The sequence below is a fragment of the Colius striatus genome, chromosome 4 (genome assembly GCF_028858725.1).
Source record: "Colius striatus isolate bColStr4 chromosome 4, bColStr4.1.hap1, whole genome shotgun sequence".
In the NCBI taxonomy this organism is placed as follows: domain Eukaryota; kingdom Metazoa; phylum Chordata; class Aves; order Coliiformes; family Coliidae; genus Colius; species Colius striatus.
In genome coordinates, this window is record NC_084762.1 from 4,807,089 (window position 1) to 5,960,521 (window position 1,153,433).

The 1,153,433-nt window shown below is 43.2% G+C and overlaps 14 protein-coding genes and 2 long non-coding RNA genes across 59 annotated transcripts; 5 read left to right on the forward strand and 11 right to left on the reverse strand.

The window, feature by feature from the left end:
• The first annotated feature begins 19,233 nt into the window (after positions 1–19,233).
• On the forward strand, positions 19,234–297,579 carry PHACTR1 (phosphatase and actin regulator 1). Its single transcript, XM_061994544.1, has 14 exons — positions 19,234–19,294; positions 30,555–30,701; positions 32,244–32,390; positions 184,842–185,006; positions 229,633–229,713; positions 234,929–235,114; positions 244,009–244,339; positions 252,149–252,357; positions 253,814–253,970; positions 276,807–276,862; positions 281,342–281,403; positions 289,924–290,064; positions 292,219–292,295; positions 294,205–297,579. The coding sequence occupies exons 1-14, from the start codon at positions 19,234–19,236 to the stop codon at positions 294,218–294,220; spliced, it is 1,836 nt and encodes a 611-aa protein (XP_061850528.1). The 3' UTR covers positions 294,221–297,579.
• Positions 268,798–282,019, reverse strand: LOC133625274 (uncharacterized). 3 transcript variants are annotated; one of them, XR_009818583.1, is made up of 3 exons: positions 281,860–282,019; positions 271,967–272,071; positions 268,798–271,551 (listed from the first exon to the last, which is right to left on the reverse strand). It is a non-coding gene; the product is annotated as an uncharacterized LOC133625274 (long non-coding RNA). The 3 variants fall into 3 exon arrangements; XR_009818582.1 differs by lacking the exon at positions 281,860–282,019 and adding an exon at positions 273,435–273,602; XR_009818584.1 differs by lacking the exon at positions 281,860–282,019 and adding an exon at positions 273,435–273,602 and having other exon boundaries at positions 271,781–272,071.
• Positions 296,926–323,419, reverse strand: TBC1D7 (TBC1 domain family member 7). 9 transcript variants are annotated; one of them, XM_061994555.1, is made up of 13 exons: positions 323,223–323,419; positions 319,787–319,907; positions 319,006–319,086; positions 315,265–315,452; positions 313,671–313,808; positions 311,931–312,076; positions 306,011–306,140; positions 304,825–305,194; positions 304,154–304,680; positions 303,790–304,059; positions 303,053–303,697; positions 302,510–302,732; positions 296,926–297,435 (listed from the first exon to the last, which is right to left on the reverse strand). In XM_061994555.1, exons 2-8 carry the CDS (start codon positions 319,896–319,898, stop codon positions 305,108–305,110), a joined length of 882 nt encoding a protein of 293 aa, XP_061850539.1. In that variant the 5' UTR covers positions 319,899–319,907; positions 323,223–323,419; the 3' UTR covers positions 296,926–297,435; positions 302,510–302,732; positions 303,053–303,697; positions 303,790–304,059; positions 304,154–304,680; positions 304,825–305,107. The 9 variants fall into 9 exon arrangements, with proteins under 9 accessions (XP_061850539.1, XP_061850542.1, XP_061850540.1 ...); XM_061994558.1 differs by having other exon boundaries at positions 304,808–305,194; XM_061994556.1 differs by having other exon boundaries at positions 304,154–304,223; positions 304,482–305,194.
• An 8,802-nt stretch (positions 323,420–332,221) lies between these two features.
• Positions 332,222–403,379, reverse strand: GFOD1 (Gfo/Idh/MocA-like oxidoreductase domain containing 1). Of its 3 annotated transcripts, none has more exons than XM_061995460.1 (2): positions 402,741–403,379; positions 332,222–339,748 (listed from the first exon to the last, which is right to left on the reverse strand). In XM_061995460.1, exons 1-2 carry the CDS (start codon positions 402,991–402,993, stop codon positions 338,829–338,831), a joined length of 1,173 nt encoding a protein of 390 aa, XP_061851444.1. In that variant the 5' UTR covers positions 402,994–403,379; the 3' UTR covers positions 332,222–338,828. The 3 variants fall into 3 exon arrangements, with proteins under 3 accessions (XP_061851444.1, XP_061851447.1, XP_061851446.1); XM_061995463.1 differs by lacking the exon at positions 402,741–403,379 and adding an exon at positions 400,094–400,112; XM_061995462.1 differs by lacking the exon at positions 402,741–403,379 and adding an exon at positions 376,630–376,685.
• A 22,651-nt stretch (positions 403,380–426,030) lies between these two features.
• On the reverse strand, positions 426,031–433,010 carry LOC104558810 (transmembrane protein 14C). 3 transcript variants are annotated; one of them, XM_061994569.1, is made up of 6 exons: positions 432,908–433,010; positions 431,334–431,672; positions 431,029–431,112; positions 428,516–428,617; positions 426,798–426,885; positions 426,031–426,608 (listed from the first exon to the last, which is right to left on the reverse strand). In XM_061994569.1, exons 1-6 carry the CDS (start codon positions 433,008–433,010, stop codon positions 426,551–426,553), a joined length of 774 nt encoding a protein of 257 aa, XP_061850553.1. In that variant the 3' UTR covers positions 426,031–426,550. The 3 variants fall into 3 exon arrangements, with proteins under 3 accessions (XP_061850553.1, XP_010201838.2, XP_061850554.1); XM_010203536.2 differs by having other exon boundaries at positions 431,334–431,640; positions 432,908–432,974; XM_061994570.1 differs by lacking the exon at positions 426,798–426,885.
• On the reverse strand, positions 432,914–440,043 carry PAK1IP1 (PAK1 interacting protein 1). Of its 5 annotated transcripts, XM_061994547.1 has the most exons (11): positions 439,527–439,674; positions 439,050–439,212; positions 438,123–438,243; positions 437,953–438,027; positions 437,277–437,329; positions 436,598–436,743; positions 436,413–436,510; positions 435,497–435,596; positions 433,951–434,077; positions 433,193–433,382; positions 432,914–432,975 (listed from the first exon to the last, which is right to left on the reverse strand). In XM_061994547.1, exons 1-10 carry the CDS (start codon positions 439,590–439,592, stop codon positions 433,222–433,224), a joined length of 1,110 nt encoding a protein of 369 aa, XP_061850531.1. In that variant the 5' UTR covers positions 439,593–439,674; the 3' UTR covers positions 432,914–432,975; positions 433,193–433,221. The 5 variants fall into 5 exon arrangements, with proteins under 5 accessions (XP_061850531.1, XP_061850532.1, XP_061850535.1 ...); XM_061994548.1 differs by lacking the exon at positions 439,527–439,674 and adding an exon at positions 439,907–440,043 and having other exon boundaries at positions 432,914–433,382; XM_061994551.1 differs by having other exon boundaries at positions 432,914–433,382; positions 439,516–439,775.
• Positions 439,612–453,245, forward strand: LOC104556149 (tRNA selenocysteine 1-associated protein 1-like). 6 transcript variants are annotated; one of them, XM_061994565.1, is made up of 10 exons: positions 439,612–439,828; positions 441,073–441,252; positions 442,869–442,949; positions 444,101–444,234; positions 444,788–444,919; positions 445,722–445,841; positions 447,919–448,117; positions 448,713–448,758; positions 449,527–449,695; positions 452,923–453,245. In XM_061994565.1, exons 3-9 carry the CDS (start codon positions 442,938–442,940, stop codon positions 449,661–449,663), a joined length of 780 nt encoding a protein of 259 aa, XP_061850549.1. In that variant the 5' UTR covers positions 439,612–439,828; positions 441,073–441,252; positions 442,869–442,937; the 3' UTR covers positions 449,664–449,695; positions 452,923–453,245. The 6 variants fall into 6 exon arrangements, with proteins under 6 accessions (XP_061850549.1, XP_061850552.1, XP_061850550.1 ...); XM_061994568.1 differs by lacking the exon at positions 439,612–439,828 and adding an exon at positions 440,183–440,259; XM_061994566.1 differs by lacking the exon at positions 439,612–439,828 and adding an exon at positions 440,620–440,917.
• Positions 453,246–455,437: 2,192 nt separating this feature from the next.
• Positions 455,438–497,704, forward strand: NUP153 (nucleoporin 153). 2 transcript variants are annotated; one of them, XM_061994522.1, is made up of 22 exons: positions 455,438–455,551; positions 470,171–470,384; positions 472,620–472,868; positions 474,128–474,267; positions 474,350–474,478; positions 475,658–475,774; positions 475,905–475,949; positions 476,046–476,099; positions 477,827–477,973; positions 478,738–478,790; positions 481,257–481,389; positions 482,781–482,909; positions 483,650–483,742; positions 483,982–484,072; positions 484,361–484,477; positions 486,265–486,879; positions 488,745–488,939; positions 490,064–490,906; positions 492,191–492,565; positions 493,957–494,229; positions 495,659–495,818; positions 496,555–497,704. In XM_061994522.1, the coding sequence occupies exons 1-22, from the start codon at positions 455,441–455,443 to the stop codon at positions 496,637–496,639; spliced, it is 4,368 nt and encodes a 1,455-aa protein (XP_061850506.1). In that variant the 5' UTR covers positions 455,438–455,440; the 3' UTR covers positions 496,640–497,704. The 2 variants fall into 2 exon arrangements, with proteins under 2 accessions (XP_061850506.1, XP_061850507.1); XM_061994523.1 differs by having other exon boundaries at positions 483,985–484,072.
• A 1,259-nt stretch (positions 497,705–498,963) lies between these two features.
• On the reverse strand, positions 498,964–506,633 carry FAM8A1 (family with sequence similarity 8 member A1). The gene is made up of 5 exons (XM_061994552.1): positions 506,037–506,633; positions 502,818–502,938; positions 500,726–500,849; positions 500,388–500,527; positions 498,964–500,064 (listed from the first exon to the last, which is right to left on the reverse strand). The coding sequence occupies exons 1-5, from the start codon at positions 506,590–506,592 to the stop codon at positions 499,920–499,922; spliced, it is 1,086 nt and encodes a 361-aa protein (XP_061850536.1). The 5' UTR covers positions 506,593–506,633; the 3' UTR covers positions 498,964–499,919.
• LOC133625275 (uncharacterized) lies at positions 506,373–607,385 on the forward strand. The gene is made up of 4 exons (XR_009818585.1): positions 506,373–507,093; positions 521,127–521,176; positions 578,373–578,510; positions 607,343–607,385. It is a non-coding gene; the product is annotated as an uncharacterized LOC133625275 (long non-coding RNA).
• Positions 511,913–573,196, reverse strand: CAP2 (cyclase associated actin cytoskeleton regulatory protein 2). The gene is made up of 13 exons (XM_061994545.1): positions 573,109–573,196; positions 563,626–563,750; positions 559,793–559,893; positions 546,119–546,196; positions 534,814–534,957; positions 534,515–534,600; positions 532,904–533,009; positions 520,318–520,504; positions 519,280–519,455; positions 517,947–518,070; positions 517,638–517,720; positions 515,117–515,257; positions 511,913–513,561 (listed from the first exon to the last, which is right to left on the reverse strand). Exons 2-13 carry the CDS (start codon positions 563,747–563,749, stop codon positions 513,478–513,480), a joined length of 1,434 nt encoding a protein of 477 aa, XP_061850529.1. The 5' UTR covers position 563,750; positions 573,109–573,196; the 3' UTR covers positions 511,913–513,477.
• Positions 599,158–609,664, reverse strand: RBM24 (RNA binding motif protein 24). Its single transcript, XM_061994571.1, has 4 exons — positions 609,332–609,664; positions 608,692–608,815; positions 607,603–607,657; positions 599,158–601,329 (listed from the first exon to the last, which is right to left on the reverse strand). The coding sequence occupies exons 1-4, from the start codon at positions 609,497–609,499 to the stop codon at positions 600,981–600,983; spliced, it is 696 nt and encodes a 231-aa protein (XP_061850555.1). The 5' UTR covers positions 609,500–609,664; the 3' UTR covers positions 599,158–600,980.
• On the forward strand, positions 607,389–959,154 carry ATXN1 (ataxin 1). Of its 18 annotated transcripts, none has more exons than XM_061994524.1 (15): positions 607,389–607,429; positions 637,764–637,855; positions 707,466–707,571; positions 730,417–730,621; positions 739,510–739,633; positions 747,712–747,776; positions 754,214–754,373; positions 755,006–755,133; positions 755,383–755,659; positions 761,715–761,838; positions 783,006–783,104; positions 813,091–813,211; positions 877,350–877,473; positions 950,950–952,984; positions 958,251–959,154. In XM_061994524.1, the coding sequence occupies exons 14-15, from the start codon at positions 951,110–951,112 to the stop codon at positions 958,779–958,781; spliced, it is 2,406 nt and encodes an 801-aa protein (XP_061850508.1). In that variant the 5' UTR covers positions 607,389–607,429; positions 637,764–637,855; positions 707,466–707,571; positions 730,417–730,621; positions 739,510–739,633; positions 747,712–747,776; positions 754,214–754,373; positions 755,006–755,133; positions 755,383–755,659; positions 761,715–761,838; positions 783,006–783,104; positions 813,091–813,211; positions 877,350–877,473; positions 950,950–951,109; the 3' UTR covers positions 958,782–959,154. The 18 variants fall into 18 exon arrangements, with proteins under 18 accessions (XP_061850508.1, XP_061850509.1, XP_061850518.1 ...); XM_061994525.1 differs by having other exon boundaries at positions 761,718–761,838; XM_061994534.1 differs by having other exon boundaries at positions 755,535–755,659.
• On the reverse strand, positions 638,834–645,350 carry STMND1 (stathmin domain containing 1). Its single transcript, XM_010201215.1, is given in 6 exon segments — positions 638,834–639,061; positions 639,483–639,527; positions 639,530–639,610; positions 642,074–642,228; positions 644,321–644,486; positions 645,267–645,350. Coding segments are annotated over 6 exon segments (759 nt in total).
• A 7,817-nt stretch (positions 959,155–966,971) lies between the features above and the next one.
• Positions 966,972–1,014,725, reverse strand: GMPR (guanosine monophosphate reductase). Of its 3 annotated transcripts, XR_009818586.1 has the most exons (10): positions 1,003,602–1,004,062; positions 998,913–999,032; positions 998,300–998,383; positions 996,493–996,666; positions 990,038–990,119; positions 988,256–988,362; positions 982,023–982,065; positions 976,007–976,166; positions 969,224–970,851; positions 966,972–967,176 (listed from the first exon to the last, which is right to left on the reverse strand). XR_009818586.1 is itself a non-coding variant. In XM_061994574.1 (9 exons), exons 2-9 carry the CDS (start codon positions 998,955–998,957, stop codon positions 970,671–970,673), a joined length of 876 nt encoding a protein of 291 aa, XP_061850558.1. In that variant the 5' UTR covers positions 998,958–999,032; positions 1,014,352–1,014,725; the 3' UTR covers positions 966,972–970,670. The 3 variants fall into 3 exon arrangements, 2 of the variants coding, with proteins under 2 accessions (XP_061850558.1, XP_061850557.1); XM_061994574.1 differs by lacking the exon at positions 1,003,602–1,004,062 and adding an exon at positions 1,014,352–1,014,725 and having other exon boundaries at positions 966,972–970,851; XM_061994573.1 differs by having other exon boundaries at positions 966,972–970,851.
• Positions 1,014,726–1,036,729: 22,004 nt separating this feature from the next.
• On the reverse strand, positions 1,036,730–1,052,009 carry MYLIP (myosin regulatory light chain interacting protein). The gene is made up of 7 exons (XM_061995240.1): positions 1,051,767–1,052,009; positions 1,050,500–1,050,690; positions 1,042,061–1,042,246; positions 1,041,006–1,041,203; positions 1,040,515–1,040,679; positions 1,038,398–1,038,818; positions 1,036,730–1,038,074 (listed from the first exon to the last, which is right to left on the reverse strand). The coding sequence occupies exons 1-7, from the start codon at positions 1,051,851–1,051,853 to the stop codon at positions 1,037,985–1,037,987; spliced, it is 1,338 nt and encodes a 445-aa protein (XP_061851224.1). The 5' UTR covers positions 1,051,854–1,052,009; the 3' UTR covers positions 1,036,730–1,037,984.
• Between the last annotated feature and the right edge of the window lie 101,424 nt (positions 1,052,010–1,153,433).

Here is a 1,153,433-nt window from a genome sequence, read left to right on the forward strand (position 1 = left end):
ATATCTCCCTTGTATGTTGGTGTTATCCAGATGAATCCCCTGAAACAGGGACACTTAGTAGAGAGCTGTGACAGACCAGCACAATATTGTGGAAAAGAAAACAAGGTTTGAATCTAGGCTGGGCATCCTTTATGCAGCAAACCCACTTGTTAGTTAAAAAGGAATAGAAAGGAAGCTTTTACAAAGGGTAATACATCTCCAAACACTGATATATTTTATCTGACCAAGATGAAATTAAGCAGTATGTAGCCCAAACTCTGAGCTAAGGAAGAAAATGCATGTACTTGTATCTGCTTTGGTTCCTCCTCTGTTATTCTGAAGCAAATCAACAGTGCTATTCCAGTAATAAACCTGTTTCTATAACTAAATACACTTACACCATGGGAATTTCCGCCCCCCCCCAGGTTTCTGGTGTGATTAACATGGACTCTACCTGCTTTTAACTTCTCATTGCCATTTCTTGCAGATTCTACACAACCACCATCCTCTGAACTTTCTGTTTCATCACAGCATGAGATGCTGGAAATCTTGTTTCCCCATTTGAAGTACTCTTCATCATGCTTTTGGTTTGTCCCCAATAAACCAAATTTTCCATTGCTAGAACAGTCTAGTAACATTTTCTTCTACTTTTTACCACGGCAAAGCATCTGAACCAGACCCTTATCCATCTGGAGCTTTCCTTTTATCTGAAAGGGCGTGTGAATTCCCTTGCAGTTCTATTGGCTTGGGAGATCTCTTGTGTTTTCTACTTAGAGACACAAGAATGGGGCTAAAAGACTTCTCTCTGGTCCTTTCTGATGAGCGTTTTTTAGGATACATTTCTTATGATTTGTTTTTACTGGAAGCCACACCTCACATAAAGTTAATCAGTCTAACTGTTTTACAGTGAGCCTTTCCATTTCTCAAAACTTCATCAGCAGCAACTTCCATCACTTTTGATGCAAGAGTTTCTCAGGTTGAAATTTTTATGGTAGTGGCTTTGACCTCTTAGATGCAAATTTCCCTTGACACTGCAGCTGAAGCCGAACTATTAGCATCAGATTCCAGCCCTTGTTCTTTTTCTTAGTAAATTTGGTGATTCCATCTCCCTCCTGTATCTGAAAATAGTAAAATTTAAATTACTCACAGAGACTTTACAGAATCTTTCTTTCAACATGATAGCTCACATTAGTCAGACTGTCTTGAGTACCTTGATTTTCCTTAGTTCTCTCCATGAATTGCCCTCTCAGTAAGATGTTGACAGGCTTTGATACTATTTGCAGTTGGGACAGTCACAAAAAAAATCAAAGTTGAGCTTTTGTAACTATATGGATAATTATATACCTCATTATCATAGAATGGTAGGGGTTGGAAGGGACCTTTGGAGATCATCTAGTCCAACCCCCTTGCAGAAGCAGGGTCACCTAGATCAGGTTGCAATTATTCCCTAGGAGTGTTATACTGTGAATTGTCTTGCTTGTGACAGGGGTGATTGTGGTATAGGCTTAGCGCAGGATCCCCAGAATTAAATGAGTGACTGTCTCTACTGCTGCCATTACATTACTCACCCACAGTGATTCTGTTCTACAATGCAATGTTTGTTCTACCAGGCTTTGTAGGACTGACTGTCATAGGCATCGCCAAGAGCAGCCATGGGCAGGTATGCCAGCTCAGTTAATAAAGTCACAGAGCAGTGCTCAGCAAAACATATTTGGACTGAGGAGGAAAGATTTTATACCTAGAAGTTTACAGAATTGCAATATCTTCCTTTGTTAGTGCTCTGAGAAACATCCTGTATTTTAGCATACTCAAAATGCAGCAGCCTGCATCCTTACAGGCTTCATTTCATTTACACATCCCAAGAGCCAGTTGGGTTTCTTTAATCCCTTTTCCAGTCCTTTCAATAGAGATTTGGGCAGTAGAATTGAATCCAGAGATAAAGGGCTATTTCTCTGACCCATCCACACGTTAGATGAAGTGAGTTTCATTAAGAGACCTCGGTGGGATGAAGCTGGAACACAAAAAGTTCCACTTAAACGTAAGAAAAAACTATTTCACTGTTGAGGTGAGGGAGCCCTGGCACAGGCTGCCCAGAGGGGTTGTGGAGGCTCCTTCCTTGGAGGTCTTCAAGACCCACCTGGACATGTTCCCATGTGACCCGATCTAGGTGACCCTGCTTCTGCAGGGGGGTTGCACTAGATGATCTCTAAAGGTCCCTTCCAACCCCCACCATTCTATGAAGTAGCAAGAAAGAAAACAAGACCAGGCTGCAGAGGAAAACCTGACTGAAGGAGAGCTCTGGCCTTCTGCTGTAAACATAGTCCTAACTTTATCAAGGATTTCTGGGAAGCACAAGGACAGTAACTTACCAGTAAATTTTTCATCTCTGTTTTTTTCTGGTTACCCTCTTTAGCAATTATGTTCTGCTAAGTAGAGGACCACATGGGAAAGAACAGAGCATGAGTCAAGACTTGAAGATGCTAAAATATGAAATAGATAGTTTGGAGTACAGTGAGTCTGAGCTGGCTGATGTCAAGAAGTGATATTCAGTAGCTTCTACTAAGCATAAGTGTGTGAGTAGCTATTCAGTATATTCAACTGATAACAATGCATGTTTTTCAGAAGTCTAGTCTGGAACTATTTCAGTGCTGAACCTTTTCCATACAATAAAAATAAAGCCTCTTTTTGGCAGGGTTCTATATAACCAATTCACAAGTCTATTTAACTCTGCTTCCCAAGTTTTTCGTGTCCTATTTTCATCAGCTAATGAGCAGGGCAAAGTATCAGCTGCTGAAGCATGTGGTTTGAGCAGGACTGGACTCGCTGGCCACTGATTACTAAACCAGAAGTTAATTGGCAAAGCTCTGAGAAATAGCTGAAATTTGTTTCTAAGCTTTGTTTGGATCATTCCCATAAGTTAGCCTACAAATTCAATGAGGTGTTATCTCTTCAGGTGGGTTTAAAACAGATATCCTTGGACTTTTACTGTGTGCTTAATGACAGTGAGAAATTAACAAGCTGATTAAAGCTTTAACTTTTTATAGTCTATCTGTTATTGTTTTATCAGAGCATCTAAAAGCTCCAGATATGGTTATAGGGCCATATACACACATGAAAAAAAAAACCTGCCACAAAGAGTTGGCGATTAAAGAGGCAAAAGGTGAACATGAGAAAGTTGGAAGCACTGCCAGCATCACAGGTTTTTGGTTTAAGACTACTGCTAACATAGGTTTGTTAGGGTTTTTTTTTGCTTCCTGAAGGAAAAAAGCTTTGTAAGGATGGATGAAAACCAGGACAATGAGGTAACTCAAGATTTTTTGAGGGGCAGACTGGTGAAAGCAGAAAACTTCTCACCTGATAATGTTAGGAAGTAATAATGGAGGAGCAGTATGTTTGACAGAAATAAACTAGTCAAGCATCTGTCACGCCAAGTGCCCAAGTACAGTCTTAAATTCATTCTTGTTCTGCAGAGCAGTGGAAGTGGGTATGTCTGAAGCATTGCCTTACACTTAAGCAAGTGCTGCACTGAATAAAAGTAAAAAGTAATAACAGTAAATAAACTAATAAGGAAATAAAAGTAAAGTCTTTGAATTGCCACTCCATCCTCTGCAGTCCTGCTCATGCCTGGGACTATGAAAGGATTTCCTTTAACTACAGGGAACAGCATTTTGCCCATTACAATGCAAGTAGTGCTTTAGGCTAGGTAAATACTTCCTAGTTCTTAACGTGATATTTAAGACTTCAATTCCCATTTTGCACTCTATAATTTAGGTATTAATCCTTGACTCATCCTTGACATTCTGCTTTACACCTACAAGTACTTTGGTGCACAGTGTGTTTTGGAATTTAACAAATTTAGATATACTGCACTTTGCCAGAGAATGACTAGAGCAAAAAGTGCTTGTATCCTAAGGCAGCTGAGTAAAAAGCACACTGCTGCAACCCTAGCAAGTCTGTGTGTGTCAGGGCATCTGCTTCAGCACTTCACAGAGGGTCCACATCCACTGGAGATGAACAAACTGCAGAAAGAAGAAACAGTTTTAACCTGTCACCTACCTTTGGTTTACATGTGTTTTGTATGTGAGTGCATTTCTGTACTCCCAACAGAAGCTTTATGCTACAAACATTTCAGATGGGAACAGTTCTGCTTTCTCCATCTATATCATGGATGCTCTCTCCATCTTTTCCAGTTCCCAGGGACCACACCTCTCCAATTTACTTGAATATATATTACAGAATCTCTCCCAGTATTTCCAAGCTTTCTTTAGGGACTTCTAAGACACAGATCAGACAGAGAATGGTCAGACTTGTTAGGTGAAACCCGTGAGACTTAAATGCTGTGTTGGACACCAATGGCATCTGGTTTGGGAGCCAGAAGCTGCTGACAGCTGCCTCTCAGTGATGTCTCTCAGTGCCATTGTTGCCTTTGCAGCTGCTGCTGAGATTCCCTGTCTGGAACCTGTGCCCAACTCCTTCTCAAAAGCAGAGGCTGATGTGTGGCAAAGATCAAGATTGGAAAGGTATTTTCCTGGCTGTAGTGAGGGTACCAGTTGGTGTGATGAAGCCAGAACAGTTATGGCCTTGAGAAAATAGTGCAAACTGTTGTTCATGCTGCTTGCCTTCAGCTTGCTGTATTTTTTTGCCCTTTCATATCCCAAGTTAGTGTCCTGAATCTCATGTGGTTGGGTCTTTGTGTGTTGAGGAGCAGAAGAGATGGAAAATTTGCAGAAAGGATGAAATGTAAAAAAAAACCAAAACAGAAAAGCCCAGAGCACTGGCAATGGAAGAAGCCTTGGAAAGGGAGGAAAATGGCACAGGGCCACCTGAGGAAGAGATATGCTGTGATTATATGGTACTGACACATAGGGAGCACTTGTCTATTGTGCCTGTGAGTTAAAACAATGGCAAAACACAGTGGATCCCACTAATGGTGACCATCTGTCCTTTCCTAAAGCTCTCTTTGCTGCTCCCCTGTTTTCCTTCATTGAGCAAGTAGGCCCTTCTCTCAGCAGCTTCTGCCACTGATGCCAATGAGAAAATATTCAGATGGCAAATTCTTTCAGGCACAGATTATTTCTTCATTGCCTGCCACAGTGGGACTTTTGAGCTACGACTACAGGCATTAGGGATTCAGAAAGGCAAATTATAATGAAGAAGAATAACAGTTGTGGAATAGCACAAATTGTAAATGATTTATTTCCTGAAGATTGTTTAAAGCAGACTTATGCAGTGCTTAGCTAAACCTCTCAGCAAAATCTAGATCTGCAATGAATTGAGGAACAAAACGCAGCTGGGATTGTGTTGTCCCTTCTAATCACAGCTGAAGGAATCCATTCAGTTAATTATGCCTTGAATATATGATCTTCTCTACCCACAGCTGGCTCTAGGTTCAGGCAAGGCAGTGAAGCAGATTGTTGGGCAATGGCTACGGAGATCTTTGCCATGGCTCTGTTTTAGTGGTTTGCTTTGCCTAACAGCTATTGCTGGGGACTTTCAGTCCCTCCCTGAAGCAGCACTTGCTGCCCCAGCACCTCCAGCTTCACCCATGGCAGCAGAGAGACAAGCTCAGCTTCCATTGCAGAAGAGCCCCAGCGCTCACAGGGCTTGTGGCTGCTGCTCTTGGGGGCACCAGCACTTGCTGGTGCTTTGCAAGGGGGTAACTCAAGTCAGTCTGGTTTTCACTTGCCAAGCTTTAGCTCTTTATCCTGCTCAGAGTGTTTATTAGCTGACCCAATCTGAATAGACATTGCTATGAATAAATTCTCTTTTTGGGGGGCAGAAGGTCTTTCCACTGTGACTGTCTGTCATCTCCAAGCTTTTTTATCTTCTCCCTTTAGAATCAGCTGCTCAATCTCAGACTCACCATTGCCTTAGTCCAAGTTCAGTTGGTGAATGTGACTTGAACAAATCAAAGTGGTGGTGATAGAAGTCCTCAGTGAGAGAAGATGGTGATAAGTCTGGGGTAAGATGACAGGAATTTACTTATTACAGAAATATGTATGAATTGTAAGAGTAAAGAAGTTGGGGATGTGAAAATGAAAGGATTCTCCTGTTGGAATGGTGAAGAAAAATAGACTTTTTTTAGCAAATAATGACAGTGTCTGGCTCTGGCACAATTCTCCAGACAGTTGGGAAGTCATCATCCATTCCTGAGGTGACAAAACTTAGTAGAAAACCTTGCACAAGACAGAGAGGGCTTGAAAAGCAGCGTGATTGAGTATCCTAACTGGATTCAAATGCAAGAAGAAAGTGGTCAACTCTGTTCTTCAAAGGTTCTCACATTTCAGAATATAATGGTGGCTTTCTAGTCACCTACAGAGGACTGTAATTCTCCCATCAGCAAAGTAACTGAGCACAATATTTCTGTGTGAGACATTCTAGTTACACCATCTTGCTCAATCATTCACAATATGCACCAGAGGAACAGCACAGGGGGGGTTGGTTTTGCAGCAGAGAAACTGGGAGATTTTAAGAAAAGAAATTATAACCCTAAGGGTATTGTAACACCAGAAATGCCTAGCAGGAGCTGGGGTTTAAAGTGTGGGTTAGAGAAATATCAGTGAAGAATGAGCTTGGTGAGGTTAATTCTGCCTCGGTGCACAGGGACTAGATAATTTCTCGAGGTCTCCTTCTGTCTTGTATTTCCATGAATCTGTGCTTCTGGTGGTGGTGTTTGCTGTCCTTTTATTGATCTACCCCTCTATGCCATTTGTCATTTAGGTGGAAACTCTGCATTAAGTACTGCCTTCAAAGACTTTTTCCTTCTCCAGCAATCCTTTTCCTGGAGAGCATGTTACATCTCTCTCCTATTAAACACATACTCTTTGTGTGTTCCAGTCCTCACCTCCTCAGGCTTTTACAATCGTTCCCAGCAAATGCACTTTCCCATAGGCTCCAGGCACTGAGAGGAAAATTACAGCCTAATAGTGATGTTTCACATAACTAAAACATGTTAATGTCTCCCAGTGTTCACATGGGGTCAAACAGCAGGCTTGCAAGAGACAGGTGTAAAACACAGACTGCTCTCAGTAGCCACATTTAGCCAGGATTTAGCTGAAAGAGCCTGTTGTGTAAAATAGAGAGCAGCTCTACATACTGTCCAACTAGTCCCTTTGGTAAGGGACACTTTCATTTCATCCTACACCTCCCATTTTCAAGCTAAACCAAGTACAGCACATTCTGCCTTATTTCTACAGCCAGACATTCTCGTTTGTGAAGAGAACCACTTGTGAGTCGTGGATGTGGAGCCATCACAGACACAAACCCCTTTGGGCTTGAAGGAGGAAAAGGATCCTCACAGGTTCTCTTCATAAAAGCAATGAGGAAATCAAGGCAAGATTAACCTGAAGTAACCTCTAATGTAATAGTTTTTTGTTGGCTGCTGATTTCACACAGAGTCCTGGGAGAAGTGCCTCCCAGCTTGAAGTACCTTCTCAGGTGTGAGAACCCAGAGAAGTATTAGTGGCTCGTTTTGGGCTCCAGCTGTGCCTCTGGTCCAGTCCTGATAAGAAATTTGAGGTTGGATGATTCTGTGGGAAGTTCTTCACAGAACTCTGTGACAAAGTTTGTTTCTTACATGGCTTGCTGGCAGAAGCCTTTTTTGTCCTAATAACAAAGCATTTTGAATACTCTGCCTTTGCCAGTCAGTGAATCTCAGTTTAGGACCTGGTTTAAATAGAGACTGTTTTATCTGCACGCAATACACAGCCTGGATTGAGCTGCTTTTACTCCTGTACCTACACAAGCCAAAAATACAAGCCAAATAAGAAATATGTGAAATACCCCATATCACAGGGTTACAGTCTGCTGTTTTAGAGCGTGCTGCAATATTCTTTCTAGTAATCACCTCCTCCTTCCTCTCAAATTTGTCCCACCCCTTTTTGGCACATTGCTGTTTCCATCTACCCACCACTTGTAGTTCCTGGTAGACAATATCTCAGGGATGGACATTGCAAAGGCGTGGTCAGTTCCTCTTCACTTTCCTGTGTGGTTCCTTTGCTGAAAGGTACCTGGTTAGACCTTCATCTCACTGAATCATGGTTGGAGGCTCTAAGCATTTGCCAATGGTCTATGCCTGCTAGAGGATTAGCACAAGGAAAGCGCATGAAGGGTGATTTGGAGGAAGCAGCTGGCACTATCTGGCTTCAATCACTATTGGAATGGTGCTGTGCCCACTCATCTCTGCTGTAGAAACTGAGCTTCCTTTGTGCACCCCAAAAAGAAATACTGTAAGAAACCCTTCTAAGTTAGTTGGTACCGTTCTCTTTCTTGCCTGTGATGGGCATCTCTAAGAGGCACAAAATTCTGCCCAACTTTTCATGTTTTCTCTAAGCCTGCTATAAAGTTGCTCTAACTCATTTGAAGGTGATGCCTGCCCTTGCTGAGATCTCTTGTTTGCAGAGCACCTAACAAAGAAGATAAGAACTTGGGCAATGACAGAGCTGATCGTCTCTTGAGTTTAATGAAGGGGACCCTTTCACACTTGAAATCCCTGAGATACCAAGGAGGCATTCTTGATAGGCTGGGAGTTTGTGTTATTGTTAAAACATTGACAAAGGTGGTGTATTATCACACAATAGCTCTCTTCTTGCTTATCTCACTTGTTTATGTAAATATATGTATAGATTTAGATGTTTACATACTAATACTATAAAAGTATCTTTATATATTTCTTTAAATCCATTTGAAATTGAGATCCTTTCTGTGCATGTTTGGCCACCTCAAAGGGAGTAACAGAGAGCAGTAGTCGCTTTCTAGTATGCCTGTATTTAATAATGCTTTTTACCATGTGGTGCTCATGTCTGTTTAAAACAGGTACAGATAAAAGGTATAAGGAACAGAGAACAGCAAGGGGGATGATGTGGACAGCCAAATAACAGCTGTGTGTTCTCTGTTACAGAAGCCTCACAACACAGAGCTGTAAGCAATGAATACTCTACACCTCTCCCTTTTGAAAAGGAGATTCAAAAACCCCAAGTTACTTCTATCTTATTTTTATGTTCATATTTTAAGCCTTAAATTCAAGCTGACTTAAAGTAACTTGTAATGCTACAAGGGGCTAGGCAGAGGAAGGATTTCCAGAGATGGCATTGTGGCTTTTAAAGTCCTTTCTCTGACGGGGACTGTTGATTGCTGCCTGCAAAGATGTTAAATGCTGTCATATCTGCTGGTTTGATGATCACTGCCTGGTTTCTCCTCTCCACCTTTCTTTTCTGAAGCCATTGTTAGTTTTGATACTGGGCATTCCAAGACTACAAACATGACCGTTCAGACAAGATATTTTTGGCCTTTGCTAATTTCCTCAACTGAGCTTTTTTTTTTCTCCAAATCAATATTGTTTTAATTGGTCACTTGAGCTTTTTTCAGTGACGTTGAACCTCTGATGCATGTCACTTCAGAAGCATTTTCCAAACATTGTAGGCGTCATGGAGCAATTTTAGCATAAAAAGAAGAGTATAACTAGAGATGGCGGGGGAGCAAATTACATTTTGTATATATAGTATTAAATGCTTCCATTAGTTGCCATAGGGATGGGCAGAAGTTGGTCTGAAATGACAGCTTTTCTGATGCTTGATGTGTTTAAAAAGAAAACATTGTGGGGGAGGGTTTTTATTGTTATTATTACCCTGGGAGTCTTTTATAGGGGAGGGGGATATATTGAAGTCATATTTCTCCCCAAAAAAATGCAGTGGGGCTACATTAACAGAGCAGGCATCACCTTCACCTCTCTGCAGAGACACTGGCCTCTACAAAACACACATCTTTGTAGCTTCAGGGCTGTAACTCCACAGCTGCTCTGAGCTTCACATTTCCCTCTGTTGTGCAAGATTGGAGCTATCACCTCAGCCTCTCCTTCTGAGCAGGACCTGAAAGTGTGCTGTGGTAGTAACCCAAGGAAAACCGTGGCCTGCAGTTACTGCTGTGCCCACCTCAGTTACAGCAGAACTGGTGGGACGTGGGTGTCAGACCACTTTTTCCTGTTTTCTCACTGAAATGTTCACAGAGCTTGACTACTGGAAATCAGCAGAGCATCCTGGATGTGTAGTTACTCTACGAGCTCCCTCACGATCACGTCACAAAGCTAAGAGGTGTGAGCTGTGTATCTCAGCATGTGACCTAAGCCTGCTGCCATCTGATGCTAAAGCTGTCCCTCATGCCAAGCATGACCAGGAGGAGGATGCCAGCTGTGTGGTTTGCTGGCCTTCAGCTCCCTGGAAATGTCATGTGGATGACTTGTGTGGCACACAAGGGGCACTTGTTAGTTTTGCTAACTGAAAAATGGAAATGGTTGAGAAGTGACTACTAGACAGTATGCAATGGAGATTTATTCAGAGGGTTTCATCTTCTGACTGTGTTCTGAAGGTGTTTCTGAAGGTAGTCCATAAGAGAAGGATCTGCCCTGTAAAGAATGAAACTGAGGGACTGCACTTGCTGAGTCTAATCTAAATTCAATGCCATTTCCATTGATTTTCAGTAATTTTTACACAAGTACCTGTAAAATGTTTTCTTTCTCTTTTGTAATAGAACATCTAGGCTATGGCACAGGTGCTTTTTTTCTTCATTCTCCCAAAGACAAGGTTTTATTAAAGCTGCTTATCAGCCTAGGGGGACATTGAGCAAACAGTGTATGTTATTTTGAGAAGACCACCCATAGACTGTGAAATGTCATTTGTCAGGGCAATTATCTGCAGCCTGCCTGCACACGCTGTTCTGTCAGTTCATGGGGATACACCTCACTAATGTGACTGCAGTGTCTCTACTAATTAGTGAAACTTGGGCAAAGGGATAAATGCATTCTTTTTCATCTCAATTAAGCTGACTGAAAATAAGTGCAACCCACATAAAACACTGGGCTTGTCCTCAGCTGATGTTTGTGTTTGGAGACTGTCTCCAGTCTGGTGCTCTGTTACAAGACCTGATGTCCTGTCAGGCTGAGGAACCTGGAGGAGAGAATCTGCATTAGCTGCTCCAAATTTGGTGTTAGTCCTACAAATTTCTCCTGAAGGTGGAAAGAGGTTTTGCTCAAAGACACGCAGAAATTCCTTAAAATCACGAACAATGTGAAGAGTTTGAAGCATTCTCCTGAGCCTGCAGTGTATGGTGTAAAAGCAGGAGGATGTGGGCAGACAGCAGGCATGTCTGAGGAGACAGGAGAACTCGTGTAGCTCCCTTCATGCTAATGGGACACGTAGCTGCAATACATATTCCTCTTTTAGGCCATACTTTTTGCTAGCAGGCAGGAGTAAGTTGACAGCTGTACAGTCTCACTATCATTAAGAAAGAATTAGGTTCTTCTGCCTTGTTATCTTGCTTGTCATTTTTGACATTGCATAGACCTGAATTATGCAGGATCAAATCCTTCAATAAAGTAGAGAAAGCACAGCAATATGTAGCTGCATGTACTTACATCAATATCCAACCTGTGCAAACAAAAAATCTGTGGACCTTTGGAGTAACTCCAGTAGAGAGCTGCAGTAATATGTGTCCAGGAATACTCAAGGTATCTGGATGATTTTGTTAATTACACCATAAATACAGGAAATATAATTACAAATATTCCTGTGGCTCCTCTGCAGCTCCAGAGCAACACAGGGTAGGGAACATAAAGACAGGTGGATGTTTTTTCTGAAGCTCTCGTTGTTATCTGTCTTCCTAGGGAAGATAGTCATAAAAATCATAGGCCCAACACTTCTCAGAACCATATCAGAAGCTGATGCATTTTTTGGAGGATAGCACAGAGTAGAAACAAGAAAACAGATTCATTTTTTACTGTAAATTATTCAGAGGCTGGCATTCATATGCATTATTCATCTATGCATACATGGTGCCCTATGAATGTTAAATCTCATCATGTTATTTGAGGACTACACCTTGTAACTTCATTAATACTCCATAGTTTTGCCTAAAATCAGTTGGCAAGAAATGATTTCACTTTGTTCTGATTGCAATTCCTAGACTTTTGTCAAATGTAATGACATCACTGTAATGACATCCAGCTGCTCAGTTACTTCAGAATTGTTTATCCCATTTAAACCAGCAACCAACTCAAACCAGATCTAAGAATGATCCACTACCATTGCAATTTCTCACAGGCCAGCAGGAGACTGCAAGGATGCATTTGTTTCCAGTTTCCCTGTGATGGTTTTCCCATTCTTTCAATGAAGGTGAAGACTGTGGTCATTGGTACTCTGTTAATGCAAATTACAGGCATCCCCTACTACATCTTTGGCCAGTCACGCTGTCCTTTGTGGGTGGGATAGCTCAAGCTCTGGTGACTGGGCAGTCCCAGGAAGTCATAGAGGATGGATGATTTTGTTGTTTGTCTGTCCTTGTTTCCAGCTGCCCCTTTGAATCCTTTTCAAGTTCCCTTGACACAGAACTCTTCTTTGAAAAGTGAGTGAGAAGCCGAAAGGGACGCCTCCAGCCCCACAAGTGCTGCATGCTGCTGGGGAAATGGAGGAAGCCTTATCCAAAAGATCTGTTTTACTAGTTTGATCCACTTCCCCTGCCACAGAGAGCTCCGTGTTTTCTCTAATTCCACCAAGTCCCCGTGGCAATGAACTCGGGAGATTTCCTCTTCTTCCATTCCTACGTAGTTTGTTATAGAAAAAACCCCAATCTGGTCATGTAATTGAGCAGAATGACGATGGTCTATTCATGCAGAACAGCTTCTGCCTGTATAAGGACTGAAGGATTAAACTTTAACATACGTGGTCTCCCAAAATCTCTCTTCTCTAATATGTTTCTCGTATAATTATGACTCCAACCTCTCCTCCCTCAACCGAAGGCGTATCAAACTGCCATATATCATCTCAGAATAGACTTTTTCTATAGAGAATAGCTAACCTTTGTTCTCCATGACAGCACTCGTAACATTCTCTCAACTAGCAACTTCTTGAACTTCTTGTTCATGACGCAAGATGCTGGAGCTGCATCTTTTCCAAGCTTGTATCTTCTGCGTTGGAATCCACGCAGTTCTTGCTTTAGAGTTAAATATCATCAACGTGACCCTGATGCTATGAAAGCCCAATCCAAACTTTCCACTGATTTCAAGAGCCAGTGCTACCGTGGTGGTCTCTTCAATGCTTCTGGATATTGATAATTTTTATGGCAGAAGCATTAAAAAGAAATACCTCTGCACTGGGAGTGCCTCCTCTTCTGGATAACTGTCCTAAAATTCCTAAGTGTTTTCAGCCTGAGGACCCCACAATGGAGTTGTACAACATGTATAGAAGCATTTGAAAGCATCAGTATTAGTCTCTATCACTGTAAACTATCTGTAACCCTTATTTGAATATTTATGTGTTTTATTGTACGTTGTATGCATCATAATATTTGTCTTGCGTTACAAATAAGAAATAGAGAACACATTTGTGTCCTAATTTTGCCAGCAATCCTCTCTTTTTTTAATATATCTAAGCACAAGACTGATAATTATAATTTCAAAAAACCTCATTCTTCATAGCTTAGGGGCTTAAACTTTTATATTCTGCCTTTATTCTGAATGTATCCCTCAGGAAACAACTCTCGGTAATAATCACCTTGCCTACACTTCTTCAGTCACACATTACATTCTCTCTCCCACTTTCTTTCAGGTTAATATTAGTGTTTGTCAGCAGCAGACTTAGTTGAGGTTTTTTTTTTTCCAGGGTTCTGAGTCATTACAGTAACAGTTATGTTCTCAATAGAGAGTTCAGGGTAGGAACAAAAACCCCTCAGCCCTATGCCTACATGTATCTGACTTAGAAACCAGGCGGCTACTCACTCCTTTCAAATGCCAAGTGTTCAATTACTTTCCTCTTGAGGTTGGTTTGGTGGGGTTTTTTTTATTTCCTAGTTGCTTTTTCTTTTTGATTTGGGAAAAAGTCAAATGTGATGCAGTAGGTTGCTTAAGCTCATGGTGAGGAATGCTGGCTTGAGATATTTCCAGAGCGTGACAGAGTTTTCTCCCAAGTGTTTCTTTAGCAGAGGTTGGTTGGTTGTAGCATCCAGCTCACAAAGAGCTCAGTCTAATCCTCCGTGGCTATCTGTGTACTTACAAAACCACTGCACCTGCTATCCTGAGCAGGGATCTGTGCTGATAAGAGGTAACAGTCAATAGCAGAGCTTTTGCAAGTTTGGCTTCAGGGCTTGAATAGAGCACAAGGAAGTGTTCAGAGAGATGGAGAGCACAGTTTCTGGTTCTGGCTACTGCTGTCCTTCCCTGTCCCTCCCCCTAAAGTACTCTGCAGTCCTTTGGAAAGCAGATCTCAGTACACATCTCAGAGCACAGTGCATTAGCTCAAAATCTCTCCAAAATTTCAGAGTGAGCCTCAAGAATCTGTGAAGCCTGATCTGGAGGTCACACCTAACTGAAAACACATCCATTTCACCTGAACAGGTAGGCTTTCAACCAAACTGGAGGTAATGGATTTCCCTTTCCAAGGGTAGAACTCTCACTGGACTCTGGGCCAAATCTGAGCCCATGCTACCATTCTAAAGGTTTTGTAACTAGGCAGGCAAGGATTTCCCTCATGGTGATGAATGCTACAGAAGCATATAAATATAAAGGCACTCTTATCTTTCTTGTTGCTAAGTACCCCCCAGCCAGCCAGAGCTCTTAGCAGCTGTCAGAACTGCTGCACCGTAATTTAAAGCAAACTGTAACTCCCTGAGACGGGTGAAGGTATCAAGACAGATGATCTTGCAATGGTCAGTAGAGAGGCTGCTGGTGATTTCAATAACTGTGCTTGTCAGTCACGGTGGAAGATGACAACGCAGATTGAAATGGAGATGGCAAACAGGATCACGAGGACACACCAAAGGCTACAGAGCAGGTGCTATAAAACATTCTGTGGCATGCAAGCTTGTGGTTTTTTCAGCCTCCTTCAGACTTGGAGATCCAGTGTCCCTAGGGGAAAAAATACCCAAAGCATCCCTGATCTAGGTGGGACCTGCTTCTGCAGGGGGATTGGACTGGATGATCTCTAAAGGTCTCTTCCAACCCATGCCATTCTGTGATTCCATATTGCTTAGTTCTGGGCTCCTCAGCTCAAGAGGGACAGGGAAGTGCTGGAGAGAGGCCAGTGCAGGGCCCTCAACATGATCAGGGGACTGGAACATCTTTCATACGAGGAAAGGCTGCGGGAACTGGGGCTGTTTAGTCTGGAGAAGAGGAGAATGAGGGGAAATCTTATTAACATTTATAAATATCTAAAGGGTGGGTGTCAGAAGATTGGGACATCCCTCTTTTCTATAGTAGATAGTAACAGGACAAGGGGTGATGGGATGAAGCTGGAACACAAAAAGTTCCACTTAAATATAAGGAAAAACTATTTCAGTATGAGGTGAGGGAGCCCTGGCACAGGCTGCCCAGAGGGGTTGTGGAGGCTCCTTCCTCGGAGGTCTTCAAGACCCACCTGGACATGTTCCTGTGTGACCTGATCTAGGTGACCCTGCTTCTGCAGGGGGGTTGGACTAGATGATCTCTAAAGGTCCCTTCCAACCCCCACCATTCTATGATTCTATGAATCCTTGGAGCAAGTGAGCTGAAGTGTTCTCCTGCCTTCCATTTTTCCTTCTGAATCTCTGTGTTGCCAGCCTTTCTTTTTTTCTTCTGGTTTTCCATTGAAGAAAGTTAGCTGTGCTAGACAAGCAACTGGATCCTGGTCCATAAGATAACAGATCAAGTAATTATCAGAGGACAGCTTGGAGAGGCCTATTTTTCAATAGTTATCATGGCAAATACAAACTCTCCAAACTGCAAATAAGGTGGCTTGCAATGTTCCTGCTGATTGTTTTTGCTTTAATGTGTGTTTAGGAATTAAAATGTCTGTCACACCGCTGAAAACAAGAACACAATTTGCATAAAGCAGATCCACCACTAAGGTGGCACTGTGAGAGTTCATTTAGCTCATCCTCATCTTTGGTATTGTCTGGGTGCTTTGAAGAAGTATGTAAGAAATCTAAGGAGTGGCACCCTCCCCAAGATCCTGTGCTGCTCAATATAGAGGCTTCTGATACTGAAATGAAGGTCTAACCTTTCAGAGCTCACACTTTTGAGCACGAGTAATTTGGTGGCAATGGATTTCAGAGAGTGGTAATGCCTGATCTTTTGAGCATTATATCTGAGTATATAGGAAGACTAAGACTGATTGCTTCTTGATACTTCTCTTGACTAGAACTTCTGAGTCTAAATTTATCAAAGGCTCACTTAATCACTGCCTTCTTTCATCTCTGATACACTTCTAAAATCAGACTTCAGGGAACTACACTAAGAGCTGTTGGGAAAAACAGGGTCCCAGATCTCTTGTGAGGGATGCCCGTGCAACCGAAGAGCATGGTCCTTGTTAGTCCCTAGTGCCTGGCTTCATCAGGATTCCAAACAATGTGCAGCTCCAATAATGCTAAACTGGATGAAGCCACCAAGAGATAACTGTGCTATGTTGCACTTGATTATCCAAGCCCACTTGCAAACTGGGGAAAGGCAAATTAAAACTGAAAAGATCTCAACAGAAACACATTCTGCTTTCACGGTCTATGGCTACACATGTTGAAGCTATCATGCCATGACACCCTGCTCTTTGATTTATGTTTTTACTGATGCTTTGACTGAGTAGTTTGTTGCAATGCACTGCTAAATGGGGGGAAGAAAAAAAAATCAGAAACTGCATCAGACAACCGCTCTGTATTTCATTCTAGAAAATAGCTGGCAATTATAATTACTCACCGTTTCTGGCTCAGAATAAAAGTGGCATTGCACAAAAACCACAGCGAACATTCATAGTGATTAGAAAATGCTCCACACCTTAGAGTGCAGTGGAGACATAAGAATAATTTCAAATGCAAATTAAATTGTGGGGGTAGCAAAGAGAACAGATAAAAGACAGTAAAACAAAGCCTTTCACTTTCCTCAAATTAGCAAGCTAATGTAGTATATGGGGAAAAAAAAAAAGCAGTTCTACTCAGATCTGTGCTAAGAGCTTTCATTTCATCATAATATAAACCAGCAGATCCGTCACCTTTCTCTGTTCAGTACTCTTGATTTCGAGGTTGAAGTGAAAATTAGAAGCTGTTCATTCTGGCTCACAGGCTGGGTTGCATTTGCTTAGTGTTATTCCATGACAGTAGGATGGAAAGAGGTCAGTAACACTGGTAAGTACTTCTCTCCTGCATCTGATTGTATTTATTCTTAAAATCTTTGCCAGTGCTTTGGCTTTTTAGCAATGTGTGTTTCCTGAAAGAAGCTACAGCGTGTATTTTGTAAAAGGCTGTATTTTAAGCAGAAACGCAATGATTCCTCGAGAATGCTTGTATCAGATGTTAGAGCTCCTTCAAGAATGAATGAATTACTTAAAGTAGGAATTCTGTAATCAGAAAGGTTTCTGGATAATCTATTTCATAGCGTCACTGGAACATTTTTGTGTGTTGCTTTTTCTGTCTGCCTTGTCCACCAAGCAGCATCAGATAAGAAACGAATCTCTTCAAGATGTGATTTGCAATATATTCATAGCAAAACATTTACCAAACCCCACTACCCTTGTGGTAAATGATGGAGAAAGTAGATATTTTATTTCCTGAAAGCAAATTATCAGACAAAACACAACGTTGTGGTTAATCATTGCGGAACATTTAAAAATATCTCAGAATACGAGATGCAACAAGGAAGATCAGAGTGAAAAACCAAATTCCTAAGGAAACTTGATGCACCTTTTTTTTTCTTTTTCCCCTCCTTGGGAAAGTTTTTATCAAATCAAAACCAGGGACTTAATTTTTCAGTATGAAGGGTGAGGGGGAGTGGGGGAGATGATCGTAGTGTCACCTCCTGTTGCTAAGTAACAACATCTCCTGGCCATTTTTATCTGATAAAGGAAGTCCAGTTGACGTTATGCATTATTCATCAGAGTTCCAATCAAACAATCAAAATTGTTTGCTTACACTGGGGACATTTAGTAAGATCAAAGAAACCCTCCTTGAAGCTACTGGAGCTTACACCACTGGCGGGCAGCTCTTGATACTCTGCAGTAAGTACTGTTTCTGGTTTGGGAGTGCTACAGTGAAGTGATCTGCTGAGGAATGTGGAAAGTTTTCTCATCGGGCTGGGCTTCTGAATGATAGAAAGGACTGCATGTTGATCCATGAAAAATCAAATCAAAGGAAAAAGGGACAGCTTTGGAACCCTGCTTTCCTCATTTCTGCCAATGTAATTAATGGAATTGCCTGAAGCAAGGGTCAGACCCCCCCAGACCTTTCTGTTAGGTTTGCATGGAAAAGGACTAGAGGTATTTTTGTCTGTCTGTCTTAACATAAACGTTGTGCAGAGCTGTTTGTATGCTTCTGATTTATATGCTGTAGCTAAATGAAGTGTGGAGGAGAGGACTGGATTGTGTGTTCTCCACCAGTCTGGTGGGTTTTCTACGTGAGTTGTTCAGAGGGGGAGAAAAAGCAGAAGGTAGCAAGAAGGCTGGAGAAGGGGCACAATAACGTGCATAATCCCGGGAACTCTGCCTGGCAGAGGCACATCAGATTCAGAGAACATCTTGGACAGTTGTAACCTAGGATCTAGAGAGACCCAAGGTTAGGAAAAAGTGCCAAAAATGTAAACCTTAGCTAAGAAGCAATGCCAGGAGTAGCCTACCATTTATTAATGATTGCTCTTACGGTATCTTTCAAAACTGACAGTGGGATGTTCTGCTGCTGCTTCTAAGGGGAGAGGGAAGGCAAGGTTGGCTTCTGGTCATTTAGGAGGCATGAAGCATCCAGAATATTGTGTCTTCCTTTCTTGTGCAGCACAAATGCTGCCTTTACTGTTGTCTGTTACAGTAGTGCCTACTTGGAGGTGCTGGTCGTGGATCTAGGGGTCCCTGCCCCAGGCTTTTCTGATCTTCTTTTTAAGACCAAATTTAACAGGCAAGTGAATCTAAGAATGTACTGTAAGAAATGGAGACTGTAGCTAGAATAAAGGTGATTGTACTAGGAATCTTGCTGATTGCACTAATCAAACTTGCAGTAAGACTTTGCTTCTATGCCTTGAGACAAGGATTTAAACCAAGCACCCTAAATATAGAACTTCATAGGTATCCTTTTCTATGAATAGTGATTTGAAAATTCTTTGACCCTAATATGCCAAATGAAGTACAGTAGTGGCTGCCTACACAAGTCTTGCCACAAAGAAATGCACCAGCTTTTCTCTGTCTGACATCTCTGTCATCTTTCCCAGGAATCTGACCGATCATCCACAGCGGAGTATTGTCCACAACATACAGTTCCTTCAAAATGGACTACTTTTTGGACGTTGAGTCTGCTCACAGACTGTTTTACAGTCAAGGAGCTCAAGGTAAGAAACTGGTACTAACTCAGAAAATGACGATTTCAACTGTACTATTAAGATGTATCGGGCCAGACAAGGGCCATACTTTGTGACTGACCTGCTGAAGTGTACAGAGGCCACGAGAAACGGCCTTCCAAATGCACAGGGTGTAAAAGGGATTACAAGAAGAGTAATGACAGGGTTGAAGTACCCTCTCAGAGGATAAGGAAAAGCTATGAGAGCTGCTGGGTGCGCAGCACCAGCTAAAGGAACTGCCAAGATCCGGGCTGTGGTGCTGCAGAACCCAGATGGACAAGTCAGAGGGGCCAGCAATGGCTGTGGTGTCCTTCCCCTTCCTCCTTGCTTATTGATGCTGTCAGGATCATAATATGCTCTTATTCAGTGCTGCAGGAATAAGTGGTTTGGGAAAGCCCTGAGGCAGTCCAGCACACTGTAGGCAAGCAGCAGGCTCTCGCTGGTCTGCATCCTTCCCTGTGAAATGCTGGCCCTCGCTGAGCAGCAAGAAAGGGAAAGAGTAATCACACAGCTTTGCTTTAATGTACTTGAGACTTGTTCATGATGTAGATGATATTTTAGGTACAGTCAGCTCACATTTTTCTCACCAGCTCTATTTTTGGCAAAAATTTGCAATTTCAAAGAGAAGAGGCTTTTTTGTTCCTTAAACTTTAAACTCCATATTAAATAGAAGAAAAATGTAAGAACCCAGTGGCTCTATCAGCCTTCATTTTTTGCTTTTACATACTGATTGTTCTCTCAAAATGTAATCTAGCTTTTTTCCACCATTAATTTCATCAGTTGCTAAGCAAATTCAAAGTCTGACCAACAGAGTTCTGCCTTCTCTTGGGAGGCCATTCTCCCAGAGCAAAACCAAATCCATCTGGGGGGCTGCCACCGTCCCAGGACACACAGGATTCATCACCACCTTTGGCTTTTGGCTCAGATGAGGTGCTGTTCCCCAACACATGCTGCCTGGCCCAGCTGCTCCCCCAGTTGTTTTGATACTTTTTCATCTGTGCAAGTCACGGAAAGCCTTTCTTCTCACAACACAGCCTTCTGCACTGAACAACAGAAGCAAATGCTGAGTACTCCTATATCAGGAGAAGGAAAAAAATGAGCTGAGGGCAATGACTTGTTTTGCTGGCTTTGTCTCTGTCTCTAAAATGCAATGGCCACCTGAGCTTCAGAAGTAATATTAAAACAAGTTCTTTGTTATCTCTATAAGAACAAACCCCTTTCTATTCCATAGAAACTAAAATTCAGGTATCTACAGCTTACTGCTTCACAAGTTACAGCAACTTCTCAACAACATCCCTATGTGCTGCAAGGTACAGAGGGGACTATGGAAGAAGGAATTAGATATTCATGCAGTGGAAGTCTATTACAGTAATGTGCATCAGGTGACTAATAAGTGCTGCACAGGCAGCATTAACTGTAAGTATTTTCAAGAAGGCAAGGGGAAAAAACATTCTTACCTATCCTTGGAGAAATTGTATTGCCAGCTCATACAGAAATGCTTGCACTGATCAGTTAGGTGCATGAATGAAATGTTAACCTTAGCACTCAGTTGATTCTTTAACACTTCTTTTAAAATGCAAAGTGAGGAAAAAAAATCCATCATGCAGAACTGTATTCCTTCATAGCACAGCCGTCAGCAGGAGGTTGACCTTTACATCTGTCATTCAGGCTTCCATCCCTTGGCCAAAACAAGCAGGAACCAGCACTGACTTTGGGATTTATTTGTCCCCCTGCTTGTGAGCATTTTAAGAAAGACCAACTTCACGTTTCCACTATGCACCAGACCCTAATTGCCTCCACAACTGGAAAAAGCACACTGATATAAAAGCCATGCTGCACTTAAGCTCTATTCCCTTCAACTTTTGCCCTTTCTCTTTCCTCCTTTTACTGCATTTTCTCCAGCTCCTGTCCTGAACATCTCTTACATCACATGCTTGTGAGACCTCTTCCCCAAACACTGGTATTCTCGTCTCTCTTCATCTCTCTGTGCTTGAGGTTAGGTGCTTTCTAACGAGCCGGGCGCACAGAAATGATAGAGCACAGAAGTGAAAACCTTTCTGCTCTGCCTTCTCAAATGCTGCAATAGAGCTGGCACCTCTGGCAATAGGAAAGGTGCTTGAGGGAAGGATGGAAGGACATGCCCACTAGCAATAGTTGTGAGAGACAAAATGTGGCCTGTGCAGAGAGAAGTTTTGGGAGGCTTTCCTTGTCTGAGGTAGCGCTGAGAACCTCTGAAGTGACAGAGACAGCATCAGTAGACCAAATCATAAACCTCTGGAAGAGTTTCATTGTCAAAGTTTCCAGCAAATGCCTTTATTACCATCCTTAGCTGCAAATCTTGTGATGGCAGCAACCCCTTTCCTCTAAGCTACCTTCCCCCTTGTACACAACAAGGAACTCAACCTATCGAATGTGCATTGATGCTGCCTGTAGAGCTCCAATACTGTCATCCTTGTGCCAAATTTTAAGGCTCTCTCCCACAGAATGAGCATCTCTGTATGAGATAATGACGTGATTTCTCCAATCATGGGCAAAAAAATAACATCTTTCTTTCCTTACCTGCCTTCTGAGAAACAGTTGAACTGTGTTAGCTATAACATTCTGAAAAAGCAAAGTAAAAAGGCACTGAGTGTGAGGCACCCATCTGCCATAAATGGCAGAGCTCAAGGAGCTCGTTTGGAATTCAATCAAAGGCCTGAGAGAAAGCATTGTCACCAGATGCACCTAATGGCATCACAAGGAACTATTTGATGTTAATATAATAACATGCTGCTATTAGCAAATCATGCTATCAAACAGCACGAGGATATGCATTAAAACTGCATTATGACACAATTGAGTAAAAGAAGACTACAGTATTCTGCCTTTCAATTAGAAACATCAGAATGCATTCCATATATTGTTATTAGTTATATTACTAGTCAATGCATTACAAAATGCTCTGTGTACCAAGTAGAATGGGGGTTTATGACCCACTTACTCCTTCTGTGAGATTCAAAGATTTCTGCTTTTAATCCTTTGATCCTCCAGATCAAGAAAGAGACTCCTCTCCAGTGTTTTCACATTAATGATATGACAGTGTTACAAACGGCAGCTGTAAAGCACTCATTCTCCTCTGTACTCACTCCTTGTGGGTGGAAGAGAAGGGAAGGAACTCAAAGGGCTATCATAGCATTGCTAGCAGATGATACCAAGCCCCAGCTGACCTCAGGTCTTGTGTAGTTGAATGCAGGATGCTCTGACCTCAGCAAACAGACTGAAACAGTGTTTTGGCCCCCAGCAACTAACTGCTTCTCCATCCCTTGCTGCCTGCACTAACGCCCACATCTCATCCCTACTCCTGCAGAAAGCTGCAGAACTGCCTTTGCTGCTCTAGGGAAAGAGGAGAGAGGTGTTACCTGATCAGCTGCCTTCTCTCCCATCCCCTCCTGCAGAAGCAGCCATCACCTCACTCCCGTGGGTTGAGTGCAGAACAGAGGATGTTTGGCCATTTAGGCTGCATCTGCTGTTCCAACAGCTGTTCCCTGTTTCCTCCAAGGAAAGTGAAGCAGGAGGGATGGAAAAGTCACAAAAGCTGGATCTGGCAGTAGGATTATCTAGATTTAGAAAACTTGGTAAACGAAGCCAGCTGGCTGTAGCCTTCAGATATAAGCCAGAAATATCCTCAGCCCTGCAGCCCTCCCTGTCTGACTCTGCTGTGGCCGTATGTTGGGAGTTGGGACCTCAGAGGGGCCTTGCCAAGTGCATAATGCCTGGGGATGCATCTGCAAATCAGGCACAAGAAAGAAAGGGCTGTGATCCACTGGATCCAGCCCCTCACCCCAGCAAAGTCTGAATCTGAAACCTAAGCATGGAGTTAGACCCTAATTTTCAAAAGAAAAGAGTTTTACCCTTTGAAGTGTGTGGAAGACACTAGTTATTCTTGGATGTGTATGTATCCTAAATACAAATCTATCGTGGCTCTCAGTGATGGTGAGCCATGGCTTTCAGCCACGAGGGCTGAAAATATATAGTGGGGCTTGGAATGGGGTTCAGTGAAGACATTACCACCAAAGAACTCTGACTAGTCTGGCAAGTGGAGAGAAACAGTCATTTTAGGAGCAGGGTTCACCTAATCTTAAAACCTTTTCCTTCAGATAGTAGAAGTCTTGCCTTATTCTCTCTACTGATTATGAAAGCCTAGACAGCTAACTTGAATAAAAGATGCTTGTGCTAATGGCATTTGTTTGCATAGAGGAACTGTGTGTTGACAGGCAAGATAGGACCTAATTCAGCAAAGGGACTAACTTCCCCAAACAGGTCAAATTCTAATCCAAAGATGCAAATATCAGATCCTGTTTTGGCTGTGGCCTATTTTGGAGAGACATCAGCTTTGATCTTGAAGTTCTAATTGAAAGTTTGTGCTTTAGGGCACATAAAGAAAGACCTATTTGACAGAGCTGAGAGACTGGCAGGGAGGAGCAGCAGAAGGAGGCTGCTTCATAAGGGAAGGTGAGCCAAGAGTCAACAAGATGGGCAGAGGCAGCAGTCTTGCCTACAGAGGTAAAACACTACAGCACACGAGCAGAACAGCTCTGGTGATGGTCACCAGGTTCAGCCAAGACAAGGCCGTGGTGATGAGGCAGGTGTGAGGCCAAAACAGGGCATCAAGTCGTCAGTCAGAATATGGATCAGTGGGGAAGGCAGGCAGCCACAGCCTTGCTTAGCGTGTGAACGACAGCCTCAGTGTAAAAGTGGCTCCCAAAAGAAGGGAGGAAGCAGCTGTGAGGCTTCTTGCTGCTTGCTCAAACAGCTCCAAAGCTGGTTAGAGCTTCTCAAGCCACTGTCTCCAACAGCTGTGCCATGTCAGAGAACCTGCCTTGAGCGTAGCGAATGGAACTGTGTACAGGGCCCTGGCCCTTGGTACCGAGCTCTCACCTAAGCTTGTTCAGGATTAAAAAACAAGGAAGCCTTACCTTTAAGAAACAATGAGGATGATAAGAAAAACGAATAAGAAAGAAGCTTTTATAAATGAAAGCTTTAAGAACCATCACAAAAGGAGAACTGGCCATGGCAAACTGCACTTTTCTGCAGCTGTGAGTCCAGTGGAAAGGCTCCTAAGATGCAACCCCACACCACAGCCTGACAGGACAGGCTGGACATCCTGCAGTCAGGGCTGCACAAGCTCACTTTTGCACTATGGTCAGACCCAGCAGTCCCTGAGAGGGAGCCTGGGATCTGCTCTCAGGCCATTTCTGACACGAGGATAAAATCATTCCCGATTTCCTGGCGGGCTGTGTATCCACATGTCCAGTCTGATCTCCTTCTGCACCAGCAAGGGGCACAAAGCTTAAACTTCATTTCACTGAGTATCTCCCAAGATGCTCCTACATACCTTGGAGCTGCTTGCCAGTCCATTTGGCAGGATACACTGTGCATATTTAAATAACCGAACACAACTCTCCCGAAGCTTTATCTTAAACTATCTTTTGTATCTATAAATAATTTACAGATCCACTTACATGGGGTATGCTTTTACTGGCTGCAACATTCCTGCAGTCTACTTGATGAATGTAAGGGGTGAATAAGAAATGTAAAGCAGAAAAAAAATGTGGAAATAAAAACATGGTACATATGGCCAAGCACCAACAGATGCACAGGGTTGTACAGACACTTAGGGGATGATTGCTCAAAAGATTCCAGCAAATCCTTCTTCATCAGTAGTCCAGGTTTAATAAAATACTCCCAGGTAGAACTTTAATTCCACATTTTCTGCTCACACTCTGTCTCCACAGTATATTTACTTCACTGTGCTTCACTTTTGCTCGTTTAATTCCCACGGTGCTGACTCATGCTAGATGTTTGACTTCAATCACTGCTGGCTACTTAGTGCTACTTCCCTTCTGCTTTAGCACAAGAAATTATGTCCAGTATTGTACAAAAGTGTATTGCTGCAGCATCTCCCACATCCTAGTCCAGAATGGTTCCACTGTAGATGTAAAGTAACATTAGGATACTCCATGCACCAAAAATGTTACGATAAGTCCATCCTCTAGATTAACACTTTTCAAAGGTGTGTTATTTTGCAGGTCTTTCTCTTGTTTTTTATTCATGTGATCTCACTATAGACAAACTACATTAATAACAGAAGAATTGGTAACAGCAAATGTGCATTCCTGACTTAATTTTCCTCTCTTTAAATCCCAGGAAGTAACTAATCAACATCAACCTTTTGTTCATCCTTTTTAAGCTCTTTTTTTCCCCCTTTTCCACTTTCTGTTCTGGCATATCCCCATTATTGAGAATTTGGGAGCAGGCAATTGAGTGCCACGATCAGAGTCTCTGTCTTGCACTGTCAGGTAGCATAGCTTCACCACTTGTATACAAAACAGCTCACAATGAGCAGCAGTAACTGTACTTCACCTACTTTGTGTTATTTATTTCAATAGCCAAATTAGAGTCCAGAAAAAATAAGGATCTTCTAATTCTCAGCAGCATATCTGAATAAAACTAGGATGTTTGAGATCTAGCTCTTTGTAGCCCTAAATATAGCAAACTTTAGATTGCATATGCATGGATCACACTTGGAAAAAAATTGATTCTGAAAACCAAATCTTTATTTTCCCATTAAAAATAATTAAGGAATCAAGCCCCCACTTGCCCCTAGTTCATAATGATTTACCTGGTGTATCTATTTCTTTATTTTTAATAGTGTGTTTTCTGAAGCCTGTGCCTTTGGACTCTAAAGTGTCCAAACCCCACCAGATAGGCATATTTTGCATACTTTTACCTAAGCATCACAAACCAGCTTGTTTAGAGCCCGTGTTTGAAGGTGCTTGCAGTCTCCAGACCAGTGTTTGAGTCCTCTCTATCTCAGTACTTTCAGAGTACCGATGTCCATCAAACCGGTGTCAAAGACCTCAACAGCTTTGCTTTAGAGACCTAGATTAATCCATATGCATGTCTTTTGGTGTTTCTCTGGGAGACACGAGCCTATAAATCATTCCTCATAAATGACAAATTACATCTTCTCCAGTGCTTGCACACGTGTTCTACTCTCTTCCTCTTCTGTTGGTCATACCCCATTTCCCGTCTCTAATCATTCAAATGTTTGCTATCAGTTGCATTAAAAACATTAAAGTTTCAATTAATAACTGTAGATAATAAATTAATACAACTATTATAAATCAATACAATATTACAATATCTTATGCATTAATATATATAAGAAATTCATGTTCTAGATACACCAAAATGTACCTGAACTGACGTTTTTAAAGCTTACATTTAGTTAAAAACACATTTCTTTGTGCATTACCTAGACATTATGCCATGGTGAGCCCTTCCCACAGAAGCAGGAAGGAGGAGAATTGAATAAGCAGAATCGTACTCAATCACCAGCAGCAAAACTGTAATTAGAATAGTTTTGCAGGTGTTCTACAAAGTTGTTCAAACTTTGCCTTGAGAAACGAGGTCTTCCTCAAAAAAGTCTGTGGCTTTACCACAATGCCTGAAGCTGCTTGTGATTGTACACATCAGAAACACACTCTTTCCCCTGCATCTCCATCAGAAACATTTTAGCACTTGCACTGAAGTTAAAATCATCAGGTTTCAAAAATATTTGTCATTTTGAGTTAAGGATCTGCTATGCAAATTAAGCTTCCCAGATTAAGGCTTTATTGAGCCAAAAATGACCTGTATATTCGTGGCACCAATGAGGTGTTCTAAAAATATCTTAATAAAAGTTGATTGATAAAAGCAGATGGTAAAAATCCTGATGAATAATTCACGTTTTCTCTGACTAATTTTTAGAGGGATGACTTTTCCCTTCTGAGTGATTAAAACTGGCTCACTCTTTTTTCTAAAAACCACAAGTACATAGGAAAAAAAAAAATCAATCTTAAAACTCTTACAAAGGTAGCTCTTGGCAAACAAAAATGAGTATGAATGCTTTTATTAAAAGATGTGGAATAGTATTTTAATGGGAAAAAAAAATGGAAGCCGTCAAAAATGCTTTGTAAATCATCCCCCATGTTTTCAGTCATTTCAAACAGCATTCAAAAATGGGACCACCTGTAGAGGTAACTAAATCTATTTAAATTATATGTTCAGAATGCCTCTGAACATGCAATGTAATAATGTATGTGTTTCACCTTCCCTTCTCCCTAAAGCATAATACTCGTGTCGTACTTCGGTGAGATACAGTGTCATGAGACAAGAAACGTTGAGATTATAAATAATCAGTCCTGAGGTATCATTACCTTTGTTATGGCATGTCTGTTTTTAAGGTATTTTTTCCTCCCTAAGCAACCTTTTCTAACAAATACAACATGTTGTTGCAATGTGCTAACCTTGAAACAGCCCTGTGAGGAACAATACAAAGAATTTAACCCAAAGGACTGATTTGCCTCTGTGTACTGTTAGAGTGGCTGCTTAACATGAGTTTTTGGACAGTGGTCTCAAATCTGTTTGCAGCATAAGTGGGCCCCTTAATGTGTATTGTAATGTCGTTCCTGTACTCTTAAGACTATCAAGAGGATACTTCCTAATTTTCCTAAAAAGCCATCTCCTCTAATTGTGTCCCAGAGATAGAGCTGGTTTGTGGAGAGCAGCTGAAGCCTAGAAATGCTGGTGGGTTATCTGTGATGAAGCCAGCGGTCACGTTGGGTGAACACTGACATCTTTACCCCAAAATATGTGGCAAGTCATTCTCGTAATAAGGAGCACTATGGGTGAAAAAAGTGTGTACAAGTGTATTCATGACATGCATAAATATCCAGTGTTGCTGTGTGGATATCAGAATGTGATCAGCTTTAGACTTTGTACTTTCCAGTTCCATGGTTGCGTTAAGAATTGATGTTTGGTTTTTATTGCAAACTTACTAGCTTCCTCTGAATTCTTTCCAGTGTTTACTTAAAATCTCTAGTCATACTTGAAAAAGTCCTTTTGGTAACACACACAAAGGGGAAATAATCATGGTTGTCAAACTAATATATAATGATCACTCCAGGAAACATTTTCCAGCATCCACCTACCTCTACTCAAAACGAATACAAGCAAGGTACCAATATTTTGACCCAAAAGGTAAAAAAGACTTATAAACAATTACATAGAAAACCTCACTCTTATTCTCAGTTTACCATAAATGTATATGCAATTTTTTTCCTCAAATAGATTCCTGTGCTGTGATCCCCCCAGCCCTGAAGTGCCTAGATGCCCTTTCACTGATTTCAACTACAGCCAGATCGTGCCAGCTTTAAGACAAATCTCTTATACGGTTGCTTTATGAGATGATTTTTACAATGCTGACTTCATCTACAGATAAATCTTCCTTAAGTGCAAATTTGATGATGCAGCACACAAAATTCTCTGTAGCAAAAATCTTCCATTCTCTTTTATCTTCATTACTGTACATTCCTATTACAAGGGAGTAATAGTTCACAGTCTAGTCGCAGTGTTTACTTTAGCTTAATCTAAATAGTTGACCCCATTAAATCAATTGCTGCTCTTGCCCTATGCTTTTACTTCAAATTTAAATGCTAGGTTAGAAAAGAGCAAAAACTTGAAAGGAATCTATTTAAAACCAGTCAGTAACCAGTAAGATAGTCCAGAAATAACCACTACCTCCAGCAGTGGAGTTTTGCTTGTTTAGTAAACCATATAATGCTGCAAATTGAAAAATAGAGCGTGACAGCTTCCCTTAACTCATACTAATTATATGCTATCATATCTAACACCTAAGTCAGGTTTTAGGCATCTGAAGGCTTCTGATTGACAGATATTATTTGGAACTCTGAAAAACTCTGAAACACTTTAAAAAGAAAGAATTACAGTTAGCAGGCTGCAGAATATGTTCTTAGTCATTATCCGTCATGCTCTCTGGTCCCAGGAGGAAAATATAGTTCACTATTGGTTTTTTGAAGTGGGGTGGCTTACAAAGCCCCTGAGATAAAGACTGCTTGCAACAAACATCCAGGGTTTAGGCTCCTCAGCTCTTATAGGGGCTCACATGAAAGTTGATAGTCCCACACTAAGGTTAAGGGCACGCTTTCAAGCCAAAATTATCTTTCCAGCTCTGTGTGAGTTGGAGGGGAAGAAACACACTGAGAAGGCAGTTGTGGATTGTGCTCAGGCTTCCAGTGATCAGCCAGATCCCATCTAGCATTTGTGATAATCCTTATCTACTCAGAGAGAGAACTGAGGTGGATGTATTTATAGAGGCTTGTCTGTTTGTGATTTGTAATTTATAGGCTCAGCATCCAAAGCATTCAACAGCCACTCATGATTACATTTCACATTAAGCCCACCTGCATTAAAGAGACATTATCAGAGCTCTAAGGTCAAGAGCTAAATACTTAGGCAATGCCAAAATGAAAGTTGCCTCTGTAGCATTAATTCAGCCTCCTTATACATATGTATTATAGGAGGGTTTCTAATTGCATGATGACACAGTAATTTTTTACTATCCTACCATTTGCCTCATCAGTGCATGGGGTGGGCAGTGCTCACTGACTGAGCCAGCATTAAATATTTTGCTTTCTCCTCTTTCCATGCATGGCCACAAACCATTCAAACCCTAGTCAGAAGATAAACATCTTAACTTCCTCATGGGCTTTTCATTGGTGCTTCACTAAGGTATATGAATACAAATACTAATGAACTTATATCTCTGCAAAACCCCTCCTGAAAGAAAATGATGATTCCCTCTGTTTCACAACTAAGAAACTAAGACACAAAGCAATCAAGAACAAAAAGTAGCTGTTAATTTTGAGTGCCCAAACCCAGACAAGAAGAAACTGCATTTTGGAATAGTTGCTGTAGGCATCACATCATGTGTCCCAAGCACAGCTTCTACAGCTTCACAAACTAAGCAAAGACTTAAATGCTTCCATTACTTGGGCATCACAGCCTCAAAAACAGTATTCAGAACAAGTCAGACTGCAGCTATTGAGAAGTTATGAAAAGAGTGGTTTAATTGGCAAAACTAGGAATTTTGAACAAGCAATTTGTGGCAGGAACAGAGCCATGACCTGTGTCTTTGAGGCACACAACACGGCTGTCATTTCTCTTCTTGGTATCCTTTAGTACAGCTCTTGAACTCCACAGCACATGAGGCAGGGGCTTTACAGAGAACAATCTCTTCTACTACCTTCTACAGATCCTCCTTTCCATTGAGTAATTCTCTTTTCTTATTTTTTTCCTCCCTCTTCTTCCCTCTTTCCATTTCTACTTTCTCCTGCTATTCCCCTTTTCATTTGTTCTTCCCTACCAGCTCGTCGGGCAACTCTTCTCACCGTGCCCACCCTGATGACAGCAACCTCTGAGGATGACATTGACCGGAGACCCATCAGAAGGCTTCGGTCTAAGAGTGACACCCCTTACTTGGAAGAAGCTAGGATCTGCTTCAACCTTGATAATGGTAAGACCACTCCTTTCCCAAACAGCGTATGATGTTAATTAAAGACATTTTTTTTGCGATGCAGATGGACCAGATGGTACCTCCTCCTTCACAGGCAGTATGATGGTGCAGCAGACTTCCAAAGATCTCATGGCTGTCTTAACTACAAGCACCTGCATATATATGAAAAGAGATCCTTTTCAAAAGTCTCCTGCAAGTACTAACTAAAGATTTCCCCTTGTTTTAGTTTAGGGTGAGCCAGTGAGATCAGAGCAAAAGAGAATGGCTTTGCAAACACATATATTTATATCTTATCCACTCCAGGCATCAGAATAGAACTAACTGCAGACTGCAGCTAAACCCAACATTACAACTGTGGAACAACTCTTGATTCTGCAGGAACAAGAATGAGAGCTGTCCTTCAAAATTCAGATGGGCTACCTTCAGAGTTACTGAGGCTTGGTATTCTGTGGTCCTTTTTGAGGTTGACTAAACGATTTTGGAAGTACTGGCAACTTAGTGACTTTAAGCAGACGGAGTTTTCTTTAAAACACCTGAATTTAATGGGATGAACTAGTACACTTGGTGGCACACATTTTAACTGTTTAACTCTCACTTTATGCACTACTTTTGTGCTACTTAGATATTTTTAAATAGTATTTCTGTTTGTACTACACCAAGATCTAGAGGTCCCAACCAAAACTGAAGCCCTAACATGGAGGGCAGCCTACAACCACAGGGTGAGAGATAACAGCTATGTAAAATGCTGATTACTAAACAGAGAAGACAGAATAGGGGAGAGGCATTAAAACATTGTCCCCACTTTGCAGCTGGAGGACAGAGTCACAGATTTTTGCCTGTGGTCCCATTTTTTTTCAAAGCCTTGTCAAAGTGACTTATGAATACAAGACCCAAGCTTTAAGTAGCAGTTTTAAACACTGAGCGTGGGCTCCTCGGTCCCCTTTTACAGAGCCTGGCATGGTGCAACGTTCTGCTTTACTTCGAGTTTGCCCAATTGGAGCAGATGACGGTGGCTTTGGCTGGAATGAGCTCTTAGACATCCCACCAAATTTTGATTCAGCAGTGCTTTGAGTTTTGGGACCCTTTGGCTAAGAGGGGAGCAGTGCCAGGCGTGCTGTGGATGGCACGGGGAATCCGCCTCAGGCGGGACCCTGCCCTAAGGGCGTTAAACCGCCTCAGCCGCCAGACCCTGCTGCGGGGGCGGCATCGCAGCCAGGATCCCAGCCCGGGGCTCCCGTGAGCAGGGCCGGGGGAAGGATCACCGCTCCGTGCCCCCCTAAGGCGAGGGCAGTAGCCCCGGGGCGAACAGCAGCGGGCAGGGCGGGCGGGACTCCGCATGCGGAGGCGCGGGCAGCGAGAAGGGCCCGCTGCTCCCGTCCGCAGATCCTTGACGGGTTTTCCCTGTCTCTCTCCCTCTCTCCGCTCCTTTCTCCCTTTCCCTCTCTCCTTCCCCGTCCTCCCCTCCCCCTCCCCGCGCCTCTCTCCCTCCTCGCCCGCCCCCTCCTCGCCCGGCTGCCCCGCACCGCCGCTCGCCCTCGCCAGCTCGCCGGGCCACGCTGCTCACCGTGCCCACATTAATGGCGGCATCTTCCGAAGAGGACATCGACCGCAGACCCATCCGCCGCGTCCGCTCCAAGAGCGACACCCCCTACCTCGCCGAGGCCCGCATCTCCTTCAACCTCGACGCAGGTGAGACACGGCCCGGCCCGGCGCGGCGCGGCGCGGGGGGAGCGGGCCGCCTCCCTCACGGCCGCCCGTGGGCTGCCCCCGCGGCAACAGGGGAGGCAGCGAGGGAAGCCGCCGCCCCCGTCGCCGCGGCCTCTTCCCCAGTCCGCGCCGGTGGATTCCCCGTGCGCCGCCACCCAGCCCTGCCCTGCTGCGCCCTGCGCCCTCTTCTTCGCACCTCCCCGGCATCCTCCGGCCCAGGCCCGCTGAGCGGCTCCCCTTACTTCTGCGCCTCTCACTAACCCTTCCAGGTGCTGCCTTCCCTTCTCTGTTTGGCCCCTCAAAGCTTCTCCTCACCCAATGCGCCTTCCCCTTGCCCCACAGAGCGTGGTACCACTTCCTCACAAGAGCCTCGGGCTCAGTCCCTCCTCGTCAGTTTCTTCTGGCGTCTCTTCTGGAGATGCTGTCCTTGGTGTTTTGCAAGTCTGCCCATCTCACTTTTTGCAGTCTTTCCCTGATGGATTTGTGCCCCAAAACCACGAGGAAACTTGCACCTGTGTTGTCCACTTTTAGTGAGTGTTAAGAGATTCTATCATTGTCTCAGCATCGCTTTTTGTAACTTTCAATGGTTGTACAGCCCAATGCTTTCTACCAACACACTTCCAACTCCCCACATTCACCTCCTGCCTGTTATTGAGACAAGCCTACCTGACCTTCCTGTTCTCCTTCTCTACTGCTGCTTCTTCTGCTCTTCCCTGTCTTCCTCATGGCTCCCTTGAGACTTCAGCTGTCCCCCTCAGTTCATCCTGCACATCATGGCTATCCAATTTCTTTCCTACGAGGCCTAGAGTTTTCCCTCCTTCCCTGACCTTTTCTTTCCTTATGGGTTCTGTCAACAGCAAACTATACCAAAGGTTACTTGCTCTCAAAAACAAAGGAAAAGAAAGTTCTTTCTGTTGGTTCTCTGCACTAAACCAGACTTCCTCTGTCCGGGGGAAGCGGGGGGTGGGGGGAGCGCCGGCCGGCAGGAGGGAGAATCTGTTGCCAGGAAGCTCTGCAGCCTCCCTCATGTCCCAGCAGCAGCGCACAAAATGACCCAATGTTAAGAGTCTTTGATGCTGAGCCCATCAGCTCACTGCCAGCTGTAAAGGGAAAAGAGCTGCCTGGGAGTTGCTGCTTGCCATGCTGCAGTCTCCCCCATCCCTCCTCCTCCTCCTGTTCAGCTGGCAGAAAGTTGGAGATGGCAGCGATGCGTCTTCTCCTCCGTTTAGGGATAGAACAGATTCCCCTCCCCCTCCCATTATCCCTGCTGTAATTACGCCCTTGGTAATGGCTAATACGTGGTTTGATTTTACCATTGATAGAATGGTTGGTTATGTTGCGTGGTGGGTCGTTATTACTTTCCGATCTTGACTTCTTTAAAATTGACCAAGCTGTAGGTAAGTTGGGTGGCATTTCGGGGCACAAGCTGGATAACAGTACCAGATGGCAGGTTTCAGCTCTAAAGATCTGGGAGCGAGGATGGAAAGAGCATCGCAGTGCGTAAGGTGTAAATAAAAGGAGGCTGAGTATGGTTACTCGACTGCTGAAATAACCCTGCGCTGACTTGTGCTGTCACAGGTAATGTTGTGTCATGTGGTTATAAATAGATAAACCAGTTAAGAGCAAGGCACCTTCAGATCACCTGGTGCCTCACGTCTCTATGCTGAGCTAGACACGCTGTCTTTGCCACAAGTCCCAGAGGATGTGTGGCTCCCTGGGTACCTTTTTCCCCACAATCCACTGAAAAAACTGATAATTACACTTAGCTTCTTTCAGTCCCTCCCCTCTCCCTGGCTCTTTCATTTGTGTCTTTACTTTCGAACCTCGGAATGGAATTCCTTGAAAAGAAATAATTAAAAGAATCAGTACTAGTGTATCAAGAAATATAAATGAAAAATGTTGTGAGTAGTGCAAGTGTATGTTTTCATTAATCCATCTGGCAGTGAGTAGTTTTGAGCTTTTTCTCTTTTTTTTTTTGCAATAAAATTGCTTAGCAACCAGTATTGAGTGAGCGAGCCAAAAAGCGAGTGAAACGTGCCACTGGTACCCACTTCATTTCTGTGCCGTTGGTTTTACTCCTCTGTTTGCTCAGAAAGCACCAACCAAGCAGCCTGGCTTTGAGAACTCTCTTTTCCAAGGAGTCAGCTGATAGGAAATTTGTTTAGCCGCTTAGGCTCATCCGTGACAATGCTGCGGGGCACAGCGTTTGCTTTGGAAACTTCTGATTTAGCAGATGCAGCCTTCTTGAAACCAGCTTTTTGGGGTGATGTGTGGAGAGAACCGACTCTTGTTTCTAACCTTACCTGGTTTTCATGTGCGGTGTCGTCGCTGGTGGTTAGGGGATGTCCCATGGAGGGCTGGCGGCAGGTTCTCGGTAGCCCGGGGCACGCTGCCGGATCCTGCGGGCCCCGAGCCATGGAGCGGCGGGCCGGGCCGGGCCGCCCGTGAGCGCTGTCCGCCGCCCTCGGTACTGAAGCGGTGGCCGGGGCTGGTGGGGATAGCCGGCCGCTTTGCCTCCTGTCCCTCCTCCTCGTCTTCTCAGCGGCTGCCAGTGGGTTCACAGTGCACGCGTGTGCATAGGGGTGTGTGTATCTATTTGCCTGTGGAGGGGGAGGTAGTTGAAAATTAACACAGTTTCTTCAACCCTTTGATACAGTCGAACTGAAGTGATGCTTGAGGTGCAGGAAATAACCTCTCTATGTGTTTAGCACTTGCTTTCCATTTAGTGTGTTGCATATCTACAGCTGCTGCTGCTCAACCACTGCTTGCAGAGCTATTTTTCCCACAGCTGCTGCAAGTCAAGCTGTGTTTCCCAGTCATTGTCTTCTGTCAGGACATGGTCAAGGCTTGGATGCAGTGTGCAGCTGCCTTACAGTATTGGAATTTAAACTCCACATTTATTAATGAAACATAAGCAGATGCATAGAATGCTGCTCTTCTCCACTCTTAATTACAACCACTAGTTAAGAACTAGCAGGTTTTTATCTACTTCAGCTGTAAGTTATAATTATACCATTACTGCTTTTATCTGTATTGTTGAACAACTGAGAGATTACATACACAGAGTCAATTACACAATTTGGGTAGAGCACAGATTTGGTCTGGGTTGTAAAAACCCCACAATTTATAAGTGATTAGCAGTGCAACTTCTACCTACCCTCTTTTGGCTATAAATCAACAGTTCTGATGTGTTTGAGTCCCCAAAATGTGTTTGTTTGTTATGTTTTATTCCTAAATGTTGATCAATTAGCTCACCCTTATTACCTAAGCATGAGTTAACAAATACTGTTCAATTAGTTGTCCCTGTTATGGGGGGTTTTTTGCAGTGTTCCCAGACTGATTAAAACACAAAGCTGTTTTCCAGACTCAGGGTTATTCTCACTACTGTTATACGTGTGCAAATCCTATTAATCTGAGTTATGTGCACATATCAAGAGGATAATGTTTCCCACAGGATTTAAACTACCCCTTCTGCCAAAATTAGTGTAGCTACATAACATCATAAAACTATAGATAGATATGAATTCCTTTTGCATATTTGATACTGAATCAGTCAGCATACAGCAATTGGTTTTTTAATTTTCTGAAACACTTCCTTCAGTGTGACACTAGAGGAATGTGGAATGTGCTCTCACTGTCAGGTGGTGATCTTTTGTTTTCTTTTTTACCATTAGCAGTCTGGTCTGACTCTGTCTCTTAAACATTCATCTTTGGCTTTTTGTACACATCTTCTTAAAAGCAGTTTTCAGATTGTATTTCTAATTTTCTCATTCAGACAGCTAAAAGCTAATCTCAAATTACTTCTGAAAACTTCGTCTGTGACAGTTGTCCAACAGCATAATCCCTTTCCTGGTCCTGTGCCAGCTGACAAGTTCAAGCTGACCTGTTACAGGTTTTGACCAATTGTTATTCTTCCTGGTGCAAGATACTATACTTTTAAAATAGCAATGCATGGTAGGTAGCTTTCAAGTTTGATAAATTAGCAGAGGTGATGACTGATAAGGAAATAGACAACTTAAAGCTCTCACTAAATGATTCAAGACATGTGAGCTTTTCTTCTACCTCCCCCTTCATGCGGCTGCTTGGGAAATCTGTCAGAATCTTATCCATGTTTGTTAGGGGAGGGGAGAACTACCACACTGAGTTGATCTGATCAGATTCTCTTTTAGCTCTTCAAGTGTCAGTCAATGTTGAAGGTAATTCTACACGTAGACAGATAACTCTTAGTTTCTCCTAGCTGAAAAAGAGTAAGCTTTGTCCTGCAGCCCTTTGCAAAGTTGATTCCAGCAGATTGGCTTCTTATTAAGCAGTACAAGAAGATGTCTTTATCTCAGCTGTCATGGGACCTTCCTGAGATCATTCAGTGAGGTCACCAAATGTCAGTCTTTGCTTGAACAAGGCTGATCATCTACTTTGAATTTTACCTGGGAATGTAGACTCAGGGGGAAAGCAAGCCAATGTCTTGAAGAATGTTTAAGACCAGGATGACTGCAGAGGCTGTACTAGAGGTCATCAGAGGGGTTCTTCCTTTAAAAGGCTTATATTTAGTGCCTGTGCTGTGGAAGGAGGGAGGAGAGCTTTTGAATGTGAATATTTTCTGCCTACCTTGACTTAAAAGCATGCACCAGTGGTGCAATTGAACAGAAGCCTGTGGCCAGTGGAGTGCAGAAGCTGGGCTCTGACGATGGGGAAAAAGATGTAGTGACAGAGCAGACTCGATGTGGATGATGCAGCCTGTACTGGCTATGGAGCTCAGCTGGCTCACTCAGCCCTGAATCTCACTAAAGTGGCTGGATCATCAAGTGATGCAAGTCATTTGTTGACTTCAGACAGGGATCTGAGCCAGACTGTAGAAATATACATCTCTGCTTCCCTTCAACAATGAGAGATCTGTTTTATCTCTTTGTGGTATGGAGCCACATGTTCTCTTGGAACATGTTCCGGGAAAGCAAAGCTGAGAGGGAAAGGACTGAGTTGCTCCACACAATTTTGCCATGTGTACAGGAGGAAGGTTCTTGCGTCTAGAAAGGCAAGTGAACTTGGTACCGTTTACTGTTCTTAAGCAGTGATGAATAACTCACACTGGGGAGAGGAAAAAAACCCACGGCAGCCTGTGTTAGTGCTGCTGCAAGCAGAATTAATTCACAGCATGTAAAGAGAGAGGAGGATCCTGGCAGAAACTGCTGAATGGCTGAGACAAATGTTAGCGAGCTGGGAAATATTCATAGTCATCTGTTTCCATGATGCAGAGCTGATGGGGGAAAGCCAGGACACAAAGGGTGACTGTTGGTCAGGAACTTTCCTCATCTGAACTGAGCACAAAGTTGAAGTCAAAAGCTTCTTCCATTTTCTCTATCCTGACACCTTCTACACTCTTTTTGGGCCCTAGTGCTTCTCATAGCTTTCATAGTAGTCTGCCTTACTGTTATTTGTATTGCTGTATTCATTCTAACATATAGCTTTAGAGCTGTACTGAATGCTTTTCAGGGAGTAAAATTATGTATGATTTTCCTTTCTGATGGAAAGATAATGTCACGTGTATTAGCCTTGTATTGGTCTGAGTAGAAGGAAACAATACATTTTTCTACCGTGGCCGAGGAGGAAGTTGTGCACTTTAGTTTGTAACTGTGTAAAATGAGAAATAACATTTGTGCAGCTCACAATTTCTAATAAAGAGAGATGGTTTGGTAGGATTTTCTGCAGGAAATCTCCATCCCATCCATTTTCAATTTTGTCTAAAACCCACCATTGAATGTAAAAGTCTATTTTGAAGTTTCTGAGTTTGCCCCTGGTCATCTTTACATATGATTTAGCACCCTAACTAACTAAACTAATCATCTCTACAGCCATTTGAAATGTTACCACATTTAGAATTGTGGGGGTTTTTTTCCTGTTTATCCAGTGTATGTTTCTGTATATCCACAGTAAAATATTCTGCATATAAGAATTTAAACTGCTTTGAATTTATGGAGCTCACAGATTAGAAATAATGCTGAAGGGGTAATCTGAAGGGCATATTTGTGTTTTTTAAAAGACTTTCAAATTTTCGTGGCTTTCCGATTTCAGGTAGGAAAGATTTGGCTCGGGAGAACAGAGGAGAGAGAAATGTGCAGTAGTAGGCTTTCTAATATGTGTGGGAGGTTTTATTTCTTTCTGGAGAAAGATTAGTATAAATGCATGCTTGGAAAAATTCCACTTTCTCTGCTCTAATCACTCCCTCAGATTATTGTCATGGAGATCCTCTCATACTTAGGAATCCAAATCATTGGTTTTGGCAAAGCATTTCTTAATACCTTTGTAAAAAAGTCCTGAAGAACTGCTCTCTTTTGCCATCAGGCTTTGTGTTACCAGAAATTGCACGTGCACTTTAATGGAATGATGACTGTTTGTGTTAACACTGCTTCATTTGGAGGATATCTGGAGGTTGGGTGTATGCTTGCCGTACGTTTTGTGGCTGTTTCCCAGCCCTGTGAGCATGAATGCAGACACCAGGAAAAAGAAGCCTCCAAACAGAACGTCACCCACTGTGTGGCAAGAATATACAGCCCTTGCCAGGGCAAAGTGGGGTTGCTGAAAGCACCTCTGTATAAACATCATACGCAACAAGTAAACAGTATGTTATGAGGGAAGAGGTCTGAATAGCAACTGAGGTTTTAACTCTTGTACTTGACTTTGGAGACCTTTGATTTAAGACTATAACCTTCAGTGAATACCTGATGAGATTAAGGTTCTCCAACTCCTTTAAAGGGGACAGATGCCTCTGCTTCACCAGCTGCCATCCAACAGGAATTGTTGATGCAGGGTTTAGTTAGCATCTATAATTGGGGATAATTTGAAGGGAAATGCACAGTTAGTCAAAATGATGGAACTGGCAAGAGGAAAAGGATACAAGATCCATTGCTCTGAATTCTGAACATGTTGGTGAGACTGGAGAACTGGAACATCTCTCTGACAAAGACAGGCTGTGAGACCTGGGGCTATTTAGCCTGGAGAAGACTGAGAAGAGACTTTATCGATGCTAATAAATACCTGCAGGTTGGGTGTTGAGAGCGACCTTATTGATGATAATAAATACTTACGGGGTGAGTGTTGAGAGGATAGGGACAGTCTTTTTTTTCTGTGGTGGCCAGTGACACAACAAGGGATAATGGGCACAAACTGGAACCCAGGAACAGGAGGAGAAACTGCTGTGCTGTTCACGTGAGGGAGCCCTGTCACAGGCTGCCCAGGGAAGACATGGAGACGTCTTCTCTGGAGGTTTCAAAACCTGCTTAGATGCATTCTTGTGACCCTGATTGAGGGAAGCATGCTTTAGCAGGGAGTTATACTAGATGATTTCTAGAGGTCTTTTCCAACCCTCACCACTCTGTAATTGTCAAAAAAACCCAAAAACCTTTTGATATTTTAATAATGCCTGTGGCACTTGACATATGCATCACCTTTCAGTGTTTGGGCCAGCTGATACCCATGCAGTCAATGGCACTGATATTGCTACGGAACAGCCCTGACAGGAGATAGAATGAAGGAAGGTATACATTTGCTTTGGGATCACAATACACAGACCCGATTCCTCTTTGCTGCTGCCTGCAGTACCTGTGATTTTTAAGGCTGCTGTAGCGCTCTGTTGCCAACCTGGTTCTTCAAGAAAATTGATGTGGTGGAATTTGCCAGAGTAAGAAGTTATCTCTATATTTGTCTTTTGCTCAATGAACTTGTTGGGTTAACACAACCAAGTTTATTCATGCAGGCTGGAAAATCCTTTTTCTTGTTTCATTAGGAACCACAGTTTTCTTGGAGCTACGCCTTTAAGGAAGATACATTTTTCTGAGACTTCAGATAAAATTGTCAGAACTGGCAACCCTGATCAGAATTATTAGCTGTGAAACTTAGTAAAAAGAAAGGGCCAATTCTCAGTACAGGTATAATTAGCTTTAATGATTAATTACTCTGAGTCAACTAATTGGTTTCATTGGGACTGCTCGCAGTAATACTCACAGCCAGGCATGTGTCTTCAGAATCAGTCTTCAAGTTTGTAAGTTTTTCCAGTATGACAAAAGTCATTAGTTCAGAAAGAAAGTCCTGGGCTGTCTGTTTTCAGATAAATACAAAATGTCAATGCTAATGAAACATTGTGTTATCAGCTGCTGTTCCTTCTGCTTAGACATTAGACCATGCAGTCTGTGTGGAATATGATACTTCTGTAGCAAAATAAACTTGGCTGCACTCGCACTTTCTTGGTGACGAATATTCATGGTAATGGATCTTTTGTGGATAAAGTGCAAGAAGTGTCACTTTTAACATTTTAATTGTATTAATTTAATGTATTTTACTCAGTAATGCAATTTGTTGATATAGTCAAACAGATGTTTTCTTCATTCAGCATACTTTTAGGGTAAACTTATTTATAGTCATGCAATAACCATTTATAATCATGCAGTTCTGTTGTCTTCATTTAGAATGCATGAGTGGTCTTGTTTTGTATTGATATGCTGAGGCTACAGCTTGAGCCTTGGTACATGGCTGCCTTCCCTAGGTTTTGTTGTGGAGCCAATATACTGAATATTTTAAGGAAGATAATTATTGCCTTTACTGCAGACTTCGGAATAATTTTTGTATCTTGACTTTACAATTCAATTTGTAAGAAACAAGATTATGTCCAAAGATGCATTGAAATGAGTAGCAAATTCAGCAAGAAAATAGGGAGGCAGAGTTGAAAAATTAAATGCCTGTGTTTCTTCTGAGTTGCAGACTCACTGTGGCTTCATTCTGATTCCAAAGTACGTAAGGCAGGGGAAGTACGTGACAAGTGTTTGCATGCTGATGTACTGTATGGACATATGCCGTTTAAACTACGATGGATAACAACTGCAGCACATATTTCAGTTAATCAGAAAATCCTTGCTCTGCATAATTTATTGTGCAATATAATTTTTTCGGTTAGCACTTACCATATTTGGACAGACAGACATCTGGTTAATAGTTTATAAGCAAATTAAATACTTGATGCATTATTAAAATGAAAGAGAAATTTCATCAAGGCTAAATCGAATTCTTTGCTAGAGTGTTGGAAATAGCTAAAGCTCAATTGACACAAGCTTCATGCTCCAGACTGGGAAGGACCTATTTTGAGTGTGGCATTTGTATACCTATGTGTCCTTTCTTCTGTCCTTTGGATAAAAGGTAAGGAGTCTACTGATATATATATGAGAACTGACCGAGTGTACATCCTTGGGAAAATTGTCTCTATGTTTTCTCAGTCAGTCAAAAATGCTAAATCTGTCAAGTGTTATGCCAGTGTTGAGCAATTAGAAGCAGCCTTAAAAGTTGTCTCAAGCTAATCTCATTTTGCTACAGCATATTACTAAGCCATAGGAATCTTTCTGAGAACAGAAAACATGCCCCCAGGTAGGATGAAAGGAGGAGTTAATAGTTATATTGCAGTGTTCCTTGTGAAAGAGGTTACTCCAATCTGACATCTGTAATGGTCCTTTGTTTTCCTTGCTGAGATCGTGACAGTTTTCTTCTGCTTAAATATCTGTTTTCTTGTACTATAGAAGTGGTAGAAACAAATGCAGAGACCTTGATGTGGCTGTTCTCGATGCATGAGGCATCCGTAACATTGGGAGAAGAATGGCTCTTCCCCATGCTCAGCTTCAGTTGCTGGAGCACGTGGGCATAAAGGTCCTGTTGTGCAGACTACTGGTGAAGAGGTTTGTAGTTGAATCTCTCATGCAATGCTCTCAGCTTCTGTCTTCTGCTGACCTCTGTTGTTGGCATCTCTCTTTTCCTACCACCTTTTCCATTTTCCTTTGTTTATCAGGGCCATGTATGCTGGCAGCAGCAATATGTTGGCCTGCAGTTCGTTGAAATCTGTCCCTGCTGGGTTGGGAAAATTGCCAGACCAGCATTAAAAGGTATAAGTTATGAACTATGGCTTTAAACGATCATTCTGTATCCTTAGGACCTCTGATAAGGAGCTGTGCAATCTATACGGTGCTTCCCTGAGTCCAGTTAAGGCAATCAATCCCCAGAACAATGCTTTCTGCTTAGTGGGTGCTCTTTGGGTCATTGTGGGCAAAGGTGGCTTATTGACAATACTGAGGTGGAGAGGAATTTAGCAATAAATCTAAAGTGATTGTATTTATTAAAAATAAATAAAATCTCATAAATTAGCTTTAGGAATAAACTGCATTAAGCTGCTAATGAGTAGCTATTGTTTATGTTTAAAGCAATTTGGCATGTTTGTCCACTCATGAGCAACTGAATTCTGTCTTATCGCCTTCTTTCTTCATCATTTCTTATGATCTGCACTATACATGAAGGCTCTGATGTGCTGTGTTTCTCCAAAAAACTTCAAAAGTTTGTTTCAAACTTATCACAATTACTTATTAGGTTGAAAGAGCCAAAAATAAACTGAAAGCAACTGATCATTTTAACTTTCTCTGTGTGGAAGCATGGAAAAATCTTCAAAGCTAATAGTAAAAAGTTAAGTGGGGTTAACTAATAACCTGTGCAATAATAACCTATAATTATAAGGCCAAAAAAAGTCAGTAAGGCTTGATGTGGAATGTAGTGTTATCTCAAGGCTTAGAACAACAAACCATTCTGTGAGATAAACGTGATAAGCTTGCTTGAAATAATAATTTTTGAAACAATTAAGTTTATGTGTATTTGTTAAAGAAAACAAGAGAGGCATCACTGAATAACCTTGGGCTCTGACCTTATGAGCTTCCCCCTCTGCAAGCAGTACAGGTAACAGCTCTGTCAGTACTGAAAGAGACCCAAGGGAAGAGTGGCAAAAATGTTTGGTCAGTATCATTACGTAGATGGAATATAGCTTTTTGTTAGCTGCCTTCATGGCACAGTAATAGGAAACCTGGGGAAAAGAGTCACCAAGATTAAAGCACTGTAGGGCATATGATGGCATTAAAAATGGCAGGACTTACTAAAGGTAGCTGCTGACAGTTAATGTGCCCTAGGCAGCAGAAACATCATCTTAGCAGGTACCCACCTAAGTGGCTGTATATATATACCTAGAGATGGTGTCAGCAGCCTTAGGAGCGTGCAGGGACCATCTGTTAACCAGCATGAGTTTAAAAGGCTTAAAGTGGGCGGCAAAGGGATCGCGCCAAAAGATGTGCTCACGTGCTTTCAGTTACCCAAGTCAATGGTAGGTAGGCAGTAATAGGTATGCCTTCCTTCATTGTAGCTGTTCCAGGCTCCCATTCACTCTGTGGCTTAGATATTTGTGGCCAATTGCAATTTAAAGGAGTGCCTAATGTTGAGAGAGAGCAAAATGTAGGACCTGCTGGCTTATCTTTTCAAAGATACATCCTGCTTTTAAACTTCTTCCTTCCCTTTGCTGGGATAAAACGTTATATCAGCTATATATCAGCGTGGTGAATAAGGAGGCACTTAGCTTTCTGGAAAGCTCATAACAAAGAAAAAGATTCTTGTCAGCAAGAGATAGAGGGATACACCGAGGAAGTGGACAAGGTGACAGTATTAACCCTAGTAAAGACCTCTTTTAGCAAAACATCATTCACAGCATCTAACCTCACATATAACTTTTTGTCACTGCATTGGAACTCATTTACTCTGGTTTGTTCACTTCTGTGAAACCCTAGGAATAGGTTTGTGTATGCAACAGAGCTTGAGTGTACTATAGCCACTGGTGTATATGTAGCTTCCCTTGTTGAATGATATCTTGTGGGTGGTTTGCCTTTCAGAAAAGTGGTTTACTTCTCTTAGAATTTCACACTGAATGTAAGGCAGTTTTGAAATGGATCATGGAAGGAAATGTAGTCTGAGTCTTGAAGAAGATATTCTCTGTAACTTAGATCGACTCTCATATTGTGGTTTAGCTTCGAAAAAGATCCAGGACTGTATATATATATAGATATATGTGTCCCTCATCTGTTTAGTTTACTGAGCAAGAGGACTATCTCTGCTGCAGTTCACAGTGTGGCTCCTTAACAAACATGTCATTCGATGAACACAAGAACAAATCTGTTGTCCTTCCCCAGTCTTCAAGCATGCCCTGAAGACTCCAGGATACGTCATCTCCAAACTCCATGTATGTCTTTTCCATGAGGAGGAAAAAAGAAAGGTTACAGTGGTGGAAAGAGTGCCTGTATTGTGTCTTTCTCTAATCACAATGGCTTTAATAAGTAAGTGTAATAATTGTGTTTGATAATTCCTCCTAAACTTTGGAGAGCAAAAATTGTTAAGACATTTTCTGTGAAGAACTGGTATGTGTGGAGTGAAGGGGAGAATGGCCAAAGTGGATTCCATCATTAAGATGTATTTCTTTCCTGAAAAGATTTCCCTGGAGAATGTTGAACTTAAGAAGTATGTTCCTCTCTGCTAGAATTCAGAGAATCCTTTTCTTTACCTGTTTATTGGGTTTTAAGGGACTGGACTTTTTTAGTTTACTATTTCACTTCCCATAGAACATAACCAAAACAATTCCTGTAAATGTCTATGCATAGTGTTTTACGTGAGCCAAAGGTATTTTTTCTTGCTAGGTCTGTTGTACCTCGTGGCACAACTGCACAGGTATTTATGAGTATTCCTAAAAGTTTTTCTTCTCATTTGTGAATTAAAACCTCGAGTGCTAATCTCTTTATTCTGACAAAGTCCTCTGATGTCTTTCCCTGAGGAATCCCCTTCCTTCATTTTGTGCCATTCTATGTGGTAAAGGGGATGCTCCCTCTGAAGGACTTGTTCTCCCTTCTGAAGTCTGCATCATAGTCAACTTCTGTGATTGGAGAACTAGCAGTTCTTAGTAACAGAGCTTCTCAGTATTGTTCTTCATGTTGGCTAAAAAGTGTCTATAAAAGCCAATAATGATTCTTTTTCAATGCTTTACCTACTGACTCAGCAGTACCCTGCAACCACATTGGCCTCAGAGCAAAGGATGAAGCACACATCATGCAGAGAAGCTTCTTGTGTTGTTGCAGAATCCTGTCACTGCATTTACCTGAGTTGTCCTCTAAGGATTATGACAATGTGTTTGTTATAACACATATCTGACTGTATAAATCTTTTTTGGTAGATTCATAATTAAGTCAAAGCAATGCTTTTGTAATTTTTTTTCAGCCACCTTTACTCCTTCCTCTCTGCTCAGGAAAAGGTTACAAAATATGAGCAAGTCAGTTTCCTTCTAATGCAGTTTTGAAGTAGTTCGGTGACCTCAGAAAAAAACATGTGGCTCATTTCCTGTTCATTTAAATTACATGTCTGTCCAAAGGCCCTATTATATAATAAGATTTTTAGTCCCCAGTGGGTAGGAAATAGTTATCTGAAACTCTGCCTGCTTTTTACACTCTATTAGAATGAATCTCCCAAACCAACCTTTAAAGGGTTGCAGTGTAATTAAGGTTCATTGGTACAATGGTAACTAGATGGCTATATTTAATTACTCTCTGTGTAAAGTAGAATTCCTGCATCATATTTGCGATGCCCTTTGAGGAAGAGAATGAAATATGTCTTAGAGGGGCTTTAGTGTGATTATCAGTGTCATTAGTATTTAAATTTGCTGCAAAGTGAGCTTCTATTACACAGATAGTACAGCTTCTGATACATTACCCTTACAGCATCCTTCTTCAAATAAATAAGTAAATATTCTATTACAGTTTTGTCATTAGCCATGGGAAAGAAATAATGCTCTCTGACGACGATACTGACTTCCTTAGCCACCTCCTGCTGTGACTTACTGTGACTGTGGAAGGACCCAGTTCAGGAAAGCATCTAAGTTCATCTTCAGTAAATATCAGAAGTGTGTTCCTGAATTGGTCTCTAAGTTGCAAATGAAAATCTGCTTAGTGGAGATCATCTTAGTACCTACTGGTTTTTTGTGTTTGTTACAGAAAAGGATAGTAAACTAGCACCAATCACAAGTAGAAGTGTTTTGGTGGGAAATGGGGCAGATGAGATTCTTTGCATACATTCTCATTAGGATGCTTGCATTGTCTTGAGAGGTACAGCCCAGGCTTTGAGGGGCTGGCACACCTCTTCAGAACTGTTTGTGATTCTTCAAGGTGTCATGCTCAGAACCAGGCTGTGTCACACACAGTAGACCCCAGGGAGTTGACCTTGGAGAGAAAGGGGAAGACTTCACCGCATCAGCTCAAATAGTGGTTCCTGCTACTGTCACTAATCATCATTCTTTGGAGCCTTTGTGCTTTCCCTGTTTGCACATTCAGTTTCAATTGGGACAGATTAGGTTTGCTAGACCGACCTCTTGGAAATCAGGGCCACAAATGCGTATGTCTGATGTGCATCCTAACACAAAGCTGGCATGTACCTAGGGTACACACTCAGTTTTAGGAACACAGGAGTGTTCCCTAGGTCCCTAATAATAGTATACCATTAATCTTCACATAGCCTCTTCCACCTTGCTTGGGCTGCTGGCCAGGTTTATGATTACCAGATGTGCAGGGCTGCTTGTTGTTTCTGCCCAAACACAGTTTCTCTGTAAGGAAAAATCCAAATCTGCTAAACATTTGCCAAGGATTTCCAGATCTGAAAAGCCACCCAGTCAGAGCAGCAGTATAAGCCTGTCTCTGGATCCTTGTAAGTCTGTGAACTTTTCTTTGCGTTCAAAGAGTGTCTACACAGAGTATGCCTGGCCAGTCTGACACATCCTTGAAGTGTATTTATACTGGGAAAAACTGTTTCCCAGGGGAAGCTACCCACCCCAGCCTTGCTACTGTCCTCAGGGTGCCCTCTGCAAAGTAATTTGCAGCTGATCTCATGATGCTGGCACTAGAAGAAAACTTCTGGGCTTATGAGGACACTGATGTGCTATATACTTTGTTGTATTAGCACACAAGTGCACCAGCAAGGTGAAAGAAACCAACCCAACTTTCCTGTGTTCCTCATCCTAGGAGTGCTAGCAGGTAAATATTAATTTACTATAATTGACTATATTGACCTTGCCAAGTTAGATATATCCTGTGTTAACATAGAGGAGCTGATGCTCAGAATCACTCTTGTTCTCTGTAGTGTCTAAAGGGTGGACAGTTCAGATGTTTTTGACTTGCATTTCTTTGATTGTTGCAGAAAATATTGGTCATACTCATTGGAAGGTCAGAGAAATAATATGGTTAGATGAACACCATCTCTGTTCATGGAAGTCATGGTCATTGGAGTACAGGGAGATTGTTTCCTTGTTGCTTCCCATCTTTAAAACACTGGGTTTTGTGCATTTGTGGAGGGAAGCAAGAGAAAGGGATGTAACAGCTAGCAAGTGGGTTCCTTTCATTGGACTTGTCAAAAGCATCAAAGTTTAAACCTGTACAGGAATGTGCACAGGGTTTGGATTCTCCTAGACCAGGTTTACCAGGCAGCGACAGTAGCAATGAATTCAGTTTTCCTTGGTTCTGTATCTTGCAGAATAATGTGACCCATACAATGTAAAAAAATGAGTAAGCTCCCAGCAAGAAGCATATTGGAAGTAAATACACAGCTAGTGAGTTGTATTTCTCCCAATAGGTGATTGATTGCTTTGAGTTGCATTTGCTACCCAGTACTTAGAAATTCACTTCTAACTTCAGTATGGGAGAGAGCTCACTTCAGTGTATGGCCTTTGAAAACCCTATGAAAGAGAGAATTCTACCTCCTAATTCATCATGGTTCTTCACTGAGTGACCTGCATATAGTTTTCTTAATTGCATGCCTTTTATGGCAGCCTGCTAATGTCTTGAAGTTTTCAGCATGGCCACTGTTGGTTTGTTTGGCAGAATTTGAAAGCAAAACAGCAGAAAGTGTGACAGTCGTGGGTTTTTCACATCCCCTTCTTGTCTATTTGCTGCTATAGATCTTAATTGGGGTGGCTACTTGGACATGGACTTTGTGGGTAGAAGGACTTGGGAGAAATGTGGAAGGAATCTAGCCTCAATGGTTGTGTCCCTGAAGGATTTGATGAAAAAGCCAGGCTATGAAATATCTTCTCAAAAAAGTGAAATATGTTTTCAAAGCTTTTAGACTCCAAATATTAATGCACTTCTAAAGCTGTATTTATTACAAAAGAAGAAAATGAAACAGTGGAGGTCAGGATTCCAGCAGGTTTTCTTTAAAATAGTAATGACTGTCAGATGATGGATTATCTTGGCAGTTAATGGGGTAGCAGGGGACCCAGTACTAGAATCTTAAATGCCAACAAATGAAAAAACCAAGTGTTGTCACGTCTGCACTCTTGAAAAAGATGAAGGTGAAACTGAAGGGCCAAGCTTTGCCTTCCTACTCAGGAACTTCTCCACAGAGGGACTAGAGTTACTGGTGGGATGTGAGGTTAAGGTGATATTCCATCTAAAGAAGTAATTCTCAATAATCAATAAACTGCAAGCTTGTTTTTATTCTTTCTTTTTTCGTCTGCCTTTTAGATTTTGAGTGTGCTCCTCTTAGGGTGTTCATAAAACAACTTAGCTTTGAAGGACCCAGTACAGTAATGAAGAAAAAAAGAGGGATCACCTGTTTCCATCAAGTTTCTAGTTTGCATTTACCTTGATGCTATGCAATGTGAGCATTAAAAACCAAAAAGCTTGTGGGGAAGAAGGGAAGGAAGAAAGGTCTCACTTAGAGCCAAGAACATTCACTGAGGACTTTTTGCTTGCTTTGCCACTATATTCTTAAAAAAAAAGAAGAAGAGGACTTTTATATGGATACTGCACAGACAGGTTTGTGATGTGAATCATCACAAAGCTGGTAATCCTCAAAGTTTGAAGCTTTATGCCAAGCCTAAAGGTGACAGGTAGCAGCTACTTGCTTGATCAGCCCAGTTTATTTCAGCAGGGCTTCACAGGTGACAAGAGGCTGCAGAACTGAACTCTACCTTGAAACCCAACTGCTGTTAGGGTTCTGGAACGTAGGTGGGAAGGACACTTAGCAACATGCCTCCCAGAGCAGAAGGCTACTGTTTTATCTTTCTGCTTCACAGGATGGGGAAATGCGTTCTCCACATGTAGTCAGTCTGGACCCCACTGAGCAGTTGTCCTCTTGCTGGAATGTATCTCCAGCCAGGGTAGATGTGTAGCCCAAGGAGCATTAAAGTCATTTATGTGTCTCAGTTCCAGCTGTACTCTACTCCTGCCAGGGAGGAAATCTGCCCTTCAGGGCCTCCATGCTGTAATGCCATTCTGTGCTGCTGCTAATGTGGAGTTATCCCTTGAAGACACAAGAATATTTGTCCCTTGATATTTTCCTGAATGGCACCAATAATTCCTTTCTTGTTTAGATCTATGTCAATGAAAAGGAATGCCTGTGAGCTAAGCTCTTGTAAACTGAGTGAGAAGGAGATGTAAATAATGTAAGCCCTTGTGTTAGACTTATTTGGGTTTTTTTCACTTTCTGCCTTGCTGGTCTGTAGGTAAGATTTGTTAATGGGTGAGATCGTCTAGATCTGGTTGGACTTTTACTGAGTAACCCAGAATGGGGGGTAGCAATGTGTCTCTTGTACTCAAAGCCAAAACAGGATGAAGGTCACACGTTTTGCACCATGGTATAAATACTGTCCAGTGCACATCAGTGGCCCTTCTGAGCCCCACAGGCTTTGATATCATCAGGATCCTGCTTTGGCTTTCTTCTAAGTGCTGTTCTTGACTAGTCTCCTGGAAATTGTTTTTCCTCTTGCCAAGCACAGTGACTAAAAAAACAGTCCGTGATCTTTATGAACATTTAAATTCTCTGTATTTCACTTGAGTTCTAATCCCTGCTTGGCCATGTGCTGTTCTTTTTACTTGCTGGTTCTCAGCTAGTGCTTGCAGTTTCATATTGGTAGGCCACCTTTGAACTCCTTTGCCTGGAGGCTGAAGCATGAAAGCTGAAGACATTGAATAGCCTAGTCACACTCATTCAAGTGCTGCTCCCCTGGAAAAGGTCAGGGTAACAATAGGCTCAGAACAACATGTTGATTCTTCTTACCTCAGAAATCTGTGACCTAGGAGAGCCTCAGTGTGCATATGCAGATTCAGATTTTGATGGTTTGGTCAAGGATAACTGAAGAGTGAAAACTTGGAGGTTCAAACCAGTCACAGTTCACTATCTCTCAGAGTTGCTAATTAAGAGTGCTGCCTTTATTTCAGCAGCCTTGTGAGTGAAATGAGAGCATTTACCTTAAGGAGTAGCTTAAAAAATAAAATCAAAGAGTTAGATGTATGCTGCTTTTGTCTTTTAGGTAAGATAATAATGACTTTTGGAGTTTCTTTTGGGTTTTGTGGTATATGGTTCAGCTAAACAGAAAACATGGTGCTGTTTCCTATGTGTCTATACTACTTGGTAAAGTATCACCTAACCATCCCTGTATTTATTTCATAGTTTTCTTTTGATCCTGCTTCATAAGCTATTTAATGTTGTAGTCCACTCCATTGCCATGGTGAAGTAGCATTCAACTAGTCAAATAAAACACAGAAAGAATATCTTAAAACTGAGATTTAATCTGCTGTTTTGCTGGAGAAGTGTATCCCAAATATGTGAAAAAATCGTGCCCTCCTTCACATTTGCCCACCCTCCATTCTCCCCTAGGCTATGACCTTAATCTTCAAATGCCCTTTCTATCCTTAATTTCAGTTTTTGAGAGAGTTGTTGAGACATTGCTCCAGCTACTCAGGGTTTCTACTGATAAGGTTTGCTTCAGCTCACTGCATTTCAAGCTTGCATCATGGTGCAAGCTTGAGTTACCTGTGTGGGGTGAGAATGGGTTCCCTCCCTTTTGTTATTGTGGGGTTTAGTTTGCTTTACTTAGAGTGCCATAAGGACAAGGACTTTCAGGAAATTGTTTTTCTTTCTTAGGGATAGATTCTGAAAATTAGTACTAAACCCAGGTACCCTCTGTTCCATCATTTTGATTGTGTAGAATGAATCAGACATGGACGTGTCTGTGATGAAAGAGAGGGGAGAGTTTTATGATGAAAGACAGTGGAGATTTTTGGAGAACTATTCTGGAGATGAGAAGGGGAGATCTACTTCTCATTACAAAACTTCTTTTTAGAAAAGAAATGCTTTCCTAAGTTATAAAATGCAAACAAGTTAGATACCAGCATCTGTTGTAGGTGTAGCAAATCCAGTATTAAGGAATGTCTGTGTGGCTGTTCAGTCACATAAGAAATTAGTCATCTGTGTAGTGTAATTGAACGTTTGGGGTAATGTGTATTGCTGATAATTCATATTGATGGTAAGCTCTGAAAATATCAACCTGAATATTTTCTGACAAAACTTTCTATGTGGCAAAACATAAATATTCCTGTATTCATTTGAAAATTGATGTGATGTTCTTGTGTGGCTTCCTCAAACATGTGAGCCAGTCATCTAAAGAAGAGATAGATGCATCTCTTGTGAAATGAGTGTTGAGTGTCTTAGGGTTACTTTTGTAGTGCTTGGTGGACCTTCAAGGATTTCTAAATTCTTCCCTTCATTTTTTTCTTAATCTAAAAGAATACAGAATACAACTGGTTTCTTGGCATCCCTCACTTTTCTCCAGGTGGTTTTTAGATTTCAGTTTTCAAGGTAATTCAGTAATACTGAAGTAAACTAAAGATTCGACAGAGGAAAGGAGATGATCAAGTAAATGTTCCTTATGTGTCCTGTGTTCCCACTTCCAAAACAGAACTATGCCAAATGAGCAGTGGTGCTAGCTCTAGCTCACCTATGGTGAATGTCAGCTGTGATGCTTCTTCCTGACCATAGGTTAGTGTGAGTTTATTGTGCTGTTTTCAAGATAAACTTCAGAGTTGTTTCATGTGGGCCATCATTGTCATCTTTGCAGTCATTGACTCAGTGCTCATTGAAGCTGGGTAGTTCTGGGGAGTTCTGGTTACTAGGTAGTGGTGAATGTAGTTGTTTGATTTATACCTTTTCAATAAAACAAGTTGTCACATTTCCTAGAGATTTCCTTGTTTGGTAACTGAAAATCTCAAAACCAACCAACTTGCAAAAAGACCCAAAAGCTCACCACCACCAAAAAAATCCCCAAGAAAAGCTCACCACCCTTTCAATTCAAAGTCTTTCCATGGGGAAGCTCAAATAAAAGGCTCTCAAATGCTGACTACAGCTTACATTTTGCCTGTTATTTTAATTGCTGCAATCAATTGCTCCTTATTCACGCTTGACTCTCTTCCTGTCAGATGGATTCCCTTTTGCTTAAGAGAATACACTTAAATTGATCCTTTTCTCCCTAACCCAATAAATTTTAGAAGAATTTCAGATCCTGCACTTAATGTTTTAATTTAAGCATTTTTGGGGTGTTTTTAAAAAATGAGGATTTTCTTTTCTGAACAAACCAAAGTGGTTGGTTTGCATTTGCAAGCAAATGCAGCACACAGCTCTAATTTCAGCACATTCCCAAGCCTAAGCCAGAGAAACAGCCTTTGAACAAGACTTAATAGACATGCTATTGGCAGAAGATTTGAACTGATTCATAAACTGCTCATGTTGTTGGGGGTTTTTTTCTTCCACTTAGTTATCTGCAGAAATTTAGAACTAGCACTATGTGCATTTGTGTTATCTGTCAGGATGAAGGTTCTAAAGGGGGACAAAAGTCTGCAGGTTCTGATTTACCCTAATGTTTTCTTTAAGATGCTTCTATCAGTATATGCATTTCTCCTACAGTTGCCAGCACTGTAAACACAAACACACAACTTAGTTGTTTTAAATGGATAAATTTGAATGAAGTAGTTTCTTATGTCTCAGGAAAAGATCCAGCAATGGAAGCAGAAAAATGAGGCTGCCTCCATGTTCAGCAGAGAGAGGTCACCGTTTCCCAGTTGGTTTGTTGGATATCTTCCGGCAGAATCCCAGCCTTTGTGCAGAACAACTCCTTAATCTTCTGTTGAAGTGGCAGGGATTTTGTGCTTTGGAAATGTACTTGATCAAAGAAGTTTGCTTAGACAGTTAAAGCTGTTAAATCTCTTCAGTCAACTTGTATTTTGCAGGCCTTGGGCAGCTCTGGATTCATCAAAACAACATGCTCTGCACTCCAGTGTTATCAGTTGCTGTATTTGATCTCATCTCTCTGCTGACTGACTTCCAGATATTTTGAAAGCTTCTACGTGATGGAAATGGATGCTCTGGTAGTGTCTTTTTTCCTATGATGTTGAAGAAGTGCTTTGCTGCTCTCCATCACTAGGCATGTTTTTAGCTGACATGGGAAGCTTGAAGTTGGCTGGCTTGAAAAGTGATACTATACTTTCAGAAAATTAACTTCTGTGAAGTTGTCTTCCCTGTACAGCTTCTAAATCTGGGAAAATAGTACTTCACTCTTTCACAGCTTAACATTTGTGAAAATTTTAGAATCCTAAGACCTTCCATTACTACATGGGGTAAAAAGCAGAATAGCCAAATTAGGGTGAGGCTGTAATGAAAAGCCTTTGACTTAAAGTGCCACTTAATTGAAAATGAAGGCTATTGGGTTTAAGATGTACTCTGACCAAAAGCTCATATCTGATAAAGGCTGTTGTTTGAGAGAGAGCAATGGCAGTGGACCAGAGCCTCACAGATTGTGAGAGGAAGGCTTCAGAAACATGATTGTCTTCTAAAGTAGAATACCATTTAATTGTTTTACCCTTGAAACCTGAGAGTTATGCTTATGTACAAGCAAATAATTTCATGGCTGTTCAGGCTGATCTGTGTGCAAAGTTCCATTATCTGTCCCATCCTTGGCCATATCTGCCTCTTTGCTCACTTCATCTAGTTTTACTACTTGTCCTGAAGACCGTGTAGTAAAAGAACAGACCCCCACAAAAAAAAGAGATTTTGGCCAATTTAGCTGTCTGGACCAGCTCTACACATAGGTACTGTGGCCAGCTCAAGGGATGGCACAGATGTTAATGGCTAGGAGGGAAAAATCCTGTGTCAGCTTGGATTTAAATGGGATTGCCTAACTGTGGAACCACATCGAAAATCGCAACAAGGACAGTAGGGAGAAGCAGAGCTGCCCTCTTTTCAAAGCATTACTCATTTGTTGTTAATGTACATTCCTATAGAAAAAGAAAGAGACAGGACTAGATTTTTTGTTAAGGTAATGGTGTAGAATGATTAAAACTAAATTAGTTGAACATAATATGCTTTTACATTGGTACAACTAAAGGCAGAAGCAGGTCTAAGATACATAAGAAGGGCAGAAAATTAACTGCTTCCTCCATAAGCTCTTGTTGGCACCAGAAGTACTTAGAAATACTTATTGCTCTAATTTATCTAGGGAACCTTCCTTTCTTTGTCTGGTAGAATTGGATGTAGGAGCTGTGTTAGACATGTGACAATTTGAAGTGGTACAGCAAGACTGATTTTGTTTGTTTGTTTATCTTTTTCTGGCTGTGTTTTACCTGTTTACCTGATGAGGCCTGGACAATAGTAGTCAAACGTGTCCTTTATGCAACAGTATTGTTTTTGGAGAGAATGAAGCCAAAGAGTGCAATTTAAATGTATTCAACTGAGTCATGCAGGTCTAAAGTAGAACTAGATGCATTATAAAGACAGACGAGTCAAAGACCTTCTATTTAGTTAAGCCTGTGCTTAAGGTTAAACATCGTGGTCAAGGACACAGTGAGCAGTTCACATAGTGTGGAAGCAGAAGAGGGATTGTTAAGTCTCTCATTGCTTCTTCACATGGTTCACTGAGGAATGATGCAACATCTCTTGCTTTCCTAGAATAGGGTATTGCCTTCTCTCCCTATTCTCTGTGATTTCTTAGTTATGATGACTTATTGTTAAGCAGGCAACAAATGTCTTTCCTACCATTCAAGAAGAAGGATGAACCACATGAGGATGGCTGCTCTGACACCTTGTTTCAAAGAGTTGTCAGTGTCAGCAGAGTTCATGCTTGTGTGCATCAACGATCATTAAACAGGAGCTGGAAGAGCTTTGAAGAAGTCACATCCAACTCTCTTCTGATGTGACTTGTCTGAGGGTTGGCCTGTGCATTCTCTGCCTGTTGAAGAGCTTTGAATTCTTTGATACTTGGGAAGTGCTACTAGCAGCATTACATTGGATAAAGGTATCTATGTTTTTCTTTGTTTGTATACATTTGTTTTGCAAAACATATGTAAAACCATGAATCATATGGTAAGACACTGTTATTGCTACAAAAATATTGGTTCCTAAAACTGAAACAAGTGGTACTTGCAGCTTTTAGTACAGCCATATCCTCACTTAGAGTTTTCCTGCCTTTAACTACCGATTCTGTCCTAGTTAAAGCAACGTAAGTCTTAAACGTGAGCTTAAAAGCTTGCCTGTACTTAAGTATTCCAGTGAACTGACACCCAAGGAGTGTTCTTGCAACAGTCATCAGTTAATTGTGAGTGTTCTAGCCTGTAAAAGCAATGTACTTAAGGATTTCAGCATCAGGGTTTCAACTATCATAACAGTAACCATGCAATGGAAATCTTGAAGGCAATCATGATTTCATTTGCTTGCTGCACTGTCACTTCCACAGGTTTTTCAATGTCCATCCAACCATAATTTTAACTTCTGAGTATTCTTTATTGTAGCAATATGCTGTTGAATGTATAAGATTATATTACTTAAGGGATGGCTTTTCAGAATCTTAGTTTTCAATGGTAGGCATGAGCCTGTCATACAAAACTTCTGTTGACTTTAGTATCAGCTAGGTCAGTGATTAGTGCTTTAGAAAATCCTCAAAAGAAGTTGTGAAAGGAACTATTCCTTGGTATGTCAGAGTTCTAAGGATGGAGATTTTTAATAAAAAGTTCAAACTGATGTTTTATATAAGAAGTCTTTGTGCTCCCAGGCTTTTAAAAACTGTCTTTGTGAGCATTGCTCCAGCAGGACAAGGTGCCTTCTGAAAGCTGATCAGTTGCCTTTCAGTGACTTCAAGTGAACTTTAAAATTGTTATGGTCTCTGAATACATTATCTGGCCGGTAAAGTGATTTAAGTAAAAAACATGTAGAAAATAGCATAGTGTAAACTTTTCCAACACAATTTTAATAATTATTAGTAAGATGGGTGTTAGGCAGCTTTTTTTGTTCCCTCCAAGCTTCAGGAAGCTGAGGAAAAAGGCTGTTTGCTGTTCTGTCTTCCCAGTTGACTCAGCATAGAGAATTTAACATGGATAACTTAATTTCTGTACTTAAAATATGTTATGGGTCTCTTGAGGCTATTATGTTGTGGAGACTAAGCAGAAGACCACAGCTTGTCCATGTGTGTTTGCAGAGGGGCCACCTACAATGCTTCCTTCCCTTTATTGAGGGCAAGAAAGGAGAGGATTAGAAAGATCTGTTCCCTTCACAGTTGGCAGAGGTCCCTAAACTCAGTTTGCCCAGATATTGCCAGTGATGGAAGTAATGGCCTCTTCATGCACCAGGCAGGATTCTGCAGTTTTAGAACTATTGAGGTAGTCTGTGAAGTAATCAGTGCTCTGCTAATGGTACAGCATCTGTCAGTTTGCAAACTGTGTCTATGAACTGTCCCTTTCTTCTCTTTCCTTACCTCTTGCTTTTTCTGGGCGTATCTCTTTCTTCTTCCATGTGCACACAGATATGTTCTGACCCAGGCTTGCCAACATTGGAAAGCTATAATCTCCCTCCAAGTCTGCTTTTAGGTCATAAAGCTGTGCAAATGTCTGACAGCATGTTTTTCATTGCTCATGCATGCAGTCTTCAGCTTTGCACCATTGCCCATGTTGTACTTTGTCTTTTAACACCATAGTGAAAGCAACCGTGAGAGGATTTTGGAAGTTTTTACTGAGTAATAGGGTTTTTAACTTAAAAATAGGAAGCATTAGCTCCCCAGTCTCCAGGCATCACCATCACTATTTATATTTGAGCAGCAAGAGAAGGGAAAGGCGTAGGGTTACTGTGTTCTTATGACAGTCTTAAGCTAAGGGAAAAATACTTGAAAAGGACAAGCCATCTATTGACATCAGTGGTTGCTCATCTTTGCCTAAAAGAAAGACCACAGGACTAAAGGCAGACACATCCTTCGTCTACTGAGAGTCTCATCTTGCCAACCTGTGTTGAAATATATCACCAAATGTGCCTAATAGCATACAAATACAGTCTGCAGTGCCAGCTAACAACCAAACACAAGCATTTCATTGAAATACTTGTGTGTTTGTATTTGGAATTCAAGAAATCCTGAGTCAAGCCGTGAGATTGTAAAAGCTGACAATTATGATTTAGCAGGGGCTGCCCAACTGGGGAGTGACATTGGATATTTGTCAGGAGCTGGAAAGCTCCTGCTGGGGAGCCACAGTAGTTTCTGATATCTTTGACAGATAAGTACCACTTTTGAAAACTGTGTAATGCGTGTACATGGTGTGTGCTGCAGGTGTTGTTACACAGGGGACAACAATCTACTTCTGTGCTTCAAAGAAGTTATTCACCCAGAATAGTTGCAGTGGGAAGGATCCTTTGGAGAACATCTAGCCTTCTTTCAAAGGAGGGTCATCTACAGCAGATTGCTCAGGGCTATGTCCACTTAGGTTTTGAATAGCTGTGTGGATGGGGACTCCACAGCCTCTCTGGACAACTTGTCCCAGTGTTAGAATGATCCCACTGTAAAAGATTCCTTTTTCTTATGTTTAAGTGCAGTTGATTTGTTTCCATTTTTTCCCATTCCCTCTTGTCTGTGCACTGAATACTACTGAGAGGAGCCTGGGTCCCCCTTCTCTATACCCTGCCATCAGATATTAATATCAACTAGTGAGATTCCCCCGAGCCTTCCCCATGCTGAGTGGTCGAAGCTGTCTCAACTTTTCTATGTGCTGAAGCTCAAGGTCTGTGATTTTATGCGATGTCAATGCATAAGGAGCAGGTCACTGCCATGTCAGTGGTGGTTCAAGCATGCAACATTGCTTCATAATTATCTTTTCCTATTGCAAGCACGAGAGATCCCAGTCCACCATGTTTCTCTTCCCCTTAAATGTAAGTTCTGCCATTATCTAGAACCCCATAAGCAGACAGTCCTCATCTGCTCATGTCCAGTTTCCTCTGTTACCTCTTGGTAGGGTGACACAGCAAGTTGTCCATTCCCAGGAGCATTGTACCAGGAGCCAAAGTTATCCTCAGAGAGAAATCAACGCTATGCCATGAATCTCTGTGCTAGAATAACAGCGAGGAATGAAATGGAGTTATGATTGAGCATACAGGGTTTATCAAATGCATATGACTACAAAAATGCGTAGAAGCAAGTATGAGGATGCTAGAAGTACATGCATCTCCTGAGTGTGCATAGTTGCCCCTCCACATAGTTCACTTGCTGAAGTTCATTGATGTGTCTTTCAGCCTTTGCAGATCAGAGAACCTCTCTGGCATCCGAGGAAGGAGTACTTAATTTGCTTATCTTGGGCTCAGATAGGAGAAAAGACATAGTATTACCAAAGACAAACCTTTGCTACATGCTGAAAGTTGGGAAGGGGCTACCCTCTCCCTGACATGGAAGCAAAGGAGCTTAGATGTCGGTTCCACATATTTACTTCTTTTCCTGTTTCTCCCTGAGGATATCAAACAAAGAGGCAGTGGGACTTGTAAGTGGAGAGCTTGCAACGCTCCTCTGCAGTATTTGAAAGTGCCCCTGCAGGGCTTAGGTTCTTGTCGGTCTCTGAAATCTGGCTGCAGGCATCAGCTGTAGAGCCCTTGTGATGACAATGGGAACTTTTCATAAGCATTTATGCAAGACTTTAATACCATCAGGTAAAAAGGCCTTTTTTTCTTGTGTGTACATGGAAAAGGTCTGTGTTTTTTTGGTAATGTTAATAGAAATTACTTTTTTTAATTGCATTTTTCTCTTGGTGAAGACATGTGAGTGCTAAGCAGTGCTAAGAAGAGAGATGTAATGCTGCAGAAGCCAGAAAATGATAGGGCTGCTGCTGGCTGTCACTTAGATGATTTTATGTGACTTAAAATTAAAGAGATGTATATCAAGTGGCAGGAGTGAGTCACCAGAATGGGGATGACTCAAGTTGTTGCTATGAATTCTGTGAGGAGTGTTAAGTGATGGGCTCCCACAGCGGCAGTGCTGCAAGTCTCTAGGTGACATGAAAAGAGCTCAAATATTAGCAGTAAGATGAAATTTAAGATTATATTGGGATACACTGGGGAACAGTAGGACTTTTGCCAGTTGTCCAGTTCCATAGCCTTGGAACATCATATGGGAATATGTTACTAAACCTTCTCATGTAGTGCTGTCGGTAAGGATGAGAGTAAGGAGAGTGATGTTTAATGCAGTACTTTTGATTGCACTCAGTTGATTATATAAATGATTTAACTCTTTAAACATAGAACCAGATATAAGCTTTGCTATGGTGAAGGCTTTAGTGAATACACTGGAGAGCTAGCCTGGAAGCCAGGGTAGAGAGGGCATGAAATGAGAGCTGCTCAGTGGAACATTGTGATTCCTGCACCCAGAGGTCATTTTATGTTTTGGGAGCAGAAGGTCTAAATGTTTTCAGGGCTGCCATCGTGCTTCCAAGTAACCATGATTCAGAGCAGAAGTACAGCTGGAAAGTCTACAAGCCTGTTGAGTTCTTGCAATATTTTGTTTATGGTGGACCAGGGAATCAGTTGATTAAATAAAGGCAAGGTGAGGGCATAAAAGGGAAAGAAGACAGCCCTTCTGGCTGAGCACTTTCAAGAGTGTACCAGAATGCAATTTGAACTGGTGCAGGAAAGCAAGGCTGCAGAAAGCTGTGGCCTTGTGACCCAAACTGAATGGGAAAAAAAAGGTGAAATCCCCCCCTACTCCAGTTCTTATGGATGCTGCCAATCTACAATAATAATCCCCACAAAATGACCTTTCTTGTGTTGACATCTCTGAACAGACTCAGCCGTGTGGCATGTAGAGACTGGGTCCCTCAACGTGATTCTTCATTCCTGGATTGTGTGAAAGAGGGTAATGTAGAAAATGCACTCACTTGCCTGCAGGGAGCAGGGGTGTTGTTATGTGACAGCAACGAAGCTTCAAAAAGGTCTTCAAACAGTAGCCATAATATTATAACATTTTTAGCTTCGAGCACAAATTTTAGCTGCAGAAAAGGATGTAAGAGGAGGATGTCTGTTCCAGATGGGAAATTGATGGTGTTTAGAGCAAGGGTACTAGTCTTAAAATAAAACAATTTTAGGGCTTTTCTAAAGTAATTGACTGTCAAATGATTACTCTGACTGATGAAAGCTATTCAAGACCACGGTGTTAACACAGCAATGTAAAAGGCTTGTTTTTGCAGACCTTGCATATACAAATGCCTGTTCCTTATAAAGAGCAGATGATTCCTTGGTATTCTTCCTTAGGCAATTGCTGTGGTCCTTAAGTCCGTTGTTGTTTCTTTTCCCCCAAAACCTTCTGTCACTGTGGAATCCCAGCTCCCTTCAATACATCCAAAACCAGGTCATACATGGGTCAGGGAAAAAGGTGTTTTCTCAGAAGAGAGTGAGACACTAGACTTGAGGTAGTGTCAGAATCCTGGTGCCCATGGAGTTAGCTTGTCTTTAAAAAGGCCAAGAGTTTGTAGCTCTGATGTATTCTTTCTGGCCTTCAGAAGTTCTTAGAGCCGGTTCTTGCTCGCTCCACAGTTCCATGAGAAAGTTTATTGGTGTCTCTCAAGTCAGGGATATGACTGACTGTGCTATTTCAGTTTCTGAAATAATATGTACCTTCTCTCGCAGAGCAGAGGTTCAGGTTGGATTGTGCTAGACTCGGTTTGGACTCATCTGACCAAGCATTTGTTTTTTCACACAGCAGATGCTGAGGTTTTGGGGGTTCATTTGTTTTTTAATCTTTCTATTATGCATCTCTGTAATGCTGCATTGCTATGGATGGGGAGAGAGACACTTCCCAGGCCACTTCCCTGTCTTTTGGCCTTGTCTCTAACGTATTTCAGCTGTTCCACTGAACGATTTCCAAACCAAAACCAGCCGTTTCCGAACTATATTTCAAGGCACTGTAGCTTCACTACATCTTAAACCTTCTCACATAACAGGTAGCCTGAATAAGAACTTTCATGAAGAAACTGGCAATCAAAGCACTTCAGAAACTTTTCAGCCTTGACTACTCCTACTCATTTGCTATTCTTAGCGCACTCTCTATTGCCGTCAAGAATCTAGCTCAAAGCTCTGAGATTCTTCTCACTTCATCAGTATTGTAAGGCTTCTTTTTTACGTCTTTATTTTTAGGCATACAGTTTCTGGCAATTAATACACAACCTCCTTTCCTAGGGAGAAGTAGGGTTGTTAAGTACTGTAAAAACAGACTGTCTTTCACGGATGTTCCAGGGTAGAGAATGAACTTTTTCCTATTGCTCTGTATCAGCGGCAGATGTTGCTAGTGCAGCAGATGCTGCTTTGATTCTCTCAGCAGGACTATCCACATTGCTAAACTGCTGTCTTGCACTTGCTTAAATGTTTTACTGACCTAGAGCTTAGTCTGAAACGATGACGAGGAGGCTTGCTCCGAAGTTATGAAATACGCGTCAGTGAACAAGTGAATAAACACAGCAGATTGCTGAATAAGAAACACACTGTTGAAGGAAATGACCTTTGCTCATTTAATAAATGTTGTTTGGTTATGATTATACTCATGTAGGACACCAGCACAGAGTGATCCTGTGTAGGACAGAAAAAGGGCTGCTTGTAAGCAGATGATGGAAGCAGCAGAGAGTTGGACCAGGGAACCCCAGGCAACTTGATCCTGTCTGAATGAAAGCAGTGCTGCTGGCTGCCAAGTTCCCTTTCCTCAGCATCCGGAACAGATCTGATGAGGGTACAATGACATTTTATTATTAGTTAGTGTACGGTTGTTACTAAACAAGATATAAAGAGCTTGTGGTTGGAATAGGAGCCACAGAATACCACAAACCCCCAGGAAGGAAACACTTGATATGCTGGTATTTTACTTTTTGCAGCAGCAGAATATTGTTGAAATCTTGAGAAGAACTAATGGTTACTCAGGAAAAATCACAGAGGAGTTTTTGTATGGAGACAGAAGTGGTGGTAGTTCAATGCATCATGGATGGCAAGGAACTGACTGTTTTAAGACTTACAGCCCCCTCCCCTTCTTTTTTTCCCTCCTCCCTACTGCTGACAAATAGTGGTATAACTATCATATATTAAAGGATCAATTTATAAATATATGTTGACTTCTATGAGTTTAAAAGTCCTTTTTTGATGTTTAAAGGTCCTTTCCAACCCAAACTATTCCATGATTCTGTCACTGGGATAATATAGAGAAGCAGCTAACCTTTAATTGCCATTGCTCAGTTAAAACTTTTACCTACAGAAAACACAGTTTTGCTGTGCCAAGTCTCAGTTACTCAAGGTATTTATGCTGATTCCCTCCCTGCAGGAGCAAAGCAGAACTTGCTAAAATGGCTTCCAGATGGAGAGTGCATCCCTGATCATATATGACTAGGTAGAGATCAAGTCAGGGCAGCCCTGAGGCTGCTTTCACTTGACCTAAGTGAGGAACCGTCATCGTGGAACTTGAAGTAGAGAGAAAAAGTTAAGTGAGAGTCACCTGCTTTGATTGAAAAGTATTAAGCAAGAACAGCAGCAGATTGCAGTGATAACTGAGAAGCTCTAAAACAAATTGTGGCCACGAATTTTGACTTTTTGCAAAACATGACACAGAACATGCCAGGTACAAGCATAACATCTGCTGTTCTTCTGACAGTCTGTTTCCTCCTGGGTTACTGTTTTACCTTGACGTGGCAGTAAATATGATTCAAAATAGGAATAAGGAAATGTAGGTGTCATCTGTCTGATGCTACAGAGTAAACACAGTCTGTGAAAATGAGATGACTGGTAGGACAATACCCCAGTTGAGGATAAAAAGCTTCACTTGTGTACAGAGCAGAGGCCTTTCAGTGGATAACCATAGTCTGAGACTCGATAGGAAATGAGGGAAATGGAGTGATGGGAAGAGAGTAGATTCCTCCTTTGAATTCTAAGCATGCTGCTCTAGTTTGGAGGAATTATTGAAAGTTTGTGATAAGGCTCTGTGATTCTAAAAGTGGTCAAAAGCTTAACCAAGGAGCACTGTCTGGAGCCATAGCATGCATTCTGCATGTAGGTCAACCTGTTCAAAAAGCATCTCTGTATCTGTCTTTCAGTGATTTTCTGGGAAGCCATGCAGAAAAGCATAGAGTGATTAAAAAAATACTAGAATGAAACTGAGTAGAGAAAAGCCAGACCTAACCTGCTGGAGTCCTTTGAAGATCTTACTACAAAGATACAGGGGTTGTTACTGTGCTGAGCAATTTGTCTCCAGCTGCTAAAATCAAAGCACTCAGTGCTTTGGTGTAGAAATGAAATGATAACATCTGTACTGCACAAATATTTAGCATGTCACTCACCAGACCCTCAAGAGCTCTAGCCTTTATTCCTACAGCCAGTCATTAAAAACCTATAGGTCAGCTTGTGTCCTTTTTGTTGTTATGATAATAATAGCAATACTCTAGTCCCTCTCACAAGGGATTTGATAAACATATCTGACAGCCTTCCCCCTCCATATGTGACTCAACTGACGCTGTTAGAATAAGGGATGCTTTTGTTGTCTGCTCCTAGAGTCAGCTATGCTAGAAAATGTGCGTATAATTGTTATTTTAAATGCATCTTCCATTCATGTTCTCCCAGAAGTTTTTAATGTACTTAAAAATGACTGCATCTGATCTCACTGGGCTGCTTTTATGTCTGGAAAAAAATCAGGAAGTAGCATACAGCATGTGCTTTATTTAAAACAAAACAAACTCACTCAAAACCAGCCTGGTTGTTCAAATATAGACTTGGAAAAGGAAGAGCAGGGAATTGGTGATGTAATTCCTTCCTGAGATGCCTCAGTTCTGCTCTGAAGAAATTGCCTGTAGGGTTGTTTCATTCCTTCACTCGTTCAGTTTGTGGCGTCTCTTACAATGGGTATGGATTTAATGATGCAGCCATCTCTCAGGATGCAGGTAGACGGTTGCCACCACCCTTTTCCCACAGGCTACCGATGAGCTGTTGCAAAGTAGTACTTTTCTGTCACCTCCACCAAAGTTGCCTGTGTCTGATTTAGACACCCAGAGCTCAAAGGCTCCATACAGTGTTTCCAGGCCACTGCACAAGCAGTTTGTCTCTTCACACAACCTTGCTGTGCAGAACCCAACAAAACAGTCCAGCTGGGTTGTCAGTTGTAAAACCATGAACAGTCCCTGGCTTTAGACTCTTCTCTGGTCATGCTTTGAAAAACCATTGAGTTTTCTCACTGGAGAAAGCAGGAGGAGTTAAATACGTTGGACACATGTCTCTTGGGTTGCATTTTCCCTGTGTACACACACACAGACATCATTTATTTGTGTGTAAAATGTCAGCTTTCTTAGAAATGACATCTATCTTAGATGTTGTGTGTAGGCACCTTAATGCTCTAACAGAGACACGATGAATAGAACTATTTGCCCTGCTTTGCTTGATGACAAATAAACTAAAAGAGTGTAGAGTAATTGATCTCCCACCAGCAGTTGCTTTGCTGCCCCAGCAGCATTATTTTTGGGTTGACGGTAGCTGTGTCATCACTAGCTTTCCAAATGCTACAGCAGCTACTGACCTACCTGTGCTCTAACCTTGCCTAAGCTGCAAGAGCTATTTCATGCAAAATTACTCTCTAATTAAGTTGCACAGTGGTGGAGCTAGCACAAGCTGTACTGAGAAGGGGATGCCACTTTCCAGTAGGTACCAGAAGCTCAGCATGACGTTAAGCAAATGGAATAAATGTCTCTTCACAGCCCAGTGCTTGCTGTATTTGACCTTGCACTGCCAGCTATTGTATGTTGGCTAACAGTACCTTGGCTATGCTATGAGCAGGACCTGATAGTGACCTCAGTTACAGTAGAGGCGTACCCCAGCCATGTTACAAAGTGAGTTTTGATCCAAAAGGTAGGCTGGGGTGTACAATTATGTTTCATAATCTGGTGCTGCTCTGTCAGGGTATTATTACCTGAGGCACCCTGAGGAGCTTGAAAGGAAGCCAGGAAATAAAAAGTCCATAGATAACTATACTCTGTTGCTTCCTTCTGTTACTAGTAGGTATTACTTTGGGTAATTTCCATGAGGAAAATGCACTCTTTTACTGCTGTTCCTGACATTCTGAAATGCAGGCTATTTTATGTAAATTGAAAGAACATTTAATAAGAAATTGTAGATGGAGAATGTATTAAATCTTCTGCTAAATGAGGGAAAAAAATAAGCTAGGGAGACAGATCATCCAACTGCAGAAACTATTCGCCTCAAATGTGAAAAGATGGGAAAGTGAAAGCCATTAATCTGGCAGCATTAGAAGACTACATGAATTACCTGGCTGGTTACAATCCCAAATGGAATTAGCTATGGTTGGTTGTGTGAGGTTACTTTAGACATCAAAGATGAGGAGGACAGAGTGGTTACTGAAATAGGGGTAGGGAATAGCTTTAGCAAAGCCAGTCCTACGTGACTGTTGCCTTGGTATTCTATGCCCTGTGCTGCTCTGCAATGTATGTACCCATTCACAGCTCTTTCCTGTGCACCCAGGAGCCTTTGTCTGTAATGCAAACTGAAAACTTTTGGGGTCTTTCACTTAGAATAAAGAAATAGACACAGAAGATGTAGAAGTAGATCCAAAGGGTCTCATGCAAGTACAGAATGTATACTTGAGGAAAAGTAATGCATAGCTTAGCATTTTGCTGTGAGAGGTTTGGTGTTCATGAAGTTGCTGTACAGCCATCCCTAAGAGAATATCCTCTTTGCTTATACAGGTCAAAGCGACCCAAGAATGAGCATCATCCCACACCTCCCAGGAAGGCTCTTGTTCGTTTTTTAGAGCTGTGTTTTGAGTTTGTTTCTTAGTGGAACATTTACTTGTTTGCTCCTATTGATACACCACTGCTACTACATAGGTAACTCTGGAAGAATAGCCCTTCTGCTGTGGCCTTAGGTACTCCTCTTGTGCATTTGCTTTTTTCTTTGTAAGCCCCTTACTGAAGCAAAGCAAGTCATTATGACCTGCTGTAATAATTTTTGTTCCTTGTTTTAACAGTTTAGGGAACTCCTCAGTCTCCCTTAAGTAATGAAGTAGAAAATGTGACCAGTATAGATTGGTCTCAGAAAATTAAATGAGACTGCAACTCCTCACAGTGCTCCAGCCAAAGACAGCATCCTACTGTGCCACATCAGGAGCAGAATAAACTTCTCTGATCACTGTTTCACATCCTCTGCCATTTGAATTAAATGATTTTTATCACATTTCCTGGACTGGCACACAGAGTGTTACTTTAGTCAGCCAATATGAGATTGGGACACTGCACTCCTACATATTCCTTCTTGGCTGTTTACCCATCCCTGGGGAGATACAAAGGAGGGCAATAGATGTTCACAGTTTTCCCCTTCCTCTCTCATCCTTTTGCCAGAGTCAGAATGTGAGAAGGAATGGGGATGCCAGCTCCTTCACAGTATTGCTTTATGCTTTATAGAGTCTCAACTTTACTATGAAAACTGACCTCTTTTTGTTTAAAGGCCACTAGTCACAACCTACTATCCATCATAGCTTTCTTGTAGAGAAGCAGAGGGATTGCTGAACTCGGTGGTTTTGCCTAGCAAACACCTCAGGGCTTGCTTAGTGTCAAGGTTTCTCTTTTTTTTCCCCCCTTCAAACTTGGAAGAGGGAGAAAGGGAGAGAGAATATACCTGCAGCAGGTGCTCAGGGGTCAGATGAAGATACTGTTGATCATCATTGTGTTTATACTGCCAAATAAAATAATGATTGAAAATGAAGATTAAAAATGGAAATCTTCTTTCATATCTAATGAAAATCAGTAATCTTGGCATAACATATGGCACTGCATTCAGCTCTTGGTGCCGTAGGAGTAGTTTGCAGCTGACAGCACATATGTCTGTACAGTATGCTTCAGAATCCCCAAATTTAGATACTTGATTGAATCAGTAATTTTTAAGCTTGAAACGTAAGCATATTCCTCATCCCCTTTCTGCTCCACCCCCCACCCCCCTAAAAAGCACCTCCAAAAGTTAAGCATTTCCTAATGCTTTGGAATTATCTCCTGTGCTCATTTGGAGTGATCCTTCCTCTCATGCTTCCAGTATTCCTTTGGAAAAAACAAGACACCAACCAAACAAAATGTACTTGCATTTCTGTTCAGGGGAACAAAGGACCCTGAAGAACCTCAGGTGGCATCTCAGAACTCATATAATACCTGCCAGGAAAGCCTACTGAGTTGCTAATTTCCAATTCTAGAAAAAAATCACTGCAACTGCCAATGTGGGTTTGAGCAAAAAGGATGTGAATTGTATGTTCAGTGTTATCCTCTTCTTCTTCCCTGACTGACATGGTAAAACCTTCAGGATGTCTGAGCTTTCCCTTTGCAGAGGGTTTGTTAATCCATTTCCCAAACTCATCTCCATACCTTCACCATGCATAAACTCTCACTAATTCATCAAAGTACTGGGAAGAAAGAATACAGAGTTATCTCACTGAGGTCTCACTTTGCTTGGATCCCTTCAGGGTAAAATGTCACACATTTTTTTCCTTATGGCATTAGATTTTGTTTGTGTTTCATTACTGGGAGCGCTTGCATCAAAATTTTGATACAATTTGTATTCTAGCATTTGGATTCCAAGGCAGAAGACCATGTATACATTAATTAAAATGTATTTTTTAAAGTGGTTTAATGAACACAGAAGTAACACCTCCTTAGTCTGAATCAGAAGTTGGGGATAGCACGCCTTTGCAAATTCATGTATATAAGCCCACTCTCCTGAAGGCAAAAATCCAGTGAGTAATGGAGAAAAGATAACTCTCCAGCATGAAGTCAAGCTTAGGGATGAGCTTTCAGGGCTGCTAGATATGGGGAAACATTTGAAGGAAAAACATTGGACTGCAAAGATGTGCATATTAAGAGAGCCCGTATTAAGATACCTGAGTTCAAAGTTGAACATATTGCAAAGGCACAGTACTAGGTGCACTTTCCAACTTATTCCTTTTGATACTTTAAAATTGAGTTTTTCTCTTTGAATGTGCAATAAGACTACAGGAGAATGGGATTCATTTGATGGATTCATTTGCCTGCTGTGAATTTGCAGAGCTGTGACACAGGCTGTGCGCAGTTATGTGCTGCCAAGTGAGATGTCCCCCTTTCAACTAGTTTGATCCTCCTTGAGGGCTCTTTTGCTCCCATCACCCTGCCCTCTGTACTGAACTCCTCTTTGCCTTCAGTCTCTCAGTGAGCTGCAAGCTTTTTTCACTGTCCCCCAAGTGTATCTAACTTAAAATGCTCTGCACTGGGCTGGCACTTTTACCATACTTCATTAAATGGATCCCATCTCACAGTTGTTCTTCCTCAGAGTAGGATCCTTGGCCATGAAACCTAAAGCTCTGCTTGCAACACTGGTTACAGGGACAATTGTTAATTCTTGACGTGCCTCCACTCATATCTAAGCCTTCCCCACATATTTCACTGTTCAGGTGAGAGAGCAGTGGAACAGGCTGCCCAGAGGGGTTGTGGAGGCTCCTTCCTTGGAGGTCCTCAAGACCCGCCTGGACACGTTCCTATGTGACCTGATCTAGGTGACCCTGCTTCTGCAGGGGGGTTGGACTGGATGATCTCTAAAGGTCCCTTCCAACCTCTGCCATTCTATGATTCAGGATCAAGGAGGTTGGTTCTCATGTTCTCTACCTCTGCTCTCCAAGCTTTGTAGACATTCTTGAAGTGGTATCTGTCCATCTTGTTGTAATTACTCACACTAGTAACCTACTAAAAAGAGAAAGAAAAAAATCTATTATTCTGTGATTGTATTTCTGTGTTATTTTATGACTTGCACAATGTCTGTTCCATGACTCTTCTAAAAAGACCAAACAGGCTATACTAATTGTTCAATTATTTCAAATAAGTAACTTGAATAATGTTATTGCATAAAATGGGAATGAGAATCCAGATTGAATAACCCAGACTTTCTGGAAATGTAAGATTTGCTTCCCAGCACACTTGTTTCCATCTATATTTTCTATATATTTTTTTTTTGAGGAAAAAAACCCATATGTAGAACTTTATGGACCAGTATCAATCAGAAATTGAGATTTTGGGAAACAAGGTTGAATCTGGAATGGAACACGTACGAAATCATCTTGAAAACAGAAGCCAGAACACTTTGATCATATTCATGAACCCTTTTGTTCATTTTTCATGAGCAGTGACAGAAGTGATGTTTCATCTGCAAGAATGTCTGCAGAACTCCACCTCACTGGCAGTCCTTCAATAGGCTTTTCAATGTAATAATCACTTATAAATAAATCTTTAGGTTTTCCAGATGATTTGATTAAAAGTTTAGCAAGAGAAGCACTAGAGAAACCCACATCACGTAGCTAAGCAGCTCTCAGACAATTTATGTGCTGAAAGTCCTTTGCCCAGGATATCTGAGAAACTTCAGCAAATTAGGAAAAACCAGTGTTTTGTGAAGCAAAAAAAAAAGAGAGAAAAGCTATATACTTTTTTTGGCACTATCTCTTTGGTTTATTTCATGCTGGGTTTATTTTTGGAAGTTAATATTTTCATCTTCTGTTCTTCCAGCCCTGAGAGAGAATGTTTTTGCTACCTGTGACAAAAATTTCTTGCTCTTCGTAATGTCATGTTCTGAGAGTTGGCTGCTAAAAACTGTCTTCCCTCCAGTGCTCATCTGCTCATCTTGGATTTCCATACTGATCCACTATCTCAGGGTCTTAGTGCAGTCCAGGAACATATGGCATATCTTGAAGAAACACTTTATGTTTCTGGTGCAAGCTCAACAAAGGTGATTAAAACCTAACTAAAGCTCAGATGGTTTTTAATAACAAAGTTTTACCCTTTCCGTGGCATTTTCTTGCCAGCTTTTAGGAGTGTGTGTATGTGCTGCCCTCTAGCAGGATATCCTATAGCATAGCTCTTGCCTGATTGCTGAGATGCACAGGGACAATGCTTTTTGGTGCACAGAAATTGCCCTCAAAAGATAGACTTATACTTTACAGTTCAGTTGCAAAAAGGAGTTTCTCTGCTGTCCCCAGTATCACTTTAGCAACAGCAGTGGTCTCCACCTATTCATGAGTGTGGTTTTCTTAGATAGGTGTTGCATACAGGTGGATAGGGATTTCTATGCACCCCTTGTCCATCACTTGGGCAGTTTTTGCTGGATACCATAACAAATATTTGTGCTGCCTTTTCTGAAGAGCTCAAGAGCAACCCCAAAGGCCATCCTGGTAGTGGGAAGTTGAGGTCTTTTAAAAAAACCAAACCAACCACATTTGGACACCAATATATCTCTGCTGGGATGAGTCTTTTTCTACCTTGAGGTCTGCTACAAGTGTGGAAAGAATCATATGAGAATTACTGAAAGGTAAATTATCACTTGGGCCAAAACACTGGAGCAGAAACACCAGCCCAGTGCTCCTCAGAAACTGAAGAAGTCTCTGTATGTCTTCCACAGTATGGGAGAAGTAAAAACATCATGTGAATGACATTAAAAGTGTCAGGGAAAAAGGTGATTGTCTCTCCCTAGATTTCAAGGTGATGTGATACAGCTTTCATTAGGGAAAAGCTGGAGGCTCAAACACTGTCATGGGTTTTTTTTCCCCACATAAAGCTGTAATTTCATGCCAAATGGTAATTTATTTCTCTCTGGCATATGAAAAAAAACACTGTTTAATTACATATGAATTTGATAGGGTACATCTTTGAAAATGAGTCTTGACTTATGAAAACTTGTAATTTATGCCATTTATAATTACACAGATTGAAAACTTTGTTTCAAGTTTCACAGAGAGGAACCAATCACTGACTCTTCTTTTCTTTTTCTGAATTTCTCTGATTTTTAAGAGTGCTTTCAAATGGAAGTAAAAAGAAATCACCCTCAAACCGTTAGCATGTGTCCTCCTCCCCCCAAATTAACATTCTTCATCATAAAGATATGATAACTTTTGAAGAGTAAAGAGTTCTCCCCTATACTTTTCTTGTAAAATGAGACCATCTCTTATCTTTGTTTTGTGTAACACCACACAGATGGTACAAATGTTGAGAGCAAAGAGGTACAGAGGCTAGGGTCATTCAGTCAAAAGAGAGAGAACAAGTGGCAGGTCACTCAGGTCTGTGGGCAGGTATAGGAGGATAGAAAAGAATCACTTTTAACTGCATCTGCTCAGGACACAATGATCATCAGGTGCAAGGTATCTAGTTAGTGCTACCAGCCATCAGGTGAGCTGGGTATTCCTCTTACTACGCATGTTCAGCTTGTAGCAGCTGGGCCTGTTACTGGGCTTCTCCTCCTGTGGTATTTAGAGAGGAGGAAGAGTAAGGTTTCTTGCTTGCTGCTCCGACACTTCTCAGCCTCTTCAGAGACATAACAACACACCTAAGCCTTCAGAGGTACTGTAAAACTTCTGTACAGACTAACTGCAGCCTTTTGACAGATTCTTTCTATTGCTGGTAGTTGTTCCTCTTACTGTGTCAGTTATTGGGGGGTTTTTTTATCTTGTCTTCAAGTGATTTTTCTTTAACTTGACTTTCTATGTGAAAAAAGAGGATAAGGTGATTGTCTACTAGGCAATGCTTTTAGAATGTGATACAGGGGGTCTGACCCAAGAAGGGTAACATATTTCTGGTATCATTATCTTGTATGCATTTAGCAAGACTGTGGGGACCAAATAACATATGTAGTAACTCCTCATAAAACAAGCAAAACAAAATGGGAATGGTGAATGTTGTGAAGGTAAGTGGCTTGAATATTTCTTGTTTGTTGAGAGAGAGGCTTAAAGGTGTATTTGGATAAATTGCTGTGTGGTAATGTTCTGGTAGTATTTCTCCAAGTGTTGTTCAATATACTCACCAAACATTCTTTAAGAATTGCATTGCTAATAAGAGTTTGTCCTATGTTGGCAAAAGTCAACAGATTCATCTTTGAACCTCCTTTCTCTTCTTTAAGTATCATGCTATTGCCTTGGAGCCTAGGACAGGAGAGATAGCTGCCACAGCTCCTGAAGCATGTCACAATGCTTCATGCCATGATAATGCTGTATAGAGATATAATTCAAAGCATCTAGTTCAGACCTGCCAAGAGTTACAATGTACCCCCAGATAATTTTGGGGCCTTTAGACAAAAGGCAGAAATCTTCAGAAGGTTCAACAGTGTATTGGTAAGAGTTCCAGACTTCAGCAGTCTGTATCAGTTGGAGGTTTCGTGGGCATCCATACTTGAACTCTAGTTTAAATGTTACATAGCTCTTCCACTCATATTAGAAAAACTGTAAGTATCCTTATCATAAAATCCCTTCTTGAACAATTGGAGAAAGTGTTACTTGATAGCTGTGGCATTATCTTTGCTGCTAATCAAGATGTGTAATTACCAGCTGCATAGAAGGGGTTTTGTGTTCTGCTGCTGTTGTAGTGCACAGACCTGACTGCACTGAAGCTGAGAGTTGTGGTCTCAGTTGAAAGAACTGATTCTATGTATCTGGCACAAAATGTTTTCCTGAAATTAAGGCTTCTATTATATCTATGTACCTTTTCCAAGATTGTTGTGTCCTTGCCATATTCCCTATGACCAGGTCAATGGGAGGTGATTTTACATTAGAGTGTTGTTTTTCAGTGCTAATATCTGAGGTAATGCACAGCAAGGAGCAAAGTATCTTGTGCTCAAGGTCATGTGTCAGAAGCATCCTTAGGTGTGCTGCAATGCAAGAGGAGATGCAATTTCTCTGTCTCTAAAAATGGACCTTCTGGTAGAGTGATGCACTACCATGGTGGTGCATTTGTTTCTTTTGTTGGAAGACTCCCTGTGCCACATGCAGTCAAAATGGGAGAAAATGGAAGATGTGTTGTTTATGTGTGTGATGCAGCCAAACAAAGGCAATGTGGAGGAACAGTCACAGTTAGAGCTTAGGTTATATTTTGTGCTTGTAACAGTATGTGTGTCCTGTTCTGTCTGATATGTTAAAGAAAGTAAAGTGCTTGTCCCCACATTCCTGCCCCAAGTAGCTGGTAAACTGTGCTGGCCTCTTCATTTTCCAGTCAAAATAAGAAAGCTGGGACATCATTTAGCTTTGAAACTCTGCATTGCAGCAGTCAAATTAATTACTACTTGGCTAAAAAGGAATCATTTGTATATTGGTAGATTTTTACCCTTCCTAAGGATCTTCTACTTAGTCTATCAGTGTCACTTGTGGATGGTCATCAGGTAGGCAGGTTCAGAAGGTACATTTAGTATCTTTAGCTTTTTTCCTTAATTTTTCTCATTGCCAATGGTGTAGGGTTTTTTCCCTTATGTTTTAGAGGGGAAAAAGGAAATAACAAGTCTTATTTCAAGGAAGATTTTATGGTTTTCACACGTTTGGGCTCATCTGCAATTTTTGTGAGCAGCTATTACATGTGTTTCATTCTCAGCCTGCCCAAATGAAGACTATGTTTCAATAAAAAAAGCCTGCCCTGTTATGTACCTCTTCTCTGAGAACATGTACTTTATGTTAAGATTGTTTGCTTGCTTGCTTGGGTTTTTGCCTACAATAGATAACCAGAAAAGCGATAAACTTGATTTGCAGTGGTGACACGCTGTAAGTCATCCACGTAACTGAGGAGGACTGGAGGGATTAGGTGCAGGACATGGCTTGGAAGAGGTTCAGAGTTGTGTTACATGTATCAAAACTTGAGTCCTCTGCACTTTCATTGAGCAAAACCAGGCTGTTAGAAGTGAAAGTAGCTGGGATTTTTTGTTTGTTTTTTATGAGTGATTAACATTTTTTTAGTGCTTTAAGTCTACACCCACACAACTCTCCAACTCATGAGTAACCAGAGATGTGCAAAATCTGAGTGTACAGATTTACAAGCCTGTTTGCCAGTGTTCAGTTCCAGATGCTTTAGCTTGAATACTCCATCATTGCAGAAAAACACTTTATAGTGCTCTCGCAGTGATCACGGTGTAGGGAGAGAGGCTTAGGAGGCAAGAACAAAGCATTTGACCTGTAGTTTAAAAAGATTGGCTTTATCTGTAAAACAGCTGTTAACCATTTGGAGCAAATAAACTTAAAATACCATACCAGCTTCTCCCATACATTTTCACTGCTACTTGCAACTTCCTAGATGGAACTGAAGCATAGAGTTACATGCCAAGGAGCTTCCCACTGGTAGATGTATCGATATTTTCTGTGCACCAAGACCTCAATGTGTTGGGTCACATTGATGCTCTGCCTGGTTGCTTTTTTGCAGAAATGAGATCTAGTAAAGGCTATAACTGTGTGGAGTAAAGGGCTTCCAGGTCTGTGTGGTTGTATATTCTGACCAGAAGCAAGTAGACTGTGCTTAAGTTCTCTGATAAACTGCAGCTGCTCTGCACTGATGGGTTTGTGTTCATATCAAGAATTGAATCAGATGTATTTCCTGGTGTGTTACTAATTCAAACATGCACATATATTTTATTAAGTGAGGAGAAAATGAAAAAGCTAAACAAAAAGTAGAAAAAAAGCTGCGTGATTCTTAGATATCATTGTAAAAGATGGCATAGACATTAGATATAGGTACTGAATGGGATGTAATGCTGTCCTTTGATCTAATTACATAAGTGTCACCATGGTTTGTTTTGTAAATGGAACTATGAGGGGACTTTTAAAAGAAAAATGAAGTATTTGAGTCAGTGTAAGGTATAAAAGCAATTTCCTTTTGAACTGGAAAAACAAGAAACTGCAGCACTGTGCATTCAGTCCACATAATAAATCATATGGTATTGAATGCTCCAGGTCTGAGAGGTGACATTGAGCACTGGAGACTTTCCAGGAGTCAGCAGTAGCTAAATGGTGCAAATGGGCAAGACATCAGTCTTTTGTTTCTTGTCCAGTTTAAGAATAGTCACTTGGAAATAAGAAAATGACAGGATTTCCCTGGCCTCCAGAATTCATCTAAACACAAAGAAAACTGTTTTGACTTTTTTTTTTCAGTTAGACCTTCCCAAAAAAGAGAGAAAAATAGTACCTGGAAACTATGTTACTCCAATTTGGCCAATTTCAGTTGTAGAAGAGACCTATTTTAAAGCAATGTGACGTGAAGCAGTGGAAGGAGTTTGGTAAATAAGAGGGCATTGAGTCTGCAGCCTTTTAAGCATATGCCTCTTGTTGTTGTATTTCACCTGCTGTCACTGTCCAGTTTGAATGTGACACCTTTTTATAAATCAATTAGTGTTTCCTCTTTCTGTGGTACATAAGTGTGGTCCATGTTGAGATTAGTGCTCCTTCCTCGAGACTCAGTGGAGCAAGCTCTCATCTAAGATTCCACTGATGCCTATGTTCTTGCAAACACAGGAGAAGGTCTCATAGCACTCTGCCAGCCTCAGGTAGGAGGTATATGGAGCTGGCAACACTTGCTGATGTTTCTGTGACCTTCCTGTGCTGGTGATGCTTTGGATCTAAAGGGCCACATTTCTGGTCCCCAATGCTGCTTTGGCAGTGTTTGCAGTCCCTTTTCTTGGCAATGCATCTCTGGGTTTGCAAGCCACTGATCTAAGTCCTGGCTGTGCTGGGAAGCGGCAACATTCTGTATGCATTGGTGTGGTGTACAGCAAACCAAGGTATTTTAGCCACTCTGGTACCTGAAATCTTGTCTGCCTTAACTCACACCAAGAGCTGCCCTGCTGACAGCGGTGTTGGGGAAGAAATGTTCAACAGCAATTTACTGGTGATCCTGTTTGTGTGTTCCACAAAGTTCAGAGCAAGTTATACTTTGTAAAGTGTGTTCCTTTACTGTGGAAACCAGTGCAAAAAAATAGCACATACTAGAACAGAAGAGTTGTTATTAATAGCATGAAGAAGACTTAATATTAGCGCTGGTATCTTTCAAAGTCACGTTGCAAAGACTCATAGTGCAGAGCATCTCTACAAAGCATGCTGACTTTAGCATCAGAGTGGTATTTAGTACAAGTCACAGAAAAGCTTTCAGTGCCCCTGGTGTCTTGTGTGGTATTGTCAAGCTTGTTCTGAGAATCAGAGGTATCTGAATTTTTACTGATGTGCTTTTATTTCACTGACCAATAGTGTTTTATGGTAAGGTTTTCCCCATAGTGTAGCCATGCTTGAGCAGATAAATATTGAAGGTTAAATAAAAGTAATTATTGCTGTTGGTGGAGGATCACAATTAGTTTTTGCAATTACATTGCAAGTATTTTGAGGAACAAGGTAGAAGCTCTCCTTTTCTCAAAATGTCTGCCCTATATAAAACACTTCTAGTCCAAGAGACAGATAACAAATCTAGCTTTTCAGGTTCCTAAATTAGATTTAACATTTGTACATCATTACTTCTATGAAATGCTTTCAGATTGCCCTGATTACAAAATACTTCTTGTAATCAGATCAAGTTGAACAGGAAATCCCATGTAAGTGCAGTATCTCTTGAGTAATGGCTGTACAAATACTTCAAATAAATTGTGAGCAATTTCTTAGGCAGCAGCTTCAGCTAATATTGTTAAGATGCTTAATTGACTTTTCTGTTTGTCAGGTTTAGTCACAAAGCTGAAATCCAAAGGGAAGAAAACGTGTAGTGAAATTGAGGTGCCCTGCTTTGAGGCACGAGGGATTTGTTTCATAGATCTGTAAGCATTGATTAAAAATGAGGAAAGAGTTTGGAGGAAAAAGCTGGAATCAAAAAGCTGAGGACTTTGGGGAAATGCCTGTTTGGATATGTGGAGAAAAAGAATTGGGGAGAGAGATGGCAAGAGGAGAGGAGTATCTGTAGACAGTGGAATGGAATTTTTTCTGACTTTTATGAGGAAATGCCAGTGGCCAAAACAGTCCTGAGATGTAGAGATGAGCCTTCAAGCAGATCCTGAGGGACCAGTAACAAATTGTTGAGCTGTGGTTTCTGTCCTATAAGTAAATGCTATTGGATGATAAGGAGAGTATCTCCTTTTAAAAAACAAACCTTTTCTTTTCCTCTGATAAAGCCTTTAAGTGTTGAATTTGTCTCTATGTGAGAGAGACATCCCTCCACACAGTTGTAGTACACAAGCTTGTTTCCTGCCTGGTTCCACTGATGTGACTCAAAGATTTCTATTGAGTTAGTTTTGAGCTGGGGAGGACAGAAGGATGTGGGGGTGTTTTGGTGGGTTTTAACTGCACTCTAGATTGAGTTCACTGTGAGAATGGTTGATGTGAATGTCAGCTTTTTTGGTTTGCATTTAAGAGCTCTTGTTGTGCATCTCTGTCAGCACCTGGAGACCATGTTGTGCATGAAGTTGATCTAGTGTTGTCATGCTTTCCTCTGTCATTTCGCTACAATTATTGAATGTAGATCTGATTCATCACTGGAATGTTTAATCACATAGAGTGATATATATGTGTTTTGTTAACAAGCATACATGATTCCTCTGGTATTGTATAATACAAGACTGTTTGCTCAAAGATAAGAACCAAGATAGCACACATGTTCAAAGACTATCTTAATTTAAAACACTACAATGTCCAGAAAAAAGGATCAAAAGTCCCTCTGATTCAACTGTTGATGTTTAAGGCAGAAGAGAGAAAAACACTTATAGAATTTAGCAAGCTTTTCATTGATTCAAGTCAGTTTCTTTTAAACTTGAAATTGGATGTTTCACAGTGCAATGATATTGAAATAAATCTTTCTACAAGATAGCACAGCAGTTAGTTCATGTAAAACGTGAAATTCAATCTAAAGGACTTCTCTTACATTTGCTCTCCTGTTTCTAGGCTATTTCCATTTTGAAAACAAAAGCAAAATATATGTTGTGAATGAGAGGAGGGAGGGGGGAACCTCTTTTAACATCCCTCCCTGTGCAAGTCCCTCCCCCTAAAGGCTATTGATGAGGAAGTATTTGGAATATGCATGAGTACTGCTGAGGAGCTGCAGCAGGACAGATTGAATAATTAATGCATAGGAATTATTTACTTTCCTAATATGTTGTAAAGCTTTGTCATCTCAGTAATGAAAAACAGTCTTGATGGTGCTGGAGGATTGCAAACACAAAGGAAGATGAAAACACTCACTGAGGCTTGTTTATCACTTGAATAAGTGGTTTTAATATTTTTATACTAGGTATTTGAAGCTCTTCTATATTCAGTACCTACACATTGTTTATTAATGGACATTTTTTTAGATTTCAATGGGACCTTACAACAATATTGATCAAAATGAGAGGGTTTTTTTCATAAGGAGATGATTCTTTTCCTAAAAAATGTATCTATTAGAAAATAGTGTCCCTGATTTGGCAGAAACTATTGTTTGCCTTGTGCTTAAACTGATGACTTGGTCCTGCTCTATTTCCACCTGTCATTCTCCTCCATTGTTAAAGCTGATTTAAATACTTGGTTATAAATAACTTTTTTCTTATGTCTTGAACACGTTAGCCTTTTTAGAGGCTCTTCTTCCCCCTTGATTAACAGACCTGTTAATTAACTGGGATAATGATCTTCCTCTTGTTCATGGTTTACTTAGAATCCTCAGTAATTCTGAGTTAGTTTGCCTTTCTACCTTTCCCCTCCTATCTGTGTTTTTTCCCTTTGTTTGAATGATGAGCTATGTGGTTTTGCCTTCATGTTTTCTATTATTTCCTTCTGGTTTTTAAGTCTTTAAAGTCTCTTGTTGCTCCTTCTTAGTGTAGGTGTTTGCTGTGCTTTTATTATGCTCCCTTCCAATAGCAAGAATGTTCCTGTCTTACTCTAACCTCAGTTATTTACAGACTGAAATTAGTCATTTGGCATAGCATCAAATGCAAGAGTGTCATTAGTGAGAGTTTCTGTGTAACACTGTTGCAGGACCAATTTTCTCACCTTTTCTACTTGCTATATATGGCTTCCCAATATATAATGATAGTTCTTGCTGATACCACTTGTAAATGTAACATGTTGTCAAGTAAGTGACCATTTCTTATCTCGAGAATACTGGGATTCATTTAGCTTATCTTTTTTTGGTCCATCCAATTCAGAGTCAATCAAAGCAACTTCATCCAAAGTCCCAGACAGTTTTTACTTGTCGGGACTTAAAGCTAATCTTGCTCAGGGAACAGATTTTTTCAGTTTTCTGAACTGGTGACAAATACACTCAGAAGGGTGACATTAGATCAGCAGTTTTCTTGTTTGTAATTCCATTTTGGTTGAGCTGATTTTAAGACTGATTATACACACACTGAACATGGGGGTTTTTTCTAGTAGTTCAGATGCTTTGTTGTGGTTTTCAAACTATCATTATGAGACAGAGTTTTATGGTTCAGTTGATATGTTTGCTGAAATGAAGCTCATCTAGAAGTCAAACAACTTATATTTGATTTTTTTCTTCAAATCTATGAATGTTCTTTTTTAGGCAGGTCATGGTGTCCTTGAAAACATAAGATGCAAGCCATTGTGACAATGGAAGCTGAAGCACTGCAAGATTCCTAGTGATATTTACCACTAGCTTTGGCTTGTTTTGGATGAACCATAGAATGGTAGGGGTTGGAAGGGACCTTTAGAGATCATCTAGTCCAATGTGTTACAACTTCACTGGTTAGAACAGCTGCTATCATATTAGACCTATGCTGCCTGTGATCTGGCAGATTGACTTGGAAGTGACACTGCTTTTAAAGGATTTACTGATGTAGGTAGCAGGCCCTGACTGTGAGATTTCCTCAGGTAATATCCTGAAGGATACATGTTCTCACAGGTCATCTAAGTTTTTATGATTTTTAGTGTAGGATCTTGGGTCAGCAAGCGAGAAGGTTTTTGCTGCCATGGCCTCAGTACCTGTGTCCTCCATTCTCTTTTTCAGTATTAATATTCTCTTTGGTGTGAACACTAAAGCCCACAGTTGCTGCCTTTTTTATTCAGTCATCAACTGTTGTCTTTCTGTATTCAGACTTCAATTTTTTTTTCAAAGTGTGAAGAAGTTTTAAGGAGAGGGTGAGAAAAATTTCGTTTAACATCACATTAAGGTAACTCATCATAAAACACAAGATAGGAAATGCAAATACTTCCCACTATAAAGTTACTTTGTCAACATTTAATATGAATTATGACCACTTTATGTCCTCTGAATGAGTTGACTCTTCTTAATGAATTTTTAACGTGTCATTTTCTAGGTAAAAATCATTCAATCCTTAGGGCAGAACATCCTCTATACTGCAACAAATGTTGAGTGTATGTGAACTTAACAGTGTTCTCATGGGGTTTTTTTGTATTTAAATCCTTTTAAGTAAAGGAATGAATCTGCTGGGAAGAGAGAAAACCTGCATATTACAGTCACTTCAGTCATCTCAGACCTGGAAGACTATACTTGATTGAGGAAAATGCTGAGGAAACACTCTTTTGCTACTGTTGATTTCTCAACAGTAGCCTAATGGAAGGATATATTAAAAAAATGGGTAGAGAAAGAAAGATAGTACAGGTTTGCATAGATTTTACACAGTAACTTGGGCAGTGCAAGGGCTTTCTGTGCTCAGTGTTACCTGTATACATGTGCTGCTGCTATATCATTTGCCCAAGACTTTTAAGCATCAGTAGCTAAGGTTGAAGGACCACACCATAGGCTTCAGCTTCCCAATATGTGTGGTTTCTACTTATGCCCTGAAACAGGACCTAGTGTGTTGTTCTTTTCCCTTTCCATTGATGCTTAAAGGTCTTATTGCAGTCTGACACAGAGAGCTGGGCAGACCCTGCTGGCTCTCTGGAGAGGGATAGGCATCTCATCTACTGCATCCTGGGATAAGATCCAAGTTTCTGCAAGAGAGAGATGAGGAATAAACTCTTTACCTGGCATAGAGACAGGAGCATTTTCAGCTCTGTTGCACGTGCTCAGACAGTTCAGAAAGGTGTTCAGCCATTTGGACTTTGTTTCCTCCTGAGACATGGCTGCCTGCTTCTAGGGCAAAGGCAGGAGACTGGAGGGAAGCAAGCTGCCTGCTGGATACTGGCTTCAAGACTGCCCACTGGACTGCACTATATACAAGTTTTCCAACTCATTTTAGAAGTAGATTTGCACATCTAGAGTTCATGTGTGGGATACATGTGTGAGAGGCTTTCTTCTCCACTATAGGTTATTTGTTTGGTTGCTTCTGCAGGTGGTCCCATGCATGTAGAACATTTCAGTCCAGGTAGAGACTTCAGGTGCTATATTGCAATAAAGCTTTAGGTCATCCTTCTTGCTCAGAAATAGCTTATTTTCTTTTTTAATCTATTTAAAGATCTTTGTTGCTTTCAAAGTTTAACTAGCAAGGTCAGCTCCTCTAGTTGAACAGCCCACACCACTTTCCATGGTGGGCATTCTGAATCAACAGCATATCATGTTAGCCTAAGCTGTGTAGTACTACTTGAGGATTTATTGAACAGTAAGGAAGCCTAAAATTTCATCATTCTCATCCATCTTAAAGTTTACTCTCTCATTTCTTTATATCTTTCACAGTCTTTTCAGGTTTTTAATATCTTTAAGCTTTCTACTTCTCAGTTAAAAACATGGAAATGTCTATTCCAGAGTGAATTTCTTTCAGAATGGTTTTAATGTTATGAGTGCATGATTCAACCAATTAATTGATTGAATTGTAGTAGATAACCCCTGTAATCTCACCTTTTCTCTCTCATTTCCTCTCTTTGAGAAATTTACATGCCATAGACCATCATTAGTGTAACTTCTTGCCTTATGTAGTGTCAAAATGATATTGTCTTCACTGTAGACTGACACTGAAATAAAATCTGCTCTTGAGTGAAACCTCGACCAAGTTGAGAGGAGAGGTCCCTAAGAAAGAGATACAGTGATAAAAATACCACTCTCAGCTTCAGCAGTGAGGTAACGAAGGTCTAGAGAAGCAGCATGTCTTGCCAAGATGTCACAGTGGGTTAATATCAGAGCAAGCACCAGAACTGTGTCTCTGACTCACATCCTAGTTATTTGATACTTTGAACCCTATTGTCCTGAGTGACTTCTTGGAGACCATTGAGGAAGTATTTTGTAGAGCAAGAAATAGTTCCCATTTATGCAAATTCTTAAGATCATTTCCTTAAGGAATGTTTTCTTCTTGTCTCTTAGCTGTGTTTCTGTTGATGTCTATCACTTGTTTTAGGAGATTCTGGAGAGGTCAGGAGGGAATCTTTTGTATATAAAACAAATGCTTTCAAGTGACTTTTATCTTGTATGGAGGAGAACCTAGACTTATACTGTTTCAAGCATTGAAGGGAACTTGCAAAGCTCTGATATTTGTCCAGTGGCAGAAAGTTATTTAATCTGATAAATTATGAATACAATCAGAGAAAGAAAGAGCTTTTGCTATTCACAGAGCTTCATGAAAGGAAATGAAACAGCCCCAGGGAAGGCACCCCATTAAAACTATCTGCCAGCTCTTCTTTTTTTTCTAATTTTAAAATAGTTGCATTTCACATATAGCAAGAAGAAAATCTGAGTCTGAGCACACACAGTTCAACTGATTACTGGCCATCAGATTTTACTATCTTGTACAGCAGTGGGTGGGAAATGCATAACAGCTCCTTAATGGGCCAATACCTTGTTCTCATTTCTACAGTTATTGTGTACTCTCTGTATTTTATTATGGGTCCTCTGTGCAAATGGCTTTCCAAGGCCTGAAAGAGATGTAAACCACTTTGGTACACTCTGAAACAGAAGAATAAGAAATCAAGGAGAGTCTCTCTTTCCATTTATGATTTAGCACAAAACTCTTTCTTGAAGGAAGTAGTGAGCAGGAGGTGATTTTTGCAGTGCAAATGGTGAAACTGAGAATGTGAGTGCCAAACTTTGTGGGTTTTAAGTTATGTTTTTCAGAACAGTAAAAACACAGAGGAGGCAAAAAGTGTAAACAGAACTTAATAGGGTATAGAAAAACTATGTTGAACTTAAAATGTGTCTATGGGTTTACCCTGTAACCTTCCATAGGAGTTTACATGCAATACCTAAATAAGTATTTGCACTTTTTTTTTTTCTCAAAAGTCATTTTAAAAGTTCCACTATATAGAGAAGTTTCCTGGAGCCTTCTCAGCATGCTGTTGCAGTAAGAGCTTTTCAGTGACAGCAAGAGACGCACAATGCATACACCCACAAAAACCATTTGTACTCTGGCCAAATAGTTAATCACTAATAATTATGTGAACAGTCTCAGTTAATGCATAAGCTTGTTATCCATATTCATATTTTCATCTTCTGCTGGCCCTTCAGCACTGTTTATTGCAACCTATTTTGGGAGACGCTGAAGATCCTTTTCGGAAAGGAAGAACACAATGTTTCTACAGTGAGTGTCTCATCTGGCAGCATATGGATTCATCCATAAGGAAAGAAAGCCATAGAAGTGTTCTAGATCAGTGAGACTGTGGTTTGAGCTAGCAATATTGGTGAAATGAAGCCATGTTTTCGCTGTGCTCCAAACTATTAGAGTAATCTTGGAAAGAGCAAGGCTATGCTGCTATTGGGATGTAGTTGGAATTGGTTCTGCCTGTGAGAAGTGTAAGAGGTGTGTCATGTTGGCTCCCTAAACCTGCAGTTAAGGGTTAAAGGAATCCTAGCTTATGTATGGATTTGAAGAAGTAACCACTGATGTATTTAGTTTATAAAACATCACCTCATAATGTTTCTACTAGACCTAGTGGACTCAGGAGTCATTTCATAACATGATATTCTACTTTTGGTTTGTGCACTTGGTACCTGCTCTTGTTATGCCACAAACAATTCCTTCCTTTTCTACAGGACCCCTGTTAAATAGAACAGAAAACAGGAGAAACAAAACCAACTTGTCTACCTCATTAACAAATATTCATCTGGCTTAGTAGTTTAATTATATCTTATAGGCTTGTGTCTTTACATGGCATTTGTCTTCTTGCCCACCTGTTGAGGAATGACAGTAATATAACACCTTGCAGATGTAAAACCTAACTATGGTCTCAAAAGCACTTTATGGACATTAATTTTCTCACATGTCCAACCCTACCTTACAGCAAAGAATCAAATAGAATGTAGTCCTTTAAACAGATAGGACTTGTGAAATGTAAAGGACTTTTAAAGAATGGAGACCAAAGTTGATGAAAATGAACCTGACTCTAACCACAACACAAAGGAGGGACCTCTGAGTAAGCATCACCTTGCAGAGAGCCAAGGGACAGTAACTTGAGCCTTAGATTAGCCAAACTCTTTGGCTTTCAGTATATCCCTAACTGGTTTAGAGAGACATGCTGTGCATTACAATACTAATGTTACTTGGGGTAAAGATACCTCAAGGAACTCTACTGCTAGAGCTCTGCTTCAAACAGAAGCATGCACCGAATCTAATAGGTTCCTTTTTAACATTTTACCTTTATTTTGCTCTTTATCAGCTACTGTGGGGCAAAAAGTTAGTATTTGAGTGCAGAGAGATCTGGTATTTTCCTCCTTGGTCTGACACAGAAGAAAGTAGGTAAGGCTTTGGCATAACATCGTGCTCTCTTTGCTGTCACTTTTCCTTCTACTACAAAATTAGCCATCTTTTCCTTCTCCTTCCACTCCTTTCAGAACTAATAGTTCACCTCCATATTTTGAGAAGTCTTTTAGCTAACTATTGTACTTTCATAGGCTTAAAGCTATTACACAAACCCTTTTCAGATATGTGCTGTTCTCAGATGTCACTGTTACGCTTCTGTGGCTGTGCAGAACTCCAGCTGTTGAACTCAGCAGGACGGGATGAGCACAACACGGGCAGCTATTAACGGACTCTCAGGCTGGCATTGAGCATCAGTCAAGGGGAAACAGTAGGACAGGGCAGTTCCAGAGATCCTGAAAAGACTGCTCTTGTTAATGTATGTAGTAATAACCTAGGACAAAATAATTGAACACCCAGGTCAAAACATGAAGATTTCTATTTGCATCTGGAGTTCTGAGGAGTAACATGAACCCTGGGAAGTGTCATTATCATAAAACTAAGCAGCAAAATTGTAGATGAAGTACAGACTGAGGTATTTTTAGGCTTGACAACAGGTTTAAACTTAGCTCTATCCACTCATTAAAGACTGCAAACAGACTAGAGAACTGGTGACAAGCAATTTTTGCTTGGTTAAGTAGCCTTTTCCAGTGGCTTAGTAGTTTTACCCACCTTATTGTCACCAACTAGCCCCAGGAGGTGTTCCTGCTCCATTGGTAAGGTCAAGCTCAGAAACAACAAACTTTGTGGAAAAACCCTGCAGGGGCACCAAGAATTTAGTCCAACTTCCAGCAGGAACCCTGTAAACTAGCTGAAACACTGATGCTTGGAGAGGATCTCTGTCACAGAGGGAGCTTTCTCATGCTCATTCCCTCCTCCCTGTTGAGAGTGGTATCAAGCTGACTGTGCGTGGCCTCTCTGAAGGGTGGCAATGACTTTGGGAGGAACACACTGGTTGAATGATTGCATTTGTAGTACACTTTCCAAACAAAAACCTAGTAACACCTTAAAATGCCATCTTAACAACCCTAAATGATGAAGAAAAAATATCAGCTATGACATTAACCAAGAACACTTGTCTCTTACCATTTCTACTAACAAGTGTGAAAGCCCATGGAAGTGTCTCCTATTACTCCAGAGGCAGTAATACTCTCCCCAGGGATGTTAGAAATGTCTGACCCTCTCTGACTTTCCTTGTTTGATTCATTATCATTAAGGAAATTATATTTTAACATAATGACTTCTTTTTTTGCTATTTAATACTATCTTGGTGGTTTACAAACACTGCTATTCCACCATCTTTTATTTTCAAACCTTGCACTATGCTTTTGTTACAGTTATGGCCTTGAAATTTGATATCCTGACTTATAATTGAAGTTCTTAAAATGTGATAGAGTCATGAATCCTGCACTCTATCCCAATGGATTCCAGCCAATATCCTGGTCATATTGACCAGTCCTATTACTAACTTTATTGCTTACCTGACTACTCTTCACATGAATGTTAAACAGTCCCTGTCCCTCTTTGAAAGGGATGTAGCTTCTGCCTACTCTGTTTTGCCATATTCTCATTTAGTTGAGTCTCTTCTAGATGAAAAGATTCACTTATCTTGCTGCTTTTTTTCCCCTCTTTTGACTCATCTTCTCAACCCTAACTCTTTCATAGTCAAGCCCCACTAAGACCCATAATACCAAAACCATTAAATAAATTTAATGACTGTGCTGAAAAACAGAAACCAACTGCTATGGAGGAAATGAGAGGTGGGAAGGGGAAAAATGCTCCAGTCAGATGTAGGTAGTAACTTGTCTATTGGGTTGTCAGTGCAGAAGATATTTTCCTTGCATTGATATTTCAGTTGTAAAGAGTTGAATATTCAAGTCTCTGCTTTTTTTTTTCCCCCCCAAATCGAATGTCACCGTGTAATAGAACTTTTGTCAGGCGTGTTTCTTAATAACATGTTTTGAGGTAACTGCAATAAAAGTGATACCTCTCCAAGTGCTATACAATTTGAAGTTGTGTAATAAAAACAAGATATTTTAGAACTAGATCCAGACATCTAAACGCTGCAAGGATATCTTTCTATTTTTAATTCACAACCATGTGTAGTACAAACATGTTTTTATATCTCATGAGCATTTAAATGTTATGTTCCCATTTCCCCAAAACACTACTAGTTTCGTTTTCAAGAGCTGTTGAGCACTAGCCTGCCTTTAAGGATAATAAAATGATACAGTGTGTATATATATATATATATATATATATATATATATATATATATATCTCCTCTCTGTTTATCCAAGGCTTATAAGGTTTCTTAAAGAACTGGGTTTCCCAATGCAGGTAAGGAGATGTTGTAGCCACCTGGGTACATGAAGTACAGGAAAGCTGGAGTGGGTTGTCTGCATCAGGCTACATGTCAGCAGGAGTGAAGTTCTGCCTCCTGCATGGGCTGTTTCAATGCACCTAATCCCCCATGTGGAAGCTGCAAATGCAAATCCAGCTCTAGACTTAAAGATGTTAAATGGAGAATTAATATGGGGGAAGAAAGGCTGTAAGGGGATTTTCTTTTCTTTCATGTGAAATAATCCTCCATACAGTGGCTGATCCAGCTTGATACCCTTAGCAGAAGGGCTGCTGAACAAGCATGCTCACTGCTGAGACATTTCTGAAGCTGTTTAATTTTATCACTGGGCCTATGGAATCAGAGGCCAAGAGACAACTGTCAGCTGTTGCTTTCAGAGTGTGAGCATCATCAAGAATGATGTCCCACCACAGCCTGTCAGAGCTCTGTAAAAATGTCAGCTTACAGGTGAAAATAATTCTAGCTGAAAGTGTGTGTGAGTGATGGTGTGAGGTTTGAGGATTTAATACTTTTTTATAATACTTCAGGACTGGGAAGGGGAGAAGAGCTGCTTCTTGATGGCATCAGGGCATTGACAAGCCATCACAAGCTGGAACAATAGTTAGCACCTTTGCAACACTTTTCCAGTGTTCAAGTGCTTTGCATATGTCAGTTGATGTTATTCACCTCTCTTGATTCAGCAACCTTTAATTTTCCTCCCCTAAAGAAAAGGGAACAATTGCCTGGTGTGATTGACAGTTTATTCGGAGCTAGAATTATCTGTACAAAGGGAGAGCTGTGGGTTGGGGTTGTTACTTAACTAAACCTCTCCAATTGTGGTGGACTGAGTGGGCTGACAATTCCAGGGTTCCCTGGCAACTGCCACTAGACGTAACGGTACTGCGGCAAAGGCACAGGCAGAAGTTCATTAAGCAGTGGTTGCTGAAGTGAGATTTGATTTGCCTGACTTGCAAAGCTCAAGTAGAAATTATCACTGGGTTTTGGTTGGATTTGGTGGGGATTGTTGTGTTTTATTCCTTGTGGCCAAGAAGCCAATGGCAGCCTGGGATGCATCAAGAAGAGTGTGGCCAGCAGGTCGAGGGAGGTTCTGCTCCCCCTCTACTCTGCCCTGGTGAGGCCTCATCCGGAGTCCTGTGTCCAGTTCTGGGCTCCTCAGCTCAAGAGGGACAGGGAAGTGCTGGAGAGAGGCCAGCTCAGGGCCACCAAGATGATCAGGGGACTGGAGCATCTTTCATACGAGGAAAGGCTGCGGGAACTGGGGCTGTTTAGTCTGGAGAAGAGGAGAAGGAGGGGAGATCTTATTAACATTTATAAATATCTAAAGGGTGGGTGTCAGGAGGTTGGGACATCCCTTTTTTGTAACAGGACAAGGGGTGATGGGATGAAGCTGCAACACAAAAAGTTCCACTTAAACATAAGAAAAAACTATTTCAGTGTTTCAGTGATGGAGCCCTGGCACAGGCTGCCCAGAGGGGTTGTGGAGGCTCCTTTCTTGGAGGTCTTAAAGACCCACCTGGACATGTTCCTGTGTGACCTGATCTAGATGACCCTGCTTCTGCAGGGGGGTTGGACTGGATGATCTCTAAAGGTCCCTTCCAACCCCCACCATTCTATGATTTTTGGCTGATTTTTTTGTGAGGTTGGCTTCTTTTTTTCACAATTAGCCAATGCAGTTATATTTCAAGTAGGTAATATGGGCTGGCCACATGTCTTCACCCACTGAGTTCAACTCTGGGTATGAACTTATTTGGATGTGTCAGGTACTCCTGAAGATAATTGTGAGCTTCAACAGGATGTTACTGCTGTCTGGAGGCTGGGTGTGCATACAGCCATCTGTATGAGTAGTGAAAGGGGAGACTACATGAGAGCTTGAAATGGCTAATGTCCTTCATTAGCAGAAATCTTGGAAAACCTGGGAGTGGGAACACTTCCATTGGGTTATGCGGTCCTTTTTTAACCATGCAATACAGCTGAGTGCAGAACAATAGTCCTGCTAACAAATGTGAGAAGTTGAGAACTGAATGAGTCCTGTGTTAAATTCTGAGTTGATATCTGTGATCCAATTCCTTTGTTAGATCTGAGGGTTTATTTGGTTTTCTTGTTTGGGTTTTTTAAGTGTAGGCCAAATTTATATTCAGCTATACTATTGGATCATCTCTTACTATTCAAACCAGTGAATTTAGAATAATTTCTGTCAGTTCCTCTCCACTAGCTTCACTCTATCCATATTTTTTCATTTTCCCCTTGTGTATCTTAACTTTAAGTTATGTGCAGGAAAAGTGATCGACAATGTGGCTAAAATGTTTCTTGGCAGCATTCTTCCCTCCCCAGTTTCACAAGAGGCAGTATTTTTCTAACATGCCATCAAAATTCAGGTCACCTGGTTGGTGACATTTCTTAAAGAACTAGACTTCTGCCTGACCAGCAGGAGGCAGAGAAGATGGTATGGCAGAGTATTTATCATGCATATTCAAAGCTCCTAATAAAAACAGAAGTTAACTTTATTTGCCATGATTCTTTGCTCTAGTGCCTTTGTGCCTGAAGGTTTGACTTTGCATAAAGATGGGGCTTGACTCTTGACTTCTATGAGGCCAGAGAGGAGAGAAGGAGGTTCTTACAATGTAAAGAAACACATGGAGCAGCTATATAATCAGGCAAAATTGATTTTTACTCTCAATGTTTGATCCATAATTGGAAAGAAGTCTGCCTCAGAGACCGATTCTCAAGTTGGTAAACTGAAACAATGAAGACAAATCAGTTGATTCCAATCAGAATAAATACTCTGCAGAGCCAGATGGAACCTGCTTCCTGATATAGTGGTAATTAGTATTTCACACTTGAAATTTACCACATAGTTCTGTTCATTAAAAGACTAGGTATCTATCTGAACCATGTAACTCACTCCCTGGGATTACTAGCCTCAGTTTGCAATGAGAAAAATGAAGTTCTTGGGAATAGTCAGTGGCTAGCCAAAATCACAGTAACAACTTTGTTCACTCAGATGGCAGTCCTGTTGTATTCCCAGTTTGCTTCATTCTCAGCCTCCTTCCCCCTGCTTAATAGTGTCCTGAGAAGCAAGCAGATGTGAGAATGTCTTTCAAGAATGTGCTGAACCCGTGAGTTCATTTGCTTTTTAAAACTTTCACATTTAAACCTACTCATCAGAAGACTTTTCCTCAAAAGACAAAATGTCCTGTGTTCCACCAATTCCATCTCTTTCTGCTTTGATGCTAGTTCATAAAATTGTGTGCTGCTTTCTTCTATTAATAGCAGTACACTTATTTCAGTCATCTTGATGCTTTGTCACTGAGAGTCTCAGAATAAATCCAGCAACTACCGTGCCAATAAATTAGCAATGATGCCTGTTAGTTAGATCTTTTATTGGCAGGAGTCCCTTGAAATTCAGGGAGGCAGGGAGAAACTTTCTCCTTTCTGCTAGACATTTTGTTTTCCAAAAAGGTTTAACTGTGCTAGGCTGAGGTTTTTCCCCTCTCTGTGACCTCTGAAGTCTGAGGAAAGTCCAGATGATGTCTGCTGTCCCTCATCCATCAGAACATCTGCTGACTTAGTGTCACTTACTCTGGCTTGTTTAATCTTCTTCAGCGTTCATCCTTCTCCTGGGAGCTGTCAGTCTGTGCCTGGCATCTGTGCCCTTTTCATTTGTGGAGTAGCAGAGCAAAATACAATATATATCTCTTTTAAAATTGCTACTTTATCAGTGTCTGCCTTTTGTCACTAAATGGCCCTGACTGAGTTTTAAAGGCATTGCAGCTGTGAAATTGTGCAGTCTCATTCTAAGGAAGCGAGTATTTGCTTTACAAGTCCTAATGCTGTTCAGGAAAATTCACCCTACAGTTGTACAGTTGTACCTCTGGGCAGCAGTGATTTTTTTTCTCATGCCAGGAAGATTGCTATTGCTTTCAGTAGTTCTTAATTGCTTTATCAGGCTCCAGTTCCTCTGTGAGCTAGATGAGAATCTTAGCTTGCAACCACAAACTAGAAGTGGCACTAATCAGGTAATACTTTTAAAGACAGCAGTCTGGCTTTGCCAAAAAAGTAACCTTGTGATTGGTCTGGGTAGAAAAAGCCCAGCAGGCAGGTCTCATGTTTCTTTTCATTACTTCTTTGAATTCTTTGCCTAACTAGTTTTGACCATGTAACCATAGGGCATGGATTCCTCTCGCAGTGCTTAAACTCCATCCTTATGCTTCATTTATGCTTTCTTGGCTCTTCATCATCTGCAGGATTTTTCATAACACAGTGACACAGTCGCTTGCTACCTGGAACTTTATGCCTTCTTTATATTGCCTGCTTCCAAAACTGAAGACTGACTTTGCTCTAGCACATATGTTTCTCAATGCCAGGTTGTGGCACTGTAGTGTTCTTCTCCATGGGTCTTGTCCTCAAGAGTTTCTGCAGCTGAGACTTTCTATCACTTTGTAGATACTGAGAACATTGGTGTACCACAGATGCGTGTTGCACCTGCCTTACAATTGCTCTTTATGGTTCTGGAATACGTAGTGGAATGGAAATGGCATGGGGTTGGTGAGGATGACCAGTGGTAGGGAAGTCATTTTGTAGAAAGAACTACTTAAGCTTGCAGAAGTCTTGGGAGTCTTCAGCCTGCAAAAGATATGTCCTAGAGGAGGTATGCTACAGGCATATAAAAGAGATGGTGTGGAATGGGGAACTAGAGATGAGCTGTCCAGCACCCTTTCCAGTACAAGTGCTAGACAAAGTCAAGCGTGAAGGTCAAGTGGTGCAGGATTAAAGCAAAGGGAGGTGGCTCTTCACATTGCCCTGTTAATTCCTCAACACAGAGTGTTTATACTAAAAATGTATGTGTTTTCAAGGGGAGAGTGGAGATGTTCATGATTATAATCACAAAAACATTTCCATTTGGATACAATAGTCACTCAGTCTACGTGGATTCAAGCCTGGAATAATAGTCTGGGAAATGATTGTTTCTTGCTTGCACTATTCTTGAGCTGACATGTAGATCTCTATATTTGCCTACTGTCAAAGCCAAGGTACTGGACAAGATTTCTCTTTGTTCTGACCTGACGTCATTGTTTTTTATATTCTTAAGCATCTCAGCAATGACTCTCAAAGTTACATAACAAAGAAAATAACGTGCAGCATGTTTCTGCAGGATCGTGGCAGATGCACAGACAGTGTAGTTAAGTTTATAGTATAATAAACCAGAGACTGTTTCAGTATTTCAAATCCAAGTCCACTGTGTCAAATGTTCTGATAGACAGGAGCTATGATGCTGAAATCCTTCAGAGTGACAGAGTAAGTCCAAACTCAACACTTCTGCACTACATAAAAGGTGGGCAGCACCACCACCTCTACAGTATTTGACTAGCTTGTTAAGCACTAACCTGCCATATGGGAAACTTTCCTGGAAAGATGGTTATACTCAATTGTTGGGTCAGTAAGAGTGGAGAACTGCAGTACACCTACCTGTGCAGTTCTAACATACCAGAAAGTGAAGGTTCAAAACCAAATAGTAGGTCTTGTGTAGTTTAGATGATGCCTAAATCTACTGTGATCTTTCTATTTCATCCACATCTTTCTATTTACATACTTAGTCTCTCCCTGTACTTACTTTCAGCATTTGCTTTTATCTAGCTGTTAATTTCTCCTAACTCCATTTTACCTGTTCTCTCCTATGTATTTCATACAATCATTTCAGTAGCAGTTTGGCAATGTTTGTAAAACTGCTTTCAAATCTGATGGAAAGGCTATGAGTTTGCCACTTAAGTTAGACCATAATTTTTCAGTTGTATATGTTATGATGTTATTTTTGAGCATCATCCACTTCTTCTGCAAGCCTAAGAGGAACTATATGAACTAAATATTGGGGCAAAAAAAGCCAAGAAAAAGTCACCCTGTAAGATAAATCTGAACCATTGACTATTAGAAATACTTTAGTGTAGATGAGCTCCACTTAATATCAATTTCTGGTGATGGAAATAGCATTAGCATACTACTTATTTTACAGGGTTCCTTCTGACAAGCTAGAGAAACTATTAGTGTTTTCTCAAATTATTATTTTGTTGCTAGCTATTCTACTGTTCATTAATAATCTGGAACTTCCTGCCATGAAGAAATACTGTAATGTCATAAAATGTCAAAGGAGTGAAATTTGAAGCAGTTCTTTTACAGGCTGGTTTTCTACATGGCAGTTGACAAATGATACCATGGGATAATTTTTTACATACATGGAAGTTAAAAACATTCATGAATGTCTTGGGAAATGATTGTTATTTAGTGCATTTAATTTCTCCAGGCAAATTCAGAGCACTCCTGAAAAATGTTAACTTGCTTCATAATACAGCTGAGGCTTTAAATATAGCATATGTATTTATGCACTTTATATGAACACGCTCTTCTGTGCCTTGGCATTTAAAAACTGCAGGCACAGAATAGGATTGCAAAGGTCATTTACGTATAATCTTGTCATAATATACTTTGCAACATGGTGTCAGTCTGGAATCCAGCCTCCACACATTTCAGCTGGCACAGTTATAAGGAGTCATTTGCCTGCCACTGTGTCGTAGGTGCTAAACTAAGTTATTACATGATTGTGTTTGCTTCCACTCAAGCCTAGATGATAGGAAATGAGCTCTGTCTCAAAACTTCTTTAAAGGAAGTCTAACTATTGGGATCATCTAAATTACTTAAGAAGTTTGTAGCTATGCTAGGAATAAAAACAAGTCACCTTGAATTCTCCTTTTCTCTCTAATGTCTGTAAAGCTATTTGGTTTTGCAGAAGCTCTGTTCCTGCACTGATTTGTGCCCTTTGTTTGCTCAATAGGGTTATTAGACTACTCTGCAATTTCAGACACTTTCCAATGGCAATCAGTATGTTTTTAAACAGAAGAAGAGGGCTTTAAAAAGGAAAAAAATCATTGACTTAAATCCTAGTATGAATTATCAACAAAAGGAGGGAAAACTGCTTCTTTGGATGCTAATGACACAGTCTATATTAAGCAGAGACTACGGAAGAGACAGTTTGTGACAGAAGGGTGGGGTGGTGGTGATAGTGTTTAGGGGGTTTTGTTTATTTGAAATGGAGCAAATCAGAAGGCAGCCATTCTGCTCTATGGCTATTGTAAGACTTGAATTTTCCTTTTTTTCTGCACTGAGAAATTCACTTGAAGCCTTCCCTGCTGGTTTTGAGGCTATCGGTCACTTTCCCTTCTTCCACATAATGTAGCTGGAGAACTTGCAAGTACCCAATTTCGATGCTGTTGCATCTTCACGCTATGATCCAATGGCAAAATCATTTCATGTTCTGTGTATAATCCTAAAATACTTCTGTATGAAGAAAAGAAATAGTTGCACATTGAAAGCAATGTTAAGAAGTGCAGTTCTGCTAGCTGATTCTGGTACCACACTGTGAAGGTGGATACATTTTCCCTCTTTTAGTGTATATTTCATGAAATAACTCATTGACTTCTGTACAACACTAACCCATTCCTGATGGCACTGGGAGGTCTGAATGTAGACCTTTTTTTTTAAAGCATTCTTAAGATGAGTGAATAATTGTTAATGAAAATAGATGTGTCTTCAGAACATATACACTGACACAGCTGTAGTTTCATAGTAAATTCTTGTAGATGTGGAATTGCACTAAGATGAAAGATACTTCAGAACCTATTGCAGATAATTCAGTTGATTTAGATGACTTGAGGTTGCTATCAATCTGTTCCTGTCATGCTAAAGCTCAGACCGTGAATGTTACTTGTACAAGTATGGGATTTTTAATCTTTTTAGCCAGTGGTTGTGTGTGAAGTTGAACTATTGTTTTGATTCTTGAATTCCTTTATTTCTGCAGTACTATCCAAAATAGAGACAGAATTGCAGAATCTAGCCTGAGAGTACCACTGTAAATTGCAGCTTTGGTATTTGTATTTCCTGATCTATAATGTATTGGAAAGATTAGTTGTTTATTTTAATTTACCTGTATTCTACTGTTCTTCTATACTAAAATTTACTGATTTCTTTCTTTTATTGCTAGAATGGAAGTTAGAAATCATTATGTGCATGTGTGTTGCTCAGTAAGGATTCTATGTCCAAAGCAAAATCATTTTAGTTGGAAAATCTACAAATCCACACCTTGATTCTTTATAGTTGAAGTAATTCCGAATTCTACATTTGCAAAATGTTCATGAATTATGTTCTGAGTTCAAGTTCAAAACCAAACCAAAATGTTCTAGCGTTTGCTGCCATCCAAAAGTTACTTGAGCCAGAATTTGCTTTGAAGGAACACCAGAATGTAGCTTGCAGGTGCTGATTATTGAGTAGGAAAAATTGATTAAGGGTCTCTAAGTACAGGATTTATAAATGACTGGCTGTTTCTCAGACATGTGTGTTAATTATTATGGGGGTCCTCCAGAAACAATTCCTCCTGAAACATGTTTTGCCTGAAACTTAGGAATATTTCAGTATCTTTCAGAGTAGATCCATGATTAAGCAAACAACGAGATGCCAAATAAAGCAAACATTACTATGTAGGCATTGTGCAGTCATAGATGTACCTAGAAAGGTACTCAATTTCTTCATTTTGTTTCCCTTTTCATTTCCTTGGATGACTATGGAAAACTACTTGTATTACAGTTCAGTAAGATAATTCATCAGAAGCTGTGGTTCACTCCTTTACTGAGTTATGTTGTTTACTTGACCAGTTCTCCCCTCAGTTAAGGCTTAGGGGGATGCAAAGTATCTGAGGGCAATTTAACATCAGAGCAGCAAGGGCTGTATTTTAAATTAGCTCTGGATAATGCTACATTGACTATTCTCACCAACTTTAATTTCCTTGGAGGAAGGGTTTACATCAAGTACAGTGAAGAGCCCAAAAGCATTTTGCCAATTTGTAATGCTCCTATCTGAAGTGGATACAGAGAAAAAGCCTAAAAACTGAAGGAAATTCATATTCTGCACTTGTCAGCATCATTGGAACAAATTTTGCATTCATATATGCCTAATTTCATGTTCTGTCTTCCAAACCTTGGTATTGTTTGCAGTTCTTCTGTACGTGTCCATGTGATTGTGAGCAGAGGAGCTGAATTTGTATGGTTCTTGTGCAACCTGGCCCAGAAAGGCATGAGATTAGAGAAAAAGCTTCTATTTTCTTTCAAAATCTGAACTATCTACTCTTTATTTGTTTATACTTAGGTAGTGTGCACTATGGTCTCAAACCATTGATTGTGCTTGCTACTCTGTAGGTACAGAGCAATTTAATGAGCAGAACTGTCTTTTGCTGAGTTTAGCTCTGGGTTGTTCCTCACCACTTCATCTCAACAGATGGAGGGTGCTCCAAAGCTGAAAGGAAACTGTTTACACAGAGCTGATGCACTGATTCAACAAACTCTGTTACATAAGTTGTTAGAACTTTGCTGAGACTGGTCTCCCATTTCCCTATGGAAAAAGCTACTTGGACATGCTGCATCCCTTTGGGATTTTGATATCCAGGGCAGTGGAGTCATTGAATGCTACCTCAGGGTGGCAAGGAAACAAGTTCATCTGAAATGTATCCAAGTGTAAAGAAAAACATCTCTGGTTTGCATTGATGTCTTGTTTGATAAATCATCTGCCTCATCTCCCCATTCTTCTTTTGGTAGGAAATAATTATCTCATGTGGCATTATGGCTTCAGTAAGTTGGGGTTCATTTCAGAGGGTTTAGCATTTGTGGCCTTTTTTTACAGAAGTGAAAGAATCCTCTTAAAAACAGTTGTTTTGCTGAGCTGCACTTGAAGCCTCAGCTTCTGGAAAGAGTTTGACTTTTGCAGCATTTAGTCTAGATTTATCCCTTTTAGGAATCCTTCTTATTTAAAATAGGGTAACTTGCTTCAGAGCAGAGGTCAACCTCATCCAGTGTCCTGCCTGACAATGCCTGTATCACATGCTTCATGAAGCTTTCCTAGAGCTATCCTTCCATAGCATGTAACTAAATCATGTCTTGATGTCTTGAAGAGGGTTTAACCTGTGTCTGTTACCTTAAACTGCACTTCTTACTGAGAAAATGTATTTGAGTCTGTATTTGAGTCTTTGAGACTGAAGGAAATAACATATTCTGAACAGAAATATTGCATTTGGTGTGATGTTTGATAAGGAGCTGTCTCAATATTAAGCATCAATGTACTGGACAGTTCATTTCCTGCATTATTTGAGCACTATATCCTCGAATACTAGTGGCATTTTCCTTATGTTGTGTCATAGTTTGAATTCTCTTCCTTGACTTTCCTCTAAACCAGTTACAAGTTAATTATGTGTATTAAAGAATTTCCCAAGTCCATATTGCAACGTGAGCCTGCTCCTCTGGGTTCATTACTCCCTTCTGAGTCCCAACATGAAATATTTTGTGATACTCTAATAAGGGCACAAAATTCAGTCTCTATTTTCTATATAGATTTTAAGTATTTACTCAGTTTTATTTGGCAAAGTTGAGAGTTCTCTCCATGTAACAGCAAGAAATTCATTTGCTCACGAAATGAGTGTTGTTGGTTTTTACCTGTAGATGTGATATGAAAAAGCAACATGTTGTACTAGGTGGATATAAAATAGTTTTAGTATTGGAAAACTATATCCAGCATACAAAACATACATAGCTACAAAGCTGTAGTACCTTAGCACAGCCTTAAGTAGTAACTACAAAAAGGTGTACAAATACTTGAATAGGTAAGACCTGCTTTTAGCATCCACCCAGGGAAAGAAGCTTTCTACTCAGCCTTGCCAGCTGTATGTATGCTTAGGTTGTTTGAGCATGAGGGAACTGGCTCTGCAGTAAAGCTAATAAAAATGAGTTCTACTTGATCATGCCATGTTGATTCCAGAACTGGGAAAGCCTTGAAAAGCAGCCTTGATTAATGCAAGAGATTTCTGTCGGTTTGTAGAGGAATCCCCAGGTGAGGATATAAGAGCTCTTATATGTTCTTCCCCAGTCACGGGCCATCTTTGAAAGGCTGATGAGAAGCTTGATTGATAGTTTGCCTTTTGAAGAGGGAGAGGAAAAGTATTTGCCTGGAGGGATAAAAAAAATAAAGGAGGTGGGGCTGTGTTTTCTGATCATAATATTTAGTGCTGCTACAAATTACAGGTCAGACTAGAACATTATAAAAGGGGGAGGAAATGTAAAAAATGGTGCAGTCATACCTAGGGAAATGGCTTAAGCCACCCATGTGGTTTTTCTTTGTAAGTCCCTAGTATGCTCATGGGTAGAGTTTTAGACTTTGGGCTCTGCTACCTGATCTAATAATCCTGGTCAGAGTCCTGGTGCTCCTTCCTGCTCTGGAGTGATATAACATCCAGGTCTTGAGTAGGGCATCACTCCTTGCACATGTGAAGTGATGTAAAGAAGCTATTCCACCAGCCATCTCCCCCATCCTCTTTGTGAATAACCCAAGTCCCTAGCAGGGCTTCTGCTGCTTCACACTTCTGCTGAGTAGTTGTAGGAAAAAAAGTACTATCTGCACTGTTGTATTTACTAACAGCTATTTCATCCTAACCTGGCTGCTCAAAACACAGCCCAAACCTGCAAAGGATATTAACTTCAACAACCTTCTCCCTATTAGGAGACCCATAAGGTCTTAGGTGAGCAGTTACTTGTTTTTTCTCAGCCCTTTGTCATGTGAATTCATCCCATGTGATAAAGGGAGATGCAAGTGTGCCCTCAGCTGTTTTAAAGTATCCAGATGCTCATCATGCTGGCTTCATCTCTGTGAAAGGCTCATGTAGTGACTCTCACAAGTAATAGAAGGTAAAAATAAGAATTATTAGACTATTGAGAGTTAGGGTCAACTGACAGGGAATGGTAGTTGTGGAGAGAGAGGGGAAAATAAAATCCCACCTTAATGTAGAATTAAGGTTTGCAGACGAGGGGCCCTGGAACAGCACTGTCCATACCAGCTGGTTACATAGGTTTGGAGGGGCAATGGGATGGACACAAAGCACCCACAGAGTTTTCTAAGCATGTGAGCTGAGCTTGCTGCCTGCTTTTCAGTGGTTCTGCAGAAACTCATCTTCAATGGCCATTGGAAGAAAAAGAAGTGAGGACTTATCAGTCAAACCAAAAGAAACCACCATGACAGATTGGCTTAAATGCAGTAAGTTGCTGAGGAACTCCTGTGGTAGTCATCACAGAGCTTCAAAATTGCTGAACTATAAATCCTATACTGTTATTAGTATCTCAGCCATTCTCACAGGGAATGGGTCTTAATTTTTCAGTGGTGCACTGGTGAAATAGCAAAATCTATTAAACCCTCGCTTTTGTTAAATCCTGCCAGAGGAAAACCCAAAGCACTTTGGAGAAATTGGCCTCTTAAATTTACAGCAAAAACCAATCACAGGAAATTGGCCTCTCCAGTGCTATACACATTGAATGTGTGATGAATCAAAGGCACTGGTTTCTTTTTGAAACGTGAAAAATGCTGCTGTAATATTGTGCTGAGGAAAAAGAAAGAAGTTGTGGTGAAATATTCTTCCCCATGAGGAAGTGATATTGGGGTGAATGCTATGCTTTGAGACAAGTTTTACCAATTCTCCCCAGGTCAGTATTGGGTTGGAATGAACTCCTGAGGACTTCCAGGAATTCCTCATAAAATGCCATCATTTTTAACACTAGAGAGTTGTTCTTTCCCTGAGGTGCATGGACTTCACTTTCCTCGCTGAAGATTGAAGATCTTGTCAGTTATTGCAGTCTGTCACTGACACAAGCCCCACAGTTCTTAAAATTTCTCTTATTTTGTGATGAGAACCTTTTTGCAGCTCCTTTTTCTCTGCTATGCCTGTGTAATTGGTCCCAAACCAGAAATCCCCAAGTTAAGCAGATGAGCACCTTAGTGATGACTGATGAAGGATCTGTTGGCTGGGAAGGGGATGGTTCTTTCCTTCAGGCCAAGTGGAGAACCTGTGCTGCTGTAACTGAAACAAAGCAGACTTTTGAGGGCTAACCATATGGGCCAAGCATTCATGCCTTCCAGAATACCTGAGAGAGAAATATAGGGAGACTTTCTTGTTGCTGAGAACACCTTGAAACAGCTGCTCTTCCCCTCAAACCAGCAGCCAGAAAAATCAAGCCCAGATGACATAAGCATTGTTTTAGCTCCTTACAGTCTGAATGTTTATTTCCCCCTTTGCTTCAACACATTGTGTTTGCAACTCCAGGATTACTTCTGTGTTTATATTTCTGTAGAACAACAGGATGAAATCCTCAGGATCATATCTTTCCTTTAAATAGCCCAGCAGAGATGCAGAGCTGTTGGTTCTGTTCATTAGGATTTACATTCATTTCAGCAGCTCATGGGCTAATGTGGGAAGGTCCAGCAGAGCTGGATGCCTAACAAAAAGACAGTTTGGATAGGATTCATGTCTTCTAATGAGGAGCATATTCAAGGGAGGTATCTAAATCTGAGCTAATCCTCTCAGGCCTCATTTACAGACAAAAGAACTTAGGAGACACTTCAGGGCTTTAAAGGAGCAATTCATTTTCTGTATTGTGATGGTTACTTTAAGGGAGATGAACTACTGTCATCTTTTTTTCCCCAATGATTTTAAAGGGAACTCAAAGCAACTACCTTGGTTGTAAATGTTTATACTGGAGTGTGTTCATGTGGTGATATGAATACAAGCAAAACAACATGGGTTTTTTTCATCTTGGCAACTCTACAACTGCTACTGTGTTGTTTGGGATTCAGAGCATTTTCAGGGAGAGTACAGTGTGGTTTACTAACCAGCTTCTTAGTTCAAGAATGTTCTGTCCTTACTTCACATGTGAAACCCAGTCCTAACCTGGGTCTTGAGCCCATTCAGTGGTCTGACAACAAAAACCTTCCAAACCTCTGACTGTAGCAAACAATTACACTGACCTAGTTCTACATTAAATATTTATATTAAATATATTAAATATTTCTATTTCTATGAAATATGTATTTTCAGTTTTTAAATAAACAAGGCTGAGTATTTAATAATACTTAAAATAGGAGACTACAGAATTAAATGGCTTTCTTGCCTTTTTTGTCAGTTCAGGCTGCTAATGCAGAGCTTGATTAAAGCACCACATTTTCTTCAGTCTGACACCCACATAGCTGTATATGTACCTGTGATAAAAGAGCAACTGTCAGTCCCCAGCTGGATTGCATAGGGTGCTTCCCTGTCCCAGAACCTTCAAAATCTGAAGATGAAGAGCAAGAGAGATTTTCTCATGGCTTTTTCTTTTGTGCTTTGGACTGGGTCTTCAGTGAGTGTAATGACAAAAGAGTTACTAGACATTGTATTTTTCTTCTGTTCTTCAGAGTGTGCTGCCTATGCTGTGGGCTTTAACCAAAGTGTGTATGTTTATTTGTTATCATGTTTTAAAACAATTTGCTGTTTCAAGGTAGGAAATAATACGCTGTTTCATTGCATTCTTGAAAATGTGCTGCCAGAGTGAAGTGTCATTTGCTCTGACAGTCACTAAGACCCACATTTCTGATTCTCCAGGTTGGGAGCTTATGAAACACCACTGCAGTTTTTCTAAATAAAAGCTTTCCTGAATAAACAAGCAAATGGTTTTAAGATCTCTGATGGTTGCTGCAGAGATGGAGGAAGATCTGGGTTCTGAGTGGCTAAACACACTATGTGGCAACATCTTTTATTGCCCTAGTTGAAGAATGCTGTAGTTCACAACCTGGAGCAATGAGAAGGTAAAAGTTATTTTTAGTCTGTGAATGCCTGAAAGCATTCTCCTCATCACATGAGCACTGCACTAAAATTCAAGCAAATACATAGAAGTAGCAGATGCTAAGCACAGACCTGCAGCTATTGTGAGGTGATTTTCTCAGTGTAAATGGAGATTGAGAATTAAATGCATGCCTGTGTCTTAGAGACAAAGATGTACATCAAAGGTCAGCTTTATTAGAAGTTTCATGTACCTGTCGTTTCCAGTAGAAGTTTGTTTCACTTGCTTGTAGATTATGATGGATAAGGGTTTGTTTTGGGGTTTTGTATACATGCTTAGCCCAATGTCTTATGCAGATGATAATACTTGTAGGCAGATGAATGTTGTTGCAATACATAATCATCTATCAGCCATGTGAGTTAGTATAAAGAGGTATTGCAATCATCTGGTAATTAGTGGAATAAGTTGCACATAGGAAGGACCCTGCATGTGTGTATTGAGTATGTGCACAGTGGTTTCAGGACAGCCTCTTCAGTGTAGCTACCTTAGCACTTAAGATGTGGAGTTTTTCACATTATTGTAGTTAAATGTTGAAGTCAGGCACCATAAACGGTAACCGTCTGCTATGCATCTCCTCTTCATTCTGTTTTCCACTTCATAAGTACACTCCAGTAATGATACCTCAAGTAATCATTTCTTCAGCATCTCTACCTGTTCAGCATGTCTAGGTTCAATGTCCTGCATACAAAAATCTGGTGAGATAATCTGTTGAGTTTTCATCTAAAATGTTTCATCTGTGTTATTAAACAACAAGGTGTCTGCAAAGCATAATTTACTGTAATGACACTTCAGGGAAGTTCTATTCTTATAAGCAAGCTACTGCCTTGGAGGACTATTTTAAACTATCTACATTTATTCCTGCAAAAATCTACTTGACCTTGACTTGGAGGTGTCCCTTACCATATGAGCTGAAGCAGGCAGGAGAAGTCCTGTGAGAAGTCACAAGTCCTCAGAGTGTGCGTTGGTGGTGATCAAATAATTTGCACTCTTAGCAACAAGTCAGTTGATGTTAAATGTATTAGACCTAGCCAGAGATTTTGGGTCATTTCTTAGGCATACTGAAATCAAGGGCTAAGTACTTCCACTAACTTCTGTAGGACCAGATTTTTATCCTTGGATGTTCTCAATGAGTTTATTCAGGTACATGACAACAGTGACATTTAAACACCTGATGCTAAGATTTCCATGTGAGTTCTGTAGCCCAATCAACTCCTTTCCCAAACCAAAAAAGCCTCTCATAGAAGCTAATAACATATTTAAAGAACAAACGACTAGAGCAACTTGTTGTAAGTTTGAGTTTATGAATCCTAGTTCATCATTTGAGATGCTCTTGTTGTTTCTGTGGATTTTTAATGGAAGATGATAAGCTTCTGTGGTTCTTGACAGCACTGAGAAATCCTGAATGAGTGATGGAGAGTAGTGTAGTATTTGACTGTATTCATTACTCACCTGTAACTCAAAAGTAACTTTGTTTTCCTACTTGCCTCAAGTGGAGGAAAAGATTAAATTCCTGCCTACACCTTGGAAGCTACAAATGGGCAAGTGATCTTGCCTGATCAGAAGACACTGTAGAGCTTTTGAGGTTGATCTGTGTCATTTATGGCAGGCAAGATTTCATGCTTCACCTAAAACGCAGATGGAGGAGCAGTGGCAGGAGGCTCTGTTAGCTGAGGATTGGGATGATGTCTTATGCTGTACTAGATCTCCAGTGCACTATGACACTTGCATTTTTTTCCCCTGGCAATGAAAAGGCTTTTGTTTTTCCTCATGATGTCTGTTCTTATCTTATAATAATTAACAAAATCAATGACTGCAACATATATTCTACTTTTTTCCCTCCTGAAATTCACATAAAGGAACTGACTGAAGGACATACTGAGCTGCAATTTTTAAGCAGGATTAAAATTCTATCATTTGTCTTTGTGTGCTCAAGATGACATCAAACCCAGGATAACAGGAAGGGTTACTCAGAAAGCCTCTAATTATAGAGCAACCTTTGACTGTTGAGCTTGGTGAGAAGTCTTATGCCAGTTAAGGAACAATATTTCTGCAGAATTGTTATTTCTATTCGATTCTGTCTAAAAGAAACATGTCAGGTAGCTAATTTGGGAAGGTGACTCGGGTTTTGTTTGTTTGTGGCACATTGCTGTTTAACTATATCTGATGATTTATCCAACAAGTGCTGTTAGTGTTTCATGTGAACTTTGTTGCACTGTGATGTGTTGAAGATAAAAGGTCAGATGAATGACTAGTTTAGATCAGCACAGCTGTATTTGTCCCAGTCTGCACAAGCTGAAGGTACAGCTGAAGCATTTGCTTGACAAGTGACACTTCTTTCATCAAAACATGTACTAACAAGTTCCTTTAAGATACTTTTCAGCTATGAATGCCCAGGAAAAAAAAATTACCTATTCTTCTGTTTTATATCTTAACAATGTGAAGACAGGAGTAGGTATTATCCATGGAGTCCTCCTCATGCTGGGCTAAACAGTGTATCCTCCAGGAACTCCCTTGACAATAGCAGGCACAATTTATGCCCAGCTGCAGCTTTATACTTTAAATGTGCAGTTACTGGTTTAATAACAAGGCTTGATTTTTTTCTTTTTCCCTCTCCCCTCCTTGCACCCAGCACCCTCCCTTCATAAACTTCAGGACACATCAGAAATTATTTGCTGGCACAGTGGGGAAGTCAGCAAGGGCAGATATAAAATCTTGCATCATGCTGGTTTGGGATTTTTTGACATTCTTATGATGGCATGTCTGTGGGGAAATCTATGGCCAAAGGAGATGCTAAAAACCTGTTTAGCGTAATTATTGGTTCTTGCTCTCGAGTTGAAAGGCAGGTTTCTCCTAGTCCAGCTTTTTGCTTTTCTGGGAGACAGTTGATTTCAGTGGGTTTAAATAGCTCAAATAGACTTGCTCATAGCCTTGTGTTGACTGGGTTTTGAAAGGCTGATTGGCATCCTACTGGGAATAAAAGCCAGTATAAATGATGCAAGTGTATGATGTAGCCAGCTGAAACAGACTTTGAGATCAGCTCCTTGAACAATACTTGTGTTGCTCAAGCAAAGTCACCGAAGGAGAACTCAGCTATGTTGCTCTTGATACAGGAGTGCTGGGCAGCCAGTTGTGGGAGGAAAAGTACAACAGTTTGAAGAAATGAGCTCTGTGCTGTTGCAAATGGATGTGCTTGCACTGAAGTAGAGGAGACTGTACTGATACTCCATCAACATAAGAGGGTAAATGCAGCAAAACCCATCAGGTGGTTTTACTGTGGCTTACTACAAGAGGCATTTCCTAGTCTGTTTAAAACACATTGGCATATCTCCCTGATAGTACAGAGAAGTCTCCTTCCAGGTTAAAACATAGACTTCTATAGAGTGGCTAACAAAACAGACTTTAGGAGAGCTTTTGTCCCCTGGGCTGCTTTTGACCACATGCTTCATTTGGTTCTCCACAACACTGAAAAACACTCAACAATTCATCTCTGTTTTAATGTTCAGTCTGGATACTTTGTCACTTAGTGTTCAAGAAGATAGCTCATCATTCTTTCGTGTCTGCTTTTCCTTTCCACATTATATTACTCAACACCTGGCTAACACCACTCTGAACCTTCTTCCTCACATCTCTCCCCGATTGGAAAAGCTCCCACGGCAAAAGGGTAAATTTGGGGTTTTTTTTTAGTTAGAAATCTTTGTGACTGTTTTTGTGCTTGCTTAGCCATGTTCCTACTTTATGTAAATGTTGCTGCCTGCAAGTGCGTGGGCCACTGACTGCCTCCCTGTCTGTGCCCAGTGATTAGAGCACTCCCAAAATAGGTTTGTTCATGCTGGTGGAGCTGTGTGCACACAGAATGCTGGACTGAGCAAGTGCTGGTAGCAGCACACACAGGAAAAGATGGTGACACACTTGACTCTGTGTTCGTGTGCAGATGCTGCTCTAAATAATGGTGATAGTGAGACTAGGAGAAAACTAATGGCAATGACTGGAAATACAAGCCAGTCCCTTGTGTCCTTCCCAGAGAAACACTCTTCACCAAGACTCTTTGGGTGGCAGCCTTATTTCTATACTGTACCCTCAGAGAGGCAGCATCGTACCCCTTTGCTACAGGGAAACACCAATGGCTTGTCATTGAGTTTTAATGTAGCAAGCACACCAGCTATATTTGCCTAATTTCCCCAACAGATATTCTCTAGAGAGGAATTTGCTGCTGTCTGCATTGGGGTGCAGGATCTTGATAGCAAATGGCTGGGTCATGGTCTCATGTGAGATTTAGGTTCTCAGCTCTTGCTCAGCATCAGAGCAAACAGTCTCAGCTGCCTTTTCTGTCTTGAAAATACGCCTTCTTGCTAAACAGTGTCCTTGTTATCTTTTTCAGTAGGCTGTAATATGATTTTGCTGCAGGTGATAGGGATTTAGCAGGGCAGGAGATGGGGACAAAATGAATCCAAAGTTAATCAACACATAAGCAGAAAAAGGGCAACACTGATTTTTTTCAAACTTGCTCCTTGTCACTGAAGTCTTTGCTGTTGAAGGAGGGCACAATATCAAGTGGAGATTCTCCTTTTCAGCCTTCCCATTCCTTGTACTCTCTTTAACTGCATCTCCACCAGAAGTTAAGAGGGCATCTTTCTCAGCCCAATGGTCCTTGGAGGGATTCTCTTGTGTGTTTTTGATTATGGCCAACAAAAGCTTTCCCAAACAACCTTTGGATCTTGTTCATGAGTTGTTGCAGTTCAGGAATCACTCCCACTGGGTGGTTTGCTCAAGGACACCCTTTTTTAAGGGAGCTGAACAGTGGAAATGGAGACTTTCCCATGGCCATGGTGTCAGAGAAGAGATTGAAGCATGTCTTGTCCCTGGTGCCTGTGCAGAGTAGGCTTCTGTCTTGCTCTAGGGAGTGTCTATGTACCACAGCCAAAGCCTTCCTAGCTTCATTGACATTTCAGGAAGGAGCCTGGCTGGATTAGATGAACCTCAGCCATTTGAGCCTGCATTGACAGCTGTTCATGGTGATACCTTAAGGCTCATCAAAAGCAAAGGCCCCAAAAAATCATCCAAGTACTTGTCCTTCTCTCTAGAGGCACAAAGATTGCTACCCAGTGACAGCCTTGGCTACCAGATCTTGAAGTTATTGGGAAAGATGAGAGGAAGGAACCACATACAGTGTCAAGTACATTTCCTTTGGCCACTCATTAAGTTGATATTGATGATTTGTCTTTTAAAAACCTCAGTAGCAGTTACTGGAGAAAATGTGCTGACGACATCTTGGTGTTGTCTATAATTACTGAGTGCCTAAGAACATTGTAGTATTTTTGACAGTCTGGTGAAGTCCTTGAATTGATATTTCTTGCAAATAGCTTCTAAACAGAAGGAACATATTTACAGTCAGAGATGATGGATTTGAAATCACGATTAAAATAGATTATTTGATCAGGCAGCAGAAATCTCTGATGTGAATTGTGTATTTTTGTTTTCTGTTTCGTTTGTACTTGCTAGATCTCCTCTAGAAGCAGCATGCACTCTTCAGGTGCATGTGGCCATTCATGATTTATGACTTGATAAAGCTTCTGAACTAAGAGCTGCAGTTAGTTTGCTTAAACTGGCAAAAATGCACGTTATAGTTACATACATATTTTCATTCCAAGTGAATGCACATGAAGTATTCTTCATTTTTAGTGGGTTTTTTTAAACTGGTGAGATTTACTGGATGGCTCTCTTTAAACTCTGTCTCATATCAGACAATCTATGAATGGGAACTACTGAAAGCACAGTTGAGATTTACATCAATCTTTTGGCTTGTTTTTATTTGATAAGCTTACAACACATTCTGCCACAGACAGAAAGTCCATTTAGCCTGGCCTCTTTTTAATACCACCTAATAGCTGATGCCTAGGAAGGGATATAATAATGAGGTAAGCATATAGTAATTCTTCCCCAGTGCATTATACTGGCCTCTGGAGATTTGTAGCTGATGGACTATATGAGCCAGATAAGCTTTTCTATGTTTAATAGCCCCTGTTAGCTATATTTTTTCCCTTTGCATTTATTTGTCTGAATGGTTTATGAACTCAGTAAGATTTCTAGATCTCTTCCCATAGCAAGTAGTTCCCCTGCTGAACTATGTTGCATAAAAAGGCCTCCTTTTGCTGTTTTTATCCTCCCACACGCTGATCTTACTGGTTTCATTTTATTTCTATTAGAAGAAGCTACAGTTGTTTCTCACTTTCTACAAGCTAATGAGGGTTTCAGGGATGCCTATCATCTCTTCCTCATTTCTTTAGATCCTGACAAGTCCTGGTCTGTTGAATTGTTCTTTGTGGCATGTGCAGTGTCTGTAATTGTTGTTTTTCTGTACCTTTTCTGAGCGTTCTGCTCAATGATGTAGAGGGAACCAATATGGCTACTGTACAAGAAATAAGTGTACTGTGCATTCATACAGAAAGCATTTTCTGTTTCTCTCTTTTTCAAAGATAGTTTCAGCATTAGGGTGCTGGGAATTATTACAATACTTCATGGAGGGGGAAAATAAGTTGGTCGAAAGCTATTTTATGTTCAAAACCAATCCATTCAAGAACTCAAATATAGGTAGTGAATTCAACTAGCAGTTTCTGGTCATGCATTTTAGAACTAAAAGTTCCAGAAAAGAAGCTTTTACTATGTTAGTTATATATGTTTTGGTGGTTGTTTTTCTATTTCTTCAAATCCTGGTTGATTAGGTTCAAAGCAGGACAAGTTAGATTGACATCAGTGATTTTATTGTGGGGGTTGAATCAGACTGAACTTTTCTCACGTCATCTTTCTGAGAAACAGTGTCAAGCTACCCTTGGAGAGAAGATTCCAGAGTAGTAAGACTCATCCTATAAAGCAAAATTAGTCTTCTTACTCCTAATTTCTTACAAACCTATCTAGTGTTCATAAAATGTTTCACGTCACTATTTTCAACTTATAATTCCTGAAACAGTCATCCCTGCCTGGAGAGTTTAAATTTATTGTAACAGTAGACAGGTGAAATCTTTTTTGCTTCATATTCAGCCATTCAAAAAAGAACAATAGTGGCATAGCCTGATATTCCCCTTGGCAGTCGTTTGATACATTTGTATTGCTGTAATGTGCTTTGCAAAGTTTCATGATAGGTTCATCCTTCTTTGTTTTCTTGACTTTTTTAACAATCAGTGAAATCTTAGCAATGCAAAGTTTTGATAGGACTTTGGGCTGTGGTCAGTGTATGACCTCTGTGACTAATAGCATCTGATATCTTGCATGCAGAGTCAGTGCTTACAGTTGTGATAGCTTTCTGGTGGGTTTTCTTAGGGCACTCTGTGCTCAGTGGTATCATCAGTGATGTTGTGATTGCCTCTACATCCAGCCAAAGGAGAGTGCCAGCTGTATTGCTCTCTGAGGTCACTGCTGTGGTTGAGTAGTGATAGTTGTGACAAACCACTAGATTTAATTTTTTGTGCCATAACATTTGAATGAGGGGGTTTGTGCCTTTGGTAGGTGTCAGCTAAGCCTTAGGCAGCTAAGTCCTAGATGTAATAGTTTATTCCAGTGGTACTATGTAATTTACATCCTGTTTCTGGATTTTTTTGCCCTGTACAGCATTCCATCATACACAGAAAACAGCCCAAATGTTTGTTAAGAATATGTCCATTCTTCTAAAGACAATGGTGCAAATACAAATGTGCTACAGTCAGGCAGTGGAAAGCATAAAATCAACACTCCACTTCATTTCACTATACATAAGACTTCCATGGAGATAAGATATTTTTATTGAAGGAAGAGAAATAGTTGGAAGAAATGGTGAAGCTTTCAGGCCCACAAGCCTTCTCTTCTCCTATGTAAATATAAGAACCCAATGCTCCAAAAATATCATCCAGAAAGACATATTACAAGCTATGTTATATATGCAGTTTATATGAAGTTTATATATGAAGTTTAAAACAATCAATCAAACAGATATTTTATGTTTTGTTAGATAGGAAAATCTTACTGATGCATTTCCTTTCCATGGCAGAGACTTTTAATATCTGACTGTGAACTTCAATCCCTGGGGTAAACGTGTGCCATACTGCACTTAACTAAAAGCCTCTCTTGGAATGTTTGCCTTTATTCCTATTTAGGCTGCATTGTGTCCCTTAGCCTCAGCTGGGGGTTCGGCTTTGATTGTAACTGTGGAGTGAGCTGGGATCTCCATTTCATCAGCTCTAGGTCACCCTGTGTAATGAGGGCATTTAGCTGGAGGGTGAATAGACAAGGGAAACAATGGAAACTGACTTCATTAACCTATTGAATCAGACTGCAAATAAATAGCAAATGTTTTGCAATTGTTTTCTTAAGAACTGTGATTACAAGAGCATGCAGTGTTTTGTATGCTGATGGGAAGGTTTTAAGGACAAAGGCTGCTGCTACACTATAGCACAGATGAAATACCTGATTTTGTTGCAGTCCTTCCCCATTGCTGGTCTTTGTAGTTAGAACCCTGGCCATTGTGTACAGAAGCCACCCATTTTCAAAACAAACTGGTGAATGCTTTTAAGCATATAAGAGAAGCTTGGTATGACATGAGAGCTAGGTATTAATAATTATGTGAGAGCTAGGTGTTATTATTAATGGTATGACTGTTTACAGATGTCAAGAATGACTGGCAGGCAAAAGTAAGTGAAGAAAGCCATAACCACTCATTTCTGCCATCTATATACACCTGCTTTGAAGAAGTACTATGCAGAAACATCCCAGACTTATCAGGCTTGCTTTGTAACTAATGAAGCACGTTTCAACAAGACTCTGAAATAAGGATTTGATCAATAAGGAGAATAACGTGACTCCTAGTGGTTCAAATTTGGCTTATGGCATTTCCCAGAACTGCCTGAAATACAGATCTCTCCCTTCTCTAAATTGGTCTTCCCTCTGTAGTCTTTTCCCATTCTTGTTCTGTTCCAGTATCAGGAGCATAAGCAGCAGGATGCTAGAGACTCTGGCTATGTCTTTAAGGTCTGAGTTAGGCTGTTTCCCTTCACAGTACCTATGCTGCCTCTTCTCACATCTTTGAGTGCTATTTCCCAGGCAGAGTGGCCAGTCCAAGACTTTGCCCCATGATCAGGCTGTTGCTTTTGCCCAAGAGGTTAACCTATGCGTTTTGCAGGATGGGAAAAGGCAGTGATGTGTTCCAGGCTACTCAGGGGGACAGATTTATCCTTGCTTTTCCTCTAGTCTCAGAGGGAATGGATTCAGCCCTTTGCTTCTGGGTGAAGTCATCAGCTGTTGCACAGCAGCTGCCAGTGTCTCTACTCTTGGTTTCAGTGGTATCTTTTTTTCCCCCCATACATCAGTCAAAGAATCATTGGCAAGTACTAAAGACAGCCCAGTCCTGTTGCCCACACAAAGGATGTCAGTAATTAACAACTTTAAGTTGAAAGTGAAGAGAGAAATGAGAGGGAAGGAATGCATAAATTAACTACCTGAATAATCATTGTTTGAAAGCTGAATACTAAGGATTTATAATTTTGGCTAGCACCTTGAAGACTTCCCAAATGAAATGGTGCTGCTAAATGAGAGGGACTGTCACAAGGTGTAATTAAAGAGATATGGAAGGATTGTAATAAGCTTGTATGTGCAGAATTTAAGTCAGAGTGGTGATGCTGTGACAGGTCCCAGTATGGGTGCAGGTCTTTGCAGATGGAGTTCCCTCTCAGTCAAGCTATTTAGGAAAAATCTGTAATAGGAATCTGGACTTGCTACTGCAGCTTGTATGTGCCATGCTGCCAGGCAAAAATCACAGCCCTGACTTAGGTGTCTCAGCTCCATCTGCTCTGCACCGAGAGCTTTTGGCACTTGAAATGGAGATGCACCAGAGTTCTTGTGTTATTAAATCTTTCACATTAAATGCTGAAAGGTTAGTAGCCTCGGTGAGTGCTGTGGCTGCTGAGTGACATGCTCATTTCCCCATTTCCACAGCAGGTATGTAGTGAGGCCATTGAAGTAGAGCAGTTTCACCTGCAGCTCAGTAGTGTTAGTGTGGAATGCTCTATAGCATTATCATTCTCCAACACACATCATGTGATGTGATTTCCCGCTCATGTTTCTATCTGCTACAGGTTCATTTGAACTATTTCTTTATCTTTGTTACTTAAAAAATCCATTTAGAACTCCACCCAATTTGATAGGTGCTGTCACTCCAGTTTCCAAACTGTTAACAAAGTGATCATATGCTCCAGGTGACTTCATGCAGATGGTATCGATTGACTAGGAAAGCTGTTAATCTCATCGAAATTTTTAGTCTAAATTTTGCCTTTTTTGTTCAGCTGAACAGTGTAAATCTATGGCAGGCAGTAGCACCAGGCTGCAGGGCCCCTCTGCAAATGTACTTTGATTAAACTGTGATTTTGCACAGGAGTTAGTGAAGAAAAAGGAGCCACCAGAGGCTTCAGTACAAGGATTCAGGATACCTGATTGCAGCCTGTTGCTCACAAGGAGGAATATTGATGCAATAATTGTGAGGTTTTGTATACTTATTGACTTACTTCAGCTTCAATTGAGATTGTAGCCTTTCTGGACCTTTCACATAGGCTTGGAAAAGCAATACCACAAAGATGCAATAAAACTGCAGACTAAAGCCAAAGGAAATGTAAAACTTCCCACATCCTGAGAAAAACTACAAGGCTTAACATTGGTTGGTTTGTGGTTTGATTTGGCTTTTTATCTCCCAAGGCATGCATTTCCCATATGGGCAAGGAAGAAAATGAGGTCACTGAAGAAGAAAGTATGAGTGTATCAGAACCAGACAAGCCAAGCCAGCTGTAGATGTAAAGAATTGACCTAAACCCCATCACTAGCAACTGGCAGTGATGCAGGTTAAGTTTTTCTCACCTCTGACTCTAATGCTGGTTACTGAGGACAGTAGCTGTTGTCATTTGATCTGTCAAGAGGCAACTCTTGAATGGAACCATGAATTAACTTTAAGAGATCAATATTGTCTGCTGACAACCTTGCATTTTAATTGTTGCTTTTGGAGGATTTACCAGAGAAGCCAAAACCTAAGTGAACGTGGAGAGCAATGGCTTTCTCCTGGGAACACTTACTTGTGGTTTGGTCATAAAACTACTTCAAATGTCAGGTTGAGATGTGAGCACAGGCTGGGGAAGTGTCTCCTTGTGAAGGGTAATGGTGCATATGAGCCCATGCTGTACTTAGGTATTGGTGGTACATGTTTTACTGTGACTCCTTAGGCTGTTGAGAGCTGCACCAGATGTTGCATTTATGTGTCACTTGGCATCTCTGCATTCAGCATGTCTTCTGGGCTGTGGTTGGCAGTGTAAGTGCAAAGGTGCTTTCCTGTTGGACATATGATGTCAGCAGCCACTGTTTAGCAAAGTTCTCCATGTACTTAATTTCCTCTCTTTCCTTCCAAGTTTCTGAGCTAGAGTGCAAATGCATGAATATGTCATGAGGAAAAAAACCCTCTATTTTTGTGTTGCTTCACACCCAAGTAAAACTAGGAAGAACTAGCACACACACCCCCACATCCATGCTTTTCCCTCTTGTCCCTGTGCACACACTCCTCCTTCATTCTTGCATAATGCTCTTGTACTAAGAAGAGTGGGTGGCATGAAATAAACTGCTTGATGCTCCTCTAGCCGAAAGAGCATCTTCCAAGATTTCCTGTCCCCAGGGCTTAATCACTCCACCATTGTCTGTACCACAATTGATAATCAGGTGTACCTGTCTTTTCCAAACTGCCCACTCTGAGTGGTTGCATCAAATAACCAAGCCTCATCTGGTAAACAATTGCAGTAATCTTCCCATTGTTCTGTTTTCTTTGTATTATGAAGCCTTTCAAATTCCTCTTAAAACTGATGAAGTGTGGAGGTTTTCTGTCTGTGGTTAATATGTTTGCACTTGGCCAATGCAGACTTAGCAGCTAGATTCTATAATACAGCAAGATAACTTGTCAAACTTTTCAGCCCTTAAATAATAATGTCATATTTAAGACCATTGGCATAGGGCATGACCTCAGGGCTTAATATGTTGCTAGTACTGTTGTCTCTTTTGGGTCATCACAAGGAACTAGAGCAACTTGAGACATCAAAACTACTATTTTCCCTCAGCAATGGATCCCCAGGTGCATGTCCTAAATACCTTTCTTCATCCCCAACAGTCCCTTATTCATCCCATATTCTCCATCTAGTCTGGTGCTGAGCCGTGACCAGCATGAAGAGGTCATAAAGAGGTGCACAGAGCACTTCAGGGTGTGTAATCAAGAGATTTATTCTTTCCACTATCAACCTTTGAGCAACAGGAACAAACACTACCTCACTTCAGCCTCCTAACAGAAAAGCTGCTGTGTCTTTCTGCTGCATTCAAGTATCCATTATACTGACTGTCACAACAGCATTCTGCTGCTTAGCCTCAGAATGTTTGCCTGGCCATCTCAGGCACTTCTGTACATCTAGATATCCAATTGCTAGAGACCAAAATCAACCCAGTGTATATGTGGCTGTCAAGTGTTGTGCCAATGAAAGGACAATATGAATGAGCAGTCTGCATGTACATAAACAGCTTGGAAGGTAATCTTTACACAGAAAACATCCCTTTCAATAATTGTGAGACTTCTGTGGCCTCTTAGCTTCAAAGAAGACTGGTGGAGTTTATGATTTCATCTTCCACTTGCTTGTATTTGTCAGTTGGAGGTCTAATTTGTATGATACCTATATATCTCAGGGCTCACTTCTTATTTCAGGGCTCATCTTCCTTATTTCACTCAGTCTTCACCATTCATGGGAGCTTCAGTTACTCTGTTCTGCAGCATGCTACCAAATACAGTCCAAATTTAGGGATACGTGATTTAATAAAAATCGGAAGTGTAGTGGGCTTGCACTGAGCCTTGACAAGCAAAATAGATGGGTTTTTCTAATAAAAACCCCATAGATCCTATACCACACCTTCAGCATGTATTGAAGGCCATGGAACTTTCTCCAGCACTAACAAAGGAAGAAGTCTTATTAGCATCATGAACCATTTTTGAGTGAGCATTGTGTATGGAAAAGCTGATGGTGTCCCAGCCCTGGAAATCAAATGTCTCTCTGAGAAACAGCAACACAGACTTTGGTGTCTGTTTTCTGAGGCACTCACATAAAGGATTTCCTCAAGTTAAAGATTTATTCTTGCTTGTTTGGAGTTTCCCTACTGAGGCTGCTGTGTCTGGGTGATAAAAATGCCTGTTGTGATGGTGGTTTGGGGTTTTTGAACCTTAAGAGAGAGAGATAAGAGAGACTGACATTTCCATAGCAGGTACACAAGAGATTTAGGTAAGTAGGTGTTTGTACTTACAAACAAGAACTATCTCCAACCCAGAATTGAAATGCTAGTGCAGAGCAAATAGTCCAGGATTGCAGGCAAGGATAGAAATAAAAAGGCATAGTGAAAACTGATGTTGAAACCCATAACCACAGATTGTCCTTGTTCCTGTAGCTTAGAGCTTGATCACTTTGCAAAATGATAGCATCTTATAAACTTTCCTGTTAAAATAACATCTCTTCAGCTGTGGTCTTTCTCAGTTTTATGTCTAACAAGATTATAAGGAGGGTTGTGGGTGTGAAAGGTTTGATGTCAAAACTGGAGAATATAATGATTGGATCTTGTTTATTTTCTTAGGAAGCCTGTGTGGCAGAATGGCTGTTCACAAGAGCTGCAAGTGTGTAGAAATGAATCATGCCTTATATAGCCTTATATATTCTACCTCCCATGCCTGCCATTTTAAGCTTGTTTTATTGTCCACTCTGCCATGCCAGCAGGGCCACTGGCCTCAGGGGATGGCTGGGATGTTCTGGCTAAAGGGATGAGCCTTTGGGGCTTTATGCACAGTCACTAGGTAGTTTTATTTATTTGTTCCCTTTGGACATTAGAGGTTGTTAGGAATGCAAGTTCATAGGAGAAGTTTGAAGCACAGTGTCGGGTTTAAAGCCAGGGACAATTGCAGAGATGTGTTGTACCAGTTTTGTTGGGGTTTTCTGATACCACTACTCACTTGTCTGTCCTGCTGTCTCTGTCTTCAATGCAATAATCATGGCTCAGAACACAGAGTGACCCCTGCTTTTTCTGGTAATGGAATCAATCATTTCCCTTCCTTTGCTTTAATGCTTTGTTTTAAACTACATGTAATTCATTAGACCCCCACAGAGCATGTTGAATAGAATCAGATCCAACTCACGCTGCAATGTCACCAGAAAAACCCACCTTTAAAATGTGGTTTTAAGGATTAGGCTGGCTCTGGTGAGCCTGGACAAGCCTGATGAGCACTCACCACAACCGATACCCTGGCAGTTTTATGCCACAAGTTTAAAATGACTCAGACTTGTCTGGCTGCACCCAAGTCTCTGACTTATTCTTTTTGCTTTTATTTTCTTCACAATCTGGAAACAGGGAATGCAGGAGCAATTTTTTCATATAATTTAGTTAGTATACAGTGAGGAAAGTGGAAAGAAAAGTGAAAACAAAAAAAAATACCTTTAGTAGAAGGAAGTTCATCCCAGAAAATCTTTTTTCAGAGATGCACAGAGATGGATAAATCATTTTAGTCTACATCATGACGAGTATGGCAAGTATTTGTGTGGGGCTTTTAGTTTTTATACCAATAAAAATCTGTTCTGTCTTCTCTCCTATCTTTGCTATTGCACCTTCATCATTTAAAATTCTGTTTTGACCATTTGACATTTCCCTCTTGTAACAGTGGACTCTGAATTTCCACCCTCCTTGCCTTGCTGCTTCTGCAACTGTGCTTCCCATAGCTGCAATCTGCACCCAGGCGACTTCTCTCATCTGTCCCATCTCCTGTCAAGTGTCTTCATGCTTCCTCCTCTGTTCCCTCTTAGGTATAGGAGTGCTTTCCATAAAGCTTTGCAAAACTATTTGTGCTCTCCTCCTTCAGATTTCTCCCCAACTTACCTTTTGCTTGGGACCTATAAAAGTCATACTGATTCTCAGGTGTTTTGGGGTGCGTGTGTGTACACACGTGTGGGCGTTGCAGGAACAGAGTCTCTTCTCGACGTGGAGTTTATAGTGTTCATTTTGGGCATGTTACCCACAGTTACTTTCTGTATCTGCATGTTGTATCTCAGCTTTGCAGTTGTACTGTGAACACTTGTGTGCATAGGCAGGGTTATAATGCTCCCCTGCACTGCTCATCACAGAGCCTGATACCAACAGAACCAAGGTAATGTTGTGCCTCTAAGAGCTAAAAGTGAATATTTCTTTTATCCCCAGTAAAGCAACTAGAAAAGATCTCCAATGCTTTCCTGTTATATGATGTAGTGTAGTTAATCATAGAATGGTAGGGGTTGGAAGGGACCTTTAGAGATCATCTAGTCCAACCCCCCTAAATCCCATTGTGGTGTGGGCTGAGCTCCTTATTTCTTCTCAGCCAAGGCAAATAATCCCTCATTTTCCTGCTTTCACTACACAGGTTTTTCTTTCTTTCTTTCCTCATTTTCTCTCACTTATTTCTCCTATTTTGTGCTCTGACCCTCTCTTCTCTCACTGCAGCCTCCTGGATTTGAGAGATTTTGTCCTATTGGGGAGCTCTTCTGAGATAAATATGGGGTTTTAAAACTTCATTTTAACTCTTTAATTCACACAAGCTCCCTGCTGCAGGTCCACAAATCCCCATCACCACATTGAGGTTCATTTGGGCAGTGCCACCATGTCACTGATGCAATGTGTCATAGAGACTCTCTCTGTGTTGCTTGTTTCTGTCTGCACTCATTAAAGTTCTAATGGCGTTTGAGTCCAATGAAGGAGGATAATGGATTAAGCTGTTCATCCCTCACTAGCAAAGCCTTTCAGATGTGTGTTGGATTTTAAAGGATTTATATGAGAATTCCCCTATGTGTTTTTCTATCTAAGAAAATCTCTTTAAAATCCCTCAATTGCTAATGAATTTATTTGCTTAGGCCATCATTCTGTGCTGTTAACATTTTAACTAGGTGCCTTCCTCAGTTAGTCCACCTATCTCTTTGTGGTGAAAGAACCTGGATTATATGAAATCTTGCTATTAAATAACCTTTTTTTTTGCATTTGAAACTTGACTCCATAAATCTTTCTTTTCTATGTGACATCTCATCTTACAAAGACTAAAACAACTCCTCTACTTTTGAAAAGAACAAGGAAAAGTCAGTTATTACTCAGAAATTCCACTAGTTCAGAGTTTCCCTTAATTTCATCCTGGTTGAATGGTGACAACATCTGTGACTGCAGAGCTTTGCAGTCTTGACAGTGCTTGTTGGGCTCTTCAGCCTTACCTGATCCATAGGGTCTTGTAGTCAGCTTCTGCACTTGCAGTGCAAGAACTGGAACATTTTTAATAACTATATGGTAGCATGCAATGCTGGAGAGTCAGTTGTCTTGCTCACAGAATACTCTCATGAATTCTTCTGCAGAAGTATCAATAACATCAAGGACTAGATGCTGGTCTTAGTAACAAGAAGTGTTTTTAGTTTAAATCTTCACATGCAAATAACCACCAGAGAAGGATTAGGCTAAGCAGAGAAGCAAAATACTAATATTTTAGAGGAAAAGGCATGCCATCCAGGAGCACTTGCTTCAGATGACACATGGTTTATATGGCTTGACAGTGGAAGTTCACAAAGTATGTGGACAGTAGATCTTGGAAGCCTTTGTGTATGATAGAGTTATCTATTATTCATTGCTCTGCAAAAAACAGTTCTTGAAGGGGATGAAACATTGAGGTTTTGGGCTTCTCCTTAAAAATCCCTCACAAAAACCAGCTTTTTTCCCCTCGTGGAATTTTATGCTGCCATAATTCTGGTGATTTCACAGGATGTGACACATTTTGTAGGGAAAGGGGATAAATAACTGTTATTGATTAGACTGTGTTCTTAATGAAATGAAACAAACCAGGAATTAAAAGTGTTCAAGTGAGCCTGTTCTTGGTGCTTAGATCCTCCTTGGTGTGTTAACCTTTAATATTGGCTTTGAGGACAGCTTTAGTTTTAATTTGAATGCAGTGTACAGCAATTCCCAGTATTGTTTTTTCCTGGGAAATAAAGCCAGGTAAAACAGGTAAAAGTCTGACAAAAAATGATGCATTTGGTGTTGAACTTTTCCCTGTACAATTTCTCTTTCTAGCTTCAGATATCCCTTACAAAAGAAAAAGATGAGCCCTTCCTGACACAATGTCTTGTATCAGGTCTGAAATGGCAACTTCAGGGTTAGGCAACCTATCAACAAATAGACCTGGGGCACTAAGCTTAAATATAACGAGCTATGGCATCTGTGTCTAATAAGTGTTCTATACTTGTTATATAGTGGAAGAGATGGGAAGGGAGGCAGCCAAGCCTAAATAATCAAGACTTGGTTTCTATGTAGTTCATTACTTACTCGTATGTAGTCACTGAGAGGTTACATCAAGTCACACTGTTCATTCTGTTACTGAGTTAGGAAAACTATTTCTGGGGGATTACAATAAATAAAAGGAGCTTTAGCTTACACTACACAAACTATTGTACTTTTTACCTGAGACACCTTCAAACTTAAAGCCTTCTGTCAAGGCATAGTTATGTTTTCAAGTGATGGAAATGCATTAATGAAGCATTAGATTGGGACAGGGAAGAAAAACATACCCTTCTTTTTTTGCCTCATTATGAGTGATGGCTGATTCAGGAATGTCAAGGTGGTATTGTGAAGTATGATTGATGTGTCTCACTCTGTGGTGTTACCTGCATCCAGAGGGAAAAACATGTATTTTGCTTTCAATAGCAGAGGAGAGCCTGCATTGTCACATAAGCATGATTTTAACAGGATGATGCAGCTGTGTGAGCTTTTAAAGTAGTTTTTCTCTCTGGAAAGGGGAGAGTGTGTTAGGTGGTTTCATGGAGCAAACAGATCCATTTAGCAAGAACTTCAGCTGGTGGCAGTGCTGTGGTGTACCTCTTCTCATAAAAAAGACTGTAGGACAAATAATCATACAAGCAGTTTGAAGGTAGCTTTGCACTTGGCCAGCAGTTAGGGTAGCATTTGCCAAAAGCTTGTCCAAGACTCAGCATCGCTGGGTGGAGAGAGAGAGAGAGACAGCAGAAAGCCATATGGCAACACAGGGAACTAAGAGATGCCTCACCCCACTATGGAATTGAGGGTATGTGCAGGTGCAAACCTGCCCCCAAGGAAGCACTTGCAGGTTGTGTGGTTTTAGACACAGCCTGTGCGTCCTTGCAAAATCACCCATCAGAGGACCTGGATCTTAATCCTTCTGTACCCAAGTTTCCTTACTTGTTCTGTGTATGCATGAACACCTTTTCCTTATGTGTGAGGGAACCTCACTGTTGTGGAGTCCTTAGATCTCCATCTAAGAAGGGAATCTTGCAGTGTTTCTGAAAGAACTACTCACAGCCCTGTGGGCTGTTCCTGCTCTGATATTAAGCTTTATCTTACACAAAAGGATACAGAAAAGGGGAAACCTATTCTCCCTGCAGGTCCTATATCTTTGTTAAAGGTGTATCGACATCCACAACTCTGTAGGGTTGTGCATAGTAATAATCTTCATTGTGTTTGACTCTAGTTGTGTGCAGGGCAGGGATTTAAAACATTCAGGGATAAGGAGCTCTCTGATTATTTTGTTTGTGTACCAATTAATTGCTTCAAGAATAATCATGTCCCAGAGCTGGAAGGGGAGAAACATCACTGGTTGCAGCTCATTGTGCTGTCTCAGTCCAGAATCCAAGGCAGGAATCAAAAGCTTCTCCTGACACAGCACTGTAGTCCCTTATTCCACCCCAAATGAAATCCCACTGTGACGTGTCAGTACAATATTTACTTTGTACTGATTGCATCCCAGGCTGCCGAGCAGAGAACAAGGAGGGAAGAAATCCCCATGCTGATAATAACCCTGGCTTGTCAATTAGATGGCATTAGCAACCACTGCACACTGGCACAATTCTGCTGTGGACGGATTTTACTTCCATTTTTAAACTTCACCTCCACCTTGCGGGCAGATTAGACATTGCATGCAAGAGGGATTCCTCATGGTCTTGGCAGTGATTAAGCCTTAATTTCTCACCACCCAGCTTATATCATGGTGCAAATGTATCTATGGCAAGAGTTTTGTTGTGTTTGTGTGTTTTTCCTTTTTTTAGGGGTAACTGTGTGGATTTTTAACTAAAAGCTTCTCCCAGTGCAAGTGTCCTGTTGGTTCTTAGATGGAGTGAGGCAGACCATCACACAGCAGAGGGAGGTTCTGTAGTGCAACAGTGCTAATCTAATGACCCTCTCACATACAAGTGGCATTCCCACTCTCCCTTGCAGCCAGCTCTCAGACACAAGGCTCAGCCCTCTTGCTTTGCTATACAGTGGCTGTTTTGTAAACTATCCATTTTTGTTATTATAGCACTAACATTTTCCAGACCATTGAGCCACACAAGGGCAGCAGCTCCAGTGAGCTGTCTGCAGGGTGCAGGAGGAGGAAGGGAGATGGATGCCTTTTGGCAGCAGAAAGCCATCAGTTCAGCTGTTAAATGAGATCTCTGTTATTGTAGCATCTCTCGTTGGGTTGCCACTGTCCAGCATTTGTTTTCCTTCAGCACAGCTCTCCATTTCCTTAAAAGCCAGTGAGTCCTGTGGGGATTTCTGAAGGCAGAGGGAAACTCACTTTCGTTCACTTGGGAACATTTAGCCCTATCCCTCAATATTTCATGACTGAGGTATGGGTTAGGAAATAAAGCAGGGGAAAAAGAGGTTAAAAACAAAATATGGCTTGTGATAGAGCCTTCCTTTGAAATAATTACCTACATGGCAGCCAAGAAAAGCTACCAAGGGGTGTCTGTTTTCCATTAGTTGATGAGTTAGCATTAATGGGAAACTAATGTCTCCTAACACTCTGTTTGGATAAAAGTATGCCTGTCTCTATAGGAAGATTGTGTGGTCAGTAATTTGTAACTCAAGTTTAAGAAGCAATTTTGCTCTCATCAGAAGATAACGTGTGAAAAGGAAGGATCAATTAGTTTCCTGATGCTTTTATGGTTCAGAAAATAAGATTTAATCAGGTCAATTTATCTTGTCCATGAGCTCTGGTCCCTGCACCATTAAAATCAATGGCAGTTTCATTGCTGACTTGATGTGCAAGTGAAAGCTTAAATGTGAAAGGAAGCCTTATGGAAGGATATTGAAGTTGTGGCCAACTCACTGAATTACTCATACCTGATCCCACTCATCAAGTCATAGTTTTAAAGTCTTTCTAGGGCTGTTTTCTTTCCTGACTTATTGCAAGTCATAGCCCACTAACTGAGTTGATACCCTAAACTCTGTTAAAGAAACAGTAGGTATGAAGCTGCCTGTGAGAGGCTGTATTAAAAGTTGGCTTTATCTCCTCACAGTGGTCTGTGACTTTGTCTTCCTGTATCATCTCCATTTGGCATCTGCACTACCTGTTGTTCTTCCACTTGTCGTGATTTTAAGCACCTTTAGTCTTATTTTATCACAAATTTGAGGTAACTGTCTGCCTTTCAAGAGGCAACTGTCTTTGAGAGAGACAACAGGGTATTCTGTTCGTTCTTTGGATCTTACTTTCAGTGCAAACCTGGCTTTTCTCTCTCAGTGTGGTGAGATAGACAAAATAAGAAGAAAGGGTATGAAATGGGTTTCTGAAAATTAGGATGTAGTGCAGAGGCCACAAGTAATCACTTTATCAGTGTTCTGTGCATCATTTTGTCATGAGATTTTCAATGGTATTTTAACAAAGAAAACACTGCTCAACTTAAAATGTTCAGCTTTTGAATTTGGTAGGAGTCTTTCACCATAACTTAAAGAAGATTGCTCTGAAAGTGAGCTCCAGTGCCCCCATTATTGTTTAATTACCCTGAAATAACAGTTTTGTTACTAATTACATAATAGTACCATCTACCCTTTACTGCAATTAAACTTGCAGTGCCTGCCTATTAGAAACTATGCTGTCATAACAAGGGTAGTTTCCTCTATTTGCTTATGCTGAGTTGCAGAATCTATAATTATATGCACGGATCATCAATTTTAGGCTTGTTTGTATAATTATAAGTAATTGAACATGACAGCAATTTAGGGATATCAGACTATAGAGTACTGTCTATTGTGGAGTTTGGAATAATTAGTAGATTAGAGGGATGATTATCAGTTGAGGAAGAGCTTCATAATTTTGTAGTAATTTTAAATATAAACAAAAAACCCACTTCAGGAGTTCAACAGTGTCTTGCCTCACTTACCATCAGGGATAGTCTTTCCAAGTTATTCAGCTATTTAGGCACAGAGAATGATTTTTTTGGGTTGGTTGACAAATTAGCACAGTAATTTCTCCCAGTAATTTGTGGACTCTAGTCATCCTTGTGGATAAAAGTATTATCAATAGCGTTGGTAAACTAATTAATGATACATTTTCTTAAACTAATTAATGATACATTTTCTTGCTTGAAATGGAGAGGCTTATAAAATAAACAGATGTAATATCTGAGTGTTCATTGTGCTTAGAGAAGAGCTGCTCCATGGAAGCAAACGCTTTCTTTGGAAGAAATTGCTGAAAAGCTTGATGTGGAGCCAAACAGCCCTTCTTCCATACATCAGAAATGAGGGTTGCAAACATATAGGTGTGTGGAAGTACATCTGCTTAAATGGTCTCAGCTCAGACCTGCTGGCTGGATTTTTTTGTCTCACTAGAGGGCAGATGCTCCACACTTTGAGCAAAGCCAGAAGGGTTGGAGCTGAAGAGCCTGAGTGCAAGAGAAAGCTGTGCATGTGGGTTTTGCTCCCTGTGAGGGCTACTGTGCTGTAACTCTGGGATCTCACTGCTGTGAGCCAGCTGGTGCTAATCCTGGCTGTAGAAAGCAGTTTCACCCAGGGCTGACTTAATGAATGAGGGGAATGGCAACATCCTCTGCTGAGCTAACAAGTGCAGGGAGCAACTGTGCTGGTGTTGCCTCAGAGAAGTTGTTGGGAGTGTTCACATGTGTTTTATGCATTTGCTCTCAAGGGTGCCACTGTTACAACTCCCTCAGTGGAAGAGTGGTGGCCAGCTTGTACCTCCTGGTGAGGTGCACAGGAAAGAGACTGGTGTGGATGCTCTGGCCTGGGAAGAAAAATAAGTTCTTCATCCAGGGATTTGTGATCATCTCTATTTTCTTTTTCCCCTTTCTGCTGCTATTTCTGTGGCTGCTATTTGGGAGTATTCAGTATTTCCCCACTGAAGGGTAGTGCTTGGAGCACACTTATGCTTCTCCCCCTTGTATTCATTCAAGTCAGATGGTTATTTTGGGTATCCCACAAATGGCTCTGATCACACTAGAAGGATATTTGAGAGCTGATTATGAAACTGTTTGAAGAAAGGATTGTTTCTGAAATTCACACTTCCAGGGGTAGTGGCTGGAAATTGGGCACTTCATGGAATTTCTGGGTTTTTCCTGCCTCAAAAGGGGACCATGTTGTCTGAAGGCAGGCTTTAGTTTCACATCCATGCTTTGATATGGTATACCATTGATAGCCAGCTAATTATAGAATACAATTAGTACTTTCAATAAAGTTGAGCTTTTTTACTGCAAAGGTTGTCAGACACTGTCCCAGGCTGCCCAGGGAGATGGTAGAGTCCCCATCCCTGGAGATATTAAAAAGCCACATAGATGAGTCCTGATTGATAATAAGCTAAGCATGAGCCAGCAATGTGCCCTCGTGGCCAAGAAGGCCAATGGCAGCCTGGGATGCATCAAGAAGAGTGTGGCCAGCAGGTCCAGGGAGGTTCTGCTCCCCCTCTACTCTGCCCTGGTGAGACCTCATCTGGAGTCCTGTGTCCAGTTCTGGGTTCCTCAGCTCAAGAGGGACAGGGAAGTGCTGGAGAGAGGCCAGTGCAGGGCCACCAAGATGATCAGGGGACTGGAACATCTTTTATACGAGGAAAGGCTGCGGGAACTGGGGCTGTTTAGTCTGGAGAAGAGGAGAATGAGGGGAGATCTTATTGACATGTATAAATACCTAAAGGGTGGGTGTCAGGAGGTTGGGACATCCCTCTTTTCTATAGTAGGTAACAACAGGACAAGGGGTGATGGGATGAAGCTGGAACACAAAAAGTTCCATTTAATCATAAGAAAAAACTATTTCAGTGTTTCAGTGAGGGAGCCCTGGCACAGGCTGCCCAGAGGGGTTGTGGAGGCTTCCTCGGAGGTCTTCAAGACCCGCCTGGACATGTTCCTGTGTGACCTGATCTAGGTGACCCTGCTTCTGCAGGGGGGTTGGACTGGATGATCTCTAAAGGTCCCTTCCAACCCCCACCATTCTATGAGGAGCTGAGGGATGGAGGTTAGTGGTTGGACTCAATCTTAAAGGTCTTTTCCAACCAAAATGGTCTGAGGATTCTGTGAGCCTTCATCTTACAGATTTTCTCCTACCTAAAATACATAAGAGCAATAAATGTTAAAGGTAGGAAAATTTCCTAGAACTAATCCCATTTTATACCAACACTTAACTGAAAGCTTCAAGCAGCAAAGTGAGCCACACTCACCAAAACCTAGGAAATGGGGACACACATAGCACCATCTCCACAACACATGAAAGAAGATTTGCTTGCAAGGTGACCCATGGCTGGTTTTGGTGTGGATGGTGATGTTTCAAGCCTCACTATGTTATGATGTTAGATTTGGAAGTGCTGCCTTGTGCCGGTGTGCCATCTGGCTTATGCAGGACTGACATCTGGTGGCAAGAGGCAATGTGAACCCGGAGTTGCTGTCCAGCAAACAGGGCTGCAATAGTCTGCGTGTTGTCAACTGTGTTCATAGTGTTTCCGTGTATTTTTCAGTTAATGCAGCATATTCTGAAAACTAAACAGTGGTGCAAGATTTAGAGCTTATTAATGCTGCCATAGGATAAATATTAAGTAGTAATTAAAGGCTGATGATAATAAAAACCAAGTAGCAGCTGTTGAGTGGTAAAGTGGGGAGTGGGGCACAACAAAAATGAAGATGCAAATTCAAGTCATTCCCTTCAGCCAAGTATTTTTCAAGAGAAAATGCTTTGTATGTCCTAATAAAGTTATTAAACACTTGTGGAAATGCCCAAATGGAGAATTATCTTCTGCTCTTTCCATCTCCTAGTTGGGATTCCAAAATGTTAAGAGGTTCATCTTTCTCATCTCTGTTTTTTCCCCTCCTCTCTTCTGCCAACTTGTCTCCAGTGAGAGGCTCAGGCCTGCAGCTGGCTCTTGGCAGAGCACTCTGATCCTTCCAATGGCAGAGCCAAAACCACGAGCTGGCAACTATGGGGCATCCCCCAAAAGATATTAAAACTCCCTGAGGTGTTGTAAAAATAAACTTGCAGTGGTTTCTGTTTGCACTCTGCTGTCCCAGATGTGAGGGCTCATGTTTTCAGGACCATTTGCTCAGCTCTAAGGACTAAGGTTTTGTTTTCTGTAGTTTTTCCCCTCTAAAATCAATTCCTGATGCATTCACCTGGTTCCATGAGCTGGAAGGTCCAGAGAGCTGCCTGGTAGAGTCCCAGCAGAGCTGGGGCTTGGCTGCACCGAGCCTCTGGAGAAATGCAAGTCTCCAGCACCTAAACTCTCTCAGGGTAGAGACCTCAGGGTTTAAACAGGTTCTTGGATTCCTGTGAGTAACAGCCACATCACAGATAGTCCCAAATAATAGTGCCCCTTAAGAGCATATCGTTTTTCTTGGGTGTATGCATTAAGATCTTTAGATAAACTATTCCCAGGAAAAAATATTTCTTAGTTTCAATAAGCAAGAGCTTAAACTCTCTCTGAACTTTATAAAGCAAAAGCTGTTTCCTGACAAGCAGGGCTTGTAATTCTTTGATGTCTGCTAGGGGGCAACATCTGTTCAATAATATCCTTTTCTGTGTGGCTAATGGTAAGATGTGTAACAGTGATGAGGAAGCACATAGTAATTTACAGACAGAATTTCTGTGCTTGTAGGAGGTAAATAATAAGCAATGATGAGATGCATAGAAAGGCAAAGGATAGACAGGACCAGAGATACTGATTGTGTTTAGATGAGAAGATATTCATTTATAGCTTTACCTAGACAAATATTAATCTGGGAGATATAGGGCAGAGTGAAACACTTGTCTATGTGTACAGAATGCAAATAGACTGCACGAGTAAGTTAAACTCCACACAAATGTAGTTTCCATGCCACAGGCATTGCAGTAAATGCAGCTTCACTGCTGTTGCTTGGTTAAGTCAGGGGACTAAACAGCTCAGTCTTTTGCAGGCAGTTAGTCTCAGCACTGGTTCTTGTTTGAGGGTGTGAAGTCATTAGTTGTAAATTATTCTAATGATTAAAGAAGGACACCAGGAAACATCTGTTCTGTGCAAGCAAAAACATCATTTGTATTGATCAAGTCATAGAGAAAAAGAGGATTTGTATCCAGATTTCACAGAAGTATACCTCACATCACAACTTCAGGATCAGAGAAGTAAAGACTGGGAGTCTCTTCAGAGTTCTTAAACTTTATACACAGGAGGGTGCAACTAATGCATGGTAGACAATGTACTTAATTCTCTGTCTCTGTTGGCATCTTTGTTATCTTATGCTAAGCCTGTTGTTTGGTTTGGGTGATTGCAGCAGTTTCAGCGTGTCACATTACTTTCCTGCTTGTGCTGAACTCCAGTGCATTTCACTTAGGAATAACTCATGGCTGAGAAATTTGAAGCCATTAGACAGCATTGCTTTTACAGTAGTTGATCACTTAGGAAATTTGGGGATGCAGATTCAGGTATTTGTTGTAGGATGTGCTCACATGCTGGCAGATGGTTGATATACCCACTGGGAACGTGTGTTTTATGAGCACAAAACTGGATTTGCAGCGAAGAAAGGAATTCAGCATGGAAATAATTCAGGAGAGCAATGGTGGAAATAATTCCATTTCTCTTATTAAAAAACATTTATCACCACTCTAGTCTTTTAAAACTAATATACAAGTGTGGGTGCATTTATCAGAGCATGAATTTTATAAAGGCAAAACAGGCACAGACATAAGCAAGTCCTTTTACTTACCCAAGTAGTCCAATTGAATTTGTTACAGGGTATGGGCTCTAGGGAGTGTGATGAGTGGTTTAATTAGTTTTAAACCACCATATTTAATCAAGCACTGTGCATTTTTAAACTGCTACATACATTCCACTTCTAGGAAGGCTGTTTCAGATCTTTTTATCATTAGTAGTTTATGAGACTTTGGAGCTGTAGATTCAGTGTGAAGCAAATCTCTTTAATTGACATCACCATGCTCTAAAACGAAGTGATTATTATCAAAGTCAAACTGCAGCCTTAAACTCAGCTTACAAGAAAGAAGAGGCATTAGACACTTCTGAGCTAAAAATTTAATTGGGATATGGTTCATCTGCAAAGCAGATAGAGTTCATTGCATTTATCCCTATAATAAGCTTCCAAAGGTGTACTTAGTAGGACAATGGGAAAAAAGGGAATATGCCTGTAACTATTACTTTTGGCTGAAGAGATCTTTGAATTGGAGCTGTTATGGGACAAGTGAAATGTTTGATTTATATTTTCATTGCTTTGTTCACCAAGCAGTTGTCAAAGCAAAATAATGATATCTTCACCTCTACAGTTGTGCTAAATAAGCTTTGATCAAGGAGAAGGAAAAAGGAAGATACAGGTTCTTGTTACCTTGTCATTTTTATTATATAGTAAGGAAAATACTTAAATTACATCATTCTTGACCTTCTGTTTGGAAGCAAGCAAGCAAAGATGCCAGTTTGGGCCATATTCTTTGTAGTGTTTAAGCAGATTTGATCTTTGCCGATGCTCTAAAGCCAATGGGGCAAAGTCTGATTCTTAATCAGAAGGACTTTGCCAGAGTCTCCCCACAAGGTGCTAAGAGGATCTGGAGCAGGTCCTGTGTCCAAGATCAGACTGCAGCTGTCTGAGGACACGTAGCTCAGACCTCCTGCAGACCTGCCACTTCCTTCATTTGATGTGTACGTGCTCTTCAGCCCTCCAGTGGGGTATCCCTCTTTTTGAAGAGCTCTCTCCTTGTTAAACAGGGCTGCCATGAAGTTTTAAAGCCTGAGATCTTAGTTTCTAAAAGGTTGGGGTTTTTTCTTAATTGTGATAATTCTAAATATCAAATTCATTGAATCACAGAATGGTAGGGATTGGAAGGGACCTTTAGAGATCATCTAGTCCAACCCCCTTGCAGAAGCAGGGTCACCTAGATCAAGTCACATAAGAGCATATCCATAAAGAATCTGTATTTTACATAAGAGAAAACAAGAGACAACTGGTTTTCTTTACCTGATTGATGGTATCAACGTGCCTAAGTACTTGAGTGATGTATGATTATCAGCCTTCAATCTTTATTAACTGCAGTGGTAATATGATAAAACAAGTCCTGACAAACTGGAGAGTCTTTAAGTAGGTTTACTTAAGTAGGAAAGTCTTTAAGTCTTTGTCTTAAAGTTTACAATCTAAACAGACAAGATGACCAAGGAGATGAAGGGAAGTACTTGCTGAGGGAAAGATACAGTGACTTGCATGCAGTCACCCAACTCAATTATAATAGAGCTAAAAATGTACTTCTCAGTGGCCTCAGAACTAGTTGGAGGTTTTCTAGGCAGTGACAGATTTAAGGGCTGCTGTTTCGGTCCTTCTGATCTAGTCTCAGGATTTACAACATTGCAGTAAAATTTATAGTGATTGCTTCTACCCCAGAAGAACTTAAAAGTATCAGATCTGAAAAGTGCAGGACTCATGCTTGGGAAACCTGTACTGAGTCACTTTCAGGTGCTTCTTAAGATTGTATCAGTCAATTCTGTAGCTAGCACATAAAATGAGTAATTTCCCTCCCCACAAAAGTACTACTCTGGCTTTTTGTGTATGTGAGATATCCCATACTTGATGGTGTGCCTGTGGGCTAAGTGTTTTACTGACTTCTGTTGGAAGAGATAGAAAGTGAAAGCACCCTGCATTCATGGCTTCTTGTTAAATTAAGGAGAAACTCTCCAGCAAAATGGTTTCTTTTTTTTTCTACCTGCAAATGCTGACAAATCAGCATTACAGTGTTCTTTGAAAAGAATTCAAAAGAGATAAGAAAGCAAGCAAAGTTTTGCTGGAAATCTCTCTGTTTTCCTTTGCCTCGTTTCTCTGCATCCTTTGGTCTGCCTTTTAAAGGAGCATAGAGCCCTGACAGTGCTGGTGCCTCAGATCCCAGGCAGGCACCTCCTCTCTTAATAGCATTCACTCAGGCAGCAGGTTATCCTCTCAGCTGAAGGTGAGGATGAAGAGCACACAGGAGAGGAATGGACCCTCTGGGCCATCTGACTGTGGGAAGAAGGGTGTCAATTATGTATAAACATATCTGTAGACAAGAAACCTCCACACATGGAAATGAGCTTTTCCCCCTCATCTCCCCCAGGGATATATTTACATTTTAGGCAAAGGAAGAGATGGTACCTCCAATATTCTTCAGTCAAGTGCAATTCTGAAAAGTGCTGATTGGGGGAAGACTTGAATGTGAAAGATGCTCAGCAGTGGGAAAGCCTGGAACTTGCTGTCAACTGTAGAACAATGCAGACTTTGGAAGAACCCAGAGTCTCTGAGTAAGACCCAGATGTTTCACACTAGCAGTGGAAGGAGGCTTTCCTGAAATACAGGCACTGGGGGGCATGGCTGTAAAACCTTTGTGTCCTAATGAGCCTCTCTGAAGTCCTGCCCATAAAGGCTTGCTGAGAGTAGGCTATGGCTTGCAGTGCTGCAGATTTTGGGATGAAAGAAATGAGGTTTCTGCTGCTGTGAGCTCTCCATCCCCTGCTAGTGGAGTCCTTTAACCTGTCTTCTTTCTTAACAGGACAGTCTACCCTATATCTCTCGATAGTACAGAATCTGAAACCTTTTTGATGCGGTTCTCTTTGTAGTCTCTTAATTTTACTTCTCTCTGAATGAAGAGGTAGAGACTTTGGTTTTTTTCTTCATAAATGTTTCCTTCCCCAGGTACTATAGTTATGATAATTTTCTGTTTCCCAGTTTTGTCAGCCACCTTGTAATATGCAGGTTAACTGGTTTTTAGAACAGGATTTCTGTACAGCTCAGATTCTTGTTTTGTTTGATTTGTCTGGTTGGTTGGCTTCCTTGGACTTTTTTTCTTGCCCTTAATAATTGTGATGTCTTTCTTTGGTCACAGACACGGATTTAACCTGGGAGTGTTGGTGCACAAGGAGCTGTTCTGTAGCAGATACTGGTGCATCCCACAGTTCTGCATCATGTGAAAAACTCCCTTTAAGTAGAATCCTCCAGAGATTCCTTCAGAGAGGTTCCTACAGCATCCTCTTGCACCTCCTGTGGAGGCATGACCCTTTTCTATGACAATTTAGGAGTTGTTTGTATGTATTGTCATTGATTTGTGACACATTAGACATCAGCTCTGCTATTGACATTAGCTGAGGGGGATGTTTTCTACAAGTTCAGCTTGGATTTGGATTTTTTGTTGTATTTAAGAAACAAAGCCCATAGTGTTAACAAGCAGAGAACACTTTAAGAGCAATGTTATTTCTTTACATTCAAGATTAGAGAAGCACAAAGGCTGCTAGCTGACAGGATATTGAAGAGAAGATGGAGTCACTTCATTGTAAAGGTAACTTTATGGACAAATTGATGAAGTCTGAATATTGGTCAAGTTAGTCAGCTTGGACATTTTCCTAGTGGTGTACTAAGTGTGAGGGTGATCCTTGTGATGTGCTGAGTGCAGACCCACTGATACTGGAACAATAAATGCTTTCTGACACAGTATGTCAAGAGAGTCGTGTAAACAGGCTGTGAGTTGTGCTCTGAAAGTCAGGTGGCTTTCAACACCTAAACAAGGGTCTGGAGAATCATCAAATGGTTTGAGTTGGAAGAGACCTTAAAAGATTATCTAGTCCAGTCCCCCTGCCATATGTAGGGTTATCTTCAACTAAGTCACATTGCTCGGAGTCTCTTCCAACTTGACCCCAAATGTTTCCAGTGATGGAGCATCTACCACTTCTCTGGGCAACCTGTTCCACTGTTTCACCACCCTCATGGTAAAAAAATGTCTTCTGTCTACTTAACCTGAGTCAACCTTCTTTTAGTTTAAAACCATTACCCCTTGTCCTGTCATAGCAGACCCTTCTACAAAGTCTGTCTCTCTCCTAGAAGCCCTCTTTAAATGCTGAAAGGCTGCTCTAAGGCCTCCCCAGAGCCTTCTCTTCTCATAGCAGAGATGCTCCAGTCCTCTGACTTTTGTGGCATCCTCTGGACCTGGTCCCACAGGTCCATATCTTTCCTGTGCTGAGGATTCCAGAGCTGGAAGCAGCACTGTTGTGTGGTAAGGTGGTCAGAGTAGAGGGGGAGAATCTCCTTCTTCGACATGCTGCCCATGCTACTTTGGATGCAGCCTGGGATACAGTTGGCTTTCTGGGCTGTGGCTGCACATTCCCAGCTGCTGTCCAACTTTTTATCCATCAGTATCCTCAAGACCTTTTCTTCAGGAGTGTTCTCAATCCCTTCCTCCCCCAGCCTATATTGATAACGAGAGTTCATGCAACTTAAGAGTCTGGCTGCTCATATCAAAGGCCGCAGGAGAAATGTTAGAGCAGGATGAAAGAGGAACCTCATCTCCCATTAGTTCAGTGGGACTCCTAAAAGCAGTACTCTGTGTCCTCAAGGTGGTACACAAATACATAGGAGGAAGACATTTCTTTCTGAAGTTGATACCTCCAGCATGGATTGCATCATCTACACTGCATTAATCTTAAGTGAGCTCTTGGTATTGTGTCAGGGTTTTGTATTTACCAGGGAAAAATGTACGTGGGTTCTTTTGAACGTTACTTTTGAAGCGTATAAATGGGATTTTTTTATTAACTCCCTGCAAGTATTGCACTCTGTGCTCTCTCAGACGTTAAATAAGAGAGTGAAAGCATTTCTCTGAAAAGATAGAAAGCAGAGATATATTAAAAAAAAAATGCTGTAGCAGGAATTCACTTTGGATCTTATTTCTAAAAGCTCAAAAGTTTCATTTTCTCCTCAGTGCTGCAAATTGCTGGTTTAGTCTTTTCCACCTGTTGTCTCAAGTTTTACTCTCATTTAATGGTTTTTTCCATCTGTTTCACAACCCATGACACAGCTGAACGGGGGGGTTCAATTATTATTTGGTTTTATGACCTTGTGATGATTTAAGGAAGTCTTAATAGTTTCCTACTTTCCCTTCTTTGCTCATATGGTGAATTATTGTGTCAGTGTGATTATTCATTTCCTAGATGAGTCTTTCAGATGGCCCTTTGGTGGGTGTTATGATGAGAACTGTGTGCTTGATGCTACACTGAACGTTGCAGAAATGATTTCTGAGCATTTTATTGTGTTTTCTTAGTTATGATCCCTACAGTTTGAGGCACATAAACTGGAGATAGCAAGAAATGTACTAGGAAGTAGACTTTGCTTGAAGGAATTGAAGCCAAGTGAGCGAGATGGCAGAGAAGCATCTGCAGGCTCATTTCAAAACCCCACTTATATCACTTCACCTTCTGAATAGAGAGTCACGCTTGGGACCAGACCCAGGCTCTGGAATTAGCCTGAGTCACACCTCCTGAAACTGGAGTGCAGATCCAGCCCTTGAGATTTGCTTGTGACAAAAGAAGTTGGCCAGTGCAGCGCTCAATCGCATTGCCATTGTTTAGATCTAGTCCAAAGGCGGGCTCCTCCCACACAGTGGCTTTCCAAAAATCTCCCTTTTGTAATGCTCAGATGCCAATTACTGCCCAGCTAATGGTTGCTGACTTTTGGTACTGGGGAAATAAAAAAGAAGCTTCTGTTTATGAACTTGATAGAAGGAATAAAATACCCCATGGTTTGGATAAACGTTTCTCACCAGCAATCTGGATGTCCCCAGGTACTTCCCTCGTTTAAGAAGCTCAGAGTGAGGCATTTTCTGCATATATCTCCTGACAATCTTCTTAAATGGGGGTTAAGGAAAGATTATTCCTGTGATCTCTTTGAGTCCTGAAAAAGAGTAATATTTGGTAAGGCATTTTGCTGCTGCACCCACTTGATTCCAGCTGCAGGAAACATTGTCCTTCTCAGTTCTCACAGCTCTTTGTCAGGTTGCTCAGGCCACAACTCCCAAACAAGCCTCTCTGGGGCATGAGATGTATTGCAGACATTGAATATTAAGGGTTTGCCTGAGTGCCATATGGAGCCCAGAACATAAAACCTACGTTTGGAGATTTATTTGTCTCTGCAGCTTCCTAAGCCGTCGGGAACAAGCGCTTCTGACACACAAGGCTATGTGCTTCACAGACATGTGTTTTGTGCAGCTCTTGTCCCAGATATTGCCCTATTTGCAATCAGGGCATGAGGGAAGACCCAGGGAACTCTAGACCTGTTAATCTAATTCAATTCCTGGAAAACTTAGAGAAGATCATACTGGATATTATTGAAAGGTGTGTAAGGAACAACACAGTCGTCAGGCAGAGCCAACGTGGGTTCACAAAAGGAAGTCCAGTGTAATTTCTTACCCTTCTAAGATAAGGACACTGACCTAGTAGAGGAAGGGAAAGGGGTGGATGAAGGTTTTTTCAGTAAGGCTTGTGATCCTGTCCCTCACAGCATCCTTCTGGATGAGTTATCCAGCTGTGGGATGGGTAGTGTTTACAGTGCATTGGGTGAAGAACCTGCTGAAGGGCAGGGAGCAAAGGGTGGTAGTATTAGTCATTTCATTTCCCATTTTCACCTGTGTTGCATTGCCAGTATCCAAAAGTATGAGCACCAGTCTTCATCTGCATTGTTTTGTCCTTTATCCCATGTAAAAACTCCCTTGTTAAACATGCAACAAGTTCTAAAAATACACATATCTTGAAAGCATGTGAGAGAGAGGGCTGTTTGTGAAAACCACAAGTATTAGCATTTGAGATGCTTCAGATGACCCCTGCATCCACCTCCACATCAAAGCCAGATGATATAGCTTTGTTGTGTTAATCCTGCTTTGCCATTCTGTGTCTCCCTCACTCCTTTGACAGCCCAAAATTCAATGGAACTGCTTGCAAGCGAAGGTGAGAGAATTTAACCCAGGTTTTCAAGTAGGCAGTTCCAGACCTTCAGTGAGACAAGAACACGTTAGTGTGGCCTATATTTAAATTCACTGTTAGAGTAATGTAGATCTTGAACTTCTTCTCATTACAAAGAGCTTTAAGTAAGCATCCCAGAGCTCTTCAAGAAATTTATCCACTAAAGACACCACACAAGTCAGTAGATCTAAAAAGGGTTAATGCTGGCCAGAATTCCTAGCCAGGGTCTGGAGATACCCACAAAACAATGAATCTCCCTGTGGCTTGAACTGTTTTTCTACCACTGCTTTTAGATTTGACCTTGAGGCTAAGTCTCATCACGTTTGCTGCTTCTTCCTGTTCTTTCTAAATGCAACTTGCTTGCCCCTTGTGAGTCTTTTTACAGTATTCACCAGAGCTATTGGTCACATTTGATGCCCTTCTCAAAGGATACTGGGGACTAGCAATGTTCATTCTCCCACCTTTGTTATGACTCTGGCTTACAGCATCAAGATAGATTGGATGGAGGAGACTCATACATTGTCAAGTGACTGCCTGTACTTTTGCCCTGTTATAGCTGTGTATTGAAAAGGATGTCATGGGGATGTCATGTTTATGGTTGAACTGTGTACTTATTCCTCACAGAGACACATAGTTACTTCCCCCAGAATCATGTGTCTTTTCAATACAGAGGGCCACTTCTCATTGGGAAGGATTTGGAGCAAGCTTGCATGTTTAATAGCTACTGGAATATGTGATAAAGTAACTGTCCTGAAAGACTGCTTGTGTAAAGGGTGTGTGCCATACAGAATTTACTCTTCATGTGATGTGATGTGTCGTGGCATCCAAATGCCTTTTGTACAGTCCAGTGTCTCTGAGTGGACAACTGATACCATGGATGGTGCAAGCTTGTGCAAAGTTTCATTTGTATTCATTTATACTCCCATTGCAGGAAGCTCTTTGCTGATGTAGTTGTACTAAAGTACTGTCTGATAGCCAAGTGGTAATGGGGCTGCAGTGTGGTAGGTGCTGCACAGAGAACCCTCGAGATGGGAACAACACCAAAACCCTTTCCAGTCAGTACACCTGTAACAGGACTTCAGGACACTGTGTTAAAATACTGGTTATTCCTAAAGAATTAAGATGTGGGTGTGGATACATGTTAGCTGTCCATACTCTTTGGATTTTTATCTTTATCTTTTCCTATGGCATAACTTTACTATCCTACTACAGTGGACCTGTCTGTACAAGGAGAATTAGTAATCTATGAATCTCAAAAGAGTGTTGTAAGGATTAGTTAGTTGCTCTTTCTATTAAATGCTTTGGAAGATGAAAGATGCCTTGTAACTATTACTATTGTTTCCCAAGCAGTTTTGTTGTTGCTTTTTCTCTGAAGTACAGAGTTTTTATGCTAGGAATATTTGTGTTATGGACTTGTTTGTGAAACACTACAGAATATGAACTACATTAGTAAATTATTCAAAGTACTGCAGACAAAAGGCTGAATTCAGAAACTCCCTCACTATCTTACAGTCCCTTGAAATGCCTCATTACTTAGCGATACTTAATCAAATTTAATCTTCAGTAAATCTCTCTGTGTCATTAAAATTCTGCTAGGCACTACTTTCCCATTCTTTCTAGGGAGTTTGAAGTAGGCAAGGGCTTGGATTCTTTTTAAACATGGTACACCAAGCAAAGGAAAAGTAATTTGATGGGCTTGCTTCAGAGAGACGGACTTAACTCAGAATGCTGTACAGCAAAACTAGGATAAAGTGTTGCTGTCTGTGTTTCACATCTATGTTGTTTGACACCAGATTGTCTTGCCCAATTTCCACTTCATGTCTTAAAGTGGGTTTTGGGGGTTTTCTTAGATTGTTGATGCACTGGGTTTAATTTTTCCATGTTTACCTCTACCATGCAGAAACAAAACACAAGGCTGCTGGTAGCAATGCATCTTTGGTGTGTGGAATAGGGGAAGGCACATCCTGGGAAAAGAGAATTAATAACTACTTGGATCAATCAATAAAATCAGTGAATGTGGTAAAAATGAAACTGGCTACCTCATTACCCAGCTTAAACTGAAAATGATTAATAAGAAAAGCTATAATCAGGGAGGAAATATTACAGGTGTTTTGTGAAAAGTTGAAAATCAGCTAGAAGCAGTGTATCAATTGAGGCAAATGTGGTCCTGGGGAGTGAGGAGTATCCCTAAGCATGTGTGTGGACAGGGACAGCGTGATTGCATCCACCTGGGATGTTTTTATTGGAGCTCCACTGCATTTGGCCATGCTGATGGGACTTCCAATCCATAGCTCCAGGAGTCTGTTGTGGTCAGATGCACCACAGCACTGAATCCAAATGCTCCTGAGGTTTGGGCATGGAGGAAGAAGAACTGGCTTAGGGTAGGTTCTAAATCAGACACAGACTCTATGGTTGAACCCACCATGATCATAGAATCATAGAATGGTAGGGGTTGGAAGGGACCTTTAGAGATTATCTAGTCCAACCCCACTGGATCGGGTCGCATAGGAACATGTCCAGGTGGGTCTTGGAGACCTCCAAGGAAGGAGCCTCCACACCCCCTCTGGGCAGCCTGTGCCAGGGCTCCATCACCTCACACTGAAATAGTTTTTTCTTATGTTTGTGGAACATTTTGTGTTCCAGCTTCATCCCATCACCCCTTGTCCTGTTGCTAGATACTATAGAAAAAAGGGATGTCCCAGCCTCCTGACACTCACCCTTTAGATATTTATAAATGTTAATAAGATCTCCAAGTAAATCCAAGAGGTCTCTGTGTTGCATTTGCATTTATAAACAACTCTTTGCTAGTTTTCTTGTGCTTTGCACAATAAAGACTTTCTAGAGCATTACAATGGAGCTGATCTAACACAAAATCTCAGATCCAAATGTTTTTATCAGATCATTTTAGACTTGATGAAACCCTGAAATGTTCCTCTGGTTGTGAACAGCTTTGAACTTTGGAGAACGCTTGTGTAGGGCTTGAATTTAAAAGTTTCAGCTACTTTTATACTATTCAAACTTCTGCCCCCCTAAATCTGATAAACCTATGTTCATGCCTATCCTCTTTCACCAGCAGCTGTTCCCTTGTAGAGGGCATGTTGCAGCCTCTTTGACTGCTTTGTTAAAACTTCATGTACAAATGAGCTCAACTTTAACTTAGGTGAGGTTTACGCTACTGTATAACTCAAGAGTGTTTCTGTGAGAGCAGGCCCTGGGTGAGTGCAGTCTGGGAGGTTTACAAGCTGCCAAATTGCACAAAGATAGTAGTTCCTTGTCATCATTTGGTTTTATTTTGCTTCCCACCCCATTTGATTTCCAGATCAAAACCCTGAAGGGCTTAACGCCGTTTGAATCCTCTAGTTGTGCTGCTGCAGCCATGTAACTGCCTGGCTGAGTAATTCCTTGCAGAAGGAGACAAACTGCATGTTAACAAAGCTCAAAAACCGGTGTTTGATATGTGAAGGAGTGGCAGTAGTATAGGACACCCATGCCATTTCACCTGAAATCTCCTGCTGCTGCGGGGAAGCTTGATTTATGGTAGCAAGCTCAGTGAGCTGAGGGGAACAGCATTGGTGGGGAGAGAAGGCTAATTAAACCTTTGGCTTGTTTCCTCTCCCCTGCAACAACCCTCTGTCTTTGAAACTGAATGTCATTTATGATTTATCAGAATGAATGGTTCCTCAGAGGTCCCAGCAAGGGGGTAGGAATCACTGCCTTGTGGCGGTAAGGGCTAGCTGCCTGCCCCACTGCAGGGGAACCTACATCCCTTCTTGCTGCTCTGCAGTAGTGTAAGACAAAATGAGAGAGAGCAGCTGGCATAAAGTATGCAGGGATCTTGTAAAGACCTTCATTTATAGGTTATATATGGAAAAGGCGGGGGGAGGACAGATAAAACCTGATTGTTCCTCTGCAAAAAAGCCTTGTGCTGTTTTCAGGACCTTTAATTGCATTGATTGTTCCAATCTCTGTGTCTTCCTTTCATATTGGGAGCTGGTCATTGAATCACAACTTGTTTTTTGGCTGGCTGGTGGTGGCAGAGGAGAAAGGGCTGTCTGGCACGGCGAGGCTGGATGGGTGTGTGAGCAGCGTGTGCCTTGTCAGAGCACAACACTTAGGAAGGCTGTTGCTCCGTTGCGGGAAGCACAGCTGTTTGCAGAGCAAGGGAGCGAGCCTGGCAGCAGCCTTGTGATCTCTATCAGGTAGGCAAATGCACAAATCATATGCTTATTCCTGCCTAATTTCATTCCTCAAAGCATTGGTGTTATCAGCAGGTAGCGTTAAGGTTCTCCAAGTCCTCTTTCCTCTTGTGGCAGTCAGACAGGGTTGATGAGAGCAGCTGGGCGTGTTTGCCCAGAAGCTGGTATGTATGAATGAGGAGATCAATAGCTGTGCTAAAAATCACTGAGCCATCTGGGATTTACAGATAGAGGATTGACTTGCAAATCCTACTGAAACTGAGATCTGCAGTAATTGCTGAATACCAGCACACACGATGGAGGTGGCGTAGAAAGTTAGCTACAAGACCTGAAATGGCCTAATGGTACTTGTTTCAGTCCTCTGTTGCAAAGAAGCTTAGGAAAGGGTCAGAAAATGCTGAGGCAGGGGGAAATGATGTTTTACTGATGGAGGTTTCTTTTAACCCTTTTGTTGGTGTGTAATTTTGAACATAGCTGCATTTTCTATCGTTTTGCAGTATGTTATCAGCACTTGGTGGCTACTAAAACCAGTCTCTTTATGTTTGCCTGCAACTGAGGGGGAGAACACAGGGAGAAAAGCCTCGTTCAGAGAGATGGCAGAGGAGACATTTGGAAATGGAGTTCAGATTTTGAGTCAGCTTTAGGCTTATTCTGTGCTCTTGTGATGATGCAGAACCACAGCAGCTGTCAGACTGCAAAGACAAGCTAGGGATGAACCAAGGTCTGAGACTGGAAAGAAGTGCAGAAACTATCTTCTACAGTAGGTGAAGAAGGCAGCGTATTCATAGCAGAGACCAGTCATCTCTAATAGCTTTCAGCATGGATTTTAAGTATGGAATTAGTCTTCTGCTGATTAGCAGGGATATTTGCCTGGTTTACTTCACACAGAGAAACTGAAGCCTGGGAAAGTGTCCTGTGGCCTTCTGGTCAAGCTGTTCCAAAATACAGCCAGAAATTGAGAGGCTGCTTGCAGAGGATGCCACGATCATAAGCCTGCCTAAACAGCAGGTAAATACATGTGTGTTCATGGTATGGAGTGAAATGGGTATCCTGCTTTATGTAGTCCTCTGCTGTCTTTCATCATGGACAAAACCAGATGTTAATCCTCAGCCATTCATAACCATTCTAGACATCTAAGTGGGAAAACAGCAACATTTGCAGCCTACAAAGACTAAACAACTTAGCCAGTGTTGAAGAAGTTTGGGAAAGAAGTGCAAACAAAATCCCCCAGTGTTTTACCCACTAAGCCATTCCAGTAAAGCAAAATAACAACTATTCTCTCTTTTATCACTTTTTCCTGGAAGGGATTGACCTGGCCTTATGTTAGCTTGGATATTCACACTTGTGGCTCTAGTTTTACGAGGTGGTTCTAGTATTTATTTGATGGAGTTGCTGTGTGTAAACCTACATCAGAGAAGGGAAGATTTTGGTGGCAAGTGATGTCATTCCTGAAGTACAAATAAGCTAGTGTGTAAATAAACAGAAGAACACAAGATGTGGTACACGATTGTTAGTTGTCCCTAATGGTGGGGTTGCTAACTGGGCTGTGTGTTCAGATGTTTGTCAGTGTTAACAATATTTGCTAAATCTTTTCCCTCAACGTATTTCTCAGTGGAGATATTCACTGTAAAAAGGCTTCAGGTAAAACTTGAAGTAGAAAGCATCCTTCACAAAGGAAAGTACAGAGTCCTGCACTTCAGGAGGAACAAACCAGTATATGCTAGAGAGCAGCTCCAGGACATGGAGGTCCTGGTTTGTAACAAACTAAGCATGAACCAGCAATGTGCCCTCGTGGCCAAGAAGGCCAATGGCATCCTGGGGGACATCAAGAAGAGCGTGGCCAGCAGGTTGAGGGAGGTTCTTCTCCCTCTCTACTCTGCCCTAGTGAGGCCTCATCTGGAGTCCTGTGTCCAGTTCTGGGCTCCTCAGCTCAAGAGGGACAGGGAAGTGCTGGACAGAGGCCAGCACAAGGCTACCGAGATGATAAGGGAGTGGAGCATTTTTCTTATGAGGAGAGCCTGCAGGATCTGGGACTGTTCAGCCTGGAGGAGACTGGGGGGGGAACCTCAATAGTACTTACAAGTATTTAAAAGGTGTACGTCAGGAGGATGGGGCAACACTTTTTCTGTAGTATCCAGTGACAAGACATGTAATGGGAAGAAGCTGAAACACAAAGTTTTATTTAAACTTAAGGGAAAACTTATTTACTATAAGGGTGAGGGAGCCCTGGCCCAGGCTGCTCAGGGAGGCTGTGGAGCCGCCTTCTCTGGAGGCTTTCAGAACCCTCCTGGACGTGGTCCTGTGCAACCTGATCTAGGCAGACCTGCTTTAGCCAGTGGGATTGGATTTAGATGATCTTTAGAGGTCCCAACCCCTACCATTCTGTGATCCTTCATATCTGTAGTTGTCACTAGTGTCAGACAAATGTAGTGGTGCTGTGACTCAACTGCTGCCCTTACTGATGTAATAACAGATCTGTGCTTACTGTACTGGTCTTCCTAAGAAGCAGAGCTAGGCCTTTTTAAACTCAAGAATCCAACCCTATTTGTTCTGCTCCCAAAATATAGACTCAGTTGAAATTGGGAAGCAATTCATCTTGTCTTTTGTCATCTTGGGGTGCAGCTACTAGAGAATGTCTCTTGTCCTGTCACCTAGACCATTAAATGGCATCACTCTGCAAGGCTCCAGGTAGACATTTAAGGATTTGTATTCATTGCTGTGTAATGCCCTTGTTCAGTGAAATTAGAGGGGACATGTTCACAGCTGTTAAGGAAGCTCACCAGATCATTCTCTAGGCAGCTAACAGCACATCACTATGGTATCCTCAAACATATGGAAGAAGAAAGAAATATGACTGTCTTCTTACAAAATCTTTCTTCATGCTTCCCAGTCACAGGAAATCAAGAGCTGGATGATGAAACTTCTTCTAGCATAGTCATGTGTAATTCCATGCATTATCTTTGCTGAGGGGGAAAAAGGGTTAGGGATAGCTAAGGAAACACAGACCTGTTGATTTTTGATAAGGAGTAGTTGATCTAACTGAAGGTTAGACCACTAATCTCTGAAGGAATCGTCATGCTTTATTGGATAAATGACCTGCAAATGAGGGGTTTTCCAAGGAAACTGATTGTGATCCTCATAGATGCACAATGTTGACAATATAAATGAATGCTATGAACATTTTTGAGCATAGCTGTCATAAAACACTCACTGTTTGCAGGAAGAGGGAGCACTTTTTGTGAGACAAGTGTTGCTTTAATAGTTGCTTCCTCTCCCTTGTGACAAATGTAAAGAGTAAGAAAGATAAGCAGAAGCCCACACTATGGAAGAAGTCATATTCCTGCTTGAAAATCATTTTTGTCACACTTTGAGTTGTTTTAGAGCAGTGGAATATGAAGGAAGTCCCACGTGATTGCCCAGAATTTACTCAGTACCAACACAAATTGGAGCATTACTCTCAATTTTTCATGCTGTTTTCCTAAGTCTGGGATCTTCAGTTTGACTTGGAAAATAATTGTGAGAAGTTGTCTAACTTAGCAAATTCAGTTTGGAGTAAGCCAACACTGCTTGGCATCACAGAATGATTTAGGTCAGAAAGGATTTCAGGATGTCAGGTCACTCAGTTTAATGGTTTAATGTTAAAATGGTGCTCCATTCTGGAGTGATTCAGTGTAAAAATAGGCAAGGCTTAATCCTCTGGAAAATTTGGATTGTGGGTCTTTAAAGCTGTAGAAGAGATTTGGGAGATTTCCTGTGAAGTGGGACCTATATAATGGGAAGCTCAGTTGTGCTGAGCACTGCAAAGTGAGGCATTCCTGGAGAAATTAAGTCTTTTCCAAATCACCTTTTCCAGATGTAATGGCAGGCTGGGCTCCAAGCCCTGCTTTCCAAGGTGTGTTTTGCCCTTGGGTGCTCAAGTCTGGTGGTTGAAGTACGAATCCAACCCAAAACGTTTTGAAATGTGGAGCATTTGTCTTTTTCATTCTGATTGTTCACATACACTTAGAAATGCATTGGGGGAAAAAAAACCCAAAAAGCAAAACCCCTTCAATATCCTGCTGGCAATGATGGCCAGGAGAAGTCCTCAGACTCTGCATGGATTTGACATAAAGTCAGAGCCTTTCCAAGAATGAAAGGGATGTGCTTTTGGAATCAGTGTGATTACACAGGAAATTAATCTGTCTCCCTTTGTACCTTTCCCACCTTTAGCTTAGTGTGGTGCAGTGAACTAAAATGTGGAACTTGTAGAGCACCGTTCCTACTAATAGAAATATCTGCAGATTAATCATGCTGTGGTATTTAACATTAAATCTTGCTTATTATAATTGACTGTTATGTCACACTAATGAGATTTCTTTCAGTTTTATTACCTGTATGCTGCTGATCCAGACAGCCAAGAGTTTAGGTATTATTTTATGCTCAATTATGCCTTACTTTCTTTTTTAGAGAGGGGAGGTGTGGCACGAGCAGGAGTTATGGGGAACAGTAGATGATTCCTCTGAGTATATTATCTATATCTGAAACAAGTGAATAGGAAAGAAAGGTGTTTAGCTGAGAAGCATGTGAGGCTTCTGAGGCATCTTATTTTTAATAAACAAAAACCAAACAGAACCTGGAGGTAGTATTGTATCTTAGACATAAAACATTTAAAAATACTAACAATAAGTTGAGTGGAGGGGGAAAGGAACACATTTTTAGGTAGGGAGAGAATAAAAAAGCAATGTTTTTCCTCATTTCATTTCTGCTACCATAAGCAGTTATCCAGAGTAGAGTGAAAAGAGCCAAATGATGTAACTGGCCAAAAGTACTTTCTCTATTTCCCAAAGGCCAAGCTAATCTACTCACTGGATACCTGACCCAGATGGGAGTTAAATCTCCCAGGGAAAACATCAGGTCTTGAAATGAGATTGAAGGAAGGTTGGTGGGATCACTGTTGTTGAGAGGCCAGTCCACTCTCTGCTGCTGTGCCCAAGATGTGACCGTCCATACTTCAAATTCACCTGTTTTGCTCTAGTCTTTTATAGATATAACTGCTCACCCTGCAGTGAGAAAATGACCTGGGGAGGTTTCATCTGTACAGACACTTAGGATGTGCTTAGGATGCAAAGTGAGCATAGCTCTGAGGGGAGAGACAGGCTTAGCATCCAGGTGACTATTATTTACTACTCCTGTTTTTAAGACAGATCTCAAGTGTGAGTAAATGATTTAGCCCTGTTGAACTTGATAGATTTATGCTATCTTTACACCAGCAATGTATCCAGCTGATTATTATGGTGTTCTGCATAGTTATCTCAGTGTGAAACGAGCTTCGTCCCATTCAAAAGCCAAGTAGATGTGGTAGCTCCAAGGCCTAAGCATATAGTCATGACCAGCAGGAGTGACTACCTTCTACTTAAGAAACCTTCTTTAGACCTGAGATGGTGGTTTTCCTCCTTCTGCCAAAACACTTAGCCATCTGCAGAGATAAATTAAGTGCTGGCATCCTTATCAGTTATTTACAGATGCCTTAAATAGCAGAGGCAATCAGAGGCGTTCAGTCTCGATGCCGTGGTGTTGAATGGTGATTTGTTGGAGGTTTTGCTTTAGAAGAGAAAAAAGAAACTTAGGAAATGAACCCACCACCACCCATCTAGAGTGAGCCCTAAGATGTCTGGCCTTGGAGGACTGGCAGGCTAAGGAGGGCAAGCAAAAACCAGCTGACAAAAGGCAAACCAGCAGTGCCAGCAGCTACAGAGGCTGAACAGAGACATTTGCAGGGAGCAAACCAGGTTGGAGGAAGCATGTTTTGAGCCCCTGATAGTCTTTATTGTAGGCACCAAAACTACTTACTAAGTGCATAGACTGCCTTAAGAGATGGACTACAAACTAGGGACAGCAGATTCATGCCTGCACTGTATGCCAAGCTCTTTCCTGGTTGCATCAGGCTTCTGTACCATCTCTTGTGTAAGTGGCCCAGAAACTTGTACCAGTGATTAGTTGGCAATCAGCCCTCTGTATGTTCATCTTTTTCTTTCTGATGATAACTTCTTATGAGAACAGTGTTGGGTTTTTTGCAGGCATTGAATTGACCTGTTGATTTCAAGTCTTTGAGACCTCTCAGTCATTTTTGAGAGGTTTTGACCTGTTTTGTATCTGAGCTTTCTTTCTCACAAACTGCTTTTCCCTGAAGAAGTGCTGTTACAATTGCTGCACTTGCAACCCTGCTGCCATCCCTTATGTGACTCCCTGTCTCCAGCAGTCGTGCTCTGCTCAAAGGCAGCTGGTTTTCTGCTGTCTGGTTGTGAAGTCCACGGGATTAAAATCGATGGGATTTAGGCTTCTTTGTTCCAAACAATTTCTCTTTTGTTTGTTTGCTAAAGTGGCCAACTGAACACATCTTGTAGGGGGCTACCTTTTAGAAAATCCTCACCCCTTGCTTTTGAGAACCTTTAGTACACTTCAAGCTAGATCTCCATAGTCACTGGTCACGTTTGAAAACATGGACCTTCAGATTGGCCTTTTTCATCTTTCTTTTTAAAATCATCTTTCGTTGAGACCTCAGGCTAGGAGGCAAATTAATCACAATCTGGTGACATGTCATTAAGGAAACAAAATTCTTTGTGAAGTCTCTATGCAATTATTACAGGGAGACTTTCATTGTATCAAATCAGAGATGAAATGTGGTAAGACAGTGACAACCAACATCCATTTCAAGAATGCACACAAAATGTTATGTTTTTACTGTAAACTAGTTTGTGACATACTTTATTCTCCTTAAAACAGATGTAAATTATCCAGAATGGAGTGTTGCATCAGTAGACAAGAGGCATGTGTCTTTGTTTCTCGGGCCAAGTGTCTGTGCCATGTGAATGTTTGTGTTTGCAGAAGGTTGGTTTAGTGCCTTCCTTGTGCTCCCAGCATCTGTAGGGTGTAACTGGCAAAGCACCAGAGAAGGTGGCTCATTACCGCTGACATTGGAAGCTGAAACAGTAGCTTGGGGGAGTGAGGTGCTGAGTTTTATGCTGAGTTTGGTGCTGAAGGTTGGATGTAATGAGTGTGGCTGGTGCACAGAGTGAAGGGAGGGGACAGGTTGCTTCTGGCTTGCTTTCATCTCATTCCCTCAGGCAGGTAGTAGGATACTTGAGAGTCATTGCCAAAGGAGAGTGATAATGTGCCATTACTCAGCCTTGTTTAGGGCTAAGAAGAGAGAAACACTGTACTTTCAGATGCCCTAATACATGTCTGTTCTTTCTCGTATGTCAGCTTGTCTGTTTTTGAGAGACAGAGAATATATGTCCCCTGAACAACACACTTGCCATTTCAGTTGTCAAAATAGGGCACATTACCTGCATCTGAATGGGGTGACCATTCCCTTGGTGAAGGGGCTTTGCTCCAGCCAGCCTGGAAAAGGAGGCTCCAAAATGCATGTAAGCTGTTACCAAGGCAGCAGTGGTTTTCTGACAGCTATAGGTTGACCCTTCTACTTGCATCCCAGCAACACAGATCTCTGCCACTTGTAATGAAATGCCCAATTGCCAGAAGAAGAAAGACCTGGATACCAGTTGGAACTCAACAGGAATATTTTTGTTGGCTTTACTGGGCAGGATCTAGAAGTCTATAGCTGTTACTTGAAACTGAAATTGCATTCTGGCAACATCTAATTGAATGCAGAACTGAGCACTCTTGAGATAATAATAAACCACAGAAGCTTGAGGTACTAGATGATGATGCCAGCTCTTATGGTAGGCATCAATTTATCAATTGTCTTGATATAAATGAGCATCTCATACCATGCTAAAAATTGTATTTCTGCAGCAAGCCAAAGCTAAGGAGTAGGATTCATTTATAGACAGACAAATTGTAGCTGTGCTTAGCAATGCTCCCCCCATTCCCTTCATTTCAAAGGGACAGTGATGTCATCAGTTTTTGCTAGAAAGAAGCTTTTGAAAAAGAGGGGAGGAGGGAAAAAAAGCTAAGAGAAGTATCCACAATCTAGCATTCCAAGTATAAGATGGCTACTGGCAGGAGTCTTATTTAAGCCATTTCCAAACATATTACCTACAGTAAGAGAGCAGTGGGCTGCTAGATTGTATCTGTTGTACCTCAGAGCATGCTTTTTGGCTGGTTAGGTGAGATTCTGAGCACGGGAAGAGATCAATTTTGAGCCTGATTGGGGCTTCAGGTCTCTCTTTTTTGTGTGTGAGGAAAAAGTGTACCCTCAAAGGGGAAAGAAGTACTCTGCAGAGCTGAACCTGCTCTGGAGGGGCTCAGCAACCACTGGCACTGCGGGGAGGAGTGCTGCTGGGAGGTCCTGCAGGACTTGGGCATATGCTGCTTCCCCTGGTATTGTTTCTGCTTGTCTTTTAAGTGAAAGTGCCACTTTACAGTTTTTAATGTCCCCCGGCGTATAATACATTCCCTATGAAATGTAATGGAAAGTTACTGCTGTAATTAACTCATTGATTGTTTAAAACAATTGCTAATTGTACCTGGCTGGAAAGCTGGGAGGATCTTACTGTCACTAATGTGACTGGATAATTATAGATTTTTCTTTTCCTTTTTTTCCCCTGCAAAACATGTTTTCTTCGCAGGAGCTTTTATTTCTGGCCAGCTAACTTTCAGTTCCCATGAATGGCAGATGCAGACTGGCAATCAGCCCTGAGGTAGCACACGGGATGAAGATATTTGAGACCTCAGTAAATGCACTCTTAGAGATACTCTCATCAAACAATATGTTCATTTCTAAATGTAATGTATGGAGGCTACTATAAAGCTGGGGAAAAAAGGTCTGTGCAATAGCAGAAAAGTCTATATACCATGAGAAATATCATCTTTGAGAGGCTTCTTCTAACTCCTAGAATATGCTTCAGTTGTTCCTTTTTAGAAAAGGAAAGAAATAAATATCCTGGAAAGCCACTTCTGAGATGTTGCTTGTACATTTTGGCATAAGAGCCTGTACACAGCCTGCCACAACCCACACGTCGTTGGTATTTCCTTCCTGCATGGCACAACATGTTAGCACAGTACTTCTTCCAGATAGTATGTTATGCTCCATGCAGCCCTGTGCAGCAATACGTTGCTCTCTGTTGATATGTCTCTTATAAAGCAAATGCAGGTCTTGCAGTAGTAGCAACTTGCAGCCACTTCTTGCAAGTTAAAAGTGAATATATCCATGAGGACTGACTGGAGCCGCTGTAAAAAGCAAGCTACTGTCTTCTGATCTTGCAGCTGTATCTCAGATATCCTGTCAATTTGTACAAACCATTTCTGTAACTCAGTTATTTATCCGCAAAATGGGTACCTATTTGTCTGTCTGTAATGGGACAGGAACTCTTTATTATAGTGACTTCCTCATATCTCTTCTGAGGCTCCCAGGATGTACTGTGGTACAATTATAAATAATAGTGTTTTCTTCAGGGGCTTTGTGTTTGCTTATGCAGTTCAGCTGTGCTTTTAGGTATTGCTGTGTCTTCAGAGATTTTGCCATTTCAGTGGTGCCCTAACAAGCGCCACTGTAATGGGCTCATGCTGCTTCAGGGCTGAATTCAGCTCTCTATGATAGAACCGAGTAGTATATTTTCCTCACTCTGCATCTATAAAATAATAAGTAATGTCTAAAGCAAGACATACAGGAGACCTTGTCTACATCACATAAACTTCAAGGAAATTCTCTTTGAACTTCCTATAATGTGGCCAGAGAGGTTGTGAGTGTTTGAAAATTACAGCTGTAATGGTGGGTTCACTTGCATCACGCTGGGCAATGCAAAAGCCATTACACAGTAATGTATTTGCATCCAGCTTAACACGGAAGGGGAGTTTAATTCCACATTAATCTGGCTATTGACATTACAGGAGTTATTTCATAGCTTTATGGGGAAAGGCAAAGCTGCTGAAGAGTTGACACAGATTCAGTAAGATGTTCTTCCCATTAGACAAGACCAAAGTGAAATGTCAGTGTATGCAGAGGACAGTTATCAAGCAGAAAGCAGCCTGGGACATCTTTTTTTAGGGAAGGTCTCCAAGCATTGTGGTAAAGGAACATGGTTTTGAGTAATGAAGCGTGCCTGGCTTGTTTGTTTGCTTTTCAGAGTGAATGGACTGACAACATAGCCTCAGAGCCATTGATGTTCTCAAATCTTTGAGACTGGGAGTATAGCAGTAGACAGGGTCCGTTGAGCACAGGAGAAATGTTCTTCAGTTGCATTCTTGCCATGAGAGGAACGGAGGCTTGTATAGTGTCTTATGGCCAGAATTTAGTAGTATTAAGTTCTTGGCAAGAAAGTCTGTTCTCCAAAGATTCCCAGTTTGACTTAGTTGGATGCATCTAAAAGATAAAATCTGTTGAATGCTTCTTTAAATAATTCTTTACCAGCGTAGGGGGTTGGAAGTACTCCTCCCACTTCCATTTCAATTCTTATATTGTCTGCTCTTTAAAAGCTTAAGTAGTAATGAAGACACATTTCCTTAGCCTAGAGCTGAGCTTAGCCTGAAATACTGTATCTTGTTTCAGTCTAACTCTGAGGAGAAAAAAAAGCAGAGGAAGGTAAATGGAAGGTAATGGATAAATTCTAAAGCTTCTGACCCTATGCCAACATCTAAATTCTGTATTTGAATCAAAAATCGGTGCTAGTGACCAGAAGTAAAGATTTTAATGCTCTCCTCTGAGAAAATATCATGAGCAGAATGAAAGAGAGAGAAATGAGTTTCATTGTTAATGAGGGAAGTACTGCAGGAGATGGTTTTGCAGAATACCATTGATCAAGACTAATGGCATCTTAAAGAAATTAAGAGAAGCTCAGCATAGATTTAGCCTTTCAAGAAAGCTGGATTTAGAGCGCTCCAGATGTTTGGCTTTGAATAAGCTTCATTGACCTGGAATATGAAAGCGTGCCAGCGAACTCACTGGCGCATTGATAATGTCTCTGGTTGGGTTTGTTTCAGGGTCTTTGGTCTGAATTTCAATGTACTTCATTTTGTGAGCACGGTGATTTGCAGAGAACGTTTCATCTACAGATTAAAATCATAAGGGTATACCAAGCATCCAAACACGATGCTTTGCATTATGGGTTTTCGCTGCTCTGTTTTGGTTTTAACTAAGTCATCCCAAGCGTGTAGATCCATTTTTCCTGAAAACTTGTTTTTGCAAGGCTTGCATTATTATTATTTATTGGGACAACTGTGTTGGAAGAATGTTTCCACGTTTTCAAAAGGCCTGTGTCTCATCTGACCTGTCACCCAGGCATCTCTTGTAGCTAAACATCTCCATGCTTGTATCAGAAGGCAATGCCTGAAACAGTTTAAATACTACCAAAAACCATCTGTAATCATCATTAAACTGATAGCTAAGCAATATTTTGTTTGTGTTCACCTTCTGTACATTTTTTTACTGCCCATCCTCCCAACCAGTAGACAATTCCAAGTTACTCATTTACAGCATGTTGGCAAACAGTTTTAGACCCTTAGGGCTAAAAGATATTGCTATTACAGTGTCTGTCATCTCAACCAGTGACGTGCCTCTTGTCAACAGAGGCAAATGAGTCAGGTTTGCAGCACCTCCTGTGTCTTATGACGCATGGAGGAGTCAAAAAAAAGTGCCTTGACTGCTGCTTTAGCACCTCAGCTAACAATTTTTCTCCTTAGTCAAGCTGCAGTCTTTCCCATTTTCTTTGTGGTCCAAAATGCCTCCTCTCTGCTCTCCTCAGAGGATGTGGAGAAGATACAGAAAGAAATGAAGGAAAAGAGATGATCTGCTCCTGTGCCATCTAAAGTGACCCTCTTCACAAGTCTTGAAGCTCCATGCTTCAAACTCCTTATGATTAAAACTGCTTTAACTTGGGGAGAATTTTCACAATACCAAAATCTCGAAAATTTCTGGTAAGGAGCTGAACTACAAGTTATCTTGTGAATACCAGGGCTTCTCTGTCAGGAACCTGGTAGGAAAAAAAAAGCAGTTGTTCATTGTGTGAAGATAACATTGTTTATGGCTCTTGCTAGCAAGCCAGAAGCTAACGCCATTTCTTGGTACTACCTAGCACGCCTTCTCTTTCTCACTGGGGGGATTTGTGAGAGCAGAAGCAAGCTCTTGGAAGATGCTGATGAACATGGTGGCTAGTAAAGGGCACCTTATGTTCTTTGCTTCTTTATATAGACTGCAGTTTTGCCCAAAAGGCACTGTGCAGTTTTTAAATGCCCAGGCAGGAAGAACTGGCTTGTAATGGAACGTAGATTCAAATACATTTCTGGCATGTACTTTCTGTAAGGCATTGGACAAGCTATGCTATCCTTCTCTTTGTTGTGTTTAAATTATAATTTCACAGTTGTATCTAGCTGAATCCTCACCTTTTTAAAGCTAGGCTGTTTGAACAGTACCTTGTATAAAGCACCTCCTCATGCACATTGAGGTGCTTATTTCAGATAATTACTTATGAATAAGCCTTTGTCCCAAAGAGCTTACAAGAGACCAAGCTCATTCCACACAGTCTGATGAAATCAATCAGATGGCATTCACGTTCAGTTGGTACTGACTTGACCTGAATTCAACCTGTCTGATATAAAGATGAAAATCTTTCCACGTTATTATAAAACCCCTTCAACCGTTCATCATCTCTAATTGCTAACTTCGTTATCCCCTAGCTAAGCAGCAAGCCAACTATTCATAATAGCTTTATAATAAGCTGCTTCATTCTCCACAACCCGTATTCTTTTTCTCACCTTCTTTGCTTGCAAGTCCTGCCTCAATCAGAAGAATAAGAGAGAGAGGCAAAGCAAACACTCGTTCCCCATTACTGCTTCCACCTGGAGACCAGGTCAGCCTCACAAATTTCCTGCTTGTCTGCCACAACCAGCCATGGCTAGTGCCCTGTATTGTCAGGGACTGGAAGTGTCAGCATTTCTCATCTCTCAAGATGTGAAGCTGCAGGTCCCATGAGGAAGAAAGCCAAAAGGAGAAAACTAGAAAGGTGAGTATAATCCCACGAGTGCCACTCTTACTGAAGGGCTATAGCATGGTCCCATCCCGCTCAAGTATCTCATCTGAGTGGCTGAAAGCTGTTACCCTGACAAGCAAGCTTTGTCACTTTGTAGTTGCAGAAATAGTCAGACACCCCTGTGAGGTTGTCTTTGGTCTTAGACTGCCTTTGGTTGGTAGGACAAAAGTGGACAAATCAGAGGGAAGTATTATCGATAGAGTGTTTTAGAATCATAGAATAATTTATGCTCAATGAGACCTCCAGAAGACAAAGCAGGTGTAGTTAGATTGGATTGCTTGGGGATTTCTCTATTCCAGCCTTAACCAAGACAGATGAGGTCTTTACAACCTCCTTGGGCAACCTGTGCTTAGGATTGGTTGTAAGTAAGACTGTAAGCCATAACCTGTCGTGGGGAGGGGAAAATATCTTTTACAGCAGAAACATGTGCTTCAGTGCCAGCATCACAAGAGAATACAAACTGTGTTCTCTTCTGAATCTTTTCTCAGCATGATCTTTAAATAATGCTTGTGAACATTAAGTTCTTAGTTGTTCATGATGATGTGAGGAACATTGATGTGTTTGGCCTCTTACTATACATTTTGTTGAAAGATTCCCAGTCATAACCCATAAAGTAACTGAAAGCTCCCATCTGCTATTGGCATCGTGATGCACTTAGAGCCTTACCAAAGTCTTGAGGCTGGGATGCTCTAAGCTCAGAGGATTACTGCACTAGAGAAAACTTGAAGAAGATCATTAGGACAAAAAGTCTGTTAAAATGTCAGAGTGCATTGTATACTGCTGTCCTGAGCTCCATTGGGGCCCCTTGGAATTTCTGTAATACAAAGTAATAAAAAAGATCTGCAGTGGGGTTTTATCACTATCTTGCTGCATTTCCTTCACTGTGAATGAAATACATATTGTACTGCAAGCTTTCTCCTTCAGCCTTCAGTTGCACGTTCTTCTGTGGCTTAAACCTTTGATAAAAGCAAAGTCTTGCTTTTTGTGCTTCCTTTGATCCCCAGAGGCTCGGGTTTTGGCAGATTGTCATTATGGATCATGCAGGTGGAGGAGTTGGATCCATAAAACCTCAAAAAAAATAACAAATGTTAGGATTAAGGTCTTATTTCTTCTGCATAATTTACACTCCTGATGGCTAAGATTTCAAAGAGAAGTTATAGGTGTGTGGTTGTACATCATGACAGTGCATCATTGAAAAAGCTGAATTAGATTCCAGCTGCTAATATTTCCTCCTTTTATAAAATGCCCTGAAAAATACATGAGTCTAGTCTGGATATTGAGCCTTTACACTTATCCAATGGGCAGATATTGAAGAGCCTGGCAAACTTCACATTAAATATATGCCAGGATTTCAGTAAAAGCTGACTGTGCAGCTGTTTCTTCAGGTCCTTTAGCACACCGAATCTGCTTCTGTTGAGTGCTCTTCAAGGTTTTGGTGGCAAACAATGCTCAATATGGCCCTTTGTCAGCAAGATCTGTTGATGGCGCGTGTATTGTCTGTTGACATTGTAGAAATTTGCCTGGTTATGTTAAACTCCAGGGATGGTAGGAGAATGATGATGGTGGACTGATGTGAAGCCAGACTTTTCCCTTTGTGCTTCATACCACTCCACAGTGAAAGTAAAAACAGAGAGTAAGAGACAGGAGTCTGATGATGAAAAATGGCTGGGCTGCAATAAAGACAAGAGGGGCTAAAAGGAGGAGAGTAAGAATCCTTTTTGCTGCTTCTCTTTGGAGAAAGTGAAAAGCTCCTCATTGAGATTTCTGTGCTGTTCAGAGGAGCCCATGTTTATGCTGAAGGAGGAAAAGACTGAAAAAGGATGCTCATTATATTGTCAGAAGCTTCTTACTTCAGTACTGCAAGCTGCTTGCTCACTGGGAGATATGTATAGAAACTGCAAACTATTCCTAGGGATTTGTGTTGTCTTTTTTTTTCTAATTTGAGAGAAGTGTGAGTGCTTATTGAAGTGAGGAGATTGACAGCATGTGCTGTGTCAGGCCCAGTGGAGGCAGATGCTTATGAAAGCTTCTCCCTACAGCTTTGCCAGCGTATGTTCCTCAATCGACCTTTGCAGCTGCTCTGGTACTCTTGGTTGCTGCACTGTTTGTGTGCAATTGCAAAGTGCTTTTCAGTGGTGGGGAAGCCTCTGAAGGTTGGAAGGATCTGTCCATTGAAAGGCACTCTAGCAGGTTAGATGTCTATTCACAGCTTTCCTAATCTCTCATTTTCTTCTCCTTCTCTTTATCTGCTTTCTCTCTGACTGAAGGTAACTTCCCCTCACCTCATCTTCTCTTCTGAATCTCTGCCTGCCCTTTCTACTCATTTGTACTCTGTCAGACCTCACTTCTTCAACTCAGTCTCTCCTCCTCTGTCTGAGCTTGGTCTGGCTTTGACTTCACTGGACTTGTCTGGCTTTCCCATGTGTCCATTTTCCAAAGCTTTTGCATTTTATGACCTTCTCAGATTCCCTCAAACACAATGGCACTGGAAACCACAAGAACCACAGCGAGCAGTTAAACTGAAATGAAAACTCATTAATTTTGTGTGGCTGACCCAGTGACACACAAGAGACTGGGAAAGTCCCAGGCTGTTGGCCTGGAAAGTTTGGGTGTGAGCATAAAGCCATGTTACCGCAAACAAGCTCTTTGGGGCTAAGTCTGAAAAACTTACTCTTCTTCATTTGCCTGTTCTTTTTGTATGTGTGAAAGTGTTCTCTAAATGAGTCTACTCCAGGCACAGTCATACCCCTGACCTTCAAGTAAACTGTTCTGAACTTCAAGCAATAGACTTAATATGAGTCATTTATAAAGGCAAAAAATGCAGTCATCCCTATTATGTGCTGATCATAACTTTGTCTGCTGTAGGCTGGTGATCTCAGTAGCCAGTAGAGAGTTTCTGAGGTAATAACTATCCATTTAATTGCTTTGAAATAAATCTTTTGGTCTATCTAGCAATCTTAAGCCATTTTGGATGTATTATTTCACCAAAGATTCCTGCAGTCTGATCCTTTTCCATAATTTTGGCCTGAGAAGCAACAATAAAACTAAGGATTATCAGCAGGGAATGTTAGCCTTTGGGTTGCCATGCTAGTCGGCATCATCAGGAATTAATTTGATTAGTCATGTAGACAGAAGTGCAAGGGCAATTTGTGCTAAGAGCAACGCTTGTGCAAGCTGATTGACTTCATTGCAATTGTCTGCGATGGAAAGTTCAGTTTGACCTATTTTCTTAAGTTTTCCTTAAAGCCAGATGACTCAGACCTTTCTGGAGCCAGGGCAGACAGAGTGCTGTGCATGGCTCCATCCTTGAGCGCCTGTGACAGGGAATGGAAAGACTTAGACCTCTGGGATTTTGTGATGCTAATGTCTGTCCCACATACTGTAAAAGGAACAGAGTTCTAGAGGATCCCAAGTGGCACATCTAGAAAGACTGAGGTTTTCTCAGGTGTCTCATGTTGATCACTCACGATTTTCAGGTTGTAGCAATCCCCAGTAGATTTCTGTTTCTTACAAGTGTTTGTTTTATCCCCAACCTGAGACATGTGCAATCCTTGAGAAAACAGCAAGAAAACCACAGTGGTGTCCTGAAAGATGATGACCATGACCTGCTTTACTGAGCTTTCTTTGCATGTAAGAGTCTACAGAAAAGGCTGTTCTAAGTCATCAGTTTGTCACACACAGAAGACTTGATCATTTCCACAGAGTTTCAAGTTTCTCCACTGCGTGTTGCAAACTTGGAGCTTCTGCTCTATTTTTCATGTTATTTTTAGTCAAACATTTGGTTTTGTTCGAATTAATGTTCTTGTCATGAAACAGTTGCAAGGCACGTCTCTGGAATTCTCCTGTAGCCTGCTTTGCTTCTCCAGCATGTAGTTTTACTTGGAGCCAAGAAAACCACAAGTGCCTGGTGTCTTTATCTGTAGGAAGTGGTATAAAACTAACCCATGATGTGGGACTAGTTCTGCTTGTTTGCCATCCAGAGGTGGCCAGTACTTGTAATTTTCTCTAAAGGCTTGACCTCCTTCTCTGGACCCGTTTCCCTTTTTCATGGCTAGGAGCGTTTCTGACAAGAGTAAGTCATACTCAGTTTTTGCTCCAGGGCCTTGCTAGACACACAGCCACACACACAGGCACACTCTGCCTTCCCTCCTCACTGAGCTTTTTTTAGTGAGTTGTGGGGGAGCATAACCTTGTGAGCAATTACAGATGCAGCCAAATACCTGACCGTGGGTTTGGTTTTGTGGGGGGTTTAAAAATATCTATATCTGCACCCGTATATAAGACAGCTCTGGTTTTGATGGGAGGAAAGGAGAAGGTGCAGAGCTCTTTATTTATGAGCAGAAGAGAAAAAAAGGTGTTTTGGGGGATGTGGGGCGTGGAGATGTAGTGTCAAGCAGGGATTAACTAGCACAGAAGCTGCTGCATGTTGTGAGTCTTCAAGTCACCAGTGCTATTGTGTTTTGGTTTGTGTTAAGATGTGCAGTCATGTAAATTGCTAAATTGGTTAGGCAGAACTTAATTGAGATTGCTTCTTGGTTTCAGCCTTTTAACTGCACCGAGGTGCAATTTTTGGAATGACTTTTTGTTAACTTCAAGATTCCAGCTAAATCTAAATTGGGAGTGCAGGAGTGCTACTGATTCCCAGTTCATGCCTCTGCTCCATCTTGTGTCTGTTATCAAGGTGTAAAGGTGGTGTAGGCTTCCATTCCTCTGGAAAGCCAGTTGTACAGGGTCTGCAAAGTGCTCTGATCAAGTCACCAAAACTCCAGGGGCATGCCACTTCCAAATTAGATACAAACTTTTAGAGTGGATTTTCTAAGATGGGAGCCAATGTCCTTGTTAGGACTGCAGTGACCAGCGCTGGGACTTGCAGTGACTTTGCTAGAGCTAGAACCTCACCTATAATTTCAGCACAAAGATTGTCTGTTCCCTTTGAGTGTTATATAATGCTAATGGTTGCTTGCTCAGCTGTCTTACAGATATAGACTCCAAGTTGGTTCATTGCTGGTGTTTACCCTTAGCTTCATCAGGCCTTTGTGTGTTAATTACATATAGAGGTCTGGGCAGTCAAATGGCAGCAACTTTGTCTGTCCTGCTGGGTAGGATGACATCTTGCTTTTTATCCTTAGAAGTCCTTTGGCGTCAGCAGTTCTTCACGCTTACAGCAAACAGGTGTTTCTAAGTGTATTGGGTTTTTACGTGTAACCTTTTCTGTTCATTTATAACACACCATATGGTATCACGTTGAAGTAAAGCAGGGCTTCTCCTAAATAAGGAGAGAACTCTATCATGGCAAAGAGTGTCCATAGGATGTGGAGAGCCCTGTAAGTAGAGAAAGCATGAGCCATGTGATGCTTCAGCAGCGCTGCTGAATGCAGGAAGTCCAGGAAAGAGCATTTGCTTTTCTTTCTTCTGCCTTCAGTTTGCTTTTGTTTGTGCATCACTCATCACCTGGCTCTCTAGGGCTCCTGACTGTGAGGAGTGGCTGAGATTGTTGCTTAAGAACGTGTTTATAGCTGCAGAACTAAAAAGGTCATATTCTATTCTGGCCTGCGGGAGTCTCAGGCTGATTCTCCCTCCTCCTTGCCCTCCCAGTTTTGCTGACATGCCACACAGTAAGCAGAAATAAGCACAAATACTGTCAACCTAGCACCCTGGAGCCCCTGCCATGGACCAGAGTCCTGCTGTGTAATTGTCTGGCAAGGAGAAAAATTCCAGGTTCGAGTTGCGACTTGCAAGTAGAAGGATCCTCCACCTGGCAGGGAATTCCTTTGGGAAATGTCATCTGTCTTGAGGTGGCTTTGGGGGCATTTCCTGGCAGTGAATATAAGGTGCTGCCAAAGGGGCTGCTGTGTTAGTGGCCAATTGTTCTGTTGTAGTCAGTGGATCCAATTGTATGTGTTTTCCTTTTCACTCCAAGTTGATCAATTTGTTTCAGTATGTGTAACACAACCCCAACGTATGCATTAATCACCAGAGCAGCTGGTAATTAGTCAATTTCTCTTTTATATCTTTTTTTATTCTCCCTGGGGTTTGTAGTACAGTGGGCAGAGGAAATGGGAAAGGAAGGAAAATATTTAGTAAAAAAATTGCCAAGTCCAAGGGCACCCCTGAAGAGCATCACTGCCTAAATAGACTGTAAAACAAATGAGTCATGGTGCTTTGGTAGGAAGGACTAAACTGCTGAGAAGTGGTGCTGCCTTGTTAGACTTGTGTTTGGACAGTGCCATTGTGTTGGCCTCAGCTGCTTCAAGGAAATGCTGCAGGTCCCCAGGACAATGTTTATATTGGAAAACGTGGCTGAGAGATTCCACGTGACTTCTGATGGCCACTTATTTGTGCTGGAAGCAAGATAGAGCCTGTCCTACCCATGCAGAAACCTCCACGTTGCCCAGCCTGAGGGCTTAAGGCAGACTTCAGAGATGTCTCACCTGGCACTGGGCATTTGCACGGTTGCCACAGCTTGGAGAAGAAGGAAGCTAATTCTCTGTGGTGTGGAGGTTCCAGCATCACTTTTTGCTTTCAGAGAGGTTGCTTGAGGGCAGTGTCCCCAAAAAGACTGAGTAATCTGTGACAAGGAGATGTGGTCTGGGGAAAAAAAAATGGAAAGACAAGGTAAAGCCTCAAAGATTTTGATACAGATATGAATCCATATCTCAGTGGTAAAGGGGATGCTGATTTCATTTCTTCTTCATGGACAATGAAAGAGGCACTGTCCTCAATGGCAAAGGTTGCAGGAGGGGTGGAATTGAAGGTATCAATGGTTCCTGAAGCTTATACAAGAAGTAAATGTGGACAGGGGATAGGATGCAAGTTTGTCAGTTCCCCATCAAATAACTACTGTGTGCCATCCTCTTCATTGACTTTGTTGTTTACTGTGCAATGAAGTTATGCCAAGGTTTGCAGCCACATATTGAGGCAGGGAAAGAGTCATCCTGCCATTTTTTTTTTACTTACCTTTAAAAACAGGGCAAGGCAAATAATTTTCTGCAGGAATACTGTAGTATGTGTGTTTCACATTATTTGTCCTGGAACTGATTAGCAGCAGCAGCAGCTTTCACCATAATTACACAGATCATAATTAAACATTTTTGTTTTATGAGCTGTGGCAAATGCAGAGTCTCTGTAAGGCAGCTCTTAGGAATGAAGGCAATTAGCATGTTATATAGAAGTGCATGTTACAAGAGACATACTAGCAGATGGCTTCAGGGCTTGTTTGCATTCAAAATCCATAGCACCTGCAAGCAAAAATGCACTGGGCTTTCTCCGTGATAATTTGGGGTTCTTATCCACATGGAATCAGTGTTACTCACTGGACCAGCTAGTTCTTTCTCGAGTGTCCCCAAATGTGTCAGAGTAGCTGGGCTTCTGCATGCAGTCTCCTGGGATCTGCCTGCAAAAACTCTGTTCCCATAATGTTTTGTGGTTCTTTCATAGTACAGAGTACATGTGAAGCTGAACAGAGTCACTCAAGAGCTTTTGACCTGATCTGTACAGTAGTTACACAGGTAGTCTCCTTCCAGTCTCTGCCTGAGGCAGGGGTTGCTTCTGTCCCTCTCTAAAACTTGTTGGGTTGGGAGATGAGAGTCACTGGATATGCAATGTTTTGTGTACCAAGTCCGTTTTCAGATCTGAGTTGAATTTCAGTTTTAGAATAAAAAGAGTTGGAGGAGGAGGGAATAAACGCTGTTGAAACAAAATCCACTGACACAAAAAAGCTCAAGTTTGGAATGAGTGACCTGTTTGGACTAAGCCTGATGGAACATGTTTTTCCTGTTTCCCCTCTCATTTTGCTGTGAATAGTAGATCTCTTTATTTGAACAATCTGTGTAAGTGTGCCCTCTCTGTCATGTACAAACACCTTCAGAGCACTGTGAAATATGATTTCATGAAATCTGTCTGAAAACCAGAAGCATCAACATCACTGTTCTTTAGCCAAGAAGCTGAGCTATCGAGACATTGTAAGTAATTTGTCCACAGTCACAGAGGGAGTCTGTATAAGCCTGATGACCTGACCCACTTTTTCATTTCCTAAGTCCTACACAATTCCTGATTTCCATTTGCCTTACGAGACCAGCTCTGCTGCACAGATCACTCTAGTTTCCTTTCCTAAGGCACAACACCTCAATAGTGCCTTGAGACGGTAGCTATGGTATTCCAGTTTTGAGTTCATCCTGCATTTCACACTCATTTTCTAAATTTGGGCAAGTTCACATTTGAATGTGCTTTCCTCCCTGACCCACTTCTGTAATGCAGCAGTGCTGAGTACCAGTGACACACAGCTGTGAACTCCAAGAGCAAGTTCAGAAGGTGAAGTATAGTCATGTCTTCTGCTTGCCTAATTATTTTCTGAATCACAGCTGAACTGAAGGTGTTCTCAAAGGCAATGAATGAGAAGGAAATCGCTGCAAGTGTCTGAACTGCTGTGTGAGTGGTGGAGGATCAATTCTACTGAGCTTTCGCTTTCTGTGTGTGTAGTGTAGCAGGCAGTGTCTCAGCGTTGGAAGGGACAGTCTTCAATGCACTAACTAGTACCATTTGGGGAATTCACCTGCTTATTCCTGAATGGTTCTGCATTCCCTATTCTGCCACCTCAATGAAACTGGTGAGAATTTTAGATGAGCAGCACATGCAAAATCAAGTCCTTTGGGGCAGTACTGCACCTGAGGTGACCGACTGTGTTCAACATGAACCTATATATGTAGCCAGGGTGCAGGATGCTTTGCATAGCTTAGTGAACAGCATGGTTCTGCTGAGAGCATGCTTCAGCCTGTGTTTCCATGAGATCCAATAGCACCTAGTCCGATTTGTGAGTGCTGCTGAGGAAAGTAAAGCTTTGCCATTTGTGCTGGATGTGACATCTTCAGGTTTCAACTCCCAGGAGTGCCAGGTGAGAAGTCAGACCTACATCAGAGTGACGCAGAACAAGTAGGTCAGCAGTTTCGTCGCATGCATTCTCTGTGTGTCTGTGTGCATGCATTTGAGAGAATGGGAAACCATGGCACTGAATCCTGAATTTTCTGCTCCATCTTTCTTTAGGCAAAAGCCTCACTGACTGTTTCATGTGAAGTTTTGAAGAGAACTGGATTTGGCTTCTTGTTGCACTAAAACATGTGGCAACAATACGTAGAATTGCAGAATGAGTGGATTTCTTCTAACAGCAAGCAAGGGCTTTGGCTAAAAATAAGGAGAATGGTGTTATTCATTGCCATGTTTCATCTGCCCCAATTGCACTCGCTCTGCTTAGTGCCTGCCAAACTGATAGCTTGCTGAAGATTTAAAGGAGCAACACATTCCTGTAATAACTACCAGAATAGCTGAAGTTATCATCTCTTCTTCAGGCTTTCCTTCTTAAAGCCTGCAAGAAGCAAGCATCCTTACACCTGCTTCCCCATTTCTCTGGGTCACAGGCACTGTCCTGAGCTGCTGCTTTGGTAGCTTGGGCTGTTTACTGTGTCACGAAAACAGACGGCGTGTTTTGGGGGCAGCTGCAAGGGATTGACAGAGCGTCTGGCCAGAGATTATTATCCCCTTCAGGCTGGAGGAGCTTTGGAAGCACACTGCCCAGACTGCGGGCACCCAGGAATGATAGGGATGCTCTATGGAGCAGCTGCAATTTGGGCAGGAAGAAAATAAGGCAAAGGAGGGGAGTATTCATCTCCCAGATAAACAGTCAAAATTAATTCAAACTGTCTGCACCTCTCCAGTCAGCCTTTCTCTGGTCAGCCTTGGCTCAGGAGGAGCGAGCCCACTGCAGGGGGGCTTAGCCAGAAGTCACCAGACTGTGGCAACCACTGTCAATGGCTTTTCCTTGTGAGCCTGACACAAGCCAGGACAGGCCCCACCTCTGTCTTTTAAAATAAAAGCAAATGAGGAGAAAACACAAGAATGAGAAGTGGAAGGGGTTAGCAAGAGGGGAGAGAGTTTTCCTAGGGCACCTGAAGCAGAGTGGCCCTGTGCCCCCAGAGCTGAAGCTGCCCCTGGAGAGCAGCTGGGGGCTGGTAGCCCACTGTTAGGCTGCTTGTCAGCCCGTGCCTTTGTGTGTAAAGCTTTAATTACAGCAGGACAGGCTGCTGTGCTGCACGAGGGCAACGTTGCCATGTGTCCTGCCAGGGGCTGGCAGTGCCGGTGGCTGTGCTTGCCATCCCTGAGGGGGCCCAATGCAGGGCTACCATGGGTCTGGAAAGCTTGCCAGAACAGGGAGAGGGCGTGGGAGGAGAGGGGAGAGGAAAGCAAAAGGAATGTCTGTGTTCCTGGGCTACGTGCAGCCAGAAGTGTCCTAGGCTCTGCTTTGCCACCAAGCACGCAGAGTGCCCGTAGCTGAGGGCGAGGCTCGTGGCGGGCATGGCCGGAGCGGGACGTGCTGAGCATCCTCCAGCCCAGCCCGAGTGGATTGGTTAAGGAGCAGGGTCGCAGAGGGCAGCAAGGCTCAGGCAGCAATTCTGCCTGCTCTGCCTCCCGCCTCCCCCCTCTCTCCCCCCCAGCCCTCCCCTTCATCCCTGTTGTGTGTGTGGCAGCTAAACACTGAGGCGAGAGGGAGCGGATGGCGGATTGCACGCACGCCAGGCAGCCTGGGATGCTGGCTTTTTCTTCTTCTGGCTGCAGGCAGAGCTCGGTTTCAGACATGAGTAGAGAGAAACCTAAAAAGAAAGCTTTCTATCTAGTGAGGATGAAGCCACTGAAGGAGCCCACCGCCACTAACAACAATGTCTCTTTTGTGATACACTATCACATAGGCAAGGAGATCAAACACATTTGCAGCAACTGCAGTCGCGGGGAGGAAGCCCGTGACGGTGAGTGCTGAGATCCTGTGTGTGTAGGAGAGAGGCAGGGGAGCGTGTTTGCTTGCATGGGGGGTGTGTGTAGATGTGTGCGCTCCGTCGGAGGCTGGGATGCTCGGCGTGCCCCTCCACAGATCCCAGGCAAAGAGGAAAGGGAGTGCGGGAGGTATGTGCTGGGCATCGATTCAGCGTGTCGATCAGACAGATGCCAAGAGGCACAGGTCCCCTCATTTGCCACAGAAGCTTTGTGCTAACAGTTAAGGCACCAACTCTTTTTTTTTCCCCTCCTTTCTTTCCTTTTTTTCCCCCAGTTGCTATAGAAATCGCTGTGTGTATCGATTGTGTTCTGTTCCCATTCCCGTGAATTTTAGATCAGGGTTTTCTGCCTTGATACATCAACTTTTTCCTTGTCGTGCTGCAGTAGAGTTTGCTTGACTCAACTCAATATCCGGAAGGACTGGTTTACCTGGAACCTAGTGTGGTTTTCTCCATGCTGTCAAGTGCATGAGGGATATTGTATTTTTATTAGAATTAATACAGTGCTCTTCGTCAGACAACTGTTCTCATCCCTTCCCCTTCTCCTTTTGGGACTGAGCAAAAACCTCCAGAGGGTATTCAGAGAGTGACGGTGTAATCAATCACAGGTGTTGCTACAGGTAAGTGTGTGCTTTTTATGTTTCTGGGAATGCAAATGTTTGAAGGCAGCAATGACAGATCAGTTAGATTTTGACAAAGTCAGCAATTAAGAGAAGCTGAGAACTAGAAGGAGAATAAAAGCATTCAGGCAAAAAGCAGCTTTGCAGACGTTACTTGGTGTTCTAGTTCAATGTTGTATTACTTCGTTTTGTGGTGTGGTTTTACATGTTGCTTAGGACTGAAGGCACTCACCCTGGTATTCCCTGTTAACTGGTGAGGTAGACAGTTCTCAGTTTCTGAAGGTCAGGGAAAGGCTTTTTGTCTGATTAAAGGTGAATATGAAATGGTTAAAATTGTCAGTTCTCAGCAGTTGTTTGCACTTTGTTTTCCAGCTTTTGGTGCTGAGGCTGGTAGTAGTAGTAGTAGTATTGCTATTATTTTAATTAACCAAAGCTGCTTTTGTTTGCTCTGTGTAAAAGAAGAAAATATTCTTTGGGATCTGATGGTCCTTTGTCAACCAGAGGTCTGCAGTTTAATGAAGTAAATGTGGTTCTGCTAATGCCTCTTCAGAACTGGCATCCCTGTTAGTGTGATTATAGTTTCCTTTGATTAAAAAGCAGCTAAAGCTGAAGGGAATTGCTTTCAGTGGAGCGGGAGAAGATAGCCCGAGAAGCCTGGAAACCCACAGTGGGTTAAGCACTCTTACTGCTTGTGCTACTACAGCAGAGGGAAGAATCTGATGAATGCTATGCAAAATGTTGAGTGTTTTCATTCCTCATATGTGCTGCTGGTGACAGCAAGCCCCACGGATGTTAAATGAAGGGCTGTGTGTAGCAGCAGCGAGTACTTTGCACTATTAGCATGGTTTATTTATCCTTAAAAGCAAATTAAGCCATTTGTTAAATATATTCCTCCCTAGATTAATTGAATTGACCCAGAACTCAATTGCATCAACGTCTTTTGCTGTGGCTTTTTTTGCATCCCTGTACTTGAAATCTTAACACAGTAAGAAAAGACTATTGCTTTTCTCCTTTTTAACCTCTATGTATGACTCCTTATGAATGTATAACTCCAGTTACCTCTGCCTCTTGACAGGCTAATAGGTGTGTATCTAAGGACTTTTTCTTTTTCATGTGTGATTATGCAGCTTCAGAATGTTAGATACTCTGAGGGGAAGCTGTGCCTCTTGGCAGGAGAGGCAAAGAATAGAGCAGAGAGGCTTCCAAAGCATCTCATGGGTCCGTTTTCGCCGCCTGCTGTGGGATTGGATTTCATTCCACCCCATGCAAATAATGTTTATGGTCATCATTTTAAAAGTATGTAATACTAGTGCAGCCTTAATTGTTTCTTTCCCACCAGCATGCACAGCTATGACTTTCAGAAAGTAAAGGAACTATAGTCTCAGTGATGCTGGCTGAGCATCCTCACTGGCTTAACTCTGACACATTTTTCATTGAAAAATGCCTTTTTTTTTCCACCTGGTTAATACCTGTTCTAGACCTACTGGGGTCTGGAGGGAAAGGATTATAAAATCAACAGGACAGATCAGATTAAAACCTTTGACCAGCCCAGGTATGACGAAACCTGTAGGGATCTCAAGATGTCTGTGCATCCTCGCAGTTGCTCAGCTTAAAGAGCACCCAGAAAGGGGACCACTTAGTAGTTTTTAGAAGGGTAATGCTCATAACTTGGCAACATCAACACCCTCATTCTCCTATTCAAGCCTGTATATAGTTTCAATGTGATCTTGCAGGCCTGAAACTGCACTAGTGGATCTAAAAGTACTGTGTGGGTCTGTGCCTTGAGAAACTATAATATTGGTTGGAAGTGTGTGCAAAGATCAGGGTTCGGTCCTTATAGCATAGGCAAGCCAGTGAGATACATAGATTTAATGCTGAACACCCCCTAAATCCAGTTATGAGTCTTGGATGCTAGTCATCATCTCACTCTGCCTTCTTATTGTTCTACTGCACTGACAGAAACAGAGAAGGAAAATTCATGCTGAAACAGGGAATTCTTTCAAAGGCCACTAACCAATCTGGCAAGAGTTGTGACTAGGAGAATAGCAGAAGAAATAGTCATGAAACAGAGGGAAAAGGTGGAGGCAGGTGCTGAGTTGCATGGTATGTTGGAAGGCAGAGCATGTAATTTGGAGAGAAGTCGATGAAGGAAGTTGGACATGTAGATGAGCCCATTGAAGTAGGCACAAAGGGAGTTGATGTAAATGCAGCGTTTTGATGAGATAAAAAATAAGCGGTGAGGAGCTCAAAGAGAAGCATGAGGTTACGGTAAGGCAGATAGAAGTGAGAGTTGTTTTGGCCATTGAGCCGAAGGGAATGGATGTGTATAATGCTAATTTATTTGGAAAATAGAAAACAGAGAGGGTTACATAAAGCACCAATGCGTGATAGAATAGTAGAAATGGTGTTAGAAGTGGAGAAGCGGTGAAACTGTGAGGGGAATTGAGGTGCAGTTTCATCCTGCAACGTTTGAGTGGCCACAGGACATCCAGGACAGAGATTGCAGTTGCAAAGAATGCCAAAGAGGCAATCAGATATGGTAGGTTGAACCAAAAGGGAGAGGTCAAGTGCAGAAAGATATGAGTCATCTCCAGGAATAAATGAGCAATCAGGACTGAGCTCTGCGTGCTGCCAGAGAAGGGCTGTAAGGGAGATGTTTGGAGAAGCAGGATGGTGATGAGTTGTAGAAGTCCCAAGAAAAAGACAGGCAAAAAAGGAGGAGGCACCACAAGTGGAGACATTTTGAAAGTGCCAGAAGCATGGAAAGGAATGAAAATACTTCCTGAACATTTCCCATAGATGTTGGGAAAGCGACTGATAAGCTTGTAGAGCAAAAGGAGCTAGAACTACAAGAGATGGAGGTGCACTGGGACTGTGATGCTAAACATCTTCTGGTGTGTACAGAGCACTTCTCAATGTACTGGTTTCCGTGGCCTCTGGGGGCATTGTGGCAGTGCTGGGTCATAGCAGATGACATGACTGATGAGCAAGGGAGCGGTAGTTAGAAGAACAAAGATGGGGATAAAAGATTTGGCAGGGTTTTATTTAAGGTGTAACTGAAAACTGAGTGCAAATGTCAGTCTCTTGCAGAAGTCTAAGCCTGGATTAGAACACAGTAGAAGGAACTGTGGAGGTTTGAGGTACCCAGAAAGGACCTCACAGAGTGACTGGAGCAATCAAAGTGGGATAGTTTTGATTTTTATGCAGAGGATCTGACAAGAAAACATAAGTGGAAACTACCTAACGGTGCACTGGGAGAGAGGGATTGCACAGAGGAAAGCAGGTTTTTATTGGTGACAGATGCAGGTTCCCACTTCTGCAGAGAATTTCTGGGGGACTTCAGACATGTCTGCTCATGTATCACTCCTTACCTAAGTTGCTTGTCTGTAAAAAGCAGAGTGAGATTTCCTTTCACCTGCCTGCTGGTCTGTAAATAGACTTTGAGTCCTGTAGTCGTGGGGGGAAAAGGCTGTCTCTTGCCATGTGTATTCCTAGCGCCAAGGACTGTGGGACTCCAGGTTTTTGGACTCTCTAGGTTTAACTTGAGTGGAAATAGAGATAATACTAAGAATTAACATACCCGAAAGGTTTCATTCAGAGCTCAAACCCAACCTATTGATTGTATACTCCTGTGCCCCAGGGTATTGCTGTTGAAGCAGAAATTATTCATTATTTCATATGTGCATGAGAATCAGTGTGGACTGAGATACTGTTGCCGTAGGGATTCCAACACTTGTTTTTCTGCTGCTGTCCTTCTTCTACACCTTCCAGATAAACACCTGTTCCAAATGGAAAGGGGGATCTGTGGAGGTTGTGTATGGTGGAGGTGGGTGTGAGATTTCCACCTGGAATTGAAGGGTTTTCTTTTTTAACCAGGAACCTTGAGAACGCTTACTTTTATCATCACTTAAGAGATTGTCTCCTAGGTGGTTGTTTTACTTCCCACAGAAGTAATTATTGAATTGTTATCTTCTAGACAAGCTGTAAGCCCTGCAAGAGCTGTGTGTTAAAATAAGTTTTTCTCCACTAATTCTCACCTTCTTTCAAAGGATAACTGCTCTTCCATTACCATCTCTAGAGTGAGCACGGTAGGTGGCTATGAGGCATTGCAGTCATTTACAGTTGTACCTGTCCTAAAACATCCCAAAATAATTTGGAGGGAAAAAAAAAATAGACTACACAGAATGGAAAAGCAGGCAAAATAAAATGCATGCCTAGTCACACTGTGACATGTGGGAAGCTGAAAAACATGTTTGAGGCTTCAACAGCTGATACAATTATGCAATATGTGTCTTGAGTCTCTGAGGGATAGTTACCTTAAAGAAAGAGGCAGGAGATAGGGGGGAGAGGCATGGGCTTTCATTGCAGAGTGAAATATATCTCCCTGACAGCACAGATTGTGCAATAAAATAGGGATGTTTTTGTCAGTTGAACTCGGTAGTGTTTCATTTGGGTGAATGTGGTGCTACACTACAGAGAGTTGATAAGGTTGAGCAAAGATATTCCACATCCCAACAGGTTGCTGGGGATACTTTGCTCCCATTGGCATCACTTTCTGCTCAGTACGATGCCAGCCCTCAGTGTTTTGCAGGCTGAGAATAAACGTGCCCTTCTAGGAAAAGAAGGTGTGATTCCTACTCATGGTACCTTGCAGGTGGCAAAATCCCAAGGCACACAGGACATGATTGTTTCCCTTTCCTTTACCAGGGACTGTAGCTGACATGTTAGAGACTAAGAGAAACTTGTAGATTTACCTGGTGTTTTGTCCTGAGATCAGAGACCAACAGGGCTGCACTGTGCTGGTGTGGCTTGGCATGGCCTGCAGGCAGGGAGGAGAGGGGATAGGAAGAGAAGAGGAGGAAAAGGTCCCTTTGGGCTATAAGAGGGCATACCTCTGGTTTACATACTGAGACCAACAAATGCAAACAGCAATGAGGCATTGCTTAAATGCAAGCAGTAATGTAGATTGGTCGTCTGCAGTAAAAGAAAAGGGATGGGGAGAGGAGGGATTACATCTTCTACCTTTATATCTCAAAGTGAAGCTGAAGAACCACCACCAAGCCTGGGCCAGGTCATTAGCTGCTCATGTACATCTCTCTAGTGGCTAACTCATATCCTCTTAAACTGCCTGTAGCAAAAATACAGTTGTGTATTGTTCTAGGTGAGACTGTGCTGGCAACACACAGTGCTGTGCTGGGGAGTTATGGCAAAGCTTGCACGGGTTGTCACCCAGCAGAGCTTCAAGCTCACTTTGAAGAGGTCTGGGAGATTTTTTTTGTCCCAGATTGCAAAATTATTTACATTATTGACTGAGCCCATAGGGAAAATATAGGTAATACAGATAGTATGGGGGGAAAAGATGTATGTAAGGTTGACCCAGTCTTATGCAGGCGGTGGCGTAGTCCCTTGTTTCCCAGGGAGAAGCTCTATGTCCAAGCTGGAGAAATGTTGAGCACCTTTTCTGGGAATTTTGTATGTCTGTGATACTGGTTTTAGGAATTTTAGGAACAAAACCAGCAAAAATGATGGAATGGCTCAGCACCCTCTCATTTTTATTACAGTGTTGACACAAGGATACTGATAAGACGATGCTTCTGTTCTCCAGTGTTTAGAGAGCAGAGGACTGGCCTGTGGCAGTCCTGCCAACTCTCAGATTTCTGTCCTTTTCAGTGCTGTGATGCAATTGTCATCTTTCGATTGCATAACTGATTGATAGCCTCTTAACAACTTGCTCTCTATTCTGAGAACCAAGTTTAACTTCTTGGGATATGTAAGCCATTACCTGCAAAGACTGGGGAAACACTGGATGTACATTGAAGAATCAGTTCCTCGCAGGGAGTTCAAAAGAGCAGATAAAATGCCATCAAATCTGATGAAAGCAACACAGTGGTTTTCTTGTATTTAACAATATGCTTTGCTTTAAGCATTTGTTGTCGTCTGGAGTGTCACCAAGTCAGATATGTCAGGAATACAACACAGAACTGTTTGGTAAGTCAGGAAAGGTCACACGCTTTCCGTGTGTAAAGCAGGGAGGCAGTGAGTCAAAAAGGGGCAAGATGTGGATGATGGCATAGATCATACCATCTCTCATCTGTCTCTGCTTCAACCAGAGCCCTTCAAACCATCTGATATTGACTTGGCAGAACAAGCTTGGCTTTCCGTGCCTTTGTTTGCATCATCGTTATTTCCTATGTTACAATTTGATCTCTGCCTAGGTGGGCAGTTAGTTTCCATTTCTGTGTTTTGTCTGAGTGCTTCCCTTACTTGTTCTGGGATGTTGCTCTCAAGGGGATGGCTTGCACAACTGGCCTCTTCCTTTTTTGATACTTGGGATTCTCTAGAAGAAAATTAGATATGTGGAAGTACTTCACACCCATTATTGGAATTTTATCATCACTGCCTGTCAGAGCTAAGCAGCAGGAAAATACTGGGTATGTAGTGATCAGAAGACTCCTTTTTTCTGCCATGTGACACCTTTTATTATCTTTTTGTTGGCTTTTTAGTTTATAACCACTGCTACTTACATGGGTTTGTGCTACTACAGTACTTTGTGTTTAGAAACAAGAGTTCACACTGTATCATTAAACACAGCAGAGTTCATTTATGGGCTCCTTGACTGATAAACAAAACCTATCCTTTGAGTATGTTGTTGTATTTATAATTCATCACTGCTACTTCAGCAAAAGAGCTACATACATCATCATCTTTTGTATTGTGAGTTTTTCTTTCTTGATCCATTTCAGTGGCTGTTCCCTTGAACCTCCTAAGGTTGCCTTAGGAAATACCAGATTTGACTTCCTACTCCTGTCATTTTATTCAGCCCCACATTAGCCAGAATGTAATTTCAGGAGCAAGGTGTAAATATATGTAGTAACACTTAACTAACAGTCGGCCCAGGTGTCTCAGATTAATTTGGTTATGTTTGTAGTCAGTTGCCCCAGTGCCAGATCTCATGCATCTTCCCAAATCCATACCCTACTAGAGGGTACCATGACATTTACTATTATTCACATGGTTTCAGAGGGGTGAATTTGGGACATATTTGGAGGCTTTGTGCCTTTGATTTGCACGCTTATCAGAAAAGTAATGATGTTCCTGCCATCCTTTTGAGCTGGAAAACTGTCCTCTTGCTGGTTTTTGGCTCTTGTGAAGTGACATGAATCTTCACTGGTCCATTGCTTTTTAGTCTCCTTGCCTCAGGAAGGATGGGACAGAGAGGAGTAAGGTAATGTTTGATCTTTTTGCTGTCATCTCTCCCTGATTTTCCTGGCTTTGTGTACTGAAGATGAAGCAGATCTAGCAGAGATTCTGCCTTTGGATGATGCTCTTAGATTTAAAAGCAGATGAGTTGTTTCTGTTGCTTTGAAAGACAACAGACACAAGGAATAACTTTAATTAAAGATAAAATCAGACATTATAAAATAACCCGCTGTAGCTTCTTTGGAATCGAGATGTATCATTCCGGCTTGGTTAAGCCCAGGTCACCGTGTCTAAAACACCAGCCATCATGAAGATGTATGGTTGAGAGAGATCTCATAGACTAGCTTTTTTCTCTTCTTCCCAGAAAAGTAAAATTGTGTTCAAAATGTCCAAAGAGAAGAGGAAGACAGGTTTCTGTATATGTATGCTTTGTGCTAGTCAGGACATGGATCAGAGTGAGAGACACGCAGGCTCAGAGACCTTGGTACTCATGACAGGTTAGTTTGCCACTGACAGTGGGAGATGTTCAATCTCAGCTACTTACTGAATCTCTGAAGCCCAAGGGTTGTGTGATGGGTTTGTGTGGAGCCTCTTTTTGCTTGGTAACAGGGGGAGAGGGCTGCAGTACTGGCCCCCCATAACCAGTTCTCGAAACTTCCCCTGTCTCTGAGTTAGACCCGTTTCCAGTCTGGCTGGGCCCATCTGGTCCACTGCCATCACTAGTCAAGAAGCGAAATCTGCGATGTGTAGAAGGAGGAATGGTGGGATTGAGACCATGTGGACCCCCAAAGTCAAAGGAGGAGTGCCAGAACAAAAACCCCCTTGCAGCCTGGAGGGAGGGAGCAGCTGTGTCCCTGAAACCCACAGAGGGCACGGGCAGGACCGATGGTCACCCACGGCTCCAGAAGGATCCTACAGCAGAGGGGGACCGGGACAGGCGCTCCTGGAGGGGCCGAGGCTGGGCAGGGACATGGGTGTTCTGAGGCGGCTGCTGCCCATGGAGGAGCCCCACACGGGAGCAGCTGGTGAGGAGCTGCAGCCTTCAGATGGACCCAAGGCTGAGAGGTTTGTGAAGGATTGTGTGGTGTGTGAGAGACCCCAGGGATGAACGTCGAGGAGCCCTCCCACCCTGAGGGGAAACGAGTGGCAGAGCCACGGGTGAGGGACGGCCGAGCCGCCATTTTGTGCCCTCAGCGCCCTGAGGGGAGGAGGAGGTGCAGGTACGGGATGGGGTGTGTGGGCATGGGGTGAGGGGAAGGAGGTCTGATGGCTGGTCATGCTCTTCAACATCCCACTGTGTTGTTTTCTGGTAGTTCTGGTTTTGGATGGTGGCAGATTGCATGACTGCTTCCCTGAGTCAAGCAGTCCTGTCTGTTCTGCCTGGGACTGTAAGGGGCAAGTGAGTCCTCACTGTCTGTAGGGAGTTCCAAGGGCCTTCGGTTACTTTTCACATAACAGGTTGCAATTTAAGATGTACAACTTTTTATGCAGGCAGTATCTGTTGCTCGGTACATTTTGGACAGGCTGTAAGGTACTTCAGATCTTCTTTCCTCCTCCCTTGAGCTGTGCAGCCCAAGACTAGGATGACAAGCTTAGGGTTTCAGCAGACACCCTTCCCTATCACTGCTGAAGAGAAGGATCTTGCTCTTTGTCATGTTATGTATGACATTTTTCAGGCCATTAATCTAATGACTTTGTGCAATAGAAGTGCAGGGAATAAAATTAAAGTGGATCCAATTATTTGATTTATCTTGGGAGATTTTGGTAGCAGAGAATGATTTTATTTCACCTTGTCTCCTAAGAGAAGTTGATTATCTGTTGGAAAAAACACAGAGTGATGGTATTTTAAATCTTTCCTTGTAAAGGTCTGGAAACACAGAAGTATAATGATAGTATAACTGAGAATATCGGGTCACTTCAAGAAAGACATGTCTGAGATTTGTTAGAAATATTGGTGACTATTCTTTATCTTCAGTAGCAGGCTGAGGGATGTACAGCTGCAACACAAATATCATTGTTCTGATTGTTAGTTATCCTTTTAACACAGATTCAAGAATCAACAGATGGAAATGTTAATATGCAGACTTGAATGCATTGAGGATCTTAAATAATTACAACACTCATTAACTATATCCTGACAATCGAGTCAAGCCTGGAAATGCCACTGTGGTAAATTTGTCCACAGCACAGACATTAGCAAGCTTCTCTGAAGTATTGATGATCCATATATTCACACCCATATGGATCATATCCATGGTCCCTAATGTCAGCAAGTCTGTCATAAGGATTATGGCATTGGCTTTGTCTTTCTTTATTCAGCCATTGTGTGCAGCCACTTGGACATTACCAGTATTCAGATACTAACTGATGCAGTGTGCACACAGCTCCAGTGTTCCTTTTAACGTGGAGCTTTTGTCAGCCTTGCTTTTGGTAAAGTAAATAAATAAAATCAGTAGAAATATTATTTCTTCTACATCAGCTGAAATTGAACTGATGTAAAGAATATGTCTGTCATGCTGCTGTAGGGCTTTATAGCATCTTATCTTTCTCATTTTACTTTACAATCTGCTTAAAATGGCAACACGGCTAAAAATTCAGATGCACAGACTGAACAGTCAGCAGTGCAAGTGCACAGATATGTGGATGGATGGATGGACAGTGGAAGCTCTTTGAACCAGTATTGACAGATCTCTCTCCTCCTCTCATGCACCAGCAAAACAGGATGATCTCCTTAGGCTAGCACAGTAGGTTTGTTGGATAAGTAGCTTTGAAATTTGGGTTCAGCCTGGAGGAAGAGCCAGGTGCAAAGACTTGTGCAGAACTTAGGCTGTTTGAATCTGGATTGTACACTGTTGAGAAATAGAAGAGTGAGATGATTAAAGCTTTTGGTAGTATTTACAGCCCTGAAGTAATTGTCTTCTGGTTTATAGCCATTGGGGTAAGGGTTTGTCTTCTAACGATCTGCTGTGGCACTTAAGATGGGATTTGCTGTCTGCTCCAGCATCTGAACTGAGAAGAGCAATTTCTGTGGCTGCTGGGTTTCGTCTGCACTAACACCTTTTGAAGAGAGTTAGACATGATATCTGAATGGGAAAGCAAGGAGGAACTCGTGAGGCTCAGTAATGTAGCTTCCTTTCCTTCCAAATCTCACCCCAAAGTTGCATATATAAATAAGCTAGATTCAGGAGGTGTTTTATTTTCTCTCTCTTGTGTGTCTCATTAAAATCAGAATAGTGTTCAAGTTACTACTGTGGGTTTGGCTTTCTATGTATCTCTGTCATCCAAATCCAAAACCGTTTTCCTTGTGAACTCTAAATGCTTGTGCTGTGCATGGAAAATCATGACCCTAAAAGAAAATAGGGAGGTCCTGTAGTTCCAGTAAACTAGTCCTTCTTTCTCTTGTTCATATGAAGTTGGCAGAACAGCCAGTTCCCTAAGCAGCAAGCAAGCATCAGTTCACTAATACATATTCTGGCATTGCATAGAGACTCAAGAAAGACACTTTTTGATGACATTTTTCTTTGGCGTTGTTTTCATTTGTTTTTCTTTCCCTCAGCCTCCTTTAGACATAGGATCCTGTGTGATAAAAAAAAATGAACTTGCAACCATAAATGAAGATGGGTGGTAATTTTGGAACTCATCTATTCCAAGCTAGTACAGTTATCCCCTGTGTTTAGGGAACAAATGATGTTCTTCACTTGCTCTGATTAATTTATTTCAGATTTTTGCATTATTATTGCATTTGTTGTATATCAGGCTCCATTTTTATATGTTCACGTGTAAGTACCTGCAAGTTTGTTTCTTATTACCTCCCTTGCGGCAAAATGGGAGATTTGTCATGCTGAGCACCATCACAAACCTCATAAAGCTTGAGGTACTCTGATGTCGTGATTCAGGCCAGTCTCTGACTTGCAAATTCAAACCAAATGCTGTTCCAGTGAAAAGATTGTTGAAAATCAGGTTTGCATGGCAAAGGCTCCAGTTCAATTGGAAGAGAGTATGTGCAAAGCTGACATCTGACTTGACAGAAGGCTATCTGACACACTTGTAGCATGTACACATACTTTGCTCAAAGGTCAACACTGCTTAAAGTTGAGAACACTGCTTCCCATAGGTTATGTGAACAGAGGCAATTTATATTTTATATATTATACATATGCTGAGAAAGGTTTATGTTGTAGTTCTTGTGTTCTCAGGGTGTTTGGTTTTTTAATCTGTTTTTTTAATCAACTCTGAGGGGAAACTTTCAGCATTTGGGGAAGTCAGATTTCATCAGTTTGTTGCTTTGTTCAGTGCCAGTAGTGAAGGGCTGAAAAAAGATTACATTGTTCTAATTGTAAGAAATATCCTGTTTTAGTTGGGTTGTATCCTGCTTGTGGATTGAAATGAAATCTCATGCAGCTGCTTATCACAGTTACCTTCACAACGTTGCAAAGTGAACCTTCCTGCCAATTTCTTGGGCAGTGGCTCTGTATGGGCAGCCCACATCACGCTGTTGAGGTGCTCTCTGGCACCTCACTATGTACCAATGCTTCCTCTCTCAACCACCACAGAAAGGAGCTGCTCCCATCAATACAGAGGCAAACACAAAGACCATGTTGTATTGTTTTCTCTGCCAGTTTCTTTTCCTGCAGGTGAATTTTAGAGTGCTTGGAAGGTCTCTTATAGCCTTGTCTGGTGAGGTCCTCTGACATCAGTAAGGAGGCACATTTTAGCATACAGCCAGAATGTCTCAACCCCACGTGAGAGGGGCCACACATAATGCGGTTATTCTTCCCTCACTCCTCCTGCTCACCTCATCAGTCACAAACAAAGAGCAGAAGGCCATATTTTACATCCATTTGCAAAGTTTTGATAGCCCTGAGGACAAAATATATCCCTGGTTCCCAAGATGTTTGTTCAGGCACTGGATGGCTAGGGTAAGGTAACCCTACTCCTTCTGACCTTTGGTATGGTTAGGATTTCCTTCATTTTACTCTGCTAATGTTATTTCTGTGCATAAAGCTGCTAGAACTATTTCAGTAGCTTTTTCAGTGATGGTGTTTTCTTGGTTCCCTGTAGTGTTCTTTCCCCCTTCGCTCTGATCTAAACTCTCGCTCATTTTCTGAGCTATTTCTGGTTGCTGGACTTGGAATTATTCATGAACTCGAAGCTACATGCATAGATCCTTCCTTTGAATGTAACAATTTCTTAGGTAGATATACCAATTTGATAACCTGATGGCCTCCATCTGTTTTTAAAGGCAGCAGCTTTTTTAAAACCAGAGGCTTCCCTCGAAATCTACTGAGCATGAAAGAGCAATAGCCTGCAGAGCTCAGCAACCATGAGACACCCTGGAACCAAATGCTAAAAAAAGATGGTGGAAAAAAGTGAAATCATCACTATGAAAACCACACAGAAATACTCTGTGCATTTTAGCCAGCAACCCGCCATGCTTTATTCATGAGTTTAAGAGTCATGGGTATTTTTCTCCCCTTTGAGTATTCATCTCTGAAACTCAAGCTTCTACCATCAGCACCTTAATAGTATTTCACCACAGCAAAGGGTCTAAACCAACTATCATTTGCATCAGCAAAAGAATTCCCACTATGACAATCAATGAGGACCAGATGTAGGTGTTTTTAGATACTCAAAGCGGTATTTAGTCTTTGTTCTAAATTCCTGAACAGGACACAGATTGTCTCTCTTCAGAGTCCAGTAAAACCTGTTTTTTTGTTAGGCTGTTACTGATTATTTAACTCATATTTATACTCATTATAAATGTGCCATTTGGTATAATTACTCTTTTCCTCTTGGCCAAGTTCCTATCAACTTTTTTAAAGGACAGAAATAGAAGTTCACTTCCCCAAGAGAAGCAATATGGAATTTACAAGGGAATGGTTTGAACTTTCTGGTTCTTAAATGAGATACTTTGTTCCTTTTCTCCTGGCGATTAAAGTAATTAAAAACTGAAGGTTTTTTTCATCCTTATGACGATAGTGGTGAGATGGTACTCTTGTGTTTAGGAAGTTCAGTGTTTGTAGTGCCATCTGTATCCCCTCCCAACTTCTTGAGGACCCCCAACCCACTCGATGATGTGCTGAAGAGCAGAGAAAGCTTTGCCCCTGTGTGAGCATTGCTGAATGGTAATGAAAACATCCCCTGTGTTAACAGCACCGTTTTCAGAGCTACTAGGAAGAAATTTAACTCTATCCTAGCCAAAACAAACATGTATTGGAGGAACTACTGGTATTACTAGTGGTTGGTGCCCACTCACAATGCAGTGGTCAAACAGCAGTGTAGCTCTTTTGCCTAGCAGCATCTCATTTGCTGCACATTGTGTTAGAGCCTTGTAATGCAATAGTCCTGTGGGTGACTCATGCTCAGCTTTCTTCTCTGATTTTTTTTTGTATTATGAGATCTAATCTCCTTCTTGTAGGCTCAGCAAAATACCTTTGAAGGAGACTTAAAGGAGTTTATTTTTCTAATATGTACTACGGGACACAGCTAGTTGTGAGCAGGCAGGTGAATTCCATCTTGTCAACAGTTTGTTTTCAGTTGTCGAAGCTGAATGGGTTGAGTGTGGGTTCATCCATCTCCCAGTGTGTCTGCACTCAGAGTCTACTCCCTTCCAGGTTGTGCACAACAGGCTGGAGTCTTTCCAAGAGCCTCTTTCTGTAATGGTGACTTAGAAAAGGGCAGTTTGTTCAGTAGATGAGTTTTTAGTAGAGCACTGTGATTATGGCATGTGTAGGATGCCTTGGAGGTGATGCCCTAGATGGGAAATTCTGCTTGTAGCTGCCATTTACACCACAACAGAATTTTTTGATGTTCTTTAGTTCTTCAGACTGAAATGTGGATCCATCTCACAGAGTGCACAGACAACAGGGGTCCATCTATCCATCCAGCCTCTCCAGCTTTCTCGGACAGGGATCTAGGAGACAGTGCCTCACCTCTCATCTCTTTCCTCTGGTAGGATCCTCTACCAGAAGTGAAAGAAAGGGACAGTATCTTCACTACCCTTTATTCTCCTTTGTGCAGACTGGACAGGATCAGGCTCTGAACAAATCACAGCTGTCACCAGCAGTTTCTTTGAATCCATGAGTGAAACAGAAGGAGGTTTGGGTTATTTAACCCCAGAGTAAAGCCCAGGAGTCATCTTCGAAGAAGGATGATTGTGCTGACAGATGGGTTCCATAACTATCAGGAGTTGTGCTTGCACTCATGCTTTCTTTCAGACCCAGTAGGTCTTGAATTCTTTGAAATAATTTAAGTTCAGTGGGCTACATGGGAAGTGCTCACCCATGTGTCATAGTGCAGTAGTATTCCAAAGGAAAATGGCACATGTGGGTTTGACTTTCCTCAAAAGGAGGATGAAAGTGACCTTCTGATTCTCCTGTCTCCCAAGTAAGTGTTCTACCTGCTCTAACAGAAAAGTCCTTGCAACTACTTCTTCCACTCTCTTAAGAGCACAAACTATGTGTCTCCTTCCTGCTTTCCCATTAGGAAAGACAACATTTCCCTTGCTTGCAAGCTGACATTTCTTACCAGAGCAGTTCCTGGTAGTTGTGGAATTGTCTTCTCGTGGCCCCCCAAAAAGTAGGATATCTGGTTTTGCTTCTGCTTACTCTTTTTTCTAGTCTTCTTTGGCTTTTGGTTGTGCTCCACTTCTAGTAGCTGCTTTGAGTCCTGTTTTGGAGCTCCAGATAGTGTGTGTCATGCCCAGGACAGACCTGCTCCAGTGTCCAGGTACCTAAAAATGAGAAGCTGTGGGACTGTTTATTTGATTTAGCCATGAATTTCTGTATAATAAACATTGAAGAGGTGGAAAACTCAGTGAGTAATAAGAGCAATAAGGGATAGACAAAAATAGCCGATATCAGTGAAATCTAACAATCCTTATTTTCTGTAATTTCAGGGTTTATAGGAAGAGATTATATAGCTGTTGATGACATAACCTGATGAAATGCTTTTGTTGCAAGTAAAAACTCTGTGTGCTATGTTATAATGCAGAAAGTAATTGGTGTTTTGAGATATTTCATATCAATAGAGACATGTTTAGAGTGGTGCATGCAGTGCAGTAGTTTGCAGAGGTTAAAAAAAATGGCTTTCAGATTGCAATCAGCATGAATAATTAACATTTTACGTCAAAACTTGGGGAAGTCAAAAGCAGGGTCCTAAAGGGATTCGACTTCCAAGGCTGTTCTTTGCACTTCTCTTCTGACAAGAGAAATAAATGCACTGCCAAAGAGAGACCGCAGCAGAGAGCAGAGCCCTACAGCAGTCTGATACCTGGGCTGAAACGGGCAAGGCAAAGGCTGAGAGATGCAGTTTAGGGGTACAATGCAAAGTGCTACACACCTGGGCAGGGGTTTATAAAATGGGAGTGCTGCTTAGCATGCAAGGCAAGGCTATGGACAGCCCTTTTCATGGCTCATAAAGCCACCATGCCAACCCCACAGTGCCATTGCCGGTGCACACATCAAGTGAGAGCTGTTTGTCATCCTCGTTTAGCAAGACTGGGTTTGGACTGCTGCATGCCATGCCTTGTCTTGCAGTGGAAAACAGACCTTTGGGAAGTTAGGAAAAGTTTAAATGAGCAATTCAAATAGTCAAGGCAGAACTGATGAAAATTAATTCCAGGTGCAAAGGGAAATTAAAGGGAAATAACTGAACAGATGATAATAGAGGAGCAGAAAATGAACCATTTTCCTGAAAGAAAAACAAGGTGTTTTTTTAATTGAAAGTATTCTCATTCAGGTAAAGAGAAAACATAAGTGCTCAGCAATTAGAGTAGTTGTTCAGGTTTCCTGTAGCTTCAAAAACACATGGTGCATTTTTATCTGGTACTGAACAAAGCTGCTAGAATAAGGTCTGTGCAGTCTGAAGGATATTTGGGGTGCAGAGTTCAAAAGAAACCTTGCGACAGGAGTTTGGGAACTAATCTGCAGAATAAAGGCTGGTTGCATGTGGGTTGTGACTAAGGAGTGTTGTGTTGGGGTTTCTTTTAATTTATATAAGGTTATTGTCAATAAATAAAACGGCATATTTAGTTAATTGCATCTTTAGGGCCACGATCACTTTTAACCTGTTACTATAAATTTGCACAAATGTAATAGAATGCACTGTAGCCACTGGTGTTTCCTAGGAAGGCTTAAAATTGAACTTTGTGGCCTGAACTGCCTGCTAAGGTGTAATCATGTGTCTAATTATGAGCAATGAGTGTTTAAGAACTGGTCTGAGAAAAAACAGTGTGATTTACCAGAGAGGAGTGTAACATTAAAGACGGGATGGGTGGGCTTCAGCTTTCAGTGATGAAATTGCTCTGTATATCCAAATGTGGTAAGAGTGGGTTTTCTTCTAAAGTGGAAGCTTGGTAAATGTTATATATCAGCAACATTGGGCTCTCCAGTTCAAGGGAGGGAACTGCTGGAGAGAGTTCAGTGCAGGGCTACCATGCTGATGAGTGGACTGGAACATCTCTCTTAAGGGGAAAAGCTGAACAACCTGGAGCTGTTTAGCCTGGAGAAGAGAAGCCTGATAAGGGACCTTATCAGTGTTGATAGATACCTAAAGGGCGAGTGTTGAGAGGATATGGGACCGGTGTTTTTTCTGTGATGGCCAGTGACAGGACAAGAGATTATAGGCACAAGCTGGAACAAAAGAGTTCCATTGGAAGATGAGGAATTATTTCTTTGTGAGGTTTCCAAACCTGCCTGGATATGATCCTGTGCCCCCTGATTGAGGGGAGCCTGCTTTAGCAGGGAGTTGGGCTGGATGAGCTCTGGAGAACCCTTCCAACCCCCACCATTCTGGGATTCTCTAACATTAATAGATCCTGCAGTTCCCAGACAGACACAGAAAGGGCAAAACTGGTGGCTGTTCTCCAGGAGTTATGTTGTCTTTGAGAGGGCCTTTGATCTGTCTGCTTTGCTTCTCAAATCCAAAAAGTAGTCGACCCCTACGTTGCTTCTTCCTAGACCTTCTAGAAGTTGACACCCTACTGAAAGAGGTGAGAAAGTCTTTCAAAAACTTACAGAACAAGGCTGAAATTGGCCCAGCCTCTTTTTACTTGCACTGGTAAATTTGAAGAACCGTTCTTTGAACTGCTCTTCTTCAACTTGCTGATTTTGTCCAAGCAATGTGTCCATGCAGTACATCACAGCCCACAAACCTCAATGGGACTTGAAACTGTAAACTTTTAAACCCAGGATTGACTTCAAAATGGAAAAAAGAAACAAACAACCCCCCCCCCCGAAACCTGAAACAAAAAACCCAAACCAACAAATAAACAAATAAAAAACCCACAAAGGAATGAGAGAATAAATTAACTTCTAGGCCTTTGAGTGTTTTAAGTCTTTGTAGTATATTTCAACCAGCTCTGTAACATTTCTTTTATATCTCTTGGATGCAAAATACTTTTATTTATGGTGCTTTTTCTCATTAAAACCACAAGTCTTGCTTAAGCCCTTTCGTCCTCAAATGTCTGAAGAGGACTACAGTAAAATCTTGAGAGCTGTCTTACAGCCAAACAACCTGTGAGAAGCTGTCAGGTTTAGTTTTCCCCATTGCTACTCTGGGATGACAACTCAGACAGAACAAAGTGGGAGGGAGTACTTCACCCTCTTATCGTAGCTCAGGTCCCAGCATCTCTCTGTGTCTTGGCGAGATCTCTCACAACAAATTCCAGAAGCACTATCCGCAGCAACCATCACATTTGTGGCACTGGCCTCATCTGAGACCCACGCTTGTGACTGTTCCCTCTCCTAGTTCAGCAGACTGATCAAGCTGGGACTGCTTTCCTCTTTGAAGGAAAAAAACCCAGAAGTGTGAGGCCTGGCTTGGTTTCCATTTGTACAAGTACCACCTTTTATGGGATCAGCAAGGGTGTGAGTCCAGCCTACAGAGCCTGCTGTCAGCAGTGGGTGTCACAGCCCACAGCCAGTCAATAGTCATTAGGAGCCAAAAAGGCAGAGAAACCCAGCCAACTCGAGCAAAAGATGCAGCAGCAAAGAAGAGCACAGAAATCTGGCATTTGCTTCTCGTACCGTGGTCTGCTTTTATTCTTGCTGTATTAAAACTGCCATGGCTTTATGCTAATGTGATTCATTCCTAGCCAGTGATTGTTATGCTTTGAATTAGCAGTGTTCTTGAGAGTATTTTTTATGAAAGAAAAAAAAAGGTAGTCCTGAGAAAGACAAACAAGAAGGGAAAAAGAGCTGTTGCTGTTACTTGCCTTAGCTCGGAGCTGTGTGTGTTTGGAGAGGATGAAGGAGAAGGGCCATGTGCACAGCTGATGGAGAGCACAGCAGGACTCCTGGGTCACAGAGCCGTGTGAGAGATGATACTGAAATTCAAAGAGCAGCCAAAATATGGAGATGATTTTGACACTGTATTTTGCTTTTAGTGAACCCACCCTTTGGGTAAATTCTTTGACTGCAGTGTTAGTTTTGCCATCCATACTCATTTACTCTGAATTGGAAAAGGATCCCAGGGACAGAGGAGATGTGTGTTATGAAAAGAGAGAATCCTTAAGGGATGCCAGTTCTGCAGGGTATGGCTTCAGCAGTACCAGCTAGGACCAGCTTTCAGAGGAGATGTTGCAACTCTGGGATTTAGTAACTAAGGCACCTGAGTAGCAGAAATGGTGGCTTCATGGTGATGAAAAAGGCGAGAGAAGAAATAGCAAGAGGAATTTCATTATGTTTCCCTTGTGTTTGTGTAGCAAGAAGCCTAATTCAGCGGCAGTAGTGTGTCATTCCCAGTTTGCTCAATGGGCCGCTTCTACACCCTGTATCCCCCAAGTAAGGCAGCAAAGACAATACCAGTCCATTGGTTTTAGCAGCATCTCTGAAAAACCACAGCAGTGGAACACAGGGTGATCCTACATGCTTTAACTAGAGGCATCTTAAAAAGGGAGGAGGGGGAAAAGACCTAGTCCCTTTGGATCTGCATGTGGAGGGAAGCTGGCTGAGCCCTGTGCTGGTCTTCAAAGCCCAGCAGGTTCCAGTGAAATCATAAAGCATAAGGAAATTTCTGATTTCCTCTTTTTGCCCTCACTGTTTGTGCAGCATAACCAGGCAATTTCCAGCCTTGATGCAGCATGTCCCAGGCTCTGTGTAGGACAGAAGCATGTAATGGGTTCTCTGGAGAAGAAGGTATTTCTCTAGGCAGTCAGGCACAAAGAGCTGGAACAGAATGAAATGCTTTGGTAGGATTATGGGTTTTTTTCCTCTGCTTTAAATAGAAAGATGATGTTCTCAGAAATGTCTTTCTCTCCATTGCCCCAAAGTATAGTTGTTTTTAGCTCCTTCCACTGAAACAGTTGGGCTCTCTCTACCTGGTTGGCTAGCGGGTTTTTTTTCTCCAGAAAGTTACAGGCAGCTGTATCTGGCAGTGATGTTTTACAGGGGGAAAAAAAGAGGATTGTGTTGCCAGTATTCCAATCAAACAGACAAAGGAGCAATAACAAAATAACCAACCTTCTTGCAAAAACCTGAGGGGCTCAAATAGTGTTTCAGTTTGGAGTTCTGCTAATGAAACCTCGTTTGTGTTAGAAATGCGTCTCTGGCTGTTCCCATGAAAACCAGCCTAAATTTGGCACACTTGAAGCCTCAGAAAAATTTCCATTGAGACTCATAAGGATTTGCCAGCCAAATCTACTGATTCTGTCAGTGTGGAGTGGGTGTGCTCATGCTTTCAGAGAGATGCTCTTGCTGAGGTTCCTGAGTCCATGTTCATAGCTGAGGTTAATATTTAATATACTAGAGGTGGAATAGAAACACTGGACTGCTGTCTTCAGAACGGGAAAGGTGCCAGTCTGTGTCCTGTCTTTATCACTCCACACTGCGTGCAAACCACTCAAATTGGTTTTACTGGCAGCGTCTCATTACAGCACAAGCCTGGGAAATGGTATTCCTTTTAAAAAAAACCAAGCTAAATACCAATAACTTAAAGAAAGAACCCCAAAAAGACCCCCACCACCACAAAAGCTGCTCGTGTGTGCTGCCTGAATTACGCAGATGCTTTTTTCCAGGAGAGCAAGTGCACACTTGAGCCCAGGGCTGAGAGAGTTTATTGCAGCCCAGGCAGCTGTGGCATGGAGAGATCCTCTCTCCTGGGCTACTGATACCTTCCCCCTGTATCTTCCTTTTTGGTCCTGGCTTACCCCTGTCTGTGCCTCTCAGCATAGAGACTTCACTTCTCAAAACTATCAGCCTACATTTTCCTTGCAGTTGGGAGGGGATGACCCTGCAATGTAACTGTGCCAAGTGACCACCCCAGATTTCTCTTGCTTCTCATCAGGGAGGAAGGGTAATTTAGATTAATTCAGATGGGTTTTAAAGCATTGAGGCTATCATGATGTATTACAGTGGAAAGATGAGTTTTTTAACAACAGAAGCTCAGTGAAAACCTGTAACAACCCCCACTCCCCCAAGGGAATTGAGCCCTGCATATAAAAGTTCTCCAACAGAAGCTCAGTGAAAACCTGTAACCTCCCCCTAGGGAATTCAGCCCTAAGTATTAAAATTCTCCAAGTCCCTGTGTTAAAAGGCAAGTATAAGAATTAAAGAGGAGAAAGTGGGGCAGCAAAGTGGGACTGCAAGGAATCTTCTGAATTTTTAGCACCTTTTCTGTCAGTAGGAAATTCCTAATGTAGCCCCCCTTGTACCTCAGGCAGTTCTTGTGGACATGATACTGGAGGTCATTATTTACTAGCATCCTTGCTCTTGATAAATATTAGCTCATGGAAATGAACTAAAAAAAAAAAGACAAGACTTGCAATATTTCATGTAAGCAGTATTGCATCATTTTATGGAGCTTCCTCTTCCCCAGTCCCTGTCACACTTCCCCAGGAATGGCTGGCAGGGGGACTGCCAGCTATCTAGAGCAATACAGAATGGTTTGTTAAAGATTAGAACTGTGCTATTGTAATAACCTATTTCCTGTTGAAGCTGATTGTTAATACTGGTATTTACAGTAGATTATGGATTCCACTGAAAGAAAAAAAGGTTATAATAATGACTATGGGATTTTTCCACTTTTTTACTGTTCTCTGTGAATTTTTACCTCCTGTGTGATTAGTTGATACTTTATTAAAGCATTTATTTCTCTTCCTCCCCTCCCCTTTTTTCCCCCCTCCTTTTGTTGCTGTAACTACAGCTGAGGAAGTGGAAAGACTGGCTGCAATGCGTTCAGATTCTCTAGTACCTGGGACTCACACGCCTCCCATCAGAAGAAGAAGCAAATTTGCCACTCTTGGAAGGCTGTTCAAGCCATGGAAATGGAGGAAGAAGAAGAGTGAAAAATTCAAGCACACTTCAGCAGGTAACAATCGTGGTTGGGTTGGTTCGTTAATCTGGAACTGTTTGCTCAACAAGGCTAAAAATTTGGAATGCAACCCCAATTTATACATGATTTTAAGCTTGTTGAAGCTTGGCTTGGAGAGATTTGTCAGATGCTAAGAGGTCTTTAGCTTTGTTGCCAGTTTTTGCTTTAAAAAATTCGCCAAACAACATGTTGGTGCACAACAATTAAAGCAGCAGTTTGCCAAGGCTCTATGTTCTGATTCTGCTGGTAGATCTGAGAGTGTAACCCAGAAGAAATCTCGTTACATAGTTTAAGCATATTATGGGTAAAGGAAATAACAGTATAAAAAGGCAAAGCTAGCAGAGACTCTAGCCACATTCAAACTCCTGTAAGTGCTAATAGAGGAGCAAGAAAATCACATGGCAGAGGAGTTGGCATTGTATTGAGTAACTTGCATAACTATATATTCTTTGTTCCACTGGCCAGGAAAGATGTGTCACTTGTTTTCTGAGAAAAACAAATCTCTTTTTCTGCCACACCCTTACTTCTGCCATCACTTTCTAACGTTCCTTGTTTGAGATGACTCTTAATGAACAAGTATGTATGGAAAACTGCAAGAAAATGTGGTTTTGTATTGTGAACTGATCTGGAAAAAGCCTCTCAGACCCAGGCACTGATGCATGTAGTGGAAGTTTGTACCTGGCAAGTTTGGTTTTAAGTCTTCTGATCTATTTAGAAGATTTCTTTGCTTTGGTCTTTCATGATGACTAATAATTACTCCATGTGGTTTTGCAAGTCTTGAGCCTAGATTGTGTGTGAGAAAATATGAGTTTTATTGTGATTTCTTATTGTTCTCACTAGAAGTAGAAAGAAAGTGGTGAGGAAATGGCTCATTTATTGCCAGAAGAGGCTTGAGTTGCAGCCCAGTTGCTCTCTGACCTGGTTTTTGCACAGTGGAAGCTTTCAGGCAGGACTTGACCATACCTTCTGGCACCACAAAGCCTGTACTCCTTAAAATGGCTCATAATTGCATGAGAAGTCTCATTTCGCTAAGTGCAAATTCTTGCATGAGGTTAAACACAGAAGAGTTTTCAGGGTTCATATCTGAAGGTGCTCTTTACTGTGCGCTGTTTAAGCTGCTCTCTGATTTGTCGGGTAAAGACTGATGAACTGGAATAGATGGTTGTATTACTCTGAGTGATTTGGGTTTTTTGACTTGACAGCTGAGAAGCTCTTGTCACCAAAAATGATACGTTTCTGCAAACCAAAAGGCTTGTCTTTCATGTTCTGTATCAGTCATAACCACAGTGCAGTATAGCAGGATTTCCATGAAAGCCATATAGCTCTTAGGGATGTGAGCTGCTGTGGTCACAACTGTTTTGAAGTTAATTCCAACATGCTGAGTGAGTTGGTTACAACCAGGAGGACAACCACAGCAATTCAGGACCATGAGTTGCAAAAGCTACCTAGTATTTATTTGCTTGGTTTTTCCAGCTCCGGGAGCTGAATAATGCTGTGGATAGACTGATGAGTTTGAAGCTAGTATAAATACACCTGCATAGCCTACTCTGGACATTACAAGCAGTGTTATGTAAATTTGCCCCATTTCCTAAAATATTTGGAAAGTACACAGTGATTAAAACCATAGTAAAGCCCTGTAGTTCCCCTCCTCAGAGGAAGAGGAACAGCAAGCCTTACCAGACATGCTGGTTTATCTTTTCCTCTTGCTAAGAGGGATGTCAGTGTCTGAAAAACTCATTTAAAAGCTAAGTCTCCAGGTTGCAGGAATGTTTGTAGATTGCAGTACTGGATTTGATCTCAGCTGAAGCCAAAACCTTTCCTTAAAAAGAAATAAAAAATAAAAAATTCATTTCTAGGAAGCCAACAGTATCCTGCAGCTGCTCTGCAAAATTGGTATTCCTGTCAGCTCCCCTGCTGCTAACTGCAGCAAAATTGACAAGGATGTCAAATTGGCTGAGCACCCTGCAGGAGGCAGGGGGAGAGATTTACTTCTGGACTGTATGAGAGCTGAAGACCCCATAGTCTCCATCCTCCTCAGCTCTGGGGAACAGGAACCCACCAGGATCCTACCAGACCTCCCTGGCAATTCAGCAGCACTGGTTCAACCTAGAATGTGTAATAATACAAAAGATTTTCCATGTAGAAAACTGACATCTTTCTGACAACATTTCCATGACCTCTCATCTAATCCATCTGATCTCACTGAGAAAACATATTTAATTTTTATAATAAATCAAGGACAAGCTTATGAGATGAGCATAATGAAAGCCAGCATGAAGCTTCGTAATACAGGCTTATTTTCTTCCAGTGCACTGATAAATGTGATGCTTGGGGAAAAAAAAAATCCCATTAGTGTCCTACAGGAATGCACCCAAGCTTTCCCACCTGCCTAGAACATCAGCAATTATCAAAGCATAAATACTAATACAAGTATTTTATTAGGCTTTTATTTGCTGCAGTAGTAGATTCAATTATTTTTAGTGTCAGAAGTGGTAAGGGTCAAAGCACGCGACCTTATCTGTTGAAATTAATGGGAGGAGTTTTTACTGGGAGAGGACTGGCTGGTATTTAAGGTTGAAAGGCTGCCTTTTTTATTGAGATTTCCAAGTGCTGGTATTTTGTATCCATATCTTTATCAAACCAAAAGCTCTGATTATTTATCTAGAGATGAGTGCTTTAAAACATAGTTCAGTGATCAGTAGGCTAAAAAAGCCTTTTGGGTAATAAGAACAGTTATTTTTTGACACATGATAATTGCATAAAATGGGATAGAAAATCTGAAATGTGATTGGTGGAGGACCTTTGTTGTGGTTATTATGCATGGTTCCTTTCAGCACATCGATACCTACATCGTGATGCTTGAGTGTAGCAAGTCCCCCATCCTCTGTCTTCATTATTGTGTTGTCACTGACATGCAGAAGGTTAAAAGGATGTATGTGCTTCATATACTTTTGTACATTTATAGGTTATATTGGCTTTGATATTCTTGTAGTAGCTATGCAGAAATGTTCAAAGGCTTGTCATAGATTCTGTGATTGCCTTGGTGCTTAGTCATGAAGGTGGAAGTCACAGCTTTTTGTACAGATATCGAATGCCTTTGCCTTGCATTAGGTCTGTCTGTGGGCAATGTCATTAGGTATTTTGTAAAGCAGGTAGAAAATATCAGGCTATGGGTTGGTCTTGTTGCAGATGGTAGGTGCCAGGTGAACTTACACCTGGGGTTTGATTTGAGTGACTGCTTCTGCTGGAAGGTGGAGCATTAAGGAGGTAGTTCAGGACATGCACTGTTGACAGATGGGCTTCATCTATGGACAGGCTCAACCTCAGTGCAAACAAAAGGGACATGGTACTGTGTGAGGGACACCGCTGTACCACAGGTTGATTCTCACATTAATCCTGCTGTTAAACAGAAATGAAGTTCCTCCCAGCACAGAGCATTTTTCAGCATGAAGATTGCAAATCATTTTACCACAGAAAGACCCAATGAGAGTTCTTTGATGGTCACTGGAACTCCCACAGTACAATATAAACGCTTCTGACAGGAAAGTTATATATGCAGGAAGTTAGACAAAGAAGTTAACATTATTCATATTAGTCATTCAGTATGGTGTATTTTTTTTAAAACTCATCCCAAAAAGCATGAAAACCTTTATTACCATGGAGGGCTGAGTGCTCCTCACGGCAATGAGCAGTGCGATAAAGCTGACAGCTCTAGCTTAGGGAGCATGGGCAAACTGCTAAATGGCAAGATTATATCAGCTGATGGGATAGTTTCTTATAACTGATAAGGAGTAGTCTCACTTATAGCAGAAGCAGCCAGGAAGAAACAGTGAATTTTCTTTGCCTGAGCACATTTTCTGGGCTGGATGCAGTTGGGTTGGCTTCAGCATGCTGCGCAGGGTTTTTAAAGCCACACTGGGTTCTCTGGGAATCAACAAAGCAAGAGCGAAAGCTGACTGTCTCCTCAGCCAAACCTTTGTCATTGTTTTTAATACCTTGATCTTGTTCTGCTCACCTTGATGTAAGTTTGAAAACAGGTTCTGGGTGTGCTGTTTTATTGCAGTATTATACACATGCTAAGGAAATGTCACTTCCTAGCAATGTTTTGAAGAAGGAAGTGCTTCTGAAATAAAGAAGCCTGAGGGAGGATAAGTTCTGGGCTTACTTGAAATATTATTGATAGATTTTATCACTATTCATTAAGACCCAACTGCATGCAACCTTTCAGAAAAAGAAGTGTTTCAGATGCTTGCAGGAGTCTGTATAGGAAAAAATGTCTTGATTTGTCATTTCACATTTCTGGTGACCTTCAATTTTAAGAGCTGGTGCGTCTGTCTTCCCTTTTCCTTGCTTTCTGAGTTGCAGTGCTCAGGCAGATGAGGGGAAGAAGCAGGTAACTTGTACTTGGAGGAAACTGGTTGCAATGTGAGGAGGAAAGCAGGAGACAGTGAGAAATGGAGGGATGTGGGGAAAGCTCAACTACTCTCAGTAAGTAGAAGGGATTCAGCAATGTTTAGGCTGGGCACGTAGGCACCTTCTACAATAAACAGAGAAAGTCCATTGTCAAAAGAAAGCTCCATAGCAGCTCTGTTTCCGAGTAGATGGTTATTTGAGACAAAAGAGAGAAAAGTAAATCTATTAAGTCAGCCTTTTTTCTTCTAGATACTTTGAAACCTTCCTTCATTCATGTCCCCGATCCCCTTCCTAGAAATACTTAGAACTTCTTGCATAGGGCAATGGAGACAGATCAGTTCTCTGGTGGTACAGATCCCATCCCCTAAACCCATGGGTGAGCTAGTGAGCCACATCCTGTTCTGTGGCTAAAGACAGATGTGACAGTGACTTCCTAGCCTCGTGTTTGGGATGCCTTCCTGAGAAGAGGGAAGACTCACCCTTTTTCCTTTAATGCTTCATTTGCTTGATGTAGAGTTGCTGAGGTTTGTGTTCAGGAACCTGTCTCAAGGTGTAGGACTGGTAAGTTTGAAAGGATAAAGACTGAGACTGAACAAAGTAGACAGGACATCAGCAAAGCCAAGAGGCAAATCAATGTGAGCTCAGATGGGTTAGGGGACTAGGGCTCTCAGGACAGATTCATGGGTTGATCTGCTGCCCAAGAGCCTTAGAACTTTCTTAATAGTTGTGTGTACAGAGGATGACAATCCTCTCTTGCTAGCAGTGACTGTGTCAAACTGGAATAGCTGAGGTCTGCATGGTGCATCTCAAGATTGAAGCCCAGTAAGTGTAGATAGTACCACAAAAGAGAGCATCTGGGTTTTTTTCAGTTTGCTTTTAGGGAGGGCATACATGCTCTTCCACGTACTTCTTTTACTCAAGCCATTTAAAGAAAATCAAGTGTGCCAAAACAAAATCTACTCATGCAGCCTCTAGCTGCCCCCCTCCCAGAATCTGCATTAAAGTAACCACTCATTTTATGCTCAGATGCTATTTTTCTCACTTGCAAAGCCTCAGTGCTTTGTTTTTTTCCAAGCAGAGTTTTTAAAGAAGTGCTCTATAAAAATTCACATGTCAACATGTTTATATAAGTTAAGTCCCCCAGTCAGCAGAGGGAATGTTTAAATATGGCAACACTTCCAGGCAAGGGCTTTCAAGAAGAAAACAAAATGTGGTAAATCAGTGCAATTAGAGGAACTGCTATTCATAAACCATACCCAGATAATTTTGTTCCTCCTTCTGATTATTTCGAACTGCAATAGGTAAAAATTTTGAGCTTTGTTTTCCAGCATATTCCAATAGGTGTTGCCAGCATTGCTCTTAAATCTTCCTGCTCCCTCTGCTTTGCCAGTGATTACCTCTTTGTCGTGTAAAACTCTTGGGCTGTAAACTAGTTGTGCAATTTGGGTGAGACCTTTGCCTAGGGAAGTAAGGGAGAAATGTCTAGTTTTGCAGAGGTGTTCTAGGAGGGGGAGATTTGAGTGGTTTTCAAAGTGCCTACCAGGTTATCAAAATCTCTCTGAAAAGGTCCTATTTTCAGCCAGTGCTTTGAAAGCAGTGGTTTTGTTTGGATCATTGACCAACAAGGAGAACTGTGTTTTAAAGCACTTCATGGTCCCGTTCTGTTCTCTTGAATTTTATTTAATAACTTCTGTGATCCCATGTGAAAGGTATTAATATTTCAGTTACAATTTCTCTTTCAGGGTAGACTATCTCTAGGTTTAAGTATGGAGATCCAAATTAATTACAGATATTCTTCTTTTACCTTCTTGTTCTGACTTGGAAATGTAACACTGTGTATCTGTGTTGAGAAAGAGAGCTGGGTCTACCCTGCAGTGTAGCTGGGTCTGAACTTACCCTGGAGCCTGAAATATCCCAAAGTCCTGTTCTCATCCATGACAAAGCCTGTTAATATGACTTTGTAAAACTCCCAGTGCTCTTTCAATGCGAGGAAATGATTAGGAAATATGGACACTGGTCCCAGACAGGTATTTTTGCTGTGCTGGAGCAGTTCATAGAGCATTAACACCTTGCTGAAAATCACTGGTCATTTCCAAGATTTTGAGAGAAGAGAAATGGCACTGATGTGAAACCTAGCCTAGACTTCCACAAAGGAGCTCCTTCTTAAAACAAAAACCAGCAATACCACCACATCTCAGAGTTACCAACTGCATTGGTTTGTGTATTTTTTTGAGGGAGGTGCAAATTTTCAATCTGAGAAGGAAATCAGCATTTTGCAGGACCTTGGGCTGGTCATAAATATACATTGACAAGCAAATTGTTTCATTTGAAGGAAATTATTGAAAAGAAATGTTTTTATTATAAGTTTTTATTCCAGTTTACATTTCTGTTTCAAATCTGAACTAGATATTGACAAGTATAGCTAAAAATGTAAATTCCAAACATAAAATGACACAACAGATGGGAAAATATCTGTATTTAAAGTCTGAAATATTACACTATTTTGAGCTCAAAGACTGAATTAAAAAAATACCCATTTTAGGTTTTATTTTTTGCATTATACAAAATTGCACACTTGATGTTTTGTTAATATTGGAAGTGAAATACAACCACGTTTTAAGTCTTAATGCAGATTACCCATAGCTTCTCTTTGCGTGCACTCACACGTTCTCAATGTCTATTGAGAAGGTGACCATAGGATGCACCAGAATTCATTCAAAACTCTAGGCAACCTTTTCCAAATGTGACCTTTTTCCTTTCTATTAGAGGTAGCAAAACTGCATCTGCCACTGCCATGGAACCAAAGATTCACAGAAATAAAGGTAGTGGCAGTTGTCAGCCATGCAGTAAGATAACTAGCCCAACGCTTAGCGTGGCAGAAGGCGCTTCAGAGCAAGGGGAAGTAGTGGGTGATATTTGCTTCTTTATTGCTGGAGTTATAAATTATCACTGGTTTTTGATTCACCACTTGAAGCAGATTACAAGAATTTAGATGTGTTGGGAAGTTGCAGATCTGATTTGTAGACAGAAAGCTATACTTGAATTCACGGAATCACAGATGATAGGGGTTGGAAGGGACCTTTAGAGACAATCTAGCCCCAACCCCCTTGCTAAAGCAGGTTCACCTAGATCAGGTCACACAGGAACTTATGCAGGCAGCTCTTGAACTGCCCCGTGGAAGCTTCTGGTTCAAAAATTGGGGGTATAATCACTCTTCCAGGAGTGTGTGTTCCACTACAGAGCAGCATCGCTATATCTTCTTGAAATCTGCTGCAGAACATTTCCAGGGTTTAAGAAGTGGACTTTGCTTAGCTGGACTTAAAAATGTGGTTTGGGGTTGTTCTAATCCCATGCTGACTCTAATGGAATGTGTGAGACGAGGCCTTTAAACATACCCCTTCTTACAGGAAAAGGATGTTTGATGAGGCTGTTTGGTTTTTATGCTAATTACATTTCCAGCTGCTGTGAAGATTATACGAGGCTGCCCAAACTGTAATGCTGTGACATAATTCTACCACAATGTATTCCTGTTAATAATCAAATTAATCCATTAGAGAATTTACAGCAAATTTTGAGGACTGAAAAATAGATGCTGTTAGTAGCATAAGCTTATGCATGGTGTGTGGATTAGAGAACAACCTGCATTGGGGATTTTTTAAGTGTTTTACTCTGCAATAATGGAATATCTGGTTAGGGGAGAGAGAGCGTGTTTGGAAGAAGCTCATTCTTGTGTGAAACAAGAAATGTTGTATATCCTCAGCTGCTATTGCTATGACTCATGAATGTACAGTCTTCATCAGGCTGGGTCCTTACAGATTATTTCAGAATCCTTTCATTTAACAACAAAATGCGTTGAAGCTGCTTTTTATTTTTAGATTGCATTTGAAGCATGGAAATTAATTAGTATTTCTCAGACTGTTGGCTTTTGTTCTTCAGGTTTTTACTGCCTTTTTTAAAGATGCAGGGGAAAATAGCAACATTCCACAGTGACACAGAGCCATGAGGCATCTGGTCTGTGGTGAGGACAGAGTGATAGTGGGCAGCTGTAGCACCAGGTTATCCCAGCGGCCCAAAAAAGCTGCAGGTCCTTTCCATCAGGATGCTGTCTGGTCACAGAATCCTGCTTTTAAAGCAACTCATGCCCTGGGTCTTTTTTTATTATTCCATCAAAGCAAGAGGCATTGACTGTTTCTGTGCAGATGTGTCATTGGTCAGCAATCTGTGTTGTGCAGGTCTTGAGACTCGGCCAAGTACGTGGTTGGCATTGAGGGGGCTGTGTGCTTCCACTGAGGAAATGTGCTCAGTGACTCCACGTTTTACCCCTCACTTTGGTCAGAGGTGGCTGTGGTCCTCTTGCTCTCAGAACAACAGAGGAAAACCTCTGTCTTTCAGAGACTGCAGCTGGGGCATTTCCAAAAGGGAAGTTTGATAGATGTCTTCACTCAGAAATGCTGTTGAGTAAGTTTTATTCCTAGAATACTGGTTTGCTCTCAGTGTTTCCTGCAGTGGGGAAATGAAGCAGGAATCCCTGAGGCCAGCATGGCAGTGCCTCAAGTGAGCCCTACTGTGTCAGTGACCTGATTGATATCTGACCCATGTTGTGATTGGGAAATGGGTCAGATAGTGATGTGAACATGCAGCCCAATGACTCATCTGATGGGATTTTTTTAATCACAGTAGCTGCCCTTTATTTCCATGTCTGTGAACTGCATTAAAAACATATATACAACTGGATGTATAGGTTATTGGCAGGAGAATCCCAGGTCCACAGGGTTCTGAAACATGGATGACGGTCAGCCAGACTAAACCGTTAGCATCATGAGCCCTTTCCAGGGCTGCTGGGGCTAACGTACTGAGAAATAATAAACAGTTGCTAGAAAGAGAAACTGAATTTGCCCTATGTACAAAGGTTTAATAGGAAAAATCAGATTATGAATTGGGAATCAGATTATGGATGGGGAATCAAAGCTCGATGAAGAGCGGCTTCTTAGAAATCTTGGTGTGTCTTGTTTATACTAGGGATTGTTTATACATAGTAACTTGAATTATTTAAACAGTAAACATGGAACATATTAGTTATATCACCATAAACCCTTGGGTGAATGTTTCTTCAGTTCATAAACTCATTCTTTTTAATTCATGAAGGCCAATTCAGTTCTGAATTAAAACGTCTATGCAAGTGGTATCGGTGGTTCTCCTTGAGTTACTTAATTTAGATTACTTTTCCTGAGCGACCATGTAAGCAGCCACAGGAGCCTAGTGTGCAGGAAAGAGTCGATGCAATAACTACCTGAGCTGCCACAAGACATCTAGAGGCTCTGTTTCAGCTACACCTGATTACTTGGGCTGACCCAAGGAACTAGGCAAAAGAACTCCCGAGGTGGTGATTAGAGCATCTAATGAAGAGAGAAAGGTGTTGGACTCCCTTCCAAATTCTGTCACTAACCTATCCCTGTCTTGTTGCAAACAATGACTACAGATTATTACACTCAGAGTCTGACAGGACTTAATTGCAGTTTCACCGTGTCTCTTTGTTGTTTTGGTCAGTCTCCACGTGGAGAGTTTCTTCAGAAAGTCATTCAGAGAGAATCTTGGATTCCAGTAACAGAAAGGATTGTTAAAAACCCCATGTGACCGTTGAAGTCCTAGAAGCCAAAAGCACAGAAAAAAAATAATCTCAAATTCTTGTTAGAAGAATTGTTGACCTTGTTAAACTCACTATTTTGAAGAAACTTATGGATTTTCTGAATATTTATCACTTGCTCCACTTTCAGAGGAATATTTCAGTTCTGTGGTATGGTGTCTGTAGATAACAGCTTAGACTAGGTAAAAATAAGACCTTTTTTTGGTTTCTATTTATTTGTATAGGTTAAAGATACAACACTATCTGTTCTTAACTGCATCCAAGTTGTTTATTATATACAGGCTGTCCCACCTTTGTAAATAAAAGTGGTAGAATAGGTTCATGGTGCTGACCATCACTTGCTGTTCTTTTTGTTCTTGCTGGAGTAGCAGGTATGTGTTTCTAGGCTGAAAAATGGAGTAGCTTAGTCCCTTGCTTTGCAGCTGAATAAATGCACATAGGTTTTTGAAGGAGTAAGCCTTAGTTCCTCTTCAAAAGGTTTTAGTTTGATAATTAATGCTCTTGGTTCTTTATATCTTCCCTTATATATTAATCTCTCCAAGTTAATCAGGCAATCTGGAACAGAGCAGTAAAAATCATCCTTTTGCTCTGTTGAATTGTACTTTTTCAACTTAACCAACTGCATTATTTGCCTGTTATAAAAGAGAAGTTATTAGGGAATTTGTTTGCCACTTGCTACTGCTTAGGTCTGAAAACACCACTCCCTCACCTTACTATGTTTTGCAGGAAGCTCATGGCCTCTGTGTGCACTTAATTAATTTCTTAGTTAAAAGTAGCATGGAGCTGACAGCTGCATGTGCATAGATAAGCAGTACTCTGAGGAAGGTCCAAAGGGTGCCCAGATACACTTCTGCCTGAAGGCAATGACGTGTATTTGTTCTGAAAATGGTTGACAATGGGTTTGATTTTCTTCCTGCTGATGAATCCTGCCCCATCTTCACTGGACACAGGGTGCCTGGCAGGCAGCTACTGACTACCAAAAGCCTTTGTTCATACAGACAGGCTTCTGCCACCTGCACAGTCTCCCTTCTGAGAATCCTGTCCTCCCAAAAAATGGCCATGGGTCTCAGTGGGTGCTCAGCTCTTTGCAGTAGCAAGCGACGTATCTGCAAGCCAAAATGTTTCCAGGATGTGCACAAAACACTCCCTTGCAGCCTTTTAGGTTTAAGCTCTGCATCAAGATGCTTTGAAGCCCATAGATTTTCTATCACCATCGTCAAGAATCAATGCTGCATTTACACTTCTGTGCTGGCACTTAGATTTTCAAAACTGTACGTGTCCCTCTAATAGCCTGTGTGCTTTGTGGACCTGATCTAAAGCCCCATAAAAATGGTCATCGATTTCTCTCTGGTTTTCGTTGGCATAGGATCAAACCTGTATTAAGTAGTCATAGTAGCATTCCTCCCAGTTTTGATCTAATGAGAAAACATGCTTTAGGTAAATTAAATATCAGTTAAAGATGTAGTTGACTGAGTGAAATATTCAGATGGCATTCGGACTCAAGTTTAGATACGCCTGAATGGTGGTGTGGTTTTTCTCAACAGCTAGTGGATACTTTTGCATCATCTCTTGTGGAGGTTTTTAGTTTGTAGCTGTGGGGAAAACCAATTTGATACTTGGCTGAGCAACAGAACTTCAGAAACCAAATTTTATATGGGTTACTCCTTGGATTTTGCTGTTTAGTCATGAGCCTAATAATGGTAAAATGTGTGGAAGACCTCTTATTAAATGAAATTCTGTAAGGAAGGTCCTTGTGTGTCCTCACTCTTGCATTTGCTTTGCAGATGGGGAGGTAGGAAGCAGAAGGTATTATTGACATGGTATTATTTGCAGAGCAGGAATTAGGCATTAGTAAAATTCAACACGGACTGTATTTGCCTGTAACTGGTTGTATCATGGTTGCAATACTTTCATGAGGATGGCTTAAAATGCAAGAAGCTTTTCCTCTGTTTTTTAAGATTGGGAAACTTTTGTTAGCTTTACTCCAAAGAGAACCCCATGCTACAGTGGGCATTGAGGGGGGCAACAAATCAAAGCAAGGAGGGAAAAGACACATCATAGCAGCCACGTCTGGAGCTGCAGTGGCAAACCTGAGCACATCAGGACTGCCCTGTTGAGCATTTCAGTGCTCCTTGCAGTGTGATGGAGCTCTGCACCACCCCTGCACCCCACTCGGGTTCTGAATGAGCTGGTATAAAGTTTCTCAAGCCCCTTGGTGTTATACAGGATGCGAATGGCTTTCTGCAGATGTTCCCAGGGTTTGGATCCAGTCTCAGAGAGAGAAGGAGGTTTCTCAGCTGACAAATGACTGCGGAACTGTTGTGGGAGTTGTGTGCACTCGTGAAGCATGGCAAGAGAGTAGATGTCAGTCAGGGTGCAACAGGCACAACAACTTACTCATTTCTTCTGATTTCTCAATTGAAGTTTGCACAGAGGTCATGCAACAGTATCTGGAGCTGTGTGTGTGATAACCCTTGCTTACTGATAAAGGAAAATGTGTTTCCTTAGTCTTCTCAGTAGCTTTCATAAGAAGTCAGGCTTTGGCCATCCTTATCCAGATTAACTGGGACAGTATCTTGGAACCTGGTTATTTTTATGGTTCTGTGGTTTGTTTTCAAGAACTTACAGCCTGTCCCACTATCTAGGAAGAGCACAAAATCAGTCAAGTAGTAAGATTCTGAATTATACAAATAGATAATATTTCGTGATATTTGATCCTAGTAAGGTACAATAATTATTCTGCATCTTGTCTCATTCAGCCCTTGAATTAATAGTGTTGGAAGTATTATGAGTGCCCTGATTGGCTTGGAATGAACAATGTCAAAGGCAAGGGGTGTCTGGGTTGTAGAATAAATAACTGATCTGCTTGTTTTTCACAAGACAGATGAATGCCCACTATAACCCCTGCCAGTGGTAAACCCCCTACAACTGCACAGATGTTGTGTTCTCTGGTGATGATCCAATAATTGAAGGACTCTATAAATCTTTTCTGGCTTTTATTTACATAGTAACTAGAGGATAATTACATTTTAATCTCATTCAGCTTTTGCTATAGGTACTTTTTTCCCCTGATTGGAAGTAATTCATGTATGAAGAGCTCTTAGACCACAACCATCACCAGGAAGGGATGTACCATAATGGCCTCAGTCCAACATAGAAGGAAAGCTCACTGCTATAGAGAAAGGTTTTGTTCTGTCACTATGGGATAATTCACTGCAGTATGCACTGGCCTCTGCCAGAATCTGGTCCATGTTGCATCTGTCTCTTTGCAGAGACAGGGTAGGATGGGAGCCTCTGCTACATGTGCTTACAGTATTCATTGGGGTATTGCACTAGTATATAGCATGTCACTACACAGCAATTCCTAGAACCCTGTTCAGGGTAAAAGTGAAGATTATTACAGAAATTTCATGTATACTAGTTTATAAATGAAATCAGGGACAACTGCTCTTAATTAGTGATGGATTGAAAGGGACTCTACAGTCAGGCATCCGTTGTTGATCTCAATAACACTGAACAATATCATGTTGGCAGCAATGATGCGGGAGTTCTAGCACATGTGTACTTATCCCTCCTAGTAACCACATCCATACACTATCTTTTATTTAGATATGATGTTTACGCCCCAGAAAGCTTGTAGTTTGGAATGGCTGTCTCTAAATATTGATGTTGACTTTTTGCATCTGAATCTGCAAAGGCAGTGTGCTGAAATGAGAGGCCAGCGACACTGTGGTATTTCTGGCATTAATGTGCAGACAACATTCCTGCAGGCTAAAATGCACTGCAAGTAGCTGACAAAAGCAATCAAAATCCCCCCCATTTGTTATTCTAGCAGATTAGTCCTTTCTCTGATTTCACTGCAAGGGTTGTGAGGCTGGCTTAGCTCAACTGCCCTCCTTTGAGTGACTGCACTTGGATCAAGCCAAGTCTCAGCTGCGACATTCATAGCATCACACCTTCTGAACACACATAGCTGAGGCTTGAATTGGTGCCACTGAATTAACAAATTCCATGCTAGTTCACATTTTAGTCAGGACATTGTAGTTGGGATACTTGCATCTGTTGAGAGGGAGTTAGCCAAGCTCCTCTCGGAGAAGACCATGAGCCAGCCCCCAACCCCCCCACTGCCTCCCATCAGTCGGGAGCCATCCACAGCATCCCACAGGCTATCCCATGTGCAGACAGCACAGCTCCTGCTGCCACTGGACATGTATCAATTTGACAATTTATTCCTCGTCTTTTGGTGCTGATTTATTTGCTGAATTAAGCTGTCTCCGAGCTTTTCAGGGTAGACATGACATCTTCCTCCTGGGGTCCTGATCATCAAAGTGGCCACTGAAAAAAAGAAGTTGTATTTGGCCAAGGTCTTTAGGATATGTCTCTGGAATTATGTGCCCTGAGGGAGATAGTGGCTTTTGTGTGTGGTATCTGTTGTCTTGGTAACAGTTTCATCCAGAAAATGCCATGTGTGTTTGAGCACACTTGATACCCTGCTCTGCAATATGAGTTATATTGGTCTGTTTTCTTTCCTTGCATCCCTAGAAGGGGAGATCATAAAAGTGAACATTGCAAATACACGGAATAGTGAAGCCACAGGGGAAGAGCCGAGACGCTTCCCTTCTGTGCTAATTGAAAATATGCCAAATCATAGTTCACTGCACAGATAAACGGGGGAAACAGACAACAGGCTTTGAGGCTTGTGCTATCTAATAAAACCCAGCAGTATCTCCAGAAAAGCAGAGCTCTCTCTTAGCCACTGTTAGAGCAAACATGGCACCAGTATGCATATAATGAATAAATTGGTTTGCATCCTTGGTTTGAAACTCCCTGTAGATTAAGATGAACAAAGCGATAGCTATTCCAAGCACACGTGGCAAGGTATGGGCAAAGTGAACTACTTCTGCTGCTGATCTAATGATGTCTCTTGTGCTGCACAGAAGCTGGATAAAAAGAGGACTAATATTCAGGAGCCCTAGATCCATATTATAGTTGATTTGTAGTAAGTAGGGTAGAGTCTCCCTATTCATGTAACACCTGCTAGTTCTGTACAACCTTTATGGATATATGCTTATGTCCTACTTTTTTCCCTTGAATCTATACACGTTTTTGAGTGCTATCCCTCACTACATTGCCTCCCCGCAGCAGATGATGTAGGGCACTTCTTTGTGAAACTCACTGGTAAAAATCTCATCACCTTCAGTGACAACAGGCCTGACCCTATGCAAAAATGTAGTGAAGGCAGGAAGTCTTCTGCTGCATATCTAGGGCACTGCAGTTAGTAAGAAGATCGTTTTAGGTAATGCTCTCAAGGAAAGAACACAGAAGATACACACACATTTATAAGAGGAGGAAACTGGGGAGCAAAATTATGTTGTTGAATAACAAAGGGGAAATTGTTTACAAAATGCTGATTTTCTGGGTCCTCATTTGCTTAATTTTTCCTCTTTTGCTTTGCCTGAATAATGAAAATGCATTGGCCTCATTAGTCTCCAGAAGATCTTTAGTCAGTTCCGTTTGTTAGTTGCTCATGTGTTTCCCAAAGCCTTTTGAAGTGGGACAACCTCTATGTAGGAAGAGAGTCTCAAGAGCCACCTCTCACCCTCTTCCTGACTTCATGGCATCCCCATAGAAATCCAGGCAACTGCTTATGTGGAAAAGTAATATGAGGAAACCACTGAGGCAATTTTAGTTGTCTCTTAATGAAATGTAACAGCTGGAAATCAGGAAGAGCATGAGCACCATGGGACCAATCAGCCCTCTGTGGAGAAGCAGCAAGCGCTGTGCAAACCACAATCAGTGTGTCTCTGGTGAGAGCAGCGCTGTACTGAGTGGGTAGCTAATACTATGGTGGAATGCTTAAATCCAAACACCACTTTAATTAAGTTTCAGTAAGTATTAGGCTAGGAAATATAAATTAAGCAGTTGATGGGATTTTTTAAAATTGCAGCCAGTCCTAGGCTGACATGATCACACTGACCTATGTCTTCGTGCCATCTGTCTGAGATCATTTTAGTGCCTTAGGGATATCTTCTACAGACAGTGGTTCAGTGTATCTTACTAAAACATGAGATGTTTTCCATTCTTTCAATACTATCTGCTTTGAGATTGCTCAAAGTGTAGCCCCAGAGGGTTTTGTTTTGTTTTTCCCTGGGAAAATCCTTAAGTCAGAGAGCAGCCTCCTCAACATAATGCAAGTTGAGTCTCCAATTCTTCCTACCAGAGGTGTCCCAGACAGATTTCGATGGTATCATGTTCACCGCAGGAACTGACAGCAGAAGATGACCTTACCCATGGCAGGAACACACACAAGAGACACGAGGTGGTTCGTCACTCACACTTCTGCCCTTTTACATCAGGTAAAATGCCTACAGAAGCTCTCAATGTGCTCAGAGAATTACCCCCACAGTGAAGAGACAACCAGCAGGACCTTGTCCAAAGCTGTGCTTGCAAGCACTTGCTTTTGGATATCTCAGGCAGGCTGTTAGGCCAGGCCCTTGGCTCACAGCGTTTTCTCAGCTTGGTTTCTGAGCTGCAGCCCAGCAGGCAGGCTAGGGGAGGATGAAGAAAGCACAGATTGCCTTAAATTCATGCTAGCCACAGAGCAGTGCTCAGCCAAGATTTCACTTTAATTTTGCTGTGAGAGCTATGTGTGATCTTTCCCATTTTTTAAGTAACTAGTACCAGTGTCATCTGAATAATACAAAACAGCAAATACCAATTGACTTTTGCTTATGTAAGATCAAGTTGTATTTTGCTTTACACCTTGATTCTAAATATCTCAGGTCCAGTTTTGCTTGTAGTTCTGTCTAGGTGTTTCCTGTTCAATCCATCAGGTTGGGTAACACCAACATTGTAAATAAAAGCATAAATTTGGCCCCAAACTGCATTATTCTTCTAGTTCATTTCAGTCTGTTCAGTTACTTGTCTTCAATTGTCAAACTAACTCCTAAATTGAAGTAATCCTGTGCACAGGGACTTGAAGACAAGAAGTATGGGGCAGACAATATTTACAAATAAGTTAAATGAAGACAGCAGGAAGGGATGAATAGTGTGTATTTGTGTGATTGTTGCATACTCCCACAGGTACTCATTCTTACTTTCCTCTTTCTTGTTTTACAAACCTAATCAAAATACATATACTGAAGATTTGTCGTACATAGATTCTATTTTTGGCAACATACGCCAGGTCTGGATTGATGTGAGCAATTATTCTGTGAAGTTAAGTGTGTTAAGAAGCATGCAGTCACTCAGCTAAGGGAGTGAACCATCCAGGACAACTTATTCAAGGCCTGTATATATGTGTATATATATATATATATATATATATATACTATTAAAAAAAAGATATTGCATAGCTCAGTAAGCTGGAACAAGTCAGATAAGCATTAAATGCTGTATGTTCTAGTTCTTACTAGCGTGTTTCATCTTAATTTGTTATTTCTCCTATGGAATTTAAAAGTCATTCCCATTCTTGGCTATTTCTATGAATTTTTCTCAGCCTTGGCTATGTAAACATATGCATATTTTATCTAACTTTGAGGTTGAATTTATGGGTTGGATGACCCTGAGAAGAAGTAAAAGCACTGGCACACATAATGGTAATAGGTTTTGATTGCAGCTGCTTCTAGTTTTGAAATGAGATGTGAATAATTTAGGATCTTTTTTTTCTTATTTGATTATTGCATCTCAAAAATATAGCCAATGTGAAGTGTCCAATAAGTAAAATGTTTTGACTGATTTGCATGGCTTCTAGTGGTATAGAAATAACTGTGATAATAATTAATGACATGTACAATGACTGTATAGTGTCAGGGCCCTTATAAGGAAGCACCCAGTTCTTCCAGTCTCATATTTCAGAACATGATTCAGCAGTGATACTGTTTACTCCAGCTGTTTATTCATGTGCACAGGCATATAGACTCTTTCCTTTTCTCTAGCGTTGCCAAAGCCCATCAAGAGCTTCAGATGGACAATTCTTATTGGAATTACTTGTAACTTAAATGCTTAGGGGCTGGGAAGTGAAGGACAAGTGAAAATTTTCACCACAGTTCCTGGTATTTTGCCTATCTGGATATTGCTTCACACTGCAGTGTTCTATACTGGATGTGACAGAACAGCTTGTCAGGTTTGCACGTTGCTTTAAGCTCAAAGAGGCTTCGTAACGTGGAGCTACATGGTGGAAACAGAGGAAATCCATGGAAAAGAGTCAATATAAAAAAGACAGGCAGGCAGCATTCTCAGTGCTGCCAGCACCAATCCATTACAGGGACAGAAAAACTCTCAGACTTAATAATTCCTTCCTGGGAAATGTAAATCCTGACAAACCTATTTCAGTGCGTCTTGGACCTTTTGATGATGTGCGCGTGTGTAAATGTCCCAGTTCTGCTGGGTACTGTGTGCTGCTTGTAGCAGTGGGCCAGTTTGAAGTCATTTTGCTTGCAATGAAATTATGGCTATCTAAACCTGTGGGAATAAATTAAGTCTGACATTGCCTCAGTGAGCACAAAGGTATTCAGCATTTCAGGAGCTGACTACCCTTTGGCAGTTTTAACATTCAGACTGCTTTCCTTTTGGGACTAGCAGGTCTTTAAAAATATCTTTAAAAATATCCCTATCTGTGACATCAGTTACTAGAGGTATATAATGTAGGTATATAGGAACCTCATGAGGTTCAACAAGGACAAGTGCAGAGTCCTGCATCTCGGGAGGAACAACCCCATGCACCAGGACAGGCTGGGAGTCAAACTGCTGAAGAGCAGCTCTGCAGAGAGAGACCTGGGAGTCCTGATTGATAATAAGCTAAGCATGAGCCAGCAATGTGCCCTCGTGGCCAAGAAGCCAATGGCAGCCTGGGATGCATCAAGAAGAGTGTGGCCAGCAGGTCCAGGGAGGTGGTTCTCCCCCTCTACTCTGCCCTGGTGAGGCCTCATCTGGAGTCCTGTGTCCAGTTCTGGGCTCCTCAGCTCAAGAGGGACAGGGAAGTGCTGGAGAGAGGCCAGCTCAGGGCCCCCAAGATGATCAGGGGACTGGAACATCTTCCTCATGAGGAAAGGCTGCGAGAACTGGGGCTGTTTAGTCTGGAGGAGACTGAGGGGAGATCTTATTAACATTTATAAATATCTAAAGGGTGGGTGTCAGGAGGTTGGGACATCCCTTTTTTTTCTATAGTAGATAGTAACAGGACAAGGGGTGATGGGATGAAGCTGGAACACAAAAAGTTCCACTTAAACATAAGAAAAAACTGTTTCAGTGAGGGAGCCCTGGCACAGGCTGCCCAGAGGGGTTGTGGAGGCTCCTTCCTTGGAGGTCTTCAAGACCCGCCTGGACACGTTCCTGTGTGACCTGATCTAGGTGACCCTGCTTCTGCAGGGGGGTTGGACTAGATGGTCTCTAAAGGTCCCTTCCAACCCCTACCATTCTATGATTCTATGATAGTGCATTAGATGACTTTGGTGTTAACGACATGCCTTTGACATTCTTGGGGAGCTTTGCTTGTGACAGTTCGGATCAAAGTTATGCATGTACCAGGTCTATCTGAACTCAGTCAAATGTAGTAAGATGAGAATAGGTAAATTTGATACTGAAATAAAAAAAAATCATCCTGACTTTTCTGAGTTTACCACAGTGCCAGAAAAACAAGTTCAGGGTTTCAAACATTTAACAGTGATCTTAGTTTTATCATGTCCTTTGCCTATTCCCTTCCCCTTAATTACAGGAGAGTAAAGTGGAAATACTGGCTCTGTTTACATCTGTGTGTCTCGCTTGAGAATAAAGGGATTGCTTTGGTGTACTGAGAGTAGTATCTGACCAACAATGGCTGTAATACCATTTGCTAATTAGAGGATTTGGAAAAATAATTGCAATTTTCTACTTAAATTAGAGAAGTACTTTTAGTAGAATCTGTGATTATTCTTCAGCTAGAGGGATATAGGGAAAGTTTGCATCGGGACAGGCAAATAACCCCTTCTTAACACAAGAGACTGACTTGAGAAAGACAAAAGCTAAAGTTCTTTATTAAAAATAATATCCAAGACTCTTTTCTCCACCTCTCTCTCTCGCTGTCTGTGTACATATACAGCTCACAACTCTTGCCTGTTCACTGAGTTATCTTAATATTAGTCAGTAGTATTGCACAACAGTAGAAGGGGTGTGTGAGAAAAGGACAAAACATATTATTGCAGCATTTTATGAACAGCAGGAGATCACAAACTGCTTAAGTTTCCATGCCACAAAAATATGATTATGTATTTATAAAGATTAATTTTTAATAATGCTGTTAGCTACAAATGTGCCTGGATCACATGTTTGGGTACAAATATTCTTTGAACTCTGGTGAAGTTCACATCTAAATTCAGAACAATTAAATATGTACAATATTTCAACTAGGTCTGGAATGTACAAGAATGCTGGCTGTTCAGTTGCCATGAATTTTCCTACCTGATGGAACGTTACTGGAATTTCTGGTGCTTGTGTTACGTCTATGCCCTGCCCATCAAACATTTCTTGTGATGTATAGTCAGGATAAATGCTGATAATGCAAAGAAAATTGTAGTCTTATTGTTTTCTTCAAGTGTGTGATTCATGACAATGCAGAAGTTATATTGACCAAACCAGAAAAACAAATAGCCATAAATCCATGTACTGAGCATTATCTGTCTAAGCATATTTTCAGATAAAAGCATTTATAATCTGTGGACTGGCTGAAAAACTAGCAGCAGTACCACAACTGGACTTGGTAGTAGCTTCCTCTAGGCTTCTGGAAGCTGATGCATGTTTGCATATTAAAACTACTCTGAATCTTGTGTGGAGAAGCCTCCACGAAATCCAGAGCCAGGAGCAGCAGCCTTGCAGAACTTGCCTTTCTGAAAGAATAAATGATCTGAGAAAACTGCTCCCTCTTGCTCTTCATTTTTAAGTGCAAGTCCTCTATGCAGGCTTATCATTAGTGATCTCATGCTTCAGGTGTCTTTTGTCCATATGAGTTGTCAGTTTGGGATGGGTAACCTGGCAGTTTTTGCCAAGTACCAAGTGACAGGACAAGAGGAAATGGCCTCAGGTTGTGCCAGAGAAAGTTTAGATTGAAGACTGGGGGAGGTTTTTTTCACTGAAAGGATTGTCTGTCATTGTCACAGCCTGCCCAGGAAAGTGATGGAGGCACCATCCCTGGAAATAATCAAAAGCTGTATAGCTGTGGTATTTGGGGACATGGTTTAGTGGTGGCTGTGATAAGGCTGGCTTAGTGTTTAGACTCCATCTTAAAGGTCTTTTGTGATTCTGTAACTGATAATGAACAGAGGTCCCCATGTTGCAGGCTGCCCATTCTTCAGTATATTTTCTTACTAGCATATTTTCCCAAAGCAGCAGCATAGATGTGTTACTTCATTGTTAAAATTTAGCATACCTGACTTTCATAAACATTAGTCTGGAAAAACATACCTAACTTTGTTTTTAATTTATTTCAGTCATGCATATCTGCCTGCTGGTGGGTTTTGTTCCTAAATACTTGCACAGGCAAGTGATTGCCCATAAAAAACACAGCTAGCCAGCTGGCTGAATGATATGACTATACTTTTATATGGGATGAGTTGTTTGAAGTAACATAAATGGACAAGGTATACCAAATCCTGTCAGCAGAGCCTTAGCCTGATTGAACAAAGGACTGATCATCACCTAACATAATGCAGGCCATTTGAAACAAAATGAAGCCTTGTCTATATATTGCCAACATAATTCATAGCTCAGCTTCATTTCTGTAATGGCCCATTTGCTAATCATTGTGTGACTCAACAGCATTTGGCTAGTGGGACCAATCCCAGCTGACTGCACCAGCACAGACTGTCAAACACACGTTCACAGTCCTCCGAGTTAACTCCTCCATCATTTACCTGAATGAAGGCCATGATGGAAAGTGGAGGGCTGATTGAACTCCAGTTCATGCCAGTTCAAGAATGTTAGACTGCTGCTGGAAAATTATTAGAAAATAAGTATGCTCTTTTGGTGCTGTTTGAATATACAGAAAATATATGTAAGCTATAAAAATAACAGTGACAAGTAAGAGTTTCTAAATCACTGGAGATATTTTTATTGCCATTTTCCAGATACATTTTCTTGTGCAGATTTTAGTTAAGCAGTACATGATAAGTGTACAGCTTTCTATATTTAAGAAGTGCTCAGCATAGAATATAGCTCTTGAGAAACCACTCATCTTAACCAGATTTATTTGATGCAGATGGAATTCAGCAAGGAAATCTTCCTCGGGTGGCTCTGCTGTTCATCAGTATGGCTAGTTTGTAAGGGAGAGGAATAGACAAGCAGAGCAGTCAAAGCCAGAGCTGGGACCCTGCTAGTGGCAAACGCAGGGTGAGCAGACACCTCCTTTGTTGTCTAAAAGCTCTCCTTCCTCTTCAGCTGAGCTCAGTGATTCTCATGCATAGGGAAAAGGTGTTGGTGTAAAGTCTGTTTGCTCCAAGGCTGGGCTCTGGTCAGCAGATGCTACCAGAGTAGCAGTAAAAAGCAGTAAGAGAGCTTTTTCACCTGTCACTTGCCTCTCTTCCTGTAGCTTTTCCACAGTCTACCCCAAAAGCTTTTTCTCACAGTTACATGACTTCTTAAGATTTGTAGCTGAAGTTCCATTTTGGCAGAAATTGCAGCAAGGCAGAAGGGGAACTTATTTCTGAATTTTGTTCACTATTGTGCTTTGAAGTTGATTAAAGTTGGAGTGATGACTAAGCAGCTGGGCTGGGAATCAGAAAATGCCATTATGCTCTGAGCTCTGCTGCCAATCTGCTGTGCAATGCAGAGTGCCTCTCCAGTTCTGCACATCTCCTCTCATGCAGCCTTCCTGGCATAGGTTATCAGTGGAGTGTCATCCTGAGACACTACACTTCTTGTTTCCATTGTTGTGTATTATATCTGCTTGGAGATAGCTGTGCCTGTCTGCAAAGCAAGTTCTTCGTCCTCAGTCTTCACCTTATCCTTTCCGACCTTTCAGGACTTAAGTAAACCTTGTTCCTCAGCCTTGCTGCCCTGAATGTTAATAGAAGTCTATACCCAGTGATTTCAACCTTGCCCTACAACTGAAAGCAGGGAGGTAACCTCCCCTGTCAAGACTGTAAAAGCTGACTGGGCTCAGTTGAAGCTGGTTAAGCTCTTATTGTGTTGCTCAGTCACTGAGCAACTCTGTGAGAACCCAAGAGCTTAGAATCATAGAATTGTTAGTGACAAAACACCTTTAGGATCAAGTCCAACCAGTCACTTCACGCTGCCAAATCCATCACTAAACCATATAACCCAGTACTTCATCTGTGCATCTTTTGGAATTCACTAGGGATAGTGACTCCACTACCTCCCTGGGCAGCCTGTTCCAATGCTTAATAACCCTCTCAGCTTCTTCATGCTGGAATTACTACTGGTAAAAAGAAACTAGCTGTAGGCAGCTGGGTATTAAAAAAAATGAGAAGAACATGCCTGTTAAAAGTTGGCTCTATGTGATCCCACTTGTAACTAATTTAAACAGGTTTTTTTGAACTGAAAATGTATGTTTGAGTATGAAACGAGTTGAGACTAAAATATTTGACATGACAATATTTAGTGCATGAGCCTCAGAAAGAGAGGAGAAGCACAGGGGCTGTGACCTTGTCAGCAAAAGTTAACTTCCCCCAGCCCAGTTCTATTAGTGAGGTATAGAAAAGGTCAAGCAGATTGCTTGTAACAGCCTAGTTATGCTATTTTCTCTAAAGAGTCTATTCTCTATCATTTAAAGTAGCTTTAATGCAATTAAATGCAGACAGTTATCTGCAACCCACCTCTTTTTGTCTGCCCGATAAGTCTTACAAAGAGAGGACTTGTTTGCTGTGGTCCCCTGACAGCAAAAATAAACTGACAGAGCATTCTCAGCTGGTCACAAAAGATAAGTTTAAAACTGGGAAAAAATAAAGCCTGCTGTTCAATGTGTTCTTCACAGAAAATAGACTTGGCTTTTTTGAATTCAGATTTTCAGACTCCATTCTTGTTTAGCATCTGACAAGAATCAGACTCCAATTTTGTTTTGACTTCAAATTCAAGCCAGGCAACTGCCTCCCTCATCTTGAGGCTGGCAAAAAGAGATAGCCATCTAGAAGATGACCAGGTGGAAGAGGGAGAGCACAAAAAGAAACTGGAGCTTTTGCTCTTTAAAAAAAATACTGATCTGAAATAGAGGAGTTGTGTTTACTGTAGCTGGAGGGTTTCCTTTCCCTAAAAATAACATTAATTTTGTAGGCATTGGCTGTGACAGCAGGGACCAGAACACCTACAAGGATGCAATAGAAATACACAGTTTAAAAAATGTTTTGAAATGCTTTACTTCTTCCACTGTAATGGCTCAGATTCCTTAGCTGTGACTGACTGGAGAACAAGGAAGGTATGTGAGGGATTTTCCTTAGGCAGCTCACCAATTTCTATTGCTTTATTATCACTTCTTTAGGAAATCTACAGCGTAGCAGCAATATGTGCCCTTCCTTGATGTCAAATGCAGGCATATTAGGATAGTAAATCTGTACACAAAAAAAATACCCTCTTCATGTTACTGAAACTAACCTGAGAAAGCCTTTCCTTCATTTCACACTTAGCCTAGTGGGGCCTAAAAATTACATTAAAAGCTTGTGAGAGCTTTAGAGGTTTCCTGTGGAGCCTTTGTGTAAGGTTAGAGCAGAACAGTGTGTTGGACAATCATGTGCCAGTGAGTGAAATGCATATTGCCTCACATATTCAAACTGGCCCAGGAATTTGCCTTGAGATCTAGCTTGCTTTCACTCCCTTCAAGAGGATAGTTTTGTCTTTTTACAGCATTCCACCCCTCTCCCCCAGCCATAATATCTCTTTTACTTTGAATTCAAAGGGCTGGATGCAGCCCTTGGAGCTAATTTTCCATGCAGTAATCCTCCTCTTAGTCCCCACTGCAGCCACCCTGAACCTCTTTTGGTAAGTCTGTGTCTCCAAGCGTGACTATTGTTCACAGAATCGTAACATCCAGTTTGTTTCCTCTATGCCTTTTCTTTTAGTTCATGTTTAGTTTCTAATTAAAAACTAGTATACCAAGAGAGAAATGATACATCATCTGCTTTGTTCTCACCGATTCCCTTCTGGCAGGGGTCTTAGACTATTGCAAGAGAGGAGCTAGGTCTTCCTGAGTGCCCTGAGGCATTTGTAGGGGACTGAAGTGTTTCCCTGACAGTTGATAATAATTCTGTCACTCTCACAAAATTACAGTTCCTGCAGCACCCCACAGGGACGTCACGGTGTTGAGAGTTGGCTTTGGATCTAATTCCATGACATTTCCTCACTCCCTAAAAATAAAACTGTAATATATTTTCTCTGGAGTGTTGTAGTTTAGATTTTTTTTAAAACAATGATTTTGGTGAGATGACTAATCAGAGACCTTTGTACTTAGTACTTGTCTGAAAGTTAAGACCCTTTAAGTTGAACGCCAGAACCAAGCAGCACGGGCAACTTGTTACATCGCTGCATTGAATACACTAAACAGCGCTGAAGTGAGCCTTGATCTTAGGTGGTAGCATTCAAAGTGCAAGCACACAGTGACAGTACTACAATAACAAATATTAAAATGAGAGATTTCTCTGAGGGAATGTTTCCTTGTAGCTTATATATGGAAAACTGTTAGCTAAAAATAAACCTTGAAAATAATTATTAAATAGACCCACAAGGACATGATATATATATTTTTTTTTCTCTCATTAAAATGAAACCTTTCCTGTTGTCTAAAATTATCTTTAATTAGGATTGCATAACCTAACAATAAAACTGCTGAGGATTAGAACCAACAGACACATTCAGCTCATGGCTTTAATTAGATTAAGCTCTTCATTGCCAGAAGTAAGAGATGGAGCGTTAGACCTCTTTAACATTTAATCTGGAGAATGCTTTATAATTGCATTTAATACCGTGAGGCAAAAGTTTACAAGGAAAAGGAGGGAGGGGAAAAAAAGCTATCTGCCAGCATTTTTTTATGTAATACTGGCTTAACTATTTGTCACATTTTAAAGACAGATTGTTTCAGGAAGGAATACCAAGCTAGGGAGGGGGGAGTCTCGTGGATGCACAGTCTCATGGAAGTCCAGATTGCTTCTAAAGCAGTTTTGTCAGTAGCTACCTCCCTTTCATCTCTATTTAATCCTGTTTTCCTCAACATCTGTGGAAAACATTTGAAAACTAGTAAATCTAGTAGCAGCTTCACTGTGAGGTGAGGGAGCCCTGGCACAGGCTGCCCAGGGAGGGTGTGGAGGCTCCTTCCTTGGAGATCTTCAAGACCCGCCTGGACACGTTCCTGTGTGACCTGATCTAGGTGACCCTGCTTCTGCAGGGGAGTTGGACTATATGATCTCTAAAGGTCCCTTCCAACCCTTACCAGTCTATGATTCTATGATTTCTAGTAAGTCCCCAAATCCGTGATCAGGGAGGGGGATCAGCAGTGTAGTGGGCTTTATATCAAAACACATTCTTTCTTACTGTAGAATGCTAGGTTGCTAATGATCAAATTTATTAGCTTTTTCAGAGCTGCAGCCTGCAAATTCCCAGTGTAAGCACTGGACACCCAAAATTACAGCTCTCCTGTCTGCACCTGGTACCAGGCCATCATCATCTAGTAACCAAGTCAGGAGTGTTTTACTGAGCTTGGTTGTAATGAGCGCTGTTCGCCTTTCGCAGAGTTCTCTGACACCCTCAAGAGCATGGAATGGAGCTCATCTCCACTTTCTTAGCAGCAAATCCCTGATGTGGACTCTGGAGAAGATGGTTAGGGTTTATTTGCTCTGCCAATGCAACTGTCCAGGATTTAGCCACTTCCTTCCTTTCTTGAGTCTGTACCACAAAAATACCCTGGAGTGAAATGAGTTCTGGGGTCTCACTCCTGTAGGCAGTGTGTATGCTGTTTCTGTTCTCACCCATAAAGCATAAATGTGTAGAGAAGAGGATAGAGCTGGACAGATGTGCTCTAGCAGTCACCAGCTAGGAGGGAAAAGGCAAAAGCAGCATCTTTGTATAAAGGTAGTCTTCAGACTTTGTCAGGCTCAATCTAGCTGACAGAGTTTCAAGTTTTCCTACTCTCTTCAATGCCTTCTCCTTGTTTTCCAGCATTTAGTTCTGACCTACACAGGCCAGTCCAGAAGATAAACACTATGGTGGTTAACTAAAAGGGACCATTTATAATTAAAATGTGAAACCAAGCTCCTGGGTCTTTAAATGTCTCTGTCCCAGAGATGTTTTGGTAAGATTTGGGAAAATATTCTCTGGAATTTCAAATCATTCTATTCTCCTGAATCCCTTTATTTCAGCAGAAGGGAGGGGTTGCAACAGTTACATTGATGTCAACTGCAAGAATCCATCAAGCAGGATAAAAATGAAGCAATTGAGGATAGAATGAGGTTTAAGTTGATAATGTTTAAGGTATTTTTACTAATAGGTGCTAAAGTAAGGCTAGAGGCTACAGATAATAATCAGCAAGCTCTGCAGTTTCTAAGTGGGTAAAATCATAGGTGAAGTCAGCTGAAAACTAGGCTTGGTTGTTTTTGTCTTGGTGTACTTCAATCCTGGTCCAATTGAACTTGGTTGTAGTGTTGCAGAGTATTTTGGTTAGCCACCTCAGTAATACCCCCACAGACAAGGAAATAATCGATGTTCTCTTCCACTGAAAGGGAGGTTGCCTTTAAGGAGTTTGACCTTCTACCATTTTATGAAATGTCCTTGATGAACAGAGTTCAGATAATTTGTCTAAAGGTTGTTCTGGACTAGTAAAATCTGTCAGTTCCTTAGATTCAGTAGTAACTACATCATGGGAGCATTTAACCTGAGCATTAATAATCAGAGTTAAGGGGCACAGTTTTTCTAAATAAAAATGCTGTATGAAGGCAATGTGACCTTACAGGAAAGCATTTCATATTAGGACAATACCTTATCTCTTGTCTCATTTAAACTGGGCTGCTCTTAAACTGAACCTCTTGCATTACAAACCTGTCTGAGGGAGTAACAATGAAATGCATCTTTATTTCCAGGCAGAAAGGTTAATGTTTCTAATTAGAAAGAGGCTTGCTAAGGTATGTTTAGATCAACTGTCTTTGATTGTAAAAGGCTTTTCAGACGTTTTAAACTTTTTGTTTATTTATACTGAAACCATTTGTTCCTCGTTTAAATTCTGCTGGAGAAAGCAGAGGCGTCACAAATGTTAGAGCGTGTAGCAAAGACGGTAGATTTTGTCTAGCTGAAACAGAACTCAATAAGGTTATTTTCCTTCCTTAAATGAGTATTCATGTGAAAAACATAGTGTTTCAGTTTTCCCAGCAAGCTTTGTGTTTACTTGTGCATTTAGAGATGGCATTTGTGATGTTTTCAGAGTGATCCTGGTATTTTTACTCACTCAAATTGGATAATTACAAAGGAAAGAACACTTTGATTTCAAAAGAGTTAATCTTGCGATCCATAAGTTTTTGGGATGTGTATGGAACTAGTTGTGTTGGAAATGCAAGTGTGGTTGCTTTTTTTTAATTATTGGCCTGCTTTATGGGTATGACCAGCAAAGTTAAGTAGATAATCATGGTAACTGGTACAATCAGCTCCTTTATCCACAGGAAATTATGGGAGTCACAACTGAAGTTAACTCGTCAGCTGGGAGCAGTGGTAGAATTATGAGTTGTATTCCCACTCTCTAAGCAGTGTAGTGCTTTGTGTGGGACAAATGTATTGCACAGTGATCCTGTGGCATATTGCTACAAGAACTATGGGGCAGAAGGACAGCAGTGCTCTATCCTACAAGATTTATGGGGCAGAAAGGCAGCAGTGCTCTATCCTACAAGATTTATGGGGCAGAAAGGCAGCAGTGCTCCATCCTCCAGCACTGGCTGCTCAAGAGTGGTGAGGGAGACTTACCCACAGATCACAGACGTAGCACAGATGTGGAGTTTGCTTTATATATCCAACAGGAATAATACCAGAGAGAGAAGATGTTAAGACACTAATATTTGAGTTCTTTGATCTTCTTTGGCAGAAGCTGCTGTTGAAATGCAAATGATTTATTAATTACAGCGCAGCACCTCACGGGGTAAGAGAATTGGGTTGTGCTATAATTTATGAGTCCAGCAAAGCAACCTTGTGAAACTTTACAAAAACTGGAGACCCTGGGAAAAAAAGTGAGTCCTCAAGCCTAAATTTAGCAAAGCAATTAAGCATTTACTAGTGCAAAGGCAAAGCAGCTGCTTTCCCTCTTCTCCAGTGGACTGAACAGGAGGAAAAGAGTCAGAAGATAAGAAAGGAAAATTAGGAAGGCTGGCCCTACACCATACCTTTGTTCTTGACTTAATGTGATGTAAACAACTCTTCTGGATTGTTTTTGCATCCCTTGTCACTTCTGTGAAATACACAGACTCCGGTTTCTCTTTTATAAAAGAGACTTGAGTTACCAGTAGTCTGCAATCAGTGGACACCCACTGATGGTGATGCTCTTCATTTGTTACTTTGGTTAATGCTGCAGTACACAGTTCCCGGTGAATATGAGGTTATGTTTTGGGGACTGTAGCAATGCAAAAAGCGAAATACCACTATTAGCAAAATTGTCCAGAAGGGAAATTCTCATCTTTATATATTTATTTATTCATAGTTTCTAGAAAGCAGAATTCCATCCTATTTTCCTGCACACATGCTCTGGGGCAAGCTGGGAGAAGAACTTCCTTGTGTTATCAAGCTATTTGCTTTGCAAACATGGTAAGCTCATGAATTCTGTCAAGGGCAAATTCATAAATAGTCAAGATTTCACCAAACAGGCTTAGCTCATCTCTTTTCTCTGTGAAAAGTTATATACAACTTCTATTTTAGAAAGCTCTTAAAGATATCTAAGCCAGAATTGGTCTTTTTTCCCAACTTCTGGTATCTGTTTTGTGCACTTTGTGTGTCACTAAAGTTGCTGTACACATTTCCTTTGCAGCTGCTGTCAATGCCCAGTTCTACAGCACCTGTGTTCAGGGCCAAGCCATAGGGAAAAGGAGCATGGTCACTTACTTGGGCACATCGATATTATGGTGCAAGGTTTGTGCTTTTTTGAAGGGACATCTGGGATTTTCCTTTTCTTGCATAGTGAAAATTAGGTTCTGGATCTTTGTTTGTCTCTTATGGTTTGCATCCTTTCTAGGGAAACTAGCAGAGCTGTAGAAAGTGTTACTGATTTACAGGATCCATTGTTATTCATAGATTCATAGAGTGGTTTGGGTTGAAAAGGATCTTAAAGACCATCTCGTTCCAATCTCCCTGCCACGGGGAGGGACACCTTCCATTAGACCAGATTGCATCCAACCTGCCCTTGGACACTGCCAGCCTCTCTGGGCAACCTGTGCCTGGGCCTCACCACCCTCACAGGCAAAAACCTCCTAGTATCCAATTAACTGTGTAAAGTTAAAATACAGTTTTACTGCATCATTAAGGAAAGTCATACTGGTAAGGATGATGTTTCAGAGGAAGGCAGGCATTAGCAACTAACCTGCAGTTAGTAAGGATACCCTTAAACATTTGCAGAAGAACAAGGACACTAACCTAGCCTTTGGGTCAAGTTCTGCCTTGGACAATTATGTCAGCCTTCCCCTTTCAAAGTTTGCCTGTGCAATTTCAACTGATGATGCTTTTTTGGCATTCTTTCAAGAGTGTCTGTGCTGCATTGATAGCACAATTATTGTTTCCCACCTCAGTACTGGCTGCACTTTAGGGGTGGCTGAGTTATCTGTTTGTGTAGGCTCGGGATGTTTTACTGTCTTTCATCAGAACAATGTAATACCAAAAGCAATTTTAATGTGACAATTGATTTTGGTTTTTTAAGTTTGATTTGGTTGTCAGAGCCTAGTACCTACTGCTTATGTTACTGTGATTGTTCTTGCAGCATGGCAGGCCAAAATAAAGGGATAGAGCAGAACACAATCAAAAAGTCACTAGAAAAAAAAATCACCTCTTCTTTATAAAGAGTGTGGGAAATCAAATGCATCTTAGATTTTCTGTTGATCCTTGCTTATCTTTGGTAAAAGTTACCTACAATGGGAGGAGGACTTGTGCTTCCATTTTCTTACATATATGAGGAAGGTGAAGATGATTATGCATTTGTATTTGCATTTTCTCCTGTATTAAAAACACACATTTTATCTGCCCTGGAAAATACTTATCCTGAGTAGTTCAACCTAATGTCCTGTCAAGACAGAGTGGCAAAAAATGTTTACTGTATTTGTCCAAAAGTGGTTCTTGATAGCATCAATCAAATAGGTACAAAGAACTCTTTGGGGAAAGAGAACATTTTTTTAAAGTCCAATTGCATTACACAGCAAATACTTCAGCCCCTCAAAAGTTCATTAGCAAAACCAGAAATAACCAAGTATTTCTTCACTTGATATGTATGAAATGAAATGAATGCAACAGTATAGAAATACTTGATCACCTCTGATTCTTTTCAAGCCTTTTTATGTACCAAGAAAGAAAATCAGATAGGGCAAGCAACAGTAATTTTTGTTTTATATAAGAGATTCTTCCCCCTTTAAATTGTTTTTTGAACTGTCAGCTTACACCATTGTTCAGAGTAATTTAAGTAATGCAAAAATATGTGCACCCCGCTGCATCAATTTATATCTGCAATAAGCAAATGAACTCCAGTGAAATTTCATCTAAGATTTAAAAAGGTAATGAGAGCAGAATTTGGTTCTGTGATTGTAGTAATTAGTTACCTAAATAGGGCCTTTATTTTTACTCTTGAAAAAAAGTCAGATCCAGCTATAATATGTTGAAATGGAGATAAGCCAGCTGGCAAGTCCATATCTATTCATTGACTAAATAAATACAGTGTCATTAAATAATTTTCTGCAAATATAAAATCATAATTATTTAATTGTCTTCTGTTCTTTGCCAAGGCAGTATGCCTGTTGTGAATCTGCCTCATCCCACTCTCTAGATAATACTGACCGAACATTTCCCTACAGTGATACTTCACAGTCACACCTGCCTGACTCCTCCTTGATGTCTAAAACACAAGACAAAAGGTTAAATAAGCTCCAAAATAGTCAAGGTAGTGCTAAGCGGATTAAGTCCTGCAGCATTCTGTTTCTTAAGCCTTACGTAAGACATGCTTGCAAGAAGAGCCCACCCAGTAAACTGCTCAGTGGTTTTTGTACCTTCTCCTCCGCTGTGTTTAGCCCTTGGCTTTTTCTCAGGTATAGGCTCTAAGCCCCTAATACATCATCTGACTGCTAGGGGGAAAAAAGTCTTATTTTGATTTTCTACTTAGACCCGAATCTCCCCACCCACCCCCTTTTTTGGGGGGCAGGGGAGGGAACTTTGTTCCATATTGATTTATGTTTTGGCTTCAAGAATAATCATATATTCCTGTGGTTGGTGTCGGCTTGCATAGTTGTTATGCGTCGTTATTAAGTCAGATGCCACAAAACACAGAGAAGACAATTTCCAAACTAGATGCATTTTCAGGTTTTTTTATTTCTTTGTTTAATTGCCTGCTAAGCAAAGCCCCTTAATAGGTACAAACAAATCCATTTAAAAGCAAGAGGGTTCACATTAAGTTAGTCTAATTATGAGGCCGTCACATCAGCCACAGTGTCTTGAAGAAGGCACAATAAATGGGGAGGACAGCAGATGAGCATATTTTGGGGTTTGCCTTCTTGAGCAGCTGGTGCAGACTCCTCTCTGAATATCAGGTGGGTCAGACTGGGGTGTACTGGTTCCTATTCATGCAAACAAATCTTTCCATTCCAGTATCTTTGAAGTCAGGTTTGTTGATGCTAAAACCAGTCAGTGTGTTGTTGCTTAATTGGTGTAAATCCACTAATATTCTGAGGTTCAGTCATCCATAGGTGAGTCCACCTAAATTATCTTTATCATCTTAATAAGATCCCAGGATATTTGTTTGTTTAAAAAGCTATGCACATAATGGCATGGAAATCTTAGGAATGTAATTCTGATACCAGTCACTCAGCTATGCTCAGAGAGGAGAAGAAATCTTATTTGATAAACAGCTGCTTTTCACTTCCCCTTAATGCTTCTCGCTTTCCCTTCACGTTTCAGAATGCAGCAACCTAGCTCTGAAGAGCAATATATAAGAGAGCATTTAGCTCAGTCAAGCTTTAAAAAGTTTGTTTCTTCATAAAAGCGTAATTTGGGGAATCTTTTTTTCTTAAGGCAGGCCAATTGCTCCTTGCTACTGAGGCAGAAAAGGCAACGATGTGATAGTGCTGTCATTTTGGAAGTGCAGGCAGTGGCTGTGTGAAGGCAGCATCATTAAGCACAATCAGTTATGCAGCTCTCGTTACAGAGTGGAGGTGCAGATTGGAGTGCCAGCCAGCCAGCCCTACAGCAAAATACACCATCATGCAAAGGAGTTCTGTTATAAAATAGTACATCAGGAATTTTGTTTCTGTCTGCTTTGTCCTTCCTCCCTCCAAGAGGTTTGTTAGTCTCCAAGGAAAGATGCCCTTTGATTCTTGCCTTTTAAAGAACTATGTCAAGGGGATAATTCTAGCCACTTTTCATGCCAGATACTTGAACACCTGTTTCTCCTTCATTTATCTGCTGGAGAATATTATTTCAGGATAACACCTACCGATTTTTACCTACTACTGCTATGATATTTTTTACCTCATAGTAGTAAAGGTGAATACTGTAAGTGGCTTTTCGATAGGCCTTAAGCAAAACTCTGTGTAACAAAATCATGAGGTGCATAAGTTGTATGATACTTTTGCCAAATTAAGCCAAATTTAAGATGCCATCACATGTAACTGTCATGTTTCTTCACAGTGTATTCATCTGCAATCTATGCCACCTCCATATTTGTGAGCCTGCTCTTTACTATGGCAAATTCAAATATCTAGTAGTTAAGTAATTTCAAGGAACCTTGCAATATTTGCAGATTATCAATGTCATCTTTTCCTACTGCTCATTCCTCATTTGCAATTATAACAATCCATGATATTTCAGCCATCTCCACAGCAACTAATTATGATGGCAGAAATAGACTGAAATCTGTTGCTTTTATGCAACAGAAATAAGTGAACTTTAACAAAAATAAACCATCCAAATCTTACTGATGTAAAAAAAGACCAGGATAAAGTTGGAACAGAAAAATATTTAGGTAGAATTAATCATGAACCTGTATTATTTCTTCACTTACATCTGAATGTTTAAGCTACTTCATGAACATTTTAATTAAAGTATTTATAACAGCATAATGGCATTTTGATTATCTTCATAAAAATATTTAAAGGTGGAGTTAACTTTCACCAAACTTGTGCTTGTCCAGGGAGCAGCGATTTGCAGTGGCTCCGTGGTGGTTTTCTGGAGCGTTACTCATAATCTGCAGAGATGCTCGACTTCCTTCTCTTTGTTTAAAAACCATCTACAGTCAGGTCATTACCCGACACTGGGCAGGATTTCAGGTTCACATCCCATTGGCACTTCACGTTCTGCACTGTCAGAAAGCAATCAATAATAATTAAGATTTGTCCAACATGAAATCCAGCACGTGCTCTTGTGCTCCCTAGATCTGTAGAGGGAAAAAAAGAAGCTTAATAAAAAATATAATGAAAAATCCTGAGGGATGTGATGAAAAAAAGAATTCAAAGCCTGGATAGCACACTAATAGTAGGGTACTTTTGCAACCAGCCCTACACAGGCAATGATACCTCAACTCATTTTCCCAGTTCCAGATGTCAGTATGTTGAACTCCCTATTACTTAACAGGTCTGATTTAATCAGAAAAGGAAAATCCCCTGACATGCATGGTAAGGAGATAACATTCAAATTCTTTTCAAAGGCAAATTAGATGCCTTTGCACATTTCCCAACAATTAGATAGTTGAACACATTGTATGAATTTGTGTGTTGGGATCGAGGGTTTTTCCTCCTGATTTGTTAAACACATCCTTTAAAGATAAATACACTCAAGGACAGACATTACTAGATCAAACTGAAGTCCATGTAGCCCCCTATCTGTTCTTGCATATGCAGGAAATAGTGTAAGTATGTATTTCTCTGTCTCCCCACTTAACAATTGGGATCCCAGCATTCAGAAATTGATAAGCCAAAACCTGCATTCAAATGAAGGAGCCATGTGGGGATTTATCCTCCATTGTTTGAATCCAATTACACTTTTTGCCTTAACAGATATCTCCTGCAGGTAATTCCACAATGGGAAAAGACATTGTACAGGAAAATACCTGTTTTTTTTCAGATGCATCCCAATCGTTTTGTTGGGTACTCACTATTTCTTGAATTTCATAAGTGCCTGAATGACTGTTTGTGGTGTTACAGATTCTGTTGTGTTCCCCAGTGAAGACTTGTGCTTTGTAGTTTGCTGTGACAGTGTTTACTGCATCATGGCCCATGGTCCCCAGGGCAGGCGACGCAGACTGACTCAGGTCTCTGTTGTTATCACCCCAGATCTGGACCAATGGGTCATGATCACACTATGTGAGAGCAGGAGTTCACACTACTGTCAAAGGCCACCTCATGCATTTAAAAAGAAAAAGACTTTCTGGCATGAGTTTCCTCTCCTCTCTGAGTCCAGTAGAGTGCAAGTGCTGTGGGGATGCTCTGAAGGATGATGTCAGGACAGGGGAACCCTATCTGGTGCAAGTCCTACCAGAGGGTGTGTAGAATATATGTACTGATGTTGGCTACCCTGTTCTGTGTCTTGGTTTTCCTTGGTTCATGCAGAGCACAGCCTAGATGACAGTGTGTATTTTGGAGAGTATCAGAGGACCAGGACCCTCTTGTAAAAAGAGATGACAGCAAAATGCAATTTCACTGTTACTTTTCTGTACAAGATACACCACCCTCTTAGCCATTCTTTTTCCATTCTTCCATAACTTTTTCATTTCTACTGTATCTTTTTGGAGATGGATAATCAGACTTGCTTTAACTGTAGACTAGTACCCTAGCAGAAAGGTGCTGTATTTATTTATGAGTAATTCCTAACTTCTGTTTCCTTTTTTACTGCCCCAAGTGTTAAGACAGTGTTTTCAGAGAATTCTCTTCAGAGCTTCCATGTACTGTCTTCTCAGTAGGAATGACTAATTTAGCTGTTATCAAGTGTGTATAGTTAGGACTGCCTTTTCCCAAATGTCTTTTTTGCTCTTATCAATGTTGAATTTCATCAAGTGTCATTCAGTAACATAAGATCTTTCATAGCTCTTCGCAGTCAGCCCTAGCTTTGACCGTAGTCAGCAAGTTGTGTCGTTTCCCTGTTGTCAGCCTTTCTAGAATGTGTTTTTGTGAAGAGTCCATGTCACACCACATCACTCTGTTTTATCTATGGGGCATTCCTCCTTGCTTTCTAAATGTTATTAATCCACTGGAGGATGCTGACTCTTATCTCATGCAATTTTAGTTCTTTCAGTGACTTTAAAAAAGGAGATCTGGAACTCAGGCAGTAACATGGCAGAGAGCATCTTCGTTCATTGACTTCCATGAACTTCCCACCTCATACCCAGGATGATTCTTCTCCCACCTCTACTCTGTTCTATATCTCCTATTTATAGCTATGTTCTGCATTGCTGTTCCTAGACTGGTGGTATGGAAACCAGACTTACTGGTCTGTAACTTTTGGACTCTTAAAAATAGCAGCCTTCTATTTGCCTCCTCCCACTTTTCTATCTTAACTGGTTTCTGTGCCACACTTATTAATTCATATATTATTTCCTGAGGAACTCTGGGAAGAAAAGTGTCTGGTGTTGACAGTTGACTAATCTCAGTTTCATTGCTTTCTTTTAAATGCTCTCCAAGTGATAGTTCACTTAGAGAGACTTCCACAATTCCTGGTAGAGTTTCACTCTGCTATCTTGCTGAAGCTCTTCAGAGTTAGCACCTATTTGTCTTGTTTACCATGACCTCTGTCTGTTGATTCCAGCTGTCGTGCATAGTGCAAAGTTGCCTTCCATCTTTTCAGCCAATGAAAGCAAAAAAATCACACCAAGACTCTAAGTGCATAAAACATACTGAAATTGCATGTGTGGCTTTACAGTAGGTTTAATTATTATCATCTTCCTACACTATTTTAGGTGATAGGACACTGGTGTCACTGCAGGGTTTTTCTCAGCATGAAGTCTATCATGTACCAACCAGCTCATGTCATAGCACAAGCTGGAAATATCACACAAAGAGACTTTCTGGAGGATGTGACCGCCACAATTCAGGGTTGTTCTTATTCTGTAGGAAGTGTCTGTTGCTTTGTGATTCAGGCATTTCTATAATCAAATATTAAATGAATGATTTCTTGTTTGGCTCCTAACAGAGATCTTTGTTGAAGGGTTGACATCAGTTCATTCTAATAACAAATGAATCATTAATTTGTGTGTACTTAGTTGAGGTTTTCTGGGTGTAGAGAAGTAGTGATGGTTTCCAAGAGGTGCATAGTAGCTTCTCTTTCAAAAAGGTGCTAAGCCAGCTTTGGATTTAAGTAGATATTTCTTAGTTGCAAACTGTGCTTTGTAACATTTATCATAGAATGGTAGAATGGTAGGAGTTGGAAGAGACTTTTAGAGATCATCTAGTCCAACCCCCCTAATTTATTTTAGATAGGTTTCTGTGTAGATGCAGATACACAACTATTCATCTGCTTTGTGTCTGCTTGGGAGGTGATTACCCTGTACTAATTATTCCAGTGTTTTTTTAAGTTATCCCAGATCTCTGTCTGGTGAAACAGAAGCTCAGGCTTCCATTACTGTAGCCAAAGTGAGATTTTGCTAGGCAGTAATGCCTTGTTTTGCACATGTCTGGCTGTGGGTATCAGGCAACATGTGTTCATAAAGTTACAGCTCCAAGGTAAATTCAAGCTGTAAAATTATCTTCATAGCAATTTGCTGCTGCTGTAGAGTTGTGCTGCTTGTCTTAGTGAGTAAAACTCTCTCCCCTTATCACGAGGGAGGTGCTCCAGGCTGCCAAACAGGAGGACTAAATACTGGCCAGTAGCCTGGTTGTCATCTCCTGATGCTCTGCCCGAGCATTCTTCCTCCCTTCTAACTATCCAGCTGCCATTGCTTTGGTTCTATCTTGACTTTTTCCCCCCCTCTTTCCCCCAGGAAGACTGACTCCTTCACCTCTAAAAGTTACACTGAAGAATCCAGTTTCCTGACATCTGCTAGACTTGTTTCTGTAAACTGTGCTCTCTATTTTGCCATCTGGATGTGTTGTCTGATGAGGACCAAATCCAAAAGCAGCAGCTTGTCTGGTTATTTATATCTCATGTGTAAACTCTGTTCTGGAGAGAGTTCTGTTCAGCTGCAGAGTGTCTCAGAGGTCGTTATCTTGTCCTAGCAATGCCCACCATGGTGAATGCTTCAGTTTCTGTTTTGAGGAAGGTCCCTTGAGCACTGTTGTGCAGCAGGATATTGCAAATAGACATTTCTGCCATTACAGATGGCACTGTAGATCCATACTGTGGTGTTGTCTGTCTGGATACCACCTTAGGGTAAGGGAGGCACACTGTAACTCTTACCCAGCTCTTTGCTAATCTGCATTTTAGCCTAGTTGTTCTGTGACGCTACAACTTCTGCACGTTATGACACAGAAGGTTGGAGGAGAAACCATCATTTCATCTGCTAGTGGTGCATGTGAAAACCTGAACAGATCTCCTTAAGGATTGTATCAGCTGCCTTCTGCTGGCACTTGGGATATAGCTTCATTGCAGTAAGAACTGTGGTGATCTTTAATCTAGATACAACTCCTTAGGCTGCTGGTACCAGTATGAACTTCAACATAAACTATTCCAGCCTGCCAGGTTTCTTACTTGGATGAAAACCTTCAAATAAGTCAGTACCACTCCTTCATTACTGTTTTTGATGCCTAAATTATGTGCATTCCGAATGCTGAGAGTATGGTTTTCTGTGCTATAGTCACACTGTAATTGCAGAGCAGCTGTACGCTAAGATATGCTGTGCTACCTTGCTGCAAAATTCTTTAATTAAGCTACAAAGCCTTATTTTGTATTAAGTAATGGAAGGCAATACCTGTTAGTGGCTGAGCTTTCCAATTCTTGACTCAATATTACCTAGGAATTCATGAAAGTGTTGTGTTTGTTATTTCAGTATTCTGGTGAGCTTTCTGAATCTCTCCCTAACAATACTTCTCACATGGGACAAGAAATGCAGTTACATAGGAAGGGGATGAAAATGTGAGTCTTTCCAAAATACTATTGATAGACTATCACAGTTCACTGGCACAGCAGGGTTTTGTTTTACTGTTCATTAGCTGGGCAGTTGAGAGTGGAAACATTTTTCTTAAGACTGTCTACAGCCTTGTTTTCATTTCCATTTTCTTTGGGTTTTTTTTCAGACAGACACCTTTAGTTTTATTTGTCAAGATTCCTTGTTTCACCTCCTGTTTTCATGTATTCATCTCTGCCAAGCTTGCTCTCCTTGGCCTGTGAAATCCATTGTGTTGGTTTTCTTTGGTTCTAGCTAGAAATTTAGTTTTTCCCTAAGAAGACAACTTCCTTGATTATTTTTTTCATTTGATTTTTCAGTCCTACTATATGCAAAAAAGACAGTCCATCTGCTCTTGGATAAGCTTTCTGATTTCTGTAGTTCATTTCCTTCTGTTAATTATGGTAGAATGGCTCAGATTTTATTTCTCTGCCTTTCCTTGTGCTGAATTCTTGGTTGTATACTGTGTTTCTGAGTTGTTACTGTGTTTTAATCTTCCTTGTTTAATGTGGTTTGCAGTCTTTTGGTTAGCTCCTGCAATTCTATTTAGAGATTCAATTTGGCATCAGTTTTCCTTCCAACAGGTTTCTGAATCTTTGATATTTAAAGTTCCTTACAGAAGTTTTGTGTCTCTAATCTCAACCTGATTGGGTCTTCCTGTAAGAGTATCATCTACAAAATCTGACTCAAATTGCTTCCTAGTACGATTAAGAACCCCTTTTTGTCTCTGATGTCTGTCCATGATACCTCTTGTTCTGCCTGTAGCCTAGCACTCCCATTCTATGAGATTAAAAAACAAGTAAACGTCCGTGGGGGAAAGATTTGTGAGTACTAAAAGTGAAGTCTGATCTTAAAAACAATATTACAAATACCTCTCAAAATCAGGTGCTGCTATAGTAGTTGACCATATAGATCTCTGACAGTAGGTTGATGCCACACTGAAGGAGTAACTCAAAACACTCTAGAAGTGAGGTACAGGCAAGTGGAAACAACCTGTTAGGTCAGAAGCAAAGCATCAGCAGCAACTGTTCTGCAGCTAGTGGCCAACACACTAGGCTAGGAAATGATCCTCTTAGAGTTTCATCCACAGCAGCATTTCTGTTCTTAAAACTACCCTATTTTAGGAGTGGATTTGGCCCCAGCCTTATGCATTTTTTATCTCAGCTACTCACCCTCAGCTTCCTTTATGGTCAGGAGAGATCAACAGGCACTTCCAAGGTATAGTTCAGCCTGTCTTTGATGCTTACATTAGGCTGAGGTCAACCATGCCTGAGACTTGCACTTTGTATACATGGAGTGCAAATCAGAGGCAGAAGCCCACGCTGCAAAGTTGTGTAACATCAGATGAATCCTGCTCCATTTGATTATCAAGAAAGACTACATAGTTGGAAGAATTTCAACATGATGCAACATGTTTTGATACATAATGCATCACATCTCAAAAGTCTTTGCTTTTTTACGAGTCTAAAGGAAATATTGATGATTGTTTTTCTTAACACTGTGCAAAGCAATTGGTTTACTTGTATCTAATTATTCAGCTCTGAATTCTTAGCAAATTTCTGCCTATTGAATCCAAATATAACCGATGCACCAGAAAGCTTTTGCTCTAAGCTCCACTCCTATAAGCACCTTCCTAAAATCATCATGAAAATTATAGTGAATATAGTCATTATAGTGACCTTTGGAAGGAAAGCTCCAGCAAAGCAATCCCCAGTGATTAAGACAAAGGCCAAGGGCAACTGCAGAAACAAGCGAGGTTAAGATTCAACTTCAAGCACAGACTGAGGTTTAGTTCAGTTGTCAGATGAGAAGGGCAGGGTAACAAATTATGCAAAGGAAGATGGTTTATTCTCATATAGGTGCAAGTAAGAAGAGTTCATCTGAGATGTTCTGGTCTTGGAGGGAAGGATTGGAGGGACAGAAAGCTAACGTCCTGGCTACATGAAGGCAGAAGTGCTTGGCACGGAGGCAGTGGCGAGCTTCACCTTCTCAGCTGGAGGAGCAGACCACAATCACTGCCATCCTGGAGCACAACAGCTTATTAAAGGAATAGACAAAACTGTACTTGATTTCCAGAACAGAGGGGCAGGAAATCCTCCTGACCCCGTCAAGTCTGTACTGATCTTAATGGGCCTGCCACAGAGAAAAGCTCTGCTTGAACAGTGGAGGGGTGCTGCTCCTGAGGGACGAGTTCAAAAACACCTGCTCGGAAGCATTAATAAAAACACTTCCCACTGTTTCTTCATCAGAGCTTCAAAGAAACCATGTACTACAGAGCACACTGGCAAAATCTGTATGTCTATACCATAAAATATGCATATGTTCGTTTCTAGAAACTAGTAACTGAATGTTGCTTGGAGAATGGATGAATTTGTAAAGGAAACCAGCTTCTGGCATAAGTAGACCCCAGAAAGAAGGCTTAATGCTAATTTCTAATCTCCTAGAAGACTGTACAAATGAACAAAATGAGGTTAATCACCAAGGAAAATCGCCAATGAAGTAATACATCTTTTGTTAAATATTAATTATGTGTAATTTTTCCCCGCCACAGAATTTACAACATTCTCATGAATCGAGGATTATTTCGGAGGCTTTTATTTTTCCTCTGCTGTGAATGGACCCCTTCTCAGTGGAGAGTGAATGAATTCATTCTGTATCAGCTTTCTGCTTGAAAAGAAAATCCATCGTAAAAGAACTGGCAATCTTTGCCAGAGAAACCCAGACCCAGTAAAACATTTCTTTGTTCAGGCCACGAGATCCTAATGAGTTCTGCATCCAACTGCCTATGACTGGGTTTTTTCCCCATCTGATCCAGCAGCAGCATAGCAGTTTTATGCACTTAAATGTATGAGACTTGTTTGGGAGGAAGATTTGTATTAAAAGAAGGCAACATGTTCCATAGTTTTAGTATAACATCTGTTATTATTCAGTGCTGCTCTTAGCCCAGCATGCCCTTCCTCTAAATATCTTATTAATTAAACTGGCTTAGTGGGAAAATAATTAATACTTTAAGTCCTGTACCTACTTAGAAAGGATTTAGAAACTGAAAAAAAGTGTTTGTCTGAGCTTCAAACTGGAGGGTTGTGGGGTTTTTTCATTCTTGAGCAGAAGCAGTTTACAACCATGAGGAGTGTCTGAAAAGCCTATATCAAAAAATATATGTTCTGTCTCCAAAATTCTGCTAAGGCTGCAAAAACAGTTCGGGACTTTGGGAAGTCTTGCTCAATACTTGCAGCTGTTTTGGGAGAGGCACATCTGCACTTTTTCAGAATGTCCTGCTAGCCTTACTTAGCACATGAACCCTCAGAAGCCTCAACTCCAATCCCCAAAGTTACCACGTTTCTTATTGCTGCTTTAATAAGATGAAGGGTCTTCCTGGCCGTGTTGCTACCTTGCACAGCCAGCTCTTGCCTGGGCAGGAGGATGAGATGATGAACCCAGGTGGGTGCCAGTGAGTTGACATGTAAAAAGTGGAGATGTTACTTAGCTATTCATGGTAAAGTACAGAAGTAGCAGTGTTTGCCCGTGCCTTTGCTTTGTGAGCAGTGCTGTTGTCTATAGGCAGAAATTGCTCTTTTGCTGTTGTTTCACCCAACTTGATTTCCCACAAGCTGAGACAGACTAAATGCTGTTTGCTGCTTACACCAACAGAAAATTACACAGACTTATTAGTAAAAGTACTGAGTGCTTCTCAAGACAGTCATGGTTTTCACAATTTCTTTGGTAGGAGAAAGCTCAAGAGTTAGCTGCAGCTTGTTTTGACTCTGTTTTTTTGGAGGGACTGAGGTCAGCTATTCTAAAGGAGGAAGAGGAAAAAACTTTAAATGCTGTACCAAAGCAAGGCCCCTTCAGCACAAGGAGAAGGCAGCTTGGGAAGCAGTCTGCAATGTGACTTCAAAGTCTGATTGATGGGTATTTCTTTTTAAAAGCACATTAGAAGTTGAAGTTTCATTGAAAGTCAGGGAGGTGCCCAAAGCTCTTCTTCACATGAGACTAAGGCATTCTGAAAAATGCTGTGGCTGTTATGTTAACAGCCTCCAAAATAAAACTGTACCATGTGTTTGACTAATGGGTCCAGGGTCTTGTGCCATTAATTCTGATCATGGTGGAAGTTTGGAAGAGGTGTGCAGGGTAAACCAGGGGTTTTGGTAGCTGTTATGATTGTTTCTACTGGCCACCTTTGTCCTGAAGAATACATGTTCAAAACTGATTTTAAAAAAGGAGGAAAACTAAATTGATCCTGTGGAAAAGCGGGAAGCAGAACTGGCCTTGTTTGTGCTAAGCCGTAATATATCTATCAGCAAATAAACTGCAATGAGTGTCAGCATAGGCAACGCACCAAGTAGAGGTGCCCCTGTTCAGCAGTGCCAGAAAAGATTGCAGCCTCATGTTTTCAGGGGTGGAAAGAGGGTTTTGAAACCTCTTTCGCTTTAAATCTGCCTTGGGCCAAGATGCTAAGTCCCAGTTCATTTGTGTGTGCGTGCATCCGTGCTGGGTCTGATAGGAGAGCATATGGCAGAAGCCATTCGCCCTTGACTGTGCCTCTTTTTTGGCAGGCACAAGCTTGTTTCTCACAGAGCACATACAGTCACAGCCACTCCTGCACATCACTTTTTGTGCCCCTTGCTTGGTGGCTTGCAGCTCTTTGCCTGAATACATGTCCTTTGTGGTGTTTTGGTTAATTGGACATTTTTTTAATTACTGCTGAACTAAACAAACATGAAATTTCTGTCTGTAGTTTTGCCACCTCAGTGACCACAGTCTCCAAGCAGGCAGTACAGGACTTGGGCTGTTCAGACCTGAGGTAAATTGTTGTGGCTGTCATGGAGTTTCCTTCATTTACACATCTTTGGGGGGAAACAGCTCTCCAGGGAGGAGAAGGCTCCATTAAACAGCTCTTCTTTTGCACTCCTCTAAATGCCTTGAACTGCTCTCAGAGGAATTGGTGTCAGAGGAGCCTTGGCTTCAGGGCAGCAGAGGCTCTAGTCCTCTTCCATGGCCTGGGGACAGTCCATGGCCATGCCTTTCATTGGTGTGATCCCTCACGTTGCCTCCTTTGCTCCCTTTCCCTCTCCAGGTTGTGCACTAGTTGCCAATGCTTGGGTCATGTGTCAAAGTTAAGCAACAGGAGTGCAGACATGCCCTGAAATAGGTCAGTCTATAGCCATTTCTATCAATAACAGCTGCCCTACAGCAGCAGGCAGATACTGTGGACTGTCAGGAGCTTTTATTTTAAGATGCTAATTTGTTGCTGACTGGAAAGGGAGAAAAAGCATTGTTTAAAAGCCTTTTAAAACAACCATTTCCCTTCTTTTCTATTTATATTAACCTTTCTCTTTTGCTTACAGCTTTGGAAAGAAAAATATCCATGAGGCAAAGCAGAGAGGAGCTTATAAAACGAGGAGTGCTGAAAGAAATCTTTGATAAAGGTAAGTGTTCTTCTTTTCACAACGTTAAACTGACATCTCATATAATTTTATGACCACATATTGCATTATTGTAACATTAAGAACTAGGAATTCAGTCCTGAATTGCAGCAGTGTGCAGAATAAGGTCTCCAAACATCTTTCTTTATTTCACTGTGAGCTGGCCCTCCTTGTTGGATACGTGTGATGGTTATCTGGCAAGTAAAACCGAAAGCTGTTCAGAATGTAAAGCTGTAGAAATAGAAACTGCAGCATCGTGCAGGAGTTGTTTGCTGCAAATCAGTGGGGCATCAACTGCAGGGAGATGGAGAGGGTCCATGCCTGCATGTGGTATCATCTGGTTGAGTCACTCTGGGATTAACTGCTGTGGAAAAGGGAAAGATTTAAAGGGTTTTGATTCTGATGAGCACAGAGCAGTGCACATTCCCTTGAAACAGTTCAGAAAACATCATCATCATAAGAATGATAATTCTTCACTCAGAGTAATTAATTTGTCAAGTTGGTAATGTGTTATTTATGCAAAACAGCATTGTTTTACAAACACCGTTGTTTTGTGCTGCTAATGCAATGGATTTGACATCTATTACTTATGTGTCAGTCTTTAACCACGGCTTCTGTTTGTTTTGCTGCTTCCCTTGTCAATAACTAAGGCAATGAATTCATCAGATTATATAAAGACATTACTAAGTTGCCTCTTCATTTCATTAGAATGTGTGCATGTCCTTTAAAGCCTCATTACTTCAAAATCTAAAAAGTCTTTCACATTACTAGTACAAAACCTCTTGAAAGTCAATAGAAATAGTAAACTTCCATGGGTTTAAAAGTAAGGTCTTCCTCATAAAATCTGGAGCATTTCAATCTGCTGCCTGCATTTTAAAACATCTGTTTTACTGGGAAATTAATACTTTACTAACCAGATCTGTTTATTTTTTTAAGTGGGGAAAAAAACCCCAAACCTTACTTGCCATTAAATTCTACACTAGTTACATGTTATATATTTTAAATGCTGCTAGTCCTTTAGGTCTAGCACTGCCTGTGCACTCACTATGGCCTAATGCCTTAGAAGTCATCCTAGATTCAACTTCTAGGGTAGAAAGGACACCTGGACAAAGGTTTGTGCTTCTCACTGCTTTGGGTTGTCCATGAGAGCGTGTCTCAGCTCAGATAGGCAGCCAGGAGGCAGGCATTCCCCTTGCCAGCCAGGCACAGTCCTTTTGCTGAAAAAAAAGACAGCAGAAGATCATAGAATCGTAGAGTAGTTTCAGTTGGAAAAGACCTTTAAGATCTAGTCCAACCCTTCACCTCACACTGCCAAGCCCACCACAAGACCATGTCCCGCAGCACCTCGGCTGTGTGTCTTCTAAATGTGTCCAGGGATGGGGACTTCACCACCTCCCTGCTTACCTGTAAGCCCGCCCAACCTCTCACTGTGTAAGATTTAGCAAGTGTGGGAACAAAAGATTGCATGTTACCACTGTGCAAAATGAATTTTAAACTCATAGGCAGGTCCTGAACACTAATTGATTCACCCATACAATCACAGAACAGTTTGCGTTGGAAGGGACCTTAAAGCTCATCTCATTCCAACTCCCTGCCATGGGCAGTGACACCTTCCACCAGACCAGGCTGCTCCAAGCCCTATCCAACCTGCTCTTGAACACCACCGGGGATGAGACAGCTACAGCATCTCTTGGCAACCTGTGCCAGAGCCTCATCACTCTCATAGGGAAGAACGTCTTCCTAGTATCCAATCTCAGTCTCCTCTCTTTCAGTGTGGAGCCGTTTACCTCTTGTCCCATCACTACCTGGCCCTGTAAAATGTGTCTCTCCAGCTTTCTTGTTGGTCCCTTTAGGGACTGGAAAGTTGTTACATATACATGTATATCTAATAATTGCATGACCAGGATTCTTTCCATTTGTATGTCAGCTAACCAGAACGGCTTTGTGTACTTACAAAAGGCAAATTATGTGTTATTTTTAATCTGGTTGTCAGATATGTCTCTGATCTAGGATTAATTCACCCTAAGATATTCTTCACTCTGTTATTTTATCCATGCCCTTGTTTGCTGTACTTAAGCAGCTCCCCATGTAGCTCTTCTTTCAGCGAGATCTGATTTAGGGTGTATATTTCAGTTATGCTTCTGTGTCATGCCAGATGATTTTGTTCAAATCCAAGGACAAGTTTTAGAGTCTAAACAAAGATTAGAGACGTTCAAAGGTAAGGAGATACTCAGATGTAAGATTAGAAGAGGTTTTGCTGTCAGTACAGAGAGCTGTCGTGCTTGTTATTAAGAGTAAAAGCCAAAATTTTCTCTCTCGTTTTCTCTTTTTGTAATGGGCCATTTGAATGCTCTCTTCTTAAATCATGCTGTATATACCTTGAGAAGCACAAAGTGCACTTAAGGCAGGAAGATGTCAAGCTGCTCAGCATGTTACAATGGTTTACTTCATTAAAAATTTGTAGACATCTATCTGTCCAGAACAGAAGTGTGACTGGTTTTGTCATGCACACTTTTTGCCTCCTCACAGTTACAGTTAAATTTAGTCCTGTGCTGAATTAATATTGCTGGCCACAGCCACTGCCTTTCATTCAAGAAACAGTTGCCCTGCCTAAGAAACAATTATGCTCTTTCATGAATCCAGGTAACTGAGAGAAGAGCAGCCCTTATCCCAAACATGTGTAAAAGCATGTTTATGAAGCAGAGACAGCATGCACAGAATATGTGGCATTTCCACTCAAACAGCTAAGTCAAAAACCATTCAGCTTAAATACTGCCTGAACTGTTGTTTGATTTTTGATGCCTAGGGAAATGAATGGGTTTGTATTGAACAACCACAGCACTTAAAAGAAGGCTTTGCTGTGAACAGTTATCCAAAACCTTCAGTTTTGATTAATGTTGCCACCTTCTAACCAGCTCAGTTGATTGCTCTGAAAGCCACGGGTCAGGTCTCAGTCTATTATGGTGTGACTACATCAGAATAGCTCTCTAGGGCTTCAAAAACCCTCCAACAGAAACAAGAAAATCAAGACCTTGGTATCCCTATTAATTCCAAAATAAGCAGGAGACTATCTTCACTTGCTGTAAAGAAGCTTTAAGAGACAGAAGCATAGTTCTGAATACTTACCAGGTAGTATACTTTCAGACTTGTTAATTGCTGTGTCCGAGCACCTAAATGAGGCTTTTTTTTCCCTTCTCTTCAGTATTGTTTCCCAAAGTGTCTTGCACACACCTTAGCTCTGTGAGGGGAAAAATGTGCCCTCACTTACCAACATACACTGAGCAGTAATATGACTAATGAGAGGTGCCCAGAATTCAAGAACCACGTCCTCAAGTCCTGAATTTGTCTTGGAAAAAAATCATTGAAATGTATAGTAAAATTAGGCTCTGCTTCTTTGCCTGCTGGTTTTTAGCCTTACAGGTCACATTCCAGTTATATTTTCAGACTTCCACTCGTAACCATAGGGGCTGAACACTTTCCTTTATAAAATTCTAATTGAGATATCCATGTAGTCATTGCCTCCAGGTGCCAGAGCACTGTGCACAACACGTTCTGAGATAAAAATCATGCAGGTTGACACCACAGGGGATGATCTGATCTTTTCTGTTCCTTCATGTTTCTAATGTGGTGTTTGGTAGGAAAGAAACTACCAGCTGCTGTTACCAAAATTTTGGTGAGACGGAGGATATGTTATTAATAACTTTAGAAAGAGGCTTTCTAAATAGTGTCTTCTATATCCTGGTGTCAAGACCTTACACCAGGCAACTACAGAAACTATTTTCTCCCTTACCTAAAATCTTGATGCTGAGAGCTGTAATGCTTTTATTTGCATGTAAGATAGGGATGTACCTCTGTGATTGTGCTTGTGTCCTTTGTAGCGTGAAAATTGGTGTAAGGGAAAAGAATCATTCCTGTTATTAAAATATTGCCAATTATATACTTTGTATATTAGTACTCTTTAAGAAAGCTTCATAGCTTGAGTTCCAGCCCATTCTTGTTCCTGACTTCCCAGCTTCAACAGAGACAGGGAAAACAGATTTTGTGGCCCTGGATGGGGCCACATGGCCCCAGGGGTGGAGGATGGTCAGGAACCATTCAGCTTAGACCATGGATCATAATGACCATCCAGAGTACCAAAGAATGGACACAGATACTTGGCAGATCTTTCCCAAATCTTAATAACCCCTTAAGGCAAGTGGGATGCTGTCAGACTTCTGTGCAGCTGTTGTGGACAGAACATCACTGGCAGACATCTCTAAAAATTGCTCTGCACAAGTTGTGGTTTTGAGATATAAACCGTATTGTTTTGATCCTTATCACAGAATCATCGACTCTTAAGGGCTGGAATGGACCTTGAAAGATCATCCAGTCCAACCCCCCTGCCTGAATATGACCACCTAGAGTATCCCTGTCTTCTGTGTCGTGGTAGGATGACACTGGCTGGATGCCAGGTGCCCACTGAAGCCACTCTGTCACTTCCCTCTTCAGCTAGACAAGGGAGAGCAAATACAACGAAAGGCTCATGGGTTGAGATAAGGGGAGGGAGATGACTCAGCAATTACAGTCATGGGCAAGCCAGATTCAACTGGGGAAAAAAATAGTTTGTTACTGATCAAATCAGAGTAGAATAATAAAAAAATAGAAACCAAATCTTAAAAACACCTTCCTCCCACTCCTCCATTCTTCCCAGCTTTAACTTCACTCCCAATTTTCTCTGTCTCTTCCTCTCCAGCAGCACAGGGTGATGGGGAACAGAGTTTTCAGTCAGTTCATCCCTCATGGTCTCTGCTGTTCCTTCCTTCTCATAGGGAGAACTCCTCATGCTCTTCACCTGCTCCAGGATGGGAGACTGTCCTCCTTAAACTTTTGCAACATGGGTCCTTCCCATGAGCTGCAGTTCTTCATGAACTGTTCCAGCGTGGGTTCCCCATGGGGTCACAAGTCCTGCTAGCAAACCTGCTCGAGTGTGGGCTCCTCTCTCCATTGGTTCACAGCTCCTGTCAGGAGCCTGTTACAGCACAAGCTTCCCACAGGGTCGCAGCCTCCTTCAGGCATCCACTTGCCCTGGCATGGAGTCCTTCCTGGGCTGCAGGTGGATATCTGCTCCATCATTAACTTTCATTAAGCTAATGGAGACAGCAGATTTGGTTTTAAATTATTTCTGCATCTTATTTATGTGTCTAATGTTGTGATTCTGCTTTCCTCCAACTCTGACCAGATGGGGAACTTTCCATACCAAATGAAGAAGGAGCTTTGGAGAATGGACAGCCCCTGGGCTCTGCGCAAGTGCTGAGCTCCAGCCAGGTATCCCTGCCAGCTCTAGCAGAACTGGAGTCAGGTCCAGCGTCTGGGGAACCCTGCTCATACGAGGTGCTCCCAACCACAGAGATCATGGATGGAACAGGTAACATCTTGTTTACATTGTGATGTAGATACTCTAAGCTGTTTGAAACAAGTTTTTTACTTCTAACATGTGGTGAGTAGCCCTGAGAAGTCTTTGTTGAAGGCAGAAGGCTTCTGGTGGAGAAGGAGATGGGGTGACAACTTGCAGATTGTCACTGCGTGCTCCATGAGAAGTTGTTACTGCCTGTGGAAGTAACCTCTATTACACAAGTAACCTCATTGTGAGTAAAGCCAACTCCCTGCACTTTGTGACTGTTTAAGAGTAGATTTCTAACTCACCAGCTACATCTCAGCTGTGCCAATGAGCTGTAGAGCACAGAGCCGACAATGCTTTTTAAACCCTAGGGTACAACAACGTGCCCTTTAGCAGCCACTAAAGGGTGTTGGGTGACATTCACACCGTGCATCTCTCCACAGCTAACATAGGTTAGGTGACGCAGTCTGCACTTGTTCCTCAGCCCATGCAGACAGACAGCAATGCTATACATCTAGGTTAGCTCCTCTTTCTGCGTCCCTTTATGCTGAGGGTCGTGATTGAAGGTTGAGTGAGGAAAAGTGCCGAGTAGAATTGTTCATCCATCATCTTGCACAGCTATGTGGCCTCTTTGAAACAGAGTAGCCCCCGTGAGGTGCTTTTGCACAGGATAAGTTTAGAGAGTGCCTGCTAACGTATCTGGTCCTGAGCAAGCTGTGGTGACAGACTGCCTGAGATATGACATTTTACAGCTCTTAGTTTGCGTTCAAGATGTGGGAATACATCCCAGCCTGGCATAAGGGAGCTGGCTTCTGTCAGAGGTAATGGGAAATTCGGCTGTTGTGTACATGTGTTCTACTCCTTCTCTTTTTCTCTCTTTCTTCCTCTCCTCCTTTCCATGTTATATGATGTTTGAGTGAAATCTATTAGTCGTTCCTAACCTGTGTCGCTGCGCTGCTTTTCTCCTCTTACTACGGCTGTATCCGCTGCTGCTTTGCTCGTAACGTTGTTGCGTCTGTGATGTGGTTGTGTCCTCCAGTGTCTGAAGAGAGCCCCACATCCAATGAATCCGGCGTCCTCCTGTCCCAAGATCCTACAGCTAAGCCAGTCCTGCTACTTCCCCCCAAAAAATCTGCCGCTTTCCCCGGAGACCATGAGGACACCCCAGTGAAACAGTTGTCCCTCCTCAAACAGCCCCCTGCCCTGCCTCCTAAACCTATTGCCAGGATTGCCAGCCACTTAACTGGTAAGTAGGTGTTCCTGGACCCTCGGCACCACTGGTTCCCTTCAAGGAAAAAGCTGCCCTTACAGCAGGTTTTCTCAGTGTCCTTCCTCCTGTAACGCTGTTTGCACGTGCTGTTGTCTGTACTGGTGATGTATCTGTGTCGTACCTAGAGCAAGGATCACACAGTATCTTCAGACTGCCTTCATCAGGGTTGCTTCAGGGCACTTCCCCTCTCAGCTGGAATTGCCTCAGACCACCGCTGTGTTTCCCGACCCTCCTCACTCATTCATCAACCACAGCATCACCACAGAAATTGCAGGATGTGCTTTGATGGGAAAGGAAGTATCAGGAAAATACTAAGATATCTTTAAATGCCTTTAATGAGAAAAGGACCAAGAGTTGAGGGGAAAGGGCGAGTTTTGCTTTCTCCTTTTGCTTTTCTTGCCTCTTCCCTCAACTGCCATCTGGGCAGGTCCTCCTACACACACCCTGTATCTTTCCATATGTTTGTCTTTTACTTGGCCCCCTGATCCCTACACAAGCCATATTGTCCTGTGGCTTCCAGCCATTTCACTTCCCTCCTCAAACAGCCTGCCTAACTGCTCTCCCTTTCCAGCCCTGCTCTGACTACTCCCATCCCACCAGCCAAGTCCTGATGATGAGCAGCCCCAGTTCCCAATGACCAGGATTTTAGTGTCCTGCAGTTTACCTCTCACTGCCTGGCAGCTAGCAACAGCAGATAATGCAGGCTCCTTTTACTGTGTTCCAGATGTTTTCACAAGGGTCTAGGCTCTTTGAGAATCAGAGCTCTAGGTCCATGTAGAAGGAGGACTGGTGGGTCTCCTCTCTTCAGCCTCTCAGGTCATGAAAGCAAAGGATGGCTACATTTACACAGAGCATAAAAAGTTCCCTAAATGCTTGCCTGCACCTTTTGAACAGTCTGCTCATAATTGCAGCTGCCACCCAGGAGGCTGCACCTCAGAATCTTGAGTTCAAAATAATTCTAGATATTTCTTTCACCCCCTGGCAGTTAATACCTATTTTATTCAGGTTAAGATATATATCAGGCAAGAGCTCATTAGGAAAGAGCATGTTCTGATCCTCTCTTGTACCTTTACGTAGTCTCTTCATGTTTCTGTTTGGATGACCACATGCTTTTGTTCTGTATAGTTTTGTTCATTTTATGTGAAAACTCTTTACTTTCGTACCTGCCAAAATCTACAGGTAATGATGAATATTTTGATTATACTACCAACTGAATGGGCAGTTCAGGCAGCAGTATTAATGGCTTGAGGTGAGGACAAAACCAGCTTCCTGTGATCTGCTGTGACACTGTCTCAATTACAAGAAAGCTGCTCGGAAATGAGGCCAATGTGGCAGGAATAGAAAAATGGGAATAGCATAGGAAAAAACTCAGGTGCTAAACGTCCTTCATTCATAACCCATTCTTTTGTAAGATAGCAGGAGAATCAAAGGATGAGGCCTTCTTCTGTGGTTCTTTTTGCAGCTCTTAGTGTGAAGTAGAATCAAGCCCAAGCTATCAGCAGAAGTCAATTGCTTGATGATGATGACTTTCCAATGAACGTGAAATAGAACTGTGACGTCTTTTACTTTGGCCTTTAGTCCTAAATAACCTCTTGGATATGCATATAGACAGATTCTAGTACGTGCATGTACAGAACCCTCAGGAAAAGGAACACACATTCGGGTTTAGTCATAGGGCCCTAGTTTGATTTGCAGTTATTCCTGGTGGAACTGAAAACCTCCTTTACACATACCTTATAAATAGAAGTATTACACTTATTCTTAAGGGTCCATTTACTTCAGTGATATAAAGGATATACGTGTTGTTCAATGCCTTGTGTTCTCCTCTGGTAATTATTTTAGCCATGTATAATCTTTGGAAATGAGAAATCAATCCTATTGAAGCACCCTTCTCAGTGAGAAGCAGAATTAATGCTATTCTTTTACTAATCACTCGAGAGACATTCTCAGTTTGTGTGTGGGAAATCAAGCGAAATGTCAGTTCTGGCATTTGAGGTGAAGATTTTTCTGTTCTCGTTGCATGCCCATTTTTCTACTGGAGATTTTGTGAGAAGGCAGAAGGACAAATTAAGACACAGTGAGCATGTCTAATAGAGTGGCATTGGTTTAATAGTCTGCTAGCTGTGTTCAAGAAGACCATGAGGGGAGATGGGATGTTGTGAAGGGTTTGAAAAAGTGCTTCAACTTCTGTCTATATATACATATATGTATGTGCCTGTATATTTATTTCATAGAAACGTGTTCTATATAAATTATACAACAGCACTGCAGGCATGATCAGCAGGAAAAAGAAATACAAAAGTTAAGGAAAGAAAAGCTGCCTTTGTGTCTGACCACCTTCTTGTTCTGAACTTGTCCCAAAGTTCTTCAATAAAGACGTGAAGGCTGACTTGTAGGGTTTGGCAAAGGACTTAATGCAGGTTTTAGAAATGGAAAGGAAACGTTCTTTACTTCTGAAAGCGTTTGTGAACCATCTCAAACATCTATCCTCACATCTGTCTATGTGAACCATCTATCAAATATCTTGCCTGTGCCAAGACAGAGATTGGCCTTTCCCTCGATAAGAAATGCACGTAAAAGATCAGGCCTAAAATAAACATATAAGAGCAAATTTCATTTTGGAGAGAATGAAAAGAAAAACATCTGTTTTAAAAGTGACAGGAAGAGAGAATTGCCTCTAGCAAATAAAAATCACACAAGCTTTGCATGCTTCATGCCAAGGCTGAGGTACTGTGGGGGCAGGACAGTGCAGGAACAGGGACAGAGATAAGAGCAGACCGCAGAGCAGCCCTGGGGAGTGCTGCCTCACGCCATCTCCCATGCTCAGGGTGTGGAAGTGCCCACACAGCCCTAGAAGACAGGCAATGCTGGGAGAAAAACATGACCCTTAACTGTTTTTATACCATTGGTTCACTGCTCTGCATTTGCTGTTGGCCAATCACTTCTTGATGAGCCTTCTGCTGCACAGGAATTCATGCAGAGCTGTATTTGCAACCTTTAGGCTAAGCAAGCTTTGCCTATGTTCTCCAAATTCAGCTTGAACCTCAGATGTATATGTGCTGCAGAAGAACAGCAAAGAATTTCTGTCTCAAATCATCTCTGAAGACATGGCTGCAGATCTTGCTGTAGTCAGCAGATGGTAAATCTTTGAGAACTGTTTTTACCTTGTTGTAATGAATCTGCTAAAAACTCATTAAAATAAGAAAAGAGACTCCCACTGTTCAGGCACAAGTGATTCCTGGAGAAAAGAGTTGAAAAAGTGAAAGATACTTGACCAAATGTTTAAGGCACACCATTTCCACTGTGGAGGTCCCTCAACAGGCCCCGCTGCTTTATTGCACTTTTGGATGGTTTTTTTGCACATAACTTTACAGAATTAATTAATTGGATGGAATTTAGAGTAACTTATTAATGTTGTGACAAGTTGTATTATAGTACAGCAAGGGTCACTATATGGTGTCATTCAGGTGGGAAGGATCAATAGTAAGTGTCTAGACCACCCTTCTGCTCAAAGCAGGGCTAGCTATGGGATCAGAGCAGATTGCTCAGGACTTTGTCAAGCTAGATCTTGAAAACCTCAAAGGATGCCAGCTGCACAACCCATCTGGGCAAACTCGTTTGGCTCTTCTCTCAGGGGAAATGATTTTCCTTATAATCCAGTCTTGAGTCTCTTGTTTCAGTCTTTCCCTGCTCTTCCTCCCACCATACACCATTGTGAAGAGCCTGGCTCCACCTTATTGATAACCTTCTGATAGGTACCTGAGGGCTACTGTTAGGTGTTCCCCCCACGAGCTGTCTTTTCTCCAAGCTGAACAAGCCCGAGTTCTTCAGCTTCTCACAGATTGGATGCTCCAGCCCTCAGCCTTTGTGGTGCCCCTCTGCTCAACTCAATTCTGGGTTTTGATGTCTTTCCTGGGGAGTCCTAAGCTTGGCACAGTAAGCTAGAGAGAGTCGAAGGAGTGCTGAATAGAATGGGAATAATCCTTTGATCTCCTGGCTGTTCTTGTGCTCATAACCCAGGAGTCTGTTGCCCTTCCTTGTTGTCAGGGTACAATGCTGTCTCCAACCAGCTCTGCAGCCACATTCGGCTCTGCTGTACCACAAGCACATCAGAAGAACCACACATGAGCAGACCTGTGCAGTGAACAAAATTCTGCATGTTTGTCTCCTGAAAACCCCAAGGCAAATGCAGCAACTGTAGATATTAGCAAAGTGATCTATATGGAGAGGGTAAGGGCTGACCTGCTTGTCAAAGGTCTGATGTGCAGCAAATACTGTGGCATCCACAACTATCTTTTGAGTAATTTATTGTCATCAGCGGTGGGAAGGTTGATGTCTAACGTCTCTTTCTTCAATTCTGGCACAGTTATTATTTAACCATGCACAATGCTGAGTGGTCACAACCCTGCTGGGAACCAACATCTTGCAAAATTGCTCATTATTCTCTTGAGCATGAAGTACCTCAGCCAAAGAAGATTAATCAGACTTACACACCTGGCTTCACAGTTTGCTTCTTTTCTGTTAAATGAGTGTTTTGTGCAATGATTTAAGGCTCTGGTAATGTTGCACTGAGAAGACACTTATCACAGATTCCTTGTTCATATTTCCCCTGTCCAACTTCTTATTCCTCTACAAATGTCTGTGTCTGGTGGATATTCCATGATGGAGACAGTATCTGTTTCCACTCCCAGTACATAAATCCCACGTATTGTGAAATTAAAAGAAACAGAGGAAACAAGAGTAAAATACAGTCATCTCACTCTTACAATGGAGGGAGAAGTTGTTCTCTCCTTTACTCTAGGTCATGGTAGTGCAGTTTTAATCAATGTGCCCGAATGCCATGGATTTGAGCAAAGACCCCTTTGTTCTACATACTCACTGCTCTGACCATGCAGTACATGATCTCCATTACTGATGTTGGTGAAGATACACTGTTAAGTTTCCAAGTGAATGGACTGAGCTCTCCTCCCATTGCAGTCATTCTCCTTTTAGACGTTTATTTCAACAGACAAGTAGAATTCTCCAGAAGGTAAAGGGCAGACAAGTAGATTTAATGCCTCTGGTTCATTTTCAAGGCTCCATTTAGGCATTGGGACCGTATTCAGACAGCCTCGAGGACTTGAGTGAAACACAGTCAGCCTGAATAAAGCCTCACATTAAAAATAATGGACCAGATTTTGGGCAGGTGTCCAATGGATTCACCCAGCACTGATACCACTGAAAACATATAGATGTGAAGGACTTCTTTAAGTGGAAACTAAAGGTGCATACCTTTGTTGTGTGTACTCCAGCTTCCACTCTTCACATCTGATTAACAGTGGGGTATGTAGTTACTCTGCATGATTAAGCTAGGCATGTTCTCCTGTGCAACTTTAAAGCTACAGTGTCTGTGTCCCAATCGTATTAGATGAATGCTGGTATGAAAAAAGGAACAGAAATGTTCACTATACTTTTAAAGAAAGATGGAAGAACTCCTGTTTGCTTTATACCTGAACCTTCAGGCATGTTGTACTCACTCCCATACAATATTGCTCCGATCTCGAGATTACAGAAAGCAGGAAAACCCAGCTGATACTTCCAGTTATTCTTTTATCAGAAGCAAGAGTTGCCTGCAGTTGGGTTGTCCTTGAATTCACTGTTAAGGATGACTACCCTGCATCATACACAGAGTGATGGGGTGTTCAGGTGCAGGCAATGTCAGATGGAGTCTTTGAGATACAGCAGAGGAGGATCCAAACCCAACAGTCGAATCTGTGCTTTTCAAAATGGAAGTGCAGATCTCAGTGTAGTCTTTGTAATTCAGGATGAGCTCTAGAAGTGAATTGTGTGAAGAGGACTCTTTATTGCTACGGATCCCAGAGGAGCCTTATTCTACACAATTTACTCTTTTTCTGTTATTTACCTTTTATTGAAGAGATGTGTTCTTTCATGCAGGATACAAAGAGGAGATATACACAGATAACGTGTATTTAAGAAAACACAGTAACTTGGAGACATTCTGATGCTTGAATAGAAAATCCTGAAAGGCTTTTTTTTCTACTGTATACAGGGCAATTTGCTGTAGAGGAGAGGGCAGTTCCCTGCTCTTTGGCAGTCCTTTAAGTTACATTTCAGCCTTGGTGGAGGCATCAGAAGAATTTTTTGCTTTGAACATGTCAAGTGTGTAAGATATTGCATTGAAAGGTGAACAGTTTGAATTTTACTCTATAAGTCTCCCACTCTGCCACAGGGAAAGACCATTTTCCCTCCATGGTTTTAGTTGAGGTTTGTACACTCTTTTTCCTCTTCTGTTTCATTAGTCTATCAGCCCTTTGAAGAAAGGGAAGACTTAACTGTCAGTGTGTTGCTCCTGGTCTAGTAAAAACGCTGGTATCAAGTGGATACTGTGAATGCAATGAAGCTATGACTAGCACTAAAGGGAAGTCCAATGACATACCTGAGCTTGGGTCTTTTCCCACATTACAGTCCTTAGTCATTCTCAAGAAATGTTAGTGCTTGGAACTCCTAGTATCAACCTTGTGCACCCTGGCTATTCGATAGGACACTAGCACAGAGAATACGCCAGGAGGGAGGAAAGAATAAAAGGTTTGAGAGGAAGGATAGATAGTTAATACTAAAAAGAACCATCTGGAAAAAGACTTTAGAAATCTGATTTTGCTCAGGAGGATTATGACCTTTGAAACCTGGAGAGTAACATCTTTCTCCCAAGCTTTCTCTGGTGGATGTTGTGATCACTTCCCACGCTCACCTTGGGAACTACAAGCCCTCATATTATTTTTCTCTCCTTTCTGGAAACGTTTAGCAGTGTGACTCCAAAAATCTCCCTCCTGCAGTTGAGTCCTGGCAGAGACGTTTGCTTGTGGAGCTCTCACTGATTTCTCATAGAAGTCAGAAGAGTCTTTGCCTGGCAGGTCAACTGTGTGATTGAAAGAACATGCCTAAAGTTAAAAAGGTTAAAATTCAGTGCGTGAGTTGGAGAAAAGTGCCTGACAAGTCTTCTGTAAAAGAATACATTAATTCTGACAACCTTCTGCCCTTTGTCATTTCCCTCTTCTGTACCCTTCATTTTTCCAAACCACTCCTGTTTAGTATTCAAACCCTATTTCTTTTTTCTTTTGCCCTCTAATGCAATTTTTAACACTAGATGTTTTGCACATTACAAAGATGTAAGGAATGTGAGTTGTAGTAATTGCACTGCAGTGGCTGAAAAGGATCAGGAATCTCTGAGCTTTTACTCCAGCAGTGATGGTGGTGAGTCACCCTGTAACTTCAGACACCGAATTGCTCTCCCTCTCTTTGTTGAGAGGAGGTTATTGTGCTTACCTCACAGGGCTGTTTTGGAGGGTTGGGGCTTTATCAAAATATCAAAGTGTGCCACAAGTCTTGTTAAGCGTTGTTTAACATGCTTATTAAGGGGCATGCACAGCCCTGGGGTGTTTTTTTGTGAGACTCATGCTGAAAAAACAACAGTATTATTTGGGAAGACCATGATGAGCACACACTACGCAGAGTTGTCTGTCACAGCAGGGAAGGGATGCACGCCTCCTGTGTTGACTTGTAACTTCAGTACCTGCTTGCCCAGGCAGATATACTGATCTCTGTCTCACTGACATGAAAACTAACACCAGGGCCTCTCTTTCTTTTGTTTTAGATCCTGGTGCTCCTGTGAAACTGCCTTGTATGCCAGTTAAACTGTCACCTCCACTACCTCCAAAGAAAGTCATGATTTGCATGCCTTTAGGGGGGCCAGACCTCTCTCTCTCATCCTATTCCACGCAGAAGAGCTCCCAGCAGCCTTTGACCCAGCACCATCACACTGTCCTGCCATCCCAGTTAGCAGCTCACCAGCACCAGCTCCAGTACGGCAGCCACAGCCAGCACCTGCCTTCTGGGTCCAGCACGTTGCCCATTCACCCTTCGGGGTGCCGGATGATAGAGGAACTGAACAAAACACTAGCCATGACCATGCAAAGGCTAGAAAGGTAAGGGATCCATATGTAGAGTTACATACTGATGTGCACTGTTTCCTGCTAACCTCAGTATCAGTCAAAAAGACCAAATTTCCTGAACCCCGTTGTCCCATTCAAGGAAGTAAATAACACAGCGAGTGGAGATCTTAGTAAGACATGCCTGGCTTGCAATAACTACTGCAGAGTGCATGTCTGCAGAGCTCCAGTTATGTGGAGGATTGCCAAAAGCAAAGAAAGCAAGTGGAAGAATCAGAAAAGAGCAATAAAAGCCAAATGTGCAGCTCAACCAAGGCATCTGATTACTATTACCAGTTAGCACAAAACAACCTGTGAGGGCTTTGTTCAAGTCACTCAGAGGGGGTTTAATGCACCTAATTTAAATTAAATTATATGTTTGATCTTTAAAAAAGTATTTAACCCATTCCACAGCAGCTACCTTCTTAGCCAGTTCCATGTGGAGGAAGGTAGTGCATTTGGTCAGAAGTACCTTACCCACCTTGAGGCTGGTTTTTATTAGTCACTCGTGAGTATCTTTGAAGGCTACTCCAGGTAGTCTAAGTGAAGCATATTGTAGAAATGCAAGCTGTCCTCATAGACTGCAAGATCAGCAAGCCTTGGAAAATTTATTTCATCTTGTAGAGGAAAATTGAGCAAGTCTCAGAATAGAGAAGGTAGTCCAAAACATGGCACGTTCTATTTTAGTGCCAAGGGCAGCTTTATAGCCAGCTTGTTCTAGGAGCATCATATCAGTTAGACAACAGGCTGAAGTATTTGGTCAACAGACAAAATGCCTAATTATTTACCCTGATACCTCTTTATGATAGTGCTGTCTTCATTACCTTGCATAGTGGAAAATACTTCAATTAGAGATGGCAGATTGTTCTTACTGCTCAAAAAACAGTGAGTGCTCCAGAGGTTGTCCCGTGATGCCAGCGTGTTTTAGGGCCAGGACAGCAAGACCTCTGTGGTTACAATCAAGGGGACTAATTTCTGCAGCACAAGGCAATTCTCTGCCACGGAAAAACTGCTAGAGTGATGAGAGAGGTTCTTATTCCCATCAGAAAAAGTCCTGTAGTGTTAGGATTGGAAAGAGCATCCACTTTCCCCCTGCTGTGTTTAGTAACTACCCACTTACCTCTCATATTGCCAGCGAGGCTGGACAGATGCATCTGCATCATCCCAAAGCTTGGTGGACCAAGTACAGAGGGTAGTTGGTGTCTCCTAAAGGCTGTTTTGAAGCTGCACTGTCCATGCTCTCCCCAGCACAGGTCAGGTGTCTTACTGTCTTGTCCAGACCACACACAGACACTTTGTTATCCTGAGCCCAGTGACATCCCTCAGAGCATGACATCACTCAGGCATCTGTTGCCCCATAGCAATGAATGCTCCAATTTCTAGACATCCATCATATTTGCGTCTACAAATACATCTCACTGATTTGAAGAAGATGATTCTATTTGGTTTTTAACTGTTAATTTGAAGCTGAAGCTCTGCCGCTTGTTAAAAACTGAATAAGCAAGGATTCATTTCCCAATAAGTAGCAATTGCTTTCCTTTGCAGAAGAAAACCAGAAAAAGTTGCAGCACTGATATTTCACACTTAAAACAAAAGTGAATCCTAGTTCGTGGTATCCCAGGTGGTTATTTTTTCATAGCCTTTCTGTGTTGATTATTATTTCAGTCATGAAATAAAGTATTGAGTACTTCAGTTATTCTCCTCGTCAAAACAAATCAATAACTCTTGCATTCACGAGAGAGAAAATAGGTGATGACTGTTTCCTCTGCAGCAGCAAATGTTCTTTTCAGAGTGTGAAGGGGTAAAAGTATTTCAAAGCATTTACAAGTCTGTGGAGGTGCCACTTGCTTTTTCAAGCCACATTGTGATCTTAGTAAATTTGCTAACTTTTCTTGAAGGTTTGTGTAGATTTTTAGGTGTGTGTATTTATGCCACTGTTTTTTAGTATTTTTGACAGTAATTCTTTCCCTTTAATTACATAAAATCTGGATTAAATCCAATGGAGACCATACTGCAGTACTTGTCATTGGGCACTTCAGCCCAGAAGTCTCGAGGGCCTGTTAAACTGCAAAGATCCTCGATTTGCTTTTCTCTGTTGTGTTTGGGAGTGCTCCCATCTGCTGCATGCATAGGCTGTGCAGTGACGTCCTGGGCTTTACTGTCCCTTCCAAGATAACAGTGTACTGGGTCATTCCTGTTGGGTCAATGATCTTGAGGAGATGAGGGAGCAAGTTCATTGGCAACATTTACTTTTTCTGATCTCAGTCTTTATCTCAATAGAATCCTAACACTTTATAGAATCATTTCCATGATGCTGCCAAGTCTGGTCATTTGGGGGATTATTTGGAATGGTGTTTTGGTTTTACTAAGGGAAGATCATGTAGACAAGTACAGATCCGTTCTCTGCTCTAAATGTTTTCCTTTCGTTTCAATCAGGAGTTTATTTTTTTCCTTCCCTGTGTCTAGTTTCTTTGATCCTGATACAGTGGAAGCTCCTCGAGTCTGTCAAATTCCACTGATATTCAGTGAACCCATAACCAGTTTGTATCACTTGCACATGTCGCCCAGTAGACTTTTCTTAGACCTTTCCACCAGGACTGTGAGTGTGGACAGGAACATAGAATGAAAGAGACCAAAGCATCCCCTTCCTCTAGCTACGTGGATTTTTTGCTTCTGATACGTGAAATCAGTAATTTGCCAATGAAACTTGCCATAGGAAAATGTCTGTCCCTCCGTACCAGCCTGGAAACCAGAGGTTATTTTGCTGTCTTTGACCCTGAGAAGACTGCTGAGCTTCTCTACCTCTATTTTCTCCTCTACAGGAGTGGTTGCATGTTACTGCCTCACCTAGATCTAGTGCCAGTTAATGTCTTAAGGTACATTAAAAGCGTGTAATAGCTCTTCAAGTCCCAGTTTTTCTTATGACTTAAATGGCAGTTAATTCCTGGATTTTTTTATTCAGTTTTATTACAGATTTTATAGAACATTAAGTTCATTTGCACAGTTAAGGCTTTTGATTGCAAACATTTTCTGGTACTCGTAACATCTCTTCATAACCTATTCTCAGAAGGGCAATCTGTCCCTTGTCATAGGATGACTATTATGACATGTCATTTGTGCTGCCAGTTTGCCTCTATTTTCCCTGATAAATTGCCAGCTTTATTATAGGTTAAGTCGAAAGAGAGAAGAGTCTAATTTCCACATAACCTTTTCTTGGAACCTCTGTTGCCAATTTGTGCCCTACTGCAAACGACTTTCCCTTCTGGCCAGAGCTGTGTGTCAGGCATAAGCAAAACTCTTGATTCGAGCATCGTTTTTTACCATTTTAGAAGGCGTTTTAAGAATTGGTGAAAATCTGCTAAGCTCTGCCACCAAAAGCCACAGAAGGTTTCGTCCTTCTGACTGAAATGAAAGTGAGAGACTGTGCCCAAAAGCTGTACGTCACTGACAGCTGCAAAAGAAGCTTTAGAAACCCTCTTGTGCCACTGGAATGTATCTTCAATTTTGACTTAGGGAGGCAGCTTCTTGATCTGAAATAGCTTTAATTCCTGCCCTGCCTGTATAGTTCTCAGTCTGTCTCGTAACATGACAATTAATTTCAATTACTCTGTGGGCTGTTGTACACAAGCAGCTGAATCAAGGCCTCAGTTTGTTCAACGTGCTAAAGAGCTGTTAAGTGGCAATATCTCACTCCAGGCTAGAATGGCATCTGTGGCAGAGCAGTGAAAAATCACCGTGTCCAAAAAAGACAGTGTGCGAGACCAATTCCTCTGGGACACCCAGTTCAGCTTCAGACTGTAGATTTATGAAATGAAATGCATTAGACATCCCTGCCAGTGTCTTCTAAATCTTCTAAAATGTGTTTGAGTCAGAAAACATTTATCTTCCATAAAACTTGTCAAGAGAATTGCTTTTTGTCTAAACTTTAGCATTGCCTAAGGATAGAAGCACTTAATATTTATAGCTCTGCCTTTCCTCTCTGTCTCACACATATGCCTGTATTGTAGAAGTGTACAGTGGTTTGAAGTGTTCTCAGAGTTTTGTTTCAACTGATAAGTACAGAAGAGTGTACTGTGGATGTGAAAACACGCTGATAAAAATGTGACTGTTCCAAAATCAAAGAGCCTGGGATGGCAGATGAGAAGCATGCAGGGGTTTTTTCCCCCCTTAGATTTTACAGGAGGGTTTAATTTGTCTCTTTTGGGGTTTTGTCTGTGCCATGAGTCACTCATATGCTTAAATTCTGATATTTCATGACAATATTTTGTCACTAGAAACGTTGTAAGCAATAGTGGTGTGACTTTTTTGTTTTGATCACGTATAGATGATGCAACAGCCTTTTTAAGGGCTAAGTCAAGGCAGCTATGAATTATTCAAATCTATGTGTTAGGATAGCTTCTTAAAGCAAGTGCTTCCTTAGCTTTGTTCTCTAATTTTGTTGCAAAACACAAAGCTGATTTAAAACAGACTGGTGGAAATAATAGTGTGCTCTTTGGTAGAAAAAATGCTGAAAAATGTTGCAGTGTAGAACTGACCACAGCGAGGATTTTGCTAAGGACCCAGAGGAACTCATACACAATGGAAACATCCAGTGACCTTGACTTGTCTTTCTGAAGTATTCTGCAGTGGTGCATGTATTTCGTAAGTGCTTTGCTTAGACAGCTGACTTAGTCAAAATGCCGTGGAAAAGGCTGATTTTAATCAAGAAGAACACAAAACATCAGGAAAAATGAAGGGCTTAAAATAGAAAGTAGTATTATCAAGTAAGTGGGTGATTCACAAAAATTACAGTGAGATGAGAAGCTGCCTATTTCTAGATTACTGGTTCAAATAAAGATCCTTTTTGGTAATTTGTAAGTCTTGTTGCCATCCAGTACCTGGCTGGTAACATGAATTGGTGAATCATTTTGGTATCTGTTACCCTACATGCACACCTGTAAGGATGCATCTGTAACCTGCGTTCATCCTTCACTGGACATGGGAGCACCAAATGGTCCTGGATTGTAGAGTCATTGAATGGTAGGGATTGGAAGGGACCTTTAGAAATCTAGTCCAACCGCCCTGCAGAAGCAGGGTCATCTAGATCAGGTCACAGAAGAACGTGTCCAGGTGGGTCTTGAAGCCCTCCAAGGGAGGAGCCTCCACAACCCCTCTGGGCAGCCTGTGCCAGGGCTCCCTCGCTGAAACACTGAAATAGTTTTTTCTTATGTTTAAATGGAACTTTTTGTGTTCCAGCTTCATCCCATCACCCCTTGTCCTGTTGCTAGATACCACTGAAAGAAGTGCTGCCCCAACCTCCTGACACCCACCAATTTGTAAATATTAGTAAGATCTCCCCTCACTCTCCTCTGGATGCTGAACTACATTTTGTTTCTTTCATCTGTACTTCCACAAGGGGGCTTAAGAAACTTGTAGCTATTCTCTGTGTATATATTGCTCTAAAATTAACCATGTCTATTATGTTGTGTTCACCACTGGAAGGTTTGCTTTGATTTGGGTTTTTTAGCAACGTTAACAGCACTTTTAGCACTTTTTCACAGCACTTTAATTTCTCTTGGAAATTTAATTCTGCTTTGAATTTCCCACCTTTGTTCTTCAGAAGAGTTACAGAAAAAACAGGTTACAGAGGAAACAGATTTATAAAATTAAGTTCATAAAATTAAAGTTATTAAAGCATACCTAAGAACTCAAAGTTAGTTGAAAGATCTTTAAGACTGTAGCACATTGATGTGGCATTCAGTGCATTCAGATGATGAATTTAAAAACTACCCCTGGGATAAAATGTTTTGGATTAAACTCCTTGAAAGCAAATATAAAAGTTCACAAGCCAGTTCTTCATGAATCTCTCTTACTTTGTGGTATAAAACATGGACTATCACTAAGCAAATGGAGTTCCTCTCTTCAGGACATTCAGTAAAGCTGTGCATCTCGTTGGTTAGTCTGCAGTAGGAAATGTTGTATTTAACAAAATGATTTCTTTGAAACCAAAGGTGATAATAGCAACATGGTATGGTTTGCTCAAAGGATCTGAAACCTTTTTTTCTCCTGAATCTCTAAGCACACTGTGGATGATTAAAGGAGTGGAGCATCCCCCTTATGATGAAAGGCTGAGGGAGCTGGGGCTCTTTAGCTTGGAGGAGACTGAGGGATGACCACATTAATGTTTACAAATACATAAAGGGTAGGTGTCAGGAAGATGGAGCCAGGCTATTCTCAGTGATGGCCAATGATAGGACAAGGGACAACAGGTACAAGCTGGAACAGAAGAGGTTCCAAAGCAACACAAGGTAAAACTTGTTCCCTGTTGAGGTGAGGGAGCACTGGCAGGGGCTGCCCAGATGGGCTGTGGAGTCTCCTTCTCTGGAGACATTCAAACCCAGCTGGATGAGTTCCTGTGTGACCAGAAGAAAGAGAAACGTTTCAAGATGACTTGGCAGAAAATGGTTTAAAGAAAAGAGTCTGTTTTTTCAAGATGCTGAATGGTGCTGGTATTCTGAGCAGGCTGAAATGTTCAAGGGAGTTGAGGTTGTGCAGCACTTGGTGAAGTCAAGCTTAAATTTGTACACCTCAAGTGCAACTTGGCCAGCACATCTGATTTTGCCCTTAAGTTCTCCTGGAAAGTAAAATGTGACTTCAACATAGAGCATCCAACAGGCAAGTGTTCCCTTACCTTTCACACAGCTGTTGCCTCAACTGGGACTTAGAGAGGGGAGTTTCTGCTGACTCACAAAGAAAGCTGAGCAGCCATCATTTTTGCCCGACAGCCTCTCCTTCTCTTTTCACGTTGGAAAAGCAGCACGAGCTGTTAGATAAAAATGTATGGATTGGAAAACATAATTCTGTTCCTGACTTTTCCTTTCACCTCTTGTTTGACTTTGATCTTCACCTCCTCGTGTTCTTGTTTCACTACTTGTACTGATATAGTCCTTGGTAAAGGGCTTTGAAATGGACACATAAATAGAGTTAGATGATAGCAGGCTTGAGCACAGGTCTCAACCTGGTAAGCTGTGGAAGATGATCAATCACATTTTACGTGGCAAAAGAAATACGACATTAGCTCCAGTTCAGATTAATCTCCAGTACTCATCTGGAGTGAGGAGCCACGGCAGGAGAAGAGATATTGGCACTGCAACCTCCACAACATACAGCTGTGCCTTTAGCAAACAAACATGCCAGGTTTCAGCTCCTTCCCTTGATATGCTCACCAGCTCCAAAAGCCTCTTTTCTCCAAGCCAGTTTTACATGCTGGGACTCCTGCATTTCGAAGAGTTGTGTCCTTGCCTTCTCCTCAAGTCAATCAACCAACGTCTTCTTGCCCAAGGAGTGTAAGTCGTGATTTCCCCCTGCTTTTCTACAATCCACCTCTATAACCTATACCTTTCCTTCCTCCCACTTTTGTACTCCACCTTCTGCATTCGGGTGAGACATTTTCTCCTCACTGCCTGCACGTCAATGGAGAGGTCACACAGATATCAGGCTGAAGACATGCTTGTCACACTGAGTACCTGGTGCAATTCTCACTAAGCCTTTAGACTGTATTTGCTACAGATGTGTAGTTCTGCGTTCTGGCTGCTGGTATTTCTGCCTATGTGCTGTCCTACCTCTCCCTAGCGAGTGTGGTACCTTGAATGTAATGTGTACTCAGTTTAAACCTGTCAGATGTCTTTCTGGTCATGAAGATCTTTCTGTCCTTGTTGCTTTTCAGAAGGAGATGGATCACTGCTTTCTTTAAAAGACAGTGAGAAAAGCAACTCAGTCTTCCATTGAGCTGTTTCCATTATTTTGTTTGTTTTTCTTTCCCAACAGCTCTGGTTTACACACAGGTGACAGTGTGACGAAAACAGGACCTGGGGGCCTTCCAGACATGAGACAAGTGCCAACTGTTGTGATCGAATGCGATGACAATAAAGAAAATGTGCCTCATGAAACTGACTATGAAGACTCGTCCTGCCTCTACCCAAGACAGGAAGAGGAGGAAGAGGAAGATGATGAGGAGGATAATTCATTATTTACAAGTAAGACTCATTCCATTTTTCCTTTCTCAGTTGTTGAATTTTTAATCTGAACTCTCAATACACAAGGGAAACACAAGGCCTGTGAATTTTAGTACTCAGCTGTGGCTTTTGCACCTTTCAAGGCTCAACTACATGAGGATGCTTCATAAAGCAATCCAAAATAACAAGTCGTATGAATTTATAGTGATTTCCCTAAAATACACATTAATCACTGTCTGGATAGCTCTGAGGCAGCATTCAAATGACTGGTTTGGGCTTCTATTATTTCACTTTCAACTTGACTTCCAGATTCCCTTTCCCAAGTGTCCATGGTATGGAGAAGCCCTGCCTTTGGCTTAAGTCAGCATCAGCTCAATAGAGTTACTTCAGGAGGATTAAATAAATGCCACCAATAGAGAACCAGAGTTTTTATATGTAATATTAAATCACATCAGAATCATAAGACTGCATATGCTTTGAAAGGGGTCATGATCAGACAACTGGGCTCAGAGAAGAAGAGGTTAGTTAATAGCCATGCCACAGTTACAGTCTGGAGAGAGAGCTGTGGTCCCCTCCTGACCTCTCAGAGAAAAGTCACCTCCTGCCTCAGTGTGACAAGAACCAGTACTTTGTGTGTCACAACTACTTGTCAACCTGCAGGTCAAGCTGAAGTTTTAGCCCCTTAGATTGCTGGGAGCAACACTCCTTTTAAAACACACACAAAGATTCTGAAACCAGGTGTATTTGATCTCCTCAGGGTCCTCTCTTACCCTACAAGTGAAATTAAGCAGTCTTTGCTTGGAAAATAAGAAATAGAGCAGAACTGGACTATCTTGCACTCTCATGTCAAAGTCCAAAACCTCTGATGGGTTTGTGTCTATCTGCTTGTGTCTGTCTTCCCTGCTCAAACTGCTCTGGGTGCTAGCCTAGGAAAACAAGCTTGATCCGTGAATGGAACAGATAGCCACAGTGTCTTTCCCACTGTCACTGCCCAAGAAGCAGTGTCAATTAATGTACATAGAGATCTGTGCTACTTCAGCTTGACTTTTTTCTAGTGCTAGCTTGGCTGTCTTGCAAAAGAGAGATGTGTCTCTTTTTCCACATGCAATCTCTCTCCTGCCTGCCCAGATTCTGAGGTTGAATTATTCATTCCGTTACGTGGTTCAGAAACACTGTGCTAAAGAAAGCTACAGATGCTACTAGCAATTCTGAAACAAGCCCTTCTTCTCCACCCCCCTCTATGGAGCAATATTTTCATTTCTTTTTCGTGTACACCCATCAAATTCAGCTTTTCCTTGTTGTGATATGAATTGAGGTTAATTGAGCACCTGTAGTTAATTGATGTCCCTCTTCCCACAGTCCACACCAATATAAATGAGAGCCTAGTATCCTCCCTTGGCTAGGACTTCTTTGCCAGATGCATGCTGTAATGTAATGATGACACCTCCTTTGGCAAAGCTTTTCCTCTCTCCCACAGGTTCCCTGGCAAGGAAAGTCTGTAGGAAGGACTCATTAGCAATCAAGCTAAGCAACAGGCCTTCTAAGCGAGAACTGGAGGAAAAGAACATCCTTCCTATGCAGACTGATGAAGAGAGGCTTGAACTTAGGCAGCAGATTGGGACAAAGTTAACAAGGTAGGAGACAAATATTTTTCTAACTCTTGCCTTAAGAAATACACGATGGGATGCAGTTTTTGTCCTTAGCCTGTAAACATTTGAGATCTGTTTGTTCACAATGCTCCAGAAGGAAACCTGTGGTAGGGGAAGACTTTCTTTCTGCTCCAGTATAACTTCCCATACCACCCCATTTCAGTTTGATGGCATGCATCCTATGTGATCTTTGATTGTGTGAAGTGTCAGCATGAACTGTGTGGATCTGGTTGGTTTTGGTGCAGCACTGGGAAATGCCTGGTCTTGGTGATGTTTTGAACTGTAGCTGCAGGTGCCATTTGATGGGCTATTAGTCTGGCTAAAGGACAGAGGTATAACTTTCTCTTCTGATTGCAACTCCATTAGATAGCTGGGTCTTTTCCTGATGCAAAATACTTATATTCTCCAGTACCTCCTTCTGTTGCGTCAGGTTGGACAAATTTGCCCTGTCCAGACTCCTCCTTAGTGTTACTCACCAGCCATTCTGGTTTTCTGTATTGCATGGAGTATAGAAGAGAGACTGTTAAATGTGGAAGTTTTCTGTCAAGAATTAGTGAACTGAGGTCAGGTAGAAATGTCTAAGAACCTCCTGTGCTTCAGCCATAAAATCTCTAATCAGTTTAATACTGTTGTGTTATCGACTTGGTGGTGTCTGCAGAGCTGGTGAATGCTGTTAGTTGCCCTCCAGTGTGGCTCTGAGAAAACCAGAGAGAAGACCAACCTGTTGTTGGGAATTTTCTTGTGGATTTTGTCTTTGGGTAGGGGAGATAAAGGGGTGAACACTGCTACCGTATTGCAGGGACAGGGAGAAAAGGAGCTTCTATCAGCATTTTATATACTTTGCTTTTTCTTTACCTTGTTTATCACCTCTTTGGACTAAACCAACTGGAATAAACCACCTTTCCAGTCTGTCTTTGAAAGACTTTGTGCTTAGCCAGCTCCAAGACCTGCCTGATTCTTGAGTATTCTTGTTGAAAGGCCTCATCAGTGATGCCCAGAGTATGCAAGATGGCACTGAACCGTTGCTGAGGCTTCTTTTTCAGCTCAGCCTTTGTGCAGTGTACACTTTGTTAGACATCAGCTGCTCGTGGAGCCCTGAATCCCAAAGAGTAACAGATGATAGTAAGGTCCTAGTGCTTGTATCATTAATTTTGAGCCCTTTTGAAGCATGTAAAGAGTAGAAATTTTTGTCTCCTGGCATATCTTAGTGCTTGACCTTGCAATGACATTGAATAGCATTTTCACTGTGATGCACATTTGCCTGTATTCCTGAGGTGTCTCAGAAGTTTTACAGCTCTGTCTGATGAAGGTAAATAGTGTCATTTGCAAACATTGACTCTACACAGCTCACTGTGCCCCAGGTGTGTTTTTTATTATAAATATTTTATTTCTCACCTCTCCAAAACCTGCTTTTTTCTCATTAATGAATGTTTCTTCAGCATATCTCTTTTTAACAAGGGAAACTAATTTCAGCAATGCCCAGAACACTTCCTGGGTAAGCCCCATATTCTCACAATGTCATTGTTTTTTTCCCCTCTTGCATCTCTGCACATTCTTGGTCTTGTCTTCTGATGTAGCTAGGACTTAGGGGCAATCACAAATAGTTCAAGTAATTAAAACTCAGTATATACAAGCTCAAAAAGATAGCTGAGCCGTTGCTGTTTCGTTCCTGTTTTATACCATTGTTATGTCACTGAAATTGGTAGAATTTCACAAGCCTTATCTGGAATGAAACAGTTGCCAGTCTGATCTTTTACATACTAATATTTAGAACTTAATGTCTCATCCTTTTGAGCAGCTCAAAACAATCAAGAAATATGAGGAGAAAACAACTTTCCTCATCTGATATGCAAAAAGCCCCAGACATTTCAGTAGCGAAAGGAAGGTACCTGTCATACCACTGCCTTGTGTCAACATGAGGTGTAACCATGTGCAAAAACTGATAAATATTAGATTGAAATAGAGAGACTATTTCCATTTGGACACTATTTCTCCACTGTCCAGTCTTCATTGCTGAATCCATCTTTTGCTGTTGCTCGGTAATTGTCATACAGTGATGCAAATGCCAAGCAAAATTGAAGTAGTGAGGCATTTATAGTCCTTAGAGAAGATGCTAGATGCAGGCTATAATTGCAGCTGGCAATTTTGGATTTCACAGGGATTTGTTCTGTTCCACCAATGGTCCCTTATGGTTTAAAATAGCCAGCCAATGAAAGCACAAATGCTACTTACAGAAGTAAAAAACGCAGGATGAAAACTTGAGCGAATAGTTATTGTCTGTAATGGATCCATTAATTTTCACCAAGAGGCTGATTAGGATACTTCAGTATTTATGCACAGTCCTCACAGAATTTAGTTTGGACGAGCTATTGGCTGCCACATTTGGCAGATTAGATTTTAGCCATATAAAGAGAACAGCATTTTTACAGATGCTTATAGCCAGACATATGGAGAGACTGACCATTGACATATTGTGTGGGACTAAAATCATCCCAGGTATCATTTCTCTAGCCTCATTAGAGTTGCACCAGGAGTCAATTTCACTCAGAACTGTTTGTTCAGATCCTGTTTACATGTAGCTTGGAATCTCCAGTCAGTCCCAGAAAATAGTTATTACTTGATTATAGAGCAGACTTCACCATGTCACGTGTTTCCCATGCTGGGACAATAGTGCCTCAATTAACAGCAGATCAGTTATAAGACACAGTCTATGCAGCCTCACCCTTACCTTAGGATCTGGCCCACCACATTCTCAGCCATGAGACAAATCAACACCTTTGTGCCTCTCATAGAGAAAACACTTCACATGAATTGAATGTTTTGCTGGTGCATATCTAGCAACAGGACAAGGGGTGATGGGATGCAGCTGGAACACAAAAAGTTCCATTTAAACATAAGAAAAAGCTCTTTCACTGTTGAGGTGAGGGAGCCCTGGCACAGGCTGCCCAGAGGGGTTGTGGAGGCTCCATCCTCGGAGGTCTTCAAGACCCGCCTGGACACGTTCCTGTGTGACCTGATCTAGGTGACCCTGCTTCTGCAGGGGGATTGGACTGGATGTACTCTAAGGGTCCCTTCCAACCCCTACCATTCTATGATTCTATGATATCCTGTATTGTGGCTCAGCACATGCAGATCCAGACAAAAATGGAGCTTTTTGCCCAAGATGGCAAAACATGTCCTAGGAAAAGTAGGACCTGTGACCAAAACAGAATGGTCTGCTTGGAAATGTGATGTCTTTTATGCAGTATGGAGCAAAAATGGTGAATTAAAGTGCAGGACTTCCATCTCAAAACCACATGTGACTTGGGGATAGGAAATGGATGCTGGAGGACGTGTTCTTGGCTGCTAAAAACCCTTACAACTCCATTAACTACTACTCTGATATGCAGACCTTCTATGCTAAGTAAATCTTTAAGTGGGTATGATTTCCTCTTTTTTTTTTTTCCCCTGTTCACCTTCTCCCAGACTCCTTCATTTTATCCCTCTGGTGTCTGCACAGCTTCACAGCTGCTCAAGAAGTGTGCATAAGTGACTGTAAGACAGAAAGGAGAAAACAGGAGGAAAGCTAGGACTCATGCAAGCAGTGCATGTCAGAGGATTGCTACCCATCACTGCAGGTGCCACAGACAACCCAGTAAGATTTTGCAGCACAGTAAGATTTTCTGCCATGCTGCTGTTGCCAAAAGCTGTCAGGAGTCCCATTTAACCATGGCCAGTGTGAAGGCAGAGAGACATGAGCTGAGGGAGCAGCCCTCTGCACATTAACTAAATCATTACATAGAAAATAATTCATTTAGAAACAAAGAAAGACAAAAGTGACTTTTTGCACCATCCACACAGTACCTTTTGCCTTTGAGTGATGGACATCCCATCCCTCAGTTGGATCCTATGTCACTGTGTGTGTTCTGGTAGCTTTAAAGCAGTGAATCAATGGCAAGCTTCTCTGTCAGATATACTTTGTGCTCTGTGTTGGTTTTTTGTATAGATTTATTCAGTGCAATACTTTGTGGGGTGCTGTCCTTACACCATGAAGTGGAAAATCTTGATCTGAAGCGGTATAAATAATACATTGCGAGTGTCACGAGGCAAAGGATGGGAAGCATGCAAATAGATCACAGAGATGCTGTCTGTGTGCATATGGCTGTAAATACATAGAGGTACATGTAAGCCAGCTAGATGTGTTTATAGTCCCACTGATGCTTTGGAAATAGTACTGAGGTGTCAGTAACTGAGAAATGTAGCATGAAAAGTCATAGATCTTTGTTCTGGAGCGGGAGGTTTGACAGATGATGGTCACCTACTACTGTAATCAGAAAGGTAATGTACTCTGCGCATTCCCCGATCAATGCTACGTCTTCCTCGGCTGTCCTGAAAAATACTGCCTAGAAACAGAAACCCTGTGATGAAATGAACTTGGTGAATTCCCACAAGTGTAAAGAATTGCCATTGATTTCTAAGATGTCGTGAGGGATGCTGTGAGGTTTGTGGCTGCGTTCGCATCAGGTGCTGGTTGTCCGTGTGTCCTTCTACACGAGGGAGCGTGCTCAGGAGAAAGAGCCATAGAGTAGAGAGACAAGTGAACCACAGAGAGTACAAAAACTGGACGTTTTGGGAAAAGGCTTTTCATCCTTGGCATCACCATGAAGGTGACAGAGATGCTACCAGAGCTAAGGAAGAGCTGATCTGCAGGCTTGCACGGGCATTGAAATGCACAGCACTGCCTTCAGAGGCCTGAGGGGACTGAATTGTCCGATGGGATCGTTTTTATGTACTAAAAACATGGTCTGTGAGGAGATTCAGCTTTTTAAGATGATTAATTATTTAAACAGCTCTGCAGTCCCACTGAAGGATGGGTTTATTCAGCTGCAGGATGGCAGCAAGATGCCCCCCATCAAGCACAGCCCTATCTCCTCGTGGCTGTCCCCCATCCGCTGCTGCTGAGAGCGCTTCATGCCCTCCCCATCTCTGAGTCATTTAGGGATAAAAGGAATGGTCAGACAGCAGGATTAGGCTTTATTCACAGACCTCGTTGTGTTGGGTAACTGAAATAATTTCTCCCTAATTACCTCTGACATCTGCAATTCTCACACTTATTGTTAGCTTCCACTAATGAGAGAAAAGCAAGCGCCTAGAGCAAGAGCTCATCCCCAGCAGCACACACACGTGTGTGTGTGTGTGTGGAGCTCAGCTCCTCACATGTCGGGTGCTGGGGATAAATCACATGGAAAATGGGATTTTGGTAAACAAGCTCATCTAAATCCTGGATTAGAGGGGTCGGTGTGGCAGAGCTAGATGCATGAATGGGGGATGCCCAAAAAAAGCAGCAAAGAGCTGAGCCTGGGGTTTAGCCACCTCAGGAAAATGCCTTTTTTCCTTTAGTTTCATGAGGAAGCTGCAGGTTAGTGAGAAAACCCAAGGGAGCTATCTAAATTGCTTTAGCATCAGGAGGAAGGCAGCAAAAGCAGGTCATTATCTATGGGTGACAAGCTGAAACCGAGTTACTGTTACACATCTGGGCTCAAGCACCAGGAGTAAATACTCTGAGCAGAACTGGTCTGGGTTATGTGCAGGGCTAGGGATGGGAGGTGGGATCTCAAGGCTCTTGTCAACCCTCTTTTCTGTGATTGATGTCCTGGTGAGCTCTATTGTGCTGTAAGGAAACGTGACTCTAGTTAAAATGTTCTGGGAAGGTCACATCTTCAAGGGACTTTCTGACCTCAGGCGAGCCACCAAAAGCCACATGTTCAGACATATAGGGGGTATAAATATATATATATATATATATATGTATGTATGTATTTAAGGTATGTTGGGGTCTCCAAATGCATCTATCCAGACATCTATCTCTGCTTCAACAGGACAAGGATCCTCATTTCCCAGCACAGTTTGGACTTGTCTCTTTACATTAGGAATTTGCATAGCTAACATCATCGTTAATTACGGAAAAAGACAAGTCTAACCTCATGGATGATGCTATTACTGTTGTTTTGACATGAGTTTGAACAACTAACAGCATGAATTTGCTTCATCTGAGTAATTTGCTATGGCTAAAGGTCAATGGAGCAATCAAGGGGAAGGGGAGGTGACAGTGGGTAATGTCACCTCAAAGCACGTCACCCCTACATCCTCCCTCGCTTGTGGGATGGCCAGTACCCTCAACCTGTGACCTGGGTGGGCTCTGGCAGAGGTGGGCAGAGATTAGTTATGTTACTATGAAGGAGGAGGAACGTTGTGCTGAGGAGAGGGATGCTCTTAATGGTATGCAACAGGCAGCGGGAACTGGCGTTTGAGGGCAAGGTCTTCCCAGAGGCACCTGTATGGCCACTGATGAAATGGAAAGTGTTTTCATCATGTCCAAAGTTCATTTCAGTCAGAGATGTTGCTGGCTTGGGAAGGTATTTGTTATTCCTGGGGTCTCTCACAGCTCCCCTTGCCTGCTCTCATGGAAGCAGTGCAAGTCACTCTGCTATCATTGCAACGTCTATTTCTCCCATCCTTTCTCTGCAGAAGCTGAGACAGAATACATTGTGGGTCACAGCTTCCCCTTCATGCTTCTCATCCTCTTCAGCCTCTCGACTCACTCTGTATTTGTCTAACTCAGGCTGTCAGTACAACCAAGACAAATACATTTAGCCTACCTTAGTTCCCTTGGCAGTTGCAGTGGGGTGTGGTATCTTTCATTTTCTGCCCCAAATCGATTGCAGTGTTGCTTTTAGTTGTCAAACCACTCAGTTTTTGACTTGGAGGAAGCCACATTTCGCTGCTGGGCAAAATAATTCATAGTGATATAATACCAACTTGTGGCAGTAATGAAATGATGTATATTGGTAATAGAAATAGTCATGTATTTCTTCAGCAAACCAGAGTCTGTGAGGAGTCCACACTGTACTCTTTTTTTGAGTAAGAAAATGACAAATATCTATAAAACCCAAAGAAACAAATGTAAGTAAGGAAGTAGCTGATTCAAAATGTTTTATTCTGGCCTTAGAAGAAAATAAAGGTGGTTTGTTTGGTTGGTTTTCCTGTGATGGTTGTTGCTGACAAATATAGAGCAGCTCCATTAAGAACTAGCTGATAAATTTACCCTTTGAGAAAATCTAGCCATAAATCTTCATGTTTTGTGTGCTGATTGCGAGGAGTTAATCACAAGCACAACAGTTGCTCAGCTTGGATAACCTTGTAATTCTGTAAAGGAAACAAATCAGATGGTGGTACAAGTAGATAAAAGAAGCGAACTGGCAGGAATAAATTTCACGTTGGTTTTTTTATCCTGACTTCAGCCAGTTTTAGTAAGCACAGGCAGGACTGTAACCGTAAGGTTATTGTATGTGAGTAAATAGAGATGTTTTTTGAAGAGTGCTCCTCTAGTAAATGGGATTTAATGTTTTATGTGTCTGTGTGAGGTAGGTTTAAGTGCCTTTTGGACACGTGTACCAAGATAGTAAATATACTTACCGTTACACCCGACAAAATGATGTAAGGTTGGGATTTTGTTTGGTGTTTTTAAGAGTGTTAACATGAGGATCATTTAGAGATGAACAGGGACTCTTTTTTTTTTTTGCATCTATGTAGAAGAGTTACAAATGGTCTTTTAAAGGCAAATGAGGATGGGAATTATGCTCATATTTCAGCACTCTCTGATTCATAAGCAGCTCACAGACCATATGTGAGGATTAAACCAAGTCCTTAACCTCAGGCCTGGCCATGTAAAATTACCATTTATGTTAATAACATTAGCAAAGAGAAAGTGTTCTCATGTGCAGTAGACCCCATTAATGTGTCTGTAAGTATGGAGCCTGTAATAATCGTTGCTTGCCTTTCTGATGAGAAATCATTTTCAAACCAGCAAACTAGAGGGTAAATGAGTAACCTGGTTCTTCACTGATGTCCCTGAACTCAGGAGGTAGCAATGCTAATAGTTAATGAGTAATTAATAAGCATTCAATGTATTTACTAAACGATTAAGCATCTCTAACGTCAGGCTGGACTACTTATCCCTCAGAATATCTGACTTTTCAGCAAGCTGGAAAAGTCTTCATGATTTCCTTTGTTGCAGTAATGAAGACAGAAATGGTCTTCCTACCTCTCTGCAATCAACTGGCTTTGATGGAAAAGCCAGGAGAGCCTAGTCTCGAGTAGCAGGGGCTGCTACTGATGCCTCTCATCAGCCCTCACTCCTTCAGTGGGGAGCAGAAATGCTGCCTGAACCAGGGCTCCTTCTCCTGCACGGGGACCACTGTCACTCAGCAGGATGGCAAATGGCATCTTGGTTGCACTCAGGTCCTTTTGGGAAGCGTGCAGGGAAATAGAAACTGCAAATAAATGCTGTCCTCAGGAGGCCCTCACAAAAGCTACAGGGAAAGGTCCCTGGCCATCTGTCACAAAGGTCTTTTCAGGGCCCCATCAGCTGAGCCTGTGAGCAGCATGAACAACGAACTCCTTCAGACTGTTTGGCTGTGCTGGGAAGTTGGTACACCTGAACCAGTTGGTCCCTGGCTTTCCTACAACATTCCCTGCCCCAGTGCCAGGATTCCTCTGCCTCAGGATTCTGGTTTCTGCTGTAAAATGAGGAGGGCAGGCAGCCTCTCTGACAGTAATCAGGTTTATGGACACACTGCAGCTGCACATCAGTCTTGAAGCGAAGAGCAACTTCCCTGATGGAAGTTTGGTGCCTTCTTGAATCTTCTGTCAAGGCATTCTCCAGCTGATCCCAGAACCTCCCTCTGTTCTGTTCAGGAGAAGGAATGGGTGATGTCCACAGGCCAGAACATCCCTAGAGACTCTTTTCCTTTTCCTGGTTAACAACTGAGTGTAAATGCCTGGTAGTCAATCAACTGGAGATCAGCATGACAGGAAAGTATCTGGGGATCCTGATGGACACCCAAGTTGGACATGAGCCAGCAGCATGAGCCCTGACAGGGGAAAAAAGGGCTAATAGTGTCTAGAGGGTTGGACCAGGTGAGCTCTGGAGCTCCCTGCCAACCTCAACCCTTCTGTGATAGCACAAGGCATCAAAAGAGCTGACAAAGTCTTTTTGTGTTAGCAACATCTTTGCCTTTTGTAGTGCATGATATTGTTGGCTGGTTTTTTTGTGTGCCTTGGGCACTGCAGAGTGGCCAAGTTCTGTCTCAGACTTTCCCAGATCCTGACTCCCTTCACTCCTCTCTGTCTGAGGTTACTGTGAATCTGTCTCATAAAACTCTTCTGATGCAATGCTTGGGTTACTGCACAATGTCTGCACTGGCACAGATGATTTAGCCAGATCACAAGCTCTGACAAATGCCTGGCTATGACATGGAGACTATAAAAGTCTCTAGCTTACTTCAGTTCCAAGGGACTATGAGGTTAGCCCTTGAGGCCAAACTCTTCATGCTCTACTCCACAGAGGAAAAAAATGACCAGGACTCAGTTTGTACAGATCTCCCAGGCATGCTGTGTTCCCATGCAAACCAATGCCAGATGCCCAGCTTCCCTCAACAAGCTCTCTGCTCAGCCCTGCACCTCAGTCCACCTCCCCCATAGCAAAAAAAGCCAAACCCAGAGTCTCAGTTTCACATCCAAGAGGGTTTTTTTGTTCCTTGCACCCTTGCATAGCTTTTTCTCTCTTTCCTAAAAAACCCTTTAAATACGTCCTCAAAACTTTCTGTCTCTGGGTGGATTGTGGCACATAACAGCAATGTATTGTTCTCTCAGGTTGTGGAGCTGGGAGATGGAAGCGTGTCGCTTGATGCACGTTTCGCCCGAAGCGCTGCTCATCCGAGTTTGACAAGCTGACAGTGTAGTAGTGAGAGATTTTTTTCCCCCTCTTGCTTAGCAGCTGGTGTTCATTAGCTGGGCTCAGCAGAGCATCACTACTGTCAAGGAGGAGCAATGTTATTAGCACTAGATAATCTCCAGTCACGAGAGTGGGCTTAACACCCAGTAAGCCATATGGTACAAATGTAAATTCGGGATGCTTGTAGAGCAACGTGGCTGTGGCCAGTGGGGCTGGAAGGAGAGGCTGAGAGAGTCTTTCCCGTTACTCCAGCTCCCTTCTGATGCGGGAGAAATTGCATGTTTTAAGCTAATAGTGAAACTGAGCAGAACTGGGAAGCAGGCACTGTATGTGTTTGCCCAGGCCCTCCTAGCCAGCGTGCTTTGGAGTCTGCAGCCTCTCATCAGGGCAGTTTCACAATTTGTTCATCATCAATACATGTTCAGAAGGGACTTTTGTCAGTGTGACTGTACTCTTTCCCTTTGCTCCCTCTCTCCAAATCCATTCTTCTTGCCTTCACTGCAGTTGGATTTGCACAAAACAAGTGGAATCCACAAAACCAGGATGCTGAAGGCCCAGGACAGGGGTATTTCAGTCCTGGCATCTGAATGTGCCTCTCAGGGAAATCCAGGCTTCTCCTATGGCATGTCAGCAGCCATAAACAAACATATTTTACTTGTCCTTCATACAGAATGTTTTTCCTATTAGCTCTTCAGTGTCTGTGCCTGAATGCCAGCTACATGGACTAATTCAGACTAATTAAGGAGCTCAAAAAACAATAACTAACTTAAGACAGTCTTTCTTTAGAGGACAAACAGTTGCAAAAATGTGGGGTTTAGGAGCAGCCTTGTTTGAAATGTTACAGGGAAGGCATCTACAACTCTGTCCCAGTGGGTTTTAAGAAGAGAAGTGTCCAAAGCTTAAAAGAGAAATGGCTCTCCAGGTCAGCTGGGACAAGAACAAGTTTCTCTCCATTTTATATAAGGAAGATGATGTTGAATATTCCCTCCCACTCTGTAATTCAACATCAGCTCTAATTAAGGGAATAAATAATGAAAAGAATACACAGCAGCTAGATTGTGGTAATGAAGCAGGTTCTTACATCGATAGTGTCAGGGGAGCTGGGAAATGTGCAGGCAAAAGTAGAGGCAGAGAGCAGAAAATTAAGGGTGGATAAACTTCAAACTGAGCCCTCAAAACTTAGGGGTGGAAATGCCAAAATCTGATGTCACACTATGCAGATGGAGAGAAAGGCTGCCTCCTGTTCAGCATAGCACACAGGGTTTCGTCCTCCTCCTGGAAGTGTTTTGTTTCATGGGGGGGTTTTGTTTATGTTGGAGTTAAGAGTATTTGCCTGGAAATAGGATCTTTGTCTCTTTGGAGATTATTGATTCCTGCTGCTAATTCCTCATTTGATGTAAGAAGCCTCTTTGTAACACTCCATTTGTTTTGCTGTGGAAATATTTATGAAGCAAAAACCACAATAATACCAAACCCACAGATTAGCACTTTATGGTCCAAATTTAGTCTCTGGGTAATTAATGTGCATCTTAGATGAAAATGCAGGTGGGACAAGAGTTGTCCTGAGAAAAAAATATCTTGTCGTGCTTTTAGACCACTAGATTTAAACCTAAAGGTGATGATAAGAAGAGTGTGGCCAGCAGGTCGAGGGAGGCTCTTCTCCCCCTCTACTCTGCCCTGGTGAGGCCTCATCTGGAGTCCTGAGTCCAGTTCTGGGCTCCTCAGCTCAAGAGGGACAGGGAAGTGCTGGAGAGAGGCCAGCTCAGGGCCCCCAAGATGATCAGGGGACTGGAACATCTTCCTCATGAGGAAAGGCTGCGGGAACTGGGGCTGTTTAGTCTAGAAAAGAAGAGATTTGTAAATTAATATTTACAAATATCTCACTGATGGGTGTCAGGAGGTTGGGGCAGCACTTTTTTCAATGGTATCTAGCAACAGGACAAGGGGTGATGGGATGAAGCTGGAACACAAAAAGTTCCACTTAAACATAAGGAAAAACTATTTCAGTGTGAGGTGAGGGAGCCCTGGCACAGACTGCCCAGAGGGGTTGTGGAGGCTCCTTCCTTGGAGGTCTTCAAGACCCACCTGGACATGTTCCTATGTGACCTGATCTAGGTGACCCTGCTTCTGCAGGGGGATTGGACTAGATGATCTCTAAGGGTCCTTTCCAACCCTACCATTCTGTGATTCTGTGATAGAACTGTGAGCAACTAAGTCATGTCTAATATCTGCTCTAAATATCAACTGTGCAGTTTCCTAAAGTGTGAGGGAATTAATTTTAACCAGGTGAATAATTTGCCTTTTTTTAGCTCGACGTTGTTGGTATTTTGTGTCTCTGGGGCAAGATGTTTTCCTTGACACTCTGTGGGATGCTTCCATTTTTTTAAAAACTATGTCTGGACTTTGCTAATGCACAGAGTCAGAAGTAGGCTCTGGCAGTGAAGGTGTGAAATACACATCAGCTGGTAGGGGACAGATCATGTTCTTGAACAAGGTGAGAATTTATACAGTGGGCAAATCTCTGAGTGGTGAAATATGAAATTCCCTAGAAAGGTAAGAAATAAATTTGCAAACAGCATTGAGACCATGTGAAATGCTTGCAAAGACCTGGTCAGTGGGTATCACAGATCCAGATGTGACCATTACTTGGCTAAGAATGACCCAGACATCTGCACCACAGCTACCAAGGAGAGCTCTCCTGTAACCTGCTTCAGTAGATTTGGGCTGTAGCAGTTACTGCCAGAAGAGTTGTGTCTACTGGACTGGGCTTGAATAAGGGATTTATTGCATTTGACAGTCAAGTAGAACAAAATAATTAACAAGTGGGGTAGGGACTGAATGGCAAGTCAAGGCATTAATTTCTTGTTACAAACTGAAAGCTAGCATTTTGGGTCAGAATCATATCTTTTGTCCAATGCCTAAAAAGGCATAATGCTTTTTAATTTAAAGTTTTTAACTAAAATCTTTCTAGTGAACTGTTTTCTCAGCTGAAACCAGTCACAAGGTTTGACCTCACCTCACAGATAGTTTCTGACCTGCTGTAAGTCAGTTTTTCAGCAGTTTGCCATAAATGTTTCACACAACTCTAACTCTTAATCTTCAAGTGGACATTTTAGGCCACAGCCCTTTGCAGTAAGTCACTACTATTCATCACTTGCCTTTCATGTGATCTGGGGGTCTGAAATCCCTCTGGCAGAAAACAGTTAACCACTCCCAAAGCTCTCAAATTTGTTCACTTCCAGGAATCTTCCACTTCAGTAGCAAGACAAAGTGTAGGCATCGTGCTATTTTCTGTGCATCTTTTCTCCCAGAAGCTGAATTACCGTGGTTTGGAGTTGCTAACACTGCCAGCTTCTGTCACAGAAGTGTTTGTTTGGAATTCCTGTATTGTGGCTGTTCCAAGTCACTGCGTGTTTTAACTTCTGATTCATTTCTCAGTGACTAAGTTGCTTTATTTGACGTTACCAATGTGAAGTGTCTATTTGGAGACGAACTTGATTCCTGCAGGACTGTTCGTTTGCTTCTTTTCGTGCTGGCACTGCTAAAATGGTCTATAACAAACTAACAGAGCATACACATGATTCCTTCCTCTCTTCAATTTGAGTGTAGCTGCTGCAGTGGCAGAGGAGACTTTTTCAAGTTTGCCAAAGAAGTATTAAGTTTGCCACCAGCAAGCGGGGGACGCTCCTCACTCAAGTGTCCTGATTGGCCATGATGGTCACAGACTATTTGGACCATCATCTGTATCTGCTTGGTTGTCTACATGTTTTGAGTGTCCCTGGCTTGCTGATTTAGGATTACAGTTGTGTGAGTGAGAAGATAGAGTGCTGCTGCTTTCTTATTCAGACCAATTGCATCCTGACAGTGGTAGAAGTGTAAGATACCTGCTAATGCACAAGCTGTCTCCAGACAGTCACTGTGAGCCATATGTGATCACCATGTAGTCACTGGGGTCCACAGAAGGTCTGATCTTCATATTGCCTAAATACAGGGAAGGTGATTCCTCTCATCAGTGGGGTTTTAGAGGACTGTAGGAGGTTTGGGGAATGGGGCTGTGCTTCTGTTATCATCCTTCAGCTTTCCTCCATTGTTGCTTCCCTGGCCTCACAGACCTTCTTCCCTCCTAAAGCCTTGCTGCTTTTTCCATCCCAAGACCACCACACATGTATTTATTTATTCTTGTATCAAACCACGCTGAACCATATGAGCTTCCCTGACCACCAGAAGCCAGGATAGGAGCAGGCTGTGAGAGGAAAGGGAACCTATTCCAGCTCTTGCTTTGATGGTTCTGCTTTTAAGAGTTTAACTTTTATGGTAAGAAACAGCAAATGTGGTGGAGACTAGAGGGATGCCCAAAATTTCTTTAACCCAAGTTGCTAAAAACCTCTTTGTCAGGTGACAGAGGGGGTCTGGGCCCCTGCCTCTAGTCTGTTGGTTGGCAGAAGGGTCCACAGGATGAATCAGGAAGCCTTTCAGCAGCAGAAGAGCAGGAACACATTTGCAAATAGATTAACTGGTCTACAGATCTTCCAAATGCAAGGTTACACCTCAAAAAAGAGGAGAAGATGACAGGAGAAGCCTCTAGATACTCGTCCTTAGAGAAAAAGAACATTGTGTTTAACTAGAAAAGAAGTAACTTACTATGAGGACCAAGGCAAATGATGTTTCTAAGGTTTAGCATAGACATTTTTCCTTCCAAAATGCATCTTAAAAGACTTGTGGCTGTATATTTGTTCCCAGGCACAAAGTTACTTTAAAGAGGTTTTAAAACCAACTAGACCCAATAATGCCTGTAGATAGCAAGTTTATCTGTTCAGCTCAGATTGATTTTTGTAGCAGCGTTTCATTCAAGTAGTTCATGGATTGACCTTGAGCTGTGAATTATGCTCTCTTTAGCTTTGTGAAATGAGCTTTCAGTTCAATATTACTACCTTTGGAGGAGCAAGTGTCTTCTCACAATGCTGTACAGACAACAGAAGGACAATCACTAACATTTTAGAACATTTTTTTCCTTTATTACAATGGGTCCTAAGATCCATCTGTGTTTTCTGGCGTGCTTCAGACTTTCAACCAGCATTTAGTACATTTTTCCCTCTGGATTTCTAGTACTCAGAAATATCCCATTTTTATTGTTCTGAAAAGATATTCTCAAATTAGATCCATAGTAAATCCCCTCCTCTAAAAAAGATTGTTCTTTGTTTCCTGCTGCAGTTGTTGGATGTTTTGTTCTTGGGATTAAGGGTAAGAGATTTGAGAATTAATGCTGCAAAGCTCATGTGGTGTTATGTTAATTCTCTTTTCTTAAAATCATTAAGCTTGCATGGTGGTATTTTCTGTGAACAGGCAGCATTTGGTAAGAGGTTTGATGTTAATGAAACGGTACAATAATGAGACAGAGGAGGCTCCATTTTAGAGCTTGAGGTGTGAGGCATGAGCTTGCATGATCTTGTGATCTTCCACGTACCAGTAAGCATTTTGCGGTTGAAAAGGGGGCCAAAATTTGGATTTGTGTATCTAGCACGACCTGGCTTTATCTTTAGAAAAGAATAACAAGTTAAGTCACTCAAGAAAAATGCAAGTGTCTGCGTTGTAATACTGTAGCCTAATGAAAGACAGGACTTGGGTATGTCATTATTCACACTGTTTCTACTGAGAGTCATAGGACTATATCCAGTCATTCCTTTCTTTCTTTTAACAAAACACACAGTTTGTGGCCCGAGGTGATTCTGCTTCCTTTGGGTATTTTAAAGAAATGGATTCTGGACACGATAGGCAAGGCTTTTACTTTATGGAGACATAATGAATTGCCTCCATCTCCATTTTGAATATGATTCTCTTTTCCCAGGAGACCTAATCTAGGCAGGCTGTTCTTTCTTGGGGAGCTTGTAACTTTCCCTAGAGTAAATGTGAATCATAATAAATCCATCCCTGGGTCAGCTGAAACAGAAAAGGCTGCATTACTTGTGCTGCGAGTCAGGGATGGATTCACACGGGCCACAGACATGGCAAAACAAATCGGTCAGGTTTAGAGTTACAAACAAAGGGCCAGCTTGGTTATGTTTTCCACCATCCACAGACGCTTGAGCAAGCAGAAAATGTGCTGATTAGTTTTCCTAAGGAGCCTCACCACAATCTAGACCAGGCGGAGCTTTAAAGTTTATATCGAAGCTGTTTCCCAACACAAAACCAAGTCTGGGGTAAGCATAAATTTGGGAGATGGTAAAAGACTGCTTGGAGCCTAAATTAAAATCTGAATAATCTGATTTTCCTGCAGAGCCCAGCTGGATAGGTGGCTGCAGATGTATTATGGGAACTGTTGCTGGGTTGGTTCACGTGCCACACTGCTCTGTGCTTCTTGCAGCACATTGGGAAGAACTACTGATCTCCAGTATTGCCTCTCTCCTCCAGGACAGGAGACTGTGGCAGGGAACTGTTGTGGGGCAGTCCAGGGAACAAACTGAGCTGCTGAGGCAGCAGAAGTACCTTGTCAGTTAAGGCACCATCAGGAAGTACTTAGATCTTCAACTGATGCTTACTAGTATTTCCATTTTCACCAAAAGCAAATGCTTCCTACCAGAATTGTCTGACTAGTTCTCATCTAAACTCTGTCTCAGTGGTGTTTCACCCATTTTCCCAGGGATGAACAGGGAGCTCTGCCTGCTTTGGTCCATTCTGCTCATTGCCACAGGCTTCTTTATAGCTGCAGAAGCACCACCATCTCCCAAGAGCTGAATTTTCAAGTCAAGAGGGAAGTGAAGAGCAGTCATTACACGGTAGCTGAATCGTGGCAAACGCTCCTTATGGTTTTATTGCCTTAATTTCTCAGGAAAAGGCATTTTAGGGTATGTTATCATGACCAGGAGACTTGTCACACAGGAAAGAGAGCTTAAAGGAAGAGATAATGTATCCTACAAATTAGCCAACATCTTAATGGAGTCTTGTACAGGGCTTTTAATGGTGTAAAACTCCAGCATTTCCTTCTTTGGGTACAGATTTTCTGTTTAATATGCCTTCAGTTTAGTCATCTATTGATAAAACTGTATTTAATCCCATTTTATAAATCCTGTTTGGAGATAGTTCTCTGTAGACTCTGAAGTTGAGCTGGCAATGTCTGGGCTGATACTTCAGAGCAAGTGAACCTCCAGGCTTGCAAATATTTTTTGCTCTTTGTGCAGTGACAGAAAGGGAGGGAGGTTAGCCCTCTGCTAACAGTTCACTCACAGAAGCAAACACAAGATTTTCTCCCTTCACTTTACTCTCTCAATTTTCTGTACTTGGCTTGGGAGTGCAAAAAGCCCCTGGTAGGCTGTACATCAATATTGCTTTGCTATCAGCATTATTATTGGGAAAAACAAGTTAAACTAAGCAACAGTAGGACTCTTTACTCCCCCTGTTTTTTCCTCATGTTGAGTTCTATAGCTGGTGGAAATCAGCATAGTTCTGCTGGCTTCAGCTGTGCTCGTGTGTGACAACTCAAGAGCAGTGTGACAAGTAGTTCTTTTTAGCAGCTGGCTTCTCATGTTCCCAACTCAGCTTTACTCCTCTCTTACAGCACTCTCTAGGGTGTTATGAACCCAGTTGTAACTCAGTGAAAAGATTTCCGTCTCCAGAATAAATCCAGGAGTTGCTCCAGAGGCTCAGAAGTTAGTTGACCATCAGAGTGGCTTCAGTCATTAGGATCAGCTGTGTGAGCATGGCTGAGCTCAGAGGTGTTTTGGTGATGCTCTGGACACCTCACCAAAATGCTGTGTGCCCTGTTGTGACCATCTGTGACCCGTTTGCCCGTCAGTCCTAGAATCAAAGAGTCATTATGGTTGGAAAAGGCCTTTAAGATCATAAAGTCCAACCACTAACCTCATACTGCCAAACCCATCACTGAACTAAACCATGTCCTTCAGCACCTCATCTATGCATCCCTTGAATATCTCCAGGGATGGTGACTCCAGCACCTCCCTGGGCAGCCCGTTCCAATGCTTAACAACCCTCCTGGTGAAAAGTTCTTCCTAATGTCTAAACCTACCCTGGTGCAACTTGAGCCCATTTCTCCGTGTTCTATCATTCGTTACTGGAGAGATGGACCACCATCTCACTACAACTCCCCTTCAGGTACAGTGATCATATGTCCTCTCAGTCTCCTCTTCTCCAGGCTAAACATCTCCATCTGTCTCAGGCACTCTTCATCAGACTTGTTTTCTAGACCCCTCACCAGCTTTGTTGTCTGTCTCTGGACACACTCCAGCACCTCCATGTCCTTCTTGTAGCGAGGGGTCCAGAACTGGATCCAGTATCCGTGGTGTGGTCTCACCAGTGCCTAGTACAAGGGGACAAAACACCTGAGTTCTGCCTTTTCTATCTGCAAAGATTTAGAGTTAATAACCCTGGGAAATATACAGGACATCATTTTCCAGCAAGCCTTGTACAATATCCAGCCGTTATACTTACAGGTGACCCTATACTAAGCTGTTAAATTTGATTGTCCTCTGGGCAGAGGCAGAGATGAATTCCTGGCACCCAGAAAACGCATATCCAGCACCATCTTGTTCACATACCCACGAGCTGGATGGCAGTAACCAGCCCTTTTCTTAGACATCATGCACAACAAAACAAGAGAGGAAGAAGAGAAAACCCATGACTCCTGGTTGGAGCCAGCCTAGGCAGCCAGGAATGCCTTGCCTCAAAAGTGCTACCAGACAAAAAGGCTGCAAGAACCGGACCCTCAGCCTCGCAACCTGGTCACTGTCCAGCAAACCCTCTGGCTGTGGCCACACAGCAGAGCAGGGTAAGCATCACAGTGTGGGCGCTTCGTTTAAGTGTTTGGTGTTGTCTGGGGACATGTACAGACAGATTTTTTTACTTATTTTATTGCTCCTGGAGAATGCTGCCACATGGAACAGAAACTTCCCATTCTGATTTCTCAGTTTGCTGGCCAAGCTCCAAACAGTAGCATCCAGCAGTGAAAATACTGCCTTTCTTTCCTCTGGTTCCCTGAAGAGATTACAGCCCCACCAGACAGTACTTTAGGTCTACAGTAATTGATTTTGCATGATTCTCCCTCCTGCCCCCAAAACTCCTACTCATCCACTGTGACGTGCCCATCCCCAGAGTGAATTAAAGACAAAAAATCAGACAGAACTCCCCCCCAGACAGTGTCCTTAGAAGGAGCTGCTGGGCTCTGCTGCAGCTCTAGCACAAGGAGCGTGGTGCGTTTTCATCATGTGGGGAATTAACTCCGACCATCGGTCTGCTGTCAAATTTGTCTTGGTAAATGCGAGCAAATTGTTTTCTTTTTCACTGACAATTTCATTTGGCTCTTATCTTTTCAGTGAAATCCTAGCAAAGCTTTCTTTATGTCACCATAAATCTTAGGAAGGTTTTCTCTGTAGGAGATCCTCAGTCGGTGTGTTTCCAAACCTCTGTTAACGATATTGCGAAACCAGATGAAGGATCAACCAGCCGATGCATTGCAAAGCACAAGTTGCACAAACCAAACCTCCCAGTCTCTTTGAATGCCTGAAGCAAAGCTGCACCAATTGCACAGTGAAGGCCAAGAGTGTTCACACAAGAGATGGAGATAACAGAAAGCGCTGGTAAAGGTTGTTACTTTAAGGCCCGAGTTGCTTGTTCCTTGGTCAGACACCTGTGCTCGTACAGCTCCATGAAACAGCCAGAGTTACCTTTCGGATCGATGTACATCCCACCTGATTCTTCCAGCTTTCTCAGGCAGATCTGTTCTTTGGCATTCCACCCGGCTCCTTCCTTATCTCCGTTTTCTCCTGTTTATTCTGATTGTGCTGCTAATGAGACACTTGTTTCCCGACCTCTGGCCTCTTGATGGCCTCATGCAGCCCCTGTGTTGTTAAATGAAATCAGGCACAGCAGCAATCCAGCAATCAAGCAGCTGAAATCAGCTTCTGCAAGCTAGGTGGGCTTCATTAATGCTTTGTTGTTGTGGGCAGCACAGGAGGGGAGGTGGAGGAGGGGAAGTGTCACGCCTGGTGTTTGCCAAGATCAGAGGGGCACACGGGTAGATGGTACCCTGAAATGTGGTGTGAAAGAAGCCCGAGTCTTTGCAGCCATGGTAACAAGGCAGAAGCTGCTTTCGTTTCCTGCTTTACAGGGTCTGTAACTGGTATCAAGGTTTTTGAAGATGGTAATGTTAAACAGCTGCTTAACATCTGGCAAACCTGCAAGTTCAGAGGCAAGAAGGAACAAACTAAAATTAGGCTGTTCTGAGGAGCTGGGGGAGCTGTTTGTAAAGCCCAAAGATAGTTTGGGAGCAGGAGTCTCGCTGTAGCAGCAAGAGATGAAATGGAAAGAGCTAGAGACCAAGAGGTAATTGTGAGAGCTTGGAGGGGAAGGGGCTGGGTGTGTTTGAGTAAACTCAACAGGGAGAGACTCGTAATAAGGGAGCAGGAACAGGCTCAGTCAGTCCAAAAGGGTGATGGAAATGGGGATGTAAGAGCAGATCATGGAGATGAAGCAGACACTGATACTAGAGGCCAGGAACCTCCCCAGCTTTCTACTCATTACCTTCTTCATCCTCCAGCTGTGCTTCACTGCTTGTATTTTAAGGACTGACTATGGTTTCATTCCACTTCAAGGGTACCTTATCTTTTCCTACTGTTTAAGTCTTGCTATTAAAAATATTTGGGTTGTTAAAGAGTCCAAAAGAGATGGACGACCCATGGTGCAGATAGCTTCAGATCTCTAGACTGCACCTCTCAAAAGTGACATGGCTTTTTCTGCCATGTAAGCACATTGCTTGAAAATGGTGGTCGTTATTTAGGCAAGGAGCACTCTGCAGCCTGAAAAGGGTGGATAATGAGATCTGTAAAATCATTTGGTGCTCGATGAGGAATACAGGTGGTGTTGGCTGACCTTCACTAGGGGACCTACCAGGCAACGTGGGGAAGAATCTCACGGTCTCTCTTTGAGCAGCACAAGATGCAGTAGAGGAAATCTCTGTCCTCTTGTGTGGAAGCAATGACACAGTGAAGTGAAAGCTGCTACTTCATGGCAGGTACCCCAGTAAACAGATGGAAGACTTGGTTTGTTTCATAAATCACCTGCATAGATAGATAAAACTTCTGCCTTTTGTTAGAAACGCTCCAGTGTGAACTGTTCTTGACAGGACTGCTAGCTGAGTCCTTCAATCCCTGTTTTCTTGGCAAGGGAAGGACTTCTTTGGGAACATTCTCTTCAGAATAATTTCTGCTTTTACTTGTTGTGTGGTGTCTGTTTCTATAGAAGTAGCAGCATGCTGGATGGCTGGAGCCCATCCTTAACATCCCTCTGATGCATCCACTGGAGAAGGTCTCACGGGGCAGTGGATTAGAAACGTTGGGTAACTCAATTCCTGCAGGGCTAAGAGTGTCAACATTTTCATTCTCATGTGGTGCTAGTTCGAATTGCTTCATAGTGCTAAGCTGAGGTCTCCCAAGTCTCGGGAGGTTTCCAAACCCACTTGGACACGTTCCTGTGCCCCCTGATCCAGGGGAACCTGCTTTAGCAGGGGGTTGGGCTGGATGAGCTCTGCAGGGCCCTTGTCAGCCCCACTATTCTGGGATTCTGTGATTAGCAACAGCGACTGTATCTAGCAGCAAGCATTTGAATAGCACTTTCTGTCTTCAAAGTGCTTTGCAAACATCTTTATCTCTGAATTAAGGATGAATTTTTGTCGCTTTCAACACTTTTTCAATGAGATAAGCGTTCAATCTGCCATGAGAGAGAGACAAAGCCAATGACTCCACGTTCTCCACTTGAATAGGGCCACGATGCTGGTTTGCTTTTGGAGCATAAAGTGGTCCTAAAGGATGCATGGCTGATATCATCTCTGGTGGTGGTTATCTTCAGGCTGTGTGAAATCAGGTGCCTGTAGGGCTTCTGCCCTTCACGCAGCTGGTGTAGGGACTGAGGTTCTGCACTTCAGCCCTGCGTAGTGTGAGGGGCAGGGACATTGAACCGGTGCACGTGGGAGCTTCTGGCTCTGGCAAAAGCTGGGGATGTGTGTGCATCTGTGGGCAGCAGCTGAGCCCCTGTGTCCTGAGGAGTCTGTATCAGACATGTCCATTTGGATGAGGGGAGAAATACTCGCAGAAGCTGAAGCCATGCAACTGGAGGTCATGCCACGTTTCCTATCAGTATTCCATACCTCACAGGAGGAACTGGTGATCAGACTGACAGAGACTGGGGCCCCAAGATGGGGACATGTCTGACTGATCACATCTAAGGAAGAGGAGGCTCTGTCCTGTCACTGGCATCACTGACAAAACTCGCATTGACTCAGAGGAGAGCATGAGGAGACCCAACAGTGCTGACTTCTGATGTCATCTCTCTGGCTTACTTTGTTTTCCAAAGCCCTCTTTGTGCTGCTTTCCCTTGCTTTGTATTCTGAATATTCAGACCATTTCCGTGCTCTCGGGGTCCCCATTTGTAATTAGATTGCAGGTTTTGTGGCCCTGTTACATACAAGTTGACTAACAAGTCACGCTGACCCCTCACTGTAAGATTTAATAAAAGCCCCGAGAGGAGGAGGAGGGAAGCGAGGGTGTGGAGGAGGAGGGCTGCTATTGTTCTGCCCTCAGTGCTTCCAAACCATCCCTTGTTTTTTTTCTATGGACTGCCTGTGTGTTCAAACGCTGTTGGAACAAACAGGGCACAGTCAGGAGGCTGGTGAGAGGGCAGCGAGGGGGTTAGCTGTGTCTTAGCTGGAAACATTTGTGCGAGTCGAGCAGCAGACAGAGGAGGAAGGAAATTAAGTGGAGACATCTGTGTGGCTTAGCTTTCAGCAGCTCTGCCTGGGGTAGGGGTGGGAGAGTCATGCCTAAGATGACATAACGTATTTTGTCTTTCATGAGTTGAAAACAGAGGAAGCTGCGAGAGAGAAGCATGGTCTGTGTCACGCATGGTCCGGGCGTACCAAGTACATAATGGAGCGGTGGCGGTGCTTTCTGCGCTGCCTTTCACCCCCCAGAGTAACTCTGCGAGACAGAGAACTGAGGAGAATGTGATATGGTCCAAAAACTGATCTTGGACTTTTTTCGCAGACGACTGAGCCAGAGGCCGACAGCTGAAGAGTTGGAGCAGAGGAACATACTGAAACGTAAGTCCTCCTCCCGCTGCTGTTTAACCAGAAGCCGGCTAGTTTGGGTTGGTTTAGCTGTGTGGTGGGTGGGTTTGATGGAACAACTGTTGCTTATGTGCATCATTAACGACAGCAAAGTGCATCAGAAGTGCAAATAGCCCTGCCAGTCTGTAGCAACACCTAGAGCTGCAGAAACGATTCCTTAAGAACACTGAATTCACAAAAGTGAAAGGTCCTTGGGGGAAAACCCCTAGGCATTGGGTCTCTCTTGCAAGTCCTGTTCCAAACATGAGGGTCAGTCATTGTGAAAAGCCTGTATGTGGCTCTCACGCAGAGGAGCATCCCATTGTAAGTCAGTAAAGACATCAGGACATGATTTGTTTTCCTAAAGATCTTCACGGCAATGAACTAGACAGGTGGAGCCTTTATTCGATTGAAAAAGGAGCCAGCGTGACTTGGGATTATTCCCCTGAAATGTTCCCTTGAAACTCTTGAAAATCAGCCAAAAACTTGCTGGGAGATCTTCAGACTGTGAAGTGACGTTTTAAAGGGACAAAATACCCTTAGAGACTCTGATCTGAGTTAGTTACTAAGTCAGTAGACACATCCCACGAGCCTCGAGCAAAGCAGGGCTGGGTCTGGCATGAATCTCATGAATGAAGAGGGGAATTTTCATTGTCTGAAAATTAACAGAACTGATAGATTAAGTTCTTCAAAATCAAACTCCTGGCAAGTTAATGATAGTGTTAATGCTCAGCAGGGTCTATTCACCTGTGCACGTTGTTGCACGTGGCAGACAGAGACACGACTGTCAATGTAAAGAGGAGAAAGGACTGGACACAGAGTGATGTGGGTGAGCCTGAGGAGGCCAGAAAGGCTTTTTTGTTTGGGGTCATCCCCCTTTCGATAGCTGTACTCCTACCTTCCTCTCTTGACTGGGTGCTAGAGGAAATCAGGGACAGAACCTGGGGGATTTGGTGGCACATCCAGATGTGGTTGTATCTCAGAGCAGGGTAGCAGAAGAGCTGGAGGAGAGGAAACCTGCAATGTGACTGATGCCATGTTCAGGCGAGGAGGGACAGAGCCCAGTTCTCTGGGCAGCTCCTGTTGCCACCCCATGACTTAGGAACGTCATGCACCACCTGGCACTGTTACGTGAGCAGCAGCTACCACCCTGGCACTGGGGTGAGATGAAGGGTGTCAGGCAGCTGTTTTGGCAGCCAATGTTTGAACCAGCATCAACAGAGAGGCAGAATCTGCAGCACTGGTGCCTTGCAGAGATCCCTAAAGGTCGTGACACCGAGCACAGCAGTCACATACCGACCTGCAGATGTCTTACATTTGAGAGGGATTATCCCCTGAGTCACAGCACTTTCTTTTTGAATAGAATAAAGGCTCTTAAATGACACGGATGTGTTTGAAAATATTACCCAGAGTCCAGAACTACGTTGTATTTCCTGAATGGAATGTTTGTAGCTCGGTTTTCCTAAGCACAGAGCTGCCCCAAAACATGTGTGTCTGTAGACAAACAAGTTCCTAATTACAGGGAAAAGTAATGTGGTGTTTGCAAGGCATCCCAGCTTTTGGTGAAGCACAGTGGGGATGGAACAAAACACTGAAGTAGTTAATGGAAAAAAACCAAGAAAGCATCAATGCTCTGCCCTTAAGTCAATATAAATAGTGTCTGGTTTGTATATCACTTTCCCTGGATGTGTGAGAAGGAGAATTATAATGTATATAATGGAGCCTAGGAACAAGGAGGCACAGCAATGATAAAAAGAGTGTAAATTCTCTGTATAAGCAGGTGAAGCACTTTGCAAAAGCTCATTTCAGAGCTTTTTCCCCCCACATAGGGGGGAAAAGGAAACCCAGCAAGCTCTGCAGTAGCTTAAATGGGATTTCTGCAGGTAAGGCTGAGAGCTCCTTGATGCAAATGTCTGGAACTGTGTTGTTCCTGTAACATGTTTAACCCCATTATTGGCCATTCAGATGGGAAGAAATGAGGCAAAAGGCAGTTGGGCAGCCAGTCTTTATGCATGAAGTGATCACTTCTGAGCTCTGCTGCAACCATTATGAGGTCATCTTCATTGAATGACAAGGGCAAAGCATCCATTGCACAAGTTCTACAATTTGCTGGTGAGAACAGTAAGATTACAACAGCCAGAGCAAAGAAGCTGGTGCCTTGAAGGGTCCTTCACTGAAGTGTATCCAATTCACAGGCTCTTATTTAAGTGGAAGGCACGTAGTGAGAGAAGTCCAGACCTACAGGGTTAGTGTGAAGACTGAAGAACGCTTTTTGCGGCTAATACTTGCTGGCCAAGTTTATGAGGAAGGATGTCTCCATCCCCCTCATGCACCACCCCCGTGCTGCTTCTCAGATGAGTGCAGGTAGTTCAGTTCTCAGGCTGGCACATTCAGGGTTGCATAAATCCCTTACAAAGACGATAGTTAGTAGGCTCTGAACGTTTCAGACTATACTGGGGGGCACCTCACACTGGCACAGAAATCAGGCCTGAAAATCACACGTCCCCTCAACCCACCCACACGAACAGAGAAACAGAACATGTCCTGAACATGTAAGATAAAGTAAAGCAGCAGTTTTGTAGCTTCACAAGATTGACATGACTTAATTGACTTTAAAGAAATAGCTATAACAAAGTAATTTTCTGGTTCTGGTTCCTAATTCCCAGCTTTTACCTGATGGAGGTCTTTAGGCTGCCTGGCTATCTCTGAAGGTGAGTGGCTGGGCTGAAAAGTGAGGAGAAAAGACAGACATTGTATGCCAAGTACGAAAATGAATGGCCATAACTAAGGTTTATACACAGCTCCTCAGCTGTTTGCTGTTCTACCCTGGCTCTGTGTGGGCTGTTTGGTGGTGTGTGTTTCTGGCTTAATCTTACAAGGAGTTATTTGTGGCTCTGTTTCTGAAAGTGAGCATTTGCAGAGGAAGCTCCTCCAAATCTCAGATGGAAAGGGAGGAAGAAAATTTCTCAGAGGAGGAATTGCTAGAAGAGAATCTGGTACAGTAGGGACAGGAACCACTGAAAGAGGGAAAATATATTTATCAGTGCAGGTAGCAGCTGAGGGCCCTGGGCATGGTCAGTCTGGAGAAGAGGAGGCTGAGGGACACATGATCACTCTCTGAACTCCCTGACAGGAGGCTGTGGTGAGGTGGGGATGGGTCTCTTCTCTCAAGTAACACTCAGTAGAATGAGAGGAAATGGCCTCAAGTAGCTGCAGGGAGGGGGGTTAGATGGGAGATTGGGAAAACTTCTTCACTGAAAGATTTTTGAGCCCTGTCCCAGGCTGCCCAGGGAAGTGTTTGAGTCCCCATCCCTGGAGATGTTGCAAAGCCGTGTAGCTGAGGAGCTGAGGGACATGGTTCTGTGGTGGGCTCGGCAGTGTGATGGGAGCGGTTGGGCCCCATGAGCTTAAAGGTCTTTTCCAACCTATCTACGATTCTATTATCATTTTAAAAGCCACTTGTGCCCCCTGATATCTTCTGGGTTTTTTTACGGCAGCATCAGTTCCCTTCCGTTGGTAAAACGGCATTTAAATGGCAAGTTGTAAAACATCAGAATACTGCCTGGCTCTTTGTCCACTTTGGTGAAGGTTTCCCAGTTCTGCTGAAGTCAGTGAGCAGTTATGACAGACCTGTCAGCTCTATTGTCCTGAGCAGAAAAGATCTGGCTTCCAGCCTAGCCCTCCCAGCCCTTAAAGTGCATCAAGGAAGCACTGGAAACGGATCCTACGTGATTGAGGATCTGAGTACCCAGAAACTGGGGCTGTCACTGACTTTCAGTAAAGTTCAGTGCAGAAACAGGCGTGACAGCCAGCTCCTAAGTTGAGAGTTCGTGTACTCAGGTGTTATTGTCCTGTTGAGAGATAATGGTTGAGGCTTGCCCTGGTAAGAACTTGTAACGTTGAACTTTTGGCTTAATATTGCTTTTGTGCTCCAGTGTGATGCTGTGGGGGCTCACTGCTGGAAAGACATTCTCCTTACCTCTGCTCAGGTCATGGCAAGTTGCAGATTTTGCCTGGCACCCTTATTCTGATTTTTTTTCCAGTCTCTCCAAAGAGTAACTGTGAGAAATTATTCAGTAGATGGAGAAAAAAAAAGGCATGTGTTTCTCTTCCAACCATTGACCTTGCAGCCTCTCAGAATCCAACCCTATCTAGCTGAACCTCCGAGGCCACCAGGCCTGTGGGCAGGGAGATAAGGGTTTCTGAAGAGCTGGCTCCCTGCCTGGCCCTTCTGGAAAGCCACAAGCACGAGGAGGTGCCGAGGCAGGGAAAGGAAGGAGGCTGCAGGCGGCTTGCGAAGGGCGTGAAGCGGCGCGGTAGCTACGGATCAAGGACACTCGCTAACCCCAGAGGGACGTGCTGTGCATCAGAGAGGTCCTGAAACATCCAGATACTAATGGACAGGCTTGTTGTGTTGCCTGCCTTGTACGCCTGGTGAGTCCACAGCCTGAGATCCTTGTAAATCTTTTACAGCCCGGAATGAGCAAGAGGAGCAGGAGGAAAAGCGAGAGATCAAGAGAAGATTAACACGTAAGGTGAGCAGCAACTTTCATCCCATTTGTAACACTACTGTCACTGTCTCCCTGCTGCACAGTTGTTTGCCTTTTCCCTTTTCTGTCTTCAAAAGTAGAGCGTGAAAGCGGTTTTCAAAACAGTCTTTACAAGAAATCACCAGTGTTACAGGGTGTAAGTCCACAGAGAGTGAAGGCAACCACGTTGCAGGCTGTCGCTAGTAACGTTTGGAAAGAGGATTAAGTTAGATCTAGTCTTCCAGGAGCTTTGAACAGTGAAGGATAGAGAGGCTGCCATTGGTCTAACTCTGCTTCCTCTAAGTGTAATGGCTTCTGCAGCCATTGCAAAGAGAGCAAAGTTAAAACAGTGCTGATTGCATTTAAAGATTCCACTGGGAAAAAAAGCACAAAACTGAGAAAGAAGCTTTCTGGAAAGGGAGATTGTCACCCGAGGCAGTTAAACTAGAGACAGACACTCACAGAACGGTGTGGAGTGCAGGATCTTGTACTGGCAGAGAAGGATGAAGAAAACAGCGTTGTTTGGTTTTGGTTTTCCTCCCGTTTGAAAGTCGTTTGCTCTTAAAACTGAAGAACACTCATTTCAGACATTCAGTTCTGCAGCTGGTGTAGATGCCTACGGCTGCCCCAACATACAGAACCAACAACCCGTCCTGTTACTGCAGATAAACTTTTTCACCACTGACGTATTTCCTAAGTCCGGAGGTGGAGAAAGCCCCCTGAACACCCACGTGCTTGTGAAGCAGCTCCCTGTCTGTTTTTAGGTGACTTAGACTTTTTTACCTGGGTGATCACAAGTTTTCATGGTATAAATGATGACAAGAAAAGGGTTCTAAACATAGAAGGAAAGTGCTCTAATATATCTGGAAGGATTGAGAGAGCTGGGTTGCTTTCTTTTTAGTTAAAAATCCCATGCCTTGTTCTCAGCTCATGTAAATCAGTAAAGGTTCTCAGTCACTAACAGGGCAATACTGCTGTTGTCTGAGGGAGCAAAGATTGAGACCCAGAGAGCTGTAATATGACTTTTTAAACGCTTAAATTCCCAGCAACAATGGCAGGGACGGTCTTGCATCTCCTCGTGGCACTGCCTGTAAGAAAAGATCCTAACTGCATTGCAGATGTTTCACGGGACTTGAGCTCTGGCACGAAGGCCAGAAGTACCGTTTTACCAGACTTTCCGTTTCCCTGAAGGATAAACACATTCAGGAATCCAGTAGAAAAATTGATGCCATTTGATGAACAGCTGTAACAGAGAAAAAGCAAAGCTGTTCGTGCCCAATGTGCTGCCTAAGAAGTGAGGGTTTGTAACTCAGCCGGCATTACGGCCGTACAGTTCCCACACTCTGCTATTTTGTGGGAACAGAACAAAGCCCATGCCAATGCCTGTTGCAGGCAGAGGCAGATGTTTCTTCATTTATGAGTCTGGCGGCAACATGAGTCAGCACTGTTTGATTTTGGTCATCTTTCTGAGCTGTTGTGAACTGTTCTAGCGACACGTGTAATTGTAAAGAACCCACAGGCTTAACAACAAATGTGCTCTCACCTACCAAACTACTGTCGCAACAGCTCAGAAATCACCAGAGGAAAGAAGGGAATAAAGTCTGCAAAAGGATAAATAACAACCAGAAATGCCAACCACCTAGTGAATGCTGCAGAAATTCCCCAGCTCTGACTTTCATGAGCGTGTCCCAGATGCATCGCTGTGTCTACAGCAGAGCGGCAGGCTCCTTCTGTCGATTTGTACTGAGGTCTTACTACCAAAGGATTTTAAACCTCAGATCAAGCAGAAGTGTAATTGAGCACAGCAAGTGTTTTGCCCAGCAGACCTTTCTGTTTGCGCTGAGTTTTAACCCACACACCTGCCCAGAGGGTAAATTCAACAGAAGGGAGGTAATGCCACGTTGCCCGCTCGTAACCCTGTGTAGGTGGCAAGAAGGGAAGAGGGTTCTGCAGAAGCCACTGACAAAACTTTTGACCTTGCACGACAGAAACTGCTACTGTCCCAGATTTTTCTGGTGGTGTCATTCCAACTCCAAGGGAACAACACACTTGATCCATTAAAAAGCTGTTCTTAAAATTCCTTCAGCGCTGACATTTTGTTACAGACTTATGATGATAAGTTGGAACACGACATGCTGCAATAAGTAAGATTACCTTGCCCAGGTCTGGATGCCTTATTTAAGTCAGCAATAAATATCCAGTTGAAGTCATCATCTAGACAGGCAATTTCTAAAAAGAAATCTTTGTGAAATCAGGTGACCTATAGCGAGCTGCCCCTTTAAGCACTTTTCATCCTCTCGGGCTCATCTGACTCCAAATTAGCTGGGGATAGGGAATAGCTGCCATACCAAGAATAAAATGGAGGCAAATGCTGTTTGGTACAGCTTCTCTGTAGCTTGTGTCCCTGCTGCCCGAGGAAGAAGAGGTGACATGTTTGCCTGTCACCCGAGGTGCCTGTGGATGGCTTCTGCACATCCCTGCCCCTGGGAACCCACCGAGCAGCTTTAGGTGCGTGGACTTGTGTTGTCTGAGTGGAGGGACAAGAGGAATTAGGAAGGGTTTTTCTCTGAGCGTGGATCTTGGCCCACAAGCCCATTCCAGGAATATTAACATGCAGAGGCCCTCTGAGAGAGCTGTTGCAGGCAAGTCCCCTCCATAGAGAGATCTCAGCCCCTAGGAATTACTACTAAGGATTTATCCTCTCTGAACAGCAGTAAATTTGGCCAAGCACCAAGGCAATTAACACCAGGCTGAACTCCCTCTGAGGACTTCCATTACAGAGAGAGAGTTGTAGCCTGGATTAACAGAACACGTTACAAATCACTTGCAAAGAGGGATAAAGTTCTTCTTTTCCTCAAATAGCATCACCCTCCCCTTTCCCCAGGGCTGTTTACTGCTTCCTGTCCCCCACTGCTGATTTTTCCTGCAGATTTTGCCCTGAAAGTAAAAAAATCTGGTAGCTTTAATGTAAGCAAAACAATGAGGTGTGGCTGTTTCTTAAAATCTGTGCCATAATCTGAAATCTTAGCTCCCATGAAATTTCTGCCTTGGAGGAACTTAAACTCTGTGTTCATTGGAGGGGATTGGACTAGATGATCTCTAAAGGTCACTTCCAACCCCTACCGTTCTCTGATTGATGCCTTCCCCAGAGACGTGTTGCTGTCTAATCTTTTCTTTAATTGACTTTCACTGGCTGCATCAGCAGAGGTTGTTCAAAATAATGAACTCTAGAGAGAGGAGGGACTAGTCAGAGGGAGGTGAGAGGGAGGGAGGCAGTGGGGGAAGGGAAAGGTCAGAGAAGAAAAAAGGGTTAGCAGCTAATTTGGATAAACTGCATTTATAGTCAGAGAGAAAGGTCTTTGGGGCATTTTCATCAGGTCCTGCTGCTGTATCTTACCACAAAAGGTGAGGAGCAAAGGAGAGGGTTGTATGCACTGTCAGTTAGGATCTGTAAGGTTTCACCTTGGTTTCTTCCCTAAATAACAACCACAACTTTTTAGCAAGGTACCAAAGCAGGCAAGGGTGGAGTGATGATGAGCTTTGTTGTGAGTGAAGGGGAGCAAACAGCCTTTTGCATTCGACTTAGGCCCAGACTGGCAAGAGCAGGTTCCCCTCCATTTTGCCTGGCGGCAGTGCTTGGGTTTGCTTCATTTCCCACACCCAGAGCAAAGTGAGGGGGATGTTAAACCTTCCTTTGCAAATTGGCTCAGTATCAAAGCTCGAAACGTGCCCGTTTTTATCTCCAGTGATCTGGAATGTAAAGAAGAAACCTTGAACTCCCGTAACAAGACAGGGGAGGTCCTGTCCTCATTTACACTGCTTTTACGTGAATACAAGCGCAGGGATTTTTGTACCGGTTCACACTTAAATAATGAGGCCACTTGCCGTGAAGTTACCTGCCCTGTCAGCTTCCCAAACAGGTAAATGGGAATGTGCCCACGTGGCACACCCAGAAGCCCAGACACACACACGTGTGCCTTCGACCTTAGCAGAAGGAAACTAAAACGGGTCCAGCTCAGGGAGCGAGATCCCTTTCTCCCTGCTTGGAGCAGCAATGCCTTGTGCAGGGAATTGCATTGTGTCCTTGACCGTGTCCTTCTACTGTAAGTTTTGAACGTGCACTGTTCTTCCTGCCTGTTAGAGAAAGCAGAGCTCATTCTCAGCTGTGGCCCGAGGAGGATGGTGTAGCATGAAGCAGTTTTGACCCAAGAGACCACAGCTCACGGGTCATAAATTCCAAAGTGAGATCTCAGGTGAGCTGTGCCCTGAATGTGCCGTTGAATTGACACCTGCAATGCAGCTGCCTCCAGTCTGTTCTGAAACGCTATTTAAGAGTTAAGTAGCCCAAATGTAGTGAGAAACCTCCTGCTTAGCAGCTCACAGAAATCTCTGCCATGGCATGGGGGCAAGCAGGGCAGTTTGCTAACCCTTCAAATAACGGAGCTTTAATTAATTGCTTCTAGAAAAGCACTCGGAGCGGTTGTCTCTCTCTCTCTACATTTAGTACGCTCAGATTGGCACTTTGCTTTAATGTACCCAATCTATTTTGTGGGGGTGTGTACTTATTTATGTAAATATATGTAGATTTATGGCCATACATGAACTAAGGTGGTATAAGCTGTGCATTTCAGGAGTCTCTCCCCCAGCCTGAGCGAGAGTGCGTCTTGTTCCTGCCCACAGCTCTGCCCCTGGCCTCCTGGGTCACCTCAAGCTGGTTGCTGTGTGCTTCTCTCGCTCTGGCTGCTCTCTGGGGATGGTCACGGTGCCCACCACGCTGATGGGGTGTCTGAGTACCTAAAATTGCAAAGGCAGGGCATCTAAAAATAATGTAGAGTAATGGTTGTGTGACTTCAGAGGAGGTGTAGGAACAGTTTTGAACGTTCAGGTGTCACCTAATAATGAGAAATGCACGTTAACACCAAAGTTTCATAATGTGCTTAATGCCCTTGACATTTTTTCCCCTGTAATTGAGTGCACTGTTCTTCACACCCACCCAAGGGTCACAGTGAGCTTAAGTGGTGTAAAATGTGCAGACGATTTGATTTTCCTGCCTTTGTGACTGTGAGAACTTACCTCGGACGTGTCTCATTGCTACGTTTCTTTGATTTTTAACCCCCACCCAGTGCACCAGGGAAGCCAGAATCGCTGTTTAGGACCCAGTATAGCATTAGGGTGAACACCAGCAATGAATTCACCTTGCTGGCAGACACACCACCACCTCCACGGCGCCGGGTGCTCTTGTCTTATTGATACCATCCAAACAGCCACCTTCTGCTTTGTACAAACTTCGGTTAGCACAAAGGTGAAAGCCAGCTCGTGTAAAGAGGCAGGAGCTGGCAGAGGCTGTGAAACACAGCCAGTCTTTTTTGGAAAGTCTTTTTCCACCTTGGAAAGCTCGTAGGGGTTCCTGCTTCCCTCAGAGCCATTTAGAAACAGAGTTTAGTTCACAGGGTTTTATATTCTGCTGGTGTTGTCCTACTCCAGGTAGAGGCTTGCTTTTTTAATTCCATTCAGGCTGCCCAGGGAGGGTGTGGAGGCTCCTTCCTTGGAGGTCTTCAAGACCCACCTGGACGTGTTCCTGTGTGACCTGATCTGGTTGGACCAGATGATCTTTAGAGATCCATTCCAACCCCACCATTCTGTGATTTCTGCAGTTGATGCAAGTGAATCACAGAATCCCAGAATGGTGGGGACAGGAAGGGCCCTGCAGAGCTCATCCAGCCCAACTCCCTGCTAAAGCAGGTTCCCCTCGATCGGGGGGCACAGGAACGTGTCCAGGTGGGTTTGGAAACCTCCCGAGAAGGAGCCTCCACACCCTCCCTGGGCAGCCTGTGCCAGGGCTCCCTCACCTCAGCACCAAAGAAGACAGAGTCTCACTCTTATCTTTGACAGTTTTGGGTGTGCTCATAATATTACTTCAGCATTAACGTTCTCTATTCCCACAGCCAGGTCTAATTTTAAATAACCAGCAGCAAAACTCTGCCCTGCTCCCTGCATAATAATGTGTCAGTGCTAACAAACCTGCAGCTCCTGCTGCTGAGGCTGATGCAAAACCCACCACTTGGAAATCGCATTCAAGATGAGTTGTAGGACAGAGAAAAAGCTCATTCATAACTGTGATGATTCTCCAAGCATAGTGCAGCACTTCAGTGTTGCTTTCGTTACAAGTCTGTCGATGAATTGCAGCGTGTGTTTGTCTTGCAGGTGGTTTAAGGATAGGACTCAGGGCTGCAGGCTGGAAAGGGAATTCTGGGAGAGCGAAAAATAACATTTTAAAATCTGACTGTGCTTTGATGCACTTTATTAGGCCCTTTGGCTCCTCTGACGTGGTGCTGTAGCTCGAGATCTGTCTGTCCTGGTAAAGGGCGGGTGTCAGGAGGATGGAGCCAGGCTGTGCTCAGTGATGGCCAGTGATAGGACAAGGGGCAACGGGTACAAGCTGGAACACAGGAGATTCCAAAGAAACACAAGGAAGAATTTCTTCCCTGTTGAGGTGAGGGAGCACTGGAAGGGGCTGCCCAGATGGGCTGTGGAGTCTCCTTCTCTGGGGACATCCCAAACCCACCTGGACAAGTTCCTGTGTGACTTACTCTAGGTGGCCCTGCTCTGGCAGGGGGGTTGGACTTGGATGAGCTTTCGAGGTCCCTTCCAGCCCTTAAGATTCTGTGTTTCTAAAACAAAAGCCAGAATTAGTTATGGTGCTGCTTGCATTTTGCTTTTTTTTAAAAAGAAAGGTCTCCAAAACATTTAGTCTGAGCTCAGAAAGGCACCCTTCATGCTGACCTCACTGCACGCTTGCTCTTTGCCTGGCCTGAACCAAACGGGGCTTTTCTTGGGAAGCTTTGGGAAGAAATAGGAGGAATGCTGTATGTCAGCCACCTGCTGAGAAGCTTGCCTCGGGAAGCATAATGCCTCCTCTAGAAGGTGGGTGTGAGAAAACTCTGTGGTTTTAAGATCTTTGCAATATGCAGATGTTGTTCTTTTTCAAACCAGGAGGTGGGGTTTTTTTCCCCCTCCCCGACTAAATGTAATTCACACTCAAATGGCTTTGGAGACAACACATGAGCTGCTGAGCTGTGAGCTGACTGCTGCCTGCTGTCCTAGGCAAGGGTGTTACTTGGCAGCATAGAGTTGTGCTCCTGGAGGGGCTGATCCTGATTCCTGCCCTCGAGCATCTCACTGTCAGGGCATTGGTGCAGCTCTGCAGCTGCTCTACCTCAGGTGTTTGAACTCTGTTTGTGAGCGCACACTCTGGGCTGTCAGTGTGAGGAGAGAGCCCCACTGTCACCTCTCAGTTCAAGAGAGGGGCAACCATCCATGCCAAGAAGCAGCATATAGAGATTTGAAGCCGAAGGCAGGGTAGGGTGGTGGAGGAAGTGGGATTTCAAACGTGTGCTTCTCTTTCTTGTGATGTCATGAGTTTTTCACCCTCCGCTGAGCATCCGGGCTGTTTTGCATCTTAATTCTCCCTGGAAGATGAGACGCAGGGAACTGGGGTGGAATTGCATGTCAGGATTCAGGAGCCAGGGTAACGTTGTAGAACCAGAGTCTCGAGCATTTTGTGAGATATTTAGACCTTTCAGTGAAGCATTCCTAGAAATAGGTGTGATGTCTGTGGGAACAGCGTCACGAACCATGTAGCTAACAGCAGCGGTTGTACCGTGATGACAAAAGTGTCACTGTAATAGTGAAACTTGTGCAGTTAGAAACACTTGTGTCCTTGCTGCTGACATTAACCAACGTGCTGTGCCTCCAGGGAGCAGTGATTCCTGAAAGCCAATTCCTGGCTGCACCACTGTTTCTAATCTGAGAGTTTTGGCCATGGCTGCCTATTCTGCCATGGAATTAGAAAGAAATGCTTTGGAACAATGAAGGGATTCTTGTGACATGATACAATCATTTTGGAGGGGGGTCTCATGGTATGCAATGTAAACTTTAACAAGTCAAATGTGCTGTGGTACAAGTTAGAGCTGCAGCATACAGTAGAAAGTGCAGTGTCATCATGCTGTCTGCCTGTTCTTGGAGGTAAGGGCAAGTCTGCAGAATGTCACACCGCCAAGGAAAGCCCTTTGTTACCTTTTGCACATCTCAGTGCAGGGCAGGATCCAGTCAGTGCCTTGCCTGGGTCTTCTCAGCCTGGGGAGCATACAGCCTGTGCCGGTACTTTTCATGTTGAGTTGTGGTTTTGATCTTTTCTTGAGACATGGGAGACTTTCTCCTATTTCATCTCGTTTCTGCCAGGGGTGATCAGCCTCAGCCAGGGACTGAGGTCTCCAACCACAGCTGCTTCCCAAAGAGCAGCAGGCTGCTCCAGCAGCAAGGCGAGGTGATAGTCAAGGTGCTGTAACAAGAGGTGATCTCCCAAGTAGAAAGTCTGTGAGCAGTTGATAATGACAAGAGTACTAGGAAGGTCTGCACTCGCTTATTCTCTAACGATGGCCGTAGTAAAATAAATCCCCAAGTGACGCTCTGCAGGGAAAACGTGAAGTCCTGATGTCTTTTTCCATTCCCTTCTCTATCCTGCAGCTGAGCCAAAGGCCCACGGTAGAAGAGCTGCGTGAGAGGAAGATCCTGATCCGCTTCAGCGACTACGTGGAGGTGGCGGATGCGCAGGACTACGACAGGAGGGCAGACAAACCCTGGACACGGCTCACAGCCGCCGACAAAGTAAGTGCAGCAGCTTCGGGAGAGCCGTGACCTCGGTAGCCACAGCGTGTCGTGACAAACCACATGGCACAGCTCCCACGGCCCTGGAGGAATAAGCCTCCACCTGATGTCCCTTCCCAACACCCTTCTGGTTTCTCCCTGTTCACACAGTTTGTTGTTTGAGTCACAAATCTTTGTTAAGGCTTCTATATGTGTAGAAACCAGGGGCAGCTTAGCAGCATCGTGCTATTTAAACAGAGAGAATATCAATCTCTTTGAGGAAAGGTCTCGATGGCAGCCCTGTTATTTGTTTGTTGGCTTTGGTCTTGCCACGTGACGCTGCCAGCTGAGAGCTGAGAAGATTTGGTGTCCGGAGAGGTCCTTCCTCATCTTGCGGCTGTGAAAAGAACAAGTTTTAAATAGTGGTATTAAATGTAGCCTGGTAAAGAATTCAGCATGAAGGCAAAGTTCTTTGAGGTCATTTTTTCTGGTTTATAATGCATGTTCAAGTCAGTACACAGAGCAAAGGGCTTAAGTTCTCCAAATAAATCTCCTCTAAGGAAAGCAAGAGAAGAAGAAATGTTTGTCCTTGCAATATTAATGCCCCTTACGGCATAAGGAAGCAGATAGAGCTTTTGGGGGAAGTCATAAGGGTGGTAGTGTAATTTCTGCCATCCAGATGACCTGCTTTTCCCCACCACCGTTTCTACTGTTGGAATAAGCAGCCAGGCAAACTGGACACAACTCCAAAATGCCTGACAAAGCTGCAGCATGCAGGAAAAGATGATTTTCTTTGAGAGCTTTGATTCAATAACCATCTTTGTGGGTCAGCACCAGCCAGATTTATTGCAAAACCAGGTCTGAGTAATGAACTTCTCTGCTTGTTGGTAAATCTTGCTCTGTGTGTTGGGTGTAGGGAACTGCCTTCAGTCTGACTTCATCTTTACTAGGCCTGACTGTTAGAGGAATAAAAAAGGGCACTTGAGAACCTCTCCACCAGCTGAGGGATGCAGAGGGGAATAGATTTCAGACCTCGTGGCAGTCAGCAGCGCGTGTGGCCTCCTTCACAGTCACTTAAGCAGCAAATTGGTCTGCTGAAGGTAGGCCCTTGAGTTTCTGCCTCACTCTGTCCTGATAGATGGAGGCAGAACCTGACAGGTTGTTCTAAGGTAAATAAAACCCCGAAGCTGTGCATAAAGAGCACAAGGGGCCTTTCCTCTAGATCACACTTGCAAAATCTATCACTTAGGGCTCGTCAAAGCAAAGGTAGTTGGTGACAGGATCAGTGGCTGTGGCAAAAACCCCGTTTTGGGCTCATGATGGTCGTATCAGTTTAGATTTCCTTCAATGAGAAAAATCCCTGAGAGACCAAGAGTACTGGAGCAGCCACTTGTGAGCACCGATGCGGGTGTTCCAGCGTCCCACGGACAGGCAGTGGCACACACCTTGGGCAGGGGCAGCATTCGGCTCGGTGAAACCCACTGGTGAGATACAAATATCTCAGAGCTGGCAGAAGCCTTGACTTTGGGCTTGGGACTTGAGCCAGTCTCTACCATGAAACTGAGTCCCTCCAAGTCACTCCCTCTATTTTATTTATTCTTCAATATTTCTTGTCCTGCCAGTCACCTCTGGATTTCTTTTCCTTCATGGACAAGCCACAGAGGCTATAAGTTTCCTGCAGATGCTGAATTTGACTGCCTCCCAAGTAAACTCAGCCCCTTCAGGTAACTTCAGCCAAGAAAACTGAGGCAGGGGACATCTCAAATAGGAGTTTGGCAAGATCCAGGCTGAGTTTACTCACAGCCCAACTCTGAAACAGAGCGCAGTGGTCGAGAAACTGTGGTGCAGGATTTTTTGCTCAGGCTTATGCTAATTCAGATTTTGTTCATGAAAGTGTTCACATAATTAGCCAGAACTGGGTTCTGTGTCTGTGCTGTCTACAATACGTGCCCAAATGGAGCCATTCCACCGAAGCATTTATCTCTCCCCTTTATGCGGTTTAGAACGTGTTTATCTCCGTTCCTTTTCGCATCTTAAAGTCTTTTTTATGTTTTCCTTTCTCTCTCTGATAATTTTATCTCACTGCCTCGCTCTTAATACATGGTTTTGAGAACAAAGTGAACTTACTTTGATGTCTCCCATTTATACATATGTGACTTTATTTGTCCTTCACAGGCAGCCATTCGGAAAGAGCTTAATGAATTCAAAAGCACCGAAATGGAAGTTCATGAACTAAGTAGGCATCTAACCAGGTAAGCTGACATTCATTTGTTTTTTAAGACTGTCAATGAATACTGTTGTTTCTGCAACACCCACCGAACACACCATGGGGTCTAGACAACGTGTGCAATTACAGGCTGTAAGAAGAACTCGTGCTGCCGTCGTTGTATGGTGCTATGCAGGCTCGTGCCATCTGTTCAAGAAAGTGCAGCCTCCTCTTATTTTAATGTTATTTTTTAAAATCATCATGTTCTAGCTGCATGTCTGGTGTTCTGCTGGCAAAAGTAAATGGTCTCGGTGTCTGAAGGGGGACAGGGAATTCTTGTATGGAGCAGTGTGCACCCAAACCCTGCCGAGCGTTCCGCTCCCACACAGCCCTCACCGTCCTGCTCTCCACACCCTGCCATGGGTGATGCACTGGGGAAACACCACTCTTTTTTACAATTTTAGGGTTTTTTTTAATTAGGAAGGTAGAGAGTGAATGAATTATCCATGGCCCCGACCTAACAACCCCTCCTCTCTGACAGGCTAGGGCCGAGGCACACCGGGAGGTCAGGGCCCGTCCCCTCACATGGCCCTGCTGTGAACGGGAGCTGCCCTCTCATTAATACCTCATCAGCTGGGCACTCATAAAAAATGCAGTCAGTGCTTGATAGAAAAATACAGAAAAGCTTACAGCCAAATTAATTTTGTATTGTGGGATTTTTATGCATATAAATTAATGACTGTATGAAAATCACCCCATGTATTATGCATATATTCCCTTGCAGAAATGACCTCCCTCTCCTTCCTAGCCTGTGCTAGGGTGGTTGAGGTGGGGTTGGTAGTACCCGAGTGCTGCTGGAGACAAGCGGCTGCTTTTGGGCCACGAGGGCTGGGAGAAGGCTGAGGGTGTGCAGTTGGCCCAGATCCATGGAGCCCAGTGGCTGAGCCTCTGAGGGACATTTGCCTCCAGGAGAGCGGTGGGAGAGTTAAAGGATGAGGCTGTTTTAAAGGGGGTGTTGCTACAAGCTCCACTGATTTCCATGAAGCCTTTAGCATCCCACAAGCATAGAGACTGATTCAGTTTTGCAGGAGTCTCTGTGGCTGCCTGGCTTTCACCAGTTTCTGGGCACCATTTTTCTTCTCTCTCAGTGCTGGGGTGAGCAGTGACCCTCTGAGGTGACACTTTATATCTGAAAGGCAGGGCACGGCTTCGCCTCGCCAAGCCTGAGCCCCTGTGCTCTGAGCTCCATAGCTAATAGAGTGAGAAATTGGAATGAGCTTTTGTCTGAAGTTCATCAGGACTCGCAGGTTAGCCAAGTGGCTTCAGGAAATAGGCACTTGAAGGAAGCACACTGAAATGGAATAGAGTAATTCCCTTAAACAAACTTAGATAAATCACCATTAGAAAATCATTAGCAAGGTAATGAGCTATTCACATCATTAAGCAGTGGCATGAGCTGAGCAAAGAATGTGTGTGTGGCTTTACTAGTGGGACATGTTAATTAATTCATAGTAGAGTGAAAGTCACAGCTTAAAAAGAAAAAAAACAGTTTGCAGAGCTGCCACAGCCAGTGCTTGCAGGAAGGGAGGCCATTGGCACACCTCTTGCCTCTACAGCTTCTGACATTTAAGGAATAATTATACTGGAACTGCGTGTAAATGGAAACCAGAGGCTTTTTGTGGTGTGGTGCAGGCTGAAAGTGGACTAGGTGGTCAGAAATGACTCGGGGGTCAGGTAGGATGGACCGAAAGCATCTCTCAGTCTCTGGTAGATTTTGGGGCAAGCTGGTTGCGCCCGAGAGTCTGGCGAGGCCCGAGGCAATAGGCAACGGGCAGTGAGCTGCTTAATTGTGTCACTGTAGCCATTAGTTCTCCACATTTTTTATGTACAATGTGCACATGGGTATATTATCTGACTGTCTCCTTTTTCCTCTTTTCCACCCCCTTGGGTTTCAGGTTTCATAGACCGTAGCAGTTCAATTCTACTGGACTACTATGCTGTCTTCAAAACACAACTAAAAGGAACCATAAGTGCTGGTATTATTCACTTCCCTGTTACGTACAATGTAAATCTTCTGAACTGCCTTTTTAAAAAGAAAGAAAGAGTAGAAAAAATAATATTTAAACAAAAGGAAAAGTGTATTTACATGTGATGGGTTCTGCAGCATCGTCAGACCTGCCGCCTCCAGCTTCAGCAACAGAAAACACCCCTCGTGGGAAGCAGGCTGAGACTTGGCATCTACGTACGAGACGTCCCTGGCATGGGGCTTTGCCATACATGTTCAATCCCAGCTGGTGGCACAGCCACTTCATCTCCTGGCACCTCTCATCCCGACAAGCCTCTGCCATCAATTCTGGAGAGCCTCGAGATGCTGTTCGGGGAGTCAGGGGCCCGGGTGAAAGCTCCAGAAAACAGATGAGCAGCTATGGCACTGAAGCACTTAGAGCAAACCTTCCGTTGAGGCTGCGAGCACCTTCTGAGGATGGGCAAGGAGCAAAACTACAGCACGGGCCAGCCCATCTGTGAGTATCATCTGCCTCAAAAGGCATTCCTGGCCCTGGAGAAGTGTATGGCCACTCGGTCAGCATTGTTTCCCAGAATCACAGAATCGTTTCAGCTGGAAGAGACCTTTAAGATCATGGAGTGCAGCCTTTGTCCCAGCCCTATCAACCACTCGACCATTTCCCTAAGTGCAACATCCACCCATCACTTCAGCTCCCAAACAAAGGCAGCAGATTTGAGGAACAGGACTCCCTCCTGAAGGCTGGTTCAGTCCTAGCAACTCTTTCTTGTCCATGTATCATTTTCTAACCCCGGCTGTGATCCCATCAGCCACAAGCGGTATCACCCTCGAGAAGAACCAACCCCTGTCTCGTCACCACTGTCACTACATTGTTTTCACTCCCAGAGCTGGAGGCCAAGCTCCCTGGAGGGGGACACACAGCCTGAGCTGCAGCAGCACTGTGAGGAGGGAGATCGATCTTTGCTGGAGAGAACATTTCAAGAACTGGTCCCGAATTCATGCTGAGAAAAGCAGGAAGAGGCGGTGGTACTGTGGGCTGTCGCGTTGGTATGGATGGCAGGGCTTGTCACTGGTACTCACACCTGAGGTGTAAGGGCAGCGAGGCAGAGGGGTTCTGAGTTGGGTTTAATTGCTTTTTATTGTAGTGGTTTAACACAAACCGACCCAGTAGAGCTGGTCACTCTGGGCCTGGTTTACCTGCCAACTTCAGCATGTACTTAACACGACATGGACGAGCGAACAGCCTCGCTGCACTCAACGAGTCTGGAAAAAAAGCAATTCTGCTTTTACAGTCTGAACAGAGAGGCCAAAGTTTTTTACTGCAGTATTGTTATTTATGTGGGGTTTTTTTTCTTGCTGTCTTCCATGTATCTCTCCCCTCCTCTCTGCTCCCTCTCTACCTCTCCCAGTGCCACGCCAACGTTGCCGTTCACGGATCACAAGCTGAGAAGCCTCTCACCCATGAGCATTTCATGGCCAATGCTGCACAGTGCCAACACTCCTGCCTCGTCTCAGGCCTCCATCTCCTTCCTTGAGTGGCAGGAACAGAGCAAATGCACCAATGCTTTCTGCTTTTTGTCCCTCTTTTCTTTTTGTTAAATTATGTTAACTCCTGACTGAGCAACCAGAAGGATGCAGTGGAAGAACTGCCATTTTTCCCTCAAATGATGTCAAGCTTATTACTGAGAAGAGGGAGGAGAAAGAAGCCATATAAAGCGTTTGGCACTGTAGCAAAGGTGGGAGAATCAGCACTTCACTTGGTTTAGTTTCTGCAGGTCTGAGTATTTTGCAAAGGTGCCCTTTGGTGAGGCATTCTCCAGCAGCCCCTCAGTACCCGAATGCTGCAGCACGTCCTGAGTTTGCAGCCTCACTGCTGGCAGCCCTGGGAAGCTGTGAGCAGACTGGGCAATGGTGAGCCTTACTTAAATCTGTTTTCTTGAGCACTTTTCTCCTCATCCATGAAAGCCAGCTCTATTGTGGCAAAGCAGTTGTGCTTCTGTTGGAGGGGGGAGAAAAGCCAAATCGAGAAATTTGTCATGGTTTTTGCCTCCTTCAACCTCGATTATGTGCAGGAGAAGATGGTAGCAGGAATGCCATCATCACAGTTAACACCAGTCATCTCAATTTGCATTGGGAGGGGAGATGAAAAGTAGTCATGAAGAAATTACATCAGGTTGAGAGAATGGAAAAAAATCAACACAGGAACAAAAGTGGCTATAAGAGTCAGCCACCTCCAGGGCTGAAAATGGAGATAATATTCTAGAGTCAAGGAAGAAAAGCACATCGGTTATCATCTCCCGAATCCCAATTCCACTCAATGTGCAAGTGATGTGACAGCTGTTGTGCGGCCTGTGGAAAGCTGAAGGGGAAGCTGTCGGGGCTGAGGAGTGGAAAAGCAGTTCCAGAACATCTGTAGACAAAATTCTTGTCTACAAGACAAGACACAAGTGTGATGGTGAGGACACCTGAGGGTGGCACCAATCCCCAACCCCCTGGTGACATGTTCATGGTAATGGGGCCTTTCCCCACCCTGCAGCCCCTGGGTGAGGTGTGTGCAAGCTGTAGAAGTGTCAGGCTGCAGGTTGGCTCAGGCCACAGAGCGTGTTGGGACAATTCCCAGCACAAACTTGAGCCATTTTCAGAAAGAAGGAAGGACAAAGAATATAACAGAATTTTAATTCATTGATGTTAGCTGAAACAATGTACTGAGCCCATTCAATGAATACATTTCAGCCTAATAATTCTAGGTAACAGCACTTCGTCATCACTGCAGCTGGACACAGGACTCGTGACAACCCATCCTCAGCAAGCCACAGGCGAAGGGAAACCCGGACTTAGAGCTGAAGCGGAGCTTCTAAGGTGCCTGCAAGCCAATTCATTCTGTATAAATCATGGGAGATGACTAGTCTAATGAGGAAACGAAAAGGGACACAGGACTTTGTCCCAGGTGTTCAGCGAGCTGAAGCTTGGAAGAAGTTGTGTACAGAAAGAGGCAGCGACGGGTACATGACCAGCTCGCCCTCTGTGTCGCAGTTGCTTCCACCCCACTTACATTTTGCAGTTGATATCCACATGTATGTACATAGTTTGTCTTTGTATAGGAGTGAGTGTGGTGGCTGTCAATCATGTGCTCTTCCAGTATTGTGTTCTCAAAAGATGATGGCTGTATGAAAATGATGTAAATAAGTAGAAGAGAATTAAAGAGGCTCTGTATGTCCCTGATTTTGTACATACTGAAACTGCATGGCATTTAAATTATTGTTTGTCTCTGATGTATGCATTTTCCTAAAAAAAAATGACTTTTAAAAAAAAAAAAACCAACATTTTTGTGCCTCGGTATTTTTTCTCCACTCTATCCCACTGACCCAAAACGTAGATAGGTCCCAGATAAGTCTCAGAAGCAACAGCAGTCTTTACCGTGCTTGAAATAAAATTCTAATCTGAACAGAAACAGTACAGGTCCTGAGAACAAAGAAGGGTAGGAAGAAAAGGAGGACCAGAAGGACAGGTCCCTATCTGGAAGGGAGGGAAGGGGAGGAGGAGAGGAGAGGAGAACAGCAGAAAGGGAAGGAAGGGAGCTACTGAGAATCAAGGGCGGCGCCCCACACTAGAGAAGAAGGACAGGTCCCTATCTGGAAGGGAGGGAAGGGGAGGAGGAGAGGAGAGGAGAACAGCAGAAAGGGAAGGAAGGGAGCTACTGAGAATCAAGGGCGGCGCCCCACACTAGAGAAGAAGGACAGGTCCCTATCTGGAAGGGAGGGAAGGGGAGGAGGAGAGGAGAGGAGAACAGCAGAAAGGGAAGGAAGGGAGCTACTGAGAATCAAGGGCGGCGCCCCACACTAGAGAAGAAGGACAGGTCCCTATCTGGAAGGGAGGGAAGGGGAGGAGGAGAGGAGAGGAGAACAGCAGAAAGGGAAGGAAGGGAGCTACTGAGAATCAAGGGCGGCGCCCCACACTAGAGAAGAAGGACAGGTCCCTATCTGGAAGGGAGGGAAGGGGAGGAGGAGAGGAGAGGAGAACAGCAGAAAGGGAAGGAAGGGAGCTACTGAGAATCAAGGGCGGCGCCCCACACTAGAGAAGAAGGACAGGTCCCTATCTGGAAGGGAGGGAAGGGGAGGAGGAGAGGAGAGGAGAACAGCAGAAAGGGAAGGAAGGGAGCTACTGAGAATCAAGGGCGGCGCCCCACACTAGAGAAGAAGGACAGGTCCCTATCTGGAAGGGAGGGAAGGGGAGGAGGAGAGGAGAGGAGAACAGCAGAAAGGGAAGGAAGGGAGCTACTGAGAATCAAGGGCGGCGCCCCACACTAGAGAAGAAGGACAGGTCCCTATCTGGAAGGGAGGGAAGGGGAGGAGGAGAGGAGAGGAGAACAGCAGAAAGGGAAGGAAGGGAGCTACTGAGAATCAAGGGCGGCGCCCCACACTAGAGAAGAAGGACAGGTCCCTATCTGGAAGGGAGGGAAGGGGAGGAGGAGAGGAGAGGAGAACAGCAGAAAGGGAAGGAAGGGAGCTACTGAGAATCAAGGGCGGCGCCCCACACTAGAGAAGAAGGACAGGTCCCTATCTGGAAGGGAGGGAAGGGGAGGAGGAGAGGAGAGGAGAACAGCAGAAAGGGAAGGAAGGGAGCTACTGAGAATCAAGGGCGGCGCCCCACACTAGAGAAGAAGGACAGGTCCCTATCTGGAAGGGAGGGAAGGGGAGGAGGAGAGGAGAGGAGAACAGCAGAAAGGGAAGGAAGGGAGCTACTGAGAATCAAGGGCGGCGCCCCACACTAGAGAAGAAGGACAGGTCCCTATCTGGAAGGGAGGGAAGGGGAGGAGGAGAGGAGAGGAGAACAGCAGAAAGGGAAGGAAGGGAGCTACTGAGAATCAAGGGCGGCGCCCCACACTAGAGAAGAAGGACAGGTCCCTATCTGGAAGGGAGGGAAGGGGAGGAGGAGAGGAGAGGAGAACAGCAGAAAGGGAAGGAAGGGAGCTACTGAGAATCAAGGGCGGCGCCCCACACTAGAGAAGAAGGACAGGTCCCTATCTGGAAGGGAGGGAAGGGGAGGAGGAGAGGAGAGGAGAACAGCAGAAAGGGAAGGAAGGGAGCTACTGAGAATCAAGGGCGGCGCCCCACACTAGAGAAGAAGGACAGGTCCCTATCTGGAAGGGAGGGAAGGGGAGGAGGAGAGGAGAGGAGAACAGCAGAAAGGGAAGGAAGGGAGCTACTGAGAATCAAGGGCGGCGCCCCACACTAGAGAAGAAGGACAGGTCCCTATCTGGAAGGGAGGGAAGGGGAGGAGGAGAGGAGAGGAGAACAGCAGAAAGGGAAGGAAGGGAGCTACTGAGAATCAAGGGCGGCGCCCCACACTAGAGAAGAAGGACAGGTCCCTATCTGGAAGGGAGGGAAGGGGAGGAGGAGAGGAGAGGAGAACAGCAGAAAGGGAAGGAAGGGAGCTACTGAGAATCAAGGGCGGCGCCCCACACTAGAGAAGAAGGACAGGTCCCTATCTGGAAGGGAGGGAAGGGGAGGAGGAGAGGAGAGGAGAACAGCAGAAAGGGAAGGAAGGGAGCTACTGAGAATCAAGGGCGGCGCCCCACACTAGAGAAGAAGGACAGGTCCCTATCTGGAAGGGAGGGAAGGGGAGGAGGAGAGGAGAGGAGAACAGCAGAAAGGGAAGGAAGGGAGCTACTGAGAATCAAGGGCGGCGCCCCACACTAGAGAAGAAGGACAGGTCCCTATCTGGAAGGGAGGGAAGGGGAGGAGGAGAGGAGAGGAGAACAGCAGAAAGGGAAGGAAGGGAGCTACTGAGAATCAAGGGCGGCGCCCCACACTAGAGAAGAAGGACAGGTCCCTATCTGGAAGGGAGGGAAGGGGAGGAGGAGAGGAGAGGAGAACAGCAGAAAGGGAAGGAAGGGAGCTACTGAGAATCAAGGGCGGCGCCCCACACTAGAGAAGAAGGACAGGTCCCTATCTGGAAGGGAGGGAAGGGGAGGAGGAGAGGAGAGGAGAACAGCAGAAAGGGAAGGAAGGGAGCTACTGAGAATCAAGGGCGGCGCCCCACACTAGAGAAGAAGGACAGGTCCCTATCTGGAAGGGAGGGAAGGGGAGGAGGAGAGGAGAGGAGAACAGCAGAAAGGGAAGGAAGGGAGCTACTGAGAATCAAGGGCGGCGCCCCACACTAGAGAAGAAGGACAGGTCCCTATCTGGAAGGGAGGGAAGGGGAGGAGGAGAGGAGAGGAGAACAGCAGAAAGGGAAGGAAGGGAGCTACTGAGAATCAAGGGCGGCGCCCCACACTAGAGAAGAAGGACAGGTCCCTATCTGGAAGGGAGGGAAGGGGAGGAGGAGAGGAGAGGAGAACAGCAGAAAGGGAAGGAAGGGAGCTACTGAGAATCAAGGGCGGCGCCCCACACTAGAGAAGAAGGACAGGTCCCTATCTGGAAGGGAGGGAAGGGGAGGAGGAGAGGAGAGGAGAACAGCAGAAAGGGAAGGAAGGGAGCTACTGAGAATCAAGGGCGGCGCCCCACACTAGAGAAGAAGGACAGGTCCCTATCTGGAAGGGAGGGAAGGGGAGGAGGAGAGGAGAGGAGAACAGCAGAAAGGGAAGGAAGGGAGCTACTGAGAATCAAGGGCGGCGCCCCACACTAGAGAAGAAGGACAGGTCCCTATCTGGAAGGGAGGGAAGGGGAGGAGGAGAGGAGAGGAGAACAGCAGAAAGGGAAGGAAGGGAGCTACTGAGAATCAAGGGCGGCGCCCCACACTAGAGAAGAAGGACAGGTCCCTATCTGGAAGGGAGGGAAGGGGAGGAGGAGAGGAGAGGAGAACAGCAGAAAGGGAAGGAAGGGAGCTACTGAGAATCAAGGGCGGCGCCCCACACTAGAGAAGAAGGACAGGTCCCTATCTGGAAGGGAGGGAAGGGGAGGAGGAGAGGAGAGGAGAACAGCAGAAAGGGAAGGAAGGGAGCTACTGAGAATCAAGGGCGGCGCCCCACACTAGAGAAGAAGGACAGGTCCCTATCTGGAAGGGAGGGAAGGGGAGGAGGAGAGGAGAGGAGAACAGCAGAAAGGGAAGGAAGGGAGCTACTGAGAATCAAGGGCGGCGCCCCACACTAGAGAAGAAGGACAGGTCCCTATCTGGAAGGGAGGGAAGGGGAGGAGGAGAGGAGAGGAGAACAGCAGAAAGGGAAGGAAGGGAGCTACTGAGAATCAAGGGCGGCGCCCCACACTAGAGAAGAAGGACAGGTCCCTATCTGGAAGGGAGGGAAGGGGAGGAGGAGAGGAGAGGAGAACAGCAGAAAGGGAAGGAAGGGAGCTACTGAGAATCAAGGGCGGCGCCCCACACTAGAGAAGAAGGACAGGTCCCTATCTGGAAGGGAGGGAAGGGGAGGAGGAGAGGAGAGGAGAACAGCAGAAAGGGAAGGAAGGGAGCTACTGAGAATCAAGGGCGGCGCCCCACACTAGAGAAGAAGGACAGGTCCCTATCTGGAAGGGAGGGAAGGGGAGGAGGAGAGGAGAGGAGAACAGCAGAAAGGGAAGGAAGGGAGCTACTGAGAATCAAGGGCGGCGCCCCACACTAGAGAAGAAGGACAGGTCCCTATCTGGAAGGGAGGGAAGGGGAGGAGGAGAGGAGAGGAGAACAGCAGAAAGGGAAGGAAGGGAGCTACTGAGAATCAAGGGCGGCGCCCCACACTAGAGAAGAAGGACAGGTCCCTATCTGGAAGGGAGGGAAGGGGAGGAGGAGAGGAGAGGAGAACAGCAGAAAGGGAAGGAAGGGAGCTACTGAGAATCAAGGGCGGCGCCCCACACTAGAGAAGAAGGACAGGTCCCTATCTGGAAGGGAGGGAAGGGGAGGAGGAGAGGAGAGGAGAACAGCAGAAAGGGAAGGAAGGGAGCTACTGAGAATCAAGGGCGGCGCCCCACACTAGAGAAGAAGGACAGGTCCCTATCTGGAAGGGAGGGAAGGGGAGGAGGAGAGGAGAGGAGAACAGCAGAAAGGGAAGGAAGGGAGCTACTGAGAATCAAGGGCGGCGCCCCACACTAGAGAAGAAGGACAGGTCCCTATCTGGAAGGGAGGGAAGGGGAGGAGGAGAGGAGAGGAGAACAGCAGAAAGGGAAGGAAGGGAGCTACTGAGAATCAAGGGCGGCGCCCCACACTAGAGAAGAAGGACAGGTCCCTATCTGGAAGGGAGGGAAGGGGAGGAGGAGAGGAGAGGAGAACAGCAGAAAGGGAAGGAAGGGAGCTGAGATGATGAGTCTTACCTGTCATCAACAGTGACAGCTCACACCTGCAGAAGCTCCTTTATCACCCTCTCACCTGCGTTACTGCACTTCGGGCATTCATTTCTCCAGACTCCACTCCTTTACTTTCCGCAATCTCAGGCCACTTATTAGAGGTCAAATCGCTCATAATTTCTCCAGTATCATCCAGTGTCATATGCCATGCCCATTGTTTTCTGTATTTTTCATCACATTTGAACATCAGCTGGAAAAAGAAGAGATTTTTCACTGCTCTAAATCCTGCTGGAGACAAAGTACGGCTTTTGGGGAGAACTGGACCAAATTAAGCTTATTTTTCTGATGTGCAAAGTACACAAAGACACTTGGCAGGGGGAGGAACAAGTATGCAGCAAATATTTATAGAGCCAATCAAGGCGAAATCATGTAAATAAAGACAAAATACCTAATTTTCAAGCTCCTTAGGAAGAAGGACCATGAGATAATTAATTACCACATTCCTCCATCAATGACACAGCATAACAGCAAACAAAACAGCCAAGGTACACCCTTCCCCTTGTTACTTACCAGAGGTTCTGGTAGGAGGCTCCAGCACACCACCACACATTAGCCGACCATGGGTTAGTCACATTTATACTTTCAGTGTTTGGGGGGATTCCTTAAGTTTCCTGCATAAACTGTATCCCACCTCAGTCCTCAGTGAGTACCTGGAAACGGAGCCATGAAGATACACACAAATGTCTCTTACCAGACCGCTGAAGGACACGTGGAGTTAAACCAACTATCCAGTCTCTGGAGAGCTCCTCTCCTTCAACATAGCCCACAATAAATCCCACACTCCGTTACAGAAACGCTCCGTTCTTTGTGCAGGAAACCGAAAGGGCTGCACACGAAGTTTGGCTGACGCTAAAGCAAAGCCACATCCGTCCCAAGTACATCGAGATGTTGAAGTACACTTCCCGTTGCTAACGTGGAAACGCTTTTTCACTCTGAGCGTGACCGAGCAGTGGCACAGGCTGTCCAAAGAGGTGGTGAAGCCTCCATCCTTGGAGATGTTCAAAAGCCACACAGCCACAGGCCACGGCACCCGGCTCGAGGGTTCCTGCTTGAGCAGGGGTTTGGATCAGATGACCTCCAGAGCTCTCTGCCAACCTCTACTCTTCTGTGATTCTCTGAAAGCAGATCTCTGTCTCGTCTCTGCAGCTCTGGGGCCTGATGGAGAAAAGCCTTTTTAAATTAAACGTTAAACCAATAATAAAAAAAAAAAGTTTGGAGCTTCAAATAAGGATGAGAGGAGCCCTCACCGGTAAGTCTGGAGGCGATGACGCTAACTGGCACTTCTAATCCCGATTCAGAGCATCTCTCATCACAGAAGATGAGTTATTGATTCCTTTTCAGGATTGAGATTGTTCCACACCTTCAGTGTCATCAGCGCTTGGGTTTTTTTTTTTCACGACTAAGTCATTAAAAGCAGCATCTCAGAGTCCAAGGCGGATAATCTGCTTAGGTTTTGGGGTGTATCCTGAACCGAGTCCCACGCTTCCCCAGCCAACGTTTTGGCAAGTAAACCTGACCTAGTTTGAAACAGAAGTTAAGTTTCTAAAACATTTCAAGTCTGCAGGACACCGAGTGCAAGCTAAACACGCTCCTTTAAGTCTATGAGCATACCTGGCGTACCGAGCGTTAACTGGAGCCGAGTGACAGCCAAGCAGTACGGTTTTATATACAATTCCCTGGTCTATGCAAGACATAGAAATAGAATTTTACACTTCTTACAAGAAAAAGACCAGCTCTCCAGCAAATCTCTATCACTCTAATCACTCCACTTTGACTCGCATCACGAATCGCATTTCTGTGTTAAATCCGTTTTGAAGCCTAAACCAAAGAAGAATCCAATTACAGCAACTTTGAGTCAAGCATTCAGCGGAGACATCGATCATTACCACCCTGTAATTCTGAATTACATGAACACCTCTCCCACCGATTTTCTCCGTACCTGTCCAAAGCCACATTTCGGGATAGGACGGATCCACCTTTCTAGAGCATCTTCCACAAAGGATGAAGGAGGAGGTACGGCTTTAGAGAGCTGGCTACAGGTAAAAGGATACTATCTTAACACTTCAGAAAAGCAGGTCATCCCCCGTCACTGATGTCCTCTGCCTCGCATCTGTGATGCCTCTTTCTGCATTATTAACCTGAAAATTTACAGTATCGATTGAGCAGTTACATGCTTGTTCACCACAGACTAGTAAATTCACCTTACACTATCAAGTATAAGCCAGCACACAAAAACATTCTGAAATTACAAGTAAGTCTATTTACCTTGCTTCAAGCGTTACCTTTACTCCCCCAAAGCCAGAGAACGCACTGTGCAATCAGAATAGTGTAGCTGGCAGGCCAAGAAACACTCTGGACAGGATCACACCGCCAATCGGTATCTTCATCCCAGCTGTATTTATTGAAAAATATCGACATACCGGTCACTACGCTATTAGCTGCTTCACCTGAATCTTTACACAGAAGAGGTAACAAAGAACAAATCACACAGGGGTGGAGGAAGAGTGCTAAAATGTCTTTTTAAATGTCTTTTTTCCTCTAAGCCGTGATGAGCAAAGGAAGTTCTCAGACTGAGTGTGCTGGAGTCCCGCAGTGTGTGCGCCACAGATCAACGGCTTTGCTGACGATGGCGTCGGTGTTATCTTGAGGAATCTATGAAAGATCAGGGCGAGATGCCTTATCAGACAGCGTTTATTTGGACTGGTTTGTCTCAAAGGTTTTATATTTCCAGTGGAGATTTTATCTCTTTATAAAAAATAAACCAAAGCTAGAATCCTACCCCCCTGCCCTAGCACCCCGCCATCCCTCGGTCCTGCAGGCACCACGTTACATGCAGGTTTTAGACAAAAAGCTTTTCTTGACAGAATGGCAAGATGCCCACCCAGGCATCTCCCACGTCAGGCATCCCTAATCCCAAGTCAGGCAGAACGCACACTGGCCATCCCCGACCACAAATGTATCTGATCTAACCGACCTTGCATGCGTCGGGATCCTGCAACCCTGCCGTGAAGCTCATTCCTACATATACGGGAAAGTTCAGGGTCAGGTTAGTGACCCCATCCTCACATCCACAGAAAACTCAACTTGAGTCTACAGGCTCACACTCGGGCACAGGCCAAAAAAAAGTGCCAGAAGCCAACCCCCTAAAGAGCTTCCAGACAAATTAACCTGATCTCGTCTGCACGCACCTTCACAGAAAACCCCCTTCGTATCAAAAACAATATTCAATCTGTACATATATAGGTAACGCTTTCCCCTTAAGCCTAAAATTCATTTTGTTCTAGGAAAGCCTTACCTTCTGACAGAAAAAGCTATTATTATTCCCATCCCTGCACATTCTCTGTTCACCTTGGTACCGTTATTAATAAGCAATAAATCTCACCGTACGTTCGCAACAGGCAAACAATTAAAGCCAAAACACACTTTTACAAGCCATAAATGTAATGCAAAGCACAACAGGGTACTTACATTTTCCAAAAACTGCGTGATCTTTTCTGCAGTGTTCAGTACTATTATCTTCATTTTAAAGGTTAATAATATCTCCAAAGCAACAAACACGAGAATCTTGCAGGAGCCGCTAATAACTTTGTCCCAAACTCTGCCAAGAAAGTGAAAAGGAATCGCTAAACATTATTGTAGTGCTTATCTGATTATATTGCAGTGCTTATCTGCTTATTTATCTGCTACCAGAGTCTTTGTACAACCACCGTTTTCCAGATTATTTCTCTGAATTATTCGGGCCAAGGTAAATAAAAGACATTTTATCAACTCCTAGACGTTTAGAGCCAAGGGACGGCAAGCGGTTATGCATTGCCACGGTGTGTTCTCATTTAGAAATGAAACTGTTTACAAGCTCAAATGCAAAAAGCAAATCTTGTTTCGATAGCCTCAAGTTTGGCAAACTATTCTACAGGGTATCATAAAGGTGAGAGACTTTTCTCATGCAAAAAATTGGAGACAAACTTTATTAACATGCCTAAAGATATGCTTCCAACAGTGAAGTTGAAAATTCCAAAGGATGGAATGCTGAACTGCTAGATCTCAAGAAGCTAAAAATTCCAGGTCATCGCTGCTTAAGACACAAATACATCAACAGGATATAATCCACAACATTTAAATTAGGCACAAGGAACAACTCTGAAATCTTTTAATCCATCCCGCCGTGCACAGACTTTCAGATTTACCTAGGCACTCCTACACTTGTAGGTTTTAAGAAAAGCTGAAGTGCTTCAGCAACAATCGAGTGGCAGTTCAGCAACAGAATTTGGATGAATATTACAAGAGATCCACACTACTAGAACAGCCTGCAATGCTTTGAAATCACCCTTCAACCAGCAGCTCTATCTCGGGCCCGACTCAACAGGTTCGGGATGAAAGATTCTCCCAAACCAACGTGAAACCATCTGTCAGATGGCAGCTTTTATGGGCTTGTGTTATTTTTAGTTCTTGAATTTTAAGAGCTGTGTCAGAAAGACTTTCTGAGGATTACTGTTCTTGCTCCTTCTGGGCACTTGTTAAAAGTGTTAATCCTTCAAATAAAAACACAAGGGACAAATATCACACGCTAGCCCTCATAAGCTCTGAACGCAGCAATGCTAACTAGAAAACATCTCTGCAGCCCACCTATCGACTTGGATCTACAAGTGTGCTTCTTCCACAGAAAATTCAACTTTTGTGTTTATTTCTGAGACCTTCTCTCTCAGAAGAACTTGCCCTTCAGCCCGGAGCGCCAGGAGAACACAACACGGGACTTTCAAGGTGGGATACCTGCTCTTCCGCTGTCAAACAAGGACTTGAGAAGGGAGAGTCCAACAAAGAGCTGAGAAGATGGAGGGAGCGAAGCATCTCTCTCCCAGAAGGAAAGGCTGAGAGAGCTGGGCCTGTTCAGCCTGGAGAAGAGAGGGCTAAGGAAGATCTGTTATTGCCTATAAATACCTGTGGGGCGATCTCAAACAGATTAGAGCCAGGCTCTTCTCAGCGGTGCCCAGTGACAGGAGCAGAGGCGACGGCACAAACTGACACACGGGAGGTTCCCCCTGAACATCAGGAAACACTTTTTCACCGTGAGATGACTGAGCACTGGCACAGGTTGTCAAGGAGATGGTTGAGTCTCCATCCTTGCAGACACTCAGCCACACGGGCATGGTTCTGGGCACCCTGCTCAAGGTGGCCCTGCTGACCAGATGACCTCCCTGCCAACCTCAACACTTCTGTGATTTTTTTGTGCAAAGATTTTATAACTCCTAATGTGGAATGCTCGCTGCTCTTACGCAGTGATTTTGCACGCTGTGCCTCCAGTCAATTCTTCTTAACCTTCTATTCATATCACTCTTTTTGGACACTGCTTTCCTAACCTCTGCATTCCTAAGAAAATTTAGACTACAATTTCACTTATAACGAAAACATGAGGAAAAGAATAGGAAAAATCCTCATAGAAAAAGGCACTGCCAATTTCTTTCCCTTTTGCAATTTAGTTTTAGTTCTTTGTATCGCTAAGATTAAAAAATGAATATAGTTCCCATATGGATGGGAACAATAATCATCCAAGATTAAAATCTTACTGCCTCTCTGTGTGGTTCAAGCACCCCGAGCCAAGTTACACCTGTAAATATTACACCGATGCCGAAGTCAGGTCTAGAAGCTTTCTGCAAGGCTCTGAGAAAACTGACATCACAATCCCATTCCACGGTGCACAGCTCAGCCCTTTACCCCGACGCCTTACTCTTCCCACATGTGTCTGCTCAGAGCTCAAGAACAGCTCCCCATAGGCTTCACGGGCAACAGAATTGTGATTACAAATGACAGTACGATACAGAAAGCAGCAGATTTCAAAAAGAGAAATGAATTAAAAGTTCCTAGTAAAGCCCATGTAAATTGGAAAACAAACTTGCCCATCCTAATATAAAATACCCAGCCCTCTCTCATTGCTTTGCTTCCGAGTCTCCCGACTTTCAGTCTCCGTAATTACGTTACAGTAGGTTACATTTCATGCTCAGAAAACACTCCAATGCTTTCCTGCATTATTTAGTCTGATCACAGAACAAATGCTTTAACAATAGCAAAGCAGATGCAGTATCTAAATCACCGGTGTCTAACAAATTTGGTAGCGGTGCGGATGAGATGTCAGCACTAACCAGCTGTGACTGCTGCAGCGTTCTTCCCCTTCACGTTTCCAGCTATTCTTACTCCCAACGCAACTCCACCGGCACCAGAGGAGTGACTGCGTGACACTGTGACAAAACCCACGGCAAAACACTTATTTGGAGTAACCTATACGAAACCGGCAGCCTTTACACATTGTATCGCTGCTGGTAACATAAATACCCTAATTTCCTTTTTTATAAAAACAGCAGACACTTAAGATGGAGTATACTGACAAAGACAGCAACTTTTTACTCAGTTTTAGATACCCCTAGAGATGGCAAAAGTGTCAACAGAAATGACATGCCACTGTGCCTATGCTACAACCTGGTGCACGTTTCGGGAAGCACTCTGTCTGTACTCCAGGTGGGATACAGAGCTCTGAGGATTGAGTGCCTTTGAAATGGTCCGTCTGCTCTCTCTTACTAGCTTAGCACTTTTAAGAAGTTTGTTAAGAAACCTGTCACACGATATGTTGTGTATCGAGGCAAGCAAGGACACTGCAGAAGCTCAAAGGAGAAGTTTCCACGTGAAAACTTCCTCTAAATATATATATACACATATATATTTTCCAAGCCTCTTTAAATTAGACCCGTGCATAAATTTTACCTGTGGTATAACTAGGAGGAACATGCTCTAAAACGGTATTTATACCAAATGACAACGCCTGTCGGGAGGAAAGTTGGTATTAAGCGACCTCATCTCACCATTATGAGATAAAATTCCTGCATGGCATATATAGAATTTGTACACCTTAGAGAGAAAAAAAAAAGAAAACCACAAAATGTGGCTTTAGCTGCCTGGCAGAAAAGACTAAAATTTATGGAAAGCAACCAACTAAGTGCTAAACCGTACGTTAAGTCATAGAAGGCTGAGCTCAGACCATCTCTCGCTTGACAAAAGTAAAACTCGCAGAAGAACTGAAGACCTGGTTTCAATTCCCAGCAGTTCCCATGCTGCCATTTGGCTACACTTCACATAAGCATTCAGGCTTCTAGATTCTGATCCAAAGTGCACCTCCAAACATTAATTAAGCTCATCTGACACGTGCTACTCTTGAAGTATGTTATTCCCTTCACAAATGAGACCATTATGATTACAACTGAATGATTCAAAGACTTGAACTGGCAGGAAAAAATGCACTTTCAGCACGTTCCCACAAGAGCTGTTGGGAAAAGGCGCTCTTGTGCCACCACAAGTACAAACGTTGACATTTCTTTTTACTTCAGAGTGACACAGAAAGTCAGTATTTCAAACTTTTCCATTAAAATAAAGTATTAAAAGATTTCAGGTCACCAAAATGCTCCATTTCAGTAAGGCAAAACCAGGATGAGAAAAAGTTCAATGGTGTGCTTACTAGCCAAAATATTTCATATAAATGAACCGATTAGAAATGGTAGAAGTTTCAAACTAAAGATTCTGACGAGATGAAATACAAAATCAGAGTTCTTAACATCCACATTTTTATCTTTTACACTGCCAAGACGAAGCAGCTCCATAAAGTGTTCCATTTCCAACAGAAATTTTTAGATAACCTGCATCTTCCAATAGTAAAACTGCTCTGATGCACATTCCTCTTTCAGCTCTAGCTCTCAGCCCTAGGCCTAGTTGCAGAATTAAACCACATAACTTCTAAACAAAAAATACCTTCTAGAATACAGGAAAAGAGGTTCCTAATACAGTTGATTGCAAAGGCTATTTCATGTCACAGAAGCCTCCAGAAAAAAACAAACAAAAGGCCTGCAGAGACTGCCACGTCCCAAGTAGAGCAGATACTTCTGCTGACAGTAGTTGAAATTTTAAGGCATCGAGTTTCAGACAGAGAAGGCCCAACAATGAAACCAAGTCCATCATCTGCTGAAACTAACTTAGAAATGCAGACATGAAATAGAGATCCAGGCAAACCATACACGTTCAACTGCTATTAAGAACCTAACAGATACTTTTATACATCTTTACGTAGTCTCTGCAGTGACAAAAATAGTAAGAACTTTTAATCACCATATCACACACAATCACTACAGACAACTATTTTGGAACCTTACAGGAGCTTGATGAGAAGAACTTGCCATGTAACAATTACTGTGCCACAAACAGCGTAACACCTAAAGGTCTACTACCAAACCTTTCAGTTTGGGCTCAAAATTGGTTTTTTTTTTCTCTCAGATATATTCCTTGACAACAGTAAAACATACAAAGACCATGCTATGACAAGACCAGAGAGCGTGACTTCTAACCTCATAGCTTGTTCCCTAAAACCCCTTTCTTTTTCTTAAGGGCAAATAAAACATAGAATGGTAGGGGTTGGAAGGGACCTTTACAGATCATCTAGTCCAAAAACATCTTTAAAACATCTTCCCACTTTTCTTCAGGGAACGTGAAGTCCCAGATAAACAAGCAAGACTGCATTCGCTATATAGATTATGACCGACGTTACCACCGTGAAGCACCTGCTATGGACCATTTCACAAAGCTGTGTTTCCACACTAGGTTCCTGAAGCCTTTTAGGTACCGGATTAAAACTTCCCTTGAACCTTGTCGCTTCTCAAAGTTTTCAACCTTCTAAAATGAAACCATTGCTTCTTTTATGCAACCTCCTGCTCAGCTATTAACAACCCTAATTAATGCAGAAGAGATATGCATCTCTACATCTAGCTTGAATTTTATGCTTTTCAACAGTTCTGGGGCAGCAGAAGTAGAGAAATAACAGCCTCATTTCAAAAGACCTTCAGCAAAGTGCCACACACAAGAACTTTCCCCTTCTAAATGACAAACAGCCTATTTCTAACTGTAGAATACAATGCATTATTTAATTAGTTTTGTAATACTCAACCTGCCTCCAGTACTACAATCTTTTCCATCTAATGATAACAGACTTATCATACTCCATATTATACTCGCTCCCCAAGCAATGAGTTTGGTTAAAAAGCCTGAAAATTCACTACCGTTCACTATTTATCACAAAGAGGCGATCTGGTGTTTCAGGTCCTAGGAGGCGTTAGTGTCTAACAAAAGCAGATGCTATATTTAACTCCATTCTTTTATCATTTCAGTGCAAGAAATGATCACAGAGGTTATCTTGCGCCTGTAACAAGTAGAATCAAAGTCAATTTTATCATTTCTAAGTCAACAATAAACTCCATATTCTTACAGATAAATAAGGAAGGCTCTTTGCCTACTACTGATTAAAAAAAAAAAAGCTAGAATTACTACATAATTACAAACAGAAAGACAAAAAACAACTTGCCTCTGTAAACTGGATTCAGGTAAACACCCTGCAAAACACTTCTTAAACCAAAGATCGTAAGGGAGTTTGCTCATTGCGGCACATGCTTTCAGATGCATCAGGAGTCTGTTATCTTCAATGCTCAAATACTGCTCCAGAATTTTAGGCTGAGAAAGGAAAGGGAACATTTTAGACAACTCCTGTCAGAGTATCTCCCACAGTTTATGTGCACCGCAAGCCAAGAAACGTCTGAAAAAATTCTATCGCCATAGAATAACATGTTAAAATCATGAACTTGCATTGTTTTAGCTAAAAACATCACATCACAAGTCACAAGTGTTGCTAATTTTTGCAGATACCTAAGTACTTAAATTAAACTGCTGACCACTAGCAGAACTTCCACAATATGCAGTATTCTCTAACACAAGGAGGTGTTTGAGAGCTTAAGGCAATGCAGAGATTAAAACGTGCACCAATTACTGTTACTTTCACAAGCGAAATTGAGTTTCGTTCACCTCAAACGTAATCACCTTAGCACACATCCAAAAAAGTACACACAATGCAGCAAAATCCAGGCAATTAATTCCAAGAGAAAAATCCCCGTGTCGCAAATTAAAAGCTGACCGCTGATTTTTGGTTTAAAAAAACCCAAAATATTTAGAAGTGTAAAAGATGTGGATAATTCTCATAACGATCAATTCAAACACAGCACAACACACATTTTCATAAATTCTGGAGTACTTCTATGTTTTCCATCATAATTGGATAAATAGCTAATGACTTCAGCTGTCAAAGGCAGAAAACATTCCTTTGTCCATATTCTAATATCCAGAGTCTTGCTATCACGTTCATATTAAAAGAAAAAGGGAGGGAGGGAGGGAGAGACACACCTGGAACTCTGTATGTAGTGAAAACACATACTTTCTTTACAAAATGCTCTGTTCTTTGAAAGGACATAGTTGACTGTATCACTTCCAGCAACAGGAGACAGTTTTAAGCAGCAGTTCTTATTTCCAAAAGAATAACTAACAGAGGATACACAAATTTCTGCGACAAAACTTCCTTCAGTGAGTGCTAGCGCACAGGTACTCTGATACTTTTATCTCAGTGATACTCTTAACTAGAAGTTTCTGATCTGTGAAGAATATTTGGCAAATTACAGAAGCTTTTGTTATTTCTCTAAGTTGTGCTTTCTTTACAAACAGATCTTAAATTCACAAACCAGTAAGACAGAAATCAAAAATGCATAGTCTGAGCATTTCAATGATCGGTGACCAAAGACCTCTGCTTCACTTTTATAACTTCATTTACACCACACTGTTTTTCTCAAGACAGAGTACCTTGCTCCATTTCAAAAGCAAAACAATTATGCTTTGTCTGTCATCCAATGAGCTGCATATGGCTGCCAGAGACGCTTAAGAAGCAGCAGACATACATCAAGATGTTCTTAACATTGTGACATTTTTGTTTAAAATAAAACCAATTCTGAACAACCAGATTTGTGATAAATATCATTCAAGTACATACAATGTAAGCTTTAGCTAATGGGAAAAGAAAACAAGACATAACTGAAGCAAGTGATTTCTAAAGTTATAATAGACAGTGTCCTACAAGATAGTACAATCAAAAGGTAAAAAGCACTACTCTTGTTTTCTCAAAACAGTTGGTGGAACAGAATCCAAGGGTGTCACCTCTGACACCCTCCATGACTGGCTTCCCTCACAAAAAGCCCAAAAACCAAAACCGGTGTTTTTTCCTTACCAGTTGCAGTAATGAATCTTTGTGCTTGCTGTTCAGCTGATTCACAAAGCAACTCACAAGCCAATAGCACTCTATAGGATCCTCCACCATTTCCTCCATTGCTTTAGCAATGGCAAGAAACACTTCATCTTCAGGCTCCTAGAAAACAAAGCCAAGGAAGCCAACTAGACAGAAGGTTTGGACTATCTGATTTAAGTTATTGTTATATTCCTTTTTCCTGCTATTTGGAAAAACAAACTGGAAATTGACACACTAGAAAAGTTGTTCTGACATTCCTAAATAAAACATTGGTGTGTGGCTGCATTATACATCCAAACATCCAAACATCCAAACATCCAAACATCCAAACATCCAAACATCCAAACATCCAAACATCCAAACATCCAAACATCCAAACATCCAAACATCCAAACATCCAAACATCCAAACATCCAAACATCTTTATCCTGGATGTTACAGTTCCTGAAAGAAATAATGCAGCCATGAGCTGTGTGTCTGCCTTCAACACAGAGAAAATCATTTAGCTTGAGATGAACATCTTCCTAGAAACAAGTATCTTTTCCAGGTACCAAGTGTCTTATTCCCCAGAATACATGACCAGAAGCATGTGATGAGCACGCCATCGTCTTTTCTCACGAGGAGGTGCTTTTCTAGCAGAAGTATCAGCATGTCTAAATCACATTTCATGGTGTGACTGCACACAGGGTAGATGGAGGCTTCTGCACAGATTACAGCTCATGCAGAACACATGGATAATCTAAATAGTACTGTGATACGGCTCTGCTACACAGACCGCTGCCATATACACGCATCCCCACCCAAACTCTCTGCTTTCAGATGCACATTTATCAGATTCCTGTGATTTGTGACTCAAACATTTCGAAACATTTACAGAATCATAGAATCTTTAGGTTGGAAAAACCTTTAAAATCATAGATTCCAACTGTTAACTCAGCACTGCCATGACTACCGCTAAACTGTGTACCCGAGCCCCGCATCTACACGGCTTTTGGTCCACACAGTGTTTATATCATCACAATATGGACATCATCAAAACACAGACTCATTTACCTGTCTGTGAGTACACTGTAAACTATAGATGATGTGCATTACCTAACAGAAGCCTGGATCAGTTCAAACAGAAAAAGGAGCACATTGAAGTCTAGATTTAAAAACAAATACCGTAAGTATATGATGTCACCTGCAATAAATTGCTGCTTGTACTGGCTCTGAATTACCCATCTTCCAGGACATTTAAAAATCTATAAGCTCTGATAAGATGATGTCACTTTCACATCAGTGCTACAAAGAAACTGAAGTGTACTAGAGTACAAAGAGCTTGAAGCCTAGCAGGCAAAATACATAAAAAGAGGGTTTAAGGCATAAAATCTTACATAAGTACTTATGAGAAGAAAAAGAGAAAAGTACTTAAACTAAAATCCCTTATTTTATACTAGCACTTCTCTGGTTTTCGTTTACCTTACTTTATCTACATGTACCCATAGGCCCACTTGCAGTTCAGCATCTCACAGGTTTATCATTTAAAGTTAAACAAAAATACTGTATTTAAAAGACTGTTAAAATGACCACTGACCAACGGGAAAGCCAAGTTTCGAGGCAATTTTCCTGATTCCAGTTGATGTATGCGGAGGAAAACATCTACCTGGGGGGTAGAATCATTAATAAACCGAATTACGCGAAGAGCATGGTGTACATCCCAGTACTGCTCCTTCCGGTACTTCATCACCAAAGCATGAGATTCATGGTGGGGAGGAAGAATTCCTAAAATGAATAAAAATAGAAGATCAGCAACTATGAAGAGAAAAAACAGAGCACTCAAACTCCCTTCTCAAGGGTTTTGCCTAAATTCGATTTCTCCTACAATTGCAGCCTACAGAAACGCAGGACCTGGTACTGCAGTTTGTTTATAAACTTGGTCAAAAGAACACAGGGAGAAAGTTCTACAAAATTGGAAGTCAATGGACTGACAAAGCACTTTAGGATTATAGAGACTAAAACAAATTTTACATGTTAACTGAGCAAAGGCAAAAACCTAGCCTCAGCCTATCGTTTCCCAAGGTTTTCAGCACATGAACGCTAACTCTTTTGTAGACCACATCAGTGTGCTGATAACAACTTGTTGGTGGGATAAATGACAAGTAATTTAATTGGCTTATCATCCTTCTCCAATAACCTTTCTTTAGCTTTAAATTGTGAATCTTACTTATTTATATCTACCTGCAGTTTTAAAAGCAGTCCTAGTTGCTTCATTTGTGCCCAGCTTCTGTTTATTTTGAAAACAAAGTGGATGTAGAACGATTTTAATATCCATTATCATAGAATGGTAGGGTTGGAAGAGACCTTTAGAGATCATCTAGTCCAACCCCCCTGCAGAAGCAGGTCCCACCTAGATCGGGTCACACAGGAACGTGTCCAGGTGGGTCTTCAAGACCTCTAAGGAAGGAGCCTCCACACCCTCCCTGGGCAGCCTGGGCCAGGACTCCCTCACCTCACACTGAAATAGTGTTTTCTTGTGTTTAAATGGAACTTCCTGTGTTCCAGCTTCATCCCATTACCCCTTGTCCTGTTGCTAGATACCATCAGGACAAGGGGTAACGGGATGAAGCTGGAGCACAGTCTCAAGTTCCACATTTTGTCTGAGATGACCAGAGAATATTTCATGTAATTGACTAATGCAAAGATACTGTACATTACAGCATCATTTAATTTACTGTCAGATCTCTGCCAGAAAATCCTGCCTTGCTGTATATCATGAATTAATCCTCTCTAAAACATTCAGAGGCAAAAATCAACTCCCATGGGTTGAATCAGTTAGATTGAAGTAAGAATACCGCTCTAATATCTCACAAGGTAACATTTTTTACTTTCTTAGCACAATGCAAATAGTTTTTGTAGCCTCCCAGGAGGAAAAATAAAAAAGGAAGAAAAAGTAGACACGCAGAGAAAATTGAACTGTTTATGATCTCTAGAAGAAACTCAAGATTCCATCTTGCCATACACTGACATTCACAACAAAACTGTCACAGGCTTCAACAGAACATCTTAAATACGCCAAAGGAAAAAAATGACACCTCCCTATCACTACCAGAGGAGAATCTTTCCTGTTATAGAAATCCACGAGCACAAAGAACTCTTGAGAAATCAGTTCTGAAACAGGCTACCTGCTGCTTTTATCTCTCATTTAAAGAAAAATGTTCCTGCAGAGTGTTAAACCACGAAACGGCTGAGTTTTAGTAACAAGCACCATCACAGAGAAAATGATCTTTTCTTTTCCAACTGTAAACCTGTCTGCATTTGAAAAGCTGGGGCAGAGACATTTTTCATCTTCTGCAAAAACAGAGCAAACATAATGGCTTTGTATGTACATACTGCCAATTGCCTTCCTCAAATACAGAAGACTACCTTAAGCAGAGAGAAAAGAAGCTTAGACACAGGGATGTCTAGAAACAAACCCGAGTCACACATGAACAGGAAGATAACAAAGACATCGCTGTGGTGCTGTGGAACCTGGGACATCATCGAGCCTTGGAATGTGCCCAGGATAATTTTGCAGATAGGATAGAATCCTTTCTGTTAAGTTGTTAACATTATTTAGAGGAGATGTAACAACTCCCACCAGAAATGGACTGGACGGTTGTTCCAGTCGTTTAGGGAAGTATTTTGCATTGCTCTTTCGAACACCAGCTTTCCTGACCAGCGTTAACACCGAGACGCAGCAGCAGAAAAGACCTTGTACCTCCATTCACACAAGGGGCACACAGAATGGCAGCATAAATACTTGAAACAAATCACTCTTGGTTTGAAATACAAAATCCGGTTTAGAAATCAATATAATTTTCCATACAGTTAACTTCAAAGCTGTTTTTGTGTTAGTGATTCACAAATCATCCTCTCTACAACAGTCAGAAGTAGACCACTGGTCCTGCTGCAAGCTACAAGTTTGCTAGAGACCGTATTCTCCCATTTTAACTTTGCCTGAAGGGTCTCAGACTGAGTCTCTTGTCCAAGTCTCACACACTGTATTTCCTACTAGTAACATTTTAGAAGATGCTGACAACTTCACTAGGGCATAGTGCACAAGAACCTTTTTCATCTTAAAATTTGCAGTCCAACAGCAAAGGCTTTGATCAAGTAGGATTACTCTGTTAGTTCAATGACCAATGCTAAGAACTTCCTATTTCATTTCTAGATCTCACACCTTCTCTGCGCTGTTCCTTTACTACCTCTCCCCACAAAAAGGCTCACAAATGCCAATAATGAGCAACATGAAGCCACAACTCTTAAATTTCAGAATATTGGAGGAGGAAAAAAAATACAAGATTGTTCAACGTTCAGTTAAAACTTTTCCAACACATCATTTCATACTCCAGACTGTAGCAGAACAAGGAAACCAAGAAGGGGAACAGAAGACATTTGCTTAAATGTTGTTCAAGTTTGTGACGCAGCCTAAGGTAAATAAACAGCCTAAACCAGTGACAAACTGTTTTGTAAAATACTCATTCTGAGGTAAGAGTCACCAGCCTTCCTGACTCTGAATCACACCCCAACATCTTCATATAAGAGGTTCACATTCAGTCTGGCAAGGTTTCTCTACACAGAGGAACTCCAAGGGTAACTCTCCAGATACCTTGTAAGGGTCAGACCTCCTGGGCCTCCCACAGCCTCTCTTGTCTCCAAGTGACACAACCTCCCATTTCGTAAACCCAACACGTTGGCTAGTTACTGCAAAGTCATTAGTACCTTTGAATTAAGCCATCTAACACACTTCAAGGACAAGACAATCTATTTCAAGGGGGGTTATGGTTTCTGGGGACACCGTAATATGTATCTGGCCTCATAGCCTCTTCAATAGGAAATACAATTTAAAGTCAGAAGCAAAAGCAGAAAAAAACAAGATTGTATAGAACACAAAGCTTTTCTAGAATAAACATCCATTCTATACCTTTCCAAGTTTAATCATAGCTCTACTTCACCATGATTGCCTGTTACTTTAGGAACAGAACTGATTATCAGGTCTCAGTGACTTTTATAGCACACCTTTCAAACCCATCCTATAAATTCAGTTGGATGGCGTTACAAAATCAAACACAGAAACATCCCTCTAGGTACACTTCAGCAAAAGCTCCCAAAAACCAGGCATTGAATATTGGCTTATAACTGTCCTTGTGCATCCTGGGCGGATATAAAAATGGGCTAAACACGTATCAGTAGGCAAGGTCATACAGAGTAATCCACGTCATTAACTCTCTAAAGAAAACAAACGTACACCTTCCTGCGTACCATTTCTACAGAGTATCACAGACGCATTTCTTACCTAAAAGCACTTTCCACACCAGTATCCGATACATGGATGGGAGAGGAAACCTTTGACTAAATGTGCAAAGCTTCTCAATATCTATAGAGAAATAAAGAGGGGGGGAAAAGGTAAATTTAAATATAATTGTAAATAGGTTAGAGTCTCTGACCTACCCAAGTACAACAAACAGCCACAGATCAAAATCCCCACTTTCATCATATATTATCAACAAACGCTTTCAATGCTTCAGTTGAGAACAGGAAGTGCCCTATAAACTGCAACCATTTAGAAAAAACAATACTTGGGCTTTACAATAAAACTACTCTAGATTTCATCAGGAAGAAACTGGATGGACATTTTGTAAACCATGTTGCTACATTGAAACAATTACAGGCTTTGTTAAAGGGACATTTATCTTTCTGTTGTGTTAGAGATGCGGCACTCTCCAGGGACCAACTGTAGTAACAAAATCGGCACTACTTTGAGGTTAGATGGAATTCACAGCACAAAAGGATATCTTTTCAGATTAAAATTGCTCTCATTGGAAAACCTTTAGTTTTGGGGGCATAGAGAATGAAAAAAGAAAAAAAGAAAACCAAGAAGACAAGTCTTCCCTAGTTTTAAAAAGCAGATTTTGAGATCTTTGAAACTCAAAGGACTGCTACTAATAACCAAGACGTTAGCAGAAGAAGATGCAAAACTCAATTGAGTACTAAGTGCAACGGCTGAACATTTTATATTATTCCTTCCCCAGCCCCAAATGACCAAAGTAATAGAGGAAACTGTGAAATCAACTTGCCCAGCCGGTCATCTTTTAGCAGGATTTCCAGCGACTTCTTTTCTTCAACTCCACGGAAGCCCACTTTTTCATAATACACCGAGCGGAAGTTTCTCTGAGAGTCGTCAGCCATGACCGATTCCTTTTGGAGAAACAGTTCATTCCCCTTAAGACTCACAAGAATCACAGAATCATAGAATGGTGGGGGTTGGAAGGGACCTTTAGAGCTCATCCAGTCCAACCCCCTGCAGAAGCAGGGTCACCTAGATCAGGTCACACGGGAATGTGTCCAGGCAGGTCTTTAAGACCTCCGAGGAAGGAGCCTCCACAACCCCTCTGGGCAGCCTGTGCCAGGGCTCCCTCACTGAAACACTGAAATAGTTTTTTCTTATGTTTAAGTGGAACTTTTTGTGTTCCAGCTTCATCCCATCACCCCTTGTCCTGTTACAATCTACTATAGAAAAAAGGGATGTCCCAACCTCCTGACATCCACCCTTTAGATATTTATAAATGTTAATAAGATCTCCCCTCAGTCTCCTCCAGACTAAACAGCCCCAGTTCCCGCAGCCTTTCCTCGTATGGAAGATGTTCCGGTCCCCTGATCATGTTGGGGGCCCTGCACTGGCCTCTCTCCAGCACTTCCCTGTCCCTCTTGAGCTGAGGAACCCAGAACTGGACACAGGACTCCAGATGAGGCTTCACCAGGGCAGAGTAGAGGGGGAGCAGAACCTCCCTCGACCTGCTGCCCACACTCTTCTTGATGCATCCCAGGCTGCCATTGGCTTCTTGGCCACGAGGGCACATTGCTGGCTCATGCTTAGCTTATTATCAATCAGGACTCACAGGTCTCTCTCTGCAGAGCTGCTCTCCAGCAGTTCAACCCCCAGCCTGTACTGGTGCATGGGGTTGTTCCTCCCCAGGTGCAGGACTCTAAACTTGTCCTTGTTGAACCTCAGGAGATTCCTCTCTGCCCAGCTCTCAAGCCGGTCGAGATCCCACTGAATGGCAGCACATTCTGCAAACACTGACTACCAGTCAAAGCTCAGCCAGCGCAGCACAGCCTCTGGGGAATCAGCCAGTCCTCCCAGTTTGGTGTCATCAGCCAACTTGCTGAGGGTACACTCTGTCACCTCATCCAGCAGGTTGATGAAGATATTGATCAAGACTGGCCCCAGAACCGATCCCTGTGGAACTCCACTGGCCACAGGTCTCCAACTCGACTCTGTGCCATTGATCACCACTCTTTGGGCTCTGTCATTCAGCCAGTTCTCGATCCACCTCACTGTCCACTCATTCAAGCCACACTGCCTGAGCGTTCTGATGAGGATGTTAGGGGAGACAGTGTCAAAAGCCTTGCTGAAGTCAAGCTAGATGACATCCGCTACTCTCCCCTCATCTAGCCAGCCGGTTATGCACTCATAGAAGGATATCAGGTTGGTACATTTGCACACTGACAAAAGCTGACTGTTCGTGTCTCTATAGTATCAACAAACCCTACAGAATATTAAAAATATCCAAGATTTTTATCATCATAAGCTAACAAAACCATAACTGAATCTGAACAAAGACTAAAGATGTTCCATTCCCAAATGAGACACGGGGACTTTCATTTTTTCTTTAATTCCTGTAGTAAATTATACTACCTTTCAAAGTCTAAAAAACAAAATGCTGAAGAGACACTTAAGTCTTTTACGTGCTATTGTGTCTTTCAAAACCAAGACAAGAAACACGGTCTAGAGTCTGACAAAGTTTTGGCTACATAAACCCCGATCGAGTATAACTGCTACCCACACAAAAAGTTCCACTTAAACATAAGAAAAACTATTTTACTGTGAGGGTGATGGAGCCCTGGCACAGGCTGCCCAGGGAGGGTGTGGAGGCTCCTTCTCTGGAGGTCTTACAGTACTTTCATAAGTGAAATCATTATCGTGTTCACCAGGCAAGGTAACCAGAAGCAAGGACAAGCTGGCCTCGGTTGCACAGGGGTGACAGGAAAGAATAAGGCTCTGTATGTATGTTTGCTCTTGAGCTGCAGATTTGAATTTGAATTTGTTGTTGTTATCTGGTGCTGTAACAGCCACAGCCTTCAGTTTGTTATTCCAGCAGGAACACCAAACAAATGTCTCATCTCTGTACTGGAAACAATAGTAAATTGCAGTGTGTACTCGGTGCTTTGCAACAAATGAAATTGACATTTCAAATCATTCAGCCTTGTCAATATCAACACTCTCTCTTCTGCCGGCTTGCCAATACCAGAAAGTTCTGCTTGGTAACCCAAAGGACTTAAAACAACCTTAACTTTTATGTCCACTGAACACAGTAAAATCTGGGCAAAAGTAACTTGTATTGAGTGAGGAGCACGAATTTAAAAGCTTTTCTAGTTAAACTCTTCTTTTCCTTTCAGAACCGAAGCACATACCAGAAGCAAAGCACTTCCAGATATAAAGAGAGGCCACAATCTTGCAAAGAACACACATTTCAATCTGTATATCCACTAGGCCCATTTGCATTTCAATTTAAGACCATTTTCAGTGCTTTGTAGCATCAAGGCCAAGACCAGACAAAAAAAAAAATACAAACCAGCAAACAACTGAATTAATACTTTCCAAGATGAGACAAATACTATCTCCAAACCAGAGGAAAACAATGTCTTGCATTACTTGCAGGGCATTCCAGTCGTGCACAATCTTCATGAAAACAACCGTGATGTTCATGCATTGTGCATTGAAGGGTTCAGTGATCAGTGTTTACTATTTATATTGTAGCCACGTATCAAAGCAGACTTATGCTACCACATGCACTCAACTACATTTAAAACACTTTGTTTTTTAAATCTGGAATGTTAAAAATCCGGATTTGATAGTTAAACTTGCTTAGAACAATCTCCTAGCCCACACCACTCGTGGAAAGCTGAGTCAGAGAATACACACAATAGCGACCATTTGAGAAACAACACTCTGAACTACAAGAAAGGCACCCCACTTTAACAATTGCAAACTACCACTACAGCAACAGTACATCTTAGTGGGAGAAAGAAAAAGGAGGAACACCGTTTCCTCCCTCCTCCAAATTGAGGGTATACATTTAGGACATACAACCACTGTTCCAATCCTTACACGAACTGGGAGAGGGATGGGGAGGAAATAAGCACCGAGTTGTCTTGTTCTGTACAAAACACCACCATTATCTCATTCCGACTACAGAAATTAAGGTCGTTTCGACATGAATGGTGCTTTTCACCCTATGACTGAATTTCACGCCAGGTGATTTAAATGGAGAGGCGGACACGATGCCAACGCGCTGCTTTCCCAGCTCCGGGCCCTGCCTCCGCAGGCCAAACGGCTCCTCCGCCACGGCCAGCCCTGAAAGGGTTGTCCCCAGGGCAGCGACAGCCCGACAGCCCCCCCGCTCCCGCTCCCTTCCCGACCCCGAACGCCCGGGGACACCGGGTACTCACCAGAGCCCCACGGGGGGGGTGAAACGACGAGGCGGCGGCGGAGAGGCAGGGGGCGGGGCCGTGTCACCGCCACCCCGGCTGCGCAGGCGATCGCGACACGCCGGAGAAGGGCAGGAGCTGATGACAAACACCCACCAAAACACACCGGAATCCCCCCGCCTCCGCCTCCGCCTCTTCTGCGCGGCTCCGGGGGCGGGGACGGGGGCGGGGGCGCGGCCTCACGGCAACCGCGGCTGCGCGGCCCCTCCCCAGCGGCCGGGGCACGCGCTCAACGTTCGGGGCACGCGCTCAACGGCCGGGCACGCGCCCAACGTTCGGGGCACGCGCTCAACGGTCGGGGCACGCGCTCAACGGCCGCGGCCGCTGCGTGGGGAGGGGGGTGCCGCCCGCCCTTAAAGCCCCTCAGAACGGCGGCCGGAGCACTTGCCGCTGCCCCCCAGCCTGCCCCAGCCTGCCCCAGCCTGCCCCAGCCTGCCCCGGCCTGCCCCGGCCTCGCACACAGAGCCACAGAATGGTGAGGGTTGGAAGGGTTCTCCAGAGCTCATCCAGCCCAAGCCCCTGCTAAAGTAGGTTCCCCTCCATCAGTGGGCACGGGAAGGTGTCCAGGTGGGTTTGGGAACGTCCCGAGGAGTCTTCACACTTTCCTTGGGCAGCCTGGACCAGGGCTCCCTCGCCTCAGCACCAAAGGAGTTTCTCCTCGTGTTCCAGTGAAACTGTTTGTGTCCCGCCTTATGTCTATTACTCCTTGTCCTGCTGCTGGACACTACAGAAAAGAGTGCCTCCCCATCCTCTTGACATGCATCTGTGAAATACTTGTAGGCATTACTGAGATTCCCCTCTCAGCCTTCTCCAGGCTGAACAGCCCAGTTCCCGCAGCCTTTGCTTGTCACAGAGATGCTCCAGTCCCCTGATCATCTTGGTGGCCCTGCGCTGGACTCTCTCCAGCACTTCCCTGTCCCTCTTGAGCTGAGGAGCCCAGAACCAGACACGAGACTAGAGATGAGGCCTCACCAGGGCAGAGTACAGAGGGAGAACCTCCTTTGCCCTGCTGGCCACACTCTTCTTAATGTCCCTCAGGGTGCCATTGGCCTTCTTGGCCACGAGGGCACATGGCTGGCTCACGTTTAGTTTAATATCAACCAGGACTCCCAGATGTGTCTCCTGGAGCTGCTCTCCAGCAGGTCAATCCTCAGCCTGTACTGGTGCAGGGGGTTGTTCCTCCCCAGCTGCAGGATTCTGCACTTGTCCTTGTTGAACCTCATGAGGTTCCTCTCTGCCCACCCACCTCAGCGTTCTCCTCTCATCCCTTAAGTGCACCTCTTCATGTGTCTTGTCTCAAAGTGATACAGGAGGTCTGGACCTTCTGATAGGGCAGGCTGTACCTGGTACGGGATTTGCATGTAGAGAAGTGATCCAGAAAGCCAAGTGCTGCCCAAGACCCACTGATAATGCTTATCAATAAGGGAATAACTCCTTCCCTTAACAATGAGGCCATGAAAAACAGCAAAGATGACACTGTCCACACGGTATTATTTACTGTAATTGGTAGGCTTAGCATTTTGGCCCATCCACTGTGACTTATAGAATCATTTTGCTTGGAAAAAACCTTTAATATTGAGTCCACCCAGTAACCCAGCACTGCCAAAGCCACCACTAAACCATGTCCCCAGGGTGCCACATCTACACAGCTTTTTAACCTCTCCAGGGATGGGGACTGCATCACTTCTCTGTGCAGCCTGTGCCAATGCTTGTCAGCCCTATTGATGAACAAACTTTCCCTAATCTCTAATCCAAACCTCCCCTGGCACAATGTCAGGCCATTTCCTCTTGCCCTGTAGCTTGGGAGATGAGTTTGACCCCCCCAAACCATAACCTCCTGTTAGGGAGCTGCCGAGAGTAAAAAAGTCTCTCCATAGCCTCCTTTTCTCCAGCTCCCTTCCTCATCAACTTATGCTCCAGACTCCTCTCCAGTTCTGTTGCTCTTTTTCGGACATGATAGAATGAGCCAGGGAAAAATAGCCTTGAGAGACAGTGTAGGCAAAAGGCTTTCCTGCAGTGCCACTAGGGACTTAGAATAATCTCTAGGAAACTAAGTGCATTTTCCAAAACCAATATTTACTCCGATGCACATAAGCAAAGTACTTGATGCTAAAACTCCCCCATCTCAAAACAAACAAAGGACCTAGATCCCGCTGTTGGGAGCCAACACTCAAAAACCAATCCCTTCTGCCAAAACTGTACAATGTCAAACTAATAGTGTTGGGTTTATTTGGGTAGTTTTCCTTTTAGTTGGTGGTGATATTTTTATTCGGATCTTTAAGATCTTGCCAGCCTTTAACTGCAAGCGCTAGGCAGCTGCTTTTAACAGTTGAAGTTTTCAGCTCTCGGTCCCTTTCCAGGAGCAGAAACTTGAACAAGACCATCGAGCACCTGAGTTAGCAGCACCGAGATTTCAAACTCCCAGAGCCCTCAGGACAGCTTCAGTTGTTTAACTGTTGCCCAACGCTTTTGGAATGCCAAGGGGAAGGCATGCTGCTGCTGAATGGACAGGCTTTTGTTAAACCCGGGTCACGCAAGAGTATTTTTTGTTGAGTCAGTGCAAGGCCTGGCAAATATATTTCCTGAAGTAATTCTGTACAGCGGCAGGTGGCAGCCTGGTGCCATTATTTTTTTGTTGGTCATTTTTGGTTTCCTCAACTCGGTTACGTCTTTCCTCGATAGGTGGCATTTGTCTCTGGATGAGATCTGATGGGAGCTAACCAGTACCACGAGATTCAGGACACAGGCACTGAAACTCAATCAGATCTCCTATCGCTTTTACTTATTCGTTTTGAGCCTTGACGAGATGTACTGTGTAGTTATCGTGGTGCTCTAAAAAAGGCTGGAGCTAGCACAATTTATTTTAGCACTAATTTATTGCACAGCAGACACAGAAATATTTTTAATCACTTGAGTTATCAGACTGGGCTGTGGATTTGCATTCTATTAATGTTAACAATGATGGCATTGCTAAAAGTTCCCAATCGAAACTGGGGTCTGGAGGATTTAGCTGCATTTAAAAAATCGGCATAAAAACAATACCTGCCCTGAAAAATGATAACATTAATGTGCTCCCCTAGGGAAGTTTCCAAGCCTCCCATACAGAAAGCTGCTTAATCATGTTACTTACACACGTGGATCTTCTTAGTGGTGTCTGCTTACAGATAACAGGTTACAGTGGGATCCCATCCAAAGCCGGTTGTAAATATGAGCATCTAATCTGAGACTCTTCAAACCACAAATGACATTAAAAGCATAGGTTGAGTGTGAAGTGCTAATGATTCTGATGACTATTATGTGGTGACACATACATAGTGAAAGGAAGAGGGCTAACCTGATCTTTCAGCCAGCCAGCCACGCAGAGCTGGACTTTCTTACTTTAACAGATGTATTTCTTTGAACTGCCCTTCTACATCCACCTGCCCTGAAAACAGGTGAGTGGCTCCAAGTGCTGTAAATCAGTGTTGTAAAGCACACAGGTGACTCGGTCATGTGAGAAACTTTACATTTCCATAAACCAAATAATGACCTGACTATCCTTTGCCTAGGGACAGAAAGCATCTTGATTCCTATTGACAGAATCTCCTTGTTGCCACTGTAAATCAAAGCAAAGTTTCATCACGAATAGCCGCAGGTGTCAATCAGCCAAGTGGAGGACTGTGTTCATAATAAAACTGATTGATTAATACATCATTAATCAATAATACCTACCTATTTTTTTAAAGACACTTGTCTGAGGATATCTTCACCAGTGTATCAAAACCAGTGTATACTTTTAGGCTGCTAATGCACCATCCCTTGTTCCTGTTGCAATGGGAAATGACTGATGTTCAGGAGAGGAGTTACAAGTTTGGTCATCTCAGCTTTTCTAAGATGTCATCTCCTGTTTCTTCAGAAGCATGAATAGTTCCAGATGGTGAGTAAGGCAATGCAGAGAACAATTTACTTATACATTCACATAACCTTTTGATTATGAGCATTGTCAGATGTGGAAAAGCTTGGCCACATTTCCTGGCCAAAACAGCATCACTCTGCTGTTTACATTCTACCTGAGAGAAGAATGCAAATGTTGGAGCTATAAATGTTCACAACTTAATCCCTTGTGGAAAAAAAAAGTAACACTCTATGGGAATAAAAATATCCTAAAGCTGTTTGGCAGCAAAAGGGAATTCAGCCTTTCCTTTTAGCATGGCAGGACAACAGGCAGGTCTGTCTCCAAGCAGAACCAACACTGGCTCTAATTGTGAATACACATCCCCAGATGACAGCAAGGAAAAGCCTCACGGGGCTGAAAACAACATAAGGAGCGGCTAAACTTGGAAAGCTGAGCTCAGAATTGCCCTACTTCTCTGTTTTATCATCCTGCTTGAGAATGAAAGCACTTCAGAGGTGATGTGCTTTTGTCTGCAGAGACACACAGAAACTGCAAGACAAAGAAAACAATCATTTGCAGTTGCTGTAAAGGAAATTGGATTGGTGTAAGTTTATGTGAGGGATATTTTAGGATAAAGTCTTCTGGATTCCAGTTATGACTTCAGTTTGTTGCTTAACCTCAGATATCAGCTGTGCCTGCCCTTATTTTGTTCTTCTACCAGCCTGAATAGTAGCTGTGTTAAGGATAAGGGTCGTGAGTTTCTAAATAGTACCAAAAGCACCCTTTTGCTGTCAATCACACTCATTGATAAACAATCTCATCTCTCTCTTGTTACTTTTTCACTGAGAGTGAGGTGAGAATGAGACAAAGATTGGTCAAAATTAAATGATACTCCTGGAGAACCCTAATCAAGAGATTGTGTATATGGATAGAGTATAGTTACGATCACTATCTATGGTCAGAGACAAAGTGGTGACAAGATGCAGGTAGCTGCCATAAAATGAGAGAGCAAGTAGGAATTAGGAATGACTTGCAGTCTTTGCAATATTTCTTCTTGAATCGGAGCCACAAATGTGCCCAGAAGGTATTTCAAGGTCACAAGCTGGATATGATAGGTAGATTCTATATTCCCAACTCAACTGAGTATCCCCAAAACTTTAGGGCCTGGCCAAACTGCACAGTGCAGTGAGCTGAAGGAGGAGCTGCAAAGGATTTTACTCCTCTTGAGTCCTGTGACCCAGGATGGATGTTGCACCAGACATTCTCTAAAACAAGCTCAACCCACACAGAGTTTCAAGGCATCATTTCAACAGCCGGGAAGAACTGCAGGAGCCCATCAGAGCTTGCTCTATTGCCATTCTCCCACCCGGCTACTCGCTTGCACTTGGCCATGGGAAAGAGCTCCTAGCTCTGACCTGCTCCCTGGCCTCAAAGCCTAACCCAGTAGCATCACAGGGATCACTAATTTAAGGGTGAAAAAGGATCCTATGGGGCCAAAGGAACACAGCAGACGCAGCATTTGTACCTCCAAGGAGTAATTTGTCACTTAATCACCTCCTTTCAAGAAGACCGCGAACCGAGGGGGAGGGGAGCGTGTACACAAGCAGGCTTTTGATCTCGGTGGAGCTCTGAGAGCTTTGCAAGTGCATACATTTACAGGATTGAGCAGCAACTAATTAATGACTCTAAATTGTATCAGTCATGGTTTGGAGGCTTGTTTTAACAAGCTGGTAAGCTGGAATGGCAAGCTGACTTTAATTTTGCGATAGGACAAAGTAGTCTGCACCTCTCTCCTGACTGTGATTTTCTGTCAGCCTTCTAGGTCTGCACTTCTACAGACATTAAAGGTGCTGCCAACGTCCTGCCTTCTGGTTGTCATTGTACACAATAATGGGGAGCTGCAAGAATCACAGAACAACTTACCCCACGAATTTCCCAGTTACACTGAGATGATTCTCATCTGTCTCTCCAGGTAATGATTCGCAGCCGTCATCACTGAGAAGTCACCGGTGGGAACTGAATGTTCTCCGAAAGGTTTTGGATCAGACACCCTTGACAAATGGAGTAGTTTGATCTACAGGGTGCAGGCAAATGCACTCCTTTCTCAAAACACACGATGAGAGTGTAGTTTTGTGCTAAATGCCTTGGACCTTTTCAGGCTGATGGATTATTTTAGCGATTTTTCTGGCCAGCACAGAGATGTGGTGCTAATTTTATCGGCTTGGGTTTAAAATCAACAGTTGGAGAGTGCAGTGTCTCTCACTTTGCCCTCCATACACAAAAAAAAAGCATTTTCTTAGGTGGAACCGTTGCTGTTGGCTGTGGAGTTGCCAGCACTTTTCAAAACTGGTGAATTTGAACTTAGACTGTGCAGACACCACCAGCTTATTTGGCATTCACAAACCGCAGCAGCATCTTATGCATTAATTATGTGAGACTAATTATAATAATTGTAACAAACGAGAACTACATTAGCTTTAGGAACTATTTAAAGGGAACTAGAAATTAAAGCAGCAGGACTGAGTATCTGGCTGTCAGGGACTTGCTCTGCGTGGCCCTTGGGTAGCATGGTTTCCCATTTTCTCTTGAGCTTGTCCCAGTTAGTCGCGTGAAGCTTCTTTTCATCACGGATACTTCCAGAAGACACAACAACTAGCACCACTGAAATGTTTAAAAATAAAATCTAGCAAGTTAGGGACAGAGGTGGGGGAAAAAAAACAACACCAAAGGAAATGAGTTATGCTACAAGTCAAGCTCCATTTCCAGCTATTTATGCATTCCCAGAGGCCCCAATGCAGGTCTGAGCTTCTTCAGGTTTGGCTGAAACGCTGTGTAAGGTTTTACTTGCACAAGCGACAAAGCCAGTTGCATTCACAGGCTGTTGTCTTTGCCTGGATGAGAGGTGATCATTTCTGCAAAAGCCTTTAGCCTGCAAGCTGTGTCTAACTGCAAAAGGCAGTTATTAGAACAGATTGGAGCAGGCTCTGAAAGTCTCCTCTAAGAATCTACACAACATATTATTTCCACTGGAGGAGGGGGCCTTCAGTTCCTTAAGAAACATTTGCTTAAGTGCATATCCTTTCATATGGAAATACAGAACTCCAAATTGTTTCCTTCTATCCATTCCTTTTTCTTTTGGTCCCTTTGATTATTCTGCTGTTATTCTACCAACTCTTTGATCTGATGAAAAAAGCCACGTTTCTGGCAGTCAGCAGACCTGGTTTCTATTTACATGCTGCTATGAAAGTGATCTGGCATAAACTGCTGCCGCCAACCACTCAGATCAGGGAACTGATCTGCCCAAAAACTAACCAAGTAAAAACCCCATGTGTTTAGTTTGCAGGTGAATCCCTGACGGCTGCACACAGGCTCCTCAGTGCCAGTCCTCGGGAGAGGCAGGAGCGGAACAAGCAGTTGGGGGAGAGGAAAGGGTGGTGCCCTGTGCTTGTCTGCAGCCCTCCCCCATCCCTCAGCAACTGCTCAGGGAGCTGCAATTGGTCCTTTTACAGCAAAGATGAAGTGTCACACGAAGGCTCGTGACGCTAAATTCACTAGTTGGAACACTCCCAAGTGGAGAATATATTACAAAAGGCAACTTTGTGCAGGAGATGTGTATCAGTCACTACTAGACCCGTGCAGTGGGACAGGTGACAAGTCTGGTGACTCCAAGGGCTACCTGCTGAGGACACTTGATGGTAATTTCCTCTTTCCATGTAGAACGTGCTGGCTGCAGCAGTGACCAGCACAGGCACGAGGGCCTGGGCAGGCCAAGCAAGATGCACAGGGGTGCTGCTGGGCAGGAACAAAGGCATTAAGCGGGTCTTCCCTTTTGACACAGCAACACTTCAATAACCCTTGCCCCAGCAAACTCTTTATTCCCAAAGAATACAGTGCAATGCATTTAACATTCTTCTGATTAATATTTATGGCTACAAGCCATTCACTGTTTTTACTACATAGCTGCTAATCAATAGGGGTTCCAAAGCACAGCAGAACAGGCCAGGGGAGATGTGGGTGCCTTGGTTCTTCTAAACTAACGGAAAATGGCAAGCAGTTTTCCCCCTCATCTACAGTCTTGGTTTGCTTTAAAAGCAAAACTCTTGCTTGAGTTCATAAATCTACACTGAAGTGTCTCACTATGCTTTACCTTAGCATTTCTGTAGCCTCATTAGCGTGGAACGTTTCTGCTCCTCTTGCATTTGCACACACCTATACAGTGAGGCACTGGGTGCTGTAACTGTGTACCAACAACCCCACCGCATCTCTGACACTCCTTCACACCAATTGCTCCCTTAGGTGCTGTTTTCCAAAGACTTCTAAGTTTTAATCTGTGCAATGGAACTAGGCCTTGTTTTACTATGAAATTGATGTGTATATAAACATTGGTACATCTTTAAAGTATGACAGCTGCAATGGTAACAGAAGAAACTGCCAACATGCTGCATTTCTAGGATGGAGCAAAGGCTATGTCCATATGAAAAACACACAGCTCACAAGATCTGAGGGGAGTGTGCATTGCAAGTGACTGTGATTTCCCATCCCTTCAGAGATTTGTGCCTCGGGTTTGCTGTACTTTGGCAGTCCCTGGGAAATGAGTGAGCACTGATACGAGTAGAATCCAAAATCTTTCTGTGAGCTCTGCTGCATAGAAAAAGCAACGTAGGAAATGCTCTGTGTCCTTCGTACAAATCAATCGCAGAAGCAAAGTCTCTCCTCAGAGCCTCAAATTTCCTACTGCTTCCTGTTAGCTTCTGCTTCAGCGAGGTTTTCTCCAGCATCACAGGGGGTAACAAGCTCCTTATGAAGCTGAGGAGACACCCACGTACGAGGGAGAACAGGAGCACCGGGGTAAGGGGCAGAAGACTTGACAACTCCGACTCTAACCCTTGTCACAACATTAAACCTTCCAATAGCTTAGCGGTTAACCTTCTCTCTCTCCCTCCATCAATCCCAGCCCCCAAGCACAAAGCTCGTGTATTTTACCCTGATGTGTTTAACAGGCAGCCAGAAACCAGGCAAAGGTGATGGTTACTACCCGCCCCACAAACACCAGCCTGGGGAAGAACAACAGAGAGCTGAGATCACATCCTTTTACGTCTTTATTTGCCAGTTAAGATCCTTTTACTCCATCAATGCAAATATGCAGAACAGCAGGAAGCCATGTTTTAAGCAGCACATACCAGTTGGCTGAGAAGAAACTAACTACATTCCCCAAGCAATGTAAAAAGTAACAATGCACATCGTCTTCCAGAAGAAGAAACAAACAGATATTTTGGGCCGAGAGGCACAGCAGGCAGCTTCCGTACAAAGTAGTTTGGCTGTTTAAAATGCTAGAACCAGTCCTTGCCCGTTTCTCCAACCCCACCCCCAAAAGTCCTACTATAATTTAACCACTTTTTTCTTTTCTATCTACATAATATATAAAATATAAACTCTGTTTACTTATAACACTTACTTTTTTCTTGATAAATAGCTCTTTAAAATATCTACTGTACATATGTCCATGCGCTGACATTATATATATATATATATATAGCATTTATATATATGTATGTATGTCTGAAAAACAATAAATATATACTTAATATCACGGCAACAAACTGAACATATTGTCATTTTCAAAATCAACTGAAAGAAAACCAGTACAGAGAGAAACAACTTGTGAAGCACAGCATAGCAGGGAGCTTTGATTCGGTTAGGCCACGTACTTGAGCGGCTGTGGTGTTAAAGTATCCTTTCGGGAGCCTGTGGTCAAAGTTACTTCAAGTTGTAGGTTAGCCACCCTGTATGCCACATGTAACACAGACCCAGGGGAAACAGAGGAGAGTGGCCTCGTGGCTGGGGAAGGAATGAGAAAGGGGAGGGAAGCGAGTCTGGCGGCTGGTGTGAAAAAGAAAAGGGAGTGACGGGCAGCACATAGCTGGAAGGTCATAAATAACCATGGTAAACAAGTTAATAACATTAAGTGCTTTAAAAATCGATGGCTGGGCACTGCTGCAAAAAGTATCTTGATTATCTGTAGCCAACTCCACGTAGTGAAGAGACAAATGAAACGTAGACGTGAGGCCCAAACTGTGAGGTGAGGAACGGGGTCACTGCGTGACACTGAGGCTGCGGGTGCCGAGCCGAGCCTGCCCGAGGGCACCGGAGCTCACGGAACGTCCTTCACGGGCGTTCACTGAACCCCAAGGATGGGATTTTTTTTAAAGGATGAACTTTAAAAAAAGCCCCAACCAAAAAACAAAAAGAACCCAACAAGCCCAAACAATTAATTCCACATACGCCAAAAGAGAACAAAAGCTGGATTTTTGGGTAACTTTTCATTTCAGGGCAGCGTTCTTGACAAATGGAACTTAATCCCCAAATAAATGTTAATTGTCCTTATACAAACATGTTGTGTGTTCAGTTTTGGATCGGCCACAGTCGTTCTGTTTATTCATTTCACTGAAAACGCTGAGTAAAAACCACTGCAGTGTGACCTAAGCTGATCCCCCTCCGTCCCCAGCCCCAAGCCTTTGATTTGGCAGCTTCAAAAAAGCCATCACTTGCCTGGGCTCTGGCTTCAGTAAGTCATGAGGTTATGACACGGGTTCATGAATGCAGCATTATGTATAGTCCCACTCGCTTAAAACTTCATCTTTTCATGAGCAAATGGAAGGGGAAATAATCTTTATTGGACGGACTTCACCCAGCAGCTCCAGAGAGAGGAAATTTCCAAGCAGATGAGACTGATAACTGTTACTCAGTCATACTTCATCCCTAGAATGTACAAGTTTTGCTCCTCACAATTAACAACTTCAACAACAAGAGGGAGAAACTGCTGTCCTGAATAATCCTGCCACTTCACAACTCGTCCTAGAGACCCAGAGAGCACTGCAGAGGTCAAACAGTCCAGTGCTGAGCTTCATACGTACTTCAGGGTACATCACAGGGCCACTGGAGCATCGCACCAGTGTTGAGTGTCTGCACAAAGCCAAAAGTCTGCTGAGTACTTTTAAGCCCTTGTAAATACAGAACTTCAAAGCAAACAGACATCATAATTTGTGATATTTCATACTGAAGGCCATAGACAAAAGTCAGATACAAAAATCCCCAGCAGTAAGAAATTCTGTCGTCGGGAATTCCGAGCCTCTGCAAAGACACCGCCAAGACACTGTTTTATCTTTGTTAAATAAAATTGGGGTTGTTTGGGGTTTTTTTTGAGTAATTTTGAATTGTATGGGTCTTTTCCACATTTGTATGGGCACAGAAACAAACAAGGCAACACAGAAACTGAAACTGTCCTTGTGCTGTGACCATACGCAGCAGAAAAGCCTCCTGTTTTGAATAGACTTGTACAGTTACTGCCTCGAACACTATCCGAAACAAAACAAAAAGGAAACACTTAAGTACAAAGTGGAGAGTGCCTCTGATTGCCCTGTGCTGGCTGGGCAGGAATTTCTCATGCTTTCAGCCAAAGCAAAGGATGAACTCAGCAGCAGCCTGTCCTGAGCCCAAACTCGTCTACACATGCCTTGATTCTCTGCCGTACTGGCTGCATGGGTAAGGACCCATCATCTCTACTTGGTATTTTCTAACTACACAGCTAAAGTACTACTAATTTAACACATGCATGATATTAGATATAGGAAAGCCCAAGCTCTTGTAGAGTTGTTGTGCCTCCACTGAGTTCAGCACTGAGGATGCGCACGGATCTCGCAGGAGTATAGGACGGATGCTACTTCCCCAAGGGCTGGGCCCCTCCTGGGGCTCCCAAATACAGAAGTGGAGCAAAGCTGCTGCTGTCACCTTCCAGAGGTGCAGCCCTCATCTTCTGCACCACCAGCACAAACATACATATGTAGGTGCCAGGCTGCAGTCACATCTTCTTGCCATCACCGCTCTCCTTTTGGGCACAGGGAAGGACTGCGGTTGTGCCCACTGTCACACAGGGCAGGGCTGCCCTACCCCCGGTGGGAACCCCAATGCAATTCCCAGGGAAAATAAGACATGGTCTCTCTCAGCTGACCATCCCAGTGTTGGAACAGATCCCTGCAGAGCATCTGAGCCTCTCACCTGGGCTCTGCCCTTTGGCTCTTTATTGTCTTTGGCAACAGACTATAGTGTTCAGCATCAGGTTGATGGCAAAGGAAAGAGCCTCTCCAGCAGCAGCCTTGGGAAAGAGGAATGAACATTTCTTACCTGGTGTACGAACAAGATCATTTCGGGGCTACTGTAAATTCCAGCAGTAGCCAGAGTTTGGCTGTTAGGCCTGCACCAGTTCTAGCAGCATCCACCTCCAGCCTCGTGGCACAGCATGAAAGAATAGCATTAAAAGTGCAATTTCAAATACATTTTTCCTGGTGTGGTACCACTTTTGAGTTCAATCAGGTACATCTCTGCTGCCCAAATTCTTAAACCCAGCGTGAGCTCCAGAGGCTACTCGGGGTCATTCAATGGACTTTCAACTGCACCAAAAGAGCAGAGGGTTTGCTGCTGCCAAGAAAGATCCCAGAATATAAAGTAACAATTTGTCAGAATAGCGATATACATTCTATAAATAAACCAATTCCTTCAGCTGCTAAGCCAGGTGGAAGTTCAGTATCTCTACACTTGACACTACAGCACCTTCACTTCTAGGAGAATGGAAAAACCTGTCATACAATCCTGGTAACACCCTCACATAAATCTAGCACAGGATCTCTGTTGCCATCAGATGAGAAGGTCCCCCCTGCCCCTGCTCGTTCTGCCCATCTCTCTGCGGCCAGCACTGTGGTGTCAAGACAAGCTGTACAAGATTCAACCCAACTGCAAGCCAGTACTAATGGTAGCATCAGAATGCTGTGTAACCAGAGCACTGGGGTTTTCTTTCTGCTAAGCAGCACTATCTGCATCAGTGAGCCTGCAGAGAGGCTGCATGGTGCCTGTTACCTACACCTTGACAGGTTTAGGTGACAAAAAGAGGCAGAAAGGTCAAGCTCAGTAAGTATATCCCTACACACCGTGTCCGGCCGGGGGACTGCTGACTGCAGGGGTGGGGAGGAGGATTCCAGCATCCCTTCTCCCAGCTGCCATCATGAAACCCAGAGAGACACAGAAAAAAAAGAGAAATGCAGATAGGAAAATCTGTCAACATTTGTGAATCAAAACGAGGTGCAAAGACACGACCAGTAATTCCAGCACAATGGCCAGACTGCTAAAAGAAGCAAGGCTCTCACACACACTTTGGTCCATATTTACTTCCACTTATGGATGATGTTTAACTGGATACAGTTAATTATCCACTGGGCTTGCATTCACAACTACAACTAGCCACTAATTTCAATTAATGCCTCTTCCTTTCTGTGTGAAAACTCTCTTGATCTCTTTGGGGCTAATTCCATTTTTTTGGGAGACATAAGAGATACGATTTCTCAAACAAGTTCTCTCTTCTGTATTTCTCTGTGTATTTTTCAGGGCAGGGACCGGAGAGCGTGGTAATACCACAACAACAATAATGGGAAGCTCCTGTTGGCACAGATACCGCCTCAGGAATTCTCAGAGAAACCCATTTTTTAGGAAAACCATCCAAATTTGTCAAGGGCTGCTTCCAAGAAGGAATGATGAAAGCTTGCCCGAGGGCTTAGCAGAAACTGTCAGCCAGAGAGAGATTTGCTAGAGCTGGCAGAACAACAGGGAGAGAAACAAACCTCCCTTTGGGTGTGGTTTTGCAGTGTTGCATTATTGCTTCCTCAGTCACACCATTACACTTTGGGGAATATTTCATGAAAGGTCACACGCGTGCTCTTCACAAATCAAGCACAAGGCAGTAATTTTGGAGTGGGAGTCAAATTTCCCAACTTTAGCCACCTAAAAATTTAGAAGCCACGATTCTGTGCTTCAGGAGGACAGGAATTTCCAGCGGGCACCTCCTTCTATATTAGTCTTCAGATGAACTGAGTCAGCCCTTGGAGAGCTCTCTCTGTATTGACCCCTGCATCCAGGACAAAGCAGGATGAGATGAACCACGCTATCAACGGCCTCCTGTTCAAAAACATGAAGCTCTCAATCAGGGCATAGGACAGGCAGGAGCATACAGCAATCTGATGGAGTCATTTGTAGAAGCCCTAGAGAAGCCCTTGGTGCTCCTAAAAATAGCAAAACTGTAAGTGCATTTGAAAAAAACACCTAAATGATTCTTTCTAGCCTAAAACGGCAACGCTGATGTGATGGCCTTGAGAGAAGGTCATATCGACTCTTTGAAGTTACCAAATGTTCTCCTCTTTCCCCTAGCCAAAATTGACCAAAAAAAGCCTGAAAAAGCTTTTCTCAAGTCTAATAGAATTTAGTGCTATTATGCCTGTGTTCTACTTTCCTCCTATCTGAGGACCTAGGACTGTAAACACAATAAGCACTGGAGCAGCTTTATGCAGAAAAGCAGCATCCCTGTTTACTGGGACACCGCATGTGCCTTTCACTATATTCTCTCAAGAATACATTCCTGAAAGAATGTATCACTTCAAGACTGCAATCTAAAACGGTAAAAAACAACAGGACAAACATATCAAAAGGGTTTGACCACCCCTGCACCCAAGACAGGGAATGATTACTACAGTACCAGTAGTTGGCCACTTTAAGGAGGTGAAGAGGTGGGGCTCTTTTGTAATTCTTTTCCCCCAAAATCAAAGGGGAACTTTCTCATCCCTTCTGGTTTTCACTCACCCTCACCCCTTGGTGGAGGTGAGTGTTTCTGGATTGAGCTACGTGAAGTTAATTGCCGGTGTGCACCTCTCAGGCGTGACTTCACAAAGGTTTGAAAGAACACCACCTTGCCTAAGCGTCATAGGGCTCCGTGTTGGATTCCTGTTTCCCACCCAACACCAAAACGCACGATACATTCACTCCAAAGGCAGCCCCAGCCACAGGAAATTGCGTGTGAACCTTCCCAAGACTAGCCTGAGTTCAGCTGTATAACACACCCCGCCAGCACTACTGTGCCGTGCCACTTGCCATCCACGAAGGTTCTGCACGAGCCACTTCAATCAGCACATCTGTGCAGCGAGCACCGAAGCTCACCAGAGACCCTCCCTCCCCCAACAGCATATCCACTGTGGCTGGGGACTGCTTGGTTTTAAAAGCCACGCGTTTTCCTACCTCATTGTGCTTTAACCCCCCACAACTGGCTAAACCAACAGAGAGAAGCTCCTAAGAAGCTGTATGAAAAGTGGGCTGCCGAGGTTTCCCGTATCGCTCTCACACCGAGTCCTGTCGTTCTGAGTGTTGATTAGGGGTGCGGCACTACAGCACGGTGGTGTTGGCTGTCATGGGAGGAAACCATTCGTGTCGGACACTACAGAACATTTAATGACATGACAGTACCTTCACAGCCCTCTGGTAGGTAAGGAAAATCTAAAAAGGATCTTCCTGACCTTTCACAGTAAACACAATTGGATAATCTAAAGCACCTGCAAGCAGGAGATAAGTCCATCATATATCTTTCCGATCAGACAGATAATACTGTTATTAAAACAGTTATGTCAGCTCTCAAGTCTCCTATCTGGTTTTTGGGCCTTTCTAAGGCATTTAGCCAATGGATTTAGTTGATCCAAACACCGTTACTCCTTCCTCCTCTATCCTCGGACGTTTTTACGACACCTGAGCCCTTCGCAGGGGCTGAATTACCATTTCCTTCAAGAGCTGCCTGGTTCCTATTCTTTCCTAGGAGCTGAGAGGAGCTAGCAGTACAGAGACATCCTGCTCTTCCGCATGGCTTCGCTGATTAAGTAGGCGGGGCTCAGTTCTGGCTCCTCGGTCATGATTGAAATGTTCTGCCACTCCCCCAACTGGTTTGACTTTTTAATGGTGTCCACCACACACAGGGCGTACAGGCAGTCGTCAAAAGTGGCAGCCATGGTGAGAGGCCTCCCATCCCAGGTCCTCCTGTCGTCCTGGTCCTCGAACGCCTGCCGGACAGCTTGAACCATCTTAATGGTGCCCCGGAGGTAAGGGGAGGGGATGTCACTGAAGGCCTTCTCTGGAAGTAAGGAGTTGCTGACCGGCGTGGAGTCCTTGAGCAGGAGCTCCCGCTGAGGAGAGCTGTTGCTCTGTCCGTAGAGGTCGGTGCCGACGACGATCAGCCGTCCCGCCGAACCCACCACGATAATGTCCTGTTTGAACTCGCCGGGGACGTTGAAGTTGAGCGTGACGGTGCAGCACACGCCGCCTTCCAGCACCATCTGAAAGGTGCAGAAATCGTCGCTGGTGATCTGCCGTATGCCCTTGATGTGGTCCGTCTGCTTCACGAAGGTCTTGAGCAGCCCGTGCACCTTCACGGCCTTCTGGCTGGTGAGGAAGGTCAGGAGGTCGATGATGTAGGTGCCGACCGAGTGCAAGCCCCCGCCTCCCATCAGGTCATCACAGCTCCAGTTGTACTTCTTGCCCAGCAGGCTCCCGCTGTGAACCTGCACCTCGCACACCAGCAGCTCCCCCACGTAACCCTCCTGGATCAGCTGCTTCATCTTGACGAAAGCTGGCAGGAAGCGCAAAACGTTCCCCATGATGCTCATGAGCTTTGGGTAATAATGGGCCGCAGTCATCATCCTAAAGGCATCCAGGGGAGTTGCCGTTCGGTCGCAGATGACGTTTTTCCCAATGCCTGAAAAACAGTTTGGAGAGAAGAAGAAAAAACACAACAAACCATCAACAAAAATACACCAATTGAGTAAACTGAAAGCCTCGAGGCTGTTCTTCAAGACTGAGCCACCGAGGAAGATCGTTGAAGGAAGAAAACATTTCAGTACGATGTTAAAGGCACAAAGATCCCCTCTGGCGTGTTTCCAGAGCGCGTGTAAGAGTTTTCTGAGCACCGCAGCAAAAACAGATCCCTTTTTACCTTCAAAATGCACTCATGCCTAAAATATAGAGCGAAAGTGAGGGCCTGGACAGATAAGAAAGTAAGCTGAGCTGAGGTGGACTGCTACCCTACATCTGCCACCTTCTGGGAGCAGGTACCGAACAAACCACCCCCACTCAGTCCCGTCACGGACGTCTCTCCTGTGATAACCTGCCTGTGTGTGGGCTCCTGAGAGCTGAACCTGAGCTTCCTACTCAGTTCACAGAATCACAGAATCTTAAAGGGGTTGGAAAGGACCTCGAAAGATCACCCAGTCCAACCCCCCTGCCAGGGCAGGACCACCCTGAAGAGTATGAGTAACACAACTGCAGGTACACAGTAACTTAACAGATACACTGAAAAGTCCAAGCTCATCTCCTCAACGGTCTCGTCCCTTCATTTTCCCTGTTCAGCCTATTTAAGAGGCTCTGATTGGAAGGAGGGGGAAGTACTGGGCTTGTTGCTTGATTTAGAACGTAGAAATTGCTTCTCACTCATAAAATGTCATGGTATTCTGACAATGGTGCTCTTCTCTTTGGGAGCAGCTCTGCTGAAATGTCAAGAGCACATCCCCCGTGCCAAGGGAGAGCCACGACTGCTCTAAAGCAGGTCAAACGTAGCTGTGACAATCTGTCCCCTCACAGAATTGTCCATATGGGCACACTGTTTACTGAAGCTTGCACGACGGTCCTGTTTTATCTGGCCATCAAGGTGTGCAACAGTCTGAGATGCCTAACTAACAGGTTTGTTATTGATTTCTCCCCACCAAACACTTTTGTTCTGTGCCCACATGCACACACACTGACAGACTCTCCAGTTTTCAGTTGCATACAAAGATCTTTTATACACTTAATGAGCAACACTAGGTGAGCTATACAACACCCCATAGCACTAAATATCATCTTTGCTTTGAGAGCCTCGGGCTACAGCTGGGCCTGAAGTTAAAAAGAGCTGAATGTGGATCCTGCCTGCTGCAGTCCAGAGGAATAAATCCAGTTACTTGCTGAATTGCTTTGTGTTTTGTTTCCTTTTCCCCTCATACAGGTAGGAAATCCCTTTTTTCTTGAAAGAGCTGTTGGGAGGGTAAAACTGTACATGTTTTGGAGCTGTTTGGATGAAGTCATATAAATATAGACAGATGGTAGGGATATGTCTGAGCCTACTTACATGAATATTTAACAGCCTGACTGGAAGAAGAAGGGGGTCACAGTCCAAACATTCAATAATCAGCTTATCCACACTGCCTATTCCCAGTCTTTGTCTGCTGCTATTTGAGTAGCTGAAACTGGAGGGAGGGCCGTCACCACTGAAGTGGCAGCCACATCTAGTTAACAACCATGAAGGGAAAGATCTTCCTTCAACTTGCTCATACTTAGCTTCTACTTCATCAGATAAGTAAAGACGTATTCACTTTCCTCTTGCATTAGGCAGGAATCCTCTATTCAGTGGCCACGGTCTTCCCTTCTCACTCTTCTCTCTCATCTTTACAGAGTGCTACTGGTAACTGAGTTGACATTTTCAACCTTACAGCACTCCTTTTCCTGCTCCTTAACAATGTTTTTTTCCTGCAGCTGTTTGATATTGGAGAAAGCATTCATCCACCTGCCCTATATTCCTCTAACGGGTAGCTCCAGCTATGCCACTTGATACAGATCACTAATGGAAGAGCTTTCCTTGGGTTACACACTCTTTGCATGGAGGTTTCAGTCTGGCAAATCACTGATCAAAATAAGAGAGATCTTAGACAAAACTTGCCTTCCTGAAATAGTCATTTTTCCTCCCTAAAGCACCCATATACCCTATGTCATCACCTGACCTGTTCCTCACTGATCCAGAAGCACCATTTTCTGCTCCAGTTCAGCTTGCAGCCTTCTGCCTCCCCGTCTATGCAAGAGCTAATCTCTCAAGATATGCAACTCTACACACGTACTTGTGAGGAAAAGGGTCTGCTTTCATGAGAAACTGCAGCCTGGGGACAATCTTTTGCACGGTGGGGGTCAGTCCTTCACTGTGTGGGGCAGGGAACGCTTGGACTGCCATAGTCTGAGTACCAAACGAGGATTATAGATGTGAAAGAGAAGCCCGTGGGATTTTACATTCAAGGAAAATTGCCATTAGGATCAGTGTAAGTCAGGCACATATACAGAGAAAAAGGGAAGAGCCCACAGTGTTTGTACAGAGGCAGGGAAAGGGTGAAGCCTTACACTTAGTCTCTCTATTTTGGAAAAAGCTGAAACCTTTTAATGACAGCAAAACCAAAACACAATGTTTTGAGAGCCTTCCCGTCTCTGCACATATGCTGGCAACACGTGTTCTACTCTCCTCCCTGTCAGGCATTTGAACAGATTTCTTTTGCCCAGAAAGCTTTTCTACTCTATTAAAGCTTGGGCAGGTTCCTTCAGCACGACACTGCTCAGCACTTGAGTCTGTGCACACTCCAGATCTTGGTCTTTTGTGTAGCTGCAAACCTGCAAACAGCCACATTCGCTTTCTTGAAGGAGAGAGAGAACATGAAAGGTTTGTTTAATTTAATTTAAACAGTGCAGTGTTTATGCAACTAGAATAAGAAACAAGCAGATCAAAACACCATAGCTTTCTGCTCTCTTCCTTCCGCTCCCTTCTCAAAGGAAAAGGGAAAAAAGGCACCTTGCTTTTAAGCCATTCTCCAAAGCAGCAACACGCAAAGCTGAGGCAGTGTGGGAGCAAAACCTCCCTTCCCAACACTGGCAGTCTCTGGGAAAGCTCTGCTCGGACTGTAGGTGCTGCAGGGCAACCCTCTGGGCACTGACCTCCTTCTCCACACCTGGAGTCAGGCTCTAAGCCTGTCCACTTTTGGACAAGACTCTCTGAGAAAGAATAAACCGTTACCGCTTGTCCTTCTATCGGTATGTTTTGCCATTTCACACACCTTTGAAAATGACACCAGAGCAGACAGTAAAAAACTTCATTCATTACATAAAAGCAGGGAAGTGCAGGCAGCTTCAGTTTCAGCAAGAAAGTGCAATGTATTTGTCTGTGGTGATCAGCATCAGAGTCAAATACAGTGCATTGTGACACAGACTCCTTCTACAAGCATCAAGAAATCTGGTCTACAATGCAGCAGTTCTCAATCAGGTCACTTCAGAGCATTGACTTCTTGTGTTCTTAGGTAAAATGAAGAAAAAAACCAATTATGAAGAAAAAAACCAATTAAGTACACATCATTCTTTTTGAGGGCTCTGCAGAGCCTTCAATCCAGTCTCTCTGCTTGGCTGTGCTTCACAAAGAGAAAAAGAAGTGCTGGCTGAGTGATAAGTGATGTGGGGTTTCTCCGACCCTGCACAAAAGAGGGGAGGGCTCACTCCTGCCCAAGTCTAGAGCTGAAGTTGGGACACATGTCTCCTAGCAAAGCTCCCAGGAGTGCAAGTTGACTCTGTGAGGTCCACCCACAGCTGCCACACAAGGCTTCAGTCTTGGACGTGCTGGTCCAGGCACCGATGGCCAGAAACACAAAGAGCCTGCATTAATGGGTTCTTTGAGCCACCTATGTAAGTCACCTGTGGCCACAGGCTGGGCCATGAGGTAGCAACTACATTAAACCAAATGGCTCTGCTTCCCTGAACTCCTCTATCTTCTCCCTCCAGCAGGAAAAAACAAATGGTAGAGCTGGGAGATGTCTATCCATGGGACACACCAGAGCCCTAGGCTAATGACTTAGGTAGAATTTGCTCTAGAGATCCTTAAAAATGTGAAAGGACATGAGTTTGAGCAAAATGACACAGGAGAATTTGACTTCTAGGTTGGGTTGCTAAAGACTAAAAGATACCAACACCTGAACTGCTTGGTCCCTCTTCAAAATGAAGTCGAGTTTCCAGAGCAGGCATACAGCACAAAACCACTACTAACAGCGGTGTCTCCTCACTTCTTGGTGTCTTACAAGGAAGGTGAAGGGCTGAATAGTCCATCTTGACTATTCATCTGCCAGGGTGCATATGTCCCCCAAGCCAAACCTCAGCAACTTAAGATCCCAATCTGCATTTATTTGAAGAAGGTCACTTAAGCACACTGATCCTCTCTGAAGCAGATGTCTAATCAACTCTCCAGAAGCAGCTGAGCAAGTAGGAGAAAGAAATGTGTATGCCATCATTGGTGCTACCATTCGTTTGAGAGAAGATTTCTCCAGTATGTTATGCTGGAAAGCCAAATTGTCACCGTGACCCGACAGCTTCTCACCTACCTCTCAGTAATTAGTTTGGTCGGGAAGTCACGTGATGTATTTGCAAACCTCAGCCTTCATTTTAGACAAAGGAAGCCCTTGTGATGCAGAGATCATTTTGAAAGCCAAACAGCCCAGAAATGAGTGGTGAATAGATACAGTCCAGGGTGGCAGTACTTTATTGGGTTTTTTTCCCATGTAAAGACAGGAGAGGAGTGAGGAGCTAGAGGAAGATTTTGAAATGCCTCAGGTTTGCAGCTCTTCCTTTTACCCTAGACCCTTTACCCTTTCTAGACCCTATCTAGACCCTATCTACCCCTTCTAGACCCTATCTAGGTTGGGTCTAGAAGGGTCTAGATCCTTGGCTGGCAGCAGCCTAAGTTTCTTTATCACTGTGATGTCCCAGTGCTGCACAGCCTGAAGTCTCCTTCTCTGGAGGTTTTCAACCCCTGCCTGGACGTGTTCCTGTGTGACCTGATCTAGGTTGACCTGTTTTTAGCAGGGGGGGTTGGACTAGATGATGTCTAAAGGTCCCTTCCAACCCTACCACTCTGTGATTCTGTGAAAACTGGACCCACAGCTCAGGGAGGGTAGAGAAACAGGCTTCATCAGCTCTGAAACCCGCAATGTCAGCGTTTTTCCCATCTGCTCTGGTTGTTTTTAATAAGAAAAGAAATATTGTCACAAACAAGCAATTAAAAAGAAAATACTCACCTGGACCTGACCTAGGTGAAGCTGCTTCTGCAGGAGGGTTGGACTAGATGCTCTCTAAAGGTCCCTTCCAACCCCTACCATTCTATGATTCGAATAAAACCCAGAGTGTCCATCACTGAACTGGAGCAAGACTAGTCTTCTATCTGTTTGGCTTAGGACAAGAGACCCCAATGCAGTATTTTCTGGTCTTCCTACTCACAAGAAAATCAAAAAGAGCTCTATTTGGAGTCTGGGCATATAATAAAAATCTTCCCTGGCACCAGGAGGATTCATGAGTTAGCAGTCACTACCTAGTGCTCTGAGTCAGGAGGAGAGGAGAGAGAAAGGACAAAATAAGGTTTTGGTGCACAAAACTAAATTAGTCAGTAAAAAAACCCAACCTTTTATAAAGCTAAAGAGGAAGTGACAACACTCCAGGAACACTGCTTCAGCAAATACAGGATGGGTGGAAGAGCATGCTTACCAGGTGATTTCAAATGGATGATTTTTTTCAAATGGAGTATAATTTAAAAGAAGTGAATGCAAAACTACATTCCAAATGGTGACAATCCAGGTCATGGTTCATACAGATAAAAATGAGCAATTTTCTCTGCTCAGATTTTGGCCATTTGCAGCTGCTGTTGTTGCCTTTGGATCCTGTGCAGAATCAGAGGGGAAATCATCTTTGGCACTCGGTTCTGTTCACAGCTTGCAAGACATGTTGCAGTGATATGGGCAGTATTATTAGCACACACACACACACAATTAGTTGGAATCAGATCACAGTTTCCACCCTAATGCAGTTTGACGTGGTTTGCAAATACGAGACAGTGTCATCTGACACGTGAATGAGTATCTCGTTCACATTTTCCCAGCCTTATAACACTGAGAAAATAACCTGAGATATTCAACTACTCTTACAAATACAGTATCAGGATCCTGCATCTCTCCTGGGGCTCCCAGGGAAACACAAGGTGGGTTTCTGGAGTCACTTCAGATGAGCAAGCAGCAGCTGGGGTTGCAGCAAAGGAAAACAGGAAGGTGGCTGAGGAAATGGAAAGGGGGGGAGGAGAGAGAACAGGAAAGAAGAGCAGTATGAGGTGGAAAAGAGGATGCTGGAATGGCCAGGTGCAAAGAGCCCAGAGGAGCTTCTGCCGCTCCAGGAGCTGCACAGCAAGCCCTAATGGTAGCAGTAACATCCCCAACCCTCTGAGGCCCGTCCTAAAAGGCTCTCCTTCAGTCCAGCATTCATGTGAGCCCTGCTAGCTTGTCTTCTGCTGGAAAAAAATAACAAAGGAAGAGAAAGAAATAGATTTCAGAGAAAATTAGCACCTTTCTGTACCCAGAGACTAGACAGCAAGAGGGGATTATGAGAAAAAAGCATCTACATTAAAAGAGTGACGTGTATGAGTTAAGCTATTGCCCAAGATGTACATCAGGCTAGAGAAACTTAATACAGAGACAGACTTTACTGTTAGGCTGATGGTATTTTCTGACACCTTACACGTGGAGGTGTGTGAATCACACACTACAGTGATGAAAAGCTTTTGAATGCTTCAGCAAAATGGTGTAAATAAATATGGGTTGCATATTTCTATCAGGAGGAGTGTAAAACCAGATAGAAAGCTGCTGTACTCTGGGAAACGAGGAGTGATTTCTGTGCCATCTCCTAAAAATATCACTCGGGTGATCCAAAATGGTTTTTGTACAGAAAGAGGATTTTTTATTAGTATAACTAATAAAAAGTGGTGCCTCTGCTACTATGAGATGTCAATAACTCAATACAGCAATAATTACAGTAACAATAAGAACAATGGCTGTATTTATCACATTCAGTGCACGATCCCTCGCTCAGTACCTTGAGTGACACCAAAAGCGTATTTATTTCAATCAGTACCTCTGCCAGGGGAAAACTGATGGCAAGACAATGCTTCTTTGAGGAAACCTTATTTAACAAAATTTTCAACAAGGAGATGAGTCTGGGTGATGAATGTCTAACAGGATTGGCATCAGTCACAGCTCTAACACCAGCCCAGGCAATCTTTGTTCATCATAGATATGTATAACTGTCGCCAAAAAAATCCCCCCAAGTTCCTATGGCATAGTGAGTCATAGCTCACAAACTGGTTTCTATTAACAGGGCATGTGTGTATTCCTAGTCTGCTGTAAGTGTGAAGGAAAACAGCAGTGACTGAAGGTGCATGTTTTCCTTTGCAGCTGAGACAGACGGCGGATGCACACAGGGAGGAACGCAGCGCCCTGCTGACGGGCAGCGGCTCATTTGGCCTCAGCACATCCGTGGCTTACACGGGATTTACAAACCCCACATCGCTCCCTCTGCACCCAAACATTATGGAGTGAAAGGACACGTGCATTGTTACATTTTATAGCCCACTGAGATGTGTTTCACAAATATCAGATGAAAGATCCTATACTGTAAATAGGGGCATGTCCAAAGTGCACACAGCATCAGGTGATCTCAGTGGTGTCGAGTCCAGTTGGAGGCCTGTGGCCAGTGGGGTTCCACAGAGGTCAGTTCTGGGGCCAGTCTTATTCAACATCTTCATTAACAACCTGGATGAGCAGACAGTGCATCCTCAACAAGTGCCTTGATGGCACCAAAGTGGGAGGACTGGCTGATTCACCAGAGGCTGTGCTGCCATTCAGTGGGATCTCAACCAGTCTGAGAGTCGGGCAGAGAGGAACCTCATGAGGTTCAACAAGGACAACTGCAGAGTCCTGCACCTGAGGAGGAACAACCCCATGCACCAGGACAGGCTGAGGGGTGCCCTGCTGGAGAGCAGCTTCAGGAAAGAGACCTGGGACTTCTGGTAGGCAGCAAACTAAACATGAGCCAACAACGTGCCCTCGTAGGCAAGAAGGCCAGTGGCATCCTGGGGAGCATCAAGATGAGTGTGGGCAACAGGTCCAGAGAGGTTCTCCTCCCCCTCTACTCTGTCCTGGTGAGTCCTGGAGACCTGTGTCCAGTTCTGGGCTCCCCAGTTCAAGACAGACAGGGAAATGCTGGAGAGGCCAGTGGAGGGCTATCAAGATGATGAGGGGATTGCAACATCTCTCTGATGAGGAAAGGCTGAGAGACCTGAGGCTGTTTAGCCTGGAGAAGACTGAGGGGAGACCTTACCAACACTTACAAATACCTAAAAAGCAGGTGATGAGAGGATGAGGTCAGTGTTTATTCAGTCACCAGCAAAGCAAGGGGCATCATTCATGCACCTACTTCCAGCCCTGGTGCATCACACTGTGATCCCAGCTTTTAGGCTGGCTTAGCCTCGCTGACGTAATCTCTTTTCCCCACAACTTACTTGAAAACAAAAAACCTAAACATTCACATCATGGGGAAAAAAAGTTGTCTGTGACTGCTTCTGCCTTGGCTGCTCTGTAACCATAGGGTAAACCAAAGTTCACTCAGGGGAATACCTGCACAATGAAAAGAAACCCTGCAAAGACATGTGAGTGGCATCTCCATCACCAGCTCAGGTGTCACTCAGCTGACAGACACAGGCAGCTCACAGAAACAGTGTGACAACTGCCAGCAGGCTCAAGAAGGTTAATATGAGCTGGGAGCTTAAAGAAGTGATTTCAGCTGAGTTAGTGGTCTGTAAAGCCCTCCAAGGAAATGGCAAAACAGGGAACTGGTTTGTCTTGAAATAAAAGAGAGATGCTGGCTTCTCTGTAGATGGCTGCTGAGGTGGGGTGCCTAGGCTGGGAAAATACCCCTGGCTGACTCCAAGAGTTTATAACAATGCCTGTAGGTAAGGAAGAGTCATCTAACAGAACCAGGATGGTTCCAAGAGTTTGTAACAATGCCTGTAGGCAAGGAAGAGCCATCTAACAGAACCAGGATGGTTCCAACAGGGTGACAGAAGACTGTAATGATGATGCCAACTTTCATTACGTATTTATATTGCCACTGGCTTTTATTTGCATGGTCATTATGGTTATGGACTAGGGCCAGTCTGTGCATAGATTACTACAGGTATGAATGCTCTTGTAGCAGTATTTCAGACGTTTGGAAATAGATGCAGTCCTTCTGTGCTTAACATTGGACTCTGGGCTGCTTCATAAAGCTTTGGGTAGCCCTGCAAGGAGCAGGGAGGTGGATTTGATGATCCTTGTGAGTCCTTTTCAGCTTGAGATAATCTATGACTCTGTGATAAACAACCTCTTCTGCAAAGACCATGTGTATCCATATGATTTGGACAATGTGCTGACTTGAATATGATTTTTTTACTAAGTCCACATAAATCCTTGATTGCTTCTTGTGTTTGGCTAGTTGAGGCCTTTGATTTGGGAGTATAAGGTATGTGCATCACTGAATCCATAGAGCAAGGAAAGTAACCAAGTCTTGCATTACTACAAACACCAGCACACTTTGTAAGGCAAAGCAAAATTCTCTAGCCCTTTCTTAACGGAGGCTAGAGTTTGATACTTGGTTTGTAGCCCACCTGGCACGTCATTCTGCCATCTTCTCTGTAAGCACTCATGCAAACAACAGCAATGGAGACTGAACTAAATGGAGCACTTATTTTCAAGCTACTTAAAAACCTTTAACTGCTGGGAAGTCTAGAGAAGGTGCAAATACACCCTGATAAATCACTACAAGGAAATGCTTCAGGGGTCCCAGCTTGAGATTCTCTGTTCAGGCATTTGAAACATGCTCAGACTTACGTTCCCCAAGCCCCATTTGGATGCTTTCCACACTCTCACACATGCTTGGGAAAAGGCAAATGGGGCAAACCATGCTGGCTTTATCAAATTTCTATTAGTTGTTTCTAATTTCTGTATGAAAACTGCAGGGTCACAGCCCTGCAAGAAAATACGTTCAAAAGACTCACATGATGCACTCAGATAAACTGAGAAAAGACAACCATTCTACTTAGATCTAACTCAAGTAAATACTTGTTAATTTCAATAGGGTCTTAACTGTTTTAAGACTAAAAAAAAATGGGTGAAAAATCTCTTTATTTGGTCCTTCATTTGTTCCAATGACTCTCACTCCCTCTATTCGACTTCTAGTGCAAAATGCACACCTCAAGCCCCAGTATGTTGTAATACTTTTCCACATTAATGAAACCACAGGGCAATCCCAGCCTATGGTCCATCTCTGCTCTCCTGAGGCATGATTATCTGTATTTAAATATGCTTCTTTTTGTGATAGCTGACAACAACTAAATGCCCAGCTGTTGTAAAGGCTTTGGGAGGATTAGGACATCAGGCAGTTCAATCTCCTTTCAGCTTGCCTTTCCATCACAGAATTGTTTACACTTACAGACTCAGAAATATTTATGGCTGATAATTAATTTTATTCCTGTTTCTCTTTGCCTGCTCTTTCTACCTCCATTAAAAATAGCAAGTTGTAATCAGGTACTAAATAAAAAGCCGAGAAAAGAATCAGACTAATGCCAGTGAGTCACTGATGCAACTGTTATTTTGGCACATTTGTACAGGATTCATGAAGCTTTATGAACATTGAGAAATTACATCTCATCAGACAAGTGACAGGGAAAGTGACAAGAAATCTAAGTCTTAAAAAAAAGCCCCAATCCTACATGTTGCAATGTCAGATCCTTCTCTGTACCTCATGTGGCATTAATGTGCAGAGCAGCAACACACCGATTGTTCTTCCTTCAGTACACATTCAGGGATTATGAGATGAGCTGCAGTTTCTGGTATGATTCTTCCTATGTGATGATCACATGAAGCATCGGTTTTGCTCCCTAATTAACCCAAACTCTGCTCCAAACATTTTTCCTAACCTTATTTCTCAGCAGTATTTTCAACTGGAGTATTCCTACCTCTCCTGCCCAGTGAAATCTGAAGGACTGCTGTGCTGAAGAAAATGTGTGTCAGCCCTGCAGTGCTGGATGAATGGAGCATACACTTGACCTAATTTTCTGATAAGAGTGGTTAAAATAAATTCTAAAATCATTACTCACCTTCCCAAATGCTGCACTGACTCCAGACACCAACATGTTCAGCTACGGCCTGGGATGCACAAACGTATCTGGACACATTTAGAAACTGCAGCCACACAGACAATTTTGACTTTAGTATGTAAGCATACACAGGCAGATGCACACATACAGAGAAAGGAACATGAAAGAGAGTCCTTTAACATGCATAAATACAAGGATGTGGCAGGTGCAGGTGTGCAGTACCATTCCTTTCATTTGGCAGTGAGCATATGCACAGTCTCTGTGTTCCTGTGTGCACCTGACTGTGCAAGCTAACGTCATAAATCCCAAATCCAAATCTTTCAAATACACAGCTGCAGAAACTGGAAATATCAATTTATAATCATGGGACAAACCCTATTAGAGCCCATAAGGCTGTGGCTGGCAATAGGACTGGACTTTCCAGAGCAATGTGAAGCTAAGCAGGGATGGACAAACACCAGGTTGCACAAAGCATCTTGTGGAAAACGTTGTTCCAGTGGCTTCATACTCATTGTGCCAGTAGGTCCTCTCTGTGCTCACTGAGCAGTACCAGCAGCAGGACTGGAGAGGCTGGCATGACCACTCCACTCTCAAGAAAGGCCACGGCAGACAGGAAGAAATGTCAGGGTGAAATGGGACAGGTGGATCAATCTCCCAACTTCACCCAAAGGGCTCAGGGCTGTTTTCTCTAGCTGCTCGTTTCTGAAGTGCCATTTCACCAGGATCTGGGAGACTACAAAAGCACATACACAACAGTCAGTCTGCAGGACAGTATTTTTCCACCTGCTTCAGTAATCAAAGTTTGCCAAAGACTATTTATGGATGAGATCACGGCTTGATTCCTCATGGCTCCTCATTTCCACTTCATGTCCTCTGCTCAGACCAGTAATGGTTTTTACGGCTTACCAAGAACAGCAAGGATCAGGATAACAGAACACACAGGAGAAGAAAATAAGTTGGGTTAGCCCACATAAGAAAAATCAAGCCAGTTTGATTAAAATGCTGATGATAATGAAATGCTTTTGTTGGGATGTTGTCAAGCCAAAGTATGTCTTCACAGAAGATCCCCAACAAGATGTCCAAGTCAGTGTTGAGTAGCACAGCTTTAGCTTAGCCATTTCCTTCAGTCCAGCCCCACTCTCATTTTGAAGTTCATGAGAAGTTTAATAATAGAGTTTTCTGGTGAGTTTGCCTCAGGTCTTCACAGGCTTCACGTCAAATTTACCTCAGCTGTAATCCCATTCATTAATAAGTAGTCATCCTGGCCCTTAGTCTGGCTCTTCAAGCAACACGGTCAACAAGACAATAGTGAATAAATGACAAACAAACTGTGGTTTAAACTAACGGCACTTGCATTAACTTCTCATCCAACACCACTTCATAACTCTCAGGTTCTTTGAGAAACTTCTAAATAAATTATAAAGGCCAGCTCCAAAGGCTTGGAACTGGTGTACTTTCTCAGGTCGTATTTTATTCCTGTCAGTGAGTGCTAAGTGCTGCTAAAGAGGAGCCATAAACCCACTCTGAAAAGCAGCAGTGAGAAGGGATCAAAGTGAATCAGCAATTCTAACTATGTAAGACACTGAGATCGTGCTTCCCTGGCTCCGACCCTGGCTCCATAAGAAAGATGGATACTTGATTAATTACTCCCCCAACTGCAGAACGTACAAGAGCCAAGGACTCAGCAGCAGCCCAACCAGCTGACTCAGACAGCAATAACTCATCAGGTGCAATGTGCCTGGATGCCAGATTGCCCTGTCTACAGTCAATCTGCAGGCTAATCCTCCCAGAAGGGTTTATTGGAAAATGCCATTCATGTTCATGCTGGCTAAGCGTGCACTGGGCAAGACACAGCTATGCTACAGTAGCAGCTGAAGCCATATTTCACTATGCTTTTCCAGGGTCTGCACTAGTGGAGACAGGCAACTCTTCCCCACCACTGAAAATATGCCAGAAATTATATGAATGCTGCAATGTTTGCCCATTATGTTCAGTAGGCTGGGTGTAGTCAGTCATGGTAGCCCAAGCTGATGTGTTCCTCATCAATCTCAATATCTGGTTCTAATGCATTTGTATTGTAATCCCAGAGCCCTCTTGTGCTGGATGCTCCACAAGCACACAATGGAAAAAGAACTTCCAACATGCAAGAGCCTTTGTTTTACCATGTACATACTGGATAAGTGTACTGGAAAGACAGCTCAATGGGGATAGTTTCTCTCACTGTGCAACTTTCAGACAGACCTTCTGCTATGGGAGAAGTGCAGCCCAGGTTGTCATACCTTGCACTGCTCTTGAGCTTGCTGCAAGGCTATGTTCAGACCTCATCCCTCTGAATCCCCAGGGGAACCTGAACTAACATTCCAGCGGTAGAAACGTAAAGGAGAGAGCTCTCTGCACTTGCCCATGTGCCATGGGCAGCTGAAAGAAGTGTAATTTCCATCCACCTCCACTCCTGCAGGTACCTATCAGACTCAATGACGAACAAAACACCCGTAAAGTAGGTCAGTAATTCTTAGAAAGCACTTGCACTGATGTTTCCTCTCAGAAGCTGTGTAATGCACTGATCTCCAAGGAAAAGGAGGGCAGAAAGGATGAGGCATTTTTAAGTGAAAGAGAATCGCTTTATTCCTGAACAACAGTGTAGTTAGAAGCCCTTCAATGACTGCGTTTTTCAGTCACAGATTTGGCTCAGATTCCTATGCAAAACCATCGTGGAAAGATTTTTGCAACCTAAAAACAGTTTTCCCCAAATATATACTGTTTCCTACCTGTAGCCCCCAAAGAAGAAGCAAGAACTCCCGAGGAGGAAGCTCAGAGTGGGCACAGACAGTTTTCACTGCAAGTCCTATTGAGATGCTACCTCTGATCTGCTCGCATAGCACCTCTCCACTCAAACATGGCACCTCGTGAGCAATCCCAGGGCTGGGATGCTAGAAAGTAGCTTAGGCTAATTAATTGCATTCCTTGTTCTGACTGCAGTGGGTTTTTTCTGCCCTGCTGGATACTCAGCAGCCAGCACTGCTTCCTCTGATTAACAGCACCTCATCATGGAATCAAAAGAAAAGCCGCAGGCTAAAGAAAACTGGATTTTTGTCAGCGAGGATTCGCTCTCGGCAAATAATTATCATTGCCAATGTTACAAGGAGATTGTGAATTAACTGCAGCAGACATGAAAAAAACAAATTTAGGGGGAGGAAAAAAAAAAGCTTTCAGTAATTACAGTGCATATGTCAAATGGAAATGACTCCAATTTGCACAGCACTGCAGCCACACTGTACAATGTCTCAAGAGGGTTCACAATAACAAGCTTGTATCTTTAAAATCATTTACCAGGGTTTTAATAACCCAAAAGACACTTCAGGAAGTACAGATGGAAAGCTAGCCTGGGATTCTTAAATTTTTTAGGCCATGTGTACACACAATTCATTATTATTTCACAATGATGCATTCAAAAACATTCCAGCCCCACCCCCAAGCACACACATGGTTTTACTGATAAAAAAGTACTTTATAGTGGTTTGGCTCACTTTTATAGGTCATCTTTATTCCAGTATAATCAGCCACATGAGAAGCCACACCACTGCAGCTCTGTATGTAAAACATCAAGGCCCACGTCTTACACCAGGACTCATTTTCATGCAGATCAGACAGACAGCTCCTTGGCAGGTCTGTATTATTTGTAATGTGCTTCAGGCTGGATGAAGTTTCCAGTTGGAAACCCAAATGTGATGGTGTGTGGGTGGATTTAGACAAGAGCTTTGTTCTGCGCTCCAGATGAGGATCACAAGCTCATGGGTAACCCCAGCATTATTGAAAGCAGCCATGTGTCAGTTATGGATCACAGTTCATTCACGGATCTCAAAGCACGTGATGAAGCCAAGCAGGGACCATCCTCCCATTTCAATGACAGAAGAAAGAAGAGTCAAGAAGTTTGCATCTCCTGGTACAGAGATGGCACAAGTGGCAAAAGCAGCAATCATATATAATCTCCTCTTCCCCTAGTAAAGCGTCTGCATCTGCAGCAACTATGCCATCCTTTCAGTCTTTCCATCCAATTTGCCACTGTTTATACTTTTCTCTTAAAAATGCCACATCTGCACTTAGCAGATTGTTGGAATGCCACAGCTTTTCACATGAAAAGCTATTGCAGTTTAGCTGGAAGTGAAAGACCAAACTTCAGCAGTGGGATTGTTGGTCTAACTACCTAAGGGCAGAGATTTCCCACAGATTTTGCGTGTAGGAAAACCTCCAAGCTCTTGTTCTCTTGCCTTCACACACTCAGGCTGTGGGTATCATGAAGGCAGAGAGAAATACCAGCTTTAGGCAAGATCCATCCCTATCTATTTTCCTGTATACCAGCATATAGAGGTAAATGTGGAGGGTCCTTGAAGCAAAAACTGCCCTAAAAACATGGCAGAAGCACCACCTGACTGTGGTTATACCCATCAGCAGCAACATGTGGAACACCATCAGTCAGTCCTGCATTCCCTCCAGAGATTATCTGCAATGCACCTTTTATTCTTCTATTTCCAGCTAAGGGCTAATATTTACCCCACCCAACTTGAAACAAACAGTGCCAAGCATGGGAGAGGCCAGCAGCAGCTCACACCCATGACTCAAATATAGTGAGGAGCAGATGACAAAGCAAGTATTTGCAGTTTCTCCTGAGGTAAGCCTGGTCCCAACACAGGGCTTCAGGGTGCTCAGCTGCTCTGGGGAACCTCTGTAGTAATGCACTTCTCCTCCATGCCCAAATTCAGCTCAGCAATGGCTGACTGCCTGTTGTTACATCCTGTCAAAAACCTTGAGGCCTGGGTGAAACAAAAGGCTCACCCTGCTTCCAGTCATAAAGAATCACCGTCATCAAAACCGCTCTGGACAAGACCAGTGACTTCCTTCATGGACACCCCACCAAGATGGTTCCTCCCAAAAGCAGAGTCCAGCAGCCAGTGCCAGGCTCAAGGCACACACACTGGATGCTCACACTGCCATACCCCATACCACACAGGCTGTCTCGACCACAAGCATTTGGTTTCCCAAGTTCATCAGCCTATGAGTGAACATTTACAAGCAGCAGCATGACCTGAAGAGGTGGTTCTACTGCAGCGGTCAGCACGTCCTACCAAATACTCTCTTGCCCCACAAACTCCTTTTCTCAGGGACATCACAACAGCTGTCTTAGACCCTGAGGCAGAAAGGAAGCACCTTCAACAAGTTAAAATTCATTTTCCAGGACTTGGACACTTGACCTTTTACTGAACACATCCTGACTTTCCAAGGGCACATCAATGCAAAACACCACATATGTGTCCCTTTTCCCCTCCTCTTCTTTGAGGAAGTGTGTGCACATGGGCCTCCAACTCTCTTACAGGCAAGGTCAGATAGAGTAGATGGATGATCCTTTGCCCCAAGGAAAATATAGCTGTGTATCCTATATATAGAAACTTCTTTGCTGTGAGGTGAGGGAGCCCTGGCCCAGGCTGCCCAGGGAGGGTGTGGAGGCTCCTTCTCGGGAGGTTTCCAAACCCACCTGGACACATTCCTGTGCCCCCCGATCAAGGGGAACCTGCTTTAGCAGGGTGTTGGGCTGGATGAGCTCTAGAGGTCCCTTCCAAACCCAACCACTCTGTGATTCTGTATGAAGTGCTGCTTGCATGGTCTGCACTGTTACCTTGGAAGAGACACGACTTGGTGGATCAAAGAGACTGTCCTGCTGCCAGGGTTGGAGTGTTCTATAGCAGAGGCTGTACACAGCTGCTCACATCTCCAGAAGCTCTGAGTAGCAGGAGACAACAGCCTGCTTGATCTTCAGGGATTTCTTACATGTGCTGCAAAAATACTGCATCTATTTTGTATGCCACTTAAGTGAGGTTTTGTTCACTGCAACTGCATTTAGTTTCAAAAATGCTTTTTCTAAACTGGGCAGCTTGCATTTGTCCTTGAGGCCTGACAGGACATAAAACATGGCAACGGCCTCGCTGCTGTAAGCTCCATTTTGCACTACAGCAGCACACCTCACAGAGGAGTTTTCCAGTGCTCTAGCATGTCACTACAGCGATGCAAACTTCTTTAGCTTGGACAAGCCTTAACTGTTATGCTATAGGTGTGGCTTCCCTTTAATAAAACTATTTTTAATGTTACAATACTTGAGGGTTAACAAAGCACATGCCTGTGCTGATGCCAGGGTTTTTACAATACAGCAGGTTTCACTTGGCTCAGTGACACCAGAAGAAAAGCTGGGCTTCACAGAAATTTGGATGGTTCCCTTCTGAGTCACATCCAGTTGGGTTATCCTTTGTGCTTAACAAAACCAGCCCTCCTAAGTCTACAGACAATATTTTGCTCTCCAACTGTATGTTTCAGAGCTTCTGTGGTCATCATTTGTTTGGCTCATTTAAAACTGCCCCTTCCAAAGCAAGAATTGACGAAACACAGGAATCTGGTCACCTGGTCACAATATTCTGCTGGGGGGAAACGATGCCAAGTCCAGTTCATCTCTTGCTCTTCTGCCTCTATTTCAAAAAAGCCTCTAATGCATCCCCTCTCTTGCAGAGAGCAAACATTAACCTGATCTAGTTGAAACTGCTTCTGCAGGGGGGTTGGACTAGATGATCTCTAAAGGCCCCTTCCAACCCCTACCGTTCTATGATTCGATGATTAACAGTGCTCGAGCTCACTGCATTGCTGAAGAGTCTTCACGGCCATGAAAATAACCCTCCAAAGCACAACCAGCAACGAACACACCCAGGTGAAACATTGGGCTGCAACATTTCTTCATTCATCCTCATCTGGCCCCTAGTTGAGTCAGATGTCCAGGAAAATTTGAGGGTAGACAACAAAACACCCATTTCAGAGAAGGGAAGAAGGCAAGAAAGAAGCTGGTCCTTTGACTTCTGACATTAATGTACAAAGCCAGAAAAACAGGAAAGGAAAATGTCAATGTATTACAGTCTGTAACTTAACCAGGACTCTTTTTTTTCTTCCAAAAAGCCTCCAACAGTTTCACTAAGCACTGAAAAAAAGCTATGAGGAGGCAAGAGAGACCTGTCATTCAGAGCAAGTACCTGCCACAAGCTTAGCTTTCCAGCATATCCTTTCCCAGTGACAAGGACCGAGCAGCACACCTCCAGCTCTCATATGGAAGCAATTATTAGTGTGAAAACAGCCTTTCCTGGGAGGAAACAAACGAGTCTCATACACAGTCTGATCAATGACTTCCTATGCAGATACATAAACAGTCACATTGCTCCTACCTTAGCTTACCAACATTTTAAACTTACCTGATTTTTATTCACTTGTTTAACCTGCTCTGCCAAGCACTGTGATTACTAAAGGGGTTCTATTTAGAGGATGGAAGGTGGCTGCAGAAACCAAGAGCACAGAGCTCTCCTATCCAATTCTCCCCATCTAACTGTACAAAAACATGAGTTACATTTCAAGGTTCTTTTCTTCTTGCTAGATGTAACCAGTTTTAGATACCATTTGGGCTGGAGGGAACAAAAGAATGCTACTGCTTTCTCTACAGTGAATATACCAGACAATGGTGGTGGCTCTTGTCTCAAAATATCCCAAATGCACTTAAAAAAAATCATTTTTATTGACTGTTCTTACATAAGAGATCTCTGCAAGGACCATGGCCTGCTCATCCCTGGCTTGCTTTGTACAGAGATGCTCTTGTGCACAAAAGCACTGCAATTTGTGCTCCCCAGAGCATGACAGACAGGAAAAGTCTTCTCATCAGGTAGCTAATAAGTGGGAACTGAGTACCAGGTATTTCTGTTGACCACAAAACACCAACACCACCTCATTGCCAGTCTCTGCAAGTACAGGAGCCCCCAGTGCTAGTTACGAGAGGAAAGGAAGAGGGAATACCATATCCAATTAAAACTGAAATGACTTGGGCTGTCTCCCTGAATGACCACAGGTGACTTCTCACCAACTGACTTCAGCTAAAGCTTCTCAGCCATTAATCTTCAGCCCCTTTAAGAGACTGGGTCTGCATTGGAAGCACTTTTAATTGCATAGCTCTTGTGAGGAAGATAAAATCCTACCTTCAGAGCTGGGCTTTGTCTCCCTATAAAACATTTCAACGGGATCAAGCAGTTTGAGCAATGAGAGTATGGGCAGCCCCTATCTTGTCTACAGCTATTCATTCGTCACAGCCACTGCAACTTACCTGCTATTTCCACTGAAGCTCACAGAGAATATCACCTCTGCACAACACACTCAAAGTGTCCTCAGGAAGAACATGAGTCCCAGTGTCACAAGGGCAGGGGAGCAGGAGGGGTTGGCTTCCCTCTCCTTGGGCAAGACCCTGCTCCAGTTGCCTCCTTAGGGTTTAATTTCATTTTACACAGTAGTACCCACAGCTGCTTCTCACTCCTCCCTGCAAGAACTGCTTGTCCCCATTTGCCCCCACCTCCACAGTCTTTTCACAGTGGGATCAAAAGTAGTGACAAGGTGAAATGACACAAATGTTCATTTGGTCTGGGCACAACTTCTGCAATCTGCATCAGCTTTTTTCTTCCTGTGACCTGTACAGCTTTTATGACCTGATCTAGGTGTTTCATTAGCAGGTGGCTTGGACTAGATTATCTGTAAAGTTCTCTTCCAACCCCTACTATTCTACAACTGTAGGCTGAAGCCTTCACTCACCACTTTGGTGCATACAAATGTACACAAGTGTAGAAAGCTTTTCCTCCACATTAGCAAGAAACGCTGAAGCTCTCTGCACCTGAACGCCTCAAAAAGGCCCAGAGGAGAAGGGCATGGGCAGGGACACCTGAGGAACACCTAGACATGTCTTGCCCACAACAAGAAGGTGCCTGAACCACTGGTTAGTCTTGGAAGCCAGATCCTATCAATGCATATAAGTTCCACAGCATACATTTAGATATCACTGATACAGTTAGGTACATTTTAACTACAGACCTCCGAAGTAAACTACAGACAGTGAAGTAAAGCTTTGCAGTATCTGGGATGATAGCTTTTGGGGGTTTCTTGTTTGTTTTGTTTGGAGTTTTTCTGTTTTGTGGTTTGGCTTTAACTTACCAATCCTACTGAGGGCATTTTGGATCCTTCAGGTTTAGCCAGTGAAGGTATGAATCAGAGACTAAAGTAACTAACAGAACAGCACAGGACAGGGGATAAAGCTCCCATATCTTAACAGCTTGCAAACAACCTGCAAACTAGCTTGACCATAAGAAAGCTTCAGAGGTTCAATTCTCTGTGGTTTTTTTTCCTAAGACAGGGTGATATGAGATTGGCCACAGAATCATTTTTAAGTTGATTTCATAAGGAGACAAACCTCACGGGATCACACTTTTTGTGTACATTTGTTTGTTGGCCAATATGTTCGACCACCTGACTCCTGATGACTTTTACATGTTCCATAATACCATACAGGAAAAATAAAAGTGGAAAGCAGGTTGCACACTCTTCTAGAAAGTGCAGTTATTCTGACCAGGAAAGCACTTAGATTCAGGGTGCAGAGTGCCAGTCAATCCACAAGGTGCCAAGCAGAGAAAAGATAAGCTACATAAGCAGGAAACCAACAACTATGCTAAGGCATGGCCTTTCCCCAAGACAGCTTAAATAACACAAGAAGGGTTTAAGAGTATCCCAGTCAGCAAAGGAAAGGTTGTAAGAGGAATTCACCAAGCAGTGTCTAGCTCTGAGGAGCTGCACCATCACCTGGATGCAATACTCGAGCACTGCTTACAGACATGGTGGAATGCCAAGCCTGGTAAGACCAAAAGAAACTATTGGCAACCTCTGTATGCTGGCAAGGAAACCCACACAACTGGTCAATACAAGACACTGACCCTTGAGTTAAAGTGTTTGAGTTAAAGGGAAAAAAAAGGTCACTAAATATTTAAAGAAGGACTTAAAAAAATAGTCCCAGTTACATAAAACAAAATCAATGTCATTTAATAGCAATTTCTTTCAGCTCGACCTAAATCCTCCTTCAGAAACTCTTGTCTCCTTGCACATCATTGATTTAGGAATACAATAAACAATAAAACAAAAAATGATGATGAGAAGCCAAATGCAAGGGCTGATTTATGCAGTTACACGGTCATGGCAGGCCACAGAGGGTTTCAATCTGTGGCCAGACGCCAAAATGCAAGATCCTGGGAGCATTCAGTCGGAGAAACAGGAGAAAAACTCAGGGCTCAGAGTACACATTCACCAGCTCCCTGCCCCAGATAAAGGCCTAGTGCTGTCATAACAACATACAGCAAAACAGACCAACACAGCAGTGGTACAGGTACACTGTCTCAGATGAGACCAGGGCATAACCTACAACTTTAATGGAAAGAGGAGTCTAAGGAGTCCCTTGATAACGTACATTAGTGTGTGTCTGAGTGAGATGCAAAGGGAAATGAGTTAAACTTAGGGGCCTTCCTCAGCACACACCAGATAGCCAGCTTACCCTTGGTGCCACGGGGCTTTGTTTTGCAAGAGGCAGTTCTCTAGAGGAAGATGAAGTGCAAAATATCTAATGATTAGACACCTGCAGAAGGTTTCACATGTACTGCACACAGCTCCAAAACAACTCCAGCTGTGTGAGTGCAGTAACATCTGTCAGGCCCTTTAAAGGCAGCTCTTGCAGCACATGCATAACGCGTACCTATGAGGGAAAATGCTCCTCCCTTCTCATTATGTAGCGCGTGGTGGATCTGCCACCAGGAATGCACTTTGGAGTAAACGAGAAGTGTCACATCTCCTGTTCATGCTGAGGAAGGCAGTGCCGCTAAGGGGATCAAGGACAGCCCAGTGTGCAAACTGCCCTGTGGGAAGTGACATATTTGTAGCACAACTGAAAGCCAGCACAGAAGGTTTCTACGGGAAGGCACTTGAAGTCCTAACTTGAATTCTCATTTTTCTTAACAAGCACAGACACAGAGGAATGGGAAAATGTTTCCAGCATTCCTATTACCTGTGAGTCATGCCCTGCTGAGGTTAGAGTTGTGCAAATACACAGGTCTGAGTCCTTGAGTGGCTTTTACAACCAACCAGGAAATATTGAACAAAATACTTTCTGTGATGAAAGTAGTGCAGGGCAAGGCAAGCATAAACCCATTCAGCTTTCCAAGCCAAGTCTCACACTAGAAGAAACAGATTCTTTTTCTCCAGACTGGTAAAGTTGTTTCCCAATAGTGCCTCAGAGGTGTGAATGAATATAGCATCTGGCTCTGGTGGGTCAGTTTCTGCTAAACCAACATGAAGCTGACCTAGAAGGAAAGCCCAACTACTCAAGACTAAGCAGGTCTTATCTGGTACATGGGGCACCATGCGCTGCAACCTCCTCGAAGCCTTTCCAGGTTGTCAAGTGGTGTGAAGCACATAGCCAAAATCCACCAGGCAATGCTGCAATGCCTTTGCACTCCTTTCAGTGGTGGGTACTGAGCTAAATCATCTGATGTTCTATCTTCATCACTACCTTACTGGTGCTGAATGAGACCAAATACAAAGCCTAAGAGCTTCAGGACTCCCACCACTGTACAAGACCAAGCATTCACAGGGTCAGCTCCAGCCAGGGAGAGACCCAGCTCCCTGACAGCTGAGCCTAATGAACATGACCACACTTCCCAAAGAGAGACATCACAGTCTTTTTCACAAACCTCAGAGGGCTGGGCTGTGAGAACTCACAGGGACTACTACAATCCCATCTGCACCTAAATCACTCAGAGAATCAAGAGATCACCTCTGTTGTAATTTATCCTCTTAGTCCTCAAAGAGAGCATTCAAACCACAGAAAGGAAAGAACTACATAAGAGGGGAAAAAAAGAGAGAATTCATTTACTCCCCAAATTTGAGGCAGAGGACTTGTGATCAGATGGTGCATATACAGAAAGGCATACATCTGTGAAAGACTTCAGCTGTAAGAGAGCAGAAAATGGAGCCAAGATGGCTACAAAAGCTGCTTATGCTTTTGGCTTCATAAATTTTATGAAGCTAGCTGTTTGAGAAGAGGATAAAAGCACTCTTTTTTTGATTTCCCACTCAAAAGAGGCCACTGTCACTTCACTTGGGTCACCTTTGCCTACACCAGCATAGGTTTCCCTTCTGCATAACTTAGTTACTTATAAAATCTCTGAGCACTTTCCTCCTTACCAACCACAACATCCTGTAAAACAGCAGATAATCATTAATGATTTGTACAGCCTGTGAAAAGAGACATAGAGAGACTACAAGCCCTAGATTCATTTCTGTTCCTTTCTGCCATCACTAAGTTAAGCATCTAGCCTAAACTAATAATCTGGGATTCCTCTGGATTCAACAGACAGGAATACCTACTGTCTGGAGGCTATTTACCTTATTTAATTAAGGCACACGATTTAGGATGGTGCCCATCTTTCCAGCATCTACAAAAAGCCTTGGTAAACAGCCAAGACTAAATACAAGACTTAGACCAGATGCCCAAACAGAGAGCATCTAAAGTTAATTGAGACAGGCTTCCACTATAAAGGAGGGGGGGAAAATCAGTAGCAGGACAGTTAATTTGCACCCATCGAATCTCAGGCTAATGGGCAAACTATTGGAATGACCTCTCCTACCCTGCATTATTTCATAATGCCTGTGTGGCACGTTTGTTTCTCTTACAGGTGTCCTCTGTTGCCAGGCATGCTGTTGAACATCACTCACACTGGAGATGTTTACAAAAATGCAGGTTTTTCACTGAGGCTAAAAATCCTACAAGAGGCCAATGTCCCAAAGCACATAGTATTAGTGTCAGTCCTTCATGTCTTATGGGAGGGACTGTGAGGCTCAGTACTCTTGGGGTACTATGAATCAGGCAGCTCAGACTTGCAATAGTTGTGTTGGATGCTCACTTAGGCAGTTGAAAGGCAGATAGATGTCTGGCAAGTTTAATAATAAACAAACATTATCAGTTCATGATCAAGTCTAAAAAGACAACTTAGAAATGCTAATCCATTGAAATAGTAAATTCCTGTATCTTTGTCAATGTTTTAATCTGAGTTAGTAAAGCCAAGATAAAAACACATCTTAGCAGGCATGGAAAGATGAAAGGAGGCCACGAAAAAAGCATCTGAGCTACCACATGACTTGTCTGTCTGGATGGAGATGGTTCAGGAAGAAATCTGAAGGGTGGATCAGGCTGAGAGAGCAATGGGGATTTCATTAATTGGGAGAATAATGCAGTGGCAGAGCAAGCTGAAGGCAAGGGCAGCACACTTCTCCTCTGTGACATCTCTACATCAGACTTATTATTAACGGGCAACTGCTGCAGAAATTGAAGCGATGTTGAAATGACAACTCTATTAAAGGGGCAGATGGTCCTATGAGCAAACATTTCACCAAGGACTGAGTAGGGATCATCAAACTCATTTCTCAATGACTTAGAAATGACAGCTCACGTCCCAAGAGATGAAATTTCAGAGTTACTGTACCGTGTAGCCAGGGGCCAGGAATATTCTCAAATATAACCTGACTTAAAAATGTAATGAAGCTGGTCCAAACACAAGCCCATCGGTATGGTTAGAATCCTTGGTAGCAGCTTTTATGACAGTCATGTTTGAAATGTGCCATTTTGGGAAGGCAGACAAACTGCTTATACATAGACTGCAGCTGCACCTTAAAGCCACTGCAGCTTTTTGGATGGTTTACCCTTCATAATGAAGTGGGAAAAGAAGAAAAATGAATGAAAGAGGTACCAAAGTAGACCATGTTTATCCAAGAAAACGTGCTGCTCTATTTAAAACGCTGGGAAATGAATAAGACAAAGCTTACTGGAACGAGCATTGAATGTAAATTAGTTCTCCTGCCACCTTGATAGGAAATTTTGAAATTCAAATTTATGTATACTGTCAGTCCTCCCTAGGCACAAAGCACTGTGAATGTCCACAAGCAATGTGATGCCTTTCACATGTAATGCCTCTTTCCGTTTTCTCCTTGCCAATTAGTAAATCAAGCTTGATATACTCAATTATTTATAACTCCCAATAAAAATACATGGATATCCTTGAGGCATAGGTCAATAGGGTAAAACTTCACAGCTGATCTCTGGCAAGAGGGGGTGGTCTCTAAGGCTTTCAAGAAACCATCTACCCAAACCGGGACACAACTAAACCAAGTTCAACGCACGCAAAACAGCACTGAGAGGATGTAGGGGTTAAAATTTAAACAAAGCTAATCACATGGCAAGAATATGGGATATTCCTTCACTGCTCCTGTGGGCAATGCCAAAAAAGTGATAGTCCTAACTATAAGAAGTTACTCCTTCAGGGTTAATACCCTCCCAACTGCAGGGGACAACAGCAGAACAAAGCTTGGCAAAAATACTTCTCACTACAAAACAGCTCACCCGATTTAAAAATACTTACCCATATGGTCAGGTTTAGGGACCTTCAGACCCGTTTTAAACTGTGTAAAACATGGTCATAGTCTAGCTATCAATTTTGTACACAAAGGGGGAATAAATTCCTGCAGTCTTTCCGTGCAATTAAGCCAACCTTTAAGGCAACCTTAAGGTTTAAGGCAATGACATTCACATTGGAAAAATACAACAATGCTTTAAAAAACAAAGCCCTTACCTTCAAACACACACATATGTATGTACACGCCTAAGCATCCTGGGTTCAGAGGCAACAACGCTGCTGACTACCATGAACAGTCCTTGCAAACTCATGTGATTGTTCTTGGCAACACTACAGCTGGAAATGCTTGCAGGGTTGGGACCATGTGTTAAACCATTTTGTTCACCAAGCGTGAGGCAGTGCTATGTTATTTTGACCCGCCCTATCACTGTTTATCTGTCACGTGCCATTCATATTTACAGTACAAATTATCAAATATATTACAAGCTGTGTTATTATTTTAGTGTTTTACCAAATGTATTTCCATCCCTGTGCCTGGAGACTATTTGAACTGGCAGCTATTTGAACGCACGATGAATTCTGCAGGGCTTTGGTCCCATCTTCATGTTCAGTCTGCATGAGGCCTACACACCTCCTGAGCAGCGGGGGAATTTGTGGTTTCTGCACTTAAAGGAGGACAAAGTGGACACAGAAGAGGTACACAGACAGGCAACTGCAATGATGAAGGGAACAGAGGAGCTGCTTTACTAAGAGAGAATGAAATCTTCAGCTTGAAAAAGAAAACTCTGATGAGGGATATAATCAAGGGTTACAAAATTAGAAAGGTTGTGGGCAAGGTGGAGTTGGTTTTTGCTAAATTCAGCATTATTGGATGTGGGAGACATTCACTGAAACTAGCAGGAAACCATTTAAAATTAACAAAACAAAGTACATTTCCACAGAGACAGTAGTGAATTTCTGGAATTCGTTGCCACAGTGATGACCTGCAGTGTCTGCCACAGGCGGACAGTATCTCTGTGTTCACAGAGGGGTTAGACAAACCCAAGGACAATGGGTTCATGAACACTACAGGGAACAGGCAAGGATGCTCCTCCTAACATCCCCAATTGATTTCCACAGTGTCCATTACCTCACTTGCAGCTGTGGGTACTCTTAAGTGTCCCCAGTAATACGTTTCCAAAGAAGGTAGCAGTCAAAATTCATGAAACCCACTGAAAAGAAAGGCTATAAACATTTTCTCCCTTTACCCTGTCCCAGGGGAATTAACTCCCTAGGAGATGGGTACTCTTTTAAACAACCGTGTATATGTGACTATTTCACTTGTACAGTATTAAGGATCCTGGCAAACATCCTTCATGGAATTCTCTGACGCCCTTCCCTCTTCAAAGCTGCTTTTACTCCAAGAATCCCATCTCACCCACTTCTCCAGCAAGGCTCTTCTAATTCTGCACAGAGATTGGTTTATAGTGCAGCAGCCTGATGAAAGTCCAACACCATCCTTGAGCAGTCCACATGACAGCCTGGCTTCACGGGACAACACGTTCTCCATGGCACAGCAGCAGCATCAGGATGACACTGGAATCATTAATTACAAACATGCCTGCCAGGCTTGAAGCTCACAGGCTCAGAACAGTAAGAGCAGAAGGACACAGAGAAAGGACTTCAATAGATGTCAAAGGACACAGATGAGTAGTTCCTTTGCTAATTCATCATGTTTTGTTTTCTACTGGAACAACTATTTTTGTATAAAAACCTCTGTACATGCACTGTATGAATCTAATATTTTCCATTCTGTAAAGGAGATACTTCATGTTTAGTGGCCATCTAGTGATGACTGACACCAGTGTCAGGAAGAGTTTCATTTGGCTCTTCACACTCTTATTTTAGCTGTCTTTCATCTGCATCTAATCTTTCGCTGTCAGTGGCACAGAATATGTCAGCAGGAGTCCGACTAACTGCAAAAGGCCAAGTCAGGTGAACTTCAGCTTAAACATTAGGGGGAAAAAAATCATCTTTGAGTCTTACTTCTTGTTTTCTGTCCATGTATGGAATAGGTCTTAAAACTCAACTCTGTGTGTCATTTGGTCAAATGAACATTCATGTGAAGCTGACTGTTCATGATTACAGACTTAACTGTCAAATCCAGTAAGATCTTGAGCATCAGCAAAGAATGAGAGAGACTTCTGAGTCATCAGTGAGAAGAATGTGACCTACAAATCTTCCTGGTTTGGGACATCTTAAACCTCCATGTATTATTGGCTTGTATTTGTTTTCATGTGTTATGGTAAGAACGAATAAAGAAACCCACCATCACTTTTGGGGAATAGAGAAGGTTATTTAAATTGAAGCCGGCAGTCTTGTGCTGTTATGTGAGAACATTCCCAAAACCAGGGCAGTCCTACCCTGAAGTTAGGAAACTTTGTAACTTGCTACATATCTCAAAACTCAAATTCACTTGTAAAGCAAGTAAGACCTTTTTATAAAGAACTGATGTTTCAAAAAGTCTGGTACTTGCAGTACCCAAGACAAGATCAAGTCCCTTTCATTTATTACCTCTTTGGTCATGTCACTGCACCTTTCCTGGTGACACACTGGCAAAGATGACAAGAATGAAGCCACTCTCTTCAAGAACAAGTTAAAATAAGTAACATCTTTTATAATTAGCCCCTTAGGCTCCTTTAAACTCCCTGAACACCAGCAAAATCCCAGCTTCCTTATTACTCCTGATTTACACTAAAGAGTTAACACCTACGATAGCTTCATATTGTCAGTAAGAAAAATAGCCAACTGCTACAGGAGAATAAAGTGAAAAGAGAGGACAGGGTGTATGTTTACATTTAGAAGCTTTTTCACTTTGCTCTAGGCAGAGAAGCACCAGGGTTTCCAAAACACATCCACGGGAGGTCTCTGCAGTAAACATAGTTGTTCTAAGAGTTAGTTTTATCCTATCTAGTGAAGGAGGCAGAAAAGCAAGCAGACTTTCCACTGTCTCTCCCATTACTGCTGCTGTAGCTTCTCTCTACCACTACCACACCTGCATCCTTCTGTTCAGCCACCATCCTTTCTGTGTGTCTAACACTTAAGTGGACTGAAGAAGTGGTGACCCACTGCTGTCATCATCAATAACTGAAACTTTGTGCTATACTTGAGGGGGACAGGGAAAAAAATTAAACCATTTTCCCCCCTCTTTCTTTTTGTTCCTCCTGTTTGCTGCTTCTGCATCTGAGGCCACTGCATGCATCCTCAGTCTGTCTCCCAAAAGCTTGTGCAGGATTTTCCCACGGCAACACTGACAAGAAACCAATCTTAAAAATGCAGAAATGTGACAAATAAGATTGAGAGGAGGAAACTACTTTCTTGCTCCGTGTTTGAACATCGAGTTCACGCTGGGCTCCCATGTACTAACACAGAGCAAGTATAATAGTTGGTAACCCCAAAATATCTGCCAAGGGCAAGCTTTTTAATTTGTTTTTTCCAACTTGACTCAATTCCAAGGAGACTGTGCCCCTTAGTAACAGGATGAGACCTTTCATCTCTTTGGAGTACAGTCAGGTTTTAAAGAGAGCCACCACTCACACCATGTGAAGGTTGTCACCAGCCACTCTTCCCATCTCACGTTTCCTCATCACTCATTTCTGTTCCCAGAATACATCTTCCAGGCAGAATCAAAAGTGATTTCTATCCCAGCAGGAAGCCTGCGTCTTTCCAGGCACTACTGGCTCAGTTCCTTTTGTTTAAACAAAAGATTTTCCCCAAAAGCTGCATGGAGAAAGGGACTCTTTAGTTGTTTTGTTCTGTGGTTTGCTGGAAGAAGTGTCTATCTGGAAGCAGGCAGGGCTCACGCTGGGACTGCTCTAGTGGAAACAGAAGCAGAAGATATCTGCTGATGATTTAGCACGTATTGTCTGCACGGATATGAGGTGATAAGTACTTTAGTTCTGCTTTGCTTGACAGACTCTTCCGAATGCCCTAATGATCAAACTATGGCATAAGAATGGCTGGAAAGTTTCCTGCTATTTCTTTCTTCCAGCGTTAGGGTATGTGTGTCTGTGCTAGAATTTAACTGATTTTGTTTAACTTAGAAACATCTTTGTGCTCAATAAGGTCAAAAGCTCTGAGAGAATGAAATATACATATTTTTACCCATTTCTAATGCTGTTGTTTTGGTCTTGAAAGGAGCCTATGGACGCTAGAGGAAAATAAATAACAAACTTGTTTAGATCACCGACCTGGATTTGATCTGGTCTCCCTGCCCCTTACAGGCAGAGAGGCAAGAAAGTGAATGCCACTCAAGGCTAAGATGCTTTACAAAAGATACCGTAACTCAGGGCTGACCACACCATATGCCTCCACATCCTGCCAGTCCCAGCGTCCTACAAACGCTTCCCAAGAACAAACAGATACCAAAAGAAACAGGACTAGCTATGAGAGTGCTAAATATCCGTGTTCCCTGAGCTCATGCCAGATGCTGTCTCCTTTTATAAGCCATGTCTTGGAAAAATAAATGGTACATACCAGGGGGAATGCCACACACTGAAGTGCAAAAGCTGTAAGCACAGCCTGAAGTAGCTGAACACGGTAGAAGAAATGAACACTAACCTCCCCAAATCCCTTCTGGACACAGATCAGACGTTAGCATAAAGCAGGTTACAGCATTTCCTGGGTCAGAGGGGAGGGCACCAGCAAGGTAACAATAAAAAATGCCTCCCTGCAAGACAGAGCTGAACATACCAATGCTGAATTTACCCCAAAAAGTAGCTTTTCCAGTCTCTCCGCACCTGAAGTGCTAAGCTGATGCCTCACACACAGCACATCTTTACAAGCAGTGCAAAGACTGGTTACTGCTAGAGAGAGGGTAACCTTAAGGCTGAGGAGGAATTCTCACTTCAACACTTAGATAACACACAAATAATGGTAAAGGCTTTATAAGTGAGAAGCAGGAACTGCAGGCAAAGATAGTGCTGTGTTTGCTTTTCCCCCAACTTCTTTCCTGCTGGATCTCACAGAAAACAAAGTATTGTGCCCAGGAACAACTCCCTTTTATTTTCCAGTAGAAGAATGAATTAGCTCTACTGTGCCAAATTCTGGTTTGGAAAATAACAATTTACCTATCCATGAACTTCCCAACAATGACAGCAAGGGTACAACTCCCTGTGGAAGCCAGATATAAAGAGAGGTCTTAGTACTCCTATTTGGAAAGCCCATGACAAAGAAACATGCCCTCTCCTCACCCAGAGTGCCTTTCATTTTTCTCTAATGGCTCAAACACCAGTATTTCTATGAAAAAGCAGAGTAGAAAAGCATTTTGGGTCTCAACAGGTAAACAAGGCTGCTGATTAGTTTAGTCTGATGATTTTGTGCCCAAATTGGAAGTTCTTTTCTTTTACCTTCTCCTCTTTTTACAGGAGCAAGGCATTCCTCCCCAGGTTTTGGCAGTAATCTGTCAGCATTGCAGAGCTCTGAACTCTCCACATGATCAGCTCCCCTGACCATCTGGCAAATTACAAGCCTAAACAGTGATATTTTCTTCTGTATTTCTGCACCCAAAGATTGAAAGGGAATCATCCCTTCAGTTTGAAGTACTGTCTATGCACAGTGGTTATAGTTTGCCTTCTGTGGTTGAACTACACTATAAAAACAGCTAGCAAGACCAGTATCTATAATAGTAGAAGAATCAAGGCAGAAGAATGAGAAGTTATAACCACAGAAGAGTTCAGTGTTAGAATTGCCTATTGACACGACCATTACTTCTTTTGATCTAAGGAATGCTACTGACTTTTGTACAGGGCCCAAAAACTTGATCATACCTGATGTTATTCTATCTGTAACACCACTTAATTCCTACATGATGCCTTTTTTAAATGAATGGGAAAGTAACATCAGAAGTCATCATTTGCATGAGTGGCCACTGATTTTGGATGAGTCTGAACTTGAGAGCTTACTATGGAAGCCTGCAGCACAGTTGCTTCAAAAGTGATGAAATGAGAGTGTATGTTGAGCAATCATCAAAATCAGGCCCAACGGACTGCCTCCATCTTCTTCCTTCAAAAGGGAACACTACTGCCAGTGGAGCTTAGCTTGTGAAAGTTACCAGAAATGCCATAAAACTGCACAAGGACTCTGCAACCTCCTGCAGGTGGAAGGTACTCAGATGTCCTAGAGATGGGCAGCATTCTGCAAATCTAAGGATCAACAGACAGAATTGTTTGTGCAGGGCCAACCCACAGGTAACGGAACTACTGACCTCCAAACTTGCATTTCAAGACCATATCTCCTTTTTTTTTTTAGTTAATACAATGAAATCATACTGTATTACTGTCACTGATGTGTGATACAGCACATCCTCTCTGATCCTCCAAGGTCTTCAATGACTCAACTGCTTTAGTTTACATGCACAGAGACACTTTCTATGACTATATTTAGCTTTAGAGAGGGTCTGGAAAAGTGATATCACCACTGGAATGAGGAAGTATTTATCCTCCGACTAGAAACACATGATGATGATGTAAAGGTACTATTTGGAGAGCTCTATTTATATGGTTGTTTCCTGAATCTTAACGTGACTCGGAGAATCTCAGGACATAACGTGGTGTCATCGCCGTAGTCTGTGGGAGTCACTGCCAAGGTTTGACAAAAGCTTGACTAACAGCAAGTTACCACAGCACTGCAAAACAGGGCTGAGCAACGGATCCTGAAATGTAATGACTTGACCAGTTTGGTACCAATGGATTTAAAACTGCATTATTAATAGCAGGGTGGTGGCAGAACTACACAGCCAACAACTGCAGGATAATAAATATGCAAAGGCAGTTAGTGTACAGTGAAATCTGATTTCACTAATTACTGCTTGTTGCAATTACTCCGCTATTACGGATCAATAACTGCTTTCCCAAAGCCAATTGCTCCTGCTTCTTGACCAGTCAGGAATTTCTGTGATAATCACTTGTTTAAAGTACTTTGTGTAAGGTTTACAAAGGCAGAGAAGATCCAGCTGCTGAATAAGCTCCCAGGAGTAAATCTTGTGAGCTCAGTCTGAATGTTTCCTGAGAGCATCACAAACCTTTTTGCCCAGACCAGAACACGTCTCCAGTAAAGACAACAGACTTCAACCACTTCCCTTTCTTTTCACCTTTAAAAAGTAAAAATAAACTCTGTACTCTGAGAGAAAATAACCAGAAGCCCGATGACAATGACTGCTCTGATGTAGCAAGCTGAGAAAGAACATGGCAAAGTTATTAGAAAGAGGAAAGGAAAATAAGAATCAAAGTGTAACACCTTGAAGTGCCAGTGGTGGTACTGAATTACTCCAAGCCTAATAGAAATAAGAGCAAGGAAACCTGACATTAGCATTCCTAATTTGCTCTGTTAATACACCTAACAGACCTGGATCGTTCTTGCAAAGATAAGGCAAAAACCTATCAGCAAATACAAGATCATCTAAGAGGTTCCCTGCACAAACTATCATTTAATAATTTTGATATGCTATGTGGATCTCTAAATATGATCCTCTATTTCTGTTCCAGCCTTGTTTCTGGAATTCATCCAGATGCATCTTTAACAACTGGGTTATGCTATGTACCATAATGGTCTGTGTACCAGCACAGGGATCACGCAGAGCACAAACTGCTACCCTGTCAAAACAGCAGCAGCTTTACGCCTGTTTTGCGTGAAAAGACAAGCAGAATAGTGAATCAAGCAATGTTTATAGTTTATATTTGACTAATAGATTATTCACTACTTGGAAAGCTTAATATTTAATGAAATCACAGGGTAACAAAGCACTGCTACATCGCTCAGTTCTTAAGGGCAGAAATTCCTGTTGATTACAGGAGCAGGCAGGATGCCTAAGCCTAAATACAAGAGAGCATATGGGAAAAGAGTCTCACAAAGGAGGGGATCATAGCAACTGTTTCCTTGGTTTGGGTGATCCATTGTTCCCCTCATCATTCCAACAGGACGTGAATTTGCTTCCAACAAGAGGAGAAGAGACAGGGTAAAAACACCACAGATGCCTCAAAAAATTGTTTAAGCTTCAAGACTTATCTAACAAAAAATATCCTTATGTTGCCACAGCAGTGAGGAACCCTCAGTAAACACATATAGCTGAGCCATGTGGCCCTGGGTTCTCCATGAACCCCATGAATGTCAAGGGTTCTCTGTCACAGCCCAGAATGGTCTTACATCTCTGCTGTCACACAACAGCTTCCACATCAGTCCCTCAATTCTTTGCTGTACCACCTACACTTTATATGTCCCTCACAGTTCTCAGCTTCCAAGAAAAACCCTCGGTAAGTCTTGCTGCTGCACGCTATTCAGTGTCCCATAAGACATAGCTATCACAGACACCACACCAGCACCATACTTAGCTTGAAAAGAGAAACAGAGACAAGTTTGTACTTTAACTACATGTAGGCTGAAAGCCATTTTCCAAAACACCTGCCTGTTTACTTCTTCACTATGAAATACTTTGCACTATTTTACACTAAAATTGCATTTCCTCAGCAGAAGTCTGCCATTGATAGAAACATTCAAGGTTTGACACTGTGAAAAAGGTACATATGTTTCAGTCTTCAGCAAATTGCTTTCCTTGTTCCTTTCCCCGTTCCCTGTCCTTCAAATTTCAGCAATCAAATATTTCAGCTAGTTGCAAGACAACAGCAATGCAATTAGAACCAAAAACGCCCTGTTAGCCACGCTTTGGTTGGTGAATCCCCTCTTATAATCACTTTAGGAGGCCAGAAAAACAATATATGAACAGTCTCAAACCCATTTTTGTTACTGTGGAAATCTTTCACAGAACTAAAAGAAAACCATTACACTTTTCCATAACTGAGCAGAAGTGCTGGCACAATTACTCATCAACTAAGGTTCTTATCTTGTTCCTGTCACATGCAATATTAATTCAATTGTTTGCCAAGACTAGAATGTTAATATAACCATTGATTGTTTGTATTCCTTATTACACAAACACTATTAATCATATGGCATCCAGCACCATTAATGTGACCTTTCAATACTACAACAGTATTAACACAACTCTTCAGGTTGTGTCTCAGGACATGTCAAACTCATAATTTCCACAAAACTGTCCAAGCCTGATTCCTCCTGCTTTACTGATGCTGTCCTTACTCTCTCATGTTCTGTGGTCCCATTACATACTCTGACTGGCTTTCCTTCCCCCTTTGCATCTTATCTCTGGCTAATTTTATTAGCAGTTCTAGTTGAATGTGAATGGATAACAGACAGGTAGACAACTATTTACAGGCTTCTCACTTTCAGTAAATTCATGGCCTGTCTTTTGGACAGCACATCCACAACATCTAGCTCAATCCAACACTGTAAAAGGAAATGTTTCATTTCCCATGGAATTTCACCTCCTCCTGCTTTTCATCCTAGGGACAATACAGCTCAGCTCTGTATCACTAGCTGTAATCTTGGATATGTGCTGCTTTTAAGACTACACATCTGGATTATACTGAAGGTCCTGCTGAGACAGAGCTTACTCTCACAGCTTCTCCTGATTTCGTCAGCTCTGCAGGGCACTTCTCTTCCAGACCAGAAGCATGCCTCTTAGCGGTGTCACTTGCAAAGCTCCCAAATAGAGCTACCTGCAAGCAGAGTAGTTACCAATAGAAAATGCACTTTAAACTCACAACTTATTTTAACCTGTGTTAACACAGAGGGGTAGACAAGACACCCTACATGTACTTTTCACAAGATGTCTGTGCAGTTCTTTCTTTCTCAGGCATTTGGCACGGAACATCTCAGTGACTCCAGCATAATTTCCTCCAGTCCCAATAAAGAAAAGCTTGTTCTCTCCCATTCAGAAGGCTTCAGCAAAGATCACAGTCCCAGCCTGTCACTATCACCTCACTCCCTGCTGTCTTCACCAGCTCTCTCCACACATTCTTGCATCAAACTTATCTTTGACTTCAGGCTTTCAGCCTAAGCTTATCTTTGGTTTCAAGGCTTTCCATCACTTACCCACACCCTATCTATCATTCCTCACTCACTGCCAAGGCATTGATTCCTGCTTCTGATCATCCCATGAAGCCCTCTGCTATCATGTGCTATCAGATTTTCCAACAAGCATTTTCCCCACTTTCCTTCACCCCACCTTTCCTACTGCTACTGCTTATCTCCTCCCTTTTTTTTTTTCTATATCAACTTTTCAGTGCCGCCTATATCAGAACTGACATCTGGCTTATGAAAAATCCTACGTCCTTGTCTTCTCTGCACTCAACCATGTACCATTTATTTCCATCTGATATATATTGAGTTCTAGTAAGACAAAAAGCTCAGAGTGAATCAGCTTTCCACTCTCTGCTGATAGAGTGCCCAGCACAGCAGAAGCTGGCTTGTGCCAGATAAGGCCTATAGTATGGGAACATGTAACATAACATGTGTTGTATGTATGTACCATGCAATGTAATGACAACACAGTGCAGATGTAATATATGGCCACATGCATCTCCATTTGTTCTGGATGCAAGCAGTCTGTGTAACAAAAGAACCAGAAGGCAGAAATGAATGAACAAAACCACATCACTACTTTTGCTACTTGAATGTACATCAGAAATGTTGAAGTTGGATAAGTCTTTTAGAACATGAATATTCTAATTTAGCTTATCAGGATGCACACACAGAAAAGGAAAACAGTGATAGTCTAAACTCTGGAGTCATTCTTAAAACCTTGCCCAAGCACCCACAGATTCTCCAGTCCATCTGCTGTGAAAACAGTTTTATCTGTATCTCGCTTTATTTTAGCACAGCGTACTCTACTCTTCTTACAAGAAAAGATTACATTGGTATAAACCATCTTTATAACTGTGAAGCTGCACAAGTATTGTTCCAGTGTAACAAGTCCATTGAATCACAAACTCATATATAACATAATCCTATGGAATCACCACCCTGAATGGGAATAACTAAGAAAGCCTACATGGGGATTCCCACCTCTAACTTACCTCATTTGAAGTTTCATCCCCATTTTAAAGGTGAGCAGCTCTAACACGTTTTGGAGTCACGCTTGATGTTTCCCTCACACCTGTGGAAACAGCACCTTACCCCTATTCTCCAAAGTCATGTCTAGATTGCAAGTAGAACATCTGCTACACCTGCTGACACACTTGAATGAGTTTTACTCTAGCAGCAACAGCAATGAGATCACAGCAGTGAGGGCTGTCACAGACCAAAGGATACCTGATGAGTTTGCACAGGGTGTGCTGAGGTCTGTGCTACTCCAGCTTCCCTGCTGCTGATCATCCTGGCTAGGCTGGGGCATGCAGGGCATAGTATCCTTCTATTTGGAGACAGTTTTGAGCTGCTAGGACAGAAAATTGTGACTGTCATCCTGTTTTGCTTCCTGTTATTCTTGAGCTTCCACCTTCTTTACTTTAGAGCCTGGGCCCTCTGCTACCATAGTCCAGAAGGCTTAAGAGACATTTTTCTTACCTGAAATACAGAGAAAATCTTTGCCTCTACATGTGTTGTACACCTCTCAGAAGGGTGGCTGAAGGCTGGATGAGTGTGGAAAAGGAAACCTCACTACTTTCAGGTGTGTGCACTTCAGGATTAGCCACACTGGTGGGAGTGCTGTGGGAAAAAACAATCATAGCTGCTGTTCTGTTCAGAAGCAGGTTACGAGTCTCTGGGGATGTCAGTCTCATGCTTCCACTGGCCTTCAATTCACAGAACAGTAAAATGCAACTGTTGTATTATGAGACCCAAACGTAATACATGAAGAATGTGTGGTGCATTAAACCCATCTGGTTCATACAGAAACTCATGTATAATTCACAGTCTTTGTAAATATGTCAGCTTAATGCCTCTCTGGCACCTATCAGCAAGGCTCTGTCTCCCTTGGGTTAGTCAGATCTGACAGCTTCTGAAACTGGACCCTGACTCGTATGACAGACAGTGCTGAACTCTGAATATTACTGAATAACAACTAGTCCTGAATACAGAAGAAAAAATATCTTACAACCAAAGCCATTCTTTTAAGTTCTTCATTGTCTCTTTTGTACAATATTAAGTCTTAATCCTTGTTGTGATGGAAAAGCTCTTTTAATTTTTGTAGTAGAGCAGGATTACACCTAGGCATGTACACCAGAAACAAGCTCTGGATATCCTTCTTGATATTGGTGGATTAAAGTTGGTAGCTCTCTGATAAATCTTTCAGACATTACTTGTAGTTTAACATGTATGATCTTTTCCTTCAGACTTAGATCCAGGCTTCTGAATAGGAATCACTTGCTAATACATGCTGTGCACAGAGGACAGAAGTGTGCAGTGCCACAAGGCTCTTGGTGACTCAAGACTCTTCGTCCAATTCTATGGACAAAATGAGCTGCACTTATGTAAAGTCTGTGAGACTGCATGATCTGGTGTGTTTGGGTGCTTAGAAGCACTCCTTTCCATAGAAAGCAGCAGCTTGGTTCCACCATTGCTACTTGGAGGAGAAAAAAACCCAATTTCCCAACGTACCATAGGCACTGTGAAAATGTTAAACACCACCACATTTTCCTCTGGCTCAATCAAACATGCTGACAACTTTGAGAGCTGTTGGGCAGTAAATTGCTAAAACACACTGGTCTGTGGGATACTAATGTAGCCTGGGCTGGAGCCAAAGTCTCAGGAAGGCTAAAAAAGTTGTCCAATGAATTTAGCCTTCTCTGGACCTGGTCCTTGGATGAGGTTTTCAATGGCAGTCAGCAGAGCTCAGTTTCATTGACCCTAACCCCAGTGGGAGCAGAGAATCCAGTGCTGAGCTCTCCTGGCCTGATGAATTTAACACCATTATTGAGTTGATTTAAAAGCACAGAGAGGAGGAAAAACATTCTGCATTTTCAAGTCGGATATATTCCCTCAAGACCCGGTTTTACAAGTGACTTAAACTCAGCTATAAAGCTCTCTTGTCCACATGGCTGGTGTGAATTATTTTCCTCTGTGCAGATGTGCCAAACCAGGGGCAGTGAAAGGTGAGTATGTGTTGTTGAGCACAGGGTTTTGGCTGGAGCTGGGAGCCCTCTTGGGGAAACTTAGTTGTTGTCTGAGGAGGGAACTAGAGCAAGAGATTTTAACATCTGGAAGCCCTCTGAGGCCACATCTTAAACTCCGCACCTTTTCCTGAGCTCTGGCTTCTGCTGCTGTCTTTAGGCTGCCATTTATTGCATTTCAACAGCCAGTGGAAGTTGTGTGGCAGCCTTCATGCCCTGTTATAGGGTTTGGTAGTAGTTCTTTATTCTCTCTTGAATTCCTATAATTCTTCTCTTTGGGAAAGAAAACAAACCCTATCTATAATAAAAACAAGAACAAGTCTTCCTGCAAATACAACATGACAAAATCTGGCTGTTCTTTCCCACCAAGGCTATCAGAACCAAGCAGCCTTTCCCATATCACCTTCAAAGCCCTTGATTTAAGGAAAGGGAGTGATTACTCATTCATTAAGGATAATGGCTATTTACTTTTGGAAACAATGGACTTGATGAACCACAAAAAAATGACCTTATTTTCAGAAGTACATATGCTTTGGATCAAACTGGCTGGGTTTGGGATGGAAATGCGCACATAATCTCCAAGAGGTGGTAAAAAAATGACCTTTTGTTCTGAGATAAATCAAGATGATTGGATTTTTTTTTTTAAATCTTGAAATCTAGAGGTCTGACACAGCCCCAAGCATGGAAATGCCAGGCTAGAAAACAATCCTATCATTTAAAGCAATGAGAAAAGAGCAAAAACTTTAAAACCTTACAATGATTGCAAGTTGCTGGACTTTAATGAGATAGCTTGCTAGGGTTTTCTGTGATGGCCTCACATATTCTAAATGTGTATCTTTGCTCTGCCTGCAGTAGAATTTTGCATGTATTCATCAATATGTGGAAAACAACAACTCTTGTTTCCTGGAATGGTTTGGGTTGGAAGGGACCTTTAAAAAGATCACCTTGTCCAACTCCCTGGCATTGGCAGGGATACCTTCCTCTAGACCAAGTTGCTCTCAGCCACATCCAACCTGGCCTGGAACACTTCCAGGGACTGGGGCAGCCACACTGGGTGTTTAGATGGATCCATTTTAACTGCAGAGTAATTCAAATATGCTGAGACCTGTGTAGGCAAGGATAATAGTGTTACTGTGCTAATTAGTGTATTCTCAAAACCCAGGGAATGCTGCTGGGCTTGCTGTGTAAGCTGGGTTGTGTTTTATAAACTGGAGGTGACAGGATAGCAGAATTATTCCCATTCCTGTCTTGATCCTCCTGGTAGCTTTTCAAACCTATGGAGCTTGAAAGACGTGGAGTCTCCATCCTTGGAGGTCTTCAAGACCCACCTGGACATATTCCTATGTGACCTGATCTAGGTGAACCTGCTTCTGCAAGGGGGGGTTGGACTAGATGATATCTAAAGGTCCCTTCCAACCCCTTCCAATGATTCTATGATATCTACAGTCTGGGCCATGTATAGTATCTACAGCTGTTTTGAGCACTTCTGGAGTTTACAGGGATTTATTTCTCAGACCACAGTCTGAGATTCATTCCTGATACCAAAGACTGGAAGTAAATGTCATTGAAAACTCAGGTGAAGCAAGTGTTGGGCCTGTCAGAAGAGGTCCTGACAGCGCTTATCAGAGGTACAGATGTGCACGACAGAGTCTTTGAATGACAGGACCCTGATGGCTGCTGTGCAGTAATCACTAATGGCTGCATGTGACCCTGATGTAGAAACACTAATAACAAACCTTGTGATGGCAAGTAGGAAAACCACACATGAAAACTACACCTGCAGAAAAGCAATGAGTTCTGAACAAGTTTTGAACCTGGGTAGGTGATTCTTTGTAGGTGAGTGACTTGTACCTTATGTGAGAGCACCACAAAAACTGATGTAATCAGAATAATCAGAGTTCTTTATGTGCATTGGATAAAACAGAGTGACTATACCTTTGGCTTCGGCAGCTTAGGTGTGCAAGTTTTGACCTACTGCATTTTTATGAAACCCCTAACTCTCCTCTTGATGCCTGTGTAGCTTCCTCTTGCAATGCATGCTTTCTCCCTGTGGAGACCTCCAGATGCATTTCTGGTCACAGATAGACATAATATCAGTGCCTTCTGTAGGGCCTCTATTAGAGTGCACAAACCCTACCAATGATACTGTGTCCACTATCTGGTTGCTGTCTGAAGCCAAAGTCTTGTCAGTGCTGACACTGAGCTCTGCAGGGGAGGTTGTGACATCTTGGACTCTTTGCTTGTTAGCAGAGATTTTTTTCCATAAAATATTCTATGATTTTACTGATGTTTATCAATTTGTAATGAGGATATGAATCTCATTTACACTACTGTGCTGCTTCCTACTGCAAAAATGCTTTAAAATGCTCATGTAGCAAGTAGATAAACACCTTAAGGATGCTTTAGACTTAGGAGAATGGAGTGAAGGGCCCTCTTGGGTAGGTAAGAGTCATGCTCACGATATATAATATCTCTGAAGGGGGTTGTTCTGTTGACATCTGATAACGTGTTGCAATTTATAGGGATGCTATTATTCAGCTAGCACTGTAAGCTGTGTAAACTTCTGCTATAGAAACAGCATCATCATTCAGTGCTTCCAGTCTGGCAGATCCCAGATTTTTTATTTAGTTCAATTTTAGATAATTTCATTGTTTATTGCCCTTTTGCTATTGGTTAGTCCAAATGCAATATGCCACCCAGCTTCATCTTCCTACAGTGCACGGACTTCTGCTACATATGTGGTCTCTCCAACATGCTAATGAGCTTCAGTAAATAGATGCTTATTTTGTCCTGTTAAACACAAGACTTGGGTGGTTAATAAAAGTATGTATATTGACAGTTTAATTTCACACACAGGTTTCCTAAGGGCCTCATGCCAAATCAAAGGAGTGATTCTAGACTACAACATCGCTAATTTGGTTGATGAAAAGCAATAACTTTGATCTCTCTCTGCAGAAAATTCAAACATGTATGTGTATACAGAAGGGGAGAGCATCTTCCTTTAAGATCTGCATGCACTTTTTGAGTACATTTCCAAACTGTTTTGCTACAAATGCTCTGCTTGATTGTCACTGCATGGTTATGGTGATAGAAGGTGATCTAAGATCTATAACAAGACACAGTGTCTTGTACTTGACCAGCTGATGAAGCTGAGGAAAGAGAAACAAGTTTTCAAGCACATAAAGGTCTCTCTTTCTTTCAATGTGAGACAGACATGCTGAAATTTCAGCAGATTTTCTGTTCTTCAGTTTTTGTTTTGCATTCTGGGCAGTGAACCATGCTAAAGCTCTTTCCACTTCATTAGTGTGTGCCGGAAAAGTGTAACGGAGAGCTTACACAGTTATGAGCAGACACTGCAGTAAAATTCTTTTCTGATCCTTTTTGCCATCCAGGCTTTTGCCAATGCTACTAAAGTCACCTAAAAGGATGGATTAAAAATATCTTGCACAGTCAAAGCTGGTTAATCTGTGCTTGGTTTATATGTCTGGACAAGCAAAAAGTTATCATTCATGACTGTTTATCCTTTTGACATTTGTGCTCTTGCCTTGTTTTAAGACGTTATTGTATCGTAGATTTGACCACACTTCTGAGGTCATTCACACAGGATGGGTAACCTAACTTTGGTACAAGATTGGTCTCCCATGACACCTTAGAGATAGAACAGTCCCACAAAGCTTAGCAGAGCATCTAAAGTGGGGTGTTTTCTGAGGGAACCTCTTCCCCTATGAGGTAGTGCCTCAGTCACCACCTTACATATATTTTATCATGTACTGATACAGCTTGGAGAGTACTCCTATACATCCTCAGGGTCTAATATTGTCATAAAACACCTAACACAATCCCATGCACTCTAGCTGTATTTCTGTAACACCCTAACAGGTTCTCTAACATGACCTCTACATTCAAAAGGCCATGTCCACCCCTGGGTTTCTTGACATAGCAAAACCCTTCAGTTTCTTAATGCAGAGCTTACATGTCCTCTCAGTGCATCCAATATTTAAGTAAGCTTTCCAAAAGCCTATCATCCCCACCATGAAGGAGACTGTTCTGCTTGATGCTGTGAAATTTCAGCTCAGGATAGAGAACAAGTGTTCCTGTGTATGCTAGTTTTTAACTGGTTGCATCTGATCATCACCCTTTTCCACCAGGTCTCAAACACTGCTAGAACATCACCCACTTGAATGGCAAGAGCTTCTGGGAGGCCTGAAATGAATAGGCTGAGTTGCTCACTGAAGAGATGGAGGAAAAAAAGAAAAAAGCTACTGTCTACCTATCTGACTCTGCTGGGATCAACAGGCATGCCAGATCCAGCATCATCAGCACACAGAGCAGCAGCACAGAGTAAAAACACAGCCCCTTGTCCTGCTGATCCATCCAGCTCCACAATAATGACCTCTGACATGTTCTGCATTGTCTCTGTTGGCTTCAACAGCTTAGACCCTCTGATGTGTCATTTTTGAGCACACACCAGAAGATGGACTGTGAGCACAGCATCATTACAGCAGCTTTTCTGGTCTTACTACACCGTTTAGATATGACAAATTGGACACTGACTTGGGTTTTCCATCTCAATGGTCTCACCTTCCAACTCATTTTAATGGCATCTGAATGCAGTTCAAGAGATGATTAGTAAACTGAGGTCATCTCAGCAATCACACTGAAAAATAGGTATGATACACTAATGGAGAAGTTTCTAACAGAAGTAGATGTGAGTCTGAAGAATTTGGTGTAAAGGACAGAAGGGAACTCATGAAGGTATTAAAAGTTGGAGCTGCATGGAAATAACAATTGAATTAAGAAAGGGCAATGTAGCCCAAATACAAAGGTACCAGCAGAGACTTCAATCTCAACTACAGCCTTCCTAGGATGATGGTGGAATCCTCACCAGTGAAAACATTTTGTATTAGATACATCACTAAAATGCGCTGTAGGGAAAGCTCTACCCTGTGCAAATGAGGTGTCCAGGTGACCTCAAAAGCATTACCTGCCTCAAATGGCTATGAACATATGACACAATAAGAGAATCTGTCAGAGACAAACCCAAACATGAATAACTGTTTTCATGATACATCCACAGCAGCTTAATGCAAAGGCATAATATGACCAGTTCTTCCAGTATGCCACAATTATGCCAGCAATGTCTCTGAGTGCTCTTATTTCTTTGTAATGTACTGTGACTATTACAAGAAAGGGTAGTCCTGGGACTGAGAACATTACTGCACATCTGTGCTAGCTAAATATCCACCACTACGCACGTAATGCTAAATAAAACTTGGCAGAACACATTCAAGTGACAGCATTAATCTGCTCTCTGTCTGATCATAGTATTTTTAGTAGGTTTCTCTCACGGTACATTAACATTACAACTGTTGTAGCCTCGGTGCTTAGATGGTAAAGTAATGGAGGATGAGAGAGGAAGAAAATGTCACTTTAGCAGCATTTCTGGATTCAAATCAGAGGGAAGGACAGCTACCAAGGAAGCAGTCAGAAATATTGCTCACAGGAACAGGAAACACAGCATGAGGGAAATGGCAATGGCCACCAACCAGCATCTTTTTTGTGGCCACCTCAACTGCTCTTGTGTTTCTGTGTCTACTTAACTCCCTTGTGACAAGATGCTTGCATCTTGTGATGAGAAGGAGAAACCACACACAATACCCAGTTCTTCCACAAACACATCTCACAGGAACGTTCCAGCTGTCAGTAGGAACAGGGCAGTCCTCTGCTCTCAGGCCAGGTTACGGTCAGCTGAGCTGAAACATCTCACACCACATCCAGCGTCACAAGCCTGTTATTGGATTTGCTGAATTCCTGCTGGGTGAGGTATGCTTTAAAAGGTTATGACTCAGAAATACACTCAAGGAGGGCACAATCAACAGCTTCTAATGAAAGACATTGTTATTTTTGTCTTCTGCAACTGAGAAAGACACAGGATGAGAGGTGTTTGAGCCCATGGGGTTAGTGCACAGGTACACTTGTCCCTAGGCAGTCCTTCCCTTTTGCACCGTTTTTGTGTGCCTCAAACTTTTGATCCCCATTGACCACTGTCTGGCAAACACAGCATTAACAAGTCAGAAGTGAATTCATATGGGCTTCCTGTAACTGCTCCAGTGCAAATCAGCCTAATTATATCAGCAGCCTTCTCTGCTCTCCACACCACTCAGTAAGGCATAGACCTTTCCCAGAGGGCCAGTCAACCAGGTGAAGCAAGCACATTTCTTCATATCCCAGTCTGCTGGAGGAGGGCAAACACTCCAATAGCTCATGAATAATACATTGTCTGTTTATGCAGCTCCAGGGACCCACTTCAAATCAGCTTGTGGTCTCTGAAATTATTTTCAGTATGCTTGGCCAGTCTCTTTGGTAGGCAAATGAAAAAGCTGCTTTCAAAATTCTCTCTGCTCACTTGAGGCTTTCACTCCTCCCTGCTAATACATAATCCAGAAGAAAAGAGACATGATTTTCTGGTCACTCCAGTTTCACGCTGGTACTACTTGACTGACTTTAGTAGATTTACTCCTCATGTACACTGCTGTGACACAGTGAGGTTCAAAGATGGCTTAACAGCATACAGGGATGTACCAGCCATTCAGAAATGAGCCAGGAAGAGATCAAGCTGCATGTACTATCACCAATGACTTCTGAGCAGATGGTTAAGCACGAAGAATCAAAACAAGGGCTAAACCAGCCTTTTCTTCCGTGCTGGAAAGGTGCAAGCTGAAACAATGAACAAACAGCTCAGGAAGGAGAGAGTGAACTCATAGGGGGAGAAGTTAGAAATTATTCCTCCACCCTGCAAAGTAATCTTTTTAAATACTGGGCCTTGGCGCAGAGGTTTGGCCCCAAGGGATATGATGTCAGTAAGCCAATGCAATAGCAGAAGCAAACCTTGAAATGTAATGCCAGTTCCTCCTTGTAAGTTTCATCTAATCCAAAATATTTCACATGAGAAAGAATTGCATAAAAAGAAGCCAGGAGAAGAAAAACATAGCTCAAATATACAGAGTCATGCAAAGTCTAGAAATAGCCATGTTAGGAAAAGGCTAAGCTGATGGTTGGGCCAAGCCAAGCAAGGCATGGTGACAGCTCCATTAGCTCTCTGTTTCCAAGCCCAGCGTTCAAAAATGTGCCAGTGTGGGCTGTGAACCGGTTGAGAGATGAGACAACAATTAGCTACAACTTACAAACAAAACATTCAACAATTTTTAATCCAAGGACCACCAAGCTTTTCTGGATTAAAAACAAAAAAAAAGAGCTGTCTTGTCTCTTGGGCCTACATTTGTGTCATTTGCAACCATATAAACATTCAATTAAGCCTAAAATACTAATTTATTGGACGTTTCTCCCTTGTGGATTGATTGCCTGTGCTTACAGAAAGGTACATATCTGCAGTCTCTTATCTCACAGACCTCAGGTTGAGTAACACTGCAGTAACTGTACTTTTAACCCTTTTTATCAGTAGCACTTGCATCCTCACAGCTGTCTGTGTTGCTATTTTTTTTTGGTTGAAGCCATACCCTTCAATTCACAAAGTCGAAATACTTGCCCCAAGAAAATTTAAAGCAGAGGATTTCTGACATGCATTCCCACTCTGGAGACTGGTAATAAACAAGACCTTTAAGAAGGATTCATTAGGACCTAAACATCTTCCTCTCTTGTCCTCCCCCTCCAGACACAAGCCCTGGTCATGGAGCCAAGGAATAATCTTAAGCCTTGACTGACCCAGAAGAAGCAGCTTTGAACCAACAAAAGCACTGCTAGCTTGCCCCCCTCCTCCACTTGGGCTTGTCAGAGCCACAGATCACTCTAAACACACAAGCAATTTGTTGCCTGCAAGCCACTGGATGGAGATTCTTGGGGCTGCCAGGGGCATACACAAGTACTGCATGCACTAGGAAAGTTCAGCCCATATCTCAACATGAAGGCAGCTGCAGGGATGCTGTAAACAGCATCTTTTTACCAGTGGGGCATTTAACTCCATTCTAACATGACAGCAAAAAAAATTTGGGCCCACTTAACCATAATGCTTGCTGCCCAACTGAAATAAACTGCAGGTCAATCACTGCCAAACCAGACAGTATCGCAGTGCAGGTCAGGCTAGTACATATGTATCCTTACAAGCCCTTGTTTAGGAGAGTAGGGTGGCATCAGGCAAAGGCAGATGGCAAGGCTGTGACACAGAGCTGGGTGTAATAACATACTTTTACCCAATTTCTACACACAGGCTGAACTCAGGCTAGGTAACACTGGCTGGCTGCCTACAGTGCGTTTCAGAAACCAACTTGGGAAGACACCACCCCATATATTTGAAAGGACACGAGGCTATGTCACATGCAAAAACACAGGTCACTTCAAACAGACCTCAGTGTCTTTGGCAAAACCTTCTGAAGTTACTCAACAAGGTGCTTATCAAATGTCTCATGGCTTATTGGTGCTGAAACAGCTTTTCATCACCTCTGTTTAATAAACAACTGTCCTTAACTCCTCTTTGCCTTACTTCTAAAGGTAGTGGCTAACTTTCCACCCTTCACCACCACAATCACTCCCTCACTAACTGGTACCCAAAAGCACTTTCTCCTTGACCAGAGTAGTGCTTGGTAACTCAGTGTGGAGTCAGCAGTGCCAGACAGGTTGCTTTATTTCTCCACTCCAGAGCTGTGATCTATGAAGTTCACCTCCACAGGGACAGTGCCTTTACAGAGTCTCCCTGCGGGAAGTTCAAGCTAGCTTGAAAACAAGACAGTAAAGGGAATGTGCTTCTTTGTTTAACCTTTTCCATCAAAGTGTATGGCCAGCTCTTCCACTTCCAAGGATGGTTCGTTAATTCACTGCACTTGAGTGCTGGAGATGTTATGGCTCAGTGTCATCTTTCTTCCTCCTCCCACATCATCCCTCCCAGTTTGTCCTTCCTAGTGCAATGCAAACCTTACTCCAGGCCCTGCCTCAGCTCTCTCTCCTCCCAGCTGCATCTCACTGCCAGGGCACCACCACAGCAGCCCTCACAGAACATCCTGAGGCCAACAGCTGCCCAGTCCTTTCATGGGAAGCTGCCCAGTGGGAGAGAGATGGGGAATGTAGCCCACAGCTGAGTGAGTAGACAGGGAGTTTGAGCATCACAACCACCCAGCTACACTCTTTCCCCTTCCATTTTTTCAAGCCCTGTCACAGCAGCACAGCCTGCTGCGTTAAACACTCACTTCCTCCTGCTCTGTGTCTCTTCCACCCCCTCCCTTGCCAGCCTTTATTTGGCCACATTTGTCAGCATCATGGGTGGTGTTTTTACACTTTCTGTATTCATCTGTTTTCCTCTATTTCTAACAAGGGAGGTGTTTCATGTTCAAGCCCTTGAGAGCAGCCCCTCTCTTATCATTGCACTGAAACACATCCTCCTTTTATCTGGTGGTTTTGGGCTGTGCCTTTACAAAGACAAGCAGAAGGCTTCATACAAAGTTGGGCATGTCTTGTTATATTGAAGGAACCTACAACAAACATCCATCTCCTGCAAAGGGGGGCAAAGGGAAGACTTAGGGGACTTCTACCCCAATCCAGGACTTCAACAACTCAACAGCCCATGCAATTCATCCCCCCATAGATCTTCTTTTTTGGCAGTGCTTCCAACTGGAGGTGACAAGACAAACCAAGCCACTGAATGGAATAAAATCAGCCATGCAGAAAGCAGTATGATACTCTCTGATTTGACTTCAGTTCCACTCTCTTTATCCCACTCTCAGTATTTACAGCTTAGCCATAAGAATTGTCAAGATGAAACCTGACAGCAAAGTATGAGCCATAAAGCAAACACTAGACTATAAGAAAGTATTTGGTGTTTTGGCTTAAGAGAAAAAAACATGGTCTGGCCACTTTTTTCCCAGTCATGGAAAGGTCAAGACAACACAAGCAAACGTGTTTGGCTTTCCATTTCTTGTAATGCTCCGTTCTGTAAAAGCCCAGCTTCTTTGGGAGTTGTAGGGAAAAAAACAGTAACTGCTAGACAGCAACTTCAAACAGATGACTTTCTATCACTAACAAATCAGAATGTTTTCAAGTCTTTAGGTTTGGGGCACATGAAAGTTCATGTAGGGTCACACCTGAGAGTCCTGACACACTCCTAATATTGCTCAAATTCTTGCTAACCAAATCTGGAAGGTTCTGAATGATCAAAAGCACAGGAGAAAGTTATTTTAACAGATGTATGAAGGGCTATAGGACCTATGAAGCTGGGAATCAGAGATACATGGACTTCTGTCCCCATCTGCCTAAAGTATGCTTCATCTGCTCCACCTCTGTGTAATTTAATCCCAAAGAGGAATGAAGACCACCAACTGCATCCATATTTTTAGAGGCAAGAGTCAGGTAAGCACACAGGGAGACATGAGCACAGACACAAAAGATCATTTTCTAGGAAATCTAGAGGTAAATCTGGGATTACTCCACATAGTTCTTATCTTCTGGCTTGCATGTCTGAAAAAGAAACAAGCCAGGGAAAGTAGTTTAATCCTACTTAGGTGAACCTTGTTTTGACTTAGGACCCTGAATTTCCTCTATCTTGCAGTCTGTGAAGCAATTCACAGTTGCTTGAACATTGAAAAGAAGAAACAAGACCAAGATTGACAGTTCATGAGATTTTGAATACATTATTCTTGAAGTCCCTTAAACAAAGTGTGTAAGGCATATAGCTCCCCACATCATTCATGGTATTTTAATTAACAACCTAACTTCTGTCCACATCAATCCATCTCTCATAGTTTTGTAATTATAGGTTTAGAGACTGGGACAGCACAGTTCCATTAAAGCAGAACAGAGGCTCATGGCACGCAGTTCTCCCATCAGAGCTGCAGAGTCTATCTTAGTCTGAAGCTCATTTTCTGACTTCTCTTTCTCTGTGGCCATATTTGTTGGGGTTTTTTTTTCCTTTCAAGAAACTACACCCACTGCTTGCTGTGAGGAAACTGAAGTAGCACAATTACCCACACTTTTAATTTCCCTAATATTAGTTTCAGGCCCTAACAGGCTTTAAAGTGCCAGGCTAGAAACAACAGCCTAGAGAGGAAAAGATGGAGAGACTGACAAAAGTCATCTTATTGTTACAGATGTGTATTCCATGAACAAATAATTGCAAAGTTACATATTTTATTTGCTGGTAGGACTTGAAAAATATTATATTCTCAGGTTTTCCTGCATTAACAGTAACAGCAATTTCACAAGCCCACTGCCACAAGACAAGCTCATCTTGAGTTTGTTCTAGAGGTTTGTGATACATCTACTTTGGCAGTGTGTATATTTACACTCATTACAACCACAAGAGTAACATCCATATGATCTGTTTGGTTCCTACACTCTGAGTTCCCAGATGTAAGCACCATATAATCCACATAGGATTTAGGCTACTGTACTTAGACCAGACAGACAGTTGTACAGATCTAGAAATACCAGTCATCCTTGCCCTGGTCCAGAGCTGTGGTGCAAACATTTGACACCTCAAAATCCACTCCTTGCTCATTACACCAGAGTTCCCAAAGCTGGTTAATATCATCCTTGTTGCATTACATTTAAAACACTTCAAGGGAACCTTTCATGATGTGCAAAAATCCAATTCAGTGGTTAGAGCATCACCCCACTATTTCCTTTTGAGCACCAAACTGAAGGAAATGTTTCTAAATGCCCTGCCTATTTACCAGCAGGGTGAAAAATCCTAAAATGCAGGTGTAGGCAGAAAGGGCAAGACATCATACATAGCCCCATACAGTGCAATTTCATCTAGTGCAGAACCCCTGTATGCACAATGACAGAGATGACACATGACAGCTCCAGTGGCTACCAGCACCCTACTTGCTTTCATCCAGACCTCAGATGACTCTGCCCGATACAGAAACCCCTAGGCAAGCACTCTAAAGGGCTGCAAACAAAATCCCCAGACCTGACATTCAGTCTCTTTTTACATCTGAGCACCTCTTTACCAGCAGCTGCAAATCTGAACTTGCTCACATCGGCTTAAGCTGATGCTCAAGGTTGTATTTGCAACCAACAAATAGCACATGTACGCTATTGTCTGGCTTCCAAAAATGCAGTTGCTCCAGTCAGCCCTGAAAGGCTCTGCCTTTCTTGCTAAAGAAAGGGTTTTCCCAATGTGCAGAGGGCTGTAACATATACTAAAGAGAAACTCCATTAAAAACAAACACACAAGTCTCCCAGCTGCTGAACTATCACTGCTCAGAGCGAGTTGGCTTAAGATATTTTGTAGCATCTGTTAAATAGAGCCCCAATGATGGAAAGATGATTACTGGCATTAATAACCCACAAAATCTTCAGATACAATCCTCAAATTCATCACAACCCCGAATCACTCAGTCCCAGAGCTATGAAGATCCCCAGAGAAGGGAGTGCCTCCAACAGCCCTTGCAGCTCCTTCACAAGCTGCCGCATACACACTAAAAAGGGACACCAACAAGAGCAGCATTGAGCTTGCTTTCAATTTGAAAACAAGTTATCCTGCACTGTACTCAGCTCCTCTCTTCCCACCCTGCAACACAGACCATCCAGGGAAAGGCCTCAACCCAAGTGACAGCGGCTGGTGGTGTTTATCAGGATCACCATCCGCTCAACAGTGCTCAGCCAGAGCAGGTCCTGCAGTGAAAGAAGAGCACACAGAGGACCCAGATTCTGTCCCTGTCATCATGTTCCCACACAAACTTCAGCAAGTCTCTTAATCCTCCTGTGCTCCCTCACCCCCAATCCACAGTTTTGGGAATCCTAAATGATGAAACCAGCTTCAGGAAGGCAGGCAAATACAACCTAACCAAAATACAGAGTCTACGTTACAGAGAAGGAAAGCTCAGGACAGAAATCCTCAAGCTTATTCTCACCATGCCACCTTTGCTTAGAGTAGATCAGAGCCTCAAACACATCCCGAGGGTCTAAAGCCACAATTTGGTCCCCACCTGGTACAGACGGGGTCAGATCTCTCCGCACACACAAGACAGCAGGTATGGTCTCAGCAACTGCTGAGATACCTGTGTACATCAGGCCTTGTGAAGGATCACCTTCCCCTACATGAACAAATCTGCAATTTCCAACGACAACCACAGTACCAACACAATTAAATTTATATGAAGAGCTGTGAGACAGCAGTATAATCAAAGGCATAAATAAGTCTGCTAGCTGGCATCGAATCCCACAAGCAAACAGATCATCATTTAGGAGACAGAAGTCAGATGGCTTGTGAACATAGACTTTCCTCATTTCAGGCATAAAACACGTCAAAGCATTTTTTCCTAACGGTTACATGGTGGAGTTGGGTAAAAATTATAGCCAGAAATACATTTCAGGTCCATGGTTCTCAAGCTATGCCAATAGTGATAAGACCATGTCCAAATGTACTTGGGCTAATTGAGTCATCCCTGCAGACCAAGCATCTTACTACACAGATTTATGTAAGCAGAATTCTTCAGCAACATAATGAGTCCTGTCTGTTAATCAATGATACAAAATCCAGGATGCCTTCTCACACAAGTCGATCATTCCTTATCCACCAATTACTCTCAAGGAGCACTGCTTAATGCTCTGCCCAACAAATGAATCTCTATCAGAAGATCTCCTACACTTTAACCATGAACCATCTTTCCCAGCACTAAATTGTCAGGTTTCCTCATGGGAAGCAACAAGTCACAAAAGTTCTGCAAGCTCTGTCATGCTCATTTAGTGATAGACTTTCATAGGCTACAGCTAATGTTTCTAAGCACCTCAGCTCCAAGTGTTTTCCTTCTTATTCCTGCAGACACACTACTGTAACATGTTGCAGAAGCACAGCCATATTGAGCTGTGGAATCACACAGATGTAGCTGTATCTTCAGATTTTTTTGATGAACCAAAAGCAGTTTGTAAGCAAATCCCTGCTTACATGAGTTATTGTGCCTGATGTATTCCTTAAAAGGAATCAGGGATTTCTGTCTTCAAGGGGACTACTGAAGAAAGCACACGTTTGCAGAACCATGTCCCAAGACTCTCACCAATCGCTTCCTAAATCGACAGAGATGTCTTTGCCAAGAGGACACACTCCTGCAAAGCCAGGTTCCTCTCCCTGAGGCGTAGTTAGTTTTTCTTTTGGGCCACAACATGTTCTCAGTAAGATCACCATAAATTTCAACTATTTCCTTTGATCCAGTAAAGCTTTCCTTGCATTTAGAAGAGAACAAGCAGGATCAGAACCTGAGCTTCTACATGCATCTTTAAGGCACCTTTCTGGAATTTATTTTAACATACACAGGCTTGGCTGCATCTGTTTCAGATGTTCTTGGGAGCTATTCTCTTTCCCCTTTCCTATCCCCATACAAAACAGTAACACTTGCATTGTTTTTTATGGGATGAGGAAGTGAAGGAAGGGAAGGGACTTCCAGGAATTTTTAATTTATATATTTTTCACCTTAATGTTGTTCTTTTAATTTTTATACATATATGGAACTATGTAATGCACATGTATAGGCACCAAGAGAAAGAACTCCAAGTGCTCCATCTAGCCTTCAGTTTCATGTTTTTAAGTAACATCACTCCAGCACAGAAAGAATAACTACTATTTTTTCATTCTTTCTTCATGCTTGAATCTGTTTGGATTTTGAAAAGCTCTCTATATTAAGGCTTTCCTCATTAGCCATGTGAAGCCCAGTACCCTAGAGACAGTGTTTAATTCAACCATGACCTCCCTTCTGGGCATTTCCTGGCAAAAAATGGCCAGATGGAAGAGCTGATGACTGCCAAACATTCACTGTAAGGAAGTGCCAAAACAAGGGTCTTTATTGCTGATAAAAGCCCTGGAAACATCAGAATGCAAAACAAAGTTGCTACCTTTTTTTTCACCTCCATCTGCTTCACTAAAGCTGTGATTGCTGCTGCAGTGGAATTCAAGGCACCAGTTTTCACCCCGAGGTTAAACTCCAGCACAGTAGCAAATGTCGAAAGTAATTTTACTCCCTGTGTTAAATCACTCTGTTTATTCTTACATTCCTATCAACCAAGCTCCTCACACCATGTGCTCACTTTCTGTGCTCTTCACCCTGTTCATACTTAGGAATTAGGCCTGATAAATAATAACTTCTATTATTAAGCCCACACTCAGCTAAAATGAAGGACACTACTACCTCAGGCCAAAGGAGAAGAGAGGGGGTAAATTCTCACTCTCCACAATTCCCTAAAATTCCTGTTACATTCTGGGTGAGTCCTGTGTATTAAGACCTGGTGTTTATGCTGAGTGTCAGTTTCACTAGCTAGAAATGCAGCTGTAAGAGGCTCAAGGATAACAACATTTCCACCTGCCAGGTGCATGAGTCTTGTCCAACACTGGTGGCCAGCGCCAGCTGTGCAGGGCAGCAAAGCCCAGCCTCCTCTACTCTTTACTACTGCATTTCTAGCACAGTCAGTAGTCAGTTCCTGAACAAGCACAGAAAAAAAACCTCTTTAATACCTCTGAAGAGCAACTCTGCAGAGAGAGACCTGGGCGTCCTGATTGATGATAAGCTAAACATGAGCCAGCAATGTGCCCTTGTGGCCAAGGGAGGATGCATCAAGAAGAGTGTGGCCAAGGATCCTGGGATGCATCAAGAAGAGTGTGGCCAGCAGGTCAAGGGAGGTTCTTCTCCCACTCTGCTCTGCCCTGGTGAGGCCTCATCTGGAGCCCTGTGTCCAGTTCTGGGCTCCTCAGCTCAAGAGGGACTGAGAACTTCTGGAGAGAGTCCAGCGCAGGGCCACCAAGATGATCAGGGGACTGGAACATCTTTCATACGAGGAAAGGCTGCGGGAACTGGGGCTGTTTAGTCTGGAGAAGAGGAGACTGAGGGGAGATCTTATTAACATTTATAAATATCCAAAGGGTGGGTGCCAAGAGGTTGGGACATCCCTTTTTCTATAGTAGGTGGCAACAGGACAAGGGGTGATGGGATGAAGTTGGAACACAAAAAGTTCCACTTGAACGTAAGAAAAAACTATTGCACTGCTGAGGTGAGGGAGCCCTGGCACAGGCTGCCCAGGGAGGGGCTGTGGAGGCTCCTTCCTTGGAGGTCTTCAAGACCTGCCTGGACATGTTCCTACGTGACCTGATCTAGGTGACCCTGCTTCTGCAGGGGGGTTGGACTAGATGATCTAGAAAGGTCCCTTCCAACCCCTACCATTCTATGATTCTTCTGGAGACTTTTCCTCAAAGGCCCTTGAATTCATAAGTGATCCAAAAGCCAAACTGTTCCTGCACAACAAACCACCTAAATTAAACACATCAACCACTTTTATGCAGAGTACAGCCATACCAACATATCTAGAGCTGGACTACACCAGCAACACAGGCTCATTTACACCAGTTGAATGCTCTAAATTATACGCATTTGACAATTTATGCTTGTACAGGAGGGGGAATAACCTGTACCAAATACAGATGCCATTCTGCCAGAACAACAGGAGTCACGCCAGCTGGACTTCTAATGGCCATGCAGCAATTATTACATTAAAGAAATCATACCCTTGCAGTCATAATTACACTATTACAAAAAAATCTATGCGCAGACCAGGCCTTAAATCAATTTAGGGAACCTACTCAAGGGATTGCTCCTGTTTAATTACATAGCCATTTAAATCAATTTGTTTAAATCAAGATTTAAGACCTGAAATCATTTTTTTGTAAGGAGTGTGGTTTTGTTACCTGCATGCACACTGACCTTGTAAATTAAATCCCTGACTTTTGACACCTCACTCGTATGAGCTAAGAGTTTATTCTATGAATAATAAACAAAAAACAGTAGGGTAAATACTTCTGCTTTGGTGGTTTGAGGAAACCAGAACAATTCATAGCAGCTCCGGATAACGCTGTGGCAAACTGATACTAACAGCAAAGGGTGTTGTTGCATTGCAGCAGCCAGTGAAAAACACCAATCTTGGCCACCTCAGAAATTTAACTCCATTTTCATCCTTGCTGCTTTGCCACTGTTATTGCTAAATGGGCAAAATCTACTGCACATATTAAGAAAAGGACAGTAAGTTGTTATATGCTTCAAGACAATTTACCTAGTTCTCAAAGAAAAGTAGACAGAACAATGTATTTAGCATCTTGGAGAGTTTTTACCCTGCCTCCATCAGGGGCTGTGCTCGACTACCTGTGTCTGGAGTCACACAGCAAATCTCTCTGTCATGTAGTGTCAACAAGCAATAAAAAAGAGTGAGAGATAAAAGAGGCAACAATGGGAAGCTTGAAAGTCTAGGGATTTTATTTACCCAGCTTATTTTCCTTTTTCTGCATTTATCTACCCGTCCTTCCTTAATTCACCTTATTATTCAACATTCCTCCAAAACCTGGGACAACACAAGCAGGATGCAAGTCCTTGCTTTCCCTTTACACCACTGAGCACCCAGCAACACAAGTCCTCAAAAACGAGCAACAAGACAGAAAGCAACAGAGTGAAGGCCTGCTGAAGAAGAATCAGACAGCTCTGTACCTCAGCTAGCATCAGTGTGGCCACTGCCACAGAATGAAGGCACAGAGCTATGCAAGAAAGAATAAAAGATGTTTCCCACGTTAGGAGGATGCAATAATTGATCCCAGAAGTTAAATAATTAGAATACTTAGCCTGGGCACAGCTCTAACAGTACAAATCCATCTTTTATCAGGACCTTCTCTTGTCTTCACAGAAGCAAACCATGCTACACAGTTTCTGTTTAACAGCATCCACAGCACAGCCCTGCCGTTTAAACAAACAAAACAAATACAAAACAGTCCCACAAGATGATACCTACATGATATCTACTTACCAACTGTGCCAGTAAGAGAAATACAAAAAGTGGCCCTCACTAGCAGAGCCAGGAGGCTAGACGCTCGTGCCCACACCTTTAGCTGCAATGCTTTTGTCCGCAGGAGAGGGTTTCACTAATTCCAGCCCTTTCCTAGTTAAGATCACATTAGTCAAATCTTTGTCAGCCATGCCAGAAGCCACGTCTAAGATAGATACTTAGGTCTTTCAGCTATTTTCAAGACATTATGGCATTGCTAACACACCATTGTTAACACTGACAAGGTTGCCCTGGGAGGAGCTGTGCTGGAAACTAGCATGCACTAGTATTTTAACAGCTGACTTTATCCAGTACCCACAGACAGTACAAAAAATAGCTGTATTTGTCACTATCACTAACACCAATGTAAGACTAAAACAGTGGAAGAAGTATTCAAAGTGCAGTGAAACAGATAAAGGCCATATGGACATGCCTGCATAAAGATTAAAGGAAAAAATGACAAGAGCACCCCCCAAATTGTGTAGTTATTAGGTTTTTCAAAGTGTCACTACCCTGACTATGGGCTTTGCCTAACAAAGCACAACAGATCATAAAACAGTGCAGGTTGGAAAGGACCTCTAGAAATCATCCAGTCCAACCCCATGCTAAAGCAGGTTCACCTCGATCAGGGGGCACAGGAACATGTCCAAGGGGATTTGGAAACCTTCAGAGGAGACAAACATCTCCAGAGAAGGAGATCAAACACCAGTAGTGACACACCTACACTGCTCTTGCTTCCTTCACTGCTCCTGTGCCGAAGGTCCAAGCCTCCAGCAGTCGAGCAGATGGAAGGAGAGCAGTCATGCTCCAACATGACATTGTGCCATTTAAATCATAAGAATAGGTGGACAGCTGAGGGCCTGGGCGTGAATTTATGTCAGTCAACTCACCTATGGGGCACAGTAACCTCTGACAGAAGATGCTAACTTCTTAAAGAGATGCTGCTTTCCACATCTCTAAGGCCTCCAATTGAGGCCTAGATGAAACCTGTAGCAGTTCTCAAGAGGTCCAGCCCATCCTGCTTCAACTGTCCACGCTGGTCTGGAGACAGCAACTCACATTTGCAAAATTTTGGCATCCCAGGGGCCGGGAACTTGGTTTTAAAACAGTACAGAAGAAACTGCAGCAACACAAACTGACTCCACTGGAAACATGATCACAACGGCGATCTTCATGCCCAACACTAATACAACTGCTTCAGTTGCAAACGGCTGCTCCTTAGTCTGGGCAAATTTGGGTGCATCATCATGTCATGAGCTCAGTGCTCCACTATCCCAAGTCTAATGTATACTCAGGCTCACGGACTACCCTACCACTGCAACAACAGAACTGGTGGTTACTTTGACAGAAGAGGACAATTGGGAAAAATGAAAACAAGCTTTTGATTTGAAGGTCAGAAAGGATACTAAGGGTAAGGTCTTTTAGCTTTTTTTTTTTAACAAAAATGATGTGTTTTGTTTTTATATAGTACCTGAAGAGTGCTCTTTAACAGCTTCAGAGGCCAAATCCCATACTATCTCTGTAGGATTTTTACAGGAATAACACTGGAATTAAACATCTGCAGTACTGAGAGGAAAAGGTCGATAGAAGAGCTAGGTGACATTTTCTGTGGTATACCATCATCACTCAAGCAGGAAGAAGACTTGCAGCTAATTGCCAGCAGGCTGTTTGGACTGACTTTCTAATAATATGTGCAAGAAAAAAGGCACCATAGCCTTTGCTAGCTCTGCTGATTAAAGATAGACAGCACTTCATCCAACTTCTTCTTTTGCAATAAGATGACCATAATTCACATTTAATGTGCTGCAAAGTCATCTGCCTTCCAAGTACAAGAGCATGTTCTGCTGAAAGTCACTGATGTTAGGTCAAATTTAAATTCAATATTGCAGGGCAGATATTACATTGCTATTAATAATAAATAATCATGAGAATGTTTTCCCTTAATAGAGCACCTCATCCCAAGGGATCCTAACCACAAACTCTGGACCAAGTTCTATGCACTACTACAACCCTGTAACCTCTGCCTGATTTGCAAGGGTGCAGAGGAAAGTATAAGTTAAGTAGAGATTGCATCAGATCTGTGAATTACTTTACTGCAGCTGATATTCGTCCTACTTCAGGGGAAGATCCCCTGATAACACTGACAGTGCTTTAACAAGGAGTTCTCACAAGCATATTCCAGACAGCAGGCTGTACTGCATGCCTGTGTGATACTGGTGCTTCCTGGGAAGGGGTGGGAAGGTAAGGATCTGAGCAGTACTATTTATGTTCTTCTCTAAATAAAGATGCTCCCTTATGACCACAATCAAGTATAGAAGGAGCACTATTCAGCAAACAAAGTTAAGTGCTCCTTAAGAGGAACAACTTCTGGAGGGCTGGGAAAGTCATACTCTGTATATCCCCAGGCAGAACAGACTCCTATCACGAGCTACTACAATATAAACATTTTAAAAAGCAATACCATGTGGACATGGCTGCAAACACGTGGAGTGAACATTCAGCACACAGCTCATTGTTTCTGTCCTTAAGATGGAAGAATAAGCAAAACCATTGTGAACAGGATTAAGGGCAACATCTCCAGAGACCTGCTTCAAAAAAACATCTGGTACTTGATTCTTCCCAATAGCCCAACATTTGCTCCTCAGAAACACACAAACCTCAGGAATAACTTCTCTCTAGCTGAGTTGACTCAATCACTAACAGGAACGTGCACATAGAATGTCTGTGCCTTCCCTTTCAACTTTGAGATGAAATGTCATCCAGGACTTCTCAGCACCACGTGCAGTAAATCACTTCACCTGATGTGGCAGCTGTTTAGTCACACAGGGCAACCGTTTCAGGCAGGATCTGAAGGATGTCGTATTTAATTAAACAAGAGGGAGGGAAATACACTGTGAAAAGTCAAGTGTTGACAGTTTTGAACTAGGTGGAGGGTCATGTCATATTGTGTGCACCAGCACAAATAGGCACTCTGGTGACACATTTTATCCATGTATGCAAACAGGGCTCCCATCTCTGATCAGGTTTGGGATACTGTGTACTGTCAACACATGCAGGAAGGGGAAAAGCAGACCACTTCTAGCACATGTCAAACTCTTCAGCCCAGTGAGGAGAAAGCCCTTATTCAACACTAAGATTATGCTGCCTAAACTTTCTGTGCTTACCTAAGCTTTCAGCCATTGATCTCTCTTGATCACCAAACAGCAAGTCAGTCAGGACATTAGTTTTGTACTATGCTACAGGGAACGAGTAGAGACAGCAATAAAAAGAACTCCTAAGCAAGAAACATAGGCCAGAGGCAGAGAAGAGAAAGGGTACATAGGTCCCATGTTACAGAAGCAAACAAAGAATTTGGGTCACTCACACAGAAGCAAGAGAGGCCATTAGCATATTTCACGTAAAATGCCATGGGTTTTATTTGTAGTTTTGGTCCAAACCAGCCTGGTTTCCAATTCTCTCTTGAACTTGGTCTGTTCCAGAGACTTGTCCAATGTTGGTCTAGCTCCTAAGAACTGCCATATAGAGTCAGACCCAGCTCAGGATTCTAACAGAGATGAGCAGCAGAGGCTTAGACAAGAAGTTAACAGGGTAAGTTTGCGTAACATTTAGACAAGCCTCAGTAGACTTTGAACAGCTTCTCAATATAGAATCACAGTTTCATCAAAATGTAAAAGCTGTATTTCTCCCATTTTCTCCCCCAAACAGCTTCCAGGAAGACACAGTTTGGAGACTTCCTTGGCTGGGGCGTGTATTCACACATTTGTGTTTTAACAGCGGTTGACAGGCCACCGTGCCAAAAACATGTTTCAAACATCCATACATCTACATGTCAGATATCCCAGTAAAAACAAAGCAACTGAGTTCTTCCCACTGCATGGCTTGAGTTAAATACACCTGCTGGGATAACTGTTTCACCCCACCTTCACCTCCTGATTCTGCAGCAGAAATAGGCCAGAGTGGATTAGAACATGCTGCAAACTCACCGTGTAAACAAAGCTCCAGACAGGCAACAGAAACACTGCCAACTTCCTTGGGCTTTAACTTTTTAATAATGAAACCTCCCCAAATGAGAACACAGCTTTGGGCAATAAGCCAGTTCAAAATAAAACACAGGTACAAACCTGAAAGTTGGTCCCCTGTCTCTTTCCAGGTCAGACGCGCCTCCACTCATATGAAAGCCAGACCTGCATGTATTGACAAATAACTCATGGTTTACACAACCTTTTCTACTGAAATGCAGGACATCATGTTTAGACCTCCTAAAGACTCCATCTAAGAGTAAAACCTCTGGTGTCCCTGTCTATGTCCTATCACTAGCTACTGCGTAGTACTTCTCATGTGAAATCAGGAGGGGACAAAAAACCTCATCAAGTTAAAAAAAGACCAACATCCTTTCCTTATCATAGTAAGGAATGTTTTTCCAGCTTCTGCTTTCCTCAGTCTACGCAACATTGCCCCTGCTTACCAGAGACCCTTTTAAACCTCTACTTCATAAACACAATTTCACTCCTCCCTTCAAAATGGAAAATTCAAGTGATTAAAGCAAAATAATCAGTCTAGGGCACAGCAGTTCCTCAGCCATGAAGCACGTGTGGGTCAGAAGGAGCTGCCAGCAGGGAGGTGTTCCTCTCAGCAATCTGGGGAACCACTGCTCTAGTCTCCTGTTTGCACCTATATGAATGTGCCAGAACTTTAATTGTTACAGATCCAAAGCCTGATTTAAAACAAACAAACAACAATTAAAAAGAAAAACTCAAAATAACCAAACAGTATGAATTCAACTCGAAAATAAATGGGGGAAAGTATTATTTATCATCCAAGGGATATTTCTGTATACAATAATCCTTTAAGTAGCACACTAAAAAAAGTTATCACATGCTGCCTGTTACCACCTTGTAACATGTTTAATCCCTACTTAGTGACCATGCCCTGTGTTTTCACATTATACTACCCCTTTAGCAAACAAATAACTGTTGGGGAAGAGGAAGAAACCAAATTAAGGTGAAAGGGAACTGAGAAAGGTAGAGAAACAATAAGAAGAAAACATCCTTTTTTTTCCTCCAGTCTGTTGCTAGTAGATTGCATCAGCAAGTTATCACTAACATCTCAGCTACATCAATTGTCAGCATCATTCATAAATTCAGCACATGTTAGGGAAGAGAATTTTTTCTTCTTCTTCTTGAGCTGCAATTACTCAGGGAAGGTCAAAACAGAATAATACTTGAGGTCCTCAAGAAAAATCGCACCAATTGTGCTTACTGTATCTGAAATTTTATCTCTATACCAGATCCTTTGAGCCTGCCTGAAATCTCATGAGACTCTACCTCTAAGTGTACAGGCAAATCGGGGCATTTCCAGGAGCAACGCCTGCAGGAAAGAGTGTCACAGGGAAACGGACACAACTGTCGCCAAATTAATGTGTGTCAAACGTGAAACCTTGTTACCTTGATACTGCCTTTTTTACATGTTTTGTGGGACATGTGTTTCTAAGTGACAAATCCATTCGCACACCATTCCAGCAAGAAAGGCTTCTGCTGCAAGTGATGTATCTTGAGGAAAAAGTCAAATGTGCATTACAAAAAGAAAAGCAAATGCTGCTACTCAAAGACAAGCTTTTCTAAGCACAGAAAGTAACACTGGGCTTCCATACAAGTGCCTACACTGTACTTAAGGGGTTTTTAGGTACTGCCATAATTCACTTAATGCCTTAATTCTAAAAGGCTGAAAACACTACCTGGCCGTGATATTAACAACATCTGAATGATAACTAATTCTAAAGAGTACTCTAGCAGCAATGTGACACTACTACATGCCACAAACATTTCTGAGGCTGAAAGCAACAGCCATCAGTGACATCGCTGCTGCAGCCCCTGAGCCACACCAGCCACCTCGACTCCTGAACCTCAACACACTCTGCAACGACTGTGACCCACTGCACTTCCCCCTCGCTTTTATGCCTTTCCACCTGGATCTGTAGGGACAAATTAAGGTTTCCTTACTGAAATCCACCACTGTTTAAGGAAAAGCCCAGCCCAGACTTGGGCTTATACAGGAGACAGAAGAGATGCAGCTCATTTTTGCACGCTTGAAACTGGAGAAGCTGACACAACGGTGCATGCCTACTTTTTCAGTCCCTCCTTCTCTTTGTACGTGATCTCAATGAAACCTCGGGTGTAAAACCCGTTTCCTCTGCTCTCGCCGTTTCCTGCCTCCCTCCCTGCTTTGCTTTGCAGCAGGGGGGATACCCGGGGCCCAGCCGACACCTCGCAGCCGCCCAGCAGCCAGGAGGGATGCTCAGCTTCCCCGCTCTCCTGCCAGGCGCTTATGGAAACGCAGGCGGGGATGATCTTTTCTCCGTTTTACCGCGACTTTCTCCCTTTTTTTACGGCCACATGGATGACACCTGCTCCCTTCTCCGGCTGCCTCCCCCGCTGCGGTGGCTGGCTGCCAGGCCTGGCTCTGCCCAGGCTTGCCCGAGCATCCCCAGAGGAACGGGTGCCTAAAACCAGGGAACCAAGCCGGCGGGGAGCGGGATGCGACCCCGAGCTGCCGCAGTCATGCCCCGCCGGCGCTCGGCCTGCCACAGCGGGGGCAGGCGGGCACCGGCGGCTCAGCCAGCCCCTCTCCGAATCAACGCGGGTGAGAGGGAGGGAGCGAGGGCAAAGCGAGGAGAAAAAACCCCGCGTTGAGGTGGGGTTTCATTTCATTCAGGCCAAGGCGAGCGCGAAGTGCCGGAGCCCGGCGACCCTCCCCGCCGCCCCGACTCACCCAGGGTCTTGACGGCGACCTGCCGGGTGAGCGGCGGCGGCAAGTTGACGCAGACCAAGTCGACGTCCTGGTGCAGCAACACCTCGTCGATGCGGCTGGTGTAGAAAGGGACGCTCATCTCCTTGGCCAGCTCCTCCGCCTCCTCGGGCGTGCGGCCCCACAGCGCCTTCACGGCGAAGCCCTCCGCCTTCAGCAGCGGCACGATCACCCGCGCCGTCAGGCCGGTGCCGAACACCCCCACCCCGGGCAGCATGGCGGCGGCGGCGAGGGGCGAGGCGGATGGCACGGCGAGGCAACGGCGGGGCGCTCCCTCCTTCCCTCAGCGCCGGCCGGGGCGAGGGTAGACGGCCGCCGGACGGGCGGGAGCAGGAGGCAGCCCCCGCTGGCTGCTGCCGCTGCCGCCGCCGGGGCCGGGACCAGCCGCCCCCCGCCTCAGCAGCGCCGCAGCCGCCGGCTGCCCCGCCATACCCGCACCATCACACACGGCTCCGCGGCGGCGCCGGCGCTGCCCTCCCCTCTCAGGGCGAGCGGGGGTGGGAAGGGACAGCCTCCCTGCCCCGGCGGAGGCGGCCGAAGGGCGTGGGGAGTGGCGGCGGCGCGGAGCTCAGCACCGCTCCCTGCCCATGGTCGCCGCGGGCGCCCGCTCGCCGCGGGGGGGGCGGGGCCTGGCCGCCACCTCCCGCGGTTCCTGCCCCGCCCGGGCCGCCCCCGCCGCGCCATTGGCCACCGTCCGCCCCGGGCCCGCCCCGACACCGGCCCCGGCGGGAGGCGCTGTGCGGCGCCGCGCCGCGGGGCGCCCCCTGGGCGCTGGCGGCAGCCGCCCGGCCCGGCCCGGCCCGGCCCGCCGGCGGCAGCGCGCCTCGCGCTCTGAGGGGGTGGCGGGACCGCGGCTTCCGAGGCGGCTCCCGCCTCAACTCGAGCCCCTCAGCGCAGTCTGAGGGCCCGCCAGGGTTCTCGGCCGCCTGGCGGGTTGGATTCAAGGCATTTCCCCTCCCGCACGGCCGGGAATGGGAGGCCCCCCGCCTCGTTCCCCACAGGAGAGCCGCTGAGGGGATGGGGACGTGCTGGCGGTCACGGGCGGTGAAGGCACAGGAGAGCTGGCAGAGCCGCAGCGGCAAACTGGCGTGAGCCTGCCGTGTCCACTGGCCTTCAGCCATCTCCTCCAGAACTTGGACGTCCTGAAGCTTGAGGGGAGCAGCCCCGAGTGCTGTCACCTGCCAGGCATGGTGCGAGACATCAGCGCTCAGTGCTCCTGAAGTGCCCGCCAAGCCGGGACACCTTGTAAGGACCCCACCAGCTGCCTCTGACCAGACCGTAGGTCATCAGCTCCCCTCATAAACATCAGGTCGCACCAGCTTCGCTGGCACATACATTGGTTGGAAGGACTGAACAGTAAAACCTGAGACTACCAAACCCCCAGTGCCCCACGCCAGCTCCTGCTCATCCCACCTTTGTCCCTGGTAAGGCTGAACCAAGGGCCTCCACAGCCGCACTCCAACCAACACAGGGCCTACCAGGGAGGCCCAGGAGCAGCTGAGGACCGCAGCACCCTTTGGCCCCACACAGACCCCGCACTGAGCTCATTCTCGAGGTGAATCTGTGCCCTGACATTGAGCAGAGACCAGCTGGCCTGAAAGCAGAGTAGCTCTGGTGAGTGCCACACAGTTACACTGCTATCTATCTCACTCTTAAATTACAAAACTTCCTGCTTCCAGTCAAAGGATAAGAGTAAAGATGTTGTATTTCAACCTAGTGTCCTTTTTTTTTGCCAGTTCCTAGGAGAAAGGAAGAGAAGGGTAAGGAAGGAAAGGAAGGAATGAGAAAAGAGGAAAGGGAAAACAAAAAGACAAAAGAAATTAGAAACCCTTCCTATATTAGGCTCCTGGAAACGTGCCAGGGACAATGTCGCAAAGTAATCCACCAGTGTTCAGAAAATCAGGTTTGGAAGCCAGCACTCCTTTCCCATACTCTGTCAAAGAGGTGTTTTTTTTCTTGCCACCATCTCACAGCAAACACTTCTTTATTACAAAAAGCACAGAGGCTGAAAGCATCGCCACCAGTTAAACATGTTTTGCTTTCCGTGCGCCAGTGGCGCTGAAGTGAAGGAGACGGATACTCCTTGGCTTCAGACAATTGCGACACCATCCAGATCCATTTGTCAAATAACCGCAGCGGTATTACCTTTCTTTAAAATACAAAGATTGTGTTGGGGCCTTCCATCAGCCATTCGAACCTGTTTACATGGGGTGCTCCCAAGGCAAGCAATTTGGAACGGCTTTCTTGTCTGATTTGCTTGTCTGAACACAATAGTAAACCCTGAGGAAGTAGCCAGCTTATAGGAACAGGGTAAATGTGTGAAGGTTGAAGACAAATAGGTGCTATATGTTTATTTAGTCACTATATAGCTTTTATTATTTCAGTAGGCACAGGATGCTTTATGAAGATCATTGCTTTGAGAAATTTCCAGTACAGCATAGAAAACGGGACTGAAGGACTCGTGAATGAAATTGTTAGACTCTGTTAAGCCCATTGTTTTCTTAGAGAGAAATTTTCCTTGCTTTGCTTTTTTACATGTGGAGTTTTCTCCAGTTTGGTTGAGGCTTTGTAGGCAAAGATGAGCAAATGGCAGGTGGCTCTCAGCACTCCAGTGGCCAAGTCGACCTCAGAAGGCATTGCAATGCCAAATCATAGCACCACATTCCCCTTCATTCGATGCAGGGACTTTTGAGCACATGATCTATACCATTTTTACTGAAATAGAGTCACCACACTGCCCTCATGAGCACCCAGAAGGGCTGAGGGAAACTGATGCTCTCAGTAGTGCAGACCATGTCCTCACCACAACGTAGGCAACCACCAGGATGAGCAAACGCAGAAGCTTTGCTCCAATCCACATCATCATTACCACCAGTTGCTTCTGACTTGAAATACTATAAAATCTGGGCAAGACTTTTTGTGCAAAGAAGAAAAAGTTAAGGTGGCAGCTAAGTGCCTTGCTTTGAAGTCATGTCTGACCCCGAGCTCCATTTATTGAACTGCAAAGCCTCTGGTGTTCTGTATATTAGATCTTGCCACTTCTAAGCCTGCCAGTCTTACCAGGACAATGGCATTTTGTTCTTAAGGTTGCTAAAGCTTCCTTGAAGGAAGATATACACTCAGAGATTGTTCTCACAGAGACAACAGTTTTGTTTTCTTGCATTCTTTTCTTAGCCTGAAATAAGTTATTAGAATAAAGTTGCATGTAGAAAAAAAAACCCCATAAAAGTCTTTGTGGATTCTGTAAATGAAAGCAACCATCAGGAAAGTGTCATAATTCTGTTCCTTGAACATATTTCAGTTGAGTTGTGTGGCTCTGGGTCATTATATTGTACATACAGGCACATCACCAACTTTATGGGAGAAATTCCAGCTTAATAGCTCTTCTACAGAATTCTCTTAGAGTTTGGGGTTTTTTTTTGCACAGATTTGAAACTATCCCCTCAGCTGAATTTCATACATTGTATCTTTCTGTAGAACTGCATTGGTTTCTTTTGAAAGAAATGTTGAGGTTAGAAAAGTCAGAAATCTTGTGGGCTTTTATTTTCTTTTTAATTATTTTTATTTAACTCTTATTTAGCCTTGTATTTAGTTTTATTATTGTTAGAGAGTAAGTTGAAAGTGCTCGATATGAAAGGATATATGAAAGGTATGAAAGAATCCATCAAGCATACATGATGTGCAAATACTTGTTATCTGTTGGCTTAAATAAAATGCTGAAAGTTGTTGGTCTTCCAGATCCAGATAGCACTTAGCAGATAAAAGTCCTCGATTTGCTTTCTGGAGATGGGAAGGTATCTTCCCACGTACTGCAGAGGTTTCTATCTACAGCCTGCTGAACTCAAGGATGAAGATATGTTTGACAGAGTACCAGAATCCCACATGGTTTCTTTATTATTTCTCTGTACTTAAGAGGAAAACTGGTCTTTTTCAGACTTTTTAAGCGTTTATCCTGTCAGAATCCACAGCTGGGTTTCTCAAACCTCTCATAAATCAGCCTGGACAACAATGGAAATAGCTGAATTGCACATAGCTTCAGTCAAATCCTGAAATGGAGCTTACTGTCTCTCCAAGTACTTCTGAAGTTCCAGGATTTTAAGATTAATTAGCTAATTTCCTTTTACATAAATCAGCGTCATCAAACATGAAGCGGCTGTGAATTTTCATTAAGCAGTTGGCTCCTTTTCGGGTATGAGGTTTGCCATCACCACTACTGGGCTTCTTCTATGGCTTTGAGGCTTGAAATTATTTGCATGGAAATAATAGTGCTTTGGAGAGGAGGAAAAAGTGGTGATTCAGACCTGTCTGGTTCTCCCACTCAGCCCTACTGACTCATCAGCACGAGAAAGGATGCGTGAGCTGAGTTGCTCAAGTCCTCTTTTACATCTAATGCCGCACAATTGACAGTTTCTCAAGCTGGCAGGAATTTGTTCTCAGTTTAGTGTCTCTTTGAATGCATCTCCACTGAGACCATCCACAGAAGTTCTTGCTCGGGATCTAAAGGCAGGAACTGCTTTAACATTTGTAGTATTAAATGGTCCAAAGTGCAACTTTGGAGAGGATGAGATAAGAGCAGACCACATGTGCTAGCGAAGGGTTCATAATACATTCAGCCCTCCTTCATCCTGGTCTGTGGGAACTGTGCTCATGCCTGGAGCCTCTGAGCCTGTTGAGCTCATTCTCCCAAGTTCTTTCCTTCCCAGTTTCCAGAGCCTTTCTTTAGAAGAGATAGATGCCAAGAGTGGATGGGCTGTGAGGCAGCCAGTGAAATTACAGTCTTGAAACTTCCAGAAACCACAACACTAACGATATAGTTCTGAAGGCGCTGGTGCTCTGTTCACTAAGGCACAGAGAAGAACCTAAATAAGTTCAATTTGCACTCTGACAGTGTGAGCAGCCTATGAAGGAAGAAAAGTGCATGTGTTCCCACTGTATGTGACGAGAAACTGAGGCTCAGAGCCGATCATGGAATCATGGAATGGTAGGGTTGGAAGGGACCTTTAGAGATCATCTAGTCCAACCCCCCTGCAGAAGCAGATCAACCTAGATCAGGTCACATAGGAACATGTCCAGGCAGGTCTTGAAGACCTCCAAGGAAGGAGACTCCACAATCCCTCTGGGCAGCCTGTTCCACTGTTGGGGGTTTTCTGGGTGCTTGAGGGCAACTAGGCACCTAAAATGGGGCACTCAGCTGATAGTTTTGGCCTTCCTGGCTTTCCTAAGCTCCTTTTCAGTTCAATAAGGTGAGAAAGCAGGTGGGGAACTTGTTAGCAAAGATGGACAGGAGATTCCTTAATGAAAGCAGGGGATGGGTGCATAGCTGTGTGGGTGCCACCATGCCCTGTAATGGTGTAATATATGCTTAAATCTCACATCAGTCGTTCCCTCCCAACAGAAACTTGGGTGAACGCAGCAGACGGCACGCATGCAAGCCCTGAGTCATCAGAGGTGTTGCACGCTACCCGCCTGCTGATGAAATCCCTGACATGCCTTCAGCAAAGCAGGCCTACTGGAGGCATACCTAGAGCACAACACTGGCTATTGGATCTGCCCAGGAGGCAGAATTCCTGCCCACAAGAAGGTTAACTTTCTGTACCTGTACCTGAGCTGTTTGCTGCTCTGCCTGAGCTCCTGTCAGACATCCAGAGACCCTGGACAAACCCAATGGACTGGACAGAAGTAGCTAAAGCTTATTAAGCCACCTTAGCAAATCCATGGGTGTTGAAATATGTAAGTAGAGCCGTGGAGAAGGGGATTGGCACTTTACTGAGGGAAAAAGAAATAACAGGGTGAATGAGTAGTATAGAAATTCTTAATTCCAAAAAAAATGGTTTTGAGCCTAAGCAGTAGTTTGTGTCATATCACACTTGTCAAGTGCTGTGCAAATAGCTGTAATATGCTGCCAAAGGGGTTATTATTTTAGCAACAGAACATTGCATATTGCTTGCAGGGCAGCTGAGATGTTACTTTGGGATGAAAATGGCAGAGATCATTACTTTGTTGGTAATGCAGGAGTGCGTGAAAGCAAGCACATGTGATTTCCAGACTTCTAAGGCTGCCAGTGCAGAGTCGGGTTTGCAGGGGTTCCGTTTGGTAGAAACCCCTCTTGTATATGGGTCTGTAGCACAAGACTGCACCACGCTGATATCAGGCACCCCTCCTCCTCAAGTGTCCTCTCTTTGAAAGCACCTGGGACTTCAATGTGACTTGCAAGAAGCCTTAATGGAGACAAATAAGGAAGAGGTCTTAAAGGAAAATGTACCTATTGCCTGAATAACTGGAACATAAGAGGTTCCAAAGAAGTTCAAGGAAGAATTTCTTCACTGTGAGAGTGGCAGGGCACTGGAAGGGGCTGCCCAGATGGGCTGTGGAGTCTCCTCCTCTGTGGACATTCCAAACGCACCGGGACAAGTTCCTGTGTGACCTACTCTAGGTGGTCCTGCTCTGGCAGGGGTGTTGGACTGGATGATCTTTCAGGGTCCCTTCCAGCCCTTGCGATTCTGTGTTTCTATAATAACTTTTAAATGGCAGACATGTTAAATATTGCAAATTTATACATTGTTCCAGGATACAGACAATCAGTTACAGGTCACAACAGAAAACCCACTGCTCTTTAACAAAGGCTCAGTGATTCAGGCAGAGTGGGCAGGAATTTCTGCCTACCTGTTCCCACAAGCCCTTGTCCTGTGTATGCTAAGAAGATACCAAATCCCAGGAGGATCTGTTTCCTGGGAATAGGTGAAGCTGGCTATCTGCCTCTGGAGAGTGTTCTAATGCAGGCTTACGTCCTGCTGTTGGTCTATACACAGATTTTTTTCTGCTACTCAGTACAGAAACTTGCACTTTTCCTATGACTTGTCTGAAACCAGATTTGCTAGCTTCCTGGACACACTGAAATGCTACCCTTCTCTTTCCCCTGCTAAGGCTATTGGAGGTAAAGGCACTGAGACTGGTATTTACTGCATTACCTACCGAGGTCCATGCCAGCCTGAAGTATCATCCTTTGATCCAAAGCAGCCTTCCTCATTTGTTTTCATTTTGAATTTATAGCACGTGCATTTGGAGCTCTGGATGAGTACTGTGATTATTTTTAATCTGAACAGATAAATGCAATTGTGGAGCCTTCCTTTTTATCTGTTGAGGAAAAAAAACCCACAATGAAAAAGAAACATGAGTTAGGTGTACAGCAGTACTCTACCATAAGCAGGGTTAGTGCAGTTTGCTTTCAGGCGTTGGCGTGCCTCAGCACAGCTATTGCTCCTCTGAAATCATGCCCTTTAAGACTGTAACACTGTTAAATCTGAGGCCTTAGATTGGACAACTGTACTGACATGCCGATGTTGAAGCCTGGCCTGCATTACCTGCCCAGTGACCTTGTTTCATGAAATCAATAATGGTCAATCCTGTGTTCTTCCATTGTGCAAAGGGCAAATTCAGTCCAGGGAGTTTCTGGGCTATTGACTGTTTGCAAATTCTCCTTTATCTGTAATAGTAAAATCATTCTTTTTGGTTATTTCTTGAGATGCTTTCTTCAATACAGGTGAGTACTGAGCCTGTATAATGTCTGTAGTGAAGAAGGGGAGCATTGTCCTTGGGAAGGCAGTAACTTTTCCTGGATGGAGCAGGAATGCCAGTCCATCCCGGAGTTCTCTCTGGTCCCCATCCACACAAATCAAGGAGACTGTCAAGTGCTTCAAGGAATCAGAAACTTGCAGCACTAGCTTCCTTATAACAAAGAAACAATCAGATGAATTTTCAGTTCTCTTCCTAAAAGCCAAAGGTATTTCTTGACCTTTTTCAAAGCTGGAGCCTTTCTTGAAATTAGGCTTCCGCTTCCCCTTCCTCTTCTGCCTTGCTCTGTGCCTCCTGCTATTGTCATTCAGAACAGGTCCTCTTCCAGTGTGCCGTAAGAAGCATGGTAAAAGTAAACCATTTCTGGTGTCTGGGCCTGAATCATCACTATCAAAAGGAACAGGAGAGCTGGCTCTCTCATCAGATATGCAAACGGAGGCAGGCAACCGGGCACCAGTTTTAATGAGGTTACATTTTTGAGATGTTCTTTGAAATCATAACAGCGAGAGAATGACTCCCAACTCAAGATAAACAGATAATTTCCACACCAGAGATTCCTGTTAATATTTAAGCAAGGCTTAATCTTCTTCTTGAAATGAAAATGCACTCTTTCAAAGGAACTTTATTTAAGAGAACATGTCTTCAAAAGTATTTTAACAGCTCAGATAACTAATTATATATCATCATCAGACTTCAGGCATTAATCATAATGAGTAACACGGATACTTTGCATTTTAGGAACTGGTGCAGCAACTGCAGTTTATTAAACAAATCCTCATGAGAAGATTGCAGGATTTCTCATCAGGGTGAGGGCTGCAGCGGGGAGCATCCTGTTGCCACACATCTCCCCTATAATGCACAGGGTCGTATTCCAGCTGCATATGTGCCTTTCTGATGTTAAAGGACACATCACCTTTCATTGTAGAACAAATGACCAAAAGCAGGTGAATGAGGATCCTTTAGTAATAGGAGCTATTTTTTTTTAATATTAATAAGGCTAAGCTATAGCACTCAGCACTTCTGATATTAGAATAGCAAAGAAAGTAGGGCAGCTTTATTAAGGACATTATGGAATCAGGAATCTAATGCAGTACACATTGGGCTGTGTCCCACATATACTTTATGTGGGACACTATAAAATGAATGTGTGTGCTCCTGTCATTCTAACAAGAGACAAGACAAAGGAGGGCGTTGAATACAGCAGTGCAATCACTGGCAGTGTTCAGTTTGATATCTCTATCAGATGCATAAATGTTATTATTTACCATGGAAAGCTAGTCTGGCTTTAATCACATTTGCAAAGCATTTTACAAATCCACGTTGCAGCATTTCCCCTCAGACTTTTGACTTAACTAGATTTGATGCCACGGAGATATAGTTTTCAGCATAGTAAACGTTGTGATTGGGCAAAGCTCAAAGGCAAGTCAGAAATAAGCTTGAAGCACTTGCTATGCAGTCATGCACACCTCAAAGGGAGAGATGCATTTCCTTTCATTTGTTTCAACCTTGAAAAAATGCAGGCATTTCAGATCCAAGGGAAGGAGAAGCTCTGTGATCTGAGTGTTGGAATGTGACATTCTCATCTTTGCACTGTTTTCATCATTTCAGATATCTGAGCAAAGAATCTATGTGCCATTCATCTAGCATAGAAAATGGCCCAGAATTAAACTGTGACTCATTTTCATGACAACTGAGGAGGAAATCTTAACTCTTTTCTCACAGCAAATGCCCTAAGCCTAGATTCAAAGCAGTCTCATGTGGATGCAAATCCCGCTCTCCTCTGTGTTAAACTCTCCAAGTAAGCACAGTCACAAGGCCTCACAATCCTGCAGTTATGCCTTTCAGTCAAGGCAGAAAAACCTGTCTTGAGTCAGTTGCCCCACATCAGACTTGCAGCAGAGCTAACTGGTAGCCAACAAGCTTTAGCAGCCCCCAACATCATCTCCTATTTCTCTTTATGCCCTGGGCAGTGCATCATGCAGTGGTATTTGATCTGAATATTGGTGACTGCCAGTGTGCTGCACTCAGCAGGTTTACTTTGAAAATAATTAAAAAGAGCAACCCAAAAGCAATGGTAAACAGCCTTGGAATAGTTCAGAGGCAACAGCTGAGATAAGGGAATTTGGTGACCTGCATGCAGAGCAGCATCCTGGCAAAAGGACTGGGCTGCCCTTGGAAATCCAGGAGCTCAAGTCCTTCTTGCTCCTGGAGGGAGGTGTAATTGCAGTGAGTAGTGTGTGGGATTTTGAAACTCTCCCACAGGCATCCAGTGGGGCTATTTGGGCTGGCTGAGTGCAAAACATAGGCAGGATGTGTAATACTGGAGCAACTCTGAGAGTCAAACAGAAAGGACGGAAGGAGCAGATGAGTCTCAGGTAACAAGCACCAGCGAAAACAGCATTTCTTTCCCTGGGCCAAAATGATGCATCAAGGCCGCTTTGCTTTTCATCTCCTGACTTCCCAGGATGCTAAGCTCCAGCTCTCTGCTTGTCTTCCTTCAAATGCAGTAGCTCCCAATTCCTTGCTCACCCTAAAAACCTCATGGGTTGCAACTTGCTGCTCCATGGAAATCCTGGGCTCTTCCAAGTGTATCTGGTCAGACCTACTAGACAGCTTTAGAGGTACCTCTCTCTTAGGAGAGATCTGTGGGGAACATAATCTAATCTGTGGGGACAAGGCTAGAGAGATACTAATGTTTGGAGAGGGAAAAGGCCAGGCAAAACCCACAAGTGCCTTCTCCTGACCACAGAGGCACAAAAACTTGCTACCTCTTGTCGTGAAAAATGAGCTGGGCCAAGCGACTCGGATGTGCGGGATCTAAAGAATCTATTCTAATTGTCACTTAGAGGAGAAAGCAGGTGACCTCGGTCAAAGTTATCAGGTTTTATTCCCGTTTGGCATTTGCATTTCATCATTTTTCCAGAGAACAGTTGATGTTTAGTAGTTGCTAACCACTGAGATTTCTTCCATAGCACCTGAAGCCTTTTGCTGTATTTCCTACTCTCTTGTTTTGCTAAATTAGAATGTGATATGTATATGTTCAGGTACTTAAACGGCTGAAATTTTAATTCAAGTGCTCAATTTGCCTTTTATTGTTTTAGAAAATGGTAAATTAGATTGTGTATTTACTAGGTAATTAAATTTTTGTCTTAGGAGTTATGTTGAATTGCTTTTCGATGGAAAATTAGGCTACGAAAACACACAAAAAGGTGGCTTTGGTTTTCATTATCAAATGAAGCCACAGTAAGTGATTTGGATGTGAAAGAAGAAGAAAGTGTCAAAACACATTTTGATTTAAAGTTAACTGAATTGTTACACAAAGAAAACTGATATTCATGGAACAACTGTTAACCACTGCTTGAACAGTCTAGAAGGAGTAGGTCTCAGCCCTGGTGTCTGTTTATTCATAGATTGATGAGTAGGAAAAAGAAATTTGCAGGTTTTTTTTTATCCTATAATTAAGTTCTTCTTTCTAATGAACAAGTCTTTGACCAAGATAAATTAAGAAACTGAAATAAAGGAAATGCAGTTTCCTTCACATGCAATAAAAGCTGAAAGTGAAAGTTCATCACTTCAATACACAGTTGTCCCAGGAGTTTACTTTCTGCCTCTCTTTAAAACCTTGTTAGCAAAAACGTTACTGAAACACTGAGCTTTGAGTTTGAGTAAGTATTGGACCTCAGGTCTCTTCTCCTCCTCATGAGTACCCTTGTGAGCTGTGAGGTTGTAGTTACAAATCATAGAATCATAGAATGGTAGGGGTTGGAAGGGACCTTTAGAGAACATCCACTCCAACCCCCCTGCAGAAGCAGGTTCAGCTAGATCAGGTCGCATAGGAACGTGTCTAGGCGGGTCTTGAAGACCTCCAAGGAAGGAGACTCCACAACCCCTCTGGGCAGCCTGTGCCAGGGCTCCCTCACCCTCACACTGAAATAGTTTTTTCTTATATTTAAGTGGAACTTTTTGTGTTCCAGCTTTATCCCATCATCCCTTGTCCAGAGGGAGTCATTACCTCTTGTCCATAGGGAGTGAGGGGACTCCCCGGGGAGGGATAGGCAGAGAGCTGCCAGGAGCCTGAATGCAAGAACAACCTCCAAAAGGTGTTACATGAGATTTCATGCTCCTCTCAGGGCAGATGTAGGGGTTGCATTTGATTTTTCTACAACTTGGACTAATGCCTTAACTGCAGAATTCATGTGTAAGAGGCAAAATACCAGTCACCTCCAGATTTACTAGGGGTGAGGAGATGGACTTTTACTCCAGATGTGGAATAAGGTTGGAAAGAATCAGTTTGGGCACCATGGTGGCATTTAAACACAAGACACACAGCTCAGCCTTGTTAGAGATGTGTATGTTTAACTGTATGAACAGCAGCAAAAAGCCATTCATTAGAAGTGACGCTTCTCTAATCCACAGCAACTTACATATTGCAGGAAACAAATCAAAAGGCTGTTTTATGCAGTCACCACAGCAGGTTACATTTGCAACCAAATACAATTAGGGATGTTCAGTACTTGCATTTTCCCCATTCTATCTGTTCATGCTGGTGATAAGTTCATTTTGGTTTTGATTTGTGGTGCTTCCACAGATCACTTTGTGCTATCTTACAGACCATTAGTAGTTTCCAGAGTGGAAGTTAAAAAGCTTTGACCCTGGGGACTCAACCACTGGAAAGCTAAATGCTCGGAACAGTTGGGAGCACGGAAGGATAAACCCGAATGTGATGAGTGCCAAAAATGTTAAACTCTCCTAAATCTAGCACAGAGCATTTTCCCACATTGCAGTCGGCACATCCTAAACCAGATCTTCTGAGTTCCATCCCAAAACCTGGTTTAAAGTCTTAAAATCCCAGTGAACCATTCATTAGCACCGAGAAGTTTCCAAGGCTTCCTCAGTGCTGCTGACAGACTCCACGTTTGCTCCTCTTGAATTAGGCTTGTCACACAGCTTGCTTCTGTTGGTCATTTGCAGGGAAGAGGTTTCTCTGGGGTTTTTTTGTAATGCACTGATTAGAACCACCCTGTTTCCACCGTGGCAACCAGACCATGGGACCTTCTTTTCCACAGATTCATTGTGGACAGACATTCCAACCTACTGAGAGATCCCTCTGAGGCCAAGGAGATTTCCAGAAGTACCAGTTAGGCCATGTTCAGTGCTTGATGCTGTGGAGTTAGACATCAGCACTGGATGAAGTGAGGTACATGATTGAGGATTTGGACTGTGCAAACCAAAAGGCTGTGGCCAAAATTTCCAGAAACCAAGGTTTCTGTTCTGGTATCACCTGAAGATTGAGTCCTGCTGCCCCCACAGAAACATTTTCAGCCTTCATGCTGTGCTTGCTTTCTTCATTAAATACAGAAGTTGCCTGCACGCTCATAAAGCTCCAGGGGAGGAGGAGTACCACTGAGCTCTAAAGAGCTTTAAAACTATAAGATGGCCTAATTTCCTCTCACAGCTCTAAAAACTCTCTCCTAATTTCCCATCAAACAGCTCCCACATTAATCAAATTGCAGCTTGCCCGGCAAAACTGTGATCTTGCCATTTTCTGTGCCTGGACCTTTTTAGTGCTCCTTCAACTGACTTGCAAATGGAATGGTGTTTTTTTTAACATTCAGTTCCTGTTCAAGGTTGGAAGAACTTTGACTTACCCAATATACAGGTATAGATAAATCTTCTCAGGGGGAGAAGATACATATCACATACAGGTGTTGCTTTTTAATCATGCAAGCATGGATTTCCTGTGACAAAACAGAATTACTGGCGCAGGAATGCTGGATCAAGGTGAGGAGGGAATTTCTGTGCTCTTCGCAGAAGACACAAGGGAAGGGGAGAGAGAAGCAGAATTTGCTGCCTTAGAAGAGGAAGATGATGATGTTCAGAAGAAATGTCAAGAAAGACAGGGAAAGCAGGGAACTTGGAAAAAAAACCCCTCTGTTCACAAGAGGTTCCCGAAAGAGATGGCCTAAAGCAAGCACTGAACTGTAGAGTTACTTAGATGGCTGGCCTGGCATTTGCTCACTCTTTGTTTGCAGAAAGCAAAGCTCAGAACTGTTTTTGTCAGAAACAAAGTGTTTGTGGCATCTCATTTCTCTCCAGGAATTCAGTATGGCTTCAGAGTTTCACAAGTAGCTCTTCCAGTTACTCAAATGCTCATGGAAAAATGCTAAAAGAGTCTGTCCCACCACCTCTTTTTAATTGCTTGCTGGAAACTTTACACACGATCCAGCAGACAAGTCCTGTCAAACCTCCCTTCCAAATAAAGTTGAACTCCTAGCAGTTCCCTTAGGAAACAGATGAGTGGAATGCTTGTTGCCAGTGAGCTGGACTGACAAGCATTTCAGCAACCTTCCCTCTGTGAAGTATTCCTCTTCCTTTCACCTGCCATGAGCTCCCCTCAACACCTGAAATCTCTTTGCAACGCAGAGGTAAAGAAGTGCAAAGAGGGGTCCAGGGGTTCCTGGCCCTTCATGAATGGGTCAGACAGGGGTGGTAACAGCCTGGCAAAGGTACATGAGGTCTCCTGGGGTCCTCATAGCCATAGGCCTGCTCCAATGCCACAGCTTTTCAGCCCTCCCAACTGAGGAGAAGCTCTTCAAGCCCAGAAGTCTCCCAAACCCTAGTTTGCCACATGGCAAACCCTCTTTACTTGGCTGTAAAGCCCAAAAGAACCTGTTTTCCAAGTGGACAGCTTATACACATATAACCAGCCTTCTCTTGGAGAGATGTGAGACCAACAACTAAGTGCAGGAGGAGAAGAGGAGCCACAGCCAGGGCACAAAGTGCCTGGATGTCTCCTGTTGCCTTTGCACAGACACCACGCCAAACCAACACTTGAGGGAGGTTGTTACTTTTGTCCAGGATCACCTTGCCACATCATCAGGCAGAGCAGTTGGTGTTTCTGCATGGGAGAGTATCTGGAAATTTGGGCCTTCTCTGGAGAGTGTATCTGGAAATGTTGTGTTTCTCTGCAGAGTAGAAGCTGACCGGGCATGCACTGGGTGCTTGTTAAGTGCAGACCTTCCCCTGCATGGGCACAGCATCACCGTGCAGCCACATGCACTCAGCACATAGTGCCATCTGTATGACACATGCATGGCTTTCCAGAAGCCTGGGGGCTACAGAGGAGGCATTATGTCCCACATGTGGGCATCTTTGTACCCCAGATCTCCTAGGGAGAAACATGACAGCCCTCAGCATGGATCTTGCTTTGCTTACAATAAGGCTTGGCCCTCCTTCCCGGTTGAATGGCTGCTCTGCATGTCCCTGTTTCTGTAATTCATCTGGTGTGCAGGCTGAGCTCCAACAGACTGCATGACACCTCTCTTCAGCCAAGCAAGTGGGAGATGTGTTGATCTTCACTGGTTTCTGACTGCTCTTCACCTATTTGTGATGTACAAATCAGTGCCTTTTCACTCTGCAGAAATGACTTTTAATATGCCCATAGGGCTGACTGTATAAGATACCACATCACAAGTAAGGCATTTTGTGTCCACATAATGCTGACTGCTTTTCATCAGCAACTCCCAAACCACCTTATGAAGGAGTCTGACATCTTTTATCTCCAATTCATATGTGAGGACACTGAGGTGCAAGACGGTGGGCAGTCTATAGTCAGCCTCAGCCCAGCAGTGAGTCCAGTGTTAGAGACCATTTTTACTCCACTCAAGTCCTATATTATAAACAGGGGCCCCTGGTTTAGTTATTGGGGTTTTAAACCCCTATTCACCACTTACTTTCCTATACCTTGTATATTTTACACCTTTTCTCTTACCAGTTACAGAAGCCCCTTGTTGTGCACCTCACCCTCCCCTCCATGGTAAAACAGAGCCAGCCAAAAGCAATCCACTGCCTCTTTCTAGCACACATGTGCCTTATGATCAAAAGCCAGCAGCTTGGTTGGCAGGAAAAGACTGAAAAATACCATTGCAATTAGTGTGGAGAAACTCGAAGCTAAAACATTATCAGCAATTCTGCAGAGTGAAACATGAAAGTGCAAAAAGACTAAGTGATGCTTTGAAAGCCATATGGGTGGGGGTTTTTTTCAGAGAATGCTGGACAATTTTTACTAGACCAGTTGGATGGGCAAATTGCTGTGATTTTAGGGTAGGATATGGAATGATAGAAAGTCCGCTCAATGGGCACCTCTGGTGAAAAAAGGGAAAAGGTTTTCAGAAGGTGGATATCAGAACCACAGAGGGTTTAGTACTGCTGGGTTAATGCAGACAAAAACTCTTTAATGGCAATCTGCCTGGGCTGGAGTTGCAGATTCTCAGTCAAATTCAGAAGCAGAAGAGTGAGATCAATACAGAGCAGAGTACCAATTAACAGCCCTGGTTTTCAAGAGCATCCTTCATTTGTCCTCTAACATTTCCTTTGTCTCTGTCACAGTTCAATAGTCAGCACAGACATTTCCCTTGTAAGTTATGAGGTAGGTTGCAGCTAGCAGGAGAAGCAATGCCATATACAATACAAATCTGTGTTAATTATGTGTTGAAAAACAACTTCCAAGTTTTTTGGCTCTGAGTAGCCAACATGTCTTAAAGCAGCTCTGCGGCATCTTTCAATACATTGGGGCAAACAGCCACACTGCCCTTTATCCTGACTCTGCCATGGATGTAGACAAATGCAGTTGGAAACTTCAGCCTAAAATTACAGGTGACTTCTCCTGTCAGTCTTGCTCATAAGCCAAAGCCATGTAGAGCCTCATTTCCCACGCAGAGGGAACTCCTGGGCACTAGTACATTTTCCTGATGGAGAACGAAAGGAATATGGACTGAGATCTCAAGATCCCAGCCTGCTCCACTTTGCACCCCTTCACTCAGGGCATCCGGAGGGTGCCACAGACCCTCTTGTCTTCAGGGAGAGGATCCCATACGTTCACCTCCTTTAAAAAAAACAGTTTGAAGTGGATTAATGAATATTAGTTTACCCAGGCATAGTGCTTAAACTAAGCCTGAATCAGTATTGCCTCCAGAGGCACCCAAAGGAAAACTTATCGCTTCCGTTTTCTTCCCTTACATAAATTTCAGAGCAACCTCAGGAGAGATTAACACAAAAATACCTTCTGCTTATGTTGTGCTCTGTAGGGAAATACTTGGATTTCCGAGAGGGTTTTTTTTGCCAGACCTGCAAATAGGTTCAGTGTCACCCACAGTCAGATGTTTGTTGGAAAGCAAAAAACTAAAGACAGGAGGACAGAAATGCAGCTGGGTCAGCAGGCACAACACACCTCAGGTCGGCAGCCCTTAGCCCTGCCACACCTCAGCATAATCTTCTCAGAAATGCTTATCCAGGGCAGCATCTTCACAGCAATTCATGTTTCATTCTTCCTTTTATTTTTTCTTCATTAGCCACTTCTATTTTTTTCCCCTTGCTCACTGGGATGCTGTAACAATCCTATTTCTCCTCAGGTTTGATGGAACAGGGACACACTGCATCTCATCTGCGAGAAGTGGAGGTGCAGAACTAGGCAGGGCATGGCAATCCAAGAGTCACTTGACCTCTGGGCAATGCCACAGCTGAATTTAATTGTTCAGCAGCACACAAAATCCATGTTTGCTAAAGAATAAGTGACTGATGATGACAGCAGGACTCTGAGCGAGCACAAATCTTGCACGGTGTTGCCATCTTAGATTTTAAACCAAGATGTCAATTAAGGCTTTGAATGAGGTCAACTGCGGTGACCTGGCTAAACAAGATGCAATTAATAGTAGGTTGACCCTTCTTACCCTTTTTTCCCCAAAACCTCCATTTCTTCTGTGTAAGCTTACTGCTCCTGGGGCAAATGAATAATGAAAAGGGAGATTAGCACTAATTAGATCTTATTTAACGTGGTTGTTTAAATAGTTAACTCTTCCCTTTCATACTTTTTACCATGTGCACCACATTTTGTGTATGGTTGATAAGGAGGGATTTTAATACATCCTCTCTTAACAGGTCTTCTGCTCCATTGTTACAGAGCATGTTGTCTAAAGCAAACAGAGGTGACACTGTAGAGTTCAGGCTTACATGCAAGGGAATACCCTTGAGAAAAGTCCTGGTCCTGCAGGGCATCCTGGGGGATATCTTCTGTAAATCAAATATGTCTAAGAAAACCTATGGCTAGCCATTTTCTGCCTCTGTGCAACACACCATTCCCTAGAGAAGCTTGTGCTCTGATGGTTCACAGCTAAGCAGAACAGGGACATTTGCAGGCTGCTGCCACCTCTGCCTCTGAAAGCCTTTTTACCTTCGACTGTAGGGAAGATTTGCTTGCTTGACAGTATGGGAATGAGAGATACAGAAATAAATGTTATATCCACTGATAAAGACCCCAAACATACACAAGCAAATAAAATGCCTTTTAAAGAAGGGTAAATAAAACTCCTGTGCTTTTGTGTTGTCGTGCACACACGTGAAGGTTGTGAGACCAGGCTGTGAGAAGGATGTGCCTGGCGTTGGCTTTGTGTTTAAGTTTGGTTTGTTGACTCTGTGCTGCCTGTGGAACTGGCTGCTAAACTGCCCTTCACATAAAGAAATGAAGGTATAGAAAAATAAATGCATAGAGATGATATTTGAAAGAGTAAGTTGAACAGAGTCATTACTGTTTAGCAGAGATGAGACAGTAGTGGCAGATGGAGGAGAAAACCTGGAGACAGCCCCTCAGCTGAGGTACATGCTGCAGGGATGCCAGGTGAGGTGATGCTGGGAACTGAAGGTGTTGCTGGGTACAGGATAAATGCAATGCAGAGCGAACATCTCTGCTAAACTCCAGGGATAGGTGACTACCCAGAGAAGCAGAAAGATCACAAAAGCTTTATGGATTAGGATACTTTCAGAAGATTTTAGGGTTGTCTGTGACCATTGTTGTGATTCTTGGTTTCTTACCCCACACAAACAATCCCCTACCTCCCTATTTAGGCTTCATTTTTGTTTTAAAATCAGAACTCAGGTAAGTGGACCAACCTCCCTCTCACCCCAGAATATTTCAGGTCTTGTCATGACCCCACAGACCAGCAGGAATCTCACTGGAGGGAAATTTCAGTCCAGAGTTTAAAAACCTTTACTTTGCTCCTGCTGCTTTCATCCCTTTTCTCTCCTCCGGGTGTGTGTTTTCTTGCCCTGTGGGTTGTGGTGCTGCATACTAACAGAGCAATACTTGGCCCATCCCCAGAGGAAGGTTTACTGGGGAAAAGCAGGAGGAAGAAGAAATTTCAGTGCACCCAATAACTCTCCTACCAACGGGATGCCTTCAGGTAACAGCAGCTAATCCCAGCCCTTTCCTAGTGTTAAACCACTGCTGAAAGAGTGATACCTCCAAAGAAATGACTCCAACATCTTCTCCTGGATATTATATTTATACTGCATCACCTTAAAAAATGTAACATTTATGTACTTCTTAAAAATGCTTAGAGAAGGAGGCTTGTCCTGATAAATCCCCTCTGCTCCTGACGGAGGCTGATAGCCTGCAGATTTTGTTTCTTGCTCTATATGTGTGTGGCTGATCTTCCAATACAGATAGGAAGCAATTTCATCAGAGGCTGTAGGAAGAGTGTTTTTTTCTTCATTCTTCCTGTGATTATGATCAGCTCCTTAGCAGCACTCATTTGGGATTGTGGAGAAGACTTTCCTCCAACAGCTTCTCTTCACTTCTCAGGCTAGCACAGAGGTCACAATGAACTGGACACTTGTATTGGGCTAAGTGAGTGAAAGAACATATTTGGTGTTGCAGGACAGGTAACTGCAACAGGTAAAGCTGAAATGGGCAGCAGGAAGCCCTGATTATTGTCATTCTAAAGCCATAAGCATTTTGAACTAGTCCAGTGTGGCATTTCAAGAAGGCAGAAGAAATGTGGGCAGATGTCTCTGTGCCATTATCGACACATTTGCCATTTTCACTTGTAGGGAGAATTCTGCAGGAACAAAGACTTTCCTCCTTCTGTCATAACGGCTTGGAGGTTCTCCTGACCTTTCTTCCCCTCCTCCCATTTTTCCAGGTGATTACACAGTGCAGTCAGAAAGCATGACTACAATGCCAAGAAGCCAGCAATTTTAACACCACAGAAGGATAATTGTGTAATACTTCAGGCTATATTAGTTTCAGCACAGGACTGACCCTCAGCCAGGGATGAGAGAGTGCCAACAGCCCCCAGCACAATGACTGACAGAACTGGGACATGGCAAATGGCACTTAGGAAGCCTGCAGCAAACCAAGAGCTGGGGGATATGCTTTGCATTAAAATCAGTCACGTACTATATTTGCAGAACAAGCGATAAAAGAGGACAGCACATGACCACTTCCCTTCTAAACCATTTCACTTGAAACATTTTCTCTCTCCCACTCATTTTCCTTTGCTTATCTGAAAAAAAGAGTTGTCTGTACTAGTGAAGCATTACTGACATTCTTACACTATACCACAGATTTGTATTAATGGGCTTTTGCTACCTGCAAATGTCACAGTAATTGAAAGGACAGCTTAGGATGTGCCATCTATCAATGAGTGAGGAAAAAAGACTGCTTTTTCTCCCCTAACTCAATGCTGCAATGGAGCCTCAGCACATCATTGCTCTATTAGAGGTGTCAGTGTTAAACCTGTGAAGAGTAAGGCACAATCGAGACACTCCAGCGCGTACAAGATTTTGACACTTCCCCTGCAAATTTTTGCTCACACCTCCAGTAAGTGAGCGGTTTGTAACGTTCCCAGCCAGTATGGGCCTGGTGCTGCCCAGTGCAAGCAACTGGGACATCACATCCTAAATGGGAAAGAACCCAGGGTGAGCCAGAAGGAAACACGGTGCATATAGGGGACATTCAGATTGCCCCATGGCTTTTCCAGCTGTGCAGAGAAGAACCTGGATTCCATTTCTCATCTTCAGGATGCTTCTGTATTTTGGCCAGTTATTGTTTAGCTTTAAAAAAAAAAGGTAAAAAGATTAAAACAATAGTTCCTCCTGTTCCCACAGGTGCTGTGAACTTCGTGCTCTGTGCTGCAGTGTGGCTTCTCCAGGCAGTATTCCTGCTAGGGGATATCCCACAGCCTGAAGCTCAGAACCTTCTCCTGGGAAAGGATTGTGGACCTATCTGGAGCAGGAACTCACTTTCCAGGACTTAAGGTAAGCAACTGCAAAGACACAGACAGATATGCTTATACATAGAGGTATGCTTATACATCCCCCTTACCATGTGTAGGGCAAACTCCTGCTTTCAGGAGATCATTTATCTACCAAAGTGAAAAGGGAATTTCCTCCTGGAGGCTCCAGTGAGCCCTTCAAGGGAGGGGTGAAATACTTGACATTTCCACTCACCTTCCACCAGGCACTGTAGAGGGCCTGGGTCTTCACTCAGAGCAATGAGGATTTGATAACCCAAACTCTCTGTAATGACTAGAATGTATTGGAGTTCTGGAGGCACAATTAATCTCCAACTTGTCAAATCCTGCTGCCCCTGTGTAGTGTAAAACGAGTTTCCTGCTGCTGTGCCTTGTTAAAACTTCAGTACTCATTTTAGCTTATTCTAACAGCTGATGCTAGAAGTTTATTAAGCTGACATCTTTATTTACAGAGCATGCTTTGAACAGAGTAGCCTTAATGTAAGAATTATTTTAACAGTTTATTTCCTAAAAGTAACTCAAATGCACTTTCTAAGCATCACACCTGCACAGAAGCCGAATCACAGCATGAAGTTGCACTGCAGCCACAGCAAATTCAGTGCAAAATGAATACATCTCAATTTACATAGAGACCAAACTCAGTGGGGAAAAAAAAACCAGCAAAACCTACACAATAAAACCAGGAAGGAAAACTTGTAGGATTACCTAACAATCAGACTAAAAGCTCAGGCAGCCTGGAGAAAGGATATTAGTGCCTTTAATTCTTGAATGCCTCTGGAAAATTCTATGGCAGGGATGGAATTTTCTCTTCAATTAAATAGGGCAATTTAAAACATATAAAGGTAATTACAAAACTTCTGATGGATTTTGCTCACACCACGGTCAAGGGACCACAATTTAACTGGAACTAGAATTTCAGACATGCATTTACATGTTTTTAGTGTTGCTCCCTGCAGCTCCACCCTGTATAAATCAGGTTATTTAGGGATTAAGTGCCTGGAAACATGAGAGGTTTCAGTATGAAATATGTTCAAAATCCTGGAATTAATTTTATAACTTTTGCTAAGAGCATTAGCAACACACAGCACAATTGGCCCAACATCTAGAGATCTGCTTGTAATTACTACTTTCTATTGTGATAGCTTTCAATCTATTACCATACGGGTTTCCAGTGATACATGACAATGGAAATGTCACTCTGGCTCAATACTGTCAACCCTCATTTTCAGAACAGGAAATAAAAGCTTTGAAGTGACCAATGAAACAGAGCAATCATGTACTTTTGGCTTTATGTAGTTTGAGAGCATTGTTACACATTCTTTTGAGCACTATGGAATGAGAAGTGCAGTAAGATGTCATTTAAACCTGCTCTGTCCTGATTGTGTGTTATGCAGATGATGGCATAGTGATGTAATCAGTGGTACAGAGGTCCCAAAGTAAAATCTTAATAAAACATCACTTTAATACACAAGTTACACATCCTGTAAGAATCCCAGATTATCAATATCTGTGTATCACTAAAGAGTTAAGTTGATAAAGGATTTATTTTCACCCATTTCTCACCTCTCACTTCCATCATGGTGCTAAGCCCACATTGGCTGTGCCTGCACTGTTGGAAATTAAAAGAACTTGGTTGTAAAATATGGGAATTAATTGTGCAGAAACAGGATGAATTGAAACTCCTTAAAGCCAAACAACTGTATGAGTTCAGAGGCCCGAGGCCTTAAACTTCAGGGTTACAAACCACCTGGGAGTCTGGTGCTAAACAAGGAGATAAACAAGAAGAAAGGGGAGATAATCGAAGAAAGGAGAGATAATGGTCGTACCTGGAGTTAACTGATGACACCCAAGTGTAGATAAGATAAAAGGCTTTTAAATCTGCAGGAGAAAATACTTCAGAGATAAGCAACCAGACTTCCTCCCTAAGAATAGAAACTAGAGAGGGACAAAGGATCAAGAAGACCCCAGACTCAAATATTGCTATTGGGCCACGCTATCACAAGAGGGAAGGGGATTTTAAGAGTATAATAACCTCTGTCAGGAGAAGCCCCATTGGAAATTCCTACACCATGCACTAATAGAACTGGGAGACCAAGTGCAGAAAAGCACAAGATGCTCCTGACGCCTCTTCCACACTTGAGCCCTCAAGCATCACAGCAGAAGCAGAAACTCTCCTGACTCCAAGGTTTCTGAGTCAAGACAGATTTGAAGAGGCATAGCCACTTCCCCATGTGATAAAAACAAAATGCTGATATAGTCTGTTGTCAGATCAGCATTATCTAGTGTTCCTGTTAGACTATTGTATCCTGGTTAAACAGTCCTCTGGCCAGATCACACTCATTCAGCTAATCCACAGAGTTAAGTTCCTTTCCAACAACTGTTTTTATGTGGTGTTAATGAAGGCCCCTAATTTAACCTTCAGATTTTTAAATAGCATTGAAAGATGATCTTTAAAGGTCCCTTCCAACCCCTGCCATACCATACGGTTCTATGCCTGCATTTGGATATTAGCAATTAGCTGCAAAGACTTGCATTGAGAGGAAAATGAGGTAAAAAAACCCATACACACAGAAAGGATACAAACCCATACCAAATAAAGCTTTGTAACAGATTTTACTTGTAGAAAAGCATCATGTTGGCATCATTTCACAATAAAAAAGGCAAGATCTGTGTGGTGTTATACAGACGTGATGTATCAACTCAGAATGCAGCAGGTAAAGCGTACCGTAATAGTCAGTAGGAGATGCAGTGTTCTATTTACATAATTACTCCTGGTGCCTCTCTGTGGTTACTTCCTTAATTACAGGTCCTCTCTGCTTCATACATGTCAGCAGTACATTTCGAAATATAAACCCTGGAAGTGTTAAAGTACTCTGAAATGTGTCTCAAAAAACAAAACCCAGGACCAATTTCTCACTACACGACAATAGCTCTACCAGAACACCAAACCAAATGGCACTTTGCATGGAAACTGACACCTTATTCTGCTCCCTATTATATAAAAAAGGGAAAAAAAGTCTTGATATAGAAAATTGTCCCATCTTCTTGCTTCTGCATTCGTGCAACTTCATTATCGGGTTTCCTTATCCAGACATTAAACTGTAAAATGGAGAGTTACTTATCGTGGGGCTTTTCCACTATCTTCAGTGCTAATCTTCCAACCATTAGCAAACTGTGTAAGGGGGGAAAAAAAAACCACAGAATAAGAATTTGTCAATTCATTTTCAAATGCTTCCCATGTAACTGGTGCATGGAAACAATAAAGATGCATAAAAATATGATTCACTCGATCTCAGTGTAATTAAGCACATTCAAAAAATACACATAGGAGGTTAAAAAGAAACAGTATGTTGTGTTGTACCTGACACCAGCAATTAGCCCTGCAGGCATGAATTTTCCAGAGTTGTAAAATCTTGTTCCCATGACTGCAGTCAGTGCTCCAGATGTAACTTAAATGAGAGATCACACAGTGCGGTCAGCAGAGATGCGTATGCATGAGAGAGATGCTACAAATCAGAACTAACAGAGCAGACAGAAGCAGTAGCATCAAGTAAAAAGCAGGAAGAGTTATTTCATGGGATGGACAAAATAGTCAATAAACTGTGTAAGCTTTGGAATGCCTCAGTAAGAGAACAACATACTCTAAATCAGGTTCTAGCAGACAAGGCATTCCATATGTTTCCACACACATTCATTTTTTTGGTGTGTCAGAATGTGCTTTGGAGACTGGAGATAATCTATCCTACGCTGCTCTGAAATTCCCTCCTTCCCTGTGCACCGGCAAATCACTAAACCTGGGCTCATAATTCACCCACTTTTCATAAAAGGGAGACATCATTTTCATGTCTAACTTGTAGTAATGTTAGAATTAACTAATCTGTGTTGGCAAAAGATATCGAAAGGGAAGTGCCAAGCATTTCTGACCTATTTCAGCCCTGCACCACCTTCCACTAAGGTCAGAGTTAAAGGTCTCCACCCTGACCACTTGATAGGGGCCAGGTAGTTTCACTGAGCCACTAAAATAGAAAGGGCAGTCCCTGGAGCACTGTACCTCTAAGACAGATGAAATACCATGAAAGCTATATGGAAAATGTACTGATTAAATCCTTAGCTTGCATGTGCTACCCAGTGGTAACAACTGCACATTAGCACGTTGTTCCAAACACTCTTCTACTTCTGTTTCTACATGATGGCTAATCCTGCAGGACCCAGCTCATCTTCCATCCTAGCCATGCCATCCTATCTCTCAAACATCACCCTCAATATTGTCACAAGCATCCAAGATCCAGCAACCCAACACGCATCAGGTGAGCTACAGGAATCACCTACAGCGATTTTTCTCAGGCCACTTCAATAGCAAGGAACCTTAACTTACTAGCAAATGACAACAGTTCAAGTCATGTTATTTTGCAACTGGCAGTAGCTTTGGGCATGCACAGATTCAGGTGATAACCATCCTAACTTGACTGCAACCGTGAGCTCTATATGGTTGATGGCATAAAGACAAAAATTGCATTTTGGAGATTCACACCATACTACACACAAGTTTTTAAACACAAGATGCTTATTTGATTGCTACTTTTCAAAAGGATGTGAAATTATTGTATTTGGTTTTAATTTTTATTAACCACTTGAGTTTCACTTTACCCCAGTGCACATTGTCCTTCACAATCTATGGTTTTGTTGATGTTCAGAAGACAAACTGTAATGATAAATAAGTTCTCCTCTCCTGTTGTAGGAAGTGAACACAAGTTCAAGTTTGAACTATCACTCAAAGTACTCCCTAATTGTCATGAAAGGGATGCAGGAATGTAGTGAGAAATCACTGAGCAAGACACACCATGACAAGCATTCTCAACACATTCTTTAACAAAATAATTAAGTAACACTAACAGTTCACATTCCAGGGACAGCAGTGGAGTTTGGCCACTCCTGGAGACTTTTCATTAAAACACACGTTTAAAGACTGGATTAAAAATACATTTATAACACCATCAGTTTAACTCTTCTGCAAAGACTCATTTGAAGTTATTTTAGGGTAAATACAATCCTTTCAAATGAAAATGTTAAATTACTTACTCAGAGAAATCCAAACATTATTTGGATTCTGTGAGAGCTGATAGGCACCCAGTCCAGCCAAACTCCCAAAGAAAAGGCCAGCAGCTAGTGAGGGGATACTACCTAAATAATTGAAAGATAATGCATTTATTAAAAGCTTAAAAATAAACTTGCTTATCTGTTTTGTAAAACACCAAGAATAACAAAACGAGGAGCTCATTTTTTTAAAGCAGATTACAGAGTTGTTGGGTTTTTTCCTTTTAATATATTAAGACCTTGCTAGAAGACCTTTTAATATATTAAGACCTACCAAGAAATATGTTCAAAACACAGAAACACAGGATCTTAAAAGGTTGGAAAGGACCTCGAAAGATCATCTACTCCAAATCCCCTGCCAAAGCAGGACCTCCTGGAGTAGGTCATGCAGGAACTTGTCCAAGTGGGTTTTGAACGTCCCCAAAGGAGACTCAACAACTCACCTGGACAGCCTGTTCCAGTGCTCTGTCACTCTTACTCTTGCATAAGACAGAAATAGCATTGGCATTTAATTATTGAACAGCAAAACCTTTAATACACTTATGATGGAAATAATAATGAGAAAAGCAAAATAATTGGGTTTTCCTTTGTGCAAACTGAGGTATGTTGTTTCAGCACAGTAATACCAGAATTTCTTGAGAGTCAAGTTAAGTAGATGGATTAAATAGTAAAGGTTTAAGTTCAGGAAAAAAGACACATGGACTGAACCACGCAGGAGGACATTTGGACAAAGAGTTGCCAAAGGAGAGAGGTCACCTCTCCTGTGATCTGATCAAAGATAACTGAAGGCTGTGGAAGAAGGTTCCTTGCACTCACCTAAACTTTGGATCAAGTCCTTAGTATAAATGATAACCCCAAACTACCAGAAGATAAAGGATACCACATCCAAATTGTTGATGTCTAGATAACACCAAGTAATGAAGTGGCACGACAGCTGTGAGGGGTGAATGCCCTCTGTAAGGCTAATGCAGAATTCAGGACACAGTGCTACTGAGAGGTTATTCTAGATTTCATTTTTCAGAGGTTAAAAAAAACAACTCAAAAAGTCAAGACTTGAGACTGCAAAGCTAAGCTGATATTCTCTCAATGTTACAGGAGGCTCACATGTTGCTCCCAGAAAGTAATCGTAACAAGGCAGCTGTAACATCACTTCAGATCCTGCCTTTGGTACAAAAAGCAGGAGATACAGAAAGCACCAGATACTCTTGTGCATGTGCAAGGAAAAGATACTGCTCTAATAAGTGGCTGTTCTGCACAGAATACAGTTTAGCAACCGATATGTGGTAGCTACAGTTGTTGCCACAAGCCTGGGAGCCAAGAAATGGCCATCACATCCTTGTTTTTTACCTCAAGACATGAGTTAAGCAGCTACGACACATACACCTAACTACTACAACTATATCACCTCATGTTCAGGAAGTTCCTGACTTTTGAGACACTAAGACACAGAGAATTTATTAAATGAAGAAAGAAAATAAATAACCAATCAGTCAACCATTCCTTGCTTGCCCCATTCTTCTGTTCTTCCCAAGGCACCTACTGCTGACCTCTGTCTGTGTGGGAGAGTCATCTTAGCTCTCTGGATGAGAGCAATAAGTAGCAATAAGACAGGGTTGGCTTTTTTTCCCCTACAAGTCACATACAAGTTTCTGTTCTCCCTTCAAAAATCCTGTGACCTCAGCATGACCATGTTCTCCCATCTGGGCCTAGAGGATAAGAATGACACCTACCATTTCATAATGGCTTCAGAGAAATACAGATGCTATTAGCTACATGTCAGTATTATCCTTTCTGCCCTAAACTCCACTCAGAGCCCAAAAGATAAACCAAGCCAATAGAAACCAGCCTGGAATAGGCATTAGCATCTATGTTAGTGAAATGCACTGGTAAAATTCTTACTGATTTCAGCAATGCACCTTCATGTCACAAACACTAGGATGGCTTATGGATTTTCAAAGCTGAAGGAAACAGTACTTGCAACAGGGATGAACCCACAGTTTTGTCCAGAGGAAAGCAAACTCAGGAAAAAGAAGAGGAAATGAATGCAGTAGGTCAGAGGGTAAGCTTATGATAGAGCCCAGAAGAGGAACAAGCTTAATGATTTGCATTGTTCAGCTTTACTTGGAGAAAAGATGCTCCTGGAAACCCTCTGCAGCTTGCAAGAACAGTTACCATCAGACACTACAACGAAAATATTTCCTTAAGAACCCAAAACGGTGATTTAAGTCACCTGAAGATACAGAATGCTCACAGTGCAAAAGCTTTTGTGAAGCTAATTTATGTCCGTTCACCCAAAGAGCACAACACAGAATTAGGATGCCAAACACCCACCAGAAAACAAAGCACCAGCTCAACCCAAAAAGCACCACACCCCAACAGCAGCAACTTATCAGCACCTGGCCCAAAATGATAAACTTCACGTCTGCGTGAGCTTCGAGATAAGAAAAAATTAGTTACTTGGGGGGGGAGGGGAATACAAGCACCTTCCTGTGCCGTACCTGCCTTTGCATAGCCAATGAGCCCTCCTGAAGCAACCAGGGCAGCGTAGCCATAGCCGAGCCAGTCCACTGCCATGCTGAGAACTGCGAGGGAAATCGTGCTGAGGATCAGTATCGCTCATGTTTGTAGGGAAAGAAAAACCAAACCAAACCACCAGCATTTTGCCGTGAGGGGCTTTCCCACGAGCAAGACCTGAGCCCTAACCAGAGCCCAAGAGACAGAGCCTGGGGGTCAGGGGGCTGCCTCGGGGGCGGCTCTGGGGGCTGGCCCCGCCGGGGATGGGGGACAAGCGGCTCTCACCTACCCGGTAGCAGCGTTCCACAGCAGCCGGGGCGGAGCAGCCTGCGGAAGGGGAGGCGAGGGAACAACGCACCGCCCAAAGCTTCCCTTTTCCGATCTTCTGACAGAAGGGGGAAAAAAGAAACCCAACCCACAACGTTCCCAGCCCCGGCGGCGGGCATCAAGGATGCCCAAGCGCTTGCAAATGAGGACAGACTGCAGTGCAGACGAGGTTTTGTGTGCTTGTTCAATGAGGTGTGAAGCTCGCTCATAATTGCATTCGTGTGCACCCATCCTAGTCCGGTGTCAGAAGTGGGGGGTGTGTAGTACAGCTGAGAAATTGGGGGTTGGATTATTAACACAGCTAGTGCAACAGAGCAGGAAAAAATGTACAGAGGTGTTTATAATTGTCTACAACAGTAAAATAGTCTCTTTCAAGTGCTTAAACTGGCTTACTTCATGGTGCATCATGATTTCTCACAGTTGGTTACACCTTTACCTCCCATGGACACTTAACCACAGAGAAAGAGCGAGCAATTAAAACTCTGATCTAACACCTTTCCTGCCAAGTCTACAACCACTTAACATCCTCTATTGTTTGCCTGTGTTTGTGTACCCACACATTCTGGGTATTTTTGAAGTTAAAAGCTGCACAAGTACAACTGAAATCTCTTTAAGGTTGAATTAAACTGAGCTCATATAAATCCACTACACCGAATATTCAGACAAGGGGTAGTAGTCATTTATCCTGTGGGAAACAGGCAGAGAAGATGCAGACACCCACTTCCAAGAGGAAATTGCCAGTGTCACAGGAATAACCTCCTAACAGCACGATGGTGTTTCGGTGTCAGATGAGCTAGTTACATGCTATTTTACATCTCTAAGCCAGCCTGCATTTCTGTCTCCAGCTTTCACTCAGTCTTTTTCTTATTCTGATTTATCTCTACTTTTCCTTTGGTTCACAGATAAGGGAGAACAGGTTGTTACAAAACTGAATCGGAATTAGAGCATAATTCCAATTACTCTTTGAAAACAGAAGGAATAATGACAACTCTGGTAGTGCAGAAAACAACATTACCATGGCTTACTTTGAAAAGAAATAAATAATACATTTAGTTAGCTATTTGACCTTGTTCTCTACTGCTCAGCTGTGTTTTTCCTACAGTATATTTGTAGTAAGACTTAGGAGATAAAATCCCCTCTCCCACTGACTGAGGAGGTCAGGAATTCACTTTTTGTTTAAGTGCAAAAGAGGTGGGTGACGTTTTATCATCAGGACAAACATTTAAAACATTAGATAAATTTTGTTTTAACAATACAGCTCAGATCAAGGACTTGAGAATGTAAAAGCTCATTGATATAAACTCTCCCACCCAAAAATATTCTGAACAAAAGACTTCAGTCGTGTGAACCGTAGGTGCAAAGACTTCATAAAAAAATTATGTGCATGAAGTACGGACACAGTAAAAACCCCAAACATTTTGCTCATAAAGTAATACACGACAAAGGCAGATCATATTTTGAGTCAAACAGTCACTTTACCAACAGAAAAATAGTGTATGTGTTTTTAATATGCATTCAAGGGAGACAAAAATGTACCTGAGACAGAGGCAGCTGTTTTTATTGTTTCAGCGTCTTTTTCAGAGACGGTTAAAAACCATTTGCTACTGTTAATAGAAAACATATAAACATTAAATACCATTCATATATTTTTGCTTCAGTCAATTAGGAAAAACTGCCATCTCTTTTGCTACTCCCCAGAATGGTCAGTCAGTTTATTGGGGTAAAAACATTCATTATTTCAAACAACAGATCAGTTTAGACACAGAAGTCCTCTCAGAGGTTTAAAGCCTTACAAAAAACTTCAGCAACACCGGCATTTACTTTTTATTCAGGAGAGAAAGTAGCTGCCTTCATGCTGAGCTATTCCGTTTCTTTTTCTTCTTTTGCAGTGGAGCTTTCAATTTTTGCTTCTCTGGAGTAATCTTTCTCTTTCTTTTGGCCGTTTCATCACTTTTACCAGTCCAACAAACTTTCTTTTTCTTGACTATTGATGATTTTTCATTTTCGTTTGCTGAAAGAAAACGAGAAATTATTCACACTGGTATCTATGTGCAGTCTTTAGAGTCTGAAGGGGCGGGGAGACTTATCTGTACCTCATTTTTAAAAAGGGGGTTATAAATGATTTTCTTTTAACGGTAGAACGTGCCTTTTACCTTAGTTAAAGTATTTAAATAGATTATGAGACAGGAAAACAATAGAAAAAAGATACTGAGGCAGACTTCCTGAGTTTGCCTAACTACAATGGCCCCAGACCTAATTGTGTTTAGAGGGAAACAAGACATGCAGTTCTATCAAACTTATTCTTTTCTTATCTGTCTCAAAAGCTTCCCAGTGCCTTCCTCAGTTCGTTATTGCATTAAAGAGTAACAAAAGCTTCACGGAATAAAAATGAAGGGTATGTCCTTCAACATCCATTCAGGCTTGAGACACTATCAGGCTGGGAAGGATATCTCTGTCATTTGCCAGTGTCAAGTCATATCCCCAATTCTTTAAGATATCAAAAGACAGTGAAATCTCCCACTTAGTACATTCCATTTCACAGTCACATTAACAACCAAAAATAAACACGGTTCTATTACCTTGAGATGATGTTGCAGCATTATCAGAGTTTTCTTTAGTTTCTGAAGCTTGGTCAAGCCATACTCCAAGACATGTCAGCCTAGCTTTGGTATTGACTTCACACAGTAAAGATGGCACATCTTTAATCTGAAGATAACACAGAAAAATATTAATTAAACATTATCTTATTTTTTTTGTTAGATTTACTGTAGCACCTGAAGTGAGAAAGTATCTTATGGCCCACTTTCCACTTCATTTCTGCTGCCTAATGATGTTTAGAAGCAGAAGTTGTGTGCAGGTAAACGATCACAGTCCTGTTCCTGATACCAAAAAACTCCCAATGGCTTTAAGAACATATCTTGATAAGCAAGATCAGGGGAGTTCAGGAACATGAGAGTAAGTATAAACAAGAGGAATAAGTAGGTGAGCCACAGAGCAGTAAAAACAAATTGTTAACGATTTCAGAAGTTTTTGCAGAGTTAACAGGTCTATTTTGGTACAGCTAAAATCCCTTGAATTAAGTTATTGCATCAGATTTTTTTTTCCTCCACAAAGACAAGGCTCCTGATTAAAAGTAATCTCTTCAGAGTGTGTTTCAAATTGCTCAACTGCAATTGTATCAGTCAGCTCTGGGAATAGCTGAGCAAGTATCACATTACAGATATCAGGGGGGTAAAGCGTCACAAACACCTGTGCAGCATAACAGCATCAACCCACCAGAGATTATTTCATTAGGGTATTCTATGATTCTGCCTCACAGAGCTGGATGGAGCAGCTCACAGAGTTCTACTAAATGTTACAAAACCACCTCCCCCTCCCCAAAACACACAAAAGAATTTGTGTTTTAAAAAGAGCAGCAACAAGAATTCATCTCAGCAGTCCTTAGAACATCTATAACTGATTAGATTGTCTTAAAGTTTGGCCAGGTAGGTCTGCAGGGTACCACGTCTTTGCATAAAAAGGAGATGAGATCTCCACGGTATCATCAGATTTATAGAATCATAGAATCATTTCAGCTGGAAGAGACCTTTGAGTCCAGCCTTTGTCCCAGCCCTATCAACCACTAGACCATTTCCCTAAGTACAACATCCACCCGTCTCTGAGACCCCTCCGGGTATGATGACTCCAGCACCTCCCTGGGCAGCCCCTTCCAATGCCTGACAATCCTTGCAGCAAAGAAATTCCTCCTCAGATGCAGCCTGAACCTCCCCTGGAGCAACCTGAGGCCGTTTCCTCTTGTTCTAGGGAGAACAGACTGACTCCTGCCTTGCTACAGCTTCCTTTCAGGTAGTTGTAGAGAGCAATAAGGTCTCCCCTGAGCCTTCTTTTCTCCAGGCTAAACAGTTTGTTTTACAAACTTACAAAGACACAACAATCCACAAGTGCATAAAGATATGTGCATAGGCACAAGTCTCTACTGAACAGGACACTGAGGGAGATCAAGACATGCACATTTCAATTAAAATTTCCTCAGTGCTTTAAAGTTTATCTTTAGAACAGAACAGTCTGCCACATTGGTTGCCTGATATTACTGCACAACCATAACAAGCAGCTTAATAGACCAACCTTATTAAGATCCAGATTCCACACTTTAATGTAACCGTCACTGGATGCGGTAACAATAACGTGTTGTCCTTCCCTTTCAAAACTATAGATATCTTTTACTCTGTGAAGAAAATGTAATGCTTTGTTACTTTACAGCATGGCAGTTCAGAATGGTAAGCTGACAGAAATTAAAGATGAGTAGGCAACGGTCTCCAAATCGGTTTGAACAGAAACCCCACAAATGACAGACAGGAAGGTGATCTGTTTTGGGTACTGTCAGTCAAAGCAGCAACACTTGCCTTTGCCAGGCTTGTTAGGATTCCCTTCAGAACACTTGGCTACTTTTAAGCACACACTATTAATCACATCAATGGCACTTTAGCTGATGCTTTTGTACTTTTATGAATTAAAAGCAGCATTTGGACAAATACTTGGTATTTGACAATAACAGAGAATATGTGATCACCCTCCTAGTGTGTGGATCCAGTACAACTGGTTTGTTTTATTTAAGCCTTCTAAAGAGTCACAAGCTGCAAAGACTGGTTAAACATTCATAAGATGGTCTTGCAGGAAAATAGTGGTACCCAATTTCAGGAGTGCAAAGACCACACAGAGAGAAGTGTGTACTTCTGTGTGTTTGTGTGTGTTTTTAAGCAAGCACACACACACACACACACACGCTCACAAATTTAGAACTCCAGGATTTCTAATTCTATACCCTGTTGTCTTTGTAATATGCACAGACAGCACAGTACTTGTGCTCACACTAAAAGCAAACGAGTCTGTCCCAAATTTGGAATTCAGCTCGTAAATAAAAAGTACTTTCTACACTAAACCAAAACCAATAGTAAAATATGCTGAACACTACAAGTCATTGAACTTTACCAAGTATTCAGCATTGCCATAAATATTTAAATAACAAACAAACATCAAGTACCTGTTTTGATGAGCTTTAAATTCACACAGGCATTTTTGAGACTCACAGCTGTAGAACCTTATCATTTCATCATCTCCAGCTATTGCAAGGATAGAATCCTTGGAATGAAAAAGAAATGCAAGTGTGAGTAACTTCATGTGTTTCAAACGAGTTCATTTCCCAGCACCTTTCTTTTTTGTACTTACTGTAATAAATCTAAGTGAAGAAATTCTCTTCTCTGTTGTGATAGTGCCAGTGATTGAAGCTGTGTCAAGTTTGTAGATATCCACTTTATTCATTATCACAGTCACATATTTCTCTCCATCAGGGGACCATTTAATTATGTGGGCATCTGTACATGTGGACACATTTGATTATACACATACACAGGTTTTTTTGCACTCTACATAGAATCATAGAATGGTAGGGGCTGGAAGGGACCTTTAGAGTCCAACCCCCTAAAAGTAAGACTCTTCAGAAGTCGCTGGACACTGTTTTCTATGTAAACCTGAGAAAAAGCCAGGACCCTCCCCCCCCCCCAAATAACCTAGAATAAACAAGTAAAGTTATTCTCTTTCATTTTCTTCTGATTGTTGGAAGTGTATCAAGAAAAACAAAATAAATCACATTTATTTAAACGTCCTGACATGAAATTTCAAGGTAAAAAATACCCAACTTTTGTGTCAATATGTTTTCCTTTTGGTAAATGATTATAACTGATTATTGACATAAGCTTATATATGCTTGCCTGCATGTGTAAAAGAAACATTATGCAAGTTGATTGCAATTAAGTTGATTAATTCAGTCGACTTCTTTTTACACACACAGAAAACCACCCAAACTATCTAATTCCACTTTTTTAGTGAATTTAGACTGATAACTCACTTTGCTTCAGGTTTTTGACAAAGGCTGAACGTCCTTCCACAAGATTCCAAGTTCTGAAAGACAGATGGATGTTCATTCTGGTTAAATGCAGCACAGTGAAAGTCAAGCCCTGTCTGCTGACGTGAGGCATCCCAAGGAAGCTTTTAAGCATCTCTATGCATTTTACTGCATTCTTAATGCCACAGAAAATGATGACTTCATGTACTGCTTGCACACTGTAAGGCTGAATTAGTGATATTTATTTTATAAACCACCATTTGCCATGTAGAGCCCAAGAGGAGCCCAACACCAATTTGTGTTGTTCAAATAGCATTTTATCTATTTAAAACACACCTAATGTACAGCAACATGTGTGCACTCCAAGTGAAAAATGACTTCTCTCACATCACACAAAACCTGGCAGCTTTCAGAAGTTTAAACAACTTGTGTTCAAAACCAGAAATGTTTAAGTTAACATAAAGTGTCAGAGCATGACAAGAGGCCAGGAGCAGCAAGGACTGGTTTTATAAGACTTTATAACTTCTAGATGCCACTAATATTTTAAAGACAAAACAAGGGGGCTTCAAACCATTTGCTGTCCAAATGTTCTATCACTGTTATGCAACAATCTTATAACAATCTACTAACAAGTTACTGAATTAGGATTCTCAGCATTCCTGCATCAGTGTCCACTCACCTTAGTGTTTTATCTGTTCCTACTGACAAAGCTAATTTCCCAGAAGGATGAATAGAAAGAGATGTCACGTGCCCCCTGATGAAACCAAGACAACGTATTAGCCACATATATAATTTATGAGGAAAATAAACATGAAAATGTATGTGAATATGCAGATTTAAGAAACTCACTTATGTGCCTTGATGGATTTCAGGCATTCCCACTTCTTTGTGTTCCAGATACAAATGAGTCCGTCTTCAGCACCACTCAGTAGATGCGCTGTACCATAGAACTCCAAACAGGTTATTGTGCCTAGAAACACAAACCAGAGCTATTAACAGTGTTGTACATAGAGTTATCACACAGAGAAAGTATGAGTTAACAGGGAAGCTTCTGGCATTGAAACACAGAGTCACAGAATGGTAGGGTTGGAAGGGACTTTTACAGATCATTCAGTCCAACCCCCCTGCAGAAGCAGGTCCACGTAGATCAGGTCTGCACAGGCTGCTGCCCATAAGCACCAGATTTATCACACGAGTTGAATGCAAGTACCATGTTCAGTCTAGCTCCAGTTCCTGGTTAGCAGAAGAAAACAGAAAAAGCAGAACGGAGACACAAATCACTGAGCTGTGTTTATTTGGACAGCCATAAACAGCTGTACCTCCAGAGGTACATAAAGTGGGAAATGTACCAGGTCAGCTCTTGTGGCAGCAGCAGCAGCCTGCTGTCGCACACAAACTCTCTTTTGTGTGACTTGTGACTGTGACAGGACAAGGACATTGGGAAAGATGGTTGCTGGGAGTAGGCATGGTCCAGATAAACTTTCCTGGGAGAGTAAAGATGGCTCACAAGCCATATATGTGTCATAATTTCTATAAACTAAAAGTAATTGAAAGAAGCAGCTTTATTTATGGGCCAACACTAACATGATTTGGGTATTTTTATGCTCAAAAGCTTACCTTGCCTGTACCATCAAACCATCACGGCTGCAACAGCATCTATTAAAGACTTATTAAAGCAAGTTCAATCTCCTTCTAGCAAGGGCAATTTGTTCAGCTCTAAGTTTCTATCATTAATGTTTTGGGTGTTTTTTTTTTAACCAGGAAAAGCTCCCTTACCATTGTGCTGCAGCAGTGCCCCGTGTTCCACCTTCTTTTTCATGTCATAGATTTGGATTGTCTCATCTCTGCTCCCAGTGACCACGTATCTGTTATTCACTGCCACCGCCGACAAAGAGGCAGAGTGGGCATGATGTGTAAAATCTGGGACAACCGTCCAGGGCTGTAAATGAAAGACAAAATCAACGTGTATTTCTGAAGCTTTCCGTACTGAGCTTCAAGTTCAGCATCCTGCAGTATAAATGTACACTTATATTAAAGCAAAACCTGAAGACGTGTTTGCATAAACCGCAAAGGAATAATAAGTATAATGGGATTTTACTGAGTTAATGTGCTGTTAGGAGATTAGTTGCCACGAATTAAACGTGCAAATCGCCTCCTGTAATCGGTGCTGGACTTAGCTGAAGGCCTGTGTGAACAAGTATCTGCACCGAGATAAATCTCACGGACAAGGCTGGCAGCTCACTCTCTTTTTACCCCACTGCAGGCTGGGGACACGCCTTCCACCTTCGCACCAGCCCCCCCAGACAACTGTGGCATCATCCCCTGCGCAGCCGCTTCTTCCCCGCTCGGCGCCGAAAGGCTGAGAGGAAGCTTCCGACGCCACAGAGCCGCAGCCGGCCGCAGCCGTTCCCGGGCCGCGCACAGGGGTATCCACGAGGCGCTCCCAACGCCCCACACGAGGGGCCGAGCCTGAGCCCGCGGGAGGCTGCTCCGCCCCCGCGCCGCTTTAAAAGCCCGGCCGGCGGCCAGCCCCGCGGCCGCGGGAGGACGAGGCGGTGAGTAGGCGTGCGGCGGCCCTCGGGGGGAGGTTGGCAGGCGGCCGTTGGGGTGCAGGTCCCTTCCTGTCCCGTTACCTCGGCGGGCCGCGCGGCGAACCCGAAGAGCACCTGCTCGTAGCAGCCGGCCACCAGCTCCATCCGCCCCGCCACGCGCGCTGCCGGCTCGGGGCCTCGCCGCCCTCGGCCCGGCCCCGGGGCTGCCCGCAGCCGCTCCGCTGCCCGCAGCCGGGCCGGGCCCGCGGCCGGAGGCCGCCGCGCTTCCTCCGCGGAGAGGCCGCGTCCCCCGCCGGGCAGCGGGGAGCGGCGCGGGGCGGGCGGCGCGGGCGCGGCGGGTCAGGCTTCGCGCGGGGCAGCCCGGGCGGGGAGGTCCTCGCGGGGCGGAAGCGGCGCTGGCGCTGCCGCTAATGGCGACGCGGAGGATGGGAGACGTTAGTGCTGGGATCGGGGCTGGCGGGAGGGGCGGCCGCGGCCGGGGCTGCCGCGCGGGAGCCGCTGGCGGGGAGCGGGACGCGAACGCATCCGCTGCGCGGCGGGAGCGGGGACGGCGGCCGCCTCCCTCCGACCGTCCCTCCCTCGCTTCCTTCCCCCCGGGGCCTCAGAGCCGCCGCCTCACGGGCGCCTGGGCCGCGGGCCTGCGCGTGTTGGGCCGCAGCGCCCCCGGTAACCGCCCCCCTTCCCCGCGGCAGCACCGCGGCCCTCCTTGTTTTGAACTTCGCCCTGGTTGTGGGTTCGGGTTTTTATTTAGTGCGCTTATCGCGTCGCACAGAGCAGGGGAAGCGCGGCCTGGGCGGAGGGCCGGGGCGGGGCGCGGCGCACTGCGCGACGCGATTTTGCCCGGCCACGGGTACTTTATCGAATGCGTCACAATCCGGTGCGGTCGCGGCCTGGGCGGTTCGGCTCGGGGCTTCGGAGAGTCCCTCGGCCCCTTGGCCCTACCCGGCTCCACGGGTAGGCGAAATTAAGCGCAGGAAGAGCCGGCCCGCCCTTTCCGCTCGGGTGAGGAGCGTTTGCCCAGGTGATTTTAGTAGCGTCGATCTCCTTTTGACCAGCGCAAAACCAAAGATACTAAAGGCGTTAAATAAATAGGTTGGTCAAATGCCCGATGGTGAAATTCTGGAGGTTAAAGCTACCCCGTTGCTTACATGCTAAGCCATGACTGTAGCTACAGTTAGAAATGTAAAAAATATGGTAATGCATGCTGCTTTAACTGCTTTTTAATGGAGTTTTTCTTTGCTTTCTAGTGAGAAGAGAGAAGCAACACTCAAGATCAGATCTGGGAAGAGTGCAGCACGCAGTTCTGCATCAAGGTCCGTGATAACTGATTGGGAGCGGTTGCATCACTCACCTTCTGAGGGTGTCTTGCACCAAGCCCTCTTTGCAGCGCGTGCCACCTTCCTCTGCGGCCGCACGAGTAGAGAGCGGTAAGTTTAGTTTAATAAAGCCCAACCTGATGGTATTATGCAGCTGGGAACTCAACAGTGAGTGTTTTGGTGTTTATAGAGCATGGAGGAGTTCCTCTTAGTTAAATTTTTTATTACTAATGATCTTCTTTAACAGGAGGAAGTTACTGTTCTCTTTATAAAAGAGCACAGTATGGCTTAGTAAGAAAGGGAGGATCTCATTAACACAAATACTTCCAGGGTGGGTGTCAGGAGGATGGGATGATACTTTTTTCAGTTGTTTCCAGTGACAGGGACTAGAGGTAACAGACATAAGCTGGAACACACCAACACTTAAACACACCAAAAACTTCTTTACTGTGAAGATGAGGGAGCCCTGGCACAGGCTACCCAAGAAGGGTGTGGAGTCTCCTCTGGAGGTTTCCACGCCTGCCTGGACACATTCTGGTGCCCCCTGATCCAGGGGAACCTACGTTAGCAGGGAGTTGGGCTGGATGATGTCCCATCCAAGCCCTACCATTCTGTGTGCTTGTATATGCATATATTTAAGGGCTTGTTTGTGCTTGGTTATTTTCTTGGCTTCAGAATGGGTATGGAGATGAAGCATGTAGTTATCATGAACAGCATCATGCATGGATGCTTTTAAGGGTATATGGCTGTCCTGCATCGCGTTAGCCTAGTCTGTTTTCACAAGCAGTTGCTCTGAGCTGTTCCCCTGTGTGGGCATTGCAAACACTCATTGTATTATGTGGATTTGGTAGGCCAGTATGTGAAACATTATGTAAATTCTTATATGGAGATTGGAATTTATAACTTCAGCAATCAAGTATCTGAATAGAAGCAGCAATGCTAGATGTAAAAAAACAAATCAACAGTAGTGAATAAACAGCCATGTGTGGAAGTAGTGGCAGAGCATTTTGCAAAAGAAACTGCTTTGTGCACTGTCATACTGGTTTGACTAGAGAAAAGAGCTTGAAGAGAAGATACCAGAGTCAAAGAGGTTTCCTCTTCAGGAAGGTGTATGCCCAGGTTTAGTAGTAGCAGTAAAAGGTTGTTTTGCCGTTGTTTGCTCACGGGTAGTAACTGAAAGGTGTCTATGGAAGAGGCAAAAGAGTGAAGACATCCCTTAGAAAAGGTGCAGAGAAAGATTGCATTGAAGTGAGCTGTGCTGTAGCACACGGGAAGTACCACTGTTGGTTTTTCAGCTGTGTAATTTGTGGTACAAGTAAATCAACCTTTAATTTGGCTAAAAGAGTGGAAAAAATGAGTCAGTGTACAAAACATAGTGAAGCCTCTGTCTTTGCTGCCTTGTTTTTAACTATTTTAGAACATGGGTTTGCTGGATTACTGTGTTAATCTCTGTAGGGATTTCAGAAACAAAGGTAAGGTAAAGATGACCGAAAAACTTTCCTAAATTTCTAGTGCTTTGGACAGTGGGAAGACTTTGTGATCTGTTACAACTCAAAATGAAGATGATTTCTAACCACAATCCCATTGGCCATGTACCCTTTTTATCCCTGTTTTAGGAGGTCAGAACTTAGAAATGTAAGTTCTGAATTAATAAGATTAAAAATGTAAGGCTCGATGGCCATGTAATTAATGTCAATGTTATCTTGTTTCTTCCACACATCTTTCAGCTGAAGGAGTGGGATAGACTGAACCTGTGCAACCATATTCTTCGAGAGAGGCGGAGGACAGTTTGAGATATGGCAACCCAGGTAAGATCTTTTGGTCAGAAATTCAGGCTTGCAGTGCCTGAATGGATTCCAGAACCATACTTGGAATTCCTAGTAAATGTAAAGCTGAAATAGCTAGCTTGCTCTGAGTTGGGTGTTCTCTTAGTTCTAACGATTTCTTCCGGTAACCTAATTGGTGGCTGTCCTCTGGACACTTAATCAACTGAAGCAGGAGGGGGGCAATAACATTAAAGTTTGCAGTTTGGATTATTTGGGCATGAGTTCTTCTGAAGGACCTTGCACATAACACTCTCTATATAAGATACATGTAGAGGTGTTGTAGAGGAAGAACACTAAAGCCTGCGTAAGTAACAAATGCTGTGAAATACTGTTCTTCTTTTTGGAAGTTCTCCTTCTTCAGACTCTGAAGCGAGGGAGGCAGCCTGTGTTAATGTGGCTGTTGTTTCCCTCTTCTTTTGTATAGTTGCCTCACTTCCTTTTTCAAATGTGGTTTATGGGTTTTTTGTTTTCTTTTTTTTTTTTCCTTGGAGGCACTTTTTATGCCTCTTTGTTCCTGGCCTTGCGTCTGGGTTTGAGTTTTCCCTCAGCCAAGCTAGTGCCTGTTCCTGGTCTGCTTCCTCCTTACATGCCTTTAATGGGCCTCCTGTTATTATTCCTGGCCTGGGAGAGTGACTCACAGCTGGGTAGTGAGGAGAGGCATCTCACAGAAGAGTAACTCCTAGGTGAGGGGAGATAGGGACAGCTGAGATCCCTCGTAGGCAAGAGTGACGATTTCCCTGCCTCTTCATCACTCGGACTGTGCTGCTGCAGAGTTTTTTGGATCCCGGAGCTCCAGTGGAACGCGGTCCAGTCCTGACGCTAATTAACACTTAGGATTGGCCGACATCAAAGGGCTATCTGCTTTTCCCCTAATTCCAAGAGGAATCCTTTAGCCAGCTTGACAAGTCAGGGGAATATGGCTGTTCATACAATCCTTTGGCTCTGTTATTTTTGCCAGGCGTTTTCCCCAGAGGCTGCTTTCCCTCATGGGAGGCGGAGGGAGAAATGGGACCCCAGGCTTCTTTCAAGGGCAAGGTGAATATGGGGAAATCACCTGTGGTGATGGGGAGTGGGAGGGAGGAATGTAAATAAGGCTAAATACTATAAAGGTGATGTTCTTTTTCTCCCAACAGGACTTGATGGCGAAAAAAAGAGAATGTCTTCAGGCCTACAGCTGGTGGAGGACACCACAGAAGAAACGGAAGAAAAAGAACAAAATAAAACCAGGAAGAATAGAATTTGTCCCTAGTAGTACTAATACAACCAGGTAAAGTCTTTTAGAAAGAAGCTCTGACCCCTTCTTTCTCTTTAAATTGATAGTGACCAGTGAATGCCATCACTTCTTAAAAAAACACCCTGAAATGGCACATTTGGTGCCTTTACACCCAAGTATTGCTTGTGGAAATCTACTGCCAATAGAATAATCAAGGCTTTTGGTGGTTTGTCTTTCCTATCAGGTATGAGAAATGATGGCAAAGTAGTTGTAGCTCTTTTAAATCATGGCTGTAACTCTTGTCTCCTTCCCTGCCCCTTCCCCATTCAAATGTTAAATACATCTTTTTAAAACCAAGTTCTAAAAAGATTTTTAAATTGATCTTTGTTGTTGGAAGTTGGGTGGGTGTTTTTTTTTGGGAAAGTGCCACTCAAAAGTGGCATTCCAGTTCTGTTCATCATTCAGCAGACTTCTACAGTTAATACCCATTCAGATTTTGTCTCATTTGTCCAGTGATAATTGCCTATTTATGTGTTTGGTACCTTAATACTGCAATCAGCTACCTTAGCTTGAAACCTGACAGTTGTTCCTTTTTATCCATTTAAAGACCGGATTACTCGATATTTGTTGGGGAGCTTACACCAGAAGTGGATGATTTCCAGCTCTATGACTATTTCCTCAAGAGATACCCCTCATGTATTGACTGCAAAATAGCAACTGACCTGCTGGGATATTCCAGGTAATGCCTGTGAAAATGTATAATGCTCTCAATGTGTTTGCTTCTAATTAATAAATACCTCATGGTGGAACTGTTTCTGCGTTTCCCTCAGAGGCAGGAAGAGAGATTAGTTTCTAGCATTCTTGTTTAACAGCACACATCCTTGTGTTTCTAAAACTTTCTGCTTAGCTTAAGCAGTTCACGTCATAAGTTTCAATATTGCCATATCTGTATCTGTATGAAAGATGGTGGGCGAGCTGTGCACTGAAATCTCCGCTGCCCTGCTTACATACAGCCTCACACAGTCATCTGCAGTACTGAAGACACAATTCTGTGGGTAAAAAGCATAAAGCCTGGCAAATACTGGGGAGTTATGAGACTGAATCCATTAATATTAGTAATAAAAAGCTTAGCAGAGGTTGTACTGGCCAGGCAGTGAGTCAAAGCAGGGGGCAGTGAGCTTGCTGTTCAGACAATGCTGGCTGTAATGGACTAATTTAAGACACTTAAGAGGAAGCAAGTTAGGGTAGATTAATGGTAACTGGTAAATTAACTGCTGTAAATGCAGAAATATGGCATTTGGTTACTGAGGTAACAAAATGTATTGCTCTGCCATCTCTCGGCAAGTTGCATTTTAATCCTATCAAAGAACCAACCTTTTGCTTCTGGCCCAAGTTTTTAATTTGAAAGCATCTTCTGAGTGTGTGCACGTGACAGAAAGGTTGCTTAGAGAATATAAGCTGTAGTAACTACTGTCTTCTACAAATTGAATTACTTAAGTATGCATGACAGTGACAATTTTTCTCCCTTCTGAAAATTGTAGAGGGTATGCCTTTGTCAGATTTGGTGAGCAAGGTGATCAGATGAGGGCACTGCAAGACTGCCAGAATGCACCAGGTCTGGGGGGAAAGCGAATCCGGCTCAGCATAGGAATTTCTAAAAGGTAACAAATGAGATGTGTATTGATACAGTAATTCTAAGCAATCAGATTTTTGTAGCTCTGCTTTTAAGTCTGTGGCTCTTGCTATAATGGCTGTGCACATTGATTCAGTGTATGTAACAAAAAATACACCAGTGTTCTGTTTTGACTCCAGTGGATTTGTCACCCTCTTTCAGGATTGTTGGGAAAATCCAACCCTTCAGTCTAGCCACACTCCAACTTTGGCTTAGCTGCTGTTATACTCAGCCTTAATTCTTATACTAGCAAAGCTGAATGCATTCATACATAGTTTTCACGTTTGGGCATGAAGAAGGTAGAAGGGACAAAGGTTTTGTATCCTAGGGAGCTTTTTTTACTAGAACTTTTCCCTATGGTTTAGTTAAGGTAGCACATGACTAGCTTTACAAAAGGCTGGCAGAGGAAGGGAAGTGGAAAAATACAGAATATGGGGGGGAAGAAGCCAAAGAAGATGTTGCTGTAACTGTTTAGAATACTATTCTTTGCTTTTTCAAGTTATTAGAGCAGCAGGGAATTGAAAGTTGTTTGGTTTTGAGAGAGTTGTTTACTCTGCTAGCTCAGTTCTCTCAGTTACTTAAGGCAGTTAGTCTCTGGACAGTTAGGGAACTGATGCCAAATTTGATAAACTTTGATCCAGGGTACAGACTGAAATAGAACCTTCATGTAAAACAATTTCAGTATATTCATGAGGTTGGCTTGCATGTTCTGGTAAACAGTTAAATTAACAGCTTTTGTTTCTCTTTACCCTGGACAATTCTGTAAGTGTTGCATTTTTGCTTTAGAATGGAAGTACTCAGACCCAAGAGACCACTGTCCAGAATGGCTCAGACTAAATTTTTTCAAGGACAAGAAGTCACAAAAACAGGTTTCCTTAGTTCAGAAGGATGTGAGCAGCATTTTCAGGCTTTCTTTCCTACAGAGATGTATGTAGGAGAAAAGGTGGAGGCAGAAGACTTGGAAGCATTATTCAGTCATTTGTTTATGACAGTGTCTATTTGTTAGAATGTATATGTAGCTTTACAGTAAGGAAACAAATGTAATGTATTGGGATACAGGACATGAAAATGGATCTCTTTCTGAATGGTGAGTGCTGTGCTCTCCTGGCATCAAAATATCCAGCTGCTATAGTAGCTTGCCACTAAGTCCCTTACGTTGGAAACTATTTCTGAGCTCCTTCAGTTTGTGTTCTGGACAAAAATCTTAGATCTGATGTTTTTGTGATGAAGGGGAGATGCAGACTCTGAAAACACAGGAGGTCTGCCTGTACATAATGAGTGAAGAAATGTTGAGGTGTAGAGGATGTCTTAGAATGTACAGCTGGGTTATCTGAACATATTTTGTGTAGTGTATACCTCTGGATTTGTACTTGTCTTAACACAGGTGAGACCTGTGCATTGAGTCTTGTGGTTAATGTGAAGTTGTCTCTTGAGAAAATCTACTCAGGAGAGGGAAAATAGTGAAAAAATAATCAGCTGACCCTTTGGTCTTAGGAAGCAATGAGTTTTGTAACCTTCCTGCTGCTTTGGCTTTAGTCTAGGTAACAGCAGTGCTGTCTTCACCTGGCAGCTGTACTACAGCAACTGTTCATGGGCTAAAAGTTGTGCAGGTGGAGGGAGACATGGCAAACTGGCAGACAGGGTCAGATGTCCCTCTGAAACAGATAACCTCACTTCACCCCATTGTTACTGGAAATACTAAGATTTAATATTAACCAGACAAAAGGTGGAAGTGCTAATTGAGGCTGAATGCATATTTAAAGCAGCTATAATTGAATGTCTGGCCTTAAATTCCTTACACAGATATTACAAGTACTCAAAATGAGTTCAAGTAAATGTCATGGCTTAAGTTAATACATGGGAGTAGTGACTTTTGGTGATGGCAAAGGTGAGAGCGTTTGCTTCTGTATAAATGTGACTCTGACTTACTGTTGCTCAGGCAACTGTTCAGAAAGGTTTCCTTTTAAACTCAGAAATGTGTAAGTTGGCAAATTGTTTAACTTCAGAACTAGGTTTACAGTTTAGTGTTCTCAGCCATTAGCTGTGTAACACTTCTCTTGTTTCAGACTGAAAGCAGAGTTCCAGCGGTACCAGTCATACAACTACAATGATTATTACCAAGATTATCAGAACTACTACTCACAGTGGGGTTATGACCCTTATGCTGAATACAACAACTACAGCTCCTACAATCCCTATGACAGCATGCAAGCTGTTGGAGACTGCTCTTTAGGAGATGCTGTCATGGCTCCAGCTGTTTTTGAGGTAAAGATACTACATGCTTGCTTTAACTTAGCAAGTAGAAAGTTATATGTGTTGTGTAAGTCAGAGCAAAAAGGTCACAAGCTGAAATAATTCTGCTTTTTCTGGAGGCTAGAATAGCAGGCTTCAGTCAGAGGTATTATTAATTTAAATGCTTAAGTAATGTGTCTGTTGAATTAGAGATTTATGCACCAGTGTTTGCTTGTGTATGCCAAATAACAGCTCAGTTATGTAGGCTGCTGCTTCCTCTCCCTGTTTTTCTGATGTACTTTACTTAAAGCAAATTAAAGAATTATTGTAAGATGGTCTTATCTTAGATGAGCCAATTTATCAATTACAACAAGTGTCTTCCAACCTGAATTATGTTGGGGTTGCCTTTAAAGACAAACAAACAAAAAAACCCCACACAACTGCCTGCAAAATAACAACAAAGTGCCCCAAAAACCCCACTCAACCCTTCCCAACAAACACACCCATCTCCTCTCTGCCTACTTTGGTTGTGGGAGGAGGAAATTGTTTAGGATCATAAAATTATTTTGGACTTGTGATGTTTCTGAAGTGGATTATGATTCAACTTCTTTTTTTCTTCTTTTTCTAGGAAACTGCAGCTATGACTGAAATCAATGATGACCTAATGACTGAAGGTAATGATGATTCTATCACTGCATCTTGAATTTAGCCATATTTGTGCCTTTAACAGTGCAAGCCAATACCTATTGAAAGAAGAATGTCTTGGAAATTGAGCTGATGTAGTGGGATCATCTGTGGGTTATAGCTAAGGTGAGGTAGGATTTTAAGGCTCATAGTGTACACCGTGTCAAGTAGAATGGGACACTGTCAGCGCTTCACAGTGGGTTTCTTGTAACTTCCAAAGTGGTCCACTACAGGGTACTTAGTACTTATTCTGCAAAGCATATTCTATGTTGAAACTCATTAGTAGGAGAAGGTTTTGTTTGCTAAATGCTGAGATAAAAGCTCCCACTGCGAGTCCCAAAAGGAGGGTTCAGCTTGCATTGAAAGATTTGGTCCAAAACCAAATTGCTTAAGCCTGGAAGATTTGCAGATGTCTCCTTGTGTAGAGACATCTTGTGTTAGTGCTCATAAACTTTATCTTGCCTAGCACATACTGTAGTAGAAATTAATTTCATGGATTTTGGGAGAGTTTCATGGCTAATTATCCTGAAATCTGCTCTTTGTCTTAAAATAGCAGCATAGTCTAGCATTCCAATATAGAAGTTACAAAAGAAGCTGTACTTGCCAGGTTAGTTTAAGTTCTAGGGGAATAAACATCTTATGTTTACTGTGAAATGTATTGAATTACTTAGCTGAAACAGCTTTTATTAGGCATTTACTTCAGTTTTTTGTGTGCATGCCTCCAAAGACACTTGTATTTACCAGGCTTTTATTTTCAGATCCACAGCTTTACTTGGATGTTGATGAAATGAACAGACAATTTATGGAGACAAGTGAAGAACTTTACGATTCCCTCATGAATTGTCACTGGCAACCTCTGGATACGGTCACTTCTGACATCCCCCCTGCTATTTAAGTGTCTTATATAGCATGACCGTTATGACCAAGGTGCTAAAATTACATTTCTTCTACATTACTCTAGATCATAAGTTTTAAAGCACAATGATAGGTTGGGGTTTTTTTTGCTATGCTTTTGACAGTTTCTGTAATCTTCTTTTTTTTGTTGTTCATCACTCGAAGCATCTTGAAATCATGTAAATATTCTAGAAATGTAAAGAGTTCAATGGGGTCTAAAGATAGACTTGCCTGTGTAAATAAAATCTTGTTTCTGCAAACCTGCCAGCAAGGGATTTTACTTACAGATGGGAAGCATGTTCTCTTCTGGCTTGTGGAATTTAGCTGGAGGCAGTAGGGGTATTTCACCTGTCTTTGGTATGGGCATCAGGACACTAGAGAACCAGCTCTTACCCATTTCAAAATTACCTGGGCCATCTTTTTTACATGCTTGCTTAGGTTATGTGTGTTTAGGAGACACTCCCAGGGTTTACTCTGGAAACTCTTGGGCCTGCTCTTTCTCCTACAGTCTGCTGGTGCTAACTGTACTGATGCTGATCTGCTAGCTCAGTTAGAATTGCTTTAGCAGTACACTTTGAAACATACAGAAGGGCAAACTTTCAGCTGCTGTAGCTGTGAACATTCCAAAGATGAAGGATGAGCCTACTGACAGTTTTGTTCCCGCCCTTCTCATTGTTAGTCTTTTCAACTGACACCTTGCAGCAAAGAAACTGTTATTAAACCTAAAAATCCTTGGAAGAAAGTTACTTTCTGGTTTAAAGGAGGAGAAATACTCCATTTGGTATGAAGAGAAACCCCATGCTACTAACAACTCTTCAACTATGTTGTACCCTAATCCTAAACATTTAAATTCAGGCTGCATGCTCAGGTGTTTGTAGTGATGAGGTCAAAACATTTCAGTAGGGTAACAATTGTCAGTATTCAAGTCAAAGGAGATCAGAGGAGATAGCAATGAGGAAAGTTGTGCCTGAAGCTAGTGACTCTGACTGGTTTCTTCTAAACTGTTCTCATCTTGAAGGGTATGAAGTATTTTCTAGTCATAGGAACTAGCCCTATGTATGCAAAAGTATTTATTATTTCATGGATATAACTAGAAAATGTTAGGCTGGAAACAGAGGAGTTATGCTTCCAGGAAAAAAAGGTAGCAGAAATTATCATTAGCTCTTAGGTATGGAAGCTGCTCAAGCTAGTCAAGACACTGGTATTGGTGTGTGTGTTTTGTGGGCTTTCTAAACCATAACTGCTATGATGGCAGGTCAGAATCCCAGAACTTGAATTATATTAAGTCATGGGAATAAAGTGATGGTCATAATCTGTATGCTGTTCTTAAATTTAAAACAAATACTGTATTACAGAGTGATGTCTCTCTGCTGGCAGGCCCTTGCTAACTGCTGTCCTGATTCCTCTTGTCTCAGTTCCTATTCAGCTAGAGATATTTGCAAAGTCCCACCTGTGAAATGCAGGTGCCCTAAAACAGAAGAGGCTGTTGGAGGACTATAAAAGTTCATTCTTCCTGGATTTTGTTTAGATATTTGTAGAGGTAGGGACAGAGGTGAAAAACCTCATCTAAGCAGGAGGAATAGCATCACAGTTCTAGCTGTTGTTTAGCTAGTTGCAAGGTGGCTGGGAACTTGGATTTCTTGTCTCTCACGTAAAGTGGAGAGTCTTTGGAGAGCAATAGGAGGGACATTATTGATGGGAAGCAGAGTAAATGAAGCATAGAGAAGCTGGGTGGGAAAGGGGGTGCTGCTGTGCAGACAGAGAATTGTGGCAGGAGACTGCAGTATGGAGGAAACGCAAGACAGTATTTGCAGGCCCCTTGAATGTGGCAGAGAGTGCAAAACCATGCAAGATTTGATGCCACTTCAGTTGCAGCTCCTAGCTGTGGTGCCTGACTAGTTTGTACTGCTAAGCTCATGCTATGCAAAGGATTTATTATCCAGCCTGTCACCACGAGCAGCAAGACAGATTCCAGACCTGTGCTGGATTATGTGCCACTTTGAAGTGGCTTGCCTGCCATCACCTAATGCTGTACTTAGTTGCAGCAAGTAATTTCTGGGAACCTTTTGTTGTGTTATCAGTTACAAAAGTGATGCTGAGGATGGATGTTGGCTCAGCAGAAATACTACTGAGTATCTGTGCTGATTTTTGGCATCTGGGTGAAGTGTGTCATGAGGGGCCCATTTAGTTACATGGTTTGACTTTGACACCGTATCATCACAGTAGGTAAATCTCAATGACATGGGCTATAGCCACTCCATTGATGCAGACTTGACCTGTTAACAAAAGTCTCTCTGTTCTGCATGGGAGACTGGTTTCAGCCACGTGCCTTCTGTTCTGGGCTGTAGAGTGCCTGTAGAGTGAAAGTGCTGCTTGTGTAAAGCTGCAAGAGGTTGTTTGGGCCGTTGGCTCTCTAAACCTGAGCAATGTTGGGAGTGTATTTTCTTGCAGTCAACATACAAGACAAATGAGGTGAGGAAGGGAGTGAGTCTGTTGGTGGCAGCCCATGTGATACTGTTCTAAAATAGCTCTCTGACCTCTTATTTATCTCTTGAGCCTTGCTAGCCATTCCTGTGTCTAGTTAGTGCAGACCCAGGCTCAGGGTGGTGTGTGGGGTGCATGCTCTTTACTCTAAAATCACACCAAATGCAAAGTTTCTTCCCCTATTGGTGTGTTACCCCAGAACCCCAAACACAGGGACTAGTTGGGGGTATTGGAACTGTTTGAATGCATGGCTGAGGCTTTTCACTCAGTCAACTTAGAGCTGTTGTACATCTGCCTGCCTGCATGAGCATGAGGCAGAGACCTGAAGGCATTGTGCAGGAACCTGCCAGCAGTTGTGCAAAGACTTGATTGCAGGGGGTGCATTTAAAAACCAAAACGTCTTAGAAGCAACTTTTTCAATGCCATGTTATTTCACTTCATCTAACATGGGTTTTTTCTCTGTTTTACCCAGATTAAATGTTTGGCTTTAAGCTTGATGGGGTTGTTTTCCCAAGAATATCTAGTGTTGGGTGTGTTAAACTCTTGACTGCAATAGATAGTGCCTTTACTCACAGCTTGCTGAGTACTTCAGGAGGAGTAGTCTGTTTCCTATTGCTTCTCTGACCAAAACAGCTTTAGTAGGATGCTTTGAGGGGCTACTACTCACTGCAGGCAATGAGCAGGGAGAAAGAAACAGGCCAATAAACTTAAAAGAGTACTTGAAAGGGTACAAAAAGGTTAAATGGTACTTAAGTCGTGGTTGTTTCTTTTTGCAGGGATGCTCTTGGACCAACAGCTTCTTTCTAGCGCTACCTCAAAGTAACTCGCAGATATAACTCACAGGGAAGATTGATCAAATGGTGGTGATCCCTATCATTCTGCTGGAGAGAGAGATCTATTTGCCTTTTGTTTTCCTTTTAAATAACCTTTTATTTAACTCGAGCGACTCATGTCAATAGACATCGTTCTGACCACATCCACAAGTATTCCTGAGTCACGAGTGTCATTCAAGGCATGTCGCCGGATGGAAATTGTTCTAAATAAGTAAAATGGAAGTAAAAGAAGTAAATAAAGCAGCACTTGAATTTACAAGAGCAAACATAGTGTAGCTGCCTTTGACACGTACTCGGAGGAGAAAACTTACTTTCACAGGTTTCCTTAATGTGCTTTAGTGTGCATCAGAAAGAGGGAATCTTGTTTGAAATGTGGCCAGCGAGGGATTTCAGTCAGTTCACCACACAGGTACCGTTTTGGAACTCAACATTACTGCTGACAAAGGTCTGTTCCCAAAGGGCAGTTTGTATTCCTGTGTGAAGCTTGCTCTCCAGGTAACTGAAATACCCCGTGATACCCTTCCTGAGTTGGAATTTAGCATGACAGTTGTTTCCAGGACAAAGAGAGTTACAAATCCTTGCAAAAATACTACTTTTTGTTATATTTCGATGTTGTATTACTCTTTTAGTAACACAGCAGCAGTTCACAGGAGGTGTTTCTCGCAGGTGACTTCTAAACCCCTGTGTTCCACATCCCAGAAGGGATTCTCCCTCACCGCAAATCCCCCCACTGCACTCCAAATGGTGTTCACGGCGGGAGGGTAGGAAAGGAAGACTGTGGGGCTCTGAAGGTGTAGGTCAGGAGGAGAAATAGGGAATGTGAATCTACTCTGCTGGGATTTTTGGGAACAGCTGATTTAACTACAAAAGCAGGACTAAGAGGTTGAAGAAAAATGAGTCACGTGGAGCTGGAAAGATAGTTACTGCTAGTTCACATGTCTTTGGCCCTTCAGAATTACCTGTACTGCTGTGAGTTCCTCCCCTAAAACCTCCTGAGTTTAAGATGCTCCTTCAGTGCTCTAACAAAGGCTTTTCTTTTTGGTGGAAGGAGCACACACTACATTACAGCTCTTTCACTCTCAAATATCCACACCTCAGTCAGTTTTTAGGCTGAACATTTTTATTTGCATAGGAAGTTAGTTGGGATTTTTCTGCTCTGCTCCAGCATTCCCAAGGCAGATACAAAGCTCTAAATAAGCAACAGATTTTTCTCTACTTTTCATAGAATAAAAAATCCCCAAAGACATTTTAAACCTTTATGTTGGTATTAGAAATACACTTTTCTTTGTTTTGAGGAAGAAAAAGCTGCATTGCCACTTTTATTCTCACTTGCTTCTCAGCAGGAGCTTGGGGCATCACTTTTTTCTGTTATATCCTATGGCAGGACAAGGGGTAGTGAAAGAAGCTGGAACAAAAAAAGTTCTATTTAAAGATAAGGAAAAACTGTTTCAGTGTGAGGTGAGGCAGCCCTGGCACAGGCTGCCCAGGGAGGGTGTGGAGGCTCCTTCCTTGGCGGTCTGCAAGACCCGCCTGGACCCGTTCCTGTGTGACCTGATGTAGGTGGCCCTGCCTTAGCAGGGGGGTTGGACTGGATGATCTCTAAAGGTCTCCCACCCGCCCCGTTCTGTGATTCCACGGTCACCCGGCAGCCTGCCACCGCTCTCGCTTACCCCGCGGGAACGCCGCTTCCCAGCTTTCCTGCCGCCTTCCCCGCGCTGCCCTCAGCCTGCTCCCTGGCGGGGAGGAAAACCAGCTCAGGGCAGGGAAGTCGTGCCCGCGAGGCGCAGGGGCCTGACCGCGCCGCACGGCTCCGCCGCGGCCCCAGCCGCGCTGGTTAGCGGGGCGGCCCCCGCGCGTGTGTGCGGGCGGCGGGCGCGGGGGCCGCCGGGAGGGCGCGCAGGCCGTGACGCGGGCGGCGCGGCGCAGTGACGCGCGGCCGCCCGGGGCGGGCGCTGTGTGGTTGGCCGGGCGGAGGGGGGAGGGGTGCGGCGGCTCGGCCGCGAGCGGGCAAGGCGGGCGGCGCGAGGCCGGCCGGCGCCGGACAGAGAGCGCGCGCGGGAGCGCACACGGACGCGTGAGAGGGGGGGGGGGGGAGCGCGCGCCACGCACCGGCCCCGCGAGCAGGGAGCGCGCGCGCGCGCGGCTCGGGGCCCGGGGAGGGTTGGGGTTTGGGGGGGGGGGGGGCGCGGCGGGGAGGGGCAGGCCGCGGAGCCCCCGCGCCAGGCCGCGCGGCGCGTGGCGGGAGGAGGAGGCCGGGCCGGGCCCATCCCATCCCCCGCGGAGACGGTGACAGCGTAGGGCGGGCGGCGCGGCCGGGCCGGAGCGGAGCGGAGCGGAGCGGAGGAGCGCGGCCGCAGGAGGCGGCGGCGGGGGCCGGGCCCGGCGCGCGCGCGCGCGGCGGGGCCGGAGCAGCGGTGGGGGGGTGGGGGGGAAGGGGGCAGCAGAGGGGCCGCATCCCATCATGGCCTCGGGCGGCGGCGGCGGCGGCGGCGACGGGATCGGCGGCGGCAAGATCCGGACCCGGCGGTACCACCTGGGCGCCGCGAAGCCTCCCTACGCGAGGAGCAAGCAGGTGAGGCGCGGCGGCGGGAGGCTGCGGGTCAGCCCGGGCGGGCGGGCGGGAAGGCCCCGGCGCCGCGCCGCGCGCCCCCTCAGCTCGCCACGCACGTGCGAGGTGCGCGGCCGGGGCTCGCCTGTGGAGCGGCCCGGGGCGGGGGCTGGGGGAGGGTTTCCCGCCGGGGCCGCGGGGATTGTGGGATTTCCGGGCGCTCGCCCCACTCCCGTTCCCGCTCCGCCGGCAGCCGCGGCCCGCGGGGCACCTCGTTCTCCCTTTTGTCTCCCGCCGGGCCGGGGGAGGTGGCCCCGCGGGGAGCGAAGAGGGGAGGAGTAGGCGCTCCTTCCCGCGGCGGCGGTGGGCTGGCTCCCCCTCCGCCGGGCGGGCGTTTTGTCTCCGGGCTGTCCGATCCCTCAACGACCGCGGGGAGAACATCTAGAAGAAAAAAAATGTGCTTGTGCGTGTCCCCGTCTGTGAAGGAGTACCCCCCCCGCCTAAATTGATGATGGGATGCCAGATGTAGTTGCTCTTCAGATTGAAGTGCATCGCTTCTAATGCTTCTTTTCTTTGACAAGTTTTAAATTGCAGATGAGTTTCTGAGAATGCCGTGTAGTTAGGGCACCTTCCATTGTGTGTGTGTGTGTGTCGGATGCTGCTTGCGGAACCCTCAGGTCTGCATCTGGTAGTTTCTTCAGTCTCTTTGCCTAAATGTGCTGATGCAGTGCAAGCGAAATGTAATTTGTAAGGCGTTTCTTCTCCTTTTTATTGTAGGACAGAGTAGATGGGTAACAAAAATGGTTTGTTAATCGTGACACAAAAATCCATTTAGAGTGGCTGGAGCAGGGAGAAACGGAAATCCTTCCCGAGGAATTTCAGGATGCCTAGAGACAGGGTTTTGGAGATGCTGTCCACCTGTATTTATGAATGTGAAGTTGAGTGGTCGGCCAAAACCTTTTCAATGTTAAATCGGTGAATGGTATGTGCAAAACTGAGAGTGTTATGCACGAGTTGTTGCTCTACAGTGTCTTTTACATAGTGTCCTGATTGGCGATGTTGTCCTTGTAAAGCTAAGCGTGGTGATGCTTCATACAAAGGATCACTGCGCTTCCAGAGCTTTTGCTGAAAGCTCTTATGTGAATGACTGAATGCTGTTGAAATCTTGCATGTGTTGGTACTATGGAGATAAGTGACAAACCTTACACATGATTTAAAAATAATTGGGGGGGGGGGGGGGAGGTTCTGACTCTTCTATTGTCTGTTATCTCTGTGCCTTTTCCAGTAGGTTTACTTAAACAATGTGCCAGAGCAGACACGTGCTTGGGGATATCTCTGGGATTCTGTCCATGGAATGGATGCTGCACATCAAATGCACAGATCAAATTGACAGTAATATATGGGGGGGGAATGGTAATGATTAAATAAATAGGCAAACTGATAGTCAGATGTGTGCATTTTTTCAGTGGATAGCTTTTTAACCCTATGCAGCTCGCTAACTTGCATTACCTAAAAAGATGAGCAGCGGGTAAATAGCTAACCCAAATCGGAATGAATTGCTATATTTGATATAATGGCCAGTCTGCAGAAGTATTCGGTGGTTTAATGTTAATTGTCTCTCAGTAATGAGTTTGTGAAGCCATGAATGTGCACAGTGCAATCTTGACCTGAGGTTATACCTCTTTTTCTGACTTCCCTCTTCCCTAACTGGTTGCCAATATGTAGACTCCTAGAAACACTTCAGTAGAACTGTTCTAGATGTTTGTGGGTAAAACCAGGGTCCTGAAAACCCCGTCTCTTGTCATCAGGCCCCGAAGGTGCCTAAGCACTGGATGCAGTATAGCAAATGGCTTTGAAGTTCCTAAGATACCTGATTTATTTTCCACTCGTATGAGAGATGATTAGCACGATGCCTGGCTCGTGCTTTCTGGATGTTTTTATTTTGCCATAGTCTCCTGGGGAGTTCAGTCAGGTGAGAATTCTCAGATCATACCCAACATGTGCTGCAGAGTCAGTCTTCTATAAAGTAACAGCGACAGCTTTAGAAGAGAGTTGTAAGAGAAGGTGCTGCTGCTTTTTAATGACTGTTACCTAAAGCATTAGTTCAGAATGTGATAGGCCCTGTTTCAGTTTCCTTTTTTGCCTGGAGGGATCAACCTATGTCTTCCAGTTTCTGGGTGAATATCCCAGTTGCCAAAGCTGTGTGTTGCCTTCAGTTCCTCTGGCTGAAGCTGTGTTACTATCCAGAAAAGAATGTGTGATTCACTGAGCGAGAAAGAAGACGTGTAAGAAGATGTTGCCCTCTTAAGACTGGAGACGTGCAGACTCTGGTTCTTGATTTCAGAAGTTAATTAGTTTATGTTAGGTGTTCCTTGGAGCAAACATGCAAAGCCCTACATGTATTCCTCGCTCTTTCTTTCCGGGTTCCTGATCATTAAACTTCAGAGCCATGCTTTATTATGTGTGTGTGGTTTTAAAATCTAGAGCCTTTTTTTAAACCAGCCTCAAATAGGAGGGGTGAATGGATGCTGCCTGCGAGAGAAGACTCATGGCTTGGAGCTTGCCTGTTCTCCTGGAAGATGAGAGATATGGGTACAGACTCTCCCACTAGTGAAGGAACTAGACCTTTGTGTTTTCTCTTCTGAGCTGCCATCCTGCCTTATAAAAAGTGCACTGTCAGCAGCTATGCTCTTAAACAAACCAACAATCAAAAAGTAGCTGCACTGCTAAGTAAAGATGGTACAGCCTGACTCACCATTAAGACTTGTTGGGTGGGAGTCTCGTCTCAGAAAGAGAAGGAGCCTTTTAATATCTTGGGTGTTCTGGGAACAGAATTGAGGGGTCCCTTCCCATTGACTGTGCCTTCCTCATGGCTAAACATTGACAGCTCCGTGCAGAACGTGTTGATTTCTACCTGTTACTCAGCCATCTCATGCAGAAATATCCAGGCTCCTTTGGTACCACGTAAGGTGCTTGGCTTAAAGTTTCATCTTCTTTGAGAGCTCAGCACACGAGAAGCGAGGGAGCTGTTGTGTCCAACATCAGGATTTCATCTTCTGGATGTAACCCCAGTGCTCCTAAATGCCGGTTTGTTTTGGTCATTTGGGTAGGCTGCTGATTGGAATTGCCAGGGTGCAATTGTTAATGATTGTTATTGGGGTGAGCGTTTACATTGCTGACTGATTACACAGCTTCTCCCATAGTACGTTTTGTGCCTTGGGATGTGTATGTGCATGCTGGTTTAGCCTGGAGTAGTGCTAGTCTCATCCAGGTAACATAGAGATTTCAAAGACGCTAAATGTGCCATCTAGGAGAAGACACTGAAAAAGTGTCAGAGAACTTTGACTCACCTGGACTTTTAAACTCATGCAAGCAGAATTAAGCACAAGAGAAAAAAACATCTGAAAAGTCTATATAACCTTCCCATAAACCTATATGTTTATGTTAAGCTTCATCTTAAAACTGTTTGCTATTAGACAGAGATAGTACTTATAGACTGAAACTTCTTGTGGGGAGAAATGCTTTTGTTTCTTCTTGCTTGTGTATGTGCCAGTGTGTATTTACAATGTGGAGGTGCTACAATGATACACAAGAAAGCAATCCAAAGATATTTTCCTTGATGAAACCAGCATCAATTTCTGCATGCTTTTACTTGATCTTCTGGTGGTGTAGTTGAAAGCAGGGAATCGGAAGGCTGCTGAAAGGCACATTGACAGGTCCTGGTTGTGAAAGCTCCTCTGATTGGTGAGTTTTGCAAAGCTGCTTGAGACATGGTGTAAGAAAGCCAGTGGTATCTGGGATGCATCAAGAAGAGTGTGTCCAGCAGGTCAAGGGAGGTTCTCCTCCCTCTCTACTCTGCCCTGGTGAGGCCTCATCTGAAGTCCTGTGTCCAGTTCTGGGCTCCCAAGCTCAACAGGAAACTGCTGGAGAGAGGCCAGCACAGGGCTACTAAGATGATGAAGGGACTGGAGCATCTTTCTTTTTTGAGGAAAGGCTGCAGGACCTGGGGCTGTTTAATCTGGAGAAGAGGAGAGTGAGAGGGGACCTCATTGGTACTTACAAGTATTTAAAAGTTGTGTGTCAAGGGGATGGGGCAGCTTTCTTTTCTGTAGTGTCCAGTGACGGGACTAGGTTAATGGACAAAAGCTGGAACACGAAAAGTTCCACTTAAGGAAAAACTCCTTAGGTGTTGAGATGAGGGAGCCCTGGCCCAAACTGCCCAGGGAGGGTGTGGAGGCTCCTTCTCAGGAGGTTTTCAAACCCGCCTAGATGCGTTCCTGTGTGACCTGATCTAGGTGGACCTGCTTTAGCAGAGCGGTCAGACTGGATGATCTTTAGAGATCCCTTCCAACCCCTACCATTCTATGATTCTGTAAGATTCTTCCCAGACTGAACAGCTCTAGGTTTGTGAAACTACATGCAGCAATGCCTAAATAATGACATTATCACCTGCTACTCTTTTGAAGGCAGGCCAATTGTAAACTGTTGTTTGATGTGTTCTGGGATTTTCTTGGTGAGCAGTGACTGCATGCAGCAGGAATCTTACAAACCACCGTGTTTACTTTGGGAGGAAATTCTGAAACTCTCTTGCTGATGAGTTCCCTAGAGGATGCTATTGAGTAATATAAACCAGGTAATACTTCACAAACATGAAACCTTAAACTATTAGTGAAAAACAAAAACCTTTATTAAGAATGTCCATAGGGACCTACACAGATATAATTGTATCGGTTTAACTCCTACCAGTAACTTGGAGCATGCTTAGGTGGTTGTATTTGTATGCCTTTCTCTAGCTGTTTTGGTTAAGTAATAGGTTAGCACATGGAGCTAAAATGAATAGATGTTCCTATGCAACCCGATCTAGGTGAACCTTCTGCAGGGGAGTTGGACTAGATGATCTCTGGAGGTCCCTTCCAACCCTACCATTGATTCTATGGTTTCAAGATTTGGTTTTAAAGAATGGGCTATTAGTTAACATCAGAGGTTTTGTCTCTGTACCATCAAAACCTTAGCAAAGGAAATGTTTAAATGTGGCACTTGACTTTCAACTGCTACCATAAACAAAAATGTGCCCTCAGTTGGGAGGAACTTCTTGAACTGAGGCATTGACAGTTTTCTCTCAGTTAGGCTAAACGGTACTGTCACTGGTACAACAAATTGTAGATAGTGATGGCTATAGCATTTTATTAGCGTGTTGGGTTTTGTCTTTCAAAGTGTTGTCATGAAAGCCTTGGAGAAGAACAATATTAGTCAGTGATGTCTTAGGAGAAGAAAAAAGAACAATATTAGTCAGTGATGTCTTAGGAGAAGAAAAAAAAACCCCATGAAATAATTGACTGTGTTAGCTGGGACACTGCAAATTGCCTTTGGTTGCTGGCAGCACATCACTTCCTCTGAGTTATTTATTCCTTCTCTCAGTAATTAGAACCGGTTCTTGCTCCCCTGCCATGGAGGAACTGAGCTGCTGCTGATACTACAGACTGCAAGAGGGTAGAGTTCAAAATCTCTTTTGTGTACCTAAAAAAGTTGGAGCAGAACTGTTTTGGATTGGTGCAGATGTGGGCATCATGTAATAGATTCCTAACACCGTGGGATGAGTGACTCACTGGACAAGAGGACAGATGTTTGCTAGGACTTTAGCAAGGCCTTCAGCATGGTCTCCCAAGTTCTCCCTGTAGTCCAATTGGTTCTGCTTGGACTTGTCAGGTGAACCAGAAAGTGGATGGAGAATTAGTGGGACTATTGTCCTCAAAGGATTATGACCAGCAGTATGAAGTTCGAGTGGCAACTGATGGCTAACAGAGGCTCTTGGTTTGATATTGGGGTGATACCATTATATGTCTTTATTAACCACCTGGGATGAAGGAACAGCATGTATCCTCAACAGGTTCCCAAATAATACCAAACCTGAGGGAACATAAGTCCTGTTGTCTGATGAAGACTAGTATTGCCATTGAGGGATCTCAGCAGAAATGGGCTGCCAGTTGAGAACCACCAAAATGATTAGGGAGCTGAGGCAAGGTGGCTGAGAGCTGGGTGTATTCAGCTTAAGATGACCATATACCTAATGAGAGTATAGAGAGAGGGTGTAGCAAGGCTCTTCTAGGAGGTTCACAGCAAAAATGGGCTCAACTGCAAAAATGGAAACTCTTAATTTAATCTTAGGAAAAACCTTTTAACTGTGAGGATAACCATCATATTGGAAGAAGTGCTCAGAGACATCTCCATCCCTGGAGGTGCTCAAAAGCCAGGCAGACACAGCTGTGGGTGACCTGCTGTTCTTGGCCCTTTTCCAGTCAGGAGGTTGGAATAGGTGACCTGGGGTGCACAGTTCTGTGCACGCACAGATGTGTCATTTCAGCATAAATGTTAACGTTACTGTTCTAGCTTGGTAATCTTTTTCTTAGTCCATCCTCTAAATTCTTAGTTTTCAGGACTATAGTGCTTTTTAAGGGAAAAAATAATACCTCCATCTCACTGTTGTGAGATGTAAATTGCAAGAAGAGAATAGGTAAGAGGCTTTTCTCTAGGATTACCATTTTCCAGACCATTTTTAAAGAAGAGTCTTTTGTTTATTTAATGGTAGGTCACGAGATAGCCTTTTCCATATTTTGTGCTGTTAAACTGCAAAATACACTGGGTTTTTCTTTTTGCTTTTAAACATTTTCTGTAAGCAATCCAGTGTTTGCGCAGCTATTGTACGTTTACGGGAGGTTGGATAGTGGTTTTTATAGAGTCATCAGAGAAGAGGGAGGAGACGTTCTTCAGCAGATGATTCTTGATATGTGCTGCTGAGACTATGGAATGAAAACTCTCCTCTGCTTTTTATAGAGTTATTAAGTGGCTATAATGTTTTTCTGATGAAGAATTCTAGCCATTAGGCAGAATTTTTAATTACTTGTTAGGGTATTAAATTATTTATCTATGTAATTTCATGAACAACTGCCCTGAATTCGGACACATTTCTTGTCTTCCCGTGTACAGATCTCTTGTGCCAGGTGACTTCCCTTCTTACCTCTGTATTCCACATTTCAGTGCTACTTAAAAGTCTTGACTTGCCTTCTCCTTGCACCTAAATGCTATGGGCCTGTCATAACAGACTAATGGAAGGTCCAGTTAAATGCACCTTTTAAACCAAAGAGATGTTAATTTTGCTATCCTTTGAGCCACTTGAAGGTAGTGTTGTTCCAGCTACCTGTCATCCCTTCTAGTGGGAGATTGTTATGCCCTCAACCTTGTCAGTACTCTAGAAACCCCTTTAAACCAAGTCAGTTGGACCATCTTAAAATTGAATCAAGGCAAGTATGAACTAGCTTGTTTGACTTTGCCTGAAGCATAAGTAGTTTTGCAACTTGCTGATGCAGTATTTGTCATTGTGGTATTCTAGATTACTGTTAAAAATGCTTACTAATTAAAAGATCTCCTTGTAGCTGTGAGATTTGCTTTTCCTTGTTTTTGTTGAGGGGTTTACAAATACATTCCCCTTCTTCTGACCAAAAAAAAAAAACCCTTTAAATGTCTTTTTTTCCTTTTCTTTGTCTAGGAAATGCAACAGCAGTGAAGCTTTCGTATTGTGGCAGCAGTACTAATATTTCTGAGTGGGGAGTTTCCTTAGGACTTCTATAACTCATAATCTCATAATTGCATGTTGCTTTTAATTACAGTGCCTTTGTGTGTGTTTGGCTTGGTTGTGACTGCCGCGCTTTTTGAAGTAAGCAGAAGTTCATCTTTCCATTAATCAAACAAAAAATGTGTGTGCAGCACACGGACACCAACGTGCACTGAGGCCTTACAGCCACAGTCTCAGCACATGTGCTAGCTTTGCAAATAGCTGTGCTGGTAGAAATTTTTCTTTCTCCTTGCTGAGGTTGTTTATTTTTGTGTCCTGGAGAGATGGCTGACACTGCTTCTAGTTATGATGGTATTTTGAATCAGAGTCTTTTCTGAAGCAGGTGAGTCTTGTGACTCCTTCGCCTATTAGAGCTCAGGGCCTGGTAACCTCCAGAATTAAACTAAACCAAGCCAAGGGTTAAACCATTCAACTGGCATTTTCTTTGAGTCTGGGGGAGGCAGAAACTATGTGCAAGCCTGTAATATAGGTACATTTGTCTTTTTAAGTCATCTGGAACTGATCAGATGTAAACAAGATTTAAACTGATGTAAATGTAGCTGTATTAGGGAATTACTGTGCTGCAACTGGATATGTGTTAAATTCAGCTATAACAATGTACCTGTTTTAATGTCAGCCCTTAGTATTTGCTATTGAACTTACTTCACAGAGTTTTAATATATACACAAGATTTGTAGATGCCATTGCCTTCAATCATCTCACTGGTAAGAGAACAATGTTAGGAGGTACTAGTTTTATATTTGTGAGATGCTCTTGCTTCTGTCAGTTGAGCTGTGATGAGAAAATCTGGCCAGAGACACTGCTGCTCTTTGAGACTGAAAATTACTGCCCTGCAGCAGAGGTGAACCTACCTTAGAATCATAGAATCATAGAATGGTAGGGGTTGGAATGGACCTTTAGAGATCATCTAGTCCAACCCCCCTGCAGAAGCAGGGTCACCTAGGTCAGGTCGCATAGGAACATGTCCAGGTGGGTCTTGAAGACCTCCAAGGAAGGAGACTGCACAACCCCTCTGGGCAGCCTGTGCCAGGGCTCCTTCACCTGAACAGTGAAATGGTTTTTTCTTATGTTTAAGTGGAACTTTTTGTGTTCCAGCTTCATCCTTAGCTTTACAGTTTCAGGGTATTACCTTAAAATGTCAAAGGATATAAGAACAGCCGCTGCTGGCTGCAGCTAAAGCAGCTGTGCCTGAGGGTCAGCATTTTAGTTTCTCTTAAGCACCAATTTTTAGATGTGAAAATCCAGTCATGAACCATATGCAGCAGCGTTCAGTGTGTCCTATTTAAAGCAATTGCAGATTCTGTTGGTTTAGATGAGTTGTGAGGTTTTAACTGGTCCTTGCTTATGTTTTTCCTCACTACTATGTGTCATAGATTAGTCTGGGATACTATTGTTTGTTCACAAGTGCTTTTAGGCAAAGTGGCACTGAAAATGTTTTAGTTCCTTGCAGTGATCTAGTATATTATATAGGAGGTATCAAGTTGGTAGTATGGGGGTATGATAAGTTGAAAGCCTTTGTATGCATAAACATCTTGTTTGCCACAGATGCAGGAAAGGTGAAGAGTTTACCATTTGTATTATCAGTTAGCTTTGAGGGTGTTGAAATACTGTAATTAATTGGATCTTGCTGTACAGAGAACACCTGTAAATAAGATAGACAGTTTTATACCTAAACTATGCATTTACATCCTAAATGCTAAATGTATGATGTCATACATTGCTAAATCTGATAACTTGTACTAGTGGCCTTGTAAAGTCCATCTAGTGCTATGGGACATATCGCAGAATCATTTTAGTTTTGAAAACTTAAACTTTTCCTCTCTGTGCTTATGTCAGAGTTGGTTATCCGAGTGCCATGATTTTTTAGTTATTGTACTTGTTAAGTAAAACTAATCCATTTAAATGGTAGGATTCCCTTACATGAAGAGAGAAATAGTCTGGGCAGCATTTAATTAATGTGATTCTACATACATACTTTAGTACATTCTATGGAAGTTAGCTGAAGGCATGCTGTGAATGCAGCAGTCTTTCAGTATAATAGATCTTAACTGTACTTGAGTCCTTTCTTAGATTAAGAAAAAACTCCTTTAAAACTGCTTGTAAAGTTCTAATGGAAGTTAGACTGGTTAAGATGACAGTTTTTAGTTTTGATGCTGATAAATTTCTGTGTCAAAGCATAACCCTAATGTAGTGCATCCCACGAGAAGGTAACAAAGGTGCTGTGACCTCTTTTGCCATATTGTCACCATGTCAACTAAAGGTGTGGGCAGAACCTGAGATAAAAGCATTCAGCATCAGAAGGATTTAACCTAGTGGATTAGACACCAGTGTATCTATCACGGCATGCACTGGCATTTTGCACTTGGGTGGAAGCGATAATGGTGACTACAGATGTGCAGGCAGTGCCAAGACGTAATTTCCCTGCGATGTTTATTCCAAAGCTAACTAGACTAAGGAAAATAAGACTTACTTCAAGCAATAAGGAAGAAATACACTGGCATGTGGTATCATAATCCCTTCTTTGTGATTTTTTAGAAAGAAATCCTAACTAGTCCACTTGCCTTAAATAAAGCTGCTGTTTTTCAAATGTTATATAATTAATGGCATTCCTGTGACATGTTGTTCATATTAAGTCATAAGTTTTATTGTTTTGTTTGGGTGGTTTTTTTTTTTGTCCTAAATGAAATATCAAATTCTGCTGTCTTACATCCAGATTGAAACCACTCCCTAAATAGCAAAAGCAGAGTTAGTCTAAGCCGGTCTAAGTCTGCTGCTGCTGCAAGAGACAATCATGTTGTGTTTCCATTTCTATTCCTGCTTTTGCATCAGCTGGTCCAGAGACCTGATGCCCCTGAGGGACAGTCCTCACCATCACAGTCTATAGACCAATATTTGCCTTGGTCTATTTCATAGAGATCTGATCCAGTTTGTTGTTTGACTGTATATATATGTTAGCAGCAGCAGCACAAGTGAAGGCTGAGTTGGAGAGGAGAGAGGGGCAGTCTTCTTAATGGCAAGTTGGACACAGGATGATTAAAAGAAGGGAGAAGTTTTGTTTCTTCCTCCCACCCTGGCTGCCCAATCTTGCTCTCTCTTGTGCCAGTTCTGGTGTACTGAGCCAGTTGAACTCATTAGTCCAGCAGAGAAACATGTATTTTTTGCCTGATTAATGAATTCAGCTAGTATGGAGAGTAGCCTGCTATGAGCCAGAACTGGCATGAGGTAATTGGGGGGGGTGGAGAGAGCATGAAAATTCCTCTTTTATGGTTAGAAGCAGTTAGATTGGTCTACTCTGTCTCAGTGAACTTCACCATTAGAGGCAGATTTTCTTTCTGAGGACTTACTGTTTCATATGTTTAAATAACTTGGAGTTTGAAATAGGAAAGAAAGAAATCTCAGAGAGACCTGAAGGTAAAAACTTGATGCTTTTCAGAGGTGTGCATACAGTGAAGTGGAAATAAGGTCCCTATCCCTATCTTTTACTTAGGGTTGCATCTCAAGGCAATACATCTTGAGTAACTGTGACTCTAGATACTGTTGCTGTGGTGTTTGTGTACATACAGTTAAATATATATAGCAGAGCTGCAGACACTTGGGATGATGCATAGAATTAAAAAAACTGTTGTAAATTTCTATTCCTGAACTACTGGATCTTTTTAGTGGATTTTTGTTTTGCTTTGTGCTGCTTTCCTGATGATAGTTTAGGATGAGAATAAAATACAAATGCACTTAAGATGAGCAGACAACTGTTGGTACTGACAGCAACTCTCAAACTGATGAAATCAGTCAGTGATGGAATAAAACACATGCACCGACTAAAGAGCTGCTACATGCAGTCAGGCTTGCCCAGTGGCATCTTCTGTCCTGTCAAGGTATTAATTCTGATGCTTCTGTGACCTGTGGAAGTGAGGACTTAGGAGCATTAAAGCTGAGTGCCAAGCGCTACTTCCTCAGCTCCCAGCCTCGGGTTGGGAACAAGTTTTTGTGCAGTAGAGTGTTTGACGTAGCTGTAGTGAATTAAGGTGTTGAGGAAGCCACTGGTACATAATTGTGGCACGAGGAGCTTGGGATCTGAGCAGTCAGCTCGGGTTTTGCTGGAGGAATAAGCCTGTTAATAGTCGTCATGTGCCGCGTCCTTTGTATTTTACCTCTCAAGATCTGTTTGCATCAATGAAATGCGCGGTATCCTTGTCAGCCTTCTGGAGGGAGAGTGCTCTGCTGCTGCCAGGGCAAGCTTGTGTTACACGTGCAGGGGGAAGGAAATGGTGTTCTAACACATGTGCTGAGAAGCTGAAGAACAGCTTAAGAGTTAGGGTGAGATGAAAACGCTGGCTTTAAAGGCAAGGTAAGGCATGACACTTTGCTGAGAGATCCTGGCAAGAACACGGAGTGTGCATGTTTAAAAATGTAGCTGGTCAGTGGTACCTTAACTGCCTGACTCAGCCAGAAGTCCAGCCATGGTGCTTTATTGATTGTTTTCCAGCTCTGATGGACAGGTAGGAGATGCCATCAGGAAATTTTAAGTGGTTCGATTTTTTTGGCCCTTTGTGGATGAGCATACATGGGGTTTGTGGCTTGCTTTTAGGAAGGAGGTGGCTGTTTGAGCAAGATCTGTGTTTGATGCTGGCTCATTCATGATGCCTGCATAGTTCTTTCACGGTGCCCTCAATAAGTATTTTCATTCTGCAGACAGAAAATGGAGGTACGTTTCCATGTATTTTGCCGTTCCTTGCTTTGTCACTAAGCCAGCAGCATCCTGGAGCATAAAACTATGCTGCTTCTCTTCTGCTTTGCCTAAGCCAGATGGAGCAGGCTATTAGTGCTTGCTACGTTATGGCTGCACTGAGCCAGTTCCAGTTCCTGGATTGCTTTGGGAAGTTACCCTCTGTTTCCCAGCTGATGGTGTGGAGAATGCTAGTAAGGCTGCCATTTGCAAGAAAGGGTCAAAACAACCCGGTTTTAGCTATAGATGCCAAAATGTCATCTTGGTTAATTATTAGTCTAGCTGGATTCTCCAGTTACTCATTTGGGTTACTAATGATTGAGTGTTTACTCTTCTGGATGCCTACCCCTTCTTCCATCTTGAGTCTCAGGTGACTTTCAGTCCTGGGAGAATCACCAGGGGAATCATACAGGCCTATTTTACGGCCAACAACGTGTAGTCTGTGATGGAGAAACTTTCTAGCAATACTGTGTGCAGTAGCCCTTAGCTTTTTCAGAAGGAACATTGCCTTGGATGCAGTTTGTGTGCTGACCATTTGCTCATTTTGGCTGACTTGAACTCCTGTGAATTCCCAATACACTACTGTTCATATAAAATACTCACCCCAAAAAAGCGGGACGATGTGTGACAGGGAAGGGTGGAAATGAGAGGCTGGGAACAGAGTGGAATCTGCTTCTTTGCTGATACCATGCACTGAACTGTTTGGGAACTCTGGTGATCCATGGAGGTAGCAGGTTTTATTGGAAAGCTGAGGCTTAGCATTTATGTAGAAGAGCAGTAACATCCTGAGCATGGCATAGTTGTGTGTATCTTGCTGTGGTAATTGTGATGGATGTGTTTATTACACCATTTTCTGGCTGGTTTAAACGATCTCTGGATATTTATTCTGTCTTTGTGCAAGTACAAGATTAAATTACAGATCATTATGAAAAATGTCAAATTGTAAATTAAGACAACTTTATTCCTGTGAAAAAGCTTTTTGTTTTCTAACTTCCTCCTCTTTCCCCACCCTCTCTAACTCCAGATTCAAAGGTGTCTAATTTGTTTATAACTCCTCTAAGTTGATGTTTGTGTGATTGTGTATGAAAGACTCAAGCGATTTGAGCTTCTTTGTGTGCTAAAGTTTTTCAGAAAGTTGTATACAGCAGAGTTCTTGTTTCAGAATTGTTTATTAGTCTGTAGCTATTAGATGTTCAAAGAGTATTCTCAGGTTTTTACACCTGAATAATAGCGTTGACTTGAAAGTTTTGTTGCCTAAACCTGGAAAGCTATCAATGTACCTTGTCAGAGCCTTTGGTCCCAGTTAGCAACTGATGATAGACTTGAACAAAAATCTGTTAAACTCTTGTGACTCTTCAGTTGCTGAAGTGTTGACATTGCAGAGTTAGCTTTCACATTCACATACAGCTTGCAGAGTTTAGCAGCTGGTTCCGTGGTTGCACTCAGTGTGAGAGGAAGGGAGCTCCATGCCACAAGCAATCTGCTGCTCAGGGTTGAGATTTGACAGGAAGGTGTGTTGAAATTTTGAGGGCATGGAGGGGAACAAGTGACTGCATAAAACAAAATGGCAAATAAGTATTTCTTCAGTCTAGAATGAAGCGTTGAAAATAATGGGTGAATGTCAAAATGGAAGTAGCTTGTGTGTGTCCAGTAATTACAGAATGTTAAAGGTTGGAGATCCAAAACTTCCAAGTACCATGGCATGAAATTTGATCAAAATGGATCTATTTAAGGATTTCTTTCAGGACACCCTGACTTTTCACAGCATAACACTATTTTTTTAATACATATTGTTACTGCAGGCATTCAGCATTTAGAGAAATGAGAAATGTTGAAGTTCACTGATTTTAGCAGCGTTTGTGGTCATCACTATCACTGTAGGTGGTTGCTGAGCTTCTCATTTTGATATTGTTTCAAGAGAAGGCATTAAGAGGAGGAGGCCCTAAAAAAAAGTACATACATCAGGAGGTATTTAGAAATAGAATTTCCTGGTGACTTTGTGACTGGACAAGCCTCTGGTGAGCTTAGGCTGAAATTTCAGAATTGTGAACATGACCAAAGTCACCGAGGAGTGCACAAACTGATAGGCTGGTAGTAAATCAATGCTAGACGATATTTGTCACACGTGTTCCAGAAGTATAGAGATCCCATGTCGAGGATCACCCCACTCTGTCTTATACTTGTCCGGAATATTTGCTCTATTATGTTTGCCTTCAAGATCTGTGGATGATTGCACCCCAGAGTATGCTGTTGTCAGTTTCTGTAATTAACAAACGTTTCTTTCTTGCAGGGAATCATTAGCAGAGTGACAGAATCAGTGAAAAACATTGTACCAGGATGGTTACAGAAGTATTTCAATAAAAGCGAAGATGAATGTGTAGATACAAATGAATCCACAAACCAGGAAGAGAATCCAGTCAACTATCACCATGATTATGCAAATGAAGACACTATAGTGATTGATGGGAGAGTCACGCCTGAATCAGCAAGAATTAATTTAGAAGGTATGTGAAAAATCATTTAGCATTCTGGCCATCTGTATTTACTCACAGATTTCTACTTCTCAATCTGAATTTCTAAGGGAAGCTGGAAGGAACATTTTGGCAGAATTGACAAAAAAAAAAACCCCAAAAAACAAATGCCAAAAAACTCCCCCATGCAAAACAAAACCAAAACACCCCAAAAACCCCCCAAATCCCAAGCCAAACAAACCCAGCAATTGTTTGTGCAACTCTCTGTAACTGTAAACCTAATTGCCAAAAATACTGGAGGTTGTCTTACACAGCTCTTGAAAGTCATCAGTTAACATCAGGTAGTCAATTAGCCAGGTGCAAAATATTGATAACATTCATTTGCAAGTGTGCTGGGTTACATTTGCTATTTAAAAGGTCTGGAATGAAAGCCTTATCTAATTGCCTAAGGTAATAGAATCATTAATTTGTTTTATTGTCTTCCAAACAAAAGAGCAGAGTGCCAGAGGAAAATTCCTTCTCCTGTCCTGATTCCCCAGGCCCCACCTCCCCCTGCCTTTGTGCTTCTTCAATCAATCTAGTAAATTTTCATGATAGTTGAATGGAGAACATAGCAACTTGGTTCATGATATTATTCTTTTTGAAATACTTGGTAACATGAAGGTATGTGTGTGTGGCCAGCGTGGGGGCTTTGAAAAACCTATTTGGATCCTTGGAAAAGAAGTTTGCCCCCCCTTTACCATATAAAAGTATGAAATCATAGTTTGAATTTGGTGCTTGTCATTGTTTCTGTAGTTTTCTGTCAATTTGCCTATGCTCTCATTTGAGTTTCTGTTAGATTAATGGTTTTGTGGACCTGAATTTTGACTAGGAGGTTTTGTCTGAGGACATGTATGTAACCGCTGTGCAGAAAGTCAGTTGCTTCTGTTGTTGACAATGAAAAAAATGAGGAAATACCTTTGTCACTAATGTAATCTAATTGTAAATAAGGAGCTTTATTGCTTTCTGTGTAGCTGTAGCTTGAGAGTAAGTTTGGATAAAGGAATAGAGAAAGTCTTAATGAATGAGGAACATGTGTTTGCTTTCCTGAAAAACTGTGAATGGACCTTTCAGTAAGAACAGCTGCACAGCAAACTCTCTAGCTGGAAGAAATGAGGAGCAGATGGACACCCTAGAACCTTTAATAGCTTGTATTGCAGTGTGTGGATGTTGTAGACCAGTGTTTCTTCCTAGAGTTAATAATAAGCTTTTTAAAATTATCACTGTTACAACTGTAGAAAGCCTGTTTCTTTAGCTCTTAGGAACCCATGTGCTAGAGCCTGTATTCCTTTGCTTGGCCAGCCTTCAGCCTGATAACACATTCTTTGTGTCAAACAAGACAGTCCTGAAAATCTGTTAGTGTCTTGGAGAACTAATTACTAGTACTGCTGTGGTTATGAAGATTAAACTAGCTAGTTTAAGCTTCAGTGCAAATACCGAGAGGATAGTGGCTCCGAATTGTGTTCATAACCAGAATTCTTGGGAGAGATTTACATGGCTATCAAGCAAGATGTCCATTAATTCAGTTAATGTGTTCAGTTCATGTGTTCAGTTCATGTGCCAAGTTGGAGCTGTGAGACCACCTCTTTCAGAACACTGGATATGTTTACAGAGTCTTTGGTTCATGAGGAAAAAATGCCCACCTTGTGACTGAGGCCACGATGCTTCCTTATCCAATGTGCCAGAATCTCAAAAGTTAATGGATAAGAGAGAAGGTTTTGCCTGTAGCTTGATACAGTAGAATTTGGGAGGGTGGTTGCTGACACCAAAACAAACACCTCAATCCCTGCAAATACATTTTCATGTTATGTATTCACAATAACATCATCTTTGTTACAAGATCATATAAACTGCAGAGTCGTCTGTAACTTGCCATGACATCTCAAATTTTTGAAAGCTTCTTGCAAGAATTACCAGCAGGAGAGGGAATTTATACAGGTTTGATTTAGTGAAAAACCCAGCGTTAGAGCACTTGAGAACAGGGTTAGAATTTGGTGTTGTAAAACCTCCTCGTTAACCACTTCTCAATGCAATGTTAATACTTGGTGTTGCGAGCAGCGTGGCTGTTGTAATCAGATGAAACCCTATCTAGGTGAGGAAGAAGTTAAATTTGGCTTCTCTATTTTTGTGCCCAGAACTTGGCAATAGCATGACTGTTGAAAGAAAACAGGTTTTGTCTTCTTTGAGCTTGTCTATAGGGCAGCTAATTGTTTCCCCGGTCGTGTTTAGAACCATCCACGAGTAGATCTGCGTTGAACTTCTCCGATGTGTTAACAAGGCCGTCTCTTCATCGGAGCCATTTGAACTGTAGCATGCTGGATTCTGCAGTACCACATTGTCAGCCCTCTACGTCATCTTCCCTTGGCGTTGGCAGTCCTGGACTGTCTCTTGTAAAAGAAATCAAAGATTCTACCTCTCAGCATGATGATGACAACATCTCAACAACCAGTGGTTTCTCCTCTAGAGCATCTGATAAAGGTAACTTTCGTGTTCTCTAATTGATTTTTTCCAGTAACGTGAACTCCTTTACATTCTTTAATATTCCACATCACTTCAGTGAGTAAAGTAGGTGAATGTCAGCTTTGGATGTTAGAATTAAATGGATTTTTTAGTACTTTAGAAATATACAATCCTGTCACCTTTTTAATCATGCTTTGGAATATGTTTATGAGACCCTGATGTTGCAAAGAATTGGTTCTGATAAACACACTTGTAGATAGGTTATCTGTGACTCTTAAACTGAGACAGTAGGAACTGAAGACCACTTCCAACCTGTTTGACAGACAGGTTGATTGCCTAGAAGGAAGACTGACTCAGAATATCTGACAACTGGTTAAATGGGAGTAAATACAGGTCACAAATAGAAACACAAAATGTTTTCCTGTGTTTTCACCAGGAGTCATAAAGGAACTATTCTGACTGAACAAGTTTTGGGCTGCTTTTTTTGCCTTTCTAGGTAGAAAGCCTCAGCTGTCAATATTGCCATATCTTTGCTGAATTCGATAAGGAATGTGCACCCAAATAAAGGTTGTGCTGATATAGATGGGGACCTAGGTGATCTCACTGAGAAAGGGCAAACAGCAGGTTTGCAGCTTTTTCTAGACCCCTATATAAACAGGTATTGAGGCACGCTCAGCAAGCCCTCTGGAAAACATATTTTTACAATTCAGAGCCGATGGTGCCAGGGTTTAGCAACGTAACCTGAGTTTCCTAAAGCTCTCTGGTGTGTCTCCATAAAACATACATGGAAAATGGTTGGTTCAGCCTTCGGGGAACTTTTCAGATTTGAAACCTGTATCATCCTTACCTATGCTGGCCTCTAGCCCTTTACCAACATAAAAACAACCTAATACCAGTGTAGATGCACTGGTGTGGATGCAATTCCTTTTTATTTTATCGTGAAAGAAGTAACAATAAAATTGCTGTGAGTTGGAAGCATGCTATTAACTTATTGGGCATGCTTTTGAAACATTACTGAAAGGGAACGTATTTGTAGTTCTCTGAACAGATTTCAGGTTCTGAGTTGATACTTGGTTTTCATACCATATGTGAAATCGATCTGATTGAAGAAATCTGAAGGTTAGAGTGCTGGAGAAATGAGTACTTGAGGACTTTGTCACTCTGTAAGACTTATTTTTCTGTTAAAGAACTGTGGATTAAAGAACAAGTGTGATGTTTAATATTAAAGCTCTCTGTGTACACAAAGCATTTACATACAACACGTGTCGTTTTGACAGATATCACCGTTTCAAAAAATACTTCAGCACCACTGCTCTGGTCCACAGAGGCTGAAAGATCTCATTCACTCTCCCAGCATCCTGCAACTAGCTCTAAAAAACCTGCCTTCAATTTATCTGCTTTTGGATCTCCCTCTCCTGTAAGTACCACACAGCCTTCATTTGAATCGATTGGAATGCCTAGCTGTTTCCCTAACCACTTGTCATAATACCTTTCTGCAGTCCCTTGGAAATACTTCTGTCTTTAAGACAAGCCGACTTGGGGATTCTCCGTTTTACCCTGGAAAGACCACTTATGGTGGTGCAGCTGCAGCAACGAGGGAGACAAAAGCACGAATTGCTCCTTATCAGGTGTGAGAACAGTAGTGCAATGAGAGGGCAAAATGTAATTGCAGTGCAGAAATGCTTTTCATTTTGGTATCATTCAGGTAGCTCTTGGAAAGAGTTACTTGCCCCAAAGTAGCTGGAGTGGATAAAAAATACCTTTATTTAAAATAGATAAATAAATAGTCAAAAGAAACTTTACTAAGGAACTGGAAATAAGAGTTTGCTGACTCTATTCTGGCAGTCTGTTTCTACCATGGAACAAGGGGATAAGTTCCTGACTTCGGGGAAACCTTGAAACTTGTGATTTGTTCTGACTTGGTGTTAAACCAAACATCAGAACACTAAAAACTTCCCATAAGCTAGGAGCTCTCTTTGGGCAACTGGTTTTATTGTTTACAAAATAAATGTGGACTATGCTGAGGAGAGAGGAACCAAAATAGCAGGCTTGTAAAGGACAGAGTAACCTGGGTGTTGTTGCACGCTGTGGGTTACAGCGAGTCTTGCTTGTGTTTCGTACGTGCTGTAGGGTCTGCCTCCTCCATGTAGCAGCGTGGCTTGCTTGAGGGGTTTAATGTAGTTTAAGGCAACGAAGTCAAAGTAAAATAAGTAGGTTTTTTTAAAAGATGTATTCAAAGCCGTGTGGTACAAATGAAAGTTCACTTTTTTCGGTGTAATGTGTTTAGATCTGTTTCAGTTCCAATCAGATCTCTCTCTTTTTAAACACAGTAAAAAGATTTGTAGTCAGCTGTGATCTTGGGGGAAGGGAGGAAATGAGAGAAGTAAAACTAGAAGTACCTGATGGTGATTACATGCATTGGTTTTGAGACGGTACACTGAAGCATCACGAAACTCTGAGATCTGTTTTGTTACTGAAAGTACTTTCTGCAGCACAAAGCTTTGCTGCAGTTCTGTTTCCCTGATTGCTGCTTCAGAGACCCTACAGGCTTAATGTCTTTCCTTTTATGACCTTTTACATTTAAGTCATGCTTTTGATGCTTTATCCCATGTGCAAGATGTGTGAGACCCCACTTGAAAAAGGTTCATAGAGTATATATTCTTCATGACTTGAATGCCCAGTGAGTGCGTTTTTCTCTGTCATCACAAGGTTATTGGTTATATCATCAGTGTAGCCATAGGACACAAAATACACATGTGGTTAAGTCAAAATCAAGCATCCTAACATTTGCAATGCTAATTTTTCAGCCCCCAGTAAGAAGACAAATGAAAGCTAAGCAAGCAAGTGTGCAGTCCTACGGTGTGACAAGCTCCACGGCACGGCGCATCTTGCAGTCATTGGAGAAGATGTCAAGTCCTTTGGCGGTAAATGGTCCTCCTTGGGATCTGCTTTATCTGATGTGTTTGAGAAACCTAGTACCTGTGCCAGTATAGGCAAGTGAAGATCTTCCTTATGTAGTGTCCAGTTTAATTGAGTCTGCTGTTTTTTCAACAGGATGCTAAAAGGATTCCCTCTTCTGTTTCCAGTCCTCTGTCTTCTGTAAGTCGATCACCAAACCCCCACGTTTTTGTTTTGGTTTTTTCTCTTATGAAATAAACAGTCTTCTAATATTTAGGCTTTTTTTTCCCCCCTTAGCCTGTGGACAGGAGTGTGCTGAATATGACTAGCTTCCAATCCAAACGAAATCAGGTAAGAACCAGTAGCAACTTAAACTGAGCTAGATAGCTTTCTGTGCTTTATAGCTGTTAGAAGAAATGGCTCAAACCTCGATGACAGCACACGTATGAATGCAGGTTAACATTAACATTAGGTGAGTTGTAGCTGCTTTGGCTATGTGGAAACTGCTACAAATCTCTTTTCTACCCACACTAGATGAAGGACTGTGAAGATTACTCAGGTTGAGAATTATTTTATCTATGTGTGGTGCTGTCTTGATATGTCAGTCAAGAACAACTTCTCTAGAACAAACAAAGTAGTTTTATCTTGTCCTGCAACTCAAGGCTAAGTTGCACCTTCCTTTTTCTGTTTAGGAAATCTTTCTCCTGCAGAAATGACCAGAAATAGAAAAATATTGAGTGATCACACAAACCTTGTGGAGATTTGCATCTTCATTTTGAGCAGAAGTCTAATACTTAACATGTTTTTATTACTACTCAGGGAAATTGGTCATTGTGGTCACTTCTGTAACCATCCGTTCCTAAATCCTTATTTGAGTTAGTTGAATTGTAAAACCCACAAAAGGTCACTTCAAGGTCAGGAAACTGAAAGAACAAAAATGTGTTTTCTCTTCCATGCAGACTTTTCATCTGCTGTTTTAATGAGGAAATGGGTAGAATGTCTCAGGTTTCTGTGCTAACCCCTCGATTAGAATTATAATAACAACTTTTACAATCACTTAAGAGTTTATAAACATCTCGGATTTCCTGCATCATCTTTCACTACATACTGAATTACAAGAATGTTGAAAAGTAGAGCATATCATTTCTTTACTGCAAATATTATCCAGATAATTGAAAACAAAGCTGGTATGGGCTGTCAGTTAACTTGTGGAACTACACCTGTGATGAGGCATTAGGAAAGATCTGCCAGATTTGCAGGGTAGAGCCTGACGTCAGTCGGAAAGTGAATGTTGCAAACAGCTGTTGCTGGGTAAAAGTAGAGAAATTGTCTCTTCATAATACTAGAATTCATAAAATTTGGCAGGGGAAGGGTAGCCCTTGATGAGAAAGGGAAGAGAGGGTTGTGTGTGCCAAGGAGAGGTTGAGTGTTTCCCTGCTAAACAAATGTATGGTTGACAGAACACTTGAACACTCCAGCAAGACTTTTGCAGGTATTTCTTGTGCTGTTTTTCCTATTTTGAGGATCTGCACCAGGCAGAATAGTTCTTAGTGTATTAAATACCTTACTGGGGGACTTTTGTCTTTTTCATTGTAGATTCCTGTCTTAACTAATTTGATACCTACAAGAAGGCCACTGGCCTAGTAGATATAGGGAAGATGATGGTTGTTCTTTTGGGGTTTAGTAAGGCTTTTGTGATATTCTGCCTCATGGCATCCTTCTGGAGAAGTTGTCCAGCTGTGAGATGAGTGGATTTATGATGCGTTGGGTAAAGAACTGGCTGAAGGGCAGCAAGCAATGAGTGGTAATGAATGGGGCTACATCTGACTGGTGACCAGTCACCAGCAGTGCTCCTCGGGGCTCAATCCTTGGGCCAGTGCTGGTCAATACTTTTGTCAGTGATCTGGAGACAGAGGTTGAATTCACCATTAGCAGGTTTGCTGACCATACCAAACTGGGAGGTGCACTTCTAAATCATTTTCATTAGGTACTGAGACCGATGGGAAATTTAGGACTCTGTAAGTTTTTAAATCAGTATATGCTGTGGTAATAAATTGTTTGTTTCTTCCCTTTCAAAGATGGAATCTCAGTATCCACCTGTCCAGAAACTCGTGACACCAAAGGCAATCCTGCTGTCAGCGAATCGGACCCAATATTTTAAACCATCTCTGAGTCCTGCTACCGATCCCAGCAAAGTTCACCAGAGAGTAGACCTAAAGCACAAAGTAAGTACATTTTCTGATCCCTGTCTGCCTGTTTTTCACAAGCTCAAAATGTCTCTAACCAATTTTTACAGTAAGGTAATCTTGCTTGACGAAGAGGACCAATAATATGCTTGAGATAAGCTTTAAGACAATGGGAACCATTGTGAAAGATTTCTTGAGGTTTTATAGATTTAATTGTATTTTTTGAACAGTAAGTGGCTGGTGATTACTTTCAGAATCATAGAATGGTAGGGGTTGGAAGGGACCTTTAGAAGACCATCCAGTCCAACTCCCCTGCAGAAACAAGGTCACCTAGACCAGGTTGCATAGGAACGTGCCAGGCTGGTCTTTAAGACTTCCAAGGAAGGAGCCTCCACAACGTCATGATGTGCTCTTGGGTTGTGTTGGGCTGTGCAGTGAAAGTATGTTAAAAGTACAGAAGCAAGATCTTTGTTCTAAGTGAGATTTCTGACAATTATACCTTGTGACCACTTTCTTGTTTACCCATCCTGATCACTTTGATGTAGATGTGAGTCCCTGATAAACCTTCCTTGAAACAAAATTGGCATCTCTTTCAGATAAATACCCATCCATGGTTCTGGTATCAATATGAATGTGCAAATGGCCTGGTGTTAAATCTATGGGCTTTCTAGGATGGAGATCAAAGTGAGGAGAAAACTTAATAAAAAGTCCCAAAGCAAGACATGTGTGGTTGGTTGTGTTTGCTTATGGATGTAGTTCATAAGTTCAGATAAATATTGAAATAAATTCAATTTAAATTGCAGGGCATGAGGGAGAAGAGTTTTCCTCCAGAACAGCGAGTAAAACCATCTGAAAGGTATGACATCTGTTAAGTTAAAACATTTGAAAGCAGAAATCTCCCTCCTTTGTCACTCCAATCTGCTGCTTGTCTTCCTTTGGGAGGGCAGTAACAGTTCTCAATGAAGGGAATGGAAAATACAGTGAAAAAACTGTATTCCAAGAGACTTGTACCATTGATGTGTCTTGAAGTTTAAGGGTCAACTGTTCATAGAATCATAGAATGGTAGGGATTGGAAAGGACCTTTAGAGATCATCTAGTCCAACCCCCCTGCAGAAGCAGGGTCACCTAGATCAGGTCGCATAGGAACATGTCCAGGCGGGTCTTGAAGACCTCCAAGGAAGGAGCCTCCACAACCCCTCTGGGCAGCCTGTGCCAGGGCTCCCTCACCTGAACAGTGAAACCATTAAGTTGGAGTCTGAAAGGTTTTTCCTAAAGGAATTATTCTTTCTGAAAGATTCTTTGAGGTAAAGTGACTTTTACAGTTCAAGAGTAGATTCAGTTTTAGTTTGTTTAAAAAAAAAACAAAACAAAACCCAAAGCCAAAAATCCAGAGGAAGATCAGATTTTAATGTTCCTTTCATGGCCAAGCCTATGAGTTTGCATGAAAATCAAGACCCCTCTAGAATCATCTGAGGCTAAGTGGCAACTTTCCTGGAATTTTGTGGTTTAGAGGTAAGTTGTTAATGATATTACTTCTTGAGGAGCTTGTTTTTCCCATCTGGGCATCTTTTGGGTAGTGCTGGAATTAAGATACTTTGCATGCAAAGGATACCTTTCTGGAGGAATTGTGCCCCTGTTTGGTTGTCTCTGTCTTACAAGCCATTCTTATGTTCCCTTGGGCATTCTTTGGCTTGCAAAAAGCCCCCTTTGTTTTGACATGAAATAGTTTAACTTCACAGCAACTGCCTTCTCACAGGGGTGTAAGAGATTGACTCTGTGATCTTGGCATAGGTGCAAACAGATGTTAGGTTTTAATTGTGAGTTCTCAAACTGTTCTAAGTTTTCTTTGGTAGAATTCTTTTCTCCTCTGTGCAGAAGAGAGATCCATCAAACTGCTACTGCTTTTGCTTTGGTCCACAAACTTTAAAATTCTTTTCCAAAGCCAGTGTCTGTGTTGGATGTCATGTTCTTGAGCAGAAACTCGACACTGGTAAGGGGCAGCTGGCCAGAGTCCCTTTGAGCAGCTAACCTGCAGTACTTTGCTACATCTCTGTTCAGCCTCCCAAGGGCTATTTAGTTTTTAAACCTGAGTCAGAGCTGTAGATTGGACTTAGTGGTTTGAAGAGAGAAAGCTGTCTTTGCCCCTTGGAAGGTGACAGGTGTTAACAGAGAAGAGGAATATGAATTATTATAGACAGGCTATAATTGTCTGAATCAAGCTCCATTTTGACATTAGAGTTTTTTTCAGAATTCAAATTGATTGTCAGTTTGGATGAGAGAAAAGTTTGAGCATATGGCCTTAAGGCTCTGGCTTCCTCTCAGTGGTTACAGTGCTAAGCAGACTGTTTGCAAGTATCTGACAAGTTTAGACCAATTCTCTTCATCAGTCTTCTGGAAATTTGACCTGATGTCTTCCAGTATGATCAAATGTAATGACTGACTGCTTGGCTGCAGGATAGACTTTGATATGGTAATTTTCCCCAGGGATGCTTCATTTGGATGCTATACTTCTTTTTATTGTTGTTATTCCCTAGTTGATTTGCTTTGGGGTGTGATTGTGGGTTTTTGAGAGGGGTTTATTTGTTTTGAGGATTTTTTTTGTTTCTCTTTTCCCTTCCCACTTGGGTTAGGAAATCTTTCTGGTTGGTTCTAGGCTTTTGTAATGAACAGAGAAATGCTTTTGTATGCCTTACAAAAAGGATCTGTATTCATGTCTGAAAAGACTTCTGGAATGTTGGCACACCTCTGCTGCTTCTGCTGATGGCCCCAGGAAAGCCAGAGCTGCTTCTGAAGCCTTTGCTGTATTATCTTGCCACACAAGTTTAAGCCTCTCTATTCCATAAGAGCTGTCAGCAGCATTTCATACACATATACAGAGGCAAGCTTTCTCCCCACACCCCCTTATATATTTGTAGTTGTTCTTTTATATCCCTGCAAAGATACACACTCATCACAGAAAACTGGCAGTCAAAATTTCCACTGTCTGGGCTATTAAAAGGAAACATTAGAAAATAACAGTCTAAATCAGTTCTTCTATTTCAGGTCTTCTGGCTTAGTCATTGTTCCTCTATGGATGTTGTGACTGTCTCTTACGTGTGTCTTGCTCATTGCTGTGCTTTTTAATGCAGCTTTTGCTGTTGAGAACATGAGATACCAGCATTTAGAAACCCTGCAACAGATTCTGATTAGAAGGTGTCAGTTCTAGGAGTAATAGTGACTATAATAGCTTGAAACACTTCATTGATAAGTCGATTTACATTTTTTTGTTCTCTTTTTTCCCCATCCTCCTCCTTCCACCTATGTGTTGCTATTCTGTGCCAGCAATTTGACTTACCCCAAATTCAGTACTCCTGCATCCAACGGCTTGTCTTCAGGAGGAGGAGTGGGTGGTGGTGGCAAGATGAGAAGGGAAAGAGGAGTCCACTATGTATCAAAATCTGAACAAAACCAACAGGTAAGGGACTCTTGAGTCAATTGCTCTCAGTGTATTAACTAGCTGAGTATGCCAGCTTTATTGCCTCATAGTTATTTATAATAATGCCACCTTAGTTTTGTGTGGGTTGGTTTTTTTCCTGTGGGTTTTGGGACAGGTTCCAAATTATTTATCTGTTTAAATATCTCAACTTCAGTTTTATATTTTTGAACTCTTTAATCATATCTTGGAGATGCTTCATACTGTAAAGTTTCTCATTAGCATATGAATGGATGATTTTTGGTGGAGGTTCATAGAGTTTTTATAAAGGAATTATGTTTGAAACAAGTGCCAAGTGAGTAAGCAAAGTTCATTTGATTTCTTATTTCATATTTAAGTCATGTAGATACAGGCCAAGAGTCTGAAGCAGGAGACAGTGTTCTGCATGTCTGCTAATGATCACTCACTTAAACTCACTGTAAGAGGGGTTTTTTCCTTGAAAAGTCCGTTTAATGGAGCTATGGTCATGACTATCCTGAAGATGATTTTTCTGATCAGGTGTTATGAAAGTTGCCTGCTCCTGCATCTCAAATAGAAAAAAAATGAAATCATTCTTTCTGTCAAAATGAAGAAATAGTAAATAATGGAGACCATTTCTACAGTAATAATGGTCTGAATAGTGAGGTCCATAGACTCTTTCAATCAAACCTGTGAAAGAAGAAAGCTGCAGGATACATGACATTTCTGCAGGAGCAGCTTGGATCTCTGCTTAAGCACTTCTGGGCAGATCTTGGTGCTACTGTGCAAATGGTGGTTAGGTTGGCTGTTCCCATTTAAACTCTTAACTAATTGAATCTTGGTACTCGGATAGTTGAAAAGACAAGGGTAAGTCCAGAGTTTTTAAGGGACACTGGCTTCTGAGTTTTAAACTTGCATCCTGATACATGATGCAGAGTAGACTGATAAGGGTGTGATCTTCTGTGCTGCTAATCAGGCTTTCAGCATTTTGTGCTTTGGTTTGGAGGTTTTGGTAGTGAGGAACCCATATGCTGCTTCAAATATCTTTTGTCAAAGTTCACTGCAGTAATGACTCAGAACCTTTGGCATCTGTCCTGCCTAATTTTACATGAGATACTTTCTCGTCTGTCTTGAGAGTGTACTCTTAATTGAAGAGATGAGAGGATAACTAGAAAGGATTATGTTTCTCTAGATCTTTGAAGTACAGAAAACAAAAGTAAATCTGATCTGTGCCCTTCTCTGTTCTGCACAGGTAATGGCTTTGAACTTAGATTAATCTAAGTCACCTATAATCAATAAATCCTCTGTTATATTTAAAACTCTGTTAAGAAATTACAGGTGGGACCAGGTGGGAAGGTAGTATGTCTTGTCAACTTTATTTTTTCACATTTACAACTATGAAAATTCCCACCTAGGAAGCAGAGGAACCAGTGCTACCGAAAGTACCCCTGCCCATCAGCACTGCATCGCTGCCTTCCTTCACTTTCCATGCCGGTTCTGTCTCACTGTCACCAAGCGCTAGTTCAACAGCCATGATGAACAAGGTAAATCTTTGTGGATTTGTGGTGAATCCTTTGTGTTTTTTTAGGGTGAATGTACATCATCTTTGTGGCATGTTAACTTCTTTTTGAGCACTTCGTGGTGCTCCTGAAACTAATTGGCATTAGTTCGTATCCTGTTGAATGAATCGGGGTTGTATGTCAATCTGGAGGTTTGGGGACAGGTTTTCATTCTGCCTCTGTCCATCTTATACTTTTCAAACTTTGACTTCACCTAAATGTACACCTGCTTCAAATGTTGTGGAGATTCTGTTGGGGTCTTATGCCAAGGGAAATTATTCAACTAGAGGTAGTATTAGTGGTCATATAAGCCTAGTGTCTGTTGCAGAGTACATGTTTTTCTATGGTTGGAAGCAGGCACCTGCTTTAATATCTCAAGGTGTTTGCTGAAGTTCTGACTACTTTTGAGCCGAGTTATTTGAAGGTTCTTAAGCTGCCTGGTCTGCTTTTCCATATATTTGATATATCTAAATGAAAGTGGGACCTCAGGTTTTTCTCTTGGTGTGTGGGATTTGATTTTGATGATCCTGTACTATGTGCTCACTTGCAAGCTTCACTTTATTTTATTATAACTCTTATCTGGGGACTAGAAGTGAATATCAAACGTCAGATTTCCCAACTTCACTGCAGAACATCTGTCAGGCAGAGAATTCAGGTAGCTGTTAACTGTTTTGCCAGGGTGTTTTTCTTTTCGATAACAAACCTCGATGCTTCTGAAAATGCAGGTACAACCAGCAAGTAACGCTGGCAGTCCCGTGTTCAGATTTTCATCTCCAATTGTGAAATCTACTGAGGCAGAAGTGCTACCTCCGTTGTCTGTAAGTAAAATAAAGCTCAACCTCCTGTCAAGGCTTTAGTAGAACATTGTAGAACAATAAAGCAGAATTGGCCCTGATGATGAGGAGAAGAAATATACAGTTTTCTGGCTTATAATTTGACATCCAGCACGTACACCAAAAGTTTGAAGGCTGGATTTCAGATTATTGGTTTTGTGTGAAACTTGATTAAAGTGTCTGTGGTTTCAGAATCTGAAAAGTCTCCCTTTTTTTTTTTATAGCAGATTGGGTTTACATTTAGTGTTCCTGTTGTAAAATCAGCAGAGCTCTCTGGATCCAGTGATACACCAGTGACGTCCTTACTTAATCTAGGTAACAGAAGTTTTGGCATTTCAGATCTTAAGTGCTGATTGATTTATTTATTTTAAACATTAATAAAACCCCAAATCTGTCCTTTCTGAGCATATCAGCAGTTCCAAGCAAAGTGTGTTCTCAGTGACAGCTCTGCTTTGAACCGAATTGTAATTATAGGTTGTTTTAAACGCGGTCGAGTTTTGAGGATTCTTAACATGAGAACCATGAAAGTTGGAAATTCTAGTAAATGTGGATGTGTTTTAAATGGATTTCTTTGTGCAAGTTATTTTCTCTTTTCTTTTAAAGATACCACCACTGTAAACAGCACCAGCAATAAGAAGGACAAAGAGGAATACGATGGTCCCCCCAAACCTGCGAAGGTCTTAAAGGAAGGGAGTGTGTTAGACATTCTAAAAAGCCCTGGTGAGTAATGTATTCCTTTTAAAAAAGCATTGCTAAACACCCACTAGAACTGCATTGATTTTAGTATTTTTTTTGTAATAAAACCCCCAACCACAACAGTAAAAACCTCACTGTGTCACAGTTCATGCAACGTCAGCTGGAAAGGCAAACACAGGAGAGTGTTACGTTAAATGCTGTGACTGTTAAGGTTGATCTCCCCTTCTATTCCAAGTGGCTTTTATTGCTGAAAGGAAAGCTGCAAGTTCTAACCAGATGCATTGCTTTACGTGTTAGGATGTAAGTGAAGTATAAAGAGAGTTAGTCAATAATCATTTTGAGTAAATAACATTTATGCAATTGGAAAGGGAATGTCTGTAAATGCTTTACAAATGTTCCTCTCCTACCTTCACCATCTCAGAAATTACTAATAGCAAAGACAGTTTCATTCTGTTCAACACCCACCTTGGATGGATTCCTGTGTCACCTACTCTAGGTGACCCTGCTCTGGCAGGGGGGTTGGACTGGATGGGCTTTTGAGGTCTGTCCCAACCCTTAAGATTCTGTGATTCCTAAAGATATTTAAAAAGCTGCAAATCTTTTGGCCTTAAAAGATAACAGCTATGCATTCAAATGTAGACTTTAAGTAGAAGTGGTTTGTTTCAATTTTAAAACTTTTTTTCTTAGTATTGTTTTTAAGTAATGGCAGTTTTTTTCAGCTCTGTAATAGTCTGTGTATGTGTAGATGGCCTTCTTCATTTTCAGACAAAGAATTGTTGAGTTTGATCTTTTCCTGTAAGCCTTCATTTTCATCAGGACTTCTTTTATAAAGAAGTGACAAGTGGAGTCTCTTTCCTTGGAGGTCTTCAAGACCCACCTGAACATGTTCCTATGTGGCCTGATCTAGGTGACCCTGCATCTGCAGGGGGGTTGGGCTGAATGATCTCTAAAGGTCCCTTCCAACCCCACCACTCTATGATTCATGCAGCACTTTTTTATATGGGAAGAGCTAAGTATGAGAAAACATGCTGCATGTTTTAAGGGTGGACCTATGAATGAAGTGACATGAATTCTCTTTTATCAATTTAAGAGGAGCAGGTTCTAGATTCACACTGTTCAAACACTCCATTTATCATGTAAAAAAAACCCCACACCTAAATTAACATAATAATAATGGAAAAACACCTCCCCTTTTCATTGCAGCTTTACAATTAATTTGTGCTGCTGTGGCTATTGCATTTTCTTTAGTGTTTCCATGTTGATGGTTCTCATTTGCTGTTAAAATTGGCACCTTATTTGAAGTGTTGGCCCATGTCCAGTCCATTTTGAACGAAGGTTATAGGTAACAATTGTTCTGTTGTCTTCGTTTTTGTAACTTAATTCTTGGTATCTGTGGGAAAATACCACGTGGATTCCAAGCACAAACTGCTGCACAGCTACTGAAGTAAACGTGAGTTGTCTACTGGGACAGAAATAGCTTTAGAAATTGGATTCGATTGGACACGGTGTCTTGAATAAATAGAAGTGGATTATTTCTAGCCTGTGATGGACAGTCAGCTTTCCATCCTGTTTGGAAATTAAGAGTTAAATCCAGCTTTAAATAAATGTTCTGTTGTGTCTCAGTGCAGCATATGAAATTTCATCCCCTTAGATAAGGTTTCCAGGGACTTCCTCTTGCGGTTAGTCGGTATGTATAGCTGTAGCTGTTGGCACTGGGTTTAAGTTTATGCCACCTAGCATCATAAGTAACTTCCACATATTGAAGGTACTGCTTTATCACTAAGATCTCTTCCTGTTTATTTCTTTTCTAGGCTTTACGTCCGTGAAAACACACTCCTCTGCATCTGCACCGCCTGTTACAAGCACAGTGGTCTACACAAGGCCTGCAATAAGTAGTTTTTCTGCAAGCAAAGACACCTCTAAACAAACATCCACGTTTTGGCAGCCTGACACATACGACCCATGTCTACAAAACAAAACCACAGATGGCAAATGTGGAACATGTGAAGCTGCTAAAGTGTCAACAGTCGAGAGTACAAAACAGACGATAAGCTCAAGTCAGTGTGTCGCCTCCAAGGCAGCCGTTGCTACGGCAGGGACACTGGGCTTTGAAGACAAGTTTAAAACGGCACCCAACACGTGGGATTGTGATACCTGTCTGGTCCAGAACAAACCTGAAGCTACAAAATGTATAGCATGTGAGACACCAAAGCCTGGAACGGGAGTAATGCCTGCTCTGACGTTGCCAGTGGTCACAGACAGCTCGGTGACAGTGACGCCCTCCTCCAGCACCACTGACACAACAGTCACTCTGGGGTTTGGAGACAAATTTAAGAAGCCAAAAGGCTCTTGGGATTGTGCGGTGTGCCTTGTATTAAATAAGGCAGAAGACAGCAAATGTGTAGCTTGTCAGTCCGAGAAACCAGGTGCGTTCTTCCTTCTTCTGTTTCTATTTGAGCCTCTGTGCGTTCTTTGCAGACTGAAGTACGTTACATACAAAAAATACTTTAATCAGCGTGGCTGGATGCCAGACAGGATGGATTAGTGCCTGTCTGCAGGAATGGTTACAGGCACTTTTGAGGTCTCAGCCCAGATTCCAAGCTGTCACATGAATTGAACTGGTCGTGAACTGCCTCAGCGCAGAGGTGGATCAAAGCAAATACACTCTGCTTTGCAGCTGGTGAGGAAGGGTGACTAAACTGGATGCCTTGATTGGTTTAAAATCAATGTATTCATTTTCATTAGGGAAAAAATATTAACTCTTCTCTAAAGTTAAAAATGACTACAGATTTTTCCTCCTTCAAAACATAAGTATTTACACAACATGGGTAAAAATGTCCCTGCTCAGCATTTGTGTGTAACTGAGCAGAGGTATGAAGTCAGGTTTCAAAACAGTGTAGTCTTGGAACTAGTTGTCTGGAGCTAAACCCAAACCGTGTGTTTGACTATGCCTATGAAGGCCAGTGGTAGCCTTCTAAAACATGGCTGGCCTTGTTCTGGAAGGTCAAGGTCCTTCCAGACCTTGAGGAGGTGGGTGGGTGCCTCCTTCAGTGCAGCGCTGGGTTGTTTCCCATCATACATGACTCTAATTGAGTGTAGTGAGTTTATTGTTTCCAAAGCACCAATAATTATTTTAGTGTTATCTTTCATTGGCTCTTCACATCATTTGATATACCATTATGTCAAAAAACACCTTCACAAATAGATCCTGAGGGAGAAAAGTGATCATAAGAAGGGCCAGATTGTGCTTTTGTAACCATCCTGTACACTAAGAGTGGAATTTCTTCAGGTAAGGTGGTGCATTTAAAAGAGAGATTCTCATGGACTTTCAACCTCAGACTGATCAGCTGGTGCTTTTTTTTTTTCCCTGAGAATTTAGCCTTTGAGAGGAGGGATTTTGGAAATGTGAGGGGTTTCCCATCATGATGCAGAGAATCGCAGTTACATCTGTCCAGGGGATGAGTGAGGCAAATAAAAGGAGAGGATAAAATTCTCTGGATGTGCTGTGAAAGAGGAAAACCCACTCCCTGTCTTTACTGTTCTGAATTGAAGACATTATATACCTATCTTAAATGCCAGCCTCAGTGGTTTGAAACTGTAGGTGCACATGACAATTATGTGATGCTTTTGTGCCTTCTGGATGCCCACTTCAGTCTTCACAGTTCCGGAGCTGAAGGTTTCAGCCAAGATGCAGCATCAAGTGACACAGCACACAAGTCAGAAGGCAAATGTTGTCTTTTGGGCCTTTTTATGGAGGTTGAAGACAGTACAGTTGTGTAGTGAGCACAGAGTTGTGTGTTTGGAAGCTTTGAGTTCCCCTCTGGATGGTTTTTTTTTGTCATGGTGTAATTTTGAAGGTTTTTGGGATTTGGTGACGGATCATTCTGGTAAATTTCTCTGCCTTGCCTTAGTTAACAGTGATCATTAAGTTGAGTGGTGCTAACTTTGACTATGGCTTACTCATGTCACCAGAAATTCTTTTAGAAGTCGTAGTTAAATACAGTACCTTTTAATTACCATCTGAAATAGGCTGTGTTTCTGTATTGTGTGAGCTGTGGTTGCTGGTTCCATGTCGTGGTTTCAGTTTGTGCTTAAATTCGTATCTGAGGAAGAATATAGGGGCTTCTGTTGTTTACATTCTTGGATTGAGTTTGAAAACCTGTAGCTTGATGGCTTTTTACTGTTGTGCTTGTCTGCTTTGTAATTTTGTGAGCATTGGAGAGTTTCTTAAAAAGCTCACGTTTGCTTTATCAGTTTGGCAGGATGATTAACTATCGTGCTTGTTCCTCAGGGAGTTCAGTGCCTGTGACCAGTAGCAATGTTTCTGAATTTTCTACTGCTTCTGGAGGATTTCTGGATTTAGACAAATTCAAGAAGCCTGAAGGAAGCTGGGATTGTGAGGTCTGCTTGGTCCAAAACAAAGCAGAAGCCACGAAATGTGTAGCCTGTGAAAGTGCAAAGCCTGGCACCAAAGCAGAGCCCCAAGGTAATACTTAATGTGCAAAAACAAGGATGTGCATTCTGCAGTTTGTTTTTTCTTTAGGTTCTTTTTTTAAGTACTTTTTTTTGGGGGGAGGTTTGACAAAATTGTTCATTCTTCCTCTAGAAATATCACTTGAGCAAGGTAATACACCTGTTTCCACACCCTTTCCTCAGAAGTAGGTTGTGCAGTTTAGAGAAAAGCTTGTAATAATGACATAGTTGTTCTTGACAAGCTTTATGTGATGTTTATTTGGAGTTTATTTGTATGGCATTCTGGGATGCATCAAGAAGAGTGTGGCCAGCAGGTCGAGGGAGGCTCTTCTCCCCCTCTACTCTGCCCTGGTGAGGCCTCATCCGGAGTCCTGTGTCCAGTTCTGGGCTCCTCAGCTCAAGAGGGACAGGGAAGTGCTGGAGAGAGTCCAGTGCAGGGCCTCCAAGATGATCAGGGGACTGGAACATCTTTCATATGAGGAAAGGCTGCAGGAACTGGGGCTGTTTAGTCTGGAGGAGAGGAGACTGAGGGGAGATCTTATTAACATTTATAAATATCTAAAGAGTGAGTGTCAGGAGGTTGGGACATCCCTTTTTTCTATAGTAGATTGTAACAGGACAAGGGGTGATGGGATGAAGCTGGAACACAAAAAGTTCCACTTAAACATAAGAAAAAACTATTTTACTGTTGAGGTGAGGGAGCCCTGGCACAGGCTGCCCAGAGGGGTTGTGGAGGCTCCTTCCTTGGAGGTCTTCAAGACCCACCTGGGCATGTTCCTGTGTGACCTGATCTTGGTGGACCTGCTTCTGCAGGGAGGTTGGACTAGATGATCTCTAAAGGTCCCTTCCAACCCTACCATTCTAGGATTCTATGAGTTCCTTCAAAGAAGCTAGCAGCATGCTTTTCAAATTCAAGCAGTGACCAGAAGAGTACCATTGTGCACAGATGTGTCCCTAGAAAGGAATTGTGGAGTTCTTCTATTTGTTTTATGGTTAGTTTACGTTGGTTTGAGGGGGTTTTTTAAGCAGTTTTGACTCTTAAGAAGTTCAGGACTGGGATCCCAGCCATGTAACTAAAGCTTTTGCATGTAATTACCTCATATATAGGAAATTTAACATGCTTATTTATTTCTGCAGGTTTTGGTACAGCTGCTGTGTCCACAAGTGCTGCAATGCCATCATTTACCTTCGGTGTCCAGTCATCCTCCTCTGAATCTTCCCATTCGTTAGGTAGCACAGGAAGTTTTAAATTAGGAGAACAAGGAAGCTTCAAGTTTGGCATTGCATCTGAATCTGCATCTTCCAACACTGTGACTGGGGGATTTAAGTTTCCTGCTAGTTCAGGGAGCTTCAAATTTGGAGTTTCATCCTCAGACTCTAAATCAGAAGACAGTAAAAAAGAAGGTAAAAGCAACAGTTTTACCTTTGGACTCCCATCTACAAGCAGTCAGGCTCCTTCAACATTTCAGTTTGGGACAGCGAACCTGGGACAGCAGGAAAAGAAAGAAGAACCTGTTTTGGGAGGCTTTGGTTTTGGCACAAGTTCTGCTTCTTCCGTAGCTACCAACGAGAATAAAACCGGAGTCAGCGGCTTCACTTTTGGAACTGTGGCAGAAAAGGAGGTGGCATCACCGGCTTTTGCGTTTAAGAAGTCGGAGGAGAAAAACGATGAGACTCTTCCAGCAAAGGGAGGCTTCTCTTTCGGCAGTGTGGAGTCCACGCCTGCCTCGCAGTTTGTCCTGGGAAGGACGGAAGAGAAACAGGACTCTGTTGCTTCTACCACTCCACTAGTGTTTGGAAAGAAAGCCGAGGGTGAAGAGTTAAAGGCACAGCCGATGTTTTCAGCTGGGACAGCTGAGCATACCAAAGAGGAGAGCACAGCAAAACCCATATTCAACTTCAGTTTTGGTAAACCATCAGAGAAGGAAAGTGAGCAGGCAAAGCCAGCTTTTGCATTTGGGACACAAACCAGTACTTCAGGTAAGCACAACATCTTCTGTCTCTTGTCTGTCAAATGATACCTCTGAGGCCATTGTGGACAAAATCGATGGGTTTGCTGTATATTGTACGTTACAGCTTTGGAAAAGGCTCGATTTCCACCCACAGCCTGTCTTGAGTTCAGGTTGTTGATGTGCAGACAAGATGAGGCAGTTCCTTTTTGGATTTCAGTGAGTCTTAACACTATGTTTACACAAGAAAATGGCCACACCTTAAGGAACCCATATCACTTTGTGTATGAGCACAGCAGTTGTGTTGTCTGAGCTGTAGTGGGTGCTAAAATCTAAAGTATAGTGAGATATAGAGGCCTCATACATGTTTTTGATAGGGAAAGGGAATGAAAGGATCAGTATCTTATCCCTGTGTACTTGCAGCTGTGCTACTGCTGTTTCCCTGCTGCCACAAAGGTATAAAGTCTGCATTGTTTTGTATTACTGTAATTTGTTGAAAGGCTGCAGTGGAGGGTTAAAGTTCTTCGGTGATGAGCACTGTGTGGAAACATTCTGCTGGTTGAATTCTGTTTGGATGAGTTAGTAGCTGTGTTTTAGATAACAGAATTAGTTTCTCATTTCTGAAGTGATGTGGAAAGGACCATCAGTAAATAACCCTGAATAAAAGCGATGCATGGGGGTTTTACTGGTTTGAATCTCAAGTGTTCTTAGGGTTGAACTGCTACTGGAGAGGTTTTTGGAGGCTTTGGAGAAAGGGACACGCTTGCAGGGGGTGTTTGAGGTTGGGTTTGGTTTGGAGGTTTTTTGTACCCACCAAGTGAAGTTCTGGAGTTTGGTTAGGTATGAAAAATTTGATGAACTTTGTGCAAAAAGTAAACTTTTCCTGACTGGAAGCTGCAGGCACGGGGCTGTATTTTTGAACAAGCTACAAATGAAACCGTATGGCTTTGTTTTTCAATACTCTGTTGAGCCAAGCCATACATAAAACCTTTAACAGGTGATGGGTGTTGTTAGTCTGAGAACATCTGAAACAGATTTTTGTCTGAAGAGTTGAGCACTCCTGGTTAATACTGGTTCAGGTAATGACAGCCAGGGCTGTTTGTAACCAGTGAAGCCTCGGCTGGAGCAGTGTCCCTGTTCACAGTTTTCCCGTTCCTGTAGCTGTGGGTGGCAGCAATCAGCACGTTAAATCTGGATCTTATGTAAGTGACAGCAGCTGGGGCAGTCATTCAGGACTGCTCCTCCTGATGAAAACATATTTGCTGTAGGTTGATTGCCATTTCTGTGGTGGCTTATGTACTGTACCTCCTTTCAGATCAAGGAGCAGCGAAGCCATCCTTCAGCTTCTTGAGCTCTAGTTCCTCCAGCACAGCCGTGCCCACCACTTCAGCCAACAGCAGCAGTGTGTTTGGCAGCGCCATCTCTTCCTCCAACCCTCAGCCAAATCCTCAGCCGGTCCCCGCTCCCTTCGTGTTTGGACAGCCCAGCAACACTGTGAGCAGCTCTGTTTTTGGTAATTCTGCGGAATCTGCAGCTTCTCAGTCATTTGGCTTCTCTCAAGAAAACAAACCAGCAACCACATCTTCCAGCACCGGCACGGCTCTTTCTACCTTCCTCTTTGGTTCGGGCAGCACCAATGCAGCAAGTTCAGGCTTTACCTTTGGAGCCACAACCACATCAAGCTCAACAGGTACATTTTCAATAGGTGCTTTCCTCTGGTTTGACATTACACAGTGAACCAAGGAAATTGTTTCATTAAAATCAAGAAGAGTGTGGGCAGCAGGTCGAGGGAGGTTCTTCTCCCCCTCTACTCTGCCCTGGTGAGGCCTCATCTGGAGTCCTGTGTCCAGTTCTGGGCTCCTCAGCTCAAGAGGGACAGGGAAGTGCTGGAGAGAGGCCAGCTCAGGGCCCCCAAGATGATCAGGGGACTAGAACATCTTTCATACGAGGAAAGGCTGCGGGAACTGGGGCTGTTTAGTCTGGAGGAGACTGAGGGGGGATCTTATTAACATTTACAAATATCTAAAGGGTGGGTGTCAGGAGGTTGGGACATCCCTTTTTTCTATATTAGATAGTAACAGGACAAGGGGTGATGTGATGAAGCTGGAACACAAAAAGTTCCACTTAAACATAAGAAAAAACTATTTCAGTGTTTCGGTGAGGGAGCCCTGGCACAGGCTGCCCAGAGAGGGTGTGGAGGCTCCTTCCTTGGAGGTCTTCAAGACCCACCTGGACATGTTCCTATGCAACCTGATCTAGGTGACCCTGCTTCTGCAGGGGGATTGGACTGGATGATCTCTAAAGGTCCCTTCCAACCCTACCGTTCTATGAATATTATACTTGGAAGAATGTTCAGGCCAAATGCCTGGAAGTAGAAAAAAACACTGAGTATTTGTGTTCAACAGGATTACACTTGGGCTGTTGCAGAGGTGTTGTTTTAGGCAAAGGACTAACCTTCATGGGTTTCCATTTGGTTATGAACTTCTCACTGTGAGAATGATAGTTTCTCCTCACTATCAGGTCCAGTACTTGCAGTTAGAAGTCAACAAATTACAACTCTTATGTCTCCCATGTGTTGAACCTTCAGCTGTTTTGGTAACATCAAACTTCCTTCATAAGTGTATATAAGCACAGTATCTCTGCATTCGATTGCTGCTGCTGAAGGATTGGTTTCTAATAAGCATTCCTGCCAGCGTTTGTTAATGTTCTGGCACTTCAGAGAAGACAGGGATAAGGATCTATAAACTTCCTTCACGTTTAGTTAAATACGACTTAAAACGTACTATTTGTGGGAGTCCCTTTCTAGAAGGTGGATGGTAACGCAGTAATTGGAGTCTAGACAGCCAATGTGTGTGAGGTTTAGTTTTGTCTGGCTCTGGTGAGCATGCTGTTCCTTACCTACAGGAAAAGGTGCCATTCCTGTTGTGGCTGATGTCATGTTCCAAACTAAATGAGTGTTCGGCCGCCAGACTTGGGGAAATGTGCGGGTTTTAGAGCCTTTGTTTCTAGGTTCATTCTTGGGGGACCAGGGGGGAACCAACCCCTTGCTGATGCTGCCGTTTCTCTCCTGTTGGGGAACAGGGTCATCCTCTCCGTTTGTGTTTGGCTCCGGGCCGGCCGCCCCCGCAGCCGGGCCCGCGTTCGGCGCGGCGCAGCAGCCGGCGTTCGGGCAGGGCCAAGGGGCCGGGCAGTCGGCAGCTCCCACCTTCGGCTCGCTGTCCACAGCGCTGTTCTCGGGCGCCGCGCAGCCCGCTCCTCCCGCCTTCGGCTCGGTGACGAGCAGCACGCAGCCCTCGGTCTTCGGGCAGCAAGCCCCCCAACAGCCAGGGTTTGGCTCTGGTACCCCCAGTGCTGGTGAGTGCCCACTGTCTTGTTCCCTTTTGGTCTCAAAGGTGAGGGACTTTATTTCATCTTACGTGAAGCACACCTTAAGTTGCCTTGGGTGCAAATCTTCTAAGCCTAAGAAATGCCCTCCATAAAAATAACGGGATGTCGAGTTACATCACAGCAGTGAAGGGGACAGGGAACTGCTGGAGAGAGTCCAGCGCTGGGCCACCAAGATAATCAGAGGACTGGAGCATCTTCCTTATGAGGAAAGGCTGTGGGAACTGGGGCTGCTCAGCCTGGAGAAAAGGAGACTGAGGGGAATCTCATTAGTACTTAAAAGTATTTGAAAGGTGCATGTCAAGAGGATGGGGCAGCACTTTTTTCTGTGTTGACAAGTGGCAAGACAAGGGGTAATGGACAAAAGATGGAACACAAAAAGTTCCACTTAAACACAACAAAAACTTCTTTACTGTAAGGATGAGGGAGCCCTGGCACAGGCTGCCCAGGGAGGGTGTGGAGGCTCCTCGGGAGGTTTTCAAACCCACCCGGACATGTTCCTGTGCTCCCTGATTTAGGCAGACCTGCTTTAGCAGGGGGATTGGGCTAGACCATCTTTATAGGTCCCTTCCAAGCCCTGCCATTCTGTGAAAGATGAGCCATAGGTTTGCCAGCCCCACAGTGAGCCTGTATAAAGTATAAAATACCATGGGAAGCGGGCAGAGGAGGATCCTTAGAATTTAAGTGCAAGGAAGACTTGTTCCACACCAGTAATTATTAAACAAGAAAAAGCCAGTGCCAGAACGTACGTATTTGGTGTCATCACATCAAATATGTCAAGGGAAAAGCCTCCTTTTTTTTGTCTCTCAGAAGTCTTACAAAGTAGCCTCTGTTAAAAGTAACCAACATTTTCCTACTAACCAGTAGATTTTGCCACACCGCATGACTCAGCCTCTTGTTATCAAGTAGCAGTTTAAAGATCAAGATCTCCCTGGCTTGTCTGTGTTGCTTATCAGTTACCTTGGTGGTAGAAAATTGATTTTTTTCTGAAGAGGCTGTACTATGTTGGCCCATTGAACGAAGGCCAGTCCCCAGATCGACTGAGTGAGCACCACAAAGTTTACAATCCATGCAATTCAATACTATAATTCAGTCTGCACATGTGTAACCGTGATGGTGGTACAGAAGTTAGCAATCAGTTTGTTGTCAGTGTGCTAGCACTGTTACTTTAAGGATCCCTTTATGATTCTCAAAGGGAACAAATTCCCCCAAGTATCTTCCCTGTGGTAATGTGGCACTTTGGGTGCACTCCCCTCCCCCAGCTTTGCCATCTCGAGTGACCTGTAAAAAGCCCCTTCTTAAAGGTAGTGGGAAGAACATATGAGGATTGGCTGCAAAGGATAAAGCCACATTTAAACTTTCTTACTCCCTTCTTTCTGCTTCCACCCTGTCTTCCCAGGTTCTGTATTCCAGTTTGGAAGTAACACTTCGAATTTCAACTTTCCAAATAACCCAGGAGTATTTACTTTTGGTGCAAACACCCCTGCACCAGCAGCCCCGGCACAGCCTTCTGGCTCCTCGGGATTTTCCTTCAGCCAACCTCCAACATTTACAATGGGGTAAGAGACCAGATCAGCATGTCACTCGGGCTTTGGGGCGTGTCGGTGGGCAGCGTTCAGCCCCTGCTGCTGTTAATTCAGGAGGTGTTCAGATGAACCTTGGAGTTTGAAATGAACTGGGGCAGCCTTCCTTGTGGTAGCCTGGGCATCGCTAACTAAGCAACCATGTCTTGAAACAAGCCTGGTTATCAGGAATGGGCTCCTCAGCTCAAGAGGGACAGGGAAGTGCTGGAGAGAGGCCAGCACATGGCAGCCAAGATGATCAGGGGTATGGAACATCTTTCATACGAGGAAAGGCTGCGGGAACTGGGGCTGTTTAGTCTGGAGGAGAGGAGAATGAGGGGAGATCTTATTAACATTTATAAATATCTAAAGGGTGAGTGTCAGGAGGTTGGGACATCCCTCTTTTCTATAGTAGATAGTAGCAGGACAAGGGGTGATGGGATGAAGCTGGAACACAAAAAGTTCCATTTAAACATAAGAAAAAACTATTTCACTGTGAGGTGAGGGAGCCCTGGCACAGGCTGCCCAGAGGGGTTGTGGAGGCTCCTTCCTTGGAGGTCTTCAAGACTCACCTGGACACGTTCCTGTGTGACCTGATCTAGGTGACCCTGCTTCTGCAGGGAGGTTGGACTGGATGATCTCTAAAGGTCCCTTCCAACCCCCACCATTCTGTGATTGTGTGAATTGTCGGCTACACTGTCCTAAACTCTGAACCCCTGATTTCTTTTGATAGGACTAATGGGAAAAATGTTTTCTCTGCCTCTGGATCTTCAGTTTCTGGCCGGAAGATAAAGACTGCAGTTAGACGTAGAAAATAATCGCCCGACGGGTAAAGTGACTTTGGAAGCAGCTACTCCCCTGCATTGTTCAGTTGTTGGGATCGTACCTCATGCTGGGTTAGCTGAAGCCAGATCTGCCCACAGGAATATAAAACTCTGCCTCCCTTCCCTTCCCCCTCCCCGGTTAGGTTTTGGGGTTTCTCTTTTTTTGGTAACGTCTGCAGTTGACAAGGGGGCCCGTTCTCGAGCTAAACTCTCCTCGACTCCAGCAAGCTCCTCCTTCCAGCGACCCGGCATGGTCTGGCTGTAGCCGTGCGTCGAGCCCGCCCCGCGAATGGCTTGTCCAGCACCTCCTCACCTTTCCTGCCCTGCCCTGCCCCGCTCCGCCGCCACGCTGCCCTCGCCTCGGCTCCGCTCCGCTCGGCTCGGCCAGGGACGCCCCGCAGGGTAAGGGGGTGTCAGGTAACGACTGATTGCTACGCTGAGTTTGTGCCCGGTGTATGTGTGAAAAGTTTGAGTGAGTTTGGGTGTATCGTGCACTAAAATTTTCTCTGATAGGGGAAGACTGATTCGAGGATGATCCGTGCTTAAGGACTTGTTAGATCTGTAGTTCTTCATTTAATAATTATATGCTATTTCTATATTTTCATTCTTACAGCCCCTTTACCGCCCGTCTCGCCTTGGTTATTTTATTATGAAACATGTGTAAATACGATTTTGTTTCTCTCTCTGTACCTTTTTTGTTTTTGGCATAACAGATCTGTGAAATGGAAATTTTAATTTTGTGTGTTACGGCCATTTTTTGTTTAGTATTGTCTCAGATTTTATGTAAATCCCATTATTCAAAGTTGCCTAAATCCATTTAGAAAATCTTTAAAATTGGGAATTCTTAAAGTAAGTTTATTGGCTTTTCTGATCCATTTTTGTTTGGACCAAAAACCAGTATTGTACAAAGTATTAAGTATATATTTTTATATTTACTGAAATGGACTGTGGTGACTTTGGATAATAAGGAAAAGTTTAATATTAAAGCCATGTTTATTACAGTATAATTAACATGTTAAACCATGGGATAAATGCCATCAATAAAACCGATGAAATATTGCCTGGCAGTTTGAACTTGCCACGAGGGCGGCTGCAAGCAGCTGAGATGATGGGCTCGAGCAGAGCAAAGCCACGTGTTTCCTCTGACCTCTGCTTTCTGACAGTGGCACCCATTCTAGAGCATCTGAGATTAGTTACAGGTTCCTCATGAGGAAGGAGAGTTTGGTTGTAAGCTACAGCTGGTTTCCAAAACCCACCGGGATGCGTTCCTGTGCGACCTGATCTAGGCAGACCTGCTTTAGCAGGGGGTTGGGCTGGATGATCTCTTTCTTTAACTGGTGCTATTCTTGTACAAGGCAATAGGTAATTTCCCTTACCCCTGACTTGGGAGGGATGAAGTTTTAGCCGAGGGCATTGCTTTTCCCTTCTTTCCCGTATCTCATGCCTAGTTTCTAGGTCACTGCTCCAGTACCTAAGACAGAAGTGCTTTTTGCAGTCAGACTGAAATTGTAAATAAGCAAAACTCACGGTGGAAGGGACGTGAATTCTCTCTGGCAGCTTTTAGCTTCTCACGGCTGTGCCTGAACTTACTTTAGGGTTTAATGTAGGAGTGCAGATTGGTGAAAGAACAGTTTGGGGGCATCGCTGAAGGTCTGTGTCAGCTGAACTTCTTCAAATGGCTTAACAGCCTCCCAGGGCTGCTCCCTTCAGGCCTGGGGAGGGCCAGGTCCTACTTGAATGTTTTTATTTCCATGATGCTTATCAGTAACAGGGCTCTAATGCTTGTGGTACATTGATGATACCAAAGTCATCTTGTTTGGTAGTAACACTGCAGTAACCCTCAGAATTGTGAGGTATTTTGGTACAGATACACCTTCTGAATAGGGCAAGGCTTTAAAATAATTTCTTTTGGCCCAGAGACTTTATTTAACTTGAGCCAGATCCAAAAGTCACTGTCTAAAAAGATGGCAACTCATGGAGTGGAGACGGGAACACACGCAGAAGGTTGGACTTACAGACAGAAGAGCACTGCTTGTCAAACTGAAATACTGCAGAATAGTAACACTGTTACTTAAGTTATTTCTCATGAAGACAAGACAGAAAACCAAACTCTCAACCATTCCTGTTGTCAACCAAAGTGTAAAGTCAGGGTGAGAGGTTTCAGCCCTGGCGGGGCAAGTTATGCCTAAGGGAGAAACACACAAAAAGGGGCTCTAGAAGAATTCCAAAGTCTTACTCCAGTTTTAATAAAACATTAACATTGTTGCTTATCTTCCTTTCCCGAGAGAATGACATGAGAATAAACAAACTACCAAAGCTGTGTAACCATGCAAAATATTAGGCTTCTTTATTCAGCATTTAAGTTATTCTGAATATACAAACAGTGAGCCAGAATTATCACGTGAAAACAACCAGTATTTGTACTTCAGTAGATTGAAACACCTCCTCTTGTTTTGCTTGGCCTTATATGCAAGAAACAGCCAAGTGCTTTCACTCCACAAAGAAGAGGAGTTGCCTTTCCTTAGCATGATGTGTTTATAGCTCCAGAAGTATTTACAGGCGCCAGCCCCCTAACACTGTGGCGTAACACGTCCTTCCCAGAGAAAGCAGCCATCATTTCACCTCTCTATTGGCTCTGACAGGTGAAAGACAACATGAGAATCATGCAAAAATCTTTGTCACATCAATGTCCTCATAAAATACTTAAAGAGGTGAGGGAATATGATCCATGAAGCAGTAATAAGGGACATGATAACCACTGCTCATCTCTTTCTACACAAGTGGCAAGTTAAATTTTTGCCGTGCTAATACTGCAGTTCTCTTCCCCTCAGGGCTTATCATGCCACTTGGGCAACTGCTTGGCAAACAATCTGATTTCCTAGTTACCTGCCAACATCCCAAACTGTAGGAGTGACGTTGCTTTTAAAGTGGAGTAGTTCTAGGTGTCCTCTAGAATGGACAAAGGGAACGGCTCCTTTCTGCAGTTCATAAATAGGAGCCACTTCTCAATCGGAGGTTTAACACTTCCAGATTTCACGTGCATTGTTTCTCCCAAGCTTCTTTGGCATTTCCAAAAACTCCCAACAGTTTGAAGGTAGCTGCTGGCATCACACCAGAACAAAACATTTTCTTTAGCTTCTGAATCAGTTCCCATTTGATCCGGGCAAAAAGATTCTGACAGACAGCTCAACTGCAGTTTTGGGGTAGGTCTTTGTTCGCTGGGGGTGGGAAGGGGGAGTGGTCAAAACCAGTCTGGAAGGTTCATCTTTTGGTATCATCTGACTCCATTTCTTCTTACCACAATAGTTCCTGCTACGATATCGTAGGCTGTTCTGTTGTGCTGGAAAAACAGCAGTGTAATGAATGCAGGAAAAAACGAGGCAATCGAGAAATTCTTGATCAAAGCTCGTATTGTGGACCTGAAATGAGAAGGAAACCACTCAGTGCCTTGTTTTCACTTCCCTGCTTCCGTGAGGAATTCGTTTACTTTCAAATGTAATGCCTCAGTTTTGCACAGCACAAACAAAAAGCCCAACAAAACCCCAGTCTCCAGAGCTCAGATGATTTCACCACTTAACCTGAGAAACAGCCATTCTATTCTTGGATCGCGGACACTAACAATAGCTCTTGCAATCTATTTACTGCAAAAGCCAAAGAAACTGGGCATTTCCGTCCAAAAAAAACCCAGTTTTCCACCCAAAGGTAGCACCTCTGAGCTCTGGGAGTCTCCTCAGGCACTTACGTGGTCATGCTGACGTTGGAGGATGGAATGACTAACACACGGCTGGGTGCCACCAGCACCGACGTGTCACATGTCACAACTCGCAGCCCAAGCAAGAATTTCCCTGGGGTTGCTCCACCTGCTCCCCAGATACAGATTATCTGCAAAAGAAAAGCTGGTTCAGTTCCATGTGCCACCACCTTGGTCAGTCTTGGCAAAACTTGGGTTTTCCTCAAAACTAAGTGAATGGCACAAGCTTCAGTGAAATCCGAAACACTGTCAAAAGCATTTACTCTATAGGCCAGGGTTTTGTTCAAACATCTGACAGCTGTTAGCTACAGAAGTTAATGAGTAGTTACCTCATAGAAGCAGACTAACAACCTGTAGATGAGAGCTACCACCATCATTTTCTGCAAATCTTCCATGGATGTATCTTCATCTATTTCTTCAATGATGTAATGCATGGCAAATTTGGAGATGTCCCTGTACAAAAGACAACTGGACTTTAAAACCATCCTTCTCACAAGGCTGAAGTTACCCTTTTAGTACCAGCATTCCCTTTTGTACCCACCAGCACTCATCCCTCCAACTCTGGTATTAATAAGAACAAAAGCTCCTTGGCTCCTCTGATACTGAAGAAGCCATTAAAATTCAGACTGCTACATTTCCTCCCAAGTTGCTGCCTAAGTTTTGTTTGTTACTCTTCTCTGTAAATGCAAGGAGAAGCTGCAAGTGTCCCTAAGAGAGGGAGACCCATCCTTGCTCACTTGATCAGGGCTCCCCCCTCTCCTGGGTACTGTTCTAGAGGCAGGCACCTTGGCATGCAACAGGAAGTTTTTCAGTTAAAGCAATTGAAACCTTCAGGTTTTTCCCCTGAGCTTCAGGTTTGAGCCCACTGTGTATTTTCCCAAGCTAAACTCTCCAGATGTAACATGTTTAACATGGGCATACTTGCAGTGTATACTTAAGCCAGGACTTCTCACTCCCACATCTAAGTGAGAATTACTACTCCCATAGGAATGTGCAGTCCCCACTTCAAAACAGTCCATCTCTACTTGTACTTCTTACTCTCTCTGTATTCAGTCTTAAAGCTTGAGTAAGATAAAGAATTAAGAAAATTAACCTGCACTTCCCATCACTACAGCCTTGAGCTGAAGTCTCTGTCCTAAGCCTGTGAGGATGTGGTTTTCTCGTGACAAGTCTGCAGCCTGACACCTGACAAGCAAAAAACACCCACAATGTTCCTCTGAAGCTACTTGTAAGCAACTTACTGTCTCTTGCAAAAGTAGGAATATTGAAGATACTGTATATTAATTGAGAAACAAGATCCTTCCCATCACCTTCACTACTTTACAGAAGGTAAGTAATTGTTCCCTGTCTCTCCAGCACTTCGGTTTGTATCACTCAGCCTGCTAAAACCAAAAGGGAAGTACAAACTGTCAGCTCAGAGCTGGAGGGTCTGGTGATTGGACAGAACTGAGAGTTTGCTATTTTAATCGTGTGCTTATCTGAGCAAGGCTCACTCATTGTTTTACTGACACGTTTATTGGGTTGGGTTTGATCCTCTTCCACACACCTTTCAAGCAGCAGGTTAAGGTGTCTGAAAAATTTTACCTACATAGCATCAGTTTACAGTCAGTCAACATTTGGAAGGTTCTTTAGCAGAAAACTTGGATTCTGCAGTGTGTCTGTACAGTAATGGAATTACTGACTACACTGAGCTCTCATCTCCCAGTCAGATCAGCATCTTTGATGACACCAACCCAAAGCTGAGGAACTGCATGTGCTGTGGAATAAGATACCGACAGTTAAAGGACAAGTCTTTGAGGTAAATGATTACACTCAAATATAATCATGGGAAATTAAGAAACTTTCCATTTAGTGTACAAGTGTGGTCAGGCATCATGAGTAAGAAACTCAAGTGATGCCCACTGAAGACTGCAGCATGGCAGCATTCCTCAGAGTCAGGATCCAAAGAGTTTTGGTTTTGTGGGTCAGCATTGTTTTGGTCACAAGCCTAAATAAAACACAGCACCACAGAAGATGCTGTGATGATAACTCCATCCCAGACAGATCCTGCATATTTTTAAAGGCTGTTTAAAAAACCCCAAGGTTGTCATTCAGATTTTCTTTAAAACATTAAAGGACTTGATTCTGTGGTTCTGTGTGATCTTGCTACTGCCTGCCCCCCAAATAAGACCACAAGTCTAATCTATCCTCAGCAAGGAGTTTGAGAGGCTGTTAAGAAACCTGTACAAATTCTTTGTTTCCATCAGCTGACCCCCAAAAAATCAGGAAGCATTTAAGAGGATGTTGATCTAATGATACTTTTTCCTCAGCTTTTGACAGCTACCGAGTGCCCTCATACGCCCCAGCACACCACACACACACATCCAGGAGCATGAGGAGCTTACAGCTGTACACAACAAAGCTTTCCATTGTTCAACTTACTTTATTCCACTGAGGTGCATAATACTTAAAACAATGGTTGCCTTTATGAAGAAGAGAATAAAGAAATCCACCATCTCTGCTATGAACCTGTGCGCCAACGAAGGGATAATGAACTCCCGGCCTGTAACAGAAATAGTCCGTGTTACCCAGGTTTTACTGCACTGACACAGCAGTTGACACCATCAGCTAAAGGACACTTCACATTAGCCTCACTGCCAAGAACATAATCAGGATCTTCATCTCAGCTCAGATCTTCTTTGGGAAAACTCCTAACAGTGTAGGAATAAAAATGATCTGAATTGTTTATGAGAATCTTCTTAAACTAAACCCAACTTCCAAGTGTCTGCAAACTCCCACACTGCTACAGAACTGAAGCACAGGGAAGATGCATCAATTTGTGTCCTCTTTTAGAACAGCCTGTTTGAGAAGAGATTGCAGCAAATCTGAGAGTTCAGATAAAAAGAAAATTACATCTTACATCTACCAGAACTTTTCTGTCTTCTGTATGCACCAAACACCAGCTCTCTGGAAGCAAAACAAAGCCTGTTTCATCTCTGGTCAGACCCAGAAATGAGAGTGGATGAAAACGTTAGTCATACTTGACATAAACATTCCTATAGGCTTCTCATTGTACTAAAACACAGCGTGCTGCCCTGCTGTCAGCCAGAAAACTAACACACTGCTCCTCTTTAACCGGCCAAGTGAAACGGGAGCAAAACAAGTAGTCAGAGTTACAAGCTTTTGTTGCTAATGCTACCTCAGATGATTAAAGCAAAGAAAACATTAAAGAGTGCCTTAGAAAACTTCCAAGGAACAGCTTTGCAAGCTTATCTCATCTGATGCTGTTTACCCCTCCATTTCCCAAACACGACACAGGAAACCAGCAAGGGCTTACATCCAAACATCACTTGGAAACATGCAAGTACTGCTGGATATAACGTGTGGAGAATGGTGACTGGGTTTAAGTGTTTCTCAGAATGCCAACAGGGAAAGGAGAAAAGGAAAGAGGAGAAAAAAAATCATTCCTCTCTCTGATCTCAAGAAACATCATCAAATTTCACAGAATAAGCCTCCCCAGTTCAGCTGCTGCCAGTCCTGGCCTCACCAGCTACACGATGGGTGCTTTTTAAACGAGAGAAGTCTAATCAAGCAGGGATTAGGTAAGAGCAAGTTCTTATTTCACATACCTTGGCTTAGATATCTTTGTTTCATACCTGTTTCACCCTTAACTCTGCACTGATACTATGAAGCAGTGTGCCTGTTACATCTGCAGTACTAGAATGGGTCGGGTTCTCATTGTCAGAGCACGTCCGAGTAGTCAAATTCTAACTAAAGATTCTGCAGCTAAGGCAAAAGGGAGCATAGCTCATCTCCCAGTCCCTGGCTTGAGCACACAGCTCCAGGTAATAGCAGGGAGAAGTTAGAGGCACAATTTCATTTGGATATATTTGATTCAGTGGCTGAATAAGAAAGAAGCTAAGCAGGGCTAAAAAACTCCATTATATTACAAAGTCTTGGTGACTCTCAGACTCTGACAGATTTCTATTGCAGTGACTTGTATCACAGAGCCACTGTTTCGCCAGGGGTTACCATCTGTATGGCAGGAACTGTCCAAGCTCGGCTCAGTCTCAGATCTCACATGAAGGCAGTCACCAGGATGGGTTTACCCCAGTTTGCCACAGGGCAGCTGAAGCCTGGACACACCTTTTGCCAGTCATCTCCCGCAGTAAGGCAGGGAAGGGCAAGGGGGAGAGAAGCCTCTTAAATCCTGATGACAGTCCACAAAAAGCCCTGTTAATGCCAGCGCTCTGGCACAGTCCTGCAGGCAGATTGAACTGGAAGGGACAATTACTCATTCCACTTTTTGACGTCTCAGATCAAAATCTGCAACATTGACATGAACTGTCATGTATTTCAGCTTATGTCAGCACACCAGGCTGTAACCCACAGCGGTGCAGGGACACATAGACACGACCTGCCCTGCCAAGCCCTGTGTGGGCAATAATCTGCAGCAGAAAAGAAGGAGCCATAATCGCTTTAGCCGTTCCAGAAACACCCATCTGTAATCTGGAGCCAAAGCACCAGCACAACAGTTTGTGTGATCATTATCGTATCACCAGGTCAAATACAGAGTTCCCTTAAGAAGGCCAAGTGCTGCAACAGGGTTTAGCATTCAGAGTAATCACGCTCAGCAGCATGAAATGCTCTTCATGCCCTAAATTGTCTTTAACATCCAGAATGGGTTCCTGAAAAACTAGGTAAAAATCCAAGAAGCATTTCTGTCTAGCCTTTGTCCATACCTTCCTTTTTAATGACTGGCAAGATCTGTTTAGAGGCACTGAGAACTAAGAAAATGCTACTTTGTGTTATAAATCTTGTTTCAACACCACCTGCTCAAAAACCACAAGACAGAAGCAGGTTCAGAAGCTGGATCTCCTTCCTTCCAAGAAGAAAGGAAAAGCAAATAACGTCTCCCCTCACAGCCAGACACCAAGCTTTAAATAATGTTACAGATCAGTAATGCTGTACTTTGCCCCACAGGAAGGACCTGGCTTTTCTCCAAAGTCCTTCAGCGGTGTTCTGCTTCCCCTGTTTTCTACTCAAGGTGCTACCAAACGTCGAGGGAATGTCACCTAGGTTCTCCTTGACCTGTGAGGAAATGTTAATGCTCCAGGTGACCGAAGCAAGCCTGTCCTACTCCCAAATACAAAAAGGAGCACAGTTACGCAAGGTCTTCAATGTTTATAGCCATAACAGGTTTCTGTTTGTGTTGGGTCTTGCCGTTGGCTTGTTGAATGCAAGCATGGGTTTTTTTCTATTCAACTGAATCATTCTGAGCACCAAATCAAAGCGATAGATTTCGTTAGAACCGCAAGAATAAGTTCCACTAGGAACACAAATTCCTTCATATCCATGCACACGTCCCACAAGCACTGAAGTTACAAGCCACACGCACAAGCCGATCCCTTCAAACCTGCCAACGGGTTCAGTTCTGGATTCACGAACTCGGCGTGCGGGCTGTCAGCCCTCCCAAGCCGCAGCCGCCCGCCCAGCTCTGCAGCCCACGGCAGCGTCGCGCCGTTGCAGAAAGCCATCCCCGGCTTCCTTCCGCGGGGCCGCTTCCCCGAACGGCGGGGCCGGGCGCACGAAGCCCCGGTGGCGGACGCGGGCCCCGGCCAGCCCCGCCGCCCTCCGCTGTCCCCCCGCGGCGCCGCTCACCTGCCGGCCGCCCCGGCTCTCGGGCCGCGCCGCTGCTGCCGGCCGCGCTGCTGGAGGCCGCGCGGGGCACCGGGGCCAGCCTTCCCGTGGCTCCCGGCCAAGCGGCGGTGGCGGCGGCTGCGGTGGCGGCGCGGGGCCCCGGCCCGGCGGCGGCCGTGTGGGCCGGCGGCGGAGCGAAGAGGTAGAAGGGGCTGTAGTAGGCGGCGGCGGCCCCCGGCAGCGGGCAGGGAGGGGGCGGCGGCGCGGAGACCCGCGGGGGGCCGGCGGCGGGGCCGGCGGCCGCGGCGGCGGAGGCGGCGAGCAGGGCGGGCAGGCAGCCCTGCCAGCTGAGGTACCCGCAGTACGAGTCCCACAGCCACTGGTGCACCCGCCGCGCGTACTCCGCCGCGCTCAGCGCCTTCGCCCCGCCGCCCTCCTCCCCGCCGGCCGCCGCGGGGGAGCTCGGCGGCGGCGGCGACGCGGCTGCATTCGCCTCCCCTCCGGCGCCGCCGCCGCTCTCCGCCATCGCCGCTGCCCCAGCGCCGGGCCGGCCCGGGCCGGGCCCCGACTCCGCCATCTCCTCCGTCCCCTCCTGACGCTGAGCGCCTGCGCCACGGACTCGCCTCGCCTCGCCTCGCCTGTCCCACTACCGCTCTGCAGGCGGGGGGAGAAACAGAGCAAGCAACCGGCCGCCAGGCGGCGTGCTCGCAGCACCCACTGTGCCGCTGCGCCAGGCGACAGCCGAGCTTCCCCCGCCGTGAGATGGTGTCGCCCACGGCAGGGGCGGGAACGCGGGCCGCGCGGGGCGGGTCGCAGCGCCCCTGAGGTAAAAGGCGGAGCGGCGGGGCGGAGCCGCCGGTTCGGGGAGCGGAGCGTGTCGTGTTCGTGCCATCGGCACTGGAAGAACGGAAGGCATGTAGTTTTTGTTTAGCATAGATACCAGGGTTTCTCGCCGCCGGTTCCTCGCGTCGCGCAGGGAGCCGCCCCCCCAGCCCCTCAGGGGGAGCCGCCGCCCCCTGGCCGGGCCCCACACGGATGGTTCTTCTCTTCAACCAGAGCCCCCACGCATTGAGCTGAGGTGTGAAAGGGGAGTCTTCATGTTTTGTGTGGGTTCTTGGTTCCAAAACCCCTCTTCTCCCAAGGTGCTGAGCAGGGCATGCTGAGGGGCCAAAGCATGACCTTCTGTCCCTTGCGTTCTCTGTCCTTTCCCCTGAGGCCTGACTTCGGCCTGTGTCAGAGATCTGTTACTCTTGGTGGCCTGCAGTAGGTGAGCTGGTAAACCCAAGTGAGGAGCAGGGCATTGCCTTGCTCCTGAGCAGGTGCAGCTGGGCAGAGATAAGTGTCCTTTGTCTTTCTGCCACCTGTGCTGATAGGTGTCGGCTCTGGCCTCTAGCAACTTTCTGAACACTTTCTTTTTGCTAATAGGAAGCGAGTTAAAGTTGTTGAGGGACAAAAAGGGTGTTTAACTGCTCTTGGGCACTTCTGCAGTTTGATTCTGTTGTCTAAAAGCTGCTTTGTTTTATCTCTCCCCTTCTTCATCTTTTCCTGTGTCACGCTCATACTCTTCCTGTGCCAAAAATGCTGAACAAAGAACCAGGGGCCCAACACCGAGTTTAAAACACAGCTCCACAAATTGAGTTTTAATATTTAGGGTTCCTATGTAGTATTAAGCATCTCAACCAGACCACAAGTTCTGTGGAACACAGGTGTTCACACAGCTGCACTGGATGAATGAGTAATATATACTGCAAACGGAGAGGGTTCGCCATTTTAATACAGCGGATAGCACACCTGAAAACAAGGCAAGCTTCTCCCCCTCCCTATGAGGCTAAAACAAATTGATTGTTTTCCCATGTATCCCAAACTCCTTTGAAAACTGAAGTAGTTTTTGTGCAGTGAGTCTCTCACCCAGACGAGGCAAATCGATAAAGTCCTTATCAGATACCCCATACTGTTACGCTAGGTGCTGGCGCTCAATATGTAGATATTGTCCTAATCAGAATGGCGTGTGTGTTGTAACATAGGCCTGACCGAAATCAATATGGGTAAATGATTTGGGAAACACAGCGAGTTGTTCCTACTCAGGCTAAACCAGTGAAGAATGAAAGAAAGAAGGTAGGTGGACAAGTGTATAGAAGGAAAACATGGTCTTAAATCAGCTATTAACTCCTAATAGAAAAAACTTGCTTGGAAAACTGACAGTAAAAGTAACACAACAGAGCTGCCTCCTGTATAATATTTCACTTAATCACTGACAGTCTAGTTCATTTTTTTTAATTGGCTTTTCACCACAATCCCTTCAGGCCTTTGTTTTTAATGTATGTGTAGCCCTAGGTTTTGCAAGCCAAATCAGATCTTCAGGTACAATTATAAGATCTCACTAGCTTCACCATATAATGTTTCCAGCTCAATGTAAATTTACCAGTAGCATTACACAGGCATAACCAGTTAGAGCTTACTGTGTGATTCTGCTGCGTACTCCAGGTGAAACAGCGTCACTGACAGCAGAGGGAAGGAGAGTAACACAGACAATGTAATGTTTCCTCATTCACAGACTTTTCAGTTATTAGTTTTTCATTCTGCCTTCAAAACATAACCCACCAAAGACCCACAACTTCTACAGGCATTCGGGTTATTCTGTTCTGGGATGCATATGATAGAGACACTGTGACAACAGGGCTTACTATCAAAGCTAAGGTATTTGATGACAAAGGTTCTTGTTTCATTTCTGTATCAGATTGCCACAAGTGTTACGGGAGTACTTACAATCCTCTGCAGCCTTGATTTCTCCCTACTTGAGTTTGCTTCCACTTGTGAGCAGAGTCAGAAAGGGAGATACTCTCGGGTAGTTCATTGTAACAGTTGTTGAAAAGAAATGGTCAAGTATCTTGGCAGTTAAATGGCCTCTTCTCTAAAAATGAGGTTTAGGCAAGAAGAAATGTTTTGAACTAGATCAAAAGAGGGGGGTAAGCACCTAAAAGCACGTAGCACAGCAGTTAAGTTTTAAGATGAATCTGGAATCCCATCTTAAGCAAGTATAAGTAATGCTGAAAAGCCCAATTATCACTTTTGAGTGAGAAATCTTTTCTAGTCAACAGAAAGTAACTGAGCACAGGTCTGCTGTCAATGTAGCTGTTGTTCAGAGCTATAGAGATGTCTTTGCTCATTTTTGATACCCATTCTAGTGTCTTGTTTTCAAGGCAGGATTTGAAACAATTTTTAAACCCAAGTAGTTGCTGAAGCATTCATTGAGAGGTATGAAACTGAAGTTCAGTTCCTTCCTTTGCTTAGGGGGTGTGGATCACATCTGAATTGCGCTGAAGGGTTCTAATAATAGGAGCTCTTTCAGAGCCCTTGAGTGAGAGTTGCTGGACATTCATCAACAGCAACCTCTTATCATCTTCAAGTGGTTAATTATTGTTGAGTCCACCAGCCTCCATATATTCATGATATTTAGATATTTGTATCAAGTGTGTATGTTAATGTATAGAGTGAAATTAAATGCAAGTGTTGGTTAAAGAGATTCTTCATGACTGAAACATACAGACTGAGTCACCAAAGAGTAAGACCTTTACCCCTTGTTGGGGCAAGCAGCCAGGTACAGAACATGAAACTTGAGATAAAACACAAATGCATATATTTACCTAGGTCCAAAGTAAAATGTTGTATATTTCAGTGTAGAAAAGTGGCACAACTGGCTCCTAAATTAAATCAGTTTCACCTTTCACTCTGAAACTGATCTGTCTCATCTAGAAGAGGATTTTGAAGGAGAGATTGGCTCTAAAACTGTCATGGTCCACAGACAGGCATTTTCTTCCCAAAAAATACAACTGCAAGTGTAACACAGACAACTAGTGATCACAGTGGATAAAAATGCCATAGCAAATCATCTGGAGGAAAAAGAAAAAGGAACTATTCTGCTTTTATTTTACAGTACACAGATTTTTTTTTTTATGTGGTTAGCTGTTTGCTAGTACTGTCTGTTTTGGGAACTGTGTGTAGATACCTTTATTTGCCTTTTACCTGTACGTGGTTTGAATGAAGTGTAACCAGAAAACAGCTTAACTCTGGTGCATGCAACTCGGAAGCCTTACTAGTTACCTAATTCCCTATCCCATTCTTTAGTGTTCCCAGAGAGGAAACACTAGTGTGTGCCTCCTTTGAAGCAGCACTGGAGCTATATTTAAATGTTTTTACGATGACTTTTAGAGAGCAGAATTCCCCAGTTCTTTGACAAAGAGGATAGAGCCCTTTGTAAACCCTGCAGTCCGGCAGTTTTTCCTGAAGAGGGCCGGGGCAAACCTCAGCTCGTTCCTGCCACCCCGTGGACACGTGAAGTCACTACCGCGGTACTTCTAATTGCCACTAATTTCTAGTAACGGATATTCTACAGAACTAAGCAAATATCACAATCACAGAAGGGTTGAGGTTGGCAGGGAGTTCTGAGGGTCATCTGGTCCAACTCCCTGCTCAAGCAGGGCCGCCTTGAGCAGGATGCCCATGTGCATGTGACTGTTCAGTATCTGCAAGGATGGAGACTCCTCCACCACCCTGACAACCTGAGACAGTGCTTGGTCACCTCACAGTGAAAAAAGCATTTCCTGATGTTCAGTGTGTATCATTTGTGCTTGTTGCCTCTGGTCCTATCACTGCACACCACTGGGAAGATCCTGGATCCATCCTCTTTGAACTCTCCCTACAGGTATTTATAGACATGAACAGATCCCCCTGAGCCCTCTCTTCTCCAGGCTGAACAGCCTCAGTGCACATGGGTGCATGGGGTGATTGTTACCCAGGTGCAGGACTTGGCAGTTCTCCCGTTGGACTTCATGAAGTACTTGTACAGAATACTTCATCAGTACTTCTATAGAGGTTCTATTTAAGAAAGTATGAGAACTGTTGAAGCTTTTAATAGGAAAGAGAGCAAAACACAGATCAAGCTTGCTGCTGAAGGCTTGGTGGACACAACTGATCATGGCTGGATTGATTCATCACATCATCCTTCTGCAGCTTGATGACTCTGTCTCAAGATAAACTTGATTTTTTAAGAAAATGACTTTTAAACTATTAACTGTACACAAATCCATGTAGGGTAGAGTGAGAACCTTGGGTTTATTTTGTTTATTTAGCACTTCTTTATGTTTTTGAAGTTAAAGATACGCTGCAGGGAAAGAACAGTCCATACTGGAAATGCATGACAAGTACTTTTTATGAGGATCAGAACTGACAAAAGCTGGTTATAGATTTTTTTGGTCATGTGGCTGTCTAAGAGTACTGGATAAAAGCTATCTCCCTATTTAAGAAGTGTCTCTCCTATTTTTGTGGTGCAAAATAATGCACAGACTTGTTAGCCTTTTCTCCAGTTGAAGCAAGGATTAAGTGGCTTCCTCTTAACTTGATCCCAATTTGATGCTGGATGAAAACAAGAGTCAGTATTTCAGGTCAGAATGCTCCAGTGTGAGATTTTTTTAATGGAACAAATTATGATGATGATTTAAATATTAAACAATCCTTCATCCATTCTTTTATTGTGACGAGTATGAGATGCCTGTTTTTCAGATATGGAGCACATCCAAGTGAAACACAGAGTGGACCACTTGTGGTTTGGTAACACAGGAGGGGCATGTCTGAAGCTAGGTAGGGAAACAATGAGAAAAGCTAAAAATAGAAGGCAAACCTTAAACACTTGCATCAGGCATTGATCTTCTCCCTAGACATAATCTCTGGAAAACACAAATGTACCTAGAAGTGGGTATCATGAAAGGCTCGATTCTCTGGCCATTACCAAAGCTGTAAGCATGAAGCTTCAGGTTTATCTGCTAGCATGGAGAATACCCAGTATTGACTGCCAGGTGGACTGTGGCAGCAAAAGGGATAACGTTTAGTGAAGTGGGAGGAAGAGCTGTGTTTTCTCAGTCAAGCCTTTGAAACAGCACTTAAGCAGGAGAGAACATACAGGACACACACTGCAACGGAACAAGTTCTGAACAACTCTGTATTGAAACAAGTACATTTTCCTTTTTATTTGGTAAGAAGTTTCCTGTTGAAAAAAATGCTATGTATTAAAGCAGACACATTTTACACATAGATTAAACATCAGATAGCCAAACTGTATGGAATGAGCACTACCAGTTGTATTGTATAGGGTTTACAATCAAAGATAAAAACCCTCAGGAACTAATGTCCTTTCAAGGTAAATTAGGCACAAAATTTAGCTCGGAACTAGCTCCGCAAGCATCTCACCATGATTTCACTGTTACAAAGTATTACAAGTGATCAAAAACATAAGCTGGCTTTTTAAATCTTTAAAACTTTATTCGTACTATGTGCTGAAATAGTACAAATGTATACAACACTCCACCTTTGTTAAAAAAGCATGTACAGTACGGACTACAAAGTAGAATCAAAGGGCTAAACAGGAAATTACCCCTTTATTTGGGCTCAGAATCGATATGAAATAAATCTATGGCTTTGCTCTGTGGACGTATTTGAAATTGAATAAGTCCAACAAATGTGGGGAAGATATTTCGTAACGAATGTGAGGTACAGGAGCGATATTTTAAAGGAACGTAAGGAAGCTGGCTGGTATCTGACATGTATGCCTCCCTCAGTTTGCTGAATAGGATGCAAGATACAATGGGAAGTTGTAAAGAATGATAGATTGTCTCACCAAAAAGAGAAATTGAAAAAATGGCAATCCAAGGAGACAAAAACCTTCAAGTGATTTGCTGCAAAGCTTTAGCTAAGATGAAGCTTTCAGCTTAGAAAGAATTACTCATTTGCAAGAGATGAGAGGCAACAACAAGTCTGTGGACCATAATAGAATCTCACCTCACAGAAAACACAGGGATCTTCCAAATACACATATTAGAAAAGTGCTTGATTAAAATACCTGTTCTTTTGTCTTCTGTTAGCAAAATGTATTGCTGAAAGTTGTCCTTTTCTGCTCGTTTAAAACAAACCCCGCTATGATTGCCACAGGACTACAAGGACCTGCATACTTCCTAGGGGTACTGCATCATACAGCAATCACTTAATAGGTAAAAATAAACATCTTGAAGTCTTAATGCTGCTTTTGACTAGCAGAAATGTAAAAAGGAATGCACTGAAGCGAGATGATGACAAGCAAGTGCACCATGCAGTGTTTTGGCTTAATGTATACAGTGTTTCAAACCACTGGTGTGACTGGAGGGTGAGGGGTTTAATCTATTACATTCACACGAAATCATTTGGAATTAAAATCCAAATATGTGAAGGCAAACTTGTGTGGAAAGGTGAAAAGTACTGGGATGCCTAACAAAAGGGTGCCAGATGTGTTATTGTTTCTAGCATGCAGAGCTAATGCTTGAAGGCCTATCACAGCAGTTTGAGCTACTGCTACTTCTAGTTCTTTACATTACTGCTTTGTTTATGCTGGCTATGGTCTGGTCACGGTCAGCAAGTGCTGTATGGCATTAGGAAGTTAACCCACGATCTCTGCAGGTTCAGTGACCAACTTAGATCCATCCCATGCTGTCTTGAACTGTTCAGGAACCGGAAATTCTTTCTGGTAAGAAACAAAAAGCAACAATGACGGTTAAATAAACAGTGGATGCCTCATCAAAACTGGTGGAATACTATTAGTGCCACATGGCTGAGAAAGCATTGATAGCTCAGACATGCCAGGATTAGAGAGAAGCCTTCTTCATTACCCTAGGAAGCTATTTTACAATGCCACACAGGAAAAAGCTTCATTGCTACCCAGTTTCAAATAGCTTTGGTATGGTGCTACTTTGCAATAATCCCTCTCACACCATTATTTGGAAGAACTAAGTAAATAAGCTGCATGTCAGAAATGACTTTAGATGCCATCAGTGTCTGGGTTGGAAGAGAGCAGAAAGGATTTAGGTGTGGGAATTTAGTGAGGAGTCTCATTTTAAGGATGAAAGCAACATTATACTATGGAGGAATAATTTAAAAAACCCCCAACTGTAATTTTAAGTGCCTTTGACTCAGAATCCCTTGTGGGGTACACAAAACAAAGCAGAACATCAAAGAGAGTCTCCTTCCACTCTGTGTATTCGGTGATGGGATGGGATTCAGAGAGGATGGGAGATGTCTTTGAGTGTTCTCTGTTCCCAGTAAACAAAAAAAACTATGTGAAGAGAAGCGTTGTTCTCATTCAAACCTCAAATAGGCATTTTGATGAGCAGTAATTTCAGCTGACACGGTGATTTGAGGCAAGGCTGATCAAAAGGACATTTTAAATTTGATTTTAGAGAAACAGGTGAATATACACCCACTGAAAATCATTCCCTTTTTAGCTATCTGAAGCTGGGCATCCAGCAGTCACTTTTGAAAATGCGAAGCATGAGAATTCTCTTGTTCCCTGTTTCTTTCACAAAGCCTAAACCCCTCTACCAAACAAAATCCCAGACCAAAAGATCAATGAGAAGTTTTAAGTTCTGCCTATGGCCATTCAGTGCAATTTTAACACTGCTCTGTTGAGGAAACTCAGAAACTATTAGGAGTATGTTTTGCCTGCATGTGTGTGAAGTGACAGAGCATGACTTTACTAGAAATGCTGGTGGGCTCAGTATGATTGTCTCACTAGAATAGAAAGGGAGCTGGCAAAATGTACCCATTTAAATGGCTTTTAAGGATATATGCTGAAAATACTAGAAAGTAATGCAGACACTCCCCATGTCTCAACAGCTTTAGAAAGAAATAAGTATGTTATAATGCAGTATTTCATCTGATTTCAATTATCTTCATTTTAGCATCATCGTCTTCAGGCTTGAGTGCTTTTGTGTGAAGTGAGTTTCTTTGGGAGATTATGTTTAGCTGCTAAAAAAAATTAAGTGGACAAGAGATGAAGCCACTACATTTCCAAATGGAAGGAAATAAAGTCACGTCTGATCTTGGAAATTACTTTGTACCCCAGAAAATAAGGAGTTCTTCCTGCACCGAGATGTCAGTAAATAGGAATTCAGTTGTTTTGCCTCATATTTTGGTGACGCAGTATGTGTGGTATGTTAGTTTCTTTCCTAGCAGTTTAAGGGCTATTAGCTACCTAGATTACTGGGGAAGGAGGAGGAAAGCTTTAAAAATATCTCACTCACATAATCACCGTCTTGGGGGATGAGGATGTTCATCTCGGATGACTTGGCACTCACAATCTCACAATCTAATGACTCCTCACTGAGGTAGATGTGGCAGCCTTCTGTTTTGTTAATAGAAATGGTTGGCACTTTCCCCATCACCTGCAAAATAAAATCTACTTGATATCAAATCTTAAAATGCACACAAAGATGATGTTAATGAAATACTCATTGCCTGCTAGGTCTAATTTTGGGCACCAACATCCGATCTATGAGTCAGCTGCCTGCAAGATGTTTATATTTGATTTGTTAGACACTGAAAATTTGTGGTGGTGGTAACAAAGATCTATACACAAGAGCAAACTCAAAATACAGGAGGCTTTTATTATATAGCTTGATGAAAGTGCTTCCCTGATTCTCTCTAATCAGCTCCAACCCAGTAAGGGCAAATGAAAGATCCCAGCATGCAGTAGTACTCAACAAGTGATTTGTAATATGTTCTGAAGACTTCAAAACTCTTCCAGGCTTTACAGCATACAATAGGAAAGGGGTTTTATCCTCTTCAGGGAAGCTACAGTTCTAAGAAAGTACTGTGATCGATTTAATTAAATCTCTATAAAGATACTTCTTATGTCACTAAAAGCAAGCTTGATTTAATTGAGGGGAGAAAGGAAACCTTCTCTAATTCTACAGATTAAAACATTTCTTCATGGCTAACTGGCTGCCTCGCTGGTTGTCAGTAAAAATTCTTCCTTCTCCTCCTGCCCTCTCTAGTAGACACAGCAATATACTCAGGACAATGCATCAAAAGGGCAGAGGTTGTTCAGAGCCGTGACACAGTAACAGCATGTGATAGCTATCTACTTGTTAATCAAAGCGTGTCCCCCATCATTCAAGTTAAGAGGATATTTTTGGTTTCAGTTCCTGAAATACAAGTGGTCTGTCCTCTTACATCCCGCCCTGATCCTGATGTCTCACCTATGTAGTAGATTAATGCATCTTAAACGTTCTTTAATGGTTCTCATGCAATAGAGAACAAAAGGCGGGTGTGTTGGATAAATTTTGCAAACATCTGGCAGGAAAAAAAAATACCACGGAGAGAAAGGAGAGTGAAGCAACATGGCACTGAAGTAACTATTTATAGCTAAGTCTGCAGGATGAATTTACTGCAAGTTGTGGCATTAACACATTGTGTATTTTGAAATTATAGGCTCAGGTCTTCAAAATACTGAGAAAACGGGAGGTGCTCAGCACTCAAACCTTGCAGAAGCTGCCTGATTCAAGCAGCATACAGCCAGCCTCTGCCTTCTTAAGTGGAATGCCTCTCTGCTCCATGGCATAGAAGCCTTATGCAATATTCATAGAACCTGCTTAATCAAAAGAATCTCGATTCTTAGAAAAGCTATTTCCCCTTTATTTGAGTACTAACAAGCTGTGGTTTCACTATTCATTACATATGTATTTTTCAGCTTTCATGAATAGTTCTCGAGGTAATGATAAAAATAATCTAATTATTTTTCAAACCACTCGAATGCCTGGGATCTTTAACTGCCTCTGCTATAAGAAGACATGTAGTGATCGTGAATAAAACTGGTTGTTACAGTTTCAGAAGGTGATGCACAGCTGGTGGCAACGTCAGGCACTTGCATGAGGTTCCAAATATATAAAAAAACCCATCTTGCAGCTATTCCCTGTGGTGGCTGTGACCAGTATTTCTGAAGCAGGGAGCAGGGCTGTCTGCATCTCATGTCATACAGCAGACACAGCCTTTTAAGCCAAAGACCTTGCTTTGAAGACTGATGGTTTGATATCATTTAATTAACATTTAACTTCTTTCTCACTTAAAATAATACATCCTAAAGTCCCTAGGTCATGTGCGTTGGACACAACCCAGTATTAGAGCATGTCTAGTTTGACCTCTTTGGAAGGGGATGAAGGAAGTGCTGTAAATGTCAGGCAGGCTGTCTATATTTTGAACAGGGTTAAGTGTCCCCAGTAGAGAGAACAATATAAGGATTGAAAATACGTATATATTCTTTTCCAGAGAACCCCATGGAAGGTGATCTCTGAGGAAGCTTTGCTTTCAGGTTATCAAAGAGAAAACCAGTAGAGGCTCACAGCCCATTTGTAGGCAAGTAACTCCATTGCTTACTAATGCCATGTGTCACGTCGCTGGCAGGAGATTTTAAAGTGACTTTATGTTGTCCTTTGACAGTCTATTTGAACATTTTCATTAAGCTGTTTTGCTTGTAAGCAAGAAAACTAGGGCCAGAAGTAACAGTTCTTACAGTGTACAGATCTCAGGTTCATGGGAACCAGAAGGGAGTGGCCTCAGGGAGGTTCATTAAGTGATGATCAGTAGTTTTCACAGGGCTTTTCTAAATGCATCAGCAGAATTTAGTGCATCTAAAGACACATTTGGATGCATCAATCTCTTGGTTTTGTTTTGCTCCTGCAAGTTTTAAGAATCTTTTGTAGCTACATGTTGACCTTTTCTTTTTTTCCCCTGTGTATTCTCTGTGTTTTTCAAGCATCTATTTACCTGAATCTGAATATCCCTGGAATTGATCACTTCCACGATTCCCACAACGTTGTCAAACACAAGGCCAAACTTTTTACAGTTGTCTAAAATAAAAGCAATCAAAAATAAGAAAGGCAAGATAAAAGCAAATATCTGCACACCTGCTGCATTAACTCTGAAAAGTCCCAGTCTTGCAGCACGTAGCTGAGCGACGTTACCCACGTGATCAATCCATTACAGTGAATGGAACGAATCAGATGCATTATTAATCACACAAGTCATTTTTTCCTCAGGATTGGCATTTAAAACCCAGCTGAGCTCTCCACTCACCGATAGTAATCGAGTTGATTTTTCCTCTTATCTGAAGTGTAGATTTGTTACACTTAAAAATGTAGGCCACTTGCTTGAGTTCAGTGTTGTTAATGACCAGGTCATTCTTATCCTCTTGATATTCCTGTTTCAAAAGAAAGTTTATTTAATTGGTTGTCTTTAACTAGCTAACAGTCAGACAGAGTTTGGTACAACTTATCCTCGAGTCACTGAATCTTCAGTTACAACAGAACAATATCCTTCCTGTGGCTTAAAAGTCTAATCTGCCTGGTGATGAGATATTTCACCTAATTCACCCTTAGACAACACACGTATTTTGGAGCTGCAGACCTGTATTACTTAACATAGACTATGACAAAACCCATTAATTTTCTTGCAAAGACATTTATGCTCATAACAAATCAAAAAATGCAGTCACAAAGCCATTGCTTGGCTCCCACCCAATGTACATCAGCACCTTGAAGAAGCAGACAGGTATTCGTTCCCCACACATAATGGTCTAAACAACGTCTTAGGCACAGATGCAGGTGTTACCATATACAGGAAGGAGTAACAGGTGAAGAAATTTCCTTTCCCCCAAAAAATTTCCTTCCTGAAAGGACATTTATACCCCATGGATGTCCGGGAAGGACTAGGGAAATTCCAGGCACTACAACCCAAAGGCAACACAACACACACAGACGGTGACTGCACCTTATGCAAACTCAACTCCTCAGTGTATATACCCTTCTGCGTGACTAAACTGCATATTGTTTCCTCCCTCTTTTAACCAACACAGTCACATGAATTTTCACTCAAGAGATTCTTTGGTATATGCTTAGAGAAAGTAATTCCCAAACTTGAAACAAATTTGTCTTTTCCATCTGTAGACTGAGCAAAAAGAAAACTCTTCTCTACTTTTAAGCGTGGGAGACTTGTTTGCATGGGGTGAGTGACGAGAAATAAATGTGTAATTGCATTGGTTAAGAAAGGTGGAGAAAGTGCTCTGTGATAATACTGTTATCTCTCATTCACATGCATGGCTTGCAGGAAGGGATTTTAACTGAAGTTCTCCACTGGACTTGTTTCTGGGGACCTTTGCCTGAGTTTGCGAGGAATTTATATGCTGAGTCTGACATTCTCCAGATGAATTAGTGTATGATTCTCAGGGACAAATGAATTAACTTTAGATGCTACAGAACAGTAACAGCTCAAGTGAAGCAAGGCAGAGCAATGCAAGACCAAGGCAATTTTGCAGCTTTGATTTGTTGCCCCTTGATCATGAACAGCCTTTTGCAAGATGCTTCAGTGCTCCACCTGGTTTGCAGCATGCAGGACTGTGACTGGAACTCACCACTCTCCACTTCTTTCCCTCTAGCTCCAAGACAGGGGCATGGCTTTGCTGTGGGGAATTCTTGGGAGAGGTGGGACTTGGAGTATGGCTTTTTGTCGGAGAACGAACTGATGGACCTTGGGCACGTAGGCTGGGGTTCTTGTGAGTCTTCTGGTCGTCAGAGACATGTCGAAGCCCTTGAACAAATCAAACAGTGTGTTTAGGAAAGACGGTCTGTTTTCTAGTCCTAAGGGTGTTCATACTTAAGCAGGAAAGGTTCATTTCACTTGTGTGAAATTAATCTGTGAGTTTTAATTTTTTTCTGTCCTTAAGGTTTGCCTGGGTAACAACCTGAAGTGTAACTGCCTACATAATTTCAGCAGTTCATATAAAAGCTCTTTTACTGTGGATGGACTATCTTAACCTCTTTAACAGGAAATGCTGTAATGTCTTCTAGTCCTTCTCTGTAAGAAGTTCTGTGAGCTTGTGGTATAATATTTTTCCATCTATTAACAAGATTATTTTTCTCATTTATGACAATATTTGACCTGCCCCTGCAGCATTAAAGGCAGATTATCAATAGTATGTTATTGAAACTCACAAGCATCCACTTTAATTGCAACTATTCAGTATGAATACAAAACCCTTTCTTGCTGTAGTCCCCACTGAGCAGTAAGCCATACCTTTGCACCTAACACAAATCACATTTTGACACAGGCTGGCACACTGAATGTGGATCAGAAAGAGGGATAAGTGTTTATTCCAATTGCAACTTAAGAGGTTCACCAGCTACTGGGGATTGAAGATGTCCAGCTTGCCTGCCTTAAAAGGACAGTATGAAATAGTGTGAATTTCAGGTCTGCTGAACATAGCTGGATGCTGTTGGTTCTAAAGAAGGTTTTGGTAGGCTGTCTCATCCACTGGCCTCAATGCAAGCCTCAGAAAGGTCTGAGCTGCTTAAATGTAACTTTAACATGCAGCTGAAGCTGGGTTAATACATCCATCAGCTCTCGATGTAGTTTGACTCATGGACCAAAACTGGCTTCCTTTTCTGCTGACCTTTGGTAATCGCCTCTCCCTGGTTAAGCTGTGCAAAGAGGGCCGAGCGAGACGCGGTTCCTTCATCCTTCGCGCTTTCCGTATCAAAGATGGGGGGAGGTCCCGGCGGTGGCGGCGGCGGCGGCGGGGAGAGGCACGGCCCGCTCGTTAGAACGGATCGCATACACATGGGCGATGCAACAGGACCCTGTCAGAGACAGATGGGCATTTTTTTACAGTGTTTCAAGGAGCACTGTATTGTGATAACTCTTATTTCTTACCATCCTTGAATGCTGGGAGTCTGCGTGACTCTAGGCAGCCACAGGGTCCGAAGAATTGGTGGCACCATAATCTAATGTAACACACTGAATCTTCCCCTGCAGCAGAGCAGGAGAAGCTGGAAAGACTAACCCTCCACACTGCTACCCTACTGCAGAACTGCTTCACCAAAACTATTTCTCTCAAATGCTTGTCAAGACTGATGTTGAAAATCTTTACTAGTAAAGACTCCATAATTTGTTCCAGCTTTTACTTCCATAAAAAGGAAAACATCTCCTTTATTTCAGGTACTAAAATGCAGTTAGCTGTAGCTTGGTGTGCACTCAGAAACATACAGAAAATGTTTTCATCAAACAACTGGTCATCAACTGTCAGTTATACATATGCAACATGTTAAATTGTATGCAGGACGTATGACTGTTCAAGCCATCTGCAAAGATTCAAATACAGTAGAATGTAAAGCTGTGGTGATTCAGGTCTCTTATTTCCAAAATTCCCTGTTTGAGGGGTTTTAGTTCAGTTTCTCTAATAATTTTTCTCTTTTGTTTCAGTTGCAGGAGACCGCAGCACACAAGTTATGAGTGAGGGAGGCCGCGGCAAAGTAAGTGATCCAGTCTTTCTTTCAGCTTGCATAATCAAAAGTACAGGTTTTGGTCTTGCTATAACACTTACATAGAATATTATCAGACAGAGAATGCTAATAATGATCTCATAAAAATGTGATGCATCCTAATAATAGACGTTAGATGGAAACTGAGAAACTGAAAATGACTTTTTCTGTCTTGCCACTGAGTGTCACTCTGATCCCAGCTCTGTGCAGCAGAGCTGAGCCTGTTTTAGAACTGCCGTGGAAAAAAAGAGATTGCTTCTGATGAATTTAGCTCTAGACATTGAGCATTGCACCAGTATGTATTTATTAGGTGGGCAGATACAGGGGGAAAATGACAGGGACCTACAGAGTCACATCTCCTCTAGTCGGCTACCTTTGTTATGAGAAATAGGTTGTTAGAAGTGCGTCCCTGGTCGTCAATACTGGAAATAGATATTGCTTGTCTGGATTCAGGATATTTTTAACCATTTACAATGCTAGTCCTTTCTGCTCTCCATTAAACTGAAGCAACAAAGTATCCCATCTGGTTCACTTATCTCACAGGAGTGAAAACTGTAGCCATTTTTTATAAAGTAAGCTGTAATCCCAAACTGATCATGGGAAAGGGGCTGAGGTGCACATGCTTGGGGTTTTTTCACTCTTCAGACATAATTCTTTTTTTAAGCAAAAACAAGTCTGTCATATTTGAGTAAGTAACTGCATTTAAACCTCTTATCATAGAATCATGGAGTGGTAGGGGTTGGAAGGGACCTTTAGAGATCATCTAGTCCAACCCCCCTGCAGGAGCAGGGTCACCTAGATCAGGTCACACAGGAACATGTCCAGGCGGGTCTTGAAGCCCTCCAAGGAAGGAGCCTCCACAACCCCTCTGGGCAGCCTGTGCCAGGGCTCCCTCACTGAAACACTGAAATAGTTTTTTCTTATGTTTAAGTGGAACTTTTTGTGTTCCAGCTTCATCCCATCACCCCTTGTCCCATTGCTAGATAACATGGAAAAAGGGATGCCCCAACCTCCTGACACTCTTAATCATTATGACTCAAAGTAGCACGGAAAGTGAATATTAGTTAACCTCTTAATGTAAACTCTCTATTGGCACATGTATCTTCAGCATCTAAGTACTGCTGAATTTGAAGGAGCTGTTTATGGAACACGTTAGAGATAAATACATATAGCAAGATTCTTTGCCATATTAGTGACATTAAAATTGCCACAAAAAGACTGTTGAATTCTCAGTACTTGGGTGTGTAATGAAACTGATGTAGTGGTACAGTTTGATTGTTTTTGAAAGGATCCAAGATCTCTTAAGAGAATGAGCTCTCTTCTATGATAGCAAATCTTTTTGTAAACAAATGAGAAGCATCTCTTTTTCGAATGGACTGTTTATTGTCAAGACATACAGCAACTGATGGGGACTACTTCTAGAGGCATTTCATTGTTGCGTGGACACGTTGAACTCGGAGTGTTTCTGCTTACGTACTTAGTAGCTATAGATTATTGTTTTAGGCTGGGGACAACTTCACCACTGGGCCCTCAATTTACAGTATCTGTCTTCCTGCTTCTGCTAATGCCAGTAATGTTACCTCCAGCAGAGTCAGCACAACTGTGAATTACTGTAATAAAAAAATGAATGTAAGTGGATTTAGTGGCACAATCAGTTGTTGCTGCCTGAGGTACAATACACATCTTCTCTATCCCTTGCCTGCAACCATAGCAACTGAATCCACTATGTCCTGGTTATCCAGAATTATGAACATTGCATTTGCAGGGCTTTCTAAAATCCTCAGCTACCCAGGAATGGCACTCAGTATTCACAGTGCAGCATGGACAGGCAGTTATGAATTATATGTGCTTAATGGGAGGAGATTGATAGTAGAAGTGATAGTAGTTAATAACTTGTAGTCTGAGATAAAAATCTCATTTCCTATTTTATCTCATTTCCCAAATTCCAGACTGACATCTGATTTCCCAAACATACCTTATTGCTTCCACCTGCATAAATATAGTGCTGTGACTTTCCAGAAACTTGCACTTGTAAGACTGATTTGTTCATTTGAAATGAACACCAATTAAATTCTGCAAAGGCTGCAAAGATGCATTAGCAAAAAAAAAGATGTAGAAGTTATCTGGGTGTTCAGCATACAACACAGGCTGGTGGATCACTCTGCCAGTCTCTTTGCTTGAAGTGTCAAAGGCCATCAGAGATCATGGAGGAGACTCCAGGCTCAAATGAGACTTTCAAAGGGTGCATCAAAGGTGGTTTCTCAAATGGGAACTAAAGTATGCAAATGTCTATGTAACCTGGGTGAAAGCAAAACTCAAGAGAGATTTATCTGTGAAAGCAGATCATCTCTTTCCCACAACTTTGAAAGAATGATTTTGTGAAAGTTGGGACTAAATGGAAGGATTTAAATACAACAATCAAGTTTGGACATTGTTTTGTATGACTGGAGAATGTCTTATTTACTTTTCAAGAAAAAGCAGAGGTAAGAAAGAATCTGGGAAATCTGAAAGGAGCATCTCTCCTTTTAAAAGCAGTACTGATGAAAAGACAAGGCTAGTAAAAAACTCTCAGTCTTTGACCTGAGGAGTGAAGACCTTCTAGTCTTTGAGTGGGTTTCAAAAGTAGGGAAAAAAACCCATCCCTTGCACTCGTGCTGCTCATCTGCAGCCTCTTTCCTTTACAAACCCAGTCCCTCTACCAAAGCCAGCGTCTGTCTCCTCTGAGTTAAAAAGATTATGAGTTAGACCTGGTAACACAAGATCTGTTACAAGGTCTCAGAAGACAGTTGGGGTTCAGTCACTCTTCCTACTTTTCCTCTTAGTTTTGTGTAGTCAGAAATAAGAGATGGAATGAACCTTTGCTGCCAACTTTTCTCCCAAATGACAAATTCTTGTCTAGTTTATGACCGAGTTACAGCTCAGCAAGCTAACAGAAGCTGTATTGTGACATTTTCAATTATGTCTGAATATCTGTGGCCATTCTGGAAGCTGCAAACAACTTCAGTCATAAATAAAGTCAGGCAAAATTCAAGGACAAATATAACGAAAAAAGATAGCTAAAGTACAGGGAGGAACTAACTGCTCTGCTGTAGATCTACTGTCTTAGAACATGGACACATCCAGCAGAAGAGCAGATCAGTCTCACTAATGAGAGACTTGCTGTACAGAGAGGTTCAGTCTCACTCTGGCTTTTGTTCACTTCTCTTTGCCATTTTGATTTACCTGACTGAAATCAAATGTTCAAGTGAGGTGAAATTCTATGTGGGAAGAGTGGCTCAGGGAAACTCTTAACAGAGCACAGAAAGCACAAAAGTCAATTGGAAATGCAGGAAACGAGTTGTTGTTTGTGCATTCCCTGCATGCCAGGAAGATGGGACCTGTGCTGCACTCAAAGCTGACGTAAAGGGCAGTTTTAGAACCAGCCTAGTGAAGTGGTTCCAAGAACTTTCTTTGTTCATTAGTTTTGACCTCTAGTAACACCTGGACCTCCAAGTTCCCAACCTAAGTCACTGGCAATTGGTTTGCCTTCTTTAGTCACCCTTCTAAGATCCTCAGACTCTAGAATATTTCCGAACCAGACTGTTGTGCTATCTGGCAATACTTGTGTATAGTCTTATCCGGTTTCAACTGAAGTGCCCCTCACAAAGTCCATTCATTTCTGTTCTGTATAGGGTGGTGTTTGTGAGAGCTGCTGGGAATAAGATAGCATGCTATATGCCTGCAAAAGTTCATCTATCCTAAAGCAGCAGGTGCTTACCAGCTTTGCTATTTGCAAACAACTCTTCAGATTAACTTCAAGCAGATGTTAACAACAGTGTGTCTTTACACAAAGAGCATTAAGAGCCATTTGGACTAGCAAAGGCGGTTATTTGCAAGCCGCCTTTCTTCCTCTTTTATTTCAGCTGTTTGCCTCAGTAACAGCTGCTGCTCTTACCGCTGTGCTGTCTGTAGCCATCATGTCAAATCATGCTGAGAGCCCACTGTTCCCATTAACATATTGGTGTGGTCATTTTTCCATCCTCTGCAAATACACCCCTTTGTAAGAATTATCAGGGGAGCAGACAGCTTCAGCCTTACTTGGTGAAAATGTGACACAAAAATAAGCCATGAACTTTGAACCTGCTAGCTTTGTCTCACAGTGAGCTTGATGTGCTTTAAACCTTGCTCCTGGAGCTTCCTGAAACAGAAGGAAATGTAATTCTCTGAGTAAGGTAGTATGAAGTACAGGAGATGCAGGCCCTGCCACCTCTGTAGGGGCTGGAACATTCCAGAAATCTCCTCCCAGGGGAAAAAAATATTATCTTCAACCTTCAACTAAACCATGCTCTGACAGGAGCAGGTCAGGGTTTGCCCCTTGCTGGATAGCCCAGAGCCATCTGCAGAGAGGCCAAAGGGCTTCCCATTGACTCAGGCTTAGTAGCATCCTCTAGTGACAGTGTCTGAAGCTGCTCACAGAGCAGGGTCTGATGAGTGCTGTGCAAGAGTTTCCAGGATTGCTATTCAGCCTCAAAGTAGGTTGTATTTCTACCTGTATCTTGTACAACTGGCAGAAGGGTGAGATACTCTTTGTTGTCTCCTTGCTGGCTACCTAGCTGGCTCACTGGAAGAAAGAAATGACTGTTTCTGTTGAGGCAGCTGGCTGGTTAAAAATCATCTGTGTTTAATCTTATTTAATTCCCTTGAAATTACAGCAGAGGTGACTGAAGCCCTGTGCTTCTGATAAGCTGGGCCTTGTTACGTCATGTTTCTCCTAAAGGCTTCCCCTAGAGCACAGGGCAACAGACAGTCTTGCCTAGAGAAATAAAATGCTGTTTGTGCACAACAGAAGTGCTGTGGATGCCACACTGTCAGTAATTTTTGGTGGCCATAGGCAGCTTGACATGTCTTGACTACTGGGACACAGTAAGAATTGCTTTTTATATCTTATCACAGACGTTCCTATTTCTTGAGACATTCTTGCTGAACAATTCCCTGGGTCAGCCTTCCATGTCACTGTTACTATATTTATAGCATTGTAGCGGTAAGGAGCCCTAGTCAGAGGCTCATCTCTCTGGGGATACGAGGGGCTTTATGTGCCAGGCACTATACAAACACCCACAGCATTGCTCTGTGTTTATCCAGCTTTAGGCTGATAAAGTGCAGCACGAAAACTGGGGGGGAACAAAGTTCTTGTGGTGGGAACCTGCTACAGAGCATCTGAATGATCACACAATTATTATAGCTGTTCTTACTGTATGGTTGTTCTTACTCAGGCCAAACAAATTATAAGCATCTATAAAATACACATAAATAAATGGTATACATATGTATATAATATACAGTACCCTTTTATTAGTCATTCATATTAAGAGGTATCTATTTGCAGCTGAGGCAACAGGTGGCTTAGAGGCATAAAATCCCTTCCTTAATTTATTGAAAAGCCTTCTTTTCGTGACAGCAGATAAACAGGAATCCTAATGGGGACTATATTCTTCTCAAAAAACACCCTCTCCCTGTCTTCTCCCCCTTTATGGTAATCCTAGTTTCACACCTCAAATGATTACAGCATTCTGCATTGTTCTTTCCATACATATGCACAGCCACAGAAAAGAATCATGAAGCTCAAAATATCACATATCAACCTCTGGGAACAGGTGGGCTGTGACTCAGGGGCACAGAGCTCTTGTTAAGGTGTTTTTTTTGTGTAAAAGTAGCTTAGCACAGCAGTTCTATTACCTACCGTATTTAAGCCACCTGTCTGCAAGGGGTTATGCAGCCCTGAGAGACACAATTTACCAGATTAAACAGCTGACTTACAGGGCCAGTTAAAACCCAAACCAGCAAAACCCAGGCCAGGCTCTTTTTCTTGTTACTAGGGCTCAGCAGAATTATTTATCTGTTGTGTTTTCAAACTTTAATACACTTCTGCCACTTATCACCTGTTCAGGATTTTAAATGGTGCTGACATCTTCACAGTTACCCATCAGAACCGTTTTATGCATCCAAAGCCTTCTAAACCATTGGAGACTGTATGCTAATGGAATTGTCAACCAGTAGGGAGCTCCAACAGGCACATTAAGCCATCTTTTACTTATATAAACATGCAGGTAAAAAGAAGACCATTCCCTTTAGAAATAAAGTTTCAATACTTTTCTTTTTAGCTTTCTCTTTCTCTCCATTTTATATACTTCATTTTCCTTTCCCTTTTCTAGTGGAACTAGGTTGCATTATGTTACTGGGCTGGCTGCGTTTGACAGCTATGGGCAAAAAAGCTTCTCCCAGGTTCTCCCTTGATATATCTGAATGGCAATTAGTCACTGATGTTAAAAGGACACCGTTGATATCCAGTAAAGACAAATATTGTCAGCCATTGTTGTAATAAGGGAGAACAACTACTTTCTTTCAAAGGGATGTGGATGTAATTGAGGCAGTCTCCACCAAAGAGGCAACTATTGTAGAGTCCTCAGGATAGCCAGTTTCTTAATGGACAGTGGAGCAAAACCTGAACATTGAATATTTGCTGAGAAATAAACAGTTGAGATTAAAGGACACAAATTCTTCAACAAAAAAAAAAGTATAAGGAAATAGAGGAAAGGAGCAGAAAGGGATAGAAAGGGACAGCAGAAAAGTGACTCTGAAAACGTCTACTTATTATCCAGGATACGGACATTTAAATCCGTATATCTGTGCTGCCCTTGCTTCTATCTGAATGACGCCTCTGGGATTGCAGTTGTGGCTGTGGCTGGAATTTGGCACTACAGTTTGACCTTTAGCTTTAGAGAAGTGGCTCAGACGATGGCTCTCTGATAAGTGGGTCAAACTAAACAAAGCATCCAAGAGATACTGGAAAGATAACAGGAAACTTCTGCCTGCAGAATTTGGTCTTTTGCAGCTTGTCCACCTCAGTATGTGGAGAGAAGATATATTACAGGAAAATGTTTTGCTAGTACAGGAGAGGCAGGGCCATTTGATTAGAAAATGTCTGGAGCTGATTGTTTTAGACAAGAATAAAATGGCCAAAGTCTGTACTGAGACTGTAGTATAATTGTGCTCAATCAGTCTAATGGAGGAATTACAGTGGTGGAGCCTGTGGAGAATTTTAGCTTTTAAAGAGTGTTTTTAGGGTACTATCTAGTGAGTTATAAATGGTTTTAAAAATGATATTTCAAGAAAAAAAGTCTTGAAGATATTGTATTTGCCTCAGTGGGAAGGAGACATAAATAAATCTCAACTGCTTCTAAAGATGCAGACTTCCTCCTAAGAATTTGTTTTGATTTGTAAATGGGAGTGTGGGGGGGAAACATACATTGCTTGAGAGAAATTCTGTATTAGAAACGAAACACTGTAACCAATTTCACTGCTAGTTTGTAAATACTTCCTATTTGTAAATAACCCTACTAGCAAAACTGGACTTTTGTATACAAACAACGGAAACTTAACTGCAGATCCACCTGCAACTGAGAGAAACATTCAAGATAATTATCCTTGAGCAAGACTTGCTTCTTAACAGATGTTTGGTGTACAGGAAACTACAGCAATCTCTAATTTTTACTGGTTGTTTTCTTGCTGCAAAATTAACCTGCAGAAACAGGAGCAGAAGTTTCACTTCCTCCAGTTTACTCATGCAGTCCTTGTAGCAAACAAACTTCTCTTAGGCATTCTTAGGAGCTTCTATTACAGCAGGTCATTTGTTTGCACCACCACCACCAGCAACAAGAAGAAGTAAAGAGAGAAGAGTGAGCCATGCTTCAATAGAGTCCCTCCTTCAGGCATAAATATATGAAAAGAGGGCACTTGCTGTTTATCAGTAAGAAGTGAAAAAGAGACACAGGTCAGCATTACAGATGTAGATCTCACGCTCAAGTCGGAGTCCTGTTGCTAGAATAAAAGACAGTTGCTGCATGGGCAATATGCTACACAGGGCACTTAGACCATCTAATTGTAACAACAGCTTTTTCATAAGACTCATTGACATCTGAGAATGTCGTTATCTTGGAGTGAATTAAGATTTGCAAATCTCGGCTAGGTTGGTAATTGCTATTGTTGCCATTGTCAAGATAGCTGAATTGAGACAAAGCGGGTATAGTGAATTGCTGCTCACCACAGGGTGCGTGTGGCAGAAGAAGGCTCACACTTTACAGTCAGTGAACTACGAAATTAGACTTTTAAGGAAATACTGTAAATCCATCCGACTTCCACCGACAAACATATTTTCTCTGACATATGCACAGTGGCATAATGAAAATGAATACTTCAGATTGAGGTGAACATTTTACTCTCTGGGACAATCTCACTGACAAACATGCAGACTTTAAATATGTAGTTTTCTTCTGTGAGCACAGTACTAACAAATATCCTAACCATATCCATCACATCTTGAAATGCCTGTGATGTATTTAGGGTCTAGTTTTGTATCACTGCTTCACATGGGCAGCGAAACAGGCTCAGATATACAAAGGTCTCAAGATCCTTAACTCCACTTTCTCCTCACACAGTCTCATGCATTTCAATACAATGCCCTCAAGGACTGCACTGTTGTCACACATCTTGGCAGAACCAGAGCGAAAGTTAATAAGGAGAGAGAACTGTGTCAGATCCAAAGATCTGCAAACATCTGTTTTTATCACAAATTTACATAAAGCTGATGGAGGTAACTGCTACTGTCAGAGCTGACTGATGAGCCACTATTTCAACCTTTTGCACCTGTTTTAGTGTCTGTCTTGTAATTTATTGACACATTTCTTTTTCTTTCTCCCCACTGTTCTGCCTATGTGCTTTCTGCCAGAGCCAGGAACGCTTTATTGTATACACTGGTGATCTGTTCCAAGGCTGGCTGCAGCTACCCTGTGCAGCTTGATGGATGGGTACATGGCGGCTGGAAATCCCCCAGCTCTGTGACACTGCTGTGGAGCACAGCCAGATATCTGCACAACACTGTATACAGCACCTATAGGTAAAGAGGTCAACTGCCCACTAAGAAAACCCCTATCTTCTCCTTTTTGGAAACCCACGTGTAGTCTGATTTAGGCCAATGCTCCTGGGGGTTCGTAGCAGCTCAAGCCATGAGAATACAGCTCTGAGAGAAGCAGTAGTTAATGTTCTCTCCGACTCTTTAGTCTCTTTAGAAATAGCCAAATATGTTACTTAATAGCTTTTTATACAAAGCTTCAAGCAGTGCTTTGTTGACTTCTGAAGATATGAAGGGTAAACTATCTGTATAATGTGCTTTTAAATTTGTGCTTCCACAGGCCAAAACCTTTTGCTCTCCCACTATAATAAAATACCATTTCTGCATCAATAGCTCCCTTTCATAAATGTGCCACTTTCTTAATGCCTTGCCAAACTACTGCTTTTTCCTTTTTTCCTTTTATGCATATAAGTGGAAGCTGCTGTGTGCAATGATTAACAACGGTGTCTGGAATATATCTACAGCTTTTATATGTATCATATTTCTGTCTAGGTCCTGATTCTGCAGAACTTTAGGCTTAACTTTGCACAGCACGAGTCTGTGACTTTCATTCTCACTTTAAAATGTGTAACAGAAATTAAATTATCCCTTGAGTAACTCATTGCTTTCATGAATGTATGTACCAAGCTTCACAGGAATATTTAAACAACATTTAAATAAGCTATTTAAACAACCTGCTAACTTAGTGGATTCTAATTTCCTTACACTCACATAAAGTAAAACTTAAAAAAAAAGGATACATCCATAAAAATGTTTTTGTAATTTAATCTTCCTGACAGACATTACATGAATGGTAATTTAAATGAGCCACACTTCTCAGACAACTTTCAGATCTGAGTGATATCCAAAGTGAGTGAAATTAATACTTCAGATGCAGTAATGGGCTCATCACTCATGACAGAATGAGCACTGTTGGCAGGAAACTATATTTCATGTGAATGAAAAAGTCACACCTAGACTTGTATTCAGCAATTTCTTGTACAGCTGAAGAAAGGGCAACAGAGAAATGTGGTGGCTGAGGTACTGGTTTTAAGACCAGTCAAATACAATCTGCAAGAGCTCCACTTCCAAATAGGATTACCAGTACTTGACAGCACTGAGAGTTCCTCTTGATTGATCAAATGGCTGCAACAAATCTTCATCTTATAACACTATTTCCATACTTGTGAAGTTCCACTAGAGGTGAAGATGATTCTTTCTCTGTATTAACCAAACTAAACTTGTCCCAGATTCTCAGGCTAATTCTGTTAACAGAGTACTACAATTTCTTCTCCTTGTCTAATAATAATTGTAAAATCATTAGCTCTTCTCACATTCACTGATTTATAATAGAGTAGGATGTAGCAAGTGTGAAATTTTGTACTAAATTAAGGAAGACAATCATATTTAATATTTTAAATTGTTACTACAAAAACCTATAAAGCAGCAGATCACCCCAGTCTTCTAATTTATCACGTTTAAACATTTTTGCATTGCTTCAAACTAATAAGTACACAGACATCATGGTCTCTCCTGTGTTTGAACTTGCATTTGAATACCTGAGTACTGTAAGGCCTTGTACAATGTCAAAAGAAAGGTGTGAAGAGAAAGCTGCAAAATCTGTTGCTGAGCACAAGTAACACATTCTCCTACATGGTTATCGCCTCCGTACAGGGGGGAGATAAAGTAACTTTTCCAAGTACTATTGAATCACAGGATGGTTTGGGTTGCAAGGAATGTTTGAAGATCACCTAGTCCACCTCCCCCAAACCTTCTCAAAGTTGAACAACCCCAACTCTCTCATCCCATCCCAACTCTCTCATCCCATCTGAGAAGTGTTCCAGCTCATATTCCATGTTAAAATATATCTCATCTGACAGCTCTGCTCCACTTCCCTATGTTCCCGAGTTCTTTGGTCTGGGAATTAAGTTTCCTGGTGGCTTACCTCTGAAGAAATTCTAATGGTGGTGTGAAAGATGGCACGTGCAAGTATGAGAGTGCACTGCTGAGTTTAAGAGATGATAACAGCAAAGAGCTGATAATCTTTTTAAAATACTTCAGCATTTCTCCTAATGTGACAGTAAACTTGGGCACATTGTTAGAACAATACAGAACATTGCATCAGTGTAGACAGTGGAAATAAGCTCTCACATTTATACCCAACTGAAAAATAATTCTTCATGTTTATACCTCTCTTCAAGAGCAATACTCATTGCCATCATCTTTCTATGAGTCTCAGGTGTAACACAAAGAAGATGTTTATAGAAATGTCTATAGCATACATGAACAGTTAGGCACACATCTCTCTATCTCAGAAATTATTTCTGTATGTATAAAATAACAGTTTTATAACAATAGCAATCTATGAAGTAAAAAATTGATATGAATCCCTTGTGTTTCTTTTCCCTGTTATTAAATACCTGTCTTTGTACAGATTCTTTTCACCATCCTTTCCCTGTCGTGTTCCTCCAGTTTTCCTTTAGTCTGACACATCCTTGTGCTGTAGCAGGCCTGGAGAATTGTGTCTGCCTTTCCCCACCATCTGCAGGTGGGGGTTCTGGCTATAATAATCCCAAATAATTATTCTCTCTTCCTCCAAACTTGTACCACAATGACCTGCTAGACCTCTGCCTCTCTTTCAAACTTTTACTGGGTTGGTTGGGGAAGTCCATGGACCATGACTTCTCTTCTTGGCTTAGATAGTTACTCTTTCTGAGCTAATGACCTGCATTAAAAGTCAAATTGGTTACTGGCATTTTACGTTTCTTCATGAGGAAAGAAAGAGTACTTACAGTTTTACTCCATGTGAGACCTGTGGTATGATGCTCTTTGATATAAGCTTGAAGCTCAGACCAGATGTTCAGATATGACTTCACCCAATCAACATGGCGTGTGTCACTGTAAAAGCAGAGACCATACTGATATGTGTGAATGCATTTAAAACCAGAAAGCATAGCTACTCCTGCTTAAAGCAGGTAAAACCCAAGGTCTGCCTTAAAACCAAATCAGTCAGCAGTCAGCTTAGAAACTTAAATATCTGTGGGTTCTTTAAGATATTCTACTTTCTAAGTTCAAATGTAGCCAGGATAATACCGGATCATGTTACAGTCACCAGACTGAAACATTTATACATCAAGAGTTTTTCAAGTACAAGTCACAAGGTGGCTCAGGAATCATTATTTGGAAGGCTTAGTCTTCCAGTGGGACAGTAAGTGAAAACAAGAAATACGAAAGGAGAAACTGCTTGTAAGATGGAGTCCTTACTTATAAAGAATTATTGTTCAATAGTGACAGCTATGGACTGGATGCTTACAAAGGTTTGGGTGTCTACCTCCCATTTATTTCCTTTGGAGACTGATGCTTAATGCAACTGAAGATCTGGGGCAATAGGGTTCATCTGAAGCCTACTGAAGTCAAGGGAGAGCCTTCCACTACTTTTGAAGACCCTATGATCTGATTCAATGAAAAAACACAAGAGAATTCCTCACTAGGGAAAGAATTAAATCCCTAATCGGCCCTAATCTGTTACATGAGACATTTTCTTCTCCAGAATAAGTACTGAAGCTATGTTGTAAAAATCTTCAGTTACCCTAGTAGATACCACTTTCAGTAGGTAAACTAATGCTTCAGGGGTAATACATCATCTATAGAATATAAAGTATTATAGATAGTATATAACATATATTTATACATATACAATAAACAGAAATATATACAAGGATTTTTTTATATATGTAAAGTTTTCCTCACCAAAGAGGAAAACCTCAATAGCACATACCATTCTTCACTGAGATATAGAAATCAAGAGCCAAAATCTGGCCTCCAAAAGTACCAAAGCAACAGGATTTATACATGGCTTTTTTAAGAGGACACAGGAAGGACCTGTATTTTTTCTCTATTAGCTCACAGATCTCATTCAAGGAACATTTTTTGTGATTTCCTTGTGCTCTTTAAGAACAATTCATTGATACAGAAAAAAGTCCAAGCTGGGAGCTACAGAGTCAGCTGCTCAGTTGTGTACATTTGCCACCTAAATGCACATTCTCAAGCAAAGAGGAAGAACACTGCCAGTGTGAGAGCACAAATGAGATGAGGATACATAGCAGCTGGTTAGTTGATATGTAAATATGCATTTGCTGATAAGGTTATGATGCTGGAATGCCAGAGAATTAAATATAATCCTATAATTTGCAGAGTGAAAACCAGCACTGCTAGTGCTGCTGCCATTCTCACTGCAACATGCTGCAGGGCAGAGGTGAGGAGAGGAAAATACACTACTGCAATCAGATTTTATCAGGTGCTTTTTAGTTTATAGAATGCTTTCTGTGATGGCACTGTGAACCCTGTTGGTAAGGTTAATGCTTTGTTCTCAGGCTAGTAGATACTGGGGCTCAGCAACATACCTGTGCTTGTAGTCCTTTAATACCCTGTTAGTATAAAAGGTAGCAGCATCATTCATCTCCTTGACATAAGGACCTGGTTTAGGAGACTAGGACCATCAACCCATGGTAGCAGGAAACAACAGAAGGAAAAAGGAAGTAAAACATTAGTCAGAGATGTTCCCTGATGCTTGAGGTACATTACAAAACATTTTCTTGGATGTAGTTGATGAGACTGCAGAGTTCTGCAAGGTTTTGAACTATCCTAGGCCACACCATCCTGAAGCACACGTACAGCCTCCCAACCATCTTGTGTCACTCACCACTGCTATCCAGCCAAGGGCAGGTATGCTTTCACTGACGGCTGAGAGATGGTTGAACATTTCACTTCCTCTGTTCCTTTCTCTGAAGTTCTGGATTTCTTGAATCTTCTCTGATATTGGCTTGAGAAGCATTGCCACTTCATTCTGCAAAAAGAAAAACCCACAGAAAAGATGACACTGTCGTTACAATAGGCAGTCCAAAACCACTCTGTGGTTTCATATTGTCCTTACCCATGGATTTAACAGCTGGAAAGAAAGGTCAGCATATTCCCTACATTAAAGTAACAATTCAATTACCCTCCTCTGGTTGCAGGGGCAAAATGAACAGACATTAAGCGTTAATAATGCGTTGCAGCAAATATTGTTCTCAGCACTGGCAGCATTTTTACATGCTGCCCAGGTTCATACACCCCACAGCTCAGAGATAGCAGAACGCTTGTATTTTTTCACCTGATCTCCTTGGAACTTTTGGAGTGCCTTTACACTGGCTTGAGTTTGTCAAATTATTAACCAAGTTGTTCTTTCTGTAAGAAACACAAACTGCTTGTTAGGTTAGAAGTCTCTTTATCATCTGGCAACAAGACTGAGAAAGCAATACACTGAAGGAAATATCAATTTCAGCTTTCCCTATTTGTAAGTTTTAGTGTTTTAATTTCCTTTGGCTGCAAGTGATGTGGGAGGATTTCATGGGAAACATACTGCCTGCAAGCCATGGTTTGGGGAAATTCTCCTGTGTTAATCAGAAACAAATGGTATCCAGGGGAATGACTGTTGAGCGGAAGGAATAGCGTCTGGGGTGAAGAGAAAAGCAGAATGAATGTAGAAGCTATCCAAGCTTTTTCCTGTGCAAAGTGAATGCTAATCACACTGGCCCAGTGTCTCAGAAAAACTCATTTAGAGCACTGACTTACTCTGAAAAATTCTTTCACCCAGAAACCTCACATTGAGGGACAAGGAGTCATTAATTTGCACACAAAACAACTGCTGTACTTTGCAAGACTATAAAATGTTTCCATAAAACCAGTCCAGTTCTTTACTGCAAAAGTACACTGGCAGGACCCATACTGTGTCCCACCAAAGAGGGGACACCATTCTCCTCCCTGGCACTTCACTCAGAAATCATTCAGGATATAGCAGAACTCTTTTTTTTCTCACCTTTTCTCAGGACTACTTGTTGCATGGAATTAAGTTCTTGCTGGAGACAACTAATGCTCATATTGTTGAGGACTACTGCTGTCATGACACACAGGATGTGTGTTTATGTCCTGCTTGACCTCTGTAAGATGTATCTTTTCACCCTTCCACGAGACCTCCTCTTTACCCAATTTTATGTCAGCTTAAAATAAGCAAGTCTGCTAGGGTCAAAAGGCATTGAAAAACATGGTAAAAAGAGGTTCTGCATTTTTAAAAGGATCTTGATCCAACTATGGAGCCTTCATGTTTTTGTGGTAATGTAATTTAGAGAAAGGCCTATATGCATCTACAGTGCATGGGGATATTTGGACTTCTCCAACAACAAAGTGGGTTGGGAGAAAACAAATATTTACAGTGTTACTGGGAGATGAAAAGATTTCTTTGTCGATAGCTTAATGACCAGTATAAGTCATTAAGGCTGGAAAAAAAGCCCTGAAACCTCCATGATTTGTAGTTCTTCAAAACTGATTTTGTTGCCATAACATGATAAAGTCTGTAGGATTTCTCCTTTCTAATTTTTGCTTGTTTACAACATGCTGCAGCTGGTTGATTCTTTCTTATTTTGCAGGGAAATCTTTCAAGTGTGAGAGGAGTTAACAAAGCTGAAATGTAAGAAAATACTTGTTCTGCTTTGATATCACGCCAGTTTTCCCCCTGTAAAATCTAAGGGATATTTACAGTCCTTAGCTTACTGTGGATCTTTATGGCCCAGTTCCAGCTAAAGAGAATATCAGGGCTAAAAATAAAGCTCCACAGATGCCTGGTGTATCCAGACAGCGCTGGGAGGCAGCACGTTTCTGTGGATAGGGCACAGAAGTGAGAGTCCATAAATGGGGGTTCTCTTTGTAACTCTCCCACCACATTACCGCCAGGTTTCGGGAAAGCTGTGTTACCTTCCTGTGCTTCAACTTTCTATATATGAATCGATGCTAATATAGCTGGTTTATTTTGTTGAACATTTTGATGCCTACAGATACAAAAGACAAAATTAGGGCCAAATATTTTTCTGAGTGGTAAGACCCATGCCTCTACCTCCTCCTAGAAAAACTCCCAACCACTTTTGTGAGGGTTTTCTATCCCTGTACAGACAGAATTTCTATCCCTCAGCAAACAGGGCTTCAGCTGTCCAGTGAATCAACTGTTCATAAAAAAACAGTGGACTTATGTAACTTCACAGAAAAAGTGCCCCGTGGGAGTTTTAAAGGTGAAATACAGGAAAGCAGCTCCTAGGAATCATTCACCTGGCACTGCTGTGGCACCAGGAAGAGCCACAAAGCACTTGAGGCTTCGTTCAGCTCTGTCCCATGTGAGATGTACTGGGAGCACAGCAGCGCCTGCCTTCCCTTCGCTCTGCACGTGGCCTGTTGTGCAGGGCTGACTGGCTGCACAAAATGTGTGTGTGTGTGTGTGTGTGTGTGTTTGTGTAAGCTTCTTGGGATCCATGTTTCTGGGTAAGGGTTGGACACAAAGGAATACAGGCCTGTGAGGAATCGTTTAATTGCATCCCATCTCCCTGCAGTCAGCTCTAAATTTTTAGTTCGTGATTAAACTGCAAATGAATTATAGTGTATATGGCATATGGGTATAGGAAGGCTCATTAGTTCTGGCAGTAATCAGTCTAGTTTGGCCTTACAATGCAGAACCAGTTGTGCTGAGGGTTCTAGAAGAATAATCTCTGTATTGCAATCAATATCGAAACAGCTGGTTGTTAATAAAATGATTGTCTATCCTCTATCTCTAAAAAAAACCCCACAAATGCAAGGAGATGAATCAGAGCTGCTGGAAAAATCTTCAGCATGCCTTTGGCATGTGCTAGATAGAGTTTCTTGTCATTTAAGACACAGCACAGTTGTTTAACAGAAATTTAAGAGTCTTTGTATAAACATCATTCCCATTATAATATCAGTTTTGCCAAAATGTTTAAAAATGCACCAGTGGCACAACTTAGAAATATCAGAAGTAATTCTGAGTATGGCTTTGTTCTTTTTTAATACTTATTAAAACCAGATGGTCTTTTCAAATATTAATACCTAAACAATCAGACAGCTTTGATCCATGTCTTAGAATATTTATTAGAAAATCAAGAGTAGAGAGACTACCATAGTGATTAGCCCAAACACTTATGGCATGTAACAAGAACTGCCTTAGGCTTTGGCTTCAGAGACTTAGCAGTCTCAGCCCAGTCCCATAAAATGGCCTGGCACACCGGTATTCCAGCAGAGCTCACCAAACAGACTTTCCCCGCCTTCCCTTTTGTAATACTCATACAACAATTTCCCCAGATGACAGGTTTGTCAGGACCTGGATTATCAGCACGTGGATTTAATTCAAGAGAATGGCCAAACTTTTGGAGCTCCTGATTTGCCTGTAAGTCACACTAAACAGAGTGGCTTGCTTAAATATGGGCTGCTTGAGGCAAATCTCAGCTTTAATTTGAGAAAATGGGTATTTTCTCAAATACCCATCGCTTTCTCAGGACCACTGTTGTCCAGAAACCTGCCAGCATGAATCACAAAGGCACAAAGCACAGTAGGTGTTTTTTACAGCTAATCTTACCTGTTTTTTAGACTTGAGATTGTTTACTGAAGAGTTTTGATGTTGATGGATGACAACACAATTCAGCCTTTGCTATTACAGTGTTGAAATCAACCTGACCTATTAGGAAATAAACACGGCGAGGGAACAACTCCCCTTTTAAGTTATGCTAACCGAGGGGGTGGCAGCATTTGGCGTAGGAGCAGTAAAAAGAAAGCTGAGAGCATTTGGGATCAGCAGCCCCTTCATTTTGCTCTGCTGCAACCAGAACAGCATGACTACAGCCTTTATTCCTTAGTCTACAGTTCTGTTATTTTTTCCCGTCAGTTCAAAATCCCCATCGTACTTACATTATATTTTTCATAGGCAAGTTTGAAACATTGAGTTGATTTGAATCAGCTTTGTATATCTTGGCAAGTAGTGCAGCCTAATAGGAATGGTTCTGTAGAGGAATGGTTCTGTAGAGCAAACCAGTTGGTGCTGAGGACCTGACATTCACACTATAAGTGTTTGGAGGGGTGTCTGGTTTGGAGTAGTTGTAAATCGTGGTGTAACTGTTGTTTGGGAGTGTTTCCTTCATTTAACTTCACCAGAATGATACCCTTTTTGTACATCCTAAGACTGCTCTACAATGTGAATGGCAGCACATTAAATGGGGCTGATTTGGAGGAAAAATATAGTCCTACTGTGAACTAAAAACAATAGACACAACCATTAGCTCTGCAAACAGCCTACTACAGTCCCATCTCATTTCATCCTTTCAAGGGATGAAAGATGTCATGGATAGCATCTGCCACACTCAGTCCTACTAATTCAAAAGGTGAGCATCTGCTCTCAGCTGAGACTTGATTCCTTCTATTGTGATGAAGAAAGAAATGTCCCTGAGGAATTCCTTCCACCTATTAATAGATGTTAGAAGACATTAATAGATGTGAAGAATGGACTCTAGAGGTGCTGCCAATTTAATGTAAAGAGAGACTAGAAAGACACATCATGCCTACCCTGGCAGTTAAAGGTGATGGGCAGAACCCCATCCTGTGTCTATACGAACAGGATACTAGTAGCTTCAGTGATCACCTGTGCAAAGCATTTCTGCTACGAGTGGCTATGATTCTAGAACTCCAATAGTTCCAGATTAACTGTAATGTCACATATTTTTGTATTTTGTAGAAGGCAATCTGTAAAGAAGGCTTTATAATTTGTTAGTCATGTTTTTTGTATAGATATGGTTTAAGAAAGGCCTCTTTTTTGTTGTAGCAGTGTATCAATAGTCTGAATGGAATCAGTGTTCAAATTAGGCTGAGGAATAATCTCTTTCTTTACATGCATTGAAAATACATTTTCCCAGAGGTGAATCTAAGATAGCTGGTTACTTTGAGCTTCCTGGGGCTGCATCTGCATTCCTCAAACCTTTCCTTTCCCCTTTCCTTTCCTTTCCTTTCCTTTCCTTTCCTTTCCTTTCCTTTCCTTTCCTTTCCTTTCCTTTCCTTTCCTTTCCTTTCCTTTCCTTTCCTTTCCTTTCCTTTCCTTTCCTTTCCTTTCCTTTCCTTTCCTTTCCTTTCCTTTCCTTTCCTTTCCTTTCCTTTCCTTTCCTCTCCTCTCCTCTCCTCTCCTCTCCTCTCCTCTCCTCTCCTCTCCTCTCCTCTCCTCTCCTCTCCTCTCCTCCTCCTCCTCCTCCTCCTCCTCCTTCTCTATTATTGTTATTATTTCCATAGTGAAATAGTACGACTGTCAAACTGTATTTTTAACACAGCCTATCTCCATCTCTCCTTGCAGAAAGTGTTTTGCATTTGGCACCAAAGTTTTGTTCTTACAACTGCAGTGTAACCTACTGCACCTTACTCCAATGCTTTCTCTGCAAGCATTTTCTCACTGCCAGTAGAGATCATCAGTGAGATCTTTCTCTTTGATTACTACATTCACGTCCCTCTCACATTCTGATGTTTTCGGGGTTCTAAAGTCTCCTCCTAACTAAGAGAGATATTCATTTATTCTGGTCTCATTTTTTTAGACTGTAAATCTTCAACACAGTGGTGTAACAAGTGTTTCATTTGTTTGTCAGTAGTACAGGTTTTGCTACTTCAACTCACTGCTGTGCAACAGCAGGACTATGACACAGAGAGACAGATCTGCAGAAGTGTCTGGTCAGCTCCATCAGCACAGAAGCTTAGGCACATTTGTGTGCTTCCAAAGTGGCTTAATTGGTATTTGGCTTTTATTCCTCTTAGATAGCACATAAATTCTCAATCTAACAGCCATAAGGCTAGTGACTCTGTTGACACGTGAGGAAAGAGAAGTGGTACATATGGGAGTTAACTACAGGAAAGACACTGAGGTGTTGGAGCATATCAAAAGAAGGGCAACAAAGCTGGGGAAGAGTCTAGAGAACAAGTCTTACAAGGAGCAGCTGAGGGACTGGTGTTCCCTCAGAAAAGGAGGCTGAGGAGAGACCTTATAATTCTCTATAACTACCTGAAAAGAGGTTGTAGCCAGGTGGGTCCTAGTCTCCAAATTTGTAAGTGACAGGACAAGAGGAAACAGCCTCAAGTTGCACCAGGTGAGATTTAGATTGGAGACTAGGAAAAAGGGTTGTCAAGCATTGGAGCAGGCTGCCAAGGGCAGTGGTAGTCGCCATCTCTAGAAGTATTCAAAATACATGTAGATGTGGCACCTGGGGACATGGTATGGTGGTGGCTGTGACAGTGCTGGGTTAAATGGTTAGACTCAATCTTTAAGGTCATTTCCAACATAAATGATTCTATGTTTCTATGATCAGAAAATACAATGAGCTTAAAGCTAGTTAAATGCACTTGAGTGTGTCTGAGACAAAAATAGGAGATAATGGGTATCAGGGGGCTATCTGGCCCTGAAACTGAGCAGGAGTTTGCAACAATATCCAAAAAAGAGCCTGTGAACGCTGTAAGGCAGCAGGCTAGTGACTGAAAGCTGTCAGTTGGTCCATCACTGTGACCACATGTCGTATGCAGTTGTAGGCTTGCTGATAACAGAAACATGTCAACAGTTTGGCAAGATTTCAGAGAACAGCAGGGGGGAAGGGGTTCCCTTTGGAGCTCAAGACTCTCCGGCTCTTTCCATGTCCCTCTTGGCACCTCTGGTAAGTCTGGGGCTTGAAGACCTTAAAAGGACTGAACCAAATTCTTCCTTAAGCTATTTGTAGGTGCAGAGGTGCAGGTTTGCAGCAGTCAGACAAGTAGAATGGCAGCAAAACTTGGCTCAAACTCTTTTGCACGAGTATGTAATAAATTAATGAGGTGAGGAGCATTCTGCCCTTCATATTTTTGGAAAACAGTAAGGGCAATCCCAGTAATTATGAGGTAAAGTAGTGGGAAATGGAATGACATAAACAAGACACGACAATTAGAAAACAGATCCTGCTAGGATACAGAATCAGAAGTCCCAAGAGTCCTGTTATTGAAGTAGTTTAAAAATACATGAGAGAAAAGAATGATCAGTCCTAGACTGGCAGAGAATAGGGAACTGTAAATCCTCATTTTTGATTTCTATATAAAAATTCTAAGAACGAGTCCTTTAGTGAAAGAAAATGCCACAACTATTCTATTCCTACAACAGATTTTTTTTTTGCTTGATTATACAAAATTAACCTCAGAATATGTTTTCATGGCTCTAAGGGGTTTTTTCCTTTTCTAGGGAAAAAAGGGAAAGCTCTCCTTTACCTCTCACTTTCTTCCTCCCCTCCCACTTGTGTGCAGAATCTGGATATTTAAGCTAGGTATTCAGTTGGAATGTTTGTCTTCACAATGTTAGTAATTAAATCCAGGAGCTCTGTCAGTCATGTGAACTCAGCATTTTTTTTTATGAGAAATTATGTAATCATTTAAAGCCTGAACTGCATCTGTCATTTAAATCAGTTTGTAGTACTCCTCACCAGTGTGCTCGTCCTGGATATGTTTATATCGATTCACAGAAAAACTTACTACCTAGCTCCCAGTACGGCAACAACGGGTCACTCCGGCCCTCAAAGCAACTCTTAAATGAACTCTCAAAAGCGAAATGAAACAACTTGTAAGGCATTCAGAAAGAATTCAGTGCAGTGACTTTGAGCAGTGATCTCACACATTAGTATTCATGGTCATAAATTTAAAACCAAAGAAATTAATCAGATAAACTTGCTCAGGAACACTAATACCTTCTAAAACTATTATACAAGATATAGTAATAATGTTTCAGTCCTTATCTAGGCGGTCCTGCTTGAGCAGGGGGGTTGAACTAGATGAGCTTTAGAGGTCCCTTCCAACCCCTGCCCTTCTGTGATTCTGATTCAGCCAGCATTGTATTTGGCTTAGGTTCATGTTAAAATCTATCTTCTGAATTGCCCAAGCAACATGTAAATGTATGGGCTCAAAATATCCTTTTAAACAGAATATAGCAGTATTCTCATTTATTTTCCCTTTTCCACCATGTCTTTACTATCTCATGTATAGTAAACAATTTATAACAGTCATTTTTTTTACTTTCATGTTTGAAATTTGGCGTCAGAAAATAATTTCTAATAAGTGGCTGAAATGAAGAATCCCATCTTGCTGAATGAGCCTGTGTCCAGCAGCCGTTAGCTGGGACACACACAAACAGGAATATCAACCAGGGGTTCTGTCATGCGATCTCTTCCACTGCACATACAAATATAGAACATGACCATAAAAAGTAACAGAACATGCTCGCTGTGAAGTAATTTATTGCAGTGTCTGCTGGATTGGTATGCTGCCTGGAATTACCTTCTCGGCCCCTACTATTTTCACATAGATAATAAAGGCTGTGCGCTGCAACAGATTCCAAATGAAAACATATCAGCATTAGTAACAAGGAGCAAAACCCTGCAAAAGCTACTTCAGCAAGCTTAACTGTTTGAAAATGTTTGCTAGTGACTCACAGCAGGAGTTAAAGAGCTAAATGAATACCAGGGCTGCAACATTTTCATCATCAAAAGACTGCTTTTGGGACGATATACGTTTCTCTTTGCTGAGCACAAAGAGGAAATCTACGGATTATTATACATATAGAAGCTTTCTTTTTGTTTGAAATCCGTATTCATTAGTTTGTAAGCCACAAGGGCTGAGCTAATTTATTTTTCCAGGGCATTCTCCCCTCCCTCTTTTTTTTTTTTAAAGGCACCATGTATGACATCCCAACAGGACAGGAACTGAGTAAATCCCCTCAGTCTCCACACCGCTGTCTCTGAATGTCTGCAAAGCTCCTATGCCATAATCGCAACCCGCTGGCTCACTCGCAGCTTTACATTATAAAGCAAACAGTCTAGACAGCTGAATGACAGAATTACTCTCTTTTCTCTTGCATTTATAGATACGCTGTCATCTTCATTTGCTTTTCTCTACTCTGTGCATTCTGATACGCTAATGATTAGCTTTCCTGTTTGGATTTCACACTGACTCCAACAGCTCTAGGCTATAAATACAACCAGAGCCCAGATGACATCACATCAGTAAGGGCAGGCAGGGAGGACCCCGGCTTCTTTCCTTCTCCTGAGTTAGCTGGTGATAACCAGCTTTTCAAAATGGCTTTACAACAAGATTTTTTTTCCTCAGTGAGACAGAGATAGAAAAAGCCTAGTGCCTGGAACTGACACTCTCTGCTGTGGAAAATACCATTCAAGTTGAACAGCCTAGGCAGCCTTCCATTAGTTTCAGGTCTGTCTGTAATATAGCTGAATGTATCTCTGCAAAAAATAAGTGCAAAAAAGAGAACAACAGTCACTGAATCATTTTTATTTGAAAAGACCTTTAAGATAATTGACTCCAACCATTAATGAACAACGTGCATTTGGATACCTAAGAATAATGTGTACCTAACAGCCTTGATGTTGAAAAACTCTAAGTGACTGGACTGGGCTTGTTCTCACTGAGAAAGGAACTTCAGTCTGTAATATTCCTGGTGTTTTAACTTCAGAATGATGTGTACATACATCCCAGGTGGCATTTCCTTGGTGCTAAAGATAGATAAATGATAAAAGGATACTTCCTTCCCTTCAACAAGTTGCAGAAATCTATGCAAGCCTCATAACGTGCTGCTAAGACATATGGATATACCTGGTCAGCTCTGGTGATGTTTATAGCAAGGCTTTTATCATTTCTTGCTCTTCTTAAGGCTTCTGTAACTGTCCTGCTGGATTGATGGACAATTGTGTTTTACATTTGTTTGTGGTTTTTTACCTTTGTTGTCACCTTGTTTGTTTTGTTGCCATTTTGAAAATGAAAGTTTCTAAACTTTACAGTTGAAAACAATCTCAAAGCTTTGACATAAGGTAAGAAAGCTGTAAGGGTAAAAGTGAGGAGAAGCCATTTGCCATTCTCACTTGAAAAGCAGAGACAATCATACCCATAGCACATCAGCACCAGAGGCCAAACGGTGAGCTGTAGCTTTTACTCTTACCAGAGCTGTGACAATGACAACACTTCAGGACATTTGCATTGTATTATGGGCCATCGCAAACTGTTCCTTGGGGAATGTTTTACCTATGAGCACGAAGAGTTTTGTGGGCCAGTGGGTTCGACTGTATTCACAGCCAATAGAAATGACTGTTCGGGGACTGTACCAGTGGGAATTTTGCCTGTTCTCCGTGAGTCACGACCCACTTTTAATCTCTTGAGATCAGGGACAGCTGGATAAACAACTGATCCCTGCCTGGAACTCAATAAATCTAAAACCTCATCTGGAATACCTGTGCTTTTTTTTCCCTTGAGTACCCTTGTCATTACAATATATTGATTAGAAAAACTTGTCATTTGTGTCTCCAAGGACAACAGCAAAATTTCAATCATTTATACTGGTGACCATGAATTCTGATTTGAAAACATGTATTTTAATGTACTCTGGAGCAGAGAGAGCAAGTGGAATCAAGACTGAACTGAAGGCCAGGGAGAGACTGTGCAAGTGAAGTCTTAATTCCCTGTATGCTCCAAGAAGGAAGGTTCGAGGGTGTTCCCACAGAAGGACTACATGATCGCTGCTCCTGGGGATGACAGAGTGCTATTTGTGCCCTCCAGAAACTACAAATGAGATTTCATATCAGCTCTGCAGCTTCCCTGAGCTTTCTACTTGTGATGGGCGGATTTAAATAGCTGCTACTAAAATAAGTATATAAATCAGCTTGATATAAAATGGGACTTATTTCATTTTCTTGACAAAGTGCTTTACCTTCCTTCCAGAATTAGCCTAACCTGAACCTCAGCTTGCAGAAAGCATTCCTGGGGGCCTAGCAAAAGAGCCAACTTCTTCCCTGGCATTCCCAGAGAATTCCATTTCTTTCCAGAGAAACATTGATCCCACTTACAGCCATAAAGTGGAAAACTACTTTGGTTTCTTCAGTGACCTCAGATGTATTGGTACAGAAAGGGTCCTTAACTCTGAACCATGGCTTTCTGATTATTACAGCACCATGGTAATAACACTGCAAGCAAGCCTCTAAACACTGTATAAATAAAGTAACAAACAAAAGCAAATGCAGGGATTGATATTAAATACATGGCAAGACAGCCTTTTTAATACACTGCCTCTTGAAAGTCTTGGTCATTTTTCTTACCTCTTGAGGCTCTTGACATTGAGATGCTAACACCAGGAAAGATCTTTGTGCTTGGAAAGCAGCACGAACCATCTCTGCCTGTAACAAAAGGAGGAATATAAATTAAACCTCAGCCTGTAACCTCCCAACACCTCTTCTTGGCAGCTCAAAGTCAAGTGTAGCAGCTCAGATCTTTCTTGCTGCTTCTCATCTAAATCACAGCACCACTGACTGGAAGAAATGTTTTACAGTACTGGCTTAGCCATAATCTTTTTTGAAATATGAGGTTAAGTTCCCTGCCTTCCTCAGATAGGAGATAAAATGAGTTGATATGCAGCCTTTTGATTATCATTTGTAAGATTAGTCACAGGAGGACTTAATTTTAGCACTTCAGAGAATGTCTGGGCATTTTCATGATGATGTTTATACTCGAGTGCCTAACAACAACTTAGTTCCAGTGAGAATGGCAACCTGCAAACTTTCTGTTGAACTGTAACTCAGGCTGTAGTGATCTAGCGAGTTGAGCTTGGTCTGTTTGCTGAGGGACGAAGCTGTATCTCATTCCTTGCCTGTCCTCTGTGATCAGACCCTGAGACTGATGGCTAGGAGAAATGCTGGCTGAAGATTTTTAGGCAATTTTCCTCCACAGAACTCTAGGATTTGGATTAAAGTTGCATCTGACAGTGTGTTTACATGCTAACAGCCTGGATGGGAGATAAATCTCTACCCTTCTGGGTCTTCCCCACTGTTCAGATTTCTGGTCTTTGTTTGAACACTACACATTTCTATACATCTTCTGTACCTTGATTAGAATCTGATCACTATTTCAGTATCACCTATGCTTCATTCAAGTGGATGAGTAGTGACTAAGAGAAAGCATTATTGGTATAGAAAAGGATTATTCATAACTAGTGTATATTGCTAAATAAAAACCAAGCCAAATGCTGTTAAGTTAAACCATTATGAATAGGTACATTTATGATAACTTTGTGAAAGGGTGGGGAAGCTCAGGCTGTTTTTCCTTGGGGTTTCTTCAATCTAAAAAGAAAACAAGAACATTTTCTATGCAGGCCTATGTGGATACAACTTAAAATACATTAAGTCAGGAAATCCGAAATTGTAGCAAAATATAACAGCCAAATTGTGTTTATTCCTCTTAAAATGTGATGGCATGAATAAAACATCATCTGTTAGGATGAAAATCTCTGCAAGGAAGATGGTAAAAGAAGCCCAACTTGGACTGTATTTGGGGAGAAGAGGATATTGTAGTCTCAGAGGCAGAGATTTGGAAGAGGGTAATCATCTCTATAAATAGACAAAGAAATAAATAATAAGGGAAATTGCTTGAACATAGGACACTTAAGTTTTCCAGACTTAGACATAAATACCAACAATAATAGCAAGGTTTAGATAATCTTGGACATTTCAGAAGACTGACTTTTTGGTATAGAAATTCATAAAACAACAAACTGTGTGCTATTTTAAACTTAGGGGTTTTTGTGTGAGGAGGATCTTGCAGAAGAGCTGACCAAAACCTAATGTGATTATGAATAGATTTGGTTCTTCTTAAATTGCCTGATGGACAAAAATAAATCTATAGCTAAGGCTTGGCATTTTAGAATGGCAACTGTTAGAAGAGCAGAAAAAAATCAGTGAATGAAGATGACTGGGCTGAGTCACATAATTATTTAATTGCTGGAAAGGATGGATTTACATTAAGAATGGAAATAGCTATGTGTGCTGGGCAGGAAATTGTAGGAAAGGGCTACAATCTCTGAACAAGTAACTACCTAAAGAAAGACATTAAGAATAGGTAAAAAAGTAAAACAAAGCCTCATTACTTTAAGCTATTGGGATAATGAAGAAGGAAAGGGATGAAGTGAGGCCGTGGTGGTGACCTGAAGGGTATATTTGCCTTGCCTACATTATTCTTGATATATAGGTACCTGTTGTTGAATGAACATTCTTCCCCAGTTTCAGAGAAGTTGATGTACAGGAAGATATGCAAAGGATAGCTAAAGAGAATGATGAGAAACCAATGAGGGTTACATCATTTGAAAGGGAAGTCGAGCTGAGAGTGACATTGGTTCTGTACTATTTATGTTCTAGAGGACTGAAGTCATTGGCAGATGGAAGCACAAGTAGAAAAGATTTTAAATAGATATCATTTGGAGATAGTACCAGATGCCAGAATTATGCAATGATGGATTGGGTAAATGCACCCAAGAAGAGGGGGAAGAAGTGATTACATGGCTGTTAGTTTGACTTCAACACCATACACATTTAGAACGGATTTGGGACGAGTGATTTTATTACACAGGTGAAAATTAAAAATGACTGAAATTACAATGGGATTGTCTGTGGTTAAAAGTATTACTTTGGAGCATTGTTTGGAGTTTTCAGTTTCTTAGACAAGGGTAATGTGTCAGATGTAGCATATTTAGATATTATATAAAATGCTTATTTTGGGTCCTCATAAAAAACTCGAAGTGGAAATGATGCAAAGTGGTATACAAAAGTTGGATAAGAATCTGGATCAACAGTGACAATAATAGGGTCTGTTACAGGTGGTGTTACCTGTGAGGAGGAAAGCTGCTAGTTATGCTTCTCAGTGATTAGTTTTAGGAACCATCAATATCTTTATTAGAGCGGCAAGAATTAGGTGTGCACTCATAAAATTCACGGGCAACACAAAGCTAAGTGGTTTTAATATTGTCAAGAAGGTCTCATGTATCATTTGAGATGAGTAAGACAACTTTGTTGGTACAGGTAATATGAATAGGATAAGATTTAGGAGTCCTAACCTCCCACCACTTAAAAACAATGCATAATTTGGGGTGTAAACATGGAACTGATTACTTGGTAACGCTGAAGACTGGAAAATGGAAGTATAAAAGCAAGGAATGGGGCTTTGTGAAAAAGAACTTATGCAGTTCTACTATGGATGTGGCAAAAATCTTTTCAGTAGAGCTCCAGAAGAGTTAGTACCATTGGAGAGGACCTCCTCTGGAATTCTGTGTAAAGCACTAGTCATCTGTGTTAAATAAATACAAGTTTAATTCAGAACTAATGCAGAGAAAACCTATTTGGATGATTAGAGCAAAGAGTGTCTGTCATACAAAGATATACTACAAGACATATTCACTTGTTTTGCTTAGCAACACAGTGGCTGAGGAATATGGTGATTCTTTCTCACATGGAATGTAAATAACAAAAGAAAGAAAATGGTGCTGTAAGCAGATGATCACAGATCTGTAAACTGGGTCATGAGTATTCATAATCTCAAATTTAGAAGATTTCCATTTCTCTAAAAAGCAAGGTTCAGAAGGGATCTTCCAAATTCCCACACAGAATTTGTAGGACTAGGTATTGATTGGAAATCTTGTGCTGTATGCCCAAAATCTTTCCAGCCCCAGAAGCTTTCAGTGGTGTAGAGATCTGAGCACTCACGTCTCTCACCTTTAAATTGTAATCAGAAGATGACTAGATGATCTCTAGAGGTCCCTTCCAACTCCTGCCATCCTACGATTCTATGATGGTGCTAACACAGTTTTTGCATTTTATAACCAGATTAAGACTTCTGCCACAGTTGCTTCCTTCTTTCTCCAATAGCATTAAAAATGCCTTTCTGAGTTTTACAGTTTCCTGGCATGTCGTACTTCTTTCCATGCATCAAAGTAATACAAGAGCTTCTTCTCATTAACAATGCATTAGTTGAGTCTATCACCATTCCAGCTCTTTCTTGTAGTGTTGGAAATATGACACTTCATTGCTACCTCCTTCTATTCAGCAGGCAGGCTGTGTAACTGAGCAGACAGCACTTTTTAATAGGGAGATGACTCTTCCATTAGAGCCCCATGCTCAGTGAAGACTTAGGAGTGAAAATAGACCGGGGAGCAGTTTATCTCAACAACTTGTGCGGCTCAGCCAAAATATCATCACAGAACAAATCAGCTGAAACTCTTTCAGTTATAATGAACAATAGTAATAAATCCTCAATATCAAAACCACATGGGAATCTTGAGTAAATTTATCAGAGTAGACTAGACTGCAAACTTACATCTGTCTGCAGATAAAAATGGGCATAGTTTGGAGCAACAGATAATTGACATCTAAAAGCTGTGCGTACTCCTTTTGTCATACTTAGGATTATGAATGGACACAGCAATCATCAGACAGAATCCTCAACTGAGGTGAATATTTTGAAGGAAGTAAATTCCTTCAAAGCGTTTCCTACTTTGTTCTTAGCAGTTTGTTCTCGAGGCTGGAGGAGATGGCTGTGACTGGGGACCTGAATGCCAGGACTGTGTGGTGTTCCATTCACTGCCTCTGCTTCCCCATTGGAGAAGTGTGGAATAAGGTGTCTGAATCCTTTTTTCTCAAGTGTGTTTGACAGCTGATGTGACTGATAGGGTTGGGAGGACTGAAGTCTGACATGTATGCAATTGTCAGCCAAATTTTGTGCCTGACTTTTGTGTCATGGCTGACTACAGTGAGTGACCTCTCGGTTGCCATCGCAGTAACAGCATAGTCAGACCTCTTTACAGTGAAGCCTGCAGAGGTTCATGGAGGAATCATATGTATTTAGAAATCATCCTTTTAATAGCAACTGGTTTAACCTTCTCTGTCACAATATCATGCCAACTTTTGATATTTCCCAGCAACCACTGCTTGAAAAATTGCCAGAGGCTCTGTGAGAGATGTATCATGGAGACAATGCTTCTGACCTGTTTGAAGGAGCAAACTCGAACTGGTTCACACTGGGTAGACATAGATGCACTGACCCTGAAGCTTAAGTCACCCGTTTGCTTTGGCCAAGTTCAGTTCTCCAGAGCAGATAAGATTTTAGGATCTGTCTCTTTCTGATTTAAATGTTTTATTCAATCAAAGTTGCCCATCACTCTAATAAATGTATTATTTATGTGACAACAGTTTGGCAAACTTCAAGGAGAAACAAGTACATGCATTCAGATGTCAAGTTACAAGTAAATTCAGTCTTTGAAAAAAAGACTGAATAATCCATAACTAAACAGAAGTAAGAGAAACAAAGGATTTCCTGATGAAATTTAACCAAGAAAGTTGCCCTATTGACCTGAGAATATTATATTTGTCAAATGTTATTATATTTAAGAACATATTTTTTCAGAGTCATAGCACTGAAGGGAATAAAGTATGTATCAGGATCCACTAGACTTTCTGTTGTTGGAGAATAATACACATCTGCATATGTCTACACATGCTAATGTTAACAGTGATAATTTGCCTGTCAAAATACAGAGCAATACACATTCTGAACTTCTAAAATATAATTCTTCTGCAAAACAACAGTAAATGGGACGTGAGGGAAAAGACTTGGATTTAGTGGTCCTGAGTTCTAATCGTAGTTTCTGCAGAAATAATTTTGGGTCCTTTGGGTTTAGCAACAGCCACAATGACTGACAGCAAATGACATCTGGAGATGGAGCTTCACTGTTGGGAGCAAAGACTGCCCTCTAAAAGAGACAGTACTGCCAGAGGACGAGAAACAGTGTGTCTTTTACATTCTGCTTTCAAGAGCCTCTTCAAAGTGAAGTGGTGAAATGGCTGGTGGCTTGGAAGGGAGAAGCAAGAAATGGAAAAAGAATGGAGTTTAGAATATGAGGCTGCCATAGAAACTATCCAGGCCAGCTAAAGAGACACTATTTATTTTGTACAGCGTATTGGCTGATAGAGATTTTTAAAAATCTAGGCCAAATGCTGAAGAGTCACTGGCAGTTCTCCAAAAAGAGCACTTTTTATACTGGAAAAGGAAAGAAAGGAAAAAACTGTCACCTTTCTGTTACTGGGCCATGCAGAAAACAGGGTTGAAATTCTAGTCAAAATGGAAGTCAATGGGAGATTTGCCATTGATTTTGATGGAGCCAGACACCATCTCAGATATTTTCTGTTTTCAGACAGATACATTTGACTATCAATTAGCTGTCCTCTGTTAGTGAGGGATTTTTAGTGTGTTTTCAGCCTCCATGGCTATGGCTATGTTAGGGAATTTGGGTTAAAATTTCTGAGCATTGCTACTGCCTGTCCAGAACCAATGTAATGTTCTATCAGTGCCACTCTGTCTCTCCATATCTAACAGCATATTACACATTGCCATGTAACTGTGCACAGGGTTAGCCAGGATTACTTATTTGTTGTGTCAGAGAAGCATCTGTATCTTCACCAGCTTTACCTTTTAGGAAGCTTGACTGCGACTTGAACCACTCAGAGCTCGTACTTCTGGTGGAGCTCAAACCATATTAGTCTTAAAAGACTTTTCAGTGATACTGACATAAAATCATAGAATGGTAGAGGTTGGAAGGGACCTTTAGAGATCATCTAGTCCGACCCCCCTGCAGAAGCAGGTCCACCTAGACCATAAGACAGATGGATAGAATTCTTTGGGGTAAATAGTCGCTGCCATTTTATTTCTCTGTATGAAACACAAACTATACTGATGTATTGGAGTAAAGGGCTGTTTAAAGCTACAACAGTGGTTTTTACATTAATTACAACATTATTGCCTTGGATAAAGAATATACAGGTTCTGCATCTTTTGCACCAATGAAATTTGCCACAGAGTTCCAGAAATTCCTCTAAGCTCCCCCAGTTTTGAGTGACATTAATTGTTCTCATTGATCTCAAGGGATTGTTAACTTTAAAACCTAATGAATACTATGTAAATGTCAGCTTTGTTAAATAATTAATTATTAATCTTGGTAGCAGAAGCAGTGAGTTATTTTGATCCTCTGTCACTGTTTCAAACCGATACAAATGTTTGGCTGCAGGGTCCTTGCAGCTACTGATTACTTTGGTTATTTCTCTAATGGACTGTTTTGCTCCTGAGGTCTGCTGCTAAGCAGTCCCACTCTCTATCACCAGCAATTCTCTCAGAAGCCTTTCTCAGTAAAGGTCCAAATGCATGCTGAGGAAATTTCCAAAAAGGCTTTGCAATTTCACAGGCTTTAGGATGCCATTCATGTGTCCCTGATTTAACAAACACAAGTTCTAGGGATTTCAGATGCTTATCTCTGTAAATTAAAAAGGTTACAGCACTCGTTGAGGTATCGCTTCTCTAGCACTGTTCACCAGGCACCCTACTGAGGATCTGATTTCTTGACTCTCTGAGTCTGACAAATGCCAAATTCCCTGACAGAAAGATTGGAAACTGGAAACCTTTAGAGCGATAGGTTCTTATATTGAAACGGCTCCGTGTATGTTCTGCTTCTCACACACTTCAGGACAACTGCTGACATTGCCCATCTCATTCTGCAAGTAGTCCCACTGAGCTCCCTGAAAGTAATGTCTAAAAAAGTGCCAGAATCTGTCTCCTTATATCTTCCCTTCCACTTTTATCACGTTAGCAGAATGCCAACCCCTGACTAAAATGTGCTAACATGGAAGGAAATTCAAAGCTTAAATCCGACACATCTATAATGGCATTTAAGGTTTCTTCCCACCAGAGGGAAGAAACTTTCACCAGAGGAAAGGAACTCTGCTTTCCTTTTCAGAGGTGCTAAATACCAAAAGCCTGCATTTAGTTGGGGCCTCTCATGCACAGTGATGTGATCAAAAAGCAGCTGTTTTTTTTAGACAGAACATGTATTAAAACAAGAAGAAAGAAATATTGCAGCCTCAAAGATCTACTTCAAGATCCAAACCCAATCTTTTTATTATAGCTTCGTGACTTAGAGTAAATCATACAATTAAACCTATGGAACAAACCAGCAAAAAATAAACTGCTTTGCAGTTCAGATTAATTATGGAAGTACACAGTTCTATTTATGGATGTCAGCAGACAGGCAGAAATTTGCAGTGACAGTGACACGGTTTAATCTATCCTAATGAACTCTTCAATATTCAGAAATCTGGCCATATTGGTCATGCAATTCGTACTGGATAAAAAGAGGCAACACACATTTGTGGCCACATTCTACCCTCATCACTTCTGACAGCACTCCCAGCTTATTTAAAACAACATCCAACCGTGCATTGGTTTCCCTTGTGGCTTAATTCTCATCATTCACTGAACTCCTTTTTACTAGAAACTGACTGAAGAGCCAGATTCTGAGCTCATTGTTTGGTTTTTTTTGCTGACTACAATTAACAGCCTTCTCAGTTTCCAAGCCCAGCATTTCTATACACTCAAAACAGTTGCAACCACCAACTAGCAAAATAAAAGCAGGCCAGGGACAGGGACACAGGATGAGTGAAAAGAGTGTGCATGTGCTTTTCAGAAAGAATGAGACTGAAAATTAATAAAAGACTTGCTCATAGCCTGGAACAACAAATGACATCAAGTAAGCAAGGGAGATGTATGTCCCAAAGCAGGAAAATCAATGGGGAAAAAAACCACCCCAAAGCATTCAGGCATGTGTATTTCTCAACTTGAAATAAATGGCCTTAAACAGTGTTACTACTCCAATCCTAGTTTGTCACAGGAGAAAAAAGAACCATAAGCACTGATGCCAGTGAAGGCGTTTTCGGTCACAAGAGGTTCACTCTGATGAAAAAAACAGGGATACTACCTCTCTGCTCCTCTGTTCTGGTTTTCTTGATGGATCACCATAGTTCAATTTGTTTGTGTTCCTGATTTCTCTTGTCTCTGATGGAGGGAATGTCATATGGAATATTATATATTCTCACCTCCCTCTCCTAAATGTATAGGTGCATGTTTCTCCTGCTAGTCATACACAACTAAATGCCCAGTATTGGCCACCATGGCATGTGTTTTTCAATAGAGCCTGTTCAACTTCTATCTCTTCCTTGCCTTTTTTAAAGAAAAAGAAAACCAAGCAGTGTTTGCTGCAGTGTCAGTGTCAAGAGACTTAACTGCCTGCTCCAGATCCCATCAGAATTCATGGGAAAACTCCCACTATTTCAGGGGGTGTTGGCCTGGACTCACAATGCACAGGTTCTTCACACTCAGGGGCCATCTTATTCCCAATCAGGTGTCTGGCACTTACACACATGCAACCACCTCTGTACACCACTGCACCTGACCCAAGAAATCCTGCTTGCTTTGAAAACTAGATGCAATCCCTAGGCCACAAGTGAAGTCACTCTTTGGAACAGAGCAATCAAAAGTGGTGAAGCTCCAAAAAATGATACTCTTTCTAGATTAGCCACTTGGCTTCACTGTGTATATTGCATTCCCATCTTCCTTGTCACAGCAAAGTAAAAAGTCTTTATTGCTTATGTCATACAGTATCTCATAGTACGTTTGCAGGGTGAGAAGTAGAGCTGAATTAGCTTTAATACCAACTGTAATATTGCTAGATTTCCAAAGCTGCTTCTTTAGTTGATGATTATTTGGGGGTTTTTCATTTTTGGTGGATAGCAGGTACTGCTTTCTACACTTAGTCTCTTTCAGCTGAGTGCATTTTGTACGCTATAAAAATGTTTGTCTTTTTATTCTTTGTGTATTTTACATTTCTCCATCCTGTGGTAGCTACTTGGTTTGGACTTTATTTCATGTGGCAGAAAATACCTATGACAGAAATGCAAAGGCAGCCTGACTGCAAGCTTCTCTTTGGACATGTTGACATCATCCTTCTCTCTGAGCTCTAATTCAGCTTTCAACACAATGCCTAAAACCGCACAGCCTCTGGGCACAAAAGATGAACGTGAGAGGACATTTGTGCATTCTGTTGCCTTGTAAGCATATTGCCTTGTTAATGAGGAATCAGTCAAATAATGGCTTTGATAGTCTGTGTTTATATCAGGTAAGACAAAGTGCAGAAGTGGTTTTTGGTGTGTCACGGACAGCAGCACATCCTGTTCAAAGTTCAGGGCTATGAAAGTCATTCTTCAACATCTCTCAGGAGAAAACACAAGATACAGTTATTTCATGTGTAATAGATACCCTGTTAGAGAGGCTATTTTGCAAAGTGCATAGATACCTCCTAAAAGATAACTCCTGCTTTCAGTTGTCTGTATTTACAAGGACTCTGCTTGGAAGGAGCAGAGAAGAGTAGCATCGCTTTCATGTAATACCATAAGGAAAAGAACCTGTGGGTATGTGCACAGGAACGTTTGTGGGGTTGAACACTGCTTCCCCTGCTCATGATGATAGCAAACCAGTGCATACACACAGAGAACCCCTGCAGATTGGATCACGTGCTGTGAATTGCTGCTTCCTGCTCTCTTGGTCAGTACTCACACATGTAAGGAATTGTATCTAAACTCTCTCCCTGTAAGTAGCAAGCTAATCAACAACCTTTTTATTTCTGAATGCTCCAAACCCACAATGTAGTTGGTGGGTTGTCTGAGCTCTGCATTTTAGCAGCGGGAAGTTGATGGAAGAGAGGAGAGAAAAAGACATCCATATTTCTATAGTTTTCCTTTCCAAGTACACTAGCTTGGATGAGAGAAGGGGAAACATAACTTAATCACTCAGACAATCTGTTCTTTCAATTAATAGGATAGGGAGGTTAAAAGATTTTTACAAATAAACAACAAAAAAGGGCAAGCATTAGTTTATATGTTTGACAGAAAGGCTGGAGTTCTGCTCTTCGCTGTACTACATAAAATACTGAAAAATGGAAATCTTACGTTATCTGTCCTTCTCTCATAGAACTAGTACATTCTCTTCTTATCATTATGTCTCATCTGGTACATTACTCAAACTCCAGCCAAAGTATTCCACCACTTGAGATATCATACAAACAAAAACAATGTGAAGAGGCGTAACACATCAACTCATCACAAAAACCTGCCGTCTAAAATCTAGCTTGCTTTGCTTTGACTGGGCACAGAGCACATCAAATCTGTTTGACCAGCTTCCTCACTGGGACTCCATCTGAAGGTTGGCTGTGCCTTCCACAGGCAGCTCTTTGTCATCTTCAGCACGTTTTCTGTAGTGGTGGATGCATCTGAGCAAAGTGATGGGACTCATCCCCCTGTGATCCAGCAATCAGCCAAGTTTGTCCTGTCTGCTGGGCCTAAGAGATCTGCCTCTGCTGTAGACCTACAGCTTTTGAATTTCCCTCATTCTGACAGAAGAACCTTGCAGCCTTGGCACAGATGGTGAATGTGCTTCAGGGCTGTTACAACCTGTAATAGATGGTGACAGCCTCCAAGACACTGGTATGTCAGGCCAAAGACAGCTGTTTGGCAGCAGTCTCACTCTTTGACTGTCTTCACATGCTCTGTGGTTACAACACGGAGAGCAGAAAGTGGTTTCCTAAAATCTGTGCCTGTAGAGAATTTTGCATTTCATCAAAATATCTAAATAACCACCAGATTTTTATGCCACAATGACAGGACAGGAAAAAGATCTCATCTTAGCCATTCAGGAGAATCTGTTTTAAACAAAGTATAAACCCTAGCCATTCTCTCTGTCTTTTGAAAACCTTCTTTAATGCAGTTGACCTCAGAGATTCACTACTGTCATTTGAATGAGAAATATGCTGCTCTCAAGATTGAGTCTAAGCAGAACTCTCCTTTGAGAAACTAATCTTTGTAAAATGCACTGTGTTGCAGTGTTTAACAGAGCAGAAGCTAGCTATTAGTTCCCCTTTTTATTTCATTCTCTTTCAATAGACTAGAGTACAGCATGCTGGAAAAAAAAAAGGGAATGAGGCTCCCCAACAGTTATTAGTTATGGCTGTGTTCTTCTTTTGGCCAGAAACATAAACCACACAATCCTTACAGCAATCAGCACAAATCACATCATGTTACATCCCCTGTTTCTTTACCATAACATGAAGCCTCTCTTTCTCTCATATTACCATTCTGGTCAATCAGGTATGTGAGGGTTTTCTAGGCAACAGGTGCTTTTTGAAATAAAATACAAGCTTCCCTTCAGCTCATTTTGTGAAAGAGACAGCAGCTGCAAGTATAATGCTGAGGACACATGGTCTATAAGACACCCAGAAGAAAAATACTCCTTGTTCCACTTGTTAAGGTAAAGCACAGATGTTGCTTCAGTGATAAGCATGAGCATAAGGCAACCCACAGTCTGCTTCATGTTGTAAATTCAGAATCTAAGATTTCAGAATATTTAGTAGGCTGCAATCAGGATCACCAGCTTCTTTATGTAAGGGAAAGTTGTTTATGTCTAATCTCATAGTCCTAACAAATATTCCTTACCCCAGTTTGCATTACACTGTCATCAACAATATGCTATGGACTATCCCCAGATTTGGCAGATAAATCAGTAATAGTCTTTTATATGGACTCAGTGATGAGTATCAAATAGTGACAAATGCCCAAATGAATGCACTCATGGAGTGAAATATTTACAGATAGTGTATATTATAAAAATACTGTACTAAATACTGTACTAAAAAGGTTAAATGCCATTTTTACCCAGCTCAGTGTTGGTACTAAGGCTATTTCTGTATCTCTCAGATCTAGACTGCAAAATAATGGTGTCCAATGCACATAATGACCAAAGCTAGAACTGATCTTTTCTCAGGAACAATTCTCTGCTTAGTGAGGTTGACATTCCTCTCCTCCACCCAGTTTATTAATCATCCTCTAATTTCCTTTAAGAACGACGTACATATGTTGTAGCTTATGGAACAACCACTAAGTCAAAAGACTTTGTCAAATAAAAGGGAACTGTAGCATTTTCTTAGAAACACAAAGAGCCTCTAGAATTGCCTGATTTCCTTACTCCTTCCAGTTTTCTAGGCCCAACTAGGTCAGAAACTCTACCAACAAGAACATGTAACGCCATCGAGGAAACACAGTTCACAAAACTGTAAAGCTCTTGAGTACGGTTGTTACTTTGGCCATTGTGCAAACTATTTCTGCTGGCCTTGTAGCACCTCATAGGACTGCATGTTTTTCTGGGCACAGTGTTTGTTATGCAGAGCAGCAGCTGCAATGAATTGGGAAACGTGCACATGGAGAAAAGCCCAGTGACACAGATCTACTAGAATAAATCAAAAGCTTCACACTCCTTCCAATCCAGCTCAAACTGATTGTGGCTCTTTGCAAAGGCTACATTGGTAAGCTGCTGGTGAGATGAGCCCATGCTCTGTCATTCTATCACCACCACTTTTAGAGAAGACAGGCTTAAAATATGAAATGAAACAAACCAGCTCTGACCTAAGGTTACAAAGTAATTTCATCAGGAAAATGATGGCATGGTACTTTCTTGCTGTGACATATGTGGTAAAAAAGTCACTTGAATATCTGATATACTCATTTTTCCGTTTGCTGTGTTGTTCCAAATGAGATAGGATCAATCAAACAAAGCCCAGAATCTCTACATTGAATGGAATGACAATACACATGCCTAGAAGACAACCACAAGAAGTCACCACTGCTCAGACCCATCTATTGTTTGACTCCTGCTCCATTTCATAGAATCATAGAATGGTAGGACTCCTGTTATTAATTGTCTTCCTGCCCTGCAAAGGGCTTAGCAGCCAAGAGATCAATTCAAATTGCTTGTGACTGAGAATATTTATGGGTTCTGCATACTATGATCTTCAACCTTTGGTGCTGTAGAAGAGAAGCAGCATCTTCTTATGAATCCATCAAGTGTTTTGCCCTTCCTGCACCAACTGTCCTCGGTGTGTTACGCCAGGTTATTACTACTACAAGAATTAATAATTCAGAGTACTGCTATTAAGATTCTCCTCTACTTGGCAATCAAGGCTGATCATGCAAATTCTGAGACCTGGATGCTGGTACCGTGGGGAGAAAATTTGAGTAGATACTCACGTGTGTCTTCACGTCACCTTCAAGAATCCTGCTGTACCTGAGAAACTCCGCAACACTTCCATTCAGCAGCCTATCGAAGGCTTCAACATATGGTGCTATGCCTGTAGAAGAAGAGCATCCCATTATAATGGGTTCATAAAGTACTTAATGCGTAGGACATTCCTTTGTAGCAGATGGAGGAGAAAATACCATGGAAACAGAAAATTGCTGTAGGTTAATTTCTGCCATCCTCACTGATTTGTGAAATCAGTGAAAAGGGATGCATCAGGAGTTTTTCCTCTCTAGAAGGTTAAAAACCCTGCTCTTGGTAGAACTTGGCTAGGAACATGAAGAGAATTTACTCTCTATAATGTAGTGGCAGTCTCTTTTGTCTGAAAATAACAGGAGCTGTAATAAACATTTCTCAGCCTAGTGGCCTGATAAGCATGATTGTCTTAACAAAATTCTACTGTTGTAAGACAAATATTATCCCCTAAAAGAAGCTGCACTGCACCAAAGAGCTATTTTTATATCACCCACCCATTCCTGAAGATCTTTGCATTGTTTGGTGGCTTTTAATAGCGAAGTGATTCAATTTTCAGTAAGATACAGTCTTTAGAATGGGTTGACAGTGGATCTATGCAGTGAGATGTGTCTTTGTGTTCTCCTTGTTTTGCTTCTCTGACCTTGCAAAACTGTCCCTGGATAAAGGAAGCTCAAATGAGCCTTTTAGATGACACATCCCATTGACTACATATATGCTATACGTTCTATAACAGAGGAATAAAAATGCTCTTTTCTATATGGTATACAGAGCAGTTTCCAGATAAAGTGGACAATCAAAAAATGCACATGAGACTCAGTTTCTTACACATCTAAATGGCTTTATGTGCTACCTTGTAAGACAGCAGAAATAACCTTTCCTCAGATGCTTTCCAGCCTCCCTTTTCTCCCTGACATATCTTCATGTCTCCTCTATGCTTCAGAACCTTTGCCAGTTTCAGCACAAGCAACACACATGTGAATTTATGGCATCTCAGAGACCAAGGCTAAAATTCTTCCCAGCCTCTCTCCTTCATTAATGAAGCCTGAATATTGCTCTGAAGAGGTACCAGGCTTTCCCCAGAAAGTTTGCCTTAACCTTTTGGCACTATATGACAATTGTGTCCGAATTCATAATCTTGAAAAGCCTTCTTTATTCCACAAGAGTCCTCTGGCTCCTTGACAGAAAAGAAGAGAAAGGCTCTAGCAACTGGGAGTTTGCAATGGCTTGTGTGAAAAAAAATGTAGTTAGTCAGCTAGGCAGGATTTCAAGGCTCCTTTTGTTCTCTTGATGTCACTCACCTTTAATTCTGAGGAATTTCTGGGCTTTCTTCCATATAAAGTGTTTGTGTGTAAACCCCTCAAATGCCCTAGTGTACAAAAGGTTTTAGTTGTGCAGATGCTTTCCAAAGCCCATTTATGTTCTTTGTCAAAATCTCTGTATATCTCCAAGAGAATCATTGTAACCTTTTGCTTTAGAGCAGAGTTTTAAATAGCAGTTCACCAAATGGCAATTGTCCTATGCCAAACTAGAAAGCAACTATGCTATTTTTTACTATTCAATACAGCCAACTCCCAGGAGCATTTACTAGAACTCGCTGTGAGCCACACGGACCAATTGAATGGTTTGTTTGCAATCCTGCCGTTGTAATGCCATTTAGGAAAATGGTAAAGGTACAGTTCTCCCATCCTGCTCCTGATTTTGTTGTTTCTGAAAAAAAGGATTCATTAAAAAGTCAAGGTTATTGTCTGTAATATTTCTAATTATGGAAATGTAAGGTCTTTTAGGGGAAGGGGTCATGGTAGCAAAAAAAGCAATGTATCTCTGTTTCCTGTGGGGACTTAAGAAAGGCCACACTCTAGCTGAGCATCAGTTTGAAAGGAGAAAAAGAGACCCGTTCCATGAGACTGTCAGCCCTGCAGTTGCTATGGAAGTTATGTGGACCTCTGCAGAAGCATAGTTACACAGACATTCAAAATGATGCTTGTGGCACTGTATCAGTCACCTAAACTGAAGAACCAGCACAGTCTTTCCTAACTGCATCACTAAAAGCGAAATCCTGAGTCCTTGTGTGAGGCAGCTCTGCCTGGAGACATGGTGCAGACTGCCCAGTGCCCCAAGGTGCTGCTCACCTCATCTTCTCACTGCAGCCTCCCAGTGGGTGTGTTTTATAATCTCCCTCCAACAAGGTTTGTCAGGTGGTTTCTTCTAGGGATCTGTTTGGATATTAAGGCTCTGCTTCCCTGGGGAGTGAATCTTTTCACCTGGCTGAGCTCTCAGGCTTGGCCAAGGGTATGGCAATTGTCATGGAAGTACTTCACATGGTGAATTCATCTCCTGTCATGAAAGCAGCCCTGGCTCTGGATTAATATAGAGATTCACCTAAATGGATTCATTAGAGGACTGAAGCCTGTATTTTTTAAAAGCTGTGCATTTCCTAGTAGTGATTGATTTCTTTGTCAGTTTGTACAAGGATTGTGTTTCTCCTTGACTTTGTTACAGTTCACTAGCGCCCTAGGTATTCCCTGGCCTGTAAGCATTTTATTACTGAAGCTTACTGTGACAGGCTAACTCATCTCCTGTGGAAGCCTGCTGGAAGATGCTCTCTTCCTACCATAGAAACACGCTGCTTTCTGTCAGCTGCTCCACAGCAGCTGCCAATGCGTGGGCCCATGGCACACGTGACTGTGGGGAAGGTCCCTCGCACGTGGTGTTGGGTAAGGGCTGGCATATAGGGACAATAAAGCAGCTGACATCCACTGACTTGCTTCTGTGTCACTAAGGAAGCTGCCTGCAACCTTCTGCTTGTTCTGCAGCTTCTGTACAGCAACTGAATCCATGCTGGCATGTGGTTTTCTCTGGAGACTGCAGAAAAGGGATAGCAAATACAGAAACAAAGCTAGTAAAGGGATAGATGGAGGGGTTCTGAGTGAAAAAACAAGCTCTGGAAGAAGCAAAGGGCACCTGTATTTAGTCAACATTAGAACTGCCACGTTTATAAGGTTATTTACCCTGTAAATTTCACAGAATCACAGAATATTAAGGTTTGGAAGGGACCTTGAAAGATCATCCAGTGCAATCCCCCTGCCAGAGCAGGACCACCTAGAGTAGGTCACACAGGAACTCATCCAGGTGGGTTTGGAATGTCTCCAGGGAAGGAGACTCAATTTCAGGAACAACAGAAAAATCAGAGAGTGAAAAAAAAAATGATTTGGTGATATGATGTGAATAAATGAAGGCAGATTTTTTTTAGTTCATTCTCCAATGCAGTGCTTTGAAGGTCCATCTGGGAAAGGAAAGCTCAAGAGATAACAAGGAAAGGCCACAAGTGTGTGGCAGCCCTTAGTGAGCAAACGTTTGTGAACAAACTTGTATTTGATTGAGGATATTAAACAATTAAATAATGTGGGCTCACACTGTGAAATTCAGAGAGCTGGCAAATAAAATCAGTGCTTCTATCAGTGCCTTCTTCAGGAATATTTATGCTGTAAATTTTGGGGACGTCTCATTTCTTCTGCTAATTAGGCTCGAGCTGACATTTCAACTTGTGTTATGTACAATCATATAAATGCTGAAATGGAAAGAGTGATAAAGCTTGAGATACAGACATTAGTCAAATCTTGAATTTGTAGGCAATAATGATTTAGAATAATGCACATGACATTTCCAAATTCATTTTAAAAAATACTGCTTCCTTCTGATCCCGAACTGGAAAGGGTCAGAATTGCACTCCCTCCTACAAGACAAACACAGATGCTGCTTGGAATTTCCTAAGAACATAGATAAGGTACTTAAAAAAAACTAGACTTACTTCCATTGACTCCATTGATGGCATCACACTCCATTCCACCAGATCTGTGTGCATCTGAAAACAACGATTCGAGTCGGGTCACTGCTTTCTCCAGTCTCTCCACCAAATCATGACTCTCTGCCATTCTGAAAGAATTATTAAGGACAGAAACAGTGTTGAGCCCCTCTGAGTAAATTCCATGCTTTACTTCATGTTACAGTTCTATCCATCTTGTGACTCTGTCTTCCATCAGCTTTTATGGTAAGATTCATGTATTTTAAGTATTGTCTTTTTGGCATATAAGCATTTTCAGTGAAGCAGCTCACATGTGGTAACTTGCTGCTTTGTGAACTGGAAATACTCATTGTAAACAGAGGATTCAAACCACTGCTACTGTAGCTTTGGACAGTCTGTGTGTGGATAATTTATGACAAATATATGTGGTATGCTCCCAATCAGATATTGAGAAGACTGAGATATTTATAAATGTAATTGGTAAAATCCTTATGCCTACAATGATTTGCATCAGCCATTTACAGAGGCAAAAGTATAGACCCAATTAAGACTTGACTGAAAGCCGGGCTTTAAACATGTACCTCCTGATTTTTGAAAGGTACATTCTGAAATTTGCCTCAGTCTTTTATGCTTTGTAGTACAACTCAGACACTTCATTGAAGTGAAGCCAACAAAGTCTTCTGTTTATTCTTCTGATATTATTTCTAATAACTTGATTTCTTTTTTCCTTATGAGAGCACCTGATGTGAATCTGTGTTTCCCAAGCTTTCTAAATCAATCACTAATTAACTTTTGGGAAGAAACAAAAAGAAAATCCAGGGGCCTGCACATACAGTAATGCCACAGTGCTTTTGATTTAAAATGAAATAGAAATTAGGTTAAATTTTTAACAATTCACACATTACTTTCTTTTCCCACAATGTGATTATCTGCTTTCTTACATCTGAGGAAATGTAGGCATTGACATTTTTGAATACTGGCCAATGTCTCAGGGAACACAGTGCTATATACACCTCAACTGAGAAACAGTTATGTAAGCAAAGACAAAGCTATGTTTAAATCTTCTATCATTTAACACAAGTTTGATGTACATGTTCCTCACTTAAAGTTGTGTGTGTTTCGTTCTGCTAAGTGACATACAGTAAGACAGGGGAGATCTATGGCTCTTGGTTAACATGGTCACAGAATCATAGATTCACAGAATCCCAGAATGGTGGGGGTTGGAAGGGATCTCTAGAGCTCATCCAGCCCAACCTCCTGCTAAAGCACGTTCCCCTCAATCAGGGGGCACAGGAACGTGTCCAGGTGGGTTTGGAAACCTCCCAAGAAGGTTTCTACACCCTTCACACCTTCCCTGGGCAGCCTGTGCCAGGCTCCCTCACCTGAAGAGCAAAGCAGTTTTTCCCGTGGAAAAACTGGTGGAAAAACAGGTTCCAGTGGAAATTCCTGTGTTCCAGCTTGTGCCCATTACCCCTTGTCCTGCCACTGGCCACCACAGAAAAAGACTGTCCCCAGCCTCTCCACGCCTGAGAGGAACCACTTTTACCATAAAATTAGGGATGCCAGGTTTTTATTGTTCTTATAGGAAATGTTACACTTCAGAACTCCTCAGTCATTATGTTTACACTGAACCCACCTTTTCATTCCTGCACTTATATATTCACGGTATTTGTAACTGTACTTACATATATATCTGTGCACCTCAGTATGTGCACAGGTATCCCCTGTCATCCCTGTCCTCCTCTGAGCAATAGCATGACAACTCTCTTCATCTATTCTCAATCTAAACATTGGCATCTTTGCCTATATTTAGGGATTCACGTATTTGGCTCATATTATGACAACCTTCAGCATTTTCTTGGCCTATATTCAGCTGTTCACCTGATTACTTCTCATTCCACGCTGCACTCTGCACAGTCAAACCGACACCACAAAGCTTCGGCTCAAAGGGAGTCAGAAGCCAAACGGTACAGCTTGACTGTGTGAAGATGCTGTGTCTGTGATATAGCATCAGAGCTTACATCATAAATAAATAATAAGGCTGGTCCACTTACAGTGCCAAATAAAAGTCTTTGTACATTAATGAAAATTAAAGAGGTTGTAAATCGCCTATGGGATGCTTACACTCCCATAAACCGTATTTTTACATCAGGACAGATTCTCTATCTCATCTCTACTAGGATTTTAATCATCTCTAATAGGATTTTAATTAAAGCTTTGTTCTTGAACTGGATTATTGGGGTTAATTGTATATCCTTTCCTTGACTTGCTGCCGACCACCTATAAGGAGTTAAAACATTGTGTCAGCTCCCATGTAATCCTGTATACAGTTGCTCTCTTGGTGGAGAAGTACATTGTCCTTCATTGGAAACAGGTCAACTAAGAGCCAGGAAAGGTGTTAACAAACATCTACTGACAGTCATTTAATGCTGACATTGTTGACTGTCTCTTGAGCACAAAAAAAAAAAAATAAGAGGGAGGATCCAAAGATCTGCTCTGTTTACTGTTAGAGATATCTTTTTGGGGACGTGGTAGGTAATACCACCATCTGTCATCTCTTCCCCAAAAGAAGTGAAGCCAAAACCAGGTGGAATAAGGCATGCTGAAGACCAAAAAGCACATCTCCTTTTATAGACAGCCCTTGGGAGAATATCACTGCGTTTCTCTCCAGTTTGACAGCTGTCTAAAAGTGCCAGTTATCTATTATCAAGGGAAAAAAACTTGTCTGTAGACTAAAATTCCCTGACATCCTAAATAGCAGTCAAACTGGAAGCCAAAACACACAGGTACTATTCCTGTTATCACTGTATGTGACTTAAAAGAGAGGACCATATTGCTCTACCTCAAGAAGAAACAAGCTGTAACAAGCCCACAGGGACAAGCAGTATCATAGCATAAGGGGTAAAATAAACAACCCGTGATTTATTAGGCATGTAAAAATGGCAGGCTTGTACACAGGAACAGTACCACCCTGTAAATCATGATACTATTTTGGCAAACATCAGCAAGAGATGGTATAGAGTTCCTCGGTTGTTTTTATTTCCTAGTACACTTAGAAGAAAAAGAAGCTACCTGTTAATTTATTTGCATTTTTTCCCTAACTACTAATCCTTCCAAATCCACTTTGCATCTGAAAAATTAAGTCAAGTCCCCCTCATGCTCATCATCTGAGATGGTACAGGTCAGATTTTGCTTTTCCTCTCTATGCCAAAATAGACAGTTGCCTAAAACAGAATACAAGCAGCAATGCAGCATTTTAATGGTATCTAACATTCCTGTGCTGCTTGGGGAATCAGAGTCTTATTGAAAGTGTGGCAGCCTGCACAGGTGCTTTCTCTCAGAGTCTTTTAATGAATATCTACTGAGATGCAAAATAAAATAGACAAAACCCTAGATTGCCAGCTGGTACTATCAGGAAGCCACACATCAATCAACATTGTATTGACCCAAAGTACTGTGTCCTCCAAGAGTTCTTCTGTTCAGTACATACCAAGGGAGGGGAAATGCATATGCCGTCCTGAACATCCCCTCAAATTACAGAGTGTCTCACGGCACTTCCTTTCTGAAATAACTCCAAAGTCAACCTGCCTCTGCAATGGCTGCCTTTCCTACTCTGCCATTCAAGCATATGGACCAACACCAAGCTGTCTTGTGAGGGCAGTCCTTTTGCTAGCTTTGGCATCAGACCCCATTGGTACTGGCTGAGTGGTAACAAGTAGCCTCTGAAGCTATTTGCGTCGCTACTGTAAAAGATTTTAGGTAGAGAACACAAAGTGAGGGAGTACTGGTTAGAAGAAAGAGTAAAGTGTGTGTTGGTAGACAGAAGCATTACCTTGTATGGTTTGTGTTTTGTTTCTCATTAGCTGTATGGGAGGAATGTAAACAGAGGCTTGTCAAACTCATGCCAAATTGGATTAAACCAGAAGACCTCTCAGTAAAGCCCTGTGAATGATTCAGGGTTCAAATCAGAGCCTTTGATGACCTTTTTTTCTTGTTTTACCCCTCAATCTGCTACAGGCTCCTTGGGAAGCAATGCTCTTTAAAGTACAGAGAAAAAAATACTGTTTTGTTTTTCCTAGTAAAAGGTATAGTCTTGCACATCTAATAGTGTGAGAATTTTGATGAGCTTTTGTTGGGGTTTTTATTGGTTATTGTTAAAATAGACAAGTGTTCTAACTGAAATAGCAAAAATACAAAAAGGTCTGCATGACTTCTGCTTTTTGTGGATGGGTGTGCCATTTGGACTGGAAAGTCTTGGCTGGCTCTAGTATATTCGTCATAAAATACTTCTGTCTACAGCTCACTGTGTTTGCTAAAACCACTAATGTGCTATAGATTTGTCCTCTATTGCTGTGCCTAAGAGTGTGCTACCTAAATTACCTTGTCTGTGGACTTCTGTCTTTGGCACACCCTCTGTGTTTTTAAAGAGTTATTTTTTATAAGCAAAAAAGATGTTTTTGTGTAGAAGAGGAAGAAACAGGTTCATGTCGAGCCTCTTCCATTTAACCCAAGCTTTTTCCTTTGTCTGGCCTTTATGCTGTTGGGACCACAAAGTAGACTCTTTTGTTTCTATTCTGACTCTTTCTCTGTTTCTCTCCCTCTCCCAATGATCATGCTGCTGTCTTATGAAAACATGCAGGAAAGAGATGGAGGCCTTTTAGTATGCCACTCTTTAAAAAATATTACCAACCTGCTTTGTAAACCAATCCCTATTTTGACAAGTACCCCTAAGACTGTTCACGCAGTTTAGGTTTCTTATCACATCCCAGTTTAGCCCAGTAATTATGGGTGAGCAATTGCAGGCATCAAGCTGTGTGTCTACAAGTCAGTGTAATAACAGCACAGACTGCAGTTAGGCTTCTGATAATTTCATATGAATTCTTTAAAATCTGTCACGTTTTCACCTATGTGCATAAGATCTCCTGCAATATCAGTTCGCTTTCTAATGATATGTAAGTTCTGTGATGAGCTTCTATCCCTTGCTGAATAATTTTGACTGCCTTACCAATTGTGTGATCACAAAGAACAAGTTCATTATTTAATGATATACTGAAGCAGTCAAGACTTGACAGTCTGTGTAAGCATGATTGACTTAAAATAACCAAGGCAACCCAGTTTCTAAGTACATTCTCCTCTTCTTTTAATGCTCCCTTTTTATGTCACCACTGCTCATAGTCTTTTGTCTTGGTTTTTATTTTCTTCTCTCCCTCCAATAAAGAGTTTTAGTGTCTCCCCAATCAACAGAAAGGCCATGTTCTTAGCCACCTCATTGACTATGTGTTAGTGTGGTGCTCTTCATGTCATCCAGCATCTTAAAGGCCTTACAAGCCATTTAATTACCTGTCACAGGTCCAATTACTGCATGTGAGCAGGCTGCTTTTCTGAACTAAGAAAATACCACATGCAGGCATTGATTTTATGAAAGTGCTTCAGTTGAGTTCATAACAACTGAACGGCAGGATTCTGGGCTACCGTTCCAAACAAATTGCATTGCATTCTCTTGAAAGGGTAAACTCCACAAAGTAAAAAGCCTTGTGGAGTGTTTCAGTACTTCTGGGATGTGAAAGGAGAAAAGCAAAGGGAGAAGGTTAAAACTAAACACATAACGTTGCAAGCTCTAAACCCACAAACTATCAAATGACTTCAGCAGCAAGGCTGAGACAAGTTATTCAGTACCAAGGTTAGTAACGGTTTCGTTTGCTGCGAGGGTGGCCTTTCAAACCACTTCCACACCCCACTTCTCATGCATATCCATATTACACCAAAGCCCGAAGAGTTGGCCTTGATTTCTGTCATTAGCTAGCACTCTTGCTCTCTGCAGAACATCCTGCTGCAATTACAACCTCAGCACTCTTCATCTCATGGCCTCAGCTCATCGTGGCTGCCCTGCTCAGCCTGCAGCCTGTGACCTTTCTCCCAGCATGGCAGTAGCCAGGAGGCCCAAAACAAACTTACTGCCATTTTGAGTACACCCTTTGCTCTGCAGCTCATTTGTGATCCTTATTGATCAAGAAAACTCAAGGCCTGTCTCCCATTCTAAAACTCAGCCCACTGGCTGTGATACTGCTGGCATTGCAAAGGGTTGTGCCTTTGCTTCTGATTCCAGATGATACGGGCCACTTGCTACTAAAAAAGACCTACTTCCTGCTGTAACCTGGTTACTAGCTAGAGGTCTTGAGTTTTAATGCTAATCCATGCAACCTTGCACACTTCCAAGATCAGAAACATTTGGCTATTTATCCCTCCTGTTTCAGAGTGAGGTATCACAAAGGCCAGAAAGATCAAACTGGACTCATTTTAGAGGCTTGTACAGTTAGCCCCTTCTATGATGGTTGCATTAGAGGACCCAGAGCTGTAAGGTGAATTATTCTCTTGTTTCTTCTCTCTAAACAATGACAGATTACACATGGAAATGTAAATCATTCTTTGCATTCCTTCCAAAAAGCCATTAATTATTTAAACCAATTAAAAAAGGTAACTTTAATGCATAGGATCTGAGCATGTCTTCTTGGGAGAACACCACACTATTCAATTCTGCACTTAAGCGTTTACCTCTTTGTTTCCATACATTCATATATTCTACAAAAGCAAGGATTCCCAGTTACAAAACCAAGGATTCCCAGTATACTACTACCAGTATTTTGGATTTTGCAAGCAATTTCTTCAGCCTGCTATTCTCTGAAAAATTGTGGGTCACACAGAGCAATTTGTATTAGCACGTACTCAGGAAAGTCTCGATAGGACATTTTTTAGTAACAAGAAGTCCCTGAAATTTGACATAGAATACTTTAGCTACCCTGGTGAAATGAAGACAAGAGTAGCTAGTATGTGTAAGGACTAAGGCCATATCTATGCCATAAAGTCTTGCTAATGTGACGATCACAATCACAGAAGTTTAAGAAACCCTCAAACCCTTGCTGAACTATCTGAATCTGCAGAACCTCTGCTGTGCTTTTGGCATTCCAATGTACACTGCTGGCCTGCTGCAGTCCTAGCAGTGACATTCGGAGGAATAGCTGTGCCTTTAGAATTCAAAGCATTGCTTATTTCAAGAAGCACAAAACCCTACCTGCCAAAATTACTCCTTGGGGAAAACTATGGGAGTAATGGAGCTGACTCTGTACCTCGGGAAAAATGGCAAGTTCCCAATTGCACCCTCTATTACAAAAGATCCACTTAAAATTGTAGAGAAAGGAATTCAAATGATATCAATGCTATTAGAGATCATAGAATCATGGGCAGTGGCACAGGCTGCCCAGAGGGGTTGTGGAGTCTCCTTCCTTGGAGGTCTTCAAGACCCACCTGGACACGCTCCTATGCGACCTGACCTAGGTGACCCTGCTTCTGCAGGGGGGTTGGACTGGATGATCTCTAAAGGTCCCTTCCAACCCTACCATTCTATGATTCTATGATCTTTGCTCTTTATAGTATATGAAGAAGTATTTTTCTCCACTAAAGTGAGCGCTGTAGTGGACAAAGAATAATGAAAACATGTCCTAGGTTGGTTCTACTGTAATAGTAAATAATACACATCCTCTTCATTTTTATTTAATTGAGAAATCATACTTTATTCATTATGTTTGGAGTCGTGCACCTTCCACATCCCAGCAGCACTCATTTCAGGGAGGAAGGCACAAAAGAATATTCTGAATCCTTGCATTTTTGTTACGCCCCAGACCAAAAAGGGCCATATTGTTGTGTGTGCCTGACTTTGCTACAGAAGGGAGGTTTCCTTGCTCAAAATAGAATCAAACAGCGTTATGAAATCCTTGTGTTGAAAATGTATAGAATGGGGGGGGGGAAAGTTTATTATCATCAGGGGGGTTGGACTAGATGGTCTCTAAAGGTCCCTTCCAACCCTACCATTCTATGACTCTATGATTCTATGAGTTGCATAATAAATAACTGAAAGGAAATGCTAGCATCAAATTTGCATAGAACCAGGATATCCGACAGCAGGAGCATCTTAAAAGGCCAGCTTTGAGAATACTGTCTTGGCTTTCAACTCATTCTGTCTACCCCTTTGCTGTTCTAAATAATTTTTAAAGTTATATTTCTGAAGTAGGACTAGTCTCCTGACTACAGTTTCACAGAACAATAAACCACGGCCACTGGCTTAGAAAGAAATTACATATAAATGTGCTGTGTTGATCCCACCCAGCCCTCTTGCAAAACAGACTCTTTCCAACTGTTTTCCAGTGGACCAGCCTCTGGGTCATTTTTTTTCTGAAAACATTTTCCATCACTGGAAAACCACCACTTTCAGGTAATGCATATAAAGCAAGCTTTCTTCCCCAGATGGTCTTTGTTTTTAAGACTGCCCCTCTGTGTTATGAAACCTGATTTTTTCCTCAATAAAAATCCCCACTGTTGATCCTGTAATGCTGGAACACAGGTCTACAGCAATCCTCCAGGCAAAGGAGAGATTTTTAGGTGGGGTCATGACAAGTTCTCCTTGGCTTTGTGCTGGCTGCATCTCTGGGGGTGTAACTCCTTTCAGATGTCAAGTTATTGCAAAACGCAGCATCTCAGCTTCACCGTTCTTCATCTCTGCCTTCCTCCTGCCCCCTCTGAACGCCGTCTTCTGTTTGCAGAAGCCCTGCTATATTTTTATATAAAGGTATATATTCCGTCTTCAGATCTCTCACTCTAAGATGCTGTTTAACCCTTTTACTCTGGGCTAAAGCTGTAGGCTACTCAATCACCCCCGCCACAGATACACGTCTGGTTCCAGGCGCGGGGGGAACCGAGGACTCGGAGCCCAGCTACCCACCAGCACTCCAGCTGCCTCCCTCAAAATTAGATCATCTTACGCTGATTAAGAGAGTTCAAGACGGGCATCGCTTGACACAGTCAGGTCTGCATAAACAAGCGGAGGGCATTTTTGATAACTCGTCGCAAAGCCGGGCTGCCGGGAGCCGGGGTGGGGGCTGGGGCACGGCCGGGAGCACCCCCGGGACTCACCCGCGGCTGCCGCCGGCGCTGACCGCGGGCTGGGCGGAGGACATCCGCGTTCAGGTCCGCGTTCAGCCCCGCAGAGGATCCCTCATCTTCTGTGGTATTTCGCTCGGGTTTCTCCCCCCCCCTCCCGTTACTCCCCGCACCCCCTCCCCCGCGGCTCTTCGCACTTATCCCCCGGGGGCGAGGGGAGGCTTTCCGTGCGCTGCCCGGCGCAGGTGACAGCAGAGCAAGCCGAGAGGCAGACGAGAGCCCGGGCCGCCAGCATGGCCGCGCCCGCGGGGCCCTGACCCAGATTGCGCCGGGGGCACTGCCCGCTCGCCGAACCGCGCCTGCAGCCCCGGCCCGAGCCCTCATCGCCGCCCTTTCCCCAAGACGCCCGCGGCCGCCGCCGCGCCGCACCCCCCGCGCCGCAGCCGGCGGAGCGCACCCGCGGCACGGCCGGGCCCGCCCCAGCCTGGCCGGGGCCGAGGGGGGGTCGGGCCGCTCCGCGCATCCCGCCCCTGCCGCCGCTGCCTGCTCTTGAGTTACCTGTTTTGATGACCCGTGTAGCCCTTTTTTTTTTTTTTTTCCCCCTCCTCTCCGCAATGAAAATCCGTGGCCGGCCACTCGCTCCCCCCCTCCCTCGCCTCGCCGCTGCTCTCCCTCCTCCTCCTCCTCTTCCTCCTCCTCCTTCTCCTCCTCCTCCTCCTCCTCGGCGGGAGCCGGTGTCAGTCAGTCACATCAGCTGCCCGGGCAGGCAGGGAGAGAAATGCCCGGCGGCTTCCGGGAGTGCCAAATAAAGACAAGTCCAGAAAGAGAGAGAGACGGTGGCAGAGATGGAGAAAGAAAGCAAAAAAGTGGGTGGAGTGTGAAAATGGAGAGCGAGGGAGAGGCAGAGGTGTGTGCCGGTGCGGCGGCGGCGGCGGGGTGCCTGGGAGGACACAGAGCATCACCGAGGAGCACGGGCATACGGGGGCAGGGGGCACCCTCCCGCTTGCACATGGGCACGGCTCGGGTGAGTGGGCAGTGAGCATCCCGCAGGCCTGGCCCGTGCTGCAAATGGAGAGCAGGGGCCGGTGTGGGAACTGGCAGATCCTTCACATGGCAGGAGAGGCTGAAGGCAGCCACACGCACACCAAGATAGCTCATTGTCTACTCCGAGCCACACTAAACTGTACTAGCTCGAGCGTTTCTATAGCTGGGCCCACAGCCGGGTTACTGCCTTCATTCAGTATAGCCACAAAACCAGGACTTCTCCCAGGAGGCCAACCCTCATGCCTGGGCCTCGTTTGTGGGGTTCTGTGTGCTTTACACTGCTGGCACCCCTGGCCAAATGGGAGCACGTGCATTTTACAATGATGCCGTGTTCCTCACCACATGGTCCCGAGACACATCGTCCCCTTGAAATCTGCTTCACCTCCAAGTATCAAATGATCTGGCTTTCTACACAGAAGTCTTGGAAGAAGACCATGTATTCACAGCCTTTAAAGGAACAGTTTGCTTTTTAAATGGCAAAATAATCCATTAGTGATGATAACAAAAAAGACCACATAGATTTTTCAAGAGAACCATATGGTTGTGCAAAAATCAGTAGCACTTCTCCCTATCAAATGTAGGTTATTTTAGAAGACTTTATGTTTCATTCCTGATGGTTTGACATGGGACACAATAATTTGTTTTAATTGTGAAGCAGTTAAATGAGGACTGGGGAAAGTCATGTTTTAACAAGGATGCCACAGTTAACAGCTCACAGACCTCACATGCCTAGGCACAACATTAAATCAAAAGCAAGTTGACTGCAAGGATGAGTCTGGGATCCAAACTCACTAGTGCAGACAATGTAATAAACATCTGAAATTAGCAAAATACCAGTGCCACAGCTTCCTGTGTGCAGTGAAAAGAACTGCTTCTCCTTGGCACATAGTCAGATGAAGTCAACAGAACAGCAGAGGTTTTAAGCCAGAGGGTCTTGCCAGACCTTTCAAAAGGGGAAAATGGCAGTATGGAATTGAAGACCTGATTGCAGAAATGCACAGAACACAGAAACTACTTAAGTGAGAAAGAAGCTCAGAAAGAAAACCCAAATAATTAAGAAAATGTGAAACTACATTTGAGAAAAATATATTTAACTACAGAATGTTTTACAAGCTCCTACTGTAAGAGCACAGTCAAGCACTCTACATCATCTTTTTACGTCATGCTTTCCATATGGAAAACAGGGAATAACCATTGGGCTTTTCCTTTCCATGCAAAGTCTTCTGAGACTACCAAAGTGGCAGATGCCCTACATGTCTCAAACAAGTTCCCTACGATGCATCTTCACTCTCAACTTGTAGTGGGTTCTTCACAAAAGAACCACATTCTTTATTGTCTTCCCCAGGACAGCGTTGGCAAATGTAAAAAGGTAAAGCTAAGGTAAAGGGAAGGGCAAGAAGAAGTAAATTTAGTAAGAAGGGAGGGGAAAGGCAGATTCAGTGATTGTAAAGGGACCTCATATACATATACCTCATACATACACATATATACATACACCTCACACAGAGGAAACCTAGCTTCAAGCAAACATGGCAGATGTAGAGCCTGAAGGCGTTAGAGCCTTGAAGTTTCTGTATTAGTAAAGGCAATCTTATGAGGCAGTTTGATAAAGAACTTTGTACTTATTGAGTCAGGCTGAGCAACAGCATCCTAAAGGGAAGAAAGGAATGAGAGAGTGCAAAATTGAGACTTTGCAAAATACTGTACATGCAAAACTGGATGACATGCTGTTGTTTCATCCCATCACGGAAAAAGAAGGCTTGGGCAGCAATTAAAACTATGTTTTGAAGATGCTTGGCACTGACATCAAGTGAAACACTGAGCAGGGAATGACTGGAGGGTCTGGCTTCGGGGCTGAGTACTTTGCCCTCAATCTAACAATGCATTGGCTTAGATTGTTATGGAGAAATTACAGTGGTGCCAGGAGTTGCAACATTAAAAGTGAAAGGTTTTTATTTGTATAGTTTATAGTGGGGACAAGGATCAGGATAAAAAAACCATTCAAAATGCTCTTACAGTTCTAACTTATACCTCCTGAAATGATGAGGAGCTCTTCTTGTGCAGCAATAGCCCTCTTGCAGGAAGTTACCCAATTTAAACAGAGCTCACAGAGCGTAGTGCCTGGCATTTAATAGAACATTATCCTTTTCTTTTTCATTTTACTTTTTGACTTTGCTGCTTCAGACAATCTGTGCCAAGGCTGGCATGGTTTATTCCCTTTTATAGAAGAGTACATTTCTAAAGTTGTGCAGGGATCCCAAAGTACACGTCAGAGGCTGTAGAGATAGGCTATCAAAATCTCCAGGGAATGCCAGCACTGTAACCTAGTTAGGAGAAAATACTCTGGTGCATCTTTTATTTGCATACGTGTTTTTCCACAGAAGAAAACTGTTGCAAATGTTAATGCTTACTTCCCCAGTGTTTGTTGAAAGTTGTCTTTCAATGTAGGTTATAGTAAAATTTCCCTGTTGATATAAGTTGCATCTAAGGAGCTCACAGATGAGTTTGGAGAAAGCCACAAATGTTGTTGCTCATTTCCTTGATTTCATGAAGTCTGTCTTTGCTGGGGCAATGCAGAAAGTATTAATATGAATTAAAATTGCACAAGCACTTACTGATGGGAAAATACACAGAATCATAGAATGGTAGGGGTTGGAAAAGACCTTTAGAGATGATCTAGTCCAACCCCCCAATAACATTGGAATATCATGTGAAACCTTGGTACTGTGACTTGCTAGATCTGCTTAAATAATACTGGAGTGCATTCAGGACATGTCAAGATGCCTTTTGCTTACCAAATCTGCTGTTTAGTCTACAGAATTTGCAAAACAGCCTATAGCTAATTAACTGAATGGATCTGTGAAGAGCACTTTGTGGATATCTTGTACAGATCAAGTGTCAATACACATGGGGAAAAAAAGAGAAAGGTTCTGCCAAAGAACTGGACTGTTTCTTCTCTTTTAAACTAGTATGAAATAAGGCTGAATCTGTTATCATTCAATCTGATCACATATAAAATAAGACCAAGGCAGGTTCACATTGTGTTTAGTGTCACAGGCATCACACTACTACTTTTTTACCTCTTTTATGCAGTAATTCTGGGGGTGTGGACTCTCATAATTATACATTAATTAGTTAGATGCTTCTCTTTTGGCGTGGCAACACAAAAAGTTAAATCATAAGCACGTGTGCTTATCATTAAGGATGTGGGTAATGGCACCCTGGTGTAGCAGAGCACTTAGGCATTCCAGTTGTATTTAGGCATCTTGTCACATAGGGATGGAATTACTCACTCGTTTATAATTCAGTGTATGTTTAAGGGCTTTACTAAATCCAAAGGGAAAGCGTCCTGATCTCACAAATACTAATCTTTGTGACGACTCTTACTAATCGTAGTTTTGCTGTTTAATTCAGTTCTGTGGAGCTGTTCTTTTGGGAGAGCTACTCAGTGATTATTGTAGGCTTGGGCCTCAGTTCAGTGAAGTATTTACATTGCCCTATCAATTATCAAGAGACATAGGTTTGTGTTGTATTATTGCTAAAGATCTTGTTTCATACAGTACTGGGTTTCAATACAGATTTCAAGTGGAGTTTCTTGGTTTTCATTTAATGAGCGGGAATTTGCAACAAACTTTTAGTGAAGATGATTTAACCGAGAGAGGAAGGGAAGTAAAAATTACCAGTGAGTGAGTGTAATCACATCAGCTTGAACTACTCTTTTACTAGGTATGAAACCTGGGGAAGCAGTAGTCAAAAGGAATGACGAAGTCTTACTCATTGGTCAGCGTTAGTGTTCTCATTTTAGAATCATTAGCGTTTCTGTTTGAACTTTCTAGCTCTGTTTTCATCTTTCTTTCAATCTTGGCTGCAAGGAATCCTTTAAGAGACTGGCAGTGTCCTTTAGTTCTGCACAGAATCACAGAATCTTAAAGGTTGGAAAGGACCTCAAAAGATCATCCAATCCAACCCCCCTATCAGAGCAGGACCACCTAGAGTAGGTCACATAGAAACTCGGCCAGCTCTACAGTTTTTCCTGGGATGACTTACCAATGATTTCCTGAGGTCAATATTCTTGTTACATAGGAAAGCTCAGATGGTTGATGCAGCAGAATCATTGAAAACTCCAGGTGCACAGAAAACATGACTTTTTTTCCCCCTAAAAAGCTGTGAATATTTGAGATTGGTTTTGTTGCTATTTCTGAGATGTTGGGAAATAATCAAGTAATGAATTCAAAGTTTGCTATACAGCCCACTGGCTAGAAACTTAATTTTTGCTGGAAGTGATTACATAATCACCCAATTCTAGGAAATGGTGCTTTAAGGAAAACATCACATTGTGCAAAATTTGTGGTAAAATTACATCAGCTGATTACCTGGTGACAGGGATTTTTTTTTACAGAGAGACTTTGTAGGATACAATCAAATAGCAGTGTGGTCTGGGTGACGTTTGCTACCCCTTTCTGCCGGTGCTGTACCTAGCTGGTTTTGTCCATCACCAAACTGCTTTGCAGCTGGGTGAGAGGAAAGCAAGGTAAACACCTAGTCCTTGTCAGATCCATCCACTCAGGTAGAAAATAAAGACTTATGTGTCGCCGTGTTCACCATGCTCAGGCTCATCCCATAAGGACCCATTGAGCTATTGACACATATCTTCTGTAAATGCACTTACAACTGTAATATAGGATAGAGAAAGACCACAGGGTTTTGTATGTGAGTCTTTGGATTCTTTTACTTAGTTCTTGAAAGACAGTGAGGTGATTTATGCTTTTCCAATACAGAACTGGAATTCCAGGGGCGGCTGCAGCGTGGATTTTCTTCAGCTCCTTCAACCTCTCCCTCACCCAAGGACTTGAAGAATGAGGATATCTCAGTTTTATAGCCTCCTGCGAAACGAGACTGCTGGCAAGGATCCCTAGGTACAGTACATTACTTGTATTAATGTGCAGTTTTGTCAGCCTAAATTATTATTTTACAAATAATGACTACCTAGATTAGGTACAAGGAACTGACGAGGCACAGCAGCACAGAGCCTAGCACAGTCATTTACTCTCCCTTTCATATTCTCCATGGCAAATGCAGTGACATCTCTTTTATTTTGCAATATTCTGCAAGGTTTTTAAGACTAGCTTTCTTTTCTTAAATCTGTCCTTGGTACATGGGTTTTTTCCTACAGCTGTGACAGGATTTCCTCTGTGAGTAAAGAAGGGTTTGTTCTTTTATAAGAACAAAGTATAAAGCTAAGAAAGGTTTCAAGATAAATCAAGCCAAGTACTCAAGTAGAACTGAATAGAATTGGAATGGAATGGAATGGAATGGAATGGAATGGAATGGAATGGAATAGAATAGAATAGAATAGAATAGAATAGAATAGAATATTTCAGTTAGAAAGAACCTAAACCATGATGTAGTCCAAGTAACCAGATTATTGTCTGTCTTTTAGAGAAGGAGGAACAAAGAGAAGGAACAAAGCATATTTAAATTTTCTGCCTAAAATGGATTAGAGGGGGCTGTAAATATTTCACACTGATGGGGTGAAGTCTTGGTTCCCCTCAAGTCAGTGCATGTGTTGTCAGTGACTAACAGGGTCAGCGCTTCACCCTACATTTTTGGATTGATGTTTCATTTGAATAAATGTAGGCCAATGATTTAGGTATCAGAAATAATCTTCTTCTTTCAAAACCAGTAATTGATTTCATTCTTACTTTCCTGCTTTCCTGTATTTAAGCAGGCTTGGTACATACACATGGTATTTCTAAAAGCTATCACTTTCTTTAGAGAAGAATATTGTTTGCTCTCCTGAATAATTCATCCTGGAGTTCTCTTTTAATCTCTCATCAAACGTGCCATTCATGTATCTTCATAAAGGAAAAGAAAGGAAAACAACACTCTAAGGGTGATTTATGAATTAGACCATGAACACTGAAAATATATAAAGCCTTGGTATAAATAAGAACTTCAATTTAGATTCTGGTTAGGTTATATCAGTACCTCTGAAACAACACTATTGGTTGTATGTAGACTTACACTAATGTACCACAGAGTATGAAAAACAGGAGCATAAGAGAGAAATGTGACCAAGATTTGATATTTAACCTTGAGCTGATATGGCTGACAGTATATGTAGGATTTGAAGGAAAACAGAAATGCCTAGAGCACAACATAAATTGAACAATGCAATTTATCATAGCTGTGAAAGGAGCAAATAATTGATAAAGGAGCTTTTAATCCAAGTTCCTGTTTATCCTAGGTATTAGGTTAAAATTATAAATATTTTAGATGCCCAGCAGCACCTTCATAAAGAATGTGTAAGGCCTTTCTTTGGGTTACTGTTATACGTTGGATGTAAATGTCAGATCAGCAAGAGCCCTTTCAGCATCCCAGTGAGATTTAGCTCCATCTTGTCCCCCTGATCTGTAGGAGGCCATCTCTCTCTACTGCCCAGCTGCTGAGCTGGGATATCTCCAGATCTTTGTTGCAAGCAGCTCCAACTCATTTTGCCAGTATAAGATAGACAGGCATTGCAGCTTGTATAAAGCCTTGTTTCAAAGCTGTGTATCTTGTGATGTTTATAAAACATCAAATGGTAAGAACCAAAGTGGTTGTGTCTCACAGTGAAGTACACATTTACAAAGTCAAACCAATATTAAAGGTACACATCTATACCACAGCATACAAAAGGTTGTTGTGTGTACCTGAGCTGACTGATGCTGAAACGTCAGCCTCTTCCAGCCCCCAGCACTATTCTGCCTGTGATAATCTGCCAAACCTGTTTTATTGTCCTGTGGTTGGTGCTTCAGCTGAGTGGTTTATCTGTGGCTTCTGTGACCTCCCATGTACCTCAGTGATAAGCAAAGTTAGAGGCTGCATCAGGGGACCTCAGGGGGTTCATTTCAGCAGCAGCAAGGAATGAATAGCACTTAAGAAAAGGAAACTAAAATGTGTTAGAGTAACAACAGAGTGAAATCTTTTGGGGAAATGGTAGAGAAGATGGTCCTCACATTAACATTCTTAGAACCATAGGCTAATCTACATCATCAGTTGCAGTGAGCAAGACTTGTAATCCCCTCTTCCCAAGTCATCCATCAGTATTTCTAATGATTCACCGCTGTTAATGTGATGATGTTTAAGGAGTTGAGATATTTCTGAAGGGTAGCTTTCCCAGGAATCCTCACAATATTCACAGCAGATCTTTCTTAAACCCTTTTTTTAGCGTTCTTGAAAAAAATTGGTTGATGTGTTCCACATATTGGGGTTGTTCAGGTTGATTTGTTCATTGGTTGTCCTGACTTTTGTGTGATTCAGGTCACAGAATCACAGAATTTCAAGTGCTGGAAGGGACCTCGAAAGATCATCTAGTCGAACCTCTACATCTTATATGGTCCTTAACTGAGCAATTAATAAAAGCAGAACAGGAGGGACTATTGTTTGTTTGCTTTTACTAGATATTTTGGTATTTGTTACTACCTTTTCCCACTCTCCTGTTGTCATTTTGGATGTTGGTTCTAGGACCTTAACCACAACTATTTTAATGTCTTCGTTTTCTGAGCTGCAACTATTTGTCTTCAGGAATACAACCAAAAACTAGATTCAAAGTTACCATGTCATGTTTCTGTCTGATGGCTGGATGCCAAGAAATAACAAGCATTAGAACAATTGGTTTCATGTAGAAGTAAAAATACACATAAGCATTCCTGTTTCCTAATCCTGACCAGGGAAGGGATGATGAGCAAAGGCTCGGATCCTCAGAGGTATTTGGGTCTCTTACAAAAATGCATCTCCATAAGATGGGCAGTGCCAATGTGCATTTCTGTGTGTCCTGGGGCTAGTTTTAGCAATTGGAAGTTCATACAGGAGCCTTTCTGAACAAAACACCTGCTGATTTGAGGGTTTTTTTGAGGTAGAGCCTTGGATTTAAAGGTCTGTTTGTTCCAGGGTGATTGAAGTCAGCAGAAGTTTAGCCCTTGATATGGAAGAGCAGGTGGCAGTCCTTAGGAGTCCACTCTGGTTCCAGCTGAAGTCAGATACCTTTTTTAAAATAGGAGATAGCTGTAATTCAGCAAATAACTAGCAAAAATGTCTGTAAAAATGTCCTGAAACCTTTGTGCAGCTGAATCAGCTCCCATTTGAGGAACGTTTGTCTCCTTCAGATGTTGGGCTACTGACAGGAACAGCAGTAGCAGCTGCTGTGGGGGTGTAGGGGTGTGACTTGCCCAGCAACCTCGGTCACCGACTGTGGATTTCACCTCCCACGCTCCACCTGCACAGGGCATGAGTCTTCAGTTTCTATACAGCAGCAGTAGATTCAGCCTGGGGTTAATACTTGGTTGAAAAGCAGTTGCAGTCTCTCTTTTTCAAAGTCTTTGGATGCTAGGAATGCACTTCCAGCCCTCCTTATTTAGTATTCCTGAACTCCAGAATAACTGGAAAGCTGTGCTTGCCTAAGTACCAAGGAACCAGTATTGTACTAGGACTGGTTTGTCATGTCTCTGCATGTGTGTATGTATCTTCACACACGAGTGATCTATTCTGCATAAGGAATTGCAGTACTGATGGTAGTTGTAGTAGTTACTTCTCTGCTGTTGTTATACACATTGGAGAATGTGTTGTTAATGTCTCTGATCAAGAACACACAAATACCCCTTCTTCTCTCTTACTGTTCATCTTTGCTAATACATTTTTAGTTTGAAACTTTATTGAAGGGAAACAAACCCATTGGCTTTTCTTCAGTTTTATTTGCATGATATGAAGAATGTATAAAACACAAGGTTAAATAATTATGTCATGGGTGATAATTCTATAATGTGTAACATCTAGAGATGGTATATAGTATATAATCTATAACATAGAATATATGTAAATATATATTAGAGAACCACAGGATTGTTCATGTTGGAAAAGACCTCTTGAGATCATCTAGTCCACCTGCCTCTAAATTTCTTTTTTCTTCCCCAAAATTACTTTTCATTTCAACAAGAGGATCCTTTCATACATTTTCTTCTGCCTTATTTAAACCATTTATATGAAGTACTCTGAAAGAAAAGGAACCAAGGATAGATATATAAAGAATATAAAGTCTATACAATGAATGCACTTTTTAGAATTGTTATAATAATTTAATCAAAAGAATGATCACAAACTTATCAGGGTAACAGCTATCATTCATTTGGAATGAATGCACCAGGACAGGCTGCTCCCCCTCTACTCTGCCCTGGTGAGGCCTCACCTGGAGTCCTGTGTCCAGTTCTGGGCTCCTCAGCTCAAGAGGGACAGGGAAGTGCTGGAGAGAGTCCAGCACAGGGCCACCAAGATGATCAGGGGACTGGAACATCTTTCATATGAGGAAAGGCTGCGGGAGTTTTTAAGCACAGGGATTTATTTCCTTTATTTTAGGGAAGTATTTTAGGGTACAAAATCCAAACAGACCATTACCAGTTCTTTTAAGCACTGTCATAGAAATGTTTTGACAGCTGGAAGTGGCTTGGGGTGGTGGTTCTGTCTTGACAGTGGCCTTTTGGTTTTAACTGAAGATTAGAATTGGGCCAGAAGAAATATGTGGTCTTCCCATCCTCTTCCTTCAACCTTCTGTTTGTGAGAAATGGGTGTTAATACTGAAAAGACTGCAAAAGATGAAGATTTTATTGTATTAAATCTCTTCGGTATAATATTTTCATGTATTTTCCTTTATTGCTGTTCATTTACATCTTGTTTAGGGCAAGAACTGTGTCTTTGAGTAATATGAACAGACTAGAATATATCTTTGGAGACAATTATGTGAGTTTTTCTATAGGTATTTTGAAAGTAGACTCTTACCTGTAACAGTTATTACATGCTTCAGGTCAGATTCTCAGTTCCTCTAGGTCTCCAGACCCATACAGAAAGCTGCTGATTTATAGCCATTGCACATCTGACCCAGTGTTCATGCAGTTATTTCACTGAAACATAATCTGAAACCAGGAAAGGGCATGCTGCTAATGATTTCAGACTTTATTTATGTGACTACTGCAGTAAAAATATAAGCCAATTGCCAGTGGCTTCAGTAGTGAATATTGCCAGGTTATTGTCCAGTCATGCCTGCACAGAGTCCCTAACAGACCTAGAATTCAGACACTGGAGACAGATAAGGCTTTAGGTAGTGTGGGAGCTCTGAGGTTGCACCGACAGGAATTGGTGAACTGTGGGGTGATCCAAATCAAAGATCTTCCTCTCTTATTTTTTTACTAGCCTCAGAAGCCTCAACTTCCAACAGCATAAAGCATGAATATGGTTAATTCATACTGTGAGTCACAGAACAAATGCTGAGGATCCAAGGCTCAGTGGCTGAACTTTGCACGGGGCTTTAGAAGCATAACTTGCACTTGAGAGCCCCAGAGATACCTGTTGCTGCTGAGGGTTGCAGCTCAGCACAAATGCATTCACCTACCACTTGTTGTGGGCTCTAAGGAATAACTTGTCATCAAACCTGTGTATCAGTAATTATATATGTAGTGAATAACGACAGATTGTTCTCACCCATGGCAAAGAAGCAGAGGAATATACGTCAGTTGGCTGTTTAGTTGTCTTATGATTCAGTTGGCTCGATTGACTCGAATCAAGCTTTATACTATGTCTGGTTCTTCAGTTGTTTTAGGACACTTTTGCAATCAAGTTCCACCTGTTTCAGAAGGGTGACAGGTCTGAATTTGTGGGACTCCTGTCCTGTGGTATTAGCAGAAGGACATAGAGAGGTATTTTGAGTCTGACAGGCCCTCTGGCTATTTTGGCTGGTGTTGTTCAGGATGAGATGAGATTGGCCCTTACCAGCTCCATGCATGTGTTGCAGCAGCAAATGTTTGGTTGTCTCTATGGGTTGTATCTGTTAACAGTACACTGTCCAAAAATGAGGAGGGATGCTAGTGCTGATGCATTACATAATGCTTACGTTTATACAACTGTTGTATTTCAGCAACTGAATGTTGAATTTCATAGCATGGTCCCTGATGAGCTGTGTCACTCCATTGCAGCTTTATGAGGAACTGAAACTTTCTGGCAACCCTTTTGCTTATATGCCACAACTTTTCACAACTTCTTAAATAACCCATCTTTCAAAAAGTATGGATTTGCTATGACTGCTCGTTCAGAAAACACCTGCTATCTTCTTTTGTCTGAAGAAAAGCCATTTAACAGGCATTTGGTATTGATCCACTGTCTTGGCCAGGTAAAAATGGCCATTAAACCCACAATAACTCCAGCTCAAGTCTTTTGAAAGAACTTATACAACCCACCCCTCTCTTTTTAAGTGAAAAACATGTCTGTATTTTTCTAGCAAGTTGAGTGTTTTTGAAGAACAGTCACAACAGAATGTCAGAAGACAAACTCAGTGAAAGCTACACAAGGGTAAAACCCACTGATACCAAGTTTATTTAAGACTCTGCTCTTTGACAGAGTCATCTGAGGCATTGGGGTTTGCAGCTTTGCCCAGTCCCACCTGCCTGAGTTACCTGGTGGGCACATTTTTCACATTCCACAGGTTGTCTGGCTCTAAATCCACACACAGATGCAGGCACATGTATTCGCACAGCAGCGAGCAAAAGGGCTGAAACCCAACTGATTACTTACTGTGCAACAAAACACTGTAGAAATGTCGAGGAAAAGGCTCCATGGAAAAGACTTTGAGACAACTGTGTTCATTTACATGTGTGTAAGTGAAAACCAACAACTTTTTCTTAACACTAAAAGCATTTGTTGCTTAGAAAAAGATAACCAATATGCAATAAGTACACGTTGTGCTCATAAAATGAATGTATGATGTGTTTGGTATTCCATAGCATATGTGAGGTAAAATTCAATATGCAATGATGTGAAGTTGTTTACTATGTTTGGTTAATTCTTGCCATCCTTTCATCCCTATGTGTTCGGTGATAGGGCTTCGAGTGTGTGACATCTGTTCTTGACGTACAGTCTGTGGCTTTTAGAGACTTACAAATGTTCATGTGCAAAAGCTACAGGGAAATATGTAGCACGTGTACTACAAACATTGTGCAGCATCCACGCTGTGTCAGCTCTGTTCATTAGATGCTGACAGTGGATTTATTGGAAGATTAGAGTTGAAAATTAACCAAAAAAAGAAGTATGGTCCTTCTTTCCAACCACTCAAAGGTCCTTGTGCACCTTCCTTCTTTCCCCCCTCCTAAAAAGAACATTTAAATGGACCACGTGCTTATAGAGATTTGATATAATGGTTTATCCCAGAGAAAGCATTGCTTCAGACACTGAAATATGGGAAAAAAATATTGACTGGATGTGCCAATTTTTATGACAGATGTTTTCATAATTTCAAGTACAGTTTTTCCCCAAACTATCTTGATTTTTCTGAAATGGAAGCTGGTTGAACTATATCGTGGGCATTCGCCTCCAATGAGGTGAGACCTCCAATGGTCTGTCTAAACACAGGCTGTGCTCACTCTTATTCCTTACTGCCAATATTTGGTAGCATAGTTAAGGTGATATCATTCAGGCTGATAGTGATTGTTGTATGAGTTAGCAGCAGAGTATCATTGCTGTTGATACAATACACTCATAATTTATTGTGTTGCTTATTGCTTTTGTGATGGTGTCTATGAACTGTCTTCAGGATTTACTTCAGTTTTAATCAGAGAGGCAAAACTAGGTGATCCCTTTCTTACATTTCTGTTTGAAAAAAAAGAGATTAGCAGAAAACCTTTTGCATAAAGAAAACAAAACTGAGTGATGAATCTAAGCTTTAGCTTAGGTGAGGCAGCCCAACCTTTTACATGCAGTGGAAAGCAGCTCCTTCTGACAATAACTCAGAGGATCTTTGTGTCTCTTGACCACAGAGCAAGAATAGGGAGATTAATTCCTCTAAAGTTAGGCCAGTGGAAATGAGTTTCAGTTTTCTCTATTAGAAACAAGTTCTGTTTTGCAGCAGACTACAGTGTTGCATGCTGATAAAATGCAAGGTACAGAATTCCAATGTATAGTGTCGTCAGCTGGTGTTTGTCTAATTCATTGCAGGAAGGGGAGACATATATCCTCTTGTCTTTATTTTTAAAGAGGGAAAGTATTTGAACCCATTCTTGCCATTTAACTTGATGCAGCCCTAGATATAGAAAGTGATTCTCTATTTTGTCCACTGAATATAGAATCCCTTTCTCATTTCTCACTGTCAAAGATATCTGGTGATCTCATGTGGAAAGTTCAGAGTGCTGTGTCACGGTCAGCATATTTGGTTTCTTTGGAACTAGGCAACCCCAGCTCAGTCTATTCCAAATAACAACATTTCTTATTAATAGGGCTCTTTTTAGAGTATGGATGGCAGTTGGGCAGGTATTGAGAACTGCGTGTTCTAGATGATGGCCTGGTTCATTGTGGATTTTGATTCTCCTTTATTTCAGAGCTGACTTGCAAATTGTAGGTATCAGAGGAGCATTTTGCACACAGCAGAAATCAAAATGGGGAAGAACCTGGGATTTTTGGTCTCGGGTCTGGTAACAGTCTCATGTCTTGCAAAGATCCCACAGCTGACCTGACTTTAGGAGTCTTTGAAAACAACTGCTGACACACTTTACTAGCACTATGTAACCAGAAGACGAGAGCACAAGACCCAACCTGTGAACATATATGGAGAGTTTTCAATGATTTTACTGTGCTGTGGAGAAGGCCACTAGACCCTTTGAGAATGAAACAGTTTTCAGTATGTATGAGAAAAGTCTATGGTTCTGTTTAAACCTGTCTTCCAGCCTTTCCTGTTCTTTACCCTGCCAATTCTCTGCTTGCCTCTTTCCTGGTGACTGTAGTGTCCAAACTGATTCTTAAACTCAAACTGCACGCTCCTCTTGGCGCTTTTCAAAGCTTTGGGATACAGTTCTTTTCTCCTTCTAACCCTTTTAGAACAAACAGGCAAATCCAGAAGTCCTTTTTCTCTCTGCCAGTGGCAGGAGTTTCAGAGAGGAAAAGAGGATGACCAGAGGAGCTTTCCTGCACAACGGCTGGCTCCTTTCTCAGGCATTTCCAAGTCTGTGCCCTGTTCTGCAGCCTGGTGTGACACTTACAAATGGCTTTTCTGAATTTGTCATCTATTTCAAAGCAAATGCTGGATGCCAAGACATTTTGTCCTGGTTATCTGTGGGCAGTGCTCACCTGTTGCACAGAAGGTTCTTTACCCAGGCCTCTCCAATGGGCAAATCTAAACGTCTGTCTGGATAAGGAAAGGTCTTGAATAAAAAGGAACAGCCCTGGGTGAATGAATTAGAAACACAGCTGACGTGCAGATAAGATCTTTGGGGGGTTTTAAAAATTTATTATTCTTTTCTGAACCTTCAAGCATGTTTATTCAAGTGACATTGTCAAAAGGGAGCTTGTGGAAAACCCAGGTAGGATTCCATAACATTTAAGTGTCTCACATGGCCAGGTTTTATTTTGCTTTTGCCAAAATAGGAGGAAAAAAAAGGAAGGCAAATATCTTTGAAATTTCATTTTGAATACATTTAATTAGATGGCACAGTGATGGATCATATTCTTAAACATACTTTTCCATGTCAGTTCCAGAGGCTGCAGTCTGCAAGTGGTGTAAGGTTGGGCACATTGTTGGGCTAGAAATTCCAAATTGTAAGCTGAAATTAGCCAAAAGTCTAAATTTCAGAGATGTTGCACGCAGCTGGGGAGACTGGGCAGTGCTTTAGAGAACAGAGAACAAGATACATGAGATCTGTGAAACAGCAAGAAGTGTGATTTGATTCTCTGGTCATGGATCACTGTGTTTTTAGCACCTCAATGATTTAGCACCATGCTCTCCTCTTCCTCTCAGCATTCACCAACAGCCAGAAGAAATTTTCAGTTGGGTGCTTGAAAATCTTGAAAGGATTTGGATGAAATTCTGATTAGGGCAGAAACAGGCTTTGGAAATCTGCTGCCAACCCATCAGCCCATAGAAACACTCCAAAATACCATATCCTGGGGGAAGAGAATGGAAAGTATCTAGAGCACCAAATGTGGCAGCTGGAAACAATTTAAAAAAATACACAGGATGAGTAGGGCAGTAATGTTCTGAGGGCTCAGAGAGGCAGCTGGGAGATTTAAAAGGGAAGGCCCGAGAGCAGCTGAAAGATGCCAGCAGTATGTTAGGGAGGGCATGTGAGAGCTAGGTGGCTGTGTGTGATGAGAAAACATGCCAGAATGATAAGAAAAACAGCTGGAGGAAAGAAAAAAATTCAAAGCCTCTGAAACAGGGCTGGGTATGCAAATTCAGCTGACACTACTGAAGGAGTAAATGAATTCACTTCTTTCCCCTCCTCTCTGCTTTCATAAGTTCTCTTGTTTTCACAAATGGCCTCTTTCTGCAGGATCTGCAAAAGTCCTTTTCTGCTGCCTCGTCCTCCTCATGATCTTTTGGTTGTTTCCCCCACAGAAAATAGGCGTCTCTGAAAAATCCCATTCACTTGTTAATAGTCTCTTAAAGCAGGATTTTAACTGTTCATTTTTTCTATTTCCTGACCTTACCAAGACTCCCTCTGCTTAGCATTCCAGATGGGAAAACCCCTGGGTGGAATATCATTCATTCCTTGGTGATACCATGGTACCATTCTCTGTGAGGAGATTGTGCTGGTAGCTGTTGACCTTAGTAGTTCCACATCTCACTCTGAGTAGGATCTATAAGGTTTAGGTGGTTTCATATTCCACAGGGCTAGCTGAATGAGCTGGCAGGTTTAAAGGTTCTGGTGAACAGTCTCTAGAATTTGGCAGGGTCTAAAAGAAGTTTGTCATACAAACTTAGTGACTTGGGAAAGTCAACTATAAAGATGGGGCAGATTTTCAAGGCTTTGTGCATGACAATTGCATCTCTGTTTTTGCATGTAGTTTGTTGTACATATGGCTTAGAAATGACTCTCAGCTTCTCACGTGTTTGAATCTAGTCTCAGTGTGTGCATCGGTGATGTAAAGACATATGCCAATGTCTGTATATAGCAGCATGTTCTTTACCTTTGAAATCATGGCTCTGTTGTTTTTCTGCTGTGAAAGCAAGAGACAGTATGAGTGTACTTCCCCCTGCCACAGATCATAAGGAACAAAGAGTTTGTGTGAAAACACAGCACAGGAGAAGATGTTAATAGATTCTGCCCCATCACAACCTGAAATACAGCAGCATGAAAAGAGCAAACATGCTGTTTAGCTTCTCTGATGGTGTTTGGTAATGACCTCCAATGAACTAGAAAATGTTAGAGAGTGTAGACTCAGCTTGAAGCTTGAGAGAAGGAAAAATAGCAGAGAGAAGGATGCAAAGAAAGTGAAAGAGAATGGAGGTAGTCAATAATTGTTTCACAACAACAACAAAACCTTAATCAGGCAGCAGGGTTTTTTATAGCTTTCGTGCTTCCTGGCCTACACTGTTATGTCCAGGCCACCATAGCAGCAGCAGTAGCAGTTTTGGAGGGTGTGAAAGTATACTCACAGAATAATGAAATAATAGAGCAAATTAAAAGGGGGTGAGGGAATAAAAGTGCAAATTAAAACAGATTAAGCATTGCATGAAACAGATCTGAATGTTTACCACTTATTATTGGTGAAATAGAACTTATTATGTAATATATATTAAATATTTAAAACAAAATCATAGGGTCAGGTCAAAAGATCTACAATGCAATCTGGTAAAATCCCAAATGAGACCAAGAGACATAGAACACTTGCCAGGCAAAGTTATGCACGGCTGGCATAAGGAACATACTTGGAATGTCTGAGAACTGTTCATGGTGCCAATTAACCATTTTTAAAGAAAGCATTGAAATTAACTTTTTCAGCTACCTGAAAGCCTTTGACTGTGTATTTTAAAAGAGGTTATTTTGTTTTGGAAACCCTTGACATGATACTTCCCTAACAGGAACACCTAACTGACAGCATAAACTTAGGAGAAATATTACATACAAGGTCTAGTGTTGCACCTTTTTACGCTCAAGTAATTTTCTCTCTTGGAAAAAGAAATTTCATCTTCCCTTCTTCATTTTCTCCATGATTAACCACAGACTAGGAAATGTATTATTTGACATTCTGGTGCAAATACATTCTGTTTTTATACAAATGAGTTTATGAGAAATGAGTGCAGGTGCACTTATCCTAAAAGAAAAGAGCTAGTAAATTTGAGAAGTAATGGGGAAGGCACTGCCCAACCATTTCTTCAATGCATTGCATTTGATAGTTGAAATAGCTGCTGCTTCTCAGCCTGTAGGTTAAGAAGGTCTTTGCCAGTGGCTTTGCACCACCCTGTAACTTAGGAGAATTCCACCTGAGAAGGCTGCCAAGGTTCATGTGGCTGTAACTCTTGAGAATGAAAAAGGATTTCAGCTGCAGAAGGAAGAACAGTTTGGTCAGTTATATTTTTAATTAAATCAGGCAGTGGTGGAGAGACTGAATCTGCAGGACCTCCTACAGCAGGAGCCTGTAAAGCCAGAGAAGATGTTATGGTCTACAAAGTAGTGGTGCATCAAGGTGGCTCCATTTAAATGGAGTGCAATACTTCTGTTTCATAGCTGGCATGGTTCCCCCACTTGCTGCTCTTTGAGTGATTTACTTCATATTGGCTACCAAAAAATCCCTAGATGAGTTGCTTTCTGCCACTTGAGAATGGCCTGAGAGATTTCACCACTGGTGGGTTTTTTCCAGACCCTGGGGAATAAGCTGACCACGAATTTAATATCTCTTTCCCCCCTCCTCTCCTCTATACCCCGTCATTATCAGGACCCAAAGTTCATCACAAACATGAGCACATACTTACCCTTTTCTCCTTTCTAGCACATCACGTTGAACAGGAGTATTATCCTTCCACCAAACACACACAGGGGTGTTGGAATGTGTTCCCATACTACCAATGTCAAGTCAGTGTTGGGTATCACCAAGTGCTGTTTGGAGGGTTTACGTGCAGCTTGCTCTGCTTAACAGCGAGGCTTTTGTGAGTTGCTCTCTGAGGCAGCCAAATAGTCTTGCAAACACAGATAATCCTCTAAATACCAGGAGCTGTGAATAGTGCAGTAAAACGAGACCTTTCTTGAGATCATTGCTGGTTTAGGAATTACAAATCAGCATCATTAAACCTTTTACTTGTATGACTGACAGAACCTTAGACTTTGCAGGTAACCCTGCATAGAGTTAATAACGTGCCACTGAGAAGCAATTTGTCTTCATGTTGGCACATTTATGACTTTGTCCTCAGGAGACACCAAAGGGGCAGTAACCAACCTTGTTCTCAGACTGTTAAAATCTGGAAGGTCTGCTCTTGGTTTTAAAACTCCAAACAATCATACCATCCTCATAAACACATTAAATACCTCAGTAAATGTCAAGAATCCATGAAAATCTCTTGATGTTTGCAAGTAATAGCACTTTCACCACCACTAAGCAGACTGTAATTCTAACCCCTTTAGAGAAAACCTCCTTGGCCTCCAGCATTTCTCTCAGGGTATATTAATGCAGATCTTCTGTTGTCAGTCTGAGCCCTGGCTCCAGTCCCTGGGTCATCTCAGTTGTGCCCAAAGCTTGCTCTTCTGTCTGCAGCCACAGCTGTAGCAGTTAGCAACCAAGCTGTCCTCCTGAAAGAGTATCATTAATATGGTGCAGTTGCATTTCAAAGAAACAGTACCTTAAATACCATAGAAGACAGAATAAAGATAGGGCCAGCCTCTCCCTGTTATTGCCATTCCCTGAGTTTAGGAAAGACAGATTCCTTGAGACTCCTCCACACACTCTGTTTGTATCTCTGCCAACCTGTATTCGTAGAGAACTGCTGGCAAGTGCCGCTGCCATTGTTGGGATCAGACCAAGGCACTACATAAGGTTTGTGTTAAGGGAAGACAAGATACAAGATCTTTGAAGCAGCCGCATTCTTTGAAGTTTCAGTGGGCACCAAGACTTTCTTCCTTGGAAAGTCACTGCAGTGGTGCTTTGTTTGCCTTTTGCCTAGCTTTTATGAAGCTAAAGCAATACCTTCCCACAAGCAAGCCTTTTGACTGCAGTGTGCTCTTCTCAGGCACTCAGCTGAGCTACCGCAGCCACGTCAGGGGCAGCTCCTTTCTGACACAAGCCCTCTGAAGGCTGATGAGCACACTTCTGTTTTCACACTCAGCCCCTGCTCTCGGAGCTTTACGTTAGATTCTGATTTCTTTTGGCATGATCCCAGGTGTTGTTAGAGTAGACAGGAAAATTGCTGTTCTTGATAAGGTCAGAGGAAACCCAGTTTCAAGATACAGTAGTGTAAGTGGAACTGGTGACATTTGCAGAAGGATAGAGCCTGGAGATCTTTGTACTCTCTCTTAGATGAAAACTAGTACAAATTATGATGGCACTGAGGTTAGTGAAAGGATGCACTGTACAGAAAATTACATAAGAGTTTAGTTGATGAAGTAGTTCACTAGTGGGGATAAAAGCCAACACTGATGAAAAATAGGGAAGAATAATGCATAAACTTGCATGCTGTGATACCTAAAGACTTGGTTTATGAAGACCACTTTTCCCTTAGGTAGTGTTCATAATATAGATTCATGCCAAGGAATCTGCATTACATCATGGAATATGAACTACAACATAACTGTGTACTGAAAAAGAACCTGTGGACATTCCTTATTGCACTACTGTGCTACTTACCATCCTCAAAGGCTAGGAAGAGAGCAGCCCGATTTAAGGTCTTTCATTGCTAGTGTGATGAAGAGATTAAGTTGTAATTGAGACTTGATGAACACTTAAAAAAAGCTTGGGACATATCTTGAAAAAAAAAAAGCTTGTGCTTCAGCTTGGTTATGCTTGTGTTGTTCCTCTTGCCTGTAATTATCTGCATAAAACATTCCCAACAATCCTGAGTGAAAACAAGATTTGTCTCTAGACTTTCATAATTTCTATCTTCATTCAGAAATATGACTAGTGAACAAATTAAACGTTGTACTTCAGTGGTTTGAAGAAACAGCCAGGGAATCCTAATTTTTTGGCAACAGTATGGCATCCACAGCCTTGAGCAAGTCATCAGTCCTCCCTTTGAAGCAGCTGGAAATCCCCTGATGTGTTTCTGTTGAAAACCATTCCATCCTAGTGGTTCTCATCAGGAAAAAAATCAGATCATGCTACTCTGGTATTTTCTACATTCAGGGATATTTTGGTTTTAAACAGCTCATGATTTTTAAAAACAGGAGGGTTTAAAACACTAAATGTTTTCTAAATTACCTGATTTTTTTCTGTGAGGGCATTTTGTTTACTGCATTGTTTGAAGCTTTACCTTTGTTTTGTCATCACTACGAATCTGGACAAAAGCTAAGAAAAGTTTTTCACAAGGTGACAAAAGCCCTCATCTATAGTGCTGGGTAAAAATGTGTCCTGTTCTTCAAGTGTGTGGTAAAGATGGATTGATCCTTTGCAAGTGCAGGGTCAAAACTCTTTTAACAGCTGAATGACAGATGATGGATTCACTGAGCTTTGCTGATGATCCACCTTTGACAGTTTTGGTATTTTGACATCTTTTGCCCTGGTTCAAATGGAATTGGTGAATTCAGAAGAAGGGGAACTGTGGGGGTAGGAAGAGATCTTTTGTAGAGATTTCTTCCAGATTTCATAAAGCTTGAGGTGAAAGGTTGAAGGGTTTTCCTGATGTAACTGCAACATTTTACCCAATTTAAGTCTTAAGTAGGAAGTGACTGGTGGGCACCTGAAAGAGCCTGTGCCCTGTATCAAAGTGGGGAGCACATCACCCACAACAGCCATATCTAGAGAGGGGAGGAGAAGCAGCAGGGACACCTGTGAGATCTGATTACACAGGGGTACTAAGCTGAAGAGTCTATATAACTCAAAGACCTCTCACCAATTAATTTCAATAGCATCTTTTTGACTTGGCAATGAAACAGACCTTGGTGGGTTCCTCCCTCTTCCCAGACTGTTAAGGTCAGAAACAATGACAGTGTAAGCGAGCCCAAATTCATGGCTTATCTCAGCAAAGTTGGCACATGGAATTGGGAAACATTCCAGAGTGAATTTTCTTTATGTTGAGAAAAGCTGATAATTGCTCTGTGTGCACATCTGCATGTTTGAATACAGTCCTAGTTGTGCTTTTCTCCTTCTTCTTTGACACTGCATCAAGCTTATTGTTTCTTCATAATTTTACACTGAGCTTTGGAGGGGAAAACAAAAAGAGTCTGCAAACAAGCCCCCTAAGCCAAATCATCAGTCATAGTAAACATTTTGTAAATTCACAGTAACCACACTGTTTTCAAAGTCCTTAAAAATCTTTAGTTGCTGCTACTGGCAGGTATTTTCTTGGTTTTGTGAAATGTGATGTATAATGAACCTGTTCCTTGGGATCCTTATGGCCAATAATATGGTAGCATGAATCTAGTAACCTGCCTTAAAAGAGCATTTACCCGTTGTTCTCAGGGATATACAAAGAGCAGCTGGTTATAAACCTCTTGCTAGTCTTGCTGACAGGTTATAATGTGTGGTAATATTAAATGCAGTGTAAGGCTGAGTGATTTTCCTTTTTTCTTGCATTATCCCATTCCTCCCATTCGTTGTGCCCTACTCTAGGTGGTCCTGCTCTGGCAGGGGCGTTGGACTGGATGATCTTTCGAGGTCCCTTCCAACCCTTAAGATTCTGTGATTCACAGCATTGTGTATTTTGGTGATAGTTACAAGGCCAAATTCCATCATAATCCTCAGTTTTTACTTGCTCATAAATCTTTCATTACAAATTTCCTAAGGGCCTGAGATTTTTCAAGTTAGACTTTGCACAGAGCCTGTTTATTGCTGCTCTGGGGAAGTACAACCTAACATTTTGAGGTTCAAGCACACAGGAAAACACAAAAGTGACATACTTTGCCATCTGAATACCCTGCTTTATTTATACCAAAGGCCTGGAAAGGAAACTGAAATTGAACAGAGACAATTCAAATTGTATGTGCAGGCTCTTTAGAACTAAAACATAGGTTCATAGAATGCTTTTTCTCACAAAGTTTTGAGCACAACTAGGGAATTTCTTGTTTTGAAATGGCTCAGCATCTGATGAACAAGACTAAGGTGATTTGAATGGTTGTATCATTATTTTAATCCTAATACAGTCCTCTCATGTGTTTGGAAAAAAAAGTCACAATGAACTCTAGTGGTGCCAAGTTATGTTCACTAGTTACAGGAAAACACAAACATTAGGAAAATGTACATTTCTAGCAGCCAGGTATCAATGTAACCTTCATTAGCCTTTTATTAATCTAAACATTCCTTAGCAATGGTTCCTAGTTTCAACTTCTCCCTCTTCCCTCTGCAAAGAACTCAGCACTGGTGACTTTTCAGTGTAAAAATGGTTTGGGAGGTTTTGGAAACACAACTGGGAACTGTGTTCTGTGCCATTTCTTGCTGCTTCTATAGATGCCATCTCTCAAGTAAAACTTATTTGCTGAGTATTCACATATTTCACATCTAAATGCTGCTGTTTCTCAGTTATTTTGGTTTGGCCCTGGTAATATGAACTGTTGGCATTTCGTGTGTTTGAGGTGTTGTTGAGGTGTATTTTGTGTACAAAGGTCTGTTCAGCTACCTTGCTTAGAAAAACCTGGAGTTGGTGTTCACGTTGTATGCCCAAAGCTAGGTTTGGTAGTGCAACTTGCACATTTACATTTTTGCTGAGGTTATGTCATCTGTCAAGTTCTAAAGCCAGCATATATTTGACCTTTATAAATGGAATCATAAACTTTTATTCTGACCCTATTGTGGCTTACCACAACACGGTTTCCCTCCAGGGCAGCAGAGTTCCCCTTCATGCCCTACCCTGGGATGTCTTCAGCTCTACATAGAGGCGAGGGAAGGCCCAAAGACATTGTCAGGGGTGGATAAAAGTAGGGCAAAGATGTGGCTATAAGGTGGATATAAGTAGGGCATCTTATATCAAATAATAAGTTACTGTGCCACACAGCTTGCTGAGCCATCGGTGTCTTCTGGTTTTAATTCCTACTTGGTACCATGTCTTGTAGGCAGACCCTTCCTGGGGAAGACTGGGGTGGGGAAATGGGAGAACATAGGAGAAAATGGCACTTCTTAAGTGTTTCCTACTCACCTTCCTGCTGGGTGTTTGCATGCTTCTTAGCAGAAAGAGCACTACTTTGCACTCTGCAAGGTTACAGATCTTAAGGTCATGTTGCAAAAGACAGTTTGACAACACTTCTCAGCAGTCAGGCTATAAGCACTCAGGAAGAGCAGAATGTGACAGCATCAGCCCAGGATGTTAGTGAGCCTTACCATCATTCATGGTGAAGTGAAGTCTGAACCCAAGACCAGGAAAAGTCTTTTCTATCACTTCAGTTTCACTTCCAGATGCATTTTCGTGCATGAAAGAACAGCTCAAATTCTACAGTCAAGCCTGTGCTTCTGCTGAAGTCACTGTAAGAATGACAGCTGCAGTCGTGAATTTCAGTATAAAGATTACATCCCCCCATTCCTCAAAGAACTGGCCAAGACTGTAATGCATTTCACACAGGCTTCTTTCAGGCATTAGGTAGCAACTGCTTTTGGTCATTAGTGGCTTGGACTGATGTTGAAATGTTGAGTATTCCTGAAGATTACAAATCCACCATCAATTTGATTCAAGCAGCTGCTGCAGTGCTTCCCAGTTCAAGTGCTGTATGCTAAAAAGTGCCCTGGCCTTTAGGTTTTTTGTAACAACACTTTGTACTTATAGAAGGGGTTCAAGGACAAAAAGAAACTGCCTGCTGTGGAAAGGGATTGATTCTGGGAGCTCTTGAGGAATCTCAGTCCACACACGTCCATGGGACTCGATGGGCTGCACTAAAGAGTACTAAGAGAGCTGGCTGTTGTCACTGTGAGGCTGCTGACTGTATTGTTTCAAAGGTCATTGAAACTGGGGAGGTCTTCCATGGCTGGAGAACAGCCAGATGATGCACCCTTCTTCAGAAAGGGCAAGAAGGATAATCTAAGGAACTGCAGAACAATCATGGAATGAGCAATCTTGGAAGTAACTTCTGGGCACATGAAGGAGAAGGTGGTGACTGGGAATAGCCAGCATGGATTCACAAGGATAAATCATGCCAGACCAACCTGAATGCCTCCTGACAATGAAGGGAAAGAAGAAAATGTAATCTACCTTGAGTTTAGCAAGGCTTTCCCTGTAGTCTCCCACAAAATCCTTGTATCCAATTTCAGGTGGTCCAGTCTAGATAGGCAAGACACTGCCTGGATCGTTGATCAAAAGGGCTCATGCTCTGTCTGGAGACTGGTTACAGTAGAGTTCCTTGGGCACCTCTCCTGTCTGGTAGCTTTATCAATGACCTGGATGAAGAGACAGGCTGCAGTACTATTGGGTCTGTGGACTGATAGTAGAATCACAGAATTGCTGAGGTTGGAAAAGACCTTTAAGTCCATCATCAAGCCCATCGTTAACCCAGCACTGCCACGGCCACCACCAAACCATGTCACTAAAAACCACATCAAGACATCTGTTACATACCTCCCGAGATGGTGATTCAACCACTCCCCTGGGCAGCCTGTTCCAATGCTTGACAACCCTTTTGGTGGAAAAAAAAATTCCTAATATCCAATCTAAACTTCCCCTGGAGCAATTTGAGGCTGTTTCCTAAAAGGAGAGTATAGGTTTTATTCTTGAGGTCAGACCTGCCATTTGGAGGGATTTACACTTTCTGGAGGACTAGGCCAACAAGAACCTAATGAAATTCAGTGAGGACAAAGAGAGTCCTTACCTTAGATGGACTAACCCCCTGCATACCCCAGGGCATGACTGGCATGGTAGCAGCCCTGCCAAAAAGGACACGAGAGGCATGGGGCAGCCAAACAGGAGTCGGTGGTAAACCCTGGCAGCAGTGCAAGTGCATCAGACTTATCAACAGAAGCACAGATGGCAGATCAAGGGAACTGATTATTCCCTTTTACTCAGCACTCATTAGACCCCATCTGGCATAGTGGGTCTAGTCTTCAGTCTCCCAGTACCTGAAAGCTGTTGATAAACTCAAATGACTCCACTGGAGTGGCAACAGGGTGGCCAGAGGGTGAAGCATGAGACTTGTGAGTTGAGGCTGAGGCATTGGGCTTTGTTCAGCCTATGGAAGAGAACAGCAACCTTCCAGTTCCTAAGAGGAGGTTACTGAGAAGACAGGGAAGGGCTTTCTGCCAAAGAATGAGATGAAGGTTATGAATGAGCAAGGGAGGCTCTGGCTAGACAGAAGGGGGAAAAAGAAAATGACACGATGGGGATAATTAGGTAGGGGAATAAATTAGCCAGAGAGGTTGTGCAGTCTCTACAATAGAGGATTTTAAGACTTGACTGGACAAAGCCATAAGAAACCTGGGACCTCCCAAAGTCCCTTCCACTCAGAGTTGTTTTATGATAACCCTCAGGATGGATCTTCTCCATCTTCTCTGTAGAATCTCCTCCATGTGCTACAGTTTATGCCAGTCAGTGTATTTAAAGTCAGCGCATATGCTGCTGTTCACCCCACAAACAAGGAAAATGACATGAAAGGTTGCTCCTCTAGTTTGAACTGAACAAGATGTAAGACAGTTTGAGCAAGAACATCACTAGACGGGTTGCAACAACATTTTTCTTTATTGTTCTAATACCATTGAATAGATCAAGAGATCTGAAATGATGTAAAGCAGTATACATACTGAATAAATAATATGCACAGGAGAGTCATGACTACATTATAACACTGGCTAGTATTCAGAATACTTCCCAATAAATCCAGTGACATTGGATGAAGTCCATAAAAATGCTATCCTGTCTTCCCTTGTATGAAATTGTTCAAGTATAAAAAAAATCCAATACAGTGTAAAATATTAAATTCCATTTCGGTCAAGAATAAAAATTGCAAGTATTGTAGTTTCACAGGACAATGTAAAGCAGCATTTTCTAGCAAAGGGAAAAAATAGTCAGTCTACATACAGATGAGTGAGAAAACGGCACTAATGGATCTGAGAGGGTCTCCACGGAAAAGAAACAAAGTAGTAGAGGGGGGAAAAAAGAAGGAATTAGCACTATTTTATGTAAAAACCTAAAAAAAGTGTTAATTTCAGAGTACCCTCATACAGTGCACGTACTGAATTTAAATAAATCCAAGTCAACATCCTTAGTTAATTAGGTTAATATTTAATATGCTACATCTAAGCCTACTAAATAATTTATGCCATGAGATGAATACATAATTTTACAGTGTCACATCTAAAGTCGCTTTCTTTAGAGCGCAGCATAGTAAAACTTTCAAAATAAATATTTCTTTCTTTTAAATAGCATAACAATTAAGGCACAGTATAAATCACATACCATTAACCCTTCAAGAACTGCAGTCTCGGTAACAAAAGTCGCCCTGTGTACTCTATGTCTGCTAATAAATATTTTAAATAGAATCCTGAAATAGGTATTAAAATGGTACAAATGGTTTCAGAAAAGAAAGTTCCCGTAAAAACAGTTCTTAAAGGTTTTAATTAATTAAGCTTCTTCCTGCCCTTATTCACAAGTTACCAATAGATGCAATAAATAGAAAGAGAAGGCTGTTGTAGTAAAGGGCTGATCCTTTTTTAGAATCAGAATAGCTGACACCAGCAGTTAAAGTTTCCCAAAAGTGAAACAGGATGGGGCGAGGGATTAGGATGTGACAAGCTCATCACATGAGCACGAGTGATGTATTCTGTCCAGAACTGTCTGTGTTATTGATTGTCTCTACAGCTGTTGCACCTCTTACTTCCACATCACTTGCTCCATAGTTCCACTCATCCAGAGGACAGAGAAGAAAATAACTTTGGTGCCTGTCGGCCATCTTACTAGCTGGCCATCTTCCTTGGGTTGTTCGATGCCCGTTAGCGAGACAGTGAGAAGGTACCGTCTCACGAAGACAACTTCTGAAAGCTAGAAAGGACAATCAGTGCTTGAAGCTTGTTTTCCTCTTAAGATGGATAAAGATTACATATTGCTGACTCGCTGGGTTTTATTTTTCCCTGGTTCAAACTTTTCAAATACCATTTGCTCACTTATAAAAGGCAGTTTTGCTTCCCTGATACTGTAAAAAGTACACCTTTGCTTTTCTATTTGGTTCTCTTTTGTCTGTAAAAGATGAAGTCCCATTGCTACTCCTGCCACTCCTTCGTGACAGTACAGTATTGGTTTTTTACCCATTTTCTTCCGCTTGATACTTGAAACTAGACATGCCACACTACCCCTCCCCTCTAACGCCACGATTTGGATGCATACTGTATGAAGACAGTGGAATTACCAACAAAATCTTTAGTTCTGCAATAGCATTCGCTTTCCTTAAAGCTCCTTAGTTAACATCAATAGTCTCTGATTAACTACTTAAACTGGAAGGCTTAAAAGAGGAAGAGAAAAGAGCGAGCTTCCTTCGGGAGTCCATCTGCTATTGCATGCGGTCCGTCTGCAGCTGTTGGGGCTGGTACTGGCCAAAAGCCGCAGCGGCGGCCGCGGCGGCCGTGCCGGGGGCGGCGGCGGCGATGGGCTGCTGCACGGCGTAGCCGTAGCCCCCCGCTGCCACGTAGCCGGCGGCGGCGGCCGGGGAGGCGGCGTACGGGTACTGCTCGTAGGCGGCGGCGGCGGCAGCGGCGGCGGCCGCCGAGTACTGAGCGTACGCCGCGCCCGTGTAATCAATGTAGGGCGTAGTGGAAGCAGCGGCTGCCGCGGGCTGAACGTGGGGAATTACCACTCCGGGCTGCACGAAAGCCTGGGGATAGACATAGTGAGCGGGGATCCTGTTGAAAGATGGGAGAGGGAGTTAGAGTTGGTAGGCGAGTCAGAGCCTAAGCGGCACATCCATACTCCGAACTAAACCAAACTCAATTTAGTTGTTGTTATGTGCATAGGGTTGCCACAATAACGACACTCCATGGACCAATTACGGGTTCACTGGCCCAAAGAGATGCGTCGCTCTAGAGCGCAGCATTACAGCCCAGTTAAACGGGAGCGGTTAACATTGCTTGAGGAGACGGTGATGAACGCTATTAAATCTTCAGAAGGACCAGGATTACTGATGTCGGTTTAAAGACAACTCGAAAGGATTAAGCTTGATTGTTCCATCCGGAAAAATGCAGTATTTGTTTTTCAAATCACCTGCAAGTCATTTTTCTTACCCCGCTTCTCACTTCACTACTCGACTCTTAGTAAAATGATTTCCTGCAATACTTGTATTATTAGTAACTGAGCGGTTTGACAGCATCACCATAATGAGTTTGACAATAGCCAATAAGGCAACAAACCAGTTGAACCCTGACTTTATGTAAAGTCTTCTCGGGGAAGGGAGGGGGAAAAAAAAGAGTGTATTGTGGCAACCCTACTTAAGTTGCTATGCAGACTCAGCACACATTAATTTCTCTGCAACCTCAGTCACCCTTATTAAAAATAAGAAAAAAAAAAACAACCAACACAGGCGACAAAGGAGTTTAAATAAAGTTCACAAGTGTGGTAAACACAGCAAGAATCACACTTTCCAAACGAACGATAGTGCAGCTCACTCCGTCACAAGAGGCCATTGAAGGGAAGCTACATAGATGCTATTAAAAATCCATCACAGTGACTCCTAAGTACATGTGCATCACACTTTTATAAAAGTTCATAAGGACACAAGAGTCAAACCTGTTTGATTATCAGGCCACTGATGTCCTGTTTTGTGTCAGCTTGTTTATTTCTATGCAAGACATACAGCATAGAGTTTTTTGGGAGATGGGCATAGGATTAAGTCTAAATAGATCTGGTGCTTAACAATAAACCCCCCTTCCCCCCCAGATTTAAAGCTTAAAAATAACCATTCCAAACAGATCAGTACACACATTTCCCCATCATCTCCAAGTCACAAAACTTGCTTCCTTGGCTTGTTTACTTAGCCCTTCAGTGTTGAAAAGTATTGTCATCTCAGCACACAGTGTACATACAAGTTCATCTCATAGTTGTATTTGACCATACAATACGATTTGAAGAAATAACATACTCCATGTCATTCTCATTTTACATTCATAACCCTGTCTTGCATCTGGATCTCCACAGAGAAGTCCTTCATCTATGCAACTCCTTTCCAGTCAGTGAATCTTTACAAATCCATGAAAAACTGCTTGTGCAGGTTTACTGTCATTTCGTACTGAACTTTCCCGACAGCCCTAACGACTGCACCAAGCTCTTTGCGTATTGTAAGCACAGATGCAAATTGCAACGGTAAAAACCGTCCTCTTTTCTTCAAATTCAAGCTTTAATGGAAAGGGGCTTGTTTCTAAATTAACTTCAAAGATTTACTGGTCAACAAGGAAACATTCCAATCAGAAGGGACAGTGTCAACTAGATTCATAGCAGAATATCAAGCCACAGCCAGGCTTGAGAACAGCCTAATTTTCTTTGGAACAAAAGAAAGAGCTCAGTTGATTCAACAGGAGTATTAGCAGAGATAAATGTTCAGTTGCCGTGTTTAAGACGTGAACACCACAATCATAAAAACCCAACATGGCAATGAAATTCATTTCCTACTGTGTGAAGGGAGAAACGAAGAAAAAAAGAAGAGTGACAAACAGGGATTGGGAGGGGAAAGAAAAGAAAACCGTAAAATGGGTTTTTAACACTCACCTAGGTTAAGAAGTGTTAAGCCAGAAGTGCATGTGGAGCATACTTAAGCTGGCTCTGTGCATTTACATATAATTACCTGAGCTCTCCATACAAAGTGGATGAGCATAAACATATTGGTCACCAATCAAGTACAATCCTATTAAATATAACATCACGCTTTTGAAGTGTTAAAAGGTATAAAAGCAAATGTGAAGTCACCAAGAGCCTCCTCTGCATCATTAGAAGTCCATTTAACCCCACAAAGGAACCTTTACATACAGCATTTATGAAAGAGAGTTTTTCTAACAGAAGAGGCAGGAAGCCAGCTTATGTAGCTGCTCGTGTTGCCTGATGTTCCTAAGAGTCTCTGAAGGCATTAGGACACTCAGCCATATCCTTGAGCAAGACAGAAGGATACATGTGCTCCCACTTAAAACTCTTGTGACTTGTTTTATTTAAGCCGAGAAACTAACAGGTGGTGAAGTTATGAAACATTATCTGTTTGCCACATCTTACCCTACAATAAACATAAACCCCGTGCAGGCTCCTCACCACCATGCCATTTCACACATGGTGATTGACAGCATAAGCTGCAGTGGGGCTATTTTTGATCATCTGTCATGCTACAACTGTTTTGAGTCGAGTAAAATGGCTTTATATGGCCAAAGTAAATTTCTACCTACTGCAGAGGCCAGCACGTGTAGATCGCGGCCATTCAGAACCCGACTGCTTTTAATGCTCTGCCAGGTCAAAAGCTGAAGAAGCAATTCCCAGCTATGCTGGATATCCTTAGCATCCTCAATTTTAAATAAAAGCTGCTGCTTTACTTTTGAGAGTAAGAGTGTGAGAATTAGGCATGGCTTAAGTTTTCTTTCCTGGCAGTAGTTTTTCTTTTGGAACATATATTTACTGGTTTACGCTTTTGCAATACAGGATAAGGGAAGCCACATTTAACTTCAGCTTTGGGATATTCAGAATTGAATGATATACGCTCCTGTCATGGGCCTTAAGACCTTCATTGTTGCTAGGACAGAAGATTTGTGTTTAACTAAGACCTCAAAAATCATCCCATAAACAATAGTAAAACGAAAGCTAATTGTTTCAGAGTTAGGGACAGGCTTGATAGAGTAATGCAGAAAGCTGTGGCATGCACAGATTCAGCAGTGGTCTCGTTGTTGGCTCTCAACATTAAATTCTCATGGAAGTAGATATTTAACTTTGAACAAAATGTTCAGTTTGGCCCTTGCAAGGCATCATCTGGTCTTGTAAGCACAATTAAAGAGTCGGTTTTCACCAACACACAGCTTTCCTTATGGCAGAAATAGGTAATAAACCTCAAGACGTACACTACCCTCAATATGCTTCCTTTTCTATTTGTGCCTGATACAATTAAAAGGACATTTAGCATTCTGTAGGTTAACTACTGACTGTTGCAGCTTCATTCCCTCTTCTCAGGTTATCCAGAGTCTACTGTTATGCAGGTCTTTTGATCGTGAACTCAAGAGAGGAATTTTCCTTCTCTCTTAAGAAAGGCAGAGCTGCCTAACTCTTGGAAGATGATACCAAGGAGGTAGTAACAGTTAACCATCTGATGATGAACTTAATAATGATGGATTTCACTCTGCTCTTAATAAAAACAGTGGGTAAACATTCTCATTTTGATCGAGGTACAAGTTTTAGGCAGAAAGTAAAGGGCTCTCCAACAGAGCAAGCTGCATCCTACACCAACGCCTCTGTATAACCCCCTGTTTTCCCACCAATATTAAAATTACATTAGCAAAATGAGAAAAGCTATTTTAGGAAGCAAAGTCATCTTCCCCCTCCATAAATACCTATAGAATTGAGAAATAGTATTTAAAGAAGCAATCTTGAATACAGAGCTGTACAGATAACCAGTCCTGTGATCAAACATCTCTCTGCGAAACACACCAGTGGTGAGACAGATGCCGAACGTGAAGAGCAGGGAGAAATGGTATTTGGTGGATGAACTGATCTGTGCAGCACTGAATAAAGAAAACCACCCAGCATTTTAAATGCTTCATGCATTGAAGCTGATCTAGTTTCTGGCTCCCTCCATCACAATAATGTACTTAATTCAGAACATTGTACCTCTGCATCTTCTCAGTAGAAGCAATGTAACATAATCCAATTGTTTTTTAGTTTGATAGGTGAGGAAGGGTATCAAACCACTGCTGACCATATCGGAATAGGGCAGCACCTCAGTGCTTTGCACTCTGGTAGGAAAAAAAAACCCCACAACCACAAACATTGGGAGCTTTGTGTATGGATTAATAAAGCATTGGTAATGAATCACCTCTACAACCCATTTTATATGGCATATTAGTCAAATGCACTTTTCAAAACTGCACAGGAGAAAGAAAGGCTTTGAGGTGACCACATATTTCAGTGTCATCCACGTAACATCCTCTAAGAGCAGACTCTTCAGTGAGGCTAGATTCAAGTAAGCAGAACTGCAGTCTTTAGAAAGGTACAGCTCAGTGGGAAATTGGAGGAGGAAGCAGGATTAGTAATCTCCTTTGTTTGCACATAGTAAAACAATGGCCAAAGCCAGGGATTAAAATGATCCATTTCAGATATACATGATATATATTTCATATACACATGACCCTGTGACCAACATTCCTTTTCTTCAGGCATATGTATATTGAAAGAAAACCTTACTCAGCCTGCTGCAAGAGTTTCCCTCACCTAAACACCATTTCCATGATCCATTGTTGGCTCTGGGTAAGGAAAGCAAGAGCTCTATATTTGCACACTCCTTTAAGCAAGGGATTGCCACAGGTTCTCCTTTTCTTTGTGCTCAGCAAATGCTCAGCCTCTCCACGGCTGATCCCTGTGCAATCCACTGGTTCCCCTTTGCAACAAGGGCTTTAACCGCACCGGAGACAACACGCTCTGCCTCCTGCCTACCTTAGCAGGCATCACACTGATCCCTGCCTATACACTGTCATTTCCTCACACTTTAAAGAAGTCAAACAAACTAGGGCAGAGGATAATTGTAAGAAGGAGGGGAAAAAAGGGCAAGAAGTTCCCCGCAACATGCCCACGTGTCTCAGAAGAATCAGCATTCTCTTTGAAAAGCACATCGAGTTTCTAGGAACACTTTTTCCTGCAGTTTGGAGGACAGGAACTGTTCCCCACCATATTTCTTTTACAACTCAAACTACTGAGGAGGTATTGTTGCTTAATAATAGCGAGGTACAAGATTCTAATGCTCTTCTAGTCGAATCAACCAAATCCATTTGTGACGTGTTTCCCCTGCTTTATTGTTAGCAAAATGCATTATTTTGCAATGAGTTTCTCAGTCAGTGTGCATTAGTGAAGTGACACTGTATGGAAAGTTTAAAGCAGGCTTCACCTCCTAGTTATATGCCTGTAAGAAGCAAGAGTTAGATCTATTTAGGAATAGTATACTCAAGTAAAGGAGAAATGTGCTGTGTATTAAAGACAGATTGGGGCAGGGGAGGGGGAAAAGTCTCAAATTAGAAAGCCCAAATGGTTAATAAGGAGCTCCACACCCCTCCCAAGAACAACTCTCCCCCAAAATTACGAACATGCAAGCAATACGTTGATTTACTTAAAGAAAAAATATTCAAGAAGTCACACAATTTAGCACTCACTACAAAATACGGTTAAAAAAAAAGTCACAGGCTACAGCTTGAAAGCAAGGAAAACAACAACCAAAAAAAGGCCCTTTGCTCCCCATGGCAAAGTCACTCCTCAACAACAACACCAAAATTAAAGAGAGACACCACCCCACCCCCAAAAAAAAAACTTTCACTGCAGCTCTTTCAATTAAAGAAAAGCACACAGTTTAGCTCTCAACACCACTTCATTACTGTAATAAATCAATAAATGAAAAAGCACACGGAGGTCTATTGACTATATGGTAAAAAAAAAACATACATGCATCGTTAATCACCATTTTAGCTTGTTTGTGTTTGAGTCTACTGGTTACAGAGTTTAATTCCAAACAGAACTATTCCACCTCTTATCATCATATCCTTCTGATCAGTTATCTTAACTGTAAACGATCCCTGTCAGATTAGAAAGAGATAAATAACATTGAGTCAAGCTGGAAATAAATAAATAAATAAAGGAGAGAGAAATGGGGCACAGCAATCTTGCATCAAGTCATACCTCCTTGTTTTGTCATAGGCACATACGGGACTGGGCTGCTTAGGTGGAAGGGGCACGTCCCACACAACTTGACTCAGCTGCGGCATTCGGGACACGACCGACAAGGTGAGCGCGTTTACGGGTATGCATTTAAAAGTCTGACAACTTCAGCATTGCTGTTGAGTTTATGAGGCTGCTACTGCAACAGGCCTTCAAGGATCATACTTTTCTTCCCTTTTTTTTTTTTTTTAAACAAAAAGGTTTTTCCTCCCCTGTTTGAGGTCCCATTGAACACTTACCCAAAAGGCCTCTGTATGAGAGCCGGATGAAGCTGCTGCACGCCAAAGGCGAAACCTACCAACAGAAACACATCACATTCTCTGTATGGGTGTTCTTTTGGCCACTTACTGACACTACACATACACACCCACAACCCTCAGCACGCACAGTAACAGCCTTCACTAACAACCTCCAGTGCCCATGTGTGAAGGGCTGTAGAACCAAGAGTTCCAAAGCAAAACGTATCAATTCATACAAACACCCAGAGACAGGCGTATGTGCGTGTAGAACTGAGTAAAGCCCACGCCTTCCCAGGCACGTTTGGAGGAATGACTTTTTCTAAATAACAAGCACAAGGTTTCCATTCACATTTTATTTCATGCTCCATCCTGGTCCCTAACTTCAGCCTCGGTACTTTCTATTCAGCGGTGTCTTTGTGTGCTTTCTACAGACTTAAATTTGAGCCATCTCTACTCATGAGGGTCTAATCCTAATGTCCTTTCTGTTCTTCAAGTGTCCTTCTTTCCTTCCTTGGCGCTTAGCGACTCGCACAAGTGCTCCTCAGGCTACACAGGAACTTGAGCAGAGCACAAACTGTGCTCCTGTTGCTGGAAAGGGGCACTTTGGGAAGTGGCTAGTGCCTACAGCAGGTTGGCTCTGATGTGGTCTGACGAAGAGCCATTTCATTTTAAAGTCTGCTGAAGAGCTCCCATCCGTTTGAGGAGTTTGCATTAAGACATTGTTTGTATTAATAAGACCACAGACATTGGAAGCAATTCATTCCTAGGCCAATCTTTCCCTGCAATGATACTGTAAATGGTCAGCGCCGCCACATTCCCAGCAGTGGGAATAACCACTGAAGGACACTGAGCTGGGGAAGTCTTCCCGGGGAACTGCTGATATTTTATCTCTGATTGCTTTTGGTTTTTAAACAAAGCACGTGTACAAGATAGCCAGAAAGTTACTATGCTAAAAACCAAACCCAAGGCACCCCAGGACAGCGGGCGTACTTCAGCAAAGCGCAGGGACAGCACGACCGTTTGGAAAGTTTTAGTCTCTTGAGAAACCTGAGGTGCAGAGAGAAAAGCCGTTCAGGGCTGCTTCCTCACCTGGCTGCATTATCCGCGGCTTGGCACCCAGGTACGCCAGGTTCACGTTGGCTTTCCTGCCATCGATGATGGGGTTGGGGTCCTTACAAGCCCTTTCAGCCGCAGCTCTGTCAGCCATCGTGACCTTAACGGGCGATGCCGCGCGTTAGCTCCATTGCCGTGGGGACGGAAAAGCCTCTCGCCCACGGCCGCCCCCCAGCTGACTCCCTTTCCCGGCTGCCGGGGCGGCGAGAAGCCGCGGCCCCGACCCCCGCCGAGGCGCGGGGAGCCCCGGGGCGCCGGCAGCCGCGGCCGGGGCAGGGCGGAGGGCGCGGGCCGGGCTCCGCCGCCGGCAGATAACCCCCGCCGCCGCCGTATCAGGCAGCAACAGGCGCTGCGAGAAATGAGGCAATTCCCCTCTCAAGCTCCTTTTTCAGCAATTCCCCCGCACTGCCCCCCCCCACCCGCCTCCGCCTCGCTCCAAACTCCCCAGCAAAAAGACAGGAAAAAAAGAAAGAAAGAGAAAAGCAAAAAGGCAAACGCCCGACCCTCCGCTCCCGTGCCCCTGAACGCGGGGCTCCTCACCGCGGCCCCCGCACACGCGTCTCCGGGATGCCCACGCAGCAGCCCCCCGCGCCCTGCCCCGCGCCGCGCCACTTACAAAGCCGTATCCCCGGGACTTGCCCGTCTGCCGGTCCGTGATGACCACCGCCTCCTCGATGTCCCCGAAGACCTCGAAGTACTTGCGCAGGCTGGAGTCGGTGGTGTGGTAGGGCAGCCCCCCGACGAAGATCTTGGTGTAAGTGGTGTCCTTCTGCGTCGTGTGCATCTTCCGCCCGGCCCTGCGCGCCGCGCCGCGCTCTGCACCCACGCGTGGCCGCCGGGGCGTGCGGGTCCTGGGCGGCGAGACTCGCTTCCACAGTCAGACCCTCTCGCTTTTGTTGTTTTTCCTCTCCTTTTTCTTTTTCTCTCTCCTAGATTTCTGTTGTTGTGCTCCTCTCTGCCCCCCCCTCCCCCCCCACCTTTTCCCCCCGCCACCCAGTTACGGTGCGATTCCCTTTTGCCTTTGCGAACCCCGCTTCCTCCTCCTTCAGGAGCGGAGCCCCGCAGCCTCCGGAGGTTCTGAGGTAGGTACCGGCAAAATGAGGAGGGGAGGCCGGGCAGCAGCCAGCCTGGCGGCCGTAGCGCTGGAAACGAGCAGAAGCAGCCGATTGAACCGGAGCGCAGGGCCTGGGCTCTAACAGAGTGGCCTCCCCCCCTAAAAGCCACCGGGTCGGGCACTCTCGGTTCCTCCTCCTCCTCCTCCTCGCAGGGGCGGGGACGGCGGCGGGGCGGACCCCGCGCTCGGCCGCGGCCCAGCCGGGGCTGCCGCACAGCTGCTGCCAACAGCTGGATGCCCTCTCCGCCCCGGGAGCCGGCCCTTGGAGCCGCCAGGCAGAGAGGCTGCTTCCCAAGTGCCCGGCGGGCAAGCTCGGTCCCTTCCAAGGCGGCTTTGCCCTGGGCTTGTGCAAATAGGTAGTGCCTGGAGGAGGCGGGGGTCTTGTTGGGTCACTGCTGCCCGGCTCAACCGGCAAATTGGGAGCTGGCAGCCCTCAAATGTTTCGATCCCTTCCCGAAGGCTTGTGGGGAAACCTCTGTCACGCTCACTTACCTCTCTTCCCAGGCTGGCAAAGCTGCACCGCCGCAGCACTTCCATTGTTGCTGTTGTGGTGGCAGTGGTGGTTGTGGTTCTTGTTATTGGTTTGGACACACGATGGGGAAAAAAAAAAAAGGTGAAGCTGGTTCCCTTGTTTGCCTCTGCCCTGTGCTGGCAAAGATGCAGAGGAAGAAAAAGAAAGGACTGTCTGTGTGACATGGAGAGACAGACGACTGTGGAAGCTGGGGGGAAGGGAGGCTCACAGGGAGACGTGAAGGATGGGAGGAAGGTTAAAGATTGGGGGAAAAACAGATGTGCACATGTGTATAGACTTCTAAACCATTCCCTTGTGGTCCCAAGATCTCGATAAGTACTGGTGTCTCTTTTTCCTCTTTTTTCTCACTTCCTCTGTCAGTTAGACTTTCCCCTGTGAAGTCCCTTCTCTCCCTTAGCAAAAGGAGCAATGCACCAGTTTGTAGGAGGGATTTTCACAAAGCTCTTCGGTCCCTCTGGTACCAAATGTTAACTATAATGACAACACTTAGCCCTAAACTTAGGCCCTGCTTGCTCCACACTTAACTTTGGCTCCACTTGTTTTCAGCAGCCATTACCCTCATTCTAATGGCCTGTCCAATACTAGGTCACACTGTCACTAAAACTAACCCCAAATCCTACTTAATCCTTCAGACTCTTTAGATGAAATCATTTGGTTTACTATGTTAGGACTAACTCAGGTTGAAGCCTAGCAACCCTAGCAGGATCCAGACGTGAATGTTGCTTTTCAGCTCAAGCTATGACAAGCCCTGAATCCAACCTTGGCCTGAATCCAGTTAGGCCAGCTAACTGCCTCAAAGTTTCTCCCAGCATGGTTTTCATACTGCTCTGGAACATTGTGTTAAACCTGACATTCCAGCCACTTCTGTTCCAAGGGCTAATTGTAACCTTAAACTCTGGCCCAGTGACCTGAACTTAAATACTAGCCCAACTAAAGGTGTCAGTGCTCAGCTACAGCACACACACCTCTTAGGAAGACATTTAACTTCCCAGCTCCTGTGGACCTGAAAGATGAACTTCACCTAAACCTAAACATGATCTGTCCCATCCCGTTCCCTTTCCCTTCCTGTGCCCAGCACTCCTGCGTGTCTTATGGCATCTGGAGATGTTTGGAGAAGACTGAGGGGAAACCTACAACACCCTGACACGAGGTTGTAGTGAGGTTGAAGTCAGTCTCTTCTCCCAAGTAACAACAGGACAAGAGGAAACAGTCTCAAGTTGTGCCAGGGGAGGTTTAGATTGAAGATTAGGAAAAAATTCTTCACTGAAAGGGCTGTCAAGCATTGGCACAGGCTGCCCAGGGAAACGATGGAGTCCCCATTCCTGGAGATATTCAACAGCCACGTAGAAGTGGTGCCAAGGGACGTGGTTGAGTGGTACCTGTGGCAGTGCTGAGGTAACGGTTGGTCTTCAAAGTCTTTTCCAATCTAAATGGTTCTGTGATTCTATGATCTGCAGGAACAGTGAATTAGCTTAGTTTTTCAGTCATTACACAAAATCCTGGATTAAGCCCAGAAAAGATGTACTTGGCTATCCTAGAACTAATTGCAGCTGTATTTAGGAATTCTTTCATCTCAGACACATGGCCCCATAAAAATTGGAGCCCAAGTGGAAGTTTGGTGACTCAAACCCAAAACCTAGCCTTTTGGTCTAACAGCAACAGCAGGTTTTCCAGGATCTAGAACCTAACTTCCACATCTATATCCTAACAAAGGACAAACCTTGCATTCCAATAAGTTTCATCAGGCCGCCCTTGCTCTAGCTCCAATCCTTCTGTCACGAGTCCAAACACAGCTACAACACAATCATTAACTTGAGGTGTTTTAAGAGATGCCTTAATAAAAACCCCAGAGCTTAACTCCCTCAGATGTCCCTAATGTGTTTACTACCTTTGTAGCCTTTATAGGTTCCTGCAATGAACAAGCTTTTCCTGGTCCTTCTCTCCTAAGGCACAAACCTGATTCCAACCAAATGTTGCCTTAAACTCACAAAAGTGGCCCCCACGGCAATAGTGTTGCATTGCAACACTGACCCTACAAGAACTGAATATAGACCTTCAGCCCAAATTGTTGGCCATTAGATTTTTCTGAGGAGGAAGAAATGTATTCCAATGTCCTGCAGATTTTGCTGTAGCAGTGCCACTGATGAAAGTGTGACAGTTGAGGCAAGTGGTGAGGATTGTGTGCAAAGAGGGGTGTTTGGTAGGGCAGTTCTGGGAGAGATGTGAAATTGGGGTACAGAGATTTGGAAATTGAACCTGGCTCACCCATCTCCTGGTAAGTACCACAGACAATAGTTGTCTGTAAAACCTGAGAGAAGCAGTGGTCTGCTGGGTGGCTATTTCGGAGTTTTCAGGATCACAGTTTTGAACCAAAGTAATATGTAGGCACCTGGTCCTGCTTCACTCTTTTCTGTTGCCACGAGTCTCTCCCAGCTATGTTGATATCACTGCTGAAGGCTGTTTTAGCTGACAAGTACCTTCTGTGTAATTTTAATGATCTTAAAGAAAAGTCTGTCTGAAGCTATATGTGAAAAAAATGTTCAAGTGTTTCTTTTGGAGCCTGAGTAGCGTGACTTAACTGGAGGAAGCCCCAGAAGCTCTCAGTTACAATTAATTGTTTTTACTCAGAGATTTAGTGCTTTTTCTGTCAAGGTAAGATAGAGTAGACGACTTGCCAGCTTACCAAATGTTACCACTCACTGGTATCAGCCTAGCTGTATCATCATGCTTTTTATTTATTTATGAGCACCATATGCCTGTCATGTCAGAAACCACCAGTGGATGTCATGTGTTCATTCATCAGGCTTCTGAAAACAACAAAGCCCCCCGATTATGTTTCAGTCTTGCTAGTGCTGCCATTCATTCTTGCTAGTTCTAGCATTAATTCTTCCTAGTGCTTTATTTCAGTAAATAATGGTGGTCTTCAGAACATTCGGTGCACCAGCAATTAAACACAGATGGAGTTTCTGTGTGTGTTTACATGTACATATACATACACACATATTTGATTGCATGGCACTTATTAGAGTGCCTAAAGGCCTAACACTTCATGGTTTTTAGGTAGGGCTGAAAAGAATGTTTCCCTCAACCTAGTGAGGCCATCAGTTTGGTCAGTAAGACATTTCTGCTGAAGCTCCACGATGCCATAGGTACGTGAAAGCATTCAGCTAATGGCATTAGGCATGGCTTTGTCTGCTCATCTGTGCATTTCCACCAATGACATCCCATTACACAGAGGTGCAGAATGTCTGACCTCTGCTCTGCTCAGGCTATGTTACATGGGAATAGTTTGACTTTGCCTGGGGAAGCATAAGGTACAGTAGTAGGCAGCACCCTCGTGTTCTTAAACAGATCACAATGTAAGAAACTTGGAAGCCTCCCCATCTTCTCACTCTTCTCGCTGATGTACATCTTCATCTATGATTTGTTCTGAAGCTGTCAATTTCTGCTAAAAATTTCCTGAGTGCTGAAGCTTCTGCCACCTCTCTTCTGATAGCGTGTGCCCATTATAACAAATTTCATCATAGGATTTTTCTTCCTGAAACTTATTCATTTTACTGTTCCTAGAGTCCTCTGTGCTATAGTATTTGAGTGCTAATCCACGTGATCTTTGCCTCTTGTAACCTCCTTATTCCCAGTTTAATCACCCAATGTTGACTCACCAAGGGTAGTTTCTGATGGGAATATTCTTCCCTTTAAAGGACAGTTGGAGGGGGTTGAGCAAGCAAAATTCAAAGCTAGTGGAACTGTGGATTAACTATATAGTAACTATATATAAGAAATAGGCACGTCTGGAGAAGCAGGAGTGAAGGGTAAGAGTACCCCAAAAATTGAATGAATTCATAAAAGTTAGGAATTCACTAAGCTGTTGGTAGGGGACCACATGGAAAGCAGAGGTAGGGTTAAAAAAAAGGGAAAGGGTTTATGAATACCAACCCATGAGTGCTATACTGAATAGTGCTTCTCAGTGCTAGAACAGGTCAGAAGGTTGAATGAGGCTGGTGCCTGGCGTGAGCTCAAGCTGTCCTATGATGTTGTAATGGAGGGAAGGCTGATGCCAGAGGCTGAACCTGCAAAGTCACAAAGCCCCCACACTTACCGTGTGACATGCTGGCAGTCAGGAGAGCAAGGATTCTGCAAGGCAGTTATGGAGAGGAAGGAATAAATGTGGATTTGCAGACTGGCTGAGGCTTAGAGATTGGAGGGTGAAACACTGGACTTTCATCCTTACCTGTCACAGCAAACTGAGAGATCCCACTGCAAAATCCCACTGATGTGTGGCATAATATCTGGAAGACTCTGTGCTAAGCATAGCCCTCTCTGCTCCTATGCCTCTGTAAAATACATACACCCACCCCCATGATGATACCTGATGGGGATGGGAAACCAGTGCCCAGAGCTGCCTGCTGAGCCATGTACACGTAGCCCAGGCTATAACAACTGTTTAACTCAGTGCTTGCTTGTGCTTTGAATGCAAAATGAGAAGTCCTGGTACAAAGAGCATTGTTGAGAAACAAAATCACAGCCAGTCTAAAATAGAGTCCAAAATGTTTCCTTGCATGGTTTTCATTAGGAGAAAAAGAGAGATTTCAGTGTTCCTCAGTCATCACTGAGGGGCATGTCTGCTAATCCCAGCATGAGCAGAGAGAGATGGGGAACTGCTCCACAGAATTGTCCTCTTCTTTCTCTTGAAGGTATCTATCTGGGCCATGATGGCACTCAGAGGAACAGACTCTGTCTTCTTCACCCAGCATCTTTTTCTAGAGCCGTGGAGGAGTCCTTTGTATTGTGACTGAGCCACTCAGACTAAAGCTTGAGAACTCCATTGCAAGTGCTGGAAGAGAGCATTTAGGAGGGAAGATGGACTGTAGCAAGAGGTCATCCCTGAGGAAATGGCCAGGGGAGGTTTAGATTGGATATTAGGGGAAAAAAAATCACTGGAAGGGATGTCAAACCCTGGCACAGGCTACCAAGGAAAGGAATTGAGTCACTGGTCCCTGGAGGTATTTAAAAGCCGTGTAGATGAGGTGCTGAGGGACATAGTTTAGTGGTGGGCTTGGCAGTGCTGGGGTAACAGTTGGACCTAATGATCTTAAAGGTCCTTTCCAAACTAAACAATTCTGTGATTCTATGATTTACATGCTGTCCTGTCTCAGGATAGAGAGGATATTGCCAGTCTCACCCGTAGAGTACTGGTGAATTGTGTTGTGGGAGTGTGTAGTCTGTTTACTGGTCCAACCATGTTTTCTGATCCAAAGATATCACACATTGCTGTCAAATATTTTTAGTTGGAGCTTCTTAATATCCAGCTTACTTTGCAGTCTTGGTTTCTTCAACCTAAAATAGCTCCAAGACAGCAATAGCTTTTAGGTGGTTCCCTATTTCAGATGAGACATGAGTTGTTCAAGAGAAAGTAGCAACGTGTGATGATAGTTTGGTGCCTTCATTCCAGAAGGATTCTGGAGAGCTTTACTAGCCTATGAGCCTCCCCATCTACCTCTGTGGTACAACTAGCTCTCCCCTATGACACAGTATTCCTCTTCTTCAAGAACTGGCAGACCACATTCACTTTTCTGGTTCAGAAAGGTTCTTTCTGTCAGGATTTGGGGTTTTTTTGGTAGGTAGAATGAGCTCGGTAAAAACTTGGCCTGAGCACTAAGGTGAAACAAGATTCCAGCTGAAAAAGATCATGGAGACTTCCTTCACACCCCTGGAAAAAGTCAGGATGTCTGTAGTACCTTCTCTTGGTCAGATGGCACCTGCAGGTAGACGGCACTTCTCCCATCTTCTTGCGGTACCCAAAGGGAAGTGACTGAGAAGGGAGGAGTTCTACCTGCACTGAATCACCACGGCTTTCTATAGTCATCCTACACATTTACAAGTCAGATTATGTCAAAGATTCTGTTTAACCTGTAAGATCCTATCCCTGAGGGCTGCAGCTTCAAAACAATGCAGCAGGTTACGTGTGTGTTGGTGTTCATTACTTGCTTTGCAGTGCCAGTGGAAATTTGGGCATTTACTGCTTGAGCAGTGGCAGTCCCATCAACGTCATCTACACGCTCGTTGCTGCAACCCAGTAAGGTCATGTGTGGTTTTAAATCATTCTTGTAGCCTTTATTGTCCTCAGTTGGAAAAGACATGGCTTTTGCCTTTAAAAAGAAGTAAAAAAAAACCCCTCAACCCTTCTGACTTTGAAATGAGTATAAAAATAGTTCTGTTTGGCTGGTTTGTGATGTTTGTCTCTTAGTCTTAAGTTCCACAGTTCATCTAAGGTGTAAGGATAGGAAGTAGGACACAGAAAATGGATCATGATCTAATGCCTCCATTTTCACCTCTGGAAAGGACCATTGCTAAGACACTACAGCAGTGAATATGTTAACAGTGCTGCAGAGAAGGTATCACATTGCCCTTTGGTTAACCACGTACAGGGATCAAATCACATTGAATTCTACCGAAGAACTCTGAAAAACAAACCCTGTCAACATGAAACTATTGAAATGTCACACAAATTGCATAAAAGACTCAGGTATAGTGCTTGGGTTTTCTAAGACACAGTCCCAAGATCAGCATCCTGCCTACACAATTAGCATTTCTCAAGGTCTGTTAATTTTCACTCAGGTTTACCAATTCATTGCTTTTTAAAATTAAGAGTCTGAGCAATAATTTTTCTGACATTTCATCATTTGACTAAGATCTGTGAAAGGCTCTGGTGGGGTCTGGTAATGAAGAGTCAGTTCACTTACAGACCCGATCTTGCACGTTGCCTCGCCACTGGGAACTGTGAGCATGTTGCGGTGAGCTGTCTCCCTAGGGAATCTAGGAAAAGGTTGCAGGAGTGTGTCTGGGACCGTGGTGAGGTCTGTGCAAAACTGACTTGCTGTCTAATCTGTAAATATTCTGCCTTTTGAATAAGCCTGAGCTGGGTGGGACTGCCTCATTATAAAGCACAGTAGTAGTTTGGGGCCTAGAATGCAATATTGTTAAATCAGAATTACAAGAAGAAATTGGATCCCTGCACACTGATAACAGGATTGTGCTCCAGTGGCTTGCTAGCTACTGTCATACACGTGCCAGATTGAAAGCAACTGTGTTAAATGAACTGACGAGACAACCAAAAACATGATATTAAAGCATGGGTTTTTTTAACCTCCCTGGGAAAAACTTTGGTCATTTCAACCTATCAGCTAATTCCTTGGTATTTATTTTTCTGTGTTCATCTTTGAAACTCAATAAGGAAATCAAATACCAACATAAATAAATGAAGAAGAAGGTTTCTCAACACCAATAAGCTAGACAAAAGAAACAGAACCCTGGAGAATGTTTACTTATTCATGATGTCTTCGTGACTGCCGTGCTTTGGAGGGAATTTTTGTTCACGTTTGACTCTCAAGCGTGTTAATCAGGTTTTATTAAAATGGGGGTGGGGGACAGGTAGCTTGAAAAACTTAGAGAGAAGCTAAGTGCAACCACATTAGAAGTTCATGCAAAGCATTAGAGACTGAGAGGAATTGTTTGAAGTTGATATTATATGCAGGGAGTGTGGGGGAGAAAATGTTGTCAGAGGTTTAAAGGGAGGAAATCCTTGTGAAAGGACATGTGATTGTGTGGTGGAAGTACAGAGTTTGTTCTGGGGAGTTCGTTCTGTTCGCGTCCCTGTCTGTAAAAGCATCCTGTGTGAGTTTCTGTAGCTTTGTGCTGTCTTCTAGGCATCTTCTTAAACACGTGAGAAGGCCCTTTGAAAAGAATGAAGTTCCATATAACAAGTTCAGGACATGTGTACGTGCCTTCAAGATCTCCAGCTATCCCCGCCGTTCAGATCCGTACCGCCCGGCTCTCTGTCGCTGTTTCGTGTCAGCGTGCAGCACAGGGAGTTCTGGCTTGGGGTTTCTCTGTACTGCTCTGAGCCTGGAAGTGTCAGGAAAACAGTCCTAAAAGTGAAGTCCAGGTATTACACAACAGTTTTCTCATTGGGCTAATCGAGAATTGACGGCAAAAGACGAGAAAATAGAAGCAGGGAACAACACCCCCTGTCCTGGCAAGTGTGTGAATTAAAATAGCAGATCAGTCCTCATTGCCTTGAATTTCTCAGAGGTCCATCTTTGCAATATGCTGTAGAACTCGTACCACAGAAGTTTAAGGACTCTGTGTCTCACCCATCTTAAAGTCTGTGCGTAGCAATAGATTGTACCTCGTAGGATCAGATTCAAGAATACAGTCTCTGGAGCCTGTGTGCTGTTTGTATGGTCTGTGTAATGTCACTTCAAGTTATCTGATAGCAGTTCTTTAACTGCTGGCAGTTTCCATGCTGTTAGGCAAATAAGGCTTAGAAGAATTAACATAAATGTATGGTCAGTGACACAATACGGAGCAATATATGTGGTTTTCATTAAGTGGTTTCTTCATAGATCTTCTTCTGTCCCCAGGATTCCATTACATTTCATTCCAGTCTCATTATTCTCTTTTTAAACATCATATGCATTAGAAAAGAGATGGCAGATAACCCTTCAGTGCAGTTGTCACCCCTAAGCAAGCAGCCACATTGAGAGTGGGGGTACCCCTTCAATCCAACCATAAAAGATGCAGAGTTTTATGAACTACTTACTCATGGGGCAAAGGGAGCTTATTCTTTAATAAAGGACAAATCTGGTAACATTTAATTCTACCAGAAAGATCTACTTTTTAAAACATGTATTAATAGGTAAGATAATAAACCAACAAAAGTCTGAGAGCTGTGAGCTCCCAGAGCAGCCTAGGCTGTTGCACTGGTGCTGCTGCTGCTACTGCTGCTGATGTAGGCAAGAAGTTGTTCATTTCCTTTCCTCTGCCTGCTGTCCCCAGAAGGTGAATTGTGCCAGGAGGGGCTTGAAAGCTAAAGATGAGAGGGAGAGTAGTCATTTCAAATCTAGCACTTTGCAATTGATTTTGTAAATACCTTATTTTTACTGTAACTCTTCTGCTAGCTTGAATTTCTTGCTTCAATGCAAAAAAACCAACCCAGAGTTTGCATCTTAGAGGCTAACCACACATTCCCTTTGCTCCCACATCTCTGTGAGGCTCTGCTGGAGTTTTGGTTGTGTGGAGGGTGTGGCTTGAGCTTCACAAACCTAATGCCTCTCGTGCATAAACATTTCTCTTCTGTTCTCCAAAATAAGAGATGATTATTAGAATAAATAAATAAATCTGCATTCAAGGGTGATCTCAGGCTAAACCCACACATGTGAATAGACCCAGGTAACTGTGAGGAGACACTAAAGGTCAATGCTAACTGCTTCATTGCTGATGTAAGACTGGCAAGGGTGGGCACGCTGAGAGTTACAAAGGCTCATTTCATACAGAGCACTGATTGGTATCAGTGTCTAAAAGAGGTATCAGCTGCCACTGAAACTTCTCCCCTGACTAGGGCAATCACAAGCATGTGGTTTTGCCTCTTGCTCAGTGCTCATGGGGGTCCTTGCACAGCTAACAAGGCAGTGAACTAACTTTGCTAACCGTCAGGCCATGGAAAGGACTTTGTCTCTACCAGATACCTGTTTTCATGACACTTGTACAAACTTCACTGTGAGGGTGATGGGGCACTGGAAGGGGCTGCCCAGAGGGATTGTGGAGTCTCCTTCTCTGGAGACATTCAAACCCAGCTGGATGAGTTCCTGTGTGACCTACTCTAGGTGGTCCTGCTCTGGCAGGGGGGGTTGGACTGGATGATCTTTTGAGGCCCCTTCCAACACTTAAGTTTCTGTGATTCTGTGTCTCTGAGAACTGAGCTCCTCTGCTGCCTTGGGTTGACACTGCCAATGGATTTGCTAGTCATTAATGAAGGGAAAGAAATACCTGGATAGACAAACACTGGGACCTTTAAGGCCATTGCTTAGACAAACCAGGGAAGTAAAAACAGAGAGGAGACATGCATCTGTCCTGGAACTGCCCTTTCATTTGGCAATGGGCAAGACTAGTGTTTGAAGGCATTTTTCAACTGTTGGTTTACCTAATCAGGAAAAAAAATAGAGGAAAAGAAAGCAAGCTCAGACAACCCTGCGGAGCCTTTCACCTCCACCAAAGTGCAGACAAGCTCACGAAACCCTCTGAGGTATCTGCAAGCCACCAAAGGCTCAGTGCACAAAGCATGGCATTCCTAAAACTCCAAGAAGGCTGCGGCCACATTTGTCGAGTTCAGACAGTGCACACAGCCGTGACTTGGACACTTCCACCACACACGGCACGTAGGGCCTCGTTGTTGTGATTGACATGACCAGGAACATATTTTGCAGATGGAATCTGGCAAAATGTCAGCACCTTCTATTTTTTATTTTTACCTAGTGTGGACACAGGGTCAGCCAAGACTTGAAAACAACAGGTTGGGTTTTGCCATCATTTTTCTAGCCTTGCTTCTGGCTGATGTTAGTGATGAAGGAGGTCACTTTAATATCTGAATTCAGAGTGGAAGCCCATGGAATATCTCAGAGGCAGGAAGGCAGTATGAAGAAGAGAAAGTAAGAAGGGAAGTAAAAAGAAGAGAAAACAAGTTCAAGGTCTTCATACTTTTAAAACTAGTGTAAAATAGTAGTGAGAAGAGACCTTTGTCTAAAATACCTGGATGTTATGTTTATCGCCTCACTCTGTAGGAACAAAGACAACAACTTTGGCCATTGTTAAGAACATGGGGAGACCATTGCTGATGAGAAGCAAAACTACATCCAGGAAATATTTGTTGCCATGGTGACCACAGTTAGTTGATTCCCTTTTCTACTCTGCAGAGCTGATTTAATTAATTCAGATATTTATAAATAGCTTCCCATGGGGCCAAAACTAATGGCTACAAAGTGAAGTTGCAAAGGCTTTGGATGTGCAGCTCTGTAAGGACAGATGGAGACCCTGCTTCAGCAAAGCAGTTTTAAGTGTTACATCTCATTCAACAGAATTGTATGTGTGTGTGCTTAAACTCATCCATGGGCTGAAATAGTCTGCTGCAGTTGACAGCAGATAGTGAGCATTTCTATTTTAAACCATGTGGTTTGTTTTGATCTAGCTTTCCTAAACTCCAGTGGAAATCTGTCCTTAAGTAGTCACACTATTAGTCATACTGGGAGTGGCCAATTGCTTACTTGGCAGTTGCTGTGAGTGTGGCAGAAAATATGGGCATGTGCACCTTTCATGGGTTCATGCACCTTTCACTAACCCCCAGCCTCTGCAAGTCATCCTCTACAGCACTCTTCTCCTTATTTTCCTTGTCACTATTGCTAGGGAAATAGTTGAAACACATGCATTTTACACTTGCCTAAAGGGACTTTTATTCCTGTACATGTAACCTCCAGTAGTTCAGGTCCCTTCAGCAGGAAACCCTCTTGAGAGCTTCATCATAGTCAGGTGCCAAAAGTCCTGTGGCTACTCTGCATCATTTGCTTAGAATACGGGTTCCACATCCATCAGCTCTATGTTAATGTGGCACCCAGTCACTCTGGGAGAGAGAGAGAGGTGAAAGGAAAAGGTTAAAAGATTGTCCATTCCTATTGCTTTTCATAGGTTTTATCCCCTCCAGGACAGCATGGCAGACACAAACCTTTCTCTCCACATTTGGCACATGGCAGGCATTGGCGTGTTGTTATCAGGATAGCAAGGGACAGCTGAAACTGGAGGAATGGGAGGGGAAAAGTCCAGAAGCAACTTAAAAAATTACAATGACACGAACTGCCACCTGCAAAGACAAATAATCAGAAAACTGGTTAGCACCTCTAGCATCATCTTTATCCATCCTCCTTCCACGTATTTGCAGGCTGCAGTTTGTAGCGGGCGTTTGAAACCTTTCCTATCCTCCTGCACTCTCTCTTCTAAAATCTGGCTTATTTTTTGCGTTGCAAATCTGGTTTTGTGTAAGAGTCAGAATCCAGGTAGCATCTCTGCTTAAAAAAAGTTGAGGTTGATGAATGCACTTCAGCTTCACTGAAGTGTTCTCACTTTTTCCACCCAGAAACTACAGTCTTTGCTGTTTCCTTAGACTTACAGAGACACAGACTCCAGGTCCCTCAGACTACGTACAAAGAGAGAGGAGGAGTGAACTGAACGTCAGAATTTACTCTTTCACCTGCACTGTGAATCCACAGGAAACAGTCAAGATGTCCCAAGATTGTATCTGCAGGTGTCCCATGGCAAAATCTATGCTGTGAGGCCCCTTATTTCTTTTCACCAATGCCACACCTGGACAAAGAGGTCGGTGGTACAGAACATCCCTCTTCAAGCTGTGCTGCTGGACAGGAGCAAGGTCTGTTCCTGCAGCTTTTGTTTTGGAATATCCATTATCTCTGAAGGCCTGGTGTCTGCTTGCTTTACTTTACTATGTGTGTTTCTGGGCAGTTTGCCCTCCATTTTACCCCGGTGAAGCATTTTGGGATGGGTCTCAATGGTCCTTTTCTGTGGAGAGGCTTGTCAAAGGGGAAGAGCAGCCTGCCCAGAGCTGGGGTGAAGGCAAAGCGAGGGTGGGTGCCAGAGCTGTCTGTGTCCTGTTCTCTCTGCTGTCTCATGGGAAGAGGGGCAACAGTCTCTCTCACAGCAGAAGCCTTTCTGAAGTAATTGTTTGATAGATGTGAGTTTTTGTTCTGCAGTCCTCACTGGAGTTTTCTCTCTGTATGGTTGCATCAAACTTTGTGGGAGATTGGTCAAATAACAAAAGAAATGTCTCTGTTTTTAACTCAGTAAGTTCTTGTCTTAGACCAGTGATGTCACGACAGCCAGGTGCTTTTGTTCTCAGTGCTGTGGTTTTCAGAGGTTTGGAGCTCTTACACTCCAAAACAATACAGTTAGTGGGGAAACACAAAGTCCTCTTCTACACATCTCATCACACCTCTGGGTGAGGAAGGCCATTTTGTGTCAGAAGCTGAAACAGGCAAAATCAAATGAAGGAGGCAGGGACAGGCATTCCTCTGTCTTGGCAAAGCCAGAAAAGGACATGCTGGAGAACCCCTCAGAGGAGGATTCAGACAATCCCAGAAGGATTAAGCTGTGATATGCTGTACATGGTAACCAGAGCTGAACCTGGCAACACGCAGCCCCACGGAGCATGGCTCCAGAGCTCTGTGTGCAAGAGGCTGTTGTCCATCAGCTTCAGCAGGACCCTGCGCACGCTGTTATGACAGCTGTTGGAAACTGTTATGTCAGTGTACCCTTTCGGTCTCTTCAGGAATAGAAGATGCTGTGCTCTTTTGGGGTTCTTAATGCCCTGCTTAGTCTGGATCACAAGTTAGCGAGACATCAACAGTTTTAACCATGTACTGCATAGGCTTATCCGTTTGTATTGTTGGAACACACTCTTTGTTTCAGGCAAACTCTTCCAGAAGCAGCCTATGCAGTGACTGGAACTTCTCTTTCCTTACCCCTTTATCTCCTCTCCTGCACAACATCACTACGTTATCACCGTGTTCTTTTCAAAGAAACATGTCTGTCTGAAGTTTCCCTTCAGCATTGTGTTACCTCTTTTCCAGTAACTTTATAAGGGACACTGTCAGTTTGGGGTTTCCCTCCACAACAAACTCAACGCAAGGTGTTTCTGCCCTCAATCGTACACAAACACACTGTGACGCCAATTTTACACTTGCATTCCCTGCTTTTCTACCCCTGGCGCTGTTTGATTTTCAGAAAGGGAGAAGCAAAATATTTATACAAGGGAAACCGAATTTACATAATAAATAAACAGAAAAAAAGCAGCGAAATAAACCCCCCTCTGCTCTTTAAGTTTCAGCAACGCTGCATGTAGGCTGTTTCAAAGAGAAGAGTGCCTCCTGCCCTCATCCCAGCTCCGGCAGACGTCCCTTTAATCGCTCCTACTCCTTTTTAACTCCTTTGCATAAAAGAAAATCTCCCATTGTGTCTCAGAAATTCAATATGATATGGAAACCAGATAGGTTGCTTGTTTTTTTTTTTAAAGAAAGAAATGTCTCCTGCCCAACTTTAGTACGGCAAGGAAATTTGATTATCACTTGTTGACAGGCATGCAGGTCATGTCAAGTGTTTCTGACGTGTCTATTTTAAGTCGAGCTAGAATTTGTATTTTGATTACGACGGAGTAAAAATACTCAGGCAACAGATAGTGTTTGCCTGTGAATGAAAACTGGAACACACGAGTTGTGGTCAGGCAGATTTCTGTTAGGGAGATGAGGCTTTGCTTGGGTCACTGCCCAGATGTCCTCATTTGAAGAAAAGGAAAGAAAGAAACCCGCCATTCCCACCCTTCCTTCTGCTGCTTGGAAAGAGGAAAACGGGCGCAGCAACACAAGGGAACTAACGTGAAATCACTTGTGAAAGACAACTGGAGTTTTTCCTCTTGCCTGTTCTAGTCAAGTGATAAAGTACCACCTCCTTCTGCTTAACTGTCTGCTTTCATCCCCCAGCCTGCGTTTCTGCAGCATGGCGAGATGGGTTAGGTGCTAAATACCCCGCGGGCCCTGGCTCCTTTGGCTCCAAGCAGTAGCTAACTCAGAGGCAACAGCTGAGAGCCAGAAGGGAGGTGGTGTGTGGTCAGGAGCAGGGCTCCTGGCTGGCTTGCCAGCATGCTGAAATCAGTTGTCCCCTTCCCTCCACGTCTTTGGGAGAGAGCAGCAGCAGCGTGGCTGCACAGCCCTCTGCCAGCCCACAGCAGCTGGCTGCAGCAAGCCGAAGCGCTCCACAGCCATGGGTCTGAAACTAAGGGTTGTCTCTCCGTGTGGGGTCTGTAACATTAGCAGCAATGTAGAGAGCCTGGTTACAGGCCATTTATCTGTGCCAATATCTGGGGTCAGGGGCTCACCAGAAGTGGAGTTCCAATTTGTAATGGGGTCAAGACCAGCAAACATTTGAAGGTGGCTAACAAGGGCACCAGTTTTGAAAACAACTTTTAAGTGTTGCTTTCCAAGCAGTTGTCACATGAAGTCTGGAAGCAAGGACTGTTGGTCAGTATTCAGCTGTCTCATTTTTGGAAGCAGACTGGTTCTTAGGAGAAGAAAATTGTCAGAGGATGTGAATGTTTCTGGAGAGGAGGATGCTGAAATTTTGCTGGATTCAGTGCTTGTTTGGTCTTGATCCATCTCTGAGCTCAAAGGCAGCGCTTGTGATAATACATTTTCTTCACCATAGAGACAAATGCACCTCCTGAGGGAAAAACAGTTGCTTTGACATTTCAGGCTGGGCAACCTGTCCTTGACACATGCGCAGGCCCTGGGCCGTGGCGTCTTGGCTTCGCACGCTCACGGCTGCCTGGGAGGCTGGCACCGTCCCTGTTCAAAGGCAGCGCCGTGCCAGCACCGCACTGCTGAGGTCCCCAGCAGAGATGTTTGCACTGGGAAGGCAGCAGAGCAGGGCAAATATCATCTCTGTCATAGGAGATGATGCTCTCTGCATGAGCCGTGGCGTTGTGCACTTGCTCACACGCGGTAACGTCTTTATGTTAGCAGAAGCCTCGGTGGGACGGGGTAAAAAAAAAGAAACGGAGCTTATGTTATGTTGTGGCTGCCAGCAGTCACACACTGCACCGTGGCAGGAAGCTGAGTGTAAGAATCAACTGTGTTTTCAGACTTTCTTCTAGGAGCCACAGTCGTGGTTTGCAGAGCTGCCAAAGACCTGCAGTGCTCATACTTTCAGCTGGATGGGGGAGCAGTCACTCTGCAAATCTGTCCAAGGGATTTCAGATCAAGTCCCTGGTTAGTAACAGTATTGGACGACTAACTATTGGTGCCCAAAGGAGTAGCTAGCATAGAAAAAGTGACTGGGTAGAGAGGTGACTATGCTGGAACATAGATCATAAATATGAGTGCCAAGGTGAAGCACAAATAAGGGGAACGTTCCTGTTACTACCGTGGTTCTGCATCCATAGTCACTGCTTCATAACACTGTCCAGCCAAGGCTCTGTAAAACCCGACCCTAACAAATATACTCTTGGCTCAGTGAAGGTGATGGGGCTCTGATAGTTATGGGGAATCCAATACAGACAGCTTCACTGCCTGTTTGTGCTTCTTCATCAGTATAATCCTCCTTCAGCAAAGCACGTGCTCATTGACTAAGCTGATTGCAGAGCTGAGAGGTTACGGGCCCATAAAACCAGTGGTCACCAAGAGCTGATCCGTGCACGTGACGGTGAGATGAGCCATCACAAACTATGCCATTAGCATGACTTACTTTTAAAGTGCCATTATCCCCTCATTGTTCTCCCTCATTAACAATTAGTGATTCAGGCCCTTGAGAACTTTAATACAATAATCCCTCCGAGCTCCCCCGGCGCAATGTTGCACACAAGGTTTATAAGAGGGAACTGGCTGGCTGTGAATGTGGGAGTAATGGTCCATAAGCAAAGGCGAGGTAAAAGAGAGTCAGCCAGGAAGGCAGCCTGCTGAACTCAGAAAGCCTGGCTGTAGTGGGAGGTGCTGTCATTGCAAAGCAGCTTTCATCTTTTGGAGTGGAAGGGAGTCATTTTGTCATAGGAGAAGAAGCAACTGCACAATGGCTGTGGCATTTAGATACTGGTCAGTGAAAGTCAGCCCCTGGTCTTGAAATCGTGTAGCTGTGTGCATTTTCCATTTGGATGCTGCGTTAGGAGGGCCTGTGCTCTATTCCCTCCCCCTTCTTTCCCTTCTCCTTTTCAGCAAAGAAGAGACCTCACCAACAAAGAGATAATAGATTGAAAGCTCTTGCATCCAGACTCTTTCAAGCAAAGCTTGCGAGAGACTTTGGCACATAACGTCTCTAACATTATGTTCACTGCCCTTAGAAAGCAATAACTGAATACATTCTGCTGGCAGTTAGCAAGTGCAATGATTTCAACACAGATGAGAAGAGAGAGGACAAAGAAAGAATATGCTTAGAGCATCCCTTTCACTAGGAACCTATGGGCCAGCTGGAGTGTTTACAAAGCTCTAAGGGCAGCCAGCAGGGAGTTGCAATAATCTAATTTTAATTATGTGACAAAAGCATGAAGAATCATTTCAAGGGCTAACGGAGGAAACTGGTTGCAGCCTGCCAGTATTCCTTAGATGGTAAAAGAAGACAAGTTAACTCACAGAATTTAGTTGTTTCTCAAAAGACTAAATGGGATCTATCACATCTCCCAGCCTGTTGTTGTTAGAGAACAAATTGGTTGCCAGAAAAAGGCTTTAGATGTTAAAGAAAGTTCTCAAGAGGCATCTAAGCAGAACAGTAATACCTATGCTCCTCTTCTGAAATAAGAGATACTCTACCAGTGAGAAAACAAAGTCCCACAATCATATTAAACTGGCTAGTGCGAAGTGCAGGGGATACAAGTTGCTAAGGATAAACTGACAGACCTTCAGCCTGAGTTGTCCAACATCACAGCCTTCTGGCAGGATCATGGCAATGAAATGGCTGGTTTGCTCAGTTAATAAAAGGGAAGGAGAGCGAATTGAATGAGAGGGAAAGAGAAGGGAGAGAGGGAAGGAAGGAGAGGGAAGGGAAAGAGAGGGAAGGAGAGGGAAAGGGCAAAGCTCAAATTCTCCTGCTTTGCACTCATCCCAGCCCTTTGGCAGGCAAGAAGTGTTCTCTCCTGAGAGTAACAGAACAGAGCTCATAGCAATGAGGCAAATCATTTTGACCCCACCAAGTAGACAGCCATAGTGAAAACATGGCTACCAGAAGACAAATCCATAGGTTCTTGGTTTAGGATTTTCCCCTTCTTTCTGGATGCAGTGAATCCAAACTTTTATTTTCCAATAATACTTTACACTGCCTTGTCTGCCTTTAATCTGCTCTTGCATGGGGATTTGGTGTTTGGTTTTATTATTGCTTGGGATATCTTTGGCAAAGGCATTATTGGAAATACTGCATTTGCAAGCAATTCACATTGAATAATTTAACAGTCACTGGGGCTTCATGGGAACTTTCACATCAACAGCACAGCCTGTTTCAGAGCTCTGCAATGCATTCAAGCTCTCCTCCTTGTCACAGCATCACTTTGATGACAATGCTACATAGGATGGCAAAAAGTGAAGGTGGTCTGGAGCTGCTGGACAGAGTTCAGCACAGAGCCACCACGATGATGGAGGGAGTGGAGGATCTCCCTTATGATGAAAGGCTGGGGGAGCTGGGGCTCTGTAGCTTGGAAAAGAGGAGACTGCAGAGTGACCTCAATAATGTTTACGAATACATAAAGGGTGGGTGTCAGGAGGATGGAGCCAGGCTGTTCTCAGTGATGGGCAGTGATAGGACAAGGGACAACAGGTACAAGCTGGAATAGAAGAGGTTCCAAAGAAACACAAGGAGGAATTTCTTCCCTGTTGAGGTGAGGGAGCACTGGCAGGGGCTGCCCAGATGGGCTGTGGAGTCTCCTTCTCTGGAGACATTCCAAACCCACCTGGATGAGTTCCAGTGTGCCCTGCTCTAGGTGCTCCTGCTCTGGCAGGGGGGGTTGCACTGGATGAGCTTTCCAGGTCCCTTCCAGCCCTTGAGATTCTGTGATTCTATGATATTGCCACCTGCAAATTTCTTTTCCCCATTGTGTGACCGTGATATTCTCATTCAGGAACAACATTGTCATCCAGATTTGTGTAACTTCAGGGTTTTTTTCTGTGAATTTAGCCACTGTTGCATGAGATTTCCCTCCAACACCAAGTGCTGTTGGCTCAGGTTAATAGCACCTTTTTGAATTTCTCTGAAGTGGGATTTAAGGAGTGATGTTAGAGTTCCTTTGCTTATTTCCAGACTTTCCCTGGCCCAGGTTTTGCTGCAGACATCTTGCATACACTTTGAAAATACATCTGCTGTCTCATGTTTACATGTACCGTCACGTCTTGAATCAGGGCCAGCTTCAGGCACAGATAAAACAATCTCCTTTGTCCAGTAGCCTCCTGCTCAGGGATTGTCTATGGTACCTGTGCTGGCTGAAGTGACAATGAGCTATGTGACCACTCTGTGCTGCCTGAGCATCCCTTCCTGCTCCCACTGACTGAAGGTGTCAGAGCAAGGAGGGACAATAATTACTGTGGAGAGAGCTGGGAATGGTCCTTCCTTGCAGCCAAAGTTACTGATGCTTGTCTTCAGAGATGCTACATTGATGTCTAAAACTGATGCTACATTGGGTCTTAAAATGTGAAATAAATTGGTAGTGCAGCTAGACAACAACCATTAGCCTGCTGCTGCTTGAAGTCAGCTCACTCAGAGTTTTGTGGGAGTAAATGAAGCTCTTTTTTGAGACCTTCTAAGCAAGCTGTGAGCTATTTGTGCCTGTCTGGAGCATACAGTAGGCATAAAGGGAGACTGATGAAGTCTGGTAAAATCATGGGATGAATTTAGGAAGCACGTTAGAAAAGGGGAGTGGGGAGAAACATTAAGAGAAGAATTTGGGGTTGTCATCCACTTTCTGGTGGGATATAAATATATCTATTTCTGGTTTGTATAAAGATATGTGACTATCTGCTGACATGAATAATTCTTCAGATGGCTCTCAGGCAAACATTTTATGCTCTATGGTTATTTTCTTAATAAACTGGTGAGGGACATTTGCAGTTTCTGGAAAACTGAAGCTGGTTGTTGTGAAAACTAGGGTAGATTTTGAGAAATAGTCCAGAGGAGGGAAAACAGGGAAGGGACAGGCCTTAGAAGATGTGTCATTTTAAAACAATCCAGTTTAATTTTAAAAGTGACCCTCTTCCATGTTTACAATGAAGTTTAAAATGTAGGGTCTTGAGGCTAGATTGAATAACTCCACAGCCAACCCACAGCATTTTTTTTCCACTTATTTGATACAGAGCTTGAAGTGCAAAGTCCATTATTCAATCAGCTCCAAAGGGTGTGAGTTCCAGAAGCCAGAACAGGGAACTGAGGTGGGATAGCAGGGCAGAGTGGAGGGACTGATAAGCTCGGCACTAGCTGTTGCTTGACATTGCAAAGATTGTTTTTGTCAAGGGAAGAGGTGGAAACATCCCCTCTCCCGTTTCTCTTTTTTGTTATTTAAAGAAAGGTGAAGTTCACAATGGCATTCCCAAATGCTTCAGAGCTCTATCCTTCAGCTCCTCCCTCTCCCTCCACATTACCGACAAATCATGAAGTTGTTTTCTAACAATGTGCTTTTTCCTCTTCAACAAAATCACTTTTTCTCCAGCTGGGGAAATGCCTGGAACCCAAAACAAATGTCTTAGGAAAACTTCACTCCCTCCTCACACATTTTGAGTTTTCTAAAGTTAGGGATACTTTACATTTGGGATCCTCAAACTCCAAGGAACCCAGAGCCTTTGTGGACTGCCAGCTCTAACAAAGCTATGGCATTTCTGCAGGGCACACAAGGTGCAATGCAGCATCTGTAGTTAAATAAAAAGGTCTTTTGGTTTATGGTCACTGAAGTCTAGTGACTAGTGGGATACTGTGGAATTATAGATCCTTAATGAAAATCTTCAAAAAGAGTAGATATTGTTTAAAACTGATACAGAAGCATGTACAAACATCTAAGCACATATCCAAGAATGTGGCCACCAGTTATACATCAGTATTAATTGTACTGAATCCAGAATGTGGTGTAACACAGCCTAGCGTTTCAGCCCTACACAAGGACACGCCTGTGTCTTTACAAAGTCCCGACCTGGAGCCAGCAGGACAGCTCAGATTCCATGTGGGCCAGCTGGTAACTTCACGGATTGAGTATAAGCAGGGAAAGAGTCCAGAAGTTTGCCCGCTGCTCCATCTAGTGCTTGTCTTCAGTATCCTATAGGATTATGAAGTACTTTTATCTTCTGAGTTCTGATATCCCGGGCAAGGCTTGGATGTGCCAAGGGGCAGTCTAACTACTGGCAAGGGCTTGTCATCCACTGACTCCCTGGATCACCAGGACCAGCCATTTTTTTTACTGTAGTGAACAAGTGTTAACAAAGAATGGCTGAACTGCCTTTGCAAAGGGGGAATCTTCCAGGAACTCTTGCAGGAAAAGGAATACGTAAAGCATGAGACTTCCCGATCGCTCGAGTGATGAAACCCCAGTGCTTGTGTGAGGCAGACTGGTACAGTTTAATACATTTGGTATTTAATATGACTGTTTATTAACTAAGATAGCTCATTTCTACCAGGTAAGTATAAAATCATGGGATAATGAAGTATTTTGGCAGTGTACTCAAAGGCACGTAGTATAGAAAATGGAATATGACACTGGTCAGAAAGGTGAGGAAACCACTGTTTCAGACACCACGTCCACTCTGGTAATTTAAAGTGTCAAGGAAAATGTCTGAATATAAACAGAGTTGTTGTAAGTTCAGTTGTCAGAACAGTCTCTTGCAGTTGTTACACTGGCCAGCTAGCACTTTCCCGGGCAGCTCCCAGGCACAACTCAGAAGACGGTCTAGATGAAGGACCATTTAATAGGATGGATGTTGGCATTCCATACCACTTGACCCCAGGCATGCTTAATTTCCCAGTGTAGGGGAAGTCACAATGTAACACAGTGTGTAACAGGATTTTCATCCCTTGTAGTCCTAGCCTGAGAGCTTTGGCTCTGTAACTGTAATTAGCTGATACTTCTAGCTCTAGGCATCCAGGGAGTGTAACAGGAAACGTAATGGCTCTTACAGATAGGGGAGAGTCCAACTTCAGAAGTCTGCAGTGCCTAGTGTTTTCTACAGTTTGCAATTCTACTCATTTGATTTTTAAGTCTGACTATAGTCTAAGCAGCTCTCAGAGATGCCATTGCCAATAATCATCAACTTCCACATTGTTGGCTGGCTTTGCTATCTTCCAGAATATAAATAGGCTCAAAATAATGGAAGCAGTCATATCAGCGTACTATGGTAGCCACATTTTTGCCACAACAGACTAAACACTCTCCTGTGGGGGAGAGAAAATTTTCCTGCTGCTGTCTTTGTAAATCTCTTTTAAAATTCATTTCTGTTGACTGTATTATTTTTCTTTCTCCCATCTTCCTCTCCTCCAAAGCAATTCTTGTGCTAAAACTGCCAGAGAGGAAGAGTGGATCTAACACCTGCCACAGATGTTCAAGTTTTTAACATAAGAGATGGCCTGTTAAAACCCAGAAGGAACAAGAGAAAATAGAGTGTCAGTGGAGTGGGAAAGTGCTGATAGAGGGCAAGTTTATGCTGCTATTTGTGTGTCAGTCACGTCTTCATTTCAGAACAAATCACTCCACAGAAGAAAAGCTCAGGCAGAGGGTTAATGGGGTAACTGTGAGCAAGGGGATGGAGGGGTTACACACTGTTCTGTCCTCACCCTTCCTGAGATAGCATCTGTCAGCTGGAAACACATCTCCAGAGCTGACTTCTTCATGGTAAGGAGAGGCTGTGACCAGGGCTTCTGTAAGATATCATGGTACCTTGGCAGGAGGAGTCCGTTAATATTCCTGATGAGATCTCTTTATCCTGTGCAGATTAGGAAGTCTGTGAGATGATGGGAAAAAAGAGGGAATTCACTGTACTAAACTGAATCCCTGCTGTTTGTGATTGGTTCTGGCTTTGCTTTGTAAAAGTGCCTCTTTGTTTTATCAAATGGTTTGTGTTTTGTTTTGTTTTGTTTCCAAAAGGAGAGGTGAAATATTTTTGTTATTCTCATTCTGGGAGGGGTCACACAGTACAGACTTTTCTACCCTAAAGCATCCTGGTATCCAGCCCTCCCTCCTCGACAATCCTATTCCCTGTTCCCTCTTCGCCCAAACTTTCCCTTTCACATTAGGATCTAGGAGTCCTCTGCCAATTGGGATTTCTTCAGTGGTTGCTTATACAATCACTGAAGTCTCTTTTCAGTACTTGCTGATCCTGTGCTGGGAAGAGAAACGATGGTTTCTCTTGATGTGCTGCCTGAAATAAGAATTTATTGGCTCCTCAAAGGAAACCAGCAGTTCTGACAGCAGTTGAAAAGCAGATGACTTGTTTTGAAATGTAAAATTAATGTGGAGAGAGAGAGATTGAAGGCCCCTGATTCTTTTATTTATTTCTTTTTTACATTTAAGATCCCTTAGTACTACAGTCAGTTATGAAATGTAATGTTCTGTGTATATATAGGAGGTCAGATGACATTATTTACTGTCCCTTCCTGGCATTAAGCTTCCTGAGCTCATGCCAAAGCATTGCATTGTGTAGCACAATTGTACTCCCACCATTTAGTAATTTGGCTTGGTCTGAGGTACATTGACAGAGGCAGACAGCTAAAAGCAAAGCTCTAAGGACTGAATTTAGTTTCATCATTCCAGATAATATTAAAAGCATGCACAGAGCAAGTTAGGAAACAATGCAGCTTCACAAGAGAGAGCTCTGGAGAGCTGCTGCAGCACGCTGGCTCAGCACTACAGACTCTTTACAAAACAGAGACTTATGCAAGATGTAACTGCTTGGATGCTGAGTTTAAACACCTCAAAACTGGAGAGATTCCTGTCAGCTACTCCTTTCTATTGAATATTAGGGGCTCATTTGAGAATGCTTCTCTTGGCCTAGGTATGTATTTTGTTTCTCCCCAGGGAGGTAGGACATGGTGGTCAACTGTGTCTTGCTTTTTGTGAGAAAGCTGTTTGACCCAGATGTTCACATGTTGCCTTGAAATGGGAGAATTTGGGTGCTTTTGCAGCAAAGACTGCTTTTAAATATTCCATTTTAAATGGAATGTTCTTCTTTGGCTTATAGAGAACTGCAATGCAGCAAAGCCAGGATAAAGAATAGTGGGCTCCCTGGATGTTGGAGAGAAGGCAAACTGGGTCAGAAAGACCAGTGTCAAAGGAACAGATGAAAACAATGAGGAAGGAAAGAGATATACAAAATCAGATGCGAGGGGAGAAGAAACACAGACTCACGAAGAGAAAGATTGACCATGTCACAGGAGAAGCTCCAGTGGCACTCTTACCTGCCCAAGAAGCAGCTCGACAAACACGAGCATCAGCCTCAGGCAAAGGGACCTGACCCTGTGCCCTGACAGTGGGACAAGGTCCATACTACTGCTTTTCCTGCAGATGCAAACCTGCAGACAGATGCAAACCCCCATCAGAGCAAAACCTGGCCCCGATTCATTGATTATTTGGGATATTTCTTTTCCTTTCCTTTGAACTCTTCATCTCACCATCAGATGGAGCATTGCTCTTCCATAGAGACATTCTGTATAGGAAAAAACTGGTAGGGAGATGGCTGGTATTGCTTCACCTGGCAAAGTTTCTTTGTAGTATGAGCAAAAGCGAACTGCTAGTATATGCATAATCTTACTTCCTTTTAACTTGTCTTCCTGTATTTTTGGAACTCTATTTTTTCCCCCCTGTTTTTCTACCTAGTGACAGCGCGAACGAATAGTAATTCACATCCCTCTCTTAGCTAAGCATCTTAGGAAAATGACTGAAAGGCACCGTGGCACGAACATTCCGTTCTTGGGGGGGTGGGGGGAAGAGAGAAAACCGGGCAGGGACGGACACCCGACCTCTGCAGTGGCAGAGCAGGGCAGGAGCCTGCGGGCAGGGACGGACACCCGACCTCTGCAGTGGCAGAGCAGGGCAGGAGCCTGCGGGCAGGGACGGACACCCGACCTCTGCAGTGGCAGAGCAGGGCAGGAGCCTGCGGGCAGGGATGAACACCCGACTTCTGAGCCGAGGCGCCGGGGCAGGGCAGAGCGGAGGGCACAGGGAGGGCGAGCGGCGGCGGCGCCGAGCTTGGCGGGCTGCCGCGGGCCAGGCTGCCCCCTGCTGGCCGGGACTGGCGCCCCCTCAGTCCGCCTCAGGCCCGGGGCTCGTTGTTCGTTGTCCCGGGGTGCGGGACAGAGGCTGGGATGCAGTCACGGAATCCCAAGGGCAGGAATCATTTACAGCCCTCTTATCTCTGCCCAAGCATCTTTGCTCTGAGTCCAGTGTTGGAGCTCTCACTACAAGAAGGACATTTTGGTGCTTGCCCAGAGCTGGGCACTGGAGCTGGGGAAGGGTCTGGAGCACAAGTGTGATGAGGAGCAGCTGAGGGACATGGGGTTGTTCAGCCTGGAGAGGAGGAGGCTGAGGTGAGACCTTCTTGCTCTCAGCAGCTCCCTGACAGGAGGTTGTGGTGAGGTGAGGGTTGATCCCCCAAGCTACAAGTGATGGGACAAGAGGAAACTGACTCAAGTTGCACTAGAGGAGGTTTACACTGGACATTACAAAAAACATATTTACCAAAAGGAGTGTCAAGCCCTGGAACAAGCTGTCTGGGAAAGTGGTAGAGTCACCATCCCTGGAGTTACTCAAAAGACCTGTAGATGAAGTGCTCAGGGAGATGGTTTAGTGGTGGCTGTGGCAGCGCTGGGTTAACAGTCGGACTCAATCTTAAAGGTCTTTTCCAACCTAAACAGTTCTGAGCCACCTTTGCTTAGACTTGTGTGTCTCTCTCCCTCCATTCATGGATAGCAGAGAGAGATTAGTACTGACAGAGAGACAAAGTGCTCTCCTGCACAGTTGCTATGGTGCTCGTGGGCTCCTACTGCCTACCTGTTGCCTTTTCCAGATCTGTCAAGGGACAGGGATCAGTGCAAATGTGGCTGTGACATGAGTCAGTGGTGCTTGGTCATCGACGTCGCTGAATTGTGCACCAAAGTCTTTGGTAAGAGATCTACCAGTCAATCAGGAGAACATCAAATATTTGAAGGCATTTTAAAAGCAGACACCTGGCACCTCCTTGCTGCCCTGTTATTTTTTGTGCAAGCAGTTAGCCGTGGCTGGGAGCCCCGCAGTTGTCAGCTTATCTCAGTGCAATTTTATGCACAGGAATATTCACAATGTCCTGTTTCTTTGAACTCAGTTGAAACAGCAGGCTGTTCCTTTGCTCAGAAATGTAGCTTTGTTCTCCCTACTTAGCTATTCTCTTACGGATCGAGAGACAAGTTCAACATCCACTGAAGGTAATGGAAAGACATGGTTGGTTTTCAATGGGAGTTAGATCAGCGTTCAGATAAATACACAATTCAGTAAGGCAGGCTTTAACTGCTTCTCTTGTTAGCAATGCAGACATTGGTTTACTCAACAGAAAGATTTTATATTTATTTTTTAAAATGATTTCCAACTTCAGAAAAGATTTAAGCTGTGTGTTTAACCAAGGGTTTGTATCTTCTGTTCCAGGAAAAGGCTCAGAAACTTACCATGCCAAAAAGTATTAAATGGTGGGGTTTCAGCAGATCTTCCCAACAAAGGCAATAATTAAAGATGCTGTGAACATTGTATAAGGAGAAATCCATGCATTTTTTTTCCCTGAGATTGCCTTCCACTGCTCATACACAGTATTCAGCCTCTTCCTAGAAAGCTGTTGGAAGACTCAGAGTGTTGCATTGATCTAACAGAGTCAGCCAGACAACACAGCAACGCCTTGACAAAGCATGTACCAGGCAACCCGCCCTTCATACCCACCCTGCCTTGTGAGGTGGATGTGGAAAGTTTCCCTACTCTGAGCTTAAACTCTTTCTCAGGAGGAAGAATAGAGTGTTTCACTTCTGAAACCGGTCTGTGCCGTCCCCAAGTAAAGGTGACAAGTTAGCATCACTTGTCAGCCCACCATTTGAACTTCACTGTGCCACAGCTTCATCTCAGATCTTTCTAGGAAGTTTTTCTAAGTAGACTGATATTAGCAATGACACCTTCAAGGGCCCTCTGGTTGCTTGTTGCTTTTTTCAGGATATCTTTGACTGGTGATCACATCTGACACGGATGAGCCAAGCAATGAGTGATCCTATTACAGAAAGGCACCTTTCCTGATGCTGTGCTTCTCTTTCTGTATCACAGGGGCTTGTGGGGCTTTATGTTGCAAGGAGCTGAGATCCACACTCAGGAAGCAGTGAAAGAAAAGGCACTGGCTGCAGACAGACCACTGTGTGTCCTGAAGCTATGGGAAAGCACTGGGAGACTATGGGCACTTGAGGAACTTCACAGCAAGGGGAGGCAGATTACTCTGACTTGGTGCAACAGTCTGCATGGATATGTACACACACATACACATCAGTTTTTATTCCAAACACAATCAGGTAGACTTAGTTTCAAGAGACTAAGAGACAAAATTCAGCCTGTGTGAACTATGTGAATGGAATGGACCCTCAGATCTCTATCTTCTCTTATTTATCAGGTTGTTTAATAATTTTGAACCATCTGAGTAGAGTTTCTCTGTTTACCAAAGTTTTTTCCCCTGTTTCTTGTGTTTCTATTGTTCTTTCTAGGCAACACTGGGTGATTTTCAGGTGTTTATCTCTATTACTAATAGGTTTTTTTCCCCTCACAGCAGCTGCTAATTTGAGGCCTGGTGCTGGGCTGAAAGAACAGGCTTCTTCTGATGGGCTGCCTGACTCAGCTCAGGTGAGATCCCAGCTGCTCAGGGAAGGAAACGAGCTCTTGCTCCTCCCCTTAGTGCTTTAGTACAAGTCTGACAAGGGAAGAGAAAACAGGAGAGCTTTTTTCTTCCTGAGAGTGATAGGGAGAACTATGATGAGACTGTAAAAACAGAGTCTGCCTTTTCATCTGTTTTGCAGTGCCTGGCCTGTGATTTAAGAGAAGAGTGGTCCTGTGCTGCAGCCGAATTTCCTTGGCTTGGAAAGGAAGAATGAGTCACCTATAGCTGGAGGTAAGAAAGTAAAACATTAGGGTAGAAACAGAGGTGAGCATCGTGTGGGACTGATGAGGAGGGAGGCGGGTAGAGCCGGTGGCCCAAGTGGAAGTTGAGATGGATGTGTCTAGATGTGGACCAGGGCTGAGAGGAGGAAGAGCATGAATAGCACAACTGCTTTGCTTATTGCTTTTGGAAAAGCCAGCTGTGGTAAATGCTGTTTGTGTGTACACTGCAAGTAGAATATGAGGGATTCTAGCGTCCAAAGACTGACCAAACATATCAATCTGTGAGAGAAACAGTTATCCCTTTCCAAGTGGGCAGCTCACCTGTGCTGTGCATATCTCAGCCCAGTAGTTGTTTTCTCTGATATAACTCCAGTACTTGTTCTGTCTTTCCCTTATGTGCTCAGTGCTTGTCAAATAGATGTTCTTGGGGCCTGTTGTCACTGTCTATTGCTATCTGAAGTTCTTACCTCTTTGCCAGTTGCTCTACACAATGAGTTAAGTGTTTGTTCTTACTCTTGGGGTCCCACTCATGTCTCAAATCTCTGCTGGTGGGCTTTTTTTTTCCCATCACAAACTCCTGTGTTATGTCTCTCTGTGTGTGTATAATGTCTTTCCAACCTCTTGCTCTGTAGGGAAAGGGAATCTTTTTATGGAGCCATCCAAGAAGTGAGCTACATTTAGTACTAATAAAGTAAATTTGATAGAATAAGGATAATGTGTATGTGCTGGAACTTAGTGACTGGCTAGTTACTAATTTGCCTCTTCCTGGCTCTTCTCATGTATTCTGTTACTTTTAATTAGTGTGTAACAATGAAGTTTAGATACCATTTTCCCAGGTGGGATAGGTAACAGCAAGACTCAGCTGTGACCCCTAGGTAAATCATTTACTTTTGCCTCCCCCAAAAAAGACAGCTGCAGGTCGTAGAGGAATTATTGCAAGACAGCTTAGATCAAATGGTTTCACTGATGCAGTCCTAAGTTGTCAGACTCAACAACAGTCTTTGGTGTAATTATTTGTGGCTTCTACTCCAGTTATTTCTTTCAATGGTACCCTTGGCTCACCATCTCATGGTGAGGGCTGAGGAGGGTCTGTACCTCTCCAGCTTTCAAGGCTTGGGTGGTCTTTTTCAGTCTGTTTTCCTGTAGCTTTGTGACCAGTTGCTGGGTAAAAAAAATGTGACATGTGTGGCATTCTGTTCAGTTCTTCTTCCCTAACATAGAACAAACCAACAAAAATAGTGATGCTTGGTCATGAGGGATGGAAATCAATGAGTGTCAAACATGTACAACAGCTCTACCCTTCTGCCTGTATGTGATCAGAGTGATACTCCAGTTAGCACAGAATTTAGTCCATTTATTCTGGTGTTAGTGAAAGATGCATCTTTTTGCTATAAGGAAAAAAAGAGACTGCTCCAGAAGTTTCTTCTTATGTATATTTTTAGAGTAATCTTCCAAGCTTTTGGCAAAAATAAACCCAGACTTCCAACATGTATGAGATGAATATAGTGCTGTCATTAATCAGATTTTTGGTAGCAGGTTGTACACAAACTGTCTGCATTAGCCCCATTTATAAAAAGTAGAAGCTTTTAGGTGATAAACACTGGAGAAATACACATAAGAATGAGATGACCTGGGGTTTTTTTTTCCACTTAAGCAGAAGTCTTCTTGTCCTTCACTGTAAAAAATCACCCACTTCTGTGTTTCCAAATGGAAGCTTTTCCAGCCTAGCCGGTGGTTTCTTCAGTGTCTGTTCCAGGACATCTCTCTGTAGAGACATTAAAAGCTTTCAGCAGAGTATATTTGGATGTTGAGGTGACCCTTTGCTGCTTGCTTTTTGGGGTTTTTTTTTGCATGCATGGAAATGATGGACTCTGGTATCAATGAAAGCCTAGAAATAATGATGTGCTGATAACCTCAGTGCTCCCTTGTGAGCGAGTGTTGTCTGCAGTGAGAATTCCCCTTTTCTGCTGAGAGATGTGTCTGTGAAGCTTGTAATGTTGCTGTACACCTAGCAGATGTGGGGGTTTGGTAGTAAAGGCCCAAAGTATTTATGGAAGTTACTTTTTTACTGCCAAAGAGACTTAAGGATGGCTTTGTTAGATGTATGTAATCATGATAGTGCTAGCCTCTGCTGCATACAAATGAGCAGCCCAATCCTAGAGCTCTGCTACTGAGGGTAGCACTTACTCCTGGAAAGACATGGTGATTATCTGATCAGCCAGGAAGCTGAATTTTACAGTTTTCTGTATGACAAGCAGTTTTAGCAGTGTTAAACCCACACTAAGGACCTAGGGTTGAAATCGCTATCCTGTTACAAGTTTCCTCAGCTCCCCAGACTTTTATTGCCATAAATATCTCTAGAAGTCAGGCCTCACTGCCAGAAGTGTTAAGTGCTGCAAATAGTATAGAAGATGACTCATTTAGTGAGATGAAGGTGGAGCATGAATCAGTAGGAGGAAAACTGATCTACAAAGGAGACGTTTTGAATGCAGATGACACACAAAATCTGAACAAAGCAATGTTCAATCATCATAAAAGTAAAACAAAAGACTCTTGAAAAAGGAGGAAAAAAAGAAACTCTTCTATCAAATGACAAAGGCCATTGTAGTGAAAGCCCAAAGTGGGAAGCTATTGCATACTGAGCATGTCATTCCTTACCCAAGAGAAACTGTGGACTGCATGGGAAAAGATGAATGGAAACTTCTTCCTAATATGTCCAAACTGAACGGAGTATTCGGCAGGTTTGGAATATGTCTGGGTGGTAAACCTGTTCTCACCATGTCTGTGTTCAGTGCACTTAGTCCCTCTATTCATAGGTGATCTGCTGGATTTAAATTCTAATGGAGTAAATTATTCTTCCAGGAGGCAGCACAGGCCAGATCTTCTGTTGCTACTAAGGGAGAGCTAACAGTTAACATCTGGTGACTGATTTCTTTTCACTCGTAGGTTACCCAGCAGTGGGCCCAGCTCAAATGTAAAATATTGCTTGGAAAAGTTGTCTCTGTTAGTGAGAAGTATGAGTTTCATTTTTATAGGCTATACTGATTTTATTTTTAAGACAAAAACCCTGTATTCCTCCTGTGAAGAGGATAGAAATTCCCTAAGGAGTAATAGCACAGACTGAGTTTCTGTCAATAAAAGACTATGTGTAATTTAATACCAGACAGCTTTTTAATACAGGAGGAGAAAAAGAACAGACACTTGCCTGTCTTTCAGAGAGGAAGAAGTACAAAAACCTGCCTGCAGTACACTACCTAAATTTAGCCATGGAGGGGATAAATCTCTCAGATACTTCCCTCAGACTTTTCAGTAAAGGCTGTAGAGATGCTGTACTCGGAGACAATCCAGCCCCATCTTCCAAAATACTGGCAGTAGGAAATATATTGGGTAGCACCAGTGGCCAGACTGTAAGGTGACAGTTGCTTATTTAGTCCTTATGGAAGTTTCTGCCTAATCTGTGATAGGTGGCTGAGGTTAGAGATGTGTGTGAATGGCTTGCCTCAAATGACACCTACTCAGATTCACCATTAGTTTGAGCTTGAATTTTCTCTTGTGTTCAAGCAGTGGTGGGATCGTGCTTTGCACAAACCATACCCATAACTGCATTAAACTTCTTATAGACTCCCTGCAGAGGTTTTCCTTCCTGATGTCTGTACCTGAAACTCTATCTGGAAGAGACATTTGATCCTTAACATGATGCTTGACAACAGAAAAATAAACCTTGAGTTAAGAAGTCAAAATAAACCTCAGGTTATCATTTAGAATGAAAACAACCAGATGCTGTCTTCTTAGTCAAATATCAGGTCTGGTTTTCTTTAATGGTTTCCTAATCTGAGATTAATTGTAGATTTCTCAGAAGTATGAATATTTAGGATTTATGAAGGCTTAATTTAAGTGTAATTATAAGCACTGTCAGCAATATTTCTTCAAGTTTTGTGGACTTGAGGAACAAGTTTGTGGGATTTCACTTTCAGTGAGTTTGAGTGAGTTCTTAGTACGGTCGCTTTCTCCTTTGTCCCTGTTTAAAACAAGTCCAGAAGCTGTAATCAACTGAAAGCTGCTGCCAGCTTCTGCTGTATTAACTTCCTCATAATAAGGGTCTCTGTTTAACAACTTGCTTCTAAAGTCTTAGAGGAGAGTTGCTTGGATGCTTTGTGTATGCTGTGTGTATGAATCTAGGGGTGCTCAGAGCTGTACCAGGGATCCTGTCTCGTGTAGTGATCCTTACCTTGTTTTCATACACTTCTCCAGACCTGGCAGTGGTACTTTGGCTCTTGATTATTCCCTGTATCCTCAGCTCCTCAAGAATGTCTGCTGACTTTTGCCTCTCTGTTTCCTGTGAGGGCCATGATTTACTGATGAACTTGCTGGTGAGCAGCGGATCTTCAAAAGATGAAAACATTAAAGTTTAATACTTGTAGAGCACTTGACATTCAAACAAAACTTTGTGATCTATTTCCAATGCCAGAGTTTATTTCAGAGGTTACTGAGAATGTCCAGTGGAGAAGGCCTGCTCAAGACTCAATTTGGTGCTTAAACTTTTGCAGTCAGCTTTTTAGTGGCTTAAAAAATGGTGCAAGCCCTGGGATGAGTTTCTGAGTTAATTTACCCATAGGGGCATGCTCAGGCAAGCATGGAAGCATGTGCTGAAGCCACTTATGACCATGTTCTGAAAGGGAGTCTATAGGGAGCTCTTTACGGTTCTCATGGGTTCTGTGACCTGGTCAGATAAAGGCAGGCTGGGATGAGATAGTCCAAGGCTACTAGTGGGCCATCTAGTAAAGACAGCCATGTTCTTCTGTTAAATGAACCCAAACTTTCATATGCTTTCATGGTCTATGGTTTTTATTGTAACAGCCTTGCTACATTTGAATCAGATCATAAGCATTCCAACATTTAATTGTATATTTATAAACAGCAATTAAGAATAAAACCCAAATTATTTTGATAACCCTTCTGAGTGGCTGTTTAGTTTTCACATATTAGACATGAATAAACAACTAACAACTTTATTGCCAAGACCCATCAGGTTTTTCAACCCTCAGTTGTCAGTTCTACCATCTGCCCAACCTCTATTGGCAGAAGTGAAAGCTTTTGTACAAAGAATGCTTGGACCAAATCAAAATTGCTGTTAGTTGACATCTGCCAGTCTTTATCAGCAGAGTGAGTATGGCAACGTTGGCTTTTTTTTGAAGTTGTAAAGCAAAACCACAGAACATCTCTCACTTTGTAGAAGTTGATTCCATACCTCTCCTAAAATAACTGAACCAGGCACCCAAAAAGCACCGGGGTTCAGCTGTCAGGCAGAACACATAAATGTCAGGAGCCACTACACAGCAAAATATATCTTGGCTAAAAAATAAAAGCATGATGAGTGGGCAATGTTGACAAGTGATGTGGATTTGCATTGGTTTTACTAATCTCTTCATTCAGGAGAAAAACATAGTTGAAGTATCTTGGTACAGTGTGGAGGGGTTTTTTTGGTCATGAAACAGAAGAGTGAAGCATGATTTCAAAAACTGTTTAGAGATTTCCTGTGAAGTTATCTTTTTAGCAAGTGGGAGAAAAAGCAGCTTGAAATTAAATGACAAAAACATTTCAGAGCAAGCAGATAATTTTGTTCTATCTGAAATGAAATCCTTTCATGACATCCTTCCGTGGCGTTGGGAGTTAAGTCCTCTTTAATGACTAGCAAACACCAGTAATTATTCCTTTTGTATTCAATTAGAAATATTTTATTATAACCCTTGTTTATTACAAAGAGTAAACAGCCACTGTAGATTTTCCACTTATTGTGTTTGTAAAATATAAGCTGCTCATGGCACTTGAAAAATACAAGTGTTAAACTACAAGATTACAGGGTTTTAATGTGCCAAAGATGATGCTTTCCCCTTAGCAACTCTTCCATAGTCTTTGGATACCACTGTAGTAAAAATTTGGGTTCAAGTTCTCAGTTGTACTTTAAAAAACATCTTAGCAGACCTTTGCCTATTGTTGTGATCATCTCTGGAATGTTTATACTTTGCTTACTGCCTATGCAACTTTTGGTTACAAACTTAAGCAATAACACAGTGTTTACTTACTGTCTCTACCTGATGCTGGTCGGGGCATGATATTGACTGCTCTGTTGTAAAAATGGACTCATTGTAACAGCAAACTGAAAGGGCTGCCTCTGGGGACAAGGACCAGTTTGTTCTCTTGGTCTGTTTCAGGCTTTTGCCAAGAAAAGTATCTACCCTGCTGCCTCTTCTGGCAATGAGAGTTGAGTCATGCTGCAGAGCATAATCATCAGCAAGGAAATACTTTCTGCTACTATTGCATGGTTTTAAACTAGTGCTACAGAGCTCCACTCTTGCAGTGTTGTCGCAGTGTGAATGTTTCTGGGTATAGAAGTTGGCTGTAGCAATAGACTCCCAAGATTACTTCTTCCTAAGTCTCTGGTATGGAGCTGGTATGAACTTCAATTACTGTTTACCTGTGCTTTGTGCATTGCTGCTGTTCTGAGAAGATATAAATCTTTCTGGTGGTTCCTCAGAGGAGTCTCCCTTGCTGATCTCATCTTCACACATGGCTCCATCGTTTGAAGTGCTCGTTGGCTGCCCTGGGCCATCCTCTGCTCCAGCAATGCTGACACTTTCAGTCTATAAGAAAATGAAGAAATGAGTTAGAAGGTCCTTGGGCTTCTAAATATTTAAGGTGGTATCTAGAATAGTCTCATAGAATTGGCAGATGCAGAGGGGTTCCTGATGCTTAACCGTGTTCTGTCACAGGTGAATGCTGGTGGTGAGGAAAAGTCTCTTGGAGCCTTTTGGAAAGAAAGCAATAACTGTAAGCCTAAATGTTTCTGTAATGCAGCTGATTATAGTAGGTATTGTTTCAGTACTTTGTCTTGTGTACATGGATCATTCATTAGAAAATGAAAACCGAGTTTTAAATTAGCACTTGACAAGGTGTTAGCCTGGGCACCTTCTAAACAATAGCTTTGAACCTCCAAAGAACACAGATGTATTCTTGTCTTGTCTCTGTATGCTTGAGCCAACTTAACTGCAAACTTCACAAAGGGGCTGAGCATGTGTATCCTGTAATATTTGCACATCTACAAACCCACCTTGCTGCAGCGGTGTAATTCATCACTGGTGTGGGAGATCAGTGTCTTGATGGAATCTTTAATGAGGCAAGTGGGGATGGACTGTGAAAACCAACTTTTCAGGTGCTGTAAAATGGGTCCTGCATGTGGCCAAATGGTGAGTCTGTTTCCCCTGTAGCATAAGGCTTGCATTAAGCTGAGTGAGTGATGGCCTTTCTGTTAAAGAGCTACCATTAACATCAACAGACCCATTTCTCTGCACGCATCTGTCCTTATACACTCCTGTGCTAAGGCATCTCCTAATATACAGAGTCTGTGGGGAAGGAGTCACTACCTGGCTTTTGGCATCCTGGTGGTTCTGTAGCTCCTCAGAAGACAGCTGTGTGACAGCAACCCTGTTAGAAATAGAGCAGCCCATGGTGAAATTGTGACCATCTGCTTCTCCTTGCGGCAAGCCCAGGGAGTAGGAATGCCCTAGTCTCTTCCTCAGAGCTTGGTTATTCGTTATCACCATGGAGTCCTAACTGTTGCCAGGGCCTGTTGCTACAATAAATAACACCACAGAAGGCTTTCTTCTTATGTCCTGGCATACAGACGTCATTGTCTTTGTCCAGACACCCTCTGAAGCTGAGGGGGAACGTGTTTCTTCTGCACAGCTGGGATGTTGGTCTGAGAGCACCAAATCTGTACAGATCATTCAGGACATTAATGAACCTCCTGTGGGAACCAAAGCAAAGACTTGAATATCTCCAGTCTCTGTTTTTTCCTTTTTTTCTCAGATGAACAAGATAGTGTCATGTAAAATACACATTTCAGTCTCTGGTTAAACCCAAGTATTCTGAAGTATTCTTCAGCACCATTAGCTGTTAGAAAAGATCAGTCTTGAAATCTGGAATTCCAAGCAGCAAAGCAAGCTTTTAAATGGAAGGAAATGTCATTGGGAGACAGGAACAGGCTGTCACTAGGCAAAATGGTTTAAGTGTCTTTTAAGCTCGTTGTGCAATTTCTTGATTACTGTTTGAGTCTATTCATATCCTTAGAAGTAGATGTCGGTAGGAGATTTTAAAAGAAGAAAAGCAGCCGTGGTTTATGTTTCCAAGAGATTGTTACAGAAGATAGAGAAATGTTAAGGCAGTGCTGTCAGTTAAAGGTTGCCTTGGGTCACTTTTGCTGAGATTTTCAGCTGTTATAGTGGGAAAAATGAAATTCTTTTCACAAGTATTCATGTGAAACAGACTCTTTGTATGAAATGAAAAGATTAAAGAAAACTCTCAAGTAATTAATACCTATGAGAAAGTCTAATTTTAGCTTCCTGAGACCCTGGTAACAAATGAATGTTGGCTCGTGACCTTACACTGATTTAGAGAGGGAAGCTTTCTGCAAAACTCGTCCAATTTCTTTTCCATATACATGAAACAGACGTGTTTACATGGCTAATGTTGCTTTCAAGTAGTAAGGCTGGTGGACTTTCAGAATCCAATGAACCCCAGCCCTGAGACAGAGTGACTCCAGCCTAAGATCACTTGGGATAGATGGCTGCAGGACAGCCCTGTGTGTTCCTCTTGTCTCCAGTCCAAACCCTCAGCTGGTCTGGTTGGAAAGCTGAATGAACTTGTTTGCATGGCAGTGAGCCTAAAGTGGTTTGGGTTTTTTTCCCCCTGCCTCAGTGTGCATTATTTGAAGGTGCAAAGCACTGCACTAAGGTTACTGTATGGCTTCCAGGCTGTAGTCAGCATCACTGCTCAGCTCAGAGAGCATGTGTGTGACTGTATCTACCTGTGCTGGCATCCTCAAGCTGTAAGAAGCCATCAAATGTACATCTACTGTCTCTTGATAAACAAGTGGTTTCCAAGAGATTATGTTCTCTTCTTTTCATCCCAAATCAACAGGGACCTGATTCTTGTGTCCAGTTTGAATTCACACAGAATGCAACTCAAATAACCTTTTTGGGGTGTGAGGGGTTTTTTTGTTGTTGTTGTTCTCTTTTTTCTGTCTTTAGCAGATGTTTGCTGGTTGTATGTGATAATTCTGCAATGTGATTGTTGCTTGATGTATGGCAGAACACGATGTACAGGCTGAGCTCATTTGCATTGCTGATTAAATACTCGCTGTGATGGTGCAGTTCTGAAACTTGTTTGTAAGTAAATAATAGGTGAAATGTTAATCCTTGCAAAAAGGTGATTTTTATTTGTTCCTTCAAACACAAATAAAGGTGATAAAATAAACTGAATGTCAATCAAAGTAAGAAAAAGGGATTAAATGTAAAATCACAGGCTGTAGCATAATCAAAAGCCAGGTAAGTGTTAGGATTTGCGCTTCACAAATTGATTATTGGCACATAAAAAGAAAGACAAGTGATAGTCTGAAGAAATAAGAGCACAGGGGATGTAACAAGTGGCGTGAAATTAGCCCTCATTCATATTTATGAAAAGAACCTTCTCTGATTTCAACAGGATTTGTACACTTAGAGCCTGATCTTTTCATATCTTATGCACATGATTAAATTGACACGGTGAACAGTATGTTTCTGAACAATCAGAGCTACAGGCTTTCAAGAGCAGACTGCTCTCATGCTGATGCCGACTGAGAGGATTTTTTTCCTCTCATTTTAGCAGCTTTTCATCAATCTGTAAAATTAAAACCGAGCAAGTTTCAGTACAGTGAAGGCACCGGGATGTGTGATGTGGGTTGAAAAATAGAGGATAATCCTTCATAAATACAAATATAGGACAATTCCCATTAAGAGAACCCATGGAATGCAGCCTATATGAAGCACAACATTGAGACTGGAGAGAAAGAAGAGGTGTGAGAAGTATTGAGCAGGGAGGGGAAGTGCAGATCTCCTTATGTCTTGTATTGTGAGAATAAAAACAGAAGCCAGACACGGGGATGTGCATGCTGGGGAAAAATCTCTAGAAAATCAGAACCAGCTGTTTCTGTGATTGCTGATGTTAAGTGCAAGAAATTGAAATGTATGTATATTTTAAAATGAGGAGAGTTGTTTCCAGAACTCACAAATCTGAAGCTGTTTAGTGGCTTGCAGGATGCTCAGGAAAACTGAACAGGAGGCAGGACATCTGTCTCTGACTTATGCTCCTAGATTAATGAGCTACTGCAGAGGTGAGAAAAGGACTACACAGTAACACTTTGCTGGTCTCAATAAGTGAAATTCCCATGTAGTATCACCAGCCTGGCATGTATGCAGATAAAAAGCACTCTCCTAAGGCTTGGAGGCTGGCTGAAGTTATTAACAAAACAAAGCTTGGCTGATTTGAAGGAGAGAGGGAGATTTCTGACATTTTTAGTCTGACAACATTCCTATTGACTTCAAACAATAGAAAGCGACAGGGTGGGTTTTTCAGGGACTCTGAGCAGCCACATTTCTCTTTGAAAATAGGACTGAATAGTTGGGCAGCTACAGAGAAAGTGCCTTGGTTATTAGTGAGCATAAGTAGCCATTTGAGGGAGGGTTTGAGGAACTCTGAAAGACTGCAGACCCATACCATGCCTGTGCCTGGAGAAGGGAAAGGGTGAATCTCCTCTGGAGTGCTGCCACGGTCCTGTGGAGGAAGCTGTCTGCTAGAGACATAGGTGATGGAGTCAAGGGGGAAAATCGACCCCAGGAGATGGGGGCTGGTGGAGGTGGAAGATAAAGTGGAGCTGGGTTATGGAATAAGCTGGGGTATGGGCTAGGGAAAGACATGAGACTGCATAAGGTAACTGAAAACCAGAGATGTTGGAGATGAGCTAGAAGTGAGAATTATTGCAATTGAAGTCAAAGCCTCCACAGACAGTGCAAGAACTGCTGCACCTTGCAGCCTGGCTGTTTAGCTAAATCCAAGTAGACTTTCACAGGCAGGCACTATATGGTGGTTTTGTTTTTTTCAAGTCTCAATTTCAAACCTTAACTGGGTGTTAGTGGATGAATTAATTTGTCAGGGCTTCCAGCTCTGCCTCTTTCATGTCAGGCTCTAGGTACCTCCCAGCTGAGCTAAAACAGCTTGGAGAGATGGCCTTTAATGTGGAGCCTGAGGAAGCCACTGACTGGGTGGCTGTAGGACACGCAGAGCTGATTGTTGGTTGTGCTTTGCTAAACCAGCTCCATGGCTGGCTCTTTTTTGTGTGTGTGTATTTCAGTGCTGCATGTGATCCAAATGCTGTACGTAATCTCTCCATGGTGACTGCACAGCATTTGTTTCTATTTAAGGCGAGAAAGAGGTTTGGGTTTTCTGCCAGAATTCCCACTCAGGTAATTACACTTCTGCTTGCAGAATTTCCCCAGTGCTTCAATTGTAGTAGTTGTTTTTCAGTCCCACTACAAAGAAAAAGTGCAAATGCAGACCTGCTGCTGTGTTTTGGGAAGGCAGCAGTGGTTGCTCAGCTGAGGCAAGTGAAGTGACCCTGCCATGCATCGCTTATTCTGGGTTTGCCCCTAGTAAAGATTGCTGCAGCTCTCTGCAGCTCTCCTCTTCCTGTGCCTGGCTTTGGCATAACAAGTTGGTCTTGCTAGTGATACTGCTAGATGATAGTGAGACAGCCAGCTGGAAGCCAATGAAAAGATGATTAAGAGCCAAGAGAAAACCATATGGAGAGAGAGAGGGATTTCTCTTTACAGAGTTATAAGTAAAAGTGTTTATGTCTTTGGATCCCACTAGCTGGTTTTTTTTCCCCTTTCTTTGCATCAGTTTTATGGGTGGGAAGTAGTTGCAGTTGATTAGCAAATTCTATCAAATCTCTTTAGCTTGAACAAATGTTATAAACAGTAGATGTTTCAGGCAGCTCTGTCAAGACTGAAAATCAACAGGCCAACATTGTAATGCTAATAACAAATATTTCATAGCTATTAGGCTAATTTTAACTACAGTGCTGCAGATGATGCTGACATTACATAAGCAGAGTTGGTTTGCAAAATATGATATGTATTAAATGAAGAGACTTTGGTGTCACGTGGAGATGATGTGGTGATTTTTGAAATGCTTCTTTTCCCTGCACTTTTGACAGCAGAGCTACTAAGGGCCGTCTCATCCACAAAACACTTCTGCAGATGCTTTATTCTCTTTCAGACAGAACAGGCCTTGTTCACTCAGAGCCTTAGGGTGAGATTTAAAACAGGGGAGATGTCCAATATTAATAAGTTAAGACTCATCAAACATAGTGCAGATAGTAAACAGAACCAAGACAATTGAAACAAATTATTGATTCATGAAATCGAGTCTTTCTGTTCACAGCATGTTCGCATGCAGATTGTGTTGCTGTTGAATACACTTCTTACTCAGATTTACTAAATGAATGTTATGGTGAGTGTGTGGGTTTGAAAAAAATCTGTTAACTAATTCTGTATAGTTCACATCCTCAAGATGCAAACTGTTTCACATATGTTATTGTTTCAGTCTCCCTGAGTGACTGAATGCTATTGAAAGGAGTAACACCGAATGCCTGCTTGAATTGGTGTTTGAAGGAGGGGTGCTTAAAGTCTTTCTGTTGGGTTGCAAGTTTCTCATGAACCTGGGGTAGTTTAAGGAATGCCTGACAAGTAGGAAATGGAAATTTACAACAAAACTCAGTGTGTTCATTACTCTGCAGTAAGAACAAGTTGATTCTTCTGGATCCTATAACCAGAAGGATACTGTGCTCCTTAGGAGCAGGATGTGCTAGTATGTTCTATTGCAATGTTCAGGGCAACTTTTGCACGGTGCTCTCTTGAACAAGGGTTCAGGCTGGCTTTTCATGGTTTTAGGTGCAGTATGGTGAAATACTAGGAGTGTCTGTGTGTAAGTGAGGGGTACTGGTATCTAAGACTGCTCCAATGGTTTTGAAGGACATATCTTCATGGCATTCAGAACCTCTGTTGTGTCCCACTACTGCAGCCAAGCACAAAACACAGCTTGCCTGGACCTGAGACACAAGCTTTTTCTTCCTCTGTACAACTGGAAGAAAAAGCTGAAGGATAGTGCTTACCTGAAGTATGTCTTGTGCCTGCACTGTTTGGTTTTTTTTTCCCATCCCAAGCAACACCACTTCTTGCTCCTCCCTCCCTTAAACTGACTTCTATGAAAGCTACTTGTGTCTTTATCATAGATGCTTTTACCCTCAGCCCCTGTACCCCAGCCTTTTCAGTCTTTGCTGAAATTTCTGATGAAGTGCACCTGTTGGTCTCAATGGAATCTGTGTTGTTACCTTATTTTGAACTGATGGATGTTTTGGTCTTCTGAAAGCACCGTGGTATTTCTGCCACTGAAGAGTCCTTGCAGGCTGTATGCAATGGAGGAGTCCCATGCTCTGCCTAGTAACTCAATGATGTTTGTTCCCCAAAAATATTTAGTGCAGATGAAGACAGCCTCATCTGGGAATAGTTCAGAAGTCTCACATCAGTTTGGACTGAGCTTGCCTCTTTCCCAGGCCTTTTCAGATCTGTACTCTTTAACTTGGAATGACAGTTTTGTCATCAAATTTGAAGATGGTGACACTGAGGACTAAATTCTCAAAGAAATTGTCAGGAGTTCTCTTTCTAAGTGTTTGGGCTAAGCCAAAATACAGTTTTGTTAAGGGATGGGGGAGTACAGGAACCTAGAAGCACAAACCTTTGTAGAGAGGCAAACCAAAGCCCTATCAGAACTGGTGAACTCATGTGGTGTGTAACTCACAGGATGGTGGGGTTTGGAATGGATCTTTAGAGATTATCTACTCAACCACCCCTGCTAAAGCAGATTCACCTTAGGTAAGGTCCAGCCCTGGGAACAAGCTATGTGAGATGCTGTGCTAATGGAGGTGTGGGTATAGAGACAGCCTCACCTTCAGCTTCTGCTCATCACTGGGGTAAGAGTGCAGTTAGGGGCAGGTTACCCCACAGGGAATGAAATAGGTGTGTGACTCCATGTACTTCCAGTTGCTGGAGTAGGCTGGGAATGTCCCAGGCTCATGGTGACCTCACTTGTTCCTGACCACAGCTTGGGCTTTGTGGAAGGGCTCAGGATAAATGCTATTGTCTGGACTCTAGATGTCTGGCAGAACTAGATTGCCTGACATGACAGTGACTTTCCTAACAGCAGCTTTCCTGTGCTAGAGGTAAAGGAGATTTGGGAAGTTAATTAGGCTCCAGATTTGAACTTTCCTTATGGGTGAAACTGACATTCTCCTTTCAGTTTATCTGCATATAGAGCTGCTACGCATTGGACTTGGGATGCTCCTGGAATGAGAAACGGAGCGGATGATATAGCTGCTTTCCAGGGACTGCCTTGTCAGAGACTGTGATTCAGCTCTTTGCCTTATGGATTAAACTTGGAGTACTCGTGTACTTTTCAACTTCTTTTCAAACAGTTTGCTGAGATGAAGTCTGTGCTGTTAATTAGAGCTCTGCTGCTGTTCACAGAATGCCGGCTGTGCTGAGCAAAGCTCTTCAAACACCCTTCTCCTGAATTTGAACTGGCAAAGCACAAAGCACTGGCCTCTCTCACTCTCTGAGCAGGCAGTAGAGAGAGAGTGAGGAGATACTACTTTGTGGTGGTTTTTCTGTCCTCCTGGGAGACTGGCCATGCAGTCGGATGGAGCCAGCACCACTCATGGACCTCATCTCCTGGGTCTCTGAGGTGCCTGGGGCAGGAGGTCCTGCATGGCCAAACCCAGTCCATCATTACTGTAAGCAGTGCATTGTAAACACAATTTTTCGTCACGGTGACCAAATAACATTTGGCAGATGTTTAATTTGTCAGAACTTCTAAGGAAGCTGTGCTGTAACTTTGCTCCTCTGCTCAATGACACCTTCCTTCAGACTCCAGCCTCTTCTATCTGTAACTAGTTCGGAGTTGTATGTTTAGATTTTAACCTTTTGTGCTCACTTCATCCCTTGATTGAGTGAATCCCTCTGTCAGGCAGCATCCCTCCAGCTTCCGGCTTCTGTCCCCTTCACAGTGAGAGACCCTCTTGCTTTGCCTATCCTTGCCCAGAGATAGTTCTCTTTTACCTGTTGTCTTGTTTTGTTGTGGGACAAGGGCTGTAACTGTCTTTATTGGTGTAAGCCTGTGTAGAGTTGAGGTGTCTTGCTAAGTTTTAGATGTCCTTGTGGTGTAAAGTAGTATGTGGGAATGAATTTTGTGTACATGTAGTCTAAGAATCAGCTCAATATTCCCTCTTATTTAGCTTGTTGTTCCCCCTCAGCTCCTGAAGTCCTCTGCTATGCTTTTATGCAGAGAGTGTTTTCAGTCCTAATGCAAAAGCTGTTCAGAAATAGATTTAATTTTTCAGTCTAAATGGGGGAATGGTCCAGACCTGTGTGAGAGATGAGATCCAAAACTTGTTGTTTGCTCCTATTGAAACAAAATATGTTGATGGCTTTTCTTAAAAACCAAAACAACAACATAAACCCAACATCCAGACAGGTTTCAAAATCTCTCCTGCTATGTCCTGGAACTCTAAGTGCTTGAAATTTCCCCTTTAGAAATAAACATTACAGTGCAGAGCCAGGGATGGGTCTGTCTGGTGCACAGAGCAGTGGGCACTGAGACATAAGAAGGTGGTTGGTCTTGTCAGGGCTGAATGTCCCTTGTGTAATGAGACAGCAGGATATTGTGCCATACTTAACTCCTGTTTGAACCCTGTTCCTTAAGGTTTGACTGATTCTTAGAGTGGGTTCTGCCCTCTACATATGCATGAGATGTATTATGCATTCCTAGGAAATAACAGTCCCATGCTTTTCTGACAATCAGAGGTAATCAGTCAGAAGTGAAATCCTAACATGAAATCCTCCCAGAGAAGTTTGCAGGGAGCTTGTGGGGCCTTTGGGGAACCTTGCCAGGTTGCTTGAAGTTTCTAAGTCAACATTTTGCTTGGGCAATGATAATGGGAACATCACATTTACTCTTCTGTTGACAGCTGCTCTGCTGATTTCCCTCTGCAAATGACTTTGGGTTTTGTAAGTGTAGCTGGTGAAGAGCAGCATGAGTGTGACAGAACAGTCTGTTACTGCAGAAAATGGAAAAGGCAAAATGTGAATGTGCAGTCAAAAAATCTCACCTCTTGTGTTCTGAGTGCTCAGCTTCAAACAATCAGCCACACCAGTTTTAGAGTTATTTATGCTTTTTCCTAGTGTGCATTTGTGTGTTTTCTCCCTACTCCAAACTAGCTTCATTTTTAGTCCTGTGCCTCAGAGCTTGCTGTTGTTGAGGGTGATAACGTGGAATTTGGTGAGCTGGTTACTAAAGGACACGATTTCAGCAGCTAGGAGAGAGTAGCTCTCTGCAACATAAAACTGTACAAGTATCTACATGAATGTAGATACTAGGAACTGCATTTTCCTGATGAACACAAGTGCTGGAGGTACTGTAAAAGCAAAGCATAATTGCAGGTTACTCTGCTTAGATGGTTTTCTTCAAGAGAACTGAACTATGCACACAAAAGCATGTTTAAAAATGAGAGATTCCAGCACAGTTTGAAGACTGGAAAATTCAGCCTTGCAGGAATGTTTTAGCTGTTTGTCCTGGTGGTTGTACTGGGAGGGGAAATGATGTTTCATTGTGCATTTGTGAGTAGGGACCTTCAGTTTTAATCATGATTTAAGATGCAAAATATATTGATGAACTCAGTCTTGTTATGAGCTGTTACTTTCTGTAAGAGAAGACTGCAAGTAGATTTCAGTCCATGTGGGATTGTGATTTGATTTGTATACATGTTGTCATAGATCTTTAATGCTGTATATAGTTTAACATATGACCAACATAATGGTACTAGTAATGTTTCTCTTTAGAGTAAATTAAGCAAATGTTGAGCTTTTAAGTATCCATGATAACTTCTCCTGTTGTTTACAAGGGACTCTCACTGTGGCTATTAAAGAACAGCATATGGTTTATTGATGTAATGTCAGCTTCTCAAAGTATTTCATGCTGTGCCTGGTCTAGAACTGATAGGTATCTGACACACAGTCTGGAGCACTGAGAAAAATATATTCAGATGTCAAAACCAGTTCCCAGGTGAGAACCTCACAGCCAGAAAGAGTAAAATATGCCCTCTGGCTTTCAACCATCAGTTACCTCCCCTGCCCCCAGGCTCTTCTGCTAAGACTTTTATGTTTAGCTTCCTCTGAAAAGAATTTCAAGCTTTTAATGCAGTTTGACATTTTATGCAAAATGATTTGCCCTTAGTTAGAGGGTGTTCATGCTGGGGAGTGAGTGAGCACTGTCTGTCATTCATAAAGTTTGGCAGCCTTTAAAATAATAGTGCTGGAGTAAATTTCAAAGTGTGGCCTTAGTTTGTTTCTTCTAGGAGCTCTGGCAGGTTTCACTGTGATCTTTTACAGCATTACATACTTATTTACAGTCAACATCTTGTCTTCACAAGCAGCTTATGGCTACATATAAGAACAATATTTTGCAGTAACCTCTGACTGAAAGCAGGTGGAGAAGGAAGAGTGACAATTTACCACAGCTAAATTCAGCATTGATTTTTCAAGAGAGTTTTAAGCTGCTTCTTGAGTCGTTGTGGATGTTGATTACTTTGTAATGTTTCTGTAAGAGTTGCTGCTTCCAAATTCTCAGCATCATTCTGCTCTTGCTTACCTAAAGCAGAGTTTTGCTCCTGAAACCCAGGGAGTTGTTGCAGTCTCAGACTAACCTAAGATTGGAATCCATATTGACATGCATAATGGAAAATGTCCCAGGGCTTTAATTACTGAGTTAAAAGATCATCTTGCCACCTTGTTATCCACTCTAATTAAAAAAAGCAAGAAGTTGGGACAGCTGTATTACATTAACATCAGTCTTTGGGTGTCAAAGCCCTTATTTCATGTGATGAAGGACCTGTGTTGTATAGCTGGATTGAATACCTCGAACTAGACTTGCCCCTAACTTTTGGAAAGCCCTGCTCACACCTCTGCTCAACATTAGTTCAAACAGTTTTCATGCTTAGCATGTTTCTCTTCAGAGATCGTGTTAATATTATCTCTCATCAATTATTAATCTGGACATTGTTTGCCAATTGAAGCATGAGTAGGTTGCACAGATTTATTCAGCAAGCAGCAATTGCTGCCTAGACTCTGTGGTCTAGTTGTTAACAGCTGGCTGTTTGGGTTGTGGTTTTAAGTGGTGAGCCTATTTATAGGCAGCAGAACACATGCGTGTCCTTGTCTGTGCTACTGCAGATCCTGGCTAATCTCTTCTCTTACAAAAGCCTAGTCTACCAGATAGCATAATGTGTGTTAAAATCAGTGTGGGAGATCTTTAGAGGTTTGGGGTTTTGTTTTCCATCACTATCTTGGAGCAGACTGATAGCACAGAGACAGGCTGCTTGTCTAAAAACTGGGAGCAAATGTTTCCCTTGTAGCTGGCCTCCTCCAGGATACAGAGGCAGCAACCTGTAGTGGTGATGTCTGACATCAAGAAGCATTCTTGTGGCCAAGGATCTGATTTAAAACAAGATATGTAATATGTGTGCCCTGCACCCCACTCTTTACTCAGAGGAGGGCAGAGTTAGATTTTGGTTTGCTTCCCGAAAATTCAATGGCAGGCAAAGTACACGTGATGACAGGAGTCTGGGAGCTGCCTTATTCCTACTCGAGGGCTGACAGAGAGGAGGGTGTTGGCTAACACCCAGCAGAGGAAAACCTATCTGTATCTGCACATTTGACACCATCAGTGAGATGGGGAGTATGGCCTATTGCCTCGGAACACCCAAGGAGACTGTGGCACCCTGGCTATTTAGAGGCACTGCTTGAGTTGCTCTTAACACCAACCATGCTTTAAATGCGAAGCTCTGTGATTCTGGTGTAGCACACAATGAAGTGCTCAATGCCAAAATTGAGAACAAAGTTAGAGGAATATTGGTATAAGGCAATTTTGGAATATGTTAAATAGCAGTTTTAAAAATTGATGTTATTATATCAATGTTAATATTGTCTGCTGAGAACATTGATACTAGATATCACATATGGTATCTCTTAATAGAATATACTAATATTATGTAGTATGTTCATATTATATTTTAATACTATTAATTTTATTAGTTGCTTTAGTGTCCCTACTGTTTTAGGGACTATGTTATGGAGGAGAGTGGGGAACTGAATTTATTCCCTCACATACACTTGCTTCTTCCAAGGTTCACACACCTCTGGGCAGCTTTTCTCTCCTTTTGTCCAGGAAGGAATTCCCCTGGTCTTTCATCACTGCTCCCTTCTGACTCATGCTGTTACTGATTTCACATGTAGGAAGCGATATCTCCTGTTGCTCCTGGCCTTGGGAGCTGCTCTGTGTTTACAGTCATGCTGTATTCCTTGTTCAGCACTTCCTGTGTTGCTGGTCACAGTATTTTCAGGGACTAGTGCAGCATTTTAGGAATCTCCAGCCAAAGGAAACATTTGTTGTCCATAAATCTTACTGAACGCCAAGGCTCTGGCCTCTGTATAAACTGTAAGGATTATCTTCTGATGCATGTCCTGCACTGGGACAAGCATGACTTCACTTCCACCTTCAGACAAGAGGATGTTTTACCTGAAAAATGAAGTGTGGGCATACGAGAGAGGTGGAATCTATCTGGACCTTAGCCTATCATGACTAGCATACACAGCTGAGTATCACTCCAGGCTACACTACAAATGTAACCATGGAGTCATAGCTGAAAAAATTGTAGTACAGGCTGGATGTTTTGCATTTAGAAAGCTTTTATTCTGTCTTGTGTCAGTTTTTTTTACAGATTCTCTCTATTACCTGGTCAGCATTTACTAGATTAAAGCCACTGTGTAGTTGCATTGCCTTATATTGGTAAATCTTCAGGGACTGAGTTCTGACTGAAGAAAAACAGGAGGACTGAAAGTTCTTCAGTGCAGCCTTGAAGTCTCTGCCAATGCTGGAGGCAGATTCTGAGGGATCTTTCTTTCATCCCAGTGATAGAGTTTGTAATTTGTGGTCCTGTAATAGCAGGTTATATCTCTTGTGTGTTCATCTCTACATGTATGAGAGATTCTAGTAGTGAGAGAGCTGCTTTTGTCTGTGAACAAGGTACAAATTAGCTGGCTAATTAGTAAACGTGCAAGTGTACTTTGCTTGCCCAACTCAAACTGACTTAATCCTCAAACACTTAAGGTGACCAACCAGACAAAAGTTGGCAATAGTTCACTGTGTGCTTTAAAAAATATTAGCCCTTACTTCATTGGTGTTGCTGAGGCATTTCTCGAGGCCTTTTGCCAATCTCCCAGATGAACTGTGTGTATGAGGCACACGTGAGTGTGCAGCCTCTGCTCCAGTGTGCTGTCCAGGAACTGCCTGCGCTTTGGAAGAGTGACTGACTGTCTTTTCCCACAGGAAGACTCTGTCTGCAGTGGTAACATGTTCAGTTTCTGAACAGAATTTGCATTTTGGTGGTATTTTGCTGAAGAGGTAGGAGCTAACATATAACAGACTCTTTAAGGAACTTGTCTTGAAAATGCTTTTTCCTTGAAATTGCATATTCAAGATATTCAAGCTATTAACCAAGTCTTAGAGCAATTGGTGTTTGGCTGCAAGGCTGCTGTCTGCAGCCAAAGGATATTGCTGAGTAACATGCCCTAATGGAGGGAAGGAGAGATGCTCTGTCTGGCTGTTCTCTCTGAGTGCTGCAAGCTTCTTCAATCACACAGGTGCTTTTGGAATGTCTAGAGAGGGAACAGCACTCTAAGAGCACAAAGAAAAGCAGTGGTCTGCAGACACTGGTGTCCAGTTAAATCCAGTTATCTGGCCTTGGACTGGCTGCAGGACCTGAAGATGGAAACAAATTGTTACAGCAGTAGAATCCCTTTTTTTCTGTTTGAAGTGTTGTTATTTCTGAGACTTGCCTTGCACAAATATCTTGTAACTTGAAGGAAAACAGTGGCAGTTTGTATTATTTGACATTAATGGATGTGTTTTTATTTTAATTCCATCACAGCAATTATATGTCTGGGGAAAAAAAGAACAGCTGCTGTTCTGTGTTGTGCAGAATGTGGAACAACCTGCTTTGTTCCTTCCTTCTCACCCAGTTCCTTGTCACACGAGTCCCTGCAATAAAGAGTTTGGAAGTAGCTTCAATATGTGCCCACTGAGCAGGAGTGAGGTTCTGCGAGGCACTGGGATGAGCATAGGTACAGACTGGACTCCAGCTGGAATAATGCTCTTGAGTCTACATAACTGCTTCCTACATGTGGTCCTTGAGGGAATAAGAACAGCCAAAGAGATGTGCATAAACTTTGCTGCAGTCACTTATCTCTTTATACCTCTCTTAAAGCTGTAGGTACTTAGATATTGTATACATCTGTCTGCGTTTCATATCTGGACATACAGGTGTAAATATTGATACACTAGCTCAAACATCAGTGAGTAACCTCCGTGACATCCCAAGGATTCATTTGTAGAACCACAGTACAACCCCTCTTGAGCATCATAGTGAAGATCCCACTGATACACCTGGGGTATATTCTGCACTGGCTGGTAAGCTGCTACAAGCAAAGGATACAAACAGACAGGCTTTGGTGCTTTCTGCTGGGCACTGTGCCAGCGTGATACAGATGATGGGAAGAGCTGAGCAGATACTTAACATCTCTCTGTAAATCCTCCTTGCTGTGTCACAAGAGCACTTCGTATAAATAAATAAAATGGATGCAGTTAAGTCACACTAGTCACCAAAAAAAGAGCTGAAGCCTTACTCTGGCTGCCTGCCCTGCTGTGCTAGGTTTTCCAGGCTGTGAAGCATAGACTTGTGTCTGAGAAAGTATTTAACTTGTGGCCTGTGGACTTCTGAAGGGCTGGGATGATTTCTGAAAGACCTGCTAAATGAAAACAAGAGGAGCAAGGCTCTTACTGTGGGGCTTAAATCTACAGGAGTCAGCACCTCTGTTAAAAAATGCTGAGGTCTGTAAATTGCAGAAGTTGACAGCTAGGTGGCTGAAGTTTTCTCCTTTATGGAAGACTTGAAGGAATGCTGTAGTGTCTCTGGTGCTTGATGCCAAGACAGCTCTGCTTCCTCTGTCAAACTGACATCTGTGGGACTTTGGCTAATGAAAGGAGATCTGTTGGTGATTCATGTGTTTTGTCCTTATGGAGTTCCTCCTGCTTGGGTGTTGATGGAGTTGCCATCGTTCAGTTTCTAATATTGTGCCATTGTATTTATTAACTTCCCACAAGTGAGCAGGCTGCAGCTTTAGGGGTTTTTTTTCCTGTAGATGGATAGTTCTTTAGGCTTTCTAGGTTCCCAGTAGCAGTGCTGATGCTGTGAGGATCTCTTAGTTGCTTAAGTGACGCCTCCCTCGGAGCTACAAGGCTGCTCTGTATTTGCAGTTCTTCATAGACAAATAGCAGTGAAAGCCAGTAAATCATAGGCTCTGCTGAGGTTTTCAGAACCAATCTCTTGGAAGCATAAGAAATACACAGATCCAGGCTATGAGATACGTTATCTGGATGTTTTTCCTCATCTTGGCTTCTTACCACTTTTGAGTGCTCTTTGGATTTCACTCACAACCTCTAATTCCAGAATGAAGGGTTTATCTACTTGCCCAGATCCGTTTGTCTGTACACAGCCTTTGGTTGGCCCTGCACTTAGGGAAGAACTTTTATTATGGTAGAACTGTGAGCAGCAACTCACCAGGAGATGGGAAATGACAAAATGCAGGGATTCTTAAACAGGTTAAATCAAACCAAGCTGTACATACACAGATTCTCAAACACATGTTCTTTGAGAAGATCGTGAAAGCAGGACATGAGTTGGGTTTATTGCACAGTGCTTGTAAGAAGTGAACTTTGGGAAATAGGGTTTCCAACTGCAGTGCTGAAAGCATGAAACTGACTGAAATCTACCTCGTGGCTGTAAGAAGGCTCCCCAGCTCTCATGTGATCCTCCCTGGGGGAAAGAGGAACCCTCATAGCCCTTGAAAGTGAGTTCTGCAGGGACTGCGTGAGCAGCTTAGCTTGGTGTGACCATGACTATGAAAAAAGACTGTTTTCACTAGAAAAAACCCCCTCAACTGGACACATGAGCAGTTTAAAAGAATCTGTCTCTTTCCTAAACTAAATAAATACCATCAGATATTCCAGATATGTTTTCTTGAAACTTGGGCCTATGGGAGTGAGGATAGTGAGGGGAAACTTGGCTTGCTTAGACAAAGATGCTGCCAGAGCAGAAAGATGAAACTATTTGCTGCTTGCAGTTCCCTCTGCCAATTGGACTTGGGCATGTTGTGTGCGGTTCTCTCCATGTAGGGCTGGTAACAAGTAACTTTGTGGTCAGTTAAGTGACCTCTTATGAGTTGGAATTTGGAAATCAATAGGGCTTTCTGTGTTGTTTTACTCTGCTGTCCTTGAATCTCTTTCAGGAAGTCTGTATCGCTGAACCATCTCTAGAGTAATCAGAGGACAAACAGTCTGTGAGGCTTGTGCATGTTTAAATAGCTAAATTAAATTGTGGGGAAGCTACACTCTCTCATATAATGGGATGATGATCATGTTAAAATTTTATTGGTAGACTTATGCCTCCAGCCCCACAGGAGTCCTTAACAGAAAACAATTAGCTGCAAGAACACAGTCCGGCATGCAGTGTGACCCGGGGCAGGGGACAAAACACCTTCAGCACTAAAACCAGAGCCTCCCCTCCCATGTGTTGAGGCAGGCAATTCAACATGATGAAATCAAGTAGGGATAGGTCTTGCTGAGGGGGAAAACACAGATGGGGGGGATGTTTCCAGAGCAGAAGCAAGCACCTAAATGGCTTTGAAACATGTGTAAATTTAAAATCAAAATGAGAAGCCGTCCCAAGTTGAATTTCAATTATCAGAAGATATAAATTAGAGTTGAAACTTCAGGTTGAAGTGTTCATTTTGACTGCCTGGTTTAAACTTTTAAGTTATATGAGTGTTCCTAGTGTTTTGATATTGTCAAAACCACTTTGTAGCAACGGGTCCCAGCAGACTACAATAATATCTTGTAATATTGAATCTGTTGAAGTGAAGCTTTACGGTAGCAAGGATGTGGTTTGAAAACCATTCCTTCAGGAGTCTGAGAGTGGGGAGGAGGAAGCGGGCTGTTGGTTCCTAGTGGCAAAGAGCGGGTAGGTAACTTCATATCTGCGGTAAGCTGGCAGGGGAGGAGAGGGGAGTTCTGCCTTAGGTTCTTTGCGAGGCTTTGATTGCAGTGGCAGCAGAAATGCAGGACAGCAAAATCCTACTGCAACTTTAGAGGAGGAATTAATCCTGGCGTGCGGTCTGTGCGACTGGAAACCATCCCGGGTTTGTCTCCGTGCCTTCCACCGCAGCATCTTTCCCGTGCAGCACCTTCTGCGCTCTACGTCGCTTCCCTGCTCTCCAGCCCCTGCCTGGTCTCGCTCACCGTTGCGGGGGCTGGACTGGTGTAGGAGGAGCTTTCCCTTTGCGCACGGTGGTTTCGGGAGGGGTTAACGGCAGCGTTCGCTCCCGCTGCCGCCGGCCGCTGCGCGCTCGCGCTCGCCAGGGGGCGCGCTGGCGCCGCCGCCCGCCCGCGCTCGCCTCGCGCCTGCCTCGCGGCTGCCTCGCGCCTGAGGGCGTTGTGAGGCGCGCGCGTGCGGAGCTGAGGCGGCCGGCAGCGGGGCCGCACGCCGCGGGGAGTCACTCGCTCACGCTCGTTCCGGCTCGAGGTAACTTCGCTTTTGCCGTTGCATCGCTTTTAATTGGTTTTAAAGCGACGGTTTTTTAACTTGGAATGCCGTTGGCGCAGCACAGAGGAGCCGCTCTTCAGCGTGCGCCCCGAGAGGTGTGCGGGGGCTGGGGAGGGTCCCACAGGCCGCCAGCCAGGTGCTGCGCGTTCTCACGCCCACGGAGAAGCCGGCTCCTGGCCGGCGTGGACAGGCTTCTCCTGGGGGCCACTGCGTGTCGTTTGGATCGCGGAGTACGGGAGAGGGGCAAAACGGCTGTGTTGGGTAACTGCTTCTCACGTGGGACGGGGCTTGCCTTATGCTGATACGTAGGCACCGGGGGCGTCACCTGCCGATGTAGCTGAAGCGCTCAAGAGGCCGGCTCTCTAAGTAGGGGAAATAAGGACCTGGAGTCTAACTGCCAATTTGACGTCTATCCAAGTGACGAAGCACCCCTGAAACACAAGACTAGGGTGCCCTTCAGGACGTCATGTACGTCACCAGCAGCATCTCAGACTCTCTGGACAGACGAATTTCTAACTTAAACCCCTCCACTGAGAAGCACACCGTGACACCCCCCAACTAGCTGAGCCTACTGTTTAATTATATCTAAAGTTAGAAAGACTTTCCTCTTAATATTTAACTAAATCCTCATCGCTGTTTATGTACCACCTCAAATGCAATTTCCAAAGGGTCACATAAAGTCTTTCTAAAAAAACCCAACCTTTTACAGCTTGGAAGTCTATTAGCATCTCTCAGCACTTCTTTCTTTGACTAAGCAAACAATTGTTTTAACTTTTCCTTAAGGTTTTCTGAACCCTTTCAATCTTGCTGCCTCTTTTGGTATTCCTTCTAATTTAGCTACATGTCTCAATTTGCTGCACCAAAGTGGATGCGAGTACCACGTAGTTGCTAGTGTGACATGTAGTGATTATATCTGCTCTGAATGCCTGCAGCATGCACTTAGGAAATCATAGGGAGCATTCCTACATTTATTATAGTGTAGGGGGTTTTTTCAGGATGGCATCTTTACAGCAACATTTTATGTTGGAGGAAAAGAGTAGCTGATCTTTTATCTTTAGATTAAAGCCTCTTCCTCAATCACCTTATTTCAAGTAACTACCTAATAAAATTGAAGTGGATCTATGTCCCTCATGTGCCACAAAGTATCGCTTAGGGCTTGAACAAGGCTGTCTCTTTCAGTTTGTCTCTAGCATGTTAAAAAGGAAATATTTCCCTTTTTCTGCATTGATGTAAGTTTCAACAAGATTTCTCATCAAAGGTTATAACAACACATACCTTTTATTGCTGCCTTCTTTGGAAGCCGTGTAAACAATGTCAGACTCAGTGAGTATGCTCCAGCTTCTTCTAGTCCTCTACTGTCCAGGCTGAGCTTTGAAAGTGATTCACTTGGTGGGATTGTTCACGTCTCTTGTGAAACAAACGTCCCTATGCTGTGAGGGGAAGTAAGTTCTCTGGCTCGGGGTCAGCAGAAATCATGTTGGTATGTCTGCTTTGCCTTGTGCAGGGCCAGCAGCACGGATGCTAATTGGGTTGTAATTGGACTTCAGGGTGTTCAGATGAGTCTGCTCTTTTGGATTAGAACAACCAATCCATGTAAATCTGTTATGCAGCAGTGCTGAGAAGGGGAGGCTGACAGCCACGAATGAGTCTGTCACTTAGTTCCTCTTGCTCTTAGCTGCCCTGCAGCACTTTGTGGGAAGGTGGACTTCATTTGCTAGTTGCTCCCTTCAGCCCAGGCAGAGCCCCTCATTCCCTGGGGAGCTCTGAAGGATATGCAGTATGGAAAGATGTAGGCAGTAGACTGTTCCTGAAGTCACAGGAGATGGGAAGGTGGTAAGCAGCACAACCTACAACTCTCAGGCTAAGTTAAATGTTTCATGGGACAAGTGAAAATGTGTTTTCTGGTCTGTCCTGTCATGTATTAGTGGTATTTTTTCCCCAGTTCTATGGCCATGAGAGCATTACAGCAGATACAATATGAAGCAGCATGCACAACTGACCCTGCATTCTTTCCCTGTGCACTTAGCAATCACACAGGAATATGCACATATATAAAATGATTGTACTTCAGCTGTGGATCTTCTGCCAGCATTTTATGCTGCCTTGGCCATCTCTGTTGTGGTCTGCAGAGCAGGACTGCAGAATGGCAGCCACAGGTCTTGCCCAAGAGGGCACAGACAGCATCTCTGCTCTGCACTCAGAGAACCAAAGATCCTCTTTGGACTGCTACCTATTCATATACAGAATTAAGATACTTTCTCTAAAGCAAATTTAATGTGTCTGTATACATGTTGCTGGGGATTTTGTTTAGCTTGTCCTCTTGTCACGTTCTAAACCCTGTGTTGATTTGGAGCATCCCAGCCCTTTTGGAGGATGGTTTCTTTTTTTAACTCTCAACTCTGTAACCCACCAGGGACAACAGCACCTATTTGCAGCTTAAACATGTCTTCTGTCTGTAGACATTCAGAGGAGCAACACATCCACCTGTTACCATCTCACAGCGTAACCACTTGTACTTTGTGCTTTAGTCTGGGGTTTAGTAATTTATTTTAGCAAATGCAGGTGTTGCAATGGGGAAATGCCTTATTATCGCCCTGGGATTTTATTCAGACACTGCAGTTGGAGGTTTTTTCTGCTTTATCTTAAGGAAAAAAGGCTGGAACTTGTACTGTAAAGGTACCGCTTCAGAGCAACAACACTGTGCAGGGGAAAGGTTGGGAGGAAGGGACAAAAATAGATGGGTGCTCAGTAGTTCCCAAATAGGATTATTTCCTCATGATGTCAGCTTCACATTTTACCTGATCATATTCCTCAGCCACAAGAAGTTGGTAAATAATCAGGAATGGTAAGAAAGGTGCAAATTTTTGTGTGTGCATGAATCTACTGTGATAGGACACATTCCTGTGGGACCTGCTTCTGCACGGGGATTGGACTAGATTATCTCTAAAGGTCCCTTCCAACCCCACCATTCTATGTTTCTCTGATTGTGTGTATATAAATATGTTGTCATTATAAGAGGAAGTGGATGTTTTGTTTTTCCCATGTTGCTCTGAGGTTACTTTCATCCTCTGTAAACTTGTGCAGGGTTGGATGTATACAGAACCACCATTGTCTGGTGGGGTAGGTCCTCCTCTGTCCTTGACACTGAACTTTATTAAGTCAACTTTATAAACTTTATTTGCTAAGGTGACATGGGCAGCCCTGCAACCCACAGGTTATGACCTGAAAGTGAAACAGGGACTGAATGATTTATGTGGGAGAGCTGTGGAAGAGCAGGAGCTGTCTCAAACATCAAGCTAGTGTCCTGGCCACTTGTACTTTTTATTAGTAACGTAATTTTAAATCGTTACAATCAATGTGGATTCTTCATTCTGAAGAAAAGAACATTTGCCTCTGAAAAGAGTGAAAAGTGATGCTGGAGGGTGGGATGCTTGGTGGAGATGTTTTTAATGTTGCTTAGTTTGGGTTTTGTTTCCGTTTTCATCCCTGTCTTGGGTCTTAACATGGACCTCGTGGCTTTCATGCTAAGTTTATTTTTAACAGCTTTGGTTTTGCAAGGTCTTAGTACCCAGTTCAGGTACGACAATAAATTTGACAGAAGTCTGACCAATTTATTTTGTAGCTTGAAATGCAGTTAGTGTAAACTTGTAATTTCCAGTTAAAAGATTATTTCTTTGCTCCTTTTCCATTTTCCACTTCTGAAATAAGAGCAGATTTACTAGTGGCTCATTGTATACTTAACCCTGTGAAGCACTGAGTTGCTATGGGGCTGCCTACACAGGGTGAATGTTTGTATCTCGAGCTCAATGCCTTTCAGCACTGTGGTTGTGAGACCCTTCGCTCTTCTGCCCCTAAGGGTGAGCCTGAAGGCAGTCTCATCATCCATCAAATCCGTGTTTCAGCTTTAGGCTTGGTAAGCTTCAGTTCTGCAGCCAATGCAGTTGAATATACTAAACTTCCTTCTGGGAGCATGAATGGGTTCAATGATATTTCCAATTAGGGACACTTGAGAATTAAACCAGAAGTAGTAATTGTTTTTCCTGATGCTGCTTTTTCCCATTTGCTACAAGTTTAGTAATTTTACCAATTTCTAAGTGTTTTGATGGAAGCTTTAAATACAGTATAAAAGAAGAATGGTTTTGCTATGTCTTTTTTATGCTATCCCTATATGAGACCACAGGCACCAGAGAGGGTATCAGCAGAGCTTTCCTACTTAGTGTTGAGCATTTGTGAAGCAAAAAATGTGTTTTGTATACTCTAACTTTCTAGTTTTCTTGGTAGCTCTCTAAAATTCAGTTTAAATTCATGGAAGTCTGGAATCCACACTGGACACGAGACTTTGTACATCTATTAAGGCAAGCAATTCTATAAAATATAGGGTTGAAATTATTAATACAGTGTGAAGAGAGCAATAAAATCTCTTTTGAATTGTTTCATAGGGAACTCTCAACCTTAATTCACAGCTTCTTGGTGTACATAAACAACAGCTTGTAACACTTTCAAAATAATTGAATGAACTGTGTGGCATGTTCCCCTCCACCCTTTGGTGTGCAAAGGTGCAACATTCCCCTCTGATCTGTCTGCAAGAATGGATGAACCGCATCACAGAATAAAGACAATGCCTGACACAATCCTCTAGTTCAAGACAACAGTGAAAAACAAATTTCATGTCTGCTTCTTTCACCAAAATAAGCATCTGAAGTACAGAGCTGCTTAGTAAATGAGAGGCTGAAAGATGTCTGTTGAGAAGTGGTTTGACGGTGTGTATGTCTGTTCACTGGCAGAGAGAAAGCTGCTGGTGTTGCTGTAACGATGAGTGATTGTGTGTTGTAGTTGTATGTGCTCAGCTTATGATTTTTGCACACAAAAAGGGACAGTACATGAAATGTATCTATTGTTATTTATTTATTAAAAGGCAATGTCTAATTACTAGACTTAATGACTTTGCTTCCATTGAAAAGAACAGTAAGGCTTCCAATGTATTGCCTTTTCTTTTTTTTAGTACTCATTACAATATTTCCTGGCATTCATCAACACTTCTAAATTACTAGGAAGAATGCGATTAATCATTCACTTCCTTATGCTTCCTACTAGACATACACAGATAATTGCAGGCAATTTAAAGTAAGCCATTTCAGATTTTCAAAACATGCTGTAACTAGTGGAAATTTGAGGTAAGCACCAGTTTAAACAATCTATCAACAGATTACAGTACAAAAGGTAACTCGGTGTCTGACTGTAACTGAGGATCTGATGACTAACAGTGGATGAGTTGTCTGTAAGGAAGGATTTCTCTGTCATTAAGTCAGTAAAAAATCCAGGGAAGGAGTTTATAGAATTCATTTTGAGTCCAGCCCAAATGAGTCTTGGAGCAACTTGAGAAACCAGAGTTCAAATGTCAGCAGCCCCAAATTCTGAGCCAAACCTCGAGAGCTGACAGTCTCATGTTTGCATTGGGATTTATTTGGGTTTGCTGGATTAAATCAGAATTCATATACATAAAAGTTCTGTACAGGCCAAAAAGGAACAGTAAACCAAACAGACGAGTTCAAACTACAAAGATCAGTGTTTTCATCTTTATTCTGCAAATATGGAACATTTGGAAAGCATCATGTAAACTGAACCTCTGCCAAGTTTTTTGAAGTAGTTACCATCTAATTTGTCTACATCATATTTACTTGGTAAAAATGCACATTGCTCTGCTTGTGGAAGTGAGAGTTTACCCATGAAACTGCAACCCATAGGGAGAGAAAATATCAAACGGTTTGTCAGTGGAAGTTTAAATCAGCTCCTGTGCCCGCCCCCCCTTCCCCCCCGGCTACTTAACAAACTCGCACAGCCACTGGAGCAAAAGCACCTCCAGCAGTCAGAGACCAGCAGCCAAATGTGTTGAATGTGCTGCCCCACGAGGAGAAGAGGGAACACTGGCCAAGATCTGAGTGCAAATACAGAGCCTGATTTCCTGTGAAAGAATGAAATGACACTTTCATGTCCTCATGAGACAGAAACAGCTTTCTATCTTCCCTCTGCAGCCTCTTTTTCTAGAAAACTTTTCTCCAGAAGAGCATAGTACAGTGCAAGAGCAGCATCATGCTTCAGCCCACAACAGTCATACCTAAAGCTGTAGGAAATATGAGCATTATTGAGTTACTGCTTAGATGAACAGTAATAATAAAAGCCCACTAGGTTAAAAGAGACAACTTTGAACATTGGCACATAACCATTGTTATCAATAGTTACCTGACTAGTTTTAACATGCTTATCAACTGCCATGTTTCACCCTAGATTCTGGGTTATAAGAAAGCTGTGCTAAAATGAGCATAAATTTGCCTTGGCAAAGGCTTCCAGCTGAAGGATTGGAAGCCACAAAGGGTGTTTTTTTGTTGGAGATGAGCTTTTTTTCTCCCTTCCCTTCCTCTGAAGGAGAGAAAACAAGTTAGTTCTGGAAGCCTCGTTGCTGGTTTGAAACATCAATAAAATTAAATCTCTCCAGTGTTTCTGTGCTAAACACATATTTTGAGACACTACTGTTTAAGTGAAGGGATAGAGTTGCTGAATAGTTAAGACCTATTCTCATAGTTAAATGTAGCAAAAAAAGTTGGTCTTGACACATACAGACAAACTATACCAACAGCTTTTTTTGTCTGACTAGTCCCTCCTTTTTATTAATGTTTGATTATACAGTGTCATTAGGTCTTGGAGGTGTAAAACCTGCTGTGTTAATGGAAGTAGAAGCAGCCAGATGAGGGAGAGTGTCTGTCCTTGCCTTGCCACTGACTGATGTGGGAAGTATCTGAACCTACTTCAGGCAATGGTGTGTAGACTCAGCTTGTTGAAGGGACTTGGCCAAAGATAATCTCACACCTGCACTGGGAAGGGCAGCTGTGGAGGCTTGCCAAGACAGTGACAGGATGTATAGGTTCCTTCTTTAGTTTTGCTATAGACCAAGTATGTTATTTTTCTTAAGCTGCACTTTCCATAGATAGGTCTTGTTCCTTTATGTACCTGGGTAATAAAGGGAGTGTTTGAAGTATTGCAGCAGTCCTTCGAAGTAGATCTAAGGGAATCTCCATATGAGGGAATTCTGAGGAATTGGGTCCTGTGGGCTTTTAAAAAGGGAAGGGGGCTAAAAAACAAGAAAAAAGGGAATGTTATTGCTTTGTTGGAGGAATTGCTGTCTGTGGAGGAATGGCTGTTGCAGGAGAGCTGCCTGTCAGAGTGAGCTCATAATCTGTTTGTAGTGGCAAATTCCAATTTTGGCTTACTGCAATACCTCAATGTGGGTTAATTATAGAGTTTGGGGGGGGCAGGAAGACAGGAATGAAAGCCTTTCTCAGAAAACCTAATTCAAAGGGAAGCAGGGTGAAGTTCTGTACCTTTTCTTCTTTCTGACACTTGAGCTGCCAAAAGCACTGCACCCTTATGCACACAGACAGTACGGTCTGTGGAAGGTCCTGTCACAGGAATTGTGTGAGGCAGGCTATTGTTGGGTACACTTTGGGTTTATGAACGTTACCAAGATGTTCCAGCATTACTTATTTTCAGATCATTCTGATATTGATGCATTCCCTTGCATGTCTCTGTTTGTGACCTATTTTTGCCGAGTTTCACATCTGCTTTAGCAGCTCTTTGACAATCAGAAAACAGAGCTGTTTACTGAGCTCACAGCTGCTGCTAATATCGATGCAACTAGCCAGAAATGACTGTTTTCTTGGTTAGCTCATCCAGTTGAATGAACCTCTCCACGGGGTTTGTTACAAGTTTGTTTCAACTGGAATGCTATCAAAAGTTCCCACATCTGTGAAATTCTCATACTTCAGCCTTCCTAGAAACCCAGAAACATATGCACCCTCGCTGATTCCAGTAACTGTCTTATATTTCTCATGGCTTAACTACATCAGCTTTTCACAGATAGTGAAAGCATGGCAGCCTGTTACAGAGGGGACAAAATTCCTCCTGTCATTAGGTAATACTAGTGCTACTGACAGCTTTGCACTTTAAGGAAGTGAGCCTCCTAGTGTAGTTTAAGGACATCATTACCTAGCATTTCATGTTGTAGTGTTTTATTATGATAACTGAATTACCTCATTTTTCACTTTTTTTATACAGATGAGGTTTGAATGGGTAGGAACGTGAATTAATTGTGTAGCAGTACACTTCTCCCTGCATCCCTTTCAGTGCTCTCTGTGTCTGGCTTGCTCATGGTGCAGCATTTCTTAGTGAGGCTGCACCCTTTAAGGGTGAATTCCTACCTGCACTGTCATCAGAGCATTTCTGGGCAGTTTGGTACTATTGCACTTTATTACTCTATGGATTAAATTGCTCCTGGAATGCTTTTTTCCTACTGATCACAGAGATTATTGGACCATTGTGGTTTAGATGGAAGAAGTTACAGCTGTGTGAAGTCTGGATACATTTTGTTTTGTTTTGCACTTAGGTATCATTTACTAGCACAATATTGCAGGTAGTCTGTGTGTGCTTCTGGAAGTGATTGAAGGTCCCAGGGCCCATGAAGTGATTACCCTGGGGGGACACTGCTTCAGTTCCAGCCATATGGACCCATACCTGGAGACTGCCCTTCTCGATTTTGAAATGCTGTTCGGAGGTGTTATTGATCATCTCTTAGCTGCTCACATTTTGTAATAATTGTATTACTTCAGCCCCATCTTGGACCTCAGAAAACTTTTAACCCTTTCTGTGTCCTTGTGGGGGTAAATGTTACAGTTTAACTGTGATCTGAATTACAGATGTGGAAACAAAGGCACAAAGAAAGGTTATAAAAGATTTGCTGGAGTCATTTCAGTGCATCAGAGACAAAATTAGGCAGAAAGATTTCTGACTCCCACCTGCGTGCTACTCTCCCAGCAAATTTCATGTTTCATTCAATTTGGGAACTTTTGCTGTCACGGTATCTCACAGGTGGCTTTCATTTCTCTTCAGTTTTGAAGATTGGTCCCTCTTCCCCCTCCTTTGGTTCATTTCCAGTTAATGAAGCATATCTTGAAATTTCTTTGGCCCACTGTGAAGCTTATGGTGGTGTCTCTAAAGTATTTTCAGATCTCTACCTGATAATTCTTAGAGAATGATAGAAAAAGTACTGACCAGCCTTTGCCCTTATTTTGTCAGCTACAGCCAGCAGGAGATACCAGATACTATTTGCTTATGCTCTTCTTAGATGGATTTACATGTTTAATTGCTATTGTGCTTTTCAGTTCACATCCAGATCACCAGTGCTGTGTGGTAGCTTAAACCTTCACCGTAGTAGATAATTACACTTGTAACGCCACATTTGTTTGTACAGTGACAGCAAGGGGAGACACTAACAAGTTGGGTTGCCATCGTAGGAGGTGTCATTCTAATAACCCTGCAATCTTACCAGAATACTCGTTAACCAACTTCTAAATTTGAGATGGTTAAATTTGTCCAACACAAATCCCACCCGAGTCTAAGGCCAAACATAATGGTGGTAGAACAAATGGATTGTGAAGAGTGCAAAGTAGGCACTGAAGTGCCTTATGTTATTGTTACATGAGTCTCAGTGTTGCCTTACTGAGAGGCAGGAAGAACTAGAATTAATCCAGTCAAGACAGCTGTTTGTGGAGGTCATAGTATGATGTGGGCATAGCTTTCTGACCCATAAGTTCCTTGCCAACACGTTACTCCTCCTACATCTGCAAGTCCCCTCTAGTCTTTCTGCACCAAACCTCATCTTCCCCCCTGGGAACTCTTTCAAGCTGTAGAGGTGACTGATACTCATCAAGGTAGCTCTCTGCCTCCTACCCAGGTAAAATGGAAACCCTTAGCACCCTTCCATATAGAGAGGAAAGTTTCTTTCATGGTTTTACTGCTGTATTACTTTCTGGTTGCAGTAGGGGCAATGTATTGATTGGAAAGCTGACACCTGTGGACTCGACCTATATATGCTTATTGGGTCCCTTGGTTGTTGCTGGAGGGGTCTGTGGAACAGTACAGGAAGAAGAAATGCCACAATTCAGCAAAGATCTTCCTTGGTGGTGAAGTTCACCCAGTTGCAGAACAGCTGAGGTGAGAAGAGACCTCTGGAAATAGTCATCACCTACTGTTTAAAGCGGGGGCAGCTCACCTTGTCCAGCTGCCTTCCGAATATCTTCAGGGATGGAGACACACCATTTCTGGGCAACCTGTGCTGGTGGCCAGTCACCCTTACAGGAAAAGCTTTCTCTTAAATGGACACGTAAATGAGGTTCCCTGTTTTTTCACTTTGTGCCCACTGCAGTTGGAGAGGAAGAGGCAGCTGTATAGGTGGATTTCAGTAAAGTTGGGAGAAAGGAAACGAAGCATTAGACTGCAATAAAACAGGGAAATCAGGAGCAAAAATGCCTGATTTCTGTGACACAGTACAAATCAGCAGATTCTACAGACTGGAAGAGGGGAATCCTTCCAGCCCCAACTGAGATAGATGAGGTAGTTCACACCTTTCCAGAACTGCAATTGAAGGCAGCCTGAAAAATGTTGGAGAGCAAGTTATGTCAGCATATGCTCCATGTGTGTTCTTGACTTCATCTGTACGTGTGAGAGCAAGAAAATGCTCTGATTTTTCAGAGGCGTGATGGGTTTCTCCAGCACAATTCCACAGGAAAGCTTTACAGCCACAGAACATATAAAGTCTGGAACGTGGATAAACTGGTTAGGATAAAATAGAAACCAGCAAAACCCTCTGCCAAACTATGAAGTGAAATGAATAGAGGTTCAAAAAAAGTTCATTCAGTACGCCTGGCTCCTCGTTTCCATCATTTAGGAATAATTACATTTTTGTCACTAACATTGTTTTTAAATGTCAATAGAAACCAGACAAGCAGATTTGTAAACCGAGCCCTGTCACATTGAATGTATTAGGTTTTCCAATAACAGTCTCTTTTAAGTAAGGGTGAGGAAGCACTAAAAGCTCAGCAACTCTCAAGTGTGAGGAAGCTATTGAAATAGCTTGTTAGGCTTTATGACAAGCAGGCTGAAATATGATAGGCCTGGAGCTTTGTGAAGGAGCCGGCAAGCTGTGGTTGAAGGGAGGACAGTACCCAAGAGTTTGAAGGCCAGATGATTTGTGCAAAGGGGATGTTGGAAGGTTCAAAGCAAAATAAACAAATGGGGCTACATGCAGGGACAGTGTTAAGCTGAGACCAAAATGCTTCCTTAGATTGGTTTCTAAACATAAGTTAGTCTAACCAAAGAAGGCATTTTCTTTCAGTTAGCGTTTCTTCCTTTCCATACTTGGGCCAAGGAGCTGTTTGCTGTTACCTAATTCACCACACTTGTTCTGACCCAAATTTCCCTTAGCCTTTTGCCTAGTGAGACTGTGGTCTTCCTGCTAATACAGAACAGCCTGTGATTCTCTTCTTGCAGCCTGAGATGGGGTTTGTTAACTCTGTCCTACTCTCCAGGTTCTCTCCTTATCCCTCTGCTTTGGTGTTCTGCTCAAATATGCCTTCTGAACACCTATCACTCATGTGCTGTTAGAAACCAGAAGATATTTGGTTCTGATGTATTCTACTAGACCAGCTTGGGCACATGGGAAATGTAAGCTAGCTTCTGGCAGCACAGATCCTACTAACAAAACAGGCATTTTCCATGTTCTTAGATAAACCACCATGGCTTGAGCAACATGAGAAAGAAATGAATAAAAAAATTGTTCCTGGCATTTATAGCTTTGAATGCAAATTTGAAGACGTGAGCTGAGTGTTACCAGATGCAGTGATAACTGAAGTGACTTTTGCAGGCCACCTTGAGCTATGAGGTGTGTACCTCGTCTAGTTGATATCAGCAGGGGATTGAGAGCTCCCCAGGAATTTTCCTTTAAAGCCCTTTGTCTTCAATGGAGGTACATTGTAAAGAAAATGTAGCTCCACAGGAACAGCTTGGACTTGTGTTAATCACTACATTTCAGTTACTGGGGTTTCATTGGGTACAATGCACAGCCTGTCAGAATGAATCAGCTTAAGCTGTCTGTCATTTGAAAACTAAGTTCTAGAGGCTCTGAGCATAGGTATCATCAGTAGAGTTTGTCAGCTCAAGAAAGAGTCCCTCAAAAAGTAGATCAGGAAGCTGTTAGAGCTAAGCAGTTCTTATAGCTGTTGACGGCTAGCTAGAGAATATTACATTATGCTAACTCAATTTTTCCCAAAGGATAGGAATTTTTTACTGTTATTTCCTGTTTTACAGATATGACAGATCTGGGATATGTAAAACAGAAGATAATAGGGAAGCAGGAACATTTTAAAGAGCAGTGGTTTGAAATTCTAGCTTTCTAATACCTTCTTGAATTATATATATATGTGTTCTGTGCTTTACGTAATGTAGCTGCCTGCAAAAGAAACATCCTTCCTGTTAAGGCTGGAAATTACCAGTGTTTGTAACTGAACTTTCCAGACATCCCCTATCAACATAAGATTACTTTCCCTAATCCCCGCTGCACCTTAAGCCTGCCACCAGACGTTTGTCAAAAAGGTTAGTCCCATCTCCCTCTTGCAAGCACCACCTCTCTGAGTCACTGCAGACATTCTTCCTGCAATCCCCTGGTCCCTGAGCAGTTCAGAATAGGCAGACTCATTCCAGTCCTACCAAGATATTCCTATGTGAGTCAGGGAGGACACAGAGCCTTTGTGTAACCCTGCTATCAAGGAGAAATGTCACCATCTATGAACAATACCAAATGGCAGTCAACAGATCTTTGTGCAGGAAAGTTAGAATTCTAGGATGGGAAAGAAGCTTTGTCTCCAGCATGTGTGGAAACTGGTCGGATCTGCCTGCTTTGTTACACTAGATAAAGCCCAGTTTGAAGAATGAAAGGAATTCCATCATTAGGAAAACAGAACAAAACTAAATGGTAACATGTTCTGGCTACAGACAACCTGACAGATACCTGCTATGTAAACCTCCATATCTTCGAAGTCCCATACTTTGGGGAAATCACCCTGCCCAGCAAGGCGTGGCCACACCACAAAAGAGAGAAAAATTGATTTGCTTTGTATTTATATAAACTACATCTCTTTGGATACCATCCCCTTCCTTAGTGCATTAACTAGAACCTTGTTGTGCTGCTTTATATGCTAATGATCAGTTGAAACTCCCAGCTTCATAAACCAACATTGCTGAACTTGAAAAGCATCCTCTTTTCCCACCTCATCACTCAGAAATTCATATTCTGCTCCTGACCTACTCGCTGACTTTCCTGTAACTGCAGTTCTGTTAAGTTGAAAGAAGTCTAAGAAAATCTAGAACTATCTTTATCTCTTTTTTTTTCATATGATATATTTTCTAGGGCTTCTTTGAGTATTGTACTGGAGAGATAAAGTAATCTCAAGAAGAGCATCTTATTTGCTGATTGCATTGTAGTCATCATACACCCATCCCAAAGTGTATGGTTCCTCATCTTAATAGAACATAATATAATATTCTCCTGGAACAGAGGTTCAAGTCAGGGAAATCTTGGCAGTATCCAATGTGTCTAGCAGATGCCAAGTGGAATGTTCTGTAATAAATCATCTCTAGCTAAGTCTTTGCTAATACAGCAAGTAAAAATATATGAATATGTTATTTTAGCAAATGCAGCCTGTCAGAACCTAATTCTGGCTTTCTAGCCTCTAAAAAGGCAGGTGGTGCCTATTAGTGCTGAAGTGAATGGTTTGAGGAGGAAGGAGCTTAAACTGAAAGTTTTGGGGTTTTTCTAGATCACTCAGCTGCAGACATACTTCTTTCTCATGTCACCACCGTTTGTTTGTGGGGAGTGGGAGGCCTTGAAAAATTGAGAAAGCAACTTGTAGTTCTGTAGAACTTTGTCAAGCTCCATTTAGGGTAGAATTTGCAGCCTTAAAGACGTAAATAAAAAGTGACCGTTTCCAGGAGATCATGTGGCTTAGATTAATCAATGTTGCTGTGCATGTTAAAATCAATTACTTGGAGGAAATTAAAAATTGAACTGTTTATAGTGGCTAAAAACAGTATAAATACAGCACTGATCCCCAAAACTTGGAAAAGCATTTATCTCTGCAGGATTTAAGCGAGTTCACTAATTTTCCTTAAAGGAAACAAAACTAGTGTTCTGGCCCTTTTATCATTTCAAGATGAAATTTGTTCTTTATAAAAAGAAAGAAAATGAATGGACACAGTCGATACTAAAGGTGGAAGTATCTTTCAACACTTGCTGGGTGGCAATTTGTTTATTTTTCACTGATGAATTTTTAGGTTAAAGGATTTTTGTGTCCAGTTTCTCTGTTTAGGGATACTCATCAGTGAAAAATGAATTGGAAAGGATTTAAGAAAGACTGGGGTCACAAGGGTATGGTGAGGAGGTGGGAGAGAAAATTAAGTGAACTTTAAGGTCAGTGTCATAAAGATACCAACCTAACCTGATTATTGCCTGCCCTCTGGAGAGGGGGAAATCTTACACAACTGGATTAAAGCTGAGAAAAATGAGAAGCTGAAAAGAAGAGGAAATTGTATTACTCTGAGGTAGATTAAGTTATACAGTTAGCAAATGATGGTCACTTACGTTCCTTTAACAACAACAACAAAAAAGCCATGTTGAAGTCATGTAACTGAACAAGAAAAGGCAACTATAAACATCGTGCACTGTATCCAAGAAAGTGAGGTGGAATGTTACTTAATACACAACTGGTTTCTCTTTTGTAGGAAACTAAAGGCTCCCCACTAAGAGAAATGCATTATTTACAGGTTTGGAAAGGTCTGTTCTGTATCCTAACAGTTACTCACTAATCTTTTTATGTGGATGGTATATGTTGCGTGCCTCACTGACTCTGCAGCTTCACTTTCTCAATCACCCAAAGTTATTTCTAGGCTGATGTGCAGTTCAGGAAAGAGAAATTCTTAGGGAACTGAAGTGAAAGTCTCTCTACCATGCTTTATATCCTCTATCATCCACCTGGGCCACAGGGCTGTGTCACCTGAGGGAGAAGAGCACCAGGGGCAGACAGTGCTTTCATGCAAAGTCTGAGTCTGTCTTGCTGTCTTGTAGCCTGAGGCTTATCCTATCTCTTCCATGCTGTTGGACGTTGTCTTTTGGAGGATGAGCGTTAATGGTGCTGAGCCAGGGCTGGAAAATGGAGAGTAAGGAGATTTCACCTGATCTTTGTCATGGTGGCCAAATACGAAGGGACCTTGCTCTTTGACTTTGATTTTACTATGGGAGATGAATGCTGTTTTTGCCTTAGGTAGCTCAGCTTTATGTAGAGCCTCAGTCCTTTTGCTCTGTTCAGACAGCACAATACATTTTTTGATGGTTTCATGCTGAAGTCCTGTCGTGGTTTAACCTTGACCAGCAACTAAGTGCCACACCAGCCACTTGCTCCCTCGCTCCCTGCACCTCGTGGGATGGGGAGAACTGAAACCAAGTAAAACTTGTAGCTTGAGGTAAGAACAGTTTAATAACTGAAATAAAAAACAATTTTATAATAGTAGTACTGAAAAGGAAGATAACAAGTGTGTGAAATAAGACTCAAGAAAGGTGATGCGCAATGCAGTTGCTCACCACTAGCTGACCAATACTCAAGCAATGATCTGGCCTTACCCACCAAGTCCCCCCAGTTTATATACCGAGCATGTGGTCATATGGTCTGGAATATCCTTTTGGCTATTTGGGGTCAGCTGTCCTGGCCATGCTTCCAGCTTCTTGTGCCTCTCCAGCCTTCTTGCTGGCAAGATATGAGATACTAAAAAATCCTTCACTTAGGAGTACAACTTAGCAACAATGAAAACATCAGTGTGTTATCAACACTTCTCACGTTAAATCTAAACCACAGTGCTATACAAGCTGCTAGGGAGAAAGTTATCTCTGTGCTGGCTGAAACCAGTGCTCACACTGAAAATATTTCCAGGGCTGCACAGCATGGAAGAAGTACAAAATTAAAGTCCTTCAGTGTTAAAGTGCACATGAAATGAAGATTGTTTCTGCAACTTTTGATAACCAAGTTGTCCTTCAACTACTTCAAATCAGTCCTGGAAAACTGTTTCAGCAAATGAGCTTTGTTAGATCCCTCAGTCTCTTTGCTGGGAAGAATGGCCAGCAACGTTTCTACAAGTTACTGTCTCCCAGTTGAAATGTGCTTACCAACAGCTCTATAATTACTTGTCTGTTGCGAAGTAAAATAGGTCATTTAAATGAACAGTTGTTTGTGCACTGAATACAATAGTTTGGCCTTAACCTATGTTTGGACTTGAAATGCAGAACTGTACAAGGTGTGAATTTTGTCATATGTATTTGTGAAGTTGCATGTACATTTGTAGTATTTACCTTGAATTTTGTGTCATATTTAGTGTGCCTATTTGGCTTAATTACTAGAGGGGCAGAGCAAGAGGCATACTGGGCTCACTATCATCATTGCTAACTGCTTTGATTGGGTACACGGATGGGGTAATACTGTTGGATTTCATGGAAGTGTTTTTGGTGCAGAATGCTTGGCAATGATTAAACAGAAATGATACTGTACGAGACACTATCATCTTTTAGCTGAGTCTCGTATGTAGAGAAATGAGTTATTTGCTGCTGCACTGCTCTGAAATGCAAGAACATAAACCAGGCAGTGGTTTACTTTGCCTTTTGTTAGACTGAGAGCTTTAGAAATGTGCAGAGCAGAGAACACAGAGGGTTTTTTTTTTCCTTTTTTCTTGAACAACTGAGAGTTTAGAGTGGCTGCCGACGCAGGAGGAAATACCATTAGATAGATACAAGAAAAGCCAGTATTCTACGTTATTCGTGCAGACAACTAACATTTGAAACTTGCATGAACTGCTTCCACTTAAAAGCTGTCAGTCACATTGGTTATAAAAAGCCCAGAGCACTTAGGGACTGTCAATCACTTCCTAGAAGAGAGAGCTGACATCTTAACATTTGCTTTGCCAGTATTTACTAAATGCAGAAAACCAAAGGGTGAAAATGCAAATGAAAACACACATTCTTACTTGATGGTATCATACAAGGGAAACATTTAGATCAGTTACTGTAGCTGCTCACCTAGGAGCCTCCAATCCTGAGAAGACTTTTCTCTCTTGCTCTATGAATAGAACTGTTGCAGGCTGGCTCTGCTGTGTTGCAGGGAAAAGGCTTTTGCACACAGCGTCTGCAGAGGGCTGGCACAGAGTCACCAGGTGAGGAAATAGGTCGACTCTGGCCTGTTACGACTAGGGGAGCAGCAAGAAATGTACAGAGGACTTCAGAAGGGCACGTAAAGGGCATCTATCTTCTTTCCTTATGGTAATAGGGATGTGGGTGTTATAATTATCAGATTGATGATATGTTCTTGTGTAAGAAGGGGATTGGCAGGAAAGGAATAGGAGGAACCAGTTAATTCAAATATATTTTCTGCTCTTTTTCTGTATGATCTAGTTATCCCTGGCTTGCTCTGAGAACTGTTGCTTTAGATACTAGTCTTGGTGCTTCAGTGGGACTGCAGCTGCGGGTAGTGCTGTGCTAAAATAGAGGCAGCCAGAGCCTCTGGTCAGAGCTGCTGTTACTGTTGTGGAGCAGATGTAGGTGCAACAGTGAGCAAGGTGCAGAGCTGGTGTGTTGACACATCACAGGTCCATACACGTTGTTGTGCTGTTCCACTGCTGAGCCCTGTCTCACGAGACATCCTTTTGAGGTGTATCATCGTGAAAGTAAAAGTAATGTTGTCCTTGAGGCTGCCTCCAGCATTTTGCTGGACCTCAGCACCCAGCGTCACGTTCCTGTGAACACATGCACCTGAAGGGATCTGTGTGGCTGTTGGTCCTTATTCTGACCAAACTGTCAGTCTAAGTCAGAAGTCAGCATGGCCAAACACAGCTGTAGAGCTATGCTTTATATGAAGTCGCTCATGTGAGTGCCTCTTTACCAGAGTCTTCTGAAAGGTCTGATCTAACAGCCCTCAACATTCATGTCTCTTGGAGAGATGCAGCCAATATCTGCAGTGTGTCATTCTCTGGTGAGTCCAGAGGTTTTGTTCACTGTGTACATCCAAAAGTTAACTCTCATAATCCTAAAAGAGCCTTTGGATCTGCAAGTCATCTTCCCTGCAGAGTTCTTCATGCCATTTGTAGTGGAATTTGGCCCTGGAGTCAGCCCTTTAAATGAGATTTGTAGAGACCTAGTCTAAATATAGATACTGATGCATATTCGTACAACTAAAGTCATGTTCCCATTCAGTTCCCAGTGTAGTCAATGGAAGTCAAATCTATGCAGTTTATGGAACCAAGTGATTTAGCTTACCTTGGAATAGACACCTCTCAGCTATCAACAGGATGGTTCTATAAGCTTCACTGAATATGTTGAGTAGGTTTCCTTTGACTGTAAGGGAAATTCAGACACAGTGCATATTGAGTGCCTGTATCTTGAACCAAATCCCACCCTTGCAGCCAGCTGCTTAAGTGACTCCAGTCATTTGGAGGACTTCTCTGCTCTGCCTCATCTTGAAACTCAGGTTCCCATATATATGGAGCTACCATATTTTCTTTCATTGTAGGGTTATCTGACATGGTATATACATCACTTTAACCTTTCTGACTTCTTTAGCTAGGACCATTCTATGATATAGGTACCTCTACAGCTATGGCAGTCCAAAGCTCCAAGTATTTACCAATTATTCCTGGTCTTTTCCTGTGTATCTGTGTGTCAGATTGGTATATGAACCAGCGCTATGAAGAATACCAGTCTGGATTATGGATAACCTAATTACACGACCAAGAAGATCTTTCTGCTTGAGTGTGTCATAGTACCTGAACATGTGCTTAAGGAAACTGTTACGTGCCACAAGCAGATCACGGTAGGGTTCACCTAGTACAAAAAGATAAAAGGATATGTTTGAGGACTTGACTGGAGGTATAAGCCTCCTCTATTTCCCCCTTGGAATGGAGTATTTGACACCACTATTTGTGACCTTTAGTTACCAAGGAAAGAAGCCTTTTCCTATTGTTTTTTACATGCCATGTCTATCTCTTTGTAAGTGGGCCAGGCCTCTATTCTTTAGTATTTTATTTTTGTACTAGGAAGTTCTTTTTTCCCTTAGGGAGACTCTTCTTTCTCCTTTCACGGGTAAAGAAAGAATGCTATTCACCACAACAATAAGTCTAGAAAGAGGAACAGAAAACAAAATGTCCCTGTATCCATCTTGAATAGCTGAAAGTTGATTACATCAATGCTCTGCTAATCATCCTCAGATTTTAATGGCAAAAACCAGAAGGCTGTGTTTAGTATGGATCAGAGGTTGAGGCTGAGGAAAATCAATAGCTTAACGTAAGAAAATGTAGACTGAATGTATATTGAGTAGTTTCCTAATAGAGTTATCCACTGGTATGCAGAACAGACTTCTGTGGTCCACAGAGGATGTTAAATGAAATGGGTAGTTTTTTATTTCTCAGAATACTAGGGAAGTTATATATGAAGAAAACAGTGCAGAAAAGAGAGCTGCTGTTATATCCTCCTGTCCTCTATGTCCTGTGATTCATGTCTTGTACCCCTTTGCTGTATGGTAGTTAAGATACACAGCTCAGGATCAGGAAAATAGATCATAAACTCCAATATGCAGTGATTATCCCTTCATCCTTCTCCTCTAATGATACAGAAAATTAGAAAACTCTCAGTGTTGTAACCTGAAGCTCTATCAGAGAAAGGGGTGATTGTAGCTGAGAGAGTCTAGGACTTGCCTGCCTGGGCAAGACCTGGCATTCCCTGGAGTGCTGATTCCCTTGTCTGCAGGTCATGAGCTGGAACCTGTGCAGGTGCCATGCAAGTTATTGCCACTGGTTGAATGCCAGTGTGTGGTATAGGAGATCTGCTTGTGAATTTTCTTCTAAGAACTAAATGTGAGTTCCATTAACTCAGCAGAGAATGTGGAGGTTTACTAGTCACCTGCCTTAACTTTTAAAAATCTAGTCTGAGACAGCTTAAGGAGATCAAACATTTACATAAAGTCCTCAGCACCTCAAATTTGATGGTTCTAAGGTAAATTTCAGGTATTGAGTTCCTTTGGAAAAGTGGATTACTCGAAGTTATTGGAACAACTCCTCTATTTTCATCTGATGATCATAACCAGGATACAAGAGGAGTTCCATTAAAATTATCCAGGTGAAGGGGAACAGGAATAGACCTGAAATACTGACTTAATGCTGAGTAAATCATCAGCTAACAATAGCAGCATCTGCTTAGGACAGTTTATATCCAGACTTTTAGACATGACCTTAACAAAGATATTTAAGTTACTTCTGTTTATTTTAATGGATGACATTTTTATAATTAACAGATTTTTTTAGTACACTTTTTGGAAGTCCTTTTTACCTAAAGCAACTGCGACTGTCAGTCATGCACAATGCTCATGACACTTTAGTAAAACTTACTACAATCCTCGTGTGTGCAGATATTAAAAGGAGGAAAGCTTTTCACCAGTCTACTCTAAAAAAGCTAATTTTATCTTAAAATGACAAGCAGAATGGAGTTATAATATATATGGGAATTTGAGAAAACCATACCCTGAATGTATTATAAAAACCCCTTGGAATAAGACACAAGGCAAACGTAGGTATTCCTCTTGCAAATTTCATATGATGACTTAGACTCTTGTCATAAGACAGAGTTGAGCATTGCTAGTGTCACACCCTGAAATGTCATGAGTTTGGCTTTAAAAAAACAAAGCTGCAGTAATTTGTGATTTATTTATATTTTGCCTTTTGATTTCCCCACCCCTTTTTTGCTTCAGTCTCTGGACTTTACACGTCCAAGTTCTCTCCATCACAGCAAGGCATATGTATGTATAATTATAAATGCATCTATTTAGCAAAAGGTAAGAGTACTGTAAAGCTAAATGGCTTCAGAAAAAAGGCCTTTAAGGGAAACATCCAAAACTATGAGTTTCATGATAAAATCGCAGGTGTCGGCAGCATAAAAGGAGGGAGTGTTTGCAAAGGCTCCCTAGACAGAGGTAAATAGAGAGAGAGCCACTAGAGCAGTTGTTAGGCTTCTGTTCTGGATCACCTTGTTCTCCATTGGAGTTGCATCTCCCAAGTGGAGAGAAATGTGGTCACACCAAGCTGAAGTTAGCTTTTGTGAGTAGCTCTCCAAGTGAACATGGAGAGGCTTTTAATATAAGGAGCTGCACTTCTAATCCCACATGATGATAGGGATCTCAAAATACACTGTAATTCTGCCCTGAATTAGCTGCAGTGGTCCAGCCTACCAGAGTGCTAACACTTCTGTGTGCATATATCCATACTGAAGAGTTGCTGCTGGATACCTGCCTGAGCAGGGAAGGGGTGATAAGCAGGTTTGTGACAGCCCGTTTGATACGCTGTGACACTAACAGCTCAGAGAAGTGCTCGGTAGGTAGGGAACCACTGTGCTGAATTAGTCAGTCACCAATATGCTCACAGTGCCGTACCAGTCAACGGGCTGCGAATTGGAGCCAGACGGTTGGTGTGCTCTCCTGTAGGCATCCAGACAGGCCTGTTCTGAGATGACATTTGCTTCTCTACAGATATGTCACGGATCATTTTTCACAGCCCTGTTGAAGTGGCTTATTTATTATCATCTGTTCTGGTGTTATATCCTGGACATGGGAGAACTGTTTACTGTACCAGTGCCAGGAATTCCTTGTTACTGTGCAATTGGACTCCAGGATAAGGCTCAATGCTTTCCTCAAGGCTGCCACTGCTGAAGCAGTGAGGAGTTGATTGAACCAATGAAGAATTGCAGGAGAAGTTAGTGGTTTGATACTTAAGTGACCTGTGAGTGAAGAAGTACTGAATTTGTCCCTATTCCACTTACCCTAGCTTTAGAAATCAAATGCAGAATTGTAGACAGCAGTACAACTTGACCTTGGGTGTAGGTGGCTCTGCCATTAGTCCACTCGAGATTTGTTGAAGTCATATTACCAAGAGCAGGGATTCTCAGCTGCACTCCCCAGATCTGCAAACCCTTGCTGCCTGGGAAGACTGCTGTTACAAAGCAGTGTGGTAGGTCAGAGTGCACTGAGAAAGTTGACGGTGATCTGTGGGTAAAATGTCAGGAAATTACTGCTGTTACTGCCTCACAGCGTGAGCAGCTTTCAGTGTTAATTTTTCACAGGGAAAGGAACTGATGAGTTTAAGGAATAGCAACAGGACTTGGCTGCTGTGTTTTCTAGACTTAGAGTATCATTTTTACAATATTCTTTCCTTGTCCTGTATCAAAGTAACATTCAATAGTGTAAAACCCCATTCCTGAGAAAATCACTCACCTTTCTCTGGGTCTGCTTCTCCAATTTGTGGTGTTGTGCTGGAATATTTCCCCAAATCTCTATCAATGTGATCAATTAAGTTAGTGTCTAACATTTGTCATCTGAGAGAATTCTCTGTTGTGACTAGGAAGGAATCAGTCTTATCTGCATTGGAGCCAGGCTACTGCAAATGTCAATCACCAAACACTGTTGTGTATGCTGCAGAACACGAGACTGAATCTACTGGAGAACGCTTACATTCAGTGCATAAGTTTTGAAGCAATCCAGTCTAAGAGTACCTTTGCTTCTAGTTGTTATTGGCTGTTTGAGGGTAGGACTGGGAGACTCCCTTGCCAGGTCTTGAGCAAACACACAATGACCATTGAAAGAGTTTGTGATTGAAACAGCAGATCTGCTTCTCTCAAGGCTGCAGCTACGAGGTAGGACATAGGGATTGCCTGGGTTTACATGGAGGGGAGCTGACCTCTGTTTTCCTTAAAGTTTCAGCTGTTTTCCACTTCTGTCATGCCTGATACAGCCCAGCCTAGGACTTGAACAACACAGGCTGGGACCTGTTAGGGGGGAAGCCTCCTGTGACTTATCTGCTGGCTTCCAGCTGGTGAAATGAAAGGCCAGCAATCCACCTGATTAAGGACAGAAGATGTGCAGGCTGCCTAGGGGATTTTTGCTTTTGGAGAAGCCCTCAGGTCAGACAGGGAGCGGGTGCTGATTTGCCCCAGCAGCTGAGACCTGCCTCACAGAGGGGAGCTGCTGGGGTGGCAACAGCACCAGTTCCCCCAGTTCAAAGTTAGGGGAGGCAGCATGTCTGGGGCTGGCTTCCCCGCTTTCCATGGGAGACCTCAATGCTGCCCTGACCAGCAGAGAGGCTTTCAGGGCAAGTGGAGATTCAGTCTGATGAATGAGAGGAGGCCCGTAAAGCTTGTTTAAAATATGGAGCCCAATCTTGTTTTTCTAATGGCAGTAGCAGAGGTTTTCCTTACAGCAGTCAATGATGAGTTAAGAGCAAGAATTCTGCTAGCTAGCTAGAATGAACGATCTGGGGCTTGAAGCAATGAAGTGGTATAAAGTGTTAAAAAATGGGCTGAAGACAACCATCTGAAGAAGTGTTGTCATTTACTGAGAAATTTGCTTTACCAGCTAGTCCAAGTCCAAATATTAAAGGTGTTAGGATTTTTTTTTTAAGTGACTTTAGCATGATTGGAAAATTTATGGAAGATGTCGAGACTTTATTTTTTAAAAAATGAAGCTTTGCTACTGAGCCAGGTCATGGAAAGTGTCTAGAAAGAAAAATAAAAGGGATCTGTTAAAATCCAACAGAATACAAAAGTAGGCATAAAACAATGATAGGAAAAATGAAGCCAGACTTACAGTTCTTTTATTATAACGTAGCAGTAGTCAGCAACAAAGGAAGCTCATTTTATTTTGTTAATTTTGTGATGTTTGTTGGATTAGCAGTGTCCTGTGCAAATACTGTACCATAGGCAACAGTACAGGTTTTTCCACAGTGTGTTTATTCTTATTTCTTGTGCTACTAAGAAAGGAAAAATAAAATGTGGATACAGTACTCTGATAGAATCATTGGTTTGGGTTGGAAGGGACCTTAAAGATCACCTTGTCCAACTTACCTGCCATGGGCAGCAACACTTTCCATTAGACCAGGTTGCTCCAAGCCCCATCCAACCAGGGATGGGACAGCCACAGCCTCTCTGGGCAGCCTGTGCCGCATCACCTTCACAGGGAAGAACTTCTTTCTCACCTCTCTTTCAGTTTGAAGCCATTACTCCTTGTCCTATCACTACAGGCTCTTATAAGAAATCTCTCTCCAGCTTGTTGACCCTCTTAGGGACTGAAAGGCTGATGCAAGGTTTCTGCAGAGCCTTCTCTTGTTCAGGCTCTTCGAGACAAAAAATACTTATTGGTCCAGACAAAGTCTGCTTCAGCTCATGGTTCTAAATAATTTTGCATTTTAAAAGTATGTGCTGGCTTCTGTGAGAGAGACAGAGAGAGAAAACCTTGGATTTTGCACACACCAGTGCTATGGTTTTGTAAATGTTGGAGCTAATCATGCCTTCCCTCAGCTGCTTACTGCCACCTCTGCTCTGGCTGCACTGTGCTGCTTTTCTGTGAGCTCCAGCCCTCACCACCTTTTCAACCTCTTCTTTTCAGTTGGGGTCATTTTCTGTCAGGTTAGTTGGTGAAAATCAGCAGAGAGAGATAAGAGGAGACAGCCTCCCATCACTCACCTCCAAGTGCATGGAGCCAGACCCCAATCCTCAGTGGTAAGACTCTTTGATGCTCACTGAGATCCCTCAGCTGACCTAGGAATGGGAAGCAGAAGTAGCTTATTTGGCATGCAGTAGGCCCTGATTCTGCAGCTGGGTCTTATGGTTTGTTTGAACAAAATCCACCAGAGCAAGAGCTCTGAGAGTGTTCTCTCTACCTGCTTGTCACTTTACAACCATTACTAGGTAAAATCAGAGTTGATGGAAAACCCTCAGCTCCTCCACTGGCCTTAGAATTGCTACGGGGATTAACTGAGGTGCTAACAGCAGAAATGGTTATGCTACCAACAGAAGCAATAAGAGGCACAGAGAAAGCGTCTGGGTTTCTGTGTGCTCTGTGCCTCACGGCTTAAAAAGCATCTTGACAACTGGTTGTAAGATGCAGAAATAAGTAACGGTGCTGTCTGCTGTGACCTTGCAGTGGTTCTCATTTGATCAAACGAAACCCAAGCGCACACGTCTCGCTGCTTGTGTGATGTTTGTGTACGTGGCGGTTGTCTTGGCAAACCTGAGTGCACTTTGTTGGAATCTGTTCCTTGTGGATTCAATGGTTTTAGCTAATTTCCTTTGTGCAGTAAATTGCAGTACCTTTCTCTTGTATTCAGTGAGCAATATGCTGCTGGTGGCTAATTTTAACATTGCTGTTCCTGTGCAAAAAAAAAGTGAAGAGATTCTGCTTTCTTGGCAGAAAACACCAATGAGTTCAAATCCTATTCAACTTGAGTCAGTAGGGTGACTTCTATTGCAATGGAAGAAGCATTCAGAGGAAACAATTGTACCAAGCCCATACCTAAAGCAAAAAAAATTACTTTTATTAAAGATCCTGAGTGAGAGACCATGCTCTCATTTCAAAAGTGCCTTAACCTCCTGGAGTCCAGCAAACCTTGGACACCTACAAGTGAGGTCTTGTCACATGGAGCTCATTGTAGCTTTAGGATGCAACAGAGTCTAGAACTGCCACGCAACATTTCAGCTCTCTACATAAGGATACCAAATCCGTGGTCCACGTGCCAGATCTACTGTCTATACTCTCTTGCTGTCTTTCCCGAGAGTCCCAGAGGTCCATCGGTGTCACCAGATGGGGAACTGTCTTGATCCTGGTGACCTCAGCTTGCAGCAAGCAACTTGTCCTGTGACACCAGCCTTACCACCCAGTTTCCCACTCATCCTGCCATTTTTTCAACAGGATGTCTGCCACGTAGCTCACTGACAAAAAAGCTGCAGTATCAACTGTGAAGACATTTAAGGTGAACACCTGGCTTCTCTAAGGCAGATTTTTGGATGACATGCATTGACAGTGCCAACAGTAGTGACAGAGACGAAGCTCATGAACTTTGTCATTTATTTCTTTCTGATGTTACTTCTAAGCAAGGTTGTTCTCACAGTCCTACCTCAAAGCTTGTGATAACTGCACAGGGCATGGAAACATGGTGGAAAGAAATTGGGATGGAATACAAGTTCTGATGTCATATCTGGCTCTGGCACTATGCTAATTGAGTCTTACTGTTTCTAGTTTCTGTTCCTCTTACTGTGTTTTTGTAGCTGTCCACCTTTGCTAAACATCCATGTTAGCTCAATCAACAAGTAAACTCTTAAATCAGGAATCCTGCAGTTTAAATATGAAACTCTGATTCGTACGGGTAGTTCCTTTGTTTAAATGAAAACAGTCTCAGCAGCTCACAGACATGAGAAAAAACCACACATGGAAAATGTATGTAAGCTGTTTGTGCTTCAGCTTTGAGGAAAATGTTTATGTTGTGCCATGGCTAATACAAATACAATTATTGTCAAATCCTCAAATGGTTTTTGTTGTTGTTTGAAAAGGGGATAGGCCCATGCCTTTCTTTATTTGTAGGAACAAGCAGAAAACAGAAAATGATCTTGCTGAAAGGATTTGTTGTTTTGGTTTACAACCATGAAAGGGAATGACATTTTCAAGGCTGTATGTGTGCCTGGCTGTTGGCAGCTCGCATTTCTATGGTTAGAATATAAGCTTTATTTTTTTTTCCCCCTAAAAATATTCAGTTATCTTCTGTCACACTTTAAGTATTCTGAATTTCAGAGTTTGATCCCAGCACTAGCCAGTCAGGCTTTGCTGTCATATGTGTATGAAGGTGGCTAGTGCATGCATGCAATAGTCTTCCAAAACCTGATCATTATAAGCATACTTCAGCACATTTCTTCTCTCTTTTTCCTAAAGTTTCAAAAATTGACATGGAATTTCTAAATGAACAGAATGTGAATGATAAACAATTTAGTTTAAGTGCTGTCTACGTGTATCGCTTCCAAAACTACCAGTCTTGCTTGAAAGAGAAGCACTTTCCAGGTTTAAAACATCAACAAAGGTTAGAACATTCATTTACTGTTTTTTTTTTCCTTTTTCCCTTTCAGTTACACTTTCTGGGAGGCTGACTAAAGTTCCATTTTAAATTCAGAAGTTCAAATACAGTTTATGTGGGCTGGCTGGTTTCTGTTCAGGAGAGATGGATACTATTTCTAAGTGCTACGTTTTCAAATCCACAGGTGAATCTAGTCACTACAAAGATGATGGTAAAAAAAGTTCTAATAGCAGTATCAATACAAAAAGATTAAGCAAATGCCATTATTGAGAACAGAGTAATCTAGGCTACTTACTTCTCCCTGCCTCTATTATCCATCTGCAGTGGGCTTGAAGAAATTATTGGTGATAGGAAAAATCATACCAAGAGAAATTAAAGTGCCTTTTTAATTTATAGAATGCACAGAGGTGAAGCCAAGGGTCCAGATGTCTTGTAGATAAAGAAATCAGGAAAATACAAAGAATTGCTCTGTATAAAACCATAAATACTTAACCAAAGGTAAAGCAAGCCACATTGCTATCCTTCTTGCCAGAGATTACATCTACAAGTTAGGGCAAATAGTGTAGAGTTTGTAGCGTGACCTGCAGCGTCCCTTGGATCAGTGTAGAATATTATTGATAAAAACCATGAAAGAATATGTCTCTGTAAGCATTTCATCTTTCATTTTGTAGCAGTTTGCCTATCAAAAGCTAAAAAAACTTGAGCCTTTCCTCTCTCTACTAAAATCCTCAGATTTGGGATTTTTTGGGATATAAAATTGACCTGTTTTTTGCTCATTATTTTTTGGTTTTGGTTGGGTTTTTTCTGCTGGCACAATCAATCAAAGTTTCCTTTTCAGTAAGGTCACTGAAATTTTCCCAGGAGTGCAGAAAGAAAGAAAACTTAGACTTGTCTTAAGAAAACTTTGACTTGTTCAATATTTAAGTTTCACAGGAAACAAACTCTTTAAACTTTCTTGCCCTCAGAAAAAATATCTAAAATTCCATTAGTGTTTGGGAAGTATGTCCTACAGGATCTGGGGTTTTTAGGAAAACCCCATAGATTTCTGAACATACAAAACTTTGTAATGCAACTTGTTAAATAAAGTTACTCATTGCAATGAGACATTGTTTCAAATCAGCGACTATGGGGTGAACATATAGACTAAGCAATAACATGGAAAAGACAAAAGGCTTACAATCACAGTTCCATGTTAGCAGTACATATGGAACTAGGAGACTGCAGATAAGAAGTAGTAAATCCAGTCCTTGCTTTGAAAGAGGACTTCTGATTCTCAAAGAAGACGTGCTTTTGTCTGGGAGAAGCTTTGGCATCTGCAGGGTGTACTGGAATGTGTTGCCTTACTTGCAATGCTGGAACTGTGTGTTGTGTTCGAGATTTTGTGTCATCTATTTTTTTCCATTCCAGTTCTCTGGAAGTTTCAAATTTGCCTTTGCATGTTTACTTAGAGATGCATTGAAAAATAGCCTTGTATATCTTTTTGCCCCCTTATCTCCTTTAGCATTTTGAGGAGACTTCAGTATTCTTGTTGCATGTGATTTTGTCTTTTCTTCTTTTTTCCCCTTCCTTCTTTTTCTGGACTCGGGTAGTCTTTTCTTAAACAAGAAGGATGTTTTGATTTCTTTTGCTTTCTTTTCCTTTCCCTCTGTCTATACCCTCCCATGGAATTCAGCTAGCAGAACCAAGATTTTTTGTCTCTATAATCATACATTGTCAACAATGACTAGAGGTGTAATTAGCTTCATAACCAGATTATATCCTGAATCACAATCTCTCAAATGTTTAATTGCATTGGCTGTGAGTCCAGACAGCTTCCCGTAATTGCCAAGGACATAAATGTTTTCAGGTCTGTTATTGGTTTCCATAAACTCAAGTAAGATTTAATTTGTTAAAAAGTGTTAGTCTCCTGTTTAGGTTTTAAATAGCCATCATCCTACAGCAAAGATTCTGAGATCATCTCAAGTACTAGCCTCAGATTTCAAGAGGGGGGGAGGATTTTTATTCTTTAAGCTCAGTTTAGGGTGAATTTTTACTCTCTGCAAAGTTAAAACTGCTGCCACTTGGAAGGCAAGGCAGCATGAGAGAACATAGCTTAGTACATTTGTCTGAATAAGGCTGAGGGATGAAGCCTAATGAATTAAACAGGCTTTTGAAAAGTCACTGGTATTTTAAATAGCAACTTTGGACTCAGTCATTGGCTGCAGTGACATTAAATGATGCGGTAGGCCACTGTTGGAGGCTCTAGCTGTTAAGAATAAGGGTCAAATCTTGGTGCCATAGACGTGAACAACAACAAATCCCACAGATCTCAGAGGCCACGATTTACCCCAGTATCCAGCTTTTTCCCTTTGCCAAAGCAGACACTAAAAGACAAAGCAATTGCAGGAGAGAGGAGAGGAAAGGAAAGGAGACAATTTTCCATGCAAACATGCATTAATCAAACATGCCATTTTATAACGAAAGGCATAATAATGAGGGCTTACTCACAGTTAAGGGAATTTGTGTGTCCTGGCTTTTTCCAGTTTTGTCAGTCAAAAACAAGGCAGGAGGAGGAAGGACAAGGCCACAGAAAGTATCTTGGCTACTCCTAGACTGTGCAGAGAATCAAACTTCTCATCTTTTTAAGCTAGTTTTTAAGTATTTTATGTCCAAAAGGGAACATCAGAAAGGAGCACAGCATTGTAATGAAAGTAATAAGGAGTCCCAGATGAATGAGTTTACTGTGATTCTCACAAGCTTTAATTTGCCAAATTTTGCTCGTACTGCAGTAGTTTCTGCTATATCCCCACAGTGCAGATGTCTTCAGGAGTAGGAGGGCTGCTCGTCCCATTCCATTTTCCTAAGAATGGATAAAGGCTTCAAGAGTCCTACATGCAGCATTATCCCCCTATCAGACCTATTTCTCAATTGGAAATGTTCATCTCTGTGAAAGTCTTTTACAGTTCCTTGCCGCTGGGGGCAATCTAACACAGATATTGAGGTGGCCAGTGTTGCTTGTGCTTTGCAACCACAGTCCTGTGGAGCTCGTTACAATCCAACCATCTAACTTAAAAGAAACGATGCAGTAAGACCAGATGAAAACCACACCTAGCATGTTTCACTGGAAAATGAGAAGATATTTATCTCTGAGTAAGAAGGAAAGATGATAGCAACTTTAAGATTTAAATTGATCCAAGTATATGATGCTAAAGATCCTAAATGGTTTCAAATTGTGGAAGATTATCTCGTAATTTGTATATATTGCTTCTGTAGGCTGCTGAGGAAGCTAATTGCGATATATCCTGTGGTTAAGTTATCATCTTTCTCAATGACTGAAGATCATAATTTTGTCTTTAGGTGAGTTTAATGCTACCAGTCTGTTATGTTCATTTGTATGCTGGAGCAGTGCTGACAAGCCTCCTGTTGTTCCCTGTACAATTTGTGTCAGCCAACCAGGTTAGCAGAAGATTCACCTCTCTGAAATTACTATAAAGGAAATAAGCTCAGCCCCCAGAGAGCAGCTTTTCTGTTTCTTTTTGTGTGTGGCCAGTAAGTAGAGGCTGAGGCTCTTGGGCAGCATTCCCACAGACTCTGACCTGACTGCACGTTTACAGATAGCAAAGTATGTGATATCAAAGCAGGTGCTTATTAACTGCACAGCTGTAGTGGAGATGAGATATCCCTGTGGAGGTGGGGAAAGCTGGTTGTTTTGTTGAACAACGTTCACCTTGCTGTACAGTGACTCCATGATAAGAGCAACGTACACAGGGTGACTGCTGAGAAAAGGGGCTTGCTGCTTGCCTCCGGCTGCCCTCCCCTCAGCCACGGGTGCACTGGCACCTGGAGGAGCACTCACACACCCTGCCTTAGTCCCAGTTTTGCATTTTATTTTTTGACTGACATACTCAGTACAGATCAGAGAGACAGGGAAAGTTTTATTTCCTTGAGCAAAAGGGTAAATGAAACAGAAGGAGGTTTTCTTAATTGTTAAGCAGTTGATTTTGCTTTCAGTACAGTCAATGTGAAAAAGGAGGGCCCTGTGAAAGACCATTCTGGTTTTCTGTATGGAGTGTCCACTTTGATGGTTGGGACTGATGGTAGAGGGCAATAACTTGTTCTGTTACCTCATCATCTTTTCTTTTTGTTCTCATAGCTCTCTTCAAATTTGTATCTCTTGCATATGATACTATTTCCTTAGCTTCCTGAAGTGAAAAGCCCATGGGGAGTGACAAAAGGAAGATGCACATAACTACAAAGAAAGGGCAGGAGCAAATAAGTTCCAACTATGTTTAAAAGGCACATAGGTTTGCAAACAAACCACAACCAGGCTTCAACACAAAGGATTGTCTAAATGTGTATGGTCGGTTCTTAAAGTACTCGCTGTTCGATATTCTGACTAGCCCAAATGAGGCAGCAAAGCAATTCTGGGGAGAGTGCTCTGTGAAAAGGAGAGAAGTCTGAGGAAGAAATGCTAAGATAAAAAGAAGAAAATATCTTAGCACTCTTGTGTGCAGAATCAGTTTGCAGGGGAAGCAAAACCAAACCCCCGCATCCGAGTACAGCCTCCAGAAATGCTGAGGAGTATTTCATTTGGGTTTGGGCCTGACTTAAGACTGGGTGAAACTCCAGGTTGTCTCCTAAGGTTTGCCCATTGTTCATGTTAATTAAAGGATACACATCAGGTCTTGTTGTCTATATTCAGCAGCAGAAGATGAAGGGAACTCTTCTCAATGCTCTCCTCAAAGTCAATAGTGAGATCTCAAGGGAATGCACTGAAGCAAATGTTGTTTAGCTACTGGGGCAAGAATGTTGCTGGGTATCAGGTTGTGGTCATTAGGCTGGATAAGACAGTTTCTGGTGGAGGTGGGCAGATGTATGGGCTGCTAAGTGATGAGGCATGGGCTGGAGATGAATATATGAAGAGAGGAGACAACCAAGAGGTGTTAATTCCTGGCACAGATGCTGACTGGGCTCAGAAACATGTGGGCAGTTTTTTTTTCCTTGATGTCTTCTCTCTCAAAATGGTTCATGACTCCCATCAAGAAGCTGTCCAATGGCAGTGCTGTGCCCAGCTAACCTTTACAAACGAGTGTGCTAACATCTGTGTGAATGGCAGCTTCCCACACTGACCAGATATCTGGGCAGAGGCCAGGAAGCGTGACGGAGGCTGTTGGTCCTCAGAGCTAGGGTTCAGGTGATGTATATGGGTGACTGTAACAGAGGTACAGAAGTTTGGCTAAAACTTTGGAAGCTACCTCTGAAATCCAAATGTCAAGGTTAATCCTGTAAAATGTGAGGTATTATCTGTAAAAATAGAACTGAGCTATTTCTCAGCTATGTCCTAGCAGTGTTCGAATCCTGGGCTGGATGAAATGGCAGGAGACAGATTTCTAACCAGTTGAAAAGGCTGGATAAACTCATGAGTGCCCACTCTGCTTTGCCTAGGAAGCTGTGCAACATTTTCTTACACACACAGCATGGTGGCTGCCGCAAGAAGTCACTGGGAGGTCCTGTGTTGAGTAAAGCGAAGGGTTGAAGCACTTCCCCACGTGGCAGATGAGGCAGTAAAACAGCGGCTACATCTCCAGATCCACTTATGATTTATGACTGTGCACGCAAAGGCTTGAGCGCAGCCTCATTGTACAGCATAGCGGCGTGGCAGGAACTTGCAGCTTTAGAGTGAAAACCCTTTCGACGTGGCCTTCTCTGTTGCTCCCCAGAGCGAGGAGCGGGTTACTGGTTGCTGCCTTTTTGGGCACGCTCTGCCGTTTGGGTTGCGACAGGCTTGGGCACGCGGTGGTTGGAGGGGAAGGAAGCAGAGCGCCGTGGCTCTGACTTTGCACCACATGTTTCGGAGCGCGGTCGCTCACTCTCACATTTTACAAAATCAATTTCCATTCTGTCATGGTATTTCACACATTGGCGTTCTGAATAAGTTAGAGAATATTCTACAACTTACAAAAATAACTTTAGTTTTAATTTTTCCTGTTACATGAAGAAACCTATCCATACTTTATCTGTTACAGATGGAAAAACTACATATGGAGAAGTCAGATCTATTAATTAGTTTATAGGCACAAAGTCCCTTAAAGAGTGCCACAGATCCATGTGTTACTCTTAAGAGCTGTCTGAAGTACTTGCACTGAATAATTTATTTCAGTTTAGCCCTGTTTCTGCTGTTAATTATCCAAGATCAGACTTTGCTTTTTGGGGATTGTTGTTGTTGTTTTTTAACCATTCTCCCTATTTACCTAAACTCACTGAAATGATCTCTGAATATATTTCAGCCTGCTGAGGTATGTAAACAATTAACACCCATCAACTGCGCTCTGTTGTCTTTGAAGCATGATAAGCTAACTTCTGTTGTTTTAAATCCTTCAGTCATTACTTAAATACTAAGAGAATGAAGCAAGGGGGAGGAAAGTCAAAGAATCAGAAAATTGTCCACATGGGAACCTTGAACAGCATTACTTGTTATTTCCTCTTTGAGGACTGTTTCAGGACCCTAGCTAAGAATCTGGCTCTGTTATGCTAGGAAAAGAGAGCCAAACAGCATCCTTCCCAGTGTTGTGTAGCTCTTCTGTGTTGAAAAGAGCTAGGGACAGCCAGGCAGCAGCACGTGGGGTTACCTTGGAGCCCTGATGTCCGTGCTCAATCCTGGTGACTTTTCCCTGGGCTGAGCAGCTTCAGATTCCACTATGGGGTAACTTTCAGTAGGTGAGACAAGAAAGGCCAGGGCAACAGATTGGGAAAGAGTTGGGCAAACAAGGGTGAGGCAGAAGAGAGGCAGCAGTCCGAGAGTTGTATTTTTGGTTCAGGATCGTTTTACTTGTGAGGTTTTAGTTGGCCTGTTTATAAAACAAAACCAGCGAAGTGTTTGTTCTATTTAAACCTTTGTACAGCAGTGCAGAAAGGTAATGTAATCTGCATCCTCTTTGAATTACTTCAAATTTTCCCTGCTAAATTAGACTTGTTCACCCTCTCTATGCAAAAATGCCTCTTCAGCATTTTGATGCCTCTGCTGTTGTGTGGCTTCACTGTAGTAGTACTTGTAGAAGAGCTCTCCAGAAAAACTAATTCAAACTCTACAGAAATCTGTGTCTCCTTATCCCACTGTACATTTTATTCTTCTGGCATTCCCCTGTGAAATATTGCTACCCCTGTATTAGGCAACATACACACTGATGGATACTCATCATCCCTGAGTGTAGGGCCAGATCTGGGGAGGATCTGCAGGCAACTAGGGATAGGAGATATTTGCTGTCATTCTCAAGGGCAAAGTGACTAATGGGATTGTCAAGAGTGATGGTTGCAGCTTTAGCTATCAGAATACATCTGTCCCTCATGCTAGGTAGACCAGAAATGCAGAGAAGACTGGAGAAAAATGTCATAGCTATGTCTTTTACAGAGGGCCTCAAAGGAGACAGTGCTTTCCCCAGAATTAGAAAGAGAATCTGAAGCAGCACTGGACTTTGATCCCAGATCTCCCAGTATGTTGCCATAAACACAGAACATAGAATTGCTTTTGGACAATGAATGGGAAAGGGTCAAAAATTCAAAGTAATTCACAGCTGACTGTGAGAAAATACCTGCAGACTCATCGTCTTACTCATTCCTTTCTGTCAGTTAGTACAATGTGTTGCATTTGGGACTCTATATTAGCTGAAAGATTTATTTAGCCATCTATGATTTATTTATTTAGGTAACTCCCTGTGGTACTATTTATGTAGTTGTGCATTTTCATATGCCAATAAGTCAGTGAAATGCAACGTGTTCATGCACAGCTGGAACGTGAACAAATCAACATTGTGTTGGACCTCACTTCTGTTGATTAAGTCATGCTTTAATTAAGTTTTCTGTATGTCTTCATATCTTTTTCTGGACATTATGGCAGGCAGCAGCAGGCTCTTAATCCTGACACGATTTGGCACTGGGACTTCTGGGTTACCGCCAGTCCTTGTACACAAAGACTGTGTTGATAGAATTGTGATAATGGCTCAGGGGGAGATAAGGGCTGTGTTTTGGCCCAATGGCTTGACCTTGCTCTTGTTGAGCCAACAGCAAGAGTCCTATCGATTTCAAGGCGATTGGGACACGGCAATACATTTTCATTCTTGAGAGCTGCATGCAGGCAGATGGGAGGGAGCACTTGTGGTAATGCTGAGTGCAGTTTGTTGGTACACAGGTGCCTGTGCTTGCGAGAATCAGTCCTTCTTTTGGCACAGCAGCTTTATGTATCCGTGTTTTGTGTGTGAACGCAATGTTTGTCAGGCACTCGTTTGGCAATCCTGGAGACAGAAGTTCTCTGTGAGCTGCGTGTCTGCCTTGGTGGTGTGAATTTACAAGCTACGTTGAGATGCTTGCCTGTGTATCAGAAGGCAGGTCTGAGACACTGGTGAGCGTTCACCAAGCCTGTTAATCCTGTCAGGCTGTAGCCACACAGTTGAGTTTGGTATTCTCATCACCTAAATTCCTAAATGTACTTCTAAGGCACATTCCCTTCTAACGCAAGCTGCCCAAACATCTGTGGCGAGACTAAGGCAAACAGAGAGAAAAAGACCCGAAGATGAATATTTCAGCAGAAACGTGGGAAGGAATGCAATGTAGCTCACGCAAAACCTTCTGTAGTGTATGCCATAAATTAACACAATATAAATTTATACATATTTACACCACATAGACTAAAATATATAAATCCTCAATACTCAGCCTTCTGTAGTAGGTGTAAGCAAGCAGTCCATATGTTTAGCTGATTTCTGAGGAGCTCTAGGGAACAAAATGTATCTTTGTGGAACTTTTGATATTAAGGCAATTATAAACTAGGGTAATCAGTGCAGTTCTCAAAATGGGTTGTCTTTTCTGCAGGCTGAAAACAAGCAGCAATCTCCTGATATGCTATCTGAGCTCTAATTCAGCCAGGTGCTAAAATACACACGTAACGTTTAAGTGCATGAATAGTCCTTTTGATGCTGAAGGCCTAAAGATCAATCCATTGCTCGTTGGATTTTCCTGGCTTCAGACTGCATGAGTCCGTTTTCCTCTTGAATTTGTGTACTTTTGTTGCAAATACAAGTGTGTAACATCTCATTAGGTACCAGGTGTTTCCTTTTCCACCATTTAACACTTTTTCTAGGCCAGTAACGTGTTAGCCCCCTTTGGTGCAGCTGTACAGTAGAGAATTGGATCACCAACATTTATTCTCTCTTTTTTCTTAAAAAAGAGGATAATTTTCTCTTACATTTAAGATATGGGACCTGAAGTCCAAAGGCCAGGATTCTCTTCCTGACTATACCATAGTTTCCAAGGATTAAGGGGGATTGCATGAGGAATTGCATGATTCATCACCAATCTTTTGTGATTTCTACATCTGAAATGTTGGGAAAACTTCCATGTCACAGAAGTGCTAAGAGAAGGAAACTGCGGAGAAGAAAGTGGGGGAATTGTTTGTAAGTTTAATGACACACTGCCCTGCCACATGTTCCTTGGAATGGGGACAGTGAAGTTACTCGTTGGCCTCTTATTTTGGCCATCTCCTCATATAGGTACCTGTGATAGCCTAGACAGTCTCTGGAGAGGGAAAGAAGCCCTTCCAGAGTTCTGTAGACTTCTCAGCACATCCTCTACCTCTCACCAAGGTCCTACCAAAGTCCAGTCATAAAAAAATGCCTCCAGAAGTATCTCGTCAGATCTGATATCTGCAAGCTGCACCACTGAGGTGATGCTCTAGAAATATGCTTAGTGTGCACCTGGACAAGTTCCTGTGTGGCCTGCTCTAGGTGGTCCTGCTCTGGCAGGGGAGTTGCCCTGGATGATTTTTCGAGATCCCTTCCAAGCCTTAAGATTCTGTGGTTCTGTATGCAAGGTGTCATCACAGAGGGGTGCAGCCAAGGCTTAGTGGGGACCATGGGCTTCATATGTTTGTGATGGCTGTGTGGCTGTGGCTGTACTCTTGGGAGAAACTCCTAACAGAACTATGAGCAGATACCAGCAAAGCCTCGAGGCCTGGTTCATGGCAGATTCATGGCAGCCACTGTGTGGTGCTAGTATGATTTCTTTAAAAATATCAAAAGCTGTGTACATTAAGGAAAGAGACAGAACCTGACCTGCTGGTCCATCTTGAAAGGCATGCCAGCCCTTCCTGCTTGACCCCGTTGGCAGGACAGCAAAGAGCAAGCATCTCATCACTCTGCAGTCAGGGATGATGATCCAACAGCCAGATGTCCCTCTCAGTCATTTTGGTGATGGAGACAGGCAAGGACCCAATGGAGGGGATCCATTTCATAGGTCAGAGCTTTGGCATTTTTTGGACCAATTATTATGGCTGCATTATCCACACAAGCTGAGATGACAAAACTTACTCTCCCAACTTAAAGGACTTGCAGCCTTGCTGGGATGAGGCTGGTAATGCAGCCAAAACTCCTTTTGTGCAGATCCCTCTTCCTATTAGCCTTTATACCTATTAGCTTAGTAAAGCACAAGACATTTCAACAGAGCTGGGAGAAATAAGGCTTCTGGTTAGCAAGGGGGTTGGACTAGATGATCTCTAAAGGTCCCTTCCAACCCCTACCATTCTGTGATTGCTCTCTCCCTCTGCCAGTGTTGAGAAAATAGGCAAACCATTTGCTCTTTCATTGACTATATGGGCACAGGACCTTTAACTGACCACTTTGATTTTCCTGACTCTTTCTGTGGATGTAAGTGATTTGCTTTACTGGGGAGGAATCAACTGGAGGGGTCAGGAGACAGTTCAATCTGATCTTTTATTTACTTTAGCTCATCATATCAGCAAATTTACATTGGGCCAACCTCATGCTGTCTGAACAGTTCTACTTTGATGTCATCAGCCTTTGACCTCCAGTGGAACTGCTAGCAAAGATGGTCACAGACTTGGAAGTTTGTGCGAGGCAGAGATTTTATCTCTGCCTGTTGGACTAACAAGCTTGTTTTAATGTCAGCGTTTGAATGAAGTATGTCTGGTAACCCATTTTGGTAAGAGACTGACCAGTATAGATCAATAAAGAATGCTTATTTACAGGTTATCTTACAAAATCAGTGATAGGAGTGGATCAGTCTGACACACTGTGTCTCACTGGATGTAACTTGCATAAAGAAGAGCAAGCAGTACCCAATGAAAACACAAAGGAGAAGGCCAATGTATTTCTTTTAAATGTATTTAGGCTGAACCAGTTACTTCTTAGGAGTTATCTTTAGTATCACACCAGAGGTACTAATGGAGTCCCAAAGGAATGAATTTCAACCCTGGAGTCTCAAGAGTTGGGCTTGCAGCTGGCTATGTACAGAGGTACTTAGTCTAAGTGTTCTTACTGGAACAAACTCCCCTTGGATTGATTTCCGTCTGTCCCACAGGGAAAGCCTGACATTCCAGTGCTTTCCCATAGATGACCCAGCAGAATTCAGGAACTCTCTTCCACACACACTCCTCTTCTGTTCTCTGTCCCTTGCCACAACACAACGCAGTCACAAGTGCTTCAGCAGGACTCTGTTACCTGTGTTTTGTTGTGATTTGCTGTTCTGTCCTGAGGGAAATTGGTGAGCAGCATGTGTTTACAAGGAAAAAGTGCTTTACGTGTTTTTTTTCCCTTCAGATGAGTTTCTCCCCTTTGTTTTGCTCTGTAGAATTATTACTGTATCATTTAATTACATTGCCCTTTTTTATCCCTCAGTGTAGACCAAGCATGCTGACAATGACAGTCAGCATGTAACCTTCTGAAGTCACTAATTGTAGTACTGCAGGTGAGCTGAATAACAGACTATTGTAAATTTAGGTCTGAAGTTCTTTGCTGTTTAAATTGGACAACAGCAGGAGAGAGAACAAAAGCTATTTCCTACCTGATGTTCTTGGAAACCTGTTCCCAGTTCTTTGGGGAGGACTGCTGCTGTACTTGAATATATTAAAATAGGGACACATGAATGACATTGATACTCTGCAGTGGAAATAGCTGAGCCTTTTGTATTCTTTTAACCATTGCCTGAGAGTTATGGTAATCTGCTTCTTTCTCTAAATGGAAACCCTCCAGGGAAGTTTTGTGTACTCTAAATAGCATCTCTGTATGATCAGAGACTTGGCTTCATGTGCATGTAATGCATAATAGATAAAGATACAAGAATATAAATGCAGATTAGAGGTTACTCAGTCAAGACAAGCACTTTGGCGGGGGGGGGCACATTATGAAAATGCCAAACTGTACAGCATTGCTGCTACCCTTTCTGACAAATCTGCATATTTTGCCACAATGTTGTTTCAATTCTGAGCAGCAAACAGGATCTGTCTCTTAAGTACCTATGTCTGAGCCATTTACTCTCCTTATGTGTACGCGCAGCAGATAATCACGTTCACTTTTCTCTAGCCTTGTGCATTGAATTGTGTGTAGCTATTCTGAAATGATCTCAGTGCTGAAAACAGTCTGCCAACAGAGACAGATACAGACTTTCAGAAGAATATTTACATCCTCAAAACAATGCATGAGCATTAATTGATCAAACCCACCAGCAGCATTGGGATACAAAAAGTGGCTTTAATTTTCTGTAGTCACTTTGGCAGAAAAAAGACCCCCAGCTTAGCCCCAGCACAAAGAGATACAGCTCAGCTTTGACTTTAGTGAGGCCAATGGCTCCTCTCTGTCAAAGGAAGGCAGGAGCTGAGAATGGCTTTAAAGCCCTTCATGCATGCATAGCCTATTGCTATTGCATCTGGGAGGCCAAGCACAGTTCTTTTTAGCCTCTATAGGAGTCTGGAACTTGTATCTTAGAGAAAACTCACCAGTGGACAACGACTTTAGTCACACACACACTACCCTCCGAGGTTACAACAGATGTAGGCACCACAGATTGCCTTCACAGAAAACCAGGTGCAGACTCATGGATCTGCAACCCAGAGAGGCAGGACAAGAGTAGGGCAAGTTCCAGTTAAAAGACTTTTAGCACCAGTGCAGTCCAGAATGAAGAAGTTAATTATGGAAGAGGGGTTTATTCATGTGGGTGTAATCACTGTGCTTACATTGGTTTTGAAGGTGCAACTTTAGCTTGTAGGTCTCACCAGAAATTTACCAAAGAACCTATGTCTGTGAGCTACTGGCAGTTTTCCTGTTGTGTGTGTATATACAAAGCATCTCGTTTTGAATCTTGATAAGCTCTTGGCTGTAATAAGGTCTCAAGACTGCAAATTTCATAGCTTATTTATCATGCACTGAAGAAAAAAAAATAATCCTTTTGTGGTTGGTAAATTCGCTGCCTTTCAGTTTCCTTGAGTATCAGCTTGCTTTGTATTGTCTGAGGAGATAAAGGGCAGCACCCCACTTAACCTCTCAACATCATTCTCTACTCCCTTTTCAAGTAATTTTCAGTATGCCTGTAATACTGTATAACTTGTATAAATGCTACCTTTTAAGAGAAAATAATGCAATCTCTCAGTATCCATATAATGAACTCACTCCGTTACATTGCGCTGCCTAATAGCGCTGTGGGTTTTTTCTATTGAGGGATGCCTCCTTCGATCGTTCTGACAAACTGCTGTTTTCTTGTAGCAAAATTGTTCAACATAGTGTTTTTACTGTTTTGTCAATAAGCAAAGGAAATAAAAACCTTATGGGATTTGAACGAGAACATTCACACTCCGTATGTGAGCAGCGTTTGAATTGGAGTGTGGTGGGGAAGCAGAGTATAGTGTGCAACCTGTTTACTGAAGCACATGCCAACAAAGGGAGACTTCATTCCCGTTTGCTAGGATCTCACTTTGGACCCATTTTCTCTTCCTTTTCCCTTTTCGCTACTCCCTCACACTATCTGATACTTGCCGCTTTTTTGTTTCAATTGCTGGTTTTGGACCAAACTCTTTTAATTCTTCTAAAGTGCCCATCCTGACAGTGGACGTACAAGATGGAATTGTGTGGTATCTGCTGTAGCTAAATGTTTCTAGTAGGACTTTCTGTTCCTTGGGGCATTATCCAGGCCACTGGGAGTTCAGTAGATGGGAAGAAGTGGATCTGTTTCAGCAGAGTGCTTGGGATCTCTCTGAGTTGAGGCCATGTCTGCAACTACATTTCAGCTTTCTGATGGTGAATTAATGAGTGGTATAAAAGCATGAATTGAATGGAGCTATTCTTTTCTCCTCATCACACGAGGAAAAGATTGAACGCAGGAAACTTGAAGTTGGTTCAAGTGGCGCAGTCTTATGTAATACGTATTGAGCTCGGGGAAGGCATTGCCACAAGCTATCTACAGATGCTTCTGAGGAGAAAAAGATCATCCAGATCTGCTTTAGATAAGGTTTAGACTGTTTCAGAGGACTGTGGGTTCAGAATGGAGTAAGCCCATCATTGATCAGCCACTGTTCCCACGCACCAGTTTGACTCCCACTTTAGGCAATACTGAATGCTTGTTTCTGGCCACTCACTGAAAGCACACTGAATTAAAGAAATGTAATGCCATCTGATATGATGCTGCAATTTCTGTGTTTGCTATCAATTGTGAGTTTAGACAGGTTCAAGTTATGTTAATTAGTCTATTTTGAAGTCAGTGTTCCCTATCTGTTGAGACTGACACAGCTCCACCCACTTCTTAATGAATATGTTAATTAACTCCTATTAGGCACCTAAATATGGCTCTGGAGCCAGGGAAATAGTGACAGCTGATGGCCCTTCAGGGCATAAATGGTTTCTCACTATGATCAATATTCTCCACTGCTGAAAACGCTTCTTATTTTTTTGGACTTCCACTCACTGAACTCTCCCTCCGGCGGTTGTTTACAGTACTGAAGCACAAGGGAGAGTTCAAGCAGGGCAGCCTTAAAAGCTGCCTTCGTGACATCGATAGAAAAATCGTCTAACTCAGCTTTCATCTTCAGACAGAAGGTTAGAGTTCACAGATTTTGTTGTTAGGCAGCTTCCATTTCAACCTCCTTCCCCCTCCCGCCCCATCTAGCCAGTGGGTTAAAAGGCTGCTTAAAATATCCACTTTCTTTCTTGATGCCTCAGAAGTCCCAGATACTCTGGGGATCAAGTAGAAAAACAATGTTTCAGAGCTCTCAGTTCCAGATGGACCTGTTTTCTAATGCTGTTTATTTCAAATTCACGGGTGGAACAAGCCCTGTTTGAATGTAGTATTTATGCTTGGCTGCAAGAGGGAGAGGCAGGGTTTGGGACTAACGTGGTTCCATCAAGAGACTTCTGGGTGGGCTCTGGATTAGCACACCACAGGCATGCTCATAGCCAGAAGGTGGGTTATGCTTTGGGTTGTTCCTTTTCCAGGCACGTGATCCCGTGTCTGCTGGGCACACCAGTGTTCTGACTGACTGGAAGAATCGTGCAGAAGGTGGTGAGGTGTAAGGAAAGGAGGCTGTAGCACACATCATTTTTTCCTTTCACCCAAGTCACACAAGCCAATATAACCAGGGCAGGGTGAGCATCATTCTGACCAGTAGCTGTGTGTGGGAATCTTAGATCATTGCATGTAACTCTCTGGTGATCTCATGGAAAAATTTCACAACATACTCACATGACTTAGACTCTGAATTTGTATTTTCAGAGAAATCTTAGGCATACTGGAGCTGAAGACTGACTGAAAGAGAGATGTAGACTAAATTATAACAGATCTGATTTTTCAAGAATGCTTCACATACAATGAACAACTCCAGTGACTTCAGGTCTAGGAATCCCTATGTAAAGTCACACACACACACACACCATCCCCTCCCTGCCACATGCAGCAAATCAGCTGTAGCTTACCCACCTCTGGGTCCCAGATCTCTGCTTTATATGTCCTTCTTGCAGTCAGTTTTTAATATCTATTAAGACTCTAAATTCTGCTACCCTTTATATCACTGTGAGCAAGTCTATGGAGTTTCCTCAAGACTTGTTGCTCCATGCCTGGGATAGTCTGGCACAGCTGTGATACCTTCAAAATGGTGTTTCTAGGAGATATAAAGCAGTTTTTTCCTGGATGTTCCTATATAGGAAAGTCATAGGACTGGAAGCACTGCAGTTATTTACTCATTACATGCTACACTACTTGACTGTGTTTAGTGTTGGTCAGTATTAGCCTGAAGCAGCCACTCTGTCATGGGAGAAGAGGTGTTAATTCCCTTTCTGTACCACAGCAGCCCAGGCTGCAAACAAAGACACTGTGTACACTGCACTGTGGAAACTTACAGGCTTGTAATTAGAAGTTATAGTATTAACAACGATTTGGGGTCTTTTTTTTGGTTATCTGGTTCAGATCAGACAAGCTTGTAGAGGCAAAAGTTAATTGGTGACAGAAAAGGACCCATACGTGAGGTTTTGATGTGCTTCGGTGGACTTGGTGGACACAGGAGTTTTTGTGATTTTATGCAGAGATGACCTTATGTCTGAACTGACAGATAAAGGTGAGGGAGCTGCAGATCTGCAATTACTCAGATGTGAAATAAGAAAGATGATTCATTCAGTACACTTGGAAGCCAAGGAGCGCCGGTGAAAGGAGCCAGGCTTTCTTGGCTGAGGTAGGCGCATTAATCGAGGAAGATGTGTTTGCTTTAGGGCATGACTAGTCAAACTTCAAGAAACGCATGATTTCTCATACAGAGGAGGAAAGGGATAGCATTGAATGTTTTCACAGAGGACAGTGGAAACCCTTGTACCTGTGTCAGACCATTGAGGCATTGTTTGGAGGAGGAAAACTTAAAGATCTCATTATAGCTATATGCTCTTGATCTTAATCTCTAGGATGTTCCCTGTAGGAGATAGTTTTAGTGCCAAGGAGTACACAGTGATTTCAGTATTTTGGCTAAATAGATCTATCTTGGCAAAGAGACTGAAAAAGGACATAGGATGGAGATGACTCTCTTACTAGGAGGAAGAGGGAGGCTGAGAGTCTTGTGTGGATTACAGCAGAGGTAGTGCTTTAATAATCTAACAAATATGTGGGCTGACTATTTCCAGCAGCTGTTGCTTCTCCTTTGGTGCTTCCAGCAAAAAACTGTAGTACTTTGTAGTTAAAACAGCAAAGCAGAGTGAAAGAAAACTGTAGATTGGCGAAACTGATGGGATGGCATCGTTTCCTTATGTACTGATCGGTTCCTGTTCAGGATTTACCTTAAGATGGCAGTGCTTAAAACAAAAGGCATTGGTCAGGCTGAAGCTTTCAGCCAAGAAAGATGCTCCCGTCTGAATACCTGAGCAAGGGTGTTAATGTTTGTCCTTCTCTTCCAGAGAGGAAGAGAGTGAGTGAATATAGATTAGGTGGTCAGCAGCAGCAGCTAAGAATTGTCAAAGCCAAATCATCTGCCTGATAGAGACAGACTGTGGAGCACTGTTTGTACACAGCAGTGAATCTCACAGAGGCAAATGTTAGTTTGCTTGGTTATTTTATTTATTATGACTAAGAAGTTCCAGCCCAGCTGAGGACTTTGTTCACAGAGAGAGTTTTACAATACCTCTGACCACATTGGAAGTTTTATAAAAGAATGCTCATAAAATCCTAGAGATGTGTTCAGTTGTTACATTATTCATGTGGGGTATGTTGTAAAGCCAAAAGAGGGTGAAGTTAAGACATTCTAAACTGGATAGTGAGCCTAGATATAAAAATACATGGGAAACAAAAAGAGATCTGTATGAACTGAGAATGTGAGACTTTCATTTCCGTGGATGAGGATGTGTGCAGTACCCTCAATATCAAGTTGTGTATGTCCTGTTGAATCAGCTGTGTAGGCATTTACAACTTGGAGAAGTTCTTTGCAATGTGTTTCTCTTTGCAGCCAGTCGTTTATCCTTAATCAAGTCTTCTAAAGGGGAAGAGAAGAATTTGTGATGAAGTCAAAACACTACTCAGTCTGAAAGTATTTAACAGCCCTTTCTGTATAAGAATAAAATCTATAACATCCTCTCCAGGTGTGGTTCAGGCTGTAGAACAGGACTGTTGTAAAACCCATGTTTGCATCAGATAACCCGATAATCCACCTATCCTGAAAAGAATTACCGTGAGATTTTTAACAGATATTGGGATGAACCTTGAAGGGAAAATTCAGCCAAAAGATCATCAGATGTTAAGAGCCTTTGTGTTGAAAACAAACTCTGTGTTTTTTAATCTCTTTCAGATTTGACCAATATTTTGGATGCCTGCAAAACTGAAGATCTTTTTTTTATCATCCTGAGTCTTGCAGCTCCTGTTCTACAAGAAGCCAGATTTATACACGCGTAAAGGTAGGTCAGAAACATTTTGTGACTTCTTTGGAGTGTGTCTGGGAATCAGGGTGGAGAGACTTCTCCATAGTCCTTAAACTATTTATTAGTGAGGAAAGCAGCAGTTCCAAATGGAATGAGTTAGGCTTCGTTTTTCTTTGTCTCCAGAAACCACTTCCTTTCCTGAAAGCATCAAAACAACCAAATGGCACTAGTGACCAAACAGCATAATTACAAGTGGAAATAATTACACAGATCAGCCTTCTGAGACCTATTGTAGACACGGGGAATACTTTTGAAGTTGAGGTCTATATTCCCAAAGTTCGGATACGTTTGAGTTCCTGGTTTTGGCATAGGCCTGTCCTACTTCCATCTAACTCGTTTGCTCATGTTTTCTTTGGATGTTTTTCCTGAGTGGGCTTTTTCACTGTGACTCATGCAGGATAATGAAAACTAGTTTGGAGTGTGTGAATACAGGCTTCCGGAAGAGTCCCAAGTCAAATTATATAAATCCTAGACATAATAAAGGCCTGTTTTCTTTGAAAACCCAGATAGACATTCTCTGGATGAAGCAAGGGCTACAACTGACACATTTTAATTCTTTCTTTACTTTGTGGTCCAGTTAAAGGATGTATTGTGTGTTGCAGAGAAGTGATGCTTGGGAAAGAACTGAGGGAAATGCAGCTCCGTGGTTAAACAAGAAATGAACCAGGAAGGTTGGAAAAGTAGAAATTCTTAATCCCATGGAAGTGATCTTGGGTTGTTTTGGAGAGGAAAGGGGTTTCGGTTAGCAGGGGAAATTTATGGTAGCATGCAGAACAAGCCTATAACTGGACATTTAATGCTGGACAAAATGGAGAATTAAGCTTTTGATGCCTTGGCCTGATGATGGAGTGGAGCATCTCCCTTCTGATGAAAGGCTGAGCGAGCTGGGGCTCTGTAGCTTGGAAAAGAGGAGACTGCAGAGTGACCTCAATAATGTTTACAAATACATAAAGGGTGGGTGTCAGGAGGATGGAGCCAGGCTGTTCTCAGTGATGGGCAGTGATAGGACAAGGGGCAATGGGTACAAGCTGGAATGCAAGAGGTTCCAAAGAAATAAAAGAAGAACTTGTTCCCTGTTGAGGTGAGGGAGCACTGGAAGGGGCTGCCCAGATGGGCTGTGGAGTCTCCTTCTCTGGAGACATTCCAAACCCACCTGGATGAGTTCCTGTGTGACCTGCTCTAGGTGTGCCTGCTCTGACAGGGGGGTTGGACTGGATGATCTTTCAAGGTCCCTTCCAGCCCTTGTGATTCTGTGAATGCCACATTGGAACTTCTGTTGGGCCTTTTCATTGTTATGTAGTAATCAGATATATGTCTCAGTTGCTTCATTGAGAAAATACTATAGATGTGTAAAATTTTCATTTACAACTTTAGCTGCTCTTGAATTCACTAATGAAATGTGACAACACAATATCAAATTACATTTAGATAACATTTTTGAGGAAGGAAAAATGTGTTTAATTAAAAATATACTGATGTAGTGTTTGTTGACACACAAAGGCTATAGAAACAGCAGTGATTTTATCCTGTTCTCCTGTATCAACTTCCTCAATGACATAGTTATTAGGCTATGAAATTTCCTCTTCATTTTGAAGATACAGCATCATCCTCTCTCTGTGCATGGGATAATCAGAAGTGTCACGACTTCTGCATTTGTGGATATTCCTGTAGTTTTGGGAGGCCTTCTCTAGTGACTTGAATGCCTTCTTAGCAGTGCATGTCCACTGGAGGAAGACAACATGCTGGTTGGGATTGATTCTTGGAGTCTTTGCATTTTCTTGTGCCAACTGGGAATGTGTGGCTGGGGAAGAAAAGGAATGATTTTAAAAGTGGTGAGGAAAAAAGGCAGTTTCTAGGCCTAATGATTCTGGTGAAAAAGCCCTGAAACACAATAACTGTAAGGCTTCAAAGTGCGGGCAGCAAAAAAGTCAAGAGCTCTGAAAAAGCCCCAAACCTCTCCTGATTTAAACTGGTCTCATTGTTTGAGGCAGAGTGTAACTGATGCTTGTTGACTGCTTCAGATTAGTGGTTCTGAGGTTTTCTAGGTTGTCTTTTTTTGGTGGTTATTTATGGGATGAATTACTTTATAGCTTGTTGGGGTTTTTGGAGGTGGGAGGGTTGTGTTGTTTACATGCTGCGGATTGATTGCCAACAGTTTCCCAGAGAATGTTCAATATCCAAAATTTCAGCTGGGTTGATTAGATGTGAATGCTTGCATATGCTGTGTGGCATTGTTCCAGTTCCCAGATTCAGTGAGCATAGCAACTTTGGCAGTCCAGATTTTGAAAAGTACTGATGATGTCTGGAAGGCACCAGTTTCCTTCAACTCCCGTTGGCAAAGACAGAGAGAGGATAGGTCCTGTTCAGGGACCCAGACAGAGGAAGATAGAAAGAAACCAATGATACTTTCCTCTTCTTTCTCAGGTAGCTGTACAAGCTTTCGCAAACACAGGTTCTTCTGTGGCCTAGGGAATACCTCAAGCAGCAAAAAGGGTTGGTGATGCCACTCAGTGCTTTGTTCCAAGGCTTACTTAGTCAACACCAGTGAAGCTGAGTAAATTTAAGCAGGAGTAATAGTGGACCCTGTGGAACTTGTGAGAAATATCCTGGCTTGTATCAGAAACAGTGTAGCCAGCAAGACCAGGGAAGGGATTATCCTTCTGTACCTGGCACTGATGAGGCTGCATCTCAAATACTGCATTCAATTTTGGGCCCCTCACTGCTAGAAGAAGCACTGAGATGCTGGTGCACATCCAGAGATGGACACTAAAGCTGGGAAAAGGTCTGGAGCACAAGTCTGATGAAGGAACTGGGGTTGTTCAGTCTAGAGAAGAGGTGGCTTGAGGTGAGACCTTGCTCTCAGCAACTCCCTGACAGGAGGTTGTGAGGTGGAGGTCAGTCTCTTCTCTCAAACTACAAATGACAGGACAAGAGGAAATGGCCTCAAGTTGTGCCAGGGGAGGTTGAGATTGGATATCAGGAAAAAAGTATTTACCAAAAAGGCTGTGATGGATTCCCCATCCATGGAAGTATTCAAAAGCTGTGTAGATGTGTCACCTGGGGACATGGTTTAGTGGTGGCTGTGGCAGTGTTGGATTAATGGTTGGACTCGATCTTGAAAATGGTTGGACTCAATGATCTTGAAAGTCTTTTCCACCCTAAATGATTCTATGAAATGCTATAATGAATGCAGTACATTTGTGCAAATAAAGATTATACTTTATATAGATGATATAAAGGTTATACCCTTTAAGCATGTGTTATTCTTTGAACATAGGAGGCTGCATTTGTTTCAATTGTTTAATTTTAATTTGACATGATTGGCAGAATATCTGTTGAGAAGAGATGGAGTAACAGCCAGGAAGGGGTTTGGTGGGTCAGAAGTGAGGGTAAGCAAAGCTATCCAGCGTATGGAAGTCTGCAGTGTTGCAGCACACAGCCTGTGACAGGCTCTGCTCTCTTAACTTCCCAGAAATCAAAAAATCAGTGTCATTCCTTCAGTCCAACCAAACAGACACTTGGCCTAAATGAATGGGATCTAACCATTGTGATCAGATTATTTGTGGATGTATTTCCTTTTTTGGGGTTACAAGCATATGTGTCGAGACAAGGGTCTAAATGGCAAGTAAATGTGCTCTGAGAGGAGGAGCAACCAAGAGCTGCTTATTGGAATCAGCAATGTTCTCCTTATTTCAGTGTAGAGCTAGTTGCATTTTCTTTTGTTCTTTCAACAGGTTAGTAATTACTGTTGCAGTAATTAAGCTTGATGGAGAGTATATAAGACGATAAATGGTTATTCTGTGCAGTAGTGGGGGATATTTGGTGCCAAGCTTATTATTTTCAGTCAAAGCTAATTATCTCTATTATAATACATGACTCTCTTCCTTGAATTATGAGTGGGAAACTGCTGAATAGATTTTTTTCTTTTCCTCAAAGTGCCCTGAACCATGGAGAGAAATGAAAATGAAAAACAATGAAAAGCTTGTTAGACAATGAGAAGACTCATCTGTAAAGCTATTTCTGACAGAATTTTTTCCTCTCTCTCTCTCATCTCTGGTTATATAAATATCAAATGCTTATCAGGAAATAAATTGTTGCATTACACAGGGTACAGGTATAAAAGTTTAGTTCAGACATCAGAGAAAGCACTCGGGGGTTCAGTGAATGGCAGGCAGCTGCTGGCACAGGCTGAGGGGAGCGGCCAGGCTGCCCCGGCCATGCAGCAGTGCTGCCCACAGCTTGGACTGCTGAGGTGATCCAGGGATTTACAGATGTTCCTATCAAGCGCCTTTGAAAAATACTGGCTGCCCAGTATAAGCATCTGTTGTGCTTGTGTTTAGGGACAGGGAAGCTGTGAGCAATGTCAGAAGGGATTATACCCTCTGGCTGGCTTACCTCGAGCGATAAGGTCAGCAGAGAGAGCGTGACTTTGATTAGTAGGGTTTGTCTACTCCACAGATGCTAGCCTGTCATTTATTAATCGTGCTGTCGTTCCCTCCTCCACTTACATCATGGTTTCAATTCGTAGCAGTGACAGGGCTGATCACCTTTCGAGTCTTAGCCAGCTTACGACATCCTCTGGGTTTGCTTCGCCTTACACATCTGAATCATGCTGTAACTTGACTCTCTGACTGGTGAGACATGTAGTAGAGCTGCAGCTCACAGACAGCCACGGCCTCAGCTGTGGTCCCGGCACCTCATGCCTGAATTTCTTCCTGTGGAGCGAGGCTGAGTGGGAGGAGGGAGGTGGTACATGGCCACACATGGTCTTAAGGCAGCACCAGCTGCTGCCAGCGTGGACAGCTGGACCTGAGAGCTGGGAAGCACTCCCAGACTCTGTGCTCATGGAGCACTCCCTCAAATACCTTCATCAGCCTGTGTAGGGTGATTGATGGGGCAATGGAAAAGGCAGCTGTTTGCTGTTGAACATAAATACTCCTGTTTTTAAGAAGGCACGGGGGAAGCTGCTTCTCTTTCCTGCTTTCCATATAGACTTTTCCTAATTTTTACAAGTTGTGATTCTTAGTTGAATTGGATCCCCTACAACAGAGCATCAGTAAGGCTTTCCTGCCTATTTCCAAGGCAGCTTTCCTTAGCTGTTCTGTAGCGTGTTTTTCCATGTGCTACACAGCAGATGTTGGAAGCTGATCGGTGTCATGTGTTGCGTTTTGTGGTACTTGAGTACGTGCTTTTGAGAGACAAGCAGCACAAAGAGGGCCCGAGTTAGTAAGATGGATACAATTTTCTCAGTGCTACTATCTGCTTGTCTTTGGTTACTACCAGTAAAACCACATCAAACTATCACCACGCTGCTCATCTGCAGTCTGTGCTAAAAGCTGCCTGACTACTGTCGGAAATTCCATCCTTTACCTTCACATTAATTTTTCCCAACAGTCCTTTGTGCCTCACAAGCTCTGTTTATTGACCTTATGGATTTTATACTTCTCAAACTCCAAATCAGGTTTTTTCTGGTAGTGATGTTCTTATCCAGAGATGGTGTAAGTGGACTGCTGCTGTTTTGATGACATGGTTATCCTTTATTTAAATCTATGGTACAATACAAATTCTCTTTCTCATATTAAGCCTGATCTTGTGAACCATGGAACTTAACCAGGAGATTTCTACGTCTGATGTTAAGATCATCATTGTACTGTCCTGAATCATAGTTCAAGTTAGTGATGGCATTTCAAGGATTGACTGAGCAGAGCCACGGCAAAGCTACCTTACTAATTCAAATTCCTGGTGTCACTGAAAGCCTAATTTGATGAAAATGAAAGGTGCTTTCCACTAGACTGCTTACAGATCCTATTAGGCAGTAGCAGTGTAGTCAATAAGTGACAGACAATTAAAAAACCCAAAAAGCAGATGCTATTCAAAGGTGTTGCTTCAGATTTTTTTCATAACATCATTATCAATTAAGGCAGTCACTGAGTGAGGAAGAGTGCTCATGTATTAACATTTGGTAATGATTATTTGCATGAAAGGAGGTTGTAAGATAGGGCCCTGGACTAGCTGTAGGCTATAGAAGCTGTGTAAGGGCTACCAAAAAGGCAGTAATATGTAAAGTTAAGACAACACAGCTTTACTTTAAATTGCATCTAAATAGAGCTGTTACAATACTTACCTGAGATGCAGGAGAAGTGTAAGCCTCCTGACTTTCACAAGGCAAATATCTCTGTAGCACAAACAGATAAAAGCAGAGAGAGCTTTCACATAATCAAATCTAGCATGCAGCACTCCTTCATTCCTTGGTTTGAGAATCTGAAATTTAGTAGCTAACAAGTAAATATTGTAAAAAATAGTATTAACCAGTTAGTTCTGGCAAGAGCTGCAGGCTAGGAACTTGCAGTAACAGAGAGCAGAAAAATCCATTAAACATACACAACAGTAACTCATAACTATAATTTTGTATAGACGTGTCTGCAAACTATAACTCAAAAAGCCAAACTAACCCGTTTACAGCTGCAGACATCTCAACAGAATAGCTTTAGATGCTCTTAGCCTATTTTTAGTTTGTCTCTTTTTCATAGCTGCAACTTAACTATTGTAAAGTGGATCTCTGAGGGAATTGATGGGGTTTATTATGTACATTTCTGTACTATAAGGAGGAGAATGATCGATTGTGTTGATGCTGGTGGTTGGTTGTTTGGCGGTGTGACAAGGTTGCTATCAACAGAAGGGATGCAGCATGAGGTAATGACTACAACTTACATGAGAAAGCTTGTCATACCTGCTTTTTGCTTGGACTGATCAGCAAGTATCAGGGCATGTGTTTTCTTTCATGTTTACAAACTGGCAAGCTTAATGGAAGGTAATCTTTGACATTTCTTAACAGTTACCTTCATCTCTGAAGTCAAAGCTACTAGTGTTTTGCTAAACTACTTAGTACCTACTGAGAGTTGGAGTAAAATGCTCTGTGAAGCACACAGACTATTTCTTACTGAGGGATTTTTTTTTTTTACTTGTAATCTGGAAGAAATTAAAGTTCATGTCTCCACATACTCCCCTTGGTGAAGCCATGCTGACTACTCCTGATGATTTTCTTGTCCTTAATGTGCCTGCAAGTGGTTTATAGGATTAACTGCTTCATCACCTTCCCAGCCTCTGGTAGTTCCCTGGCTCCTCCTTCTTGAAGATGAGTGGCATTTGCTGTCCCTCAGTCTTTTGGCACTTCTTCAATTGCTGTGATTCACCGAAGGTAATTATTGAAAGTAGCCTTGTAATGACATCTGCCAGCTCCCTTGGCACTTGTGTGCATCCTATCATGGCCCATAGACCAGTGTATATGTCTGGTTTGCCTAAGTAGTCCCTGACATGAGACTTGTCCTGTGTCTCCTGTCATGTTGAACAACAGCCCTGCATTTTCCTTAGCCTCACCTGTGTATTAGAAGAGCTTTTCTTATTGCCTGTGACATCCGTCATTTGTGCATTGGCTTTTGTAACTTTGTCCCTGGATGCTCAGGAAATGTCTCTGTGTTCCTTGTAGGTTGCCCCTCTTTGCTTCTGCCCTCTGTATGCTTCCTCTTTTGAGACTGAGTTTGGCTATATGAGGTATTTGTTCACCTGCACAGTTCTCCTGGTATTTTTTTAATCACTGGGTTGGGCTACTTGAGCTTGGAGGAGATGGTCCTTGAATATTAATCATTTCTCTTGGGCCTTCCTCCCCTCAAGGGCCTTATCCTATGAGACTTTCTGAGCAGATCTTTGAAGAGGCCAAAGTCTGCTCCCCTAAAGTCCAGTGTTGTGATCTTGTATTTTACCTTCCTCCCTGCCTTCAGGATCCTGAAGTCTAATATCTCATGGTCTCTTCAGCCAAGGCTCACTTCAATCTTCGTATCTACAACAGGTATGACGTCCACCAGAGCACCTCTCTTTATTGGCTTCTTTGTCACTTGAAGGGAGAACTTGTCATTGATGCTCTCCAGGAATCTCCCAGACTATTGTCCTGCTGTTTTGTCCCATCAGCATTGGGGTTGCTGAAGTCCCCCATGAGGACCAGGGCCTTGCAAATGTGATGATACTGTATGAAGTTGTTTATATTGCTAGGGCAATCCCAGGAGGGAAAAGAAGGAACTATACTGATGATAGAAAATATTTATGTTAGTCCAGGACTGTGGAAGTATATTCTCTCTTGCATATTGCCCTGACAGCTGAAAAGACTACTATTAATAGCCCTCTCCTGGCTGGAGACTTATTACCCACACCAGAGGTTACTGTCCCTGCTGACCTGTGCTTCAGCATCATGGGGGCCACTCATAAACCTGCCAAAGTCTCGTAAACCTGTTCAAGTCAGGGTAAATGGAATGAACAAAGACTAAATCTTTAAGCATCTTAACTCCACTTACTTTGCCTGAAACACACACACTCACTCAGAGGTCAGTTTGCTGTAACCTCTGGCAAGGGCAAGAGGCAGCTGGAAAGATCATCTTCTTCAACTGGCATGGCTAGATCTGAAAAAAGGATTTCTATCTTTGGCTTTGTTCCACTCTAGACATACTCTGCAAATGACTAATTTGGTTTTTAAAAGAAAGCCACAGAATGCTTACCCAAAGAATTCTGCTGCCACAGCATTCCTGCTAAGAACGAGCTACAGTCCTGCCTCGGTCTGGGAGGTGACAAATCTGATGGTATTTGCAATTCTTGGTCTGACCTGGACAAGAGTGGCCAGTCAGGAACAATACAAAGCATGAGAGAAATTCTGCTTGGAGATGAGGGCTGCAACATCCAGCAGGCATTAACTTGTACCCCTGAACCTGCTGGAGTCTTGAGCAGTGGAACTGTGAGGAAAAGATACTATTTGTTGAAGGGAGAAAACAAAGGAAAGAGAGGAGAAGTACCGAATAAACTGGAGTCTGTCAGATGCAAACATCAGAGGACAAAGGCTTTGTGAAAAGCTCTTAAGCTGTTGCTCTTTTCTTTGACAACAGATTTTAATAAGGTGCCATCATGACTTAAAAACTTTATTCCTGGACCCACATGGACCATAAGTGCTTTTCTCCTTCTTTCTTCTCAACTAGCTGTGATTTGCTGTTGGTTGCCTAAAGTTCCTATAAAGTTTAAGTTTTAATTCAGGAAAGACTAAGACTGCTTTGGTGGGACCACATCACAAGCAAGATTGGTAGAACTAGACTAAACTGCAGGAGAACTCCTCATGCCAAGGCAGCACCTGGCACTGCTGTACCAATGGTTGGTGATATATGAGGAGACTCTGCAAAATCTGGGGTAAAGAGCCAGACTCCTCTGGCAGAAATCCACAACAAATTACAAGTGCTGTTAGTGCCAGAGATGAGCAGAAAACCAAGCAGGTGTGCTAAAGCTCAACATTTGGGGTAACTGAGCACAGGACTTGCACTCCAAAATGTACAATTGCAGTGGGAACAAACCCATCAGTCTCCAGTGTCTGTGGCAAACTGAGCTCGTTCTGACATCCCAGCAGATGTACTCATGTCCCAGTAGACATGCCATGGGTCTCAGAAATTCATTTGCAGATTGACCATTGTGCTCCCATTGCTGTCACCTTCCCATTTCACAAGGCTGAGTGTTTTTTCAAGACCCTCTGCAACTCTATAGTCTCTCTGAGGTAAGGGAACACTTGTTTCATAAGAAACAACTGGGTCTTTATTCCACAGAGTAAACCAAACATGCAGCAGAGCAGCAACAGGTGAAGAGGTGCTTTAGCATGCGCATTAGATGTCAAAATTAGTTATTTTGGAGTTGGAAGTTGCTTTTTAATAGGTTCATGTGGTAGTACTAATGACATGTCGTTGCAATTACTAAAACCAGGCATTTTACAAAAATGGAAAATAAGCTTAAAGGAGTCTCATGTGAACCCAAAAGCCAATGGTTATATAAAAGTAAGAAATAAAGGGAGAAGCAGTAAGTATTAAGAACTCATCATAACTCAAGCAACTTGAGTTGTACATTTCTGGATGTGTTGGAGATTTTCCACAGATATTTCCTATGGAAAGAATTTATGAATCAAAACATAAGAGTTGTCCAGGGAAGATTGGTCCCACATGGATACTGTTGCTGTTTTAACTCATCCAAATCTTCAAAACTATTCACTATGAACAGATTGTATTCATAAGTACAGGAAGCATTTGCATTTAGTATAGCTAAATTAGCTGAAGCAAAAATTAACACACTCCATGTAATGTTTAACCAGAAAATAGAATAGTTCTAGGGTCATCATGAAACATTTAGAGGGGAAAAAAAACAGCAGGCCAAATTTTGGTTTTGGTTTGGGTTACCATGGGAGTGCAGCAGCATAGTTCAGAGCAAAACATGGCCAGATTAATTTGCTTTCTACTTGCATTGACCTTCTTGTGAGTTACTGTTTCCTATTTATGAAGAGGGAGAAGCTGAAACCTACATTTTTTTTTTTAGCATCAAGGAAAATGGCCAAAACTATTTACCCTGTAGGGATCTATGTAGTAGACATTTGAGGGAGGAGCTAGGTGCCATTTGTCATTGTATTTTCAGTAATGCTGGCTAAGTATCAGTGTATTTCCCTTCTCCCTTCCCCTTCAAAAAGTTCAAAACAATACCATTCTCAGAACAACTTTTGGTTTGAGACTATGAGGTTATGACCAACCTCAACTCTTCTGGAATGAAAAAGGAGTAGAACTGTTTGTGACTGCCTTTGTATTCTCAGACACATTTAACAATTCCCATCACCAAAACTAAAGATTTAAAGAAGACTTGGAGTTCTCTTTTAATTATATTCCCTGGCATAAAAATGTTGCAACCAGCTTATCTCTATTAGAAAGGTTGTACATGTTTAAGTTTATTAGATAACACACCTACGCTTGCAAGAAGATTAAGGATGGGCAGAAATGCTACTGAAGTTTCATAATGCCTATGCAAATATTTTTCCTCCAGAAATATCCTGAGTACTGAGATCCTCTGCTGCTTCCCAGCTTCACCCTGAGCACATTCAGTGAGGCACATCACCTTAGTGAGCAATGCTTTGGAAAAGTTAAACGTACTTCAGGTTAGAGTTTTAGGACTTGAACTATTGTTTCAGCTGTTGTTCCCATCATTCCAAAGTACACTATTTGGTTTGTCAGGTGATACAGAGAATCAAGAGAAAGAGTGCTGGAAGTTGCCTTGCCCTCACTGAGGCAGGGGAATTCAACTCTGCTGAAGTTGGGTTCTTCGTATGCCATGGAGCTAATTCCAAATGGCCTTTCTGCTGATCTGCCTTTTTATCTGTTGTCTGAAGGACTACATCCTTTTCTATTAATGGGATATCCATGAACTTTGGGGAGAGACGGGAATGGTTACTAAAGCCTGAAGAACTTTTATGATGACCTCAGTGGCAATACTGGGCAGAGGCTGGGTATGATGTCTCTAGTCAGAAGCTTTCTTGAGGTGGAAGCAAATGCATTTCTCTGGTACTGCCTAACTCTGAGTGTGTCAGTCCATTTTTTTAAGACACTGTCCAACCCTGGGCATTTTCACTCAGGACTGCATATGCCACAGATTTTTACTTTACCTCTAAACTGGGCATCTACAATGCTCTGGAGCTATATGGGTCCAAGCATATATTAACTTTACACTAAGGGGAGTGGAGAGGATTATCCCCTGGTTCCTCCCTTCCTACATCTGCTCTCATACTTTGATTTTAACACTGACCACCTGAGCTAGAAGAAAATGGCAGTGCCCAGTTTCCCCTGCTCTAGAAAACAAGGTGACTGGGACTGAAAGGACCATGGCAGTATGTTCTCCCACAGCCCCCTACCTCACATTCACTATGTCTTTTCAAAATGAGGTTCTTGCATGCTGGCACAGCATTATGAAGCAGCGTTTACTGCTGTTGCCATATGCTGAGACATAAGACATCCTTCAATTCCTCACGTTTCTCACTCCATCTCTTCAAGAGCAAAAAGTGGAAGCTTGATATGGCAGTATTTCATTATTCTTATTGCATGAGGTACAAACAAAACATCTACCCTTAATCACTGATGTTTTAAAACCCTAAACTCAATTGTCTGTATTTGCTAACAGTTGGGGGAAAATGTTGATCTTTCCTGAAAGTACTGAAGCAGATGGCAGCAGTTATGAATGCCAGAATATCCCTACAAATTCTCCTAACATAAAACAGTTTTGGACAGTTCAGGACATCTGGAGTGAATATGGGCGAGGGAAATGAAAAATTTCTTGAATGTACTTAAAGGCTGAAATAGAATCACAATGGCGTAGACATGCAGAAACCCTGAATGAAATACACACATGGATATGGCAGAATGCTTAAAAGGAAGTCAGCCTGCTAGGAGAAGGTCTATTTTTAGTCTTCTAATGAAGAAAGCAGCTGTATTTGAGAAAGCCAGTCACTCTCTGCTTGGAAAATCAGCTGGAACTCTTTCTGGGTCCTGGTGTTCTCGGTTGCAAGAGGAAAATCTTATGTGTAAGCTCTTTCAGCCCCAGAGAACCTTAAATGGCAGTCATCTTGGGGTTTGAAGCACAGTCGGGAGCTTCTTGGGAACAGATTCACAGACTTCTCTTGGAGCCCATGGTCACTCTGCGGTGTTCAACTACTCTTGGAATGAGTATTTCTTTAGGAGACAGTGAGAACCTGGCAAAGCCCTCTGAGATGTGTGTTGAACATGACATTGAATTCTGCCTTTTTTTTTTTTGTTCTGTGCTCACTGTTATACAACATTTATTTCCATTCTCAGTTGCCCCAGAGCTCTGCTGGGATGCAGCAATCAGTCCAGTAAAACCTCTGTTTTCCTTATCTGTATAGTACTTGTGTTAGATGTGAGGTTACAGGAGAGCCACTTCATTTTGCTGCCCCAGTGAAACTTGAATGGTGAAAAGTCACTGCTTTTTATGTCCCATCTTTGTATAGGTGAAGTCCTGTTGTAAAGTTTGGATTTTTTAATATAGAATAGATACCCTTTTTCTGGCATGTTGCTGAGTTAAATGATTGCAGGGAATTGTGTGTAGCCTGGCTGTGACAAAAATGGACAATAGTTATCACAAGGTCAAAATCATTCAATGTGCTGGAAGGAAAGGGGACAGCTTGGGTTTTCTGCTGGCTTGAGAAATCAGTTCTGAACTAGTTAAAGCAGACGTATAAAAGACTGAATTTGGGAGAAGAGGGGCATTAGCTTAAAGGCAGCGTTGGGGAAGCCTGACCAAAGCCTGAAATGGCCTGGCATCTTTCAATGAGAGAATGAGATTAGTGAGGAGGAGGGCTCGGTTTTGAAAATCTCCTTCTGGAGGTGATCTCTCCATGGCCACCTGCCCAAACTGTCAGGAATTGGACATGATATTAAATGTGAGAGGAAGGCAAGGATATTCAAGAAGAAATGCCCCATGAGGGAGCTGAGACCTTGGCTCTGTGGGTAACCCTGCTGCTGGGCAGCTTTGGCAGGCTCCTTTGGTCCCTTCTAGCTACCAGTCTTGTGTTTGATCCTTTTCTTGCCTGTCATTTGCTTTAATACATGAAGCCTCTTATACAGTGAGGAACCATCTTAAATGCTCAAAAATTGGAAGGAAGGAAGAGGTTGTAGCCTCCAAGAAAGAATATCCTGATCTGTGCTCTCGTGAGACTCCTCCTGCAATTCTGCATCTGGCTCTGAGGTGCTCAGCATAAGAAGAACATGGACTGAGTCCAGAGGCCACAAAGATGATCAGAGGGATTGGAGCCTCTCTCCTATGCAGACAGGCTGAGAGAGATGGGGCTGTTCAGCCTGGACAAGAGAAGGCTCTGGGGAGACCTTAGAGCAGCCTCCCAGTAGCTGAAGGGGCCAATAAGAAAAAGATGCAGAAGGACTTTTTCCAGGGGCCTGGACAATGGGGTAGTGGCCCCAAACTGAAAGAGGGGAGATTGAGATGAGGGTATGAGAAATAAGTTCTTGTCTGTGAAGGTGATGAGGCCCTGGCACTGGTTGCCCAAAGAGGCTGTGGCTGCCCCATCCCTGGCAGTGTCCAAGGGCAACTTGGATGGGACTTGGAGCAACCTGGTCTGGTGGAACGTACCTCTGCCCATGGCAGGGATATTAGACAATGTGGTCTTTAAGGTCCCTCCCAACCCAAACTATTCTATGATCTCTCCTTTTCTAGTAAGACTATGGCCTGGGGAAGAAGCTGATGTTCTCAGTCTCTTCTCATTTGCGTTTTAGTCTGCCCTATGCCTGCACAGGGCTATCCCTCTTTGGCTCTCCTGGCACAGTTTCTTGTATGACCAGCCCCTAAATATGTTTCTACTTGAGCAATATAGGTTTAAAAAACAGCCTCTATTACAAGTATAGAAAAGAAAGGCCATTCTGACTGAATTGTCTAAGGGGTAATTATATGAATATTTACTCTGGCATAAGACAGGCAGCTCAGGGACAGCATAGATTAGGCTCAGGAAGCAGGAGCCTCTGCCCAACTCAGCGGCAGGCAGAGCAGCAGGTCTGACCACAACCTTTGCCTTCTGCCACCAACACCTGAAGCTTTTAGCTGCCTTCAGTAGATCCTGTTTTGCATAAACCATTTCTATTTTCCCATTACTCACGTGTCCCTTTGTTAACAACATAAATAATTCTGTGCTGGCTTTGGCATTCATTTCAGCAGGTGTAACACTAAAGCAAGTTGTAATTGGTTTCAATGTTCCCAGCCTTCTCTCTGGCTGCACTTTCCAAAGGAGTTTCCTTAGTTTTGCTTTTGAAGGCTCGCTATTACCATAATTCACCCATAGGTCTGCTGCTTTGAACGTTAATTCAGTCCTGTAACTGGGTAAGAGGTAAGGTGAAATGTTTCAGGCTGCATCCTAAGGTTATTCTTCAAGTGGGCGGTGTTTGAAGCGACTGTGAGGGGCACTAGGGCAAGAGGAGGTTTGGGATATTTATAGTCTTCAGGAACTTGTGTAAAAATGCCAAAATGCTTCTCCTGATTCTGTATAACTACAACATCCAAAGCACAACTGTCTTCTGCCATGCGGGCCCAGCTAATTGGGTTTTGATCTATTTTTACTGTTAGCTGAAAGGCAGTTTTTTTGGTGAAGTTTCACAGAAAGCTCTAGAGCTGTTTTAGGGGTTTGTAGCTGTGAAAAATAGCAGTGGTTCTGGGTTTTTTTTTAAAACAGCATTCTTAAGAAATAATTACAATGATTGAGGATGCTTCTTAAAAAACCAGAAGCGTGTACATTTTGCATAGCTCCATGTCTCTGAAACGGCTCTGTGGGTTTCTTCACAGATTCAGGAAACTTTTAAAAATATAAAAAAGGAGCAAATCTATCTCTGAGCCTGGCAACAGCTGAAGTTTATATTTCACAAGGATCTGAAAATGGGTTCCTCCCCGTTTGCAGACGCAGAATGCCCAAGTTTCAAAGTGACGGTGCAAGGTTTATACTGCAAGGTCTGTAAAGGAGCAAAGCAGCGCTTTTTGTGCTCTATGTCAGTCCTGCACTTCTGCATGGCTGGGATGAGGCCTTCTTGGACAGTCCTTACTGTTATTGTTTATGAATTCCTTGTCTCACGGCCGGTCATGCCGAGCAGCAAGTCGGCATTGTTGGATCGGGAACTGTAGACACGAAAATAGCAAAAAGGTTGCCCCTGCTGCTAAAGTTTTGGCAGTATTTTGTATTCCATTCTTGTCTGTGTTAAAGCACAGAATGTAGTGAATGGGCCAAACCCTGAAATCCTTATTTGGTTATTATGAAAAGAGAGAGAGAAGGAGAGAGAAAAAGCTGTGATTCATTAAGAGGCTGCAGAGAAGGTCTATGCAAGGTAGATCAGAAGCTTCTGTTCCCTTGTCTCATAGAATCAGACAGAATCACAGACTCTTGAGGGCTGGGAGGGACCTCAAGAGCTCATCCGGTGCAACCCCCCTGCCAGAGCAGCAGCACCTAGAGTAGGTCGCACAGGAACTTGTCCAGGTGGGTTTGGAATGTCTCCAGAGAAGGAGACTCCACAGCCCATCTGGGCAGTTACTGCTGGCTCTGTCAAAGGCGATGCATTAAATAGTCCCTGTGCTGGGGCAAACAGAGGAGCAATACAAGCAGATGTCTGCTGCTTACGTGATGTGTCTGAGCATGTATATGCAGGGCTAAGGAGAAAAGGAGCCCATTGAGACCTCTGGGTAAATGCATGCCCCTGCAAAGGTGACTTGGGTGGATGATCATTGCATGGGATGCTCCTGAAACCATCTATTTCAAAAGATTAAGAGATTATTTTCTTTTTCTTAATGGGAGCACAAAATATCTGGGGTTCCCTTCCCTGCATCAGAGCAGTCTCTAATGGCAAGGCACTAATCCCACTTTAGTGTTTTGCCTGGAGCAGCAGGAGTTACAGATGTTTGCTTGCATCATCACAGTATAGTGTCTGATGATGGTGGTTTGTGGTGTTGTAATCCTGCAGAAATTATACTTTGGCTTCAACACTTTGGCCTGCCTGAGCATGACCGATCGTTATCTGCTTTTCAAGATTAGCTGAAAGTGCCTAGCTAAATGCTCTGAACTCTGGAACAGAAGAGGATGAATTTAGGGGTTAGGTCTCTGAAAATGTTACATACCAAAAAAAAAAGGCTGTTGTGTTTATTCCCCAGCATAAATGAGAGCAGTGCAGAGCTGGGTCTGTCACTACTGCACAGGCCCCTGTGACCCTAGTAGGCAGTATTTTGGCAAAGACCAGCAAGTGTTGTAAATAACCTCAGGAGCAGAGGTTTTTTTGTTCTCCCCACTTTCTGCATGAGATGGTGAATGAATTGCATACGTGTGTTTGTGAGAGAGGTTGTTCAGCTGATCTGCTTCACCTTCCCCAGACTTCCCGGATCTTGCATCCCCGAGAATCTCAAAGATGATTTTACTAAAAGGCTGTTCTGGCTCATCTGTTCCCAAAAGTCACAAAGTCTCGTCTCATTATTTCTCAAGGATCAGAGGGGACAAAAGTTTAAATATTAGCTCAGCTATTTAAACCCTGTGTCAATGGCAGTCTGCTTGGCACAGGGTGTTGAATCTAGTGATAAGATATTCGGTCGACTGATGACCCTCGCAGCGCTGTAAGAAATATGCTGATAATTTCCCTGCGAGGGCTCGGAGGGACAGAGTGTCTCATGCTTTACGACAATCACTAATCAAAAAAATCTACCAAAAACCCGAACTTAGAGAGCTATGCTTTTGCCCTCCAGTAAACCCTGATTTCCCAGAGACTTCTGAGTATTGCTAGACAGTATTGTAGACAAATAATGAGTTATTTGGTTTTTTTCCTTTTTCAAGGTTTCGTGCCTGAAAATATTTTGTGGTATCTCATTACGTTTTTGTCCACTAGATGGCTTTTTTCCTCCCTACCTGTGACCCAATAGAGCAATCTGAATCTGAAAGGATGTAAAACGATGTTACCTACAGCTTAACTCACATACTGCTAACATGAGTCAAAAAACTCCAATTAACATACAACATACAAGACGTGTATGTCCTGTGATATAAGTTTTTCTACCTGGAGCAAATCTTTCCTTGCATTGCCACATGGAACAAAATTAAGATGTTTTAGCAAATTGTTTGCCAGCAATGAAATCATCAAAGACCACAGAGCATATTCTGTGGTTACTAAGTCTTCAGCACTGATACTGGGAGGAAAAAAAAGTCAGATCCTCCAGATCCTGTTTTGGTTTGGCTGGGGATTTTTAAGAATCAGAAACAGAGAAGTTCCACCCTTTATCCACCCAGACTGTAATATAATAATAACAACAATTAATGACATTTGGAAGCAAATTTAGGTTCTGCATTTATTACAATTAAGTTGGACAGATGGGACAAAACTCTGCATTATGTGGCTAAAGCCAAATCAGATGGAGTGCCAAAAGAAATAGAAATGGTTATTTACATTGAGTAGAGTCTCAGTTTAGTGATTGTGTGAGTCCCACCGAGACACCAGGAGGGCTGTGCCTTTCCTGTTCACTTAACCTGGTGAATAAGATAGTGGTTAAGAGAAAAGTACCCCAAATTGGTAAAATGTGTGGTACTCAGGACATAACCAATAATGCATCCCAACAAACATTTTGTTATTATTTTTTAATGTTTATTCTCATCAAAAGAATGATCCCCTCTGGTACAACAGCTGGAAATGGGAGTTTCACACTGCACAAATACTTGCTAGTTATAAAATGAACTGAGATATGCTCATGGCCCTGAGGTATGGAGTACTTCAGGCTAAGGCAGCTACTGTGCTACCTGCCTGAATGAATGGGATGGAGGAGCAGGCTTATTCCTGAGACAGGATTTAACATTCTGAGTGTAGATGGTGTGAAGCACTAACCCAAGACTGCTGATCCAGTGGTGGTGAGCTAAGCAGTTTGGTCAGAAACGCCAGAGGTAATAGACAAGCACAGATCTTTGAGGCTCTTGGCTACCTTTTGCTTTAAGTTACATCAGTATAAATCCATTGACTTCCCTGGAGTTCAATAGAGATGCTGGAGTGCAAGAGGGGTGCTGCTATGGAAAACCTGTAGTGTGCAAGTGTGTGCATACTATTGACCGTGCAGTAGTAGCAATCCCATTTTTTATGTCCACCCCACTCCTATCTAGCCGTCTGATAATCATAGGCAGAGGAGACAGTGTGATCTTCCAAGCCTAACTAAAGTATTCCAGAAACTATAGCATCTGAAATTAAAAGAAAAGGTATTTTTAAACAGATGAAAAGCCTTAGCTCTGTTTAAAAGTTGTCTGGGAGGTGATGCATGGGGTTCCTATCCTGGACACAGTGGGCATCTGGCATGATGTGAAGCCAGAGCTTTTACTAAGTGCAAAGGTAGTTGGGAAGAGCCAGGTCATGCTACTCTTCAGACTCACTGCAGCAGCAGATCCAAAAAGCAATAAAAGCTTAGCACTCGGTCCTTACCTGTGCTGATCTCAGGGAACTCAGGATAAGGAAGCAAAGGTTGACCTGAGCCACCTTTAATCCATCTTCAATTTCAGCATTGGCCAAAGATCCCCTTTCACCAGCACCAGTTTATTAGAGTACTGCAGTTCTTGTTCCAAAACATTGCAAGCTCACAGCAAGTGCTCAGCTGGAGGTGTGCAGGTCGTGTACAAACCAGTTATGTTAGTTCACAGTTCTGTGCCACTGTGTGCCTCTGCAAATGCCACGCTGAGGTCCTTCTTCACTGGGCCTTTGATCTTTGCCTGCACTGTACATTCCCCTCTCCAGGTCAAAGAAAACTGAGCTTTACCACCAAGGAAATCTGTAAGAGAGAAATTACTAGCCCAAACACTACCATTCTGTGAAGGAAATGTAAATGCAATTCCTTTTGTGCATCTGAAATACTGCGCCAAACCTGTGCCATGAAAGGTCAGGGGAAACATAGCAAGCAAACCAAAAGTATTCAGTAACACCAGGGCAAGATAATGTGCATGTCCCCAAAAAGAAATTTGGCTCTGGATTGGACAGAAAAGGATTTGCCAAAAACTTTGTCTGTGTTTTCAGTTGAGACATGGGTTTACAATGCTGAAAGCAGCTCTCCAGGTTTGATCTGAGGTTGGCCCATACAAGGAGTGGCTGCTGACCTGCCCAAGCACAGGAGCTCGACCTAGCCTCAGGACTGATCTGTCTTTGGGTAACCCCAGAGACCCCCCCCCACAACCCTGGCATCAGAATTTCAGACATACAAGACTTGTGACTGCTCTGCAGTATTGGATCAGCTTCATCAACACAGTATCACAGCTTTTTCAACCCTGCAGAAAGTTTATAACATTTCTTCTTTGAGTTTGAGATCTGCTTTTGCTTACACCCTAATGATCAGCCATTATAAAAACGAGTGACATAAACATGTTATGAATTGGAATCTGCTGTTAGTTAAGCCTTTGGATGTGTGTTTAATTTTCAGGTGGATGTGTAATTACTCTGTGACCTGTTTAGCATTTCAGACTCATTCTTTTCAAAGACTGGAATAATAAAAAAGAGGTTACATCCAAGATGAAATGAAAACCACAAAAGATTTTTAAATGATACAGGGGGGAAAAAAAAGGTTTCTTAACCAATTTTTTTTTTGAGGTAGTTTTCTCTCAATCCTAAAGTGACAAATGGCAGTAGCTGGAGAAAAAAACCCAAATGTTAGCCTGAAAAGTAATAAAACTTTCACGACCTGAAGTAGTACAATATCGAGCCCATTTGTAAGCACAGCTAGAGTTCTTTGTTACTCTGGAAAAAATAGTGAAGTGTCTGGGGCTTTTCTTTGTTACGGTTTTTTTTAAAGGGATTTTCTTTTGGGGAGGCAACAGCAGAAGGGATTTTTGTTGGTTACTTCTCTATCAAAGCTTAGCGATAACGGGCAAGCAAGGAAGGCATCACATCGTGTGTCAGAGAATAAACGGTTCCCTTGATGATGTACCGAGCGATAACCTTTTCTGGATTTATGGATTTTCCTGTATATTTGCATAGAAAGTCATTACAGCACCCTGGTAGCTGATAACAGCAGCACATTGTTGCATGTTTCTGCATGTCTTACAACTCCCTGGACAAGCTATTGATCAGGTCTGTTGCTCCCAAGGAAGCGGAAAGTCATTCGGTGCACTCATTCTTGGATGGGAAATAAGCCTTGTTGCTAGTCTGCAGCTTGCCATCTCCTCTCTCTCTTTGCACAGAGCCTGGTAACTTCAGAAATCGCTTGCTCCTTTCTGTTTAAGATTTCCATTCTGACACATCACAGGGATAAAAGGAAAATGAGGGGAAAAAAGCACAACTTTTCAGATGAAGGAAAGTCGGTCTTTTTCCTTTCCAGATTCAGAAAAAGCAAATGCTTGGCCCACTCTGCTGTTTCCAGCTTGATTTCAGTGCTAAAAATGATGCACACTGGTTACATTAGAAGGAATTTCTTCAGAGAGCATATTTTCATTCAGATCCATTGACCAAAAACAAGGTTAAATTGAGCCTGCTTAAAAACTAACCTTTTTTGTTTTTTTAAAGCCCCAAACTGCATAAGGCAGCAGCACTCTTCAGGCAATCCTTCAGCTCTCTAGCATCAAGTCATCACTGATGATGTACAGGCTGTGTTTAAAGGCAACACATTCCTAACAGTTCCTATGCCTGTGAATTTTCACACTGTTGCTTTGAACTGGTAATTCTCTGATGCTCTTTATATCATTATGGTGTGGAAACAAGGATGAGTGCTCATTGCTGCATTTGTTTTCCTGGACACCATCTTTCAAAAATGAGCCTGTTTCTGATTCCATTCCCCCTAAAACAGCTTCAGCAAGGGATGTAGGAAAATGCAGGAAACCTTAAGTGCTTTAGGAATCCTCTCTGTCCAAACCACATCTACCTTGGAGCCTGCGTTTTGTCTGTCAGAGGCAGGGGCAGGTGAGGGAAATACGTTAGGGAGCGATAATCCGAAGCTCGTAGTAAACGTAAATCCCGTAATTCAGAATGAGCTGTGATTCTGGCTGGCAGGAACACACAGAGCTAAGGTTACATTTCTTCTCCTGCTGGATTTTCATTCAGATTAATATTTAAGCCGTGCCGGTGGTTGCGTCCAGGAGAACAGTCGGTCCTTTTACAGCTATAAATGGTAAGAGGCTGGGTCTGTCGGAGCTCGCCTGTCAGCTGTTTGAGCAAGGCGAGCACCTTGCTGCAGCTGGCCCCAGCCCCAGCCTTTTCCCAGCTCTCTGCCTGCACCAGCTCGCTCATTGGTCGCAGCTATCGCCCTCCTTGCAGCGACTGCTGCCGACAGTGTATCTCTCCTCGGCTGAGATTACTGCGTATGACCTACTTTGAAAATGGTGTGAACCAAGGTTCACAAATTATCTTGGAAGGATGCCACGAGGTTGGTGTGCAAACATGCGCGATCTGGGAGGCTTCTGGCAGAGCAGGACTGGCTTGTCTCCGTGTCCTTCCAGATGCAGCGCGTGCGTTCCTTCGCCAGCCCCGGGCTTCACAATCCATCTTTGTGCTCTTGAGTGCGGCGTATTGATTTCCTGGGGCAGGCCTGCTAGGTTAGAGAGCCTCTGGCCAGTAAGTCCTCCATGCCTTTTTGCTCTCAAAACAGCTGAAGTAGTAATAAAGATGAATAAAGGGTTTCAGGCTGAGCTGTCAGCTGAAGCCGAGCAGTAGTAGTAGTAGTTGTAGTAAAAGCAGTAGTAGTGGCATCAGAATACAAGTCACAAAGGAGGGCTCAGCGGCGGTGTTTTATTTACACGGTTCATCTGTTCGCCATAATCCGCTCATTTATAGCCTAATGTAAACTTGCAATTACCAAAGCTGCTCTCTGTGCCAGGTGAACAGTTTAACCTGTATGCCATTCCAAAACACTGATAGAGGAGAACATTCAACAGAAAGGGACAGCCTGGAGAATTAACCTGAAAGCTGGACACGTTTGGGGTGGGTTTTTTTCTCTTTACTTTCTTTGGTTCTCTTTGTTTTCCTTATATAAGCTCAGTGCTGCAAAGGAAAGTTTCCAGAGACTCAGAAAGATCATATGCAGTTTCAAATCTACTTGTGAGATAAGGCTTTTTTTCTTCCACCCCCAGCCCTGCTCAAGGCTAATATATTACATACCTACTCAGCACAGGGCTGCCTGTTATCTGATCAGATAATTAGCATCAGACACTGGGAGAAGCGTACGTACGGACTTTGAAAACGGAGCGTTACTGAACGTTCACAGAGGGAGTGAAGGAACGTGCTTATCGGAGCTTTTCCACGCAGAAGACTTGCGCTAGTGTTTGACTTTGGGTCAAGAAGTCCTTTATTAAATTAGCAATGCAAATGTGTTTTCATTTATACATGTCGGGCAGCCTCCCTCTAGAGCACTTGGGGGCTTTTTGCAGATTTAGCGTGGGCCAAGCGTTCCAACTTGGGCTCTGAGTATTTCTTTTTGTTTGCTTTATCCTCTGTAAAGACATCTGTTCTACATGGCTCTCCACCTTGGCTGCAGTTCAATTTCCACTGACTTCCATGAACTCCATTGTGAAACCCAAGTGCAATCCTCTCTTTGCAGCAGGACCAGCCCGTGACTCCTGAACGCAGACCTGCAACTTTTGGATGCCCTCAGCCACCTCTCCCGAAGCACGTGGCTATGGGGAGCAGCCACCATCTTGAGGAAAGTACGCCTCATCCTCCAGCTTGTCCCTCCCCTCCTGATTGACAATCACCAGCCCCCAAAACCATGCTGTAGTAGTTCAAAAAGAGGGAAAGCTGAGACAAAGATCTTTATCAGCTCTTAAAAGCACGCCAACACTGATGCTTACTCTGCCTGATGTGGCCTTTGCCATGACTGTTGCCAAACAGCTAAAATGATCCACGGTGGTCAAAGGGGAAGAGGGCAGGACCTGAAACAAGAACTTGACATCTGACATTTTCCTCCTGTTCATGTGGAATGGCTGACCCATAGGCAGGAGCTCCTGCCTGAGCATGTGTGCTGGGTCCTCTGCAGCAAACCATTCTGGCCTGGCAGTTGTAATAATAAATGGTGTAACTGGTCTGACATTTTGGCCTGGCAAGGTCTTTCGTAAGTCTCAGCTGGGAGTGATTGTTTTAATGAAAAATGTTAATAGATGAATAGTTAGCTCATGAGTTGTTACTTCTAGCATAGAAGGCACTAAAGTAATTTTTAGTGGTGCTTGTTTTCTTTTAATAGCATATGCAGAGCTTTCTGGGGGATGTTAGCAGTGCTCCTCACCTCAAAGGTCGGAGCAGGACTCTGAAAAAGGTGTGGTGTCCTTGTCACTTGCATCGTTCTGTGCGACTGAGAGAGGTGTGATGGCAACCGGGGGAAACTGGAGCCAAAGTGGGGGGATGAGTTCTGATCTCTGTTACGAGGCTGCTGGCAAAAAAAGAGTTCTCAGCCTACCCTAAAGGGTATACATATGCAGAGCCAGGTTATTGCAGGTGGGAGCATCAACTGCACAGGAAATACTTCCCTTTGTGCTGTTTTTCCAGTCAATTGCAAAGAAATAAATGGTTACTGGTGCACAGAGGAGGCAAATCCTTCCCACCCCTGAGAAGTCCTGTTAGTCTGACTGAAGGATCTGATGCATCGGGTTGTTGGCCTTTGCTCTCCAGGCAATGAGCCAGTCTGCTGAATGAGCAGATCACCAAAAAGGAACGTGGTTGGAGCAGTACAAAGCAGGCCAACTCAACGTTTCTTTTGTATTTTGTGTTGCCTATGGTTTTAGAAAACATTTTGGAGTAACCTTTTCATACAATCATAGAGTCCTTGCTCTTGGAAAAGACCTTTAAGATCAAGTCCAACTACCCACCACTAAACCACATCTCTAGCAGAACAGATCAGGGAGACAGAGATGTAACTACTGCCAGGCATGCTCAGCTTTCAGCTCCTGCTCTTCTGTGTGCCTCCCAGAAACAAGAGAAGACTTGAGCAGAACTGAAAGACAGCCTGTGAGTACCAGTGACAGAAACACTGCCTGACGCGGACGTGAACACAAAGTACTGCAGCATACCTTGCCACTGCCAGATGCCTGCTCCTCTGACATTACAAAAGGAGCCTAATGTTGCTTTATAAACCTCAGCTGACACTACCCACCTCCCCACGTCTCTCTCATGAAGTATCTTGTTTCACAGCCTCTGCCGAAGCATCCCCAGCACTCAGGCTAAATCAGGAGAAGAAATGTAACACAGTCTTTCCAGGTTTGAGCAAATGAGCATGGAAACAGGACTTTGGGCAGAAGTAAATGGAGGTTGTGATCTCCCCGTTTGATGTGAATCTTCCACCACAACTAGTATGTGGTCTGATAAGATTCATTCATGAATCTGTCTTTCAGAAAGCAAGGTCCTGTAAGCTACCACCCAAACCTTAACTGTCCTCTGCTAATGAGGTTGACAAATTAATCTCTAACATCAGCTGTGAGGCAGACAGTAACTTGATCCTTGTCACTGAGGTTTCAGGGTAGAACAGGGTGCTGAGGCTGTAACTATATCCAGTGAAAAATCGAGGTGAATAATTATTTGTTGGATCACTCTTGATGCTGTTGATCATCAAACGCTGCTAATCTGTGTGGAGAAGCTGTATGAATCAGTGAAAGCTCCACAAAATCATCCTGTTCCTTCTCCTAAGGTGGAGCCAGAGGAGTTAAAAGCAGCAGTTGTTTTCTTGTGTCCAAACTCACCTCTGGTGAGCTGAGGAGATCACAGGCTGAGCTAAAGTGCCTATTGTTCTGTGGATGCTATCTAGGTTTTCATATTCCTCATTGTAAGCACAACTGCTGCCTTCTCCTAACTATCTGACTACCTGAAGTTGGTGTTGCACTGCTGAGCAAAGGGCCAGAAGCAAACCAGACAAGTCTTAAGATCTCAGTTGTTTTAAATAGCTGTAACTTAAAATCACATGTAAACCAAATTGACTTGTGCTAGCTTAAGACCATCTTATTTGCAAATAACAAATCATCTCCTAAACAGGTTTAAGCTTAAACCAAGCCAGACATGTTTTAGCATTGTGAGAGTGTCCATTCTGTCTTCTAGGCCAGTTTGACTAAAGTAGATTTTAAATTATACCTTAAGAGAAATGAACATAAGTGTTCCTAGTGGTTTAGACACCAGGTGATGACTGTAGAAGCAGAAGGGTACTCTGAAATTCTTCCTTTTGTAACTATTCCAAGTCCTGTGAGCCTTTGATGTTTATTGCACCTCTGTGAACTTCTGGGCTTTAGCTCTTGCCCACGGGATATGCACAGAAGCAGGAAAGCTCCGTCTGCTTTTTGCAGTGCCCAGCCGTTGCCTTCCCTGTGTTGGGTGTAGTACAGCTGAAGTGGTCCACATCAAATGGCTGATAAGTGCACGTGAAATCACACGCTCAGAGAACTGGGACAAACAGGAGCAGTCGGTCAGTTTACCACACACACATTGCCATACTCCTGTTCTTCCTATCACCCCATATTTTTTTTGGTCTTTGCTATGCACAAAAGTTCTGCTTCATCATGTGGAGTCCTGGGGAGGTTTTCAGATTTGATCCTGAATGGCTTCTAAGGAAATGGCCTTCACCCCTTCTTGAGATGAGGCCTTCCTTTATGACTACTACCTGAAAAGAAGTTGTAGCGGGGTGGGGGTCGGTCTGTTCTCCCTAGTAGTGAGCAATAGAACAAGAGGAGATGGCCTCAAGTTGCACCAGGGAAGATTTAAACTGGCTATTAGGAGGAATTTCTTTGCTGCAAGGGCTGTCAGGCATTGGAAGGGGCTGCCCAGGGAGGTGCTGGAGTCATCATACCTGGAGGGGTTTCAGAGACGGGTGGATGTTGCACTTAGGGAAACGGTCCAGTGGTTGATAGGGCTGGGACAAAGGCTGGACTCAATCTTAAAGGTCTCTTCCAGCTGAAATGATTCTATGATTTCATAGAAGCAATGAAGCTGTCAAGTGACAGAAGGAAGCTTCTGGACAAAGGACTTTCCCAGAAGCTGTATCTTGACTGAGGAAATGGATTTCTGCAATGAATAAGATGTCTGTAGGCATCATCACTTTCAGAAAATGCCAAACTCCCTCTGTAAGTTATAGAAACGCACAAGTGCATTTGTAACCTCTGCAGGATTAATCGAGCTGCTTCTCCTGTGGGGTGCTAAGGAAGGAAAAGTGGGAGAGATTATTGTTGCTATTTTTACGTGCTTGGGAGCTGCTAAGTGATTATAATAATGGGAGTCTTAAATTACTTCACCAATGCATTTGGAGATGAGACAGTGAACTGCCTCCTTGGAGAAATACAGGATAGGTATTCTGAATGGCAGACACTGTAAGGGAGAGGGCTCTGGCACTGGGAAAGGGAGACTGTATGGGTGAAACTGGGTTTCTGTTCTGCTCCCCTACTTTAATTCATTCGTGGTGCAAGCAAAGCAAGCACCACATTTGTAACGTGCAGGTTTGTGAAAGCCTCCACACCTGCTACCTGAAGGATGGTTCAGCAAAAGGAATTCAAAAGTTTCTTCAGTGGAGTCTTTTTTTTTTTTTCCCCTTTCCTTTTGCTGTTCCCAAAAAAGCAGCTCATTCATATGCACTTGACAGCGAGAGGTAAATTTTCGGTGCAGTGCAAGGTGACTTCACCACATGATTCCCAGGAACAGCAGCGGGAATGCTGCAGCAAAATCCTCATGCCAAGGCATGTGAAAACATCTGAAGATGAATCCACTGCCCTGTGGCACTGGGAATCCTGGTCAATGAGTTTTGTGCCGAGTGCTGAAACATCAAATCCATGCCACAAATCTGCTGTCTGCAGCACTGCGATCCTCTCTCTTTGAGATTCTGTGCAGACTTCTTCCTGGTGCATTGCATTAATATTAAATTAACAACACGCTACTCACATGGAACTTACATTCTAAAAAAAGCTCACATTATGCTGTAAGCCTTTTATTACAAAATAATAGCAGTCGTGAGGTTAAAGTTTGTTCATACAGTTTTCTATAGAACATCTGTACATTTTTTATGGAGGATAAAAGCTACATTCCATGTGTAGCTTAGTCATATGAATATAGATAATGAGCAGTTTATTGAGTTTCCTTTTAGATTTTACCACTCGCTCATATTCACATAAAGCATGCAAAACACACCAGATTTTTGTAAGTGGTGCTTTCTTTTCAGAAACACTAATTTCTCTGTCAGTGTTCTGCAGAGGATGTGACCTGATATGAAAAGGACCCATTCCTCTAGGATTTAGCTTATAGCTAGAGGCACGAATCAGAGAGTCTCTGAAGCGGATTGTAATCCACACTGGAGAGAACAAAGTGAAATCACTATGTCCGTATGGAGCAGGACCTTGAAGAGCTTTATGAGGACCACATTCACTGGAATAGTTACCCAGCATCCAAGCCATGGAAAGCCTACACATGCCTCAGAATCAAAACATTTCAGGGCTTTTGTGGCCTTCCATGATGCGGAAGCTGGACAGAAGTTTTATTGAATCTGGCCCTAAACAAGCAAAAGAATTTTGTAATCAGTGCATGGTTTAACAGGAAGCCAGAAAAATTCTTTTAATATTAGAGTGATATGGTGGGAAAGCTTAGCCCTAGATACAGTCCTGGCTGCTGAGCTCAAAAGAAGTTTGCCTGCAAGCAAATCTAGCTGGGAGTACAGCAAACTCCTAACGAACCTGAATGGGGAAAAGGTATGCACTGGAATCTCAGGTTTTTACTGTGTATCTGTGAGCCATGTATTACTTTGCAAAGGCTGACCCTTCACTCCCCAAAAATGTTTTCAGTACCTGAAATGTATTCAGTCCTTGAATGCTGATCCTTCTCCTCTTCTTCCTGTCCTGTAGAAACGCTTTCAATTATTGGTAGGGAACTCTGGGTTCGGTGCCAGAACTCCTTAATGCCATTCCAGGTGTCAAACAGCGGGGACTATTAGAAAGCAGTATGTAGCAATCCTCAGCCCTGATGGTATTTCAGCATTAAGCCTAGATCCTGGAACAGTTGCTTGCTGTATTGCCAAAAGCTTTAAGAGATTAAAGCTCTGGTAGTATTGATATGAAACAGGCAAATAAGTGTGTACTGCAGGATGGTCTAGATTCAGAAGGGAGTACGTGATGTTAACGCTGCAAACTTGAAATCATCGCAGTGCTCAGCTGCGAGCCTCGTGCCATGGCAGTCAGCAGAGCTACTGGGAGGGCAGGTACTCTACCTGCAATTGTGTTTTCTCACCTTGACATTTTATTTTCTTGGTTTAGATGCAGAGATTTGGATAGTGGTGAAAAGAAAATGTCCAAAGGGACATTAACCAACATCTGAGACCATTATGGAGATTGAGATAAGTGGCCAGGGCTCAGTCAGGGTCTAGATGAGCAGATCTGAGCTCATTCCTTTAGCTTCAGAGTATACCTGTAAGTGATGATGATTTCACTCGGAGCAGCATGTAAGAATTTCAATAAACAGGGCGTGCATTGTGGAGCAAAATCAAAGCTATGCAGTAATAACTACCCTGCAGCTAAATGGATGCTTTTTCCACAGCTGAATCCTTAGAGGGATGATGTAGTTTTTAGTCATTCATTGCCATGTGACTTATTAAAACAATTAACAGGCAAAAAAGTGGTTATTTGGAGTGGTTTGGCAAGGGCTATACAGAGTGAAGTTCAAGCAGAGTGAATTTCTACCTCTGTAGGAGTGTGTGAAGTGGCCAGGGCTGTGGTTCTCTTCTCAGCTCCCCTTCTAGCTCACTGTTTGACCTTGGAAAAGTCCCCCAGCCGCTTTGGGGTTGCGATTCATTATGAATTTGAAACTCGTATCAGCTTCTCTAAAAGTTTCGTGGGCTCTCTGGGCAAACCTGAGTCCAGCTCCAGGGCTGAGCCTGATGGGTTTATAATTTGAGCCCTGTGTACATGAGGTTTGAGGTTTTGACATATAACCAGATGAAACATAATGGTTTCAGCTGAGTTTTGCTTCGAATGTTTGGGTTCGGCTGCACTCCTCACTTAAAAGGGGGAGGCCTGAAGGTGGTGAAACTTAACTGAAGAAACTGTCCACTGGGGGCTTCTAGGGGAAAACCAGATAGTTTCACTCCACCTGGTTTAAAATTGAAGCACTAGATGTGTAGTTTGCTGTGGTTTTTATGTTCAGTGCAATTGCCTGAGCCCTGTTCCAGAAAGGGAATGTGAGAGAGGCGGGCGTGCAACGTTAAAAACCTGCAAGATGCCTTGGATAGATCTGTGAGACAAACTTGGAGACATTGTGAATGACATGGCAGATTTGCCCTTTTTTTCTTTGCCCTCTCTCCATTTTCTCCTTCTCGACCTTACAAGCAGTACAGTGCAAACAAAACTGGTTGTGATTTTAACCATGAGCTGCCCCAAGACTTGCAGGACAAGTCTCTTAGATTTCCTGCAGGTGGAAAGTAGATACTTTGGCATCAGCCTCATTTGAAATGTGCCTCGTGTCTTCTGTCTAGGCTGCTGTGCTTGGGTCCTGCTTTGCTAGACCCTCTGGCCTTGTAGCTGTGCTGTGGGCCTGCAGTTCTTTTTGGGGTCTGTAAAGCCAGCGGAGCCTGAAATCAGCTCTAGTTTGTCAGTGATTTAAACTCGCGTCCATTCTCTAGCCCTGTGGATGCTTCAGCTTATGGCTCACACCTTGATGCTCGGTTAACACAGACAGCTGAATAACGTGGGCTTAGAGGGGCAGTTTTCCACAAACAACTGGGATTTTCTTAGGCAGCAGGTTTCAAGGGCATGAAGGCTGGGTGCGCTCCGGGACACAGTTTGCCCGGGCTGTATCTGCACTATAAGCATGGAAGCAATTGCCAATGCTGGATTTAGCTGGCTACTGTGGGCTGTGTCACAGCTCAGGTGAGACCTGAGTACATCCCCCTTGGCTCCCGTGCTGGAGGGACCCTCAGGGGCTGGGCTGGCTCAGGTCAGTGTCACGGGCCCGATTCACACAGCAATTGTGAAGGGGAAAGGAGCACAGGGCCTTTGGGGCTGACTGGCTCATGGGGATGTAGCCAGCTGCTCCCCTGCACTCGGGGAAACTTTGGAGGGCAGAGTCTGGCACCGCCTTGTGTAACTTTATTTTAAAGAACTAACTGTGATTTTTATATGGAGCCTTTGTGTGCCAAAAAATACAGCTCTTTTTATTTAGTGAAATATCCTTTGGAAACTGTAAAATCATGACAGGTTTTCATATTTATTTTACATTCAGTTCAGGATTATACACGATCAGCTTTAGGGCCTTGTAGGAGCCAGGAGAATATAAAGGTTGTCAGAAAACTGGAGGCTTTATACCAGGCTGTTCTGATTTAACTGGCAGACCATTTAAAGTTACTGAGATCTGGGGAGAAGCAGAGCATTTCAGAAATGTCAGTCTAGCCAGGAGAGTGCTGCAGTTTCTGACTGGCACCCGCTCTTCACAGTACTGACCTGAGCGCCGTCAGGAGGACGGCAGCAGCATCTTTAAGCTGTATTTTGTTGTTATTGTTCAGAAGTTTTCCCCTGCCCGAATAGATAAGTTTCCTCAGGAGATGCAGTAGCATCTGGGCTTTCTTGCAGCTGAGTTTAAAGCCTCTTGGTTCCCTCAAAATGAAGTGACAGCTTTTAGTCTTCCACTGGAACGTGCGAATGTATTCAAGTTCACTTGTAACACACAGAGAAGAAAATTGATATTGGGAGGGAAGTGAAGGGGGAAGAGGAAAGAGAGGGGGGAAAAAAAAACCTCTTTGAGGGCTGCATCTTCCCAGGCTGGGCAGTACTATAATGCATCCACACACTTCAGTCCACGTGAGCAGAGTAGTAATGGGATCCACACGCACACACACACGCACACAAGCTGGGATCCTTTTCAGCCACTTGAATTATTCCTTCAGTCAAAGGTATTTTTCTTAGTTCTAATAATAAACGCCGAAATCTGGAGTTAGTGCTACATACAAAGATAGCCTTTAACATACACAGCGCGGGTTACGTGGGGCTGCAGCCAGTACACAATGACCACATTGTTTCTCTTCTCTCTCGGTTTTTTTTTGTTTCCACAAAAGTATAAAAGAGCATCATGCTACAGACAGCACATTTTAGTCTGAAGTGGAACTGGCAGAGGATTTCAATGGAAAGTTGATTTATTTCAAGGGATTATGGGAGTCCAGGGATAAAGCTGGCACCCGGCCACAGGGAGAGCCCTTGACCTAGAAGCAGGAACAGTTTTCAAAGCTGTACATGTACATAACTGAGCAGAACACTTTAATTTAGTGCAGAGCATAACCTGAATTCCTTCTCTGAGGGAAGATGAAAGAAAGAAATTTTACTTCTTAGTAGGACGTTGGAAGCTGTATCCAAAGCTCTTTGCCTATTTTACATCTTACTCTGCAGCATTGCAGGAAGCAATTGTTTGTGACAAAAGGCCACTTTCTTCCCTGCCTAACCGGGAAAGCAAATTGAGCTGCCACTCATAAAACCAACTGGATACAGAATTAATTTGCTTTTCCTGATAGATAAAACAAGTTAACAGGCCACTGCAGGTTATTCTCTGAATCAAAACATGAAACATAATTTCATTGTCTTTCCTTCCCCCTTCTTCCTAGGCCTTGAGCGGTAATTATACAGACTTCAAATCTCCCCAGTGACATCAGCTGGTTAAAAAAATTTGGATCATGGGAATAATGTAATCTGGAGCCTTTCAGCAGCATCATTCACACTCCAGAGAAGGTAATTCTGTACCAAATACTCCTCTGTAACTATGCTCTATTAATTTTAGTGATAGTTTTCCGTAAGCTCCAAACTGGGACTCACATCATCCGGCTATTCCTTAGAAGGTACGAAGCATAACAGCAACAGAACGAGCCTTTAGAATGATATTTTGGAGCATTCCATAAGGACTGTGGTGTGTGATATCAAGCATGCCGTAATAATTCCGTTTTACTAAAGCTGCCCTTGAAATCAATGAGAAACTTCAGCCGCCCAATTAAGCTCCTCATTCTGCTGCAGCTCTCGTAGTCTGCAGGCATCTGTAAGGTACCTGACCCCAAGCAAGGGCTCTGGGTTGGAGCCCCGTGTTTCCAGACAGCGTTGTCTGACTGATACTGCGAAGCCGCAAAGTGCCAGATGGTTCCAACATGTTCCGCAGCTCCCTGTATGGGCATCCTCCGGCAGCGTGTGCCTTCCTGTGAGATTTCACAGGCTGAAACAGCTCCTCGCAGTGTGGAGGCAACACTGCGCCTGAAAACAAAGATGTAACCACATTGGCATTGCTCAGCCCCTTGTCAGCTTCTGGTCTGGGGAGGGGGGGAAATATCCATAACTCAGCTGTTCTAAAATTAGAAGATAACGTAATGCTGGCTAGAACAGGGCATAGTCTGGGCAGGCTTCTTCATTATCGGCTTCCTTCTTGAACTTTAATCCTTATTTTATGACCCTTCTGCTGTTTTGGGTTTAGCTTGCGTCACTGGCACCGGCTGCCCGTCGTGGCAGATTTGCATAGCGATGTTGCAGTGTGCATTAAGATGAAACTAATGGATTCATTCCACTTGTCAGCCATAACAAGTGAGGACTGAGGGGCCCTTCCCATGACTCAACCTCAGGGTGGTCTGGATCCCGTGTGGGAGGCTTGTGGTGTGGAGGGCCAAGTGGTCCTTTTGCCAGGTTACCTAGCGCAGTCTTGGCTGAGACTGCTGGGTCCCCTTGCATGCTGTCTGGTCTGGTTTCCTCATAACTCACACACAAATACCCTGGATCTCTAGGGAAATGGGAAAGAGCAACAGAGCCAGCTCTGTGCGACGGAGGGAGCCTGCTTCCTCAGTGTATGGGTACACCCTTTTGTCAGGCTCTGGAGGGCAGGCCCTGACCCCTTGCATTTCCTGAGCTAAGTCTTTCAATGCTGTGAAGTTCTTTGAGCACCCAAACCATGCCTCTGGGTATGCCCTTTGCTACTGGGAAGGAGAAAGAAGGCAAATTTGGATCTTGGAGCAGACCCTTTTGGTTAGGCCTGCTTGCTTAATGCGTGGGGTCAAGAGCTAGAGAAAGCAGCTTTACCTGTGTGTACCTTTGTTTAGCTCTGGCGTTTAGGATCTAGGGCCAGGTACCGTAGGAGATGCAGGCAATGCAAATGCATGGGATGAAACTTGGCGGCATTTGTCATGCAGAGGAGTCTGAGGGTCCCAGCCAAGAGCCCCGTGAAATGCAAGGGTATTAAATCCCGTCTGCAGACAGCTGCCAGAGTCCTTTCTTGAGCATAAATGTTTCTTCCAAAGCTATAAGAATCAGGCCTTGCAAGCCTGGTCCTGAACTGAGAGACACAGAAGTATCTCCTATTGCATGCTGAATAAAACAACGAACTTCTGACTCATTTAACCCCTCATACAGGTTGTGGGCAGTTGCATGCAGGCTTTGTGCTCACTATCCCCACTGTGATGTTCAGGAATCCTGGGAGGCTGCCATTCCGGGGCAGGAACCACCGTGCTGTGTAACACAGTGTACATCCCTTTACCCATGCTCTCTCTGAGTCCTCCGTGCCCTTTCTGAAGAAGTTTTAGATTTGAGATATCACAAGTGCTCCAGATGTTGCTGCAGAGCTTGTAATCCCAGGTATTTGCCCTGAGCACATCCTTCTGGAGAGCTTTGCATCAGGATTTCATGAAGAGGTAGGGAGGACAGGAGGAATGTGTTTTCTTTAAAAGGTTTCTGTGCAGAAGGCTACGCTTGAACTCCTTTTCAGCTTATGTTGTAATTCCCCTCCTTGGCATTAGTACTATAAGTTTGTAATCAAATACATGGCAGCTGCACCACTGGGCCAACAAGGTCGCTTTAATTTGTGGCCCTGTCTGTGGTTTCATGGGGAAAACATAATTATGAAACCCTTTGGGAAAGGGCTGTCTTGATGTGGCCAGGCATCTTCCCAGTAGTAAGGATTCATACAGCATCTTTTCTACCAATAGAAATTAATGAAAGAGTAGAAACACTTTCTGTTGCTTTTACACAGCAAGGAAACGTGTAACTGATTTTACTGTGTGTTGCTCATAATTACTCTCTTTCGTATCTCTTACTTATGGCAAAGAACAGGAGAACTCTAATGACAATAGGGTTAACTGAATAAAATTTGAGTTACTTTAGTGAATAATTTGTCTTCCTCGACTTGATTTACTAATCTCTTAGTTGACAAGACTCCCCATTCTGTGCATTCATTTTGCAGTTAGAGAGGGGTTGTTTATAATTTACAGTTTAAGTCTGAGTGCTATTATTTTGTACTGTCAAAGAGCATCTGTTACAGTAGAGAGCTCTTCATATGCTAGCACCACGAAAAAGAAATAAAGCACACCAGCCATGTTAGCAGCCAGTTTATGAGCACCCTGCAATGTTCAGTGGTGTAAAGGTGAATTCTTCTGAAAGAGCAGCAAATGGATTTGGCACGTGCAAACTCTGTACAGTCATCTACAGTAGGATGAGCCTGTGTTACCTGTATAGAGCTTGTTCACACCAGCTGTGCAGTCCAGGTTCAACACTCTGTTTCTGAGGGAAGGGTATAATCCAGGCTAAAGGTTGTTTGTAGGCATTGGATTGTTACTTGATTATCACTAGAAGCATCCCAGGGTTTTAACCACAAGCTTTCCAGAAGATAGCCTGTGTACTTTCTGCTTCTATAGGTCAACTTATACGTAGATTGTAATTCATAGATCAGGATTAGATATAACCAACTTCAGGCCAACTCCAGCATAGCTAATACAGGCAGGACCAAGCCATTTCAAAGCACGGTGGAACTAATATTGGTTACCTTGTGACAACCCCTTCAATGAACCCTAGCAAGAGACCTGTCATATTCAGTGAGTATAATGCCCCTTTATATAGAAATACTTGTTGCATCCTCATAGATCAAATCATATACTTGACTATAGGTGTTCAGCGTGGGCTTCCTGAGCAGCTAAAATCACAGCCCAGCCAGCCTTCATGGAGCTCTTGTGGGTTTGTTTCAGAGTCAAGCTGATCATCTAAAGCCCAGAATACTAGTAGCTCACATTGATCTCAGCTGTGGTTGTGGATCCTCACAATTCTCAGAAATCAGGCCTTATGTTACCTGTTAGAGACCACACACAGCTAGTGAGTGATGAGCGTTGCACTTTTCCCAGCTACTCACTCACAGACTCGCAGAAGTAAGTGGAAAAATGTCTTCAAATGTAACAAAGTTTAAGTAACAAAGAATTGCATGTTGCTAGTTACATCAAGCATTTATTGTTCCAGTCTGCCTCACGTTTCCTTTGATCTATTTTTAAGTCATTGTAAACTTTAGTAAAATCCAAATTCCACAGTCTCCCCCCTCCCCCCCAAAAAAGTGTCCTTTTGATTTCTCACATTTTGAGGAGCCTTTTTCTTTTGTGTTACTAAAATGCCAAGATTTTAATGGAATGCTTTATTAGGTTTCCAAATGCTTCTGGCCAATAACAAGCAAAGTTCAGCTCAGTAGTTTTAATCTCAGAAACATCAAATCTGTTTTCCCCACATGTGAGAAGAGCCATGCAGCTCTTAAGAAGATTAAAGCTATAAATTCTAATATTATAGGGGCCAATGCTTTCACAGTCCAGATCAGGCTGGGTTACTTTATGCATGTTTTTCCTCATGTGAATTTCCAAGACTATTGGCAGCCTTGGGTTTTGCCAGGGCTTTCCTCCCCCTGTAGTCAGGTATGCTCTTTGTAAAAGGTGAACACGTTGCTTTTCCTTTTATTCTGCCTTTCTCCTTTATTTTGAGGCAAATGATATCATTTTCATTATCAGTGGAGCTCACAAAACCATCTGTTACTCAAAGACATTGAGATCAGCAGCCAGCCTCCCTCAAAATAAGCAGCTGTAAATCTAGAGTGCCTATACTTTCTAAATGCAGAGAGGCTTTTACATTAATCTCCTGGACTCGCTGAGTAGCTGGTACAGTGCCCAAACACGAGTAAGTAAACTCAATTAGTAAAAACAGGCATGATGTGACAGTTCGATATACGGCATTTAAGCATGTGGGTACAAACCAGGAGTGCTCCGTTCAAGTCCCAGAGACTCTGTTTTGTACATATGGTTCAGTTGTTTTCCCAGTTGTCAAACACCTTGTAGGGGGGAGGGGGGAAAGGTGGGATTTTATTTTCACAAAGATGTAGTATTGCTGTCATTTACACAGGTGTAGATCTGGAGAAACTCACCTGACTCTGAAAAATTAGAGCTTTCAACTGAAAGCTAGTACCCAAGGCAGCTTTAATATTCATGGGTTACCTATGCAGCATTACATGGAATGTACTACTACAGGCAGATAAGAAGCCTTTGCAAGAAACAGATACTTTGTGGAGCTTTGTTCTGCATAACAAGGCTAGGCTGGGTACATTCATTTGCAGCCTGAGACTTAAGGGAAAGTCTTCTTCTTTAACCCCTTTAGCAGTATAGCAGACTACACCTCCTTTTCTTTTTACGGCAAGCTGATCAAAGTCTAATTATTCAAGTGCAAGTTCTCTAAGATCCCTGTGCTCTGCTGCATAGCAGAAGGGCTTAGGTCTGGGTGTGGTGTTCTTGACCTTCTAGTCTTTTGTCTTTTCAGCCTGTTTTACTTCCTCTGTCTGCCTGGTTGTAGCCAGGAGAGCGATTCTAAAGAGACCCTGTTTGTTTTCCATGCGCATTATGATAGGCTGCCATTGTGTAACGACATACAGTATGCAGGATAAACCACCCTGCTTATTATAGCTTAGTTAAAAGGCCTGTCACTATTTCCATTTCAAATTCCTATTTTCAGGAGTTTACTACTGAGCCGTAACAAATTGCAGGCAGGAAACTTGGCAGTCACATTCCCAGCCTAAGAGCAAATTCTTTTACCAACTTCAAATAAATAATTTAATTAATATTAATGGCATGTGCTCCCAGCATGCAAAATAAAGGAGGTTTTGTTATTGTTTTGGTTTGTTTTATCCTTGAAACAAAAGATGAAGATTAAGGAGAGTATTTACATACCAAGCGTCCTTATACAAGAGTTATACAACAGACAGGGAGCAGTGTTATGAGTGGCGGGGAGGAGGGGGCATTCCTAATTCTCCTAAAAGGAATATCAGTGCAGAAGAACTGTTTATCAACACTTCCAAGAAAAAGCTGGGAAGAGCAGGGGAGAGTTCTATATCACAAATACTTAAGGATGCCACCAAACTACAACGGGTGAGAGTGACATTCTTTGGGGTCAGCTTAAAAGGAACAAACATTGAAACAAAACAGTAACACGACAGAGTTGAAGTTGGAATAACTAATAGGTGAAACCTTTTCATGCTAAATGTACATTCAGTATATTTTAACAAGCCAGGTTTTAATAAACAGACAGATATCAAAAGCCTGAAGTCCTGAAATAAGTTAAAACCGATTTGGGGTGTGTTGTCTGGGTAGCAGAGGTTTCAAGCTGGTAAATGCTCCTAGCTTGTCTTTCTGCTCACTAAAGATTTGAGCACTACAAGGAATCTAGCAACTGGTGACCGTAAACTACATGAATTCAATGTGCTATTAAGGGAAAGTGCTACTACTAGAGTAGCTGATTCAGAGGAAGCAACATACTGGGATTTAAGAAACCCAATTAACATTTTGGCTAGTATGAAGCATCAGAAGATAGGTGAATCCTCAGAAAGCACAGTAAGTAGGGAATATCAGGTTACAGCTCCTCAGAAGAAGAATAAAAAGGGCTTGGTGGTTATTGGAATTTCTTCTTTACTGTTTTGGGGGGAGAAATGATGGTTTTTGTAGGTTAAATTAAGAAAACACTGTTATTTCACCGTTGGACAAATCTGCCTTTTTGCCTCGCTGATTGTTTGCTATTTCTGACAAGTCAGCTGCTCTCAAAAATGCAGTCTTTTCTCAGGAGATACCTGTTCTGAGAGATGTGTCAAATAACGGAGTATGTGACTGCATCCTTTACTGCAGACAACATAACCCGTGTGCCTGTGTTGTAAAGTGCCTGGGGAGGAAACTTGGCCTCATATAACTAATTTGAGCATCCTGTTCAAACAGGAAAGGGGTTTATCATTTAGGATTCTGAGGGATTATTTGAATACAAGGAAAAAGGATTTTAGGAAGTCACCAAAGGAGTAACTTTCATGAGAAAGCTTTCATTTCGAGCCACACCGTGCAGATTTTGTGATCTCACTGGAGAGGCCTTAAGTGTGTGCAAGGTTGAGATAAATGCATCTTGGTTCAGATGAATGCTTGTGGGGGCCAGACCGTGACCCCTGTACAAGCTGAGCCTTTTAGGGACTGATACAGAGCCTGCAAGCTCCCCTTTTGCAGTTTTCAGGATGTTCTGCTACAAGGGACTCGGAAGAAACCGTTCAACTTGGCAGTGACTGGCGCTGAGCTAAAAGCTTCTGGGAGCATTCCTGGGAACCTCTGCTACTCTAAAGAGACTCTAGCGAGAGACAACACTGAGGCTGGGATGCTTGCCCAGATTGTAAACTATGCAGGCATTTCTGCACAGCTGATAAACTCTGTGCAGGACCCTGGGAAGTACGTAGGTTTTGTAACAATACCTACAGGCTTTCCAAAGTACCTTTGGGGCAGCAACCACAGGTATACAGAACCATGAGTTCTGTCCCCTCAGCCTCCTCCTCCCACACCAGGCACGGAGTTTTGACTGTGAGGATTTATTGAGGAATTGCTCGCTGTTTCTCCCCCTCCCTGCTCCCCCAGCTGTACATTTTTAACCAGCAGAGGGAAACAGAGGGGCTCAGGAATTAGAGACCTCTTGTGATAAACGATAGAGACTCTGCAAAGAGTATATCCTGCTATAGAAACCTTTAAAAAAGCCTGCAGCAGGGGAGACAAGGTCTCTTAAATATTACTTCAGTTTGTGAGATTATAGAGGTGTATTACAAAAGAATCCACGTGATTTGAGCTGTGTCTGGAGGTGGATCACTTAGGAGGTGAGTGAGCTGGCAGTGCCTCTCTATGCAACTGTCACTCTCACTTCTGGGCATAGTGTTACTGCTGGGGACAGACTGCCACGAGGAGTGGCAGAACAGCAGCAAAAGCAATGGTGGGGAGGCAGAGGTGATCTTGGCTGGGCCTCCTCCTGGGTGAACCTGCTTTGCCTTTACCAGCAAGCAAAGGGTGTTTGTCTCTGCAGTTATTGCAGAGTAGCTGGTGTCCTGTAAATCCACACCCTTGACTGCCTCCCTGTAACATGTTCCTGAAGACGTACCCTCAAGCACATAGCTAACTAGAAACGTAGGATTCAGAATCGTTAAGAAAATGGACAACTTGTACACCGTGAATCAGACACCAGGTCGCCTACCTGATGATGGGCCAAATAAGGGATAGAAATGACTTAATACTTACATCCTAAGAAATAAGATGTGTCATGGAAAGGAGACAGGTTAAATGGCAGAAAAACTATCTGGTAATTCCACTTTCGTAGCACGTTACAGTTTTCAGACCTGTTACGCATATAAGTATGTGAAATAACCTCCTCAGGTTGGGGGGAGATGTCCTATCACTTCAGATTTTAATGGGTTGCTTGACAGACATAGTTTATGGAATGGGAAGGTTTTTAATCAGTCTATGTTGCTAAACAAGTATGAAAAAAATGTAGACAGAATCATGGGTTTATTTTGGGTTATATTGATACTGTTTTCTCTTGTCCTTGATATGTGGAGTTGTTGCTTTTCTGAGTCCTTGGCTGGGCCTTGGAAAAAGAGATTATTCTGTATTGCTTTAATAGTAATAATACTTGTACTTTACTGTATCACCACTGTTCTGTGAGATAAAAGGCTGATTTTTACTGTCCTTATTCTACAGGCAGAAGAACTGAGAGAGTGAGGATGTCACAGGACTAAGACCAAGACAGAGGGACTCAAAACCAGGTTAGATTTGCAGTAGAAGTTATTAACAGATCTGTTTGAAAGGAGGGGGAATATGATAGATGTCTGTGAAGTTCTGGGTAGCATGGAAAGTATGGCCATGTTTTGGCACAAGGGCTGGGAACATTGAATGAAGGAAGCAGGATGAGGTGGTTCTTGCATCAGGGACTCGATCTGCTCAGTGTGACACAGCAGGTTGCTTACAGTTTCCACATGCTGATGGAGGAGACTGTACAAGACTTGGGAGAGAAATCCATTGAGGGTTACTAAACAGGCAGAAACCTCATCCTGCTCAGGAAATCCCTTAAGCTGAAAATAGTGGGAGGCTGGAGAGCATGTGGAGGAAGCAGCATATAATGCCCATGTCTCCTTAAATGTCTTCTTAAGACCACTGTTGTCCTGTGGTCGCTGTGTGGCCATTTTGATGTCCTGTTGCACAAAGAAGAGTAGAATATAAACTGGGAAAAAAAAATCTATAACAAGGAAGCATTTCAGAACTAGCCTCTCTTGAGTAGGAACAGCTTGTCATGAGATGGTCCTGCCCCCAGGTGTTCACTCCACTCTCTTGGCTATACTTGACTTGGCAGAACAATCCATGCAAGTCTCTCCTTGTGGTAGAACCTACACTTCACAAGGGTTTTAATTTTCTGAGTTTTGGAGAGGCCCTGTGGCAAAAGACACACACTTTGTAGAGGCTGAAGATGTACTTTCAGTAGGCTGGTGTTTCATGTGTACATGGGTGCCCAGCTAAGTTCCTTTTGAGAAAACCGCTTTCACAGTGCTGGTTTTTTTTCATGTAATTGCTACATGCCAGGACTTCTAGAGCTTTGAACAGGTATCTTTCATTACTTTAAGTAAAGGCATAATATCATACAAGGATGATATGAGAGCAGAGAGAAAGTAGGAAGACAGGTATCAATGGGAGCTCTCTGTGCAAAAAGTGGGCAGGATGAAAGAGACAAATGTGATACGACATTTCAGCCAATACAGGAACAATTATTGTCTTTAGTAGAAAGGCCTCTGATAAGGAATAAACACAGAACATGAGGATCTGGAAAGTCTCAAAGGGAAAGATGCTGCCTAAGAAGTCAAACTGATGCCAGTCTAGTTATTAAATGGTCTGCACAAGCAGAAATAACTGTGGTTTAAAGTAATACCCTACATCAGGCTTCTTGTCACTTTCAGCAGGGCAGGTTTGGGGTTTTTTTTTAAACTATGGTGTTTCAGGTTTCTTTGGACATATCCCTGTGACCTTACAAAGGAAAGGTGCCGGCAGCTTTGTGGCATATGATCCCTTCTGAAAACAAAGAAATACAGCTCTTTGTAAAAGATGCCTATATTTCAGGACTATTACTGTAGTTCTGGTTGTAACAGCTATTAGTCTTTTTGACAGTACAGTGAAAAGATAGATACAAACTAACTCTGGTCTTGGACGTAAAGCAACTTGTTCCGACCTCTGTCTTGAAACCATGGCACGAGCCCAGCTGTACCAATACTGGCTGAATTTGGTAAACTTCAGTTCCTAAATTGCACGAAAGCTTTGGGGACAAGACCCATGTGTATCATATTTTGTGAAGAGGCAGAGACAGTAAGGGTAGAAAATAGCTGTTATTCACACGTTGCACTTTTCCTCAACAAAAGATAAAGATTTTTAGTTTGTGAACAAAACGTGCAGCTTGGCAGCAGGACCGAGCACGCTGGCTCAGAAGGTCTGGTAAGTCAATGATCCATGAGGTAGGAAGGATTTGTTCGATAGACCAGAACAGCTCAGCTGGGGCTATTAAAGGACTTAGGAATCAAAAAGCACATTTTCAATTCCTAGGTCTGTTCAAACAGGTAAGCAGCCCACTCTAACCTGTTCTTCTTCTCTGAAAACTCATTGCACTTATCAAAATATGTATAGCATTGATGAGAGGCTGTAACAGGCTTTAGAAACCACGCTGCCTTATATGTGGGTAAGATGCTTTAAGAAAGGTCAAGAGTTATTTCCCAGCCCTAAGTGTTTACACACTTAGATAGATGCTAATCTAATCTGTCTAGGCCATAACGCCCTTAACAGACAGAAAAACACCTGGCAAGTGAGCTCCCAGATAAGTCTCTGTACCAGGTATGACTTAAAGGGACACCACGTGTCTCTTACAAGGGCTCGTGGCCTCCTGCTGCTCCCTGCTAGCAGCTGAGAGCCTTCTCCCTGAAAGCAGCTGGTGAATTCTCCCGAGGTCTGTGCCATCGTTTATGTTGAATGTTAATCCTGGCCAACACCGCTGCCTTGACATCCCTGGAAAACAAGTATTTTCCACAGAGTGGAGCTTCCCCTCTGTGCCTTGCTGATGTGCTTTGACCTCAAGACGATGCGAGCACTTCTAGGAATATGACAGCAGTTAAGTTTCCATTCCTGCTTGGCCCTTCTGCTCACCCCAGCCATAGGGGCAACTGCAGTGTCAGAGGAGATATGTGAAGACTAGGACATGAATAGACAGCTTAAGACCACAAACAATAAAACACTTAAACAGGTCGTAATAGTTATTACATGAGAGGTGCCCAGAGCAGTTAGGCACCTCGAGAGAGGGGCTTAGCACTTTTCCACTGGTCACTGCTGGAACAGCTTATGGGACTAACTGGCTGTGGTCCACCCTGGTGTGGTCACTGGTAGGTGAGCTGGCTCTTCCTTCCAGATCAAGGACCTGTAACTAACTGACAGCTTATTAAAAAGACTAAATCAGTCTGGATTTTAAGACTTCAGAGGATTCATCAGTTTTCTTAATCCCTGGATGAATTGCTTCCCCTGTTCAAAAAAAGCAACAACAACAACAAAATCATCTGATTTCAGATCTGCATCTAAGGCCCAATTGTTATGTTAAAGCCATTGAAGCTATTGTTGTTTAAAGAGGAACTTGATTGCTTCTTTTAAAAAATCAGACAATGATAAGGTAAACATTTTTTTTTACCCTAAATACCCTGTTACCTATAAGATAAGGCATGACAAATGATGATTTGTTCATCGACCCTACAACCCACACCTAGCCACCATGGGGGAAGATAAATTCACAGCGGCCTTTCCTGGGAATGCCACTTGCAAAGGACCCTCAGCATTTCAGACCATAAGATTTTTCTCTCTGAGTCACAGTGTAGTACTACTTACTTGCTTATAGTCTTCATGAATGCTTTGCTCTCGTTTCACAGAATGTTAATTTGCATGAGATCCTTGCAGCTTTAAAGAGGCAGCGTTGGCTCTCAGTGTCTACCAATCTAATTTCCTTCCATCTGAAAACAATCAGAGAGTTCTGGAGAAGATCATCCACATCTCTGTTCTGACAGGAGAGACACTCATTTCTAAGTGATTACGCAGAAAATAAAGATGTTAGACATATTTTACTGTGTTCATGTAAGTGGCACTTCAAGTTAAAGAATACATTCCAAATGCATTATCTGTTCAGATTGTCTCCGTTTTTAACTTCCCTCCCTAAAAAAAGGAGCACACCTTAATTAGCCAGCTGTAATCCACATGATAGTTTCTCATTTGTTAAAGCTGTTAAAATACGTGAAATCAGCTGCATATGTCTGAAATAATGATGAAAATAACTGCATTAGCAAAAATTATCTGGATGCGAGAGGGCTATAAATAGATGGGAGGTGGATTGGACAGTCGGCAGATTCTGAGTTGGAATAAAAACATCTTACTTAAGCCAAAAACATGGCAACCAATATTTTCTGTTATAAAAATATTTGAGATTAATTTAGTTTTCATGAAAGCTGTCTGAAACCGAAATGAATAGCAGAAGTTCTCTGTTTATTTACAAGTCAGTGACGATACCTGAAGAGTAAAGCAAGGCCCCTCACCGGCAATGACAACACATCTCTGATTGTCTTCCAAAATCCTTTTTGCCAGGGGATTAGGATGCCTGTATGCTCATGCTCCCTCGGAGTAACCTTCCCCCTCGATGAAGCTTGTCATTTGAGCAGACTGCCTGACAGGTCTGCGAAGTGGATTACTGCTGTCCACTAGAGGCTGTAATGAGACCAACAATGTCATTTTATGACAAATTGAAGGCTTAGACTGCAATGATCAATAATGGTGAAATTACCTTTCACATTCAATACCTCGTCAATCACTCGATTTCCCTGAATCTGAATGGTTTATAAAAAAAAGTTCAACTTCTTGTGCCTCTTCCTCTCCCAGTTTTCCTATTAATTGTGTAAAACACGCAGTGCAGACGGCACATTGCAACTAATGGATTGAAAGATGGTTTCTCCTAGACAGAGTGCATCTTGCATGTCAAGTTGATTAATACCTTTTGGTCAAGACTGTGTTCAGCTGGGAGTCATACCAGTTTCAGCACATCACCAGCAGTAAATAAAAGTGCTTGAGTTGCTGTGGGTTCTCGTGTCCCACTCACCACGGTGGTGTCAGAGCCGCTGTCCATACTGCGCTCAATAGCGTCTGCCACTTAGCTCTACTCTCCTCCCCTCCCCAGGGGCAGGAAGTTCTGCAATGAAAGACTTTTGTTTGGAAGTTTGTTGCTACTTTGGTGCAGGGACCCCTCCTCAGAAGGGGGCAAGGTGATGGGGTTTAGGGTGGTTCTTAGGTGCTCTGAAAGTGCACTGTAGGCGTCTTGGGTAGCCCATGAGCAGGACCTGACCACCTCAGTGCTGAGCTGCTTCCCTTTATTCCTGTTACCTGGACTATCGTGGTGGCAGGTAAATCGTGTTTACTTTCCACAGAAAATTACTTTATCTTCTGCATTCCTTCTGCACTTCTGGGTCAATAGGCTGCACTGCCTTAACAGATACTGGGGGACCTCAGTCCCTACCACTCAGCAAAGGTCGTGACATTGGGGTGCTGTTTCCCACCCCCTCTGCCTTCACTTCCATCCTTTGTGGTATTCCTTACGGAGGGAATACACTGAGCCCCAGCGTAGGCCCTCGGTGGAGGTGCTGCAGAGGCACAAAGACATCTTGTGACATGGCAGTATATCCTGTGTACCAGGCAACGGAGGCCCAGTCCCCTCATCTCTCTGTTAATGAAACCAGCACGTATCAAGGCAAAACGGAGGTGTGGAATGGCTTATGAACCTGACGTGGCTGTTGGCAGTTGTGGCACTGCCCAAAGCCATGCGTTAAGGCTGCTTGCTGGCTCAGGAGAGCAATATTGCTTTGACTTCCAGTAGACTTACATTTTAGGGGTCTCTTCTCAACTCTGAAGCAGAAACATAGAGAAAGATGTCAAACTTTATAGAGCCCAGAGTGTGGCAGAAATTGCGGGTGCAGTGGCAAACACCATAGCCACGAAGGGGAGGAATACATAAGCCTCTTACATGAGCCTGCTGCACAAGGGAAAGTTGCCCAAAGCTTGCTTCAGCATGAATGTGGCTTCTCTTTCTCTGTGTGTGCCACACCTCTTGGCAAGGTGAGCGCTGGAGAAGGAAAGATTCCTTTCTCCTGAGGTAACACTCTGTGCCACTGGAATAAAAAAGGTGTCAGATGGGAGAATGCCGCGTACTCAGAACCGAACCTTGAGGATGGGGGTTACAGCTTCCCTGGGCCTTTTACTTGATTTTCAGTAATCTCCCGTCTCTGTCTCTCTCCATTGGTTCCTTTTATTAAATCAATGAACCTTGCATTAGCTGGGTGAAGATAACTTTGCTATCTGCTGTAGGTTCACTCTCTCATAGTGCTGAGTGGCACGTTTGTCCAGACATTGTGGCCTGTTGCTGCTTCTATGCCCAGACCACTCTCAGAACAGAAAGCAGTGTTGGATTTCATAGTGAACCTGAGCTAAAGATGCAGAAGGTGCTGTAGTAAAAGATCTTTATGTTTCATAAAACTGGTTATATTACAGTATCAACTCTAAATCAAGAGCACAGCAGCTTACAGTGTTATGATGATCTTCTTTAGCAATGATGGTGAACTAGTACAGTCATTTATAGAAGGGACTACTTTGCTGATCTGCATGACAGTCTTGCGTCCGAGGGTACTTTGCATCTAGACTCTAATGCTAGATTTAATGTTGAAACCTAATGGAAATATATCATGGACACATAGGAGAGATGCCTGCACTAGAAACCTGGTATCTTGGGGCTTATTGTCATGGGGAATTGGTACAAGCTGCAATAAACAGCCTGGTCTGGATGGCCATGTAGCAGGGAGTGCACGCCTGAGGCCTTTCTGAAGCCCTGTGACCCCTCAGCGTCCGGCTCTATGGAGCTGGTACATAACGGCCTTTGGTATTTATGCAACATTTTTTGCAATGTCCTTGGGGCAGGGAGAGGCTTTCTCTGGGCTGTACCTCCCTTCCTGATGCCAAAGCCGAGAGTGAAGGGCTCCTTATGGACCCCTGTCAGGTTGTCTCTTGGCTGTATTCCTCCCATTCATCGCTTCTACAGTTTGTTTCTCTAAGTTGTATCCCCTTGGTAATGGGAGATTTTGTCTTTTCTTCTAAGACTTGAAGGCCAGACTGAGCCAGTCCAGAAGGAGGATGTTTTCTCCAGTCTCCAGTTTGCATCTGTGCTTGTTATTTGCCTGTCACTGCAGTTTATGGCACTGCAGAGACCTGTGTTGAGAGAAGGGAGTAACGAGCTGACGCTGGAGTGCTGGGGAAGTGTAAGTTGCCTTGATTTGGCGGGGGGGAAGGGGAGTAGGGAGTTTGGGAGAGGCTCGCTGTGGTCTGTGTAGAGCTAGGGATGCGAGGGGATCTTTGATGAAATGCGTGCTGAGGAATCCAGAGGGAGTTAGTACCCAAACATGCGTGGTTCAGCCATGCCTGTCTTCTAGTTCGGTGACAGTATGAGTCAGAGCCTCTTTGGTCTGAATGAAGTGGAAGGTACTCTCTACAAAGCAACTCAAGCATATGCCAAGGATCCGGATAAATAAAACTAATTCAGAAAAAAAGGGAGTGGGATGCAAGCTCTTGCTCTAAATCACTTTGCAGTTCTCCACGGCAAAATGCAATATGGCATCTTAAATAAAATCACCCTCTTCTGACTCTCGCAGAGTCTGCTTCAGAGCATTCCCTGGCTTCCAGCACAGTTTTATTTCCTCCCTTGGAGAGACAGACCAGCCTTGACTGAGCAACTGATTTTCATGCATCCTTTAAACCAACATTCCCTGCCATTTCTGAAGGACAGCAGGCTTTGCTAGCTGTCTCTTCCTCCTCCCTTAAACAATATAGGTTTCGTTTTGTTTTGGGTTTTTTTTTTTTCACTCCCCAGCTCATCTCTTTTCCCCTTGCAAAGTGCTTTGAGATCCCCACGACGCAGCCTGCCACAGGAGCTGGGACCTATGTGGAACAGCAGCGTGCACAGGGATTAATCCAGCCGTAGAGCCAGTCTGGCCTTAGAAGTGTTTCAAGGGGAAGCAGGAGGTAAGTGGCAAGGCGAGACCCCCTCCCTTACCCCACTCCTCTCCGCGCCCCTGGGCTGTCGCCGCCACCCCCGGGCAGCGTGCGGCTGCCCCGCAAAGGGTTAAGGCCGCCTTGGCCCGGCGGTGCTGTGCGTATGCAATAATCTGTGTGGCTCTCTTGGCCGCCTGCCAGAGTGTTGCCTTGCCTCCTCCTCCTCCTCCCTTCTCTTCCCCCCCCCCCCCCCCCGTTTTTTTTTTTTGCATGAAGTAGGATCCTTGAGCTGTTGCAGAGGCAGCCAACTGCTCCATATTTGGCTTCTATTACCCATTTACATGCTGGAGAGAGGAGAGGCAGCGAGCGCTGTACCGCAGACATCATTTCTACTACAGTGGTGGAGACATCCCGGACCTGTGTCACTGCAGGGGGAAGGAAAAAAACCAAACAAACAAAAAAGCAGACCCAAGCCCCGTGATCAGCTAGGAAGACATTTGTGTGCGAGTCTCTCTCTGACCCCCCCCGCCAACCCCACCTCCACTGACACTTTACAGTAAGTGGCTTTTTCTTCCTCCTCTGCTTTCTGCCCCCACCCCGGCTTCTTCCCTTGTTTAGACTGCAAGCCGCCGGCGATCTCCAGCTGGAAAAAACACGGGGCCGGGGGGGGGGGAGGGGAGCGCACTGCCCACCCCCCGCCGGGCTACAGCTCGCCTCGCTGCGGCCGCCCCTGGCCCGGCCCGCAGCCGCCGCCGCCGCGGGCCCGGCCCCGGGGGAAGGAGGGAGGGAGGCGGCGGTGGTTGGCTGGGGGGGGCCGCGAAATGGCCGAGGGCGCCGGTGGAGGCAGCGGAGCGCGGGTGCGGGGACACGGTGCGCCCGGGAGCGGGGGCCGGGGCCGTGGCGCCGCTCGCACAGCCCTGTCTTCCCTCCCCACCCCCCCGCCTTCCTCCTTCCTCTCCCCCCCGCCTTCCCCGCGCCCCGGGCGGGGTGTGGGTGGCCGCAGGGACGGTGGACATATTGCGAGTGCCCCCGGCGCGGCGGGCTCGGGTGTGTGTCGGGTGGTGCGTGTGTTGTGCGGCGACACGGGGGTTGCGTGTGTGTGCGTGTGCCGGCGCGGCGCGGGGGGGCCGGGCGGTGCGGTGCGGTGCGTGTGCGCCGGGCGGGCCCGGCGGGGCGCGGCGCGGCGCAGCCGGGCGGGCCGGGTGCCGGCAGGGCCGGTCGCCGCCGCACGGCGTATGTAGTACGGCGCTGGGCGGCTGCCGGAGGGTGAATGAAGCGAGGAGGAGGAGGCGGTGGAGGAGGCGGCGCTGGGGCTGGGATGTGCCCGGCAGCGGCCCCGCTCCGCTTCACTCAGGGCCCAGGCCGGCTGCAGACGCCACCCGGTACTGCCGGCCGGGGGAGCGGGGGCGGGAGGGGCAGCGCCGGCGGAGGGCCGGGGCGGGAGGGCCGGGGGGGAGGAGGAGGAGAAACCGGGGAAGGGGGGGGGGGGGTCCGGCCGCGGCGTCCCGCGGGGAGCGGAGCCGGGTTTCCGCGCCGCCGCCCCGGGGCTCGGCTCGCCTCCGCCGGCGGCCGCTGCCCTCCCGCCGCTCGCCTTCCGCCTTCCCCGCTCCGTCTCGGGGTTCGCTGGGGTCGGGCTGGGCGGTTGGGCTGCGGGGGGTGCGTTTGGTTCTCTTTTTACGTTTTGCCTAAGGCATCGTAATTTGCTGGTAGAAAACAAATAAATGACCCCGTGTATGTTTGCGGGTGCTGAATCCGTCAATGCAATTCCCGAGAATATTAAAGTGTAAATTAAAGCATGCTGGAAAACGTTAGCTCCCACTGTAATAGTAATAGCGATAATAATAAAATGACAGAATTGGGAGCGATTTACATGTTATTGAAGAGGAGGAATTACTGAAGAGTAATAATAGAAAAGAAAACAAGTCGGAAGCCCGTTATATAATGCACTGTGCAGACAACGAGAGCGACGGGCTATTTTTATTTTGTTTACCGTATGCTGTGTAATAGGGACTCCTCCGAGCAGCATCCCTTCCCCCGTGAGCCCCAGCCCCGGGGAGAACTGGGGTGGAATTTTAAGCATTCCTGTTATGCCCAGACGAAGAAATCCGGGTTTGTAAAACCCTCCTCCGTAGAAATGTTTTCTGTGTGGAGATCAGCAAGGGTGCAGGTAGATGACCTTTGCCAGAGACCTTTTCCCTTTCATATGCTAAAGAAATTCATATTTTGTAACTCGGGTTACACTTTAACCTTTAAGGCTCATGGTTATGTATTTTATGCAGTAATGGTTACTTTACGTGTCAGATGTGGTCAGGCACGGCGAGTTACTCTGCTTACACACCCACAAGTCAAGGACTTTTAATTTCAGTTTCGAACGAAGCCTTCCCCTGAAGGAAAATCCCGGTTTTGCGTTAGCCAGCTTCTGCTCGGGTGATGGGGACGGTTCAGGTTCATGGTACGGAGGAAGGGTTATGAATGAGGGAAAGAGAAATTGAGAATGGCCGGGGAAAATATCACGCCGTAGTTATTTTTTTTGCGGTGCTGCGAGATAATAGTAAGTTGTAATTGCACGTTGTTGCACCTAAATGGTTACAAAACCCTACTGGAATTTTACAGGCAGCAGGTCTGGGGCTGCTGTAATCTCTTCACTTTTTACATAAGGCAGAGGTCGATAGATTTTCCTCTGCGCTCGCCTGTCTGTCTGTCTCTCCCGTCATGTAGCGAACATGTCAGCCGTGTGGGCTTTCAGCGCGCTTACTCCAGCCCTGATCAGTCATGTAATTAGATCAGGCTGCCATGGTAACAGACGGTGTTCACCGTCCAGTCAGGTGTGTGTGTGTGTGGCAGGCGGGCAACCCGTGGGGCTACCTGCGTGTGCCGTGACGGTGGCGTACGGCCGGCGCGGCCGCTGCCTTGGGCTTGCCAAAAACTGCAAGGCTGCCGGTGGTGGTTCCTCTCGGGAAGGGTGTTCTTTGCCTGCTGAAGTGTCAGGCAGATGGGACAGTCCGAGGCGTGCTTAGCAGGTTACCCAGATGGTCAGTTTCCACTCGCGTTTATTAATAGTAAACAAGCGAAGGTGCGGTGCTTTGTAAAAATGCTTTTGGCTTGGGAAAGCTTGCACTAAAGTTTCTTTGGAGTTTGCCTTTTTTTTCTGCTGGCTGGCTGGTTTAACCGTTTGTTGGCTGCGTGGTGTTTGTAACAGTTCCCATTCCAGCATTTATGTTTGAGGCCACAGGCTTGTTATTCTCCACTCCCATACTGCACTTTATACCTTCTGACCATTACAATTAAAATCTACGATACCTGTGTCATCACTTTGTTAAGCTTCTTACTTGTTCTTAGCAAGGTCTAGGCCTTTTTTTGGTTTAGGTGAAATCTGACTTCCTTTTCTCCTGAAAGAAAACTAAATATGTGTTACTAAAACCAGTGTTCTCATTGCTAAATAACTCATTTCTGATATGGATATTTTTTTTTTCCCCAATCCCCTTTGCTCATCGAAATATTACAGCAGGAGACTTTCAGCCACAAAGTTAGCAATACCTTGAAAAAAAGAGGTGGTCTGATGAGCTTCAAACTGCATGCTGCTCTTAAAAATGTAGTTAACCAAAGGAATGTATATTTATCTGCCGTTCCCAGTGTTTGGACACCTCTTTTGAGACACCTTTTCACAAACTTAGGTATAATTATTTTAAAGGCACCAAATTTGGCGCTCTGTTCCAAGTGTCATAAATCTGGAGTGACTCCAGGGGACAGGATTGTGAGCCTCTTACATGGGTATACATCTAGAATAACTCCATTTATTGGCCTTAATCCAGTAGAGTAGTAGAGTAACAGAGCTCAGAAAGTGATCTGCTGCGTATCACCGTTATCTTCTGTCTTTTTACAGCAAAAAAGCACCGTGGGCTTAAATAGGATTTTTGCCTGATTAAGGAGCTGCGTTAAGTGTCTGCAGAAGTGGTTAACACCCTATTCCAGTCACTAATCTTGCGTGCACTTACACTAATATTTAACTTGGCCCGGAGGATTTCGTGTCTGGGTGATGAGAAATCATCAGCACCCACAGCTCCCGAGCGTTTGTAGTACCAAGCTGGAACGTAATGCAATCCAGAAATATCTCAGTAAAATAGATATTTTAATCTCTCTGATGGTAAAGCACCGGAGCTGGAGGAGGTAATGAGAAATGCCTCTCAGTGGTTCAGCTCTTGCAGTCTTGGGTTCAGTGTGACGAGTTTGCAGGTCTCAGCCTGCCTGCCAAGCAGAGGCGTTTCTTCTCAGAGAGGTGAGGGGCTGGGCAGTTGATGGGCAATTTCTTAAACCCACAGTGCAGTATTTCAAGGCCTGGACTAACTTACCTGTCTTGGTAGGAGAGGATATCCTCTGCTCGGCACTGCTGCATCTGTTTCGGGCCTCTGGGCAGGTGAGGTGGCTTGAGCTGAAGGAGCCTGTTAGGAGGACTGGCTGGAGAGAGAGAAATAACGTGTGCAGGATGATTCCAGTAGAATGACCGTTTTTGTGTGCTGCTTATACGTATTTTGTTGTAAGACAAATTACCCGTGTGACTGGGAGCGTTAGAAAGTATTTTCACAAAGGCCATATATGTATAGTTAAAAAGACTTTTTGGAAAGGAAACATTGCAACTTTTCTCCCTTTGCCCACCAGGCCTGATTGAATTAATGTAGAAAGGTTGAGCATAAAACAGTCTTGTTTTAAGAGGCATTTTACAAGAGACCTGGAATTTCACTTAACAAAAATTTTTATGTAATAGATCCAGTGGCCTAGTTTCCTGATAATTAAGAAAATAGACACTTAGATGCAGTGACCTGAAAAGCAACTAAGGATTTAAGCATCAGAAATGAAAAAATAACTGTTGTAGTAACGTAGCTAGTAAAACAAAACCGAGGCCTGATTTTCCTCTCACTGAAGTTTAGCAGCCCGTCTTGGTAGATGACAGGCAGGATCCCCGTTGTCGTCGTTGGCGCAGCGTGCTGCTTTTGCTGAGGGGTACTAATTGAAGGGGAGATGCAATTGAAGAAGCGTGGCAGGCTGTGAAGGAACCAACCGTGTGTCAGGGTGGCAGCGATGGTCTGAAGCGCCGGCTGGCTGCAAACCTACTCCAGCGTGTGAGGCAGCTCACGCTGCTGCCGCTTGAGAGACGTCAGGCTGTGACAGCCTTAGCCAAGCGTACAGGTTGGGAGTGATTTGGCTGCTTTGGGGGACTGTACAGGTACAGTGTGTACAGTTCACAGAGCGCAGTTAACAGATTTTGTTGTAGGACTGTTCTGAGGCTGCTCTAACCAACTCTTCTGTAACAAAGATCTCATCAGCTGGAGAAACAGACAGGCTTGGCACAGGTAAATAGTTCATTGCAACGGGGCGACGTGCTGCATTCCAGGGACTTCAGTAGCCTAAGCTTTGCAAACTGAAAATCCTGGCCTCATCCTTGCATTTTGCTTTTGTGCAAGGCTCTGAAGAGCAGTACATAAATAAATAGGTGTTTGGGCAAAGACACTGTATTTTGGAGCCACGTTCGGTGGTTCACATTCTTTATGTAAAGAAGGTTTTTACTTGCTTTTGGCAGAGCTGATACGTGACTAATGTTTTAAAATACAAGAAACTTCGCAGACTCCTGACTTGTGCAAAAAGCCAGAAACCATATGGATGACCATAATCCCTTTTTGATCTGTGTGTGTGTGTTGAGAATGTGATGCTTCTTGTTTGTGAGGGTGGTTTTTTTTTCCCTCTCCAAGCTGTAGTCTGAGCTGGTTGTATGACACGTGCACATGTGTGTGTGTGTGCATTGGTCCCAGTCTGAAAAGTCCATGTCCCAGTGAAGGTTTTGCTGAATGAGGATTGATTAAAGAACTTGTCTGGAGCTAAGTATGTGTGTAAATCCTTCCATAAATAGGAACGAGTAAGTATGCTCATAAACTGAAACAACAGAAGTGCTTCTCAGTGAGGGAAAAATGATCCCACTAAATCCTTTTATTGTCCCAAGAGTGATAAAAATAGTTGGTGAGATTCCAGGTGAAAAACTAAAATGGTTTTTGTTTAATATGTAACATCAGCAGAAATTCAGTGCTGGTTCTTTGTAACTGTACTGAGCAAAAATACAGAAATAGGAAAAAAAGGAAAATCCCATGGGTAGAGTTTTCCTTTGTTAATATCATTGGGGAATTTGCAGTCATACGCGTGGACTCCAGCGTGCCGTCATTAATAACAAAACAGCGCACGAGATCGTGTCGCTTTCTCAAAGCTGATTATTTTTCACCTAATAGTAGTAGTTGCAGCAGCAGTGTGCTTTCTGGAGGATGCTCCACCTCAAATAAAATATGTTCTGTTGGCAAGTGAAGACAGTCATCTCCACTCACTTATGATTCTTCACCTCATTACGATCACATTTAGGAAAGGAGCACTCGGTTTGAATAAATGGGCTCTGCGCTCTACTGTATGTGCTCTGTCTGCAGGATTAAATCTCTAGTTTATTTGTGCTTGAGTAATAGCAAAACAGTCTCTCTGGGTCTGCGCTGGGTTGTCTTAGGGTGTTGTAAATTGACTTTTAACTGTGTTTTTGTTTCTTTCCGTTTTGGTTTCCCTCTCCTCGACTCTTGGATCAGCAGTCACATCACAGGCCAAGCCAGATGGGCAAGCAATACAAGCTGTGAATTTATTCTCGACCCCTGTAGCTGAGTGACCACCTTCATTTTTGTCTTCGCCATACAGATATGCACTGCCAATAAGGTGAGGATATAATGTTTTTTATTTCCCCTAGTAAGTGTAGACTGTCTGCAGTGGGCTTGAATGAGCGTGGACACCTCCCCGTGCCTGTACGATTACCTACCCGTTGCACATTTGTACTTCCCTTGCCTGGCAGCAGAGGTCCTTGAGGAACTCTGTCAGAAGAATTCCATAAACTGGTGACTCAGTTCGGTGGCTTACAGGACAGTGGGTTCCAGATGAGTGGTTTTATACTCACCTCAGCTCAGAGCATATTCAGTTACTAGAAAACAATAGTATGAATGGAAAAGTTTCCGGGCTTTGATCTCTGTTGTAAAAGGCCCCACGTGAAGTCCTATAAATCCTCCTGGCACCTTTCTGAACATTTGCAGTGGTTCTTGTTTGCAGCCTGCTTGACTTTTCCAGTGTCCTGAGCTCCTCCTGTGCACGAAACTTTGTCTGCCACGAGAGCGCTTCCCAGGATAACTAGTCACTGCTGATGGGATCTGGGTGTTTTTTACCCTGGTTTGAGGAATGTTTTCAGTTATTCTCTATTTTTTTTTTTCCCCTCTGAAATGCTGTATCCAGAGAACATGTAATCGTGCACATATATCAGGCTACTCTCCCTCTCCTCTCTCTCTCTTCCCCATCTGGTTGTGGAGAATACCTTTAAAAAACCAACTCTCAGGGCTCCACGATCGTACTGCCAATAAAAAGAACATAAATTTTTATTTTATTTCTTTAATCTGATTGTCATTAAGCCAGCCTGGTTTTTTTGGACCTGTTACACGATTTTTAACTGCTTGGGATTGGCAATACTGCTAATGCTTAAAGAGAAAAAAAAAAGGATAAAGGATCATAAGAAAATTGCCTCTGTCTTTAAATAAAAGCAAATAAAGTGTAGCAGTTACTTGCGGAAAATGAAAGGGGTTTTTTTCCCCTCTACTTGCAGCCAGAAAACTTAATTACCCAGCATTCTGTTTATGAGGGGTTGATCAGAAAGTCTCCGTTGCAGGATAACTTTTTAATGTGTACAGCATGCCACAGGAAAGTATGCAGCACATCATTTACATTTTATTGTGGCTGTGGGGAAGAGTGCCGTGCTTTAAAGGGAAGTTGTCTAAGCAAGTAGTTGCATGCGAAGACGTGCTTGTTACGGTTTACAAGTGAGCTTGGATGGTGGAGGTGGATTGTAACCACTACATCCAGATAAGAATTTCTTGAGAGCGAAAAACCAAAGTGCCTGTGCACTGACACATTTTATCTTTGTGTTTTGGAAGAAAATGGACTTGGTGGCAGCTATTGACTTGGGAGGTGGAACAGAAGGAAGCTTTTTGTTCTGACATTACCATTTCCACAAAGCAATTAATTTTTTGTTTTCTGAATTAGCCTGGGTTGTATGAAATGGTATTTGTTTGCAGAAGTGATTACTCCAGGAAAGGCTTATATCTCTTAATTAGAGTAAGTAATCATTTATAGTGTATTGGTCATATCTCCTATGAATAATAATGATTGTGTTACCCTCAACATATTGCTAAAGTCACCTCAAGTAGTCCCAACATCTGGCATTTCCTGTGATTCCCAGGTAATATTGGATGCTAAGCAAACATCGTGGGTAAAAAAATATAACCCAGTTAAGTCTGGTGCAGAGGCATGACAGGAATACGGTACTAGATTGCTTTTTTCTGTACCAGTGCAGCTTGTATTTGTGGACTCTAGGTCAGGTTTGGTTTGGTTTCTTGATGCTGGACGTTTTAGTCACTGAGTTTGGGACACTTCTGCTGTCCTCGTTAGTAATCATCTTCCCTAGGGAGCAATCAAAGCCAGTCCCACTGTGTAACTTCAGTGATATAGAAGTTACTGGGGCAGAGACTGCCTCCTTACAAATGTTGTCTCTGTCGCTGGCTGTAGCAGGAGGGAGCTCACAGTAGTAACACGTGAAGGAAAGGTGAGCCGGTGCCGAGAGGTTTCACAGCTCAAGGCACAGCATCACGTGCCAGGGCCCATCCTCTTTCTGGTTTCCCTGTGTCGGGGTGAAGGTGGTGACAGCCCTGCTCCATTGTAGACAGACCTGGGTTATTACCTCAGAGTCTGCCAGAGGGACCAACACCGGATGCATTTGGACACATCTCAGGAAGCTGACGTTAGGCCTCGTGGCTCTGCACGTGTGTTCACGGCTTTACTCACGTGAGGCATCGCGTGGCTTCAGGCAGAAACGTGTGTGAGCTCCAGGTGTGCTTACCCATCCAATCCCAGCAGCCTTCCCGCACGGCCTGCCCAGCATCTGGCCTGGAAAAGGACACGAGGATTAGTGAAAATAAGATAGAGATACCTTTTTTGTTTTATTTTAATCAGACTTTAATTGATTTTAGCCTTCTGTACGAAACATGGAGTTACTGTTGTTAGCTCAGAGCGTGCACTGCCTCCTTCCATGTAGGCAAGTGACTCAACGCTTTCTTTTAAACCGTTGTGCTGAGAGGCTTTTGCATGAGACAGTGGACATTTTAACAACTAAAGAGTTCTTTTTAATGTTTTCCGCTGCCGAGTCACTTGACATCTATTAATCATATCACGTTACACTATCGGGTTGGATTTGCAGCCACAGCCCGTTTGCAAGAGTGTTTTTGTGCTGAATGTTCCATAAGTACATCTGTACACCACCTAACGTGGCTCATGTTTTACATAAGACATAATTTCTGTTTTATGCAGGCTCCTGGCTACTGCTCTCTGTAAATGGCCAACTAGCTGCCCTTTTAAGACACTTTGTAGTGACCATAAAACGAGATAATCCCTCTCTGTATTAGCAGGTCCAATAGTGGCTTTTTGATTGCCATATCGGTGTTCTTTTATCGTAGCTGGTTTTATTTCATTCCTCTCCTACCATTCACAAAGGTCTGCAATGGCTGTAGAGGTAAAAGAAGGTAGGCAAGAGAGATTTGTAATGTGTTAGGCACAAGTGGAGTGAAGATGTGAACTAGGTGCAAGTGGACAGCAGTTAGAAGTAATTTTATATTTCAAAAATTGTTTGTTTTGCACGTGGGTAACACAAAGGGAAGTTAAATTGAGTGATGCAAGTGCAGACTACTGTCTTAGAAGTGAGGCTTTGCGGTCCCCTCAGCCCTACACAGTCATTCCAGTCGTGGCCTTTCACAGTTTTGCTGTTCCTTCAGCAGATACTGAAGGTCTGGTGTCTGGCTGATTGAAAGTTTGGTAGCATGGTCTAAGGTATAAGTGGAGTTGGGCATAGCAATCTGCTTGCACAAACACACAAGGCTCACATTCATAATGTCTTACAAGGTATTACTTGAGATTTGATTTACCTTCTGTTTTAAGAAGGTATATCTGCAAATGGGGTAAGAGACTTGCTGTCCTGTGCACTGTTAGCATGACTTTAATGTGTTGTCTTTTGGATGTTAGTGGTAAGTATTAGAGGGATGGAGTACTTCTACATGTTGGGGGATGAAAGTGGTGAGATGTGATGTGCAGTTGTTTATAAGCCTCAGTGTTAGTGCGTGCCCTGCTCTCTCCCCCTCTCCCCCAGCCATGTGTGTTGGGCAGGGGTGTGCTGGAAGGTTTTATCGTGCCTCGATACCAGGGGTTATGTTTTTGATTGCATGTTAGCCCTTGGTAGCAGAAGTAGAGTTTTGGCTGATAGCTTGCCCAGGTGGCAGCATCTGGATTTGAATGGTGGGCTGAGAGGTTTGTTTTGTGGTGAGATGCTGTGATGGAGGCAAATCAGCCCATTTTGGGACTAGCTGTAAACTCAAAGATTTATCGAGTCATTCTTTGCTCCATAGAACACACAGATGAAGTGTTTCTCACTTGGATTGGAGTGTGGTTGTGACTGTTGCCACATTTTTGTTTGTCAGGTACACACGTGTGAAGGCCCTGGTAGTTTTCTGTGTTTAATATTTCTGTGAGGCCAACTACTTGGAAGAAAGTCAGGCTTTAATGGAGGAGGAGAATTACAAAAACTAGGCTTCATCCTCCTTTACTGCGCTCAGAAATGTTGTGCTAGTGAATATTTTAATCCTTGGTGGGGTTCCTTTTCAGTGCCATGCATAGTAGCTGAATAGAAGACTGATTTTTCAAATTAACATGAAAGCAAATACATTTCTCCTGTTCCTTATCCTCTGTGCCTGTCCCCTGACTGGTATTGTGCTGTATTCATAGCGTTCCCCAGATAGCCTGACAGCAAGTAGATCCAGAATGGTTTGAATAATCACTGTATGCAAGAGGAAGAAAAAAATCCTAGCAGATAATTACACAAGGAGAAGTTGTAAGTTTATTCTCCACGTACCACTAGCAGTTAAAAACCCACAGCACTAATCATATGTAATGCATTTTTATTTACAGATTAGTACTCTCCACTCTGACATATGACTAACAGGGAAGCCCCTCCCTTTAACAGTTGTATGTCATCTGCTTCAGAGAACTAATTACTTGGCAATTCCCATTTGATAATTCCCTCTTTATTTTCTGATGAGTTACTTAACAGTGATGAGCTTGTCGAGCAGAATACCGTGCTTAATCTGTGCTTCAGCAACTGCAGTGCAGGCCTGGGGATAGCATTGTTTTCTAAACACTGTTTAGCCCTGTCACAGGAACGTGGAAACCACACTAAGGCACGTTAAAAGTGAAGCTTAACGGGAGTGATGTGAAACATCTGCCAAAATAATAAAAGAGGGGCTTAGGTTACTGTTGTGCTGCAAACAGGATGTTAAAATACATCATTTCTCCAAAAAATCAAAACCTAACCTGGCAGAATTTAGACATGAAGCAGCAGAAACTTGTGCCAGGGGTATCTTCTGTCTGTCATTTCTCCTCTGCACCGGAATAATCAATTTAAAGGGAATTTTATCTTTACAAAACCTCGCTGTTTCTTGTGGTATCTATTTGACAGTTCAGCTGATACTGGTGATTGTTAACATTGTTGTAATATGAGATACATAAAGAAGTTATCACTGCGTGTTCTCTACTATTACCTCCCTTTTTTATTCTTCCCCAGCCCCTTTTCACATTGTTTCACTCTAGTGGCCACAGCAACCCTTGTTTCTGGCTGGGGAATGCCTTACAAGTCTCACTACCAATTGCAACATCACAGTGTTCCTAGAGGGTACCTGAGTTCAACAGCGCTTAGCTACAGCCCCAGGCTGGGGGATTGGTGGGGTGCAGTGACATCAGCCTGCTCGTGACAGTCCCAGGAAGGTCAAAGTGAGTCTCTTTTCCTTGCAGAGTAGGAGTCAGATGGGTCGTGGTTCAGACCCAGTGTCTCTGAAATTCGACTGTGTGAAACCATGCTATGGAACTGGGTTAAAATTGTCTTACTGCCTTTAGGCCTTAGTGCCTTCAGTGCCTTAGGAAGGTTTGTGGATCAACTTCAGTCACTTTGACTAGCAGATACTGATACCTGAAGGTTTGCATTTTAGCTGAGCTGGCGCTAGGAGCTGAGAACCAGGCTATTTTTTCTCCTACTTGAACAAGTAGTGTAGTATTTTGTGCATTACCTCACATGACATTGCATCATCAGGCTTGCTGATTTATTAGATGTTCACAATGATATCTCTTGGCCAGTGCTGGGAGCTATGTCACAGGCTTGTTTTATCAATGAGAAATGCATTTGTACGTAGTTACATGTGGTTTTTTAATAAAATTACTCAGAGGAACAGTAATTTTGTGAAACATAGAATTCAGAACAGCTTCATCTACTCTAATTGTGTTCATGAAGCACACCAGCTATAAAATCTTTTGAAAGGAATATTAATCAAGTTGATCAAAGGTGGCTTGAAGTACAGAATTCCAACATGAATACAATTACTTCCTCACTGTCTGTGTGTTTGCTGTAGCGTGGGTGGTTGGTTTTAAAGTTTATGATACAAAATAAGTTCCATTTTGCTTTTCAGATTCTTTTTTTTTTCCCCTGTGGAATAGATCATGTTTTAAAAGCAAAGGTACAAGAGGACAAACCAGATTAAAACCTAGCATTTTATAAGATATGTAGGGAGTATAATGAGATAAGCAATTAAAACCCAGCAGAAGGTCATTGAAACACGTTATTTCCTATTTTTAAATGTAATCTGTTTTCTATCCTGATTAATTGTTTTAATGACTCAATGTATCTCAAGTAGTGCTGTATTGGCATTGTTGGAAACAGATATCCTCCATAAGAGTAAGAAAAGAAGTTGGACTGTGAGCAGAAAGCCTCACCTGTGTCCTGAAAGGCTGACTTCCAGCTGTGAGTGCGAGCTGTCCCGTGGCAGATGCTGCTAACCAGCACAGCTGTTGTGGAGGGACCTGCACCACGACCAGCCATCTCAGACTCATTTGGCACAGGCAGCCAAGCAGTTACTAGGTGGTGATTTGAGTTCAACTCCCTGCTCAGAGGTGGTCTGTTCACTTCTGAACTGTCCAAGCCACCCTCAGTCCACCTTCTGAGCAGCACCCCAAGCGACTGAGACTCAGGCAGCATTGCCTATGATTTCACAAGAGATTGTGCCTAGGGACTACAGGTTTAGCCCAGGTTATTTTCTTCCCTCAGCAAGGGCAGGCAACGTTGCTTGCCATTAACTTTGGACTTCTGTGCCAAATATTTGGCCCCAGACACACCAATACTGGTATTTTCATCAATATTTATGCAGGTAAACCACTACCATGGGAATTGACACCATCTTTCAGTTAACAGAAGATTTAAATTGCATCCTAACGTCTGATGTGAGCATCTAGTTTAAAAACCAAAACTCAACTCATTAACATATGGTGGAGGTTTCTTTGTTGACAACAGCAATTATCTCCCTGACACCCAAATGAAATGGTACCTTCCTCACTACTTTATTACAAATGAGAGAACTAATACATCCTGGATTTGGTGTTTCTTTCCTCTGGATTACCTTTCCCCTTGTCGCTACCCAGCTGCCCTGGGCCATGTTAGCACACCACCTCTGTGAGCAGCACCTGCTGATGCGATAGCCAAAGATGAGCTGGGTGGATCTGGGCAAATGCCTTTGCATCTCCTAGTTTGCAGAACTGAGAAGCTGCTTCACCTCTATTCCTTAAGTCTTGTTTATCACCTCTGTAATCAAACCAGGGATGAGTTTCAGGTTTCCTACTTATTGGCCTTGTTAAATTTTCTTGGATCTCTGCTGTGATCTGGCCTGATATTTTTGTTTTCGATGACACAGCCTTGGCAATCTCGTGTGATTTCCTTTGTGAACTTGACAGCTGATGAATTAAACTGCGGTGAGATAAGTGACAGGGCAGTGCCGTCCCTGTAACACATCTGTGTTCTGTTTTACGGGGTAAAGAGGATGACAGCAGATCTTGGGGCCTGATAATCTCTAGTTGAAAGTTGCACTGTGTGTTTGTTTGGATAGCACACAAATCTGTTGTATAATGTCTTAAAATATATGTACTGCTACAATACTGGAATGACCAAGGAAGGAGTCTGTGTTCTGTTCCATGTTTGCACAAGCTGACAGAATAACTCAGTCCTGGTGCCTGATCTTCACTTGTGAGAATGATACAAACTGGCATGGATATGTCCTACCATTTCTTGGTCACTGCCAGTTTATTTTGATTGCAGCCAAGCCACAGATTGGGAGGGGGGAGTGTGGATACAGTGTGTGGTGACTGAGTGAATTAAGTCATTTCTGAATGGAAGCATGACATTTGTTACATGACACTGTTATCCAGATGTTGTTATCTGTTAAAGTACAACCAGAAAGGACCCTAAGGAAAATTGAGGTAGGTTGAAGGTTTATAGTAAGCATCTGAAACGCATTAAGCAGCAGCAGTCAAGTATGCTCCTGTTACCTAAGGAGTCAAACTTGTTGAATGTCACGTTGGCTGTGTGGAATGGAAGAAATGCAAACTAAGACACACTTCTGCTACGTGTGCAGCTCTGCTCTGAAGTGCGTTCATCTGAGCTGTCAGCTGGCTGGCTGCAGTGTTTGGTGCTGTTTATACAGCTCAGCCAGAGTGTCTCTATGAAACCAGTGCAGCCTGTGCTGCAGAAACCAGGTTTTTAGGCTCCTGCTCATGTTTAAGGTGAACTGTGCATGTTCTGCATCTCCCTGAGGCACTCAGACAAAAGCTGTGGTGGAATAAGGGCTCAGATTCTCACCTCCATTGCTTACTTGGATGGCTTAAATGGAAATGTGTGGGTCTAAACGGGGTGTGACCTGGGGAACACGAGATCTGACCTGGGATCTCCGAGGTGTGTTTAGGCCCCCTGCACTTGGAGCTGTTGCCGACAGGTCAGCATTGCTGATCAGACCCTGCTTGTTTGGGAGTGGATTTCGGTACCTATGGCAGCTAAGCATTTGCTTGGATTTTCCTCCAAGTGGAAAGGGAATTAAAACCGCTTCTGAGTCAAGTGTAATTGGTTTTCTTTGCTTCTCATGCTTCAGGTGGATGTGTTGGTGAGTTAGACAAATCTTTCTTTATATAGCCCAAACAGTGTTTCACCCTTTCATCTTTCTGTCCCATTATAACCTTTTCCAGACTTTATTCTTTTGTCACTGGCCAATTAGTGTTGCTCCTCACCCCCTTCTCTGCCGAGATTCTCCGTGCTCAGCGGTTCTCGCTGCTGCGTATCTGACCTACTTGTACGGCTCCCTCGCCAGGTTTGTTACCTGCACGATGCTTTGATTGTGTGTTGGCTCTTCGACTTGATTTTGTGTGTGTGTGTGTGTTTCTATGTGTCTAAAATCCATTTATGCTCAGAGGGTTTCAGTACCTCAGTAATTTTCTGCAGAACTGCAAATTTAAATGTTGTTTCACCTACTTCTCTTCCTTCCTTGTTAGTCATAGCTGCATTCTGAGCTTTGCAGCCCTGATGATCTGCCTGGACAAGCCTTTCACTATACAGCCTTCCCCTTCTACTCACATGGGGAAAATCCCCTCTATTGCTTCTCTGAAGCTGCTTCACTGTGGGTGCCCATTTCCCTGGCCGAACATTGGATTTTCAGTCCCATGTGCCCCTGCCAGTCTTCCCTGGCTTCCAGCAGTATCTCTTCAGCAGGCATCTTGCTTTTCAGCCTTGTCAGCTGGCCTCTTAACAAAATCAGTTACATATACTTGCTTGTATAATACTGCATGCTGGCATTGTAAAAAGAGAAATCAAATTCATTCAGTTGTTTCCTCTGTACCTGGACATAAGTCAGGAGCCACCTCCTTTGGGTCACTTGCTTATAAGATAATGGAGTCACCGTTACTTTATTATCATGTGATGTGGTCACTAATCAAAGGATTCTTTTACAGTGTTAATAGCAGCACTTCAAATTGTTAATGTTAGTAAGCTTTCAAAATATAATACAGTTTCCATGTGTCATACTGGTGGGACAAAAGTAACAGCTTGGGCAATTTTCCTTTGGCTTCCAGTCATTCCTGTGCCATCACTCAGCTCCAGTAGCAAAGTTCTACAGTAACAGGTTGCAAAACTTTTGAGGTAAAATGTAAGCTAACTCCCCCCTCCCCCCCAAAAAAAAGAAGGTTTGAAAAGCACTTCATTCACAAAAAGAAAAGAAACAGAACGTGGTGTGCATTCTGAGTGAGGCTCCTCAGTGAGGGAAGTATTCCTGGACTGCTGTGGAGAGGTACAGGAATGAAGTACCCGCTGAATGAGTGAAGTTCACAGAAAGTATGAAGTGAAAAACAAACGGGAGGGTTTGGTTTTTTTGTGTAACATTGTGGTTTTGCCAAGAACAGGCTGTTGGAATGCTCATGTGGCTATAGTAGATGTAAAAAACCACCCCAATTTAATAAGTGTTTTGGTTGATAATTTTGAAAACAATAAGTTTTCTGAAAAATAATAGGCTTTTGGCTGAGTGGAAAACTGTCAAAAAGAACGCTTCTGTCTGAAAATTGATAACCCTTCTTGCAACACCAGAAAGGGGACAAACTGAGGGATGTCAGAGGGAAATACACATTCTCCAAATGGTTTGACTCCCTGTATTTAACAATAGCTTGAGTATAATCAGTTTCACTTTCCCAGTATATAGACGAGTTTCCCAAGGTGAGAGAAGCCTCTGAAAGAAAACCAAGCACATGCTTGTAAGATTCTAAAAATTGATGCAGAGAGCTCGGAGGTACGAGTTGCTACTTTTAAAACCCTCCATTAAGAAGAAGACTAGACTCCATATTGATAGAGTCCTTTTAAAGGCAGTGCCCTTTTAATCAGCAAACAGGTCCTCTGTGCATCAAATAATTAAAAATAGAGCAAAGTTTCTGAACAAGGCGTCTGGCAGAAGCGTCTGTACTTCCATCTGTGCATGATTAGCAGAATGTTTCGTGGTATTTAAATAGCACAAGCTTTGCTCTCTTTTTTATTATTTGTTGTGCTGAAGACCTGTTTGCTTGTTAAGTGGTCTTTTTTGAATAGTTACTGGCAAGGAATCAGGAAAGTGTATGAAGACATCTTGTACACACTGCAAATGCCAAATTGCCCCTTTTTTCTCTCGAAGAGACACTGCCCTTACTATTTTATTTTTGACAGGAGCTTTACCACATCCTTCACTTGGTGTTTTGGAATTTCTCACCAACCAGTTCACTTCAGAGGGAGCTTAGCAGGTATTGTGGTCACTGCCCTCGAGACTATTGTTCCTCTGCTACGGCTGTTGTTTTGCTACAGGTGGAGCTGAGAGACGCATTACGGGCGCGAGTACGCGCCGGGGTGAAGCTGCAGACTACGTGTGGCGGTTCAGATCTGCGCTGCTCTGGAAGCCTTACCCTTTCAGCAGGGACATAAGCAGCCAGGCAAGAGCTTTCCCAGTGGTTTTGAGGCTGCAAAGCTGGGGCTCCTCCTTGCTGGCAGCCATTCCACAGTCGGATTGTGTGCTCTTCGTCTCGGTGACCCGGCACTTTGCAGTTGCAGCCACTGATTTCCCGTTGTGCTAGTAAAGTTCTTGTATGTGTGTGTTTTACAGAGAGCTGTACCAAGTAGGTATGCAGTGGAGAGAAGCCACTGCCTGGATGCTGAGTGCATCGCTCTAGCTGGCTGAGGGCAGCTTTGGTAGGTGCAATTGCCCATTTGTTCAGGGCTGGCAGGGAGCTGAGGCACTCTGATGGGCTCAGAGGTCCTTCTTGGAGAGTCCTTGGACAATTCGTGTTCTTGGGTGGACATGGAAAATGAGAGCTTTTGTGGTGTCTGTAAGTGGGGTTTATGCTGTAGCTGGGCTTTTTGTTGCTGTTTTTTTTCTTCCTCTTGTATTTGAGAAAGGCTGTGCCGTGTTATGTGTGAATGCTGACCTGGGTCACCTCTTAACTTTGGGACTTGAAAAGAAATTGTAGTTACTACTGAGCACAGAGCTGTTCACCTGTCAACATAAGTGGATAAAAACTCTGCATGTTCATACCTCAGACACGGCACTGAAAAGCTTTGGCCTTGGGGATAGAGCCTGCTACAAGCCTCCATGGAGGGTTCATTTCACCATTCACCTCACCTAGCTAGCACTGTGTTACTGGTGGCCATCATGCTGGTTTTGGCCCAGCTTCTGCTGAGTGGAAGGTTCCTGAGTCTAGGAGCAACTTCTCCTGAGTAGGGATATGTCTTAGGTAGGTGAATGGTTAGAAATTTGAGGGAGACGATGGTAGAGCCATTCTGTGAATGCCTGTCTATCACATGGTTCAGCTTCCAGGTGCCCAGGGAGGCCTGAAATTGAATGAGTAGATGCAGAGGAGTCCTAGGAAGGCAAGAGAAGGAATAGTCATGTTTTACTGTAAAAGCTCAAGGCAACACGAATGCCTATTCCTTCAGCTAGACCTCTTAACTAGGGTAGGAGGCAATTCCACTTGCATTTTACCTACATTGCTTCTAAAAAACATTAGTACTGGTCCTCCTGACAGCTGATTCCTGCAGAAAGGAGAACTGCTTGTAGAGTTGGTTCTTGATCAGTGCAGTTTAGGTTGGCCTAATACTAGTGTCTCTGAAGGAGTGGGAAGGAGAAAGAAGACTCAGACTCATTTCAGAAAGATATGTAAAGTTGTGTTGGTAGGTTGGTTAACCAAGTTTTGTGTTTTTCTCCTAGTACTGGTTCTCTGAATATCCTAGACTGTTTGGGGTTTTTTTGAACAGCATCATCTTAAGTTGTGAATATGAATTAATTATCATCAGTATGAATTGCATATTGTCCAGTGGAACTTGTTTTTATGTCTCTTCTGTCATGCTCAGGGTACTTCAAACACTTCAAAATAATGAGCTCAGCTATAATAGTACTGTGGGTCTGTAGACAGACATCGCCATCCTTCTGGGTGCAACAGGGAGATACGTTTTGCTGACTGGAGTGAGAAGAATGCTGGTTGTGATGTTAGTATTACCCTTGCTATTTTTTAAAAAGCATTTGTGACAGGCTCCATATTTTGGCAGACTGTATTTATGCTGTTTATTACTTCATTTATAACTCTCAATGCAGTGTAAACAGAAGGATGAAGAATTGCAGGGCACATTATTCATGAGTTTAAACCTCATTGTTGCATTTCTAGCCCTGACTGTTTCACATCATGACAAACTGCATGAAAAAGCTGATGGTCCTCGGTGCATTGAAACAAAACCAACACTTCCTTTTATGACCCTACAAAAGCACGTTGTAGCAACATAGGTAAACTGGATTTCAGCCTGAGGTGGTAGGATCCCGTTTTGTGTGAGAAGTGAGGGTTCTGTTAGCTGTCTACAGGTCTCTAGAGGAGAGGGAGTGCCTTGGATCACTCAAAACAATTCCTTTCAGCTGGCTGTGTGTATAGTGTCCAACATACAGATGTTCCCAAGTACAAAGATGATGATGGAAATGTGGATGACCAGTAAGTATAGAGAGATTTAAGTATTTATGTAAGAGTTGTTGAGTACTGTAAACACATTGTTCTCTGTTGCCACTGGTGTTCCTCCTGTTGGCTTTTGGAGGGTTAGGATCAGACTTCCTTGGCTCAGATTTGGAGTGAAGTTAATTAAGTCTGAAAGAAATGTGTGTGTTCTGAAAACAGCCTCTACTTTTGGAAGGGAGAACAGTGGAAATAACTGACCTGTACAATGATACCAAAGTAATTTATGGCTTGATCAAGCCCTACACTGAAAATAAAGCTATCCTTGAGTTATTTGGGATATTTCATTTTGATCTGTAGTTTGTAGTGTCGACTGTTAATGGAAGGCTCCCCGTGGTGTCTCTGCATTCCTCGTAAAGCTGTTCTTGGAAAAGAAGAGGAACGTATCTATCTCATCAACATGCAGTTTCTGGGTATGGCAATAGGCATTCATTGTTTTCAGCTTGTACCATTGTATGACAAGCATCTCCAAAACTTTGGCAGCTTGTAGGAAGGAGTTCAGTGTATTCTCAACTGTGCAGCTCTGGTGTGTGTTGCTTTTCAAGACACCTACATGTTAAAATACCTCTTATAACCCAAAAAGACCCTTTATAGCCAAAGACACAAAACTGTAGTCTAGGAAATTACAAAAGAAAGAGACTCAAGTAAGTACTGAAACAGGAAAAAGAAGCAGAAATGAAAGATCCTATATTTTTTTAAGGGCAGTAGAAATGATAAAGGAAAGAATTACTATTCCATTAAAAAGAAAAAGCTCAATGGTTTCACTGTATGCTAAAGTTGTTATCAGTTAGGGAATATATGTGGAACCAAAGTCTGAAATACTAAATTCTGTACATTCAGTTGACAGTCAGGGCTCCAGAAAAAAAAAAGGGAGTAAATGTGTAGCTTTGCTAAAAACAACAAAAGCCAGTTGGGGAAAGAGATGAGTATTGCTAGAAAAGCTGAACAATCCATCTGTCTGTAAAACTGCACGTCACTGGTGTAAGTGCTGTTCTGTCACAGCCAGGGCTGCTGAAGCTGTGAGCAGGTAGTAGAAATGTATTGTTTAATATTTCACAGATAATAATTGTTCTGAACACTTTAAACAGCCCAGGAAGCGGAGTGTCACAAACTTGACATTTGAATATTAAGAACGATACCGAAACAGCCTCACCACAAAGAATGTCAGGACTGCAGGAGGAAGGACAGCATTTTGAGGAGATAAAGACAGAAAAGTTTTAAAGCCCTACAGATAGGTTGAAAAAAATGCCTTAAGAAAACCAGAGCAAAATTGCCTTTTGGAGTTACCCCTATACAGCTAAATCTGGAGGCAAAGAGATGTTCATCTGTCTTTCCTGTATTCCCATGGGCATGTGTAGTCTTTATTGTCCATTCTCAAACTTGCTTGAGATGTATTGTAAGTTGTCTTTTGTAATACCAACATTTTCTAATGTAGGGCTTTTTCTTAACAAGCAAGCTTGCTCTCCCCACATCTGTGTGCAGATGAGCTTGTGCACAATCCCTTACTAGAAGTTTGTTATGGCTTGCCTGGTTCTTAGATAATTGTGTGATGTGATCAGGAGAGTAAAGCACTTCACATACAAACACACAGTATGTTTGCAGCCTACCTACACAACGGAGCCCAGGGACACTTGCCTCTTTGCATTCCCAGTATAACAAACTCGCATCAAAGAGGATGCAAAACAAAGATGGGAGACTGGTGAGAATCAATAACGATACTTTGCAAACAGAGGAGGCCAGCCAAAGCCAAGCCCAGGTGAGGAACAGGAGTGTTTCTGTTCTGTCGCTTTGTGTGGGGCAGTGTTTGTGTGGATGGTGCCCCACTTGATAAATCCTGTGCTAGCTTTCGGTACTTGCATTGTTAACACAGGTGATGAGGTAAGTCACTCGGCGATGGCAGTGCTCATAGGTACATTGCTTTCCAAAATTGCTTACCACCAAGTGTGCAGAGCACATTTTTTGGCCTTGTGCTGCTGGTATAGGTTGTGCCAGTTTGATTCTAGCAGTTCAGCCATGTGCAAGCTAAAGGAGTTGTCTTTTTTAGGGGACAGGAAGGAAAAGTTTGTCAGCTTGCTTTCTGAAAGTGTTTTGGTAGCTGTGACTTCTTTTTCCCTTCAAAAATATATCTTGACCTTTCAGACTCTCTTATTTTCAGATGTGATTAACGGTAACTTTTATGTTTAGAATGCAAATGCAGTTGTAGTGTACTTTTTCACTGTATAGCCCTCCTCTGGGGCAGTGCACACACTGCTTCCCAGACAAATTAAAAAGGTAGCTGTGGATTTAAAAGCCAAACAAAGCCAAGAGACAGTTTACCTTCTGAAATATTTATATACTCACAGTTGTGGGTGCTGCAATGTATTTATGCCATAGTGGTACCATTCTGCTTTGCCAAGCCTCAGCAGCTCCCTTTAGCTGTGTGTAAGTAAGAGGAGAAATGGGGCAGGTCACCAGAACCAGCGTAGGGCCTTTGTGTCTCAGTGGTGGTAACCCACACAGAAACAAGCCCTCTGAGGTATCTTTTGCAGGGGGATGTTGGGGAATCCCTGTCAGACATCAGTGATCCTGTGCAAAGGGTGAAACAACAGCACTTTTATTAAGGAATGCAAATCCCCTGCTGCTGCTGTGGATATACAAACTGGGCAGACCACCCCAGGTGATGCCACTGGTGGTGGTGTTGAATTCCTTAGAGACAGTCTCATTTTCACCAAGGAGACCTGGACGAGATAGTAACACGTGGAGATCTTACTCTCTCAGGCAGTGCTGTTTGTAAGGCAGTGCACAGCATGTGCAGAGCGGATGGAAAATGCTGTCCTGGAAGCCTTCCAGTTTGATTTTATTTGGAAGCCCTTTTGCCCAGGCACTAGTGCTGACGATTGTATCGGGAGCCTCTAGAGCTAACAGAGAGTGGAAGGTGAATCTCCCACACCTTAGGATAGGTTGTAAGCAGTAATGTGACATTTTGTTTTATGGCTGGCTATTCACCTGGCTATCCAGACCTCTGTTCTAAATAAAACGCAAGAAAATAAAATGCTCAGGAGACTTTGGCTTCTTACAAGATGGGTTTGCAATTGCAGATGATGATATAGATCTATTTAATTGCCTGTTCCTAACACCTAGATTTAGAAAAGCATCTTGATTTTGAACTGGCCAGAAACACACCCAAAACTGAGAGTAATCATACTGAAACAAATGACTTTTTTTTTTAACATCCTATACTTCCTCTATTTCTTCAACTGTTTCCCAAAGTATCAGCTACATCTACCATCAGTGGTAGGATGAAAAGTTAAATGAATTTTTTTTAACACATTCTAGTGTAGTTGCTCTTAGGGACATAGAAGTAAATTGTTAAGATAACACTAATCTTCTGATTTACTGCCTGAACCTGCTCCCTTGATGTTAGTGGAAATTAATGGAATTAGGATCAGGCCTTTAAAGAATAAGAATAATAATAAAAAACCCCCTAAATCCCAACAGTAGTTCTTAGGGCTGACCAAGTTAAAAACATGAATGAAAACTTGTGACATACACATAATCCTCAGCTAATTTTTGTGGTGAATGGAATAATCTTCCATGGATCTGTGAGTGGCCAACATGTTATTGTACATCAGAGTCCTATTAATCCATAGATTATTGACAGAGCATATGGTAAGGGCTCCAAAGCATGCCATATACAACATGCTTTTATCTTTGTGTTGTTGTTTAAAACTACATTCTGATGTTTCACTGAGGATATAGGTAGCCTTGGAAAAACTGTTTGCACCGTGGTATTTGCTAGCAATATGGTAACGTGGCCAGGATGTGCAGTGGATGTTCAGATTATGTATATGCTGCAGAATGTCAGAATTTGCAGATTTGCATTTTAAAATACTTGTCATTTCTGGAAATACCCTGAGGTGTAACTCTCCACAACTTCCCTCTACTAAATAATGATTAAATATTTGATTTCAAAGCTGAATCATTATCCAGCTGTGGTGTGGGTTTCCCAGCTCTAGTGATTTTAAAACACTACAGTCAGGACTGTGACCTAGAAAATTAGGGGTCTTTTTTAACATTATTACAATCCTATTCATTGATACATCTGAAGCACCAAAGCCTGTTACTGGATGCTGTGCTGCCCCTAGTGCAGTTTTCTACTCTGCCTCTTAGAAAAATTGATGGACGGTGAGGAAGAGGTGGGTACATAACCAGAGAGCCTCTTGTAGTAACTGGTACCACACATAAGTGCATAACTGCAGGGAAAGTCCTGACCACGGCAATCTCTGCTGGAGGCTGCACACTGCAGAGCTGGTTATGCTGCTTCACTGCTTTGCGATGGAACAGTGGTTTCTACTTTGTACTCTGTGGTGGCAATAGTGACCGGTGACTGTGGTCTGGAAACTGGTTGGCTGAGAGCTTGCATCTGAAGAGCAGGGATTCATGAAAGCAAGCTCCCTGTCACACTAGGGAGGGCTTTGCTTATTGGGAAAACCTTCAGGAGCTTGCAAATGGAAGGAGATGGGAAGCCTGCTCAGTCTTTCCCCAGGCAAAGTGAGATCACAAAGTTTTCATTTTGATGTGCTGATTGTTTTGTAGATTATTGTATTTTTTTTCAGTTTCACATCATCTCCTTCTTTCCTGTCTGTTTAAAATCAAATGATATCTCTGCCTTTGAATATATATGCAGCTTTATTGATCTAATAAAGTAATTAGATGGGGTGACTTGGAGAACGTGGTAGGGTAGCTGAGTGAATTTATTGATAAACAATTTTTAACGTGCATCCTCTCCTGGGAAGTTACCAAACATTGTACGAGCAGTGTTACAGTTATGGCTGTTCCACAGAACTTGGGAGTTTGCTGGCAAAAGCATCCCTTCTGCTTGTTTCCATCACGAAAGAGGATAAGCTGTTGCTGTCAGTCTTTGTGGTATCCATTTGTTAGACCTTGTAGTAAATGATAATACTCCCCTGGCCATTTCTGAGATACTGAAGCATGGGAGTGAAAAACCCCTCATGTCATTGTTTAGCTATATGGAAATAATCCTGTTTTTTTCTCATTTTTTATGCTATTTCTGACAGCTTTTTAAAAATTCCCCTGCACCCCCATTAGCTGGGCCCAGACCAGGGAAACCAGTGCTGAAAGTTCACCCTGGCTCATACCTGAGCGTGGTATGATAACGTAGAATGAGCTGTAGAGTCACCCACAGCTTCGCTTCATAGTGAGCAGTCAGGCTGGTAAGAGGGTGGAAAACATTCTTTCAGCAAGAGGTTTGCTGCTTAGAAATGTCTCAGATGCAGCACAGAGCTGTGCCACGGACAGGAGTAAGTCCTTGCTGGAGCAGCAGCAGCCTTGCTGCTGTCCTGTGCCATGGCATGCGTCATACCCATGAGGCAGCAGGAAAGCTGCTGCCTCCTGTCCTGCCTATGCCCTCAGGCAGTTTCTTTGTGCTAGGACAGCTAGGACTCATGGAGCCTTGCTGGAGTTCAAGAAAAATGTATAATTAATACAATTTTAGCTTGCAGTTGGCTGTGGTAGTACCAGGAGGCTGTTTCTGCTTTGCATAACTTACTAGAGAAGATACTTTTACTTTCCTACATGTAAGCCTTATAGAGAAGAACATGCATTTTCTGTCAGGAGACAGCGTGAACCGTCACAACTAGCCAAGGTGAAGTCTGCATCAAAATGCTCGTCCCAAGCATCCTCTAGGCTGACTAGAGAGAAGTGCTGCTGGGTGTGCAGGGTGCCCAGACCTGAGCTCTCGGGGCAAATGCCTACCCTGGTCCTTGCTGGCATCAGGGAAGTTTTTCCAATGAGTTTATTAGTAGTTGAACTGGGGAGGTGATCTGTAAAAATCTTCCAGCCTGGAGGATGTGAAATGGGAACGAATGGGAGGAACTCTTAAGTGATACAAAGAAAGCAGTAGGCTAGGAGAAGGAGAAGCCAATGGAATCAAGTAATAAAACACACCCATAAAACTGCAGGACCTTGATTTGAAAGAGTAGCTCTGTGCTTACATGCTTGGCACAGCTTTCATTTTTAATTTGCCTCTTTGCTTCAGGCTTCCTCCTGCCAGGGAGCTGGTCTACGTGTCTGCTTTCTGCAGCTGGAGAGTCCCTGCTCTGGTCATGCCAGCGGTGGCAGAGGACCATTGCCAAGGGAGATAAGTCTTCCCTGTAGCAGTCGTTGCTCTTGAGTGGATGTGCTTGGCTGGTTTTCCAGATCATAGACTTCAGGCAGTAGGTCATTAGAAATACTATAGGCTGTTAAATACATCGTAACAGCATTTGACTGCACTAGATGCTGCTTTTAATAAAGTTCACATTTGTTCAGATCTGAGGGTTTTGGGACTGGGAGGGTTTGGACATAAGCTTTGTTAATTTGGTTTTGAAAAAGGAAGTTCTTTCATGCTTTGAAGGAAAAAAATGTGAAGACAGAACTGTGAGTCTCTTCCTTAAATCAAAGTCTGCTGCCTGAAATGGGAACAGCTCAGCAGAACAGTTAAAGTAAACATGGCCATAACTGCTTATCTGAGACACTGGCATCCTCTGTTCTTACTGTGTTGCTCTTCTGTGGTATCCTGGCGTCTCTCAGTCACTGATGTGTTTGTTCTCACAGCACCTCTTTCCCAGACATACGTTTTTAAGGCCATTTGACAGTTGCCAGCAAGATTTGAGGCTTCATCAGAAGAGCTTGCTCTGGGAATGTCAGGTTTTTTGCACCTCGGTAGATAAGGTTTTTGAATTGCAGCCTGAAAGGTCTTTCTGCCTCTAGGCCACGATTTCTCTCTACCTCTGTCATGGCTTCATCGTTTATTGTGGGGGAGAAAAACCAAGGCAACAGTTCCCAAGTCAACTCAAGTTAGTGTTCAAGACAGAACAGGATAAAATCTAGGCCAGAGACAGCAAGTGACTGATGATGTGCAGTTGTTAGCTTATGTGGGAGGTCAGTGATCATGGTATAAACAGTGGGAGAATTGCTGAATATCACGTGTGTATTGAGAGGACAAGGAGTTAGGTACTGTCCTCTACAGCCAGTCCCTGAGCACGGGATTGTGTTTCTTCTACCAGGTAGAAACAATGTGTTGTATAGTGACAGTGGCTTATCTATACCTAACAGTACAGCCTGGGTAGTTTTGCCTCTGTGTGTTAAGATACTGTAGACTCACACTGAGTCTCTTACCCAGGGAGCACTGCCACATGAGTGACTTTTGTGCACTTAAGTGCTTCCACTACACTATTGCTTGAAACTTTGTTATTAAAAGGAACTTTTATTCAAGTTAATGTTTTTGCTCATGAGACTGGCTTCTGAAGGGCCAATGTGTTTAGATCAGTACCTGAACAACCACAAAATAGTGTGGTTACAGCATGTAGGAGAAGGATTTATTTGTTAGATCCATTAAAATAAGAAATTTGGTGATAATGGTTAATACTGTGTGTTCTGTAGCATATTCTTTAAAGCAATGGAAGAATAAGAAATGAGAAGTGAGAGAAGCTTTTGGTTTTTCCAGGGAATTAAAGTGTCTGTGTGTTTTGTGAAGCTCTAGTATATGTTTTTCCTCTTTTTGGCTACGCTACGAGGAATAAAATCATTTAAAGAAGGAAAAAGAGCAAAAGCAGACTTTGCCTCTCTCCCTGCCACTTTTGTCATGCTTCAGACAATAGTGCATCAGGACATGGGAAGTGATCTCAGCTATATTTTTAGTCCTGTTTTTATAAAATGGTACTTCTTGGTGAAACAGTCTCCAGAATTATAGAGCTAGTACACATGCAGATGTAAGTACGTTGCCCTGCCAGTGTCAATCTAGTAAAGAAGGAGCTTCACAACTGCTCTTCTGCTCTTCTTTCATAATGGGATGCAACTTGTTTACTAATGCTTGAAGGCATGTACACATCAAATAAATCTCTGGTATTTGGGCCATAGTGTACCAGCATTATGCAAAGGGAAGATTAACCACACTCTATATTAAGCTGTGATCCACTTTACTCTTGATTCCTAGCTATAGTAAATCAACCAAGCCATCAAAGAACAAAATTAGTGGAAGGGTTCCTCAAACAATAGATTTATTTCCACATTTATTTGTGTTATTGTTTAGGAAAAGGCCAATCAGAAGACAAAATCTCTTTAGGGCTCAGGGCATTATAAATTAATCATGAGACATGAAGTGAGCTTTTGGGTGTGGAAAACTAGCAACAGATGCAAATGCTACATAGCTGCAACAGCTGAGGCAGTGCACTTGCTTCGACTGCTGGTGCTGTTCAGAGATGGTCTTTAAACAAGCGTGATATTGGCAAATCCGACACAGAATGAATTTGCAACAGTGACTCAAAAGACTTCCTCGACATGAAGCATCTTTACTGCTTACCATTTCAGCTCTTTTCTGTTTTCACTCTGCTCTCTTTCAGTGAAAAGGTCAAGAAAAGCAGTAGCTCAGTGGCTGAATTTTTCAGAAGTGCTTTACAGCAGGGAAAGTGGAGAAGCCTCTTACAGTGGTGTCTTATTCAGTAAGTTAAGCCTTTTGTTCTTCAGTTAATTTATTTTTACTGGGTTGTTTTTTTTTGTGGAATCTTGTGTATCAAGTTAATTAAAGTATCTCCAGGCAGATGGGGAACTCCTCTTCCCTACCTGAGCTTTCCCCCTCACCCAGAGGCAACCTTTGCTATGAGAAACCTATCAGACCACCTTGCCAGACATTGGTTCAGCTGTTTGCCAACGTGACTGTCCATCTGCAGTCAGTGGGGTTGGTTGCTGTACTGGGCTTTGGAGAATGGCAATATATAGCATGTGCCTCTTTCTTCTTTGCTTTCCCTGCACACGTGTGTGCATCCACCCACACACTTGAATAGCGGTCTCCCTTTGTCACTGCACTCAGAAAGCTACCAGCTCTGTTGAAGAGACATTTTGAAAGGCCCAAAAAAGAGGAGCTTTCCCCAAAGCAGCAACAGATGTATTTGATGTTGTTATCACTATGAGGAATTAAAAAAGAGAGAGAACTGTATTCTTTATGGTAACACACACAAACGGAGGCAGGCGGGTGGATTGGCGTAGCCTCAGCTAACTTCTGATTCAGATTGAAGGTCAGAGCCCTAAAAAGTGAAGTGCTGAACATTCAGATTTAATTTACAGCATTAAATTAGGACAGCTTATAAGTTTAACTAGCCTTAAGGGTGATAAATATTTCTAGCTGAGGCCAAAAGGACTTGGAGCTGGTCAGCAGTTCTTGTGACTGGGCCTGATCCTACTTTCTGCAGTTTCCTTGCACACCACACCTGATGTTGCTGTGTTGTTTTTCTTCGCAGGTGTGAGTTTCTTTGCTCACATCTATTCATGCCTCATTTGCTAACTCTTCTGTTCTTGCAGAACTGGCAGGATGACAGCAGGCAACTCCCTCATCCCTTTGTGTTAGCACTAATCCTTGGGGTTCTTTCTGATTTTCTCCAGAAATACATGTTTAGCTTGGGCTGAACGCTGGTTTGATCTGTAATGCTGAAATGTGGACAGTGCAGAGCGCTTCCCAAGTGTTTTCTATCTCTTAAGAAGAAATCATTATAGAGGTGTACATGAACACTTCCAGAGATTTAAGCTCTCTCACATACTGTTGTAAAAATACAGATGTATCTTGTCACGTTCTCAAGTCCTTTGCTGAACCTCTACATTTTGCTTCGCTTCGCAAACTTGGGAGCTTTACAAATAACACTCAGATGATTGGTCATTTAACAGATTGTGGTATTGTAGTGCTCTGAATTGTGTTCTTCTGCTCAGGCACGATAGGTTCTTAGTTTGATTTCAGATTTATGGCTTGTTTTTACTTCAGTGTGTTTTTTTTTACTTCAGGTATGATTTAATTAAAATTTCGTTGCAGTGATTGATAGTTGCTTTATTTGATCCCTGTTTATAGGCAATTATTCATTGCTTTTTCAGTGTACTGATATTTGTCAGAAGAGAATGATATTATTTCTTTTGTCAATGAAAATGAAACTATAAATGACTGTAATTTTGGGATATGTTTCTGGTATGAGCAAACAGTATTCCCTTGGTGAGGTTTCTGTTGTGGAAAACTGGGTTATGCATAATATATTTTATAAAAGACCTGCATTCCTCCAAAGAGGAACGGCGTTGTGCAGCTCCTGGGAACTGGAAGAACCACCTAAATGTACGTATATTTGTATTCAAAGTATGCCTCAGCATCTGCAGCGTTGTTCCTCCTGGTTCACGTAGGAGATTGGAAATGGTTGGTTGGTTCTGGGCTCTGTTTCTAATATTTCATGTATTTTTTTTGAACCCCAGTTGTATGAAACCCAAGGTGAATGGTTCAACTGTGCACCTCGGTGCAGTTCTCTGCCAGCTCCTTTCCAGAGCTGCCCTGCAGCCTGCTGCTGGTGCGGCTGCATTAGGGCCTGAGGTGGTGATACCTATAGTCACCCAAGATCAAAATGGAAGTCACACAGATGTGTGATTTTGTACTTTACTGACAAGCACAAAAAGGTTTTACAGCATTATGACCTGAGAGTAAGCTGTGGGAGGAGAGAGGAGATGATATATCCTTCCTTGCTAAAATCATAGCGTCAACATTCTTGGCAGCGTGATGGAGCTCCGCAGTTTACATTTTACACTGAGCTCCTGGTTTGCATTTTAAAAATCCACCAAATAGCATCTACTGTTGAATTCGGGGCTGCATTACGCAACAGAGGGCGATTGCCTCAGCGAAGCACATCTGCACTGCGAGAGTAAACTCTCCTGGGAAGCAAGTGCATCTTCCGCACAAGTCGGAGTGAGGCGTGGGCAGAGCATTGCTGTTTGGGCGAGTGGAGGGAGCCAGCGTTGGAACACTGCCTCACCTTTCACTTTCCATGGAACTTACCCTTTCTCCCTGATTCAGGACTTGCTTTCTCCTAGTGCTGGTGTGGGGCTGGGGATGCTTTGAGTGGGGAAGCGTTGTTCTGGGACTTCGCTGTGTTGGTTGCCTTGTTTGTGGTCCCTGGGCCTCACAGGCTGTTAGGGAGCAGTAAGGAATGCAATTCAACAAACCCCATCTGGAAGACTTAAGAAAATGTTTTGTTTGTATAAAAAACACCCCCACACCTCAGTGATGGTATCTTTAACTGATAAGTCCCAGTTGATGGCAGGTGCAAAATTCCTGTCATTTTTATACTGTTTCAGTTTGCTTCTTCCAAGCCTCTGCTCTTGCTGGAAGCAAAATCAGGCTCCCACTGTCTCAGTTCAGCCCAAGTTCTTCCTGTCATCCTAAAGCTTGGTTATCAACCCTTCTGTTCCTCTTATCAGCATGCATTAGGTTTTTATGGCAGTGTTTAGCAAAGACTTTCCAACAGTGCCTACGACACTGTAATTGGACCTCTCTGCCTGACAGGAATTAGTCTCCCTGAAACTAAGGCTCTGGATGCTTTCTAACACAGCTTTCTTTGAAGCAGGCTGGATGTCTGGTTCGCCAGTCCATAATGTGGGTGCACAGTTTCACCAGGCACTATTCAAAGTAGTTAGTTTACTGTTAAACTGCAAGACTGGATTGAGTGAGATTCCCTAGGCATCTGTCCTAGCTTTGGTAATACTCATTGTTTTACTGACTGAAGTGATTGGTGGAACAGCGAGCACAGTTATTAAGTTTACATAGGGTAAAAGGGGGCTGTAGGCTCCTTGGAGGGCAAGATTAAAGCTCAGAGCTGCCCTGGCTGAGTGGAGGAGCAGTTTGGAGAACAAAAAAAAACCCAACAACAAAATAGGATACACACTTAGAAGCACTTCACAGGGATAGAAGTGCCCAGTTGCACGGCACAGGGTTGGGAATGGCTGACTCAGTAGTGGTCCTGCAGAAGGTCTGTGAGCTGGAGTTAGGCTGTGCTGGAGGCAGTTTGGCCTGGTTGAGTTGAATAGAGTGTTAAAAATCACAGCTGGTTCCCAGACCACCAGAGAAAACCAGCCTGCAGCACATCCCACTCTCGTGTCCCCTGGGAGCTGGGCTGCCAGCGCTATGCTGAGTGGGCAGCTGTTCCTTCCCTGCCTTGCCTGCTCGGGCTCTCACCCTGGAGCTGGGGACCCCACAGCTCTGTTGTGAACGCCCGTGGGAAGAGCCCCAGCTCAGCTCCTGCCAGGCCTCCTGCTCTGTGTGTGCAGGAGCAAAGGGCTCATTGCCCTGAGACCGTGGGTGTCCTGCAGTCATAGGAGGAGCAGTGTTTCCCTGTCCCTCGAAAAAGAACTGTTGTTGGGGTCTGTAAAGAAAAGGCACAACATAACTCATCCACTCAGTGCTGGAAAAGGCTCAACATCTAGTTTGGGGCACAACAGACAAGAGCCAGCTGGATGGCATCTAGGGCAAGGCAGTGAAAATGATCAAAGATTTGGGATAAAAATGACCTGGGAAAGAAGATGAAAGAATTGGGATTGTTTAGTCTTCAGGGGAGAAGGCCAGTGACAGTCATGATAGCACTGTTCAGATGTGTGGAAGGTTCCTACAAGGAGGAAGGGAATAAACTGTACTGCTGGGGGATAGCATGAGAAGAAATGGTTTTAATTTGAAGGTGGGGAGACTCAGGTAAACACTTAAATTTAAACACTAAACACTTGAGTTTAAACACTTTGAGTTGATAAGGTATTTTGGTGCTGAAGTCATTTGCCTTTGAGAAAGCTGTGGAAGCATCGTCACTCACTGGAGGTTTTTATAAGATAGACAAACCTCCTCCAGGAATATTTTGGGCATTGCTTTGGGAAAGGAGGTGGAATACATGCTGCTGAAGGTCGTTTCCCAGGAAATGATGAAGATATTTTTTGTAGTCCCGTGAACTCAGGTAATCTCTAATAACCCAGCAAATAACTCAGAAGATAGTGGCAATTCGTTGTTGCAACATATCAGTGGTAAGTAGACAGCTGATTTATGCACAAAGGATAATGATGATGATATTATCCTTCTGCTCTCTGGTCTAGTTTAAAAAAAAATAATGTGTGAGTAAGCTAATTTTACTGGAACGTTTCAAAAGGCTGTTCCTGTAAATATATTACTCTCTGCAGAAATAGAGGAAGTGCTGTTGGTTGGCTCTGCTTATTGAGATGTTGTGCAAACACAATCAGTACCTGCTAATACATAGTGTGGCTGTAGTAAAGCCAGCAGTACTCCTGGAGGCACGGGAGTTTTACATGAGAGCATGATGCTGTATCTTCAGCCTAGGTGTTTGTGCACTTGTGCACTTCTTTTATGTGGAGCTGGGGACAGGCTGAGAAGAGATAGGCTTTAATCACCTCATCGCTACCTGTATACATGAGTTATTCTCCTCTGTTGTCTCGTTACAATAAGTGCATGAGGCAGCAATTGGAGAACAAACCTCAAACTTGTCCTTTGCTTCTTAAGCCAAAAAGCACTTTGGCAGCTCCTACAGCCACCATGATTGCATCTCCCTGAGAGTTTGCCATTCAGTGTATGGCAGTGGCACAAGGGAAAAGGTGCAACCTCCTGCCTCGAGAAGGGGTTTGCAGACACCCCATGGATACTTTCCTACTCCTGTTGGCCTCACTGAAGGATCACCTACCTCCATGACTTCACAAGATTCTGCAGGTCTCCTGAAGCTTTCTCAGTTTCTGCAGTAGAGCAATAAAAAGCATTTTTCTTTTTGAAACACAGCTTCCCTTGTTGCTGTGCAGGGCAGGGAAGAGGAAGTCTCAGCTGCTGTAGTCCATGGGAGCAGCCTGAGTGGTGGGGGTGCTACAGGACACCCACAGGAGAGACTGCTGAGTAGGTAAAGCCCTGTGAGAGCAGCCAGCCTCCTTGTCTCCTGCTCAGCACAGCTCCCGGCTTGACAGCCCTGAGAGACATTCTGTCACTGTCATCTTGGGACTAGGAGCACTGGTGAAGGATGGTGCAGAGTCACTATGTGCCCAGCATGGATTTAGAAAGGCTTATCATAATCCTGGCAGGATGCACGCTCACCCCGAGCAGTCAGACGTGACCACGCGTTCATGGCCCTGGCCCTGCGGCTCTGGCCACTCAGTGCTGTGCTTAATGCCAAGAAACATGCTCCTGAGCCAATCCTGGTGCTTCTGCATCTGGAAGAACTGCCCTGAGCACTCAAGAGTTGCTGGCCATTACCTCTGGGCAAAAGCTTCCTCCTCCTAGTCTGTGGCTATGCTGATCTGTGTCCTGATTGAGTGTGATAACAAAATGAGGACACGCATTCACACATGCTCACATGAGCATGTATTTCAGCCTCTTGCCTTGTTGTTGTTGTTGTTCCAGCTTGAAATACTAGTGTGCATCTGTCTCCATCCCAGGATTAATCTGCTGTGCATCAGCAAACTGACATGCTTCATGTCCCATCTCACAAGAAATGAATCAGCACTGCTCCTCCTTCGGAGGGTTTTTCAGGGGGTTTAGATCACTCGTTTCAATTGTGGCTAAAACCAGCAAGCAGGGAAACTTTATTAAAACAACCAGCTTCTAGATCTTGTTTTGCATTTCCTCTTTTGAGTTATTATCCTTAAGGAAAGGAATGCTTTCAGTACTTGAAATAAGTTCATATATCTGTTTTTAAACTTAGACTACATTCCATTCCTACAGATGTTCCACCAGTGACGTGGTCCAACGTCGATTTCTGTGGACCTCTAATTTCATAGAATCATAGAACCCTAATTTGCCTACTTTTTATTTTAATCAGTGGCATGTTTTCTATGTGCTGTTCACTAGGTTATATTTTTGCATATGACTCGTACCAGCCAACATTCATCTGAAAAGAAACCTTCAGCAAAAATGTACAATGAGGAGGTTTTGAAACATTCAAACATTTCTGTCACATAACTAAATGCTTCCTTAAAATAGGAGCTGAGGAAGAGGGGGAAAAAAAAACAACCCAAAATGAAGCTTGTTTTGCATTAAAATTAAGCCATTTTTAAAAGGAACAGCTAATTCCTGTGTGACCTACTGTAGGTGATCCTGCTCTGGCGGGGGGTGGCACTGGATGATCTTTCGAGGTCCCTTCCAGCCCTTAAGATTGTGTGATTCTGTAATTGTAGTTTTTAAGTTTGGGATAGGGTTTTTTTTGTAATCACAGTAACTTAGATGAGAGCTTTGGGAATCACAGATCTTCTTGCACATCACTTCTGTTAAGAAATTATTTGAACTCCTATTTTCTTACTTGTGCAACTTCCAGCTCTTTTGTGATATCTGAACTAAGTACGTAACTCAGCCTGCTGAATGTGCTGAGATGACAAAGATCCTCTCTCTGGCCTGGCAGAAGAGACTGCTGCTGCACACTGCTGCAGGACGTCAGTCAGTCAGTCTTGGTTTAAGAGGTATAGTCTTAACTGCTGCAGTTCCCAGGTTTGGTTTTCTTCAAGACTTCATCAGCAAACACGTCCTTTCCTAAATGTTACTTTAAAAGCTGAATTAGACCGGTTTGGGTAGGTGTGGTATTTGAACATAACATATCTTGTCACAACCTGGTGTAAATACATCTTAATTTATGTAAAATACACCATCATTTACGTACATAAATGCAGGAGAGAGAAGACACACAGATCAGTCAGTATGTGGACAGTAGTGACCTAGCTCCACTCTGCCCAGAGAGAGAGAAGAGAGTTGTAGAGCACACAGAGGAGAGGAGCAGAGTTTGGTGCTTTGTGGTTGTGTTGTTCCCAGTCATGTTCCTGGATCTTGCAAAAATGACTCTTTGTCACTTCAGATTCATTATCAGTTGTAAATGAGGAAGCAAGACTGAGCTTTGTTGGGAGGTTTTAGGAATAAAGTGGTTGGTTTTATTGTCTGACATACTACATAATCTCTGTCCCAGGAATTCATCTCTGTCCCAGGAAATGGCAAGCAACTCTACTGTTCCATGCCACCATCCCCTCAGGACTGCAGCGATGGCTGTTGGTCCCATGGGGGGACAGCAAGCTCAAGGCACATCTGGATCAAGTGTGATAACACTGATCACTGGTGGAATCTGGCAGTGTACTTCTAAGGGGGCTTTGCAAACGTGAGCTGGAAGTAAAGATACTGAACAATCTCATTTTCTTTGTGTGCGTAGGAAAGGCCAGTTCTCAGAAACAGTGAAGGAATTGAGGATGTGTTACTGAGATAAATCTTCAGAGATGTGCATGGGTGGGGGATCATCTTTCTTAGCCATGACTTCTTTCGCTGTGGACACTTGCTGGCATTGCCCCTGGTCACAGTTCATGCAGGGGGAGAAGCTGTTGCTCCTGGTGCATGCTGTGCTGCTTAACTCTTAGCAACATGAGCTCTGTGCTCTATTACACCTTTCCCTTCTGCTCTCCTAGCTTGAAACCCATCCTCAGCCACCTTTGATGGCATCAGAATGTCATCCCTGCCTGGCCGAGTCTTGCATCTCAGATGGGATGGACCAGGGCTTCTGATGGCTCCTTTTGAGAAGGCTTTGAGAGGGCTGTGGCCAAGAGGTGCAGGAACCTGTGTAGCAGCTTCCGTGCCAAGGGCCTGAGAGCTCCCTGATGGGAGTTACACAGGTGTAGCACTTCCTTCAGGCTGAGGACAAGGGAGCCCTCACTGAGCCTGCATCTGAGTTCTGATCACAGTTTATCACTGCTTGTCATCTGGTTCGTTGATGCTGTGTGTCCACATGCAAATTGTGCAGTGCATTTCAGGAATTGCCTACCCTCACGCCACGTGTTCAAAGGAAACCAAGGAGCCCACAGAGTGTGAAAAGCAGCGGTAGAACGGGTACAGACCCTTCAAAGGGTAATGCAACGATTAGACTGGGAGGAAAAAAAGAGGTTGTGCCTTAGCTGCCATGAATCCTGTGCTTATTTTGGAAAACTCAGATTGCCAGTGGGAGCTGTAACCAGAAGTAAGTTTGTTGATAGAGCTACCAGGGGGAGGCCCAGACAGCGATTTGCCAGCGTAAATCAGCCAGAGAGCGGCAGGCAGGGGGTGGATGGCAGGAGCAGGAGGGACCTTCTGCGAGCCAGTCAGTCAAGGAAGCAGTTCCTCTGCAGACAGGCCAGAAAATGGAAGTCGCAGCTAGCAAAGCCCGTAGACAAGGTTAAAACCAACAGGAAATGAAAAGCAACTTCACTGTTTTTCTTAGAGGCTGACCGCCCTCCCCCTTCGCCAATAGTCCCCGTGTCCGCAGGAGAGCAGTTCCCCTACCTGCTCCACGGAAGGGTTAGAAAAGTGCGTGACCAGAGTGCAGAGCCGAGCTCTGCTGCCAGTGGGGCTGCAGGAGCCTTGGCTCTTGCTCCAGCTGTAGCGTAGACACACAGTTACTGTCGTTATCTCCGTAAGGATGCATTTGAAAGCAAGGACGTGTGCAAAGAAGGAAAGTGCGGCTCTTTCCTCTCTCTCTCTCTCTTCTTTCTGCCTGTTAATTTGTTACAACAGATCTGTTGCTGTGCAGAGTGTGTGAGGCTCAGCAACTGCTCTTCCTCACTGTACCTGCCAACTTTGGGAGTCTTTGAATAAGGATGTTTGGAGCCGGGGGAATAGACACACCTTCTAACTCTGTTGAAATACTTGGACACAACACGCTTATTTTGGCAGGACAGATTGGGAGAAATGAACTACATTTATATATATATTACTAGTATATAGGGACTATCCCAAATAAAACAGTTGGTGTGTGTATGTGGCTAAAGCAGATACGCTTAGATGTATACTAGTCATGCCATGAGCTGTGCTAAAAGAATATGAAACAAGTCATCTCTCATGCCCCTCAGATACAGACCTTTGCCAAGGATTGTTTCTTAGAGATTAAATGAACCTCATGAAGCGGGATCTTGTGTCTAAGAATAGAGTGTTTTACCTTCCATCATAGCCCTCACAGGCATGGTAAAATTTTTACCTCAGCCAAGAAGTGAGATGAAAGGCGGTTTGAGCTTTGCCTTACATCTCTGTCCTCTTTTGAGCTGATGACAGAGGGCTCTTGTCTTTCCTGATCGGGTTCAAAAGTACAGTGAGTAGGGATCAGTGAGGAGCCACCAGCGCAGGTCGTTTGTGTGGTGAGAGCGGCAGCTGCATTTTGCAGGTAACGTGGCCTCGTGTATGACTGCATGCGTTCTGCTACCCAGACATGCCCTGCTTGGTCTCGGGGCTCAGCGTTCTGCCCTCACAGCAAACCAGGGTTGGCGATCCTGCAAGGAAAAGATGGAGCTTTAAACCTGAGCTTTGCAAAGCCGTCTCAGCTGCAGGTGGACCGGAGCACAGCCCTGCAAACAGCCCCAGCCGCCCTTTTGGCTTCTGGAGGTGGCTTCTGGCTGTGCGGCTGCCTCCCAGCTCTGCAGGTGTGTGGCTGGGGGGGCTGCAGCCCTGCAGCCTCCTGCTCTCTACGCCCACCGGGAAGGCAGAGCCTGACTAGCAGGAACGCAAAAGCTGGCTGTTGGCCAGGCTGAATGCCATGATCCCAGCCACAGCTTCCTTCCCTTCTTCTGTTCCTCCCCGCCCCGCCGCCGGAGTGGTTTGGATGGTGGTGTCCCAGGGTGCTTCTCAGGGGAGTGTGTGTGTTGGAGGGGTCTGCTGTGGCTTTGCTTTTCTGTGCTTTCTTGCATGTGGATCTGCCTGCAGCTATCTGCCTACTGCTTTTCTAACCCCCGTGCACAGCGTTCTTCGATCCAGGGGATCGCGAGCGTACGAGCCAGTGCAAGACCGGTTCATTGGAGTAAAGGAGATCTGTGTCCTGCAGGGTTGTTTTAGTAAAGACATGTCCCATCTACTGCTTCTTATCACCCTTTTTATCTACGTTGCTGACTCATGCAGTGTGGTCTGCTCAGCTCTCCATTACAGTCACATCACACTTTGAATTACCTTTACTATGACTCACGCTTGTTTTTTTCATTTGTCAAGTGTCAAGCCAAAAAGAACCCAGTCTTGTGTCTCTCTCATGTGGTTTGTCCTGTCCTACCCTTTACCTCCAAGTCTTGCCCTCTGTCATAATCTTGTCCTTCCCCTCAAGTAAACCACCTGTATGTAAGTTTTAAACTGTGTAATTTTGTCTGCTACCAGTGAGATTGCCAGGCTTGTCCTAAAATAGTTCCTCTTACTTGTCTTCACAGATACATTTGGTGGAGGATACTTTTTCCTTTGCTCCCTCTGTTTAAAGAAAAAGCATGGCTTTTTAATGCTTTAGTGTGAAATTTTGCCCAGGGACAACACATGTGCCTTTCATGTGACGATGTGTGGCATACACACACAGATCCAAAGCTTCTCGACTTCACATTTGCCTGTGTGTCGGGCTAATGAGACCACAGCTTCAAACAATTTGTGCTGAGGTTTCCCTTGCGTGCTTTTAGCCTGTACCTCCAGCATCAGCTTGTAGACCAAAGCATGCGTCCTGCGTGGGAAGTGGGTAACTCGGTACACCGAGTTGGAAATCCTTCCTTCAAGTGCTAGTGTGTTGTTTCCAGGGTGATGAGGATGACCAGTAGTGCCCCTGAAGGGTTGGTATTTCTTTGCTTCAGGTGAGGGGAATTTTGCCAGGGATTTCTTTGCGGGCGGATTTGTGTCCCTTTGTGCCTTTTCAGTGCTAAGGTCCCTAAATCCTTTTCGAAGGAGAGGCTGGTATGTGCTCTGCTGAGGACAGATGATTGGCAAAGGTTGCTGTACAGTTAAACTGATGTTGAGTTCTGTGTCTTACTGCCCCGAGCCCTTGGTCACCTCAGACTTCTGCTAAAACTGGCAGTCTGGCTGAAATCTGTTTGCCTTGAGTAAACCTTGTAGAACTGGGCTTGTATATTGCTGGCATGATAACAGCTTTGATATCCTGGAAGTTGGCCTAGAAACGAAGGACAGAAATTCTAGGGAAAAGTTTTAGAACAGGAAGGGGGAGTGATGCCAGATACTTTTAAAAAAAGAACAACCAGAAAAGTTTTCCTCATGTACTTTCAAAACACTGGGCAGGTTTAGATTGCTGTGTCAATGTTCTTTCTAGGAACAGAGTTCGACTTTATTGGGGCTCACACAAACGATGAGAACACGCAGCTGGCTCTTTTAGACTTGTGTGTAGAAAAAGCTTCCCAGTGTTAAATGTGTCACAGTTTTTTTAGACCAAGCTGCTTAAAAGTTTTCCAAAGTGTGTTATAGATTTATCTGTGGCCTTGGATGTGGCCTTTAAAGCAGTAACCACCTGATCAAGCAGACTCTCCAGCCCCGTCTCAGCTCTCTCAGATGGAGGAAAGTCCTTTCTGTGCCCGATCTGCCGGGGGTCACGTTGCTTAGAGACTTGGTAAGTCCTTCCTGTGGAAGGCACCAGACTATGTTTCAGCATGTCCCTAGTGTGTGTGCTGAACAATGCTTTGAGTGGATCAATCCCTTCACTGCCACCAGTTGGGCCTGAAAATACTAGGGGATATGTGGTAAGTGCAGAAGGTTTACCCTTCCAAGCTTGTGGACATGGCCCGCTGTTGGCTTCTGTCTCTGGGCAAGTGTGTCATGTCCCCTCCTGTTCTCATCCTTCCCATTTCACTTGAAAACTTCATGGTTCTGTGGATTTGCTGTTGCTGGGTGTCCCTGGTGGCATGCTGCCAAGCTTCATTGGTCTCTGGTATAAATAAATGGGGCTAATCATCATTGTAAGCCAAATATTCCATTGTTTCCGAGAAGCATCTTGTTTTCATCTAAGCCTAAAGCTGTCCTCTCCATAACTCCAAACCCTCCTGCCCAACGTGTGGCATCTGAGCAGCAAACAGACAGTTGCTTGTTGGAGCCCTCAACCCTGGGAAGTTTTGCCTGTGTGAGAACACAGCTTTGGATGGGGTGTGTGTGTACAAGGTGCTGTCCCTGACTCGCTGCAGCCGGTGCTGAGGTGCATCACGGGCACTCCGGAGGTCGGCGCTTATCAACGGAGGCCCGTGTGCCTCACGGTCACGCGCCATGGCTGTGCCCTTGGGCTGACGGTGGCGTGTGGAGACTTCTCCATTTTGTGTTTTCACTCGCTGGGGGAAGAGGGGAGGAAGCACGGGCCCAGTGCCTTGCCCTCCTGCCAGCTGCTTCTGGGTGGCTTCACCTTGGCAAGGGCAAGGTAGCACACACACCTCCTGCCTCGGGACGCCAAGCAAGATTGGGACAGGCTTAGGTTTATTCCAAGGCTCCTTTTACCCCAATGCAAAGTAGGTGTGTAATGATACCTGCCTTTGTTGTGGAATTGAGGCTTAATTAATTAATTAATTGATGTTCACTAAATGCCCTGAGATCCAAGAGTCACAGTGTATGCCCCAGAGCAGCTGTAACACTTGAAGGCTGGAGAACCATCTCCTCTCTCATGATGAGGTTTCCCAAAAGGCTCTGGCTCCTCCCCCCTCCCCATTTCCTCTCCCATTTCTGGATTGGGATGATTCTATTTTCTGGATGAAGCAGTGCCACAGTGGGTGTTAATTGTATGACTTGCTCCCTCTGACTTCTGACTAAATAAATAAATAATTAAGTAAGATGATGTGCTTAATGCAGTCAGCACGTAGGGCACTTGCCAAAAGAGTTTCACAAAGCAGCAGAGCTGGGTTGCCAAATGTCATGTCTTTTATATAAAGCATTCTTCAGGAAGCAAAGTTGCACAGGGGAAGGAGGGGGGAAAGCAAAGAAAAATGTTATAAAAACTCGCACAGCAGTACGAAACGTTTTCTTCCCCCACAGGGAGAATGTCTGGGTCGTGTCATGGTGGGATCAATGGTGTTTTAATTTCATTTCAAGGGCCCCTCTCTCATTTCTTTTCTGCTCTCCCTCCCAAAGAGTAACACTTCACTGTGCTGGCTTGGAGAACTCAGTTTAGATCAGCGTTCAACAGCAGGGTTGTGGGGTGGTCATCTCATATGTGGAAATACTTGCCAGTGGATTTAGGGTGGAGAGAAGGCTGTTCAAACAGCGGCAGTGCCAGAATGTTTATTAATGTAATATGATTAATGTCTGAGGAAAGCCAACGTTTTATTTTATTTTATTATTTTAGGGAGCACAGGGGAGGCAACAAAACTTCAGCATCAGAAAATAAGACTGTGTGTTGTAAATGCATGCAAACGGGTTTTTACTGAGGGAGCTTGTGTGTTTAGGTGTGCGTTGTGTCACCTCAGCCAGCGTCAGCTGCAGTGGTCCGACCCTGGCTCTCTCAGGGGTGGAGTTTGCCCCGGGATCTGCTGTGTTCGATGTCAAACTCCCCTTGGCCTGTGCCCTATGCCTTGCCTGCAGTGGAGGTGCCCTGAGGTGAGACAATCCTTGCTGTGTTTCCTCAGGGGTGAGGGATGCTGGCGGGCAGCAGGGTTGGGCATTCAGAGTCACCCATGGGCTGTAGGCTGGGTAAGAGTGTCCAGGCTAGCTGGGCTGAGCAGGGAGTGGGGTTTTGCCCTGTTTCAGGGTTCTCTGAGGGGAAGTGGCTGCTGCTGCTCAACTCACCCAACTGCTTTTTGGTAAAGCTGTGGGAGGACGAGGTTTGGAAATCCTTCTGTAGACTCATAGCATCGCTTCTGTTTATCCATTTGCTCCCAGTTCCTATCTTGGGGTGATTCTTACAGTTCCAGAAGCCAGGATTTCTTTCCTCTGAATTAAAGCTTTGTTTTGGCAGCGTGTTGTGTGTAAGTGCCTGCCCTTCCTACAGCACTCTCAGCCCCATGCACTAACCATTTGACTTTTTAAGCCTGCTGTGCGCTTACAACATAAACGTGGTTCATTGAATCGGTATCAGCAACAGAGAATTGGAGCTACGCTGAAGTTTGCAAAACACTGTTGAAATTGATTTTCTGAACTTCACCCCTCTGCAGTGTTTTAGCTCATGGGAGTATTTAATCTAATAGCGTAACGTGAGATCATTTCAGGCAGTAATGCAGCCTCACATGCAATGGCTTGACAGAACTTGAGAGAATACTATATATAATGCTGTTTCTATGTGTATCTGTCACAATTCGTTTGAACTTCCATCAGGGTTACTACATGGCACAGCAGAATAATTGACACAGCATGCGTTAGCAGTACGTTCATGGGCCCTGGATTTCATCAGGATGAAATCACCCCCAGTAATCAGAAGGGCAGCAAGAGCTTCTGCTTTTGGATTCTTAACGCCTGTATTGGAACAACCCAGTGACTGCTTGGCAAGGAGTACTTTTAAAGTTTTTAGAATGAAATGATTTGAAAATGTTGTGGAAAAAACCCACTTCCTTCCTTCTCTTTCATTTTTCCAGGAGGGAAATCTGAATTCTCTGTGGTCAAAAGCTCACATCTGTGGATATGGTAATACCAGGGAAGTCCTTACCACATAATTCATTGTGACAAGTGCTGGCATTTCTTCTGAGTTGTGCTGTGTCAGATGAAGAGACTCTTTAATCATACTTTTTTCTTCTTTCTTGCAATTAAAGGTTCTGAAGTTCTGCTCCTCCCCTTGGGTACAAGCGCTGAAATATTCACTGCTGCTGGTGTGAGTCCTCACCCGTGGGTCTTGTGTTGTGTGTTGAGCTAATGAGCAAGGAAGGAAAACCACTTAACAAGCTAGTGCTCAGACTTTGGTGTACATGATGTCTGTAGGCTTAGAGTGCAAGTGTTGAAACTCGATTCCCAGTTTGGTTCATTCTGAACAACAGTTTCTGGGATGTATTTGTACGTCCAGCGCGATGAGATTGTGAATCCGTTCAGTGTGCATTATATAAAGCATCACTTTAGATTAATTTCTGAATCAGTAAGTCACATAGTCCTCGGAATATATGAGTATGGTATTTACACAAAGGAAGCAAATGTGATAGAGAACTCTTCCATTTATACTTAAGCACAGATGGTATGGTGATGAGCATGGGAAGAGCTTAAATTGGTCAGAGTTACACTAATGTGAAGTTCACCATGTGCCCTTTCTCTCTCACTGTCTCTCTTGCTTCTAGAGGCTTTTTGCTTCTTTTTCATTGCGGATTTATTTCTCTTCTCAGCATTTTGCTTACATTGTCAATACAGCAGTGTTTGTTCGGCTCAGACCGGGAGAGGTGTTCGATTTTGCAGCTGACGTGTATTTACAGGGTCACCTTCTAGACTGTGTGTTAGATTGACATTCCTCATGAACAATACTTCATGAGCTATATTAGCTAAGAGATCTTGGAGAAAACCATCTCCTTCTCTGAGTCACTCTGAGTAAAAGGCAAATGGAGGAATACACTGGGCGTCAGGTAACACTTCTGGAGCTTACATCAGTTGTTTGAGATGTAAGAAACCTCCGAGACTGTGTCTGATTAAAGATTGTCTAATAGACTACTGCTGTAGTGAAGTGTGTAGCTTAGCTTGTGTGGATGGCTTTGAGCAACCTGAAAGATGTCCCTACTCGTGGCAAGAGAGGGCTTGGAGTAAAAGATCTTTAAGTGTCCCTTCCAAGCCAAAGCGATCTGTGAGTCTGAGGATCTCTAAGAAGCTCTTACTGCAGTTTTTCTCCAGTGCAAGAATCTCCTTTCCATTTTTCCAGTAGATACTCCTTTACTACTAGGAGCAGAGGGTACGGTGTCTTTGAATGTTTTGACACTCATTGCTTTAGTTCTTGAGTCACGACTTGCATAAGTCTCCCGAGTAGGTTTCAGGTTGCTATTTAGAGGTGATGATATGCTTCCTGTGGAGATACTGGGGAGGTAAGAAGCTTTCTTTGTCCTTTCCTCCTGGTTGTTGATACTCTCTTGTTTGCATGAACAGTCAGGAAAGACAAAAGGGGTGAAGATGAGTTCTTGGGAGATACATGTCCTTATGTGTAGGCACATAAATAGTTCTATTCAGATTTTGAATGTTGCTGGTTATCAGAGTGATTAAAAGAGAACAGAGAAATCACTGGGTACCTCCAAGTGGGCCACCCCTTGAATCTGAGACCATTGCTGTTAAGGTGCTCAAATACAACTGTTAAGTCCAGGTGTTCAGGTTTATGTAAGATCATAAAAAGGGGAAGTGGAAAGAGGAAGAGTTGGGAAGTCAGGAACAAATCATACGGTGGCTTGTGGGGAAGCATCAGATACTCAAAAACAGTTACTTGAGGCTTAAACATTTTCAGCTTTAAAAAGCATCTACTTCCTGCACCATTTTACTAGACTTCTTGTCATAATCTGCAGGTCTCTCCTTCTTTTCTTTACACCTCTGTGAGCTAGAAACCTCAGCAGGGAGAGGAAGAGAAAGCATGTGTGACTTGAGAGTCTCACATTATCAAGAATGTGGTGGGAGGGATGGGGGGAAGATACATTTCTGAATAATACCATGCAAGAAAGTTTAGAAGCTGGAAGCACTCCAGGCCATTGATGATCCTGTGAAGTTTCAAGCCTGATTTGTGTAAAGTTATTTTCTTCTTATCTTTGAAAGAGAACTGGCTGCAGACCTACTTGTGGGGTTTGCTAAAAGTCATGGGAATTGGTAGCAAAAGTCCAGGGTGAATCTAGCAGTTAACTCTAGATAAGTGATTGTTTTGGCTCTCCGTCTCCATGCTTCCAAACTTATTTCCATGATACTGCTTGTTGTTAGACTTGTAAAATGCCTTTAGAGTCTTCCTAGGGTTTCTTCAATTTGTCTGCAGGAGAGATACTAGGACCATGCTCTTCACAATGTTTTAGATCAATTACAACGTGTAAACTGTGTGCATATATGCATTCATCAGAAGGACAAAACAATTCTCAGCATGAATGTTGTGCTCTATTCAGTAGCTCTCTTGTCAAATAGGAATGCAGATCTGGGACATACGTGACTTTGTTCTGATACTTTATTCTGGTCATTGTGCACTTGTAGGATACTTGTTTGACTTGTGAGTGAAACACCAAGTTGTAGGAGTGTATCCAGTGGTATTTTAAGGACTCTGTAATATACAAACCCGATCTTTTACATGTAATTTCTTTCTGTTTACTATGATGGGGTCATTGCTCTGTGGTACTACAACAACGTTTTCTTTTGCTAGTAGTAGGCATTTTTGCTTGCCTTGCTACAAATATGCCGAGTGGGCTTTTTAGGGATGAGCTTTGCTGCTTACTTTAGGAAGTTCTGCAAACAGTGTCTGACAATAGTTTTGCTTTCTGCTTGTAATTGCACGTCACTTGTTTTTTGGTAACGCCTTCAGAGCTTCTCAGTTCATTACCAACTCTCAGAACATAATTTTAGAAATAATGCCTATCCTGACTGGTCATAACGAGGCTGAAATTCCATCTTGGGCTTCTGGTGTCATCACAGAACCAGGATGGAATTACAGCTTTAATTTATGTACTATGGGGGATACATTATTTATTACCATGCATTAGAAAATGATTAATCTCTGCTTGTGTTGCAAGGCTATCCTACTGCTGAGAGTCCCCACGAAGTGCTGAGACATTGTAGAACTTCTTGTGCGGATTACAGCTTCATGAAGCTGCCAAAAAGACCAATGCATTATTCAAAAACTGCTAGGGGTGATGAAAATGCACGAAGCCACTGTAGGGTTTTTTCCTAACTAGTACAATTCCTGCAAGGCTTTAGTTTGCTAAAGCCGAGCCTTTCCTTGCCCTTTAGTCCGTTTCAGGTGTTAAATTTCATCTAAAGCCCTGGTCAGATAAATGGGTTGAGGAACAAGGTGTTTTGAGGACCCGCATTCAATGAAGCATTTTAACCCTAGTCAAGCTTCACTGAAGATAAGGGAAATTGATAATGTGCTTAATTGGCTTGCTGAATCAGTTCTTTATTTTCTGCACCTTTGGTTGTTCATAAAACCTTTCTTTGTCCTCCACTTTCCAAAAGTGTGTGTGTGTACACACGCCTACATCTGCACACAGGCAGGAGCCTGCAGCTGTGAATGCAGTGAAGCAGCACGACCTAATGGAAAACTGCTATAAAATTGACTAATTCTTCCATTTTTCATCCCAGTGGCTTTTTTTTTTTTTACAGTGTGTATTTTTGCTTTGGTAACATTGCATTCATACGGGCATTTTCAATACCAGGAAAGTCTGTCATCGAGCTCTGTTGTGAACTCGCTAGTCCTGCCTAACTAGGTGTAATGTCCCCAGCTAGTGCTGTGATGAATTTGAGTTGCAGTGTTGCTTCATGGTCAGTTTCCAGTGGGGTTTAGCCTTCCTACAGGAACTGAGAGTTTGTCCACTTTTGTTTTAACAGCCTGTGGACATGTGTTCATACAGATAGCTAGCACCAGCCACTAGACCGTGCAGCTGTTACTGAGCCACATAACAAATCCATGCCTCTACATGAAAAAGAATTTGGTGTTTGGTGGTGGGCAGATGGTTTGGAAAAAAAGAAAGAAAAGAGAAAAGAACCCCAAACCCTAAAGGTTTGTAGGGATTCTAATTAATAAGCTGTAGCAATAGATCTTCAAGGGAGTGAGCACTATTAGATCTGAAGAAAAGAACTGGATATTTGTAAAAGATCAAACAGATACAAATACCTTAAGAAGTCACTGATGTAAATTAAGTGAATGCTTTATGCTAGTACAAAAGTATTATAAAAAGTTAAATACTCCCACTTTCTAAAGTGGCATTTTTTATCTAAAGGCTCTGATGACATGTATAAACCACTCAAGTTTCAGTCTTGTGGGTTATATTGTCACCAGAGGCTCTGACTAATAATTCAGCAAAGTCTTACAAGTGACAGATGGATATAGTATGACTCTAAGTGACTTCTTTTAATTGTTGTTCTTTTATTATTGTCATATGTTTTAAGAAGAAAAAGTAAGCAGAGAGAAAAATCGCAGTGCTAGTTGGACCTAGTGGGGAAGCGTTATCCTGGATTTAATTTGGGTGGTCATATTATAAATCACAGCTGTGGAATCTAAAAGCCAGCTTCAAAGTTATTAAACCTTGAGGTGTAAGAATCTTGAAGCTGGTGTTGTGGAGAAAGATGTACAAAGCACACTGGCAGCTCTACCCCCTCGCAAAATTAAAATGATTGGCATCTTTGCAGAGAACACCATGGGAATCAGAATTAGAGACATCCACCCCACTTCAGTTTGAGAGCTGGAGAGACGGCTGCAGTTTCTATGCAGAGTTTCAGCCCTCTAGAGCTGTATAAATAGATCTCTGGCGCCGTGCAGATCTGTGCGGGACCAATCGCCGTTGCCTTCCGCATCACGAGGAGATGCAGAGGAGCCATCCTCTGCGGCTGCCTGTCTCATGCAGCTCATCCTGACCAGGGCTGCTGAGGGCAGAAAGGCCTGCTCAGGTGATGCTCTCTCTTATGCAGATTCAGGCGAATGTTGATCTCTAAGTGGGACACGGCATTTGTGCTGGCTTTCTGAATGAGTTGCAGCCTCGGGCGAGTCCGGTGTCATGTGAATCGAGATAATATGTCACATCAACAGAGAGGAAGCCAGATGTTTAGCACCGGGGGAACCGTTTAATTGTGTTATGATAGATACATGAGACTGGAGATAAACAGGACATTTTATACATAGACCATAATTTCTTACTTTTCTGCTTGCTAGTTCACTACAAGTGTTATTATTGCCAGTTCTGTGTAGGCTTTAAGTGTGATAGGAGATGTAGAAATGAAGATGAATGTCAAAGTTTAAAGGTAGATTTCTCAAGGTCCCTAAGCTGCCTGTCTCCCTTGGCGGCTGTGGAGCACATTGTGATGAGCTGTCACAGTCCATAAGAGTTGGATCCAGCTCCTGGCAGCCGAGGGTGACACCCTGGGTGTGCGTTTCCACACACACTCAGAGGACTGAATCTGCAGCGTGAGGAGCATAAGCTCAAAAGAAAGGAAAGCAGATTTTAACATAGGATTGATGTCCAATAGTGTCTTGGTGTATAGATGCCCAACTCTTGGAAATTACCCTGAAGTTAGCATTGTCATACATCTCAGGAAGCATGCCAGCCAGCCCTCCCTCTGCAAGCACTTAAACCAGAGAGACACGGCTCTCTTCACTCTGCCACGATGCTAGAGCTGGTCTGAGCTTTTGTTTTTCAGAGCCTGATCTGTTTTATCACCCGAGTTTTCAGTTCAGATGAGTGAAGATTGGGCAGTGTGGTTGTACTGTGCTGACACTCGGGACTGGGCTGTGCCTGCACCGCAGGAGCTTGCAGAGCTGTGTAATTGCAAGTTTACTGTCACACAAGGAATGACTGATGGCATAATTTGTATTTTCAAAATATGTAAGCAGCTCAACCTAATCAGGTGGTGTGGTAAATATTTCCAGGAGATAAAAAACACAAAGTATTAAGGCAGGGAACGTAGCTATAAACTTCCTTTAATGAGTTGATATATTGTTTGATTGTGCTTTTTCATATACATGAGCTTCTGCATGCCAAGTGCTGGTAATAATTGGCAGCTACTTCACAGTCCTGGAGAAATAAGACTATAAATACTGGAAATGCTAAAAAAGAGTGGACGTGTCAGTTTGCCTTTCAGACTAATGTGCCACACAGGTGATTAGTACAGATGGTAGAAGGCCCATTTATCCTTCTTGCTCCTGGAAATACAAATAGAGGGAGAAGATTTAAAATTTGGTTTTAATTAAAAGATTTTTCTACAGTGGAAATGTGTCAGTGCTTGGTGAAAATCACACTCAGTGGAACTTGGAGGAGTGGGGGGGAACCGTTCACTCTTTCACAATGAAGAACAGTTTGTTTTTAACAATGAGAAGATGCCGGTAATAACTGTGGGAAGGCCTAGGAAAGTGGTACGTTCACAGGTGGGTGAAATCTTGCTGGAGTTTGGATGTCTTTCTGAAAAGGCTGCACTGCAAATTTTTGAGCTTAATGCTCCTTACTTGTATGCAAAGGCAGGGTGATTCCCAGTACAAAGGGGATTCTAGGCTGGGAGTGTATGGTCTGCCATGTAGATTAGGATAAGCCTAGGGGCGCATAATAGTCTTTGCTGGCTTTCAAAATCTCTTCAGTTTTGCTTAAAGCCTCAAGTTGGCTGTCTGGTTTATATCACATTTGAATTTATACCTATATATTGTGGCACATGCATTTTGGCATAAAATATGAGTCCAGGGACTAGTGCAAGGAGATGTGTTTGTAGCTTTTTAGTCACTTTGCTTCTTTTAAAGCAATTCTCTCATAGTCATAGGGCTTTTTAAAGTTAATATGCTAGTTACTGAAAGTGGGATGTTGTCTGTTTTCCTCATTTGGAAGAAAGTTGTGCCGTTGGTTTCCTTGCAAACCTTTGTCATGCTGCAGAGACTGGCTGAAGGGTTAATTTTGTTTTCTGCAGTTGGATGGCGATAGGAAAGTTAGGTGGTGCTTCAGTCACTAGCTTTAGACACCCAAGAGAAACCCGAGGTGTGAGATCGAGGAATGCTGGAAAAGACAGTGTGACACTAAAATTGACACTGGTTGGTGCTGGAAAGTGAAACTGTAGAGTGCTGTCTTTGTCGTGACAAATATTTGCAAGTTGAAAGCAGATTCATCCCAGGTCTGATTAAACGCTGGAGAGATTAGGCTGCACTGCTCATGTTAGTGCACATGTGTGCACAATATCCTAGACAGGTTACAGGCTTGGTGTTCTTTTTTCTGTTTACAGCCTCTTCACCAAAATTAGTAGGACATACATAGCTGTATGCAACATTGTGAACATCCCGTAAACTTAGTTTTGTCCCTGATGTTGTCAACAGCTCTCTTACATTATGAATCATATTAAGGAAAAATACTTTGTTTCGATCCTCTAGGGGAAAAACCCTTCCTCTGTCTCACCTCTCCCCAAAAACCCCAGACACCTACTTGTCCTATGTCATCTGAAGCAGATTTGAGTCTGTTATCTGTGCCTAAATCTACAGATACATTTTTCCTGTCTTGCACAGGAACAAAATGTTGTCCCACTTTCTGTAGCTGCGATTTAGTAGTGTCACAAACAAGTTGCAGTAGTAAACTGAATGCATTAAAGAAATGGAACAGAGGAAAGATTACAAATTGATTCCTCAGAAAACATACCTAATATTACCCATAATCAGAATGCAATTCACAGTAAGTAAAAGTAAAGCTGTGTTTCAAACCAGCATAAGTAAAATAAACCTCCCTGGGCAAGACTGTGGTTGGATCTGATACTACTGAATCTTGCAGGGCTGGTACAAGTTTTAATGTGAAATCCATTTGTTTATCTCTCAGTCTTCCCAGAGTAATGCTGGCATCCACTGTCCAGCTCCAGCTAAATTTAACAGATGGGCTGAGATCACCAAGTCCCTGAACTCCTAGCAGTTCTGTGAAACAGGCAGTGGGATATAGGATAGCAACAGAAATGAGTGGCCCTGCTGAAGAAAAGGCTTGCCCGTGTTACCACAGATGTGAATGTGCATGGAGTGCTCCCAGATGTGAGCTGTGCATGAGGTCACCTACCTGCCAGAGGTAAAGCTACAAGGAACCAGCCTTCATAGACACCACTGCTTATAGGACTACTTGGTCTTTTAAAGAGGGAGAATGTCCTAAATCCCTGTACTTCTCCCACACTTTCCTAATAAATATAGTGGGCTTTAGGTTTCCATCTTTCCTCTAAACCAACAGCACCTTCACTCTTGTTTTGCATATTCTGCAGGAGGCAAATGGGGCCTGAAACAGACAAACAAATTGATGTGACTGGGGCACCGGAGAAGCTGTAACGCAGCTCTGACGTGTGCAGCCAAGCTGGGAGATTAGAGCCCACCTGCTCACCTTTTCTGTCTTGTCTGCAGGGTCAGTAGTGAATATGCTTTAAACACACAGATGAGTTACAAAAGTTTCTGGACCTTCTCAGACGACTCTCAAAAATGCAAGACAAGGACTTGGGCACAAAGCTGCGCTGTCTTAAAGATTAACCATGTTAGAAACTATATCTCTGTCTGATTTAATATGTAGAAACAATTATCTTTGAAGGAAGCAAACAGAACCACACATCTCACTTCAAAAGAGGATGCTTTGAAGTGAGAGGACAAGCAGCATAGTAGCAGTTGTGACAGGACCCAGCTTCCTCCATTGACTTTGCCCTTTTCATTGACAAAAATGGACAGTAGTGGTGAAGTGAGACACTGGATTTTAGACATATCTGTGCTTGGGCTTCCTGCTAACAGTGAGCTCAGAGTCTCACTTCATCTTGGCCAGGCCCTCAGCGCAGTAGTCAACACTGGTCTTGCTCATGAATTTGATGCCAGGTCCAGAACTGTTTAACAAAAGTTGAACAGACAGAGCAATTAGGTTTAGTTGGTTTCCTGAACTGGGACTGCAAGGAGGTTTCCATCACAAAGAGAACATAAGATCCAATGTGAAGAAAAAACACCAGAGAGTGTTTGACATAAGCTCAGGTGACCGCATAGTCACCTTAAAGAAGGCTCTACTGCCTAAAATGTTCAGCTATCTGTTTTCACAAGCAATGCTTTTTTAGGGGGTTTAGTGGGGGAAAGGCAGTGCTTTTATTTTCTGTCTTTTTACCCAGTTTGTTTTACTTTCTCCCTTCTCTAATCATTCTTTATGATTTTTATGCAAGACAAAACCAAAATATTTTAAAGAGTGGAAGAACTCATTGCAGAACTACAGAAATTAGGTTATTGTAGCTGAAACTACTTTGATCTATTCTCTCTTTACATTTTTCACTCAAAGATGCTCTTGCTGCTGTCACACCATTGCAATATTACAGTAGACTATAATAACATCATCTTCCCATTTGGTGGCATAAAGATGTATGACAGCAGCACACTTGCTTTTTATGATTATGCCTACATTAGCAAGTGGTGTGGACCAACTGGAGAATGCTGTATGGTGAAAAACTTGGCACTGGGATCTTAAGGTTCACACCAGACACATTTCAGGGTTGCTTTTACTTTTGAGCAGTCTGGTGCCACTAACTGTCTGCTCTTGAGACCATGATGCTTCTAGTTTACTTCCTCCCAAGAGACATTCGGACCACATGCTCCAGGACCACCTCACAGTGCCCAGGCAGGACAGAGTACCTGGAGACTTGCTTCAAAAGCTACAGTCCTGATCTGAGCAAAAAGTAGTAAGGCAGCCATGCCCCTGTGTGATGAAGACATATTTCAGCAGTCTGATCTTGTAGTTGTACCAATTAGTAAACCACATTTCATAACTTTTCTTTCTTAATATTCTTTCTTCCCTTTTCTAAGTAGATATTACTGAAAGGGGAAGGTTGATGTGAGCAGGCCTCAGAGAAGGAAGGCTGTTTTGAGAAGTTAGAAAGAAGAAATCTTCTACCGAAAGAAGGATTGTGTCTTCTTTAAGGAGCTTACACAGTGCCTACTACACAATAGGTGCTTAACCAGTAGTAACCCACATGTAGTAGTTTGTGCTTGACTTGCTGGCATGAGCATGTGCCACTGGAGACACTGCTCACACCTCTGAATTAAAGAGAGTGGTCAGATACCCCCCGGAACCGAGGCTGTTGGTCGTGGTAAGGCACTGGCTGGGCATCCTTTATTGAAAGGTGTGTAGGCTTTTTTTGCTATGTGTCCTGAGGCAGAGAAGGAACATAGGTGGTATGGTGAGATGTAATGTCATACTACTGCTAACATGACTTGGAAAAATATATGATGTTGCCTTAGAGACTAGGTGTGAGAGCCACTCTGGCAGATGTGACAGTCCTGCTTTCTGGATCTGACAGTTGTCAGCCCAGAGAGCCTACTACCAAACCTAGTGTTTGCTGAGACACTCATGTTGCTTGTGCTGAAGAAAAGGAAGTAGAAGTAGGGATGACAGAAGCAGTAGTACAATGTTGTTGAAGTAGATAAGTAGACTTAAACAAAAGCTTCACATTTCTCAGTGTCCTGGTCTGATTGAAAAGTAGATTCGGCTACAAAAGCCAATTCGCTTTTAGAGCCAACCAACTCACTGAATCCAGGCAGAGGATAACATTTCTTCCTCTGCCTGGAAGGCTTTAGTTGCTGGCCAAGCTGCTGGCATAGTCCTGCTGATCTCAAAAAATAAGACCAAACTGCAGTGGTGCCGGGCTGGTTGTGGCTTAGTCAAATTTCTGTTCTAAAAAAAGCTTATGGTCAAGCCTCCAAAGCTTCCTGCAACAAAGGTCACCACAGATTTCTGCTGAAGTGTCCTGTACTCTGTAGCACTGGTGATACATAGATGTGTGAGGATTATTGATGGTTCAGTCTTTCTATATAGCAACAAACAACCACGTCTCAAGATCCACCCTCATATAGCTAGAAGGTAGGTGAGCAGAGTAAGTAAAGCAGAAAGTAATAAGAAAAAAATACCAGACCAAATCTGTACCAAAAAAAGGTGACATTTCTTCTGTTTTCTAGAGCCCTTCACTCGAAGAACCCAGAATTTATCGAGACGTGGCAGCTCATGCCACACTTCAGTTTCTTAACATCTCTTTCCAAGCTGTACATACGTGCCTTTTAGCAGAGGCACACTCACCTGCTGCTTCTCATGGGTAAGGCACTGAAGTTGTGCAAAAGGATGTTACTGTCTAGACCAGCTCAAGCCAGTGAGAGAGTGGGTGGACGATATTCAGCTCTTCATCTATCATCACTCTTGGTTTTCAGAAGCCGAGAGCCGAGGATGGTTACGCCTCAGTGAGGTGCACGGATGACACAGGATGAGGCCAAGAATTTGTGGTGCCATCAGCCTCTCTCAGGCCTTGGTGCTGTGTGGGCTCAGACGCTGAGCTAAGATAAGGAGACACTTCAGAAGGTGCCAGGGAGAGCCTGAGGTCAGTGCCTGATGAGGCCAGGGTGATTATGACTTGTCGAGACCTAGCACCCCTCTGGGTGAGTGGGAGTGTGTGGCACTGTGGCATCTTTTAGTGATCACCAGGCTGCAGCAAGGCGCGGGGACAGTGCGTGTGGGCTGGTATCATGTGATAGTCACTCTCGGCTGTTAAAAAGTGAGGGAGTTTATTGTGTTCCTGCTTACAAGCAGAAAGCAAGAAAAAGAGTAAATACCAAGTGGGAACATGTGCTTGGGCCTGCCTAGGATGGGCAGTAGGTCCATTCCTGTGAGATACGAGGACAGTCACCATGGCTTTCTCTGTGTACCGAGAGGTACCGAGAGGTACACAGAGAGCGTGGTGCTGCCATTTCAACATCCTTCATAGCTAGTCCCCAAATGAGATTGTATTTTAGCAATCTTCTTTGCTGTCTTCTGGCCTTGACTTGGTCCTGTCACATGTGATAGTACCTCGGTGCTTTTGTCCACACCCACCCCAGGATCGCTTACCTGGGGACAGACAGCGAGGGAGGCTGTCGGATCCTGTCTGCCACCCAGGCTTGGAGATGAACAAACCTACCTAAAACAAAAAATACGAGCTGAGTATTTCTCTGTAGTTTGTCTTGGGATTTCATTTCTTTCTTTACATGATTCTTTGTTTCCACTGCTGTGTTTTTTCACTGGTTTTGATCAGAGTTGAGTCATGCTAATGGAGCAAACGTGCAAGCTGGCTGGAATGGAAAATCAGCTCAGTTTGTTCATCTCTTTTGGCCTTTTTATCATTTAATTCTTGGGAGTTTGCAGTACAGCACACTGCAGGTGTGATGTGCTGATGTTTTCAGGAGATCCTGGTCAAATTTGACTTCTTAGCAGCTGGCAGGGTTAACGTGGTATGTGTGGGAGCAGGAAGGGGAATTCATGCTTCAGAGTGAGCCTTCATTTAGCTCTGTTGGAGACTAAAGAAGCCGAGCATTGCCTCATTTATTGAACAGGGAAGAGTGAAGGAGCTGACAAAATACTCCTTTAATTTGTTTAAAGCTGCATTCATCTCTCCAGAAGGGGGAGAGTGGAATAGTTGAGTGCTAGGACGAATGTGCCTAATTTAAGGACGGTCCTTCCTCCCTGACTCGACAGACACTACGGAGAAAAACCCAAGATGTTTAAACAGGGACTGTCAAATCTACTCATGTATGTTTTTGCAAAGTCTGGTGTTATCTGACTGTCAGGTGAGGCTCTGTGTGACTAAATGACTCTATATTGTAAGAGTTCACGGTTGGTTTTGATACCATTGAGATTACTAAGCAAATACTGTAGATGCACAGAGTGGACAGTGACTGCATGAAGACCACACAAGTTTAGGGGTTTGTTCTCTACTGTGTAGTTACTCCTTTTTCTTTTCAAGCAAAGCAGAGATTTCCTTCATCACAGTTAAATCTTTTTTTCATTTGACAACCTCTGATTTGCTTCTCTTGTTTCTGTGTGGATCAGATGGGTAATGGAAGCTGTACAGCAAATTAATGTATGCTACTCGAGATAGTAAAATGCAGGGCTACAATAGGCCTTTTCTCAGCAGCTGTAAAGCTGTTGTGTGACTACAGTGAATCCATTCAATCTCCCCCACGCTCGCTGGGAGGACACAGGAGAAGAGTCATACTAGTGAAATGACTATCCAGCAGAACAGTTGCAGAGGGACAGGCTGATGACTCAGTTTGGTTTACAGGGTCTTTTTTTTTTGTGAACATCAAGTTTCAACCTCACATGAGTTAAGAGATCTATAACTTTGTCCACATTACCAGATTATCCATTAAATCAGCATGGGTGTCGCCTCATATCAGCCCTCTGAGATGGAGAATGCTATTATCTTTGCTGTAGAGAAAAGGGAAACTGAGGCACGGGGAAAATTTGGGTTAGATGATGATGTACACTAGGAGCCAAACTGTCATGCTTTAGTTGCACTGTGGAAGCTCAAGTGTTCAGAGCTATTTCAGCCTTTCAGCAAGTGTCACATAGCATTTGCCCGTAGGTCATGCAAAAAGCATGGAGGATGGCTGGGAATCTGTCCCTCAGACAACGTTACTTAAATAGATTTTAATGCTCTTTAAACAGAGAGTAAAAAATATGACTATGTAAGTGAGAACAGGAGGATTTCTTGCTGATTTTGATCTTAAAATAGAATCCCTGGCCACCTTGTGTTTGAGTCAGGGATAAAAAAGAGAGGCAGAAGCTAGTTGATTCAGTGGGGTGACACTCTATAAAATAATCCCTTTAACGCTTTTTGTTAAATTAAGGATGGTTTCTGGGGTGGCATGAGTCATGGACAGAGTGTCCTCATTTCACTTTGAACTTCCAGCCTTCTCTGGATTTGTGTCACAGCTTTAGAGGGCTTTGTCCCCTTCCTGCGAGTCTGTAGGTTTGGCTGTTGCAACCTTTGCTCGCGTTGAGTGGGAGCAGGCTCCTTGAAGGAAGCAGCAAGAGCACGTAAGTGAGAACAGGCACGGTGGAGTGAGGGGGCAAGGTAATTTAAACAGAGCATTTTGGATTTGTTTGTACTGAAAGTAGCTGCAGGGAGTGGTGACGTAGGCACAGCCTCTGTGCAGATGTCAAGGGAAATCTGCTTTGCCCCTTATTTGTGTGTTGATCTGCTTGGATTTTTGGGTTGTGATCTCTGGGAATGTGTGTGGGAATCAACTCTGATGTTAGAAAGCTGTGCTTCTAAAGTTTCGGACTGCTTTTGGTCAGGTTGTATGTTCTGAAATGCTTACAGCCACAGAAGGCTGTGGGATAGCGTCTCAGTTTCTTAATGAAAAGCAATGGAAAACATTATTCAGAGCTGCCTGCCTGTCCTAGCTGAGGAAGAAAACCAAAGAGGTCTGGCTTTCTTGCACGGAAGGTCAGAGCCTCCTCTTTGCCGTGTCGTGAAAGTTTGACTTCAACGGGGATAGTCACAGGTGTAGCCCCAGGAACGGGTTTGTCTTTTGGGCTTTTCACAGAACAAGAACAAACATAGTTATTGGTCCTAAAAACTGTTTGTAGAGAAATAACTGAGATGCCTGTAATCCGGAGGGGCCACGCAAACGCCAGCCAGCGCGCTCGGAGGGCAGGCGAACTCTGCGCTGCCTGGCAGCGTCTGCACCTCGTAGCCAGGGGATTTTCCTGCTGACAGAGCCTGCTTTGGAGGCTTACGTACCCAGCTGGCTCCTGGCCTGCCTTGCTGCAGGTATGGGAGAGGGAGGAGGGGGAAGCGGGAAGCGGTGAGAAAGTGTTCAAAGTGTTCTGGTAGCAGCACTCGCTGAAAATTCAAAGCCCTTCGGACGTTTTTTGGTGAGGGTGATGTAAAAATTGATTGTATTAGAGACCTGCCAGTTGCTCTTACTCATTTGCCTCGTCGCTCCTCCTCCCTTCCTTCCTCTCTCGTCAGCCGGGCTGGGTTCTGTAGTGCTAGTGCTGCATTGCTTCTTCAGCACGGCTACTACTTCCCCCACGCTGCTACTACAGAAGTACTACAGTAACTCAGCGGAGATTAGGGAGTTGGCCGTGTACGTGTTATTAGTGGTAATAACAGTGGCAGTAATAATGAAGCTGGTGATTGCTCTCCCATGTAACAGTCTCTTGCTTCACATAATGATTTTTCTTCTGATGTGTATCTCTGGGCTTTCTTCCCTTTTCACCTTCACACGTATATGCTTTAAATGAATACTTTATAGCACTCTGCCTCGCAGGTTTAAAAACAAACCCCTTATTTTTAAGTGTTCTAAAATAGTGGTTGGGTTTTTTTGTTTGTTTTGTTTTGGGGTTTTTTTGTTTTTAAAGCACAACCCACAGAAGTATGTTTGTGCTGCTTCTGCTGGGGGGAGAGTCATCACACTTGCTTTAAATAACGAAATATACATTGGAGAAAGGTCAGGGATTTCCCCTGAGCCACCCACCAATGGGTTGAAATGACATTTTCATTTTGAGTGTTTTCTTGTTTTGTTTTTGTTTAAGATCCTGGAGCACAGGGGAAGAGTTTTAATGCAAAACATCAGAAACAAAAGGCTGCAACATCTCCAGTGAGAGAGGAGAAAAAAAGGAGATTTACGGTTGCATCTTGAAACACTCACATGAGGTAAGTGATTGGAGAGTCTTGTCATAAGTTACTGTTAGTTTGTAATTAAATTAATCACTGTTTGCCTCAGAGTGTCGTGATATTTCTATCGAAGGCAATAAAAACAGATGGGAGAGGAAGGGAGAGAACTTTAACGGTAAACCCAGAACAGCAGTAAAAATATGTTATGCACTTATCTTGTTGAAAACGGGCCCCATGAGGTCTGATCCCACAAACAGGCAATCGTTCTGACATTTATAAGGGTTAAACCTTCTTTAAATCAATGAAGCTATTCTCCCTGAAAGTTAGGCACGGGCCTAAATATTTGCAAGTTTGGAATCTATATTACATGGGAGCTCTGCAGAAGCAAGCTATTGAAGAACATACAATGCACAGCCAGAAAAATGCATATACAATTGTCTTACTGTTGGTGATAATGTCGTGGGTAATCTGATTTTACAGCATTCTTAAGTGATATTTTTCTATTAAATACATAGTTCTCATTTTTCCTCTTTAAGCACCTCATTGAAACACCAAACTTCTTAACAGAGCCTGTCAGTTCTATACCAGCTTTAATACTACGTCTGCCTTAATTGCTTCATCAGTGTGTCTTTGAAGAAGTAGAGTTAAATGTATAAAGAAAATAATGTCCTCTTTCATAACTAGAGTTGCAAATTGCACTTGGATGCTTGAATAGCAGCCGAGCTGAGAGTTCCCAGACTGAGGCCAAACTGATGTCCCGAGTTGTTAATTTTTATTTTAATAACAGCAATTGTGAGGCTTAAGCAAAAACTCACCTTTTCCCTCTGGTCTTTCTTTTCTGTTGTTGGGTTTATTTCTCATTAGAAAAGAATGACCTCTGGGTCTTTTTTTTTTTTTTTTTTGTCTAGAAAAGGGAAAATGTTACAGTTGTAAAACTTTTAACTGTTGAAAATGCTGCATATGTGAAAGCTAAAACCCACCAGCCTCTTCAATGAAAATTTCAAGGTGTTGACAGTGTTCTGCCCCATGAGTGTGCTGAGGGAGACAAAATTACTGCTAAGAAACGTGCAGAATCAGACAGACCGACGTAACGTGGAAGGAGCAGGGGATATGATCTCACAAATGAGCAGAATATCAAAACCCCTCTGTTGATGGCATTTGCAGACATCAGTTGCTTACCAGGTTTCAGAGGAGAGGAGAGCATAGCCTGTCCCTGGTAATTGCTCTGTATTTGCTTTGTAGCTATTAAGTTTCTTTTGAAATCAACAGGCTCGCTGCAGGGAGCTAAGTATTTCCTTTCTGGTCAGTGGACAAGAGCCATTGCTTGGGAAATTGTAATAGTCCTGTAGGCATTTGTAGAGATTTATCCAGAAAAGCTCAGAACTTTTGCAAATCATCGTAGCCAGCTCCTTTTTTTACGTGCAGGTCTTGCACTAGGGACTGTGAGCCCAAACAGGAATACAAGACTCTTTCAGTAGGAGTCTGAGGTGATTTTTGTAGTTGTGAAATGAGGTATTAATACAAATCTGTTTGCAGCCACTGCTATATGGCTTTTAGGGGCTCAGGTTCTCGCTCTCTCCTCTCTCCCCCTGTCCCTGCTGATTTCCTCAGGTGAGAAAGTGCCTTCCTCCCTGGAGAGAGCCTTGCTTCAGGCATAGGGTGACAGTCCTGGCCAAAGCTGTGAGAGGGAAGGGACCCCCACATGTAATCGCTCTCAGCTCACCTTGACTTTCTCTCCATCCCACTCTCCTGGTGGCAAGCATTCCTTCTCAGCTCTGCAGAGCATAAAACAAAATACTTTTATCCCTGTCTTACTTTTTTCACTGACGTCAAACCAGGATAACATCCCTGATTTTCCTTTCACAACTGCCTTCTTGCTGCTCTCTGAGGACGTGCACGTTGAAGTTCAGGGGACGGTATCTTCACAGCATCTCTGTGGCCTTTACAGTCATTTCATCGGTTCTCTGTTGCAGTCACAAAATCGTTGAATCTTTTTTAGTTTTCTCTATATCTGAGAGTGCAGGAGATCATTGGCAAAGTATTAAAGAAAGGGAAGTTCTTCTGTGGCAAAAGATTCATTTTAAGATATATCAGACTGTACTGTTGCTCCAGCCCTTTCTTGATGATTTGTTTCTGTGTGTGAAGAAATAATACCCCTTTTTGTGTGCCAGAAGATCCTGTGGTGTGTGCCAGGGAGTTCCATGGGTGCTGAGCTGAGCAGACAGAGGGACCAACTTTCTCCTGCCCTGTATTTTTCACTGAGAGTGAATACAGAGGACTGAGACTGCCCAGATCAAACACATGTCTGTTTTGTTTCACCTTTCTCTGCTCCTCTTTCAGCTGTGAGTGTGCCATATTCAGATGGCGGTGATCAGTCACAAGCTGTCCCCCTTCCATGCCTCTCGGCTCTCCTAAACTGTTCGTTTTGCAGAACTCTTCAACAAAGATGCCACCAGTTTGATTTCACACCCCCAGCAAACGGAAAAAGAGGTTGTTTGTTTGTTTGTGTTTCCCCTCAAGTCAGCTGCATTAGTTCCCAAAGCAACTTGTGTTAAGTGGAAATGAGGCTTGGATAATACATGTGCTTGCTGGAGACTTGCTTAGAATTCAGTATTTCCCCCCTCTGTATATGGATTTTTCCAATGGGGTGCCTTTATTGCAAATCAGAAAGAAAGTGCAGGGGCTGCCAGGCACATAATGGGGTTGTTCATTTGTTTCTGTAAGTGTGTGTATGAGCTTTTTTAAAGAGCAGGTGGTGGAGACCTTTGCTGCCAGGAGCGGGGAGAGCACAGCGGCATGGCCCAGGGCACTGTGGCAGTGGGCCGTGGCACTGCCCGTTCTGCTCAGCTCTGGTGGGCATCACCTGGGGCTCATGCCATGAAAAAGGGTGAAGCTCACACAGCTGTAAACCACATAAGGCAAAGTATTCGAAAGCTGTAATATTTCCAACACTTTCCTTAAGCCATGTGCATTGGCTTTCAAAAGAGTGATGTAAATATGAGCCATGCCAATACTGTGCTCCCTCACTGTGAGGCTATTTGTTATAAAGGGTGTATGGTATAAGTCATTTTAGTATGGAGTAGATAAGAGCTTGAACCAAAGCCTTGGATCCAGGCCCACCAGCAGCTTTGCAAAAGGCAGGAGCCAGATCTGAAGTCAGTGGTTCACAGAGTTTCTAGTAAAGAGTGGTTTTAACTTACTCCATTAAATGGGAGTAGCCAGGAGTTTTAAACTGAGACTTTTAAACAAGTTCTTGCCTTTTTCTCACCCTCCATTTTCTTCTGCCATAAAAAGTTATTGTGACAGCACACCAAATGTTTTCTCCAAGCTACTGTGGGCAGGACATACCAACTCAAGGAGTGGAGGCAGGTCTCCGTGGTGATGACCATTATACAGCTATATGCTTTTTTTTCTAGAGGAATTTTTCTTCTGAGGAGTTAGGCCTCCCTTCAGGATGAAGGCTTTTGGAGTCACGGTGAAGGCTTTGGAGGTAGGACCTTGAAGTTTTGCAGACACCAAGAAACACTTTATCAGCCCAGGCTGGACTTCCCACATCCTAAAGAGCCCTCTCTCATGATCCCAAAGGTGAATTACAGACGTGAGAAATTATGGCACTGTGGATGAGAAATTCATAAAGCTTAAACTTTTCTTTCCTTGTTAGATATGAGACTCTGTTCTTATTCTCCCTCTTTCCCTTTGCCCTCGGACACAACGTTTTTAGGGCTTTTCAGCCTCTAGCTTTGCATTTACTGGAGAAGCATCTGGTTACGTGTCGCTTTACACATCTGTTACATACGTCAGAGAGTCAAATCCAGCACCCAGAGACTTTATGTGCAACGTTCTCCGTGGGACTTTGAATGCGTAAGCTAATGAATGGCTTATGAAGATACAAGAATACAGTATCTTAATCTACTGCATACGTTACTGCAATTTATTGCATATATATTGCAATAGATATGCAACAGTCCCTTTCATGTTTGGCAGAGAAAAGCCGGTTCAGGAAAGGTGAGAAGTGCTGGTGAACTGGGAAGTATTTAGGTATGGCAGTTAATTTGCTCCCTCCTAAAAAAAGCATCTTTCTGGTTAGGGAAAACAGTTCTCGTGATGATTTGAACATCCCTGAAAGACCCTGCCCAAGCAGTGTTTGTGTATTTCAAGCTTAACTCCAGAGTTGTCTGACTGTGGAGTGATGCCAAATACCTGAAGCAGCATTGATAGCTGAGGCAAAGCTCAGGCTTTGTAGTTTGGGCTGAAGAATCTCTACAGTTCACACAGCTTGTCTAGGAAGTGTGAGTTAGAAATAAGTATCTTTCATTTGCACAGTGTTTCCTTCTTGGCCGACCTTGTCGTTGAAGGTTCTGCACCTTTTTTCCTCTAGTTGCTGGTTCTACAAGTGCATAAAGTTTGGGGAAAGCATGTGCCTGCTTAGCTGGTCTTTGTTCACGTCCTGTGTAGAAACCAAATGCGATAGATGTTATTTCTACAAATGGTGAGCTAGGACTACTGATTTATGTGCTGTGTGTGTCAGTGAACAGATGGACTTCATTGTAACTTTTGAGATTTTCTGTTCACCCTGATGGGACTGTGCTCTGTGCTGGTGGTCCTTGGGCAGAGCAGTAGGGAAGAGCTTTGCCAATAAACTCGTGTGCACATCATCTCCCATTTTGCTCTTACATAGTGGAGCAACTGCTCACTGTCTAGGGAGACGAATGAGAGCCGTTGTAATGTCATTGTGTGTCAACTGATGCTCGCTGCTCGCACACTGTTAGAGGAGACTGAGGAGGGATCTCATTAACACAAGTGTTTTAACGGTATATGTCAAGAGGATGGGACAGCACTTTTTCCTGTTCTCTCAAGTGACAGGAGAAGGGGTAATGCACAAGCTGGAACACAAAAAGTTCTGCTTGAACATAAGGAAAAACTGTTTTACTTTAAGCCCTGGCGCAGGCTGCCCGGGGAGGGTGTGGAGGCTCCTTCTCGGGAGGTTTCCAGACCCACCTGGACATGTTCCTGTGTGACATGATCTAGGTGAACCTGCTTTAGCAGGGGAGTTGCACTAGAGAATCTCTAGAAGTCCCTTCCAATGCCTACCATCGTGTGATTCTGTTAAAACCCACTGCTAAAACACAGAGTTTTAGGGGGGGCTGGGTAACACAGCGGTTAGCACAGAGCAGCTGGAATGGGGAACGTTTTGAGTCTGAGATGCTGTGAAAATGCAAATTAGGCAGAAGACACACAGAGCAAGAGCCTACAGGGTGAACGAGCAGTGGGCTTCCCCTCTGCTTGAGGGCTGGGCAGCTGGAGCCAGGGTGGGAGCCCTTTGTGCCCTGAGGAGAAGCCATCCTGAGGAGAAGCCATCCCAAGGCCTGGCCGAGCCTGGGGCCTGCTCTGCCCTCAGCAGCGGGCAGCCCTCAGGCAGCCGGCCGCCCTCTCCTCCCCTGGCTCTCTGTGGCGGGGTTGCTGCAGGCAGGGTGCTGCAGCTGCTTTGTCTGAAACGATAATATTTTACGCTGTTACTGTGGAATACTTGCCGTATTCTTTGTAATGACGGGCTGCATGCCAGTAATGTACAATAACATTTTGCTCTTCCTGTGCCGTTGCTACTGTAGGCATTCGTTCCAATTTGGGCTGCATTTGCAGTACGTGGTGTGGGGTTTTTTTTTTCCCCCTAGACTCTGCTCATTATCTATTGTGGATATTTTTGGATTATTCATTTCTACCCACGTCCGTCCGTACAAATCTATCTCAGAAAGCACTTCAGAGAGTGGCAGTCTCCCTTGAACAAGCAATTGTTGTGGCTTTCACAGAATTACGTTCTTGTGAAAGTATGAGGCAAGGACGAGATGAAGATGAAAATTGCTTTGCAAGTTTAAAAATGGGTATGGTTTTGAAAACGTTTGAGGCAGATAAGAGGCTAAGCCCTTCTTGCACTGAAGTCCTGGTCTGCACCAAGCTGTAGGTGGCTGAAACCCCTGGGATGGCAGAATCTGGGAAGCACTGACCATTGTAATGATTCTGCAGTTTGGAGGGGTTTTTTTTAATGTCCAGAGGAAAGTAATTGTAACTTGGAAGAGGGTCAGTAGCGTTCATGCCAGTGATTGTTTATTAACGTTGTCATGGTCTGGAGATGAAATTTTTGTGAAAGGGAAATTAAAGTCCTAGACATCAGAGTTCACAGCTGGTCAGCCTGCACACACTTTGTTTCTGGAAGGTGGAGGCTGAGTCCAAAAGGAAACGAAGGAGGCACAACACGAAGGAGACAATTAATTTGTTTTCTGGTAAATTTGGAATAAAGCACAGTATGTTACACTAAAAAGACTGCACTTTTCTCACATGTAATTTTAGTGTCCTTTTACTGTGCTGACTCACCAAACGACTTCAGTTTCAGGCTGCATTTGGTTTAAATTACCTCAGAGGCCTGCATTTGTATGCAGCTCTGTAAAGTACTTCTCATCTGCAATCCAAATGATGATTTTTTTGTTTCATTCAGCATTTCAACCGACTTGTATTTTTTCATTCTCCAGGACTCAGTTTTACTAACATTTGAAACCAATCACTCAGTGTGCCCTACAGTAGGCAAAAGCCGTGTTGCAGCAACAGATAGAACAAGGAGTGAATCACTGCTTTCTGCCTTTCCATTAGATTACCTAAACCACTGTGCATAAATATTGCTTTATGTACAATACAGCAGCGTGATTATCTCACTGCATTGACGGAACAGAGCTGGAATGGAATATAATTCTTCTTCTATTACATCTTTAATGAGCTGCAATTAAAAATAGTGTGTTGGCGTGCCAGAGTAGATGTGTTATTCTCTGAACTTTATTGAAGCCATTTCAGTTGTTAGAATTAGTTGACATTGTGTTGTTCTGGAAACCTTAAGAATCAAGCAGAAAAATCTGCTTTGCTACGTGAAAGTTAACCGGGCAGTAAAATCTGTTGACTAAAAAGATTCAGGTCTGTATTGAGTGTGAAAGCCTGCTTCTTGTCTCTCTTTGAGGGTGGATTTTTTTACTACATAGTAAAAAAAAGTCACGAAGCAGCAGGTTTCTGCTGGTCCCAGGTCTCTTGACACCTGTGGCAGCAAGTCTGAGTCACAGACAGCACAAAACCGTGAAGCCTAATACTCTCAGTGTTCAAAAGCACACCTACGCAGGAGTTTAATTTCAAATGCTTCTTTTAGCTCTGGGGTGTGTGTCCCCCCCCCCCCAACAAAATTTAAGAGTCATTCTTAGAATTTTGCAGAGCAAAATTTTCTCAGCACTTGTGGCTTTGTGAAAGATTGACATTGCTTTTAGAGATCAGAAAATAGCGCTGTCAGTTTTAGCTTGACGGCATTCCATTCTCCGCTCCAAAACCCCGATGAATAACAATGGATGAGTTAAAGATTACTTGGAATTTTCTCCTTTCTTTTTCTTTTTTCTCCCCCTCCCCTTGTGCAATTCCATTGCCATTTTTAGCATGGAGGGCAGTTCTCCAAAGAATGTCTGCGTGCTGGAACTGTGGTTTCTTGAAAATTCGGAACGAAATCAAGTTGTCAGATGATAGAAATCGTATCTTTCTATGCATCTTGGTAACATTACATGAGCTTTACTGAAGAATCTACCTTAAAAGGCAAGGGGTGTTTGATAGAGAGGTGTTGCATCTCTGCTTCAGCAGCGTGGAGATCTCCCTATCACGCCGCTTCGATATGCTGCGATGAGGTTTTGCTTTATTATTTTCTGTGTTTTATCAGCTGTGCTCAGGGAAGGTGCCTGACAAAACAAATTATCAGTGGGTTTGGGAGACTTGGACCAGCTTGAAGTAGTTGTTGACCCACATAATCCTTCTGTCTTGCCTTAGTTTTTTGTATGAATAACAAGGATTACATCCCTGATATCTTTTAACAGGATGTTGAGAGAAATACTAAGGACAGAGAATTGTGTGGGTACTAGTGTTACCTCAGTGATGTGGTATGTTTAAGATAAGCAATATTGTTGGCTGGTTTTGGCAAAATCACCAGGGTTACAAGAGTGAATTTTTTAACTCTTTGAGTGCTCTTTTTTTCCAAAGTTGCAGAAGTGGCCTGTGTCAGGCAAATTCTGACATGTCAGAAGGAACACGTGAAGTATGAAGTTGTATGAAGGTTCTGAAAAGAAATGTGAGGGGGAAACAGGTTAAAGCGATCCTAAAGGGCGGGTCTATGTGTTTTTCTTCTACAGTAGTTAGCTTGTATTTTTGCTCAAAATTGGCTAAAACCCAAAAAAAATAGTTGCAAGCGTCCCTTTAAGAGCTGCTGTGTCAAACTTGAAGAATGATTTGAATTCAGTCATTAAAGTGTGAAATGGAGGGATTTCAGTTCTGCTTTAAATTATGCATCTCAAATTAACCTTAGCTACAGAGTCTTTGCTGCCGCCCCCGTAATGACACATTATTGGTACTAACGGCTTCTTTGTGACTCGAGATACAAACAGACATCCTAGACAGAAACATTTTGGCTTTGAACTAAATAAGACGCACGGTGTGCATTTCCACCTTGGGTTTCTAGTGGCAGAGCCCTGGTGGTGCTCAGGAGCTGTGCTTTCCAGCTTCCATGTGCTGCTCCTCATCCTGGCAGGCGAGGGCAGCTGGGCGAAAACCTGCTTTGCAGGCTTGTGGAAGAGCAGGAGAGCAGTAAATTTGGAGTGAATTTGGAGAAGCCGAGCGTTGTAGGAAACCAGGATGAAGACTGGGAGGAGGGACTTCTGGCAAGTGATAATCTTGGGAGGAAAAGGACCCAAAGTTGTGAGGGAAATGGAGAAGAGATGCTGGGATTTAAGGAGGAAACTGATAAATCAGGGAGGGGTGAGGATAATAAATAATATAGGCAACAAAGTCTTGTTAACCCTTTATATGCTCTGCTGACATGAAAAGGGGCTGTATTTTTGGGGCTCTGTGCACTTAAGTCTTCTCTCTGAAGCTTACCATCACTGTTTGAAAAACTCCATCTCTACCCAGAATTCCATTCCCTGGTTTTGCAGCTTTCTCTGTGCTGCTCAGATCTCTCCTGGGTCAAGAATCATTCTCTTCTACATGAATGTAACTACTGGACATTCAGCCTGACCATGGCTGTGAGTGAGTGAGAGTGGTGTAGCCTGTGGAGCCATACACAGAGTTTTACACCTTGATGAAAAAGAGGACTGGCTCAGCAAGGCAAGCCCAGAATTTACTTCCTGGCTTCTCTTCATAAAGATGTTTACTGGCTCGTTGTTTCATCCTCATTTTCTCAGTGGGATGTCAAGATGTGGGCTGTTGGCTGCCCCCCCCCTTCAAACTGCAGCTCTGGGAATTTGCTCGTTGGCACTAGCAGGAGTGATGGAGAGGTGCTCCTGCCCTGGCCTCGTGTCTCTTACAGAAAGTGGGATACTGTGTGACTTTCCATATGGGTCTGCTCTCAGCAGAGGGACAAGGAGCAATCTGGGAAGTATTCTGGCTCTAAGGCAGGACACCATTTAAGTGTGTAGAACCAAATACAGAGGAGTATTCAAATGACTCCTTTGTATTCCTCAAAGGAAACATGTCTTGAACAACAAGGTCTTGAACTGAGACCAAGACTTCATGTTTAAAAACGAGTGGATATGCTCTACGTCACATTTAGTAATGCATTAGAGAAATTTGTATGAATAATTAAAACACCATTTAGGATTGCCACAGTAATAGAACAGAATGTGTTTTGTCGGTTTTTTTCCCTTTTCTGTTCCCTTTTGATTGATGAATTTATTGATTTCTTCCATTAATTTAGAGTAGGTATCCTAAACATTATTGCAAATTAGCAAGGCTCTGCTTTACGTTAATAAGCTGTTGAAGAGTGCTAATGAAATGAAAAGAAGTCAGAATTCAGTAATAAAGGTCTGCAAAAATTGAGGCCTAGAACACACGACTAGTATTTTACATCAAAGAGGTTTGTAAAATATTTGAGCCTTTGTCTGTCCTAATTGTTAATTCAGAAAAATACTGATTTGATGTTCAGTATGAATGGCCTAATAGCACATTGGAAAAAAATGGAAAATGAAGGCAAGGAGCTACCTGAGACTTTCCATTGTGTTTGTAGTGAGCCTTTAGCTGGTTGGAGTCCGTGGGAATGGTTCTGTGAATCGGAGGGCAGAACTTCAGTGTTCTTCTGAAACCATGCATGAAAAAACAATAAAACTTCTGAAACTGGGGTCCAAAAAAGATGGACAGGTGTGATCCAGGACACATGAAGTAGGACATTTATCGGATTTCACATGCACGTGCACACGGAATCGTTTCACATTCCTTAGCTCAACTGTCTTCTGATTTATGCCTTGGATTTTTCCTTATTATTTATGTCTGATTCATTAAACCTATTCTCTCATATTTTTCCTGCCTTGAAGAATACCTGGTTCATGAATACACTAGAATGTGTGTCAAATATGAACACTCAGCAATTGTTCTGATCCTTTCTTCGGTGCCGTGTTTCTCTGTTGTCCAGCTACAATGGACCATTTGTTGTAACACTTGAATTAGTATCGTATGTTTTGCCTGGTGCTATTGTTTTAGTCATGCTTGGGAAATGTGTTTTCATATGTATTTTTGTGCCCAGTTTTGAGTGCAATAAGATGGTGACTGGTACCGGATGATACTTAATTGATTGGGGTGGGTGCGGGTGCGAGTGTCTGAGTGTTTGACATTATATCTGATGGTATGTGTTGACCTGCTCCTCCTTGTGTGTCTTGGGGTTTATTTGTCATCGTACACTTTATTAACATTGCAGGGATTGTAAGTGATGACAGAAAAAAGAAGATAAAATACAGTGAGTGCTTGGAATGCACTTAATTTTTGTCTTTTCTCGGCTGCTTTGGATATGGTCTGAGTTGGGTGTGTTTCGTGGGGTTTTTTCAGCTGAATGTTTATTTCTTCCCATTGATGAGCAACAGGAGAGGAGCAATGCTGTCAATCACGTCTTCTGCTCATCCCCATGAGCCTTGTGCTAGTAGCAATACATATTAATTCTTACCTGGCATTTTTGCAAGGCTTTACGAACAGAAGCTCATCCCCTGTAGTGTCTAGCAGCTCTCCTGCACGTGTGCCATCCCATAAGGACATTTTGTGTGGAGCAGGGGTTGGCCTCATGTGCTGCTTGTACTTTTGGCTGCCTCTGTAAGGAGGCAGGAGTTGTGCCATCAGAGGCACGTGCTTCTGCCTACCAGCTCCCAGTGACGTCCACACTGTACTGGGGAGAAAGAGTTAGTCTGGCTGTAGACACAGCTCCTCATTAGTCTAGATTTTAGCCCTGATTTTAGAGAACCATTACTGCTCTGGGCTTAATTTGAGATGCCTTGTACTGTTGCCATAATACAAAGTGAGCTATAGAAACTGTCTGCTGCCCAGGGGGATGTTGAATAGCTGTCTCAATATGGAAAGTGCTGTGTGAAACTGTTCCACTTGCTGTTGCTGCATGTGACACCTACAATGACTATAAATGAAGGGATATTAGAGGAGGGGAGGAAAAAAAATCATATTATTTCAGTTAGTTTACTTTGTGCATATTTGACAGCCCTCTGTGTATAGTCAGTGACATAATTTCCTGGGATAGTCAGATTTCTCTTTATTCGTGCAGCTCTTTCAGCAATAGGGAAAGAAAATACTGTAACAATCAGAAAATGTGGCAGTAAAGCCAGGAAAACTTGTTGGCCACCTCAAGAAGAGCTGTAAGTACATGGGAGTGCTTTTCACTTGTGTTCCAAAAGCAGCTCAGTCCTGGAATAACACTACCCTTTCAGCTTGCATTTTAAGACAATGTGATTGTACTGAGACAGGAGTTACGAGGGTCTATAGCAAGCCCAACACATCCTCTCTTTTCGTGGAAGGTTTGCTGATTGGCAACCAGAGCAATAACAGTACACAGGTCAGCATAAAGACCAGGAGCAGTAAGCATGGATTTTCATCTCCATTGTAGCATGTTTGTTGTGGTGGGTTTGCACTCACAAGTCCATGGGGAAGGAGATGTGTGTCTTATTCGCCTTCCCCTCTGTCTTGCCTTTACGCTTCCACCTTGAGTTGGAGCTGGGCTGTTTGGTGTCTTTCCAAGGACAGAGCAGGGCAGGGAGAGCATGCCTAGCCAAAAAGATAACAGAACAGGTCATTTTGAGATACCAGTGTTTCATTAGGGGCGTGTTTTGCTGCATATCCTGTTTAGGAGCTGGTAAGGAGCAAGGTTTTCACTGAGTGTGTGTCAGGCACCCTTCTGGATTGGAGCTGTGGTGGAGCTGAGTGTGGGGCTTCTTTTCCTGGAGGGGAAGCCCTGTGCTTTTGCACTGTTTTGGCAGCCTGACACAGAGCAAGCTGGTAACCTGTGTGCATGGTGGTGGGATTTTTTCATCTGCTTTCCTCAGTTAACTGAAGCTCTGTGACTTTTTAACCTGCTGTCCGTAGGCCGTTGTTTTACAAGCTCATTAAGGTGGCAGGGACAGCAAGAGCAGCAGTCCTGCTCCCCCACTGTGGGTACTCGTTAGATGGCTTCCTTGTGCTGACATAAGCGTTGTGTAGTCATGCTCTGAGCCAGGTCTGGGAAAGGAGCCAAGTCAAAAATAATCCCTTAAAAAAAAATCAAACCAACCAAAAAATAGAAGGGGGGGAAAAAAGGGGAGGGGATGTTCTCAGCAGGATCTGTTCCCGGATCTAGCTCACCATTGCTCCAACACCAGCCTGGGCAGCCCGAGGGTTTGTAGGGGCACGGAGGTGGTGGGGGCGAGCAGCCAGGGTTGAAGGTGCCCATGTGTGTGGCCTGAGCCTGCAGCCTGTCCTTCCTCAACTCCATCGGCCCAGCTGTGCTCCCAATAACTTCCAAAGCTGCCAGCTGATTTTGGCCAAATTTGTCTAAAAGGCAGCGTTTGAAGGTGTGGAGACCCCCTGAGCTCAGTAATATATGGTGGCTGGTAGGTAGATGGACCCAAATCAGCACATCCCAGCGATGAAAAGTTATTAGCTGAGGCTCGGCTGCTGACCCCGCCAGGGCTCTTCTTGAGGCACCATCCTGCTGTCCTGGTTTGGGTTGAATTGTACTCATTTTAGGGGGGTCAGATGTTAAACAGCTGAGAGGAAAGGAGCACAAAGTGCTCTTTGGGGATGACTGTGCATCTCAAGGGGCAGGAACGGTTCTCCTCCTGGATCCTGGCTGCATTGGGAGTTTCACTTCCAGTCAAGGGCTGTATGGGGGAGATTTTTGTTTGTTTTATGTGCTGGGGTTTGGTTTGTTTTAATTCTTCCAAGGAATCAAACTTTTAGAGACTGGGAGACAAGACCACTTTCAGTTATTGTTTGTGTGGCCAACTATTTAACCCTGAAGTCAAACAGGCCTTTCTAGCCCATCTCTGTGTTGCTTCATCGAACACCTGGTGACAGCTTTTGTGCCTTATTGGATCCAGCTTCCATCCCCATGGGGCTGTGTTCCTCTATGGCTGGTGTGCCCAGGTTTCACCTGCCTGGCCCGCAGCACAAGCAGCCCTGCTCTGCCCTGCCCCACCACCAAGGAGCTAACATGAAGACACATACTGTGGTTTCCTGCTGTTTTGCTTTGTAACCAGTCCACTGGTAAATATAGCTTTTGTGTGGTTATAAATTCATTCTCTCATTATGGGCTGTTGTTGTGCAATAATTATGTAGAAATTACAACCGAGGGTTGTTGCAGATGGGTTTTTTTGTTGTTGTTGTTCTAGTTATTTATTTATTTAGTGTTTGAAATGCCCTGCAGTGGGAAGAGCAGGCTTTGGTATCAGCCCTGAAACAGGGCCACAGGCAGGTGTTGGGATTGTGTGGGCTCCCTTTACACGGCTACACGGGCACCGCCAGGCCAGTGGGGACCTGCACTTTTCAGATACCTTTTCATTTGTGCTTTCCTCTTGTGAGCAGACATGCTGTCCCTCCCTGCAGGTTTGTTACTGTACATGTGTTTACTCTGAAATAAACCCTTCCCTTCTCTGTGGAGATGCTGGTGATACGCTTCCTGAAGACCTAGTAGCTCTGGCTGCTTCTAGTCTGGGTTCTGCTGCCTGGCCAAGGTCATGCTCAGGCCAAGGTAGAAATGTTCAGGTCCTGCTCCCTGGAGGTCTTCCCTTCAGGTGGCATGTGGAATTAATGTAAGGGTGGGTTTTTTGTTGTTTCCCCCCCATTTTTTTCTTTAAAATTCCAGTAAAGCAGATCTCAAAACAACACTGCTTGTCTCCATTGAGTTCTCTTCCTGTCCCTCCTTTGATTTTACATTATCCTCTGCGTTGTGTTTTCATGCCATATGTGTCCTTTGAAGTCTGAAGAAGCTGTGCCAAAAGAGAACCTTTCTCCCTTTTGTAAGACCGAAGCCACTCTTAGATAATTGCAATTATCATACAGCGTGGAGCAAACCCAGAAGTGAAGTTCATAGCTTGAGTGTGTGTCTGTAAGTTTCCCAAGAGCTTCAGAACTGCTTGTGCTTGGTCTTTGCTTTTGCTCTTCACACCTGAAGCAGTTCCTTGAGTCCCAGACAGCTGCTCCTGCTCCAGGAGGTGTCCATAACCGTGTCCCTGGTGAGGCACGGAGAGACTGGCAGCTCTGACAGGGCCTCTGTGCAGAGGAAAGTGGAGCTGCCCATCATTGAGTTATGCTGCTTGATAGAAGCAAGACAGGGGAATAGGCAGGCTCAAGAGTGTAGGATGAGCCCTTTGCCCAAGTTCTTGGGGAGAGGTTGCCTGCCTCAGGCTGACCAGAGTGGGGAAGGTGAATATCCCATTAAACAAAAAGGGGGGGAGTTAGTTCCTGTCATTTATGAGCTGCAGAGGACTGTGATGCTGGGCCAGCTCGTGGGATCACCCACCATCATTTTGAGCTTCACTTTTCAAAAGGGATGTCAGGTTTACAGGTATGTTTTAGATCTCTTCCCATCAGCCTTGGAGAAGCATCTTGTGTGTAAACCAGGTTTATGACCTCATTTCTCAAAGGAGTTTTAAATGGGGAGAAATAGGAGTATTAATTAGCGCCTCATTAAGTACTTGTAGTCAAGTACAATAATTTTCTTGAAAGGATAATGTATTGGATGAATAAAAATACTCTCCATTAAAAAATGAATACAAAGTAATTTTAAACCACAAGGATTATTGTACATTCCTGAAAAATTAATGTGATTAAAGCCAAATATATTTAATAAATTAAAGAGACCTCATTAGGCTGTTTAACTTGTTGATCTCTAATTAATTATTCTCAACTTTAGTACTTCAGGACTTCAACCTTACCTGCAGGGACAGGAAGTAATTTTTCCCCCACTTCAGTTTTTGGCTTGTAATTATTAGGTTGGAGTAATTATTAGTTTGAAGTGTGGTGTTTTTTCTGATGTCTTTCTCAGTAGCTGGCCACAATGAAAGATGAAACTCTAGACAGGTGATCAACTGGTGATCAGAAATTGTATGGAGAGTCCTTTTGATGGGTTTGATTAATGTGACCTACTGATTACCAAATTTGGAGCTGAGAAGGAATATTTCCAAGGGTATTTCTTCCAGTCCCTTTTGTCTGTGATGAGGTGCAGGTCTTGTCTGCTAGGATTCCTTGTCTGTAGGTTTCCTTCAGTTGCTTTATATAACTTCACATAAGTTAAATGTTTTTTTCCACACATAATTTACCCCTTAGATTAGTTTTGCATTAGGCATTGACTGAGCTGCTTCACATTCAGCTGCTTAATGAGAACTGCTCTGTGTGTTGTGGAAGTGGGTAAAGTAAATGGTTGGAGACAGCATCTTGGGACACTTGGAGAACCTCCAATGACCAGATAATTGCCCGTTGAAGGTTTTGAGGCACCTGTTCTTTTGTTGAAGATGATGGTGGCCAGAACTTTTTGGTAGTGTACAAAAATAGCTACAGTAGGTAGGTCCAGGATTCAAGGAGCTTGTCAAGGAGTGCTGCTCCTGGACATTTCTGCGAGCTACGTTGTTACACAAAGTGCCTCCTCCCAAGACAAATGGTCTGTGCTGCTGTAATGCTCCAACGTATGATTAATAGTGTTTTCTGCTCTTAAATGAGACCACATCTCTCTTTTGACTTACCTTGAAAATCCTCTTAGTGCCAAGTGATCTCATTTTCCAAAGCACCTTCTGAGGTTACAGCTCTCAGCACCCAGTGGCTGCAGCTGCTGCAGTGACACCCCGAGTGTAGACACATAGATGTGCCTCTGCAAAATCCATTTTGAATGGCTCCCTTCCCTTCCCTTCCCTTCCCTTCCCTTCCCTTCCCTTCCCTTCCCTTCCCTTCCCTTCCCTTCCCTTCCCTTCCCTTCCCTTCCCTTCCCATGTCTTTCTCCCACCTCTCAAAGAGGACACACTCAGGCTATTTGATTTTTTTTCTTTTTCTTCCTGTTAAATTGTGAGATTGCAGCTATAAATCTCTTAAAATTGCAAGGGCATGACAAAGAGCAGATCTGTCTGATGGCACTGTTAACTTTTTCTTAGTGTTTCCCAGGAATTCTACCTGACATCATCCCTTAATACAAACAGGTTATTTGCAAGGAGCTCTGTTTAAACTAGCAAATCATTGTGGCAACGTGTGAGTCTAAACCAAACCAGAGAACAAAGAGCTGTGCAGCGTTTATGATGATAAAATAATTTCAGGTCATGTCTCTCTCTTTCCCCCCCCCCCCCTTTGTGTGGTTTTTCTTTTATTACTGGCACTAAAATGGCTCTTGCAGTGCGAGTGAGAAAACCAGACTGAACCTCCTGTTTTTTTGTCGGGCTCCCAGCTGGAAACCCCTCCCTCGATTTTCCATTGATAAAAGTGGCACAAAGGGAATCTAGAGCAGAGGAAGAAGCGGAAATAGAACAATGTGAAGTCTTGAACTTGAATCACAAATAGAGTTAAGTAACGTAGGTGCAGTCCTGGGCAAGCTGCTGCTCCTTTCATGACCAGGTTCATTTAACTGTGGTCTTAGCATTCGTGGCCGCCCTTCAAAGCCATTTAACAAATCAGCTATTTATTGTCTTTCTACTGCAGAGGCTCTTTAAAAGGATATTGCAGGGCATTTACTTCTCTCCCTTTCTATGAGCCACTTTAACTGACCTTCAAGAATTCACAGTAGCAACAGGGGCCAAAAAACCTCATGCACAAGAATGCTTTTAGTGTTAATTTATAAAATATGCCTTTCACTAATAAAATAAAGGTGGGACATTTATAGAGCTCTGAGAAGGAACACAGCAGCTGAAAAGGCCCAGATCTCCCACTGTTCAAATTAAGGGCAGGTGATTTCAATGAGCGAAGGAGCAGGCTCGTTAGGGACACAGGTGAACACAATGCACTCAAGTGTTGCTGGGATGCCTGAAGAACTTTCAGGAAGGTTTTGCAAGTATTTAGAAGGAACTTTGGAGAGGATCTGTTTCAGTTAAGTCACTGAGGGTACTTGGTGCTCCTTCAGAAGCTTCAGAGGAGGAAGATTACTTGAGCTTCCTGCCATTCGGTGGTAAGTTTATACTTCTCTGACTTTCTTAGTGTTTTAAGGTGTCAGTGTAGAGGAGTTGGTTGATGTTTGCCACAGGGCCTGGGTGGTCACCTCCCTGTCATATGGCGTGTGTGATGGTGGTGAGGAAGGGGCTCGGAAGCACCCATGGACAGCATCTCTGGTTGTACTTGGGTGTTGCAGGGAGCACGTTGGTCTGTGACCCAGAAAGCTCTATCCCAAAGGAGGTTGCAGTCTGTGTTCTGTAGCTGCGGTGAGAGCAGCAGGTGCACAGCACCTTGCTTGTTACACACCTTTTAGGTCTCTTGGGCTTCACTGTGAAGTAGTGTGGATGTCCTCTTGGCATACCTTCCCACACAAAAGAGGAAGTGCTGCTCTTGTCTTTCTCTTCTGTTCTCCTCTCTTTTTCCCATCTTTCCCTTTTCCCGTCTTCCTTAAAGTTGCCAAAATGCCACAGAGCCGCACACCGAACTCTATTTCCTTGTTCTAACAGTTGAAGTAACAGGAACACATGCAACTATTGGAAGCATGAGATGCTGATAGAGCAGGAATCTGTTATGTAAATAGCAAGTGTGTGGTTGGACAGTCCATATGTTATTGCAAGAGTCTAAAGGAAAATATACAAACCAGTAAATGATCAAGAAGCAAGGCTGGAAATTAACTTTGGCTTTAATGGACATTTTTGGTCTCTTCATCTGACCCTGTAAATCAGAGCTGTTGTATTTTGTGCTGTTTTTTCTTATTACATTTTTATTGGGCCATCCTTCCTTTGGGGGAAAAAGAGGAAGTGCAGGAGGCAAATATACTTTTTAGCTAGAAAATGATTAAGAATAAATCACTCTGTGCTACCTCAGTCCTGCTATTAAAAAGTTGCTTTCCAGTGAAACAGACTGAAGCCTAGGCAGGGTAACTGATTGAATAATTTGTCTAGCATTTTGACTCTGCAGGAGTTTTTTTCTTCTTGTCAGTATGGGGAGGTAAGAGTTGGTAAAGTCAGGTTTCTTTTTGGCTGCTGCTCTGTGCAGAGGAATGGGTAAATGTGCTATTTCTGTTCAGAGGGATGGACTCTCTGCCTGTGCTTTATTCATCGTAATCAAAATACAGAAGAGGCAAAATGTGCCCTTGACAAATACGTGTCCTCTATGTATGAGTAAATATGACATCACAGGCCACATATTTTGATCACTGTTTTGTATAATATGCAGTAACCACGTGCAAATGCCACATACAGCAAATGAAAATGCTAAAAACCAATTCTTAAGAGATGTTAAATGGGGTACTAGTTAGTGAGTGATTAAAGTTAAGCTACTCTGCACTATCCTTAAGAGACTCAGGTTTGAAAAAGGCACATTATCTCTAACAGTGGGCAGAGCATCCACTGACTCACAGTGTTTTGGTTTAAGAAAGGGCTGCCAGACACCTAAGGAATGGGAAACAGTATTGCTTTTTAATGCTCTTTGTGCCAAAGAAGCAGAACATTTTGAAGGTGTGGGGTTTTTTTTCTGTTACACCAAAAAACATATTAGGGGTTTATCAGAAATTATGGCATTTTAGTTGAGTGTTATGCTTTGGCCAATTGTAACGCTAACAGGATGGAAAGCATAAGCAGTAGCTACAATTATAGCTGCAGTTACTAAGGGAAATCTGTGTTCTGTTGTTTGAATGCAGCATTCAACGTCTGCCTGCCTGAAAGGCAGCAGTATCTTAAAGAGGCAGGGGAGGAAAGTTGTCTTCTTTATTTAATTATCCACCTGCTTTTTTTGACAAAGATCATGCACGTAATTCATCCAAGAGGTCAAATCCAATCTTTCCCTTGTGCTCAAAGCAGTTTAGACAGTTTTAAAAGGAGAGTAAGTGTACATTTAAAATAGTGTATACATATAAAAAATGAAAGTATCAGTATGAGAGCAAAGTGGAACTGTTGAGTTTGTATTCCTTGTAGCCTACCAAAACTTACAGGTCATGCACAAATCATCCAAAGGGTAATTTTCCTGACATTTGTCATCAGATCCCTAAGTATTATGAGCCATTATTTGCTTCCTTTCAGTGATGTGTCAACAAACAGATTTCTTTTCTGTGTAAATGTGATTGAATTTTATTCATTAGAGAGATTACAACACACTAACAGTTGTGCCTTTTAAAGTATTGGCATTTAAGCTGTTTGTAAGGAATGTGTTTATGCTTTGGCTAGAGATCACTTGGTGCTGGTGTTTAGTCAAATTAGGGCTGAAGTCATGGAAATCTTGACTTTTCACTCACTTCATGAATCCTGGCGATTTAACATGTATGGCAGGCACCTCACTCATTGCAGTTTCCAAGTGTAAACAGATGGTGTGCTCAGGAACACCAGGACATATAAAGATATTATTAATCCTGATTTAGTCTCTAAATGAAAGGGGCAGGTGTATGACTTGTATAAATTGGCATATTCTCATCAAGTGAAGCTATGCCAGCAGAGGCAGAATGGGAATTTGTCCATCTGCCCACTGTTTTTAAAGGAAATGCTGGCAACTGCTTGTGTAGTTGTCTCTGGATGTGTGTTTCTTCTGTTCTTGTATACTATCTCTGTGGTGGAAGGTGTTCTCTAGTCATCCTTTCTTTTTGTTTCACCAGGAGACCAAAACCACTTATCCATCAGGTCTCCCCTTCTTCCCCTTCTCTAAACTCACTTTGTTTCCGTTTTTCCTCTTTTCTAGTTTTTAATACAGAAGTAACTTCTCCCATCCTTACCTTCCCAGGTACAGCAGCAGGATACAATGTCTTTACTCCCTTCCTACCCTTCTGTGCCCATTCCTCTGGGTTCACACATCCTCAGGAATTGCTTTGAACTCAAATTCAGATTGTGTCTTTACCCACATGATGCAAGAAGCTTGGCAAAATAGTGTGAGTCTGTGAGTTGCAAAGGGTTAATTACATTTCTGTAGTGCAGAGTGGGGGGAAAAGTTTGCACAGGTTGTTGCTGTGTGACTAGACAGCTGCTTTGCAAATCCTGCTGTGCAGACTCAACAGTGTATTTATTTCTCTCTGGACTTGCCAGTGGGTAACATTGCACGAAACTGGATGATCCATTCCCGTTCAAAATGTCAAATTTCTGTTGCTTAATTTCCAGTGAGGATGTAATGTGATAGTAAAATTGTTCTGCACAGGGTCATACCCTGTTTTACTGTCAGTTTGTGAGACTCAGACAGAAGGAAATGATCAAAACCACTCGATGCTCATTATTTATTAATTGAGTTCTGGCAGAGCCTTTCTGCATTCTGGCTTTTTGTTTGGGTTTTTTTTGTTTACAAACAACAACAAGAAAAGGAAAAGCACAGTTCACAAAAAGAAAGCTGAAAAGGGAAATTTGTTAACAAAAGTTTCTGACAAAGGAAAAATGGCATTTAGGGGCATTTGAATGGAGGTGCCTTGGAGTACAGGGAGGGCATCTTGGCACTGCAGCATCACCCTCTCCCAGTGTTGTTCCTGAAAGAGAAGACAGCTTTGGAGAGCAGCAGACTATGAATCTTCAATACAAGCATACTGGGTCACCAGAAAATAGTTACCCTGCTAAGTTCTGTGATGAGGGCATTTTAAGTGCTTGTACTTTGCTGCTCAAATGGATTTACTTACTTAAAAAAAAAGAATCAAAGTAACAAGAAGCTCCAAGCTCACTTTTCTGTGTCTGTTTCTGTACACACTCAGGTAAATTGACATAACTGTCTTTACTCACTTTAGCTTCTTCAGAAGTCCTAAAGCTACTTAGAGCTCAGTCACTTGCTCTGCAGTGAAGCCCCTGAGGCCAGATCCTTTTCTAGATATCTTGCCTTGTATGGAGCTGTGTTTAAGCCTTAGGTGTAAAGTTTATGTTGATGAAAGATCTGAAGACTTTAGCTACTGATTTTTCTTTTTTTTTCCCAGGGGGTTAAAATTAACCCATTGTAAGTGTTTTTTCACAGGAATAGCAAAAGCCACGTCCCTGATCAGAGTAACCCTTTTGTCAGATTTTCAGGCTTGCTTCAGAATCTGGAGCCATTTTTATATCTCAATAAATTAGCAACAATAGCAGCACAGAAGTAAATTTGACACAGTCAAAGCCACATATTTATTTCCCTACTCCCTTTCTCCAAAATGACTGAGGAGGTTTTTTTTTGCTGAAACTTTGCCACAAAAGCTCAGTCTGAGACCTGTGTTAGTATGAAAAGTTTGTATTAAATATTGACCAGGGTTGTAAAAAGCTAAAACCAAGGCTTTTGAGAGAAAGAGTTGAATAGCCTTGAGTGCCATGGTTGCTGTGAGAATAACATTCTTTGGGCTGCTGTTTTAAAGGTGTCCTCAGGTAGATGTGGCTGTAGCACTACATACTCTGTCCTCAATATACATATTTCTGTGCTTTTCACTCTGCATGGAGAAAAATGGTGCAGGATATCATTCTTTTCAGGGCACTTACATCTTCATTGTTTCAACTCTCCTTTCTTTGTTTCTTTGACTTCACAAATGCTTCTTTCCTGCCTTTGGATTAGAGGTGGGACTTACAAAGTCAAAATATGCAGCAAAGCCTGTTGGACTTTTCTATCCCTGTCCTCATCAGTTGGGCCCCAAGGGTTCTTCAGTGTTGTCCTTCCTCAAAAAACAAGAAGCCATTGGCAGCTGCTTTGCTCTGCTTTTACCACATCAGTGCTTTTTGGACAGCTGTGGAAGCAGCAATACCTGGTGCAGGTTGTTTGCAGTTCCTCTTGCCTGGTTAAATGGCTGTGTTGGCTTTCTTGGACCATGTCAAAACCAGTGAGCCTCCTGCTTTCCAGGTTGTCAGTCAAGGTCATGCCTCTAGTTGTCTCATGGCCACTTCTTACTCCTGGGCAAAACCAATGTGCTCAGCTCTTGTTGCCAGGTTTCCATGGGGAGGGAGCTCCAGGGAGGGGATGGGGAAGGAACAGCAGTACATCCCTGTTGGGCCTCATGGTTGGGGCTGCCAGGACCTGGGAGGTGTCATGGGGTGGACCCATGTCTGCACACCACCTTATTGACTGCTCCCCTTGCTGTTCCTCTGTGCTCAAGTCTTACTGAGAGCAATATTTGCATACCTCACTGATTTGTTCAGGCTAAATTAATATTTGTAGAGCACACTGTGTTCCCCATATTGAAAAGACAACATGGACACTGCTGTTTCTAGACACATCCTATTTCTTGAATGTAGTAAATGTGCTTAACCAGGACAGGGAGGACTCGTTGCATTTGTTTAGAGAAACCCTGTCAATCCCTTGGTATATGTGTGAATCTATTTTTCTACATAGGTGTTGTCTTTATAGTGAGGAGGAAACTCATTTCTGCTGAGAGTCCTGTTTCAGTGGTTGGGTTTTGTGTGCATTAGCCATTTGTTATTCTGGTTACCATTCCATTGCATGCTGGAGAGGACTATATGTAGTATTCTCAGGGTCTTTCACTGCTTATAGAAACCTTAGTGTCTACATAAATCCTCTAACAACGTTTTTTCTCAAGCTGGGAACATAAATAGAGTAGATAATAGTTTGGTAAAGCTGATTGGTATTCCTTAAATCTTGATCTCATCCCTTACTTATTCACACATCATCTGCACAGAAGATATTTCTGCAGTCTTCTGAACTCTGTCTCACACGATCCAGCAAGATGGTAAAAAAACCCCAATTTTTTAAATCTTTACAAAGCCAAATTAGAGCATTAAATGAAATCCTGGGGGGGGACTCTGAAAAAAATCAATTGATACAAGCCATTAAACATCCTTCTCCTCATAGATTGCCCAAATTCTCCTGAAGTGCTTGAAAGATGATTTCTCCAAAGGTCTTGCTCACAGAGCATCTGCCGGAGATGACAGCATGAGGAAAAGCCGTGGCGTGAGTGCGGTGGCACGGCGAGCGGCACGGCACGCTCTGCTCCAGGAAAACCTGGCCTCGAGCCTCTCAGCAGCCGGGCTCCTGCTGGTCCTGCAGATCCTCAGCAGCTCCATTGAAACGGAGGGAATGACTCCAGGTTTCTGCCAGTTTCGATGAAAAGAGGCATTCTGCTGAATGGATCTGGGCAGCCACTCGCCAGGTGGAAGGGAAAGAAAGTGACTCAGCGTTCGGCAGTTGTTGCCGATCGCTGGCTTTTGCCAAGTGTGGAGTCACAGATTTCCTTTTCTCTTTCTTTCCCTTCTTCTCCCTGCCCCCCTCATTTTTTCCCCTCTGTGAGTGGCTACTTTGTGCACCCTGAGAAAAAGCATGGTGACGGCAGCTCCTCCCGTGGGTGCACTGGATGTAGCAAAGTGTGCGGTAGAACTAGGGTGAGAGCAGCTGGGTGCCTTCTCTCTGCCTCCCTGGCAAGCTCACCTCTAAGCCAGCAGCAGTGGCTGTTACCTGCCCCCCAAAAAAGGCAAAAGATGAGGGAGAAAAGCCCCATAGCTAGGTTTTAGGGCTGTGTGCCTGTTGAGTAAATATAGGGGTTTATTTTAGACTACCCACCGAGGGGACTCCAAGTTTAGAAATGGTGTTAAATTATTGCAACAAGAAAGGGGATTTTAAAAGCTCTAAATGGGGAAGACAATAGCTTACTGTAGATCTCTGGAAAACATGGGCTGATGAACTGAAGCTCCCTGAATGTTTCAGCCCATCTGTCTTGTTAGTTTCTATGTCTTAATCACGGATTTCATGAAGTGTCTAATTTTCTTTTTTTAGCTTTCTGTCTTCCTCTTGTACAAAAGTTAAGGCAGGGAAATCATCTGAGCTGGATTTACTTTTGCATCCGAGAGAAAAGCAGTCTATAAAAAGAAGTGAGTGGTGTGTGTACTGGGAAACTGAGCTTGTCTGCTTTGAGTTTGGGGGGCAAGGTTTTCCCCACTCTCACTTCTGCTGCTGCGGTGGTTATTGGGACAGCTGGGGAGTGTGAGTATAGGCACATAACCAGCAGCTGAGTGTTTTTAATTGCCTGTCTTTGGTCTGTGGTTGACTAAACAGTGTGGACTGAAATGCAGGCTCCTCTGAAGCTACCAGCAAAATTTCCCTGCCGTCCCTCCTCCTGCTGCCGCTGTTCCTGGCAGCTCTCAAGATGTCCTGGCAGGTCCCTGTCCCATCTTGCACCTTGACAAGTCTGTGACAACTCTTCCAAACTGGAAAGTTACTTCCTATTCACATCTGTGGGACAAAAAGCAGAAACCAACCAACTGAAGTGTCCCCTCAAAAGTCAGAGCATTGCAGTGACCCCTCAGGAAGGTCGTGCATCTCCAAGTTCTTCTTGCCTGAATCCATCACACAGAGCCCACTCAGTTTTTAGCAACTCCCCCTCCAGCACAGATAAGACCATGTATATTTGCAGTGTGTACTATGCAGAAGACACTGATTGACATTAATTAGGAGTGGGTGGTGTGAAAGTGTAAAAATAAAATGCCTCTCTGTCAGGTTTACTATTAGAAGTGAAGTACACGGTGTGACGCCGAGCGCGCGTGAGCGTGCATGTGCGCGTGCGAGCGCGTGTGGAGGGGACAGTGTCTCCTCAGCATTTAGAACAGTAGTGGGAGTGAAGCATTACAGGTTTAAACATCTGTAGAAGTCTGGGATCACAACCTCTTTTTTTTCCTTGTGAGCCTCTCAGCAAAATGTAGCTCAAAACTGTTTCTTTTCAGTCTTGAGTTTCAAAACGCTGTGCTAAAAACCATCAAATACTGCAGGCTGTCAGTTGAACTGCCTCTGCTTGATTTGTGCTCTGATGGGCACTGTTTTGAGAAGTGATCAGGAGGCACAATGTTTTGGGGAAATTTTATCAGGAGCAGCATTTTGGAATGAAATTGGATCACCATTTAGCAAGCTGGTATCGCTCCAGTTGGTGATATTTAGTGATTCCTTCTCTGTGTATATGGTGAGAATTAGAAGCAATAAATGAATTCCACTGCGTTAATGGTTCGTGAAGTGTGTTTTCAGATGTAGCTGGCCTTCTCTTGTAAAATAAATGGACAGTCATCTATATACCACTTTAAAAATGTATTCCTTGGACCTTAACTGCGTTACGGTATCTGAGCTCCAGGACTGTTGCCTTTGAAGTTTCTTCAGTGTCTGTGATTTTAGTGGGTGATGCTGCCAGAGGGTTATCTATCAAGCTTTTATAGCTGGAGCCTTTAATAGCTGTCTGTCTGCTCTACCTGACTGTTAATATTTATCTTTTCTATAAGAAAGTTCAAAACACGGACACCTTCTCAGCCTAATTTAGCGGCCACTGAACTGAACGACACTGACTGAAGACCTCTTCCCCAGTGTTTGATATCATTCCATGCCAAACTGCAAGTTTGTGTTTGGTCTTCATTGATTATAGCTAAAAGACAAACCTCCTCTTTCAGTAACAGCTCTGAAACTACATATGTTACCCTAATTTGTACTTCCTTAAGTGAGCTCTGAATCCTGGCCTCTTGTATTGAATCTCTTTTTACTGTTGCCCAGTGATTTGATGGAATTGGATTGTTAATCTCTTACTTTCTTAGCAGAATCTCTTTCTGTTGACAAGCTGAACATTTGCTGGGGAGAGGGTGGGAGTAACACCTCAGCTCCCCTCTCCAAGCCTGCGAGGTGCTGGTAGTACATGCTGTGGGCACCGTGAGCTGTGACTGCCTGTGCTGTGCCTGTGATTGAGATACAGAGCTGTTACTGAGGGCCTTCTGGTTCAGTATCGTTTCCTTGTACATTACTTAAAGTAGATTTAATGTATTGGATATTAAGTTAAGGGATTCTTCTCCTCCTCCTTGAAGGAAAACATCAAAGCTGGCACACTGGTTTGCAGTGGACTGCCTAATATTGGTGGTATTGCTTTAGCATTGTAATGTGTCAGAACTGACTCAAAATACCCCCCCAAACTCCCTGTGTTGCTGATGCTGCTCATTCCCCTTTACAGGATGTGTAGCCTTTGGGTGATGTGTCACATGTTGGTGAGAGGGACCAAGTGTCTTCAGCTATGAGAGGCTGCTGACCATGGGAACGTGGAGCTTAGGGTAGTCCTGGCAGCTATTTTCTGGCCAGCTTTGGTGTCAAGCATACAGAGTGCATGTGATAAAAGCACTTCATGTACTGTGTCACAGAGCCAAGAATTCAAAGGTTTCTCCACATGAGCACCAAAAGCCCTTCTCATTACTCTCACTGCACGTGGTTTGTGTGCATTGGCTTGTAGAGAAGATGTTGGCCACACTGTCCCTGTGCCAGTGACACGCCTGATCCACCACAGCTTGATTCATGTGGCTGGGGAGCAAGTTAGGAGTTAACCTGCAGAAGCAAAAAACCCAGTTCCGCGGGGTGCTATCATTGAGGTTTGGTTTTGTTTTACTTGTTAGTATAATGGTTTGCTTGTGTTTGAAAGGGTTAAGCAGAGATAAGTTTGTGCGGGCACAGAATGCGTGACATATCTGGGGTCAAAAGTGTTGTCACTTAAAATCACATACATGTAGATAAAAACACACAAGAGTTTTAAGCAATGGACTCTTTTTTTCTTAGCTGTAATTGCAATGGTACTGCCAGTTAATCACAATTGAGTTTCAGGACTCTGCTTTCTTGCTGTAAAACTCAAATCAGTGAGTTGAGAAAAGATAGGTGAACCATGAAGAAAAAAGAAAAGGAAAAAGGGGTGAAGTGGAGAATGGAAGGACCTTATTTGAAGTTATTCTCACACTATTTCTGTGTTTAAGGCTTGGTGAAGTAGTGTTCCTGTGAGTTATTCAGGGCTTAAAGGGTTCAGTGCATACTCAATGTCTTCTAGAATGAGATCTCTGGCAACTGAAGAACTTTGTGGCCTTTGGGACTGTATCTATAAATACAGATATCTTCCTTCTTGGGGATTGTAATCACTGAAGTCAAACCCACCAGTAACATAAAATGTACAAATCCCAAGTCTTGATCTTTATACACATAAAGACCACTTTACATTTTTGAGGCAAGCAAAAAGATCTTGAACCAAGTATAAATCGTTGAATTAATTTTGCCTTTTTGCCCTTTTCACACTGATTAATATGTTAGGCTGCCTAAACATAAAATACATGAGTAAAGTGTGTGTGGGAAAATACTGTGTAGGTACATATCTTTCAGTGATTGGGTAGCTATTTGTAAGCTTGAATTAATTAGTTGGGCTGACATGTGCCATCCGTTCAGTTTTGTGGGGGCTGGACAGTTTGTGGGCAAGCAGGAGGGAAATCCTTCGAGAGATGTGTCACTGTAGGACATTCTCACTGTAAAACCAGGGGGGTTGGGAAGTACTGTTAGAAAAGCTGCTCATGATCCTCCACACCATGAATATCCTTTAAAACCAGAGCTTGTGTTTCATATGGTTCTTCAGTTGTTATGTTTTTCAACTCCCTGTTATAAAACAGAGCATGAAATGATTTTTAACACAACATACAGGGGCTTGAAATAGTTTGTAAACATCTAGACCAAGTCACGGTTGCATTGGTAGGTGCTTTCCTCTCAGTGTTTACAGAGGAAAATAGTGTTTGCACAGTTGAGATGCTTTTCATGTCAGCCTTGATCACATTGGTTTGCAGCCTAAGAAAACAGAACAGCAACTGAACTTCAGAAGTATTTTACCAAAACCTAACAATCATGGATTGGGTTGAGACGTGCTGGTGCTGAATACGTTACCATAAGCAGCATTAGAACAGAGCTACCATTACTTTTGGAGTGTGCCTAAGCCAGTGATTTTTCAAGTGGAAAGGTTGGCAGTATTTCATTGTGTATGTTAAATTCAGAGTTCCTTGCTTCCTCCTTCCATCCCCTCCAGTTATCTGTTTGGTGAAGAGCAGAACACAGCAATGCAGGATTCGCTTTCCAGGGCCCATCTAGGGGCTCTGTGTGTAGCACGTCAATAAACACCTGAGCATGAGTGAAACTCACTCCATCATGAGACGATGCCGTGGAGCTGCTGGCACATCTTGCCTGGGAAGCTTTCTTTGCTGGTGATAACATTTCCCTTTTGCTGGGGTGGGGTTTTTTAGCTGTTTGCATCAGTGACCCTTTGTTGAGTGCATTGCTTTTTTTCAGACTAGAGTTTGGAGCTGCGCTTTTCACTTGCACTTAATAGTAAACCAATGCTTTGTAACACCAGCCTTTGCAAATCCTATATTACTGAAGTTGCCAAATGATTATTTATTGGGAGTAGAGGTTTTTCATTGTAGAATCTTTGTGCTAAATTGGAAATGGTGCTTCAGGATTTTCTTAATAGAAAAAAATAAGAACTTGAAATTCCACGGTGCACAGAAATTGTTGAGAGTCAAAAGACCATTTGCTTCAAGGCTGTGCATAATGATCTCATTTGTTATTATGTGGTCTGCACAAGCTACTCTCAAGACGTGTAGGATTTCTTCCTCTCTTAATGTTTCTTCATCAGTGTAATAGATCTGAATACTCCATAGATATTTGGCCATCTGGTTCTCTTAATTCCGCTGAATTTACCAGAAGAAAAAGTAACGTATTACGCCTTTCTAAATATAGTTCTTTTTCCATGATTGAAAATTGAATCATTCATTCTATGGAAGACTCTGATATTCTCTAGTTTTCCTTTATTGTGATTTGAATATTCTTAGGAAAAGTAAACCCTTGGTTTCTTGCAACAAGTGCTCTGGGGTATCTTTCAGTTGTCATTTTGGGATTCAGGTGCTCTCCAGTGGCACAAACCAAGTAAAGATACCAGTGACCTCTTTTATGCTCCAGTTTATGGTGAAAATAAAGATCTTGAAATGCCTGAGAAGGAAAGAAAGGCAGTGTAAAACGAAAAGCTGGCCTGCTGGGAGGGATAATTTAAAACAGAAATTCGAGACACTTCCATAAGAAATTCCAAACCTAATAAAATGCTTTGTGATTGGGGCTTGATCTCAAACTTGGATTCTAGTTTGGAGCCTTCCACTGGCACCATGTCTTGTGAGAGGGTTTGATGTGTATTTTGGAGTTGACCTGAGTGGTTTTAGTTGTGAAATCAGTGTGGCAGGAGGCATGCTTGAAGCGCTTCAGGCCTCGCCGTGAAGCTGGACGCCAATTTCAGTGAGTGAATGCAAATGCAACCATGTCTTCAGTGCCAGTAGGAAAAAGAGAGGTATTAATAACAAGGAGAAGAAGTGGGACCAGCACTTGATGCGATGACAGTTTCTGTTTGCCGGCCAAGTAAATGTGTCAGGAGGTCACCAAAGAGTATCTATGGCAACCAAGGGACAGAGGATGGCTCCGCTGGGCAAGTGTTGCTTGCTGGGCAGGACCCCAGGCAGTGGACTGTGATATGACCTGATTAGGACTAAGCTGCTAAATGAAAATGATAGTATTTATCAGCCACAGTCTAAAAACTGGTGGAAAAGAGGGAAAAAAACCCAAAAGTACCAAGGAGGGAGAGGTATTTCTCATTTCTGCAGGGAATGCTTTTACTCTGTCTTAATTTTTCTTTAAACTTGCCTTTTAAAGAGGTCAGGCTTGTCAGGCATTTTATAAACTGACTCCACACTTGCCAGCCATAAATTTTGTAAAGTGACATTTCTCATGTGGTTATTAAATTAAAAATAATAAAGAAATGAACTAAGTCTTTCAAACCTTTGACAGAAAAGCCAGAGGCTTAAATATTGTTGAGATCCAGTCTGCGGGGCAGGTTAACTGAATTCCCACTGTAACACTATTACAGCGACCACCTTAGATAATAAATGGTGATGTGTTGTATGACTCACTTGAGGGATCATTACTTTTGGTCAACCTGAAAGCCAGTGTTGTTGGTTGGGCTGTAGCAAGGAAGGTGTCCGCCTGTGCCGTGTGTGCGAGCTGCGTGGCATCGCAGAGGAGCGAGGGCAAGTTTCCTTGGTGACCACTCTGGATGGAGGCTGAGGAGAGGAGATGAGTTGCCAACTGTTTCTTTGGCCTGTAAACCAGGGTATTAAAAACTGCTATGAAAGTACTGTATGTTTCTTTCCCTTGGCCACCCCCTGTGTGTGGTACTTCAGGGTTCGAAGGGGTACGGCATGGCACTAAGTTATTGAGGGGATTAGTAATTATGATGAACACATTGTAATTTGCTTTATATTAATGAACACACACACTTAAAAAGGCTACAAGACCTGTTGAGCCTAGAGAAGACTAAGGGGGGATCTCTTTCACACTTAAAAGTATTTAAAAGATGTATGTCAAGAGAATGGGGCGGCACTTTTTTCTCAAGTGACAGAACAAAGGATAATGGACACAAACTGGAACACAAAAAGTTCCACTTAAGGAAAAACTACTTTACAGTGAGGGTGAGGGAGCCCTGGCACAGGCTGCCCAGGGAGGGTGTGGATTCTCCTCCTCTGCAGGTTTCTAAACCCCTCCTCGACATGTTCCTGTGCTCCCTCATCTGGGTGGACCTGCTTTAGCAGGGGGATTGAACTGGATGATCTCTAGAGGTCCCTTCCAATCCCCACCACTGTGTGATTCTGTGAGGTAGCCTGGTAAAAATCTGCAGTTTGCCTGGGCATCCTTCTTTCTGGGGACCTGCTGCACTCTTTGTAACCCAAAATTTTGCATCTGAAGCACTTACTACTGCTGAATCAGTCTTCTCTAGCATGACCCCATGCTCTGATCCTTAGTTTCCTCAGACCAGCTGCTTGGTGCATGTTTCTCTCAAACACAAATAGGCTTGTAGGTCTTCTGTACCTGTCAAACAGAATGTTACTATAGCATACCATCATTCAGCAGGAGTGAAGGGAAATAAAAGGCAAAAATGTTTGCAGGGTCACAAAGCTGTTGTCTCTCTTCAACCCTCCCCCCAAAAGTAAATGATTGAGCAAGTCTGCAGCTGGTTCAGTAGGGAACTGCAGCTCAAACTGTAAATTTCTGTTGGGAGATAAAATCTGGTTATTGTTTAATGAAATAGAAAGTCAAGGCTTTAAATTGCAAACAATTCAGATGTTTTTCTTCCATGAGATCCTGTGGCATTTCATGTTTTGCTCTCTTGTCTTCTCGTGTCAGTATCTAAAAGATTACTGTGGTAAGTCCAAGTGACAGAGAACATGGTTTGTTCTGGCATGGGGAGAAGAGCCAGGCAATGTTTCTTCAGGTTGAGAAAGCTTGGAGGAAGGAAAGAAGTAAGTCAAACTTGCTGCTGCAGAGTGTTGCTGGCAAATTACTTCACAAAACCTTTCCCAAGTTCCCATGAACCCGAAAAGCTTTTCTGTGCTGCTGATTTTACTGTGCTAAAGCTCTAAATGCTGGGACTGTGCATTCTAACAGAGCTGGAACAGCATGCTTGTCTGTGGCTGTAAAATGACCTTGTTCATATGGTCAAGTCCATCTGGCTTTATAAACCTGTCATGACATCGTTATATTATATGATGCTGTCTGTAGTGGGGGCAAGAGCTGGAGCAGAACCTTACTGAAAGAAATCTTCTGTCTGGGAGACGATAAGTTTGAAATCATTTCCGACTGCTGGTTGTAGTGTCGTTTGCATCCGTGCTTCCCGTGGCTGTGAAACACCTTACAATGCTGATTCTTAACCAACAAATCCAGTTCCTCATAGTACTCAGAAACTGCCCTAGAATTTTCCTTGCTATCTGTTTTTGGATCCTGTTTTGCTGGCAGTATGGTGCAAGCTATAGCTGGCACCCACATCATCCAGTGCCAGGCTTTGTATAAAAATACAGGAGAGTGAATGTGGGCTGGGCCGTAGCCTCTGCAGTTGCTCTATTTGTAGCACAGCTCCCTCATCTTTTGTGTGTGGTATTTGGACAGAGTTTAACAAACCTGGCTTAGGGTCTGAAGTGGTGACCAGCATCATATCAAAGCATTTAGTGTATTGTGGAAGGAGCATGCTTATACAGCACAAGTTATGTATAGCTGGCTGGCTTTGTTCGACTGACAGAGGAAAGGTATTTGGAAAGTATTGAAAAATTCTGCAGCTATTTATTCCATGTCAAAAGGCAGCCTTTAGAAATCTCCCCATGAAAGAATATCTTGATAAAAGCAACTCCTCCCTCGATTTTAGGGGATAGCTGTGACCTGGTCCATTCACCGGGATTTGATGCAGAGGGTCTACCCTTAGTAATGGGATAACGTTCTTTAGGGGAGACAGCTGAAGTGGTGGATGAAGCCCATGCAGCATCTCCAACCTCATCCCCTGTTAAATCAGGCAAAAATGTTTTAAGAAATAACGTGGATTCCCTCACAACTAAGCACTTGACATAAAATATTGAAGAACACGAGAGTGGATTTTCTCCTCATAAACACACAACAGGCATTGGAAATGTTTTTTTTAACAGATTAGAAAACATACATAGGTAATTTATCACAAGCAAGGCCTGTCCATTTCCTCACTCCTTTACCTCAGGGACATCATTAACTAGTTTATTTTCTGAGACCATAACACATGCAGACATGAAACGGAGAAGAGTAGAAAGTAGAAGGATAATAGCAGAGATGACACAAACACCACTTAACTTCTTATTGAGTAAAAACTGTTTTGCTTCTGAGTTCTTGCTATATAGTGATTTAATCTCATTTGCCCAACCTCTGTTTTTAAGATATTTTTCCTGCTCAAAGATGTAAAGAATTTTCTTTTTTGTGCAGAACACTGTTGGTTTAGATAATGGCCCTTTTATTCCCATCATTTGTGTTCAACACATGAGATAAAACAGTTTCATATTGAGGCTTGGTCCTCATTAATTGGAGTTTTAGGAAGCAGAAAAAGAGAGTGCTTAACAGAGTGCCTTCAAATAAATCCTGATTAATTGCACGTAGAAATGCTCTGTCTTCATTTGAATATGCTTAACAAGCCTTTACTGCCTACCACAAGTCTCTGCTGTTTGAGAGTAAAACTGAGAGTCCGTAGCATCAATACCTATTTGAATATATGCCTAGTCCTGCTTTCACTGCTAGAAAGCACAAGCAGTAGTTGTGCTGCAGTTTGCTGCTGGCAGTGAGAAAGCTGTCAACGAGAGCAGACTGGATGCCAAAACTGGACATCTTGTGCTTACAGTGTGGGTGCAGCTTGTCTTCCCCAGCAACAGTGAGCACCAAAGTTGTCTTGGAAAGAGGAGTCTGCCTTATTCACCTTCATTTTCCCCCCTGAGTGCTCTTTCCCCTGCTCTTTTTTAAAAAAGGCTTTTTCCAGTTCCCTACCCTAGGGTTTAAATCCCCTCCCCTTATATATGGGAAGGTTTCTATGGGAGTCAACTGGGTGGCATTTTCCGTGCTCCATTCGGAGCATCACAGCCTGAAGTTCTCCTGGTTTTATGCTGATTAAGGCATCTTCTTTCTGAAGTCACATAATAACGAGGTGCTGTGAGCTCAGCACTTAGCTGGATGAGACAGGGTGTCAAGCCATCTGTCCTAAAAACTGATTCCAGTTAGCTTTTGTCAATTTGATCTGTGCCTTTGGTGTTTTTCATGTCCTGCCTTCTGAAGGAAGTAAAGGCAGAGGTGATGCTTTGATTTGTTATCAGCTCCATAGATTCCTGTTAAGGTTTTTTTGAGGTTTTGGTATTAGTAAAAATAAATGAAGGCCTGATTATCAGCAGGGAGAAGGAGCAACAGGATGGCAACCAGTGTCTGGAAGAGAAAGAGAAAAGCCAAGTAACGTGAGAAGGATTAGGCTGAGGGTTGGGAAGATAGAGCATCAGTAAAGTGTTTATAGGATAGCTGAAAACGTAGGAAAGTGAGAGAGGTGAGAGTGGAAAACAAGTGTATGAGAAGGTGCTGACAGTGAGTTTGAGGAGCAGGAGGCTGCTTAGTTGTGTACAATACTTCAGCAGTGTAAAAGGCTGGAGTTTATGGGCTCATAAGAGCTCAGGCTTTTATATCTTACCTCTCTGGAAACCGAGTAGCTGCAGAGCAAAGTGATCTGCTGCTGCAGACATAAACAAGTTCTTGGTAAGGTCTCATCTTCTGTCCTTCTTACACAGTTAAAAGAGTTGTAAAGCAATGGGAATGTTCAGAAATGCATGCAATTCCTGTCCTAACCCTTCCCACCCCAGCTTTTGGAGTTTTCTTAACCTTTGCTAGCTAATGTTGCAGCAGCAAAAGTACAAATACTGTCATCCTTACTGCTAGGAAAAGGGATAGTATTAAGAAGTGTGTTTTAAAGGAATGTAGTGGTGAGGTGCTTTGGTTAAAGGTTCAATCTTTAGTTTGTTTAGGTTTCCAATTTATTCCTCCTCAGTTGTGATTACCCAGACCGTGTTTCAGATAATGCAAAAGAAATACTGCCTAATTCTTTTGCCCTTTCCTTCTTTTATCTGAAATTAACAAACTGTCTTACTACAGAGACATTGTGAGAGAAGAAGGTTATTTTTCTTGGAAGTTTATATGATATCTGAGACTAAGGTATCTCACCAGCAGTTATGAAAGAGCTGTATTTTTCCTAGCCACTTTACAGTTATTTTTGTGCCATACATACATCTCCGTCCAACCCTTCTCATCTAGGAACTTTTAATGAAATTCAGCTTAGTTTAATATTAGTTGCAAGTTTTTGCACTGTTGTTCTAATCTTAGTTCTTTCCAAAAGAAAGGCAAATTACAGAAACAACCCTTGTGAGATACAAACTCCAAGATGATGATATCAATTTGCTTTTCACCGTTAGGCACAATAAATTGCTTTTCATTGCAGGTGAAGTTTGCTGCACTGACATGTTTCCTCCTCCACAGAACACAGTTGGGTTCTGAGACAGGGATAAAGAGCTAGCAGTCATGAAACTGAAGCAGCATTTAACTTTGTGTTTAAGTTCATATTTATCTGCTTGATGTGCCAGTTGCACAGTAAGCTGTACGGATGGGTTATTTCTCTATTGTATTTTAATTTCCTGTTACTTGTGAGGAACTTGCACTTAACTTTGTGATGAGCTTCCCCAGGGAGCATAACATGATAGTAAAAAAAACCCAAGCAGCAGCCCAGAATCCTCCAGGCCTTGCTTTTGCAGAATTCCTCATGTGAAAAAAAAAACAGAAGAGCTTTTCTGCGTAGGGAAGGAGGAAAGAAATCTCCTGAGTCTGCTACATTTTTGACAAAGCAAATTTTGTTTCTTATGGCCTGATTCAGTATTAGGTTATTGCAGTCTCATTCTGTCTTAATTTCATCAATCAGTGAAGTTATTTCAGCATAAAGCTGGCACAGGGGATGGTAGAGTTAGCCTCTGTGTGTGTAATTATTCTCTAAGTCTGCAAGGGTATAAAGTACCTTCCGGAAGGCAGCAACATTGCCCCTATTAAATCTGCTGCAAATGTGATCTGAGGCATTGAACACTTTGAATTTTCAGTACTTTAAACAAAACTTTGAAAGTAATTTTTTGTTATTGCAAATACACCAAGGATTTATTACAAGAAAAAAGAGGCTAATGCCCTTATCCTGTAATGAGCCCCACCGAGGCAAACCCTGCCTTCTTATTTACCCTGAAGGCAAGGATTTTGTCTGGCTCTTGGTGAGAGGTATACAGGAGTGGGCTCTACCAGAAAAACATAGTTATTATTAACTACCTTGCCCTAACCTGCAATAAAAAACCTCTTCTGTGAGGTGAGCTCACTGCGGTGTGTTCTCTGATGCCATGCTTTTACCGACTTCTCGTGTGAAAGATGACCACTGTGGGTTTGAGGGGAAAAGACAGAATGATAAGCAGTAAATGCCCAGTGTGTGTTTCAGACAGTAGAAGCCAGAGAAGGTTGCCTGTCCTTCAGGTTACAGAGTTACACCCTGCAAAATCAAGTGTTTTAAAATCCATCATTTTAAATGGCTAAATCAGTTCTTGCCCCTAGAGGCACTTCAGGACATGCAGCTGCAGTGTGTGTATTTATAAGATGCAACATTTAATTTATGCTTTAGAAACCTCATCTCATTTCCATGCTGGTGCTACAGTCTTGTCTGTGATTCACAACTGTATCTGTTAAGGTCAGAGCTATCAAATCGGGTTAGTCCTGGCCTGATTTCCAGAGCAGGCAAGTGGCCTGCAATCCTCCACTTCACTTCAATGAGCCTCTGGGCACACACAGTACTACTGTGAAGGAGGACAGCTATGTAGGTCCTGAAGTATGGATTGGTACCTAATTTAGTGTATCCAGGAGTGAAAACGTTATCTTAGTGTTGTCTGTCCCTGAGACTCCTTTGTCATGTGTTGCTCTTTGTGTTTGAGACAGGAGCCGTCATTCACTGTGTGCCTGTACAGAAGCCAAGTAGGCCAATGCCTCTAGGTCCTACTGTATATTATATATCCCCCCACGGGTGAGTTATCACCCTCTACTGAATTTTAATGTAGGTGTTTCTGCTGCAAACATTTTACTGGGGCTCTATTCAAGTTACCCTGGTCCTGAGGGCTGCTTGAGCCTTGGATGAGCAAAGGGAGACAGAGCAAGCTCCATCTATTTAACAGACTTGGCCTGCAAAGGGGGAATGAGGGAGTCATCCCTTCCTGAAGACTTCAAGCAGAAGTGACACAATGGCAAAAGCAGTCAGAGGACAGACTCAGGGCCCAAGCTGCATATAAATCTCCTCTGCTCTAAGCTGATTTGTTGTTTGGTCCAGCTTCACCTTCTTCCCTGAGCCTCTTTTGCTCAACTTCACTCTTAACGGGCTCATCTTTATCCTCTTTTGCATCAACCTTCACTCACTCTCTTTCCATTCACCTGATCCCTTCCTCACTGAATGCAAAGCCTCACAGCTCACCTCCAAACCAGCTGCAGAGGAGCAGAGGGCCCAAGGGCTATCCATTCGTGCATCTTCTACTGAGACACAGTAGCTTGCTGCTTGCTTGCTCCAGGTCTGCTTCAAGGCAGAGGAAACTAAAATAGCTTAAAACACCACTGTTGAAGGTGAACATGTGACTCCCTCAAACAGCATCACCACCAAAAGCTTACAGAAATAACATGTGGTCTGCTGCCATCTGCTTACACTTCTTTCCTCCACCCTCCGTTGCTCTTGTCACTTCAGGCTGCTGTAAGCTCTTGAAAGCAAAGACCATCTTCTCTGTCTTTGCAAAGGACGTTCTACTGCGGCACCTTTTCCACCCCATCTTCGCACTTTAACGCAAATAATAGTAACAGAGTTGATAGTTTTATAATGCAGTCTTAATGGGGATGTGGGCTGAACCAAACAGGAGTTTCATTTTGTGGTATCTGCCCAGTTGTAACTCATCCCTAACATGAATTTGTTGATAACACTCAGATCACAGGTATTGATCAATGATGTAATTGCCGTCCTATAGTAGGACAGATGATGTAATTCTTACCCAGTTACTGAAGACAGTGACCTTGAGACAGATAAGACAGTTGAGCGGCATAGATGGGTCACTGATTATAAAATGCCCTTGTTTTAGAACTGAACTGTCATCTGTTAATTATTGGGGAGGAATAGCTCTAACAAAATGCCAGCATGTCACAGAAGACGCAGCATTTATTGACTTTCACCAGCGGTTACATACTCTCGTTGTGACAGGTGACTTTGATGGCTTTGTTGCTTTGGTCGTCATTTCAATTTGTGTTGGGTTAGCATAAAAGCTGACTTTTGTGAGCCTGAGTAAAACATTTGTTTCTGATAACAAGTGACACGTTAAAAAAAAACCCCAAACAGTGAAGTAGAGCTGAATGAGAGATGAGAAGTTGTGGTAAATGAGAGGAAAAAATATGGAACGGTTCTGCCAAGGAGCAGACCTAGTTGCTGCCACCCCCCAGCCCTGAGATGGCTTCAGTGTACACTTAAGTGAAAAGTAGCATCAGTTTTCATTTGAATATTTAATAGAAGAAAAAAGTGATAAGCATCAACCAGCATTTGCTTTTACATAAATAGCAGGCAGAACTAGCGTAAGGGCATGGAGAAATAAAGTATGATTGCTAATAACCTTGTTGAGAAGAAGACATGTTTTTGTCGCAGTGGAAAGAGGCTCTGAGAGACCCCAGTGCCCGTGTAAGAAACGTTCAGTTATGAGAAGCAGAGATCTTGAGAAGAAAAACCAGAGAGGTTTGAAAAGACAAATTGTTGAAGAGCTACTGTTGGTATTTTCTTCTTAAGCACCAACAATACATTTCTGGCCTAACATTTGCTATTTTCTATCAGAGAGGTTGGGGTTTTTTTTCTTCCTCTTTCTTCAGTAAACTGGCACATTTGCAAAGTATTAAACTGAGGAAATTGCCAAAGACTTCTCTTCAGTCAGATCCTCACTTAAGGTAGTGGAAGGAGTTAATCACTTGCATGATTTTGTGACCTAACAGAGAAGACTACAAAGGAGTGATCTAATAATTACTGCAATTAATTGATCTTTGGAAATCACAGAGACGTAGCTCAGTCAGATTTTGTATTTTCCACTTTTCTTTGAGGCTGCAGTTTCTCCAGCAGCTTGTGTTTGAAACAAATAAGAGAATGTGTGTTCTGAGTTCTGTGAGCATGTGCTTTATATTGCTGAAATATATTTCCCTGTTTCGTGGACTTTTCAGATCTTTTGTTTTCCTACAGTATTTGCTTATGGATAAGGTTACCTAATGTCTAGGAGACTCCTAATGTATAAGATGTTACAGTCCCTTATAAGCAGTTAACATGTTCCAGTCACTTCAGTTCTTTGTGTGCCGAGGGCCTTTTGCTTGGAAATCCTTCATGCTGTGCCTTAGTGAGAATTTTAGGTTTCAGAAGGGTGAAATAAGAACTTTGATGGATGTGGTCCCTTCAACAGTATTTCTTTTCTAAGTGTGCAATAAATCTAGATGTGGGTAATTGAAATTGTGAGAAAATAATGAAAAGAAGGAAATTAATCCTGTGATGCCAAAGGAAACAAAGTCTCAGACACACTCCTTGCCTCAGAGATTATGCACATGTCTTCGTTTTTAAGCAAGGTTTTGTAGTGAGGTGCAACCTGTCTGCTTGTCAGGCCTGTCCCAGAGAAGAAGGGTTGTAATCCAGCAGCCTGTCTCTCTCTCTCACACTCCCCAGTCCTCCTCAGCCTGCTCCCAGAGCTCTGTCAGTGAGCTGAGGACTTCCTCTACCTGGGCACGCCTCTCACGGGGTTCTCACTGCTGCCAGCCATTACTGGCATCATTTTGCAGATGAGGCACAGGAAGGCTGAAAGGCTATCAAAAGCTCAGTGATGTTGAGGTTTCATTTCATTGGTTTTTCGTAAATCCTGAGCAACTGTTGTATCCTGTAGGTCACTCTTCTGCTTGAATCCTTTCCTCACTGTTCTTTCTTTGGTGTCAGTGACATTCAGTTACTCTCTCTGCTCCTGTTTTTTCAGCGTGGTCACAGCTCACTTAGCTCAGCTGACTCATATCCTTGACTAGGGGCATTTATACACTCAGAGACAGCAGCATGTCAGTGGACAGTTTTTGTCTCTAAAGTACTACTTCAAACAGTGAAATTTGCCCCAGGGCTGCGGAGCAGACTACAGTGTATCGACTCCTGAAGCCCTATCATGTAACTTACAGTGCACCCTCTGCATTTTGCCTCTGCACTTGGTTGACTTGCTTTGTTGTTTGAAAACAAAATGGAGTGACAGTGCTTACACAGATTCCTTCTTATTTTCTCCTTCTTTCTCTGCCAGCTACTTCCTTGCCTTCCAAGTTTAGGTAACGGTTGTCAGGAGACTCAGACCTTCAGGTGACCCTTTAACTGTTTCTCTCTTTGCTTGCTAGGATATCATGAGCTCCCACAAACCTGTAACAAAAGTATAGGTAACAAATCAAGCTATTTGTTCTAAATGTTTCTTCTCTATATAGCTTTTCAAAGTTGTTTTACAGCATGGAAGTGGAGGCTAAACCTTGGGCTATTTTCTCTGACCAGGGAGTTTGTGCATGGCTCTTCTCACTTGTGTTCCTTGTATGAATGGTGATCCTTGTCTTCTTGTTCAAGCCTGCTTCAAGTTAGCTGGGAGAAGTGAAGAGCCTAGACCTGTCCTATACTACATCCAGTGTGATCTCAAACTCAAGGATGCCCTTCCCAGATACTCACCTGCTCCAGGAAACTTCTCCTCAGAGCCCTTTGTGCTCGTGCCCTGCCCCTATCTCAGGCGTGTCCCTGGAGACTTCCCATTCCAAACTTACTACAGGTTTAGGGTATCTGTTGTGGCAAGTCTGTAACCATCTGAACCTTAAATAATTGTGTAGCATAAGGTACAAGGAGACATGTTCTCATCTGACATAAGTTGCTGTAGCTCCTCAACCTAGGAAAACTCGCAGTGTAGGAATCTTGTGTGAGTTTGTACCAAAGCACTGTCTGGTGTATTATTGTGGTGGAAACCTTCCTTACACTCCTTGCTAGTTCACATTTCCTTTATGCTGCCCTTAGGAAACTCCGTTTCTCAAATTGAAACATGCTTCCTAACATTCTTCTTCATAAAGCTGTAAAGAGGGCTGGACTCAGTCCAGATATTTCTGGGTTATTTTCTTGCCCTGAATTTCTTCCCTAGTCGGTGAATTTTTTCCCACATCTGTTCACAGCTCTCCTAGCCAAAGCAGAACATTACAGGGACTCTCTGCGTAGTCTAGAGACTGATGATGAGGGATCTGTAGATCTGATTTTCCTGGAAGACTCAAAGGAAACTCAGGATGATTTTAAGGACATGGAGGGTTAGTTGTTACTGCTTACCCGCCTCAACTATTGACTGAAGTGCCTGACATAGATGGTATTAGGTAAGGTGTCCAAAACATGTGTGCCCTGTGGAGTGAAAGTCAGGCCATACACATCCGTGTCTTGTGATCTGAACAGTTACTGTTTCTTACAAAATGAGCATATCTTTGGACTAGGTTTGCTTTTTCCTTCCAGCAGTTCAGCTTGGAAGTGAGAGGATTTAGATGAACCCATTGCTCAGCCTGGCACATGCACCAGGTTGCAGCTGCATTTGCTTGTACTGCATTCTTCTTCTTCTAGTCAAGATACATTTACCAGATAGTGGAATGAAGGTCTCCAGCCAGAGATCCCACCATGAGACTGTTTTGTAGAACACTCTTGGTTTAGTTTCATTTCATACTCATTTGGAGGAAAGGTTCCTTTTTCCTTGCTGCTTCTTTGGTCTTTCCTGTCTCTATATAGTTACTAGGAAGGCCTGGTACCCTGTTAATATAGTAGTTAACAACTTAAAGCTGTATCTAAATGAGATTAAAAAATACACAAACTTACTTTATGCTGCAACACTTGTCATGGTTACACAGATACATCACTGGTGCTTCATACTCTCCTAGTGTAGATGTAGTCCATTATGGGGAGTAAAAGTCAGGTGTTCCTGTATTTACTGCTGTAAATAGTGGGGGTTTGTGACGTTTGAAGACACTTGGACAAGGTAAAGCTTGTGTCATACAGTACAATGGAGCTTAGATCCCTGAAGTTTGTCTTAAGAGATTGTCAGAAAGTCTCAGTGGTCCTTTAAGACCCTTTTAAGGCCTGTTTCCAGCTCCCTGGTTTCCACTGTAGGGCGTGAGAGAGCAGCCTGTCTCTAGCTCCACTCCTGTATTTGGAGGCTGCTTGCCTACTGCTCTTTAAGACTCTTCTGGTTATTTGAAATAATTTCTGCCACCACACGCTTTGCTTCTTGTTTGGGGATGAGAATAAGTAGTAAGTACCAAGGCCCACGAGTGGAGTTTGTCCTGATAGGAGGGTCCCATCCAACAATGGCAATGATCTCATGTAAGTGAGTCCTGGTTTGTGTTTTCCTTTGTTCTTCTACTTGTACATCTTTCTTGTAATCTGAGAGATCTAGCATCAGTCTTGAAAGGGTGCTCTACAGAGCACAAATTTGGAATGTTCCATGGGAGGAAAAGTACATATTCTTATGATGAAAGAACTAAAAGTTTGTTTTAAAGTACTTGTATTTACTTTCTTGCAGCTGAATCGTGTGACTCTTAGGTGATGGAGGTTATGGTGTCATTCTTTATCTGCTGAGCTACAACAATCAGAGTTTTACCTTACTTCTAGTCACAAGAACAATTGTTTGATTCTAGAGTGACTATCAATGTGTCTATAGAAACCAATCAACACTTCCTCCTAATTTTTGTAAATAGGCCATGTCTGTGACACTTGGATTTCCTGTTTCTTGCATATCTGAGTCAAAAAATCTCTGCACATGGTGTCTTGTCTTCCACATTCACTGTCTATTGCCATGTTACTAGGCATCATCTTTATTACAGTCTGTATTTCTCCTGTTGAGATATGTCCAGACATCACTGGAACCTATAATCTTCTTTCATTTTTATTCTACATCATGGATTTGTTTAAGGGACTTTCTCAGTCGTAACTGTAGGAAATAGCAAGTCACGTAAGACAAGGTGGTTGAGCTGCCTACAGTCACCATTGCACAACATTGAGTGTTTTTCCAGGATAACCTTTTCAAGTGACATTTTCCCAAATTCCGTGGCAGTTTCATGTTGATTTTTCTTCCTGGTTTGGGTTTTTTCTTTTGCATTTCAGCATGAATGATTCAGGTTGCCTTGAGAACAAGATACAAACTCCATTTTTATACCTTTTAAAAATAGGCCAGCTGGTTGTTTGAGTAGCACCTTCACATGTGGGACTGGGTATTTGAAATGTATTAGGGATCTCTGCCTTCACAGGAGCAGGAAGACTTCTCTGTAATCAATCAGTTTATAAACTCTGAAATATCTCATTTTGTACCTACAGAGCAAGAGCTCATTGGGTAGTGCTGGACTCTTTTAAAGCTGAGGAACCTGCTTTGAAGTTGCTACATCTTCCTCCCTAGGAGTGCTTTGGTCCTAAGCATAGGGAAGCAAGATGATGGTTCTCCTCACATGTTTTCAGCAAAGCTGTTGGTTCCCCAGGCACGTGGAGCAGAAGGAAGGGATGGAGAGAGAACATAAGTTATGGGAGATTTGTTCAGAAGTGTTGGGGAACACTGGGACTGTCCGAACAAGGAGGTGTCAGGTGGTTATGGCTGCACACACTGAGTGTGAGGACAGCATTTTGGAGTTGGTGTGAGCGTCAGGGGTGGATTGTGCAATGGGATTGGGATTACACTGAACCTCCGGGGAGGAACTGGGATAAAGAATGTGAGAAGTGGCAGGACCAAAGCCACAGAAGAGAAGGTCAGAGGGAAGTCTCTGTTCTGTACATTGGGTTGGAGTCTGTAATACCTGAGGCTGCAGTTGGATTCTGGTTGTCCTGTCTGGCATGAATATATGAGACCATTCTGGTTGTTACAGTCAAAGTGCTTGTTACAACCTCACAGCCTTACTGAGACAGCAGACTGAATTATAGACGTGCTGTCCCTCTGCATCAGTGCAAAACCCCTGGTGTGAAGCCACACAGTTTAAACTGCTGCTAAGTCTGTTGAAAGTGTCGAACTTCACACTGAAGTGGATGAGGAGCATTCATACGGTTTGTTAAAGCAGCTTGGTGGTAGAGGAGCAATCTCCAACAAGGGGATGCAACAGATGTCTTGCTGGCAGTAGTATCTTGTGTGAATGCATCTCTTTCCACCTGTTCATACCCCTTAGTCTCACTGTCCCTGTGCCATCAGCATGAATCTGTGCATGCAAATTGTCTGCCTTAGGCCCTGCAGTTCTGATTCACGTGAGGTCCAGCATGTGTTGCTGCTTGCAGTTAACTCAGTGCCTCCCGTGGCAGAGGTCTCTTAATTTGCATTTAAAAGTTTCAGTCCTGGTAATGATTTTGACCCGTGGCTGCATGCAGATGTCCTCTTTTGGGTCTGCCTGTGTCAGCACAAGCTTCTCACTGCACCTCGCCTTGGAAATGATCCTCTTTGATCTGCTCTGAGATGGAGTGAGTGCTCGCCAGCTACAACTGGCTTAGCAGAAAAGGAGCGTAAAGAGTAGTTTGTAGCCACTCCAGTGTATTTTTCACCATAATGGATTACAAAATGCTTTTACACCAGCCTGCTAGCACTTCTGAAGGGAGACAGTCGTCACAGGAAGAGGGGCAGCTGGTGCTGAGCACGTGTGTGGGAGGAAAACCTCATCAAGCTGCCTAGCTGAATATGGAAGGGACCTTTGTCCACAACCTCAGTCTCTCTGAGTCTCAGTTCTGTCTGTGCGAAAGAGAAAATGCCTCCTCACAGGGGTATTGTGAACACACACTAATTTTAGTATATCAGGCAGTTAGATAATATGGTGACAGCCAGAAAATAACCTATAAGGAAATAGCTTCTTCTGTCTTTAAAGCATGGAGTTTAGGATGGTTTTTAATAGTGAGAATCGAGCAAACTACAGGCTGTTGCTTACTCAGTAACACTGGCTCTACTATACCATGAATGGCACCATTTCCTCTGGAAAAAAAACCCTGCATGATCATAAAATGAAGAAATAAGGTAAATGTTGTGCAGTTGCCCATATTTCTGGCATTTCCTTGAATTTTAGTCCTTGACTTAACATTTCTGATACCTCTGTTTATGTTTGTGTGTATAATGAGCTGGTGTATGTCCAAGTTTGCAGCTGCTCAAGACTTTCTGTCCAAAGATGTTCAAAGTTGGCTTCAAGGACAATAAAGCATCTTATACTTCTGCCAGTAAACTTCTTTAAGCAATTCTTTGTCTGCAAAAATACTTACCTCTGGTTGTTTAAAAACGACCACAACTTGAACTGGAGGAGGTAAGAGGGACAATGTTTTTTCCAACTTACCGCCTTCTAGATCTGATAGAAAATCGTGTCTGGTAATTTTTGCAAGTCTCCCTGATAAATAATTTCCCTCTATTTGTAAGTCCTTGCATAGCAACAGGTGAGTGAGAGAGACAAAAAAGTACAGCTGTGAAACCACAGATGTTGTCAGCAAGGAAATAGAGCTGGGTTAACTCTCATAACTAGGCTGAAATCATTTTGAAAATGACACTGTTTGAAATGATGTGTGTCTCCTGCACAGTGTTGAAGGAGTCGGGTCTCTTACTGTATCACAGAGGAAATGGGTACTCTGAAAGTAAAAAATGAAATTATTGGAACATCTGTGGGCAGCTTTCTGGGTGCTGAGTGTGCATGGCTCCAGCTGATTTCATTTGGAGTTATGGGAATTCAGCAGCTCTGAAAACCAAGCACGTAGAATCTAAGGCACAGAAATGAGTTGTCACATGAGAAAACGTTGCTCTTGGCACGTTTGTTTGCCACGGAGTGAACAGTGTGTGAACTCCCCGTGTGGGAGCAACCCACTTAGTAACTACCCTGTGCATGTGCTGCTTGTCCTTGCTTTCCCTTAAGTACGGCTTACTCTGTGCAGGTTGTAAACTCCACGGAGCAGGTGCTATGTGTACGGTGTGTAACGTGGCAGGACCCGTGGTGTAAGGGTGCTCCATCTTGCTGAGTAATTAGAACGGTTCACACTAGCTGAACTTGCAGAGTTTTCTGCGTGCAGGCTGGTGAAGGAAGGGATTTTTCTTTCCAGGCTGAGAGAGGGCTTTGCAAATGTTCACAGAGACACAGCATCTGTTTGGGCTCTGGGCATAGAAATCATTTGGAAATCACTTCGAAGTTTAAAGATGGCCCTTCACATACTAAACGCTCCCAGATGAGGCAAGTAGGGGAAGTTCACACCTCTCCCCGTGCCGTTGTTTCACTCTGCCAGGCTGCAGACTCAGCGAGAGTGCAGCATGTAGGTTTTCATAGTGAGAGCTTTTGTCGCTCCCAGAAGTGCTAGAAACTTAATTGCTTTCAAAGGCAAGCCCGGAATCTGGAGGACCCAGTACAACCTGCTGGGAGAACATAAATCATGAGATACTATCAGGTTTCTGTGCTTGGGCTTGCGTGGAGTGAGTTTGCTTTGTGAGCAAATGCCTTTGGAACACACTGGTATGTGGGGTTTTTGTTGATTCTTAGACATAGCAGTAATTGTTGTTGGCTTTGTTAATAGGCATCTATGTTCTACTCTGGAGTTACTGTTCGTGTTTTCTAAAAAGTGTGCAGACAAAAGGAAATATTTGTTCTGCCTTGAAATCATGAAAGCATTTGAGCATCTGAACTCATTGACAAGCTGGATCCAGGTGGTTCCCAGCCAGTGTCCCTTCAAGCAGGCATGGAGAGAGCTGGCTGGTTGTTGTTTGAGCATTGCTGTTTATCTTTACAGACAGTGCTTAAAATGCCTATATTTACTTGTTCCTTTTATTTTCATTCTAGTTTGCCAGCCACTTTTGTCCCTAGCCAAACGAACCATGATGGCAGCTGAGGAGAAACTGCCTTTTAATAGCTAAGGAATAGCATTTTCAAGTGTCCTTACACTGTTTTATTTTCTGAAGTAGCTCTGGTGACTATCTGTGGAGCTGGTCCTTAAGTTGGTCTGTGAGTCTTCTGATACTTTTTTTCACAACTCATCTTTAAATGTAGTTTTCCCTATCTCTTTAAATGCAAAGTTTATAGGCCCTCCATTGATAGGAATACTCTTTTGTTATATTTTGCACGGAAACTAAAGCAGGAAAGTATTTTAAAGTAAGCCAGCCACATAATAGAGGGTCTTTGGATCAGTTTTCATTAGTATTAAACCAGTAATCATACTGGATGTTGTTTGAAAGGAAGTTTGGTGTTTAAAGAAGATAAACATACCAATTGACATTCAATCTGTCTTCTCAAGTCACTGGCAGAAACCTCGTTGAACCTTGTTGGCAGAGGTGCCTTCTGCAAAGGATTCCTAAAAAAACCCTATTGGCTTAGTCTCTGAAATGCTTTGGCACTGCGGTGGGTCTGCTGCCAGCACTGGACTCTTGGTCCAGCTCCAGTTGGAGCTGAAGGACTGAGTTTTAGGACCTCTAGGATGAGTTGTGTCCAGAAGAAACTGAGCACTGGAATAATGTGTCATCCGAACTGTGGTGTATTCCTAGAAATCGAGGAATATGCTAGATTGATTTGGGGAGCTTACACAGCTGAGGTTACTGAGACATTAGTGCTTAGAAGAGAGAGATCTGCAGCCTTTAAGATTGCCTGGCACACAGACAGGCAAAGTTCTAAATCGTTTTGGGGTGCTGACAGTTACTACAGCTTTGTGCAGATACACCTTTGGCTGAACTGGCAAAACACAAATACCAGCTTCACATGGATGTGCTCTCCTTGGCTGGTGAACAGCTTCAAACCATACTGTATCTTCACAGCTTTGGCACAGAAAATGGAAACAAGGGGTCAACAGCAACAGTAGCCTCATATCAAAAGGTTGGTTTGAAATGCTTTGAGTAAAGGCAGTATTTTAAAAAGAAATTGGATCTGTTATTTGAAACTTGGACATTAAATACATTACATCACTCTCAGCACAGGCCACAGTGCTGAGGTTGCACTGGATGTCAGAGCAGACTTTGCTCCATGATGAGGACAACAGCAAGTGAAGGAAAAATATTACTTTCTAATTTCTGGAACAGTGAGTTCCTCCAAACATCATAGGTAGCAGAAGAGTCTCTTTTCAACACAGCTCTGACCTTATATGCAAATAAAATGTCTGTGATTTCAGCTTTTGCTAGAAATCATATCTGTTATGCATTTGTGTGACAAAGCACTGGTGCATTAATACTTAGCACTTCCTAAAGAAACTCATTTGCAATCCAGGGTAGGTCACAAGTGAAAAGGGATTTAGGCTCTCCCTAATCTGTATCATGGACCACGCCGTATTTCAGTAGGCATGTCAGTAGTGGCCTACCTGCCTATGCAAGTTTCACATGAAGATAAAGAGTGTTTTTGACAGATTCCAATGTATTTAGTCTTCTGGGAATATAGATCTACATCACCACTGTTGCTGGACACTTCTGTGAGCCCCTGCCTGCAACTGTGAAGTTAGAAAGGAACAGGCAGGCTCTGACTGACATCCTTGGTATTGCAGTGTAGGTGTATGAACTTTACTAATTTGTCAGGAAAAAACTGTCACAATTCGTCACTCCAATGGCAAAACTATCAGTTCCCAGCTGCTGGGTGGACTGGATTTAATCTTGATGCTTTTTCCATCTGCTATTAAAGTATTGCAGACCAGTAGAAGAGCAGGGGGTTGCAGTGGCTTTGGGCAGCTTTCAGAAGAGGTGAACAGATTCTTTCAACTTCTGTGAACAAACATCCTGGTTGCTACAGCATAACTCTAGTTCTCTTTTTGACTCAGGGACTGAAGTCTGTTGTGGATTCTTCTAGTGAAGTGTCATGCCACCTTCTTGAATTAAAAATTAGAGTGGCTCTGCTCCTCGAGTGCCTCAGTGGTGGCACAACACTCACCAGAGTATCTCCTGTGGTTGCACATCTCCTGCCTTTATCTGGATGTTACCCTTACGTCTACATTAAGGGCAGCAAAGCAGGTCCCACAGCAGGCACACAGCAGAAGCACAACTTTTGTCAGCTAGGAGACTTTCTCCTCCAACTCCTCTGTTACACTTGTGTTGTAATGTGCAAGATGCTGTCATGATTTGGGTGACCTTTTTTTATTTAGCCTATGGCTTGTATTTGTACCACTGGAGGTTCTGAACAGTTTTGTTCTGGGTTGGTTTGTGGTTCACCTGGGACAGGTGGTTGTTTTCTATCTCTTCATTAAGCACTAAGCTCTCTGGCATTGCTCAGCAAATAACTTCAATGCAAAGTAAGCTCACCTTGCTGCTGTGACAAACTCTCTGTCTTCCAAAAAAAACCAGTAGATGGGGTGTGTGCAATTCCTGTGCATAATCACTGCACTTCTCAACCCCAAAATACAACCTCAGTTGCTACATTTTTATTGCAGAAAGTCATCTTGGGCTTTTTTCCCTGTTAGGTATGACCCTCCACCTATATCACAAATGTAAGCACCCCTGAGTAGAGGCACCCAAAAGCCTTGATTGACACTTGATGAAATGCTCTGAGCTTGATCTGCTATGCATCTTGCAACACAGTTAATTCTTTGAAATCTGGGTATGAATTTTTACCATAAGCTTTTTTCAAACCAAGATTAAAACTAGTCCTGGACAAGGAAGGTACTGGGTAACTAGAAATAGAGTGAATTACCACAGACTTGTGCTTAACTTGAGGTTGCAGTATTGGCCATGGAGCCAACTATGAAATACACTTCTTTTTTTGTCTCCAAACCCAGCATATCAGAGTATCTATTTGCACACATAAGTCTGTTTGTTATAGGTGTGAAAATTGAATTTACTAGAAGCATAAATGAAAATATTTTGCTGTTGGTAATGATGGTCATGTAAATGATAGTACAGACTGTAGAAAGGGTCACTAGTCACATCCCAGGGTGGGCTTCATGCCTATAGGTCACTTATAGTAGACTTGAAATAGGAAGGAGTCTCAAACAGGAGATGAATGGTCTTGGGACAAGTGAGTCCCTGACTTGTCTTGCTCAGGGAAGGTCACAGCAGAGCAGAGTGTGAACCAACAAAAAAATAAGCTGGCCCAAGGTCATTTGTGCCATTCAAAGTAAAAGTGTGTAGAGATTGAGTCCTATTAGGTAGGTCCCAGCTGCTTAGACCTGATCTGTGATGGAGCAACCTTCAAATGATTTGGTAATAATTAACCAAGGGAACTGTGCTAAAACACAATCCATGTCTGACATGTATGCACCTTAAGAAAGCCATATCTTGCCAAGAAATAAGTTAAAATCAAGATACTGTACCAGAATTCAGTTACCTTCTGAGAAGAAGCTTAAATTCTGATGGCCAAGATCTAGAGCTGGAAGTTTCCCAAGAGATTTTAGGAAGAAATACACTCTCCTCCAAGCTATTAATGCAATTGTGGGAATGTAAAAATCTTCAAGTAGCAGAGTAAACTCAATTAATTCAAAAGAAAAATTGATTAGTGGAGTATGACCAAGTCCTGAAGGCACGAGTGTGGCTCGTGCCTGTGACGAAAGGGGCAAATGACACGAATGTGTCATCTAGTGCTGCCTTTCAGATGAGAACCACAATACATGGGTTTTAATCTGGCATGATGAAGTGTGCCCAAAATACTCTGAGCATTTCAGAGTTGCACAAATGATTGACTTTCTTTCCTAGCAGTCTGATTTTGTGTTACAGCATAATCTGTTTCCCCTCTGTCTCTAACGTGCAGTTCTGCTGAGCAAGCAGTTCCCGGTGGCTGCTCCAGGCAGACTGCAGGTCAGCTTCTGAGTGTAGGAGAATTCATGAAATTTAAGTATTTTGTGTACAGTTAACACCAGTTGTGCAAGTGCAAAGACTGCCTAATCAGCAGATGTGGTCTAGGTTTACACTTACATCCACATTCAGTCCTTAGGTTTGTTGCAGTCGAGGGGAAAAAGTCAGGAGCTTGGTGCAGTCTTTTGAGAATCTGCTGAAGGGAGATCCCAGGAAGGGATTTGTGTGCCGTGGGAATGATCAGATGGTAATATTTTCTGGGCTGCTGTGGCAGCTGAGAAACACTTGAGAAGGTGATCCAGCTCTGCTGGAGAGTCTGCAGGAGAACGGAGGGCAGCCTTTCCACTTGGGAACTAGAATTAGTCTAAAGCGTTGCTGTCTGTTGTTTGTGGCATGGCTGTGTTTTCCTCACTTCTTGCCCAAGCTGGTGCTGCAGTTAGAAGACACTTGGCCAGCATCCCTCCTGTCCAGCTAATGCCTTTTTTTTGTTGGACTGGGAAGAGATGGGGAGGAGTCATATCCACACAGGGAGTCATGGTGATGACAGTACAGAGGGAAGGCCACATATCCCTGCTTCCCAAGTGCAGAAATAGCCAATGCCAGCATGGGAGCTTGTTGATAACCTCAGCTTGGCACAGCCATGTGGTCCATGTGGTGGGCAAAGAGTGGGGTGGGACTTCCTTGCAAGGTGATTAATGCAATCTCCAAATGCTATAAGGGAGAGTCATTCCTGAGCAATGGTAGGAGCTTTTTTCCCAGGGCTGAGTACTATGCTGTCCTCTGTTAAACCAGAGATGAGAGTCCAGGAGAAGGATATGAAAATTAGATTAGCTTAAATTGAAACCTGGTGTCTGGAACACCTCGAACTTTGGCAGACCTCGAGATAATACTTCAAAGTTGTTCAGCCCCACAGGGTACAGCAGATTTTTCTGCTTGGTGAAAATACTACTCCTGAGTCAGTCTTGGGGCTTCCTTGTGTTGGGCACTGTCACATTAGCTGGAAGATAGCTCCTCTCTGAGCTGACTCTGAGCCTGCAGGCTTTGAGCTGATTACATGTCTGTACTTCAACTCAGACATTTAGCAGTAAACAGTTACCCTGAATTGGTTTTACCACATTGAGCAACAAAGTATATTTGAGTCTTACTGAACCTGTCTTTCTCTCCCAAAATAATCTTCTGTGTTTTAAGCCAAAGCAACATAAATGTTCTTTGTTTCCTGGCAGCGTGAAAGGAGCATGGCCTCCTGATCACCCTGAAATTCAGATGTGTGCAGGGCCACTTGGAAAGTGCTGGGCTCCCTCAGCTCCCTGTGGCTTGGCAGGTATCTGTCTCCTTACTTGATAGGGTCTGGGCACTGTAGAGAAATTTATCACATTGGCTTATCTATGAATTTACCATTGTGGCATTGATGGGGTGATTCCCCAGTGAACATCTTTCCAAGTGCCTGTAATCCTCACTGTAGTACGTGGACCTGCTTTCTCTTGTGGTGGTTTACAAAGGAGAAAGCAAGTCAGCCTGGTTCAGGTCTTTTTTTAGCCACGTGTGTCTGGAGCTCATTCTGAAATATGATTAATACATGCCTGCACGTAGGTAGGATTTTAGGTTGTAAGATGACTAATTGGTTTCAGTGTTGTTTGCTGCTTGTTTGTTGGGTTTTTTTTTTCAACCTAAGGTAAAAAGCATATAACATAATCACTTTTAGCTTATAATAAAAACCACATTTTCCCTTAAATGTCTTGATATAAAGTAATTGAAACTAAATTTCTGCACAAATCATTTCCAAGAGATTGACTGTCAAGTGTGATAAAAAATCTGCACTTCTGCAGGGACCCAATGAGACTTTGCAAATTTACATTTATTCTCAATGTTAAATGTGGTTGAAGATGCAGAGTTGGTTGGGTTTTTTTTTTTCAAACAGCACTTTTAGAAGTAGTTAGCTTAAAAGTATAGCAATTCAAAGCACAGAGGGGATGATTTTGAAGTGTAAAGTCTTGAAACACAATGCAGAGGTTGACAGTTTCACTACAATTAGAAGCAAGGCAGACCCAACTCCCACTTCTGAAAACTTTCCTATTGCACTGCTTCCTCTCTTGGCCTAGAAAACCTCAAATAAAAACCCCCAACTTTAAGTGGCTTTGCTTATTGACTTAACATAGTTATACTCAATAGCATTAGGAGAGCAGAAAGAGCTGCCAAATCTGTCTGTAAAGAACAATCTTTAGGGAAAGCTTCACAGAGGTATTTTTTTTCACATACTTTCAGTCTCTTGAGAATGCTGTTTGGTTTTTTTTTTTGAGGAAAGCAAGATTTAGGGTGGTTTTTCTTCCTTCATTTTTTTCTTTAACAAGGCTTGTTTTGTTAGGAAACCACTCCCTTCTGCTTCTGCATTTAGACTCGCTGCTAATTGCCTTTTGGTCGATGACATTTTCCATGAATTGCCACATTCTCCCACACTGTTACAACTTCACACTGCTTATGTTATGCGGCGCTTCTGCCTGCTGCCTTTGGGAGGAGTGGCTGAGAAGGATGTGGTGTACCTGGGAAGTTGCAATTCATTGCTATTTGAGAGAAGTTGGTTAGAGCCAAATTCTGTAGCTACTGAGACATGGCAGAGGCTGTTCCTCCCAGGTTGAGAGGTGGCTGGGGTGGGTGGGATCTGGAGGGCATCCTGTCGCTGTGCTGCTTTATGCCTGTCGCTGCTGAGGATTTTGTCTAACAAGTCATGAGAAGGTGGGGTGTGGTGTATCAGGCAGGTATTTTTCATTTATGGTAGTAAGCCAACCCCAAACTCCAGTGCTGGAGATAACAGTGCAGGAGGGAACCACTTGCAGCCACTTCTGTCTCACTGTGTCCCTTGGAAAGCCTTCCATGACCAACCTATAAGCCCATCTTCCCCCCAGAGCTTGAGAGCAGCTCAGGTCTGTCCTTAGCTCAGCTCTGTCCTCTGCTCCCTGAGCAGCTGAATGTATGATCATTGCTGCATGAAGCTCAAGTGCTGCCAGCCTGAGAACTGGATGTAGCAGAGTTGTTCTGCACGGCTAATCCACTTAAACTGTGGAGCTCATCTGCTGATCTGCAGGGGTGACCGCACTCTTAGGTGGGATAGCTAAAGAGGCTTTGGTTTGAGCTAGCGCTTCAGGGCAATCAAAACTGCAACTAGGCCTGAGGATCTAGTTTCGCTGAATTGGCCTCGACCCAACCACACGTGGTTAAAAGCAAGAGGTTGGGTGAGATAAACTTTAAGCCCTGTCTTAGCTCAGGAGTTGATCAACATGTTCAAGTACTTTTCCAGTCTAAGTACTGATCAAAGTACTGATCTCTGTGAACTGAGATGAGCTTTGCCAGTAAAAGCTCCTTCTTTTAACTGGGATAATTACCTCCACAGTACTAGCAGGTAAAGTTTCTGTTGTAATCGTGTCACTGCACATAAGGGTACATGTAGAACCTGTGATTTCTGAGGGAGCGTGGTTGGATCCCACCTACACTGTGGCTATTGGCAGTGCAGGATGAACAGCTGGTGTTGTAACAGGATCTCTGACTACATTACTCTATTGTCCAGCCTGTGAGATGAAGGTTTTCCCCTCACAGAGGTGGTTAGAAAACTCAGGTCCATCCGACATGCCAGCAGGGGCCTTGTCTGCCACACAATGGTTGGCAGGGCTGGCTGCGGCCTGTAAGAGCATGCAGTGGGCACTGCTCCTGCCCTATCACCGTTTCTCCTGGATAAAAGCTTTGTTTGTTCAGTCTTCCCCTCTTTTTGGCAGTTGAGGGAAAGAGATGGAGAGTTTCAGGTGCAGTATGTAGTACAGATACACTGCTCAGTCCTGTACTGTCCTCCCTGCAGTACTGGAAGGCACCTGCAGAGGCTGAAACTTGGTTGTCTGATGTGAAAAAGGGCTTATAATTCTCCTGCAGACCAAATTCTTCTCTTCAGGGAGCTGGACACAGGTCCAGTCAATTCTGATCCTGGCACAAGCCCATGGAACTGGGGACCAGATACCACTCATACTCCTGAATAAAGAGACCCGCTCCCTCCTTTCCTTCAGCAGCAGAAAGAGGCAGAAACGAAGGCAGGATTTGAGCTCTCTCTGAATTTCACAAAAGCCTAAAACTGGTCTGTTGGAATAAGGAGAGAAGCAGGAAACAGGAGCACCTGTGTTGCATAGCTTTGGGCAGGTCAATTATCCCTTCTCCAGTGAAATTCCCCTCTGCCTAAGGTATGAATAGTAATACTCATCTTACCTTGCAGAGGAGTTACAGAGTGTGCAGTTAATTTTTTAAACTTTTTTTTTACAGTGTTTATGATATTTAAATCTCTAAAGGAGTGCAAAGTATTACTGTGATTTAATTTTATCGAGGGTTGAACATTGGTGACGTGCCCAGCTGAGCATTCATTGGCAGTGAGCTAGGCAAGTGACCAGCAGCAAGAGCCTTTGGCAGCTAGCAGTGGACAAAAAAGGAAAACAGGACTAACTAATCCCAGTCCTGTGGGGGATTTTTTTCCCTCTCTTACCACCATACATTCCCCATGAAGCAGATGGAGGTGATCAAAACCTCAAATTGGCACTCTGTATTTTAATAGACTTAAATTTTACTGCATAAAAGGCAAATAAATGTTAGTGGCATAGAGAATTTGTCATGCAGGGAGACTGAGAGAATGGAAATGCTTCCAAGTGTGCCCTGGATGGTCCTTAAATAATAGCTTTCATAAACAGATTGTACCTGAGGAGCGAGGTGGCTGATTTTTCACTGGGTAGCTAGCATGCCAAGGGTGCTGGTTCCTGCACGTTTCATGCCACTGTTGGGGAGGATTTTGCTCTGGACTAAAAAAAAAAGCAAAGGGAAATCACTTGTACAAGGTGGGTGCCCTGTGGCATGAGATATAGGATGTGTGTGTGCCGGGGGTTTGTCTGCAGGCACGTGTTGGGGGGTGCTCCTGAGTTTGAAACGTGAAGTCAGCGCCAGACTCCGAAGTGTTTCTGTGTTAGAGCTGCCGAGTGTAAGAGAGAGAGCAGTGTGTGATTTCTGCAGCTTGCTCTAATTTCGTGTGAAATGGAGGCTTTCCAGTGGTGGGGTTACTCGGAGCGCGATCGCACCAGCGGGTTGCACCTCGTGGTGCCTGTGCCTCCCATGCATTTGGTTACTGCCTGCTCAGTCTCCTTCATTTTTATTAGGTGTGAAATGCAAAGGCTTGTCCTAATTACCACTAGTAGCTGATAGCACAACTGAATAACAATCTTCGGATAATCAGGGTTGACTCCTGACCTTGGATAATTCCACACCAGGCTCGCTGGAGCCGGTGTGTTCCTGGTAGGGGGAAGGATTTAGTCCACACTTTCTCTATGTGTTAATTCAGCGTCTTTGCTCTGTGGCAGCGTCCTGAGGGACAGGTCCAAAGGTCAATGAAGCAGAAAAGAATCTTTCCAGAGTCTGTTTTTTTTGTTTAAGGTTTGAATCAAAGTCTGCATCCTACCCTTGTCCTCATTGCATTTGAAAACATTGCTTGGACCTGGATCTTCTCAAGGTTTGCTTTCTTCCACAGGTCTAAAAGCTGCCATAGTGACGGCATCAGCTCCGCAGTAAACGTCTCATTTAGTAGTGTTTCTGAAAATAACAATTCCTGTAAGAAGACAAGTGGTAGAGATGCAACATATGTTGCACATAATGATAACTTATTGTCTTTAAAAAAAGATTACAGTATAAAATTTAGGGGGCAAATCTCAAAGCTTATGAAATCCGTGGCACGCCGCCAGTTTATTTGAAAGAACCTTACATTTGTCCCTAAATCTTACAAGTCCTTAACTGCAAGCTCCTTTCTCACATGCCACTCACCTTTAAGATGATACTCCTTTTTTGGCATTATTAATTATCGTTATTGTTGTTGCTGTTATTATTCCAGGGGATCTGTATGGGAGGAACGCTGAAAATGTGGATTAAAAATAGCATTTTCATGTCCTCCCACTCACTGTACTTCGTGCACAGAATGCCTTTTATAAATGCAGACTCGCTGCTTGGCTAGATAAAAGAAGTTGTCACTTCATTTCCATTAACGAAGTTGTTCCCAGGAGAATGTCATTGTTTTAGCAATAAAATTTTTCTAAAAGGCCTTTTTATTTTGCCTGAGAAAGATAAGAGGAACTTCTGAGTGGTTATTCCACAGAGCAATTAGGAGAAAGCAAGACCATCCTGATTTGATGTAAGGAGATTTGTACGTGTACAAATTCCCTTTCGGGTAAGATGAGAATAAATTCCTAACTGAGAATCAAGTTAGAAACAGCACCTCCCAACCTTACACAAAATCACAGGTTGTTTTCCTTGCTCACTGAGGCATCACACGTCAGGGACAGCACTCTCCTTGTCAAATTTGATCATAACCCAGAATTTCAGTCCCATTTCAAAAGGCACTTGCATGACTTTGGATTCAGATGTTTCCCTGAATTAAAAATGCTCATGGGTAATCATTACCAATTATTACAGTGCATTAGTTTTGTTACCAGGAATGTTCTTAGGGAGGAATGATTGCTGTACTCAGTCATTGAGGCTGAGCACTCCTTGAAGCTGGGACTGTGCTTCTGCTGTGTGTACATACTCTATGGAGTACAAGTGGCAGACTCAGACCCTCCTTGCCTACTTGCAGCATTCTGCCACAGCCTTTCTCACCCCTTTTCTCAGCTGATCTGTGTCCCATGCCAGCACAACGTTCCGTTTCTCTGCCTGCTGAACGTGCTAAAGCCTGCCAGAATCAGAGCGTCAAAGAAATGCTGATACAGAAAGCGTGTACAATAAGCTAAAGGTCATATGGCTTGTGTTTAGTTCTCCCATTTTTTGGGGGGTTTTGGGGGGGATATTTCTCATTTGTCGCTCATTTTGAGCCAGGATTGCATTTTGCTAAGTATGAATCAACACAATTACCACTTCAGTCACTGCAGACAGCCTACTACTCTAGGAAGGTCTTTGTAATCAGGAACAAAAGGATAAAGGGGAAAAACATTTTCTTTTTGGTCAGGACAGCCTTTATAGGTTTGGCATTACACTTGAAATTGCATTGTGTTAAAGAACTGCAACAATTTGGGAAATTATTATTTACAGGAAGGTTTGTGAATTCAGGATGTGATATTCTGACTCACCCTACAGCAAACATGTTTGCACTCCGGCTGCTATGACTCACACTGGCATTTGTCTGAAGTGTGGCAATTGTTTTAGCCCTCTGCTTGGTGCAGGATGAATGAAACGGCTGAGGTCCCCTGTTGCAGATTTACTACGTGCAGCTACGCTGGTAAATCGCAGGCTCAGCTGTGGAGTATTTCCTGTAGCGCACACACACACACATGCAGGCACATGCACATACACACACGCACACGTGCACAACCCCCCAAGTAACGCTTTACTTTTAAATACTAGATTCATAGAAAGGAAATGCATAATTACAGGGCTGGCTTTTGCACCACATAAAGCAGCCCACATCAAAAGGTGTTTGCCATTAATGTTTCAACAGGTAATCTCTGGATTTACTGCCAAGCCGTGTTCCTGTTACTTAGCGCTCGGTGTCGAAATCTTTGTTGTAAGCTCGCAGAGTCATCTTAATCCTGCAAAATATTAGTCAATAGTGCCTTTGTTTTCCAGGACTGTGTTTCAGGTTGCATCAGCAGGGCAGAAGATGTGGCAGCGGGGAGAGGGTTAAGGGTGGGTTCTGGGCTGGTTTCCTAAGGAAGCGAGGCTCACGTGGTGGCATTGTTTGTGCCTGCACCCGGCGCTGGCCTGGCGCTCCTGTTACTTGGGTCCTCCTCAACCCAACTTGCTGCACGGGTAGAGGAAAGCTGCTCCCCGAAAGCTTTCTGTAAGTAGGCAGACAAATAGCTGTTGTAGCCTGTGCTTAAGCATTGTGAGGCAAAGGCCGTGGATGCAACTCAAATCTCACTGGCCCCAGAGAATCATCATGGTGGGCATCCGCTGGGATTACTGCCACCACCACAAATCAAGCCTTTTTGCTGGTGTTTGTTAATGCTACAACCCCCAGAACTATCTTCTTCAGGTGGTTTCTCTTTGGCTTGTTAAAATCTTGCAAACGAACAGAACCCCAGCTGTCGGTTTTGATACTGCAACACTTTGGGACCCAGAGCGTTCAGCTTCCCCCTTTGACACTGTGTCTGTTTGCCCATCATCTGTGAGACGTCTGTACCTTTAACAAAGACCTAACCCCTGAGCTCATCCTCATCTGTAACAAGTTACAAGGATGTTGCAGTTCTTCAAATAGGCAGGAGGCTCATTGTCTCAAGTCAGGGCTGAGCTGCATATTTTGCATAAAAGCTTCCACAGAAGAAAAAGGGAAATGTTTATGTCATATAACAGAAGCATCCAGAGTGGTTATTTTTATTGCTTATATCTGTTCAACATTACTGGCACTGAGCCTGAATTATTATGGACCATTTGCATTCTTTTTCTAGTCTCTTCTGCTCAGAAGACCCGTAGGAATTATTGTGTTACAGACAGGCACTAGAGTTGTTTTTACTTAAAACCCTCTATATGGGAATGAAAAAAGTTGACATGCTAAGAGAAATGTAAACCTGTGTTGAAATTCTCCCCTCCCACTATTCCTGCTTTGATAGCCATGAGAAAGTGGCAAATAGAGGGCGCTGACATTAGTGGAGTGATGGATTTTTATTAAAGAGTACATCATTGGCATCTGATGGGATGTATTTGTAAGGGATTTTTCTTCTTCCAGTTCTGTACTATTGCTTCTTAGACAAAACAACCTGGACGTGCTCCTATTAGTTTTCTTCTCCCTTAGGGGCGTTGTGTGTTCACCCACTGCTCACCTCTTCACTTGCTCCTTTAATACCTTAAGCTGCACTCTCTTCACAGGGAAAATCTCATAGTACTTAGAAACTAAGCATAGGGCTAAGCACAGTTTAACCTTGTTGGAAAAACTGAGTATTGCTGAAGTACAAGGAACAAGTGGTAATGGCTGTTGTTTGTGTAAAGGTGATGTCTCTGAGGTCCTAGTCAGATTTGTGGTTGTATTGTTATTAGACATCATGTAAAGGGAGGGAGAGAGGGAGTTTGAGCTGGTGTGTGCTTTTTCAGATTTGTCAGATAACAGACTTAGATGGGTGGATATCCAGTGAGTAGGGATAAAAAAATGCCATTCCCAACCTGCTTGTGTGTGAAAACAAGGAAGCTTTAAGTCAGGAAGAATATCTGCTGTAGATGAAATAGTGATGAGTAATGCTTTTTTAGATTAAATCTTGATTTCTAGATGACTGTAACAGTTAATGTTAGCCATGGAGAACCAGTGGTCACCTTCAGTAGTGACTTTTGCACTGCAGCCTCTACCCCTTCAGCCTCACGGGCTGCTCTTACCTGTCTGCTGTTTGCAGACCGATGTTCCCATCCCTCAGCACTTCATTTTCCTGGTGAGTAAGCACTCTCACTGGAAGTGCCATACACACAGGAGAGATGAGCAGGGCTGAGGCAGCTGAGAATGTGTTCACAGAGCTAGGGAAGGTAACATGTATCCTTTTCGCCTTACTACAAATTGCGGAGCAGGATGGATTGCTTCCTTGTCTGAGCCCCATCATCTGCACGCTGTATTTCTGGTTTAAGAGCTGCAGGGTATGCAAAGTGCTGACAACTTGATTTACTATTCCCTTACACCCAGATACAGTTATTCACCCTGCACAAAGTGGGTGTAACACCTTGTGAAGTTGGGCATTTCACTATGGACCACATGCAAAGCCGTGGGAAGTGCTTGTTTAGGTGACAAAGCTGTGGAGAATGAAGTTTCAGATGAGGAATGGATGCTAAACAGACATTGGAGTGATGCCTGCCTGTTTTATGCAAACAAAACCTCACTTGGCTAAGGTGATATTCCTTCACCATAGCCTTAAAGTAGGCATAACTGTGATTTAAGTCTTTTTTACACTAGCAAAGCAATGAATGTAAAGATAACTCAGCCCCATCAGGAGAAGCCTTTGTACACGAGACAAAACGCCTGGAGGTGTTTCAGATGGGTAAAGTTTGGCATGGCTGGTGTACAGAAGTTTTATTACATTGGTTGGTTCATGGTTTGGGGATTTTACTAAAATTTCCATTAGAATCTTTTCTATATGTATAAAATCAGCTAAACCTGTGGACAACCATTTAGAAGCTGCTTTTTCCTGACATGATAGATGATATGCACATTAGGTAATTGAAATGGCACACGCTCCAGGAGGATCCAACCTCGCCTTTCCCATTTGCGGCGGGGCAGGATTGAACCTGTCTAAAACTCTTTTCATGCAGAGGAAGTGAGTTATGGTTTTATTTGAGCTGAAGGATTAGTTGTGGGATAATAGAGAACAACGAAACAACACAGGAACAATGCTGCTTTCTCTTAAACAGTTTTATTAGCTGATGCTGATTTGTGAATTAGGGAAACCAAATTACGTGATGCGAGAGAGCAAGGAAAGGCAATTAAAAACCTGCAGGAAAGGAGTAGAAAGCGATGATCTCTCACTCTTGAAGGCAAGATGGAGAGCATGACCTTTTCTTGGAGTGAATGCAGGGTATTGCTCAGAGCTGGCTCCTTGGCTCTCGAGTTTCTCCCATTTGCAGTCTCTCACTTGTGCTGTGGTTCTTGCTTGTTGATCGCCCTGGCATCCAGTTTTAGTATGGAAATCCTCCCAAGAAGCATACTTCCATGTTCTTTGATTTGAGGTCTGTTCATCACTCAATTACACCTCTGATGTGTCAGCTCAATGTGCTTTTGGATGCTCAAAGGCAGGGCTATACTGTGGTATTTCAATAACCAGGGCAATGAACAACAGCTCCCTTGCATAACGCTTCCCATTTATAGCCGAGATGTGATTGATAACCATGTATACAATAATGATTCATTGATCATGTTGAAACTTCAGTTGCAAAGCCTGGTTAAAGCCTAGTTGTACTGAAAACTGGCCCTCCTTTATGGGCTCTCCAATTTATGACTGTTGTGCGTGTTCCAAGAAGAGCCTCTGCCATCGTGGCTCGTCAGATCTGCCTAGCAAAAAAGGTCATCCCAGTTAGGGAATGAGACCTCTGCTCTTCAGGCAAGGATTGTGCTTCAGGAAGCAGAGTATCTCCCTCTGCATCCTGAAGTTTCTGCCACACTGTCTTTAAATCTAAAGCATGAATTTGTCTGGGAACACTGGCAGGCAAAAGTGCCTTGCCCCTCGCAGAAAGAAGCGCCTACGGGTAAGGTCAAGTGAGCAAGTTGTAGCAGATTAAACTGGTTTGTGAATTTACAGCATATCATCTGCTCCATAATAACTGGCTGTGTGCATGGTGCAAAGGCACCCTGTGGTAAAGGCAAGGCCTCTCCCCTTTCTTTTACCCTCAGGGGTGAGCTACCTTGCTCATTGTCATCTGTGCTGTAAAAGGAGAGTGCACAGAGAAGAGTATGTGCCACAGAGCACCGCAGCACCATCCAGCACAGATGCAGCTTACGACTTGTTCCCATGTCCACGTGCTGGCAGAGGCCTGCAAGACAAATTCCAGACTGATAACAAGATAACAGCATAGCTAACACACAGCCCTGGCTCCTGTTTCAGTGATTGGGCCCTTGCTTATCTTGAACAGAATCAAAATCCCCATCCTGCTTGTTAAAGTCAGTGGAAGGACTTTGACAAGTGAGGTGGGTTTCAGCCCCGTGTTACACTGGGCTGACTCTCCAGGGAGGCTCAGGAGCTGCACAGTGTGGTATGGAAGACAAGGTTTGCATGGAGTAAACTTCCCTGCTCTTACTGAAAATAATGGAATGACATCTAATTTTGGCAGAAATGTTAACTATTTTCTCATAGTTTGGACTCCATTGTCAGGTTCACCTGAGTGTTGAATGACAGATGAAGGTTGAAAAATTGAAGTTTTAAGGGATTGTTTTGATCACCAGATTATTGGGGGGGAAAAGCAGAGAAATAATTTTTAAAATGCTGAAATATTTGATTTTAACACTTAGAAGCAAATTGTTGACACTTAGAAACAAAACATTTTGAGTGTTTAGAGATCATGGGGTGTTTTTCCAATCTTGAGCTTCATGTAATTTAAAGAAACTGGTTTGGGTTAAGTAAAATTTTGAGAATTGACTTAAAAATAGGTTTTGGGTGGGTTTTTTTCTCTTTTTGATGTACTTTCCAAAGTTACAAAGCTTTTGAGATCATATCTGGTGTTGTGCTTCCCTGTCAGATGAGCAGTAGAGTCCTATTGTAATAGAGAAGCGAAGCTGTTGACCAAAGTCTTGGAAGTGTAGTCCTGGAAGGGAAGAACCCAGAGGTTTCAGTGCCTCCACCACACGGGAGCTGTGGTGGAGAGTTTCTTAAGCTGGGAGGGCTTTTTTAAAAGGTATCCTGCATTGCTACAGTCCATCAGAAAGAGGACAAAGACACATGTAGCTGAGATTAGTGGTCATCATCCTCATTGCCAATGCGTCTGGGAGAGTCCCAACCAGCTGGACCCTGGACACTGCTTTGTGAGGGCTTAACCTCAGCCAGAAAATGAGGAGTGATCTTATAGCAAAGCTGGCTCAACTGGGCAAATGTAGGTTTGGGTTTTGGAAGGTTTTGTTGTTGTTGCGTTGTATTTTTAACTAGAACAGACTGTCTCAGGGTTGTAAACTTTTTCAAATAGTGTTGCCTTCCCTCTGCTCTTCACCCATGAACTTGCTCCTGTCCGTCTGTCTGACTGGTTTCCTGCCTTCACATGGGGCAAGATTCATCTGCATTCATCTGTAGCCATCTAATCTGAGCTCAGTGTCTAGACTCACTTTATGGAGGGAGAGGAGCAGACCTTTCTAGAGAGTGATTCATTCTGTCCCAAAGCAGATGCTTCAGATAGGTCAAATTAATTATTTTCTAGATTGCCTAGTTTCCTCCACTGGAGGTAAAGAGAGCTTGCACTGTCTCAGATGTAGACTGCACATGTTTTGGATTGAGGAACATGGATGCTGATAAGTGGTGCTGATAGGATGGGATCTGTGTGCACGAATCTGTAAATTATATGTGGAGTGTTTGAAGAGGTGGAAAGGAAAGCTAGGAAACATCAAGGAACCAGAAACAGTTTGTGGCACAAGTGAAAGAATTAAGAAGTCAGGAAGCACAAGGTAGACCATGTTAAATTTGAGCCCTGTGGAACTACACACTCTGACATCTCTGTGTGTGGGGTTCACGTAACAATGAAGCACAGCAGTTTTCCCAGACCCCAGGAAAAAGGCTGAGGGTAGTCAGATGCCTTGTAGAGTAGGTCAAAGAAATGAAAGAGTCCACAAAGTGATTCTGAAAAAAATAAATGTGAAAGAACCACACGATACTTCCTCCTGAAGAACAGCATGTGTATGTGTATTTTTGGTTTCAGTACTCCTCTGCTGCAATATTACAGACAACCACAGAAATAGATAGGTCTTTGCATCCCCTTAGAGGAGTTCATTGAGAACAAAAATCCTCCTGTGTGGATCTCTCTGCACACCGTGGGCTTTGTTTGCAGACACTTTTCAAAACAGCAACCCTGAGTAGATTTTTCTTCCTCTTGTTATGGCAACAGAAGTATCCAAGAACTATTTTAATTATGTATCTGCCTCAGCAACTCTGAACTGGGCTTTAATTGTTGGTAATAAGAAGTACAGAGCAAATGACTCTTCCTATCCTAGATCAGTGTTTGTCATACACTCACTCTATACTGGAATCTCCATCTTGGGAACTCATTAAAAATGCATTTCCTTCAGGGAGATGTAGAAATCAATTGTTCATTTGCTAAACAGCTCTATGCATTTCCCTCTTTTTATTCCTTGCTTTCCTTTCTTATTTTGTTTTGCTTTTCTTTTGCAGCTCTGTCTTACTTTATCTGAAAGAGGAACGCCAGTGAGAACCCGTGAGCAACCCGGCAGTTTCTGAAAAATCTTCATGCTAAAGGAAAATCCAGAGCTCCCTGAAGAAGAACATAGTGAATGTTGTGAGTACCTAGCAGTGATAACATGTACTTGCAATTCTGTCTTTTGGGGTGTGGCGTAAGTGCCATGGTGTTTGCTCCCATCCCTGTGAAGGTACCGAGCATCTTTGTGCTCTGCTGAAACCAAAGCCGCATGTGTTTGGGTTGGGCTGCAGAGCCAGGCTTGAATTTCTCTCCCTCTTTTCCTTTCTTTTAATGTCTTCAAGGGCAGAACAGTGTTGTCCAAGAAAAGGTGCGAGGTTTCTTTTCCTTGGGCTGCTACAGTTCTTTAACACATCACCAACATTTTGTAGTGAAGTGTGCAAGCCTGCACTGGAAGGCCTCGTGACTTGTAGCCTAACGAGAAGGGAAAACACAATGCATAACAGCTCAGCAATCTACAAGTCACTTGCAGGATGTTATACATGCTCATACAGTGCTTGAAATGATTTAGCCACTTTCAAATTAGAGGAAGGCAAATGTGGTTATTTGCTCCTGGTATCCTGAACTCTATTGCTTGGATCATTTTGTTATATGCTTCTCCCTGAGGTTTGTGTTCTGTTCATGGGAACTGGAGTAGCACGCCGTTCAGAGGGAAACACAGTCTCACAACTTAAGACTGTGGTGTAGCTGCAGCATTTCATAAAAGAAACTTCCTGTGAGTGATGGCTAAAGGGAAGGCATAAATATGGTTCTATGATTCCTGTGTCCATTGCTTTTCTTATGAAGCCAACTGCTTTTCTGGGTTGAAATGGGCAAATGTGTAGATCGAATGTAAACATCCTCACAAACAGAGGAAAACAAGAATTCTCTGCCTGCCAGATTGGAGAACAATCCTTATTTTGTCTTAAGAAGGAGCCTCAGGGATTTCAAAATAAGGTAAGTTAGTATTTAAATCTTTATGGCTCAAAATATGCAGTGGTCTTTCAAGATGTTAATAGTGATAAAACAGCGGCTGATGCCTTCAGTTTGAGCAGATTAAGTTTTGCACTTTCCATAAATTTAGTAAATATGAATATATTTTGTGGTTGTTGGACATGCCTTCTAGTTCCCTGAAAGCTGTGTGCCCTCCTTTGCTCTGCTTTTCCCTTTGTGTTCTGGCTTTGAGAAACAGATTGAGACAGTCTTAAGCAGTGTTGCTTTCCCAAGAGCGACTTGCAAAGGAAATGACAGAAGACACAGAAAAATCTTCATCACCTCTCTCTTTTCCTGCGTGCTTTGATCTATAGTGAAATAGTTAACAAAGCTGACATTTGGAATGGTTAGTTAGTAGTACCACTAAGCTGCCAAGTTAGTAACTCATTAAGATGAGTAAGGGGCCTCTGAGACCTGGAGCTTCTCACTGTCTGTGTATCCAAGCAGACGTGGCTGTATCAGCTTATTCCCACACTTTGAAAAACTTGTTTGAAACCACAAGGGCTTACTTTGCTCGCTGACATCCTAAAGCCTTAAATAATAATAATAATAATAATAAATTGTCCTAGCATGCAAAGCTGTTGGGATAACAGGGGATGTTTGTTCAAGATGTTGCAATCAGCGGAGGTGATTGCAACAGCAACACTACCTCATGCCGAGAAGAGTGGTTCCCTGGGTCCTCTTAAGGTATATGGTGTGTCAGATAAGCCCCATGAACTGTATGGGAGAGGCAGGCAATCATCAGCCAGTAGAGATGCTGTCCTGTGGTTTAAAATGAGCCTACTTTTAGGTGCAGCCAGGTGGTCTGCTGTTGAGGTGCCAAAACTCCAAGCTACACTCGGGAAGCCTGGGCTTGTGCAGAAAAAAAAGCAGCACTCTTCTCCCCTACTACAGATGGAAAAAGAGTGGTCTTGAGGATGGCTCTCACCCTAGCATCCAGGACTGGTTTCATTTGAGGAGTCATTCATTAGGTGATGGAGAGCTCTTGAGATGTTGCTTGAGAGCATATTTTGTCATGTGGCTTCTGCTTGGATGACAGTGCTGCAAGAAGGAAGCGGTTGGCCAGGCTCCTCCCCTCCCTTCTCTCCTGTCAGGGAGACAAGAATACCAGAGGTGAGGAAGGATGATGTTTCTGCTGAAAGGAAATGCTGGCATGCAGTGATTTTACTGAAAAATAGCACTCTCCCTTTCCTGAGTGTTTGCAGGGCGTTGTCATGTTAAGATGTACAGAAAGCTATCAGACCTTTCTCATTGTGAGCAGTAGCTGTTCTCATCCCTTCCACCGCCTCCTCCTGCCACCCAGGCAAATTTCAGGAGGAGGGGGATGTGAGGAGGGAGGGGGACAACAAATTGAGTGTCTTGTATCCACCTAGAAACTGCCTGTTTACTAAACAGTACAAATTTCTCACTTCCTTTCTCCCGCTCTCCTCGTTCGGATGAAGCACATTTCTGGAATAGCAGAGCTTGTACAAATCAAGTCCATATTTCTCTTTTGCAGAGAGAAAAAGGGATGTCAGGAGGAATCATTAAGGGGGAACGATTCTTTCACTTAGTGAGGGCTAAAACCAAAGTGAGGCGAGGCTCTTTTGCTCTCACAGGAAGGTACCTTGTGAATTCCAGCATACAGCTTCCTAATTTTCTGGTGGGATTTCGGTATCCTGAGGCTTGAGGGTGGTTTTTTTTCCATCCTGCAAACATATGCTACAGCTTTTTTGGAGTGCTAGCCACACAAGCACAAACACATTCTGACAGGAGCAATGAATAAACTCTTCGTGTTCCTCACTCACAGGCATTTCTTCACTTCTTGGGGTTTTTTTTTTTAACACTTAAGCGAAAACCTCTGGCACGCTTTGTGGGAAATGCAACATAAATCTCTAAATCCAGTATGTGTCAATAACTGAAATGCCTTCAGTTGATCTCATATCTATAGCTGTTATTTTGAGCAAACTGCAGATGGCAGGATAGTAAACACCCCCTCTCCTCGCTCCGACGGGCTTCCCGTACCCGCCTTCCGTGGGAAGCAGCTGCTGTACGGGCTGACCCCCCAGGAGAGAGTCCTGGGGACAAGGCTTAGCCCTCATCCCATCCCATTCGTTAGCTGCTGCCTCATTTCTGCACTGCTTGGCTCTCTTTGCTCCCTTCACCCTGGACCCGTCTTGCCCGTACTCCTCCTCTGGCTGCCGCCTGTTTTTCCTGGCCCCCGGAGCTGCGTCAAGACTGGGAGCGACAGCTCCTGGAGCTGATGTCAGTGCCGCTTCCTGAGCTGCCTGGCCGGGCTGGCGGCAGCCCGGGAACACCCTCTCCCCAGAGCATCACCTCCTCTGCCTGCCTTCCCTGCCGCTGTGGCAGTCCCTGGGAGAGGAGGCAGACACAAGTGATGACAACTGAACATCCATGGACCTTTTACAGCGATTTTTCTGCCGTCTCCCACGCCTTGAACCTCAACACTGGGTTTGTGGCACGGTAGGAAGCAATGCCTGTTGCCTAGATGTCTGTTTAACCAGCGATGAGCTGTGCACACCTTGGGAGAGCAACGTGAAGCTTTGACACACGCAGCCTTAATGTTTCTGAAGGTCTTTGCTTTTGAACTGCTCTTGTGTCCGTATTCTAAACCACCTCATGGTTTGCTACGGAAATTACCAGGCGGCTGACAAAAGAGAAAGCTGCGTGTGTCCATTGTGCCAAACAACTGCCCAGTGCATGCCACTTGGTATATATAGGGAGAGGAGGAAAAAGGGAAGAATCACTGTCATTTGAGAAATGTCTCTCAGAAATGGCAGTAATTTATTCCCAGGCATTATTCTTCATTAAGAACTACAGACAGCTGCAGCTTCCCTTTAAATAGAAATTGCACTCTGTAGGCATGCTATACATAGGGCTTCAGGTTTCTGACATTTCTCTGCCAAAAATCAGAAGTATTTCTCACCAAATAAATGCTTATTCAGAAAGTCTTATTTCCTGGCTTTTATTTCACATCACATGCTTCCACTGGCCAGGCAAGAACAGCTCAAGGCTGACATTTGGAAGAGGAAGTTGAGACGGTTTGGGTCTCTTGCAGGGCTTGAAAAACGAGTCTCTCACCATGACTCTGGGCCTTTGTTTCAGCAGTTTGTTTTAACTGATGGACGTTACTTAAGAATGGACATATCTGCTGGATCCATACTTTCCATCCAATATCCAGCCCCTACCGCTCCAGGAGATGACTTTGCTGTTACAGCAGCCCCAGTTGGTTGCCTTTTGTAATCTGTGGTGATGCCATTCCTGTCAAATACAAGATATCTTCATCCTCCCTGTCTTCCCCTAGTTCTCCCCGCACCCTTGAGTTTATGGCTTACAGTATGCAATCTGTGGATTAACACAAGTTTTAGTTAGGTCATTCCTTACTCCTGCTTTCTTCTTGGCCGATACAGCTTCCAGAGAACTGAGAAGTTGTAATTTCTTCAGGGCTAAACTCCAAGTCTTTGATAGGCAGGCACGATGCCTGGGGCCACTGCATGTTGCTACCGGTTGTCAGCTTTGTGAAACTTAGCCTGCAAAGCAAAGAAATCTGGGCACAAAGATTGTTCTCTTCTCTTACTGCGGCAAGCTGTAGTTTCCCAGTCTGTTTTGCCTTCCCTTCATTGTCTTCCAAGCAAATGGCTGTAAGATTACGACTCCCATGTTTGGACTGAGAACAGCTTTTTGCCTGAGCAAACAGATTTCTCTTTGGCAGTCGCTTTAACTGCTGCCCCAGCTTTTTGCTGTCAGCTTTGTTTCACAAGTTGGCGTTAGAGAGAAGTCCAGGCAGCACTAGTGCGTTGGAGCGAGTAAAAGCAGCAAGGAGGGCAGGTGAATGTGTCTGTTAATGATTACAATACCAGGGTGGTTGTGGTGTTGCCTGTGAGAGGAAAACATCTCCTGTAGTTCAGCAGTGTAGCTTGTGAGTGTCCTTATTTATAACTTGGTGCTGTCAACTGGAGAAACTTCGGGTCCTTGCTTACGGCACTCTTTGGTCCAAGAGACTTCCAGTGAAACCAAGCAGCAGCATTGGGAGACAAGCCCAGCACTCAGAGGTTGATAGCGTGGTGTGAAAACTGCTCTAGTATTTGCAAGTTGTGTCAAGGGTGAAGCTGACCAAAGCACAAGTGTCCTGTGCCTGTGAGAATGTTTCTTCTGCCTCTCTTCTGTGTCACTGTTGCTTTGTTGTGCTGCTGTCACAGTGAGCATGCATCACTGGTGAGCTAGTTTGCTGCACCCATGATGACCCTAACGGTACCTAGCAGCCTGCCCATGCTTCTCTCAGAGCTGATAATGTCGATGGCAGCAGCAGCAGCACAAGAATATAAATTAGGCTCTCCTGGAGAAGAGAGGTTTTTTTTCCATTTTCTGTTTGGAGTGTGCATTCAAAAGGAAAGGCTGCTGCTATGGTAGGTTAGTCAAAAAGGATCACAGGCTCTCTGTAGCAGGATACTGTTCTGAACAACTTGTTCATTCATATGTATTCCTGGTCTGTTTGCAGCCTGCCAGGCGTGTTGACCCTGCATGCTTACATTGAGAAGGAATAGTAGATACTCTGAGACACACTGGCAGTATTGATGCTATCAGTGTTCCTTCTCAGCGAGGTTTATGTTTCTGGTTCTTAATTGGCTTTGGCGTTTCCAGCTGCAGATACTGATGAATGCTGCAGAGGCACTTGGTGGCGCGAAGGTCAAGAGGAAGAAGATAAAGAAGTTTCCAGGATTGCCCTTAGCTCCTTTTCCTGTTGAGATATCAGAACTAGAGAGATGCTAAGGACACCTGAGAGGCTGTAGTCTTTTATTTATTTCTAATGGGTTTTCCTGGCAGCTCTTTAAGTAACAGGAAAGCACTCTCCACTCTGGCAAATCAAGTTTACTGCACTAGTGCAAGTTACTACAGAATTATTGGACTAGTAATAGAAGAAATCTGTTTGAGGAATGAAGAGAGGAACATTGTTTGTGGCTTTCTGTGCCAGGTAACCTTCAGTCTGAATTGGGGTGGTGATTTATAAATTCCCTGGACTGTAGTGAATGCTGCTAAAGCATTGCAAAAGCTGTGCCAGCTGAAAGGTGCTGGGCAAAATGTGGTTTTGCTTCCCTGATGGGTGGACTGCAGAGGTTCCTTGCCGTTGATGAAGAGGTGTCTGCAATGGAGGCAGCGGGCAAATTATGCTGTTTGATTTGGTGTTGATTTGGCAAATCAAACCTCCCTCCTCAACAACTTCATTTAGCATTTCTGATGCCAATAGTTCACAAAAAGAATCCTTGGGTAACATGAACTTCTGGTGAAGTAAAAGTGAGTTTGACACTCCGGGTGGAGCAACAGGAAGAGCACTGGAGGAGCTGACACTCTTCATGTTCACAGTTAAGGTGTTTTGGGTCTATTTGACATTTTTTGAAGGGAGTGTTGTTTGTTTTCTTGTAAAACTCTGCACTGCAAGCAACTTTGTTAAAGAATCATTTTGGGGAGTGATGTGTGAGGCAAAAGAATGTCTCTTTGTCAATCAGACTGTGTCACATACTGCTGCTGTTTGAGGCAGGAAACTCCTCACAACTTGTTTCTGAGTGTCTGTTAGATCCACAGTGAGAGTTATCAGGGTTCTTTTTTACTCTACTGTATCCATTAAAATGTTTGTATAACTACCTTTATTCAACCTGAGGGATAGCCTGCAAAGTGATCAAGGAGATATGAGTACAAGCCCTTCCTTCTTGTTATCATTGACCAGTCAGACCAGTTCAATTGAAAGGGCCTGGCTTGGTGAGTAGTTCTTACTAATGACATTTGTAGAAAGGGTGAGTGAGCTGCAGAGCTTTATAAGTCTTCATTATAGGGTGAAGTCTCTTCTTAAATTAAATGAAGCAGGCAGTCTTCATTAGCTTCGGGATTTCTTCTTGTTATTATTACTCTAATGTAATTATCACTTTTCTTCAGTCAGCCTTCTGCTTGCCTGCTTACAAATAAACTCTTTCCATCTGGAGAGTATTTTGAGACGGGGAAGGTACAGTGAAATAGTGAAACTGTTGTTAGCATAGTGTTCTTCCTCTCCTCATCAACTACCTAGAATGCTATATAAGGAAACAGAAAAATACATGGCAAACATAATAGGATCCTCCTCTCTCAAAAAAAGATGATGCAAAGGAAGAATAATGAGTTATCTGCCTAAGCACATGCAATGTGAGAAAGTATCATACGTGGATCTGTGAGACCCCCTGCAGTCCTTCACTTCAAAAAAGCAACATTAAGAACTGAGGAGTCGCCCCACTCTGCTCTCAGATGACAAAACACGTTGCTTCAGCAGTAAGTAGTTCTTGGGCATAATGAAATACCTGCTGACTGCAGGGAGCAGGAAAGGCTCAGTCACGATGGGTACATCTATCTGTGCATCCGAGCCCTGTGCAGAGATTCCCAAGCTGACAGGGTGCTTTGCTCAGACTAATTAGCCCCGCTTCTCCCTTTACATCTCCTCTGATTATGCAAATTAGACTGAGCAGGGTGCTGCCTGACACTGGTGAGAGTCAAACAAGTGTGTCTGTACAGCTTTGCCCTGCAGTGTGCTCTATAAATGTCTGAGCCTGCTCAGCACAAGCCCACGAATCTGTGCTGTGTAGCTGGTGCAGCACAGGTGTTTCCTGGAGTTTTAGTGCTATCAAAAATCACTCATCTTTGGGTGGCTTCCTGGGACTACCGTAAAGTTATTAAGCATCAGAACTGCCCATAGCATCCCTGCTCAGAAAGCACAAATGAGGTGTGTGAGAGGACAGAAATACTTGGGCAGACAATCAGAAATGGCGAGTTTGAGGAATAAAAGTGTGGAGGACTTGGACTTTCGGCATTTCATCCTATGTATGTGCACAGGGCTGGCAGAAAAATGAGTTGGCAGGTTGAATTAGATTGTGAAACCTCACTAATTAGCTGTGCATTCCCTGCTCCACCTCTCCCTTCTTCTTCTTTCCCAAGTGGGATTCTTGCGGAATGAAATGAGTGCAGGGATGCATGACTTCCATATTTTTGTGTTATAACATTCAAGTCTGGCTTGTAACCATTGCAATGTAGGCAAGTTTGCTCTCAAATATTGTTTCCAAAATGTTGAGTGAGTTTCCAAAATGTTGAGTGAGAAGACAGTTTTTAGAAGAAACAAACAAAGAAATCCCCAACAACCCCAGAATGACAACAAATAAAACTCTTTTTGCTCATTATAGTAGAAATGGCTTTTTACACTCCTGACTGTTCTTCCACTGACTGGCACCTTCCAGAGAAATGCGTTTGTGTGCATATGTGTACACACACATACACACATGCCTATCTATATATACATTGATCTTAGGGAGCCTGGGAATGTAAAAGCAAGTGCAAAAACGTATGCTGGTTTTGGCAAGTGGTTTGTTTTAATTGTACAGTTTCCTGATTCTCTCCATTTAAAAGGTGCGTTGATGTTCCGCGCGTGACGCCTGAAGTGTGGTGGTTAGATCTCTTGTCAAAAGATGGATGTCCATGTTGTCATTCCATATTGCAAGCTAGCACTCCTCAAAATATCCCATCAAGCCACTACCATGAATAAATAGCTGTGTTGTATTATTTTCAGGAGCAGCAGTTTCCAAGACAGTACGATCACAACCATTAAGAGAGGAGAAAGCGTTTTGAAAGAGTAGAAGGAGCTTTGTTGACTGAAATGGCTAGGTCAGGGCTGAAAAGGAAGAGTTTGCTGTTTTAAAGCATAGCAGACATTTTAGACATTCTTCCTGGGATGCTTCACGCACGCAGTTGTGTGAAAGAGTGATAAGGGAATGTGCAATTGCAGCCCTCTTAAAGTGCCCGAACTTGGCACGTTCTGTGGTAATGTAAAATAGTAATAACTATAAATCTCGTGTTCTGGAATTCCTGGGTCTGCTTATTAGCAGAGCTGTGTGTAAATACTGGCTCAGTGTGTCTAGTACTAGAAGGATGTGTTTTGTTCTTGGGAAGGGATGTGTGCTGGCTCTGCACCCCCAAGGCATGTATAAGACAGGCTAGATTCTGGCTGAGCCATACTCTGCATTTTCTAGAGACATCTGTTTTGGATAAAGCACAGATGATAACAATATGTAGATAATTTGTCACTGTAATGCAGGTATTTCATCAGTTTTAAATTATAACTGTTAGTCACTGGTTTCAGTCAAAGTGCCTGACCAAGAACACCTGAACAGGACAACGCAATCAGAGCTGTGGATTTAATGTTGCTCATTGCTCAGACTGGGACTGGCAGTTTCCATTTCACTGCCAGATCTGCACCCATTAAGTGCATAAAAAAATGGTTTGAAAGAGCAGGAGGAGCTTTATTTGCTGAAATGACTGCACTGGCATTGAAAGGGGAGAGAGGCACTAGTGCTGGACTGCTGGTATCAGGCAAGGAACCCCAGCATTTGCACCCTATGGGCCCCATAGGTCTATAGTAGCTGTTTTTTCTGTTACAAACTTAAGCCCTGAGCCTGCTTGTTGACCTCTACGTGCTCTTAAGGCTGCCTGGTGTGTCCTGGCTGGAGCCTCAAAGCAATAGGGAATGGTGTTTATCTGTGGTCGGAGGGAAACCACCGTGCCAACACGAAGCCTGTTGTCCAGTGAGACCGGTGCTAAAGGTAACGTGTGAAGCAGCTGTGATTGCTTCTTCAAGAAGGCAAATGGAAGCAGGATAAGTGGTCCTTAATTAAGTTATGGTTGGCATTTTGAGGCTTATGGCTTAATGTATTTAAGCTCAGTGAAGGCATTTCTTGTAAACATTCCTTTAAGAATCCAAGACATTGAAGAGAGCAAAGCAAACTATCTGACTGTGTATAGGAAAGATTTGTCTTATTAAAGCATCTCTTTTTGGTTCTGTGGGAGGTTTTTTTGTGTTGGTGAAGATGGTGTGGGGGACGAGGAGTTGCAGATTGATTGTTTGTCTGTAAACTGTCTTCCTGGAACGGAGACCGTAGGAGGGTTTCTTATGGCTCTTAGTCAGACCAGTGCCTTATCTAAACAGTATTTGACCCTCGAAGATGCTACACATCCAGCCCAGCTGCCTGATCTGAGTGGATGGTGTGGCCATGCTTGCAGCAGAGTGAGAGGAGCGCTCATTTGGGGAATCATTCCAACATATCAAACCACTGTGTTCTTGAAAGTCTTTCTGATAGTGTCCTTTCACTTGGTTTATTTTAATGTAGTTCAAAGGTGTACCAGGAGGGAGAATTTGATAACTCGATGAAAGAAGTCACAAAATGAGGGCAGTGCTGTGTCCTGACATCACCACATGGTACTCTTTTTGATACGGCATTAATATGCAACAACTTAGTGGTAGCGAAGAGCAGAAGCTCAAAACAAACACAGCAAAAAACTTTGATCTCGGGCAGTGTTTGTCACTACAAATGTAATTATCTGTGTGGACCATCAGTCTTGAGACTGTGTGGGAGAGCCTGTGGTATCCAGTCTGAGGCATTTCTGCCCCGCTGATGTGGAACAGGCTGACAGCAGGTAGGAGACTGATGGTGGAGGTCAAGTCTTGCTGGGCTCATTACTTGCCTTCTGGTTTATGGTGTAGCAGGGGAGGAATCCTATCTTTGATCTTTACCTGAAAACAATAAGAAAGGAGGACATACAGAGAAGGATATGCAATTAGAGAAATAAAATGGCACTGTGCGCTGCTCTTTTGTACCATTTCTTGCTATAAAGAGTAAATTCAATAATTCCTGTCTCCTTATTTTCTAATTTTTTTTAGATTCAACTTAGAACAATAGGAACATTCTTCCCTTTGCAAGAAGTAATTCTGATACGCACAAATTGAAACCTACGGGATTAGTCAAAGGAAATTGCATTGTTTTAGTAAATAAGCAATCATTTCAGTGATTCCTGACTGATTACTTTATCCTTTCTCATGTGAAAGGAACAAAGGAAAATGGTAAAAGTTTAGCCTCCACAAGGTGTGGACAAACAATGTTAATAAGCAGAGTAGATTTGAAGTGTGGTGGAAGCATTATAGGTTTCTTAGAGTGAATCTCCCAGGAGGTTGAGAAGGCTCTTGATCAGAAAGCTGGGTTCAGATCCCACCTTCCCCCTTGTTCAAATTTCTTTGAGTTTCTGTTTTGATTCTGGCTTCTGTGGTGTGTGCTGGTTGCAGTCAGTCTTGTCCTATGCTGCTTTTACATGAAAAGCATCTACAAAGCCCAGTGTACAGAACCTGATAGAGGCAGATGTTGCCTCTTGGAAGGAGAATTGCATTTCTTGGTTTATATTGTACCTTGAAAATTCATCCCTTTCCTCCCTGTCTGCAAAGAAACTAGCTGGTGTTTAGATATTCACATATTAACTCTTTTTTTCATGCAGCCTGTGGTTTGGGATGGCTCCACTAGTAGAGCTCTGACTTGCAATCAGGAGACATAGTGGCAGAGCCAGAATGAAAAGCTATCTGATGGGTGACTTGAGGCGTGTCATGACCAGCCAATGCTGCAGCCACAAAATGGAGATAATAATACTGATATCACTCCTTGGGAAAGCATTATGAAATGTTTTCATGAGTATTTCTGCTCCAGAGCCTGGGTGTTTTTAGCCTGGATTCCAAGGAAGTGAGGTGTGTGTGGTGGTGGTGGTGATGATTTCTGTCTGCTTGTCCATCCCCATCCTTCCCCTCCCATAACACCGAATGTCTTGGCTAACTCCCACCAAATCCAGCAGGAAGTGTAAGTCTCAAAGACAATCACATTCCTACAATTTATTTTGTTGTTGCTAAACTCAGCAGGCAGGGGAGGTGAAAGGAATGAGGGAGTGCTGACACCAAGGGGAAAGAGACGGCCAAGCTCTGCCCTTGCGAAGTCTCTTTGGCCGTGGCCAGCAGCGAGCTCCACTGCCGCATCCAGCAGTCCGTGGCAGCCCTGGCCCAGTTGCCAGGCCAGCGTGGCAGGATGTGGAGCAAGGCTGGGCTGTTGCAGGATGCCAGGGGGAAGATGGTACAGCAGCAGGTGGGATGGCAGAGACAGAGAGCATGTATCCTCTCTCTGTTCTTCAGCAGACTGGGATGTGTTAGTAGGACTGCAACAGAATTTTCTGTTAGAAATCCTAATAGTGCTTTGGTTTCTGGCCGCTCTGAGTATAGCTCCCTGGTGTTCCTGGGATGTTCTTACTCCTGAGCAGAACTGGATTCCTCTGCTGCAAGGAGCTCTGTGTTTTTCCCAGCATATTATGCAAAGCTCTTGTGCTCTTTCACCTCCACACTCTTCACGTGTTACTTTTGCAGTAAATGTAAATTTATAGCAGCCTTCTTTCCCTGGAACTGTGGGACTTCTCCCCATGTACCCCAAGTGGAAGAGACATCCCATTCTCATGAAGAAGTTCTCTCTTTGTCTTCATTTAAAGACTGTCAGGCCCTGTTTTCAATGACTGCTGAGTTTCTCCCTTGCATAGCTCTGTGCCTCCAGAGCACTGGCCTTTTTCTGCGCAGACCTCTCACTTAGCATAGCTTTATGGTGTTGTATTGCTCTTCTGTACATTAAAGGTAGCTTCATGGTAGTAGTAATGATCACAAGGATGCAAATTTATTACCTCGTGTTTAGTAACTCAGTGGAGACACGTGTTTATCTTGTACATTTTAGTGCTGGTTTTATATACTATTGTATATACAATAGATAGGTTGAAAGTTGACTAACCAAGAAAACATCTTCAAGGCTGAAAGAACAAATGTGAAAGATATGCAAGAGTTGCAGTCTGGTTTTTAGCAGTGCTTTGTGTCTGGTGTGCTGACGTACATGGCTGCAGCAGTTAGAGGTCTCGTTTACGCACCCAGATAAAGCCAAGATAGTTTAAAGCAGTCAGATTCATCTTATGTCTTGAAAGAACAAGTTTATACTTTGCAAGAGAGAGGAGATTTGCTTCTTCTTAAATAAAGAAAGGGGGAATATTTATCTAAGCATCCTTTCACTGGGAAGAAGGGACAGGTAAACAAGTCACCATCTGACCACAGACTCTGGGGAATCTGCAAGATAATTAAATGAAGACCAAGACTCTTGAACTGCTTTCAGGTCAGTTGTTTTCAACTAAGTTAGTTTTAGCAGGTTTAAAGTTCAGTTGCTTTGAAATGTAGACGATATGACCAAGAAGAAAAATGACTGGAAAGCGTCAGTCATGGAAAAATACTGTAGCCTAAAGTCAGCTTTGAAGTCTCCAAGTCTTTTTATTGACTTCATAGACTTTACATTAGACCTTCAGTACAGAAAGTCAAGATCAGACTTGCCTCTGAAGTGATTTTTCAGAGATTATTTATATGTGTGATGTGTACTTCTCTGCCATTTAATAGGAGTCTCTCGTATTGAACTGATAATTAGCATTACGGCATTATGTTTGTAGGCCTCAGTCAAAGCCTGTTTTGGGTGGGCATTTGAATACATGAACGGTAATAAAAAGACTCTCCAAACCAAACCAAAGCTGTCATAATGTGAGTGGGTATGTGTGGGTGGAGGAGAATAGAGGTTTTGGAGAGTGTAGGTTGTCTCTCGGATCAACCTACCATTGCAGTCAGTTTGCAGAATGTAGTCTGGGCTGTTGTGCAGTGAATGGACTAACTAGCCCAGGAAAATCACCTCTAAATTCGGGATGAAAAGTCCATCTTTGAATCAAGGAGAAATTGACTACAGTAGATTCAGATCTCTATGAGATGATACTTTTTTGGTTTGTTTCATTTTGTTTTCTGGTACCTCCCAATTGTGTGCATTTTCCTGACAAGACAGGACAATTCCCTGCAACAGAATTTTTTCCCAGTGTCCAGACCTCATGGCTTCTCCCACTTCCCTGTAAGGAGTTGTTAATGTCTTGTATTCAGCCTAATGTTCACTTTTAAAATTTCCCATTTGTTTGCACGAGGCACCATCCGATGTAATTCTGTCTTATTCCTTTATCGTGTTGGACATATCAACAGGGGTAGAAGCAGCAGTACAGCAAATTGTCCGTTCGGTATGTGCTGGGAGGTGCTGTGCACATGGTCTGTCAGGCTCCAAAGGAGAGGGGATGTGCTCTGGAGAGCCACTGAAACTTTTGAGACGTTTAGAATTATCTGAAGCGAAGTGACTGAGGTTTTTTTTGTGCTGGCTGATAGAAGTGGTGTTGCTGCACTTTGAAATTTCTCAAGGCCTCATCTCATCATTCTGCCTTTAATTCCCTTCTGCTGCTCTCAGTTTTTCTTATTTTCCTGTCAAACCTATATGTACTCTCAACACTACATTTTCATCTCTTCCTTTTATTCCCCCAGTAGATGGTGGAGTCACATCCCACATGGCTCTGCCATCTGAAACAACTCCCCTGACTCATATTCCTTTTGAGTTTCAACTTCATCCTTGGCCTCTACATGTTAATCCTCTTTCTAATAAAACAGTCTTACACCCAGAGCCTTCCAGTTCTTCTGTGCTCAGTCTTTCTCCTCAAGACGTGTAGCTTTTGCCACCCTTTGATACAGAAGGTATCTGTGCTTATTATTAGGCAAGGAAGACCTGTTTTAGAGGCATCTAATCACATACTTAAGTCTAATTTCTGTTCAGGACAACACATTAGGGCACATTTACCTTTTTAACACATGAAACACACGGGTTTTTATATTTAAAACTAAAGTCAAACTAAGGCATATTGCACAGTCAGAAAATGGTGAAAGTTTCAACAGAGAAGTAAGATTTCAAATCTGACACTGCATCTCCTTGAGTCTCATCTTGAAAATGTCAAACATCCTTGTAGAATCAAACAAAAACCCAGCAGCCTTGCTTTTCTGTGAGTTGACTCGAAACATTTTCTACTGTACACTGAAATTTTCAGCAGTTGACATAGTATGCAGTTGTTCTTGCTAAATTAAGAAAGTCTCACGCTTTCTTGGATGCCCTGGTAGAACTGCTGAGTTGCAATATTTGCATTAAAAAAAACCTGAGGTTAGTTTATTGAGAGGTTGGACACAATTTGCAGTGCTACTGTTTTTCTCCTCTTGGCTCCCTTAAAGCTTCCAAAATGGGGGAAAATACAGCTAATAGGAGGCTGTGCCCGGGCACCACACAGTCACAGCTTTGTGCAGAGCATGACTTTGGCATCTGGAGCAAAATGCACGTTAGCAACAGTACATTCATTGACATAAATCCCTGTCAGAGCAGTGGAGGAACGCAGCTGTGTGTTTTCTGAGGGTATGAGGGCTGGTTGCGGTCTATCTCAGACTCACTGTGAGATCATGGAAGATGTGCTCAAACTTGTGCTTCAGACTGTAAGCCTTGGGTGTGGGGCTCCACAGATGGATAACCACTCAGCTTTGAAATAAATGTAAGCTCAGTTGCAAGGCTCCTACCCATTTTCCCCCATCCTTTCCCCTTGATTCTTCCTTCCAGGCAGAAGATCTGCCCAGAGAAAACACATAGGAACACACATCCTTCCTAATTCATAAAAAGTGAGGAGGGAGGAACAGTACCTCTCACCAAAATCAGGAAGGAGAAACGCATTCCCATTTGTCCCCGGGGGTAAAGCTGTCCTGATGTGTCTAAGCAGCACCTTGGGAATCCATAGTGCTGCTGAAGAGAGAGACCAGGGAAAGTGCAGTGGAAGTGAAGTGGCCAAGGCTGCTCTTACAGCCCACAAAAGCAAAGCTTCCAATTCATTATGGAAACCTCCATAATTGTGACCCAACTTCGAGCAAATCAGTACAAAGAAGAGAGTAACACCTTAGGGTGCAGAGTGTTTTCATAGGTTTCTCAAGGGTTTTTCTCCTTGTGTTCATTTGGTTTAGGGTTTTTTTTTAACTTGATTTGCTGTCCCTGCCTAAGTATCCAGCTAAAGTTCTTGCATTCCCAACCATCCTCTCCTTGCCCTGGATCACTGGGGAGTGATGCAGTGACTTCTCATTTGTTTCTGGAGTGATGGCACGGGCAGTGTTGTGGCATAGGAACATTTTTGAAGCCTGAGTGTGGGTGCATGATTGTCGGAGTTTTCAGTATAGAATTTGAGCCATGGTGCTTTGTTAATGAGGGGTTTGTCCTCCTGAAGATGATGAAAGCCACTGGAGGTTGTTCCTTGTAAAGCACGGGGATTGCACAGCTAGAAGTGTGTTTGCTAAAGTCCTTTGAAAATGTGTTGCTTTTGTGCCTCGTGGTTTGCTGTCCAGACTCCCATGAATCTCTGCCTTTCTACCTCTTCTTAAATGCTCAGTGGGTGTGAAAAACCTTGTGTGTGGAAGTGGGGATGCTAATGCAAGCAAAAAAGCCAAGATTCATGTGTTCCTTTACCCATTCATCGCAGTTCTTGGAGACTTTTGTGGAAAAATCACCACCTGAGGACCAAATTAAGCCTACTTTGATTAGACTGTGGGGTTAAGTCAACCTGAAGCAGCATTTTTGGGGATTCCTGAGAGGCCTGTTGTCCACAGTGAGAGAGAGGTCTCTTTTTGCTCTGCTTCCCATTCTGCAGAAAGCATATTCCTCACACTAGTGCTGCCATGCTCGTCAGTTCAGCAAATGTTTCCTTGGCATTGCACTTGCTGTTTTTGAACCACAGAATGCTTTTAGGTAAAGTTATCATAATATAAACTGAAAATTGACAGGCTGAATAGTTGTGGTTAGTATGTGCTATAGTGGTGATGACATGGGAAAATATGTTGTTTTTCTCCAGATGACTGTTTGAGGTTAGTTCTAGACCATTTTGTTCATGATGTGCCAGCTAAAATTGTGAGAGCATGACTTTGAAGTAAGCAGGTTAATTTGATTTATGGGGCTTTTTTAAAACCTGATAAAGGCCTGTTGTCAAAGAATGATGATGTTGTTAATTCTGGGATTTTAAAAGAATGGAGACAACCGTTAGAAGGAGTAGAAGGTTAAAAGGACCAAATTCTCCCTTCCAAGAAGTTCATCTCACTGAATAATCTAAGCAAAGGTGTCGCAGTCACGGGACTAGCACGGGAAAAGCGTGGCCTGCAGGGCAAAAAGCTGGCAGGGTTCAGGTGCTTCTTCTTCAGCAGAAAAATGGTAACGTGGAAGGAAGATGGATAGCAGCAATCAAAGCTGGTGTTTTCTGCTGGCAGCACAAACAGTGTTTCATAGATGTGTGTTCATGTACCTTCCTGGTGTTCAGGACCAGAGTGGTGTTTGGATGAGGATGGCAGCTCGGCAGACCCGTGGTGCCATCTTCCTCCCTCCATCCACACACACCAAAAGATGGCATGGTGCTGAGTCAAGCAGGCAGTGCTCTAAAGGACCACAGAAACATCGTCTCTCTTCATAAGACAGAAGCTAGAAAAGCAGGCATTAGACAGGAGGTGGTTTGATGTCTTCATATCTAATCATAAAACCAAAAGTGACTCAAATGTCACTTTCTTCCCAAACTGAAGTCTTTTTGGTGTGGGCTGTCAGCCCGTGTTAGGAGTGATATGCAAAATGCACAGAATTTGTGTGTGGCTAAATGATGGTTTCTTTTTCTTTCATCTGCCTCCATTTGCTTAACACTGCAAGGTTGCAATTGCGTGTAAAGGCTTGACATATTGAATAGAGCCTTGAAACAGCTCCAGTGAACCGCAGCAGAACGAGAGGCAGAGGAAACTATAAAAGGGTAGCAGAAGACACATGAAACCAAACCAGTTTTGAAATAAAACCCCTACAGCTCTGGAAAAGTCCTTACTCTACCTGCTCCAGCAGTGTGTGTGAGTTTGGGGTTTAAATCTCCTCCGAGGTCTTGGTGATGTTTGGGCAAAGAGAGGCAAGTTAGCTGGGGAGGAGCAGCCTTACAGGGGAATCTGCCTGCCTTGACCCCGCCTGAAATGCTGTGCTGAATGAGGTTGTTAGGGCGGCCCACTCAAGTGACTGTTTTCCCCATGTTTCCATTTTTTCTCTGTTTGTATGAGCTCATTTAATCTCTCCTTGGGATGTGGGGAAGATCAGGGGATGGAGCACATTGCTAACATCTCACCTGCCCCTGATCTGAGGAGCCTCTGAAGCCTCTTGAAAGTTAGACCACGCTTTGTCTGGCACCCTTTAGCCCCAGCAAATACAAAGAGTATGGGGATATGGGTGGTTCATTTCTAAAACACCATAAAAAAGCCAGAGCAAGAGATGATTTTCTAATCCTAATATTCTCCTAATTCTGATGGTCTTCTAATGACTCCTGGAGGCACCATTCCCTTTCTCAGCAATTCCGTCTTCACTCTTTTGCCTTCATTTCCCAGCCCTAACTCAGAAAAGCTCCCTTTTTCCCTTCTCCTGATTAAATACTGTAAGATATTTAAGTCCCTTTCAGTTAAAATAATGATAACATATTGATTACTATGATAAGGCTGTCTGACCAGTACAGCTGTTTAATGATGTTAAGCATACTTGGATGTAAATAAAAAGCCCAGCTTACTCAAGGATGATGAGTAGTTGTGATCATCCAAATGGTGACCTTTCAGGGTTGGCATTTGTATGGCCAGAAATGAAGGCAGCTAGCTGTTGTCAGGCAAATACCTTTCAAAGTTCACTGTGCAAGAAAAAATAGTGCTGTTACACATTGGGAATCTAAAATAAAAGTCAGATTTGGACAGTTCCCCACATCAGTTACTGACATGTACATTCTTTACTGAGGCCTTTCACCTCACATGATTTTTCTTTGCTTGATGAGTGATGGTCCCATTTATAAGACAGAAGCAAGACAAGGCAGTGGTAGATAGGAGGGGATGTTTGTGTCTACATGTTTCAGAGTAAAAACAAAAGTGACTCAACTTCACTTTCTTTCAAAACAGAGCCTTTTTGGTATGGGTTGCCAGTGCATGGTAGGATGTGGTGGTTTACTACTTTACTTCATCAAGACTTTGGTTTCCATGACCTTGTTACCAGTCTCTGGCACGAGCTCTTGCGTAACAGTTTGCAGGGATGGGGTCTTTGCCTCAGAACTATGCTGAGAGGACACTCAAACATACACACAACAGGATCCCTGGCTGGGACCTTTGGGAACAGTGCTGTCATCAATTTTAAATAATAATAGTAATACTGTAGAAAGTTAAATAAATGTCAAGTTAATTTTATGCACGTCTCCCCTCAGGCAAATTAGCAGAAATGGAATATTCCAATAATTAGCCCAAGCAGTTATCACTAAATAGTTATGTACCTGCTTTCTGTGAGTTGTGGTGAAACATGGAGAGCCAATCCTGCAAGGGGCAGAGAGGTTCCCAGACAGACTGGGCAGGATTAGGTCCAGTTGCACAGTTAGTGTTTGACACCACCATTGATTGGGGTAGTTGTAGGTTATACGTGTATTGCCGTACACTTCAGATATTGGTCGCTTCCATTTACAGCCTCAGCAAATAATGCACTGCAGCATCTGCACAAGGCTTATTAAACAGTTGTAGTAAACCATTGTACAATTCCAGGCGGGGCCCTTCCCAGATCTATTGTAAGGGCTGTTAACAACCACCTGTCAAGTTCAATTGAGACGTCTGAGTGGGCTGATGTACAGCGTGTGCCGCTGTGCCAGAGCCAGCGGGGCTGCGCGGTGCTGAGCTGGGAGCAGAGAGTTGTTTGGTTGGAAAAGACCAGTCCAGCCACTCACCTCACACTGCCAAGCCCACCACTGAACCGAGTCCCTCAGCACTTCTTCTGCATGGCTTTTAAATATTTGCAGGGATGGGGATTCCCCCACCTCCCTGGGCAGCCTGGGACAGGGGTTGACAACCCTCTCAGGGAGAAAGTTCTTCTTCAGCTCCAATATCAACCTCCCCTGGGGCAACTTGAGGCTGTTTCCTCTTGTTACTTGGGAGAAGGGACAGACCCCTACCTCACTGCAACCTGCAACCAGGGGGTTGCAGAGAGTGATCATGTTTCTTTTCAGCATCCTCCAGGCTGAACACTCCCAGTTCACTCTGAGGTGCCTCAGACCCTTCCCCAGCTCTGGTGCCTGTCTCTGGACACTCTCCAGCACATCAGTGTCTCCCCTGTAGTGAGGGGCCCAAAACAGGAGCAGGGGGGCTTCCAGGAGCTCTCGATTAGCCTTTCAACCTAGTGGATTTGGGTAGTAAGTAGTAAGGAACAGAGGAGGAAAATAATATGTTGATGTAAGGCAAACAGCCTTTTAATCCCCCGTTTTCAAGTTAAGATATGGAAGTTAAAATCTTTTCCTCTGTTGCTGACTTGAATGAGGGCTGGCCTCTTGCACACATGAGAAAATTGCTAGGCTGGGAAAGATCTAATGCTCGTTGTGTGGTAGTTTGGGAGCTGAAGATGAGACTGCCTAGCTGCTTGTCTTGACAGAGAGAAGGCTACTTGTACACGTCCGCTTCCAGAGACTGAGCCTTAGGAAAGAGGAGAGGGGGGAAGGTTAGCCCAGTAGCATCTCAGAAATGTTTGTGGAGTGATTTTTGTTTTGTGTTGGGTGATATGGTTTTTTTTTCCCCTCCTTTTTAAACCATCATGAACTGGGAATCCAAGGAGACTCAGCAATCAGCATGTTTGAACGCCAGCCAAGACACTAAACTGGCAGCCATCCATTCTGATATCAGTGTGAGTGAAATGTGTACTCAGTAACTGGATTCAGGCCCTTCATAGTTTGCAAGCAAATATTTCTGCTTTTGCAGATCAGATTAACCAAAAAAAAAAAAAGGAAAAGCTGTGCAGCTCTTGAGCATGAAAGAAAGAAGGGACTGTACCTTTGCAAAGGGACACTCACACTTGTGTGTCCCAGCAAAGTCCCGTGCCTTACATTGTCATGTCAAACGTTCTGTTTCCAAAAGCCATTTAATTATGTCCTTTAATGTTTCAGCTACTAAAATGTGCCTCACATAAAAAGCTGTAAGTACCTCACACTGGCAATAAGCTGTAGGAAAGTGAAGTAAATTGGCATTTTGTAAAAAGGTTGTGCAAAACCAATGGAAAGCTATGCAAATCAGCTATGATACAGGCAAATTTGCATTTTCCTTTGGGTTTAGTGATAATGTGCACAGCGTGACTCTGGCAGGCGTGCCTCTTGGGATGATGCATGCACTGATGGTATGGCCCTGTAGGGTCAATTGAACAAGCAGAACGTTGTGATTTTCCATGCAGTTTCTCAGAACCACTGAGCAGCGTGCAGCAATAAATAGTGACAGAGGAAATCGATTTCTAAGAGTAAATACGTTTAGTAGGAGGAAAAAGTGTTGTACAAATCTTTGGCCTTGCCAAAAGAAGGTTAGTGGTTTTGTTTGGTGCTGCTCAGCTTTCCAAAGTGACTCCTTTCTGCTGTCTTCCTTCTCTTCTTTGTTAGTCTTTGGTTTAGAGAACCTCAGGACGAGAGTTTGTGTGCTGAGTGCACAGATCATTAGAGCAATATACAGGAGAGGGCAGCTGACAGTGCAGTTTCACAGGCTTTGAGTACAGCAAACCAATGGCAGCTCTTAAGACCTGTTGTTTTTGCCCAGCTGAGAAGGAAAGTGGGAGCATACTTGAGGTTTCTGGTGGTAATAACCCTGTTCTAGGGAGGATGATGGGCAAACAGACTCTCAGAGCCCTTTGCAGTCTGTTTCAGATTGGAGAGACATGTCTGCTTTTGAAGTGTTGCTGGAAAGCAACTCTGAAATGGCCTTACCTGCTTTTTTTCCTCATGTAAGTTATGTTTCATATCAAGAACTCCTGCAGTATGTTAAACTGAAAAAGTATCAGAAATAAATCAAATTCCTTGGAATTTTTTTGGCCTTGGCCTTCACTCACTGCATGTTTTCTCCAGTCAGCTACTTGAACACAAATTTGTTATCATTTCTGCTGTGAAAACAGACCAAGGAAAAATTTCAGCGTGTGCTTTGCTTGTCACAAGGGTGAATTTGCTCCAGCATCCCTTCCCAGGCCCTCAGTGCTGGGTGCTTTCATTTCCCACGCCGTGATCCTGCAGCATCCCGGGAAGTAGATGCCCAGGCTTTGCGCTGGAGCCTTGCAAGGGCTGCTTGAGAGCAGCTTGAGGGAAGCATCTCTCTGTAAGGCAGCAGGTAAAGCAGCAACTCTTCTTAAGGCAGGGAGTTCAGTAGGTTTTGGACAAAGCACCTGGTACAAGACTGGTCTGGATTTAATCACAAGCTTAAGTACTGTCTTCCTGTGACCTCAGCACACCCAGTGCTCTGGGTGCCTCACAGAAGCAAGTTTGGCTGCTTTCAGATGAAGCCTGCCAAAAAAAAACCCACCCCAACCAAACCATGCAACAACCCAGCAAGTATCACCTGTTTCCTTTTTTATCCTCCTTGGCTTCTCTATACATAGTCAAAACATTTTTCAGAAGGACTTTAGTTAATGTTTGTGCAGTAGTGAGTGAACACTGTGATGCTCTGATGTGTTTTGTGCTCCTGAATCTCATTGTAAGATGCTTGAGTGTAATTTAATTTGGGTTTTTAAATGAGAGGAAGAAAGAGTGCCTCGAAGTCTCATCTGAATTTTGTCATTGACTTCACAAGAAGCCCTTTGCATGCATTTGGGAACACTTTGGCTTCTCATTTAGCTGTATGGCTGGATACATATTGAAAGTTTTCCCTTCTCCTCATTAGCACACAGACAATCACCTCATCCTGGAAACAAAACACTCCTTTTGCTGTCCATATGCAAGACATTATGCAAACATCTGTGTGAGTTGCAACATAGAGGAAGGCAAATTCTTGGTGTCAGGCTGCATCCTTCAAACCAGCCCCTGTCTGCAGCGGGTCTGTGCTCAGCCATCACCTTTGTTCTCCTGCCGCCAGTTTCGTTTTCCACTGCTTTGCTACTAATAACAACTAGCAAGGGTTGGTCTTGATTATTTGAGGGGTTTTTTTTTTGAGCACCAAATGTATAGTTTCATTTTGGCAGCTGGTTTTATCAAGAAAATGGTATGAGGATCGTGTGGGATTCTGTGAGTCATTACCAGAAGTACTGCAGTGGGTGGATTAGCCCCTTCAAAGCGGCTGCTCTGAGTGTTTTTGGGGCAGTAAGGTGCAGGGAAAATAGGGTTGTGCCTGTGATTTTTTCCCATGCACCCTTGGGAATACCCTGAGCGAGGGCGATGTCCTTGTTCTGTCAGCAGCTCTCTTGCTGTTTTCTATTGGCACCAGAGGGGAGATGAGTGATGCTCCCCAGTCTCCCTACAAAACAGAGCGTTTCTGGCGGCTGTCCCTGCGTGACAGGATACTGTAGCACAAAACACAACGCGTTTCGGTGGCGGGGCTGTGTGACACAGCCTGCGGTGTGAGGAGCTGGGGCAGCAGCGCTTGCAGAAGCACCCAGGAGAGTACACTTAGGTGTCTGTGCTTTAGGTGTCAAGGCTTTCAAGTCAGCCTTACCAGCTCGTTAGCTGGATTTATTTCATTTGCAGGTATCAACGCTTCCTTAAGGCTTGCTGCCTCTCCACCTACAAATTACAGCACTGTTTCTATCACAAACCTTGTTGGAGGGCACTTTCCCTGAAGTAAGTCAAACCCAAGTGCTGTCTCCTCACTTTGAATGGCACAGCCCAGCTCTGTGTGTCGGGGCTGTTGCCATCAGCCTGGGCTCACGGCGTGACACATCCTCCCAGTAACAGCCCCTTAGTGAGACACTTGTAGAAACGTTTGCTGGCTTCTTCACATGATGTGCAGACTGTCCAGGAATAACGTGCAAGACTTTTTCTGAGTCCTGCTGCCTCCCATCAGAATTCCCTTAGAGGCCAGCAGCACCAGGAACTGCCTCTCCCAGCCTCTGCTGCCAGGACCCAGAGCACACAGGTCTGCATTAGCACATCCTACTGCTGATATGTTTTCTGTCAGCCTTGGGGTGAGGAGATACACATGTGTTTGGTCTTGCTTGGTTCTTCCCCACCGTTAGGAGCAAGGTTTCTTACCTCAAGCACGTTTGTTTTGGGTAGAGGCTTTCCTGATAAGTCCTAAAGTCTCATACTGTCCTGTACTCTAAAGAAAACATATTTTCCCTTCCAAAGCAGTGTGAGGAGAATGTTTTGATGAAATCAGAATGGGGGTGGAAGAGGAGGAGCTACAGAGACCTGTCTGCTGCCAGGGTCCGGTTGGTGTTCCTAATGCAGTGCTCTGACACACAGCAGAAACCTGTTTTGATGAGTGATGGCTTATTGTGCCTGATGCTTTCCCAAGCTTAAGTTATGACAAATAAGTACACAACAGTCTTCCCTGCTTCTTCCTGTTGCTCCGCTGCCTTTTCTTTGTTGGTATTTTTCCCCCTCAGTTTGGGAATGTCAAAGAAAAACAAATAGTGGTGTTGTTTTCAGCCAGCTTCTGAAGCCCAGGAAAGCCACGGTGGGAGCAGGGTGCAGGTAGGTGGCTGCTCTCCAGCCTTTCTACATGAAGCCAGAGTGCAGGTGTCTCCCTCAGGAGTCACCGTGGTGGAGACTGTCAGCCCCTTGGCTGATCTCTGCAGCCGAGGAGAGATGGGGTAATTTATCCTAGAGAAGAGGAGACTGAGAGGAGACACAATCACTCTACAACTACCTGAAAGGAGAAGCCAGAGAGTGTGCTGCAGGAGGCCTTGGCTGTGTCCCAATGTCAGGTTTCCCTGTGACAGCCGGGCAGCAGCTCCAATGTTTCTTTCCTGCCTTGGTGGAGTGGCAGTGAGATGTGGCTGCGCTGATGGATGGAGGCAACAACTGCCTGGCTGCAAAGATTAAAACCCCACTTTCAGCGTGCCATTGGAGCAGGTATGGGGATGAACCTGTCCTGGCACGGCTACAAAGCGAGCTCGGCTGTCTGGGAGGGAGACTCCTGTCAGCAGAGGTGGTGGTGGTGGTGGTCCCATGGCTGGGCATGAGAGCCACAAAGCTGTGTTTGCAGACCAAAGAGCAATGGGATGAGAGCTCACACGCTGAGGCATGGGGCAACACTGGCTCTGGGGATGCAGCATTGTGGGGAGGTGATGCTCCACGTGGTCACTGTCCAACAGAGCTTGTGGTGGGAGCGGTTTTGAGATGACAGCAGGGATAAGGACTCAGTTGTAATGATTTTTAATCCAAAGCATAGGCACAATCCTGCATCTGTGTATGTGCCCCTACCTGGCAAGTTCCAGTTAGGACAGCCCCAAACCAGTCAAGTGTCTCCATTGGCTCCAGTGGGCAGCACTCGTTTTTGGAGCCAGGAGCTTCTCTCACCAGCCCTGGAGAGATCACCTCATTCTTGGAGCATGGCATCCCTGGTCCCTGACACAGACCAGCATTTTATGTGCACCCCAACGTGCTTTGTCACATTGCCTTACTGTAGGGTGCAGTATCACTGCTGTGTTTGAGTATTAGGCTTTGCAGGGTAGTCAGTTGCTTCATGCTCAGAAGCACAAATGCACCCATGAAAAATGTGCAGAGGCAGGTGGTAGCCTGTAGTTTTCTTCCATTTGCAGTATTTTAACTAAAAAAAATATATATATATATATATCTCTTTTCAAGTTCTACACTGTCAAGAATGTGGGTGTCTGGCTGAATGAAAGGAAAATCAAATCAACTTGCATAATAAATACACTAGTAAATTTGCAGTTTGCCTCAACTCTTAGCATAAATACAACCACTTTGGGGGGTTGGTTTGCATCTCCAAGGAGGAGAAGCAGCTTTTGAAGAAAGTTTCCTTGAATTTCTTATTCTAAGTATGTTAATTATTAGCAATGTACACGCTCCAGTTAGAGCACCAAGCTCTGCTTTCCAGCAAAATCAGATCAGCTCTCATTTACATCACGTCGTATGTCGGCTATGGAACGAGACTGCAAAGGCCTTGAGTGTTCTCTCAGCCCCAGATTTTTACATGTATTCATCTAATAACACTATTTTTATTCCTTCAGCATTTTAAAAGTTGCCTGCCTAGAGGTAGCCACCTGGATTTATATTTAGGGGCTGAAAGAAGGGGGATATGGCTTTCAAAGGTCCTGCATACCTGCAGCTCTCAGTGGATTAATTAAAAGCAGATGTTCTTCTTGGCAAGTTTGCCAGGAACAAGTAGGAGATGCCCAGCACCTTTGAAACCCTAACAACATGTTCAAATGCTTAAATATTGGAGTGAAGCGTTTAAATTCGAGTTTGGACAAGTTTTGTTACCATCCCAGTCACTGTCCCCTCCATCCTGACGTGCTGCAGGAGAGATTGATACGAGAAGCCGGAGGTTGGTACGTGGGAGGGAGCGGGGACGGAGCCTGTGCCTCGCTGCGGTGGGAGCGAGCCGCCTGCCTTATAGCACATGCAAATGAGGGTCAGATGGCTTGACAGTTGGTTATGAAACTAAGCAGAAAGTATGCACAAATGGGATTGATTTTTTTGCACATATTTTTAGGTTTTTGTCTTTTAGGAGCTCGAATCTTTAATTAAAATCCCAAAGAGAGGGGGAGAAAAAAAAAAGTACAGACAGCAACTGTTATGTTTCACATACATAGTGGATGTAAAGTAATAGCCTGCTATGCTCTTTTTAGGGATCAGGTTTATCCCATTGCAACTGAGAATATAAAGCCATCCCACAACTTGCCAGAAGTGACACCTGCTTTCATACTTCCTAATAATTACTTTAGCTTTGACAGAAAGTACTTGGCAGGGTGCATACGAGTTACGATTCGCTTCAGGGTACAAATAATGGCATAATGGTTTTAAGAGTTTCTCTTAACGCTGGGAATATTTGCACGTACATGTTTGGTATGAAACCAGCGAGTAACGAAGAGTTTTGGGTGACTTCTTTAACTCCTGAATTATGCTGGGTGTCAGGAGGTTGGGACATCCCTTTTTTCTGTTGTATCTAGCAACAGGACAAGGGGTGATGGGATGAAGCTGGAACACAAAGTTCCATTTAAACACAAGAAAAAGCTATTTTACTGTGAGGTGAGGGAGCCCTGGCACAGGCTGCCCAGAGAGGGTGTGGAGGCTCCTTACTTGGAGATCTTCAAGACCCACCAGGTCCACCAGGTGGACCTGCTTCTGCAGGGGAGTTGGAGTGGATGATCTCTAAAGGTCCCTTCCAACCCCAACCATTCAGTGATTCTGAATAAAAATGTGTGTTGGGTAGTGTAAGAAGTAAAGGCAGGTTTGTAGTGGTTATTTGAGCATGGTTGTGTTTTTGTTACAACTCTCTGCTATGAAAATGCCCTAGATGTCTGCAAGGAATAAAAGGACTTCTAGGACTAGATACAGTTAGCTTGTGAGAGGAGAGAACTTACCTACAGTAAGTAGTATCAACCTGCAAGGACTTTTCCCCTCTCTGCCCTGCCTTGCAGTGAATCAGTGTGTTCAATTCAAAGTGCACTTTCTGGAGGCAAGTTGAACAATTTCTGAAAACCAAAAAATGAAGTTTTCACGTGAACTTCCTTCAAGAGCTGAAGGAAGGCAGCATTGATAAACACGCTGCTTTTGCAAGGCAGAATGAGCAGTCGTGGAAAACACTTGGGAGTCAGGCACTTTCTTATCTCAGAAAAGGTACACTATGTTACTTTTCCACCTCTGTTAGGGGACTTAAAAAGATAAATGCCTTTTGCTAAGCTCTGTCCATAAAAAGAATGACTTTGGAAAACGTCTGGTGGTGTTTCTGTGTGCGTGTGTATTAGTTCCATGTCTTTTATCAGACAGAGCTTTAGGAGATGGCAAAGTTCATACGTGCGTTGGTCTGTTGTTACCAGAAGGACTTTGGCAAATTGCAGGGAGTTGAGACAGCTGCAGCAAAAGTGAGCTAACTGCCTAGAGAAGAGAAGAAAGATTAAGAATTAAGTACATACAGTTGTTCTGAATGAGAGAAAAAGAGGGTTAAGGAGCAGGGTAAGGTCGTAACTACCAGTCCTGCACTTGAGGGATGTAAATATTGGAGTTTGGGGAAGAATTGTTTTGGGTGGTCCAAGCAGTGTGAGTAGGAGCAATGGGAGAAAATTCAGGGCTGAAATCCAGAACACTTGCAGCTAGTTAGATCTGTTAGGCTGTGGAATAATCCCCAGTGGGAAGGGGTGGAAGCCACGTCACTCGGGCCCCTGGAACTAAACCGAAGGAAGGCAGAGCTCCCAAATACGGCACGGGAAAGGTTCTGTGTAGGAGAGAGGTCCGAGCATCCTCTTTGAGGCATCCACACCCCCTCCTCTCTGTGTTATCTGTGGGTGCTGCCAGCACTGCAAACGGCTGGAAATGGCAGAGGGATTTCTAAGAGCACTGCATTTTAGCATATATTTGAATAGGGATTTCCTTGCAGAAGCAGAGAAATCCTTCTCTGTTCCGCCTTCTGCCCCGTAACCGTCTCTGCTTGTTGCTTAACAAAAAAAGCACAGCCACCAAAAGAAAACCCCCAACAACTAAGAAAAGAGAGCGGGAGTTGCCTTACTCTAAAGCTACCTAGTGATAAACTTTTTCATACTTGACTTGGAACAGGCTGGTCGGGCTGTTCTCGAAGGCTGAGGAAGAGCTGTTGGCAAGCTGCATACAGCCATTACAAGTGAGAATGACTGAGCAGAACAGGCCTGTTTTACTCATTCACTTTCCTGCTGTATCCAAGCAAGTCATAAGTTCTTAAATTCCACTTTTCATGTGGGAGCTCGGTCTCCACAGTAAATGTTTCTTTTTTGGATGGAAAGCTAATTTTCCAGTGTGTGGCTAGAAAGCTGTAAAGTGTATGATGAAAACTAGGGATTTAAATGTTCTCCTTTTTTTAACAAGCCTATGGAGTTTTTTATGTTACTTATCTTTTGCAGCACCGTATCCACCATCATTTTTCCTCACCCTTGGGTTCTCTTTAAAAGAATGGCATGGAAAGAAAAGGTTTACCTTCCTCTCCCCACACTGCTGTGGCGGTGGGGCTTTGGATTGCTGAACCTGTGTTCTTTTTGCTGCTCCCTGGGTAATCCAAGGAGGTAAACATATCACCTGCTCCAATTCACTTCCTTCAAGTTAAATCTGTGCTGTGGAAGTTGAGAGGGAGAAAATTCTGGTGCTGTGATGACCATTCACCTCAGGCTTACAGGGATTGCAGCCTTGGATGTTTTGTGTTGGGAAGGTAGGGGAAGGGGCCTGCACTACCCCACAGTGCTCCTGATGCAGAGCATCATCTGTAGCTGAGTTTTCTCAGCTGATCTAGGTGGGACCTGCTTCTGCAGGGGGGTTGGACCAGATGATCTCTGAAGGTCCCTTCCAACCCTACCATTCAATGATTCTCTCTCCAAGAGCCCCTTCTGTGTGAGGAAGAGGATTTCTGTGGCTTCATCCAGTTTTAGATGTCACGGCTGGGTTGTGTATGGTTTCCAGAGTCTCTGAAAGGCAAGGTTAACGATTTCCTGCTGCCACCTAAGTACCAGAACACTGATGGGGTACTGGAGAGAAATAGATGTCAAGGTGTTGTAAAAACATTTATTTCCTTAGCAGGAAGTATTGATCCTGCAAAGTATATTCTGTTACAATGGCTTTATTCCTCCTAGATTAAATGAGTGATGCAGACTATATTTAATCAATTTGTGTGATGGATGTTGGTGAATCAACGTAGCACTTGGTCACCATGCACATCTGAGTCTGCTACTGGCTGGTTGGCCACTTTCAACAATCCAAAAATAAGGTTTGGGCTGAAGATTGAGGTTTTGAAGGTTTATTTTGTCACTTAGTAATACACTGGGCTTTGGTTGCCTGATTTACTCTTTTTTTTTATCAGCGTTTATCAACACTGAGTAATGCCTGCAAATTAGGAGCCATGCTTCTGCTTGTTAGCATGCTTTTGTTGTTCTCATTGTTTGTAAGCCTGTTCCAAAGGAGCAGTTGGGGTCACCTCTCAGGCAGCATTGTATCTTCCTAAATGTATGCTTGTAGAAAAATGATTCCACAATGGTTGGGAACCTTCTGAATTCAAGCCCATGTTCTAGCTCTAGGACGAAAATAGTGATTTGGGGGGTTTTTTTGCCATGTTTTTGAGGTGTTCTGTGCTTTTATTTACTTTTAAAATTCATAATACAGTCTTAGAAGCAGCTGAATTGCAGCAGTGGTGAAGAAGAATAGAAACAGGAGACATCTTCCTGTTAAGTCCTGTAGAATTCAATAGCAAATATGATCCTCCTTATATTATCTTGAGGTTTTCTGTAAGTAGTCCTGTTAGGCTCACATTCTGAGTTAGTTTTTAAATGGACCTGTCTGTCATTACAGCCAGATCTCAAAAGAATTGTGCTGATAGTGGCTGGGATAGAGTTGATTTTCTTTGTAGTAGTTTGTATGGGGCTGTGTTTTGAACTTGTGCTGGAAACAGTGTTGGTAACACAGGGATGTTTTAGCTGTTGCCAAGCAGTGCTCACACAGTGTCAAAGCCTTTTCGACTCCTCAAACCACCAAGTGGGCTGGGGGTATACAAGAAGCTGTGAGGAGACACACCTAGGACAGCTGATCCAAGGGATGGCCCAGACCCTTTGTTGTCACACTCAGCATATAAAGCTGAGGGAAGAAGGAAGGAAGGAAGGAAAGGATGCTTGGAGTGGTGGTATGTGTCTTCCCAAGTCACCATTCCACGTGATGGAGCACTGCTGAATACCTGCCTGCCTTGGGAAGCAGTGAAGGAACTCCTTGGTTTGCTTTGCTTGTGTGTGCAGCTTTGGCTTTACCTATCAAACTGTCTTTATGTCAGCCCATGAGCTTTCTCACTTTTACCCCTCTTATCCTCTCTCCCATCCCACCAGCATGGGTGGTGGCCAGTGGTGTGTGGGGCTGTGTTGCCAACTGGGGTTGAACCATGATAGTAATCTAGGAAATGCCTGTCTCCCTCATCCTTTGGTGAACTGACTGAAGCCAGCCTGTTCATCTCTGAATGAGTGAATGGTTTAGGATATGGCAATGCATTTGCTTGCTCAGTGAAATCAATTTCTCAAGTGGAGAAATCATTTAACTGGTAAGAGTGGTGTTGGGGGGTTGCTGGGTGGTAGCTTCCCGTTACTGCTGCCCTTCTCAGTCCTGTAGTGCCACCTTCTCCATAAGGAATTGTATGAGGATTTTGGTGTTTGCCACCATTGACAGCAGAAGTAGGAGACTGAGATCCTAATTCGTTCACCTTTGAGGGCCAAAGGCAGACTTTTGCTCTCCCTACAGGGGGAGTGAGGAGCGAGGTGGTCACTCTCATGAGCTGTCTTGGTTGTGTGGGCACAGTTCAGACAGGGACCTTCTGCTGGTGTGACTGCTTGGACTGATGGCCAGGAAGGCTCCACCTGGTTCTGGCTAGCAGGAGGGGAGTTTGTATTGTTAAGATCCCTGCAGCAAGTCCTCCTGCAGAGGCATATGCCTGGGACTGCTTCTGTTGGTCAGCCATGGAGGTATAAGACTATATAGAAGTGGAGAGCAACCCCTTCACCAGTATAACTCATCCCTTCAGTTGGGGAGTTGATCCTTCAAAGGGATTTGTGTGGGCATGTTTGGTCTTGTACCTGCTTAGCACATGAGTTTGTTGAAGAGGGACTTTTCAGTGACTAAGGCAGACTGAAAGAGGATGCAGTTTCTTACAGTACAGCAAAAAGGACAGAGGGCTTTGCCTTTAGCTTTTGGTAGAAGGCAGTTTTGCTTGGCTCCTCTCCCTGAAATACCTTGGTCTCCAGAGCTGCCAGTCTAACCTTGTTCTCAGCTGAAAGTTACTTTATATAGAGAGGAGTAAAGTGAGAAAGGTGCTTGGAGAAAAATTGCTTGTATTTTGCTAATAAACCATAGTATGCAAAGTGCTGGTTTGCAGATCAGGGTAAGCACACAGAAATTAAGAAGCACCAGAGAAATTGCAGCGGGTCAGCAGAATATTCTCTTAGAGATTCCCTCACAGATTGAGAGACAAAGGAAGTGAGCAGCAGACAACTCAGAGCTCGGCCTGACATTTGCGGACGGCGTGTCAGCGAGTCTGGGTTGTAACTGCAAAGGTAAATGGGACACTGATACGGATGAGGTGGCACTAAGCACAGAGCGAAGCAGCCTCACGTGGCTGCAGCTCCCTTTAGGACTCCTCAGCTGTGCCAAGCGTGAGATGAGCTTCTTGGATGAGATACAAACGGTTCAGCAGTAGCTGTATTTCCAGAGTGAAGAGCAGGGATCAAAAAGTTACAGGAGAAGCAGACAGACGTGTAAGAAGCCAAAGGGTGAATGCAGGGGGTGGAATTATTCAGCAGAGGGAAAACCCCACACACCTCTTGTGATGAATAAAAGTACATGTTTCAGTGTAGCATAAACAGCCTTTGCCTTTTGCATGCACACACATTAACACATCTGTGATTACCAGCAGACTCACCTCAGAGAAGATGGTGTTACTCTTACTTTCCCATCTCATTTAAATATTCAGAGCTGAGGAGTTGTGTGTTTCCTGGCACAGCTGTATCCCACAGGCTGCTTTCGCAGGTCTCTCCATCCTTCCAGTACTGTGACTGGGGTTTCTCTGCACTCCTGAGGACAGACTTCTTTCCCTGGGTGCATGACTTTTCTATTAGAAAGTTTATATCAGGATCTGTGTACACAGGAAGAATTGTCAAACCTGAGAATTATCCGTCTTTCTCTTCTCTCCTTTCTCAACGTGTTTCAGAATTCATTTCTAGAGCTTCAGTGCATTTAGAGGAAAAAAGATGTTAAAGTTTACAGATCCTGGATTTCAGGTGGAGTGATGGTTTGGTTTTGTTTCTTCCTCGATTCAAGGGAAAACACCAACAGTTCAGTTCCTGTGTTTCCTTCCAGAAAAGAAACAAATGCTTGTGAACGTGACGTGCAGTTTCTTTTTTCGTTGTGAGAGGGAGCTTTTCCAAGCATTTAAATAGTTGGAAATGAAATGATTAATGTAGGCACCAGCTCATAGCTGTGGCATCAGCAGATCTCCTCTCTGCTTTTAGCATCCCTGGGAGCTTGCTTGACATGGTATGAAGAGAAAAGCAGCATTGTGCAAGTGATTTTCTCGTGAGAGAAGATGTCTTTTTAGTTTGCCCCAGCTCTGTCCTATGTGAGTTCAGCAGCAGCAGCAGAAATAAGCAGAGTCTGAGGTTCATTTTCTTTCTGGACTTGATCTTTTGTCTGTTGCTAGATGGTTTATAGTGGCTTGAATGTTACTGGAGTTGCTTCCTGATGTGGAGGGCCAGGAGCATACCCACCCTCATGTGCTGCTGAAGTGGAGAGAAACAACAGTCTCTTAGTATATGGTGATAGGTTGAACCAGACCAGCATCTCTGCCTCCCCACCCATGACAGCGCAAGAAAAGGGAGTAATCAAAAATCTGTTCCAATCTGTTATTGCACAGGAGCACAGTACACAGCCTCTTGATAGGAAAGGGGAAAAAAAATCACCTGGTCGAGCAGAGTCAGCAGCAGCATGACCAGTCCTTCTGGTTGGGAAAAGCATCTCAGAATTGAGAGGAGGGAGCACGTTTTGCCCCTGACTGGGGTTTAAAAACCTTTTCTCTTAGGGTCAAACGTAAACCAAGTAATCCTCATGATTTGACCTCCCATCCTGCAGCCTCTGTGTGTATATTGGGGCAGGGAAGACAGAAATCTGCTCACCCTTTTTGCATTTAACAGTGCCTCTTGGGAGATGGCTGCTCGGTGCCAGCCTTGCGGGGCAGGCCATGGCTTGGTGCCTGGTGCTCTGGCTGATGTGCTGGGCTGGCCCTGCTTTTTGTAGCAGAGTGGGGAGAGCAGAGGTGTGCAAATCCACAAAGCAAAACTGAGGTGTATGATTGTGTTTCCTGACAGCCTCTATCTTGGGCATTTTCGTGTATAGTAGTTGCATGCTCTGGAGATAGTGTACCCTTCAGGCCTGTTGGACTGAGTTGCACTCTTCCCCTTTGTGCCTGGTTTATTAGCTGCAGATTAGAGACAAAAGCTTTTACAATTGGTATTTTAATGGGAGAGAAGAGGAGTGACATTGTGACCCGCTTACAAATGTGCCTGAGATAGTCTGGATTTCAGCCCGCACTGGGGAGAGCGAAGTCCTGTTTCCTGGGGATTAGTCCAGTAAAAGCACCCCTTGTTATCTGTTCTCACCATTTCAGGAGCCCAAGTGAGCATATCCTGGTGTTTCCAGGTATTAAAGAAGTGTATGACTTCAAGCCACCGATTAAAGACGTTCCAGATAGTGCAGGGATCATTTCAGAGTCTGCTGGAGCTGAGATTTCCTCAGCGCCGTATTTACAAGCCTTCCTGCTCGAGAAGTGGAGAAAGGAGCTTCTTTCCAAGAAAAATGTAGGCTGGGTAGTCTGACATCATTCAGAGTCACATCACCCTACACCCACCAGGATTCAAAGATAGAATGGAAATGGCATAATCTGTTCTCACGGTAACACTAATAGTACTGCTCCCGCGGTTCATTGTGCCTCGTCCCCACCCCGCCATCGCCACAATTAACATCTCTTGCAGTGACTTTGAAAAGTGTTGCCATAACAAGGTTGCTGATCAGCAACTACAGAAATCTTAACGAGGTACCTAATGGAGCTTTTTGTTTCCATTATTTCTGCTTAATATATTCTGCAAAAGTCAGGAGGTTTTAACCTTGCCTTCAGCTGCAAGACCCTGGCGTGTTTAATAGAATACCACTTCATTTGTACTGAAGCTATGGTAAGCTAAAAGGGCTTGGAGACCCCTCTAATGCAGTCAGTCAAACTGGTGCCTGGAGCCAAAGGAAACATATATCCAAACACATGTTTTTGGTCTTGAGCTAAAGAAAAAAATGCACTTCATGTTGAGTAGCCTCCTCCAAGTGCCGCAGTTAATAAGCCATGTTGTGTTTTTACTGGAAAAGTATGCTTCTAGCCAAGCATTCTTTGCATTTTTCCCAGGATTTAGTCATAAAATCACTTCAGACATATTGCAAGTATGAAATGTGTGCACATCAGATAAAGGGCAGCAATTTCTGTTTTGCTGTAAAGCTCCATGGAAACATTTTTATCACCGTCAAATGCATTATCCCGAGAAGTCTGGCCCCGTTCTTTACTGTTAACATCTAGCTGGATGAGAAAAAGTTTGAAGGAGAGAGGTCGTGCTAAGGAACCGTAGGTGATGGTCTGGTGACCCAAGGCACAGCACCATCCCCGTGAGTTCGGTGGCAGCAGGATCCGGCTCGCACACACAGGTAGCCGCCGCTCTAGCCAGCCGGTGTGCAGCTGCCTGTGTTCAATCCCGGCTGCCTAATTCTGTGTGCATTTCAGAAAAGAAAAAAGTGAGAAACCTGGAGACTTGCTGAACTATTTTAAGCATTATTATTTCAAGAAGTGATTTACGCAAGCGAGAAGAGCCTCTAGCACAGTCGGCAGGCTCAGCCCTTCCAGGCGGTTGCATCTCACAACACACTCTCGCAGCCCCCTCTGCTGATGCTCGCAGCATCCTCGCTCTGCTCTGGGGCCAGCTGCAAAGTCCTGCTGATGGCTGGGGGAAAAACAAACCTTCGTGGTGGTGAGAGGGGACAGGAGGGAGTGAGATTCCTGGAGGGACCCTCTGCTAAAGTCAGCAGCAGGGAGATTTTAAAAGAACAAATGTATACGTGGATTTATGTATTGGAATAGAGCGATCTAGCTATCAAACATATGTTCACACATGCACAGTATACAGAGTAATGTGTATATACCACCTCGCCGAGCCAATCTGTGTTCTGAAGAAGAGAGAGATATTTAAAGCAACTCTGCAAACTTTATAGCACTGGGAGAGACTAGCTGGGCTTGTCTCCGCAGGGACTTGCGGTAAAGCTGGTCCAATCTGCATTTCTTTGTGTACACTGAGTATGTGTTTGTGGGTAGCTGGATAAATGCTAAGAAACAGGCATGTGGCTGGGAAACAAAGAGAGGTTATCCAGCCCAAAACCTTAATTTGAACGCTGTGAAGGTGTCTTGGAGGGATGAAGTGTGGAAGGAGGTCAAGGGAGCAGTGAGAGCATACAGTCATCACCGCCTCACTTCTTCTTTGGGATCAGAGTTGTGCTCAGCACTTTGTGGCAGACAGCTACCTGCCCAGTTTGAAGAGCAGGCAGGAGCCTGGAGAAAGCCAGGACATGGGGAGGCAGAGCAGAGGTTGAAGGGTGACAGCTACTTGTTTGGCAGCTCAGCCCAAAGGAGCCAGGAAGCCCTACTGTGCTCCAGCCCTGGGGCAGAGTGCTCACTGCCTGCCCGTGGTGAGTCATACCACTTTGACAGATGAGTAAAAAACATCAGTGCCAGTGATACTTGCTCTTAATCGTCTTGGGAAAAGATTAGCTGATAGGTTGGGGACCTTTTGCAACCAGCACGTGTATTGGTGAGATTTTGGCGATGGTGTAAAGTGGCAGGGTGAAATTTACAGATGTGTATGGATCTGGGTTAGGTGTTGAGTTCAGCTCTCACCTGGTGCAGAGGTCTGTGATGGGAAAGCCAACACAGTGCTTTTGAGTACTTTGCTTTGAGTACAAAAGGCTTGAGTACAGCATTCAACAGGAACATAGGTCTCTATCTGTTCCTTCTGCCACAGGAGCACCCTGTGAGGGAGCCACCTCTGTGGTTTTCAGCTGACTGTCTGGACTGTCACCACGGTCTTCCCAGGAGAAAGTTGGTTTCTCCGCTTACATCCCCTGAAACAGCCCTAAAGGGGAAGAGATTGGGCTGGTTCACTGCAGGCATCTCTCTGCTCCCTGGCATCCTGGCTGGGATATGTCTCCTGAAGGAGGGCAGCTGTCCACAGACCTTTTCCAGCTTGTGTGTGAATTTTGTCCTGTCTGAAAAATAAGCTTTATACTATTGCAATGTTAGTATAAGGTTTATTGGTACATGTTAGTATAAAGCTCTACATCACCATCTCTCCCTTTTTGCTCGACAGCCTCCACCAACAGGAGCAAAGAACCAGCAGAAGTCAAAACAAGGTCTTGAGGGGGCAAACATCACAACAACAGAGTAGTTGGAGTTTCCTTTGCAGGGTCATACTCTGGAGGCACAGTTGCAGGTCTGTGTGTGCTTCACCAGAGATACCACACTGCATTCGTTCTGGATCAGACAAGGCTGAGGCTTCTCCTTTTATAAAGCTGAATATCTAGAAGTTGTTGAGCACTGTGCCTTTTTTGACAACTTGGCATTTTTCTCTTACATGCTCTGTAGCAGCTTTCTTAGAGGAGGCACTTTATTCCACTGCTGTCTTTCTAAAAGCCTTTTTTTTTGTTGTTGTTATTGTAGCTCATCAATCTTGCCGTGTTACTAAGAGCAACATCCAGTCAAAAAGCTGCAAGTCTTACATGGCCTGGTGTGTAGCTGGGCACAAAGCTCCCTTTCATGGCTTCAGCTGGCTGCATTGCCAGCCGTGCCGAGATCACAGTCCTGATAAAATGGTGTTGAAAAGCACTGAGAGTTTCAGGCTTCGTGCTCTCAGCCGAAGGGATAATTTTAGAACGTTCTTCCCCTTGATAATAGTAATTTTCCAGCGATGTAACTGTTGGGTGTAAGAGATCAGTGTAAATGAAGGCAGAATCAGATCATTACTTCTGAGGCAAAGCACCAAACTCTTTGTATCAGCAGTTATAAATGCATTTTAAAAAGTCCAAATGTGCACACACACACACAAAATCTCCCTCCTCTTAAGGCAAGACTGTAAATAATTGATATAATAACCTGCTTACAAATTCAATCTAGGTGTATTAAGTGACTCAAGACATCTCAGGACTAATCAGTCCTCTCCTTTTTTATCTTGTTTCGCTTCCTATGCCTCCTCCACGAATGCAGGTACCTTCCACCACCTGCATGAAAAGCAAGCAAGCATTTTTCCTTCTGCTTTGAGAGCTGCATTTTGAAAAGCATCTCAGATCTCTCTCTCCCAGCTTCCCAAGCATGTTTTTTAGGGCATTTTTTTTAAAGATTATTTTTGTATTCAGCTTTTTCTGTTTGGGAAACAAAAAGGCAACACATTGTATCCACATTCCTAAGGGCAATTTTTGCAGCTCTTTGCAAATGGAGTGCTTAAAGACTTCTTGCAAAGGTGATTGTACTAAACGAATGTAGTAAATAATCCTGAAATTGCAATGCGTCTCGTTTGCATTTGAATGGAATTACTTGGATGTGGGCTGTCGGTGGTACAAGTGGCTCCAAGTACGCTGCCTCGGGGTTTTGTGTTCGCTAATACAGGCAGCTTTGTCACTTGCCTGTATAAAAAGCATGACACTTTGAGAAGCATATGAATCTCACTTGACTTTGCTCTTGTAAGGGTGACTGAAGTGAGGGACCTAAATAAAGCTGATCCCGATACTCGAAGGTGCTGAACAACTGCGTCTTCTGTTTAATAAGGAAATGCAGCTGCTGGGCTAAAACATCGAGTGTTTGTTTAGGTTCCTAAAAGTGGATTTAGAAGTCTGACTTCAGAATACAAGGTTCAAAATACCGCTGCACACAGAGTCCGTTTTCAGTGATGGAACTGAGCCAGGGGCACAGATGCACTACGATGTTTGTGCAGAGCTACCCGTTGCCCTTACAGTAAGTCCTTCGTGGAGCAGTGTGGGACAGAAAAAGCTGTCTTCAAAATACTGTGTTCACAGAGTTACAGAAATTCATGAGGGGATTGGAGGACCTGTCTCATCAGGGGTGCAGAGGTAGAACATAGCTCCTTCCAGCCATAGTTCAGGGGAAGAAACCAGGCTGAATTTGGCGTCCTGTAGCCTGGTGTGGATGATCTCACCACAGTTTTGTCTCTCTGCAGAAATTTATGTTATGAAGAACATTTTCTCTGAGAGGATTGTCAGACACTGTCCCAGAGGAGGTGGGGGAGTCCCCATCCCTGAAGATATTGCAGAGCTGTGGACTGTGAGGTAGAGGGACGTGGTTCAGCGGTGGGCTTGGCAATGTGAGGGGAGTGCTTGGACTCAGGGTCTTTTCCAACCAGACAGTTCTATGGATCAAAGGCTTAGCAATTTCAGAATAGTTGACTTTGTTTGGTGGGGTTTTTTTCAGTAGATGAAGGTACAGTGTTACAGCACCCTAAAACTCTCCTCATAGGGTCAATTCAATAAGTGTCTCAGAAGGCACTATGTGTATTTGCATGTGAGTTGTAGAATACATTTACCAGAGACAAGGTGAACCAGCTGTCATCACAGAATGGTGGGGGGTTGCAAGGGCTCTGCAGAGCTCATCCAGAGCTCATCCAGCCCAAGGCCCTGCTAAAGCAGGTTCTCCTCAATCAAGGGGCACAGGAACATGTCCAGGTGGATTTAGAAACCTGCCGAGAAGGAGCCTCCACACCCTCCCTGGGCAGCCTGTGCCAGGGCTCCCTCACCTCAACACCAAACATGTTTTTCCTCCTGTTCTAGTGGAACTTCCTATGTTCCATCTTGTGTCTGTTACCCTTTGTTCTGTCACTGGGCACTGCAGATAAAAGACTGGCTCCATCTTCTTGACATCCACTCTTTAGGTATTAATAAGCCTTGCTAAGATTCCCTCTCAGTCTTCTCCAGGGTACAGAGCCCCATGTCTCACAGCATTTCCTTGTCAGAGAGGTCTGATCATGCTCTCTTAGTGATCTAAGGGTGGGTTACATGAGCTGGGATTGCAGTGGCAAAACCTACTGCAGCCTTGGTGATGTTCACCTATCCTCTGCTGCTGCCAGAGGCTTGCCCTGGGATGGGGACTGTTCCTTATGTGTAAAGGCAGGAGCACCAAGTCCTCCAAAAGACTAAGTTGGCTTAGACACTATTTGCATTTAAAGGGAGAAGATCAGTGATTCCTATGCTCAGCCACCTGTCAGCCAGCCCTCTGAACTCGCTTTAGCTCTGTCTCACTTTATCTAAGCTGCGAGGAGACCCTGTACACCAGTAACAGCAGCATTTAGATGCCATTTGCACAGCAGTGAAGTATGAGACAGCGTGACAGTTAAATTAGCTCTGCTCATTGGTAGGTAAGGACAGATGCTGCAGCCTGTAGTAAAACCTCCCTGCAGCTGCAGCGTTGTGATCTGGCTAAGTGGCCTGTAAACTCATACTGGCTGAGTTTGGTTAGTAGTGGTGGCTTAGCTCACCATTCCTCTGGGCTGGGTAGTGTTAGACAGTATTTCCAGAGAGAAGTCAGCAGGCTTAGATCCAGGGGGTGCAGAAAAACACTTTGGGAGTGAGTGTATGACACTGATTTCACGGAGAAGGTCCTCTGGGGATTCCGCAGTCATCGCTGCTATGGACTGTGCATTGCTGAATAGTGGAAGGTATGTGCTCTTGGTCACACAGCTGGACAGGTTCTTGAGCACCTACTGCCAATATGTTGACATGGGTAAGTTATTTGGACTGGACTGGTGTTGACTTACAACCTGATGTTGTGGCTGGAGGCTTCTTGCCTCAGTGTTAGCAGAGAGTGTGCGTATCTGTTTCCCTTCCCTTTGCCTTTATTATGTCCTTGTTTGAAACCGGTGCCCACTCATGGAGCTGGGTTTGGGTGGTGTGAAGTGTCCTCAGATCATAGCTAGATTACGAGGGAGAAATAAACACAAAGTTGGATGCAATGCTTCGTTTTATTTTAGCAGAAGGGTTTGGAAGATCTGAGAGTAAAATTTAGCACAGAATGTTTAGATGGAAAAAAACCCATATATTCTTCGCTTGACTTGCCTTTGAGCATTTTCTTAAAAGTACTAAAAGAACTCTTTTAATGAAGCATAAAAATTGATTGTTTCTTGCTAGGAGGGATTGTCTTCAATCTTCAGATACTAAAGGCTTCATGAGAACCACAGGAAGAATCTCTTCTTGAATCATTTACATTTTTCCCCTTTTGCAGGCTTATGTAACCATGCAGAAAATCTAATAATAAGTGTGCTATTAGTATCCAGTGTGGCACCTTCTGCAAGCTGAGGTGGCACGTTGTTGCAAGGAACAGTGCAGAAGTGTCGTAGATGCAGAGAGCTTCGTTCCGTGGCTTGAGTGACCTTTATCAAGAAAGGTCTTGGGTGAATTGTGTCCATCTTTGCTTCTGGTATACTCCTCTGTTCTATTGTTCGAGGGAGGACGAGCCTGGCTGCTTGCTTTTGTTTCTGTGAAGTCTGGCATGCTATTAATGGTGTTGGAAGGAACAGACAAGTAGCAGTGCTCAGAACCAGGTGTCTTGCGGTCTTATATTTTTACATACACACCCACTCCTCCTTTGTTCACCCACCCACAGGCTCTTGAGGATTAAACCTGACCTACTAGCCTTCCTTTTCGGTTCTGGTCTCGAGTCCCTCGAGCAAGGATTGTCAGCCTCGTGATGAACACTCACACAGACAAGGCTGATCTGCTCATACAGCCTTAGAACCCTTGAGTTCACACTCAGCTCTTGGGGCTGAGCTCAGATATGGGCATCCCACTGAGCAGCAGCAAACCACCTGCAGGGTCTTTTTTTCCTTAACTATTTCAAGTAACTCTGCCTTTTCTATTGCAAGCAGCTCTTTTATTTTGGGGACTTTTTGACTGTTCCTGTCACCAGCAATACCCACACCCAGACCATCACCCCAATTCGCAGGTGACCACAGCATGCTCCAGGCAGTTCCCTTTCTCCTCCTTCACCTGGTTTTGTGCAAGCTGCACTCAGTTGCTTCTCCAGGTGAATATTTGGTACATTCTCTCATCTGTGGTTGTTACCATGTGCTTTGAAGACACTGTAAAGAAATGTTAATAATGAGAAGTGTGGTGCTACTTTAGTGTAAATCACCTCGCTAAGCCTGACCCCTGAGAGAAGAGACAGCATGAAAATGCCTTTGATGGCATCTCTCTGCTTCTGGAGTTCCGCTGTCTTCCAAAAAATGGTTTAGAAATTGTCCCAGTCACCAGAAGAAACTCCTGTAGCCTCTAGGTATGTCAAATGTCAGCTGCCTGTGGATGTTTAACTTCAGCTTCTCCTTTATGGTCCCTTCATGAACATCCATCCCTGCACCGTGTGATGCCACTGCTTCCCGGCTGCAGCCTCTTCACGTGAGGATGCTGCCAAGATGCTGCCAGGGCCATGCTGTTTCTCTGGGTTGTATCTTGCTGGTGACTGAGGCAGTACCATGGGAGCTGTGCTGTGGTCACGCCACAGCCTGCCTCGTTTAGTGCCAAGCCTTTACTCTTAAGAAGCTGACAGTGCCAGGTTTAAATGGGAGTGTGGCCCAAGGCACAAGGGATGTAACTGCAACCTCACCAACCTCATCCCGCAGCAACTTGGAGTAACAGGTGCTTTGGATGGGCAGGCTTTGCAAGGTGGTGATTGAGAGGGATGCTTTGGGACAGGAGGTAACCTAACTGTTGCCACTGATAACCATTCCTTGCTTTTATCATAGAACATCATAGAATCATTTTGGTTGGAAAAGTCTTTTAAGGGCATAAGAGTCCAACCCCTAGCCTTTCACTGCCAAGCCCACCACTGAGCCATGTCCCTCAGCTCCATGGCTTTGCAATATCTGGAGGGATGGGGACTCTACCATCTCCCTGGGCAACTTGTGCCAGTGTCTAATAACCCTCTCAGGCAAAAAGTTCTTGCTAATCTCCAATCTAAACCTCTCCTGTGCAGTTTGAGCCCGTTTCCTCTTGTCCTATCATTCATTACTACAGAGAAGAGACTAACACCCACCTCACTGCAACCTCCTGTCAGGGAGTCAGAGTGTGATCATCTCTCCCCTCCTCTCCAGAATAAACACCCCCAGTTCACTCAGCCACTGCTCATCACTTGTTTTCTAGACCCTTGCCCAGCATTATGAACAATAAACCACTGAAAAAAGAAGGGTAACTCCCCCACCCTGAAGCACTCAGGAGCGAGCCTGGTTGTTTGCTATAATCTCAGATGAAACAGCTAAGGAAAACAGTGCATATTTCAAAAGTGTTCAGTACCCTGCCTCAGCACAGCAGTTCCAGTTTGGGGTATTGAATGTGTTTGCTATTGTAACAGCTGATAGCGTTCCATTCTGTGGAAAAGGCTGTGCACAGTGTAACTCTGCAGGGTTGTTTTACTGTCATTTCCTTCTGTGTGTTTTCCTAGACAATTTAGTGCTTTGTGGTAGGGACCTAATCCTGCAAGTTACTGAGCACCATGAAATCTCATTAAAGCCAGTGCATTCAGCCCCTTGACAGATTGTAACTTTATTTGATGCAGGTTGTGGTGGTGCTTTGGCAGTAGAAATAAAGCTATTTTAAAAGGGCGTTGTGTTGTAAGCTTTTACAAAGCTGTACTCACACAATGAATCTCTCTTAAATCTGTACTTCTTCCTGCTAATCCTGGAGACTCATTTCTTTTCCCCTTTGGTGTTCTTGCTTTCATTTCTTCCTTTTTCCTTAACAATGTATTTTCTTTCATGGCTTCTCCTAGTTCCTTAGCTTTGCAGCCCTTCTCCTACTTGGGTGGGTCTTTTTATGTCTTTGTTAGCTGGGGATTGTTTCCCAGCAGCGGTAGCTATGGGACTCCTGAGGTCCCTGACACTTGAAATGCTCATTCAGAACTATGTTGGATAATTTCCTGGCCCATTTCCCATCTGTCTTACTTCTAAACATGCGATAAGTTTGTTTACAGAAGCTAGAGAGGTTGACGCTAGCCTAAAGGAGGGCTGTATTCACAGGCCAGTAACACAGGCTGAGCTGAGGGACCAGGATGCTCTCTTGCTCACAGTAAGCAGAGGAAGGCTATTACAAACTTCAAGTCTGGAGCTCAGTCCAGGCTTGAACCCTTCCTGGGAAAGCCTGGATGTTGTTTAGGTGTCGTTTGGCGTAAAGTATTTGTGCCATCATCAAGTGTATCTTTTCAGGTTATTACAGAGACAGCGACTTACTCAGAACTGTCTTTCAGGTGTCATTTAGAGGCTTTTGCAGGCCACATCCTTTGAGAAGAAAGCTGTGAAACCTGAACAATAGAAATTGCTTTGCTGAGCTGGCAAAAGCCATTCCCCAGTGTCCACTCCTTGTAAAACTCTAGGAACAGTGGTGCAGCTCGTTCCTATAGTTGCAAGGTACAGACCTTTTTATGGAGATGCATGACCCTGCATCTGTTAGTGCTCTGGGGAGACTGGTGGTGGAGGTGCATGACAGGACTTCTGCAGGGGAAGAGACAGCCCCTCACATACTGGAGAGGGATTACACTCTCTCATATTTCTTCTGTGCTTGGGGATTTTTTTCTTTCTGCCTCCTAGTTAGGCTTTATTGGCAAGAGGAGCATGAGGTCAAGACTGCACTGTTTGTTTTGCTCCTCATTTAACTGAAAAATACAGCCTTTGCTCACTGCAGCCTGACAAGGACCAGACTTAATAGTCCATTAGGCCTGAAGGATGCAGTCAGTCAGCCCTTCCTTCCAGCGGTTTGAGGTACATCCAGGGTTATCAACCCCGTGCTTACAGATGGCACTTGGTCGGATAGTGGCTGGAGAGATGCTGCTGTGCCAGGAGACCTGGGACATAGCTGCTCACTCATGCTCACTGCAGAAACCTTCCATTATGGGAGAGAAGCTGCTCTGCAGTGGTACCCTGCATTCATCCCTGAAAGCCCTTCTCCTCCTCGAGGTGCAGGGACTGTGTTTTGTGTTTTCTCAGGGCTGCTGAGATGATGAGGGGACTGGAGCATCTCTCTGATGAGGAAAGGCTGCAAGACCTGGGGCTGTTTAGCCTAGAGAAGACTGAGGGAGCACCTTATCAATGCTGATAAATACCTACAGGGTGGGTGTTGAGAGGATGGGGCCAGTCTTTTCTGTAGTACCCAGTGACAGGATAAGGGAGAATGGGCACAAGCTGGATCATAGAAGTTTTGATGTTAAGTGATGGAGCCCTGGCCCAGGCTGCCCAAGGAGGGTGTGGAGGCTCCTTCTCAGGAGGTTTCCAAACCCACCTGGATTCATTTCTGTGTCCCCTGATCAAGGGGCACCTACTTTAGCAGCAGGTTCAGTTGGATGAGCTCTGGAGCTCCCTTCCAACCCCCACCACTCTGGGTTTCTGTGTGATCCTGTGAAGGCCTGGCCGTGAGGCTCTGCAAAAGGCTGACGGCGCTGGTTTAGGTTCAAGGCTGCTTTTCAGAAAACACAGGCATGAGGGCTTTAGTCATACATACAGGAACAGAGACATCCAAAAGAACAGGCTAACAGAAAGCTTTTGTCTTTCAACCCAGTTAGGTACCTGCATCGTGAAGCTGACATGAGACTTGCCATGAGATGGCACAGTGAGAAGCACTGGGCAGTGACAGCGAGGGAGCTGCGGGGAGGAGCAGCAGGCGCCTTCCCTCACGGGTGTCACAAACCAGAGCTTTTCTGGTACTTGGTGATCATCACATTCCCTCTCCCGTGACAGGGAAGGAGGCTGCTCCCCTTTCAGCCTCTCCCACTCGTAAGCTGTTTATTCACATTAAGTGGTGAGGAGGCTGGATCAGCTTCTCGGGTGTCCTTAGTTAACACAAGGATCTGACATTTGTATCTCTGATTATTCTCTCACCATCCCTACCTTTTAAAAATGTTTCTCTTTAATTGCTGCTTTGTCAGCTGTGTAATATTGTGCTGGGATCCAAAGGTGCTTGTTAAATATGGGATCTGAGGCTGCAGGGGATTGAGCTGATCACTGTGAGTCTGAGAATGGGGCCTGTGATGCGTGTTAGCTGAGGCCTCTGCGGGTAGTTAAATTAAATGAATGCTTTTGTGATAAACAGGTTTTTTCAAACTAATCAATTGTGTGAAAGCAGGGAGTGAGCTTCAGCAAGCTGGATGGTGAGGGCTGGAGAGCCACAGCTGCTGTCTTTTTCCATTGCAATGCCATTAATGAGAAGTTACTATATCCCACTCGAGTGTTTCTAGATCCTTTCCTTTATTTCATTGCCCTTGCTGAAAGGTGTCCCAGAAAAAGAGGCTAGTAGGCAGAAGGCATCAGGAAAAAGGAACACAAAAGCAGCACTGTGCAGTTGTCCCAAGCTGTCAAGGGGCTGCCATCAGCCTTCACAAGTTGCTTGTTCAGTGGAGGTGGTCCATGAGGGAAAGGAGCTGCAGGAAAGGGGTGGAGAGTGACAAGGCTGCAGTAAGAACCGTGACTCCTGCCAAAAAGTGGTGTAACAGCTGCTGTGCCTGCAAAAGATGATTTGCTTAGAGCATCTTTCCTCTTTGTAGAGGATAGGCATCGATGCAATGGTTGATTGTATTGCTTGGGCCTGTCAGGTCTGTGCCTTCCCTGCATGTGACACTCTGGATCTTGTGGGAAGCAGGTGCAGTCCCTGGTTGTGAGTGCTGCTGGGTGCTACTCAGAGTCAAATGGCAACTCTGGGGCCTGTAGACCACACTGTTCCCGTGGGTGACCCCTGAGAAGGCAGGAGGAGAGGTAGGGCAGGCAGCCCGTGGTTAGAGAAGCAGGGAGCCCTGCCCAAGCAACATCAAATTCCTGCCTTGTTTACTCTAATTGTTATATTTTCCAGAGACCTATAAGAGTTGAGTTATCTCATATTTTTGCTTGATTATTTTCTGTGCTTTAGAAAAGAGTGGTTTAGTGGCACCGTGGGTGAGGAGCAGCTTGAGCTGTGTCCTCCCAGGCTCATCTTGGCCTGTGCAGCCACAATGAGAAGGACAGTGTTGGGTAACTGCAGCTCTGTGCATCCATAGACTTGCTTTTTGCTAGGCTTTGGGAGATAAGTTTTGGACGGGAAAGAAGTGAGAAGGAGGCAAATCTGCCAGAGGTGTGATGCAGCAAAAGACAGCAGATGTTTTCCCTGATCTGCATAGGTGTCAGATGCGATCTGCCCTGCAGGGCTGAGTGGCCAGTGAGGAGCAATATGAGCCCAAGAGAAAAGGTCCTAGCTAGGGGACACAAAAGGTTAGGTGGAGTGTGTGGGACTGCCCCGAGAAGGTGGTCTCATCAGCCAAGGGCCAGTTGGCTGCACAGAGACCTGAGTTCATTGACTCCTCACCTCAGGGCCAGTGGCATTTGTATTGTGTTCTGGTTCAAGCCGATTCTTGCGTGAAGCTGCGAGCCACCCCTTTGCCAAGGGAGGGGAGGAATGGGCAGGGAGTTGGGAACACTCTCCTCACTAGCCCACTTTGCAGAAAAAGATGTTAGTCGTGTGTGAGGTCTGGACTCCCTCGTGGCTGCAGAGGATGTCATGGGTGGTAGCACTTCCTATGTCTATTCTCTGCTGCATGGCCGTGGTTTCACCATGCACAGGCATGACCCCTCTGGGGCAATAAAAAGCTGATCTTCCTTCCCTTAAGCTGTCAGCAGCGTTTCTTTTTGCTTTTTGGTTTGCTTTATCATTGTTTTCTCCATGAATGTAGAGGATACAGGCTTTCTCCACTCTAGTCCCTGTACACTTGGTGGGTGAGGCATGTGTATATTTCCTCAGGGTCCCTAGTGGGTCAGTAATTTAGAGAAGGTACAAGTTTGTAGCACAGCTGTCTGAATTCAGGGGGTAAAAAACAGTCCTACGTGCCTCGTGTTTTCCATTTGCTTTGTGCACTGGATAGCCAAGGCTTTCGTGTGGCAGGAGTGGTGGAGTCTGATCAGTGAGAACATGGGTTGGTGAGGTCACGGGGAAGTTTGAATGGACACCTTTATCACCTTCTAGAGATCTTCCAGCCATGAGGTGGAGGTTTCAGGGGCACCATTTCCTCTATCCATACACAAAATTGAGAGGCCTTATGATAAATGAGCATAGAGAGAGCTTTACTTCCATCACCTCTCTGCTCTTCTCATCTAGTGTGGCTTGGGAACAGCGGCTGTTGTCAGACTAAGATAGGAATGGTATTTTGTGACTTCTGCAGTTCATGGTCTGTGCTCCTTTTTGCTTCCTACAAAAGTAGACCTTATTTTTCTGCCATATGTGGTTCCAGAGGAAACATACAGTTGTTGGGCCATGTCACCCCATGGCTGTTAGCTCTGAGAGTACTCACTGTCCTTGCTAGAGTGGATATAGACTGAGGATGAGTAGAGGGACTGTTTGACTGTGCTTCTCACTTCCCAGGAAGTCGCTTTGATTTGCCATTTTGGATTCTTCAATCTGAAACAATAAGCAGCTCCTGCCTTATGCTTAACAGTGTTGAGGCCTGTTCTATTTAATATCTTTATCAGTCATTTGCATGAGGGGATCAAGTGGACCCTCAGTCAGTTTGCAGGTGACACAAAGCTGAGTGGGAATGTAAATCTGCTTGAGGGCAAGAAGGCTCTTCAGAAGGCCCTGGCCAGGCAGGATCAATGGGCTGAGGCCAGCTGAATGAGATTTAACAAGGCCAAGAGCTGGGTCCTGCATTTGAGCCACAACAAGCACATGCAACACTTACATGCTTGGAGATGTGTGGTTGTAAATGTGCCCAGGGGGAAAGGACCTGGGAGTGTCGGTTGACAGTGGCTAAACCTGAGCCAGCAGCTTGTCCACACAGCAGTGCAGGACGTTATGGACAGAGGGATGGCTTCAGCCAGGCAACCTGGGCCAGAGCAATTCATTGATTTTTCTCCTTGATCTGTGAACCCTCTCAGTCATCAGAGCACTGAGACCTTCAGCAGCCTGTGTGCTGGGTCGGCCCTGGCATAACTCCCTGTGACTGCCTGACCCCGCGGCTTGGCTCCTCGCTTAGCCCAAGCACCGGAGTTCCTGTGCCTAGGCTGCCTCCAGAAACGACTCTGTAGCTGCAAAAGGTGGTGACTGCAACCTGGGAGCTCCGTAATTTATGCTCCCCACACAAACAAACATGCATATGCCATTCACACCGCCGGTGTATTAATAGTGACAGAGCAACATGTGTTTTCCGCAAGAGCAAGGCACCTGTTGAGGTTGTTCAGGGTCAGCAAGCCCTGCAGTGATGCTTTGCTGCTTTCTGCAGGCTCCAACATGTGTTGAGGAGAGAGGGAATGGTTTTACTAGGCCAAAAGGGGCTGTGGGTAGGAAACCATCCAGATATTTGAAGTCTGCTCACTGGATTCGTATGCTCAGCCTAAGAAGGAGGGCAAGTTGACAAACTGAGACTGTTACCTGTTCTGGTCTAAATCTGGCAGTTGTGATAAGGTACGTGGAAAGTCTCCTAGCAACTGAGGTCAGCATTTGTCCAGTGGTGTGCATGGGCACTCCTGTATGAGGTGCACTGGTAAATACATTTTGTTCCACAGTTCCGTGTATCTGCAAGGCTGAAGGCACTGTTGCAATCACTCTCACCTATTTTACAGGCTAGAAATGTGTTTTAAGTAAAGCTCCTCCGAGGTTGTTTAAAGATTATCAGCTCCTCAGTCATGGACAAGTAGCTCAAGGGCATGAAGGCTGCCCTTGTGTCTGTCCTGTGAGACAACGTGAGCCAAACTTTGCCCAACATAAAAGGCATTGAAGGCAACCGCTGGTGACTTATCCTTCAGTGGCATTTGGGCATTGTAGTATCCCTTGGGTCTCAGATGCTCTTGCACACCGATTTCACGTGTCTGATCTTTGATGGATTTCCTTTTGCAGAGCAGAGTTTAGAGCCACTGTGCTTTATCCCCTTGAGAAACTGCTGCAGGTTGACCTTTCAGAAAAGAAGTGAAGCAATGTCTTAGCTGTTTGATGTGGCCACCTTAGAGAAGCTGTAGCTGTAAAGTGGAGGGACCTCGTACATGCCTCCTGGATGCAATCCACCCCCTAAAGGAAGCAAAGAAGTTGTAAGTGAGTGGGTAGCAAAGGGAGAGCAGAGTATGCAACTCCTTCCCACAGGACAACAATATTTGAAGCTCTGTCTATTTAGGATACCAGGTCAGGTGAGATGCAAAGAAACTGGGAGAAACTGTGCTCCACATGCTAATGCATATAGTTTCAAAGCATTTTACACAGACGTTAATGGTGGTCCTGTTGGCATTGCTGTCAGCAGCACCTGAGTCCTTGCAGATGTGAACAGATCCAGAGGGAAAGGTATGGGCAGGCAAGAGGCTGGAGTGCTGGAGTTGTCTCCAGGATCCACAAATTGCCCAAGATGCCCAAGCTTTCACTGATAATTAGGGGCTCCTAAGATGTTTTTGTACCACTTCAGGTACCTGAATAGGCTCTCCTATAAGTTCTGTCTTTAGCCTTTCTGGTTTGGTTTTCCTGAATGTTATTTTAGTGAGAGGGGCAGGATCTGCCCGACAGAAATGCCATTGTTTCAAGGTCGTCATCTGGGTCTTGCAGGAGATTTTGATGGCAGCGTTTAGCAGTTTATAAATGCAGGCCATCTTTTCGTTCTCTACAGCCCAAATGACACAAATGAAAACTTTACTGCTAAACAAAAGGAAAACAAACCAAATAAAACCAAGAGGAAACATTAGGAAACCAGATTAAGAGAATTACAGTCTTTGTCATTTCTATTCTTAACTCTGAATGGACACAAAATACCTCCTTTATATCCCCAAATGTTCAGCCTAGAGTTACTTAGAAAGACTGGCTGTGTGCACAAGATACACCCTGTATTCCCCATTGTAGTTTCCATTGTGGCAATCCCTGACAGTGTTTTCTATTCCTGAGTTCTATCAATCCAAGCAAGTCGGTTCCTGAGGCTCTACTGAAAGGCAAAAGGGTGAAAGAGCGCCGTGTCTATGGGAATGTCAGAAGAAATGCTTTCCAATGTGCTGTGGATCATTAATTTGGCTTCAAAGAAGTGTTTCGTACATTGGGGTTTTACAGAGCAGCTACATGGAGGATTTTTTACCATTGGACAGGGTATGTTCCCCACAAGGTAACCTTGTAAAGCATTTGCTTCACTAACAGGATTGCAGACAAATAGTGTCTTGTCTTTATCCTCCTGTTTTATCTCTGCTCTCCCCAAGAATCCCTCTTAATTGCTTGGCTGCGCTTTGGGGTGACATAAGGACAGCGTACCCCAAGTGGAAGATGAGGGAAACGCAGTGTTAAAACAAACTGAGGGCAGGATGATTTGCCAGGACTGGAGAGATAACCCACGCGATCGGGGTCATTTCACAAACATCAGGGTACAAGGTTCAGGAGGAGAATCTGTCATTAACAAATCTGAAAGATTGCATCTCCCTGGAAGTGCTGAGTCGATCAGAAACTGCTAGAGTTTTCTACCCAGTGAGTTTTCTGTGGCATCACCATCCATATTATTATGAGAAAACAGCATATCAGCAATTACTTTTCAGTTTTAGGGGTTTAAAATATCTCACTTTCCTGATAAAGTCAATTGAACAATGACATGAAATGATGTGCAAAAGAGCAGTTCTTGTTTAAAATAATGGATGATTTTTGATGAGAGGTGAAACTGAGCTCTTTCTGTTACTTTGCATGGAAGTGTTGGTTTGATTTTCTCTTTCTGTGGTTTGGTGGTTGGTTCGTTTTTTGGGATGGCTCACTCCAGTGTGCTGGAAAGCTTGCAGGAAGATTAAATAGCATAGTGATGAGGGTATTGACTGAAAATCAGTGCTGGTAACTGAACTGGCAGCAGTTTCCAGCTGTCCACACCCCACTTCCCTCTTCTCCTTTCAAGCCATTTTGTTGGTCTTCCGAAGAGGGTATGTGCCTTTGCCTCAGCACCGCAGTTTTCAGCGTGACCTTTCAATGCGACTTGCTGCCAGTGCCAATTTGCAGCATTCCCCTGAAGAACTCAACGAGTTTGTTCCCATCTGTGAAATGCAAGTAAGAATAAAGAGTTCTCACTCTGCTGGGATGTGATAAGGTTATGACATTAAAATGGGGAGTAGATTCCTTCTGATTCAAGATAACATACACATACCATTACCCGGTGAGTAAGTGGAGAGTTAGAAGCAGAATCCGAGTGTCCGGAGTCTGACCACTGAGCTATCCCTTCCAAAGACAAAGCATTTTAAGTACAAGGGTTAAATTCAAAAGCACCCAACACATGCATGACCAGGTGAGTATAAATAGCAAATAAAGCAAAAGCTGTCTAGCAGAGCTGTTAAGGTTCTGTAAACGGTTTTTGTTTGTTTCTTCCCTTTCTCTGAAAAGATTGGTTTTCTCTGGAAACCCGTAGTCTCCATCCACTTCAGTGGGATTTTTGCCCCTGCCTTCCCTCAGATAGACCTGTTGGGCACAGCAACAAGGAGGTCTGGAGCCCCCATGGTCCAGTTCAGCTGAGAACTTAAGCCTGCTTTTCGAGCTGTCACTAAATGTTCTGAGTGATGGGACTTTAAAGCAGGCTCGTTCCTCATGATTTCAAGTGAAACACGGGCTTTGATCTCCACTGCAATGAGTTACAGTCACTGGGACAGCTGTTTGGGTACCCAGTGACTGCATCTGTGTTAGAAACATTGTGTTTGGGCGTAGGCAAAGGTTTCTGCTAGCGAAAACAAATCCTTACTAGATAAGAAAAAAGACTTCAACATTAAAACTGAGAATAGTTCAGTTTATACCCTGAGGGCTGCTCTTTATTTTTGAAGATTTGTTTATACAAATTTTGAGGACAAGTGCATTTTTGTCATATGAATCTGCCCAACTCCCAGCAAACTCCCCTAGAAAAATTCCTCAGGGCTTTTCCATAGGGCTGCTGCTGGAGCATTTCAAGACGTGGTGTGGTTGTGCAAAAACATGTTTGCTTTTCTACCAAAGCTTAAGTATTTCTGCATTATGCATATACATGGAACAAGTGTAACCAGTGCTAGGAAACGGGGATATAACCGTATTTCAAACAGTTTGAAAACTGCACAGAACTCAGTGTCCCCTGCATGTGCTATTAACACCAGACCTTCCTCCACGTGCAATTGTTTCCCACACAGAAATCTCAGATACTCTCTATAAGATACAATATTCCATGCAGCCTCCTGTTGGATGCTGAGTTGCCATCCGTTGCTTTATTCCTAAGACCAACAGAAATGGCATCCTGATGGTGAGATACAAAGGTGTAGCTCGTGTAAGACTGGCACACTCCTTTGGAGAACTATGTTAGTGGCCTGGCAGATGACCGTATCTTGATGTTGTCCTTCAAAAAGCTTTTGTCAGGGGAGAAATCCTGCCAGGGTGTGATCGGACATCTTCCACTTGCATAGCAGTGTTGATGGCAGCAGGCCAGATGGCGGGTGATGATGGCACAAATCCTCAACCTGTGAAGATGCACAGCCCTGAGGAAGACAAGAGCTCTCTTACAGGAGGTGACTGCACCTTCTGGTCTCCTGATTTATGTCTGCTCTTGACTGCACATAGGGATAACTGGAGAAAGAATCTGAACTTGAGCTTCCAACCCACTACTCCCAAGCGTAAGGCATCCAGTGAGGCAAAGCAAGTGATTCCTCAGAAATGACAGGCACGAAAAGATGGCTGTAAGCAAGAATGAGTTCCCTTCCCTCAGCAAGAGTAGAAACTGCAGAGGTCAGATGAAGTCTGTTTTTCTGTTGCTTTACCTTATGGCTGCCTAGTTGCGTTGTTGTTGTTGTTAATTTCTTTCTTCTCATGGTTTTTGCCTTTCTGTGGGGTATTGGGTGTTGCCCACTGCTGGTAGCCAGGGAGGCCTGATGTTCTGTCAGAGTGGGATGCATTCACTTTATGAATTGACCAAGAACACATTCACTTTCTTTTGCTGGAGGTGTTGCACAGAACAAGTGCCAGATCATTTCACCAAACGTTATCTAAATGCATAGAACGAGAAAAGAAAGCTAAAACTGATACAGCATAAAGATGGAGGGAAGATATGCTGGGAAGACTTGCAGGGAAGATTTGCCTCAGTAGTTCTTCATTTCCAATCAGAAAATGGAAATAGATACATGATAGATACGAAGGGTTTCTTCTTTATTTCATTCATCCATATCCCTTCGTTCATTTCTTCCTACATCTCTTCATGTTTTAACATTTGGACAAAGGCAAATCAATGCTAAGGATGGTTTGTGCTACTAGATCACAATCGCAACAAGTATTTTAGGATGTTTCTGTCATTGCTCAAAAGGCCCCAGGCAAGGCCAGTGTGAGTTCACTTTTTCCTAGACCAGGCTTTGATCTTGGCCGCCCTGGAAGAAGCCACATGCCTGGGAGAGGACAGTGAGACTCCTGCAGCTTTCACACACATTCAGGCTTAGTGAAGGCCTAGGGAGCTTTTAACACAACAAAATAAATGACCTTTTGTCCAAAGGGGCTGTTCAGAAGCAGTCTTATGGTGGATATGTTCAGCCCATTAAAATGGCCAGGTGGATGAGAGGGCAGCTTATATACCTGAATTAATTAGATGAGGAAGTTTGTGGTGGGCTATGTGTTATATCTGTAGAAGGTAATTCTAATTTTAACTGTAAGTGGTTTTACCCTTCCAGTTCCCAGTGGCACATGTCCAGGGCCTGATGACTGGGAAACACAGCTGTAGCCAAGGACTTCTCTTTACCACGTCAGGAAGGCAGACTGTTTGCTCTGCTCTTCGTTTCTCTGAGCTAGATGGAGGGATGTAGTGCTCTTCTCTCTCTCTGGGGAGTTCTGTGAGTGATTAATATGTGTAAAGCAGAGGTGAAAGTAAGGAGAGGACTTGATGAAAGTGGTGCTGGTAGGATGCTGATTATCAGCATCGCTTGGAGATACAAGATTGTTCCCACATAGGGTGAGGAGCCAGGTTAATATCCTGGTGCTGTGTTTAGGTCACTCAGGCCCTGGGTGGGAAGGCCAACTCCTGTCAGAGGTCTTTGTGCTTGGCTGCAGTTAAATCTTTGTGAAGTTAAAAGCAGTCCTGGAAAGCACTGAGGTAACATCTGGTCAACAGGAGACAATGCAAATTGAAAAGACTGTGGTTGGACTGGCCTAGACCTCCTGTAGCTTCCTGACGCAGGAGCACGGGCCGAGTGTCCGTGCTGTGAGGTCCTTGGGTGCTTGTCAACATCCACCACTCAGGCATGAAAGAAGGAAGCAAGGAGCGGTTGGGTTTGCATCCAGGCCCCACAAGCAGCACGTGCAGTTCCTCCTGGCTACTGCATCACTCCCGCTCTCCCTGCCACAGTGGTCCCCCGTGTTTAAACACTTCTGAGGGGACACTCAGTCTTCATTTTGTGCAAAACCTGCTGTCCAACCCGGGAGATGGAGCATGTTTAAGGAAAAGCAAAGTGCCTCCCTGCCACCTCAAGCAGCCTTTCCCTGCCTGCCTGCCTGCCAGGGCTGGAGTGGCCTGGGCTCCAGAGGCCGGTGGGCCACAGTGGGAGGGAACGCTGCAGTTCTGCAGCCTGTGGATGGCGGGGCTGCGAGCGAGGCCCATCGGCTCTGTCTCGCCAGCTGGCTCCATCAGCAGTTTTTGCAGGAAGTGTGAAGAGAACACATTTTATGGGAGATATTTATCATTACTCTGTACCGCTTAAATATAGCCTGTGTAGCAGGTTAGAGCTTGTTAGGCTTTTATCTTCTCAAGTTGGAGGATGATGTATTAATCCACGAGTGTTGGAGCCTCAAGTGAATTACAGAAAAGTCATCCCCAGTGTGTGAAGATAAATGACATTTGGAAATTAACCCATTACATAGTCTCTACCAATAAAGTGCTTACTGAAATATTAAATTGTAAATGAAGATGCTTCAGGTCTCATTTGAAAGTTGTAATTCCAGTACTGATTTCCAGGTTGTGGATTTGGGGTTTTTTTTTACCTCTTGGAGATTTCATTTCTCCTGAAAGGTTTGGAACTGACAGCCCCCAAGGATAAAGTCTCTATTAATGCACCAAGCAGGCACAGCAGCTACAGTGCAAGCTGCTCTGCCCTGTGAATGTGCTGCAGCCTTTGCACTCCCATGGGATGGATGTGGTATTAGCTTTGAATTTTTCAGCATATCCAACCTCAAGGAAAACAGAGTTGTTCAGCTCTTTGTCTGCACCTGCATTAATTCAGCTGGGTTTAACTATTCATTTAGCTGGGTTTAAGGTGACCTGCTGGGCAATACAGACCCACTCTAAACTTTTCTGCTGGTATGGATCTTCCAGATTCAGCCTGACCCCAGGACACACCTTGAAGCGGAGCCTTGCCTCAGATATTTTGAGAGGAATATTGATGCTGAGATGTATTCAGTTGTCCTTGTTTACAAAAGGCTTGGCAGTCCTGGTGGGCTCCACATTTGCTGCTTCACACCAAAGTAATGGGGCTGCACAAGAGGTAAAACCACCCCTGTTATTCCATGGCAATTCATTCTCGTTTGAAACCAACGTAAAGTGCACACAAGCTTCACGCAGTCACCGTTGGTGAGATTTGCTTTGGAGTAAACATCCCTGTATAAATATCCTCATTCCAGGCTGTTTGTATGCTAACAAAAGACTGGAGGTAAAGTGTTTTCAGGAATTCCCATCTCCAGCACACCCCATTGCTGTGATGATGGTTTTTATTCTCTGAGTGTGTAACTGGACTGAGCCTGACAACCTCAGCTCACTTCAGAGAGGTTGCCCAGCAGCAACGACTTTAACTTCCAACCTGAGCTGGCTCCAAACCAAGGACCCAGAGGGCAGAGCCTCTCCTTCCCATTATCTATCCTCTAAGGCACCCGAGCCAAATCCCATTTTATTTTAGTGCTAGCAGCTTGATGATAACAGAGAATTATTAAAGCCATATAACATTAAATATGATGGTAATTAGATAATCTCCTGTAACTGCCAAACTGTGATCGTTTAAGGCTGTTGTTCATCATTAGCTTTTTCTTTGCTGATGTCGAAGGACAGACTTGGTCTTCTCTGTTTTGCAAGCAGTGCATAAACATAGCCTATACTCATGGAGGGAGTTAATTTCTGCTCATTCAATTGCTTTCAGCCAATCCTGGTTCTGATTTTACTGCCAGGCTCTCGGTTACCCTCATGTGAAGGGTATTTGGAGGAGCATATATGGCTGTGGACGATTGGTGTTCTAGGGATAGGGACTGGTTTGATTTGAAGACTGGCTCAGGTTGTCCTTTTGAATAAGGATGGAAACACTGATACAGTAGCATACCCAAATAGTTTTTGAACTTGAGGTTCTTGGATGTTTTAGAGATGTTATGGAGATAGGTTATGCCTGTGCCTATGGAAATCTTTGAGATATCCTTTTACAAGGGAAATCTCTAAATGTATGGGTTGTTCTTATAGCTGATTTCGTAGGCACATCACTTGTGTGCTGCTGCTGTGAATTGGCTTATCAATAACTTCATGGTATAAGGAAGATCTCCCCTTGTTCCCATTGCAATAAACAAATCCCAACAGTAAAGGAGCAAGACCAGGTAGTGACTCACAAAATGTTCTATGACCTGACCAGAATTATCTTGATTATGTTAGCGCCTCTGCATCCAGTGTCTTCTGGGCCACATTCTGCAAGTGGGAAGTGAAGCAAAAAGGAGAGGTTGTCCTGCATCAGCTCCTTTCTTTAAAGATTATGCCTAAATACCATTAAATCCAAAACAAATGGCAATTAACGTAGGTATTTAGCATTGTTTAATCACTGTATGAGATCAGCAGTTTGGGTTTGTACAGAAATTCTGTATGAAGTGTGGATTCTCTGCAACGAACATGAACAGAATAACCTCCCCTTGTAAGGGTACAAGAAAGCCCTCTCAGGAAAGCTTTTTTACCACTGATTTGTGTGGTTAAAACAGAAGTAATGCAAAAACAATCAACTTTAATAACATATTGCAGATGAATTAATGCCCACATAAGCCTGCCAACCTTCTCAGTGTGTTTTCCATAGGCTTAAAGTTGGGAGGTGGGAACAGGCAGGATAGAGCGAAACTTAGAGAGTAACACAATAAACACTTCATAGCAATCATATGCATTTTTCATGAAAGACTCTGCTAGTGCAGTTCTGCTGTTTGGGCATCAGTGAGAGAGGATGTAGTCTGTGGTAAGTTGGGGTGGGTTTTTGGCTTTTGGTACAAGAGTCAGAAATGAGTGAGCGCGCAACCTCGGTTCTGACTCAGCCTCATGCTGTTAGTGATAGTGGCGTTTCAACTGATACTGAGGCAAGCAGGAATGACAGAAATGCTATGATGAGGAGAATAAAGAAGGGGGAAAAAAGCTAAAACAGTAGTTCAGAAAAGAACAGAGTGTGGGGGGAAGTAATTTTAGACTCAAACTGTAGAAACACAACTTGACCACGGGCTGCAAATTGGGAAAGCTGCGGTTTCTTGTCAGACCAGCTTGCTTTTGAGTCTAAGCTGCTGAGTGACAATTTTCCTCTAGTCTGATCCTGTGTCTTTTAATTAACCAGGGTTGTCATCCACATCTCAGAGATTTCGATGCGAGCGGCAGCTTGTCTCTTGTTGATTTGCTCAACGCGCTGTGTGCAGAAAGCAGCAGCTGCTGCTGGTGATCCCAGGGCTGATTTGTCTGCCTGTTCCACTGGAAACGTTTCCATAAATGAAGTAAAGCTGTGCAAGGAGGCACCTAGCCTAATTGGAGCATTAGGTATGTGCAGTGGGTGATATGCAGGTGGTTTTTCGTTGGTTTTCTGTCAGCTAGGAGTTTTATCTGTGACATGTCTGGGGTTTTGATGGATGTAGGTAGGGCAACTGCATGGAAGAGCCATTATGTGCTGGTGCAGTGTGGCTGTGCTGTGGCTTACAGTGTTTTCAGAGTGCTTTTGCTCCCCTTGGGCTCTCACACATTGTAAACTTTTGAGTAGCAACTATGGTGGATCTCGGTGGGAGCCATGAAGGAGACCTTGAGCTGGGTGATACATTTGAGTCACTAGTTAGGTTGCTCCTCCCTGGAGGGGTCTCAGCACAGTTGTGTTGAGTGGTGTCACAAAGCATAGCTGTCAAAATCACCTGCTGGAATCTGTCATTTCTGAGAGTCTTCCAGCACTTGCAGTGGATAGGTGTAATGAGCATATTCCCATCCTTGCAAGGAGCCCACCAGGGAACTGATGTTGTGCACTGACAAAGCTGTAGCAGCACAGCCCCTGTGAAAAATGCAGTTCGGTCTCCTCATTAACCCACTTCTGCAACCAACAAAAAGCCAAGGTAGCCTCACCATACCAGCCAGGAAATTGTGCAGTGCCCCTGCTCTTTCGCACAGCTTGCAGCAGCTCAGGCAACATATGTATAGCAGGACCTGTCTCCTTCATCAGCACGGAATGGGATGGACCAGCAGCTCTGGCTTCTGCTGAAATGCTGCAGATCCTTCAACCTCAATTCAGCAGACAGGCCAGTGGTTCTCCTCCCTCTCTTTCTTCTTTTCCCTCTCTTTACCATCTCAACCCAGCTGTACATCAGAGAAGGTACTGTGCTGTTCCAGCAGCAGTCTGAGCCAAAAGGACAGATTTTTGCAGGCAGAATTGGACCCTTGGGGAGCGAGTTGAATGATGCCATCACAGAAGAAGAAAGACTCTTTTTTTCCAGTACAAATCATGGGTTTTTGCCAGGCAAGAGCAAGAATGTGAATTTTCACATACATGGGTAGTCAACCTGGCAATGTTTCAAAATGCTTGGGTGGGTCTCACCCCAGTAAGGAAGAGTTTAATCTAATTAGAAAGCAGAGCTAAGAAGAAATGATATTTCTGCCCGTGGGAATTTCCCAGATCTCAAAGAAATGTCTCATTCTAGAATGGAAGGAAGACTTGAAAAGCTGAGATACAGTTAAAATCAGGCAATAGGTAAAGGTGTTTGACAAAACTGTCCAGCAAAGCCTATAGCTTTCTGTCCTAGCTAAAAGATAGTTTCATGTCAAGCTAAATTTCTCTTGCATTTTTAAATGGCACCTCCAATCAAGTGATTAAAACAAACCTTCATTTTGGGCCCAGCAAATGAACTTGTATTTTAAATATATATATATATAACTGAGGAAATATTTAAAAGGAATTCCAGCAGTTTTCCCCACCTGTCAATATATTCAAACAGTTTTGCTTCCCAAGAGGTTTAGATTTGAAAACAAGCATTTCCTAATGTCATTTTTCCTTGGAAAATTCCTGTCACTCCTGTTAGAAACCATTAGTTCTTACTTTAATTTTAGCCCAAGGGCAATGGTGACCATGTAGCTGGTTTCAGTTTTAGTTACACTAGCCTTATTGCAGAGGATTGTCACAAAGGTTCATCTTCCTCAGGAGCTGAATGAGTTTGTGACCGATGGTGTTGTTTTAACCACCCTGGTTTTGTGATCTCGTGGTTGTTCCATGTTTTTCTAACAGCTGTTGTACCAAAGAGATTATGTGTCATCCATCCATTGCAGTAATTATTCCACATATCTAAGAAAGCATCACATTCATTCATAAACCCAAGGAGGAGGAAAGACAGGAGAAAGAGCATTATATTCCATATCTACCATGAGGAATCAGAAAGTCAAACACCACATGAAAAAAGAAACCAAACCAGATTAACAGATGTAAAATCATCATGCCTTTGAAAGGAGAACTCAGGCAGAGAGGAGTGGTAAACAGGTCAGATGCTGGAGAGTTACACTGTCAATAAAACCTTTTTGCCATAGGAATGGGGATGGTGGGTAATGTCCCCGTGGCTGAGGGATGGGATGTATCACAACTATCACTTGGAAGTTCACCAATTAGACAGAGGGTGTCTCTGTGAGCAGGCTTTGACTGACAGCATTCCCTGTTTGTCCTGGTTGGAGCAGATGTCTTGGTGAGATGAGGCAGTTTTTGCAACAGGCTCGCCCAGGAGCTTTCTTTGCCCAAGAAAGTCTCCCTGTTGGTTCCTGCTTTGCAGTAAGAAGGATCTGAACCTATTTGAACTCTTTTCTTCTCTAGGAGAACAGCACTTAAACGTTGATTTGAAGAGCAATGCACAAAGGTTTTGAGCACTTGGATCCCAGGCTGCATCTCTTTCCCTTCCCCTCATTTAGTTAGAGTGCTTCTGGAAGGTCTTTAGCTGACAGGGAAGCTGAAATCCTGTCGTGAGTGAGGTTGGTTAGAGAACAAGCTTTCACACTAGGGCTTGCCTCAGCCCCAGTCTGGAGCAAGCAGTTCAAAGCCCCGTAGGTAGTACCCGCTGGAACACAGTGCAAAAGGCTGCCCTGGCTTCACAGAGAGCTTTGTCAGGAGAGGATGCTGCAGGCACGAGCCAGGTTTGCTGGCCTGGGTCCAAGGAGTGCCAGTCAAATCCAGAGCTGCACCATCACCTATTTGTGCATGAAGGGATCTGCACAGCAAGTTGTACCCGCCGTGCATAACGTGGTGTAATGATTCAAAAGGTCAGCATGAGGGGTCCACTAGTGTTGAGAATAAAACTCTCAAAAGGTGAATTTCTGTGCTTAGAAAATTGTGAAGTCCTCCTTCCTTGCTGCATCCTGAGGTAAGAGACTTTAAACAAGCCACTCACTTTCGATTGCCTCTGCCCCACTTTCTAGTTCAAACAAGTGGATGCAGCTAAAAACCATCAGCTTTGATGAAGAAGAGAATCAACATTTCTGTTTCAGGCTGTGTTTGTATAAACAGGCAGCTGCTTGAATATGCTGAAGTGTGAGGAATGTGAGCAGAGAAACAGCAAAAGCGAGTGGAAATCTCTTTAAGAAATCCCACTGAATACATTGGACTGCAGTTCAGCATCTTGTGATGGTCATCATTTGTATTTACACTGTCAACACCGGGTGGATGAATGGAGCTACAATAAAGGAGATGTACAGTCTGAATCTTTCAGTGTGTGCTCGAGAAGCAATTCTGTTTCTCCAGCAAAAAAAAAAAAGATGACTTTTTCTTGGAACTGTTTTAGGGATTAGGTAAATCCCATGAGTGATGACAACAGACAGAACTGGGGCTCGCAGAAATGCGGGAGGGAAAATATAGTTGACACTTGTGAGAAGTGAACTCTGAGCTGGTGGTGTGGTTAGACACGCAAGCCTCATTTCACAGTGCTGAAGTACTGCCTGCTCCTTCTCCTGCCTTTGAATCATGAAACCTCACATTCTTTCAATGATTCTTTCAGAGGGAGAAGTGAAATGATTCATATAAAGAACCAGAGTCACTCAAACTGCATCCCTGTTTATTGATCTAAACCAAACTAGAACCTCTGCCCAAGTTTGGATTGGTTGGGATAAAATGTTCATAGTGTTCCTGGTCTGATTTTCTTCACCTACTCCCTTATGTTCCTGTCCTAATAGCCTATTTCAGAACTCAGATAGCTGCTTCTGGCGTCAAATCACACCTCACTGGCTTTTCCCGTGTGCAGAAGAGAGGCTCAGAAGGGCAAATCTCAGGTTGGTTTGTTGCTCTGACACCAGGAAAGGAGGCTGCTACTGTGAAGAAGGCTTGAGCCACTATTCCAGGCAGGAGAGGGGAAGCAAGGCATGGGCAGAGGAGGAAGGATTTGCATCATGTCTTGAATGGAGTAGTTGTATCAGGGATGCAAGACAGGGGAGGCAAAGCAAAGAAGGAGGAACCTCCAAGCTTCAGACCCCACTTAGAGCAGAGTTAGCGATAACAAAGGTGATGAAAGAGACACTGTGCCTAAGTGCTTAGGTAATTTAAAGGCCTCGAGATTGACTTTCTGGTGAGGGAGGCTGACTTGAGTGTAGAGCACTTTGAGGCTGCTTAGCTGATGTCTTACACACTCTGGAGTGCAGAAGGCCAAGGATTAAGGAACCTGTTGCATTCAGACACCTTGTAATCTCTCTTTTTTGGATTCTGTTAGAGTGAAAACATCTCGAGTATTTTTGTTTGCTAGTCAGTGATTTCTACTTCGCTGTTCACTCACTGATGAGCTGCCCATACACATAGCAAGATCTGATTCCTCAGAAACTGTGTGTTTGCTGGTCTACTGGGTGCTTAGATGTTCTTTAGTACATCCACTTAGAGAGACATTCAAGAGGGGATCTAGGAGTTAACCATCGGCTTCTGTGGTACGATCAGAGGAAGAGTCAGGGTCAGAGTCGTGGGTGTTGGTTTGGGGTCTTTCACGTGCTTTTGCTAAATGCATCTGAGCTGCTCTTTGTTAGCCTTACATGTAGAGCCCTTTCATCAAAGCCTGTCTGATTTGCCATTCCTATCGTGGTCTGTGGCAGTGGCCATAGATCTGGCTTGTGGGGTTGTTTTGTCTGAAGAGAAACTGTGACTTGGAGACTGGCTAGAGAAAAGGTGGTTGGAATTCCTACAGGGAAGATTTACGCTCTCCATAACAGAAGTTGGAGGATTGTGAGATCTGATTTGTGTCACCGGAGCAAGGTGGGGATTGTGGATGCTCTTGGGGCACGTGGGCCAGGTCTGTGGCTGAGGATTTGCACCAGGCTGTCTTGCTTTCGTCATAGCACTATAAACACTGTTTTGAAATAGTCTCAGTGCTTTGTTTTTCCATGTGAATGTTATGGACTTGCTCAGTCACCTGACATCCAGTGGGGTTTTTTTGCACAAGGCAAAATGAGATAAGGGGGAGAGATGGTGACTCCTTTCATGTTGTTGCTTGGCTTCCACTGTGGGAAAGGTGACACCTCTCCCCTTTCCTTAATGCCCAGCCTGGCTCACTGAAATTCTCCACAGTAAAGCCAGAGCTGACTCTTAAGGCCTGCTTTTAGGAACAGTCATAAAGCAGCTTTCTTCTAGTTTGCTGGGGAAACAAAATGCACTGAAAGTCATTCTGATGACAGCTAGAGGGAAGAAAGAACATTCTTTGCAAACTTACATGTCAAGCCTAAGAAAAAGCAGTACAAGAGCTGTGCAAGGGAGAGGGCTCGTTATTTGATGCTTGAATGCCACATGCCTGTAAGAAGTCTTGTGTTTACAGATGCAGGGGTCAAACAGAGATTGCCATTGTGGATTTCTCCTAACATCGGTTGTGTGGTGCTTCCACTCTTTCTTCGTTCTTCTGTTCTGCTTTGTTCTCCTCTGTCTGTATTGAGCTGAACAACATTTGTGGCATGTGCAAAGCAAAGGGTAGCAACCTTGCAGGAAAGTGAGTTGAGTTGATCCTGCCACAATTCCCTTTTTGTTTTCCCCTAAATAAGCAAATTCATTAATTAGTTCATGGCTTGGGGGAAGTGTTTCTCTCTGCTACCTGTTGGCTGGGCTGACTTACAAGGCTGCTCTCCATGATTTTGGGGAGGCTGTGGCAGAGGTGTGTGTGTGCTGGGGCTGCATGCAAAATCAATGCCCTTCTGGGCCCCTCAGTTCAAGAAGCACAGGGAGCTGCTGGAGAGAGTTCAGCACAGGGCCACCAAGATGGTGAAGGAAGTGGGACATCTCCCTTGTGATGAAAGGCTGAGGGAGCTGGGGCTCTTTAGCTTGGAGAAGACTGAGGGGTGATCTCATTAATGGTTACAAATATGTAAAGGGTGGGTGACAGGAGGATGGAGCTAGGCTGTTCTCAGTGATGGCCAGTGATAGGGCAAGGGACAATGGGTACAAGCTGTAACATAAGAGGTTGCACAGAAATACAAGGAAGAATTTCTTCCCTGTTGAGGTGAGGGAGCACTGGCAGGGGCTGCCCAGATGGGCTGTGGAGTCTCCTTCTCTGGAGACATTCCAAACCCACCTGGATGAGTTCCTGTGTGCCCTACTCTAGGTGGTCCTGCTCTGGCAGGGGGGTTGCACTGGATGAGCTTTCCAGGTCTCTCAAAATTGTGTGATTCTGTGATTGTCAAAGCATGGGGGCTGTTAGCTTACTCCTTTTCTCCCGGCGCCGTGGCTGGTGTGAGCATGCTCCTCGTGTGCCTGGCATTGGCTATTTGCCAGGTTCAGTGTAATTTTGTATTTCTTTGAATGAGTGAGTGAATGAATGAATACCTGATTAAGTTAATGAAGCTGAGCCAACGGTGGGAGGGAGCGAGCGACTTGGCTGCTGCCTGCTCCGGGAGATCTGGCAGCACATTAGACTTGCATAACGCTTTTGCAGCTCCATGCTGTGCTCGGTGTGAGCCACGAGAGAGGGCTGCAATAATTGCTCTGCTCTTCCATGGGAACCAGCTGCAGGTGATCCTTTTGTCCATTTCACTGGTGTCGGGGAGTCACTTGTCTCTGCGCCGTGGATCCCCAGTGGCAGATGGGTAAGAGGCTTTCACAGAAAGCATGCTCGTGGCTCAGTGGCTTGTACAAAAGATCCATTTGGATTTCCAAGCTGTGATTCACTGGACCCACATGTCCAATGGAGGAATGTTTTCAGTTCCTGAGTTCAAAACTCCGATATAAATAACCTTTATGGGAGCTGTGTGACTTTTATTTTCTCGTCCCTTTCCTCAGTTGTCTGGGGAAGGGGAGCAAAAGGTTTTCTTGTGTCTGTTTTTTGTAAGAAAAGTCATTTTTAAGCCCTTCCAGTTCCTCCTGAGTGCTACTTAAAGCGAGTTCTTTCTGGCAGTCCTGGATGGTACATACCTTTGTTTCTCACATGCTTAAATTAAGAGTAGTACTGGCACTGCCTGTTAGCACACCGCCTTCATTTGTCAGCGTTCCCTGCTTGAGAGCAGCGCTGATGCTTTGCATTCTTAGTTGAAATGGGTGGGGTTTTTTAATTGTAACTGGAGGCTGTGACTGTGCAGCCTGCTATGTTGCTATAAACCTGCGTTATTTCATTTGCTTGCAATTGTTTTCTGCGTTGCCTGGTCAGATGGAACAGTCAGGGCAATATCACCCCCGCTGCGCTGGCCTCAGTCAAGTGATGCTGGTGATGGATTTGGCTCTCCCTGCCCATTTTATCTCCCTGCCACGCTTCTCCTGGAGCAGGAGAGGGGGTCCTCACAAAGCTGAGTCAGAATGAGTAACTAGTCCCTTGGATCTGTGGGCTGCAGGATAGGCGTTTTGTGGAGAGAGGAGATGCAATTGGTCTGGCTTTGGGGTTTTTTCTTGCCCATGTACACACATACACACATGCCCTGACCCCTCTGATGTTGCCTGTGTTGGGATTGCCAGTTTGAAGGCCTGTGCAGGATGAGTGGGCAGTGCTGCACCCAAATGGAGCTGACCCTGGATGAAGAAGGAATAAAGCGAAAGAAAGAGCAGAGAGGTGACTGGAGGCGGGTGTTGAACTCGCTGTCAGCCTGCTGCGGTGCTGGGGGAGTGTTTGCTGCTGGCATTTCAGCTCTGGCAGTGGTGATGGTCAGTGGTCTTGATTCAGCCAGGCACCCAGTGTGTGCTGGGCCTGTGAGCCAGGGCTCTCGCAGAAATGCTTCAAGTGAAAGCTTTGCTGAATGAAGCCTGAGAGAAGGCAAGGTGTGGGGAGTCCCTTTGAGGGGCATTTAACACCAGGTCATGTTTGGCATTTCACAGGATAGCCTCATTTGCTAGCATGTGGAATCTACTAGAGAAGCAGTCAGCAGGGAGAGCATCCAAGGAAAGGCATCAAGGGTGCAGCTGACCTTTCCAAATCTGCCTCTAAAGCCTCAATCTCAGCTGTCCCCTTATCAGCCAGGCTTAAAGGTACATTCCTCCCCATGAGTGCCTGTGCTTATCTGTAAAACAGAGTTGGCTGCTACTTGCTGGTGGTACTGGCTGGATCTTCAAAGGAGTGAAACATCCCCCAGTTTCTTTCTGTGGGGGTCTTATTCGTGTCTCCTGGCAGCCAAAGCCAGGCATCTCTTTAATTCGTTCTTGCTGAGAAAGGAGAGAGTGTTAGTGAGCGCTTTCAGACACATGGAAGGAGACCTGTGTGGCATATCTGCGGTGCAAATGTGTTCATACAGGCATGACAGTTTCTGTCACAAGTTAAAACGAGCGGCGAGTGGGTGTCGCTACGTTTATAGTCACTGGTGAAATCTTCAATGGAAAGTTGTGTAGGCAGCTCCCATTGTAGCTGGGCACATTTTAGACAAATGGAAAACATCAACAAAGTAATTTGAGTGTTACAGTTGTTTATAAATTAACTCTGTCCCCTCATTTAAGATGCAGAAGTGCCTCTAGGGGATGGGGGTAATAAAGGATGTTGCTGCGCAGTATCAGGCTGGTGGAGGATGCTACCATCCCAAGCATCTTGAGTTAGTGGTCCTCATGCTGCTGGGACAGCCACCTTCAAGGCTTTAGGAGCTGGGGTTTGGCAGACCTCTGTCAGGTTGCAAAGTCTTCAGTACAACACGGTGGTAAAAGGTCGTGCTGCTGAAACGTGCACCAGTATCACACCTGGATTGGCAACTGCCTGTGGGACCACGTGGCTCAGAGTCAGCCAGAGCTGAAAGCGCAGGCCCAGACAGCCCTGGGTCATTCTTCCGTGGCTGCAAACAGAGGTGCTTCTCTTAGGGTCAGCTGAGGTGCACTTTGGGCTGTGCAACTGAAAGCCATGCGTGGTGCACACTCACATGGCTTTGCCCCAGGGCTCAGGCCCTTAGCAGTTAAACCCTCCTCCACTCTCCTCTGTGGGGGTAGAGGGCTTGAGAGTCCAGCACTTCACCCTCAAACAAAACTTTTAATTAGCTAGTCAGCTCTTGCATTTTTATCACTAGTCTTTAGCTACCTGATGCAGTTTCACAAAACTCCAGTCCGTGGTGTCACATGATGCAAGGGGAAATTCCACTTCTAGCTAAAATTGTAAGTTTCTGGTCTTGTGGGTTGCAGGGAAAAGTTAGAGACCTCGAGCCTCGAAAGAAGTTAATGAGAAAAGCAAATAACCTTCTCCATTATCATGGTAAGAAATCTGCTGTTTGTAAAGCAGAGTGATGGCCCCCGCAGCCCTACAAGACGTGGGCGTAGCTGCATCACCGTGCGTGTGCTGCCTGTCAGGGGCAGGGCATGAGGTGTCGAACACACAGGCATCCTTTCTGTTGTAGAACCAGCTGATGGCACACAGATAACCTGACAGCAGAAACCTGCAAACTCCTGGGAGTTCATTCCAGCTCTTCATTAATTCATAGAATCCTAGAATGGTGGGGGTTGGAAGGAACCTTTAGAGATCATCTAGTCCAACCCCCCTGCAGAAGCAGGGTCACCTAGATCAGGTCGCATAGGAACATGTCCAGGTGGGTCTTGAAGCCCTCCGAGGAAGGAGACCCCACAACCCCTCTGGGCAGCCTGTTCCCTAAAGTAACACTGGCACTGCGAGGGGCTGTCGCTGCTTTGCAGCTCCCCAGCACCTGACACTCACAAAATAACTCACAAAATACAGTGTAACTGCAGGGAAAGGTACCTATGGGTGGCACATGCCCTGCTTAGCCCCTGCACATTTCCCTTTATCCTCAAAATTCAGAGGCTAAGTAGCAAGAATGGATAATTAACTGCTGGAGTAGCTTTCTAGTAATCAATTTGTATCGCTTGCATTTGTGAGTATCTTGGAGTGAAGTGTATCTTATACTATTCTTCCCCTCCTAAAGTCTTCCTCTCTCAACACTGGTACCAACGCACTTGCATCATAAAGTTTCATGGGAATGTCAAGCCATTGGGCATGTCGCGTCCGGTGATGTGCTGGCTGAGCTTTGCGTGTATCGCATTTCATGTTGCACCAGAGGCTGTCTGATGCGACCAGGGAGAGGAGGGGAGGTGCAGAGGAGCTGCTTGCTCTGCAGAAACCTGTGGCAATTTGCTGTGGCAAATTCCCAGAAGTATCATAAGAGCTGCCGCTGCAGTGGACAATCTGTCTTGCAGATGCGGTGTTGATCGGGAATCTTTTTGTTTTGGGAGGAGAGTTTCAAATGTTATTAGAGGCTTTCATGTTTCTTATTAATGGATCTCTGCAGTTGGCCCTCCTGGGAAATCTGCCAGAGAGAGCTGTGAAATTGGTCGGGTTGGACAGTAAACTCCTATAGCTATTGTTGGCGTGCGCTGAGCTGAGCATGGCAAGGCTAATGAAGTCTGTAGCGGTTACGACTGTGAATGTGTAGCTGGCAGCAAGCAGGGTGTAGAACACAGGGAGGGGGAAAGCTGGTGTATAGATCTGAGCGCCAGAATGCAGCTGCGGAGCCCTCTGCAATGTGACTGTCTTCTCATCTCTCCAAACCTGCTCCTGCCAGATGCCAACCTCTTTGGAGGGGAGAGGTGGGATGAAGAGCTGTCCCTTCCCACCGATTTCCAGCACTCCCAAAATGACCTGCTCATCCTGTCGGGATTGGATCGGCTGGGTGGGTCAAAGTCAAAGGATTACTTCTTTTGGCATGCTCTCTGAATATTGACCTGATGTCGGACAGAGGGGAGACCCAGGTTTTTCATTGCAAATGAAGTGTGAGAATTTCCAGCTCATACCTGGAGGCAGAAGGTGAAAGTTGGAAGGTCGTAGTAGTTTGTGTGTTACTAAGGTCTGGGATCAAAGGAGCGTTTTGACAATAAGTGACTGGTTCCAATTGAATATTCAAGGCCACAAAGATGATTCAGGGAGTGGAGCATCTTCCTTATGATGGACGGCTGAGGGAGCTGGGGCTCTGTAGCTTGGAGAAGATGAGACTGAGGGATGATCTCAATGTTTACAAATACATTAAAGGGTGGATGTCAGGAGGATGAAGCCAGGCTGTTCTCAGTGATGGGCAGTGATAAGACAAGGGACAACAGGTACAAGCTGGAACACAAGAGGTTCCAAAGAAACACAAGGAAAAACTTGTTCCCTGTTGAGGTGAGGGAGCACTGGAAGGGGCTGCCCAGATGGGCTGTGGAGTCTCCTTCTCTGGAGACATTCCAAACCCACCAGGATGAGTTCCTGTGTGACCTACTCTAGGTGCTCCTGCTCTGGCAGGGGGGTTGGACTGGATGATCTCTCGAGGGTCCCTTCCAGCCCTTAAGATTCTGTGGTTGTCTGAATATCCTTGAAGTTGGAGGCTGATGGTTGCCTCCACAGTTGCCCTGTACAGGAAGGCAAAGGAGCAAGTGGTCTCAGCCCTTGCTCCTGGTGACACGCGTCGCTGTGAGCTTGTTGCAACTGCCAAATGTTCAGGAACCAGAGGGGACAACAACGGACCAGGTTTTTGCAGGTGTTTTTACAGACCTAAAACTGTCATGAGCTACAGCACAGGACTGCAACAAGTGCCAGTGAAAGTCCCTCCGTTTGCATAGCCAGGTGCTGATGTGGTTTGCAAGTCTGGCCCTGGTTTGTGAGGTTGGTATCAACTTCTCAGCACCCAGCGCCTCAGGCCTGGGTGGTGGGATGCAGCGTGTGACGGTGGGTTGTTTGGAGGCCTGAGCTGCTGATTTTAACCTCTGCTGCAGTGAACTCTGGGTAAATAAAGGAGATCAGCCCTTCCAGCTATAATCCAGTATCCTCTCCTGAGTTTTGAATTTATGTGATGAAATAATTAGAGGGAAAAAATACTGTTTGGGGAGAGGTACTGAGATTTGAAGTGCCTTGCAGAGAGATGCTGGAGTTTTGCATGAAAAATGCACGTCGTGAGCTCCAGTGAGCAATCCCTGTGGGACCGGAGCAAGCCCAGATGGTGACTCCTCCAAGTGATTATTTTTCTGCCTTAAGCCTTTCCAGGAATTTGAGTGTGGGCAGGCTGCCAGCGGACACTGGCTGTCCAGACACTTTAGCAATGTTCCATGTGTACTGGCTGCCAGAGATACCAAAGTCCAGCTGCTGTCCCTGATCTCTTTGTCCCCTTTACCTTCCCAGCCATAATGACACAGGCGTGCGCGCACGCACACACTCGTGTGACACACACACGCGCACACAAAGCGGGAGCAAAATACTCACCTGGTGTTTGCTGCTCACTTGTGTATCTCACAACCTGTGATTGACAGCTCTGAGGTTAAAGAGAAAGGAAACCTCAAGAGTCAGAAAAATGCTCTGGATCAAAACAGAACCCCAGGCACACAAATAACAAGCCCTGCAGCAGGCTGCAAAAGACAGGCGTTCGTCTTTCTAGGACAGCCAGCAAACAACAGTTTAACCAGCTCTTGTACCTCTTTGCCTTTGAAACACTCTGGGTTGTCTTCCTTTCGTTGCTTCCCAAGCAAAATCAGTCCTGCCTTATCTTTTACTGTTCCTGGAACTTGAATTATGCCGAAACGTAGCGGTTTGCTTTTCATTCTTGCAGTGGAAGTCGGCTGGTTTATGCTGCACGTTTGCGTTTTTGCAAATCCAGCCCCGTGTCTGCTAGAGTTCAAAGTCTCCCCGTGAAGTGCTTTGGCTTGGAAAAGTGGGGCAGTCTTCACCACGTTACAGCTCTTTCATCCCTTGTCTCCCTTAAGCTTATTCATTCCTCCTGTGCTCTCCAGATTTTGGGCAGCCCTTTTGTTACAGGCGACGGTGAAGTCAGCCATGTGAGAGATTTACACGCACAAAAAAAGCCCTGAAAGATTTAGTGTTTGGTAGTTTTTGAAGGGTGTATTAGCTTTGACTTTGTGAGGCTCCCCAAAACTCAGTGCTTCAGTGCTTTTTAGCAGAACAAAACCTGTGCTTCAGCTCCCACAGAGCGAAACTCCAGCAGGTTTCACACAGCTCCGTAGTAGTATTTTTGGTGCAGAGAAGCTGAATCCGGACACCTTGAGCTTTTGGAACAAGTAGTTTTAGGGAAGCCTGATTTGTCCATCACAGCAAAAGCTACTGTCCCTGTTTGGCCCCACGGGGACCAGCCCTCTGCTCCCAGCTTTTCCCCAGGGGAGCGTGTTTACATTCTGAGTTTGCAGCTCACGTCCATCTCCACAAGAGATTGAAGGACAGTCTCCCAGCCCAGCGCGAGATCCCCATGGCAAAGAGGGTGCACCATGTGCCCTGTGCCGTGGGCTTCCCCCCATGGTGTCCCTGGGCAACTGCCTCAGCTGGAAGCTGCTGATTTACCTGCCAAAGCCTCCCTCCCTGGGGCAGGAGGCTACAGTGAGCTAAAGTTAACCAAGGATGACTGCGCAAATGTGAGCTCGGCGCTTTTATTTTTAGTTGGACTTAAAAATCTGTAAGTCATGTGTAATATAATAATTTTAGCTGTTGCCAGGACACACTGAGCAACTGTTAGGAAGAGGAGGAAGGCCTGTGCTGATACAGCAAGGGCCCTGCCTCCTGGCTGCTCTCGTCCGGCCGCGGTCACGGTGCCGAGGCAGCGATGCCGGCGGGTCGGGGCAGGTCTGGGTAGCGGTGCTGAGCCACTGCTCAGGCGTTGCTGGCCCTTGCTCTTTTGAAGCTGCCCCGAGATCTTTTGCCCTCCCTCTCATAGAATCATACCATGGAAGGGACCTCTAGAGATCATCCAGTCCAAACCCCTGCTAAAGCAGATTCCCTTGGCTCAGGGGGCACAGGAACGTGTCCAGATGGGTTTGGAAACCTCCCGAGAAGGAGCCTCCACACCTCCCTGGGCAGCCTGGGCCAGGGCTCCCTCACCTCAGCACCAAAGGACTTTCTCCTTGTGTTTAATTGTGAAACATTTTGTGTTCCAGCTTATGTCTATCACCCCTTGTCCTGTCACTGGGCACTACAGAAAAAGATGTCACTCCATCCTCCTGACACCCACCTTTTAGGTACTTGTGTTGATGAGGTCCCCCCTCAGTCTCCTCTAGGCTAAACAGCCCTAAGGCTTGCAGCTTTTCCTCATCACAGAGATGTTCTAATCCCCTGATCATCTTTGTAGCCCTCTGCTGGACTCTCTCTAGAAGTTCCCTCTCTTGAGCTGGGAAACTGCTCTTGCCTCAAAGACCACCCCAAAATGTTGGTGCTTCCTCCCTCCTCCCAGCCCCAGCTCTGTGGCTGTTGCTGTTTCATTGCTGTTGATCAAATATTTAAACATCAGAGTAATTAACTTAAGACTGATTGTTACCAGACCATTAGAAGGCTTGGACTTTTCCTGCAGGCTTACAGCAGCATGGAGGGTCATCAATGTAAAGAGTGCTCTTAAAGATGGGTTTAATCTTAGTCTAGTATGTCTTCAAAGTACTACATATGCATATAAACATCAGGCTTATTGTTCGTTAGAAGCGAGGCAGCAGGGAAAGAAATCCCCCAAAGGAACACTACTTGCCATAAGTATCATCACTGCTGCTCAGCAGTATATAAAGGAAGAAGTAGGAAGACTTTGTTGCCTTTATGTGGCTGAAGACACCGAATTAAGCAATGCAGAGCAGAGAATGCAACTGTTTTGCTCCAGTAGCAAAATTAGCCGGACACAAAATCATGTGTTTGTGAGTTTCTATTTAGATCAGGAAACCCAAACATGCTTTTCCAGGTGATCTTGGTGAGGCATCCCCAGGGCTGAGTTTGTTCAGCGTATGGATGGGTGGCTGTGGTCGTGAGGGTGGTACATGCCACCTCCCCAGCCCGTCAGCCACAGAGAAACAGGGGTTGGATCCTTCTGGAGATGGAGACGGTGCCAGTGCTTGTCTGTGTCTGACCTGCACATAATGAGGAGCATCTCCCAGCACAGAGCCCTGACGGACACCTGGGCATGAGCTGTCAGTAACAGAGGGAGTTCAAAGCACTGGCAGGGAAAAGAAACCCCACACATTGAAATCCCTGGCTGGGAGCCATCTCTGGCTCTGGGCTGCTGCTGTAAATAGATCATGTGGCTGAGGTTTGTTACCAGGCTGGTAGATGAAGGGCACGTGTGCCTGTGTGGAGCCGTGGTGGGGAGGGGGGAGAGGGGCAGCTGCTGCCTCCGCAGTCCCATCTGCTCTGAGACGTGAAGTCACCCCACAGGTGACTCTGGGGTTCAAGGCTTCAGGAGTGACCCACCACCTTCCCTCCACACCACTAATAGCTGCTTGTTGCTAACGTAAATATTTTGTGGGGCTCCCTGCTGCGCTCTGGTCCGTGCCTTTTAGGACACGGCAGGGTGAGGACAACGTCGTTGTCAACAGCAGGGGAGGGAGAGGCTGGAAGAGCGGCCTGGACACCGCAGAGGGTTTTCCCAGAGGAAGGACAAGACAAACCTTGGGAAATAAGTGACTGCTGCTCAGTGTGGCAAGTTACGGCCAAAAAGTTTCTGATCTGCCTGAAGTTTTAACTGTTCGCCTGAGACATGCCCAGGATTTTTGCTGCTGTCAACTGCTCCTTGACATGGGGTTGGACCAGATGATCTCTAAAGGTCCCTTCCAACCCCTGCCGTTCTGTGACATGAGAGCAGCACTGCCTGACTGTTGATTAGTTTTGTTGTTTGGTTTGTTTTCTCCCCAGAGGCTTTTCTTTTTCTCCCTTGCTGTTTCGGGGTATCTGCTCATTTGTTGTCATTCCTCAGCGCTGACGATGTGACTCCCCCATCCCTTGCCCACCCTCTCGTTGCAGAATCCAGAGGAGCTGTCGGAGGATTGTGCTCACGGGGAGATGATTCCTCATGAAGTCACTGGATCCCTTGGAGAAATCAAATGTGACTTTCCATTTATCAGACTGAAACCAGAGCCAGCCAGACAGTGAAGCCAGCACAGTGGAGGGGGGACGGCGAAAGATGAAATCCAACCAAGAGCGGAGCAATGAATGCCTGCCGCCGAAGAAGCGAGAAATCCCCGCCACCAGCCTGCCTTCCGAGGTGAAGCCGGTCCTGCCGAACGACAACCACCGCGCGGATAACCTAGCATGGCTCCCCGGCACCCCCCAGGGCGGCCCGGGGGGCCGGCACCGGCCCGCGGCCACCTCAGCGCCGGAGGCGGGCTTGCAGCAGGGTTTGCACAAGTCGCTGTCTGCAGGGCCGGACTATTCCCCGCCGAGCGCACCCAGGTCCGTTCCGGCCTCCACCACTCTCCCCACGGTGTACTCGCCCGCCCTCTCCCAGTCAGGGACCCCCGTTTCCCCCGTGCAGTACACGCACCTGCAGCACACCTTCCAGTTCGTCGGGCCCCAGTACAGTGCGTCGTACACCGGCTTCATCCCCTCGCAGCTGATTTCCCCGACGGCCAACTCTGCGACCGGCACCGTGGCGGCGGCCACGGCCGTTGCGACCACTCCATCCCAGCGCTCCCAGCTGGAGGCTTATTCCACGTTGCTGGCCAGCATGAGCGGCCTAAGCCAGCAGGGACACAAGGTTGAGCCGCACCTGGTCAGGACGCCTGGGCTGATCGCCGCCGGGTCTCCTCCACCCACCCAGCAGAACCAGTACGTCCACATTTCCAGCTCTTCCCAGAGCAACGTCAGAAACGTCTCTCCTCCAACCATCCCGGTCCCCCTGCACCCCCATCAGACGGTGATCCCGCACACCCTCACGCTCGGCCCTTCCTCCCAAGTGGTGGTGCAGTACTCGGACTCGGGAGGCCATTTTGTCACTAGGGATCCCCCCAAGAAGCCCGAGAGCAGCCGGCTGCAGGCGCTGCAGGCCAAGGAGGTACTCAACGGCGAGATAGAGAAGAGCCGGAGGTACGGCATTTCGCCCTCCGCCGAGATGGGCCTCGTCAAAGCAGGCAATAAACCAGCTCCCCACCATTACGAGACCAGGCACGTGGTGGTCCACTCAAGCCCCGCCGAGTACGGCGCGCGGGATTCCTCAGGTGTCCGAGCCTCCGTCATGGTGGTCCCCAACAGCGGCACGCCCACGGCAGACATGGAGGTGCAGCAGGCCACCAGCCGCGAGACGCCCCCCTCAGCCCTCAACGACAAGGGAAGCTTGCACTTAGGGAAGCCGGCCCACCGCTCCTACGCCTTGTCTCCGCAGCAGGCTCTGGCCCACGAGGGGGTGAAGGCGGTGGCCACGCTGTCCCCTCACACCGTCATTCAGACCACCCACAGCGCCTCCGAGCAACTCCCCGTCGGGCTGCCAGCCACGGCCTTCTACGCCGGGCCCCAGCCGCCGGTGATCGGCTACCTGAGCGGCCAGCAGCAAGCCATCGGGTACCCCGGCAGCCTGCCGCAGCACCTGGTGATCCCCGGCGCGCAGTCCCTGCTGATCCCCGTCGGCAGCGCGGACGTGGAGCCGTCGGGAGTCGCGCCCGCCATCGTCACGTCGTCTCCTCAGTTCGCAGCAGTGCCTCACACCTTCGTCACCACCGCCGTCCCCAAGAGCGAGAACTTCAGCGCGGAGCCCCTCACCACACAGCCCGCCTACCAGGCCGCCATGGTGCAGGCGCAGATCCACCTGCCCGTGGTGCAGTCCATCGCCTCCCCCGCCGCCGCGCCCCCCACCCTGCCCCCTTACTTCATGAAGGGGTCGATCATCCAGCTGGCCAACGGGGAGCTGAAGAAAGTCGAGGACTTGAAAACAGAAGACTTCATCCAGAGCGCGGAAATCAGCAACGACCTGAAAATAGACTCCAGCACTGTGGAGAGGATCGAAGACAGCCATAGCCCAGGCATCGCCGTCATACAGTTTGCAGTCGGGGAGCATCGAGCACAGGTAATGGCAAGGCGTGGTGGGGAGGGGGAGTTGGGCTGGGGTGCGTGCCACGGCCCCCCCCGGGTGCAGCACATCCCCGTTGCTTTGAGTCTGTGAGGGGTTGGCTCTTCGTTGCTCACATCAGCCCATGGAACCAACTCTGGTCCAAATATCATCCCCCTCGCTGTGCCAGGGGAGCCATCTTGGATACGTACCAGGTCTGTCTTATCGCTGGAGAAGCCACAGTAAGAATTACGTGATCTTGATGGGTTTTTATGGCTTTGAAAGGAGGTTGTGGTGAGGTGAGGGTTGGACTTCTCTCCAGTTATGACAAGACAAGAGGAAACGGGCTCAAGTTGCACCAAGGGAGGTTTAGATTGGAGATTAGGAAGAACTTTCTCGCCAGGATCATTGCTAGACACTGTCCCAGGCTGCCCAGGAAGGTGGAGGAGTCCCTGTCCCTGGAGGTACTGCAAAGTCACGTTGCTGAGGGACATGGTTCAGTGGTGGGCTTGGCAGTGTGAGGTGAGGGGTTGGACTCTGATCTTAAAGGCCTTTTCCAACCACAATGGTTCTGTGGTTTGGCTATAAAACGGTGTAAGCAGTACGAGAGGGTCTAGTTTGCATTTTGATAGGTGATTTTTACCTCTCACACAGAGAGCTCAGGTTAGATTCAACTGAGATCCTAACCCTTGAGAGATAGGTAGGGCAGTGAATTTCCATGGCTTGAAAACTTGGATCTGCCTGGGAACGGCTCCATCACACACGTAAGTCACTGAGACACACTAGAGAGTTTTAGCGTGGCTTTGGTCACAGGTGATTTAAACACCTCACAGCCCACATAAACTGGGGGTTCATCTCTTTGGAAAGAGAAACCAACTAGGTGTCTGGGCAGGCTGTGCTTCTGACTGTCAGAAGAAAAGCTCTCACTTTCCAAAGGTATTTTTAGATGGAGGATGAGTTCACGCCGTTCGCACGGCGTTACCCTGCTGCTGGCCGTTTTCTGAGCTACTTCAGTTGTGCTGCGTTGAGGCTGGAGCTGTTGAGATGTACTAGATAGCATCTTGCTTCCTAGGGGTGCTCAGTTGAAATAATCTCGTGGCAAAGTCTTTTTGCTGCGAACTGCAGCATCTGCAAACATGTTGCTGTGCTGTCAGTGCTGGAGAACTGCAATGAGAGAGAGGGAGAGAGGAGCTGGACATGGACACATGTAGTAAAGCACCTCAGGCTGACAGTTTGGAGAAGAAAACCAGAAAGTGACAGTACCAAGGAGCAGATTACACAGAAAAAATCTCACAGTCAGAGCAGTGTGTGGCCTGTCCTTGCCCAACTTGTACCAAAATCCAGCACAGAGTACATCACTAGGTATATAACACATGCCCTTTCTCATGTCACACGTGCAGATTCCCTGTGTGCTGTTGTGGATCTGCACAGCTGGTAGAAGTTGGGCCTCTGGTGCTTTCAGTGTAAAGATATGACCTTTTTCTCCACTGCTTGTTGTATTTTGGTTCCTATCGGGCTTTGTGTTTAGAGGAACTGTCCTTGGATGGGGACCAGCGTCTGTGATTTGCCCTGGTACCTCGAATGCTGAGGTTTCTAAAGTAAGTCTCCCATCTATGCAGTTTTCATCTGGCTCTCCTTTCTCTCGCTGCAGCCAGGTAGCAGCAGAGGTACAAATCAGCAGGTAGCGTTTGTGTGTGGTTGGCAGATGAGGCCTTTGCAGGGAGTGGAGTGCCATCCTCTGGCAGAGCCTGAGGCTGCAAGAATCCAGGGCCAGGCACTCGGGTCTCACCCACCAAAGTGTCACCTTCTGGAGAAGCCTATCAGGAACGGGCTGACATCATCGCAACCGAAATACTCCCCCAGCTCTGTTTCCCACCGGGGACGCTTCCAGAATGGAGAGCGAGTCACGGAGAGATATGATTAGATACGGGGGTTTAATTTAGGTTTCCTGCAGATTCCAGGACTTGGGTCTCTTCCCGGATCAGCTGTGTCTCTGCATAGCAGGGACAGCTCTGACGCTTCTCCCTCGGCTGGGGCGATGGGGAGAAGGAGAGAAAGGGGGGTCATTTCTACAAGCTTGAAGTCTCAGTGAGCTCCTCCTCAGCCCGACGTGGCTGTGAGGAAGCATTTAGCCTAATTAGCAGGCATGCAGCAGTCATTACTCATTAGGGAATTGCCTGTGTGAAGCAGACTTAGTGTTCCCGTGGAAGGAACAGCGTTCAGCCAGGCTGCTTTGAGCCGTGGCACTGTGGTGCTGCTGCACTTCAGCGTATCCCGGCTCCAGAGTACAGTGGGGATGTCATCTGCATGTGCAGTGTGGCTTCACAGAGTATTTCGTGGCAGTGAAGTTTTGGTTGCAATGCATGTTTCTGGAAGGAAGGAGCTTTTGGGATGGTGTTACCAAGGGAGTGGAAGTTGTAGAGTAAGTGCCATACAAAAATAGCACTGGCTCGCTTACCTCCTCCTCCCAGGGATCTCTGGGAAGTCATTCTAATACTGATGACTTTGTATTTTCAATCTCTGTGCAAACATTAGCTGATTTCCTCACCAGCTGAGGGACAGAGGCAGGAGATTGGTTTTAGCTGAGCGTATACAACCGGACTGTAAATAGGGAAGCAGCGTGCAGCTGTGTCGTGCCGCTGCAACCCTCTGGCTGCTTCTCCCCAGCACAGCACTTGGGCACAGAGGTCAGCCCTCTTCCTTTCCTCGACTTCCAGACGCTTGGCACATCCAGATATGGAAGCCTGGAGGAAAATTAACCCACTTGAAGCTGCTTGCCTTTTCAGTGAAACAGCTGGCCTTGGCCCTGGAGGGATGCTGGGTTAGGAACAGGTCAAGTAAGTATCAGCAGGACCAGAACCCAGAGTGTAGTTGTTCCTCCTCTGCATTCAAATAGCCTGTAAAAAAAGACCCACAGACCTGCACCTCCTTGCAGTTCCACATGCTGCTATTGCAGCAACACTTCCATCATTATTACCTGTCCTTCCTCTTGCTGCCAGGAACAAGCGGAAACCACTAATTCCCCTCCATTTATATTAAGGTCGAAACACACAGGAGATGCAGAATGAGTTCCCTGAAACGCTTGCTTTCATCCCTGTGTTTCAGGTCCTAATCCTTCCTAAAGTAGAGCTTAAAAAGGAAAGGTGAACAAAGCAGTTCTTAATTCTGCTGTTTAAAAAAACCAGAATCATAGGTGCTAGAGATGGAAAAGCCCCATTAGAGCTTCTAGTTAGTAGCCCCAAATAGTTTAGTGTGTGAGTTTTTAGACCATTGTCTACTTTAGTTTTCCCTTTGTATCTCTGCACGCACACAAACCTGTTACTTTTACTCCCTACTCTCCTTTTCATCGTCTTTGGCATCATAACAGACACAGAAGGAGAGATGTTGACTCGGTTTGATGCTGCAGATGGAGATCCCTCACAGCCTTCCCCTCCTGTGATCTCCCTTGTCCCCGGGGCACAGGGGCTGCAAGCCCTTGTTCCTCGGAGCTGTGGTGTGTCTTTGGCTGTGTGTTACTGACTTTTGGGAGTGCAGCAGGTAAGAACTCACTGACCAACTCAGCAACCAGTGGTCTGCTGGACAGAGGTGGCTTCTCTTGAGAAACAGTGGGAGCAGCAGCCCCTAACCCTCAAGCCCTGGGCACCATATGTTATAATAATGATGCACCAAAGCTGGGCTAGATGCAGCCCTGGGGAGATGCCCACTCAAGTAGTCCCCATGGCACAAGGTGCTGCCTACAGCAGGGGCTTGGGCTGGATGAGCTCTGAGGGTCCCTTCCAACCCCCACCATTCTGGGATTCTGTGAACAAATGAGATCACTTATATTCAGATATTCTCCTGCCCTCTAGCCCCCACCAAATAGGGCTTACACCATCGGAACAGATCCTGCCCCACACCTGAGAAGAGCTCCAGAGGTCACGGAGACCTTGGGAGCAGAGCAGGGGATATCTGATTCCAGCATAAGCCACCCCCTTTGAGGTGCAGACATCGTTGATGTTACACACAGTTAAAAACAAGGGCCAATGTTTTTAAAAGCATTGGTCAGAATTTCCTGCCCTCGTTGTGGTGTGCTGGGGGCATTTCAGCCCTGTGGCTTGTGCTTTGCACGACCCCACGTCCAGTGTTTGCGCCCACCAACGCATTGAACGCCGGGCTGCTGACACCTGCTGAGGTAAGCTGCTGTTCAGGCCCTTCATCTTATTGGGACCTCAAGGCCCACCTGTAAGGTGAAGGAGCAGTGGATGCCCGTTGCTGGTCTGTTCTCCTGGTGATGGCAGCTATGATTAGGAAGGATTCATAACCAGATCTGGCTGTAAAGTGGAGCGAAGCAGAGGAGAAAGATGCAGTGCAGGAAGCAGAGGAAAACTACCTGAAAAGAAGCTGTAGCGAGGCAAAGGTCAGCCTGTTCTCCCTAGTAACAAGCAATAGAACAAGAGGAAATGGCCTCAAGTTGCACCAGGGGAAGTTCAGAATATGCGGAGGAATTTCTTTGCTGCAAGGATTGTCAGGCATTGGAAGGGGCTGCCCAGGGAGGTGCTGGAGTCACCGTCCCTGGAGGGGTCTCAGAGGCGGGTGGATGTTGCACCTAGGGAAACGGTCTAGTGGTTGATAGGGCTGGGACAAAGGCTGGACTCAAATCTCTTCCAGCTGAAATGATTGTATGATGATCCTCTCCTGAAGGAGTGCAGGAGGTGAACTGAACGGCACAGTGGGAAAACAGGAGCTGGGCTGGTGGCAGGATTGCTGGGGGAAGGCAGGTTTGTGCTCGCTGCTCTTACAGCTACAACTGTGTAACGTACCCATGGCCTGCCCGTGGAAATCAGGCCAGCTTCAAGCACTGGTAAGTGTCCAGAGGTGAGGGTGACATTCCTGGGGTCATTTAGGAAATGGTGTGTCAGAACTGAGCGCTTCACTTGAGCTGTCTTCTGGTGGGAAAGCGTCTCTAGCTGTGGCCGACACGCTGTTGGTACACACTGGAGTTTGCCAGATGCCAAAGGTGTTTTGCCTCTTGCAGCGGATGGAGAAAGGGTGAAGCCTGGCTCCTGCTGAGGGCTTGTGGTAAGAAATGCTGAGCTCAGAGAGACCATTAAGAGCCACGTGACGAGGACAGGCAGCCTGGTGGTCGATGTCCTGATCCTGCAGAAACCCAGTGCTGCTTTTGCCATTTCAGCTTTATCCCTCTGCCCCGTGGCGGGCTCCTGCCTGAGGGCACACGGGTGATCTCACGCTCTCCCCTCTCTCTCCCTCTCTTTTCCTCTCTCTGTTGTCCCCTCTCTTCCTGTAGGTCAGCGTGGAAGTCTTGGTAGAATACCCTTTTTTTGTATTTGGACAAGGCTGGTCATCCTGCTGTCCCGAGAGAACCAGCCAGCTCTTTGATTTGCCATGCTCCAAACTCTCGGTGGGGGACGTCTGCATATCGCTCACGCTCAAGAACCTGAAGAACGGCTCTATTAAAAAGGGCCAGCCCATGGACTCAGCTAGTATCTTGCTGAAGCATTCAAAGAACGACAGTCTAGCTGGAAGTAGACACAGGTATGCGGAGCAGGAAAACGGGATTAATCAGGGAAGTGCACAGATGTTAGCTGAGAACGGTGAACTGAAGTTTCCGGACAAAATAGGATTGCCTGCAGCACCTTTGCTCACCAAAACAGAACCCAGCAAGCCCCCGGCAACGAGGAAGAGGAGGTGGTCGGCCCCCGAAACACGGAAACTAGAGAAATCAGAAGAGGAGCCACCTTTGACTCTTCCCAAGCCTTCTTTTATTCCTCAGGAGGTTAAGATTTGCATTGAAGGTCGATCCAACGTAGGGAAGTGAAAGCTGTTTGGGGAAAAGGAAATTAGGCTATCCCTTGTCATTTTTATCCAGATTACTGTACTGTAGACTAAATAACCCAGTATTTACATGTTATCATCTTATTTTAGGTTTATGTTATAACCTTGTTGTTATAGTTGCAGCTGGTATTATGCAGGAGACTGGTGCATATGTTTTTCCACAAGTGTTTGTCAGTGACTAGGTTTATCGGGAGCTGCAGAAGGGGCAGTACCTGCTTCACACACCCTTAGTGGAAATGAATGTGTTGTCATGGCTCCTGTTTTCTAACACCTCGCGTAGGACAGGGTCCAGCTGTGATCCTCTTTTCTTTTCCTCGCTGTTCTGTTGTTTCGGTTCCCGTTACAGGGGTGTTTGTTTTGGGGGGGTGAGTGGGTGGGGGGAGGTGAGGAGAAGGGAACTGTAGCAGAGGTGTGTGTCGTGCGTGTGTGGCTGAGTGGGAGGGTGTGTGTGTGTGTGCAGTCAGTCCCGAGGAGGGGACTGTGGCTCCGTGGTGTGTTGCTGAAGAGGTTTCCTCGCCCCGGGTGGATGCTGAGGACACAGCCCATGGGTGTTACCGAAAAGGATCGGGACAGTCTGACGTTTTCAACAACAAGCCAACTCTTACTCAAGGCTCTACAGTATATATATATATATATATGTGTGTGTGTGTATATGTATATATATATTTTTCCCCCCATGGGGTCTGACTGCACTGATTTTGAATTCCTAAAGCAACTGCCACCCCAGCGTTTCCTTTGCGCTCGCTAGTGCAGTGGCACCGCCCGGAGCCAGGCCCCGGGACTCGCTGCGTGGGGACGGGCGAGTGGGCGCGTGCGTGGCTGTGCGCGGGAGGCCCCTGGCCGGGCGGCTCGGGCCTCGCTCCTGTCCCTGCGCGGCGTCAGACGAACCGAGCGGGTGACGCCATCGACATTTGCTTCCACGAGGTTTAGACGCGTGCTGCCCCTTTGAGATCACAGGCATCCATCCTTTGCAGTTCAGTTGGAGATCTTTGGGTTTTTTTTGTCTCTTAACTCTAGTACTGTTTTTAGTTCATGGTTATGGACAACTGGTGCCACTTTTTTCTTTGTTGGTTTTTTTTCTCTCTCTCAAATTTCGGTGTGACACAGGAATCCGCTGTTGAAGATGAACCTAGAATGTCTTTAAGCACTTAAAATGCTGTTCACACTTTATTACTGAGCATCCTGGTCTAACACTCAGTACGTACTGTATCTCACTTTAATCTGCTCGGAAAGCAGCAGCAAACCAACCAACCAACCAACCAATCTCTTCAACACTGTAACTACATGCAACTATGTAAAGTTTTCTCACAGGCGAGATGCTGAAAGTTTTTAATGTGGTTTTTTTTTCAAAGGGATGAATGTGAATTATTGAACTAGTATGTGACAGTCATTGTCCACAAAGGACTACTTAATAGGAGGCACTTTTTAAACTTTTAATGCTTGAGGAAGAGTTAAAGGCATACGCGAGCTGACAGATGATAGAAACTATTGAGAAAGGAAAAAGGAAAGAGGAAAAAAAATAATCATTGTCCAGTGTTTTTGAAAAAGATGGACTTTAAAGAATCTTGCAATTTGCACATCTTGAGTTTTATCATTTGTGTGGTATTCCTGCAGTTTTTACCTAATAATGTTGTGGGTTGGGGAGGGGGGAGGGGGGGCGGGTCTGAAAGAGCATAAACAAATGTAGCAATTACTCACTAACCTGCCTACGCTCTAGGCCGTTGCATAGGGTTACGTTCCTTCAGAGTTCTTCTTCTTTTGGGATTTTCTTTTTCGGTCTCTCTACCATATCTGCCACACAGAACCAGGTCCTACCGGGGACAGCTCTGAGAATTTGTTTGTTTTTATTTCTTCAGACTTGCTGAGAGAGTTTTCCACGAGAGACGTGGGCGTAAGCAAGGTGTTCTGTTTGTTTTGAAAACAAACCTATCGTTATTTTATTGTCGTTGTTGTCGTTCTTTGTTATTTTAATTGCATCGTTTTCCATTGGAAAGGCAGAGATGTCAAGAGTTTGGTACAAACCAGTCAGGTGGCGGAGGGGCGGGAGAGGGAAGGAGGGTATTTCACGAAGGGAGGATATTTCATGCCATTCGGTCTTTTCTTTCCCCGGGTAGGGCCGGGTCCTTTGAGGTGCTGTGCACCCAAACCTCCTGCACCGGCCTCGGAGAGGGGGAGGATGAAGCGCTGGGGGACTGAGGGTGACAGTGCTGCCACTAGAGAGGTGGTGTCATCGCGGTCCCGACCCCAGGCCAGTGCAGGCGGCAGTGGGTTTGGTGGGCGAGCTCGCATCCTTCAGGGAGTTTTGAAGAAGCTGTGCTGATAGGGAGGGAAAGGAAGGAAGAAAAACCCATCGCTAACAAACGTGGCAACGTGAAGTGAAAAAAGATGTCTTCAAAATCTTGGGTTCCCTCTCCCCACCTCCCCCGCAAAACATAGGGCTTTTATTTAAGAGGAGAAACGTTAACCCCACACCCCAGCGTTGACTCTGTTGTTTGTTACTTGAAGTTTAGCTCACACCAGAACTAATTGTTGGGGTTTTGGTTGTTTTGGTTTTTTTTTTATATACCGTATTCTGGGGTGCACCAAAAAAACCAGTTGAAATACGTTTAAAATAGCTTGAAACTTTTCTTGGATTTCCTTGAATTGTTATTAACCTCTCGGCGGGCTACCAAATAGCTGAGTGGGTTTCTTCTCACAGTCACACTGCTTAGTTAGTGCTTATCTGTTAATATTTCTGCTCAGAGAAGTTGCTTAATCTTCCATATACTCTGCTCAGGGCACTTGCAATTTTTATTGTTTCGTTTCCTTGTTTTGTTTTTAAGCTTTTTATTTTGTTTTTGATGGTCAAGGAATAGAAAGAATTACAGGTTTGTGGGTTGTTTTGTTTGACAGTCCTACCACTATTTCTGTCAAAAAGAAAGTATCTCAAGTAAAACCATCCTCGTGCACGTTTGTGTGGTTAATAAGGAAGCAGGGGCTATTGAACTGACTGGATCTATTCAACTAACACTAAAAAAAAAAGGTAAAAAGAATAATAATTTAAACAAAAACAAAGAGTTTGGAGCAATAGGAATGTGTTTAGTTCTTTGTGCTTGCGTTTTCAGACCGAGGAATTCTGAAATAACCGGGTTCTTTTCCAAGCAATCGTCCCTTTCCGTGCTTTGGCTTTTGTAGGATGTGCAATACTTTACGTGCCAACTTAGATTCACCCGTGTGGTGGTAGCTAGATCTCATACCCACTTCTGATTTCCCCCTGCTTTTGTTCTCTTTATTATTAGTTTCTTTCTTTCTACTTTCTGGGTTTGGCTCCCCCCACCCCCTATTAATAACTCCTTCCCTATCCTCCCCCTTCAAAAAGAGAAAAAGATATTAGTGGTCAAGCATCCCTTGCCCCGGGAAACATGAACCCTTTTTGTATTTGCTGTTAAAAAAAGATCCAGGAAGAGAAAAAAAGAGAAGATTAAACCCAAACCCTGATACATTAATATGTGTGTGACGTTCAGGCCGTATGGCCGAGTGTCACCCTCTGCCTGAACGTCACACAGATGAAACCTGTCTCCAACCAGGAAGAGACAAATTCTTCCCCCCTGGGATCAAATCCTTTGCAAAGAGAAGGGTTTTTCCTCTCCTTCCTGGCTCTGAGCATCTCTTGCAGCAAGTCCCCAGGCCCGGGCAGTGCCATCCATCCATCCATCCCTGGGCACGCACAGAGATGCCGCTCTCTGGGGGCATTGCAATGGCCAAAAGGAGAAGGTTCAGCCCCTTTGCAGTAGTAACTGACAGGAGTTTGGGGTTTCCTTTGGGTTTTTTTGTCTGTATTTTGCTTTCTTTACGGTAGCAGGCCTGTTTAGTTTACAACGAAACGCATACAATCACCAAGAAATTAGTCAGGGCAAAGACAAATAAAACAAGAACCTCTTTATAGGGATTTCTAAGGAGAAAAAGAAGAATCTATCTATCTATATATCTATCTATATCAAATGACTGTTCCTTATCGTGTTTAACTTAGGCATTGTTTCAGTTTTGTCTGGGCCACATCACGGGGAGTTTGAGTTTGATGTCACTTACCTCGAGTCCTCTGGTCGAGCCCCAAATCGGAGTCGCCGTCGACCTCTTTGACCATTTCGTACGTTGCCCTCGGGTTCGCTTTCCCTCGAAGACAACAGACCTCGGGAGGAGGAGGAGGAGGAGGGGGAGGGACACACACACACACAGAGACACACAGACGTTCCTTTTCTTTTTATTCCTTTAATTCCTTCGTCCCGCTGTCGCTTCGTTCCACCCATCGTTCCCGTCATTTCCTCGGCATGAGGAACTGACATCACTACTCTTCGTTTCCCTTAAATCAAGGAACATGTAGAAACCTTTCACACCTTTTACTCAGGGATGGGGCTGGCATATGTGTGGTACACTGATGTGACCAGAAGCAGCACTTTTACTGCTCCGGAGTAGGGATGTACAATGTTACAGACAAGTTTGGGATTTCCTGCACCTCATGGTTTAATACTTTGTAGGTCTCACTTAGATTGCAATCCAGAAGCAGCAGGCTCAGCACGAACTGTAGCTGTTGGTTCTCGTGAAAATTGACTCTCTGCAGAGATTTATTTTGCTCTAAAGTGTGTTGCCAATAGTAAAAAAAGGAAAGGGTGAAGTTCTGTTAGTGCTTGCAACTGCTAAAATAACACAACAAAAAGAGCCTGTGTCAAGGGGAGCGAATCCTCGACCTTTTCTAAACACTAATAGTGTTGTTTCTTGGCTCAGTGCTCTGCCTGACCCCGGGACCCAGCTCTACAGACACTTACACACATGCTCACGGGAGGTCCGGGCTGTGCTGCGGGAGCTCGCTGTGAAGCACCTGAGTAAGTCTCTGTCGAATGGAAGCTTGGCTCAGTCGGGACTAGATCCCGTCTGGAGAAGCTCGGGCATGGTCCAGGTTCACCAGGGCAGAAGCCCTGCGGTGGGCTGGAGGGAGATTTGGCCCATTAAAACACTTTTGCCGTCCCGGGAACTCCACAAATGGCAAAGTAATTTCCATTCCTTCCCTCTCCATCGTCACAGGCAGTGGCAGAGTCCGCTCGGGGCTCTGCACGGGGCTGACGTGAAGAGCAAGGGGAGCGAGCACGCTGCCAGAGCGCAGGCAGGAATTCCCTTTCCTCTGGTTTATCCACTTCCCCCCCACCACAGCAAAAGGAGGATTTGTTGTTTGATAGGCAGAAGCGTCTGTCTGCACAGAAACACGCGTGAGGGGGTGGGGGTGATTTGTTTCAGGCCTCTGCCTCCGTGTCCACGCGATTCCCTGTCCCCGGGGACAGCTTTTGCTCCGTGTCCGCAGGGAAATTCCAAACACATTGCACACCTCTACTCCAGAGTTCAATTTCTTTTACATAGACGACCTCGCTTCAGATGTGTTACCTTTACTGATAGGATCTTTTTTCTTGTAGCACTATTACCTTGTGGGAATATTTTTTTGATGTAAAACCTTAATTTGAGAAGTTTGTTAAAGAAGAGAAGAAGCTTTTTTTTCTTTCGTTGTCGTTTCGAAGCACTCACATTGAGGAGTACAGGTAATGTTTTAAAAAAAAACACAAAAAAATTGCACAAAAGAAACGTGAATGTTGGAATGATTCAGTGTTTGAACAAAAAAAAGAGACGGCTCTGTTTGAACAGTGAGTTTCATACCTTGTTTGTAAAAAAAAAAGGAAAAAAAACATTTTTAAATACAAAAAAAAAAGCAGAGAAAGGTTTGAAAGTTACGTGGGGGGGTTTTTTTTTTGTACATAGAGAAAAAAAACAGATGTCATGTCTAGATGATCTGATTTGTATTGGCTTTGGCCAGGAAGAACTATTACTTTAAAAAGGCTCTTAAAAGAACAACTGTGCTTAATTTTCTGTTCGTATTACATGGGTCCCGTTTCTGGGGCATGGAGTCATGCTTCACACTGTTTATTCCTGTGCTGAAAACACACCTCGGAGCAGCAGCTACCGGGTACTTCAGAAGGGTGGCTGCTCTGCAAAAACCAGGCTCTGGCTGTGCGGCTGCCCTTTGGCTTTAATTCTCTCCCGCCTGCGCTGAGGGAGCCCCCGGCAGCCCCGGGACAAGGCCGAGGGGAGGGAGAGGCCTGGGCAGAAGCCTGTCGGTCCTGGGGTGTGTTTTGCCTCTCTCTGGGATGCTGTTCCATGGTTTTTCAGCACTTCCTGTTCCAGACGAAACCCAAAGAGTATAACCCCGAGCAAGAAGTGCTTCTGGCGAGGGACCCCGGCCCTGCCGGCGCCCCGGGAGCGGCGGCTCACGCTGAGCACGTGTCCAGTGATGGTCTCGGCCGATGTTTTGCAGAAGCCAAAAGGGAGAGGATCCTGGGGAGGTTTCTGAGGAGAGAGGGTCCTTTTCCTTGTCCAAAGATTGAGCTGGGCAGCTGGGAGCCGGCGGCGGGGCCGAGCGGGTGAAGTCTCAGTCCCCGGAGGGAACCCAGACTCCAGCTCCCTTAGGCCCACGGGGCAGACAGACTCGCCCTGGCCAGGTGCCCCCTCCCGGGGGCGCTGGGAAAACCAGCCCCAGTTGTGTTACAATGAAGTGCATTCAGCCAACAGGTAGTATTTATACAGTAACAGTCTCTAAGGTTCCTGTAGGGGTTGTTTGTTTTTTTCTTGTCGTTAGCTGAAAGGACTCAAGTCTTCCACTGAGGATTTTATTGGAGACTTCATCCAAGGCCGTTTCTTTTCTGTTTGTTTCTGTTCGAGGGCCGAAGCTCCGGTGCCCTTTTCCCTCGTCACGCGGTAGGTGTGCATTGGAAGTGTTGTTTGCAGCGAGCGCTGGGGCTCTCGTTGAAGTTGCCGTCGCCACGGGGATTGCTGACGAGCACAAACCTCGGGGCCCGGATCCTCGTGTCCGCCTGCCCGCGGCACTGCTCTGCCGCCCCTTCCGCAGGGATCCTCGCCCTGGCCTTTTGCTTTATAAAGCCCAGCACCCACACGCTCTTCCCTCTTGAACACGCTCTGCAGAACTCCTGTCCGAGGCAGGCGGGTTTGGATCTGTGTCGCTGAGGGCAAAATGGGGCCGGGAGGGACGGCCGCGGCTGGCTCAGGCCGTGCAGGAGCCTGGGCACCGCGCCGGCCTCTTGGCCGAGTTACTAACCTGGTCAGGCATAGATACGACTCTGCACGACAGTCAGCTCATGTTGAAACTCACTAATGTATGGATTTGCTCTTTTTTTTTTTTGTTGGAATAATATATTAACGCGTTGAACACTGTTGTTCTGGCAGTGTTACAGAAACGGGGGGGGAGGGGGGGAAGGGGATTTCCCAACCTTTTTCAGTTCGGGTCAACTACTGAAAATCGTTTTGTACTAGCTATGTCACCGCTCCCGGCGCTTGGCCGTGCCAGGGGAAGGAAGGAAGGGTTCACCATTCTACAGCAGCAGTTTTTCAGGGGTTTTGGGGGATGGTTTTTTTTTTCCCAGTTGGTTTTATTTTGGGTTTTGTTCCTTTTTTACGTTACTGCTCCGGTATTACTAACGGGGGTTGTTGCAAATCACACTTCCAGCGTCGTTCCTAGCGTAGGTAAAAGGGATACCGCAGCTTTGTGTTGGGGAGAAATGGAGCTGACATGGCCAGTACAAAGGAGAAATAGGGAGGGAATAACGTTTTGCACCTTATTGAAAAGAGGAGAAGATTTTAAGTGCATACAGACATAGTTAAGAGCTTTTATTGTGACAGGAGAACTTTTTTCCATATGCGTGCATACTCTCTGTAATTCCAGTGTAAAATATTGTACTTGCACTAGCTTTTTTAAAACAAATATTAAAACAAAAAAAAGGAAGAATTCATATTCTATTTTCTAATGGTGGTGTGTCTATTTGTAGGATACACTCGCGTCTGTTTATTGAATTTTATGGTCCCTTTCTTTGATGGTGCTTGCAGGTTTTCTAGGTAGAAATTATTTCATTATTATAATAAAACAATGTTTGATTCAAAATTTGAACAAAATTGTTTTAAAAGAAATTGTCTGTATACCAGTACAAGTTTATTGTTTCAGTATACTCGTACTAATAAAATAACAGTGCCAATTGCAAACGCCTGGCTCGGCTTTGTCCGGAGGGAGCTCGCCTCAGGAAGCAAACTCGCCTCGGTCTCATTTCCCCTCAACAACCCGCGGCCACAAAACCCCCTCCAGACCATCAGAGTGAAGCTCTTTATTGCATAACAAAACCTTTGCCACTTACAGCTTCTGAAGGGCAGGAAAACATCCAGAGCTCCCCGAAGAGGCGGCTTCACGGTTACCGCGGGCAACACCGAGGAGTCTGGGACTCTGACTTAGGAAGGGAAACTTCAACCAGTGAACATTGTCTCAAGTGAATGGTGAGGAGGGCTGGCTGAGCCACCTGAGCGAGCAGGAGCGAAGCAGAGGCTGTGGTGAGTGGTCCACACTGCGCTCAGGGGCTGTGCCAGCGCCACACGCGGCAGCCCCTCCGTCGCCGGGCAGCTCCCACCCCGCAGGGAAGGAAGGGCCTTGGCGTTGGGGGTTTGGGTTTAACTTCCAACACAAGCAAGGCCAAACCTGGCACGGGAAAAAAAACAAACCCAAAAAGCCCTCCTGGCTCCAACAAAGAAGTTTTGGTATGAAATGGCTGTTAACAGCAGCACTCCCGGGTGGGAGGTGGCGAGGGACAGACGCTGCACGTACCCTGGCAGAAAGCAGCAGCGGGGCTGTTTGACGCACTGGAGCTCAACTGGTGTGAACAGGAAGTGCTGGGGTCAGAAAAGGCTTCAAACTCATCGTGTCCCTGACTGAAAAACACCAGCTCCTGTCCCAGCACACTGGGCTTGGCTCATAGCTGCTGCGTTTCTTGCTCACCCCCATCCTTCTGCCTGCTACTGACTAGCTGAAGGCACGCTTTGTAAGGGAAAAGCTCACCCAAAATGGAAGCAGAGGCTCCTCTTGCCCCTGCTTGCAGCTCTTCCTCTTTACAGGGTGGCCCCAAGAAGCTATGGATGGACAGGCTGAGCAGGGGGTGCTTCAGTGATGTACCATTGGCCTTTTCAGCATCCCTGCTTGTCAGCCTTTGCTCTGTTAACTCTATTATAGCAGGCCCAACCTCAGCATTGCCCTTGGGGGCTCAACAGCTGCCTGCCTGGGGAAGCAGGCGGGAATTAAGCCAACAGCACAGCTCATCACACCCTCAGCGTTCCTCTGGACAGGCCCCACAGAGGAGCAGCGAGCCCAGCACAGGCCCTGGGACATGTGGAGATGAGCACAGCCCCGAGGGTGCCGCCTGAGAGTGGGAATGGTGAGTGCTGACACTGCTGAGGGCTCTCCCTCAACAAAGCCCAATAGCTTTGGGTGAGCTGCAGCTGTGCCACCAGCTCAGCCTTCCTGCAGTCCACTTCTCTCTCTTGCTCATTTCAGAGAGAGAAGAAAATGAAACAGAAGGAAAATACACTGCTTGTCAAAACAATGGCAAGAGCTGCTGTTAGAAAACCAAACAGCCTAAGTCAAAGCTTCATCAGTAACTAACTACTGGCATCAATGTCATTCACAGCCTGGAGAATCTGGGGGACAACTTGAGCTCAGCCTGTCTGAATCCTTTCCTGGGAGTGCCTGCTCAGTCAGAGCTAGATGTAGGAGTGCAAGAGGCTCCAGGCCAGGCTGGCTGTCAGGTTTGCCCCATCTCTGGAGAGGCAGCCCCCCCGATCCCTTACCCCCAGCACCTGCCCTTTGGAAAAGAAAGTATTCCGAGGATGTGTCAGGCAGGTGCTCTGGTTGGTGTGTGTGTGACCTTTGTAAAAAAATGCTTACAAATCTATATTTCATATCTATATTTATATGTCTATGTATTTGTTAAAGTCCATTTAGAAATGTAGCTAAAACCAAAGTAGAAATGCAAGAGCGCAGCCGCCGCCGCATTGCTCACGAGGGAAGGCACCAGTGAGGAAGCACAGCTGGGCCAGGCCTGGGCCCTGAGAGGGAGTGTGGGTGTGAGTTTATGTGTGTCTGCTGCCTTGCCTCTGCCCTTCAGCTCACCCACAGAGCAGGAGGGTGACCTCCCACAGCCATACTGACCTGGAGCACTAACACCACCTGTACGTGACCCAGGGTGGGAGGCTGTGGAGTGGAAGCCTGACATCTTAGTGAGAGGCTTTCAGGCTAGAGGGAACAGAAGTCAGGTGCTCTGTTTGCTCCTCTCCCAGGGTCAGGTCCCTTTAGGGGATGTGAGTGGGACAAACAGTCACCACAAGCATCAGTTGTGCTGCTGTTAAGGCCTTTCTCCACCTCCAAAGCAGAGGAAGGCATCATGCCACGACTAAGAATGATGTCCTGCCTGTTACATGGAAGGCATTGCAAACACCAGCCTATTTGGAAGATGTTCTGTGCTTTCTCCAATGTGCACAACACACTTCAAAATCACCAGGGGTCAGCTTGTGGCTTACCTGTGCTCCTCAGCATGGTGAACTGAACCTCTCCTTGTGCTGGCCTTTTTCGGCAGTCCAGCCTATGAGTTTAATTGTCAAGTTTCTTTTTGCTATTCCTCTTCCTACAGCTCTCTCCTTGTCTTTTCAAAGGCAGCCTGCCTCTTTCCACAGGTGTGTGCAGGAGGGGACAGTTAAGGCTGCAGCACTGAAGCCCCATCAGCTGTGTTGCCATCTCAGCAGTGCTTGGAAGTAAGTGGCCAAAAGCTCACTTTTACATGGTTTCTCCTAAGGAGCCACCTTAACAAGGCATGTGGTAGCAATCTGTATTTCCCAAGAAGTTTCCTTGTGATTTATCAATTCATTAGCAGGCCATTACACTTTATTAGAGTCTTAAAAGGTTCAGCACTGCTTCTGGAGCAAAAGCTTGAAGGCCATCTCAGCTGCTCTGCTTTAAGCTCTCTCCTGCTTCCCACAGCCTGGAGGGCTGCAAAGGAGTGCCAACAAATAACCACAAGTGGATTTGCTCCCTGCCCACAGCCAACACACAGCACAGCGTTACTGAATCTTTGCTAAAGCAGGTAAGGGAACAGGGAGGGCTGCAGAGGAACTCCCTCCTTGGTGCTGGGGGGTAACTGTTGCTGGGTTTCTTGGAACTCTATTGACAGAGAGCAGGTAAAAAGCAGGAGCCCAGGTAATTCAATAACTGCATGCACAAGGAAAGCAGGCAAGCTCTGAGAGGTTTTCTCCTGAATGAGCTCCAGAGATAGGGGCAGGGGGTTGCTACATTCAGTGCCAGCTTCTCTCAAGAGGCAAGTCCATTGAACAGGGAGAGTTAGGAACAGCAGGACCAGCCCTGTGGCTGAGAGGGGAAGAGAGCTGGCATTTTTGTCATCACAGTAAGAAGTGGCCAGTAGCCAGGCCTCACCATCCACCATCCACCTCTGACGTGCTGCAGGCTGGCAGCTGTGACACAAACATCCTTTTTTTTTTGGCCAGAACAAAAAAAAATAAGAGAATCTGAGATTTCTCCACCCAATTCCTTGCATCTTTTCCCCTCACAGGCTGCAGCTGCTGGAGGTCAGGCCAGGCAGGCCAGCCTTACAGAAGGGACTGTGCGTACGAGTGCAGGCTGAACAGCCATGTCTGGGCAGGCCAGTTCCTTGTTAACTGGGGCTGCAGCAGCAATTTGTCAGAGGGGATATAAAAAAATGGGTGGAGAAATGTTGATTCAAAAAGTCAAGTAGGCACAAGAATGAAAGATGAGGCTGTGGCATTTGGAACCAATGGCACTGCATTAACAGGGCGACCTGCCTCTCCAGGGCCCGTGGCACTGCTGTCCCCAGAGAGAGAGGAGAGTTTGCCACTAACACATGGAAGAGAAAGCAAAACAAATCAGTGACCCTTCCTGCTCCTCTCTCTCCCCATCCCACCCCTCTCTCTCTCTCTCCAGCCCCCCAGTCCTGGGCTAAGAGAAGACCTGGCTGTGCTGCTGGGTGACCCGGATAAACGTCGTTCTCCTGCTCAGTTCCTTGAGCTTGGCAGCTCCCACGTAGGTGCAGGTGGAGCGCAGCCCCCCAAGGATGTCCAGGATGGTGAGTTCCACGTCTCCTCTGTATGGGACCTCCACAGTTCTGCCCTCTGAAGCCCTGGGAAAGAGATGGGTGATTATTTATGGCAGGTGCAACTCAGAACAGTGTTTACTGGAGCAATGTAGAGCTCAATACTCTGTGCTGCAGTTTAGAAACGTTCCCCTGGCTTTACTGCTGGCTTGGCTGTTGCTGCTTGGTGCCCTCAAGCACTGAATCCCAGAATGGTAGGGGTTGGAAGGGACCTCTAGAGCTTATTCCAGCCCCAGCCCCTGCTAAAGCCGGTTCCCCTTGAGCAGGGGGCACAGGAAGGTGTCCAGGTGGGTTTGGAAACCTGAGAAGGAGCCTCCATACCGTGGGCAGCCTGGGACAAGGCTCCCTCACCTCAACACCAAAGGAGTTTCTCCTTGTGTTTGTTTAAGTGGAACTATTTGTGTTCCAGCTTGTGCCTGTTACCCCTTGTCCGGTCACTGGACACTACAGAAGTGTCACCCCATTCTCCTGACACCCACCCTTTAGATACTTGTAAGTGTGAATTTTATCTCCAGGCTGAACAGCCCCAGGTCCAGCTGCCTCTCCTCCTCACACACGTGTTCCATCATCTTGGTAGCCCTGTGCTGGCCTCTCTCCAGCAGTTCCCTGTCTCTCTTGAGCTGGGGAGCCCAGATCTGGACACAGGACTCCAGATGAGGCCTCACTCCTGTCACTACTTGTAATACTGGGCACGAGAAGCAGACAAACTTTGCAGAAGCCCCAGTATCCTATGACTGTAGTTACACATCTGCCCCTTCCTCCCCTCCACCACCTGCCCACAAGCAAGGGAAGCTTCCAAGCTTATTGGAAGTTAACAGGCTGCAGGGTTCTCAAAAGCACAGCTGGAGTTACACGATGGAAGAATCCAGGCAAGTAACTCTGACTCCTTCCCTTGCAGCGCTCTCCATGCCTCGTGCTCAGTAGTTCCTCCTGCTGAGGAGCTCCTTAGTCACCAGCTGATCTCACTGGGCTTTAGAGCAAGCTTGGTCTGCACAGCACACCAGCTCCTTTGGAGAGGGAGGCCTTGGGATTATGAGGGGATTGCTATCCCCTCATAAAAAGTGGAGGCATAAATCCTGGCAAATCACAGAATGGTGTGGATTGGAAGGGACCTCAAAGACCATCTAGTCCACCCCCACCCCTGCCATGGACAGGGACACTTTACACTAGAGCAGGTTGCTCCAAGGCCCATCCAACCCGCCCTTGAACACTTCCAGGGATGGGTCAGGTGTGACTCATTGTTGTAGACATTTGTTTACTTCTCACTTAAGTTGTCTAGGGGACAGTGTAAGAAAGAAAGGGCCTGTTTGGAGGCTCCATTTGCAAATCGTTAACAGCAACAATGGGCTCTGTGGAGGTACTTCAGTGGGAGCCTGGCTGTATTTCATTCTGTTAGTTTAAAGGTGAGCTCAAAGCCCTTGGGAGTCAGTTTAGGAGAACTGTTCATATGCCATGTGAGTAAGGAACCAGGATTCCCTACATCTGATGAATAACCAACTCTTTCTTAACCTTACTTTGGTGACAGCAAAGGCAGCCCCAGGTACAGCAATGTAACAGCCCTGCAGAGATGGGAACACTGCTCTGAGAGCATGGACACACACCTGAGGGACCACACAGGCATGGCTCCTGGGAGATGCTCCTGCAGTGCACGTGGGAACCTGCAGCTTCTGGGATTCCACTTTTGGCTTTGGAGCCCCAAACCTACAAAAGCTGGACAGTGCCTACTGCTCCTCTAGGCCCAGCCTGATGAGCTGGTGGGATGTTCTGTTGATCAAGGATTAACCTCCAGATCCTGTCCTGGGGGAAGTGTGCTGGGAGAGAGGTCGGATATTAACTCCACAGAGTGGTAAGTCCAGTTTTATGTTCATACTTGGGGAAAAAGTGTCAAAAGGGGGGCTCAAAATTCTCCATGCTCCCACCCCACATGCTGGGAGTAACGGGTGTTGCAGAAGGAAGAGGAGGAGTACAAGATGCAAGTGGGACAGAAATCTAGAGCCATGAGCTAAGCTACAGAGTAACTTGAACTGCCCCTAGGTTCATTTTGAAGGGACAAGTCCCCAGATTTGTAGCAAGTGTTTAGATTATAATAATGTCACCCCTGATAGGTGTCCATAGGGGTGAGGAGTAGAGTCTGTAATGGGTATATGTGCAAGTTTTGGGGGTTTTCTTGTGTTCTGCAGAAACAAAGTGACATTTCTAACAAGTGTTCAAGATTGTTGGAGCATTAACCTCCGTAGGCTTGTCCCCAGGGCTGAAGTTGGTGGTGAGTATTTATTCAGGCTGTGTTAACGTTAACTCCAATACTCCAGTCCTTAGGGGAAAGAGGTGAGAGTGTGTAACAGGTAAAACATTGCCCAGGGTGCTGATGAGCCCTGTCACCTGGTTTCCAGTGAGGGAATTCCAGTGGGTGGAATTTTGTTGCCCTATAACCACTCTTAGCCTGGCCCAGGACTGGGGTCTGTGATGGGTATATAACCAAAATGTGATGTTCACATGGTGCTCAGGATGGAGCAGTAACATTTTAGGAAGTGTGCTGGTCCAAGGGAGAAAGGGTGCAGCTTAGAACTGATGTCCATTAGGGCTGTGATGGCGCTGGGTCTGGGCCTGGCAGGCCATGCCTTGCTGGGCTTGCTGCAGCCTTGTGTGAGGGCCAAATTAGTTTGTGCACGAGCATTGAATAAAGGAATGCATGAGTGCCCAATGTTTGCATGCACACCCAAATCATTTGCACCCAAGCACCCTGTGCACCCAATTTATTAATGAAGGAGCAGCTGGTTAATTTACACAAGCACCTGACTGTTACACACAGCAGCTCTGTGTTGGGCATATATGGTGGAGTTTGGGCAGCAAGGGCCACCAGTGTGACCTGTGTGGGAGAAGGCCAACATCTGCTTCATGCCAGTCACAGAGGTGGCTCTCAAAATGGTATGAGCCACCAAAACTTCAGCCAGTTAAGGGAACACGTGAGACTTCTGCTCAAGTGTATTTAAGGAGCAGCAGCAGCGGCCACTGCGACAGGAGACGTGCATCTGGAGAGAGAACCAATACAGAATCGCAGAATGGTGTGGGCTGGAAGGGACCTCAAGCTCATCTCCTTCCAACCCCCCTGCCCCTCTCCTCACTGAAGGAATTGGGACAGACTGAGGGTGACCTGTGGTGAAAGCAACGGCAGGTGAGACATGGAGGGGGGAGGAGAGGCGTCTGGCTTAAGTGCAGTCTGGAAAATGGGGGAGAGGGGAAAAGTATTTACTAACATGTTTGTTTAATTACCCAACAGTGATGTGAAGTTTCTGTTAGGTGGCAATAAATGAAAGCAAGTGAAAAACATCCCCGAGTTGAGACTGTTTTGCCTGTGAACAGACCGTGCCTGGATTACTCGGGGTGTCACAACAGCTGGCACACTTGGCAGAGAGCTGCATCACCAAGTCAGCAGGAACTGCTGGGGAACTTGCAGCTCTGACATCTCTCCTGGAGTTATGACCCCAAACTAACCCTTTCTCAGAAAAGAAAGGTGAAGGCAGAGCAACCGGGGCTCCCAGCAGGTGGGGAAGGTGTGCTGAGATGCTCTCAGCAGAGTCTCTCACGAGTCAATGAAGGGTGAATAGAAAGACAGAACTATTTTTTGGGATACAGAAAAAGACAGTTAAGCTGCAGCCAGTTGCTGTTTCTGCCTCTGTGGCACAAATTCCACCCTACAGTTAGTATACTTAGTGCCAAACCCCAGCTTAGTGGAGGCTGTGAATTGCTGAGTGACCACAGTACAGTTGCAGCATTCGAACACAACCTGTGCAATCTCAGAAGGGTCAACGAAAGCAAATTGGCTCTAACTGAACAATACTGCTTGTGGTCTCTGTTCCTGCTTGCTGTATTTCTTTTCTCCCATGAAGGAAACTTAATAACTACCTTTCAGAAATGCCCAGCTCTGATCCACGTTCCTCATGGAAGGAGGTAAAAATGAACCAACACATAAATGACACGAAAGTAATGAAACAGGCTACACAGATTCCATACCACATTAAATGGGATCAGCTTGACACATTCATTGCAAAAACAATTACTCTCATGACTTTATTCCCTGCTACAGCCATCTCACCTTACCTGTCAGTTTTAATTTAACTCCTTGCTCGAGGCTCAGGTTCTCCAGCCAGAATGTGTAACTTTGAGAAGATGAAGTGACAAGTGGTGTGATTCTGCAGGGGGCTGAGCTCCCCACTGCTTGAGTAAAACACTGCTGACTGCTCAGGCTCTTTTAGAGACAAAACAGCTGATAGAGGCTTACAGCTGGGCTTTTTAACTGCATGTAAAGATGCCCCACTGACTTGTGACCTGTTTGGGGTATCCAGCATGTAAATTGCTGACTGAGTTCAAGTTTGTCATAACCTAAACTAATAAGTGACTAAAATCCTGTTACTCTTCTTCTGAGAGTGATTCAAAGCCAAGCCTTGCCCTGTTTCCAATTGTCCCTTCAGTGCCCTGCACATTTACAGTGCTGGATAACTAACAGGTGCTAATTTTACACCACAGGGACACTCCTGCTGGGACAGGCCAAGCAAGGCCAAGGCCCAGACCAAGGTGGGGATGGGGAGGCAGCTCTGTGTTGTGGCTGCAAGGTGAACAAGATGAGAACCACCTCCTTCACAGTGAACAGCCAAGGCTTATGGAGCAGTTGTAGCTAGCAGTAGACTGGGGAACACTTCCCGTGTTACTTATTAGTGGCACAAAGAAGAAGCAGTGTATATAGAAAGTGTCAAATAGTGCCTTTCTGTGCAACCTGTAGTCCCACAAGACATGATACTTGCAGGTTATCACATTTTTAAGGCAGAGCAGTATCAATTCTCCTACTAATTCTCCTGCTGGCAAAAGACTGTGTTGCCAAAGCACAGGAACCCCGAAGTAGGTGAGGCAGAATTTAACAGCTGCCCCAGTCCTTTGCCCCACTGCTACAGCAGGTTTTCACACACTTCTGCAACTCCCACCAGGTCTGTGGTGGCCAGGCCCTAAAATGACTTTGTTGCAGCACACTTACCTGTCTCCTCCTTGATATCATCCCTCCCTCAGATCTGCTGTTGGTAACAGCCTCCTAAACAGGAACAGAGGCATAGGCTCGCTTCCAACAGATCCTGCTCCAGAAGTTCCTGGGTGTCTGGCTCCCTGCAACTGCTCAGCTGTGTGGGATTCATACCTGTATTCAGCAACCCCTCCTGCATGCTTCTTCATGGCTGTATCAGAGCTCATTCCATAGAAGAGTTTCACCTTCTTGCCATTCTTTTCCATAATCTCTCCAGCACACTGGTCATGGCCTGCAAACATTCCTCCAAGCATGACAAAGTCGGCACCGGCCCCTGTGATCAGCAAAGTGACACGTTAAGAAAGCAGGGAAGGGAGAAGAGGGTGAAAGAAAACACAGTAGCCTCCAAAAAACAACAGCCAGTCCTAAACAGCTTGGTACAGAGATTCCCCTCTTGTACTGGACACAGCAAACTTGGAAGAAATACTTCACTGAAGAACTGACACATGCTCAGTTGTAGCTCTCTGGTATTTTAAAGGGGGAAAAAAAAGTCCTTTTTCAAAGCTATAGATTATTCTGCTCCATCTTGTGGAGGCTCCTTCCTTGGAGGGCTTCAAGACCTGCCTGGCCATGTTCCTGTGTGACCTGATCTAGGTGACGCTGCTTCTGCAGGAGGGTTGGACTGAATGATCTCTAAAGGTCCCTTCCAACCCCCACCATTCTGTGATTCTATGATCTCACACTATTTTCAAATGCAGTTTTCACCCTTCATCACAGTGTGTGAGCACCTTCCTACCTCCCATTGTGATGGCAGTACTGGGAAGCCCTAATCACAGGGCTGGGATCTGTGGAGCTCAGTGCTGCAGGGAGGACAGCTCCTACTTCAAGCCCTCTCTAGGCTCAGAGCTCTGAATGGGAGGGCATACTCATTAACATAATGTATTCCTGCCAACACTGGCAGAAAACAAGCAGATTTTGTAATGAAAGGATGAATTTTTCAAGTCCATCAGCCAAACATATTCAGTGCAGGTCTGGGTGATCCCTTGTCAAGAGAGATCTGGATGGATGGGTCTGCATGTGGTTGTTGTTTAAAATCTCAGCATGCACCACAGAGGTCTGAGCCGTAGCTACAACTCCTCACTGTGTTCCAGATACTGGCTAACAACACTGAATATTCCACTGTGCCCACTCACTCTGTCCATCTCCCATGATTTAACAAATCATGAAATCAGTTCCACTGGGAGGGAGATCAGGAAGAAGGCTTTTTGGAATCACTCTTGATTTTCTACTGTGACTTCCAACATTTCCAGCTGGGCTGGAACTATTCCACCAGCAGCTCCTGCTGTGATATTTTGTCATCTCTAGTCTTGCCTGGAAAAGTTTGGCTTTTATTCTTTTATGACCCTGTGGTAACCCATCCCTGAAACAAAGCATTTTCCTGTTCAGGTTCTCTGGCTTCTTCTATGTGCCTCCCCTCTGCCCATCTTCCCAGAACTGGCCAAAGAACAGTGCTACAAACCTCACTTCATACAAGGCAGAGGAGCTTTCCAGCTCCACCCTGCTACAAACACGTCTGAACTCTGGGGAGATCCCAGACTAGGTGATCCTGGCCTGAGGACTTGCCCTGATCTCTGGCACTATCCAAACAATAGCACTGGGCCTTGAAATCTGAAGAGGAAGTGAAATCATTATCCAATCTGCTCAGCTTCTGCCATCTGCTCAAACACTCTGTAGACAACCTCGAATTTGGGAATCTTCTGATCTTATTCTGACAACTGTGGTGGGTGCACTGATTTATAAAAGCCAGTTCCCTCCCTCTAGCCCTTTGCTGAAGAGCAGACCAAGCAGCAGCCTCTGCCTGGGAGCAGAACGCCCTTGCCTCCCTGGGCCTGGCTGTTGTTTGGAAAGAACAATATTGGAAAGGGACAGTAAGAATGAGGTTTGTGCAAAAAAAAAAGCTGAGCACATCCCAAGCTATGTGTATAGCCAAGCACCCATTCAGGTGTCCTATCATGCCAGCTCCCTGGCAGGTTTTTCCTGAGCTCTCTTGTTTCAGATGGCCGAGTTTTAAAGCCTCAGTTTGACTCACATCTGACATCACTATTAACCTGCCAAAAATGAAGGGAAAGCTCATCATTTAAGACATTCTCAGTTACTGGTGGGGACCTCCTCTTGTTACTTGGCACAATCTTACTCCACCTTTGCAAAACAACCCAAACCAAACTACCCTGGGAAATCTAGTTGATGTCTTCTCCATGAGTGGAAGAAAACAACGTGAGGAAGGATGGACAGATCTGAAGTCAAGGTTTCAAAGAGGCTGTTTAAACAAGACAAAGGCCTGCCAAAGGACACTCTTGATTCTGCCTTGTCAGTACTGTGCCTTGATCCTCAATTCCTGTCCTGTGTGTGGTTGAGGGTCTCACAGCCACCAAGTTATTGATGCAAAACAGCCACAGGAAACCCCCACTTCAGAATCACACCATTTCAGTTCCTGTGCACTTAAGTATCTACTTACTATTTTTCTTCTGACTTGTATATTTTGGGAGGAAAGCAAAACATGTTGGAATTGCAGGATTGAAACTCATCCAACTTGACTAACTTTTGCAAACTGCACCATAATTCACCAAGCTCTTCCAGAAGAGAGGAGCTATGTTACAGCAGACACAGCACGTCTGAACACCGGAATGACACGTGCTTAGTGCCATGCAGCTCCAGGGACGACAAACCCATATTAAACACACTTTTCCAGTCCTCTCCAGAACTTTCCACCCTGCTTCAAAGAGGTCTCAAAGTTTCAAGTCTGCTCCACCACTTTTCTAGCAGCTGGGGGTTTTTAGCACGGTCTTTTGTATGACCACAAGCAGCAGCGGGGCTTGCAACACCCTGCAGCCTTTTGTCTCCAACTACAGAGAGACCTTACTTTGGGTTGTGGGGGACTGAGAACACCTGGCAACAACTCTCTCTAGATTAATCCTGCTGCTACACAATCCCACTTCCAATGCACTGGCTTCCCCTTCCCAAAGCCTACATCGTATCTGAGCTCATTTTGCTCACTCAGGTTTCCCAGTGCCTTCTCTTTCAAGCCCTTACAGAACGCCTCTGCTGACGCCAGCCCAGCTTTGCAGCAGCACTCGGTTTCTGGATGGAGTCCCTCAGATGTCTTTTGTATGCTCCATAATCCATGTTACTGATAACCAGACTGGCTCTGTACAAACCCAACTGGAGTCAGCCTGCATTTGAAGCCTAGGCAGCCCTCCAGGCAGATACAGCCCAAGTCATGTGGGACCACAGCTGGCCCCAGAATGAACATTGACCTGTGCTCCAGCTGAGCCAGAGAGCCCTTGCAACAGTAGGTACACACACAGAGCTATCGAAAACAGGACCCAAAAAAAGCCAGTATGATCTGTCAGGTAGATTTTACAACCAGTTTATGTCCCCACTTGACTTTTCCTTCCCTGCTCCTGTATCTCTTCTCACCACTGCTGTAAGGAACAGCAGTATTGTGTTAAAGATGCTGGCAGAGGATTCAAAAGGCACATTCTGTTCCTGGCTCTGTCACAAAAATATATGTGACCTCAGGCAACTGAACTTAGCATTTCTGTGCTTTGACTTCTCATCTTTTAAACGAGGAGAGAGTAGTGCCTCCCTGGGGCACTCTGAGGAGTATGTTCATGTTATCAGCCTTTCCAAGACTGCAGTTATACGAACCATCTGAGAGCCCAATGTAAGGTTCTTTCATCCTCTTTCCTGCATCAAAGTATCTCTTTTCTTCCTGATCCCATTACCATCTCCAACACCCAGATGGCAGTGACATCTTCAGTTTACCAAACCCACACCAGGTTCCCACCCAGAAGCTCCAGAATCCCAAAGGATCTGTCACTCCCAGCAGTTTTGCCTCCCACCTGCAATGCTTCTCTGTTCCTTGCCTTTTTAGACAGGCTTCTACCTTGTTTCCCTTCTGTCAAAATGCTCAATCTGCCTCTGACTCTTGACACTAGTCAATGGTGTCACCTTCCACTTGTAAAGCTTCTCAGCGTCTTGCTCATGGTTCTTCACAACTCTTTACTTGCACTCAATCCACTCAATCACCTGTTCCCATAAATTTGCTTCTTTCAGCCACATCTTTAGCCATCTGTCAATGCCAGTCTGGCTGCTTTATCACTCACAGCTCTATAATGAACACCTTTCATGAACACTTTACAATGACTCACCAAGAAGAGATAGTATCATCACTTTAACCTGAAGTCCTCTTTGGGTTTCTTATCCATCCTTTTCCAGGCATCCATCCTCAGGTGAAATCATACATCTCTCTGTTTTATCACCCAGTCTCTGCTATCCAACAGATGTGTCTAACTCCTCTGATGCAAGAGGCTTTCAGCAAGTGCAGAGGTAAGTCTGGGCTGGACTATTCAGTACCAGTACTGAGGCTTTGGCTTGTAAAAGCTGGGCACAGAGGCCATCTTTTACAAGGCACACATGGCAAATCACCTCAGTGGCATTCAATGAAAACTGATAGTAACAACATTATCTAGAAGCTTATTTTGAAACTCACCTTTGGACAAATACACACCTGGCTCCAGCTAGTCAGGTGTCCACAGTGTGCCTACCTCAATCATACACAACCAGACATGGGAAGTTTATCAGCTCCAGCCCTGTACCTGGGACACACAGGTCAGACCAATCTGTCTGGCCTGCCATCAGGGTGCAACTGCAGCTTTCTGATGCTCCTCTGTCCCAGGGACAACCTGTGGTGGCCTTCAGACACACACTGCTGTGAATGCCAGCACCTCCTGACAATCAGCAAGTCCAGCATCTGCCCTTTCACAGATTTTAAGCAAGTTTCTGCTCAGTTGGCCCAAAGAGACCACAGAGACCCTGCAGACTCGCTATAAACATCACAGAGGAAAACATTAATAAACACTTTGAAGTTGCTTCCTGTTGTTTTAACTTCTGGAGCTGCTCCTGTTGAAGAAAGACCCTTTCCAGGGGCCAGGTTCCTGTGCAGGCAGCTGGGGATGCAGGGAGGTTCAATCTCAGCTCACAAGCTCCCCATGACAACTACACCAGGGCAAGCCAGGCAGAACAAAGGCCTCAGGGGGCACGGGGTCAGTGAGCTGAGCTGACTGGGTGGGTTTTTAATCTGTTCAGCTGTGTCAGACTCACCCGACTGGCAGGATCTGTTCCCCATGTCACATCACCCACTGGGTGACGTGAAACCCTGTGACTGAGCAGATTCCTCGCTGGTAGCACTCGTTCCACGCTGTGCTTCAAATCTCTAATTAAATCTTCCTTGTCATCTGACCTGTCTAAAAACAGGAGTTGTCTGCAAACTTAGAAGACAGATTTTGGTTTCAACCTTTCCAGGAGGCCTGGAGTTTTTCTTGGCAGGTCTGTAATCTGAGTTTAGGCCTGCCCCTGCTTTCCATACTTGCAGAGCTTCCTGCCAAGCAGACGTGCTGTATCATAACGTGCTCTCTCTCTTGTATCACACCACTCTGACATCCCAGTGAGAGACTGTGCTGGCCCACTGTATTCCAAGTATTACCCCACTGTGCATATCCAAAGGGTTTGGCATTTTGAGGAGTGGGGCAGTAAATGACCTGCCAGCCCAGAGAGTTCACGTTAAATTCTCTATGCTATCAGGAAGAGCTGGTGTAGTTCACTGAAGCTACTGTCATGAGAGCAAAATCTGTTAATTATTAACTTCCATGTTTTAGGTATCAGCTGGGCTCTAGGGGATACAGTATAAACAACATCTCATCTCTCCAAGTGGACAGCTGATCCCAAGGAACAACTCTAGGGATCTGGCCTGGCTTTTTGTTTTGTTCTTCTGTCCAACACACATTCCACCATCTCTTCATTCAAGGCCTAGGGCAGCTAGATCTGGCAATATTACAGGCATCCTGGAGCCCTACTTGGAAGAAACCTTTATCAGTTTTCTTTGTGTTACTGTCCCAGTGGCTGTATCCTAGGCACACCTGGAACAGAGTTTCCAAACTGGACTTTGACCAGTGCACGTTTTGCACCGCAGAATATGGACTGGCTGGTCCAAAGAGCAAAATTCATGTCTGCTGTATGAATTTCACTGGAGTCACCTACAGGGATGAATGTAACCTGCTGCTGGTTACACACTTGGGGTGTGACTCTGCCTTGGGGTGGGCAGGGGGGTGGCACCACGGGCTGTCCTTACCGAAGGCTTTGGCGACGTCCCCGGGGCAGCTGCAGCCTCCGTCCTGCAGAGAGAGAAGAGGACGGTGAGTGGCAGCGAGCTCATGGGGACCTGAAACCTCCCCACAGCACAGCCCTGCTCAGGGAGGGTCTCTGCAGAGCTGATGGCCCACCCCAGTACACAGCATCTTGGCTGAGCTTGTAGGGAATCACACAATGGTGTGGGTTGGAAGGGACCTTAAAGATCACCTTGTCCACTCCCCTGCCATGGGCAGCGACACTTTCCACCAGACCAGGTTGCTCCAAGCCCCATCCAACCTTCCCTTGGACACTGCCAGTGGGGCAGCCACAGCCTCTCTGGGCAACCTGTGCCAGGGCTTCATCACCTTCACAGGGAAGAACTTCTTCCTCACACGCAATCGCAACCTCCTCTCTTTCAGTATGGAGTCACTACCTCTTGTCCTATCATTCCAGGCCCTATAAAAAGTCCCTCTCCAGCTTTTTGTTGTCAGACCCTTTAGGGACTAGAAGGCTGATACAGGGTCTCCTCAGAGCCTTCTCTTGTCCAGGCTGAACAGCTCCATCTCTCCCAGCCTGTCCTCCAGCCCTCTCATCATTTCCATGGCCCCTTCTAGACTTATTCCACATTATCCTTCTATTGCCTTCCTTCATTTACACTACTATCTAATCTATTAATAATTGTAGAATCACAGAATGGTAGGGGTTGGAAGGGACCTTTAGAGACAATCTAGTCCAGCCCCCCTGCAGAAGCAGGTTCAGCTAGATCAGGTCACACAGGAACATGCCCAGGTGAGTCTTGAAGCCCTCCAAGGAAGGAGCCTCCACACCCTCCCTGGGCAGCCTGTGCCAGGGCTCCCTCACTGAAACACTGAAATAGCTTTTCTTTATGTTTAAATGGAACTTTGGGTGTTCCAGCTTCATCCCATTACCTCTTGTCCTGTTACTAGATACCACAGACGAAAGAGATGCCCCAACCTCCTGACATCCACCATTTATCTGCTTATTAATGAGGACCCCCTCAGTCTTCTCTTCTCTAGACCAAACAGCCCCAGTTCTCCCAGTGGTAATAACACCACTGGTAACAGCAGCAACACAAATTCCTGACTGCAACTTCCTAAATCCCAGAAACTGGAAAACAAAACCTCCTCTCCTGTTCTGAATCATCCCCTGCCATTTTGACAAAAGGCTGTGTGAGGCAGAGGTACCACAAACCCCTACCTTCAACCACCAAAGACATTTAAAATCACTGTCTCAGCAGTTCACAACACATTAAAAGGTCACAGGGGGAGGGGTGAGGAAATACACCATCAGCTAGGTTGGATTTTGATCTGATAACCTCTTAAGCAGCTCAGGTAATCTTATCTTTGTTGAGTGACTATGAATCTCTCCTCACTGTTTGGTAGAGAACAGCACTTTTGAGGTCCTTGGCATTTGAGACCTGTGTGTTTCAGTTTTGGTGCAAAGCAGTGGTTGATCAGGGGGTTTTGGTGGAGGGGAGTTATGGATGTGTGACAGGGCTGTGAGACAGGAATGACACATAGCAGTGCTCATCATCTGCTCAGGCTCTTTGGGTTTGGTAAAGGTCTGAGCATGAGATGAAACATCTTTCTACTCCACACAGCCACTGTACCAAAAGGGCTTCCCCTTTCTTTGATAAACAATCTGTTGCAGCCTGCTGACAGCTTTCCTGCTTCTGAAGCTACCCCCCAGACTGTGTGGTTACTGCACTTGGTTACCACTCCCTGTGTATGGCCAGAGCCAGCACCAGCAGCCATTTCAGAGCTGGTTTTGGTGGGTGGCTGCTGCTGGGGCTGAGTGGGAGAGCCCCTCTACATGCAGAAAAGGATTCAGACACAAACTGAGCCGGTGGATCTGAAAAGTGAGTGGTTTTTCAAAGGGCATCCTGCTGCAAAACAGTGCCTGGGAGAACTTTAAAAGCTTTTGTTCCACTTGCTGATAACCTCATGCACATTATGCCTTTTGTTGAGCTAGGCACTCTTGCTGTCAGCTCCAGAAAGGAGTGCTGGGCTGACAGCTGAATATCTCTCTCTCTCCTGTTAAGGGCTCTGCTTGTGCAACTCTTTCTCTCTGACAAGTCTGTCAGAGCCTGGAGGAAGGTGTGAGTGTGTGTGCATGTGTCAGGGGAGGAAGAGCCAAGGTAGAAAGCAAGGTCTAATAATCTTCAAAGAGCAGTGTCAGGAATTTGCCTGACTCTTGCTGTCTGCCAGACAGGCTGGCTCTGAATGCTCTCTGGTAGATGGGTTTCAATGTGTTCTGTTGGATGGCTCAGTGTCTGACTTTTATGATTAACCCAGTAGTGGCAGTGATGGAGGTCTGATGCTCTCAAAAGTACCATGGGGATGGGGGCTTTAGTGTGCAATCATTAATCATCAGCTTCAAAAAATATCCCTTTGAGTGTCACCAAATACCAAAATGCTGAGCAGAGTAAGAGACCTTCCCAAAACCATTTAAGAGAAAAAGGAACCAATGATGAGGATGATTCACAGCACTTCTTCATCTTTACATGTCTCCACACAAGCAGGTAAATTCAATGAGTCACAGAAAGGGCAACAAAAAGGAAATACACTAAGCACTTATGTGAGATGCTACATAATAAAGCCATATGCACTAAATCTCTTCATTCCATGTGAAAAATCAAACTGTTTAGAAAATGAGGCTGTGCTTCTGCTGCAGTGACTGGAAAGCTTCCCCTTACAGTTCAGCTCATCCCAACAGGGGCCTGGCTCTGGATTCAAAAGGGCTTGCAGAGCTGCTGGGATTCAGTCACGGAGCTCGGTGCAGGCTCTGCCTCAGAGCCCTGGGGAAATAGATCTGTACAAACCTCCCTGTGAATTCAGGAGAACTGGCATTAGTGTGAAGTAAGCCTGTTGTGAAGGGTGGCCACAGGGCCATGATCCTGAGACAACTGGGTGCTAAGCTGAGGCAGAGGGGAAAGCAGCTTTCCAGTCAACAAGATTGTTTAACAGTGTTTTCCCTATTTAGTCTTGGTCTCTGAAGAGATAAAACCATTTTACAGTAACAACACTTAGCCTGAGGAAAAGAAATACAGCATCAAAAAGCAGTATGAACTGGTTGAGTATTTACTATTATCCACAACTCTTGTAACTATGGCTTCTGTTTCAAGCAACCTTTGTAACAGATCACACAACCAGCCCTTCCTACGGTATCAGCAAACAGAAAGCTATTTATTATGCAGGAGATCTGTACAGTATGTGGCATATACAGCAGTAGAAAGGATACATATGGTGCTTTATTCTGAACTGCATATGCTGGGCATATTTCTGTGTAGAAAGTGTTCTGTGTGGAGGAAGAGGCAGTATGGCAGTAGCTGGGTGAAGAACCCCTTAGTCATCCTTCCCACTGAACACTGGTGGCCCATCACTCAGGCAGGGTGAAGGGGAAAGAGAGATCTGTATGAAATGGTAGCCAAATGAGAGAGGGCACATGCAAGGCTGCCTCCCATTCCCTGCATTGCTGGCTTACTAGAATACGTGACTGCCTCTCTATCCAGCAGAGTGGTTCTCTGACCTACAAGAAGCAGAAACTTTATCTCAAGTAGGACGTTTCTGAAGCAGCTCTCCTGCTAAATGGCCCCTCCACTGTAACTCCCTGCTGCACTTTCTCAAGGCCAAAGGATTAGAGAGATGAAAACTGAGACTACTGGCTCCTAGACAAACAGCACAGGACAGAATCAGTGCCTGTATCTGAGACAGGGTTTCCTCTCTTCTTTCAGTGAGTCATGAAAGATTCATTTCTTAAAGATAATTTAGCATGAGGAAAGTCACTGGTGCAATTTCCCCACCCCCTCCTCTGTGTAGTGCAGGCCTTCATTTGGACTATCAGGTTTTAGGTTGGCCTAAAAGCTGTCACCTCCTTTGTCAAACATGTCAGCTCCAGAAAAATCACACACAGTCACTTCAGTAATACAAACAGTTAAAATCCCAAGCTGTGCTGCCAGCCTAGCAGAGCTCCTGCAGAATGGGCACTGCTGTGTTCCTTGCAGTGCCTGTACTGTGCTCAGCACCATCCCTTTCTCATTCCATCAGTGGGACTTTATCCCTTCATATGTTAAAGAAGGAAGAGAGCAATTCAATGGAAAGTACTGGACAGGACAGAAGTGGACCCAAGGAAGCTCCCCAAGGGAGTAACCCATAGCTCACCATCAGTCATAATTTACACAAAGACAGATCCTTCCCACTACTTCCATATCACTGTAACAAAACAACTGCTGGACATATTTTCTCTGACTGTAGAGGTCTCCTTTGGCTCAGGTAGGGCCTGCCCCTTCCTGGATCTACATAATAGAATCACAGAATGGTGGGGGTTGGAAGAGACATTTATAGAGATCATCCAGTCCAACGCCCCCTGCTCCTAAAGCAAGTCCATGTACATCAGGTCACACAGGAATGTGTCCAGGTGGGATTGGAAACCTCCCAAGAAGGAGCCTCCACACCCTCCCTGGGCAGCCTGTGCCAGGGCTCCCTCACCTCAACAGTAAAATAGTTTTTCCTTGTGTTTAAATGGAACTTTGTGTGTCCAGTAGTGAGACATTTTGAGGGATGCCATGTATACTTGCTGCTTACTCCCATAGGGTGGTTTTCCCTCAGGAGGATACCCCTCTTCTGTGACACCCTGACCAGAGCTCTGGCAATGACCCTGCAGTCCAGCCTTTTCCCAGTAAACACATCAATACCTATCCAAGTGCCACAGGATGCAGGTATAGTAGCCTCACCCTTGCTTTAATCTCTTTAGCTTGGGTGACAGAGTTGAGGTGCAGTGATGTTAAGAGACCCTACTTACTGCGCTCTAGACCCAGATGCTGTAGCAGACAGGTATTAAACTGCCCTCCTGTACAGCCCCTGGTATGGCTAGGGGGCTGATAGGTGGGCTCACTGAAGCCAACGTGACCTAAGCAGGTCAGGAACTGATCCATCCTCAAAGCAGGAAAGGAGGAATAGTACAGAACCTTCTCATTTTTTCAACAGTTGAAATACACACTCCCTGTTTTCATGTAAGAACAGAGTAGCAACATCCTTCTGAGAGCTGCTAGCAGTAAATGATTATTGCAAAACTAGGATAAGTCTCTGAGCAGCACTGCTAGGATGACACCTATACTCATCCAGCCTTCATAGTAATGAGTCAGTCTTTCATGCTCTATTGCACACATGTTCTGCTGTCTGCTAGAGACACAAACATTTGTAATACTGCCCAAGTCATAAAATCACAGACTGCTTTGCTTTTTTTTTTGCCTGCAAAATTCATATAAGGGAGCCATGGAGAGAAGGGAATATGCATATGCATTAGCAATAAAGAGCAAGAAACATTCAACTTGTTTTCCTGCTGCATTCTACCCAAAGCTCCAGGAAATACAGTTGAGCCCTTTGCCCATCTACAAACCTTTTGTTCCTTTCTCCCTTCTTTCCTCAACAACACAACACACCCCCTTCCTCACATGGATGCTAGTCACAACTGGATCAAACAAATCAGGGCCTTGCAGCCATTTCACTTGGCAGTATATCTACAATTCAGTGTGTGGTCTCCTCTAGGGCCACAGAGGGAGAGTGTTGGCCATCAGGGTACCTGTGAGCACAGCTTATGCCTTCATGGCTACCAGCTGCCTCAGAGCCAGCCTGCACAGACTGGGCAAGCCCCTCACAGCCAGGGCCACGCTGACTGGCAGGCTGTGCTCAAGACCACGGGAGCTTTGGGTGCTCTAGGCTGCAGTCCAGCTCAGTCTGAGGCCATGTTTAACTTTCCCTGCATGAGGTGACTCTGCTCTTGCTGTTACAGTGGAAACTGACATTAACAGGCAATGCTAATGCCTGCTACTGCCTACTAATGCTACTGCCTGCCTGTCCCTCAGTCCCACTCTCTGGGGAAAGCCACGTTTCTGACTTCCCTCGTTTTACTGTTTGCTTCAATGTGGAAACACTGTCAAGCTTCCAGTTCTACTCACGTAACAACTTACTCCATTCAGGGAGCCAGAAGCAGCCTTCCAGAGGCACAAACAGGAGTGGGGTGCCCAAACTATTTAAACATTAGAGGCAGTTGGTTTCTTTACATTTGAATCTCCACTGACAACCCCAGGAGCCAGTATAGGGGTCAAGTGGAGAGGACAGGATAGCCTTTAACACACAGCGTACTGGGCTGGTTGATTCTCCTATTCCACAACGATTTGCACAGTGGGAATCAGAGCAGATGATATTTACTTACAGAGATGATATGTCCTTTCAAGCCATGTGCTGAGTCTGCACACTCAATGACAGCACTTAGCTGTGGATAACCCACTCCCGTCTTAATCCGAGTGGTACACACAGAACCTGGATAGGAGAATGAGAGGGGAAAAAACACAGCCCATTACACTGACAGAAAAGACACAGCTTGGGGTGGGTGGGGTTTTTTCTTGTGGAAAAAAATGTTTCTATCTGTATTCTTTTTCCCTCCCCCTCAAGAAGTGTCTGTTGCAAAGGGTGGCTAAGAGCAGCACAGGGGAACTTGAGTTTTGAAACGCTAACACACCACTTCATGGGAACTGTAACTGAGGTGACTAATAGCTCCTCTTTTTGTCTCCAGTTCTCACTTTAGGTCTCATTGGTAATGCTTCCCAGCGTGGAATTACTACATCACAAGTAAGCAAATCTGACTGAGGTGCCTGAAGAGGAGGGGGACGAAAGGACCAGAGTCACAACCCGTGAGACTCAGCAGCAGCATTTAGTGCCTGGATATGACTTCCAATAAACATTTCTATGTATTTTCTACTTTTTTTAAATAATTCTCAGGGGAAATCTGTGCTTTACTTTTCTTTTAAGGTGATTTTCCATGAGGGAGAGAACCCCATCTTTTGCCTAATACTTAAAGCACAAACGTTTGCCAACTACTGCCATCAACCAATGTAAGACAACCAGCACACAGCTTTTAAAAAGTGAGATAAATAATCACCAGAAAGCTGCAGTATTACAGGAAATACATTCTTTATATCTGATTGTCAACCTCGATTATTTACACACATAGCTGCACCTATATATAACAATAAATATTTAAAACACCCACTTCAGTTATAGTTCAACGTGGTGACACGGCTACAGAATTCTTTGGATCCTTCTCTTTTTCTCCTCAAATTAACAGTCAAAAGCAAGACTGCTTTTTACTAGCCCAGATCTTCTAATTTAGGATACAGACCTCTGCATGAGAACAAGAACTTCAAAACAGATTCTAAACCAGATGCAGTGACATCTGGATCCTTTCACCCAGCTGGATACCCAGGTTATACTCAAGCTACCAGTAAAGTAAAAGCTTCCAAAGAACTGACAAGGTCAAGGTAGTGACAAGTATTTCTGCAAAGCAGGAGGAAAATAAGTTTTAAAATAAGCTCCACAGGGAGATCTGTGTAATGCTTTGCAAGAAATCACTGCCAGGATGGACCACTATCTGGAAAAGAGCCTCAAGATCTGATCTTCTTTGAGGACCGTTTGTTACTTGTGGTTTTGGGTGGTTAACTTGTGTAGATTTGTTCAGGAAGATCTCCAGGGAGGGCTACACAGCATGAACTCCTAAACATTTCCACTTTGAGGCTGCAAACCATAAGAATTCTTCTTTTATATCTGAACTTGCCTGTGTCAATTGCACCAGGACATGTTGCTGTTTGTGTATTTTGCAGTATTTACTGTTGTTTTATGTCTTCCTGGGCACAACTGCAACCTTTATTACATCATTTGCTCTCCTCAAATTATCCATTCATGGACCAGAACTATTTAGCAACGCAGTGTAAATAATCTGCCTGCACTGTGCTGCATTCTCAGTGGCCCTTGTGTTAGCCAGTTTAAAATGTGGCCCACTTATAGTGAGCCCAGCTGCAGACTATGAAGAAAAATGCAAAAGGAAGGAGCACATGAAGAAAAGCACAAGGAAGGGAAGGAAAAAAAGGGAAGACAGTGTGGCAGTATGTGCCAGACACAATCTTAGGGAAGGGAAAGTAGGAAAAACACTGTGACTTACCTGGTCCAATACCCACTTTAATAATATCTGCTCCAGAAAGAATAAGTTCTTCTACCATCTCTCCTGTGACCACATTGCCTGCCTAGACGGAAGGAACAACACCACGTATGTGGGAGATTTACAGACTACTGCCTTAAAGACTAATAATGATAATGTAGAGTTTTATGCAGAGCTTTTATGAGCTGAACTATACAGAGTCAGGAAGAATATAGTTCACTATATTGTTCACTGTGTATGCCATAGAAATTAAATCACGAGGGTACATTCTCAAGTCAAACAAATTTCATGATGGGCCCAGTAAACCCCCATCCTTACGACCCCATTAGGATATCTGCTTTGTCTTCCATTGTGACTGTAAGAGACCTGCAAAGAAGGGCTGAAGATTTGCCTTTTTATATGGCCACTTGAAAATGCCAGTGTGATCAAATTACTGATGATGTTGGTCATATACAAAGGAACTTTCTTTTCCATTAACAAAAGACACCATGAGAAACAATAATCCAGCACACACACGGTGATTAATTTGCAGAACTAGTGCAAGGAGAGCAGAAAGCTGCCAGACTCTGTCTATTCAGTTAAAGAACTTCAACATTCTGATGCAAGCTCAGTGGGAAGAGACAGGCCCTTGATGGATGAGCAGACAGGGTGAGGTTAGAGATGAATTCCCTTGCCAAGATGCTCCTTGTCCAGAAAGCTTTTAGGAAAAAAATGAAGGAGGAAGGATTTCAAATGACATGGGATTTACAAGCTAAAACCTATGCTTTGAATCATGCTTGAAAACAAACTGTTGGCCACTATATTTTAAGGTCATGCTTTCCTCTCTGCAAAAGGTGCATCCTGAAATGATTACCTGTACTAACTGCATTCCCACACAGTGAGGGAACACAGGATGAGACTGCAATGCTGTAAATGGTGCCCCACAGTTTAAAAAGGATGTGAAGGTGTGCAATGTAGCAGAGGGGGTGGTAACAGAGCTGGTGAAAGGGGTGGAAGGTGTACCCTAGGAGTGGCTGGGCACACTGGGTTTTTGTCTAGCTTGGAGAAAAGGTGGCACTTCCCACATTGTGGGAAGGAGGCATGTACCAAATCATGGAGGTGAGGGCTGTGGATTGCCTCCAGATAACTTGACCATCACAACAAATGTGCAAAAAGCATGTGTTGAGTGTGAGTTTGGAAAGTCTTCTACATTAATCCAGTTAGGCTGGGTTTACCACAGGATGGCAAAACCCCTTGCTGACACTAGCAAGGCTCCAAGATCCTTACTTAGTGTTCTCTTAGTTTACATTGAAATAGAACTGCTGAAGTCAACAGGAACCACCAGGGCAGGCTGGGCAGGGCCTGTTCTCCACTTACTGATTTTTACCTCCTATTTCACCATGTATTTATTTTTAATGAATTTTACTTCCCCCTTTCATTAGCCTGAAAGAGCTGACAAGCCACCACCTGAGGCACTTACCAAAACAGAGGCAGCAATTTGTGGTCTATGCCACAGGACCACTTAACTTTGCTCAAAACTGCTCGATATTGATTAAAAACCAAACAAAAAATAGAACTGTCGGGAAAGAAAGATTACACAATAGGTGCAGTGTTTCCAGCTAAGTGCTGCTTCCTTTCTGCTCACTGGTAATTTGTTACACCAAGTGTTGTAGCCTCCAAGGTGGGAGGATGGAGAGAGCACGCTGCTCACAACCTTAAGGAAGCAGGTTACATCTGCCAGTGCAGTATAGAAATACTGGAGTACATGCAACACATTCATAAACAGGAACAAAGTGATATTAAAGTCAGTAGCTTCATGAGATTTGGAAGCAAATGTGTATTAAACAGTAGTGTCTTAATAGCAGAGCACAGAGGCTTGTCAAACTGTCTCTTCAGAAATGCTAACCAGACGTTTAATGCTAAGTTACTGCTAAGGTTGGAGCTGCATATGTTGATTCAAAATGCTCATCCTAGCAGGGAAAAGCACTTATGTCCCCAGCATACATTTTTTTCCTGGAATGCATGTACACATATCAGTGGCTTCTGTCTTTCTGAATCTGCAGATCCTTAAGTTTTCATGGGAGATGAAGTCAGCTCTGTAGAGCTCCACAAGCTGCTGATGACAAGGCTGCTTCTTTTAGGTACCTTTTGCAGACCTCAGAGCACACAAAAGAACCCCACTATGAGAGAGGCCCGGCTATCTCTGTGTGAAGAGACTTTAGTATCACGGCTCAAGAGCAGGGAAACCCGTTTTCTCACATCCAGATGAACTCCAGCTCCACTGAAACCAACACTTGACAGCTGAATAGAGGCAAAAGAGCTTTGGAAAGCCCCACATGTAAGGAAAAGCCAGAGTATGTCAACTAAAAAAAGCTTGAAAATATGAATATAGAAAGACTGAGACTACAGAGATGCAGCCCCCTTAAAAGTAACTAAGAGTATAAAGAAATTGGAACTTGTATAAAGAAGTTACTACAGACAATACACTTTGTAGTGTTTTGGGGCAAGTATTCAAGGAACATAGTGACTGGTGATGTGCTGGTGCAAACTGTGCTCATCTTAACAATGAGCCATGTGCCAACGCATCGCTGACCTGCTGCAGAACTGGCTTACAGCTAATCTGGCTTTACTACCCCTGGCAGTAAAAAAACCAGCATCAGTAACAACTGAAAGTCAGGTAAACTGCCACATTTTCAATGTGGTCAGTTATTCAAGGCTGTGGGGCCTGGCCTTTCACACTAGGGATGACATTCAGCTGGACCATCACTCAGTGTCAGGTTTCAGGTGTCACCAGGCTCATTCCAGCACCACCCAGGATGACTGAACTGTGGGTCAGTCTTGAGGGAAATCCTGGCCTCAGGAAAGTCAAAGGGAGTTTCACTACTGACTTTAATGGGATCAAGATTTCACCTAACAGGATTATAAAGGCTACAGCTTCTCTGACAGAGATACAAAATTAGTGAAGGCAGCAGGGCAGTGCCTCTGAATTTGTCAGGCATTTGATCCTGTGCCTCATAAAAGCCTGCTATAAATATCGACTCACACTCAGGCAGGAACACTGCTGCACTGATTGAAAGCTCCTGGCAAATGGCAATGGATCAAGCTGGGGAGAAGTGTCTGTGACAACAGTTCTCAAAACTTTCTTCTTGTATCCTAGAGGAAAGCACAGTCTGTGCCTCCACACTAGCAGGAACTCTGCCAAAGGACACTTCCCACCCATCAAAGCAAGGGGTTCTTTACCTTAAGATGGAGAGATGGTGCCCTTTGCAAGGCTGAGCCATCCCAGGGGGCTGTTTGCAGTCACTATGGTGACTGACTCCAGACAGCCTTGGCAGCATCTCTGTCTCCTACCCTGGGATCCCAGCTGGCCCCTGCTCAGAGATCCAAGCCCTGGTGGACACGCCATGACCAGGCTGACTCTGCTGCTTGGTCAGAGATAAACTGTGAGCAGTCTGCTTGGCTTTTTCTGACCACATTCTGCCCCTACTAAAGCCCTAAGAAGTTCTGCTACTGACTCTGAGGGGAGCAACAAGTTTCTGTCCTGTGCTGCTTCCCTCTGCTCCTGCTTTGTTATTCTCTTTGCTTCCCTCTCTGGCCCATCCCTTGTGGGTGCTACTGCATCTGCAAGTGTGCTCCTGCCCCAGGTTTTTCCTTCCTGTCACACTCTCTCTGTTCCCCTCCCTGGAGTTTCTTCTGTTTAATAAACAGGGAACACTATGAAAAGAAAAAGGATAAAAACTAAGCAAACTTGCTGGCAAAGATCTTAGTTTGGTAAACAGACTTCCAGTGAAATGGTAGAACCCTGATGTCTGTGATTATACTAATACATACATGCATACTAATGCTTAGCCTCCATCATGAATGTCAAATGAAGTTCAGCTTTAGGCTTCAGTGAGTAGCAACAACTCAGGCACACGATGCTGTGCTGTACAGCAAAACACCCCACTGGACTATGATCCTTGATTTTGGGGGGCAATGCTGCATTTGCAACACTCAGAAGACTTCAACACTGCTTCTCTCCTCCATTCTCAATCTAGTGAGTGATTTAAGGCAAGCCATGTTGTCCCTTTGTGCTCCTTTCTCTTCCCTACACTTTGTGTTCCATGAAAAGTTGATCTTGTTTGTAAATTACGATGAAAGGCAGGAGTGAAAAGAGCTTGTGGCAGAGCCAGGCGGAAGACAATAAGTCAATGTGGTTATAAAAGTGAGTGTTTAAAAAGGCAAACACATGCATTTGAAGGGCTGTTACACAAGAGACATCCTCCATCTGCACAGAGAGTACTACTAACCACAGTTGCTTTGCACGTCACCTTTCAGCCTCTGAGCTGAACCCATGACATGGCCCCTGGGAACACACTCCCTGAGCCCCGGGGTTGAGTTACTGCTACGTCCTGCACTGCAGCTGACTGAGGAATGAATGGTCATGCTGAGGAAGGCAAACAAGACAGCCTGCAAGGTCTTCGAGATCATTTTCAGCTATGAGAAAGCTTCTTTATTTTCATATCTTCTATTTAACTGCTAACCTTTTTGTTTGAAAGCCACAACAGTAGAGAGCACACTGCAGGCACGGCACCGAGACTTCAAAGAAGAGAGAACAGGTAGCAGCAGGGCATGTCTTCCAGAGTATCATGAAAAGGAGCCTTGGACAACTCCCACGTTTCAGCCAGGAATAACTTCAAAAGGCCATTTTGGCACAAAGTGTGAAGTAAACTCATTTGGAAGTGGGATAGAGGTGTGTCCCTATTTGAATCGGAGACTTTCAGGGAATGCACAGACTACAGAGACTTTGGACAACTGAAGGCTTTCGAACACAAGTTTGTCAGTATGATTTTAGGAAGAGAAACTGTCCCTGTACAGGAGATGAAAAGCATGAGCCATACTGAACCATGTTCAGAGAAAGGACCTACAATCAGAGAAGGGAACTGAACAGGTCAGGGCTGTACATGTGCTCAAACGGGTCGTGCTGTCAGGACAACAAGACTCAAAGTAACAACGACCTAGTCACAGAAGCAGAGAAGCTAAGCTGATAGCTTAACACATGAGAGATGGATGAGACTGGCTTAAGGAGCCTGGACTAAAATCTGGGCTCGATATCTCACTTTGACATTGCCCTTCTGGGCAATTCATCTTGGTTGAGTTCTCTCTTCAGTCAGCAAAGTCAGCAGTCTGTGGGGAGGTGGAGGAGGGGATGACACACTATTTCCTTTCCACCCCTGATAGGGGAGATAATGGTGGGGTTTTTTTTAAACTGTGTGATTCAAGCTCCTTCCCGCAACTCCTCAACTTTAAGACAGTGGACTAGTCATGTCACTAGGGACAATACTTCAGATCCAAAGCAAGGAAACAGCCCATCCCTCATTGCAGCAGACACGGAGCAGGAAGCTCAAAAAGGCCACATCTTCCATTTCATCCTTCCAAAAACTCTCCCCAAAGCCATGGGAAATATGGCTAAACCAAAAAGCTTCCCACACCTCCTGGTAGCTGCTGAAGGATGTCTATTCATTAACACAGAACCTCACAGGCATTCCATCTCACTTCCATTTTCCAATGCCACCATCATTCGGAGGCAAGAACACTGCCCTCTGAAATGAGAGGAGGGAATGCAGTTTCCTCTGAACGGTTTGAGCATGCAGTTCCCTGCTGAACCAAGCCAGAGTGTGCAACTATGACCATTTTTACTTCACATGTATGAAGCTTTGTGTCTGGCATGAAAAAGTGAGAAATCCTAAGACAGGATTTTTTGCTGCACTGGTTTGAAGAAAGGCTGATAGCATCATTAAGAACCTGCTGTTTGAGGAAATTCTGCTATTCTCATGGAAACAAATTCAGAACCATTTCTTCAAGGGCCTTGGGAAACAGGCAGCAGCAGTATGGCTGTACTGCAAGGAGTCCCTGTCAATGCAAACACCCCACACCTAGTGCAAAAGGTCTGGAGAATCACACAGTGATCTAACAGATGAAAACAACTACCTGCCTGAATAAACACTGGCACGTTCCTGGAGAAAAACCCTCAGCTTGGGATCACCAAAATAAACCCACACACTTTATGATTAGAAGTTACATCTGGTGTGGGAAAGAGGTGGCAGGTAGGAAGAAAAACTGGATCCAGCCAGCCTGCCATGCCAACATCTAACTGCTGTATCAGAGGTGAACGTTCCCACAGAAATTATCAGCAATAGAAGACTGAAAATGCCAACGTGTTATTAAACTGCAGTCATTTGGCTCAGAGTCAATATCTTGCTGAATTGAAAGGGCAGATGACTAGAGCTGCCCTCTGTTTCCTCACAAGGGTATCTGCCCACAGGTATTTGTCTGGAAGACAAGAGGTTTGAGCCAGATTTCTTTCTTTCCTTCTGTGAAATGAGGACTCGGAGACTGATGGAGCTACCACAGAGCTTCTGACACATACCAACCAAACTCTGGGCCCCATTCCTGGACAGAATTCCCACACAGCCCCTCTGCCCCCCCTACACACTTACCATAATGGTGTGATGTGGGAACAGGGCACGGACGGACTTCACAAACTCCACAAAGTGCTCTGAATAGCCATTTGCCACATCCAGGCAGATGTATCTGATCAGTGGAATGGCCTCTAGAATACTTGTCAACTTGTCCAAATCAGCTTTTCCACTACCTGAGCTTGCTGCTACATGCTAGAAAAGACAAAAGGAGAGCAAAAGTGATTAGTAGTTTGTAAAAACTGGGAGAAACACACACTTGGTTTGTCTTTTTCTGCATAGTCTTGGAAGGACTTGTGCTGGAAACTAGTGAAAATCGTACTATATAAGATGAAATAAGTAATTTCCTGACAGTATCAATGTATTACTTCTGGTTTGTCTAATGGCTCTAAAATAAAGCAAAAGCAGCACTTTATCAGCTCTTCATTCACAAGTGGATTCTACAGGCAAATATAGTCACCTGAGACAGATGAAGGCTCAACCATACTCACACTAACACAAACACAGAAGCAGCCCTAACCTGGCATAATTCCAGGAAGGCAGAGTGGCAAAATTTGGGGCACTTTCAGGAGAGTGGAATGTGGGTCTTTAGGTTCACCAAACACTCCCACAGAATCACAGAACAGTTGAGTTTAGAAGGGATCTCTGGAGATTGTGTAGTCCAACCCCCTTGCTCAAGCAGGGTCAGCTACCACTGAAAACAAGCAGCTTGCTTCCTCCTTTGTCTTCCCATGAGTCCTTTCCAATAGGAAAATAGTTTCCACAGCTGTTGGTCCACAAAACCTCTGCAAAGATCCAAGGTCACAGAGCAAGTCAGTATTTAATCACTAGGAGATCCTACTCCAGTGATTATGAACCACAAATGAGCTAAGTGCCAAAGTATTCAGACACAGGATATTCCTGGGACCACTTTCTACCCTGTATTGGCATATGAGCAACCCTGCTGAACCTAAGTGACAGGCTGGCTTGCAGACAATCCTGTAATCAATAGTCTTTATAATACAGTTTTAAAATGTGCCACAGGTCATGCAACTGTGTGGTATTCTTTTTGATACAGAAAAGGTTTCAGAAGTGCACTGAACTCTGAGGAGGAGGGGAGACAGCCAGGCATGCTCTTATACTCCCTCTCCTGGTGTAGGAGCCTGCCAGAGGAACAAAGAAGAAATCTGGATTTGAAAAAGCCAGGATTCAAGACAATGTTTAAATTTATTAAGAGGTGTTTCTCTGTAATAGCTCAGGCTGGGAACCTACAAACAAGTGAGGCAACACAGCCAGTAGTAGCACAGTTCTAGTGTAAGGACAACACGTGCTCTGACAGCTTTCAATGCTCATCCCTGCTTGGGCCCAGCACCTGAGTCCCTGAGCCCACAGGCTCTGGGTCCACTTGCACACCTGATAGCAAAGACTCTGCCTAGCACAAGGGCATGCACAGTCAGCTCATGGTTGGGTTACTCAAGGCTATTTGCATTTGTGGTCTTGGGTTTCTCCCTCACCAGCACTACCACAGCTCCCAACACCAAGAGAATCACAGCAGTTAGATCTATTCCCACGCATTTCCCTCTTTCTTCGTTCAGGATACTTCTCTGCTTCCATTCCAGGCATATCTAAACTTTGCTTTTTCTGCATCTTAACATAAGCACTTTCATAATGGACTCACACAGTTATTCTTTTTAAACCAGGACAAGCCACTTCCCTTGATGCATTTAAGAACAGCAAATACCTTAACTCCCCAAAACCTCACTTGACAACAGTATTCCCAAGAGACTCCAGAGTATGTGAGTTCAGAACAAAGCAATACACCATAATAATTTACACTATGAAAATGTACCTCAAGGCATTCTGGGTGATTGGCAGCAAACAGTTTCCATTCTTCCAGTGAATAATGCTTGTGAATCGCTGTGAACATTGCATGCTAGTAGAAAGAAGAAAAACTGATATTAATGTCCAAGTAGCAGACATTTCAGGGTCAGGCTTCTGATGTGTTTCAGGAAGTCATGGTCAATATTTTGAATGTGTTTAAGCAGTGCATGAAGTTAAGGTGAGCCTTGAAGCCAGAGGCTAATTAAGTGGTGACTTATTCAGTAACCTGTACCTTCAAAACCACTGTCAGCTAGTATTTTTTTTTCTATAAGGGAACACAACACAAACCTCAAAACTTAAGCTCTAGAAGGTCCACCTGAAGATGAGCTCCACCAAAGATGGGAGCTCTCCAGTGAGCATCTCCACTGAAAGTACCTTGCATCTGGAGTCCTGCCTCTGGTGACTGTATTGCTGTAACAGCACAGTTGCTTTGCAGTGAAATCACCACACCTTCTAGCTCTGGATTATTTTTTCCCCTCGTGCCTTCCTGTTCTCCAAGAAATATAGCTAAAAATTAACAAAGGCTGCTGGCTGCACCCAGTGACTTCCCCATTGTTGCAGAAACAAGACCCAAGACTTACTTTTGCCATCACCACAGCCATCTCAAACGTCCCCACAGTGTCCATGTTTGCCACTATGATGGGAATCCCTGTGTAGGTCTGCTTGGAATTCCGGAAGGTGAAGGTGCGCGTGAGGTCGACCTGTAAGGAACGGACACAGATTCTTTTAAGCAACTGACTGCAATCTGACAAGAGTTTTCTCACTGACTTGACAGGTTTGGCTACTGCTGCTTCATTTTTATCACATTTCCTGTTCTTTCTCCCTTCATTCCACTAATATCTCACTTTTTAGGTATATTTTGTTACAACTTCTGCCTTCTAAATAAGCAAGAAAATGTAAAATCGTGTCTTCTGTGTTAAAGAGAGCTCTTGCTGAAGAAAAACAACTAAAAAGTCAAAAGGGGTTGGAAAGGACAGACAACGAGGGCTGTGGATTATTTTATACAGAAGTAACCTTAGCTGTTTGTTTGGCTGCCTGAGAAACCCAAGCTCAAGTCCCAACTCCACAGAAGTCAGAACTGGAACTCCCTCCATCTCCTGGGCAAAAAGGACTTTGTCCCAGTCTTGAATATAAACAACAATATAATAAAGCAAGCTATTACTTTTGGCTGTGGCTATCAGCACTCTTGCCACACACTATGAACAATCATAACCTCAGCTGATTCAACCATGAGGCTGCTAGTTTCTCAGTTAATTTCTTACAACTATCAGCCTTCACCTGCAAGGTTTTTTCTTCTTCAGCATCCTCAAAAGAACGTGGTAACATCAGGCACTTTGTTCCTCACATTCACAAGAGGAAGTATCAAATTTGGATCAGTTCCCATTGGTCTACTTAGCATCTTGCAAAAAGGGAGAAAACAGAGCCTCTAAGAAATGCACAACTCTAAGATGCTAGGTTATTCTCTTTAGTAACAGTGAAAATGATCATGGTTTTCATTACTCCTTACTTCAGCTTTAATCCAAGAATATTCAGAGACCTGAACTGAACTCAAATCCATCACCAGAAAAGCAGGAAGCAATATAAAAACATATAGAACTTCCATTATTTATTTACAACATGTTTTGAGCACTTTCATATTGCAGGCTTCATTCTGATCAATATGCTGGGGGGGGGGGGGGGGGTGGTATTACTGATTTGGCTAAGAGAAAGGACTTTGAGCCTCAGTGAGGTTTTCATTTTCTATAAGACCATAAGGGAAGAGTCACTTTGGTGAACAAACTAAGATACATGTTAATGGAGACTCAACCTTCTTCCCTTCTTACTATCAGAGAGGCCCAATCCTCCACCCATCTCTGATGACATAATGTTCCTGTGGGGAATTTAAGCTGCAACTAACTCGACAAAATAGCATGAAGAAGACAGGTATGAGACAAGTATGGAAAAATTAATGTATTTTACTCCATTTTAATGCAATTTATTAACTAGAACCAAGGTAAAAAAAAGAGCATAACAGGACCAGTTTTACACATAGTACCAACAGTAGAAGTAGTTTTACAGAGGAAAAACATCTCTTTCAAATAAACTTAAGGAAGAAGTAGAGAGGAAGAGTATGTTTAAGAAAAGAGTAAGCAAGAGATAAAGCTATGGGGGGGCACAAGGCCATTCTCCCATCCACTCAGTTTAACTTCTCCTGTTGTGCCTTTCCTTACACAGCTGTATCTCATGCAATCATCTACACACCTGAGAGAGATAACCGAAGAGCCTCCTCTAATTAGGCTTTTGTTCTACAAGAACAGGAGAAATGGCATGCTGGGTTGGAGAAATTCATGAGGCACCCTAGTTCTCCAGTCCCAATGTCCAGGAAGGAAACGTAAGAACAAGCCAGGTTTTGAAAGATTCCTTCCCTAGCCTGCCTTCCCAGGTCCCAAGAAGCTGATGTTTTGAGACCTTCAAAGACAAAGGTCTCCTCCAATCGTGTTAAACAGCCACTGAGGAACTCGTAATTTCTTAAGCCCTTCACATCTTCAGCCTCTCCAAATCTCTCATATCAATAAATTCCAAAGATGAATCATACATGGCATAAAAACAACAATCTTTGTGTGATCATTACATCCACTGCTCCCTATTTCTTGAGAGACAATCAACAGCCACTCGTCAGTTTCACCTTCCCCATTCCACTCCTCACTTCACAGACTTCTACCATACGCTCCATACTGGACAGTCCTAGTATGTTTAGGGTTTTTTCCCCCACATGGAAACTATTCAATACTGTTGACCATCCTGACTGCCATTCTCAGTATCCATTTTAGCATATCATGCTGTTCTAGTGAAGGGATCACCAGAACTGTATATTCAAGATGAACATATCAAGGAGCATCACAACACTAACTGGGTCTTCCTTAGCTCCTCTGTTAGCACTTCTGATCACCTCCTTGTCTCTTTCCTGAGTGGTAACAGCTAATTTATATCTTGATGTTCCACGCGTTATGAGAAAACTTCTGACTCTAGGAACGCTCATCATCACCCAACAATAGCAAAAGCTTCTTTGGAAAGAAAACCATGAAATGTATTTTATAACTTCCACGAAGACCTCTAACATAATACATTGGCTGTTCTGTTAAAAACTTAGTTGAGTTCGTACATTTCAATTAATAACTAGACTTCCTACAGGACACTTGTCTGGTGAACTTAAAATAGACAGCCTGCAGAGACAAGTCCAGCAAAGGCAAGAACAGCAGGCTATGCTGAGTACCAAGACCCTGGAATTACTGATGCTCCCACTCCAGTCATTGTTTTAAACCAATCTGGACACTTGAATTCAAGCTTCACATTTTCTGGCTTCTTTTCAAAACCAGAAAGCAATCATGGAAAATGAACTGAGAGCGCAAGGAATCAAAAACAACTACCAACACAGCAGACCTACAAACAAGAGCTGCAAATACCCCAAACTGCCTCTCTAAGAAGCTGACTTAATCCTAGTTACTGCATAGAAAGCTCTCCTTGCGCAAAACGAGGCATTCACACCAGAGAAGCAGACGCTTGCTGATAGAAGCTTCAAAGCAGCAGCTTGCTGGGTAACAGGCACTGTAGTATGCTGCCTCTGTTCCTCTGCCAGAACTATTTATTTATATTCTTGTTTTGAAGCAGACTGGGGCTGTCCATTTCAGATCTGGCTCTCACAGACACTGTTTATTCCTGTTGCTACAGCCTCAGTGATGGTGTCCAATTTCTTAACCTTCATCAGTTTTCACTGACCCCCCTCATGACATGCACTTTTTCTCATGTGAAATGTTTTTAACAGTTCATCATAGCCAACCCTTACAACCCTGACATATCAGCTCATGTTCCTCCTATCGTTTTCCCTTCCCAGCAGCCCTTCTTTCCACAACCTGCACACAGCTAAATATACAAAACAGGGCACTTGAAGGAGCCATGTGTCACTCGGCGGAGCACAGCTCCACCTGTTTGCCAGCCCAGCACAGGGAATTTTAAAGAGGGACCACAGGTCCCCAAGCAAATGGCTGGAAAGGGCCAACGGGCCTTATGAGGAGTAACTGCACAAGGTAAGTTGTTACTCTGATGGGACGTTGTTCTCTGTAAGTTACAAACAACTAGCCTGAGAGTCCCTTTCTGATGAGAAGGCCTCTCCAATCTTATACCTTCACAATGGCAAAGTAGTTTGTTGCCCCCAGTAAGAGGGCCACAGGCCTGTAGTAAACATGGCCACCCTGCTTCCCTTCCTGGTCTTGTCTCCCTCACTTCATTTGTCTCAGCCTCTCTTACAACTCTACTTCCCCGGGAGAAAAGCGTAATCCTCCCTTCCATCCCCCAACATAATGCCTTCATTAGTCACACTAAATCCGTTTTGTTAACCTTGGGGTTACTCGAGGTAAACGAGAAGGCACCTTCAGCCCCGGGGCAGCCATCTTTTTCCTTGTAGAAGCAATCCTCGAGGGATTTCCTAGGGTCTTCCCTGATCCCTGCTGAGAAATAGCCACAGCCATACCCCAGCTAGCAGTGGCCCTGGGCCAGCAGGGCTGCAGAGCCCCAGGCAGCCTCAGCCACGGGGTCGGGGGGACAGCGAGGCTCTAAGACTGAAACGCACCCGATGGGGTCCCAGCCGGGGGCACCTTGTGCCGTGGCCAGCGCTCCCCTGCGAGCTTTTTATTCTCCTGGTTGTTTTTTAGTACTACTATTTTTTTACGTGAGCGTGTCGGTCACTCGGTCCCAGCCCCGCCGGCAGCCCCTGCCTTTGCCGGCCCAAAGGCTCGTAACCAGACACCCCCCGCCGCAGAGAGCGGCCGGCGGGCAGAGCTGCCGGGCTGATCACCGCTACCCTCCCGGCAGGCAGCCCCCACGGGAACCGGAGGTCACGTCCCGCTCAGCGCCGCAGCAATCCACAGAAGCACCTGTTACCAACAGTGTCCTGCTCCCCCCCTCCTCCCCGTTCTTATTTTCGCCTGGCAGCGGGGGAGGACAGCGCGGTACCGGCTTGCAGCGCCCGCCGCCGGCTCCGCCGGGGCTCGCCTCGCCGAGGGGCGGGCGGCAGGGGGGAAGCACGCCGCGGGCTCCGGAACCCCGTCCTCCCCTCGAGCAGCGGCATCCCCCACCCCCCCGCCTCGCCACGGAAAGGGCTTTTCGCTCGGGGAGGGCATTGCTACGTTAGACTGGGGAATGAAAATGAAGCAGGGAGAGCAGGAGGGTGAAGGAAGTTAGGCGCTGAGAACGGAGGGGGAAAATAAAAGCATGCTGGGTTTGAATGCCCCCACCTCTGATCTGCTTTTGAGGCTGCTCCTTTTAGGTCTGAGCAGGACATCTTTAAAGTCCAGTTTGAGGTCTGCGTCTACCCGGGGCATCTCGCTGGGGCGCGGGGCTGCGCTGGCTCAGCTCGGTTCGGCTCCGCTGCGCCGCGCCGCCTGCAGAGCCGCGCCGGCCAAAACCCGCGGGCCGCGCACGGAGGCTATTTATAGGGCGCGGGGAGCGCGGCGCCGCGGCCCGCGCCCCATCGCTTTATTAGGAGAGGGGTTGTTCAGCTGTGTGGCCCAGCTGCTCCTGCAGCCACCCCACACACAGACGCACACCTCCCCCCGCCTGCCCCGGCCCTCCGCCCGGCCGAGCGCTCGGTGTGTGTGGCGGCGGGGGCAGCGGGGACACGGCGGCTGCCGCCCTACCCGCACGGGACGGGACGAGGCGCGGGCAGCTCCGCGGCCTTAAGGGCAAAGCAAGGGCAGAGGAAATGGCGCCGCCATGTGACCGCGCGGGCTGCTCGGCGCGCTAACCGTTACCCGGCGCTGCGGCGGCCCTCAAGCGACCACACCGACGTTTTATGGGGCGGCTGCGGCCCGCCGCCAAACTGTGCCTCTGCTCTTGTAAATCGGCGGCCTTTGCTCTCCCTGGGCACTGGTGGAAATGCGAGGTGCTGGGGTGCTCCGCTCTGAGCCCGACCCTGTTCCCCTCCCTGCCCATCACCCTCTGGTGCTGCCCGGCTCTGGGCACCCCCCGGAGCTGGTTCCTCCCCGTCTGGCCGCAGAGCAAAGCGCTGGTGCGTGTGTTCGGCCTTTGGACGGTTGAGAAACGGTCACAGGAGAGCAGTCATGGCACCAGCCACCTGCAGCTGCCTCTGCACAATCATTGCTTTCTTCACCCTCCCTAGCAGAGCTGCCAGATTTGTATGAGCCGTTTTTAATATCCACCTACCGTTCAACACAGATGTGAAACTCCTGTAACAACAGAATTACATGTGCTAGATCCATCTGCATCCACTGTCATGGGATACAGGGTTACCAGGTATCATACGAGATGATTTTCACAGCAGCTTTGAGCCTTAAAATCTACTTAGTTATAAAGTCAGTGGGTTGTAAGATTTGGACTTTGGAAGACGTGAGCTAAGCCTTGTCAGTGACTGGATGCTGAAGTGTGGAAGGATCATGGCTGGCTTCCCCTCCTCAGACATGCTGCAGGGTGAGGTAGTGCTCTCTTTATCTGAAAGTTGCACGCATCTGGTCAACACCCTGCCTCCAGCTGAGCCCTTTCACACCTCTTTGCCCAAGTGTTCCACATAATTCAATGTGACCAAGCATGAGGCCTGGGCAGGCTGGGCATTTGAGTGCTTTTGGTGCTGAATGCCCAGGTTGAGAGGCCTTGAAACTGGTTTCCAGGAAGCCTTGAGGCTTTAGAACTCTAGGTGATGTTCCATGAGAGCCTTGCCAGTACTTCCCAGAGACATACTAAGGTGAAACGTGACTCTGTAATTAGTCTCACCTGCACAACAGAGGCCATTCACTAGGTGGTTTGTCCACTGGGTTCAACAATATAACACAACTACTACAATTCATCCCTCAGACAAATAGCCACATCTACCACTGTGCACTGTTCAGTAACAAATCAACATTTTGTTCATGAGCAGAGAGTACGGATGAGAACGGGCTCTGTGAAATTGGTATGCCTGCAGCAGAGGATTGAGAATGGAGGAAAAAACAAGTGCCTTCTGTCTGTGCCTGGCACCTTGTCTCCTCTTTGCCCTCATGGCAGGCATGTGATGCTGAGAAGAAAGAAAGAGGCCGCTGCGCTGCACTGTGAGTGCAAAAGGTCAGCTCTGTCATGGGCAGTAGGAGAGGGAGGCCAGCAGTGATACTTGTAAGCCTCAGAAAACTGTGCGTGATGCTGTTTTTCATTTCCCATGTTTTAATTTTCATTTCCACTCACAGAGCTCACTGTGCTATTTTCCTGCAGATACAGTATTTACTGATACCACTGTTTTCCCCCTGTACACTAGAGACTAGTTGGGTCTCTCAGATCAGCCTTGGTCTTCCTGAAACCTTCCAGTTTACTACTTCAGGATAGATTTCCTGTAACTAAAATTAATGATTTCTTGCTGAACCACCTCTATCTATTTCACTGTCTTTTCCTAAGTATGGACACCAGAAAGGACACCGTGACTGATCACATTAATGTCATGGCCAGAAGTGAGTATCACCCCATTAGGTATCTTTGCTGTTCCTCTTTACATCTGCAGCCATCAGATATCATCTCTTTGTGCTGTGAAAGAAAGAGCTGTTCAGCCAGGCTGTATGCAGTATTGGTATTTATCCCCTAAGTGCAAATGAGCTATCACTGATTTCAGAAATTAGCATATGTAAATTATTCCAACTTCTATCCTTCAGAGTAGTTCTTTTGCTCTACTTCATTATTTTATATTTACACTTAAAAGCAGATGGAACAATGCACTCAGAAGAGAACTTAACAGCTGCTGCAGCTGAAAAGACTAATGCCAGTATAGCTTCATAGGTCTTCTGATAGTTTCCTAAACTTGGTGTTTTTGAGAAGAGGGAGAAGTGGTCATAAGAGTAATGAAAATAGTTATTACCATGTATTATGAAGAATTATCTATCTGGCTTCAACCTATGATTATCTAAGAATTGTTGTTGGCCATGTGATTTTCATCCTGTGAATGTAACTGTAAATGCTGTTGTATTGTGTAACAGAAATGAGTTCAGAAATGCGACCTGGTGACAAAGGATGTGGCAGAGGTACTCACTGGTGTCTTCACTTCCATCTTCCCTGGGAAGATTTGCCTTTGGAATCCCAGGACTCTGAGATCCAGGAGAACGTCAGTAGCTGTGAGGACTTAACCTCAAAAGAGCAGGGAAGTAGGGAGAGGGAGGAGGGAGAGGGAGTAGGGAGAGGGAGGCTTCCTGAGGACTAGGAAAAGCAAATGTCAGTCCTGTCTTTGAGAAGAGCAAGAGGAGGAATGATCTGAGAATAGAGGCCAGTCAGCCTGACTTTGATGCCTGGGAAGGCAATGATGCAAATAATCCTGGAAACCATTTCCAAGTTCATGAAGGACAAGAAGGTGGCTGGAAGTAATTGGCATGAATTTACAAAGACAAAGTCATGCTCAGCTAACCTGATTCCCTTCTAAGATGAAATGATTGGTCTGGTGGATGAGAGGAGAGCAATGGATGTTGCTTAGACTTCAGCAAGGCTTTTGACAGACTCCTGTAACAGCTTCATAGACAAACTGAAGTGCAGACTAGCTAAAAGGACCACAAAGTGGATTGAATACTGAACTGCTGGGCTCAAAGAGTTGTGATCAGTGATACAGAGTCCAGCTGGGAATCAGCCATTTGTGGTGTACCAGGTTAATTGTATATGGCATTAAAACCACCCTTTTTCTGATTTAAATAGGAACACTTCCCTCGCTAACATCTTGGTGCTAAAAAAGGCATTTGGTGATAACCTTAAAGTGAGAGCACCGCTGAGCAGCAGGAGCACCTCTGGGGTGAATGCTGAATGAGGTTGTCGTTATTTATGAACAGCAACTATGGTCACAGGATGACACAGCTGACACAACTGAAGGCACATGCTGATTCTTCACTATGGTTCCTAGGAAAAACACTACAGCCTCGTATAGCTCTACACAGCCTGTAACATAATTAGCATGAGTGTTTAAGGAGTGTGGTGAGCAGTAGTGAAAGCATTGCTCAGCTGGCATGTGCTCCACCAAACTATGTGTCACAACTCCCAGCAAAATCCCATCTCTGGGAAGAACAACGTGCTGAAGGACACGTGTGGTGAAAGATCTTTCACTGTTGAGGAGAAGCAGTTCAAGGAAAGAGCCTTGCTTTTCTTAGGAGAAATGTAAATCACTTTATTTGAATTTGGGCCTCATCTGTACTGAATAATAACATTTCTTAGTGGATGGATCAAGAGACCTAACTCGGCAAACCCTGAAAATGCAAGCAGAAGATTTCTTTGGGTTGTGGAGATAAGAGGGTTTCTCTGAACTATCACTCATATTACAGCATCTACACTAGGCCTTTTGCTGGCCCTGATAGCCACCAGCAATGGGAGGAGGGGGGCTGGCACCTCTGACTTACACAGCTGCGACAAGCAAGCTTCAGCCACACACATGAAGATCACTTGCTAAGAAGTGAAGAGACTCATATGCCCTAAGTATTTTTTGTTGTATTCAAAGGTCTTAGGGTAGACCACTATTCATAACCTGAATCCCAGGCTCACACAGAATTCAGCAGCACAGAGTCTCATTCAAGGTACAATTTGCTTAGCAGTGTCCGTATCCATTCCTATTTGATTTCAGCAGGTTTCAAATGCTAATTATAAGTAATCACGGCAATTAATAATTAATGAGGCCCTGACCTTCCATGGCTGACAAATACATTTATTTAGAGTCTGTCTGTGCTGATAAATAAAATGGACCAAGCCCAATCGCTGTCCCTGCAAGGCAAGGGACAGAGTGTTGTTCACATGTAGCATCCATTTAGATGCCATATGTGAGCTTCAAGGGGTTTCACTTAAACTGCACACTGGAAACCATCTGATGCTGTTCCCCGAGCTGCCCTCAGACTACCTGGCAGAATGCTGGCTGGCCAGGTTGTCCAAAGGAATGTTATACTAATTAAAGAGTATGAATCATTGCATGGTAAAGCTTATGGCTGTGCGCTGGTTTGGTTTACTATAGGCCTTTACTGTTTGGAACTATGTCTGTGCATTTTGTTTAAATGGGACAAAAGCTGTTGTATACTATCCATCATGACCCAGTAATTCTGTAAATTACATCCAAGTCCCACACACTGTAAAAGAAAATGAGATTCTCTCCATGGCAATCTTAAGCCACCTCACAGTTTGGGACAGATATTCTGTTGCAGCAGCAGAGCTTTGTGTGCAGAGCCAGCCTCTCCTCAGTGGTGCTCACTGGCAGAAGAAGAAGCAATGGGTGCAAACTGAAACACATGAAACTCTATCTGAACATAGATCACTTATTTTCCTGTGAGGGTGGTGCAACACTGGCACACGTTACCCAGAGAGGTTGTGGAGTCTCTCTCCTTACAATCATAGAATCACAGAATGGTAGGGGTTGGAAGGGACCTTTAGATATCATCTAGTCCAACCCCCCTGACAAAGCAGGTCCCACCTAGATCAGGTCACACAGGAACCCATCCAGTCAGGCTTGGAAACCTCCAGAGAAGGAGACTCCCCACCCTCCCTGAGCAGCCTGTGCCAGGGCTCCCTCACCTTTACAGTAAGGTCCTGGACAATGTGCCTTGGCTGACCTTACATGAGCAGGGCTTGGACTATGTGATCTTGAGAGGTCCCTACCAACCTCAGCCACTCTGTGATACAATGGTTCTGTACAGTACTTTGTCATTACAGAGCATCTTCCCTTGCAAGATCTCAAGGGGCTGGTAATTAAACACTTTATTTGATGTTTATAAGCACTGTTAAAGTTTGTTTATGTAAGAGAAATGAAAAGACAAATGCAGGGATGATGCAAAACCCTACCCAAGTTACACATCAGAACTCTGATTACCATCTCATGCTGCCTTTGTAGCAGTAAAACTCTACTGACTTTGTGAAATTGTCCCTACTTAATATCACTACAGGGAGAAATAGACTGTAGAGGAAATTCATCAGATACAAGTGGCAAAGTGCTGTAGCCTACATTGATTTGGCATTTATAGCAACTTGCCTTGAGGCAGCAAATACAGTAGACTATAGCATCATTAGGATTTGTTGTCACCAAAACCTGGTGACATTTGGCCTTGAGCTGTAAGACCTCATGGATGAAATCATAGTGTGTCATTTTTTGGGTTGCTGCTGAAATAATTTCTAGGGTTTCTCCTGCCTGTGTCTTTGCATCTGTTGTCTTCTAAAACCATTAGGCAACCTGCCTACTTGGTCTCCTCATTTCAGATTGAGGGGATGGAAGACTTTTGTCTTGACTGGATATCAGCTGATTTACCAAGCTTTTCCAAAGATGCTGGGCCAAACAGCCACACAAGTAAGGTAGCAAAACTGCCTCAGTCTGGCCATACCCCCTCCTTCCCCAACTTTGCACTCAAACTTGCATGTAAGGTTGCACCTGATCTTCATCCATCATATTTGTAGCTTAGAAACTCCCAAGAATCCATTGGCAATTCAGCCTGCTCATGTAAAGACGGGATAATACTGGATTCAAGAAGCAATTTTGCAAAATGCTGTTTTTCTCACTGTTGATTTTCAACAGAGCAGCCCCAGCACTGCTGGGGTAGCACAAACACTAGTATTACTGTTTGCCTCTGAGGTTTTTTGAGTTCAATTTTTAATGTACCTGTACCATCAACATGCTGCTTCCTTCGTGTTAACCTATTTCTCGTGGAATTAATGAGCTGTAGGTTTATCCCTGAGTTTGTGTTGCTCAACATCAATGTGATTAACCCAGAAAAGTTAAAAAAAACCCCCAGGTATCTTGCTCTTAATACTATTGATTTGGTCAGTTCCTCAGGCATTAAGATAAACTAAGGTCCTGAAAGTCCATTTTCTGCTTATGGAGTAGGGTGAGGACATTGCCTCTTTTGACCCCAATTGTTTCCTTAGGTTTGATGCCCAAAGCCTGTTTGAAGGAAAAACACTGCCATTGTTATATGAAATAGATGAAAAGCATATCATTCATTTTAAAAAATCCCACTCTGTAACCAAATGGCATTTTCTGGGCTATCCTTGACATTTTTTTTTGTGTTGGGTGGAAATCTTGGTTCAAATATTAAACTGGAAGAAAATGTTTCTATATGATGAATAATAATGAGGAGCTTTCAAACCCAATTTAAAGAAATCTTCCTAAATTTGCTGCCCTACTGCACCATCTACAGGCAAAAACCCACCCCACGTTGGTATTACAAAATGTTAGAAATCTATTAAGTGCTTTAATCATTGCAATTAATAAATGAAAGTGGACTTGTCCTGGTTAAATCTTGATAAGTGCGAGGTTTTTATGCCTTTTGTGTTTAAAATTACATTTCCCACAACTTTAAATACCTTGTACACTTTGGCCTGGGAGTTTTGCTTCTGCAGAACTTGTGTTAATTTGCATCTTATCACGGGGAAACAGAAAACAAGATTGGCTTGGACCTTTATTGCTTTTCAAGAGCTTAATGGGACAGAGATAAAAGCTGCTGCAGTTATCAGCTGTCACATACTTTTTCATAAAGACACCTACAGCGGGATTATGATTAACATCAACTCGGTTGTCACCACTATGCCTTTTTTACCCGTAATTCCTCACTGCCTAAAGTTAAAGATATTCTTAAAATGACCTAGAAAATGCTGCCTCTCTTTCCCACAGCAAATAAAACCTTGCTAAATATTCTTGTATATGATTACAATAAAATGGGAAGGGAAAACGTAATGCCCAAGACTGTTAAACATGCACTAGTTTTGCAAGGCTGTTTAAAAAGTGAAGATTATTAGCAAGTAGGGCTGCAGTAGCTGTACATCTGTAGCTATCAGCTTATATCTAACATGCACTTTGGGTGTCCCTGATATGTCAGCAATCAAATAGGACAAATATGACATGAACTGATAAATCAAATCTCACAAATCGCCCTCTTCCTTTTTAGGAGGAGAGCAGATCCTCTTTAGCTGTTCTCTCCTTCCTGTCAACACCCATGTATAAAAAGATACATCCAGGGGTGAAGTAAAATGAAATACAGTCCTTGGAAGTGGTAGGCAGATACATGCATCCTGCCATGAAAATTCAAAGGAATGTCACTGTTTTGTTCTGGTAGGAGAATAAGGGGCTGAACTGAAGATCACTTCTTGACTTGAATTTTGGTCTTGCATGCCTGGACATGTTCCTATGCGACCTGATCTAGATCGACCTGCTTCTGCAGGGCGGTAGGACTAGATGACCTCTAAAGGTCTCTTCCAACTCTACCATTCTATGTAGTCTTTTTAGCTGAAGGAAACTGTGGAGCAAGCATGTTATTTGTTGCAGCAGTGTGTATGCAGCACCCAGAGTCAGTAAGGCAGGGATCCTGACTACAGTCTTTTCACATTGGTATAACGAAGACTGCTGAAAATACCACGTATTTTTGGTCTGTTATTCCACATCCTTGTGTGGCAAATTATTTGGGGTATTTTTTTCCACTATTTTGATTTGTGCCTATCTGCCTCTCCCTTTTCCCTGAGCTGCTGTGCACCAGTGCTGGTTTCTGATGTTAAAAGAGTTGGCATGATGCTTCACCCCTGTCATCCATATTTCTGCAAACGCAGAAGTCCCTTCCCTATGTGGTTTGCAGAGTCCTTTGGGATCCATTGGGATGAAAGGTGTGATATAAATATAAGATACCATTCATTCCCTTTTCTTTTTTTCTCCACAGCACACACAATGCTAATAGGTTTTGCTTTCATCTTAAGCTCCCCTGACTAAATTGTCAAACATCTCAGTAATACCATGAACTTCATACCATTCGCTTCAGGCACAGTCATAATCACTGTACTGTTAGCTCCATCCTTACAAAAGGATGGCTATTCTCCAGGCATACAATTGATTCTCCTACTAGCAAATGCCTCTTCTTATCATTTTCCCTTGAGTTTCCTTGCTTCAGTCTAATCCTCTGGATCTCACTCAGGTCCCATTTCCCATTTGCCATGTCAGTTCACCTGCAGGAAATTATAAAGCCAGTGCTGATCCTGTATCCTGAGCAAAAGGGACCAGCACAGTTTCTTTGGACTTCTGTGTCTGCCTGTCTTCCACTGTGTTTAGATAGCAAAGGCTCTTCCTCTTTAGGCAGAGCACTGTTAAGAGGAGCAAATAATCACCTTCTCCAGGCTACCTACTCAGCACCTCCTTCTATTCTCAGAAAGAAAGCAGCAAAACACAATTGCCTGCCTAAGCCCTTTTGCTCAGCTCCGTGGGAAAGGGAATAATTAGCCTTGTTAAGTTGCAAGGCCAGCAGCACCTTGCCTTCCTGCAGTCCCCTTACTTGACCCCTCTGTCTGAGAGCTGCAGCCAGTCCCACAGTCCGTACAGGTGAGCTGCTCCCAGCTGAGGCCACATTGCTGCCGCTCCCCTTTCTCACATGCTACTGTGGCAGCCACCCAAGGCCACACAGTCAGTCCTCAGAGAGCTCAGATGGTAGATGCAGAACAAGGCAAGGCATTTTCTCAGGCTCTCCCTTTTTCTTTCCTCATTATTTTACCTCAACTATTTTTGCTCCCATGTTTCTGAACCCTCTCGCATTCAACTGCAGGCTATGTCTTTTCACCCTGACACACCGCTGTCAGGTGATAATATACTGCTCACCAGAGCAAGAACTTGTCAAGAAAACTGATGACGTGCAATGTCTCTTTGGGGCCAGGCAAACAAGTCCTGTGGAATTTCTTAAATGAGATACGCGAGGCTACACTGTCACGTGGCGGAAAAGACAGGGATAAATAAATGCCTATAAACATTTGATTTCCTGATCTTTGAAACTGATCCACTTGAACCACCATGTCTGGTGCCCAACTTGGCAAAAAGACATCTTTCTTCACTCCTGATTGTTTTCCTAAGCCCACCTTTGAGCTGCAGTGTAGTAGACATATTCCATGCCACAGAATCTAGCTTCCCTCACTCACAGAAGTGTAAAATGGGCCTATGTCTATAGGAGCCAGTGATAGTGTCATCATGCAAAACTCATGTGTGTATGATCAAAATGAGTCCCTGTTTTTCTTTTCCCACAACTCAGAACAGAGCTCAGAAATGCAGAACCCTTTTGATATTTAAAAAACACTTGCTGTTTAATCAGAACAGAAATGTGGCACATGAAGAAGATGGGCATGTATCTGAGCTAAGCTTTGGGACACATTAATAATGAATTATGCTGGTATAGAACAGCTGTATTCTTATATCAGAAACCATGGGGACAAATAAATTGCTTTCATTAATTTCCCAGTTCTTTCCTGGCAAAAAGTCCAGAAATGCTTAGACTACAGATGTAAGTGCCTTGTAAAGAGACTGTATGAGTTATTGGGCTGTCAGATGTCATTATGAAGGTTGATACTATTTCTGCAATGTTAAGATCTCCCCTCCCCCTGCCCCAAGTATTTTTTTGTTGGCTACTAGTAGGAAGGCTAGAGAAAGAATGTTGATGATAATGTTCTTATTTAATAGAGAGGAGTCTGAGTCTGTTTCTGAAGGGATGATGCAGATTGCAGTGCAGAGGAGCACTGTGACCCTGCTGCCATGGGAGTGCAAGGCAGAGGGCAGGGAAAACACAGTGACACACTCAAAGTATAGCTGCCCCTGGCTCCTAAGGAGCCATCTCATGCAAAGCCCCTTCCAGGAGGGGACTTGCCACTGTCTTCTCTGCTCAGTGGTGGCCTGTGATTGCATTGCAGGATGTGATGCAATTTAAACTTGTGTTTTAGAGAACAATAGGGACATAAACACATACAGAGTGTGTACACACAAAAACTATACACCACAAACACTCCTACTGCAGTGAGCCTATGGGCTGAAGATGTCATTAGGAACTGGTAAGTATTCAAAGGATAGAAGGGGACTCCACTTCCCGGGAAGTACAGAATAAACCTCAACTGGTGTAGCTCTTCCTAAGGATGTAGAACTTACAATTGTTCAAGTGCCTTTGAATGAGTCTAATTTTGTTTCAGTGGCAGGCTGATCAGAAATCCCGGCATTGCTTTTTGTTATGAAGCAATCTCGACAAGTGTATACGGCTGCTACTTAAAAATTCTTACCTTGTCGTCGCTGAAACACTTCCAGGCATCACTTAATCAGGTGAAGGAGATCTTAGCTCATTATAGCTTAGCTCACTCCGTGTTCTCCTTCAGGTTTGCCAATTAGAGTTTGTCTAGCATTTCCTCTCTCCGTACTTGCAAACGTCTCTTCAGTTCTTGCTAATTTCTGCAGCCAGGCCGAGTGATGGGAACACAGAGTTTCTGGCGTGCATGAGGTGTGCGCCGTCCCTGTGCCGGCCATGCCGGGCAGCTCCTGGCCCCCTGAGAGGGTTGTCAGACACTGTCCCAGGCGGCCCAGGGAGGTGTCGGAGTCCCCATCCCTGCAGACACTGCAAAGCCGCGTAGCTGAGGTGCTGAGGGCCGTGCTTAGCGGTGGGCTCCATGCCGGTTTCCCCAGCGCCGGGCCTGTGCGGCCGTGACCCGCGCGCCGCGCGTGATGGCGGCGCCTGCAGGGGGCGGCCTTGCGCCGGCAGCTCCGCGCTGCGGGGCCCGGGCGCCGCTCGCTGCTGAGGCGCTGGCCGCGCTGGCCGCTCGGGGTGACACTCTGGGGAGAGAACAGGGAAGTCAGACACCTGTCAGCCAGCAGCGGAAGAGTAATTAATCACAATTAACACTGCGTTCAGTGTCAGGTAGTGTGTCTTATCTTGTGACTCCACAAGCACTTTGTGTTTAACCTGTGCAGCTCCTTCTGAGGGGAAAAGACAAGATAAAATGTTTAGAGCTAATTTTGTGAGTGGCATTTCTGCACTGAGACCCCGAAGGCAGCTGTGTACAAGCACCAAAGGGCCTGATTTGCACATGTGCTGGGCACCTGCAGACCCTGGAGTTTGTGTGCTAGAGTTAGCTAGTGTTCTTCCTCTACACTGCCCTGTGTGCAGTTCTGGGCTCCCCAGCTCAAGAGGGACAGGGAACTGCTGGAGAGTGTCCAGCACAGGGCCACCAAGATGATCAGGGGACTGGAGCATCTCTCTGATAAGAAAAGGCTGTGAGACCTGAGGCTGTTTAGCCCAGACAAGGGAAAACGGGGGGAAACTTCATCAGTGCTGATAAATACTTAAAGGGTGGGTGTCAAGAGGATGAGGCCAGTCTTTGTTCTGTAGTGCCTGGTGACAGGACAAGGGGTGATGGGCACAAGTTGGAACACAAAAAGTTTAACTTAAACACAAGGAGAAGCATCTTTGTTGTTGAGGTGAGGGAGCCTTGGCACAGGCCGCCCAGGGAGGGTGTGGAGGCTCCTTCTTGGGAGGTTTCCAAACCCACGTTCCTGTGCCCCGTGATTGAGGGAAACCTGCTTTAGCAGGGAGTTGGGCTGGATGAGCTCTAGAGATCACTTTCAACCCCACCATTCTGTGACTGTGTGAACTTAGACGTCTTTTAGCACAGACATCACAAGTACTGCCTGTTTCTTGGTGAAGGACGGCAACGTTTCAAGTGATAGACAGTCTGTGCTGGGAAACACAAGTGTTACCCTGTAGTCATGACTGCATTTACCTCTCATCTGTACAGTTTGCAGGTAAGTGCACTCTGCAAGGAAAGCACCTGATCACATATGCAGGAACAAGTTCTTAAACGTGACCCTTGTACAGGTTGGGGACGTGCAAGGCCAAGTGTGCCACAGGTCAGTTCACCTCCAGTTCCAGCTCTAACCATGGCATGAATGCTTTGAATACAGCTGAAACGCTGCCAGCAACAATGGAAATGTGCTGTTTGCAGGACTCAGTGTACTTCTGCTAAATTAGCACTCAAATCACTGTACAGACATTGTCTGAAGCACAAAGATGCATTCTGGCAAACAAGTTGCCTTACAAGTCAAACTCCTGAGTCATAACCAAAACAGCAGCAATGAGAAAAAGCTTCATCAGTTTCAATATCTTGGTTTATATCTACACATATTCCCTCAGTGGTGGGGTTTTTTTCCCTCTCAGGATGTTTAGTGCTGTTTTTACTAGCATCAGAGAAACAAAAACCATCCAGATTTTGAGCTTGTGTGTACAATACATTTTCTGCCACGTTTCCCACACACAGATGATTTCTGTCCTTTTCATGATGGGCAACCCTGGAATCAGAAGTGTTCCCTCAGCCTCCCCAGCTCTCCAGGCTGACTGGAGACCCTGTCAGGTGAAAAGCATTTGTTTTGTCCATCTAATAAATAATATGATTAGGCACTTAACTGGATGTGTCTCCACCTCCTGGAGACCTGGCTAACACAAGTTAACTGAATACAGACAAATAAACCTGTGCCACAAAAGACTCTCCTCAACCCCATGGGGATAATATAGCTCTTCCTGGCTAGTGTTCAGGCTTTCATTGTGTGCTTTTTCTTTTCTGTCAACATCATAACAAAGAACCGTAATACTGTGTGGGGAGGGAAGCCTAAATTCTGCCACATGATCTCCTAGGTCTGTAGCATAATGGTAGGAAACCTCCCAGTTCTGTAACAAATGCAGATCAGTTAGAAAATCCCTCTTTAGAATTAAGTATGGGAAGAAAAAATACATTCAGTGTTGCAGCTTTAATGTGAGAGAAAAAAACTCTTCCCTCTTTTGTCTTGCTAGTTGTGATTTTTTCTCGTTCTGCTGTGTTCTAGTGTTTTTGAACCAGACTAACACAACCCCCTAGAAAAACGAAGGATCTAGGACAAAAGGTAAGGAGTTCTGGCAACGGACCGAGAGGCAGATTGTAGGTTCTTAATGTCCCTTTTGAGCCTCAGAGTTATCACCACTTTCTAAACAAATGACAAGCTTCACAGTCCTTCTAGCTATTGTTTCAAGTTGCCTGGGAATACAGGCAGAGCAGTCTACGCCGGTGACAATCTGACACTAAAATTAGTCATAATCACTACCACGGGGCCCAACGCGTTTCCTCTGTCTTTAAAGATAAACGTTTGCTATTCTGCTCCACACAACACATAAACATCTTGTTTGCAGATTGGGTGACGTGGCTGCAGAGGGTTTCTGGGGCAGTTGAGAGCCTACTGGGACTTTTCTCCAGTGCTCAGCTGCAGGGGCGTAGTCTGAGCTCCTGCAGAAATCTTTCTTTGGATTTTACGCAGGAAGATCTTTTCATTTCCACAGATGCTACTGTCTTTTCCACCCTCTAGGCACTCTCAACTGTGCCATCGCTAAATGCACTTAAACTGCAGTGTTTGCAGAGGACAGTATCACTTGGGGCAGGAAGTGGAAGTTCATCCCTTAGGAAAGAGCTTGTCATGAATTCGTGAGGAACGGCAGTAACCTGGTAACCGACATATCCATTCCTGTTACATTTTCTAGGTCAGCACAAGTCGTTCTTAAGGGAGCAAACTTAACCAGGCAAGTTGAGAGGGCTGCAGTCCCTCTTCCAAGGAAGAACTGCCCAGGCTTGTGCTGTCATGGCACGTGGTGGTACAGTCCCCATCCCCTCCCCATCCTCTCAGCAGGCTGCTGCACACCCCTGCTTTGCTGTTGACAGAGAGGCTAACGATGATGCTGGTGCCAAGGATCCCATCCGTGGCATCCCACTGAATGAATGCAGAAGGAAGCAGTGACAGTCTGAGTCAGGAGATGGGAGGTGTACATGGAAGGGCACAAGGAACCAGTGGGAAGACACTGCTTGAAATGAGAGGCAGATTCCAGAGCAAAGTGCCAAGCAGAGAGGCAATGCTGGCACTCACCCTAGCCTAACCTTATTATCAGACATGAGAAGGAGTCCATGAGCTTGGAAATACTAAAGAGTTCCCCTCCTACAGACATTCAAGGACAGTGACATACATATAACAACAACATGCTGTGAGCAACAGCACCAGTTGACAGAACTCCCTTTTATCCAGTCGAATCACGCTTTCCTGCAAGACAACAGTGCGCACGTTGCATGTGAATTTGACCACGCCACAATATCTTCTTGGTGTTACCTCTGAAGATACCGTGGGCCACAGTCTTGCCTGTTTTAAAACATAAAGCTTTCATGCCATAAAGCTAAAAAACCCACATTCTGGCAGGGATTACAGGCTGCAATGTATGATGTGCTGATCAACATTCAGTCTTGGTGCAGCATTTTTGGGGCAAAGAGCATCGCTCAGCAGGAATAAACCATGAAAAACACAGGACACATCTTCACCAGTTACTTGGAGTATTTCTTAGCCCACGGTTATCACTAAGTAGGCAACTTCATTTCTCTTGTGCTGAACTTCTCTTTTTGACCTTCTATAAGCTCCCCTGCTTCCTCAGGCCTCAGTTTCCACGTAGAGGATTGAAAGATTCCTTTCACTTGCAGAGATGTTGTGCTGATTAATTAATGCCCAGCTGCACTTTTTAGGCTCTCGAGATGGAAAGTGCAACGTATGTATTTACTTTTAAAACTGTATTTGACTATCTTGCTGAAAAAGACATCATTTGGACCACTGCCAGCAAGGTGGGAAGAGTTCTCAGTGGACACAGGAAACCAGAACTAAGCATATCTTGTGCACTCCAAAAACTCTTGTTCTTATGGGACTAGCCTGATGCTCATTGCCAGAATATCTGTGAAATACCTGCTGTCTCTATCCAGGCTCCATTTTGGATAAATATTATTCAGGGAATAATTGTCACAGCTGCTGTTCAAAGACAGTGGGCCTTCTGTTGACGTCAGTGGTTGTATGAGACAAATTTGGCTTGCTCTCCCATTTTAATGAGTGCATTAGTGTTTGCATCTCCAGTGTGTAACAGTCAGTGTGAAAGCAGGTCAGGATTCAGTTTAAATTCCTCGGCCTCTGCGGCTCTTTTATTTCCTGCTGAAGAGATCAGCTCTTCACCAAAATGTATGTCAGCCTAGCAGAATCAGGGGTGCCATCTGCAGTTAGAAAGCTGGTTTCCACAGAATGATGCCTTTGCTGTCAGTGACTGCATTGCACCTCCTCATGGAGCCACTTGAACGTGAGCCTTCATTTGGAAAAAGAGGGCCTGGTTTATTTGTCAGACACAGGGCAGGGTGAATGCAGTTTTTCTTTTAGTCCACTCATGTAACGACACCCAAAGTGTGTGTGTGTTCTACAGTGAATTTTTGGGTACAAGGAATGTGTGGGTTGAAGGAGTAGCTGAGCAACAGCTGAGAAGCTATGGAAATGAGAATTTTCTTACATCTGAGAGGTTTAATCTTTTCCATGGAGAATAACTCTGCCCTGTTGTAACAAAGCTGAACGAGGGGTTTTTGGACTGTGTATAAACCCTTGATTTTGGCAACTAAGGGCTGACTGGGAAGCTGGAAGCCTTGTGCTGTGCATGCAGTCTGTAAGCCTTTTGTCATTCTGAATGTTGGTTCAAGTAATCTTTCTTTGACAGCTCATTTGCATCTAAGCTATCCCCAAAGAGTCTGAGAGTTTGGAAATAATAGAGATGACATTTGGGTAAGTGTTTAAAAATGCACAGCAGCAGCATGCTCAGAGGCTTGCATTAACAAGCAGGAACAGATCCTGAAAGTGAGCTAGGAAAAAAATGAACTAGCGGATCTGTGTGAATGAAGGAAGCTTCAGTGGGCATCTGATGACTAAGTAGGAGATGTTTTGTGCCAAAACCTGGGAAGGTAAGTGTTACTCGCAGGATGACAGTGCCAGAAAATAGACCAACCCCAATGAGGCTTATGGCTAGGATGCAGTATTGAGCACAGCCCACTCTCAACCTCTGTGAAGTGCTCCATTGAGAAAATTGCTTGCAAATCAGGCTGAATGGCAATGGAAAAGCAGGGCAACAGAATGGTTTCAGTAAGCCAAAAAAATTATGTGATTTTAAATGTTCCTGTCCTCTAGCACAGGCGTGGTGCCAGCAAATCTGTTCAAGCAAGCTTTGAGGATTAGGGAGATGCAGTTTTGCTAGTTCCCAGGCAGTCAATGTCATGTGCAGCTCTGGAAATGTTGCTCAGTACCAGGAGGGTGTATCCTGACAGCAGGAAAAGTGCTGGTGGCTGGTGAGTTTGGGAGAAAGCCACTTATGCCAGGATGGGTACATTACAACTGTCTGGGAGTAGGTAGCTCCATACAACTGAAGCAACACAGAACTGTAGTTGTCATTGTAGGAGCATTAAAGTTCATGAATTGGATTTACCACTGGCTTTTCCGTGATGTGCAGACATTGTAATTTTTACTCTTATTGCTATTGTAGTCACTCATGAGAGAAACAGCTGAGCTGAGGGCCTGGGTTTACAAACATCTCATAAGAGACAGCATTTGCCTGAAAGCTTTTTAGTCCAAATGAAGTGAAGCAAATAAAGAATTGAAGAAGAACTAAAAACCAAGCAAGATGAGAGGAGGAACTGCCCTGAAGTAAAAGGACAAATTAGGGTAAAGCCAGAACTTCCAAGTTCAGCATTGTACAGAGTTCTTCAGTGGATATAAACCCCAACTCAATCAAGGCCTGCATTCTATACTCATTTTGCAAAGCAGAATTGCCTTCATAGGAGGAAAGCAATGTGACACATCAGGCCCTCTGGAGAAAGAGGACAGAAGCACTCAGGAAATTAGCTCCTCAAATGGGCTCTGGAATGTTACAGGAGTATATTATTTTGCCTGGAAGAAGAGAGATCAAAATTAGGCTGTCTACAGGACCTAGCTATGAGCACCAGGGCCTGATGCTGCTAGGAGAGGCACAGGGATACACGATTTATAGCCATAAAATATGGCTCACCCTTGCCCCAACTCCTGCTTGCCTCTGTCTGTTCCTAACAAAACACAGCAGAAACTGCTGAGCATTGGAAATAAGTTTTAAAGGTTGTAGTTTTCAGCCACTTGTCACTCCTTGTTTTCCACATGGCCAGCTGTAGTGAGAACGAAAAAAGTAAACAGCAGAGAACAATTAAATATGCTCCTCCCCATAGAATCCACTGCCCAGAAATACAGATAGAAGTAGCTGGAAATTTCTGAGATACTCCTGGGTGTTTTCTTGAGGTGGTGAGCTGGAGAAATACTTATTTATAATACTTATTTATAAATATTTATTCTTGATCAGGGAATATGGAACCAGAGAATTGACTCACGAGATCCTAGAGCTGCTGAATAGAAGCTGTTTGAAATGCCAAGCCACTGAAGATTGCTGACTGACCAATTCCCTCTTTCTCTATGACATTTGAAAATGAAAAAATAAAACAGGAATTTATTATAAATGAACTAGCAGTTAGAACTGTTAGTGCCATGCAAGGAGGCCTGTAAAGTCAGAGCTAGGAGCCCTAGAAATTATGCTGCTGACAAGCAAGGCCTGGTCAGCCATGCCCTTTGCCTTCACTAACCACTGATCTCTGAGGGATGAAGAGTTCAGTGTGGCTTGAACTCTGACACCTGGCAGAAGCCATGGTGTGTAACAGTGGCCCTGCCTCCTCCTCATATCCCTCAGTAAACCCTAACATTCTTCACCTAAATGCTTAGCAGTCTAAATTGTTTGGTAAGGATAGCTTCACTTTTGAGCAGTAGGCTGAATGTAAGCAGCTCCTATTTGCTGTGGCTTTGTCTCTGTCAAGCATTGGATTTCCCTTGGAAAAGCAGTGATAATTATTGTCCTGCCTCTTGCACATGATCCATTCCCCAAACATTTTATGAGGCCAGGGTGTTTCTCGTAAGCCGAGCACTGTGCTGGGTATGCCTCAGATCCTCAGTGTTTCCCTGACTCTGCAGGAGGAGCCTGGGGGATTTATTTGCTCTATGAATTGCATTTGTATGCTTTATGATCGCTCTGTGCTTCATGCATCAGAGCTTCTCCATGCTCTGTCTTCTTGTCATTATTGTGAAGACAGATGACACTGAGAAGGCACATCCTGTGCACTGGCCAAGTGGTCAAGGTGAGCTGGTTTCTGCAGCAGACAGATAGACCTGTGATAGCACCGTATTGAGCTGCTTTTGATTCACCACCTCAAGAAAGCAATTATAGCTAGCCCACACTGCACCTGCGTGAGCTTTGAGCCAGACCTCTGGACTGTAGCAGAAGTCTGGATGCCCTAATGTGGATGTAGAGTTATTCCTGATTGCATAAACCCTTAAAATAGCAAATTTCTGCCATGTAGCTTTATCTTTCTTCTAGTTCTTGTTGGTTTCTCAGGGAAATGTGTTTGAAGGGCTGCCAGTGATACCCATCTCTTTTTAATAAAGTCAAAGCATCCAGGTATCTTTGTGTGATCTCATTTTCAACCTTTCTGTTTGTTCTCACAAGACTGTAAATATGACTTCAAACCTTCAAGTCTTGTTCCATTCTCATGAGATGACAATCACCCACGAGGGGCTGGGGCACTGGTGGATCAAAACCTACTTGGCCTCTGTCCAAAAATCACTGCTCTGGAGTCCTGTTTGTGAAAAAGGACTAAACCATAGTTGTACTTTTTTCCTGATCTGCTCTAGCTACAACATTAAATATAGTGAGATGATTGCACAGCATGGACAGTTATTATAGTCCTATTTGCCTTTCTGCTGGATGGAAGAATTAAGCTCCTTGAAAAAATTAATGACAATGTTGTCTCAGTCCATTGGAAACAATTAGGAGGGCAAAAGAAGCCGAGATGCAGCCTCCAGTAAGTCAGATTTTCTTCTCCCTTTTTCTTCCTCTCCCTTTAGTTTTTCTTTACAGGGCTTTGCTCACAACATTTTGCCACACTTTTCTTAGACAACTGTTGTGAATTTCGTAAGATGTTTTTATCCCTTCTTCAAGGCTGGTAAGACCAATGACTCAAGGCATCTTATTGTTCTGCACTTCATATCGACCTCATGATTTAATCATTTGACATGGAAACGTTCTTTGTACATAGATACCCTGTTTTTTTTCTATATATAAAACAAATGAGAATCAAAATAACAAAAGGAGAAAACATAACACTGTGAGGAGATTGTCAGACAAGGCAAGACACCAGGCTGCCACTAACAGGGATTATTGATATACTTATGAAAAGAATCCTCTATTTCCATCTCAGTGTACTCTCGATTTGAATGTCATTAAGAAATCCACTGCTTGGTGTTAGGAAAAGACCCCATTAATTATAAATAGACAATCAGCTCTTGATGTTTTTGCAATGCTCAGCATAAAATTAGAGCAGGGATAAACCGTCACGTGCAAAAGCCTCTGGCTTTTGGCTGAGCTTAGGTGTGTCTGGGGTGCTATTGGTGATCTGTGACAGGCAGTCAAGTTATATGATGGATCTGAGGATGGGTTGCTTTCTGACTGACAAACAAAACACAGGTCTTGGGTTAGGCTTTTCCCAGGAACCTCTTTACATACACGTGGTTGTTCATGTGAGCGCTGCCTGTCGTAAAGCGGCAGGAGCACAACCATCAGGAAAAAAATCCTTCAGGTTTTGAGGAAACAACAAGAGGGTATTACAGAAATGGTATGTGCAGGTAAATTTATCACATAGGAAACTCAAAGCCTTGGTTTTAATACTTAAGTACCTCTGAACTTCATGGTCAGCCACCTAATAAACATGGCCTGTGTTCAGCGCAAGGCCAGCAGCAATTCTCCACCTTATGCAGGAAGGACTTGGGCCTTTGTATCAGGAGCCCAGAGGTTGTCTCCACATATCCACGGCTGGCGATGCAGTTGTATCTGCAGAGATACTGTGGCCACGTGATAGTTGTGACTACATTTCATAGTGGAGAGGTAACATAACGAGGCGTCATGACAGGTTCCCATATGGTTCTGCCTCTTCATCGAGCACGAGACTGCATCTGAGTTGGCTATGCATCACTGTTGGCTTCTTCCAAAAATACAGCTGGTCATTAAAGTGACTCTGTTCTTTTTTTGTTGATAAATCAAGTGTTTGTGGGCACGTAGGAAGGCAGGCAAGTGAAACAGAAGGCGGCAAATGCAAACAACACACAGCATGAAAGCACTCGCAGAAGTAGGCCGTGTGTCCCAGCAGTGTTTTTGTTTGTCTTTCATCCCACCATAGTATGTGGGAAAATTGTCCTCATAACGTGCTGAAACCCTGGAGGAACATAGTGGGCTCATTCTTTGAGGGGCTTTCACTGACTGAGACTGCCCTTAACCTTTGGGATGGAAATGCTAACCAAAGAAGGCCTTGAATAGGGATATTGGTATTTCTCCTTGTGTCCACAGATGTGAGAAAAATACCTCAGGCCAAGGTTGCTTCCCCAGTGATACGTTTGCTCAGTTACCTAACAGATCTTGCAGTTGGCAACAGCTACATTTAATTACGACTTCAGCACCAGGGTAATGGGAAAGTGTTCCTCCTCTGCCCTGAGATTCTTAGATGTCAGGCTCATCTGCTGCTCTCTTGCAAATCCCTGTGAAGGTGACTCACAAGCCGGTGCTTCCGGATGCACTGTGCGTAAATACTCCTGGAAGCTACCCAGAAAATACCCTCCAGGAAAATTCCAGAGACACTTTTGATGATTCACTCCGCACTAGTGAGCAACTTAAGTGATGTGAGTGCTGCTTACCCTGTCAGAAAGAGCTTAATCTAATAAGCAAAACAGGAGACTGACTCCCAGCCCTTCTTTTTTTTTTCACTTGTTTCAAAGCCATCTGCTTCTCTGACCTATTTCAGAACATGCAAATCCACAAGCGAGGTGAAATTTCCCATCGACCAGTAGCCTGTGAAATATAATTAGTGTGCTAATTTTGACTTGCAAGCGGTCAGCACGGGCCAGGAGTGCTCATTCAGCAAACACAGTAACGCAATTACAACCAATATCAAGCCCAGCCACGTCGCGGAGATCTGGCAGTGCCTCTGGAAAATGACAGGTAGCTACTTTAGGGTCAGGGAACAGACAACAAAATGCCTGATAAATTGGGGTAGGGTTTTTTTTTTATGTTGCAGAGATGCATTCTCAATAGAAATGGTTTCAGGCAAAAGGAAATGACAGAGAGAGAGCTGCATCCAGGCTGCTTACCCAGCAACACTCAGAAAATGAGAGCTGGTTATGAAATCTCTGCTCCCTTGCGAGGACTTTGCTACCTTGTATGACCTCTGTCAAGTTATGTGCTCCTTCAGCACTGCAGCCTGTCTGTAACGGGGGCTAATGACACTAAGCCTGCTGGATAAATCCCTGTGGGATTTAGGGCTGTGAAGTGCACAGCGCTTCAAGGTATACAACACACCAAATTTGACAGTGCTGGTGACAGGGGTAAGGCTGTGAAGCTGACTCCAAAAAATCGTAGGAACATCCTGCTTATGAGATAATTCCCCCATTGCTTCACAGTGGGATAGAAGAGTGAGATTTAACTCCATTTTTTAATGGAAATAATATTGCTGCTTCCAGTAAAGACAGGACATGGCTGGGTTTTTTTTATTCTTTCAAGAAATTCCTCTAATTCTTGTAATACTAAAGAATGTGTTTTGATGGTGGCAGCAGGTGGTACACGAGCCAAACTCCGTCATACTCGCCCAGCCTCACCAAAGTCCTTGGGAATGCCAGTTTTGTTCATTAGTGTCTCTCACGCTGGTGGTGGGTTCCAGGCTGGGATGCTTGGTAGAGGGAGCTCAGCTCAACAAAGCAAAGCCCCAACTCTCTCATCATAGAATCATTTCAGTTGGAAAAGGCCTTTAAGCTTGTGGAGTCCAACCCCTCCCCTCACACTGCCAAGCCCACCACTGAACCACATCCCTCAGCATCTCAGCTCCACAGCTTTGCAATATCTCCAGGGATGGGGACTCCACCATGTTCCTCGGCAGCTTGGGACAGTGTCTAATAACCCTCTCAGGGGAAAAAGTTCTTCCTAATCTCCAACCTAAACCTCTGCTGGTGCAACTTGAGGTGATTTCCTTTTATCCTATTATTCATTGCTCAGTAGAAGAGACTGACCCGCACCTCACTACAACCTTCTTTCAGGGAGTTGCAGAGAGTGATCGTATCTCCTCTCAGCCTCCTCCATACTAAACAACCTCAGGTCCCTCAGTCACTGCCTGTTAGAATTGTGCTCCAGCCCCTTCCCCAGCTCCAGCCCCTCAGTGTCCACTGGAAGTGAGGTGACCAACCCTGAATACAGCCCTCGAGCTGCAGCCTCACCAGGGCCCAGTACAGGGGGACAATCCCTGCCTTGGTCCCACTGGTCACACTATTTCTGATACAAGCCAGGATGCCATTGGCCTTCTTGGCTACCTGGGCATGCTGCTGGCTCATGTTCAGCTGGTGTTGACCAACAACCCCAGGTCCTTTCCCTCTGGGCAGCTTTCCAGCCCCTCTGCCCCAAGCCTGTAGCAGTGCCTGGGGTTGGTGTGGCCCAAGTGCAGGACCCAGCACTCAGCCTTGTTGAACCTCATACAATTGGGCTCAGCCCATCATTCCTGCCTGGCCAGGGCCCTCTGAAGAGCCTTCCTGCCCTCAAGCAGATCTACACACCTGCACAGCCTTGTGTGACCTGCAAACTCACTGAGTGTGCACTGGATCCCCTCATCCAGGCAATTCATAAAGACATTAAACAGAATAGGTCCCAACACTGAGCCCTGGGGAACACCACTGGTGACTGGCCAACAACTGGATTTAACTCTTCCAGGGAAGCAACACCCTTTGACCTGCTGTGCTCCTTGCCTTGGAAAAGGAGCTACAGCTACTGCTGGTATGTGCATGGTGGGACCTGAGGGAATCAAAGTAGCAACCATTTTGAATGTCATCGCTATGTAAAGATAACATGAAACATACTGACAGAGGGAGGGGGAAAACCCATTTTGTCATACATGCTTAACTTAGCCCAGTGACTAAAACACTAATTCAAATGGTCAGATCTCACTGAAAATCTACTTATTAAAGGCAATTTCTGCCTCCCCTTGGTGTTGGATGTCTGCAGAGCAGGATCTGGGGGCAGATGAAGACACCTTAGGAGTGCTGCTGGATGGAAATGCCAGACAGCACAGTGCTCTCACACTCGTGGAAGAGTGTAAAAGCTGTCCTGCAGGTTTAGGACAGCAATCTGCAGGGCAAATGTGTTTTAACACCCATCTGGGAAAAGCATCCAACATCACATGGCTGCCGTCACGTGGGGACTCCACATAAAAGCAGAATTCAAAGCCAGCTCTTCAGTGCTCAGAATTGCTGCTTTAAGCACAAAGCTGTTTTTCTCCTCCCTCTCCAACACTAACATGTTTTCCAAGTCAGAGACACTTGCATGAGGAAGGGTAGGAAGAAAAATAACCACAACTGAATAAAATATATCTGTCTATATGCACAGATGCATGGATATATGTGAATACATTTATCTATAGAATCTGGATGAGACATGCACAAGGGGTTTGCATAGGCAAGAGTTTTTAGAATGGCAAAACAACATGTTTTTCCTTAGTGTCATTCTCAGAAAAATTTAGTTGAGGTTTAAAAAGCCACTCTCAGTCTGAAACAGACAGGCAACACAGTAAAATAATGAGTGATGCAAATTGGCATCCTTATTTGAATACAGACATAACAATAATTGTTCCCACCTGCTTATATTAAACTGTCTCTGCTGTACAAGATCTTCCATGAGCTGCAGTTCTCCTTTCTTTGGAGCAGTTGTCTGAGCTTGTTTACTATTTATAGCAAAACAATACTGAACATTTTGCTGTCATGTTGGGTCACAGGACAAACATAATGAGAAACAAATGAAAGAGCACAGGCACATAAAACCAAGGGGTCAGACACTGCAACTGACTGGAAATGATTTCAAAAGTCAACATATGCAAGTAGTTAAATGTGGCTTATATTTTCCCTTTAGTCCAAGGTCCTGACTTTCTCAACAGCAAACCCTTGCAAACACCCCCCCTGTTGTTGAGGAGTGAGTGGAGAGGATCAGATTCTTCCCATTTCACTTATTCCTTGGTGCTCATTCCACTTTCTGGGCACACAGTCTTTGTAGCCACCTCACTCCAACTTCCACGAATCTGCCGATAAAACTAAGGGAGGTAATACTGGTCTCCTTCTTCATCTGCATCATTTGTTTTCTGAGCTTTGGGACCACGGTACAATACACCTCCCACAGCACTTTCCTCACAAACCCCTCTCTTGTGGGCCTTTTCCAACAGCCTCACTTTACTTTTGCCTCCCCCAGGAAAAAAGGTTCCAGGTTCTTTGCCTGCAGTTTCTCAGTGTTCCTTTCCCACTGCAAACCTGCCAGGAGGAAAAGCAGGACCTTTTGCTCCAGGAAATGATGCTACTCACTCAAGCTTTACCCAGCTGACAGCCACATTAGCAACCAGCAAGGAGCTCTTGAGCAACCCAAGGCGTCATTTTCATAAAACTGAGCCATTTATTTGTCTAATCCCACTGCACAGCTAAAGCAGCCTGACTGTCCAGGTGGAGCAGCAGGAGCTGCCACACTCCATCTCTGCCAGCTGCTCCCTGTGGCAGTTTGGCATTGCACTGCTTTTGTGTCAAGGAAAATGCCATCAAGGATCATGTCCAGATAAGGAGATAATCGGATTGGTCCTTATGTTTGAGAGAAAAGTCTTGTTATGCCACTGTCACTGTGAAAAAGGCCCCCAGTATGTCCATTTACGCTGGTTTAACAGTGGTTTGGAGAAACTGGGAGTCCAGTGGGTCATAGTAGCATTGCCCCAGCGTATGGTTTGGTGGGATAAGGAAAACAAAGCTCAGAGAATAACTGATATCCTAGTTAATGTCCATGGGAAGACTTGCACAGTAAAATGATGCTTATGACCTCCCTTAGCCCCAAGCAGCTCTGGAGGAAATGCTGATTTTGCAGAGAAACAAACACAAGGCAAGAAGCAAAGATAACTCACCTGCTATGTGCACTGCTGTTGGAACACAAAGCCCCGTCTCTTGTAGGAGAGCACAGCATTTTTCAGAAGATGGAAAGCCCAGGGTAGGAATTACTTGGTGCTTCAACCTACAAACCAGAGGGAAAGAAATGTCTTGGTATTTAACAAAGCCAGGAGACGTGCCTGAACCATGCAGCCGAGGTGCTGGCCCAGATGGCAGCCTCTGTTTCCGGCTCTCAAACTGAAAGTTTATCTGGTTTCACTTCAGTGCCCCTTAGATAAAAGCCAGGACCAAAGTCTAGAGAGATGAAAGAAAGACAAACTTATAAGAAGATCACAAAGAGGAAATACTTGTATTACAAAACCCCTGTTAGGCAGATGGCTAAGAACCAAAAATTCCAGTCCAGACTGGAGTCTGCTGCAGGTTAAGTCACTTACTGCAGACAGAAACAAAAGTTTAGGAGGATTAAACAATTAGCAGGTCACATTTATTGGATGTTGTGCAGGAAACATTGCTATAAATCCCTTCTGGTCTGGGGTGAGGTAGCTACAGACATGTTTCCTCTCAAAGACTTCATAGATTCGAGAACAATGCTAACAAAATCCCAGGATTACTGACAGTAGTTTAGATCCCTTTTTGGCTTTTCCCTCCAAAGACAGAGCAGCATCACCACTTTTGGGCTACACATCTGGAAGGCCAGCTGTCTTTTGCCGCTGACAGTTCATCAGAGATCCAAGTGACCACACTGTGGCATCTCATGTTTTAAAGAACATAGCAGTGTCCCTCACAAAAAAAGGCAAAGGTTATAGGCAACTGTGGGGATTTGGGGATGTGGCTTGAAGAGTGGAGAAAATATTGCTATGTAGCAAAGAGCATAGCAGTGTGCAGACCGGGGGTGACTTAGAGTTGAGGAAGCTGCATGATCCTGGGGTTTGGTGTCAAGAAATGGAGAGTGCAGAAAAGGACACTGAAGCATGAGACTGAGCCAGGAGAGGTAAGCAGGGCAGGGGTTTGTGGAGAGAGAGGGAACAAGGAGACAACAGGTGAAGAAATTGGTGGCTGTGGAGGGCACAAGACCATGGTGAAGCCAGAACATCACACCTTCAGAAATTAGAGAATGCTGTGCAAGATATGAGAGAGAACAATACACAGGAGAAGCCATAACTCAGGGCAGGAGCTTTACCTTGGAGGCTGCCTGGAAACTGAAGTTTTCACCTAGTGATGGTTTGGCGACAGAATTATCACTGAGTTTATAGGTTTCCCTTGTAGTTGCTTCTTCAACAACCTGCCAAACTTTCTGAAAATGCCTTTTTCCTATGACTGAAACTTTTCATGTTTGCACTGAAGCAAAAACTCTGTGTGCCTGTGTGAATTTCTGAATCTGTTTTGAGGGTAAGACATCATTCCTACCACAACTCATAAGCTGCCCAGAGCTACCAACACCCCACCAAAGTAAATTTTCACAGGTAAATTAACCTCACTTAGGAGAAATGTATTTTGACAGGGCTGCATAGAAAAGGGAGTTTGCAACTGTGTGGGGAACAGGAGAAAAGACCTTAGAGAAAGCATCTTGCTCATAGATAACACTTCTTAGTAGGTCTCCAGTAAGGTGGTGGGGAAGCTGCAGAGTGTTTCAGAGGTACAGCACAGAGTGTATTTCACAGATACAACAGTGCTGGGCAAGAACAGTCTCCAAGGAAAAAATGTGCCCCAGTGCAATTGTAAAGAACTCAAGTCTTTGGAAGAAATCCAGGCAGATGAAACACAGCTGAGCATGGGCTGTGAGCGTTGTCTTTGCACCACCAAAGCAAGGTTGTTTCTCTGTGGCTGTGACTGGTATGAGATGAAGGAGGTTTTGGTTGCCTGGAGTTGTTAATTTAACGTTTGCATAGCCAAGAGTGAGAAAACAAACATGTCACACTGCTGTTTATTATTAAAAACTACAGCAAGGTATTTGATTTTCAGGGAATTGCCCTTTATCTTCCTGTCACTTGTTCCTTACCCTTGTTGGTTTCTCTTCCTATTGATCACATGTTCCCCTCTAGCTCAAGGATATGATTTTTCAGGACAACTTAGAGCTGTGCTGCTGATTCCATATTCAGTAGAGCCCACTCTGGTGCTGGTGTTATTCTGCCTCTTCCCAGAGCTACTGAGCTCCCTGCTACATAGAGAAAATGTTGCCTACAGTAATGACCTTGTTTTGCAGGACATGGCAGTGATTTGGAGGGAATCCTTCTGCTAGGAAGAAGACTTGGGAACCTGCACAAGATCATGGTCTTTCAGGCAACAGTGTCCATTGGGGCAATACATTTGTGTCTCTTTTTCCTTCCAAAAGTTTTTCCAGGCCTATCATTCCTACCTGGCTCAACTTCAAGAAGGGGCTGATGATAATTATTCTTAGAGCAATTCTCTTGCATTCTCTCTGCTTTAAAAATGATCAGGAAAGAAAGACACAGTCCTTTTCTTCCTGTTGCAGCAGAGGGGTTGTTCACTCAGGGAACAGAAAAACTGTTGCCGTTTACTTCCTCAGCACCAGGGGAGGTTCAAATGCAGATCTCCCCCAGGGCAGGAGGAGGTGGCAAAGCACCACTTGCAGCATGCTAAACACAAAGCTCCCTCAACTGCTTCTGAAGAGTTACACACGTGCTTTCTGCATTGCCCTTTTGGAACTTCAGCTTCTGAAGCAAGAGTTGAGTTGGCTTTGGAGCAGAAGTCCAAGTTTTGGCCACATCTCTGTGCCTCGTTTACTTAAATCATCAATACTGTTTGAATGAGAGTCCTCTATTGACTATTTATAGTTCTAAACAAGGAAAACAAATACTGTCTCTTCAGAAGAGCTGCCAATGTCTCTAATTCCCGCAGTTGTCGTGCTATGATTGTAATTTGGTGCCAGATGCATGGATTCCTCAGACAAACAGCTTTCTGGCAGGAGAGAGGAAGATTTGGCTCTAGCGAGCCTGTTTACTTAGAAAGTTGCCATGTTACTGTCTATCATTACCTGTGTTGATTTGCTTTAGAGCAGAGAAGTTAGACATGAATTATTGGATAGAGAAGGCAAAGGCCTTCACACATACCCACTCCCAGTTAATCCTGTCATAACCACTGAGTGACCCTGAAAGGGTAGCTATAGGCAAACATTTTTGTTTAGGCACCCTATGGTAAGAGGAAAGATTAATTTATACTGACTTTTCTTGCTGCTGCTGCAGATGGAGATGGTGTCCTTTGCCCTCCTGACGTGGCAGAGAAAGAGACATGTGTACGGTTGTGTGCCTGAGATCCACGTTGGATGGTGGTGGCCAAAGGCAGATTCTTTCCCAGAGCAGAGGTTATGTGGACAGCTGCTAGAAGAAAAAAGCTTGGCCTGGATCCCAGAAATCCCTAGTGAGAGAACAGAAGAGTCCTCAGGAATAAAGAAGGGTCAGAAAATAGTGGACAGGTTAATTCAGGTCACTGAGGAGAGGGTCAAAGTGCAGGCAGAGAAAAGCATCAGCTTTTGGGAGCCAATTGACTCCCCTCCCACTCATGTCTCACCCTCCCCCAGCGTCCCAGCAGCTGAAAAGGATCCTGCATTTTAGCTGGCAAGAAGTCAGCCAGTAGCCTGTTGTTAAGCTGTAGAGAAGCTGGTCTATTTGCCTGACCTTTTTCTTGAAGGAAGCTGGCGTGTGCCTGAGTGCTCTGATAGGCAGCTGCTCGGCAGCCCCGAGTCCCCCATCCCAGCAGGAGGTCACACTGGACCCCACTCACCATCGCTGAGCACAGGGGAGCACCAGCCCCGTTTGCTCTTCTGCATCCCTGGCACCTGCTCTCACAGAGGCAGCCACGATGCACGCTGTTTCCAGAGCTCTCCCAGTTTGTGTTTTTCCACTGCTCCATCGGGGATTCCTTCAGCTGGAGCTCTAAGGGCCCTTCCTCAGCCTTACTCCTAGTGCCTCTTTTAGATCATATCACCCTTGGCAGCCAACTGGAAGACCCAGAAACCACCATAGCTTTTACCACCTGGTACTGTTGTAGGTAATATTGAACCAAGAGGCTCCAGCTTCCAACTCACCTTGAAGTCATGAGATGCTGACATGAGGCTTCAGAGATTTGAGTAGACCCCTCCTCATTTACAGACCTCAAATCTCTATCCTCATTTACTCTTTCAAACAAGCACGATTTAGACTCCTGAGTGATGGTGAAAGAATTGCAAGCAAGGGGTTAGAAGCATTTCAAGGTGCCAGTGCTGCTTACCCATTGTGCAGACACTCATGAGCCAGAGGCCTTCAAAATGAAACAGCTGAAGGAGACTTAAGACAGCAAGACAGTTTTGGCTTTAAATTGTGAGGCCTAGCAGATAAACAACTTCAAAATAGTTTCAGCAAGGTCACAGTGCCCAAGATGAGGAAATTGTTTTATTTCCCTGTAAGGTATATAAGGTAAGTGCTCATTCATTTCCCAGTGTGCACATTAGATGGAGCAATCCCCTGCGCACCCCACACTGCAATAAACTAATGACAGCTCTCTAAACTATAAACCCTGGTTTGGAAGGTGCTTTCCTGCTACAGATTTCAGTAGCACTATAAGCTCTTTGCAGACAGGGAGGTTTGGCTGTGGGAGCTCCCCCAGGGAATTTCTGGCCCAGCAGCTCTCCCCTGTCCCGGCACGCCTCATCTTGTGCCTGGCCCTGTCCTGTGCCAGGTAAAGTCTGCCTCTCAGCTGCCAATCTCACCCAGTTAGTTATCAGTCCCTAATATTACTCTTACTGTTTTCTTACAGTCACTACTTGAACAGGTTTCCACTGACCAAATGCACAGGCACAAAGGCAACCAGAGGCAACACCTGGCTGCCAGGACAGCATCCAGGCAGAGAAAAGAGGGAGGTTGCAGTTTCAAGAAAGATATTTGAGCAGGCATTACTAAAGTTTGACATTTGGCAATATTAACACTCCACAGAAAGCTTGGTTCTTAAAAGCATATATGGTAAAGCTAAGCTGTAGTTTTCCCTTGTATTGGATCAATGCACCAGTGTGCTGCTGTGAAGTGAAATGATGGAGGCTGAGGGATGAGAATTTTCCCCCCAAGGGCATTGTGGTAGGAATGCAACAGTGCTGATTTATTTCCTAGCTCAATCTTGGAAGCTATGAATGCTGCTGTGCACAGGCTTTTATGGCATTGGGAGAAGAAATCAAAATAATTTCAAAATACAGAAGCCTTCAATCTACAGTTCTTCAGTGTTTTTAACATTTGTATAGAGCTTGAAAGGAGGGAGTGGATGCTGGAGGATAGAGCTGTGGTTTGTGTAAGTTGTAACTTGAAGCATCTCAACACCCTGCCTTTGTAGTTCGTTGCAAGTTGAGCTCTGTAGAAACAGAGATCTTGATGCAGTGAAGGCAGGATGAAAGCCAGGCAGGTACCAGTGAAGGGCTGGCACTTCCCAGTCCTGGGAGTCATTTTTGCCAAATCCCCACCCTGTTCATTAACACCATGATTTCAGTGTAACAGTATTTAAGAATGTTTCTCATACACTTCAAACATGCAACCTGCTCTGCACCTGGACACTTTTGAATGCTCTTCTACAGCCAGGAGGTCCAAGAGACTAATAGGGCTGCTGGCTCTTGACCTTACTCAGCAAGTCACATGGTCTGTGGAGGCAAGTGTTTCCCATGCAGGTAGTGGCAGCAGAAAGGTAAGGCCTTTTGAAGTGATGCTGCACACACTCAATGGGAGGGCAGCTGCTGCACTGCAGCTGTGAAGATAAATGAGAACTGAATTTTCTGGGCGTTCCCTTGCCCAACTGCACTAGCTTTGGGCAGCAAACACCAGCACATGAGCTTTGTTACAAGTGCCTGGTACACACAGATGCTTCACAACCAATCCTCCAGAGGAAGATGTGTAAAGGACACAAGCTCCAGCTGTTCCCACCTCTTGGGGTTTTTTGGGGGATCATTTTTCTCCCCTCTCACTTCCATCCATTACAACCTTCAGAAAAAGCATCTTGGGACAAAGAACAGTACTCTGGCCAACAAGCCCCCACTGTCCCCACAGTATGGCTACAGAGTGTGTGGATCTCAAGGTATCTTTGTTGCTTCTTCTGCACTCTTCATAGCAGTCAGCAGTTAATGTGGATCAGATAGAACTTCCCCTAACAAACGGTGCCCTGGGACTACAACCCTTGTGCAATACACACAGCAGCAGTTGTAGACGAGGAAGCAAAGCTTTTACAGTATCACACAATTTCGAACCGTGCTCCTGAAGAAAGTGGTCTGTCAACAAATCATAGCCAAGTGAGGCTTCTAGTGATCTAGAACATCCAGAAGGCATTACCTGGTGCTCAGAATCATCGAGGTCAGATGAGATCTTTGCACCCATGGGGTCATTTTGTAACAAACAGCATGGTTGGAGAACATGCTGACAAGCTGACCTCTCTCTCCCTATCCCAGGAAAGTCACAAGCCTCCTCCATTCCCACTCTCCTTTGCCTGTGCAGAGCAGACTCCCCACAGCCTCAGGTACAGCCACCCCTGCCCTCTCACCTTCCAAGCCCCCTCAACCAGAGCTCTAACAACTGTGATTATTTTGAATAGGGATGTCTAATTACACAGCCCATTTAATTACAAGTACCAGGAGTGACTGCTTGCCCATTTTAACAGCTTGAATATTCTAAATCAGACACCTGTTTGAACATCTATCTATATTAATTTACAACCCATTCCAGGCAGCTACCATAGGATGATGGATTAGATGTTACTAACACTTCTGTTAGCACAGAACAGTCTGGAGAAGGGGGAAGGTTTGCTTTAGCACTGCTGTACAGAGGCTGCCTGGAGTCAGCTCTGAACATACTCCTGCAGCCCCTCCTGCCTTGTAAGTGGCACACAGGGGCACCACCACTTCTCTTCAGAACTTGTATCCTCTTTGAAACTCAAGTCCAGAGACCCACTTACTCACAGGGGAAATTTTCATCTTTAAACAGGTAAGTTACCTTGTGCCTAATGCTCTTGACAGTGAGATGCACAGCTCTGGTATTCCAAGTTGTTGTCAGCCTCCTTCCCTCATCCCTGATCAGCAGTGTCTCACAGCTAGCCTACAATAATGTTAGGTCCAGGGCCTCAAGCTTCAGTCCCCAATGAACTGTCTTGGCAACAGGACATGCTTTCTACTCTGCAATAACCTGTTTTAAAAAGCAATAAACTCATTTTAAAATAAAATAGAGAAGTTCCTTCAGTTGCCCCTCCCCCCAATAGAGCCCCATGGATTGTAGAGACAGCTTTGGTCTGAGGCCAGCACTGCCATATGTCCTTCAGCTTCCTGGTGGAGGTATGCCAGAGCACCACTCACCCAGGGCTCAAGCTTCAGGCACGTGAAAGTAGAGTCATAAGTTAATAAATACAAATAGCTTCAGGCAAGAGAGACACCAACACATCTGTAATTAAGATCCTTCCTATCCAAGGCTGTCAAAACTCCAACTCAAGGTCCATTTCTTTCATTTCACTGGACTATAATCCCTCAATTTGGGTCAATTTACTGTAGGGAAGCCCTTCAAGTTAACTCTGAAGGCCATTTGACAGTTGGAACACTGCCTGAACAAAGGTGGTCATACCTTGTTCATTTTCTTCCCTCCCTTAAAGTCTACATGCACCTGAGGAAACTTCATACCTTCAACATGACACAACATTCAAGACTGTAAACATTAAAACACTGCATACTCCAAGTTGAGGCATGCCTTAGACATTTCAGAACAAACCTGAAGTCTTATCAACAACCCCAAGTAGGTTTTTAAAGTCCTTTATTAATCTGAATATAAAAAGACAGAAGTTGCCTACGATATAGAACAAAGCTCTTGCTTCATGAGGAAACAAAATTCTCTTTACCAAGTGAAAAAATAAATACCCTCTCAGAGTAAGGTTTATATGCTCATGTGTCATAAAAAAGTAGAGTTTTAATATTTTGACAAAATGTCTGTGCAAAGAAACAGATGCATAAACACACATTACTGCTACATTAAGGCAATATGAAAAGTATAGTCAGAAAATTTCAGTAAAGTGACAGTGTACTTGTCTAGCTTTAAGCCAGTATTGCACCCAAACATGGTCTCCAGTTCCCTCTGTACCCTGGAGAATACACTGAGAAACCAGAGCCCAAAATGCCCGAGCAGGGAGGGTAGAGACTAAAAACACTTGAGCAGGAAATGACCTAGCCAGTAAAGATGTTAACTGAAGAAAGAATTTAAAATGATACACAACCCTATTTTAGAAATTAATGGTTCAAGTTTAGTAGTTTAAAACCAGTCTCCAAAGAACACCCACTTACAGGGTAGCTGAGAGAAGCTCCCGAGCCCATTAGCCAAGCTGGACATGGGGAACCCAGAAGCACTGTGCCCACAGGACACAGCCAGCTAGGAGGCTTTCCCATCCCATCCTCCAGCACTTCAAGGCCAATAAACATGTCCTACACTTCCCAAAGCTGTTCTCTCAGAGTTCAATTAAAAAGATAACATTTCTGAATTAAAACACAGCTGCTTGAGAAAGCCTTGTAACTTCAGCTGACTTGTAACTTCAAGAACAGATTTAAGAAGTTCTCTCCTCTTTAAAGCAGTTCAATAAAAGCAGAAGCTATGAGCCATACTAAACAGATATTTGTAAAAGCCAGTCTTACCATTAAAATAAAAGGGAGTGATTGTACTAAAAAGGATTTAGAATGTAAAACCAAAGGCTGCATTGCTCTGTCTGGGTCCCTCAGTACATGTACACCAGCCCTCTCCAGGGTGATCTTGCCTTGCAACTACAAGCTCAGGCATCTTTCTCCTTTCAGTAACATAAATCTGTTACATTTCTGCTCTCGGAAGATGTCTCAAACCATTTTGGACATGCTGAATGAAGCATATTTAGGTAAAAAAAACCCACAGTCTTTTTGCTTTTGCTCATGGATAGGTGCTGGAGTGATTGCCTTCTTCACAATCAATGGTTGCATTTCATATTAGTGCAGTTTAAAGAGTACATGATGGGTTTGAAGTGTGTCCATAGATCATATCACAGTCAGGTTGAGAAGGCTGGTGTGGGTTGGCAAGTACACATGCTGGACATGCTCTATACGGGATCTGCAAACAGGGCATGACTGCAAAGGAAGACATCAGCAAGTTAGTTTACTTCACATTTGGACTGGCTCTGCATTTTCTGGAGACTTCCCTCCAGGTACACACTAAGAGCACTTGCCCACCATCTCCACACCCAACTCTGGGCATGCAACTGAATCTACCCTCACCATGACTCTGAAACAGCACTTCTAAAACTTACCATTCAAACTCTTCTTTAGGATTAGTTTACAAACAAAGCTTTAAGTTTTCACAGCATATCAACGTAAACATATTAACCCATCACTTAAGCACACCAAAAACCCCACAAGTCTGCTAACTCCTATCTTCATGGCATTGCTGTTACCTGTAATTGGGCAGCACAGGTCTTGCAGCAAACTGTGTGGCCACAGGGACAAAAGGTCGAGTTGATTTCTTCCGCACAACAGGCCATACAAAGCATGGACTCCTTCAGCTTCCGCAGCTTCTCTTGCAGAGCTTTTGTCTGTTGGCAGCTGAGACCCTCACAGTTGTCACAGTTCATGCTGCTTTCTGAAGACTTAAGGGGGGAACTTGGTGGGGTTTGGTCACTTCTTGAAACCAGATCTACAATGCCAGCATTATAAAGAGCTCTTCTTGCATGATCATAAACTTCTTTTGATGTTCTTTTAATGTCAAAAACATATTTTTTCCCCAGATTGATGTTTTCATTCAGGAATAAGGATGCCAAGTGGCCCTTTAAGTCTCGACTATACTGCATCATGACAGCACTGGTGACAGTGTCACATCTACAAAACAACAGGACAAAGGTAAACTTGGTTAGTTAATACCAATAAACCATCCCAACAAGGATGTGCTCCCAAAGTTGAAGTGACAGCACTAAAATTTGAGCGAGTGGTCTGAGGTAGTATTTAAGCTCTTGAATGCTGTTTGTGCAACAACTCTGCTTCAAAGGGTGTAAAATGGAAAGAAGTGGCAGTCATTTTGCATCATCAAATACATGAACTGTCTGGTAAAACAGCTCATGGAAGGGACTTAAGGCATTTACTAATAATAACAGCCAACATTGCTTAACCCACAGTTCATTTTGGCAGCAACTCTTTACACAGTCATTTCCAAATGGTGTTTTTAATTGCAATTAACAGTCCTTGACACAACAGATAGGCTCTCAAAATTTTAACGTGGAGTCAAGTAATGTCTTCATCCAAATGTCCACTAAGTACTTTGTATATACTAGTATTGTTTCATCAGAAAGTAATCAGTGTGAATGCAGTGTAGAGAATGAAATTCAGCCATTTGTATTTGCCACTAAGCGTTTCAGCTACCCTCACCATGCTTGTTGCATATTTCAGTGACAGTTAAATGTGCAGAAGCCTGTTAAGGAGTATCATTTCTCTAGACAATGTAGGAAAGAAAACACCACAAGGACTACAGCTTCACATGCCCAACATCTAAGCTTAAATGCCTAACAAATTGTACTTGAATTAAAATCAGAAACTGCAAAGGACAGCAGAAGTTACAAGCAGAGACAAAGATCAAAAAGTTAAGACTGTCTAAGAAGTTACAAAATGCTTTGTCTGGAAACAGTATGAAGAGTACAAAACAGCAGTGCAAGGGCATATAATTACAGAGCAGAACACAACATGTTTAACAGACTCACAAGATGAGCAGTAGTTAGCTGCTGATGAGTTGCAGTGGTTAGAAAGGCAATTAGGTGATGGTAATTGCTGTAACTGTATTAGTGATCCAAACTGAGAAGCTGACAGGCCTTTCCCTACTGTCTGTACATTCCCTTGCTTTAAGTCCAATGCATCTCCAAGTAATTGAAACTGCTCTGTGGTGGTTAATTTAGAGAAAAGACCACTAAGTGTCTTTCACTGTTCTGAGTAGTACTGGACTTCATAGTAGGAATGAGAAGGGGTTTAAAAACCATCAACCAATGAGTCCCCTACCTCAAAGTCAAGAGGATGAATGAAGACAACAGATGGCTGCTGGCATGAAACAAAATCCTGGCCATGTGAGCAAGGACAGGTGAACTATAGCAAGATTTAAATACACAGGATGGGAAGGTGGCATACAAGTAGCTTTGAGCAACTGGAGGAGTCAAATAAAGGAGAAACAAACACATGTGCATGAGCTGCACCTACAAATTCTGAAAGACAGGGTACTTCTACTTTCATTCTCTCTCTTATAGGGACAGACAATATATGTATTGTTCTGTGATACTTCAAGCACAGTAACTTTATACTCTGAAGTGCTGTTATTCATAGGGGTAGACCAAGAAATTTTGCTAACTTGTCTTGTACTCCCACCCCACAAAATGGAAAGCAGCAAAAATCTGTTCAGCTTCTAGACTTAAGAAAGAGGCTGCAAAGACAAGGAAATTTTGCAGAGACTTTCTAAAGTGCAGTCAGGTTGCTTGAGCACTTAATTCAAATACTGTGGAGTAGAGTAGCAGCAGTTGACTCCAGCAGCAATACTGACCTGTAAAACGCATGTGTCTCTGTAATTGCTCTGTAGAGTCCACTTGCTGCCCTTGTACTGATCATCTTAAATAAGAGAACTACACTATTCCCAGACTCCTTGGTAACAGTCAGATAAACATTCTTCCCAGACTGAGTTGCCATTTGAACAACAGGATAAGCAATCCTGTAAATGAATATAAGAAAGAAAGGTTATTTACCTTTTAAAAGATAAGGGCATTTTCCACAAACTACTATGGGGCACTTGCATCGGAAGTTAGTGGTCTCTAACTGTTGCCTGTGATGCTGGATTGAAGCATCAAAAATACAGAAAGTTAAGAGCATTAAGGCCAGTTGCCTTGACTATAAAAGCAGGTAGTGTCCTCAGACCCTACATTCCAATAGCTCCTTTTAGTAACCCAGAGCAGTCTTATGTATTATGTAAAAACTAGAGGCATGCTCAGTACTTCTGAAAAAAGGAAGATGACAATGGTTCCACAGAACAGAGCACACCTGTTGATAGGACTGAAGTCATCTTTACAGATGCATATGCCTTCAGGTCCAACCCCGATGAGGAGTTTCTGCCCTTCGCTGTCTCTCACCGAGTGCCACTCTACCCCGTAGTTCTCCAGCGTTGTAACAATCTGCAGAACCTGGTACTCAGCAGAAGCTTGACTTAGACCTTCCAGCTCCTTGTGCTTTGCAATAATGCTGTTGAAAAGATTAAGGATAGGTGAAATAACTCAAGTATGTGCCGTTACTGTCAGCAGCTTGTTTTAATGGGGTGGGGTTTTAGCTGACCTACTTAGACAGATTAGCATTGCTCCTGACCTGCTTTATCTGCCTAATGATTTCAGAAATCATGAACTGGGAAGAACTGAGAATTACTAAAACACCCTGAGAATGTTCAGGAGACAATCCTGTGCATTTGCTTAAGGAATTAAAAAGCTGTATGTAATCAAGGCTTTCCAACTAGCACTCTCCAACGTATTTACCTGAACCACCACTAAGTTAATAGCCTACAGAAAAGGTACACTGGAAGTTTCTTGATATTCAGGAACTGAGCTATGAAGGTGTTTTGTACTTCAGTGTATTGGTATTATGCAAGGCAAATTCTTGGCACTTCCTTTCACAAGTGTAGGTCCAAGCCATATATGCAGCTTGATTACCCTGCTCCAAGTATTTAGGTACTTATATTTTTTGCCAAGTACCAGAGTTCAACAGCTTTTGTTTTTCACAAAAACACTCATAATTGAGCTTAAAAGGTGACTGAAGTTAGGATGTCATAGAATGGTAGGGGTTGGAAGGGACTTTTAGAGATCATCTAGTCCAACCCCCCTACAAAAACAGGTCAGTCTAGATCAGGTCACATAGGAACATGTCCACACGGGTCTTGAAGACCTCCAAGGAAGGAGACTCAGTTAAACATTCTGATCAGTTCAACATTTTGATGTCCAAAGCTGTTGTTTTAGCCATGTAGACACATTATAGCATTAGCAACTAAGGGCTCAACAAAATCTTATGCTTTTGGCCTCAGAAAAGGAGGCTATATACATGTGGGTTTTTACCTCTCCAAAACGGTGGTGGTGAGCTCTTTTGCACACAGCTCTTCGTAATTGTACTTGGCAGTGTTCTGGTTATAGTCTCCAAACTTCATCTGTGCCAACAAGGCACTAAGTTCAATTGCATGCTCTGAAGAACACTGAAGATTACCAGCCAGAAGATCTTCTTTTATATGCAAGAAAAACATATGTCTGCAATGAAAGCAGAAATGTTTGCTTACACAACATGTTAAGAGATGTTTGTAATCAAGATCAGTATCAAATAACATCTCAGATACTTTTGGTAACCATTAGTTTGGTAATTAAGAATTTGCAGTGAATATATGGAGAAGAATCTGGCACAAGGAAAAGAGCCTCCATCTTATTATTTGCTTGCACTTAAAGAGAGGCTACAACTGAAGATGGTAACTAAATGCACTACTAAAATGAAATGAGCACTTCAATGTGTTCTTAAGAGTAAGAACTGCTTTAACTCCAAAGGCCACTTAGTAATTTCAATAACCAGTGAAGTATTTTTGGATTAGCTTCATACATGTAAATGTCTTTGGTTGCATTTTACAAATTATTCTGCATTTCAGAAAAGCAACATTTTGTGCAGAGCAGCCCCAACCAGCACACTCTCCCCAGTCATGCAACAAGAGAAGTCATACCTTCCCCACAGCTGAAATGGCTCTGCTACCGCACTCAAAGGGAAGATAATGGTGCTTTTGTCAGTGACAGGATTACCAGAACAACTTGAAACAACTGTGTAATAACATACACAAACATCTACTGTGTTTGTCAGACCAGTCTTTACAGTTGGGATCAAGGCAGCTTTGACAGCTAGCTGGGAAATCCAAAGTTGCACCTAATTACCTAATAGGTCAGTTAACTAGACAATCCACCAACACTAGCACCAGCCTGCTAATTTCCCTTAGACCTTAACTTCTAGAAATTCATCCTTAGCTCTCCTCAGGGAAGACAATAAAAATTTCTTAGCACTTGCTCTTAAAACTCAGCATATTTATGGAAATCAGACACAGAGTGGTTACATATCACTGAAAAAATATCTTGCAATAAATGAAGGCTGGTACCCACAGGGATATGTCTTGGCTTTCACAGTAATGCAACACTTACACTTCCTTTTAGAGAAAGAAAAAAATGTAATCTACTTTTCTTAAAAAGCTATATTGAATCACTCACTAAAGTTCAAAGATGCTAGCAAGGGATTAGCATCCCTTCCAACAGCAATTTTAGATAATATCTTACATACACCCCAATGTAGTGCCCTACAATTCCATGTATAACACAGTAAAGTGGGGCTACTTTTTCAATGCTATGAGAAACTGCTTGACTTGCTAAATTTGTGTTTATTTTGAGCTCTATTGTGGTAAATGCTGGAGCTAAGAAAATCCTGGCCCAAACGATGGCCCATACCCACAATTTTCACAATCAGGAAGAATATATATTAAGTTATACAATAAACTGACCAACAATCCCATTTCTTGCAGCAAGTGCTAGCTGTGACACCTTCTTTTGCAAGTAGTTTAAGACATTCTAGAGCTTCATTGCATCACTCTGTCTAGACATCAACCTTCACTTCAGCAGTCCCAGTGGGGGTCTGGTGGAAGCCAGCAGTATTCCTTACTCCATGTAGGATACAAGTTTAGGCTGCAAGATGACCAGAACTTCAGACAGTACAGTTGTCTCCACTGTTAGCAAGTCATTCCTTGTCTAGGTTTTTCTTGGAGCAAGCCCCAGATCTTTGCTTCAGTCCCTTTCTCCTACACCTTGTTAATTCATAACTCTTGGCTTGGGCCACAGGAAGGCAGAGCTGGGGCTTTTAAAATGCTTAGGTTGTACACACTCCTTCTGGGGCTCAGTCCATAAATCCACACACAGCATTTGATGAATTACTAGAGCACTATGATCAAAAAAAATTAAAACAGTAGGCATTTCCTAATCTTAATCAACATTTCAAAATATAAATGGCTTCTCATGTACTTCTGATCCTCTGTTAATACCAAAGCAGGTTTTGTAATTAGTACAAAGTCCTTGATCTACACCCAAAAATCCCATTGCTGGCCTAAATCTATTGCCAAAACTGACCCATAATAGGTAAGAAAATAGTTAATGCACAGCCTGCCAGTCATAGCAGTTTGAGTGACAGCAATTGACTTCATACTGATCTGCCGCAGCAGCTGCCCTGAGCCACGTTCAAGCAGTAAATTCACTGGTTTTTGAGTCCTTAAGTGTGTGAGGAAGGAAAAAACATCTAAAAGTTCAAAGGCAATGAGGGTTGCAAACATTTTATACATCTGAAAAAAGGTGATTCTGGCAAGTGCAGATTCTGATTGGCCCATCCAGCCTGCACTTCCCCAAAGTTACATTAATAATCCATTGAAAAACCATCCCCTTCAAGGTTCAAAACATGACATTAGCCAGAAACTGATTATAAAAGCAGATTTCTCTCTTTTACACAAAACTAAAGTCTTTTGATCCTTAAACATAAAGGCAAAAGAACATGCTTTTATTGCTGAATACAGCCAAACAAAACTAAAGCTTTAGGAGCCTTGAGGCAGTTCCTTATCTAATTCTGCAAAGTCTAAAGGACCCAACAGATTGTGTGTAGAAAACCTGGCTATGTTACAGATTCCATTAGTTACCAGGAAGCATTTCTGTACATATTCATAAATTAGATTGTGACCACTTAACAGCACTTAACCATGTTCTGTCCTCTCTAGGAACAGATACAATGACAAAACATTAAAGCTTTTCCCACCTCTAAAGATACTCAGGTCAGGTAGTAAAAGGGTACTTGGTTTTTCAAGGAATTATTTTGCTGTTATTTTTTTATGCTTAATCCAATTTTTACTAGGAAAATTTTTAAACCATGAACTGTTTTAAAACTGAGAAGTGGACTGTTTATAACTCAAGTTGTCTAAAGGTTACATCCACAAGACTGCAGATAGATTTTCATTTGACCACCATTAAGAAACTACTTGTTTTTTTTGTGTCACTCCCCACCTCAGTTATTCACATCACATTAATATTTCCTATTATAAATCAGACAAAAGGTACATTTCCTACCTCCCACCTCAATATTCTCTTAGCACATTTTGCAGCTTCATTCCTCTGCTTGCCAAAGTTTCATTTCACCTTTAAATCTTCACAGAAAACAAGTCTTCACAGCTCTGAACTTGACCAATCAATTACTCCCAGCCATATGAACACCTGCCAGCCATGTCAGGACATCAACCAACCAGCAGTAGCTTTTAGAATAAACAACCTCCCCTTGGACTTACAGCCAAAGTTACCCCAAACCTCATCCTAGCTAGATATTCCTCCCTATTCAATTACAGAACATTTCCTTTCAGTTTGGTGGCTCAAAATAGCACACGTAAATACTGGTTAGAGGACAAGGCATGAAGTTTGCCAAAGCTCCACTTCATTAGTCACTGCCCAAGCAGAATTATTTCCTTTGTAAAGGAAGAAAAAGCAGTTTTGAATTAGAACAGGATCACATGCTTTCTTCAATCACTAGTTACACTGGTGGCTTTTATATTTGGTTTCTGTCCTTATTTTTGTCCCAGTGCTTTTCACATCACTTCAATTCCACGTGCATATTAAAATACTCAGTAAAATCAAAGGTACAGTGTGATTAATGCTGTGGAACAGAGGAAGCTGCAAGGAGGTTTCAGCAGATGGCCCATTTTACAAAAAACTACAGCTAGCAAACTAAAGCCACAGACTTAGATAGACATCCTATCACCAATTGCATTTTGCCTCTCTCTGAAGTGATTGCTGCCAGCTGACTCTGCTGAACACCACTACCAGAAATGGATGCCAGTATTTCACAACAATGGAATTCTAACAGGAGGCACAACACTGATTGCCAACTGAGCTGGAAATAACAGCCCTATAAAATGAGTGCTATGAAAAACATTCAGCATACACAATACAAGATTCATTTCCCTGAACTCATTGAAGACAATTCATTATGTGCTTCAGGATTCAAAGTTCTGCACTGAAAACTTAGTTTCTCTTACTTTAAGGAAATAAGAACAGAGCAAAAAGACATCTAAAGATCATATTAAAGCTATTTAAGCTCTAAATTTATCTGCCGGGGAAAAAAGTGACAATCCCTAATCTTTAACTAAGAAAAGCATCTGTATATGACTAATGATTCCTGAACTAGAAATATAGCCAAAAGAACCCATTCCCTTGCCAGACTACTGGCGAGAATCTCGGCATATATCCCCAGGAACTGTCTGTTCTCTTTGGTGTATGACACTTCTTACCACAGGGTAATACTCTTTCCAGCTCTGAAGTCTAAAGGAATCAAAATTAGGAAGCATTATTGTTTGCCCTAAAAATCTATTGTTAAGATCTTTAGCAGTAGAATAGAATGCCGGTTTTAAAAGCAGATAGAAAAAAACAAAGCCATGCACAGTTACAATTATGCTCACAGTATCTTTGTTCTTGCTTGCTCTTAGCCGAGTGGGTGAAAGGTCACCAACTGCAGTTAAACTCTAATTTAGACAAACAGATGCATTAAAGTCAGACTGCTGTCTGACTGTAGGCTGTTTCAGTGCATCATAAACACCCTGACCCTGCTGACTGGTTAGCCAATGCTACAGAGTAACAAAATGTTTTTCTGACTTTCTACTTACTACGTGTACCCACTTTACAGACCAGTTCCCAGTTTTAACTAATTCATCAGTACAACTCGAACACTGTGGAAAAACAATATACTTTGTAATTACTGGGAAATACTACACAACTTTCATCAGCTTCCAAACAATAGTTACCTATCTTAAGGCTGAGGAAGCACAGCTTTTTGGAATGCTTCATGAAATTATGTGTCTTCAGAAATCACATGATTTAAACTGTCTTGGCTTACATATGGATATTTCATTTCCAGTTATACTACACAGGACAAGTAGCTCTGCCTATTCTGAAGTACACCTGGGTAAATCTTACATTACACACTCAAGAAGTGATTCACTTCAAAGTTATTTCTACTTTCGTGCAGGAGCTGGAGTGCTGTCCTTACCCTGCCAACCTCACAACCTTTGCTCTCCCAGACAGCTGTTTGGCAGAATTTGTCACTTGCACAGCTCAGCAAAGACTTTCTTTGCCTAGGTGGATGCAAGTTTCGAGAGGTCTCTGTTTCGTGTTTCACAAAGGAAGCCCTCACACGAGGAGGAGAACTCTCCGCCCCAGCTGCGGGGCCCGGCCCCAGGGCCGTAACCACCGAGGAGCTGCCAGCCGAGGTTACTCCCGGTCGGTGACCTGGAGTTACACCATACCAGAGAAAACGATCAGGACCGACCAGCGCTTATGATCTGTATCTTGGACTACCACATCTAAAAGCAAAAAAACAGATGTGCTTTTCAAGGCAGTGTAATTTCCCACTCAATGCCACGTATAGTTATTCAAACTCCACTAAACAAGCTCACTGTTCACATTTTCAAGACTGGTTTGTAAAGCTTTAGTTGACAGCAGCAGATGAAATTTGAGAAACATTCTTGAGCACTTCCATTCCACTGAAAACAATTCTAAACTACAAAACCCTGCAGCAAAACTCATTACCAGGCAGTCAAATAAAAAAATTAGAAGTTGAGCTCCAAAGAACGACAAAACCACTTTTAAGCCTGTCAAAGCAAAGAAAACGTAGTAGGAGAGGTTTTTCTTCCCCCATGAAATCTCCCATTCACCAAACACTTGATGGAGCAGGTTTGGGGCTGTGGTGGGTAAAAGTGCAATTATACCCTGCCCTGCCTTTGCCCTCAGTGGGGGAGAAGGCTCCCTTGCTTAAGAAGATTAAAAAGCCTGAGGCTGTGATCTCTCACTGAACTGCACCCTTCACAAAAGGCAACAGCAGCTGAGGTTGATGTTCAGTTGCCAGCTCAGCTTTTCACACAGCATACAGGAGCCTGAACATTAAATTCCTATAAACACAGATCTGAGTATTACACTTAAGTGCAAGACAAGGATCTTTAAAGAAACAATACAACTGAGTCTTATAAAGCTTCCAATGCACATAGAAAAAAATTGGTAACAGCTCAGTCCTAACATTCATTGTTATCATGAAGCTGATCAAGAAAATGTAGAATTACTTGCAGTTTCCCCAGTTTCAAGTGCAGTCTCAATATGCACATAATTTCTATGTAAAAACAGCATCAGAGGCAGCAAGTCGGGAGACTTCCTCAGCATTCATCAAGCAGGGAAGAGAAGGCAACGCCTCTGTCAGAACCCCCTCTATGCAGCTGCTGTGAGCAGCATTGTTAAAGGACACCAAGGACACTCAGCAATTCCTTCATTGACCAGCACAATGACTTTGCAAGTGAAGGTAAGAAACAAGGTGTTGGCTATAACCATACAGCTAAGCCTTGCAATTCTACAATACACTTATTGATTTCAAGGTTTAACAAGGTTTTTTTACTCCTTTATACCACACATGCCTGCATGTTAACACAGTTATGGGCATATGTATATCCTCAAGCAAACTCAAGGAGAAAAAACCCAAGTCTACTTAAATCTACTGAAACTCAGTATCAACAGCACAGAAATACATTAAACACAGGCATGATGGAATTCTAGATCTGCTACACAGATTACTGGGCACAAAGGCAGCTATTGCAAACTATTTTACAGCTCGTATTTGCTTTTAGCAGGAACACTAAAAATATTCAGGATGTAGACTGAACAGTTTAGCTGAAGCCTCAGGGCTATTCATGTTTGGAACACAACTAGTTTCAATGCCTGTTGCTCTCCAAAATTATTAGGAACTCTGATAAGAGCAGAATTTCAATAGACCTCTTCTGATGACTGACTCTCAACTTTAAAATTGTTTGTTAAATATATCATTAACAGAACAGTCTTAACTTGTACCTAAAAAGAAAGCTTGTTCCACCTACAGCCTTTTAAGCTCACCTTTGTAGTGGAGAAGTACTCACTACTTTGATGTAGGTACACAGCTCTGGTATAGCCGGGCTATACAATCTGCCTTTTAAGCTCTCGAGTACATACCACCAGTTCCAACTTTATTAACTTGCAAAACCTGCCAAGTCTTGCATTGATGATGTTGAAGGCAGGAACACAGGCATCTGCAAAAGCCTTGTGAAGTTGAACAAGTGTTCACTGAGGACAGTATAAACACACCAATCATATCAGCTTTCAGTTCCCTCAGATTCACCTCATTTGGTCTGTACAGGGAGACAGATTCAACATGCTCAGGGGAATCTCACCTGCCTCATCAAGTATGAAACTGTCACTCCTTTTGTTCCACATAAAAATCCTTCCTTCTTTGGTTTTATGCTTTTTCTCATTGAGAATATTGCAATACCAGGACAAGTTTCTTTAAGGAAAAGACTTCAAAAGAACCTAAAAATACTTCCTGGATGGTAGATCCTGTATAAGCAGGATAATTATGATCTAACTCCACAGTGTTCTGAAAGCTTCAGACTGAAACTCAAATACCACTGCTCCTCAAAAGCCTCTCCCCTCCACATTAGTCCAAAAAAGAAAACTATTCGTGTATGCCCCTAATTAAAACCATTATTCCTATGAAATAAACATCAATCATGCTATCAGTCACTGACAACAATTCTTTAGACAAATACATTGTGCAAAACAACCACGTTGTATCCACACTCTTCATTCTGAAAGTACCAGGTTGAAGTGAGTGGTGAAAATGTGTTCTAGCATTACCATATAGACACTATTTACTCCATTTATATTAACTATACTATCTAAAACTAACAGGAAAAAGTAGTTGAAGAGTCAGCATTAAGTATAGATACACATTCAAGGAGTTTTTTAAGGTAAATCAGTTGCAATTCATGCAGTAATTAAACTTCAGGAGCTAAAGCAATCACTCACTAGTAATCTTACAAGGCTAATTCTTAGGACTGGCTAACAGTATAACAATCGAGTTCAGACCACTGGCCAGAGAAGCAGCAAAACAGCTGTTTCTTTTGCAGCCTCAAAGGGCCTGTAGCTATTTGAAAGTTACTGTAACATAACACCAGACAAAAAGGAACTCAGCAAGTTTTTATGCTCTGTGGGAGAAATTGTTTCCTGCCTTTCTGTACCAGCGGTTTACAACGACCCAGAGTAACTCCGCTGCACAGGGGTTACTATCGGACATGCAACTCCTATGTCAATAATTTGCCACTGGTAGCTTAGTTTCTTCCACTTCCAGCACTAACTGCTCATGGAATTACATACACTCCTTACCAACTGCTAGCTACACAACATTTTACAGTATTACCAGTTTGAGCCTTTTTTTTCTAAGAAGGAATAAAAACATTTAAGTAACACTAACGTTTTAATACCACAAACTCCACCAAGATTATCAGAAGATGAAGAAATAAAACCAGTGTGCAGTCACTTTCCCAACTTACAAAAACTGAAAACAATGTCATCAGCTAAGACTACTTACAACCATCTTTACCTTACCTTGTCTGTTCTTGTAAGATAAGATGCGGCTCTACAAAAAACTTGACTCTTAATTTCAATCGATAAGGGGCCAAACCATCCATCTGCTGGGAGATCCTGTTCCTCAAATTCAGCCACAGATTCTCCCCTTTGCTGCCAGTGAACTGCAGTCCAAAATAATCAACTTCTATAATTCCCAACCTTCTGCAAACCTGAAAGAAAAGAGGTTCTTTATGAGGCTACAGCATGACAATGAAAAAAGGTCACTCAAATCAAGTATTCTTTCAGACTGCCCCCTTAAAACACACGAGAAATAAACCTTTTACATAAAATATTACTTAATTACTTGGATTTTAAGTTGCATACAAACCAGCACAGAGACAAATACTAAAAATAAACTAGGAATTTCTCCACTAGCTGAAAGCCACAGGGACTTCCATGGTTCAATTCCACCTCTCTCTTCTCACCTGCAAGCCAGGCGCTTAGGAAGGTCAGTGGACTTCCAAAAAAATAGACTACCTGTTATTCAGCATCAGAGTCAATAGCACTTTCTAGGCAAGAAGATCAAAGTGCAACACACAAGTTTTCCTCAGATATCACCAACAGGCTGGGCTGCTACGTTTGTCTCTCCCCAGCATCCTGACAGCGGCCACCGCCGCAGTCATACCGAGGCTATGGCAACGGGAAGGAGAAAGCACCTTAGACAAACAGCTTCAGACAGTGCGGCCTCAACAGGCCCCGAGGACCATCTCGGCACTACCCAGGGCGGTGTGGTGTCACCTCGGGCGGGTGAGTGCCCACTCGCGTGTCCCCTCCTCGCCCAGAGACAGTGAGAGCAGGCTGCAGCGGCGAGGCCGAGGCCTGCCCTTCCCACCGGCGCCGTGAAGAAGGGCCGGAGAGCCGCGAGGCTGGGATGCAACACTCTCTGCATCTATCATGTGAGGGGAGAGAAGGAAAACCCACCTCAAAACCGCACCGCAAGCAGCGCTGAGAGAAGGGGGAGGGGGGGGTGTCTGCGGCGGCTGCCCGCCCCCGCACGCGCCTCCGCCCCGCCCCCGCGCGGCCCGGCCTCGCGCCACCGCCGGCCTCAACGGCCGGGGCGCGCGCCGGGGGCGTCGCGAGCTGCCGACGCCCCCCCCGTCAGGCGCGGCGCTCGTGAGGGAGGAGGCAGAGAGAGCGTCGCGTCTGTCAGACACCAACGGCCTGCGCTGCCCAACAGTCCCCACCGACACCCCATCCCCTGGAGGGCAGCGGCAGGACGGAGGGCGCAGCGCGGCCGCTCGCTCACCTGGTTGAGGCAATCCTCGCCGTTGGCTTTCGCCTCTACCTCCACCTCCATCACCACCGCGTCCGGCCTGGTCACATAACACAGCATGGCTGGAGACTGCCAGCGCCGCCACCGCTGCTGCTGCCACGGACACCCGCTCCGGCTGCCGCCGGGAAACCGCAGCCGTCGCTACAGGCTGAGGCACGGACGCGTCCCCAGCCGCCGCCCGGACCCCGGCAGCACTTCAACCACCCGCCCGCACCCAACCCCAGCCTGCGCTCCGCTGCCGCCGGCCCCTCCTCATATACCCTCCGCCTCGCGCTCCCCCCGCCTCGCGGCACCTGCGGACCAATCAGCAGGCGCCGCTCGCCGCTGAGGGGCCGCCGTCCCCGCCAATCAGCGTGGCCGTCCCCGCCAAGCGGCGGCGGCCGGGGAGGGGCGTTTGTGGTCGTTCCTCTCTGGCGCCCCCTGCCGGGCCGCGGGGACTCCCGCTGGGACAGCCGCTCCCGCCCCCCGCCTCAGCACAGGCCCAGCCCGCGCTCGCTGTTCCGGCTGTCCCAAATTACCTTCGTCCCTCGTCACCTCCATAATCATAGAGTTCCTTACCTTGGAAGTGATGTCCGGTTAAATCGCAGCATGGAAAGGTCTTCTTGGAACCCTCTTTGCAGGGAGCGTCTCCCCAGTTGGCAACCAAATGTGGTGAAACGCTTTTCACTGAGGGGAAAATAACACCTGGATTAATGCTCTCTCCCATACTCCCCTGGGCCTTGGTCCAGCTTTGCGTTACGCGGCATGAAAAGCACTGTAAACGTGGAAATGTTAAGGAGAATCGACCAAGAGATACCGCAGCCTCTTGCTCGTGGATGATGGAGCCTTTGTACATGCTGAATGCTGCAGGAGTGAAGCTCGCAAGTGATTCCTGGCCAAAGGACAAGCACCTGCACCGAGTGAGTCCTTAGAAGTGTTTGTCTGCCAAATATACCCAAGGTACAGAAGTAGTTTATGGGTGCTTTAGCAATGTAAGTTGAAATGATAGGTAGGTCTAAGTACAAAATGCACACTTGAGCAGGCTTCCCAGCAGAAATGCAGATCAAAGAAGCACCGAGCAGTGCAGTGGTGAGGAACAAGCAGTTTGTCAGGTGGTGGAACTGAGAGAGGAAATGAGGATCTGAAAATGCAGTGAAGGATAATGGAAGAACAACAAACCACAGCACTAAATGCGAGGCCATGACAGGATTGAATATTAGCTTGTTCCCATGTGTACGGGTCACTTGCTTCCATTTGGGTTTTTCTGCTGTGCTTGTTACGGTTGTTAGTATCCTCAATTTGTTTTAAAAGAACCCTCAGAACAGATGCTCATTCTGATGGGAACTCTGCAAACACAGTATGTGGAGTTTTGTATTCATTTTACTCATGTGAACTCTGTAACTAGAACACTGTGCAGTTCTGAACTCATCAGAAGAGCAGCAGGCAAGTAAGAGACAGGACATGAGATGTCAAACCTGAATGATGTTGCATTTCACTTGCATGCTTGCTAGCTCAGATTTTCATGCCCAGGTCAAGAGGGTTTAAATTGAAGAGCTTGGTGTCTTAAAAGACCAGAGTAGAAAAAAGGAAGTAACATGAAAGATGAATGAAATTGCTAAATTATGTTAACTTTGGAATTTTAGGGGTGAAAAAACCACTCTTTTTTGGGAGGGACTTAATTATGAGAGGATTAGCCACTTAACAAAAAAAAAAAGATGACAGAATACTTCAGCATGGAAAAAACCCTTCCATTTGCTCTCTAGTGTCTGATGGAGTGGATGCAGGAAATAAGAGTTTAGCTTTATTTTTACTCTTACATATTGAGGTGTTATGGTATTTTTGTGATTTCTGTATTTCTGTCATAATCAGAGGAGTCCTAGAGTTGTTACGAAGGTGAAACACAAGAACTGCTGTGATGACTCATGCCATTAGTATTCTGCTATCCTCTCCCTGACAGTAGCTCAGATCAGATGTTACAGAGGAAGGTGCAAGAAATCTTTATGTAATTGTGAGATAATGTGCTTGTATATTTTCTCCTGCATTAAATGATTAAAGCTCACTTATTCCTAATAGATTAGTTTTTACTTATTTATCCACCTTACTTATATATATCTGGAATCAGCTCACTTTGTGTTAAGCATTGTCCAGGCAAATAGAAATAGATGTTTCTTGTCTCAGAGATCTTACCTGTTTTCTCTGTATTAGAATCCATTCTGTTGTCTTCCTTTTATCTGACTTACTGTAAATGCAGGTGATCTTATTATGTCTGTAAAAGTGTTATCCTGCTTTGAAATCTGCTAAACCCCGAGACACAAAAATAGCTCGTGGCAGTGAACTGCACAGATTGGTTAAGCTCTGTGTAAAACAAGCATTTCTTTTCAAAGGTGTCATCTGGACACCGCTGTCAGAGAAATATGTTCCATTCCACAGTCTCTCTGTGATATTTTATTCATGCTGTACAGGAGAGAGTAAAGGACTAAGTCCTGCATTAGCACACAGGAGACAGCTCTTGCCACAAGTGCGTGTTGCAGCCTTTTGGGCTCTGTCTAAGTGAAAAGAAATGAAATGTCTTACAATCTCCTCTTGTCTGGTCTCTTTGATGAATCAACAATGCTCAGGAAGGTACACTGAGTACCTCAAACTGTTGATATTATGGATATTCACCCTTTGTGTATCCTCAAAGAACGTTGTTCATCAACATGTCATCTGAGTGCTGCCTGCTATGAAACGCTATGCTAAACAACAGTAATATCTGTGTGATGGGTCAGTCTTCTGCTATTGTGTCAATTTGTGCATAGTTCACCTTATAGACATTAATATATTAAAATATATTTAAATTTCCTGGCCTCACCCTTGCTCTCCAAGGTTCATTTGTTGGTCACATCCTACTTCACATGGCAAATGTTAGTTGCAATGCTTTTTCATCAGACATTTGAATGGAGAGCCTGTGAGAAGTCCAGTTGTTTGGAGCAGAGCATAGTAAGTTCCAGACCTTTGAATTTAGACTCCAACATGACAGCATTACCCCTTGTTTCCTCATACCTCTCCTTGTGCAGATTTCTGCTCACAATGGTTGCCAGGTCGTTGCTTCCAACCTATTGTCACGATACTCTATCTTGTGAGGAGTCCAGTAGTGTAGTTATGATCTCTTTATCCAGATATTTATCCAAAATCTTCTCCAAGATCCTGCTGGTGCTGTTGGTGCTGGTGTGAGTGCTCTGCCTGTCTGTGACCTGCATGGCCAGCAGTGTATGTATGTATGTTTGTGGCGTGTACATGTGCTCTGTGTTCGGCTGTGTACTGCGAATACATGTTCAGCTTCATTCTGGTTGGAGCTGAGGGCATGGAGTGGCAGCAGCCTTGTCTCAGGCTGCCAGCTTAGGTTTATTTTCCACTCACACAAATCCTTAGAGAAAAGTACTGGAAAGCACATGCCACACCATTATTACTTTAGTTCTGCTTTCCTTTTTAAAAATGTTCTGTCTCTTTGTATTCTGTATCAGATGGAATAACCGAGGATCAGGTCAACACAAATGCACTTTGAGATGATTTGAAATGAAACCGAGTAGGATCACATGATTGTAGTCAGCCTTTTCTGCTCTCTCTTCCCTGGGTAAAATTGCTTTGTGCATGAACACTACGCTAGTGTCTAGCTTCTTGCTTGTCACTGTCAAGGCTGCTGCTCGTGTTGCAAATGCACATCACTCACGTGGACGATGATCTCCTGACTGAGAAGCGTGGAGGGAAGCATAAAATCGAGGAGCTATTCCGACAGTGACGGTTGCTTCGGGGAAGCATTATCATCCATCCATAAACACACAAACACTTTCTTTTCTACTTGAAAGATCCCTTCTGGTTTTTTTATATCTATCATGCCTCTCTGAACTTTTTGAAAAAGATTCCTCTGCTCTGCAGTGTCCACAGTGCTTAAATCAGCTTCTGTGGGAAAAAAAAGTGTGTGTCAGTGATTGACGCTTCTCACTGTGCTGCTTCACCTTCACTGATACAACAAACACAGAGTCATGTGCTAAGACTACCCCTGCAGCTAATGGGCCATGAGCTGACAAAAAAAAACCAGAAGAGCCATAAGGCTCTCGACAAAATTGAATACAAGTTAAAAAATTAGGGATGTCGGTTCCATCTTGGAGTATCTGCTCTGGGATGTTTTTAAGAACATAAAAATAATCCCGTCAGATAAGACCAAGGACTCACATAGCCCTGAATCCTCTTCCTTGGGGATTTTAGTCCCGTGGTAGATGGCATGCTTAAGAGGTAGTTGTTGATGCCTATATGCTGCAAACTGCCTGAGGCAAATACTTCATGGTCTATCAAAGAGTATAAGAAGAAATTCTTATTCTTACTCCCCAGAATCCCTGCCCAGCTACCACTGATTTGCAACTCAGGGACTTCCAGTCTATTTTTGTGTTAGATAAATAACTTTGTCAAATAGAACTGCATTTCCTACTCCAAAACCTTCCCATTTTGAGACCAGACTCACTTGTAGAAACCCTGTTCTTAATGTTGGGCCATGTATCAGCTGCTTGTGAAACCTATCAATTCCATTTCATAACCAACTTATTTATAATTGATAACAGAAAGAAATCCCTCAGTCTGCATTTTTGCAGAAGCTCCTCACATTAAATCACCTTTAAATTTGAGCTCATTTTCCAGGTCACCGATTCCATTCCTGAGCATTTTAGTTCCTGTAGTGCTTGTAGGATGGAGTCGTCGTTGATTATTTTCACGTTGTTAAAATGTGCTCTCCTGGTCTACAATCAAAGCTTTCACAAATTGAAATCTTGCTCATATTTGTTTCTACTGTCGTCACTGTAAGCTCATATATTGAAGCTGTTTGTCCTTCCTCACACCACTTTCAGAACTGCCAGGACATTGAGAAAAATGGGCTGGAATTTAAGCAGATTCAAATATGAAGAAACAGCTATTGCACCAAATATGGTATGAGAGCTATTTTTGGATGTGTCAAACAACCAATAACTGCAATTTAAAACCAAAAATACATACATCTAGGAAAGTCTGACATGGTCATAATGAAAAAAGTCATTTCCACACAATACAAAGGGGTGTAATCATTTAAAAAATCATATAAAAGATCATTTTTGTTCTGTGTTATCAGAGTTGTCAAACATTGATTTTAGGGATCTTGCAGTATAACCCTTGTGGTTTTCACTCTGCCAATCAATCAATGTAATCCTTTTAATGTCCTTTTGTTAGAAGTAACACCTAACAAAGAGACTTGACAAAACACATATTTTGCTATTTTTGGTTTATTTGATCTGTGCATTTGACCTAACTTTGCCTACACTCATTCCCACCGTTTCCCTGGTGCAAACCCATCAAGTTTTTTGTCTGAAGAGAATGTAACACACTGTCACAGATGGGAAAATGGGAAAAAAAGAGGCCCAAAACATCATTAAGGCTTGATATGGTAAAGGAGAAGATAAAATAGCACAATAATGCTAATTCTTATAGTAAATTCTTCTACATTTTTCTGGGGTTTTTTGCAAGGTGGATTTTTAACCTGTGTGTGTTATTTTCCAGCAGTGTAGGGCTTTCAGCCCATTTGTTTGATCTCAGGGGATGGAACTTAGTTTTAAAAACTCAGTCAGACCTACTTTCAGTCTGACATTTGCTATGAAGTATGAGGCTGCTGAAGGGGCACATGTGCTTTTTCAGTGGTTACAATATGCTAGGTGATACTGATCATAGAATCATCATAGAATGGTAGGGGTTGGAAGGCACCTTTAGAGATCATCTAGTCCAAATCCCCTACCAAAGCAGGTCCCACCTAGATCAGGTCGCATAGGAACATGCCCAGGCAGGTCTTGAAGACCTCCAAGGAAGGAGCCTCCACACCCTTCCTGGGCAGCCTGTGCCAGGGCTCCCTCACCTCAACAGTAAAACAGTTTTTCCTTATGTTTAAATGGAACTTTTTGTGTTCCAGCTTCTTTCCATTACCCCTTGTCCCGTCACTAAATGTATATTGATGTTCTAATTTTTAGTGCTGAATATATATTTCTAAATAAAATAAGCATCAGCTCAATTATTTAATCACTGAACTACCTTTCTAAAGTAAAATACTGTGAGATGCATGGTCTTTTTGTATTTTGCATGATGTAATGCCTTTGTAATGCTCATGAAAGAGATGGATCTCGTTTTCTTTCTCACATAATTCCAGATAACAATAGCAACAAAACCCATTGGGAATGGGTTTTGATGTGAGAACTGCCCTTCCTTATTAATATAATTTATGAGCTTCAGCTCAGTATAATTCCACTAAATCAAGACTGTAGTAAGACTACCATACCTGTCTGGCTTCTTTATTTATTTGTGGAGTGGGAGTGTTTGCCATTATTTTATGCTACATAAGAAATTTCACTCACATGCATTAAAAAAAACCCAACCCCACCCCACTTCAATTCCAAGAAATTATGTTGAATGTGAATAATAAATTTTGGCCACAACTGTAAAAGAGAGTATATTTTCCCTCTTTTCACAGACCCTGAGCTCAGATTCATCCTCACTTTTCAAATATCTGTCTGGGTAATCAAAACTATGAAGGATAAGGCACATACACAAGGTGAATATTAAAGACAAAGATGGTCTCAGTTGTAACAGTTTGAAAAAACTGCTCATGACTTTGCAAATACAGTGACTATTCAATAAATTATAGCATAAAAACTCTAAACTGCTTTTCAAAGAAAAAACCCCTCTCCTTTTCCCACCTCTTGTTCTTCTTGCCCGTGCTGCATTTTGGCTCATCAAACAACCTCAGTGTGACATCCTCATGCACTGTAGTAGGATTAGCTCTACCACACTGGCCTAACAGAAGGTAACAAAATTACTAATAGTGGTAGCATTTTATTTAAAAAAGCAATAGTCATTTCCTTTTGTGACTGGAAAATAGAGGCTCTGAGAGTACTCAGTGGTCAGTTGACATCACACTGGTTATTTGATGGCAGAAAGTGAAATGATATGAGATGAATTCCTCAGAATTTTGACTAGACAGAAGGATATGTTTTTAATTCTACTGTTCTGCAATGATGCTCTGTCCTTCTGAGTTTAGAACTACTTATCAGATCTCATGGGTGAACCTGCAGGTCCAAAAATTTCACACCAAGTTTTAAAAACTATGTGTCTTCTGATATACACTGAGCAATGCTGTTGGATGCTAAATACCAGGTCTCCTAAGTAGTAGTGTTCAAACAGCTTTAGAAGATAGCATTTGATAGCTATGAGATGTATTCACTCCAAGAAAATGGGCTCTCTAGGAATTAATGTCCCAGTAGTTAGCAAATGAATGTCTGCAAAAAAATGCATATGAACACAAAAATGATCTGACTGCTTAATTTTATAAACATATTTTTGAGGAAGGCAGACTATGATCTTTCAATTTAAAGCATTTGCAGTCAAGGCAATTATATTCTGCTTTAAATGAGAGCCAAGAAGTCTGCCAACAAAACAGAAGCAAAGCTGGTTGCCCTTAGAACCAACACAACTCACCACTGTTAGTCATTTTTTTCCTCTTACAATATCTTCAAACGGGTCTATTTTCAGCAACTTCAATGTTCTTATTTCTTATTTCATAATTAGAAAGAAGCTTAGGGTCTATAGCTTTCATTTCCACAGTAAAGAGCTCATAAACTAATTGGAGGGATTAATAGCTTCATCATTTTCAAATGCTGCTCATTTTTAACAAAAACAAAACTCTAATCAGACAACATAAGTTCCTCTTCTGTAGGTCTTGAATCACAGAATCTTAAGGGGTGGAAGGCACCTTGAAAGATCATCTAGTTGAACTCCCCTGCCAAAACAGCAGAAGAGGAACAGATACCAAGTTGTGGTAATTCCGGTGAAGTAGAAATATAATGAGCAAATTAAGATAAGTCAGAAACTTGCAACTTTGCCATAAAAGGGAAATGAACCTTTTATAGAGGTGATTATTCCTGTTTGTGAAGAAGATTATCCTTTCCTAAGAAAAGCCAAAATAAGCAACTGTAGATAGAGCAGGTTTAGAGAAGTTAATGCAGTGTGTGGGGGTTCTCTCTATATGCCATGTTTTAGGGAGAATTCAGGTCAAAGTCAGTGATTTTGCCACTTGACAGATCCAGTACTTATCACTTGTACAAAAAAAGAGGAACATGTAAGTGACAGAGAATTCTGCCACCCTGGCAGCACAGCGTGTTTTGCTGAGCTGAGCTGTGGAGTGGGTACTGGCTTCTTCCACAGCCCTGAAGGGAAATTACAGAATCATAGAATCCCAGAGTGGTTGGGTTTGGAAGGGACCTCTAGAGCTCATCCAGCCCAGCTCCCAGCTAAAGCAGGTTCCCCTCAATCAGGGTGCACAGGAACGTGTCCAAGTGGGTTTGGAAACCTTCAGAGAAGGAGGCTCCACACCCTCCCTGGGCAGCCTGGGCCAGGGCTCGCTCACCTCAACACCAAAGGACCTTCTCCTTGTGTTCAACTGGAACTTCCTGTGTGCAGCTTGTGCCTGTTACCCCTTGTCCTGTCACTGGACACTACACCAAAAAGACTGGCCCCATCCTCCCCAATCTTTGGGTATTTATCAGCACTGATGAGATTCCCTCTCAGCCTTCTCTTCTCCAGGCTAAACAGCCCCAGTTCCTCATAACAGAGGTGCTCCAGGCTCCTGATCATCTTGGTAGCCCTGCACTGGACTCTCTCCAGCAGTTCCCTGTCTCTCTTGAATCGAGGAGCCCAGAACTGAACATAGGGAAGGAGAACCTCCCTTGCCCAGCTGCCCACACTCTTCTTGATGCCATTAGCCTTCTTAGCTCATAGATTACATCACAGATTAGCTGCTTAGCCCGTGTCCTTATAACAAAGTCAGCACAATTAGGAGGAAAAAATGGCAATATTTTGTCATTTAATTAAATAAAATAATGATTCCTGTTAAACAAACAACAGTTTCTGCTAAAAATATACACACAGGTGTATGTATTCACATGTATATATATGCATGTATTTCTGCACACATACTTTGCCTAATGCATTCTGAGTGTGAAAGTTATCTTGCAATGTAATAGTTTCCCCAAATGGGTGATACCAATTGTTTCATGAAGTCAATGAAAAAAAAAATACCACTTTCAAGAAATGGATCAAGTGTAACAATTGATCTTCTGAAACGTTTGTCTCACAGTTACATGCCACTGTTCTTAGCAGGATCAGGAACTTGTTAGATGAGAGGCAAAGCTCATGATACTGACTGTGCTGGGAATGGATTTGTGTGTGAATTGAATCCCCAAACTGATGCTTGTTTAGTGTGTTCTCAAATGCAAAAAAAAACCCCTAATAATAATTTTCTGAAAGCTGCAATTTGGTAGGTAGACTGCTTATTAAACATGTTTTTAATAAGCTAATGGAAAAAAATGCTATTTTGTTCACAGAAACCCTCCAATCTTAGCTGTAGTTGCCTTTACAGCAGGTAATTAAACTGCTTATAGAGATGGTAGAAACAAATTGATATGTTATTTGATTAAACTAGGCTGGTAAATAATCCAAACAGAAGTCACAAATGTTCTACATCTTTAAGGATACGTAGTTGACAGGTATGAAAGGCTCCAAAAGCCACATTTGCAGCTTCGGGGCACTGCAGTGGTTCTATAACACAAGGATGAATCTGCTGTGAAGCATGAAAAGTACATTCATGAAGACAGAAAAACAGCAAGGACTTGGGAGTGTGCATTTTTAAGGGGAGAAAGAGGTTGTTTGCCTGGTGCAATTTGTGAAACTAGTTTGAGAAGTCAGTAGTGAGCTAAGGATCTATAAAACCAAGGCAGTGCAGAAGAAACAAAGCAGACAGACCAAGTAACACAAGTTTAGGGACTGGAAGAAATGTATTGACAAAGTTATGTCCTTGATAATGAAAGAAGATAATTAGAAGACTGAAAAGATGAAGAAAACTATATGAAAAAGATATCTGGAGACTCTTCTGGGAGAGCTCTGTACATTAACCATAAAATACATAAATGAATGCAATAGTTTACAAAGAACGTAATCTCTTGATTCAGCATCATAAAAAGTACAAAAAGACTTTTCAGTTATTTGATTTTTTTGGCATTTGCCTTCTTTTGAATTCGATTTCATGCTTGACAAGTGTTTGAGATAGCAAATAAATGGCACCTATAGATGGCAAATTCTCTTAATAACCTCCAATGCACAAGGGAAAGCATTGAAGATCACATTGAAATTAAGGTAAAACCTGGCCAGAATTGTGCTTTTAAGTTTACAAACCAAAAAATACTCACCTTTCTCAAAAGGTGAAGTGGATATGCAGAAATGAGTGTTCCTGTCTGAATGTATCTCAAAATTATGGTTGATTTACAGTTGACTGTAGCTGGGAAGAAAACAAGAAGCAAACTGTAAAGTTTTTTATGGGATCTATGCTACAAAAGAACTGAGATAAATTATCCATTTTGTATGTTCTACAGTCTAGCAAGAAAACCAATACTTTCCATAGCCTGTTTTTTGCATCTGCAGTTTTTGTGGGGAAACTATTGCTCTGGAAGCGTTCCAGTGTGTTTTGTTGTAGTCTGAGTCATGTGCAAGTCATTAAAGTCAGAGCCCATTGTAAACCCATCATTATTGTGTAGGCCAAGGTTAAAAAGAAAATGTCTGGTTTATGATTCCACTCACTCCTCTAGTTCAATATCAGCTCTTGTAATCATAAAAACAAAGTGCTTGAGAAGTGACAATTCTCTGCAATTTCAGAACCTCAGTTCAACATCCATTAGGCAACATCTCTCTGAAAACTCTCTTGGCTAAAATATTATGTTTGCACCCGGGAGCGCTCACAAACATTTAAAGAAAAGAAAGAAGTGTAGCTACAAAACAGTACATGCACAACTCCAGCTTTTGGCACAGAAAATGTTGTTTCCCCATCTCTACAGAAAGTCTTAGAGATTCAGAAATTCCACTTCCAAAAAATGGTCATATACTCTTCATATCAATTCCTAGTTTATACCAAGGAGAAAACAAAAGCAAATCAGAAGAGTGACATGCTTATGAAAGAGCACAGGACCACGTACCTCTTGCTTGAGGAAACCTGTTTTTCATGTGTCATCAACATGGGCTCTTTCACTTGACTTGCTCTGTATTTTTCACAGAGCTCTAACAACTGCTTTAATGTCAATGTTCATTTAAGGCCAGTATAAAACCATCTGTCTCTTCACATAGATTTTTTAATCCCTAAATGACCTCCCAATAGTTTTTAGAAGTTTTGTCTTTTCTCTGTAGTGTCTTTGGAATCACCAACCTGGTACAATTAAATATCCCCCTCCTCTTATTACTGAGGCTTTCCAATTAACCAGTGACTGGAAATATGGTGTCTCCTGCATTACTGTTAATTATTATTGTGGGAACCCATTCTCAGCAGGAACCCTGTGAGGCAAAACCTACATTTTGTAAGAACCCAGTTCCCTTTTTAAGCTGTTAACATAGCCCTTGATCTGGTTCTGCCATCACTTTATCAGTTGTTCAGAAAGTGTTTGTTGGTTTTGTTTGCTGGGTTGGGTTTTTTTAACATCAAACCCCTCCCAGTTTTGTATTCACTTTGGAAATCATATTTTGGTAAGTGGAAAAACTGATCTGTTTGTGAAGCTGCTTTTGGCCATGGCAGGAAGTCGTTAATGGGCAGTTTCAGTGACTGCTGGCATCCCATAAATAACAATTGTTTCCATGAGCATCAAAACTAATGCAGGAAGCCTATGGATTTGTCTTGTGGTTGAATTCCCAGCTGCTTAATAACCTGCTGCCTCTCACAGAGGCTTTTCCTTTGACAGAAGCATTCATAATGTCCCCTCTCCTAGAGTTTCTCTGGTATCTAACAATCTTTCCTCAGTGAAGAGACTAAAGCTGTGTCTCTTCCCTACACAAGTACTCAGATTCAAAAAACCTGTGTAATAACTTGATACCTTTGAGACAACTGCCTCTGTCAGATTTGGCTGACATTGGTCAACAGTTTCAAAAGTTACTGGATTAGAAACCAGCAGAGATACCATACGTGTACCATATTTGCTTATGAAACCAGCCTCAGTGTTCTGGTTTGTTGTTTGAGGGTTTTTTTCTTAACATCCAGGAGCTGAGGCCACAGTCTTCATGTCTCTTTGTTTATGCATGTCTAACAGTTTTGAGAATTTAGGAAGAAGCAGCCTCTGGGTTTGACTATACAATTGTAAGAGAAGTATGTTGGTAAGCTTCTTGAACTACCCGTGGCCATTTCCTATAGGGCAGGCTGTAACAACCCTTCATTGGTGTAAATTCCCTTCAATTTTCTGTTCTGTGCACCTTGCTCTGCATCCTGAACTGCATCCCCAAATTATCAGTTTGTCTCTTCTGTTGATTCTCTTCTTTATTTCAGATGACTAAATTAGAAGGCTCATGTCCTACAGCCTCCTATACAGTCAGTGAATGGAAATAAGACTTCCTTTTGAGAACAGTAGCAGCATTTAAACTGGGCTCCAAATTGTGTTTTAAGGAGCCTCCCACTTCCAGCCCTTCCCTTCCTCTCTCTTTCCATTATTAATCTAGGAAGACTATCCTTCTAATTTAGCTACCTAATTTATAAGACTAAATTTTAGGCTTTCTAAGTACTCCTAAGAATGTGTTTTCCCATATCTTTTGTTTCTAGATGCTCTAATGTTTGTTAAATAGTTAGTTATATAGTTAGCTTTTTCTGCTTGGGCTACCTGGAAGTGACTAAAATCTTGCAATACTGTACCCAAAATAAAGCTACTTTCTGACCAATCATCCTGGTTTTGCTGACATCCACCGATTTAACCTTCCCCTATGCACTCTGCCTCTCTTGCAGAGCTTTTAACTCCTCCATCCCTTTACTGAGGTTGCTTGTAGTAATATGGTAATCCATCCTGTAGTTTAAAAATCATTCAGAGCCAAATATGTGACAGTGCCCTGCTTCACCCAGCATCTGACTCTGACTGATCAGCATTGTCTGCCATAAGTCTCTGAATAATCTCAGTGTCCACTTGCAGCTGGCTTATGTCCCAGCTTCTTAAAAGACAGTTATTCAGAAGCAGTGCTTCTCCAAAACATTGGTATTATAAATACAAATATATTCTTCAGAGAAAATCCAAAGGAAGGTCCAGAAGAGAAAAGCCAGAGCCTCTGAAGCCAGTTCCAGCCCCGTTTCTGATGGCATTAGTCTACATACTGCCATAATTAATAACTATAATCAAAGAGAAACGGGATCGTAGGCTGAACTCTGTGAAACAGATTCCTAAAGCACTTTAGCCAGATGGCTGTGCTAATCCATGAAGACTAATTTGCAAAACAAGACAAAAATATTCCAATGTTAAGAAACAAATCGTAAATAGGGCTACTAAAACAGGATGCCATTTTATTGAAAGTTATGTAGAGTTCCATTAAATTCTTTTCTGTGCTCTAAAAGATGTGGAAATAACACCTGCTTACTCCAGTTACATGTGCAATTACAGCTTTTGAAGATTTGCATCATTTTGCTCTCAGCAAACAAGTACTGAACAGGGAGTGAAAGATTTAGAGTGTGGAGTTTTGTGCCTGCAACTTGCAGGCAGTTTATTGAAGAAAATAGGGTTTGCTTTTGAACATTTTTAGTTAACGTTTCACTGCATCTTTGATGGTTTTTCCAGTTTGAGTCTGACATGCAGTACAACCTACAGATTTAAAACTTACCTGACACTATTGTTCTTTGTTATTTAAAGGACTAAAATATTTAGGCATCTTCAACATGGACTAGAGTCCTAATGCTTTAGGCAGTTCTGCTTTCATATTTGTTCAACTGAGCACTCTGTAGCAAAAATTGCTTGCATAGTGTATTGATAATGGGTCAGCCTCAGTCTAAGAACAGGGGGTATTTTACACAGGCATCACTAATCTGTGAAATCATCCATCTCAAATAGAAACTTGTTCTTGAATCGTAGATACCTACAAAAATATACCACACAGTGTCAGTCCCACATGTTGTACTTTGATAAAGCTTTGGGTAAAGCTTAATCATGGAATCATTAGGGTTGGAAAAGACCTTTAAGATCATTGAGTCCAACCACTCACCTCACACTGCCAAGGCCATTACTAAGCTAAACTATATCCCTCAGCAGCTCAGAATGCTGTAACAACTATAATTATCAATGATCCCTACACAGGGCCTTACAGAAGATCCTCCTTAGACCCTCTTGCCTTAGAACAGCCATGAAAAGTTGAACTGGGGTCTGCAATGCATTCTAGTGAAAAAAACACTATGGAATGAATAAAGGGATATAGAGCCCTTTAAAAAAAAAACTTAAGAAGAGCTTGATGGAAGCAAGAAAAAATTCTGCTAGAGGAAACAAATGGCTGGGCCACATCTGTGGGTTATGCAGCAAACCGAAGGGAACGTGGAGTGAGCAGCAAAGTAACCCGGATTATCTCAAGGGATGATAGTCTGTATGGTGCCTTGCCAAGATTTGAGACGTAAGACAGTTACTCATCTTGTCTGCAACATGACAGCAGGATTGAAAGCTGCCTCTGAGTTTCAAAAAGGTTTTAGACTGCTTGTTCACAATGATTTCTACTGCCTCCAGGCATTTCTCTTCCTTACATCTTGTACATAAACATCAGAAAATTAAATGGGACTTCTTAGTAAGACATTAATCTGAATACATCTGTATTGTCTTGCATTAAAAGTGCCTATGAGGTCCTGAATACAATACTTTATCTTCACAAATGATTAGGAATCTCAAGAAAGCACTATCAAAGTCCAAGGTATTCTTATTATTCCTCATTGTGTAGCTCCTCATGACTGTAAATCAACATCAGGATGTTGAAGTCAATGCAGCATTTGAAGCAACATTGATTTTTCACAAGCTGCAAAGCTGACCCAAAGCATTTCATTTCAAAATCCATTTCAAATGGATCATGGCCCTACTAATTTCTCAAAATTAGCATTGTATTAATACATTGTTTCTTTGAACTTGGTGTTAAATACACGCAGATTCTGTTAAGCAGCTTCTCACATCAGGGAGGATACAGTGAATGTATCACATCTGACACAGAATAACCTCAAGCAATAGGTCAAAATGAAAGCAATTTTTTGATTCTTCCTCACAGTCGGACCCAATTACCCCATGGAAAATCTCCAGTTTTGAAGCACTGGTCAGATTTTGAAGCCTCTAAAGCAATCCCTTAGGAATCTGTGTAAGGTACTTTGCCACATCTGTGTTTACCCAAGCCCTGTCAAACTGCCTGCAAGCAGATGTTGTAAATAACTCCTGTCTTGAGTCTTATCACTTTATTGCTAAAGTAAATGAACTGGGGAGGAGACAAAGAAAGCAGAGAAGAATAAAGAAGGTCAGTATTACTCTCTCTACAGGGACAATAAAAGACACTAAAGCAGGGACACCAAAACAAAGGTGGGAGTGGGAGAATTGGAAGGAAGGATACCACAGTGCTGTCTGGTAGCAGCATGTCATTCATAAAGCAGCAGTGTGTGAAGAGGAGAAAGGGTTACCTGAGAGAGTCACACTGCTTAGTGCTGCAGCACTCCTCATTTTAGGTATCTGAAAGGACACATCCATGCCACAACTTCGGTGCTCGCCCTTAGTACTGCACTTGCGCTCCCTGCAAGCAGCAAGTCTGAAAAAAAAAAGACCTCAAGTCTGATCAGCTGCCATGGAAATACAGACAAAAAGCATTAAACACCAACTCTCAGTATCTTAGTTTTACCCCTGTCTCACTGACATATCACTGAGGCACAGATAGATCAATCACCTTTCCTAAACTCAAAATACAAACCAATAGTTAAGTTTTCATCAACACCCAGCCACTTGCTCCACTGTCTACTCCCACTGCTCAGAAATGACCTGTGAAAATCTCTATTGCCTCAGATTTCCCCTGAATTAGCCAAAAAGCAGCAGCAGCCAGGTCTCTTTTCCACTCTCCTGCTACACTTTTCCCATGACTAGCTGCCTAAACTCCATACACTTAAAATCACAGTTCTAAATGAGTAACTTCAAGTTCTAAAATTGTATTTCTGTGCTGGACTATCACACTATGTAACTCAAACCTAATGGCTGCTGGCACTTGTGCATTGCATGCACACAAGAGGATCAAACCTCCCAAGCAGATAAAGAGAGAGCTACAGGAGTAATTGGTAGCATCAACTACCGAGTAGATTGGTTGAATTTATCTCTTAATGAGACAATTACATTTTTGAGTCAGCAAGTTGTTCAGTCTAAGTGCAGATTCTATTATTTCCATGCCTGGCTCTCAGAGAGACTGAAAGAAGAGGAAGAGACACACGATACATCGGCAGAGCTTGCGGTGTTGCTGATTAAGAGGATCCCAGAAAGCTTACTCTGCAGTACTGAGCACTCCATACACTCCATCTGCCTCTCCCCCTCAGAAGACCCAAGCTCTGCAACGCTGGATAAAGAGATGGGAGGGCTCTGGATAACTCAGCTGGCCCCATTAATTCTCTGCTGCTCCTGGTCTAGGAATAAAGGGTTTAATTCATCTCGTATTTGCATCCATGGCTGAGGCACAGAAAGGAGGATTTTGCTTAGGATGATTTCCACAGAACTGCTCAAATCTAGTGATAGGAGTGTTGCTTTGCTCCAGGTGTGCTGGATATTAAGAAGCAGTAACTGTGATTGTTACATCGCAAACTACAGTATCCACACTTAGTGTACAAGTGTCATCATCTACCTTCAAGGATCAATCACCTCTTGGTGAAGATGTCCCTGGTTTATACTGAATTAAGGATACTATAAAAGTAAATTAGGCAAGACTGGATACTCAGGAATGCTCTTTCCAATTAAGAATGCAAGAAGCAATTAGTTAGGCAAATTGCAGTTGGAATTTGGCCAGTAAAATCAAATTCAGTTTTTATGAGAAGCAGCAGAAGATGCTTAAGAGCACAAGTCTAATCTAAAAGAAAAGGAAAGGAGATGAAATGAGTGGCTTTTTCTTTGTCTTAGTAAAGTTCTTTTGTTCTCTTGATTTTTGCTTAGAAATTACTTAATTATATTCTCTGTTCATAAACAATTACACGATACAGTTGCTTGGAAGTCTAATCCTACGACTGGTATGGCAAATTAACAGAGATATATTTGAATATTCAGAATAAAACACCAGAAGAAATCCCTTGATCAGGAAACAAAACCCATTTTAGAAGTGAGTACACATCTCTTAATAAACACATATTCTAACACAAATGTGGAAACTGTAAATATGAACATGGGGACTAGTTTAATGTTTGCATTTTAATCAGACCCTTTTTGTTTCTCTCATGGTTACAAAAAGCAGAGGGAATAAAGGTGTCATTTTTTTGACACGGAGGTAAATTCCTGTTAGGTTGGACATGTTTTATTTGTTTGTAAAGCAAATTTTTTGTTGCACAGTGTGTAGGCAAATTTCTAAACAAAATGAAGAGCAAAGCACAGTCATAACAAGCAACGTTCCCTGAACCTGATAGGGCCAGGCTTTGTTAGAAAAACCCCTGATGGTAACAAAGCACTGGAGAGGAAGATAAAGGTTTGTTGTTAATGTGAAAGGTATGAAAGCTGAACAAAGAAAACTGACAGGGTAAGATGATTTTAACTTCTAACTGTACATATAAATATATATGTGTGTATGTTACTGAGAATGAAAGAAAAATATTCCTTCAGATGGGTTTACAAAGAGAAGAGCTAGAAGAAGCAATTTTCATTTCTCTTTTGTAATCTTGATAGTGTAAAATTATTCTGTCTTCACAACCTCAAGGCAAAGAAGACAGTCTGCTTCTCTAGCTATAAAAAACAATCTGTCAGATTTTTTTTAAAGGAAGTCACAACTGATTTCTCATCAAATAAAAAGCAGGAGGATTAGAGCTTTGTGGTGACAATGAAATCTGCTCGAAACTTTTACAGCGTAACCCAGAGCAAGGCCCTGCTCGGGGCATTCATCCTGCAATAAAGGCAGTTTAGATTCTATAGGTTCAGGGCTTGAACTGACAAACATTTAGATCTCCGTCTTCATTCAGATTATTTTTTTTCCCCCAGAAACTTCTATATTTGAATAGAGCTGAAGGTCAAAAAAATGAGAACGTCCTCCAGCATAGGATCCCCACAGCTACAGCACCTACACCATCCTTGGCCTCCCCTTAGGAAAGTGCTTGCAAGGCAGGTCTTTTTCCAAATACATACAGTCCTGGGCAAACAATGTGATGCAATGTGTTACATTTACTGTTCTGCCATATTACATGCTACTCTGTCCACTGGCGTTCTTTTTGTAGACCGTCTATTTGCTGTAACAGTTGACTTCAGGCTCTGAGGCGATGCCCAATTGTTCTCTTTTTGTGGATCTGCATTTGATCATGGTCTCCTGAAAGTTTTCCAGAGCCTTGATATTAATTTATTGACTACCCTCTAAGAAAAAGGCACATTCATCTCTGGGTCTAAAGCCCACCCTAGTATCTACAAGAAGACTCTGATGAACCTTCGAACAGCAAGCTCAGGCTCCCAGAGTAGAGTCAAAGGAATTGAGGCAAGGATCCAGTTTTTTGCTCAAGAGCTTTTTGCAAAGACTGGATCTTAGTCTTATTTAGAGCTCAATTTGTACACGCAGGGTGTGGGGAAATCTTGCAGTATTGCTCACGCTTGATCATTTGCCAAAACAAAACAGAATCTGTCTCTAAATTAGCAAGCACTTAAGATGAGGAATTTTCTGTCTGTATTTGTTTCTTTAGTAGTTAGCATGCTGTGGAAGGTGTGCAAACAATCAGTCCCAAACCTCCTGAACACAGGCATTTCTCTGTGCCAAGCTATTCAAGGTCCAGGACAGTATTTAATTTACCAGCTTACAGAGATTGCAGTCATGTTAGGTGCTGGCTAGCACAGAGAGCTAGCACAGCTAGCAGATAAAAAACTTTGCTTGCAGTCAGGTAGAAAAAGTCTCACCCCATATCACTGTAACAGAAACACAGGGAAGAAACGAGCAGTGTAGAAATCTACAAAGTTGCCTGGAGGCCAGAGCTGAATTTACAGGAGGCTGCTCACCTCTGATCACAACAGAACTTGTAGTGATGCCAAAGAGCGAGCATTCATACCAGACTAGGCAGAATACTGCACCTACTGACAAAGAATCATGTGTCAAGAACCATTTTCTTTAGAAAATCCCTTTTCAGCCGTAGTGGTTTAAAGGCTTCCTGCACAACTCGAGAAGACAAAAAAAAAAGGAAGAGAATATGTTACAGCAGAACTAGGAATTCACCTGCTACAGTACTTAATGTTCCACTGAAACGTCAAAAGGTACTCAGCCATTTCATAAAGTGATGACTCATGTAGCATTACTTCTGTTTTCTTCCTTAGGAAAGGAGATGTTATTTGTAAAGAAGTACAAAACTGAGAAAGCAGCTTGGCAAGATGTCCTGTCACATATTTCACTTCAGATTCCCCATTTATCATTTCATGAGGCTGTTCAGTTTGTAATTTCCCTTCTTCCCTTTTTATCACCAAAATGGGAGAACAAAGACAGAAGCGGTAAGTCAGAGAGAACCTTTTTTGCCTTTAGAAATACCCATCCCCTGAAACTAGAAATCATATTAGGAATTTATTCAGTAAAGTAGAGCAAATTAATTTGGAAAGTAATTAATAGAAGTATTTTTATCCATACCCATTGCTATACTTATTATGTATTTTATAAACGACACGTCCACCTGAAGCACATGGCAATGGCACCCACCAGAGCTGTGTTCTGGGACATCCCAGTTATCCCCTTGCTCTGACTCCTCACAATTGCTGCCTACTCTTGCTTGCTGAAGGGCTGACACGGCTGTTTTCTCTCTGCAGATGAACCAGGAGGAGCTCAGGCTTCCCTAAGCATGTCTGCCATGTTCATCCAAACAACCTGAGGCGTACCAGCAGACAGATCAGGCTGCATTTCCATGGCATCTTTAAGCCAGCCTAGGTGCAGATGGCAGCTGCAATGTGTGATCTCACCCTTTGCTGGCACCCTGGGAGACGCTGCCGCTCCCAGCTTTGCACTGCCACTTGCACTAATGTGTGAGAAAGAGCAAAAAGTGATCTGGCTGGAAACTGTTGCTTTTTTTGATGGGTTTCCAGACAGAGCAGCCTCCTGACCTCACTTGCATGACAGTGCATGAATGTGAGCAGCAACACAAGGAGGCATGGGGAAAGCATGGCATGGAGCTATTACTTCTACGGTCTCAACACAAGCACGCATCCATTATCACACTTAACTCTGTGGGGTTTGGAGTACCAGAGAGGCACTGTCCTTCCTGGCTGGGAACTCTCCCAGGGGCTGATTGCAAAGACCAACAAATTCCTTCATCTTCCTTCATGTCCTTAATCTGTGGCATACAAAGCTCTTGCCTCAGCCACTTAACTTTTAATGCTTCTAATGTTTTGTATATGTACAGTATGAACCAATTAGAGACAGCACTGAGATCCAGCTGCTAGCAAGTAGGTTAGATATTAAGCAGAGGAAAACATCTATGAGAGTTTGGACTTTGGTTCCCTTACAGCATGCCAGCAATGGTAAAGGCCACACATGTGGTATAGACACAGGATTGTGCTATAAAGGAGGTGGGAATCTGGCCTGAAAAAGTTTCATCTGGCTGAAACACTGTGGTACAGCAATATCTTGCAACAGCCAAGGAGGCAAAGGAGAGATGGAAGGCTAATGCTGTAACTCTACAACTTTGCTACCGAAGGTCCTGAGATACTGCTTGGCTGTAAAAACTTCGCTGTTCATGTCCCTGATGAAATGCAGGCAAGTCTGTGTCAAGCAGCCAAAGGCTTCAGAGGGATGGCAATCTAAGACCCATTTAGGAAAACTGTATTGATGACAACTTGCAGTTTGCACATAACAGAATTGCCTTTTGATACAATTCACATGACAGAATCCAAAAAAGGCAATTACCTGTGGGATTTGCATGGGCAGTTTAGAAGAGAATTTGCAGACATGCATATCAAAATAGAAAGATAAATGGGTTTTGGAAAATCAGGACTCCAGCTTATACTGATGCAGTTCACAATAAAAGACTGAGGAGTGCTTATGGTGGTTCTGTTCTGGTAACTAACTGTGCAATGCTTTTCTTTTTCTGCTCTTTGCAAAGGTTGTAGAGGAAAAAGTGGATTTCAACTCTACTTTCAAAGTAGGGAGCGTTATCATTTTATCACCATTATTCCTACTGGAAGGCTGTTAAAGAATTTCATGGTTCTTGGTATTAGAATTGTTACTTTAATTTTCAGCCCAAATCAATACAGTTTCTATAACAAAAACACAAGCCTCAAAATTGGTTGTTCAGCTGAAATCTCCTTTGTTTCAAACAAAACTAATTTCATTTTGCCATTTCCCTTCACAGAAATGACAAAGAAATTATACAGCAGCAGATCTATTGATCCTTTTTTTATAACATTATAGCCTTTTTTTGTGTTAGGAGTTATACACCTCATAGCAATTTTCTTGCTTCTAGACCAAACACAACCAGTTGGTTCAACCTCTAGTCATAGGTCCCGTTTTCTGAAGGAATTCTTTCTGCTGTTCTCTCCTGCAGCCCCCTCAGAGTGTGGTGACCTAAGTTGGCACACAGCTAAGCCATCACACAGCTCCCACAGAAGCCTCTACAGAAAGAGCAGAGCACAGTAACTGTGTTCCACATGACAACTTTTTGGTAACATGCCCCAGAATGCTATTGCCTGGTTTTGGCATCACATTGCTGGCTCATATGTCACCTGTAATTCTCTATAAGAGCATCTTGTTTTCTGCCGTACTGTCTCTGCCAGATATTCCCCAATTAATGTATCTACACTTAATTTCCCTTCTCAGAGCACTTCATACCCACCTTTCCTGCAGTACTTATACAGGGAGTGACATGCATATTAATATCATCATAGCCTGTCTCCTTTATGAAAGAAGAAATGGTAACTCTTCACGGAAACGCTGCTTGCAGGTGTGTTGATGATTAGTTATATCTGCTAGGGGAAAAAGAGCCACGTAGGGCTGCATCTGGTGCAAAAGCATGGATCAACAATTTACAATTAAGCTGTAGTGTGGATTCAGTAGGCCCTCAAAGCTATTTTATGCCTGTAGATCGTTATCTAGAAGTGAACATACAGGTCTCCTGGAGAACATCCCAGGAAGAAGGCAAACTGCACAGCAGATTTATGACAAGAACAAATGTGTGTGTTTGTGCTGCACCCCGTGAAGCCAATGGATTGCAGCAGAACAGCAGGGCTGTAGGAGTCATTTGCTAGTGAAAAATGTGCAGAACTGGTTTAAACCTTTCAAAGAACAAAAGGGAACAAGGATTCAAGCTCAGGCATGACACTTGCCATATGCCAGAGGCTTTTTGTATGTTCTTCCTAAGAGATACAAGGCGAGGGCGGGGAGCTGGGGTGAGACTGTCATTGAGGTCTAGATTGCCCTTATTTGCATTTATAGAAGTGTGCAAAGAACTTCTCTCTGTCCTTTGAACTCAGGTCAGAGTAACTCTGATACTCCAGAAACCATTTGTTATCTCTGTTTATCCTACAGCTCTCACAGGGAGGCTGCTAAGCTCAAACAATCAATATATTTGCCCTCCTATCTTCACCATCCTGGAGAACAGGCCCAGGTCCAGTGCACACATTACTCTGCCTGATATCAGAGCTCTTTCTTATCGGGAGGTGGCACTTGATAAAAGATTGTGCTAATTGCAACAATCCAGCCTTGGGCAATTCCTTTGGAGGTGACAGGGTCATTTCCCCAAGGAAGCCTGAGATACTCCTTTCTGTATCCAAAACAATATTTTGCATTTGCATAGCTTGAGGCCTATCATCACCCCACCTGACAACTTTTGCCCACTGTGAGGTCTGTCTGCATATTATCTGTTATTGGTTTACCTGTAGGGACGGAGTTCAATAGGAAAGGTCTGTTTCTTCTCTGCAAAACCTGCATTTACACAATTAGTCAGCGTTCTGTGATTCTGTGGTCTGAAAAATTCATTTAAAAGGAATAGAAATACCTAGGATAGCAAAATATGGACTGTTAGAGTCACAGCCCTCCTGTATTGCTGCTATGGCTTTGAGAAATGAAGAGTGAGACAGCTGGTAGGGTAAGGTAAAACAGAAATCCATAACAAAAACTGTGTCACTCTATTAGTGAATCCATCAACAATTATTCACCACAAAGGACAAAACCAGGGGAAGTGGCACTGCTTATGCATAACCATTATGCTGCATGATTCACAGAATCACAGAACCTTAAGGAAGGGACCTCAAAAGATCATCCAGTGCAACCCCCCTGCCAGAGCAGAACCTCCTAGAGCAGGTCACACAGGAACTCATCCAGGTGGGTTTGGAATGTCTCCAGAGAAGGAGACTCCACAGCACGTCTGGGCAGCCCCTTCCAGTGCTCCCTCACCCTAATACACTGGAACATATAATGGGTTTCCAGATTCTCCAGTGGCACTGAGAACTATGGAGATGTGGATATATGCTCACGTGTATATACATACAGATGTACATCAGTAAGTACATACACATCTATTGATATGTATAAAACAGGTATGATATTACACTTGTAAGGTGGTTTTGATTTCTACAGTGTGGGTAAAACCATCAGTTTAAAATGTCACACCAACCATATACATTCTCACTTTAAAATTCCTACGAAGTTGCTTTACTCAAAACTGTTTTCATTAGGATTTTTCTGTGAACTTCACTTTCTTCTGGTTCTTGAAGTTAGCATTCAGGTTGAAATACAAAGCAGTACAAATGAGACACAAAGCATGGATCTCACTGAGAGCTTGCATGAACTCTGGGCCAGCGAAATCACACTTCTTAAGTGTTCATGTCCTCAGGGCTCCAGGTACCTCTGTATTTAACAGCATCCACAAGTACATGATTTGCAGCCCATGACAGGTTGGGGACACTTGGTTGTTGGAACTTCCCTCCAGTTGCCTGCTCCTTGCCAACAGACCACTGATTATCACCTTAGAGAAAAGATTTCTCCTCCAAACTTCATTTTTCGTGATACTAATTCTCAACCCCTTCCTCAAGGCTTGGCAAGAAACATATTCCAGGCCAGAAAATCTCAGATAAATTTAGGATTTGTGTACAATGACAAAAAATCATATTGTCATAGTGACTTCTGCTGCTAAGAGCTGAGAAGAATTTGGCTTGTATGAAATGAACTTAAAGATAGTAGTTCCAAATACAGCAGCTTATGAAACTGAGCATCACCAGACTGTCACTGTCTCTAAAGAAAGCAGGAAACTAAATACTTGCTGACATCCATTAGACATCCATACTGCCACGTTGGCAGTCTAATGCTGTAGTTTAATGGTTTTAATGGTGTAGTTTAATGGTAACAGTACAACAGTCTTAAGGTTGCTTTGGTAAATGCATAGATAGCCTCAAGGTATACTGCATCCAGCTGTAAGAGTGTGGGTATGGTGGAAAACCACTACACTCTGCTCCTGTCAAAGGCGGCCAGGATCTATCTTAAACCAGATAATCTTTAAAGGGGGGAAATGCATGTTGATTGTAGCTGAATGTAAATAGTCATTAAAACATTGGAAGCAAAGTTACAGTGCTCCATCCATAACTGAAATCACTGCACCTGTGATCAGGATGGTTCTCTGCCATACTGCTATGGATAAGGATTGCTCTCTGCAAATCAGAAAATCATAAGCAAAACATTCCATCAACTGAAAAGACATTAGTTACTTGTAGGCAAAATAACTTGCTTATTATATTGCTAAGATAAACTTTTAGAAAGTAGCCTTATCTTGTTCTGAGTACAGTCTGACTACCTTATCCCAGAGTCCAAACTAGATGAAACAAATGTCCCCTTGTATTGTCTGCTGCCTAGCACATGCCTTTCATCAGACTTCAAAATTCAGGGGCATCTTCTGTCTTATCCAGAAGAGTGTCAATATGGAGAACTGGCAAAGCAGACATCTGATCTAGGCCACTGACCTCTGAAATACTTGTACTTTGAACTGTGCACTTACTGACACGGCCAGCTCAGAGCAGTGGTAACGCAATGACTGCTTGATGCACTGAGTGCTGATATTTGCACCATGAGGAAGGCAACATTAGCTTCTGCAGATAACAAACCAGCACAACAGCATGAAAGGAAAGATTTACCTTGCAGTTACTGTGGTCTTTCTAGATGTCATCAATGTGGGCTTCATGGCTCACCCTCTGCGCTCACTTCTTTTGCACCCGTCACCACCTTCAGATCTGAATTATGAAGGGACAAAGAACAGATGGATCCCACTGCCTTCATCTTTGCTTGAGAGCATGAAGAGGTGTAGAGTACCCAGCCAGAGCTTACCAGGTGAAAGGCTTCTCTGTCATGCACAGGAGATGGACATAAATCTACACTAGGGTTACTCTGGACCCTGATGCCTGCTAGATCAACATTGGCTTTTTCCAGGGGAAGAGCACAGTTCCACAGATGAGTATGGCAGTCACTCTGCAAAATACATTGGGAAAGGAAGAGAGCACTGTCAAAAGGGTAAAGGATGGGGAAATGGGCTTATTGCAGTTTGATGGATCACTTGTTTGATTTGACCCTGCATACTGCTGATACTCTCCCCATCGAAAATTTACACTGCAAGTTCTTTGTCAGTAACTTCAACACTATCAACAGTTCCTTACAAGTTTATATAATCCTAATCTTTGAGTCAATCTTCCTCATTCCTCATCATTTCTGTTCCCTTGAGAGCAATGACCAGCCTGACACAATTTTCTCACTCTTTGGAGCTTGTGAACTTTACCTCTTGTTTTTATCTCTGAGCTGACAGAGTGTGAGTCATATGATCTCTGTTTCTGTTTTCTTTTTCCAGCTGTTCCAGATATGGCAAAAATGACCCACACGAAGGACCATAAAGACGTGCTTGTGGATTGTCAAGAGGAAATCTGCAAATCACCGTTCCACTTTCTTTTTCTTTGCTGTTCTTAAAAGTAATTCATTAACTCTCCTGCCTCGCTGGCACATTAGGAAACTGATGGGTCCACTTTCTTTGTGTGGGCAGATCACCAAACTATTCCCTAATCTAAGTCTTTAGAGTTGCATATCATCCTGGCCATCACCTGCACACGGAAGCACGCAGAGAACAGAATCAGTGATTTCTGAGGCTGTCATGAAGGAAAGTAGGATGTAATTGAGGTGTAAATATTCAAAATTACCCCTACAGTAACTGAGACAAGAAGTATCACACTCTTGTAGCTGTCTTCAAGTGTGCTGGACTCAAGCTTTCAGATGGAATGAATTTCTCCTTGGTATCAGGTGCTACTGTCAGTTACTCATGCATTTAGACAGCAAACAATAAATATCTTTTTGTTTCTTAATGAGCTTGCCAGCATGACATAAGGGCTTATTTTTTTAAACTAAGATTTCTCTATTTGTCTCTAAAACATGTTTTTCAGTTCTGGAGGGCAGACTCATAATTCTATGATCCTTTTCTATTTTGTCATCTGAGGAATTGCTGACATATCTTGTATTTATGGACATCCCCATAATGAATAACCTCATGAAACACTTAAAACCAGCAGTGTTCTGGACAGTGCCAGAGCCACAGTGAGAAACAGACAAACAAAATAGAGTTTGTTTTCTTTAGCATCACAGGTAAAGTTGGCCCTCCAACACAGGAAGAAGACTGAGTGCCAGGAATTTCAGTTTATTGGAACTGCATTCCCTCGTGCTTCATTTTCAGTCTCTACTAAATGTCAAGGTCTGGGCTTTGGTGCACAAGTGACTTGTTAGACCATGGTTCCTTCTTCCTGCTCCCTCCTTTCTCCCCAGCCCTAGGAGTTATGGAAGGTGCCAAGCTGCCTTTCAAAATTTGCTCTGCTTTGTAGCTGTATATTTGCTGGAAGTCTTTAACTGTAGAGGCTACAGGAAACAAGCTTTTAGAAAACATTCATGGTATATTTCTCCATAACCACATTTTCTATGAGAACACTGTCCTTCAGCAAAGACTTTTGTTTAAGGCTGTACAACTTCCTGCTTCTTCCCTCTTCCATTCACACCTTGCCTGTGGGAAATCATTACCTTGTGTTGAAAGTGGTACAATCTTAGGCCACAATGACAAATTGTTTTCCTTCTAGGAGCATACCTCATTTGGTACATGGCCAAATAGAGCTGAACATGTGAGCAGCTATTCAATAGCCCGCTTTCTTCTTGCTTAGCATAAAGCCCCAAGGTCTATTACCACCACCAGCCAAACCCTAGGAAAAGGACCATGCAGGGGTTGTTGCTGGCAGCCATCCCCACAGCATCTTGTTGAATCAGCAGCATGTTCTGGCCTAATTTATGATTTTGAAGCCTGATGTTTTGTAAGGACTTACACAGTGCCATAGATTGAAATGCAGCCGTGAATGCTGTGGCACATTCACACATCAGTATCCTTAAACAAGGTGCTCACAAAACTAAAAATACCCCTTTGCAACAATCTGTGAAATATCTGGCTTAGATGACTTAAAGGAAGCTGTTGTATAAGTAAGATTGGGTTACTTGGCATTGTATTTTATACAGACTGTTAGAAAACAACAAACTTGAGGTTAGTCACATTCTCTCTATCCCTCTAGCCACCTGCCTGCTGCTCTGCCTTGACAACAAGTGAACCTGCAGGGCAGTTTCAGCCCTATTTCACAGAAGGGCAGTGATGTCAAAGATAATGAACACTCTTAAGATTGTCTACACTTGGGTAGAGGCAGGGCCCCAGAATGGACTCAGACACAACACAGGTAGCCATTTGCTTAGGCAGACAAGTTACAGATGTAGTAAGGAAAGAGTTTGAGGAATGGAAGGCTGGAAACCATGGGAAAACATAGAATCATAGAATGGTAGGGGTTGGAAGGGACCTTTAGAGATCATCTAGTCCAACTCCCCTGCAGAAGCAGGGTCACCTAGATCAGGTCACATAGGAACGTGTCCAGGCGGGTCCTGAAGACCTCCAAGAAAGGAGCCTCCACAACCCCTCTGGGCAGCCTGTGCCAGGGCTCCCTCACCTAAACAGTTCTTAGTAGTCCTGTAGTTCATTGTAAGATTTCTTTTTCTATGGACTTGCACACCTCCCATGTTTTTTAGGTAGCGCCTCTCTTTTTTATTAATCTCCTTCTCTATACAACCCTAATTAACTCCCAGAGAAAGCTTAGGTGGGGGGGAAAGACTGCATGACAACACATATATCTATATCAGCAGGAAAGGTGTGGGTAGCAAATTAAATCTGCACAAAGCTGCCTTAATCCTGCCCGTTTCCTACCTTAGACGTGTTTGATGGTTGAACCTTTGCAAGCTTGCTTTTAACAAGGTGTTTTGCAAATCTAATCTTTACACATACACAGATGGGAGCCGTGGGACTAAGAGCGCGTGCAAAGCATCGCTGACTGCAACATCCCTCCCGCAACCGAGGCTTTGAGATACAGAGTTCTTGACATTGTCTTCTTAGTGAATTGCTAAATCTGCCATATTTGAAATTCACAGCTCAAGTGTATTATTTGACAGCAGGAAACAATTCCTGAATTTGCTTGTAGAAGTGCTGAAGTGACAGCAGGACGTGCAAAGTACAACAGCTTTTTCATGTTGATGCAGCTGGGTCCCGAGTTTAAAAACTTACTTCTTTTATGGATTTCAAATAACACTTTTAATGCCTTGCATCTTGAGAGAACTGAACAGACAGGGTCTCATGGATTTCAACAGACTGACACGGATAGCAAAAGGGTAACAAAGTTCTATTTGTGCATTTTGTTTTCGTATTCCTCCTTCTCACGGGAAAAAAAAAACATTAGACTTTTAAATGTATCGTTTTCCTCATTCAGGAACTTGATGATAACTGACTGGAGGGAAAAAAAAAAATCCCCCAAGATATCTGTAGCTAATCAGTGGTGTCAAATATGAGCCCATTGAGAAAGGTGTGGCTGGAAGCAGGATGCCTCTAAGCTGTATGTGCAAAATACCCCCGTAAGAAGGCAAAAGTTAGGCACACACCCAGCTGTGCTTCTCTTTCCCCCCACATATGTGTATGTACCCCTAGCCATGTGCAGAGATCAATTAGGAAAGAAGTCATTCTGAGGAAAGAGGATTTCTAAGGTCCTAGATCAACACTCTAGGCAAAGACAGGCAGTCTCAAGCTCTGGCAGACCATGGATGCTCTGAGAGCCCGGGGTGCAGGTCACCCTGATGAATGTGACATATGCTAATGTAGGCCTGGAAGCCTAAGGTGGAAATTTGCATCTGTGCATGACTAGGGCAAGAATTAAAATAATACCAAGAGGATGACAGGGAGAAATGGAGGAATAAAATGGTGGCGGCATGAAGCATGAAAATGGATCAGATGGAGCTTTTGCAAAGTAAAGCACCTAGGCTATATTGGAGATGCCTTACTGACTACATGGGTTAACTCATTACAAACCCTTTTCAGTCCTAACTTGTGCCTGAAAGTTTTGAGTCAATCTGATGACAGAGGGAATAAAACCAACATCATTCAGCAACAACAAAGCCATGTGTGCCTGAGAGGTTTTCTCTTTCCTGTGATCCCTGCACTCTGTGATTTAGTTAGCAAAGGCTGGTTTGAAAAGCGTGCTAACTATCACACAGGAATTTGTACCCTAAATCTCCCAGAAACTCTGGCCTTGCCCCCTACAACCCTACTCAGAAATGCTTTCCCTCTCTTGAAAAAAACAGGTGTTGCTGCTCTGTTTTGCAACTAGCAGGAACAGACATAATATGGGAAGGAATAATCCGGGGATTGCAGACAATGTTTCCTGAGACACTTAAAGAGAGGAAACTGCACAGGGAATAACTGACAAAGGAAAGGAGCTGTGAATGGAAGAGACATATCAAGGCATTCACTTAAACATCTGATGGTTTTAACCCTCTGTGAAATTCCAGATGGGGATTTGAAAGCCAGCGAGGCTGCTGCCTGCGGCCAGGTCAGTGCTTCATCATTTCTAACGAGGTGGCATCACTCAACCAGACAGAAATAGACTGTTCCTCCACACAATCTAACAGCCAAGCAAAATCTGCAGGAGTTCCTTATAGTTCATAAATACAGTCAGGCTACAAACCCATGATTTAAAGGCCTTTAAAATCACTGATTATTTGGGCATCTCCTGTGATAAACTGCCAAACGATTTAATTATCTTCCACAGTATCAATTTAGCACGATCCCTCGAGACATCCCATTGAACTCTGTCTTCACACTGAGCAAATGGCTCAATTCCATCCTCTTCAGCCCTTTGGACACAGAGGAGAGACACGTTCATGGGTCACGTGCCCCACTGAAGTCCCAGACACCAGCAGTCATCTTTGACAACTTGTCCTTGCTGCTGCTTTTTGGCATCTGTGCCAGCTACAAGTCCTGTGCTCAATCAATGAGCAGAAACCAAGGTGGGGGAGAGTGCAGAAAGCCTCCAGGCACATGCACAGGCTGGGCTGGCTTCCCAGCAGAACACTGGCTTTGCCTGCTCTCTGCCTTCCTCCCTGCTGCACCTTCCTGTCCCTGCCTGGAAAACAGTTTCCAAAGGGAGAATGCTCCCACCCCATTGCCTTGTATAACCCACTGCTAATTATAAAAAGAGGCTAGGAAAGCATCACAGATACTTCCACTTGAGCAAGGCTTCACTGCCACACATTTCACAGAGACCTAGCTCCTCTTGTTTGATCCTGCAGCAAAGTTGCATAGCTGGTGTGCAACAGCCTCTGTACATTTTGTGATGACAGCAGCTCACAGAATCAGGTGAACAAGAATCAGGTGAACAGCATATGGTTTCATTGCAGGATAAACCAAAGCTGAACAAAAAAATATCCAACCCCACATTACCCCTTGGATCACAATAGATCAAGGGAAAACCATAAGGTGAACATACTCCACAGCACAACACCTGGGTTTATGAATCCAGAGCTGCAAAAGAGAAAAAAAGGGAAACTGTAAACAACTTCTGTTGTGGAGATGATGTTTATGAAGAAATCCTACGTCTCAGCAGGTCAAACTTTGCAAAGGCTTGGCTCCAGACCTGGTGCTGTGGCTCAGAGCTATCTCTGCATATCACAGGGTGTGTTGTTTTGCAAGAGGCAGTCTGTTTTTCTGAGGTCCTCAACTGTGCTCAAGACTGTCCTTCAGTCCTGCAGCGCAGCTTAATTCTGCCTGGCTGAAGGATAGTGCACCAGGAGCACACAAGGTTTGGGTTGGGCAGCCAGGTCCTGCACACACACTTACTTTTGCTATAAATTGCACAGATTGCTGCTGGGCTTTCTTTAAGAAAACCTGATCCTCCTCATAAGGAGAGCAAAGCCAATGCTCACATGCTGTAAAAGTCATTGAAAGCAACAAAGCTAGCAGGAGACAGACAAAAAGGTTTTCACTTTCCCAGAGTTCAAATGCCAGATCTCTGGAAACAACCAGCACTCAAGGCAGTGATGCAGAGTGAGTTTCCAAATAGCTCCTGGATTCGAGAAAGCAGATGGATACAGGGAGATGGGTGCATTGGATCTGAAGAGTCAGCACTGTCTTGTTCCCTTGCTTGGTTGAATTCCTGCAAAGGAAATGCTTCTCCCAGTACAGTTTAAGAGAATCAATGGGTTTGTAGATAACAATAATTCAGGATTATTACCAATGTTATTATCTTTAAAGACTCTCTCATCCGAGCTCTGTCTCATATCTTACACAGCCTTTCAGAGAGGTAAGCTCCATCAATAGAAATCAGAGATGCCTAAATGTGTAAGGAGTACAGGAAGGAGGAAAATCATTTCTTTCAGGGCAGCAGTCAATTACTTCATTGATGTGTGCTGCTTTATAGGCTTTTCACTGCCAATCAGTGTCACAGCTTTCCATCTCTTTTTCACCAAACAAGCGCACATTATTTCACACAGTTCAACTGAGTTTCGCCTGGCGGCACTCAAATAAAGCTGTCCCTTGTCAAACAGTTGACTTCTTTCCCTTTGCACATCACCTCTGACCATCACCGAAGAAACAACGAGCCACCATCAACAGTTATTGGCCCAAACAGGCACCAGAAGGCAATCTGACCATCTCCATTTCATGTCAATGCAAAACACAGCTGGGAAAGAAGTGTGTTTGTAGCCCGGGAGTCATCTCAGAGCATTGCAAGGTTCACAGTAGCCTCCTCTGGAGCATTTGAGCAGGAGGCAAACTGATTATTTGGTGCAAAGCTGAGTTACTTTTGAAATGGCAGAGATGAAGGGGAATTTGGTGGTATGTTTTTTGGGAGGTTGTTGTTGTAGTGTTCTTAAAAGTAGCTAAGTGGGCAGCAATTTGCAGTGGAAGCAGCAGCTGCCTCATCACTCTGGCACTTCTTTTATCTGCTCTGCCCTTTGAGCATTCTGCTGCATTTTCCCCCAGTTAGTCATTTCTGCCAAGGTTCCTCACCAGATAATAAAGACATAACCATGTCAGCTGGTGAAGACCCTTTCCACTTACAGACAGGGCTCTTGAATCTCTGAAACAGCCCCTGTTGCACCAGAGACCTCTGTTTATGCAGGCTGCCATAGCCTCCGGCAAAGCCTGTGCTGTAAACAGGACATTCTTGTGTCCTTCCAGTCAGAAAAAGAAAAATGAAAGCAGCATTGAATCAGGACCTCCTCAAGAGGGTCTTGCTTGAGTGAAACGGTGCTGGAAACTTGTAAAAGCTTTGCAGTGTCCTACCCAGCTGGGAAATGCAGTCATTGCACAAGAGACAACTCAGTTCATTCATGCTGTACAACAACATTCACATTTTTCCAGCTCACTGACTCTGATATGCAGACATGGGTAAAAACAGAGTGGAAAAGAAAGACATTTCAGCTTTTTTGCTCCAGGCTTTTAGCTCCAAGACAATACTATCCAGTGATGAGGTTATTCCTACCCAGACCCAACTGTTATTTTTGGAACTGCTCTTTTCCAGGTTTCTGCCATCAATAAATTGCTAAAATATATGCCTCAGTTCCCTCATCTATAAAATGGATGTGAAAACCACTTTAAATGTGAGGGCAAAACAGTTTTAGAAAGCTGGGATGTTTTCCTATCAGTGACCATGGAAAAGCAGACTATTTCTATCTTACCAGCTACCCTTATCTTGTATTTGAAGAGACAACAGCTTCACTTACATGGCAGAATTTTGTTGTGACTGGGTAAAGAGTTTTTGTTATTTCCACTAGGAAAGCTGCTATCAACAGTTATATTTAGCTGCTTAGATCCTACTAAACCATCAGAAAGCCCTCTATTCCTATACATCCACACATGGAGTTACCCAATAATTCAACAGATTTGACTCTGTTTTAAAAGCAGCTCCACTTAAAGGCACGTCCTTCAGGTTCACAGAAATCTTTCACTGAAATCAATCAACAACATAGGGATCTATTACCTCTTCATACTCACGGTCTCTTCACTGGTTTATCAGAAGCAAAGAATTAGAGAGCCAGCAAAAGGCTTAACTTGCCCAGCAGAACCCCAGGGAGGCTGTGGATATTGGCCTTAGAGGAAAACACTTGTGCTGGCTCTTTTTTTTGTGGTGGCCAGTGACAGGACAAAGGGTAATGGGCACAAGCTGAAACAAAAATGCTCCACTTACTTCAACACAAGGAAAAGCATCCTTGGTGTTGAGATGAGGAGGCCCTGACACAGGCTGCCCAGGAGGGTATGGAGGCTCCCAAACCCACCTGGACATGTTCCTGTGCTCCCTGATCTAGGTGGACCTGCTTTAGCATAGGGTTTGGCTGGATGAGCCTTGGAGGGCCCTTCCAACCCCCACCATTCTGGGATTCTGTATCTGGGAGGGTGAGCTCCCAGAGGGACTGGGGGGGCAGCTACTCCAGTCCTTATTAAACATGTTACTTTGCAATTCCCAGGATGGTGCTGCACCTCTCACTCCACACATGAATAAGCCCTGTTTATAAGTAGTTATCAAACACTATGAGCTGACACATTCAAGGCTTCCTGGCCTCTGTGCTCAGCTGCACAGGAGTCAGCACAGCAGGTTTTGACTGCCTGCATCAGAGCCTTCTTAATATTTTCAGGTATGGTTTCAGTCTCATGCCAAAGCTTTCAAGTCCTCACTCAAAAACCTACCAAACAACAGCTCTCCCTAGTAACAGGAAAGATATTCCTAAAAAAGGATGCTGAAGGTATTGTAGCAGCACAACAAGATGTCTGTGGCATAGCTTAGCTCTGCCTTACCCTGTGGCATCCAGAACAGCCCTGGGTTTATCTGTTATTTTTCCACAGCTTGTCTCTTGGCTTCCTCAGCCATCACAGCCCTGTATTTACACAGCTGCCTCTGAAGCTGTAAGTCAGCAGCAGCGATTGTTGCACAAACAAATGGAACATGTGGATCTTGCCAAATATCACTTACCCCAGTTTTCTTCCTCCTTCTTAAGCAATTTATATTTTGGCACTAACAGACTTCCTGAAAATTAACAAGAAAATGCTTTCTGCTGTGTTTCATGTATAATGCAGATCTGTTTTGGCAGAGCACAAAAAAAGTTTTGGATAGCTTTAGGATGGGAGAAATTACAAACAAGAGAAATTTCAGTGTAGTGCAGCAAAATCCACTGTCACACCGAGCCCAGCACTGAGGATGCTATGTGTGCGTGACACATCAGCTTTGGCTGGAGAAATGCATTCTGCCAGCTCAGCCCCACTAACACAGTCTCACATGCTGGGTCCAGACTCTGCAGTTGTACTTGTTTTTTTCCTCCCTCTTTCGGTCACACCCCACCATGCTCAGGTTATCAGAACAGCAAAACAGCTTCTCACACCTTACAAATGCATTTGAAAACATTAAGTTTTCCAACAGCATTTTGATGATCAATTACGTTTTCAGCACGAGGGACAGGACCAACTGACTCCCAACATTTCTTTTCTTACATTGTTCCTAATTATACCAGTTGTGATAAAAGAAATTATGCTTTTATTTGTCTCTGGAGGTATAAAATAGCCCCTGTATGCCAAATAAGTGCTGTGCAACAGGGAACAGCACGCCGAGCGTAGAAGACAGAGAAGGATGAAGTGTATGCATTCTGAAATTAAACTATGAAAGGCTTCTAAAGGTCCCTTCCAACCCCTGCCATTCTATGGCTTGCCATTTAGATACTTTCAGTTAATGATACTGCCAGATTAACACCTTGTCTCTTCACAGCTGGATCCTTTTTCAGGTGAGGCCAAACAAGATTTGAACCTCTGGATGAAGCTGGAATTGTAAGAAGCAGTTGTAGCCAACAGTGGTAGCTTCCTAGGTACAGAAGGGGTTTGAGAAGACATTCCTTCACTTGAAATGTACACCAGGTGATGATACTTGAATTAGCATTATTTTAAAGAGTATCATCCTTATCACATCCTTAGGAACTAATTTTTCTGTAATCAGTTTCAAGTTCCAAATTAGAATATTTCTATATTCAATTTATGCAGCTAATTTCCCATAATTATTATTAGCAGTGACAAAGTAAGTGCAGCATGTGCATTTTCAGTTTTCATAAAGACAAACTGCAAATGGGAATTTTCTAACACACTTCAAGACTTCTGGCATTTCCTGAACTTCCTTTGACTTCCTACAGTTAGCTTCAGCCAGAAAGGCCAGTACAATATATCCTGTGCTGATGAAAAGTAATTATTTCACTCATGCTAACCCATAACGAGGTCAGACTTCATTAATTCTAATCTATTTTATACAGATGTTACAGTGAATGAGTTTTCAAGTTTAAATAAAACACAGGTTTTAAATATAGACCAGCAACACCTAAGACTCCATCAAAGAAGGTAATATCACTCTTATTGAACTTCCACCCACAGGACTTTGACAGATAAACAGACTCTTGCAGTTCTTTAGTTAAGTGTCTTGGATTTAGTGGTGTCTTATGTGACTGACAATTGTCTGTTTTTACATAAGTATGTAGTTCACGACAGTCACAACTGCATAAAAAAGAGTGATCACTTGATATTTGATTTCAGTGATGCTGTAAGTCCTTACACCTGGTATCCTGGCACCACAAGGAAAACTGAAAGTGTCCTTAAAATGCTTGTTCTCCCTCGATTTTTGAAAGCAATGGAATTCTTGGGCAGTTATGGTAAAAAGAACCAAGTTGGCCAGAATTTGGAGACATTGTCATTGTAAGAAAAGTCACTTTTTCCTCTCCAGTAGAAATGTGTCACTTGAATAAGATGGGATTGGAAAAATTCACTCTGCATTCACTCTCATGCATATTTCTGCATGACTTGCCAGATTTGCAAGATCAACGTGTGTTAAAAGCGTGTTACAGTGACACAGCTGAAAGTCTCAGTGTGAGCTAAAATAGCACGAGATTTCTGCTGAAGAAAACCCCAACCAGCTGGGAAAGCCATGAGCAATGCCTCCTCTGAGCACACAAGGAGTAAGAACATGCTGCTTTGACGGGATTCCTTTTATGGTTATGGCACTGTGTTTTCTTACCTGGAGCAGACAGTGTCCTTGTACAAAGCAATGAAGTTGTCCTGGCTGATATCCTTAGCAATAAATAGTATTGATTAAATGTAACTGAATGGAAGTTTCATAATGCTATTGAAAGATGGATAAGCAAGAAGCTCAGTCCTGTAACTCATTGTATACTGGAATGCCAAACAAGAACATGGCTAAACATAACCTGTACAAGGCCATGTAATGCCTGAAGTTGTGTGGTGAGTAGAGAGTGTTTTATTAGGTTACAGTCCATATGTTGGCTGTCTGTTAGCTGTGCTCTCATCATATCCAGTTCCCAATATCCTGAATTAAGCCTAATTTTAAAGCATATATGAGACAGTGGGTCAATAAAATGACATGATTTATAAAACATGAAAAGTAGTAGGGATTAATTTTTCACAGCAGGTCCAGCTCAGTCTGTAGCTGCTTCTCACTCCAGTCAGGTCTAGATATTGTAGGACATGGCACTTCTTCCATTTTCAACTTTAAAATCCCACTTCAAATGCTGAAGCTGGAAGAATAAACCTCAATTCACTCTCATGATTCACGGCACCAGTGGATGTCTGGGTAACAGTTTTTAATCCCACCCAGTTCTTGTGTTATGGCAATGAATTCAAGAGCCTGTTTCTGCAGCTAAAGATGACATTGCCTAGGATTCATTTCACTGTCAGCAATGTTATCATGCAAAGATCTCCTCTCCACTATGGGAAATGCAACATTTGGGTGTTATATTCGACCATTCTATTTAATACAGGCCTTAAAAGGAAAATGACTCTCAATATCACAGGCTTTGGAAACAGCCTTGTAGATAAAAATGACAAGTCTCATAAAAAGGGATCTCAGACCCTTAGTTCAAGAATCTAAGCTCACTTCTGCTGTTACTCTGCTTTATGGAATAGGTACTTCACTGCTCTGTTCCACTCTAGATGGAATGAAACTAATAAAACCTCAAAACACAGTCGAGGGAAGGCTTTCACACCTTCCTTGCTTGATGGTGATTCATGAGTCATTATGCTGCTATCTCAGCCAGTCTGACGACCACTAAGGCACGACACAGCATTATTACTCAAACATGACATTTCAGGTCCAGCACTTGATTTCCTGTTGACATCATTCATATGATGCAGGTTTGGGGAGAGGGGGAGAGTGTTTTGCATATTTTCCAGTAGAATATCAATAATAAAAATCAATCAGTGGCTGCTGGTGAACACTAAGACCCCTGTGATAGTAGCTTTTGAACAGATGACAGGTTTCTGGAGGTGGGGGAAGGGAGGCTCAAAGGTACAACAATTTGAGATATCTAGCAAACTGCAGCAATGCTTTTGACACTGGGTAAAGCTCCACTGCACTTGCCAATTCATGCTGTAGGATTCTCTCCTTATTTGCCTACAACTAGCATCTACACTATGCATTCCTTTGTCTAACATCTTCACATCAGGACACTGTTTAATGATTGAAGCAACACTGGGGAAAGAAGCATCAGAAGACATTAGAGGATGACACGTCACACCAGTTGCAAATCAGTTGTGATGGATGGAACTTCAAATAATAATCTGATTACAGAGGGACAAAACCAAGGCACATCCAGGGAATTCTGCAACATGGAAAACCAGCAGATTAGATCTGAAATGAATCTTAACTGTATAATTGGGTGTGTATTCTGGATTTGCATTCTGGATTTGCATGCACAAAGATGACTGACAAGAATGTATGTCACCCTAAGGGCTACCAGAGGAGTTAGGCATAGGAACCCTCTCCTCCTTGGTGAACATCAATGTTGCCATTCATTTCCAAAGGGCTTGCACATACCAAAGCTAAATTTGGCTTCATAGCTTTTCCATTCTCAAGGGCACATTTCCATTATACTCCATGGGTTTTGGCTGTTTCAGAGGGTTATGATGAGCTCTTTGCAGGGGAACAGTCTAAGGCCTCTATCACTTAAGCGTGGTCTAAGGCTATGGATAGTCTGCAGGATTGCTGCCTGGGGAATGAGACACAAAAGGCTCTAGAAAAACATGGTCCTTAATGAGACTCTACTATAAAGAACACAAATGTTATTAAACTTGGGCTAGTCTGCTACTGATCAAGCAGCACACTGGCTCTAGCAGCATGTATTTTCCACTGTAATCTTTATTATTTGGATAGCTGCTATTATGTATGCACACAGTGAGGCATCCACTCATATATTTCTGATATTTTACTTCAAATGTCATAAGCACATAAAATCAGTTAATTCCTTCCATGTTATGAATGCAGAACAGTAACATGCATTCTGCACACTGTACTGACTCTGAAGGATCCACAATTGAATGCTAAATAATGCACAAAATTCAACAAAATGCAAATAAGGTGACTGACATGATATCAGAATGCTGAATTCCCAGGGGAATACAAAGGAGTTATTAGTATTTTAGTTCACTTGCAGAAAAACTACTTGAGAGACTATGATTTAATTCCTTTCCATTTTTACCAAAAATCCTCTCATTGCTCTGACCCATTGTGTATGACAGCTGCATTGCAACATTAACACTCATTTGCAAGTGCAGCTGGGCTCCCTCGACAGTGAGACAAAGCACAAAATACTGTTAAGAGAGAAATTAAGGGTGGAGTCACACATACACTTAATTTTATTGTACATAGGTTTCAGAATAATTCATTATAAATATATTCTGCTGCAAATTTTGTACTTAAGAAAGCTGCAGTTCTCTGCTGCTGGCTTTGCATCACTCAGATCATAGTGTCATAGAATCCCAGAATGGTGGGGATTGGAAGGCAGCTCTAAAGCTCCTCCAGCCCAACCCCCTGCTAAAGCAGGTTCCTCTTGATCAGGGGGCACAGTCATAATGATCATAATGTCTAAGTTCTAAAACATATTGGTTCCAATGTACATCCAATTGATACTAAGGTAGAGCACCTTTCATCCTGAAAGCTATAAAGAGGACTTGTTATTTACAACTGATCTAAAATCCACATGCAAAAAGACACTGGGGGAGATTAGCCCAGACAGCAAAGTCAGGATTCAGACACCAGTCATTGAAGGACTCTTGCTGTTTGACTGCTTACTTAGAGATGGCCACATTAGGTTTATGTAGCCATTTCCAGAGCTTAGATCCTTCTCAGGAACTGATACTGTGCCATAGTTAGGTTATAACAACACAGATTTCTAACCCTCTCTGCCCTTCCCTCCTCTGTCCTGTTACTGTCAGCCTTGGTTTGAGCTCATCCACGTTATTAATGTTTCTTCGTGGGCACTACTGACAGCTCCAGCAGTGACCTCTCATCCTGCATTTTCTGTGTTTCACTAGAAGCTTTTTCTATTATCAAAATCTCTTCTTGTCCTTTTAGCTCTCATGTCACATATGTACCAAGCTGGTGATCCAAGCCCAGTTCTTTATGAGCCTGTCCTGCCCTTAATGCAAGTGGTTGAAAGCCGCTGACAAAAGGCAACACGAGGAGGACTTCTGCCTTACCTCTTAGCAGCACATGGAACAGCATTGCAGGCTCCTACATTGTCAAGGGAGTCCCTTTTATACCATCTCTGCATACTGAGGTCAAAGAAACTAACACCTTTTGCACTTGTAGAGCTTTAGTTCACTGTAGAGTATTTAATGTTCAGAGCATCGTCTGGGCTGTCACACAACATGCTCTGTTTACTTGCTTTGTGACTGTGTGTGTCTGTGAGAAGCGGTCTTGCAATACCCCGCAGTGTGACACCACATCCAAGACCTAAACCAATTCAGAACTGATCTGGGTACCATATCTTGACATGTACTCAGAAATCACAACCCTTTCCAAGAAATGAGAAGAAGAGTCCATGGAGGCATCTCTGTGGCAGTATCAGCTCTGTGCTCACAAGCTTCTTGGTGCTCAACATCCACTGCCTGAAAACCTGCCTCAGTCATCACACCTTTCCATGGGTTTTAACTTTAAATAGAAGGAGAATTAATGGGAAAATTTATCTCTTGATTAAAAAATCATGTATTTCTTTGGATTAACCTCTGCCTCACAGAGAGAGAGGTAGTCTCCCCATTATTTGTCTAATAAGATGTATTATTTGTCTAATAAAAGGGAATGCTGTGATTTATCTGTCAGTGGTTTGCCAAACATCTCATTCATTTTGGTTTGCACTGTAAACCTTTGGGGTGAGGGTGCTGATATTTTTGAGTACCTGTCAGTCCCTAGGGAAGCTGGAAAAGGTTAAAAATTTATTGCAGGCACTCTGAATACACTAATGTCTTGCAGACAGAGCTGGCATTGATCCTTTCCCTTCTCTAAATCTTCCACAGATGAGAGTAGCTATTTGCTTTCCATTGTGCAAGAAGAGCTCCTTGAATCTTTCTAACTTGGAGGAGAGCTGGATTTCTGTTACACAACGACTGATTCTTTCCATCTTTGCAATATCTAGGGCAAAGAAATTGTGTTTTCAAGAGCACCAGCTCTAGGGGAGCAGCAAAAGAACTGACAACATAGAGATGTCAACAGAAGCATGTGAAGCATTTACTTATCTGGGCACAGGCAGAGCTGAGGTAGCAGCACAAAAAGCATACTCTTTAATTTCATTAGGAAAGAAAGGTGGAGACTGTTCAAAAGAGAAGTAGTTTAATTTGCATGAGTATAAGAAAAACTCAGTCTAAGGAATTTTATTGTGATGGTGAAGATAAGTGACAAAAGGTGTCATATCTTCCAAAGAATTTCTGGTGCTTCTTTTAGTAGAGCACTTACTGAAAAAACTTGGGTTGACTCTGTTTCAGGACTAAACAACTGTTTCTCAGCTCTAACTTGTGAAACACTAGATTAAAATGGCACAGACTATTATCAATATAGCTTTATCAAGCTACCAAATCTCTTGCACTGTGCTACCTGCCACTGAAAAAAAGACAAGGCACTTCCATTTCGTTGTCCCTGTGAGATACTCTCAGCTCTTGTGAAAATAAATGGAAAGAGCGTATGAAATCTGACATCAGAGCATAACTCTTTATGAAGTCTGCTTCTGAAGCATTTCTGTAATGCTTTGATTTACAGACTTATGTGCTACAGTGGCATTTGAATGTCCCACCTGCACTTGGAAGCCCTTTGAGCTGGGTACCATTCAGGCTTGCAAATGGAGATGGTCTCTGTGGAGTGCTAGTCCAACTTGTAGCCCTCTCAAGGCAGCAAGGAGGGACACAAAGTGAAAAATACCCTATGATATTCTCTGCTTCCATATAAACCAACTCCATTAAGACATAAACAGGTTTGACCTCAATTGTGCATGAATATACATTCTAACCACAGACTTCTAAGCAAACTCCTTTTGAAAGGATTTGGCTGGCTACACTCCAGCAGCATCTTGTTACAAAAAAAACGGGTAGAAATGCAAAACAAGACCAGTGCAGCACAACCTACAGAGATGGCTGATAATTTAATAAGAGCTGTGCATCAGCTGGAGTCACTTGCCATGTGATCTTGTCCCAAGAGTGGTGATGTCTTCATTCAGCTGTTCCTTTTTCTGGGCAACTAATAAAAGCCAGCGACTTGCTGTTAGTATTTAGTTACCAGAATTCTGCAGAGGAAAGGCCTGGCTTGTTCACAAATACACAGCTGATCTTGCCATTAGGTTTGTTATGCATAAATTGTAAGTGCTTTTTTATGCAACTATTTTAAGGGGAACATATTCACTATCAGCAGATACTTGATGCATTCAACAAACACGTGTCCAAGCAGTAAGGTTCTACTTTTGCTCTGCATTCCACAGTGCAGGAAGAAGCTGTGTAAGGAAGGCAGAGTGAAGGAATATGCGTGGTATTTGCATGCATCCTGTAATTCAGAGACTTCAGAAAGAAAATCTGAATGGGAGGAACAGGCTGATTGGGCTGCCCTGGGACCAGCTGGTTGTGGCCGCAGCCTGGAGCTCCCTTCCTGACTAATCACCTCTTCTCTTGCATAGGATTTGTTTGGGAAGTGTCTCTGCATGTAAAGCAGAGCTCTCTTACCTATATTTCTTCCCCAAGGAACAGTACTCATTGCACTAAAGGTTGTGTCACTGAATATTTCAACACACTAAAAAGTGCTCTCAAATCATAAGGGAAATCCATGGAGGTTTTTTCCCTCTGATACTCCTTTTTTTTTTTTCCCTACTAAATGGCTCTCCTTCTTTACAGGTAGGTTTCTGGTTACCTTCAAATGTTCTACCAGTTCTTCTCTGCTTCTCATTGATCACCACGTCCCAAAACTTTCCCCATTTGTATTAACAGATGTGATGGTGGGGCTGGGAACTGACTTGCAGACTGCTTTTACCTTCAATTGCTTTTTAACCAAGGGCAGCTGAAGCACTAGAAAACCCTGGATAAGAGGCAGCTCTGCTCTGTTTAGAAGAGGATTATTGTGCTTTAATTTAAATTGCTGCCTTAATCAAATTGACATAAGCTTGCTTGATATCTATTTAAGTTTCTGTATTATTTTTTTCTCTTGTTTGATTAAATCCATTTTGAACTGTGCTTTAAGGCAGACCTGCATGGCTCTGTATGTATACAAGCTCTCAGATGGTGTTACCGAGATCCCATTTGGAATTGGTACAGCTCATTAGCTTTGCTGGCTCACAGACAGTTCAGAGCAGTTTGAATTTCCTTGTAATTCAATGGTATTATTTAGTTTGTATTTAAAAGCTCGTGTTTCCTTTTGACCCACGATGGTCAGCAAGCACAAGCACTGAAGGGCCTGGTCTTTCATCAGCGTCTGCAAGAGGAGAAGAGCTCTGAGACTTTGGACGAGTGCAGTGAATTGCCTTTTGCTTCCTTTTACTGCTGTTCTACGGAACAGAAGGAAGAGACAATGTGAGCTTTTGTACAAAAGTGAGGTGACCTTTCCAAGTTACATGTGGGATCTGCTGCTGTTTCTATAGAGACCAAATGCATTAACCTGAGTCAAGTGGGAATGCCTGAGGCTCATTGAAAAGGATATCGTTTCTCAGAGAGAGCTGCTAGATTTAAGTAAAAGGGTTGATTCATGTGTTTTACTTTTTAAACAAAGGGAAGCTGCATTTAAACCTCCTCAATTGGTTGTCTGAGCAAAGACAAACTTTTTGTGTCTGGTTTTGGCTTCCAATTTCCAGTTGCATCAGCCTTACCAAAAAAAACCTCATCCTATTCTAGAGTTCCAAATGCTTCTTTGACTGAATAAGGCTCAACTAGAATTGGGTTTGGAACGGTGAAAGATGCTTCTTGTTCAGTCAAGAGACTGGAAAAATACCTTAAGATGCTGTTAAGTTTGTCCATCCTGCATCCATAAACTGAAATGAAATCTCCACTCAAGGCAGGCCCCAAGACCTAACTCACTCCCTTCAGAACAAACCCCGTTTTGTTTCAATACTCATAACTCGTGCACAGAATAAAATACTTTTGACTATGTGGAAGAAATGTTTTTTTAAAAAATGTAAAGGGATCAGTCACAGAATCACAGAGTCACAGAATGGTGGGGGTTGGAAGGGACCTTTGGAGATCATCTCAGTCCACCCCCCTGCTCCAGCAAGTCCGCCCAGATCAGGTCACAGGGAAATACATCCAGGCGGGTTTTGAAGACCTCCAAGGAAGGAGCCTCCACACCCTCCCTGGGCAGCCTGTGCCAGGGCTCCCTCACCTCAACAGTAAAACAGTTTTCCCTTATGTTTAAATGGAACTTTTTGTGTTCCAGCTTTTTTCCATCACCTCTCGTCCCGTCACTGGATACAACAGAATCAAGTGATGCCCCAACCTCACATTCCATTCCTGGCAGCTACCAAGAAAAGAAAATAATGATAAGTTGTCACAATACCTAATAAACCATTTTCACTGATTTAACATTCTAGGCCTATTTAATGGGCAGGTGGGCGTACAAGGATCATATTACAAGCCCTGCTTACTGTCTTCTATCTAGATACACACTGTCTGATCACAGCAGGGAATTCAGTTTCTGTCTATGTGACCGAGGAGCTCAGTTTTAGTGGAAAGCCGGGATTCTGGAGAGAATCCAAATTTGCACTTAGTTCAGCAGTGGTTACCCGTTCCAGTGGTTTCCCCTCTGCACTATTTGCAAGGCTGAAAACAGCTTTTTTTGTTTAATGCTTTTTCTTTTTTCCCCTCTTAGACATGCACATGTGAGCACGCACTCCTCTGGCTTTGGGAAGTGGGGTGTGCCCGCTGGGCTACAGAGGTAAAAAAATAATCAAGTAACACTGAATATCAGCTCATTCTTTAAAACCAAAAATGAAAGAAAAAGATAACCCCCATAGTTACAAAATGGCACAGTTTAAAGGCTGACTTAAAGGCTGATTTGACAAACTGTTGCAAAACAGACAACCGTGTAACTTACAAATAGGAAAAACTCTAATTATCGTTCATGAAAAAGAAACATTGGGATTAGTTTGAACTGTGTTGAACTTCTGACTGCTTTAAAGAAAGTGTTATTCAAAAAGGCAACCAATGCATAAGCAGCCCTTCATCTTTTACCTAGCTTGGCTGACTTTTAGATCAAACAAGTCGGCTCAGAGTTTATTTACACAAAGTCTCCTTTAGATGCAAGAGTCCCAAAAGGACTGTATAAAATGGCCCTTTGAGAAATACAATATCTATCAGGTAATAAGTTAGAAATGCAGAATTTAGGAGATTAAAGAGAGATGCTGGGTATTGGCAATGAAGTAATTGGTTTCCTCTTCTCAAATACAGCATTAAATATTTCTGAATGGCTTTCTTTTTCCATTTGGCTCATGTAACACACACAAAATGCTGCCCTAAAGGCCTGAACACTCTATTGATCTTAATAGTTTTGATGGCACCGCTCACTGCTGCATGTTAGCATCCCTGGAATGCTTAATGGTCAGTTTTAGGACACCCTTTGAGCAATCATCACATTGTACAACCCAAGGGTGAAGGTTTTGTCTCAGATACAACCTGCTTAAAGTCTTGTTTGCTGGCTTGCTGCAGCTGGGAGACAGGTTGTCCACTGCCTATACCTGGTGCTCTGGTTTTAACAGGTCATGGAGTGAGAGCATGTGAAGAGGAGGAGAGCACTGACAAGGAGCAGAAAAGCTTTCTGAATTGGAGTGATCCAGTGCTCCGTGGGTATGTCTTCTTTGTTTGGTAGGGGTTAAGCTTTTTATTAAAGGCATTCATGTGGGCTCATGGGTGCTTTGTATGCCTGCACAAAGCGATACCTCCAGGTAAATAAAAGAGCATCAGTTTTGAACACAGTCCCGGTTTATCCAGTGCAATAGCACATGCATATGAATAGACTGGAAATATTGACATAGAGTAACGGAAAAGGTTAAGTCAATGTTTGCTCAATGCTGCAATCCAGAAGTCATTTTTAGTGCAGCAAATTCAGAGATTCCCAAGAAGGAAGTAAACAAAAAGGTCAAAGCAATTAATAGATAAGTTAGGTGAGCTTAGTGCATGCACAAACAGGCACAGCAAAGCAGGCCGTTTGTTCCAGTCTGCTACTCAGCCTGAACACACAGGCAAACTTTTATTGCCTATGGTTTTTGCAGTTGCCTGTTTCCCTCCCTTGCAGGGGCATTAAGCCCATCCTTGCTTAAGGCTGTGACAGTCAGCAAGGGCATCGAAGAGCAAGGAATGCAGGGATGTGCATTTGTGGGGGCTGTGTTTTTCTGCAATAGAGAGACATTCCTGTTCATGATGGCAATTAATATATTGACTTCTATAGGAGCAGGACTAGGACCTGAAGGAGTCATCAATCTTGTTAGGGAGTATTGAGCAGAAGCAAAATAGATGCTCAGTCTGGTCTGTGTATTTTTCATTTGCAGTAGCTATGTATCACTGGATAACATAGGTTTATAGGAATTGATCTGACAGCAGAATCTGTAACTAAGACCAAGTAGTGCAGTTCAGGAAGGTGGGATAGTGCAGGCAGGGGAACAGCAGGTCTTTGAGCTTTCCTGCTTAGCAGCAACCCAGACAAATCCCTGTCTGTCTTACTGCTGCTAATGACACCATCTGTGCCACTTCATGCTGAGCAGTCACGAAACAGTTAACGTGACTTTTGTGGGAGAGATGAGCTCCTTGCAAGCTCAAGTAAGTAAGTAAGTCAATATTGCAAAGCAAACTCCATAAAGAACCTCAGATCCTCCAGCAGAGAACCTTCATTAAAGCAGCAAGTGAAGCAGCACACTTATTTCCCAGGGGTCAACCACTTGCACCTTAAACTTTCAAAAAATGAAATTTATTCCTCATATTCCAAAACACATTCTACACTGTAGTGCCCTTTTGGGATTGTAAAATCAAAATCTCTGACATTTTCCTGAAATATCTGTGATGAGAAGGAGGGCATAGGGATCACCTTGTCAGAGCTAACAACAATCTGAGGGATGCTACAGCGCTCTGCAGTGCAAGAGCTCTGGTTTTGAATCTCTGAGCCACCCTTGTTTGAGTTGAGCTACCTGCAGGAAGAAAACAACACTCTGGCAAAGTTTGGAAGTTTAGACAACTTCCAGAGAGAAATAGAACTAAAGCCTCCAACTGGAGCTCCTCAAAACACTACGTTCAGCTGCAAGTACTTTTCAGATGAGGCTTATTTCTATCTGAAGACATGACACATCATGGATCGCTGTGAGTTTGGAGCCACAAATGTGGGCACTTCAAGGAACACCTGGCAACTGGGAGAAGCTTTGAGTGAATGAATACAGGTTAGGACTCAATGGGAAAAAAGGGCTAATTTGAGGCTCTTTATCCTTAAGATGAGTAGATGGAAAGGGAACATCATAACTTCAAAGTGCCTAAAGGACTGCTGCAAAAGAAGTAGCATCTTTGTTTTCTTATCAGATGGAGTAAGAAGTAATGTGTTTAAACTGTAGGAAGATTCAGGTCAGGCACTAGTAAAAGAAAATTTCTAGCAGCAACACACTGAAGCTTCGCTTGGAAGCACTTGGGATCTTCTTTGCTGGGGATATGTGAGTCCTAGACCAATCTAGTGACCTAAATATAGCTGACATTATCTTGTGAGGAGGCCAGAGCAGCCTGCTTCTTGAAGTGCCTCCAACATCGCTTCTTTTGCTCAGGGTCAGGAAAATTATACCATGGACCAGGTCAGTTCCAAGACTTCAGAGGAACTTCAGAGAAGATGCAGGAGGTATAATGTCTACTCTGGCAGAGGTGTCTGCCCAATCTGTTGATTTACTTGTTCCACAAAGACAGTACTCCAAACCTCCCAGTGTTTTATTTTAACTCATGTGCATTATTTCTGTGATGGTAAATAATATTGGAGAGGTTTTTACACAGTTTGTCAACTGCTTCCTTAGCCACAAAACATGACAGCATGAGTCACCACTTATCTGAGGGCAGAAATTTTAAACCTTCAAAATAAATTTGCAGGTTGAGCCTGAACTAGAAGTCAAAGGGGAATTGCAGACCAAACCAGATATTAATGTCTTCCTACACAAATTACTCTTATAGAAAGCAACTTTTCTCATGTCACATGTTTGAGATGTGCAGGTAAAGCTTAGAAACATGCCTCAGAGTACTTAAAGTAATGCACAACATGTGCAAGGTTGGATTGTTTTCCCTGGCATCAACCACACTGAGATTCTGGGAACAGCTTGTATTACCTCATTCATCAATCTCTTGTCCTGTTTTGTTCCCACATGATTCTAACTTGAAGTATAAAAAATGTTTCTGTTTTATTTAATTGTTTATTTAATTGTTGTAACAGATAACAGACCATAAGGAGGGCAAGTGTGGTGAAAGAACTGAAGAAGTGCCTATTAAGTATGTGTGAGTCTATGAAACAGCTCACCTGGAGGTAAATACTGGGGACAAAAAGCTTTTCTTTTTGTAGTTCTTCAAGAAATATTTTGAGTTAAGACACTAATCATGGCAGACGTTTCATAAAGAGCTCTCTCTGTGCTCAGACTACTGAACTAAGATGAAAAGGAGAATTAATTAGAATTAATCTTAGTAGGAATAGGGGAACAGTTGGATCAAATAGTTGCAGGAGAAAGGAACAGGCTGTTTCATTACCAGAAAAAAAAACCCACCCCAAACAGGAAGCACAAACACTTTTTGATCTTGAAATCAACTGATCCAAAGCAATTTGCACCTGACCAACTGAGGAGTATTTATTCCACAGCCTTCAATCTAATGTAGAAACACCTAAACTAACTAGAGTGAAGCTGGGTCAGATAAAGCAGTGTAAATTAGCTGGAATAGACTTCCATTCTGACATGATTAGACTGCTTCCTGTGCTTAAGATATCCCATTTCAATCTACTTCAAACCTTTTCCCACTGCACTAGCACAGACTTCTCAGTTCTGCTCCTTTGCTGCAGACGGTTGTACTGTGGTTGAATAGAAAAGGTGAAAAGTAGCTGAATTTTAAGTTGATCTGAAAAGTCTTTTTTTCTTTTTCCATTCTCCAGAAACTGGTTTGTGTTTAAAGACCTTATATTTGCCTTTTAATTCAATGTTCTCTATAGATTTGTGGGGGTTTTCTCATTGTTTGACATGTCTAAGTAAAGCATTCTTCTGAAATAAAGAAAGAAGGTTTTGAAAAAGTTCATTTTAATGAGGTTCTTACTAATCCAGTTTGAGTTTGGTGGTAATTTGTGCATATTTTTGATTCAATTTTGATTTAATTTCAATTTTGTAGAAGTTAACATTTCAGTTAATAATCATTTGCTCCGTGCCCATCAGCATTTTCAGTGAGTTTAACAGAAAAAACCAAAACCCACCTTAGTCATCCACGCGCATCTGCCTACCTGCATCACGGTGCAGTCTTCATATCAAAAAGGAATTTGACCATGTTACGGCCTTGCTAACAGACTTCTGATCAAAGGCATGAGAAAATTACATGTCCCTGCCTTGCTCACACTGCAATGTGCTCAAGGAATGTCACAAGTGACTGCAGACCGTGAGGCACGCAGCCGCTTAAAAGATTTCCATCCTGAGCAGACACACAAGAATCTCCCTCTGCACTACCAAGGACATGTTTCTTGTTCTACACGATCCTAGAAATATCCAGTTTATCAGTTTGCTTTCTGAGAACGGTGAAAAAAAGAATTCAAGACCTTGGAAAGTCTTATGACTGCTGGATAGAGGAAGAAATTTGGATGATAGGGCCCACGTGACACAAGCTGACAGTACATGTTCTACCTAAAGAAGCAGAAACAACTGTGAGATACAGATTGGTGTCTTAGAGTAGTGTCTGCAAACCAACAACCACTGAAACATCTGTAATACCCCTTCTGGGGAAAAATTACTTACATACTACTAAATCTTATCCCAAACAGTGCTCACCAATGTGAAGATTTAGAAGGTAGAAAAGTTTGTTAAATTACTTAGTATTATCCCTAGGAATCATTGTACTTTCATCTCTGTTCCTAAAACTATTTTGCCTTCCCCATGCTTAAAGGATAATTTCATCAAGACAGCTTTGTATGTCTAGAGACGCATTATTTGGTCTGCATGCCATTTAATGTGCTCCAAAGAGCAGAGATACCCTTCTGAAGCTGTCTGTAGAGGAATATATAGAGGTAAATAGTTTCAGAAGAGTAGGCAAGGATTTTCAGAAGTAATTAAATAGACAGAGTTCAATAGCAAGCACCTCTGGTCATATTATAATGACCTCGGGGATATTTAGAGAGAGGAACATAAGAGAAATCAACACAGGTCAAGAGGAGTAAAGTCATCAGTCTTTTAAAACACCTCAAAACTGCTTTTATGAAATGTGCAGGGATAAAAGGAGTGCACCAAGTTTGTTAACAGAACACCCAGATAATTTGTGCTTACTGTAACAAACTGCCCTTTCCTTCTCATATTAGCTAGCTTTCAAATGATTGAAAGAAATCCGCCGAGAGAACATGGTTGAAGTCAATCAATGAGCAATACCTGTCATCGAGCGGGGAGGACAGTGCCACACGAGGCCATGGGCTGCATGCAAATATTTGCCACTTTTTCAGACAGGCAATTATCACCTCAGTCTTTTGTAGCCCTCTGATGTATAATGTCATATTTGCACACAAACACTCTCTCGCTCACTTCTGCATTTGCCCTTTTAACCGCGTTTCTCTAATTGAGCCCTTTTGATGGGGATTAGCAAGTTACTCTAAGATGGCAGCTACAGCACTTCACCTGGAAGTGATGAGGGTCATGAGGGCTGAGAAACAGACGAGTTAATCATCCTCTGAATATGAAAATGACAGTGGAGGGAAGCAGTCTATTCTGTGCAGATAAAGACCTTTTGCAAGAGTAGCTGATTGAGCTCCTTACAGCTTCTTCACCATAGAAAGTGAATTGTAAAAGGGTTTTGAGGAGACAAAGGCACACGCTCTACTGCTGTACAGCAGTCAAAACCTGGTAATTGTGTCTTACCAGAAATAAGTACCCAAAAGAGGAATTTTTCAGGACTCTGTTTTTAGCAAGTGAGGAACCTCTTTTTCCCCACCCTTCAGGCTCACTGATGTGCACCACAACTTCAATGGGAACAGATGAGCTCAGCAGCGGCACCACCAAAGTCACCACGACTTTCATGAATGAAACTTAGAGGGAGATGGAAAAGACAGGACTGCCAAATCAGAGCTCAGACTTCACTGCCTTTTGGTCCAGGCCTAACAGGTTGCAGCTTAACACAGACACGGTGGAATGGTGTTATCTATTGCCCTTGCAATGCAGACTAGGCACCTTTAACCAGCTAATGAGAGATGGAAACAGTCTGGTAAACGCAGCTGATTCCACCTCAGGTGTGTCACTGGATCTCAGTCTTCCAAAGGAAAGCAAAACAACTCAAACAAAAGTGCATTTTATCTGGAAGACCGAAAAGCTTCCCATGAAAGATAAAATTGCACGTGTTCAACCCTACCATTTGTGTTATTGTTCTGAAAAGCATGAAAGACAGAAATGTTTAGACATCAGGCTGTCAGCCTCAGGGTAGGGCTGTATTTTCCATGGATGCCTACAGTACCTAGTGTAATGAATAGCTCTGCAAGCTAAATAAGTAGTAACTACTTAGATTTTTCTAATATCTGCTGAGATTGCCTCACAAGAAAGCATTTTTTAATATCTAAACCATCACAATCAGGAGGAATTATTTGTTTCTCCACCAGTAACTCCAAGAGTAGGTCCATAAATATAGAATCTAGTTATATGGAATTGCTGCCTAAAGCTTAAAGATTAAAGAACAGGTAAATTCTCCTGCAGCTTTCTATTGCTGTAGTCTGCATACACCCACTATACTAGTGAAAATCAAACCCATTCTCCTAAGATAGAGCAATTCCCTACCTGAAGAGCACTCATCTGTCTGTGTTCATGTTGAGAAATCTCTGACACGTATTTTCCTGCAGGCATTGAAATTTCCAAGTCACTCTGAAGTTGGTGGGTGTTAGAAACCTAAATGACTTTGCAGATCTGAGTCTCGATGTCAGGTGAATTCTTTCTACCATCTTTAACGTGAGGCCCTTTGTGCAGAAGGCTGAATACTCGTGGCAAATACTCAGTGACAACTGCTGAGAATATGGGATCTTTCAAAGGTGGGCAAAAACGAAGCTGTTCTGTGTAATATTAATATACCAAATCCATTACTCATCACTGCTTCTGGGCTGTTTAAATCTGTGGCTGAAGGAGGCTATTGCCTGAGTCCTTCATACAGATCTGCCAGCATCCTTAAAGGATGAAGCTCAACTGTACATGATAGGGTGGATAATACATCTTTTGTTGCTATGTGGGTAAGCACAATAATTGCAACTATTTAGAGGATAATTGCTGTGCTCGATTTTAAAAGGAAATAATCTGGTTTCCAAGGGGACTAACTTTGAGGCCTAAAGCCTGTAGTTTATCTCAGTGCAGGAATGGGATCATTATGGAGGAAAACAGAGCACCCATCCAATTCAATTACCCCAATTGTATTATGAATGTAAGAGGAAATTGTATGTATCCCAAAAAGGAAAGTTTCCCACTCTTCTCCTTCCACCCCACTTGGAACCTACCCTGGAAGCTATTGGTCCCCTGCAGACTACAAGGGGGCTTTTGTGCTCAGGAAAATGGCAAGGTTTGTTCCTTGCAGATTACTCAGTTATCTCTAAAACCCTTCTTCCTCCTAGATGATCAACACTCTGGAGCCTGTCAGGCTGTATTCATTCACCCAGTAAACTCCTTGCTGGTATTTTTGCAATCAACAAAAATGTACTTGAAAAAAACCCCACTGCTTGGAATTTGTCAAGTATAAATCAACTACTGTAAAATTTGGTCTCTTTTTGGGAAAAATGTTATTTGGAAGATCCAACAAAACAGTGTTAGGGGTGGGGAGAGGGGAGGAACCACGTTAGCTCCAGAAGCTTTTATCTGGTGTTTGGATATTGTTGTATTGCTCTCTTCTTCCAACTGGACCAACATCCCCAACTGACTGAGACATTATGTGACCTGAACAGCTGATCAGCATATAGGTATTGAAAATACTGCAGTGGGCAATGAACTGCTGAGGTGCTGCTCCTGAGGGAGCTGGTGCCTGGCTGGGATGTTCTGCCTGACCCACAGAGCTGCCTGCCCTGCTGTGGGGCTGGTGTTTAATTAACCACTGCAGCCATCAGCTCTGTTACACCAGTTTCTACTGTTTTAGGGACCAGGTTGCTTGCTGATAGAATTCACTGTAAAGTTCTGTCTTTCTCCTTAGAAAGATTTTTACTTTCTCCCTACTTGTTAATGGGTTTCCTTTCCTCTTCTTCAGTAATCTGAAGTCTTCATAGAATCATAGAAATGTTTGGGTTGGAAAGGACTTTAAAGCTCATCTCATTCCAATCCCCCTACCATGGGCAGGGACACTTGCCACTTAGACCAGGTTGCTCCAAGTCCCATCCAACCAGCCCTTGAACACTTCCAGGGACTGGGGATCCATAACCTCATTGGGCAAGCTGAAGCTGTCCCAGTGCCTCACCACCCTCATAGGGAAGAAATTTTTCCTAACATCTCCCCTCTTTCAGTTTGAAGCCATTACCCCTTGTCTCATCACTACAATCCCTCATAAGAAGCCTCTCTCCAGCTTTTTCTTTCCAGCCCTTTGGGAACTGGAAGGTTGCTCTAAAGTCTTCCCAGACCCTTCTCTTCTCCACACTGAACAACCTCAACTCTCTCAGGTTGTCTTCATAGGAGAGTGGCTCCAGCCCTCTGATGATTTTCGTGGCCTCCTCTGGACTCATTCCCACAGATCTATGTCCTTCCTGTGCTGAGGACTCCAGAAGTGGAGGCAGCACTGCAGGCAGGGTATTTTTCTTCTGAAAACTTTGAGTTTGGTACCTGTTCATTGGAAAAGAATGGATGAACCAATTCCTCAGAGTAAGTCCATAAATCAGTATGGTAGCTGGAAAAATCCTCTGCAAATCCTGTAAGTTACCACAGATGGGATTGATACCCTGATGATCTACTGCCCATGGCTCTGGGTAGGTGATCAAAACAAGCATTCATCAATAGGGCCACATCTAATTTCACAGAGTTCCACTGCAGGTCTGGTGCCGTGTTACTGAAGCTGGAGAGCTGCTGCTGTCCAAGCCAGCCAAGGCAGCTCTACTTTGCACTACAGTCACAGCAGTGACTTCAGTTTGCAGTCTTAGATGTAAAAATCCAGAATCCCCTGACCCTCCTGGTTCACAGCCCTTTGCAGGTGCAAGATATTGTGAAGCAGATATTACAGAGTTTCTCTTTTTTCTTTTTTTAATCACTTTTGTGCCTTGCAGTCTGAAAGACATGGATTGGGAGCTGAAGAACAAGCTCTGCTAGAGCAGTGTGTGCCCCAGCTCCTCTTCACGCTCTGACAGTATGGCCCAGCATCTGTAGGAATGTTTAGATTCTCATCAATTATAAATTTTAGCAGGAATAAGGCATTGTGCAGCTGGGCCTTACTATACCTTTGTCTGGTGCAGAGCTCTTTCACAATAGAGTTTGTTTTAATAGTGTGGAACTCCAGGAGGCCCTGCAAGCTGTCAGAACCAGTTCTTCAAAAGGCAGACACCAGACATTCAACAAACCCCCGTGAACCATTAGGTGAAAACTGCCTCCATTTCTCTATGTCTTCCATAGAGACTCATGATTGTGACTGAAAGGGAGTGAGCCCATCACAAAACCAATGTAATACAATGCTTGGTTTTTGTCAGCACTGTCAGCATCTCAATTCCAGGGCAAATAAACTCCAATACGGATTGGATCCTCTGGGAAAGAGTTTGCAACTATAAAGGTTTCCAGTGCAGTTGTAACAGACCTCAGTGGATAGCAGAATTGTTTTACTGGAGGTGATGCATCATTTAAGAAAAAAACAAGAGTTTTTAAACCATATAGTTCTTGACAGCACCACTTAGAATAAGAAATATTGCAAAACAGCCCAACAGCTCAGTTGCCTTTTAAATGGCAACTAGTAAATGCCAGGTTACAAAGCAGCTCGTTAGCAGCTCAAGTGCACTGTAGCTACTTCTTTCTGTCTTTCTCTCTCACAACAGGAGGCAATTTTAGACTGCAGATCACAGATGTGTCTGGCAGATACATCCTTCTTCCAAGTGTCTTGGAGATTGCAAGCCATTAATCTCATCAAAAAAAAAAAAACAATAAAACAGGTACTCAATTAGGACTAGGGAAAAATATTAAAAACAAATCACCTAAGAATTGTCACTAGCTTTAAGAACCAAGTGGACACCTCCTGCAGTGAAAAAATCAATGCCTGCTATTGCTATTGTTACTCAGACTCCTCAAACAAAGGCCAGAGGAATCTATTATCTATGTATTTCTAACTTGCCCATCCTTTTGGGACTAAATGCCAATGCCAGGTGCATTCCCTTATGTATTTTATTTAACCACCCTACAATGTGAGTTTGCGTAGGAACTTTGCACTTTTGTGATTATTTTTGCTTAGTGAGTGATGTGAGGACAGCTTCTTCCCCCTCAGCCCTCCCTGCTCCAAATGGTATCCCACAGCCAAATCCTTTGCATTTGCCAAGACAAAGCAGGGAACTACTTTACTTTACCCGGATCAGTGAACTGAACCTCACTGCTTCACAGCCAGGGGTTGTCCTCCCACCTCTCCAGGTCACTTAAAATGGAGTGCAGCAGAAGCAGGATGAAAATGTTACGTACTATAGAGTGCACAAATAGTCTAAACATTCCAATAAACAGTTAGTTCAAATGTCATGGAGTCTCTGCCACCGAGAAAATTACTAACTGAATCAAATGTTTTCAGAGACTGGAGCATGTGTCGCTTTTAATGAGCCATTTGCACAAGGTTGCACACGAAGGCACTGCTTTCAAGCCCAGGACTTGGAGTTCATTATAAATTACCCTCTGAATATACTTTTTGTGTGTTATAAATAGTAGGTAGACACCAGATAAAAGAGAAACAAACAGTGTTTTCCAATATGAGTCCCTAAAAAATGAGGTTAGCATTCGAATCTCTGTAAAATGGTTAAAACAAGGGCTTGGAACTTATGAAACCCAGGCTTTATTCCTGACTCTGCCACTGACTAAATGTACAGTCCTGAGAAAGCTGTTCATTTACTCTATGACTTACATTTCCTCATCTTGGAAAGCTGATACTTTATCCTAGATACATATGTGGAGCTCAGTTGCTAGTTGTTTACAGTGTACTTTGACACATGCATACAAAAAGATGATCTCTAAAGCTCCCTTCCAATCCCTACCATTCTATGGTTCTATGAAAATGCATTTTGAAAGTGGAAGTTATAAGTGCTGACTGTAACATTTTCAATTTCAGGTGAGTTTCCTCTCAAGACTAAAATAAAACAAGACTTTAAAGGGATATTTTTCTTGCCTAGCTAGAAATGATAGGTGTAAAGTAATAAAATCTTACAGGAAAGCTTTGGTTATATTGTTTGACCAAAAAGAAAAGAAAGAAAAATGTGCATTTTTCAATTACCCTACAATTTATCACTGCTATCAGAGCTGGGGAAGAGGTTTTCTCTGCCTTCCATTTCTGAGAACACACTGAGTCTCTGCCAATGTAGGAAAAGCCATATTTTCTTGAGTGCAAATTTATTCTTCTATCTTCTTGCCAAAATAACTTGTGTCCTGTTTTATGACACGCAGCAGTCAAATCCCATACTGGACACAGACCTGGATCAGTTCACAAGGTGAAACGCAGCATTCATCCAGCAAAAGCAAGTTAACCTCTTGTGCACACTTGCTCAGCACAATTTGGAATTGCTTTGCCTCCTGAAAACCTCCTCTTTGAGTAAAAAACAGTTATGCTACCAAAATCTCTGTTAATTCACTAATGTCTATGCAGAGCTTCCTTACATAGATCCTTTATCAAAACAGCTCTAAGAGCTGCCTTTAATGCTTTACTTATGCTGCTTCAAAGCTCATATGGTATTTGATATAATTTAGTTACTGCTTTCAGTATAAGCTTCTTTCCAACTTGTTTCTTTTAAATGAACTGTTGCTTTAATGCTGTAAATATTCAGCAAACATCAATATTATGGCCAGCACAATGCGGTTCAGTGTACCAGTGCCAGGTTTTCATTGATTGCTGCTTGTACGTGCCAGTTTTAAGACAGGCTTTTAATAAGCTCAAAATATGTTCATGGGATTGGTCTCAAAATGTCTCTAGTGGAATAGTCAAGCTTGTAAGAGGCTGCAGAGAAAAACAATTTTATTCAAAGAATTCCAGCTCAGACACTCAGTCAAAACAATTCTTGGCTTAGCCTCATTAAGCAGGTCTCAAGATGAATGTCCAGATGACAAAGGCAGCTCTGAAGGGCTGCTTAGAGCTTCCCTCAGCCCTGGCACCATAGCCTTTGCAGATATTGCATTGCCACCGCGTGGGGAGACTTCAGGCTGCTCCCAAGTCCTGGTCCCCAAGTTTGTTTCTCCCTGGGACTCCACTGCAACCAGGAATCCCAGTCTAACTCCATGAACTCACATCAGCCACATGTCACAGGCTGAATGCAGTCCAGTCTGCCCCACCAGCTCCTGCTACTGTCCCACCTATTAACTATTGATGGTATCTTCATCTTAGGCTTTAACTGTCAAAAAACCTGAGCTACCCTCAAAATCCTTGGTAACTACCACCTAGGGATGGAGAGCTGGGGAAGGTCGCCAGGCATTGAGTTCTGTGGGACAACAACCCTCAGCCTCAAGGAGTCTGAAGGAATTGTGAAGAGGGAGAAGAGACACGGGATAGGGCCATCTGGGCAACAGCAGGGTAAGATACCTGATTTTAGTGGAAAGTAATAGAGAAGAATAATGTAGCACTTTAAAGGAGAAATGATTTGGGAAGTGAAATGCAAAGGTGAGCCTGGGTGAGGGCTTTCCCCTGTCTCTTGGTGTTAAACATGACGAGCTCCATTATTTTTGTTATAGTATTTCAGTGATTCTAGCAGTTCTGCAAATGACAATTGAATCAAGCCTGGAGCTTCCTGGGAAGAAAAAAGGGGCAGAAATAAAACAAAGCAAGGCACAAGAACAAGTGGAGGATACTCTTCTCAGCTTGGAGCTTTGACTGTTACAGCTTACTAGGACTTTGGGGATAGTGAATGAATCTTAAGCCAGTGTGATGATTTGACCACGTTAATGGTGCATATACAAAAGAACCTAAGAAAAACATATCCTGCCAAAATGGAAATGAATCAACAAGTCAGTGGTTGTCATTTCATGGACTTATAAGTTGAATTTAAAGACTTTAGACTAAAACCAATTCTTTAATCTTCCCAGACCTTGAGTCAAAAATCCATCAGAATTAAGACGTGTGTTCACTTAGGGAGATAAGCTATATTTTCCTTTACAACATTTTCCACACAGACCAGAATAAATACAACATGTTCTGGAAGCTCCTCTTGCAAAATGTGAGCCCTTGTCTGAAGTTCAAATGCAAGTGTATTTCCCTGCCCCATCTTCACCAGCCAGCACATTTCGAGAGCAATGATTCTCACTCTAGAATCAGTGCTCTGCCTTCTGTTAGCAATTCAGGCGTGTTCCCAGGGGAACATTAACTTGGCCTGTGGCAAAGAGACATTCCTCAGTGCGGTTCAAGCTGGGATAACTCAAATGTAAATGAATAGAACAAACTTCAGGCTTTCCTTTTTTAACAGAAAGGATGCAAACCCAGAAAAAACCTGCTATTTACGCAGCCTTTCTATGACGTGGGTAGGTTAATTTTAGATTCTGGAGGTGGTGCTGTTTTTGCTGCTCTGTATTTTAAAACCTTGTCACCACACAAACATTGACTTTATCACATACCACATCATCATGTTATTTCCCAAAGTTTAATATGTGAGTTTGAGAGGATGTGTACAAGTCCACGCAGGCTACAGCAAGCCCTGGAAATGAATCCAAGTCTCCTGAGTCTCAATCAAACACTTTGTCATAAGATTGCCTTTCCTCTAGGTTAGATTTCTTGCTTTACTTGTACACAAACCAGCACCAGACTTGCATGGAAGTACGACAGGGTTTGGGGGACTCAAGCAAGTGTCAGACCATTTTCCACACTAGTCACTGTCTTTTTTTGTCATAGGACAATTAGGGTGTAAGTTTGAAGTTCTTGAAGACCTAGTCTGTTCCACTTGCTTCCTCTCCCACCCTTTAAAAAACAAACTGTGTCCTTGAGCCTTGAATGGTCAAGGCTGGACTCCCACTTTAAACACACAGGGACAAGCTCTTGCTTCTGTTCTCATCAAAATCCCGAAGCTGCTGCTAAAAATGAGATAATCACTGTGAAGAATGAATGAATCAATAGAATGACTACCTTTGGGACTCAAGATATGTAGTTAGAAATTGTTTGTTCAGGCGTTTATTTTTCTCATGTATTTCTGGCTTTGAGACTAAAATGCGCAGTGTCCAATATAGTTCAGAGACAGTCTTTTTCTGTCTAAAGGGAATTGAATTTTTGAATGATTGACAGGCTTTACAAAACTAATCATGATTTCCCCACAACACTGACTGCTCAGATATTATGCAACTGCAGAACAGAAAAGTAAGTGTATTATTTGCTGGAATCAAAATATCAGTTAGATTTTGTGATAAGTTAATTCATATCTTTAATGAAGACTGATATTCTCCTTTGATGTGCAGGAAAGAAAGTGCCCTGAGTATCAAAAATGTTTGCTAGGTTTGCTGCAGAAGGCAATTGCTCTTTCTCTCCTCTTTTTGAAGTATTTTGCTTCAAGGGGGGTGAAGCTTTTGAACTGAAAAATGTTCACTGAGCTTAATGCCTCCTGTCAGACTATATGCATCTGCCTCCCTGAATAACATAAAACAGAAGTCAAAGTGGAAAATACAAAAGTTCTTGCATGGACTTTGTTTTATTTCTAAATCTCAGGGGAAAAGAATGGATGAAGGTATGAGGTCATTTGTCATTCTTAAATCGATTTAATTTTAAAACAAGTTGGAGTTGAGGCTTAATTTCTTCTCCCACTTTCCCTGGCAACATCCAGTGCAGCTGTAGCCTCTACAACTCCTTGGGTCTCAGAGCCCAGGTATGGCAGGCAATGGTTGGAACACCCAGTGAATAGCTTAAAATATTTCATGCTTGAAAAGGACATTGTGCTGGCCACACGTGACAACTTGAACAAATAGTTATAACAAATAACTATGAAGGACTTACAGTTAAGGTGCAACTCTGGAATGTGCTCTGGTTTTCTGCTGATAGGTGACAAAGGAACTTGATATGAAATCGGTTATATTGGATTAAGTAAGACTTCGACTGCTGTGTTTTCCTCATGATCAACTCAGGATCCTCAGCTGTGGATGAAAACCACAGTCACACATCTAGAGTCAGTTTAACTGGACCAATGAAGACAAATTCCCAGCTCTACATTCCACAAATGATCAAGTTCTGATTTAAATTAATATATCTTGATTTAGATGCATCTCAAGAACACAGTAGGCTCAGTTCACAAAGTCTGTGGAGTTAAGTCTTCAAGCAAGACTAACCAGTGCCTGTGCTAAGAAGAGCTTAACAAACGTCCATTCCCACAAGAAGAGGCTGTTTGCAATTCTTTCCACCTGGCTCTCCAGCTTTTCTCTATTCTCTACTTCTCCAAAACTGATTAGGCAGGAAAGAAAGGATGGAACAACAGTCAGGAGAATAACCCAGAACTCTTCAGACCTGTGTTCAGTCTGTTATTTTACTGCTCCATGAATTTGGGTAAAACATAGAAGAAACCTACTAGGACTACTGAATTTAGTTCCAAGCAAGTAGGCTATCATATGTGCAATGTTAAGGGCAAATGCCAGCTCCTTCAACACATATCTTGAAACACTTCATAGCAAATGTAAGATTACTCATACAAAAAATGACCCAAAGTACAGTGTGCTTTGGGAAGAAGGATCAAGTCTCCCTGTTACGTATCACAGGTCTAAATTGACTTGTTTCACAGAGGTACATCCAGAAGTGGCAAGATGTAACGGTGAGGTCTCAGCAAAAAGAGGTACCTGAATTGAGGAGAGACATTTACTCACCAAAAAGTTCTAGCTAAATCACTCCAGTTTTGCACTTAATACAATTGGTATGTTATGGAAGTAAAGAATTCATCCTAGGAGTGATTTCACTTTTAAAATTTAGCTTATCTTTGGCTAAAAGAATTAAGACACAAAGCTATTTTGGTTCATAGCTGTTACTTAATACAATGATCTATGTTATTTAAGAACTCTTAGCATTAGTTTTATAACTTGGGCTTAAAACTGGCAGGAGCAAGCCAAGATGTTTTTTTCTGGGACCCTAAAAATCCCTACTCATTCTTTTTGAAGAGTAAGCCATTAATACAGAACAGCTAACAGTGATTAGTAAACCATCCTTGTACAGAAAGAAAAGCATCAATTATATCAGCTGCTTTCCAGCTCTATTGTAGCACATTAAAAACAAAATGCTGAAAAACACAAGCCATGCCTAGAGCTCTTTAAATGATTCAAAACAAATGTGGCTTCCACAATCTATCTTTTTTTTTCTCAAGCACAAAAGGCTAAAGCCATTTCCTTCTGTTTGAAGAATTCTGCTCTCTGAAATACGTTCTCCTGCAATGCAGTAGGCATTTCATGAAGCAAATAGGATCAGGCCACTGGAGCAATAGTTTATTCTGATTTTTGAAAATCTAAATCCAATACTATTTGAAAGATGCTGGTCTTCCACTCTTTAATTCTAGTCCAAAAGATGTCTGAGCTTTCTGTCAAAGGACATTGTATAACAACAGGAGAGTGATATGGGTCACTGGAACATCTCAGCTTCTTTCAAGACAACATTTAATCAGGCCAACACTCTTCCCACCATATAAACACATACATTAGAGAAACAATATTTTGGGGTATTCCTCTCCTGGAAACTCCAGTCAGGGTAAAACTGCCTCTCTATCCAGACTTAAGAGCCATGGTCAAGTCAGGGTAGGCAGCTTACAGCACAGCCACAGTGTAAAATGAGAGCATTAGAAACCTCATAAACCAAACCAGGTCATCCAGGTAACTGTGTAGTTCTGCCAAGAAAATTGCTTTTGAACTGGAGGTTGCTCCCAGCTTGCTTATGCTGGTCAAGGTTGCATCTCATCTTTTCCCTACTTATGTAAGCAGATGAAACCTGCCAGAATAGCTGTTGCTGGCCTCTGAGCTGGGCAGTTTTGATGTGACAGCCCATCAGAACTGCCACTAAAGGGACAAACAAAGACGTCATCTCTGTGGCAGCCAGTATGGAAATCTGCTTTTGTTATGGCCAGATTCAGTGCTGCTAATTCTTCTTCTCAACTATGCTGGCTCTGCCTTTTGAACTGCCAAAATATTAAGCCAAAAATTTCCCTGTGTGTCCTGTAAACAATACAATGAAGAAACACTCACGTAACAATTTCCTTCCTGCTTTCTTCTGACCCGAATCACGGGGTAAATGAGGCTTTTGAACACGCTGTGCCCTTTGGCTGACGCCAGGTCTGCAGTACAGCCATCGCTCCTCATCTGCACAGGGAGATCCTCTGCTGCACTTCACCACCTGGCACAAACGTTTCTACTGTTCCTGAGCTGCCACGTGCAATCCTGTTTGTACTCCTCCCTTCTGCCTCCCAAAGGAGCAGCATTTGAATAGTCAAAGGATCTGCTCTACCTTTGGCAAAAATTCCAGGGGTTCTTCAACAGTCTTTTTAGGTTTTTCTCTATGGAGGAAAAAAAAAGATCACTGCAATATAGCATGGGGAAGAGATAATGCAGGACTACAGCGATTGCCTCCAGCCCACCACAGCATCCAGCCTCCCTGCTGTGCCCTATATATCATATGGCAGGCATCTTCCCTTTCTAAGGGAGAGGCAGTTAACTGGACGTGTGCAGGTGGGAAATTGCACATCTGTGATTCTGTCTCTCAGGGCATCATAGGGTTTAGGGGGTTAAATCCATCTCTGTTACAGCTAAAGTTGAATCCAGTTCTGAGCAGGTTGTTGCACTCACTTTTGAGAGGTCTTTAGAGCCCAGTGGACATGAGGTGCACTTAGTGGTGCAGAATGCAGTGTGGGAGGTGGATTTCTCACTACTCCCACTAGCTGTGGTCTTGGGGATACCAGAACTTTACATTCCCCTCCCACTCCATGAACTCTGCTCATCCAGAACCAACTCATATCAAGTGAGTAGTACCAACCAGCTCATGTTGCACTCATCATGCCAGGCATTTACTGCACTGGTTGAATCTACTCCAAACACTTTTGTCTTTATCCTGCATCTCTTTTTTTTGTCCATGCCTTTTGAAAGTATTGTACCTTAAGTCAGATTTTCTGCTTAACCAGTTGCACACTATATACATATATTATAGTCCACCAACCCTATAACCCAGTTTCCTGTTTTCTGCCAAGTTCCCAGTCTTCATGACTCCACTTCCCAGAGACACATAGCTCTGCTTGATCCCACTGTTCTTTCTGTCTATTCTCAGTCTTCACCCTTGCCTCTGTTACTTCACAGCCCTTTGTCTCCACCTAGCATTCCTCTGCCTCTTCTTATGCCATTTTTATGGCCCTGATCAGCTTTTGTTTCTTTACCTGAGCTTTGTTTCTTGTCTGATTCAGTGCTGCCCTTTCCTATGTGTGCACACTTGGATTGTGTTTGTTTCACTCGCAACATGAGACTCTCAGGTCACACAGCTCATCTTCCTGCAATACTTGTAGCACCTATGGTGTTATATAAATAATCCAAATGGGCACTGTATCATGTAAGCTATGTCATACAGCCTGGACCACAGCCAGGGCACAGATGGAGATTTCTATTCATGGCATCAATCCTCTGCTGTTCCCTTGTTCTTAGTGCATTCTTTTTCAGCAGATTCTGAGAATAACCGGTGTTCTTCTAGAGCCCAGTTCCTGCCTGTTTTCCACTGTGACTCAAAAGACAGAGGCATTTTTGTTTTCTTCCCATTTCCTCAATCTTTTCTGCATCAACAAAAAGGGCTGTAAGGAATACATTGCAATTAGCATTTCCTCAGAGGCACTCGTGTTGAGAGCACTCAATGCCAAGCCAGTCTTCGGCAGGTGGGTAACTTAATGCCTCCTCTTACCACTTTTATTTATCTCAAGTTAATTGCCAGAAGTGGCATGCTCTCAGCATTCTGCATCAAATTCATAATCATACAAATACTTCAGATGATGGATTGTGTGGCTGTGACAGTGACCAATAAATCAGAGACAGAAGAGGGATTCTCAGAGCCAAATCCAAGAGCACTTGAAAAAGTTGGTGCAGACAGGATGTAGAAAAAGACTGCAGTTGATACACATTCACTGAATCACAGAATCTCAGGGGCTGGAAAGGATCTTAAAAGATCAACCAGTCCAATCCCCCTGCCACAGCAGGAGCACCTAGAGTAGGTCACATGGGAACTCATCCAGGTGGGTTTGAATGTCTCCAGAGAAGGAGACTCCATAGCCCATCTGGGCAGCCCCTTCCAGGGCTCCCTCACCTCAACAGGGAAGTATTTCCTTGTGTTTCTGTGGAACCTCTTTTGCTCCAGCTTGTACCCATTGCCCCTTGTCCTATCAATGGCCACCACTGAGAACAGCCTGGCTCCATCCTCCTGACACCCACCCTTTAATGTATTTGTAAACATTAATGAGATCACCCCTCAGCTAGTGATAGATGATCCTGTTAGGCTTCTCAGATCCATCTTAATGCAATAAGGTCTTTGTAGATACAAACATTTCTCCCTGCTCTCATTTTTACACCCAGCAGGAACGATGTCTTAGTGTAAAGTGAAGGACACACTGCTGTCACTGGGACCTGAGAATAGGACTGTGAGGTGTCCATGGGACAGAGCAGAGTACGACAGCTTTGTTTGACAATTGTGTAACCTGTCTCTAGAGCAGAACAAGGATGGAAACTTCCACCCTCTACGAAGAGAAGGTCTAATCATAACCATACTGGTACTATGAAGCACAATGATAGGTGAATTCATCTCACAAAAGCAATTTCACTTCCACAGAGCCAACACTGCAAAGCCTTTGTCCAACAGGCACATTGCCCTTGAAGTCAAACGGCTGGTCCTGCCTCACATAAGTCCATATACTGTTGTATATTAGCAGGATGAAGCCCAGAAAAACAGGTGGTTATTACTGATTACTGCTCATTACTAACCTGTTAATTCCTCAGAGACAGCAGGGGATGCATGTGTTGTGAGGAAACACACCAGTGCCAGAGCAGTGCTGTTGTGATGCACCAACCCCTCGGGCTTGGCGCAAGAGGAGCTTTACGGGAGCCATTGCATCTATGCCTGGGCAGCACTGGCTTTCTCAGCAAGCTCTTCCTAACAATGTTGCTGATGCATATACTGTTGTGAGAAGCCAGCTGGCTGTCATCTGAGAGCAGATGCCAAGTGGCTGTCAGATTGTCATCTTGAGTTTTAGTATTCAACTCATCTTTCTGTGAATTGGCTTTTGGCCTTTTTTTTTCCCTCCCCAGGAGGAGTTGTGCCTGAGCCAAACAACCTCAGATTTATTTCCTGTAAAAGAAATGAAAGCATGAGTCACTCTTGCTTCTGGTGAAACAATTTATAAATCAAAATTTCAGTGCTTTAAGTGGTTTTCCCACTTCTTTTTTTCTTGGTAGTTACATAACTTTTCTCCTGCAGTTCCTAAAAGAAATCTCAGGAAAACACATAACAGCCACTTCAGACAGTTTACCCATTCAATCTGTCCATTATGTAATTAATTAGAAAAGCTGAGAGAAATATAGCTTTTCAGTTTCTGAGCTCCTGATGCTCACATTTTAAGTTTTAACCAAAAGGCTGGTTGCGTATAATATAGTCCTGGTCAGTCCTGGAGAAATGTCACCAGTTTATCCAAAGGTGCAAGACAAAAACAAATGAAGACGACATGAAAAGCTCCCCAAATGGTACAGCGAAAAACCCTGAAACAATTTTGCCATAGTCATCCAAAAGATGCAACTTCAAGTGGCCTTAAAGGATCAGGACTTTTAAGAGAAGAACTTCACTTAATGGGGATGGAATAATTTTCAGCTGTGACATGGCAGGCAATTCATGGGGAAATAATACCCCTATGAGTTCTGGAGACCAGAACAGAAAGAAGCTGTTGTTGCAATTGAAGCAAGAAAGTATTTGCTGGGAAGATACAATAGAAAAAGCAGGTTTTCCATTAAAAATACCTGCTAAAAAATATGCAAAGGCCCACCAAAGAGATAGTTCCAAGTAACTTGTACCATCATAGAGGGTTTCCATTCTGCATTATCATTTGACCACCCAAAGCCAATCAAACTTGTGTTAAACCCCATTAATGCAGAAGCACTACACATGGTGCATATTTGGGAAATTATTTCTAGTTCTGCTGAAAAAGTTAAATAGTTGTTTCTTTCAATACTTCAGGCATTCACATTTAACTTCTGACAATAAAATACCATTGCAGTTTACACAATGACACAGATATTAGCATCCATTTGTTCACTACTGGACTGAAAGGGGACTAGGATTGTGATTGAAACCAAGGGGCTCTCAAATAGCTGCCCCAAAGGATGGGAATCAAACAGACCATGTTCTTACTTCCCCCTCTAACGTGTGAGCTAGAGCATGAGCCAAATGGTAAAGAGCATAATCATGCACACTTGTCTGTATGGTTTTGTTTAAGAGTTGCCTAGGATTATCTTCACAGGTACACTTCAGTTCTCATGGGCATAACTGTCAGAATGAGAGTGAGATATTATTTCACATTTCCTGCCTTAGGAATAGATGACAACCTGTTTGCACCACTTCAATCTGCAGAGAGCTCGCAGCTGATAGTGCTACAATAATTTGGAGCCTTCTCCTTTATTTTTTCCCAGTGGAAAGAGGACAAGGCAAAGGAAATGGAAAGGAAGAATGATGTTTCATATATACTCAGAATGTACAAAAACAGGTTTTAAGCACAGGAATCAGAGCAAAGTCAGACGTACCACCCAATGAAAGGATTCCAAGGAGCTGAAAGGTTTAATACAGAAAGATCACATCTGTGTGTGCTGCCAGCTCCCACAGTATTAAGCTGGTAATGAGGAATTGCAATTTTTTTTAGGTCTTTTCAAAAAGGAGAGGGCTGATGTCCTGACACAGCAAAAAACCTTGGGATTCTGCCAGCACTTGGCACAGTAATGCTTTCTGTAGAGCTCACGTGGTGAGAAATGCTGGCTTGGGTGAAGAACTCTTGATGTCATTTTGGTAACAGTTGTAGGAAATGAAAACATTAACGTTGAGAGAGCAAAGAGCAAAACACAGCATTCAATGCAGCAGCATGCTATTTCCTGGGTATCAGTGCCTGGCAATGATTGGAGCCTCTTAAAATAGCCATTGTTCAGTATTTGTTGCATGTCCTGAAGTGCCCCATCAAAGTTGGTCTCTAAGTAACCATGTTTTCTCATACGAAATGAGAAATTGAAGCAAAACTGGGCACCTTTTCATTTACCACTCAGCTTGTTTTAAATTTGCATTTCCAGGAACTTCTAACACCACCAAAAGGAGCCAAAGCATTTTAAGCCACAACAGGTATTAGAAGCATTGCTGCAGTGACACTGGAGAGCAGGTGTCAAAATTATTATGCTCGAGGGCACAAAAAGACAGACAGGAGGAAATGCAAGTGGCAGGGGTGTCCCCTTCCAGTACTCAGCCAAAACGAGGGTTAGGAGAAAGCAGACAGTGAGAAGAAAGGATATGTATATAACATTTAGCAGTTTTGTAATGAAATATGATTTCAGTCAGACAACAGAACTCTGAAAACAGGCCAAAACCATACCTGCACATGTGCATTAAAATAAGAGGAACAACTCAAATATGGATTTCTTTAAAAATATTGGCTGATTTTAGATTATAAAAAAAATCACATTTCTCTAATTTATTTCCAATCTTCAAGTGTTGGGGTTTTTTTCTAGGTTTCTCTAGTTCATCTTAAAATCACAGCACTGGGTGGGAAGCTGACCAGGCTCATTGAAACATACATTGCTCAGGAAAATGTTATTTTTGTGAAAAGGTGAAACTGCAAAGGGTTTTCAAAAGAAGGAAGCTTAATAAAAAACACCCCAAAGAAAAGAACTGTATTTTAAATAGCAGCCTTTGAAATACCAATTTTTAACAGTTTGGCCTGCAAGGAAGTACACAGGATAGTCGAAGAGAAAAACCTCCTTGTGGTTCTGTCACTGTTAAGATGTACTTTGTACTACCACAGTGTTTGGAAAACTCTTGAAAGCCTCCCTGCTATTGTGTATCCACCTCTGCCACACTCATCTTTTTCCTTTTGGAATGCTCTCTTGGCACCTTGTGTCAGCTGTGGGCATCCTCCTTTGCAAGCCAGGTTGCCACTTTGTTTCTGTGCACATTGGCAATTTGCCTTTTCGCAGCTTTCCCAACCCCCCCACCCCTTCTCAAATCTCTAGGCATATAAGAAAGCCTTTTAAGAGAAGCAGTGCCATAGACATGTCTACTGTCATGATGCTACTACACACATGTAAGAAATGTAACATTCAGCTAATCAGTGTTTGGTTTTGTTGAAAGGCATCTTCTGTGCCCATCTTCCTTCCCTGGGCTGCTGAAGGACTGGGCAGATCAGGTCACCCTTGCTGCCTTCTGCTTCCTCAGTCAGTTGCCAGAAACTTTCTACAAGGTCATTGACTTATAGATGAGGAAACATGTACAGCAGCAGCACACACCCTGCCGTGGCCTTACAGGTCACTGCCATCTCTCCACAGCCCCTGATGAAGGCAGCAAATGACTGTCCCCATGTATGCCACAGCCAGGGCTTCCTGCTCTGATGTACTTCCAGACTCTCAACACATGGAAATACAAAGGCTTGTGTCCAACAATGCATTTGGTATCTCATCTCCTCATACAGGCTTTTAGCTACTTCATAGAGTTCCAGCTTCACTCTAGTGCCAGCAGTGTGCCATTGAAAACTCAAGGCCTAAAAGCTTGTCAGGTTTTAGGTTTGTCCCATGGCTGTATTTTACAACCAGTTCTAATTTAAATGACTTTTTATTATCTTTGTGGTAATCACAAGCTAACAATTAAGTGCAGCATGTACTTGGCAAGAAGGAATAACAAAGTATTGCTGGTGATGGCTACTTGGGGACTACAAAAACAGCCTAAAAATATTCAGAGCATGTAAAAACACACAGCTGTAAAAGATTTCTCTTTTTAAAAAGTAAAATTAATGGGATAAAGCTGAGCAAATTAAAAATATAAGTCAGATGGTATCAGGAGGGATGTCCTGGCACTCTATTAAACTGTAAAATAATCTCATGGAAGTGGTTGGAAGCATCATTAGCCCAAACCACTTAATGCAAGATAAGGCAAAGCAATGAGTGGAGCAATGATCTTTGTAGCCATAGAGCACCACACTAAACAGTTAATGAAATTGCCTTGTATCAGTATTTCAGTGGAACTTTCAGAACTGGTGTATTGGCCTCCAGTTCACCCAGGCCACATTGATCTATTATATGCTCATCTGGAAAGGAGGAGGCTGGGTTACCTGGAGCAAGAGCAGGAGAACCTGTAAATGCAGTAACTGAAACATCCGGTGCCAAGCGGATAAGACATCTTATTACCCCATTTATGATAGTTATCTCCTGATGTTCTGCAGGCCCCTCCCAGAATGACCCTAGGCAAGAACTACCACAAAGGATTTTATGAGAACGTCTCTCTGGCTCCCACCTCAGCAGCATCTAAGACGCAGATGCATCTCAACATCTGCTTCACGTTATTAGGTGACAAAGACGTATGAGGCAGGTAGCAAACAATTAGAATTCAGAGTTCAGGAGTGGGAATACTGGTTCAGCTACATAGATCACTTCAGGAAGAAAGTTATTTTCCAAGGGAAGCAACATTGTATAGTTAGGCAAACCATAAACTCTGGGGTTACCTTGAGAAGATGGATTGCTGAAATCAGTGGTTTTCAACATTAACCTTTTCCTTTTGTAAAGGTCAGTCCATGCCTCTGTTTCACTGAACATGGGAGTTTAAGTGCTACAATTAATGCGTCTTAGGAGCAACCACCTCAAGAGAGGGTCTGTCAAAGCTGTAACAGCATAAACCAAGGGCATTTGTGTGTTCTTCAGGCTGCCACATGGAGCTTTTACAGTCACTAGTATAATGCCCTTTTGGAAATCCCTTAGCGAGAGCACACTTCATTTGTTCTACATTTAGGTTACCACTTCCCAGCAACTAATATGAGGGTAAAGGGGTTTTGTTTTTTTAGCTCTAAAAGTAAGTAGAGATATTACAGCCCTCCTGCATCTCTTCACTTTATTCTTACAACAGCATCCTAGACTTCTGGAGATAAAGTGATGGCAGATTGGAAGATTTTAGTCCAAGATTCTGTTTTGTCCTGAAGTTTTGAAGCAGATTTCAACCTTGAACAAGCATTCCCTTGCACAAATGACCTACTAGCCACATAACCCCTAGTTTCCACATCTAGAGATGACCTCATTTCATGTCCTCAGCTTACTGCCACTATTAATAGCATCAAAATTCAGCAAACATCCCCCAGGTTTGCCAGCAATGATGACCTGTGCTTTATGGCCATTATGTTTTTGTGTACATAAGAATTTACACTTTTTAAACATAGCCTTAGAAGATGATACTTGAACACTACTTACTCTAGTATAAAATATTACATCTGATGATATAAAGAGCTTCTCAGAGAAACGCTCCTCTAAAGTATCACTGAAATCACCAGTTGTAAGATTCCACATTTTCAGTTATCCCACTCCATTGGATTTTTCTGGCCTTCTGACCTAAGCCCTCACTTAGGTAGCACAAAAAGTTAAAACAGCATGGGATGTGCAGGCTGGGTAGCACATTGATACTGTTCCTGTGCCATCCACCCCTCACTGAAGCAAATGCTTTCACTCTGTCCTCTGCAATATCCCAGATGGGTCCATGAGATATGTTGAGTTAAAAGAAAAAACAAACAAACAAACCTTCTAGCAAGCACATATTACCTTTGCTACTTATGGGCTAGGTTACCCTATGAAAAGTGTACTTAGGAAATCAATGTACTTCTTGTCTCCTAGATTCTGTAAATGACCAAATAAATCTCAAGTGTTTCTGCAAGAATCAGAAGCCAGGAGGTGATAAAGAGAGGATACTCCTGACAACAGCAAGCTTAACTCTCCAAAGTTCCTGTATGTGCACACAATAATCATAGAATCATAGAATGGTAGGGGTTGGAAGGGACCTTTAGAGATCATTTAGTCCAACCCCCCTGCTTGAGGTGAATGTGAAAATGAGGCTGCTCTGCTGGAAAAGTAAGTAATCTGAATTGCTCAGGATCTGGAAAGCAGTCTATGCTCCATCCCTGGTGACCTGCAGACAGACTGAAGAATCTCAGCACACAAGAGGAAGCTCTCATGTGAATTGTGGCTGCTCCTCATGAGTGGTGACAGGAACAAGAGCTGAATCTCCACTAGTATTTGAAATTACAGCAGTGTGTCCTTTTTGATATGACTTGTTTAAGAAAATGCCTTCTCACCAGTGGAATGCCCAGACAGAGGTAAACAAATGACTCAGTAATTTCAAACCAAGTTAAGTTTTTACTTGTTTAGAAAAGTTTATAAATTAAATCAGTTAACTAAGAGGGAGCTCATATTCTTCTTTCTTGAATCTAGCTTGCATCACCATGCAGACAAACTCTTAAGTCAAGATATTTTAAGCTGACAACAAGCATTAATATATGATCACGGCTCTGTCTGAAACTTGAAGACAAAGTTAGAGATGAGTTATGTGAGGTAAACAGGAGAAAAATGTATAAAAAGAACAACTCCAAATGAGTCAGAGAGCAGAAAGACGACCGACCACCTATGTTTAAAAATATGCCAGCTGCACAGAAGGAAAATCTGTTGTGAGAAAAAAATTGTACATGCAGTAGCTGACAAAAGTTTAGTAATTCTGAGTTTTCACTGGATAAATAAACCAATTATTTCCAAGCACTTTAACAGCTGCTGGACTGAATTTATGAGCCTAGATTGCTGAACTCACACATGGTTCAGGGAAATCTGCACCAGTCTGTGTATTTATCACTTTCAGTTCTAAAGCTCCTACAGTTACAGCAGTTTAGGAATGTTCAGTCGAAAAACTAAGTTCCTTACAAAAGCAGAGCTGCTAAGATTCTGGCTTTACACTTGGTTCTTTGCTCTGCAGTCACCGCTGACTTTATTTCTAATGATCTCACGTTACAGAAGCACCAAAGGGATCCAGAGGCTGAGGGCTGTACAGATAGCTAGAGACTCTCTGTCCCAAGCAGCCAGAGAAACAGCATCAAGCTTCTAAAGATAAGAAAATGGACAGAATACTTTTCTGTGCTACAGTGTTGATAGATTATGTATTATATCTATTAGGGCTGCATCATCTTCAATTAAAAAGTTTACAGTCAAATGAGTCCTAGAATCATCACTTTTAGGATAATGCAGGGCAAAATCGTGGTTGGGGGTGGGAGGCAGCAATGCAAAGGCTAACAAATAGCATGTGTGTATTGGAAGATAAGCACAAAATAATAGAGATGATTATCGAAGGTCTATAAATATAACCCAGAGAAAAGAAAACTCAAAGGCCATAGCTGCAATCCATAAATACCTTCAAAATATAAATATAAATGAAGGAAGGGGATTAATGTCAGTAGATGTTGAGACACAGAAGCAAACTAACATCGAGTGAGCTGAGATTGAGCTCAGAGTGGATTTCTGAATGCTAAAATCAGACAGAGTTTGAAAGAGACTATCAAAGAAGGTATCATCCTGGTAATACTCAAGGATGTGCTTGGTGAGGCATTAGTGGGAAAGGTGCAATCTTGCAAGGAGTAAAAAGACAGCTGGCTGACCAAGCAACCCTTCAAGCTCTCACATCTGTCCAGTTTCAGGCATGGCCTGAATGGATTCTCACCCCCTGGGACAGTTGTTGACAACACTCAGGCTCCTGCAATGCGACAGTAACATGGTATCTGGAGAGTAAAGAACTGCAGTGGTAACAAAATAGATACAAAGCAAGACCTTTTTGAAATCAAAAGACAAACACAATCCAAATGAACTTGGGAAGTTTATGAGAGTTTTTAGGTCAACTTCACCCTAGAGCATTAAGGTGTTTGTCTTTCCTTTTGTTGAGAGGAAGCTTGTCAAGTACTGATGCGGCCCACAGCTATTCTCACATGGAGATGCTGTCCTCCAAAACCTTGGCTCCTAGGATGCACAAATCAAAATGTAACGTTGCATATGGGACTGGCAGCCCCCTAAACTTGCCTGCAGGTTATGTCTGAAGGTAGCTTATTTTGTGTACATTACTCTGGGACAGGGGACTCTGGGAGTCTCAGTGTAGCATTTGTTTGGGGGAAGAGTGTATCACTTGGGTTTTTATAAGCAATCCCTAGTACTAACAGTTACAGTATGGTCAGAAAGAAGCTCAGGCTTTGGCCTTAGATGGATAAAAATGCATGCAAGAGTGTTGTTAATGCAACAGCCCACGTTAGGAAATCACAGAGCTGTGATGCTGCAACAGTATTTCAGCCTCTTTCATTTAGATTTTAATTTCTTGTTTAGATGTAGGTGTTGAAAATGCTTGTTATTATATATGCAAAAATGGGCATAGGACCACTAATTAGTCCCCTTTCTTGGGTTTTTTTACATCTATATTAGCCATTGCAACACTGCAGGAAGAAGTGTCCCATTTAACAAATTTTATGGTGATGGCTACTGAATCCTCACCTAGAGTCAGTACTTTAGATGTGTTGTTGATAACCAATTGTTTTTTTCATCAGTGCAAAATGCCAGGTTTGACAGAGAGCAATGGACCAGTTACTCTCAGTCCTGCCAATTGCTAAGCACTTCAGCTTCTAGCATCTTCAATGATTTCCTGAAGACTAAGTCTCTTTTAAAGGCTTTGGATCCTTTAATGCCCAACTAACTATAAATCGCATAGAAGAAGGAATAATTCTCCTAGTTAAGCCTCCCACAGAGACTGTTCTCTGTGCCAGTCTACAGATGAATAGGTTTGGAATGCTAATTGTAACACTCTGTGTACTCTTCCTGAGCTAATCAGCTCACAGTGTACAGACAAGAAACTTCTATCATCAATTCCATTCCACCATACAAACCATCCTGAAATGCTTTTGCAATAGCTAATTTAGAGACCTCCCGTTGGCTTAGTTCGGGCTGTGGAAGGTTTGTAAACAAGCTGTGTTATTCAAGAGGAATTTGCTCTCCCTCAGCATTTCTCTCTTTCTCTCTCTTGCCTGAAGTATTAGGATCTAATGGAAATAGTTGCCTAAGAGTGGGAAGCAAAGCATGTTAATACCTACTGGCAAAAGCCCATGTTCAGTGTCTCGAGAGGCTTCATGTGCAACGGAGGAGAACACTCACTTGCAGAACTAAGTGACAGTGTATCATTTGCTTTATGAAGAAAAAAAGCATTGCAGAAAATTATTTTCTCCTTTTGGTAGCAGAGTAGGTTTCACCATTAGAAGCTATTTACAACTTTGGTTTTGTCCCTCACTTTGGAATAACTGTTTATGTGACCAAAGCTAGCAGGGGTAACATTCAGATATCAATCTGTTCAGAAGTCTGTTGTGTTGAAAAAGCAGTGTAGTTTCACAGAAAGAAGCCTTCTAATGTTTCTGGCACTGCTCTGTTTTAAATCTTTGGGGAAAGAGAATTCAGATTGATTGTGGAGAAACAGGCTTTCTTCATAAGCTAAAATATGTGAATAGCTGGTAGTAGTCCTCAGGGGAAGAAAAACCCCAACCAACAACTCCTCCCCCTGAAAAAAGCCACAAAACAATCCAAGAGAGAACTCCTCATTTGAGATAAAAGGAGGTTTGTAATTTCATAGTATCCTTAGAAAAGAACAAAGATTTTACTGTAGCACAAAGGGACTTTCAGAGACTCTTAGCAATTTTTCCCTCCTTTCTGGATGTTCATTCAATCCCATTGTGTCCATATTCCACTGTAATGGGTTGTACACTACTCCGAAGTGCACCAGGGAGCTGTTGCTGTTCTATACTGCAGTCTGGTGTGGGAAGCTATTTATAAACCATTAACAATCCACTTAGAGTTGGAGTGTGGGCATGCATTTTCCTGCCATGGAATTAAGATGCAAACCAAGGACCTTGTCTTCAGATAAGCCATTCACCAAATCCTCAGTTTATGCTGGAAGCTGAAAGAGGAAAACCACTGAACAATTTGGTCTCTCTTACAGCTGAAAACATGTTTGTGAAAGTGATTGAATTCTTCAGCCACTCTCTGTAATCTGTTTTATTCAGCCCTGGAGCCACATTTTTCAAGGGGTTTAATATCTTTCTTAAACAACTTTAGAAGAGGGAAGTGCAGATGAAAACCCCTTTCTGCTGAAGTCAGTTGCAGAATCCCACATCTTCATCCAGCAAGTGGGTAACTGTGGTTCCCACTGGCAGTATGAGGGTCTGAGGAAAGAGTATTCATGTCCTACATAGGTGACCCCTTTGTTTCTCACTCACATTGACTGTGTGTGCCACATCAGCTTCTTATACAACACAAGCAAGGAGTCTAAAGAGTGTTTTAGAACTGCATGAAAATGGCATCTTGTGTTCACTTCAGACAAAGATCTGTTATTTATGTTTCATTTGATGTCTTCTCCTTAGCAAGGAGATGAAAATCTCCAGTGTCATAGCTCATTATTAATATATAGTCAATTACTGCTCCTCACAAGGAGATGGAGATAGACAGCAGGCCCCTGAGACAGCAGTGTATGTAAACTCCTGTATGTAAACAATTCCTAGTGACTGCTTGAAAGAAAGGACCCAATTATTTATTATTAATTATTTCCAATACCTGTTAGGCACCAGTAGTGTTTATCTGTCAGTAGTGTTTGTAGTAGTGCCTCTAGAAGGCAAATGCTATCCCACTTTATCCTGAAGAACAACAGACTCTTTTGCAGATGCAGAGAAAGTGACAACTTACAATGTTCCTGTACATTTTCTTTTTGCTCTCTACTTTCTCTCCCATCTCTAAAGGGCTTGTAAATAAGAATAGAATGGTGAGGGCAGGTTAGTGACAATGGCTCTGAGGTGGAATTTGAATGAGAAAAAGGAGTCACCTACAGGCTGGGAGACATCACAGCAGACAGCAAGAGTGAAGGAGTGTAAGTGAACAGAATACTGGGGTTGGCACTGATGACTGCACAAAAGGAACCCAAGTCAGAGATTTGGTTTCCTGAGCTGTTGGGATGAAGTGGAAGAGAGACTGAAGACTCAGTGAGCCAAAGCCAGGATTTGATTGTCAGGCAGGAGAAGGTGGTTGTAGGAGCTGCATTTCCGACAGACCAGTAGGGAACAGTGAGGATATGTAGAAGATGGGGAAAGGTTAGAGGTTATCACTGAATGATACTCAAGATGAAAGAGTAGGATTGTTACAGTATTAATTTTATATGTTTAAGGACATGGAACACTAAAATGTGTTTAGGTCCTAAAGAGGAGGAGCCACAGGACAGATTAAGCAGGAGAAGAAAGCAGTTCAGTCATGCTGGTATATCTCTCTGGGGAAGGAAACAGATGAGGAAAAGACCAAGAACAAAAGCTATTAGGAGAAAAGAAGGTAAGTTGATGGAAAAAGCTTGTGACAGAGCCTTTCCATCTTCTTCTTGAAGTCAGTAACACTTGTGACATTTGGAGAAAGAATAGCAATGAGAAGGCTTAGGGAAGTCAAAGAGGGACTGGATGGGAGCAGTGGGACTTCTGCTTGAGAGAGATTTGAAAAGACTCTTGGAAATAATTCAGTACAGACAGTCTCTCGGGCTCCTGAAGTGCCCTTTCAAGACATTCAGTGGTGGAAGAAGGAGAAGCATGATGTGACCCGTGGTTGGGTGTATGTCACTCAAATACAAAGGAGAGAGTTACAAGTAGATAGAGCCTAAAGAATTAACTAGAGCACCTGTGGCAGCAAAAGGAGAGGGTGGTCAGGAGACCTGGAGCTGCAGGGACACTAGACATCTCAATAACTTAAGAGTGTATAGCAGGATGGACAGGGAAAGGGGAAGGCACAAGGAGCACTTCAAGAGCAAAGGCTGGTGACCACTGAAAATTTTGGCAATGAGTAACAGTCAGGTAAGGGACAGGAACTTATATTCAGTTCAGTTTCTGAGCAAAGGAGGACATCTCTGATGTTCAAACACGCTCAGGTTCTTGGTAAGGAAGAAAATGCCACACTGGTGCAATTCTGACTGTTTTTTACAAAAAGGAAAAGTAGTGACAGTGAAGGCAGCCTGCAAAGCTGCACTTACCCAGAGACAAGGCTAAATATAGTGTATTATGGTATCCTAGCTCAGAGGCTGCATGGCTAATCCCTTCCTCTCCATTTTGCAGACTTTGACAAGAGTCAGTACTTGCTGAAAGTAACTGAGCGTCAGTATTAGATTAGATATCATTCCTTATTTGATCATGCAAAATGCTTCCTTGAAGCATTTACAGGTCGGTACTTGGCAGATGCCTCCTTGGCTGAAATCAGTAAGTGTGGGATCTGGTAATTATAGCACTTCAGCTACTTCAACCTGTGGTTTCTGGCCCCTGAGGTGGTGTGGATGATTTCTAAGGAGTCTATGAAAGCAAGTCTGGAATCTGTAGATTCAGATTTGCCATACAGGAGCTGTATCTCCAGCAAGAAATGTTAAGGAATCTGTAAACACAGAAGGAATGTTCAACTACAGGGTAGTTTTCAGTTCATTCTCTCTCCAGGTCATGTGGTTGACGTAAAGAAATATTAGAATATGCAATAGCTTCCCCTCTTCTGGAGTTCTATGAAGATTTTCATTCTCTCCCTTCTGCCCTCAAAGGCATTCTATACTATTTAGCAAGCATTTGCTCAAAGAGTGTTTAGTCTATAGATAAGATCCTAAAGACAAAATGTGTCTCTCAGGTCTCCACGTTTTTCTAGAGGTCGACCAGATGCTGTACTTTCACCTAGTCAAGTGACTCAATTTTTAATAATGAGACAATCACAAAGAAAGATAAAGAAAGGATTTACATTTAACCAGTCAAAATAATGGACAATTACTCCTTTTCTTCCCAAAAGTCCTAGTTTTATCAGCATTTACCCTAGTCCTTTATAGCAGTCTCTCACTCTAGCAACTCCAGAACTAACTATTAGTTTTGACACAGAATGAACTGAGACAGGACTTTGGGATTTGCTTTCAGAAAAAAAGGGAAGGATACCTTAACCATAAAATTAGTATTCTAGTACATCCTTTACTTTAGAATTAATAGTTTGTGAAATAAGAAGGTCAAAGGGAGAAGGTTTGCAATAACATTGTCTCCCCTACAGGTTACCTTTCTCCACCTACAGTAACCCTCCCTGTTGGTTTCCAATTCCCTATGGTAACAGCCTGTCAAAGATATTCAATATTCATTACTTGCTGCAGTACTTAAAACCTACCTGCCACCTGCAGAGACCTCAGATGTCTGTCTGTCTCAAACAACGGGGTTTTAACATGTGCTAATGTGCAAATGTCTTTGCAAATGAGAGATTCTGATGCACTCTTACAGAAGATGAAGGCCAGCAATTACTTTCCATCCTTGGTACCTCTTGTGTGAGAGAAGTCATAAGATGTTTTCAGTTTGGCAAGAGTGAGAAACAGAATGTTTGAATGGTTAGGTAATGAGCAAATAGAGCCTTGGATCTGGGAGAGATTCTGATGTGCTCCTAGGGGAATACTAAGACCAGCAACTTCATTCTCTCCTGGACCCTCTCGTGTGGGGGCAGTAGTGGGATGTTTTCAAGTTTAGAGACAAGCTCTGGAGAGAGTGATGGTGTTGAAATGGAAGAATGTTGGGATGCTTAGGTAGCTAAGACAGCACAGATCTCCAGATGTGGTGGAAATTCTGATGCGCTCCTAAGAGAAGATAAAGCTCAACAACTTCTTTACTTCCTAACATCTCTCATGTGGAAGCAGTTGCAATATATTCTTAATTTTGGGCTTCACAGTGGTGCACAATGGGAGGACAAGTGGCAATGGGCATATACTGAAACACTAGAGGTGCAGATTGGCTATAAGGAAAAGGTTTTTTCCTCATAAAGACAGTCAATACATTGTTCACAGAGGCTGTGCAGTCTCCAGTCCTGGAGATTTCCAACACTCAACAGGTTAAAACCTGGTGTAATCCCATAGTTGGCCTTTGAGCAAGCTTTGAGCTGCAGGTTGGTCTAGAGACCTCCTGTATTATCAAGTGATTGTTTGAACATGACAATCAGTCTAACCTCTGCAGTATCATGAATCCTGAAGGCACTACTACATCTTTCTTTCTGGTGTCTTTTTAGATGATGAGAACACTTTATAGGACTTGCATGCAGACGAAAGAAAGAAGCTAGATCTCAGTATCTCTTTAAAGCCAGGTAGCCAACTAGTGTGCCAGACAACCAGCTTGCCAGATGCAAAGAGAAATTTGAAGTTAAGCATTCCCAACAAAACAACAAACAACTGCTGTTTCTCCAAGGAAAGCCAAATAAAAAATCTACAGGTTTTTTATTGCAGCAGTATCAATACTTCCATTTCCAATTGCAATAAAGTTGTTAATATCACCCAAATTTACTCTAGATTATAAGACTATGCAAATGTCTATTTAAATCAGGTGTAGCACTTGGATTCTTGCCAGTTGGCCAGTGTAAACAAGTTGGTCTGTTTCTACATTAACCACTCACAGTTATGCCTCACTCTTGGGCTGATGTTTACCCATCACTGTATGTTTCTCTGTGTGGGACAAAGTCTAGCAAGGGAGCTGCATTTACAGGAAATAGAGTATGTAAATTATATGCACTGCAATTAAATATTTGTGCATTCTTATGAGTGAGGATCATTTAGGAATGTCCTGCTGGCTTTAGAAAAGGATTATAGTTCATAGGTCCCTGATTGAAACAATAAACAAACCATGGGAGTGGTAAAGTTAGCTGCAGGAACAAACAGAAGATTTGTTCAGTGCCAGAAATTGGGACTTAGAATTATCTCAACAGTTTACATAACATTTGCTGTGCACAAATCCATTGCCTGTGGTGTTTAATATTGCATGTATGATTTGGCAGATCCAGTGCAATTTTACAGTGAAGTAAGGTCACAACAGATGACAATTTTCCATGATGCAAAAAATAAAGTGATAGTTTAGTGATTATTTATTTATCTGCATGTGGGATTATTTTGTCTGTTTTATTGCTTTTGGTTTGAGGTTTTTGTCTTGTTTTGGTTTAGTACATAGGTGACTACTGTCTAAGTAAGAACCTAGTAAAGAACCAAGTATATCAACCTCATTTTGGAGGCCGGTGGCAATTGTGTCTCATAACACAGCTATAACAAACAGCAATTTCAGACAGTTGTACTGTTCAAATCAACATAGGAAAGGTGACAACCTTGCAGATAAAAGGGCATGCAAAAATGTGTGTGTGTCTTGTCCATGTAATTGTAATACTCTGCATTCATTATGACAGGTTTTAAATACTTGAACTAAGGAACCTAAACACATCAAATCACACTGTGCAGGAATCTGTGGTTATAAAATGTCCTTGCCAGAGAGCATTTTAGAGAAAGCCTTGTGTAGCACCTTGCACTGCTTTTGTCAAGAGGACTCAAGGAAGCACTTCAGCATGTGAAAGACTTGCAAAAGGTGGCCTTTGATGACAGATATATAATTCTTGCTCTGTGCAGTCATCAACAAACATTTAGATTGCTGAGATGTGTAGTTCTGTTGCCTGCTATGTTTCGTACCATCAGCAAAACCTACCTCAAAAAAATTAGAAAATGAATCTCCAAATGAAACAATTCCCCTCAGATGATCTAGGTCAAGAACTTCTTGTTGCCAAGTAGTAACTTTGTCCTGACTGCAGGGTAGCAGGGGATCAAATAGATCAATATGCAAACCGTCCATCTAATACATAGATGAAAATATGATTTCTGGAGGTCTGAGAAGGTGCAGATATGGCACATGGGTATGTACTGGCCCCTTTGGGCATTCATTGCCATCAGTGATGACAGGGCTATTTAAACACACTCTGGTGAAGAAATAAACAACACTTTCTATTCAAGTGCCTGAGCAGCAAGCAGTCAGTCATATCAGTGCTGAAGGAAGGAGTCTGAGGTTTAACTTCTAGGAAGGTTCTCTGTGTGACAGTAGCTATGTCAGAGGAGCAATATCTAGTTTACTCAACAAAATATCCTTAAACTATTAAGCTGCAGGCAAAGACTGCAAATCAAAATGAATTACAAGTGTGTCATGGCTGCATAGAGACAGAAATGCAGCAGCCCAGTAATGAAGCAAGAAAAGCCAGCCAGGGTACTAGTGAAGACTTAACAGGAGTTTCTATTTTGAAATGCATGCAGTACAGCACTAGGAGCAACAGCATCTACCAGTTTTCCTATTTATTTGGGATGCTATTGTTACCAAGACCAAAATAAATATTTCATTTCTGTATTTTTTGAACATAAAACTATAAAGCATTTTCATAGACGAGGATGAAAACTACCTTTTTGACTTTCCTCATCTTATTTTAGACTACAAATAGAGACTCACCTTGCCATTGTGAATATCCTTTGCCCTTTTCCCAACCCCAACTGTTTATTCAAGCATGACAACATTTTAGGATAGCATTATCAAATAGCTGGAATAAATGTCAGTGTGATTTAACTTGGCACAGCCTTTTAAGTGAAAGCATTTGCTGTTAGAGACCCTGATAATGGCACCCCTAGGTACAATACCTATTCCAGAAGAGCTTTGTTAAATGAATTCCAAAAGAGTTACCTCCTCTGTAACAAAATCATTAAGCTGAGTAGTCTGACTTAATTAGACTTAAATGTCATCTGTGATTCACTCTGTTTTAATAAAAAAACTCATCTGTTTTCATGTCACTTCTGTAATTTATGCCATAAAAAGCCACTCATGTTGTTCCAATGCCTCAGGAGCACCGTCAGAAACTACCTGCAGCCCTTTTGGGGCTACCTTCTCAAAGGTGTCACACTACTGTAACAGATGAAAATAGTGTCTGTGAAGGTAAAGCATTTTGAGGGAAAGGCATCACAGAGAGCTTTGTGGCTACTAGAAAATTTAGAGCAACAATGTCAAAAAAAAAAAAAAGAGCACAAGTGCATTAGAGGAGCTCTGCTGAGAAATCTGCTTTGCTATAGAGCTCTGAAAGCAAGCAGAGTGAGAAGCAGAAAACATAAGGAAATGGGTGTCTTTGGGAAAACTTTCAAAATGCCAAGTCTCAAAATTTGCCTGGTAGATTAGCAGGTTGTGTCTTCCTGAACTCTTCTGGAAAGAAGTGCCAGAGCTGTGGGTCAGAGCCAAAGAACAGTCTTTCTTCAACATACACGCCTCACCCTGACCTTTCATTATACCTGGACATAAGAGTTGTCTCAGGAAATCTGTGTAAAGATATGACATGCATTCAGTCCACTGGCAATTTAAAAGTCAGTATATGACTTGCCAATACAGTCCAAGTACATCTTTACATGTGGGAGTGCAGGAAAAGGGCTATGGTAAGGATCTCACTTCTGTGGATTGAACTGAGTAGTGCACAGATACAATCCTAAAGAGAATTTAAGCACTTTGCAGTGAAACTACATGTGAAAACCTCCAGTGCACATACCCTAGGAACATCCTCTTGAGCTCTCTAAAGATGCTTCCCTTTGATGATGGACAAGGGGTCAGAACATAAATAAACAGCTATTGGTTACTGAAGTTTCATAAGGTTGCTAGTTACCACTGTGATGGATCCAGTCTAGGAGCAGTTTGCTGGATGGGAAGCCTAGTCCAATCTACTTCAAAGCACAGCTGGAAGCAAACAAGTATGCTAACGAAGACATTACATATGCTACTCATTTACCAGCTCCCAGAGGAGCCTTAATAGCAGAAGTTGATTACACATGCAGCAGCAAGAAGGTCCAATACCTGATTAAACACATTTGATGGTACAGCACTACTTTCTGTGGTAGAATCAAACAGGACAGGCGATATACAGCCAAAATTAATTGTAATGCATCTCCTGGTCAGATTAACAGGATCCAAATGCTCACCCTGGTTGGTGGTATTTCTAATTAGAGTCTGAAAGTCATTCCTTGACATCATCTGCAATTAAAGCAAACAAAAAAAGACAATGCAATGAGCAGGAAAATACTCTGTGTATATTTTGTTTGTATGTTCTTTTTCCTCTACAAATACTGAATAGTGATGATTGGACATTGCTGAAACTGTGATTGCTTTCCAGTTTGTTTGAAGCAGCTCCACTGGAAGCAGGTTTGTTTATTTACCTGGCGTTTGACAAATGGTCTCTGACACTCACTTACCATATCTCTTATTGGAAGCTCCATTCTCCTAATTGTTGCTGTAAGCAGGACAACACAAGAAGTGTTTTTGCCTCCAGGCCATTTCAGCTGGGTCTGGTATGGGCCATGTTTTGTTACAACCTGTAAGATTGAGCTCTCTCTGATTGTTCTTCCTAAGACTTAATGATTCCTTTTTTTTCTCCACTTTCACATACTCACACACACAGGGTACATTTAAAGGAATATGTTGATCTTAATGACCTCTCAAAATTTATCCTGAGGCTAATCAGAGGCTTGCTGTGTTGTGCTGGCTAAATCTATCATGCTATTGAATAATTTACAGCCTGTCTTAAAGGCTCCAGACTAGGTGATTTACCCCATATTAATGTGATGCTTTTGCATTTTAATAGGCTTATGTTAATGTTTTACAAAATGATATATCATGCTTCTGAACTCTCTGGTGACAAGAGATGACGGTATGAACCACATAATTCTAGCAAAGGACAGCCAATAACATCAGATTTATGAGTGTTGCTACAGCATCTGTTGTAAGCTTGGGTCAGACCAAACCATTTTGTTGAGCCTTACCCCTATTCTCGTTACACAAGTGGTTTTTTCCAACCTGCCTGACACTTCAATGAAAGTAATGGAGCATAAGAGAAAAGGTAGGGCATTCTGAAAGCAGAACTAAGCTTTCTGAAACTGTTTCAGTGCAGAGGTTTTATATCCCTTTGAGAAAAGGGCCTAGAAGAGAACAAAAGGGATTTCATCACTCTGAAGTTGGAATTTCAAAGAGCAGTGCTCACTAGCAGCATCATATTTTTCCATTTGAAAGGGAGACAGCTTGTCATCAGAGCTCAATGTGCTAGGCCTATGCTGGGCATTGAGAATCATAAAATACAGGCCAAGTGATGTGAACCCACTCCATCCACCTGTACTGCACCTTTATATCTCAGCTACTTAACAGATCACATGTGTGCTCTAACTAGCCTCTCAGGAGAACAAATGAATGGCATCTATATCTTAAAAAACCTGCTTATGTGCTTGCTGAGAGAAGGAAGGTAGTAGGGCAGGAAGCTACACTATCTCTTCAATATCTGCTTTATATACTTCACTGGCAATGGTGTCCTTGCAACTACATGGGAAGCAAAAGCACAAATGCTTCCTTCAGCCTGGAGCCTCTTGTAGATGGCAAGGTGGCAAATGAACTCAATTGTCCTAAATGTATCCTAACACATACAGGAGGAAGCTGAACTGCTTACCCATCTGGTTTTGGTCAACTTAAGATCTTGAGAAAGGGACTTGCTGGCAACTTGCCTGGAAGATGCTGGATTTCCATATTCCTACAACAGAAGGCTGGAGAAGAGAAAAACAAACAAAGAAATGGGAATAGGGAATGGACAACAATACAGAAACATAAAACACAGTGTGAAGCATTTTCTGGACTGTAGTCTGAAATGCCATTTCCTATCAGTGACGGGTAAAACAACTGCATTTACTTACTAAAAAATAAAGTTTTGTTACAAAAGGCAAAAAACCCCCCATACTTTCATTTTCCTCACATGATTTTATGTTTCATAATTCTTCTGACAGGAAGCAGAAAGCAACATTTAACAGAGTAAGCCATCTAGAAATAGTAAGATCTTGAATGCTCAGTTGCTCATACAGTGAACATAGAATTCCTGGCTTGCACCAGACCCAAGCCTTCATTTCACATCTTCTAACCCAGTTCCTTAAATGCCAAGGTACAGAAGCCATCTCTAGCACACTGAATATGCAATGCACTACAGAACCTTTGCTGTTGGTTTTTAAAGGCACTGTGAGCAATCAAGGAACTCACCTGGGATACAAGACACCCAGGTTTTAATTCAGTGTTAATTTAGATAACCACATTAGCCTCTGGCTTATTGGCTGTTCTGTGGTGGGGCTGCTTGTTTCCAGACGATTCAGTCTGCACCTGAGAGATTTTCAAGACAGATGGAATGCTTTGTTAAGACCATGTCAACATTTAGAGCAGCAGCAAAAATGTCCACCAGTTCCTCTGGACATTTTTAAACAGATATTAAAGAATTATTTTTCACACTACTTGCAATTACACTGCAGAGACTGTGGCTACAGTTCAAACAACAATGATATCAAAAATGACTGAATATTTAAAAGGATGATGATACCATCTGGAATTTAAATGATTGTTATTAATACACAAGCTGGAAGAAACACCAAAATGCATGCTTGAGAATTTAAGCCAATCTTTGCTACTAGATATTAGGAGATCTATTGCAGATTATCATATCACTGACTAATTTAGGGTCTCATGAATCTGCATTGGAGCATCTGGTGCAGTCAGACAGCAAATTGAAGTATGGAGCCGTGTTGGTATTTATGTTCTTCTGTATCTATTGTATATGCAAAACTTAAAAGCAAGCTGTGCACCTTCAGAACTTTAGAGGAGTAAGTCATGCATGTGGGTAATTGAGAATGTTGTTACATACAAGCCTGAGATTAAATGTCTACATTTAAAAGTTGGCCATCTATCACTATAAGCAAGTGCCCACAGGACCATTCAGAGACAATGCCAGCCTGTATCACAGAAGAGAATGGAAAACAGCCACAATAGAGGTTCTGTTCCATCCCCTAAGCCCCGAGAAGGATCCATTCTGTGTATAACATTCCTGATGGATGTTGTCTAAACAACTCTTTAAAACGTGACCAAGCAACTCCATAACAATGTTAGGCAGTTTATTTACAATGCTACAAAAACTTAAGTGATCGAAACTTTTTCCAATGCCCAGTTCACATCTCTGTGACTGTAATTCAAGCTCATCAGTTATATTCACAAAAATATGGGGAGAAAATGATACCTTTCCTCTTTGCAGCAGCTGTTACATCTCCTCTTCCCTCCCCTCCCCTCCTCAGATCTTTCAACATTTCTCTGAGGCTATGTTTTCAAAATCTTAATGCCCTTGTTGTTCTTCACTGGACTGACTTCATTTTGTCTTTCAGAAGAGTTGTGCTCCAATTTGATACAGTATTCCAGCTCTGATCTAAGGAATGTTGAACAGATCAGAAAGAGATGGTGATGTGCCTTCCAAGGCAGGCTCCTGTCTTACACTGTACTAGAGCATCTTTTTATGCAACTGTTGCTTTATGTTCAGCATGTGATCTACTAAATCTCCCACATCCTTTTCTGCATCATCCTTTTTCTCCTTTTCTATCCTGTAGTTATGTAGCTGATTCTTCTTGTATAAGAGTAGAACCTTTCCTTGTCCTTACTCAGCTGCACCCTGCTTTTTCAAGTCGCTCTGTGCTTTGTCATTATCTGTCCAAATTCTCATCTCCTGATTCCTCCATGGTCTCTCTTAGTGCTGTATTACCTACAAATGGAATAAATGGAATAAATACAGTTTCTGTCCTATTGCACTGTGGCACAGGGCCAAGAGAAAATCCTCCATATCAATATGTAGACTTTATAAATGATGGGGCAAAATAAAATCCTCAGAGTTGAGTCAGCACTTTCTTAGAAACTGCAATCAAGCAAGCACAAAACTGAAACGTAGGAACACAGATTTTTTTCATTCATCTGCTCGTTAAGTACTTGATTGTTACAGTTAACAATCTAAAAAATTAAGCATTCACCTCATTCTAGAAAAAAAAAGGAGTTAATATCAGGAGTAGATGACATGTCTTTCTGTTTTAGCACTATTCAATTTAAACATCAGTCACACAAGAACAGATTTACAGCTGAAATGAGTTACCTTCTCAGAATAAATGAACCAGGAAGGCTGTTATTTCCTATTCAATCTTTTGCATATAGCATATGTACTGTAAGGATAACCTATGTATTTCAAGGTCTGCAGAATTTAAATGCCTCCATTAAGAATAAGTCTTAAAACTTACTCTCAAGACACTGATTATTCTGAAGCATGAGCCATTTGGGAGTGTATTAGATAATAACAACCTGCAGTGGAGAAGAAATTTTATTCCATAGTCCAGTGTCAAACTTTATGAAACTAGAAACTTTCTGAACTAGCTCTTCTCCTCATGACAAACACAGTTTTCTGGTGTTACCTAACAAGTCTCTCTGATTTTGGAAAGAAAAATCATCAATTTTCCTCAACTTACATGTGAAATTACAGCAGAAGCAGCTATTTGCCTGAAAGATTAAGCATTTTTGTGTGTATCATTGCTATAATTTGGTCAGGCACAAATCGTCTCCACTAAGTTTCATACAAAGAGGATTATATGTTTCAGAGAGAGTTTCATACGTTATGTAGAACAGCGACCATCTTTCTGAGAGAAAAATCAGAACAATGAGAGTTCAAGAATATAAGTGAAAATATTCTTATTAGACCTTGTGTTCTTTACTGATCAGAACACAAGTGAGAACTTCTATGTGTCTTTACAGGTTATCTGCAAAGCTGAAAGTATATTTGGTGTCTTCATAATCTGGGAAGTTCTTAGTATTCATGTGGCTTGCAGGACTTCTCAAATATTCTTTTCATCACTTCAAGATGTAAATGAGCAATGTTGTGTAAGTGGAAAGCATGATGATGACAATTTTTGAGTATCTCAACAATGATGACTTTTTACTACTCTTCACTCAATTTCTTAGCCAAAGCACTTGATAGTCTCATTCAATCCTCTATATAGTAAAAGTCCTTATTTACAAAAAATAAAAGACTTATCCTGATTAAATTATCTCCTTTTAAAGATGAACAATTTTCACTGTAGGTCTTCAACACTTCATTGAAATATAACCAAAGAGATGTCAAGAAAAAGCATCTTAAGAAGCTACTGAAATTGAGTGGCTTTGTGTAGTTTTAAAATTTGCATCTTTTCCATTCTGAGTGGCATCAGAGTGGGGCAAAACATCCACGCTAAGGGTCTGTAATACTCAGTTGCCACTTCAGGGCAGGCATTGTTTCTGTGCTTATAGCATACCTAACAGAACAGGACCACAATTGAATTAAAAGGTCAAAGAGCTTTTGCAATTGAAATAAAAAACCCCTAACTGCTCTAGTAATGTACTTCACAGAACCACGCTGCAAACTCCAAAGAACCTGTTTAGAATGGCTGAGCAAGTGTAGAGCGGGTGATAATTAACTTCTTATGTAGGCCAAAGTCACAGTAGGACTTAGAGCAAATCTTGTTGCAGCTTTAGCTCACTACTTCTTTAGCTATTCACCACAGAGAGAATGGATCCATTTCTTTCTCAAGCAGCTTTTTATGTACTTGAAGACTATTAATTCAATTCTGTTCAGTCTTCCATCTTTTATTCTCAGTAATACCAATTCACCCAGCGTTTCTTCAAAGGTCACGTGTTGCAGACTTCTCTCATTCTCATTGCCATCCCCCCAACATACATCTAAAGTGTTCATTTTTTTCCTTGAAGTGCAATGATATCTTCTTGACCTAGCAGGAATATAGAAGCATACTGTTAAATAGAAAAGGTTTCCAGAAAGCTGGTAAAATACATCTTGTTAAGAAGTTGAGAAGCAAATAAAATGCTAGAGGAATGATAGTCCATAGCAATGCCTAGAGCACTCTTTGCTAATCTTAACATAATAATAAGTGCACACCTGTGTGAGAACCATCAGGTAAACATACTGTCTGCTGTAAACAGTTTCAGACCTCCTGGGGGCAGTGAAGATAAGAAACCAATACTCCTACCCCAAAAGCAGACTCCAGCTAATTCAGTTTAACAGGTAGATCTCACCTCTCCCATGCTGCATCTGTTCAGTACCCAGTATAATGAAATGAGTCACTTCCTTTCCTATTTTTAATGCTGTCAGCAGAAAAGGTTAACAGCTTAAGTAGCTCAGGAAAAAGTATCTTTCTGCTGTTTCCTAAACTTAACCCACTTAGAATCCATGAGTTATGGAACAAGAGTACAAACTGGAGGCTTCCTAGCAACATTTCAGTGAATAACAGAGGGAATTACTGTTATTTCCAAGAGAAGAAAATGTGAAATGAGTTTAACAAGACAGAGTGCTCCTGGAGAGGGTTAATAAAAACCACTCCAAAGAGACTGCAAGTAATTTTATAAAGAATATTGTTGATTGCATACTACTGGAAAAGTTGATGTAGTGAAAGTTGTCTGACGAGAGGAAATGAACAGAAGGTTGAGATTGGTTTACACACATTCAAAGAAGCCTGGTGTCACCATGAAATACCAGCATGCCACTCTGCTTTCAAACATGTGATCAGTGCTTTTTGGCTTGTTGATGATAGGGAGGTAAGTGGATAGCCAAGATCAGGTTAGCACAAGTGACTCTGAAGTGATTAATGCTTAAGATACCTGAGGCAGAGTAACTAGGAGTGCAAGATGTAATTAAGAAAATAAGGAATATGAATAGCAGTGCTCTTCACACCTGATGAGAAAGACTGCATTGCTGACATGGTGTGACAGCTACAGATGGTAACTGAAGGGGGAAATGTGTGAGAGGTAGTGCCGAAATACAAGGATCTGTAGGACCCTTCTGGAGATGATCTGATTTTCAGTGGTGCTTTCAAGTCAGAAATATACAACCCTTTAAGTTAACTGCAGAAAGTGGGAGATGAAATTTTGTATGTTAATCACAAATACATCGATGGCAGCGAATGGGAACTCTGTCAGTGTCACTGCTCTACTATAAGGCTTTATTTTTAGACTATGTGAGGCAGTTCTCTTATCTTACAAATAGAACAGCTGTAAACTTTCACTTCTCTCATACTTCACAATTTAGACAGATGTTTATTAATGTGTAGGTAAATAAATCAAAATAAAGAGCATGTTTAAGTAGGAACTTAAATTGCCTGAGAAATTATATCCTAGGCTGCATAGAACGTGGGCCAAACACCAAGAAACCATTCCTGTAGCAATGCATGCAATGATGCAATTTATATCACTATCAAGCAACAGTTGGGATTCTTTATTCACCACATCTCTACAGTTCCACTTGCAGTTAACAAGTTATTATTAAATAAAAAACTCAATTAAAAAGAAAAGCACAAATGCCCTCTCAGAGGGTTATGTTAGAAGAAAAGCCTGTGATCCTTTGCCAGTTATACAGGATTAAGCAATAACCTTGATAAAGCAGTAACCACTGCTTTCATGTCTGAGACTGGTGGCATTTAGTAAGGTCTCCAGATAGCAAACTGTCCTAAAAAAAAATTACTGGCATAATGCAGTCACCTTCAGCAGGCCTTCCACCACCATCTCATTTATCCACCACTTCAATGATCTCCCTCACGTATTCCAGTGTCTGATAAGTAAGCAGCCCTAAAGCTTATATCACAGCCCATGATTCCTCTTTCATTTCCCAAATATCATTTAGACCTAGGATTGACAGAATATGATGTTGTGGATGTTCCTTTCTCAGGGAAGGGCGTTACATGCCTGAGAGGGGCAAAAACACCCATAAGAAATTCTGACATTTTAATCTATTTTTTCCTGAAAAGTGAATCTTTTGGTATTTTCATGGACTGTCTCCACACAGGATTCTTAATACCAGTCTCTCAACCTTGTCCAGACAATAAATTCTGCTTCCATTTGCTCCTGGTTGAAGAGCACGTATCAGGTTAGGAACAACTACTTGGATCATGTTAGGAACAACAAGTACTTGGAAACAAATCCTTTGGGCATATAACGGGTGCTTTACTTCCAGAGTACTTCTAACCACCCATTAGAAATGAAGGTCCTGAGTTTGCATCTATGGGAAGGTCTTATCTGTGGCACATGCTCTACTGTGGAGGCAGAAGCTAACCTGTAGGGTCTAATCCTCTTCTCAGTAATCAAAATGACAACATTCAGCTCTATTCCTTTTACAATTCAGAATGAAATAAGTTATCCTGCAGCAAAACCAAGCCAAGATGTAGGAGTAGGGAGATGTTATACTATGTGACTGAGGAAAGAAAAGGGGACTTTCAGGAAACAAAGGCTAAGTAAAAGACAAGAGATAGCAAGTAAACAGCAATATTTTTTTGGTTTGCTTCAATATGGGAATTTGAACTGATTACTTCCTGGGCTGCAGATTAAAAGGTTACAGAGGATGCAGATAATCTTTCACACAGAGCATGTTGGAGGTTTGAAATATACTCTCCAGTGTATAGCAGTTTTAATCCTCATGTTAGCTCTTGGGAACTATCTGACCAAAGGTAAATAACCATCTTATCTCTTAATGAGCATCTGGATAACAGTTTACAGTAACCTTAGGTTGATATGGAAGGGATGCTGCCTGAAGTATGTGTGCTGTTTTCTGGATAAGACACTGGAGCAGATTTAAATAAGTTTTACTGAGTGAATTTAAACAAATGTTTTTAGAAAACTATAAAATTAAATAAGTTCAACATAAGTAACTTTCTCAATCAGTTATACACTAGAAAGCATTTATCTCCTTAGACAAATTCACATTCACTTGTTCCAGGTATCAACCTCAGCTGGAAAGAAGTAACATACTCTTACTATATAAATGACCATTTTCATTTTGCATGTATCAAAATACAATAGTTCAAGTATACTCTAGTATCAATTTTTCTTAACAGATATGTATTTAATACAATAAATATTTTCAAATATGAATGTAACTTACCCTATAACTGCCGTAAACTTGTATGAACATCATAAAAATATGAAGTCCCCACTTCTTCAAAATCAGCTCTTAAAATGACACAGTTCACAAAGACCTTCAATACTGGATTTGGGATTCTATTCAGAATCAATAATTAAGTTAAAACCTTATTCTCAATCTACCACCATTTCATTTAATGAAACCAAATACAGAGTAAAGGAGTTAACTGTGTCTTTTCCATAGGAAATGCAAAAAGATATCTTGATTTTGATAAACAAACCAATGTTAGTTACAGTATGGCTGTATTTGTATGGCTTGCACTACTAGAGAAATAAAAACCCTAGGCTTTCCCTAACAAGGTGATTTATTCAACAATTACATAGGTTAGAAAGAACAGACTTTGGTTTCTTCCCTTTCTTTGCAGATAGATACTGGATATTTTATCACTAGATTTTTATGCAGGACTTTAAACCATTTGGTATTAAAACAATAAAAGGATGCTCTTCTGAAACCAGGAGAGCTTTTTACCAAGCAACATTCATAGCAGAATTCCCACTCACTTCAGGAAGACAGAAATTAGAAAGGATATCGTAAGAGTTATCAGAAATCTGTATTTACAGCTAAATCCACTGAAATTATATTCTCGCTGCCTTTATAGTAAAGAATCAAGCAAACAAAGATAGAAACTGTGTGGATAAAAATACTCCTATGAATCCCAAAGTCAGTGACTATGATTCATAATAACTAATCACTTCTTCAACATATGCCTGTGTTGTTTTTAAGAACTAAGGTTAACAATATTTTCTAATGTTTTTTGCTTCTGATTCTTGCAGCAGACTAGCAACTGCAAGACGTCTCTCAATTTAATTGGCCAAAAAGGAAATCATGAAGACTGATCACTAAATACATTTTTCAGATTTTAAGATAAGTTGGGTTAAGAAACAGAAGGAAAATTAAATAAGGGGGGTGGGGTATGAAACAGTGTTTAATGCCTTTGGCATTATTTCTTTTAGCAGTGAATGCTAAGTGATGCTTCAAACTATCACAGTTGAGCAGACAGAGAAGGAAAATATCATTTTGCCTGTGAAGTTCTCAGAAAGATGAAGCTGTCAAGAGGTAGAGAAATAGGTCACATGAAAGTTAATGGAAAGCAATAAATGGAATACATTGTGCCACAATGCTTCATCTCAATTAAAAGTTCACATGGTGAATGCCATTTAAATTGACAGATACCCAGCTCTTATCAGCCTGCCTATTTATAGTCTTTGCATTTATAAAGGCTGTTGTTTATTCCACTGGGTAGTCTCTGGAATCCTCCTGTTGCATTTCTTAGGCAAGAATAATTGAAGTGTTAAGTAGTGAAATGCCAGGATTCATAGGAAAAGGTTTCATGGGAGAAGATTTATCTATTACAGATGTTCAGGTGCTTCAGATTAAACCGATGTTACAGGAAGACTGGATTCTGCCTTCTAGCAGTGGCCGGCATTAGACTGACATGAACCACTGCTCCCTGACCATAGCAATGTCATCACTTCATGAGGCAGCTCCAACAGCCCCTTTTAGCAGTTCAAGACCAAAAAAAAGTGTGTTTTGGAAGGCAATGTATGTTTAGGTACTTTGTCTTTCTTATTAGGTTAAGTGCTCCACGAAACTCACTTGTCTCTGGGTGATAGTGGGAGACATTGTCTACATAACTGCTTGCTAGTCCTTGAACTTGCTCAGGAAATGAGCAGCCTGGTGTGCAGCCTTCCTTCAGTGCCAGGATCTCAATCAGATTTCCTCCAACTCCATAGTAAATGCCTGCATTGCATACAAGTTGTGGAGCACCTTTCACTTCCCAGGTTACAGATGTGCCAGCGAGCTGCCCAGACTGCCAGAGGCAGGGAGCAAGAGAGTCTGATGTGGCAGGAATGATCCACCACTACAAGGTGGGAAGGATGAATACAGGTCTCTGTTTTGTGATGAACAGATGGATGCCAGAGTGGCACAAGGACACTGAATACAGCAGAAACACAGAGGGTGTTCGGTAGCTTAACTGGCAAAACAGCTGAGACAGACATTAATCACTTCCTTGCTCAGACTGAGAATAGTGTGCATATGCAGAAGCCTAAACATGGCCACCAAACACTTCCACTGCCAAAGTGTTAATGGGATGCTTCATTTTAGGCAAAGATGTTGCTTAGTTAAACTGATTATGTTTCAGCTCCTCCTCTCAGGGCTTTTCTGTTTGCTTTTTCTGTTGTTGTTTTTGGAGTTTTTGTTTTGAACCATAGGCCTGACAAAGTAATGCTTTTGGAACAAAGACTGCATCAGATCCACAGGTACACAGGTATTGCAGGAATTGTGGGAGGCTGGGCTACATGGGAGACATTTAGTGTAGCCTTATTTTGGGACACACACTGCATCTCAGGGACTACAAGCAAAACAAAAAACATCAGTGAAAGAAAACCAAGCTCATAGTGCTGTGCCTCCAGTTTACAACAGATCTGAGATAGTAGCTGACAGTAAGGCTGGCAAATATCAAAGACAGGAACAGGGGAAAAAAATCTCTTATATCTTATACCATTGCACAAATACACAGATATCTTTTCAGAGACGTATAAGTGAAAAGGAGAACTGTTCACCCTTTGCTTACAAACATGTAGATGTGCACTGCTGCCATGCAAATCAAAATATCTATGTGATTTGAAAAAAAATCCTACCTGTGTCTGAAGGTCTGATCCCAAACTAGCTGCTTATATTTAACTCTCACAAGCTGTGTATGTTCTAAGGTCCTGAGCACTAAGGATTTTGCACTGAGTCCTTGCCAATTCTTACTTACTCAGCATAGCTGAGAATCTGAGCACTTGGGGTAGCTGTCTCCTCTCCTCACCTAAAGCCTTAGGCTTATTCTGCTGTCAAAAGCCTGAAAAAGAATGCATCAAGGGTTATTTTAAAAATGCTTCTAAGTGGAACTTGTGCTCAGTTAATATTTAAGTACTGCCTGCAATGCATGTAATAAAATAGGAGCACGCTTTGGAAAGCCCTGATTGAATGCACTTGTCAGCTGGTGCTCTGCTAGCCTAATGCAATTTGATTTTGATATAATGCAGTGGAGCAGAGTGATGAAAAACAGAAATCCTAATAAGGCTCCTCTTTTCACAGTTTATTTATTTTTGGCCACTGAAGCAGGTGTCTCTGTCCCTCTCTCTTTCAGAGCATGTAATCTCAAAACAATTAGCTAAGCCAACTTCTTGTCGAGTCATAATGAAATGAAATAGAAGTAACAGACTTATTACTTCTATATTACAAAACCACAGGGCCATTTTTTCAACTACTCTATACAGGCAGCACAGACATCAGCTGAACAAAGGGAAAACCTACAGCAGCAACAACTTTACTCATGGGAAAACAATGGACTAACAGGATCTAACTGCCCTGTAGGTGCTCAGAAGAGATCTGGCTGCGTTCCACCCTGTTTCACTCATTTGCTCTTCAGCATTTAAGCAGATGAGGCTGTGCTGTGACTTGTATAAGGTGGATTAATGTTCAAAAGAAAATGGTATTAAACTACTAAATTCATTTCTGTGTGATTCTGGTTTTGAATGCAGGTTTCTAGGGTGAAAGGCTAATGCATTAACTCATCACACATCAAGCACATCTCATTATGCAGAAGTTAATACACTCCATTTCCTACATTTTTAAGGATCAGATGCTTTCAGGGATTTTTTTTTTCCTCCTCATGCTAATTGTACTATCTGCATCTTTTATGTAATTTAACACATAGTTTGTGTCAAAAAAATCCTTTGAAAAAATCAACAATCAGGCTTTCATGAAATCACAGACCGTTTAGAAAGCAAGGAAATTAAGCTGTGGCAGAATAGAAGAGGATGCTATTCTAAGACTCGGTGGGCAGCAAAGCTAAACAAGTGAGAGTTACCTACTGAATTGAGTACATTCACTCTTGGAAGACACTTTTTCACTTTAGAAGTGTATGTAATTATCCTCTTTTTCTTCCAGCCACAGGCATACACACTGGGCACTAATTCTGGTCTTTACAGGATGCTCTCTATGTCACTGTGGAGAAAACAAAAAAACATGTAAAAAAGCTATAAACATTCTGAACAAGCTCTCCTAGCATAAAAGTGCTAACTTACTAGCAGAGAGAATAGTCTGTGGCACTCTAACCTCCAAGATTTTAAAGGATGTGTCCAGAGCCATGTCTGAATTACGTTGTGCCAAACCAGCTGAGATGGTTAGCAGTGATAACTTCTTTTTCCTTCCTGCACAGGAATGTAGGATGAAGTGTAGGGAACCTTGATGAAGTCTGATGCTGACATTTAAATAAATTAATGATGTACTCTGTATACAAACAAGAGAAGATGATGTTTCAGCAGTGATGGGCCTGATTAGTTTTTAATGATGATGAAGCCAGCACTTTAATGGTTTGTGTTGAGCTTTTAAAGCCAAATTGTCAGTGAGCTTGTTCGTGTGGAAACATAATGCTTTTATTGGTATTTTCAGCTATGTAGATACTGGCTAAATCTAAATGTACTTCAAGAAAATGTGACTCCCTTCGTGGCTACATGCCTGTTTCCTTCCCAGAAAAACCAAAAATCTGAAGGTGGGCAGGAAATGTTGTGCATCTGAGTCTCTCCCAGACACGTCACAAAATCTCTAGCAGCTTAATTTAGACAGAGCCACTGCCATTTTCATGTCTGCTGCCCTTCCAATGAAGGGGAGTTTCTGTCCCTCTATGGCAGTAGCTATGAGGCAGCTGCTATTTTATGAGTGCAGTTGACACAACATGAAGAGAGCAATTTTAAGACGAATGCATTACTGTTACTCTTTCTTGATTTGCTGCTTTTCTATTGCTAGTTTGAAAAAGAGTGGACACTTTTTTGCATGCAGAAAAAATCTCCTATTTCCACATAGTAAAGGGAAAGTGGGAATGTTCAACTCTGTCTGGTAGTTTCAAGAAACTCATTGAAATTCATGTTATTTTATGATGCTGTGAAGACATGGTATTAGCAAAGCATTAGTCTTGACCAAGACCAGAGAGAATTGATTCACATGTCATTCTTAAAGCTTACGTGACTATTAAAATGCAGATAATTTGTCTGAGTTGAAGTAATCTCAAGTCCTCAAAGGGGAGAGAAGCCAATTAAGGGGACAGGTGTAACATGCTCAAAAGCCAAGAAAGAGATAATGTTCTTTTACTCCTCTTGCCACTCAAGTGTTCCTTTCAGCCCCTCAAAATTGGCACAGGCAGAAATAAATTAGATGGTTTATCATGACTATACTATTTGTGCTTCTTTTCATTAAATGGTGGGTGATAATATGAGATTTTACAGGTTTATTTCTTCATTACATCAACTTCAGGTTCTGCAAGAAGAAAAATGCCAATTTACCTTGTTGTCTGGAGGTAGGTGATAAATATTTCTTCTCTCCAACTTGAATACAAAAATCTCACAATTACTCTAACACCTCAAAAAAGACACTTAAAAATTCACCTTAAGTCACTGTGAGAGGGCAGAGACATGTTACATGACCCTTGTGATCCATTTTAACTAAAAAGCTATTCATGCTTTCAACATGTAGGTTTTCTCAAGCACAAAATCCATGAATGCTGACATAGGTTATCCTTAACCTATTTAGTGTTGTACTTGGTGACCATTCCCACAAGGAATTTTGGTTAGAAACTGAGACAATGGGTATTTTGTAGGTAGTTAAATGTCCTCTTGTTTTAAAGGCTGTGATAAAACGTGACACCTTTGGAATCAGGAACTTGTATTTTGTTCAGCTCAGGTCAGGATAGTCGTGTTTTACAAAATTCTAAAGGAACAAAAGCAATGAAACCTGATTTCCCAAGGATGTGTCTTGTGGCTGGAATCACTGGCACCTCACACAGTGTCATCTCCAGTTGATGGTCTTCTCATTTGGCGTGCTTGTAATATACTGACTCTCCCATATAGATTCCCTGTGCCTCTTAAGGGTAGAGCTCATGGTACAGTTGGGACTCTCTTAATAAGGCTGCTGAAGCTTCCTTTTCTTGCCCACTGGAAATTGTGCAGAACATAATACCTTTGAGACAGCTAACTTCCAAATTTTGAATCATTCAGGCAATTTTTGCTAAAGTCATCGGGCCCAGATCAGACGGATATAGACTTTTTTCCTTCTGGAACTAAAACAAGCTGCCATGCATGCCCCAGGAGGATTGCCAAAGGACAGACCCAGCTCCTTTTCCCTTGGATCAGCTGCAGCTTGCCTCTGACAGGTTCCTGACTGACATTAGAGCAAGACTGTTAATTACAGAGGATACAGGGCAAAAAAATGAAAGAAAAGAAGTGTTCTTAGATCTGTTTAGTGCCATTTCCACTTCCCCTCTCCCTAGCAGTAGAAGTGTACGTTGCTAGCTGACACTGACTCAGGTGAGCTTGCTCTCAAACCCTGCAGAAGAAAACACTGATGTTTTGAACAGTGTTAGCTCATCCTGTTCTTTCCCAGCATATCACATTACCTTCAAAACTGAGAGGGGATCCCTTTTCATATTGAGGTACTAGGACTTACATAGTATTTCAAATGTAATATTAATTTGCATTGGTTGCAGGTTGCAGTCTATTTAGTACACTCAGAGAAGAGTACCTCATGTGAGTATATCACAAGTGATGTGACAGGTATTTTTTAAGAGGACCATGTAACAGTGTGTTAAAGTATTCTTTTCCTTGTACAGTGCACTAAACAAAGTCTTACCCTTGATCTGATGAGATAATAATTTTTCCTGTTTTTTTTTAAAGCCTGATTCAGTCCTCTTAACATAATTTCCTGAGCTTTGAACTCATCGAGTCTTCTAATAATGTCCTTAAATGAGGGAAGGAGGTAATTTTCTCTCTCACTGCCTTTAGGGGATCATCAATCATGCATCACTCATAAGTGTTAGCATTGCACCATAGCTGCCTTTTTGGGGTTTTTTTTTTTTGCAAAGAAGCCTAATTGTGCATGGAGAAAGTGCTGCAGAGTAAGAGTTTCCATTTATAAATTGCACACAATTTGTGCAGAATTGCTGTACCTCCTGTGAGGCAATTTTAGTATAAAGCCCTACAGTGATTCAGATCCCTAGCTACAATGATCTTTTAAATAACCTTTCCTTCACCTGCTGCCACAACACATTCCTATAACAAGCAAATTCCATGGGTGTTATAAGGACTGATTTATAAATGAGTTGCACCGTGATAGTGTCACAGAAGATGTGCTTGTTAAGCCAAGGGACGATGCAAGTATTGAGCTATCTGAAAAGCCAAGCTACTTTCATTTAAATCCCAAGAAAAAGGCACCAAGATATTAAGAACTGGTTTGACTGAGCACTTATTCAGAAACATTTGCACACTCAGTTCCTTTCAGTATTAAAACACTGTCAAAGTAATATGCTAGTCTCTTCCACTTAAAAGGTGGATTAGATCACACAAATGTGACGGTCTTCATTTGAGCCCTCAACATTACCGAATCAATACTTGCGTTTCCAAAAAGAATTGCAACTGGCAGTGGGTGATTAGGAGAAATGAAATCTGCATACTAACTGTACCCAGTGGCAGTAAATGTACAGGAGGAATGCAGCAAATCATTTTTGATTCCTGCTGTTTGTGGAAAAGAAAAAACATTTCCATATTAGATATTACTTCTTTCAGGAGAGTAAATCAGAGATGGAACAAAATGTACCTGATGCATTCCAGCTTCTGCACACCAAGTTCTGCACAGCAAGAGACAACATCTCTGCTCGCCACTCCAAGGCCAGCACGATATGCTCGTTCAAGATCACTGTCCCAAGGACTGTTCTCTACTTCTTTCACTCACTCTTTCCACTTTCTTCTTCTGTTGCTTTCCATTCAGGCAACACTCTCCGAACTCCCTTCGCTCCTGTAGTACACATTTCTAAATGAAATTACATGAACCTTTGCTGTTGGCAGTCGCATGCCCATGTTTTGGCACAGGAGACATTATTGTTTCATAAAGATGCTTGTTTGTTTCTAAATGCTTGTGAAAAGGGAACACATCTTCTCCCGCTATGGTTTCATTACGCTTTAAACCAGTCTTTCATGAGGTGTATATATAGTAGCAGCAGCAGGAAGCAGCCTACACTTGAGGCTAGCAGTCTCACAGAAATACTGTGCAAATATGACTTACTGCTTTCTCCCTTTTCATGCAAGACTTGAAGAACTGGCACTGCCTCATGCCTGTCAAAAGACTGCTCTGCAAATCCGTTCTGGGAAAAAAGGAAAATATAAGTAAAATGCACATGTTCATCAAGTCTGTTTTTTCACCTTTTGAACTCTAGAACAGCTTTTGGAAGCAATCAGCTCTAAGTGCAAACGATACCCTGCTGCCACTTAGCCTCCTTTCCCAAGAAACCCATTTGCAAAGTATTATTTGTTTATTTCTCTCAGAACAGAAATAAGTATTAAGCATGGGAAAGTTAATACACTTCATAATGATAAACAAGGGGTTTAAATGAGCAGGAAAACTTGCTGAGGCAAAGCCTTTAAAATGATTTTAAAGCTCTAATAGGATCCCTTGCATGCATTTGAAACATATATGCACACAAAGCACTGACCTAGGACATTCTCACTGCTGTTTCTATTATCATTATGACTTTGTAAGCTGTGTCTTATTAATGAGCATTCAGTGCAGTGCTTTACCTATTGTTTTTATATTCAACATCCCCTATTTTCTGAGAATCATCCCATAATTAATATGAACCTGCTGTGAAATAAGGCAATATTACACTGTAACAGGAAAAGCCCAGAATAGAAGATTTGCATATTGACAAGACAGTCCAGCATAACACAGATACCTGTGTTACCCACATGAGCAGCAGCAATCCAGCATGAGCCATGTGTGGTACCTCCCCATGCAAAGAAGGGAGATATTGAATTACCCTGCCAGCATTCTGTAAGACGACTCACCTCAGAGACATGGACAGTAGAAGTGAAGGATCACTGTTTTTAAGTATGCAAATATTTTATGTCTTTTTCCTTTGTAGCCTACCACTCATTCACACACATGAAGAGAACATACAAAATTTTTCTTGCCTGCAGAAGGAAAAGGAGAAGATGCAGCAGTCACTGCACCAGCCTAGTGCTATAGAAGCACCTAGCGTGTCCAAGAGAAGATTAAAAGAGAGTCAGCAAACAGTTTTACTTCTGAAAAAAAAGTGCCACAAAACTGCTCATACAACAAAGTGAACATCATTTAAAGGTTAGATGAAGAAGTATTGCAGCAGGTTTTGCCTCTTACATAATTCTTGCTGATTCAACTTAGTTCCCAGGATCCCCAAGGATGTTACAGTTCCCATAGCTCTGTCTGTTTTCATCCCACAGGCATTTATGATGCAATGTTGTATGCAGACGTGAACAGTCTGGGATGGACTGGGCCTTTTTTCCTCCTGCAGCACTCTCATTCTCCCACAGGACAGCTCATGCCACTGGCACTATTAATTCAGTACCTTGCCTGAATATATGTTACTTCCATGTGAATGCACAAGTTAGAGAGGTTTCCTGGAAGTCCAGGGCTGTCTGCACAGAGCCTTGCATGCCTGGAAGCAATCTATTGCAGTACAAAGACATGATGGCCTCCTTACCATGTACACTTTTCAGATCTGGATTCTTTTTTCATGGAACTTTTTCAGCTCTTCAAATCCAGACTTTGTAATTGACCCTGCCAGTCAGTATTGTGATACTTCAGATTTCTTTCTTGCACCTTCAGGTTTTGTTCAGCTCCAAATGAATCTGTCAGGCAAATAAGGATGAAAAGAAAAATCATATGAGCTGCTTAGCAGGAAATTTTATCCATTTCAAGCTAATCTTCAAATAGTTATTAAAATGCAAGCTTAGCTTTTCTTTCTTTCCACTGCACACAGGCTCAATGAGGCAATCACTATCGCCTATTTACAGAGCAGATTTCTCCCATTCTAATGTTTGTTTTAATGGCTGCTTCAAGTGCAGCATATAACGAGTGAGCAGCTAAATT

Bases quoted from the DNA above. Each gene is read 5' to 3' on its own strand.
- PHACTR1 (XM_061994544.1), top strand. From the start codon at position 19,234: ATGGACTACTTTTTGGACGTTGAGTCTGCTCACAGACTGTTTTACAGT. The intron at 185,007-229,632 runs GTAACAATCGTG...TTTTGCTTACAG, and splicing joins ATTCAAGCACACTTCAGCAG to CTTTGGAAAGAAAAATATCC. The intron at 281,404-289,923 runs GTGAGCAGCAAC...TCTATCCTGCAG, and splicing joins AGAGAAGATTAACACGTAAG to CTGAGCCAAAGGCCCACGGT.
- ATXN1 (XM_061994524.1), top strand. From the start codon at position 951,110: ATGAAATCCAACCAAGAGCGGAGCAATGAATGCCTGCCGCCGAAGAAG. The intron at 952,985-958,250 runs GTAATGGCAAGG...CTCTTCCTGTAG, and splicing joins TCGGGGAGCATCGAGCACAG to GTCAGCGTGGAAGTCTTGGT.
- GMPR (XM_061994573.1), bottom strand. From the start codon at position 1,003,688: ATGCCCCGGGTAGACGCAGACCTCAAACTGGACTTTAAAGATGTCCTG. The intron at 982,066-988,255 runs GTAAGTAAATAT...CTCTCTCTGCAG, and splicing joins TGAAAGGACATATCATCTCT to GACGGAGGCTGCAGCTGCCC. The intron at 970,852-976,006 runs GTATGAATCCCA...TCTCTTTCCCAG, and splicing joins GGAGGGGTTGCTGAATACAG to GGCTTCAGAGGGCAGAACTG.
- MYLIP (XM_061995240.1), bottom strand. From the start codon at position 1,051,853: ATGCTGTGTTATGTGACCAGGCCGGACGCGGTGGTGATGGAGGTGGAG. The intron at 1,050,691-1,051,766 runs GTGAGCGAGCGG...CTTTTCTTTCAG, and splicing joins GCGAGGATTGCCTCAACCAG to GTTTGCAGAAGGTTGGGAAT. The intron at 1,041,204-1,042,060 runs GTAAAAACCCAC...TCTTTTCAACAG, and splicing joins ACCACCACCGTTTTGGAGAG to CATTATTGCAAAGCACAAGG.
- TBC1D7 (XM_061994555.1), bottom strand. From the start codon at position 319,898: ATGGCTGACGACTCTCAGAGAAACTTCCGCTCGGTGTATTATGAAAAA. The intron at 319,087-319,786 runs GCAAGTTGATTT...ATTTCTCTATAG, and splicing joins GCTAAAAGATGACCGGCTGG to ATATTGAGAAGCTTTGCACA. The intron at 313,809-315,264 runs GTCAGTGGTCAT...TTTGTTTTCTAG, and splicing joins GAAACTTGGCTTTCCCGTTG to GAGCCTGAAGATGAAGTGTT.
- RBM24 (XM_061994571.1), bottom strand. From the start codon at position 609,499: ATGCACACGACGCAGAAGGACACCACTTACACCAAGATCTTCGTCGGG. The intron at 607,658-608,691 runs GTGAGGAAGCAG...TTCTGTTGGTAG, and splicing joins GCCGCGGATAATGCAGCCAG to GTTTCGCCTTTGGCGTGCAG. The intron at 601,330-607,602 runs GTAAGTGTTCAA...ATCTTTCAACAG, and splicing joins CTCATACAGAGGCCTTTTGG to GATCCCCGCTCACTATGTCT.
- CAP2 (XM_061994545.1), bottom strand. From the start codon at position 563,749: ATGGCAGAGAGTCATGATTTGGTGGAGAGACTGGAGAAAGCAGTGACC. The intron at 534,601-534,813 runs GTGAGTGACACA...TGATGGTCCTAG, and splicing joins CCCTTGGCTGGATAGCAGTG to TCTCCTAAACCAGGTCCTTA. The intron at 515,258-517,637 runs GTAAATAGATGC...TTTATTTTGCAG, and splicing joins CCAGGGATATTCAGATTCAG to GTGATGGGGAAAGTGCCAAC.
- GFOD1 (XM_061995460.1), bottom strand. From the start codon at position 402,993: ATGCTGCCCGGGGTGGGGGTGTTCGGCACCGGCCTGACGGCGCGGGTG. The intron at 339,749-402,740 runs GTGAGTCGGGGC...ACTGTTTTTCAG, and splicing joins GGTCGCCGTCAAGACCCTGG to GCATTGGGAAAAACGTCATC.
- PAK1IP1 (XM_061994547.1), bottom strand. From the start codon at position 439,592: ATGATGCCACAGTTGTCTGGGGGGGCTGGTGCGAAGGTGGAAGGCGTG. The intron at 438,028-438,122 runs GTGAGTTTCTTA...TGGTTTCATCAG, and splicing joins AAATCCATCAAGGCACATAA to GGGGCACGTGACATCTCTTT. The intron at 434,078-435,496 runs GTTGGTCTATTA...TGTTATCTTCAG, and splicing joins GGAATCTGGATCTTAATAAG to ATTAAAGATGTGCCATCTTT.
- LOC104558810 (XM_061994569.1), bottom strand. From the start codon at position 433,010: ATGGTATTTAATGTTTATATGTTTTCTATTAACAGTAGCAAATGGTTT. The intron at 426,886-428,515 runs GTAAGTAATTTA...CTCTCATTTAAG, and splicing joins TAATGTTTGGATTTCTCTGA to TTACATCTGGAGCACTGACT. The intron at 426,609-426,797 runs GTACAACACAAC...CCCCTTACACAG, and splicing joins GGGCTAATTGCTGGTGTCAG to TTTGCTAATGGTTGGAAGAT.
- FAM8A1 (XM_061994552.1), bottom strand. From the start codon at position 506,592: ATGGCGGAGTCGGGGCCCGGCCCGGGCCGGCCCGGCGCTGGGGCAGCG. The intron at 502,939-506,036 runs GTGAGCGGCGCC...TTTCTGTTACAG, and splicing joins AGAGCCGGGGCGGCCGGCAG to GCCGGGAGTTCATTATCCCT. The intron at 500,065-500,387 runs GTAAGTGCCTGA...TTCTCATTTCAG, and splicing joins TCCAACGTCAGCATGACCAC to GTCCACAATACGAGCTTTGA.
- NUP153 (XM_061994522.1), top strand. From the start codon at position 455,441: ATGGCCTCGGGCGGCGGCGGCGGCGGCGGCGACGGGATCGGCGGCGGC. The intron at 472,869-474,127 runs GTAACTTTCGTG...TCGTTTTGACAG, and splicing joins CTCTAGAGCATCTGATAAAG to ATATCACCGTTTCAAAAAAT. The intron at 484,073-484,360 runs GTAACAGAAGTT...TTTCTTTTAAAG, and splicing joins GACGTCCTTACTTAATCTAG to ATACCACCACTGTAAACAGC.
- LOC104556149 (XM_061994562.1), top strand. From the start codon at position 443,973: ATGGGACCCCAGGCTTCTTTCAAGGGCAAG. The intron at 444,003-444,100 runs GTGAATATGGGG...TTCTCCCAACAG, and splicing joins AGGCTTCTTTCAAGGGCAAG to GACTTGATGGCGAAAAAAAG. The intron at 448,759-449,526 runs GTAATGATGATT...TTTTATTTTCAG, and splicing joins TGATGACCTAATGACTGAAG to ATCCACAGCTTTACTTGGAT.